At 39.2% G+C, this 936,228-nt stretch overlaps 16 protein-coding genes and 3 long non-coding RNA genes across 34 annotated transcripts; 5 read left to right on the top strand and 14 right to left on the bottom strand.

Moving 5' to 3' along the window:
* Positions 1-135,401: 135,401 nt before the first annotated feature.
* Positions 135,402-363,731, bottom strand: rapgef6 (Rap guanine nucleotide exchange factor (GEF) 6). Of its 5 annotated transcripts, XM_074672524.1 has the most exons (33): positions 363,285-363,731; positions 312,365-312,435; positions 310,775-310,831; positions 302,366-302,449; positions 281,207-281,276; positions 270,440-270,583; positions 269,137-269,154; positions 212,551-212,682; positions 205,387-205,567; positions 203,032-203,168; positions 198,323-198,481; positions 197,483-197,635; positions 196,080-196,244; positions 192,897-193,004; positions 192,419-192,622; positions 188,047-188,155; positions 187,699-187,942; positions 180,743-180,754; positions 177,026-177,183; positions 165,772-166,012; positions 160,832-160,999; positions 160,518-160,733; positions 156,806-157,017; positions 156,174-156,297; positions 152,277-152,300; positions 148,176-148,396; positions 147,627-147,800; positions 145,623-145,769; positions 145,335-145,454; positions 144,152-144,404; positions 140,913-141,472; positions 139,820-140,131; positions 135,402-138,374 (listed from the first exon to the last, which is right to left on the bottom strand). In XM_074672524.1, exons 1-33 carry the CDS (start codon positions 363,357-363,359, stop codon positions 138,352-138,354), a joined length of 5,076 nt encoding a protein of 1,691 aa, XP_074528625.1. In that variant the 5' UTR covers positions 363,360-363,731; the 3' UTR covers positions 135,402-138,351. The 5 variants fall into 5 exon arrangements, with proteins under 5 accessions (XP_074528625.1, XP_074528626.1, XP_074528624.1 ...); XM_074672525.1 differs by lacking the exon at positions 180,743-180,754; XM_074672523.1 differs by lacking the exons at positions 281,207-281,276; positions 302,366-302,449; positions 310,775-310,831; positions 312,365-312,435; positions 363,285-363,731 and adding an exon at positions 172,335-172,349 and having other exon boundaries at positions 270,440-271,164.
* A 2,271-nt stretch (positions 363,732-366,002) lies between these two features.
* fnip1 (folliculin interacting protein 1) lies at positions 366,003-415,790 on the bottom strand. 3 transcript variants are annotated; one of them, XM_074672528.1, is made up of 18 exons: positions 415,579-415,790; positions 394,405-394,534; positions 389,371-389,508; positions 389,143-389,243; positions 388,763-388,837; positions 388,446-388,537; positions 387,522-387,605; positions 384,793-384,864; positions 383,264-383,399; positions 381,759-381,960; positions 381,256-381,341; positions 375,094-375,240; positions 373,925-374,094; positions 370,599-372,312; positions 370,338-370,503; positions 370,041-370,241; positions 369,843-369,958; positions 366,003-367,881 (listed from the first exon to the last, which is right to left on the bottom strand). In XM_074672528.1, exons 1-18 carry the CDS (start codon positions 415,668-415,670, stop codon positions 367,803-367,805), a joined length of 3,801 nt encoding a protein of 1,266 aa, XP_074528629.1. In that variant the 5' UTR covers positions 415,671-415,790; the 3' UTR covers positions 366,003-367,802. The 3 variants fall into 3 exon arrangements, with proteins under 3 accessions (XP_074528629.1, XP_074528630.1, XP_074528631.1); XM_074672529.1 differs by lacking the exon at positions 415,579-415,790 and adding an exon at positions 401,724-401,867; XM_074672530.1 differs by lacking the exon at positions 387,522-387,605.
* A 259-nt stretch (positions 415,791-416,049) lies between these two features.
* LOC141792118 (uncharacterized) lies at positions 416,050-417,209 on the bottom strand. The gene is made up of 2 exons (XR_012598356.1): positions 417,167-417,209; positions 416,050-417,080 (listed from the first exon to the last, which is right to left on the bottom strand). It is a non-coding gene; the product is annotated as an uncharacterized LOC141792118 (long non-coding RNA).
* A 438-nt stretch (positions 417,210-417,647) lies between these two features.
* On the bottom strand, positions 417,648-420,364 carry LOC141791725 (uncharacterized). The gene is made up of 7 exons (XM_074672368.1): positions 420,065-420,364; positions 419,877-419,965; positions 418,539-418,821; positions 418,338-418,463; positions 418,191-418,230; positions 417,991-418,046; positions 417,648-417,667 (listed from the first exon to the last, which is right to left on the bottom strand). The coding sequence occupies exons 1-7, from the start codon at positions 420,159-420,161 to the stop codon at positions 417,648-417,650; spliced, it is 711 nt and encodes a 236-aa protein (XP_074528469.1). The 5' UTR covers positions 420,162-420,364.
* Positions 420,365-421,716: 1,352 nt separating this feature from the next.
* Positions 421,717-487,722, bottom strand: acsl6 (acyl-CoA synthetase long chain family member 6). Of its 2 annotated transcripts, none has more exons than XM_074671895.1 (21): positions 487,330-487,722; positions 463,430-463,650; positions 460,816-460,930; positions 459,693-459,757; positions 455,311-455,412; positions 453,415-453,514; positions 452,735-452,913; positions 449,993-450,025; positions 448,953-449,004; positions 444,294-444,367; positions 444,074-444,151; positions 434,992-435,126; positions 432,599-432,733; positions 430,357-430,452; positions 430,170-430,242; positions 426,698-426,786; positions 426,070-426,186; positions 425,839-425,982; positions 425,644-425,745; positions 425,481-425,552; positions 421,717-423,544 (listed from the first exon to the last, which is right to left on the bottom strand). In XM_074671895.1, exons 1-21 carry the CDS (start codon positions 487,373-487,375, stop codon positions 423,404-423,406), a joined length of 2,169 nt encoding a protein of 722 aa, XP_074527996.1. In that variant the 5' UTR covers positions 487,376-487,722; the 3' UTR covers positions 421,717-423,403. The 2 variants fall into 2 exon arrangements, with proteins under 2 accessions (XP_074527996.1, XP_074527997.1); XM_074671896.1 differs by lacking the exon at positions 487,330-487,722 and adding an exon at positions 482,387-482,512.
* A 12,117-nt stretch (positions 487,723-499,839) lies between these two features.
* Positions 499,840-503,510, top strand: irf1b (interferon regulatory factor 1b). 2 transcript variants are annotated; one of them, XM_074673163.1, is made up of 10 exons: positions 499,840-499,996; positions 500,685-500,777; positions 501,087-501,186; positions 501,275-501,442; positions 501,595-501,635; positions 501,740-501,863; positions 501,955-502,074; positions 502,188-502,207; positions 502,384-502,501; positions 502,788-503,510. In XM_074673163.1, the coding sequence occupies exons 2-10, from the start codon at positions 500,691-500,693 to the stop codon at positions 502,904-502,906; spliced, it is 897 nt and encodes a 298-aa protein (XP_074529264.1). In that variant the 5' UTR covers positions 499,840-499,996; positions 500,685-500,690; the 3' UTR covers positions 502,907-503,510. The 2 variants fall into 2 exon arrangements, with proteins under 2 accessions (XP_074529264.1, XP_074529265.1); XM_074673164.1 differs by lacking the exon at positions 502,384-502,501.
* A 3,603-nt stretch (positions 503,511-507,113) lies between these two features.
* LOC141792101 (uncharacterized) lies at positions 507,114-542,145 on the bottom strand. Its single transcript, XR_012598351.1, has 3 exons — positions 541,722-542,145; positions 507,607-507,708; positions 507,114-507,217 (listed from the first exon to the last, which is right to left on the bottom strand). It is a non-coding gene; the product is annotated as an uncharacterized LOC141792101 (long non-coding RNA).
* Positions 542,146-545,221: 3,076 nt separating this feature from the next.
* Positions 545,222-556,772, bottom strand: LOC141791887 (solute carrier family 22 member 4-like). Its single transcript, XM_074672586.1, has 11 exons — positions 556,476-556,772; positions 555,216-555,642; positions 552,114-552,217; positions 551,887-552,041; positions 551,625-551,796; positions 551,381-551,507; positions 548,009-548,109; positions 547,719-547,933; positions 547,399-547,581; positions 545,539-545,674; positions 545,222-545,452 (listed from the first exon to the last, which is right to left on the bottom strand). The coding sequence occupies exons 2-11, from the start codon at positions 555,621-555,623 to the stop codon at positions 545,365-545,367; spliced, it is 1,689 nt and encodes a 562-aa protein (XP_074528687.1). The 5' UTR covers positions 555,624-555,642; positions 556,476-556,772; the 3' UTR covers positions 545,222-545,364.
* Positions 556,773-559,158: 2,386 nt separating this feature from the next.
* Positions 559,159-569,574, bottom strand: slc22a5 (solute carrier family 22 member 5). Its single transcript, XM_074673105.1, has 10 exons — positions 568,456-569,574; positions 568,266-568,369; positions 564,866-565,020; positions 564,609-564,780; positions 564,395-564,521; positions 562,216-562,304; positions 561,893-562,107; positions 561,364-561,546; positions 560,007-560,142; positions 559,159-559,482 (listed from the first exon to the last, which is right to left on the bottom strand). The coding sequence occupies exons 1-10, from the start codon at positions 568,843-568,845 to the stop codon at positions 559,377-559,379; spliced, it is 1,677 nt and encodes a 558-aa protein (XP_074529206.1). The 5' UTR covers positions 568,846-569,574; the 3' UTR covers positions 559,159-559,376.
* Positions 569,575-578,965: 9,391 nt separating this feature from the next.
* On the top strand, positions 578,966-596,154 carry LOC141791624 (solute carrier family 22 member 4-like). The gene is made up of 10 exons (XM_074672209.1): positions 578,966-579,412; positions 580,085-580,188; positions 585,037-585,191; positions 585,281-585,452; positions 586,971-587,097; positions 589,461-589,558; positions 592,347-592,561; positions 592,656-592,838; positions 593,092-593,227; positions 595,331-596,154. Exons 1-10 carry the CDS (start codon positions 579,014-579,016, stop codon positions 595,410-595,412), a joined length of 1,671 nt encoding a protein of 556 aa, XP_074528310.1. The 5' UTR covers positions 578,966-579,013; the 3' UTR covers positions 595,413-596,154.
* A 1,930-nt stretch (positions 596,155-598,084) lies between these two features.
* On the bottom strand, positions 598,085-609,479 carry LOC141791723 (organic cation/carnitine transporter 2-like). The gene is made up of 10 exons (XM_074672365.1): positions 609,273-609,479; positions 609,000-609,182; positions 605,250-605,353; positions 604,976-605,130; positions 604,693-604,864; positions 602,533-602,665; positions 600,604-600,704; positions 599,272-599,486; positions 598,988-599,170; positions 598,085-598,224 (listed from the first exon to the last, which is right to left on the bottom strand). The coding sequence occupies exons 1-10, from the start codon at positions 609,477-609,479 to the stop codon at positions 598,085-598,087; spliced, it is 1,593 nt and encodes a 530-aa protein (XP_074528466.1).
* Positions 609,480-615,848: 6,369 nt separating this feature from the next.
* Positions 615,849-628,055, bottom strand: LOC141791637 (organic cation/carnitine transporter 2-like). 2 transcript variants are annotated; one of them, XM_074672233.1, is made up of 11 exons: positions 627,816-628,055; positions 627,482-627,664; positions 624,523-624,626; positions 623,313-623,467; positions 623,049-623,220; positions 622,806-622,938; positions 621,568-621,668; positions 620,179-620,393; positions 619,783-619,965; positions 618,034-618,169; positions 615,849-616,101 (listed from the first exon to the last, which is right to left on the bottom strand). In XM_074672233.1, the coding sequence occupies exons 1-11, from the start codon at positions 628,020-628,022 to the stop codon at positions 616,032-616,034; spliced, it is 1,659 nt and encodes a 552-aa protein (XP_074528334.1). In that variant the 5' UTR covers positions 628,023-628,055; the 3' UTR covers positions 615,849-616,031. The 2 variants fall into 2 exon arrangements, with proteins under 2 accessions (XP_074528334.1, XP_074528335.1); XM_074672234.1 differs by lacking the exon at positions 615,849-616,101 and having other exon boundaries at positions 618,033-618,169; positions 620,297-620,393.
* A 4,701-nt stretch (positions 628,056-632,756) lies between these two features.
* On the bottom strand, positions 632,757-646,440 carry LOC141791700 (organic cation/carnitine transporter 2-like). The gene is made up of 11 exons (XM_074672337.1): positions 646,203-646,440; positions 645,481-645,663; positions 642,238-642,341; positions 641,829-641,983; positions 641,532-641,703; positions 639,651-639,777; positions 639,157-639,257; positions 635,898-636,112; positions 633,969-634,151; positions 633,523-633,658; positions 632,757-633,130 (listed from the first exon to the last, which is right to left on the bottom strand). Exons 1-11 carry the CDS (start codon positions 646,407-646,409, stop codon positions 633,061-633,063), a joined length of 1,653 nt encoding a protein of 550 aa, XP_074528438.1. The 5' UTR covers positions 646,410-646,440; the 3' UTR covers positions 632,757-633,060.
* A 17,245-nt stretch (positions 646,441-663,685) lies between these two features.
* Positions 663,686-679,422, top strand: LOC141791721 (sodium-dependent phosphate transport protein 2A-like). The gene is made up of 14 exons (XM_074672363.1): positions 663,686-663,716; positions 664,651-664,673; positions 665,307-665,365; positions 668,787-668,902; positions 670,512-670,655; positions 670,723-670,834; positions 670,937-671,132; positions 671,240-671,335; positions 676,095-676,146; positions 676,272-676,439; positions 676,529-676,645; positions 678,722-678,846; positions 678,933-679,045; positions 679,131-679,422. The coding sequence occupies exons 1-14, from the start codon at positions 663,686-663,688 to the stop codon at positions 679,420-679,422; spliced, it is 1,644 nt and encodes a 547-aa protein (XP_074528464.1).
* A 36,427-nt stretch (positions 679,423-715,849) lies between these two features.
* On the bottom strand, positions 715,850-792,173 carry pdlim4 (PDZ and LIM domain 4). Its single transcript, XM_074673076.1, has 7 exons — positions 791,917-792,173; positions 774,009-774,160; positions 756,039-756,120; positions 737,398-737,681; positions 733,984-734,141; positions 721,497-721,635; positions 715,850-717,581 (listed from the first exon to the last, which is right to left on the bottom strand). The coding sequence occupies exons 1-7, from the start codon at positions 792,016-792,018 to the stop codon at positions 717,377-717,379; spliced, it is 1,122 nt and encodes a 373-aa protein (XP_074529177.1). The 5' UTR covers positions 792,019-792,173; the 3' UTR covers positions 715,850-717,376.
* A 14,763-nt stretch (positions 792,174-806,936) lies between these two features.
* Positions 806,937-808,819, bottom strand: LOC141791327 (uncharacterized). Its single transcript, XR_012598316.1, has 3 exons — positions 808,750-808,819; positions 807,178-807,259; positions 806,937-806,993 (listed from the first exon to the last, which is right to left on the bottom strand). It is a non-coding gene; the product is annotated as an uncharacterized LOC141791327 (long non-coding RNA).
* A 16,777-nt stretch (positions 808,820-825,596) lies between these two features.
* p4ha2 (procollagen-proline, 2-oxoglutarate 4-dioxygenase (proline 4-hydroxylase), alpha polypeptide 2) lies at positions 825,597-861,809 on the top strand. Of its 6 annotated transcripts, none has more exons than XM_074672850.1 (16): positions 825,601-825,726; positions 826,410-826,448; positions 837,655-837,763; positions 842,997-843,093; positions 844,070-844,221; positions 845,118-845,264; positions 846,909-847,148; positions 849,859-850,055; positions 850,173-850,349; positions 850,514-850,584; positions 852,079-852,178; positions 852,353-852,406; positions 856,911-856,976; positions 859,777-859,845; positions 860,998-861,094; positions 861,204-861,809. In XM_074672850.1, exons 3-16 carry the CDS (start codon positions 837,673-837,675, stop codon positions 861,272-861,274), a joined length of 1,629 nt encoding a protein of 542 aa, XP_074528951.1. In that variant the 5' UTR covers positions 825,601-825,726; positions 826,410-826,448; positions 837,655-837,672; the 3' UTR covers positions 861,275-861,809. The 6 variants fall into 6 exon arrangements, with proteins under 6 accessions (XP_074528955.1, XP_074528950.1, XP_074528953.1 ...); XM_074672851.1 differs by lacking the exon at positions 825,601-825,726 and adding an exon at positions 826,031-826,074; XM_074672854.1 differs by lacking the exons at positions 826,410-826,448; positions 856,911-856,976 and adding an exon at positions 856,779-856,838 and having other exon boundaries at positions 825,597-825,726; positions 845,118-845,255.
* Positions 861,810-881,001: 19,192 nt separating this feature from the next.
* On the bottom strand, positions 881,002-892,108 carry LOC141791231 (sodium- and chloride-dependent betaine transporter-like). The gene is made up of 14 exons (XM_074671506.1): positions 891,907-892,108; positions 891,691-891,825; positions 891,455-891,595; positions 891,247-891,334; positions 890,691-890,823; positions 887,934-888,068; positions 887,754-887,857; positions 887,464-887,588; positions 887,265-887,377; positions 887,036-887,173; positions 884,511-884,613; positions 884,245-884,345; positions 883,813-883,983; positions 881,002-881,542 (listed from the first exon to the last, which is right to left on the bottom strand). The coding sequence occupies exons 1-14, from the start codon at positions 892,100-892,102 to the stop codon at positions 881,417-881,419; spliced, it is 1,809 nt and encodes a 602-aa protein (XP_074527607.1). The 5' UTR covers positions 892,103-892,108; the 3' UTR covers positions 881,002-881,416.
* Positions 892,109-894,675: 2,567 nt separating this feature from the next.
* Positions 894,676-935,769, top strand: jakmip2 (janus kinase and microtubule interacting protein 2). 2 transcript variants are annotated; one of them, XM_074671505.1, is made up of 24 exons: positions 894,676-894,846; positions 915,296-915,550; positions 916,021-916,275; positions 916,520-916,762; positions 918,211-918,420; positions 918,962-919,060; positions 919,148-919,294; positions 919,377-919,517; positions 921,761-921,817; positions 923,539-923,661; positions 923,782-923,910; positions 925,621-925,704; positions 926,244-926,306; positions 926,569-926,667; positions 927,700-927,801; positions 928,061-928,114; positions 928,204-928,269; positions 928,514-928,582; positions 929,798-929,875; positions 930,007-930,057; positions 930,255-930,407; positions 931,533-931,598; positions 932,944-933,020; positions 935,630-935,769. In XM_074671505.1, exons 2-23 carry the CDS (start codon positions 915,422-915,424, stop codon positions 932,992-932,994), a joined length of 2,469 nt encoding a protein of 822 aa, XP_074527606.1. In that variant the 5' UTR covers positions 894,676-894,846; positions 915,296-915,421; the 3' UTR covers positions 932,995-933,020; positions 935,630-935,769. The 2 variants fall into 2 exon arrangements, with proteins under 2 accessions (XP_074527606.1, XP_074527605.1); XM_074671504.1 differs by having other exon boundaries at positions 894,678-894,846; positions 930,007-930,066.
* Positions 935,770-936,228: the final 459 nt, after the last annotated feature.

Below are 936,228 nucleotides of genomic sequence, written 5' to 3'. Positions count from 1 at the left end.
TTGTTTAGAGGTTTTGTTTTTGTTGTTACACATTCTGAAGTGATTGACATGTCACAATTAGAGAACTGATCTCACGGCACAAAACTAAACATAGCTGATTTTACTGGTGGAAGAGATTCCAGTTTGTTGATATGCTTTTTTAATGATGTAGCACACTTTAACAACTGTTTTTAAATTATGCTGTGGACCCCTAAGCTATGGTTCACAGACCCCACTTTGAGAAACACTGACCTAGAGGACCCAGTGTGTCTTCTGCATTCAAGAAAGAAAAAGCTATCAAATCCCCTCAAAATTCAGGTACATATAAATATCTGTCAGATCACAGAACACTTGGCTGTCAACGTTTACCGTTCTGAGGTGTGATCTATGATGGAACAGCTGAGAAGAATCAGCCAATCAGAGGCAAGTATCACCAACCAAACACCTCATTAGACGTTTGGAACATTTGCCTCACAGCCTTAATTACTCTGATGAATAAAGAAAAGCTGCTTAATTACAGTTTTCCTCCAACAAGGAAAACTCTAATTAAATCATTTTAATCCTATCAATGCAACACTCCAAGTAAATCATCCCAGGAAAAGCTCTCCAGAGTTAAAAGAAGGGATGATTAAGTGATGGTAAGTGAATAATAACTGATACATGAAGTGTTTATTGTGGATATAAACAAAGACAAAAAAGAACTTGGCTCATTTTAGGGAATCTCCCTCTGACTGACTCACCTCCAGCACCAAACTCACTGGAAGAGACCACACACTCAAACATTACTTAAAATGTGTTTGAACCTCACCCTGGCTGAATACATGCTCTTTTAAAGAGTCACAGACATCTAAAGAATGTAGATATGCAAGTAAATTACACACCGTAAATATGGTAAAAAGATGACACCAAAACATCACGAAGAAACGTGATGAAAAGTATGACTCATTTATCCAGAAGTAATTTTATCAGTGGTTGAATTAAAAAGAGAAACACATCTGTCATCAAAAAAGGAACTCTGAGAGGACTTCTGTGGTGTGGATAATGAGATAATTTAATAATCAGTTTTTAATGTGATTACAGAGAGAACTGAACATGCCACTGTCATTTATCCCGCTCATAAAAAGATTATATTTCAGGGAAGTTTGGGTGAGTAAACAGTTTTGGTATAATCAGGATTTAATCAGCATTCAAAATTTGGGTCGGGTTTTGGCATCTCACATAAAAAGGCTCTGATCTTGATTCAATGAGGAAGCCTCAAAAAGCAGAAATTTGGTGTGGAAAATTATCTGTTACTGCGCATGGAGTCTAATTTCAACTGATCAAAGCTGCTCTATGAAACCAACATGCTTGAAGCAAAAAGAAATACAACCACAGCACAGTGTCCTGTTGCTCTTTTTGCCACTTATTTTCCTTTCTTAGAAGTATTAAGGTTAAGCATCATGCAAAATAAGGTTATTTATTACTAAATATATGGTTTAAAGGTGCTTTGAAAGTGCTTTTAAAAAAGTCTCCCTTCTAGGTATGCCTGATTGTAATCCTTACTTTAACATGAGATTATCAGCACCAATATTACAAGTTATGGGTTTCTGTGATTAATTTTGTAGTGATGGTGGACACTGGAGCCCAACCGTCAGACAGAAAAAGGACAGAAGAGCAAAAGAAAGATAAACAGGAGAGAGATAGAGCACAAGCTAAAGGCTAACACAGGAGCTAAACTGTTTGTGCTAATGTTGATTCCAACCCACAGTCAGCAGTTATTCTGCAGTGGTCTGTTCAAACTTGAGAGTCTATCAATAAAATGAAGAGTGAGGTTACGATAGCTCTGATTGGTAGATGGCTGGCAGGACACAACTAGGATTTACTTACATTACACAATAACAAACTGACAGTGTATACTTGTTGTCACGTTAGCCTACAGATGCGTCGGAGCACAGGGCTGCCGATAACACTACATACACTACTACAGCTACTACAATGTTTGCTTGATGTCATGTTTCAAACTTCATCACTACGTTACTGTACTGATAAACACCTTACCTTGGTGTGTCGTATCCATAGACTGTATATAGAGTGGACAGCGTGGCTCAGCCATTTATCATTGTACGGTTTTGAAGCCAAAATTCTACCGTCACAGGCGCCGCCATTGGCAGCAATTGTACAGCCAGAGTCTGCGCAGTAGAGACTGAGGGATTCTGAGAGAATCTGAGTGGAGCTGGGTGACAAAAATAATAATTATTTTCTTTCTTTCTTAAGTCTAATCACCTCTTGACTCTACCTCCCGACATATTTTAAAATCCCTGTAAAAAATACAAGAGAACAGCAGCTGTCAATCATCGTTAAACGTTACGTAAAGTCTCGTTTTTAAACTCGTATAACTAATGAAAACGAAACTTTTCAGAAAAAAAGAGGACTTGAATACAAGACAACCAAATGATATCTTCAAATCACCACAACAATCGGACGTGAGAAACATTTCTACGAGGTGAATAATTTTTTTAAGTTTGACCACAACCCATCTGGAATGACTGGAAAGCCAGATTTTTTAACCTGTACTGCAGCCAGCCACCAGGGGGAGCAGTTTTTGTGGAGACCTCACTGCGATCCGAGCAAGCAGACGTCCATTTTTTTTAACAGTCTATGGTCATATCCAGTAAAAAGTTGTCTTGAACAAGGAAAGTTTATTTTATGTCATTCCAAAACAAACACACACCTCGCTAAAAGTAATTTACAACAGTGTGCGGAGACTCCGGGCCAGAAGGTGACAAGAGAGTGCAATTAAAACAGATCCTCATCTTTAATATAGTAGGTTTATACAGAAACAAAGCTTTCCAGTAGTAGCAGCTACACAAAGGGAAATCACTATAGTTACTTGCTGTTTTGGAATCAACTCTAAACTGACTCTAAAAGATTTTTAATTAATTTTTGCGTCACTCGTTTTCTTTGTGGTGATGATTTTGACATAATGGGAGAGAAAAGCTATTAAATAGTGCAGCCACCAAGCAGCAGGGTGCTGCCAGGTATCCCAGCATGCGAAGTAAGTCCGCTGTTTGCATTAATAAACAATTGGGACAGAGTGTTCAGGAGTGATGTGTAGCATTAAATGCAGCGTATACTCCCCTTTAGAGTTAACTGATGTAGATGATGAATACAAACAAATATGCTGAAGCTAAATGTTTACTTACTTTCACATTGGTTTGAAGCTCAAATCATTTGGTAATTAGCAATTTTGTTGTCAGTCCATCACATTGATGCCACGAACTTGCGATGCTAACAAATACTGGGTCAAATCCTCTTTGAATTTATTACCTGATCCTAATGAAACATCCTGATTTTACTCTCTGTATTCATGGTAAAAACTGTGAGCTGACAAACCAGGTAAAATTAGACCCCCAGACTGACAGACTGTGATATTTCAGGCTAATCACGGCGGACATGGCAGCAGAGAGCCTGTCATGTATCCTCGATAGCTTCCAAAGTAAAAGCATGTGCTACAGTAACAAGAGGAGACATGGGAGCTTGTTGCTGTGGTTATAGAAAAATTGGAAATCGGTGGTGATGTTCCCATCATTAGCTCAGCTTCTCAGAGTGCAGAGGAACAGTGATGCGGGCGTGTCCTGCCAAGAATCTGTCATCGCCGACTCATTCACTGAAAATAAAACCACCTCCAAATGATTGTGATGAATCAGATAATGTGTCTGCTCATGGGTAACGCAACACTTCAGGGCAAAACTGCAATGATTAGAGCACCGATATGAAGCTGGGATAAAGGGTGTCAGTTTCTTGAATAAATACATAAAGATATATTCCTTCAGGTTCATTCAAAGTGACAGGAATATTCTGCAAGTACATGCAAAGAAGATGAACAAGGAGCTTTAATGCATGTCACTGTCTTGGAAAAACATGGTAGTTATCCTTTTTTCACAGCGATCAATTAACTGACTAGCTTGCAGGCTATCAAAAATAACATATGATTAGATTAGCATTGCACATTTAGATTATTATTCTGCCTAAAGGGGATTTATTGTTTTTGCCAATTGTCAATTTTCTCATGCTTTCAATATAAATCAGCGAAGAACTACCAACAAAACAACTGGAATCCTTAAACAAAGAATGAATAAGTCATCAGCGTGTGTATAATGAGACAGCTAGCATGAGTAATGCTTCAGAATAACCTTTTTCATGTTCCCAAGATCAGTTTCATTTGTTAGCATGCTTAAATTTCTTTCTTTCTTTCTAACAAATCATCATTCATCACTGAACGAAAATCAAATCTTTACCCTCTGTTTATTAAGCAGAAAATCCTTACTTTATTAGTCAAAATAAAAGCTGTTGAGATATTTCACTCAGCTCAAATTTGGTTTTTACAGAGGTACAGGAGGAACACTGGATGAGTTTCTCCTCAGCATTTAGATGAAGTCTTTTCAATGTTTCTGTCCAGACTATAATGCTGACTTTATTTACACAGAAAACAAATCTCACATTGTGTTATTATGTTGTTCGTTAATGCTATTTCTCAGTATTAGTGCCAAGGTTGGACTTTCCAGTACATTTATACGACGTAGACAGAATGTCCCTAAGACAACACTCTACCAGCCAGCAAAATTTACCAATAAGAAGAAACATCTGGCTTTTTTTCTTTTCAAAATAAAAGGGTTTCTTGGATTTATTTTCTTGTACAAAAAAAAAACAAAAAACAGAAGAGCAGAAAAAAGAGGTGTCACTTGATCTTGATTTTCAGTGTAAATACAGACTCAAAAAGTTGTTTTTGAATATATAAATGTATTTGTACATTTGATCTTGTTTTTTTTTATTTTTACTAAATTTGCAAGTATTTCAAAAAGATTTGAAGTTTGCAAAAACTAAAAGAAGAAATAAAAAAAATGCAAAAATTTACAATATATCTAAAAATTTTGTAAGTTTAAAAAAATTCACAAAAAAATGAAATTTCAGGAAAAAAAAATGCAAAACTTGAAAAATTAATATATTTTGAAAATGTCTTAACATTTTAAATAATTCTTGAATTTGATTACATTTTTTCTGATATTGCTCTGCTCAGAATTATTTTGTTGTTTGTTAAAGCCTTGCCACATATCAGTTATGTGTATAACCAGCATTTTAGCAGTTAAATGAATCTGTTCACAGAATTAGAATCTTTATTTTTTTCTAAATTTGTCCTTTTTTTAATTTTTTTTTTTTTTTACCAGGGCTGTAAAAAAAGGTCCCTAAGACAACACTCTACCAGCCGGCAAAATTTAACAGTAAGAAGCAATATTTGGCTTTCTTTCTTTTCAAAATAAAAGGGTTTCTTGCAGTACAAAAAAACAGGAGAGCAAAAGAAAGATGGGAGTGATAGAGCAGGGTCAAATCCCAAATAATCTTGATTTTCAGTGTAAATAGAGACTCAAAAAGTGATTTTTGAATATTTAAATGTATTTGTACATTTGATCTTATTTTTTTCATTTTTAATAAATTTGCAAGTATTTCAAAAAGTTTTGAAGTTTGCAAAAACTAAAAGACGAAAATTTTTAAAAAAAGAAACTTTACAGAATATCTAAGAATTTCATAAGTTTAAAAAATTTCACAAAAAAAAACAAATTTCCAAAATTTGCAAAAATGTGAAAAAATTTGCAAAAATCTCAAAAAGCTGAAATTTCAGAAATAAAATGCAAAAATTGAATAATTAATACATTTTGAAAATTTCTTAACATTTGAAATAATTCTTGAATTTGATTACATATTCTTATGACATTTCTCTGCTAATGATCATTTTGTTGTTTGCTTATGTCTTGCCACATATCAAGCATGTTTATTAAGCCGGCACTTTAGCAGTTAAATGAGTCCGTTCACGCAGAATTAGAATCTTTATTTTCTTCTTGTCTTTTTCTAGAATTAGTTTTCTTACCAGGGCTGTAAAACCTGAGGTTAGCCACAGGTGTATGGAAAGTTGGTGGGCTGTTGAAGTTGTAGGAGGTAAAGCAGAGCGGTGGCAGGCTGATGCATATTTAGTTCAACAAAATATTAACATATAATTTTAATTAGTGTCAATGTGTTAAATCATCAATTCCCACTGTAAGGAAAATAAAAAAATCTTTATTTTAATAAAATGTATCTTAAAGCTACAAGAAGCCACTGCAAAAAGTCAACGAGACACATGAGGCTCCAGAGCCACAGGTTGCAGACCCTTGGTCTAAACCAAGCAAACTCTTAAAAGGCTATCAAAGAGAGACAAAAGAATTGGCATTGTGAAAAAAAAATTCAACACTAGTCTTTAAAAATCATCAGATAACTTGTTTTAAACAGAGACAACTCAAAATAGTCTGACTTTCACACCCTGGGAAGTCCGCCATGAACAGTTCACACTCAGAAACAAAACATTACACATGGCAAAGTGTGTACATTCTAATTATGTAAAGTTGAGACTGATCTGTTCAATCCAGGGATAACAAGAAACCGTTTTTACCTCAGATTCAGCCAAAGTTCACAAGTTTAATTAGATTCCTTCAGGAGTCTGAAGCATGAATATATGTATATTTTACGGAAATGGAAACATAACTTAAAGTAAATCTGAGCAGTAAAGACTCTTTCTGTCGGCGTCTGATGTCAAACATTGCCAGATGATTAAACAAGAGACATGGCGGTGACGCCTTCATCACACAGCCTGCTGCTGATGGAGAAAGTGAAGAGGAGCAGGTACGAATCTACTGACAGGGATTTGTCAAGACGATGTCAGCCATTAGAGCTGAAGCAAACAAATAACAACAACCATAAATACAACATGTCACAGAGAGGTTTACAGTGCAGTCAGTTTGTTTATGGCTGATTTGACACTGCAGGACCAGATGACTATTATTCCAGCAGGACTGCAGGTAATAATGACAGGTATTAGTGCTCAGTGTGATGATAGAAATAATGGGAGGGCTGACAGAAACATGTATGATTGATCACTAACGTGTTCGGGATATAAATCATTCATGTTTCTGTGTTAAAAGTGTGGGCACGCTACCACTCCAGGACTATAAACCCAGCAGATGCCTGTTTGATCAGAAGAGATCTGATATTTAAATTCTAACAGACTATTTTCATAATGTTGTTATTTTGGACATATTTAGAGTGAATATCATTGTAATTTTTTTTTTTTCCTTTTCATTTTTTATCCTTATCTGGCAGTCTACAAAGCTTCTTTTTATTATTCCAAAGGGACTTTCTTTGCAAAGTTTGATCACCAGCTGAGACGTCAGCAGCGCTCACACACTCTGTGTGCTTTCTGCTTAGAGATGCAGAAAGATCCAGCTAACATCAGCTGTTTCTATTTCATAGATCCAGCTGTGATGAAAGCAGATAACCCGAATCAGGATTTCTCAAAATGCACCACCAATATCATGGTATAGCTTAAACCCTGTCCAGCTCTAAATATCTGTTTTATGTTTATTGTTACTGTCTTATTGAAGATTAATTGTGTCAAGGGCTTCAAATTTCAGGAATTTTCCAGGTTACACACTTTTCACAGGAATTCTGGAAATAAAGTGAAAATTTAAAACAAGCAACTTAGATATTGTTTTGGTAAGGATAATGTAGCATATTTTTGTCTTAAACAACCAGATTCACTGCAAGTCTATTTGAATATCTGTTCTATTCGTTGACCACATAGCAGCACTTTACAAATACTCAAAAATCCCAAGATTAACTTCTTGTGGAAATTTACTGGGAATTTCCCACTGATTTGCAACCCTCAATGAGTTGTTTGTCACTGCTCAGCCATGGGGGTGCGCACATGCAGCCTTACTCAGGCACATGCGCAGCGACCTTCTCCAATTGAACTGTAACAGAGCCAAAGAAGGCGTGAGTCCAAGGTAGTGTGTGTGCCATGTCGGGGCTATACTCTAACTTTTTCACTGGTAGCACTTTTGCGACAAACTTTCTCAGTTGGTCGCACCAGCTCATGATTTGGTTGCACCGTTTATTTACTAATTTATTTGTTTTTTTGTTTATTTATTTATTTGTGTGTAGTAACTCTAGCTATGATTTTGCTAAATATTTTACTGTAAATATGAAGTTTGTCTGCAAAAAGCTATGGCTGACAAAACGGGTTATTTCTTTTCTGTAATTTTAAAAGAATTCAACAAAAATGCTTCTTACATAAAAGCAAATTCTAACAACAGACATGCATGTGTGTACATATCAGGGTTATTGTAGTTAACAAAAACATTTTCGTTGAAAAAACAAAATCAAGAATAAAAACGAGGCTTTACATATGACAATGACTAAAATTCTTTAATGAGTTTAAAAAAACTTACTAAAATAACCTAAAATGATACAGAAAATGTCTTTTTTTTTCATCTTTGTCAATCTGTGTCATACATAAACTCGTTACTTTTACCAATTGAGAGTGCTGGCAGGCTGCTAACACTCCTGAATATGGCGGGAGTCTCCCATTTTTTAACCCTTTTTCCCACTGGTCTCCTGGTTTGTGATTTCTCCTGATTGTTCCCCAACTTTAAATATGCTCCTGTGAGCTCTAATATTTTTCTAAGTCAAATCAAGTCCCGTACTTGGGTGCTGTATCAAAAACTCAAAAACCATCCACCCCCTCTCTCTTAGTTGGTTTGATCCAAAGACGCTGTAAGAGACCTCAGAGACGGAGACAAATAACTGTGCGGCACTCGTTGATGAAGCGTTTATCAGAACCTTGGCTGTTTTCTTTCTTTCTTTTTTGGTGTTGACATGTCGTGAGATAAACTAACTTAGCTCTGCGCTAACATAGCATCCTATCCAATAAGGAGAGTTTAGAGCAGCGTGAATCATATAGTGAGAAGGCTGACTCTAAAATAGTGAAGTAGTGAAGTTCTGTCTGTGTTTGGTGTGTGATGCGCATATGCTCTCTCTTCAGAACAGGAAAGAGTTCAGGTGGAGGAGACTGACTGAGCCAGTGAAGAAAAGGCGAATTCAAACCTCAATGTCTTGTTCAGTGCCCGTGATGGATGAAGTATTACAACATATGCACTCACACGAATGCGACCAGATGAATATTTTACTGGCACATGCTGAAAAAAAGGTTGCATATGCGACCATTTTGGTCCCAGTCTCGAGCCCTTCATGTGACTTCATGTGTGTATTTGTAAGCGATGGACTTCATCCCCACCCAGACAAGACAAGTTCACTGGAGGAAGGGGGTAGAGCATCTTTCTGCATTCCAACCAGGAGAGTAGAGCGCTTAATGCCGACACGGAGGAGCCGAAAGAGAGATACAGATTGTTTGGGTCTGGCCAACTGTAAAATTTTCTATCTGCTTCAGAGTTTTACTGGTCATCTCTGTGGTGATCCTAATGACCTAATTTGGTGGCCCATTACAGCAGAGCTGACAACTTCTCCAAGTTGTCAGCTATAAACCGCCATGTTTTGGAGCTCTGACACTGAGCAACCAGGTCTGCTCCTCTCACTGTTCTTTGCAGATGATCTGTTGGAGAGAGTCCTAGCAAGAATTGTAAACATTAAATTACCTTTGTCAGACGCTCTAAGTCAGTCTGAAGTGGAAATCTAGTTTTTGGACTTAACACACTCCGAGTTTATTTAGACAAACAGCCAGTTTAGAGCCCCAAATTCGGTCACACAACCAACCAGACAGAGGAAAATCAGGTCCTAAATCTGATTTGAAATGGCCAATTGTGTCCCCAGCCTAAGACTGTTACTAAGTGTATAGATTCAAATCATTCTCATTCTGGTTCCATGTAGAAACATAGAGCGAAGATTTTGTTTACTTCATTAAGTCTCCACTTCTCGTTTTAAGAGAAACAGATTTTCTTGTTGATCCCTCAGTTGGACAAGAACCAAACAGAAAACTCTCATCCTCCTCCTCCTCCTCCTCCATATTTTCTCTCCTGAGTCTGATCCACCAGAGTTGGAGACAGATAATTGATATGCCGTCTTGTGCCAATGTGTGTCTCCATGCCAGTGCGTACAACACTTCAGTTCAGTTAGGAATCAGTCGGCAGCAGCAGGAGCCAAACTCCTCACGCTGGGCCCTCCAGCTCACTGAGGGGAACATGGAGGAAATTTGCACCTGCAAATCTGTGCAACTAGTGAGACTGCAATCCCTCATGACAACACACCAGCAGTTATAGAGCTGTGCTTTTCAGTGTTATGTTCATCTTTAAGTTTGTCTGCAGCTGCTGAATAAGTAATGTGTGTTGAATCAGGGGAGAGTAGCATGCTTTTGTTTCCTTTAAGCAGCAGAGTTCGAGGGGCTGCTTGTCTAATCCAACAGCACAAACAATTAAAGTGCATCTTTTCATACTTAGAGCTGATGTGAGGTTATGAGAGCACCACATTTACTTTTACATAATGTTCCTGTCAAGACCCATTTGCGATAATTGCAAACTAATCTCGCACCTATTATCTCCCACAGCCTCACACATCAAACCCATATTTCCCATTATGGAAACAAGTATGAGCTTTACGCAAGTGATACGATTAAGAAAAGTGTAAGAACAGCTTTATTGCCTGGGTAATAAAATAAGACTGAGAGTGTGTGAAGTCTTAAAGTGTGGTTAACATACATAGAAGCTACCTTAATACTTTATAATATGTGCATCCTGCATTATGAGCCCTTTAATTATTCATTAAGATGCTATCTTAGAAAAACAGAAAAAACAACTCAATAGCTTTGATCTGATTTTCCTGTTTTAATTCAATAAAAATGAGACTTTATCCTGAACAATAAGCTGCTCTCTGTAAATAAAATGGTTAGAGTAGAGGTGAAAACTGAATCTAACTTATTATTATGAGTTTGTTAAATACATATTTTCATGTATTATCTGTTTTAAACTGAGGGGAACAAGAGTTGAAGTAGATATTGTGATGGTAATACTGAATAAATACAGATATCAAGGTCTAGGAATGGTTTGTGGGTATAATACATTTTTATGAGTGTATTTAAAACTAATGGTTTGATAATGGCACCAAAACTACCATTTTCCCCTTGTTCATTTCTGCAGGAAGTTATTTTTCTCAGAGGGAGAAATAATCTTGTGTTTTCTGCAGCAAAGTAAACACACACCCAGCACCACCACCACCACCAACATATAAATAAATAAGTACTTTTCATTTTATGGTAAAACTCAGAAATAGCTGCAACAGGGAAATGTGCTTTGCTGTGGCGCTGTCCCAAACCTATTTGGAACTACTGAGGCTTCTGGCTTATCCCACTTCAATAGGCAGCCATCCAGACAGAGAGTTTCTCGACACACAGCAGTCGACTGCGGGCTTTGTCGGCAAGAGAGTGAAGGAGAGAGCAGGCACGGTGGAGTTTACTGCACACAGAGCTACTCCAAAAACCAGTAGATCCACAGAAGCATCCTCAAACCCAGAATAGACTCATCTGGTCTGTTAATGGTTGAAAAGAGTACATGGTGGTTTTAATTCAGAGCAGCACTCCAGTCCTGGTAAATACTTCACTCTAGTGTGATCCAGTGCAGTTTGGAGTTCACAGGATTTTGAGTGCAATGTATCAAGAGCTCTGTGATACTCCTGCCATCACTTCCAGCCATCAAAGCTACGTTTGGTTGCGAATTTCGTATGGGCTGTATGTCCACACCAATCTCAAACAATGCACCCCAAAAAACTGACATCTAATCAAGTGATTTTGTCCTATTTTCAGAAAAAGTGTCTTTTTAGACTCAATATGAGCCGCATCCAGACACTATTTTAATCTTGACAAGCAGACACTTTTCTGGACTGGTCAAGTGAAAGGGGCTCATATCAAGTCTAAAAAGACATTTTTACTAAAAACAGGGTTGATAAGATTCCAGTTTTTTGCAGTGTGACTCAAATGTCCCCACCAACATTAAGGTGATACTCCGGGATGGAACAAGTTGGGTCCTATCACAAGGTTTAGGGCAGAAATTACCCCTACAGCAGTGTTTTTGTGCAGCAGAAGCCCAGGGCGCTCGCACCAAACACCCCCTCCCTGCTCGTCAGCCGGTTTTCTCTGCACTCAGACGGGGCCATATTTTACTTGACCAAAAACACAAAGAAACGGACTCCCACCGAAAAAATCTGATATGGGTCTGCATTCACGCTTTATTTAGAGAATTTTCAGTGGGTTACTTTCACACAAAAACGCTGCTGAATATGGCTCTAGTTCTCATCGTGACGTAAAACGGTGCTACCTCCGCTGCAGAGCCACAGCTGGCTACGAGGCACTCGCCGCTTAGTGTTTCAGTCCGCGCGCGCGGCGTGCCAGATATACGCACTGCCTGTCCAGTAGATGGCAGTCAGTCAATGACCAAGCTCATAGAGGGAGACTGAAAAACTTTCACCATCTAAAGTGGGGGGTGTCAAACTCATTTTCACTCAGGACCACTTAAGCAGAATGGTTGCCCTCAAAGGGCCAGATGTAACTGTAAGACAGAATAAAACGTAGCTAAATGTAATGTAAAATAAATGCAACTACTGCTTCAAAAATGCACCCTCTGAAAAATACTTTGCAGCACAGGCAATTTCTTCAGACATAATTAAGCTAGCTTTCACCGGTGCATTGTTTTTGGTTGTGGCTTTCTTAAACACATCCTGCTGTGACTGCAGTTTCTGCAGAGCTCCGTAGATTGTTCTCTTTGACAACTGCCACGGCCTTATAACACAAAAGATGTACCCGTTTCTTTCCTTGTTGCACAAACACATATTCACCTTCCCATCTTTTTTTGACACAGCCTTCCATCTGCCTCATCTTTTTTCTTCCTGGACATTTTGGATCATTGTTTTATCATTGTCTCGATTCCACTAGTTCGGAAAATGACAGTGATGTGAAAACACTGTAATCTAGTGGTGGGATGCATTAACTTTGCAGGTAACATAATTGGTAGGTAGGTAGTCAATACACCCTTTTGACTTATCTATTATGAGACAATCAGACCTTTTAATCTCTTGAGGGCCGCATAAAATGGCATGGTGGGCCACATTTGGCCTGTGGGCCTTGACTTTTAGACATGTGATCTGAAGCATGAAGATGGAAGAGACTGACCAGCATTATGGCATAAAAAAACAAGTTCGTTAGTTGACGACTTTCCTTAAAAGGATGAATCCTATCCACTGACATGTTCAGCTGAAGGTCTCCAGTTTACAGGGTCACTCTTTACACTGTTGCACCGGAGCCGACACAGACACATTAACAGTACCAGGCTCTAAGAAGACCATTATTTAGGAGTTACCGAACCAAGTCAGTCACAGCTGGGGGACATCTTATTGTGGGCGAATAGAGGGGGAAATAAAAACACTATGGCTGCTCTGTCAATCAGAGCCAAGTTTCGACTCTGGTTCCTCCAAAAGAAAAACACAGCTTCCTGTTGTACATATGCTTCAGATCATCCTCATGTGTTTGATATTTTGGGTTTTGACTACTTCAGAGTTCTTAGGCGAGTTAAGCCAAAATTGCCCCCAGGTGGCTGTGCAGGCAGTGTGGGAATGGGATTAGTTAAAAGTGAAATTTATGTATGAATGCAGTGTGAATGGGTGAATGTACCATGTAATATTAAATAGATTTAAGAGGTTAGACAGAGCAAGCGTAACATAAACACAGCCCATTTAACTTTTAGATTGATCACTATGAAATCTGGGAAACACAATCATGACCTCCTCTGAATGAATTAAATCATCTTTGTTATTTCCTCAACTTTTAATCAAGCTTTAAAGTCGAATCCAATTCTAAGAATAAACAGCTTCAAACCTGTCATCTTAACACGCTACATTAGAGAGATACAAGTCCTCGCCTGCTAAGCATCAGCATGTTTGTGATGTCGGTGTGAGCTGATCGCCTTCCAGCATCCTTATTGAGCCGTTAACGTCGCCTTGAAGACGTTTGGTCTCATTTTCATTTCAGAGAATTTCCCTGTCTGTGTTCCTCTCGCTGCTGTGAGTGGTGAACATCAGTGTGACATGATTTTTAGAGCAGAAAATCACTCATGTTAAAATGCTACGCTACGTTACAGTGAGCTGCTTTTTTAATGGCTGCTCAAACACTCTTTAGTTGGAGCAGAAACACTCCTTACATTTTGTCCTATAGCTCTTGGCAAGAACAAAATTATCGAAATGTGTGTCAGTGTTTATCATATTTAAACATACCCCACCTACATAACATGACTACTTTTCTTAAACTGTTTATATTCATACTCTTGACAAGCTCGTCTCAGCCATGAGTCTTTAAACGGTTATTTAGAAAACATTTAACCACAACTCGCATCTCTAAATTCAAATGATAGCTGCATATAGCTGCTATCAATAAGTAATCAATGAAAACAGCATCGTCTTTACTGACTCTGCCTCCATCCCCTTCCTCTGCTGTCTCTGTTTAGTTTTTTCTTATCAACTTAGGGCTTGTTTTCTCCAACATCCCCATAAATGACATGTTAATCCTGCTGGGACAGCTGGGTGGAAATGAGTATCGAAAGGAATTAGTAAATGACATTTTAACTAGGATGTCTGTGGTGATATAATGGGGCCTAATGAAAGTAATGTTTCTGCTGATGTGCTGACAGCGCCGCTTTCTCCCAGCTGTACTCGTGTCTTCGCCTCATGGGATGAGAAGAGGAGAAAACAGATGGGGGTGAGGAACGCAGACAAGGACTTTGGAGGGAATATCAGTCACACACACATAGATAGACTCTGTCCAAGAGAGATGAGCATTCAGGCAATTAGCTCCACCAGAAAACAGTAACTGAACAATCCTGTGAGGACTTTTTAGCTTGTTGTGCAAAAGACTGAAAGTCAAACCAATTAAAAAAAAAAACACCAGATAACCAAATCAATGATCAAGTGTCTTTTTTATGCTTTTCTCCATTTTTATAACAAACAACACAACCCACAACTTATAACAAAATAATTTAAATGACATAGTGCTTACTTATAGAAATGTGAAAAAATATTGATACGGCAATAATCGCAATACTTTGACCTGGGATGAAATATCAGTATGTCAACTCTTAAAAACAATATTTTTGTTAAAATAAAAATTTGTATTTTAGGTGAGTTGGAAGTCTCCCACACTTCCACTGCAGTAGATGGCGCCAATGAGCTACTCTGCTCTTAACTGTATAATTAAGTATAATCTCAAAGTATATTCAAAATATGTTATTCCTAAACTTAATGATGGGGGTTTTTATGCTGTCAACATCATTTTTTTCTCTCTACTCTTGGGTCAGTTAGTTTAAAATCATTTTAAGTTTAATTTTTACAGTGCAGCAAACTGATTAGATAATAATCATAGTCATGTTTGTGCAGTATTAGATTTTTATGAGTAACATTGGTTACACAAAGTGACATTTATCAGTTTCACCAACTGACCACGTCTTTTCACCCAATAATTTTTTTTTGCAACAGTGACAAACTTAATGCACTTTATGTTTTCAAGTTAAGTGTATGTATGAAACACCGTGTCTTACTTTCATTATTTCAAACACAATAAAATAGAAAAGTTGTTTTCAATCAAATAGTTACTGTGTAGAATGTTGCAATATATCACAACAGTGTGATATTTTTGTATCATGATCCAAGTATCGTTGGGTTCTTGCTAATACTCACCCTTACCTTCTTAATACTCAAAATGGCTTGACATAATGTGCGATGTGGATGTTTGGGGGAAGAAAGTTGCAGCGAATAAGGGGCTTTGATGGAAAAAGCTCAGTCCCTTAAGGTGTGGTGCTTAGACTTAGTCCAGCAGCATTTTGAACAGTATTTGTTATATGTGATGAGGTTTAATAATGTGGTGACTTTTAGCAGCTTTAATGAGTTATGGTCTGTTTTCAGTTTGGCAAAATGGACTAGACAGAGGCTGTAACTCTGTTCTTAAAAAAATTACCTGGATCCTGCTAAAAGCTAAAAGCACTCAAGATCCAACAGCTGTATTTCAAACACAGATTGATAAAATCCATAAAGTTATAGATGCAGATCGTTTAGCTGGGTTGCACAAACAAAAATGTAATCTTAATATAAGTATGAATTTATACTTTGCACTGTTGTATCTTAAAAAGGCTCTGGCTCTATGTGGCAGGGGGCCTCGTTCATGACTGAGGGCCCTGATCTGTGTGGTAATGACTGGGTTTTTCACAATTCAATTTTATTCATTTATTTATTTTATTTTATTTTCTCATTTTATTTTTTTATTTTATTTTTTTATTTTTATTTTTTTATTATTTATTTATTTATTTATTTTGGGGGGGGGGTGGTCTTGATCTTTACTCAAACTTTTGATCAGCTGATAAACAGCACATTACTCATTTTTTGGTCCAAGTCCAATTTTTTCTTTTTGTATTTTAAAGCTAAACTTAGATTTTAAAATGTAACTTTGGGAAATGTTCAAATGGTTTCAAAGTTCTGATCAGTTTTTTTTTTTTTTTGTAACTATTCACTGGTTGTGTCCACATCATTAAAATAAACTGATTTTTACGTATCTTAACTTTTCAAATGCTAATGCCTCAGAAAAAAACACACATCATTTTTCAGCACTGCTATTTTTAGCGATACTGGTGTGAGACTGGAGGCGTCAGTCAAATAAGTCAAATTGAGTACTAAACGGCTGTTAAAGGGATTGCCATGAGGTTTTGTGCAGACCTCAGTCATCCCTTCAGGGAGAGTCTTAATCAATTTTGGTAATCCTCTGCCTATTACCGAGCTCCAAGCACCTTTGTGCAGCAGCAAAAAGCCGCTAACATGACTGCAAAGTGTCCTCTGAGAACACAGCCTCTGAAAGGATCAATGGTGTGATGGATCCCAGATATGGATTCAGAATGACCAACTGTCTATAACTCTGAGGATTTCATCAATCCTTTCTGTTGGTCCTTAAACACCGTTGGTCTTTGCAGGACAGAGAGCTCTGTGAAACATCTGCAGTGTTCATTGAAGAGGGATTTGAAGGGTACAGAAATGTCTAAGTATAGACTAGAACAGCAGAAAACACACACACATAGAGGTGTGTTGCACAGTGCAAGAAAATAGAATAAAGGAAAGTAAATATAAACCAATCAGTGTTCCAGGTTTGTGAATAAAGACTTAAAGCCTTTGCTTCCATGACATTGAAAACAAGCCCCAGGCGCCATTGGAGGGTTAAAGAGATTGTAAAAGGCTTTTTTAGATCTAATCTCAGCCGTTCTGACAGAGTAACAGCAAAGCGAGGACAGCTGAGAGGAGGGAGGCAGGGGAGGGCAGTGTCATCTAATGGATTTTGTGAAAAAGAAATGCATTTTAGGCCCTCTGAGGTGTAGCACTTAGATATCCCTAAAGACTTCACTTGAGCTGGGTGATGCAGGTGAGCTTGAAGGGTCTGAGCAGGAAAAATTGAAGACCTTGACCCACTCAGGCTTTGTGTTTGTGCTGCAGGCTCTGGAAGGAGTTAAAAGAAGGAGTTTGATGAAGGTTGTTCAGGCAAACGATTGGAAGCCACTTAAAGAAAGCTGCCTTCATTAATTACATGTTCAATTAGAGAGCAAAATAAAAGATGTGAGAAGTTATAAAAAAGGTACAGAAGCTTATTGCATTCACTTGAAGAAAAAAAACAACTCAGGTTTTTCAGAGTAATTTATTGTTCGGTTTGTTTTTTGTGGTAATTAATTTTGTTTTTCTGATTAATATTTTTTATTGGTTTGTTTTTTGTTATAATTATTTCTGTTTTTATGAGAATTTTTTTGTGGTGATTAATTTTGTTTTTCTGATTAATATTTTTTTTATTGTTTTTTTTTTATTTGTTATAATTATTTATGTTTTTCGGAGTAATTTTTTCCTGAAGTATTGAGATACTTGGAAATCCTGCAAAAACCTCAACCTGATGTTTTTCGTGGTAATGTTTTCCTCCTGTTTTTAGGAGTATTTTTTTTTCCTGAAGTATCGAAATACTTCAAAATCCCGTGAGAAACTCCAACCTGCAGACGACTTCTGTGGATGTGTGGTGGCTTCTGTGTCCCGCACGGATCAGAGATCCTGTTCAGCACATATATGCCTTATCCTTAACTTTCTCCCGGCTCTCCAATGTAGAAGCAATGCATTTTTTTAATGCCACATCTTTGTCTATTCCTTATGTATTACACTGCACAACAGGTTTATATAAAATATAAGGATAAAGTCGAAAAAATAACAAGGGTTTTATACCCTGTGTGGTTAATACCACACATCCACTGGGGTTGTCTGCAGGTTGGAGGTTCTCGCGGGATTTCTAAGTATCTTGATACTTCAGGAAAAAATTACTCATAAAAACAGGAAAAAAGTAATCTGAAAACAGAAAAAAAAATTACTCATAAAAACAGACATAATTGTAACAAAAAACAAACCAATAAAAAAATCAGAAAAACAAAATTTATTACCACAATAAATACTAATAAAAACAGAAATAATTATAATAAAAAACAAACCAATATAATAATTATATTAAAAAAAACAATAAAAATATTTTTTAGAAAAACAAAATTAATTACCACAAAAAACAAACCGAAGAATAAATTACTCTTAAAAACCTGAGTTGTTTTTATTTCTTCAAGTGAATGCAATACACTTCCATAAAAGGTGATAATTCAAACATTTTAAATGGTGCTATCTTCTTCACACAAAGTACTAAGATGCTTGAAGGTATTGCTGTCAGTTACCTTAAATTTCACACAAAATGTCCCCCCCTGAGGTGACAAGAAAGTGTCAGAGTTTTCTGCTCTTCTTTTCATTTTTTCCAGGATGTGAGGAGTTCTTAGAGTTAAACTATAACTGTAGATAATGGATAGTGTTGTCTCTAGACAGGAACTCTTCACAGCAGCTGGCAACCACCGTGTCTAAAAAAGTGAGCATGAAGTGCTACTGAAGTACCCCCGAATATGTCAGAAGCTTTCCAACAAAAGCACTCAAATCTTCCAAAAGGAGAAAAAAAAAACCTTGTTCCATCTGCTCGGCAGAATATGACTCGTTGGTTGATAGCTGTGTAGCAGCCGAGAAAAGCTGTGGCACGGCACCCTGTCAAGATCATCTCTTCCACATGTGTCTGCGCAGACAACTCAGCATAAGCAGGTATAATCTTCAAAGTGAACTTGGATGCAATTACACCCCTGGGTCTTTTTTCACACGGCAGTGAGGAAAAGTACAAAACAGAACTTTCAGCACTTTGAGGCCAAAAGAGTATATATTTTCAGCAATTAAGTAGATTAAGTATCCTCAATTCCATGATTGTATTTGAAAGATTCAACAACATGTGGCTGAAAACGTCTCTGTCATGAGTTCGTCAGGCATGTTCCAATCCAACATGTGTAATCAGCACAGCAGGGTCAAACATAATTGCACGTATGGAAAAGATAACTGCTTTACCATTCAGACTCCTGCTGTCTGAAGAGCTGTGTGCTGATGTTCTGATTTAAATGGACACCACTTCATCTCATTTGGCCACAAACAGATCTGACAGATATTTCAATACTTGAACATTTCCCGGTTGGAGAAGCATCATCACTCTGAGTTACACATCTCACATTTACAGGTGTTATACAAAACATGAAAATCTACAGCTGCTCAACGCTCCGCTGACAACAGGATTTAATTGGCAGGTGCAGAAGCGTGTCCTCCCCGTGCTATGTTGTTGCGTTGTTTATCATTAGTAACAGATGATGGGCAGGTATTACGTGTTTGCTCTGTGATAATGGAGATAAAGTGGTTGTACTATGATTATGACAGTGACAGTCACATTTTCTTGTCATTCAGGGTTAGAAAGCTTCATCTAAAAAGATATTTTTAGTGCCACTGACAATCAATCAGTTTTAAATTAATTTATTTTCTTGACAAGTATCTTAAAGAAGTAACACATGTTGACACATGAACATGCTTTTTCAATGATTACATATCTACGGACATACAGATGTATGAAGTCCTCACTTAAAGGGAACACAGCAAATCATCATCTAATCTAATGTTGAATTTATTGAACTTGGACCTGTGCATGTGTTTGTTTTGGATCTAATTTTCTTTGTTCAAGTCAACTTTTTACCGGATACGAGGTAAGGTATTCATCAGTACAGTTATGTAACGCTGTTGTTAAAGGCATGACAACAAGCAACTGTACCGTACGCCAGTAGCTGGTTATATGTAGTGCTAATAACAGCCCAGTGCTTCGACGTACCTGTAGGCTAACATGTCAACAAGCAAACTGTCGGTTTGTACAGGAGTTTAGTACATCCTGACAGTCATCTACCAATCAGAGCTAACGTAACCTCACTCTTCATTTTATTGATAGACTCTCAAGTTTGAACAGACCACTGCAAAATAACTGCTGACTGTGGGTTGGAGTCAACATTATCGCAAATAGTTTAGCCTTTGTAGCCTTTGTAGCCTTTAGCTCGTGCTCTATCTCTCTCCTGTTTATCTTTCTTCTGCTCTTCTGTCCTTTTTCTGTCTGACAGTTAGGCTCCTGTGCCCCCCATAACACAAATAATCCAAGAAATCGTTTTCAACAGAGAAAAACACAGATCTCTCTTCTCACTTCTCACTTCATGGGCTGGCGTTGTCAAAGAGACTTGGATGTGTTGTCAATTAATCCAGTAAAAGCTATGAAGTAGCATTTTGAAATAACTTATATTGGCACTGATAATCTCATTTTAAAGTGTGGATTATGATCAGGCATAGAAGGGGGACTTTTTCAAGATCACTTTCAAACTCCTACTTTAGTTATAGCCGTGCTTACATGAAGGATGAGCCATGATTTTCAAATATTTGAATAAAAATTTGAAAATGATAAAAATTGAATACTTCATGTGACCATTTTCTCATCTTAAAAATGTATTACAAGCCCCTGGTTGTATTGTGTTATATCAACTAATGCTTGTTTTAGGGCAACTGAAAGCTGTTTGCTTTACTAACAACAAACTAACAACAAAAATATTCCTTAGTAATGGGAAAACATTTAAATAACATACGAGGGCATCAGATGTATGTAGCTGTAGCTCTCTGTAGCTATTAGTACGGGAGCTCAAAGCCCGCCTCTTGAGTCAGCAGTTCCAATGGGGGCACCCACCGTCCATAAGCTTCATTATTCTGCATCAGGAACAGAGGGGTGACATCACAGAAACTAAGTCTATATATCGTACAGTTTATAGATAACATAGATACCAAGATTATCATAGTTTGCTCTTTTTGAAAAATTATTTTTCCTTATAAATAATAATAAAATTACATTTTATTTATAGAGTGCTTTTTAAAAACTGAAAGATGCTACATTTACAAAATGGTTTCGTAAACTCACAATACAGCTGCTGTTGCAGTCATTTTTTTGTAAATCCTCAATTTTGTTTCTTTTTTTTTTTGATTAGCCAAAAAGTTTTTCTTTTCATGTCTCGTTTTCATTTTTTGTTAGCTTTCAGTAGTTTTGTTAACTTAAGAAAGCTTGACGCTTACACCAGCTGAGCAGGGAAGAGAGTCGCAGTGACAAGTGCAAATGGAGAAGAAGATTAAACAAGATTTTTCTCCACAGTGAGAAGTAGTGAGCAACACCATGAACAGTGGCGTGGCGTGGAGATTTTTTTTGAGGAAGCCAAGTGAGACAAAGCCTGTTATCTGTATTTTTTTTTAGGGAGTGGGTTACATAAAAGGCTATGTTGCAGTTTGTATCGCTATTTCATGTAACGGACCTGTTAGAGTGCCCAGAGAGCGCTCGTTTTACTTACTTTGAACACCGACACACGCCCTTTAGCTCTCCCACCCTCACTCACTCATTCACACACGTACATTGTCCTCTTGACTTAGCTTAAACATAGTATTAATTAATTCAACCGCCCACTTAAACACACAACCGGCCGCTTCATGCACACTGCTAATGTGCTAACCTCACTGATTTCATTCAGTGGCTCGAGGATGACGATACTGTGATTTGATTGGTTTGAGGCCAAAGACGGGGTGGCTTCCCTTGACACAGTCTTGGTCAATCACAGATGAGCAGTGTCATGACTACGGCCTCATCTGATTGGTTAATCATTCTTGTTTTTTTTCACCAAGGGACGCTAACTCAGCTTGGCTTCCTTGCGGACAACAGCGTGCAGTATCGTATTTTCACCACGCATTCGCCACAGAACATTTACGAGGGCGCTGTTTTACACATTGTAAAATGCTCAATAAGTAGAGGAGAGGGATAAGGAAGAGATGACAGTGACAAAACACAGAAGAAGTATCGAAACTGTTAAAAAGGAATATTTTCATTAAATCACAGCTACAGTCTAAAAAAAGAGAGGAAGCATGGCTTCCCTTGGCCTCCGGGAGAAAACGCCACTGACCATGAATGAAATTTACTAAAAAATCTTTCTGGTGTATTGTATTTCTCATCTAAATATCAAAAACAAAAACTTATGGCTGAAATACACCAGATGTGTCTGCTGTCCGACTCCTCTCTGGTATACCAATGGAGTAGATATGTTTTCATTCAAGTCAATGTATCAACTTACACTGAGTCTGTTCCGTTACAGTCCATTTGCGGGCAGCCATCCTATTTTTGACAGACACGGAGTTGTAAAGCATAAATTCAACGTAGGAAAGATCAAGTGGCACAGGAAGTTGTGACCGGAAACTACCTAAAAACACCCAGAGACTTTCAAAATAAACAGACCCTGTCAAAATCAGTTCGTATTTATCTTGTTACGATGACAAACAGACATAATGAGTGGAGCCAGACCAGAAGTCAACAGGTTTGAGGTTTCACACCCCAACATGAATGAGAAGAAACTAATCAATGGAGTGGGATGGAGTCTGTCAGTCCTGAACACGCAGCCGGTGTAAGTCGACAAACCCAGTCAAGACGCAAAGCAACAGAGTCGCACTGTACTGTATCTGGTGAATTTGAGACATCACTGTTTTACACAACTTAGGACAATGATTTATAAGCACATCCTTAATTTGTCCAACCCCTAATCAGTGATGACAACAACTGTCAACATAACAAGCAGGGTGCAAAAAGTCCATGTTAAGAGGACAGTGGCATGGAGGGAAGGAAGGGACAGGGCCCATTAGAGATGGGAGAACCGTGAAGAATGTGTGCTGACAAGATAAATAGCAGGAGCAGTGGTGTGCCAGGACAGTGCAGTGCAAGGACAGATTGAATCTGTCACCAGCCGAGGTGACCGGGCAAGAGAAGGGCCGGGAGAGACAGCTGTGGAAGGGAAAGGGACATCCTGAGCTAACATCCTCTCTGTGTATCAACAACAGCAAACATTTGTGTTTTCAAAACTGAGCGCGTCATCTTAATGATGACCTCATGATATCAATCCTTGTTGCTTAGATATCAGTCATCTCTTCAAGTCCCAGAAGGATAAAAGCAGGGAGAAAGGAAATGAAGCACTGCTGTTTGTCTACTGATGTGGACACAGGCCGTCAAAAACTCAAAGAGACAGAAAGAGAAAGAAGCATTGTATCCAAGCAGAGCAGAGGGAATCAGATCTGAATGCACTGAGCCGACTACAAAGGATCGCTGGTCATGTTTTGCACCTTTTCTCCTGTTGACCTCTGTGATTTAATTATAACAAAGACGAGCCGTGTCGTCGAGCTTGCCTTGTAATTACACAGGCTTATGATCCTGGAAGCTGTCCACAGATAGGACGCGTCAGCTTATAGGGGTCTGAATACAGCAGTCGATACCTCATCAGCACACCGTGCACAAACACAAACAGGCAGTCATCTGTGAACAGGAACACAGCTGCACATCCTTTCACACTGACACACTTACCTATTATCTCCAAAAACAAGCACACACTCACACACACACAACACCAGGTACACGCTGCCACATAAACACAACCAAGTACCATTCTCAAATACTCACACAACTACTGTATGTACACAGGAAACACACAATCATACACACAGGAGTGTGATACGAAATCCCCCGATTTCAGCAAATGTTTGACAGCACACACAAGAGGAGCCAAAACAACCGATGGCCAAATGATCCAAGGAAACTGACTGATCCTTGAAGGAGTTTGCAGAGAAAAATCCAAACAGTGCCAAATGTGTGTGTAAACTTTACCTGGAGTTTCTCATTTGCTCTTCGCTTCAACCCTGGAATTCTAAAAAACTGAGAGATCGTCCACACTGAGGAAAATATAAACACACTGCTGCTGAAAAATGACTAAATCTTTGCACTTTTCTAACAAAATTCATTCCCCATAACGCACATCTTCACTTGATGTCCTCTCGTTAAATTAGCCAGGGTATTTCTGAGGAATTAATAACGTGGGGGAGAGCAGGTTGAATGAATTTTGTGAAGACAAACATAACATTTCCTCACTTTGTGCGCTCTTTCTTCACACATTCACACCATCTTTGCCACCTTATCAACATGCCCTTTAACATCATTTTATCAGGAACACATCTCCGACAAAGAATCCTTCCTGTTTCATAGACAGACTTCACACCCTGGGGCTGCATTTGTGTTTCAGTGAGGAAAATGTTATAATTGATTCAATACTTTAAAGTAAGTGTAAAAATATCAACTTTATCGACTGATGTAGCTTTAAAAACTGAAAAATTGTAGTTTATTTCCCAGGTATTTCTACTCTTTCTTTGTAGCACATTAAAAAACAAACTCAGGACAACACATGGAGTTTTAATTCTTCAGTTCTGAAAAAGCAAGAATTTAGACAGAAGTAAAAACCTTAGTTAGTGCGACAAAGTTTTACAAGTTATTCAGCTGCAGGTGCTGCCATTAAATGCAAGATTTTTTTTTAATGTAGAATAATGTGTCCATAACTAACCACAATTAATTGTTGCCACAATACACTTCAACCTTCAATTACATTTAGTAATTAATGCTGAAAATTCACTAAGAGCTGGGTCTGAGACCTTATGATTCATTCTACCCCTGAGGTCAAAGAAAGGGACTCTGTGGGTTGTATACAGTTAGGTAATTCACTCCACCATTTGGGAACAACAGAGGAGAAGAGTCTGGCTAGTGATTTGGAGCCGCGCTGGACTGGGAGTACCAGGCGTCTTTTACAAGCAGAGCGTTTAGATGTTTAAGGTTAATTTTTCAAAAGATGAGGAGCCATAAGCCCTGGATATCAAGAACCAAGCTTGATCACTTTGTCCTAAAAGCACAAGGTAAACATTTGTGCCTTTACCCACCTAATGAGAAGAAAAAAATGCAGCTGATCCAAGGTTATTAGAAAACATCTCCAGGTTGCTCATTTGGCTTTGAGAAAGGATGCCTATTAGCCTTCATGCTTTATAAATAAAACCACTGAAAGTCAAAGTGAAAGTGTCTTGTAGATACCAGAAAACTGGTTCTTTTGGAACGGCTCCCAAAAGCACTGTTACAACCAAGCAGTTCGGTTCAGTTCGTCTCGGCACAGCATGCTCTTTGTGGCATTTCCACTGACTAATCCCAGGACAGATCCCCAAATAACCAAGACGAACCGTCCCACTTTTTGGGGCCCTTCTGCAATGGTGCTGGACTAAATCGATCTGACTCCAGAAGGCTGAGCTACAACACTGCAGTCCGTTGATTGGTCAAAAGAATCGCCACTTTCTGTGCTACAGAGGCTGCTGTATTTCTCCTGGTGGCTCACAGACTTCTCTGAAATAAAACTTATTTGTTCATATCAACAAAGAGCCAGATGCCAATCACAAAGATAAATAAATAAATAAATTGCTGGATGTCTTCTGTCATTGCTCTTTGTTTACTGTGTTGCGTTTTTCTTCTTCGTTGGATTTACTGGCGGGGTACACTGTGTCGCGCTGCCATGGCGTCACCGTATTGCGTAATTGTGTTTTTTGATCTGTTACAAAAGCAGGGGTTCTTTTTTTTTTTATATATATTTTAATCAAATTTTTTTGCACATAAAATGAACAAAACACTGCACACAGACCCATGGAACAGAACCAGAACTGGACTCTGTATTCCAACAGTAATAACATCTTTAAACTGCAGCCAGATGCTGCTTTGCTTTACATGCTTTTTTTTTTTGACGTGACGCTGAGTGACTGAGTGAACTGAGCAACAAAAGAAAAAAAAAGTTGGGAGCCAGCTCATATGATTCACTACAAAGCGTTCGCTCTTACAGCCACATTTTTGCGCATGACACATCACTATCATCCAATCTGATCAGGCTAATATTACACAACAATGATGTTTTAATGGTGAACAATGTCTGACACAATGTAAATGTTTCATTTCTTTAAAGGCCTTTTTCATAACTGTGCACTTCCTTTCCACAAGCTCGGATATAATGGTGAATGCACTTAAACTGAAAGTACGTACAGCAGGCGAGAGTTAACCTTTAAACTAGAGCAGTCAAATGGAACTGAACTAAAGGAGCATCTTTCAACAAGAACTGCTGTGAAGTCAATTAACACAAAGCAAAGAGGAGGCAAAACAAGATGTTATTGTCTATCTACCCACCTCAGGATGTGATATAATGAGTCTGATGTAAATAGAAGACAGGAAGAAAAAAGGAAACAACATCAGCAGCTACAGTGTTTGTCATGATGTGATTTAACACTGAATTTATTCATCTTTGGAGAAACTCAAAAGACACAGAAGTAAGGTGATAATCACCTCTGTTAAAAAAAGAGCAGAGCTTTACTATAAGACAAAGGAGCAGGTAAAGAAACTTAAACCTTGTTAGGGTCTACCCCAGCCTTTGTTACCTTTAATTACAGCAACAAAATGAAATGATTTTTCATTGAATGAAGAAAAAACAACTGTTCAGAATGCAGGATAAAAACATTTTGGGGCTAAAAATCAGGCTTATTTGAAGGTCAAGATAGTCTTAAAAATAAAACCCAGATCATGATCCTAACGTTAAAAAACCCTGACATATTTTCCCCATATCGCCCCCCAATGGAGGACTTTTTCCTTGGTCAGAAGCAGAGTTTGCTGATGTTTACGCAGCATGTAATATTGAAAATACTGACCACTGATCAACTGGGATCAAGAGACGTAGAGGGACAGGTGAGGTTTGATTTCATCATTCTGTAAAGATGGAACAAGGATGTTTGACTAGACTTAGTGACTGACTTTTCCCACGTTACTTTCATAGTTTACTCACTGGCTGCTATTGACATCTATGATTTCAATGTGATCATATTGTTTACTGCATCTTTAGAAGTCAATCATGTTTCTCAGCAGGGGGAGGCTGACGGAGGTAGGGTTTGTCACTACTGTGGGTGAGAGTGGTGCGCTCTTTGGATGAGAGATCAGCATGGATACGAGGAGAAGATGTGAAATGACAGACATGGCAAGATGCTGAAAGTCAGAAAAGTTTGGCAGCTCGCGCTCCAACTGAGAATTGTGGTAGTTCTGATAGAAAGAGCGTCACAGAGATCATGGAGAGGATCAAGGATGGAGCACTCGAAAAGTTGTTTTCTATGTTTTGTTGGATCAAAGACAGGAAGAAATAGGGATGGGTACCTTTCACATTTAAAACAATATGGTACTAATGCCTGGTACCTGTTAACCTGTATCGGTACTCAACGGTACTAATTTTCGGTACTCTTGTGTGTATTTATGCAGCAATAAATATCAAATTGTACAATATTAAAATCCTGAAGTTTTTAAATTTAGCATATTTATTTTTCAAATAGGTCTGGGGGACATGGCCTAAAAATAAAATCCATGATTTTTTTTCCACAAAAAATTTGATTTACAATTTTTGGACAATTTTTAAAGAAAACAATAGGTACAAATGACAGAGAGAACTCTTAACCAGTTTTGATTTAATTTTATCAAAAACTTACAAAAGTTACCTCTATTTCACTCCTGACATCTAAGTTTTATCTGTTCTTCTGTTTCAACAACTTCACTTTGTAAATTTTAAGGGGGAAGACTTGTTTACATTCACATTACAAGATGCGCCATTTCATACACTTTGAATTAAAAACTATGGCTATAAAACCTTGTACAGTAATGTTTTAGTGCACTACAGTGATGTTTAGGTTAAATTCTACTTTTAAACAATTAAAAAAAATGCTTTGTTTTAGTCTGGGGTTTTTTTTTCTGTTAAGGCTGTAGCCTGTTAATCCTGTAATTTTACCACAAACAAATAAACAAAAATCAATGCTGTTAATTCTAGTGTGGGCTCAAAAAAAGTCATGCATCCCTGCATAAGCCAGTGCCCTGGTCGGGGCACCCCAGTCTAAGATGTCTGAACCCGCCCCTGCTTCTTAGAACATACCTCATTACAGGTACTCTGAAAATGGCTGGTGGCCAATGAGTTGACAAGACGGTCACTTCATTTGAGTTACCGTAGTTGAACTATTGCGACTATGCACATTACAGAACATTTGATGTGATGGGAAAACAATGTGTGTTGCAGCTGAAGTTCATAAACCAAGTCTCTATTCCAGCATCAAAACACTCTCTATCAAAATCTTTGCAAAGTAGGACGCTCAGTTTAACGCTACCAAGACTTTGAAAAACAACATCAGTAACCTTTAATCACTGTTTCTCTGCCACACAGAGAGAAGTTTTATCTCTCAGCATGACACCAAATCATTCCCACGGTCAGTCTCAATTTCTCCCTCCTTGATGTCTGTAAACTCATACAGCCAGAAAATCGTCCAGCAGCTGACAAACAAACCGTCTCACATCAAAGAATAAATACAGGTGTCACCTGCCTTGTCTTGGGGTTTGAATGATAAATGCAGTTTTCTGCCTGTTATCTGATTTTCCTCCTCTGATGGCTTCTTTGGGTCTGTAAGAGTTTTTAGTGAGGGATGGGTGTCATGACTGCTGTTGTTCAGACGAGCTAATGCTGCGAGAGATCAGAGAAAGCAATTTAGATATCACAGGGAAGATATGGAGGAGAAACAATTTACTGCATGTCAGAGATGAAGCTGTAAATACTATGAAGACACAGAGATCAGAGATGATTTAAATACAAGTATAAGTCCTTTTTTAAGCACTACTTTTCTGTATTAACAACAATTTGGGAGAAGTGTTGTATTCTTATTTAACGGAAATGTTGGCTATTTAGCGACATTAAAATATAGAGACACTAGGTAACAACAAGCAAGTTAATCTAGTCTTCAATATTCATACATTGAGATGTGTAAGAAAAGTTTTTGAGGATTTCAGGGTAAAAAAACCTCAGTGTTATCTCTGGCGTCCTCACGCTGAGCTGTAATTGGCACAGCACTAAATCAGACACAATTTCCACTTCATAAATATAGATACCGATCCAGAGGCCCAGGTCTCACAGGGTGCAGTTACTTCCACCATGCATTATGAGTCATGAACCTGAGAGCATCATAACGAGCCGCGCTTTCTCGATTGGTTTAATTTCTAAGTAGAGGTGTCATTTCAAATCTGTCAGCAGCAGAGAAACTGAAAGTGTGAAGGGCAATCTACACTTCCCCCCCAAAAAAATCACAATCCTTTAACAGGTTTGTTCCTTCCTCTGTCACCTTTTCTTCTCTGTTTTTTTATGCAGCTCCTTTCTTTGTGTTTTAGCTCATAAGTCTGCCTCTTTAACTGTCCCCCACTCTCTCCTCTGATGTTGTTTTTCGTCTTTCCCTCACAATCCGTCTTAAACTCAAGGTGGCACAGCTGCACGGCCAAGAAAGCAGTGACCTAGAGATGATAATGAAAGAAGGAGGTAGGTAAAACCATAAATAAATAAAAAAGAAGGGGACTGATCCAAACTCACAGACAGACAGCATGGCACACTTCATGCCAGAGCCCTGCTGTTTGGCAGACTGTGTGTGTGTGAGAGACAGAGTGTGTGTGTGTGTCTGCGGGACTCTTGGCAGTCATTTTGAGCCACAGGGCCAAGTCTGTCTCTTTGCAGACCCCTCCTCTGGGGTTACAGACCTGTTTTGGCAGCAACCTCTTGTTGATGTCAGGAAATCATTGTAGTCTAATAATTATGAAAGTAGTCATTCATTTAGCACGCTTCCTTTGTGTCTCACACCAGAGTTTTAATCACAAATTCAAAGATTCGAGAAAGGAAGAAAAAATGTCCATCGTTGCAGTCTTAAAATTCTCTATAGATAGTGTCATCATCTAAGAAGTAAGGGAGGGAGAAAAAATCTATGTATTGTGCTATCAAGTTTTCTTGTTTAACAATTTTAAATTGTGATTTTTGCCCCCCCCAGCACACTTTACAAGTTTCCTGCAGTGCCAAGAGAGGCGCAGTCAAGGCGCAGAGGAGCAGTGGAGCGCAAATGGCGGAGAGGGAGGAGAAAAGCCGTGAGTGGGTTTAACACAGCTGAGCGCTGTTTTCACCAATCAAATGAGCGCCTCTCCTCGCCTTTAAATGCCCTGCAGCTGAGACGCAGCGTCTGATTGGTCTGAGTGATCCCCAGCACCGCGGAAACAGTGCTGGAAAGACCCGGTAGCGGAGACAGTCAGAGCGGCTGTCCCTGCAGCAGGAGAATGGACAGCGGGGCGCATCAGAGGACACGAAGTGCGTCACGGTGTGGGCCAGCTCCCGGGACAGATGTAATCTGTTCCTTTGTCATTAATAGGAGTACAAAATGAAGAGACAGTTACACAGCTGGCTTATCCATTCAGAATACTTTTGATCCACCTGCACTCCTGGTTTGTCATCGCCAAATAGCAGAACCTTTGGTGATATGCTGTATACGCTCCCTGTGTTTCTGCCTCATCCTCCATCTTTTTAGATCAGGTTAAAAATAAAGACTTAAACAGAGAAATATGGGAAATCATGGGTAAATCCTGAGTGACATAAATTTATTTTGTCTCTTTTTTCTTCGTCTTTTCTCTCCCTATTTTCTTTGAATCAAATGAAATGAGAGAACCAGATATATACTCAGTATCAGATGTTAAGGCTGTTTATTGTTTAATTGTAAGATGTGCATTAAACTTCCAGCTGCCGTCAGGTTAACTTTCCATTATGACAAACGGCTTTAATCTGACATCAGATGTGACGGGACAGTTAATATAGATATGAATGTATGTGCTGGTTCAGACAGTTACATCAAATAGTGATTGCTCTGATTGTATATTGCATTAAAATGTGCCTAACACTCTGGAAACCTGCCTCTGAGGCTTTGTTGACATGTGCGCACATGTGCGCCTGTCACCAAATTACAGCTGCGTGGGGTGCGCTCCGCTTTGCGCCGAGAATAGACCAGGTTGGAGCCGGCGAGCTTTCAGCGCACTTTTTTGCCACAAAATTGTCACTGCGCCAACATAAATATGCCGACACCTCCCCCTAGTGCGCCGTCAACTCCCCTTGGCGCGCCACCACACCCATCTCTGTGCAGATGGTCTACCAAGTTGGCAAATTGGCAGCGCACGGCGGTGCGCCGCACGAAATTACCACTGCGCAGGGTGCGCCAGGCTTGGGCCCCCTGCACTGCGCCTTGAAATTAGAGCCCTTAATCTGATGAGGAACAGACTTTTTTACTTTAATTGATGCAATTTTTGCAATAAATTGCTCACTCAGATTTCTTGTGTCTCTTTCCTATTTCTTCTTTTTGCATTCAAACAGTGCAAAATGTAATTTCTTGCAATTTCTTGCAGGTATTTACTTCCATGTTATTTGTGGTATCATTCATTTTCAGGGATTTTGTAGAGCTAAGTTACTTCAGCTATATATCTTCACAGGAAATGAGGAACATATCAATGAAGGGACAAACACACCAGTGATTTTATCCTTGATTGAGGCAGTTTCTCTTTATATCTACACTTTTTTTGTCCACTCTCTTTATTCTTACATTTCCCCTCCTCCACTCAATTCTCTCCAACACTCCAACTTCACACACTCATCCACAAGTACAAACACACTCCAGAGGAGCCAAGGTCAACACACTCATGGATCTGCATCTGTAGAGTGTGAGTGATGTGAAAGCCAAATGGAAATAACAGACAGGTGGATTTGTGGTTAGTGGTATAAAAATCAACAAAGCTGCAGCGGCTAATCTTTGCTTTGATCTTAAAAAGAGCGCCATCGTGCTGTTTTTGTTTTTCAGGGGGTCTGGTTGCTTATTACGGAGGAGATTGCCGTCTCTGAGATTAGAGCTGACTGAATTGAGAAAATTGAATGAAATCTCTGTGGGCCTCATAAGTTTATAGACCTTTCCCACAGAGCGTGAAAACATTTTCAGCACCGTGAAAATCTGTGTTTCACAGAATGGAGCAGGTAATCTCCAAAATGCAACAGCTTCCTGATTACTAAAGAAGCAACAATTCGCAATACTGAACTGTCAGTTTTGGCTTCTGTGGTTCAATACATGCATATGAATTTCATTATTTCTGGTTTTGTGTTTGACTAACTTCCATGCACTTTAGTTTTGTCTGAACTAGTTCTGTTTGTGTGCACTTTATGCTATACAATCCATGTACACCAAAGCTGGAGGAAATCAACGTTACAAAACATGAGTGCACATCAGCAGTGCCATCACCAAGCGATATCATTCCCGGGCTTCCCACAAGGCTGTAAAACCCCAAACTTATTGAGTCCTGGTCTGGCTGTGCTTGTTATGTTGGTTTAGGAGTATGAAGAGTGGAGGAAGAAGGAGCAGGGAAAGAGTGACGAGGATGAACCAGGCTATTGTTCTCGCAATCAGTAGAATGACCTTGCCTCTGCGCAGTAGAAAAATTTACACTCAAGCTTTTGAAAAAAAAGTATGTGAAAGAAAACCTTGTAAAGTGAGCTGTGTGAACTCAGTGACATTACACAAAAACCTATAGAGGGATTATCAGTCTACGTTATCATAAAGATGTGCAAACATCTCGACCGCAGAAGCAGCGTTTATCTCCATTCATTCAGACAAGTTAGGGTTTTTTAAACACAAAATTCAACCTGTTAGAAGCATCAAAATGTAATTTTTTTCTGTGGACAGCTGTCAAAAATAATACTAGACAATAGAGGCAACTTCTGTTAAGTTTCGACAGTTACAGCGCAACTAGTGTTTCAGAGTTAATGGCGACCATGCTAACTGGTGACTTTCAACCGACAGCAGCCGCGATTAGCAGCCGAGAGTCACCCGTTTACAGGGTCACACTTTACACTGATACACCAGCGACGTCTGCATGTGCGTGATTAAATGTGTATTCTTTATCCAACCTCAGTTGACCAGGTTTGAGTGAAAACAAGCAAAAATAACTGCAGTTACTCAAAATACAGGTTTGACTTTATTTAATGAAAAAGTTGGTTTGGGGCTGAGGTTCTGACCAAACATGGACTCAATATGGACAGTAAATAATGAGTGGACCTATAATTTTTTTTTGTGTGTGCAATAAATACCATATAAAATCTAGGGGCAAAACAATTTATAGATTGATGATTAAATTAGACAAGTTTTGAATACAAAGCTGCTCTCATGATCTGATGTTGCTGCTAGTTTTTCATGAGTCGTATAAACATATAGCATAAACACACAGTCCTGCTCCTAAAGCTAGAACACCAGCAGATCTGAGGCAGCTAGGGTTTCAGGTATGCAGGCCCCATTATTCTTTGTACAGCTGAGTCTTTCTGCACACATTCTACAAGCACATGATCTATCCGTGGCATTTTACGAGGAAATGTCAAATCAGCACGTAGGATAAGGTCAACACAGGAGCAGCTGATGGGGCATCATTTCACACAGGGAAAAAAGCTTTAAAACAGGGCACCTGGTGCTTCACTACACTGCACTAAAGTGTCAGTCGTTACTCATTTAGTCTGGTATTGATTTTGAGAATTGTTTTTAGAGTCAGGGAGATGATAGCTGGTAACATTATGAATTGCTCCAAGAGTGCAGAGAAAGTCTCGGGAGGAGTCGGTGAAGAACAGTGGCTCCATGAGGAGAAATGTTAAATGATTCAGAGACAGTGAGTTTCATGGAAAAACAAGATGGCTTAGAAATAATAAGACCTGGTCTTGTTGTTTCATGCCTTTTTTGATCCTCCTTTTTCCAGAACAAAAAACAACAACACAACTCAAGATGTCATCTGTCACCTATGCTTGTTTACATCTGGGCATTAGAGCATTGCATTATGGGGCCATTATCAACCAGAGCTAAGAGTGGAAGAGGTAATAGTGGCTCTTCAGACCTGCAATACAATAAATGTTAGGAGTTTGTATATTTGGACACCAAATTCTGGTGAACTAGCAAGAACAACATTATTCAGTGTTGATTTTGTTGAAGAAGACTATGACGAAAAATAATTGTCAACAAACAAAAACTAAATTAAAAGTCACACATGATGGTGAAGACTGTCAAAAAATATAAGGGGAATTTTCAGCAACAAATAATGACGAAATGGAAATGCTTGGGAGGGACGAAGGCTCAGAGTTTCTCTGGGATAAAATGTTTCACAGAATCTTATAACGCTGTCCCCTGCACCGGCAGCCGTACGTTACCTTGACAACATGCCCAGAGCACGTGCACGCACAGCAGTGCCTGTAAGAGGATCATGAGAATAAGAACAAATCTATTGTTACAGAGTCAATAGTAAAAACAAGAATATAGACAATAAGAAGAGCAAGGGTAGAGCTGAAAAGGTGAGAAATAAAGAATTACTACCATCTACTGGAATGAGCCGGCATTACAACTACAATACAACAACACTAACATTAGACAGTCGGTGAGATAGAAGTGATGTGAAGAAACACCAGTAAATCTTGTCACTCTCAGTTGTTAAAGAAGTGTTTACTTCTACAAATTCATTAGCACATATAAATTACTAATTCACTTTTTAAACCATACGTGGATTATGTAGAAGTGATTTTTCCATCAGCTGTAAAAAGTAAAAATCCCTCTCAGATTTATTTTCAGTAAACGATATAACTTTTAGTGTAAGATTAGAAATCAAGAATGATGATTCTGTTTGATATGATTAACAGAATAACTAAAATGCAGAGATCTGCCGATTGCTTGTTTTGTATATTTATATAAAAGGCAAAAAAACAACATCTGTAGCTCCGCCTTCCGAGACTGGAAACCAGAGTCTTATACTACAAAACAGACCCAACAGAAAAGTCATACTACATACTACAAGCGAAAGCAGTAGGTAGTATGTAGTGCCTACTATATACTACATTCACATGTAGATTGTAGTAGGAGGTTTGGAAAACAGCCTCACTCTCAGCCTTTCCTGTTGCCTTCACTGACTTAACACTGTTGGAACAATGAACATCCACACTAACATATAACAAATAGCTGAGCTGTTGCAGTATGATGTGATGCCACATAACTGAACAGGTAAATGTCTTTGTCTGTAGCCCCTCAGCAGCAGCAGTCACACAGGAGGAGAGCTAATGAGAGTTTGCAGAACTTTGCACAGTTTGCAGGACAATTCTGCTAAAATCTGCTAATATTTTTTTGACTAAAACTAAAGACTTAAGGACTTAAGACTAGACTAAGACTAAAATATGACTAAAACTAAATAGTTTGTTGCAAAAGACTAAGAAAAAATCAGAATTTGCTGCAGAAATTAACATTGCATAATTTCATTTATAAAACAGTTAAATGATCATATCCTCAAAGCCAGTCTCCAGGTTAATCTCTTGTGTCAATTCAAAGGTCATTTTTGGTTCAGAGCCTGTCCATGTGTGGCTCTGTTGAGCTCAGTGTACAGTGACATAGCAAAAAGTAAAAGTAAAATGAACCAGTGAGCAGAAATTTGATTTCAAAATATAAGTTGTCTCAAGGTTAACTTCATAACACACCCCTTTAATATTTTAACATTTTCCTCTCCTGTTTCTTCCCCACTTGTATCTTTCCAGATATCTACACAAAGAATGTAGCTCACCTTTTCTCATTTATTGCACTTCACTGTGAGCATTTAACATTTCTGCTTTAATCATCATGGGAAGACTTGAAAGAGAATGTATGTCACAACGGCCATGCTGAAAGCTCATCCAGTCTTACCAACATACCAGCCTCTGTGTGTCTTTTCCCTCTTTCCTCCCACTGTCACTTCATCTTCTTTGCACCTTCTCCATCTGCCCCTCTCTTCCTTATTTTATGGCCACACGAGTATGTGGCTGCACTTTCGAACACACCCAAATTGCAGAGAAAAAAAAAAGTCTTAGTAACGTCCAAGAGCCTGGAGTTGGGGGGCTTTCTCCTGAATTATGCTTTTTGTTTTACTCGATCCAAAAGGCCTGGCGGGGCTGCTTTCAACATTTCACACATGTCCTGCAAAGGAAAGAAGAGAGGCAGATAAAAAGGAGGAGCTGCTGATGGAGTGAGGGGACGATGGGGAAAAGTGTGTGTGTGTTATTGTTTTTCTATACTTGTCAGGACCAAATGTGCACAGAAGACAGGGATAGAGAGTCAAATCCATCAAAGTTAAAGGGATTTTTTGTGTGTAAGACCTATCTATGAAAGTTGTCAGAGAGTAGTGAGGTAGGACTTGGGGGAGGAATGATTTTGCATTTCTATGACACAGCGAGCCTCACAAAATGCTTCAAGGGAGCAAGTATCCTTTGGCCATGACTCATCCTTGAATCACACTTAATTCTGCATGAATATATTCTAACTTTAGACCTTAACACTAACTGATGAACTTTAATGAAGCCCAACAGACAGTTCTGTATTTCTGCCATACTTTGCCAATTAAAAAAATATTTAAAAAAAAACAAATGAATTAAAATCTGTCGTTAAAGTTTTTCAATTTCTATAGCAGGAAATTATGCTGTTCAGGTGTATTAGTTCAAAGAATAATTCGGGAATGACACAGTTTGCAAAAACTATTCCTCAACTTCATTCATGTCTATAGGCAAAATATTTCTCCAAAACAACTAGCTAAACATCCAGAAAACTCACAGTGTTGGCCAGACTTGCGGCAGCAAAAGGCTGGTGGCTTCTTGTTGGAAAGCCCCCCACCGTTTATCTGTATCCTTATGTATTTGGACATAGCTTATTTAGAGAACTCAATAGGCCTTATACACGATCAAGCATGGCGTTTATTGGACGTATATATAAAAACTGGGTGGCATGTAAATTTCCATTATCCAAAATGGTGCATTATCGTAGTTGCTGTATGGTAATATTAATAGTTATGTTCATGTTTTTAGTTGTGGCCTGATTTTTACGCGCTAAAGGAGATTATGTGTGATTGTACATAGGTATCCTTTCAAGACGGGATTTAGCCATTTCCAAACCACTGCTGTGTGGTGAAGGAGAGATTTAACACTTTGAATGGACTGAAAATGAATCTCTTGTGAGGAAATTATGTTAAGTGTTGGTGTGTTAGGTGATAAAAGTTGATATTCTGCTGGAGAAAGTTTTATTGATGTATGCTAACCGCTAGCATATTAATAGAATTCTCGATATACGTTATCATCAAGCTAGCGCCAAGTGCTCTATATCGTTTTCGGTAGATTAAGAGCTATATAACGTGTTGAATAGATTAAAAATGACTCTCTTGTGCAAGACTTTTACACTTGTTTGTGTCTTTATTGGTGGAAAATGCTTTTTTGCTGGAAAAACTAAGCTTTATCTATGTATACTACTCACTAGCATATATCTTGTAAGAGAGTTATGTGTAAGTGGGCTCACAGGGAGATCTCCCTCATCTCTCTCATAAAAGTACAAACATATGCAGTCAGAGCTCTGTCTTTCACTGTTATTTATGTCATTTGCATCATTTTTGTTAAACTGTTAAACTTTAAATAAGAAGCTGATCACAAAAAACAACTAGCTAAACCTCAACGTTAACCAATACCTCATTAACTTTTTATCAATGCAAGGTATATTTTTTGGCATTTCCACCTTAATTTTTAAGAGGATAGGGTGTGATAGCCTCTGCTCATGCACATAACCCCAAGGCAAAACCTGAAGAATAATGAAATATCATGATTGCTTGTTGTCTTAATCAAAAGGGAGCTACATATTAGTAGGACTTTGAACAATCATTCATCACTTAATGATGATTGGATTGTACAGCTACAGATTTTTGCTGTTATAATCAAGCAGTTGCATCACTTTTGTGCCTGAGTTCATCTCTATGTTGAGTTTTGCTTCTGTTTGCACACCTACAGCCCTTAGTATGAGTTATATTTAGCTTTAAATGTGTTTTGATGCATATGTGTGTTTAGAAGGGGCAGATTGGCCATCTGGAGGACGAGGTGTTTTTCTGGTTGACTGACCTATAGCCTGGCAGCAAGCCAAAAACTGTTCATTAAAGGGCATGAAAGCTAATTACATGAACAAAACAAATACACTATTAACATTAATGATGCTGAATTATTTATTCACTCTCTTCAGCAGGCAACTCCAGTTGGCTCTTAAAGTGCATCCCTGGCTCAGGGACCACTTCTTATTTCAACTGGAACTGTTACTGACTTAAACATAGGCTATTTTTAAATCAAATATGTACTAAATAAATCAACATACAGATGTAAAACTGATCTTGAAAGAAAGAGTTATGACTTGTGTTGAAAGGTTGGTGAGTGGTCAGGTTGTACTCAGTACAGGTGGACAAAGAGTGTTTAATACTGCATTAGACTTTCTTTAATGCCAAATGTAGGCACGATAGTCGAAGTATTTTAATAGTTTGTTCATTATAGCCATACGAACATGGTGGGATTAAACTGCCCGACATGAAGCTGTATTGCTGGGCAGCCCATCTTCAGGCAGTCATGTATGACTTCCTTTCTACCACTGATCAACTCATGGTAAAACACTTACATAGTAGAGGTCAAAAATCTATCTTTTATGGTTTACTTATAGCAGGCTCTAAAGAAAATCCTATCTCCTATCTATCTGCATGGAAAAAATGGTCAACAGTCAGACATCAGTGTAGATGAGTGGTAAGATGTTGGACCCTGCTTCACTGCATGTTGAGCTGTCACAAACTGCAGTGAAGCAGGGTCCTTGACTAAACCTTAAAGTTGAAGGAAAGGACTATTCCATCGAAATTGGATGCTAAGATATGTTTGTTGCACATATACCTGAGGATTTTCCAGCAACTGTGAAGGAATGTAAACTAATTATGTTTTGTTTTTCCCAAGCTAAACACATAATTGGCTCAAAATGGAAGGAGATTCAGAGACCTACCATTAATAACTTAAATGTTCAAACACATAGAACTAGACAAGGACTGTTGCAACCACCAATTAGTTTCACTATTAGTATCATGGATAGAGTACTAGTACTGTGAATTCTTTGAAGTGTATGCTCAATATCTACTGCACATACTGATTTTATTAACAATCTTTTTTTTTTTTTTTTGCCATAGATCGTGTTAAGAGTGGGAGGAGGTAGGGATAAAGGGTCTTTGTTGTTGTTTTTATTTGTGTTGTTGTGTTCAAGAACTTTTTTTTTAAAACTAACATCTCCCCTAGCGCTTGTTCAAAAGTTGAAAACATATGTTATTGCTACACTTTAATATACACATTGTTGTTTCTATACTCTAACTTTAAAGAAAATAATACTAAATAGGGATGCACGATATTTCAGTATCAGCCGATGTTGGTCACTTTTTTGACATCTCAGTATCGGACGATGTTCACTCATTGGCTGCCGGCCAGTTTCAGAGCATCTTGAATGATTTCTCAAGACCTGAATAAAATATTTTTCTATGACTATGTAAACACCAAAACTACCTAAGAAGAGTGGACCCTCTTCTTTTATGTCTCATTTCCTGTTTTTGATCCAAAAAACAAGCAAAACATGCTTTTTTTAATCTTGTTCATCTCGAGCGCTCCATCCTTTGATCCTCTTCGAGGTTGTCTTTTCTCACGATCGCAGCGCTCTTTCTCTCTGAACTACTGGGACACATTATCTGTGTCGAGATTGTTTTTTTGTTTTGTTTTGTTTTTTAAATTCTTTTTAAACCAATATTGATATCGGTAAATATCGGTTATCAGCTATAACAGCAATGTTAATATCCGATATCAGTATCAGACAAAGTTTTAATATCAGTGCACCCCTAATAATAAAGTAAAATATTTTAAAAATTAAGAGAAAAAGCATCCTGTTTTAAATGCAAGGTTTTGCTTTACGTGTGTTTGAAAAGTATTGTAAGCCTGACAGGTGAGGGTGTAACGCTGAGGGTGACAAACAGGAAACGCTCCGTCCCATTTCAGTTTGGTCTTTGTGGTCTACACAAGCCACATTGGCCGGGTCCTCCGAAGGCTGCAGGCCTCGAGGGCTGCAGACCCTGAATTGGGACACAGCTAAACTGTAAACTTTTTCAAGAATAACATTGTCAATAACATGTCAATTTTCTTACAAACTAATGCATTTTCAATCCTAAGACAATCATGATCCCTACTTAGAAGAAGGACGAGATGAGGCAATAAATCATCCTGACTAATAAAATACCATTAACCTATTGATGCCACCAAATATCAATATTCTGGTTTCAAAACAATACAGCGCTCCAAATAGATTTTTCTTCTACTTGGTCCTTCAGCAACACAACTTCAGGAGTAGGCTTGGTTTAATTTTGGAATTTGTTCTGAATTTCTGAGTTTTGAAGTTTGTCATTTCCTCTTATTGGTTCCTGATAGTGGCATGCTACATTTTGCAGAATCAAACCTCACTGAGAATTCTGCAAAGCAAAATGTAGTTAGTTGATATTGTTTAATATGATAATGCATGTTTCCTTACTGGTCTAATTTGGGTTTTTGTTATTTTTTTATTTTTTTTGTTATTTTTTTTTTTTTTTTTTTTTGGGGGGGGGGGGGGGGGGGGGGGGGGATTTGCTTCAGCTAGTATAAGACAAACTAATGTTCAATGAAAACAAGAGAAAACTATTCACTGCTTTTTCTACTTCAAAAAATCACTAAAATGTATTTAAAATTAAAAATCGTATTTATGGCCAAAACCAATCCTGCTACTCTACCTTTTAGGGTTTTTTAGCATTCATCATCATGCACTGTTACTTGATTTTTCGTGCACTTGAAAGCCATGTATCAGGTGTTCCCACCTCCTCAAACAACCATTTATAGACTAGAGGTGAACCGACAGAGCTAACAACTGATGAGACTCATCATTTTACCATTTTGCATCACATTTTGTGTCAGCCTAAAATCGAAAAAGAAAAAAATCAGGAAAAATACAGCCAATAATAGGGTGAGTAAATAAATACAAAAAGCCTTTATTGTATGCATTTGTTTATGCCTACTTATGCTTTTGATTTGCATCCTCAGGGTTTCTGTGTGTCTGTGTGTGTGCGTGTGACATGAGTGTGTCACTAGTCCCCACTCCTCATGCAGCGCTGCCACCCCGACTCACAGCCAGACACATATTTCATGGCTTGATGGTTTCTCTGTGTGATGCTGGAGTCTGATAGCTTATCTGTGGAATCCTCCTCACTTGCCTGGAGTTTAGTTCAATAAAATGTGGGGAAGAACAGCAATTGACAAAGAGACCCCGGCGAGGGAAAAGATCAGATACTGTGGCCTGATACGCTGCTCAAGTGGGGAGACTTAGGTCAAAGTAGGGCAGAAAAGAGGCCAGCGAGAAACGACGAGGCTGCATCAGACTTAACAGCTACTTTCTGTTTGCAAAATCTTTCTAAGCCAGACAAACAGCAAAAGTTCAATTCCACATGTCCAGTTAATCTTCTTTACTTTTAATTTGCTTCTCTTCCAGATGCAGCCACGGCTCTCATACATCATATATTCATTTCTCAGTGGACCCATTCTGCAGCTGAACACAAGCTACAAAACGTGCAGTGTTTAAAGGCAAACAGCAGAGTGGCAGGAAAGTAAACAGCAGTCAGCAGTTTGAGTCGAGTTCTTTACTGAGAGTGTGTGAATAAACACGATCTGTCAAGTCAAATAGCCAACATTGAGCAGATGTCTGTGTTTCAGCGATGTTCAACAGATGGACCTGGGCACCAAACACCGGCTATCAGGTGCATGTTTGAAAGCAAACTGAAAGGAACAGCTGAGCAACTGTTGTTAAATTGATAGTGGAAATGAGAACACCTCATGCAGATCTTTTTTTGGTTTTACCAAATCAGCAATGCATCAAAGTGACACCTCGTATACAATCACTATTTCAGCTCTGTGACTGCACCTAAACCTTTAAAACAACCTTATCAAGTGAGATGCTTCAGGATGTTTATCATCTGGCACAAGTTTTCAAGTCAGCGTGGTGGATTTTCATGGCTCCAGTTAAAGGAATAAAAGATATATTAGCCAATAATAGGGATGGTTACCTTTAACATGTGAAATGATACGGTACTAATGCACTGTACTTAAAAATCGGTATTGGTTCTCAACAGAACCAATTCTCTGTACTTTGTGTGTTATGTGGTAACTTTTTTTTTAAATAATAAAATCTCAAGGTTTTTCAATTTTACATATCTGTTTCTGAATATATAAACTCAAGGGTGCCCAAACTTTGCCATACAAAGGCCTCCTCCAAATAGCGTTTGCTTCTGGCTGGGTAATCCCTTTGGAAACCAACGGACTATGTTTCAAAATATGTAAAGAAATATCAACTTTAGGAATGGATTTTCTTACTTTTATTAACTTTTCAATAATTATGACTCCTTTCTTACATGTTGCCAGTAGTTAGACAGGGAAGAGCCTCAAGGTTCAGTTCAGTTTTATGACAGGTGCAAACTGCCAGGTCAACACAGATCGACAACACAGGCATCGTCATGCCAAAATTGCAGCTGTCACACAAGGTGCGGTTAGGTAAAATCGGAAACATGTGAACCTGACGACTATGGCACATGTTCAGAATAAATTGTTATTTAAAAAAGATAAAAATCTATTTTTTCCCTTCCCTCTAATTTCTGAGGTTCCCCTGGTTAGGGATGGGTACCTTTCACATTTGGAACGATACGGTACTGATTCCCGGTACTTGGCAATTGGCACCTGACAATTGGTACCGGTACTCAACAATACCAATTTTTGGTACTTTTGTGTGTTTATGTGGTTAACAATATCAATTTCTTTGATAATAAAAAATATATTTTTTTCAATATAACATTTTTATGCATCAATATATAACCTTGCAATGCTGTATTCTTGTCTAGCATGGAAAATCTCCTACTCTTCCACTCCCTCACAGTCACAAGGATGTATTTGGGTACCTAAACATGGTACCTTTTGACTTTACATGAATCGGTACCCAGTACTTTTGACAGAATTTGGTTAGTACCTATAAAAGTACCTGATCTGGTACCCATCCCTACCCCTAGTGCCTCCTGGCAGCCCCCCCAAGGGTCCATGGCCCCCACTTTGAAAACCACTGGATAAACTTGAATGCTGTGTTTAAATCCAGTATGGAAAATCACCTACTCTTGCACTTGCTCACAGTCCCAAGGATGCGTTCAGGTACCTAAACATGGCCCCGTCTGATTTTATGTGAATCGGTACTGGGTACTACAGACGGCATTCAGTTGGTACCTATAAAAGTACCTAATTCAGTACCCATGCCAAGCCAATAATGTAACCAAGATATGAAATAAGCTTCATAACAAAAATGTATTTATGTTTTTGTGTTTTAATACCATATATATCTTTGGCTCGTGTCTTGTTCCTCAAAAGTCAAGATATAAACCACTACAGACACAATGAATCAGCCAGCTAGCTGATAAACTGCTGCTTAATTAACAGTTATTGGAAATTACAACTTAGAGGCATAGATTAAATAAGACACATGAGTTTTGGTGCAATCTTTAGTCCTTATTAGCCACATAAATCCTTCAGGATTAAACTTCAGAGACAGCAACAAAAAAAAGCTCAAAAATTTGCTTAAAAGTAGAATAATGTCTTGAACCAAGTGGCATTTCTCTTGTTCCCGATTGTTTTTTTTTCTTGTTACAAGGAATTCAGACCTCATTTTTGTCTTTAAATAACTTCAAAAAATACATTTTTCTGGACTGGTCAGGTGAATGTGGCTTATATCAAGTCTAAAAAGACATTTTCTACTGAAATAAGGCAAAAACACTTGATAAGATTGTAGTTTATTCCGGTGTACGTGATGCACGTGACTATTCCTGAATGCAAGTCCACAAGAAAACTCAAATAACTCTGAGGTCAGAGTACCTCCTTTAACTGCAGCTGGTAACCCAGCTCACACACACACTCACATACACACGAAACTCGCACACACACTTAAAACTCTAGCAAACTTCTCAGGGTGGCATTGTTCAAATACACAGCTGCCCCAGCTCTGATTAATTCATTATAGGGCCAAGCATTGTGTGTGTGTGTTTGTGTGTGTGTGTGTGTGTATGTGTGTAGCCAAGGAAGGCGACAAAGACAGAAACAGTGGGGACAGAGATGGAGAGGGAGGATGAGAGAAAAGATGGCAGGAGGGAGGAGGAGGGAGGAGGGGGGAGCACACAGAGATGAAAAAAGGAGCTACAGGGATACAGAAAAACAGTGAGTGAGGGGGAGACAGAGAGGGGGCATGTCGGGTTGGATTATTAGTGCTCCCTAGTGGTCAGCTGGCGGATTTATTTATGATTTATTACATCGTCCCTGCTGTGGGATTCTGTGTTTTGTCCCCGCTCACACTGCTCTCATATTGTATTTATCATGCGCGACTTTGAAATTGCCGCTGCCGCCGACTCTGAGCCTCTTAAGCAGGCTTGACATATACTTCCACACACCCCTCCATACCCACCGCCACCATCACATCACCCCTACTCCCTGAAGCCGACACACACACACACACACAACCTCAACAATGAATTCTAAGAGGCAGACTAATAAAGGCAATTGTGTTGATGTATGTCGCTCTTAGCCTGGGTTACTGTGCGCCAACGGACACTGTTTTGCAGAGTTTGGTCTCCATTGTTCCATCTAAAGTAGTGTTAGGAAAATACCCCATTTATCGTGCGTCAAACAACGACCTCATGTTCCTATATAAATGTTAATGCTCCCTCCCCGGGCGCACAGTTTAGTCCAGAGGGGGTTTTCTGAATACAAGGAAGAAGGAGCTTTAGCCAGTTGAAGAAAAACCTACAAGGCAGCTTAAGAATAAGAAAGTAATCCAGCTTTTCTCCTAACTCTGTTCAGTCCAAATGTCACAGTGGATAAATAAAGGCCTAACATGGTCATTATGGAGTTTATTTTGTCTAGTAAAGGAAACAAGGGAGTAGGAAAGAGGATTGCCAAAGTGTCTGTGTGCTTTCTTAGCCAACAGAACTAACTAATTATGCTACGATGAAGGGTTTGGAAGTGTTGGACATAAGACTGATAACATTTCAAGCCGCCCCGTTGGGCCCTGTGAGGTTTTATTCTCTCACTTCTGATAGTTTACAGACCCAACAATTTATCAGTTATTCCACATTGAAAAACTGACTCATAAAGGTCTGCCTCAGCCAAACAGTGAATCCAGACTTGTCAAACTCAAATAATGCAAACTAAATAAACTGTATTGAGGCTGCTTTGGACACTGTGATATGATTGAGTCCAGGAAATAAAATAAGTAAGAAAAGGAGAGGAGTTCAGAGAGCTGAGTTAAAAACAAATCTTGCTATAGGAAAGGTAATAAAAGACACTAATTCAAATATCTGTGTACGACACCGAATGAATCATGTCTACAATTATGTGACTATTTCCGTTTTCTGTCTATTGCACAAACAAAAATAAAGGTATATCTTTTGATGTCTCACTAAATTCCATTTTAGACAGTGCATAGGCTACTTGTATAGAGCTAGATATCTAGAAACTAAACAACTCTCGCAGTTGACATGTTTGAAATGAATGTCTTTATAGTGATATTAAAGTGTGAGATTTCAAAAAACACATTAAAGTGATACTCCGGGATGGAACAAGTTGGGTCCTATCACAAGGTTTAGGGCAGACATTACCCCTACAGCAGTGTTTTTGTGCAGCAGAAGCCCAGGGCGCTCACACCAAACACCCCCTCCCTGCTCCTCCGCTGGTTTCCTCTGCACTCAGACGGGGCCATATTTTACTTGACCAAAAACACAAATAAACGTACTCCCACCGAAAAAATCTGATATCGGTCTGCATTCATGCTTTATTTAGAGAATTTTCAGCGCATTACTTTCACACAAAAACACCGCTAAATAAGGCTCTAGTTCTCATCGTGTCTCTTTGTCCTGGCAGACTACCTGTGTTTGTTTATATGAGGCACGCCGCACGCGCAGACTGATACACTAAGTAGCGAGTGCCTCGTAGCCAGCTGTGGCTCTGCAGCGGAGGTAGCGCCGTTTTACGACACTGTGAGAGGAACTCAGAGAGTCTGAGAGAATTTGAGTGGAGCTGTGTGACAAAAATTATTATTTTTTTCTTTCAAGAGTCTAATCTCTTCTTGGCTCTCCCTCACAACATATTATACAATCCCAAAAATACATAACAACGGGAGCTGTCGATCATCATTAAACATGACATAAAGCCTTGTTTTTAACCTCTTATAACTAATGAAAACAAACTTTTTTGAAAAAGCAGGACTTGAATACAAGGCAGCCCAATAATATCTTCAAATCACCACAACAATCAGATGTGAGAAACATTTCTGCAAGATACATTAATTGTTTTATTTTTTGGTTTGGCCACAGCCCATCTAGAATGACTGGGGAGAAAGATTTTTGACCTTTACTGCAGCCAGCCACCAGGGGGAGCAGCTTTTGTGGTGACCTGAGCCTAGCAAGATGACATCCATTTTGTGGCTGTAAGACATAAATTTTGCAGCCCACACCCTTGCACAGTCCTTTTTGGAGACTGACACACTGGTGCTCGTCTCAAGTACAAAACATACCGTCAAATTTATGATTCATTACACATACCACCTTGATAACTGAGTGATGAACAGTTCCTGGCGTCAAGTTGAGGCCAAACCTTGGCAGGGAAGAGGAATTAGAGAAAAAAGTGTTGTAAACAGTGAAAACAACTTCCTCTCCTCTTGTTTATTACTGTGGTAGACGTGCAATTGCAATACGCTGCCCCCTGCGGTTTGGTAATGGACATCACATCTTATCTGATGCTGACTCGATTGGGGATGGGTATCGAATTAGGTACTTTTATAGGTACCGACCGAATTCTGTCAAAAGTACCGGGTATCGATTCATGTAAAACCAGAAGGTACCATGTTTAGGTACCTAAATGCATCCTTGTGACTGTGAGAGAGTGGAGGAGTAGGTGATTTTTTCATGCTGGACATGAACACAGCATTGCAAGGTTATATATTGAAGGATAAGTATGTTAAATTGATTTTTTTTTATATTTCATTATTAACCAAATTGATATTTTTTACCACATAAACATAAAAAAGTACCGAAACTTGGTACTGTTGAGTACCGATACCGATTGCCAGATACCGGGAATTGGTACCGTATCGTTTCAAATGTGAAAGGTACCAATTCCCGGTATCTGGTTAAGCCTCATTTCAGTGCATCACGTTTGTGCAGAAAGCATAACACAGCCTTAACACTGCAGAAAACTGACCACTTATCATCTGGTATCAAGTAGGGTTGGGTACCTTTCACATCTGAAACGATTCGGTACCAATGCCCAGTACCTGGCAATAGGTACCGGTACTCAACGGTACCAATTTTCTGTACTTTTTTAATTAATGTGGTAAAAGATATGAATTTGTTTAATAAAAACAACATATATTTTTTCAATTTCACATATTCATTCTTCAACGATGGTACAACAATGTTTGAGTACGCTTAATGACTGATTTTTCAGGGGTTTTTTTATGTTACTTGCATAGGTAATAAGTTAGTTAGTAAGAGATGCTGGCTCCTTGTCCTTTTTAAAAATTCCAAATGTGGCCGTCTGAAAAAAACGCACACCCCTGTTTTAAGATATTTTAAGGTCATTCACAGTTCAAGAATTGGGCTCGCCGAAGAAACCCAAAACTGTAGCACCTCTGACTCCAGTTGTCATGTATACACAGTCATAATAACAGCAAGCATCTGCCAAATGTACACATTCAGAATTGAAAACTAGCCAACAAGCATGCATAAACACATTTACTGCGTCCAAAAATACAGCTAATGTCAATGTGGCTCTGGTTCAAAGAAGCCTCACCTCTAGCTGATGGGCATAAACACAAATCCAGAAAGTTGTCCCATTTTTCCAGCACTGACCCGCACCAGCCTGTCAAAATGTCAGGAATGACACATTTCCAGATCAGCTTATATTTGTATGAGCCATTCAGTGAATACAGAAAAGGTGCAAACAACCACACAGCAGAAGGTGTTATTTTTAATTCAGTCTCTTGGATAAGAAGTGAAAAGAATCCCTATTTCCTGGCTCCCTGACTTCGTTGCCTCTGCTTACGTGGACAAAAAACACTGCCCAAGAGAAAAAAAAACCTCAGTTATCAAACACATGGCATTATTAGCAAGTGTCACAGGAACACAACACCTCTAAGATTCTTCCACTTTCTCAAAGAAATGTTTTGAAAACACATTTTTGATGCATTTTACGTGGACCTCACAGGGCAAAGTAAGTAAAACTGTCTGGTTCATTTAAATTTCTTCCAATTTATCTTCCCTAAGTGTTTTCAGCTCCAGTGACATTCACAACTTTTGTCCCCTCAAAATATTATAAGCTGAAAAGTCCAATCTAACTTTGCATCATGATCTGCAAACAAACTTGCAGCAACACGACAGCGAGTGCATGCCTCAGCCTTCTAACAAGAACACCAGGGATCAAGACCAAGTCAGAGTGAAACAAGTAGCACAGCCCACAGGGAGAACTCTCCATCCGTTTTTTTTTAGCCCTCAGTTCCCTCACTCCTCTGCTCATCCTGTGATCTATCCCCTTCATCTCCGTCATCCCCTCCATCCAGCCTTCTCCTCTCGTCTCCTCTCAAAGGCGTGCAAGAGAAACTTTTCTCATCATCACCTCGGAGACAGACAGACATGCTAGAATAAACATTTCATAATGAAATTATTGATTTGCTGTGGGTGTTGTTTTTTTTTCTCTCAGGTAGGAGTATTCTCAAGGTGATAGGGATGATTACATGGAGGGTGTGTTTATTTGTGTATTTGTTGTATTAAATCAATGGAAGATGGGAAAAAAAGTGAAAAACAGAGAAAGGATGGAGCAAAATAAAAACATCAACATGGAAGCTGTTTTCTGACTGCACTATGCTCGTAGCACTATCATGCACTATTTTTTTAGTGTGAGCCTGCATGGGAGGAAATTAATTTGGAGGCTTGTACAACTAGTCATGAGTAAACTAGGAAATGATAGAGATTAAAAACAAAGGTCGTCAATACAATGAGTCAATTCACATATTAACAGGCAAGAAGAGTACTCTAACTTGCTTACACTAACTTTGGGACTTTTATTTAGTTTGCGAGCTAACATTAGGAAACAGGGATAGGGCCTGGACTTCAGTTCTGGCCGAGCCAGACAAACTTTGGCTGGGCCCTCAGTTACAAAAGTTTGTAGATCATTAACTTAATAAGTGTAGGTTAATTTTAGACAGAGGCTAATGTTGTTGTTTCTTCAAGCTAGTCTTATCAACACGAGTCAAAAAAATAAATAAAGGAAGGTAAATAACCCCCGAAAAAAACTCTTGTTTGACGTGTGTGCGAGGTCCACACGCCTCCATGTGGACAAGTGACATCATCTTAGCAACTTTGTTACTATATTAAGCAAATTTCAGACCCCTTTAGCTAATGTTAACAAAAAAAGCAGCTAGTGGCATAATCTAGTTACATTTTCTGGAGTTTGTGGACTCTGACATGAAAGCACATATCGGTCCAACTCCAATTAATGTGCAGCATGTGCCGCAGTCCCTCCCAGCTGCAGCCAGAGCAGCCAACTGTATGCCAATTAACTTTGAATGCGGTAGTCTCTTTTTGGTCCCAAGCCCAGATAAAGGAGGAGAGACGATATTTTAACATTAAAAAAAGAAACAAGAATTGACAGAAGAAAGGTTGATTATGGTTCCATACAAATAACGTTTTTTTTTTGTTTTTTGTTTTTTGTTTTTATGAAGGACCACAAATGCCAAAATTAAAAATATAAAAAAGTGAAAATAAAAACAAAAATAAATTTATATATACATAAGTAAATACATAAAAGTGAAAATAAAAACAAAAGTAATTTAATATATACATATAAAAATTAATAAATAAATACAAGTAAAAGTAAATATGGAAATAAATACAAAAATAAATGTGGAAATAGAATTAAATATCAATAAATGAGGAGATAAAAGCCCTCTGCTCTCATATTCATTTATTTTTATATTTATATACATATATATATACATATTTTTTTTTTTAGGAAGACACTGCCAACATTAAATACAGAAGGAAAAGTTATTCAATTACCGGGGTGGTTCTTAGTGTGTTTTGGTTGAACTGTTTGCCTTTTGGTGGATCTACAAATGAATTCAGAAATTGACGAGGTATGTGTGCCAACAGCCACAGTAAGAGGAAATCACCACGACTCTTAATAACTGCATCTCTACTACAACTTATTGCTAAATCAAAGCAATGTTACTGAAGTTTTGATAAAGAACAGCTGTGCCCTGATGGTGTTTCCATCACAACTAGATTAAAATAGGTGAGTAAAATAAAACACAACGCCTGTCAAACAATGCACTGATGATGATGTTGATTCATGAACATTTGTGTTTTTCATCACTGGTCAAACTGTTGGCCATGATCACGCCAACTCAAAATAGGCAGGAAAAAAACACTGAATGAAACTCATCATCTCCAGCTCCAGTTTTAGAGGGAGGGAGAGGAGGTGAAGGGAGTTGAGGGACGGAAGAAGAATTAATCGTAATAAAGCTTGGGAGAGAAACTATTTCTTGCTGTTTTGTTTCATTGTTCTCTTACTTTTGATACTGAAGTATTTTTAATTTGAGCTACTTTAAGACGTTAACTCAAGTATGTCTTTCAACAACTTCAACTTTCCCTACCGAGGATTTGGCAACACTGTCAGACATATTCAAAGAAAACAAATCTTCTGCAACACACTTTGCAAACATCACATTTTCAGTTGTTAAGAATTTCATTTTCATCTTGGAGTTAATAAAAACGTGCTGAAGTCATTTTGGGTTGTTTGTTTATCAAGCTGAGGGAAACATGTCAATATCATGTTACAGTTGTCACTGAGTTACTGAGAATATCTTAATAATCTGACGACGACAGACCCACATCAAGAGGTCCTGCGATCTCAGGGGCTTGAGTGGCTACTTTAAAGCCTGGAGTGGAAGATGGATTCCCTTCATCCTTCTCTCACTTTCACAGACTCTCTCACACTTCTCTCTGAAGTGGCCCCTCTCTCTTCCCAGACATGCTTTCGTTTTCTCCTTCGCTCCCTATCTTATAGACTATCCCTTTTTTCTTTTTTTCTAATCCATCTTCACTTTCTTTCTTGCTCCAGCTTTTCACTTTGATATTCCTCTCTGCCCCACCTCTGTCCCTCTGTTTCTGCGTAATTTCACAGGCTCTCAGGGTGCTTTGTATCCCCCAGACACAATGCCATCCATTCATATTACATCAAGAGACACTGACACCAATTATTTGAAGGGTACACAAGGCTGCACAGCCTCGTGATTCAGAGGATGAAGGGAGAATTGGAACTGATGGACAGAGCCTGGGAGAGAGATTGAAAGGGACATGAGGGAGAAATAAGCTGAGTATTGGGGTGAAAATATTTGTTGAAGGTCTGGTCAACTTTCGAGGGACTAACAAAGTTTACTGTTGCTGAGAAGGCAAACTTAATTTGCTTCATGAAAAATTAATTATATCTTTTCATTGGCACATTCATTCCTCATAATTTGCTCCCTTGCTGCTCCAGTTCTTTTATAATAGCATCAGGTGGTTCTCTTTCATATACGACGGTTCAAGGATTTCTGGGAATTTTAGTGGAATACAAGAAGACAGGACACAGAACCAGGACAGATCCTGGGAACCGTGGATCCGTAACCAATCTTTCTTTATGCTTTGCTCTGCAGTTCTGGGAGTGAGGTCAATCTCCCGCTTCATGACTTCGTTGCACACATTGAAGCTCTGACGTAAAGAAAGGAATGGTCATGATAACAGGAGGACTTGTCAACATGTGCCTTTGAGCTCAGGCCTTTCAACTCAACTACAAGTGTTGGAAAATCCAGGAGTACTGTTTTAAAGTGGGGCACTTGAGTCGGTTATTAAATGATTAAGAGATTAAAGCTCAGTCAGATTAGCTGATAAAAAACAAAGTTTTAAAAACCTGCAAAACATTACTAGACACGAACATTTGTGTTTGTAGATGCATTTTCATTTCATTGAGGAAAAAAAATAACGTGTTGATTTCGATTAAAGATAAAACATGTGAAACTGAATATTTGTAGTTCTCTTAGATGTTCCTATGATTCACTTATTCCATCCTACTAAATATTTTTTGAGGGGATTAATAAATAAAGCATGATAAACAGTATCTTCTCCTTTTTCAACACTTACTGTGGTTGCAACAATCCATTTTGAGATTTTATTCAACTTTTTGAGTTAAATCTATGAGATTTGAAATTCGAATCGATAAAAAAAAAATTAAACTATAAATAGGGATGTTCAATACCACTTTCTTTCAGACCAATACCAGTACAAGTACTCCCTCTTTAGTTCTCACAAATACTGATTACCAATACGACTAGAACTTTTGATACATAAAGTTTCAATTGACATTGACAGATAATTTTGAACACAGACAGAACTATCACTCTGCCATTAAGTCAATAATAATAAAAAAAAAAACACAAACAACCCTCTCTGAGTTTATGATTTGTTTTTAATAAATTAACAAAAGTGAAAAATAAAACTAACAACTGTCAGAGTTTTGTAATTTTTTTTAAACAAAAGAGCAATATATGTATATATATATATATATATATATATATATATATATATATATATATATATATATATATATATATATATATATATATATATATATATATATAATTATTATTATTATTATTTATTTATTTATTTATTTTAAAAAGCATTTCTGGTTGATAAAGGCACTTGATGGCAGCACCTGCAGCCAAATAACTTGAAGCATTAATTAAATAAACACACTTAACAGTTAAATCCTTCATGTATTTGCATATATAAAAAATAAGGTATAGTGTATCGTCACCTGAAAATGCTTTGATATTGTCACTCATGCCAACCCTTATATGGAGTCATGTGTCCTATGTTTTTTTTGTTGTTGTTGTTGTTTTGTTTTTTGTTTTTTATTGTATTTCATTTTATTTTTTTAATTTTATTTTTTTTGTGGGGGGGTTCATGTTCCATTTGAAAAGGAAAAAAAGTGGAAACATGTATTGTAAGCATCTTGTCGTCATGTGCTCATATATTTCCAACTAAAAATTACTCTGGGAAAAAATGTCTTTCTTTGCACTCCTGCTGCGTACATATTGGCAGACAAGCACATATTGAAGAACAGCTGCATGTATGTACAGCATGTGGTCTCACACGCTTAAAAACAGTATTTCATGTGCCCACTCTTGCCACAGCTGCTACAACTATAGGTGACAGGTAGCGTATGGTGAGAGGTGTGACATCTGTCAGACACAGACATATACAGCACCGTCACACAGTGTAATCACACAAACAGACTAGCTTGGAGCTGTTCCATCTCTTTCCTCCAATACATCCAGAAAAAGTCTGCTGGCTTTGGTAAATTGGTCCCTCATGCTACACATCCTGGAGTTGTGTTTGCTAGGCGTTTGCCTTGTTTCTGAAATAACTCCTGGACTTAATAGTACAGTACAGTACAAAGAGTTTTGATGCAGCATCTCCCACTGTTCAGGGTCAAGTTTGATTTAACCCAGCTAGCTCTAAAAACACTCTCCCAGTCAGCAGATGCAATAGACAAAAATGATAGATCAAACATGGTATGCCCCCCTGCAGATACACAACCTAGAAAAGCTAATAACAGCCTATTTAATGGGTCGACCTTACGATGGGGTATATGATCTATCGGGCAATCTTCTGCTCAGACCCTGCAGCGTTTCAGCCTTTTGACTCCCTCACCAGCATTCACAGGCAGTCAGAAACAAAGACAGAGGTTTGAGAGGAGGGCTACAGTGGATGAAAGAAGTAAAATGATCTAACACATCCCCTCAAATGAAAGAAAATCCATATCAGACTCATACTGACGTGTTGTTGCCTCACCGCCTCTCAGTAATGGCTTTCTGTTTAACCTAAATACTGATTTTACAGGCCACTGATTTTGACCCCCTCCTGGGTTGTTTTCATTAAGAATTAAAGGGCCTTTATGTAATTTGTGACCTCAATTGGCCCATGATGAAGTGGTTGGAATTGGAAAAGCGTGGTTGTTCCAGGAACAGACCCCCAGCTGTTCCATCCTTGGGTGGAGTATTAGCTCAGTGTGATTGGTATTGATCAACAAAACGATCAACCCCTGCAGAGGAAGGTCTGACAGGGTTTAGATACTTTGTGTGAGCTATGAGAAAGAAAAACCTTCATCTGTTTGCCTTGGAGTGAAAACAAAAATACTTTCTGCTCATCCTTACAAAGTCAGCTCAGATTTAACTCTGGTGTTTATAGAGATAAACTGATAAACTGATTCTGATAACTAACTCATGATATCTACGGATGGAGAGTACAGATGTGACACTGGTCAGCATTTTACTTTGATTTAAACTTACTGCAATCTTTTAAAGCTGCATGGCAATTTGAGACTACTGATAAAAGTTTACATGAATCTGTATAAGACTGAAATGTGACAAGTTTAAAGGAAAATTTCAAACGATGGCGGTTAGGTTCAGGCACCAAAGAATTATGCATGTAGCGCTTATTTTGTAAATGAAAATTCTTATATTAAATATTTAAATCCTTGATGACAAAAACTTTCACCAATATTTGTTTAAAAAAAAAAGATGAAAATGTTTGTGGTGGGCTTATTTATTTGCATAAAATTCATATTTTCCTTTTGTCAAAATTACCAAAGTACAAGCAATGCATTCCTATACCATGCATTTGTCGATCTTCAAGACATATTTAGTTAAACTGTTGGTCCAACGTGCATCTGTCACTGCAGGTACATTTAAGGGTTGTCATAAAAGTGCACTGCAGTCATTGTTTTGCGTCCACAACACTTTTATTTTAAGCCCTAGATTAAAAACAGAGCCATAGTGTCCTCAAGAAGAACTGTTTTTGTACTTGACTTAGATCAGGCATGGGCAAACTACGGCCCGGGGGCCACATGTGGCCCGATAAACGTTTTAATCCAGTCCGCTGAACTTGAAAAAATTAAATGAATAAACCATGTTAATGTTTTATTTTCCCTGCAATTCTGATGTTTTCCCACTAGATGGCGCACTGTAGATACATTGGCTTTGTTGAGGTGAAGCGTAGGCCTATTACTCCACGTTTGCACTTAACCCTCTGACCCATCAGCCTTTCTGTAAAGATGAACAGACCCAAGAAAAGGAAAGTGGACCAAACAAAACTCATCGAAACACATGGAAGTGCGCATATGCGCGCGGCTAAGATGGAGTGGATCGTCAGTAATCTGTTACTTCTAAAAAAAAAAGAAGAAGCTCAGGAACATGTCTGTATAAACCTTCAATGTGAGTTATTTGTCTAATTCTTATATAGAGACGTTCACATTTAATATCAAAATATCACACAAACAATTTTGACACAATCTTTTATTATTTTTGTTTTTTCATTTTAAAAACCAGGACCGTTTTTGTCCGTTTTTCTGTTTTGGTTTTAAAACAGAAAAACAAAAAAACAAGTCCGTTTTTTCATTTTTATTTTTTTTTTTTTTTAATTTTGTTGGGCAGGTATCTGTCCAAATTATCTATTGAACTCATCTGCCTCCTGATAAAAACGTCCTTGATTCTTTGTTTTCAGGACTGTTTTGACTTGCTATTGCTGCTTTGGGAAAAAATGGAAGATACTTAAAGGGATAGTTCGGGTTTTTTGATATGAACCTGTATGGCATCCTCATCTGTAGTTATGTACATCAGCGCTGTATTACCCCTGTCTGTCAGCGTCCTGTGACCCGAGATCTGGTGCGGTTTTGGTCCAGACGAAAGTAGTCCAGCAACATGGCTGGGGTCACGAAAATAAAGCGTTTTTCCTCTCAAAACAATTTGTGTTCAAAAGAGTGATAAATTTGCATCACAAAACTGCAAACCGGAAAAAAGTCAGACTCTGTTATCGCTTGGCACTACTTTCTGCTGCGTATCACTGCGCCGCGCGGTGCATCCAGCTGCCCGGCGCGTTGTCACCATCATTACAACTTAAAAAAGTTAACGATAACGTCTGACTACAACACTGATGAAGATGACATTACATTTAGCACAGAGCCAAGGGGATATCTTTATGAACCCAAATATACTCATGCTGAAATTTGTCAGATGGAGTTAGAACGGGTAGAGAGAGAGAGAAGATCACAGTCATGTCGCTCCTGGAGCCACAGCTGGAGCCGTAAAAGACAGCTACACATTTGAAATGAGCAGAAACTTGAATGAAGTAAAACTAAAACTTAAGAAACTTTGGTTTAGCTGTATTGGGTCTAATATCTTTCCTGAAATGAACAAATACCAAACTAAAGAATGGAAATAATAACTATGATTTGTTTTCCTAAAATGAAAATGGTCTACTTCAGTATAAGTTTGTAACGGATCAAACTGACCGAGTAGCTGTGTGAGGTCATTTCAATATGCGGCATCAGGACTTTCTCCTCTCTGACAGAGAAGTCACACAAGCTGCCTGAAGCACTTACAACACATTGCCTCATGGTCTCTTTGGAAGTCCTCATGTTTAAAACACAAAATCTCCATCTACAGCAAATCAGTTATTGATCATTTATTCAAATCCTGAGAAGATTTTTCAATAAAACAAGTGCTGGGTTTCACCATTTCTGCCTGGTCCAGTTCAACCCCCTACCAAACCTTTTCTTTTCATGAGACTTTTACACGGACACATCGCAGACAGTCAGGGGGAAAATGATGCAAGGGAAACCGTGTTGAAATCCTTGGTCACTTCCTCTCATATTTTCAGCTGCTTGATCCAAACTTTTCAGGAATATATGGATGTACCACTAACTAAGACTGTCTAACTTTGTGGTTGTCCATGACTTTTCAAAGCCATTATTTCTCACATTGTCGTCAGAACTTAATTGCAGCAGCAGGACAGTTTGCCTCATCACTCCTCATAGATTAACTTTACATGCAGAGAGTAAAGAGTGATGAGATTATGTTTTAATCCCCTGCAGGTGGATACTGCCGAGGCGAAGGGGCTGAAAGGGCAGGGGTGGCCTTGGGAAAGCAGAAGCAGAGAGTAGAAATCTTGCAGCTTTAACAGACCACCGACAGAGAGGATTGGCTGTCAGCTGATTGTGAAAATCAGTGGTACTCAAGTGGCCTGCCAGAGCTTGCAGGCGTCACTTCATTGCTTTCAGTGACCATCCATGAAAACAGACAAAGCAAGAAAATCAAGTCCCTCCCTTGTTGAAAAATTAAACTGAAATGAGTTTGTGCTCTCAAAGGCTGAGTTTCTTGTCCATATGTGGGTGTCAATACATGGAAGTGTAATTTATTGTCTGGTCCTTGGTGTAGTGATGTAAAGGATGCTAACGTCCCCCATGAGCAGAGCAAATCCCCCAGATTTAACAGATCAGTGAGAACAAAAGAACAAATTACACAAAAGGTGCCAAATATGAAGTCAGTCTGTCTTCTTTTTAAGAATACAACTGCTGAATCATCTCCTATGAGCCTCTATACATGTGCGTCAGTGTCTGTGTCAGCCTTGAACCCTCTTCTCAGCCTGTATGTTAATGATTTAATTGTGTCAGGATGTTTGTGGGTGGAGAGTAAGTGTGGTTGCCTCAGCCAATCAAAGCACACCCAGTTCGCAAGTAACTTTGCATGTTGATTAGCGAGTGGAAGAAGATATCCTGAGCGGCTACGATAGTGGATGTGACACAGAGGAAGAAGACAAAGCTTTTTACAAGTGAGTGTGAAGCTTGGCTCAACTTTCACCCTCTTTGAGGTACTTTGAGAGCAGCATGGGACAAAGAGCGGCATGAGCTAGCTTTCTGCTCTACCTGTGACTCTCGGTCCCACCTCCGAAGACATCACAAATGTTTCATCTTCCATCAATTTTTGTTGACACTTTACATCCAAATGCTTCACCAGGTGTTTGATAATAGAAGTTTTCACATTTCATAGCATAATTCATAAAAGATGAATCTGCTGCATCCTTTTTAAATAAACTTGCCCCAAGGTTCTGGTTTTTACATGCAATTTTACTGCTCTGACTTCAGACACACTTTGTGGCGCTGAAGACAATCCATGGCGTTGATTGCAGTGAAACCTTGGGCCAGTAAAGACTTGCACTCAGACTTGCAGTTGAATCTTTTAGTTTAAAGAATAATTGTTCTTAAAAAGTGAAAACTGCTTCATATGTAGCAGAGTTCTGTATTGAATGTAATTATCAGGATCTTGTCACAACTCATCCCTTTGATTTGAGCTGTTCCTTCAAACAGCAAACAGCAATTACCCTTAAAGGGGACATATCATGCTTGTTTCTCCTTTTCACTATGCCAGACAAGGATGCCTGCAAAGCATTTCTGCCCTCAGTACAAGCCATTTAGTTCCTTCATTGCCCCACAATAGCGTTCTCAGTATCCTCATTTTAGGCCATTCTGAAGATCTCGTTGAAACGCTCCGTTTCGAGAATGACCTCCAGTAACCTCCCAACGTCACAGCCCCTTGTGCTCTGATTGGTCAGTTCTATCAGAGGGGCGGAGGGGGTAGAGCCAGGGGGCGGTTTTTGCAGCATGGCAATATTTACAAAATCGCCATATTGAATGGGGCAGACCGAGCGACTTTGCTGTTTGCCAAAACTTCACTGTAGGGCATTGATAGCACTAATAAAATGGCAGTGTAGGATACGTCCTTTTGTATTGGACCCGAGTCAGACCTGAACGGTTCTGCAGCTCAGGAGGAAGAAAATCCACTTGGACACAGATCATCTCAGGACGCTTCAGTGTGGCGAGTCAAACCGGTACTGGAACATGTAGAGTTTATACGTGGAAATATAGGCAGACTTCACCATAAACTATTTCTATAACAGGGCTCCATCCTGCTCCTTCACTTTTCTCTGTCTGTTTTATCCATCATGCTGAAAGTGTAGTCTAGAGATCGCCTCTACCGTCAGTTCGTCACTACGTTATTACCACAGCATTATTGTGGTCCAGGTTCAAAGTGCATGTCAGAACAAGCATGCAAATATCACAGTCTCACAAGTATTACGACATCTGCTCAAACTACAGTGATTTAACTGCTAATTCACCATGTAAAGCCGAGCTGCTCAGCAGAGCAGAGTCCCTGCATCCAGCACTCAGTCAGTCGGCCCTTGGTGGGTGTATCCCTCGGTGGCGGTTGTGTCGTCTCGTGTCGTCACGACGGTCGAAATCTCGCGGCCAACTGGCAATGACCTATTTTCAGAGGCATCAAATCTCATTCTAGGATATCAGAAAAAATACAATATCTCATTTTTTGAAAATTCAGGGGGTGAAAGGTCTTGTTTTCAAATTTATTATATTATATGTAAGTATTAAATCAGGGATTAGCATGATATGTCCCCTTTAAGTATTTAGAGGAACTTATTCAACACCCCAGTAACTGTTTTAATAAATTAGAAAAACTAAGTGCATATGTGGAAAATAATTACAACAGAAATGGAGCACTGAAATCTTTAAAGCATACCGACTTTATATTGAACCACAGAGGACTAACTGTATCAATAACTTTAGACGTTCTTTAGACGTTGTCAATAAAATCTTTTAACCCTTGATGCTATCCTTTTTCCTCTTGGCAACATACCCATTTTTGGCCTTTTATGTTCATCCAATACATCCTAGTTGTTACAAAATACTTTTATAAAAGAAAAAAAGACCTTAAGGAACGGATAAAAGTGTATAAATTTGTCATGTCACCCTGTGGAGGTCATACAGAATCTCTTTTTTGCAGACTTTCTTGCAAGGGCCACTTCAGCCAATTCTCTCCTCAAAACTGTCCAATACTTTTTTACAGGGCCTTTCTCAGTCCAGAAATAAATATGTCCACATCTATAAACAAATAAAGCTTAATCTGTAATAGCTTCATTTAGTTTATTTGCTAATTAATTTAAGGAAACATGTAAAAATGCAAATGTTGTCCTGAGGCAACACTGTACCATTAGAAATTCACCATGACAACATTTTGGTTACTGTCGTTGGTTTTACTTTACATTCCAAAGCAAAGTGGTCACTACACTTTTTTCATACCTCTCCAGTTTTCACCTAAACAATTTTGATGTTAGTTTTAGTAAAGTTCAGACCATCACTGTAGGCTCTGGTCTACTTGAGTGAACTCTTTGATCCTTCTTTACAGAGCACAAAAAATATTTTTTTGAAAATTTATTTAGATTATGTTTATCTGATCTATTTGAAGACAAAAAAAACCACTCAAAACATTTTTTTCCCAACTTGCATAACTATGCAAACAATAGAGGGTTAAAAATCTTACAAGTCCAAAAAAATAATATTTCACAGGAAAATAAAGTACTGTTTCTTGTCTCTTCATGGTAGCTTGTATCATCTCATTTTTCTCTCATATACACAGCACAGACTTTCTGTTGACTCATTCTGAGTCTTTAAGGTTGAAGAAACATGATTTCCAAGTTGCCCTCAGTGCACAACACTATGAACACTCTCTGACACACTGATGGACAAACACAGTGAAACACACACACTAAGTTATTTTCCTTTATGTGTATAAAAGTGTTTTCTTGATATTGATACACCCACTGACTCAGACTCACCCTGAACACACACACCACTTTTCTGTGCTTACTCATACACTGGTCACTTTCTGACGTCAGTGGGCTAAACATTTTCTCACCGTGGGCTGCAGAGGTCTGCTTGGTCAGCAAATAACTGCTCCCTCTTATCAACACACCAGCGCTGTACCTGCAGGTCTGCCTCAGTTAAAAAAAATACATCTGAGTGTGTATTCAGTGGAAAACTGCCTGTGTGTGTGTGTGCATTCAGCACAAAATCTAAGAGACGGACACAGAAGTGTGTGTGGGCTGGTGTGTATCAGAGGATTGCACAGAACAAATTTCTTTTCAGTTTATTATCTGTTACCATTGCAAAAACATCCAGTGACAGCAAATGTTTGGAGTAAGAAGAAGAACAATCTACGGATTAGATTCATTTCAAGAATTTCTGGTTGCATTTTCAAACAGCACATCATGTAAGAAATCCTTTTCCCTTTAAGCAGGATCTAAATACTAAATGTCTTAAGGCTATGAGTAAGAAAAAATACATTATGATGATGCTTATTTTAAAGGGTGCCTGAAAACGTGTTCATTTTCATGTCAAAGGATTATTTTTCTTCAATAACTTCAAAATATTTTTAAGGGAAGAAGAAATTAACGTATGTGTAATTTAACATCAAGCAACTGGTTGGAAAAATTGCCAATAATTAGCGCTTCTGCTTTGCATCATTAAAGCATACTGTGAGTTTGTACTTTAAATGTGGTGTCATTAAGTCGGCCGTGTTCAGATGTTACAAACCCTGCAGTAATGGAGGGAAGCTGTGCCTTCATCCATCCTTTGTGAAGCAGATAATAAGCCCATTAAATTATTTCTATCATTGGCAACAGCGGACTACTTTAGCAGCACTAAGTGCTCTGGTACCATTTTGTAAATCCAGTTTCTGTGTTCACTTCTGGATCTCAAATAGTCCTCTAAATTTTATATTTCCAGTTCAAATCTTCATTTTTTTTTACCGCGTCTTTGATTTCAGGGTACCTCACAAGTTTGGCTTTTCTTCTATTTCTATTACTATACACTGTCCTGTCATCAGACTCAGCCAAACATTTTTCTTTGAGCTTTAGAAACTGTCTGGCAGCAGCAGATGAAACTTCTTCCATTCCGCCTGCTAACTTCACATGCAGGCCAATGTGCAACATCTGTCAAACGTTACTACACATCCAAACAATGCGGACTACAAGCCCTTAGATTGGATGTTGAGTGGCATTGTGTTTCCCATAGCAACAAAATTTCCAGAAACATCAACAAGTATCAGTTACAGTTTAGAACAATGGGTTCAAATTGGATGAGACAAAGCAAGCAGAAATGCAGTACCACCAGAAACTGGCGATCTAACAACCATGCAGACGACAACATCTTCGTGTTTGCTGGAGCATTGCAAAGCATCACGGACACTCCAACTCGGAAGTATGTACAATGTCGACGGCATAGCCACAGTGAAGAGTCAGAGCTGGTTTACAAACCATGCTTAATTCAACGGTTTGTTCTATAAAGGTGCTACAGGGGGTGCAGATGGCCTAATCCAGGTTTGAATCTATCCCACAGCCTATTTACCACATCAATCTCCACTGTTGCTGTTTCCTGCTCTGTCCACTGAACTTTCCTTTTCGATTAAAGGCATAAAAAGCCCCCAGAACAAATCACATCACTCCTGTTCTTCACCAACTGCACTGGCTGCCAATCAAACACTGCATTGGTTACAAGATTCTCCTCCTCACCTTGAAGGCTCTTAATAACCTCACACCTCCATACCTTTCTGATCTCCTTTACAACTATACACCCTCCAGGACTCTCTGATCTGCTTCTTCCATGCTCCCCTCTACACCTCCTGCCCACCTATCTTCAGTTTTTTGACAGTGGTGAAAAGCGGTGGATATATTGTATCATATATTGATAAAATGTGATAAATTAATGGAATAAAAATGAAAATAGCAAGAAGGATTGCTATTATAAATGATATTATAAAGTATTTATAAAGTAAAGAACTACCTTGACGACAAAGTTCTGTATGTATTCTATAAATCACTGAGTGTTTCATATCTGATTTACTGTGTTGAGGTGTGGAGAACTGCATGCAAAACATCTAACCAACCAATCTTCATCATACAGACAAGAGCAATAAGAATTATTAGTAGAGGTCAATATAGAAATCCCTTTTACCCATTATATGACAAAAATTCAATGAGATTATAGATTTCAGTTTATTGCAAAGGAACCGTTACCAATAAATACCCAGAATTGTTTTGAAAAAAGAGAAAGCTTTTATGACTTGAAATATTAAAAAAAACGAGATTCAGAACCAAGTTAAAGGAACAGTATGTTACAGTAAGAGGGATAACGTTGTGGAACAATCTGAAGACACCAAAGAAGCAAAACCAATCTCTACAAATATCATAAAATCAAAACAAGTATGCTAAGAAAATATGGGGATAAGTGTTGATATAAACAATGCTTTTTGTTTTTTGTAAATAAGGAAAGTAAACAGAAATCTTTTATGGATCTTTTTTTTTTTTTTTTTATTACTGGTTGTTCTTGTTTTTTGGGGGGAACAAGAACAAATGAAGCGTAATATTGCATGTTGGCCTGCAGCTCTTTTTAATTTTGCGCCAGGTGATTTGTAAATATTATTTTGTGAGAGAAGGGGCAGACATAATAGGAACCTTTTTTCTTTCTGCTACCTTTTTATTCATATATATAATTTCTGTATTCTTGCAGTCGACGTTTTATTTTCTGACAGAATGAAATCAAATCAAATTAAAATAAATGGGGTCCCAGGCTTTTATTACTTTTACTATTTTTTAAATTATTTTTATCATTTTGAATTATTATTATTATTATTTTAAATTATTATTTTTTTAAATACATTATTATTATTATTATTATTATTGAATAAAAGGATTAACTTTTCTAAAAAAAAGTGCTATGCACATTTTTTTTTCTTTTTTATAGACATAACCAAAAAGGTAATAAATAATTACAACAATCAATAAATTACTATAAATTATGATCAGAGATTATGTGCTCTTCTGATTGTTTACAGAGGGAAAACTTTGTCATCGGGTTATTTTACCAACTGACGTGCTCTTAGCTAAATGCTGACTTTGTCATAGTTTAAAGCAACACACTACAAGGAGCAGTTGAATAGACGGGCGTTACTTCATGCTGGGTCAATCCTTTGTCGGGGTTTTCACTTTTACAGGTTTGGATTACGGGAAGCAAAGAACAGAATACCGGCTGTCTCATCTGCGAGAGCTGCTTGAAATAGACCAGATAAACACGGTTTGTTGATGTTCCTGCAGAAAGCTGCGGAGAGGCTAAAAGTGGGATCACTTTCCTTTCAGTTACATCTCTGTGGGAAAAGGCTTGTCAGAACAAGTTTGCCCTGCTGTACCTGACTGAATATGTAGAGGTCCATGTTGCTGTCATTGTGAACAGCTAACAACGGAGTGATTTCAAGTTTTGGTTCACATGAGGCTTAAAATAACACACAGTGAATGTCACCATGTGGGAGATGTACTCTGCTGCTTTGTTCTGCCTTGTTAGCTGTACTCTTACCTTCACCAATGAAAATTTATCCGTCCTCCCACTGAGTAACTATTTCCTGGCTTTAAAATTCTATGAGATAAATTCGGATGGTTTTATCTGTGTGGCACACCTCTGTTGAATTCATGGCTGTGTGAGCAATTACTCCCATGTGGCTCCTCTGTGATTAGATAGCCTGGTCTGTCTCATAATATTAGGGGAAGCGTTGAGTGGGGTTTTAAAATGCAAATATTATGCATACACTGTCTGAGAGAGATCACTCCACACCGCGAAAACAATTTTTTGAGTAGCTGCCTCACAAAAGGTTTGCAGTTTGATAAAGTTTCAGCAACTGCAATTTAAAGTAAAATGCAGAGTGGATGAGAGGTTCATCTACCTGGGTTCGCTTATAGGTTTTATTATTTGCACACAATTTTTAGCATTACAGTTCCACCTGCAGAGATTTTTGAAAGCTATACAAAAGTTTTTTTCTGATATGTAGATGGGAGGTCATGAGGTGATGGAAAAGAAGAGAGTTATGGGAAATATAGCAGTGTGGGATGGACTACAGAACTTTATTACTCCTTTATCTCCTACAATATGAGGAGAAATGACATCCCCAGACAGTGAGTCTACATTTTATTCCTCGTGGAGGATGAGGAGATGAAGAGGGAGGTAATAAGCAAGCACAGCCATGGCAACAAGTTATTTTGATGCAGGTGTTATTCTTACAGGACAAAGTCATAATCCTTAGGATTGCTGTCGTGGTTGATTTGGCGGCAATGCCGGTTGCTGGTCTTGCAGGATAGATTGGTTACTATCACTCTGACGCCAACAACACTCACTGAGCCGCTCTTGTGGGGATACACAACACAGAGAATCTGTTCTCAGCCAAACAAAGTTTTTATAGTGAGGAAGTTTTCAACACAGGATGGAAAAAAAGCTACTCTCGCTACTAGACGTGCAATAGGAGATTAAAATGACTAAAATTCAAACTGATAAATGTCGTATTCATTGATTGGAGCTGATATTGCTTTTTCTGTCAGTTCTGTGTAGAAAACTAAAAATGAATCTCTTTCCAAACCGGATATATCTTGAGGAAACAAAAATAAAAGTTTGCTACCTAGAGAATAGAAAACCATTTCTTTAGGTTCAATCCTAACCATTTTTAATCAATAGATGACAGAGGGGAGCAAACCAGGAATTAGATTATGTGGAAATGTCAAAGATTATTGCTTTTACAGGCTTGGCTGCCCCAACCTCAAAACATCACAGCTGTCAATGTGAGTTTGTGTGTGTAAATGTGTGTGTGACTTCCTTAAGACACAAGTTGTTGCACAAACCTATTGTGTGCTGACATCAACAAAAACACAGCCTCTGCAGCGTTATGAAACCAGACAACAGTCCCCAGAGAAACGGCACAGTTTCTGACAGAGCTGTGGTCAACAGCAGATGACAGCTACAGCTCTGATGATAGACCGACCGGCACTACGGGAAGGTCAGATAGTTTAAGAGGAAGATATTGAAAATAATTCCTTCCAAAATTGAATTGTTTTTCAATCAATGAAAAAAAAAAATTACTGAAAAGTCAACTGGGACTCATTTGAGGGAAAAGGGACCACTAATGAAATCTTAATTCTAAATACTGTATGTGTTATGTATCTTTGTCATTCTAAAGTATATCTAAAATATAAATAGTCCACCCCAAAGTGACATATCCCTATAGACTCTTTCAGAATAAGATCATAACTGAATGCTTTATTTCGAACGTGTGCAAATAACACAAGACTTTACACTGAAAAAAAAAACAAATGAAACCAAAGAGAGTAGTAAAAACAACAATAACAATGGCCAAAACAATGACAATACAAACCTAGCGTCTGAAAAGTAAAGAAGTGGGATGAAGAAGCATTACCTCATTTAAACCTGCCTCTTCTCCACTACTTAACTAAAAATCCATCTCCCTAAACATACATGTTAAAAAAATATAAAATAAAATAAGATAACAAAAAAAACCATCCCAAGCCCTTTTTCCTCTCTGTACCTCATGAGAACCAGGTGTTTGTACTGCTTTTTAAACTGGGTCATGCTTGGACATAGCTTGAGCTCAGCAACAGCCTCACTCTACAATCAGAAACACAAAATCTTTTCAATGTTGTACATGTCTCCTGATGTTTGAAGTTGAACTCATTCCTCAGATTATAATTGTACTCTCTGTTCAAAAACAGTTTTGGAATATTTCTAGGAAGTAGGTTGTTTGTTGATTTGTACAGGAAATGTGCTGTTTGAAAATGAACCAGGTCAGTGGATTTTAATGATTTAGTTTTGAGAATAGTAAATTTGTGTGATTTCTATAACTCAGGATAGGTACCTTTCACATTTGAAACAATAAAGTACCAACATTCGGTACCTGGCAATCAGTATCAGTACCCAATGGTACCAATTTTTGGTACTTTTGTGTGTTTATGTAATAATAAATGTTAATTTGTTTGACAATTAAATCTCAAAGTTTTTCAATTTATAATATTTATTCTTCAATATATAACCTTGCAATGCTGAGTTCATGTCCAGCATGGAAAATTGCCTTCTTTTCTACTCCCTCAGTCACAAGGATGTGTTTAGGTACCTGAACATGGTACCTTTTGATTTTAAGTGAATTAGTACTTGGTACTACAGAAGGAATTTGGTTGGTACATATAAAAGTAACTAATTTGGTACCCATCCCTATCTAAAAACCAGCATTATGAATCATTACCATGGCTCTTTTCTGCTGTATGGATAGTGATTGTTTTGTTCATTTGTAGAATGAGAAACCTTTATGATTAATTGGAAACATCTTCCCTCCATATTTTTGTTAGTGCAAGGACTGAATGTCAAATACACTTAATACAGTTTGAAATCTAAGATTTTCAATTAAGTGAGAAGCAAATTGTTAAAAACAAACCAAGAGCAAAAAGAAAGAAAGAAAGAAAGAAAGAAAGAAAGAAAGAAAGGCAGAAAGAAAGAAAGAAAGAAAGAAAGAAAGAAAGAAAGAAAGAAAAAAGGCAGAGAGAAAGAAAGAAAGAAAGAAAGAAAGAAAGAAAGAAAGAAAGAAAGAAAGAAAGAAAGAAAGAAAGAAAGAAAGAAAGGCAGAAAGAAAGAAAAAAGGCAGAGAGAAAGAAAGAAAGAAAGAAAGAAAGAAAGAAAGAAAGAAAGAAAGAAAGAAAGAAAGAAAACTGCATACTATTACGCGGGAGCCAAAGCCGAAGGCACTTTTGTGTTTGTGATATTTGTACAAAATACATCAACCATTTCAACACCCGTCTGAGAGTGTCTAACGCATTTAAAAGTTAATCTTCCATTTTTCAAAATAAGGATTCAAAAGACATGAAAACCCATAAACTAAACCACTTACAAGCTTCCTCTCTCCTCTTTTTGGCTTCAAATGTACTTTCTAGTATTATCTGTCATCTCTATAAGCAGCCAGTATATCTGGAAGCTCAAACTATTCAAACTTTCTACAAAATGTTTACATGTTTGGCTTTTTGCTGTCACTCTTATCTTCAGCAACTCGGGCTGAGTGCAGCAGGGGAAATAAATTATCTAGGATCAACAACATAGGAGACATCCAATACGGGTTGGACAGGTATCTTTCAGAGGAAAGTGGAAGTGCAAAAGTAGTTCTGCCTTTTTTGTATGGTAGAGTGTATTTTGAAGAACAGGTGGATACAGGAGGTAGATTTCCATTCTGAAACCTTTTCTTGCACTCCTGACATTGGATTTTTCTGAGGGTATAAAGGGAAATTAACTACACCAAGCAGCAGTTCAGTGACAATCTGTCGACCTTGAGTCCTTGGGTTCATTTGGAAGAAGTTTGATCTGCTTCCTATTACAATAAAGACAAGAGGATATCCTAAAAATGTAGCCAGGCTGGGGGTAAAAGTCTGTATTATGGTCTCAAACACAGTCTGAGCCGTGCACCAGTCATATCCAACTCATGTGTGTAGTGGGGCACAGCTGCAGAGAAAGTTATCTTAATTAATGCTCAGCCATGGCCATCATCATCATTATTGAGAGTGAGGGGAGCTAATTGGCATAATCTGTCTCTGCTTTCTGGATAACACTGCAGCAGACTCAGCCGCGTCATGGGAAGGGGAAATCTGTTGGAGTGAGGAAAGTTGAAATGAGGTGGCCTGGTCCTCTGAAATGACAAATGCTTCCCCTTCATGTTTGTTTTTACATGTTTTTGTTCAGGGGTGTGAATGCATCTTTCTTGTAGCTCCGTGTAGTTGCTGATGGGTTAGGGAGAGGGCTGCAGCTCTTATTAACGATCAGTACTGGTCAAAGTGGAGCAGGCAAAGCAAAGCAGGGCAGCGGTCTTGGAGGACATGAACTCCTGAACCCTGGATCCAGAAACATCTCCACCGATGGGAGGACGAGGAGAAGGAGGAGTGACTGAGTCCTTGGGATGACTTTGGCATGCTGGCTGCACAGTGTGACATTTACACACTCAATGTCTCCTTCTCCATTAGGTGATATTTATCCCTTTCTCCTTTTTTATCTGTTACTAATGGCCCATCTGTCTTTTCCTGCCCCTCCCTCTCTTCATCATCTCGTGCTCTTCCTGTCATTTAAAACTATCCATCAAGTGACTTCGATTGACCTCTATGAACCGCTCACTAACAATTGTATCTTTTGAGGTTCATGCTGTTATGGATTTTTTTGGTATGTGAAATATCCATCAGGGGAAAAAACCATCAACACAAAAACAACACTAAACACAATCTAGATTTACAAAAAGACACAAATCACATGTGATCCTGCACCGATTGATTCAGGCCATGCACACCAGCTCTGACTAATAGAAATGTTTGATTTTAACAGCTCCTATAGGCCCACTTGCATCAACGCACACACTGCTGTACTCTAACAGGCAGATGAACTCAGCTCTTCTCTCAGCAGTCTATCATTTCATTGATCTGAGGAAGTGGAGCAGAAAGAACCAGAAGGTAAAGTGCTGAGGTGAGGCTCTTGTCCTTTCCAACTGGCTCTGCGTCAGGACTCCACATTTGGTGAGGACACGCAAACAACAACATTTAGCTTGTTGATCAAAAAATAACATAAAAATGCATTAATAGTTCAGAAAACTGCACTACATTGTTTTGACATTATTTTGACGTTTTTACGCCAGCCAATGTGGTCGTGTGATATTGTTTGGCCTAACAGGATTCATGTTTACAACAATGGAGGAGGTGATTTTTCGCTTTAAGCCACTTTTAATCATTTACACTCCTAAACACCTGTGGGTGTTTAAATACAAAGTTTAAAAATATTCTTTCCAGGCGCTCCAGAAATGATCAATGAAACAATTTGTTCACTTGACAGTTTGTCAGATGACCCAGACAACCCAACACCTGGGGTCACGGCAGCCACTGTTTCTGTGTTTTACAAAACAGGAGGACTTGGTAAGTAGCCTTGGTGTTGCAAAAATTGGAGTGGAGCAGCAACCCAGGAAGGCCAAGGTGAACTGCTGAACAATAAAACATTTAAATCAAAGCACAAAGACTATGGAGCAGGGTTAAAGGTTGCCTGATTGCCTATGGCAACTTCAAAAAGTTGACGGGGAAGTAAAACTTGTGAGGACATGCCAGATCGGACAAGAACAACTCCCTTAAATTTATCTTACTAATTTTATTGTTTTCCTCTCTGGTTTCTGTCCCAACGGAGCCCCCGAGTAGGGATGGGTACCAAATTAGGTACTTTTATAGGTACCGACCAAATTCTGTCTGTAGTACCGAGTACCAATTCACCTGAAATCAAAAGGCACCATGTTTTGAAATCAAAAGGTACCATGTTTTGGTACCTTAATGCATCCTTGTGACTATGAGGGAGTGGAAGAGTAGCTGATTTTCCATGCTGGACTTGAACACAGCATTACAAAGGTTATGTATTGAAAAACAAATGTGTAAAATTGAAAAACTTTGAGATCTTATTATGACAAAAATCAATATTTATAACCAAATTAACACACAAAAGTACCAAAAACTGGTACCGTTGAGCATGACAATGACTGACAGTTAACGGGCATCAGTACTGTATTGTTTAAAAGGTGAAAGGTACCTAACCCTACCCCCAAGTAGCCAGTAAACTAATGAACAACTAAAATTATTCAACCATATCAAAATGCAAAGAGTTTAATATAAGCAAACAAATATTCCTTCAATATTCTGTTTTTGAACTTGCACTCTGAAGGAGTTTGCTTACGGTCTTTTACCAAAACACTTGTGTAGCCAGGACTAGGGCTGAACGATTTTAAGAAAAGATTGAATTGCGATTTCTCTGGCAGATATTGTGATTTCAATTCGATTCACGATTTTCTTCAAATCAAGCTTTGGGATATTCACGTGTAGGGCTGAACGATTTTAGGAAACGATCTAATTTTTCTGGCAGATATTGCAATTCACGATTTTTTAATCATCAATACTGATGATAAATAATCTGTTTTCATCAACTTCTACTCCTAAACAGAGGCTTTGTGTTGTTGACCTGCTTACCAGCACTTTTAAAATGTAGATTGTCTACAAATTTGTAAAACAGAATGTGTATAATACTTGACACAACAGATCCTGAGTCAGTCAGGAGCGCTGCAAAAAATTGCTGCTTTGGCGATCTCAAAATTGCATTGTCTAAAATTGCGATTTCGATCTGAAAACAATAAATTGTTCAGCCCTAGCCAGGACCCTTTTTTAGTTCGCCTACAGATTATTACCACTGCTAAGAAGGTTATATGTTTTTGCGAGAGTTTGTCTAATTGTTTATCTGTGAACAACATAACTTAAAAATTTACAAACAGATCTTCATGAAATTTTCAGGAAATGTTCAAAATGGGATAAGGAAGAAGTGATTAAATTTTGGAGGTGATCTGGATCACTGTCTGGATCCAGGACTTTTTTAAAGGATTCTTTATCAGTAGCCACGTTTACATGGAGCCAAATATTCCGAATAGAATCGGGTTAGAAGCCCAAACAGAATGAAAATGCTCCGTATAAACACCTCATTCGGAATAAACAGGCTGAATCCGAATGGAATTTCATTCTGATGCACAGGGGTAGAATTTTCCTTTTCCCATTCTGATTAAAAGCAAAATCCTGTCATGTAAACGGTGAATCGGAAAGTTGTCAGGCTGGGTTCTGTCTGCGCATGCTCTGTCCTGACGTAAACAAGCAGTGACGTATGACGTTTACTCACATGGAAACCTGGTGGCTTCCAAACAGAGCACACAGCACTGGTCTGCGTCTGAAAGTTTGCTTTTAATACAAACTCTCAAAGAACTAGACATTGTCGCAGGCTCAGCCGGTAGGAAAACAAGAAATACTGAACTATTTAAAAAAGTCCACCAAATATATGGCACATGTAAACACCAGATCAGAATAGATTGCTTAACATGTAAACAGGTCGCCTGAAAGCTTCAATCGGAATGATTATAATCCGAATCAGAAAAAAGTCTGCATGTAAACGTGGCTATTGTGAGATGGGGCAGTTTTCACAATATGTGTATATAACTCCACGATAAATGTTTGGATTGCTTTGCAAAATAATACAATACAAGTTCACCATAATTTCTTAAAGATGTAAAAGTACGATCCAAATCCTGGTAATATTCTGGATACTAAGATCTGGAATATGAAATATGTACTGGGTCATCATAATTTTCAACACTGTCAGGAAACACACCTGATTTTACCTGAACTACAGCTAGGGCTGGACAATTAATCGGATTTTAATCGTGATTTCAATTTTGCCATCTGACAATCATAAAAACAATATAATCGAAGAAAAACAATTAATATACCACACAGTGTAGATGCATGCAAGTTCCTGTGCTTCATAGCTCTTCTGTGTTCCATGTGCAGCCACAGCGAGTGTGTGTGACTTATGTGTATCAATAATACTGTACGTGCCACTTGCTGGTTCTTTAAAGTTGTGTTTAAATCAGTACTGAATATTTTGAATAAATGAATAATTGTGAATAATCGTGATTTCAATATCACTTAAAATAATCGGGATTCTTATTTTTACCATAATTGCCCAGCCCTAACTACAGCTACTGCTTAAGTGTTACAGCCTAAGTGAGTTATTACAACAACATTTCGAAAGACTCAGATATGTAAATGCATGTCACTACTTTAAAAAGTTCAGGGTTGACAGATACTATATGCTTCCAAACCATATGCTGCCACTACGGCTTTCAAGTGCTATCTCTGCTGTAATAGTAAACACTTCCTGCTTCATTTGTCTCCATCCCTCTGACCTTAAAGCCATTAGTCTCCATCTCCTACCCTTCACAACATCTAAAGCTCTGCTGCACCCGTGGGAGTCGACCGTTCTTTCCTTTAGCAAAGCTCCACTTTTTCATCTTCGAGCGGCTCCACTTTTTCTCCACACATGACAAGGCCACGGAAATATGACATTGACACACATGCTTGAGTGTTTCCAGATATGTAGAATCAGGCGCATGGGTTTTAAACACAAAATTGTTCTGACGGAAAGAGACAGCTGGTCGTCACAACAGCTGCTGAGATGTGAGGTGAGGGTGGCATTTTCTGTCACGCCTCACTGTATGCAAATGACAGCCCACGTCAGTCGAGCGCAGAGAATCTAAGAGATAGCGAGGAGGGGGGAGGTAGGTGATACAGAGTGGGAGAGGGGGAGGACCAACACACTGGTCAGTGCATTTTTATGTCAATTAAAAAGCAGCACCATGACAGGAAACTCACCATAAAGCCAGGGAGCTATGACAGAGTGACTAACAGCAAGGACAGGAAACGCCTCCCCTTCTTTCCTCTCTACTCCTTGTCCTTTTCCCTCCAGCTCTTTTCCCATTTCCTCCTCATGTTACTCTTAATATCTTTCCTCCTGCAACTCCTCTTGACCCCTTTGTTCTCTCCAATTTCTCTTCCCACCCTCAAGGCCTGAACATAGGTATGTATGCAATCTTCATATGAGCCACGTTAATGGCTGTCCCTCCTTTTGACCCCATCATCTCACCTTTCAGGTCCATTGAGTAGTACCAAATGCCAACTCTAATTTGCATGGAGGCCATTAGTTTCCCATCAGTGACTCAAAAAGGGGGAGAAACACTCAGAATCTCCTTATTGCGCACAAAGAGAATGAGTTTGTTTCAAGCACATCAAGAAATTAATGGACTCAACATCTTAGGCAAGAAGGGAAGAAGTTTGAACGCTAGGCCTGTCACGATAATCAATAAATCGATTAACTGAACAATAAATAAAAACGTCCTCGGTAAGTTTGCCAGCCTCGATAAACTGACACGTGCATGCATGTTTGTTTTCCTCCTCTCTTTCGACCAAAGAGGCTGAATGAGAAGATGGCTCACTACATCTATCTTTCCTAACATCATGAGTGAGCATCTGTCAAAAATGCGATCCTTGGGGTAAAGACGGGGCTGCTCGCGCATACACACGGAGAGAGCTGAAGCGAGCGTCCTGAGGGGTAAGGAGGAAACACACGCTAATATGAGTGATGGCACGAAATATACAGTTCTTAAGCCGCCTGCCACAGCCCCAGTGTGGGAATATTTTGTTTTTTATCAGAATGAACAAAGTGTGAGCTCATGAACACCAACGAGCTGATATGTCGCATTTGTTTGAAAATAGTGGCGACGAAGAAGAAGAGGGGGAGGTGCAGTGGAGCCTTGTTCTTTAACAATCCGCTCTTACTGAAGCTTTTGGTCTGCAAAGTAAATAGAAATAAAAGCGCCAAATGGTGGCGCTCAAAGACAGCTACATTGCCAAAGAAATGCAGCCCTTCAATACAGTTGAAAGCCAGAAATGTTAAAAATGTTTGACTGACAGTACGGATTGACTGGGAAAAAGTTACAAACAATTCAGGAACTGTATAAACTCCCTTTTATTTAGGCTATAGTTTTTATTGTTGTTGTTGTTGTTGTTGTTGTTTTTTTTTAGTTTCATTTTTTCTTTAGAGACAGGGTCTATGTTTTACTGTTTTTGGTCAGTATTAATTATTTTCATTGACATGTATTTTTTTCTAAAAGAGAGTCCATTTCATTTTCATTGTATTTTTTTCTCTTTCTTGTTTGTTAAATTCATTATATTTTTTTGTTGAATTATTTTATTTTAAAGATCCTGACCTTTTAATTACAGTTAAATACTCTTAAGAAATTAAAGTTTCTTGCTTTTGATACGGTGCGCTCACTTTATTATCCCATTTATCATAATTACATCAATTAAAAAAATGAAAAAAAATCAAAATAATATTGACAATAATATAGTTTATCAGCAATAATATTTTGGAAAATTATCGTCTAGCAAAATTTGTTATCGTGACAGGCCTAATTAATGCTGATGCTTTCAGGCGCTTGCGCTGGGATAAACTTTGTAGATTGGATAGCTTTCGAATGTTTTCCCTGGGAGTTGGTCTGAAAACAGCTGCAGGCCAACTCTAAATGTATGTAGAAGCATGAAGGACACAGGTATTCAAAGGGCTGTGGAGGCATTATGATGTGTGCCAGAGAAACAAACTGTTTGAAAATGAATTTGTGTGTTTACAACATCACACACCAGGCACAGACTCCGCCTTGACCAGATCAAACTAAAGCATCATCTCATCCACGACTGTCCATTTGTCACAGATGTGTCAGATAATATGAACAACAGAGAATTCAAGGTTCCCGCATTATTTTCCGTTAACGCCAGGAAACCACTTTGGCCACTTCAGAAGGCATGACAGAAAAATAAAGAGACACAATCTTGGAGAGATAATCTGCAAAAAAAAAGCCTGCAGTGTTTCACAACCTCAAACAAACACAGACACACAAGTGGTGATCGCAGAGCTGGGGATGTATCAGACCGCGGCTGAACTCATTTTATGCCTTTATCGCCCTTGGTGAAACGAGAGATATGACAACAGGTCGGCGTGGAAAAAGCTCTGCCAACATGGCCCCCTGCCTTACAGCTAGAGAGCACACAGAATGAAAAGATGATTGGTTTCTCTGAAAGGTCTTAAGATAGTTCTATCTGGTGCTCAGGTGAATATTCGATTACCACTGAGCATTCTCAACGGGCCTGTGGAAAATGTAGACACTTTCAAGGAAAGGAAAAGTTACCACAGTGGAGTGGTCGACTCATCCTCAGAAACACAAGCAGAGGATTTTGATACAGATACGCCAAGTGTTGGTACAGCTTGAAGGCAGACCAATGGACGTGTGAATGTTTGATATCCAGCTTCATGTGATCAAACAAGTCGTATATAAACCCATTGTTATATAACGAATAAATAAAGAATTATGTGTTTTATTATGAAAGCCACAAACTAACAGAAACACATATTATGGTCTGCACTATGAGGAAAAATCCTTACCTGATCCCGCAAGACAATCTCCAACACTGGTACAAAAGTCTTTCAATCTTTTGTGGGGCCTTTAAGTAAAGTCTAAAAATAATCTAAATTGCAACTGTTAGTCAAAAAACAGTGACTGTTTTCTTACGAGAGGGCACAGAAAGTGAAGTCAAAATCTTGTCCTGTGTTTCCAGGGTCCAATAATCCAGACTGACTCCAGTGCTTTAAATATCATATGTACATGAAGCATCTTGTCCCAGGGGACAACCAAAAAACCTCTAAGATACAGCAGGCTTTATTTCCTTCATGCCAAGCAGTTCACTTGTACAAGGTGCTGTAAGAGCGAGGCCCGACTTAATTCCAAAAAGGCCTGTTAGTCAGAAGGCCCATCGTCAAAAGGCCCATTAAGGCATGTTAGTCAGGAAGCGCAATAGTCAGAAGGGTCATTAAGGCCTGTAAGTCAGGAAGCGCAATAGTCAGAAGGCCCATTTAGGGATGGGTACCGAATTAGGTACTTTTATAGGTACCGACCAAATTCTGTCAAAAGTACTGGGTATCGACTCATGTAAAACCAAAAGGTACCATGTTTTGGTACCTAAATGCATCCAAGTTACTGTGAGAGAGTGGAAGAGTAGGAGATTTTCCATGATGGACATTAACACAGCATTGCAAGGTTATATATTGAAGAATAAATATGTTAAATTGAATTTTTTGCATATTTCATTATTAAACAAATCGATGTCTTTTACGACATAAACACGAAAAAGTACCAAAACTTGGTACCGTTGAGTACCGGTACCGATTGCCAGGTACCGGGCATCAGTATCGTATCGTTTCAAATGTGAAAGGTACCCATCCCTAGGCCCATTAGTCAGAAGGCCCATTAGTCAGAAGGCCCAATGGTCAGAAGGCCCATTAAGGTCTGTTAGTCAGAAAGCCCACTAGTCAGAAGGCCCACTAGTCAGAAGGCCCACTAGTCTGAGGGCCCACTCGTTAGAAGGCTCACTAGTCAGAAGGCTCATGAGTCAGGGGGCACATTAGTCAGAATTCCCACTAGTCAGTAAGCCCACTAGTCAGAAGGCTCACTAGGCTCATTAGTTGAAGGCCCACTGGTTGAAAGGCCCATTAGTCAGAAGACCCACTGGCCAGACGTTCTATGAGTCAGGGACAGTCATTAGTTGGAAATCAGTTTGGTTTTAAGAAAATAAGCTAAATCCAAATTAAATTTCAGACTAAAGGGCCACCTGACTGAGGAGCCTTCTGAATCTCTGACTAACAGGTCATTTTGGAATAGGATGAATCCCATGAAGGAGCATCAGTTCAACATTGATTGATCTGGCTGGAATCAGTATTGACTGTTCCCATGACACTAGCACTCACTGTCGTAAGGACATGACTTCTGCCAAAGGGCACGTTTGTTTTGGAAGCAAATGGCACAAACAGCTTAACCCATGTTTTAGCCTGCGCTCTATCACTCTCTCCTGTTTGGCTTTCTTCTGCTTTACCTTTCACCAGTCCAGCTCCTGTGTCCACCATTACTAAGAGAACAAATCCTTCCTTTAAAAAACGGACAGATCTTGCCTCTCACTGCTACACTTTGCAGACTGGCACAGTGATGTCAAAGGCATCTTTGGTCTGCATGTGGTATATGGATTTGTGTTCTCCAAATTCAACTTGACCATGATCACTGAGAAATAACTTTACAGAGAAATATATATAAGTAAGACTACGTATGTCAAGATCACTTGTAAAGTCCTTACAGTCACCAAATGAGTGCCGCCAGTTTTAATGCTGACCAGTTACAGGATTGGATGATGGAGGATAGCATACATCAAGCCATTGTCTTTTTAGGGGGGGGTTGAATGTCATATGCTGACATTTTCTTGAATGATCGGTTACTAACCGTGCAGTAATAGTCCCTTATTCACCAGATGGTTAGTCAGTATGGACAGCTAATAGATGGCCCCGTGGAACAATCAGTCACTTGGCAGCAAACATTACCAGCTTTCAATCACTTCCGTGCATATTGAAAGGCGGTGTGTAAAGAAGGCTGCCAATGGCCAAATAGGAAATGATTTATTTAGGATTGTGCCTCCCACTCTGTTGCAGCGCGCATCAAAACAAAGCTTTATTGTTCCATGTCTGTTTACAGCATAATTACTAGAAGATTTATGCCAACTCTGTCCCTCAGCTTTGCCTTGAGTGCAGACTTTCCACGCAGTTGGGTGTCCTTGCAGAAGTGCCGGCTGCCCACACACCTGGCACAGCAGGGGAAACAGCTGAGGACAGCATATGCAGCAGTAACTGGACAGGCTTTGCAAATCCCTGTCTTGGGATGAGCAGTAAAGAGTGAAGTTTTATATTTACACACTGTTTTACACACTTTTCTCAACTGCATACTGACACACCAAGTTGGCATGTAGTGGGCAAAAAGTTTTCCTTTCTCTCTTTTTAAGTAGGATAAAAGCTTGTCTCTTTGGCCATAGTATCTGAGAAAAGTATCTCTCATCTTTCCAGGTTAATGTTGGTGTTCTTAGTCTTCTTGCAGATAGGGCTGTCATTTTAACGCGTTAATTAGATGAATGAATTACACCGCAAATTAACGCGTTATAAAAATTAACGCAGATTAATCTGGATCCCAAACCCGTGGGGCGTTCAAAGACGCACTTATTTTCAAATGTCTAGCATTTGCAAACCGTTTGTCCTACTTGGAAAAGTGGCGTTCTCGTCAGATTTTCAAATTTCTGACGGGGGGAAAAAACCAGGGGGAAGCAAGAGTGATTTTTGTGAGACTGCCGTCCACATCTCATTTATTCACGTCCTTTTTGAAAATCTGCAGAAAATCAACCGTTTGCTCAAGCTCAATTCTGTAAAAAACAGATAACTCTACACTCTTTACTGAATTAAACAAGCCGCGAATGATCGATATTTGTTCTATATTTAAATCTTAAGAATTCTTTGAAAATTTGCTTCTATCTTCCTGGTGTCATGTTTCAGCTTGGGGCTGCTCTGCACCAATGAGCAACAGTTGGTGTGTTCAAAGCTTGTAAAACTGAAAATACTTTTCTTGTCTTTGATCCAAGACTTGAATAAAGTGTTTTGTACATTGTTCCTCACAGTTTTTAGCCTTTAGCCCTGGTTCCCCTGACCTCATAGAAGTATAGAAGTTCATATTGCAGTGAAAACTGAGTCCACATAGAGTAAAAATGTGACAGAAGCAAAAACTGTCCTAAAAATCAAATCAGCTTATCTTGGGTGCAGGACTGTGTAGATTTTGTAAAGATAGAACCATAATTTTTTTTAATGTGTTCTTTATGCCTCAGGGTACCTAAAAATGTGTTGTATATATTCCCACCTTATTTTTAAATGTTTTTTAATGTCTTTTAATGTAATTTTAATGTCCTGGAATTCAAATTCTTTATTTTGGGACCTTAAGCAGACATGAGATTAGAATGTGATTAATTAGATTAATTAATTACAAATCCTGTAATTAATTAGATTATTTTTTTTAATCGCCTGACAGCACTACTTGCAGACACAAATCAACTACACACTAAACACACAAAAATTATGTGATTTAGGCATGTGCTTGCAATGTTACCTATATATCCCGCTTAACATGGCTTTTCCTCTGCATACAACATTCTCACATGCCTCTATGCTAGGTGTTCCTATCTGGGTAATTTACTTTTATGACAGTGGTAAGGCATGTGAGAAATTCCCTCAAATTGTGAAAGTGTGGTGAAAGTAATGGCAAATTACCATCAGCCATGCCAACCGGGCCATTTAACTGCCACACGCAGCCCACAAATACGTACGATTTGTCCTCATCAAGAGTAAAAGCCTCTCTCATAAGCTGCCTTGTGGGTCTGACCTTTCCCACTATACTGAATGTGCAAATTATTCTTTATTTCTCAGCCTGTGATTTTTTTCTGTCCTTTTCTCCTCCTCCTCCTCCCAGAAAAGAAAATGTGCCGCAACACACCAAAGCCCAGTCAATTCCACCGAGGCTTAGTCGTATATCATATTTTGAGTGTATAGATTTCTAATATCTCGCTACAGCAGCCAAGATGATGTAACAGATATGGCCCCTGAGCACATATCAAATAGATTCCTAGAGGATATTCAATATGGCTACCGAGAGACATTTGGTCACATTATTAAAATAGATAACCTCATATAACTTGAATAATGCTTTGAAATATCAAGAGTACTGCTGGGGGTAATTAGGGGTGGAATGGCGTCCATTAATGACCACTTGAAAAAGAAAGGAATAAGAATAAGGTGTTTCTGCTCTTTAACCGTGTGTTCCCTCTGCTGCCGTTTCGCAACCCCAGTAGAAACGAGCACTGAGCTTTGAGCTGGGTAGAGCTGAGCATCATTAGAGCTCAGATGTAGTGTGTGCAACACACAGTAGAAGAAGCATCTCAGCGCTACATTAAGCTTTGGCTGTAAATCCTTTCTTCTAAGTTGGATTTGCAGCAGGTGACAGCTCAGATCATAGACAGCCCAGGCACACAGCAGCATTAAAAAATGTACCCTGCCACCACAAAATGTGGACTAATATTCTTAATAACAATATTTACAACATATCAAACATATATGACGCATAAATAAGTTTGCAAAACGATGTGTTGTCCTTTGGACATCACGATATAGAATAAGAAGTAGAAACCCACCAATGTGGGTATTCATGGCAGGGGTGCCCAAACTTTTTTCAAAGAGGGTCAAATTTGTTTTGTAAAAATAATCTCTCCATGCAGTAAACTATTTCTTTTAGTAACTTATGGAAAAATTCCATAATAATTTATTAATTCCATCATCACAGACTTGTGAACTCAAACCTCACCTGCCCTCACAATTAATGGTCAGTTTTCTGCAGTGTTACGTGCTGCGTTAACATCAGCAAACTCTGCTTCTGACTAAGGAAATGCTCTCCATTAGAGGGCGATATGGGTAAAATAACTTGGGATTTTTTTTTTAAGCCAGGACCAGGATCTGGATTTTGTTATGATTGTTTTTAGTTGCAATAACATTTTTGGGCCCCCAAATTTTCTGATCCTTCATAACTTTAATCTAGTATTGCGTCCTCTAGTGTGTTTTTTGAACCCTTACATTTTCACATCATGATTCATACATTCATTTAAATCAGAGGTCTTCAAAAGGGGGTCTGTGACATTTTTGGTTAATAAGGAAAATTTGGGGTATTTATAAGTGATTATTCACAAGTATTTCAGTTCTTACTCATGTTGTTGTCTTTAAACACACGTCAGTGGAGATACAGAGGCCAAAGTTGTTAACTTTCACCCAGAAATGAACATAATCAGCAATACAGCAGCTCTTTCAAACTTCACACAGGTTTACTCAGCAGCTATTTCCAGCTCCTCAAGACAGAGGAAGACCCACTCCTATCACTGCACTGCCAGTTACAGTGCCGCATGTTTCATAGTGGCTCTGTCAGGTTCCCCAGAATAGCTTGATACTGACTGCACACTAACACGGTATGTTTATACTTAGTACTCGGCTCAGTTTAATATAGCACACAATTATTTACAAATAAGATGGTCCCTGCTTCTTCTCTCGATTGGTTGAGAGAAGTTTTCCAATGCATTTTCACTTTTGAAAAATAAAAGTGACTGTAGATCACAGGTGTCCAAGTCCTGCCATGGAGGGCCGAGAGACTGCAGATTTTCGTTCCAACCAAAATCTCCACCAGCTGATGTCACTGATTAGTCCCTGCTCTCTGCTTGAAGGTGAGGTAATCAGTGAAATCAGCTGGCTGAGTTTTTGGCTGGAACGAAAACCTGCAGCCTCTCGGCCCTCCATAGCACGACATTGACATCCTTGCTGTAGATGGCCAAGTGGTTTAGGTCTGTGCCCTCACGCAGGTGGACCAGGTTTGAATCTAGCCTGTTGCTTCTTGTCACCCCTGACTCTTGCCCTGTTTCCTGCTTTATCCACCACCCAATTAAAGGCATAAAACCCCCCAAAAAATAACTTAAAAAAGAGAACAATAAAATACCCATTTGACCTCTGAAGTTTCACTGTTGCTGAATTTTTTTTTTTTTTTTGCTAAATCCCTTCTTTACAAGGACAAAGAAACGCCCAATTTTGATTTACACTGAGTAAATCTACGAGGTCCATGGTCTGAAAAACATTGAAGACCCCCAATTTAAAGACATCATGTGTAAAATAGATGAGTTTCTGAGTGTACAGAGCTTTTGCTTTATACAATAAGCCAGTTCACAGTGCCACTGTAGTTCAGAGGGATGTTACTAGATAGACTGTAGTTTGATTTGTGACCTTGGAAAAACAGTTAACATACATACAATTTGCAAAAGGATTAATTTCAGTGCCATAATTGATACACGGAAAGATGAATGCTGGAGGCTGTATGAAAATGGACCTCAGACCACCTGGGCCTTACTTTGGACATGCTAAATCAGATTCTATCTGGCCCTAAACTGCTCAAACTGAGGTGATGGAGGGCACCAAGCTGGAGTTTTTTTTTGGCCAAATTAATTCTTGTCTTGGTTACTCAGAAACATTATGTCCTCATCAAGTTTCTCTTGAAAATGAGACCCCTGTTGTTGGTGACATTAGCAGTCAAAGTCAAACAAAATTTTCACCAGTGAGGCTAAGACTTGACTTTAGTTTCAACAGTGATTTTACTTTATTTCAGCCACCTCAACAAAGTCTGACTGCACCAATAGCAGACCTCAAAACCAGTTTTTCCTAACCCACACTACAGACAATAGGACACACCAGACTGTGTTAATTTATAATCTGCTGAAGGCTGCTGGATTCTTTGCCAAACCATCACACAACAGGATAGTGTATTGATTGTGTGCTCCTGAAGAGCTGCTACCGTTCAATCAGACCGTTGAGTATGAGCAAAGAAAATGGGAAATGAAGCCTTGAAGGTGAGACTGAGAGGAGCTCGAGCAATCTTGGGGGAAATAACGAGCACTAACTTAAATCCTGATTTTTTGTTGTGGTTTGTGGTGCAGCAGGACTCGCGGCGCCATGGGAGGATGTGCTAATGAGGCGAATGAAAAGGAAAAGCTTGGGTTTGCTGAGTCAGTGGCAGGGCACTGGGGCTGGGTTTGCCCCCGTGGAGGTTGGCTGGAGAGCATTTGAAGGAAGGACACCCTGACATGCCCATTTTTAACATGAAGTGAAAAAGAAAAGAAAGAATCAGATATTTAGTTTAAGTTTTGTTAAGGTAAGGTTGGATTTTTCCATCTATAGGGGAGCTTTACGATGATACATCAGCTAAAATTCATGTTGCACTTCAATCTTGCTTCCCTAACTCCATCTTCAGACATTTCTCTTCCATTCTTTTATAGTTTTTCTGACAAGGCAAGTTTCCTTCTTTCAACCTGGTTTTATCCATGCACAGTCTGCCTGACAGCTCGAGTTGGAGCACAGCAGGGAAGGTTTGGGTGCTCACAATGCAGGGCACTTTCCCAACACACAGGCCTTTCAAATCTCATATCAGCTTTTACCTGGAGTCAGCACCGACGAATGGAAAGGTGGAAAGATGGGATGGGAGAAAGAAAGGAGGAAGGGCAGATGGGAGGGAAGGAAAGACACAGCCGCAGCGGGAGGCCTTCAACGATGGCAGAGTCAGGGAGAAGTGAGAGAATGAAGTGGCAAGAGTAGTGAAAAAACAGATTACTGTGAAAAAATCTCACTTTCTGTCTCATTCTATAAAAAGTAGAAGAGGAAAGCGTAAAAAGTTATGTCCTTGGTCTTTGCTAACTTAAAACATTCAGCTCACCTGCCATCTCCTGACTCATTTACTTTGGCTCTAAATAGCCACTTCAGCAGGTAATACATTGCCCTGGGGTGAGTCTGGCTGCTGCAGAGTGCATCATTGTGTTTGTGTTTGCTTTTTAAAAGGCAAGAGCTCATGCTACGTTAAAAATAACAGGCACTCCTCTCAGGAACATAATTGCGGTCGAAGGAGAGAAGGTATAAAAAAAATACGAGAGGAGAAAAATGAAGGACAAAAAGCTGGATACGACTAAGTGATAAAAAATAAACATAAGAATAAGGGAAAGGAGTCCACCAAACTCTCTCTTCAGACTCCCACTGGGGGCCGATGTTAGTGGAAACTCCATTAGCAACGATTAAAAAGCCATCACACTAACAGCTTGGGAACCTGAATAATCACAGGGTCCTGTTTCATTGATGCCTCCCTCCCATTTTCTGATGAGCAAGGAGTGTTGTTGCTTTCACCTTGTGCTCCCTAAAGGACCCAGTAATCGCAATTACGTGTGGGGAAGACTTAGGAGGAGACCCAGTCAGAGTTGAGCCGTGCACTTCTTCTTACTGAGACGCACTGAACCCTGTTAGATAATCAAAGCCCACACACTCTGCACTGTCCTCTTCTCTGCTCCTTTTCAGACGCCTCTTTAACATTATTTGTCCCCATTGAGTGTGTGCTTGTGAAGCTAAAATCAGATGAAAAGTAATGGAAACAGCATCTTTTGGCTACCAACAAATGGGACATTAAGGGCAAACCACAATTGTACCCATAAGCCTTTGGTTTTGCACAATCCCGACTACTGAAGGGGTTAAGGGGAAGAGGCACACACCCTTGAAACAAAGACAAACCGGGACCTCACTTAAAAGTAAGGGGTATGAGAAATATCCAATGATATTTTAATAGCTGGAAATAAAGATATTTGTGTTTTTACAGATATCCAGTTGTTTGCTACTTCAAGCAAAAGTCAGCCATGTTTGGAATTAAATATTGCTTGTTATAGCAATCTAGCAAACAGCTACACCTATGCATGACCAGGGTGACAAATTCATGGCAAACAGACTTGACATCTATTTATCATCAATTTGTAAAAATGTGTTCAGTGGAAATGAATAAATAATTGACTTATGGCTAAGTCCCACCTGTAAATGAGCGATGAGCCAATCATAATGCCTTTCGCCTGAGATTTTGAATTCAAAAACGTCCAAGTTAGCCTAACATTAGCTCCTAGCTGCGTTGTTCATCATGTTTCTTTGTTTTTTAGGAGTTCATTGGCATATACTGTTCTAGTTTTTGTTCTTTGGTGATCATACATCATTGTTGGCAGTTGTCCAAAGGGCTCTATTTTGACTAGCGTTAGCTTCCAGAGCTTAGCTTCATTAGGTGATTTGTAATAGCCAAAATAACAAAGGTTGGCAAACATTCTACTGAATAATACTGTAGCTCCAATTAACAGAGACACTCTTGGTAAAGATGGTAAAAAGGATGTTATATTTTTCTCATGATCAATGCTAATACTCTTTCTTGTTGTCCAGGATGGTGATGGCAACAAGATGCTGTTTATCACGTTTGATAAGGTCGAGATCTGTAAACTTTGGCTTGTAACTGAAGCTTTTTATTGACCCTCTGAACAATAAAATGATTAATGAATCCCTCCGTTGTCTAGTTAAGACCCTTTTGGTGAATTCTCTATGATATGTGATCTTTCTGTCTCCAAAACTCATCAATAGCATCCAGTGAAATGTTTTCCACCGTGTTGTCTGCCATAGCCTGTCACTAAAGCCACGTTTCCACCAAGCAGACCGATTTGGTTCATCTCGGTACAGCACGCATTTTGCGGCTTTCCACTGACTTATCCCGGGATAGATCCCTAAAAAGCGAGACGAGCCGGCCTACTTTTTTGGGACCCTTCCGTATGGGTGCCAGACTGAACCAATCCGCTCTCGAAAGGTGGAGCAACACACTGCAGACCGTTGCTTGGTCAAAAGAGTCATCACTTACCCCGACAGCGGCTGCATTTCTCCTGGCAGCACACAGACTTCTCTGAAACAAAGCTTGATTGTTCTTTGTATCAAAGAGCTACAAGACAATCACAGAGAGGACGAAATGCTGCATTTCTTCCATCTATGCTCTTTGTTTACTGTGTCGTGTTTTTCTTCTTTGTTGGATTTAATAGCGGGGTAACGCTATTGTTTAACAGCCACTGCTTTCGGCATCCGGCTTACACGCTGCCTACCACAAGAGGGCACAGTTTTGCTGTGGAAACGCAAACAGGATCAGGCTTTAACTGTACCAAACCGTCCCAAACCGTACTGAACCGACCCGGACTGCTTGGTTCGAACGCGTCTTAATGTTCATTATTGGTCCAGGTGAGTGGAGGGGGCGTGGCTTAGACATAGGTCCATTTTCCCTATGCCTACGACAAAGCCGGCGAGTGTCTACGGATGATGTCGTATTGGGAATTGAGTGGCGTCTTGTTTCTTAGCTGTGTGTTGTCACTGTGTGTTGAGGGTCAAGGGGAAGGGTTGGACGAAGGGGAAGGAAAAGAGTGACGATTGGGAATGGCCCTGAGACTCTTCACACAGCTCTATATGGTGTCAAAGTGGTTGATCTGGTAGCCTGGCACCTAGAGTATTTAAGCATTCACAACACATTACATAACATGACAAATTTCTAAGGCCTCCTCTAGCCACCATAAGTCAGACCTGAGAATCAAAGCAAAGTTGTATCTCTACCCTGACATTTTTCTGTTGTGATGATTTCTAATAATGTATCCAGCCCTCAACTGAACGTCCAGGCCGTGTGAATTTAATGCAGCGAGAACGTCCCAAAGTTAATGGACAGGCAGGAATTAAGGAGAGCAGAGTTATACACCTTTCATGCTTCTCGAAGCACGTCCCAATTTGAATATATCTGATATGCTATTTATACTCACGGCAGCAGCAGAAGACAAGGCTATAGAGACAGATTGATATACTTGAAAGTGACATACTGCTGTCTTAAAGCAAATTGAGTCTAATTATTATAATTTAAGAAAAACCACAGTCATGCTGTAATCTGAATTTGAATTATTAAACAGGAAATATTACCTGTCTGCCAATAAATTCATGATTAATGCTGCAGCGCTCATTTCTTTTGTCAATTTGCAATTGAATAACTAAACTTAGCTCAATAAGTGAAACAATTTCTGTTTGGGAGATGATTTCTTTGTTGGAAAAAATGTAAGGTAATAAATCAAAACCTGTTGAAAAGCCTGTTTGTTTCCTTTCAAATGGGGCCACATTTGTAGGGAACATACTGAGTATGTGGGATGTGTCCATAAAAAAAAGCCAAATATTCTCTGCCAGTGCAAAACTGCTTATTCTGCTGCTGCCTTTGACTCTTGTTTAAGTTTTTGGTATTTCCCATAAAGCAACCTTTGCACTTTGTTTTCCAGGCGTGTTAGACTGACCAATGAAATACCAATCTGAAGCTTTTAAAAAGTCAATCAGACACGGTTTCTCTAATGTTTTTCCCTCCAGTTGGCACAGGGATAGATAAAACAGCCTTGGGCACTTCGGTTTGTTGAGATTGATTTCTATTTAAGTGTTATAAAATCTCATCCAAGAGAATCTTAAAATATGAAAGGAAATAAAAAAAAAGGAAAACCATCAACTAAACTAAATACATGAGGTTCCCACCTCTGCAGTGTTACCAGAGTGACTGGAAAATGTTCTGTACTTTGTACACTTTATTTTCTGCTATACTTTTCTTTTAAAATCTTAAATGAATTATTTACTTGCTTTGAAAGATGCAAAGTTGAGTTAAACTTCACAAAAAGTTAACTTTTTTTTTTGCACTGCATAAATACAACAAGATAAAATAAGTAATTCTTTAAACACAAAGGAGAAAATCTTGTATAAAGTGAATTCTTTTGATTCTTTAACAACAACACAATCAAAGAGGCATGAATGGATTAATTCATTATAAAGGAGGAACACCCCTCAGCATGTCCTGGTGTGAGGCTTCGACACCTGTTTGTTCATTTTACTCATTCTCTGTGTTCAGGCAGCAAACACATCAGACGATCAGACGCCCCTTTTTATAGCTCAATATTGATCTTGGATAGCTATGCAGAGTCTCACAGTAATTGAGTCTTATCTTGATGCTTGTACATTTAATGAGGTTAGCTGTGGCTGTGGGAAGGGGGGGTGAAACATAGCTTTTGTGACAGAAGCCAACAAAAAGCCTTACAAAATGATTTGACCAATTAAAACCTAAAAATCTGCAAGAATGTACCAACACAGCCACCGTGACACTTGAACAGACACAAGAAAACTCCTGGACTTTCATTGAGAAAAATAGGATGCAGTCACACTGGCAAACCGTACATTGATTAAGCATGCTTCAACCCTAAAGCCCAGTTTGTTTGGCCAGTGTGACCACAACTGTGCTGTGCTTGAGCACGATTCACTTCTTTGATTTGGCACACCTCAGAGAGGCTTTAGCACGGTTCACATCATGCAAAAGAACAAGCACACAACCAGCGCGTATGATCCATGAATTTAAACAAAAGCGGGTGTCTAAGGGCTGTGTTGGGCCAAACAAGTTAACACAAGCCAAAATGTCTCTGAAGTTGTAGCAGTGTTCTCTGTGTCTTATTGTGCTGACTGATGAGATTGTGCTTCATGTGAACAGATGCTTCACGATGAGGTAGGCAGGCCATGTATGCGCTTACATCATCGATGGAGTTAAGGCTGATTCATGCTTGATGCGTCCGTGGGGTCCGCGCGGCTTCCTGCAGAGGATTACGTCATTATCGCACCTACACCCAGAAAACTTCCGCAGTGTGAACACTCAAAATTTTCTAACCTGCTGAGCAGAGACGCGTGGACAAGACGGCCGAAACAGGATCTCCTCATAGTCAAAGTGCAGAAATACAAGCATCTGTATGATTTTTCAAGCAGAGATCACTGTGATAACCAAGTGGTTAACAATTCACGACGTGAAATTGCGGCCACTTTCGTCAGAGAAGAGAAATCGGTTAAAAGAACCGGGATAAATCTCTGAGACAGATGTGTCATGTTGTAAACAAAGGCAAACTTCTTTGACTCTCGTTTAATACTCTTGTAGAGGCCATTTTAAATTGTTTCTTGCAGAGAAAATTAATTACAGTTTTAAGTTCATATGAGTTTTTTGTTTTAAGTTCTAAGGATCAAATGTATTTAAATATATTAGCTGTAGAACAATTCTGTAGGTAGTTTATGTTAAATCACAGATTTATTTAGATTGTTTGAAGTGCTTGATTGTGGATGGAGTTTTGTTTATAGGGGCAGTCAGTGCAGGTGTGGGGGTCAGTCTTTTGTTTCATGCAGAGTGAGAGGAGTTCATGCCAAACGTTTTGTGACCGTGAGATGGAAAAAAAGGTCTTTTTATGTTGGATATTTCTGAGATGAGATTCCTAAGAAGTAAATGACAAAATGGATCTTGCATCTGTAAAGTAAATGGACCTTGGACTAGATTCGTGAGTACTGGACTTATTAAGGAAAAGTAAAAAAGTGGACACGCGTCAGGACAACAGCTGGCTCCTCTCATTCACGTGGCTTTTAAAACACAAGGCAGCATTTGCCACGACAACTCTGATAGATGCACTTTTGTGATACACCTAGGGATGGGTACCTTTCACATTTGAAACAATACGGTACCAATGCCCGGTACCTAGCAATCGGTACCGGTACTTAACGGTACCAATTTTCGGTACTTTTTTGTGTTTATGTGGTAAAAAATATCAATTTGTTTAATGATAGAATATAAAAATACTTGGATTTAACATATTTATTCTTCAATATATAACCTTACAATGCAGTGTTCATGTCCACCATGGAAAATCACCTACTCTTCCACTCCCTCACAGTCACAAGGATGCGTTTAGGTACCTAAACATGGTACCTTTTGGTTTTATCTGAACCAGTACCCAGTACTTTTGACAGAATTTGGTCGGTACCTATAAAAGTACCCAATTCGATACCCATCCCTAGATACATCGCCCCTGCACTTTGGGAAGGGACACCAGCGGACGCTGTGCAAGGTGTTAAAAAGCATAAAAGCCTGGCACATTCTCTTGTGCGGATCTTGTGCATTTGATTTCCACAAGTCAAATGTGCGCGGAAAGCATAACACAGCCTAAGTCTGGTTTATATTGTAGTAGTGTGACTGCTGGCAGTACATTCCAGCAGGGGAACGGCGCTGCAGGGGGGCAACCGTGCTTGGGTACAGCATGGTTTAAATGACCAGTGTGACCCATAAAGACCTTTGATGTATTGTTTTGCAAAAGCAAACAATATGAAAGACGGTGCACTTCATAGATCAGCCAAAACTTCAACACAACCTTGGCTTAGTACATGTTTTTAAAAAAGTGCATTGCGTCATGTTCCAAAATAACTGAATATACCTAATGTACAGAAAATGTATCCACAGAGCAGTGTGAACAATCCTCTTGGGCTTCTTAATATTCATAAAAATTAACTGCTCATGAGAAGAATCCATTTTATAAATCAAGATAACAAACAAAAACCAATATAAATATTCCATAAACGCAGTATTTACCTCCTGCTCATTGAGAGCAATGAAATGATTGTAAGGATAAGATAATCGAACAGAAACAGGAAGCCAATGCTCCTTTAACTGACTCTCCTATAGACAGCCTGTCAACATGTCTCTTGACCTTTGCCTCTCAGTCGCCCACCCTCTGCCCACATTTAGCTAAGCTATGCATGCAATAAGAGGGGGAGGAGCAGCAATGCATGAAAAAGCTGAAATATCTCATTTATCTGATTGTCAGCCGTCTCCCTGTCTGTCCTGTTGACAGTCACCGAGGGGCTCAGTGTCATTTGGAGGTGAGAGCAGCATGAGCCAACCACAGAAAATATTACTTCTTATTCAATAGATGTGAAATGATTGACAGGCTCCAATTGCTTTGCCTGACCTTGGAGGACTGGTGCTTAGACTGAAGTTAGCATTTTGTGTGGGTGTTACACTGTGGCCCTGCAGTCTCATCTTAAACAGTGTAGCTTCTTGTTTTTCTCGGCCTTGTATTTTCAGACAGAAGTTTAAAGCATGAGAAGTTCTGGAGGACTGGCTTTTGTGATGTAACATGACTATTTATGGCATCAGGCAAAAGGAGAAGTATTAAAACTGGGGGGATACAAAATGAGGAGGAAACTTTTGACATTTCTAAATTAATTTGACTTCCTTTTCAAAAAACATCTCAGGTGACTGATTCATGTTTTTCTCCAACATTGTTTAACAACAACAGGAGCTCTGAATCCCACTAACACTACATTTATGTTAATGTCCTAAAGTGTGGTTGAACATTACGCTGATGACTTTGTCCTTTCCAGATGTACATACATTTTCTTTTGAATAACTGCAATTTTTTTCAATGAATTAACAAGTTTTTCATTGATATATCAGAAGATATTGAATATTTTCAATTAATGTAGCATCTGTTACTAAACTATAGTGTGAGACACACTTTTAGCGTGTTTCCTTGACTTATGATCTGAACACTCAATGATCACAAGAGTTTCAAATGAATTTAGTGTCAATTATCTTAGTTTTAACAAGAATAACTTTTAGAAGCCATGAACACAGAGTTAAGTCAATAAGTTTCCTTAAACTATTTTTTTTCTGTTAAACTTTAAAAAGTTGTGTAAGTGATAAAGCGACATGACCAACTCTTCTGTCTCCGAGATTTATTGGCAAACTGAGTCCATTTGAATAAGTGGATTTCCTACAACACAAAACTTTTTAATGCTAGTGTTCTTGATTTAGCAACTATGATACCGGGTCATTAAAGTTATCCCAAGTGTACAGAACATCCAAAGCTGTGCTGTCTGATACTTAGAGGGTATGAATAATCATGCACTAATTTTAGATGCAACAGATGATATGGCATCAAGGTCATGAGTGGTTTGATGGACAGTATGTGGTGTCAGGCAACAAAATGTGCTTTGCAAAGTCAATGAGAATTCACACTTAAAGAGTTAAAACTGTTTCAATTATTCAGGATATTTGACATACAAGTTTGCAAAAACATTATGATTAAAACTAATATGGAAAGATGATGTTTCATAAGCACAGACTGTATAAAACGTGGACATAGCGATGTCACCCATCTGTTCTTAAAACCGTGAAATGAAGCCAATACACGGTGAAATCAGCATTTTAGACCCAAGCCATTTTTGAACCAGGCTGTAAACATGCTTTTTAATGCCATAAAAGTCTGTTTTTTATGGCTGGGTGTGTACGTGACTTCTGGTCTTTCTGCAGCCAGCCTCAAGCAGATTCTCGATGAACAGCAACTTTTAGCACTTCCGCATAGGCTTCATTTTTACTGACCGAATTTTGTCCCTTATTCATTACATTAAGACAGTCTTTACAATGAATACTGGATAAAATGGAGGTTAATTGTGGGATTAAACTTGCTTTTTTTGTAAACAGAAGAAAATGACATGTATCTCTTCTCATTTAAAGATGCATGAGGAGGATCTGTTTCATATGACTGCCACGCCACTTTCTGGCTCGGGGTCTCACACACAATGTCTTAAATTAATTTTAGCGAGGTGTGTGTTCGTTTTAGAATTAAACAGAGAGCCGATTGAAACAAAGACAACATTTTACTGGATACAACGCGCCAAGGCACGGTATTTATCAGTGCATAGTGATACGGTTTGAAACATGACATCAAGCAAATGTTGCAGTAGCCTGGTATATGTAGTGCTATTGGCAGCCCGGTGCTGCGACGTATCTGTAGGCTAACGTGACAAGTAAACACTGTCAGTTTGTAAGTAGTTTAGTAGCTGTCTTTATTTAGCTCGGCTGGCAGCCTGGTGCTCTCAGACGCGTCTGTAATGTTAATGAATGATGTTAATAAATAACGTTAATGAATCCTGGTCATGTCCTGCCAGTCATCTACCAAGCAGAGCTAACGTAACCTCACTCTTCTTCTATTGATAGACTCTCTGTAATATCGGTGCTGATAACCTCATCTTAAAGTCTGGATTACGATCAGGCATGTATCTAGAAAGAAGACTTTTTTCAAGATAACTTTCAAACTCCTCACAGCCCCTTTAAGCTAGGTCAAACTGAGTAGCAGTATAACCTGTAAAGCAGTGGCGACCCTGGGGCTGAAGCCTTATTTTGTTTACTCAAATCAGACTATGATGGAGGTCAGCACATATCAAGGTGTCTTTAATCTCAGCATGAGACGTGAAGTAAAAGAAGTAAAAGACGTGTGCTGAGATGTCCACAAACAGTTTTTCTTGGTTTGTGAAGTTTCCTTAATTTCTCTGAGTCACTGCCTTCTCCCCTCCTAACCCTCAGAGTCCCTTTTCACTCCCTCCCTTCTCCTCCCTCTTATCTCCCCACATACAGACAAATCACGCACACACATTAAGGAACATACTGAGTGCCTGTGGTGCAATGAAAACATCTATCCCAGTGGAGTCGGTCCCAGTGGCCTCGGCCGAGTGTGTGTGGGCTGATGAGGTGAAAGTAATCTAAATGGTGTTCTGAGCAGCCGAGGTGGGCACACGACATACACACTTCTTGTAAATTCTATCATTGCGCCTCCATTGTGGCACACGGGCCTTTCCAGAGGACGCCATCGCTCCAAAGGGGGTGAAAATATCGAAAATGAGTTGAACCCCCTCCGAGATGGGGGGTCACGGCACTCCTGTGCAATTTTCTGTCGCTCCCTCTCTGGGGTCAGTAATTGAGCGTCAGAAATTGGAGAAATTGCCACAAGTCGAAACAAAGTCACAAAACGGCTTTATTTTCTCAGTCCTATATGAAGAGGGAAGACGCCAACTGGGAACAGATGAGAGGGCCAGAAGGTGGTTTTATGTCTGTCCGTGTTTGCTCAAAACACAAAACAAATGTGCGTCCCTGTGTATGTGTGCAGTCTGGCAGTTGTTCAGAGGCAGTAATTTCCCTTGTCGTATATATTTGTGTTAGTAAAGATGCTCTTGCTGGTCCCTGAGCTGGTTTCCAAATGTAGAGCAAAGCATCTCCCTACACGCTACTTCAGCTCGGCGGCTAAGTGCAACTTGTTTTTATCTTCAAGGACAAGGTGACCTCACACTGATGACACCAAAAAAGGGAGAAATTGAGAGCATTTGATCTACTGGGGATATTACAGAAGACAAATACGCATCGTCCCATCAGCAAAGAAACACGACCAGTGTTTGATGCCATGTGAGAGTTTGGAAAGCTTTGCAGTTGTTGGCAGGGACATTAAAGGACATTTTGGTCAAGGCTGTGTGCTTTAACTTATGAAAGAAGATATAGAGGGGTGTACTGATTTGGCTACACTGGGAGTTTCTATAAATGATTCAAATGTGCAGCAATAGAGAGTACATTAGATTACTTATCTCCAAGATCCAAATACAGCTCTTCCCATACTCATGTCAGTTTTAGATGACTATTGTAAGATATCTGGCTATAAACCAAACATCACAAAAACACGGTGGCACAACGGTTAGCGCTGCAGCCTCACAGCAAGAAGGTCGCTGGTTCGATTCCCAGCTTGGCCGGTGGGCCTTTCTGTGTGGAGTTTGCATGTTCTCCCCGTGCATGCGTGGGTTCTCTGGGTACCCCGGCTTCCTCCCACAGTCCAAAAACATGCTCATCAGGTTAATTGGTCACTCTAAATTGTCCGTAGGTGTGAGTGTGTGTGTGAATGGTTGTCTGTCTCTGTGATTGGCTGGCGACCAGTCCTGGGTGTACCCTGCCTCTCGCCCAATGACAGCTGGGATAGGCTCCAGCCACCCGCGACCCTGAACATGATGGGCGCTAATTTCGTGGCGCAGTGCAGGGGGCGCAAGCCTGGTGCACCCTGCGCAGTGTTAATTTCATGCGGCGCACCGCCGTGCGCTGCCAATTTGACAATTTGGTAGACCGTCTGCGCAGAGATGGGTGTGACGGCGCGCCAGGGGGAGTTGACGGCCAAGGTTATGATAGTTAACTAAAACTAAACTAAAAACGAAAACTAAAATTCAAAATACATTGCAGTTAACTCAAACTAATAAAAACTAGAAAAGAAAACAAAAACGATAAGTAAACTAAAACTGAATCTTGTGTTCACAAAACTAACTGAAACTAACTAAAATGATAGAGAAAATGTCCTTAGTTATAGTTTTTGACGACAATATTAATAGCCTTTAGGATTTAAATTAATCTGACACATTCTCCCAACCAATTTTAGACAGTTTTAGGCAGTTGTCAGTGCCGCACAGCACCATCATAGCGACGCATAGGGACGAGCTTGTTTACTGCACCGACTGGCTGTGCGCTGTGCTGCAACCAAACGTGGTGGAGCGATGAATCAGAGCATCTGTAATAGTTTAACTGTTACAGAGTCCAAGTTTTTACTTATTGAAGCTCATATTATATTATGTAATTTATGTCAACAATATTTTATATAATTTATGCTTGTATTTTTTATACTAAGTTTATATTATTTTTTCTTGTGTTTAAGGCAGCAGCCAACATTTCGGTATCAGCATTGACTGAGCAGTGAGCACTATGTTGGACTTGAAAATAAACAGCATTACAAAAAAATGTACTCTGACCTAGAAATAGAAATAGAAATAGAAATAGAAAATACTTTATTTAACCCCGAGGGGAAATTCAGGAGTCACCGCAGCATTTAAGAAAACAAAAGTAAGAAAGAGTATAGAAAGTGCAAAAAGGTCCACAGGAAAATAGATGACGACATCCTGTCCACCACTCTCCAGCCCAGCCAGTCTCCACCTCCACAGGGTCCAGGACTGAGCTTCTTCAGCACTCTGTTCAGTCTCTGTCTCCTGGATCCTGTCTGCTCTCAGCAGGCGAAGCTCCTCCAATGTGGCACCGGCGTCCGATGTCAGCTCCGTCAGCCACGTCCGTGAACAGCACGATGCCGCTGGGTTAGCACAGCTAGCTCGTCCATCCCCCGGAGCTAGATCCCACGTTCCCAACAACGATGGATGGAAGGACAGGTCCACGTCGTCACCTCCCAGCTCACATCCGAGAACCAGCACATCGTCCTCACCTCCTCCTCCTCAGCTTGAGGGAAATCATCAAGCCCTACACTAGTTAGCATTGACATGCTACAGGCTGCTAACAGCTAATTTTGCATGTAAACAATGCAGCCATGGTTACATGTAGGATCTCCAGACAAACACAGGAGAAAAGTAGTAAAAAATATCGCCGAAGCCACAAAAAGTTTGGTGTCCGTGACCGACAATGAACCATACAAAGTGATGATCCACTCCAAATACAAAGATGACGAAAAAGAGACAAAAAAATTACAAGAAACGGACAAAGAAGAGAGAGCTGCTGCAACAGGCAGCTACTTGGGTAGCGCCTAGCAACGGAACGACCTTTTTGACCTTTTTGAATCCTGCACCTGGTTAATAAGGTATGAAAAACACAACTCACTGAATTTCTTTTACAAACTCAGTACTACAGTAACATTAAATAGTCATTACCGTTATAGTGTCCAGGAGCCGTTACAAGGAAGTGGCTACAACCCAACGCACCAACACTGGAGGACTGGCAAGAAAGTATTCATGAAATCTATAATATGGAAAGACTGACTTTTGCTTTCAAACTACAATCTGAAAAAATTTAAGAAGATGTAATTGGATTACGAAAAAGAGACGAAAAAAATGACAAGAAACGGACAAAGACGAGAGAGCTGCTGCAACAGGCAGCTACTTGGGCAGCGCCTAGCAACGAAAAAAAAATAGAATAGAATAGAATAGAATAGAATAGAATAGAAAATACTTGTCTACAGTCTCTTTTTCGTAATCTTTATATTTGAAGAGGATCATTACTTTGTATGGCTCATTTGTTGGTCGTGGACACCAAACTTTTTGTGGCTTCAGTGATATTTTTACTACTTTTTCTCCAGTGTTTGTCTGGAGATCCTACATGTAACCATGGCTGCACTGTATACATGTGAACTCAGCTGTTAGCAGCCTGTAGCATGTCAATGCTAACTGGTGTAAGGCCTGATGTCTTCCCACAAGGTGAGGAGAAGGAGGTGAGGACGACGTGCTGGTTCTCAGGTGTGAGCTAAGAAGTGATAACATTGACCTGTCCTTCACTCCATCGTTACTGGGAATGTAAGATCTTCCTCCAATAAGATGGACCAGCTAGCCATGCTAACCCAGCAACAGAGGGAATACCAGAAGGCAGAGTAGCATCATGCTATTCACAGACATGGCAAACAAATCTAACATCAGGCACCAACGCCATATTGGAAGAGCTTCGCCTGCTGAGAGCAGACAGGATCCAGGAGACAGAGACTGAACAGAGTGCTGAAGAAGCTCAGTCCTGGACCCTGTGGAGGTGGAGACTGGCTGAAGTGGACAATGATGGACAAGCCGTCGTCATCTATTTTCTTATGGACATTTTTGCACCTTCTATTAACTTTCTTACTTTTGTTTTCTTGATTGCTGCTGTGACTTCAATTTCGTTTTTACAATGAAAATAAAGTTCTATTCTATTCTATTCTATTCTAGTTGAGTTGAGTTGATTTGAATGACATTAAACTGAGTTGAGTTGAGTTGAATTACATTAAACTGAGTTGAGAGATTTGAATGTAAACACAGAGTTCCGTCAGAACACGGTCACAGTAAGGAGTTCCAACAGCACTGTGACCTCACAGAACATGTTCTACAGTTTTCAGACTAGACCAGCATTTCAGTTCACATTTCTTTACAGAGACGAACTCTATCGAGCGCTCACCTGCACGAAGTACGAACCATTTACAGTGAAACTTCCAACATTTTCCTTCCACCTAAACTGAGACTGACTGACTGAGTCCAGAAAGCTCAGAGGAAGAGAAACAACCTTCATTCAAAAAATAATTCATTTGACGACGTCTGATCCTAGACAGGTAAGTTAGTGAGCTGTGCCCACACTTTAAGGTCATGTTGTTTAAGTTTTTTTATTGAGTAAATATATTCAAAAGAGGTAAATAGTTTACAAATTGAGTTTACTCTGCTGTTAATAAGTTAGTTAATCTGATTTCCTTGGGGACGAGGTGTAAACTGAAGAGCTTTAACTTCTGGATACCCAGTGTTTTTATTAGCAAATCTGATTGACATCTATATTTGCATTGAATATCAAAATTAATGAAGCCAATCGTTGTTATCATTTTCAGACTCCTGTTAAAAACTTGAAGTCTGTGTTGTTGTTTTTTCGGATCACTTGTGGGCAAAGATTCACATCATATTGCTTTCTTGGTCTTGTCCTGTAGATGCTACAACAGAAAAAAAATACATATATATCAGATCTGATCAAAATGTGTTGCTCACAGCAAACATTTACTGATGAGAACGTGGGTTTGTAGGGGGAGGGAAGGGTCTTTCAAAAGCCTTTAGCTAAAAACAAAAGCAACTAAAATGTTGGTTTACAAAGACAACAGATAATAAATTTGGTTTTTAAGCTGTGAATCATGTAAAGCTTCAGAGGAACAAAATGAAGCCTGAGAGGAACATGATATCTCCCCTTCAAAGAGTTCCTCTCCATCACTTCAGCACAGTCTAACGTTTTCTGATGTTTGTGTTTTTCTGCTTTAGATTCCTGTTTCTCTTGACTCCAACAACAAAGAAACAGAGAAAATGGACAAAGTCAGCGCCACTACTGCATGTCCCACAACCTCTGAGATGGCAGAGACAAACAACACTGTCCAGAAGGAAACCACAGCTGATCTCAATGAGTCCAAGAACCTAGACGCTGTCCTGAATGAGGAAGACATCACCAGCTCTCATGCTGCCTCACCAACTGAACAGGACGGGGACTCCTGGTCAGACAGCGAAGATAGCTGGGATGGTTACACCAATTCAGAGTGTTCCTCTGACTATGAGATCTCTGAAACCATCTCATGTCTCGATCAGAATCTCGATGAGGAGATTTCAAAGGCCTGCCAAACCTTGTTCCCAGAAGACCTGGAGACTGAGGCAGAAGACAAAGACAAAGAGGAAGACCAAACTTTGGAAGCAGAGTCAGCCTCTAGACTTTCCATCAGATCAGAGGCATCATGGGCCTCAGTAAAGTCTGTATTATCTTGGGCTACCTCCAGATGGTCCTCTTCATCCTCCATCCACACATTGCCCGAGGTTTACCAGAAAATGAAGGACAATGAGTCAATCACCAGCAGTGACAACCTTGGCTATCCTTTCCTTGACCTTAAAGAGGACGCTGTCTTTACCCCTGAAGAGGTCACTGTCCTTGATCTTGAAGACGATGCTCCGAAAGGGATCGAAGAAGAAACAGGGGTCACTGAGGAACTAAACTCTGACCCATTCAGCCTTAAGGTCATTGTGGTCTTCAAAGACAAACCAGAGGAAGGAGGGTTTTTACAGAGGAGGAAGAGGAAGAGGAGCTTTTTAAAATGGAGAGCATGGAGAAAGATCAATCCAGCTCCAGAGAATAACGTGGATGGTGAAATTAATTCAGCCAGTCCTGGGTCCACAGCTTGCAGGTCTGTCGATGACAAACAGGACTGTGCTTGTCCACAAGAGCCACCGTCCTGCAGTGGTGCAGTCCACGAGTCCATTCCTTTAGTCCTGGAGGACTTCACAGAGACTAATGACGAGGCACAATCAGAAGCTGAACCTATGGAGCCGTTTTTGACTCAGACCGGCTCAGACCCTCAGGTTACATCATGTGAAGTGCCAGAGGACACATCAGTGGCTGAGGGGACAAGTTCACACATGGACAATTACCAGCCCAGCTATCCTGAGCCTCTAGAGCGCTGTGAAGTGACTGAAGACCCTGAGCCTGCAACCAAACCCAGGAAAAAGACATCCCTCCTGATTCACATCAGAAAAGTCTTCTCAAAGGTAAGGATGAATATACATCCAAGCTAATAATCATTTTGTCGGCTCAAGAAGCACCTTTCGATGTAAAGATTCTTTTGTGCTGCAGCTGCATCATTTTAATATTATTTTTTATTGTGAAACAATAAAGGGATCTGTCCTTTTTTTGTTTTCTGAACTGTGAGCTTTATATATTCATGTATGTTGTGTCTGTTTTCATACTTTCAGAAAAATAAAGAGGAGAAGCCAAAGGGGGCAGAGAAGACGGATTCAGCTGAAAACGTCATCAAACAGGAGAAGAAGAAGGAAGAGAAGAAGACCAAGGGTCCCTCTTTCTGGGCACGGCTGTTTCCCTCCAGGCGTTGCCAAGTTGTGCCTTTGAACCAAAGAGCAGAGCTTAAACTGGAGACCCATGTCTCCTTCTGTACATTCTCCTCCTAAATGTACCCTGAATAAAAAGCAAAAAAAAAAAAAATATATATCATTAAGGGATATAAATCTTTATTCTTTCAGAGTAACACTAACACAATAAGGGTTGTTTGGATCAAATCAGTCTGAAGTTTTACATTAAGTGTGTGTATCTGTTTATCTAACGTGTGTTAAGTGTCTGAATAAATCATGGATTTAGTCTCAGTGAGGTCAACAGGTTTCTGACTAACAACACCCTCTCTTGAAACATGCTAACAAGCTGCTGCTTTATTTGAGTTTGTAGTGAAATCCACAGGTAATGTCTCATCTTTAACCTCTCTTCATGCTTAGATGTAGCTAATGTCACGTCCATCGTCTCACACTCCACCCTGCGGTAAACTCACCTCTTAGAGAAATCCAAGTGTGAAAATCATTTTGCTGTACACAGAGTAATTGATGCTCTGTAATCTGATCTCTCATTATTAGAGCATTGTGTTTTTACAGACAGACATTGTTCATGGTAAAAGCCCTCCAAATGTGGATCTATTCATAGAAATGTGTTGGTTGCAATTATATAAACCATCAACCTTTCTCTGGGGCAGGGTGCAGAACAAAAGAAACACGAGGCAAGTGATGTTAAAATGAACATTTATAATGACTCTTTGTTGCCGTCGCAAAAATAATCTTTAAAAAAACAATTCAATTATTAACACTGACATGCTGACTTCACTGGTAGTCCACGAGTCATAAAACTAAACTAAAACTAAGCCTTGTTGCAAAAATCAAAACTCAATAAAAACTAGAATGCCCTCTCTAAAACTAATTAAAACTAAACTGTAATGGAAAATAAAATGTCAAAACTAACTAAAACTAAACTATAATGAAAAATCCAAAACTATTATAACCTTGTTGACGGCGCAACAGGGGGAGGTGTCAGCAGATTCGTGTTGGGGCAGTGACAATTTTGTGCCAAAAACAGTGCAGAAAGTGCGTTGAAAGCTCGCTAGCTCCAACCTGGTCTATCCTCGGCGCAAAGCGGAGCGCACCCTCCGCAGCTGTAATTTGGTGACAGGCGCACATGTGTGCACATGTCATCAAAGCCTCAGACGCAGGTTTCCAGAGTGTCAGGCACATTTTAATGCAATAAACAATCACAGTAATCACTATTTAATGTAACTGTCTGAACCGGCATATACATTTATATCTATATTAACTGTCCCGTCACATCTGATGTCAGATTAAAGTCGTTTGTCATAATGGAAAGTTAACCTGACTATAAACAATAAACAGCCTTAACATCTGATACTGAGTATATATCTGGCTTCTCTCATTTCATTTAATTCAAAGAAAAGAGTGAGAGAAAAGACGAAGAAAAAAGAGAAAAAATAAATGTATGTCACTCAGGATTTACCCGTGGTTTCCCATATTTCTCTGTTTTAGTCTTTATTTTTAATGTGATTTAAAAAGATGGAGCACATTATTGTAAGGAGGATGAGGTGGAGACACTGGGAGAGTATACAGTATATCACCAAAGGCTCTGCTTGGCGATGACAAACCAGGAGTGCAGGTGGATCAAAAGTATTCTGAATAAATAAGCCAGCTGTGTATCTGTCTCTTCATTTTGTACTCCTATTAATGACAAAGGAACAGATAACATCTGTCCCGGGAGCTGGCCCACAGTGAGGCACTTCGTGTCCTCCGATGCGCCCCGCCGTCCATTCTCCTGCTGCAGGGACAGCAGCTCTGACCGTCTCGGCTACCGGCTCTTTCCTGTACACTATTTCCGCGGGGGATCAGTCAGACCAATCAGACGCTGCGCCTCGGCCGCAGGGTATTTAAAGGCGAGGAGAGGCGCTCATTCGATTGGTGAAAACAGCGCTCGGACGTGTTACACCCACTCACGGCTTTTCTCCTCCCTCTCTGCCTCTCTGCCTCTCTGCCCCTCTGCCTCTCTGCGTGGAGGGAGGCGTGGATGCGCACCTCTGCGCTCCTCTGTGCCTTGACTGCGCCTCTCTTGGCACTGCAGGAAACTTGCAAAGTGCGCCGGTCACGCCCTGTCTGTGCGGCGAATGCCGGCCCAGGGCAGGTGTGACTGCGCTTGCGCCTGGTCCACGAAATTGGAGCCCGTTAAGTGGTTCAGAAAATGAATAAAAGAATTTTTGGACAATGTCCTAGGTAGAGGCGACTTCTGGTCATGGTGGAGTGAAACTGATATGGACATGTATGTTGATATGTAAAGAGATATAATTACTGAGAAGCCCCTATATATTATTTTTGTTGGTTTATGTTTTGTCATGCTTTTTGTTTGATAAAACTACACAAAAGCTAAAAAAAAAGGTTAAAAAAAGGAGCAAAATTTTCCTAAAAATCGTTCTGGGTGTAAGTCATTGAATAAATGAATCATTACAGAAGTCACTTGCCTCATTCTGATCTATCTCAGGATAATTTAATTGGAAGCCTTGATAACAAAAGTGCTGCACAGTACAACACCACAAGACAAAGAAATCCTCTGATCACAGTTTGAGACAATTTATCACACCAGAAATCCAAAGATCAAAGCTGAAAAGCAGATTTATAATTTATTTTGAATCCTGGCAAAAAGATGTATTTTCAGATTCACCATTTTCACTTATCCCTTTTTAGAGGAACAATTTAATTTCACTTTATCCGTCCCTGGGCATGCTGATATATTCATAGAAAACAATAAGCGTTCTTCCACATGCATACAGTCTGAATCTTGGCAATTTCTTTCCTCTGGCTTTGCAGTATCTACAGAAATGTAATCTGTGTGTCTGTATTAAAATTCATGAGGGCAGATAAGAAGAGGCTTTCATTAGTGTGGGATTCTGGTTTTTGGGGGAGAAGTCAAAATACTCCCAGCAGCACTTTTTAGGATCTGTTCTGAGGTCAGCAAAGAGAGGTCATGGAGGCTCATATGACTTACAAAGATCTAGATATGCAATAAAAGAACGCTCTATTTTCAACTTTTCCTCCTCATGAGCTGCAGATTTTAGTTTCTGCAGACTTCAGACAAAAATGTCTGCTCAACTTTGGTCTCTGCATAACCAAACCACTAAAAAAACCAACAAACCAGCTCTAAATTCACATAATAATTTCAATAAAAAAGATGAAACTAAATCAGCACTTAGCTCTCCTAAATTCCTCTTCCATATTTCATGTGTATCTACAGCTGCCCAGTCTAAACAACAAAAATATAAATTTATTTCTCCAACCCAAGTCTGCAACAGCTTATGTAGATAATCCATCATTTACAAAGTCATAAAACAAATATTTATAGCTTCAAACATTCGGATAACAGTTTTACTGACAGATGGTTGTGCATGTTGTTCTAAAACATCAGGGCGCTGAGGTCTCTAAGTTTTGTTAGAGCAGACCAAACAATTCATCACACGACAGGTGGGTGGGTGGAGCTAAAGTCAGCTCAGGGCCGCAGAGCTGGGTTGGGACAGATTTTATTTTGATGGACTGACTTTGTTGAGGAAACAGTGTTAAAAATTCCTCTCACAGCTGGTGGGAAAATATTATGATGGAGGGAACATGTTACTGAAATTTTTATACCAGCAGTTGCCGTACATGTGAAAAATAAAGCTGTTACAGTATGCTGGTAAATCAACTTATTTGAATCCGAGTTATTTTCACAAAAGTATTTACAGAGCACATTTAAAACAACCAAAGTTGACCAAAGTGCTGTAAAGACTTAAAACAGCACAAATAACATGCTGCAATACTAAGATACACAAAAACATAGAAGCATAGGAAATAAAATAAAAAATAAAAGAGAATAAAATTAATCAAAATCAATTAAAAATTATGCTAGATGTCTCTGGCAAAGCTCTGTTACCTTTAGTTTTTTTGTCTGGTTTTGGGGGTGACAAGAAGCAGCTGACCAGTCTATCTCAATGTCCTATCAGGGACAGGGTTCAAATCCATTTGGAGCTGAAAAAACAAACAATAAAATTTTAAAATCTTTTTCAAAAGCAACTGGGAGCCAGTGCAGGGAAGCTATGACAGGGAATGTGGTGCTGTTTGTGTATATAACATAACAACAAGTTCAGCAGTCAAATTCAAAAAATGTTTTTGAAAATTCATTAAATTTCTTTAAAAATTAAAAAAAAAAAAAAAATTATTTCTTTGTAAAACAGTTTGAAATTGTTGCATTTGCATTTTGGAAATTAAAAAAAGAAAATTGCCACAATTTAAATTGTTAAATTTCATTCTAGAAAAGGATTTTTTGTTTGATATTTTTTGAAATTTTTGGCATATTATTTAAATTTCTTACTTTTTTTAATTTTTGCAATTTTATAAATTTCAAAATTGTAAGAAATTTTTTGCATTTTTTTTTGAATTTTTACACTTTCATGAAATATTTGCAAATTCATTAAAATAAACCGCTCCATAAGGACGTTCCGCTCAGTACAGTGCTGTATTTGAACGAGTACAGTAAGTTTACGTTAACCGCTGCACATGGCTCTTTAATATTCACGTCAGTGCTCGTCTATGATTGGCTGAGCAGGGAAGGCGTTTTAATATTCATGAGGAAAGTGGTCTGTGATTCGTGCTTTGCGATCATGTGTATATCATGTGGACATAACGTCTCACGGTGAACCAATCAGAAGATGAATATCAAAGAGCTTCCGTAGCCACAGGACCTTGTGTCTGAATTGTGCATCATGGCTGCTGCTTACGACCAACCGGAGCTTGAAGAGCCTCCCCCCTCGCTGTTTAATGGCAAGTTTTTGGTTTAATAAACATGCTAAACATGCAAATGGTTTCCATTGTTCCATACTGTACCGAAAATGTACCGAACCGGGACCCTAAAACCAAGGTACATACCGAACCGTTATTTCTGTGTACCGTTACACCCCTACGTTTAATGTAATTACTAGAAAAAACTTTTTGTTTAGATAATTATTCACTAGTCTTAAACCATGTATGGAATCTTATACACTATTGTGTAAGTTACAAAAATAAAGTAGATTTTGTGGCTCTAGAATGACTTTAAACTAGGTGAGCTGAAGCAAAATGGCTTCTATGGAAGTAAAGGTTGCAGGGCCCTGCATCATGCTAATCACACATCAAAGCATGAATGTTTATTAGTATTTAAATTATTCAGCTATCTGATTGTGTATTACCAGAAAGCCTGATAGTGCGTTTCATCACTATCTTATTCCTCGATAACAGAAACATTGGGCCGAAAGCTGGCTTATGTTGGGCACTTACTTCATTGAAAAACAAATAAAGGTGCCCACACTCTTTATCAGCAGTCTGGCACTGACAAACCTCCTCCTAATTAAACGTGAGGACAGAAGTGGAGTGCCACGGTCTTCTCTCTCTTAAGCGTATGTCATGCTGTCAACTAAAATTTGTTTTGTGGCGGGGATTAGACTGTGACTGCAGGCTTCTTGACAAGGCTTCAGGCGCTCGGTTTCTAAGCACCAGCTGGTCACTTATTAGCTCTGGCATGCATTGGAAGTGCTATTGATGCACAGCTAATGGAGAAAAACAGTCTCAACTTCAGAGCCTATTTGCTCTGCTCATTGCCAGAGATACAACCGCAGGTTCTGTTATTATCATCAGAAAAAAGCTTGAGACGCTTCAAAGTCAAATAATTTAAGCCAAATCAAACCGTAAAAGAAAATCTCAAAACACCACACCATGTTGGAGGGTTAAATTCACCTTTCCAACAAAAATATTGCAAGTCTTTTAAATCATGGGTGACTACATTTGAACAGAAGATATCCTGCAATAACCAGAAAATAAGAAGCCAAGGCTGCAATCAAATCCATGTAAATAAGTCTCCTATCTAATTTTCTTATTTAAGTCATAATCAAAGTATGACACAATCAACTGCTGGTTGCAGGAACAGGCTGAAATTCACCGGTCAACCATCACTGAACCCCCTCATGTGCGGTCACAAGCTCCTGGCAGTGGCTTAAAGAGTGATTTCACAGACAAGCAGCCAAGATGATATTTCTCGGCGGGGTGGCTGCTCTCACCCGACGTGATAGAGAAGTGTATTGAAAGAGCCCAGCCATTTGAAAGGACCTTGATATGAGGCCGCGGCTCTTTTGTATCGCGAGGAAGGCAGCAGAATTCGGGAAAACATGAAGGATACCCCCTGGAGAAGTCCAATATTAAGGGTAACTGGAACTGGAAGAGCTGAAAAATAACACAGTTTATTTACACTTTACATCTTCTCTTCCACTTCTTTCCTGTGATAATCCTGATGTCAGTACATGAGGATTAGCAACAGTTAGTTCACTGACCTCTTTCACAAAACAACTGGTCGGTTACCACATTATTTGTGTGTGGTTAACGAACAAGCCTCCATATTTGACCTCGACTTGGATATATTTTTCTCTTGCACACGTACAAAAAGATGTGTTGCCTCAATGAGATGTAGTAGGATAAAGAAAACAGAGCAGATGTTTGTCATGGTAAAAGAAAAAGATGAAAGTAAAAGGATTACGCTCCTTTTGTTGTCAGAAAAACAGTCTGTATACAAGTATGTCTTTGGAGACAACAGATTATCACTGTTCTTTACTATCAGCTGCTTTCAAGACGTAAATAAGTCTTGTACATCATTCATTCCTTTCCACATATTTCCCTTCCTTGGTATCTATTCCTCTTTGATCTCTATCACTCTTTTGTCTTATAAGAATCCTTATTATCTCTGTACCACAGCCCTTTCTGTCCTCCCTTTTCACCTCTTTTTATTATAATGTTTTATTCATCTTTTTACCTGTGTCTTCTTTTATTTTGTTCCTTTTAATAACTTTAAGAAAAAAAGGATGATATTGCCTTTGGGTGTCTTGGAGACTTCACAGCACGGGAACAGGACAGAACATAATAATGTCCCGCGAAGATGACCTGAAATCTTTTGGGGAAAACTTCTAATTAAAATGTGCTGAAAATTTGCTGGAAATTGTGTCATAACTTAGTGTATTAAGTCGTGATAAGTAGCGTAAAGTATTTGACCAACAGATTAAGACTCGGTTTAATTTACAGGGACTGTGAGGAGTTTGAAAGTGATCTCGAAAAAGTTTCCCTTCTCGATATATGCCTGATTTCAATCCACACTTTAACAGGAGAGGTTACAGGTTATTTGAAATTGCTACTTCTTAGCTTCCTGATCTGGTCGAGCGGGACCAGATTGATTAACGGCACATCTAGGTTTCTATGACGACACCATGCCAGCTGACAAAGTTTAGTAGTGAGAAGAGAGATCTGTGTTTGTCTCTGCTGAAAACAATTTCTGTGATTAATTTAGTAGTGATGGTGGACACTGGAGCCTAACTGTCAGACAGAAAAAGGAAAGAAGAGCAGAAGAAAGATAAACAGGAGAGAGATAGAGCACAAGCTAAAGGCTAACACAAGGGCTACACTGCTAAACTGTTTGTGCTAATGTCCATTCCAACCCAGAGTCAGCAGTTATTCTGCAGTGGTCTGTTCAAACTTGAGAGTCTATCAATAAAATGAAGAGTGAGGTTACATTAGCTCTGATTGGTAGATGACTGGCAGGACATGACCAGGGGTCACTAACGTTACACATTACAGACATGTCTTAGAGCACCGGGCTGCCAGCTGCGCTAAATATAGACGCTACTAAAGTACTCACAAACTGACAGTGTTTACTTGTTGTCACGTTAGCCTACAGGTAGGTCGGCACACCAGTCTGCCGATAGTGCTACATTTGGCCCACTGCTACAACGTATTGCTTGATGTCACGTTTCAAACTGTAGCGCTATGTAACTGTACTGATAAATACCTTACCTCGTTGTGTTGTATCCAGTAAAAAAATATCTTTAACAAAGGAAATTTGTTTTGATCTCCATTTAATTCCAAAAATATACACACACCTCGCTAAAAGTAATTTACGACAGTGTGCGGAGACTCCGGGCCAGAAGGTGGCGAGGGAGTCCAACCAAAACCTTCCTCATAGCATCTTTAAATATTTGTTTGTACCAAATCTTAAGATAGATCTTTCTAAGGGGAGACAAAATATTGCTTTGGAGCTCTCAAAGTAAGGCACTCTACGGTGTTAAAAGTCCTATAATTTGCTTACCACAAAAGAAACAACTGGCGCAGTATCAGTGGATCTGAAACTTGATTCAGTGAACACAGACACTCACTGTCTCTCTGACTGTCATTAAAACACCTAACTTTGAATCTTTTACTCAAGATTACATCATTTTGCTCTTGACTGAACTGTTCCTTTGACAGAGTTTGAAATAAAAAAAGCTCTCAGTTTCTATCTTTACTTCTCCTAAAGTCAGTTTCCCCATCCCGTTGTGATCTTTGTCTCTGCAGTTCAGCTGAATCTCACTCCTGACTCCGTCACCTCTCTGCGGTTTGATCTGGGCCCGCAGTGACAGGCTCAGTTTAATAATGTACGCTGTACAGGGTTCGTATGGACTGCCTGGGGTCGTGTACACGAGTGGTTTGCTGGAGTGTGTGTGAGTGTGTTCAGGGTTGTGTCACACAGGTAACTCTTAGAGGTTTTGAAGGAAGACTAATGATCTTCTACAACCACCAAGCAAGGGTCAAAAACACTGCCCCTGACACTTTCCACCCATCCTTGATGGTGTAAGCGTTCAACAGCTAATTTCCTGCGTCCTTCACCCCCACCCTTGGCCTCTTGAAGTCTTCATTTCTCATCTTGAAGCTTCTTCTACATCCTTTTCCAAGCCAACTTCTAACTGGCAAGACTAGTAGGCTGCAACCTTAAGACTGACCTGACCACCTTTAACACACTCAGCACTCACAGCATGAAGCCATTAATCAACGCAACGCTGAAAATAACTGACAGAACCAACATGAACCTTGTTTGGCTTGTGTTTTTTTCTTTTCCCAACGGCAGCAATTTCTTCAAGAAAGGGAGCACAAAAGAAAAACTCTTTTACCTCACAGACATTGGATCATCAATTTATAACTTGCTAGTTATAAGTTAAATTATAAAATAATATATAAGTTTTGATGACGCCAAGTCTTGCAAAGTTGCTTCCCCTGTTCTACAAAATGCAATGACAATCAAATTATGCCAGGGGACATTTAATAAACTGGTCAGACTAATATGTCTAGAGAGGAATAATTCACTTGAATTATTTAAAGCATTTTGATTAAATTTCTAACTGTAAACAAGAGAAACAAGACTTCATTGCTGGCCAGAGCATGGAGAAGACTTTTATGCACACAATCAAGGAGGTGGTTGTGGTGTACTAGCTGATCAGTTTTATGTTTTAAAGGGGACATATCATGCTGATCCGTGATTTAATACTTACATATAATATAATACATTTGAAAACAAAACCTTTCACCCCCTGAATTATCAAAAAATGAGATATTGTATTTTTTCTCATACCCTACAACGAGATTTGACGCCTCTGAAAATAGGTCATTGCCAGTTGGCCGCGAGATTTCGACCGTCGTGACGATACGAGGATCCTTTCTTTTTATCGGAGTAGTCTAATAAAGCAGCTCCTCCTCTGTGATGTCAGTTACTTACACAATCGCCACCTAGGGATACACCCACCAAGAGCAGAGTATCCCTCCTCAGATGCTGGATGCAGGGACTCTGCTCTGCTGAGCAGCTCGGCTTTACATGGTGAATGAGCAGTTAATACACTGTACTTTTAGCAGATGTCGTAATACTTGCGAGACTGTGATATTTGCATGCTTGTTCTGACATGCACTGTGAACCTGGGCCACAATAATGCTGCGGTAATAACATAGTGACGAACTGACAGTAGAGGCGATCTTTAGACTACACTTTCAGCATGATGGATAAAGCAGACAGAGAAAAGTGAAGGAGCAGGATGGAGCCCTGTTATAGAAATAGTTTATTGGTGAAGTCTGCCTATATTTCCACGAATAAACTATACATGTTACAGTACCGGTTTGACTCGCCACACTGAAGCGTCCTGAGATGATCTGTGTCGAGGTGGATTTTCTTCCTCCTGAGCTGCAGAACCGTCCGGGTCTGACTCGGGGTCCAATACAAAAGGACGTATCCTACACTCTGCCATTTTATTAGTGCTATCAATGCCTTACGGTGAAGTTTTGGCAAACAGCAAACTCGCTCGGTCTGCTCCATCCAGTATGGCGATTTTGTAAATACTGCCATGCTGCAAAAACCGCCCCCTGGCTCTACTCCCTCCACCCCTCTGATAGAACTGACCAATCAGAGCACAAAGGGCTGTGACGTTGCGAGGTTACTGGAGGTCATTCTCCAAACGGAGCGTTTCAACGAGATCTTCAGAATGGCCTAAAATGAGGATATTGGGACCGCTATTGTGGGGCAATGAAGGAACTAAATGACTTGTACTGAGGGCAGAAATACTTTACAGGCATCCTAGTCTGGCATAGTGAAAAGGAGAAACAAGCATGATATGTCCCCTTTAATGATAGTTTCAATTTTTGTCAATTTAGAAAAATGTACAAAGTCTGCGATATTGTTTTTATTTTCTTGGGAAAATCACCCAGGCCTTAAATGTCATTAGTTTTTTGCTTCTCTGTACAATGGGGGTTGTTGGTGCCAGTTGCCATGCAACTTCAAGCTGCCTTAAATTTTCAGGCCTGATTGCGGCAACTGTATTTCATTTACTTTTTCTGTTTTTCAAAATATTGAAATAAGAGGAAACTTTATCACAACTAAAAGAATAAGCGAGAAATAATGCGCAACAAATAAAAAAAAACGAATTAAATACACAATAAGGATAGCTATAAGATGTATAACCACTGCATCAAATCACGGCCTTACACTTCATTTCCCTTCAACGTCTAAACCCAGTCTGGGATTTTAATAAAGACCCCTGCCTGTGTAGAACAAGGATTGCTTTATCAGATCCTATGTACTGGTAATAACTCAGGGTTTTATTTATAACAAGACCGTCAGGGTCTCCACAAGCAGCAACAACCTTTCCAACTCAAGGTCATGGATTAATTTCCTTTCCCACAGCCCCCTGAGCGAGATCTATTTGCTTCATGACTCCATCTCAAAAGGGAGCAGAAACATATCTGTGTTCAGTTTGTAATTGGCAGGAGTTGTCTGGAGATTTCCCCAGTCTGGATCACCAGTTCAACCTTCTCTGGTCAAAACCATTAAAATCTGCAGCCATGTCGAATTATGAACTGCTTGCAAATGTCACACACAAGCAAAATATTGATTGCTTGGAAATGTCACGTAACCTTACATCAGTAGACAACACAGCCAGTAAAGTGCAGCTTGTCTTACTCACCACAATACAGCAGCATTTTCTGCTTTTGGTAAACTTTCTATACAAAAATCAAACAAAGACATGAAGCTGGACGGATCAATCTTCTGAGAACCTGAATGTACAGACTTAAAGGTAGTATGGTTGTGCTTATTCATCTCATAAGAGTTCTTTTAAAGTCGAAGTTAAGCCCATAAGAGCCCCTGTCTGCACACTCCTGGGGGTCAGGGTCAGTTTCTCAGACGTTGGATAGTGTAGTCGGATTTAAAGCTTTGATCCCGCGGTTCACACAAGACAGAGCAGATCTGTTTGAAAGGGAAAAAACACTTTGATGAAAAATATTACAGTAACATGAGTGAGTGGAGGAGCCTTGGACCAAAGAAAGGCTGACAGAAGCAGCAGGATCACAGAATTCTTTTTCTGAAAGATACCGAGTACAGCAACAAAGGTTAGGTGCCCTTGAGCAAAGTTAATCTTAAGTTGTTCACTGGTCAACACAGAGGTATGGCTGGAGAAAAGTAAAGAATCTGAGGCAGGGTCAGAGGTTGCCCTAAATATTTTAATTGTCCATCATTTTGAGGGAAAGGGTCATAAAAATTCAGTCATAATAAACAATAATCTGCCAATAAAAAAATACCTATGGATTATAAATTTGACCCTGCTGCCTAGAGTTTTGTAAAGCAAAAAACACTCTCACAGCAGACTAAACGCGCTTTCTTTAATAAAACTGAAAATCTCAGAACTGTTCCCACGAGAAGTTTCAAGTCAAATTTTTTGGCAGTTTTGTTTGTATTCTGATTTGCCTGAGTTTAGACAGACAGATAAGAAGATAGATAGATAGATAGATAGATAGATAGATAGATAGATAGATAGATAGATAGATAGATAGATAGATAGATAGATAGATAGATAGATAGTAGGGCTGAGCGATTATGGTAAAAATAAGAATCCTGATTATTTTAAGTGATATTGAAATCACAATTAAAATACACAATTATTCATTTATTCAAAAATTTCAGTACTGATTTAAACACAACTTTAAAGAACCAGCAAGTGGCACATACAGTATTATTGATACACATGAGTCACACACGCTTGCTGTGGCTGCACGTGGAACACAAAAGAGCTATAGATAGATAGATAGATAGATAGATAGATAGATAGATAGATAGATAGATAGATAGATAGATAGATAGATAGATAGATAGATAGATAGATAGATAGATAGATAAGAACTTTATTAACCCCTTCAGAAGGTTTCCTCAGGAAATTCAGATTCCAGCCACAGGTAACACCAAGTGATAGATAGAACTAGAACTAGAACTAGAATAAGATACATAAAAAAGAAAAACACACAAGTACTAAACAAAACAGTATCATCAGCAAAGATCAGCAAAAAGAGTCTCAGAATATGAGGGAAGGCAGATTCAATCTGAGTTAGCAGCAATAGTAAGTGTCAAATAGCAGCAGTTCTGTCCTTATCAGTCCTTTGTCTTTACAAATATAAGTGAACATTGAGAAAAAAAATAAGAGTAGTGCAACAGTACAGTGTGGACTTGTTGTTGTCAGTTCATTCCTGTGACAGGAATCAGAGTTGTAGCTATTTAAACCTTTCTCCTGGGCCAACACGTGGACTCAAAGTGGATGCTTGTTTTGGCGTAATCAAGGCCATCTAGCGAGAGAGCGGCAGAGGAGATCAGCATCAGGTTACGTGCCTCAGATGGCCGACAACTTGCATCTGTTTTGATTTTATGGAGGCTGAAGCCTCGATCTGCTGCTACATTCCAGACTGGAATGACCACTGCTGCTTCAGTCAGCATTCCAAAGTCTGGAAACATGTCACCCTGTGAAGCCATAAACAGTCGGCGCAACTCTTAGAAAGACAGTTTTCCAAATTCTGTCAGAGCCCACTACACTGGGAGAAAATCCTGGAGCATGCGGTCCCGGTGTACAGGAGAGGGGATCTAAAGTCGAAATGGTCACAGATGCACCTCAACGCATTAACTCTATAGATCTTCAGCGCACTGCCAGCAACAACCCATGGCAACCACATGACAATATAATCCCTAATTAATAGGGCTGGGACGATGTTATTCTTAGGGTTCGATTATATTACATTTTTGGGGTGCTGATTCAATTTGAATTGCTATTCTTCAATATTTACGATTTTTGCGATTTTTAGTTTGCTTTTTAACCATGGGAAAAGTTAAATGATGATGCTAATGTCTTTCCCCCTCTGCTGGAGGAAAGTGGTAATTTTTTTCCAATCCAGTTTATAAACCAAGACTGAAATTGAACTGTAAAACAATAAATCCTGATAAATTGATTTTCAACTTTTTTCTCCCACCCCTACTAATTAACTATGCACCCTTGCCACCAACTGGACAGGAGTGATGGACCGTATTGCTCTCTTTTAGTTCATATTTTTTATGGTAATGGATGAAACATTCAATTTTAACTCTATCTTGATTGCAGGCACTGTCATCCATTTATTGTCTTGATAAATCATTTTAAGAATTTAACATTTGTTTCAAAAATACTGAGAAAGAGGAGAGGCATGCCTGTTTTGTACAAAAGAAGAAGTGTATCTCAGAGAGAAGGTAAAAGACATCTGGAAGAGAGCGCTGGATCACAGAGTCCATCAATCAGAAGTGGAGCAGGAGAAGCTCCAGATTGCAGAAAATTGTATGTGCCCTTGAGCAGATCAACAGCCTTTGTCCGCCTGAAGGAAAATGACTGTTGCATTGAAATGACTCCAAATGGCTCAATGCGAGACACGGGTCATTGATGGGCTAGGAGTGTGTGTGTATGTGTGTGTGTTTCAAGGGAGCCAACTTAGCCAGGGGCTTGCAGACTCCATCCGATTAAACAGAGCAGGACAAGGTGATCATTCACCTCCACTTGCCCTTCTGAGGTGTCACACCAAAGCACACCCCGACCTCACACTCACAGAAGAACAGACAGAATACACACCCAGGAATGGAAAGGTGCTGTAACAGTGAGCCTTCACCACTTCACCTTTACCCATAGCATCCTCAGCCCTTGCAACACCTTGACTATCATCAGCTTTCCTGTGGGGAAATCATAAATAAACTGGAACGCACCATACATCTCACTTACAGTATGAAAAACGTGCTCTCTTTGACTGAATTCGACTCGACTTTGAGCGTTTTTTCTTCACTCAGGTGTTATACAGTTACAGTAAAGGAAGCAAAATCTTGACCAAATGTAAAAACAGAAACAAAGTGCTCAATGCATATTCTAAGTTTAACCTTTACCTGGCCAAAGACCATTTTTTCTTTTGTGTCTCGCTGCATTTCAGCCTGAGACTTGTGTATACATTGTGCAAAGACAATAGAGTCTCTGTCAATTCTGGTTTAAAGGTTTGATTACATTTTTTTTACATTTAATAATGTGGCTCATATATCCAAAGTCAGCTTTCACAAAAAATGCAGAAAAGAGTCACTGCTGCAACATGTTTTATCACATTTCTATGTACTTGGTTAGTGATGAGACTCCGGATATAAATTTGTTGGATTAATCAATAAATAATGTGATTTATTTCTTCAAATAATGAATGTTCTTTCTAAGGATGCACGGAAATGAACATTTTGGCTGATACCCATATCCAATATCAATATTGCTGTTATGGCTGATAACCAATACGGATATCAATACTGGTTAAAAAAAAAAAAAAAAAACTCAGATGATGTGTCGAGGAAGTTCAGAGAGAAAGAGCGGCAAGATCGAGAGAAAAGACGACCATAGAGAGGGTCAAAGGATATAGCGCAAGGATGAACGCAATTAAAAATAGTACATTTAGTCTGTTTTTTGGATTAAAAACAGGAAGAGAGACATAAAAGAAGAGACTCCACTCTTCTTCGTCAGTTTTGGTGTTTACATAGAAAACAATATTTTTTGGGTCTTGACAGCTTTTCAAGATGCTCTAAAAATGGCTGGCAGCTAATGAGTAAATACGCCACACTTTGACACATATCAACCGATGCAAATATGTTAAAAAAACTGACCAACATCAGCCAATACCAAAATATCCAGCATCCCTAGTTCTTTCTTAAACTAAAAAATGTTTTTTCTTTGTTTGTTTTTTTTGTTGTTTTTTAATCAGTTTAAGAGAAGAAAATTATAAAATTGTCACTTTACTTTGGTTTGTTATTGTTAGACGTACTGTCTCTTTTTTTTGCGAAAGACTGTAGATTTTTGTCTTTTATTTAGCTGTGGTTAATTTTGCTGCTCTTACAGCATATAATACATGGAGAGTCGAGTTTAAAAAGCAACCAAATCTGCTTTAAAACATACATAGTAACAGTACTATACACACAAATAGTTATTTACTAACTTTTGTATTTTAAGGCCAACCCAAAATTGAAATCCTGGTTCCATCCCTGGATTGGGCATATTTTCAATTTGCTTAATGAAATTAAATGGAGAAAAGTAGCAAATCAGGATATCTTGCTTGAAGTTATGCTCCGGGATGGAACAAGTTGGGTCCTATCACAAGGTTTAGGGCAGAAATAAACGGACTCCCACCAAAAAATCTGATATCGGTCTGCATTCACGCTTTATTTAGAGAATTTTCAACGCGTTACTTTCACACAAAAACACCGCTAAATAAGGCTCTAGTTCTTCTCATCATGTCTCTTCGTCCTGGCAGACTACCTGCGTTTGTTTATATCTGGCACATCCCGTGCGCGGACTGATACACTAAGCGGCGAGCGCCTCGTAGCCAGCTGTGGCTCAGCAGCGGAGGTAGCGCCGTTTTACGACACGATGAGAACTAGAGCCTTATTTAGCTGTGTTTTTGTGAAAGTAACGCGCTGAAAATTCTCTGAATAAAGCGTGAATGCAGACCGATACCAGATTTTTTGGTGGGAGTCTGTTTATTTGTGTTTTTGGTCAGGTAAAATATGGCCCCGTCTGAGTGCAGAGGAAACCGTCTGACGAGCAGGGAGGGGGTGTTTGGTGCAAGCGCTCTGGGCTTCTGCTGCACAAAAACACTGCTGTAGGGGTAATTTCTGCCCTAAACCTTGTGATAGAACCCAACTTGTTCCATCCCGGAGTATCACTTTAAGGCAGACCTTTTAAAGCCCTTTTTGATAAATGTGGCTTTAACAGGTTATTAATTAGCTGAAAAAAGTTGTTCAATGACTGACCTGCCTATCTGTGTGCAGACATACCATCAGTTCTCAGTATTGTTGTTAATGTTCCCTGCTCATCTATATAAATGAGGCAGAGGCAGAAAAGTTCAAGTTTTCAACACCTGAGAAATATCACAAACCCACATATCCACAAGTCTATTCATGCACTGAGACACATCATTTCAAACAGAAAGGATTGGAGCAAGCAGAAGAAAGGAAGAGAGGATGAAGAGGGGGAGAACAAGGAAAGGCTGATGAAGATGATGATGGTGAAAATGAGAGGAATGGTCAATCTATTTTGGTAGACAGCTTTGAGATCCAGAGTGTACACAGCCACATCAATCAGAACAGTAATCTGGGCCCTGGGACAGGCAGCGCATACTAACTATATGCTGATTGGCTGGTACATCTCTTTGAGATGCTACAGGAAGTATGTTACTGGTATGGGTATATATATTAGTCCTAAATGAAATTATATGCACTTTCTTTTAAATTATCACTAAAGTGGTTCAAACGAACACTAAAAATATCAGCGTACTGATTTCCAATAAGATTCGACATGCTGTTCTCTCACAAACTAAAGCACGACATGCTTGGGAGCCTCCATGCACATTACAAATTCTCCAAGCGTACACACACACAAACTAACAGTGCATCTCTAAGACATCTAGTCAAAGCAGAGCGGTGGAGAAAACAGATATTAAAAAGTAAGGTAGAAGTCCACAAGCTCACTTGTGAGTGTAGGTGTCTTCTTTTAAATGATATGAAAGATTGTTTGAAAACTCAGCCCGGCTAGTGATATGAGATAGATGCCTTAGGGCTCTGTTGTCATCCATCAATCCAAAAATCCCATTCACATCATAACATTTATTCAGACTTTAAAGAAGACAGAGAGAAAGGAATATAGACATGAGAGAAAGAGCCTTGATGACAGAATCCCTTTTGCAAACATCTCTTACAATATGCTAATTTCATGAAGAAGACTCACACTTTGGTTTGAAACTTGAACGAGTATGTACTACATCTCCTAATTGGTTTAGTGTAACTTAAATTCCTCTTTGCAGTTAAGCCTTGAAAGCTCTGAGAGGCAGTGGGTGAAGTGGCACATCGCAGATATATCATCATAGCTTCAGTTAAAGCAGCCAAATGCTGAAAGAAAAGGAAGGATACACTTTTTGAAAGTAGGGACAAAAGAGCTGAACAGATAGCGAGGGAGAATAAGACTGGCAGCAATTCCACTACACGTCCCCCACTAATCATTCACAGATTGGTCTTTACGAAGAAAGGTAGTAAGAAATATGGGAAAAATTTAGGCTAGCAAACCCATCCACAACAACATCTCATCATGGCCTTAGAGCTGTCAATCATTGTTAAACGTGACCTAAAGCCTTGTCTTAACCTGTAATAACTAATGAATACAAAACTTTCCAGAAAAATGAGGACTTGAATATAAGACAGTCCAATAATATCTTGAAATCCCCACAATAGGATGTGAGAAATATTTCTACGAGGTGTATTCATCGTTCTAAATTTCAACCACATGCCATCTGGAATAACTGGGGAGATGGATTTTTTTTAACCTATACTGCATCCAGCCACCAGGGGGAGTAGTTTTTGTGGCGACTTCACTCCCAGTCTAGCAAAAAAAAAAATTCCATTCGTTTTACAGTCGATGGTCGTAACTAGCAGAGGACTATTCAACATGTCAACATAGAGTGTGACTGATGCATGAGACATTTGGCTAGTTATTTGTAACAAACAAAAAAATAGTAGTAGTGATTGAATTTACTTTTCATCAAAGCCAGTTGTAGCAGACTAAGTTAATAGTAGCAGTATTGCTCATGTTGTGCGTAAAACCAACACGTAAACGCAGCATCCCTTCTGGTTAAATAGACAGTTTTCTCTTTTCCCTGTTTTGCATGTCAGGGCCACCTTACATATCAGTTAATGACAGGGATATCATTTCACTTCAAAATAATTTAAAAGCATGAATGTATCACAATCCAAAGTGCCAAACAACAGCTTGCTAAAAGGATTATATGCCTTTAAAATACAAATTACCAACAGGTGAGAAGAGAGAAGTGTAAAAACCACACAGCAATAACAGCCAGACATTATTTTTAACATGAAAAACACCAACATGCCACGGTAGAAAGACCTTTTCAAAATAACCAGCGTAAAATAAGCAAGACTTCAACCAGTAAAAAAATTACTTACAGTTCGGTAGCTCTGTGAAGTAAACCACACATCCGGGTTATTCGAGCAAGCTAAATCCTTCGCGAAGCTTCCAGCGGTTTCTCCGGGTGATGCGAGGTGAGAGTTGAAGTCCAACGTTTAGCGAGTAACAACCAGGACTTGTTTTATCAAGAAGTTTGAAGTAATAAAAGCAGCCTGATAGCTTGTTAATGCTAAAACACGCACTTGTTGCTCGGTGTCCGTGGGACGGTTTTAGCTCCGTACGTCAACGTCCGTACGCAGTCTTGACTCACGCGAGTACTTCATCTGGTTGCCAGACAACCGCTGAAATCCCCCAGTTTCCCATCGTTTTGCAAGACAATCAGCCTAATTTTGCGTATCATTTATTTTCAAGAAGTTGTACAATAATTAAACATGTCTGACTAACATAACTTGTGTTTTATGTCAAGTATGAAACTAAAAATGTGAATGTGTTGAAGCAGAGGAAGTTATTGACAGTTATTGCGGTTTCATTTGATTACTTTGTTGGAGCCACAATGGTGTGTTAATTTGTTGGAACCAGTGATTGAGCCAGGATTTCAATTTTGGATTGGTCAAACAAATTTTGGCTGGGCCTTAAAATACTTAAGTTAGTAGATCACTATTTAATTGATAAAAAAAAAAAAAAACAATTGGTATACCACTGTTACTATGTGTTGATTGCCAAACTTGGCTCATTTTATAAAGACAGGATGTCAAACAGTTACAAAAATAACTTGTGGGGACAAAAATGCACAATATTCCTTTTTAACCAATATGTTCTAAAAAAAAAATAAATAAAAGTTAGGGTGGGCCTGTTGAAAAGTGGAGAGCTATGAAAGCCTTGAATAGTTTCAACACATTTATAATCACCTATCAAGAAAGAGACATTTAAGGCACAAGGACCACTCAGTGTAAATTCTGGCAACCTTCCCCCTTCCTGATTTAAGATAAGAGAGAACAAATATTCTTGTCATTAATTGAAGAAAACTGTTTTGAGCAACACAAAAACCAACCAGATTTCCCTGAAGCAAAGCCACAGACTTTGAAACCTGTTGATTTGTCTCCTTTTCCAGCAAATTGGTGTCATGGTTGATTTTAGAAAACAAAGCTGTGGGTGCCTGATGACTGGTGTTACACAAATACAAACACCTGTCTCATCAAATACATGCAGAGTATGCACAGTAATGTTGTACTGTGAAGATGTTGTGTCTTCTTTAGCTTCAATTTAGTGGTTAAAAAGACAAGGGCTGCAGTGCCTTTCATGCATGTTGCTCCCCGCTCTGTCCTGGTTTCCTACAACGTCATATGTCCTGTCTTTTCTAAAAGGGGCCTGAAGCCTGAGAAATTAGGATGAAATTTCTCTTTAGAATTCACTACTTAGAGGACATAATCAGAAAAGGCTTAAGAGGTGCAGCCCTGTCAACAAGGGTCCCAAAAATCTAAGAACACTGGGGTTTTCAGTAATAAAATGACAAAAGAATAAGAGAGGTTGGCCCATTTCACAAAGAATTATTTCTGCCAGCTGTCCACCTAAAATGACTCTTATTGTAGGAGCAGCATCACCTTGATTTGGTGCAGTGGACACACAGACTTAGATCAGGGAACATCAATTCTCCAAACAGAAAACTACTTTTTTTCCCGACTTAAATAAAGCCAGAGAATCTGCTTCTTCATTGAGGACAGGGTCAAATGTTGTGCCAGTTCAGAAGGGTAGAATATGTTTTAAAGGTGAGTATGTTTTGACATACATAGTTTTTTTTTTCTTTCTGTTTTTTTGAGGTTCATTTTGAAGCACAGCAAAAGAATCAATTTGCCAACTTCAAAGAAAGAGCTGGAGTCTATCAAGTCTATTCGGGAAGGCCTTTGAGCACGCTGATGCTGGAGAGAAAAATATTTCTCAACAGTGAGAGAAGCTGAGGAAAACTCAGGCAGTTTTAGTTCAGTATTACCTGTGTCAAACATCACTTACTTTTTATATAAAGTGTGAGATTAAAAGTACAGATAGTGGTTTTTAAGGTTGAATACCACAGTATGTCTGAATCACTTCCAGGCCAGCTGCATGCCTGAAAGCAGAAGGTTGTGGTGTCCACTTGTGTTTCTCTGAAGTCTCTTCTCAGAAATAAACAGCACTTGCGTTAATGTGTTCTTCAGTGGAGTGTTTTCCTATATGTACCTCCACTTCAAGATGAGTATTTTGTTGTCATGCCTGCTGTTGCAACATTATGTTCAACAAGTTCTTGCATATTACTGATGTAAATATAAAAAATACATTTAATATCCTTCATCAAGTTTTAAACCTCTTCACCCCTCGCTGAGTTACTTTACATTCAGAAATTGTACGACATCAATGCCATAAAATTCAGTCAACAAAATAAAAAAAAAAAAAGATTAAAGCTTGTTATTTTCACCAAAGCTGATCCCTCCAAGCTTCATGTGTAGATGGAGGGCCAGAAAGATTTACCCATCGTTTTTTCTGCACTATCCAAAAATGCTTGCAGACAAACATAACAAACATTGAACACAGTTTCTATACTTTATTCTCTGTCACCAAAAAGATTTACATCTCAATATGGCCGCCCTTTTCCTTTGTCATAGCCTGGAGATGACCTGGCACTGCCTCTGCATCAAGTTTTGACCATGACTTCATCAGAGCTGTCTTCAAAGCGGTGACACTGCTGTGAGATACTCTTGAGACCTCCCTCCCCAGGACAGACCAGATCGCAAAGTCCACTGGATTGATGTCCAGCCTTGACGAAGGCCATGTGTTCTTGTCCCAGAAGCCAGGAAAGTGCTGCTTGCACCAGGCTTGTGTGATATTGGATGTGTGAGCTGGTGCTCCATCTTGTGTGAAGACATACTGGTTTCCAAACGCATTGGTACACCAAGGCAACACTTTTTCTCCAAGCATTTGAAAGTACACCTGGCTGTTCACTTTCACAGCCTCCTGAATGAAGACCAAAGGAGACTTTGAGCCATCAGATGCAACTGCAGCCCACACCATGACTCTAGCTGGCTTTTGACCACCAAAACGACTTCTGCAAGAAGAGGCAGCTGAAATCATTTGTCTGTGTTGCATTTTTAGTGCTTTCAGTCCGAGATCCTGTTTGACGATTCTTCTCAGTGAAGTTCTTGAGAGGTTCACTTCCTTTGCTGTTGCCCTCATGCTCCTGCGAGGATTCCTTTGGATCTTCTTCCTCACCATCTCAACAACCCTTGTGGTCCGGACTGAACGTTTTCTTCCAGGGATTGGCTTGCTGGTGGTATTTCCAGTCTCTTTGTATCGTTTCATGACGGTGTAGACAGTCTTACAACAAACATTCACCTTTTTCACGATTTGCATTGTTGTCAGTTCAGCCTCCTTCAAGGCCACAATCTGGTTGCGCTAACCTTTCGATGCCATACTCGACAATCATCAGGAGTAAACAAATTAACTCAGGTACATCAAAAGCTATGCCTTTAAAGAGAAACTAATCAGAATTTTAAGTTTCTAGGACAAAAGCTAAGTAAACAAAATAGGGATATACAATGGGTAAATCCTTCTGGCCCACCCTGTAAGATGTTTTCCTTTACTAGTGATGCACTGATATGAAAATTTGGGCCAATACCGATATCCAATATCCATATTGATGTCGTGATCAAAAAAGTATATTGTTTTTTGGACCAAAAACAGGAAGAGAGACATAAAAAAGTGAGTTTGCTCTTCTTAGGTAGTTTTGGTGTTTACATAGTCAAAGAAAACAATATTTTTGGGGTCTTGAAAGATCGTTCAACATTACACATCCTTCGATACCGATATTGACACTGATATATCATGCATCCTTTTCCTTTACCTTTGTAAATCTGGTTCATGCCCAGTGACATTCTGAATTTTAGATGCCTCAGCTGTAGTAGACACATGCAGAGTACAGGTCAATGTCAGCTCTTCCTGAATCTGTGAATAATAATTTATATGTCATATAAACTCTAGATTGGGCCTTTAATCCTGTGCATCTGCCTGGGAGGGTCTCCTGCAGAGAAGCTAAATGAAGTCCAGGATCAAAGCCCTGGCTGCAGCTCAGAGGCACCAGAGGAGGTTAGACCTTCAGCATCCTCCCCTCTCTCCTCCTCTCCTCCATGACTCTCTACTTTGTTGTGATCTCTCCGTCTTTAATATGAGCTGCTCCGTACTGATGCGTTCTGAGATGCCTCCCTGCCCCCTCCTTCTGTCTCCCTCTTTTCTGTCTCCTGACATCCAGTTCAAAGAAGGGGCCTCCCACCAAGAACCCCCATCACCTCTCCCATCCGTTTCTCTGCAGCTTCTCCTCAGTGGGGGGTGCTTAAGTTTTCCCTCTGACACTTTCAGTTTCTCTTTCTCTCTCTTCACCTCTTCTCTGCTGCTTCTTCTCTGTCACTTTGTTTTTTAATTTTAAAGGAGTTTCACTTTCAGGATTCTCTCAGTCTCATCTCAAAATGACTCTTCTCACTTCCCGTAGAGGTATAGCTCTTTATTCCAGCAATACAAACTTCCAGAAGGGGTCATAACCTGGTGTAGTCTTCCTCACCCTTTCTTCCCTGTCTCTTCACCTCCCATCCTTACAATTTGCTTTCTTCCTCCAAATCTGCTTCAGGCAAAGTCAACATCCTGCTGAGATGATGCTGCCCTACCCCAGTCTCCCCACAATTCCCCCTCACACACACACACACACATACACACACATGCACATGCACATAGCTCCCACCCCCAGGCTCTCTCCACTCCCTTTCACCCTTCACCACTCTTGACTTGCTTTCTCCAAAAGGGCAAAAAAATCAAGAGCGTCCATTCACATGTTGGTTTATGTTGGTGTGTGAGTGTTTGTGTGTGTGTTCATGTGTGTGTGTGTACAGACATAATAGTGTGGAACTGGTCGATTGTCCTATTCAAACTCTTGACCCCTCCCTTCTCCTTCAAACCATCTGACCTTGACTCATTATTGGAAAAGTGGCATCCAGATACTTTACTCCTTCAACCGTAGCTACTCTCCCTGCAACAGTTACTCACACTCAAATATCAGAGCACCCACACACACAAATAAATACACACACACTGCTAACATTATGCACTTCACGTTCACAGATATCCAAGTTTAGAGCCAGTCAGTTAGTATTCATGTTGGTAAAGAAATAGACACATTCACTTATTCTTCTGAAGGCTTGAAACACACACAAACACTTGCTTACGATTTCTATCACACACACACACGCACACACACACACACACACACACACACGCAAACAAGCAGACACATTTCTGGAGTGATCCTTTGCCAGCGTTGCTTGAGAAGGACAAGAGAGGATGTGAACTGCAGCTAACCTCTTGTTCTGCAGCATTACAGTAAAGTTTTGTGTGTGTGTGTGTGTGTGTGTGTGTGTGTGTGTGTGTGTGTGTGTGTGTGTGTGTGTGTGTGTGTGTGTGTGTGTGTGTGTGTGTGTGTGTGCGTGTGTGTGTGTGTGTGTGAGGGATATATATATATATATATATAAATATTCAACATCACCAGGCAAAGTTTTACAGACTCTGAAAAAAATAAAATCTGTGAGGATGATTAAAATCATAGCGATGATGAGGAGGATAATGGTGATGATGATGATGATAAAACAATAAGAGTGCTCATAAGGATGAGAACTGTGATGTTGTCTATAAAAATGAAAAAGATGATGATGACCTTGATAATGATAAACATGATAAATATATGAATAAAAAAGGCAACGTGATGATGATGATGATGATGATGATGATGATGATGATGTGTAAATAAGGAAGATGATGGTGATGATGACAACGAAAATGAGAATCATGATGGTAATGATGAAGATAAAAAAATGAGGATGGTGATAATGGAGATGATGATGATGATGATGATGATGATGATGATGATGATGATGATGATGATGATGATGATGACAAAAATGAAGATGATGATAATAATGATGATTATGATGGTGGCAAAAAGGAAGACGTTGGTTATGATGATAATGATGATGATGATGACAAAGATGAGTTTGATGATGATGGTAAGGTAAATGATGATGCTGATGATGATGATGTTGATGTTGATGATGATGATGTTGATGTTGATGGTGGTGATGATGAAAAAAATTAGGATCATGATGCAGATGATGAAGACAAAAAAATGAGGATGGTGATTCTGGAGATAATAATGATGATGATGATGACAAAAATGAAGAAGATGATGATTATAATGATTATTATGGTGGCAAAAAGGAGGACATTGATGATGATGATGATGATGATGATGATGATGATGATGATGATGATGATGTCAAGAATAAGTTTGATGATGATGGTGAGGTTGATGATGATGATGATGATGATGATGATGATGATGATGATGATGATGAAGATGATGATGTTGATGGAGATGATGATGACATCAAAAATGACGATCATGATGATGATGATGATAAAGATAAAAAAAATGAGGATGGTGATGATGTTGACGGTAATGATGTGATGATGATGATGATGATGATGATGATGTCAAAAATGAAAATGATGATAATAATGATGATTATGATGGTGACAAAAAGGAGGACGTTGATGATATTTATGATTATTATCATGATGATGACAAAAATAAGGATGTGATAAAGTTGACAACAAAAATGAGGATGATTATGATGTTGATGATGATGATGATGATGATGATGATGATGATGACAAAAATGAAGATGATGATAATTATGATTATGACCGTGGCAAAAAGGAGGACATTGATGATGATGATGATGACAATGTCAAGATTGAGTTTGATGATGATGGTGAGATTGATGATGATAACAATTATAATGATGATGACAAAAATGAGGATGATGATAATGAAGGTGATTATGATGAACAAAATGAGGATGATGATGATGATGATGAGAATGATGATGATGATGACGATGATGGTGGCAAAAAGGAGGACGTTGGTGATGATGATTATTGTTATTATTATTATCATGACAAAACTAAGGATGTGATAATGATGACAAAAAATGAGGATGGATGATGAGGATGATGATGATGAGAAAAATGATGATAATGATGGTGACAAAAAAAATTAGGATGATTATGATGACGATGAGAAAAATGATGATGATGACAAAAGTAAGGATGGGATGATGATAATAATGATGATGACGATGATGATGATGATAATAATAATGATGGTGATGATACTGATGACTGTTTGACACAGACGTTTTGCAACTTAAGACCACAACCCTGTTATCAAACTTTACTGTGTCATTTTTAGCAGTAAAAGATTTAATTCCCAGCCAACAAATGTTTCAGGACTGACGTCACATGTTTTCTGCTAACCAAAACAATGAGTTCACTTGCTGATAAAACAACAAAGATTGGTCAGGTGGGCACAGTCCACAGCAGGATACAACTTAAATTGTGTTTGAGAAAATGGAGAGAACCCTGCAAGGTAGTTCAGGCAAACAACTCAAGCTGTGCAGCTTTGCACATAGGCCTATCACAGGTCCAACTCACCATTACTGTCTTCCAATCACGTCCTTTGCCTCTCACTTTGGCTATCTACTTAAACTGCTAATGCCTCTGCTGCCCTGTATTTGTTTGTCTGCATGTCCCTTTGTCCCCTTCGCCACCCTAGCAACTATCTGCAGCCTAACCTTAGTATGTTTTTCTCATCACTTTTTAATGTCTCCATGTAAACTTTTCTGCAAGGAGTGATGAGACTGACTGGCGCCAAATATATGACATGTGTTAGCTGCTACAGTAAACAATTCAAATGTGAGTTAACTGACTGAAATGCATTTGATGTGTATCTCAATCTTTCAGCTCGACCAGTGTTCCATTTGTTAAGGTGAAATATCATGTTTATGACCTATACTGCAGATGGTCAGCAGAGGGAGCTCTAAATCTTTTGGCTCCACACTCATAGTTTCTGTCGATATACTGTGGTCTTCGTCCACTCTCTTACATCACATTTCCAGTTACTCTTAAGCTGCCCTTTACTCCAGTGTGTTTACTCACTAACAGTGTGTTCATAACATGAAGAAGTGAACTTCAAAGACATGACTTTTAATAAAAGTTGTATTTACAGTCTTAATCTCAGTAATACTCTACGTCTATTGACTCGCACACACACACACCATCACACCAATAGATCCACGACCCCCATTATAAACAACAATTAAATCTCAGTACAGAGGAGTGGCAGCCTTGAGGAAACATTCACCATGAAAAAGACGGAAGCAGACACAGGGCAGAGACAATAGAGACAAATCATTAACTCCACAAAACCAGGTTTCTTTTGCTCCAACACGGGCTTTGTGTTTGCAATTTGCAACTTAATAAGTCAGAGGCTCTCTGGGGGGAAATCTGCTCCACAGTAGTCCTCTTTGTATCCTTCATATTGGAGGACTGAAGCAGGTGTGCAGATGCAGAGGCTGAGCTTTTCTGTGGGAAAGTGTTTCTCAAAATGCAGCACTGCCCCCTCATGGATGCTGGTGAAAGAGCACGGGAGTTTTAGGAGCAAGTTCAAATGATTCAAATGTAATTTTTGAGAAATGGTTTGAATTAGATTTTTTTTCAGCTCCTCTCAATACTTAAAGTTTTGAACTAATGAACAAATGCTGCCATTAAAAAAAGAATTTCCAATAAAATGTGAAAAGCTCTCTTGCTATGATGAGTAGTAGCGATGAAACTCAGAGGGTTTGCAGGGTGATGAAGTACTGAGGTATTTATGAATTTCATTTAAAAAATACAAAGAAGCAGGAAAAAAATACTTTTCATATCAGTCTGAATCCCAAACCAGCATTTTATCTGGCAGAATATTAGTGTAAGTATCAAATACTAGGGCTCAGTCACTCATTCAGGGTGAGTTTTTTTTAGGTTAGTTTATTCAAAAATGGAGAAAAAGGAGCTGATTTAATCCAAAACTTCAGTGGAATTCAAGGATGGTAAAGTGACAGCTAAATGTCCTGAAAAGGGGAAAAGAAAAAGACAAAAAAGGAGCTTGAAAGTTCATTACCAGGCCTTTAAACACGGGGTTACATTCAGTGGGATTGTCAGGTCGTTCATCTGCTCTGCCCTGCTGACACCGCTGCAGACACAGAGCTGCAAGGACGCCAACCTCCACCTCTTTACAAGCTGCAGGAAGCCTGGAGGACTGATGACAAATGGGCCGAGTGACCTCGTAAGGTGCGTTCTCCACATGTGCTCCCCCGCCCCTCGAATGGAGCGGAGAGGCAGAGCTGAGAGTCTTTGAGGAGTGATCAAAAGACAAGAAAGATCTGCTTCTTTCTTCATTAATATTCAGGACAATCAAATCTTTGTCTTTGATACGAAGTTCAAAACACTACTGCTGTCCTGTCTCTGCTACTTAGAAAATCTCAGATGACACTTCCAGGTAATACAAACCGGCAAACTTCTGGGAGTACAACAGTATCACACAAACATGACCATACACCAGATTTCATATGCTTATTCAACATCTTTAAAACATTAAAGAAACATTAAAGGGAAGAACATTTCTTATACAATTTTTATGCTACTTAACCTACACTGAATATTCCTTTTACATTACTCTAACTTTGATTTTACTTAAGTTTAATGACTTCACCAACTTTAAGTTGCTATAACTTCGACTGTAAATCCTCTCCAGTGGTGTTTGTATCCTGTGCTTTAAGTCAAAAACAGTAAATGCCACTACTCTCCTTACTCCCTTGTTGATGTGTTTTGTGAGTTTAGTATAAAGAAGTCAAGATGATGCTGATTTTCACAGCATATGTTTAGGAAAATAACTGCTGCAGTTTGTCTCCCAAACAAACAAACAGTCAAAATGTATTTAACACAGTAGAGACTCAGGAAACTGTCGGACATTTAATCATCAACAAAAAAAACAACAACAAAACAAAACAAAGAAAAACATGGAAGTGGGTGTGACAAACCTACTGCAAAAGGACTTGAGTATCATGTAGTGCATTATGGGTAAAAAGAAGCTGTGATATGTTGGACAGGAAAGGGTTTTGGGAGATGTCAGGCAGTGTATCTATTCGTTTTGAGAACAAATCAATGAGTGGATGTGTCTGAATTTTCTCCAACTGAACAAAGGTCAAACTGAGGTCGTTGTTTCTGGAGCCAAATCAGAGACATTAACAGTCAGAGAGCAGCTACGGACGTTAGAGTCAAAAAACACTGACTATGTCAGAAATGAGGGATTGATCATGAACTCAGAAACATTTTAACAAACACATTTAGGACAAAGTCGACCTACTGTCACTTTAAGGATGTGTCCAGGATTAAAAGACTGATGTATCAGCAGGACCTGGAAAAACTGGTCCATGCATTTATCTGCAGTAGACAGTAACAGCGTCTTTACAGGTCTGTCTAAAAAATCAAGTCATAATGCTGCTGCTCGAGTCCTCACTGAGACCAAGAAAGTGGATCACATCAGTCCAGGTCTGAGGTTTTTACACTGGCTTCCTGTCTGTCAGAGGATTGACTTCTGCTGGTTTTACAATCGATGAATAAATTAAGGTCAAAATGTACCAGCGAAATCCAGTATGAACCATCAAAACCACTCAGATCATTTGGATCAGGTCCGCTTTCAGTCCCCAGAGTCAGAATTAGAATATTATTAAAATATTTTCATCAAACCTTTTAATTTCACAACTCTGCTCTGTAACTTTGACATACCCCGGGTTTTAACTGAGTTGGGAAAACTGCATTTTCCTACCATGTTCCATGGGCTTGGAATAATCCACAGAGGATCTTTGATTAGAAACACTTATATCAATTCATACATTTAAGGACAACATAAAAAGTAGTGATGGATACATGTGCTTGTTTTTGTTGAGAAGTCCTCAGTTTGGGTTGTTTTATGTTGTATTTGTTGAATCCTAATATAATGTGATTATTTGCCACCTTGGCCAGGCCTCTCCTGTAAAAAAGATCTTGAATTTTGATGGGACTGGTTAGTAAAGGTCAGAAAAAAAACTTGCATGATGATTTCTCAAAATTTTTAACCTATTTATTTTTTGATTTATTGCTAAAATCATTTTTTCCTTTTAATTGATTTCTATTTATTTTTATTTTTTTGCTCATATCGTTTTTTCCTTTTCATTATTTTCTACTTATTTATTTATTGCTAAAACCATTTTTTCCTTTTAATTAATTTTTATTTATTTACTTGTTGCTAAACCATTTTTCCTTTTAATTAATTTCTATTTATTTATTTTTTTTATCTATTTGCTCAGACCATTTTTTCTTTCAATCAATGTGTTATTTTCTTTCTTTCTTTCTTTCTTTCTTTCTTTCTTTCTTTCTTTCTTTCTTTCTTTCTTTCTTTCTTTTTTGCTTAAACCATGTTTTCCTTTTAACTGATTTCTATTCATTTTTATTCATTTTTTTTTTTTTATTTGCTCAGACCATTTTTTCTTTCAATTTATTTATTTTTGTTTTATTTTATTTATTTGAGTATTGAGTATCACTGATTATTTGTATGTCCTTGTGTTAGGGTGACCAGATGTCCTCTTTTGCCAAGACATGTCACACGCCAGAGCCAAAACACACACCAAACTGCAGTCTTGACTGGTAAAAACAAACATGATGAACGGCAAAAATTCGAAAATTTTCCTCACGCCACTGATTTACTCCATCTTATTTTGCGTCAACAGCAGCTACACAATTTGTAATTCTAGAGGAGCTAAACGCTGTGGTACCAACACAGTGAGAGTATTTGAGAGTATGAAGCAAAAAGGAGGAGTGCTTAAAGCAGTTTCTGAAGACATAATACAGTAACAGCAGTTTAGTAAAACTTCACTGAAAGACACTAAGTGAACTTTCTGGTCTGATCAGTTTGTCATCGTTAAATGCTGAGAACACAAAGATCTGACCGTGGTTTGTTCTGAGGTTAAAGAAAGATAAAGTGATGTGAAAAATGACTCAAATTAACAGACATGACACGTGGCAGAGGAGGTGAAGAACAAGAAGATGAAGTGTTGTAATGACTCTGCTGGACATCCCCTCCTCACACCGCCTCGTTGATCACAGACTGACCTTTGACCTGGACGGAAAGAGAGGCTGAAACTTAAAGTCATGTCGTCCTGAACCAAACATCACTTTACAGAAAGAAAAAAATACAAACTGAACTTTTAAACTTTGCTACACTCATTTAAAGTGAAGTCAGTCAGTGTTAATAATATAACAAAGAATATAGTCTAGACTTTCTGCCCCGTGCAGGCAGTACAATAACAAGAGTTCATAAAAAACATGAAGGAAAGTGAGACACCAGAGGTTAACGATGACATTTTCATTTCATTTATGTGAGAACAAAGTGCGCTCAAGGGCAGCGCAGCCACTGCACAGGTGACAGAATATTTTTCTGAGCTGTTTTGCTTCACAAATTCTCGTTTACACAGAAATATGCTAAAAGCTAAACCCCCACGTGTGCGTTCAGACCCTCAGGTGGTCAAGTTCTCGTTTTCCCACCTCCTGCTCGCGGCCTCTGCTCCTGACAAAGTCACCACTTCAAAGTCAGAAAGAGGAGAGTTGTAACACACACACACACACACACACTCTCTGATATTACACAACCCGAGCATTTGCACATTTCCTCTCCTGCCATCCAGTGGGGCTCTTTCGCCTTTTGTGATGTATAATTGAAGCTGTGTGTAATTTCATCGACTCGTTTCCACCCCTCTCTGAGCTGAACTCTCACTTCTCTCATCATTTCTGGAATATTCTCTCTGAAGTGGAGAGACCGGTTCTTTGAACATGCTGGTTAACATGCCCTCCCTCAATACCTCATGACCACCACTCTCATCCTACCATCCACACCTTCATTAAACACTCCTAACTGTGGTGTCTTCAAGAGTCCTAACAAATAGAAGAAAAGATCGTATGGAGTCAAAGACTGATGTGGAAAAGTTCACTGAGTGTCTTTTAGATAAGTCAAACTGAATTTCATGAAAAATTACAATAAAAACGTGAACGGGGGACCAGAAAAGGCAGGGTGTGTCAGTCGGTTCTGATCACCTTCCAGTATTCTAACCTACTCGTCAAACTCTGATGTTGAGAAGTAAATCACGGTATCTGACTTTATCATGAGAAAATAACGTTTAAAACATCATGGGGCTTTTAATTTGAAGTACCCCTGACAGGAAGTGGCAGCACAGAATTGAATATAACACACAGTAGCAAACTTTTGTCCCATAGCTTCCTCTGTTCTCCAGAAAAGAATAATAATTTAATAAAACATGAGAGTTTGTGCATGTTTTGGAAACTACTGGACAGATTTATTTTTTCAGCAGGAAGTAGTTTGTGTGAGTCAGCAGCACTGAAGAGCACAGAAGAGCAGGGACCTGAGGGAGAAAGAAGACAGCTGGATCTGGATCCTGCTCAGGCTTGTTCAGCTGTTTGTTTCTGTTAACACAGAAGAAACCGTTTTGTAAGAGACTCTGTTGTCTTCCCCAGCTTTGGAGAGTTTTTCTGACTCTATGCTGATTTCAAACATGGTTTTTAAATGCAGGGACTGGATTTGGAGCCAGTACCTGACTTTTTGACCCAACTCAATCGGTTTCATGCTTGCTCAGAGGAAAAGGCAAAGGCTCACTTCAGGAAGATGATGCAGCTTCTGCGTGCCATAACTGTCTTAATCTACCAGGACAAGTCCTAACTACACACACTCAAAATGTTAAGACCAGTTGAAAAATTGCAAGAATTTACATTTTGCAGTGTCGGATCAGGAAATTATTTGGTTTATACTTTGAAACAGACTTTTTTAATAATCCACCATAGATTTTCAATGGGGCTCATGTCCGAGGTTTGAGCTAGCTTTGGAGAATGGTACAGTACTTCAGAGTCAGCTCTCATGGATCCCCAAACCCTGCCTCCAACATGCTGACAGTAGGTCCTGAACAAGCTGGAGATAAAGCTCGGTCTGGTCTTTAGCGTCTCCTTACATTAACAGGAGGAAGCTGGAAACTGGACTTATCTGACCCCAGAATCTTCCTCCAGTTGTTGTGTGTTTGGGCCCAGTGATGTTGGGCTAATCTCTGTGTCTCATTGATCAGGGGCTTCTTGACAGCCTTGTAGGACCTTAAGTCAGGATCTAAAAGTGGGGGGAACATTGGATACCAGTTTGGATTAACCATGTGGTGGTTTTCCCTGCTCATGTGGATGCAGCCATTTCTTGGTAAAGAAACCCTTGGACGCTCAGATCCTAGTTTGTCTTCCAGCTGTTCCCTTCCTGGCTGAGGATCTAAGGTAAGGTCCACACTTAGCCAGGTATCTGAGAAACCGCATTTATTTTTATACACTTGATCCTGTCATTTACACCAAACCACAGTTTTAGGTCACCAAAATAATGTTTTCTGAAAACTCCAGTTTCACAGTTTTTGTGTAGACATCGAATAGAGTTTTTGGTTCTGGCGTCGCAGCTGAATGATGGGGATCCATTCTGATTGGCTGGTACAGGTTTCACGTCTGAAAAACAGACAAACATTGGTTTGGCGTGCTTCGAGCCACATCTACAGGTGGCTTTTCCTGGTGTGTGTGGATGAAAGTATTTTTAAAAACAAAATGAATGAGGGGGGATATTTGTTTTTGAAAATACCTGAATACCCGGTGGCCAAGTCTGTACAAAGCCTTTATCTTCAGGCCTGTTTCCTGTATAAAGTTTGTTGTTTTAGCCATTTTATCTGGAGCACAGCAACAAAATTGCATCTTTTACAAAAAAAAAAAAAAAGTACAACCTCCATTCATGGTTCATTGGAACCAAAATTTCTGATGTATTTTCATGGAACCAATCAATTTAAAGTTATCAATGTTTTATTTTTAGGATTTGTTTAGTATTTGGACTCAGACTGTACTCAAATGAATTACACTTGAAGAACTACGGTGGCTGGTAAGTGTCAGATGAATTGTAAAAGCAACAACACAGATGCAAAAAGCGACAACACAACAGTTCAGCCACAACGTTAAGTTAAGAGGACAATTATCCTAACGGACACAGAAAAGTTTTGAAAGTAATTCAATGGTTGTTTTCTTCTTTTTTTGAGCTTTAGCTATGATAAATAAATAAAGCTGTAATGCTAAATTTATTGATTCATAAAGCTAAGTTTCAGATGATGTATTTTTATAGTAAATAAAGAAACACAAGTGCTATGAAGGATATTAGAGGATGAGACCCCTACGAAGCTTTATGTTACATTTCAATAAGTCTCGTGATGTGAATGTCAGGGGTCACAGAAAGGAAAACTAACAAAAAAAAAAACTGCACCGTACAAAACAAAACAAAAATAAAGCCTTTGGGGTCAAATGTGAAACCTCCAAAAGACAATCTCCTTAGAGATCAACCCTCTAAAAACTCTAATAAATACCCTCTTCCCCTCAGTCACACTCACACACTCAGAAACACTCATCACACAAACCAAAAGAAACCAACTGAGGGTGTTGGCATCTCTGGTGTCACACACTAACTGAGGGAAAGAGCCTCCTTTTATAGACTCCCCAGGCTGATGAGCAGCAGCTGGGTCACTGAGGACAGGTGAGCTGAGTGAGAGCTCGTTAGGAGAGCAGGAGGTCACAGACTGCCTCTATCCATAACACTTTATTTATCATGGGTGAAGTTAAAAAAGATAATAATTGACTTACTTTGCAACTTTTTCTGTATCCGTTGAGATAGCAAGCCTTTTTAACTTCTGGTGCGGCTTTGCTTCTGTGTTGTTGCTTTTTGCATTCGTGGCTTTTGAAAATCATCTGACACCCACAGACCACCGTATAAGAGTGGTTCTAATGCAATATTTTACAAATTCATGGGCTGTCCCAAAACTTTTTTTTTGTCTGTTTTGCAGTATACTACTCTGGTTTCCAGTCTCGGAAGGCTGAGCTACAGATAATGTTTTTTTTTTCCTTTAATATAAATATACAAAAAAAGCTAAGGGCAGATCTCGGCATTTAGTTATTTTGTTAATCATATCACAGCAGAATCATCATTCTTGATTTCTAATCTTACACCAAAAGTTATATCATTGCCTGAAAATAAACCTGGAATTTTATTTTTACAGCTGATGAAAAAAACACTTTTATATCATCCACGTATATGGTTAAAAAAGGGTAATTATTGGTTCATATGGGCTCTAATGAATTTGTAGAAGTAAACACTTCTTCTACAACTAGAAATGACAAGATTGACCCGTGATCTTTCTCATCACTTCTATCTCACGTACCATCTAACGTTAGTGTTGTTGTATTGTAGTTGTTATGCTGACTCATTCCACTAGATGGCGGTAATTCACCAAAACCTGCCACCCGCATTGACAAACAGCCTTAGGGCAGGGCATTGTGGGAAACAGTATGCCAGGTAGACTGGTCCTTTGCATATTGAGAAATTTTCCTGGATCAGTGGGGCAGGGGGATGACGGAGGACGAGGATTTTTGGCACACTGCAAATTTTGAAAGTTTTTGCATACTGATCACTACGTACTAAATTTTGGCCAAAATACCAGGTGCTGCTAGCGTAGTACGCGGTTTGAAAAACAGACACTGTTTATTTCTCAAGACATCTTAATATGGACCAACAGTTGATATCTGAAGACACCATGGCTCTGCCATTTCCCATTGTACAGTTTTGAAGCCAAAATACCCCCATCACCGGCCGACCACTATTGGTACCTGCTGTGCAGCCAGAGTCTGTACAGTAGAGACTGTGAGGGATTCTGGGAGAATCTGAGTGGAGCCAGGTGACAGAAATAATATATATTTTTTTTCTTTCGAGAGTCTGATCACTTCTTGGCTCTACCTCCTGACATATTTTACAATCCCTGCAAAAAATTCACGAGAACAGCAGCTGTCAATCATCCCTAAACGTGACATAAAACTTCATTTTTAACCTCTGATAACTAATGAAAACAAAACTTTTCAGAAAAAGAGGACTTGAGTACAAGGCAGCCAAATGATATCTTCAAATCATCACAACAATTGGATGTGAGAAACATTTCTACGAGGTGTGTTCATTTTTTTGAAGTTTGACCACAGCCCATCTAGAATGACTGGGGAGATGGATTTTTTGACCTATACTACGGCCAGCCACTGGGGGGAGCAGTTTTTGTGGCGAAATCACTTCGAGCCGAGCAAAATGACATCCATTTTTTTTTTTTACAGTCTGTTTTCACATCCATGAAGTCAAAACCATAAAAGGAAGATGCAAAAAAAAAAATGAATTAAGCTAGACACCAAATGATTTCTGCTTTACATTTTATTCATCGTCCAAATTCATATCAGTAGACTTGGAGAAATAAAAGGTCTTTTTTCCTTTTTAAACATTCTCTTCAACAAAAATATAACAACTATTTACAATCACTCGTAAAAAATACATAAAAAGCGTACGAGCAAAATCATGTTGTCTTTCTAAAAGACATAAGTTACAACAGCTATGAGAAGTGTAAAGCAAACTCGAAGCCACAGACCAAGTCAATAATAATACCTCTGTACAGATTGTGCAGCACACTCAACACATTGAAGCTTATTGTTGTGCATTTCTGCTGTAATGCCAAAAGATGTCGACATAAAACACATTCACATCTCTCTTATTGCATTCCAGGAAACAAAAGGAGGAGGAGGAATTTTTTAAAAGACGAGAGGGGAGCTTTGTCCTCTCCAGGGTTAAAACACTGATGAGTTGACGTATAAATCAGCCCTGAATGATCAAAAAGGAGAAAATAAAAGAAAATCTTTGAGGATAAATCTGACGTTTCACTCTTATTCAGGCATTTTTCTGTCATTCCTGCTTCACAGGCCTGTTGCTTTAGATCACCCATGCAGAAAACTAATACTGACGTGTGGTTTAAGAGTCTGAGGAATTCAGTTGTGCAAATAAAAAAAGAGGATTCGTCAATTCCTGATTCAGTCTGTATCAACATTTCTACTGTTTGTTTTTTTTAGAGTCACAGTGGATCGAGTGGAATCCATCAGAGGAGGACAGCGAGGAGTCCCGCTGAGGGAGCAGATACTGGACGTGGCGTCATGGCAGCGCTCGCTGTGATCGATTCAAACAGACTGAGATATAAAAGCATCAAAAAACGCCTGAGTTTGAATAAAATAACCCTCATGCGGTAAAACTGAGAGACCCACAAAGGCTGCAGCCGCGAACTGAGACGGGCTTTTATGGAGAAACAACATCGTGAGCAGAATCAAAACGGGGGTTGAAAAGAAAATGCAGCCTCACAAATCTAAATCTACATCACACACATGAGCACTCATCCCAAAAACACAGCAGCAGTTACAGTTAAAGACGAGCAGAAATGACGCCAACAACAGTGAGTGTGAGGGGAGAAAGAGACAAAAAAGAGAGAAAAGTTCCTTAAAAGACTCCTGCCCGAAGACGGAGGTGGGGCAATCACAACCTTGGATTATTTCTTATAACAAAATATTCAAAAATAGCCTTTATAGAGGACTCTCTTTTCTCATCTATACATGATCAGTTCATATTAATTTATGGCAAAGAAACAACAAAAAAATATATGTATAAATTCATATATATGCCGTGTATATATTAGCATCAATCATTTCAAGTCTTTGTGTGGCAGAAACAACAAAAAGAAGCGTCACAGAGCGGCAGACGGAGGAGAAAGAAGAGGATTCCAGTTACGCCCCCTGCTGCACTGCAGAAAAACATTCCCCAATGTACAAACCTGCTCCTCTTTTCCATACAAATAAACAGTTTTCAAGCAAATCCTTTAAATATTCTACAAAATGTACGATGCACATGGAAAGGAGATGCAAGCCAGGCGTTTCAATACATCACCTGTCCACTTGTTTGGTTGCTCGTTGTTTTAAATAAGAAGCAAAAAAACAAACTGATATGAGAGGTACACCGTGAGCACATCGTTAAATTTTATGCTGCATCTCACATTCCTGCTGCATTATAAACAAATTTACAAGGTCAAATAAACCTGGAGCATTACGCTTCAACATTTCAGCTTGTAAATCAAAAGACAACTGCTCTAATAAACACTGTAAACAAAACCTGTAAGCGTCGGTGTAAACACTGCCATTTGTTTTGTTTGTGGTGTGTGTGTGTGAGTGTGTGTGCATGCACGCTGTGCAGCCACACAGTGCTAATTTATCCTTTTATGACGGCTGCTGCAATAACGACGTTTTGCTCTACAGGAAGCAGTGAGGCATTTGTTCTTCAGCTCATTAAAAAGAAGTTATAATACAGTTTTTTTTTTTATTGAACATCCAGGAGGCAGCATGCCGCTAAAGTACCTCGCGTCAGACTCAACGAGCAATAAGAGACAGACACTGAGCGGCCTCAAAAACGCTGCTTGTTTCTAGATTTTTACTCTAAAGCTAAAATTAAAGCCTAATAAGTGTGATCACAAACAGACAGGAGCTAAATTTCTCTCAAGGAGTGAAAACATGATCAGGGACTCGTCAAACTGATACGTTTTTATGAGTAATTAAGTTGTTTTTTGCTGTTTTATTTGTGTGATTTTACACCATCAGTGCGAGGGTGGCTGAAACAAACCCTTAAAAGATTAAAATCTGCTTTTGTATCTTAATTATCTTCACTCAAGCAGACAGCGATCACCAAAAATCAGCTAAATTAAGCTAAAAATCCACAAGTGACTGCGGCTTCACATCCCTTTGCCTCTACTCTCACAGAAAAACGTCACAGAGAAGCACAGTAAAGAAGGAAACCGAAGTGAAACAGATAAAGAAATCACAAAACAGGCTTGGACATGAGAGCTTAGAGCGCAGAATGGAGGTAAATGGTCTGTTTCCAAAGAGGCCGACGTCTTCTCGTGAGAGGTTTTCATCGTCCCTCTTTCCTTCTTTGATTTGTCCTTTTTTTAAAGTCCGTGGCCCGCCATCCTCTGCTGTGTCAGCGAGTCTTTAAAAAGTGTCAGAGTCGTCTTTACTTCTCTGTTTTTTTTTGTGAAATGGGTTTAAAAAGAGATGATTGTACGAGTCCTGGGAGGAGCTCTGAGGTCACACCGACCTCCTCCTCCTCTGGTCGACACAGGTGCATCATGGTCCGGGGGTTTGGAGGATGTGCTCTGATACGTGGTGAAGACAGGCTGGCTGCTCAGTCCGGAGCCTGATCCACAACACTTGGTCCGTGAGTGTGTGTGTTTGTGTGTGTGTGTGTGTGTGTGTGTGTGTGTGTGTGTGTATGTGTGTGTGAGATGTCAGCGTCTTTACACCGCCGACACTTGTTCATCTGCAGAAGAAGAGAGAGAAAGATGTTTGACAAGAAGTTTACAAGATCTGGATCTATTCCTTTAAAACTCTGATCAGGGTTTCTTCAGGGTTCACTGGGTCCAGTTTCAGACTTTCAGACCTTTTTAAAACCTGCACAGACTTTATTTGAAATGTATCTGTTAGAGAGCGGATACGGAAACTAACGATTCATCATTTATATCATTTTTCAGCCGACACTGACTTTTAATTAACATTTCCTTCCTTCCAACCTCCCTTCTTTCCTTTTTTTCCTTTTCCTTTCCTTTCCCCACTTCTTTTTCCCCTTTCCCATTTTCTTCCTAGTTGTCTTCCCTTGCCTTTCTTCCTTTTCTTTCCTATACTTCCTGCCTTCCTTTTCCCCCTTCTCCTACTCCTTTCCTTTCCTATCAGTCGTCCTTTCTTCCTTCAATTTTTCTTTATCTTTCCTTCCTGTCTTACATTCCTTTTCTACTTTCCTTTTCTTGATTCCTTCCCAATCTTTCTTCTTTCCTTTTTTCGCCCTTTCCTTTCCTTCCTAACCCAACACTAACGGTCTTGCTTCTTTTCCCCTTTTCCCATTTCTTTCCTTTTCTAGTTGTCTTCACTATCCCTTCTTCCTTTCCTTCCTACTCTCCCTTTTTCCCTTTTTCCCTTCTTCTCTTCCTTTCCTTTTTTTCCTCCTTCACCTTTTCACTTCCTTTCACTTCCTTTCCTTTTTTTCCTCCTTCACCTTTTCACTTCCTTTCACTTCCTTTCCTTTCCTTTCCCCCTTTTCACTTCCAGTCTTTCTTTTCCTTTCCTTTCCTTTTTCTTTCCTTTCTTTCTCTACTTTCCTTTCCCTGATATCTTCCCTAGCATCTGTCTTTCCTTTCTCCTCTTACCTTCCTTACTTTCTTGTTTTTACCCCTTCTTTCTTTCCTCCCTTGCTTGTTTCTTAATTCTTATCTTTTATTTACCTTTGCCTTTATACTGTCCTCTTACTTTCCTTGCTTCCTTCCCTTTCTTTACCTCCCCTAGATTCTCTTGTCCCCTATATTTCTCAGCTTCATTCCTTCACTTGCCTCTCTTCACCCCTTTTATCTCTTTTTTCCCTTTCTTTCTTGCTTGTTCACCCCTTTTTTTCTAATCCTTTTTTCATGCATTCCTTACTTACCCCTCTTCTCTCTGTCCTCCTTTGTTCCCTTACTTTCTTTTTATTTCTTATTTTTCTGTCTATCCTTTGTCATTCTCCGTCTGTTGTCAATCATTCCTCTTAATAAGTCCAGCTGGGGTTAACTGTGTTTTATTTTTGAAGTGTTGTTTTAGGAAACCAAAGATTTTCTCTGATCCAAAATGAATAGACTGAAAGTAGCTTCAGTTTCCTTTTTTTTTACTAAAACAGCTGTGGTTCTTAAAGTGTTGGAGCACAGTTTTTTGTTTTGGTTTGAGCTTGTTCTTGAGACGTACCGTCCTCGCTGTCGGCCAGCTCCTGTGTCGGGAGGCAGATGCTGGGTGGTCTAGAGAGGCTCTGGTTGGCGGCCAGCCTCCGAGCCTCGGCCAGACTCCCCGCTGCTCCGGGACTCTGCAGGAGTTTGCTCCTCTGCATGGCCACGCTGTAGTCTGGAGGTCTGAGGTGAGGAGGCCTGGGGAGACCTCCAGGCCCTCCTACTACTCCGTCTGTGAGGCCCAGGTCCCCCAGAGCCAGACCATGGTAGCCTGGAGGGGTGGGAGGGGGAGCTCGGTAACGCTCATCCTTGGCGGGGGAAGTGATACAGTACACTGGATGGAGGTGAAGGTCAAAGAAAAGGAGGATGGAGCGAAGAAGGAGAAGGGGGTGAAGGATGAGGAGGAGAGGGGAGGTGAAGGAGGTCAAAAAAAGGAGGGATGTGGGGAGTTTGGGAGAAATAAAAGATAAAAATGTGAAAATCAAAACAATGTGATTGCTCACTGAGACAATCAGCTGTTCATGCTTAAAAGTGAAAAATCAAAAGGAAAAAATAAAGCTGATGAGATGGATGGCTGCGGCGATACAGGCACAGCTAGAGCTGCAACTGATGAGGCGTCATCATCAAATAATCAGTTATTGATTAGAATAATGGATTAATCGTTTGGTTTTTGTGAGGAATATTAATTAAAACGTATGTTTGGAAAACTGTCCAATAAGTTTAATCAGAGCTGGATCAACTCAAACGATTGATCGATTATCAAAACTTTTGTTCATAAAAACTTTTAAAGTAATATCCTACACACTCCTTTTATGCTTTCTAACTCTGAGCAAGAATAAATAACTCTTGATGTAAAACTAGAACAAGCCTAAAGTTAGAGATATAAATAATAGATTGACTCCGACTCCTTTAGATGATCCATAACTCTGCTTAGACTGAACTCAAGTGAAGTCTTAGATCCTGATCTTGAATTATGAAGAGTTTTTTTTACAAAAAGCAACAGAAAGTTGCAGAATTTCACCAAATCACCAATCAGCTGATCCTGTCTATGTCTAACTTTCTATATCTCCTCAGCTGATCCCACAGGGAATCAAACCCTCAGCCCGAGCCCTCACCTATCAGGCCCTTCTCTGTGCTTGACGTCACCGTCTTGTAGACAGGGTCTGTGCTTTGCCCTCCTTCCTCGTTGGTGGGCGAGGAGGGGTTCTCCGAGGTGTTTCGCCGCTTTATCGTCCCATAGTTCCCCTCGTAGGTGTCTGACAGCGAGCTGGACGACGCCCAGCTCTGCCGCGACTGATTGGACAGATCCGAGCTCGAGTCTCTGGAGTGATGCTTGACGGACGAGTCCTCGTTGCCCCAGGAGTGAGCGGCCGCAGCGGAGGAGTCCACCTCCGCGATGGGACCGGCCAGCTGGGTGTGCTTGAAACCGCCGAGGTGCGTGTGCGGGAGGGCCAGCGGATGCCCGTGGATGCCGTGGTCCCAGGGCCGGCAGGAGGAGGTGGGGAGGCTCTGGAAGGAGTCATGGGAGTTTGAGGAGCAGGAGGTCCAGCTGCCTCGCCCGCTGTCGGCGACAGAGTCCAGAGAGGTGTGATCAGGGGTCAGCTCCTCTGTGGAGGTGGAGGAGGTGAAGGTGGAGGCTCGGGATACGTATCCTCGCGCCAAAGACGAGGAACTACTGCAGAAAAAAACAGAGAGAATAAAATCAAACATCAGATTCTGTGAAATCCAGCTCTTGGATCTTCCTGTCATTATTTTACGCCTCATCTGTGCAGCGAAACCACTAAACAAACACCTGACAGCATTTTTCCTGTGATAGATCGCCGTGTCTGGCTCCTGAAGAAAGTTTCTCTCTTTAGCAGCTTTTCATAAAGCAACACTTTGATTCACTGTCGTGGTTTTTACTTGACAAACAAACCACTCAATGAAACCGAGCCGTATTTCATAAACAGGTCGGTCGGTACCCAGCGAGGCTGGCGAGGTAATATAATATCAGAGAAGCAGACAGATTATTGTGTCTGGGGATACTTTATAGTCTCCACTTTGTGAGACAGAACGGCCTGATCATGGAGGAACAATAAAGAAGCAGCAGACGGTAAAAAAAGGTGTGTTGTTTACTCGGTCAGATTAAAAAGCCGGCTGTGTGAAAACAGAAATGAAGTTAAGGTGGAGGAAGCAGGAGGAGGAGGAGGATAACTGTTGGATGCTAATAAAAACAGACAGTGTCATGTTATAGGACTTCCCGTTTTGTGAGTTTTAATGAGAAAGGATGTAATTTGAATCCAGCTGGGAGAGGAAATAGAGGAGCAGCTTGAAGGAGCTGAGCGTGGACGTGAGGTGTGTTTTCTGGCCACCGGGGAGGTTTGTGATCATGAAGTGTTTGAGTGTGAATGTGTCCAGAAAATACTCTCAGAATAAAACTCAAAATCTTTCAATGAGGCCTGTGTTGGATTTGTTTTTCCTGAAATAAGCAGCGATCTTGAAAAAGTCTCCCTTCTAGATATCTGCCTGATTGTAATCCACACTCTAAAATGAGACAATTAGCGCCAAATTGTCTCTATGACGACACAAAGTTTAGCAGAGAGAAGAGAGATCTGTGTTTCTATCTGTTGAAAACAATTTCTGTGATTAATTTTGTAGTGATGGTGGACACTAGAGCCTAACTGTCAGTCAGAACAAGGACAGAAGAGCAGAAGAAAGATAAACAAGAGAATGATAAAGCACGAGCTAAAGGCTAACACAGGAGCTAAACTGTTTGTGCTAATGTTGATTCCAACCCACAGTCAGCAGTTATTCTGCAGTGGTCTGTTCAAACTTGAGAGTCTATCAATAAAATGAAGAGTGAGGTTACGTTGGCTCTGATTGGTAGATGACTGATGGGACATAGCTAACCAGGATTCACTAACGTTACACATTTCGGACATGTCTTAGAGCACCGGGCTGTCAGCTGTGCTAAATATAAACAGCTACTAAACTACAAACAAACTGACAGTGTTTACTTGTTGTCATGTTTACATTTTACAGTTTCATTTAGCAGGCGCTTTTGTCCAAAGCGACGTACAGCACAAGCAAGAATTTAGACAGAAGGAAAACCTAGTTAGTGCATCAACAGTGCTACAAGTTCTGACTCATTCTACCCCTGAGGACAAAGAGGAGACGGCTCAGATTAAGTGCACAAGTGTTCACTAAACAGATGAGTCTTCAGACATCTCTTAAAGTAGAAAGAGACTCTGCGGATCGTACAGAGTTAGGTAATTCATTCCACTATTTGTGAACAACAGAGGAGAAGAGTCTGGCTAGAGATTTGGAGCCGCACTGGGCTGGGAGCACCAGGCGTCTTTCACAAGCAGAGCATAGAGGGCGTGAAGGAGTGTAGACCTGGATGAGGGACCCCAGGTAGGCAGGAGCCGTTCTTGTTGATGTTTTGTACGCCAGAGGGAGAGCTTTGAATGTGATTGGAGCTGCTACTGGAAGCCAGTGAAGCGAGATTAATGTTAGATTACAGATACACCGGGCTGCCAATAGCACTACATATAGCCAGCTACTACAGTGTTTGCTTGATGTCACGTTTCAAACCATATCATTGCGTAACTGTACTGATAAAAACTATTGATGCACAATATTATCAGTAAATTAAAATATTGGATATCTGCAGACAGTTTTTTTGTGGTTTGGCATTCTGTTTGTAGCTGACTCATTTGGGCACATTTACCATTTACCAGAGTAAACCATTTCATTACATTTGGGTTTAACTACTGTACAGTTGCACTTCTCATATGTTCCCTGTGAACAGAGGTTATATTTACTGACTGTCAATAATGAATTTGGCCAAATTTTCCCTGGGCGTGGGTAAGGATGTGATTTTTTTTAAGAACAGCATCATCCAACTTTCATACAAGATTTATCTTTTTGGTTATTTTTTGTTTGAAAGCAATCGTCATAAATAAATATACACTTTCAAGTTCTGATTTTGCATAAGAAATGGAAATAACGTAAAAAATGAGACAAGATTGTGCACCATAATACGATATGCTGCTTTCAATAAAGAAGACAGTTGATGATCTCTGCAATTATGTGCACAGAAAAAATATCAGTAACGGCTAAATGAGTTGTTAAATATCGGCATACTGAATATCAGCAAAAAATCCAATATTGTGCATCCACAATAAATACCTTACCTCTGCACATTGTACCCATTAAAAAGTTATCTTGAACAAAGAAAATTTGTGCACCTAGCTAAAAGTAATTTACGACAGTGTGCGTGAAACTCCAGACCACAAGGTGGCGATAGAGTGCAAATCAAACAGGTCCTCCTCGCAGCATCTTTCAGATTTTTGAGGATTTTGACGTGTCGTACCTTGTGCTGGGCTGGTTGTATTCAACGTTCAGATGCGTCGCTGCTGTGCTCTCAAGAATGGCAGCGGCCGTCGTGGTCGTAGCCGGAGCGTTGCTCGTAGCTGCGGTGGTACAGCTCCTGCTGCTCGTACACCGCTCCTCAAGTCCTGGAGCCGGCACAGAGTCCACTGAACAGATACTGGAGCGGGACGAGATCTCGCTGTGGCTCGAGTCCGACAGGTTGTCGGCTTTACCGGCAGGGAGGAGGGTGTAACCTGGAGAGGAGAGGGGGAATTTACAGTTAAATATGATATGAGACTTAAATATGGAAATGATGGATTGATGCAAAGAAAGAAAGAGGAAATATTAAAGAAGTGCATTCAGTTAAAATCTACACAGACGTGAGACTCAGCTTAGACAATCTGATGCTTCTGTCGTCTTTTTAATGACAGTTACGTGGAAATAACACTGATGATGCACTAAACAGCCTTCACACTTCTACAACACAACATTTTCTCAGAACAGCGAGTGATTTCAGAACTCATGAGGCTGAAAACTATAAACAGGGACGCTCATTCACAGTGAGGGACACGGTTGAGGTCACAGCATTATCACTAAAACAAAGGAACTCTGATTCAAACTGCCACCTTTCAGTAACTCGTGACAGATGTTAGAAAACGTTTCAACAACAGCCTGTCCTTTGTAACTCGTTAAATCAACAGCCTTGAAAAAGTTTTCTCTGAAAAACGCCTGGCGTCACGTTTTGAGCTGATCAGGGGTCTGTCAGAGCGTCTTTCTCCTCGTGTGTCTGTCCCTGCACAGCCAGAGGAAGGGGTTCGGGCTGACCGACCTCCTGGCTCTCTGCTCTTTCTGTCCTTCTTTCTCCTCCTCCTCACAGTCAGAAAACGACCTCTCCTTTGACAGACTCCGCCCCCTCAGAGCCCTGAAAGGGGACATCAGCCTCGTCCTGATGGGGGACTCTGATGGGGGTTTGGGTCTCATTAACTGGGGCTGTGGAGGGGACCCTGGGAGCCTTTTTCTCTGTGTTATAAGCCCTGAGCTGCTCTGAGCGCCCTGCCTGGATCTCCCTCTCTGCACTGCCTCCTCCTCCTCCTCCTCCTCCTCCTCCTCCTCCTCCTCTGTCTGAGTCTGTCCTTCCTGCTGCCTGGTCATCAGAAGGATCCTCTTGTGGAGGAGAGCCCCACCTATGCCGTAGCTGCGCAGGCTGACCGTGCCGGCCTTTGTGCTGGCGTCGCTGGTCAGTGACGATGAGGATCCCGATAAGTTCATCTGGCTGGCGTTCTGGGATTTGGTCACTCCCCCAACTGAAAACCGAACAGGAAACCAAAGATTAAACTCACAGACTGCACATTTATCCATCCCAGCTACTGTTAGCTAAATAAAAAACAAAAGTATGTGAACTTTCTCCTCAGGGACCACCCGTCACCAAAGATCAAAGCACACAGAGAGAAAAAAGTCTTCCTGTGGCGCACCTTTGCGTGGGGAGCCCTGAGGCGACACCGTGGGGCTGGAGTGAAGAGAGGAGATGGTGGAGACGGTGTCGTCAGACGGTCTCTTGGCGCTCCACTCCTCTGACGAGGTCACTGGAGGTTTCTTTACCACCTGGGGAGAGTTGGAGTCTGGAGAAGTAGAGATAAACATGGAGAAAAAAAAGATGTCAGGTTACTCAAAGGTGACCTGAAACTCTGTTATCTCTGTAATCAAACGAAATGGAAAATATGACAACTCCAAAAACAGAAAACTACCTGGATTCAAAAGTAGTAACTTATTAGAAAGCTTTACTTTAAGTATAGATAAAAAACACAACACAGTGGTACCTTGACTCACAAGTGTCCCAACTAACAAGTATTTCAAACAAAATCTGTCTGACGATTTTTTGCTTTGAGCCAAGCGCTAAAACTACCCGACTGATACCAAACGACACTGCTGGAGCCATAAAATAGTTTTCTGTTTGTTTCATTTTTTGTTCCTTTATTTGTCACATCATCACAGAACTCACTGTTCATGGTCAAAGGGTGATCTTGAACTTATTTGTTTTTATGTAAATATGTAAATAGTAATATTTTTCTAGTTTCTATATTTCTTCAAATTTCTAATTTCATATTCTTCTCCTTCTTATTATTCTTTTTTATTTTTATTGCATTAATTGCACTTTTTTGTGAGCTGCTGTGGCCAAGAAAAAAATGTATCCTATGAGGGATCAATAAAAGAATATTCTATTCTATTCTATTCTATTTTATTCTATTATGGTAAGGAGAAGGAACCGTGTAAGCATGTGTGGCATCGCGATCAATTTTCTTTGTGTTAAAATAAAACATCTGATTTGGATTTATATGGACTTCAAAAAGAGAATTGTGTCAACAGAAATAAAGGGGTCACATGACTCTAATAGACATCATTGGACTGGTTTTTATTGTTACACCAGAGCAGGCGTCAACTGAGCCAGTTCTTCTCATCTACACCATAAATCAAATGTGCAGCTCTTATTGGAAGACTCTACAGACACGTTGGATGCTGTAACATCCGCCCAGCATCCTGTGTCTCACCCGTTTCACCCTAAGAGGTCAGCTCGCGGTGGTAGCATAAGTGTATGGTTCTCATTGTGCTAGCAGTTATTTTGCAAAACTTTCAGACTTTATTCAAAAGAAACACCCAGAAAACGCTGAACACGGTGTGTGATAATGCTTTTTAACAACACTTGTCACTTCAGAAATATCCTGAAAGAGAGGATGAAGCAAGATTCAGTGATTCAGTTCAGCCTTCTTCCTCCACCTCAGTCAGCATCTTCTACTTGTCTCGAAGTGTTTCCTGTATTATGTTTTTATATAATATACCTTATTAGTAGAATATTTTCTAATTTGAAAACATGAAACAATAAATGTGGTGTTTTTGGGGGTCTGGAACTAATTAACAGCATTTCAATTCATTTCAATGGGGAAAAACTGATTTAACATACAAGTAATTTGAGTCATGAGCTCCACCACATAACAAAATAAACTTGTAAGTCAAGCAACCCGGTAATAATAACAACGTTAATAATAATAATAAGGGATGCACTGATATGAAAATTTGCTGATACTGATATCCAACATTATTATTGTTGTTATGGCCTATAACCGATATTTACCAATATCAATATTGATTAAAAAAAAAAAAAACAACAGTCTGAGACGATGTGTCAAAGTAGTTCAGATAGAAAGAGTAGCACGATCGTGCAATATTATTTGGGTCTAGAAAGATTGTTCAAGATGCTCAGAAAATGCTGGCAGCTAATGAGTTAATATCGCCTGATACGGATACTGATACATTGTGCATCCCTAATAATAATGATAATAATAATAATAATAATAATAATAATACCATAATATAAATAATATTTAATAAAATAAATTAATAATCATAAATAAAAAAATAAATAATATTAAAAAATAATAAAAACAATAATTATAATAAAAGTGTAGTAGGTGTGTACTGACTGGATGTGCTGATGTCTTTGGCAGTGCTCTTCTTTCGCAGTGGGTTCAGCGGGACCTGGACCTGGAGGACTTGAGACACCCTGTTCTGTGTTTTCCCCGAGGGCAGAGCTGACCGCAGAGACACCGGAGACATGTCCGACTTTGTGGATCTCCTCTCGCTCAAGTTCTTCGATACTGCAGCCGAAGGAGAGCAGAGAGAGAAAGGTATGAATAAAACAAAAAGTTCCCAAAACATCCACTAACCCAACATCTAAAACTGGTCCTGTTTGGTTCAGATATTCTGTGTGAGGTTTGATAACTGACGGGAAATATCAGACAGAGTTAGTTAAAACTGACTGTTTTCAGTCTTGGCTTTGATGATACAATTCCTGCACAAGTATCTATCAATGACTGGAGTTATCATTCCTTTTTTTCTGCAAGACATTTCCAGATACACTAGGTGGCACTGCAGGCAAACAGAAATGTTCTCCATGCACAGCAGATACAGAACGAGTATGAATGCTCGTGTATTTAGACAATCCTTCATGCAGGTGTTTATGTTTCACTCACAGGTGCTGTAGGACGGCTCACACTGCAGAGACATGATCTGGTGTTTCTCCTCGTCCGTCTCCACCGTCAGGTTGGACAGGTACTGCTTCACCTTCCTGGCCATCTGCGCGTCCTCGTACAGCTTCTTGGCGTTGAGCAGAGAGCTGCGGCGTACTCTCTTCTTATGGGCGCCGCCCTGCACGTCCAGCATGTTGGAGTTGGTGCTGCCCTGACTCAGAGACCTGATGACGCGGAGGAAGAGAAAGGAAAACAGAAGGAGGGAAAGAAGCATGACGGGTGAAGATGAGATGAAAATAAAAGAGGTGAAGATGAATGAAGAGGGGTGATTATAAGATGAGTGCACAGAGAGAAGAGGAAGGAAAATGAAGATCAGCAGAAACAACGAGAGAGTTCAAAGACAGAAAACAAGAAGGCAGATTGAAGGAGGGGAAGAAGGAGGAACAATCAGTACGATAAAAAGGCACGTCTACGCTCAAACCAAACACCTCATTTACTTCAAAATCCGCACAGCTGCTTTGTGTGGGAGCATAGCATTTTAAACAGGACCATGCAAACTGGGGAGACAGCTGCTGCTGGTGTGCCATGCTATCACAGAAACAGAAGAGCAGGACGTTTGGTCAGATGGAGGCAAAAAGGGTTAGAAAACTCAGGATGCACGAGTTTGGATATGGGGGTAATTAACAGGGATGCACTGATGGACAAACACGTGACCAGAGTCAAAGAATGACAGGTTTTATTTCCTGTCAAATCTTGTTCTTTTTGTTAGCTTTGATCAGTCGTTAAAAGCTGGAGGCCCCCGACAAAACCTGGAGTTTAGATTGTATTTCTGCATGCGGTCGTTAGCGCACTTTGTTACCGAGATATTAAAATTGAGATTTTCTTCCAGTCACTTCACACTGAAAAACTGAAATCTTATCAAGTGTTTTTGTCTTGTTTTAAGTATCTTTTTGGCTTAATATGAGCCACGTTCACCTGACCAGTCCAGAAAAAAATGTCTTGTTTCAAGTTATTTAAAGACTAAAATGAGGTCTGAATTGTTTGGAAAAAGTAAAAGAAAAAAAAAACGCCCATGGAACAAGAGAAGAGTTTCTAGTTTCAAGAATCTTGAAAAGCACAATTTTCTTGTTCTATTGGCAGATTTTTTTTACCTGTTACAAGTAATTCAGACCTTATTTTTGTCTTCAAATAACTTAAAGTAAGACATATTATTGTACTATTCAGGTAAATGTGGCTCATATCAAGTATAAAAAGACAAATTTGACTTAAAATAAGACAAAAACACTTGATAAGGTTTCAATTTTTCCGTCTACCAACTTCGTATAACAGCTGATCTTTAGAGATGATATTTTTCTGTCTTGAAACCTTTTTGCTTCAAACTAACTTAAAGTAATTCCCCTTTGAACCTTAGCTCCTAAAAAGAAAAAATACAAAACCTTTAACACCCTAACACTCACAAATATGTGACATGACCAAAAGCTTTTGAAAACCTAATTTTCTTTTTTTGTCTCTTAAAAAGGACATGTTTTATTTTTATGTGTGAAAATGTCATCACATGTTTGTTGATGATGAAATTTTATTTTCTCATGTTCTCTTTTTAAATTGGTCTGACTAAAAACTTCTAAAAAATCTAAAAATGAGCTTAATTTCACCTGAAATCTGTAGTATTTATCCTCAACCTTTTGCCTTCTTACTTTAAAACTAAACACTGAGTATATGGATGTTTTTCCAGTCACTTAACCATCTTTGTATCCATGTCGGCTGAACTTAAGTTTATTAAATCAAGCTCAGAGTCATCCTCAACAACCTTTTGTTTCTTTATAATGCACTTTTGTTTTTTAGTTGACATTTTTCTGTTTTGACACTTTATCTTTCATTACCTCTTCCTCTTTGCTTCAAACTAACAAGTTAAAATTGTGTTAAATCACACACCCACAGGTATTTTTGAAGTCATATGTAACATTTCTAGTCTAGCAAAATTTACAAAAAATGCACCAACTTAAACACCTCAAGACACAGAAATAGCTTTGGAGGAACTTTGTTTTCTGTTTTAGCTCCTATACAGGACATATCTTATTTTCATGTATGAAAGTGTCATCACATGTTTGTTGACTGTTAATTTCTTTTCTCATGTTCTCTTTTCCAACTTGGTCTGGCCAATAACAACTGAAAAATCTAGAAAATGAGCTGAATCTCGCCTGAAATCTGTAGCTTTCATTTTCTACCTTTTGCCTTCTTACTAGAAAACCCAACACTGAGTATGCAGACTTTCTTCCAGTCACTTCACTCACTTCATATCCATGCCAGCTTAATTTAGGTTTATTTAATCACAGCTCTAAGTTATCCTCTTTAACCCTTTGTTTTTACATTATACACAGCTTTTTTCTTTGTCTTTTTATTATTTGACATTTTTTTGTCTTGACTATTCATCTTTCATCAACTCTTTTCTCTTTGCTTCAAACTAACTTGTTAAAAATATATTAAATCACACATCCACAACTATTTTTGAAGTCATACATAAGGTGTGGAAATCTGTGACATTACCAAAAGTGTTTGAAGAGCTAAATTTTCTTTTTTTTCAGCTCTTATACATGACATATTTTATATTTATGTGTAAGAATGTCGTCACATATATGTTGACTGTAAAATTGTATTTTCTCATATTCTTTTCTCCAACTTGGTCTGAGCAAAAACAACTTAAAAATCTATAAAATGAGCTGAACGTTGCCTGAAATTTGTCGTCTTAATCCTCCACCTTCTGCCTCCTCACTCTAAAACCAAAGACTGGGTTTCTAGATTTTCTTTTGGTGAGTTCAACATCCTTTTTGTTTTAGTTTTAGTTTTAATCTTTTCCATTTTTCTGTCTTGACTCTTCATCTTTCATCAGCTCATTCCTCTTTGCTTCAAACTAACTTATCAAAAACATGTTAAATCACACTTCAAAAGCAATTTTTGAAGTCATTAATAACCTTTGTACCTTAGCTTCACAGAAAAATGCAAAAAAAAAAAATTAAACATCTTAAGGTACAGAAACATGTGACATGACCAAAAGCTTTTGAAGAGCTTAATTTTTCTCTTTTTGGCTCTTATACAGGATATATTTTATTTTTATGTGTGAAAGTTTCATCACGTTTGTTGACTGTTATAATTTGTTTTTTTGTGTGTTCTCCTCTCCAACTTGGTCTGAGTAAAAACAACTGAAAAATCTGGAAAATGAGCTGAATGTTGCCTGAAATTTGTCGTCTAAATCATCAACCTTTTGCCTTCTTTCTCAAAAACCAAACACTGAGTATCTAGATTGTCTTTCAGGCACTTCACCAACTTTGTATCCAACTTAGGCTTAACCTAAGTTTATTTAATCAAGCTCTGAGTTATCCTCTATGACACTTTTTCTTTCTTCATCATGCACAGTTTTTTTTTTTTTTTTTTTTTGTATTATTTGATCATTTTCTGTCTTGACTCTTCATCTTTCATCAGCTCTTTTATCTTAGCTTCAAACTAACTTGTTAAAAACACATCAAATCACATTTTCACAACTATTTTGGAAGTCATAAATAACATTTCTACTCTAGTAAAATATGAAAAAATGCAAAAACTAAAACAATCTTAATACACAGAAATATCTGACATGACCAAAAGCTTTTGAAAAGCTAAATTTTCTCTAGTTTGGATTTTATACAGAATATATTTCATTATGTGTGATTGCGTGAAGTTATCATCACATATTTGTTGACTCTAAAATTTTGTTTTCTCATGTTCTCTTTTCCAACTTTGTCTAAGTAAAAACTACTGAAAAATCTAGAAAATGAGCTGAATCTTGCCTGAAATTTGTCGTCTCACTCTTCTACCTTCTGCTTTCTTATTTTGAGTATTCACTAAATGACTCAAACGTACAGTCTGATAGAGAGAGGGCAAACAATGAATGGGTCAATGATGGACTTGGATGCTGCAATGGAAGGGTTAATCACACAAGCACGGGCAGACACATGTGTAGTCGGGTGGAGTCAGGGGGAGGCGGGGGCATGCAGGGCGGATGGCGGTGGTGGTGGTGGTGGGGGTGATGCAGGGTGCATTAAACTCCTGCTGCTTCCAGCACAAACTTACCCTAAACTCTTCCACCTCTTCTTCCTGCAAGCGAGAGGTGTGAAGATTGAAGCGTGACTCAGAGACAAGTTCAGGGGTCAGGGTGGACAAGACTATGTTGATGTCATGCCACGACAAACAAACAGGAAATGACTGAAGATGGGAGGACAACACTAGACGTTGGACATCTCCCCATATCAACCTGAACAGAACAGTGTGTGTGTGTGATGGCTTTGGCATGGAAACGTCTGTGTGCCACCTTCTGGAAACACTTATATCATCAAGACTTTTAAAAAACGTCTCCACAGACATCTGGCAGTATGGAGGGAGTGCCTGCAGGGGGCAGTCATGCACTGCAGCAGTGACAGACTGTGATAAACACACAAACTGAGTGACACGCTCTGCACACTGCAGTAAGCATCAATTCTTCCTCACTCTGAGTCGATCCATGCCTCGTGTCTTTGCGCTGCTGCACTCGGCAGACGAAGGCAATCAACCGACACGAGCCATGAAGCGAGCAGAGAGCGAATGGGAATTGATTGAACTGGACGTTCAGGGGTGTGTGCCTGATCCTGCTGCTGAAGGATCCAGGGTGGCAGGTGGAGGTGTGATGGGGTGGATCCCTTTTTTTTTGCTCACATTTTTGATCTCTTACAGTCAAATATCCTTCCTAAACCCTGTGAACCCTGACAGCGAAGTCAAACTCTGCTGGAGTCTGGCTGAGAGTTTGCAATAAAAGTTCATTTCAGAGTTTTGCAGACACTTATATTGGGTCACAAGAAGCTCCAAAATGTCCATTTCCATCAGAATATACACCAAATTTCTCATGTAAGAAATGTTTTGTGGGGCTTTGTTTCTTTATCTAAGATGACAGCTTGGGATAGACAAGCTGTAGGGAGAAAAAGGGGAATAACACACACTAAATACAGTAATCATGGTACCAAAATCTGATCTATGGGCTGAGATTCGTGCCACTAGAAACTGAATCTGAATTACCATGTTGAATTTGAAAAGCTTGATCTGAAACTTAATTTATTTTCTATGAAATTTCATTCAACCTACCTGAAAATTCAACCGTCTGAACTCAGTTTAACAAATCAATTTCAGCTCCACGTGGCACGACCATAACATCATCATCGTCAGATTCATGGTCCGTTTCTAATTGTTTTCTTCTGACATGGTTGTTTTCACATTATAAGACTTCAGTACAGGACTCAGTGACTGTGACAGTGGACGTCTGTGCTGAGGTCCTCACCTCTGTGTGTCATTTATGTTGAACAGAATAAGCAGATCAACTTTTCTAGACATTAACCTCTTAAGCCCTGGACTCTTTTTTGGGTCTCTACTAAAAAAATGACATACCCATTTTGAAAAGGGTATATCTCTACATCCTGTGATAAAATATCCATATTTCAACTCTTATTATTGATATTTTTGTAGAAATAAAAAGTCAGATTTCAGGTGAGTTTGAAGTACGATACGTCTTCTGTACCTCCACTGCAGTGGATGGCGCCAAAGAGCTACTCCCCTGTATGTTGTCCATAAACTATAACAAATATAATCTCAAAGTTCCCGGCGCTGTAATGGCGACAGGTGGAGAGCGTCTTGTGCGTTTGTTGTATCTTTAAGTGTGTTAAAGTGTGTTCCTGTGCGTAAGTGTCTGTCTGAGTGATACCACGCCATCAATCTACGATTGTTCTTTTGGACGTTACATCCTTAGTGAGAAGCTCATGAAAGCCTGCTCCATGCATGTTTGCAGGAGCTTATGTCTACGAGTTTTCAGTACCTATTTATATACCTTCTGTATTTTAATCAACTGTTTTTTTATTATCTCTATTTATTCACTCATTCATTCATTTTAATTAATTGTCTTTTATCAGTACTTTTAGGTTGACTTTAAATGCATGTTGTATTGTACACGCACTAATGCTCTGCACAATGAAGTTCCTAACCGATAAATAAAGTTCTTTTTGAATTGAATTGAAGTTTGTTCAAAATATTTTCTTCCTAAACTTGATGATGTGGGTTTTGATGCCATCAACATCAATGTTTTCTCTCTATTCTTGGGTCAGTTAGTTTAAAATCATTCATTCATTTTCTGAACTGCTTATCCTGTTCATGGTGTAGCAGACTGATAAAATAATAATCAAATCATGTTTAAGCCTGATCCCGTTTGTGTTTCCACAGCAAACTGTGCCCTCTAGTGGTAGGAGGCGTGTAAGCCGGATGCCAAAAGCCGCAGTTGTTAAACAATAGTGTGACACCGTAGCAACGCGACACTGTTTATCCCGCTAATAAATCCAACAAAGAAGAAAAACGTGACACAGTAAACAAAGAGCAACGAGTTAAGACAGCATTTCGTCCTCTCTGTGATTGTCATGTAGCTCTTTGATACAAAGAACAATCAAGCTTTGTTTCAGAGAAGTCTGTGTGCCACCAGGAGAAATGCAGCCGCTATCGGGGTAGGTGACGATTCTTTCGACCAATCAATGGTCTGCAGTGTTGTAGCTCCACCTTCTGAGAGCGGATCAGTTCAGTCTGGCACCCATACGAAAGGGTCCCAAAAAGTGGGACGGCTCATCTCGGTTATTTGGGGATCTGTCCCGGGATAAGTCAGTGGAAACGGCACAAAATGTGCGCCGTACCAAAACGAACTGAACTGTCCGCTTGGTGGAAACGCGGCTAAAGTGGCGTTTATCAGTTTCACTAACTGGCCAATAACTTTTTTGCATCATTAGTTTAATGTCACAGTAGTTTAAGTGACAACCTTGACAAACTTTATGCTTTCTAGTTACACGAGTATATGAAACACTACATCTGACTTTCTTTATTTCAAACACAGCATAATAGAAAAGCTTTTTAATCAAATAGGTAACTGTTATTATTGTATCCTGACCCAAGTTTCATGATCTGTATTTTATGGTGAGGTTCTTGCCAATACTCAACCCTAGTCAGTATTTGTATTTATGTCACTGGCTATAGATTCTCCACTATAACCTTTTTGTTTTTTTAATATGCTGCTTCTTTTTAGTTTTTATGGAGTATTTTTTATGCCTTTGTTGCACTGCAAAAAATCTGAAATGTTATCAAGTGTTTTTGTCTTATCTGAAGTAAAAACTGTCTTATTACATTTGATATGAGCCACATTCAACTGGTCAGCCCAGAAAAGTGTCTTATTTCAAGTTATTTAAAGACAAAATGAGTTCTGAATTGCTTGTAACAAGTAAAAAAAAAATCTGCAAATGGAACATGAAAAATTTGCTTGGAACTAGAATAATGTCTTAATATAAGTAACTTTTCTCTTGTTTCTTTGGCAGATTATTAAAACTTGCAACAAGCAATTCAGACCTCTTTTCAGTGTTTAAATAACTTGAAATAAGACGTTTCTCTGGACTGGTCAGTTAAATTCAGCTCATATTAAGTCTAAAAAGACATTTTCTACTGAAATAAGACAAAAACACTTGATAAGATTTCAGTTTTCGCAGTGTGCAGAGCGACCTCTAAGTCCCTTGCTTGGTGGACCTTAGGGTTTAAAGGGTTAATGTAGATAAACAGATGAATGGTCAATGGAAATATATTTTTTTCCATATAATTGTGAAATTACGTTGTATTGTATTTTTGATCATGCTTTTCAAACCCAGTTTCTAGGTTCACAAATCTCAGCCCATACTGATCCTTCAACCTTCTTAATGTAGAATCTATGGGACCTGTACATGGGGCACCTGCTCCAACATCTGAGCCAAACCGACGCCCCATGGATGTAAAACTTTTAAGATACAAGGAAATACGCCACTTTAAGCCCCACATAGGAGTTTTGACCAATCAGAGACAGCTTTGGTGACCTGCATCTGTGAAACTGCCCCAATAAGCATCACATTACGGCTTCATCGCGGACATCCTGGCACAAAAATGACCAACCTCTGTCTGAACATGAGCGCAGGGTCCATGTTCGCCGACGTCAGCCGCACCACATGTCTGATCTCTTTGGCGATCATCCTCAGCTTCTCGAAGTTCACCAGACCGTCCACGCTGGAGTCGTTGCCTGAGAGACGACGAAAACATCCAAAACACAGACACAAAATGTAAAGGAGATCAATGATTCATGTTCCAGACACAATTTTTCAAACAGTGTTTCTCAGCTGAGTCTTCAAAGCTCATTTCTGCTTGTTCTAGTCTCAGCTTTGTCAGTCCACGCAGATCAAAGCGTGTCTCTTTCGTTTTCAGTCACACTGCGCCATTAGAGGAGTTTTTTTTGGTAACTTGCACAATTAGGGAACTTCTTCTTCTTCTTCTATTCCTAACATGGCTGAAGGTTTAAACGAAAAGCGTTAAAGAGAAGTCAGGGTAGTTTTGACCTGACTCAGGGTTACATCTTAAAAAGGAAGGACAGGGAAGCCTTTAAGCAGAAGTAACCCTCCTGAGTGACCTTTCACAACAGCACAGAGGAAGTAAACTGTGCACAATGACATGTCGTGTTTCAGAAATGGTCTCAGGAGTTTAAGAGGCTGTCTACCAAAAGACACGTCACTGACTCAGGTCGCTGTACAAACCTTCATGTAAGAAGGTGAGGTCTTTCTTGACCACGGGGAACAGCGGGATGATGGGCGGCTGCATGCTCTGGCTGCTCAGGATGTTGCGGTACTTGGCCATGTTTCTGGAAGGGTCGAAGACGTCCTGCAGGTCCCCAAACAGCTTCTCATACTTGCTGGGAAGCTTCTCCCAAGAGCTCCGCAGCCGAGCCACCGGTGCCAAGTTCAGCCCACTGTGCGGGAAGAGGAGAGGAGGAGGGGCGGCGAGGAGACAGAGATAAATGGGTTACAGTGAGAAGAAACACAGGAGAAAGATAGAGGTAGAGGTGAGGAGGCACAGGAGAGAAGAGGATGATTTTTTTAATATTCCTTCGCTTCTGATAGTGAGGTCTCCACGATCCAGAGCAGAAGACCCCTGGAGGCAAAGTCATCTCTGAGCGGACTCATTTAGACGGATGATAATTATGAATGGCAGAGCATTTATTTCTGCTTTCTCCTTCCATTATCTTTCTTCTTCATGTCTGTTGCTCTTTTGCTCATTAACTCAACATCAATTCTCTGCTGATTCATTTTCTGGGGGTTCTGCTTTTAATTTCCTAAATCTTAAAATCTTTTCTTTATATGGTTGTGATCTCGGCTGAATGGTGTAGACCAGGGGTCTGCAGCCTTTACTTTCATGAGGGCAATTTTGCCTCAGCTCACCTGGATTGAGGTCATTCCAGAGCCACAAAATCTAATTTATTGTCCCATTAAAGACAATAAAGTGGATAAAATTCTATTTATAGTTAAAATCTAGGAAAAAGTCATATAATTGAGAATTTAAAAAAAATGATTTCAATTGCACACAATGTCTTAGTTTTTCAGATTTGACAAATTTGCAATTTTTTTAAATTTAGTAATTCAAAAATATGCAAAAATATCAAAACATTTAAAAAAAATGTTTTAATAATTTTTTTAATTCATTTTTTCTGTACCTTCAAAGTTTTTAAAATGTACAACATTTGAAAAAAAAAGAAAAAAATGGTGTTAAAAAATTGCTAAAATTAAAAAAAAAACTAAATGTAAAAATAACTGCTGAATATTTCAAATAAATTTAAAATAAATAAATAAATAAATAAGTAAATTTTCAAAAATTTCAGAAATTTAAAAATTAATGAATAAATAAATAAATAAATTTTTAAAAATCTACAAAAATTTAAAAATTTGAGGAATACTCGAATTTGATAACATTAAATGATTATTTAGGTTTTTGCTTATGTCTTGACACATATCAAGCATGTATGTTAAGCCAGCACATTTGCAGTTAAATAAATCAGTCCATAAAGAATTAAAATCTGTATTTTCTTCCAGTTTTGTCTTTTTGTAGATGTAGTTATCTTACCAGGGCTGTAAAACTTGAGGTGAGCCATGGGTGCATGGAAAGTTGGTGGGCTGTTGGTGGCTTTATTGACAGATGTGATGCATATTTATTTCAATAAAATGTTAAAGTGTGGTTTCATTTAGTGTTAGTGTCTTAAATCATCAATACCCTCTGTAAGAAAAAATAAAGATTCTTTATTTCAATAATGTTTTTTTTTAAGCTACAGAGGGTTTTAATTGATTGGTATGATTCTCAGGGTAGCTAAAAGTGAAACTAAATCTTTTACTTTCTTCTCTTTTTGTTTAATTTCATTATAAATCCATCATTTTCATCTCAGCCCATTCACAAAACAAACAGCGCCTCCTGCATTTTTAATGAGTGATTTTGCTCCTCATTTCTTGAAAGCAGAGCAGGGCGTGTCCAAATTAAAGGCCAAAGGAAGCCCTGTGTGCTATCTTTACACACACACACACACACACACACACACACATACACACATACACACACACACACACACATACACACACACACACACACACACACACACACACACACACACTCACACACAGCAGCAGCAGCGATGCCCCTGTCACCAGACAGGTGATGCATCAGAGAGCCATATGGGCTGAGAAGTCCTGCTGTGAGGAGGCGTGTAAGGGGACGTGGAGGTCAGACACTCGTGTTTTAAAGTGCCTGTTACGGCAGCGAACAGAGGGTCAGCAGACTGCTCAGATCCTTGAACTGAGAGTTTGCACCTCCATGGGACACAGGTGAGATAAGAGGAGGCTCAGTGTGAGCTCAGTGAAAGGAGGAGAGTTATCCAAGTAGGAGCTACAGTGATGTTTATGCAAACACTGCATCTTTATGCTTTCTAACAAAAATGAAAACCTTTTTGATTACAGCTTCCACTTCAGAGGGGACAGACAGTGTCGTTGTAATTACTCTCAGAGCTGGGACACTGAAACGTCAGTAGATTAAAAACATTCAGTTAGGAGTGATTGAGCAGCGTAATCTCCAGATCTGACTGACACGGTCCATTACTGGAGCTAGAAAAGTATTTCTTAGAATTACAAGTTCATGTGGTCAGGATGTATGACGGAGGCTGAATAGCTAAGGTTATCTTCTTGTGAAACTGTAAAACTAGCGTATCACTCTATGGAGAGAGTTTGGATTTTTTGCCACAGAAACAACAAGTGAAAGGAAAACTGAACACATCTGTTTATGATTTTCAACTGAAAAGCTGGACACTGAGTTCAGCTGCTGTGGGACTTGATTTTTAATAATGTCTGTCTCAGAAATAATGTCTGTTTAGTTTGGAGGACCCAGGGCCATCTTAGTGTTGCCGCTCAAAAATTGTGGAATGAGTCACCCCCACATAAGACAAGCCGCCTTACTGTCCTTTTTTTTAAAAAAATAAAGTCTTAAACCCATTTTTATTTATTGGCTTTTGACCAAGCTTGAGACTCTGCTCTTGTTTAAGTGTTTTATGGTTTGTTTTTATTTCATATTACTAGTTTTATTGTTCTTGAATTGTTTTTCAGGAAAATTAAACAGTTATTTTACCAACACCTTTTTTTATTGATTTGTTTTATTGCTTTTTTAAAATCTATTTATTTAGTTTTAAAATGTATTTATTTAGATTTAAAATTTATTTATTTAATTGAATGTAAAATTTATTTATTTTAAAAATGCATTTATTTACTTTTGAATTTAATAAATAACTTTTGAAACATATTTATTTATTTACTTTTAAATTTATTTATTTACTTTTAAATTTATTTATTTACTTTTAAATATTTTTCTTTCCTTTTAAAATTTGTTTATCTATTTTTAAAATGTATTTATTTAGTTTTAAAAATTATTTATCTATTTTTCAAATTCATTTATTTACTTTTAAATTTATTTATTTACTTTTAAATATTTTTCTTTCCTTTTAAAATTTGTTTATCTATTTTTAAAATGTATTTATTTAGTTTTAAAAATTATTTATCTATTTTTTAAATTTATTTATTTACTTTAAATTTATTTATCTATTTTTAAAATTCATTCAGTTACATAAAAATTATCTGTTATTTCTTTTTATTTATTTATTTATTTTTCATTTATTATTTATTATTCATATAATTTATTATTCATTTATGCCTGTACCATCTTTTTTGTACTACACTTTGTTTGAGCTGTGGTTGCTTTTAAAGTGCTTTATAAATAAAGTTGAGTTGAGTTGAGTTAGTGAGAATGAAGGCAGAAAGAGTGCAGTAAGACGATGTTAGGCAGGCTTTCTTGTAGACATAATAACATCTGTTTTTGACGCTACCAGAGAGGCAAAGATGTAGAAAACGGTGGAAGAACGTGTCTCTGAGGCTTCAAACCCACCTGATTATAGCAAACATGGAGTTGAAGTTCTTGCACTCCCTGCAGTGCAGAGCGATCTTGATAAAGTGTTTGATAGTCTTCATCCTCTTCAGCGTGTTGGGCTCCTTCAGGATCTCTGTAGCCACCCAGAAGGTCTCCTGGTTTATCACCTCCTCAAACTGTTTCAGGTTGCCTCCTGTTGTAGTCTGGTCTAGTTTAAAGAGGTCGTCCACATACCTGGAAGCAGAACAAAGGAGGAGGATTTGAGTACAAGGTTTTCTTTATTTAACACAATCGTCTTCTACGTTCAGAGCAGAAGTGAAACAGAGACATACTCTGTGGACTCGATGTTCCTGAAGAGCTCAAAGTCCCTCATGGAGAGCTGGGCAGCGACCTCCATGGTGCTGAGCTGCAGCAGAGAGATCTGGCTCTCCCTGAGGAGATCCTGGGCGTCCTCATCTGAACATAACGTCTCTGTCTCCATGTTGTTCTTCAGGTAATACCTGCAGGGGACAAGGTGAGAGGTTGGAGCGTTAGCATAAAGATACAGGAAGGGTGTCAGCTGTTGAAGGAATGTAGGGGTAAAAATAATCCTGACAGAAATGACAAAGTGTGCAGGACACGCAGGATGTAAAGGACTAAAAAAGTGATGTCATCTCAGTGGATAATTTGAGTATTTGGCACCACTCCTGCAGTTTCCTCAGATGCTTTAATAAAGGCAGCACAGGCAGGCAGGGGGGTGGACCAGATCCAGTTTTTCATCCAGCTGCTTCATGTTTAAAAAACCTCCAGAAGAATCTTTAAAATCCTCACATTTCATTTTTAAGGAGGAACATTTTCTGTCTCCAACTCAAGATAAGTTTGAGCTGAGGGGAAAAATTTCCTAATGGTGTTGATCGATTGCACCGACACGTCACCCTGGAGGAGAAGAGGACAGGACGGCCTCAGCAAAAAGAGGGGAAAAGGATGACAGGTGCATGAGTGAGAGGAGCAAAAAGGAGCCGTTTCTCTGCAGACCTGATCTCCAAGATTTTCCGGGAGAGCTCCCAGCAGCGTGATGTCTCTCTTACCTCGTTATATGCTGCTGTGTTTATAAATCTGAAAACACTTCCTCTCTAATGGAGCTGTAATGTGGTCATCTGGGCATGCAGCACCTCGGCGCCCTGCAGGCCAACAGCACTCACAGGCAAAGTGTTGGCACGGCCCTGACTCTGAACTGCCCTCTGTTCCTCCGTAGAGACGAGCAGCGAACGAGTGGAGACGTGAGGCGAGAAGCTGGAGTTTGAGCACACTCAGGATAAAACACACGTTGTGTTTCACACTCTGAAAGAAGTGTCAACTGTTCGAAGCACTTAAAAAACAGACTGAGAGACTCTCCATCAACCTGTGGACGCAACACGTCGGTAATATTTGAGGAGAGAAGAGGAGAGGAGAGGAGAGGAGAGAAGAGGATGAGAGATGAAAAATGAAGGATAAGAGAGGAGGGATAGACCAGAGTGATAAAAAGAAAGTGACAGAAACAAAGTCCAGTGGAGAACAGACCAAAAGAGAAGAGACAAAATCAGCTGATAAAATAGAACGAGATAAGAAACTGGTAAAGGAGGGAGGGTTAAAGGAAGGCAAGGAGAGAAGTGAAAAGGAAAGGGGTGGAGAGGAAAGATGGGCAAAGGAAGGATAAATGGAGAGAAGAGGAAGGAGAGAAGGCAAGAAAGTGAGAGGAGAGGAGAGGAGAGGAGAGGAGAGGAGAGGAGAGGAGAAGAAGGAAAATACGGAGAAGGATGGAAAGAAAAGAAGAGCAAAGCAAAAGAAGTGAAAGGGAAGGATAAGAGAAGGAAAAAGAGAGGAACAGTGTAGGGGAAAGAAGAAAAAACGAAACAGACAGTAAAATAATAGAAACAAAGAGAAGAAAAAGAGAGGATGAGAAAGAAAAAGAAAGAAAAGAATGAAAAAAACAAGGAAAGTGATGGAAACATAAAAGAGGAGGAAAGGACAATAAAGGAAAGGAAAGATGGGAAGAGAAAAGGAGGTGGAAGGGGAGTAAAAGAGAGGAGTGGGGAAGAATACTAGGAAAGAAAAAGAGAGGAGAGAAAGGAAAGGAAAGGAAAGGAAAGGAAAGATAAGGAAAGGAAAGGAAAGGAAAGGAAAGAAAAGGAAAGGAAAGGAAAAGAAATGGGAAAGTAAAAGAAATGGGAAAGGAAAAGAAAGGAAAGGAGAGGAGAAGAAAGGAAAGGAAAGAAAAAGTGAGAAAAGGAAAGGTAAGGAAGGAGGAAGGAAAGGAAAGGGGAGGAAAGGAAAAGAAAGGAAAGGAAAAGAAAGGAAAGGAAAAGAAATGGGAAAGTTAAAGAAAGGAAATGGGAAAGGAAAGGAAAGGAAATGGGAAAGGAAAGGAAATGAAAGGAAAGAAAGGAACGAAAGGGGAGGAAAGGAAAAGAAAGGAAATGAAAGGAAAGAGGATAAGAATAGAAAGGAAAGGAAAGTTGAGAAAAGGAGAAGTGAGGAGAAGTGGGGATGGAGAGGAGGAGGGGAAAGGGAGAGGAGAAGTAAAGTGAGGAAAGGAAGAGGTGAGGAGAGGAGAGGTGAGGAGAGGAGAGGAGAGGAGAGGAGAGGAGAGGAGAGGAGAGGAGAGGAGAGGAGAGGAGAGGAGAGGAGAGGAGAGGAGAGGAGAGGAGAGGGGAGGGGGGGCCTTGTTTGATGAACTAAGTGTTGCTAAATAGAGCTGAGCAAAAATAAGAACCTTCAACAAAGCCAATGTAAATGGCCATCAGTGGTTTGTGTGTGTGTGTGTGTGTGTGTGTGTGTGTGTGTGTGTGTGTATGTGTGTTTGTGTGTTAAGTATAGGATCTCTCCCTTAAGTTCTCGGGCTGTGAGTTCAATGCCTGCTCCTGGCTCTGCTTGTCTCCTGTTTCACCTGGTGTCAATCATCAGGTGCAGATGGAGGAAGAGGAGGAGGAAGAGGAGGAGGAGGAGGGACACAGGGAGAGAGATTTAAAGCTGAGACCTATCTGCAGACTTTGCTTATATCCAGTTTACACAACAGAAGGTTGTTAATATTTCAATACTGTCAGCAAACCCAAACTTACAAAGCTAAGTGTGTGTTTGTTTCATATCACGTTTAGTGGAAATGTTTGGACGTACGTAAAAGAAGAGCAATCTGCTCACACCTCTGCTGCTTAACCTCGCCTTCCTCTGAATACTCTCACCAGAGACTGCCAATTGTTTTCCACGCAGCTCAGTCATCCATCAAACACACAGGGAGGGTGTTACCCTGAGCGTCCTCGAGGAGAACAAGTGTGTGTGTGTGTATGTGTGTGTGAGACTCTTTTTTTCAGACTTTCTTCTTAAAGCTACATGTGAACAAAGTCTGTGAATATTATTTATATATGCATATCTACATATGTACAGTGCGTGACTTTGTATAAGTTCTTGACTGTATCTGTATCTCTGTGCGTGCCTGGGTGTGTGTGTGTGTGCATGTGAGTGTGTGTATGAATAATTCCAGACGTGCCATGATGTCTGCCGAGGCCTCCGCCCCTGACAGAGGATGAAATATTCATGTTAACCTAGTTGGGAGGGGACTGATGAGGGACCACAGGAGACCAGGAGAGGGGGCAAAATAATACAACTGTGAAAAAACGACGGCAGCGGCAGACTTTACGGCTGAAATCCAATTTTTCCTCCATGTCCTACTAACTTTCATCTTAAAAGGAGCACGTCTGGCAGCAGGAAGACGAGGACGGTGACACCGGCTGGGAGACATCTAACAAAACATGCTGGCACTGGTGTTATGGAGCAAAAGAGCCAGACACAACAACACAGAAAGCTGAATATTCATCACAGAATCTACTCGAGCGTCACATGTATCCTCAGATCGCTGTTGTTTTTGTTTATTAATGGGCCAAACTGACGCCTGAGCAGCAGAACTCCTGCTCTTTCTGAGGGTAGCACCATCTGATTTGTAATTCCTCTGAATCAGGACGGTGATGTTCAATCTGTCTCCACAGCAACAGGAGTCCTGCTGGTTTTCATTTGATCCATTTAATCAGGATCTAAACCGTACCTTCCATTCTAGGATGAAATAACTCAGACACCCAAAAAGTACAATGTGTGTGCCAGAGAAGAATCAAAGCTGCATCTCAGGAGAATAAAAGAAGGACTGATCATGACCAACTTTTTAAGAGCTGGGAGAAAATGCCATGTGGAATTTCTTCACTCGTAATGATGCAGTGTAGAGTTAAGCTACATACAATAGACAATATAGGGCAGGAGTCTGCAACCTTTACTTTCATTTGAGCCATTTCACCTCAGCTCACCCAGATTAAAGTCACTAGGGAGCCACAAAATCTGTTTTATCTTCACAAAAAAGACAAAAAATGAATAAAAGTATATACATAGTAAAAATCTGGTGAAAAAAGGAATTCTTATTGTTTATAATATACTTCATGTAACATGATATATATGTATTTTTTATTTTAAATAAATTTAAAAAAATATTTAAAAGAATTAAAGGTCATTTCATTAATTTCAGAAATTTGCAGATTTATTAAATTTTAATAAGTTTCAAAAATTGCAAAAAAAAAATTCAAAAATTGAAAACTTTTCAAAATCTTGAAAAAAAAATTGCAATTTTTATTCTAGATTTGAAAAAAATTTCAAAAAATGAAATTCAAAAATTGTGCAAATTTTTTCTTAAAAATTACAAATATCTTAAAAAACTGGAATTTATTAACCACGCAAAAAATTAGAAAATTTTCAAAAATTTGCAAATAAATCTCAAAAAACTGAAATTTAATCATTTTTTTATAATTCCTTAAATTTGGAAAAAATCCTAGAAATTTATAGCATTAATTGATTATCTTGCCCAACTCATGAATTTTGTATTTTGCTTAACAAAATTTTTAATTATGATCATTATTTTGTGTCAGTGTGTTTAATCATCAATACCCTCTGTAAGAAAATTAAAGTTCTTGGCTTCAGTATTTTTTAAAGCTTCAAAGAGCCACTGCAAAGTAGTCAAAGAACCAAATAAGGCTCCAGAGCCACAGGTTGAAGACCCTTGCTTTAGGTCTACAGAAAAACATACAGGAGTTGAAATAATTGCTTGAGTACTCAAGAAAAAAGAGTAAGTCATAAATTGCCACACAAATCACTCTGTCCCCAGCTGCTTCCTGCTCATATACTTCCTTAAATCAAGCTGGATCCTCGAGTTATTGTAGCTTCACGGCTCATTAGAGACACTATGATGTCTTCACGTTTGGGTGCAGTTTAAACTCCTCACCTGCCGTTGAGCTGAATCCGATCAGCCAGTTTGGAGAGCTGGTCAGGCAGGCGGCGCTGTTTGATGACTCCCTCTGGGCTGACCGACACCTCGCACAGAGAGTACGTCTCAGGTGCCGCGATGAGGCCGAACTCGTTGACAGTGTGGGCGACCACATCCTTGGCTGTAGTGTCCTTACTGATGATGATGTAGCAGCTTTGCTGGTCCGCTTTGAACACTCGAATCACCTGGTCTGGGATGTCTGTGAGCGGAGGAGAAAGAAGGAAAGAAAGAGTTGAGCTTTGAGTGACTCGTCGGGGTTAAATGAGGTAATGGTTGCAGCGCGGGATGTCGATACAGTAAGAAATGCCAATAATGCAATAAAGCTAAATGTAGAGAAGTCTATCTGAAAGCACTTTGCAATTTACAGTATTTATCTTCAGCTGTGTATGGATAATGAGATCGTTATGAAACATTATGTTACCAAGGCTGCTCCAGGAGTGACAGGAATACTTTAAGTGAAGGGTTTTTATTGTTCATACACATAACTTGAGACTTTCATGTGAAAAGAATTATGTCTACGACTCTGTGAAGCTCTGCTGAGCCTAAACATCACTGGGTTGAAACCAGGGGAGCCAAACATAACGGTTTGTGGTGTTCCAGTATTTTCCTTTTTTCTCAAAATCAGATATTTACTGTTACATAGCATTAATATAAATAAAAAATCATTGGTGATATAAATACAAATAAATATTGTTATTTTAGATTTTACAGACGAATATAATCAGAAAGAAAAATCACACATCACTCCCTGCTACAACATGTGCCTGACGTAAACCTGCCTCACCCACCTATACATCTATATATAAAATAAATCAATAAAATGGTGAAAATTATAATTAAAAAAAAAGGTAAAAATGGAATAAATAATCTAAGTATGAAAAAAAAAATTTGAAGGCATAACTTAAAATTAAATAATAATAATAAACAAAAGAGAATAAATAATAATTATAAAAATATTAATTCTAAATAAATACCAATAAAAATATAAAGAATAATAAAACAATAATAAAATTGTAAATAATAATTAAAAAATAAAAAATGTAAATAAATAATAATAAAATTGTAAATAATAATAAAAAATAAAAATGTAAATAAATAATAATAAAACATAAATAATAATTAAATGTAAATAATAATACATGTAAATACTAATTTAAAAATAATAAAAATGTAAATAATCTAAAAATAATAAAAAATTAATAATAGTTAAATTATAATTAAAAATATAAATAATAAATAAATAAAATGACATCAAAAAAATGAAAGAAAATCCTAAAAGCTGTTGTTCCAGCATTTTCATATTGTAAACTGGATTCAATGACTCCATCTGCTTTTGGTATTCAGCCTGGTTGTGACAGAAACTTTCAGTTGAAGGACAAAAGAATATACCTAAGCTCTGCTTTAATGTGCTCTGCATCAGGATGGATCCCGTCAATGTATGAGAACATGTGAACACATGACATGTTCAAGGACATCACAGGTGATCCATCATTCATTTCCAACAAACACAGCACACTTCAAGCTGCAAGGACACGTGTATGAGGAGCAGCATGGTAATGGTAAAAGCAACAGGGACCACATGCTGAACATGCAAGATGTGTTTGGGATAGGTGGTTGAATGCTTGGCCTTGTTGTCATGACGATCTGATATTTTGGAAACTATTGTGACAAGTCATGAACATAAACTGGATCCAAAAGGTAAATATAATCCTTATTTTTCATTGTAAAACATCAATAAAGAGCAGCTTATTGTTGGTACAGCCCGTGTTGGAGCAGCTGCACGCCACACACTCTGAGATGTGTGTTAAATAATGGAAGTCTCCCCCCCTGAGTGAGATGCCGCATTAGAGATCCCGTGTTTGAGTAAGAGAAGAGGCTACGGCCCATTAGCCACACGCAGCCGGAGAGTCCCATCATTCTTAAAATGGAGAGAGATCACGAACGATGGAGAAAGGTTTGTTTGGCTGATGACTTTGTTCAAGGCTGATACAAATACACACAAAGGCAGACATTTTTCCTCCTGTGTACCAAGAAAAGAAGGGATAAAGTTATTCCCAGCGCCCAGATTTCTTATCCTACTGCAGCTACCACAGTCCGGTCATATGCATGTGTTGGTGTGTCTTTGTCTTTATATTTTAAGATATTTCCTGTTTTTGAGATTTTGAGTTTGCTTTTTTTTAAAACCCAACCATGTAGAAACACTGACTGATGATGATGATAATGTCAACAGACTCTATCAGGAGCCATATTTCCCAAAAATGTAGCTTACATATGAGTCAGTTTTTAGGATTTATTGAGAGGATCTGACATCTTAACTTTTTTCCAACCCAGCTTATAAACAAAGACTAAAATAAATGAATAAAATTGACAAAAAAAAAAGAAAAAAGAAAGAAAACTTTTTTTTTTGCTTGTTTTTAAACAAACAAAAAAAAAAATCACAATTTAAAATTGTTCAACAAAAAACCTTGATACCATGATACAACAATTTTTTCACCCACCCCTAATAAAAAGCTAGAGGCAAAGCCAATAACTGGATTCCAAAAGTAAATTCCTAGTTTTCTTTCAATTTACATATTTTCTCTTTTATTGTCTTTGATTTTTTTGCACCCAAAAATCTTTGAATGCATTAAAAAAACAACTTTCTTAACTTCATCCTCACGTTGAACGTTAACATCCAGAAGAGTTTTTGCTTTGTATCAAAGATGAATCTTAATATTTTTCTTTCAACAGTGAATGCCAGGATAGGCAAACTGTCAAGAAAAGTTTTTCCCACAAGGAAATTTTTGTCATTCGCTCCAGATTTTGGGAGATCAGTGGATCAAATGCCCTCACGAAATAATTGGATGGTCAAACTGCCTTTCAACAAATCCAGCCCCTGCTTCTACACTGTAAACCCAGACTTTATAATACACTTAGATTATTTAAGTTTGATTTCATTTCTTTAAAATGCTAAGTATATTCTACTTGCAGACAAAGCTGAATGTGTGAATCTAAGTTAAATGCCCTTGAAATACTAAGTTTTTGTCACAACCACGCCTGTTTATCTCCTCTGGAGCACCATTTGAAATTTTAGGTTGCAGGTAAAGAAAACACTGTTGTCTCATCATCATGAGTGTCGGTGGTAACTGTCATAAATATAAAAGTTTAAAATCTAAAAACTTGCAGGGATTTGTAAAGCAGGACATTTTTTATTGTCTTATTATTTTTATTATATATTTTATTTTTTGTATTAATTGTTTTAGTTATTGTTAAAAGTTTAAACTTCTATAACAAAACAGAATAAAACTGTCATTTTTGTATTTGCTTTTTTTTTTTTTTTTGAATTTTCTACTGCAACAATAATCATAAACATTTTGAAAATATTGGGTTGACTTATAATTTAATTATTTAATTTCATTTAAATCAACTTTTAATTTAGAGCCATGGGCTTAAATTTTAAGTTTAATAATTATGCAAAGTAATTGCCTTTAAAAAAGAATCTAAATTAAATGAACTTGGCATTTAGTTTATTCTTATCAAAAACTTCAGTTAAATTCACTCAAGTTTTCCTAATACATTCCTTTTTTTTTTTTTAAGGGTCACCTGTTTCCTCAACATTTTTAAGTAAACTCAACTCATACAGGCTTACAGTGTCCTTTCAATGAGCATGAGAAGAGACTTCCAGATTAGACCTCAGATTAGAGGAACAGGGAGAGAAAGGTTGTCGGTTTTGCTATAGTTCGTTGGAGGGTGGGCAGGCGTGGGTGAAGAGCTGAGTTCATTCAGTCTGAAACTTTTCTAATCTAGCTTTGATTTTCTGAACAACACAAGCTTAACAGTCTCTGCATTGTAACACATTGTTATATAATGTTGGTGGCTGATCTTAGCGACCTCTCTATGGACCGTAAACTTATCGATTTAAATCACATGACAAATGCACTTTAAATGTCACTCGAATGATGAACGAGCTTCACGCCGTAGAAGGTGGGAAACATGCAGGAACATTGATTCTTATACTTTAAATTCACAGCACTTGCATCAGAAGTGTTTGGCTCACTCTGTGTTTCCTGTGTTGCAGCAGCAGCAGCGGAGCTCCTCTCCGTCTCCGTGTGGTGAGGCTGGCCTGAGTGGAAGCTAAACGCTCTGTGTCTCATTAGCTGTGATTTGTGATTAAAGTGTGGGAAGCTCTCTGCCTAATAGCTGGCTATCATACCCCGGGGGGATTAATCATATTTAATCCACTGGACGAGCTGCGACCTTACCTGCTCTGCTCGCAGGAGGACAATCGCCGCCCATCCAGCCAAACACGCAATCAATTATCACCTTTGATAAGGTATCATTCATTTTCATCAGGAGGGTTTACTCATGGACTGGAGCCAAACAGGTTCCCACACAGAGAAAGAAGTGTATGGTTTTTGCAAACACAGCACTAAGTGGTGCTACATACAACCCACAAGCCACTCTCCTCCTCCTCCTCTTCCTCCTGCTCCTTTCTGCTGTTTGCCAAAGCTTTCCTCTTTCACTCCATCATACAGTTGGAGGACATAAATCTCATGTGAAAGCATACAGAGCAGAGAGGGCAGGAGGTGCTGAGAAGCGAGTGGAGTAGAAAAGCTGAGGTTAAACAAAGGACTCTCATAAGTAAACAATGAGAAAAAAGGCTCCTAATGTTCTTGTTGGAGGGATGTTTTATCTCCTCGCTTCTTTTATTATCAACAATCCCTCTGAAAATGATGAAAACCAACAATAAATCAACACTCCTAAATGCCTTATCCTTTCTTGAGCTGAATTATTTCACTCATCTTTGTACTTTTTATTCTTAAAACTCTTCAAATCAATAATAGAGTCATATGTTTCTGTCTGTATCAGTTGCCAGAGGGGCTTACGTGATTGACAGCAGCCTGCAGGCTTAACTCTGGTGCCCACAGCAGGGGAATAGAAACAAAGTAAAAGAATTTGTGCTGTTACATACAAGCCATGGGCAGGAAATATATATTGTGAGCTCTATTGAAGAGTAAAATGGACCAGAGCAATTTTTACCAGGCCTGAGGTGACGTGCAGGTACATGATGCTAAATGAGTCTCAGGCTGACAAACTGATGGCAGCTGCTTTTCTCTCCCAGCACTGTAAACCTGGATAAGTTAAGTTTACTTAAAAAAATATTATAAACCATAAAAGTACTGCGCATGCGCAGTACTCTCTGGATAGCTGACTCCTTTCTTTGAGGGGCAAGCGTAAACAAAGTCTTCGTCAGTTCAGAGGTAATTTACATCTGTGTCTGGAGTGACCTAAATTTTGGATCTAAATATCTCCCGAAGCACTGCTTGGATCAGGAAAACCTTCTGAGTGAGTATTTTGTTCTACCTCATTCTATAAACAATGTAAAAACTGAATAAACCGAACTTATCCTTTAACCCAACATCTTAAGTAGTTATGATTATTTTGGAAAATCGTTCTACTAAATGTCTCTAATCAAGTAAACCGGATGCTTATTTGTTACAACTTAAAACATTAAGTAATGTTAAAAAATGTTGCATATCACTGTAAAACACAAGTTGACCTTACTGAAAACTAAAAGATGTGATATCAATAAATTTGCATTATGAATTAAGTAAATGTGACAATAAGAAATTGAAGCAGATTGGAAAAACTAAATTAATTAACATTTTGGAGTACAGCTGAGTCTCATATTCACAGCGTTCCCTCCTCACTTGTGGTTACAACAAAAATCATGAGTTCATGAGTTAGTGTGGTACCTATTGACTTTTGCAGTGTGCGCTAATGGTTAATGTAATAATACATGAAATTTTTGACTGGACTATCATACTATTTAGGCTAATTTTGAAAAATAAAACATTATATATTTATTTATCTTTGACAAAGTCAGTCCACACCACATAGAGCATGGACGTGCTGTGAAGCACATACAAATAGTCTATGTCATGTGGAGCACAGACAACTTGTGTCACTGCTGTATTTTTATTAATTAATGTTAAAAAATGTTGCAAATCACTGTAAAACACTTGACCTTACTGAAAACTGAAAAAAGTGATATCAATAAATTTGCCTTTTGTATTAAGTATATGTAATAACAAAATTGAAGCAGATCGGAACAACTGTATCCCCTCCTCACTCACGGTTACAAAACACAGTCACACACTGATGATTTTAAGTTGTGCTTCCTTGAACAGTAACAAAAGTTAAATCTACTCAGGAATAATCAGTTTTAACACTGAATTTACTCAAAAGACATTTGAATAAATTTAATTTACTAACAAATTTTAAGTTTTAACAGCTTAATCCAGTTGAGTAATTTGAACTTTGGGGATTACAGTGAAGTGAATGCTTGTTACACTGCTTTTATAACAAGATAAAGTGAAGGGGAAGTTGAAAAGTAAATAGGGATGAACAAATTACTGATGATGCAGATGAAAACATGTTTTTAAAAAAAATCATGAATTAAAGAAAAAATGGAGGTTGAACTCATGAGGTATGTCTACAGAGGCACAATTAAAGAGTGTCTTAAGGGTTTGAATACTTACAGTAAAGTCCCAGAGCTTGGCAGGCAGTGAAGAGAAAGAGAAAAGACAGTGAGTGTAACAGACAGAGAAAAAGCGTGGGAGGAGCACACAGAGTAATAGTGGTTGGAAACATCATGACAGAGAAGAAAAAGGAGGGAAGACCAGCGGAGTTTCTGCTGTAGTCGTAATCTGTTCATGTGAAACCAGAGGGGCTGAGAATGACTCATCATGTCGACAGAGAAACATCTGTTTGAAATCACTGCAAGAGAGTCGCAAGAGAGGAGAAGACGAGTGGATGGGCCGCGGTGGAAAGAGACGACATGGGAACATCGCTTCGTTTGAAGACACAAGGACATTTCAGCGCTAACCCTGTGGACTAAAAATAACACAGCTCTGACCTCGATGCTCCTTAAGTGTTTCAGCTTTGGATGTTGGCAGAGCAGACTTAATATTCAGTGAACACCTGCTATAAGCTGGTATATTTACGCAACAGTTATTCATAAATTCAATATTTAGTGAATGATTCGCCAGTAAAATGTTGGGATCCAAGAGCTTCCAAGAGAAAATCTTTTATAATTCAGTCTAAAAGTCAACATAAATGACTCGAAACTGGCTTCACAGTCTGGACTTGGTACCAGGAAACAGTGGAAGACATTAACTCACAGATAATACATTCATAGTCCCAGACGACGAAGAAGTTTATGTAAAGTGGCGCATTTAGGACGCTGATTTTTGCTTGTTTGTGTTTTACATTTGTTCCAGTTTCTAAAAATTCCCTTTTGTTCCACGAGGAGATATTTTTAACCTGTGTGGAAACGATACGTTGCTATAATAGAGCTTGAGCAGCTCCGTATTTTCCTGGATTTTTTGTTATTTTATGAGGCTTTACATGTATCATTATTTTTAGGTAGATATTTTGATTTTTATAACTTTGTTTTTGACAAGTTTAAAAAAAAATGAAGTGAAATTAACTCAATTTAACCAAGCTAACAAAATCTAACTTTTGTTTACCTGAGACTAAAATCATTTGAAACATTCACTATTTTTATCTGAACTTGTCTTTACAGAGATGATGAAAAGAAGAAAGAGCTCTTGGTGGCGCTGTAGGAGCCATAACTCTGTGTGTTTATGTGCGATGTGTTGGTGAGTGCTGTATTGAAGTGATTGATGTGTGTGCGCTCTGCTGGCACTTGAGTGGTGGGCATGTCACTGTAAGTGTGTCTCACTAGTTACAGGTAATCCCCCTCACCTGTAGCCTGTTGGTTTGCGAACAAGGGAGGGTGAGTGTTGCGCTACACTGCACCACATTAGTTTTGCTGTTCTGTGCTGTATCTTATAATCTGGTTGAAGCATCTGCTGGATTTGTGCGTTGTTAGGAATAAAGGCAGAAACAAGCATCAGAGGTGGATGTGCGTTTGTGTGAGTGTGTGTCACAGGTAAACTCCCATTAGCTTAGCTTTCCGCAGCGTGTCTGGGATTTTTATTTTGGTCAGACCGCCAGTCAGCCGCAACATGCACCATGAAAACAACCTGCCATCTAAAAACTATAAAAAAATAACCAAGAGTGATCCAAAGCAGGGCTGCAACTGGGTGGGAAATTTCCAGTAAATTTCTATTGGAGTTTTTGATTGGGAATATTATAAATTATTATCCTTTAGTTGTCGTCAACTTAAAAAAAAAATTCAAAAAATTCCCAGAAATTTAGGCTTTTTTTTCTTTTTAATTATTTTATTGTATCAACTTTAGTGAGGTTTTCAAAAATGATCTTCAGTGAAAGATTGTGGTTGATTACAATTTTTTTTTTTTTTTTTTTTTTTTAGTTATTTTTAGGGCTTTTATGCCTTTAACTAGATCATTGAGAGGAAAGTGGAGAGAGCAGGAAATAGGGCAAGAGTGCGCTCCAACTGAAGCAAATTCAACTGTGTAACCATCACCATCAATCACTACTGTTCTCGTCTACAGCATTTCCACAGAGACCACAATTCTGGATTTGGACTCTCAAAGTCCTGTAAGAGTTGGTTTTGATGACAGTGCTATTAAGGGTTATATAATTAATGGTACGGTTTAACTTTAAGTAACAGACACATTTAAGTTAAAGTCATCAAATGTGTTTAATTCTAATTTAGAGGCCAGATGTGACAATTTTTTATGCCTATATTCATGAAAGTTAGGGAAAATTCCCCCGAAAAAATCATTTATCATTTAAAAATATTATAGTTTGCATGCATGTCTGCTTGTATTATACTTATTCATGTATAAGACCAGGCCAATGCAGATTAATTAAATTCCCCCAAATTTCCACAAAAAGTTTCCAAGTTAGAAAATTCCAACCCTGATCCAAAGTCTTTAAAGTTTCTCAAAGCGTTGGTAAAACTCTCGTCGATGGTGATGCATCAGCCTCTGATCACCGATGTAATTACAGGTGGGACTTTGGAGGTCTGTGGACCCTGTGGAGCGTCTGGACTGGAGCTCTCTTTGGTTTGAGCGGGCTGTGTAATCCAACGGGAGGCCAGAGGAGTAAAGGAAACTTGATCTAATGGCAGATGATTAATGAGGCCCGCTGGGTGTGTGTGTGTTTCTGATACAACACAACCCATGTGATGTATGGGTCTACAAACGACATGCAGGTGTGTGAGCGTCTGTGTGTGTGTGTAGCTCACTGATGAATGACCAGTGGAATAAATCAAGACCATATTCCCTCCTCTGTCTCTCTTTCACCTTTCCACTTTCTCCCTCCTGTTTCCTCCTCTCTCCATATGTCATTCTCTCCTGCGCACAAACACACAAATCACACACCAGGAGCACACACACTCTGAGTTTAAATAACCGTGGGTGCAGGAACCTGTGTGACAGGAAGGAAATAAATACGTTTTAGAGTCCAGGAGGTTAATTTTTGTCAGATGGGACACAATTCTGCAACAGCTCGATGGCACTTCAAAAAGAAAGACTCCTGGCTGTGTGTGTAAGTGTGGTTTTGTTTGCTTTGAGTGAGCCAACATGTGTTTCTTTGTCAGAGTAAGTGAAGATGAGTGTTGTCGAGGAGTCTGAAGAGAAGATAAAAGACAGAAACTGAGAGTTTGTTTTCCTGACACGACGACGCTTCACTTCTCAAACGTTTGCTTTTCTTCTGTGATTATGTTTCAGTGAAAGGTTTCCTGCGTCTCTGAGCATCTGAGTCCTTCACTTCACTCGTGGCTTTCGCTGCTCAATGAGGATGAGGTCTCAAGTCGAGTGTGACAAACAGCTTCAGGAAAGAAGCAATAGACTGTTTGACACACCTGGAATAAGTCCATGAAGGTCAGGGACGTAATGAAACCTTTTCTTTCCTCACACACGAAGGAACAAAAGGTGTTTGGTAAAAAAATATGAAAAACAAAACCTTTTTCAATGCTTCTCGGAGTTTTTAATGTGAAGTGCTTTGGTTTGTTTCTATTATGGAAAAAAAATAAAACGTGCTAAATGCATCAAATAAGTTTGTCAACTCTAAAATAGGAGCAGTAAACTTCAAATGATGGCCAAAACTACTGTAAGAAAAGTTGATGATGTGAAACAAAATACTGTAAAAACATCGGTTTGGATTATATTCTTGTTAATTTTAAAGTGGCTGTGAGGAGTTTGAAAGTGATCTTGAAAAAGTTTCCTTTCTTGATATTTGCCTGATCATAATCCACCCTTTAAAATGAGATTATCAGTGCCAATACTGCAGGTTACAGGTTATTTTAAATTGCTACTTCTTAGCTTCCCGATCGGGTCGAGCAGGACCGGATTGATTTACGGCATGTCTAGGTTTCTATGACAACACCACACCAGCTGATGAAGTTTAGTAGTGAGAAGAGAGATCTGTGTTTTTCTCTGCTGAAAACGGTTTCTGTGATTAATTTTGTAGTGATGGTGGACACTAGAGCCTAACTGTCAGACAGAAAAAGGACAGACGAGCAGAAGAAAGAGAAACAGGAGAGAGATAGAGCACAAGCTAAAGGCTAAAAGCTGTGTTGTGCTTTACAAGCGAACATAGGGGGAACGTGATGCCGTTGGTGTCTATTCCCAAACTGCAGGGGGCGGTGTATCACAAACGTACATCTCCCATTTTATTTATTTAATCTTTCTTTAACCAGGAAGGTCCCATTGAGATTAAGAACCTCTTATTCAAGGGAGTCCTGGCCAAGAGGCAGCAAAGTTACACTGTAAAGTTATGGCGATTTACAATCAAAATTAATATTACGAAAAACAGGTACAATTTGAGGAGGCTGTCTCAAGTGCGCTCAGTCTGGATTTATATGCATTTATAGAAACAAGATCAGTTAATTTCCAGTCCTTTTGCAACATGTTCCATGCAGAAGGAGCAGAGTATACAAATGCCCTTTTACCCTGTTCTGTGCGGGCAAATGGAACTGAAAGCAAGAAGTGGTCGTTTGAGTGCAAACCATAGGAGTCAACACATCTCTGAGCGATCAGGTTGCAAATGTAGGAAGGCAGTAGTCAAAGGATGGCCTTATAAATGAAAGTGTACCAATTTCCCAGCCTCCTGGTGGACAAAGAAGGCCATCCCACTTGAGAATACAAAGGAGAACTAAACAAGAGTCAAAAAAGTTTGCTATTGTTTACATCATATCTGTCCTGGAGATTTCTCCAGGTTCTTAGTTCTTAAGTTAAAAATGCACAAAGAAAAAAAGAAGCCATAGATCATTGTTCGAGTCGTCATGTGTCGTTACCTGCAGGGTTGGAGAAGTCGAGGACGCTGGTGGCCGGCTGCAGCAGGTCGGGGCTGCTGGACGACAAGTTCCCAGGAATGGGCATGATGGCGACGCTGTGACGACACTGCTTGGTCCCCACGATGCTGTCATCCTGAGACTGACCCATGCCGCCATCGCTGAAGAGGGAAGCAGGGAGACAAAGGACAAAGAGGAAAGGGATGAAGAGGAAGAGACAGAGAGAAAAGAAAAGGTTAGGCTCTGTCTGCAAAATGCCTGGGTATTAACTCTGGGCTGTAGCCGTACACATCCCGATATCAGAATCATCCCGTGTGTTTGTTCCTTTTGTTTTATGAGTTTTAAAGAGAGAAGTTACTTCTTTTCTTCCTCTTGTGTAACTCATAAGACTGTTGGAAAAAACACATCAGGAGATTTAATCAAAACGTCGACTCTCACTGAAGGACAACACGATATTACTGAATTTGTATTTTAATATTCAGCCAGGAGGCGGCTTTATGAACGGAGGGAGGTGATAAAGAGCATTCATGGACACTAACACACAAGTTCACCAAAACACACACACACACACACACAGACTCACGTCACTGGACAAAGAGACACAAAAGGTAGCAGAGACACAAACAAGCATCGCAAACAGAAAGCATGAATGAGAGGAAATAATGAGGTTTGTATCTTTTGTTTCCGATAAAATACTCAGACATCTTTAACTGCAGATTTTTTTTTACAATATGTTAACACTCAGTCTTCTGTTCTTTGTGTGTTTCCTGCAGTTTTCCATATTATGCGGCTGAGATTGACTGGAGAGACAGGCGCCTTTCTACCTGGCTTCCTCAGCAGCGCTCGGGGATATGCAAACATCAACCTTTACATTAACGGCCTCATTAGACTGCCTGGATCTGCATACGTGTGATGGAAATGGCAAATATTTCCACAGATAGACAGGCGGGCGGGCTACTGTGACTTTTAAAAGACCAGCTGACAAAGGTAAATTTGAATTCCTGAAGGTTGGAGAGCACAAAGAATTTGAGTTATCTTTTCAGTTAATAAAACGTGCCTTTATATCTGTCGAAACAATTTACAGCTAATTAAAAACTGAGAAAGCAACATACTGTTTTAGTCGTCCTAGTGAGACTGAAATATGAGGCAAATTCTCCCCTCAGAGAATCTAAACTCACAACTTTTTTTTCTTTGAAAGAAAAATTAACATACATGAATAATGGATTACACTGCTGGGAAATTAGTCAATGAGCCTACAATCCACTCCCAATGTTTCTATAATTATACTGTTCTAAGCATTAAAAAATGTGTATTAAAACAGTGTTTTTTGACCTGAAATAATATATCTTTTGATAAGAAAAAGCAATGTGGTGCAAAATACAGTAGGACAAAAAAAAGTGTTTAGTCAGCCACTGATTTTGCCAGTTCTCTGACTTAGAAAGATGAGAGAAGTCTGTAATTTTCATCAGAGGTTGACTTCAACTCTGAGAGACAAAATGAGAAAAACAATCCAGGAAATCACATTATTGGATTTTTAAAGAAACTATTTGTAAACTATGGTGGAAAATAAGTATTTGGTCAATAACATAACAACCTCCTACACTAGTATGAAGTAGGAAGTATAAGACATTTTGCAAAATCTGCAGTATCCCAAAAATCCCTGATGTCCAACCGATCCAGGAAAATTTATCAGTATGCAACAGACCAGTCTACCTGGCATATTGTTTCCCACAATGCACAGCGCTAACACTGTTTGTCTATGCAGGTGGCGGGTTTAGGTGAATTACCGCCATCTACTGGAATGTGTCGGCATTACAACTACAATACAACAACACTAACATGAGACGGTCCATGAGATAGAAGTAAAGTGATGTGAAGAAACACCAGTAAATCTTGTCACTTCCAGTCGTAAGAGGTGTTTACTTCTACAAATTCATTAAAGCCCGTAAAAACCACTAATTCACTTTTTAAACCATACAAAGGTTATAAAGAAGTGGTTTTTCCATCAGCTCTAAAAACAAAAATCCCTTTCAAATTCATTTTCAGTAAATGATATCACTTTTAACTGAGTACTTTTTTGCCCCACTGTAAAAAGATGAGGCATTTAGGTTTAACTGTGCTTACTCAAAGTCAAGAAAAACTTTGAAAAAACATTTAGGCCCAGTTTCACAGACAAGGCACATATTAAGCCATAAATAGGCCAGACTAGTAAAGCTGGGTCATTTAAGTAGCTTACATGAGCGTAGCTTCCATTTGTTTTAGTTAGTCCCTGACTATGAAGTCCTGGAGCAAGTTAAAGTGACAACACCTGCATCGGATAGTCATTTCATCAAACTGATTCACTGGATTACTCCAACCCACAAGTGTTCGTCTTGCTGGCCTCTGCAGCGGATAATGGTCTTCATTTAAATATTTCAAATACTCCATGCTCCCAAACCATTTGTATGCTCCCTTTCACAAACTAAGGGTTAAACCTGCCTCTTTGCAGGATTAATACAAACTTAAATTAACTCCTGGAGTAGCTCTAATCCCCCTTTTTGCAATTGGCTTTGTTTAATCCAGAACAGACTAAATCTATGACTATTTTAAGATTAATCTGTGCAAGTGACTTAAAGTTAAGCCGGCTCAAACTACATTTTAGTCTTGGACTGAGCTTAAGTCTTGTCTGTGAAACTGAGCCTCTATCCCCTACATCTTAAACTATTTTTCCTCAGAAGTGTTTGATTTTGAGGGAAACATGCAGAATGCTGTCAGTCTGACACGATCAAGATCTTTAACAGTTAGAGTATGTGAGTGTCAGAGTCTAAAAACTGCAGAGGTAGAAAAAAGAGGAAGTAATTTGATGTACGATCAGCGCTCAGATTCTGTGATGATTGACTGATGTTAAACACACACCGCAGGCGTTTGAATATGCTGTCATCGTGAGTTTGAGTCACAGTCTGTAATTGAGTGTCTGAGACAGACAGTTCATCTCTTCCTTTCCTGCATACTAATTGCAGCTTCCCTCTAGGTGTGTGTGTGTGTGTGTGAGAGAGAGAGTGTCTGTACAGTGTGTACTGAGCACAGTGCGGTAATGCAGGGCTTCCACTAACACAGCTGAGTGCTGCTGTAGCAAAGCCTCTGTAATCTTCCAGTCACCAGTCGATAGGAACTGCAGCGACAATGAGGAGAGGAGGTAAAGGAAAGGAGGGATGTGACAATAAAAGGAGTGAAAGAGCAGAAAGGAGAAGGTTAATAACTTAAAGGGTGGTTTAAAATAAACAGAGGAAAGAGGATAATGGTAAAAAGACGACAGATAGCGATAGCTCCGGGAGATTTTTAGCTTGAGACTGATGTACTTTGAGCTGTTTAATTTTAACCTTTGTGTAAATAACACCCAGGGACATCCTTCTTCTAGATTTAGCACAGTAAGAAACTCATGCGCTCTTGATATTATCTGCAACCTCCTATAGAAAACACACAGACTGCCGCTCCACACACAAATCTGAAAACAGCGAGTATGACCTTGACTCTGCGGAAAAGTGAGATTCTTGCGTGAAGAAATTTGCATGAAATCTATAATTGCAGTCCTCTACAAATGTTCCTGAAGGTCAACATGGAGTGTGTGTGTCTCTGTTTGTGTGTGTGTGTGTAGCAGCCTGCTGTGCACAGGTCTGCGGATGGACTCAGGTGGATGGAGGATGTGAGGAAACACAAGAGGCCCCAACAAAAACGACTTACCCAAACAGGCCCCTGAGAAGCAGCGGAGACAAACAGGAAGAGACGTTGAAAAGCGTGAAAAAGAAAACCAAACCTCAAAACGAGGGGAAAGAAAGAAGCAAAGCTCTTTTTGAGGTGGTTAGCAGTGATATAAGTGCAGCAGGGTCAGGAAGTGTGTCTTTTCACACACACTTAAAAACACACAAACACATGAAGGTCGATAAAAGCATAGAGCAGGAGCGGGTTTGCTGAAATAAATAAGCAAAATGTGAGGAAGAGATTCATAAAGAAAACACACACACAGCATAAAAGCAGAGTTTGTGAGGGGGTCCCACTTTTGACCTCATCTGAGGCAAAGTACGGGACGTATAGAAGGACACATTTCAAAAAGGAAATAGAAAACCTATAATGACAGGAGTTAAGTTTCATCAGGTGTTCCTCCTCCAAGAAGAAGGATAAAATGAACCTAAGATACGCACCGGATGTCATGTATGTCATGTAATGATGTTGAATTTGCAGCAAAATGTAAAATATGAGAATGATTGTTGAATAATGTTTCTATCTATTCTATTTCTGTTAATTTAGTCGAGTTAAAGTTGCTCTGGAAATGTTTTATTCCCCTTCTGATAGGGGTGGGAGAAAAAACTGATGCAACGAAATATCAGGATTTTTTTGTTTGACGCTTTTAAATTGTGTTTTTTGTCCAAATTTTTTTTTTTTTCTTGAATTAAAGTCTTTCGTTTTGGTCTTTGTTTATTAAGTTAAGTGTAAGTGGAAAAATCCTAAAAACTGACTGATAAACTCTGTTGACATTATCATCAATATCCAACTTTTACACTTGGTTTAGTGTTAAAAAAGTGATCTAAAAATGACAGCAATTGGAAATATCGAATAATAGCAGTTTCTATCGAATCAAAAAATGTAAAATAATCGGATGGGGAGAAAAGAATATTGTCCCAGCCATACTTTCTGAATACCGTCGAACTTGTAAAAATATTAAATGAAATCAGGCAAGCAGCGTATGAGAAATGTCAGGACTGAGGAACAAGTAACAACTTGTTAATTGGCTAAAAAATGAAACAAAGATCCTCCTGACCTTTCTGACAAACTGCCTGATGAAAGTTAACGATCGAACTGATGCCAATAAATGTATAAAAAAAAAAACAAAAGATGAAGCTTGGAGTTCTCTCATGTTCTCTCGTATGCAGCTGTGCTGTTAAATAGATTTTCAAAAGCTGTTTTCTGCTTTGATTTAACTCCATTAACCACCGACAGCAGATGTGTCTCTTTGATTAATCTAATAATAAAACTGATCCAATGAGGAGTTTTTTAGCTGGTTTCTAGTTTGAAGTTGGTTATAAAACAGTGAAATAATTACTGAAGGCTGTGTCTGTGTTTCAAATGCCCAAAGATAAAGTGGTAACAGCAGCAAAAACAGCCTCTTTAGATTTTCAAGGGCAAAGATTTTGAATCAGTGAAAGAGGAAACTGTTTAATTCTACAGAGCTGAGTGTAGCTACGGTTTGAATATTCATTATTGATCGGCAGCAGATTTGAAACCAGGTAAGATAGATGGATCATTGTTTTTGCAGATGAAATCTGGGAGTTACACTAACATTTGACATGCTTACTATAAACAAGACAGGAAGTCATTCGTGTTCCTCTTTTCTGAAGTTTCAACTCAGTAAAATGATTTTCTTTCATTTTCAAACACATTTTCAATGGATAATTTGGGTTTTGTTCATAGAATATGTACTTTCACAAGTATCTGGCACACCTATAAATTAGATCATATTTTTGGTAATGGTTTGATGTAATGTAATATTGTCTCTTTGCCAAATCTGCACCTCTATTTATTTCATTTTATTAGTATTTTTTTTACAGGTTACAAAATTGACTTAATCTCAGAGAGCAAGTTAAGTACAGACTTCATAAGAATTTCAAAGAATATTGAGCAACTTTTTCCATTTAGAAATTTAAGGGAAACAGCGACACAATTTCTCTATTTATAAAATCATTGTGGAAAAAACCCCCCACACTTTTATTATTAATTTTTTTTAGGTCTATTTCACTTTTGAGAAAATTTATCCTTGTGGTAAACTATACTCAACTCAACTCAACTTTATTTATAAAGCACTTTAAAAAAACAGCTCAAACAGAGTGCTGTACATAGAAGTAGTGCAGGAATAGATAAGTAAATGAATCAAATAAATCAATAAAAAAGGCGCACATCGTAAAATAATTGCTACATTGTTCTAAAAATAATTTTAAATAATGAAACAATTTATAAAAACTAATACAAAACATGAAACACTACAGCAGTCTCAAGCTATACGGCAGATGATGAGGGCCAAAAAAAAAACAAGTAATTTTTTTTTTACTACTATTTTCTGACTTTAATCTCATAATTCTGAGAAAAAAAGACTTCTGTGTTAAATCATAAAATGAGTTTATGAGTTTAATCCCAGAATTATTACTTATTTCTTAGAAAAAATTGTAATTAAAATAATTGGACATATTTTATTTTTGTTTCAGTGGCCCTAGTCCTCTTCCATACATACGTCAAGACATATTTTTTAGAATTTTGGATATAAAGGTTATATTGATGTTAAGTGAATAAAAATACTCAAAATATTGCACCATATTGTGTAAAAATTTAGGAATATGTTAAGGTGGACTCGCACAATGGTTGGGCTTTGAAGGAGCAGGTTTTTTTTATTTTTGCTTTAAGCTTCTGTAAGTTCCTAACAAGAGCTTTAAGTTTTTACATCTGAGATCAGAATCCTTCGAAAAGACAACAGCACACCTACTGAGAGCTCAGATATCTGTCTCTGTCTTTGAATGGAAGTGTTGTGACTGTAAAAAGAAGCTTTTCACCAATTAAAAAGAGATTTCAAAAGTTTTTGTCAGAAGAAGCTCCACAAGTTTCAGGCCAGTAGATATTTTAGAAACGTAAACTTTCATGCCAAAGGTATAAGATACTGAATTCTTCAAAGTCTACAGCGTCTACAAGATACTGGAGTGCCTTTGATTGATAAACAGAAAGTACTTTAGTGAATAAAGACAGAGCAGCAAATTCAAAAACTTTCTTTTTACAAGTTTTAAAGTAACTCTATTAAATGTGCTAAAGTAATAACATCTGTTTTTACAGGCGGGGCAGCAGGGCAGTAAAATGCACAAACGCTCATCTTGACACATTATTAAAGTGATATGACCTGTCGTTTATAACACGAGATAAGAAATATGTCCTTTAAGGGCACGTGCTGGAGCTTCTTTATCGTCGCTTCACTAAATCAGCGGGACGTCTGAGACAAACCGACTAAAGGCTGAAACCTCTGTCTATTGCTTTCCAATCTGAAGCATGTAAATCACCTCAGCTGGTCAATACGGGGATGTGTGTGAAAGTGCACACGCAGGCCAGGACATCTTAATTTGGCAGGGAAACGGTGGGTTTATAGCCAGTGTGTCCTTGTCAAATAAAATCCTCGTCTGAGGAGGAGAACAATGTCAGCCAAGAGAGGAGGCAGCAGAGGCAGGAGCATCAGAAACAAGGTAACTGGGCTTCTTTTAACGTGCTGGGTGTTTTTAAGGAAGTGAGGAAAAGCACTGAGGTGTTATTTTAGAGACAGAGGGACCTCAGCGACAGTGGCTTCTTCACATCACAGTGAGATGAGTATGTGTGTGTGTGTTTTTGTGTGTGTGGGTGTATCAGTCTGCTCCTTTTCCTCTTCTCAAAGACAACTTTACAATGTTGTGTCTCGTCAAAAGTTTAATGCACCGATGAATCTCAGCTGACCCACACCGGCCCTCTCATCTCTGCTGCCTTTAATCATCCTCCGATTCCTCTGAACCAAAGAGGGGTTTGAATGCTGCCGACGAACAAAATAAAAAAGCGATGGAAGCTCCTGTTTGGTCGATAAACAGGACACAAAGGAGAGCCTTTGGACGCGGCGGATCGATGCCCTCGTGATGGCGCGTTGGGTTATGATTCAGAGCAATTTTCGATGCAAACCGCGTTGCTTTGTGAGCGTAATCACTGCAGAGCTGGAAGCTGATGGAGAGGTGAAGTGAGGGGACACAGACACGCGTGGCAGTGTGTGTGTCTGTGTGTGTGGGTTTACAGCATGAGTGCGGTGCTGATGGTTGGTTTGGTAATTAACGCTGCCAGAACAGCGTCTTCCTGCTCGCACACTGACACAGAGCAGAGTTTAATGAGGCCTGGAGAGGCATGAAGTGATGAAATGAAATCAAGCCTGTATCAGCACGTTACGGCTGGGATATTGAATGTGAGCGCCCATCTGCACAATTGCTTCAGATTGCTCCAGATGCTGCGAGTACAACGGATGGTTACGGATGACAACGACAATGGTTATATGATTATGATGATGATGATGCTTTTATAGTTTTGGAGACACTACAGCAGCTGAAGAGGGGAAACGAGTGAAACAAGCACCCAATCCTGGACGGTAATGCTCATGAGACGGTAAGACACAGGATGGTCTGTTACTTCTGTTTACCGCCACTTTCCATTTACCACAGGTAAGTGTTTAGCAAAAGTTCAGTGAGATGGCCTCTCCCTTCTCACTGCCACTCGAGGAGGATGAAATGTGCTTTTCTATCACTTCCCTAAGTGCAATAAATGGTTCAGCGCAGTGAAAAGAGACAGACGCTTAGGTTTCTGCTCACGCCTCCGATATTTGCTGTCTGCAGAGGGTCACAGGTTGCTACAAAACTGATGCAGAGACAGCAAACAGATAAAGTCGGAGAGGATTTCGGGCCGGTGGAATTATTCTCAAAAGGTTTCTTTAGTGAGGCTAAATCCACCTGAATTCACACCGCTGAACCTTTACTGCCGGAAATATATTTTGGCAACTTGGGGAATGCAGAAGGAAGTTATGAACAGCTAAATAATTTATCAAACTTTTCAACTGATGTAGACTTTTTTTCCCATAAAATCTGCAAAGGAAACTGAAGATAGCCTTTCTGAAGAGAAATGTTTCCAAGCATGATGGTTTAGCAGCATTAAGCTGCCAAAATTCAAGAGCACATATAAGATCCATATATGAGATTTTTTCTTTGACTATAAAAGAAACTATCTGAATTATTGGCCTGTACACTGCAAAAAATGAAATCTTATCAAGTGTTTTTGACTTATTTAAAGTAGAAGTTGTCTTATTATACTCTATATGAGCCACATTCAACTAGACAGTTGAGAAAAATTGTGTTTCAAGTTGCTATCAGACAAAAATGAGGTCTTAATTGGTTGTAACAAGTAAAAAAAAAATCTGTAACAAGCAACTTAGACCTCATTTTTGTCTTTAAATAACTTGAATTTAGACATTTTTCTGACTGGTCAGGTGAATGTGGCGATTCTTCGATATGTCCACATTTTTAGTTTGCTTTTTAACACCAGACCAAGTGAAAAAGTCAAGCGATGATGATGATGATGATGAAGTCTAAAGACTATATCAGGAGCCATATTCTGCCAAAAAATGCACATCACATCAGTCAGTTTTCAGGATTTATTCCAGACTGACTTCTCAACTTTACTTAACTCAACTTATGAGCAAAGCAGTGCTGTCAGGTGATTAAAAAATTAATCTAATTAATTACAGGATTTTTAATTAATTAATCAAATAATCACATTTTAATCTCATATCTGCTTAAGGTCCCAAAAATAAAGAATTTGAATTCTAGGACATTACAAAATTGTAGTGCTTGACCAATCAATTAAAAACACGAGAGAAGATTTGTAAAATGTCCGTGTTCGTTACTATTGATGTCTATAGAGGCGGGATCTGGCAAAGCTTGTTATTAAAAATCCTGCTCATACACTACTGTGGGTGAGAGCGGCGCACTCTTTGGATGAGAGCTCCGCATAGATATGAGGAGAGGATGTGAGATGACAGAGGCATAGCGAGATGCTGAAAGTCAGAAAAGTTCAGGTTTTCTCCCCCTTATGATTAAAGTCAATAAAGGTCTGATTTTTCTACATTTTCTACTGAAAATAAGGCAAAAACACATAATAAGATTTCGGTTTTTGCAGTGTAATTCAGGTTGTTTCTTTTTCACTGCAAAGTGTTTTTATTTGATATGAGCCACATTCAACTGGTCAGTCCAGAAAAATTTCTTGTTTCAAGTTATTTAAGACTAAAATGCGGCCTGAATTGCTTGTAACAGGTAAAAAAATCTGCTGATGGAACAAGACAAATTTGCTTAGGGAAGAAATTCAGACATCTTTTGTCTTTAAGTAACTTGAAATAAGACATATTTCTGGACTGACTAGTTGAATGTGGCTCATATTAAGTATAAAAAGACATTTTCTACTGAAAATAAGACGCAACACTTGATAAGATTTCAGTTTTTTGCAGTGTATAGTTTTAAGCAAAATATAAAGGTAGGTTTGCATTAGGCAAGGCTTAAAATCAAATAGCTTACATCAGGCGTTTGAAAAGCCAATGCCATTCTTCTTGAATCTTTGAGGAGAATTTAACGTTTCTCCGCCCTTTCTTGTTTACTTTATATGACCAAAAGACCACAGCCAATCATATGAGACGAGGACCGTAGCCAATCACATCAGGGTATATGATGATGACGGCTAGGCCCACCCCAGACTGCCAAAGAGAAAATCCACAGATGTGTTTGCGATCCCATATTTGCTCTCAAATGTCATTTTTTAATCTCATATGTGCTCTTGAATTTTGGCAGTATAATGCTACCATAGTGAGGTTTTGATTATTTTTCGCTTTGTTTTGGTCGCCACCATCCTTCTAAGATATATCTTGCTCTTTAGTTGCTAAATGCTCCACTCTGTGACGTTTTTTTCTGTGTCTGCTATGTTCTTATTTGGAAATGACCAGTCTGTTTTTGTAGCTTTGAAACTTCTTTTTATGGCTACAAATGATATTATTTTTGTGTAAACTGCACAATAAAGAAATATATATCTGATACATCAAGTTTCAATAACCATCTCCTCACCTGAAGGGTTTGGGTGGCAGTATACTGAAGCGCGTCTTCTCCAGCATCTTCCTGATCTTGTTCCTCCCTCCCGACACGGTGTTGGCCTTCATCTTTCGAGTGCTCTTGTGGTCCGTGGGGAACTCCATGTCTCCAGGAAGGTCTGGGATGGAGAAGCGGTTCCCTTTTTTCTCCTGGATCTTGGGGATGTGAGGGCCGCCGTTCTTCTTCTCGTGGATGATCCGGCTGAGGAGCTCTTTGAAGACTGGATGGGCGAAACCACAGAGAGGAGGAATCGGTTATCATGTTGACTGAAGCAGATTGTGCTCTTTATGATTGATTTCGTTAAAGCATCCTGAATTTACTTACCGAATATGTTGGTTTTGACAGTGAGGGAGAGGTGAGTGTTGTTTTTGAGGATGTCAACAGCTTTGGTGATGGAGATGTTCTCAAAGTTCTGACCGTTGATCTCCATGATCTGAAAAGAGACAGATGCATGAAAAATAAGATCAAATTGTGAAAAGCAGAGTGTTAATTTTATTCTCCTGGCTTCACATGTCTAGCAGCAGTTAATGAATGCAGACTGGAACATGTGGTTCACCCTGCATACATAGAAGGGGAAGTGGGCAGTGGAGGCTGACTGCTGGATGTCTTGATATGAACATTTGCATTAATCAGGGTCAGAATAGATTCATCTTTAGTCTGCAGGAGTTTCCATCAACTGAATTTGAAACAACCCCCCCCCCCCTTATTTAGCTCAGTCTAACTTAGGCCTGAAAGAACGTCTCAGTTCTGTATCATGTTATAGACAGGGCTGGGATTTTTGATTCTTTTACGATTTTTAGGTGCTGACTCGATTGAAATCTTCTTCAATGTTTCCGATTGTTGAGATTTTTAGTTTGCTTTTTTCAACACCAGAGAAAGAAAGGTACTGAGAGAGAGATAAAAGAATAAGAACAAAAAACAACTGAGCAAATGATACAAAAGAACAAAAATACAAATAATGTGTATACTCGTATTAAAAAAAAAGGAATACACTAAAATCTACTAACCCAACCAATATATATAAAAATACTTTAAAAAATAAAATAAAATATGATGATAAAAATAATGTTATTATTATTATTAGTAATAATGAAAAAAATAAATAATAATAATAATAATAATAATAATAATGATAATAATAATAATAATAATAATACGTATAATAACAAACAATGATTATTATAAATAAATAAATAAATACATAAATAAATTAAATAATAATAATAGAAAATACTTTAAGGGTAAGATTACATAAAAGCAAGTCTGTAAAAGTGAGTTTTTATCACATATGACCTATAAAAGATAAAAGGTTCTAAGAGAGGAATTAAAGCATAAAAACATTGAGCAACTAAGCAAATGATTAAAATTACAAAAATAAAAATGTGTGTACTCCTAAAACCACACATTTATACACTAAAATCTACTAACTAATATATATATGTATATATATATATATATATATATATATATATATATATATATATATATATATATATATATATATATATATATATATATATATATATATATATATATATATATATAATAAACTTAAAAAATTGAATAAAATAAATAAATAATAATAATAAAATAACAATAATAATGTTATTATTATTATTATTATTATTATGAATAATAGTAATAATAATAGTAATAATAATAATAATAATAATGATAATAATAATACACAATAATTATTATAAGATAGATAAATAAATACAAAATAAAGTAAATAATAAAAAATACTATAAGGGTAAGATTACATGAAAGCAAGCCTGTAAAAGTGAGTTTTTATTACACATTACTTATTAGCAAAGACTATAATGAAAGATTTAAATTTAAAAAAATGTTTTTTTAACAAAAAAATCCTCGCACCATGATACATCAGTTTTTTTTTGTAGCTACCACAAGGAGTTAGTTCTCAAAACAACTGCAGTGTTTGATGTTTTTGATCTTTAAGTTCCTGCTATGCTGGGAGGTCATGTAAACTTCAGACCTTGACGTCTAACTTTATCAACTTCTTTTCCATCTTGTATAAAACCAATAAGGCTCAAAGTATCTGCTCCTGTAAAGATGATCCCCAACCCCTGAGTTATAGAAGATCTGGTCCTTTGTAAGTTTTGTCTCATCAGACCTGAGAAGTATTTGCAGGGGTCTCTGAGTCCTTGACTCACACTGACGAGTGGTTTCCATTGAGCCACTCCAACATAAAAACATGACTGAAGAGACAGTTGATCTGCACAGAGGTCAGTGAGGGCTTGTTAACCTCTCTTTGACTCTGCTTTTATTTATCTGATATTCATAATGCTGATGCCAACAACTCTGTCTCCAAGGTGAAGGGTTTTGGGACTGTCCATGTGAAACAGGAGGAGGTGTTAAATGTGAAAAACACTGAGATATAAAAGAATAATTGCCTTGAACGAACATCAAACTTCAGTCCCATCAGAATAGATGTGTGCAGATTAACCACACTGTCACAGCATGATAGAAATAAAACTGCTGACTTTTTGACCACACGTCCAAAGCCTCACACAAAGTGGTCAAAATATTTGCTTTGCTGCTGGGAAACATTTAATTATTGAAGTTTCATGCAAAAAAAAACCTCCCCCATTTATCTGAAAAAAGACTTAATGCAGAAGTCTGATGTTGTTTATTCTGAGCGTCTAATAAAAGACCAATTTACAACACAGTATGTTGACAGGATGAATGTACATTTTTGACAAATCCTGGTGCTAACTCGTTAATTTGATCTTTTGTGTGGAATAAAAACAACTGTCATGTCCACAGGCTTTGTTAAGTTTCTAAATTTATTATTCAATCATCTTTGTGTCTCTTGTCTTGTGCTTCCTGTTTATTTTGTTACTTTCCTTCTGTCTCATTTCAGATTGCCTCTTCCTACCTGTCTCCCGCATCGGTGATTACCTCATGAGTTCAACCTGAGCGTGTACCTGTCTCCCTTTCCCTGGAGTATTTAGTCTTCCCCACTTCCTTCCTTCCTTGTCAGTTTGTCTTTGTTTGTTATTTATCGACCCAGGTTCATTCCATGTCCATGAGGTTTACTTATCAATTTTACCAAATGTTTATTTCAAGCAATGACAATTTTACAGTAGGTCATTTGGGTGATATTTCACTTTCATTTAGTACAGAAAGTTAACAGGTTCCATCATTTATTTATATAAAGATCTAATTATCTGTCAGATTTCTCAAATGTCAAGTTTGCTCTTCAAAATTAACTCTAGAATAAATGTTTGTGTTAATTAATTCCGGTTTTACTTGTTTAAAATAAACATTAAAACATGGCAAAGGTGCTTTAAAAACTATTGTAATATGTATAATAATATAATATATAATAATATATATAATAATAATTATAATATATAATATATAATTATATATATATATATATATATATATATATATATATATATATATATATATATATATATATATATATACTGTGTAACTGTGTTACCCTTTGAAAAAAAAAACATAAATCGGCAATAGTTCAAAGTCACATGACCTCTTTTTGGTGGGAATCTTGAAGAAAGTGTGTCATGTTTCAGCTCCTCCTCATCAATATTTCATCAGAATGATCGTCTGTACATGGGGCGCATTAACTGTTCATCAACTGTGTTACCAACATTTTCTGATGTTCTTACTATAGATGTTAAAAAGACCAAACTGTGAAGAAAATGTTCAGGAATATGAGGTGATGGAGGTCAGGTGGTGGCATGTTCAAGGTCTGCAATTAGCACAAGGGACAAAAATGGAGGAAATGTCGACTGTGTTAGCATCACTAAATGTTGAGTTGTAGTGACAGGTTTCCTTTCTTCTTGCCATGTCAGCTGTGTTACTGTGATTTTTGTGCCATTATTCTTTTAAATTTCGTCTAAACTGTGAGATAAATGATGAGGGACATTTCTAGTGAGCATAATCTGACATAGAAATGTTGAATAACTCTAAATTGGTGTTGCAGTTGGTGTCTGGCCTCCATGGGAGACCATCCAAAATTGTCAAGACTGAAGAATGCTGAAACGTAAATATGTGGGTTTGTTTGGTCTGTAAGACAGCAGGAAGGTCAAAATGTTCCAAAACAATGACTGTGAACGAAGTGATGTTTAAGACAAGTGATGGACATTAACGATCAAATATGGACACTAAAAGACAATCAAGAATTATGTCATACATCTGTAAATGGAATCAAAATTCATAATAATCTGATGATATGTGAAAAAGAGGAGACTAAATATTGAGGAAATGGGGACGGGACTAGATAAGCTCTGCTTCTCCCGTCTTCCCTTTCGGACATGTACAATGTGATCTATTGAAAATGTGTGATATTGTATAAGTGTGCTGACATGACCGAAATAAATCAAAGCATCATCATCATCATCAAATTCAGTATAATATGGATTTATATTGAAAAAACAGTCACAACTTTTGTCCATAACACAGTTGAAAATTATGCTAAAAGTTGTTTTTATTACTGAAATGTTTTTGAATTTATTAGACCTTAACCTTACCAACTAATGAATTAAGTACATTCCATTATTTGTAAACCAATAGAATATGAAACAAAAAAAGTACTTTTTTTTCTCACCTTTTTGTTTACTAGAAATGTTCCTCTAATTATAGAATCACTCAAATGTGTAGATAGATGATTAAGTGGTGTCCTTTAAATAAGAATAACTCTCACCTGGTCTCCTCGTTTGAGCCCGGCCTCTGCAGCCTTACTCCCCGGCTCCACCGCCTCAACAAAGACGCCGAACCCTCTCTCGCTGCCGCCCTGCACGCTGAAGTAGAGCGGCGTCTCCCTGGACGGCTTCTGCAGCGTGATCTGTCTCCACTTGGCTTTGGCTGCACAGGCGATGTTCAGCAGCCGTAAGTGGCCCTTCATTTTCTGACGAGGGGGAGAAAATTGGAACATGATTGGGCTGGACTGTGTTGCATTTCAATGAGCTTTTGTGTTTCCTGAGCTGTGTGTAAATACTTGAGGATGATTTGAAAGCAGCTGGTTGCAGATGAGAATCTAAATGATTGAACGCTCTTACAGTTTGATCTGATTTACTCCTCTGATTGTCTTTAGGGACTCTTATTCTTGTCTAAAATGTTTGCTGTGGATTAAAACTGCCAAAATAAAAGACAAAATGTAACAAAATGAAATTGTATCTTACTGTCATTTCTAGATGTCTCTCAAAGTCTTCCAGGAAGTGCGTCATGGCTGGGTCGCCCTCGAAGTCATTGAAATGGTTGTTGACCCACAGCAGGACTATTCTTGTTACCTGTGAAACACATCGACAGCTTTTCTCACTCATTCATTTCCTGTTACGGGTTATTTTCATGCTTCATCTGACAAGAAAACTGTTGCAAACTCTTTCAGACAGTTCAGAGTTCAACTCAAACTACACTGCTAGCTTCAGACGCTGGAAGTTCAATAACTATCGACTTTAATGTCCAGATTTTTGTTAAAGCTGTGGTTTTATTCCACTCCTGTAATTATTTTCTGAAAAGTATGTGAGGAAGTAAAACATGGCGAACAGCAGGGAGGCTAAATAATGACCATATGCATAGCTGTAAAGAAAGCGTTTAATCATCTAAAGTGAGGAGAATAAAAAGAGAAAGCAAAAAGTTTCCTCGGTGGGTTATTTCTGCAAAATAACACCACTTTTAACACCGTCCCAACCTTTCCAGAAGGTCAGCGTAGCATCTGATACATCAACACAACATCAATCAATGTCCACTTCTCACTCTTTCCCTCATCTCCCACACCTCCTCTCTTCATTTCCTCCACCCTGTGACTGTCTCCCTGTTCATCCTGTACAGGATTAGACCCCGTTTAAAAGAGCTGGAGATCATAATCCTGAATGACAACCACATAAAGACTATCGACAGTCCAGGACTAATCTTAGGTTAAAGCAGTTATGGACAACGGGAGTGTCAGGCGTGGACAAATCGCTGCCGGGCTCAAGGACAGCTGAGCAGGCTGAACTCGTATTGATCCTGACGTGATGAGCGCCACAACACAGGAATTTTTATCAGCGTGCGTCGATAGCAAACATAAAGCATACTTAGAGGGACATGAGAGCAGTTATTAGAGTTTGATTTAGTATCAATGCTTTCAACCTTCAACAAGAACACCTTTACAACCCAAGCTTCATTCAATGAAAGAGTTTAACTCTGGGTGTGTTTACTTGTACATTAGAAGACGACGATCTGCTGCGGGGAAAGAAAAGTGATTTAAGTGACTCTGAAAGTGGCATGGTTGTTGGTCTGAGTATTTCAGAAACTGCTGATCTACTGGGATTTTAACCCACAACCATCTCTAGGGTTTACAGAGAATGGTCCCAAACAGAGAAAATATCCAGTGAGCAGCAGTTCTGTGGGACAAAATGCCTTGTTGATGCCAGAGGTCAGAGGAGAATGGACAGACTGGTTGGAGCTGATAAAAAGGCAACAGTAACTCAAATAACCACTGGTTACAACCGAGGTCTGCAGAAGAGCATCTCTGAACACACAACACGTCCAACCTTGAGGCAGATGGGCTACAGCAGCAGAAGACCACACCGGGTGACCCTCCTGTCAGCTAAGAACAGGAAACTGAGGCTACAATTCACACAGCAACACCAAAACTGGACAATAGAAGATTGGAGAAACGTTGCCTGGTCTGATGAGTCTGGATTTCTGCTCCACATTCAGATGGTAGGCTCAGAATTTGGCGTCAACAACATGAAAGCATGGATCCATCCTGCCTTGTATCAACGGTTCAGGCTGCTGCTGCTGGTGTAATGGTGTGGGGGATATTTTCTTGGCTCACTTTGGGCCCCTTAGTACCAACTGAGCATGGTTTAAAGTCCACAGCCTACCTGAGTATTGTTGCTGACCATGTCCATCCCTTTATGAGCACAGTGTACCCATCTTCTGATGGCTACTTCCAGCAGGATAACGCTCCATGTCATAAAGCTGGAATCATCTCAGACAAGGTTATAATAGTTTTGGATTTGTCATTATAGTTTAGTTTTAGTTAGTTTTGACGATTTTTTTTTCCATTACAGTTTAGTTTTAATTAGTTTTAGAGCAGGTATTCTAGTTTTTATTTAGTTTTGATTTTTGCAACAAGGCTTCGTTCTAGTTTAGTTGTAGTTTTTTCATACCTTATTAACAAGGTGCAGGATTCAAAAAGGTCAGAGTAAATATTTTGTAATACAGTTTATTTTCAAGTCCAACATAGTGCTCACTGCTCAGTCAATGCTGATACTGAACTACTGGCTGCTGCCTTAAAAACACAAGAAAATAATATAAACTTTATATAAAAAATAAAAACATAAATTATTTAAAAATAATGTTAACATTAATCAAATGGAAATAATATAAACATAAATTATATAAAACAATATAATATAAACTTAAATAATTGGAAACTTGGACTCTGTAACAATAAAGTCAGACTCACATGAAATTTAAACTATTACAGATGCTTTGATTTATTGCTACACTACGTTTTGTTGCAGCACAGCGCACAGCCAGTCAGTGCAGTAAACAAGCACGTCCCTATACACCGCTATGATGCTGCCGTACGGCACTGACAACTGCTGAAAACTGTTGAAAAATAGGTTGGGAAAATGTGTCGGATTAATTTAAATCCTAAAGGCTATTAATATTGTCAAAAACTATAACTAAGGACATTTTGTCTTTAATTTTAGTTAGTTTCAGTTAGTTTTGTGAACACAAGATACAGTTTTAGTTTACTTATTGTTTTTGTTTTCTTTTCTAGTTTTTATTAGTTTGAGTTAACTGCAATGTATTTTAAATTTTAGTTTTTGTTTTTAGTTTTGTTTTAGTTAACTATTATAACCTTGATCTCAGACTGGTTTCTTCAACATGACAATGAGTTCCCTGTACTCAAATGTCCTCCATAGTCCCCAGATCTCAATCCAATAGAGCACCTTTGGGATGTGGTGGAACGGGAGATCCTCATCATGGATGTTCAGCCGACAAATCTGCAGCAACTGTGTGATGCTATCATGTCAATATGGACCAAACTCTCTGAGGAATGTTTCCAGGACCTTGTTGAATCTATGCCAAGTGGCCGGTGAGTGTATATCTGTATATGAATCCAACTTTGCTTGTACTTTTCTTTCATCCATGAACCTCTTTGATAAATAAGATCCCAAGGTTTGAGGCATTGAAGTGACAATAAGATGCCTTTGTGAAGACTTTGCATTTACGATCGTGTAAATAATAAAACATCATCCTTTCAAACTTGACTTTAATTGTGGAGTTACTTCAACACACACACACACTTAAAAGCACAAACTTCAAAATGTGAAAACCTCCATCTGAAAGCACTTAAATCTCACCGTGTCCCTCCGGCTGTCCTGCTGAAACCACTCCAGCAGCTTTTTGCCGACATCCATTGGATTGGACAGGAAGGTCCTGTAGGTCAGCAGGAAGTCCTCGATGTAGGTGGGGTCGACCACTGACGGCTCCTCCACCAGGTGCATGATCAAACGCTCGGGGGTCCCCTGAGGGTGAAAGTATACACATGCTTACACGTAAAGATAGAGGAAGAACATACGGGGCCAGCTCATAAATTCAGACGAGAGACAGTTTGACACATAATCTGCACCGACACACTCACAACGTGAGCAGAGTATCACTCACACACACACGGTAAGGCTGGCAGGGAAAGGAGCACGTTAATTTACATATTATTATGTCCACATTAATCATAAAAGTGACAAGGACATAAACTTTAAAGACGCAGCTATCGAACTAATCTTCAGTCAGCCTTCAATAAAAACACAGGACACATGAGGACACACAGCTAACACCGAGTGAACCATTTCTTTTACTTTCTCCAGACTTTTTCATTCTTATTTACCAACAGAAGTCAAGCAACGTCCAAGTCACATAAAACTTGTGCAACTATCTTGTGGTTTCACTTAACGTTTGAGCGCAGAGCTTTCTGGAGGGAAACGATTCATCCTATGGGGAACAGAAACTAAAGGCTTCCACTTTAGTCGGACACAAACCAAAGCCGAAAACAGAAGCGGAAACGCAAACACTTGTGAATTGACTCATCTCCACTGGATGTGTTTTGGAGCCAACAGCCTGTTCGCCGGAGCGGTGGCCAAGAGAATCATTCAGGCCCATTATCCGATCAATACCTGGCTGCCTCTGGAGGCTCGGGGAGGGAGATCAAAAGGCCTTGAAGCGCTTTGCACTGTGGCGTGCGAGAAAATGCTCCGGCAAACTCTAATAGTGCAAACTGTGCCTCTAGACAATGAGGTGAAAACACAAGGAGCAGCTACATTGATGTTTTTGTGAGATACTGTGAGCAGAGGCGTGATCGATTCATAATGAGGTGGAATCCAGATCAATCTGTAACAATTTAGTGCTCATTACACCAACAAAATGATAAGAATAAGTTGATTTCGTGATTTGAAAAGTTGGAGTGATTTGAAGATTCATTTTAGCAGGTGTTTTTGTTCCTTCCTCTGAATCCCCTGACTCAGTTTTTGGTCTTTAAAAGGTCAAATCTACTTCTATATCAAGTCGTAACTTCATGTTTGAATTTCCTCTGACACTGGATTTGCAATTTGTAGCAATAAAAATGACGCAGATCTTTATTAATCTTTGCAAGAGGTTGAGTCAGATCCAAAACAAAAAATATTTGATATTTAAGGAATTTTGAAACAGCAAAACATTATTTTTGAGCTACAGTTTCACTCTGAACACCAAAACACTTAAAGCCACCAACCTTGATGACGATGTGCCCTTTCCTGGTCCCGCTGCGATCCAGCTCCCGGTGCTCCTTCACCATCACGATCTCCCCCTCCTCCTCCACCTTGTGCGTGTTCTTCTCCACATGGTTAAGGATCCTCCAGTAGTCCTCCTGGGCGATGCAGACGAACTGGTCGAAGACGACATGAGGACAGCGGATGAATTTGTAGTAGAGCAAAACATTGCTGGGCACCAGTAACGGGCACTCAAACAACCGCACAGAGAAGGCATGAGCGGCGGCAGAGAGAGGCATGGGAGGGATGGACGGATGGAGGAAGGAAGGTCCAACGCGAGCTATTTCTCACACTAACTAAGCACGGTCACATAAAGTGCAAATAAAGTTGTCTAAATCCTTTTCCAGCCATTTAGAAGAAGAAACCTTTTCACCTCTAACACACCGTATCCTCGTGAAAACACAGACATAACTCGTCTATCCTGCAGCGCTGTCGCTCGCCGTGCTTTCTTTAACCAACTCATCAATTCTGCATTTCTCTCACTGAGCTCTACCTCTGCAACTTCCTCTGCTTAAGACAGGAAGCAAAGTTGAGGAACTGGCCTGAGCTGAGGGGCTGTAACCACAAGAACATGCAAGGCCTCTTCTACCTTTGTGCACTCTTGAACTTCACTTCTTAGATCAACTTTCTGTGAAAAATCTTCAGGGCTGTTTGCAAATTCATCTATGAACACATTATCACGAGTACAGTTTGTTGGCTATTTAAAGAAAAAACAAAGATTCAGCACTTGTAGCAGTTTCTGGAGAGAAATGCATACAAAGTTTTGCTAATATAAATGGAGAAAGACTTTTCCTCTTCCTCACCTGGCAGTCGTCCCCCTTGGTGCGAACCTCTCCGTCCATGTACTGTTTGTCCAGTGACGGCGAGATGCCAAAACTGTTGCCCATGCAAAGAGTCTCCGTCCTCCCCTCTGGATGGCTGATCTCCACAGCCCCATTCAGGATAACATACCAGTGGTCCAGCTGCAGACAGACACACGACTTGTTTTAAATTATCAACCACAAAAAAGCATCACACAGTCTTCTCTCCATATACTTTTTTCTAAAGATGATATGATCTTTTATCAAGAGACAAGAACATGGTAAGATGAGGGTGGGGACATGTCTCAAAGGTTTAGGCTGGGAATCTAACCCACAACCAATGCACTGACCACTGAAGTATGAAGCTCAGACACAATCAACATCTTAAATGGGTGAAAATGTTGTTAAAATGCTGGGCACTGCCACAAACATAGAGGTTAAAGTTGTGCTTCATTCAAACACATGTTCTTCTCTACTCTGTTTTATGAGTGCCCTTATCTATCCAACTTCATTTCTCTTAAAATAGGCATAAAAGCAGAATGGCTGCCGTCATGGAAGCCATGTTTCTATAGAAGCATTTTTGTATTTATTGGGTTGTACCAGTTGAAAGATGAAGAAAAAGGAAATTGGTGTACTTCTGCTCAATAGTATTCGTACCCAAAGTTTCTCATGACGAGAACAGGATCATACTCATCATAGATGTACAGCAACTTTCTCAGAAACACAATTGCTTCTGGAAGAAGGGGAGCGTGATCCAGAATTTGACTGCTAGATAATCTTTTAATATTTCCATTCCTCTTTTTTTCAGTTTTTGGCTTTGAATTTTAAGGCATACATATGTATTTATTGATGAAATAAAAAAATAAATTCAAATAAATAAATGATTAAATAAAATAGATTAGTGAAAAGCTAACAAACTAAAGTGGAGAAAAACAGTTTACCATTCTCAATAATAACAATAATAATAATAATAATAATAATGATAAATAGAAGAAGAAGAAGAAGAAGAAGAAGAATAGTCTTAATAATAATATAAAAAATAAAAATAAAATAAATAAAATAATAGTAATGATAATAATAATAATAATTACAATAATAATAATAATAATAATAATAATAATAATAATAATAATAATAATAATAATATTGGCAACTAAGACATGTAAATAAAGCAAAAATATATAGTTAAAAAAATAAAAAATAAAAGTGTATTTCTACACACCAAATCCAGTAAATAAAAATGGACCTCTATAGTAAGATATTATACTGGTTCTGGTTTTCTTGTCTGTTTTTAACTGATTCCTCTTCTAGACATCAACCAGGCAGTAAAGAAAAGAACAGTCAGGGTGAGTAACAACCTGTGCTTTTGAAACAGCTTAAACGTCATGTGATGCAGATCTCTAATGTCAAAAATATAAGTTTGTGGCATTTCTCTACCCCCCCAAAACACTTGGATCACTAATGTAAGCCTGCTGCAGATGCATCTATAGCCTTGTACACATGTAAACTACTGTCATCCACACGCACTATATAGGCAAATTTGCCTGCGAGTGAGGTTTGAAGCTGCCAAACCCATATTTGTCAGTGTTTTTCAGACGTAAACTCATCCCATCCAATCAGGATGAATCCCCATTATTTAGCGGTGACGTTTGAGAACCAAAAACTCAGTTTTCTAGAGTCTCAACAAAACCACAAAGTTTCAAGTTTTCTGAACTCTTGACTCTGGTTGTAAAACTGAAGTTTTGTGTGGACAACAGGCCTAAACACATACAAATAGATGCGTTTTCCAGATACCCAGCTACGTGTGGTAATGGCTTATTTCGTATTTCCTAGCAAGATGTTCTGGCCTCAGTAGCTGAATATGCAAATTAGGTTGCGCTCCCTCTGCCTTTTTCAGGAAGTGGCCCACAGGCCAAACCTGTGAACCCAGTTTTGTCTGACCCCGAGACCTGGAAGCTGAACTTTTGCAGATGTTGTGGGGTAGAGACTGCAGCCAGACTACTGCCTACTTGGTCGGTTGTTTCTAGTAAATCCAAAGAGTGTCAAAGCGTGTGACTCAACATTACCATCAGCTGGTATCCTCTATCAAACCGCTAGTTTCCAAGAGCATACAGCTATTTTGGTTTAGTAGGATCCATGAGGTGTCCAGGATTAAGAAGTAGGAGCACTGGACCTACACAGCTGCCTCAGAACGACGGTTTAAACAGCCTGGTATCCCTCCTTGACATTTAGTTTATTGTGAGCATAATGTGGGTTGTGTGAGGGATGGGTGTTATAGTGAAGAGGTATTGTGTCTCTAGTGGTGGCTCTTTGAAAAGGAGGTGCTGGCAGGCATAATAGACCCAGCCATTCATCCTCGGTGCGAGCGGATGGAGGGAGGGCGGACGGGCCTGGAGCTTCCTCTGAAACTAAAACTGATCCATCCTGCTCATTGGCTTTTCATTCTCTGGCTCTTTCTTAGTCTGCACATTCTCACTTTCTCTGCTCATCAGTTTCTTTTTCTTCCAGTCAGACTCAGAATCTGCATTTCTCAGCGGTGATGAAACGGTAATGAGGGGAGCCGAGGTCGACGGCGGCGTCTATATGAACACAGGAGCCTTGAGAGGCTGTTTCTGTGACGCTTCCTTTAATTTGACAGCGTATATATGAATTTATCTCACAAATATATCTGTGAGTAAAATGTTATTTGTCTGATTCATGTTTTCAGATAAAATGAAGGAGGAAAAGTTTATCCTGTGTAGCTTTAGTGCTACCCTGATGCTCCCTTATCTTTTATTTTCTCCTCTTCCCCTTTTTTTAATTCGCTGGACCGCTTTAGACTCTTTTTATTTTCCTACCCTTTCCCACTCACTTAGCAGAGAGGAGAGAAGTGCTTCTATCTGACCTTCAATGTAAGTCCCCAGAGTCGGGACGTGTCCATCAAGCAGACTCGACACAGACAGTATGGGAGCACAGACGTCCGTACCAGCGTGTATGTCAGGGCCCGTCCTCCTGGAGCGCCTGGCAGTTCATCACCATTTGTCACCCTGTCGGTTCTAATGCCGCCGTTTGTAACCCAACAGCCATGACAGAGCGCCCGTTTCTCAGGCATGTAACTTAATTAATTAGCCGTGTAGCAGCTCAGGTGATTGACAGCGCTTTTACTCTGCAGCGACTTTGCAAACAACACTTTCAGTGCATGGAGAGGCTTTAGGTAGAGCGGAGGTTGACGGCTGTGTTTCCTCTTTAATAATCACTGTGTGTTGAGCCCAGTTTGCAGAGTTATACGCTCTTACTTTTGGTGCTTCTTCCAGTTTCTATTTACATTGTGCTAATCAGACAAGACTCTATGGGCTGAGATATGTACCACTACAAAACTGAATTTAAATAGTTTGATTATAAATAAAAATGTTCAACTTGAATAATTTAGCAGCTGAAGTGTTCAAAATGAAATTGCAAATTGATTTTTAGAAATATATAGAGTTAAATTTCCAAGCAGGTTAAGACACACTTTTAAAGTCAGTAAATTAAATTACAGATCTTTCTTTTCAAATTTAGTTTCTTAATGCAGTTATTCAAACTAAGCATTTCAAACTCACTGTGAAACTCAATTACAGTTTCTTCTGTTCGGAATATGTGACAGGTGACAAGCCGTGACCCCTTGTACTTCATAAAGCTGTACTTTTTATTGGAAAAAGTCCTTGAAAGTAACTTTTGTGCTTTAATACTTTTGTAAAGGTAAAGGAGAGCGGATGGAGCATGAAACTGTGAGAAGAAAGAGCAACGAAGGGCAGCAGGTCAGACGCTTTAAGCCTCTGAACGTGAAGCATGAAAAGCTCAGTTTCCATTGAGCAGTTTTCACAAAATTGTGAACAATTTGGAGGTGTCATATATTTAATTTCTGCAGCTTTTGTCCTCTAAACGTCCTTATAATCGTTGTCTTTGTAGTTTTTATGTAGTTTGTCATAAAGAACCGAGTCCTGGGACACAAACACAATCAAGCAGACTGCCGTGTTGAATGTTTTGGTGTGTGACATGTCAAAAACAAGCGTTTTGATTGAGCGGATGTGTGCTCATTGCAAGTGAAACTTCGAAAAGCATACATCAAGTGTGAAATATTAGCGTGAAAAATATGTGTTTTTGTGTTTCCACTTCCAACCCTTTTGGTAGGCAGCTGGAAGCTGGATGCCGATAGCTACGCCAGTTACGTAGTAGCGTGACGTCATAGCAGCACACAGTGTACCCCGCTAATAAATCCAAGGAAGAAGAAAAACGCAATGATAGAGGACATCCAGAAATTTGTCTTCTTTGTGAATGGCATGTGACTCTTTTTTACAAAGAACAACCAAGCTTTGTTTCAGAGAAGACTGCATGTCAGAAAGAGAAATACAGCAGCCGCTGTTGCACCAATTAACAGTCTGCAGGGTTGCAGCTCCACCCTCTGAGGTCGGATCAGTGTAGTCTGGTATCTCAACGGAAGGGTCCCAAAAAGTGGGACGTTACAGGTCTGTTATCTGGGGATCTATCCTGGGATTAGTCAGTGGAAACACCACAAAATGCGTGCTGTATCAAGACGAACTGAAGTGAACTGCATGGTGGAGATAGGGCTGAATTTAGTCTTTAGGCCAAACAAAAACCCCACTTTCTCTGATTTTATCCTTTTCACACTTATTCTGATACACAGCTGTTTACAGACCTCCATGCTTGTGTGTGAGTTATTCCTTTGCCCATACCTCTTGTTTGTGATGCAGTATGGCCGTCCCCGCCTGCTCCACCACCTCAAACACCATGACGCTGCACAGGTCTCTGCGCACCGACATGGTCATGTTTGCAAAAGCTGGCAGCTGGTGCATGAACTCCAGTAGTTGTTCTGTTTGGAAGAAAGATTAAAAAAAACTTCAAGACAAGGCAGAAAAAAACTCCTGTGAAACTTTTCAGGAGCATGTATAGATTTTACTTTGGCTAAAACACTGATTGATTTTTCCATTGAGGAGCAGCACTATTTCTACAACGAACCTTTTAAAAGGTCCCAACACAAATACATCAGCAGAGAGACAATCAATTCAAATGGGAAGTGTCTTCTCATCGGGCTAATCTGGGTGTGTGCTATCAGTGCTAATTATCAGCATGTCTGAAGAGAAACTTTGACACTGTTTTTTCTTTGCTGATCTTATGCTAGCTGACAGAAAACACACACAGCAAAACTGAAATCTGATCAAGTGTTTTCGTCTCATTTCCAGCAGAAAATTTCAAATTTGATAGGGACAATCGGGACAGAGTTTTTATTGCATGGGCTACTTTCCAACTCTTGACTAAAGTTGGGCCTTTCAGTAACTAGATCATAAAATGTGCATTAACCAGCAATAAAACAGCAATTTATATCAACCTAAAAAACAACAAATTCCCAGTTCAAACAGGAAATGTTTTTTTAAGACTTAATATGAGCCACATTCACCTGACCAGTCCTGAAAAATGTCTTATTTCAGGTTGTTTAAAGACAAAAATGAGGTCTGAATTTCTTTTAACAAGTAAAATAATCTGCCGATGGAACAAGAGAAAAGTTACTTGTACTAAGACATTTTTCCACATCAATTATTCTTATTCTATAGGCAGTTTTTTAACATGTTACAAGCAATTCAGACCTCATTCCTGGCATTAAATATGCTCCGAGGAGGATCTGTTTTGATTGCACTCTCTCGCCACCTAGTGGCCCAGAGTTTTCACACACTGTTGTGAACTACAATTAGCGAGGTGTGTGTTTGTTTTGGAATTAAATGGAGACCAAAACCAAATTTTCTTTGTCCAAAGACAACTTTTCCCTGGGAACAATGTGCAGTTACGTAGCACTACGGTTTGAAACGTGACATTAAGCAAACGTTGTAGCAGCCGGCTATATGTAGTGCTATCGGCAGCTCAGTGCTCTGACATATCTGTAGGCTAACATGACAAGTAAACACTGTCAGTTTGTATGTAGTTTAGTAGCCGTCTAGCAGCCCGATGCTCTGAAACATGTCTATAATGTGTAACGTTACCAGAGCTAACGTAACCTCACTCTTCATTTTATTGATAGACTCTCAAGTTTGATTAGACCACTGCAGAATAACTGCTGACTGTGGGTTGGAATCAACATTAGCACAAACAGTTTAGCCCTTTTAGCCTTTAGCTTGTGCTCTATCTCTCTGCTGTTTATCTTTCTTCTGCTCTTCTGTCCTTTTTCTGTCTGACAGTTAGGCTCCAGTGTGCACCATCGCTACAAAATTAATCACAGAAATCGTTTCCAGCAGAGAAAAACACAGATCTCTCTTCTCTCTACTTTTTCTGGAATGATCAGTTAAAAGTGGCTCATATCAAGTATAATAAGACTATTTTTAGTTCAAATGAGACAAAAACACTTGATAAGATTTCTCCAATCTGCACACTTTGCCGGCAGACCATGAAGCTCTGTTTAGTCTCCCTAAAGTTATCACATCATATTTTATCTTTCTGTCTCACATGTACGCTTTGTGTGATTAGCTTAAGAATTGTGTAAGAGATAATTTGGTCAAGGCTGTAAATTAATGGTATCAGCAGATCCCTGTATTATGTGTTTCAGTGAGGTGTATCAATCCCTGAGCCTCTCTCCGCTGCCTCTTTCCTCTGAATGAGCAGAGTGAAACATGTCAATGGTGAAGGCCACGAGAAGGCCAGGGTCCCAGCAGGAGCACAGCAGGTCGGGTCTTTACAACTCCCCTTAGCTCTCTGATGTTGTCACCTTCTCCTCTAAGACCCCGCCGGGTCCCGCTAATGAGGTCGTTCCTCTGATTGCCTGAATAAAAATACGCGCTGGAAGGGCATCGGTGTTTAGAGACCACTGTGAGGGGCCTCTTTGTGAGAGGGGCATTTGTGTAGCACTGCTGTGCTTAATGAATGATAGATGGCGTTTCTGAGGGTGCAATCTCGTGTTCATGCGGGGTTAAAAATAGCGACTGACAGCTCTCTGGAGACATGGAGACTCGCTATGTGTCTCATTTTGTCACAATCTGCAGCCTTTTCAGGGAAATAAGCGTTTCAGAAAGACAAAAACACATTTAAAGAAGAATCATACTGACCGATGTCATCATCGTTACGGTCTGCGGGGTCTTTCTCCAGACACTCTCGGACCAGATCTCGACCCAAGAGAGTGTCTGAAGCTCTTTCCAGGTCCTCGTCTTCCTCCTCCTCCTCTTCGCTGTCCACTGCAGCCTCTGGAAGTCCGGACAAGTCGACATCTCCCAGCTCGCTCTCTGTGGCCTGTAGGGGAGACAGTGGAGGGGGAAACAGGTTGAATCTTCATCTTTAACTCCTGAGCTCCTTTCCATTCACAAAGCAGATTTTCACCTGTGCATCATTCACTCAAATGCATGAATCACCTCAGCTTAGAGGCTCTACCTGTGACCCTGAGCTAACACTCCCTAACCTCATCCTTAACCAGGAAACAAAGACCCACCAAATATCCACACCAGCACTAATAATTCATATTCCCCCGTTTCCCCGCTGTGCAGGAGCAGACAGATGGCTGAGTGAGGGCTCCTGGGTCAGGTGGGATTTGAACCGTCAACCTGAGAGGTGAAAAGAGGAGCTCTCTAGTGGTGGCTGCAGCCATCTGTCAACTCCTGAAGGAACTGTAGGTCTCAAAACAAAGACAGTAGCTCAGCCAGATTAAGCCTGATTTTTACCTCTGTCTCTGGATGTTTAAGATAAATTTAAATTCCTTAATTCAAAAGTATTAAATAGTAAGAGTCTGATAATTAGGTTAAATCACAATATATGCTGTTTATTATGCAGAGGAGCAGATTTGTTTGTTTGACCTGATGGGAAGAGGGTTAAAAGCCTCAGACGGCTCTTTGACTCCTTTGTAGCTAAAAAAAATATTAAAACAAGGAGTTTTTATTTTTCTTGCAGAGGGTATTGATGATGAAAAAATTGACACTAAATTAAAGCCCACCAACTTTAAAATTTCAAGAAATTTGTTTAATTGTTGGCAAATTTCTAAAATTTATTTATTGGAAAATTTTGGAATTAATAATTAAAAATAAATAAATTAATAAACAAATGTGTTCTTCGCATTGAAATTTCAAAAATTCTAAAAAATGTATTAAGTATCAGTTTTTAGTTTTTGCATTTTTGTTTTACAATTAAAATTTTCTAAAATATCAGAAAATGTATTTTTTTATTTTTCTTTTAGGTGCCTTTTTTTTGCAAATTTTTAGAATTTCCTTTTTTTTTTTTTACGTTTTAGCAATTTTTCTTGGAAATTCTTTTCAAATTTATTTTTTTATTATTATCATTTTATTTTTTTAATAATATTGATGATAAAACTGATTTTTTTATTTTTTATGTCCTTTTTTACATTTGCATATTTATTAAAAAAAAAACCTAAGATATCACATGTAAAATTTTATAGACTTAAAAAATACCTTGTTTAGGTTATTATTCCCTAGATTTTAACTCTCTACAGAATTTTATACACTTAATCGTCTTTACTTTGAAGATAGAATAGATTTTGTGGCTCCAGTATGACTTTTATTGAGGTGAGCTGAGGCAAAATGGCTTCTATGAAAGTAAAGGTTGCAGACCCCTACACTGAGTGATGGTCTTATTGGCTGTGTCCTCAGGCTCTACAGAGGTTTGGTTCATTGCCAAAGATTTTTTTAGGGTATAAAGATTGAGCTCACAGTCCACCAAAATTTCAGACCGAGGTCCACCCCTGTTTTTATAAATGAGGTTGGACACAATACTTAGAGTTGAAAAAAGTTGCTTTGCCATAATAAAATGTAGATCCTGAAAGGATAAAACAAATAAAGTAAGAAAGTCAGACCACAAATCTTTATCCCATCCCCAAGCACATTTGTCTGAAAAGTTTAGTTGGCCAGCAGAGAGAGATGAAGGCCAGACGTGCAGTAACACGTTCACTGTCCTCGAAGAGAGAAAACTTTTTATTTTCAGGTATTAAATTCTTGCACTTGGCCTTCGTTCCTGAACTTTTGAAGTATTACAGCTGCTGGAAAACACTTTGCTTCCTTCTCACTTTCTGTCACTGACATTTCTGTCACTGTTTTGAGAGTCTGGGATATAGGATGTGCCCTTTATTCAAGTCCCCGGTCTTTCAGATGGCTTTGAGCCAGGGGGGTGTACAGAAGAGGGACTTTAGACGGGAGAGGAACAAATATGTGGAGAAATGTAAACAGGTTTTAGTTTTAAGATGACAGAAAAGAGGGGGGAACAGGGGAAAGGATGGACTGATGTGGGAGGAATAATAGGAGAACAGATTGTAAGTGACAGCTTATAAGAAGTTAAACAACAAAGAGCAGCTTACAACAGAGATAACAGGATGAAAACACCAAGACTGAGTGGGAAAAACCCCAAAAAGCAACCGGCTGATGCGCTGACAGCCAAGGAGCCCAGCTGACTGGAGGGTCAGCTCTTTAAGGTAGCTGTAAACAAACAGCAACGCCGGGTCAGAGACAAGCTGATGGGATCAGAAGCGTGTGATTAATATCTAATCTCAGGAAGAAGAGATCAGGTCTCAGGTGTTAAACGTCTGACCTGTGTTGACCTGACTTACATCAATCTGCAAACACCGGTGGACAGGCTGATGAAAGAGGACAGGCTGAGGTGCACGAGGAGGTCAGGATGTCTGAGTGATGTCATTTTAGTCTGTTTTCTATTGAGAGCAGCTGGCTCTGATGGGTCCAGCTGACAACGACTGACACGCTCTATAATTCACAGGATCCTTGTTCTGTTACTTATAAGGGGAGAAATGCAGCAGTGACAGGAATTTACAGGAGAGCAGATACACAACTCTTCATGAAGTGTCAGATCTTTGGAGGTGCTTCGTCCTCTCATAACGCTCATATTCAAGAGAGATAAGAAACATATTGTTTAAGTCAAGTCTGATGCTAACCTAAGTATGAGTAAAAAGGTCTTTTTGACACGTTTAGCCCTTAAGAATCTGAATTACACATTAATATCAGATCAGCACTTGGCATCAACTGAGGGGACATTTACACAACAACTGTTTTAAAGTGAAATGCAAAATTATTGTTGCATTTTTGCCTCTCGTTTACACGGAAACAGCTTTATAGCCAACCTAGAAGGGAAAATTTTAAAAATAGCCCCAGAGTGGAATAAGGTGTAAACGGCAAGTGGAGGTTTTAGCATTTGCCAGTACACCAGATGATTGTCCCAACTCTATTTCAGTGGAGATCTACTAAAAGCCGCCTCTAAACAGGGCAGTTATAGCGCCAACTACAGGCCTGACATGCTTACTACAGTGCTTCCAGATTTTTTTTCCCCAGTGTTTTTTTGCATCTTGCTTGGCTTGAAGTGAGGTTGCCACAATATTTGCTCCCCCTGGTGGCTGGCTGCAGTATATGTCAAAAAATCTGTCTCTCCAGTCATTCCAGATGGGCTGTGGTCAAACTTTGAAAAATTAATACACCTCGTAGAAATGTTTCTCGGATCTGATTGTTGTGATAATTTGAAGATATTCTGTGGCTGCCTTGTATCCAAGTCCTCTTTTTTCTGAAAAGTTTTGTTGTCATTAGTTATAAGAGGTTAAAAATGAGGCTTTACATCGTGTGAAACGATGATCGTCAGCTGTCGTAGAGATTATACTCTTGAAAAAAAAGGAAAATTATTATTTTTGTCACTCAGCTCCACTCAGATTCTGGCAGACTCTGGCCTAGAGACTGATAAAAGTATGACAAAACTTGGTTTGCTGAGGAACTCTTAGTTTGTGTTGTTTTTGGCGCCCCCTATGGATAAAACAGCAGCTCTTATCTCTTTGTTCTAACCAGCATGCATTTAATTCCTTAGACTCCTGCCAGAAGTTTCAGTCATTAAAGTTTAAAATAAAGCAGTCATCAGTCTTAGTGCTGATGGTTTCAATTACTCTTGTTGATTATCACGAGTATTAATTTCTATCTAATTTAGGAAAGAGTCAAAATTCTTTGTTTCTTGAATCAACATAAGTAAAATAAAACATCATAAAATGAGATAAGTTTAAGACCTCTAAAATCTCAGAAAACACAGCTCGAGGTGAATTAGTCTCTGCTGACCCGCTTCAATTTGCATTTAAGAAACAAACAGGCTTCTCAGGCCAATTGATCACAACAGTCCTTTCTCCTTAACCACCTCATTGACTCACAGCTTACAAACCTCCCCAGTCCTATTGATGAATGCTAACAATGCTAACAAGCAACCAGAAGTCTCCTGTGCCTGAGCGATACTACAGAAAGAATACGACTGGAGAAAAGGAAGAGGAGAGTGAAATACTGCAGCCTTCGGGGGAAGAGAAGTGGGGGCTGAGAGGTAATTTAGAAAGGTTGATGGAATTTATTACAACTTTTTGTGTAAAGAGAGGAGATTAGGAGAGCCGGGGGGATTAAAATGATGAGATGACAGCCGTGTCATGTACCCTTTTATGGATTATTGATTTGTAGCCGTTTAAATACCCTTCTCTCAAGAGAGGGATTTAATGCCAAAGCACACTGAGTGACTGAATGCACTGAAATGTCATCGAAAGGTAACGCTGATACAAGAACACAGAGTGAAACATAAAGAAGTCTGGCAGCAGTTTCCTGTACGCTGAGATGACTTCGGTCTTTTTACAGAATCTGAAAATGGATGAGTTTGAAAGCAAAGAACATAATGAAACTTTTAAAAGTTTAAAAGCTTCTAGTCCTTCCATAACAGTTTGAGGTAATGGGATATATTCAAACATAGAAATCTCTCCTATAGATTTTTTTCCTGCTGGATTTAACCGAACGAGATCAAGAGCAGCAGACCGAAACATGCCCTTTGAATGATCTGCATCATCTCTGCAAACTTGAAGATGCTCTACGTTCTGCACCTGTGATAAACATATAGACCACGCTGCAAAGGTTAAGTTCATTTCCTGCATGTGACCTTTTTTTCCACAGCAGGATGCGCAGCGATCACCAGGATGCAGACCTGGTGCACAATAATTAGTGAGAAACTCAGGGTCGAACCATCAGCAAGACATTTACGACAAAGGTGAGATGTTGATGGAGTGTGGAGGCGAAGCAGGTATGAAAGACAGAGTCTAAGAATATTAATGATTTCATTTATTAGAGCAGGGCTGGCCAATTTAGGGCGCGCGGGCTAAAGTTGGCCCACTAGTTATTTTATTTAATATATAATTGTCATTACTATTTTCCCACTGCCAGCAGCCTGAATTTCTCATTCATTATTAATTTATTGTTGCACTTCATCTCCTGACCACTGTGTTAACATTGGGAGTAAAGCGGCGATAGTCCTGTCAGCTTGAATCTGGAAGTCCATGACCAGAGAGTGTGAGAAGATGCAGGGTCATGGCTGGGATGGAGCGTATGAGACAGTGGCACTTTGACCAGTGGAAGTTTAAAAAAAAGTTGGGAAAATAAAAACTTTTTTTATACAGAAATGAATTCCACAGCTGTATACCTTAAAGCGATACTCTGGGATGGAACAAGTTGGGTCCAATCACAAGGTTTAGGGCAGAAATTACCCCTACAGCAGTGTTTTTGTGCAGCAGAAGCCCAGAGCGCTCACAACAAACACCCCGTCCCTGCTCCTCTGCCGGTTTCCTCTGCACTCAGACGGGGCCATATTTTACTTGACCAAAAACATAAATAAACAGACTCCCACCAAAAAATCTGATATCGGTCTGCATTCAAGCTTTATTTAGAGAATTTTCAGCGCGTTACTTTCACACAAAAACACCGCTAAATAAGGCTCTAGTTCTCATCGTGTCGTAAAACAGCGCTACCTCCGCTGCAGAGCCACAGCTGGCTACGAGGCGCTGGCCGCTTAGTGGATCAAACAAATGCAGGTAGTCTGCCAGGACGAAGAGACACGATGAGAACTAGAGCCTTATTTAGCGGTGTTTTTGTGTGAAAGTAACGCGCTGAAAATTCTCTAAATAAAGCGTGAATGCAGACTGATATCAGATTTTTTGGTGGGAGTCTGTTTATTTGTGTTTTTGGTCAAGTAAAATATGGCCCCGTCTGAGTGCAGAGGAAACCGGCAGAGGAGCAGGGAGGGGGTGTTTGGTGTGAGCGCTCTGGGCTTCTGCTGCACAAAAACACTGCTGTAGGGGTAATTTCTGCCCTAAACCTTGTGATAGGACCCAACTTGTTCCATCCCGGAGTATCACTGTAAGGCTGATTTACGCTTGACGTGTCCGCGCGGCTTCATGTGGACAAATGACATCATTTTAAAGAAATTTCCACGCCATGCACACTCAAAAATTTGTAACCTGCCGGACAGAGAACGGGATCTCCTAGTGGGCCAGGTAAAGAAATACAGTCATCTGTATGACTCTTTACAAAGAGATCGCCCTGATAACCAAGTGGTGAATAACTCATGGCATGAAATTGTGGCCACTCTCGGCAGAGAAGAGAAATCAGTTAAAATAACCTGGAAAAATCTCTGGGACATGTCATGTTGTAAACAAAGCCAAACTTCTTCAACTCTTGTTTAGTACTCTGGTAGGCGTACGTTTGTGATACACTGCCCCCCACGGTTTGGGAGTGGACACCAATGGACGCTGAGCGGGTTGTTAAAAAGCATTAAAGCCTCAAGCCTTCTCTTACTCAGATCTTGTGCGTCTCATTTCCATGTGGCACGTTCACACAAAGCATAACACAGCCTTAATGTGTAGGCAGACAGTCGCTGTTTTAAAAGAGTACAAACTTCATAATTTAATGTAAATACATGGGGAAAAAAGTCTAAAGCAGGTGTCCAGTTTTATCACTTTTCCTTATTAAAAAAAAAGGAAAATGCAGTATTTTGGTTCCATAGGAGCATGCTGTGTCCCATGTTGTTTAGGTTATATTGCACTAAATGTCTTTGAAAACACAGGCCTAGTATTTGTATTTAATATCTATATGTGTTTTCATTTTTAATTTTCACAATTATGCTTTAGGCTTATTTGATATCATGCACTGCAACATGGATGTTTAGTTTTGGCCTGTGACCCTCCACCCTGATTCGTTTTTGTCCCTTTACTGAAAAGAATTTGGGCACCCCTCTTTACGAGACTTAATGATATCAATAATAATATGATGGTTACAGAAATGATGAATGAGCAGACTGATAAAGTAAATCCCAGAGCAGACAGTTCCAAGGAGCTGCATGAGTTAGTTAATATGTGCAGCAGCGACAATGTTTCAGTCAACAAAAGGAAAAGTGATGAAATAAATGATTAAAACAAGCAATTCTGAACCCACCTGATAAATATCTGACAGGCTGCTGCTCCCCGAGTCGCTCGCGATGCTGCATCCTGATTGGCTGGGAGGCATGTGCATCACTTGCTGATGGGCGTGGTCTGTTAGGTGCATCTTATTGAGGTCAGCAGGAAGCTGTTGAGACAGACAGGAAGACAGAGACAGACAAGAAGGTATGAGTTAAACTGAAGCAGATACATGGCTTTAAAAACACACACAACCACACAACCACACACACACACACACACACACACACACACACACACACACACACACTCTGTTGTTTCATCAGCGTGAAAGCCAAAGCTGGTTTGGCACTGTCTGACGCTACTCTGAGATAATTAACATGAAGAGGACCGAGCTGAAGAGTCTTCAGACAGCTGTAAATCCTGGAACAAGCATGAGGGTTGATTTGATTTCTGATGGACAGCAGAGGCTTGAATGCTGATTTTTTTTTTTTGTACTTGGGGTGACCTTTACGAGAAAGACACAACATAAAACTCCTGCCCCACAGTAGAATAACTCTGTGGTGAGTTTCATTTTAATATAGACATGTCATGAGCTACTGAGCAAACCTGAATATTCTTATAATCTCCAGAAACTCATTCAGAGTCTGACAAACATGGAATCAAAGAAAAACAAAGAAAACAACCCATGCCACTTTCATTTCCAAATCATCCAGCTGGACATGAACAAAATCAGTTCTCTCCTTTTCCAAAGGTGGTCGGTTTGTTTACTCCAGAGTACGAGGACAATTTGCAAACGGTGAGCGGTGATGAAAACAAACTTCATTTGTTTGGACTTTATCACTTTCCTTGAAGACTGCACTCTCCAAAATCTGAATTGCTAAGATCAGCCTGTCAGTCAACGAGCCAAATCCCTCTGAAAAACCTGCAAAGAGTTTCCCTTTAAATGTCCAATCATTCTTTAGGGTAGTGTTTCACCAGAGCGAGAGTTCAACTGTTCATACAGGAAGAAAACTGAAATCTTATTTAGTGTTTTTGTCTTATTTTCAGTAGAAAATGTCTTTTCAGACTTAATCTGAGCCACAGTCACCTGGCTAGTCCAGAAAGATGTCTTATTTCAAGTTATTTAGAGGCGAAAATGAGGTCTGAATTGCTTGTAACAAGTGAAAAAAATCTACCAATGGAACAAGAGAAAAGTTACTTGTATTAAGATATTATTCTAGTTTAGGAATGCAGGGATATGAAAATTTTGTCTGATATCGATATCCGAAATTAATATTGCTGTTATGGCCGATAACCGATAAGTACCGATATCGTTATTGGTAAAAAAAAAAAAAAAAATCAGACATGTGTCGAGGGAGTTCAGATAGAAAGAGCAGCGTGATCGTGAGAAAAAACGACCATGGAGAGGATCAAAAGATGGACCGCCCGGGATGAACGGGAACAAAAAAAGTATGTTTTGTCTGTTTTCTGGATCGAAAACAGGAACAGAGACATAAAAGAAGAGAGTCACCTCTTCTTAGGTAGTTTTGGTGTTTACATAGTCAGAGAAATTAATATTATTTGGGTCTGAAAAGATCGTTCAAGATGCTCCGAAAATGGCTGGCAGCTAACGAGTTAATATCAGCCGATACCTATATGTTAAAAATAATGACCAACATTGGCCAAAACCGATACAGATACCGATATATCATGCATCCCTATTCTAGTTTAAAGCTAATTTTAAACAATGTTTTCTTGCCACTTTTTTACAAACAATCCAGACCTCATTTTCGTGTTTAAATAACTCGAAACAAGACATTTCTCTGGACTGGTCAGTTGAATGTGGCTAATATTGAGTAAAATAAGACAATTTTTACTGAAAACAAGACAAAAACACTTGATAAGCTTTCAGTTTGTGCAGTGCAACATCCACCAAAAAACCTGACATATTAACCACTGGAAATGCTGAGATGCACTAAATAGTGCTACTGTGACTGTAATGTTTGTTGTTGCAGAGTGAGATCGCCATACGATGACACTTTAAAATGTAATTAGTGTTCCTAACTGAATAAAGACATTTATAAACAGAGAGGCAGCAAACCGTGACGTTTCAGGACCATGGAGAGCAAAAGAGTTTTTTCTGTGTGTATCAATGCTTAAAGATTTTGTTTACTTCAAGGAACTCAAAAAAAGAAGCATCTTGGTGGCATTGTTCTCCAAAACTCAGAGCCCCTGCAAATGTTGAACCACTCTACACACAATCAGAGGAATCCAAGGTAAGATCAAGGTTTTAACTCTTATATTTTTCAAAATAAGATAGAGGTTTGAACCTCAACAACATGTGAGTTATTCTCTACTCAACAGCAGCAACAAAAGCAGGTCTCCTCCATCCATTCATAATAGATACAAACAACAAAAATGGGTCAATCTGGAGGGTTTCTCCTGAAGAGCATTCACAGATTTTCTTTGCTGTGGAGTGAAGCAGGTGGATGTCTTCACCCATTTGGGGCTCAAGAAGAAACCCTCCCCCCTGATTCTTACCAGCTTACATCGAGGTAGTACCAAGGTGAGAGAAGACGTCCTCCTGCGACACCGTGCAAACCTACAGCACACCTCCTCCATCGCCACATCACCCGTCGCTGGCTTTCCAAACACACACATAAACCAAGCAACACACTCGCACCACCAGTTGTCCATGCAAATCAAACCAAAGTGGAGCAGGGAAGCTAGCTGAGGCTGAGATGAGCCTCGGTGCCAACATGTAATATTAAAGACTCTGAGTCTGGGGGTTCTGCCCCCTCAGTACTGTCTTCTAATAGGCCTGCTGTACTGTGTGACCCCAGCAGCACTTAACTACCCTCCGCCCCACTTCCCCAAACCCACAGGGGAACACAGCACTGATGGGTGGAGTTTATGAGTTCAGTGGCTTGATCTTAATGTGCGGCATATTAAAAGGAGAAATGCTGTTTGATCAATTTTATGTGCACTGGGTTTAAACAACATGAAGGTTGTGTCCTGAATCACTCAGTGAGGTTTGTACATGTATGAACGGGCAACTAGAAACTCCTGCATGATAACATGAAGCTAGTTTCTAATGTACATGAGAAAAAAGGTTTACAATAGAGTGTGCATGCAGATTAGACCAATATGTTTTTTTTCATGGCTGATACCGATACCAACTATTATTAGTAGTCAAGGAGGCCGATAATCGATATTTGAAGCCGATATTCATTTACAGTGACAGTGAAAATACTGGCGTCAAAATGTTGAATAATAATGCCTCTGAGCAATATGTTAATTAAACAGCCCAGGCTCAGTGGCATGTTTTATAAAGTTAAATGAACAATAAAAAAAACAACAACAAATAGCTCCCTTAAGTTTCCCCAAAGTAGCTCTGCGTAAAATCACTCAGATAGCAGTGCACTGGTAGATAGTAATTAACAGAAAAGGCAGATGCCGATATGCTTCAAAATGCTGATTATTGGCATCCATAATTGGCTTGGCTGATAATGGGTCTATCCCTAATGCAAATTGACCTGGAGTAGGAAAAACAACTGTATGTCCAAAGTAGAAAACTATCAGGGAAACCACACAGCATAGGATTATAGCCTTTGAGGTGTGCAGCATCACTCGGCAAAACGTGGAAGATGCAGTAACTTTTTTGCTGTCGTGAATAATGCAAGAAGTCAAATATTTATTAACCCTAGTTGGTTATTGGGCCAATATTCTGTATTTGGCAGATTATCTGTGTAAGTGTTTTATTTTAACACTGGTCGATGAAATCAACTGTTCTGCTCCTGGTGTGTCCCTCTCTTTGGGTCCAGTTTCACTCCCAACTTTGTCCCAAATGTCCCACCTCAACACTTTCTGACTGACAAACATGTGACACATCTGTGCTGCCTGACTGGTAACTCTTGTTTTTGATGTTGAAAGTTTCAGTTTCCCAATTCTTGTGTTGGAGTTAACATTTTCATTTCTTCTTTTAATACATATAGGTTTCAAATTTTAGGTATTATTCACTTGAGGTTGCTTCACAAAATGCTTAAGTTAATAGTCTGAGCCTGCAACATAAATACAAATACTGACACCTCTGAACAAATTTCACAAGTGTTCCCTTTATCATGGCACCAGGATGATTCAAATAGACTTTGTAGATGCAGAAATATACTCTTTTCAATTTGGGCACTGCAAAAAACTGAAATCTTGTCAAGTGTTTTTGTCTTATTTTGAGCAGAAAATGTCTTTATAGACTTGATATGAGCCACATTCACCTGACCAGTCTGGAAAAATGTCTTATTTCAAGTTATTCAAAGACAAAAATGAGGTCTGAGGTAATGAGTTTAAAAAAAAATGAGAAAAGTTACGTGTATTAAGACATTATTCTAGTTCCAAGCAATTTTCTTCTTGTTCGATTATTTTCTACTTTTTACAAGCAATTCAGACCTCAGTTTGTCTTTAAACATCTTGAAATAAGATATTTTTCTGGACTGACCAGTTGAATGTGGCTCATATCCAGTATTATAAGACATGTTTTATTTAAAATTAGACAAAAACACTTGATAAGATTTCAGCTTTTTGCAGTGGGTATGCCATATTACTAGCAGAGACCCCAACAAAACACCAGGGCCTAAAGGGTTAATGCCCTTAAATCTATCAGGAAGTTGGACCTTTTACTTTTACCTGCTTGACATTTTATCCAACCTGAGAAATGCCAAGTTTGAGATGAGGCCACCTCTTTTTTGACATACACGTAGAGAATAAATGCATCTTGGAAGTGTTTTGTGGATTACCATTCAGAAAACAAAATCAATTACTGATGCTCTGATTAATAATTCTTGTTATTGATTGATGTGAAAAGGGAACCAGTAGTCCCAAAAAAAGAGGTACTTCCAGTCACAGTAGATTTATTTATTTTAGATTGACTAAAGAGGCTGAATATCTGCACAGTCTTTATCATGACGCCAATGAAAGGTTAAAACAGAAATTTTAACATTAATACATGCTGCTTTATGTATCCCCCAAACTCATCCTTTATTAGTGTTAAATTCTCTGCATTTGGCTCAGTGCTTTAAAAACCAAACCATTATACTTCCTGTTCACGTTCCCTCACACGCTCACTCACAGGTCTCTGTTATTAGTAATAGTGTGAGTGTTATTAACTGAAATCCATTTCCCATTAGATACAGCTGCATAACACATGGTGTGTTTCACTTATTGAACTGCAGGTAAAACTAAATACTCAACTGAAAGTGTTATTGACTAAATCAAACAAACAGACGGGGAAAAACTATCGCTGACCAACACTTTTCACAACTTGTTTGTTGTTTCTGTTTGAAGGAGAAAAGACAGGAGGAAGGTAACGGAGAGGAGGCTGGAGCAGGGAGTGATAGGTGAGGCCATCACAGGTAAATACTTATTGATTTCTGTGTGATGGAGCTGTTGTGAGGCGGTGATGATGAAGCTGCTACAGTACAGGCATTAGATGCATTCACCTGAATACACAAATACTCAGGGAGAAATTAATGTGTCAAAACTGCTGAGGCGATGAGGGCTTGGGGAAAAGTTTGGAAATCTCACACACATACACAAACACAAACCAAGGGAGGATGAAAACAGCCAGTGAATTATGTTTTCTGATCTTGGTGAAGTCTAAGAAGAGCCAAGGAGACAAAAAATTTAAAATCCAGAAGTGACAGCTTACTTAGAAGTCGTTTAGTAAACTGTTCGGTAGGGGTTTGATGATATACTTTTCTCCAAATTCAATTCTTTCACAACTTCTGAGGTGCAGATTGAGTTTCAATTCCGATTCTTTGATATTTCCTATTTTTGTGATTTTTAGTTTGCTTTTTTGACACCAGATCATGTAAAAAGTTGAATGATAATCAAGCGGCAACCTCCTATCTTGAGTGTTCACTTAAGGCTGGCTCCGGAAGTACCGGAAGTCACGTACACACCAAGCCAAAAAAAAGACGTTTTTTAAAGCAGAAATTAACCTATTTACAGTCTGGTTCAAAAAACGTCTCCTGACTGATTCGCTTTTTTTTAACTATCGGCACCCACTGTACAGGGGGTGATTTTTTGTCTAACTCAGCAGCTCAGAGGATATTAAGATCACGAGCTCGCCCAATCAGAGTCACAGCTCAGGGTCACGTGACCAACAGGCGTCCTATAGCTGTATGCGAAGCACTTGCCACTACCAATATGGCCGCTATGGTCGATATAGCTTCATTTTCTGTTTGAGAAACAGACAGGTGATGTCAGTGAGACTACGTCCATGTTTTATACAGTCTATGATGATGGTGATGATGTCTACAGACTTCATCAGGAGTCATATTTCCCCCCAAAATGCACAGCCAGTTATTAAGATTTATTCAGGGGATAAAAAAGACTAAAAAAAAAGGACGTAGATTTAGAAAAGGAGGTTTTTGAACCAAAAACCCTTACTATTTGGTAGATATGCAGTCAAATCAAGCCACCAATAAACATAAACATAAATTTGGTCATTCAGGCTCTGCCATAGGTGAAATCTGTGGAAATGAAGCTTTTGTTTTTTAAAGTTACAGAGGGAAAGTTTCTTTTTTTATCTGGGCAAACCAATTTGACCCTTTCAGGACACATGATATTGACAAATCGTCTCTCTTTATCTACTTTTAAGTAAAGTATTATGAGTCATTTTGATCTGAGTGTCACATTTTCCCTTTCCTCTTAAGATATGAAAGTCCGTTAATGGAGAGGGCACTGTGCTCGTCACTATTTGGCACCAGGCCCACAATAAGAGAAATGCAAAAAAATATAAGTAAATGTATCTCATAAAACAGGATAAAAGCACAATTAATTTAGAGAAAATGCATTTACTAGCATGAACACAAGATTGGTTATGAAGATGTCTGAGTGCAATATCCAACAGTATTCAAGAATTTAATTAATTCGATGTTTCAGGATCAGTCTTTGACGAGGTCTGGTTGTATGTTTGGCTCTTCTTGATTTTTCAAGTGTGAATCAAAAACTGTTGTTTAATGCGTTTGATTTTTCATCTGTTGAGGCTTCAGTCCAATGAAAGACCTTTTTTATGGAGGGATCAGATACTGAAAGAAAAAATATTGGGTTTTCAGACTACCATGATTTGCTGGCTGAATTAGCTTGGAGGAAACAGGGTAAAACACAACTGTAGCGACTTTCAAGAAACAAAAAAATTGCCGAGGCTGAAGTTGGGCCTGGTGAAAAGTCTGACTCTTTAACGAAAGAAATCACTCAAATCCGAACAAAGTTTAACCTTTTATTGCTGAAAATAGTTAAATCATAACAAGCTAATTGGAACGTGAAAAAATGGGATTTTAAAGGTGATTTAAAGGAAACCCTGTTCAACAAAAAATACGGCAACCCAAACCATGAAAGAAATCACCTCATAGCTCCGCCCCCTCTAAAGAATCCAAACCAACAATCTACAAATTTATTGATGGCTCCTGCAAACTGCTCATCAAATCTGTATAGAATAGTTTAAAAAAAAACAGCGTCTGGCTTTTCATATGTTTGCATTGCAGTGTGATTAGAACCTGTTACATGGCAACTAGCAGAGACTGTATAAAGTAACTGCTCCATTAACAGTTTGCTCGTACTCCCCCAAGGCACCACCAGCTGTGACATCCTCCTGCCACAGCCGACTCGCTGGCTATTAAGCAGCACAAACAATGGATTCTGCAGAAAAAATAACGACGACCACTGATTGCACAGATGGTTATCACCTTTTAAATATACAGAATAGAGTTGAGCTCCTGTAAAATTATCAATCCGTGGTTGTTGAGCTTCTTTTGAAGAACAAACCTGGGGTCAAATACTGGAACAGCAAAAACAAAATCCTGTAGGCTGATAGTTCAGCTTTGTCAGTGACAGGAAGTGCTGGATGGTGTAGTCTTTAAGATCAAGTTGTTCAATCATCCAGCTCATGCTTGTTTTGTTGGGTTTATTCCCCAAGAAGCACTTGAAGGAAAAGACTCCAGCTAAGAAGACAAAGTTCCTCACAAAAGTGTGCTGCTGAGCTGCCACAGAACCAGACAACGAAAAGACACACGAGGGAGTGTGTGTGTGTGTGTGTGTGTGTGTTTGTGAGTGAGAGAGGAGAGGTGAGGGAGTGATGGGGGGAGCACGTAATTGCGGTGGTCTCGTGGCTCCTATTCACACCACAGACTTAATCCTCCTCTAATCCCCCCCTTTCCCTCTCCCACTGTGTTGTGCCGAGAGGGGGGTTTATGGGGGTCTCCCATTCTCCTCATGCATTAAGGATGAGAGTTAGGAGATTAAATATAAATGTGCAGAGTTCCTTCAGCTGTACAACTCTATCATGTCAACCAGCGGGCACAATCATGGAAGGATCAAGCTGGCTGAAAATGTAGTGCTTCCATAACACCAGACACTTAGAGTCAGAGAGTCTGATTAATGTCATGGAAATTAATCTCTAATCCGACGTAATAGAGGACAGATTAAAAAAAAAGACGCAGGAGGTGAGTATAGTTAAAATACAAAAACCTCCATCTCACCATGTCTGCACTGTATGAATGAATAATAGGCTAATGGAAAGGTAAAGAGTTACACCTGAAGGGCTGGGCAAGAAGGTGTAAAAAACAATGTGATACGATACAATTAGGGATGGGTATCTTTCATGTTTGAAACGATAGGGAGTCGATGTACCTGACAATCAGTATCAGAACTCAATGGTTCTGACTTTTGGTACATTTGTGTGTTTATGTGGTCATAAATAAAAACTTGGCTAATAATAAAATTTTTATAATAAAATATACAATAAATACAATGAGATACAATGATGAAAAACGTGAATGCAATACTACAATGATCCGATACGCTACGATCTACTGTACAATATGATATGTCACAATGAAATACGATATGGTACGATGTAATGTGCTAGAATAAAATGAGATGTGATACAGTACACTATTACACTAATACAATGCAGTATTATAAGGTATAAGGCAATAAGGTATGATGCAGTATGATGAGATGGGGTACGGTACAGTACAGTACAGTAAAATACGATACGATTAGATGAAATACGATACGACAAGACACGGTAAGGTATGCTTTGCCAGGCTATGATGAAATAAAATAGGATGAGATATGATACGACACAATACAATATAACATTTTGTGGTATGCCATGATACAAAGATTTGTTTCAGTAGAATACAATATGTACCAACATGGTGCGATGACATCTAATACAGTGAGATTTATAAAGAGGTTACGATACACTACTATAATGGATGGGGTACATATGATACGTTACAGTACAATCTGATAGGGTACGGTACAATCTGATCAAGTACAGCACAGTACGAAACGGTGCAATATGACACAATGAGATACAAAATTCTACCCTGATTCTCATCATGGTTCATACCTTTCTGGGTACAGACTGTTAACAAAATATCATCCACCAAAAAGGCTGTGTACTTTGAACTTGACTAAATCTGTTCATGTGTTTTAACTATAAACCACAAACTCTCTGAGACTAGATAACACATTGTATTTTGTTCATGCTAGTGAATAAAGACACTGTTATTTGTCCGTCATAGATAAACACAAAATGACTCAAAAGTATCTTGTTTCCTGTATGTATTTGTCTTTCTGTAGACCTACTTCATAGCCTGAGAGCAAAACATACCAGTTAAGACCTATTAGGGGGACATCCTCCCCTTCCACCTCTTTGTGTACTTCACTCATTGCCTCCCATTTTATCATTGAGATTAACTGTCTGTGGGCCTGAGTGCTCGGTTCCCCCTATATCCACAGTGATAAAACGGACTATAAAGCTCAAACTGGCCATTTGCCTGCATTGACAAGAGACTGGCTCTCCCAGAGGCAATTTACTGTTGGGGTAATCTTTGTTACATGTAAGTCAATATGTAGGGGGATGTTTGAGGCAACCTTGAAGACTTTAATGATGCCAGGTCTGTTTGGCGTAATAAGCTGGAATGAGTTGGTTAAGGTTCCCAGAAGAGGAAACGCTATTAAAGCTCAAGAGAAAGACAGGATGAAAGCAATGGTAGAAGACGAATCTGTTTAATGTCTTCTTCACCTTGAATTATGTTTTACATTAATTATAAGATATCCTAATCAAGTTATGCTTTAGTGTACACTTCACTGAGATACAGAGATGCACTTTAATGACTCACAGGACAGTCAGACCTGGAAATTCAACAAATCACTGCTAATCATAGAGACATCGACTCAAAAAGATGCTCAGACAACAACATAAAACGAGATAAGCTGATAGAGGTCGAGAAGATTGATCAAAAGAGATGAAGCATGACGGAGACGTAAACACCACGATGCAATGAAGAAGAAAAGTGAGAAGAGCACGTTAAGACGAACAATAAAGAAGACAAATGACTTATCTGAGTAATTAGAGAAAATGTGATGAGGCTGATGAATCTTGATGAGGATGATAATCAAAGTGGGTTCAACAAACAATGACACAAACAAAGCTCTATGAATATTTTAAGTTATTGCTCTTGTGTTTGCTGGGAGATAAAGAAATGTGACAGTATCAGAGAGAAGGATTAATTTCTCAGTAGCTTTGTACACATACTGAGTTACAGAGCCTCTCTGAGATCTTTGGGGTTGAACTTTGTTTATTATAAATGAAAAGTCTTGTTTATGTATGCTTTAAGATGTTAAGAGCAATCATTTTTCAACACTTAATTACATCATACATCATTTCTTGCAACCTCCAGTTAGCTATGATCTATAAGAGGTTATAAAAACTGAGACTTAGGTTTCTGTTTCTACGGACTGACAACACATGGGAACAATTAGAAAAAACGTTTTAGTTGAGTTAGATTTTTATGCTGATTAAACTAAAATTGGCATCCAAAACTGCAGTCAGTTTTTTTTTTAGCATGTCACGACTGGACTCATCTACAGCTACATGACAACTTGTCTTGTAACCAAAGGCATACCGTTGTAAGTTCTATTTTGTTTAATGCTGTTTTTTAGTTTTCAACACTTGTAACTATTCCATCTTAGTGTTTTATTTACATAGGTATATATTTCTTTAGCTCCAGATAGGGGTGGGTACCTTTCACATCTGAAACAACATGGCATCAATGTCCGGTACCTGGCAATCTGTATCGGTACTCAACCGTACTGTGGTGGAATTGCTTAATGCCTTTCCTTAGTCAATTCAATATGTGTCACAATAATACCTGTATTTCCCTTTAAGTTATCTGTACACAGAGACAGTGTTTTTCCTAGTCTTGGTTGGATCCGATTCACACTTTCCTGTCTCCTTGAACACTGTTTCTCGCAATGAGTTTCCAAGCTAACCTGAACCCATTGGCTCATAGAAAGACATAGCAATCCCAATCTCAAGAATGACAAATACTGAGCACACAAACTGGTCTGTTAGAACTGACTCTGCATTACACTGGGCACCCATGTGTACTGTCTGTCATTTTCTCCTCGATCTTATTTCAACGTAAGCCATTGGAGTCTCCTGAGTCTTCTTCATCAAGTGTCAAGATTCTTGAAATTTCCTCAACAATTTGGCGTCACGAACAGGATCTTAACACAACAACGACTGGTAAGTGCAAACTATTTTTTTTTTTTTTTTGCAATTGCCATGTCTGAGTTTGATGAGATCAGAGAGAAACTGTAAAATGTTTGATTGGTTGGAGCTTGACAAAAATTGGATTGTTAATGTGTACTGTCTGTCATTTTCTCCTCAATCAAGCTATATAAACTATTTCAACTTAAGCCATCTGAGTCTCCTGAGTCTTCTTCATTGAGTGTCAACATTCCTGAAATTTCCTCAACAGGTACCAATTTTCAGTACTTTTGTGTGTGTTTGTGTGGTACTAAACACAATTTGTTTAATAACAAAATCTCAGTGGTTTTCAATTTAACATTTATTTCTCGATGGATAAACTTGCAATGCTGTGTTCATGTCCAGCACGAAAAAATCTCCTACTCTTCCACTCCCTTACAGTCACAAGGATGTGTTTAGGTACCTAAACATGGTACTGTTTGATTTTGAGGGTTGATTCAAGCATTAATAACACGACCCCCGTCGATGAAAGGCTTCAAACCTCTTTCTCAGGAACGCATGGGTGATGTCACAGAAATTACATTGTGTGTCAATATTTGAATATTTTTATAAAACAAGAACAAAGCTGCTAAATAAAGTATTTTTCATAATTTTAAAGGAAATAGGGATCATGTAGTTCAAAAACTTGACGTGATAGAGAAAAACTGAGATCAGTTAAATTAGTTAGAAACAGCTGTCAGACCTAACTCAACACAAACTGTGTTCCCCAGTATAATGTACACAGGCTCTGAACATTCACAGAAGACAAACAATGATTAAAAGTCCTATAGAGGTTTTACATACACGCCAACCATACCTCCAGCAGCTGAGTAAATATAGTGAGGTCAGCGGTTAAGTATCTGACATGTGCAGGGTCGGCCTGTAGATGTCAGCAGTGACAGTTACCTTGAAATGACTTCAGGCCAACTGACACAACCATTAATCAGCAATGGGCTACAACCAAGTCAATATGGGTGTCATTTTTATACATGAATACTTTAAATTCTTGAAGATGAAGGTGCAGATTTCATTTTAGGTCACACTGTTGTTGTAACAATGAACCACATTCTATTCTCTGGATATAGCTAGTATCACTAAATCAGCTTGTCCTAAGAGTATTTAACTGAATTTAATCTGGTGTGTGATGTCATGTCCTCTTTTTTCAACCAATCTCACATCTTGTATCATCTTGCTTGACTATTGACTCTCTTTTCACCAGCACTTCATTCATTCTCTCCTCACAGCCTCAACTCCACAGTTTTCCCTTCTTTTTTCCAGCCCTGTTCTCTTCTCTTTCCAGCTTTTGATTCTTTCTGTCTCATGTTTTTGAAACCTTGAATCTCTCCTCTGCCTTGATCAAACCTCGGTTTCTGCACCAGCACGCAATTCTGCATCAAAGTGCAGAGGGAGGGCTGAATCGACTGCGAGTAGCCGCCTCAGACTGGCCAGGTGAGGACATTGGCTCTGCTGTCTGGGACAGCACACACACATATACACACACACACACACACACACACACACACACACACACACACACACACACACACACACACACACAGACACTTTGTGTAGGTCCAGATTTAGCCCTGTAGTTCTGCAACGAGCTGTGATCAATTGATACTACTTTTGGCTTCGACCAGAAAGGTGACAATGTCGGGAAACACACTCGCAAACCAAGGAGGACAACAAATGCGAATACACACATTCAACAGAGAAAAAAGATTATCAAAGCAAACAGAAATCCAAAAATCGTCATCCTGTTAAAACAAAGACTTAGGTCATTTTTTGAGGAAAATGAGTTTTTGCCATCTTTGGTAAAATCGCTTAAATCTTAAGCCAAAAGGATCAAGCTCTTTCTGCCCTGGAGGACAACGGCCTACGTCAAGAGGGTGACTAAGGCCATTTTATTTCTAGCCTAAGTCAAAATTTTGGATAATTTAGGATAATATGTGTGACTTGGGCAATTTAACACGCTTTCATGATGGTGGCTGCCTCAAGAAGAAACCAAAACTTAAGTTCAGAAGAAGCTGTAAACATGATTCTTAAATCAGTTTCTACTGGTGAGGGATTAGGTTCACTATCATAAAGGCTTTAACGCTGTGTAGTGATTTACTCCAAATTTTACAAGTTATAGTTTAGCTACACATTCAGCTACTTCTAGCTAGCTACATGTCCCTGGCCAACCCATTTATTTCTGTAACCAAACATAAATGAGCACAAGGCAATAAAACCCCTCAAAGTTTAAAACTTAAAGAAATGTTTTTGCTTTTTGGTAGGCGATGTGTGAGTATGCCTACTCAGCGTATGATTGACCTGACATTTGTTCGGTTTGGGTTGGAGTTGAATTGTTGGAGTGAATATCATTTGCTCTGTATTTGGTTAAGTTTTTTGTGTTTTCCCAAAATTTTTTAAAAAAAATGACTTAGGCTGACGATATGCAACATGAAAATATGACTATGACCTTTGCACAGAGAGACTGCATTTGTTCACATTCATCCACAGGCTTCATTCAGTAAAACACACCCTGAGCTTATTGAATAGGCTCTGCACACGGTCAAACTGCGCTCTATTACTGGAAAGTGCACAGACGGCTGGATTAGGATACAGTGCAGAGAGACAGATGGAGATGAGGAGAAAATAAAGGAAACCTGAATTAAATATGACTGAAAGACAGAGCGAGAGACAGCCGTATGGAAAAAGTGAACAGGGAGACAGTGAGAGAAGCACACTGTGGTATATGACTGAGACTGGAGTGAATGAGTGTGTGTGTATGTGTGTGTATGTGTGTGGTAAGGGTAGTGAGGAAGTGGAAAGAGCATATAATAGAGATAGGACTGGCAGTGAGGGAGTGAAATAAGGATGAAGTGAAAGGGAGAGGACAGATGAAGATAAAAAGACTCAAATATTCTCTTAAGAATTCATTCTACCTCCGTCCAGACTCCATATCTCTGGCACCATGGCAGCAGGCTCCTGTTTCTTTGTCTGTGTGCGTGTGTGTGTGTGTACCAGCTGGGGGAAGGGGGTATGTAATAAATTGAAGTTGAAATTAAAGGCGACAACAGCCAAGGCAGACATACAACAGAGACATGGAGGGGAAAAAAGAGTGTTTACAGTTTGATGGGACCACGGGAAGAGATGGAGTCAGAAATATCGTAAACAGAGGGGGTAATCGAGAATTCAGACAAACTCAACCTCTATCTCATGCCAGCTGAAAGAGTTTCTGCTGATTCCTCTTCCCTCCACCTTCATCTGTCACTCCTGTGAAACTAGCTTGTTGGATTTAGCTGGTGGACAGCTTCTTCATGAAGAATGAGTGCAAGAGCAGAGGTGGCAGATAAAGGTAGAAAGAGGTAGGCCATCCTACATTTATGATTTAATCCCTCCGTCTGGTAGGCTAAGGGCACTACACGTCCACGCATTGGACTCAGTAACCTTCTTCTTCTATGGCGTTTGGGAGCTGGATTCCCGTATCCAGAACTGCAATTTCAAAAAGAGGTAGGAGAAGAAGAAGAGGAACCCAAAAGTGGGAGATGCACACTGAAGATGCTCAGCAAAAACAAACGCACTGCCTTGGCAATTTGTGCCATTCTGTGTGGAGATAAAAAAATAGAGGCTTGTATGGACGAGAAATTGGCTGGGCAGACATGAGCAATACTGACAGTTAAATTACACTTTAGACCAATTCTACCTACATATAACTTTTGACACTCCTGCTTTTTCTTTCTTGGGATCAACAGATTTATGATCAAGGGTAAGTCGTGAGGGGTTAATCTCTCCTTGTTAACCTTAGTATACCACACAAAGCAGGATTCATGATTTAGCCAAAATTTGGCCCGATCCAAAGATAGACACACAAGTGGCCAATCGGCTGAAAACAAGCCAACAATCCCACAGTGTATGCCCGGCTTAACACAAGCATTTTTAGACTTGCCATTTTGTATTTTGCGTTTTGTGACCTCCTATTTTTTGACTGCTTGACATTAGTTTAATATCTCTGCTGCACTAAAAAACACAATCCTAAAATAAGCATAGCTGGTCCTTCTTTTGAATCACTTCACTCCAGATGATCACTGTGTCTCTCCACCTGACACCGTGGTTGTGAGTGCCTAAGTCAGGAGGGAATGTTATAGGGATAAATAATGGTGTTTAATTTCTAAACTAAAAAAGATGACTCAACTGTTTTCAGAAGCATTTCAAAGGAAAGTGGAAAAGTGTCCAATATTCAGGCCATCGCAGTAATTTGGTTGTTTGTTGCCAGGTTGTAAAAAGAGTGTGTCCATATGAATTACCAACCCAACCTTTCAGGGAACAACCTCTTTCTCTAATACATTTTGTACTTGCTAAATGAGTATGTTCAAACTTTTTGGTAGCACTGTCACTTTAACATGTCAATTAGACACAAATTAATGCGTTATAAAAATAAACTCAAGATTAATTATGGCACACATTGGCCAGTTAAAGGACCTGCACATGGCAGTGGCACGTCACTTCACACATGCGCCGCTAATCAAATCAAGCAAGGCTGAAATGACAGCAGGAATGGCGATGAAGATTTCGAGTGAAGCTAGCAAATTTTTGCTAGGGCCTTTGAACGGCATGTTTATTAAAAAAAAAAAATGAAGACAGGGCAGTCAACAAAAACATGGTTATTTGTAGCTTATGTAAAAAAGAATTTTCATATCTGCTCCAGCCTGACGTATCATTCAAACGCCAAACATGTCCGGACAAGTTCCACAGTTAATGCTACTGTTAGCTCGTTTCGCCAACCCATGCTTGCAGAACCTCGGAAACAAATGACCAAAGCCACAACAGAAAAACTGACAAACTCATTTGCAAAGTGGTTTCTTCGCTTCTTCATGTATTCATTTGATTAGTCATGGACTACAATTTTGTTATGTCCTAGAACTCAGATTCTTTAAGCAGATATGAGATTAAAATGTGATTAATCAGATTTATTAATTACAAAACCTGTAATTAATTAGATTTTTTTTTTAATCGCACGCACATAGCACAAAGCACAAATTTTAGCTTAATACTTTGACTGTTCAGTTAAATAATGTCCTCTGTGACCTTAACAAAAGAATACATGAGAGGATACACCAGTGATGTCTTAATAGTGTCATGAAGGTTACCTCAGTCTTGCAACAAAAAAGAGCATGTGTCACAAAGAGAAAACATTGAGTTAAGTACTGATGGGAATTCCCAGCTAAAAGGGGTCATAATAAAGGCATCATGTTGCATTATGGGTAGTGCAGGGTTAAGACTTCCTCTGGTTTGATTCAAACTTATCCAAAATGTCTCAACCTCTGCTGCTTTCATGTTCACAATTATTTCTCAAATCTGTTTCTTCTTGAACTTTGCAGTTGCAGAATTCAGTCCCAGCTGAACCCAGACCAGATTCAGCATCAAGTTCACAGCATGTTCAACTCATCTTAGTGGGAAAAGAAAAAGTGAAGGTTGTGTTCAACAAAACAGCAGCAAGACAGTTATTTTTAGCGAGGTTCCTGTTTCAGTGCAAAAGGCATGACAAGTGGTTGTGTGGTAACAGACATTTAACTAAGCTACACACAATCCTGACAAAAACAAAACACAGCATATGTCTTCTTGTATGAGTCTTCTCTATGCTTTTCTTTTAGGAGCAGATGCTTAGAAATGATTCACAGGAAAACATAGTTGGATCCTGAAAACGTGTCAGCTCGTAAGCAAACTTTTCTAACACAGGGTGAGGATTCAGCATCGCAACACATCTCTAAGAAACCCCCACAATAAAAAAACACCCACTGCACTCTCAGGTTTGATAAAAATGCATCCTGTGATTTGGCAAGCACAGGTTTTTGAGGAACAAGGTTCAACGATTATTGGCTGGCAAGTTTTCAGCCGGGGAAGATAGAGAGAGGCTGGCGAGCCTCTTCGCTGGCAGTATCTCCACTCTGCTGTGCCAGTACTGTGACAGACGGGATGCTGAATGGCACTGTCACCAACACTGCCAAAGGCCTGTGACTTTTGCCCCAGATGTCTGCGAGTGATGAAGGACAGAGACGCAACGAGGGAGCGGAGGATCGAAAGATAAACAGAGGAAGTGAACAGAAATAGAAGAAGGAAGATGTTTTTGTGCTTCCTTAACGAGTAATAGGTGATCTGCATTGAATTGGAAGACGAAACAAAGAATAACTGCCAGAAAATGACAGTATTTTGAATCAGATACCAAGAACAGCGCTGTATCTTAACTCAGAAATGTCTAAGTTAAATCAAAATAACAGGAAAAGGGACGAATCTTTAAGAATGTATTTGTTAGAAAAAGTTTTGCATGTCACGCAACTCTTCAATCTGTGGCTAAAAAAAGTCACATCATATCAAATTTCTTGCTTTAAATCAAAACATCTGAATCTGAACAGGTCATTTAGTTGTTATACTGCAAAAAACTGAAATCTTATCAAGTGTTTATCTCTTGTTTTTTGTTAAAAAAGTGTCTTTTTAGACCGAATATGAGCCACATTCACCTGACCAGTTCAGAAAAAGTTGTTTCAAGTTATTTAAAAACAAAAATGAGGTCTAAATTAGGCAAGAGTCTGGTGCGTTTGTTCCTTAGAAGAATGAACGGAGTTAAACCTCTTGTCGGTCATCCAAAATCTTTGTCTCAGGGGGAGGTGGGGCTGCTAGTTTAAACACACAGAGCGCAAAAAGTGAGCCTCATGAGCTCGTCAGGGGAAGGAGGGAGGAAAAAAGAGGATTGTAAAGTAAAATGTCACAGCACCAGTGAAGAAATATTTCCGCTTCAAACCGAATGAACAAGGTGAGCCCATCAACACCAATGCGCTGGTGTGCAGCAACAAAAAAAGGCAACACAACAAATTCACCAGCCCACCCAAAACACAATCACCCACCCAATTTCAACAGTAAAAAATACTCATAAGAATTTCTTTTTTGCATTTGAAAGGGTGTATTCTATTATTAAGATATTTCATATTAGTGGCTAACTTGTTCTTAAAATGATATAGTCAATAATAGAGCCCCACCGATTAATCGGGCTGGCCGATTAATCAAGTTGATTATAGCCTGTCACCAATTAATCAACATCGGCCAAGATGTAGCCAATTCTAAAAATGTTTGCTCCTCGAAGATTCTGTCGCTCCTGCTCCTGTGTGTTAATTAATATGAGGCTACTACACAGCATCTCACTTCATAATGCCATGCAGGATTAACCTGGGTTTATAACTTCACAAGTTATTGTTTTGGTCGAAATAATTTTTGAAAATGTTTCAATGTATTTTGTTGTAATTGTATTTATTGCATGTTTGAAAGCAGCTACATTGTTACTTAAAATCTAGTTTAGTCCCATGCATTAAATGGAAGATGGAACTTTTTAATAGCTAGTCATAATTTGTGTTCATATATATATATATATAGTATTTTCACTGTGTATATCAATGAATTTATTACATATATCCGCCGATATATCGGATATCGGCTTCTTTTTTGCCCCCAGTATCGGTATCAACATTGGCCCCAAAAATCCCATATTGGTCGGGCTCTAGTCAATAATATCGTTTATAGTCAATAATTGTGGGGCAATATAACACCCAGCAAGAGAACCGTGCTTGTCAAGATTAGAATAATTTCTTAATATAAGCACATTTCTCTTGACATCTTTACTGAAAATAAGACAAAAACACTTTGTAAGATTTCAGTTTTTTGTAGTTTGCTGACAGACCTGCGAATAACTTCAGTAGTAAAACACACAGTATTCATTTCATACCAGAATTCATTAAAACAGAAATTATATTGCTGGTGTAAAAATAACACAAAGCTTTGGTTTTCTCCTCGCTGCATTAGAATTAATCTGAATTTTCTTGGCGAGCCTCGGCTTTAAATTGGCTTCAGTGGAGGCTTATTCATGCCACACAGTCTTAGCCACTCATTGAGCGCTGTGGCGGCTTACACAGTGAAGAAGGTAATTGGTATGGGTCAGCACCCCTACAGAGTCAAGTATTCTTCTCTGGAGGACTGGAGAGGTCTGACTGTATTACAGCTCGGCTTTAGTGCAAATTCCTCCCAGTTGGTTTCTAAAGAGAACATTTGTATGTGTGTGTGTTTGTGGGTGTGTGTGGTAGCAGATGGCGGTTGTTGCCAAACAGTGGAACATGTATCTGAAAGTAATATCCAACCTGTTGCAGAAAGTCTGCCCTTCTCTTCAGCTTGTTTAACACCTGGACGAGGATGTTTTAAACAGCTCTAAACCTGCTGTGACTGGGAAATTTTTGAAGTTTTTAATGTAAGAGGAGAGTTTAAACCAGAAGAACTGGGTATAATTAAAAAGATAGTAAAAGTCTAGATGTGCCAAACATACCCCATCGCTCCCCTATGGTAGATATTTGAAAAAACGAGAGCTAATTTCAGCTCATTTAGCCCAGAGTTTCTTCTTTTTCTCTCCCATTCATCTTTTCCCCTCACACTCACTCTATATTTTGCATCTTCCTGCTCTGGGGGGGCTGCATGAATACATTTTCATGCTACGATTAAGGATCTATAGGGGATTTTGATGGGGCTGATTTGATGATAATTAATTTGATGGCACCAGAGTTGTGGTGCCGGGGGAGCTGAAATGCACGAGCTGCTTTTAGATGCTACTGTATCAGCCTCCAATGTTCACGGGCTTAAATATGCAGCTTGTGGGAATTGTGAATTACATAAGGAGGAAGTAATGTCTTCATCAGACAATGTTTTGGTGGTAAAACAAATATCTGTGAGCGTGGAAGCATTCTAATAAGACAAACTTCATCATATTCTCGTCAACCCTGTGTTTTGTTACCTGTGAGTGAGTGTGTGCATGATTAACAGGAAGCTGCAAGGCGTCTCTGTTTAGGCCCCTGAGGAAGGTGGGCCACGGCCAGGTCTGCCGGATACAGGAGGGAAAACCAAACACTTGGCTGCAACCCCGTCACAACTACTTTTGTATGCACTCAAGCACCGAAATATTCCACGCACACATACACGTCTGTACCTCCTGGCTCCCTTCTGTTAACAGATGCTTCCTGCTCCACGCTACTTCACAGACAGAAACACAAGCATGCAGCGAGTCCCTGGCACCCCTACAGGTTGACCCAGGGGCCAGGTGCAGGGGCAGCCCCACCCTCTGGGTTCTCCTGTGGTGTTTCTTGTTAATGTTGGCTCCTGTTCCACTCTGTTGGAACTGCTCACCTCGGTCCAGACAGCGAGACCGCAATTTCTGAACCGACGGCTGGACAGGAAATTAAGTTTGTGTGCCCAGCGACCTAACACCACACTGAACTCCAATGTCAGTCACTGACTTTAATATTTCACCCATGAAAACTCAGACCTGAGAACACATGGGAGACTGAGCGGCTGTTTGATGTCTCACGGGGAGAGACGCGCAATTTAACAGAATAAATACCTCAATGAATACTTTAAAAATTCATCATTATGGGAAGTAAAATAAGTCTGGTGGCTTAAAAATCATCAAAATCCCCCTTTTCTTCTCTATCCAGATTTTAATGAACTATACTTCTTATAATTCAATAAACTCCCTCTGGAAGGGAAGTTAGAACAGGTACGGCCGCAGACACAACTTGTCTCTTTTCTTTCTACATCTACTGGCTATGCACACTCACAAACGTAGTCGGATAAGAAGTTAAACAAATAGGTTGTAAACTTGAAACAAAAACACACAAAAGATAAAATTACCTTTAAATAAATTTGCCTTGATTTTTAAAATACAAATCATTTTACTTCACAAAAAAACTCACTAACGGACACGTGATCCCACTTCTGACACCAAATCCAACGAAAATAAAACTTAAAGATTAATAGCACATGGCAAAAGCTCTGCCCACCCCATGCAAAACTGGAAGCATTATCAAATGAATGAGCAAAATGGCCCTTAAGACAAAACAAATTGCTTCTCTTGTCTGTGTAGTTTGGCATATTGAAAATTTAATCTTTCATTAGCAAATTAATTGAATTTAGTGTTTTTGCCACAGTGACCGATAGCCCTTCCACTGTATTACATTTGTTTCTTTTCAGGCATACCACACACTGCCTGCTTCCCTCAACACCCCCGCCCCTCCTCTGTTGCACATTCACTAAAAAACAACTCAACGATTTGCCGTCCATACCACTGTGCGTTTATAAATGCCCTTGAAAATTATCCATTGCATGCTTTCTGTGTGAGGCAGTCGGAGGAGGGGGTGTGGATCAATAGCAGTGAGATAATGGTAGCAGGGGAAATTGGGGGGTGGGGGTGGTTGAAATATCAGCACTCAAATGTGGGGGCAGCTGCTTATGACTGACAGAGCTCTGGTGGGAGGAGTCTGCATGAATAAAGAGAGGGGGAGCACATGTTGGAGTCTGTATGTTTATGCTTTCGACGGTGTTAACTGCTCCTCCTGCAGGGTTCAAGGTCACATATGTGGGTGTGTATGAAATCTGGTTTTTACTGAGTCCTGGTGCACAAAGGCTAGAGAGCATCCTCTAATAAGCAGCCTCACTCTCAGTCCGTTTGTGCTGACCAGCCCGGGCACGTTAATGTACACAGGGCCTGAGTGGGCTTTTCACTCTGTAATTTTAGCCTATCGTAGCTAATGGACGGTAATTACACCATTCAGGACACAACATTGGCTCCTTTATGACACTGGACGCAGTGAAAGTATCAAATAGAGCTGCATTTTCTCACAAGTTTGCCGTCAAAAGGAGAAGCTGGTTTAATCACTGAGAGATGGATTTTTATAATCCCTGTGACCTGTGTCTGTGCTGCAAAAATCTGTGCATGAGAGCATTTTTTAAACCAAGAGACAGTGTTGTAGCTGCTTGAAGTTTGTTAAAATTTACACTGATTGTGAGTTTAAAACCCTGAAGAGGCAAAGCTTCAAAACTCTTCATTACTCTGTACTTGAACTCCACTTAAAGTGTCCTTGTGTGAGACTCAGCAGCTTAATGGCAGAATAAACTGTTCAGCATTAGCAGAAAAAATTTTGGCACATTTTTTTTGTGGGCTTGGACACAGACTCAGCTCTGCTGCTCATCCTACTTATTCATATTGTCAAACACATGCACATAAACATATTGTAAAACACAAAGATTTGAGGCATTTTGCAACATTGAAGATTTTTAAAGAAAAATATGTTATATTTCTTTTTTATATTAAAAAACCTAATACGGAAAAACTTTTTCAAGCCAAGGTCTATGACTGAAAACGTCATAATAAAGTTCTTCTTTCTGTAAGTCAACCAGTTTGCAGGAACTTTCTTCTGTTAATTTGGACTTTATTGTCTTTGCACCAGCCAGAGGAGTAGATGTGCTAAGATTTTTGCTGTTCTTTATATTACAAGACCTGCAAAGAGACAAACTATAACTGATACATTTTTCTTTCCTTTTCTTTTTTTTTCTTAAATATTTTTTAAATTCTGTTTTTATTGAAATACTGTATCATTGTATCACTTATTCAATGCATCTTAGATACAGTTTTTCCTGTTTTTTTTTTATCTCTCTGTCTATTGATTTTAACAGACATAACATGGATTAGATACAAAACAAGTAAATAAGTAATAATAATAATAATAATAATAATAATAAAATAAATAAATAAAGTTAAAAAAAAATCCTTATCAATTTAAGCCTGTCATGTGGTTTCTCTAGACCTTCAGCTAAATATCTTTTAAGTAAACATCTATAATAAACTAAAAAGAGGGCCAAAAGAAAAAATAATAGATACAAAAACAAGAATAGTTGAGGAAAAAGAAATAATGAAAAAAGTAGTAAATAATACTAATTATTTTAAAAATATAAATAAATAAATTATAAAAAAAAAACTTAAGAATCGTTAATGAGAAAACTATTATACATTTTTTTTCAACAAAATTAAAAACACTTCCTAAAGTAATGTCTAAATCGTGATTATAACGGCATTAATCACAAAAACACTTAGAATATTAACAATAAAACATAGAATAACAATATGAGTAACAATCACAATTTGAACTCTGTAGCATGAACCAAGGGGCAGCAACTAAACTACATGTGATAAAATGCAACTCAGTTCTGATCCAAGCTAGTACCTCAGTTACAGATACATTTTTAAAATGAGCACACGCAGTGTTTGTTTTGTGAGGAGTGAACAGTAATTTACGACTGATGGGAGGGTAGTTGGGCATGGCCCGGCCTAATGCAACCCATATCGATCTTTATCACCCTTACTTCCTGTGTATATGATATCCTAGACCTCCCTCAGCCTCGCTAAAAGCCCTTTCTCTCCTCTTCTCCTCCTGCCCTTCTCCCGAGCATCTCTGCATCTCTCTGACTTAAAGGCCACCGTACCTCGACACACTGCGTGAGCTGTGTCAGCCCGTCAATCAGCCCCTATGTGGTCTGGAGGTCAGGGTAAATCCGCTCTGGCTGCAGTGGAGGGGGCAGGACCATTACATCACCTGGCAAAGGTCATCCTCTCAGTGCACTGCAACAGCTCTGTCAACATATACAGGTACCAGGGGAGCCACGGTGCAACTATCTAATGCTCCTTTAATGGCTCCTGCAGTCTGATGATGCAGATTGGCCACGATACAAAGTGCAATTTCTGTTTGGCAGCCAACTACAGTGTTTTGACAGCAGCATATTCTAATAAACCTTTCATAACAAGATGCAGAGCACATTGTTTGTGTCTCTTATTTCATTATATCCTTATTTACAGTAAATCCAAACCTCATTAACCATGATTTATGTTTACTTTTCATCTTTAAGTGCAATTAACTCAACCACACATGCCTGGAAGGGTGCTTGTATGTCACCTTTTGCTGATTCAAATGTCTTGTTTTGGTTCATAAGACTCATTAACTAGTGTGTGAGTTAAAAGGTAAACATGTTTGAGGGTTTGTTATTCTGGGTGGTTTATTTTCAATTCTTGAAGGTGGCATCAGATGAGGTACTTTTTTAGAATAAAGAGAGCAATCTGACGTATCTATTTCTCAATCAGGCCCGTAACTCCACACAGGCATGGAGCTATAACAGCAAGAGAGGGTCAATAGATTTTACTGAAGAATAATTAATCTCCTCATTCCACTCAATAGAGCTCCTTAATGTAGCGATCTATCCTGACTGATCTGCAGATAAACGCTGCACCGCTAACTGCAGCTTGAGTCAAATATAGCATTTAGATATACACATAAGTCTGATGAGGCTGAAAGGTAGATCTGTAAATACTGCATCTATTACTTCTCCTTCAATAGGACTCAAAACCAATGTTCATCTTGCATGAGTTAATGCTGCATTTCTTGGGTTTTCTATCCATGTCGCCAAAGATTCTCCAGGTTAAGAGTGGGGTTATGCCAGACGCTTTGTCCGTCCACCTGTCTGTCTGTCTGACTCGCCTTTCCTTGCCTTCCCAGCCTTGGCACTGGATCCATCACCCAGCTTCGCCTTGCCACGACCGATGCCTCCACAGTCTTGCATTACTATTCAACACAGCATGGCTACTCACAAACTGTTTACGCCAACGTTCAGCCGGGCCAATTGATTGCTAAGGGAAGGGGGAATGCAGAAGGCCGGGTCAACCAGAGTCCGGACCTTCTACGCTCTGCCAGGGACTTCTGCAATTACTGACCACTATTACATGCAAATCCCCCAATCAGTAAGGCGTGACATGTGGAGAGGGTCCAACACCATTTTCCTTCCTTGCTCCTAGTCCATCATACTATCAGGGCAAATAGCTAAAAAGTTAATCCATATTAACGTCCAAAACTCTGACAATTTGTGTATTTCAGGAGAACATTTGAAGCCTTTGGGCCTTATTCCCAGTGTGTTCGGGCAAATTTGTGCCTAAATTGTGTGTACGGACATATAACAAATAAATCTGTGATTCATCATCTTACTCTGTGAACAAATTAAGAACCTCCTCAGACCATTCGTGTGCACAAACGATGACAGCCACCTCTCTCAGAAAACTTAAGCACAGCCTCTTTTAACTAAATACCAGACATATTTAAACTACTTTCAGTAAAAGAAAGAAGTCTTTAACAGAATTCAATAATAAAAACTGTGAACTGACAAATAACTACTAAAATCTGGCGCATATCCATCCCTATCATACATATAATATTGAATCTTAAGTTAAATACTTAATTTTACAATTCAAAATGTTACAATGTAGGTTGTAAAATGTCAGTTTTCGTGAAGCTAAGTATCGTAAATGCAGCGTCTCTAATGGAGGTCAGTTATGGCGCACGTTTCTAAATGTAAACTGAGTGAAGACATGAAATAACTGCTTCTCCTCATGAATATACATTTTCTGAGCAAATGATGCACGCACACATAGTTTGCTCATACTTATGTAGCTGATCACCTCGTAAAGAGTGCCAGTGAGGGGACGGGGGAGTGGGTTGTGCGGCTGATGCTAGCGACGCAGATGTCGAAGTATGTGGCGCCTCCTGATGATGACCTGATATGGATGATTTGAGGTGTGGTTGTGTACTGATTGCAGGTTGCAGACATTCATTCATTCATTTTCTGAACCACTTATCCTGTTCAGGGTCGCGGGTGGCTGAAGCTTATCCCAGCAGTCATTGGGCGAGAGGCGGGGTACACCCAGGACTGGTTGCCAGTCAATCACAGGGCTGACACAGAGACAGACAACCATTCACTCACACACTCACACCTACAATCTAGACATTTAACCTGGTGAGCATGTTTTTGGATTGTGGGAGGAAGCCGGAGAACCCGGAGAGAACCCACACATGCACAGGGACAACATGCAAACTCCACACAGAAAGGCCCACTGGCCAAGCTGGGAATCAAACCGGTGACCTTCTTGCTATGAGGCTGCAGCATGCACACCCTGCAGCCATGCAGACGTGCTCCTGTCAATTTAGAATGTTTCTGATTCACTAACATATGCACGGCAAAGAGAGGAAAACTGGTTGGTGCGCACAGGTCATCAATCTTCCAGTGGTTTTGCGTAAACGCGAAACTTGCCTACCATCTTTTGGTTTCTTTGGAAACTAATGGATGATGTCACTGAGACTACATCCATATTTTATAAGGTTTTTGACTTTGACTGCAAGAGGGCCATCCCAACTAACAAGCTTTTCGAGTTATGGTCCTTCTCACAGTAAACGCCACTGCAACATCCGCCCAACATCCACCCAACATCCCATCACACTCATTCTTTTCAAGCAGTTAGCTAGCAGTAGAAGCATCAGAGTTTTGCCCACATTTGTGCTTACAGCTGTTAAGCAAATCTTTCAGCCAATAAGCTCAGTTCAATAACAACATTTTAGGGGTGCATCAATCACAATTTTCTGGCCAATCACCGATCTTTGAAAAGCCTAACCTCCTGATACCGATTTGGGCCGATGCCTGATTTTTATGTTTTAAAACTGACTGCATTTACCTTCAATGCTCCAGTCTTATTTTATTGAAAATCATTGAACATTACCTGTGAAACAATAAAATCTTCATGTTTTAACTTAAACAACCAATAAAGTGTCCTGAGTTTTGGGTCTTAGAGCAAAAAGCAACAATGGCTGGCTGTCAGACCTTCCCAGTGGTATATAAGATCAGTTTCATATGTAAGGATGGGCCGATCATAGATCCCACAAAATTAAGGAAATCAGCACTAATCAATCGATTGGTACATGTCTGGTACATTTTTATCATTTAAAAACACGAAACAAAAATGTGGAGGTTTTCATAATAGATTGATGGCATTTCAATTCATTTCAATGGGAAAAATTGCTTTTAAATATGAATGATTTGAGTTACAAGCTCCATCGCAGTACAAATGAAACTCAAAAGTCAAGGCACCACTGTAAATTAAAACTTAATTCTTTCACTTTTTTCAGGACAGAAAAGAGAAAATGAAAAGAAAATCACTTAAAAATTTCCAACTTTTGCATGCAACTTCAAGTTTGTTGTTGCACCGCTGTGAAGAAGCTACAGAGAAAAGAGCGTAAAGGAAACATTCAGTGTATGCATGTCAAAAACTAAAAAGTTATGGGTGCCATTTGTTTCAGGAGCAAAGAGCAAAGGTTTGACAAGCGAGGATGCAGATGGTTTCAGAAGAAGATGGTTTGATTTATAAGACAGGAAGCAGCACATGAGTGAGGATACAGCTCCGTAGGGCTACAACTGCAGCATCAAGCTGGCAACAACAACAACAAGAGGTCCCATTATTGATGTCTAAATAATAGATGGGGACAGAGAGAGGATGAGGGAGGAAGAGGGGATGAACATGTTGTAGTAAATGATGGAAGTCCTCTTATAAACGAAGAAACAGGAAGGGGAGAGGAAAAAATAGGGAAGTTGTTGCTAAAAACAGAAGGATGTGAGATAAAGAAAGGAGAAAACATGGGAGAGGCTAAAAAAAAACAGGAGCAGGGAGAGCTCAGCAGGTCCCATGTTGGCAGAGAGGAGGGTCAGGGAGTTCAGCAGCAGAACATTTTGACAAGTCCTGCAGCAGCGGGAGGATGTGGACTGAGGCTGTGCTCCACTGGGATGAGCAGGATGTGATTTAAAGGGACAGTCCTCCCATAAACACAGCACAGAAAAGCCATAAAATTCAAGCAAGAAGTTGAAAGGATCGCAAAGAGACTCAGAATCTGCTTTTCTGTTTTAAAGCGGAGTAATCACACACTTCGCTTTAAGGTTGTGTGTTGTTTATTAGTAAATGAATCCAGGCCTTATAAGTGCTCAGGCCCCACAGAGCAGCTCCACTGGCCTACATTCCCCTGTCTGTCATCTGATGCCAAATTTCCAGCCACAGAGTCAATATTTCAATAACTATCCCCTGACGTTAGAAAGTAGAGCAGGAGGCTACGACATGCTGTATGTTCAGAGCTGCAGCTGAGATGAGTGGTAACAAAGAAAAGTGCCTAAATGGCAAAATAAACTGTTTGCTTTCCATAGCAGCTCAACCTGGAGGGTTAGTCTAAGAGCGTGGAGTAAACAAGGCAGCAGAGGAGACTGTTGGCAGTGGCAGAGTCCCTGAAGAGAAGTAAAACCAAGAGATCGGTATAAATCAAACAACAACATGCTGCTTACTACTTTTTTTAAGCCATTGATCCTTCAGATGTTCTGCAGGAGGGTAACCCGTTTATTTTTAAGAGCATGCTTGCAGATAACAGGATGGAGATGTTTTTAATGCAATTACAGAAAGAGCTGCACTGGTGGTGAATGAGCTGGTGAACCATTCAAGATCCCTGCAGTGAGGAATATCACCAACTCCAACCAGCGCAGCCTGGGCAAAGATTTCAAAAGACACAAACTTCTGGAGAGAATAATTGGCTGCCAAGTCGAGAAAAGAGTCAGCGTGAAAACCTCTTGTGGAATAAAACTCACAGCCTCCTTCCCGCTAGTATTTCTCCTCCTCTGTCTTTCCATTTTCTCTCTTTTCACCCTCCAGGATTGCTCTTCATCATCCCTCTTTCCTCATCCCTGAATGAATCCGCAAAACCTTTCCAGGGAATTAAAAGTCCCATCACAGACCACCCTCACGCTCCTGCCTCCCGCTTTCCTCTCCAACCTGACTGCAGTGTTTTATGATTGCTAGTGTATCTCCAGACAGAGCGTGCTTTACCTAATGGGAGGAGAAAGGGAAAGTTAATTAACCTTTGCGAAAGGTGGCCTCATCACAGACGCCGACCAATTAACGACAGGCTTCAAACGGGGCGAGCGGGATGAAAAACCTCCAGACTGATGAATGAGCTGAACTCATGCAGCATAGATGGGCCGGTAATAACATGCAGCTACAAGAGACCAAGTTAAACTGGTTCAAATGATGAAAGGAAAAGAAAGCTCGGCTAATTTGCTCGCTGCTTTTGGTTGTTTTGATGCGGCGCCAAACTGAGCTTAAGCGTTTAACTTGTTTTGTAAACGTTAACGAGTAAAAAAGTAACAAATGAGGTCAGAATTGACTGGAAATCACCTGCAGTAATGCTCAGTGAAGCATCAGCTGCTATCTGATTACTGCCAGTGTACGTGCTTCCTGAAATGGAAGCAGATAAGTAACCAAAACAAAGATAAGAGGGGAGAAACGTGACGTTTCTTAGAACGAAATCTTCCTGTTTGTTTCACAAATAGATATAATGCTGACCTGACGCTCTGAAAAAAACAGCCTAAAACAGGATACCGTATTATCTGTAGTAGAGGTTGCAACAGTATTTACAAGACATGGTCTTTCTGTGGGATGATCTCTAAATCAATGTGCCGTTTCTGTGCAGCTGTGGAGCTCAGGAATCTGCAACCTTTACTTTCAGAGGAGCCATTTTGCCTCAGCTCACCTGGATTAAAGTCATTCAGGAGCCTCAAAATCTACTTTACCTTCACAATAAAGACAAAAAGTTTATAAAAATCTACTAAAAAAATAGCTAAAAAATGTTTTTCGTGTTTTTTAAATTTTTCAAGTAATGTCTTTATTTCTTATATTTAATAAATTTGAACATATTTTAAAGAATTGAAAAAATGTGATGTTGGAAATGTCATAGACTGCCAAAATTTAATAAACTTCAATAAGTTGCAAAATTTGAAAAAAAATTTAGGATATCAAAATTTTGCAAAATTATAAAAAAAAGGAATTGGTAAAAAAATCTGTGATTCATCATCTTACTTTTAAAAAAAAAAAAAAAAAAAAAGTTCTGAAATTTGCAAAATTCCCCAAATTTTGAAATTTCAAAAATATGCCAAAATGTCATAAATTCGCAAAAAAAAAAAAAAAAAATGCAACTTCAAATATTGCTAATTTTTTTTAGAAAATGACATTTAATACTTTGACAAAATTTGCAAAAATTACAAAAAAGGAATTTGCAATAATTAAAAAAAAAATTGCAAAATCTACAGAAAATTTGAATTTTTTTTTCTAACTTTGAAAAATGTCAAAAAATTGCAATTCAGAAAAATGTGAACCAGAATTGTTATAATCTTTAAAAAAAATGAAAGCTTTATGCAAGATATGGTGCATTTTTAGTTAAACAAAATGTTAACGCATGATTTTATTCAGTGTGAGTGTCTTAAATTCTCAACCCACTCTGTAAGAAAAATAAAAATATATTTTGAAATCAATAATACATTTTAAAGATACAAGGAGGTGAAAGATAGTCTTTTTTTTTTTGCAATCATTTGACAAACTTAAGCTGACAATCAGGTGATCAAGTTAAGAAGTGAGATCACCAGCCGTTGCCACTTCTGCCCTGCTTTAAGGATGCACTGATCCAACTTTTCTGGTTTCAATACTGATACTTGAGCTTTAGGTATCGACTGATACCGATACTGGTCTGAAACCAGTGTTAAATAACAACCTGCATGCCCTAGTGTGGGATAAGACTGGTAATGTTTTAGGTAAAAGGCAAAGAATGAGTATTTGGAGTGCCCGAAGTTAGTAGTTATTGAAATTATGAAATATTTTGATGTTTACCATCAGTTTGGTAAAAAAACTGTGCTTCAGAATGTTAAGAAATTAATATTCAATTGTAATCGGTATCGGTGCATCCTTTCCCTGCTCAGGTACAAAACTTAGATTTCTGGTTAATCATCATCAACTACCCAGCGTTTACCTGGAGGCTCCCACTGAGGGATTAAGGTATGACCTCATCATTCATCAGATTACAGCATTAAATAAACCCACAAGGAGGGATGAAGTCAGAGCCATGACTCTAGGATGAGTTGTCTGACAGAAATATCAGCTCCACTCACTCCACTGATGGTCTGGCTTGTGGTGGTGTAGCCTCAGTGATCGTTCAATTTGCCCAAAGAGGAGCAAACTGGATGTGTCAGAACCACAGTTAGAAGCTGCTTCAGTGTCGGCGCGGACATCTGAGCCCCAAAACAAGATGTATACACAACTGGGATGACATCACCAAAGAGGAGCGATGAAGATGAGTAAGGCGCTATTTAAGACGCCTGACACAGATTCAATGTGTTACAGTACGACGAGCATCTTCTCACTTTATCCCTTTTCATCTCGAGGGGGCTAATTATTACTTATCACACACACACACACACACATAATGAAAACACACATCTCTGAGGCTTTCAGCACTCAGACAGATGCTCCCAAAGAGACAAACACATGGGGATCTATCCTTCACTCATTCTGCCAGCACCACCAGTGAGATGAGGGTTTCAGACGTGTTGTCACTCAGACGAATCATTTCATCATCCAAGAGAAAACAACCAAAAAAAAAGACGCAAAGCACTCAAAGTGGCTGCTTTCCTTGCATCATGACGGAGTCAGCCAGAGGGTGGGCTAACTCTGTCCGACTATTCTGAGCCGCCAAAAGTGGGACGTGAAACTGTTAATTATACACACAAGTACAGCATCACCAGTCTCCTGCTGGGCGCTGAGAGGATGAAGAGCACATAGATTAAACAGAGACGACACAGTCCATCAAAATGTTCGTTATTAGGGACTTTCAACAACTTTTATCTGCAGAATCCATCCGCAGATCTGAAAGTGGGAAATCTTCATATTTTCTGCAAGATTTTCATAGATTTCACATTATTGCTATTCATAGAGCCACCAGCTATAAATAGCGTGTCCATTTTTTGTTTTTTCTCCTCTCCTGTCTTCAATCATGTCTTCTCTTTGCTCGCCTCAAAAACACAATTCTGTCATCAAAAGTTTAAAGATTTTTTTTTTTTTTTAGTTATCCACAGGGGACAAAGCACCTGAGCTTCAAAATGTTATTTTTAGAGAGCCTTAAAATAATTTGTTCTTTGAAGAGAAAGCAGCAGTGCAGCTGTGAAGACTACTCAAAAAAAGGTGCAGACACAGAGAGAAGAGGAAATTGTCTTCTCTCAGGTGTCCTTTCACTGCTCAAACATGAGGAAGTGTGACAAAAATGACAAACTCACACACGCAGAAGGTGAACACAACGTCTGCCTGTCCCCTCCTCCCAGTTTTTTTTTTTTGACACCATGCAGGATTTTTGCAGTTTTTCTGAATGCACCCACCCTCACAGTCTTTCTTTCTGAAGCTCTTATCAGCCTCCTTCAGGACACAACCATTAAAATTCAAATTACAAGCAAAAAGCAAATCATTAATGCATTCAAACAGACACAATAAATATTTGTCAAAAGCATAAAAATCAATCTCATTTTCGCTCATCCCCACCCTATCTCTGCCTCTCAGAAACACACACATACACACACACTTGTGCACACACACACACACACACACACAGGCAGCAGCAGCAGCAGCAGCAGCATCCTAAGCCAGAGGCTCTGGCCAGAAAAGGGATTACGACATCGCTTACTTTGGAGGACCACGGCTGCAAGCAGTTGGCATAGCAACGGACCAGGAAAGCCATTTTTGCAGGAGGGAGGGAGCCAGAGAGGGGAAGTTTCTCCTCGTTCACCAAGAGATGAAGAAAAAATAAAAAAGGAATTAAGTGAAAGGAGAAAGGAAGGGCTGGTGATGATGAGCTCTTTGCAGCAAGGAGAGGATGGTCAGGGTGGTGTTTGGTGTCTTTTTAAATCCTCAGGGCTGGTTTGGAAGGAAAAGGTGGGAGATGGATCCCTGACAGTCAGAAAAGGAGACTTCAAGTCCAAGGAGATCCAGGAACTGCAACACAGAAGCTCCTGACAGAGCTGGAGTGACAGAAATCTGCAGGATATTTAAAACAAATCCCACAGCTGAGCAAAGACAACGAACTTCACATCCTAATTCAGTTCAAAGTTCAATGTGGAAACTCGTGCATCTAATTTTTCATCTTCCTCTCCTCAGACGAGCTCGTGCTGGGTGGGAAAGGCTGGTCTGTGCATCTGCAGCCCCCCAGGAAGAAGCCTCCAGTCTGGTTTAAAGTCATCCAAACAGTCCCCTCTCACCTCCTGGAAGCCGGGATTATCTGCCTGCACCTCTCCCCTCCTCCTCAATCACAGTTCATGTCCGTCAAACTCTTTCTCCTCTTCCTCTGCAACTCTTTCCCTCCCCAGGTGTGAGCCCAGCTGTGCAGCTGCACGGCAAACGGCCGGTGATCCCGCTCCGTCACTCCGACTTCAAGCTCTCCTACCCTGGTTAGCGCTCACACCTCACGCCGGCATTCCTCCTCCCCCTCCCCGCCCTTGGAGAGAGAAGCTACCGCGGATAGGATGCTGCGCTGGAGAGAGCCAGCCGCTAATGGGGAAACGGAGGAGGGAGAGCGAGCGCGGCGAAGGAGGAGGAGAGGGGAGGGGAGGAGAATCCAGCTGAAAAAGAATGACATCACCTGTGCAGCGAGAGGGAAAGGGAGAAAGAGTGGCGAGGACGGAGCAGGAGCAAGCGTGGGGGGGAAACTGCATTAGACGGATTGGCTGGTGAGCAGAGGTGGATGAAAGAGACGGAGAGATGGACAGGAAGACAGAACAGGGAAGACAGAGATAGAGAGGAAAGAGGGGGAGCATCTTCATTGATCGCCTGGTAACATAAAGCTGAGTGTATTGAGGCAGTCCCCCTCCTCTTTCTGAGCATAAATTACACCAAAAAAAAGGAGGAGGAGAAGGAGGAGGGAGGGCATAAATCTAAAAGCCCCTATCAGATACAAAGACAGACGCTGGCTGGTTTTTGGGGGATGCAAACACAAAAGCAGGAGATGATAATCAGTCGCCCCCCTTCTTCTAAAAAAAGCCCCATGGAGACCATATTTGGCATGAAAGAAAAGCAAAGCTGGTAAATCTCTCTTATACGTTACGACGCCAAGCAGAAGGTAGTAAAAGCAATAAGCTGAGAAATCTGTAGTTGTAAAACAACGGAGGTTTACGTAGTTCTGACAGCAAACAGTTTGATCCAAGCAGCAGGGAGAGTTCAGCCAACGGAGCTTTCAATCACACATTTAAGAAAACCTGAACGCATCGAAAGCATGGGAAGACAAAGGGTTTAAAAGCATTTAAAGTAAGTTGAAGTAAAGTTTTAGGATGAAGCTTGGAAAAGTTACTCATTTCTTGATGAGGGAAAGTCTCCACCAATTTACTAAATTGATGCCTAATGGTGATCACATCACTTAAATGAGGCAGAAAATAAGCGGGAACTATTTCTATGATAAAGCATTAAATGAAGATTCTAAGTCAGGAAAATACCACCAAAGAAAAAGTTTTAATCCTGAAAATTTTAGCTGTAAAGAAAAAAAGATTCAGTTGAATTTATGATACAGACTCTAGCGTCAAACTTATAAAGAAACTTGCATTTTATCCTGATGAATTGCAAAGAGTTGTGGTGATTTTTCTCTTGTATTTAACTCTGTGAAAGAACAAACCAAGTGTTGGGGGATGACTCAAGGTGGATTTTTTTTGAGCATCTGTCCTGACTGTTTTCATATAAAACTGAATTATTGAAAAGTTAAAACAGTAACTGAATGCTTGGCATCATTTAGTGTTCTTCTTAAGGTTAAAGGGTAAAAGTCACACACAAAAAGTTAAAGTTAAGGCTCTTCAAGACTTCTTAGAAGCTATTTGAAATTACATTGAAGACCAGCCTCACATAAACACAAATGGAAAAAACACCACAGCATTTTTCCAAACCGCCGACTACGCCTACTTTCAAGTTTTGGAAGGTAGAGCTACAGCCAATGATTTTTTAAATTTATTTATTCATTTATTTTTTACTTTATTATTAATGTACAAAAAAACTATGGGTAGATAGTGACATTTTAGTTACTTTGTTAATCATAACACAGAGGAGTCAGCATATTTTATTCTTAATCTTACACCAGAAGTGGTATTGTTTATTTAAAAAAATCTGGAAGGGAATGACTTTTTATTTTTACTGCTGATGGAAAACCACTTCCATGTAATCTGTGTATGGTTAAATAAAAAAGGTTAAAATTGGTTTATGTTAGCTTTATTTAATGTGTAGCAGTAAACACCTCTTTAACAACTAGAAGTGAACAGAGAAGTAACCTGAGGTGTCATTTACACGACGTTTTATCTTATAACGCTAAAATGCAGTGAAAAAAATCTGCATTTACACTGAAACGCTGAGAGACTTAAAACGCTGTAGTAAGCATGCCAGGCCTGTAGGTGGTGCTATAACTGTCTTGTCCAGAGGCAGCTTTTGGGAGATCTCCACTGAAGTAGAGTTGAGCCGATCATCTGGTGCTTTGGTAAAAACTAAGAGCAGAAGTGGAGCAACAGATACTCATTTTGTTAAAGACAGTCAGCAGATTCAGCAGCACATGCACAACACGGTAGTCCACGTTTCAGAAAAATCCCACTCTGGAGGCCGTTTTCAAAAGTTGGTGTTTTAGGTCAGCTGAAAGCTGTTTCCGTGTAAACGCGAGGCTGAAACGCAACAAAACTTTTGTGTTTCACCCTAAAACTGTTGTCCTGTAAACGGCCCCTTAGTGTTGTTGTATTGTAGTTGTAATGTTGACTCATTCCAGCGGATGGTAGTGATTCACCAAAAACTGCCACCAGCATAGACAAACAGCGTTAGCACTGTGCATTGTGGAAACAGAATGCCAGGTAGACTGGTCCGTTGCATACTGAGACTGAATTTCAGCTAAAATAGTCGGCACTGCTCGCGTAGTTTGTGGTTTGGAAAACAGCCCACTTCAGTTAAAAAGGGTTGGGGACAATAAATAGAGTCCCAGCTGCAACCACATCAATGTTATTGGTTCCACTATCATAATGATGTGATGTTACTTGGTAAATTACTAAATTACTAAATAAAAAGATAAATGTTATCATTTATTTTAAGATTTGGGACTATTTGCAATCATACTAACATGTGTTAACATTTTTTTTAATTTTTTTTTAGGACTTTTAAAGATTAAGACATTCTGAGGCCATCTAAGGCCTTGTTTTTAGATTCATGAGTTCAATGCCTTATAAGACTTTTTAAGAATCAGCAGGAGCCCTGCACACGTTTCAAAAAGTTAAAACCCCTTTCTCTTGATGTTAAAAGAAAATGAAGTATTATTTCTGCCGTCCTCTCCTCCCTGTGTCTCCTGCTCCAGTCCGGTAGCGTGTGAGAGACAGAGGGATGAAATGATAGCACAGACGATGCGATCTGTCTGCTTGTTTGAACGCTTGATTCTCCTCCAGCAGAGAAGAGAATCCAGCTCTCATTACCAGACGCTTCGCCCTCCCTCCCACTCCTCCAGTAAACCCCCTTCTCACTTTCCTTTTTTTTTTTGACTCTCCCCAATTATCTCTCCCTGACTTGAAAAATCCCCAATCTTTGTCGTCCCCGCCTTCATCAATTTTGCTTCAAATTAGCTCTTCCCTTTGTCTTCCTGCCTGTGTATCTGTTCTGCTTGAGATCATTGTCTCCATTCAGTCTTGCATCTCATTGACGCTCTCCTCTTTTCCTCTTTTCATATTTTTATCAGCTGCTCATCTCTCCTTCTCGCCTCTCCTCTGCTCTCATTTTCATCCTCTTTCTGCACAAACCAGAATCTCTACCCTCATTTCTCTTGCATCTATGTGTGTGTGTGTGTGTATGTGAAACGATACGCACCTCCTGCCTAAGAATGACATCATCTTTTTACTCTGCAGCCAATCAGATGCAAGCACATGGAGCCCTGCCTTCGGAGGAGTGTTATGTACACAAGAGAGGCAGAGCGAGGGATGGAAATAGACGGGGAGATGGATAGATGGAGAGGTAGATATCCAAAGAATAGATAACACAGGTAGATATATTGACATAGAGAGGATGAGATGGTCAGGGAAACAGATACAAAGAGAAGTGAGCACGTGAGTCTTTCTCTTAGTGTGTGCTATCTGCAGTCTTTTCTCTTTTGCATACGACTGCGCAGCACTACATCATTCTGCTGCCCTGCTGTCAAAGCCCCAGCCCTAATAAACCTGCATGTACACACACACACACACCGTACACACATTCACAAAGCAGCTGCTGCATTTGCTTTTACAGGGAAAAAGTGGAAGAAAGCCAACACTGAGAAAAATATTCTTAAGAGGATCCTAAAGTCGTATGCTGAACTCCAGACGTGCACTATTAGTCCGTCTTAACACCAATTAAGTTTATTGATTGACTATTTAGAGCTCAAACTGTGTAGTAAATGATCATTAATAAAGCCACACATGTTTTAACCTCCTCCATGTTTTCTTTTTCTCCATCAATCATTAATGAAACACATCAATCTTTCAGACGATCCTTTTTTAAGGAACTGTGAACACGTGACCCATGGAAGCTAAATCTCTGCTGCACACTGCTGATACTTTCCGGTGTGTTAGGCGTCTTTTTTCCTGTGAGTGCTTGGTGTTACGTAACTTGAAAGAGTAGTCAGATTTTTTAAAATGTAGCTGTATGAGGTATTCGTCAAAGGGGATGCAGGTCAGCTCAACCTGAAAGCACGATGCATACGTATTACTCAGCCTGCAAAGTGATTTCATTACAGCTGATGAGAGAAGATTGAATAAACTCCTTAAAGGGACTGTGAGGACACTCTGTGTGGCCTTGCTTGCAGTGACACTTACAGCTGGAATCTGTAGTGTTTTCTTTGATAAAGACATGAATCTTACCAAGATTTCTGTTTGCTTTGGAAGCAAATGGATGAAGAATAGATCTTCTTTCTAACACTGCTCTACTTTGTAAACTCAGTTTTTGTAGTGTAGTTTAGTACCAAGTTTTTCAAGATATGAGCCGCGCTCTCTGACACTTTTTTGCTTTGAGTTTAGAGCTTCAGATACTTCATCACTAGTTAAAGCAGCGGAGCCACAGTGAATGCTGCAACTTCCATCCAGGATCCTGTGTCTCACCTGTTCATTGTAAGCAGTTAGCTCAAGGGCTGAACAACTAATCAAATTGAAACCGACATCCTAATATCATAGAACGCAATTTTAAAAGCCCAAAGCCTGAAATTTGAAACAAAAACAAAAACAAATAAAAAAAAAATAAATAAAAAGAAAAAAAAGAAAAAAAGAAAAAAAAAGAAAATCTAAAAAAAAGAAAAAACAGAAAAAATTAAATTAAATTAAAACAATAAAATTTAAAAAATGTATTATGAGAAAAAAATATATAAAAAGAAAAAAGGGAAAAAGAAAAAAGGAAAAAAAAAAGAGAAGAGAGGAAAAAAAAAAGAAAAAAATATTTACACAGACTTGGACAGGACATTGTAACTTTTACTATGTCTTCCTTGTAAAACCAGCAAGAATCAATATGCTCGGATTTCTGGCTAAAATATTACACATCTACAAGGCTTGAAGTTAAGTTAATTACTCAATTTTCTACATTGATTTTAACTGACTCTTGTCAAACTCATTTAGAAACATTTTTAAAAGGAGGATAAAACAAAGCTCTTTGGATGGGTTTTTATGGAAAACATCTGCTTTTGTCAGCATCTTCAAGTTGCCTGATCTCCAAGATAAATGCTGAACATCATACTTGAAAAAAAAAAACAGTTTATTGCAGTACATTCTATTGTATTGTATTTTTATACAATATTCTTTTTCATAAATTATTTTCCTTTTATTAAAAACGAAGTTTTTTGGGGTCCAGAACAGATTACTGGCATTTCAATTCATTTCAATGGGAAAAATTGATTTTATTTATGAGTAATTTGAGTTATGAGCTCTTTCACTGAGAGAATTAAACTCGTAAATAAAAGCGAGACTGTATTTAGCACTACTCACAACCCGGTGCTCTGAGACGTGTCTGTAACGTGTAACTAAGAATAGGTACTGTATTAAGTACTTGTATAGTTACAAAATTTCATTCGTAGTACCGAGTACCTTTTAACAAAAAATCAAATGTTTGGATACCTAAATGCATCTTTGTGACTGTGAGGGCGTGGACGAGTAGGCAATTTTCCGTACTGGACATGAACACAGCATTGCAAGTTTATATATTGAGAAATAAATGTTTAATTGAAGAACTTTGATATTTTTTTTTTCCACATAAACACAAAAAAGTACAGAAAACTGGTACCATTGAGTACTGATACTATTGCTAGGTACCAGGCATTGGTACCATATCATTTCAAATGTGAACGGTACCCATTCCTATGTGTAACGTTTGTGAATGAACATTATCACAGTGTCACTAGTGTTTTAGCCCTTGTTTTCTTCTAGTCTGATGTCCTTTTTCTTTATACCAGTCCAGCTCCAGTGTCCACCATCACTAGAAAATAAATCAAGTAAATCATTTTCTTCAGAAAAAAGTCTAGATCTTACTTTTTACAGCTAAACTTTGCTGGTCAAAAGGACTTTCAGTCTTTGTGGATTTTTGTTCCCCTGAGAAAATCTGACCCAACCATAGAAGAAATGAGAAATAAGATGTAGAAAGAATCAATGCTGGCACTGATAATCTCATTTTAAATCATAGCTCAGGGACAGGCAAATATATAAAAGTGAGACTATTTCAAGATCACTTATAAAGTCCTCACAGAGCCTTAAAATTTAAGGAATAAGAGTATTTAATGACATCTTCCTAAGAGGCTCTGTGGTAGGTCTCAGTGAAAACAGCCCAGAAAAAAAGACACATGACAGAGAACAGGATGGAAACAAAAACAGATGACTTTCAATCTGACACAACTACAGACCATAGCTGCTCGTGTTAACCCTGTGCTGACGTTTAACAGTTTGTAGCCACACATCACAGCCTGTTTTTACTTTGTGTAAGTTTCTGCAACACTTCCAGATTTGCATAATGTTTCTCAGAAGACAGATTACTGTAAGACGGTGCACAGCGCTGTGGGAGCTGTCTACAAAAACACGGAGCAGGATACACATCACACAGGAAGCACTTCCTGGAACAGTCTGCCTGCGATTGAAGGCCGAAAGTTTGTGCTGAGGAAAGTCTGGTGATTACAGACCAGATAGAGGCTAAAAAAGCTTCGAATAAGGGTTTGGGAGAAAGTCAGATAATGAGGGAGCATGAAGCAGAAAGGGAGCTACAAAGGAGGAGAGATAAAGCTTTTTGAAACGTTGGTAATTGTGAGAAAACCACAGCATTTTTGGTTACGTGGTACAAAAGACAGGAAATGTGACAAATGGTTAGCTGTCAGACAGATAGACTACCACTTGCAGTGACTAGACGCAGCATCCTGTCTATGCATGTGAGTGTGTGTGTGTGCTGCACAATGAGGCGTGACATGCCTCTGTGATTTCTGAGGGGCTCCTGTCTCTCTTTTGTCACTGGTGCAGCCGGAACAATCACCCCCCTGGGACCTGCATGCTCACTAATTTGAATACCCTCACATGCTTACACAAAGTGGCCACGGCTGCACTATGTGTGTATGTGTGTGTGTGTGTGTGTGGCTACAGCTCCCAGTTAATCAGTTCTGCCAGGCTAATTTAAAAGAGTCAGCTGACCGGAGCTATGCAAAAACATGCATGCACAAAAACAGGGATGAGAGCTGAGCTGTGTGCAGGGACACACCAGAGTCACAGCGAGCCTGCAGGGAGCAGAGACAGGGGATACAAACCAGGGTTGGTGTGGTGGATTGAGCTTCTTGGTGTCTTATTAAAAAAAAAGGAGACTGGATTTTGGCATCATCCTTAAAGTGACAGTGAAGAGACAGCTGGTTGGGACTTGTAAGCTGTTGGTTAAATCAAGGAGGAAGCTCAGCTGTCGGAAAATGAAGCCAGAGTGGAAGTGCACAAAATCTTCTTCTGTCTATCTCGAGTTCAGCAGGAGTTTAAGACATCATTGCCAAACAGTGTTGCCACAGTTACCTTGAAAAAGTAATCTGATTACTCCTTTAAAAAGTAACATACTTTACTGATGACTTAATTTCAAAAGTAAGTTAAATTATGAGTTATTTTATTAGTGAAAAGTAATAATGATTCACATTAGAGAGTGTTGCGGGAGTGGATTTTCACTCCTGTCCCATCCATAGACTGTATATAGAGTGGACAGCGTGGTTCTGCCATTTACTATTGTACGGTTTTGTCTAATTTCAGTAAAAAAAATGTCTTTTTAGACTTAATTTGAGCCACATTCACCTGACCAGTCAAGAAACATGTCTTGTTTCAAGTTATTTTAAGACAAAAGTGAGGTCTGAATTACTTGGAACAAGTAAAATGGATCTGCCAGTGGGGTAAGAAAAGTGTGCTTGTCAAGATTAGAATAATGTCTTAATACAAGGACTTTTTTCTTACTCATTACAAGCGATTCAGACCTCAATTTTGTTCTTGAATAACTTGAATTAAGACACTTTTCTGGGCTGGTCGGGTGAATGTAGCTGATATTAAGTCTAAAAAGACATTTTCACTGTAGATAAGACCAAAGCACTAGATAAGATTTCTTTTTTTTGCAGTGTGCGTTATGTTGCTCTGGTCATTTTCAATACATTTTTTTGATCAAAGTCTTTTAATTTTTATTTTTTGCGTAGAGAACAACATAAACAACAATGGATAAGACAGTTAGGGACTAAATAAAAAAACACATGCCCCTGTCCCAATCCTCCCTCCCCAAATATAGGGTCATCAATATTCAGCCAGACATTTAAAATATAAAATAAAATAAAATAAAAAATAAAATAAAATCAATAAATAAATAAAATAAAATAAATAAATAAAATTATTAAAATTAATTAATTAATTAAATGATTAAAATGAAATTAGATTAAAAAAGTAATAACATAAGGGGTTACAGAGTCATGTTAGTAGCTGCCATGTTTTCAACATAGGATAGAAACGGCTGCCAGGTTTCAAAAAATTTCTTGGTACAACCCAATAATCATACATCTAATTTTTTCTAGGTGGACAAGACACATGACCTCCCTTATACTTATCCACTGGCCGTATACTTGGGGTATGGGGTCTTTCCTTTTTGATAAAATTAGCCTTCTGGCCAACAGAGTACAAAAAGCGATCATGTTAGCTTGATAGCTACTACAAGAAACGTTCATTCACGATGGATTTGCGCTAAAAAGAGGTTTCACCTCAAGTGTTAATGTCCGCAGCGAACTGATCTCCCTAGAGTAGATTCCTTAATGTTTCAGTCAAAGATCTTAAGCAAATTGGCAGCACAGGGTGTACAACAAACCTTGAAACTGTCATTTTTCGCTGACAAACTCAAAACAGTGACTGTGTTTCCAGTTGAAAAACGAGCATCTCTCTTCTCCCCCCTCTGTTTGTTTACGTTTGTGTTGCTGGCTGCTGGACACAAGAAAAAAACAGGTATTTTTTTAACTAAGAGAAAAAGGAAAAAATGTAACACACAGTGACTTGGATAAGTAACTTTGATCTGATTACTGGTTTGGAAAAAGTATCACGTTGGATTAGTCGTTATAGGAAAAAAAAGGTCAAATTAGAGTCACTGTAGCCCACGAAGAGATGATGATGTGGATTTCATCTGATCATATGAGAGTGTGTGTTTGTTAGTGTGTGTTTGTCTCAAGGACAAGACAGGAATTCCTGCCATTTAAAGCAGCCCTTCCCTTTCCGACGTCTCCCCACAGACAGACAGGCACGGAGACTGATCCCAGCCCAGAGGAGGTAGAGGTTTAAAAACAGAAAAACAGAAAAAACAGGCAGTCATAATCTCTGCCAATCCAAGACTTTCAAACCTGTTTTAATCTTTAACTGAAGCTGAAACACACAGGAGGTAACACAGACGCTGGTTAAGACTACATGACGCCCAAAAGCTTGGCTAGTGGCGTCTGACGTGACGGGTATGATGGATAAACAAGCGGATGAGACGGATATTCATCGTCTTCCTCTTCTACTTCAGGGATTTAGACAAAGTGAAATGAGAGGGTCAATGTAATGAGAGCGAACAGAGAAGGTCAGGACCGGGGGATGATGCACTGAGTCAGAAACAGAGAAAAAAACTGAGACGGGAAGAGTTAGCGGATGAAAAATTTAGACAAACAGGAGGAGAAAGGAGAAGCTGCCAGCAGGATTTTACAAGGTGAAGGAGAGGTAAGGAAGGAAGTGTTGTTTTGTTTAGGATGTAGGGTTTGTTTTTGGCACAACAACACAAACACCCGTGTTAGCCAAGTGGAAAAAAAGCTCCGATGATCTCCTTCAGAAAAAGGAAAATAAGGAAGATTACGTTTAAATCATCATGATTTAAGAAGAAGAAAGCACAAAAAGGCGGGAAACGAAAGCCAAATCCTGAAGCAGCTTGAACATAATAAATGCATAGCATGTGTCTGCACAGCTGCATATTTCATGTGAAAAACAGGCCGAGAGGAGGGAGCGTGGCAGACGAAGGGAGAGGAGGAGGGATGAAGAAGCAGAGTATAGAGTTCAACATCATAGTCATCTTAGCGCTGCTGATGTAATCCCTAAAATTAGCAGCAATAACAGCCGCAGATAGTGCCCCAGTGGTTCACTGAGCTGCCTGAAGTACTGTACTCCATGCACACTTACGCACGTGCTCTCTGAGATGTCTGCAGGCTTTAAAAGCAGCTTCAAAGACGGAGGAAGGAGAGTAGTTTGGAGTCCGACAGAGAGGAAAACACGGCTTTTCAACCAAGATGCTTGCATGTGAAAAATACGAAATACGGGCCTTTGTTTTGGGATTATTTACAGGGAATGTCCGAACATGTGTGTTGTGTGTGGAGCAGCAGGAGTCCTGCAGCAGGACTGAAGCACTGCTGTGCGACTGCGGTCTGCGGTTTACTGGGTGATTGAAGGCCTCGGTCCAAGACAGAGACGAGTATTTTGAGCATGAGTCACAATTTGTGGAAGTAAACAAGTCATCGATTGGCGAATGATTGCTGTAACGGAGCAGGGCAGCTGTTTGAATGTTAAACATTCGGGTTTGGACGGCTGTTTGCGAGCTGCCAGTTGTCTGATGTAAAACTTTCCCTGTTTTGGTTTATTCCAGTCATTAAAAGTCCTCTGATGTTTGACGTACAGACAGCAGAAATGCAGAGGATTAACATCTACCATGGATTTTTCAGGCTCTTTGGAGTGCTACACTGCAAAAAACTGCAATTGTATCAAGTGTTTTTGTCTTATTTTAAGTAAAAATTCTCTTATTATACTCGATATGAGCCACATTCAACTAATCAATCCGGAAAAATGTCTTATTTCAAGTTGTTTAGAAACAAAAATTCTAGTTTTAAACAAATTTTCTTGCAATCATTTCTTGCTCTTTTGGCAGATTTTTTTACCTGTCTTTTAATCACTTAAAACAAGACGATTTTCTGGACTGATCTGTTGAATGTGGTTAATGTTAAGTTTATTAAGACAATTTTTACTTAGCATAAAAGACAAAAAAACTTGATAAGATTTCAGTTTTTGCAGTGCAAAAAAAAAAAAAAAGTCTTAATACAAGTAACTTTTCACTTGTTCCAAAGGGAAAGTTTTTTTTCTACTTAATACAAGTAATTCACCTCATTTTTATTATGAAATAACTTGAAACAAGACATTTTTCTGGCTAGTCAGGTGAGTGTGGCTCATATCAAGTCTAAAAAAACATTTTCTACTGAAAAAAAGACAAAAAAAACCTTAAGATTTCAGTTTTTTTGAGTGTAGCTGCATCATCTGCTGCTTTGTATTTGGCAAACAAAACATTTTAGCTCTAAAAACACAACCCAGAGCGTTTTCTGTCGCCTTAAAGTTCAGAAGTCATCATGTGGTACCTGAAAGTCTAATTAACCCCATTAGATCGGTTCCTCCATCCACCACCTCATCCCTGACCTTCCCCCTCTATTGTCTTAACCCTTCATGACCCGGCCCCTCCTCATCCTCTCTGCCTCTCATTAAATCTCCTCCTAACCTTCCAGTAACCTTCACCTCTCTGCCCCCTCCCTCCATCCCTGATCTGCTGCACACCCACCCATTTTTTTATCACCTGTCAACCTCTATTATCTTCCAGTTCCCATTTCACCTTCCTTTCTCCTCCTCAAAACCATCATCCTCATCCCGGTCGACTCTTGCTCCTTTGAGATCATCACCAGCAGAAATATGGAGCAACCTTCTCTTGGCTGATCCTTGCGTCCTTTTCTCATTTCTATCTTTCTGCGTGTTGATCAGAGACAGTGGAATTTCTATCCCTCTCCGTGACTCTTTCATGATTTTTTTACTTAATATGATGAATTATATAAGTGTCAAATTCAGCTCTTACATCACCCTGTCTTTCTCATAATCTGCTTCTGTCACGCTCTCCTTCAGTCTGTCCTTTCTCCCTCTTTTTGTCTTTAATTTGTTTTCAAACAAGGTTCCCGCTTTAACCAATATCTGAGACTGAAAAAAGAAAACAGAAAATATGTTTCACAAAGAAACTCAAGGTCCTAAAAAAGTGATTTCTCCAGGTTTTATTTTTTTGTTTTGGGTTTCTACATTTTCAGGGTTAGGGTTACCTGTTTCATGATTTCTGGACCACTTTGCTTTTTTAGTCTGACCCCCATAAATTCCCACTGTCACGACTTGGGTGTTCAAACTAGGGATGGGTACCGAATGAGGTACTTTTATAGGTACAAACCGAATTCTGTCCAAAGTACTGAGCACCAATTCACATAAAATCAAAAGGTACCATGTTTAGGTACCTAAACGCATCCTTGTGACTGTGAGGGACTGTAAGAGTAGGCAATTTTCCATACTGGACATGAACACAGCACTACAAGATTATATACTGAAGAATAAATGTATTAGATTTAAAGAATATTGAATTTTATTAATAAACAAATTGATATTTTTCCCCACATTAAAACAAAAAAGTACCTACAATTTGTACTGTTCAGAATCGGTACCGATTGCCAGGTGCCAGGCCAGGGGTGGCCAATCTGTGGCTCGCGAGCCGCATGTGGCTCTTTGCTTCGGTGTGCGGCTCTTCGATCCACTCATAAAAGTGATATATTGTTGTAAATGTTGGGATCAATACTTGGGTGATGAGATTGATACTTAAGTTTCAGTTTCTCTTCTCCACATGTACTTCTCTTATCGCTCATGTGCTCATAGATAGATAGATAGATAGATAGATAGATAGATAGATAGATAGATAGATAGATAGATAGATAGATAGATAGAAAGATAGATAGATAGATAGATAGATAGATAGATAGATGGATGGATAGTTGGATAGATGGATGGATGGATGGATGGATGGATGGATGGATAGATAGATAGATAGATAGATAGATAGATAGATAGATAGATAGATAGATAGATAGATAGATAGATAGATAGATAGATAGAAAGGAAGATTGATAGATAGATAGATAAATTGTACTTTGTCTCTTCTGCAGTGAAATAAGAAATTTGTCTTTCACATGGCTCTAAGTACAAATTTAAACATGATGACAAACACAACAAATCTCGCTTTGAAAATTGCAAATGAATTCATTTTTATTTCAGGTAATTTTGTTCATGCGTGAGAGGAAGTGTGTTTTTCAAGACCACGTTTTTTGTGGCTCTCTGTCTCTGACCGGTTGGCCACCCCTGCACCAGGCATCAGTACCGTATTGTTTCAACTGTGAAAGGTGAAAAAAAATGCATGTAGTCTTGTGGAAGGAAAATGTGATATCTTATGGAGTCAGGGAGTTAAAGTCAGAAAAAGCTGCAGAATAAGATGATTGGTGACATATTTGTAAGTATAGATCGATCTCTGTTTTCTAAAGATGTTTTTTTTTTTATTCGTGTTGAGTGCTTTCAGCTACTCTTAAACGATTAAGTATAAAGATAAAGTATAATCTAGTAGTTTGGACTTGGTTATTTGCTTGATATATTACAAAATTACAGCTGAACAGACATTTTTTTTACAGAAATAACTCCTGAAACTATCACTAACATGGTCTCATTTCCAATAAAACAACAGGGGATGTAGTAACCATTTATATAAAACCAACTTTCTTAATGTTGCAGCACAATTTAATTTAAAATAAATGTATTTGTCATGCATCTTTTTATTCCTTTCCCTTCTCTTTGTCTCAGGCTGTCTAGATCTCTGTCTCCTGAGACCTGACTCGTCTAGCAGTGGCAGAGCCGGCTGCGGGCTCTTGGGGTTTAACCGGCTTCACCTGGATCCTGAGAAGAGAATAAGACCAGATGAACTCAAGCTGCCAAAGCCCAGATTGTTAAAGCTCTGCAGAAGTACTGCACAGACAAACAGCATGACTGGAGTACTACAGACTGCAAGAGTCAGTGTTAAAAACTCGTAATTTAATGGGACTGAAGCATACTGAGAAATGTGACACACCCAACCACTGTGTGCACAGCAAAGCATGAGGTTTTTACAAACTCACACTGATGGCAATGGAAATAAAGTCAGGAACATTACGGGAATTTTAACAGCTTCATCTCTGCGCGCTGCCAAGCAAAACTCCATAAAACTGACCAGCACCAGTGAGTTTGTTCCAACACTATCAGCACAGGAAATCCACTTTTTCAACAGACTTTCAGAATAACCAGAGCACCGTGTTTCCCAGGCTTACTTGCCATGAAAGCAGACTCTATAACGAGGGTTTTCTTCAAGCCAAACTTCCAATGCCAACTCAAAGCGCCCGCCCAGGATTATCAGTGTGAAATCAAAGCAAAGCATCCTCCACCCACTCCTCGTCTGAGTGACCTCCAAGCCTGAGTGAAGGTTAGAGGATGATGCAGAGTGTTTCTGCAAAACTTTCCACACAAGAATGACACAGCCGTGACAAAGCATCCGGATGAGTCACATCAATGACTGTGGGATTAATGCAACCTTAGATTTTAACCCGATTGTGGACAGTGACGTGAGAGTGGGTTGAGTAATATGACAGCAGAGACTCATCAGAAGGAGATAATGTGATACCAGCCACTGCAGAAGCTACACATATCACAAACTAAACAATGCTTCTTAGCAATAAATCTTATCCCATTAGAAAGCATGTTTCTTGCCCTTTTATCAATCAAACTTGCATTTTTGGGATGAGTAACAGATCTGAGTGTGTGGGATGGGCATCTGAAAAATTTGTCATTGTCAAACAATTTATTCTGCTGCTGCTGTTCACTCTTGTGTTGAGCTTCTGGTTATTAAACCCAATTCTTTGCTCTTCTTTGTTTGCAGCTATGTTGTTCTAAGTTCTACTAAAGTTCCTGTTTGTTAAATGAATAAATTATTAAATTGCCAAAATATCTTATTTCTTCTGACGCGAATTATCCAATCTTCAAATTAACGCAGGAGAAAGCCAACGGTAGGGCTTGCTTTTGATTTAAATGCTTTGATGTAGATCCACTGAGAGGAGTGTCTGTCGGTAATCTTAAATGTTTATTTTTATGCCCATGTAGACAGATGTGGTATGCCACCTCACATTTTTGAGCAATGAAACAAATAAACTCTTAAGTCAGACTTCAAAGTTGAAGGAGCTGCTGCTGCTTGCTTTGGTTGCCATTTTGTTGTTTAATTTAGTGCAGCCTTCGTCCATACAAACCGGCACAGCACCCGCCCCCCCACTGGCCAGGAGACAAATCAATTCAGAGGTTTTGCCGAATCGTTGTTTAATTGAATGGGGAAATATCAGAGATGGGGACTCGGGTTTGCGACTGGGCTCTGACTTTGTTTTGGGACTCGTGAACAATCATTATTTTTTTTCTTTTTTGGCGTATTAAGATTGAGAAAACTCTGACAAGTTTAATGTGATTCCTTCCTTTTTTTCATGGTAACCATGGTAACCTCACAGCATCATCAGTATCACTTGTACATCGGATTACAACAATGGCGACCGGCGGCAGACGTGCAGCTGCTGCTGTATCATTCGGCATTACATTTGGTTACTAAAACTTCAAACAGTACGGCTTCAAAAAAGGAGTATTGTCTGCAGAGTCTGCAGGATCTGGATCAAAGATGCTGGATCCAGCACATCAGATTTTATCAGGTATCTGAAAACTCACCCAGTTAGGATCATACAACAAGAAACTAATCAGCACTGATAATGTATGCTAGGGGTGTCAGACTCATTTTCACTGAGGGCCACTTTAGCAGAATAGTTGCCCTCAAAGAGCCAGCTGTAACTGTAAGCCAAAATAAAATGTAGCTAAACGTAAAATAAATGCAAAGTACTGCTTCAAAAATGCACCCTCTGAATAAGACTTTGCAGCACAGGTAATTTCTTTAGCCACAGCAAAGCTAGCTTTCTCTGCTGCATTGTTTTTGGTTGTGGCTTTCTTGAACTCACCCCGCTGCGACTGCAGTTTGCATTTTAAATCTTGCTATTTTGTTGTTTTTCTTGAAAGCTCACTTTGGCATACCCAGTTCCGTGTTTGGTGTCAAAATGCCGACGTAGACTGTACTCTTTGACAACTGCCACGGCCCCATATTACAAAAGACATACCTGTTTTTCTCCTCATGCACCCTTTTTACTTATCTATTATAAGACAGAGCTTTTAAGCTCTCGTGGGCCACATTAAATGTCACGGGCCACATTTTGCCCACGGGCCTTGAGTTTGACAAAAGTGCTGCATGCTAATAGATAGGAGAGATAATAATACAGTAAATGCTTTGAATGCTTTTCGTAGATATAGCTGTGCAGGATTCTTAGTAGACTGGGTACCAGCAGATGACGAAAGGTCATAAGACTTATTTTTTTAGACTTTAGACTTGATTTAGACCCATGACCAAAGACTTTAAACTTGACCAAAGGTAATGTTAACCAAGGAATGATTACGATGTTTCGATTAATCAATATTTTTACCCACCCAGCAGCAATCAACTTTGATCTGAAACTTCCCTTTTAGTGTCTTGGAAATCTGTTGCTTCAGAGCATCCCTGATGGCAACACAGCAGATAGACTCTGCCTCAGCTATACAAGTTGGAGCCAGCCAATGTTGGTGATAGTGGGTAATGAAGAAATCTGAGAAGTTTCATGCCAGATGAAAGACTCTTTCTTCTCTTAACCATGCGTCTAACATCAGGGTTTTAAAATGCAAACTGTTGAAGTTTGTGCATCCTCTTCCCTGTGACAAGGAATAGATGTTAAACATGAAGAGCTTAGAGAGTCATAAAGAGGCATTTGTTCAAGGACTTGCTGCTTTCTTCGTCTGCAATCAGTGATCAAACACGCCAACATGGTGTTATCTTCTTAAAAGATAGCTCACTTGAAATCAGATATGAAAGATTTCACAACCTCCCCTGCTTCCCTGAGCGACTTGCTCTGCCGTTAGCTCATGGTTACAGCTTTACATTATCCGTACAAGCTTGCAAACTGTGCTCCAGTGTCACTGAAGGTCAGGCAGAGAGGTGAGGAGACGTCAGACGCTCTTTCCCCGTAACACAGGATATTAGCTCAACCACAGTCGCTGCAACAGACGTGGTGTTTCCGTTGTGAGGCGCCAATGAATTGCTTCAGCACGGCAGAGAGGATGCTGCTTCACGCTCTGCACGTTTCCTCAAGCCTGCAGAGGAGAAGCCAAGCTGCTGAGACGAGAACGGTGCAGAGTGTGTAAACATGTCTGCCTTTATTTACATGTATTAAAGTCTCCAGATAACTTGAATCTCGTAGACAGCTCAACTTCACTCTTCGCAGGTTTTATTCTTCCTCTATGCTAACTGAACTCTCCTGTACAGATGGTTGAACCTGCTTCATGTTAAATTAATGATCCTGGGGGGGCCGTGGAGTAGCCTGGCTGTAAAAGCTCTCTGAGCAGGTTTCCCCTGCAAGGCAAATGAGGCGTTGGGTTCATCTATCAGCACGTGGCCGGCGAGAGGGGAGACAGTAACCGAGGATGGCATCTGATGTCTTAATGAAGTGACTATGAGTGTGTGATTCAGTGCTGTGTGTGTGTGTGTGTCTGCTTCTGTGTGGTGTGAGCCTGTCATTAGTGGTAAGGAGAGGATGCACTGGATCTTCTGTCTGTTGCTCTGGTGGGAGACGAATACGGTTTCTGGATCGATGGGAATCAGCAGCAAACAGAAGAAGAGGTGGAATCAAACAATCGAATGAGGCTCGATTTAATCCCCTACTCTGAATTTAAAAAAGAGATTTAATGCATTTTCTTTCTTTTACTTTTCAATTCATAGCTGCAGGAACTTCATTCAGTCCAGAGCTGAAGATTAAGAGAGCCACAGACACAGAGAAGGAGAGCCCAGGCTCCACTGCCCACCAGTGATAATGGATTACTGATGTCATTATGGTTTAATAAGGCCCCTGAACAACATCCACTGATCCACTGCCAGAAAACCGGCTCTCTTTGAGCGGCTGTGCATGTGAGTAAACAATATATTTTACAGCCTGTGTAGCATCAACTTATTAGAATTATATTATCATAAATGGGCCCCCATGAGGTGATTCAAAATAGGAGGAAGAAAAAACACTTAGTGTCTTGTTTGAGCACAATGCATTGCTGTTATGACTTTTTAAAAGCATTTTACTGCTCTAACAGGTTGTCCGCTGTTTGTTTACAAATCAGAAAGAGAGTGAATCTTTTTTATTGATTTAACGGCCAAAAAGCAGCAAATGTTGTTTATCTTTTGCATTAACCCTCATGAAAACTGTCTCTTTTTTTCAGTTTTTCTATTTTTTGGTTGGTGGAAGGACAGATGGAGAGAGACAGGAAGCAGGGGAAGTAGAAAGAAGGGTCAAGGCCAGGAGTGAGGACAGCACCCCTACGACAAAGACTACAGCATTGGCACATGGGTCACGTGTAGCTCAACGACAAACTATTTCAGTCACTTCCGCACACACAAAAAAGGAACAATTAAGAAAAAAAGACACATTGTGCATATTGTGATTGTAACGCAACACTTTAGTCCTACTTTAATGTTATACTCCCTTTCAGCAGACTGTCTGCTGCAATTTGGTGTTAGTTGCAGGTTTGTATGTTACATATTTCATATTCAGGATCTTAGTATCCAGAATATTGCCAGGATCTGGATTGTACTTTTACATGTGTCAGAAATTATGGTGACCTTGTCTTGTATTGTTTTGCAAAGCAGTCTGACCGTTTTTTATGTACGCATATGGTGAAAACAGTCCTATCTCACAATGATAAAGGATCCTTTAAAAAAGACCTGGATCCAGACGGTGATCCAGATCACCTCCAAAATTTAATCAGTTCTTCCTTATCCCATTTTGAACATTTCCAGAAAATTTTATCAAGATCTGTTAGTTTCTGAACAAAAACATAAACTTCTTGGCAGAGGTAATACAGTTTTGTTATGTCTTCAGTTAACATTTAAAATTTAGAATTTCAAAGTACTTCACTGAGTGTCCTATAAAGGCTTTAACTGGCAACCAGCACTGCTGAAAGTTTCCCAAAGAAGCTGTGAAGAGTTTGAAAGTGATCTTGAAAAAGTCTCCCTTCTAAATATATGCCTGATCATAATCCACACTTTAAAATGAGATTATCGGCGCTAATATCACGGGTCGTAGAAGAGAAGAGACATCTGTGTTTTTCTCTGCTAAAAACGATTTCTGTGATTAATTTTGTAGTGGTGGTGGACACTGGAGCCTAACTGTCAGACAGAAAAAGAACAGAAGAGCAGAAGAAAGATAAACAGGAGAGTGATAGAGCACGAGCTAAAGGCTAACACAGGGGCTAAACTGTTTGTGCTAATGTTGGTTCCAACCCACAGTCAGCAGTTATTTTGCAGTGGTCTGTTCAAACTTGAGAGTCTATCAATAAAATGAAGAGTGAGGTTACGTTAGCTCTGATTGGTAGATGACTGGCAGGACATAATCAGGATTCACTAACGTTACAGATTACAGACATGTCTTAGAGCACCGGGCTGCCGATAGCACTACATATAGCTGGCTACTACAATGTCTGCTTGATGTCATGTTTCAAACTGTATTACTACGTAGCTGTACTGATAAATACCTTGTCTCAGCACATTGTATCTGGTAAAAAGGTGTCTCAGAAAAAGAAATTTGTTTTAATCCAATCTCCATTCAACTCCAAAACAATCACACACCCGGCTCAAAGTAATTTACGACAGTGTAAGTAAGACTCTGAGCCAGAAGGTGGTGAGGGAGTCCACTTAAAACAGATTCTCCTCATAGCATCTTTAAAAAATAAGAAAAACAAAATTATTCAGGAATTTCTAAAACTCTTAAAACTTTAAAAAGCTCTCTCTCCATTCTTTACATAGTTTGTTGTCATGCTCCTGAGCTTGGAGTCCTTCCACTTGTACAGGCAGGGTGCAGAAGATGAGCCCCCTTAGGAAGGACATGACATCAAAGCACGCTGCAGAAGCCAAAGGGTTGTGTTTCTTGTCTTGGCTTCTATTTACATTTTTTTTCAGATCATGTGTTGCCAAGACAATAAACAACCTTGAATCTCTGAATGTTTACAGCATGACGGTAAATGAAGCATCAGACTCAGACTCTAAGTTTACAGATGTTGCATTAAAGAGCAGATGAGCAAACATCTCACTCTTCTTATCTTGACAATGACTCCCCGCTAACTTCAGTTTTGTACCAACCATGATGTCATCAACCTGCCCACTTGTGGTAAATTTCCAGGTTATTTCCTGTCACATCATCTCACCTCGACTGGTGAAAATTTTGTGAGTAGGTGAGGGAGACAAAGCAAAGGTCAATATAGGCTGAAAATTTCAAGCTGCTGGGGGTAAACACACGCTGGTCACCCTGAAAATATCTGGAATTACTCAGGAGTTCAAGAGATCACACACACTGTTACACCCAAACAAATGCAACACTCGAACTTGACAATGCCTCACAAAGAGAAACCTTAATTCAGAATGAGTTTTAAGTCATTTCCTGTGGTTTTTCACAGACGGCTTATCAAGCTGACAATCACACATATGCTAAAAGGAGACTCGTGACCCTGTGTTGTAAAAATTCCACATTTTACTACGAGGTTATTTCAGAGCTGAGTTGTTGCAGTTCTGAGAAAGCCAAAATTAGACTTGCCATCACCATGGGAAGGTGCAAAGAAAGGTCTGACACGCAGCAGACTGTGAGAGCAGAAACGTGTTACAATATTCATGGATTCTCCTCGTCTTTAACATCAGAGGAGATTTTTCTCAGTTCAGTGCTACTATGTCCATTTCTGTTTCAGGTTTTTAACTTCGATCTTGATCTCTTTGACCATGATGAACACGAAAAGAAAAGAATGATGTGATTCTGATCTTATCACTGACACATTTGGGATTTCTTCAAATGGCTCTGTCCTGTAACATACACAGGGGGAAATGTGCTGTTCACATTATAAGTCAGGTCACCAACAGGAGCAGAAGTGCTCAGTCTCAGTCATCACAAAACCATAAAACTAACCATGTTCTCCCTTTTTGCCTCAAGGAACTGAAGACAAAAATAAAACAATATGAATGTAACTCAGAAAATCTGAAGCCATCTACATCACCTCCCTGCTCTACACTGCAAAAAACTGAAACCTTATCAAGTTTTTTTGTCTTATTTTAAGTAAAAATTGTCTAATCATACTCAATATGAGCTGATCAACTGATTAGTCCAGAAAAATGTCTTGTTTTAAGTTATTTAAAGGTCCCATATTATGCAAAAATCACTTTATTAAGTCTTTTAGTGAAATTTGTGGGTCTTTGGCTTTCCCACAAAACCTGTACTTAGTGCTTGTGAAAGTAAAATCCTGACCTAAAACGAACTGTTTGGAATTTCTGGGATTTACTGAAATCTCTCCAGCAGCAGGGAGGAAAATGCCAAAGTTGAAGAGCCATCACTGCTCTGTTTTTGGCTGTAATCAGCCACATAGTTCCATGCTCAAGCTTCCCATCTCGGAAGAAGACAAGACTAAGTGTCTAGAGTTCATTTATCAGGAAATGTGCCAGCTACACTCAGTAAAACTGTGCATGTGTGTGCTAGTCACTTCAAGGCCGACTGCTTTTCCAACTTTGGACAGTCCAACAGAGGGCTAGCGAATAGACTGGTCCTGAATCTAGGCACATTACCAACCATCCTCCAACAAACCTGGGACCCTGGAAATGTGAGTATTTTAAATGCTGTGTGCTGTGAAGCAGATGGAAGAGCTTTTCCTAAGTGTCCCCCCTGTCTCTGTGTTAGCTTCAGGATGCTAACTTTAGCCAAGGTTAGCCTATTGTTTTAGCCTGTAATGTTACGGTAAACGAGCTTCGCTGTTTTCTTAACATTGTGCACTTGGAGCTCGTGGCGCTGCTCTCAATGACAGGGAGGAGCGGGGCAGTATCAGCGGTGGCTCATCTACATATGAAGGCCACGCCCACTAAATCAGAGCGTTCTGAACAGAGGGGCTATGAGAGCCTGGAAACAATGCTGCTGTGCTTGATTTATTGGCTGTTAGGACCAAAACATGTTACTAACATTTCATGAAGACATCAATGATCCATATTACACTGCAGAAAAGGAGCAGAATATGGGACCTTTAAGACGTGTTTTCAGCTTCGTATGCGATACATTGAGGTACCCTCGGAAACTTGAGAATCTGACGATTATTCCAGTGTTTTCAGTTTTTAGATTGGACAAATGGCTTGTAAATGCCAGTCATTTAAAAATTATTTGTATTTTGATCCCGCTGACGGGTTTGGGATCCAGTGAGTTTGAACTTCAAAACTAGCTGGACTGAGTTCAATAGACTTACTAAGCTTCAACTATTATTTTTTTACTATTCAGTATTGTTAACACACAAAACAAAAAAAACTGTGTTGCCTCATTTCTCACTTCTTCAGTTAAGTTTATCTCCAAACCCAAAAATCGGATCGGGACTCAGTATCTGTGTTTTGATACATGTAACTTTTCTCTTGTTCCATTGGTAGATTTTTTTTTTACTTGATACAAACAATTCACACCTCATTTTTGTCTTAAAATAACTTGAAACAAGACATATTTCTTGACTGGTCAGGTGAATGTGGCTCATATTAAGTCTAAAAAGACATTTTCTACTGAAAATAAGACAAAAACACTTGATAAGATTTCATTTTTTGCAGTGCGTCTTCTTAAACTGCTGAACTCCATTTGTTGAGCAGTCAGTTGTTGTTCCCAGCATGCATCTGTTTATCCCACAGTTAGCCCCCTTCCTGTCTGCCACCCACAGCGTCATGTGCGTGTGTGTGTGTGTGCCAGCCTCAAAATGACCCGCTTTTCAACAACAACAGGTGTGTGCAGCAGCAGGGACCCACGCACACACACACACACACACACACACACACACACACACACACACACACACGTCTCTGATTGACACAGCAGCAGAATGCTCCTGGTAGACGTGGAAAGACTGTTTCATTGCAACAAAGACAGAGAAGCAGAGACGAATCGTAAGCTGTCTTACTTGGTTGTTGACATAATCCTGAAGAAGACGGGGAACGCGAGCAGGGACATGAGGAGAGAAAGAAACAAGAGTCAAAAAAGTGGAGAGGAGAGATACTAGGGTTTCATGTTTTCTCTTTGTCCTCGGTTAATGGATGAAAATTGAGCATGTCACGGGCCTTTTCCAGCCACTTAACACAGCCCAGGGTGTCATAGCGCTGGGAAACCTTTGCCAAATTTGCCTTAAGCACATCCTGCCCAGCCACTCACAACATCAGCCCTGCTCCTCTTCTCCTTTTAGGCATTTAAACTCTACTGCCACCCAATATTTAGCCTTTACAAAAAGACTGTGTTGGGATTTGGTGACGCCAGAAGGTCAAAAATGTAATTTCAAAAAGTGCAACAATCAGCGGAGAGACGGGGGAGTCACACAGGGCCAGCAGAGGACACTTTAAGCTCTCCATTAAGCCCCTTTGTAACACCCCGGGGAGCTTTGCATGAGCTGGTGAATGTGTGTGTGAGCTAAGTGATGAAGTTAAAGTGTGTGTGTGTGTCTGTGTGTGGCTAAGCGTGGCTTCTGGTGATTAGTCAGAGCTGTAACTGACACACTGCTGGCCCCCGTGATCCTATCAGGGCAAAGAGAGGGAAACTGAGAGATCAGACAAAGGACGAAACACTCACTTTAAGACTTTTCGTCTCAAAAAATCCTGCTGCACAATCATGTAGCTCCAAAAAATACTACAGCTGTGGTGTTTGGTCGTCTGTGAGCACTTAGCGACTTAACAACTTCTATATTTACAAAGCAACACATGGGCTAAGAAGTTTCCCTTGATCTATTCTTGTTGTTTTCGTCCAATGGAATAATAATTCAGGGCTTTTTCCAGCAAATGTCTTGTGCAATTTAATCCAAAAGCAGTTCTGAGTCATAAAGTCAGCAGCTTTCAGAGAATTTATGAGGATATTTGCAGTCAGAACTTTAGAAAACAGCCTACACAGCAAAAAACGTAGATCTTACAGAGTGAATTTGTCTCATTTCTACTTAAATGTCTCTTTCGTGAGCTTTATTTTGGTGCTCCAAATAAGATTTTAGACCAGGACTTGTCGAATGGATGTGGTGTACATCAAGTGTAATGAGATATTCTGACACGAAATTAGACAAACACTCTGTAATATTGAATGTACAACTGATTAACACTTAAAAGCTAAGCAGACATATTTGCTCAGTGCATAAAATAAATTTGATACTGTTGGACAAAACTTAAAAACTGTTTACTGCATCAAATAAATGCAGAACTACCATCTTCTGCCTAAAGCACGTCTCCTACCGTGTTGTATCCTGCAGGTTCTTGTCCGTCTGTGATGAGTTCCCGCTCCCCCCGGGGGTTGACCCTCCTGAACCGCCGCCTGGACCTCCGCTGGGATCCCTCCCTCTGCAGAATGCTGTCGTCCCCTTCACTGCCGTTATCCACCTGTAATACACAGTCAAAACCTTCCTCAGAGTAGCAACTTCTTCGCTTTTCACACCCACAGCCTTCACGTGCGTGGTGACACTTTGAAGACTGGTCCTCGCTGTTTGAGACCGGAGGGCTCGGCTCAGAGGAGCTGCGTTTCAAAAGGTCAGATTTTTGGATCTTAGATGAAGAGTTAAGATTTATAAATCCAGAATTCTGGTTGGTATAATCCAAGTTTTGGGACTGAAGCTCTGTTGAGTTAAGATCCTTGTGAGTGCTAGTTTCCTTTTTACATGGCTCTGGAGTTTCTGAGATGTGGCCCTGCTCCTCTGCTGGCTCCTGGTTGAACATCCAGTTCTTCCAGAGCACAGAGAGCCGGTGCCAGCGGAGCACACTCATCCGGACGCGAGGACGGGATCACAACAACACATAAAAGCAGGAAATACCAAGGGCGGGGAGGGAAAAACAGCAGGGAAACACTGCTTTACAAAGTTGAAAACAAAAGTTGAATCCGAATTTCAGAAAACGTCCAAATTCCTGAGGAAGTCCCCGACGTTACATCCTTTAAAACGAGAATCCAGCACAAAAAGAGGTTAGAAGCCACATTTAGAGAAGGAGAAGTTAAATGTGAGGGTAAAAAAGCACAGGATGCCTCTCTTCTTGTCTGAGATTTAGTGAAAGCTGTCGTCTTCTGAAGCCTGCAGAGTAGAAGACAGAGTTCAGCTGCTCAACACGTTGCATACTGACAGTCTTACTCACATGCTCGGCTTTGCTCGCTCTGGCTGACTGACACGCGCACTGAGACAACACTGAACCCTCAGTTTCCTCCAGGAAACCGTAAATACACAAATATCCTCGCCTGGCAGAAAGAAGAAAACAGCACAGTACACAGATTCCGGCCATTCAATTCATTCCCCGTGGGCTCTTGTGGCGAACTGTTGATGCAGGAGGAATTTGTTTTCTTTCTTTATTGCATAATGTTAAGTGAGTCAACAGCTGCGCAATGTCAATTCTGACAATGTGCTGAAAAAAACTCTGAAACAAATAACGCAACCATGAGGGAACGTGATGTATGGGTTATGAAAGACTCTTGGTTTTTCTTTTTGTTTAGCTGTCATTGTTGGGTTGTAGACTTTATGTTTTATGACTTTCAGGCTTTAAACCAAGCTAACTGTGCGTCGTTTTTCAAGAGGATGCATAAACAATCATTAACATCAACAAGCTGTGTGAAAAAGTCAGAATTCAGTGAATTTGGGTGCTTTAAGGAAATACCTTGTGCACATTAAAGCTCCTGTGAGGAACTTTTTGTGGCTCAAATTTGGCGCCCCCTGTGGACAAACCGATACCTCATCTCTCTCTTTAGCTTATCTTTCACAGGAGTGAAAAACTTTCCTCTAAACGTCAGATGCATTACTCATTTTGTGTTTTTGATGTGGAAAAGGGAATTTCCCTCAGAGCGCCATCAGTCATCTGGTCTGACACGTTCCCACTTCAAAGCAGATACAGGTGTTAATGATTACATCACAGGAAATGCCATCATGTCACTGATGGTCTTTTTCAGGTCACAAGGAGTCATCACTATTAATTTCAGCGTATAATAAGCAACTCTTCACAGGAGCTTTTAGCTAAAAAAAAATACTAATTTGTCTCCTGAATGGTTTGAAACCTCCTCACACAGGCTGGCATCCTCACTTCTGGTGATACTTCATTTCACTTCCTCGTGAGTTTATCTCCTGACCAACAGGTGTCGCCACTCTAACCTCATTATCAGGGTTCCTACACCTTAAGGCAAGTTAAATTCAAGGCATTTTAAGACTTTTTAATGTCATTTGAAGTTAAATTTGACACCAACTTCACAATAAACACAAATGGAAAAAACACCAAATTAATTACATAGGGTTAGGGACAATTAAAAGCAGGTAGCAGTTGTGCAGCCAGAGTCTGCGCAGTAGAGGCTATGAGAATCTCAGAGATAATCTGGGTGAAACAGAGTAACAAAAAAAAAAAAATTTTTTTTTTTGATAGTCTAATCACCTCTTGACTCTACCTCCTGACATATTTTACAATCCCCGAAAAAATACACAAGAACGGCAGCTGTCAATCATCATTACACGTGATCTAAAACCTCTTTTTCAACCTTGTGTAACTACTGAAATATGAAACTTTTCAGAAAAAAACAGGACTTGAATACAAGGCAGCCAAATGATATCTTCAAATAACCACAACAATCAGATGTGAGAAACATTTCTATGAGGTGAATTTTTTTAAAGTTTGACCACAGCCCATCTGGAATGACTGGGGAGATGGATTTTTTGACCTATACTGCAGCCAGCCACCAGGGGGAGCAGTTTTGTGTTGACCTCACTTATAGCTGATAGTGGTCCCACTATCGTTACCGTACAATGTTACCACAAAAGTCTCTCGGTAAATTGCTTAAAAAAAAAATCATTTATTTTAAGATTTGGGATTATTTACAAAGTATCTTATTCTAACATTTTAAGACTTTTAAAGATCAATTTAAGACATTCTAAGGCCATCTAAGGCCTTGTTTTTAGATTCATGAATTCAATGCTCCCTTTTCAAGGACACGCTGGAACCCTGATTATGTGTTGTACAGCATATCATCTTTGACCGCATATTTCTAAAATAAAAAAAGGGCCACAAAACGACATATCTACACCAGGTGACAGCTGTGATGATGTCTATTTATAAAACCTGAGAGAGTTATTTTAAAATACTCACTAGAGGCTTCAACCTGACAAGTGTTAAATGCAGATGAAGATTTAGCTGGTGGCTTTCTTGTAGTTTACAGCCCTAACTGTCGCTGCTCATGTATCAAATTTAGTGCACCGTTTTCAGGAACTATCCAAGAGTTTTTTTTTTTTTTACTTCTGCTAAGTTTCACTTCAGCAACATTTCCCACAACCTGTAGGAAGAGTTCTGTGTGTGAAATTAGAGGATTTCCCCAAATTCAAGCCATGTTTCTATCTGTACGTGTCTATGGTGATGTTTTTTTACACATCGCCGTCTTGTAGGAAAAAGGAGGTTTATTCTCTTTCATTACAGAAGAACAGATCATTTGTACATCTTTCTTAATAAGGTCAAACTAAATGATTTGCCTTTTTATATGCTCTTTACTGACTCCTAAGGTTGTCACTGGCTGTGATTTCCTTTGCTGTTCCTCTGACTCGCTGTCTTTGGTCAAAGTGCTTTCAGTGTTTTTGCCCCTCATCTCACTCTGAGCTACAAGGCAATCTAAAACTGAAAAATTTGGGTTATTTTAAAACTATGATTACAGGAATAATCCTGGTGAAATAAAGCTTAAATCAAAAAAATAAAAATGAAACCAATGCCTGTGCTAAAAACTGCAGTTCCTTGAGCGTCCACCAGAGGGTGGCTTCAGAAGTACTGAAAACCACATAGACATCCATTCAAAAAAGCTGTTCTTTATAGCAAAATTAAACTGCCTTCTGGGGCTGGGATGATATACTTTCTCGGGATTTGATTCTTTAAAGATTTTTGGGGTGCCAATTTGATTTAAATTGTAATTCTATGATGTTTACGATTTTGCAATTTTTATTTAGCTGTTTTAAAACTAGACTATATCAGGAGCCTTATTTTCCTATAATATGCACATCACGTGAGTCAGAGAGAAACATTTCACCCTCTGCTGGAGAACAGTGGTAACTTTTTTCCAATCCAGTTTTTAAACAAAGACTGAAATGAAGAATTTGAATTTGAAAAAAAAGATTTTTTGATGAAGAATCCAAATTTTGATATTGGCAAACAAAAAATTCTGACATATCATAAAACCATTTTTATCTCCCACCCCTGATGATTACATCCTTGTTAAAAATACAGTTTCTGGATAGAATAGCTTATTTCTCCAACAGCTCACACTGTATGATTCAGTGTTTAGCATAATTAGAGGTATGGCTGACTTGATTGGCAGGCAAACTGTTACACTTTTGGCGAAGAGGTCAAAGACTCCCTCCACGATAGGCTACAAAACTCTGCTTCAGAAACCAACAGGTGACATCACTGAGGTTACGTCTTATACAGTTTGAAGTTGATGCGGACATCCTGGGGGCTTTTTTTTTTTGCAGATTATCACAGCTGAAATGACATTTACATTTAACAGAGTCATTCTTATGTAGGGGGGAATCTGCTGTTACACGTAGAACAACTGCTGCATTGTGCAAAGCCAGATCTAGACTCTGGATTGAGTACATCAGGGTGAGTTTAGCCATAAAGTGAGAGATAACAGTCGTAAAAAGAACAAGTTCTAGTCCTTAAAATCCATTTTTACTGCTGGAGATAAACTTCAATATCCTTCACAAGACAAAAAGCCCGGAGGTAAGGGAGACAAAAGGCTTCACAGGGTGGGTCAGGGATCCCCCAGACTTTCATGTCCACCCTGTGACCAGATAACCGTCTTCTTGTCAGGCTGAATACAACCATTATCCATCCCGTGACCAGCAGTTATGTCAGCCATTGAGAACTTCGGCTTTTATGTTCTTGATGGACTGTCATGGACATAATGTGACCATGCTTCCTGTTTCCTCTGTTATTTGTGTGTGTGTGAGTGACTTTCTTCACATCTACTCATCTGCCAGTTTACATTCCTCTCTGTATATCTGATTGTTTGGGGCCTTCATGCTTCTCCACTTCTTTCCACTACTTATTCTTTCCACTATATTCCCACTCTACACACACATAAACACACATACACACATAAAAACATTCACAGCCCCACCCTGTCAGTCTGTGAATGTCACTTCTGTCCATCCTGTGACCAGCATCATGACGACAGCCACAATTACACCCGCTCCACTATTCCCATGGCCCTAATTAACTGATTGGCTGCAATGCAGTGTGACCAGACTAGACCACAATCCCCCTGCGCTTGTGTGTGTGTGTGTGTGTGTGTGTGTGTGTGCACAAAGCCATGTTAGTGATTTTTTGTGCTGCTCGCAGCTTTTCATGTCATTTCAGTCCACAGTGGTACACCAGAGTTCTTTCTAATTCATTTCTGAAGACATCGATGATGAGCGCTCGCTGCCGAGGGGCTTCCCAGAAATCACTCAGTCAATCGCGCGGTGGGGAATTAAAAAATGTTGTGCCTCTGTTTTTCTGGCTCTTTTTTATTCCAAACATGCAGCAACAGCCTGAAAAATAACAAGCATCACCAACTGAGCAGTATATGGAGGACAGCGAGGGGGGATTTTTGATACACCTACACCTGTTATAATCTGCTTTCACTAAACCTTCAAAAAGGAACAAGCAGCAGCTGTTAAACCTAAGATCTTTAACCTTGTGTCTTTTCATCCGGGTGAGTATAATGGAGGGAAACCAGCAGCAGTTTCAATTTATGGCAATGAGACTACATACCAACAGAGAGCATGGCATCCTGAGCTGTTATAAGTGTTTCAGCTGTTATTTTTTTTTCTTGGAGCAGAGAATTGATCACAAACACTGCCCTAAAGGTGGTGCTGGTCACTCAATTCCATGATCTTTTAGCCATCCTCAAAGAAATCAAGTTCCAGGTGAAACAGCTACAGCAGTTGAGCTTTGCTGTAGCCACTGTTCAGCTCTTAGCAAGCAAGAATCTATATATGACCTCCCAAAGCAAACAAGAGCACCAGCAGCAGCAGCAGGATTGATTATTTCTGTATTATTATTGATGTATGAAACAGCTACTGCAGGGAAGATGTCAGATGAATTGATACTGAAATATCCGATATTTCATCTTTGGCTGTAAAGATTCTGGATCACAGAGAGATGACTGCAGAAAATAAAGCCCCATTTCCACCAAGTGCTTCAGTTTAGATCAGTATGTATGAGGGAGGTAAACAGGAAACTTTATAGATCAACATCAATTATTAATGGGTATCAACATGATTAAGACTCTTTGCTAACATGAATAGGGTTCACAGAGACAGAGAAAGACATAGGTAACAAAGTGAGAGTCTGTTATTATTTCAGGGAGAATTCAGCCCAAACAGTAAACTTCACAAAATATTGCAACATATATCACAGGAAACTAAAATATTAGGGGTAAGAGAAAAAAATTAATGCATTGTAGTATTGGGAATTTTTGTTTGGTGATTTTAAATCGTGATTCCCTTATTTTAGTCTTTGTTTATAAGCAGGGTTGGAAACAAAGTTAAGACATCAGATCCCCTGAATAAATCTTAAAAACTGATTCACTTATAATGTGTGTTTTTGGGGGAAAATATGGTTCTGGTAAAGTTTATAGAAATCATCATTCAACTTTTTCACTTAGTCTAGTGATAAAAAAGCTAACTAAAGCCGTGTTTCCACCAATCAGTCCAGTTCGGTTCGGTACAGTTCGGCAAGGTTCAGGTACAATTTCCACAGCAAACTGTGCCCTCTCGTGGTAGGCGGTGTGTAAGCCGGATGCTGAAAGCTGCAGCTGTTAAACAATGGCATGACGTCATAGTAGCACGCCAAATTTCCCCCCGCTAATAAATCCAACGAAGAAGAAAAACCCGACACAGTAAACAAAGAGCATGGATGGAAGACATGCAGCATTTCGTCCTCTCTGTGATTGGCATGTAGCTCTTTGATACAAAGTTCAATCAAGCTTTGTTTCAGAGAAGACTGTGTGCCGCCAGGAGAAATGCAGCCGCTGGGGTAAGTCACGATTCTTTTGACCTGCAGTGTTGTTGCTCCACCTTCCGAGAGCAGTTCGGTTCAGTCTGGCACCCATATGAAAGGGTCCCAAAAAGTGGGATGGCTCGACTCGATTATTTGCGGATCTGTCCCTGGATAAGTCAGTGGAAACGGCACAAAATACGCACCGTACCGAGACGAACTGAACTGGTCTGCTTGGTGGAAACGAGGCTTAAAAAAAGTAAAAATCAGAAATATCAAAGAACTGCAATTTTATATATTTTTTCCACTTTTCTACTTCTCTATATTTCTTTGAATTTCTTATCATTTCTTATTTCTCATTTATTCTTATTAGAATATTCTATTTTTTTCTATTCTATTCTATTTCAATCGAATCAGCACCTCAATTTGTACAAGAATTAATTCGGAGAAAGCATATCGACCACAGCCCTATCTAAAATAAAAGACATGGAAGTGGATTGGATGTTGATGTTTTGTCTTGGCTGAATTTCATCCAAAATGTTGTGCTTTGTAAATTATATCTGGTCTCTCTTTGTATTTTCCATCTGTAACTTTGTGTTTTGCTGCTGCCTGTCTTGGCCATGTCTCGCTTAAAAACAGGGTTTTTATTAATCTCAGTGGGACATTAACTCAGGTGTCACACAAGCAACCATACCTGAATGATGAGCAGAACAGCTTTTTCGTGCCTCTGAACAGATACAGAGAAGTACTTCAGGATTAAATGCACTGCGCCTCAGTGAATAAACTCCTTGTCATTTTCAGACACTTCTGCTAAAGTTTTGTTCCACTCAGACCCAGGTGTTTTTCTCATTTTGCACCTGCAGCCTTGAACGTCACTGAGACTAAAGCCTCAAAGCGGCTTCAGCTCAGTGTGGCTTTCATTTACTCATCGTGCCATTTACAGCCTTTAAAGTAAAGTTATATGACTGTCAGAAAAACTAGTCCCGCACTACTCCTGCACGTCTCCTTTTGACATCATGAAAAAAACTTGACGACACCGTCAAAGCTCCTACAACATTATGACCTACAACAGTTTGGTTAACTGATCCAATAGAGAGCTCTTTTTGTCTTCTCTGCTGTAAAGGGAAACATGGCTTCCTCTCCACCGGGGGATTTCTCACAGAAGCGAGCCGCCCCGAGCAGTAAAATAAACACGTAAAAAAAGAAACTGGTTAAATCATTAGTGTCAAAACAAAAAGTGGTGAAACTGATATTAATTTACATGAAAATCTTGCACATTATTGCCTCAGGTTTAAGGAAATGGAGTGTCAGTCTGTCTGAGGATGATAAGGTTTCATCATTGCTCCCCAGCTGCAGAAATGACGGTTTAACAATTCTGTACAGTCAGAACAACAGAAATCTCCGATGAGGGGTTTTCAGAAGATTCAGCGCAAAACTATGGCGAGGGACTTTCTTTAAACAACCAACGTCTTTCACCTCGTGTTGAGAGGTCAAGGTTAATTAACAGGTAACACTCAAAAAGCCAGGAGATCAGATGTGCTCAGGGTTTTATATTCTCTATTCAGCAGCATCAGTCGGGCTCGGGATACCTGCTGCTTTTTCTGTCAAACTTTACTGCTGAGCTCGTCTTATCCAACCCGATCCCTCTGGTCTGTCCTGTCAGATACAGGGGCTCGGGAGAGGAGGAGAGGAGAGGGGAGCACGGAGGACGTTCAGGAAGGAGGGAGAGGCTTTGTGAGCACTGCAGCCTTGTGGAGGCAGGCAGAAATGTGCATTATTTTTATATAAAGTGCAGCATGTTATAAGTTGGTTTTTATTCTGAAGTCTAGTCTTTGTTGGATGATGGTGAAAACCAAGGGGCATGACACTACAGTGACTCATGAAACAGTAAAAGTTGCCTTTAGAAGACAGGAAGTGTCTGGAGCGGTTGTCATAAAACTAACAAACTATCGACTGCAGGTTGAACGTAGGTAGGTTTTCCCTTAAAAAAAAAAAAAGGATGTCAACTTTTGGAGGAAAAATCCTGCTCAATCATCTCCTATTGGCCTCAAAACGTGTGTCAGTGTCTGTGTCTGCCTTGAACCCCTTCCTCAGCCTGTATGCTGATGTTTTGGTTGTTTCTGGGTGGAGAACAAACATGGTTACCTCAACCAATCACAGCACGCCTATTGCGCAAGTGATTTTGTGTATTGATTAGTGAGTGAAAGTAGCTATCCTGAGTGGCTAGGATAGTGGACAGAAAAAGAAAAACACAACCCAAGTTAAATGAGACGCCAAACAGATAAAGCTTTTTATGAAACGAGGGTGAAGCTTGGCTTGACTTTCACTCGCTTTTGGGCGCTTGGAGAGCAGTACAGGACGAAGAGTGACGAGAGTTAGCTTTCACAATTTTCAGCTAATGATGCATTGTATATCACAACAGTCAGCTAACAATATGACTCAATATTTTTCCATATGATCTGATTATAGACTGTAAAAAAAAATGGACGTCCGCTTGCTCGGCTCAAAGTTAGGTCTCCACAAAAACTGCTCCCCCTGGTGGCTGGCTGCAGTAAAGGTTAAAAAATCAGGCTTTCCAGTCATTCCACATGGGCTGTGGTCAAACTTTGAAAAATTAATACACCTTGTAAAATTGTTTCTCACGTCCAATTGTTGTGTTGATTTGAAGATATCATTTGGCTGCCTTGTATTCAAGTCCTCTCTTTTCTGAAAAGTTTGGTTTTCATTAGTTATACGAGGTCAAAAATGAGATTTTACGTAACGTTTAATGATGATTGGCAGCTGCCGTTCTTGTGTATTTTTTGGGGTAATTGTAAAATATATCGGGAGGTAGAGTGAAGAAAAGATTCGACTCTTGAAAGAAAAAAATATATATATTATTTTTGTCACCTAGCTCCACTCAGATTCTCCCAGAATCCCTCATCATCTCTACTGCGCAGACTCTGGTTGCAAACTGCTACAATGGCTGCGCCTGTGACAGGGGTATTTTGGTTTCAAAACCGTACAATGATAAATGGCGGAGCTATGCTGTCCGCTCTATATACAGTCCATGGATCTGATACACTTGCATCATTTTCTGAAAGATTTTCAAAGGACAGTGTGACTTTGGTGACATCCTGTGACTGTTCCATTGACTTGTATTGATTGAAGTGAGCTGAAAACTGACTTCTTCGGTGTAGAAGAAAGTATCTAGATGGGTAACAGTGACACCCGCCACTGGCTGACCTAATCACTCTTCCTGTCAAGCAAACAAGGTGAGAATTACTGGCAGCAAGCAGAATGCTGGGCGAAACAAGAGGGCAAAATGCATCAATACTCGCAGCGATAAGCTTTTGCTAACATGCCAAGTCAGGTGGATGATTCTGGAGACTTTACCAAGTAGAAACAGGTTGCTACAGGTGGTTGTTGGGCTAGTGAGTGTGCTGTAGCCACGGTCGGAGGCTGTGGGTGTGGGCTGCAGCTGGCACTGATCCAAGGAGGAGGAGCCAAGATTGAATGTTGTGTTTACCAACATGTAACAAAAATTCCTGCAGACCCTACCTTTTAAACATCAAATATTTCTGTTTCAAGATAATCTTCTTATTTTGGGGCCAATTCAAGGTTATATACTTTGTGTCATCGTTTTCCTGCTAGGAATACAAGAGTTTATATTTTCTCAGTGTTTCTGGGCTTGAACGTTTCTGTCCTAGGTTTTGTTTTTCAATGTTTAATTGACAATTGTATTGACAACATTTCCTGCCATTGAAGCTCATTTGAATTTCCGACAGAAACACAGACAGCAAACAGAGAAAGGGAGGCGGCAGCAGAGATGGAGATGAACGGACAGGGAGATGAAAGAACAGCAGAAAAAGGCTGAATTAGAAGAGACTAAAGGAGACAAAGGTAACACAGACATCAAATAAAGACCAAAAAACAGACGTGATATCAAAGGACAGGGACGGGAGAGGTGGAGGGGATAAAAAGGGAGCCGCTTATTGTAGAAACAAAGACGAGGATTCAGACAGTGGATGTGTCTATACTCACCACAATCATTTCTGACGGCTCCAAAGTGATGCATTCACAGCCCCGTCTGCCCCCCAGCTGCTTGCCAAAACTGGAAGAAAACACACAGAAAAAGAGTGTTAAACAGAAACAAACTAAAGGTTTAAAAAAAAAATTTCTCTCACTCTATCCGTGGGAACAGATGCAGTGGATCACATACTCCCACCCACATAAAGCTTTACACACTAGTGATTGAAAGTCAAGTCAAAAGAGAGATGAAAGGATCTAAAGTAAAACGACAGCAAAAGTTCACGTAGAAAGTTTCAGATTTTACACAGAAGAGGTCTAATCTGTTTAAAAGAAATGTTAATGATAGAGGCTACCAATTCCATATTTATTTGTATTTCACTATTTAGTGACTGAATATTGTTGCTAGGTCTCTTTTTCATCATTTTTGCCTTTAGAGTGGATCATTACTTTGTATGGCCAATTTCTTGGTCTTGGACACCAAACTGGTTTTGTCTTCAGTGATATTTTTACTATTTTTTCTCCTGTGTTTGTCTTGAGATCCTACATGTAACCATGGCTGCATTGTTTACATGTGAAATCAGCTGTTAGCAGCCTGTAGCATGTCAATGCTAACTGGTGCAAGGCCGGATGTTTCCCCACAAGGTGAGGAGAAGGAGGCGAGAATGACGTGCTGGTTCTCAGGTGTGAGCTAAGAAGTGACGATATGGACCTTTCCTCCCATCTATTGTTATTGGGAACGTAAGATCTATCTTCAATAAGATGGACACGCTAGCTGCGCTAACCCAGCAACAGAGGGAATACCAGAAGGCAGGTTAGCATCATGCTATTCACAGACATGGCTAATAGAGCTAACACCAGACACCAACGCCACATTGGAAGAGCTTCACCTGCTGTGAGCAGACAGGATCCAGGAGACAGAGACTGAACAGACTGCTGGAGAAGCTCAGTCCTGGACCCTGTGGAGGTGGAGGCTGGCTGACTGGACAATGATGGACAAGCTGTCAGCATCTATTTTCTTATGGACCTTTTTACACTTTCTATACACTTTCTTACTTTTGTTTTCTTGATTGCTGCTGTGACTCCTGAATTTCCCCTATTCTATTTTGTAAGAACACATAAAACACAGTTCATGGTTTCTGATGATTAATTTGCAAAAACCACTACAGGTGGACATAGGCCCTTATCTCACCACTAGGTGTCAATCAGAAGTCATCATATGCATTTACTGCTGGATCCCAAAGGCTGTTTTTCACAGATTCAACTGTGAAAAATGGTTGAGGAGCCTTGGAAAGAAACTTTCAGATTGATTCTTTCTGATATTTAATAAAAACTTCAAAAGCAGTTTTAATGGTTCTCCAGTTTTTATAAAAATCCATCCCAAATCTGACAGACACAATATTTATCAACTGAAAGTAAGAGAAGAAAGGATGATGAGTTTTCACCAAACACCTTCAATCAGACGCCACAGCCTGCGACAGAGCGCTGTTATTATTAGCGCTGCACAAGTGAAGCAACAGATTGTGGTGAAGGTCTGACCACGGCCTGAAAAGAGAGTGAAGATCGATACATCTTCATGGTCAACACCTCTACAGACCTGCAGCATAAAAGCAGAGACCAAAAGCACAATCTGAGCTTCAACGACTTTAATCTTCACAAAAATAAAGAAACAGAAAGATATATTGTGGTTGTATACTTTTATAAGATCTCTGAGTTTTCTGTGAGCAGCTAAAATTCATTTTTTAAATCAATAATAACGATGCAGACAGAACTGCCCAGGACTGACCGACCCACTGCTGTCAGTACATCCAGGGTTACTCCACAATGTGACTCTCTGTCTGCAGGCCTCACAGGTTAGGTAACAGTCTGCTGGGCTGTTGGATGTTATGTGATAAGCAGGAGGAAAGCAGCTGATGCTGTGGTGAGGTCTTGTGGGTCAGTCTTCTCCACAGTCGTCACATGGAGATCCTGCATGATGCCTCACAGGTCATTGTGAGAATGTGCCGTGTAAAAAGAAAGACTCTAACGATTTTCTTTCTGCTTTCAGGAGACAACTTCAGAAGACTGAGGGAGGGGAAAAAGCTCTGGGCTGACATGAAAACTGATATCAAACTGGTAGATTTTGGGGTATTGGGAACTGAAATATTAACTTTTTAAATTATCAGTGACTACTTATCATATTAATAAACTGCTTGCTTTGCCCCAATCAGCCTTTCCAATGCTGATTACATTCAGATAACATCAGGTACGACAGAGAAAAGCTGCAGATTTTAACAACTGTATCATGTAATATTTGGTATTTTCACCACAATTGACTAATTATTTTTCTGCTGCTGATCCGCTGCCACGCGACATTAAAAAACGATGACATTTCGTCGAAACAGGAAAGGCAGAACAGTACTTGGTATGTGCTGAGGGATTCTAGGTTTAAGTGACATCTGTTGCCTCTTGAAAATAACTAGCACCATCCTCTACTGATTAAAATTACACCTCTTAAAACAGACAGCAGTTCATCTACATTAACAACTGCTGCTTCTCCGTCTCAAGGCGTCCCTCAGGGTTCGATGCTTGGTCCTCTCCTATTCATTCTGTTTTGGCTCCTCCTTGGGAGCATTATTCGCAAACATGATTTTCATTTTCCTTGTAATGCTGTTTAAGTTCACATTTACATGCAGCTTCAGAAATCGGACTATGAGCTTAGTCAGTGTGAAATCAGACTATTCTGTTGCATGTAAACAGCTTAGTCAGACCGAGAACGGACTAAGCACGGTGCAATCAACACATGTTAATAATGCGATTGCTAATGGACTGCAGATGAATTCAACAGGACTCACAAGGTCTTGATACACCTCATTGCTTAGTGTGAGAAGGAAAGAGGAGTAAGTAGATTGACATGCTAAATAAAATTGTTGTTAGCATGTTGCTTCCTCTTGAAGCGAACTGAAACTACTGCTTATCAAAGAAGGACACAGCGCCAGAGTGAGACGTTCTTGACCAGAAGTCAGATTCTCTTTTTTGCTTGTAAACTCAAACAAGACTAGATCCCTCACTGTGACTTTACCACCGAGCTTTGACCTTAGTCGGGCTGCTGCACACATTGAACTATACTGACAAATGTGAGCTCATAATCCCTGCCCCCACATTTTCAAACAAAGTTTATTGGGGTTGTGATTGAATTGATAGTAAGTTAACATGGAAACAACATCATGATTATATTAAAGGTAAAATCTCAAAATCAGCTGTATTTCTGTCAAAGTCTAGATATTTTTTAAAAAGATAAGGCATTAAAAACAATCCATTATTCACTAACTGTTCCCTACATGTCTTACTGTAGAGGATTGTGGGGATCTACTTATAAAACAACTATAAACTCAATTGTTTTACAAAAAGAGCTTTAGGCATTATCAACAAGACCAATTACTATACTCACACTGATCCTTCATTTCTAAATTCACCCATTATGTAATTTTCTGACTTTTTTTAATTATAAGATGATGGTCATTATGTTTATAGCAAAACTAAGTTTTTTCTCAACTTGGGAGATTCAATATGATTTAAGAGGTGTTTGAAAGATTTCTGTTCAGAAAGCTAAAATAATGTCTAAAAAGGAGACATGTTTCTGTTATTGGGGTTAAACTATGGGTGTGGAATGATGCAAATACGAACTTAAAATCCTGTAATTCACGTTGTATCTAAATAAAACGGTTTGCAAAGTTATTTTAAAAAAATTGTAAGTGTTGATCACACAAAGATATTGTTAATGTTTTTTGTCTAATATCTGATTTTTGGTCAATTCATTTTGTTAAATATGTAGGCTGAGCCTAGATAAGCATCCTGATTCTTCTGATGCCTTTTCAGTCACAACATAACACAAGAACATTTGTTTTTAAAAAAAATCTTTAGTTTGTTTAAAATGTCTGTATTATGACAAACATTATATGATGTATCAAGAGTGAAAAGATCCTATTTCAACTTTGACAAACCCCTTACCAAAGCAACCCAAAAAGTGGCCTTTCCAGACTTTTGAAAGGGACATTATAAATAATATGTATAATTTAAATGTATTATTACTGTAATTGTCCAAAGAGCGTGTCACAAAGAGAACAGCTGGCCAGATGGTCAAACAGTAACATCACTATCAGTGGACGGATTAGCTACTCTCTGTTCTAGTGTGACCGCCAGGAAATAAGGCAGCAACTGACGGCTATTTCGATGGTTAACCAATCATGGATGATTGATTATTTGTTATTGATGAACCCTGCCTCAGGTGACAATATTTACTGTTAGTTAACAGGCTAACAATGTGACGATGGTGACACGCTCAACCTGTGTGAAGAATTTCCAGACTTTTTTAGTTTTCAGGAAATGTCAGGACTCGATTAGTTGTTTCTGTTGGTATCCCTGAAGCCTGAGAGTTAGCAAACAGTTTCAAACACTCACACTGACAAATCTCTGAAAATGTCCTCCCACTGTGAGTTGTTGTTGTGTGTGTGTGTGTGTGTGTGGTAATTACCCGTGTCTCTGTGTTTACTGTGCGCTGTCAAAGAGTGAGAGTGTGTGAATGATATCCTGTCTGAGCGGCTCAATCACTGAGAGTGCTGATCTCAGAGCCTGTGAGCACGTCCCTCTCTCCTCAGCTGGCTGTCAGCGTTTCTTAAGGACTGGAGGGGCGGCTGGTTTTAATTATGGGAGCGTGCTGAGCTGGGAAGGAGCCAGCTTTGGTTACACTCTCACACCATCTCCCAGACTGTCCTCTGCTTTGTCTTCTCGTTTCACATCTCTTCCTGTAGCCTTTCACCTCGACTTCGTGGCCTTTTTCCTCCTCCTTTACATTTTATTCCCCTTTCTCCTCCTGTATTCACTGACTCCTTTCCCTCACCTTTGAAAAAATCTTCCTTCCTCTCCTTCTTCCTCCCTCTTTCCTTTGTCCTGTCCACTTTTCCCTTTTTCCTTTCATTTCGCAGCCTGGCTGATTTCTTCCTCTCAGTCCTCGTCTCATTCAGCATTCCCTTTTATCCTTTCTTTGCCTCTTTTTTACTGTTGGCCCTTCCTCTCTCTGGGCCTAAAACGTGTAAAAAAAAAAAAAGAGGCCAACTTTCATCTCATCACGTCCTTAATTTCACAGTTTCACACCGGCGCAGACACGACTCAAAATTTAAGCCTCTTGATTTAGAGCTCAGATGAAAGCCTGTCTTCGTAATGTGTCCTGATAATGGAAACGGTGATGAAAGTACTTCATATTTCTGTGCATCTCTGCAACGAACGAGCAGCCAAGACATAGATCTACTACAGGACGGTGTTTGGTGCTAAAGTTGATTCTTTAATATTTTTTGTATGTGCTGAATCCTTTTTCTTTTCTTCATTTATTTACAGAGATTGGAGCTGGGGAAGGCTGAATAAAAATCAGCCATATTGTTTCTGGGAACCTTTCTTATAGTGCATCTTCATGATCCCATTCAACAAGGTGAAACAAAAGCCCTGTTTCCACAAAGCAGTCTGGTTTGGATCAGTACAGATGGTACGGATCGGTTAAGCCTGATCCTGTTTGCGTTTCCACGGCCAACCGTGCCCTTCTTGGTAGGAGGCGTGAAAGCCGGACACAGATAGCTGGGTTAGTTAGTAATAGCGTGCGTACTCTGCTAATAAATCCAACGAAGAAGAAAAACACAACACAGTAAATAAAGAGGAAGACATCCAGCATTTTGTCTTCTTTGTGGTTTCCATGTGACTCTTTGTTACAAAGAACTATCAAGCTTTAGTACGACCGGTGACAGCAAAACCCCCCGACAGCGGGACGGCCGTCGTCGGGCAGAACCGTCCATGGACAGATAGAACTGCAGCACCGGCCGTCGTCGGGCTTAACAGGTCGTTCGCTTGTTCATGGACCCACAGCACTCATGCCACACACACACACACCCCACAGCAACGACCAGTTCTGTCCGACGACGGGGGGGGGGGGGGGGGTAACACGCGTCCCGTTGTTATGGGCTGGGCCAGGGCTGTTTTTCAGTCCCAGTCCGCCACTGGGTACCGACCAAATTCTGCCTAAAGTACTGGGTACTGATTCACGTAAAATCAAAAGGTACCATGTTTAGGTACCTAAATGCATCCTTATGACTGTGAGGGAGTGGAACAGTTGGTGATTTTCCATACTGGACATGAACACAGCATTGCAAGGTTATATATTGAAGAATAAATACCTATCAAACCATTTTCTGAACCGCTTATCCTGTTCAGGGTCACGGGTGGCTGGAGCCTATCCCAGCTGTCATTGGGCGAGAGGCGGGGTACACCCAGGACTGGTGGCCAGCCAATCACAGGGCTGACACAGAGACAGACGACCATTCACGCACACACTCACACCTACAGACAATTTAGAGAGTTCAATTAACCTGATGAGCATGTTTTTGGACTGTGGGAGGAAGCCGGAGAACCTGGAGAGAACCCATGGGGGGAACATGCAAACTCCACACAGAAAAGCCCACCGGCCAAGCTAGGAATCCAACCGGAGACCTTCTTGCTGTGAGGCTGCAGCGCTACCTGTTGCACCACTGTGCAGCCCAAGAATAAATATGTTAAATTGAGAAAAAAAAAAATTATTTAGCTAACTGATGTTTTTACCACATAAGCACAAAAAAGGACAGAAAATTGGTACTCTTGAGTACCGATATCGATTGCTAGGTACCTGGCATGGGTACTGAATCGTTTCAAATGTGAAAAGTACCCATCCCTAAATAGCGATGCACAACTATATCTTTAAATTATAGGTATCAGCTTATACTGGCTTAAATATAAAATATGAGCTTTCGGCCAACACCCCAAATTACACTTATATCATACACTGATAAAGTAATGGGCTAAAACTGCATACATTTTTGTACTTTATGTAGTTTTCTTTGCACAGTTCAGATTGCGTAGTCCCATATTTGTTTCCTGTTTTAAGTTAAACTTGAATTTAAGCAGCAGTCTGTCAAATTTACCATCTACCAAAGTAAAACATTTTATTTAATTTGGGTTTAACTCCTGTACAGTTGCACTTGTCATTTATTCCCTGTGAACAGAGGTTATATTTACTGACTGTAGACTTGACCAGTTTTTATCTGGTTGTGGGTAATTTTCTGATTTCCTCCATAAAGTAGGTTTTATTGTTTTATTTTTTTTATTTGAAGGCGATTGTCATAAATAAATATACAGTTTGAAGTAGATTTATCTGATTTTGCACAAGAAATGAATATTATATGACAAATGTGCGTTTTGAGTTTGCACCATAATACGATATGCTACTTCTAATAAGGAAGAGAGTTGAGGATCTTTGCAATTTTGTGCACAGAAGAAATATAGGTATTGATATCGGCTAAATAAGTTGTTAAATATCGGCATATCTGATATCGGCAAAGAATCCAATATTGCGCATCTCTACTTTGAAATGTTGAAAGGATGTTTAGAATTCCTGCAGATCAACTCAACAAGAGGAATCACATTTTTTAACTTTACACACCTAAAATGAAGCCAAATAATATTTTTTTAGGCTACCTGAATGAGTGGGAAAATGTTTCTCACTTCTGCTTTTTGTTGCTGTTGGCCAGCTGAAGACATTCCTACAGAAGTGAGAGGTTTAAGGTCTGAGAGGAACACATAGACATGAACAGTGGGTCAACCAGTCAAAATTCCCTGAATAGTTTCACACCAAAGGTTCAGATGGTCAACAGATAGATCTTCAGCCATCGTTCGGGCTCAGATGTCAGGAAAAGGCTGAAAAACACACCACATAGCTCATAGCAAACAAATACAAAAAGAGCCCTTATGGAACAACCCACAGCAGGACATGAACACCCAGGTGTGGTTTCAAGAGCTCCCAAGGAGGAATGCAGTCAGCTGGGTTCAGAGTTTCTCTCAGAGCCCTTAGCCTGGAGGTCAGCCCGGCTCTGACAGATCTCTCCACACTCCACTGAGGCGAGACGCATGGTCGCTGTCAGCAGCACACACAGCCTGCCAAGCCTGCCTCCTCACTCTGCGTGTGTGTGTGTGTTTGAAAGTGTGTGCATAGAGGAGACAAACAGAGGGAGAATGCAGTTTGGTATTAATAAAGGAGGGAGAAAAGCTCCAGTTTGCAGACTCATAGGCTGACTTTACGTGCCTTTGTGGGTGGATTTAAAAAACTCAAATACAGCTCAGTGCTGCTTCCTGTTTGCTCCTTTCTCCGACCTGCTGCAATCCGACAAAAGGCAGGGAATCCACAAACAACAAGCAAACAGCGCTGCCTTGACTGTACTGAGACCTGATACCTCTCTGTTGTCTGCCGGTGTGAACATTAGTCTGGCTGGAGGAAATAAGACAAACCTCAAAAACCACAGTACAGCTGAAGGTCTCAAATAAAAGAAGGTTTCGTTTCATAAAGTTGTCAAATAAACACAAAGACAAACGCAGCAGCCATGAGTCACGGCCACAGTGTGAGGACTTGGTTTCACTGCTGCACAGAAAGAAAGACTTCAGCTGTTTGTACAATGCTGATTATGCACAGGAAGAAAAGGCAGTTTTTGCTCAATCCATAAAATAAAGAAGCCTCAGAATGTTGAACATGATGAACAGCGCGTAAAATCTTGCTGCGTGTGTTAAGTGACTGTTTCTGGTCCAGCGTTCTGTGCAAGTCGACAACAAGAGGAATTAGCACATTTGGTGTGACCACAAGTTCATTTTCTGTTGCTGTAGTTTCAACACATTGGTGGCCGAAGAAGTCAAAGATCTCTGTTTAATGAATCATCCTTCAAATCAGGGGTTTCAGGTGTTTTACTCTGTTTTAGCATCTTCAGATGAAACGTGGTGTAATCGGGGCCTAAATTTGTTAAAATTAACTTTAATAGCTTGTCGTTCCATGAGTTTTCCTACATTTATGTTCTGTATGTTTTCTGAAGCCTGTAAAGTTGTCTGATAAAGCACTCAAGATTTTTTATTCCTCCAAACGCCGCTGGCATAACACTGATGGCTGTGGCATGAGATATAAAGTTTCGCTGACGTGATTTTTCTGCAGCTATCCTGTTTTTCGGACAACAAACAAACAAACACAGAGATACTGACAGATCAGTGGCAGTGATTTTGACTGAAGAACAGGGGCCTGAAACACGACCAAAAATAAAACCTTTTAAGGTAGCTGCTCAGTCTACAGCTTTATCAATCCAAGGTATGATTCCTGAATCATTTAATGCTGTTTTTAGATATATATCATCCAGTGGCGGCTGCTGGTCAGTCAAGGCGGGGAAGCTCATTTTCTTCAGGCCTACACCCTCCGTGTCAGCTTGTTAGCAGCTGGAGCTGCTACGTGAGACTACGACAGGCTGTAAGTGTGAGTGACAGGGGGAGAAGCTCCACAGCTGGAGCTGTAGCTGCTTATTGGTGAAAAGAGAGAGAATCTTCAAACACAACGCTCGTCGTTTTTAAGAAAGGTAAACCCGCTGGGGATCGATAAAACCTCCGGATCAGTCCACAACAAGTAAACATAGAACTCACAAGATGCTCCGGTGGAGGGTTATACTTCAAGATCGCTGACTGGCTCATTTCACCGTCAATCAAAAAGGGATTCGGCCTCAGACAGATCATCCAATCATCATGCAGAAGCCCAGCGTCCAGGCCAGCCCACTGCCTCATAGACCCCCAGAGACGCTGAGCGTCTGATGGGCGGGACAGAGCCCAGCGTTTATCCAATGACCGTCCAGTTTCCACAGTGGAACGACCCACTCTACGCTTCCCCGCTGAAGTCAGAAGACACTCAGCGTCCGACTGTGTTAAAGCGCTGAGACGCTGTGGGGATGGATGAGAAGGAGGTGGAGCCAGGTACCTGTGATAGGAGCTGATTCTGAGCTAAAGATGAAGAAATTCTAGCTCATATTTTGTCAATGAAATGTACAAACAGCAGCACATATCACCACTTTTTTTAGGGACATTTTAGGGGAAGCTGAGCTTCCCTTGCAGTCTTAGAGGAATCGCCACTGGTATCATCATCACTCAAAAGGAGTAGAAGCTACAACCTGTCCCAGCAGAACATCATGATGTGGCGCTGAACAGCGCTCAGGCTTCATCCTCACAACAAGAGTCTATCACAGGCATTTTGTAGCTACATGTTTACTTGACAAAATAAGTGAAAACAACATTTGTTTCTCCTTTCCCATCAGCAGAAACACCTGCTGACATGACATTAGCCACTCTGTCGGACATAGCGTCCACATATAGGAGCAGGCTGGCTATTTATGCCTAAACTCTATCAAAGCTCGGCAAAACTCATAGTTTTAGTTGGCACGTGTTTTATTGACGACGAAAATAATGGAGGACTTTATTGGTTTTGATGCGACAAGGCTATAAAGCTCGTTAAATCCATAATTTAGCAGCACCATTGTTGGGTTCAAAGCGTATGAAAAATGTAGCAGGTTATAGTCCGCAAACTACGGTATTCAGTTTGCTTCAAATGTTTATTCTGATGGCACTACTGTGTATGTACGGTGTATGCGCGATTATTTTTAGAATGGCTGTGGCAACAAACTGACCTCCCAAACAGTAGGTGTGCACCAATCACAATTTTCTGGCCGTTCAGGGATCTTTAAAAAGCCTGACCTGCCAATACCAATTTTTTTTTTTTTGTTTATCACTGACAGCATATACCTTTAATGTTCCAATCTTATCTTATTGACAATCACTGAACAATACCTGTGACACAAAATCTTAATGTTTTAACTTTAACAACCAATAAAGTGTCCTGAGTTTTAAGTCCCAGAGAAAAAAGCAACAATGGCTGGCTGTCAGACCTTCCTAGAGGAATATAAGATCAATTTTATATGTAAGGAACAGCTGATCACTGATCACCGACACCATTATCCAAAAATCAAGGAAATCGGCACCAATCGATCAGTGCATGTCTACCACACAGCCGATATATCAAGGCTTTACCCGGGTAATTATGATATTGCAAAATTCATTTTGTGGTAACATATTAAACTGGTGACGGTAATGAAACTGGTACTCCGCCCTCCCCTACTTCAAATGCATAAATAATGAAAATTCAAGAAGGTGGAAAAGTCTTGAACAAATACAGCTACGAAAATGTGCTGAAAACAAAAAACATGCTGCAAAAAGCCCAACAAATGCAACACAAACACCCTTCTTTGATATTCCATTGAGGACTGGCTCCAGAAACATCCTAAACCACATACAGATAAAGCAATTAAAGGTGATTTTCTGCAGTGTCAATAACCAAAATTTGCATTTGATAAGCTCAGAAAACCCGCAAGAGGGAAAGTGAAGCACTCATGTGACGACACGCTCATGACTGCTTTATCTGTGGTCATGATCAGAACGTCAAACATCAAGATGTTGTAGCCTCTGAGTTTGTGTGGTGAACAAAGTCAAAGACAAGCAGACAAAAGCCCAGTGTTTGAGACCTGGGTCGTACTCAATGAGCCAGAAAATTGGCCGACAGGGTTATCATCAGTCGTTTGTTTGATGATAAAGTTGTGATGTGAGCATGAATCCAGCTTCTGTTTAACACAATTCGACCTTTCATTTCTTACGTAGCTCTCTGTACTGAGATCTGAAAGTCTTTCATCTGTAACTAACTCATAACCTGGGTATGAAATCAGCTTTTTCAATAACAACAAACAGTGGCTGATAGGTCCACGGTTTCAGGAGCTGATGTACTTTATCTGGAATCAAAACCTGATTGAACCACGTCTGGACACAGACAACATGTTGATCAGCTTGTAACCTGGTTCAGTTGGGTGTACATGATTGTTTTTAACACCCCAGATCACCATAAATCCTCATAATCCACCATTAACAGATTATTTTTAATGAATTCTGTCATGTATAGTCATGAAAAACCTGAAAGAATGAGGCTATTTCCCATTTCATACATCATTAAAGCTGAGTGAAACATAGCTCGTTTTAACATGCCAACTCCTTAGTAAGAAAGTCACTATTGGCTGTCCCAGAAGTCACTAAAAGCCTCTAAAAGGCCGCTAACACGACATCGGTTTTAGGGTGAAACACAAAAAAAAATTTGTTGCTTTAGCCGTGTAAACAGTAAGCCGGCGTTTTCAATCAAAACACTGACGTCACACTCCGCTTTGAGCGAGCGCATGCAGCAGGACAACAGAACCGTTGTTACGATCGTCGCGAACTACCGTGTTGTGCTTGTGCTGCTGAATCTACTGAATCTGCTGACTGTCTTTATGCGAAATGTGCAACTGTTGCTCCACTTTTGCACTTAGTATTCACCAAAACACAAGATGATCGACCCAACTCTACTTCAGTGGAGATCTCCCAAAAGCGGCTTCTAAAAAGGCAGTTATAGCGCCGACTACAGGCCTGGCATGCTTACTACAGCGTTTTCAGTCCCTCAGCGTTTCCGTGTAAACACAGATTTTCTTCACTGCCTTTCAGTGTTTTCAGATGAAAGGTTGAGGGGTAAACGGGGCCTAAATGACGCTGCTGTCTAATTCGCATAATAATCAATTTTTATGTAATTGTCGTGGCCTCTGTAGGAGAGAGAAATAACGTGGGAGAGACGGAAAGCAGGAAAAACACAAGATCATAAATATGTTTAGGTCTACAAACTAACTTTCTTCTTTTTAACTTAACTTTTTTCTTTTTTATGTCTAAATATCAACCCTCTTCCTTTATCTGGGCTGGGAACCAGCAGAAGTGACCATAATGAGACACACACCTGCTTGATTTCATCTGCTAGGAGTGAGGAGGACTGTCAGTCTGTGTTTTGGATAGGGGAGGGACAGATCAAAACTGCTTTAACCTCAGGTTCTTCAAACTCCAGCAAAGTCGCAAGAATTGTCGCCTATAACAAAAACTCACAAGGAGGGTCTGAAAAGTCATTAAATGTTGCAACAAAGGGTCTATGTTGGCTAGACTTAGTCATGGTTTTATCCTCCACTTTCTTACTGCCGTCATCAGAGCTCGCAGTGAATCTACACAACACCACAGGTACACGTCATATGAACAACACACACGCTCCCCCACAAAGTGTCCTGCTGTACTCCTTTGCCTTGAGTTGCACACTCATATGATCGGACCTACATACTCGCTTCAAACTGGGTAAAATGAAGAAAAAAGAAAAACACAAACTGAACAAGCGCCCGAAATGAATGAGGGAAACTGAACGGTTCTGAATATTTTCATAAACCGTTCCATCGCCACTCAATATCTTTTAATTTTTCAGCTGAAAGAGTGACCTTAAATACTATTATCTTTTGTTTCACGTCAAGACATAACTGAAAAGTGCATGCTGACACTTAAATACAAGAAACAAACAAAGAATCATTCCATGACTTCAACAGACGTCACGACTACCTCAACCACAAACACATTTAGCTGGCAGTCGGCACGTAACAGGGTCATCTCTAAGACAAAATACTGGTTGCTTTAAACACGTCATGGTCCTGTCAGAATCTGAAGAACTCTCCACCTTTGGGATATTATTTCTTTAATTAAACCACAGAAAAATCCCACATTTTGATAATAGCAACAGTTGAAAAAAGCGAACTAACTCCCCTGGAGCTACACGAATGGTGAGTGCATTAACATCAAAATTCACAATATAACCCAGCATCAGAAGCCAAGATACAACTTTAAGATCTGTAATCACTTCTGTTTTCATCCTCCCAGTGTATCCAATCCATAGCTGATTTAAAAACCCTGAATCAATACTGTCTCCAAGCCCCGTCTTTCACACAAGATAAGTTTCCTCCTGCTCCAGCAGCAACCTTTTCCTTGGAGGGACTGGGGTGTTTTGTGTCTAAAATAAGTCATCTCTCCTTGAAAAACAAAGCTTGAAGTTCCTCGAGCGCTGAAGCTGTGCCTGTGCTGGATTTCAGCAGGTGATGATTTCTCTCCCCTCCTTTTTCCAGCAGAAACAAGTTGTTGGCAGAAGGGAGAACAGGTTCAGCCCCTGGTCCGGTGACAGCTGCAGCGCCAGGAGCAATAAACCATGACAGGCGGCGCAGATACTCAGGCCACACACAGGCAGATACACACACACACTCGTTGCTTTAGTGACAACAGTGGAAAAGGAAGGATCAAGAGTTTGCTTGGACAGGTAAGGGAGGTGTCCTCAGAAAAGGTAACACTGTCTCAGAGTTTGTGTGGATATCAGTGTTTTTACTCCTGGTGTAGTTTGGAATAGAATTCAGCAAAAATAACTGGTATTACAACGATGTTTACTCATTAGCTGCCAGCATTTTCAGAGCATCTTAAATGATCTTTCAAGACCCAAATAATATTGTTTTCTACAACTATTTAAACACCAAAACTAGCTAAGAAGAGTGGACTCTCTTCCTGTTCTTGATCCAAAAAACAGACAAAATGTACTTTTTCATCCTGTTCATCTCGGGCGCTCCATCCTTTGAGCCTCTCCATGATTGTCTTTTCTCACGATTACGCTGCTTTTTCTTTCTGAACTACCTCGACACATCATCTCAGATTGTTTTATATATTTTTTTTACCAATATTGATACTGTTAAATATCGGTTTATCTGTCATAACAGCGATATAAATGTAGGATATCAGTATCTGCCAAAACTTTCATACTGATGCATCCCTAATTATGAATAAACAAAATCATGACTTTTGTGAGGATAAACTGCAAAAACTCAAAATTAAGTAAGTGTTTATGTCTTATTTTAAGGAAAAAATGACATCTTTGACTTAATTTGACCCACATTTATCTGTCAAGTCCAGAAAATGTCTTCTTTCAAGGTAAAAAAAAATGAAATGTCTCCTAAAGTTCTCATAAAACTCTGCACTGGGGTAAAAAAAATTAGACGTAAATTTTTCAAAGATTAGAAAATTGCCTTCATACAAAAAATAAAATGGTTGAAGCAATTCAGGCATCATTTTTATTATACAAATAAAATAAATAAATAAATAAAAATAATAATAATCAAAAATAAAAATGGAAAAGATATACAATTAGAAAATATTAACAAATAAATAAAAAATGTTAAAAAAGGAAATAAAAACCTTTTTTATATATATCTTAGACGTTTTCTCGACTTTGCTGTTAAATCAGGCTCATATTATGTCGCCTCCCTTACCTGTCTAAAATTAAAAAATAATTATAATTAAAAATAAAATTGAAAAAAGATATAAAATTAGAAAATATAAACAAATAAATAAAAAATGTTAAAAAAAAGGAAATAAAAACCTTTTTTTTATATCTTAATAAAAGACGTTTTCTCGACTTTGCAGTTGAATCAGGCTCATATTATGTCATTAAAATAAGTCATAAACCCTTGTTTTGATTTTAGTTTTGGCAGTGTAGTGATGTGCTAAAACTTTGAGCTGCAAACCCTTAAAAAACACTGAAAAGGAAACCTGACACTGAATTTCTTAGGATCTGTCACCGCTTGAAACATCAGATGACAAGTTCCTCAGCAAAGAACTTTGCAAACAAGTTATCTAAAATCTGCTGTGGGTCAGCTCAAAATGAAACAAGAAGCTGCCTTTAGGAAGAAAATCTGGTGAAACACACAAAAATCAAATCAGGAAGTCATGCTGAGTCATATATCCACATGTTTGAAGGCCTTCTGGACAGAAAAAGTCTTCGCAAACACGAACAGAAACGATGGGAGGGAGTTACTCTGCAAAGGCATCTAAATTTGATTTTACGGATCTTGAGATGCTTCTTGTTGTTGGGCCTTAGGTTTGAATGCAGCCTTGTACTGTGACTGAACTGTCCGCTTGCATAACTCCTCTCAGTTAAAGGTTTGTTGTAGGAAAGAGTCAAAACAACAAGCGATGTGACGCTGCAAAGAATGCAGACGGATATCTTCCACAGTATAATTTGAGTCAAAAGAAAGTCTGAGAGGGTTTTCCGTTTAAGATCTAACTGAAGATCCATGCCCAGTTGGCACAGATATTTCCATGGTAATGATGACCAACAGTAAAGACAGAAAACCACAGACCACAGTCTAACACACACACACACTGGGTCCCAGAATATCGTGCTTTCTACGTTCTTCCTCTCAGTTTTTCTCTTGGCGCACACTGACCACTCTGACTCACACACATGAAAGAAGACTGCAGAGCTGGCCAGCAGTCGATGCAGAAACACACACACACACACACAAAGCAACACACACACTCACCAGAGCCTGCCCGACAGACTCCGGCGGATGACGTAAAGGCTCATTCAGAAACATTACGATTCATTTGCAAAACAACAGAGTGATCAGTTAAGGGCTCATTCAGAGCTCAGCATCTTAAGGAGCGACAGCACCGACAGCTGCCGCCCACCCCCCGCCTCGAACACGCAGGACTCATGTATCCTCACACTCAGGGGAAGATAACAGCACAAACCTGACAAAAAACATGCATCACTTCTTTAAATGTCCTGAGAAACAATGAGGAAGTAGTTAAAAAGTGAGCGGCGATGGCTGTAAATGTTTAACTTGTGGAGCTTTAAGGAAGTAAAGTTAAAACCATTTCACCATGACTGGGATATAAAGTACAGTATCAACACCAAGGTTATAAAAGTTAACTAAAAGGAAACTAAAAAGGAAAACTATAATTTAAAATGCATGGCAGTTAACTCAAACTAACAAAAACCAGAAAAGAAAACAAAAACGATAAGTAAACTAAAACTGTATCTTGTGTTCACAAAACTAACTGAAACTAACTAAAATGATAGAGAAAATGTCCTTAGTTATAGTTTTTGACAATATTAATAGCCTTTAGGATTTAAATTAATCTGACACATTTTCCGAAACCAATTTTACGACAGTTTTCGGCGCCGTACGGCACCATCGCAGCGACGTACTGGGACGTGCGCTGTGCTGCAACAAAACGTGGCGGAGCAATGAATCAGAGCATCTGTAATAGTTTAATTTCATGTGGGTCTGTCTGTATTGTTAAAGAGTCCAAGTTTCTAATTATTGAAGCTCATATTATATTGTTTTATGTAATGCATGTTTTTTATTATTTTTATTTAATTCATGTTTACATTATTTTATATAATTTATGTTTATTTTTTTATCTTAAGTCTATATTATTTTCATGTGTTTAAGGCAGCAGCCAACAGTTCAGTATCAGCATTGACTGAGCAGTGAGCACTATGTTGGACTTGAAAATAAACTGTATTACAAAATATTTACTCTGACCTTTTTCAATCCTGCACCTGGTTAATAAGGAATGAAAAAACTAAAACTAAACTAAAACTAAACTAAAACTTAGCCTTGTTGGAAAAATTAAAACTAAATAAAAACTAGAATGCACGCTCTAAAACTAATTAAAACTAAACTGTAATAGAAAAAAAATGTCAAAACTAACTAAAACTAAACTATAATGACAAATCCAAAACTATAATAACCTTGATCAACACTTTTCATATTCAATTGTATTTACCCTGGGTGTTCAACAGCTCTGTGCAACTTAAGTTAAATAAACTTATCTGTTTACCTGCAAAACACTCAATACTGAAATGCATTTAGAGCCTGCAGCAACAACATTTAGTATAAAATATCTTGTTTAGAAACAAAACAATCAATATTAGTTGTTCTGAATAAGTAAAATAGCAGCATAATTATCAAACTTTTAGGAAGTGAGCCCAAAATATCAATCTGATGCATTGATTTGAGCTTAAGTTTTAAGAGGGTGTTCAGAGACGGAGTGATACATCGTTTCGTGCACAAACAATCTTTGAAAGGAGAGTATTTCTTCCAGTTTTTAGCAAAAGTTTAAATAAATTTTGCCTTTTCACCTCTGATAATAGTTGATGAAAGGAGCTGTGTTGTTGTAAAGTGTGAGGGAAGTCAGTTTCTCTTAAGTGTAGATAAAAAAAGGACGACACAAAGGAGTAAGTGGTGTGTTTCTCAGAGCAGAGGGGCCCTGCGGTGGTAAAATATCCTGCCACAGCGCCAGGGGGAATTCCTGGCTATCCACTTGGTTTAACTGTGGCAGGCAGGAAATGGAGCACGCTGGGATGAAGCAGGAGCAGGAAAAAGAGAGGGAAGTTTAAAAAATCGTATCCCTTGATCGCTATTACACCAACTATGTCTGAAATGAAAGGATGACACACTCACACGAACAAGTCTGGAGGGGGAACTTTAAGATTACTAACCAGGAATGTTAGGAGTCCGTTTCTTTTGTTTCCCTGGAAGCAAAATGTAATCCAGCATATTATCCACAGGTAGGTTTATATTCCAGTAATCCAGGTTAAATCCAAGTGAGATTGTTTTTGACTCCAGAGTTTAAGCGAGGGAAAAGTTTCCTCAGAAAGCAGAAGTTGGTGACTGTCATGCCTTTTAGTTTCTCTTCAACTGAGGGAGGAGTGTGTGCTCCCTCCTGCTCCACTCTTGGTGTCTGTCTGTCTGTTGGCTTCAGGGAGGTGTGTGTGAGTAGTGTGTAGTGTGTGTAGTGTGTGTGTAAAGCCTGCTCATTTCCTGCCTGGATGTGCTCCTGGGCTCCAGGCGGGCAGGCTGCTCAGGAACACATGGCCAGCCACTGTTCTGCCAGGGGTTCCGCATTCCCCACACACACACACACACACACACACACACACACACACACACACACACACACACACACACACACACACACACACACACTACTCCCCCCTCTGTGACCCTTTCCCCCTCCCACCCCCGTGTACCACGACACAGCATTGCAGGGCACTAACCTCCCCACCCCCTCCTGAAACTCTGTTATCAATTGACCCACACAGGAATGAACACACACACTCTCTCTCACACTCACACACACACACACACACTCAGCCCTTGCTGCCCTGAGGTTATTGATAATTGGTCCACTGTTTCTTCTGCTGCAGTGAGTCAGTTGCGTCTTTGTGTTGTTGCTGTTGTTGGATAAACTCCTGTTACATCACAGCAGCATCAGAGTGATTCTCTAATTAAAGGTACATTTCACATCCATCACGTCTTATCAATTTTACTAAATATTAATTTCAAGCAATGACCAGTTTTACAGTGGGTCATTTGGGTGGTATTTCACTTTTATTTAATACAGAGAGTTAACAGGTTATATGATTTATTTAGCTAAAAATACAAATCATGTGTTGGAATTTGTAGTTTTTGTGCTGTTTTTGTGCTGATTTCTTAAATGTCAAGTTTGCTCTTCGCAATTAACACTAGAATACATGTTTGAGATTATTATTTTTAGTATTATTTGTTCAAAATAATCCTCAAACATGACAAATAAAATGGATGAAAAATTCACTTTGTGTGTCTGAGAAATCTGCGTCAACTGTGTTAGCCATTAAAAAAACCCTACAAATCAGCAATGGTTTGCTCCTAAGTCACATGACTTGATTCACTTGAAGTAACATCCTTTTTGGTGGGAACCTTTAATATTTCATCAGAATGATTGTCTGTACATGGGGCGCATTAACTGTTCATCAACTGTGTTACCAACATTTTCTGCTCTTCTTACTATAGATGTTATAAAAACCAAACTGTGAAGAAAATGTGCAAAAATATGAGGTGTTGGAGGTCAGGTGGTGGCATGTTCAAGGTCTGCAGTTAGCACAAGGGCCAAAAAATGAAGAAAATGTCGAGTGTGTTAGCATCACTTGATGTAGTGTTGTAGAGACAGGTTTCTCTCTTCTTGTCCTGTCAGCTGTGTTACTGTGATTTTTGCGCCATAATTCTTTTAGGTCTAGACTGTGATATAAATGATAGGAACATTTCTATGGAGCGTAGTCTGACTTAGAAATGTTGAATAACTCTAAATTCTGTATAATATGGATTTATGCTGAAAAATAGTCACAACTTTTTGTCCATAACACGGTTGACAAAATTAAGCTCCAAATTTTCTCTCCCCGAAATTTTCCCTCCTGAGAATGCCAAAGTTGAAGAGCCATCACTGCTCTGTTTTTGGCTGTAAACAGCCACATAGTTCCATGCTCAAGCTTCCCATCTCGGAAGATGACAAGACTAAGTGGCTAGAGTTCATTTATGAGGGAAATGTTCCAGTTACACCTAGTAAAACTGTGCATGTGTGTGCTAGTCACTTCACGGCCGACTGCTTTTCCAACTTTGGACAGTAGAACAGAGGGCTAGCGAATAGACTGGTCCTGAATCCAGGCGCATTACCAACCATCCACCAACAAACCTGGGACCCTGGAAATATGAGTATTTTAAATGCTGTGTGCTGTGGAGCAGATATAAGAGCTTTTCCTCAGTGGCCCCCTGTCTATGTGTTAGCTTCAGGATGCTAACTTTAGCTGCGGTTAGCCTGTTGTTTTAGCCTGTAATGTTACGGTAAACAAGCTTCGATGTTTTCTAAACATTGTGCACTCAGAGCTTGTGGCGCCGCTCTCAGTGACGCGGAAGAGCGGGGCAGTATCAGCGGTGGCTCATTTACATATGAAGGCCACGCCCACTAAATCAGAGCGTTCTGAACAGAGGGGCTATGAGAGCCTGGAAACAATGCTGCTGTGCTTGATTTATTGGCTTTTTGGACCAAAACATGTTACTACCATTTCATGAAGACATCAATGACTCATATTAAACGGCAGAAAAGGAGCAGGATATGGGACCTTTAACCACAATAAAAGCCCTGAACACAGAGTGGACTTCATGTAGCAGATGAAAGTGCCGACTGCAGCCTACATAGAAAAACAACCAGGTAAAGGCCGGTAACGTTAACTTGTCCTGCCCTGAAAGGCCTTAATTTGAGATACATGAATATCAGACGTTTTAAGACTTTTCAAGGAAGCCCAGACACCCTGTGCAGAGAGGAGGTCTGCACGTTTAACCTCTATTTGACTTTTTCCAGAGCTATCAGAGTCTGATACTTCAACACGAGACTTCTCCAATTTAGAAATCCCTTCCATGCAGCTCCAGAAGACACTTAGTCACACAGCGTGAAACGAAGGTGTGAGTGTTTCCTTGCACGTCGGTAAAGCCACTCCGCTCATACCTTGCTCTCCGCTTAGCAACATGCTGTCTCTCTTTTCATGTGAACACACACCCAAAGATACAGAAAATCACACAATAACAGGATTTAACAAGATGAAGATGTGGAAGCTTCAGGGGTGGTGTCAGAAAAAAACCACCTCCCTCAGCAATAACGACACCTTCTTGTCTCACCCTCAGCAACATGTTCTCTCATTACCTGGAGAGTGTGTGTATGTAAGCGTGTGTGTCTGTGTGTGTTACATACCAGCACCTCGCCAGGTACATGTGCTCCTTGACAAAGACAGACCCGGAGAGCAGGATGTACCAACAGGTCGCGATGCTGTCTGGGCTGAAACACAAAGAAAGAGCGTGTTGGTGTGAAATGTGTTATGTGTTAAGTGTTATAATAACTCAGACTGTAACACATTAAACACACTCAGTCATTTCATAGACAATGAGAATTAGAAACAGGGCATCGTGACCAGTTATGATACTCAAATTAAAACAATATTGGACCACAACCCCAAAAATAGCAGAGAGACTGGCAACCCAGTGCCTTAAGTTTGCACAAACATGCCAACTGATAACAAAGACATTAAAATCGTTGAACTGGAGGTTCACTTCTATGCCTCATGCCTTTTGCTCTGAATGGTTGTTACGTCAAGACTTACTTTGTAGGGCTGGGGCTCCCGATTTGATTCTTTCACGATTTTTGGGTTGCAGTTTAAATTGACCTAAGGCTAAGTCCCGCCCACAAACCTGAGGAGCCAATCACAGTACGTACAGCCTTTCAATACACTCAGACATTATTTGCCTAAAGGTCCATTGTAATACAGTTTTTTTCTGAGATTTTGAGTTTAAAAAAGGTTACACTGTGTTCATGAGGTACATGCAACTTCGTCACAAAGTGTCCTGAGAGACCATCATAAGCCGCATCTCAACAGAGAAAAGTGTCTTCTTTGGATAAAGTTGCGCAGAAGCCCATAACATCAACTCAACGTGAATAAAATAAAGTAGGCTGACAGCGTATTTTAGGCAATGTATCACTTTGCTGGAAAGAAATATAAATTTCTTATAAACACTAAAACTGCCACTGCAGTCTGATGGACGCTTTGGAATTTCTCAAACGTTTGCTAAAGTTAGCCTGGCGCTAGCTGCGTTTTTCATCATATCTCTGTGTTTGTTGGGAGTTCTTTGGCCTGTTTTAGTTCATTAGCTTATCTGTAATAGCCAAAATAACAAAGGTTGGCAAACATTCTGCTGAATGATTCAGTGTAGATACAGTAGCTCCAAACTAACAGACACACTCTTGGTAAAGCTGGTAAAAAGGACCTTACATTTTTCTCATGACCAGTGCTGATCCTCTTTCTTGTTGTCTAAGATGTTGATGGCAACAACAAGTTTTACTGAAGAACTGACTTTGTAAAGAAATGTACATTACTCTCTCTCAGGAGATTCATATTCAGTACATTTGAAATGGTATAAACCTCCTTATTTACCAAAATAACAAAATAGCGCAAGCTTGATGCTAATGTATACGGGAAACTGCATTGATATGCTAGCAGTTAGCATACATCATATTAACTTCAGCTTCAGAATAGAATTTCAACTTTCATCACAGAAACATATCACATCAACTCTTTGTAAAAAATACTGAGAGTTTCAAATGTCAAAAGCTAACAGGCAACTGAAAGGCTCATGGCTGACTTTATAACTACGGAAAGCTTCCAAACAACTTAAACTATTGCTATAACCACTTTGAGACACTAGATGGCCTACTTGAATTGTTAATATATTACAACACAGTACATCAACGTCACATTGTGTGCAATTTTTACCTGTTTCTGTTTAATTATGCCCAGAAATATCCAGACCCCCGGACCAATTACATTTTATTCACTTACAGTATAAACTCATAAAAATGTTGTTGACACAGAAAACCTGTAAAGCTACTTTTTGTACCAAGAAATTTCACAACAGGAATTGATAAGTGAATCGATAAAGAATCAGAACGATAAGCAGAATCAATAAGGGCATCGGTATTGACAAAAGCTTATCAATTTCCATCCCTACTGTGAAATGTTTCCCACCGTGTTGCCTGCTGTAGCACCTGTCACTGAATGTTCATTGTTTGTCCGAGTAAGTGGAGGGGGCGTAGCTTAGCCACAGGTTAATTGCGATTCTTTGATATTTCCAATTTTTGCGATTTTTAGTTTGCTTCCCTAACACCAAACCAATTGAAAAGTTGTGTTTTCAGACTACATCAGGAGTCATATTTTCCCATAAAATGCAGGATTTATCCAGGGGATCTGTCATCTCAACTTTTTTCCAACCAGGCTTATAGATGAAGAATAAAGGGCTTATATTAAAAAAAACACCACTATTATTTTGGTTATCACCTTTTGATTACTCTCCTTAGATAAATTTAACAAGCTATAAATGCTCTAGCTGTAAAGACATTTTAATCCATGCCTGTTTTTTGGTGACATTTAACCAACATTTTCTAAATGCAGCAGCATTATAAAGAGAAGTGGCAGCTCTGATGCATGAGAGAAAAATGTTAAGTGCACATCTGAGCTTTGCATCCAGGATGCTGCATTTTAAATTAGCATAAATGTATTCTTAGGATGCCAAGCTGTGATATAATGTGCCATCAGTGCGATGTGGAGAGAATCCATTAAGGACAGAGTCATGCTAAAAGGGCTGGAATAAGATCACTGACAGCACAGAAATCTGGTTTGTCATTCGCTGCAGACACGACATGAAATTCTTTTATCTGGGAACAAAAGTTCAAACCATGAGCTGCGTGACTCTGCATGCTATTTTATGAACATGTGCTATGTGTTAACCCCACACACCAGCCTCAGTTACTTCATAATGAGCTGGGTGCTTGAGTATGCAGCAAGCAAAGATCCAATCATACATGAAGACGGCAGCCAGAGGAGAGCAGACAGTCTGTCAGTGGTCATGAATATGAATACGCCGCCATGGTGTGTGAGACGAGGAGTGTTTGAAGAGTGAAGATAAGAGAGACAAGTGGGCAGAGGAGCACTTCATGGCAACAACAATTTCCTGTACAACACGTATGACGATAGCTTTTTTGTAATTTTTGCATACTAAACACTTTTAGATGCACTGACAGACATGGGTGGAGCTTATTCTTTTTTTAATTCACAACAAGATGAAGTAAAATCAGAAAGTTGAAAGTAAATTGAAAAACACTCCTTAGTTCTGGTGCCAGCTAACAAAGGAGTCAAAGATTATCTGTTTTGTTGACAGCAGCACGTCTCAACTGTCATTTTGCTACAGATTCATGTTTTAGACAGTTCAGATGTCGTGTTAGCTCTTTTCATTTTGAACTCAATGTCGAAGTGATAAAGTCGTGTGAAATTAGTCTAGCTTTTGATGAATTATACGATAGATTTGCAGCTTTTCTGGTTTGAATCTGGTGTGAAAACAGAAGCAGACAGAGTTTAAAGGAGCTTTACTTCCCTTTCATTTGTCCTTTCAGAGAATATTTCTCAAATATCTGCAAATCTAGCTTGCAAATTGATGGCCACAGGTATCCACATTACACCACATCTCCTTTCCTTTTCTCAATTTATCATTATTATATACCTACAAAGTATCATATGTCTCCTATATATCCTATCATACAAGGTATTCTGATCTCACAGCGAGACTGATTGTTTCTATTACTTGTTCTGAGGCTTCACTTCATGTATTTATGTGTGACTGTGTGATATATATACTGTATCTGAAGTCTATTTGAGGTTTACAGCTTCAAAGAAGTATTGAATATCCAATGTTGGTGAGCCCTGACAAAAACTCTGACGCAACCTAAGAAGGTCATAGTGCTGCATAAAAACGGTTCCTGTTGAGAATCAATAAATGTAAGACCTTATGTCGACTAGCCTGCCGCAACTATCCTAGGCCCCGTTTACACGACAATGTTTCATCTGAAAACGCCAAAAAGCCGTAAAAAAAATCTGCGTTTACACGGAAAGGCTGAGGGACTGAAAACGCTGTAGTAAGCATGCCAGGCCTGTAGTGGGCGCTATAACTGTCTTGTCCAGAAGCAGCTTTTGGGAGATCTCCACTGAGGTAGAGTTGAGCTGGTCATCTGGTGTATCGGTGAATGCTAAGTGCAAAAGTGGAGCAACAGATGCTCATTTTGTTTAAGACAGTCGGCAGATTCAGCAGATTCAGCAGATTGAGCAGCACAAGCACAACACGGTAATTCGAGACAACCGTAACAAAGGTACTGTTGTCCTGTTGTATGTGCTTGCGCGAAGCTGAGTGTGACGTCAGCATTTCACTGAAAACGCTGGCTCACTGTTTACACGGCAACAGTGTTGGCAGCATTTCATAAAAATCCCACTCTGGAGGCCGTTTTCAAAAGTTTGCGTCTTAGGTCGGCTGAAACGCCGTTTCCGTGTAAACGCGAGGCTGAAATGCAACAAAACTTTTGCGTTTCACCTTAAAACTGCTGTCATGTAAACAGCCCCTTAGCTTACCAGTTAGATAACAGTTTGTACATTACTCTCTCACAAGAGATTCCTATTCAATACACTTAATGTGGTAAAATTCTCCTTATTTACCACAAAATTTATTAACAAAATAGCGCTAGCTTGATGAACTTAACTAATGCATATGAAAAATTGCATCAATATGCTAGCGGTTTAGCTCCAGCTTCAGAAAAGAATTTTAACTTTCATCACAGAAACATATCACAGTCAGTCTTTCTAAACAATACTAAAAACTCCAAATGTCAAAATACTCACAGGACAATTAAAGAAAACTTACGTGCAGGATCATGGCTGGCTTCATAACTATGGCAAGGTTCCAAACAACTTAAACTATTGCTATAACCACTTTGAGACACTAGATGGCCTACTTGAGTCAAAAATATATTACAAAACAGTACATTAACGTCACACAACGTGCAATTTTTACTTATTTCTGTATATTTAGGTTGAGAGATATCCAGATCCAGTGACCAATGTCATATTTATTCACTTATAAACTCGATTAAATGTTAACACAGAAAACCTATAAAGCTACAATCTCTATAGAGAAAATTCACAGGAGGAATTGATCTGTACTGCATCAAGAGTTTTAGAGGTGGTGTAAAATATTGACAGAATCACAGCTACCTAAAGTGAAGCCAAAAGTTTTAGAGCTCCCCCTGGTGACTGGCTGCTGTATAATAGATGGAGCACGAGTCAAACTAGAAAATTAAATAACAAGTCCAACTCATTTTCTAAAACACACTTTTATCTCTGTTATTTATGTGCATTTGTTCCATTTTTGGAAAAGCTTGGATTTTATATGTTCTTTGAAATTAAAAAGAGCTTGACTGACAAATCTGTTAACATACATAAATCTTTAAGTGTTTGCTTAAAATCAAGAGCAGAACCTGTCTGTGTTTAATCAGACATTCAACATAAAGTCAGAGTGTTTTTAAGTAATTTTTGTGACAATAAATACAATATGATTGATGAGCTATGCAGCTTTCTGAAGTCAAAAACTTAATCTGAGATTTTAAAATAACAAAAGAACCTCATAAAAATCTGGAAACAACTGAAAAGTAACAGGAAATGAAAATAACCATCCATTGCGGTTGTACCAGTGGTTTCTCTATCACTTCTTCCAGTCGTCTGTTTTGCTCCTGGTGTTTTGTATCAGTGTGTTTCATGCAGTTTAAGCAAACTGACATCAGAGAAGAAATGAAAAATGAGCTTCTTGTTGCACTGCTTGGGGTGTAGTCAAGCCAACGTGATTAACTACTCTTATAGTTTCATTGCAGAGACCTTGATTGCTTTAATTCGATGTCTGTGTGGAGTATGTGTGAGACCGTGAGAGTGTGAAAGTGTGAGAGTGTGTGTGCAACAGCTGACTAATTGGACATGGCAGCCGCTTTGTTGTGGGTTAAGGTACTTAAGATGAGCCCCGGTGGAGAAGCAGGAGGACATATTGGAGATTTTCTGTTTGTGTGTTTATTTGATGGTGAATTAAAGCGAACGGTGTTTAATGTGATTCCAGTCAACATGGTGATACATCAACAGCATGTGCAGCCTCTCTGTCATCCTTTCATCCGTCTCTGTCCTCCCTCTTTCTCTCACACTTCCTCCACACCTCACCCTCACCTCACCCCTTTCTGCTGAGCTTCAATTTCAGATCTTTTTATTACCTTCGCTTGTTTCCTCGTCTGTTCTCTCTCTGTTTAACATATTCACCTCTGATTTCTCCTCCTCTGCAGTCCTCTCATGTCTCCTCCTTTAATATACTCTCTTGTATCTCCCCTTCAACGTTACTTACTCACCTCTAATCTCATCATCTACCACCATCAGCTTTTCTCTCGACTATTTCTCTTGTGAATCTACACTGTGATCACATTTTAATGGCTTTATTTATTTCATTTCTTTTTCTGACTCATACATCTGAGGGTACATTTATTCTCGCAGCCTGACAGACGAGGAGAAAAGAAGGCAGACAGGCTATCAGCACATCTGTCAACATAAGTGTCAGCTCTGGATCTGTCTTCTCAACCTAGACAATAATACATTCTGCAGATCTAACTCATAAACAGCTCCGGACAGACCGAAGAAGGTTTAATTCCACACAAGTCTTTGTGATATAAACTTAGTACAAAAAGAAGGGAAATTTGTGTTTGGTAGATTGTTTCTTTGTTGTAAAATGAATCTTGGTATAAAACCTGTTTATTTCACATTTAAAAAGATCCACATTTGCGGGATTAGCAGCAGAGCTGATTTTGTGGGGTGGGCCCATAAAAAATTTGCTTAATCTCTGCCAATGCCAAACAGCTTATTCTGCTCTTGTCTTGATCTTTTCGTCATTACCAAGAATGAAAATACAATTTTAAAATGATCCGAAAAAGGCCTGAGAAATAGAGCAACATTTCTCTGTTCAGAGGCCTCAAAGGTTAAAGACATCTGGACCAAGGTTATTTTAGTTTTGCATTTTTCTTTGGGTTTATCTATATTTTGTTATGACAAAAAAAACCAAAACATTTCATATGCACCGGAATTAGTTTTTATGTATGAGATAGGCTGACAAACACAAAAACTAAAGACCTGTCCTCTATGGTTTTAATTTATTTCAATTAGTTTTCTGTATGTCACAATACAATTTTAGATAGTTCTGTAGTTTGCAAAGTCTATTTTTTTTATATAAATCATACACCGTATAGAACATGGACATAGTCTCGCCGACGTCACCCGTCTGTTTCTGAAACGGAAAATGAAGCACATTGGCTATAGCGGTCATATTGGTAGTGGCAAGGGCTTCGCCTACAGTCATAGGGTGCCTGTTGGTCACGTGACCCTCAGCTGTGCCTCTTATTGGGGGAGCTTGCGATCTTAATATCCTCTGAACGGCCGCGTTAGAAAAAATTCACCGAAATTCAATTCAGTAAAATTAGTGATTCAGACAGACGTTTTTTGAACCAGGCTGTAAATAGGTTAATTTCTGCTTGAAAACAGTTTTTTTTGGCTTGGTGTGTTTGTGACTTCTGGTACTTCCGGTGCCAGCCTCAAGCAGACTCCAGAAACAGCAGATTTTAGCACTTCAGCATTGTCTCATATTCTCAGACCGGAGGTTGCCGCTTGATATAAATGCATTCAGGTACCTAAACATGGTCACTTTTGATTTTTCGTTAACTGGTACCTCGTACTTTTGACAGAATTGGGTTGGTACCCTTAAAAGAACTTAATTTGGTACCCATCCCTAATGAGCAGCACAATTGCATCAGGAGATATTTTCCTGCATTAAAGTCTCTGTTTAAGTTTTGTTTTCTACAAACAATGCCAGTCTTTTCATTTTAACACTTTAATTTATCCTTATAAATGAGTTGCTTTATTTTTAACATTCTTTCAAATTGATTTTTTGAGTTGGTAAACTACCCCAGGAAAAGTAGAAAGTACTTGTTTGAAATCTTGTTAATAGAACTAACAGCAAACTTAGAGCCATCACCAGCCTTATGTGACGACACGGAGTGTTTTAAAAACACATTAAAAACCTGTTCACTTGTTTGTTACACTGTTCGTGTCAAATTTTACTATGCTTATATAAAACACTGTTTTTTCAGGAGGGAGGGGAGTTCGTCCCAGAGCTTGCAGCTGTACCTGATCCCTCCACAGAAATGCGGGATGCTTTATTCAGCTGTGAGCGTGACTTCAAAAGCAGTGCCCTCCAAAGCGGGCAGGAAGTGAGGAGGGATTGGTGCGCAAAGTCTCATTACATGCTGGTTTAGCTGCTACAAGCTCTGTAATATTAAATTATTCATTTTAGTGTTAAAATAATGCTAATGTGGCAGCTTTTTCCTAACAAACCTGTCAGATTTAAAAGTCTAATCTTGTAATTGCACACATTACCTTAATACATCTATTAAATATGATCAAATCATACTTTTATAGCTTCAAACTCAAGCAGAACAATTCAGCAAGGAACAAAAATTTTATCAGGAACCTTTAATTTCCCAGGTCTATGAAGGTCTAACGTCTGTGAAACTTTAGCTGAGTAAACATTGGTAACAAAGCTTAAATAACGACACAGATCTGGACACAACAAGCCTCCCTCAGCAGATAATAGAGGAAGAGAGCGTGAGAGCTGTAAGAGACACTTCCTGCTTTTGGTGAGAGCTCATACTTACTAGAACAGGATGTGGTTGGCTTCGTGTCTCTCATACCTGGCTGAGGTACACATCGACCTGCACGAGACAGAAAAACAAAGACGGTGACTTTTTTGTTTTTCTCCAAAAACATCTCTCATTCATTTCTGACTTGAACAATCCATCACAGCTTTCCAAAAGTCCCCCCAAAAAGGCCTCACACCAACCCTTTTGTAGGCATCATCATTATCAGCTGTCAGCTCGGAGTGTTAAGGTGACCCAGGACTCCTTTGACGAGCTGCAGCAAAATATACACTCTGTTTTCTTAAGCTTGAATTAAACCTACATTTGAGCTAAATTTAACACAATAACAAGAGAGTTTGAGGTTCTGAGCTCATTTGAACTGAAAGGTTTTTTTTGACAATAAAGCAGAGTTTTTGTCAATTATTGATATAAACAAGTATGAGGAACTTCAGTCAAGTATGTGTTAATATTTGACTCTTGATGTCCTGAGGTAGAAGCTAAAGATAAGGAATGATGTAGTCAACACTTTTTGTGAAAATTTTGATCTTAAAGTGATCTTAGCGTGCCCTACAGGTCAACTTTTGATGTTTTTAGGTGGAGTTTATGAATAAATTTAGACTAAAACAGTGCGTCATCCTTTTTTCTGAGTGTAACTTTTTCTATTATTCATTAACAACAAAAAAAATGTCAACTTTTATTAGAAATATCCAGTTTAATTGTCTCCTATAGGCCTCTATACATGTGTGTCAGTGTCTGTGTCTGTCTCACACCCTCCCCTTAGCCTGGATGTTGATGTTTTGGTTGTATTGGGACCTTTCTGGGCAGAGAGTAAGCGTGATTACCTCAGCCAATCACAGCCCACCCAGTGCAAAAGTGACTTTGCGAGTTGATAATGAGTCGAAGTAGCTATCCCTAGCCGCTACAATAGTAGATGTAGCATGGAGGAAGAAAAACAAAACTAAAGTGAAACAAACACTAAACAGAATTTTTGTTTTGCTAAACGAGGATGAAGCTTGATTTGACTTTTACTCGCTTTCAGAGAGTAGCACAGGACCAAGAGCGATGCGAGTTAGCTTCCTGCTAACCAGGTATGTGTCAAATACCCGCGGTTAGCTTGTGCTAACATGCCAAGTCAGGTGCACAGCTCTAGGGTTTCTCCCATGAAGAAACAGGATGCTACAGGCGGTTGCTGGGCTTGTGAGTGTGCTCACGTAGCTTTGGTCGGAGGCGGAGGGTGTGTGCTGCCCCTGGCACTGATCCAAGGAGGAGGATCTTACATTGTGTTTACAAACTAGTAACAAAAATTCCTGCAGACCTTAACTTAAACATGTAATTTTGTGTTTGATTTCCTTGTCATCACCTGCTTAGCTTTGAAAACAAACAGAAACCCCTCTAACTATACTCGGTATGAACTCAAGGCTGCCAAAAATTTCCACATCTGCCAGGGGCCATTCCCAAAAATATTCACGGCATTCTTAAACCTGTTTAGGGAGGGTGTTTCCACGCGCAAATCATGCATTAAGTATGCCCAGAGGCTGCTTTTGACTCAGTGTAGCTATCTGATGCTTTAATAAAGAATTCAAAACATCAGCATTAAAGATGACTCACCTGAGCTGATGCTCCCGAAGGTGAGCCAGGACGTCCATGTGGTAGAGGTGGCAGTAGATGGTGTGCAGGTCCTGCAGGACGCAAAGAGATGACACTTAAATGAATGTGTCGCTATAAACTGAGACAAATCAAAAGGGAAATCAGATTTTATTAGTTTAACTTGAAATGTGTAATGTTTCTCATTTCTGTCATCTCTCTGAGGGTCAGAGAATACAACATGTATTCTTGCTAACTTCAGCGCATTTTATACATTTTTACTTACGATTAAAAACATCAGTTAAGTAAGACAAAATGTTAAACTGTCAAATCAACTCATACATTAGTTTAACTGCCTTTTCAAACAAAATCATTTGTGTTTATTGTCTTCCACAGTAAGCTTAGCTCATTGTTTGGAGTGTGTGCACTGTATCAACACCACATTAATCACCTCCAGTGCCGCGCTCTGACAGAGGCCACCTCTGCCGTGCCAAACGCTGCCCATCAAATTGACACCCTTCGAAGCAGACAGGCAGGCATGCCACTTATGTACGCACATGACAGCAGTAAGACAGGCACAGATACACCCGCCTGCAGCCTTAAAATAGTTCTCTATCAGGGTCAGCTGTCAAAACATTAAGAGGCTGACAGAGTGTGTGTGAGTGTGTGAGGGGAACAGCTTCGTATAAGCATCTGTGAGATCAAACAAACACAGTTGCTTTTGAGGGCATGGGGCGGCTACTTTAACAGGTGGAGTGCATGGCTGATGGGTTACACACACACACACACACACACACACACACACAAGCCCTCACACAGAGAAGCAGCACATCCCCAACTTAGACGACCGCACTTGTTCTCTTCTTAAATGCTATCTCCTCTGACTCTACCAGGGATGCTACAGCTACAGTTTCATGATTATCCTCATGATTATTTCGCATCCATTCATGTCAACTGTGCTTTAAGACTCCTCAGTCGCAAAATATCAAGCGTCAAATATAACATTGATATTTTGATGTATTCTTCTATTTTCATGTTGTGCCAAAAATAAAGTACACAAGCTTATTTTGACACAGATAATAAAAAACTTGGTGCAGTGAAGCCTTCAGGATTAGGTTAACCATGACATTTTAAAGCTGGTTAATAGTGAAACTGCCCAGTAGAGGCTATGAGGGACTCAGAGAGAATCTAAGTAGAGCCAGGTGACAAAAATAAATATAATTTTTTCTTTTCAAGAGTCTAATCTCTTCTTGACTCTACCTCCTGACATATTTGACAATCCCCTCCAAGAATACACAAGAATAGCAGCTGTCAATTATCGTCAAACATGATGTAAAGCCACGTTTTTAACCTCTTACAACTAATGAAAACAAACTTTACAGAAAAAAAGAGGACTTGAGGCAGATCAATAATATCTTCAAATCAACAAAACATTCAGATGTGAGAAACATTTCTACAACGTGTATTGATTTTTTAAAGTTTGACCTCAGCCCATCTGGAATGACTGGGGAGATGGATTTTTTTGACCTATACTGCAGCCAGCCACCAGGGGGAGCAGTTTTTGTGGCTACCTCACTTCGAGCCAAGCAAGATGACGACCATTTTTTTTACAGTCTATGGTACCGACTGATTCACGTAAAATCACAAGGTGCCATGTTTGGGTACCTAAACGCATCCTTGTGACTGTGAGGGAGTGGAGGAGTAAGCGGTTTTCCATGCTGTACACGAACGCAGCATTGCAACTTTATATATTGAAAAATAAATATGTTAAATCAAAAAACTTTGAGATTTTTTAGTAAAAAATTTACTGAGGATCCACGATATATTAGTATCAATATCGATATCGGCCGATGTTGGTCATTTTTTTTTACATATCGGTATCGGCCAATATTTACTCATTAGCTGCCAGCCATTTTCAGTGCATCTTGAACGATCTTTCAAGACCCAATAAAATTGTTTTCTATGACTATGCAAACACCAAAACTACCAAGAAGAGTGGTCCCTGTTCTTCTTTGTCTCTTCCTGTTTTTGATTCAAAAAACAGACAAAACGTACTTTTTTGATCGTGTTCATCCTTTGATCCTTTCCATAGTCTTCTTTTCTTATGATCACACAACACTTTCTCTCTGAACTACCTGGACATCATCTGTGTAGAGATTTTTTTTTTTTCACCAATATTGATATCGGTAAATATCAGTTATTGGCCATAACAGCAATATCAATATCGGATGTCGATATTGGCCAAAAATTTGATATCAGTGTATCCCAAGAAATTGATTATATTCTACCACATAAACACACACAAAAAAACAGAAAATTTGTACCATTGAGTACAGATACCAAATGCCAGGTACTGGGTATTGTTACTGTCTTGTTTTAAATGTGAAAGGTACCCATCATTCATTATAATAATAATAATAAATAATAATAAATCAGATTCATAAAGCGCTTTTTAAAGATACTCAAAGATACCTTGCAGAAAAGAAAATGTCCATAAATATTATCCTGACGTCAAGTTGTCCATACCAACGGCTACATCAGCAAATAGCAATTTGCAAGCTGCACATTCCTCCTTTACAATCGTCCCTCTTTGGAATAAATCCAAACACAGCCTCCGTTTTGCAAAGCACTCTAAGACTAAGAGCAACAACAAACCTCCTAATCTCAAACCAATAAATCAGAAAATCCCTGCTGGAGAAAATCATATTTGCAGCGTGTTTTCTTTGTTGGAGCACCATTTCCTCACTACTGGTTTTGTTTACTCGGGGCCTGAGCAGATTGAGGATTTATTTTCTGGTCTAAAAATTTGTTTGAAAGCATTTCACACACACATAACTTTTATGTGTATCCTGTGAGTTTGTTCCTTAAAGCTTATAAATAAAGACAAATGTAGAGCTACGATAAAACAGGAAATGATGGATAGTTTCTTAAACTGGCAGAAGTAAATGCTGATATATTCATAACTAATAGGAACCCCTCCAGCCATTTTAATACCAGTTTTATAAGGCTGATATGTAAACTTCTGCCAAGACTCCATAAATCTGAACAATCGTGTCTTTGGCGCTCTGAAGGAAATTACAGGTTGGCAAAAGAATAAAATGAATAACTGAAACAGGAATTACTGCAGGCTGTCACAGGACTATAAAAGTAATAGGACGGAGTGTTTGCAGCAAACACAGTGTGCTGTGTCGTAGTGTGTGTGTGTGTGGACATTGCGTGTGTTATCACGGTAAACTGAGTGGAGCTGTGGGAGCTGTGGGAGCCAGCGGAAGCTCGGCTAAGCACTGGGGACTGTGGAGCCTTTAATGCATTGGACCAACACACCTCTGATGTGTTGTTGACTCTCTGTCTGACACAGGAAGGAAGGACTGGTGGGGGAGAGAAGGAGAGGGGGAGAAAGTTGGGAGGAGAAGGGGGAGGAGACAGAGAAGGAAGGAACGTAGGGAGGAAACAGAGGCCAGGAGCAGTCAGACAAAGGACGATACAAAGAGAGAAAGATTGACAAAAAAAGGGCAAAATTCATGCCAAGCCAAAGACGAGCACACAGGGCGGTCAAGTACTGGACCTGGGTCACGATGAACAAGCCAGAAACTACATCCAGACAGAGAACTACACCGAATATCGTAATGATCCTTTTTTAATTGAAAATGACCAATTAGCACACTTGTTGGTGATCTGGATCATCGTCTGGATCCTGGACTTTTTTAAAGGATTCTTTATCATTGTGAGATAGGGCTGTTTTCACCATATGTGTATATAACTCCATCAGAAATGGTCGGAATGCTTTGCAAAACCATACAAGACAAGGTCACCATAATTTCTGACAGATGTAAAAGTATGATCCAGATCCTGGCAATATTCTGGATACTAAGATCCAGAATATAAAATATGAACTGGGTCATCATAATTTTCAACACTGCCAGGAAACAAATCCTCGTACAAACCTGCAACTAACACCAAATTGTAGCAGACAGTCTGCTGAAAGGGAGTATAACATTAAAGGGGACATATCATGCTTGTTTCTCCTTTTCACTATGCCAGACTAGGATGCCTGTAAAGCATTTCTGCCCTCAGTACAAGTCATTTAGTTCCTTCATTGCCCCACAATAGCGTTCTCAGTATCCTCAGTTTAGGTCATTATGAAGATCTGGTTGAAACGCTCCGTTTGGAGAATGACCTCCAGTAACCTCCCAACGTCACAGCCCTTTGTGCTCTGATTGGTCAGTTCTATCAGAGGGGCGGAGGAGGTAGAGCCAGGGGGCGGTTTTTGCAGCATGGCAGTATTTACAAAATCGCCATATTGGATGGAGCAGACCGAGCGAGTTTGCTGTTTGCCAAAACTTCATCGTAAGGCATTGATAGCACTAATAAAATGGCGGAGTGTAGGATACGTCCTTTTGCATTGGACCCCGAGTCAGACCCGGACGGTTCTGCAGCTCAGGAGGAAGAAAATCCACCTGGACACACAGATCATCTCAGGATGCTTCAGTGTGGCGAGTCAAACCGGTACTGTAACATGTATAGTTTATATGTGGAAATACGTATAAACTATTTCTATAACAGGGCTCCATCCTGCTCCTTCACTTTTCTCTGTCTGTTTTATCCATCATGCTGAAAGTGTAGTCTAAAGATCGCCTCTACCGTCAGTTTGTCACTATGTTATTACCGCAGCATTATTGTGGTCCAGGTTCACAGTGCATGTCAGAACAAGCATGCAAATATCACAGTCTCACAACGTCTGCTAAAACTACAGTGTTTTAACTGCTAATTCACCATGTAAAGCCGAGCTGCTAAGCAGAGCAGGGTCCCTGCATCCAGCATCTGAGGGGGGATACTCTGCTCTTGGTGGGTGTATCCCTCGGTGGCGTTGTGTGACTAACTGACATCACAGAGGAGGAGCTGCTTTATCAGATTACTCCAATAAAAAGAAAGGATCCTCATGTTATCATGAAGGTCGAAATCTCGCGGCCATATGGCAATGACCTATTTTCAGAGGCATCAAATCTCGTTCTAGGATATCAGAAAAAATCTCATTTTTTGAAAATTCAGGGGGTGAAAGGTCTTTTCAAATTTATTATATTATATGCAAGTATTAAATCACAGATCAGCATGAAATGTCCCCTTTAAGAGCTCTGTAGAAAACAGGATCTATTAAATCAGGAAGCCTTTTCTTTCCACCGTGGAGTCGGTATAGTAGTTGAGTGTGTTATACAATTCACCCTTTCAGTATCTGAGAGTGGCACTTTAAAAAGAGCCTTAACTCCCCCAAAGAGGAAAACACATCATCAACGCTGAGACAGAGCCTAACCGGTCGAGCCGCTTCTCGTAGCGAGTTGTGACCTCCATTCACCAATCCCGAGGCAGAAACGGAGAGCAGACACGGGAAAGCCCCGGCCCGTAGTAGTGAGGAAGCGTAACTGTATTGACTTCAAATCACAGCTAACTGGGTTAGTGAGCACAACAAAGTGCTGCAGTAAGCGCTCCTGTCATGCTGCTGAGCACGCATGTGTGTTAGTGCATGGGTATGTACAGTACATGTGTGTGTGTGTGTGTGGATGAATGGGCCTGAGGCGCTTGCTAGCAGGGGGCTCGGATTAGGCGAGACAGTCCCAACATCCAGCACACCCCTCCATGTTTCAAGGTTATGTTAAATAATCTTTACGATGATTAAAGATGAGTAAAAACAAGTCAACAGGGACGGATTCTTGATCAAATTCTTGAATTTAGCCTGAAAAGTCTTAGCTCAAACTGCACAGTGACGCCTCTTATAGCAAAGACTGATGTATTTTACTGCATCACCCTCATACAAACACAAACAGTGCTTCTTCTTCCACTGCAGCTACCGCACATCCACCATGACAGCTGCCCCCGTTTCGTGTATTGATCAGCGCAGAGCAGGTCATCAATAGACCCAGACAGACAGATAGCAGGATGTCCGAGGAGGGGATCTCTGCTCTGTCGCTTCAATCTGTGGTGTCCCTGAGAGAGAGGATGGTAATGCGATCACTCCATCGCCTACACCAATCTCCTTCCTCCTCCCTGGAGCTGGCTGTGCCCTCAATACATATATACACTGCTCCGGCTCGGACTGAAGGAGGGGTGTTTGTGGTCTGGTTTTTGGTGGTGTTCTGAAGAGAAATGATCCCCATATTTTTATGATACAGTGTCACTCCTCAGATCTATTCTGCAAAAGTTACTCCATTCCCAACCAACATGGGAAACCACACCCTGTGTAGCTCAATCTAAATGGCAAATGATGTTGTTTTGGTTTTTAACCACCCAGGATTCAAGTTTCTGAAAAGTTCTTTGCAGTCTGTGTTTTCCTTTTTTTATGTTCCTGTAGCAACGTTTCCAGCAAAGTCAACTGCTTCAGAAACAAACACACTAATGGATGCTAGTGGAGTCTGTGAGAAAAGGTTGAATCCTTTAAAAGGACGCTCTCAGCTTCTCTGCATTACTAAAGATCACATCAGCAACCATCAAAACCATCTCCTTCAGTTCATCTGATTCAAGCCCATGTCCATTGTTGTCTCATCCTGCTCCCTCGGGAGCCTCAGGACAGAAGAGGAAGCCTCTTCAGTGACTTGTGACCTTTGACCTGTTCTCCCTGGAGGCTCATGTAGTGACCTGATGACTCCATCTGTGACGAGGACGTCACACACTCCGCAAAGCTATGAATTAACTCATTACCAGCTGAGGCTGTAATATCTGAATAAAATCTGACTGAATTTGCTTAAATGAAATCTGGATATCACTGTGGCAGCGCTCTCTTCTTTGTCTGTTTCTTGCGATTTTTTTAATCTCTTTTTTGTCATCTCTGAATTTTAAGTGGGTCATTAATTTGTATGGCTCATTTGTTGGTCATGGACACCAAACTGGTTTTGTTTTCAGTGATATTTTGACTATTTTTCTCCTGTGTTTGTCTGGAGATCCTACATGTAACCATGGCTGCATTGTTTACATGTGAAATCAGCTGTTAGCAGCCTGTAGCATGTCGATACTAACCAGTGCAAGGCCTGATGTTTCCCCACAAGGTGAGGAGGAGGAGGTGGGGACGTGCTGGTTCTCAGTGTGAGCTAAGAAGTGAAAACATCGACCTGTCCTTCCATCCATCGTTATTGGGAACATAAGATCTATCTCCAATAAGATGGACGAGCTAGCTGTGCTGACCCAGAAACAGAGGGAATACCAGAAGGCAGAGTAGCATCATGCTATTCACAGATTAAGCTAACATCAGACACCAACGCCACATTGGAAGAGCTTCACCTGCTGTGAGCAGACAGGATCCAGGAGACAGAGACTGAACAGACTGCTGAAGAAGCTCAGTCCTGGACCCTGTGGAGGTGGAGACTGGCTGACTGGACAATGATGGACAAGCTGTCAGTATCTATTTTCTTATGGACCTTTTTGCCCCTTTATACACTTTCTTCTGTTTGTTTTCTTGATTGCTGCTGTGACTCCTCCTGAATTTCCCCTCAGGGATAAGTAGAGTATTTTTTGATTCTATTCTATTTTCTATGCAATTTATCAAAATCTATGAATTTATTCAGCACCAAAGAAAAATTATACCACAGAGCAGCTCATGACATTGTTCCATTTTGCAAGAAACTCAAAGAAAAATGTCACTACACAGGCAAAATCCTCAAGAGGAACCGGATTAATGTTAGCACAGCTATCTGCTGCACCACATATTCATATAATTTGCTTTCATTCCTTCACACAATGTTTCCCACACAAAATTGAAACTTGGGCAACTATGTCAGGATGCCCAAGTTTCATGCCGACCATTTTTAGTTTTTTTTTTTTTTAAATAAACATGATATCGCCATCCATGATCAAATATTCAGAAAACCCTTTTGTCACTTGCTTATATATTGACATGCTTTGTTGCAGGTGACCAAAAAGACAGAGGTTTTCTTTAGCCCCTCCTGTTAATGCATTGATTTATTATAAAGTTATTTTTTGAGGCTTTTCATGCCTTTAATTGAGAGCATAGGACTGAGGGTAGAGACGGGAAAAGGGTTAGAGTGAGGCCGCAAGCCGGACTTGAACCCGGGCCATCCGCTCGAGGGTGAACCTCATGGGGGCGCGATCTAGACCTCGAGGCCATCTGCACCCTAATGCATTGATTTATTAAATCAAAGTTAGTAAATCAAAAGACAGTGTTAAATTTTTTATACAACATAATCCAAAGGATAGGATTAGATAAGATGATACTTCTTCCTACTCCATTTCGTTCATGTAAACTGAGAAACGTACAAAGCGATTGACTTGTTGTGTTTACAGATTTTTTTTTTTTATTCTGACTTATTAATTTATTTTTTTATTTGTTTAAGTTGTCATCTACATAAAACAAATAAAGATTAAATAATTTATTCATTCAAGTCTCGTGTTAAACATTAAACCTTGTATAGCACTTTTGCTGACACCTCAAATATTCTAATAATTTTTTAATAATAAAAGTAATAATAGATCAAATGGTTAATGTCACCATTACTATCTCACATTTTACATTTTTATTTTCATTTTTTTCAAATTTTTCTACTAGCACCTGGTTGTTACAGGATACAGCTGCAAGATGGTCTTTTCCCTTTTTGCCAAAACATGAAAAAATATTATATGCTACGGGGCACTATTGCAAAAAGGGGAGAGCAGACTTTGCTGGGTAAATTTAGAGATCATATCTATTCAGAAATCATATTTAACCAAGTTATGACAAATTTGCACTGACATTAAATGCATCTCCATCTTCTTTACTTCTGGAGGGAGGAGAGATGACTTCATAGGTTAGAGAGCAGGGACTGTCAAATTGTATTTTTTGTCCTGACATATCTGTTTCTATGAATTAAATAACTGAGATACTAGGGTGTCATCTAAAATATCACATGACTTCAGAGCATGCACATGAAAACACAATAAAGGACACGCAGTTTTTCAAGTGCGTGGCTTCGTTTGAGATAGTGAAAGTCTGATCCCTCAAGTTATTAAAGGTCGACACTTTGAAGAAGCACGATTTACAACAAACTGGTGAAAGACCCAAAAATGTAGTCTGACCTCATCCCCAGAAGTGTGGCTGTCAGACTGAAAGTAAGACAAATGGAGCTGATCAGTGATGCTCTGAGCTCGCTGTGCCCATCCTGGCTGTGTGTGTGTGTGTGCTGGTAGAGAGCATGTGTGTTAGTCAGGTAGATACAGTGATGCTGCCACCTCCTGGCGGGAACATCCATCATCACAGATACTGAACGTCTACAAACTGATACATGTTTAGCTCATGTGACACAGATTAATTATATTTTAGCGCTTAGAAATGACAGATTCTTGAAGTTATTGTAGCTTTGTAGAGTCTGTCACGACAAAAAGAAGTGATGTGAAACCGGTTTGCTGTCAGAGACCAGAAACTAACCCTGCTCATCACTGTTTGCTGAAGCTATTTTAATCCAAGTGCAACAGCAGCGTTTGTCATCTCGTGTGTTTATTTCTGGAGCTACAAACCTGACAGTGTACTAACATTTAATCACAAGGCCTGTCAAAATACGCCTGTTACTCACGCATAAACAAGCTGTGGCAGCACAAACTACAATCAGTCATACAAGAAGCAAGTTGTAGCAGCACAGAGGTTGTGTTTCCACCCACCACATTTCTCCCTTTCTCATCAATTCATGGTTTGTTGGGACACTCCTACATGAGGAAAGGAAAAAAGAGCAACTCTGCTGCAAGAACGCTGGAGTTTACAGATTGAGAGAAAAGCAGGCATGTCAGTTTTTTATACATTTTTTAATAAGTGTCACTGTTTTCATTTCCTGGTTGGAGCTTGTTTTGCAAACACTCAGTGAAAATCATTCAAAGTTTGTTGCAGAGTTCAACTTTTGCGACAGTATCTTTGTGTCAGATTCGATTTTCAGGAGGAACAAGATCCGTCTCTATCACCGTCTGAGCCGGCTTTTGTGAAGAGTTCAATCACCCCTCTGCCCACAGCTGCCTCCGCCAGAGAGCACGGCATGCCAGGCGAGTCTGCCACCGCCACAGAGACCATACTGTGGATGGACGATACAACACGTCCATTCAAGCCAGCAGAACAAACAGCTTAGCTAACATCCTGCCTGCATAGCCAGCCTTTAACATTTACATTACATAGACTACTGACTCCCCAAGCCTCTGTGTCAACATTATGCTCAGCTACAGCAGGACGGAGTTAATCCAGGGGCCAGAGAGCGCTGGGATTAGAGTATGATCAGAGTTTATACTAGAGAGGTCCTATGAAAGAAAATTGACACTTACATTTAAATATCAGAACAAAATATCCTTGAAATTATCAGTACTACATCAGGGACAGTTTTTTTTTTTTTTATTAATTGAATAATAATCTATAACCGAGCAGTTTGCATGATTCTTATCCAGGGTTCCTACAGCTTAAGGCAAGACTTTTTAAGACTTTTTGATGCCATTTAAATTAGATTTAAGTCCAACTTCCGAACAAACACAAATGGAAAAAACTCCAAATCAATTACATAGAATTAGGGACAATTGATAGAGTCCCAGCTGCAACCACATCAGTGTTTGTTGGTTCCACTATCGTGATTGCTAGATGTTACCATGAGACTCACTTGGTAAAGCACTTAAAAAAAATAAATGTTGCCATTTATTTTGGGATTTAGGAATATTTACGATCATACTAACATGTGTTGACATTGTTTAAGACTTTTAAGCCGTGTTTCCACCAAGCAGTCCGGTTCAGTTCAGTATGGTTTGGCATGGTTTGGTACAGTTAAGACTGATCCCGTTTGCGTTTCCACAGCAAACTGTGCCCTCTTGTGGTAGGCGGCGTGTGAGCTGGATGCCGGAAGCCGCAGCTGTTTAACAATAGCGTGACGCCGTAGCAGCATGACACAGTTTACCCCGCTAATAAATCCAACAAAGAAGAAAAACACGACACAGTAAACAAAGAGCAATGATGGAAGACATGCAGCATTTCGTCCTCTCTGTGATTGGCATGTAGCTCTTTGATACAAAGAACAATGTTTCAGAGAAGTCTGTGTGCTGCCAGGAGAAATGCAGCCGCTGTTGGGGTAAATGACGATTCTTTCGAACAATCAGCGGTCTGCAGTGTTGTAGCTCCACCTTCCGAGAGCGGATCGGTTCAGTCTGGCACCCATACGAAAGGGTCCCAAAAAGTGGGACGGCTCGTTTTGGTTATTTGGGGATCTATCCCGGGATAAGTCAGTGGAAACGCCACAAAATGCGCACCGTATCGAGACGAACCGAACCGGTCTGCTTGGTGGAAACGCAGCTTTTAAGATTGATGTAAGGCATTTAAAGCTCTCTAAAGGGTTTTTTTTTATCAATGAATTCGGTGCCTTTTGAGACTTTTTAAGGATCCAGGGGAACCCTGTTATCTCTTCTAAAAAATGTATTTTCTTCATGGTTTTTGCTTGACACTTGTTATAATGTGGCTGTGTTTGCAGGGTATCTAAAAGCTGTTGCCACAAAATACAAAAAAAATAAATAAATTCTTTGAGGAACTTTTACAAAAATCTAGATAAAAAGAGGGGAAAGCCAAAGGCTGGTTAAACTCAAACATTTGACACAATCCTATGTCATGGGTCAGGTGCAATAAGTGACAATATTGTCACAGGTAGAATTTTATCTATTGTCAGTTTATTTCTTTGTCCCTGTAGCTCTCGATGTGAGGTCACCACAAAAAACTGCTCCCCCTGGTGGCTGGCTGCAGTATAGGTTAAAAAAAAATCCATCTCCCCAGTCATTCCAGATGGGCTGTGGTCAAATTTAAAAAAATTAATTCACCTCGTAAAAATGTTTCTTACATTTGATTGTTATGGTGATTTGAAGATATCATGTGGCTGCCATGTTTTCTAGTCTTCTTTTTTTAAAGTTTTGTTTTCATTAGTTATAAAAGCTTAGAAACGAGGTTTTACGTCACGTTTAACAATGATTTACAGCTGCTGTTCTTGAGTATTTTTTTCACGGATTGTAAAACATGTCGGGAGGGGGAGCCAAGAAGAGATTAGACTCAGATTTGAAAAGAAAAGTAATCATTATTTTGTCACCCATCTCCACTCAGATTCTCTCTGAGCCTCTACTGCTCAGACTCTCGTGGTATCTATAGTCCTGGCCTCTTCAAATAATGACGTACAGCCCCCCTAAAATATAAAAAAATTAATAATAATAAAATGTTTGTACACGGTGGAAACTTGCTATCTTAATAAGCTTATTTGAGTCCATTTCTCTGACACACGAAGCTTGAACTATCCCATAAATCTGCAAAGACTGAACCTTTCATCACCGCTAACCAGGTCGACCCTGCTAAAGCTCTGTCATGCCAAGTCATCTGTCTGTCTCTGCACAGAATGAAGCTGCTCTATTCTAGTCTCAGTAATGCAAACAGCGACTGCAAACAAGCCTCGACAGAAATGTCAGACCGTCAGGGGTTTGCATGAGAAGGGAATTCAGCGTAAGTGCTCAGGCACATGGCTCAGAGGAATGAGCTCAAGCAGCCACATGTGCCTCAAAAAGAGCTTTAAATACCTGGTTATGTTTACTCTATTACAGCTGCTGGAGTGCCTTTGGTTTGTGAGCTATGTTTGACATATTTATTCTTGATAAAACATCATGTAAGAGTCCAATAAAAGACAGAGAAGTGCAGCACATGTAGCCACAGTCATTACTCACAGCTGGACAATCTCCTTAGCAGACATTTAAAGGCTCAAGTGAAGGCTTAACATCAGGCACGATATAACGTTTATACTCCTAAAGCCTTTATGATTCCAACTGACAAGGTCAGCTGTGATCCTGTGCTATCATAACTCCAGACAGGATCATTATCCACACACACACACACACACTCCACTCCACACTGCAGCTTTATCTCTGTCAGCATCAGTGTGAAGTTTCAGGTAGATCTCAAATCTGCTATTTTTATCCCAGTGCTGCTTTTTTTCCGATTTTAAAGAAGAGTTATTTCAGGAACATGTCCAGGTTGAAAAAAGACAGAAACACAAAAGGCTTCAAGGATCTTTTTGTTCCAGCTTTCACCACATTTTAATCATGCACAATTACGCACATGAATCTGATCATTCGGCAAATCATTTAAAGCCATGGAAGAAACGCTGAAAGCAAATACAGTGCTGCTCCTGGATCCGGAGAGTTTCCGCGCTGTAAAATAAAGAGCCGGGTTCATAAAAAGCGCGGTGACGACAGTCGCGGTGCCGGCGGTGGAGCGGGTTATGGAAAGAGCGGGAAAGAAAAGGAGGGGGGAGGTGTCACTCAGCAGAGCAGAAAAGAGGACTTGACTCGTACTTGACTCTGATTAACATTTGAACTGGATGACTGTGTTTGCAGAAAGTGTGGAGCTGAGGAAAATAACAGCCCCCAAACAGACGACAGAGCGCCAAAATGGTGCTAATGGAGGGTGTGATGATCACTTCCCTCCTGGGAGTGACGCCAGCTGTGCAGCCGGGCACATTTGAAGCACTTAGTGCAAACAGAGAAAAGTTCAGACTGTCACTTTGCATGTGTGATACTATAATTTCTGACTGTGGCTTGTGAAAAGGAAGGTCTTCTTTTCTTCTACTGGAAAAAAAAAAAAGAGTGGAGAGAGTCTGCACTTCACCAGCTGCCTGGACTGTGCCAGCCAAGCCAAACACACACACACATATGCACAAAAACCCTGCCACACACACACACAGATGGAAAATCTGACTATTTGAGCAATCTTAGCTGTGTGTTCCCGAAATGAAAGAAAAACGACATGGGAAGTTTTTGTCTCCTGTGGCTTTTTTGTCCTGTTTTGACATTTTTACATGAGCTCAGAGAAAACATGTTTACATTCTTGCTACAGCGCACAGTATTCAAGTTTTACGTAAGTATAACATCAATGTAGCTTCTTAAAATCTCACTCATACTCAGTCTTAGGCTGTATTCAGACCAGAAAAGTCCTTTGGTCCACTTGTTTGGTCCGGACCAAAAGCGGACTTTATTTTTTTTCATTCGGTGCGGTTCGTATTCAGATTGTACTTTTTGCAAGTGGACTATATTCTGTAAACACATCCACGTGTGTGACGATCAGTGCTCTCATTGGACAGCACTGACAAAGGACGGCACACAGAGTACAGACCCAGAAATGGAGGTAAACATGTGTTTGTGCTCTTATTAGAGCTGCAAAATCATTTTCAGTTTCAAGAGCAGCTCCTTCAAAGCAGGCTTAACAACACCGTTTACAATTTTGGAACAGCGAAGACGAATGCGCGCAGCAAGGAGACGCTATGCTCTGCGTGTCCTGACCCACAACATGCTAGCAACAGCGTGGCTAAACAGACGACGGAGGATCAGGCATGAACCAAAGACGGTTAGGTTACGGTGGCTTTATAGGCCCAAAAGGCGCATGTATCCTGTAGTTAGTTCATATGGACCTTGGTTTGTATTCAGACCTGCACCGGAGAACCACGAACCGAACCAGAGTTCGTTTGGACGTGGACCGAGACCACCTCAAAAAGTGGGTTTGGTTCGGGTCATTTGGTCTGCACCAGGGTTCGTTTGTGTCTATTCACACCTGGATGAAAAGTCCCCACCAGCGTGGGAAACTAACCCTGGTCCGTTTAAAGTGGACCAAACAGTCCAGGTCTGAATACGCCCTAAGCTTCTCTCTTCGCTTTTTCCTCACATGGAAATTAGATTTGTTGATTTTATGAATCCGAATTATGCAAAAAACGTCGTCTAAACTCTCTGCAAGGTTGGTGTTTGATCCGTGCTAATGATACCATCCCTCTGATCCACGCTAACTGTTAGCTTTCACCAATTTCAAAGGCATCCTCCTCACTTTAAATTAATCTCATGAGTGTTTTCCACTCCCTCCTGCTCCCTCTCATTACACTCTCATTTTGCCCTCATCTATCATTTCCCTGGCTTCGCCGCAGCACAGTTACCACCATTGTTTCGCTCACTCGTTATTGCTAACGTACCTCTATAGTTTATCTCCATTATTCCAGCTATAAGTCTTCAAGAGTTCAGCGCTTGGAGCTACTTCGCTTTTCATCACCTGTGGTTTTGTGCTCGTTTGTCTTTCCTCTAACTTTTTCACCCCGCTCCGTCTCTGCTGGCCTCAGCGGTACAGGACGGAGCAGCCGGGGAGGTTTGTGTCTGTTCAAAGCAGCAGATGTAAGAGAGTGAACACAAAGTCCTGAGCTGTTACAGCGGGTCGCTGCCAGACAGAGCTCCGCTGAGTCTGAGAGCCTTTGAACTCTGCGATATGAATGATTCTGCCAGGTCCTACGCCTACACCGCTCCGCTTACTCTGGGCATTTACTGGAGTCTCACTCTTCAAATTTTAATGGTTAAGAAACAAACAAAATTCTGCTTTGTTTATGAAACATGATTTTGATAAATAAACATGCAAAACAAATAAATATGGTCCAATATGATGCAATTTTTTTGATCAGGTTGCAAAGTTAAAATCACTAAAGCCTGTCTCAAATCTATGGGTCATTCTTATTGTTTCTGTTTAAGAGTTTACATAAATTAATGCAAAAAGACTAAAAAAAAGATTAGATTTTCTTAAAATGATCAAGGGCCAGCAGCTCTAAAATATTGATGAACTGTAAAAGTAAAGGAATCTTAGTAAATTTTGTAAAAAAAAAAAAAAAATTCTGTCTCTAAGTGTGGTCAAACATCCTTGTTTCATCATTACAGGCTGATGAAATCAAACCTGTCTGTCACCTGTCTCTTGGGTGGCTTGGTACCAGACGATCAGTATAGGTGTGAAAAAATATCAATACGGCAATATATCCTGCTACTTTGACCAGTGATAAAATATATTTTATATTTTTTGTTAAAATTAAAAATTAGCTTTTGTAGTTGAAAACCATTCTAAGTTTATTTTTTACAGTGTAGTAGACTGATAAAATAATAATCATAGTCATGTTTTGAACAAGTGTTTTCTGTAGTGTTAGTGTTGCGTTAACATCAAGAAACTCTGCTTCTGACCAAGGAAAATGTTCTCCATTAGGGGGCGATATGGGGTTTTGTACTCTCACCTTTTTACACCATGATAAATAAATTGATTTAAAGACGTCAGCTGTAAGAGTTGTTGAGTTTCTGCAGAATGAACGGAGCTTTAGGGGCCATTGACACAACAACAGTTTTAGGATGAAACGCAAAAGTATTGCCAACCTAAAACGCAAACCTTTGTGAATAAACGTCATGAAATTGCGAGAAATTTGCAGGCGTCATATTCAATCTCTGCAGCTATTCTCCACCAAACAATGTCTTTGTAATCATTGTCTTTGCAGTTTTTATGTCTTTTGTCGTGAAGAACCAGGTGCTGGGACACAAACACAATCAATGTTGAATGTTTTGGTATGTGACTTGTCAAAAACGAGTGTTTTGATTGGTCGGATGTGTACTCTTTGCAAGCAAAACCTCAATTTCAGCTTGCATTGAAAAACAGTAGGTTCAAAAAAAAAAAAATAACATGCGAAATATTCGCGCAAAAAGTACACATCTGGTGTACAAAGGGCTTTAGCCTATGCACAGTCCAAATGTGGTTTAGTGAGACGTGAGATGACATATCTGTCTTACATCAAGACTCTGGCTGCCCCTATCTAAAAACATTTCATTAAGTTTAGAAATCTTAATCCAGGTCTTTTTTGTAACTAATAAGGATGTAAAAAGACAAACGTCTTAGCTCTAGCTGCTAAAGTTTGACTTGTCATTCAAATAAGGTCGTGTAAAAACCGTCTCCCTTGGTGTCCTTTATCAGCTAAACTCACAACATGAAGGAGCATGTGAAGCCATGCCGATACAGCTCTGATTCCTTGAAAGATACAATTTAAAGTACTTGATTCACGCACTCATAGATCCGAGACTTTAATCCGTTTGGCCTTCGTTCAGCTGCCATCTACACGGCCCTGCAGCCAGAGGCGGGCTGTCAGATAGCCAAGATATGGAACTGATAGCTGATCTCTTCCCCCCTATCTGTTCAGACAGGCAGCTCTGCTCCACTTCTCACACTCTCACTGCAGCGCCATAAATCAAAAACAGAAGTGAGAGGCATTGTTGGTTTGAAGTTTGAATCAGGGCATGAGACGAGACAACAAAGACGAAAGGCACGATGTATGTATCCTACAGCTGAGCCTGCTAGCGTCCTCCAGCTCATGGTACACGCAGATTTAATGCTGTTTTTGTTTAGTTTGGTTTCATCTCGGCCCCGGATGTTTCTGAAGCCTTCGGGGTCGTGTATGAACCAGGTGAAGCTGGAATGCGCGGTTGCTCTGGTGAGAGTTGAACAAACATCAGCGAAATTCAACCTCGAATAAGACCCATGTGTGATTCGCTATTCGTGGCCGGATGAAATAATAAACAGTCTCATTGTAAGGTTTCTAAAAAATGGAAAGTTAGGAAAGCCACGTTTTTTGTTAAAGAGATGGAAGAGATATCAAACTTCTCTCCTTTATCTTTATTTGCATTTTGATGACACTTCCTTTCCCCATGCAGCTGCTTTTGTCTCTCCAAAACAATGAAATAACCACATGAATCAGCACGTGCATGCAAACAGAGCAAACATCACATCATTTGTATACATTTGCATGGAAAAATACCCTGCAGTGTCACGTTGAGCGACAACGTTCAGCGTTATCACTAAAGTTACACAAGCAATCCTGCAGTGACCTTACACTGACACACAAACATGTGAAACACAGATCCTGACAGTGAATGGCTTCCTATCTGCTTAAACACACACAAAAACGAACTTCCAGCGAACAGGGACAGAAGAGTGTTTGACTGAGCTCACCCTGAGTGCAGATTGGGCCACACAGGTTGGCAGAAAATACATTTCTCTCACTTACTCAACTGTGGGTACTTGAGGCGTTTGCAGCCCTCGGATGAATAAGGTTTCTGCCTTAAAAAGCCGGCGAAAGAAAAACGATAAAGCAGTCCAGACCACCCCGGTGAGGGAGAAAAAACAAGTCTAACCACAGTGAATCGAGTTTTGGAGGAACCAAATGAAGACAAATGGAATAAGGAAAATCCAGGTTCATTCAAGTGAATCTAAGGACAGAATGGCTTGCACAAGAGCCAAACTCTGCAACTTTGTTATATTGGTGTCCCACAGCGTGATTTCTGAGGTGTAAGAAGCATGGTGTGTAAACACACAGCACTGTGTGTGTTTACCCCACCGGATGCTTCAATGAGACGTAGCAGGAGCGTTAAAACCCATCTTCAGTCTGACTCAACAGATTAAAAAATGCTGCTGCTGGTTTTTAAAGCTCTGAATGGTTTCATCTGGGGAAGGTCTGTTTTCTGTCCCCAGAGTCAGAACCAAACATGGAAAAGCAGCTTTTATGCTCCAAATATCTGGAACAAACTCCCAGAGTATCTCCTGGTATGCTGAAACCTTTAGCTCCTCCAAACCCAGACTAAAAACTCACATTTTCACAGCTGCCTTCTATCAGAATACTTCACCATTATGTCTTAATACCTATTTTAATTCACATCTCTACAGTGTAACTTTTATGCTTGCATTGCTTTAAACATAGACTGTATAATAAATGGACGCAGTCTCCATGACATCACCTGTCTGTTTCCGAAATGGCTTTTTGAAGCAGATTGGCTGCCGCCGCCACATTGTAAGTAGACTCTTCAACTCTAAATATTGATATTTTTGTTGAAATAAAGCTTTATATTTTCAGTGGGTTGGAAGTACAAAACGACTTCAGCACCTCCACTGCAGTAGATGGCGCTAAAGAGCTACTCTGCAGTATGTTTCCCATAAACTGTATAATAAATATAATCTCAAAGTATATTCAAAATATTTTATTCCTAAACTTGATGATGTGGTTTTTCTCTCAATGTTTTCTCTCTATTCTTGGGTCGGTTAGTTTGAAATAGTTTTAAGTTTAATTTTAACAGTGTAGTAGACTGATAAAATAATCATTAGAGTTTTTTGTGCAACATTAGATTGTTTATGAGTAACACTGGTTACACCAAGTGGCATTGATCAGTTTCATTCACTGACCACATTTTTAATTTCTTTGCAACATTAGTTTAATGTCACAGTAGTTTAAGTGACAAACTCAATGTTTGTGAGTTAAGTGTATGTGTGCATCTGACTTTCATTATTTCAAACACAATAGAATATAAAAGTTGTTTTCAATCAAATAGTTAACTGTGTAGAACATCGTAATATGTCACAATATTGTAATATTGTGAAGTTCTTGCCAATACTCAAGCCTCATTTAATATATTTCAACCTTCCTTTAATTCCAGGTTGAAGACTCACCTTTTTAAAGCTGCCTTTTATTCAAACTTTTTAACCAATTATTAAAATAACTTTTCTTTTTTTTTAAAAATTGCACAATTTTGCAACTCTGCACTGCAACTCTTATTTTAAAATCTGTTTTAAAATCTGTTTTAACTTTTTTTTTCTTTAATCTTATTTTGTTTTATTGTATCTTATTATTTTTAATCTGTTTTTAATTGGATTTTAATTGTTTTCCTTTAATACGCTCTGTCTGTAAAGCACATTGAAGATCCTTGCTATATGCTAAAGGTTCTATATTAATAAACTTGCCTTGCTATTGCTATTTTATTTTTTCTTTGCTTAAATTTAAGACTTTTCTTTCTTTGTTTTATTAAACTTTCTAATTCTTCTTTGTATTTCTTGTGTGAACAAGAAATGTGCTATACAAACAACATTATCAATATCAGTATAGGCCAATGTTGGTCATTTTCTAAAAATATCAGTATCGGCAGATGTGTAAAAGTGTGGCGATATTTACTTATTAGCTGCCAACCATTTCCAGAGCATCTTGAACGATCTTTCAAGACCCAATATTCTTGTTTTCTCTGACTATGTAAACACCAAAACTACCCAAGAAGAGTGGATCCTCTCCTTTTATGTCTCTCTTCCTGTTTATGATCCAAAAAAAACAGACAAAACATACTTCTTTTGATTGTGTTCATTCTTTGATCCTCTCCTTTGTAATCTTTTCTCACGATCACATTGCTCTTTCTCTCTGAACTACCTCAACACATCATCTCAGATTGTTCTTGCTTTTTTTTTTTTTTACCAATATTGATATCAGTAAATATTGGTATCGGCCACAATTTTCATACTGGTGCATCCCTACTGTAAATAATTTACATTTGGAGACTCTGATTGTCTTGAACAGTTCCAACTCCAAGAGCCTGAGTTATATCCTGTCTGGCGTCTTTTAAGTGGGTAACGATGCTGCATTCTTCCTTTTTGCAGGAGTCTTGAGAGAGCAACAGAACCCAGTAAAATAAAATAAACAAAAGCCTCCTGTCTAAGGTTGTTTATACTCCTTTTTGGTTCAAACATGCAGCTTAACAGCACTTGTTTCCTCACAGTGCTCATTACATCAGTTACTCTTAAAAGAAAAACCTCTTACATGTCCCAGACTTTTAGTATAAGTGGATCTATGCAAACAAAGAGCCAGTGAATCAATCACTCTGCAGTGACATAAAAATACTGTAATTATACCGAAACTACAAGATAAAAGCCCAAAGTGAGTTAAAGATGGAGTGAGTTACTGCTGTATTACAGCTGGCTTTGTAATTTGGAGACTTAAGTGGCACTTCTTGTTGTTTTGGACTTCAAAGATTTTAAGATCTGAAATGCTTTATGGGAAATGCACAAGCTCGTTCAATAATCTTGATGTAAATTGGTGTAATCCTGCAAAGCGCAGAGCATACTGTCTGACAATCACCTGGAGGTAGAGTAATAAAATCTTTCCACTTGAATTAAAGCTCACAGTAGTACGCTGTCATGCAGAGTCATCACAGCTTGTGTAGTGAGTGATCACTGACATCATTCAGGCCTAACCTCACTCTAATGGTCTCTGAGGAAGATCTGTGTGAGTGGAAGTTATTTCCATATGGAGGGAACGATCTGTCTCTGTGTGCTCCTCTGACACGCATACTTTACTGCTCTGTGGGCTTTCAGGAGCTGAGTCAATGGACCTCATGAAACACACGGCGTCAGTCAGGCCATTGAGGAAAGACTGAGAGAGTCTGAGTGTCATGGTAGAAGCAGGGGCTGTTACTAAAATTACAACTTTGTTTTGAGGAAATATTCAACTCACAAGAAAATTAGTGAGCTTTTGTGTTTTTCATGCATACATGTGTTTTAAATGCCTATCACTATAGCAGTCAAGTTTTAGTTTCATCTAGGTATCTTAGCGACAATTCTTGATTTCTAAATTTTCTAGTGCTGTCAGGCGATTAAAAAAATTAATCTAATTAATTACAGGATTTGTAATTAATTAAACTAATTAATATCATTTACTATCATATCTACTTAAGGGGCCCCAAATAAAGAATTTGAATTCTAGGACATGTTTTAGGACATTTCTAGGACATTTTTTCTGGCCAAAATTAAAATGTCCGTGTTCACTGCCATTGACATCTATAGAATCAGGGTCTAGCAGAGCTTGTCAATCAAAATCCTGCTCGTAAACTGCTGTGGGTGAGAGCGGTGCGCTTTTTGGATGAGTGCTCAGTATGGATATGAGGAGAAGACGTGAGATGACAGAGACATAGAGAGACGCTGCGAGTCAGAAAAGTTCAGGCAGCTCAGGTTCCAACTGAGGACGTGTCGCGGTAGTTGGTGGGGAAAAAAGGACAGAGACCATTGAGAGGATCAAAGGATGGAGTGCCTAAGATGAACGCGATCAAAAAAAAAAATGTTTTATCTTTTTTTTTGGATTAAAACAAGAAGAGAAACATAAAAGAGGAGCGTCCACTCTTCTCAGGTAGTTTTGGTGTTTACATAGTCAGAGAAATTAAATTACTTGGGAATTACTTACTTGAAAGATCATTCAAGATGCGCTGAAAACAGCTGGCAGCTAATAAGTTAATCGCGTTATTTTTTCAACGCATTAATTTGTGGTCTAATTAATTAATCTAATTCGCGCATTTAAGTGACAGCCTGAATTTTTTTTTATGTGCATTTTCTTGTTAGTTTGTCCAAGTTAAACTAAGAGGATTGCTTCTGTTTATCAAGGAAGTATCTCGAGTCAGCAGCACTAAAAAAAGATTGCAGATCGGAATAAGCATGCAAGAAGTCAATGCAGCAATTCAGCAATAACACTTTTGCGAGCAGTCAAAAGCCACAGGAGAAATAAAGGTACTTGTAAAATGGTTATGTTGATTTTAAATGAGTTCAACAAAACTGGCTAACCGCTAACTCTGGTACTGGTTAAATGGCTGCACGCTGTCAAAATAAGCTAGCTCATTTCCCAACCTTTCACAGCCCACCTCTGACCCACTCAATACATAAATACCCCATAAAAACATCACCACAACTAAAAACTAACACAAAAATAATTTTGCCCTTATCTTTCTTTATAAAGTTTTGGTCCCACATACAAAAGCCATGTGCAACATAATTTACATTATAAACATCCGAAAAAGAAAAGATCATGATCCAGAAGGCATGGCGGCATTGGCGCGGCAGTGCGCCTCGATCCTACACAACTATATAATGCGGTCTAAAAGCACTTTTTTAATTAAAAAATTGACATGAAGGACTGAAATGAATACAGGAATACATTTTATGGGCTCCACAGTCACTAATACAGCATCTATAACACTTTTATATTTATAAAATTAGATCCCAACCCCCACAAAAATCAAACTATTTTGGAAATGATTTGGCGACCCACTTGCAATACCTTTGCGGCCCACCAGGGGGCCATGGCCCACAGGTTGGGCATCACTGAGCTAGCTAATTCAACAGAAATAGTTGCATTGCACTATGGATCAATTAGCTCATGAAATTTATGAAAGTTAATGGAACAGATTCAAATAAATGAAAAAGTATAAAGCATGTGATGCCTGGTTTTTCCTAGTGCCCTGAGTCCGTCTAATGGTGACGACACCTGTTAAAGGTGTTTCAAAAACATTCACTAAACTCATGTAAAAAATTCTACTTCATTACAACATGTATTCTTTTAATAAAGTACAATATATGCATGGATTTTTCCTTTAGTAAACATAATTATTCTGCTACCAGCGTTTGATTTCATGAGCTTGAACCCGAGCTGGCACAGCCCAAAGCTGCAGCTTCACTGACACTGTTACACCCAGCCTTTTGTTGGATCTGCAACCAAGCAAATATTGACGCACATCTTTGATCTGCTTCCCAAACGCCCATGATGGAGCGTAATCTGAAGGTGCTCTTTCATTGCAGCTGGTACATGATTACAAATGTTGGCAAGAGTGAATGTTAATACTGAGGGGTCCAACTTTTCCTTTCATGTTTATTTTCAGTTTCAGTTCACCTTTTGTTTTCATGACACTGTCACAGTTTCACAGAAGTAAAACCTGAAAGCTCAGAGTTGGTTTTCAATGGTTGAGTGTTTCTTCTGCTTCATTTTATCGAAATGAAAGTTTCTTCTCTTATGAGAAAAAGTCTAACTTTAGTAAAATCATCTACCAATATGAGGTCAACGCTCCAGCTCTTTAATGAATTAAGCAGGTTTTTCATTATGTGCAGTTTTTTCTTAAGGCAACTTTTCAATTTCTGACCACATTCTTTCTAATCTGTGTCTCACATCGAGGGCCCACACACACTCTGTCCATTTCCACAGACTGTTGTTTTTTCAACATGTTGAACAAAACACATTAAAAAGTTAACGTTACAGTTTCTCTTCTTAATCTTTGTGGTTTAATAGGAAGAGAAATGAAACTTGAGGTCAGTTTGAGCACCTTTCTGTTGTCATGAATGGATTCCTAACTTAGCGTTCAATACAAACAAGCTGCAGAGGAAGGCGGGAATCTCTGAGAATCCGGCTGTGACATTCCTGACATTCCAGGAGTGAGCACTCGGCATTCTTCTCAAAGCTGTCAGCAGAGGAGGTGACTGAACAAGCAAACAAGCGTTTCTGAGAATGACTGAGTGCGCAAAAACCTCAGAGTACTTTGTGAAGGGATGACTGATAAGAAGTACATGAGTGTGTACAAAGGAAGGAACTAGTGAAAAGGTAGAGAGGGAAATGTACTGAGGCCCTTTGCAACAAAATAACAAAAGAAATTGAAAAAAAAAATTTAAATAAAAAAAAAGGTTTGGAGGCTGAGACGTCACTGCAAATCAAGCAAATGTGTGCAAGACCGTCATAATTTCAACTTTGTGTCTCAATTTCAACTCAGTATTTCTTGTTTTTGACTTTTTATCTTGTATCTAAGACAAGGTATCTCACATTTTGATTTAGTGTCTCATAACTTCCGACTAAGTGTTATAAAACTATAATAAAGTACTTTTTGACTCGTAGTTTAAACTTTTTTTCAATATTTCAACATTTTAAATCTCATAATTTCAATTAAGTATCTTCTTGTGATTTCAACTTTGTGTCTTGTAATTAAAACTAAGAATTTGTCAACTGCAACTTTCTAACTCATAATTTCAACTTTTTGATTAAAAATTTCAATTTACTATCTCGAAACTTCACCTTATCTCATCATCTTAAATTTTCATCCCTTAATTTTTCTTCGTGGTCTCGTAATTTTCAACTCATTGTGTCATAATCTTGATTTTTTAATTTCCTAATTTTAACATTTTAATCTCAAAATTTTGACTTTTGTGTCTCAGAATTTTTACCTTGTATCTAAAAGTAAATTCACTATCTCAAAACTTCACCTTTTCTCATCATCTTGAATTTTCATCTCATAATTTTGCGTCTTTGTCTCATAATTTTCAATTTATGTCATGATCTTAACTTTTTTATTTCCTTATTTCAAAATTTTAATCTCAAAATTTTGACTTTTGTTTCTCAGAATTTTTACCTTGTATCTAAAAGTCAATTCACTATCTCAAAACTTCACCTTATCTCATCATCTTGAATTTTCTTCTCATAATTTTGCTTCATCGTCTCGTAATTTTTAACTAATTGTGTCATAATCTTAACTTTTTTTATTTCCTAATTTCGAAATTTAAACATCAAAATTTTGACTTTTGTATCTCAGAATCTTAACCTTGTATCTCAAAGTCAATCTACTATCTCAAAACTTCACCTTATCTCATCATCTTGAATTTTCATCTCATAATTTTTAATTTATTGCGTCATAATCTTAACTTTTTTATTTCTTAATTTCAAAATTTAAATATCAAAATTTTGACTTTGTTTCTCAGAATTTTAATCCTGTATCTCAAAGTTACGACAAAGCATTTTATAATTTAGACATAATTGGTAATTTCAATCTCAAATACTCAACCTTTATTAATCTCAACATATTTAATCTCATATTTAAGACTAAAAAATCTCATAACTTCACATGTTTTAGGGCAAGTCTCCCCATTTTTTTTTTCACTTTGTGGAATCAGGCTTTAATTCAAATGAATACAAAAACTGAACGATGCTTTTGTTACACCACAGTATGGTTTAAAATTTGAGTCAGGAGTTGAATAATCAGGATGATTTGTCATGTAAAGGATTTATGAAAGAGTGTGTGAGTCACAGTAAAGCTAAAACAACCCGGGTGTGTTTCCTCTCACTCATGTGTTGCTCACACACAATGTTTTTTGATTGAATACATTATATCATCAGTTAGTACAGTTTGCACAACCTGCAGGACCCATGAGACTTTGTAAACCACATCAGCCTGCGGGGCTATTTCACATAGTCCCGCTCTGGTTAACCATGCGTTGCTCAATCACCCTGCTAGCCTCCAGGTGCATTGCTGAATTAAACACAGGCCACATGCCAGCAACGCATCACTGCAGAAAAGTTCATTTTCCCATGCTTCAAGTTTGTATCACAAGACTATCAAAGAGTGTGTTAGTTTAAAGGAAAGTGTGATCACATCAGGTGTGAACAAAGACAAAGTGGAAGACAGAAACATGCGTCCTTTCCAGCCCGACTTCATTCTTGTGAAGCGTCTGTGAAAGAGGAGGGAACTTTTGTTTATTGACAGGAATGTCGTCAGTACAAGCGCTGAAAGCAAGCGTCCTATTTTCACTTCACAAAACAGTGTGCTGTGATCTTTTTGATGCAGGCGAGCTCAAAAGCAAGCACAGCCTTAAAAAGGATTGGTGTAAGACTCTATGATTAATATTTCTAACTTTGTAAACTAAAATAAACTTTAAATATCTTTATTTTATAAGTTTACAGCAGACCTCAGATCTTTTCGTTTTTTGCTGAATTCTGTGGTGGAGAGGGGTTTAGAGGAGGGGTGTTTAGGGCAGAGATGAATTAAATCAGTGGGTCAACAGAAGTCAGCAACTCTTCTGATGTGGACAGTGACACGGTGCTTCCACAGTGGGATCTGCCAAACAAGAGGCCGACTACAACAACACATCTGTCAGCACTGCAGACTCAAACTCACTCAATAGGAGCAGCTGGCAGCCGCTCAATAATAAATGGATTTGATGAGTCAGTGCGTGCTGACTTTCAAAATCTCTGCTTGTAACAACAGGAAGTTATATACTTTGACTAAACAAGCAATAATAAGTACAAGAACTTCATAAAAGCTCTCGCAGTAATTGCCCACTTCAAGATCTCATGCAATTGGGTCAGAATCAGGTCATGGCTGCTGATGATGTGCACCTAGGTACAAAGAGCTGGACTCCCTCGATGAGACTAAGTTTTTATGGTTCCAAGCTATAACTAAAGGATCTGCAACCTTTACTTTCAGAGTTATTTGGGAGTCACAAATCTATTTTATCTTCACAATAAAGATAAAAAAAAAGTTAATAAAACTATTTACATAGTAAAAATCTAGTGAATCATTATCAACATAAAAAGCTCTTCGTGTTTATATAATTGCATATGTAATGTAGTAGTTTTTTTTTATTTTAAATAAATTTGCAAATATTAAAAAAAATTGAAATGTCATAAATTTGCAAATATATGAAATTTCAATGAGTTGCAAAAATTTGAAAAATTTTGAAATTTAAAAAATTTAAAAAATCTTTAAAAAGTCAGAATTTTCATCCTAGGTTTGAACAAAATGTCAAAAAATTGAAATAAAAATTGTGCAACTTTTTTAAAAATTGTAAAAATAAAAAAAATAAAATCTAAAAAATTGAATTTTCATTGTAGGTTTGAATAAAATGTAAAAAAAAAAAAAAAAAGTAATCAAAAAAATGTGCAAAATTAAAAAAAACTTGCATTTATAAACTTTGCAAAAATATTAAATTATATTGAAATTTCAAATTTTCCAAACATTTGTTAAAAATTGAAATTTGATATATTTTCTACATTTTTTTACATTTTAAAATAATCCTTGAATTTGATAGCATATATTAAGTATATTGCTCAACTTATCATTTTATTTCATTTTTTTAACCTTTTTCTTCCTTTCAGATTTGTCTTTTTGTAGATTTAGTTTTCTTACCAGGGCTGTAAAACTTTAGGTTAGCCACAGGTGCATTGAAAGTTGTTGGGCTGTTGATGTTGTAGGAGGTGAAGTAGAGCAGTGACAGGCTTTGTTGCAAGATGTGATGCATATTTAGTTCAACAAAATGTTAATACATGATGATTATCTAGTGTCAGTGTCTTTAATAATCAGTACCCCCTGTAAGGAAAATAAAAATTCATTACTTAAATTATATTTTTTAAATCTACAAGGAGCCACTGCAAAAGAGTCAAAGAGCCACGGGAGGCTCCAGAGCCGCAGGTTGAAGACCCTTGCTTTAACTGTTTCAAAACATAGACACAGAGTCTAGAGAGTGTCACAGCAGGTGTAGGTCCATGGAGAACCTCCTACCTGTCCACTCAGCCAAGAACAGCAGACAAGTTTCCAAAGAATCCATGAAACACATGGAGGGAGGGACGGCTCCAAAAACCTTTCACAACATGAACTCAAACTGAATCAAAGTGTTTTTTTCTTTTTCTTCAAGCAAGTAAAACCAGGAAGTGAGGTTTCATGTACTATTTATGACCCTGGGTGGAGAAAAAAGTTAGAAAGAGGAGGACTCAGTGTTTCATTAGCTAGCCAGGATTTGAACCAGGAACCCCCTTGCTGTGCAACTCACCACTGCACCACCATGCAGCTAATGAAGAAAACAGTCGCTTTCTTTATTCCCCTGATTTCAAAGGGTGGATTGCATCACTAATGCCTTCAAATCCTTCTCTCATTGTGTTCTCAAACACAACAACTCGGGTGCAGTGGAAATGACGCACAATAGCTGCTGTGCAGACAAACACACACAGGCTTTTATAATCTTTACTCTTCAAAGTCTTGACTCACAGCCCAGACTGTCAATAGCTCAGACCTCAGGGGGGAGTTTGTGCTCTAACCTTGCCCCGTTCTTGACATTTTTTCTGTTCGTGGGCAAAACAAAGCAGTTTAAAATAAGAAAGCACATCAGTTCTTCCTCCAGGTTGTGTCCCCCGGTGTGGCAGAGCTGCCTGGCTACGGCTGCTGTTGACTGCAGCGCGGTCTCTGAGGGCTTTACATGGCAGGATGTTTGAAAGCTACGACACATACATACCGCCTGTGCACTCCTGAACCCTCCTCACACAGAGGGCATGTTTTAGTGCTGCAGCAGCGCACGAAAGTATTCAAGATCCTGAAGGTCAGACACGCAAGACGGAAAAGCCACATGCAGCACACAGAAGCAGGAGAAGAAAATTATTTTTCTTGATGACAAAGATCAGAAAAATGTTACAAATATGTTGAAACAAAGAAGTAAAAACTCAAAGAAGGATGTTACATTCATCTGTTTGAGAGAACAGAAAATCTTTTGTCTAAAAAGCTTCACAACAACATCTTACACTCGACTTTCTTCTGATGAGATAAGCGCTCGTTTTATAGCTCTGGGGTTTATTGGTTAGCTCCGTCTTATGTAACTACAACGTCAACTAAAGGCTAAAAGTCAGAGATATAAATACAAGGAAGCAAGGTGAAGCCATGTCAGGTATGTTAGTGTTTTTATAAACACAAGTTTAAATTCTCATAAAGAGACCAGTTAAGTTTCTCTCCCTGTTATTTAAAGACGACAGAGCCGCACATGAAGACGGTGTAACTCGATCTATATAACCGTCAACATCTGGCTGATAAGTTATATAATGTCAGTGTGTTTTAGGACACCAGGATCTTCTTCCTCAGAGCATATCTGGCCTTTAAAACTCTATCTCCAGTGTTGCAGACAGACTTTTTCAGCACAGCTTTTCCACATTAGCCTGGTCACTGACCTGACATGCACTAGAGTTATGCAGAAGGTATTTAAACCAAACCTTACAGTACTTTCAAATTAAATAAAATGATATTTTTTGGTGCCTTGGAAAATATTTGTCTTGAAAGTGAGCGGTAGGGCTGAATGATTTTTAGAAAAGATTGAATTACAATTTTTCTGGCAGATATTGTGATTTCAACTCGATTCACGATTTTCTTCATATCAAGCTTTGGGATATTCACGTGTAGGGCTGAATGATTTTAGGAAAAGATCTAATTTTTCTGGCAGATATTGCAATTCACGATTCTTTACTCATTAATAGTGATGATAAATAATCTGTTTTCATCAACTTCTACTCCTAAACAGAGGCTTTGTGTTGTTGACCTGCTTACCAGCACTTTTAACATATAGATTGTCTACGAATTTGCAAAACAGAATGTGTATAATACTTGACACAACAGATCCTGAGTCAGTCAGGAGCCCTGCAAAAAATTGCTGCTTTGGCGATCTCAAAATTGCATTGTCTAAAATTGCGATTTCGATCTGAAAACGATAAATTGTTCAGCCCTAGTGAGCGGTGTAGTGGGATTATTTGTTTATCAACAACGCCGGATGCAGAAGCACTGCGGAGTATAATGGTTTGTCAACTGACCAGAAAACTACATCCAGAGTTAATTATTCACCCGCAGACGTCGCTGGTGTTTCAGTGTAAAGTGTGACCCTGTTAACTGGTGACTCTGAGATGTTAATCACTGATACTGTCAGCTGAGAGTCACCAGTTAGCATGGTCACTATTAACTCCAAAACACCGGTTGCTCTGTGACGGTCAAAACTTGATAGACGTTGCCTCTGTTGTATAGTATCATTTCTAAAAACTGACCACAGAACAACTGTACATTTTTATGCTTCTAACAGGTTGAATTTAGAGACAAAAAAAATGCTAATTCATCTGAATGAATGGTCAACAAAGCAAAGACAAACACAACAGGGCAGGAAAAAGCAAGACTTCAACAGCAAACAAATCAAACCTGCTGAATGTTTGTGCAAAGGTGATAAGTTTATGAGTTCTCAAGAGCGCAACCGCTATAAAGATAAAATTTTAATTACTTTTCACAAGCATGTAAAAGCCTTATCTGTTATCCAGTAGAAAGACTTTCTTTATTTTCTTTCAAAACTTTGATGACAAAGTTGTGTCCAGGGCAGTTATGTGGTATGAACATAACTTGCCCAGTTCTTTAGTCAAGTCTGTACCAAAGTTTGTTGGAAACAATGTTTTCATTAATGTTGGCTGCACGAAAGCGGTATCTATTATTAAACAATATCAGGTTAAAATATCAGTAACTTGTGTAAATTGAGGCCCAACACAACATCACACAAGAAATCTGTGTTTACACGGAAACGCTGATGGACAGAAAACGCTGTAGTAAGCATGCCAAGCCTGTAGTTGGTGCTATAACTGTCTTGTCCAGAAGTGTCTTTAGGTAGATCTCCACGGAAGTAGAGTTGGGCCAATCATCTGGTGTTTTGGGGAATACTAAAAGCAGAAGTGGAGCAACAGATTCACATTTTGTTGAAAGACAGTCAGCAAAATCCACAGATTGAGCAGCACAAGTAGAACACGGTAGTCCGCGACAATTTTAACAACGACACTGTTGCGCAAAGTATGATGTCAGTGTTTCCACTGAAAATGCCAGCTTACTGTTTACACGACGTAAGCTACATTTTGGAAATAAAAAAACACTCTGGAGTTTCCATGTAAACGTGAGGCTGAACGCAACAAAAAAAACGTTGTCGTGTAAATGACCCGAGTCCCTGTTTCTAGACAATACGTTTCCTGACAAGACCAACCCCTGACACGTCACTGAAAAGCATCTCTTTTGCAACTTGATGGTGTTTCATTGGATCAAGCAAGAATATTCAACACTTTACTTTGATCTAGTATGAGATTTGATGAGAAACAGACTCCTGTATTGATCTGAAGGGTTTTCAGGAGTGTAATCCAAAATGAAAATAAAAAAGTTGAAGTTACTTTTTAGAAAATGTCCAAGAGAAAAGTAGTGGAGTACAATTTACTGAGGAAGTCTTTTGCACTTTTTTGTGTTTCTTATTTGTCAACAGATAAAGAAATGTATTACAGTAACCCTGATTTGTTTTCGTAGCTTCACCACATTCAAATATTCGAATCCTTCAACCCCTGAAGCGCTGCCACTTTCAAACACACGGCTGGAAGTTTCCTCTGCTTTCTTTTCCTGACACAGATTCCAGACCAGTTTTGTGAGGTCTTTAAACAGCTTTAATGAGAAAACTGTGGCAACAGGTTGTTTTACAGGATGTCTCTTGGCCTACTTTTGTTCAGATGCAAAACAGCCAAGAGCTCAGACTGAAGGATATCACACCCTTTAATGATTTAGCAATTACACTGACCATTAGGTAAAATGTCTCAAGAACTAATCACAGTCTTTGGAAATAACTCTTTAGACATGATTAAATGAGTTTAATGAAAGCCAGTTTGACGTGTGTCCAGAAGAAAAAGCCTTCCTTGACACAACAGTTAATCATGTGAGCAATCAGCTGTTCATACTGTCAGTGCTGGCCTTTACTCAGAGAGGTGAGTCCCCCTGTAGCTTCAGTCCGCATTCCCTGCAAACCTAACAGGTCAGAGCTGACGATATGTGCCTGTTCACGCCTGCTGCCATGTGTGGAATGCAGCTACACTTTGCCACATACATGCAGGCAAACATGCACGCTGGGAGCCCTGGACTAATGTGCTGTGGGGTTGGCGGTACCCACAGGAAAAGCTGACGTGTTTACATTTAAACAATAACCTGCAGGGACAATGCCCGGCTGTTGTTGAGAGCTGCTGTGAATGAGGGTGAAGCCATTACACACTGCTTTGTAAGAGGTTCTGTTTTTACTGATGGACTTATAAATGAATGAGCCAAGTAACAGTTCAGGGTTATGGCATCATTAGGGCAATGAAGACAAGTCTTGACCCTGCAACCTTCTCACTGCAAAATACCATCACTTGCAAAGAATTGCATAACCTCAGTAAAAAGATACAGATGGAGTCATAGTAATGTTTCCTTTTCCTTTTCCACCAGTTTCAGGTGTAACTACATGAATTAAGAGAAGCAGGGATTAACACAGCTCATACCAGCTCAGCTTTTACTCTTTGAGGACATTTTACAGGGATTCTGACAGGGAAGTGTCCAGATAGAGTCTGGTTGAAATTGTAGCTGTTGGTGTTCACACATGCTGCCAAACTGTAACATTTTGGGAGATCAAAGAAGTTTTTGCATTCATATCAGGGCCACATGTAACTAAATGGATTCACAGTATTAGAGAAAAAAAGGGAAACAAACTAGAAAGTGGAAAAAATGTAAAGTAGCTTAATGACGTGCACAGCAATGGCACCGTTCACCATTTGATTGAATTGGAAAAAAGCACTCCAGTCACTCATCGGCACTGAATATCTCTTACCTTCTGAGTTCACACACATATCAGTTCACTCCTTTTTCTTGAGTGAGTTTTTACAAGGATTCCAAGAGGGAAGAGTCAAAAAATAGCCTGGGGGAAAAATTTTAGCTGTTGGTGTTCACACATGCTGCCAAACTGCAATATTTTGGGAGATCAAAGAAGTTTTTGGGTTTATATCAGGGCCACTTGTATCTAAATGGATTTCATAATATGTGAGAAAAAGAGTAAAACAAACTAGAAAAGTGGAAAAAATGTGAAGTAGCTTTATGACGTGCACAGCAATCGCACTTTTTGCCAGTTTATTTATTCAAACGAAAGCACTCTAGTCACTCATCGGCACTGAGGGGCCCTTTACACAACAACAGTTTTAGGGTGAAACGCAAAAGTTTTACACGGAAACAGCGTTTCAGCTAAAACAAAAACTTTTGAAAACGGCCTGCAGAGTGGGATTTTTCAGAAACGCTGCTGACACCGTGCCGACTGTCACGGACTACCGTGTTGTGCATGTACTGCTGAATCTGCTGACTGTCTTTAAACAAAATGTTCATCTGTTGCTCCACTTCTGCTCTTAGTTTTTACCAAACCGGCAGATGATTGGCTCAACTCTACTTCGGAGAAGATCTACCAAAAGCAGCTTCCGGACAAGACAGTTATAGCACCACCTACAGGCCTGGCATGCTTACTACAGCGTTTTCAGTCCCTAAGCATTTCTGTGTTTTTGGATGAAACTTGGTCGTGTAAACAGGGCCTGAATATGTCTTTTACCTTCTGAGTTCACACACATATCAGCTCACTCCTTCTTCTTGGGGGAGTTTGTACAAGGATTCCAAGAGGGAAAAGTCAAAAAATAGCCTGGGGGAAAATTTTAGCTGTTGGTGTTCACACATGCTGTCAAACTATAAAATTTTGGAAAACTCAAGTAGTTTTTGCGTATATCGGAGTCATGTGTTAAAGATAGAATCACAATATCAGGGAAAGCAGGAAAGGATGTGAAGTAGCTTTACGACATGGACAGCAATCACACTCTTTCCCTGTCGATTAATGTGATCTCTCTGCTCCTCTTGCCTCCTCTGAATCTTCGTTTTACCTTTTGCAATCACATACACAACAGCTAGCCTCTTCTTTTTGAAGAAATTATACCAGGAGTCTAATAGGAAAAAGTCTACATTAAAAAATTTGGTGACATTTTTAGGTGTGGCTGTTCTAACTGGTTACGAAACAATAAAATTTGGTGAAATTTTAGGGATTTCATGCATGTGTGAATGGGGCTTACGTTAATCAGGCTGAGCTACGTATTTGAGAATAAAACTCAAGCACCTTTAAGGCAACCCTAGATTTACAAACATTCTATAAAAATCTATAAATCTGTTTAAAAAAACATTTTCAAAATGTTTTTTTTTTACCCAACAACCTGCCTCTCTGGTGCAATTGTCTTCTTTTCAAGCTAACATCTTGGGTCTTGTTCTGGTGCTCACAAAGTGTGTTTTTTAATTTAAATAAAAAAAAAAAAACTTAAGTTCCCACGGTGAAAACAAGTATGTTAAAATCAAGCGATTTGCAAGTCTTCGAAGTGGTGTCAACGATATCTCTTTGCAGGGTTTTAGTCGTTTCTATTTAAAAAGTTTGTGTAGCTATGAAGGTCCCACGAGGTCAATAATTTCCAGTTTAATTAACCATCAAATTTTTAAGAGCTTTTGCTTCAAGCTGCTTTCTCTAAGTGATGTGTTTCTGGGGTTAAGGTGTCAGATCCTTGAAACAAACAGCAGAAACTGCTTCACAAATCTCAAGATACCACAGTTTGTGATCGTCTGTCTGCCCTCCAGTCCTCTGCTCCTCCAGCTCAGTCAGGCACAGCCTTTATTGGCTCCACAAGGAGAGCTTTTAGTGCTGCAGGTCAGGGGAAGGCTGTGTTTATTCACCCGTTTAAACGCAAACACACTCCCTCCCTCACACACACACACATGCACATGCACACACACGCTGTCTTCCCCTGCTTCCCCCTCTCTGACCGTCTCTCACACTGACTCCTCTGTATCCTTTTAATTTCAGACTCTCTCTCAAGCCTGCAGTTTGTTGGCACATACAGGTTTGTTGATGTTGTTACTGGCATGTGAGGGTTGCGAGTGTGGGTTTGTGCACTGTGTGAACTCGTGCTGCGTTTACGTCATGCAGGATTTACTGAATCTTAGCTGAGGGCTTGGATGTGTTGGTAGCTACAGTATCTACTTCTGTTGGGCGAGTACGTCACCAAACAGGCAGTAAACAGGGTCATGGGTACATGTGCGCAAGAAGGCAATCCAAGGTAATAAAAATGTTTGCTTTATGTCATAAAACTCAGAGTGATTGCCGGGTATGAGCACTTAAAGCAACTTAGTAACTCTGACATCATGGAAGTTGAACAATACCTGATTAATCCTGCATTTCTGAGTTCCTGTCTCTGGAAATTTTCGGTTTTCCTTGATCTCATGTTAGTACCGGGTTGGACCCCCTTTTGCCTTTCAGAACTGCCTTAATCCTTGGTGGCATAGATTCATAAACATACGGAAACATTCCTCAGAGAGTTTGGTCCATATTGACATGATAGCATCACACAGTTGCTGCAGATTTGTCGGCTGAACATCCATGATGAGAATCTCCCGTTCACCACATCCCAAAGGTGCTCTATTGGATTGAGATCTGGGGACTGTGGAGGACATTTGAGTACAGGGAACTCATTGTCATGTTGAAGAAAGCAGTCTGAGATGATTCCAGCTTTATGACATGGAGCGTTATCCTGCTGGAAGTAGCCATCAGAAGATGGGTACACTGTGCTCATAAAGGGATGGACATGGTCAGCAACAATACTCAGGTAGGCTGTGGACTTTAAACCATGCTCAGTTGGTACTAAGGGGCCCAAAGTGAGCCAAGAAAATATCCCCCACACCATTACACCAGCAGCAGCAGCCTGAACCGTTGATACAAGGCAGGATGGATCCATGCTTTCATGTTGTTGAGGCCAAATTCTGACCCTACCATCTGAATGTGGAGCAGAAATCCAGACTCATCAGACCAGGCAACGTTTTTCCAATCTTCTATTGTCCAGTTTTGGTGTTGCTGTGTGAATTGTAGCCTCAGTTTCCTGTTCTTAGCTGACAGGAGGGTCACCCGGTGTGGTCTTCTGCTGCTGTAGCCCATCTGCCTCAAGGTTGGACGTGTCGTGTGTTCAGAGATGCTCTTCTGCAGACCTCGGTTGTAACCAGTGGTTATTTGAGTTACTGTTGCCTTTCTATCCGCTCCAACCAGTCAGTCCATTCTCCTCTGACCTCTGGCATCAACAAGGCATTTTGTCCCACAGAACTGCTGCTCACTGGATATTTTCTCTTTTTGGGACCATTCTCTGTAAACCCTAGAGATGGTTGTGGGTTAAAATCCCAGTAGATCAGCAGTTTCTGAAATACTCAGACCAGTCCATGTACAAACATGGCATCCACTCTGATTGAGTTGCGTTAATGAGCAGTTGGGCAGGTTTGACTAATAAAGTGGCCATTGAGTGTATAATTGTGTCAATGAAGATCAGAAAAAGTTTGAATATAATCAGATTGAGCATGAAATGTTGGATAAATTTGTCAGGAGAATCTGTTGAATATGTCAAGACCGAGTGAGGATTTAGTCGAAAGGAATTCTCAAGGTTTGAAGCTCCCAGTTGCTTTGAAGTAATCCAACCCAGCGCACCACAAACAGAACATCAAAAAGCCATGTTCAGACTGACATCTCTGATGCATGAAAAACACTTCATCAGTTTTAGTGAGACCACTGCACTGGCACCGTGCAGAATATCCTGCCGCAGAATATTCCAGCAAAAATACACAGAGTCGTCGTCAGCGAACGAGTTGAGCCTCATTCAACCTCAGCCGCAAAACAATGTAACGTCATCTGGGAATAAATAAACCTAAAACTTCATATAAAAATGTGGATTAAGGCTTTTTGGCTTTGGAAGGAGCTGAACACAATCTGACATCTTGTTCTGCAAAACGCCTCAAGTAATGTCAGCGCAGTCAGCGTCTGAATACTCATGCGAGTACAAGTCTGAAAATGATATTCATGTCAGGGTGTAGGTTTGGAAAAAAAAGACCAAAGGATATTCTTACGCCTTTAGGAGTGCACACACTCTTTCTACAGACTCCTTTTTGTCTTTTTTGGAGGTTAAAGACCTTCTCTGTATCAATCATGCTTGATTCTTTCTCATCATGTCACTCTGTCGAGCATTAGTACAAAGGAAAAAACACCATCTTGGAGCGACTCTTTGATGCTGCTCATGTTTTAGTCATCAAGACATAAGTTGTTTTTGTCATACTGGAAAAGATATTGTTAAAAATAGACACATTGAATAACCTTTTGGCAGCTTCTCTCGAACTCACTCTTAACCTCATAACACCTCCGCCCCCTCACCGCTTCACTTCTGCCCTCTGCCAACTCCACTTTCATTTCAAGTTTTTTCTGAAAAAGTATCTGCAGCTCTCAGCTCAGCCCAGGTTTTGATGATGAGACACTCTCTCCTGGTTCTCTAGGTTTCTCATTTTAAACATCAATATCTCCCCTCTCTCCTCCCTCTTTCTCAAATATCAGTTATTATTACCTAAAGGTACATTTCTCACCCTACTTTCTCGCAGCCTTACAAGTGGCTAACGTTCGTCTGGTAAACAACCAGCTGTGTTATGTGGTTGAAAAGTATGTCTCTGTGACAGGAAGTTTCACTACTGGTTGGTTTCAAATCAACAGTTGCATAACCAACAAGACTGCAACATGAAAAACAAAATGACGGTGGGAATTTTTTACTCTAAAGCAGAAAATCTCATCCAAATCTATGAGCAGTGTGAGCTAAGTCAAACAGCTTTTTAGCACTTCAGGTTAGCCGGTTAAACTTCGAGTTGTTAGTCCTGATATTGGAAAAACATCAAAGTCCAAGTGCGAAGAAACTCTTATACACACACAAATATAGTGAAGTCATCCCTGTTTTAACCAAAACACTTATGTGATGCATCAAAATGTCACAGTGAGTTAACAAGACAGTGATTAATGATTATGATGAATTGATGATTGCCATATTTTTTTAATAGTAAATTAAATAGTAAAAATTTTACAGTCTTTTGTTGTAATTTTATTTAACACTAATACTACTGTATTCTCATTAATATTAATATTAAGCCATCTGAGTATACAGTTAGGCCCCGTTTAGACGACAACATTTAATCTGAAAACGCTAAAATGCAGTGACAGTTTTTAAAGTAGTATTACTCTTTTTCTCATTTACAGTAATACTACATATTTTAGTGATTTATTTGATTAATTTACAGATATCACTGCATTTTCAATTACAGCAGTATAACCTTTTTTTCATTTACTGTATTCTAATAATGGATGGGCAAGTATTGATACCAGGTATCAATATCGGGCCAATACGAGTAGCCGAAACTCAAAAAAATAAAAAATTCTTGCCTTAAGTCCTTCCTGTCAGTAGTTAGTGCTACTTGCTGTGTTTTGTTTTGTTTTGTTTTTAATTTAACTTAGTTGTTTTTCCCTCTTTTTTCACTTTTGTTAATTTATTAAAGAAAGAAATCATAAACTCATAGAGAATTTTTGAGTTTAATTTTAAACTTAGGCCTGAACCACTGGTATATGGATATTTTTTTGATCGGATATCTTTGTCCTCGTTTAAAAAAAAAATCTCTGTCCACACCACAGAAACATCTCTGTCCATACGAAGAGGCCAAACTGAAAACGATCGCCTCTGAAGCCTGCAATGCCACGCCTGGCTGATAAGTGGCAGGTTTGCAAAATGCGAAAACTATAGAAGAAGAACGTTATGAGCATGCGCAGTCAAACACAGGATATTAACCGTTGCTACAATGACTTGTTGCTAGGCGCTTGTCATCATTGCGTCAACACCAGCTCCGTTTAACACTGCTACACGGATCCACTCAACCGGATATTTTTTTATTTCTTCACTTTTTTATACGTTTTTAAAAATCTCCGTTTATGTGGGTGAAATCGGCGTGTTCGTGTGGTTGAGAGGCCCAATTGGACAGAAAAATGTGCGTTTAGGAATATGTCCATATACGTGTGGTTCAGGCCTTATTGGCAGAGAGACTGTGCTGTCTGTGTGAGAAATAATCTGTTACCGTTACATGAATTTTATGTATCAAAAGAACTAGAGTTATCAGTACTCTGAATCAGTGAATACTCAAGAGGGAGTACTTGTACTGGTATCAGTCTGAAAAAAGGGGTATCAAAAATTCCTAGTTTTAATTTGCAGTAGTATTCTTGTAGTTTTATTATTAACAGTATTATTACTGTATTTGCAGCAAATGCCATATGCTGCTAAAAGTATCAACATAAAACTTGCCTCGCACAATTAAGCATCTGCCTCAATATCCTGCAGCTATGCAGCAGTATTAGGGTAGGACAAAAAGTATTGATGTATCGTAGTATCAGTATTTTTTGTTGGACGTTTTTAACTAGTGATTTTTTTGTTAATCCTTCCTTAATCCTTAATTTTAGTCTTCGATTGGTAACAAGTTGAGATGTCAGCTCCCTTAGATAAATCCTAAAAAACTGACTCACATGTGATGTGCAGTTTTTGGGGAAACATGGCTCCTGATATAGTCTGTAGACATCATCATTATCATTCAGCTTTTTCACATGGCCTGATTTTGAAACAGCAAACTAAAAATCCCCAAAATTTGACATATCGAGGAACTGCAATTTAAATTGAATTGGCACCCAAAAGTTGTAAAAGAATTGAATTGGGAGAAAAGCATATCGTCTCAGCCCTAAGCAGTATGGTGAGTATTAATACCTTCAGTCACGTAGACTGTACAAGCACAGTCTCTGAACAAAAGGCATTTTGTTTGCACTCTTCTTCTTTTGTTGTTTAGTTTTGTGATGTGGTTACTTGAATCCACTGATCATTTTAACAGCTCGAGCCACAGCCTGAGGGATGACATCATGATGTTCAGCAGACTGATCTGTTCATTCATTAGAGCGGCTCACAAAGCCAGAACTCTGGGCTTGAACCTTCACCACACTTTACAGATGAGCCCTCAGGCCTGTGTCAAGAAAGCTCTGGTGTCAAACTGGTTTGCACCTCAGCTGTGTGATCATGCATGTTTGCAGTCTGAACAGAGCTTCAACACATCCAACAAACTCAAGCTAAGAAATCTCCCCTGCATTAACTTCCCACCTCTATCCAAAAAGTTGTCAAAGTTATCCAAAGATGGTATCATTTGGATTTAAAACTGGGCCTCAATGTGAGTATTTGTGCAGTTCTTGTTTACCACAAAGCCAGCATCCCCAGCAGCTACAGCCTGTCATGTTTTATGGGTATGTGCGGGAATGTATCAAATGTCACAGGTGAGAATACCTGTTCTATAATCACTAGTGTCAGGCAGTACTCCGTCTTCATTTCCACACACTTCAGAAACAGACAGGCCCTACTGTGAGTGTGTGGATAGCAGTGGGAGGATATTTCAAGTATCTTGTACCAACAACACCACGATGCTTCAGGCAAAACCGGTGACAGCTGAAGTAAAAAAGACAGGAAGCAGGAGACAGACTGATATGAAGACATGTCTGGATGTACACCAGGTTTTTAAATCAAATATTGCATCATCAACATCTTCCTCTACTCCTTAACTAGCCCCAAAAACGGTGATCAAAACCACAATCGTAACAGTTTTTGTCCTTGTCCCTAAGTTTTTCTATATAACAGAATTAAACGTTATTATTTAACAAACTTCAGTTGGAGAATTTTAGTGTTTTTCTCAATCTATAATCACAAGTCTGAAAATATGAAGCCTACAAGGAAGTGGCCAAACCTTCAGTTCTTCAAGTTTCCACTAGAGGCTGGAATAAACAAGACCACAAAGCTTAGAAAAAAGGTTATCTTCAAAGTAAAAATAAACATTTTTAAAGGCACAATCCAAAAAATGCTTTGGTATTAATAGCTCATTTCTCTACCAGCACAAATTGGACGAAGAAAAACAAAATTAACAACTAGATATTTCTTGCTAGCTGTGAAACGTACAAGTTTTGCCCATATATGGGCATGGCTTTCTTGACTGACAGGCAGGCACCCTGTAGCTGTCTGAGGAAAAAAAGTAAAGGCTTGCCCCCAATTCGAATGAAGCTAGGTTGAGTTTAACATTAACAATATGTCCGCTGTCAACAATAAGCTTCAAAACTCTGTATTAGAAACAAATGTGTGATGTCATCAAGACAATGTCTAGCTCATAGGCTGTAAAAAAAATGGACGTCCTCTTGCTTGGCTGGGAGTGAGGTCGTCACAAAAACTGCTCCCCCTGGTGGCTGGTTACAGTATAGGTTAAAAAATCAGAATATCCAGTCATTCCAGATGGGCTGTGGTCAAACTTTAAAAAATTGATACACCTCATAGAAATGATTCTTACGTCCGATTGCTGTGGTGATTTGAAGATACCATTTGGCTGTCTTGAATTCAAGTCCTCTTTTTTCTGAAAAGTTTTGTTTTCATCAGTTATACACTATTTTATTTTTGACGAGGATGATTGACAGCTGCCATTCTCATGTATATTTTTCGGGGATTGTAAAATATGTCAGGAGGTAGAGTCAAGAAGTGATTAGACTCTCGAAAGAAAAAAAATATATATATTTTTGTCACTCTGCTCTGCTCAGATTCTCCCAGAATCCCTCTCAGTCTCAAAGGCTGCATCTGTGATGGGGAATTTTGGCTTTAAAACCGTACAATGGTAAATGGCAGAGCCACGCTGTCCACTCTATATACAGTCTATAGTTTTTACCAAAACCACTTAAATGGATTAACTGACAGTTTAAAAATGGTCTTTAAAGATACATAGAAGAGTTTTTTGGTGGTGATTAAACAGAAATTAATATTAATGTCTTTATATAACCCTGAATAGCAAATAAAACCATCGATAAAAAGAATGCTATCACTATTTTATATTTGATGTTTGTTACAGCCGCTGAGGGGCAAGTGCCTACCTTTTTGTTTTACACATTTCACACGAAAAACAGTGTTATATTGGTTTCCAAGTGTGTGATTACAGCATTGTTCAAGCCTAAGAAGTCATGGCTAATCGAACACAAAAGGTTTTTCTATTCAAGTTAAATACAAACTGACCAATCATCGAGGGACGTTTACAAAATGTGTCCATAAAGCCTTAAACAAGACTGCACTAGGTGAACCCTGCACACACAGAGGAGCAGACAGAGCTTAACTTTTTTTTACTGTTTCCCATAGACTGTGAATCTGCCTGACCTCAATCTACTTCCTTCAGAAGTCAACACCAGAGTTTGACACCTCAAAACAAAAGGTTTCAGTTTCACACTCTCACCTCAGAGTGGGCACCTCACCCTCAGGCAGACACAAACCGAGACCTCATTTAGAGGAAAAGTTCAAAGAAGTTATTTTAAGTTTTTCAAAGTTTTATTAATAAGAGTAAATTCTCCTTTCGGAAATTCAAACAACTTTGAGTCTGATCCTCGCTAAGCTGAGCACGACTTTATGTGTAGTGAAGTCCAAGTAAACAACTTTGGAGCAAAACAATTAAGGGAAAGATGGATAACCATGTTGTGAACGCTGAAGGTTAAACTTTTTCTTTTGTTTTCAGATGTGTGGCAGCTGTTCTTCATACTGTGAGAGGAGAAACCAGAGCCAAAGGCCTCTAAAAAGAAAGGAACAACATCCTCCGTCATCTCTCTGCCGACTGTGAGCAGATGGCACCAGGACGTGGTGGAAACAGACAGAAAACCTGAGCAGTTGGCACAAACTTTAAATAAAATCCAGCAGAATAATCCTCTAATTTGAGGAGCTGCGTCAGCACTGAGAAAACCACCCTCTTTGGTAACTTTTCTAAAACACACACACACACACACACGCACAGCCTCTTTTGAAACGTGTTTCTTTGCACACACTCCAAGAACCACACACTGGTCTGCACCTCCTCCTCCTCCACAAGTTCTGTTCATGGCGGCTCAGAAAGGAGTCGCCGCTGCAGCTTGTTTCTCTTTCACTCCCTCACGCGCTCCTTCCCTCGAGAGCCTGCGGTTTTGTGATGGTTGGAGTTCCCATAAATGTCCAATCTGTACAGAAAGCAGCCAAAACCACCATAAATCACCCGACGTGATTTCTTGTCCGCTGCAGCACCAGGGCGTCTGGATGGTACTGAGGAAGGTAGGTGGGGAGGGAAGAGCGCCGCACGGAAAACCAAAGCAACTGGGAAAAGGTTGACGAGGCGTAAAAGCTGCGGCGAGAGGGAGATTAGACACAGAGCCAAACATCTGGACAGGAGACGGACGTACCTTCAGCACGTCTGCAACGCTCAGGTCCAAGAAATCTAGCTGACGGACCCAAAGAGAAAGACCTTCAACGGAGGGCGACTGGGAAAAGCTCATTTCATCAAAATGGTTACATCGACTGATTATTTTAGATTTCATTCAACTCAATTTTAAGCGTTCAATGGGAAAAATGTCTGTTCTAAATTCTTCGAGTACAATTTGCCCTCTTCATAGCTGAACCTCAGGGTATTCAGGTTAAAGCAGTTTGTTATGAGGAATAGGGATGGATATCAAAAACTGGTTCCTGTCAAGAACTAATACACCAACATTATTACATCGGTTATTTGTAGGGATGTCCCGATCTGCCACACTGATCGGTATCGGTGCCTGATATGGCCATTTTTGGAGGACCAATATGTCCTCTGTCAACGATAGGCTTCAAAATTCTGTATCAGAAACAAACGTGTGATGTCATTAGGACAATGTCCATCTATAATACAGTAGTGTTGCTTTAGTCAACGAAAATTATGACTAAATATCAACGAACCTTTATCACATGCTTTGTCCGGGTTAGTCCTCTGCTGCAGTCTGTGTCACTCCAGACAGCGCTGTGTGGCTGTACTGACCTCTGAGCTCACAAAGACTTTGTTTACTCTTGCCCCCCAAAGAAAGGAGACAGCTCTCCAGAAAGTACTGTGCATGTGCAGTATTTGCCCCTTTGAGGGGCAAGAGTAAACAAAGTCTTTGTGAGTTCAGAGGTCAGTACAGCCACACAGCGCTGTCTGGAGTGACACAGACTGCAGCAGAGGACTAACCCGGAGCGGACCATGATGGAATATTGGTGAAAAACATGAGTTTTTGGACGATTAATGCAGTTTTAGGGGTGGCACTGTCTATGCCCCGATGGATCCCATTATACGGACGTCCGCTGCACGATTTTGGATCTAAATATCTTCCAAAGCACTGCTTGGATCAGGAAAGCCTTCTTGGTGAGTATTTTATTCTACTTCATTCTATAAACAATGTAAAAGCTGTATAAACCGAACTTATCCTTTAAAACAGTTTGCGATGAGGAATAGGGATGGATATCAAAAACCGGTCCCTCTCAAGAACTAATACACCAACATTATTAGATGCTTAACGATTCCCTTATCAGTTATTAATAGGGATGTCCCGATCCACTACACTAATCGGTATCGGTAACCGATATGGCCATTTTTGGAGGACCAATTTGTTCTCTGTCAACAATAGACTTCAAAAGTCTGTATTAGAAACAAACGTGTGATGTCATTAAGACGATGTCCATATATAATACAGTCTATGGTTTTTCATCAAAATCACTCAAATGGATTAACTGACAGTTTAAAAATGGTCTTTAAAGATCTGTTGAGTTTTTCAGTGGTGATGAAACAGAAATGAATATTGTCATTGGTTATTTGTAGGAATGTCTCGATCTGCCACACTGATTAGTATCTGTGCCTGATATGGCTATTTTCAGAGGATCAGATAGTGTTGGATTTCGTTTCATAATGGGGACTGATCCAGTTTTCACATGTTTTCAGCACCATCACGCTTTACGGCTGCTGTAAACATGTCCGCTGTGTGGTACTACTGCTGCGTTCCATTTGTACTTGAAACTGGGAAGTACGGACTGGGGAAGGCGTCATCCCTGAGTTAAAAGCGTCCCAGTTGCCAAGTCGGAAAAACTTGCCTTAACAGCAGTATTTCTGTTTATAAACATTGAATGATTCTATGTCTAGGGCTGCTTAATTGTGACAAACACTAGTTAGAAATTCTAAAATAAAAAGAATATAACAGTAGTTTAACTACTGTTTACCCCTCAACTCAGAGTTTCCTACTTGGAACTTGAAAACTCCAACTTCCAAGTAAAAATGGAATGCAGCATACTTCTCTTCGTAAAGCAATGATAGTAAAAAAGCATCTTCAACATTTGTAAAGTGACTGTTCCTCAAGGATGTACCAACAGGGCTCACTTTGATACAACAAATATGATTCGTCATTTACAACAGAATCATCCAACAGAGTACGGGATTTATCAGAGAAAGCTTAGCAGACTAACAACAGTTTCCCCAGAAAACTGATTCAGGATTTTCTGCTTGAAGTTTCACTTAAGAAGCACTGAACAGATAGAAATGTACATTACTCTTTCACACAAGATTTTTATTCAATACAACCAACATGTTTTACATCTCCAAATGAACCCAAAATCATATAGAAAAATAGTGCTAGCTTGATGCTAATGTATGTGGGAAATTGCACTGATATCCTAGCAGTTAGTCTTTGTAAAGAATACTGAAAACTCCAAATGTTCAAATACAGGAAAAACAGAAGAAAAGTTACGTACAGGCTCATTGATGACTTCAGCATAACTACAGCAAGGTTCCAAACAGCTCAAAGTATTGCTGTAACCACTTCGAGACACTAGACACTAGGCCTTTTTCAGTCAAAACATAACAAAACAGTACATTAACATCACATAAAATGTGATTTTTACTTATTTCTATTAATTTACATCCAGAGATATCTAGATCCATACACGTAATAAAATATTGTTGACACTGGAAATATTTAAAGCTACTTTTTGTCCGGAAAGGAAGTGATAAGGGGATTGCTAAAGAATTGGATCTATGAGCAGAATTGATAAGGGCATCGTTATCAGTGATATCTTATCAATACCCATCCCTAATTAGGAACTTTAGGCGATCTTGATCCAGTCAGTGTTGCCAAACACAGACAATACCTTCGGCGATATATTTTCATCTGCTGATCATTCCAACATTTTTCCATTTAATCTGAATTGGATTGCCATCTTCCATCAACACCTTTAGCTCCGTTATCATTTTCTCCACCTCAGCTCTGATCACCTGGAGCACCTGACATACACTCTGTAGGTGATCAGAGGGGTCCTTCAGTTTGTCCCTCCTGTCAATTCACTGATTGAGGTGTGATGAGATGAACCATCTCATTCTGCTGATTTAAGAGATATGTTCAACTGTTTGCTGATGTTATCTCACAAACTCCTTGTGCCCTTTATTGTGAAACACTACGTCATAAACAAGCCTCCACGTGTGAATCACTTCCAGTCATGAAGTAATATCAAGTAAAACACTGGGAAAGTCAAGTTGAGCAATTTGCGCTTCTTCATGAAACTTGCTGAGGAGTGTTGTCAAAAGTCGGAGTTAAAATATGTTAAAACAAGTTGAAGGAGAAAGGACAATGATCATGCATACATTCAGGTTCTGCCTGAGCTGTTAAAGGAAGTTTTTCTTTGCCACTGTTAAGTTGTTAAAGCTGAAAAAAGCCTCTACTCATTGTGTGTTAAGATAAGGTAAGACTCATTATCTTGTTTTGATGTTGAGACTTTGTTAAAGATAAAACTTTTAGACCTGCTAATGTTTTGGAAAGAGTCTTGAGATAGTGTTTTTTGTGTGATTTGGCGCTAGATCGATTATTTTACATTAATAAAAGATCACAGCTGGGAATACACCAGATGCATCTCTGGTTTCTCATCCTTCAACTAAGTCCAGTTTGTAGCAGGACCGCAAGATAGTTGAACCTTGAACATATGTGATTAGAGGTAGACCGATATATCGGCCGGCCGATATATCGGGCCGATATTTGGACATTTGTCTCTATCGGCCATCGGCCGTATTTTCTTTTAAAAAGCCGATTTTTTAACCGTTGTATAAAATGTCGCAATTTTTGATCAGGCACAAAAAAGATGAGCACCTCAAACTTGTGGAACCACTTGGATACATTACATACTTTTGTTCAAATTATATTAATAAGTTTAAATTTCTTTTTTGACATTTTAAGAAGAGTGTGAATGTTCACTACTGCTTGTTACATTGTGTGTTTACTCAGACAAAATATTTCATTGTTTTGAAAGCTGAATAAATGTTCAGAGGACTGGACACGACTTGTTGTAATAGATTTCTTTTAGTTGCTCAGAAATTGCTGCGTTTCACAAAAATGTGATAAATATATATTTATTTAACAATCTGCCTGAATATCAAATTGGAAAAATCGGCTATGCATATCGGCATCGGCTGCCCAAATTTGGAAAGCATCGGCATCGGCCCCAAAAAACCCATATCGGTCGACCTCTATATGTGATATGAATATCAAATGTCAGTACACAAATCAGAAATACTATTATAAAGCACACTGTAAAAAAATGTCAAATCAAAACAAATCAAGATATTTAACTGCTTATCATTCAAATTCGTTAGGGACACTATCTAAATGTCAGTGGTCTTGGTAAACTCTATGCAACCAGCTGAGCTCTGGCTAAACGTCACAGCTCAGGGTTTTCAGGTGAGTGAAAATAAGTAAAATAAGAATTAAAAAGTCAGTTTTAACTGTTTTTCCCTCACAGATTCTGTAGGAGTGTTGGTATTTGTCGAGGATTTGAAACTCTAGTGAGTCAGTTTTGATTCACTGAGCAGATTAATGATGCTGTGGTTGTCTGAGGGTGTTTTTTTACGAGTGCGGGCAGAGTTCATTGATTCAGTCCGTCTGTATTATTGTCAGCTGCTTAATACTTTGTGGGAGCAACATCATCACCGTTTATGTCTTAATATTTACGGTCTATTCAATAATTACTACGATTGATGTACTACGACCAGTGAATCAAAGAGGCTTTGTTGTACGGCTGAATTTTTAAAAATTTGACATTAAGACAGGTTCGGGGTTTTTTTTACGTCAAGTGTGTTTTCATCTCAGCGGTCTCTATATGCGTATGATTCTTCAAAATGCTGGAGAAGAAAGAGAAAGTGTTCGGATCCTTTGAAAAGAAAAGTGACACTTTCTTCAAAGTTACAGAGAAGGAGTTAAAATTAGCTCCTTCATCAAAGTCCTGCCTATCATGCTGTTTATTTCTAGATCACAGACCCACCTCACTGCGATAACTGTGTCATGTATTTATGGACCAAACTGGGTTGTTATGGTCTGCACAAGTGTGCACAAAAGCGCTCTATGGCAGCGTGAAAGAGGCTTTCTACCAACCGAGCACGCACAAACAAACAGAGGATTAGAGATGGAAAAAGGACCTTTTCAAAAGTGTCATGCAAAAAAACTGAAGGGTGAAGAGAAAGATGTTTGTACTCTGATTTTGCTTGCATTACAAAACTTTCCCCAGCAGCTGAACAGGGAGGAGGAGGAGGAGGAGGAGGAGGAGGAGGAGGAGGAGGAGGAGGGCAGTGCACCCGGCTGGAGCTATTTTGGGGCAAAGCAATGACAAGCCAGCTGTGTTTCCACAGCTTCGTGTTAGGAGGAGACAGAGGAGGAGGAGGAGGAGGAGGAGGTATGGGAAAGCAGAGGTAATTAAATGTAACAGGCCTCATTCAAGCCAAAGATTACACAAGTTATATCCAGGGATTTGAAATAAGCTGGGATTTTACTGTACTTTCAGGTCCAAAATGCAGTGTATCAGAGGTTTCTCCCAAACTCAACTGTGATACACACCCAAATCCTCATACAAGACTTTCCCTCCTGTATTGTGCAAACTCAACAACCCTTCAAGTCTCATTTATTTCATTCAGACCCCCGAGATGCTCACAAGAACTCAATGTAGGCCCCTTGGATCAGCTCAGATAGGGTGGATTCAGAATATTCAGACAGTTTTTTGTTATTCTAGTTCAGGGGTGGCCAACCAGTCAGAGACCAAGAGCTACAAAAATTACTGTGGTCTTACAAACGCACTTCCTCTCATACATAAACGAAATGACATAAAATGAAAAGTAATACATTTCAATCTATCTATCTATCAAGATAGCTATGAGCATATGAGCGATTGAGAGGAGCACATAGAGAAGAGAAACCGAAACTTAAGTATCAATTTCATCACCCGAGTATTGATCAATACTGATCCCAACGTAGGCATCAATATATCAAAATTTTAGATTTATCAGCACACCACTACTCATAACAATTTATAGATCTATATATTTATTTAGGAATGGATCAAAGAGCCACACACAGAAAGGTACAGAGCCACATGCGGCTCGCGAGCCACAGGTTGGCCACCCAGGGTTGGAAATTAAGAGTACTCGCCAACCAGATTTTCAACTTGCCAAATGTTTAACCCAACAAATTGCTTTACTACTGTGCTCAGACATCATTAATCACATTTCAGGCATCGTAGTAAATCGTAATATTAGTCATTCTGTTCTAAGTCAATTGTAATGTGTAAAAACCGTAAGTATTAGCTGTATAAATCGAAATGTAGCAATAAGTAGTAAACACGTGATGTAGACTTAATCTGTTTATTCAATTCATCTTTTCAAAACTATTGCCTGTTCTTGGGTGCATGACATGCTGCCATGTTCTGCACTGTTCTTCAGTTAGCTTCTGAGTCAGAAAGTTCTACTCCACCAGAATCAGAGTCCTCAGAGTTCTCAGAGTCAGACAATTTATGCTTTCTCTTCCCTCCATCCATGAACTCTGGTCTTCTACTACGGCCAAGCACTTGGCTCTTTGATTCGCTCTGTCTCCGTGCGGGATTCATGTAGAATCACGTGAGAGGCACGTCAGTGAACGGCAGAGTCTCGGCTCTCCGGAGCGCTTGAACCATACTTACTGAGCAGCGAACGGCAGAGATATTAATGAAAATATATCCCTATGTTGAAATCACACAAGGGCGTGTGATCTGACCTCAGAGGTGTGATACTTTTTGGGAGGTTTAAAATCCTACTCGTCATGTGGCAAGTCGGCTAAAAATCCTTCTCACCAGACAGAAAAAATGCTCGCTAATGGCGAGTGGTGAGTGCTAATTTTCAACGCTGTGGCCACCTCTGTTCTAGTTTTAGTTAAGCCTTAATGTTTACATTTAATAACTGAATCAGGGATGCACAATATTATTGTCAAATCATTAGTATCGCCCGATACTATTGAATATCGACCTATACTCCAAATTCTGCCTATACACACTTATTCAGAAGTTTAATTTGAATGTAAGCAGCAGTCTGTACAGTGCATGTATGTGACTACTTTGAGCTCATTTACCATTCACCAACGTAAATTATTTTATTCAATTTGGGTTAAATTGCTGTCTCATATGCTCCTTGTGAAAAGAGGTTATATTTACTGACTTACAATTATGAAATTGGCCAAATTTGCCCTGGTTGAGGGTGTTGTTATGATTTTCCTAAGGAAGTTTCAAGTATATATTTTTCTTATTTTGCACAATAAAATGAATATTACATAACAAATGAGATTAGAGTATGCACCATAATACAATATGTTACTTCCAATACAGAAGAGGGTTGATAATCTCTGCAATTATGGGCATGGAATAAAATATCGGTATTGGTTTCAGCTAAATGAGTTGTTAAATATAGGCATATCAGATATTGGCAAAAGAACCCAATATCATGCATCCATATATGTGAATACATTAAAATGGTCAAGTCTGAAGAAAACATGATCAGGGTTAATTAATATGACAGAACTGAGGAGGAAAGACTTCTCATAAGTCATTAAAAATACACTCTTCAAAGTTGATTTTTGTCTACAAATCTGTGACTCTGAGCTGATAAAGATGTGAAGAAACTTTAGTGTTTAGGTTTATTATATTAGCATGTTACAAGCTGCTTAAAGGCTTTTTTTCCTGAAGCTGTCCAGCCTTACCTGAATCCACCCTACCATTAAAGCCTCTTACACACTTCTCCCAGTTTAAATCTGCACTTTTCCCATTTAAATCTGTTCTGAAACCAGTTCAACATGAAGCTAAAGGATTATACTGTGTCAGAAGGACTCAAGTGGACGTTAAAACAGTTAAGTCGTGTATAGAGGCTACTAAAAACGTTAATGAGAGAAAAGAGTTGATAAATAAAATTATTTATCCTCTCATGAACTTAGTGTCCACTTTTAGTGAGAGTGTGCTGACAGGAGTTGCAGTTTTCCTCCAAACACATGTAGCAACAGTTTGATTCTGGCTAACTTTAGCACGTCGATGCTAATTACAGAAGCAGTCGTTTTGTTTACCTCTGCTGACCGCAGGGAGGGCGGTTTCTTCAAAGCCAGTTTGAAAGAAGTTTCCATGGCTCCGGTCATTTTCATAACTTCGGCTCCAGATCCACCTTTACTTCCCCGGGAAAAAAAACACCTCTTTCACTCTCTCCTGCGTTGCTCTTTAGCCGCCCAACAAACTCGCATCCCCGTTGAGCATGGATGGAGTTTACTCCAAAACGGGACCAGGAGCGCCTTCTTTAGCCTCCAGGAGAAACAAACAAAAAACTAAACTTTGAGCCGTTACACGTCCGAAAAGGAAAAAGAGGAAACACTAAAGTGTGACAGAAAGTGGGATAAATGTCCCATGTTGTCCTGAATTCCGTACACCTTAGAGTAAAGTAAATATCCAGCACGGTAGCTCCGTCAGATCCAGGAGTTCAGATTTCGATCCCTCCTCTCCAGATCTGAGAGTTGACGACATCTGTCTGCCCGGAGAGAGTGGGGCGTTCATGTGCCGTCGGGAATACTACAACTGATGATGGCTCTATGGTGTAGACAGAAAACGACTTCTTTTTAATATGTCATCGGTTTGTGGGTATTTTAATGGACAATAAAAAAACAACTGAAACATCTTTAAAATGCATAATGTCCTGATAAAAGTCCCTTTCTGAACAGCCCAAGTAGCCAGTTTTATTCCTGTCTAAAATGAACATTTTAGACTCCTGTTATCATTTTTTTCAAGGCAAGTTTATTTATATAGTACATTTCTGCAGGGCAATTCAAAGTGCTTGATCCTAGTTTTTAGTTTTTAAATTTTTAGTGTTTTATTACAATGTTTTTCTATCTTTTTTATTGTTTTTATTGTTTTATTTATTTGTTTATTTATTTCTATGTATTGTTTACAGCCCTTTGATCGACTGCTGTCTTCTTGAAGGTGCTCTATAAATAAAGTTGACTTGACTTGACTTGACAGAGATACAAATCAACAAAACATGTTTAAAAAATAATAATAATTGGAAAGCACATGAAAAATTGGAAAATACAATAAAACAAAATGAAATCTGAAAAAAAGTTAAATTTGATTTCAAGATATGAGCACAAAAGTCATAGTGCAGAGTTGTGCAGTAAAAAACAATATTAAAATAATTTGTTGAAATACTCTAACTAAATGGCAGCCACAAAGAAAAAATGTTCAAGAAAAATCTCATAATACAATTATTATTATTATTATTATTATTATTATTATTATTATTATTATTATTATTATTATTATTATTATCAACCCTACCAGGTACAGTTTCCCCTTATGAACTAAGTAGATACACATGTTTATCTACATCACTGTACATCCAGGGTTTTTTATTATTATTATTATTACTTAAGTTCCTTTCTGGAATGAACATTTTACACTTATTATGGAGGACTGTATTATGGAGGCATGTGTGCAACCAGATGTTTATTTCAGCAAGTATTTAGTAAATATGTTAAGCTTCTGTTCTTGATATTAGTTTAAAGTGCAACAAATCAATAATAGTTTAAATCAAATACATTTTCCAACTTAGTTCAGAGGGGAAAAAATAACTTGTAGAGTTGATTTCAGCACAAAAACTAGTACTTTTTTTTTTTTTTTTTTTTTTTTTTACATTTTAATTCAGAGAGGATTCATCTGAACCTCTTCTTACCTGGAAAAGAAAGAAAGAAAGAAGTCATAATAAAGTGATAGTAGAACTTGTATGAACCTGAAAAACAGCTCATTCCATTTTCCATTTACTTCAGTCTTGCAAGAATCTCTCCATATCACAATCTCTCTTTGCACTAAGTGCCCCTAAAAGTCGGACCATGAATTCCCCCTGCTCCAAAAACAGATAAATAATTCCCAAAGATATCAATACATTATTATAGTTGTTTTCATTTAAACTTGTTTTTTTTTTCACTTAAACTTGAATTAAATCGTTGCTTTGCTTTAATAACACAAAAAGATGAGAGTACTCATTTCGAAGCTGAGTTAAACGAGTCACGAAAGAGTCCGTGAACGCACCGTAGATCCTCCCTCTGACTTCTGACACTGTTGAAGTCAGATCTGACAATCAAGAAGAAGAAGAATCAAACCACAGAGGTGTGTTTTTAACAGACGCTCACCAAGGATAAACGTGTTTTGTAGTTTTATAGAAAATCTAACGGCACACTCGTTTTTACACTGTGTATTCTCGGTAAAACTCGTGAACTCCGAAACCGCAAACACAGTTCAGCTCCTGACGGTTGAACCACATGTTGTAGTTTTGTGTCTGCGCTTCCTAAAACAGTTGTTGGTGTTTCTCCCAATGACATAAGACATTGTCAGTATTTGCTGGTGGTGTGTTTGCTCTCAGCCGCCTGGGACACTCCTTCCTTTATTGCATAACTGCGGTGTGAGCGCTCGTTTCGTTTTACCTCCCGTGCCTGGAGGAGGGTGGGGGTGACGTCACGGCATTCAGTTAGTTACAGGGTGGTAAATTCAAAGGTGGGTGAAATGTGTGATCCAGATGTGGAGAAACCATGAATCCAAACAAAGTGGGATTTCTGCACAGAGCCTCCATTGATTTCAATTTATTTCCCAGTCTGTTATTAGAACTATGACATGTTTAAAGCAGCGGGTGAATTAAAAACTCATCATCTTTCCTGCAAGTGGAGCCAAAACGCAATAATTCTGAAGTTACTTTTACTCTGTGACAGACAAATATTCCTCGAAACACACAAAATCTTGACATCTGCATCTTTTATTGCACAACATTCCCATAAAATTGGGAAAAAATAATTTGAGGAGACAATTCTTTAAACATTCTGTACAAATACATGGAAATAAACTTGGGTATGTACAGTTTAACATGAACCGTTACACAAACCATGTGCAGCTAAATAATTTATGTATGTACAAAGAGGGCAAAGCAGAAAGAAACTCATACCTTCTCAACATAAAGTCAGGGTTGTACAAAATATAGGCAAGCGTTACTAAAGATTTCAATTTTTACCAGCAAGGTGAGCTCTCCAGAAGCCTGGGAGGCGTTTTCGACACATTTCCGACACATTTCCGTTAAGACTTGGATCATTTACAGGGTGCAGTTGGAGTTAAATGTTTCCTAATGTTTGCGTAGAGTTTGTAAAGTTACTTCCCAGCCACTAAGGGGAGTTTTTCTTCAGCTAAATAATCTTGATAAACTTCACATCCCTTGATTTTGAGGTGGTTTTGTTGGGCTAAGCTGTGACAGGGCAACATTGCAAGAATAATAAAAGTATTTTATCCTACTGTGCCTGTGAGTAAACCAATAAAACTGATTATTTTCTAACGATGACAACACAAAGCAAAGATGAAAACATGAAGCAAGTTTCATTGCCCTGCATCAGAAAAAAAACCAGACTCTGCGAACGTAATCTCCCCTTAGCGAATCGCGTTTTGTGTTTTCTGACTGGGAATAGTGTTAGCTGATACCTACTGTAACCCACTATAAGGCTCCTACTTCACTGCAGCAAACATCGAAACCGTAAACATCGTAAAAAGGTGGGAAGCTATAAAAGTGAGAAAATACTTCAGCATTTTGGTTTTAAAATAGATGATGTTTTCATTCCCCCCTACAGGAAAAAAATGACTCTTCTCTTCCTTCTTTGATCACAACTGAAGCAAAAAGAAAATGTTGTTTTGAGTGAATGATAAGGAAATCAACACCCTTATTTTTTTGTTTCTGGAGACCACAGCGTAGAGTCTGCAAACAGCTGATGCCGACTGATTAAAATAGTTTAAAAAGTGTTACCTCAGGGTTTTCTATGGAGCAGAGTCATCTACAGCCCATATGAAGATCTGAGGTAGAGCTGTACCTGTGATAAGAATGTCAAAAGCACTTTTAGCCAGTTTTGAAACAAAATGTTAGAACCAGAAATCACTGAGTTGATACTCCACGTGATCAGAAAACAGGCTGTGAGTCGGGGTGTGCGCTGCTGACAAACAAAACAAAAAACAAAAGAGTAAAATCTAACCTGTAAACAGACACATAAGATGAAATAACATAATTGGCATGAGATTGATAATGCTTATAATGATATTTACCTCAAAGAAATGCTTCAAAATGTCTGTTTTCTCGCCTGGGTTTTAGATTGTGCGGAAAAAGAAAAACACAGAAACAAAATCCATTCCTACTTTACTGAAGAGATATCTTTAAGTTTCATTCCTGACTAGAAAAAAATGAAAAAAGTCTTTGGCTTTGTGTCCAAAAATATAAGAATCCTGTCGTAAAAGAAACATTCGAACAACAGGAGAAGGTCGTTTCAGAGAAACCTCACAGAGCGGTCCTGGATCTGTGGGTCTGTGGTCTCTAGCCCCCCCCTTGTGGTGCAACAGCAGCATTACACCACGTTTAGCAGCAGGAGAAGTGAGACGGGGGGGGCGCAGGCTGTGGTCCGTGTGCACTGCTCAGACTCAGAGCAAAGATGGCATTTAGCCCAGGTGAGAGGTCACCTGACGCTCACGCTGACAGTTCCCAGGTGGGACTGGATTCCCGGTGGAAGTGGACTGCTCGAGTCTCATAGCAGGATCTGGGCCACGTAGGGGGAGTGAGTGCTGGCCACTGCGGCTAACAGGGGAAGGTCGCTGGACTCGATTCTGCAGAAAAGGAGAGAAGAGAAATCAGGATAAACAAACTCTTCGAATTCAGGGTGCAAACTCATCACAGGTGAAAAAAGGTGGCAACCAAGCAACCAACAGGGTTCCTACAGCTCAAGGTAAGCTAGATTTAAGACTTTTTAAGACTTTTTTAATGACGTTGGGAATTAAATTTAAAAACAAGTCTACAATGAACCTCAATTGAAACAAACAAAACTAACAAACAAAAACACCACATGAATTACCTGGGTTAGAGGCAATTTTAACCTAATGTTTATTTTACATAAAACATCACTTTTTTACCTTTTTTTTGACCCCATTTTTACAACTTTATGCCTATTTTGCCCCCATTCATCTTTTTTGGTCACTGTTGCAACCATTTTTGGAATTTTTTGCATGGTTTTTGAAATTTAATTTCAAATTTAATTTTCAATTTTGCTGCCATAATCAATTTTCCAAAGCCACTTTTGGATTTTTTTTGCCAATTTTTGTTCATTTTTTTCTCTCTCCAGGCACCCTAGGTAGAACCAAGACATGCGTCTGCTTTAAAAGTTCCTGGTGCAACCACATCACCGTTTTGTTAGTTCCACTATTATGATTACTTGATGTTGCCACAAAAGTAAATGAGAAAATTATTTAGAAAAATAGATAAATGTTGCTAATTTTTTTTTAACTTCAAACTAACATAAATCTTACCAATGTGTTCAAATTTTTAAGGCTTTTTAAATTTGGATTTGAGACTTTTTAATGCCAATTCAAGCCTTATTTTTAGAATTATGAATTCAATGCCTTTTAAGACTTTTCAAGGATCCGCGGGAACCCTGAACCAAGCAACCAACCTCCCCATGAAGAATAATAGCATACATTTTTTTCTGCTCTCAATCCCCTTTTCTTTCCTTTTCTTTTTCTTGCTGATTGATGTTTTCAGTTTTTATTTTGGTCCTCATGCTCTCGTTTTATGTCGCATGTTTCTTGAATTGTCTGGGTTCTTCTGACTTATGCAAGGGGCAACATCCAGTTAGTAAAAATGAAGCCTATGCGAAAGTGCAGAAAAGTCGCAGTTCATCGAGAATCTGCTTGAGGCTGGCTGCAGAAAGACCAGAAGTCACGTACACACCCAGCCATAAAAAAAACAGACTTTTACGGCATTAAAATACATATTTACAGCCTGGTTCAAAAAATGACTTGGGTCTAAAATGCTGATTTCACTATCGGCACACACTGCACAGTGAGTTACTTTTTTTCTATCTGTGTGGTTTAGAAGTTATTAAGATTGTTTCATTTTCCAATCAGACACAGCTCAGGTCACGTGACCAGCAGGTGATTTGTAGCTGCTCGAAGAAAAACTCATAGCAAATGTGGCTGCGTCTGCTTGTGTTCCTTGGTTTTATGTCCTGACTGTTGCCAAAGCACTTTGTAAACTTCTGTTTTCAAAAGTACTATAAAAATAAAGTTATTACTTTTATTATCATTATAAATTTCACAGCTTGTAAATATAAGAACTAATCTCAAAACTTTCTGATGTTTGTTGTAATGATGTTTATAATGTTTAAAGTGATAAGATCTGCATTGTGAGGCATGTTAACTGTGTTTATTATGTGTATCTAGTAATATGTTTTGTGTTGTCAGTCTGTGTGGACCCCAGGAAGATTAGCTTGTCTAGCTCGAGATCCTTTCAAACAAGGAATAACAATAAACATGAATTAAAATAATAAGTCCTATTTTGGATCCAAAACTGCAAATTTACCCAAAAAGTGACGAGTTTGCACCCCTGTAATTTTCCTTAAATTTCAGACTCCTCTCTTTCCTTTTCCTCTCTGCTTTCGTTGGTGAATCTGAGCATCATTACTGCCATCTGTTGACCAACAGCTGGAACGTTTGTTGCTTCACTCATGCGTGCAACAAAAACAACCTGTCAGAGCCCGGCTCACAGCAGCTGTGACTTTAACAGAAACACTCACCCTAAGACCATGCCCAGTTCTTTCACATGGACTCGCGTCTGGCCCTTTAAATACGCAGCCAGCATCTTGCTCTTGAAGTAGATTTCCTGCAGGCGGTCCTCAAGGTGCATTATACACTGGAGAAAGAGATTAGTATGGTTAATCACACAGATTTCATTACTTTACACAGGATTAATAACTCTCTGAGGTGTAACGTACAAAGTTGGGCGACAGGTTGAGTTTGTAGAGCTGGTGGGTGGACTGTAACAAGCTGGACACCAGGCTGGACACCAGGACCTCCTTCCCCAGCTTGTTGACGTCTGTGACTCGTCTCTGACTGCTGGCCACCTGAACCGTCCACTTGTCGGTGTCTGCGATAATGCAGACGGCTTCGGCTATGGGCTCATCCAGAACTGGATGCTGGAGAGGAGGAGACGGTTAGAGAGCGCGTCACGGGTCTGAGTCTGGTTAAAGACAGACACCCTGTTATTCCTGAGTAAACTTTGAGTCTTTTACCTGAACAGCATGGGACAGTTCAGCTGTGAGGCTCTGTTTTAGCTTCTCATCACTGGGCATCCCATGCAGCACGAAGTCCGGCACGTAGGTGGGGCAGTAACCTCCGAACAGAGAACGGCCGAAATTTGCGATGGTTGGCTTCGAGTAGTTTTCGACCAGCTTCGCCCTGACAAATCAAACATACAATATACATAAAAACGCACAGAAAAACAGAGAAGCTGACTGTTTGAACACAGGAGCAGTGATGGATCCTTCACTCACCCAGGAAAGGGCACCAGCACCTCCTCCTGCCAGTCCTCCGTCTCCTCACTCTCGCTGTCCCCCAGTGCGCTGTCCGAGCTCTCGTTGCGTGGGATCTCCCAGTCGTTGAGAGGCACAGCTTTCCTCTTTTGGTCCTCTTTGCTGCTGCTGCTGCTTCCATCCTGGGGGACAGGGACGGACAGCAGGAGACCCTTGTCCTGCTCAGCAGAACAGCCCCTGCAGCAGCAGGTGTCGGAGGAGTCCGTAGACCCACACCTGCACCTCCTCTGAACATCCAACAAAGTGTCCCCCCTTCTGCTGGACCCCACCTCTGCACCTAAGCACAGACCCAAACCCCGGACTGGGCCCTGAAAACCCTGAGCCCCTAAGTCACGTGACCGTGGGACCCCCGAGGGGTCCAGCAGGTCTTTGTGCAGACTGTCTGTGGTGCGGGTCTCCTGTCGTTTGACTGTATCGTCTATAGTCCTTGTCTCCACGGGGTTCTCCAGACTGAAATACTCATCGAAATCGTCCATACAGTTGGGGCTCCACCGAGGCATCTTACTGGACACCCGCTGCAGAGGTGGAGCTGCCTTGGTCTGTTTGCTTTGGTCCTCTGATGTGCTGCTGCTGCTGCTGCTGGTCTTGGAGTCCAGTGCTCTCGGCTGATACAGATGTTGTTGCTGCTGATGCAGGAGCAGCTGCTGATGCAGCAGATGTTTGTCCTTGAGGTGTTTCTTGTGCTTTTTGATTTCTTCCTCCACCTTCCTCCCGCGGCTCTCTGTGTCGGACTCTGGGGACATGGAGTCCCCGATGAGGAAAGTGACTTTAGTGGCTGGCTCTTCCTCCTCTGTTAGACTCAACGCCATGGGCCCGGCGATGGGAACTGGCACAGCAGCCGCCGGCTTCTTGTCTGGGGGTTTCTTCTCCAGAGGGATCCCCAGAGGCGGAGGAGCCGGGCGCTGGCTGCCTGCATCCATCACGGTCTCTGCCCCAGAGTTTGTACCCTCTGCCGTACCAGGACTCGTGGATGGACTCGATGGAAGGGTTGTAGATGGGACAGAGGGTTTCAGGTCACTCCTGGTCTCTGTATCCAGCACAGGGACCTGCTCCCGGGGGGACGCTGAGCCCACACGCAGCACAGTCTCCAGTCGAGTCTCAGTGCTGAGAGGGCTGCTGGACTCCCTGCACAGCTCCCCAGGTTCAGATGTTTCTGTAGTCCTGATCTCAGGGTTGGTACCCTGACTGTGTCCTGACTGAAGCACACTGCTCCTGGACCCTTGACTCTCACTGCTGTCCTCATCGTCCTCATCTTCCTCGTCCTCCTCATCCTCATCTTCCTCCTTGGGCGTGTCCCCGGCTCTGTGCTCCACCTCCGTGTCTGTGTACGTGCTGCTCTGCAGGCTGTTGTCTGAGGGGTAGCTGCTGTCCTCCGCCTCAGTCTGCCTGCCGCTGGCTCCTTCAGACAAATAGTCCCCGCTGGGTTTGTGGACGGTGACCAGGACGTAGTCCGACTCCTCCACCTCTCCTTTCCTCAGGGAGGTGGTGATGAGGGAGCCGGGCATGACGATGGCCTCGTCCTCGGCGCTGTCCAGCATGTGGGTCTCCAGCAGCTCCGAGCAGCGGATGAAGTACGTGAGAACGTAGAGGAGTCTCTGGACCAGCTCCTGCCTGCGGCCGACGACCACCGTCCTCGATAACCGCACGGGTGACCCAATGGCTCCGTACAGGTCGCCTGGACAAACAGAGGAGATGTTAGAGTCACTGATCAGGTTTTTAGACGGATCAGTAAAAAGTGATGTTGGAAAAATATGTCCAACACATTTAAGTGGATCAGCATCAGCAACTTTTTTTTATTACAATTTTTTTTCTTCATTTTTTCAGAGGACATGGTTTAATGCTTTGTATTATGTTTCCCTTTTTAAAGGTTTAGACAAACGCTCACAAGACTTTTTTAGATTTTTTTTGGGAGATCAACGTCAGACTTCTGATTTTTTCTCTATGCACAGATCACGTTTGCATTGGAGTAAAGTGGCTTGGGCCTTTCCATTTACCCAAAAAAACACTAGAAAGTGACAGAAGACGGTGTTTTGAAAGAGATTAAATAGATAGGGTGTCTGCTGGAATTGCCTGAAGTTGATATGCAGAGAATTGTCCAGGTATATTGTACAGCACCATGTAGAAAATCGTATAAAGGCTTTAAAATGTCTTTATATCTTTGAAGCTTTCAAGGTAATTTTCAAAGAATTCTGACTTTTTTCTCATAAAAATAGTATTTAACAAAAAAAAGGACTTTTTTCAGTGGCCCCTGTCCTCTTAAGTACATTTTTCTCCTTCCTTATTTCAACTTTTTTTTTCCTTGTTGAAAATAGAGGCCCCAAAAAATTATTTAACATTCAAATACTGCTGAATTTTGAAGATCTTTATCCAGGTAATATTGTTTCCATAAAGATAGGAGTGAAAAAAGTTAAGGCAGGCTCTCCTGGCAGCTGGCAAAAAGCCCATCACTTGAAAATGAACGGTTTGAAATAGACAAATTTGATCTCATCTGGAATAAGTGGATTGGATTTATCTGACTCTACTTTCTGGTATTCTTCTTCAACCTCCTCCCTTTTTTTATTTGTACCTAGGTATTAATTTTTATGAGTGAGGTAACATATGTGGACGTTATATGAAGATTTACATACATTTAAAATGTAAACAGCAACAATAAATATGTTCAACAGTATATTTTTTAAGATGCACCAATTCTACTTAAGTGTAAATATAAAAGACTGGAAAGAAGTTTGTATAAGACTTGCTTAATTATATATCAATTTTCAACAAAAAATAAAGAATTATAATAAAAAAAGAGAACAGAAGCCATAGGGTGCAGTTACCAGTTCAGTCCACCAGGTGTCACCAAGAGCTCACTTTGCATTTGCTTTTTATGTCACTTGAGGTGAAAGTGCAAACCGACTCAACGTGCTCCTTAAGATGTTTGTGTATTTATAGGAAGTCATCACCTGCCTCATGCGTCTGTAAATCAACTGTGATTAACACCGTTTCAAATCAGCAACTTTTGTTGAAATGCATCTGGATTTCCTCTGATCCAATTTCCCCAATGAGGCAAAAATCAACTTCTCAGCCACGAGAGATGAAAGAAATTAAGGGTTAAGAGTGTTTTATTTAAATGATTTGTTGTATTGTTGAATCTGAATTCAAAAACCTGGAAACATCTGTGTGAAATGTCAAGACCAATACAAGTGTTGTATTTTTCTCCAACCCTTCAGGTGCATTGAGATGAAAAAACAAGGCTGTGTCCAAGCTGAGTGTGTGTGTTTGTGTGTGTGTTTTTGTCGCCTCACCTAGCTGTGCCCACAGCGGGTTGTAGGGATTCGTCTTTGCCAGCTTATCGACGCTTTTTGAGGAGTGTTTCTCAAGGAAGATCTTGATTGGAGGCTGCCCATTGGGCATGACGGTGGGCACCCAGGCCAGGTGATTGGTCAGGATGGCTGTCAATAACGCGGGGAGGAATCTACAATAAAATACAAAAGTTGCTCAGCACAAAGAAACAGTATCATCTGTGGAGTTCAAAAGTGAAAAAAGTGAAATAGCTTTTTTCCCTAACTTTCCCTTTGACCTAGTTTGGTTGGATCAGATGTTCCTCGTTGAAAGGAAACTTAAGACGTGCATTTCTGGTCCAGTTCAACAGGACAGCGTTTGTTTCACCCGACACGTACGTTTGCACAAAAAAATGACACAAGCATTCCTGAAGCGTGACTCACTCCTCGGTCTTTGACCACAAGAGTCTACTTCCCTTCCTGTCTCATGACTCGACACGTCATGGGACTCAAGTTCAGTCACGTGCTGGAGCGCAGATGTGGCTGCAGCAGCCCTCGGCGGGGATAATGACGGGATAACGACTGTTTGACACAAAGCATTGTGTCTCCAAGGCAACCACTTTGCGTCTTTTCTGAGTCGACAGAAAAAGTAAATCTGGAGTCTTCAGCGTTTTTACACATCAAAGTTGAAAACATTAGCATCTTTTATTGCTTACTTAAACACTCTTAACTGAATCGGAGTGATGTTCAATAAAACCCTTGCTACCAATTCATAAATGTACAATTAGGATTGACATGGCTTTGTAACAGTGACAATAGAAATTAGAGCCTGGCAGGGATCTTCTCATTCACAGCTCTCTGTGTGGCTGACAAATAAACGCTAAGAGGGAGAAACATTCACTGTGTGTGTCTTAGAAAGAAAAAGACTACAGACTATGAGAATGTGGGAGACTGAATGGGGAGTTTGTGTGAAGCTACATGTGTTTTTCTTTAGATATGCTTGTCTAGGAAGTGCACGCCAACAAAAGATGGGGAAAAAAAACGTACTTCTGGTGCACGTCTTTCCTTCTCTATTTCTTGGGGCTTCCCCGATTTTCTGTTTTCCACAATAACTCGGTTCAGATTCAGCTCCCTTATCCCCTGCCTGGGACTTTTCTGACTGACTGACAGCGGACCAGGTGTGAGCCACTCACTGGTTCTTGGAGGCCTGCTCCATCAGCAGGGAGAGCTCCCTCATGAAGTGACCGCAGAGCTGGTTCTTCTCAGAAGCTCCAGACATCATCGTCAACCAGACGGGCTCGGCCACGCGGGGCATGGTGTAGAGGTCGCAGATGGTCATCCTGGAGAAGAGAGGAGAGGTGCAGCGAGGGAGGCCAGGATGAAAGAGGGACAGCGAATAAAAGGGAAGGAGGGGAAGAGATAGAAAACAGACAGAGAGGGAACAGGAGCGTTATTGTCGGGGTAAACAAAAGAGATCTCAGTTCACAGAGATTCACTGTCTGCCCTGAGGCCATGGGAGACCCTGGTTGTGTGAGTGGGGGTTTGTAACAGTCTGCAAAACTTGTGTGCACTCTCACACAACCCTGCTTCTTGCCCTGTACAGTGTGCGACTGTGTATGTCCATCTGTATGTGGCTCAGCTGAGGCATTTGTCCATTGAGGAGGACTGGAGTTTCCACAGAGCGTGGGGCCTGTTGGTGAGCATGTCTCGGCTCGGGGCCAAGCGTTGACACAGGGGCAGAGGGGAATCTCTGCGGCCTGAGGAATGTGGAGAATCAGGCGTTTATGAAAGATGGGCTGCAGCTGCTGGAGAAATGGTGCAGATATTTACAAAACACGCACTTCCTCAAAGATGAGGTATTTCTGGTTCTGTGTTCCTGAGGCTGTATCACACTTGCTTTCTTCAGAGAAAACAGCGAATGAAAACTTCTCTGCAAGTTTGATGCAATCTACAGATCTCGAGTTCAATCACGAGCTGTAAGCAAGTCTCTTCCTGTGCTACATCAACAAACCATTTGACCGAGAATCAACCCAGGCGGGCTGCATGCTGAGAAAAAGCACAGGTGTCACACGGTGAAAGTCACCCTCTAGTATTCCAGTATAAGGAGCTATTTCGGTTCATGAGTTTTCCAGAGAAAACAGGAAGCTCATGTGTGGTCTGTGTTTGCACACTCATAAGAGGAAGTCATCAACTCAGGGTAAAAGAGGAACAAATGAGCCCAAGTCTGTTGCAATGCATCAACTTACAGGTACCAACATATCAACGCTAAGGAGGTTGTTAGCGGGGTTACGTAGGAGCATAGAAACAAAGGATTAACAGACTATCCTTTGAAAAAACAAACAGCTACGCATCACGCTTAACTGAATCATGAGTCTTGTGTTTACTTTCTTCCGGGTAAACCTGGAACTGTTGATCCCTTTTCTTTTAAGCAACAAATTGTTCAACAAGAACAAGTTTTTACAAGTGCAGCTCTACTTGAGAAACTCACAAAGCCTCCAATAAGACTTTAGGAGGGATGGGCATTAATCAGATTTTATTGATATCAATGCCCTCATCGATCCGATTCTTTATCGATTCCCTTATCAATTGTTTCTGTGAATTATTTCTGTAAAGAAAAGTAAGTAGATATATTATTGCCTCATGTAGGCCATCTAGTGTCTCAAAGTGGTTATAGCAGTCGTTTAAGTTGTTTGGAACCTTGCCATAATTATGAAGCTAGCCATGAGCCTTTACAGTATTTTTTACAAAGAGTAGCCGTGAAATGTTTCCGCGATGAAAGTTGAAATTCTATTCTGAAGCCGAAGTTAAACTGATGTATGCTAACGTTTGCATCAAGCTAGCACAATTTTGTTTAGATTGTTTTTGTAAATAAGGAGAATTTTACCACATTGAGTGTATTATTTTTTTGTGTGCGGTTCTTTATTAAAACTTAAAGCAGAAAATGGTGAATCAGAGTTGTTTTGAGAAACGTGATCTAACTGCTAAGCTAACATAGCTACAAAGGCTAATGATATCAATCGACTGAATTTCTTATCGATTCTCAACAGGAACCGTTTTTTCCCGTCCCTAAACTTAAGGTGATTGAATCATAAAATCCGATCTCATCTGACTAAAATTGTTTGACGAATCACAGACAGACCAGGGACAGTGTGATCCCAGGGTTTCAGACCTGACCCATTATTTCAACCACAGCATCAAATGAGCGGATCAAGCTTTGTTGAAAACAGGGATGATGGATGGATGGATGGATGGATGGATGGATGGATGGATGGATGGATGGATGGATGGATGGATGTAAACAAGAAGGACTTATCATTGTTATTTTTTAACCTCCACTTGACCTGCTATTTCTGGCGTCCGTTTCCCTTCCGAGGCCGAGCCAGTGCTTGATGAGCAGCAGATCTGGTCTCAGCCTCTCCACAGCAGCTGTTCAGGTGAACTCTGAAGAGCACGGCTGTGACGGGAAACTCAATTGATGCTGCAATGGAATAACCCCAGGATGGAGGGCGGCATTTCAAACATTTACCCTGCCACTTTCTGTCATATCTCTTTTTTTAACAAATAAAATCTAACAATTTCTGTGGATTTTGTTGCTTCACAGAAACATACACACACATTTTAGTCTGAGTCCATGTAAAATGGTTTTACCTCTCTGAGAACTCCCTCTTGGACTCAGACTGCCGCCCCCCCACGTAACCCCATTATAGACTGGTGTCACTTTTATGTTCACATGCCTCTGCTAAGTGAGCAGCTTATCTTTGCCAGCATGCGTGGCTGTATGTGCATGCCCGCCCTCCAACTACGTCAAAGCTGAATCAAGCAAAGGCATTTCTTCCAGTTTCCTTGTGTAATGTTCCATGAAGTCAAAACCCCTTAATGGCAAAGGTGGTCTCACTTATATTTAGCCGCTGTCTGAAGGTGAGATTTTACAGATATTTTGTTTGTCAGAGGCAATAGCGTTCCTCCAGCTGGCACTCGCATATTATTTACTATTCTGGTGCCCATGGCCAGTGTCTGAGGTAGATAGGGTTGCCACTCAGGAGGCTTGGGTTGCTGTGGCCAGCCGCCAACAGGCATATGACTGCAGCAGTGAGGACCTCGGATGGAGAACTGCCAGCCTGTGTGTGCGTGGCGAGTGAAAGTTGGGTCTGGCGTTTAATTAGTATCAAAATCAGAACATATTCGAACAAGGTGTGTGCTCATGATATCAGTACGCAGAACAGTAAATCCAGGAGCTGAAAACATTGTCACCAGGGAGTGGGAGAAATCTAGAGTCCTACAAATGAGGCAGAAATGAGACACTCGCCACATACGAGCATGTGTTCATCACTTCTTTAATGTAGTGGTTGTTCTAAAGTTGAGAAGAAACTGCTAAATTCTACAACTTTGAGTTAACTTAGCCTACACAGAACCACAGGCCAAGCACAGGAACTCCCAGCATGCATTGTAGCTAATGCACAACATCTATGGTTTGCTCAAGACAGGTGGGAAACCTTAGGTTTCCTCTTTTTCTTCAACCAAACATATTACAACACCTCTTTCTGGGCTCTGTGAGCAGCTTCAAACTGTCGCCACACGATTACGATTTTTGGGGTGCTGATTCGATTTTAATAACGATTCTTCAATATTTACAATTTTAAGTTTTCTTTTTCAACACTAGACCATGTAGAAAAAAGTTAAACGATGATGATAAGGTCTACAGACCCCATCAGGAGCTGTATTTTCCTATGAAATGCACATCACGAGAGTCAGAGAGCAACATTTCACCCCCTGCTGGAGAAAAGTGGTACTTTTTTCCCAGTACAGTTTATAAAACAAAGAATCCCAATTTTGTTATTGTCAAACAAAAAAATTCTGATATATCCTTTTTTGAATTTTTCCCCCACCCCTTACGGACAACATCTTGCTGCACAGAGAACATGACACAATTCACTTTTCTTTTTTTTTTGCTTCTTCTTCCTGTATCCATAGCAACAGCAACAACAACAACAACATCAGCAGCAGGAGCACCGCGGAAAACGAACAGTCCGGAGCAGTCCTAACTATTTTACAGCTAGGACTTCCAGTACTCAAAAGACCAAGATTCCTTGCGAACAGAGTACGCATGAAACACAACGGCATCGGTGGGACAGTGCCGATCCATGGTGCCAATCCAGGCGACCAGCTCCAGGCCTTTTTTTACCAGCGCTCTCAGCTACTTGATTAAAAATGTTACCTCTGATGCACTTTCTTTGATTTTTGCTGCATCACCAGTCTACAGGGTTTAAAAGTTCACATTTAAATGTAAACTCCTGTTCATGCTGAATTGAGCTGAACGATTGTGGAAAATAATCTAATTGCGATTTTTTAGTTCAATTTTGCGATTGTGGTTTAGCACGCGATTTTGTTTGGGAGGGACTTTTATCTTCTATATTATTCACTTTACGGAAGCACCACGTCATTCCATAGCACATCATACATGACAAAGGATATTGTCAACATATAAACATTTCTTTACTGCAATTTTTGATTGAAAAAGAAAAAGGAACACTGTAAAATTCGGCTGACCACCTGTTGTAGCTAAGAGTAACAAACTATATAGAAAAAAGTGAACAAAGGGTATTAAGGAAGAAGGTTAGGGCCACTGGGAAAAAAATAAATTAAATAAAAATCTTAGAATTCTTACTTTTTTTCATAAAAAAATAGTAATAAAAAAATACCTTTTTTTCAGTGGTCCTAATCCTTTTCTACAGAATTCTGACTTTAAGAATTCTTTATTTTTTCTTCAAAAAATTAGAAAGAAACAAACAACTGAACGTCTTTTTTTTCTTTTTTTTTTCAGTGGCCCTTATCCTCTCCTGTAGGGTATGGCTCTGCCAGCCATAGTCATTCTATTGCAGAACTCTGATACAAGTTACTATGTTTCCTCCGGGTCTGTATACATGAAACTCTTTTTTTTAATTGCAGATAAATATTGACTTCCATTATTTCATCTATTCATTTTTTGCCTTATACCCAAAACATTACCAGTCTTATCCCACAGTAGAGCATGCAGGTTATTATTTAACACTGGTATCGGATCAGTATTGGTCGATACCTAAAGCCCAGATATCGATATCAGTATCTTGGTATAAAGGAGTAACCCTGGGGTGATTTTCTGTGTCTTAAAAAACAGAATATGAGCTGTTTTTTTCAAAAGGTTATGGTGTTAACATGGTCATATGCAACCGGGTTAATGACTGCATGATCACAGCAGCATCTCAGATCAGCGCAGGATTACAGCATCCTTTACCTCAACTTTATCACCTTCAGATCCTGTAAATTCACTTGACGTCACAGAAAAACTGAACTCTCTCCAACCTTTTTGTAGCAGATCCCTAACACCTCCATTTTTCTTGCTCTCTCATCACTTTAAGAACATAATTATTTCATCATCTCAGAGCCTATGAGAGGCTTATTTTGTTCATCTAGTCAAAGCACATGACTCTTCCTGATGACGTATCATCAGCAAAAAGACTCCAAATGATGCTGCTAACTCTGTTAACCTTACCAGCTATGCCACAGTGGAATTAGAGGTATGTGCAAAGTAGTTCTCAGATCGTTAAAGCTGTCCAAATGTTTGTCTCATAACACGAGTAACACAGGGTAAGTATGGGCACTGGGTGACCTACTTTCAGGGGCACAGAGACTGAGCTACAGGTTTATGCAACTTTAAGTCAACACAACAAAACCTTGAATAAAATTCCTTGAAATCAGGCTTCACATGAATAAACTCGGGTCCATCTGATGAATATTTGATGAACCCTGCTTTAAAAATGTTTCCAGAAGATGCAACACCTTCCCAACTTCTCTCAGTGCTGCAGCCACTTGTTTTCTTCACAGAGAAACTTTTAACTTCTCCTTTCTTGTCCTGAATCCCTTCCTACCTAATCCCCTCATTCCAAGGAAAGGGAAATATCTTTTTATAATCTCTTTTAATGCGAATATCAAAAGAGCGTTTCAAGCGCAGCGCTCAATCCTTTGAAAATATTCTAAATGTCATTTTTTTTCTGGCACGGTGTGAAAAACTACATTAACCCATGCAGAAAAGTTAGTTTATATCCACTTTTTTAAAAATCTTGACTTCAATGTTTGAGGGTCAGCCATTAAACATGGAGTAAAAAGGCCTGAATATGTTGTGTGTGGTTGATTTGTTGAGGTAAAAAGCATTAGACATCCTTGATTTTGTTTGTAAACACTTCCTTTAAAGTAAACTTATCAAATGCTTGAACAAAAGCAAACTTATATGAAACCTCTGCAAGTGTGGTCATAAGAGAATTACGAAAAATAATGTGTTGTTGTGGGTCACAGTGGGTTAATGTGAGTTGTTGCCCAACCTGAACTCGTTGAGTCCGTCCACCATGCGGCTGTAAGCCAAAGCCCTCTGGCTGGCATCAGCTGACCGCCGACTCATCTTCATGGCCTTGAAAGTGACACAACGCACATGGCTGTCAGATATTTGGCAACTAAAGCAGACAGACAAAGTTTCATGAAAGGTGGAGAGGGGGTATTTGTGAGTGGGTGGGGATGAAGAGAGGTAGGGTAAACCTGGAAGCCATCCAGAGGTCAGACAGTGCCAACCACAGACACAAGTAAACAGAACTGCAGATATACCAGGAATGACAATTGATCAGTCAATTTGACGGCTACTTATTACAAGAGCGATGGGTGTAATGTTTGCATCGAAGGACTATTTATACCCCGTTTCTAAATAGCTTCACTGACAGGCTTATTTTCACGGTGTCAACCAGAGAGCTAATCAGAAATACCGATGTACAGAAACAGGCATGAAAAGCATGAATGGCAAAGTAAGATTAGTTTCAACAATCAGTAAGCTTACCTGTTCGATGGCGCTCTTGAGTTTGTTCATGTGACTTTCAAAAAGAGGGAAGTGGGAGAAAAAGAAATCCTGGAAGCGGTTGTTCTCCTCGGCATTGGGGGACAGCATGAAGATGACCCCGATGGCGATCTTCTTCTTTCTTGCCACGCCGAGGTTTGGTCCACCGCTTTCATCGGACATGTTGAAGCTTTCCTCTACTGACCTGAAGAGGATGGGATGCAAAGAGGGACAACTTTAGTGCTTCAAGGATCAAAACCAGTAAAAATTCAACATCCTACAAATATTTCAAGTGTCTTAACTAGTGTTGTCAGGCGATTTGAAAAATTAATCTGATTAATTACAGGATTTGTAATTAATTAATCTAATTAATTGCATTTTAATCCTCAAATAAAGAATTCGAATTCTTGGACATTACAAAATTGTAGTGCATGACTAATCAGATGAATACACAAAAAAGAGATTTGTAAATCTACATTTTTTTCTCAACTGGCCGATATTAAAATGTCTGTATTTGCTACCATTGACATCTATATACGCCAATTCGATTGCAAACGTTACTGCGTCTATAGAAGTAAATTATGTTTTTCATCAAAACCCTGCTCATAAACTACTGTGGGTGAGAGCGGTGTGCTCTTTGGATGAGAGCTCAGCATGGATATGAGGAGAAGATGTGAGATGACAGAGACATAGCGAAACACTGCAAGTCAGAAAAGTTCAGGCAGCTCACGCTCCAACTGAGGATGTGTCGCGGTAGTTCAGAGAGAAAGAGCGGAGATCGTAGAGAGGAATCAAAGGATGGATAAACGAGATCAGAAAAAGTATATTTTTTCGTTTTTTTGGATCCAAAACAGGAAGAAGGACATACAAAGAAGAGAGTCCACTCTTCCTAGGTAGTTTTGGTGTTTACATAGTCAGAGAAAACAATATTATTTGGGTCTTGAAAGATCGTTCAAGATGCTTTGAAAATGACTGGCTGAGTTAATCATGTTAATTTCTTTAACTTAGTGGCTCAGCATCATTTTCTGTCAACTCATAGAGTAGAGGATCCTTAAATCTTGGCCGTTTTACTGCTGTGTTTGGTAAACAAGATGCTTTGGCGCTGCTAAACTGTGCTGCCTGAAAGTAAAGAGCACTTAAAGGCCGACAGCTGCATTTTCAGTGACAGGCCAATACGGCATCCTGTCTAGTCACAGCGACGTGTGTTTGTGTAGCTATTAGCGCATAGCTGTGTGTGTCATTTTCCCAGCTGCCTGCTGCTGGAGTCTGAGGAAGTCCTTGCAGGATAGACTTTACAAAAGCCTGACAGAGGCCCTGAACAGGGAAGAGAAATGGAGGGAGCTGAGGGTGTGGAGTTTAGGAGCAAGTTCGACAGCAAAGTCAGAGAGTTGTTATCATGTGTTTTCATCTCTTCAAAGCTGCGCTAACGAAGTTCAAAGTCATTTTTCCCTGCAGGAAGATGTTGATCTATCTTGGATTAGTGTGTGTGATGATTTAAGGCTTCTCACCATCGGGGGAAGACACCATTTTCCAGGCTGGTGGTTTGACTGCGAAGCCACCGACGCTGGTAGCTGGACGCACAGCTGCTGGTCAGGGAGGAGCCAGGAGACGGGAAGGGAGTGATCAACAGGCTGCTCAGAGAAGCTGAAGAGACAGAGGGATGGATGGGGAGACAGGGGGCAGAGGGGAAAAGGGATCAGATGGGAGAAACAGTGGGAGTTAGGAGAAAAGGGCACTAGTGAGTCAGATATCAAGTGTGTGGGGTTTCTCTGTCTGAACGACACATTGTACAAAGTCTGATCACCCCGCTATCCCCTTCTCACTCTCACAACACACAGCCTGTAATTACAGAATAGCTTTCATATGAGATCTAATATCAGCTAGCCGCTAACAGTCACATGCTGCTGTTGTTGGACAAGCTGGCTTTACACCAGACTAGCATGGTCATAACAATCTACCCCCGAGCTCACACGCCCACGCACACATGCACACAGGCTCTGATCACAGGGTTATTTACAGCCCGTGTAGTAGGCTCCGATCAATGATCACATGAGTCGTTTAGATGGTGTGTGAAGAGATAAGGCAGATATTTTCATTAAGCGAGCACGGGGGAATGTGGAGAGGAGCAGTTTTGAAACAGAGGGGTGTTGAGAAGACACACTTTTTGTGTCATAAGTGTTTGTGCGAGTGTCAGAGCTGGATAAAGATCTCTGCAGCTCCACCGCAGAGAGGAGGCGGAGGGAGCAAAGATGAGAGGACGAGTCTTGAATTAGAAGCTCATTTACTAGTAGCGGCTATTGAGAGCTGCTATATTTAATCCTCTGCATGTGATCCGGGTTTGAGCAGAAAGCACAATTCCCCTCATACCAGTCATGCCAGTGGGGCATGGTCGTGTTTGTAGAGAGGGGAGGAGGGACTAGCGGTGGGGAGGCAGATCAGGGGTCGGTTTCCATTGCACAAGGTTTTCCGGCCCCTAGAGGCCATGTAAACACCTCCACACAGTCCTCTCGCGCTGCATCATCTTCAAACTGTTGATTATGATTTGGAAGGAAGGGTGTTGGCTGTCTCATCTCGTTTGCTCGGCTTTCTCTGTCTCTTTCCGTACACACCCCAATTAGCCTCGTTGAAGATGAGTGGTTGAAATGAATGGAAAACTGTGTACATGTGTGTCTGCGTGCCTCGTCAGTGTCGCTTAGGTAGCACCAACCGGCTGTTACGTAACGGTCAACACTCTTGACCCTGAACAGTAAAGTCAAAGAAGAGTCAAACATGGTGTCCTGGCATGTTGAAAGAAAAGCTGATTAGCTTCATCTCTCATGTTTTGGGGATGACAGAGTCAAGGTTCATAACGTTTTAGAGGAAGAAGAAACTCAGAAGTTTAACACTCCTTTTTCTGACTTTGTATTTCATCTTTTCTTTTACTTCATCTTTTAAGTTTAGTAGAAATGCAAACCTGATCCAAAGCTCAGCTATAGAGCTGAAATCCAAAGTGAGTGTAGGTTAATCTCGGCTTTGCTTTCTAGTCTCATTAACCTACCTGACCTGGCGATGCCGCTGTCTCTCTCGTCGTAAAGCCCTCGGCCAGGCATGTCCATTGGGTGGCTGTGGCCTGAAACGCCAACGGAGGAGGAGAGGGAAAGTGGAGGGAAAGGAAAAAGATAGAGAGACAAATTTCAGACATAAACAGAAAGAAGAGGGAAAGTGAAAGATATCGTAGAGAAAGAAAGACAAAAAAGGACAAAATAAAAATATTTAAGACCTGCAAATAGAGGCCGTGTCATTACAAATCCAGTCAATTATCCCCTTTAACAAGTGTGTGACTTAAATCAGGAGGGAAACATTAGTAATATGCCACCAAAAGTGATAAAAATGTCTTAAATAATTGTAAAACATGAGAAAATTTTAAGATAAAATATGTTTTGGCTTCGACTTATTCCTGACGTGAGGCCACAAAAGTGAAAGCTCTGAACACAAACAGGTGTGGGACTCAATGTGACAGTGACACGGCTGTTTCTTATCGTCAGGCTCTCAGGCCACCCTTGTTTTGTCACGCCAAAAACAGGAAGTGTCACAAGCAAACCAGAGAAGCCAAACTCACTCCTGTTGTAACCTGAATGTGTTGTAACTGTACTCCATGGCTATACACAGTTTTTCTTTTACAGACACTATAATATGGATCGTGTCACTGAGTGTGTGTGTGTGTGTGTGTGTGTGATCTCTAATATCCCTTGTCAACACTTGGGGGTAAAATGGGAAAAATGTCAGTGAGGTGCGAAACCACAAAGGCAGCAATTCAGAGCGCAGTTGAGATGATTAATGAGCAAAGTCAACATGAACTTTTAGTGTTTGTGAGAATGCGCGCCACAGGCACACTGTGCTTTATGACCATACCAACATGCATAACAAACAGAGATACGCCCCGTGTCAACGCGAGGGTGTCCGAAACAGGATTGACGAACCCAGCGTTGAGTTTTAAGAGGGGTGGGGGCTGACCTGACCGTTTCTCGACAGCAATGGTCAGAGTCCCCCACCCCCGTAGAGCAAGAGAGTGAAGAAAACCACTGAATACTTCTGTGAGAGGAGCTCTGTGATAAGCAGGGTTTAATAAATGAGAGGGATTTAGTTCCTCACTCTATCTCAGTTAAAGTTGATCTTCAAATTAACAAACTTTGAATAATAAGGGTTTTTTTCTTCATTATTCTATTGATTGCACAAGTTAGCAACAGCTCTAAGTGTAAGAAAACACAAAGCTGATCAAAAAGCTCATCAAGAGAAAATTCAGTTTAGTGCTTTACAGTGACAAATGATTCAGAGGCAATAAAGTTGGTGTTATCTTATGGGGATAAAAACAAATGTTGATCTTCTGGGTTGTTAAGGAGAGGATTATAATGAGGGTGGATTTATCTGTATTTATATCAGTATTTCCCCATGGATACTCAGCACAGTGTTTCACTAAGCAGGGTTGAGACTCGCAGCTTAGGAAGTCTATCGAGAGGATGTTTGTGAACGTGTAAAGCTCAGGAAACATTAACTGCACCACTAAAAAACAGAAACACCAACAACTACAGCTAAAAGCTTCAATTTACTGCCCAAGTATCAAAGTCACTGCAAAGACAGGTCAGTGAAAGTGCAAGAGTGAAGAAGATAACAGGTCAATAAAGTGCAGCAACACTAACAAAGGAAAATAATAGCCACCTACACCAGTGAGAACCCATGCACACCTTCCCTGTGTGCACACCTGCAGGCCTGGGTCAGACAGAGCTGGCAGATGGATTTTATGGCCGTGTTTAAACGTTATTGCTCTGGGTTTGGTTGTTTCAGGTGAAACTACCATTGGTAAAACACAAAAGGGAAGGTGGCTAAAGCTCCACCTTTTTCTTTGTGTTTCACTGGGTGGTAGTTTTCATTACTGAAGTTGAGAAAGGGGTAATTATTGGGAAGCAAAATCTTCAAATAAATAAAAAAATGCATTTTTTAATCCAATTTAAATGCTCCTATCTGCCTAAATAGATAAAAAAAGTTTTTAAAATAATAATAGTAATAAAAAAAGAAATAATAATAACAATAATAGTAAAATTATAAAACATAATAAAAATGCAAATAATCATAAAAATGAAAAATAAGAAAATAAAAAACAATAACAATAAAAATGAAAATGAAAATAACCATAAAAAATAATAATAATAATAAAAATTAAAATAATAAAAATTAAAATAATAATAAAATAAAATAAAAAAATAATAGAAATGAAAATAATCATTACAATTTAAAAAAATAAAAAACACTTAGATTAAAAATGAAGATAAACATAAAAAATAAAATAATGAAAAAATCATAAAAATAAAATAATAAAAATGAAAAAAAATCATAAAATATGGTAATAAAATTTTAATAATAATAAAATTAACAAAAGAAAAATTATATAAATAAAAATTACAAATAATAATAATAATAATAATAATAATAATAATAATAATAATAATAATAATAATAATAAAATCACATAAAAATAAAAATAATTAAAATAAACCAAAACAAATTTCCCTGATTGTTTGCACAGCTTCTTTCTGACCCAAGTTATTTGCAGACGTGTTTTCATATTGCATGCTATGACTAGTGCTACCACTTCCAGTGTGAGAATCACCGCACAGGCATGCAGCCGCAGAGAGTCAGAGCCTGTACCAACGCTAGTGCTGCCCACAACTACAGCCTACACACACGCATGCAACTGGCACACATCAGTCGTGGCCAGTTTAAAGCGCCAACCTGAAAAGAAAGATGCGCTCTTGATGAGGCGCAGAGGGCCCTGTTCAGAGAAGGCCCGTCGAGGGCTGCAGAGCTGAGAAAATCCTGCGCAGCATGAACAAAAAACATGGAAAAGAAGGAAGGGAGGAAGAGGGAAAAAGACAAAAAAACATGAACCATGGTTAGTGAATGAGTACGGAGGAAAGCTGGTTGCCTCCTGTTGTCAGAATATTTTATAGTTAACAATTAAGTGACTGGAGGGTTTTTTAGTCTGAAATGAAATAATAACCAACATCTGTTAGCTCAGTCAGACAGACATATAGACAAAAAGGCTGGTATCACTCACAGAAAACACAATCAATCCAATTTCAAAAGATTTTTCAAATTTATTTCATGAAATAGTTTGCTTTTTCTGTGAGGATGACGCAGAGAAAATTCACATAAGCACGGAAAATGCCCAGTTCTTTGTGTGTCTGTGTGTGAAAATAACCTCCTTCATCGGAAAAAGAACTTATCAGAGATTCATCAAAAGTAATGAGCTCAGTCATCATGAGTTTCTGGGAAGCACTAAATGACTCACAGCAGAGTTAAACTGCTTCAAAAAAAAAGCACTTCAAAGCCTGGGTAAAATTTATCTCCAACTGCTCATGAGGTTATTGAAGAGAGGTGATAAATAAAGGAGAGCTATCCTGTCTGGTTTTCATTCAAACAGGAATGTTAAAATAAAAAAGAAGCTCTCTCCAGAATCTCAGCTCTCTTTACGAAACAAAAAGGTCAAATTAAAGCTGCATTTGGGTTTAGATTAACTCTGAAGTTAAGTCTTTGAATCTCTTGGTAGCTGGGTACAATAAGTACAAACATTTATTTAGAACTATCTCAAATTAAAATCCACAAATGAATAGAAAGTTGAGTGTTATTGTTGTATTACAGGGTTTCTGTGGTTACCTATGTTACCGAGGAGACTGCTGGCCCCTGTGTTTTGATCTGGCCTCAGGGTGTTGCTGTCCTGACCAATGAACTCAAGGCTGTCCTGTAACCTGCAGGGGGATGAAACAAGCCTGGTTATGTAATTAAATAACACCTAAACAAAGAGACATCAGACTTTAAGGGAGACAACATTTGTGTTTAAGCATGTTGAGAAAAATCAGGACAGATTTGGAGCCACGATGAGACGAGAGGGATTTGCATACAGAAGAAACTGCTGAGGGAATCAGAGCATGGAGTGGGTGTGTTTGTAATGATAAGTGTGTGTTTGTGCTTACGTGTTGAGGCTGCCGTATACACTGCCTCCCGTCCTGGCAGTGAACACCTTACTCAGCATCAGCTGAGGTGGTGACCTGATATGACAACAGCGAAAGAACAAAGATCATCAGCTCGGGTGCATGTTGGTGCATCTGTCACGTACGTCCTCATTCGAGTCTCTACTTTCTATTTCATTGAAAACTTATCTTCTTATCTCTCTGACTCATTCTCTATATAATTACTTACCCTTCCTGCCCCACATTGGAGGTTTGACAAATTGTTTTAGCTAGCTGAATCAAACTTGCCTAATTTTCTCTTCACGCTATGGATTTTAAAGATGTTAAGTCATCAAATCTAAAAACATAAACACTCTGGGATCAGCTGTCATCTCCGTTCTCACCTGATCTGGTGGATTTTAAGAGTGGAGCCTTTGTAGCTCATAGCCACAGAGCCAAACATCATCTCTCCCAGCATCTGCACGTCAGACGAACACCTTGGACCCTGAAGGGGGAGCACAAGTTTTCAGCTAACATGAGCAGTTTGTGTGCCAACTTTTGTCTGCTGCATATGCACTTCAGTTGGGGAGTGTGTAGTTTAATTTTGCATGCATGTTTCAGATGTGTGTTACCTGGAAGCGAAGGCCCTGCTCCTTGGTTTCCTTGGTTTCAGAGGCGCAGGAGGAAGAGCTGTCCAGGGAACTGCTGCTGCCTCCTGTAGGCCGGAGCTGACAGCATTTCCCGAACATCTTCACCTGGCCCTCAGTGCTCTACAGGAGGAAACAGACTTGTTTTAATCAGGGATGCACATGCTCATCCAGCTTTCATGTAGGATTTCTCTTTTTGATTTTTTTTGTTTGAAAGCAATCATCATAAATAAATGCTGTGTCTTTTTCTATACTTTATTTTTGTTGTTTTTTCCCAGATAAAGCACAATAGGTCATAAATACATCCTTATGTCACAATAGTAAAAAAAAAATACAGTCAGTTTATACAATAGTGGTTCAATTCTTCGGTGTCATATACACAATCCATTTTTCCCAGTTTTGCAAAAAAGTTTCTGCTCTTAGGTTTAGTGAGAACATTAATCTTTCCAAACCTTCATTTTGAGACACAATATTGATCCAGTCAGTCTTTGTTAAGGGATCAAGTTGCAACCATTTGCATGTTACAGCTTTTTTACTAGCTGCTAAAAAAAATCTTTAATAGGTACTTATCTTTTTTTGATAAATGGGTAGGGATGTAACCAAGATAGATTGTGGAAAATGAGGAGTCAATCCCAGCATCAAAAATGTCTTTTAATGTCCAAGTTACTTAACCTTGCAGAGCAGATGGACCTGCCTGATTCAGTTTCTGAAATCCTGCAGGTCCATCTTGCCAGGCTCCAATGACCAATCAGGGAAGAGAGGCGGGAGCTGTGGGAGCAGACGTGACGTCAGCAGACTTTCGTACTTGTCAGCGTTCCTTTGATTCTTAAGTTAAATTTATAAAAACGGAAGCAGTCGTCTAACGCCTTTTTCACTGCTGTTTCTCGTGATTCAGTAGTTGTTCATCTATTGTTTCTCAGAAGTATCGGCTCACATAAGCTACGTCATACCGTGGCTCGATGTGGATTGGTCCGTGGGGAGTGTGTTAATCAGAACGGTCGTCCAATCACCAGCTGCAGATTTTTTTTAAAGTCCCGCCTCTGAAAACAAATCGGAGGAGCTGCTTCCCAGATGGACTAGTGAAATATTTCCGTGGCGGATATATGAAACTGTTCGTCTGGTGTGTCAGGGTACAAGTTACTTCCCCCAGGTAAAATTTCCTCCACATAGACTCCTACCAACCCCGCTGTTTGGTTATCTTTCTTTTTTGGTGTCATAAGGTACCTGATTACATAAAAATACAGTTTCGTTTGGTGCCGATTGCCTTAATTTTGGGGGATTGGTGATGGGCCCATCCTTACATATGAAACTGATCTTATTTACCTCCACAAAGGTCTGACAGCCATTGTTGCTTTTTGCTCTGAGACCTAAAACTCAGGACACTTTATTGGTTGTTTAAGTTAAAACATAAAGATTTTATTGTTTCAAGGATATTTTTAATGATTTTTAAATAAAGTATGATTAAAACATTGAAGGTATATGCTGTCAGTTGTAAAAAATAAAAATAAAAATCGGTATTAGCCAAAATCGATATCTGCAGGTCAGGCTTTTTAAAGATCGGTGATCGGTGATTGGCCTTATCGGCTTATTTGCACAAGAAATTAATGTTACAAACAAATGTGATATGGGTATGTACCATAATACAATATGCTGCTCCCAATACAGAAGACAGTTGATGATCTCTGCAATCTTATGTGCAGAAAAAACATTGGTATGTGCTAAATGAGTTGTCAAATATTGGCAAATCAGATATTGGCAAAAAATCCAATATAGTTTTAATGTGGTTTAAGTTTAAATGATCTTCCTAATACATTTGTAACCTTTTTAAATAATACATCAGTGTATACATGCTATCATAAATAGTTTATGCCCAAACATCAGAAGTGTAATGCAACAACTAATGCGTGATGGAGCCTTTGATTTTTTTTGTGAACTGCTCCTTTAACAGCTGCAGACATTTTTCTCATAGTTAATAGAAGGTTTGTTTGAATTTGTGTGACAAAAGTGGATTAATATTCTAAAATATAGCAAAAAGGTTTATATTAAAGTTGTGTTTCAATTTCAAAGACCTTTGCTGATATAAATAATGAAAAAAAGCACATTTCTCCGGGACGGCTAAACGCTCTGACAAACGTTTTTTAAAGGTCAGAATTTTCAGGCAGAAAAACACAGGAACTGAACTCAGGAGCACTTGTGTAAACAGCAAACTAAAAGCAATGTGAGCTCAATCAGTCTGTGTCATGTGCCTTCTTAACTTGGCAGACTATTCAAGAGGAATGCATTTGGGAGGGCAGGGAGCAGAGGGGGAGGGTGTGTGTGTGTGTGTGTGTGTTTCTGTGTGTGTGTGTGTTTGTCAGAGAGTTTAGCTCGTTCTCTGGTAATGGTTCACTTGAAACCACTGTCGCTGCCAATATAAAGGAGGGAAACTCAGAGGGAAACAAACACAAAGGAGAAACAGAGGAATGAAAGTGAACACACGTGAACGCTGCGGACATGTGTGTAGCTTGTGCGTCCGTCTGCTGTTGCTTTGCAGGAATATGATTGGTTTTTGTTGCACGTAGCGTATCCAGCCAAGCCAACTCTGAGGGAGTGTGTTTTTCTGTGTGTACAAGGGTGTGTGTGTCCACTGCAGTGCAGTGTGAGGTGTGTACACAGAGGCCAGCAGCATGTGACTGCCAGTCATATGACTCTCTCTGGAACTCGTGAGCAGGCAGCGCTGCAATCATCCCCTCCCTCCTGCTTTTCTCTCTGCCTCCTCTTTCAACTTCATCCCTCTCTGGTTCCTGCAGTTTTCTAACTCACCTTAAACAAACATAAAACCCCAGCTTTCTCCTCCTTCTTGTGCCTTTTTGTCACCTTGTTCCTCTAATCCTGCTGGTGATCACTCTATAATCAACTCCTCTGAGTGGGAGAAAAATAAAACAGCCATCACGTCATGTGATAGAAGTCAAACAGAGGCTGGCAACGCTCTAACGTTGCAGAATGCACCAAAAATATTGACATCGGCCCAGGCAGCATGTGCACACATGCAAACACACACACTCACTGCGCTAAATCCTCTTACTGCATTCATTATTCTGTGGTTTTTAAAGAGCTCGCTTCAAAGCAACACTGAGTATCAATTGCATAACTCATTTAACTGCTCCTCTACATCCTATAATACAAAAGCTGTGCAAATAGACAGTCTAATTTTCAATGTCAGAGCGTCATGTGATAGCAGCGGAGTGTTCACAGAGATGGCGAGGTTATGAACTCGAAGGTGAGATCAGGTAAGGAAGGTTACTCTTGGTCAAGATGCAAAAGAAATACTGAAACGAAAAAAAGTGAAAGAAGGTCTGAAGCAACGTCGTAATTAAGGAGTCAAGAGGGACGGGGCGGTGTAGGGAAAGAGCTCGGAGAAAATATGAGACACTGCAAAGAAAGCAGCCAGAAAAGGGATCGAGGTTACGAAAGATCAAGAGGGAATTTGATTTTGAAGAGAGAATGGGAGGATTAAATAACTTACAGAAAGACAGACAGTGACTTTTTTAAGATTTTTCAGAGATAATCTAGAAAAGATACAGATAATCAGATGAATATTCTGGGACAGTGAATAGAAATAAAACGGAAAGAGAAAAGAAAAAGGTAGGAAATTTAATACGGGTGCATTCAGAGCAAAGACTGAGTAAGACTGGGGGAGAAAAAGAAAGACGCAGGGTGAGTGACAGGGCTGTCATGTGAGGATGAAAGAATGCTGCTTACACATGGGCTGTCAGCTGAGGCTATTATTACTGAGATAAGAACACCAGAACAAACCGGTCTGGGTCAGACACAAACACACAGAGGCGGTATGAAAATATTAGGCATGTCATTAAATAATTAAAACAGGGGAAAAATGTGGTGACAGTGCGTCAGAGTACGTTTAAAAACTCAGCTAGGCAGGAGCAGGAAGGGAGAAGCATGTAAGTGATAGTCAAAACACATAAAACTGTGAAATCAATGGAAACAGCTCGATAAAGACTGCTACGCTCAGTGTAGTAAAGTCCTTTTTATCTTCATGTGTCAGTAACTGAAATAGGTTTGTTGACAATAAACCAACAGTGAGTGTCATGCGCGCAGTGACACACAGTTACCTGTTTGACACGCTGTCAGCATTAAAGGCTCATATCTGCCTTCAGGACACCCTCGCCCTGGAAAACTGGTCATATGATCTTTTTGATTTTTGGCATTCATTGAGAGCTGAGCTTTTTCTTTCAAACCAAACAGATTTATTTTTGCATGAATTAATTCTGCTTTTATTTTTGTTTATTATTACTTTTTGTGTGTGTTTTGTCAGGTGTTGAGTTAACGTTTTGTGAGAGACATGAATTTTCTTCTTTCTGCTCTTTTTCATTCATTTCTGATTTTTTTATGTTAAAACTGCAAGTATTTTTTATATAACACCATATAAACTACTTACTGAATCAACATAGATCTGTTGAATATCACTAATGTGAATAAAATTCAAACCCTACAAGTGCAACACTCTCTCCTTTCAGTCTACAAAAATGTACCTTTTCCTCTCCATTTTTCAAATATGAAATAAAAACACTTGTTTTAAAAAACCTAAACTGTTCAAAAACACATTCTGCCTCTAACTCTTGATGTCTGTGCTTTATGCTTTTCGCAGTTTGGCAGCGAGGCATCCTGTTGGATAAGCAGGATAAGGTGCAGCCTGTGTCCTCTAAACATCATGAAACAATCACATGACACTGTGGCATGTCACACCTCTCTGACTGTCTCTGCCTTTTTCTTTTTTTTTTTTTTTTGGCTCGTGTCGGTCTCTCTGATCTTGCCTTTGCTCAAACCATATTCTAAAAATCAAACGCTTTGTAAAAGCAGCTTTGGACTGAGTTAAACAAAAAATATTAAAGTGAAAAAGAAGGTAATCTGTACATTTTTATTCCTATCTTACTGACAAATTCAACCACTTTCCTTTCACTATCAACCACAAACCAAGAATGGATCTTCCACAAATAATAAAACAAACATTGGACTCACAGTTATGGGGGTTTCCTCCGTGCCCCTCTTCTTGGCGTTGGAGTCAAAGAGGACATTTCTGCCGCGCCTCTCGCAGTCCTGATACACTATCAGCCTGATCTGACTGGGCTCCAGCTGGGGGACTGGCCAGCTACATGGAAGAAAGGAAGGAGAGAGAAGAGGGATTATAGCACATGAGGACAGAAAACAAAAGTGACGAAGAAGACGACGACGAATATGAAGCAGCAGAAATCAGGGAGAAAAGGAAGAGCTGTAAACACATATCAAATATCCTTCAAACTGATTCTTGTTTGTTTTGCTTTTTGTTATCACTCATTAAGAGACACTTGTGTTTTTCAGCCCTGACTTTCACCGACTCTTCTGATATCTCTTCTCAGCGTTATCAGACATCCAGGCACAGAAGGGTTAATACAGATAATCCCCAAACTCCACTCACTTCTCAGCCCTTTTTGTTTCCTTATCCAGAGGATATTTACTTATGACTTACATATATCGCTTGCAGCTCCTGACGACTCTACATTCATAAAGTTACACGTGAGACAGCCATGCAGTACGACCAGTCTTTAGCTTTGCTAACGTCGAGGAGCTCTGTTACGAGTGATGTAGCAGAGAAAAAGGCCTCGTGATATCTATTGTTCCTCAGATGAGTTTTTAAATAAACAGAGAGTGGATTTTTTTCAAAGCGAATAATTAGAAAAAAAAATGCCTATAGGTAAAGAGAGTAGGGATGTGCCAATCCAATACACTCATTGGTATTGGCGCCAGTCATAGCTATTTGTGGAGGATCAGATCGTGTCATCTGTTGTAAATCAAACCACGTTGCAAACACACACGTCGGCTGTGTAAAACTACTTCTCTTTAGAAAGCAATAGGGCTGGGACGATGTGCTATTCTCACATCAATTCTTTAACGATTTTGGGGGTGCCGATTCGATTTTTAATTGCTATTCTTCGATATTTACTATTTTGGGGATTTTTAGTTTGCTATTTTTAAACCAAACATGTGAAAAAGTTACATGATGGGAGCCATATTTTTACAAAAATGCACATCACGTGAGTCAGAGAGCAACATTTCACCCTCTGCTGGAGAAAAGTGGAAACTTTTTTCCAATCCAGTTTATAAACAAAGACTGAAATAAAGAATTTGAATTTGAAAAAAAAGACCTTTTGGCAAATAATCCTGATTTTGATGTTGTTAAATAAAAATTCCTGGTTAGGGATGCACCGATCCAGCTTTTCCTGTCCCGATTGATACCAATACCTGGGCTCTGGGTTAGAGATGGGCCGATACACTTTTTTCTATTTTGATCTGATCCGATCTAATAAAATGTAATTGATCCATACCGATACAGTAGGCAACATAGTAAAGCATAAAACAAACAAAAAAATCTCAATTTCAAGCCATTTATTAAAAAGCGTTGCAACAACCTGAGTGCAATATGTACTTGCATGGTATAGGGATGCACTGATCTAACTTTTCTGGTTCCAATACTGATGCTTTGGGTATCAGTCCATACTGATACTGATTCAATACCAGTGTTAAGTAATAACCTGCATGTTCTACTGTGGGATAAGACTGGTAATGTTTTAGGTAAAAGGCTAAAAATGAGTAAAGGGAAAAACCAAAGTAAATATCTATCTAAGCTATAGAATATTCAAATGTTTAGCACTATTATACCCTGTAGACTGATAATGCAGCAAAAAAATTGTATCAATGGTAATATTTTAAATCAAGTAGCCAAGAGTGCCAGTGAAAAAAAAGGCATGGAGCTGTTTGCCTGGATCGGCACTATGGATCGGCCCCTTTCCCACCAATACCAATCCAGCTTTGAGGGGCACCGATACCCAATACCCGATACCCGATACCCCATACCCCATACCCGATCGGTGCATCCCTGCTCTGGGTATCGACTGATAATGATCCTGATCCGATACCAGTATTAAATAATCACCTGCATGCTCTTCTGTGGGATAATACTAGTAATGTTTTGAGTAAAAGACAAAAATGAGTAAATATGGAATTACTTAAGTCAATATTTTTTTACACTATAAGTGTTTAAATGTTTGGTTTGGTTAAAAAATGCTTCAGAATTGACTGAGATAACTATTTGATTGTAACATTTTATACCTTGCAGACTAAATATTGGATCGGTGCCGATACCCGACACCAGGATTGGAATTGGAGCATCTCTAATCCTGATATATCTTATTCTGATTTTTTTCTTCCACCCCTAGAAAGCGATGATATCAAAACAGCGTCTTGCTACATTTGTTAAGTGAGTGTTCCTCAGAAAGGTACCAAAGGGGCTCACTATAATACAACAATTATGATTCGTTACTAAAAACAGAATCATCCAATGGAGTGAGGGATTTATCAGAGACAGGTATCGATATTGGCAAAACATATGAAAAAATCTGATTGGAAGTGAAAAAATCTGTATCAGGGCATCATTTAAAGACAGTCAGGGGAGTGATCACGGGAGCAAAAGAAACCACAAAGCCAGTTCAGACCCCTATAACAGCAACCTATGGTTTCATTCAGCTTATCTTCTCACAGCTGGCTGTCACAGAGCTATTGTTGCATATTTACACCTGTCCAGGCTAACAGCATGCCTCACCCAGCTCTGGCAATCCCCTTTAGCTCCTGGGGTATGACAGTGCCCTGTGTGATTTATTGGAGGCTGTAAAAATGACAGGGAATTGGATCGACAGATAGTCAGTCGAGGATTTGATGGATAGACAGGTCAGGCAGATGGATACGGAGCCAGAGCTAAACATAGCCTTTTATTGGTGGATGGGGAGCGTCCCTAAACACAAGTGTTTATAATAAATGGGTTTATGAGGAGGGGTGGAAAAGGAACAGTTAAGTCCGATTCACTTGCCAGCGAAATAGCAGACATAAGGCCATATTTTAAAAACAGCACATCAGTTGTTGGTCGGTAAGCCTTGGCAAAGCAGGAAAGTCTGTTCAGGGAAAGTTTACATGGAAGCAGCTTTTTACCAAACACAGGTGGTACTTCTCAGGAAATCTTAAAGCACGGTTTCAGCGAGCTGCCCCACTTTCTCTACACAGAAAAATCTTCAGCGTTCAATCTTGTTGTATCCAACTTGATTTTTACTTGCCAGAAGAACTGCCTTCCAGTATGGACCAAAACCACCATCTGAATATAAATGAGGCTCTGTGGGCATCCAAGTGAAGGAGCTGTGATTTTACTGCACGCTCGCTGCTGCAAAGTTTCCCTCTGGCATGTGTGCGCCTGTGTGGAAACTGTTGAAATACATGCACTGTGGCTTCTGGATAGTGCTCTGCAGGATCCTAAAAGTGTTGTAAGATCAGTCAGTAATGCACGGTCAGCTTTGCAATCACATGTTTATTTTCCCTGCTGTTTCAAGTTGGCTTTGGAGTGAAAGCGCTGGCGCTGCAGAGATTAGATTAGTCACTTTTTCAAGCTTGGTGTCTGATTCTTCAACCTCTCTGAAAGAGAAGATTTGAACATTTTCTTTGGCATCCACGATCGTAGATAAGTCTTTGAGCCTTTGCCAGTAGGTTAGACATTAGACATTAAATTATATTTACAAAAAACACTTAAGAGTTAAATTTGGGAGACTAAAACTTTAAAAGTACAGGTTTTCTACTGGAATAAATGATGGTTAAATGATTAGAACGATACGGTACCAATGCCCGGTACTCAACTGTAGCAATTTTCATTACCCTTTGTGTTTATGTGGTAAAAAAAAAATTTTAAGAATAAACTATATATTTTTTCAATTTAACATATTCATTTTTCAATATATAACCTTGCAATGCTGTGTTCATGTCCAGTATGGAAAATCTCCTACTCTTCCACTCCCTCAGTCACAACGATGCATTTAAGTACCTTAACAAGGTACCTTTTGATTTTACGTGAATTGGCACTAGAGATAAACAAATATGGATTTTTTGGGGGCCGATACCGATACTGATTATTAGTAGGCTAAGAGGCCGATAACCAATATTTGAAGTCGATATTCATTTTCAGTCAAAGTGAAAATATTGGCGTAAAAATTTTTCAACAATACAAACTCCAACGCTTGCCTTCAAGCATATGTTTATTAAACAGCTTCCAGGCTTAGTGGCATGTTTAATAGAGTTAAATGAAAACTTTAAAAAAAAATGGTTTAAGTTTTCTACAGTCTAACTCTTACAGACATGTAATGTAGTAGAATTAATTTTCTGTTTTGTTTTATATGGCTGATTTTAAATGACCATCTTGAGCTTCCATAGTGTAAACAGGGAGAAATTCTGTGCTGAGAAGCATCAGAGCCAAAACAACACAGTTTGAAAGGGTTTCATATTGGCCGTTGGATTTAAAAAAAAGGCAGATGCCCCAAAATGCCAAATATCGTCCCTGATAATCGGCCTGGCCAATAATTGGTCCATCCCTAATCGATACCCAGTACTTTAGACAGAATTTGGTCAGTACCTTTAAAAGTAGGGCTGAACAATTAATCTAAATTAAACCAACATCCCAACTAACAGAGTGCAATTTTCAAATCGCAGAGTCTGCAATTTATTAAAATAGAATTTTGAAAAAGTTTCATGTACACAAACTTTCAGTCTATTTCATTTCATCACAACATGTAGGCCTTGCCTTCATCCTATAGAATGATATAGAATGATTTTATTAATTGTTTTAGTAAATAATGCAAAAGATATCCCCCCTAAATAAATAACTAAATAAATAAATTAGGGGTGTAACGGTACATGTATCCATGCTGAACCGCTCCATAAGGCCGTTCGGTTGGGTACAGTGCTGTATTCGAACGAGTACAGTAGGTTTACGTTAGCCGCTGCACATGGCTCTTTAATATTCACGTGAGTACCCGTCTATGATTGGCTGAGCAGGGAAGGCGTTTTAATATTCATGAGGAAAGTGGTCTGTGATTCATGCTTTGGGATCATGTGCATATCATGTGGACGTGACGTCTCAGGGTGAGCCAATCAGAAGATGAATATCAAAGAGCTTCCGTAGCCACAGGAGCTTGTGTCTGAATTGTGCATCATGGCTGCTGCTCACAACCAACCGGAGCTTGAAGAGCCTCCCCCCCTTGCTGTAAAATGGCAAGTTTTTGGTTTAATAAATATGCTAAACAAGCAAATGGTTTTGCGTTGTTCCATACTGTACCGAAAATGTACGAAACCTTGACCCTAAAACCAAGGTACGTACCGAACCGTGATTTTTGTGTGCCGTCACACCCCTAAAATAAATAAATAAATAAATAAATAGATAAAATTGCATGCTAAACTGCAATCGCAAAATTGATCCCAAAAAATTGCAATTTGATTATTTTCCAAAATCGTTCAGCCCTATTTAAAAGTACCCAATTTAGTAATTATCCCCAACTGTCAATTTCACAAAAAAAGAAAAAAAAACAGGTTGAGCTAGACAGGAAGTTGTGCACAGAAACTATTTAAAACGCCCAATGACTTTCAAAATAAAACATATTGTGTCCAAACCAGATCATATTAGACTTGACTACAGCAACAGAAAGACCCAGACCTGGAGTCAACAGGTTGGAGGATTCGTAGCCAAACAAGAGCAAGGAGACGCTTGGAAGTGCGGGAAAGTCTTCGAAAAAATGAACGAAAATGAGGTGCATTGAAATGCCCATCCCTAATGTTACCCCTCTGTTTTGGTTAGGCTGATGCTAAACCTGCAGAGTGAAAACCACATCCATTCAGCAGCAGACAGACACCGTCTCTTCCAAAAACACATTAACACTATAATTCCACAGGTGTCTTCCTGCAGCTGGTAACACAAGCTCCGTCTGTTCAGGAGGCCCTGACAGGCTCCTGTAGATCTGGCTGCTTAGGCATGTAGCAACCTTTCACACACTCTGCTAAAACATGCTTTTTACTGAGCACTTCAAGGCACTACTCAAAAGGTTACTACGTTTCTGTAACAAAATGTTTTAACCATTTTCTACAAAGACTTCCTCTTCCTTACACTTGTTACTGTTTATAGCCTGGCTGAAATAAGATCACATTGCTCCTTTTACTTTAGATCATTTTATGCATGCCCAGCCTACACAGTGAACTCAAATTGCATTGCATGGGGTTGGGTTAATATTCAGCTGAAAGACTTGTGAGAAAGATTACAAATCAGGTGGTTGTTTTAGTCAATCACATGCCTCTTTCATTTGGACTAATGCCTTTAATAAGAGGGTGATAAACATTCACTTTGAGTTTCACATACTTTGCTATTTCAAATAGAAGTTTAATCGGTTATGTGCAATAATTCAGAAAAAAACAATGAAGTGCTGTTTGCAGAAGAGCTCAGAGGACATCTGCATATTTTGACACCATGTTCAGTGCTCCCTTTGTTTTAAAGACAGAAGAGAGGAAAGGAAAAGGAAGCCATGTAAGACATAAAAACATGGACAGAAAAGATAAATAATCCAAAAATCACAAATAGAAGATGTAGATGTTTTGTCAAGGAGAATGCATAACAAGAACAAGACTAGAGACAATGAGCAAAAGCCATGAGCAGCAACAAAACAAGAATGATGAATAAAGAAAAGCAGCAAAGAAAAATTTTAGAGTCAAGCTAAAATGATGAAGAGGTAAAGCAAAAGTCATGTGAAATGGACAGAAAAGCAGACAGAAGGAGAGCGAAGGAGGAAGTATCCCATCAGAGAGCCTGTGACAGTCAGAGCGCTGACAGCAGAGAGGGGAGTCATTCATAAAAGCAGCACATGACTTCATGACTGTTACATACTTGTACTGCTTTGACCTCAATTGTCTGAAGCACAAACTAGGATAAAGTTCCTACTCACTCGAATACAGGTATTTCTGTCTCTGAAGAACTTGTTGAGACTGACAAAAGTCGCCCTAGCCACAGTTTTGATTGGGTTACATTTGAAGAAAATCAGCAGAGGATGTTGGGAATGATTCACCTCATTCCTTAACTAAAGTTATCAATCACAGATATGTAAAACAGATACTCTTTGACCTGAAACTCCACCCACACACGCTTCTTTCCTTTAAAAAAGAGACACACAAACACATCAAAACAAGAGGAGGCGTGCTGTACCACAAGCCCATTAATCTTCCTTATATAACAGTGACCTAAAATGATAGAATCAATCCTTATCTTCAGCACATCGCCAGGCTTTCAAAACTACAGCCTCGATCTCAGTCTGCCGTCCCGTCCACAGGTTGATAACGCAGCTCAAAGCTTCAAACAAACGACACAAACAATGTTCTCAATCCTCTCCAGACAGACACCACCATGCCCACTCGGATGCACACACGCCTGGTTAAATATTACCGACTCCTACCTGGGCATCGTTGCGAGTCTGCCAGTCTTTCCCCAGCCCTCTCCCTCTCCCTCTCACTCTCTATTCCTCTCCCTTTTCTCCTCTCTCAGCCGAAGCAGGGTCTAAGAATAGCAGTGAACTAAATTCACACAACAACATGAGACTGTCAGGTGATCGCAGGACAGTGCTGGACAGTACAGAGGCAGCGACAGCAGCGAGCCCGGACTGCTGACTGCCAGAAAGCGCTGTGACAGAGGCAGCGACAATGTGGACTTGTTTGTGTGTTGTTTCTTGATCCCGCTCTTTTTTTTTTGTTCCTCTCTCTTGTCTTTCCCTTGTTCCCTCCACTTTACATACAGAGTACGAGAGCCAAGAAACCAGAGCCGGGAAGTGAAAGCCTCACAGAGTCTGATCGCTCTTTAGGTCTTTCTTTGTAAACAATCAGATTTTGGTTGTTTTGTGATGCCAAATTGGAGCCAATCGATCGGTGCTGATTTCCTTAATTTTGGGGGATTGGTGATCGGCCCATCCTTACAGATGAAACTGATCTTATATACTTCCAGGAAGGTCTGACAGCCAGCTATTGTCTCTTTTTGCTCTGAGACCTAAAACTCAGGACACTTCATTGGTTGTTTAAGTGAAAATATAAAGATTTCATTGTTTCACAGGTATTGTTCAAAGATTTTCTATAATACAAGATTGGAGCATTGAAAGTACATGCTGTCACTTATAAAAAATAAAAAATAAAAATCAGTATAGGCCCAAATCAGTATGGGCAGGACAGGATTTTTTAAGAACAGAGATGGGCCAGAAAATTGTGAATGGTACACCCCAAGTCTTAAGTACTGAGCTCAAAATCAACAGCGAAAACTCAAACCTTTACCATCATGGACCTGCCAAAAAAACTCACTGGGCTGTCCCCAATCTTTTTTGCGCCACAGACCGGTTTAATGTCAGACAATATTTTCACTTACTTACTATTCTTCTGTCTCCTCACTGCCTCTTTCACCCTGCCTAAAGAAACTTTCCGAAGATGTTTGTTTTTTGTCCATTTTGCTAGCTTGGGGGGTTTGGTGTCAAGAATGAGTCATAGGTGGGTATGACAGAGAGAATCCAGTCATTTTTCAAAATAAAACATCATTCAGAATCAGATAAAAAATCAAACTAAAATAATGTAAGTTGAGTATCTTTTATGTGCGGCCCTGTGCCAATTGACCCACAGACCGGTACCACTGTTTTATGGGAACCCTGAATTAATTTACTTTACGAGGTTAAAAATGCATTATAAAAACTAGGGCTATCACTTTAACACGTTAATTAATTAATTAGACCGCAAATTAACACGTTATAAAAATTAGAGTTGAAACGATTCCTCGAATGATTCGAGGTACTTGATTACAAAAATTACTCGAGTAAATTTCTCTGCCTCGAGGAATCGTTTAATTTTAAAAAAGATCAGAGAGTGGTATTTCAAATAGAGCTGAGGCCATATTAAGAGAGTTTTCAGACCCCTCAAGCTACCTCTTATACAAAATAGCAACTAGCGACAAATCTAGCTTCTTTTCTTGAGTTTGGAGACTAATGGGTCATTCTACGAAACAGGTGCCTTTTGGGTCTGCAACATCTGATGAGATGAACAAGGCCCAAAAATGTGTCAAAGTGTGTTTACAAATTTTGGAGCTACCAAAGCAAGTGCTCTTATTGACATACTGTATCAGAATATTCTATTTCTTAAAGAGAAAAAATTTCATTTGAAAAATAACTGCTCTTTAACTAAACAAAAATGTGTTTTATCCGATTAATCGATGGGATTTTCAGTAGAATACGCAAATACTAAAATATTCGATAGCTGCAGCCCTAATAAAAATTGACACAAAATTAACTCATTAGCTGCCAGCCATTTTCAGAGCATCTTGAATGATCTTTCAAGACCCAAAATGGCTTGTTTTCTATGACTATGTTAACACCAAAACTACCAAAGAAGAGTGGGCTCTCTTCGTTATTTCTCTCTTTCTGTTTTGGATCCCAAAAACCTACAAAACATACTTTTTCTGACCGCGTTCATCCATCCTTTGATCCTCTCCATGATCTCCATCGTCTTTTCTCACGAGGGCGCCGCTCTTTCTCCCTGAACTACCGTGACACATCCTCAGTTGGAGCGTGAGCTGCCTGAACTTTTCTGACTTGCAGCGTCTCGCTATGTCTCTGTCATCTCACATCTTCTCCTCATATCCATGCTGAGCTCTCATCCAAAGAGCACACCGCTCTCACCCACAGTAGTCTACAAGCAGGATTTTGATTGACAAGCTCTGCCAGACCCCGCTTCGATAGACATCAATGGCAGCACAGTGTTTCCCACAGGATTTTAAGAGACTGTGGTGGCAGGGTCGCTGACCCTCGGCGGTTTTAATGTGTGTGTACGATTTTAAGCACGATGTATCGCCCTTACAGTAAGTGCAGTTTGGGACCATGGACATGAACGTACGCTGATAAATAAGAAATTACAAAGGCATATCAGAAATATTTTAAATTTGATTCAGAAACAAAACCAAAAACTCACTTACTCACAATATTTTGAAAAATTTACTGAACAGCATTTCAACAACAGGTTATTTACACTATTTCCATGATCTGTGATCCATTAACAGGCTACTGAGACTGTAGCCTACCGTTATTCTTCTTCTCTCTGCTCCCTTATCTGGATTTAGGACTGTTGTGTTTTCATTATTTTTTTTCTACAGTGACTGCAGAAAATAGTTTAAATAAATAAAGATGCCTAAATTTGCTAAGGCCCACTTCATCACAAAATGTAGCCTAAATCAATGCAAGATCATTTTCTGACTGATATTTCCTGATATTGCTGTGTATCTGGCTTTGAGAGAAATTCAGCTTCTTCCATGCTCTCTCCGTATGTTGTGTTCACCATCTTACGCTGATGTCGCTATAAAATCCCACAGCGCACATGGCTACTTAATATGCACGTACTGATTTGCATTGACCATATATGGTTATGTTCGGGCGTGCTGAAGGCGGGAAACGAGGTGTGTTCACGTCACCGCATTTACGCTGTTCTCGGCGCGGTGTGGTTTATCACAGGGAATAGCGTGCAGCCGTGTGTACACAGAGTTTGATAGATCTGAAAAGAGTGTATATATTTTGGTCGTATGCACGTTTTGCCTTTTCGTCGTAAGTGAAACTTAAGAGGACTTTTACACGCTGTAAAAAATGAGGCCCCAGGAGAGGAGACCATGAAATAATAAGCCGCGTCAGCTCGTTGGGATGGTAACAGGTGATTGTACTGTGTGCCTGCACTGACTCTGAATGCGCTATGATATTAAAACAGTGTGGTCGCTCTCGTTACTGAAACTCTGGAACCGAGACGTGCGCTGTGCAGCCGGTCCTCTTCCAGTGAAGGGAGGCAGACAGCGCAGTGAGCTACTGTGGCCACGGCTGCAGTTAGCATGAGCGCTAATACCTCAGAGTCAGACGCCCCGCTCCAGTGTCTCTGGAATCTGGTTTGCGTCAAACGTATCAAGTAAAGAGCGACGTGTATGAGCGTGACCAGTGCGCGCGCACTCTTGTTCTTGCTTGTTTACGTGCGGTAGGAAATTACAGCTGTGCAATGATCTGACCGAGTGACGGATCGTATTTTTTTCTCCATATGAGACTGTGGCGGGGCCAAATGAGACTGTGGCGGGCCGCCACAGTCTAATTAATTAATGGGAAACACTGCAGCAAACAGACATTTTAATATTGGCCAGCTGAAAAAAAAATGTGGATTTACAAATCCTCTCTTCTTGATGTACACATTTGATTGGTCATGCACTACAATTTTGTAATGTCCTAGAATTCAAATTCTTTATTTGGGGACCTTAAGCAGATATGAAATTAAAATACGATTAATTAGATTAATTAGTTACATATCCTGTAATTAATTAGATTAATTTTTTTAATCGCCTGACATCAATAATAAAAACAGTAAGCTGTGGTGTATTCATTCCTCCCTGGAAAAGGCCAAAAGCATCCTCAGGTTTATACTAGTAAAGGTCACGACAGAGCCAACAAGTTTCCCGACATCAGCCTCCTTACCGACCTCACAGCGCCTTCCCTCTGTCTCCCCACTGCCACTGGAGCATCTGTATGTGTATGTGTCAGAGACGGTTACATAAATCTCCCCTCAGCCCGAGCTAAGTGACATTCTTCCGGCTGTGTGTGACAGAGGTTTCTGATAAGTTCAGCAGCTTATGAGAGCTGCAGGACTTATCAAACTCTCATTAACAGATAGCAATGTGCTGTTTCTGCTGCGGACAACAGCCGACACTCAGTGTTGTCATGAGCTTGTTTAAACAAGCATCAAGAATTCTGACAAACTCATCGAAAGCAATTAAAGTTTCACCGCTTTCCTGATGGTTTCCACTTCAACTTCATGTGTCGTTTCTGTCATTCTCCCATGACAAAAACGCATCACTTCAAGATGTGACTGAGAAAAACAGAAGTAACATCTTATCTCTCTCAGGACTCATGGTGGACTTGTCCTGCAGGTATGATCTCTAAATCAAATCGACACAGCGATGTTAGATCTGAAGTCTGCCTGCTAATTTGAAAGCTGAAATTACAAAGTGATTAGCAGATCAGTGCAGCTGTAACTATATGACCTAGATAAATAACCCTCACTGAGCAAACACTTTGCGGCTCAGATATCTCGGTCTGAATCTATTGTTCTATTTTCGTCTCTACTTATTTCTTTCCTCTTCCCTGAAGTAATAATCGCTTCTTCTGACTCTAAACGGTGACTACCTTTAGGAATCGGCCCACGCAGCCTGAAAGCACCTGACTACCTGCATAGGGGCCGGTTTCTCTGCTGGATGCGTAGCATTACTTACTTCTGCATTCCAGCAATCACATGATTGTGAGCAAGACGATGAAACGCCCTGAGGTTACCGCACTCACAACACATTTGGAATGTAGTGACAAGTTAAATAGCCTCAACAACAAAAAATACAAGAGACATATGAAGAAATGCATGATGTACCAACCCCTCTGTCCTGGGTCATCATCAAAATTGGCAATATCCCTATCCTGAAACAAGCTATACATTTCTTGTTGCTCTTTAAACTGTGTGTGTGTGTGTGTTTGTGTGTGTGGTCTAATGACTGTGTACAGTACTACTGTGTCTTCTGAATCAACACCACATGACAGCCAGGGAGTGATGAGAGTGATGAGCATATGACCGTCTCGCAGAGACCTACATGAACTTACTCATCAGTGTTACTGACGGCTGTGTGAAAACCAGGGCGTCATTTTTGCTTTCAAAGTGTCAAGCAGATTTAAATCCATCATGTGACCTCTGCAACAAGTTTTCAATATAAAATCTTACGATTCTGTACCCCTTTGGTTACGAAAGGCACAGAAGTGTGGTATAATAGACGTGATTAGAAGCTGAGCTTTAAAGCAAAGTGATTATACTGTCAGTCAGCTCATCCTGCCTCTCTGTGAACCACCTCCCTGTCATTACTCTCCCTCTTTCTTTCTTTCTTTCTCGTCTCGAGGCTGAAAGTAGGCTAATTAGGTGACTTTTTGGTTTGACTTTGAGAATCCCAGCAGACTGAGTAATCACACAGTTGGTTATCTGTAGATTTTCAATGCCACAACAAGAAGTTCAGTGGAGACTTTGGATGCTAAAATTAAATCTAAATGTAATTTTTGATTATGGCGTTCCATAAAATGTCTCAGCGTGCAACCACTGCAAATGCAAGGACAACCCATAGAGCTCAAAATAATGAGATATAGCTTAAACTGATTTATATGTTTCATCTGTATATGTCTTTTTTAAGGTCTGTTGTCATGTGATGGCGTCCTGTAACAAAATCACATGACACTCTCTAGGTCAGGGGTCCCCAAACTTTTTCCCGTCAGGGCCAAACAACTTTTCCCTTCTCTGATGGTGGGCCAGGGTCAGTTAGTAAAAAAAAGTGTGACGATCGCAGAGGTGTCCAAATGTAAATATTTATTGTTTCCCAGAAAGCCACACATAACCAAATATTAATAACCCTTTTTGGGATCTTGACAGAAAAAAAAATCAGAAAATAAATAATAACACTTGTCAATGAAATATATAACACTATTTATGAAATAAATAATAACTTAATAACACTTTTCAGGTTTTTCACAGAAAAAAAGACCATGAAATATGAACTTTCTTGTAGACACTATTGTTTGCAGCTCTCTCTCATTAACTTCACTGTGAAAACCAGAAAGCAAGCAGGCTAAGAAACCAAACTAAGTGATACAACACCTACCAGCACAATACATTTCACTAACAGTATGGTTGTATAACAGGATTTTTTTTAAGGGAGGGGTTTCAGATAGGGCACAAACTGCAGAAGGGTTGAATAGAAATTTACATTCTATGCATGTGTAAGTCTCGATCACATAACCAGACTGAAAAAAAAAACAAAAACATAATTTGCCTCTGGTATTGTTCAGGGGGCCGGGCAAAATGTGGAGGCGGGCCGTATCCGGCCCCCGGGCCATAGTTTGGGGACCACTGCTCTAGGTAATTCAAACGATCCAAATTCTCTCAAAATCATGACTATTGAAGTAATTCCTAGATCTCCAAGGGGCTGGGACAAACCTTAACGTCTCTTACAACGTGAAACATTTTGGATTTATGCTTTGGGGGCCGCCCCCTTTCCAGGCCTAAATGAAAAATACACTTTTCTCCTTTTTTACAAATGATTTTTTCATAATGAATTTCTCATAATGAACTTTGTTTTATGAATTTTTGCTAACTATTGTCCAGTGCAGCTTGTCTATGATTGTGCAACCAGGCATTTTTTTTTCCTTATATATTTTATCTGTATATGTCCTGTGATGTTGTCCCATAACAAAATCACATGACACTCTCTAGGTAATTTAAACACCTGTTTCGTGTTGTTAATCATGTCCTGATGAAGACTCTGAGAATTCGAAACACGTTGACATGTCCCTGACATAATAAAGGATTTTAATTACATCGGAGTGCCTCAGATAATGTTTGTTCTCTAATAGCTTTAAACTGCTTTGGGCTGAACAATAAATCAAATCTAAACTGACTTTTGCAATGTAATACAATGCAATTTTCAAATCCCAAAGGCTGAAATTTCAAAAAAAAAAGTTTTAAAGTGCATTTTATAACATTGTTAATACCAGGTCTGTTGTTCTGCAGTGCTTTGTTCCTTTCTCCGATTTTATTTATGATAATTAATAATTTTATTACATGTATGCAAGGCTTGAAGTTAAATCAATCAGTCAATATTTTACTACGATTGTAACAGTTAAATGAAAATGTGTTTTCTTATTAATTCATGCATCAATTCATCTCATTTGATCAAAACGTGGGCCTGGACAAGAGGAAAGAATTGTTCAATGTTGACAGTATCCTCTGTCATGTTGGTCATAGTATAGAACAGTTTATTGCTTGTGTTTAGTGAATAATGTAGAATGAAATAAGATTATCTTCCAATATCGTTCAGCCCTATTTGTGAACTATAAAAGAAAGCTTTAATATCATCATCAAACCAGTCTATACATCAGCTTAAAAGGGGAAGAAAATCACGACACTAAAAGCTATAATATTTGATTTTTAAGTCTAAAAGTACAGACATACTGCAGACAGCATTTTTCATTTGAGGCCTCTTTATAGAGTAAGACAAGTAAGACATCCTGCATGCCTAAAGTTCATGGTGTGACCAGTTCTGGTGAGCGCTTTCTACTCACATGTTATGTAACAGCATTAACCGTACAACCGGTGACTGACCGCCAACATAACACTCAGTGAAAAGTCTAGTAACTGTAGGAAGCGCAAGTGTTCTCTTGATAAAAACAGAAATAAGTTTTTCTTCTAATGTTTGTCACATGGTACATTTTAAAAGGTGAAACAATCTGCAGCGTCAACCATCTAATTACCTAGGTGGAGAGGAATACTTTCAGTGTGCTTGATGTCCTCAGAAAGAAAGAGGACCTGCAGGACTAACTAGATATTGAGCCAACATACTAGCGCTCATCAGAAAGTCACCATGTGTGTGTGATGGGTGTGCAGCTTTTAAGTAAAACTATATCTTTACTATGACCCTGCAGTTCTAAGAATCCTGAGTGCGGCCACTTAAAATAGCCCTGACAGGAACCTGATGACAGCCGCTGTCTTTACTGAACTCTGGCAAGCCTGCAGCATTCACACTTTGAGAAGAAAGCCGCTTTGTAATGCAACTTCAAAACTTTTTATGGACAAAAATCTGAATCTGAAAAGCTTTGAATATGCAAAAGAAATGAAAATACTTAGAGCAAAGCAAACACACACACACCTCTCTGTGTGTGTCTCACTTGCAGTCTCATATCTGACTGAGAACACAGCCATGTGATCGTCCCACAAACATGACAGCCTGAGATTGATGAAAGCCTCACATGACACACAGAGTTATGAAAGTAAGCAGCAGAGGAAGGACGCCACGCCAGACGGAAACCTGAGACACTACTTCTCCTGTAAACTACCAGGGAACAAGCATGGCTGCACATAAATCTAACGTGGTGTGAAATGATGTTCGGCGATATGCAACGTCATGTGTTTTCACACAGAGAGGCGGATTCTGAGATGTTTGACATTGAAGTTTCATGCCTCCTGATACCTTATACGATTAGAAAGATCTTAGGGCTGAGTATAATTTAAGACATCGAGATGGCAGCACACCTTAGGTGATACGGACACCTTAGGAGTATCCTATTTGATACCTCTTTCTCCTCCTTTACTGGATACCCATCATGTGAATGGGAGCATCCAGTTGCTCAACACTCTCATGCATTCAGTTTTTTTCCAATGGGCCAATTTGCCAGATATGCTTTTCACAGTGTTGTTACAAAAACACACTGCAAAAAATGAAATCTTATCAAGCTGTTTTTTTTTTTTTGTTTGTTTTTTTAATTGACCTATTGTTATACCTATTATATAATAAAAATGAGGTCTAAATTGCTTGTAACAAGGAAAAAAAAATCTGCCAATTAAAAAACATTTGCTTGAAAATTTGCTTGATATTAGAATAATGAATTAAAATAAGTAGCCAGATTTTTTTGTTTTACTCGTTCCAGGTAATTAAGACCTCATTTTGTGTTTAAATAACTTGGAAGTAAACATTTTTCTGGACTGGTCAGGTGAATGTGGCTCAGATTAAGTCTTAAAAGACATTTTCTACTGAAAATTTGGCAGAATCACTTGATAAGATTTCACTTTTTGCAGTGTACTACTCAAATTTACCAGCAGCAAACAAAACCAATTATATTTCTTGAATGGATCAGGGCACCAACAAAACAACAGAGACCTTTACTACCTTAATGTTTACTTTGCACAAACTTAAAATTGCAATTAGAGCCTGACCGATTAATCAGGCGGGCCGATTAATCGATTAATAGCCTGACACCGATTAATCAACATCAGCCAAGATGTAGTCGATTAAAAATTTTTGCTCCGCTGAGATTCCGTCGCTCCTGCTCTTGTGTGTTATTTATTGCATGTTTGAAAGCAGCTACATTGTTACTTAAAATCTAGTTTAGTCCCATGCATTAAATGATAGATGGAACTTTTTAATAGCGAGTCATAATTTGTGTTCATATACAGTATTTATCCTGTGTATATCAATGAATTTATTACATATATCAGTCGATATATTGGATATCGGCTTCTTTTTGCCCCCAGTATCTGTATCGACATCGGCCCCAAAAATCCCATATCGGTCGGGCTCTAAAAAGGTAAATATCTCCAATAACATTTTGTTATCAAGAATTCAAAAAGTAAGATACTCTCCATGACCACACAAGTGAATTAATAAAAACAAAATATAAAATGCCCTTGGGACATAAAACCTTGCAAAACACATTGCTTAAAAAGATAATTTAGCACCTTTTAAACCCCCTCTGATTGAAGTTTAGAGGTCTCTTAGGCTTCATACAACCCCCTCATCCTCCTCACTCCCTCCTTTTAGCGTCTCAGCGGAAACGCAGCTATATTGAGTTGTATGGCCCTGGGTCAAGAGGGAAGTTTCCTCAGCTGGCAGTAGTGCCCGGGGGAGCCAGGATAAGCGAGGCGGTAGTTGGTGGAGAGGACAAATCTACTGGCTGAGGACTGTGTCGCTGATGAGCTGCGGGATGAGCCAGGAGCTCTCTGTGTAATGTACAGTATGCCGTCCCCAGTCAGGTGCTGCAGCCAAGGAAACAGGAGAGGCTTTTTAGGCTTTCCTCCACGGGTCAGCCAACCTGCTGCCCTCTGTGGTATTCTGGAGGGCACAGAGCTGTGCAGTGACAGTGGTTTGGATGGTGTAATATATGGAGCATCGGGGTCGCAAAAGTACAAAAAAAAAAAAGATTTTTGCTTATTAGAAGGATTAAAAAAGCCTGGATCATGGAGAATTTAAGACTTCACTATAAAACACTATATCAGTGCAGTCACACAGCTGCTGTTTGTATTCATGATTTCTTAGTATTTGCTCTCTTACATAAGCAGGCCTGAAAGATATTGTAACGTAAGTACAGTTCTTCAAACAGGATGCTCTCAGCCTCCTGTTTTAAAGTTTATCTGAGGATTTCTCCCCTTTTCAAAAACAGCATTCATTCACACACACAAAAATCTCACAACACCAAAATTCCACCTTCTCCTTGCTTTTGTCTCACCGTTCTGCCCTTATTATCCAGAGCAGGTCATGTCTGATGAATGAAGAGCTCACACCCAAGGTATAGAGAGCACAGTTGATCACTGAATTCACTTTTAGGTTGGACCTAAGCCACAAACACACAACATTTATACCACTGGGCACCTTCATGACCATGGAACGTGCGCTGGCACACACATGAGGCGAGAGGGCAAGTATCACCACGAGGAGGAAAGCTTTCTGGACCACTGGTAAATATATCCACCATGGGTGACAGCAGACCCAGAGTAAGATTTTCCAGTGCAAGAGTGTTTAAAGCTAAAAAGAGTCCTTTCCCCTTGGTGGCAGACCTGACCCTGACCCAGAATGTGTGTGGGAACATACACAGGGAAACTGTGGATCATCTTGGGGAGTATAGAGTATCCTACTTGCCAGGTCAATGATGTATGAATACGCTTTCCCATAGAGTGTTTGAATAGCATGTGCTTACACTAATACTTTACAAGAGTTGACATGGACTCATGGAGCAATTACACGTAGCTTAACTCCAACCACAAAAAAACACAATTTTAGAAATTACATAATCTCCTTTTGTTGCATACACTCCACTCTGAAAACTGACAGCAGCCTCTGATGCAGGTTCTCAACTGTGCTGAATGTAAACAGTCGACTCTCACAGCACATTTCCGATATTAAAGCGCTTTCACTACTATCACATTCACTCTTTTACACACACAATGATACAATGAGTGCACAGGATGTTATGCAAATGCCAGCATGCTCATCAGGATCTGGTCTAATCACTATCACACACACACACACATAAGGGGTTGTGCCCTCAAGAGAAATTTTGAGGTCAAGGGAGCGTGGATATATAACAACCAAGCTTTCAAACCAGGGAGAAAACATCACCACTTAACTACAAGAGAACCCAAAGTTTTAAAGACATTGCTTTACTATCTAACGAGGACTGTCCTGTGAAAACATGTTTCTCATGTCATCAAAAAAAAGCATTTGAAGAGGCATCTTCCATGTGATCATGACATTCATAATATAAGATGGTGCCTCATATGTCAACAAGGTGCATTTTGATCAAACAGGGTAACGCTTTATATGAAGGTCCTGTAATAAGCATTAATAAGACCTTTGTAAGTACTTATAAGATGCTTATTAACATTATTTGTTTATAAGACTATATAACTGCTTGATAAGTATTTAATAAGGTCATTGTAATAGTTACTACAAGACATCTTAATCTATAAGCTATGTAGAACCTAACCCTAACTCTAACCCTCTTTGTTTTTTGTCTTCTGCTTTTGTCTCTCATTAGTCCTACCCCAGCCCTTCCCCTAAACCTAACCATTCAGGGCCCTATGCCTAAACCTAACCTGTGGGGCCTAACCATTACAATGACCTTATTAAACACTAATTAAGCAGTTATATAGTCTTATAAAAAAATAATAATGTCAATAAGCATCTTATAAGTACTTACAAAGGTCTTATTGATGCTTATTACAGGACCTTAATATAAAGCGAAACCTCAAACAGACTATTCTGCAAGTACAAAATAATGTGCCTATGTTTCAGTGAACATTTTTCTGTGATGCTTTATTTCATAACATAATGGAGGCTGGTTTTGAATAAGCTTTGGCCTTAACCTACACCTTTTTGGTTACACTTTACACTGGCTTCCTGTTTGTAAGAGGATAGAGTTTAAAACACTCCTGTTGGTTTACAAAGCTCTGAATGGACTAGGGCCAAAATACATCAATGATCTTTTGATCCCGTATGAACCATCAAGACCACTTAGGTCTTCTGGATCAGGTCTGCTTTCAGTCCCCAGATTCAGAATCAAACATGGAGAGGCAGCATTCAGCTTCTATGCTCCAAATATCTGGAACAAGCTGCCAGAAAACATCAGGTCTGCTGAAACTAGGTTGAAAACCCACCTTTTTACAGCTGCCTTTTATTAGAGCATGTTAACAATTCATTTTAATATCTTGTCTTTAATTCTGCACTGCAAATTTTTATCTTAAAATCTGTTTTAAAATCTTTTTTTTGTTGTTGTTGTTTTTTGTTGTTGTTGTTTTGTTTTATTGTATCTTTTAAATTAATCTCCTTTTTAATTGAATTTTAATTGTTTTCTATAATTTGTTCTGCCTGTAAAGCACTCTGAATTGCCATGCTGAAGTGTGCTATATAAATAAACTTGCCTTGCCTTGCCTTTCGGTTACCTTAAAAATTCATAAATTTCGTTTTAAGCTTATAAAATTGTTTTTTGTTGCAAATAAACTGAAATAAATTTATGTCATTCATTATGTGAAGCATCACAAAACATATAATGGACATCCCATTAGGAACACACTTCTCCATCAGAGGCTTCATACACATACATTCTCATACAGTGTATTCCCCAGACTACTGCCTGTCCATAGAGACTGCAGTTTGGTTTGCAGTGGACCTTTCTGTCATCAATGACCGACTCTAGTGATCACATGTGGTCCCACACAGAGCACACACTGTCCTCCTGCTATCTGACGGCACTGGCCGAAGAGTACAGTAACTGTGCGGTCGCAGTAACTGTACTGAAGGGGACTGAGAGAAGCCAGCTGCACTTTGCTCCAAGTTATCACGGCTATAGCTCAAGATAAGTCACAAAAGAGTGTGACTGTACTGTCGCGTCTGTGTCGTTGTTTTGTTTCTGCCACGCAGGCTTATTTACTGATAATGAAGAAACAGAGAGGGACGCGGAGGAGACAAAGGAAAAGCGGGGCAGCGCTTTTGCAACTTCACATCTTCAAAATTTGTCTCAGTGGACAAAGGAAACACTTTACTAGTGACTTATTATCACGTTAATATCAACAACACGTGGACGGTTATAGTTGTGTTTACGCGCAGAAAGTGCCAACTGATGAGCGCGTGCTGCAGACGAGCTAACGTCTGGCTGTTAGCATTAGCATGGGAGCTAACCCCTACCAACAGACACAACGCGTCTCCCACATCTCACTGCACTTTTACTATTTCCGCTTTAAATTAGCAGAGCTCAACAACAGATATTTCTCAAGAGGCTCTGAATTAAAAACATTCACCTCATAAAACTATGTCCTCGTTACAAGGGTCATAAATAACGTTAGCACATGCACGTACAGGGTTACACACAAACCAGACGCATACACACACACACACATACACATAACAGCTACCTGAAAGCTGGGTCCTCTTTGCTACATCTCGGGGGCGGCGATGAAAACGCGTTTCTCTTGTTGAAAAGTTTCTGGAAGAGAGTCGGAGGCATTTTGTACCAAATAAAATCGGTACAGAAGGTCTCTTTCTTCTTAAATCCAAGAGCAAATCTTGTTCCTTGTAACTGTCTCCATGGGTGTCACAGTCATATGACAGGCATTAGTCACGGGAGCTGCTTGGTAACCCACTACATTTTTCTGATTGGCTGAAAGGACGCTGCTCGCGCTAGAAATTATCTGATTGGTTGATATTTTTGGCAGGGTACCACGTGGTCAGAGGATTCGCTGTGTTGATGTTTTGTCGGGAATCGTGACAGCATGAAATTTATTCACAGAAATCTTACAAGTGCGACTCCTGAGCAGCTTGCAAGACACAACCAAAGATCCGTGAAAGATTCCCATTAGAAAACACAGACATGCAGAGCCCGGAACACAAGACAACATCAAAATTTATTCATTTTCGTAACAATTCATATACATAAATGCATTTGGTCACTTTTTCTGATGCCAAAATACTTATAAAATGTGCAGATATACAAACGCCTCAAAAATATTTAAAACAGCAGAATAAGATATACAAAAACAAACATTTATCTATCACTAAACATTAACCAGACTTTTAAATTGGCACTAAAACACAACCAAATAGAAGACAAATACAAAAAAAAGAAACACAAAAACTTTGCACAACTAACAAGGGAAAAACTGTAATAAGAATGGGGACATAACTCTATAAATAAGTACAGGTCTGCCATCTAGTGGTCATATTGTTGCAGATACTTCTTTGAAAACATAAAAAGTAGAAGTCCTTTTTGTTTTAAGGAGCTTAAAAGTGCATTTTTACAAGTTGATATTTTTAATAGATTAATTCTGTAGCAAGAGACACAAGCACCAAAGTTTGTACATCAACTATATGATAAATGTAAAGTCAAGGTTGCATACTGATTACACAAAGTATCACTTTCCATTTACCAATGAGGACATTTAAATAATTTTAGACTTGTTACACAAAAAGAAAACAAAAAGATGACTCTTATATTATGACAAGTAGTTCAAAAGTAATATTCTTGTACACGTATTTTTCTCTGATGTCACTGGACTAACAAGTTTGTGGGTTTAACAGTTGCAAGAGGAAATAAAGGCCCACTTCCGAGTCTTGCACTCCTTTCTCTCATCATTAGTAAGAACATATCCATGTCACTCTCAGTTTCAAAGTCAAAGAACTTGGCTGTTTCAGAGCTTTTCAGCGACACTCCTGCTTCTTTGAAGCTGCTCTCACCTGCTCTTGGTGTATCCACATCAGGCTTATGCGCCTCAGTCGGGCTTGCTGTGCTAACCCGCTCTGTGGCTGAATGAGGGGTTATATTTTCAGCTGGGATGCTTCTTATATCAAAAGTCTCAGAGATGATTGGACTTTTAAACCACACTTTCTTCCTGTATGAAATGGGTCTTCTGTTGCTGAGCTGGAAGAACAGAATTATACTTTGAATAAAGACAAGAATAAAACAGTTTACAGCATTTTTAATGAGTCATCAGGAGACTTTCTTACCTTTGGTGGGGTTTTTGTCCCAGAGTTTAGTGAAGGTTTTACTATGAGGGACAAGAAAAAAAGAAATAACACTCCCTGTAATACTGTTTTATGTTGTAAATAACTTATTTTAACCCTTTTATTTTGTTTTATTACTACATTTCAGTCATATTTTTATTTTATTTTATTTTATGTATCATTTATTTATTTATTTTATTTTTTACTTGAATTTTATTTTTTGTCAAATGCTTCTCCAATTTTAGCTGATTTTATTACGCAACTGATGTTACACCATTTCATTCTACAATATTATTTATCTAACTTTTATTCTATACTGTTATATTATTTCATTTACTCATTTATTTACTCATTTATTTATCTTACCCTCTAGGATTTTCGAGTATTTTCGAGTATTTTTAAGTATCATATGACTTTTAGCTCCTGTGTTTCCTCATTTTTAATACAAGATGGCGTTTCCTCAGTCCTCTTATTCTGCTCTCTGTCAGAATTTCCTTTTCATGTCTTCATGTGTTTGAGTAAGTGAGTGTATATGTTGAATATGGTTTGGGGGTGGGGGAGATTGTGGCGGTCTTGTGTTTTCATTTTATGTAATTATGCAATTTCTGCTTTTTATTCCACTTATAATTTTATTTTATCTTTTTCTCATGTGAAGCACTTTGTATTACAAAATTCTGTATGAAAAGTGCTATACAAATAAAATTTGATTGATTGATTGATTGAAGTGGCTTTACGAGGGCTGTTAAAATTTAGAAGAGCTAACATCACAGTTTCGTTTCCATCAAGATTATCTTTATTTTTTGGACACACATTTGGATGAGTATTACCTGGTTTCAAAGATGTTGTTTTTAATTCCGTCTCCGCCTCAGGACCTAGTAATGGGCTTCAGAGACATAAATGGGGCATTATACAGAGTATGCAGCTTGAACACACTTTTTACTGTTAGTTGTCAAATGAACGCATAATTTATTATGAGAAATTATGGGCAATCCAATCCACATTTTCCATTAAGCAAATTTACACTCACTTGATCTCACCCTTCTTTTCAGGAAGTATGGAAGAGCCATCTGCAGACAGGTTGTGTTCATATCAATTAAATGTTCTACATCATAAACATCACATGCTTATACAAATCTGAAATTGATCAAGAAAAGCCTGTTTATAAATTAATTACCAATGATGGTAGAGAGGTTTGGAGGGTGGTACATGTGGATGCTCTCAGCATGGCTCACATCCAGTAAGGTTGAGTTTTTCTTATAAGGGTGGTGAGCCAGTTGATCAGTTAAAGTAACCATTGCTACTGTAAAGAGAGGAAGTTACAGATGAAAGTAAAACATAACAATTTGAATATAAGTTCAATCAAAAATGGACATACTATAACTCTCTGTTCTGAAGATTTCCGGCGAGGGAAGGCTGCTGGAAGAAGAGCAGCAGTCTTCCTCATCATTATCAGAGCTGAAAGTCGTATCTGACTCCATGCTGGATGATGTGATGTCTTCAAGCCTCACTGACAATTTTTCTTGATCAGGTGTCATTTTTAGCACTGGGCGGCCTGCAGGTGACACTTGGTGTCCAGGTTTTCCTAAAGCTGGTGAGACAGGTGAGCTGGTGTTTCCTTTGGAGGTAACAGATTCAGAGTGGATTGGCTTGAAGCTCTTCTGTGTGTGAAGAAAAGAAGAGAGTGCAACAGTTAAAGTTTTAGTTATCAACTTTAACCCTATAACGCCAAACATATCATATTTGATACATGACTTTTTCAGCCCTCCACATAAGCAGTGTGGTATTTCTTATCCTGAAAAACCCGATGTGTACAATCAGACACATGCAGTGCACAGATAAACCAACACTGGGTAGTAAGTCACTCATTAGCCGCCCTTCCAGTGACACAGGAATTGGACACAGGTGGTTTTTCAAGAAGAACTTTGACAAGTTTAAAAAGGTTAAGGTAAGAAAAACATTACAATATTTACTGGCACATCAATAGGAACAGTTACTGGGTTCATGCAAAGTAAAAATACAAAAAAATTCACAATATATGTTTGAATAAACCGTGTTGAGAATGGCGTATCAAATTTGATACAGCAGGTATATAAGGTCATGTAACTCTAAAACAGTCAATCGGCATTTACTTGTATTTCATGCATTATATCTACAATCAAGCAACATACAGTCTTTTTGTTTTTAAATTACATAATTTAGTACATTTAGAGTTAAAAACTAGGTATGAAACTTGCTGTACTGCTGTATGAAAGGATGGCCTGGATCGTTTCCCAACATGGGGCTTCCACCCAGCCAGCTCCATTGGTGGCTTTCTCACTACTGCATGATGGTAACACTGTTTATGTTTGGAAGTATACATTTGTTAGATTTGTTTGTGATTCATTATGTTTTTGATTGTTCAGGAAAAAATTATCGTTGAGCATTGTGACATGATGTATCAAATATGATACAAATTGAAACTCAAATATGGAAAGTGATATTTGAATTTTTTTTATTTTTTTTATTTATTTTTTTATTTTTTTATTTTTTATTTTTTTGGGGGGGGGGGGGGGGGGGGGGGGGGGGGGTTGTTCAGAGGGACCAATCAGGGCTCCAAGTTAAAAAAACTTGAATTTTCTGTCAATTATTTAATGTTTTGGGCTTTACAGAGTTAAAATCATTCGTCAGATTCTCAGATAGATATAATAACTGCCATCATGATTAAAATACAAACCAAGGTTGGGTCAGCTGATATGACAGTGAGGACGCTCTGGTCTGGTTCCTCTACTTCATGATGCTTGATGGGAGGAAGTTTCCTGAACTCTGGGAAAGTTTTGAGAGTTGTTTGAACAGACAGCTGATTAAAATATACCCATATGCACAGTGAAAGTTAAATTGAAGCTGTAAGTGTGTTTTTCTTACTGGTTCGTCTGCTCGGTGCCAGTTTCGCGGGAATATCTCGTTCGCCAGTTACACCTCTGTTCCGCCACACGTTTATCTGACACTTGTACCGGCCCATTTCCAAATAAAACTGACGTCTAAAATACACTTAAAAGCTCTACTCGAACGTATAAAAGGAGCTAATGTTACACAGTTTAACTATGTACTATTTATTTTTATCACAACACCTCAAATAAAGAGACGAATCGGATCGTGTAGCTCATCCGAGCTGTCTCCTCTGTGCGATGCTTAGCAACCGAGCACACCTGCAGAGGCAATCAACTGTTGATGACGTAGTTGTTTAAAGCCCATTTCCGCAATGAAATAAACATACATGAAAATTTGGCTTTGTGCACAAAGTATCTCCAATAAAAGGTGAAATAATGAATAAACAAGCACTGTGTAGCACTGTGATTTAAATTTATGTCCCACAGTAAAGGGCTTTTTTAGCCTATTGTAAAGAAAAATAAAATAAAACACTACATTTGACATTATTTAAGTTTTTTTCAGCAAACAACTCCACAGTTGTCTTATACTTAACAAAAACTATGATACCAGGACGTCATGGTTTTTTTTTTTTTTTTTTTTTTTTTTTTTTTACCTTTTTGTTTGAGTCATGGGCGTTGTAAGACCTTTTTAGGGGTGCTAAAGCCCAACCCTCCAAAAAATAAAAATTAAACAGATAATAAAATTAAATCTCCCTGGAAAGGCCTCTAAAAAAATCAAAACGCAGTTAAAAAAACTTTTAAGGAAAGGTTAAAATAAAATAAAATAAATAAAATAAAAAAGGTTTAAACATAGGTTGCAAAATTCCAGAAAAATACCATCTAATAGCAAAAAATGGAACAGTCAGAAATTATAAAACTATAAAACCATTTATTTTTACTGTATCTAATTATTTAATTTAATTTAACAGATTTATGTAACTGTTTTTGCGATTGGAAAAATATCAATATTTTATATATTTTTACTGTAAACAGAAATGTTAAAATGATAATGATTTATTGTGAAAACAAATAAATAAGAATTAGTTTTTATGGAAAAAAAGGTAACATAAAAAATGTCTGAAAACGGTTAATTTTTATAATCTTAATAGAGCAATTTTACCAATGTGGGGTTTTGCATAAAATGTGTTGTGGTTTTCTTTTTTTAATTTCTGATGTTTCTGATTTAGTATTTAAAAGAAAGAACTGCAGCACAACATTTTTAACCAAAAAAAAAAAAAAAATAACAGAAAAAGAGATTTTTAAATTCGATTTTATGGTTATTGAATATAATTGATTTTAGGAATATTAAAACAAAAAACAAAAAACAAAAAACAAAAAAAAACATTTTCATTCTGTTATGTCTCATGTCAAACAGAGCCCCTTATGAGGGTTCACCTTAAATTTTGAGTTTGTTTGGTGGCTGTTGAATGACAGCCATGGTCTTTTGTATGACCCTTTTTAAAATCTTCAAAAGAATGTAAAAACAAAATATGTTAGTGTAGGAATTTATCAAGTTAACCATTGTAAAAACCCACTTTTCCAAAATAAAATTATTTCAAACACCATGAAAAACAAAGTCAGGAAGAAACAAGACGCTGGTTTAAAATCATTCCAGAATATTTTTTATTTCATCGCCCCATGTCCTATCGCCCGCCCTCCCTCTGCCCTATTGCTGCACTCAATCATTACAAGGATATGGTGCTGATTCCATTTTACAGCAGATAGATAAATAAATAAGTACAATTCATCTCACTACACGCAAAAAAAGAGAGAAAAAAATCCATTCAAACGATTGATTTAATAAATATGCTTACATCTAGCTGTCCTCATTTATGTACATCCACATTGTTTACGCTTTTGGACGGTAATCAACATAAAAAGCCTATACATTACCTCTACGTGTAAACCCTCCAAAAACATGTTTGTCCTTTGTTTAAAAGTTGATGGTCTATTTTCTCTCTCAGTGAGTGAAATCCATCAGTTTACCTACATTACAGAGCTTCACACTAGCAGCAGTGGCTGTGGGCAGCTGCATACATCCTGCTTTTAATGGCCACAAAAAAATAAGTCTTCTTTTTCAAGTCAAATGCAATCGGTCCCAGCAATCCAGGGCAAACTGCATGCATTGCCCCGAGCACTGGTGTTGCATTGTTTCTTTTTTCTCTGTTACCTGACATACTATTTGTGCAAAGATGGAAGTAAAGAAAGTTGTGATTGGACTAACTGCAAGGTGTGTTCTCTAATGATTGTTACAGTGTGGCCAGTTCTCCATATAAACAAGGAGCATGCACGCTAAACTGCTGATCACAGCCACGCAGAGCTGACTTAATAAATGAGTAAATGCATGACGTGTGGTGACGTGGCTCAAACATTCAGATGCTCCACATAAAACAATGTGGACAGCAGTGATTTATAAGGCAGGAGCTGCTTCTCTCCCTACCTTTTTAACTCATTTAGACCTCAAACAGGTGTATCGGTCTAAATGTGCGATGTTTGGTTAAACACAAGTTCAACGACAGTTTTTTGTTCATTAGATGAAAATAAACTGTCTGCCGTGGAAGATAAAGTCCGCTTTCCACAAGGTGTCAGCATTATCACAACTCTAGACATCTCCTTGAGCTACACTAAACACAAAGACGTCACGCTTGCTGCCGACAAACTGTGGATTCGTGTTTGGCTGGTGGAAGGATGAGGAGCAAAGCAACAGAAAGACGGGATGGATCATTCAACGCAAAAGTGCTGATGAGTTTCTGGTGCTGGGGGACAGAGCTTTTGTTGGTGGGTTTGAGTGGGTAGCAGAGAGCAGGAATGATTTAAAATGCATAAAGTTAAAACAGTGAAGCAGAAGGTGAAATAAAACTCACATTTTAGAGTAAATTTATGTTGATGTTTGAATTCAGGGTGATTTAAAATGAAAATATAAATTATGAATTGGTGGGAATTTTAAGGTTAGATGCTGCAATAAGCCCCTCCTACTCCAGCTCTAAAGCTCTCATTGGACAGATGATTGTTTTTAATTTTGGGGCTCTTTTTTTAAATAATGATAGCAATTTCATTAGTTATGCTGCCCCCTATTGGCAACACTGAAATATAACAGTTGCTCATGCTCTTCTCCTGTTAAACCTTGACTTTCATGTATAACAGCCAAATTCACACATTACTGTGTTTCATATTTCACCTTCTACATCTTATTTATTTGTTATGCATGTTAAATCTTTCGTACAGGGCCCAGATGAGGCTTTCCCTCCCGAAGCAGGTCTTTGTCCCACTGCAGGTCGATGGTCAAAGCAGATCTTAGTGGAGATGCTCGGAGGGAGTTCAGGTCTGCCCGCCTTCACATGGAGATGCTGCTGTAGAGCTGGTCGATCTTCTCCTTGAAGAACTCCTTCAGCTCCGGTCTCTTGGCCTTGAGCGTCGGAGTCAGGAGCCCGTTTTCAATGGAGAACATCTCGTTGTGGATGTAGATGTTCTTCACCTTGGGAGGAAATGGGGAAAAGATGTGTAATGATACCAACTCGGATGAGACTTCTTTTCTATAAAAATACCTCTACCTGTAAAAATAAATTCTCTTATAAAGGTTTGTTGAGTTTAGACGTGAGCATTTTTTTTTGCTAATGTTGTCCCAATCAATGGTTCCCAGCCTTACTGGTCTTGTGTACTCCCTGATCCTTTTAGTCTTACCATGAGTACCCCCTCACTCATGCGTGTTGATGATTCTTCACAAGTAGACAGTGACACAACTGATTATTGAATGCAAATTAATCATTAGCAGATGCTTTCGGCCAAAGCCATATACAACACAAGCAAAAATTTAGACAGAAGGGAAAAGCTTAGTTGGTGTGACAAAGTGCCACAAGTTATTTGGCTGTAGGTGCTGCAAAAGTGCTAGAAGATTTTTTTTCTTTTTCTTTCTTTTTTTTTTCTTCTATGTAAAATAAGGTATCCATTCAAATAAACTCAAATTTGACATAAAAACAAATATGTTGCCTTAAAAATAAATAAGTAATATAATTGAATAAACAAATAAATTAATAAAAAATAAATAAGTAAATAAGTATATATTTAATGGATAAATAATTAAATAAATGAATAAATAGTTATATAAGTAGTAAATAAAAAAATAAATAAATGAATAAATAATAAAATCATTAAATAAGTGATAAATTAAATAAATGAATAAATAATTAAATAAATAACTAAATAAGTAATAAATAAAAAATCAAATACATAGAAAAGTAATTAAATAAATAAGTCAATAAATAAATAAATATGAAATCAACATAATCAACCTACGTTTGTAATACATAAATCTTGTAATATTATACACAAAAAAATAACATAAAATAAAATAAAATAAATGGAGCTCTGTTGAACAAGTCCCTTTTAAACAGACATTTAATCTTTATAAATCATGAAAAAATATAACAAAATAATATTCTGACTCACTTTAGCAGTTTTACATTTTCTTTAACAATTATCTGAGCTTTACTGCGACACTTGAGATTGTCTTTCATATTTTTCTTGCTGTAGCTAAGCATCTGTTCTGATTTTGGTGCGTCTGTGCTACAGGTTATTGTTTCCCTGGGGAAACTAGCTGTGGCACACATGTACCATTTTGCTGACCTGCTAATCTCAGTACTTTTAATTAGAAATAAATTATTAAATGTTTTCATGTACTCCTTGGTTGGGAATCACTGCTAGACATTTTAAGGTAGATTTTTTCGTAATCATTCTATCATTAAATTGGAAACTTAGCTGTGGAAATGCAAAAAAAAAAAAAAAATTTAAAAAGCTCCTCACATTGGCTTCACGCTTAATCAGTTTTTGAATTTTTTAAAATTATTTTTATCTTTCACTAAAACCAGAGTTTTTTTTGTTCCATTTTAAATTCAATATAAAAAAAATCTTTGTATTCCTAAGATTTTTTTTCTCTTGTCTGCTATAATTTTCTATATCCCTTTTTATCAGATATTTTTTCTTTGCTGTATTAAAAGTATTAAAGGTATTGATCCTTTTTTTTTTCTTTGCTTTAATCTTTGTTTTTTTTCTTTTATTGTATGTTTTGAAAATGGGTAGGGTACAGTTGAAAATTACATTGTGAGGAAAATATTTTTTTAATTATGAGAAACTTGAATAAAGTTGTGAAAAAAAATCTTGGTAATATTAAATGTACTGAGGGATTTTGAACATTTTCTCATTATTGTTTCACTGATCACATGAGCTGTGAAAACTGAAATACTCAAACACATTTTACAGATATATCCTTTAAATTTGAGTTAGTTAATGTGGTTTCTTCTGCTGCATGAACTGCGTAACTGTTTTGAATAAAGAAAAAACATCAAGAAAAACATTAAGTGATGCTAAATATTTCTTGTTTCTGCTCAAAGACCAACGTGTTAAAATCTTCACACCTGCTCAAAGGAATGGAGGCCACTGGCTTTGCCCAGACGCACCAGATCTTCAAGGATAGCTTTCTTCACTTCCTGTTGACAAAAACAGAAATCATCTTCTGAAAAACTCCCTTTTAGTTCCTGCACATGTTGCTGATACAGTTTTGGTTTGAATGCCACTTACTGTGTTTTTACACATGTCCTTGTATGTGCCTAATATGCCCCTTTTCTTGGCCCATTCAGGCAGGACTTCAGGATCAGGCACCACAATCCCCACCAAACAGGACTGAGGGGCGAGGATCAGAGCGTTTAGGGTTGGGATTCAGTGACTCAGAGTCTGAAACACTTTATGAAGCTGGGTTTGCGTAGGTGTTCTCACCTGCAGGCTATCTCCATGAACGTAGAGCTGGGCCACAGGCTCACTCCTGATGTAGATGTTCTCGATCTTCTCTGGGGAGATGTACTCGCCCTGCGCCAGCTTGAAGATGTGCTTCTTCCTGTCGATGATCTTCAGCGTGCCGTTCTACAGGAGAGCAGAAACACTTTGAGCAGTGAATTTTAACACATAAGCTGTTTAACATGTTTTTAACTAACAGTGGAGCGGACTTACCGGTAACCATTTGCCGATGTCTCCGGTGTGAAGCCAGCCGTCTGGATCCAGCGTCTCGGCTGTCCTCTCCGGGTCTTTGAGGTAGCCCTTGAACACGTTTGGACCCTTCACACAAACCTGGGAGGGAGATTTGACAGGTTAAAGAAATGGTTTATTCACAGCGTACGTGATAAGTTGACATCTTGGTTGACATTTTCAAACTCCTAAATTTGAAATCTGTAGCACAATAGGCCAAAAGAAGTCGTACTTTGTAAATAAAATTATCATTTATTATTATTATTATTAGTATTATTTATTAACATTCTTATCCTTTATAATAGTAATAGTTATAATAATAATAATAATAATAATAATAATAATAATAATAATAATAATAATAATAATAATAATAATAATAATAATAATAATAATAATAATAACAATAATAATAATAATAATTTAATAAATAAAAACTAAATAAATAAATAAAAATAAAGAAAATAATAAAAATAATAATAATAAAAAGCTGCCATTATATTTCTTGGCCTTGTAATAAAATTAAGTTAAAATTCCTTTCTAAAACTCTAAAAAAGAAAACCTTGGCTGATTTTTGTTGATGCATTCAGTCAGTTTTCTTCCTGTTTCTTACCTCTCCCTCTCCCTTGGAGGCAAAATAGTTTTTCTCAGGAACATCCACCAGTCTGATGAGGTTACAAGGCAGCGGGGCCCCGACGTGACCTAAACATGGAGACAGACAATAAAACATGACTAACCTCTGTCTCACTTCCCCCACAAACTGATTAGCCAACAATGTCCACTGTTAAATGGGTTTTTATCTAAAACAAGCTCAATAACAAGCTGATAAACATGACAGTGATGTTTAACTGAAAACCTTAAGAACTTAACATTAAGAAGTTTGACTGAAGTGATTAAATCAAACAGTTTCCATATGAGACTGTCATGCAGTACCAGAACAGAACAGCAGGGGGAGTGCTAGACTGCATTTTGATGCCTGTCATTACAGTAAGTGTTATCTAAACATACTATTACTGCCTCTGCTGGAGCATTAAGAAAACTTTTTCAGTAAGAAACTGTTAAAACTCTTAATTTTCTCATATCTGACCACACAGTCACCTAAACACAAGCTGTGAGCTCACTGATGAAACACTAATCAACACAAGTAAAGAAATATTTAAATCCCAGGTTTTATTTTTAATCTGGAACTGACAGACTGGATCTATTAAAGATCACATCCTGTATGTTTTCCGCGGCCCAAACAGGCCCAAAACAAGTCTTTAATATTTAACTGCAAAAGCTGGATTCTTATCAAGTGTTTTTGTCTAGTTTTAAGAAAAAAACTGTCTTATTATACTCAATATGAGCCATATTCAACTTATCAGTCCAGAAAATGTCTTGTTTCAAGTTATTTAAAGACAAAAATGAGGCCTGAATTGTTTGTAAAAAGATTTTTAAAAAATCAGCCAATGGAACAAGAAAAAAATGCTAGAAAATGTACTTTAAACTAAATTAATGTCTTAGTAAAGGGTAGCTCTTCTCTTGTTCCATTGGCAGATTTTTTTTTAAACTTGTTACAAGCAATTCAGACCTCTTTTTTTGTCTTTGAATAACTTGAAATAAGATATTTTTCTGGACTGATCAGGTGAATGTGGCTCATATTTAGTCTAAAAAGACATTTTCTGCTGAAAATAACACAAAAACACTTGATAAGATTTCATTTTTTACAGTGCGGTGATTTTATTTTCAGACCATCATGCTCTCTGTTTTCTTAATATTTTATCTACTCTGAAATCCAGTGACTGCAGAGTAGATGGCTTTTTTGTTTCTATATCATACTCAAAGAAAAATCTAAAATCTATTTGTGAATTATTCCTCTTACTGCTTTATCTTGTATGAGGCTGCATGTGTGTTGGTGTTCTTAGTTAATAAGCGTGCACAGAAAGCTTCAGGTATAAAAAAAGAATAAAAAAACAAAACTGATTATCAAGTGCTGGGAAAATCATGAGAAAAAGAAATGATATAATCTGAGATTGAAAGTAGGATTATTTTACAAATGTTTCCCCAAAAGGAAAACAACGAGAAAATCAAAACAAAGGATCAGTGAGCCTAAGAGCACAATCAGACGCAACAACAGAGATTATTCTGTGGCTCATCTCATGACATTACATCATTACGTTTCTGAGGAATTGAACGAGTCACCCTCCCATCTAGAGGGGGTGACTTAGATCAACATTTACAACAGCGGGAGGCTTATTGGATCTTTACAAACCCTGGCTCCAAAAGGACTTAATGATGAACCGAACCTCACAATTTCTCATGAATCTTCTTTGGACTTTGTGTGTTTTACTGTATCGTATCGTTGTCATGTTTTTATTGATGAGTTGAAGACATACCTTGTCTCCTAAGTTGGAGTATCCTGGTCCCTAGCCCCCCTGGTACACATGAAATTAGCACACTAATAATCAGGTCTGGTTCTTACAGTCTTGTGACCTGTCCTTTGTGCTTCTTCATTTGTATATCACTCAACAAGTGTGTTTGAGGAGACGATTTCATGATCAGTGGGTGTGAGGCACCACCTCCTTTTTAACATGCTCCATCTAACTGTTTGCCTGATGAAGGTCTAGGACCAAACGCTGCAGAATTAAAAAATATTATCATTTGCAAGTCGGAGAGTGTGTGGGTGTTTTCTTTGAAAAAACGAGACAAATGTATGCCCAAAACACATAAAAATAGTGATATAGTTTTTATCATAGCTGTTCAGTCACCAGTTCTGGCAGCAAAACTTATTATTTTCTTATAAATCTCCTGTGTCATAATTTATAAAGAAAAAAACAACATTTCTCTGCCTCTCCAAACTGAGCTCTGTCACCAGCCTTAGGAGAACTGGCGCCTGCAGTAGACTGAGTGCAAACCCCATTTTTACCCAGGTGGAACGGCTTGCAATGGGTGCAGGAAAATTTCCTTTATTTTCAAATCCAGAAATTGACAGATACGGTTTCTATGGAAGCATCTTGTTGCTTATGGGTGTGTCCGCTTTAATTTGTCTTGGAAAATTACCCTGTTCTTCAACTCAAGTACATGTCTCTATTATCCCTCTTTTAATGTGATTACATGTGATCTGTGGATTAGCTGAAGAAACAACAAGCAACATTTTGTTTATAAGGCACAATGTATCCTTTGTAAAAATTAAATTTTCTGATATGATTTACCTCTAGAAGCGGTTTAACTGCTCTGAGTGTGTGCTAATAACAAGATTAGTTATTTTTCATCACAGATTTTCCAAACATCTTAGTTTTATATTAGATGCTTACATTATTTTACTTTGCACTCAGTAGCGAAACGATTTCACTAAAGACAAAAACAACTAGGGTCAGAACAAACAGCCCACTTTAAGATCTGACCGTTTTATAGAGCCAAAGCACAAACCACTGTTGTGCTTTAATCATGTGCTGTGACGCTCAAAGCTTGTAATCAATCAATCAATCAATCAAGTTCAGACTGATGGTTGTTCTCCGCTTTACACACAGGATAAAAACCTTAAAGAAAAAATTAAGAAAAATGTTTATTTTAGAGCAGGATGAGGATATACAAAGTTATCACTGGTGCCAAGAAGAGGAGTAAAAATTATCATCAAGATATTCAAAGAGAGAGAAATTATTTTGTTTCTCTGGGCAAAGTAAAATAACGTAAGCACCCAAAATAAAACTTTTTGGAAAAGCTGTAAAAAAAAAAAAACATTCAAGAAGTTATTTTGGAAATTTGTCATCATGCTGACAGCAGTAAGATAGAGTTGACACAGGCTGTCTGATCTTTGAACTCTTTGTTGATGTTGGTAATCCCGTCAGCAGATGACTGTTTATCTGCCTCTCTTTGTTTATTTTATGACTCCACACTACAATGAAACCACTCTCCACCTTCCTTCCCACTAAAATGATCAATAAAAGGAGCGTGAATCATCATCTGAGGAATAAACGATGACTGTTTTGAACCTCAAGGATCTTAAAAGCCTTATGATTTAACAGACGCATTTAACTCGACTCGAGAAATGGAGCATTGCATTCCTTTAGATTGTTACTCAAGCCATTAGATAACCGTGTTCTCACCTGGGGTCCAGTCTCCAGGTGTGGTAAAGGTGCAGCCAGCCGTGCACTCCGTCTGGCCATACGCCTCATACACCTACACACACGTACACACAGATGAGAGGGGTGTGAGGGATTTCAGTGCACCCACACACTATACTCATGTTTATGAATAAGTGAATGAGTGTTTCCTCAGCAGTGAGCGTCTGACCTGACACCCCAGAGCTGCCCTGAGGAATCCCAGCACACTGGGTGAGGTAGGAGCCGCTCCTGTTATTATCATCCTCAACCGTCCCCCCAGGCTGGCCTGTAGGGAAACAACACATCACCACCATCATTAATACAGAGGATCTGTTTTCATGAAACATGACGACAATTAAATTTTGTAAACTCAGTTTGTAGCGTAGTTTATATTCAGCACTCCTGGCAGCACAGTGCTCTGAGACGTTTCTGTAATGTGTAACATTAGTAAATCCTGGTTATGTCCTGCCAGTCATCTACCAATCAAAGCTAACGTAACCTCACTCTTCATTTTATTGAATGACTCTCAAGTTTGAACAGACCACTGCAGAATAACTGCTGACTGTGGGTTGGTTAGGTGCTGATAATCTCATTTTAAAGTGTAGATTACGATCAAGCATCTATCTAGAAGTGAGACTTTTTCAAGATCACATAGAAAGTCCTCACAGGAACTTGAATAAAATCAAAACTTATTTTTTTCCATCATTCTAAGCCTTTAAAAATTATTACTTTGATTTTGTAATAAACCTGTACATTTTTAAGATATTGATTTATATAATAGACCAGGGGTCTGCAAGCCATTTTGCTTCGGCTCACCTAGATTGAAGTCATTCTGGAGCCGCAAAATCTACTTTATCTTCACATTAAAAACAAAAATCTTATTTACAATTTACTAAAAAATAATATATAAAATTATACATGTGATGTGGTAGTTTTTTTTAATTGTATTTAAAATTGAAAATGTTTAAATTTGGAAAGAATGTTGCAAAATATTTAAAAATTTTGATATTTCAAAAATCCGCAAAAACTTCCAAAAAAAAATAAATTTAAAACGTAACAAGATGTGCAAAAATTCTATTTTTTTTTATTTAAAAAATTGGCCAAAATTTCAAAAACAAAAAAATTAAAAAAGTATTATTTTCAAAAATTTGCACAATTTTCAAAAATTAGTAAAGATTCCAAAAAAATTGCTTAATATTTTTAAAAAAGGAATTTCAACAATTTGCAAAAAATTTCAATAAAATTTTTGTATCTAAATTTGAAAAAAATGTAAAAAAAAAAAAAAAAAAAAAAAAAAAAAAAAAAAATTTTTCAAAAATTTCAATACTTTATTCCAAGAGGTGATAAATATTTAGTTCCACAAAATTTTTTCATTTAATTTTCTTTAGTGTCAGTGTCTTTAATCATCAAATCTCTTTAAGTAAAATGAAAATTCTCTATTTCAATAATATTTTTTAAAGTTACAAAGAGCCACTGCAGAGGAGTCAAAGAGCCGCAGGTTGAAGACTTCAGCTTCAAATCTCCTGTGAGGAACCTTCTATTGGAGCTAATTTGATGAACAAAGTGATACCTCTTCACTTTTTGATGATCTTGTCCCGTACAATTGAAAGTTGTATTTTCCTTTAAAACATCTCCTCTTGCTTGACCCAATGTGTCACTGAGAAATAAGCTTTTAATCATCCTCACCAGCCAGATTTAGACTTCTTCAGGCTCTGCTTCACCAGTGAGTCTATGTCAGAACGGTGCAGCTTCTGTAGCTGCTGTGTTAGAGGAACTTCCTGTTTCTGGGTGGGTCAGGGTCTGGGTTGATCTGCTGCTCACAGGTTTTGTTAGCTACATTTGGTTATAGGTGCTGATCACCTGTTTCGTTTGGTTGGATATGTTATTAATCACACTTTGTTTCAACTTTTGTTTGCTTTAAAAGGAAAAGTGCTTTACTTCAGTTAAGAATCCTTCTATGAGCTGATTTTTGTTACTTATCAGCCTTTTTCTGTTGCCTCACTTTGTTAATTGCACAATTTTTATGTCTTATAACTAACTTTCATTTCACCAAAAACAACTCTTTCAGTGTTGCTTCACCTACTCCTTCTTTCCGGTGTTACTCAGTCTGGATAGTACACACATTGTTGTTGCCCATGAAGTTGGAATAAAACATTTTCTACCTCATCTCATGAAATGATTGTGGTTTGAAAAGGTTGATTAAGACACATTCTTTATCTCTGAATAATTTATCAAAATGTCACGATCATTTAATAAGGATGGGCAACACTTTATCAAGCAGTTACTTGTCTTAAACACTTGAAAGTGTGTTTTCAAATCCAAAGGGATGAGTTGTGAATCATGTGAAGCCTGATCACTCTGTTTGTTGTTTCATAACTGTTGAGATTCTCAGATTCTTCAGCGATGAGTCGTTGAAGTCTCGTGATTTTTACCTGAATCTTACTGAAGAAGATTTTGTCCCAGATGCTGTCACTGCGAATGATCCCACTGCTGACCTCGGCGCCTTTTCTCTTCGCCGCAAAGTTCAGCAGCCAGCGTTTCAGGGGGCTGTTGGCCTGACTGAAGATCTGAGAGGGAGACAAAGACAAAGGGGTGGAAACAGTTATCATTTAAAGCTGTGTTACAAAATTACTTACAGATTTACAACAAATGGGATAGGGACAGTGAGAGGATACAGCGATACAAGAATTAGATTTTTATTATGATAACTCTCTGGACTTTACAGACCTTGTAACCCAGTTTGACTTGCCACACTCCCATTTGTCCAAGCCACCTATCCCCACTTTCCTAACCATACACCAGGCTCCCTGATCGACCCTAGGTTCTCCCTTAAGCCCTTATTACTCCATTGACTCCTCTAACTCTAACCCAAGTTTAAGACTTCACCTGCCATAAAACAACAACTTACATACCTCATGTACAGCTACAGCCTGCCTGTTTCTTCTTCGCACATTCATCTTCCATTGCTCTATTGCAAATTGCACATTTTTCTGACATCTATTCAGTGCACTTTTTAAACTTTAATTGTGTATATATTTTATTGTACTCTGTAAAAAGTTATTTATTTAACATTGTATTATTTTTTCTACTATTTTTTAACACTTAGTGTTTCTCTTAGTGTCTTTCTATTTACAACAATTGTACTGAGCAGGTGCAGTTTAAACCGGAGTCAAATTCCTGGTATTCTTGAAAATACTTGACGAATAAAAGTGATTCTGATTCTGATTCTGATTCTGATTCTGATTCCAATAGCCTTTCTAAAGCAGACTTGGGGGGGGGGGGGGGGGGGGAGAAATTGGAGTGTTGATTTACGAAGATAAGTGGCAACTAATCCAAAAGATCTACCCGAACACTAACAACAGCTGTAATAGTTGTAAACAATTACCTGCTAACCACACACACCCTTGCGGCGGTGCTTGACCTGCCACTGGACCCTGATCCTCTTATAGACTTTTTTGGCGTCCCTTCCACAATATCTAGTTTGCCATTAACAAAAATGCAGTGAAATCGCGTTTTCAACTTACTAGCAAGACGACTTTTTCTATTTAATGGAAACATGCCGCTCCCCCCTTACATAATAGTTGGCTAAGGGAGGTCTTAGACCATATCAAATTAAAACAGATCAGATTTTCCCTTGCAGGATCCAAAAATACTTTCAACAAAAACTGGCAGCCTTTTTTAGCATATCTCAAAAGAACGATCATTCACCCAGAAAGCACCTAGATGCCTCCCCCCTTCCCCTCTTTTCCCCCCTATTTTTGTTTATTATTATAATTATTATAATTATTATATTTATTATTATTATTATTATTATTATTTCATTATTATTATTATTATTATTATTATTATTATTATTATCGTTGTTATTATTATTATTATTATTATTATTATTATAAATTATTTTTTATTCTCCATTTAGGTACATTTGCTTACTTGGTATTTTCTTTTTTTTACTTTTTTCTTTTTTTGTGCTGTTTGTATTAATGCATTTTAGTTGTTTGTTAAGGGAGACGATGATGACAGGTGGACAGGCGGGCGGGTGGGATCCCGTGTTGTTAATGATGTGCAGCTGCCTAAAGTGATGTCTGCCACCATGTTCTGGTTTCTCTTTTCTTTCCTTTTTTTTTTTTTTTTTTTTATGTACCTGGCAACATTTATGCCTCTCTGGGAACAAACCAGCACACCTGACCTGAATTTACCTGGAAATTCCTACTCACAGCTGTATTAGAAAACATAAAAAAAAGATTTGAAACGATGAAAGAATAAAAGTCTAAAAGAGCAAGACTGATGAGAAACACTGTGTTTAAGGGGAATTAAAGTAAGATTGGAGAGGTGAAAAATGCCATCCATCGCCTTTCTGAGTGATTAAAACACACAGCAAGATAAAATCACATTGAATTTTAGCTGTTCATTATTGAATCAGCTTTCCTTAAATTATCAAAGTTGAGAAACCACTTCATTTCTCATCTCACCAGACTATTAGTAATCACTCAGGTTCTTTCTTGTGCAATGGGCATTTCTCAGGAAACTCACTTTGAAAGCATTAGTCACTGTGCTCAAATTATCCCGTCCTCAAACCACAGATACAGCAAAACTATCTTTATATGATTCATAAAGGCTGCAGGGACTAAAAAAAGTGGGATTTTCTGACCACAGATCCCAACGAGAGTACAAGTCAGTTTATACGATACCAAGATGCCGTTTTTAGTACAGCTGGTTTGTTTCTCTGGAGAATTTCACAATAATTGTAATTACAGAAAAAAAAACAGAAATGTAAATAGTGTGACAACCCGTTCTCTGGAAAATGAGGTTTTGAAAATCTCACCTTGTCATACATGCGGTTGAGCAGTCGAGGCACCACGGGGAAGATGGTCGGCCGCAGGGCTTTCATGTCGTCTGGGAGCAGACGGATGTCGCCCTGATAGAAACCGATCCGGCCGCCATGACAGTACACCACAGACTGCGGAGAAAGGTGAGCAACACTGTTAATGCTGAAACCTGGAAAAGCTAAAACCAATTTTTCTTTGGAAATCCCCTGTATCAGTGTGGGAGTACGACATGGAGGGGGAGGCCAACCTTCGAGCCTCAGTGTTCAGTCAAATTGACCCTAACGCAGCAGCGACAGGGCGTTTGCTCACTACAGTTCAGCATAAAGACAATGTAAAGACAATCTTTTGGAAACGTTTGAAAATTTATCAAAAATAAAATAAAGAAATCACATGTACATAGGCATAGACATGGTTTGGAAAGGCACACCTCTCTATAAAAGGTCACACAGGTGACAGAGCATGTCAGAGCACAAACCAAGCAGGAAGTCAAAGAAACTGTCTGTAGACCTTGAAGACAGGATGGTCTCCAGGAACAAATCTGGGGAAGGGTCCAGAAACATTTCTGCTGCCTTGTAGACCCAAAACTGTCAGACAGGTCAGGATTGAGGGGAAGATGAATGAAGTAATGTACAGAGACATTTTAGACCTTATCTTTCAGCAGGGCAACGACCTTAAGACCACAGCCGAGTGGCCCAGCCAGAGCCCAGGCTTGGACGCCATCAAACATTTCTGAAAAAATCTTAAAGTGTCCCATCCCCATCTCCATCCTGATCCAACCTGATGGAGCTTGAGAGATGCTGCAAAGAGGAATGAGTCAAAATGCCCAAGGACAGGTGAGCCAAGCTTGTGGCATCATAATTAAAAAGACTTGAGGCTTTAACTGCTGCCAAAGGTGAGTCAACAAAGTACTGATCAAAGGCTGCGAATACTTATGTACATGTGATGTTTTAGTTTTTTTTATATTTTCAGTAATTTAGCCAAGGGCTGCAGGGTGGCGCAACAGTTAGTACTGCAGCCTCACAGCAAGAAGGTCACCGGTTCAATTTCCAGCATGGCCTTTCTGTGTGGAGTTTGCATGTTCTCCCCGTGTATGCGCGGGTTCTCTCCGGGTCCTCTGGCTCCACAGTCTAAAAACATGCTCATCAGGTTAACTGGTCACTCTACATTGTCCCTAGGTGTGAGTGTGTGTGAGAGGTTGTCTGTCTGTCTCTGTGATTGGCTGGCCACCGGTCCTGGGTGTACCCTGCCCCTCACCCAATGACAGCTGGGATAGGCTCCAATCACCCGTGACCCTGAACAGGATAAGTGGTTCAGAAAATAAATGAATGAATTACGGGGTGCTGTGTGTATATAAAAATAATAATTGTTCCACTTTGGAATAAGGCTGTTACATAATAAGATGTAAAAAAATAGAAGTGCTGTGAAGACTTAAGGACACACTCAGTCACCTCAGGACCCTACAGACTGTGGATGCTTTAGGAAAAACTTAGAGACATTCCTCTTTAAAGAGGCTTTTAACTTACACTACTGCTTTTTTAAAAACTTTTTAACTTTTCTTGTAGTGCTTTGAAAAGTCTGCTAAAAATTAAATTATTATAATTATATTTTTTATTTATAACAATAATAATAATAATAATAATGATAACCATAATAATAATTATTATTATTATAATTGTTATTTTATTATTATTATACAAATAATAATAATAATAATAATAATAATAATAATAATAATAATAATAATTATTATTATTATTATTATTATTATTATTATTTTCGATCAGCCTAGTTTTTTTAAGCAGTGAAACGTATAAAAAAAACCCTTATATCAAGCTCAAGTGCTTCATTTAATTTCCCCAATGAGTCAAATAAAAGTATTGTTATGATCAGAATTTTATAAAATGTTATAATTTAAAGAGCTTGAAGCTTTGACTTGTTTACAATCATTGTTATGGGGCTGGGTAAGTTGAAATTCCTTATATATATATTAACCATTTTCATTTATATGCTTCGATGATGATTCAGTAAAATGTTCAAAATAATTATGATAAATTTTAGAAATAATTTGAGTTTCTGTTGACAATTTTTTAACTCTTATTTTCATCCCCATGTGGACAATTGTGGTATGTCAGCTGATGTTTTTGAGCAAGAAAACAACCCAAGCGTCAGACTTAAAAGTTGAAGGAGCTGGCTCTACGCTGCTGCTGCTTGCTTTGGTTGCCATTTTATTGTTGTTTGGTCTAGTGCCACCTCCATCCATACACAGCGCCCCCAACTGGCCTGAAGGATAACTGATCCAAAGGGTTTGCTGAATTGACATCAATATTTAACTCACCCCTTTAATTTATTAATTTTTTTTATTATATATATATTTATTTATTTATTTATTTATTTATTTATTTTTTATTTTTTTTTTTAGGGGGGGGGGGGGGGGGTGATATTTGCTTATTTTTCACAGAAAATCTAGTTTTAACAATTTCATTATTCTTTATTTTTTTAGTATTAATGTTATCCTACCTTTAACACTGTTTTTTGATTTCTTAATCTGATGTAGTGACACCAGCTGTTAGATGAATAGTGGTGTGAAAATACAAAAGCCCCCTTTGTAATTGAGTAAAAAGGGAACAAAAACTTCCTAAACTGTAAACATTCAAACTCAAAGCTGAGCTGATAAGAGAAATATTAACGCCATGTGGGTGTTTTTTTTTTTTTTGTATGGTATGTTTGAAGAGGCTCGTATGAACTCAGATGAACTTCCTGTTACATTCACGACAAGCACGTCTACATGTTGAGACCTAACTGCAACGTTTCACACTCACACAGGGGGAGGAAGTGCTACAGGCGCTCAGCTCCAATCAGCTGCACAGGAAGAAACGACTCATTACTCAGCAGTTATGTGCAAAACTTCTTCTTTGGAAACCTCAGGATCCTACCGAGGGAGAAGGAAAGGGTGATACTGTCTGAGAGGCAGGCATTGCTGTGACATGAGGGTAGCTTAGGTTTATTTTCTCAGCGTGCACACACCTGAACACCCTGACACCACAACCCAATTTATGCATCATTCAAAGCCAAGGTGTGACAGAGGATTATCTCTGGACACACCTCTTCCGGTTTTGAAGAATTCTCCATATTTGTTCTGTTTCTGGAGCTTCTAAGGACACCGATGAAAGCAACGCCCTCTCCCCCCCTTTGACTGACACACGGCTGGTTTCTCACACAGAGCAGTGCGCGCGTGCATTGTGTGAGAAAGCTGTTTTTTACTGTTTGATCTGCTGAGCTGCTGGGGAGTCTAGGTGGTTTCCTGCATCTGGGTCTCACACCACTGACAACGCCACGGCTGATGCTGCAGGCAAACAAACCAGGCTGGTCTGACCTGATGCAGCCTGTGTGGCATCACAGTCCACACATGGCACAAAACCACCTGCAGGTGCACGAGATTATGCAACAAATACACAAACATCGCCTCAGATTCATTGTGGTAAAACCAGTCACAGGGCTCGAAGCCATTTACCGTAAAACGAAACACAGGCACAGCAAAAATCCTCCTGCACATTGAAGTTACAAGCAATTTTACACATGACTGAACCTTAATTACTGAGAAAGGTCTTTTTGCTTTTTGATTGACATGGTTTGAGTTTTTTTTCTCAGTGGACACGACTGCCAGAGGTTTGTTTATGAGCATTTGGTGAAAAATTGGAGGAAAACAGCTGATGTGAAGCAGAAAAACAAATTAGCTTATGTAATCAGCTGTCTGTGAAACTTTCACCACATAGCAGAAAATTCTGTGAAATCATATTTTCCTGTGGTGTCCAATCTGTACATGCATGATGAGGGTGTAATGACCCCTCCAAACCACTGGATGCTGCTAGTGGTTTGCTGGTTTTGTGTGTGTTTGTCTTTCAGAGCCAGACCATAGACTGTGCATAGAGTGGACAGCGTGGCTCCACCATTTACCATTGTATGGTTTTGAAGCCAGAATTCCCCCGTCACAGGCACCGCCACTGAAGCAGTTGTGCAGCCAGGGAGACTGCGTGTAAGGACTGTGAGGGATTCTGGGAGAATCTGAGTTGAACTGGGTGACAAAAATAATATTTTTTTTCTTTCGAGAGACTAATTACTTCTTGACTCTACCTTATGATATGTTTTACAACAAAAAAATACACGAGAATGGCAGCTGTCAATCATCGTTGAACGTGACGTAAAACCTCGTTTTTATCCTCGTATAACTAATGAAATGAAACATTTAAGATAAAAAGAGGACTTGAATACAAGGCAGCCAAATGATATCTTCAAATCACAACAACAATCAGACGTGAGAAACATTTCTATGAGGTGTATTAATTTTTTAAAGTTTGACCACAGCCCATCTGGGATGGCTGGAGAGCTGGATTTTTTGACCTATACTGCAGCCAGTCACCAGGGGGAGCACTTTTGTGGAGACCTCAATTAGAGCCAAGCAAGATGACGTCCATTTTTTTTTTACAGTCTATGAGCCAGACGCAGGGGTCCAGTGTTCCTCTGCTGTCATACACCGACCATAATCCCGTCACTTTTTTTTAACTCAGTACATTGTCCAAATCGTAGGTTGATGCGTTAGATGTTAAATTTACATGTTTAACATTAAGCTTTGGCCGATATCTTGTCTAGAGCTCTCTAGGAAGAATGCTTTTTTTTACTTGTATGTGTAATCTCCCTGGTTTCTGTGTCTTTGCTCTGTCACTCTCCTTGCTTCTTCAGGCGCCGAAGTTGCTGGATGTGCAGAGTTTGGGCTGGGTTCTGGAGGGGTTTACGGTCAGTACAGTCTTGTTGTTGCCTAGTAAGTGGTAAGTATATTGTACAAAGTGAGTTGCAGTTCGCAATTTAGAAAATGCTTTTTTTTTTTCCCTTTTTTTGCTTTGCTGGGTATGAAAAGTAGTTTAAATTACTGATCCCTGGTGTAAGGGGTTTAGCTAAGAGTTCCTACCTCTTCTAGGTTGTCTGTTATACAGAGGGGAGTGTGATAACCCCTCCGAACCACTGGGTGGTCATGTTCTTTTTCAAGAATACTTAGAAGCAAAGGCGTCCGTCAATGTTGTCTGGCCTTTAACAGTTTTTGTCACTGGTGCAGTTACTTTTAGAAGCGAGCTGTGATGGTTTTGTTTGTGCCTTTGCATTATGCTCGTATTAGCCGCAGTGTACGGCACTATTCTTTTACACTGCTTACATATTGTCTTTGTCTTGTCTGTCACGGTTGCTGATAACTATTTCCACTGGATAACCAAAATGCTGCCACACAAAAGATTTAAAAGTGGTGGGGGCGTCTTCAATGAGGATATTTATAGACTCCGACGTCATTCCTGCTGCACTTGATATGCTACTCCTTCTTCTTCTTCTCAGTTTCTGGCAGACTAACGGTTGAAAGGATGCATTACTGCCCCCCACAGGTCACAAATAGAAAAAATAGAAAAAAGTAGCTCACAGTCTGAAAGGCCCTGGCTGTACCCGCGAAACAGCTTTTACCCATACAAGAAATATCGCCACAGTTTGTCACACCCCTACTTATGAGGTTATCTGGGGACCTGTCCCAGAATTAATCAATGAAAACGCCACAAAATTTGTGCCATATGGAGACGACCCAAACTAAATCGCTTGGTGGAGACAGTGCAAAAGTCAGAACTAAGGTGAGGAAAAGGGCACTAAGTTTGACAGTACATAGAATTAAAAGATGCAATGATGAATTAGTGATGTGGTTTCATTTAAGGATTTGAAGGTGACACATCTGGCTGTAGATTTTCACTTGATTTGTCCATAAATATGGTCAAACATTTGGTCTTTGATTTGTTATTTTACACTTCAAAAAGTAATATATTCCTCTTTTTGTGCCATGCTCTAAGTATGGCCACTCTGTGTTCACCCCAGTCCACCTGAGGATCTAAATCTGGATCCAAGTCTGAGGATACTAAAGGATAAATCTTCACAGACGAATAAAATACTTCATCAAAAACAGGAAAGCGTGGAAGTGGCTGAAGCTGATTAACGGTAAGTTTAGTGTTCAGATTCAGACGATGACTCTGCAGACACTAACAACTGGGGCGCCTCAGATTATCTGATGCAACCATTACAACCGATTTCATTGTTTGATATGGGCATCACTGGACGTGTGTGTGTTTGTGTGTGTGTGTGTGTGTGTGTGTGTGTGTGTGTGTGTGTGTGTGTGTGTGTGTGTGTGTGTGTGTGTGTGTGTGTGTGTGTGTGTTCGTGTGTGTGTGTGTGTTTACTGCTATCTCAGTGGAAAAATGATCTGGAAAGTTGGGGGAAACCCTCCTGACTTAGAGCATTTTGTCATTCTCCACACATTTTGGTTGCAGTTTGGGAGAATATCACTAAATTTTCAGTTTGTGTTTGAAACCATCATGTATTATCTCTTATTCTCAAAACAATGTACCATTTTCTGTTCATTCAACCTCTAACAATCTATAAATGTAATGATGAAAACTTATGAAAGCCTCTGTACATTTCAGGGGAGAAACCTTATTTCCTGGATGCATGAAGAAGTTTCTACATGGGTTTTACAAGAGGGCACATTCACCGTTCAGCCTTCAGAAAGGTAAAAAAATCCCTTGGCAGCATCGCTGCTGGATGAATGGGATTACTCATGAAGCCTCTGCTGTCTGAGTAAAAATGAAACTTAAAAACTCAGGCTTTGTTCCAGGACTGAACAGTTCCCTTTTTGAAAAGGTCAGACGTGTAAAGTCCAGAAATGCTTAGTGTGTCTCTTTCTGAAGCCAGAAACTTACTGACTGTAAGTTTACGTTTTATTACATTCAATAAGATTTTTGCCTCAAATATGCCTACAGTAAGATACTTAAAACCATGGTTCAGGAGCATGAGTTGCCATGTTTTTTGATAAAGTCTTAATCAGAAATCCCGTCCCTTTTTGATCATGATTGGATGGGGATGAAGAAGTGACCAGATCACAGTGGTATCTTAAAAGTTGAAAAGTTAACTTGAGAGTGCTGTGGGTGCGCCAAATACATAAATAAAAACACTCTTAAAGCTGAGGGGGTTTTTGCACATGGAAAAGCAGTTTTTCCCAGAAATCAGGCACTGACAGCACAAGAAAAAATACTGTTAGTGGAACCACGCCGCAAATGCCCCTGATGCCAAGAGTCCCTTACACATAGAAGAGGATTAGGGCTAGGGATGGGTACCGAATTAGGTACTTTTATAGGTACTGACTGAATTCTGTCAAAAGTACTGGGTACTGATTCACATAAAACCAAAAGGTACCATGTTTACCATGTTCACCTAAATGCATCATTGTGACTGTGAGGGACTGGAAGAGTAGGTGATTTTCCATGCTGGACTTGAACACAGCATTGCTTGGTTATATATTGAAGAATAAATATGTTAAATTGTAAACTTTTTATATTCTATCATCATGTAAATAGTTATTTTTTACCACATTGACACAAAAAAGTACAGAAAATTGGTACTGTGGAGTACTGGTTCCAATTGCCAGGTACCGGGCATCTGTACCGTATCGTTTCAAATGTGAAAGGTTCCCATTCCTAATTAGGGACACTGAAAAAAAAGAAAAAAAAATCCAAATTTTTTGGTTACTTTTAATTTAAAAAAAAAATCTGAATTTGGGGATTCCCAGATTTAGGAGATAATAGTCAGAATTCTGCCTTTTTTTAGATTTCCGACTTGAATCTCCAAACTCTGACCTAAATCAGACTGTTTTCGCAGAGTTCTGAAACCAAAGTCTGATTGCTAAGAAAAAAAAGTCAGAATTCTGACTTTAAAGATGCTATGAGGAGGATCTGTTTTGACTGCACTCCTTCGCCACCTTGTGGCCTGGAGTCTCAGCACACTGTCGTAAATTACTTTAAGTGAGACGCGTGTTTGTTTTGGAATTAAATGGAAATCGGATCAAGGCAAATTTTCTTTGTTCAAGGCATCTTTTTACCGGATACAACACGCCGAGGTAAGGGACTTTTCAGTACAGTTACGTAGCTCTACAGTTTGAAACGTAACAACAAGTAGTGCTATTAGCAGCCCAGTGCTCCAACAAATCGGTAGGCTAACATGACAACAAGTAAACACTGTCAGTTTGTATGTAGTTAAGTTACCATCCATATGTAGTGCTATCGGCAGCCAGGTGCTCTAAGACGTGTCTGTAATGTGTAACGTTTGTGAATCCTGGTTATGTCCTGCCAGACATCTACCAATCAGAGCTAACGTAACCTCACTCTTCATTTTATTGATAGACTCTCAAGTTTGAACAGACCACTGCAGAATAACTGCTGAATGTGGGTTGGAGTCAACATTAGCACAAAAAGTTTAGCTCTTTGAGCCTTTAGCTTGTGCTCTATCTCTCTCCTGTTTATCTTTCCTCTGCTCTTCTGTCCTTTTTCTGTCTAACAGTTTGGCTCCAGTGTCCACCATCACTACAAAATAAATCACAGAAATCGTTTCAGCAGAGAAAAACACAGATCTCTGTGTTTTATCTCTTCTCATTACTAAACTCCGTCAGCCGGCGTGGTGTTGTTATACAGACCGAGACGTGCTGTAGATCAATCCAGTGTTGGTCGACCCAAACTGGAAGCTAAGAAGTAGCAATTTAAAATAACCTGTAACCAGCAATATTGACTTTTTCAAGACCGCTTACAAACTCCTCACAACCCCTTTAATCTCAGGAGTCTGAGAGAAAAAAGTCAGAATTCTGACTTTTTGTTTCTTAGAAAAAAAGTTTTAAAAAATGGACATATTTGATTTTTGTTTGTTTTTCTTCCCTTACCCACTTCTGTACTTATGAGACAAGCTCATTTTTTAAATATGTTTCTTATTACTTGTGTGTATGTGTGTGAGAGTGATGCAACATGTGCTGTGATCTGGAAAACGAAACTTAAGGAAAGGGAGAACAGATCCTCCACCCTCCCCTTGTTTCCTTTCTCCCCCCTCCCTCCCACACACTAAGTATCCTGAATTAACGCCCACCTCCAACATCATGCAGATCCTTCCTCTGCTCCCACTCACTAACACATCACATCTTTCACATTCCTGTGGTCACAGAGCTCAGGTCGGATAATTTACCTCAATCAGTCTCTCAAACATGTGAGCCAGTGGCAGGAAGGAGATGAGGCAATCGTCCTGGTTGGGGAAAATGACTTTCTGCAGAAAAAAACAGAGGGTGACAATCAGGTGATCTTACAACAACTTATGGAGACATCATGAGGTTACAGACGGGGCAGTGGTTTTAGGGAAGTTTCACAGAATAACAAGGTGAAAGAAGAGATGAGTTAATGCCACTTACATCTGTGACTTTGAGGAAGCCTGAAAAATCTGCCACTACGTTCCCATGGGTCAGCATGACTCCTTTTGGGTTTCCTGTGCACACATAAAGACAACACACACATATAGATGTACAATAAGTTTCCACAAAGCAACAACCTACGACACCTGTATGAGAATCTTACCTGACCAAGAAAAAAAGGAAAAAACAGACATGGAAAGCCAAGGTGGACTTTTACCTGACTGTTCCTGGGATTTTAGTCTCATTCAGACTGATTTGTGTTGGTCTGGGGGAGTTTTTATTTGGTTTTGTGCTGCTTTAAGTGTGCAAGGAAGTTTGAACAAAACTTTTAGATGTGCAATCATCTGCAGAAGGGATTTTCTTAGACATATCATCTCTTATAATTTAATCCTGACAGAAATCCTCTGTGTGAAAACAGTTTCCAAGTTTCATTCAAGACGTCTATGTTTCTGAAAAGTACCCAGGGTGTTAAATATTTAACGTTTATCAAGCAGAGGAAGAGAAATGCCACCCAAAATCCCTAAACATGCAAGTTAACATGTTTCGTGTGATTCACCAGCCTCTGAAAGTTTCCATCACAATGTTTTTCTAAGTTTCTGTAATGCCTCTTGTGACCTTTTTACACACATACTATTGTGAAGCAATGACTCTTAAGTAAATTGTTCCTCTTTTCAGCCGTGTCATCTGACTCTCTCAGCAGTAAGCGATCTTTCCCTGGGTTCAGACTTGAATCGAGTGTTGCAACAGCGAAGGAGGAAATTCTCAGGAAATACTCAGCTATTTGTGGAGATTAACCCTGTGTTCAGGAAGGCTGCATGTTCCTCTACCCACCAGGAGGTGGCAGCGTTCCTGAGGGGGTTTGCTGGCTGTAAACTGACACCAACATGTCCTGAGTTGCCCTCGCTTTTGTTCCCCGTCCTGTAGGTGACAGGGGGCTGCTGCTGCTGCTGTGAGAGAAGAGTTTCCGATAAGCAGCTGGGCTTCCTCACTCACAGGGATGAGCTGGGCTCTTTGGCATCACAGGATAACCTTTGAATAGACTACTTCATGCTATGATCTCAGCTGATTCATCTCTTTTCTTCTTCATTTTTACTTTTTGTTTGTGCAAGCAAATTTTGAAGCCATAATTCTTGGATTGTTGTAAAACTTTCAGTTTGTTTATAAAACTCAACTTACAGACCAAAACAGGATCAAATCATGTCATTTTCATGCTTTTTTTTCTCTTCAAAACACTGTACTGATAATCAGTGTTAAAGTGATACTCCGGGATGGAACAAGTTGGGTCCTATCACAAGGTTTAGGGCAGAAATTACCCCTACAGCAGTGTTTTTGTGCAGCAGAAGCCCAGGGCGCTCGCACCATACACCCCCTCCCTGCTCCTCTGCTGGTTTCCTCTGCACTCAGACGGGGCCATTTTTTACTTGACCAAAAACACAAATAAATGGACTCCCACAGAAAAAATCTGATATCGGTCTGCATTCACACTTTATTTAGAGAATTTTCAGCGCGTTACTTTCACACCAAAACACGGCTAAATAAGGCTCTAGTTTTCATCGTGGCGTAAAACGGCGCTACCTCCGCTGCAGAGCCACAGCTGGCTACAAGGCGCTCGCCGCTTAGTGTATCAGTTCGCGCGCGGCGTGCCAGATATAAACAAACGCAGGTAGTCTGCCAGGACGAAGAGACACGATGAGAACTAGAGCCTTATTTAGCGGTGTTTTTGTGTGAAAGTAACGCGCTGAAAATTCTCTGAATAAAGCGTGAATGCAGACCCATATCAGATTTTTGCGGTGGGAGTCCGTTTATTTGTGTTTTTGGTCAAGTAAAATATGGCCCCGTCTGAGTGCAGAGGAAACCAGCAGAGGAGCAGGGAGGGGGTGTTTGGTGTGTGCGCTCTGGGCTTCTGCTGCACAAAATCACTGCTGTAGGGGTAATTTCTGCCCTAAACCTTGTGATAGGACCCAACTTGTTCCTTCTCGGAGTATCACTTTAAGGCCTTTGTACAGAGTCTTATTTTTTTGTCTGAAACTGATGCACGAAAAAAAAAAGATGATGTTATGTCAATCAGGTTTGCACACTGGATCTGAAACTTTTGTATGTCATTATTTTTTTCTCAACAGGTTTATGGAGGTAAAAATGTATGCTGAAGTGCCCACTTGGGGGCTAAAACATTGGCTGTCGTACCCTTTGGAGCCAAAACACACTACACTGCCCTCTTTGCTGGAAAAAACATGACAAACTGCCCTCATGGGGAGCAAAAGCATGCAGAACTTGGTGGCCTCTTGCTGAGAACGTGCTGTATGTGCCTTTTTGTCTTTTCACCCATGCCCTTCAAAATGTCTGTGCACGCCCCTGGAGTTAATGATAACAATAATGATAGATGGGACTCATGCAACACTTCTTTAGACACTCAGAGATTCCTGACATGGTGTTTAATGTGTCTTAAAGTTAATAATCACCTTGTATATGTAACATTTCAAACTCCTGGTTTAATATTAAGCAGTGATTTAATGCAATATAATCCTATGAGACTTGGAAAACGGCCCAAACCCCGCCTCAGACAGTGCCCACTGACCAACAAGATCATCATCTAGAAACTAAAAGTGCCAAAAGTCCCGGAGAGTGAAGCCAGCATTCAGTAAATATCTTGGACGTGTCCCACTGTGGGCGTTTCAGATCAGCAGGCTTGTGGGAAATAGGTTCATTTACAGAAAGTGTTTCATAATCCTCACGGCAGCTCTGAGAGAATACCTTCACTGCTTCGGCCTGGAAAGGAATCCTGTGTTATATGTTTATAGAGGATGAGGTGTGTCATCCTGTTAAACTCGTCAAACTAATGATGCAGCTAAATAATTATGAACAGCAGCTCTAAATTCAATGTCCTGACCACGAGTCAGTCCGTCTTTGAAATGCACTCAGAAAACCTTTGTTGACTCTGTTTTATAACCTGTGAATGAGTAAACAACAGGTAGAAAAATATTCTATTGTGAGTCACGTCACTTGTGGACTTGTTTGGTTTCGGGTCGGTGAACTTTGAGCATGAACAGTCCGTGCAGCAGTTTGGACTCATGTCAGGGAGGGAAACCCTGTAAGAGGTGGGGTTATCTGCTCACTATGTCTGGGCACACTGATCTGGAACAAGACCAGCTCTGCACTGAGCAGCCCCGCTTTCACACAGGAAGATTTAAAAATAGCAAAAAGAAGAAATATTTGGATGTAGATGTCACATTTTAACAAATCACACGGAACAGAAGTGAGGTTGTTTTGTCTTTTTCACTTTCTAGCATGATTTCCTTTTTATACTCACATTTTTTCACATCGTTATGATTCCTGCGTAATAACTGTTGGTACCTTTTTGCTATACTGTCATCAATATGTTGTCTTTTGAGTATTGTTGCCAGCTTCTGTTGTCAGTTCCTGTCTGTGCAGCTTATTTTTTGTGCTAGGTCGGAGGCCTGCAACCGTTACTTCTATAGGGGTCATTTTGCCTCAGCTCACCAAGATTAAAGTCATTCAGGATCCACAAACTGTACTTTATCTTCACAATAAAGACAAAAAAAGTGTATAAAATTCTTTACATAGTACAACTCTAGTGAATACTTATCTAAACAAGAAGTTATTCTGTGTATATAAAATTGTGTATGTGATGTCATAGTTTTTTATTTTAAAAAAAATTGCAAAAACAGTTGAAAAATTTGTAATGTCATTAATTTCAGAAATTTGAAAAACTTATAAACCTTCAGTAAGTTGCAAAATAAAAAAAGGGAATTCAAAAAAATTGCCAAAATTTACAAGAATTCCAGAAAAAATTGAAATGTCAAAAGTTTGCAAAAACAAATAATAAGAATTGAAAAAAAAAATGCTAAATATGCAAAAAAAAAATGCTAAATTTTTCAAGAAAAGGAATTTAAATTATTTCCAAAATTTCAAGAAATTGAAAAAGATTGAAATTTGCAATAAGTTCAAAACTTTCCAAAAATTTAAAAAACTTGCAAAAATGTCAGACATTTTAAAATTAAAAATTGCAATTTCAAAAAATAACTTAATATTCAAAAAAAATTCAAGAAAGGGAATTTATATTATTTATAAACTTTGCAGAAATTGAAAAAGATTGAAATTTGCAAAAATGTCAAACTTTGCAAAAATGTCAAACTTTGCAAAAATGCCAAAATTTGCAAAAATTTATAAAAAATTAAAAATTTTTAAAAGAATGAAATTCAAAAAAATTGCAATTTTTTTTTAAATGTTTGAAAAATGCCTGCAATTATGACTACCCTCTGTAAGAAAAAGAAAAATTATTTGTTTCAAAAATGTTTTTAAAAGCTACAAGAAGACACCGCAAAGGAGTTAAAGAGGATGAGGATTCAAAGCTGCAGGTTGCAGACCCTTGTTTTAGGTGAAGCTCTTGAGGCTAATTAGCTGTATTAAAGCTATATAAATAAAGTTTGGTTTAACTGAGAAGCATTAAAAATAATCTCATGTTATTTGCTCTCAATGTAGACTTCAATAACAGATGACAGAGTGTGATAGTGACACTTTTAGGACTTGATAGACAATAACTTCAGCTTGCAAGCTGTATTGCCCTTGTTCTCAGGTTTGCTCATTTCTCAGCATAAATTCTCAATGAAAGACATTTCATGTATAATTCTCAGTTTTTACCTGTGGTTCCGCTGGTGAAACAAACGATAGAGAGGTCGTCTGGTGCTGGCGGCTGCAGAAAAAAACAGTCATTGGTGAATTTATTCACAAATTTTATTCATCATTAATTCCCTCCCACTTCAAAATAACCCAAAGACGCTAATGCAGAGAAAAGCTTCAGACTGTTCATTCAACAGGTTTTTATTTCAAAGTCACCAGCAGTTGTAGTTTCTGCATGGTTCACATCAAAGTTGTCAAAAACTCTCTTGAACTCTGGAGAGCGAATTTCTCTGTGCTGATAAGAGGGATAATATTAGCTAAGCTGGCTGGCTCCCAATAGCTGGGGGAGGGCAGGGTGTTGTCAGTGTTTTGTGTTTTATCAATAAACACCAGAAAAATTAAAACGATGCCAAAAGATCTCATATTACAGATGCATGTTTTATTTGGGGCAGAGGAATGAATTGAAAAGCTTGCAGGAGCACCGTTCATTTGTTTACTTTACAATTTATTGTAAAAGAATAGGCTTTACATGAGTCAAGTCTCTTTGTGAAAACATCCAACACCCGAACCCTGAGGTTTAGTGTTATTTCTCTGGTCTATCTGCCCAATTGTGTCTTCAACATGCTTCAAGTCTTACCAAATTTTGTCCAAAGTTTATCCATGCATGAAATTTTATGTCTGCTGTGTTTTCATGTCAATACATGCTCCACAGCGCCCCCTAGTCACTGAAAAATTAATAGCTAGGGGGCCTACAGGCCTGAAATGTGTTGGTTGATAGCCATCTAAATTGATTAAATCTAAAAAACCACTGACTGTTCAACGGCCACAAACTTCACCCTGCCATGTGCTCTAAGCATCAGGCTAAGGTTAGCATGCTAGCAGCTAATAATGAAAAAGTTTGATATTCTCAATGTGCATCATTTTAGTAATGTACGTCTGCATGAAAACATATTTACATGAGGCTGATTGACTTTTACAGCATCACTTCTAGAACATTTTGCTAAAATTGTGAACCTTGAACATCTTCATTTACATACACTGGAAAAAAAATCCCGACTTACTATGGGTTTTCTGTGGTACTCTCTGCCCAGAGCCTGAAAGAAAAAACACAACAGACAAACATAGTCAGTGAGCTGACACCTGTGTTATATTTGGCTGTTTCCCATGACACACTCAATCTTGACCAGAGATTGTGAGATCTATCATCTAATCCCCAAAGGCTGTGTGAAAACTGATGTTTATTTGTTTATTTCTGCTGAATCTAGATTGTGCATAAGGCCTCTAGTTTCTTTGAAGTCACATGGTAAACCACGTGACCTGCATGTTTATCACACTGTCTCAGGTCAAATACCTCTGGAGGGCTGATCATCATAGAGTAATGACAGCTATGTACACACACAGCAGTCAGCTGTTTTCCTGTAACTGTGCAGACTTTCTGAGACTCACCTGCAGTGTTGGTGTAGCCTAGTGTTTGCTAAGTGTTTTCTATCTTTGAAATCAGTCAAAAGAATCTGTTTTTATCTCTATTATAAGAGACACAGCTGTGATCTTCTGGCCACACTTGTGTTTGTTATGAGTTGTTAATAGTTACAGGAATGAAAGGAGCACTGAAATTATCAGAACTACCCACTGCTTCCACAGAAACATGACAACACATGACACTCAAACTCGTCATGTTGTTCTTGGTGTTGCCTGTGTGGGATTTTGTGTTTGTGAAATGTCCCGGTTTCAAATGGTGTGCAGCCACCGAAAAGGGAAGATTGATATCTCACCTAACATGCCAAATAACCCACCTCTGTTTGATCATGTGCAGCTGATAAAATCTTGTTTTGACTGCCTGCTTGTTGAGTTTGAGCCTGTGTGTGAGTTCGGTTTTGTGACTGTAAGCTGGTTTGGCGCCGGTGCAGCTCCTACTGACAGTTAGAAACCATGGCTAACCATGAATACGTCTGGGAATGACCTTTGATGCCCACTTAGTAAAAAACAGACATCTTCAACATGTATATAAAAGTCTAGACAGTGAATAAGCCTTTTTAAGTCTGTGAATCTTAAGAAACAGATTTTCTGCAGTTCATTTTCAGCCTTGAAGAATGAAGCAGAAAAACTTTCTTTATTCCTCCTCCTTGTCAACTTATCTTGGATCATGTTGACATTCATTTTCAAGCTTTAGCAAACAGTCACCAGGGCTGAAGAAAAGTCCCCACATAATGAACAATGTGTGTGTAGTTGAGAAATATTTGAGTAAAAAGAATGGCAGGGAGCTGTTTTATTGGATCAGTCGAGCTATTTCAGGTCTTAACCCCTTTATTACCAAATTTTCCATTCATAATAAGAGCACACATTTCTTCATTTCTTACACCAACCTTGAGAGTATGTTTTCTGATTTTACATCTATTATTATTATTATTATTATTATTATTATTATTATTATTATTATTATTATGATTATAATTATTATAAATAAATATGATAATAAAATCTTAAAAATATTCACAAGGTTGGTCTAATTTATTATTATTATTACTATTATTACTATCATTATTATTATTATTATTATTATTATTATTATTATTATTATTATCATAAATATGATGATAAATATGAGGTTGGTCTAAATCATTATCATTATTGCTATGATTATTTGTATTATTATTATTGTAAATAATAATATTATTATAATAATTATTAATTATTATATATATATATATATAAATATATATATATAAAATAATTATTATTATAAATAAGATGATAAAATCTTAAAAATATTCACAAGATTGGTCTAATTTTTTATTATTATAATTACTATTATAATTATTATCATTGATAACAATAATAATAATTCTTTTTATAATTATAATTATGATAATCATATTTATAACAATATGATAAAATCATAAAGATATTCACAAGGTTGGTCAGAATTTTTGTAATAGAAAAAATAATAACAAATATTTTTGTATTATTATCATTATAATAATGATAAAAATGATAATAATAATAATAATAATAATAATAATAATAATAATAATAATAATAATAATCACCAGGTTGGTCAGATTTTTTATTTTTATTTTTATTATTACTTTTATAATTTTTTTTTCAAAAATAATAAAAAGATGATTAAAACACATTAAAATCATTATAGTAATTCGTTATGAATTTTTTCAAAAAAAAATATTTATTTAAAAAAAAATTACATATTTCATGTCAAAACTTAAACTAGCTGTGCAAACTCAGACCAACACTTTAAGAGATCCCATAGAGAATATTTGTGAACCATATCCTGAAAAAAGTTTTAACAATCTGAACTTAAATAATAAAAAAAAAAATCCCACCTTTTTCAATTTTCCATAAATCATAAAACTATTTTTTTTTTCCTTGATTTCAAAATATAATCAAATTATGTGTATACTTTTTCTTAATACAGTGTAAATTATAGGAGATGCTGCCGATGGCACTTGTCTCTTGGTAATTTTTCCTCCAGCATTTTTATCAAATGCAACATCTTTTTGAACAATGATTAGATGGAAAAGTTCCAATCAGTGCCAAAAAATGCGTCTAGAATATCCAAACAATAAACGTTTTGAGAAATTTTGTTTGACTGACACAAAAAACCCCATTTTTTTCAGAGTGATGGAGCTGACAGGGAGAGAAATGATCACCAGTATAAGCCAGACAAATACCACAACACTCAGTCTGACAACCACCACCAACTTTTTGATATTTGTTAAGCTGTAACCTAAGATTCACCATTTTATATTTATTAATTTACTTCAAATCAGCTCATTTTTGTGTCATACCTCGACTTCTTGCATGGCCTGAACATGGACGCCGCAGCTCTTGCTGAGCTCCACCAGGGCGGAGTCAAAGGCATCCATGAGGATGATTCTCCTCAGGCCGGGAGTCTCTTTCCGCTCCACGTTACCCAGAAGCACCTGAGCTTTCTCTACCTTGTCACAGATGACCGTGGAGATGTCCGCTGGAATGACACAAGCACACAAGAGCACACGCACCCTTGTGTGAGTATTAAGAGAATAAGAAAGAAAAAGTACAGAACAAAACAGAAAGAACCAGATATGGAGCAGGGAAATGTGATCAAATTGAGACACATGAGGATTTCAAACCAATGCAGTGTGTATCATGTTGAGTTTGTTCCGTGCTCCTTGCAGCCAGTGAGGGGAGCTCTTCTTCCTCTCAGTCAAATGCACCTGAGTATGCAATGCCTGGTTGGTGTTAATTCATTGTACATAACTTTCAGTGCATTGTGGGATACTTGAAGCCCACAATATGATGTGAAATAATTAAAACAGAAGATTCTTTTTAAAAATTTGGACACACAGAGGAAAATCTCCTACAAGCTTCAAAAGTTGATGACTTAAAATGAAAGATATGGACAGCCAAATACTGTTGTGTCTGTTAGCATAGCTGCCTGATAGCATTTGTAGTTTTTTGAGTGTATTATGTGAGCTTTTGTTCTTACCAGTGTTGATGATGAACCGTATTGCGTCTGGGCCCAGTGTGTCGTAGAGAGGAACCACCACCATGGAGTAGGTGTAGCAAGCTAGCTCTGAGATGATCCACTGAAATTACACAGATATCAGGGGTCAAAGGTCAGGGAGGGGGGGATTCATTGATCAATGAGAGGTCATACAGGAACTGAAACAGGGGTTACTTCATAAATCATTCATTTATCAATTTTGGTTTATGGTTGTCACTAATGAGCTATATATTTAAAACTGAGTTTTAGAGGGACTATTTGGAATCAGTAGAGATTTTCCAGGATAAAGACTCAGTTTCCCATGAACACTTTGAGACTCTGTAGTGAAGATGGGACTTTTGTCAAGGCATGTGTTCGTTTTTGGAGCAAATGGAGAGAAGATTTTCCTTTTAACACTACTTTTCTGGTTATGTCCTGCCAGTCAGCTACTAATCAGAGCTAATGTAACTTTCTTTCTTTGCTTTCTTCTGCCCAATTACTACAAAATAAATCCAAGAGAACATTTTCTTCAAGAAAACGGAAAAATTTGTCTTGTTTCTCATTGAAAAATTGTCCAAACGTTGTAATGTCTTCACAGGGACATCCAGGTTAGATGCTGTAAATGGTTTCCTGTTCACCCTGACCACAGATACTGAGAAACAGTGTTTGAAAATAACCCTTCTTTTATTAATATAATCTTGAATTATGAGGAGACAAATATATACATTTTAGGCAAGATCACTAATAAAGTCCCACATTGCGTTTAATGTGTGTATAAACTAAGAATGTTTGATACCACTTTTTTTCAGACCGATACCAGTACGAGTAATCCCTCGAGTACTCACTGATGCCAAGTACCGATACCACTTGTACTTTTGATACATAAAATGACAGTGACAAATAACAAACATCAGTTTTAGTTTTTTTTTTTCTAAATAAACTGAAGTACAAAATAAAAAGTTTAAATGTTAACTCTCCCTGGTTTATCCATATTGTCTGAACAAGACCTAGGGCACATTAGCTGTGGTGTCAAACCGCAGCAATGTAGCGCCAACTATTGGCGTGAAGGACTTACGGTAAGATTTTTTTGCTTCGAGTATCCACTTCTGGTATCAGCAGCCTTTACTAGTACCGATACCTTGAAATAAGGCTGGTATCGGCCCGATACCGATACCTGGTATCGGTACTCGCCCGTCCCTATAAACTAACAAACTCGGACTAAAATGGACTGTATAGTGACTAACGGGTAAACTCGATCTTTATTTCTTAATTTTTCACTTTATCCTTTGAACTGTAAGACAGCGTATAAGGGCCACTTAAAGAAACTTAGAAATTATACTCAAAAATTTTACTAGTTTATAAAGTCACAGATTTATGACTTTATAGACAGGTAAATTTTGATTTCTCGTGGATTTACATGTGGCTTCGAATTTGTGGGTTGTTATGAAGCTACACAGCATGATGGACCAAACTGACAGCCTTATCAGATTGTACTTTCAAGTTGGACTCAGCAATAGGAAGATATAGTCATCGCATTATGATAAGTATTCGAACTGGGAAAGACACTGTTGTACCATGGGGCTGCTCAGAAGAAAGCAGCATGAACTCCCAAACTTACTAGTTTATAAAGTTGTAAATTTGCAACACTAAAAACTTTAAGATTTATAGGTTTCAAGTTTTTTCTCAAAAATTTATTTATCTATTCAATTTCTTTAGTGGCCCTAATAGGCAGCTGTAGAACTTAAACTAAGTCAAAAGGCTAAAAAAACAAAAGGTGGGCTCAGTTTTGGGGTGTTTGTAGGTGTTAAAATCAGAGGCCTAGCAAACAATATTCTGGTTCAAGAAAGAAAATGTAAATAGTGAAGAGATGGAGACGTGGGCAAAGAGATCTGCAGTCACCTCTGGTCTGTTCTGGGCGAACACGCCTATGAATTGGTTGGGGTTTGGTTGGCAGCCCTGGTGCAGGAGACCTGAACCTAGATGCTCCGCTCGTGCTGTCACCTGTGAGAAGTGAAAAGACAAAGAAACCCAGCTGGTTAGCTATTATTGTTCATACGGAGGCCTCACAATCAAAAAATTTCCGCTCAGTTTGGAAACACCAACAGTTTTTATTTCTGGAGAAATGATTCCCCTTCTTTTCTTTAACTACTGAACTGCCAGAATCTCAAAAGACGTCACAACGGTACGCTGTAAAGTTCCACTCTAACTCATTGTCTTTCCTGGGAATCACAGAGTGAAGAATGATGAAAGAAGAGAAATCCTCTCCACCCACCTGACATGACATCACGTGTTATTATTAATACATGTGAAAGGCTGCGTACTTCACCTCCGTCTACGTTATTAGGTTTGACTTTGTTTGACATTTCTACATCAGTTGTCTAGAAAAAATTCCCTCCAACTGCCAGCACAAGCACTGTCATAACCTTTCAAGAACACCCGGTTAGCTCCTGGGTCCGGGGATCTGTTGGAACCTGAAACTGCTGCGAGGCAGGCTGGAGGTTTTCCAGTGGCAGAGATACCAGAGCTGCCAGAGATTAGATCAGTGCAATCTGAAATGTGCTCGTGTCTGGTTTCATATCATCAGACAGCAGCAGGGCCATCAGGAGAAGACACTTTATTTGTACTTCATTAAGACTGATGAGGAGAAATTGAAAGAGAAGTAACGATAATGACAGTTTGATGTGTGCCAGCTATTACGCTAAGTAATGGACGCCTAATGCAACAACTGAAGTAAACAAAATGACAAAGGCTGCCCAAGCTATTCTCTAAAAAATAAACTGCTGAAAGAGAAATAATCATAGTTTATGCAAAAATAACAAAGATTAGCTTGTTAAGGCTAGTATTTGCCAGCTTGTTGTGTTTAACTTATATACATTAAGATGTTTTGGGATTGTGGTTTTTGGAAAAGAGAATCAAAACAACTTTACATCATCAAAATACCAACAATAGAGATATTTTACTGTGTTTTAGCATGTTTTGGACTTAAAGGTCCCATATTATGCAAAAATCACTTTATTAAGTCTTTTAGTGAAATGTGTGGGTCTTTGGCTTTCCTCCCAGCCCACAAAATGTGATATTTAATGACAAAACCTGTACTTTGTAGTGCTTTTCAATGTAAAATCCTGACCTAAAACGAGCTGTTTGGATTTTGGAGATTTGCCGACATCAACGATTCCCTTTTTTGACCAATCAGGAGCAAGTCTGGTCTGAGCAGTCCACCAGAGCAGATAACCCCAAACCTCCTCCCTGCCCACTCCCCTTGGGGAGGAGAATGCCAAAGTTGAAGAGCCATCACTGCTCTGTTTTTGGCTGTAATCAGCCACATAGTTCCATGCACAAGCTTCCCATCTCAGAAGAAGACAAGATTAAGTTGTTGGAGTTCATTTATAAAGGAAATGTTCCAGCTACTCTCAGTAAAACTGTTCATGTGTGTGCTAGTCACTTCACGGCCGACTGCTTTTCCAACTTTGGACAGTCCAACAGAGGGCTAGCGAATAGACTGGTCCTGAATCCAGGCGCATTTCCTACCATCCACCAACAAACCTGGGACCCTGGAAATGTGAGTATTTTAAATGCTGTGTGCTGTGGAGCATATGTAAGAGCTTTTCCTCAGCGTCCCCCCTGTCTCTGTGTTAGCTTTAGCTAACTTTAGCTGCTGTTAGCGTGTTGTTTTAGCCTGTAATGTTACGGTAAACAAGCTTTGCTGTTTTCTAAACATTGTGCACTCGGAGCTCGTGGCGCTGCTCTCAGTGACGTGGAAGAGCGGGGCGGTATCAGCGGTGGCTCATTTACATATGAAGGTCACGCCCACTAAATCAGAGCGTTCTGAACAGAGGGGCTATGAGAGCCTGGAAACAGTGCTGCTGTGCTTGATTTATTGGCTTTTTGGACCAAAACATGTTACTACCATTTCAGAAAGACATCAATGATCCATATTAAACTGCAGAAAAGGAGCAGAATATGGGACTTTTAAAATGCCGATGCTCATTCATATCATTGTCTGATTCAGTGCTTAAATATGTTGCGCTTTGATCAGCAAAGTGTTAAATAAAGTATTCTGCTTAGCAACAGGCAGCATCAATGATGACAAAGCCAAATCATGCAGCTCTGTGCTGCAGCCTGAAGCTCCATCAATACTCATTGTTCTCTTTGCATCCAGTACAAACCAGTCTTACAAGACAATTATCTGATGATATGTTACGTCACAAGACAGTTTACAAACTTAATAATTAGTTACAGACTTGCTGACTAAGATTTTAATTACAGAGTAGCATTTATTAAAGGTTGTTTTGTTTTCTGAATTTAGGCACAACAGTGTCACATTAGGTTACACAACGCCTCCGCAAACTACACCTGAGGGTTGAATCACTGAATGACTAATATGAACAGAATGATTAAAACTCATCAGATGTCACTACAAGGCTGGAAAGACACATCATAATGTGTCCAACAATATTTATAAGTCTTTAAAGATATCACACATGTATATTTTCTTTAGGTTAAAGCATGTAAATCACTTGTTGCTCTATTTGTTTCCATTAAGCGCCATTATTACAAATTATGGCACCTCGTTTCACTTTTATGCAGATGACTCACTAGTACGCCTGAAACAAAATGTCCCAGACTCTTGTGACTCACTGTTGAAGTGTCTGAATGACACCAAAGCTTGGATGGCTTTGAACTTTTAAACTTTTAATGACAGTAAAACTAAAGTCATTATTTTTTGACCCAGTGGAGCCTCTCATGCCCTCTACCGCCTCGGGTCCCTTAATCCTCATGGCAAACCCACAGTCACCAATCTGGGACTAAAAGTAGACAGGGATTTTAAAACAGTCTTTTTTCTTTTCTTTTTTTTTTTTACTTTTTTTTTTTTTTTTTTTTACCTTTCTTTGTCTTTTGATCTTTTTGCTTTTTCTTTTCTTTTTTCTTTTTTTTCCTTTTTGCCTTTTTCTTTAAATTTCTTTTTCTTTTTCTTTTTTTTTCTTTATGCTTTTTTTATGCTTTTTTCTTTTGCATTTTTCTTTTCTTTTTTCTGTTTCTTTTTTTTTCTTTTTATTGTGCACAAATGTAAAGTGCATTATAAAAAAATCGATTATTATTATTATTTTTATAATTATTATAATTATTACTATTATTCAATGATATAACGGATAAACTCTTTAGTAAAAATATATTTTTCTAGTTTTTTTCTTTTTTTAAATTAGAATTGTTTTTGTTTTTTTTTACCTTGTTTAGAACTTATTTCTTTTTTTTATTGCTTATTCAATTACACATTTTACTGTATTACCTTGTTCTATCTTAATATCCTGTTTCATTTATTTCCAACTGCTGTGTTTGTGTGATGAGCAAAGGTGACACCAAATTTTCCCCTGGTTTTAAAAATCTATTTCTGATTCGGATTCTGATTACTCCTGTCTTGTCTGCAGCAGTCCAAAATGTTGCTGTTCCCCTCCTCACAGGGATATACGGTGGGTGATAGGTGTCAGCTCATTTGCAAAAGCCATAACACAACTGAAGTTAATAGGACAGTTTTCTTAACGGACACAGAAAAGTTGTAAAAGAAAATTAATGATTGTTTCTTTTTTACCTTCAGCTATGATAAGTTTAGCTTCAATGCTAACGTTACTGATTCTTAAAGCTAAATATAAGATGACTTATTTTTCCGGTAAATAAAGAAATGACTACTATGAAGGATATCACACAGTAGTCAGACCCCTTCAAAGTTATATCTACCATAACTGAAGTTAAAACAGATAATCATTGACTTACTTTCACCACTTTTCTGTGTCCGTTTGGTTGACTCACCTCTTTTATAATCTCTTTTATAATTTCTGTTTTGTTGTGTTGTTTGCATTTGTTGCATTTGCAGCGAGAGCACATCACTCTCATCTTGGCCTCCCTTCATGAGCTTTCAGTCAGGTTAAGATTTTAGATTTTATTGTTTGTTTACAAAGCGTTGAATGGGCGTGCTCCATCCTACCTTTTACCTGTACACACGGCCCTGTATGAGAGTTTGTTTTTTTCTGTTATTTTATTGTTTTGTTTGGCTGGTGTTTTTTTTTATCTTGTTGCTGCTGTAAAGGACTTTGGTCATCTCTGTTGTTTTTAAATGTGCTCTATAAATAAACTTGGATTGGAGACGATGGATTCATATCAGGTAATTTCAGTTAAACTGAGCTTTTTTTTTTTACCAAACTGGAAACTAAAACCTTTCGTCGTCATTCTAAGAGATGTGCATGTTGCTGGTATGAAGGGTTAAATGAGCACTTATTAGCACTGACCTCTTTGTAGGACATCCATTTGTAAGGCTGGTTGGGGAGCCGGGAGCCTAAGCAGGGTCCATCACCTGTGGAGCACACACACAGAAAGGTCAGGGAGGTGTGAGAGCACAACATTACAAAACCTTTATTTTAGTGAGCATAAACACAACGCTACACAGATCTCTCTTGCAAGAGCATTCAAAGAAATTCTGAATCTTCTTATGGCCTGCTAGAGGAGTTCATCTTGCATTTAAAAAGATCATTTGGAAGCTTCAAAACAAACTCAAACAACCAGTGACCTTTAAAACACACTTCAACAAATCCACCACATGGTGTTAAAGTTATAAAGTCTGCTGATGTGGTTTGACTGATTCAAAATGGGAACACCTCTGCTCCATTGTAGATCAGTCATTTCATCAACTCAGCTTTAAGAACGCCCTGACGCTGTTACTGTGAGCAACCATGGCCATCACCTTAGCAACCGGTAGGAATATAATTGGAGGTTTGATGGTCAGACCACAGTTTTGTCAGACTGAGCTATCTTTGCTCACACGTGTTTAGAAATGTCTGTAAGATAGTCCAGCAGCGTGTGGGTGGGGTCTGTATTTTCAGGCTGTCTCACAGTGTTAAGACTTTAAATTGGGATCAGATCCACTAAACAATCTTGCATTTTTCTGAAAAGTTGAAACACGATCCTGGAGTTATGCCTTTAAGCTAAATACTATGAGTATCAAACTGCAGCAGTTCCCCCATGAGAGACTTAGTCACCCCGATAAAATTCAACGCCTCATTTCTGGCAAAGGCTCATGGGGGTTGAAGTTTCATTAGCAGCAATAAAAATAAAATCCATTCAACATTTCTTCTTTTATTTGTTCTGTGAAGATTTTTTTTATCACTTTAACTTGGATAATAAAGTTTCATTGTGTCTTGCATCAAAATTAAAATAAGGAAAAAGGCAGTTTTTTAGCTCTTGTCAGGGTTTCAGCATCAAGATTATACAAAGATTGCAAAATGTTTTTTGCTTTAATACACCATGAGGTAAATGTTAACAGTGTTTAACTGTGATTAATAGCGTCATGTCACCTCTGAGGGGAATTTCTCCACACTTCATCCATAAAGAAAAATAACATAAAGTCATACTAACCAGATATGTGGAGACCTCGCTGAAAGACCTCATACATGGTCCTGGCATCATCGTGGTAATGTGTCAACAGCTTGGAGCTGTCGCCCATCATGGACCTGCGACCGCCACCTTCATGCTGGGACAAAGAAACAGACATTAGCATAAAATACTGATTTTTTATTCAAATTCCTCCAGCTGTTAGCATGAAAATGGAAAAGAACAAAAGAAGAGAAGAAGATTTTCATCTTTTCAGTCTCAAAGACTCTGTTAGAAGTAAGCTCAGAATGAAATCATCATTTTTTTTTTCCTCCAAAATGTATTTAAATTACTAAGCTCTGTTTTCTTCACTGGTGAGCACGACAGTGATTCATTGATTTCGGGTGTTCATTGTCAAATAAGAAGAATCCTAAAAGCCACACACCACTTTCAAAAAAAGTTTCACAATGACTTTTTAAAGTGCCAGGCTCACCTGTCAGAGAGAGGAAATGAGCCGTGGTGAGTTTGGTTTGGGATGGTGGTTTGGGTAAACCAGCAAAAGGGTGAACGCAGGGGCATCAGTCACCCACAGCGGATAAGCATTCATGGAAGTTTAGTGTAACAGCAAATATTTAATAATACTAAACTGGTTAAATATGTACCAAAAATGCATAAATATCACCTGTATAGTTCATGTAAAATTTTAGAAGTTCGTATAAACGGTTACTTTCCTTCAAGAGCCGTTATTTAGGAAAACAGGAGTTCGTCTGTGTAATGGGCCGTGCAGCCTAACATATTACCGGTTTAACGTCAATCAATTCGTTTCTGTAATCTCATTGGTGTTTTACAACCTCAGTAGCCAATCGGAATCATTCCTTCAAAAAAGGGGTGGGACAAGTGACGCAGATCAGGGTAGCGTTCGGATGTACGCAAGAGGACGTTCCGTTGATACTGGGAAGGATACGAATAGCTTGTTTCTGAGTATTTTAAGTTTTACCTGCAAGCTGGACTACTGGTGTTCCTGATAATAACTTCTTTGTTACTCGAAAAAGGTAAATAAGTGTTAACCTTCTGTTGTGTGTTGTAATTCACCATTAAGACGTGATAAGTAATGTCAGTTAGCGACGTGCTAGTTAAGGTAGCATACGATATGAACGCGCCTTGATATCGTGCTGTTATGATAGCATTGTATTGCTTCGTTGTTAAAACGGACTGAACGTTAATTCACCATGAAATAAATTTTGGTTTTGTGGTTCATCTGTCGTTAATATGTTTAAAGGAGAGAGACATGAGAGTGGTTTCCCCCGGTGTTCCCAGTCAGACGGACTCTGCTGTTTCAACCTCCTGTGATCCTGTGTGCTGCTCAACGGTGACTGCCATTGCCTCCTGTGATTATCACCCCCTAACTTACAACTAATTTGGGATCCGTGAGTACTAACTGAACTAACAGAGCCTGTGTTGCGTCGGTTTGTTCATCTGTATGTTTCAGAACAGTGTTTTTGTGAATACCAATCATATAAAAAAGTTTAATTTTTAGTTTAAGAGGCATGCTTATGTCATATTTGGTGTACCTTAAAAACATTAAGGGGTATTTTTCCCCCTGATTACAGAAGTAAATAGATTTTGAAACTCTAGGAAGGTTTAACAACTCTAGAAACCTGGTACTTCGCTTGGTTTTATAACTTTGAGTATTATTTTTTTATACTATTTCTTAAAGAAAGAGCTGCCGCATTTTATTTTATCTATTCAATTGAATAAATAAATACCTGTGACAGGATTTTGCACTTAAAGTACAGTTGTGTAGTGTCTTTATTAAATTTTTTGGAGGCCATTTAAATCAAAGTATTGATAAAACTCAAAAAAGGTAAAGTGTAATACATTACACACTCACACCCTGTTTACTGTCCTGCAATGTTATGTGTTTCCAAACTCAAACACTACTCTGATTTAAAAAATATCAACAATTTCACATCCTGAACAGACATGTACATTTTGGTGCTCTGTTGTAGCCTTTCTTTTATGGACTTATAAATCAAAGCACAGGAAGACATATTCTCTTTTATTTTTAGTTAAACTGTTTATCTTGTAGAAGTCATAGTCTGTAAATGATTTGGGAAGAGTTTTTGTAGTCTACCAGGTGACACCCAGGGCAGATAAAAAGAAGACAAAACAACTCTCTTCTTCTTGCTCCCTAAGTTAATGCTGTGAGTGCATGATAACAATTTAAAGTGACTGAAGTGAGTGTCTCAGCATTTATTATTTATACCCACAGCTGGTCTGACCTCAAAGGTAACACAGTTCATGTTTGCACAGAGTAAAAAAAAAAAGGAAAAACTTTCAGGACATGAACAGATCTGATGAGTCTCTTTGAGGGCTTTCACCTCAGTTCTGGTTCCTAAACCTAGTTTTGGACCAGCTGGTGTGTTCAGACATGAGAAGAAAAAGGGTCACGAACCCCAAAAAACGTGACAGCATTGATGTTCTTGTTATTCTGCTTTGATAAAATGAGCAAGAAGTTGAGGTAATTCCCACTTTAATTCCACTTAAACTGGTATGAACGGGGTTGAATTGCAAGACAGAACAATCCAGAATGGAACTGGTCCCAGACCCTTGCTGGTGTGAAACCCTTCTATGTGTTTGTGAGCGCGCTCTGTCTTACCGGCACCTCCTCAGACTGGTGCAGCAGGCTGCAGGGAGGTTTGATGGGCCGTGGTCTGGTGGCTAACCAGTACGCCAGCACGGCGGTCAGTGCACCGATGCCCACTAGCGTGGAGGTCGGCAGGGAGCGGAAGAACTGACCGAGCTCGTCCATCTCAGGTATCCTCAGGCCGCTCATCATCTCCTGGGCCTGCATCTTCTCCATCAGGGTGGAACTGAGCTCTGCAGGGCGGAAGACACAAAGGACAGGCCTTAACTTGTGATTTTGAAGGAAGTACAGTAAAGTTTTTTCAGTGACAGAGCTGATTAATGTGACACAATTCAGAAAGAGCATATCTCAAGAAGTAGTGTTTTTTAACTCTTCAAACACATGTAGGGGATTATTGGATTTTAAAACAAGTTTTGGGCAAATCTTGGTCATATTTATCATTAATTTGATCAGGAGTGATTTAAAAACTAATTCAAAAAATAAAAGGAAATATCAGATCACAGCATTTTCATTCTGGTACCATAGTTTTAAAGTTTATACATATAAATTATGTTTTAATGGTTTGTTTTTGAGCCACATCAAGTAATCCTTTCCAATCAGAGTTCAGAAACATTAAGTTAGAGACTGGAAAAAAGCAGATCCCACTTCATCTGCGTGTAGAAAAAAAGGCCCCACAATCAGCAAACATCTTCCCCTAATACACATTATTCAAGCTTTGTACAGTATAATGAGAGAAATGGTACAAATAGCGAGTTAAACATGTTTTCACCATTAAAAAGTAAGTCAACACATATTAGATTAAAAAAAAACAGTGATTAAAATCAAAAGCTTCCTTTTAGAGTTTCACAGATGAAAAAAAGAGTAGAGACGTGTGCATGTGAGCAAACAAACGTATGAAACCAGACCCTCCTACAAATTTCTCAAGGCTGTGGTTCAACCACTGAAACGGGTCTGTTGGAGATAAAATGTTTCATGCATACATTTCACCTTCCTGCCCCCTTTTCACATCCTGAGACTTGAAACACATTAGTCACACTTCAGAAAGGTGAACCATGGGTCCGTCCCCGCTTTCCTCCTCTGACTGTAGCAGCAGCTCTAAATAAGTCATCCACGCCACGGCACTGTAGCAGAGAGGGGACTTGAAAATAGATAAAACACACAAACACACACACACGTCACGTACTGCACTCATTATAGCACAGCCACTGTAAAACACACACACACACACACACAAATAAATGATCTGGCTGCAGCACTAGAGGGTTTCCTTCCCTCCCCCTGGATATGAGTCAGAGACAGCACCACCTGACTGAGCGAATGGCGTGGAGACACTGCTGCAGCCCACAGCCAATCACATTCATTTCCTGTCTTTGAGCCACAGACAGTGAAGCTGTTAAGGTATAAATATCTGAGGCCGTGGGAACAGTAACTTCCTTATTCACCTGTTATTTTGAGTTCAAGCTCTATTTTTCTCACCATGACTTTGTTTTAGAAAGCTGAACTATGAGATGAGAGCACATCTCAGGTTGGATGCTTATGTAAAAAAAACCCAAACATATAGGTCTGATTTTCTTTTAACCTCCTTTAAACCATTCTCTATCTTTTTCTCCCCTCCCCTCTTTTAACTTACATTACCAGGTGTGTTTCTAGGGGGGTGGTCAGGGGTGGTTTGGCCCCCATTAAAATTTAATTGGCCCGCCAGGTGTCGTCCTAAATTATGATAGACCATTTCCTTTGCTAGATGTGAGACATGTTAAAGCTTTGACTGTGTTCACCCTGCTGTTATCTTCCTCTGTGTTTGAATGCTGTAAAAACACTTTTAAATCTACTTTAAAAAAGCACTATAACTGATTTCTAAACAGTATTTCACTAGACATGTACTGATGGATCGTTCAGTGCTGATTTCCTTTATTTTTGGGGATCGGTGATCGGCCCATTATTACGTCTGAAACTGATCTTACATTCCTCTGGGAAGGTCTGACAGCCATTGTTACTTTTTGCTCCGAGACCTAAAACTCAGGACATTTGATTGTTGTTTAAGTAAAAGCATAAATAGTTCATTGTTTGACATTTATTGTTCAATGATTTTCAATAAAATAAGATTGGAAAATTGAAGGTATATGCCGTCAAATATATAACTAAAAAATAAAAATCAGTATCAGCAGGTCAGGCTTTTTAAAGCTTGGTGATCAGCCATAAATTGTGATTGTTGCACCCGTAATGGTGACCCACTAACTTACTAGGGATTGTCTTTTTTGGTAAATTACTACAGCAAAAAAATGTAGGAAACATATTGTATAATGCTGTAAATAAAGAGACAGTAAAGACAACATGAAGGCGCCATAATTTACTCTAAGATTTGCAGTAACCTTTTTTGAATGAGAAGTCAACCAAGAAACAAAACGTTGGCAATTAGACTGGTACATGTTGAGCAGGAGTTTGCTTTGTTTTGTTATATTCATTAAATTGTGTCGTCGAGCATTAATCTTTTTTTTTAAACTTTGCAAAACTTAAAACAAAACTTAAATGTAGCACTCGTTATGTTACTTAATGGTTTACACAGAGATGTAACTGCGCAATACTTAAATAATAAAGTTTATGTTTTAGTTAAACATAGCTATGTTTAATGAGCCCATGATGGGCCACCTGGATCAGCAAAGTCTGGGAGTGCCCCATTTTACTTTTGACTGACTGAAACTCAGTGATTCATCTGATGGAGAAGTGTCCAACGGTGAATGAGAAAATAAGTCTGTGCTGGAGGAAGGAGAGTCTTTCTGTCTCTTATAACTAATAGAATAAAAGCTTTTTTTGCTGACTTTAAAGAGAAAAATGTGTATTTAGCCTGAGGAATTACAGAGAAAAAAGACAGAGTAATGACATTTTAAACAGGAATGGGCGAGGGTATTGGGTATCGGACCGATACCAGCCTGTTTTCAAGGTATCAGTTCTCATGAAGGCTGCAGATACTGCAGCAGATAAGTCCTCCTCGCCACTAGTTGCTGCCAATTGCTGCGGTTTAAAACCACGGCAAATGTGCACCAGGTCCTGTTCAGACAACATGAACGAACCAGGAAGAGTTATTTGTGTTTCATTTGGACTTAATGTCAGAGTGACTGTGCTGCTCTTGATCAAAATGATCTGTCACTGTTCATTGAAATTTTATCTATCAAAAGTACTAGTGGTATTGGTACTTGGTTTCGACGAGTACTCTAGAGGGAGTACTTGTACTGGTATCGGTCTGCATAAAAAGTGGTATCGAACATCCCTCATTTTGAACTTATAAGACAAGAAAAAAGATTAATTTTGTCTCTTAAAATCGATTAAAGATGCAAAAGTGCGAGAGAGAGAGGGATTTAGTATACCAGAGTTTGAAGAAAAAGTCTTGTTTTTTTTTACTATAGCTTAAAAATCGAGACTGACCAAAAAAACAAAACATTTTGTCACCTGACTTTACCATCACACATATATTTTTACATTTTTGCATTACCTTAATACTCTCATATCCCAGCATGTGTCTACGGGACGTATGTATATATGATGTAATAGCAGCTGGTGTTGGATACTAAAGTCAAGAGTCTCCTTTTTGACCCGACACCAAAATCAGGTCTAGTTTTTTTATTTTGGTGAAAAAATATTAGCTTTTTATTCCTTTTTTGAAACAGCAAGGCTTTTTCAAGTCAGATCTTTGTTTCTGTACTAGTACCGCTCATCCACAGCTGTGAGCAGACAGTGAGCAGACTGTGAGCAGGCAGCACATCAGTGATCATCTCCAGTTACAGCTCCAACATGACAGCACTCTGACATACTGTAATGCAGCTATTACTCATCACCTGCACTCTTTGTATTCCAGGCAGACACACGGCACCTTCCTGTACTCGCAGAGAGTTCCCTCACGCTGCTCACCTCAGACTCCACCTCGAATCCTCTTAATTCAGCTTAGCTTAAGTTTCACTTCAACCAAAACCACAACATGACCAGGCCCTCTGATTATTTCTGAAACTGTTACTCTAACATCACCACGACTATCTGCTTCCCCTTTTCACCCCTCTGTGAGATATTTCCTCTTTTCTCTGTTCCAGTAAGATCATCGAGGGGATTAGAGATGCTCATGTGCTGGGAAATGTTGATCATGATGGTAAATAACAAAAAACACATCTCTGTCCTCACAGGTTGGGCTCTTTAAGCAGTGTCAGAGTTAATCATGATGTAAAACATCCGGCGCTGTTGTGTCCACAGAACGACCCGCTGTGCTCCGCTGGGGTCCATCTGACAGTTAAACTAATGACTGTAAATTAAAATTAAAAACATATTCTGGCACAGCTTCAGGTATTTGGATTAGACTGAGGACTCTGGGGGATTTTCCTGAGTGCTGAACTGGCAGTAGAGTGGTGTTAAATGTAAAAGCAGGGAAAGAAGTTGGAAAGATGCTCAGAACAAAACCAGAAACAGGAACAGAGATAGAATTGATGTAAACTGAGACACTAATTGTCAGAAATGAAGCAAGTAAAATGGTTAAATACGCTAAAAATTAATTTGTCGACTCAACCTCAACATCAGATAATCACGCTGGAGCCTTTTTCCTCTGCTGCTCGCTGCACCCTGTGTGTTCAGAGTTATATCAGACAGCCGTGTTCAGCTAACCACATCATCTTGTTTCCACTTAAGCAAAATGAGATTGTAAATCAACTGCTGGACTTGAAATGCTCACATGATTTCATCTAATCTCCCATCAACTGCTGTTTTCACACATTTCTAGATCATCTGTACTCACTCCCCACTGGGTCAAACAGAGACATCTTCTCTCGAATATTCATTTTGCTTTAAGGAAAAAGTTTATATTCTCACCTTTCCTGACAGATTCTTCAATCATCTTACTCCAGAGTATTTGGCTGAAATAACACACCTGCAGCTTGCTTTCAGTTTAAACAAACTTGTATCAGACACATGTGCCTCAAACACTAAGTGATGGAGCTTGATATCCTTCACTTCATCTGCTGCTTCCTTAAGAAATCTGTGTAAAAAGTAGAGACAGGTGTTCAGGCTAATGATCTTTGCACTGTCACCACACTGTGTGCTTTTATTGTTTGTCGTTGCTGCTTTGTTTGCTTTTAATTTTGCAGACTGTTATTCCAGTGATTGAGGAGGAAAGGCCAGAAGACAGTCATGATTGGAGGTACTGGTTTTGGAGAAGGTTAGGAGAAAGTCTAGGGCCCCTTTACACAAAAATGTTTCATCTGAAAACACTAAAACGCAGTGTAAAAAATCTGCCTGTAGTTTGCGCTTTAACTGTCTTGTCCAGAAGCGGCTTTTGTAGGATCTCCACCGAAGTAGAGTTGAGTTGATCATCTGGTGTGTTGGTGAATGCTAAGAGCAGAAGTGGAGCAACAGACGCTCATTTTGTTGAAAGACAGTCAGCAGATTCAGCAGCACAAGCGTGATCAGCAGCGATGATAATGACAGTAGCGTTTCAGAAAAATTCCACTCTGGGGGCCGTTTTCAAAAGTTTGCATTTAAGGTCGGCTGAAACGCTGTTTCCGTGTTAACTCGAGGCCGAAACGCAGCAAAACTTTTGCATTTCACCCTAAAACCGTTGTTGTGTAAATGGCCCCAGGACCATAGACTGAGGCAGGTAAACGTTTAAGTTGTGGGATCATTTGAACGACCGATATCATTCATATATGATGATTTGTATACAGCTATTAGAGCTGATTTTAGAGTATGAAACTCCTCAAGAGACAAAACATTTCACCGCCCCAATTTAAACAGAAAATTCAAAGCAGATGTCAAACATGGAAACTGCACAGAGAAGAGCTCAGTGGCTTTTGGTTCGAGTGTTACAGGTTATAATAGACTATATAGACTCATAATGAGTAGATTGTTCCAACACCTGGAGATGTTGACAAGGAGAGAAAACACTCCTACCTGATTTTGTTAAGGATGCAGTGTTCCAACTTTTTAAGTGTCGATACGATAACTGGGTTTGGTAACAGCCAGTAACAATACTGATCCAATCTGACACCAGCACAAATCTAAAAATCTCTATTTGTTAACATAACAATATGATGGTGATTGATTTTTTGTCATCTTCAGGTTTCTCTAACTCAAGTTTATCCAATGGACCCAGAGAATTGGTCCTTTTATTTTAATCTTCTTTTTTGACTTGAATGCGTGTTAACTTGTCTTACCTTTGCCGCGGTAATCTCTTCTAGCTTTTAAGACCTGTTTTGGGCTAAGGCTGTTTTCATCTAGGAATGGGTACCTCTCACATTTGAAACGATAGGGAGCTGATGCCCGGTACCTGGCAACTAGTATAATACTCAATGGTACCAATTTTTGGTACTTTAGTGTGTGTTAATTTGTTTGATAGTAAAAGCTCAAAGTTTTTCAATTAAACATATTTATTTCTCAATGCATAAACCTGCGATGTTGTGTTGATGTCCAGTTTGGAAAATCGCCTACTCTTCTACTTCCTCACAGCTACAAGGATGCATTTAGGGACCTAAACATGGTACCGTTTGAAGTTTTGTGAATCAATACTTGGTGCTACAGACAAAATTTGGTTGGTACCTAAAGCCCCGTTTCCAACAAGCAGTCCGGTTTCGACCAGTACGGTTTGGTTGGCTCGGTTAAGCTTGGTCCTGTTTGCGTTTCCACAGCCAGCCGTGCCTCCTCTTGGTAGGGGGATGCTGACAGGCGCACCAGTAACATAGTAGTGTGAAGCCATAGCAGCGCGACACAGTGTACCCTACTTATGAATCCAACGAAAAAGGAAAAATGTGATACAGTAAACAAAGAGCAACGGTTGAAGACATCCAGCATTTCGTCTTCTTTCTGATTGGCATGTAGCTCTTTGGTAAAAAGCACAATCAAGCTTTGTTTCAGAGAAGACTGTGTGCCGCCGGGGGAAATGCAGCCGCTGTTGCACGGTAAATGACGATTCTTTCAACCAATCAACGGTCTGCAGTGTTGTAGCTCCACCTTCTAAGATTGGATCGATTTAGTCTGGCACCCATACGAAAGGGTCCCAAAGAGTGGGACTTGTCTCGTCTTGGTTATTCGGGGTCTGTCCCGAGATAGTGGCAACGCTGTACAATGCGTGCTGTGCTGAGAACCGAATTGGACCGCTTGGTGGCAATGGGGCTTATGAAAGTACTTAATTTGGTACCTATTTTCATACATTTTTAAAAGTGAGTAAGAGTTCAGAAAAAAATGATGGTCTATGCTGATGTATTCCTCTGAATATTTTGAAAATCCTTTCTTGGATCATTTTTTGAGTGTCATGTGTTTAATTAGGTAAGCTCTGATCTTCCTCTTTGGATGTTGTATTCTTCTCATAGGAGGAATTAGGTCTTGATGGATTAACTTGAGTTGCTTATCAACATAAAAGGAAATAAAGGCTTCAGAAAAATGCAAAGCAGCTCTTACTTTGACACATCTCTGTGAAAATGAGCCAAGTCGGGCGATGATACCCAGATAAATATGTGGCTTGGTCACAACACAGCATTGTGATTAGATCAGTGTTTTAGCAGTTAGCGTTTCAGTATGCAAAGGTTTATGAGTGTTTCGCTGAAAGCCAGCTTCACTCTTTCCCAATTAGGAGTTTGTAACAGTCAGAATTACAGCTAATACGACTGCCTTACATGGATTATGTGAATCTTTCTCTTTCATTCAAGCTAACTTGGTGTAAAACCCTTCATCTCCTTTGATGCTCTTCTGTAACACAATACAGCTGCATCTGAAGTGCTCTGATGGAGGAATCAATGAGAGCAGCAGCCAGGCAGGCAGGCAGCCTTCACAGCACTCACTCATGAGTTATTTTTCCATGTGGGTGTCGTGCCAACATGACACGCACATCTGAGCCATGTCAGACTAAAACAAACACACCTCACTGCTATCAAAAAACCAAACAGATCAACAACAGACACCATGCTCTCCTGCTCTGACACACTCACGTGACCTGTTACACAACTCATTTAATCTGATTCAGCTGACTGTAAACAACTGATGTGATACCTGGAGGTGAAGCTTTTCAATCTCTGTCCCTATGATCACCACCTGGTATGATTCAGGAGGATGTATAGAAATTATTACGTTGTTAAAGCCTGCATGAATCTCAGGCGTTAGTGAAACTCGTCAGGCAAATAGACAAAGATATTTCCAACAGTTACGGTGACTGTTAAACAATGTAGGCAACAATTCCCATAGTTCCATGCGACTCTTTTTGTATCAAATGCAAGAGGAAATCTCTGACTGAAAAAAAGAAAGAAATGTCAATATCAGATTGCAGTAAAAAATGCAGTTTCTGGAGTGTCCACTTGGCGCGAGCGTCAAAAGCCCAGGGTTTCCCCATAAACACCTTTGTTAAAAAATCTACTTCAACATTAAAATTTGACGTGTTTACAGTAGAGGTGTGAAAAAATATTGATACAGCAATATATTGTGATACTTTGACCTGTGATAAAATATGTAATGTAAGATGAGTATTTTTTATGTGCGGCCCAGTACCAATTGACCCACGGACCAGTACCGGTCCACCAGTAGCGGCTGCTGGTCAGTCAAGGAGGGGAAGCTAATTTTTTTCTTGCCTACATCATAAATTTGTTTATTTATTTGAACGTAAATTCTACCCTCTGTGTCAGCTTGTTAGCAGCTGGAGCTGCTAAATGGGACCACGACAGGCTGTAAGTGTGAGTGACAGGGGGAGAAGCTCCACAGCTGTAGCTGTAGCTGCTTATTGGTGAAAAGAGAGAGAATCTTTAAACACAACGCTCGTCGTTTTTAAGAAAGGTAAACTCTCCGGATCAGTCCACAACAGCTGAATGTACAACTCAGATGATCGCTGACTGGCTCATTTCACTGTCAATCAAAAAGGGATTCAGCCTCAGACAGATCAACCAATCATCATGCAGAAGCCCAGCGTCCAGGCCAGCACACTGCCTCATAGACCCCCAGAGACGCTGAGCGTCCGATGGGCGGGACAAAGCCCAGCGTTTATCCAATGACCGTCCTGTTTCCACAGTGGAACAACCCACTCTACACTTCCCCTCTGAAGTCAGAAGACGCTCAGTGTCCGACTGTGTTAAAGCGCTGAGACGCTGCGGGAATGAATGAGAAGGAGGAGGAGCCAGTTACCTGTGATAGGAGCTGATTCTGAACAAATGAGGGTGGGAAGGAAGGATGGATGAAGGGATTCTAGCTCATATTTTGTCAATGAAATGTACACACAGCAGAACATATCACCACTTTTTGGGGACATTTTAGGGGAAGCTGAGCTTCCCTTACAGTCTTAGAGCCATCACCACTGCGGTCCATGGCCCGGGGGGTGGGGACCACTGGTTTAAGTGACAGACCTGATGGACTCTGTGTTTTTCAAGTTAGGTGTATTTATGAAACATTGCTTCTGACTTTCATTATTTCAAACACAAGAAAATAGAAAAGTTGTTTTCAATGAAATAGTTAACTGTAGAATATCACAATATTGTGACATCGTGATATTATCATATCGTGACCCAAGTATTGTGATGGTATTGTGAGGTTCCTGCCAATACTCACCCCTAGTGTACAGCTTGTTACAAAAGCTAGTTTGGTTTAAATAGTTAATTTCTTGACTTACATTGTACAAAGGGTGAATTTCCTGAAGACTAACTTATTTGAAGATATCAAATCTAAGAGTTGAAATCGGAGCTGACTTACAAGAGGAAGTGATGTAGCTGTGTGCTGACAGCTGAGGCTCACCTCAGCTTCACCTCTTTGTTTGAGGTTCACTGAAAGTTAAGTAGAGTCAGCATTTCTGGTTTTATGACCTGCATAATCAAGCTTCAAAACATCTCACCTTCTGAGTGTTGAACTTGTACTTTCACATACATATACATATGTTTATGCATAGACATGCATTCGTTGTTTTCGCAGAAGGGCTCTGAGTGATTCACAAGTAGCCCACAGCTAGAGGACATTGTTTTAGCGCTTAGCATTTGAACCTAGACAGATATCTATTCTCTTACGGCCAAGATACACCGGATGTGTCGGTCTGGCTCCACTCTGTCACAGCATTGGATCAGATAGGTTTCTATTTAATTCAATGTGCTGCCTCACACTGGAGCCACTCCATTGCAGTCCAGCTGAGTCCCTGCTCCGGCAGGTTGCAGCGGATACACAACGGTCCTATTTTTGCCAGATGCCATGTGACACGTCAATTCACCACAGGATAGACTGAGCGAAACAGGAAGTTCTGCTCGATCTGAAGACGTGAGAGTACCCAGTTAACGTGCAACAGAGCAGGGTGGCATCTGCTGGCTTTAGGAGATGGCTCAGAGTCACGTGACAGCTATTTTTTTGTCTTGACATTCATAAAAACTTTATGACATGGTCAAATGTGGTGGAAAACAAAATATTTTTTCTGCTCCAAATGCCTCTTAAAGAAAATCAAGGCTTGATTTAAAGACTCTGAAGATCAAATGCAAGTTTAAACTAAATACTTGATATAATGTGAAAAAACCTCAAAGCTTTCTACTGTTCGTTTTATTTCTGACTGAAAGTAACTTTAATTCACATTCTTCCTCCGCTTGTTGGCCTGCATGCTCAACAGACCTTGTAATCAAAGCGCAGTTACTCACGCTGCTCTCATAAACTCACGGATGCATCACTGAGGGAATACTGTGAACAGGAGCTCAGATTACATAAATATGACGTAGCTGGCAGCATGTGCTTTGTGTTGTGTTCAATGGCTAATGTGGTCAGGCTGTGGGGATGACAGAGCTGCTGTGGATTAGTTGGTGTCTGAAAACGGAGGCAGGGGAGGGGAAACGGCACTCAAACAGATCTAAATATAGACAGACTCCATAACCTACTGACACCGCTGTGTAGAGCTGGAATACAGAGGGCTGGATTTAACCTTTAGGGGGAAAGTGTCTCTTTTTTCCTGGCATGTCTGTAGTTCTTTGGAAACCCAAAAGAAGAAGCAAACTTCAGATTTGGTTTTCAAAATGATGCTTCTTCTTTTGAAGCTAACTTTGAAACATTTAAAGTGTATTTAGTTGATCTTAAAATACATCAAATGAAACTGTTGTGCCATGTTTCATGAGTGGTGTCAGCAATCACAGGACAAGACACTTTAAAAATCTTTCAAAATTCTGGGATACAACATCCAAACATCTGCAAACACTCCTCTCCTGATGGAAACCTGCTCTCATAACTGAGCACCCACTCTTGGCACCTGTTCCTGCAGAGACAAGCTCTCATTTGGAGGCTGCAGGTTTGCACAGACATGCTAGTTGCTGACATCTTACTGCCATGAAATATTCTGACAGCAGCAGGAGGCACACATCCTGCCAGACATGTAATTGGCCTCCAAGAGAGACGCAAACATTTAACAGCTTGACTTTTTTCTTGCTCTTTTTGTTCTGCTGCTTGGCTTTTTCCTAGTTTAATGTCAGAATTAAGACAGAGAAGGAAAGATAGCCTCATCTTCAACCTCTTACACCCAACCTCAGTTAGAAATGTTAAAAATAAGGTGATGTCAGATGAGGTCTCCCAAACCAATTACCCCTCTGCCTTTCATGTCAGCTTCGTCCAATTTGAAGGTCACAATCCTCGCTAATGTTTATTTCTCTACCTCTCACACCATGGCAGCACCAGTGACCCGTCAGATTCCAGAGGCTCTAATGGAAAATGTGACAACTTTTGTGGGCAAAACCAGTTTCTTTCAGGAGTCTTTGACTAGTTATGAAAAAGAAATGAACCCTGAAGCCTTTTTTATGGCAAACAGAACCATCAGCAACAAGACTGAAAATTTAAAGACACAGCCATAGTTTACTTTTCCGTCACTAAGTTTGACAGTGAGTGATATTGTTCCACTTGTAAAGCTGCTGTAAGAGATACTTTGGTTTGTGTTGCTTTTAGCGCCATCTGTGGTCAAAGATGTAAGGCCATGTTCTCTGACAGAACACCTCAAAGTGCTGTGTTTTAACAGCCAAATTTGTCAACCAATACGTGTACATGCAGGTTCAGGAACTGGAATATAAGCTTAGTTGGCGCGAGATTGGACTATTAAAATGCATCTAAACAGCTTAGTCGGACTGGGATCAGACTAAGCATTCCTCAATTGGCAAACCAAGAGAATGTGGTTGCTATTAGACTATATTTGGATTCAGTAGGTCTTGGTTTGCCTAGGCATTCAGCCAGAAGAGGAAGTAGATGACCTTGGTGAATGGGGTCGCTGCACTCATCCAGAATATGGCTCCAACACAACAAACACCATGATATGTACTCAAATAAAAACATAAAGAGCTACAGCTGCATCTATCTTGGCTGTATTAACCAAAATGCTACTTCCTCTTTGGGTGAATTTTAACTAAGTCAATGCCCATACAGCTTCACGTATCAAAGAAGGACACAGCGCCACCTAAGCATAGTGAGACGTTAGTCGGATTCTCTTTTCCACATCTTTCCGCAGACAAGACTAGATCCCTGCTGCAACTTTATGATCGAGCTATGACCTTAGTCAGACTGCTGTGTGCATGTTAATGTTCTGACTGTTTCTGAATATTTCCTGTCGGAATTATCTGTTACAAAGCTTCAGGCCATAAAAACAACAATGCAGAGATTGTGAGAATGCTTTTTGATTATCTTATTTCCTTTTATATGACATAAAGAGATATCAGTATTAAGTTTGATATCTCAGTGAGCAGGTTAGTTTGTTTTCTTTGATCAGAAGACACCACTTACAGTGAATCAGGACAAAATTAGCGAAAATGTAGGATATTTTTGTCCACAAGGGGTGCCAAATCAACTCAAACACAGTTTTGTCGCAGGAGCTTTCAGTTCGCCATCTTTTTCATTGATTTCATGTTTTGTGCACTGCAAAAAAATGAAATCTTACCAAGTGTTTTTGACTTATTTCAGTAGAAAATAGATTTTTAGACTTAATTTGAGCCACATTCACCTGACCAGTCCAGGAAAGTGTCTTATTTCAAGTTATTTAAAGACATAAATGAGGTCTGAATTGCTTGTATCAAGTATAAAAAATGTGATTGTCAAGATTAGAATAATATTTTAATATAAGTACATTTTTTTTACTCTACTTGCAGATTGTTTAATTTATTACAAGCAATTCAGACCTCATTTGTGTCTTTAAATATTTTGAAATAAGACACTTCTCTGGACTGGTCAAGTGAATGTGGCTCATATGTCTAAAAATACATTTTTTACTGAAAATAAGACAAAAACACTTGGTAACATTTCATTTTTTTGCAGTGTGGGACTAGAAATGACCATATGGCTTTGTTTCAACAACCAACCACAACCCTTTGCTCACGTCTCTCCTTACCCTCTTTTCCCCACATTTCCCATGTCTCTCTAGTTGTCCTATCGAATCAAGACCAAAAGTGCCCAAAGATCAAACTTTCATTCAACCAGATTTTTATCAACCATATGAGTCGCCCTCTTCTGGCGTACAATGCCACACTCTAAGTCCAAGGCCCGGCCAAGAGGCTAAGAAGAAGAGACCAGCCTGCCCAACTTGCTCTGCAAAGAAATAACTCCGATCTAAGGGTTTCATTTGTTGCTTTGTTTCCTTTTCCATACGAATCCAAACACTGTGGCGGTGTCATCTCAAAAATTAAACGGCACAGAAAGTTGTGCAGCGAAAAGACTCGATTCAGTTCAATAGATCTGTGTAAATCCACTTTGTACCGACTTCCTTCCTTTCCTAACTCCTTCGTCCTGTACAGCCAACAACATACACCATCGCGTCCCTTTCTATGTTTCGCCAAAGAGGAAAAATAAATCAATAAATTTCCAGCTGGGAAGCTATAAAAGCTCAAAGGCAGCTTCAATCATCAAGCAGAGGCTAAAATTGGACCCAAGATAATGTGTTTTCTCTCCGGTAAATCAGATTTCCACTGCTGTCGTTCCACATTTGATCCTTTCTGTCCTCTGAGAGCAGAAATCTTGCATCATTAGTCCAGATAAAACTACATCTTTAAATTTGCATGACTCTTTAAATAAACAGGATCATTTACTCAGCTGTTTTCAACCCGCTCTACTCTACACCAGACTCTACGGCCCCGTTTGGTGTCTGAGTCTCCGTCCTGTAGTAACCTCAATAACACACCCCAGGGACACATATACAAACACATACACACACTCACATTCAGGTCTTAAAGTCAGTCTCTGTTCCTGCTACAAAGATTGTTGCTTCAGCTGGTCGATGGAAAAACAGCAGGTTGGTGAAGACCTTTATCAGCATGTGAACTCAGAAACCTCTCCGTCTTATTTGAGAGCTCATCACGCCATAAGGAGTTTATCTTCCCTCCTCTTACACCAGGAACAGGATGATTTGTTGCTCTGGGATAAAGGAATGTTGATATGATATGATAGATCATTACAGATTTACTAAAAAACCAAGGATACTCAGATGAGGCCAATCAGCAAAAAAAGGAATGGAACCAGGAAACTATAGTTTCCCCTGTAAACACTTTTTTCTAACAATTTGCAAATTTCATTTTTTTAATTCCTACATCTCAGCGTTGTCATTGGATAATGTGGTTGGCTCATTTGTTATTGTCAGCTCAGCTGTCAAGATAAATCCTCAGGTTACCTGATAACTGAGAACGCTCCATCTGCTGATTAAAACCATGAATTTGGTTGAAAGCTTTCAACAGAAGAAAATAAATCCACCTGATACTCGGCGTGTTGATTGTACTGCCAGCCCTTCTTGAACAAAAGCAAAAGAAAAGATGTTAGTAGTGTGAATGTGTGCGTTTGATTAATAGTTAGATTAATTTAAAGGTCCCATATTATGCAAAAATCTCTTTATTAAGTCTTTTAGTGAAATTTGTGGGTCTTTGGCTTTCCTACCAGCCCACAGAATGTAATATTTAATGACAAAACCTGTACTTAGTAGAGCTTGTGAATGTAAAATCCTGACCTAAAATGAGCTGTTTGGATTTTGGGGATTTGCCGACGTTAGTGATTACCTTTTTTGACCAATCAGGAGCAAGTCTGACCTGATTGGTCCACCGGAGCAGATACCCTCGAACCCCTTCCTCGCTTCTGTAGAGATTCCTCTCCAGCAGCAGGAGGAGAATGCCAAAGTTGAAGAGCCATCACTGCTCTGTTTTTGGCAGTAAACAGCCACATAGTTCCATGCACAAGCTTCCCATCTCGGAAGAAGACGGACTAAGTGTCTAGAGTTCATTTATGAGGGAAATGTTCCAGCTACACTCAGTAAAACTGTGCATGTGTGTGCTAGTCACTTCATGACCGACTGCTTTTCCAACTTTGGACAGTCCAACAGAGGGCTAGCCAATAGACTGGTCCTGAATCCAGGCGCATTACCAACCATCCTCCAACAAACCTGGGACCCTGGAAATGTGAGTATTTTAAATGCTGTGTGCTGTGGAGCAGATGGAAGAGCTTTTCCTCAGTGTCCCCCCTGTCTGTGTGTTAGCTTCAGGTTGCTAACTTTAGCTGCGGTTAGCCTCTTGTTTTAGCCTTTAATGTTACGGTAAACGAGCTTTGCTGTTTTCTAAACATGGTGCACTCGGAGCTCGTGGCGCCGCTCTCAGTGACGTTGAAGAGCGGGGCGGTATCAGCGGTGGCTCATTTACATATGAAGGCCACGCCCACTAAATCAGAGCGTTCTGAACAGAGGGGCTATGAGAGCCTGGAAACAATGCTGCTGTGCTAGATTTATTGGCTTTTTGGACCAAAACATGTTACTACCATTTCATGAAGACATCAATGATCCATATTAAACTGCAGAAAAGGAGCAGAATATGGGACCTTTAAAAAATTCTCAAAAACATTGATCTAATGTGACTCAGACAGAAATCATCTCCATGTAAAAGATGCTGAGTACAATGTGCTGTCAGGTTTAGTCATGTCATGCTCACCCTGTTTGAGTTCTAATTTGCATAGCCGCCTCGCATCGTCAGTTGTAGAGAGACTTACAAAGTGATCAGGTTGAGAATTAGCTGCTGTTGTGAACAGCTTGATACTAAACATGTTAGCTTTGATTCCAGTATCAGACTGTATGATTCATGGACATTGTCACTGTGACGTCAACCATTTGATTTCAGATACAGAGTGTTGAGTGGTGAAGCACATCATCAATGGGGTCATATTGGACATGCTGATTTTAACCTTGCTCGTTCACATTAGGTACCTTGCTGTACCTTTATGTGGAAAAAACTCAAGAGTTTAATAACTTCACCCCCTTACATTACATGCTGATTGATAAAAGAGCGAGCTAACCTTTTTTTGGTTCGCTGTGTTTACGGTTTCTGGCGTTTCTAAGGCTGATTAATCAGCCTTAGAGCTGGACACTCTTGTACACATGTAGCCGGGTATTTCCAAATACAAATATCCCCCCTTGTACGTTTTTGAAAATACTTTTGTCCTCACACACCATGCAAATCTACAGGTGAGTGTGGCTTGACGCATGCCAAACCTGTATTTCCACTGTAAAACCCGTGCCATCCATTCAGAATGAAAGAAAAAAAGGAAATAGGTAAAGGGGAGGATGTAGGAGGGGGAGAGACAGAGGGGTAAGAGAGTAAAGGGAAGGGAAGGAAGGAAGAAGAAAAGAGAGAGAGGAGAAAGAAGGGGAATAAAAAAAAAACAAGAAAAAGGGAAGAGGAGAAGGAAGGAAGTGAGAAAAGAAAAAAGGGGATCATTGGAAAGTCCTCGGGAATTCTTGTGTATTTGCTTCTTTTGTATTTGCTGCTGTTCTTTTTTTGGATTATTAATCATTCATTGGTTGTTGAGATTGTGTTGCTTGACTTTTTGTTTTGCTCTGGTATAAATGTTATACAGTAAGAAGGTTTGGCACATATAAGCTAAGTAGCTTCAGCCTAAACCTTTTCGGTCAACATGGTTTTCAGTGGTGTCGCTTTGGTTTGTATACTTTTAAATATGATCGAAATAAACCAAACTAAACTAAATTAAACTAAACTAATGAGACCTGGTCATCCATCTGTGACGTTTGAAAACCAAAGACTTTGTTTCCTGGTGTCTACATGAAACCACAAAACCAGTAGAGCTATAAAAATATATGTGGTTTCCCAAATACCCCGCTATGTGTGGACAAGGCCTGAGAACTGCAGTTTTTGCCACTTCCTCCTGGGCTTTATTTCTCACATCTGGAGGTTGAAGCTTGGTTCTTTGAGGAATAACTACACCCCAACAGTTTGCCATCATCCTTCCTCACACTCTGTTGTACTCCTGTTTTCTGTTTCTGAAACACACGGTCACAGAAGTTTGGTCTCTTTATGCAGGTGTTGCACCCACGAAAGACCAGGACTTTCTTCCATTTGGCAACTTTATTCTTCCTGGTGCTGTACTTTTTTATGATTATCAAGGTCAGGAGTTCGATATTTTGTGGGTACCGACAGAATTCTGTCAAAAGTACGGGTGCCGATTCACGTAAAATCAAAAGGTACCATGTTTAGGTACCTAAACCCATCCTTGTGACTGTGAGGGACTGGAAGAGTAGGTTATAGTTTTCCATGCTGGACATAAACCTAGCAAGTTTAGTATATAGTGAAGAAAAAAATTGTTAAAGAAATTTGAGATTTCATTATTATTAAATTTGATTAAATTGATATTTTTTTACCACATGATTTGGCCTGCTGGTTTCACCTTAACTGTCGCCACAGCGCCAAACTTCAGACTGCGTCTGTTTCTCTCTCTCTCCCTTTCTGTGTGTGTGTGTGTGTGTGTGTGTGTGTGTGTGTGTGTCTGTGTGTGTGTCTGTGTGCGTGTGTGTGTATCCCTATCCCCCCCCCCCCCCCCCCCCCCCCCCCCCCTCTCTCTCTCCCACTCTCTCTCCTCTATCTGTCTCTCTCTAACCCCAACACAGTCGAGACAGATGTCTGTCTAACATGAGTCTGGTTCTGTCCGAGGTTTCTGCCCGTTAAAGGGAAGTTTTTCCTTGCCATTGTAACTTGCTAAATGCTGCAAAGTCCTGTACTCATGGTGGATTAAGATGAGATAAGACTCCTTATCTTGTCTTGATGTTGGGTTTCTGCTAATAAAATTTTATTAACATTTACGGGTCTAGACCTGTAAATGTTTTTGTAAAGTGTCTTGAAATAACATTTGTTATGATTTGGCGCTATATAAATAAAGATTGATTGATTGATTGATTGAAAAAAGTACCGGAAAATGGTAACGTTAAGTACCGATACCAATTGCAAGGTACCCATCCCTAGTCACAACACAGGCAAGCAACATTTTAAAGATCAAATTCTTCATTTATTTTTCTTCCATATTTCAGTTAATTAGCCCAGGACCATGGATGGAAATGATCCTGCAGCTACAATCTGACACATTTATATCTATGTGCATTCTCGTACTCTGAATACATTTAGTTTTAAATAGTGTTAGTTGTTTTACACCAGGATTTTGGTGATAAATGAAGCATCTGCTCTCAGTCTAAGGTGTTTTGAAACCTGGTGAGAGACAGGACTGTAGATCAGTGTCAATTAAGCATGAAAATTACAAAAGCAGTGGGATAATTTATCTGATAAAACCAACTTGAGACTAATCAAAAAAGTAGGAAATCATAAAAAGTTTTGCTGCGTTAATAAATGTGTGTATGAGAATGAAGCCTCTCAGCTGTACACTGTGCTGATGAAACATAATACCAACTGTCTGATATCTGAGAGCACATTCAAAGCACACACACTGTGCAGGACCATCTGGTTCAACAAAACAAACAGTTAAACTTTTCTTCCATACCAGAGGATGTTTGACTGGACCCTCAGCAGCAGGTTAAATATTTTAGTGTCTTTTGTAAATAATGGCTAATAAGACTAATCTGGTTGTAACTGGCTTTAGATGAATGAGTCAGTGAGTTGAGTCACAGTCTGAAGATTTTAAAGTTGTAAAACTCCCTCAAAAGGCCCACACTGATGGGAGAAATATGAACAAAGAGAAAAAAGAGCATTTCCAGCTGTTTCCACTCACAGAAACAGCTGAATGTGATCCAGACGTGGCGGCATTTAAGGAAGGGGCTTTGGTCGACTTCAGACCGCGTGTTAGTTTCTCACAATCTCATCTGAAGAGCTTCTGAGCAGCCGCTCCCCTGAGCACCTGCGAAAGGTCCCCGTGCAGCAGTCCATTAAAACAAACACAGTTAACACAAAGTGAGAGCGTGTCGCACTGATTGTTAAACACTGAAGCACTTAAAACTGCTTCACTGATGAACTTTCTCATCCTCGCTCAGAGACGCCACTTATCGCAGGTTTGTGTGCAGACTGAGAGATGAGGGCCGCTGAATGGGCCAGCTTGACTTCCTGTGACCTCTGAGGCTTAAAGTGGAGGAGAGGCAACCCTTCCTCCTTAAGTCCCGCCCAATCAGGCCATCCGAGGGCCGTCACCAATGATTAGAGTCCAACGTGGGGAGATTACAGCCTATTAGCATGGAGACAGATGACCAGTAGTAACCTCACGACTGCACTTGATAGACGTCCTGCTCTGCTTTCTTTCCTTTCATGCCATCTTTCTTTCTTTTTCTCCTTTTTACTCAACTTCTATTTTTCTGCTCTCTGACATAAACACAGAGTCAAATCACTTTTCCCTTTACATCCACTGAAAGAAACAGTTTTTGATCCTAAGAAACAACCATTTACCTTCTAGCAGTGAGACTCTGCACAACAGGTAATTGCAGGCATCATTCATAAAAAATAAATCAGACACATGCTGGAGAAAGATGTAATTAAAGGGGGTCATGCAAACACTGAATCAGGAACAAAACATAAAGCTGAAAATGAAAATGATAGAAAAGCTCTACTCTGTAAATTTAATGCATGAGGGTTAAAGCAGCTGCAGTCAATGAAGCGGCACTTACAAAGGCGTCTGAGGCAGCCAGGCAGCCGGTGAGGTGTGATGTGGGTCTGTGTACATGTGTGTGTGTGTGTGTGTTGTGCCAAGGGGCCTCAGGCGGATATCACATCACCCTGTGCACACTAGTGATTACCTTCCCACTGCCACCGGCCAGATTAAGCTGAGGAGAAAAGCGAGATTGCGTTTCAGTCTAGTTTGGGCCTCGCTGGCCACCGTATCACACCACCCTGGGCTCGACAGACGCTGCACTGCCTCACCACACCCACATGCCCCTCCCTTCAACACTCTCTCCTTCTCCGACACACACCCTCCCCCCTGCCTAAATGTGGCACACTCATCTTCTCCTTGACTCAATGATACACACACACACATTCACACATTCACACTCTGGCACAGTGGCACACAATGTACACACACGACTAGACACACACATATGCAAATAAGTGTTTGTAGTCAAACAAAATACTATTAAGAATACAAAAGGAGGGAGCAGACAATTTGATTTGACTACCAAAGCGAGGATGAAGGTGTGTGTGGATCCCAGTCTGCAGATTTTTAATGTTCATGGTGATTTTTTTAAAAAGAAAAGGCACATTAAAACATTTTAAGGTGGATAAATTTGACTTGTAAACATTTCTTTCTTGGGTCAAAAGTGGAGGAAAAAATTGCACAAATTTATCCAGCACCAGGCCTCTGTGGACACAGTTTTGTTTGAAGGAGTTTGGGGACAAAAAGCCTGACAAGCACTGCTCCCTCAGGGGTTAATTTAGGTGAAATAAAAAAAAAATTGGGTGTTAATTGTTGGTTTTTATTTGGAGTTGCTTTTTATTTATGTACTTTTTAATTTTTTTTTTAATTATTTAAAAAATATATTTAAATTTTTTTTTTTTTTTTTATTTTCTTGTCTTTTCCTCCTTTTTCGTCATTTTCTACTCTGAATGATTGATCAATATTATCTATTTATTTATTTGTAATTTTTTTATAATGTTTATCACACATATTCTCACTTTAAAATGATACAAGTTGGGGGTTGTTGGGGATGTTTTTCATTTATTTATTTTTTTAAATTATTCTTAAATTACTATTATTATTATTTTGTCCTCTCTTTTCCTATTTTTACATCTTTTCTATTCTGAGGGATCGATCAGTTTTATCTATTTATTTATTGTATTTTTTTTATCATGATTACCACACATTCTCACTGAACTTTAAAATGATACAAGTTGAGGGTTGTTTGGGTTGTTATTTATTATTTATTTCCTTTTAAAATTTTATTTTATATTTTATTATTTTTTATTTTATCTTTTTAATTGTTTAAATTTTTTGTATATTTTTTATTTTTTTGTCTTCCTAATTTTTCTCTTTTCTACTCTGAAAGATTGATCTTTTATCTATTTATGATTTTCACACATATTCTCTCTGAACTTTAAAATTATACAAGTAAGGGGTTGTTTGGGATGTTTTTAATTTAGTTAATTTATTTATTTTTTTATTTTAATTTATATTTTATTATTTATTTATTTATTTTTTTATTTTATTATTTTTAAACTATTTTTTTTAAGTATTTACTTGTCTTTTCCTCTTTTTTCTCTTTTCTTCTCTGAATGATTGATCTCTTGCATCTATTTATTTATTACTATTTTATTATGATGATTTTTACCCATATTCTCACTGAACTTTAAAATGATAGCGACTGTCTTCATTATTGTACCCATTGACAGGAAAAAAAAAAAAAAAAAGAAAAAGTTTGAACAGTTTTATCACAACTGCTAAGATTTAAGGACAGTAACGCTTTGGCTTAACAATAACAAAAAGATAAACTCACCCAAGGAAACCAAACAGAGGACACACATTACTGTGTTGCCTGATTTATTGGAAAACTACCCGAGCCTGTTACGGCCAGAGGAGCCTGCTTCAGCACTTTACATTGAGCCATTACAGCTTCAAACAACATGAGGAAGAGGAGCCACTGGATGCTGAAGCAGCAAAAAGCCACTCAGGGAGAGGGGGGAGCTGCCATGTGGATCTGAGAGGAAGCAGACCGGCTGATGTTATTGATTACCGCTGGAATTGGGCTTAAGAGTAAAAAGGGCTCAACATCGCAGCCTCTTTGTAGGATTAGGAGGCATTCTGCAAGTTTTAGGCTGCTCAAAAAAACGACATTTTCTTTCTTTCACTGGACTCACTGGGTGACAGACATTTCTTACACAGCAGGCGAGACTTTACACTCAGAGCTCATCCTGTCTCATTGTGCAGTCATGCAGTGCATCTTTAATTTGCAGGTTTTACAAGATCTGACTCCCACTGCAGATTTTCAACCCTGCTTAAAGTTTGGAGAAAGCATGGCGAGGACAGATGACTCTTTAACACTGCATTATTATTGGCTGTTTTGTGCCAAAGGGCGGGGCGTGGCCACTACGATGGTCTGGATTAAATATTGAGGAGAGGAAAAAGAATAGGTTTACCCTGCTGTGTGCTGCTGCACTAGATGGTGATTAAAATGAATTATTGATGAGGAGCAGCAGGGCGTTGGGATGTAATGACAGGTAAGAGGTGTCACTGATCTCCCCTGGGGACCCCCTTTAGGTCCTACAACAGGAAACTCAACAATTCAGTGCTTTTTAAACTATTTTTGGCCTCTCCTCTGATTGGCTGAGACACTTATTAACAATGCAGCACCTGCAATTCTGCACATTTTAATATTAATGCAGCAGAGAAAGCAGCATGCTCTCCAGCTGCTAGCAAAGCTATTGTCTTAAAAAGGAGAATAGAGTAAAATCAAGGTGTCTGTACCTTTAAATGTCAACCTCACATGAATGTAAAACCACTGCTGAAAAAAATACTCCTCTAAACCCAGCATCCAGACTATTTCTTCAATGACAAATGGCACAAGCCCAAGCTATTGTTCCACAATCCTTCTAATCTGGGATGTAACACTGCTGTAGAACATAGATTGAGCGGGATTATTCATTTTACAGCACGTTTTCGCGATTATTCAGGACGACAAGGTCAGAGACTGTCTCCCTCTTAACATATTCACCGGCTCCAGGGTCTTTGGGTGGTGTCGCTAACCCGGAGCACGCTGTGCTCTCTGCACAGTTTGCCGGTAGGCCGCAGGATTTTCAGCACCCATATCTCCTGGACAGCTCCCTCCAATCAGCTGCGCTCATCCGAAGCGCGTCATACCTCCCTCATCCCTCCTCATCCTCCCCCCTCCCTCCATCACCGAGGCATGGCGGAGGACATCACTGTTAAAATGCTCACTTTTCAACCGGCTTCCTGATAAACCGGCGTGTTCTGTGTGAAATAAAGCCAAAAAACAAAATGTTTGGCTCAGCATTGTTCTGGTTGAAGCGCAGGGTGCGCTGAATGCTGGTGGGAGACGGAGCGTTCCCTAATAGGGTTTTTATAATGACGTGTGTCCGGTTTTCACGCACAATGTCACACGACCTTAGCAGCTGTCCGCTTCATATGCACACGCTTTTACCCATCTTTAGGTTGAGAGCTCGAAATATGAGTTTTGACGCAAAACGCACAGTTGGACACGGTGGAATAAAAACACACCAATCCGCAGTGATCACTGATCTTTTTGTGACTGACCCACATGCATTCAGCTGCTTGTGCAACCGCCTTTTGGCTACCTGGTTGAGGTAACCTCTCTAAAAAAAAAATTAGCCTCACAATCCTTGAGATTACATCAAAGAAATGTGGTAGAAGTTGGAGTCAGCTGTGATGAGATACCCGTTTGCATCCACAGGCTGCGTTCATGCACGTGTAGTCTGAAAAATTAAAAATGTCCCCGGCGTCACGGAGCAGGCAGAGCGCCAACTGCAGCAAAACAGCGAAGATTAAACCCTACATGGGAGAGATTATGTACAAAAATAAGAAGGAGGAGAAGGAGGGAATAGCACAGCCTTAGCTAATGAATGAAAAAGCCGGCAGTGGATGGCACACATTGCGCCTCAGCCCCTATGAGACAGGTGCATTGCCTACAAATCCCAGCCCAGCGATGCTAAACAGGAAAAAAATGAATGAAAATAAAAAGCATCAGATATCAAACTCACCTAATATAATCCAGAGCGACCCAGAGACCAAAACGAATGCGAGCATGTCTTTCTCATTGAGTCAGCTGTCCCGGTGCAGGAGCGGCTCAAAACTGCAGCATCGACTGCAGCAAGTCGCCGATCTGGGAGATTAAGGAGGGGGGGCGACACTATATCTGAGACGGACCACAGTGGGGGAGCAGGGCAAAGGATGGCGATGTCCAGCAGGTTTCTACAGGAACGTGCTGACTGGAGAAACAGACGCCGACCCCCGGCCTATTAAAGCATCCTTCCGCCTGCTGGAGCGTCCTCCTTCACCTAGTTGGCTGCTGCGCAATGGCAGACACCCCTGCTGAAATGAGAGGGCTCACAGGTCGGGTGGAAGATGCGATCGACGCCAAGGTTACTGAGGATGTAGAGTCGTCTGTTGGGAAACATTTACCTCCATTATACTCTTGTTTTAACTCTCAGCTCACTGAAATAAATACATTAAACCGTCCTGTTCATCTGACTGTTATTATGGAAACACTGCGTCTTTAAATTAGACATAACATAAACCAAACACTGCATCTTAAAACAGCTTAAATCTGTGTATATTTGTGTATTTTGTGAACATCTCACATCATTTTTTAATCAGAAAGGGGCTGAAGTGTTATTTTGGTCCATACCACATCACACCATGCAGCCTTTTCACGTCCCTGCAGCTGCGCAAAGCTTTGACACAGAGTAACTTTGCATTCACCGCATCACGTGGTACAATAAGACACTCCCTATGAACTGAAGTAACCTTGAGAAGGGCTGACGGAGAGGAAGAGGCAGTGAGTGATGACGAGACAGAGGATGAGGGGGGAAAAAATCCTCAGAATTACAACAAATATGAAATTTTGTTGTGTTTTGAGCGTGCGTGGAGTGGGGATTCCTTTTTAGCTCACTGGCATTTCACTGACGACATCTGGCTTCTGTAACACAAGATACTATTAATACCTTTCTTGATCTATATATACTTTTTGGAAAAAACAAATATGTTGAGTATTTCTTGTTTCTCACTGCTATTCCATAAAACAGACTCAGTGTTGTTGCCCAATCTGATTTGATTAGTGGGTCTTCTTAAAGGGGACATATGCTGATCCCTGATTTAATACTTGCATATAATATAATAAATTTGAAAACAAGACCTTTCACCCCCTGAATTTTCAAAAAATGAGATATTGTATTTTTCCTGATATCCTAGAACGAGATTTGATGCCTCTGAAAATAGGTCATTGCCATTTGGCCGCAAGATTTCGACCTTTGTGACGACATGAGGATTCTTTCTTTTTATTGGAGTAATCTGATAAAGCAGCTCCTCCTCTGTGATGTCAGTTAGTCACACAACCGCCACCGAGGGATACACCCACCAAGAGCCGAGTATCCCCCCTCAGATGCTGGATGCAGGGACTCTGCTCTGCTGAGCAGCTCGGCTTTACATGGTGAATTAGCAGTTAAAACACTGTAGTTTTAGCAGACGTAGTAATACTAGTGAGACTGTGATATTTGCATGCTTGTTCTGACATGCACTGTGAACCTGGACCACAATAATGCTGCGGTAATAACATAGTAAACAGCAAACTCGCTCAGTCTGCTCCATCCAATATGGCGATTTTGTAAATACTGCCATGCTGCAAAAACCGCCCCCTGGCTCTACCCCCTCTGCCCCTCTGATAGAACTGACCAATCAGAGCACAAAGGGCTGTGACGTTGCGAGGTTACTGGAGGTCATTCTCCAAACGGAGCGTTTCAACGAGATCTTCAGAATGGCCTAAAACTGAGGATCATGGTCTCTTTTTAGGCTGCATGGTTCTTGTATTGTCTGGGTTTCTATTAAGTACTATAAATTATGGAAAGGACCTTTTCACCCCATGTCCTTTTACACTGTCTCTCACTATTAGTCTTATTTTAAACTGTGCTTTTTGTTTTTATTTTATTGTGCTCATTGTTTGTTTGTTTGTGTTTTATTTGTGCTGAATGCTTGTAAAGCACTTTGTTAACCTTGTTTTAAAAAGTGCTATACAAATAATAAAATTATTATTATTAAATTATTATATTGAGAACGCTATTGTGGGGCAATGAAGGAACTAAATGACTTGTACTGAGGGCAGAAATGCTTTGCAGGCATCCTAGTCTGGCATAGTGAAAAGGAGAAACAAGCATGATAAATTAACATCTATTACGTGGCCAAATGGTCATGAATGCCTTGTAAAATACTCAATTTGAGTGAAATTAATTATCATGGTGTAGTTTCAGAGCATGCGTGAATCTCTGACCACTCTGGCTTCCTCCCACTGACACGCTTGTCAAGGTGACCGGTGACTCTGCCCTTACCGTAGCTATGAGTGTACACATGAAAGGTTGTCTGCATGTGTGGGTGCACCCCAGTTCTCACCCAGTGATATCTGTAGTATAGTTGTCAGCTCCTATTTGACTCAGAGTGTGATAATTAACATGTGGTTAATTATGCAGGGCTTGTTGTGAGATCTCAGAATTGTGGCAGTTTCCGACCTCAGATTTCATTCTGAGACTACGTAATTGAGCAGATTTGTGTAAAGATGTAAGATTTGCATTAATTTAGCAAGTGTTTTTGTCTTATTTTAAGTAAAAATTGTCTTGTTATACTAGATATGAGCCACATAAAACTGATCAGTCTAGAAAAATGTCTTGTTTGTAGTTGATTTAAGACAAAAAATGAGGTCTGAATTGCTTATAACAAGTACAAAAATCTGCCAATGGAACAAGAAAACATTGCTTGAAAATTAGCTTAAAACTATAAATAATGTCTTAATACAACTAACTTTAGTCTTGTATCATTGGCAGATTTTTTAACTTGTTACAAACAATTCAGACCTCATTTTTTACTTCAAATAACTTAAACAAGACATTTTTCTGGACTGATCAGAGGCTCATATTAAGTCTAAAAAGACAAAAAAACTTGATAAGATTTCAGTATTTCCCAGTGTCATCCAAAACTTAACTTAATTAATGCAAAGGAAGACATAAATTAAGCAAAAAATCTGATTTTCATTATTTAAATTTTTTGCATTACCTGTAATCATCAGGACACCAGGCGAGTGGATGCAGTTTGACACTGATCGCGTGATTTATTTCTCTTGCAAAGTGACCAAAGTCCACACAAACAAAGAAAAACTGCCAAGAAAAGCAGCACACTCAAAGTTATGTAAGACATAAACATGTTACGTTTGCTCTAAAAGTTGAAATACAGCATCCTTAAGTTCCTCAGCTTTCACATATGGGGAACGTTAAAGCAAAGGTCAGAGGTCAAAAGGGGTATGTATCAAACAGGAATTTCCCGTGTCTCCCCTTCTCTGATGGTTATAAATCAGAAATTCTTCAAGTTTCTGGATTAATTTACACCTTTTTTTAAACCAGACATGATTTACAAACCTATATCTGCAACTTTTAACTTTACCTCATTGAATTTAAATGTATCAGAGCTAACAGGCTACAGCTGCCTGAAGCACTTAGTGGCTGTGCTCAGGTTCAGAGTCACGTACAGCTGAGGTTTGATGCTAATGTACATACTCTAACAATGCATCATGATAATGGTAGAAGTCGAGTTGTTTACAATAACAACTTCATCTAAGTGGAGTGAGTCTGTAAGCATGCTAACATACAGAGGTTGCTCTTAAATAACAGTGGAGGTGGAAAAAATGACATACTTAGAAAAAATAACTATTTTTCTCATCACATTTATTTCCAAAGATACAATTCAAAAGAAATTTCTACCAGACATTGGTATTAACTCAAATAATCCACACATGAAAAGAAATCACAACATTCAGGTCCATAAATAATGATTATGTGGAATTAAGTATGATAACACAGGAAAAAAGTATTGAACACCATGGAAAGGCTGTATACTTTGGCGAGGAAATGCACCATACCACCTGGAATCTGTCAGTAATTATTACTTGAACTTCCAATTAGTGCAAACCAACATCAGCTGGGCTAGAGCAAATTGATGGTCCTATAAAAAAAGGACGTTTTTTCACCAAGCAGTTAAATACCACACACCTCATGATGGGTAAAGGCAAAGAGCTCTCTGAAGACATTCACAACCTGATTGTTGCTCAGCATCAGAATGGAACTGGTTACAGACTTATATCAAAGCACCTGAATATTCCAGTCAGCACCGTTGGGGCCATTATTCACAAGTGGAAGAAGCACCACCTTACCATCAACAGGCCACGCACAGGAGCTCCTTGAAGATTTCTGACCAGGGAGTCAGAAAGATAGTCAGAAGAGTACTCAATGAGCCAAGGACCACCCTGAAAGTGCTCCAGAAAGACTTGGAGGCAGCAGGTACAATTGTTACAGAGAAAACAATAGGCAATGCAGTCCACCGCCATCTCCTCTAGGGACGCTCAGCCCGCAAGACTCCATTCCTCAAGAAAAGGCATGTTGAAGCTGGTTCAAAGTTTGCTAAACAGCATCTTGACAAGCCTGTAGTATACTGGGAGAATGTTGTCTGGTCAGATGAGACCAAAATTGAGCTTTTAGGCTGTCATACTACAGACCATGTTTGGAGGAGAAATGGTACTGCACATCACTCAAAAACACTACACCAACAGTGAAGCTTGGAGGTGGAAGCATCATGGCATGGGGTTGTTTCTCATCTCATGGTGTTGGCAAACTTCATATAACTGACGGAGCAATGAATGGAGCCATGTATGGGGAAATTCTTGATCTGAATCTGCTGCCATCCACCAGGATGATGAAGATGAGACGTGGCTGGACCTTCCAGCAGGACAACCATCCAAAGCACACGGCAAAGTTGACTCTCAAATGTTTTCAAAAAAAGAAAATCAATCTGTTAGAATGGCCTAGTCAATCACCTGACTTCAATCCAACTGAACATTTGTGGAAAGAAGTAAAGAAAAGGGTTCACCAGAGGGCACCAAAGAATATTCCAGATTTAAAGACAATCTGTGCAGAGGAATGGGCCAAAATCACACCTGAGCAGTGTGGGCCATTAGTTCAAACATACAAGAAGCGTCTGGAAGCTGTCATTGCAAACAAAGGCTTCTCCACTAAGTGTTATTTATATATACACACATAAAAAAGATTCATGTTGAATTTGACAGTTTTTCTTTAAAAAAAAAAAAGATAATAATAATAATAATAATTATAATAATAATAATAATAATAATAATAATAATGACAGCCAACCAAGCAGAATAAGGGATTTTTTATTAAAGGAAGTCAAAGTAGTGGACAGATAAACTGCCGTTATCAAAAATAACTGGGGTCAAAGTGAGCAAACAGTTATGTCACAGAGGCAATAAAATCCAAGCAAACCCATAAAACTGTGCAGGGTGTTTTTTTTTTTTTTTTTTATTTTAGATATGCATGTAGAAATAAAATCTGTTTGGTGCATTGAAAACAGTTCAGAGTAAGACCTTTTTAATGAAATACAAAAAAATTTGACTTAAAGATAAAACACAAAAAGGACAGCACGTCAGTTCTTTATCTTACTACAGATAAGAAACCGCAGATGTGAGCAAGACATCACTGTGACCCACTGACCCTCTGAACCTGATTTACTGTCTTCCGCTTGTTCCAGGTTCACCACGGTTTAATCAGTAACATGTTTTCCAGAGGCCATAAATTATTATACAGGTAACAAAGTTAAAAAAAATGAGATGTAAAAGCAGATTTCATTTAACAATACCCTGTTAAATGATGTTTAATGATACTAAACCTCAAATCCCATGAGGACTCTGAAATAGTTTTGACTTTTCTTAACATGCAGGTGAAGCTTTGATAGTGATGAACATGAGGTAACAAGCTGCCTGCAGAGCAGCACACAGCGCTCTCTTTGTTAATCAGGCGTTTTTGTTTAACTTCTTTAAAACCAGGAGCTTTGACCTGTTTTACATTCCTGGCGGTGAAGACAGGCAGTCTGCACATGCTCATAAAAAGTCTTTTAAACGCTGTTCATATTTACAGTCACTGTTATGCACCAGCGACAGGCTCTGAGCTGCTTCTCCACTGTTCTTTAGAAGATAAGTGAGTGGACAGGAACTCTCTGCCTTTTGTTAACTTTTTCCTACTTATTTAAATTAGTTTATCTCATCTGAATTTTTATATGATAAAGAAACACAGACATGATTGAAAACAGCACATGGGTTTAGGCCAACCCAGACCTCCCACCTGTAGGAAGTGTCGATGCTGGGCTTGTAGATTTTTTTGTCTCTTAGTTCCTACTTAATAAATCATCCAGACCGTCGTGAGAAACCCTTGACTGAGTGGTGTTCAGTGTCGAGGCCAATTTTCTTCGCAGTTGCTGTCGTATTTCTCCATCAGGCCACACAAGGATGTTTCAGATTTATGTTATGACCACACTGACAATGCCTCATCTGAGAGTTAGGCTCTCAACAATCATTCTTTGACTTTCTGTAGCTCAACTTTTAAAATGTGAAGTGAATGAGTGAAGTTTTGCTTGAAAATTCATGCAAGGTTTGAACAAAACAAAATTAAAAACAAAAAAAGGCATTGGTGCTTGTTCAGAGTAAATTGCCTGTTTGCTGCCTTTTTAAATGTATCTTATTATTATCATCAGGGGCGTAGCTACAATTAGGCAAACACAGGCAGTTGCCTGGGGCCCCCAAAGCATCTCTTAAAAAGTAATTTATTAAGTTCTCTTCAATTGAAAGCATTTCTTTTTTTCTAAATCTTACTTCACATGCTTCAAAATGCATCACAAGGCTTAATCTTTAATGATCGTTTTAGGTACTCCCCCTCCTGTCTTATTCAATGTGCTTTTCCAAGTCAGAAATAAAAACAATGTTGTTCTGAGATCTGAGATAAACAGACTTTAAGGATTTTAAGGACTTTATCTAGCCCAGGAAACAGGATAATTTTCTCAAAATCAAACTTTTTGAGTTGGTGATAAACATTATTGAACAAAATCTCTTTTTTGGATACAAAACTCACTGGACAGGGGGTGAAATACAAAATACATTAACTTTAAAATAATACTACCAAAAAGTATGGTAACTGTAAATATCACCTCTTTCAGTAGATTTTTTTTCCCCAGTTTTATGTTGTGCTTGATATTTACATATTTTTTCTTTACTAAATAATTTTTTTCAATATTTACCTATTGTAATGTTTTTCACTTCATACTTTCTTGTTTGTTACTGTTACTCTGTAAATTCCCCACTGTGGGACAAATAAGCTGTCAATTGACCATAAAAGATTTCAAATCCAGGACAAAGTGGACTAAATTATGTATTCACTTTTTTCAAAATCAAACTAAAGTAAAGAACTTGAGGAAATGCATTTAGTTGCGTTAAGTTACCATGTACAAGATTAGCACTGTCTCATGCCTTGATATTCGGAAAGAGACAGTGGACCCAGGGAAGGCCAGTCTCGCTCTGAGGAAGATGAGTTAGAAGGACATGGAGGGCCCCATTGACTGGGTTTGCCTTGGGCCCCCAAACCACTAAATACTCCTCAGCACTTTGAATTGCCTTGCTGAAATGTGCAACATAAATAAACTTGCCATTAAAAAGTCTGATCTTGGTCAAAAGTAGTGATCTTTTCTCTTGCAAAACACACACAGGGTGATGAAATCTTTGACTCTAATGTGGACAGTCATATGTTACCGGTGTTGGCCTGAAGGGGGAGCTAAACCACACAGTCAGCCAGTGTGGGTGAAACCTTCAGTGATGATGAAACTAAAGTGTGACGGGGCCTGAGGAAAGAATGTGTCATCCATGGAAACTTGGCTGTTGAAGCCCGTTTTTTTGTTTTTACACATGTTGTAAATCCTGATGCAATTAAGATTATTAATAACCTTCTTTTCCCTAGCTTTGTTTACCTGAGCCTGTTTCATCCACACCCAATTCAAAAGCATTTTTCCACCTTTCATTGTCCCATTACTTTGTAACTTTAGCAGGAACCTGAGGAGAAAATAAGTCACAGGGTCAGGAAGTTAACCCTTTAATGCTGAGCTTTTATCCTGAAGTTAACTGTGGTAAGTAAAGCTGGGTGCTATGCTACAAGACTAAGCAGACTAAATTCCTTAAACTTCATGCCAAGTTGTGTAAAATGTGGATACTGTGCCCCGCATGTAACCCCCGACTCTGACCCTCCCTCCTTCCCATCCTGCCTGAGGTCGCAGGGCAAACGCAGGCTAACTAACCACAGCTTTGAGCTGATCCAGTGTCAGTGAGCTGTCAAAACAGATGGTCCAGGGGGAGATTGGATGCTCAAGCTGCTTGTCTCATCGCAAAGCCTCAAATTACTGTCTTAACCTTGCAGGTGGCCTAAATAATCAGAGCGGCTATCACAGGTAGCACAGAGCATGATAACTGTGGAGGAATTTATCACTTAAGTACTTTATAGCAAGGATGGTTTTCCCAAATAAACAACAATTATGTTCAAAGTACACAAGAATAGGCTTCAGATCAAGTAAATGAAGGAACAGAAAATCGTCAAATCCCTGACAAGCTGTAAGAGTCCCTAAGACTTGTGAGATACCCTTCTCTTTGCTGCTGGTTTAGCCAACATGGATAGTAGAGAAAATATGGCAACAGTTTCACTCAAAACAGACTTTCATTTAATTGATTTCTAAGCACAACAATAGCCACTCCGCTGTTTGTTCACATACCTAAGTCACTGGATGCTCAATATCAGTAGACACTTTCTTGCACTTACTGTGAAATATCAGGACGTAAACATGTGTCAATAAATGAGAAACCCTCCCAAACCAAATAAAAGCAAACATGCCACTAATACTAGGGTCAATATAAAGCCAGACAACTTCATCCAGATGGAAAACTGCACCAAAAATATCAGAATAACGCTGATTTTTTAATTTTAAGATAACTAATAAGACTTGTTAATAGTCTGGTAATCAGGGGCGTATTTAGTGGTTTGGGGGCCCAAGGCAAACCCAGTCAATGGGGCCCTCCATGTCCTTGTAACTCCTCTTCCTCAGAGCTAGACTGGCCTTCCCTGGGTCCACTGTCTCTTTCTGAGAATCAAGGCATGAGACAGTGCTAATCTTGTACACGGTAACTTAACGCAACTAAATGCATTTCCTCAAGTATAAGTTTAAGTTTAAGTTTGATTTTGAAAAAAAGTGAATACATAATTTAGTCCACTTTGTCCTGGATTTGAAATCTTTTATGGTCAATTGACAGCTTATTTGTCCCATAGTGGGGAATTTACAGAGTAACAGTAACAAACAAGAAAGTATGAAGCGAAAAACATTACAATAGGTAAATATTGAAAAAAATAATGTAGTAAAGAGAAAATATGTAAATATCAAGCACAACATAAAAGTGGAAAAAAAATCTACTGAAAGAGGTGATATTTACAGTTACCATACTTTTTGGTACTATTATTTTAAAGTTAATGTATTTTTATTTGACCCCCTGTCCAGTGAGTTATGTATCTAAAAAAGAGATTTTGTACAATAATGTTTATCACCAACTCAAAAAGTTTGATTTTGAGACAATTATCCTGTTTCCTGGGCTAGATAAAGTCCTTAAAATCCTAAAAGTCTTATATGTTTATCTCACATCTCAGAGCAACATTGTTTTTATTTCTGACTTGGTTGAAAATAAGAAAAAAAATGTGAAAAAAGTTTTTTTTACCACTTTCTTCCTGAATCAAATTTTCAGATGTGTTGTAACATGGAATGGCCCATTGAATAAGAAGGGAGGGGGAGTACCCAAAACCATCATTAAAGATGAAGCCTTTTGATGGATTTTGAAGCATGTGAAGTAAGATTTAGAAAAAAGAAATGCTTCTAATTGAAGAGAACTTCATAAATCAGTTTTTAAGAGATGCTTTGGGGGCCCCTGGGAATCTCGGGGCCCCAGGCAACTGCCTGTGTTTACCTAATTGTAGCTACGCCCCTGCTGGTAATGAACCATAGTTTTACATATAAATTAAAATATATTTCTTTGAATCATAGTTTATAGGCTCACCTATTATTAACGACAGTGCGACATAATAACAGCCGCAGTTGTCACTGGTGTAAAGTGTGACCCTGTTAACTGGTGGTTGTTGCCTGTGACACGTTTGGCTCAGAGTTACCAGTTAGCATGGTCGCTCGTAACTCCAAAACACCAGATGCTCTATAGCTGTCAAAATTCAATAGAAGTTGACCCCATGGCATAGCATCGTTTGGACAACTGGCCACAAAAAAAATGATCAGTTTTATGCTACTTCCAGTTTAAATTTAATGTTTAAAGAATGCAAACTCATCTGAAGCTAAATGCTAAAACACAAGTTCTGCATATTTTTGATTATGGCAACTCAGAGTGGGTTGATTCATCAGATAATGAACTAACCCAAAGAATACCATAGTGCTCCTTTTTGACTCAAGAGTTTTCTAATGATCAATTAACCTCAAAACATGAAGAAATAAAACAAATTTAACTAGTTAGAATGAGATAAAATATAGGATTAGCAACCATACCAGGAGATTGATGCAGGGGACTGACAGTTGCTTAATAGGCCTTATCATCTTTTTAGTCATAATTGTTTGTGAAATGGGTAAAACTGTTTGAGAATTGCATGAAAATGTGTTTTTCTTTGGAAAAAAAAATATTTTGAGTGGTATATGAGTGGCTTTTGAAATCTAGTCCAAGTTAAAATCCATAGATGGAGCATTCAGAGTAATAACCTCCCACTCTCCACTGTCAGCTGACACATATGTTGCCTAAACCAGTCTACCGACTTCCTGTAACTCACATAATTTCTCTGCAGACTTCTGAAACACACCAGCAGGTAGTCTGTTTACACCTGTAATTGTTTAAAAACAAACATTAATTGTGGGAAAATTGGGATGGCTTTCCCCCTTATCCAAAATCCTGCTTGCATTGGGAAAACCCGCAGCCCCACAGCCGGTGAAAACTCCGCAGAAAAACTCCCTGACATACCCTCCCAGGCGCGCGTGCCACAGCTACATTACAGCACGACCGCGCAGTGCGCATGCTCACCAACCGGGAAGCCCCTGGATTGACAGCACCGGTGACTCTCCAGGCTCGTGTGGGGTTTCCCACGTTAACATAAATATTGAGAGGCATGCTTCCCTGCTTAATAGAAAACCTCTGGAGCTTATTCTGACGTGATTTTACTAAAAAGTAAGAAATAAACCACAACATTGAGGAAGAATTTGAGATAAAATAGCGTCAAATACTCTCTAATTTCCTCGTTTTTCCACTTCGCGGTTGTACTCATGCATTCCCCACAATTTGGATTAATCCATATCCTCTCGTTGAATTAACTTAATATTAATTGATAAATATGTGTGAAGGCGCTCTACAGCCCCCCACACGGCTGCTGCTTCTGCTCCTTTTCCCGCTGTGTCATCATCCCCTCACTACCATGGCCCAGCCACGAGTATCTCTGTACAACACTGCCCCTGCTGGACACTTGTAACACCATTTCTTGTAAATCGGCCACTTCTCTGCTAGGCTGCTGTTTATACTAAAGGGCTGGTCTCATGCACATGTTGATCATGCCTTGCACTTGGCGTGGATACGGTATGCGTGGGTGTATGTAGGTGTGTGCGTGTGTGTGCACGGGTGTAAGAGTATAACTATTCTATCTATGTTAATTATCATAGTTTATGCATGATTTCTAATTTGATGAAGTATGTCCAGAAGTTTTATATTTATATGGCTGATTATAACATTTGTACAATTGTGGACAAAGTGGGTCAGAATAAGAAATAAAAATAAATAAAAATAAAATACTTAAATGTTTTATTGCAGAATCCATTATTAACATTATTATTACGATTACAGCGTAATAAAATCATCATGAATGTATATTTTCACATTGACAATAAAACAGTCTGCAAAGTCTGCACACTCCCATTCAAGAAAGACAAAAGGAAAAAAAGGTGACAGAAAAATCGGCTAATATTTAATGTTTGGTCTTTCTACGTGCCTCAAACCACCTGAATCAAGCCCTTGTTTTTGTCAACTTCCTCCTTGCGTTTAACGGCGTGATTTCTCGGAAACAGGTCTACTGCTTCAACGGGGAGGCTGAGGCGCATGCGCCATTGTACACTGTAAAAAGTTACGCAGTCAACCTGACTTTATTTCCCATAAACCGCACTCAGGGATTAAAAAGAAGAAAATATGGAACAGTTTAATGCAAATAAGCAGAAAAAGAGTTCAAGTGTTTACAGACATGCGCATTTGCGAATAATGATCATGTTGTGGACATAAGTCTTAAGTTTTGAGTGTTTATTGCATCAACCTGCTTTTAAGCCTTTTTTCTAATTTTGCTCATTTCTTTGAAAAGAAAAAATGCAGTGCATGAACATGTGGCGGTATTATTCCCAAAATGTTTAATCCTAAGGGATAAATAATGAGTTATGTCATTGAATTGAAGAACTGAGTCAACTTGAGGTCAGTTTTTTTTTTTTTTTTTTTTTTTTTTTTGTGGAGGTTGGACACTTTTTACAGCGTGCTGCAGACCGGGGAAAACCCACGACACTCTGCATAAAAAGCAGCTCCGCCGAGCAGTTGTCACACTTCTGATCTAGAAGGACTACTCTTTGGATAACAAACAGACGAGGAGACACTTTTGAGCTGCAAACGTAAACCAAACGGACTATTCTTGTGAATTTTCCTCTCGGATTCTCAAGCAAGTAAAGTCTGTAAGTAAACTATCGCTTATTTATTTATCACTTATTTCAGATTCCTCTTATTTACATCTGCTATTGCAGATCTTTATTAAAGCTAAAATTGACAAATGCGCAGTTTTCAAAGTAAATGCTTGATATTTCCTCTTTGATGCATGCGATTTTTTACAATGTTATTATAAATGAGTACAGGTGGCTGAGGCAGTAATAACATTTATAAGCTGTGCGCCTTTTTTTAATTTTTAATTTTTTTAAATTTTTACTTTTTAATAGCACGTGCATGCATGCAGAAGAAACACACGCGCTCGGGAGATTAAGCTGCAAAATAATAAATAAATAAATAAATAAATAAAATCAACATGTAAGACATAGAAACAGTTGGAAAAAATGCCTTTATAATTTGGAACTGTGTAAAAAAATAAGTTCAAGTGTATCTGCAAACTTACAAGTCTGAAAGTCCAGTCAGGAAGTTTTTTGGGTTATCTTGACCTTAATAAGCAATGCCGACTCTGACACATACACGCCCCCTTGTGCACCAGCATGCCCCGGCCGTGAACTCCTCTCATCGTCCAACAGCCAGCAGCAGTAGTAAATCTAAGCTGAGGGAGGTGTGGGAGTCCTCTCACTCCTGTTCCTCTCTCAACGAAAGCATTTATCTTTTTCTTTCTAAAGACCTTGTCCTCCCTTCTTGTTGGATTTTTAGGCAAACATGCCCGTGTCAAGGATGAGAATGAGGCCATGGCTGGAGAGCATGATCGAGTCCGAATCGATCCCTGGTCTGAAATGGGTGGACAAGGTAAGAGTCTTAATCGATTGTTTCTCCAACACTTAAAAGTAAAAAGTGAAAAGTAGTGAGATAAAGTCATAAAATGTTGAAAAATAATTGAAAAAAAACATATAAGTAGTTTTTAGTGGCGTGAGTCCAAGACTGGAGGGGAATGATCACTGCAAGCAGCTGTATGAGGCTGTAGTGGGTATAGCTTTCTCTTAAATAGCATCAAATGGACTAAAACTTAGCTAAAGTGTCTTCTTCTTGCTCCATTTATTGTGTATTAAGCGTCTCTCCAGCCTCATTGCAACTCAACTATTTCTGATTTTTCCTCAGGAGAAAAAAATGTTCTCCATTCCCTGGAAGCACGCAGCACGCCACGGCTGGGAGATGGACAAGGACGCGTGCCTCTTCAAAAAATGGGCCATCCACACAGGTGAGTAAGCATGAAGACAGATGATGAAGTGTTTACTGATTATGTTTTGGATGCAGACTAAACAGCATGCTTTTGTTTTTTACAACAGGAAAATATACTGAAGGTCAGGACTCCGACCCCAAGACGTGGAAAGCCAACTTCCGCTGTGCGATGAACTCTCTGCCTGACATCATGGAGGTGAAAGACAAGAGCATTAACAAAGGCCACCAAGCCGTGCGCGTCTTCGTGATGCTGCCCCCTGCGAACAAATCAAGAGGTGAGACATCTGACAGGAAGTTGTAATACAAGTTCACAAGAGGCCTGCAGCATCAACCACTGAGCTATTTTTTCTCACTTTAAAAATATTTGTTCTGCAAACACGCCTGTTAATGATGCCTAACAAGGATCTTTCTTCTTTTGTCTGCACAGATAAACGTTGCAAATCCAAGGAAACAAGGGCAAGGAAGAAGGTAAATACTGAAGATTTTCCTCTTTATTTATTTTTAAAAACTGGATGTTTTTTAAGAGAGTTTCCTGAATTTAACTCATCGTGACTTTTTTTATGTCTCTGCAGATAAAGACGGAGGAAGACACAGATTACAGCGACACCCAGTCCCCCATAAACGAGTCAGCGAGTGAGGACACCTGGTCCACCCAGGAGAACACAGTCGACAGCACGGTGCACACAGAGCAGCAAGGTGAGAGGGAAAAATATGGATACCCAAAGACTTGTTTTTGCAAATTGTTCCTAGAGTTGTACTAACTTTTATTGTTTGTCGTTTTTCCTAGATGCAGCCTGTATATCTCCATCCCAAGTCCCAGACTGGTCTCTCTCAGTTGAAATCGGATCTGACAACTTTTCACACGGCTTCACGCACAAATTCGAAGTTTCACCAGAGCATGACACTGGTAAGATAATAGATATTAAAAGCTAATTAAAAATAAAAGGTTTAACACAAGTTTGAATATCACAAACTAAATGTACTCCTCTTCTCTTCCTTCTCTTTGCTGTGATCTTCCAGATTACGCCGAAATTATCGAGGTAAGCATCATTTTAGGAGCATGCATTTTTCATTGACAGGAAAACCCATGTTTGTCTTATCCTGCCCATCCTCGTGCAGTTAACACCACTAATTCTCAAAAATTGTTTGATGTGGGACAAACTCACAGTTTGTACAAAGCACTGTAGCCGTACTTAGTCCAGTGTTGCTCTTTCAGATTTGCCAGCAACTGGAGCAAGACGCACAGTGGATGTCGAGCAGTATAAGCAGCAAGGGGTTCCTGAGCAATGAAGCATGCACCAGTCCAGGAAGCCAGTGGAGTGAGTCCTCCTCAGGTAAATGTTGCTGTTGATGAGTCAGGATTGTCCTTAGATGAATCTAATGGTTGAATCTGATTGGAAGGATTTGAATTAATTCAGTATTCCTTCAAAGTTTCCTGATGTGAAGTTAAGTAACTTTAAAATTATTGTAAAAGTAAATGAAAGTTTCACATCTGGACTAAAGTAAAGGTCAGAAATGTTGCCACTAGTCCTACATTTCCCATCATGCCTCTTGATTCAACATTTTGTTATCCAGATTTTTAAAATCAATGTCCTTATTTGTGATTTCTTTGTCTTACAGTCGAGGATCTAGAAGAGATGCCACATTACACGACTTTGGGCTCAGATTTCACCACTTCCCTAGACGACCCCTGGAGCAGCTTCGCCGCTTTAGATTTGAACCCCATGTTCACCGTCTGACCTAGACCAGGACGGGACAGGACAGGACAGGACGGTGCTTTGTCTCTTTGGACTTTTACAAAGCTTGTCCTGCTTTCTGTCCCACCAAACAGACTCTTTCTTCCACATGACACAACCATCCTCTTCATCATCATCATCATCCATGCAATCCGTGAAGGGTGGTGTCCTCATGTTAAGCTAAAACAACCCCCCTCTGCTTCCTTCCTCTGTGCCACTTCCTTTGTGTTTGACACTCAGCGCCGAGCTCTGAGAGCTTTCATCATCTCCCTCAACCCGTCTGTGAAGTCCTACAGAAGCTACTCAGTGCACTCATGTTTGTATTCATTGTTTTTGGCTGGTTCAAGGCTTTGAAATGCTTCCATTTTTTATGACAGTAAGTTGTGCTAAACTCTGGAAGTGCATATACATGGTTTAACTTCACCACCAACACATACCTGGTGGCTAGGAGTTACCTTAGCATGCATATAGGATCATATATCAGCAAGATTTGACTGGCAGTGTGGCACCAAGTTATCAAGGATCTGTTTTCCGTTAGGTGCAAAAGTTAAGTTAAAGCTCTACATCAAAATCATGTGGCTTGTTTTGTTTTGCTCAAAGCAAATGTAAAGTGTAAATAGTTGTTTGTGTTTGTGTTTTTTTAAGAAAATAAAAAAGTTTATTGTTTAAAAATATGTCTCTTTTTATTTGATTCAAAAATTAACTACTCATATGTACGGAGCTGAGTCATCCTGATACAAAATCTAAAGAGCGTGTTGGCGTTGCTATTTACAGTCAAATTATCACGCCTAACCTCTTTATCCAGTGTGTACGGAGCTGAATGGACACACAGTTTGCCAGCTCCGATACGGTTGCTGCGCCCTGCTTCCTTCAACAAACTTCCTCTTCCAAACCCATTTTTAAACAAACGTATCAAACAGGATTAAATGAGAGAAAAACAAACTATTACGATTGTTTTGCAAAGTGTACACAAGCAGTTTTTGTTGTTTTTGTAAAAGTGGGTTATGACCTCACAAGATATTTTCATCATTATGCAACTACTGACCTAGATCTTCAAATTGTGTTTCCCAGACACAGCTTTGTTAAAATAAATGAATAAATAAACACTTTTCTCAGTATTTCCTTTGTAGATTATAGTGTTAAGTTTGCAAAGTTTACTTATTAACAGATGTGTATTTGTAAAAATGTCACTCTTTAAAGTCAAAGAAGAGATCAACAGTGATCTAAGCAGCTGGATGGTTTCCAGATCTGTTCATCAATCAAACTAAGACTTTAAAAAAGTTTTCTTTGGAAGCTGACATTTCTCTTCACAGTAAAACATGAAGTGAGCTGGCAGGACGAACAGCTGAGAGACCGGATTCTTTTCATTCATTACATGACTGTGTGATCCAGGTACGCAGCTGACCGTAAATGTCGTGGACCTGTTGATCCACCTGAAAAGTTTAAATGGAATCACTAACAGATGATGATAGCTTAAATTTGACAGCATGGATTTGGTGTAATGATGCATAAAATGGTTTTACATTGTATCAAAAGACATAATTAGGGCAAGTGCAGCATTTCTTCTTCTTCTTATTATTATTTTCATTTTCATTATCGTCAGTTTGATGGATTGGAGCTCAAAATTTTACCAATGGAAGGAACACAAAGTTTGACATCTGTGGTTGTTTTTAAGAAATGTTCAAGGCTGATACATGAGGTTTTTAAAAAAACAACATACATATATAATAACATGCAGAGTCCCACTGGCAGTAATAATAATAATAATAATAATAATAATAATAATAATAATAATAATAATAACAATAATAATAATAATGATACTAATAATTTTGCCTCTGGAAACACTTGATTTGACTTCTGGTAGCTAATTTAAGTTTTAAAATTGAAGAATATGATTAAAAAGAAAAAAATATATAACAAAATAATCATAATAAAATAATATTAAGCAAAGGGTAAATAGTAATTGGTAGTTCTAAGAATAAAACAATTATAAAAAAAATAAACAGATTAAAAAAATAAAATAATATTAATAATATTTTTTTTTACTTATGGAATCTCTTAATTTGACTATTGGTAGCTAATTTAAGTTTTAAAATTGAAGAATATGATTAAAAAGAAAAAAATATATAACAAAATAATCATAATAAAATAATATTAAGCAAAAGGTAAATAGTAATTGGTGGTTCTAAGAATAAAACAATTATAAAAAATAAACAGATTAAAAAAATAAAATAATATTAATAATATTTTTTTTTACTTCTGGAATCTCTTAATTTGACTATTGGTAGCTAATTTAAGTTTTAAAATTAAAGAATGTAATTACAAAAAGAAAAAATAATTACAAAATAATCATAATAAAATAATAGTGAGTAAGTAGTAAATGGTAATGGGCAGTAATAGCAGTTAAACAATTATATAAATAAACTACTACTACTACTTCTACAACTAAGAATAATGATAAAAATTAAATAACAACTGTTTTAATATTATCAATTTACATGTATAATGGTAAAGTAAAAAAAAAGGAAAAAATATCACAAATGTTATAATTTAGTGAGGTTTAAGGAATGAAATGTTTGCCCTTAATTTGCAGGAAATATTTGGGATTAAACCGTCAAGTACATAGTTGTTCACTCCCAAAAGACATAGATTACTTTTCTGTTTTTTTTCCTCAGAACTTCAATGTTTTTAAATAGGTGCATTTAATGTTATCAGTACTTGGCTCGACTCTACTGTTTGTTGAGTTTCAGAGGGAACAGTAACCTTTAAGGAAAAGAAGCTCCTTGGTTATCTTATAAGTATCATCCTTCATTCTTCAAGTTTTACCATTGGGGGAAAAACAATCTACCAGGATTCCAAATTATTTTGTGCACATTCTCCCTCCTCCATCTTTATTTTGTAATGCACGTATTTCACACAGTCACCCCTTTTTCCTTTGGTGCAGGCTGGCTGACCTGCTCCTTCCGAAGAATAAACAGGCTCATCCTTTGTTTTCCATGTTCAGGTGATTATCCACTTATTCAAACACACTCCGAAATATTATATTCCATTCATACCCATGTCCTTTTTAATCACGCTTAACAACACCCACTGCACCTTTAATTGAGATAGAAAAATCTAAAACATTTTCTCTTGTATTACAGCTGACTGTTTGCTTTCTTTGTGTCAGGTTTACCCTACGGAATGCTAAGATAGCAGAATCCACCTAGTTGTCTTTCTTTACACAAACCATATCTTACTGAAAGTGTCAAAACTCAGAAAATCATATCATTTAAATTCATCTAGAAAATGAATAACAGTTTATTATAGAAATAAATACAATTACTAAAATTGCCAATGCTTTTAGTTCAAATAATAAATAATAAAAGACAAATTTGTAAACAAGTTTCTGTTAGACAGCGGGGAAGTGTGAAAAGTAACATTTTGAATTCCTATTGGCAGAATCTCGTCATTAGTCTTAATTATATTTTGTTAAAGACTTTCACACACAATTTGAAAGAACATGTTAAAATATCTTTTTATCCACTGGAATAAATTGTTGTTTCCCCTTCAAATGTTAACTGTATGTAGTTATGAATAGCTTAAATTTTGAATATCATAATTGGCTTTTAATGTATTAAACCACTCACTGAGAGCCGATACTGAGTCTAAAAACCTGATTTCTTTTGTCAAACAAAAAGAAACCCGGAGGAATTTGGAGTCATTTCTGAAGTTTAAAAAAAGAAATCTGAATTTTTTTTTTACACATATTTTTTTTTAAATTAGAAAGTTGGATACCCAGCTCATTTTGGATGGTTGTAGCGTGACAACTGTAAGATTTTAACATCTAACCTGGAAAAAAACATGGTCGTATATAATAGCATCTTCTGCAAAAGCAGATTAATAAAGAGCTGAAAACTCAATTGTTAATTTTAGGTGACATGTATTTTATATATATAAATATATTTTATTTTTTATCATGTGAGTATTCACTCCTGGTTGGTTTTGTCTATGTGTTTTGGCCTAACTCCTGAAGAAGTCACCTGCAGCACCTGCAGCATTTTACTCCACGCCGAATGAAGAGTAAACTGTCCAACCTGTTTGTTCAAGCTGCTGCTCAGACACAAACCTGCATGAAAATATTATAATGTCAACTTATCATCTGTAAGTTTCACCAATTATTGAACATAACAGGTATAAAAAAAATCCACCAATACACCGATGGCAGTGAAACAAAGCTTTATTGAAATGTTTAAAAAAAAGTCAGCCCATAATCATTCAACACTTTCTCTCGGCAACACAGCGTTTAACTCCTCATCCTGTTCTTTGCACCTGCATGATGAATATATCACAACTTTATCAAACTGTCTCCGGGAATCAAGCTGCACAGGCTTCATAACGAGTGGATCATTAACCAATCAAACTGAGGTCAGGGGAGGTGTCACGCTGTCGTGCATTAAACATCTGATACAACAACTGTGCATGAGTGGCTCCTTTTGTTCTGTTTATGATGCCTCGCTGATCATAAAGGTCTGCTTTATGTTTTTTTTTCCGATCAGGAATCATCTCATGTGGAAAAATCAGACCAACAAAGATCAGGAGAACTCTTTTGTGAATGTGAATTTAAAGGATAAATTTGGGAAATCAGACTTTAAAACTGTGAAATGAGGATGAGAAAGAAAAGCTCAAAATGCAGATGTGAAACTATAAAAACTTCAGACCTGATTGTTCATACTTTGTCTAAGTTGCAGTTCCCACAGTCCGTCTTCTTTGTTTCAGACACAGTTCCTTTGAGGACAGACGGTTAATCCGCAATCTTCCTCCTTCAAAAGAAAAAAAACAGACAGTGGATGGCTGAGTATCTCCTGATTCATCATATAAATCTACACATTTCTCTTCATGTTTCAGAATGCATTCACAATCTTTTTTGGCTACAACGCCCCACATTTTTTTAGATGTGTTTTTTTTTATTCAAACTTTGCAGCAAATCACCATCTTTAAAACAGAGGAGGAAACAATAAGAGGATGATGATGTTTAGGGAAGTTGAAAAAAAAAAGCAGAAATTCAACCTTTGACCTTCTAAAACAACCAAATAAAGCTAAAAGCTAAAAGAAAATTCAGCAACTGTTGCATGCAGAGTAACTCTTGACATGTTGTCACCACACACAGAAAACAATGGCACACACCAACAGACGTATGATCTTTAAAACAGTTAAAGCTGCATATCGTCTCTGACCAATAAAACCTTTAATTCACAAAAATGACAAAAAGTAAAACCTGTGATCAGAGACAGTTTTACAATAATACTTTTATATAATACTTTTCGTTTTTTTCAGTAAAACAGGGAAAAAAATGAAAGCAGACAGTAAAAACCACACAAATAAGACAAGCAGCCAAGCAATAAAATAAATCAATAGAAGTAAAACCAATAACATTCAGATAAAATCAGAAAAATAAAAGCTTTTCTGTAAAATGGTCTTCAGTAGTGAAATAAAACAGGAACTGATTGTGACAGTCTGATCTCATCTGGCAGGCTGCTCCAGAGTCTCACTGAGAAAGCTCTGTCACCCTTGGTCTTGAACCTAGACCTGGGACAAGCAAGTTGATCACTGCCAGAGGATCTCAGGCTGCGTGGGGGTACACATGGGGTTATAGCCCAGAAATACAGTGAGGTGCAAGTCCACACTGGGCTTTAACAATGATAACAAGTTCTCAGAAAGTAATTATGTTTCTCTAATTAACAGTATTTGCGACTAGAGGCTGTCGCAAGAATTCCTCTTAACAAAAGCATAAGTAGGCGTTTTTTTGTCAGTTTTAAATGATCCATGATAAGAAAACCTGTTCTTGTTGGCTAGACACTGCTTTAATGTATTATTACTTTTTGTACAAAAATAATCGAAAAAAAAACCAAAATGTTTTATCAAACCTAATATGATAATAATGTATATATATATATACACACAAACACACACACACATATATATATATATATATATATATATATATATATATATATACATATAGATATATATATATAAATATATATATATATATATATATATATATATATATATATATACATATATATAAACATATATATATATATATATATATATATATATATATATATATATAAATGTAGTGTGTGTGTCTTTGTGTCTGTGTGTATGTGTGTGTGTATAGGGCTGAAAGATTTTGGAAAAGACCAATATTGCGATTTAGCATACCTTTTTTAAAAATAAATTAAAAAAAAAAAGAAATCAGTAATTATTTTATATATATCAATATATATCTATATCTATATCTATATATATATATATCTATATATATATATATATATATATATATATATATATATATATATATATATATATATATATATATATCTATCTATCTATCTATATATATATACATATATATATATATATATATATATATATATATATATATATATTTTTTTTTTTTTTGGGGGGGGGGGGGGGGGGGGTCTTCTGCATTATCCCGTTCACTTCACACAAGTTTTAAGTCATTTTATAGAATGACTGACACAACAAAAATTAGCATTTGGCATTTAAACAAGTCTTTTTTGCATTTCTTAATTGAAAAAGAAAAAAGAACACTGTGAAATTTTACTATCAAACCCCTTTTTGATCAAACTGAAAGCACTAAAATTCATGGACTTGGTCAACCTCAAAACACTTCTCAAAATGCACAAAGCAAACCAGAATTAACTACCACTGGGCATTCAAAAGTTGTTTCAAAAATGAGAAAATAAACACAATCTCAGAGGATCATGCTTTTTCAAAAAACAGCCAGTTCGTACGACCACCGAAACATACTGTGTATCAGTTAAAGGAGTCAATTTATGGAACAAATGCAGTGAAAAATGAAAACATGCACATCACTTAAACAGTTCAAAAAGATTCATATAAATCTTTGCATAAGTAGATACAAGAGTGAGCTGGAAGCAAACCTAAACTAATAAAAAGTGCGTTGTTTGTGTTCTTTTTGTTTGTTTTAATGTGATGCACTTTGTTGTCTTCGAATTTTGGTCTAAGTTATTAGAGTTGTTTCTTTGATCATTTTTGTTTATTGTTTTTCAGAACAAATTCCTTGTGCAACCTCTAATAATAGAGCTAATCTTCCTTAGGTGGACAAGACGCATGACCTCCCTTATCCATTCCATTAAGTTAGAATCCAAGGGAAAATCAATACTTCAGCGTGAAATGAGTGTGACCATAAATAAATGATTAGATAGATAAATAAAGGGTAACTGCGCATATAAAAAGGTCCCAGACTCATCTTTAAAACATTTATATGACTTTTAAAACCTACATAACACCATAAGTGCTCTGAAGTGTTGAGAAATCGGCTTGTCACTTGTTTTCTCCTCGGGGTATTTCCAGCTGCTGCCTCTTCATTAATTCTGACGCTGTATCAGTTCATATTTATTACTGGTTGATTAACTTGATGAAACTACAGTAAATTACTGACCACTGTATCAAACTCTGTGTCTGATCAAATGATTGATGTGAACTGCTGATTAGATTTACAGCATCCTCTCACTTTCCTCATGGCGCAGCGTGTGGTTTTATCAGCGGTATGAAAGCAGGCGTATCTTTTGATTTGGTGGAGGTGTGTAGATGGAAGTTATGATACAGATGTAATATGATGATTTGTTCAGGTCTGGATCAAAGTCTGGGATCGCACCGAGAAAAACAAGTGAAGTCATCTCTTCTTACGGCAGGAGAAGTCTTCAATAAATCAATTAATTAATCAGATGTGACTGGGAATGTTCCAAAATACGTGCAGGCATCAGCAACTCAACTCTAATTATTCACCGCGTAATTTCCCCACGTTTAAAAAACACAGCAAAATATGTCCAGCAGGAGTAATCAATGCAAATACAATATCATTTTAATATCATAACTAATGCTACTAATAATAATCATAATACTAGTAGTAAATGAAGAGGACAAAGGAAGCTCACAATATATATTAAAAAAAAAAAAAACTAATGTACTGCACTTTTCAAAGTGTAAACATCTGAATCTATTTCTTTAAAATGTGGGGTATTTTATTATTTTGCACCTTTTTATTTTATTTTATTTTATTTGCATTTTTTCACAGCTTTTTGAATTTAATTTTAATACATAAAACAAATGATCAGCAAGTTCTACATTAAAATAAGAGTTGTTTTAGTTAAAAAAAAAAAAAAAAAAAAAAAAAAAACACACAATAAGGGAGAGAACTACAAGATACCAGCAAAGCTAGGCCGTACAAGAAACAAAAAGATGTAACTCAAGTTTATATTTAAGATAGAGGGATCATCAGTCTACGTCATCATAAAGTTGCGCACGCATCTTGCCCGTTGAAGCAGCGTTTAGCGCCATTCATTCAAACGAGTTAACGTTTTTTATACACTGAATTCAACCTGTTTTCAGCATAAAAATGTACGTTTGTTTTGTGGTCAGTTTGTAGAAACGATACTATACAACAGAGGCAACGTCTATCAAGTTTTAACCGTCACGGAGCAACTGGTGTTTTGGAGTTAATAGCGACCATGCTAACTGGTGACTCCTGAGCCGACAGTATCAGTGATTAACGGCTGAGAGTCACCAGCTAACAGGGTCACACTTAACACTGAAACACCAGCGACGTCTGCGGGTGAATAATTAACTCAGGACGTAGTTTTCTGGTTCTTTTATTATAAACCGGGTCTCAGACTCAGCAGTCTGTGTGCTTTTTCGGTTTGGGACTGTTTCTGATTTATTGACACAAGTTTACGTCCTGGTCTGTCACATTTTGGTAAGTGTTCACGGATGATGCAGTCATGAGCATCGAGTGACAGTTGTGTGTTTAAATTGCTCTCGGTACACGCTAGGCGTCTCTGCTTAAAACGTCTGTCCACCTAATATCTGTCCACTTGCTGATCTCTTCTGTCCACTCACTAATTCTCTAATATTTCACAAACCTGGGAGCCGTTTACCATCCGTATGAGTGCTGATTTTTAGTTTAAAAATGCGTTTTTTGGTGGTTAGCTCCTCCACGTCAATTTAGAGTCATTATACTCCACAGTGCTTCTGCACCAAAGCTGCCCCTCTATAGAAACATAAACATAAGAAAATAATGTACACATATCATTATCTTAGCATTCAGCAAAAGAGAAAAAAAATTAACTAGAAAAGCACTCAGACAGCACAGACCTCCACCAAGCATATAATGTTATACTCCCTCTCAGCAGACTGTCTGCTACAATTTGGTGTTAGCTGCAGGTTTTTACAATAATTTGTTTCCTGACAGTGTTGAAAATTATGATGACCCAGTACATACTTCATATTCCAGATCTTAGTATCCAGAATATTACCAGGATCTGGATCGTACTTTTACATCTGTCAGAAATTATGGTGACTTTGTCTTGTATCGTTTTGCAAAGCAATTCGACCATTTATGGTGAAGTTATATACACATATGGTGAAAACAGCCCTATCTCACAATGATAAAGAATCCTTTAAAAAAGTCCTGGATCCAGATGGTGATTCGGATCACCTCCAAAATTTAGTCACTTCTTCCTTATTACATTTTGAACATTTCCTGAACATTTCATCAAGATCTGTTGGTTATTTTTTGAGTTATGTTGTTCACAGCCATCTCACATATTTGTAAAAAGAGCTCCATGTTTATTGAAATCTTTGATTGAACTGTTTGTCACACATCTTACCTTTCGATTTTAATAAGATATAAAACATCTTTGAGACGTGCAAAGTGACAGGAAGGTAGGTGATTTCCAAAGTTGTAAAATCTGTCATCTTGCTTAAAGTGTCACAAAGACCACGAGATCTGTCTCATATTGTAGGAGCTGTAGGTAAACAGAGGGAATACTAAAACAAGCTGTGAAAACAGAAGGGATGACAAGGAGCTCTAGACGCCTAGAATCTAGATGGAAGATTAAGCAACATTTGATTAACTGAAAACACTGATTATTTTTTCAGCCAGTGTTCAAACTTTAATAAAAACAAAAGTTTTCACATAATTTTATGCAAAATAAAACATTTAATGTCTCAATTTCTGATTTCTCTGCTAACACTGTGCTGCCCCTTGTATGGCTTTCCAATCAATCATTGTCTCTCTCATTGACCAATTGTTCCCTGTGGCTTGAGATCAGGCGAGCTGATAAGGCAGTCTATGTGCTGATTTGTTTTTAGCCCTGAGATGTTGATCAGTTTTGGGAATAATGCGAGGCATGTAACGGTAATTCATCTGGCATGAACAATAGCATCTTCTTCACGTGTCATTTGTTTTGAGGAAAGGTCAGTACACCCTCAGAGTTCGCTTTTTCACATGGATTATGATAAGGGATAGTAGAAGGCTTTATTGATTCAAACAACATTTAAAAAAATGTTTTTGAATAACCTCATCAATGTCACACTTCTTTTTAACTGTGTCAAAAGATATTTGACTGTGTGAGTGTGTGGGTGTGAAAAGGGTTTCCTTCTTCTATAAAGCGCGGGTCTGGTCACGTGAACAACAAGAGGAAGAAGTCTCTGTGGAAGTCCCTAAACTACCAAAACGCTCTTCTTATAGTTGGAAAAAAAAGTTTAATCTGGGTTAGTATGCCACAAAAAAAATGAAATGGATTAGAATTAGCACAATAACACACAAACAGAAAAAAGAGATGCTCCCAACAGCACCTGTATCAAACAGTCTGCCTCCAACAACAGCAGCAGGATAAGAGTCACAAAACTTTCAGCCACAGATTTCTTTGAAATCTTAAAGATGGATTGGAAAAAACAGGGATTACATGACTGGTTCTTTGTAAAACATTAACTTTCCCTCCAAATCCACAGCCATCGCATGCCAAAAGAGTCCCACTGCCTCTGTGACCAGTTTTGACCCGTAACGACAAAACTCACTTCTGTGGGTTTAGTCAGCATTGCTAGGAATCTAGGTGTTTCCCCCTAAGAGCACCAAGGAAAAATAAACAACTATACTTTTTTTCCTTGAGATGAACTGCAGCTTGAATGAAGTCTCAGTGTCTTTAAGTTTGAACTCCAACTGTGTAGAAAATCCAGATTTCCAAAACGTCCAATGTCTCAAAACCCATTGGTGGAATAAAAAGAAGAAAGAAGAAAATCTTATTGTTTCTCCCTCGTCTCTCACAAAACATTAACTACACACTTGTCAAAACACACACAAAAGAAGTTACACTATTTGACCAGTTTGCCATATTAACCTTCTATCAGATCCTTCTTAGAGCAAAATGAAAAGCAAAATGATTCACGAACATAAAACTCAGTTTCATATTTCATTATGATATTTCTTCCCTTTGGTGAAAAACTCTCAGTTTTAAAAATATTTCTTATTCTTATTATATAAATTGTAACTACTTTTCCTTTTGATGAAATGACCCTGAATGTTGGGCAGTAGGAGATTTTTCTGAGCTTTGTACATAATTTGCAGCATAATAATCTATTAAGTCCCTAAGTTTCAACAACTGTCATTTTTCAAAAAGTGGATTTATGATGTAATCCAGCGGTTTTCCCTGCCCATGTCGACCAGGCCGTGTCATTTCTTGGATTCCCAGATCTTGGTCTGTCTCCCAAGCTGTTGGTTGGTCTGTATTTCTGCAGAGTGTTTTAATCTGCTGAAAGCCTGCAGCTGCACTTCCTGGATATCTGGCAGCAGCTGAACCTTCCTGGCTGAGGATCTGTATCTTCAGCCTGTTTCCTGCGTTAGCTTCCTTGTCTTAGCTTTTTTTTTTTTTTTTTTTTTTGTCGCTGAAGAACTTTTACATGTGCTGGCTTCGTATAGACATGAAGCAGCAACAGATGCTGTGTCTTGACGACCTTCATCAGTGGATCACTAGTATCAAAACGAGCCAGTACTCACAGTTTCTGATGCAATTTAATGGAACCAATCATTTTACATTTTTTACTGGCTTTTTTAAAAGTTTTTTTGGCTGTGACTTTACTAAAAGAAATTACACTTGAAGACCTAATTGATTCTTAACGCAATATTTCAAATGCATGGCCTGTCCCAAAACTGTTATTCCACCACATACGTATGCTAGGTCTGCTTTGGTACGTTTGGTATTTTCTCTAAGCAAACATTTAAAAGTTTTTTGGAAAACAGCAGAGATGCAAATAAAAACACATTAGGCCTTAAGTGAAGTGAGTTTAAAGCAAGGCCGAACAGTAGTGTGTGACGCAATTAACCCTTTAACACTGGATCCGTCGTCGCCAACACATTGCACTTTGAAGGATTGTTATTCCTTAACAATTTACACAATCAGAAAACTTCCAACGGTTTGTGAAAGCTGAGTCTGTGCTGTTTCAGTCGACGTGTTTTTTACGGTAATGTTACTCAGGCATTTAAGGAAGACCAAGACTGTAAAAAAAATGGACGTCCACTTGCTCGGCTCTAAGTGAGGTTTCCACAAAAAACTGGGAGGTTAGAGTCAGGAAGTGATAAGACTCACGAAATAAAAAAATAATTATTATTTTTGTCACCCAGCTCCACTCAGATTCTCCCAGAATCCCTCCGTCACAGGCACAGGAATTTTGTCTTCAAAACCGTACGATGATAAATGGGGGAGCCACGCTGTCCTCTCTATATACAGTCTATGTGCGGAACAGATGCATGGCAGGAGCGCGCAGAGATAACAGAGCTAAAGTCTCCTAAAAACGCCAAAAAAAAAAATCCTCCCAGGTTAAAAAACCTCCACTGAGGTTTCTGCATCATTCTGGGACTGAAGGAGCATCTGAAGGAGCAACTTCATGTGAAAAAGGTGACGTCAGATGGGATGAACTTAAGGATGAATGAAGCTCTCTCTGTCTAGTTTTTAACTTCATGAGGCTTATATTGTGTGGTGACTTTTTTAAGTGTGTGAGTTGCGCATCGCTTAAAATAGCTCATGTATTTATTGTGTGATGTTAGAACATTGAACCAAGGCTTCTTTTTACTGTTTGGGCATGATTTGAGGCTCTTACTGTATTATATCCGTTGTAAATCAATGCACAAAGCCTTATTTGTACTGTACAGTGAGCATAACCAGCTAAATCCCTTCTCCCGTACTTTGACTTTCAGTTTTGTCCTGTGATGAGGAGCAACAATCCTCAGGTGGTGTGTGTGTGTGAGGAAAGAGAGATCTGTGTGGATGCTGGAGATTCTGGTCAAGCTTTTAGCGACCTTTTTTTTTTTACAAAATAAGACACAATGCACAGAAATGTTAATGTACATATGTTTATTAATGTTTAAACTCTAAGTTCATCCTGCAAAATTTGCTCCTGGTGTTTTTTCCTTCACTAAACCTCCAAGATCCTATTCTGTCTTTGTGTTTTTCTTCATTTTAAACTGTTTTGCTGTCATATAACATGCAGTAAATTGGAAAAAACTCCAGATATTGAAACTTCAAAGTATATCCAGAGAAATCGGCCAAAGCATTTACTCGCAGGATGGTTTTTTGGACCATTTTAAAGTCAACATTAAGCCTCGTTATTTGATATTTGGTATTTGACCAAACTGTAATATTTTATTTGTCTTCGGCTTCCACAAATTTTCATTTCGGTGCACCACTGGAAATCAGCAAGACTTTTTTTTTTAATGAAAATTACAACAAAAATAAATAAATAAATAACAAATATTAAGCACATTTAATAAAATCCTGCAGAAATTCTTGGCTTTTTGGTCAAGTTTAGAATAAAGTTTGAAATAAAAAGTTTCAACAGATTCAGGCTATATCTATTTATTTTTATTCTCTACTTTAAAAACAAAAAACTCCAAAAATTTGGGTAAAACAGAAACTATAGAGGTGTTAAATCTACCTTGGATGAAAGCAAAAACCAGAGTTTATCTCGACAGAAACGCACAAAGCGTCTGATAATCAGTTAACCCTGAGGAAAAGGTGTGGTAGATACTCTACCCACAATGCACTGCTGTTGGTCTCTGCCCTGTACAGAGATGAGACGGCAGCGAAAACCACAAGATAGAAGTCTGAGGGAGATGGGTGGTAAAGAGAGAGAGAGTGTGTGTGTGTGTGTGTGTGTGTGTGTGTGTGTGTGTGTGTGTGTGTGTGTGTGTGTGTGTGTGTGTGTAAGTGTAAGTGTGAGTGTGTGTGAGATGCAGGAAGGGAACCAACAAAAAGAGATATCTCCGGTGCTTTCTGCCCACTCAGTGTAAACATCTCACTCATTATTCTGTGTTTTTTTTTCTTCTTCTCAAAATTGTGTAACCAAAAAAGACACACAATACACACACACACACACACACACACACACACACACACACACAAACACCACAGATGTTATCAGAGAAAGAGCGTAAACCCTGCTGGTATTTCCCTGAGTTTTCATCTCATGACCCTGACTTACATCACCCAACAACAGTAATGACGAGTTCATGCTTCAATCGTACTTTCACACACGTGTGATCGCAAATCTTTTATCTAAACAAAGAATTTTACATTCTCATATGTCTAGTCTGACCACAAATTTTTATATAATTAAAGAAATATGCTATCTGAGGCCTGGCTTGTGATTGGCTAACGAGCCATTTGGAGAAGAGGGATCAATTTGTCCACACTGACGATGTAAACTCAAACCTGTAAAAAGTTACATGTGGTGTGCCACAGGGTTCGAAACTTGGACCATTGTTGTTCATATTGAATACTAATGATTTATGTTTTGTTTTCAGATCACTCAGGTGTATTTCACCTGCTGACGATATAAATACCAATCAGTACAGTTCTTTATTGTGCAGTTATTGCTAATGAATGCTAACAACAACAATGTAGACATTACATCTCTGCCTCTAAGACCCATGATACTTCATTTTTATTAGCCACATTTAGGTACATTGCTCATATCGTATTTGGGTAAAATCACAAAAGTACGCCCATTTTAGTAAAATAAAAAAATTTAAGTACAATAACTTCCTGTACAAAGATCAAGTTTAGTTTTTAACTTATTAGGTCTTACTTATCCCAGAAAGCAAAGTGAATTAAAAAATGTACACTAGACAAAAGCTTGGGTCTTCAGAGGTTACTGAAGCTTTAGCTTTAACCTCCACCCTTTGGTTACCTTGCCAATTTAGAAATTTCACATTCTTGTAAAACAGTTTCATTTGTTGCCATTAAATAAGCCCCTTTTATTCATTGATTTGGCTGGTAAAAACAAAACTGACGTCTTAAAGCAAGTTAAAGCCCAGGTGTGCGATCAGTTTAAGAATGAAGACTTTAGACGCTTGTTTGTCACTGTAGCCGGCTCTTCAGGCCAACAATGTCGCATGAAAAACAGAATATCAAGAGATAGTTGCCAGGCGCTGCCCTGTTGGCTGTGGCTGCAGCAGCTCTCTCTTCTTTATCCTTTTCTTGTAATTTTTTCGTCTCTTTTTCGTCATCTTTGTATTTGGACTGGATCATTACTTTGTACGGCTCATTGTAGGTCATGGACACCAAACTTTTTGTGGCCTCAGCGATATTTTTTCTATTTTTGCTCCTGTGTTTGTCTGGAGATCCTACATGTAACCATGGCTGCATTGTTTACATGTGAACTCAGCCGTTAGCAGCCTGTAGCATGTCAATGCTAACTGGTGTAAGGCCTGATGTTTCCCCACAAGGTGAGGAGAAGGAGGTGAGGACGACGTGCTGGTTCTCAGGTGTGAGCTAAGAAGTGACGACATGGACCTGTCCTTCCATTCATCGTTATTGGGAACATAAGATCTATCTCCAAAGAAATGCTAGCCATGCTAACCCAGCAACAGAGGGAATACCAGAAGGTAGAGTAGCATTTTGTTATTCACAGACATGGCTAACAGAGCTAACACCAGACACCAACGCCACATTGGAAGAGCTTCACCTGCTGTGAACAGACAGGATCCAGGAGACAGAGACTGAACAGACTGCTGAAGAAGCTCAGTCCTGGACCCTGTGGAGGTGGAGACTGGCTGACTGGACAATGATGGACAAGCTGTCAGCATCTATTTTCTTATGGACCTTTTTGCAATTTCTATACACTTTCTTACTTTCGTTTCTTGATTGCTGCTGTGACTTCAATTTTGTTGTACTTGTTACAATGACAATAAAGTTTTATTCTATTCTATTCTATTTTAACACAGAAATCTTAAAGGTGTAAAGTGAAAAGATAAAATAGTGACGACATGAGGAAAAAATTGAGTATGTTGCAGAAAAAAAGCAAACATAAATGAGTAGCAGTAGAAAGTCTCTCAAAGTGGAGCTCTGTAAAACTTAAAGAGCAAAGAGAAGTGAGCATGAAGAGTCCGTTTTTAGCAGCTGTGTGAAGGTGTGTGTGTGTGTGTGTGTGTGTGTGTGTGTGTGTGTGTGTGTGTGTGAGAGAGAGATTTTAAGGTCATCTGGGGCTAAAGATCTGAAGAAGAAAAAGACGCTGCTCTGCTTTTAGTCTGAGCTTCTTTGACAAAGAGGCCGCAGACAGATGATGGTCTGGGTGGGCGGGAAGGGTTTTCACTCGTGCTGCTTCCTTGTGCAGCCACACTCACACTTACAGACAGGTGTGCACGAACACACTCAGTGTAAGCAACAAAAAAGCAGCAAAAAAAAAAACTTGTCGACAAGTTTTGATAAAAAAAAAAAAAAGCTGATGCGTTCAATTCAAAAGTTTAGGTTTTAAAATTTGAAAGCTGAATTTGCACACTATAAAACACAATTAAAAGCAATATATAAATAAATAAATCAAAGAGCTGGATTATGTGAGAGGTAAAGCATGTTGAGTGCGTTTTGTATCAATTAAATTCAGGAATCTGGATTTGAACTCTGAACATCTGGATCACTTGAGCTCAGCGTCTTTTCCGGAGAGTTTTGGCAACAGCTCGTCTGATGTTTAATTTCTTTAAATGAGCCTTTAACAGCATATAATACAATAAGTTGTATTGATGTTTGCAGAAACACCAGTCAAAAGGAAAAAACTCTTCTGTCAGGTTGTTTTAAAGTATTTGTACTTGCCTTGTATAATCATGCTGTGTTTAATCTCTCCACCACATTGCTCACATACAATGAGAGCCAACCAAACACCAACAAAAGTGTGAGATTATAAAAACAACAACACAAACAATCATGGGTGTACCATCGCTGATTCTACACCACAAAGAAACCTGTTCATTAAGTCCAATTATGGTCTGATGAAAAGTCAGACGATGGACCGAGGATCAGATAATAATAACCACAAAAACACCAGACAGTGGACCGGATTTTCAGGTCTGCACACGTCCTTTTCTTTTATTCAGTCGCCTAATGTTGGCTGCTGGACAGACAGAGTACGTAACAGCACGCACAGGTGGAAAATTAGGCCGTAAACCAGTTACAAGGTCACACACAAAGGGTTACGTGGTTTCAGAAGCAGTTATGTCTGACCTTTAAGTGTAGGGTTTATTTAAAAGCCTTTGATTTATAGTTAATTTAATTAGGGTTATTTCTCTTTATGGTCTTTGAACTTTAATCCATGTTTTCTACTTGTAAATTAATGCTCTCTGGATGCCAGGTGGTGTCATTAAAAGAGGAACAAAAGGACACACTCTTTGGGTGTGTGTGAGCAAATTTGCATTTTCACAGCTGCTGTTGTTTCACAGTTTCACCTGTAGAAATAAAAGCTATGTTGTCCTCTCAAAAAACGCACAAGTTAATCATTTAAACCCTCTGGTGCACAGGAGTCGCAGCTATTAAAAGTCACTTTCTCCTCTGGAGGAGCTACTCACCAGCCTGTGTCAAGATGTTTCCTTGAGTGCTTTTCATTCTTTTTTTTTTTTTTTTTTCAATCAGAGTCAAAGCTCAACATTTATTGAATTTAACGTTCTAAAAAAATAAATTAATATTAATAAATAAATAAATAAATAAATAATATAAAAAAATAAAAAAATAATATTAATAATGATACTACTACTTATAATAATAATAATAATAATAATAATAATAATAATAATAATAAAATGATGATAATAATAATAGAAACAACAACCAAAACAGAAAAAAAAAAAAGTTACAGACATGAGAAAAAATGAACCAACTATAAAATATAAAAGTTGAATTTCTGTTAAAATATGTTGAAATATTTTTCAAAGAATAAAAAAGATTAAAAAAAATAGTAGCAATAATAATAGTAATAGTTTTAATAATAATAATCATAAAATTTAATAATAATAAAGAAACAACAACCTAAACAGAAAAAAAATTAAAAAGTTACAGACATGACAAAAGTGTACCAACTGTATAATATGAAAGTTAAATTTCTTTTAAAATATGTTTAAATGTATTACAAAGCATAAAAAAAATCATTAATGGAAACAACCACCATTTAATTCATTTTTACATGAAGTTCATACTGTTTTTTTGTTGAATGCTCAGGTGTGTGTAGTCCATGAAAAAAAAAATTAAAAAAAAGGAATTGAAAGTATATTTGTCATGCACTCAGAAGGAGAAAAAAACACGTGAGGACAATATATTGCCTCAAGTGTTCATGTTTCATGCATCAGAAGTTCAAAGAGAAAAATAATCTCACCTGTTTGACAGAAAAAAAAATCTGTCAGAAAAATCTGTCAGATATTTTCAGAACAGATTTATGACTCAGATTTAAACCTGAGGTTGACAAATCTGACAGTTTGCAGCAGATCTGCATTAGTTTGATTATGACTCAAGTCAATGAGTCACACTAAACGGCGACAGAAATCCTTTACTGAGCAGTCGTAGTCACACACACATATGGGGAACTCTCAGCTGGAGTTTCAAGTTTGATTTGGAGGTTAGAGGATGATGGATTTTAGACTAACGAGATTTAACAGTGGATGTTTTGATACAATTAAAAATGAGGAACTGAGCTCCCCTTAATTCTTTTAAAAATGTCTAAACTTTACACAAAGGCAGCACAAATAACAAACTCCTCAGACTTTAAGTGCCTAAGAAAAAGCAGCAACCCCTGAAATACACCAGATACGTCTGCAGTCTGACTTTGTCATCTCAAACCTGCTGCGTGTTCAGTCAGGCAAACCGTATGACTGACAGACAGCTGGGGTCACAGACCGAGAAGATCCTGTGCTTTCCACTCCATTGATAAGTCTCTTCATTCATGTTGGAGTGTAAAACCTCAAACCTGTTGACTCCTGGTCTGGCTCCACTCATTATATCCATTTGTCGTCGTAGTCAAGCCAAATAGGATCTCATTTTGACAGGATTCGCTTTATTTTGAAAGTTGGGAGTTTTAAGGTAGCTACCTTGAACTTCTTCCTGTCCAGCTCAATCTTCCCTACGCTGAATTAACGCGCCACAGCTCTGGCAAAAACAGGATGCCTGTGTATTACCTGCGACATGACGGACGAGCCAGAGACGGACTGCAGATGCACCTGGTGTATTCAGCAGGGGGGATAATGAACGGATGACCCCATCAATGCAAAAAAACTGAAATCTTATCAAGTGATTTTTTCTTTTTTTCCGTAAAAAATGTCTTTTTAGACTTAATATCAGAATCAAGTTTTATTGCCAAGTACATTTGCACATACAAGGAATTTTATTTGTTGTGTTGGTGCTAACAATTAACAAGAAAATAATACAGAATTACTTGCTAGAGTATAGAGAAAGTTAAGATATAGAATATACAAAGACACAAAAAATATAAAGAAAAATAAAATTAAATAGAAATAAAGAATATTTTTGGAAAAATGAAATAAAAAGAGAAACAGAGGATACAAGGTGAAATGTGGAGCTGTGCAATGTAAAAAAGAATTAATTAAAAAAAAACAAACAAACATATGAGCCACATTCAACTGATCAGTCCAGAAAAATGTCTTGTTTCAAGTTATTTAAAGACAAAATTGAGATCTGAGTTGCTTGTAACGAGAAGAAAAAAATCTGCCAAAGGAACAAGAGAAATTTGCTCAAAAATTTGCTTAAAACTAGAATAATGTCTAAATACAAGTAACTTTTCTCTTGTTCCACCGGCAGATTTTTTTTCACAGTGGCAGTGAATGAGTTAAGTCTAAAAACACATTTTCTACTGAAAATAAGTCAAAATCACTTGATAAGGTTTCAGTTTTTGCAGTGTCGACAATGAGCTGAAGCTAAATGTGGCAGAATCTGGTTTTTGGTGGAGCGATGTTGTTCATGTTAAGCAAAGTTTTCTGATATAAACTCTTTGAACCGCTCACCTCATTTACCACAACTGCTTTCAACTTCCTCCTAAAACATGTGGCACTAACACGCCAAACTCTCCAAACAGAGTACTTCAGATGATGAAAACACATCTGATACACTGTGGTAAGGTTGCTGTAACTTTTACTGTTGATAGAAATATACCGTACCAGTATAATACTGGTCAGGATGTGATTGTCTGAGGCTTGTAAAGAATTCAAAGGAGGCTGTGATCAGGCCTTGGCTGTGCATATATTCCTGTAGAAGAAGAAGAAGAAGAAGAAGAAGAAGTAAACGTCTCACCACAGTCACCCACTGGCTCTTATTCTGGGACTGTTCAAAAGAATGACCGGAAACGGGGAGCAGCAGTCTGCCAAAATTCCATGTTATTATTTCAACATCCGTTGCCAAAAAATAGGTCACGCAACCCCTCACAGGAGAATACTGTAACGATGATAAGATAATCCATCCAGAGTGAAAGATTTAGTATCAGGCTGCATGTTGAGGCTTGAAGTTTGAGATGGAAGGAATCTAAAAAATATGATTGATTTCAGCACGTGCCTGTTGTGTCAGTGGATGTGGGTGCGTGTCTCACGGCCCAAATACACCAGATGCACCTCTGGACCGGCTCTGGAAGTCACAGTGACCTCATGCAACTAACCAAACACTGATCCAACTTTCATCATCACCACACTGCTATCGAGATCACAGTTATATCAAAGTATGCAAACAAATCCACATGCCCTACATCCAGTGGGGTACGGCCCTAGTCAGGCATTTCCTTCATGGCAGTCCAAGTGTTAGCCATGCAAACGCTAACATTGGTGACTCAGTCCAGCCTTACCAGACGAGTGTAGAGTAACTCGCAAAGACTGATGTTATCACCCTGTTCACATGGTTTCCTCTCTAACTGCTGTGGCCAAAATACACAAGATGCATCTCTGGTCCACTCTAGACAGTTATACTGGCCTCAACTTTTCTATTAGTACACTGCAAAAACTGAAATCTCATCAAGTGTTTTTGTCTTATTTTCAGTAGAAATGTCTTTTTTAGACTTAATATGAGCCACATTCACCTGACCAGTCCAGATAAATGTCTTATTTCAAGTTATTTAAAGACAAAAATGAGGTCTGAATCAGGGATGCAAACAACTAATCTATTATTGATAAATTGTCGATAAGAAATTACTCGATTAAAATAAATTAATTGCAATTAATTGCGTTTTTAACCTGCAATTCCCCACCAGTCTGCATGAGGGTGCGCTTTGCGCCAGACGTCCTTGACGTACACGTGGGAACACAAGAAAAGCAGGCCTCTGACAACAACAACAAGACAAATGACAAGAAGTGGACAAATTTCTTAAAGATCCACCCCCACTCCTTGACTCAAGTCCTGCGGCATGGTTAAAGGTAAATGAAGGCAGGTTTCCAAGAGTGGCAAACCTTGCACAGAAATACCTGGCCACACCTGGCACCACTGTCCCTCCTGAGCGAGTGTTTTCAGCAGCTGGGCTAACTGTGAACAGGCTGCGCACAAGGCTGACTCCTGACCAGTGTTTCCCCTACCTGGAACAGCAGAAGTATTTCAGAGTTACCTTTCTCATAAATCACCTTGTTTATTTTCTTAATTTGACAGACTAAATAGCTGTATCCATATAATTTATATGACACGATGTCATTTGTACATCGTCGAGTTCACATTTCTCCTTGCGCTGTTTTGTGCACGGCCAAACATATTCACAGATACACAAACACATGCGCGCATTTACAGGCACAGAGTAGTAAAGATGCAACACTTGCTTTCCTAAGTTTGCAAGTTTGTTTTGCTTCTAACAGAGAGTACACTTATTTATTTTCATGTTTCAAGTAGCCTTAAAGAAGCCTTGTCATTGCATCGTTTCATGTGGGAATGTGTTGTTCCCTGCTTAAGAATAATTTTTTTATTAAGGAGCATGATTTGCATTTTTGAAGACATATCTGGGGTATTTCAGTCATCACATATAAACTGTCACTGATTCTTGCTCTGTTCTGCACCACTGGGGGTCTTTGCTGCTGCTCTCCCTGCCTTGGCTTCTCGTGTATGCACACGGGGGAGAGGGAAGGTGTGCTCTCCCCACATCAGGGCAGGGAGCACTCAGAACAGAGTCATACCAGAAAATATACTTTATACGTGCAAACGATTAATTTTGCAGAGCTACCAACGTCCCAACTGAGAGATGACACACTGAAGAGCCACAGCTGCCCCACTGGTGAACAAGTTTAGTTGGACACACACACACACACACACACACACACACACACACACACACACACACACACACACACACACACACACACACAGCTGGACGTATCTGTTTCATTCAAACTGTCATGTTTGATTATAAACACACCCTGTTTTCCTCTGACACGCCTGGAAAAACAAAAGGAGCTGCCTGTTTGCCAAAACTCCAACCATGTCAGCAATGTGTGTGTGTGCATGTGTGTTTGTACGTGGGGGAGGGAGAGCCGTACGTGTGGGTGTGAGGCAGCAGAGAGGAGAGCAGAGAGGAGAGCTGAGAGGGAAGGAGGGGGGAGTGAGAGTAAGTCAGATGACTTTCAGGAAAGACCAAAGCCAGACTTCTGGCTGTCTTGTGACATGAGGTTGCACACTGGTTGGATAGGTGTTTTTTTTTTTTTTTTTGGTGTGTGTGTTTATGTGTCTGCAGAAGGAGGGGTCAGGTTGTGGCGCGAGGTGTGTGTGCTGGCACGAGATGGCCTGATGAAACCCTCGCACAAGAAAAGGGGAAAAGAAAGAGAAGACAGTTTGCTGAAGTCAGCTGATTTAATGGAAAGCCTCGAGGCCTCTCAGTCAAACACACCCACGGACACACACCCCTACTCCCACACAGAGTGGGCGGATGATACAGAAAGGCGGGATGGCACACTGCCCACACCACGGCCCAAAAAAAACACAGGCTGATACAAGCCAGCAACTTTATTTTTAACCAGGGGTGAAACACATCAGAGTCATAAGGAACAAAAACTTTGCTGAACGTGCAAACAATTAGAATAGTCAAAGGATTAGTCATTTGATCCCACTGGAGGGTGCTTTCATCATCTTATTTCATGTAATCTGTTTACTCACCAACAACTACAAGAATCAGAATACTTCTCCCTCTTCATCATCACTCAACTGTGACCAATACTCAAGTCTGATTAGTCAAAACACCCACGGCAAACGTTTCATCAGAAGATAACCTGATCTCATCATCATGCCAAACTAACCCAGAGGCAGGAGCCTCCACACGTTAACCTTTGGCAACAAAGGTCAGTTTCTGTCTCAGGCTGGCTGAGGGTTAAGAAATACTGGAGACGCCTGAGCCCAGATGTGACTCTGTGACCCTGAGGAGCCTTACACAACCTGTCCTGCAATCCAGACACCAAACAGCAGAGCTGGACTGTGACTATTTCACTTTAATACCTGCAGTACAGCATCTAGGGGTAACCATTCGCTTCAGAGTCACTTAAAGCCTAGTGATTGTGATAATAGCTTTTAAAAATAAAAAAAAGAGGAGTTGTGAAATTTGCTTCATGTATGTTTTTAAGTGTGACAACTGCAAATCTACAGGCAGCAGAAGAACCGAAAGAGGACAGGAATGTTGATTAGAGGTAGACCGATATATCGGCCGGCCGATATATCGGGCCGATATTTGGACATTTGTCTCTATCGGCTATCGGCCGTATTTTCTTTTAAAAAGCCAATTTTTGATAAGTTGTATAAAATGACGCAATTTTTGATCAGGCACAAAAAAGATGAGCACCTCAAACTTGTGGAACCACTTGGATACATTACATACTTTAGTTAAAATTATATTAATAAGTTTAAATTTCTTTTTTGACATTTTAAAAAGAGTGTGAATGTTTACTTCTGCTTGTTACATTGTGTGTTTACTCAGACAAAATATTTCATTGTTTTTAAAGCTGAATAAATGTTCAGAGGACTGGACACGACTTGTTGTAACAGATTTCTTTTAGTTGCTCAGAAATTGCTGCGTGTCACAAAAATGTGATGAATATATATTTATTTAACAATTGCCCTGAATATCAAATTGGAAAAATCAGCTATGCATATCGGCATCGGCTGCCCAAATTTGGAAAGCATCAGCATCGGCATCGGCCCCCAAAAAACCCATATCGGTCGACCTCTAATGTTGATAATATTTCAGGGAAGTCTTGATGACCTTGTCAAACTTTCCTTTAGTGGAAATGTTCAGCCGTTAGAATTCATGATAGTTTGTGCTGAAAGAAGTCTTCAAAGAAGCTGATGCAATGAAAGTGGTTAGGTGGGATCAGAGTAGACCTGCACCGATCGACTGGCTGGTGCCAATTTCCTTAATTTTGGGAGACAGGTGATCGGCCCATCCTAACAAATGAAACTGCTCTTATATACCTCTGGGAAGGACTGACAGCCAGCTATTGTCTCTTTTTGCTCTGAGACCTAAAACTCAGGACATTTTACTGGCTGTTCAAGTTAAAACACAAAGATTTCATTGTTTCACAGGTATTGTTCAATGATTTTTAACAAAATAAGATTGGAACATTGAAGGTATATGCTGTCAGTTATAAAAAATAAAAATCAGTATCGGCCCAAATTGGTACCAGCAGGTCAGGCCTTCTAAAGATCAGTGATCAGTAATTGGCCAGAAAATTGTGATCGGAGGAACTATTTTTTTAACTATATAATCATTAGGGGCCGTTTACACAGGCTGAAACGCAAAAGTTTTGTTGCGTTTCAGCCTTGCGTTTACACAGAAACTGCATTTCAGCCGACCTAAAACGTAATCTTTTGAAAACGGCCTCTAGAGTGAGATTTTTCAGAAACACTGCTGACACCATTTCTGTGTAAACAGTAAGCCGGTGTTTTTAGTGGAAACCCTGACGTCACACTCCGCTTTGCGCGAGTGTATACAACAGGACAACAGTACCGTTATGATCGTTGCGAACTACCGTGTTGTGCTTGTGCTGCTCAATCTGCTGAATCTGCTGACTGTCTTTCAACAAAATGTGTTTCTGTTGCTACACTTAGTATTCACCGATACGTCAGATGATCGGCCCAACTCTACTTCAGTGGAGATCTCCCAAAAGCGGCTTTTGGACAAGACAGTTATAGCGCCAACGACAGGCCTGGCATGCTTGCTACAGTGTTTTCAGTCCCTCAGCGTTTCCGTGTAAATGCTGTTTTTTTTTCACTGCATTTTTGCGTTTTCAGATGAAACGTCATGTAAATGAGGCCTTAGACTGGTGGAGCTGGTGTAGCCTAGCAATCTAGGTTGTGCATCTCCTCAAACAGTCCTCAAACGGGCGACTCATCCAACCTGTGGCACTTTTCCTGTACGTCACTCTCCACTTTCACCCTGTTTCCTGCTCTGTCCACTGTCCTGTCCTCTTCAATAAAGGCGTAAAAACACACAAAATGTTTTTCAAAATATCACAAGACCAATAAAATCATCTGCAGATCAGTATTTTATGTAAACTACCTTAGGTCTCGAGTCATCACTGAGGTTACAGGCAGGTTAGAGTGTGTTTAGTGGTTGACTCTGAAACCCTTCATCCTGTTGATAGTCTAATTTGCATAACCACCAGCTCACTAAACATTCTTTACTTAATGCAAGCTTTTCTTTTCGGTGTTATCTGAATCAAAGAGGTCAAGAATTCTGCAAAGTAGAACCAATATAAGGTCAAATTATGATATAATCAGGAGGTAACTTGTTAGATCAGTTGAAAAATAATTAATCTAACTTTAACCCCTTAAAGTCTGTCATCGCAGATTTGCGACATACCCAGTAATGTGTCAATGCAGCCAAGATGACCTTTGTATCTCATTAATGCCAATTGCTTCATATTCTACACTTACTGAGGATCATATCAAATGCACTTTGCCCCAATACACTGTTCAGAGGGTGAACTTTTATACGAGTTGATCTCCTGGATCAAATCATACCTCACAGATAGATACCAGTTCATCCATATCAACAATTCTACCTCCTCCACAGCTCCCTTGACCTGTGGTGTTCCCCAGGGCATGGTGCTTGGTCCCCTCCTCTTTATTCTCGACATCCTCCCCATTGGTGAAATAATCTGTCGTCATGGTCTCCGCTTCCACTGCTACGCTGATGACATCCAACTATTCCATCACTGCTCCAACCTTTTCCACCCTGACCAACTGATTGACAGAAATTAAACCCTCCATGTAAGCTAACTACCTCCAACTCAATTGTGATAAATCCGACCTCTTGATTAGATTAATCGGGCCGATTATGCCTGTCACAGATTAATCAACATCGGCCAAAATGTAGCCGATTATAAAAATTTTGCTCTGCAGAGATTCTGTCGCTCCTGTTCCTGTGTGTCTGTGTGTTGGGCTGCACGCTGCCCGAGTGCCCGCCCCTTCTGTCCACCATTATCTAATGTAAGACCATAGAATGACGTTTAAACATTGTGTAAGTTGCTTTTTTGTGAGATAAACAGAGATAAATGCTACTGTTAATTCACACGTCCACCATTATCTAATGTAAGACTATAATTTGGTGTTTTAACGTCGTTTAAGTTGCTCATTGTGTGTTTACATTTTTTTTTTTTTTTTTATACTTACTGTTTAAAGTTTGACTTATTTTTTTAAGGTGTTTTCAGTTTGACTTCTTTATTAATTATTGTGTTTACAGCTTGTTCTTATTTATCACTGGTTTACACTACAGTTCTTATGTTGACAGTTTTATAATTAAAGTTCCTTGTTTTAATTTAATAGTGTTCTGTCTCTGTCTTAAATCATATGGGTATTGTAATGATTTGTGATTATATACAGAATATATCCTGTGTATATCAATGCATTTATTATATATATCAGCCGATATATCGGATGTCAGTCGATATATCGGATATTGGCTTTTTTTTTTGCCCCCAGTATCGGTATCGGCATCGGCCCCAAAAATCCCATATCAGTCGGGCTCTACTCTTGATCACTGGCCCCAAATCCCTCACCAAACCCATCAACAATTTCAACCTCTCAATTGGCAATGCTTCCCTCACCCCACCCTCTCATGTCCATAACCTCGGCATCATTTTTGACCCTCATCTCACTCTGGAACATCACATCAATCAACTCACAAAAACTGCCGTCTTACTTCTGAAAAATATCGCCCGTCTCTGTCCATCCCTCTCCTTCTCCACTGCTGAAACTCTTGTATTTCAATTCTTACATTTGTAAATTACTTCAGGCAGAAAGTGGTTAATTGATCCAGACCCACAAAAAACAGACCAGTAGTCAGATAAAGTTTATCATGAGGCTTAAAACACACATGGGTGTGGTTTGGTGATTTGCAGATTACAGCAACAAAAAATAGTTCATCACTTCTGCTCTGTATGTATTGCAGAGGGTCTGTGACATTTTTGGCTGATCAGGCATTTTTTTCCTATATTTTCAAGTAATTATTCCAGAATATTTCAGTTTTTCCTCATGTTATTGTCTTTGGACACCCATTAATGGAGACGTGGAGGCCAAAGTTGTAATCTTTCAGTCAGAGATGAACACATTCAGTAACACAGCAGCTCTTAAACTTCACACAGGTTCACTCAGCGTTCACTTTTAACTCCTCAAGACAGAGGCAGACTCGCTTCTACCGCTGCTCTGCCAATCACCTGACCACATGTTTCATAGTGGCTCTGTCAGGTTCCCCAGAATAGCTTCATAGCGTGATACTGAATGCACACAAACACGGTATGTTTATACTTAGTGCTCGGCCCGGTTTATTATAACACACAATGCAGGGGTCCCTGCACAGCCTCTCCATCAAGTTCATAAACTGAATGTTAAATCCAAGAGACACTAACAGTACAGCGCTGTGTTTTATGTCTTTTGTTCCAACCAAAACTGCTTTGTGCTTGTCAGGGGGTACTTGGAAGAAAAAACAATTCACAGTGGGTGCATCACTGAAAAAAGTTTGAGAACCACCAAGTTAGAAGTGCTTGGTCTGAAAAACGGTGAACACCCCTGAACTAAAGAAACAGGTACAAACTGTACCCCAACTCTCCACCCCATCTGATTTGATGTAATATTGCAAAAATGTGACTCTTTGACCTAGCCTGGTTTAGCTTCTTGTTTTTCTTTAATTGCGCATTCTCATGCTGTTTTTGTTTCACATGTGTAAATATATCCTTTTTCCCCTTTTTGTGCTGTATACTGCCTAAAAATCAAATAAAAACAGAGTTTAGGGGAAAAAAAAGACAAGAGAAAATGGGGAAACAAAGCATCTTTGTGCTGAAGTCCAGCTCAACCTCCCATCTACTCATGTTTTGCCACATTTTATTGTTTTAACATCTTCTATATCAGGTGTGGCCAACCAGTCAGAGACCAAGAGCCACAAAAACTACCACATGCACTTCATCTCACTCATAAATGAAATGGCATAAAATGAAAACCAATACATTTCCAGTTTTTAAAGCACAATTCAATGTGTTAGCTGTGTTTAAATTTGTACTTGAAGCCATATCAAAGACAAATTTCTGTTTCTACTAAGGAAGAGACAAAGTTCTATCTATCTATCTATCTATCTATCTATCTATCTATCTATCTATCTATCTATCTATCTATCTATGCAGAGAAGAGAAAATGAAACTTAAGTATCAATCTCATCACCCAAGTCTTGACCAATACTGAGCCCAACGTAGGCATCACTATATCAATATTTTAGATTGATTGGCACACCTTGCTAGTACCTGGTTGGACCCCTTTTGTCTTCAGAACTGCCTTAATCCTTGGTGGCATGGATTCAAAAAGATACGGAAACATTCCTCAGAGAGTTTGGTCCATATTGACATGATAGCATCACACAGTTGCTGCAGATTTGTCGTCTGAACATCCATGATGAGAATCTCCCGTTCCAACACATCCCAAAGGTGCTCTATTGGATTGAGATCTGGGGACTGTGGAGGACATTTGAGTACAGGGAACTCATTGTCATGTTGAAGAAAGCAGTCTGAGATGATTCCAGCTTTATGACATGGAGCGTTATCCTGCTGGAAGTAGCCATCAGAAGATGGGTACACTGTGCTCATAAAGGGATGGACATGGTCAGCAACAATACTCAGGTAGGCTGTGGACTTTAAACCAGGCTCAGTTGGTACTAAGGGGCCCAAAGTGAGCCAAGAAAATATCCCCCACACCGTTACACCAGCAGCAGCAGCAGCCTGAACCGTTGATACAAGGCAGGATGGATCCATGCTTTCATGTTGTTGAGGCCAAATTCTGACCCTACCATCTGAATGTGGAGCAGAATCCAGACTCATCAGACCAGGCAACATTTTTCCAATCTTCTATTGTCCAGTTTTGGTGTTGCTGTGTGAATTGTAGCCTCAGTTTCCTGTTCTTAGCTGACAGGAGGGTCACCCGGTGTGGTCTTCTGCTGCTGTAGCCCATCTGCCTCAAGGTTGGACGTGTTGTGTGTTCAGAGATGCTCTTCTGCAGACCTCGGTTGTAACCAGTGGTTATTTGAGTTACTGTTGCCTTTCTATCAGCTCCAACCAGTCTGTCCATTCTCCTCTGACCTCTGGCATCAACAAGGCATTTTGGCCCACAGAACTGCTGCTCATTGGATATTTTCTCTTTTTGGGACCATTCTCTGAAAACCCTAGAGATGGTTGTGGGTTAAAATCCCAGTAGATCATGAGTTTCTGAAATACTCAGACCAACAACCATGCCACGTTCAAAGTCCTAAATCACCTTTCTTCCCCATTCTGATTGAGTTGCTGCCATGTGATTGGCTGATCAGAAATTTGCGTAGCAGTTGAACAGGTAAACCAAATCAAGTGGCCGGTGAGTGTATAGATCACTTTTACTACAAAACTTGTTTTTTATCTGAAACTTTCTCTTCCTCTGCTGAAAAACTACCATGTGTAAAAAAGATGAAGACATCACTGAGGAATCTTGGGAATGCATCTTGATAACAGATCCACCCAGCACTTCTGGAGAATGTGGATTTATTGTCCGGCTTTTCTTTAAGTTGCATGTTACATAAACTGCTCCAGGATCTGCTGTCGACTACTCGAGGCTGGAAAAACCAGTAAGAGGATTTCAGTGATTGATGAATACTGTGGGGAAACTCTGGGAGGATGTTAACCGTCTCAGAATTCCTCGGCCCCGGATTATACAACAACCCTGACCCCCATAAATACACACAATAAATGTGTGCGTAGGAAGTGTGTAACGATGTGTGTAAGCACGAAAGCTATCTGAGAGAGCAGATCCAGCCCAGCTGACAGAGCTGTAAATTAATACTGGAGGATTGAGTTACAGCTTTTACCACAGTGTGCTGTGAGTTTGTGTGTGTGTGTGTGTGTGTGTGTTATTTAATGCAGTCAACTGCCTTTGTGTCTCATGTGACAGGAACCACTTATAAACGGTCCCACTGAAGGCCTCAATCCCTGTGTCGCTGCTGGTTTTTAAGGTGTGTAACATCCTCTCCGGTATCCGTGTTCATGATCCCGACTTCAATTTAATTCATTAGGAAAACAATGACCCTGTTTGAATATTTCACAATATGTGGCCTTAAATTATTCAAGATCAAACCCTGCACAGCCCCGGGGCTGTGTACAAGACTTAAGTCCCCATTTTCCTGTAATCTGATTTCTATGAAAATGTGCCATCTGCCAAAGGTGTGGCCACAGGTGAGCTGGGTTGTTGCTGTGAGCTGCAAGGACAACAAGAGCAACAACATGCAAAAGGAAGAAAACAAAGCGCAGTGAAGCTGAACGCGTTCACGAGTAGGATCTGATCGAAAACATACCAGAGATTTTTATGTCGTCGTCTTACGTTTCGCGTTCCTGCTTTGAATGGTTTTATGGCATCTCCAAAACAGCAGACTGTCATGTTTGATATTTCCTTGAGATATATTTTCGTCGTTTCCTTAAACTTTCCCATGCAACAAAAAGTTTATAAAAAGGTGGAAGGAGCCAAAAAGCAATCTTACAGGGCTTCCTGGTCCGACAAATCACACCACAGCGCTCAGTGGCTTCTCACTTGATCAAAATTCTAAGACCAATCAAAAAAATTATACAAATTTACTTTCTGGGCTGTTGGAGTTTAGAACTGGTTTAAGCAGAGTTTCAAAATGCAAAAAGAAGAAAAGGGAATGAGACAAAAAATGATTATTGAAAACAACGATTAAAGTGAAACAGGCTGTTCTTCAGCTGATCAAACGTTTAGGACCACAGCTTTCTCCTGTAGGAAAATCATCCAACATAACCCACCCCTCCAGTATCAGTCTGATCTATGAGCATACGCATCCACGAGGCCGGTGACGTCCTGCAAAGATGATAATTCTCTGCTTGGAAGTTATTTTTAGTGCACAGGATTATTATCTGTACCCATAAGACATCACTGTGTGTGCAAAAGTTTGTGCATTTCTTCATACACACCAGGAAATGATCCTATGCTCTAGGGGTGTGCCATATCATACCGTCTACAATAATACCGGTGTAATTTTTTTGATGATATAAATTTGTCATTTCCCAATATTTACAGTGCAGAGGTGCACTGACTTAGGACGCTCCCTGCTGTGTACAAACAACATTGGTCGAGAGCAAAAGTATCATCAACTTCGTCCTCACATGAGCATTTAGAGGCTAAAAGAGGAGCTACCTCAGTGATGTGCGGGTGGTTTGGCTGAACAAAGATCAGACACGCAGCAAAACACATTAAATGAGAAATGTGCCACAAACATGTTCCACCACCTAAAGCTGAAACACATGAATACAACCAGGCTATGAAGACACATGAGGAGAACGTAAAGCTACGTTATTATCCCTGGACTTTTTGCCTCTACGACGGACGTGTGGTTGAGCTGAACGTCCAAACCTAATATCAGCATCACCCCTGATTCACACATAAAGCGTGAGCGCCGCACAGCGCAGCGCAATTCCCCTGATTTTGTTCATAGTAGATGCGTCTCTGGAGCAAAGCACTGTGAAGCACAGCGCAGTAGGGATGGGTACCGAATTAGGAACTTTTATAGGTACCGACCAAATTCTGTCAAAAGTACCGGGTACCGATTCATGTAAAATCAAAAGGTCCCGCGTTTAGGTACCTAAATGCATTCTTGTTACTGAGGGAGTGGAAGAGTACGTGATTTTCCATGCTGGACATGAACACAGCATTGCAAGATTACATATTGATGAATATATATGTTAAGTTGAATTTTTTTTTTTAAATTTATTATTAAATGATTTTATATTTTTTACCACATAAACACAAAAAAGTACCAAAAACTGGTACCGTTGAGTACCGGTACCGATTGCCAGGTACCAGGCATCAGTACGGTGTCGTTTCATATGTGAAAGGTACCCATCCTTACAGCGCAGGGCAGTGCTTACAGCAGCCGAGATTACAAGATCATAGGAGAACCACATGTTCCTGCAGGTATCCCACCCATGATAACAAACTTTTATGGTAATTAATTAGTATGTTAAGCTCATCTGGTCCTCTCCAAACTTCAGCTCCTTCAGTCCATGCCACAGCTTTGCCAGACGTACGATCATTATCGTATTTGTACGATAATTTAGCCCTCTGTATGATGTATGATCAATAATTCCAAAAAAGGCTAAATGTACGATAATTTGACAATTTCATGTGGTTGTTACACATCTACCCCAGTCTGACGGAGTTATTTGTAAACCATAAATGCATCTTATATCATGTGACGTTTCCAGCCAATCAAAGTTTGAGTGTCATTCGCCTCAGAACGATTGACAGCCAATCATGCTCATAGGAGCTCAGATAGTCAGGAAGTCTCGTCAGCTGAGAGAAGAATGAGCACCGAAAGAGAGGACGAGGGTGAGCGGGAGCCAAAGTGGAGGAGTGATCAATTGTGACTTTTGCCCAACAATAAGACAGCTATTTTGATCATTATTAATTTTTTGGGTTATTTTGTCGGGTGTTAGTTAATTTCCCCCAAAATACGCTAATTTTGAGACTCTGGTTGGATAATTTTATATTTCCCATCTGGCAACGCTGCCATGCCTTCTCCTTTCTGTTGGTGTCCTTATAGAAAGAAGGTGTCGTGTCGTATAGGATGATGAAGTTTTTCACCTCCAAGATTAACTTTTCCTCCTCCAAAACCTCAGATTTCCTACATACTACTCACTATGTTTACATTTCAAGCTTGTGCAATAGTAGTAAATGACTGGCAAAGTGGCTTCGATACTGTGTGTGCAATAAAAATGCTGTTGTTCATCATAAATATTGTTATTGCAAATTTCCTTAAAATACTGTGATATAATTTTGAGGATAAATCGCCCATCCCTAGTGTGCACAACAACTCAACATCAACTTTGCACACAAGATAGCTATCTTTTGCATATTATTAATTTTTTAATTTAATTAAAAATTACTTTCTGTGCGCACACAACAACTTGTTTCTACACAATAACAGTTTTCTTGTGCACAGAGCTGAATTTAAGGCATAACAAAATGACATTGTTAGCAAAAGTCGTTGCTTTTGTGGCACCACATATGAAAACTGTTATAAACATGTGCAAGCAGGATTAAAACAATCAGCTCATGGGGCTTTAAAGAGATCCAGAAACATCTTTTTTCCTGCTTCTGCATTTTTTTAAATAAGAGAAAATCTAGAAATGCCTGACCACTTTGAAGGAAAAAGCTGTTTCCTGAGTGATAGAAATGGTTTCAGAGCAAACAAGTTGAGAAAAACTGAACAGAATCTGAAAGGATCAAACTTGGTGAGCTACTTTCTGAAATTGTTTTTATGAGAAGTCAGGGTGGTTAGATCTGAAGTTGACAGTAGAAAAGGTCAAATTCAACACCTGACTGGTAAAAAAAAAAATAGCCCCCACTATGATGACACATTTATTAAACGCTGGAAACCACCCACATGACACCAGAGTTCACAGAGCTCATGCAGTCGGTCCCAAAGCTCAGTTTGGCTCAGATACTCCACATCCTGCTCACAGATCAAACTTTAAGTCTGCAATCTTCAGATAAGAAACATAAAACTGCTCACAGAAATGATGCAATAAAAAAAAAAAAACAGGCCACTGCTGAGTCAAGAGTGTTACTGCTCCACTACGGCTTCTTCTAAATCACATGACTTAGAGGAAAGCCCTGGTGAAAATAAGGGAGCAGTTCAGCGGTTTCACCAGAAGGTGGAGCACCTCACAAGAGACACGGAGGCATTTCTTATAAATCAGTCCTCAGCGAGGAAATCCAGAGCTCAGTTTATGACCTCAGCGAGCACTCCCTGTCGCAACCTCAACTTTGCTGAGCTGCACGGGAGCATTTTGGCAGCGTGAGGAGCCACTGTAAATGGGGCATTTATAATAAACCATGTGACGGTGTTGTTGTGCTTGTTCTTTTGGTTTCAGCAGGTTTTTAATCACTGCATCTGTCATTATTTGAATGAAACAAACGCTGCTGATTTGTTTTCTTTATTCTCGAGTTATGTTTGAACCAGATTTGCACGATTTGGAAGCATGAAAAGTAAATTAAACTTTTTAATCTCGAAGTGGGACATGTTTTGCTTCAGCAACTTTCATGGCACTTTACTTTTAGGGCATAACACACTTTGATCAGGCTGCAGAGATTCACGTCAACACGCCTCTGCTTTCTGAATGTGAGAGGAATATTTGCCTGTTCATTTACCAGAAACACCAACAAACACCTCAACGTTTATGAGAGTTAAACCACACACAAAACAAGTGAGTGCTCTCCTCTGTGACCCATAAACGTCTTTATAAACTAGAAACAAACAAGCAACAGACATCCGGGGCTTCAGAGCAGCTCAAGGTCAGAGTCAAATAAAAATAAAGGTTGATTTGAACCTGAAATACGCCATCAAAGTGTGAAAACGCCAACAAGGAATCCTGCAAAACTCTTATGAATAAAATACTGATTGATTTGTTTCCTTAAACTCAAGCTACACAGGAAGTACCTGCTGGTGATGACTCTACGAGCTGCAGGGACTTTTGAAACAGTTGGCGTGAGCATCCTCTCCAGCTGTGAGTGCCAGACTCTTATCTGTTATCTGCAGGTTTTTGGATCTGGTTCTGTAACTGATTACTGATAATAAGGACAGTAAACCTAAAAACAGTCCCCATAGAGACACAACAAAGGTATTTGCAAAGTCACACTAAGACCCACTTTAAAGAGACTCAATCACTTTCACGTATGCAAATGTTGTGATCAGGTCACCAGACAGGTTCGGTTTAAAGGAGGGTAAACACCAAACAGGAAAGTGAGTCAAAAACAGAGAAACCACACACACACACACACACACACTTCTCTTTCCACACACCATAAATGGACACATGCAACTGTCAAGTTTACACAAGTTATGTTTGAGGCTTTATTGCCATCTAGTGGTCATCTATGAGACGATCTTCAGTTTAATTTTTAACCAACAGTGACATCTTGTGTTCATTAAGGGTATTGTATTTCCAGCTTTCAAACTGGAACTCAGGTAAGTCTGTCAGTGGACTCAATGCTACAAAAAAACCCTTCATCCTCTACCTTTAAAAAATGTAAAAGTAGCAAAAAAAAAAAAACGATATCAGCGCTAACTTGATAAACTTAGCAGGATTTGTGAATCAAAAAGATACAATTTCTAATAAATCCAACACTTTTATCAGGGAAACTTTGCTGATAATATTGACACATATTTATGTAGCTGTTTTTTTTCTTCTGCTTCATAAAGCAAATTTTCTGAGACGAATTTTACCAAAGGATCTGACATATTCAGACTTTCTTTTTCTGTCTTTCTTTTTTTCTGGCATGTTCAAAGTATCTAACAAACACAAACAAACTGAAAAACAGCTTCTTCCCCCAGGCTGTTAAGACAGTGCTCACCTCACACTTGGAGAAGCTTTTTGAATGAATGATGAATGAGTGAGTGCTGTATTTCGAGCACAAAATAGCAACAATAAAAAAAGCAACTAAAACAACATTAACATGTTTGAAAATGGAGTAGAGAGAAGCATCAGTTTATTTAACCCTACCCCTTCCCCTCTCCGTAAGTAATTTGTTATTAGATTTCATTACTCTGTATCCTAATCTCAAACTCCCAAATGGGAATAACTAAACCTAAACCTTTATGCTCTGAATATCTAAAACAAGCTGCCAGAAATGATCAGGTCTGCTGGAACTCTGAGCTCATTTAAATCCAGGTTGAAGACCCACTTTTTACAGCTGCTTTTAATTTGAGCATTTTCACAATTGATATTAATATCTTCTCTTTAACTCTGCACTACCACTCTTATCTTAAAATCTGTTTTAAAGATCTTTTTTAAAATCTATTTTACCTTTTTATAAATCGTATTGTTCTAATGAATCTTTTTAATTTTATTCTGGTTTGTAATTGAATTTTTATTGTTTTCTTTTAATCTGTTCGGTCTGTAAAGCACTTTGAATTGCCATGCTGAAATGTGCTATATAAATAAACTTCCTTTGCCTTGCCTAAACCTATCTGCCTTAGCTGACAACATAAGATAAATAAGAGAAATAGAGAATAAATAAATTGAACATGAAAGAAAATTATATATATATAAATCTTTTTTTTTTTTTTTTACAACAATACAACCGATATATCCTATACCAATATTTAATGGCTGGGCTAACATATACAAATAAACGTATTAAAACGCCTTTTAATTTGTGTTCCATTTGACACATTGCCAACATGATTGTAAAATCTCATACTCTTTTCCCCCTGAACATCAGTAAAGTATTTTTTTAATTAAATTAATTAAATAATTTTATCTATTTATTTATTTTATCTTTTAAATTTTCTTTTTAAAATTTTAGAAAATTTATGTATTTATTTTCTCTTTTAATTTTCTTATCAAAAATTTTCTGTTTTAAATTTTCTTTTAAGAAAATACATTTATTTATTTATTTATTTTAAATTTTCTTTTTTACATTTTCTTTTTAGTAAATACAAGGCAATGAGATACAAATCCTAAATCAGAGTTTTAAAAAAAGACAGACAAGGAAACAAAATACAAAAACAAACAAATAAATAAACAAAAAACAAACAAGGAATCAAAACAAAACAAAACAAAACAAAACATCAGCATCTCAAAGTGCAAAATAAAATCTATGAGCGTGATATTCTTCTTACTCTTCGCTACTATTCTCTTGCCCATTTTACTCTATATGGTATTATTTTATTCTACTTGATTATTACTTTCCTTCGTTTTAGCTGCTTCTATTTTTGAATATATGCCATCGCGAAAAAGCCTCATCAGGGCCAGCAGCTTTGTTTTTTCTGTCCAGTCTGGAGTAATAACCGTTTGTGCTAGCACAATGTGTTTACGTTAAAGTAGAGTTATAGATACGTTGTGCTAAAATAGTTTCTTAGCAACAATAAGTAAACAAGGAAAAAAAGTTTAAAGTAATGTGAAGAAGATAGAAGAATAACAAAGAAAGTCACTCAAAAAGTACTAAAAGCAGAAATACAGGACGGAAAGCAGAACTCAGAATTTTTCCATTAAAGATAAAAATATTTTGCATAAATTGATCAGCATGACAAGCTTTTGCTACACCAGTGAAGCCACATAGAGATAATGCCAAAATTTCATTATTGGATTATATTGCTAATACTAAGCAGTGGTTTGTTTTTAAAGCTCTTAATGGTTTGGACCTTTCCTATTTATCAGAGCTTTTAACTGTCAGTGTACATGGAAGAGCACTGAGAGCATCAAACCAACTTTAAATGGAAGTGTTCAGGTCAAAATGCAAAAACTGGGGTCACCATTTTAATCATAACTATAATATTTATTTAGCATGGCTTTTAATATGTAGCGTGGTGACACTTTTATTTCATTTATTTTATTTTATTTCATTTTATTTTATCTTATTCTATTATTGTTATAGTTTTTGTCTTTTATCATTGGTTTTTATACATTATCTTTTGTAAAGGGCTGTATAAATAAAGCACATTTACATTTACTGCAACACAAGCTGGCGACATCTAGTGGCTGAACGCGGTACTGCTTCAACCGTTCAGCAAAACCGAAAGAAAAGAAATCTGACCTGAGAGCTGCCTTTTTAAAAACGTGACGACATTTCAGCAAAGCACCATACCAACACTTTTGTTTTAGGGTTAATATGAAGTTATTAAATCAGTGAGGTGGCTCAATACTGTTTTAGCTCGAACAGGCGTGTTTATTTCTTTTTTTTTTAGATAATGAAAGAAAATATGTGACTTTCGCCATTATTTGCATCTCTTTCGTGCAAATATTACTCAGCAACTGCGGTTTTATAAAACTCAAGACTTGATTCAAAATGTAACAACCAACCAATAACCATCCATAATAATAAACAAACAAACCATATATGAAAAAAAAAGGTTTAAAGAGCATTAAACATAAAAGGAAAGAGCTGATGTCTGAAGTGCTGTCGTTGTTTCCGCAAACTCCCACTTTTTCATCTCACAAAATAAAGAAAAACTGATGGAAAAAACGTTTGGGCACGACTGTAGAATTTGATAGTCTAAATGTTGTATTATCACTGAAGAAAGGGGTAAAGGCCTTCATAAAGGATCCGTTATGAACCGCCACATCGATCCCAATGATGGGCGTAGGATGTGTTTGTTCAATAAACGACTGAAGGCAAAATCTACGACAGAGTGTAATTATAAGAAACCTCACCTTAAATATGAAGAGGATGAAATCCTGTCCAAGAAGATAAATCCAAAGTTGTGGAAACGTTGAGGACAGTGAACAAAGGAGCAAACGGCTGATGGTGAGCCCTGGCAGTCTGCATGCTTTCACTTTTACTTTAGTCGAGGCTTCGGGTGAAATCAGGAATATGATCTGCAGCAGAAACTCCCCCAGACAGCAGCTGAGAGCCAGCAGGTCTGAGATCACAGCGAGGGGACACACCACCTGTAGAGTCTGCTAAAAGTCACTGATTCTGCGCCTTTTTACGGGGGCATTTGTGTATAATGTGGTTCTCCCGCATGTGAGCTTTATCTTTGAACAAGAAGAAATAACAGTGTTCTTAGTCCATGGTGTTTGCTAGAGCGCTGCTGAAAGTGAAGTGAGCCAAACCAGGACAATCCCACGTGTCTGAAACCAGACACGTGGGATTGTCCTGATTTGGCTAAATGTTGTTTGCTTAACGCTCATCTTTGAGCTTGCATCACACATGAACCTTTCAAAAGCTGCCGGTGGAGGCCAGTATTCAGAGGTTTAAGGCCACTGGAAAAAAGTCAATATCTTCCCTTTCATTATTATTATTTTTATTTTTCAATCCATTAATTTAATCATTTATTTAAGATTTTTTAAATATATACATGGATATTTAAAAATAAGCCAAATTCTGAGATAAAAGGCAAAATTCGGAGGAAAAAAAAATCAGAAGTCTGACTTCAATCTCAGAAATCAGACTTTTTTTTCTCCCTTTTTAAAAAATAAAAAAAATATTTTAATTGAAAAAAAAAATTCTGAGAAAAAAGGCAAATTTCTGAGATTAAAGTCAGATTTAAAAAAAAAAGTCTAGCTTCAATCAGAAAAATCTAAGTTTTTTTCAAGAATTTTTTTTAATCTGCTAGTTTAAAAAAAATCACTTTTTTTTCGGAGAAAAAAAGTGAAAATCCTGAGATTAAAGGCAGAATTTTGAGGGAAAATAATCAGAACTCAGACTTTTTTTTCTCTTTTAAAAGAAAATCTATTCATAATTCTAATCTATTAATTTTAATTTTTAACACTTTTTTTGTTTGAGAAAAAAAGTCAAAATTCTGAAATTACAGACAGAATTTTGAGGGGGACAAAAAATCAGTGGTCTGACTTCAATCTTAGAAATCAAACTTTCTTTATAAATGTATTTATTCATTTAAAGTTTTATTCTTACAATTTTTGTCTGAGAAAAAAGTCAAAATCCTGAGATTAAAGGCAGAATTTTGAGGGAAAATAATCAGAACTCAGACTTTTTTTTCTCTTTTAAAAGAAAATCTATTCATTTATTTAAATTTTAATTTTTAACACTTTTTTTGTTTGAGAAAAAAAGTCAAAATTCTGAAATTACAGACAGAATTTTGAGGGGGACAAAAAATCAGTGGTCTGACTTCAATCTTAGAAATCAAACTTTCTTTATAAATGTATTTATTCATTTAAAGTTTTATTCTTACAATTTTTGTCTGAGAAAAAAGTCAAAATTCTGAGATTAAAGGCAGAATTTTGAGGGGGAAAAAAAAAATCAGCGGTCTATCTTTAATCTCAGAAATCAGACTTTTTTTCTCTCTTTTTTTCCCCACATATTTTTATTTATTTTAACTTTTTATCTTTACAACTTTTTTTCTGAGAAAAAAAGGCAAAATTCTGAGATTAAAGGCAGAATTTTAAAGGAAAAAAAATCAGCAGTCTGACTTCGATCTGAGAAATCAGCCTTTTTTATATCTATTAAATTATTAATTAATTTATTTTTATATTTTTATTTTCTTATTTTTTATTTTTTTATTATTATTTTTTACAATTTTTAAATGGAATAAAAAAGTCAGAATTCTGAGATTTAAGGCAGAATTTTGAGGGGGAAAACAAATCAGTACTCAGACTTTTTTCTCTCTTTTTTAAAAAAAAAATCTATTCATTTATTTAAATTTTAATTTTTTTCACATTTTTTTGTATGAGAAAAAAGTCAAAATTCTGAGATTAAAGAATTTTGAGGTACAAAAAAAAATCAGTGGTCTGACTTCAATCATAGAAATCAGACTTTCTTTAAAAATGTATTTATAGGTTTAAAGTTTTATTCTTACAATTTTTGTCTGAGAAAAAAAGTCAAAATTCTGAGATTAAAGGCAGAATTTTGAGGGGGGAAAAAATCAGCAGTCTGACTTCAATCTCAGAAATCAGCTTTTTTTTAAAAATCTATCTAATTTATTTTTTTTGTTTTGCATTTTTTATTATTTTATTACAATTTTTTATTTATTAATTTTATTTATTTATTTATTTATTTTACAATTTTTAGATGAAAAAAAGGCAAAATTCTGAGATTTATGGCAGAATTTTGAAAAAAAAAAAAAAAAATCAGAAGTCTGACTCAATCTCAAAAATCCAACTTTTTTTTAAGAAAAAAAACTGATGGAACAGATTTGTTTTTTTTTAAGGGGGCCCTGCTCCTCTCCCGTAATTCTTTAATGAAACACGAGCAAGTCCATTTTTAACAAAGTTTGTGCTGCTCACAAAGATCAAAACGTCAGCTTCCCCATTTACTTTGCTATTCAAATAAGGTTTAGTCCAAAATATCAGCTCTCTAGTCAGCTCTGACACATAAAGTATATGATGGGACTTCAAACAACAATATTGTTTCTTTCCTTTAGAAAGCCGAAGTGATTTATTTGACCTTGTATTCTTCTGCTTTTTTTGAAAGAGTTCATTAAATAAACACACAGATATCAACAACTGTTTGCCATTAAAGATAAAGACTTAACTCTATCTGAAAAAGCTATTTTAGTTTAAAGACTGTTGCTGTGACCCAAACTGCACATTTCTGCACAAACACTTTCTGTTTTGAGTGCATAAGTGAGTTCACTATGACTGTATGGGAAAACGCAGTGAGTGCACTTTGATTTCTCAGCTGGTGCATTTTTAACAGTCAACACACTCAGTGGTAGCCACACTGGCTACATAGAGGAAGGAGCGGGAAAAGATCAAAAGATGGTTGATGGACGTAATCAGTAAAAAGCAGCGAAACAGCTGTGAACGGTTGTGAAATGTGATTGTAGTTTCTGGTGAGTGCAAAGCCACAGTGTTTGTTTTTTTACAGACAAAAGTACATGATTTGGGACAATGACTGGCGAGGAAATGTATTTATTGGCAGTTACGTAAGTGCTACTGAAACGTGACAAAAGGCAAACGTTACAAACTCAGTTTGTACCGTAGTTTAGTAGCTGGATATATTTATCTGTGTCTGTCTCTTGATGAATAACACATGGATTCATTTCCTTAATTGAAACTATTGTTTTCTGAAAATGCACCAGCTTTGACGAATAAATTACATCCATCAGTAAAAAATATATACACAACCTATACATAAAAGCAAGCTTATGCAAATTTCCATTATGTGTTCTTTAAAATACAAACAGTCACAACAGTTTTGACATCTTTAACAATAAAATAAAAATGTAAGTTAAAGTTACACTTTACACCCTTTAAAATCCAGTTCTTCAAAATAACTTTACACAAAACAAACCATCCTAATATGCAAGGCAATCATAAAAAGCAGCAAGAAGAAAATCTAAGATTGTGTTACATGTCGATTTGCTTCAACCTCATCCATGACAGAAGCCATGAACTACATCCTGGTTTCTTTACTCTGATAATCAGCTTTGCTTCCTCCACTGTCTTCCTCCTTTTCCTTCTTTTCATTCTCTTCCCTCCTCCTGTTTGAACATTGAGAGAAACAGTGTTTTTAAACGTGAGAGGTCAGAAAGGTAGATATAAAGCAGAAATACTTTGTGTAGCTCACCCGCATATCAGCTGCATTTGTGAAACACTCTCTGGTAAAGGTTTCTTAAACGTTTCAGGCAGCAGGAGGCACAAGATGGCACCCATAACAGCAACTCCTCCCATTATTATGTACGGGAGGTACTTATAGTATCGACCTGATGACGGATTAAATTGGAGTAACAATTTTGGAACAAACAAACAATTTATACAGTGGGGAAAATAAGTATTGAACATGTCAACTTTTTTCTCATCACATTTATTTCCAAAGATGCAATTCAAACAAAATTTCTACCAGACATTGGTATTAACTCAGACAATCCACACATGAAAAGAAATCATGACATTCAGGTCCATTAATAATGATTATGGTGAATTAAGTACGATAACACAGGAAAAAAGTTTTGAACACGCCGAGACTCATCTAATTCTTAGTGGAGAAGCCTTTGTTTGCAATGACAGCTTCCAGAAGCTTCTTGTATGTTTTAACTAATGGCCCACACTGCTCAGGTGTGATTTTGGCCCATTCCTCTGCACAGATTGTCTTTACATCTGGAATATTCTTTGGTGCCCTCTGGTGAACACTTTTCTTTACTTCTTTCCACAAATGCTCAGTTGGATTTAAGTCAGGTGATTGACTAGGCCATTCTAACAGATTGATTTTCTTTTTTTGAAACCATTTGAGAGTCAACTCTGCCGTGTGCTTTGGATGGTTGTCCTGCTGGAAGGTCCAGCCACGTCTCATCTTCATAATCCTGGTGGATGACAGCAGATTCAGATCAAGAATTTCCCCATACATGGCTCCATTCATTGCTCCGTCAGTTATATGAAGTTTGCCAACACCATGAGATGAGAAACAACCCCATGCCATGATGCTTCCACCTCCAAACTTCACTGTTGGTGTAGTGTTTTTTGGCTGATGTGCAGAGCCATTTCTCCTCCAAACATGGTCTGTAGAATGACAGCCAAAAAGTTCAGTTTTGGTCTCATCTGACCAGACAACATTCTCCCAGTATTCTACAGGCTTGTCAAGATGCTGTTGAGCAAACTTTAAACCAGCTTCAACATGCCTTTTCTTGAGGAATGGAGTCTTGCAGGCTGAGCGTCCATAGAGGCCATGGCGGTGGAGTGCATTGCCTATTGTTTTCTCTGTAACAATTGTACCTGCTGCCTCCAAGTCTTTCTGGAGCACTTTCAGGGTGGTCCTTGGCTCATTGAGTACTCTTCTGACTATCTCTCTGACTCCCTGGTCAGAAATCTTCAAGGAGCTCCTGTGCGTGGCCTGTTGATGGTAAGGTGGTGCTTCTTCCACTTGTGAATAATGGCCCCAACGGTGCTGACTGGAATATTCAGGTGCTTTGATATAAGTCTGTAACCAGTTCCATTCTGATGCTGAGCAACAATCAGGTTGTGAATGTCTTCAGAGAGCTCTTTGCCTTTACCCATCATGAGGTGTGTGGTATTTAACTGCTTGGTGAAAAAAACAACCTTTTTTATAGGACCATCAATTTGCTCTAGCCCAGCTGATGTTGGTTTGAACTGATTGGAAGTTCAAGTAATAATTACTGACAGATTTCAGGTGGTATGGTGGATTTCCTTGCCAAAGTATACAGCCTTTCCATGTTGTGTTCAATACTTAATTCCACATAATCATTATTTATGGACCTGAACGTTGTGATTTCTTTTCATGTGTGGATTATTTGATTTAATACCAATGTCTGGTAGACGTTTTGTTTGAATTGCATCTTTGGAAATAAATGTGATGAGAAAAAAGTTGACGCGTCCAATACTTATTTTCCCCACTGTATATATATTTGCAGATCAATTACTTTTCAGAGAAATCACTACGAGGTCAGAGAAACTGCCCTGACTCTATACTCACCGAGATAAATGACGAAGGGGGAGATGATGGTCCCGATACGAGCCGCCATTGAACAACAGCCCATCGCTGTGTTTCTGATAAAAGTGGGGAAGTGCTCTGATGTGACGGCGTACACGATACAAAAAGCTGAGGTCATCCCAAACTTCCCAAGCATCTCCAGAGACACTGACACTGCTGGCAGACCTGTAGGATGAGAAAAAAACAACTTCATTTACTGAAAAGGAAATGATTTTAACTCCACCTTCATGTAAATCTTTAAAAGTTAGCTTCAGGTGCTTAGATCAAAAATGTGTAGTACTTCCAGAGCATGCTTCACTCACCTATTGGGATGATGTTAACACAGAGGATCATGATGCCTCCGAGCATTAGTGTAGAGGACTGACAGAAGCGCCTGGGACAAAACTTAAGCAGCACAAGAGCGATCAAATACGCCGGCACTTCTGCTGAAGCAGACAGGAAGCAGTTCAAGTAAGGGTCACCGTGCAGGTTTGACGTGTTGAGAGTTAAAGCAAAGTAGCTTATGGTGATGACAATCCTGCAGAGACAGTTGAAACATGTTTCACACATGGCATTGAAGGTACTGAAACATTTTCGCAAACTGTTGACTTACCACAGGACTGAGCACAGTATCGTTATAGAGAATATGTTGCAGTTGCTTAGGAGGACTGTAATGTTGTAGTTCTTTTCTTTCAAGGCCATTACATCATCAATCTGCAAGAAAAAGGGTAGTTAGAACAACATGAGTTTAAGAATTGCTCATTTTGATGCCTAATGAGTGTTACTCCAGCCAGTCTTTGTGTGCCCAGCTTTCCTCCTGTTGTTGGGTGCTTTTGGTAACATACTAGGATTTTATGTTTGCCTACAGTCTATTTCTTTGGCTAGATTTATAAGAAAAAAGCAATGAAGAATGACTATTGACTATAAAAAATTGACGTCATCTTGCTTGGCTCAAAGTGAGGTCGCCACAATAACTGCTCCCCCTGGTGGCTGGCTACATTATTGGTCAAAAAATCTGTCTCTCCAGTCATTCCAGATGGGCTGTGGTCAATCTTTAAAAAACCTGGGAGAAATGATGAGAGGTAGAGTCAAGAAGTGATTAGACTCTTGAAAGAAAAAAAGATCTCTACTGCGCAGACTCTGGCCTCACAACTGCTACAACGGCTGCGCCTGTGGCGGGGGTATTTTGGCTTCAAAACTGTACAATGACAAATGAGGGAGCCACGTTGTCCACTCTATATACAGTCTATGGAAATGACATGCACATTTTTGATAAGAAGCCTTTGTTCCCCCCCACAACAACAAAAACAACATTTTTTCAACATTATTGGAGTGTTTCTGAAGAGCATTTACTGCTTCGTCTATACCTACACATAAACATAGCATAATTAACACAGGCTCTCTGTGTTTATACTGCTTATCAAGAAAACTTCTCATGACTTACTGCTATCTTGGCAAGGACACTCCTATAAAAGAGATTTTTAATATCAATGAGGCTTTCCTGGTTAAAGGTGCCATGAAGAGGATCTGTTTTAATTGGACTGCCTCGCCACCTTCTGGCCGGGAGTCTTACACACACTGCTGTAAATGACTTTTAGTGAGGTGTGTGTTTGTTTAGGAATTAAATTAATTTTCCTGGGCATTACCATCACTCCGGACTTAAAGTGGGAACTGAACACCATTGCCCTCCTGAAAAAGGCCCAGAAGCGGCTGTACTTTCTTAGGCAGCTGAGGAAATACAAACTGTCCAGGACCATGATGGCCCAGTTTTACACAGCCATCATAGAGTCCATCATCACCTGGTTCCCCGCTGCGGCAGCAAAAGATCTCGCTAAGCTGCAGCGGGTGATACGCACGGCTGAGAAGGTGATAGGCTGCCCCCTGCCCTCTCTGAAGTCCCTCCACAACTCCAGAGCACTGAGGAGAGCTAGAAAGATTATGGCCGACCCTTCACATCCTGGCCATGGTCTTTTCACTCTGCTGCCCTCTGGTAGAAGGCTGCGCCTGCTGAAGGCTCTGAAAGCACGCCATAGACTCAGTTTCTTCCCCTCAGCTGCCAGGCTGGTCAATGACTCTGCCCCCCCCTCTCCGCCCCAAGTGTCACCGGCACTTCTGTAACCGGTTTCATATTTATATTTAAAAACATACACTGGTCCTCTGCACTGCACTTTATATTTACTTTATATTTATTTATGCCATTCCTTTTGCACTTGTGGTGCTTGTTCTTTGTTGTTTATTTGTGAAAAAAATTACTTGTTTGTAAATACACACATGTTGTTACCAACACAAATTCCCATATGTTTACACAAATGGCAATTAAAGGAATCTGAATCTGAATCTGAATCAGCAGCCTGGCAGTCTGACGTATCTGTGGGCTAACGTGACAACAAGTAAACACTGTCAGTTTGTTTGTAGTTTAGTAGCTGTCTGTATTTAGCACAGCTGACAGCCCGGTGCTCTAAGACATGTCTGTAATGTGTAACGTTAGTAAATCCTGGTTATGTCCTGCCAGTCATCTACCAATCAGAGCTAACGTAACCTCACTCTTCATTTTATTGATAGACTCTCAAGTTTGAACAGACCACTGCAGAATAACTGCTGACTGTGGGTTGGAGTCAACATTAGCACAAAGTGATTAGCCCTTTTGAGGCTGTTTTATGCCTGACGCTATCTCAGGGCCTGTGTGGCTTTGCAGAGACAAATGGCATCATTTTCACACCTACGCCCCCTCATACAGTCCTTTTCGTACCGGAAATTTCAGACAAGATGGCGGAAAAACAAGAACGAAGTACAGAAACATAGGTTTGACTCTCACACAGAAATCACCATGACAACAGAGTGGTAAATAGCTCATGGCGTGAAGTTTCTGCCACTCTCGGCAGGGAAGACGAATCAGTTATAAGAACCAAGAGACAGATATGTCATGTTGTAAACAAAGGCAAACTACTGCTAGCATAACACAGCCTTTAGCCTTTAGCTCGTGCTCTATCTCTCTCCTGTTTATCTTTCCTCTGCTCTTCTGTCCTTTTTCTGTCTGACAGTTAGGCTCCAGTGTCCACAATCACTACAAAATTAATCACAGAAATCTCTTTCTCTTCTCACTACTTAACTACCTCAGTTGTAAATCAATCCTGTTCAACTGGACCCAATCGGGAAGCTAAGAAGTAGCATTTTGAAATAACCTGTAACCTGTTATATTGGCGCTGATAATCTCAATTTAAAGTGGGGATTATAATCAGGCATATATCTAGAAGGGAGACTTTTCAAGATCAGTGAGAAACTCCTCACAGGCCCTTTAAATAAATGCTAAATGAAAAAAAAATAAACTCAGCAGAATACTAACTACTCACTACCACAGTCCACAAGTCCAGTTACCTAAACAATAAAGTTTACCATTTCAAAAAGCTCCACTTATATAACTATCACCCAACCAACACAGAACTTTTCATTTGACATTAACTCCATCCCAGCACGCACTCTATCACCTCTACTACCTGTTGTGACCCTGGGTCTTATCTATTTCCTGTTCAGATGTGACAGTTCTGTGAATCTGATCCCATAAATTGTGCTATCATGCGTATCCCCCACCACTGAAGTGTGTGTCTGTGTGTGCGAGGGCAACAGGATGTGTGCTGATACAGGCGGTGCCTCTAATGGGTCCGTTCAAACTGCAAAGTTCGCATTAAGTTCTGAGTAATGTTATTCGAAGATGTAAAGCATGTGGAGGCCTGATTACTCTGACTGCTGGATCAAATGTGTGGCTTTGTGATGAAAATCAAACCTATTTAACTTGTTTATTTGGATCTTCTCAAGCCTTTTAGGGGATATTAATGGAAAGTTCCCCCTGATTTAAATATAAAAGACCTGATTTGACCAAGCCGCATCATTTGAGCAATCCCGTCACCTATGCACGTGCATTCTTAGCTGATTAGTATATGGTTAATCTTTATGGCATGTTCATCATAAACAATGCTGATAATCTTACCTCAGCGGCTGTAAAAATGTCCTCTGGAGCCTCAGTTTTGTTTTTCTTGGCAGCATCTCTCAGTATAGCTTCGGCCTCTTTCACTCTTCCCTGATAGAAGAGCCAGCGAGGAGACTCGGGCACAATCCTAGATGAGGAAAAAACAAGCAGACAAAACATTAACAGAAGACACTCAGACAGTCTGCTGATGTTTGGTGGATACTGTAAAAGATAAATCATGAACTCAGTGTTTGTTTGTTCTTACCACCACAGAGGGAGGTAGACCAGACTTGAGGCAGCATTGGGAATTAACAGCAACCACCAGTCCCTGAGGAAGTAAGCTGCAAGTGGGCCCAACATGTAGCCCACAGCAGAGCCCATAAAAACCCCAAGGGAACAAAACACCACTCGGGAATTTGAAGCTAAAATTTCTGTACCTGTTGGTGAAATAAATTCAGAGAAGCAGTTATCAAACTATACATGATTCTGGTTGTGCTGCATGAAATCCTTACAGGACAACCACATACCAAGCACATACGCAACGGTGTAGTTGGAGTATCCTCCTGCGCCCACAAAAAAGAATATGAAGGTGAAGATCTCCCAGTTTGGTGAGAAAATCTGAGCTGTAACCGCTACAGTCTGAAGAGCCATCATGAGAAAGAGCGTAGGCCTCCTTCCATACCTGAGAAACAGCGAAGAGGTCTTTACCCCACACTGGTATAAATATCAGACAATGCTGTGTTGCAGTACTGACCTGTCAGACATCTGACCAGAGATGAATGCTCCAATAAGAACTCCCACGTAATGGATAGAGGTGGCCAGTGGCACTTTGTATGCATTTTCACACACCAGGTCCCACTGAAAACCAAGAGATTATGTCTCTACTTTGCTGATCAACAGAATATGTAACAGTGGCAATGTGGTCAGTGTTTCAAATCATTATTATTAGCATCATTAGTCAGACAAGTGTTGTGTTCAAAATAGCTAATCTTACAACAATGGCTTTAAGAAAATGTGTTTTAGCCAAACTGTATACATTTCCAGTTAGCTCCTTCTGAAATCAAGAACCATATGTATGTTTTATTTATTGGTTTATCTATTTATTCATCTTTTAAGAAGTGACAATGTACATCAACTGACATTTACTCGAATGTAAATATATTCAAGTGAGCTAAAGGCAAATTTTGATGAGCCAGATATTATTTGGTAGCATTCAATAGGACAATATGTTCAAATAGTGTTGAAATACAGATAACAAGCAAATAAAATCTTAAAATAACAAAAGATTATAGCTATATAATGCTAGTTAAGGTTGTGCTGGAAAAGTTTGAGCCATAACTAGACTAGCTAGCATACACCTGTAGATGGGAAACAACATTAGCATTAAATGTTGTGATAAAACTGCCAAAATTAGCATGCTGAAGAAGCCTAATAGTTTTTTTTTGTTTGTTTGTTTTTACAATAAAACAGGTCTATTTAGCATTTGGCAACATTTTTTATGGTGTTTATGGGCAGGGGATATTTGATTCTTTACGATTTTTGGGGTACCTTTTCGATTTAGATCGCGATTCTTTGATATTTCCATTTTTGTGATTTTTAAAGGCTGTTTACACAACAATGGTTTTAGGGTGAAAGGCCAAAGTATTGTTGCGTTTTGGCCTTGTGTTTACACAGAAACTGTTTTAGACAACCTTCAACACAAACTTTTAAAAAAGGCCTCCAAATTGGAATTTTTGCCACTGCTTCCGTGTAAACAGTAAGCCGGCGATTTCAGTCGAAACACTGATGTCACGCTCCGCCTTGCGCATACTACAGTACAACAGTGCCGTTGTTATGTTCATCACGGACTACTATGTTGTGCTTGTGCTGCTCAATCTGCTGACTGTCTTTAAACAACTGCTCTTATAGCATTGTTTAAAGCACATGCAGAGCAGGGGTCCTCCAGGACCAGGGTTGGGTAACACTAGTATATAGTGTTGTTGCATTAACGTGCCCTGCATGTTTTAGATGTTACCCGACTCCAACACACCTGATTCAAATAATCAGCTCGTCATCAAGCTCTGCTGGAGCCTGATAACGAGCCATTCATTTGAATCAGGTGTGCTGGAGTGGGGTAACATCTAAAACATGCAGGGCAGGGGTCCTCCAGGACCAGGGTTGGGTAACACTGCTTTATACAAAAGTCTGCATTTACATGGAAACGCTGTACTATGCCAGCCTGTAGTTGGTGCTATAACTGTCTTGCCCAGAAGCTGTTTTTGGTGAATCTCCACTGAAGCAGAGTTGGACCGCTTATCTGGTGTATTGGTGAATGCTATAAGAGCAGATGCACATTTTGTTTTAAGACAGTCAGCAGATTGAGCAGCACAAGCACAACATGGTAGTCCGTGATGAACATAACAACGGCACTGTTGTACTGTTGTATGCGCAAGGCGGAGCGTGACATCAGTGTTTCGACTGAAAACGCCGGCTTACTGTTTACACGGAAGCAGTGGCAAAAATTCCAATTTGGAGGCCATTTTTAAAAGTTTGTGTTGTAGGTTGTCTAAAACACTGTTTCTGTGTAAACACCAGGCCAAAAAGCAACAATACTTATGCCTTCCACCCTAAAACCATTGTTGTGTAGACAGCTCGTAAAAATAACAAAAAATGAAACTATCAAAGAATAGCAATCTAAATTGAATAGGCACCCCAAAAATCATAAAAGAATTAAATTAGGAGTAAAGCATATTGCCCCAGCCCAAAAACACCATTAAAAATATTGCCAAATGTTAAATACTTATTTTAATGTAAAAAGAAATTACTATTAGGCTTCTTCAGCAAAGTGTTGTTGCTTTAACAGGGCATTCGGCTTCTTTACCAACAGACCAAGTGAAAGAGAGAAAGATGATATTTTCAGACTGAATAAGGAGCCATATTTTCCCCGAAAATGCTCATCACTTGTGTCTGTTTTTAAGATTCATTTAGGGGATCTGACATCTCAAATTTTTTTCCAATCCGAAGACTCAAAAAAGGACTTAAATTTGAAAAACATGTTATAAAAATAAATTATATATTTATATATTTTTTAAACTATATATATATATATATATATATATATATATATATATATATATATATATATATATATATATAAATATATATTTTTTTACAAAAAAATGATGATTAAAAATTGTTATATAAAAACAAAACAAAACAAAAAAAACATAAAACAGGATACTACAATACATAAATTTTTCTCTCACTCCTAGTATTGTTAGGTGGACAAACAGAAAAATTTGTGAGTTAAACACCAACCTAGCAAACATTAGCTTGCAGCAGTTAGCTTAACAATTCAAAGTTAGAAATTTATCACTGTCACTGTCTAAAAACATCTTCTTATCTCTCAGCCCCAAATGTGAAACCATTTATAATACTTTTTTCAAGCTTGCATTTAGTCTTTAACAACTTCCTTTAGAAGGACAACATGTTAGCATTAGCATTAGCTTGTGAGTTGTGCCATTGACTGGAATAACAGCTAGACTGAGTAGCACTATGTTGATGAATAATTTATAGTTTAATTATGTTTTAAGTGTCACTTATTCCAAGCTGTATAGATGGGAGGAGTCTAAATACTTATGTGATCACACCTCATGGAGACACTAAGATTTTAATTTACCAGTGTCTTCTGTTTCATTTAGATTAAACACACATTGTTATCCTTTTTTTACTCCTTTTCATTCTGTCTTTTGCACGTCCCAAACCAGAAAACACACATACCAATCTGTTAAATTTCATCTCAGAGGTATTAATGTTCATTTTGATCCTGTTTAGTGCATTTTCATGCTCCAAGAAAAGTACCTGGATTAATACTCACATCTGTGACGATAGTTGACTGGTAGATTTCCTTGCTGTAAATCCATCCATTCAGGCAGCTCTCCCTAGGGATCTCACTCACATTCACATCCACATTTGGGACCAGACCTTTTTGCGAGTAGTCACTGACAATATCCAAGTTAAGCCTAAAGCAAGAGTTGGGCCGCTCCACACCATTGACAGTCTCCAAAGGGATTGTCACATTCCTCCACATCTCATTGATGTCGACACTCTCAGGGATATAGCACTCATGATGTGGGACAGCAGCAACAAATATGATGTAGATTCCAATTAATCCGTTAGGAATGATGCTAATAGCCAGTGCTAAAAAAATCCTCAGCTGAAAGTTTCCCCAAGATCCAAGGAATGAAGTAATGCTGTCATAGTCTCTAACTTCTGAGCTGCCCATTGTCTCAGAAAAAGAAATCCTGCAGTTAAAAAAAAAAAAAAAGATGGAAAAGTCAAGCAAACACTTTGCTAATTTGTAAGCGTGGACGTGGTCTACTGCTCTGAGACTGGCATTTGAACCATGTGAGAGATAAAGTTGCTTTATATGCCAGCTTCACACGATCAGGGAGGTTACACAGTTACATATGACAAAGGGTACACCTCTGTAGTTTATTCAAAACTTTTTTTTAAATTATATTAAAAATGACTGTGTTGCATAATTTAGATTTAGATGACTGGAATAAACTCAACAATATAATAATTATATAATTCAGTCTGTTCTTTAACAACACATTAGTCTAAGATTTCTCAGACAAAGAGTTAATGATTTTCCAGTAGAAGTAAACCATTAATTTTTGTAGACAGATGCTTTCTAGATAAAGAAGTTATGATGCAGTTATCAATCATTCTCCATAAACTCTCAGCTGTTGTTGGGCAGCGGCTCATGTAACATTTCATTCAGTGGAAGAGTAACTTTTAGATACTGTAAAAATCCTTTCTGTGTTACATAGGGTATACTTTTGTCACTCTTAAATTACTACCTTCTTATTTTTTGATTACTGTTTTAAAGCACAATATTAAAGTCAGCATTATAAGTTCTAGTTTTGTGTCTCATCTAATGTAAAACACTGAATAAAAAGAATAAAGTTCTGTTTTAAACAAGGTGTATTGCAGCTTTTCAAAGCAGACTCTTGTGTGTTACTCTGCAGGCCACTTCAGACCTAAAGATCTGATCTTATAAATATTACTGGCTAGGCACCCATACATAAATAACCTGACACCTTTTTTTTTTTTTTTTTTTTTTTTTTTTTACTTTACATACGTCAAATGTTCTGATCCGTGTGAACTCCGTCTTCTGTCTGTTGTCTCCTGAGGTTGGGTTAGGGTAGCAGCTCATCAGAAAGCCAGTCAAGATGTCTTTAATGTGGGGGGTATAATAAAGTGTGCCCTCGGACAAAACCCGAGGGCACTTATGAGACATAAGATCCTCGTGCACAGCTTTGAAGGAGCTGCGCGCGCGCAAGTTGAACATTCTTGCCAGCAAATTACTTTTCAGAGCGCTTTCAGAGTGCTCGCGCGCAGATTATCTCTGCTCCACGCACTCAATGTTGTCGCCTGAGGAATAAATATTATGCTTAGAGCACACTCTGACACTCAGAGAGTTCACAACTATTTTCATTGCCCTCCTAATCGTGAAACTACCACCTGCTCGCTCACGAGTAGAATTTCTTCTTACGGAGCAGATTTTCTTTTTGGTATAAAGTGGGCGGACCCAGTCACCACAGCCCTCTCCAGCTCTCGCCTTCTGTGATTGGCTGTTGTCCGTGTCAGCCAGAATAAGCAGGAAAGGGCAGTGAGGGTGAAACGCTGAATGGAAGGAAAAGATCAAACGAGGTTCACCATCAGGCTTTTCATGTGTATTTGCTTCCTTAGGTCCTGATGACCAACATGATATGTGTGAAGTAAAATCACAAGCTACAATTTAAATTACTGGGCTCTATCCTTACAACCTGAAACAGTAGGGTGATAAACACACTGGAGCTTCAATCAACAAATATTTAACACGTTAGACTCTGTTGTTGGTAAATATAACTTTTGTTGTTAAAACATATTGTGTCTGTCTCTTTAAAATTTTCACTTTAATGTTGAAAAGCATTAGCCATGACTAAAATGGCTAACCTTTAAGAAATGAATAAACAAAACTAGCACTCTCTTTTCTTACTCCTCCAATTTTTATTTATTTTTTTCCCTTTCCTTTTATCTATTTATTTGTTTATTTTTTATTTATTTCTAAATTCAATTTGTTTTAAATTTATTTATTTTACTTATTTAATTTTAGGTAGAAGTGTGGCTCCTACATGGTTCATGGGGGTGGGGGTGGGGGGTGTTTGACCTGGGGAAAAATTAATAAATAAGAAAAAACAGTGAGGACTGGGAATACCAATATTTCTTTTTTTATTTAATATCTTCTTCACTATGTTGGAATATTGATGTGTATTGCAATATAAAGAAGATTGAAATGTATCTTTTTTTTTTTTTTATAAATTTGCACAATTCAATAAAGAAATTAAAACAAAAATAAAAGGAATGAATAAACACTACAGTTATTCATGTTATGACTTGAAAAATGACAAAAGAGGATTAGGACAACTAAAACAATCAGACAAACAAAAAAGTAATTTGTATCACTATATTTTCTGGATAAAATAGTCAGAATTCTTAAAAAAATAAAAAAATAATAAAAGATAAAAAACAGAAAAGACTTAGAATTCTGACTTTATTCTCAGAATTAGGAAAAATAAAAAACTAAATTCTGACTTAAATCTCAGAATTTTGAGAAAAAAAAGTCAGAATTCTGACTTTAATCCCTGGATTCTGACTTTTTTTTCCTCAAATAAATAAATAAATAAATAAATAAATAAATAAATAAATGTTATTTTTGAGAGTAATAATAATACTAATAACAATACAATGGACTTTTATTTTCATGTATTTTTTCCAGTGACCCTTATCCTCTGCAAAAACAAAAAACAAAAAAAGAAAAAAAAATATAATTAATATTCAGTGCATATAATTTCCTTGCCTTCAGGCTTAGACTACTCTGTCTTTTCTCTGACACAGACAACAGCCAATCACGGAGGACGAAGACATCAACCAATAAAATTTGGGTATACGGTGACGACTGGGTCCGCCTATTTACTACCAAAAAGAAAACCTACTCGCGAACGAGCAGGTGGAAATTGTCCAAGCAGGGGGCAATGATATAAGTTGTGTGCTCTCTCAGCTCTGAGTGGTGCAGAGATTCTGCGCGCGAGCGCTGTGAGAGCTCTGAGAAGTAATTTCCTCGCGCGGATGTTTGATTTTAGCGCGTGGCCCTTCCCTCTGCAGCCGTAAACGCGGATCTCCTTTGTTTCCCTCGGGTTTTGTCAGTCTATTGTCGCCTACTTACCTGATAATATTCTCCTGGAGGATCCGGAGGTTTTTTTTCAGTCCGTGTGGGATATTTAACCCTTCCAGTGAGCTCTGAGACTAAACTGAGATTTCCTCCCACTTTGATGAGGCCTCCTAATCTGATGTCTCGACCACCTCAACTTCTCTTGAGCTTCTCATGTTATGTCCAAGGCTCCCTCTTGATGAGAAACTCTTTCTAGCTGCTTGTATCCATGTCCAGCAAAGCTCATCGTGAGGGTGTGAACGTAGATTATTAGAAATGGCCTCAAAGGTCAGCTCCTGCCTCACTTAGGTTAAGTTCAATGCCCTCATTTTTGCTGACACTGTATAAATCCATCTTTCTATCTCATCTATTTAGCCATTACTGCTAAACAACACCCTGACATTCACTGTTGCCCTACAGTCAGGAAGGACTCTGTACTGTTGGTACTTCACCTGACACATATCAGAGACAAATAAGAAAAGCATCTTTATCCCAAAGGTAGAGGGAAAAGAGCAAAATGCAAGTTTCATTCATGTTTTTCGACCTTTATTTAAGATGTAACATTTTCTCTTTACAACATTTCTAAGGACATATCTGGAATTAGCAACTACCCACTGAGTATAAAAATAGAGTTTTTCAAAAACGGTAAAAAACAAAAACATACATTTTTCTGCAGCAGGATTTTGATCCCACTGTGCATGTTTTGGATTTTCTTTTCAGATCTCTGATTTTTTACGTTTCAAGTTTCTTCTTCTTCTTCTTTTTTTCTTTTTTTCTGGACTATGCAGTAAGAGACTGCACGTCAGATTTAGTCTCATGATGTAGGGTTGGATTTTCCCTTTCTCCAGTTTCTACATATTTCTTCTTTTTGAGTCCACTGCACAACCTGGGGAAAAAAAAGATACGTTTGACTTCATCTTTTATCAAGCCCTGATCCCTTTCAATCAGCCAGCATGTGCATTAGATATTACATTTTTAATAGTTTTATTGGGTCATTTTTGCCTTTAATTTTAGGACTGCTGAAAATAGGCGGGAAACATGAGCAGTGGTGTGCACAGGGGGGACAGGGGGGGCTGTTGCCCTGGCTTAAATGTTGAAAAGCAGTAAAGTTTCTGCTTGGGAGCCAAAATGTGTGCTACAGTGACCTTGGAAAAAAAAAAGCATAACTTAGTGCCCCCTTCTGTGGCTATAATGTGCTGTATTCACCCCTGGCCTTTGAAATATCTGTGCATACCACTGAACATGAGGAGGGAAGCAGAATAGAAAAATAGTAGATTACAAGAACCACCCACATTAGCTTTTAAGTGGCTGCCTTATCCTTTATCTTATCTAACCAAGTTTGTTATAAAAACTGTACTTAGCTCTTTTAAAGTATGAACCACAGTAGCTACTGAGATATACTATACCCACCCCTGACATTCTTGCATCTGGTCCACTGTTTCTGGAAGATCTCTATTGAGGGTCTCCGGAAGGAAGAAATTCACCACAGAGGAGGCGATTGTCAGACTTCCCATGAGGATGTATGGCAGAATCTTATTATAAGTACCTGCAAACAATAAAAACAACAAAATAATGCTGATGATAAATCTTAATGTGGTCTGATTTTTACATTTTTACATTTCGCATTGCTGGAGCTCAAAAAGGTAACACAAAAAAAAGCAATATAGTGAAAACTAATTAAACTCAAATTGCTTTTTGATAAGTAGAACAATAGTTTGAGTCCACAACTCACCCCCCATCAATCAAAAACTGGTTCCTGTTGACAATTAAAAAGAAATTCTACAATCCATCAACATCATTAGCCTTTATGCTTGACAATTCCTTTGTATACTCTATATACCAGTGGTTCTCAAAAGGGGGTACGCGAGGGCACTACAGGGGGTACACAAGATTCAAAAATGTATATTCAAAAAAAATATCAATCAAGAAAAAACCCTGTTAACATAATGTATTCAATCAATGTTTGAATCCAAATAAGTTAAAGTACTTAAACTGAATACTTAATCCAACAGACACCAATAGTACAGCGCTGTTTTACTTTTTTTTTTCCAACCAAAACTAATTTGTGCTTGCTAGGGGGTACTTGGCGGAAAAAATACATGTCATGGGGGTACGTCACTGAAAGGTTGAGAACCACTGCCCTAACTATATCGGGGCTGCCTGACCTTTGGTCGACTAGTCTGCCGCAGCACTTTTAGCTTAGCAGCTAGATAACATTTTCCAAGAAAACTCAGATTCAGGATTTTCAGCTTGAAGTTTTTAAGAAAAACTGAACTCATAAAGAAATGTATATTACCCTCCCACAGGATAATTATATTCAATACATTCAACATATTATAAAAGTCCTTATTTACCAAAAACATTATAAACAAAATAGGGCTAGCTTGATGCTAATATATGTAAATCACAGTTACTCTTTGTAAACAATACTGAAAACTCCAACTGTCAAAATACTTGCAGACGCACAGGCTCATGGCTGGCTTCATAACTACGGGAAGGTTCCAAACAGCTTAAAATAATGCTATAACCACTTCGAGACACTAGATGGCCTACTTGAGTCAGTATACTTATTTCTGTATATTTATGCACAGAGATATCCAGATCCAGTGACCATTACATATTTTATCACCTATACACTCAATTTAATGATGTTGACCCAGAAGGAATTGATAAGGGAATTGATAAAGAATCTATAAGGGCACAGATATAGAAATATTATCAAACAAACTTGAAACAAATTTTTGCTACAGTGTAAATATCTACGTACCTAAATAGATCACATAAGGAGCAGTGATACTGCCGATGCGAGCAGCCGAGGAGCACATTCCCATGCCGACGTTCCTGAGCACAGTGGGATAAATCTCAGCTGTGTAGATGTAGACGATGCTGAAGGCCATGGTGAAACCAAACTTCCCCGTCATGACCAGCGCCAGAGCAAGATTCTGAAGGGCTGTGGGAAAAAAGGAGTATTAAGACTGTTTTAATGATTTTCTAAATATTTCTTTAAAGATGTTTTGAATTTGAAAAGGTGGGTTAAATGATGTACAATCTCTGTTTTTACTCTCAGTCTGAAAGAAGTTACTCAATGTTAACTCCACAACCAGCTGCAGAAGCATACAGAAGTGATGAAAATGCAGTACTGCAACTTTGTACAACTTAACTTTTACTACATCTCGTTAAGTATTCCTAGAGAACATTAACAGAATTCTTAGAACTCAGACACAACAAGAAAGGAAAGATAAGCCTTATCTCTTATGATGCTTTTATAATGTCCATATATCAGAAAGAAGTCTTACAGTTAGGGATGAACTGGATGAGAAGCAGAAGTCCTCCTCCGATGAAGAGGAACGACGACAGCAGCGCTCGTCTTGGACATTTCCTTAGCAGGCATGTAGAAACCACGTAAGCTGGAACCTCAGCAGCAGCTGACAGGAAACAGTTCATGAAGGGGTCGCCGCTCAGGTTGGAGGTGTTCAGGGATAAACCAAAGTACCCGATGTTGATTGCCATCCTGAAAAGACCAGAAAAAGAAGGAATCTTTTCAAACTTTACATAATTCATAAACACCTAATACATCACCTCAGATAAGACGGTTGAGATGGAGAAAATAACCACTCACCACAAAATCAGACACATCAGCGTGATGCACCGGATGTTCTGTGACTTCAGGACATCAAGCATAGAGTATGTCTTAGTTGGAGGCATCGCCTGGAGCAAAAAAGAAATGAGATATCACCCAGATATACAGAACAGACTCTGAACTTTGGTAAAGAAAGAAAGATGCAAACTCTGAATGAGTCAGGCTAACCACCTTTACCTGTTTTTATCAGCACAAATGAGCAGTTTTTTTGGCCATGATAAAGCTTTTTTGGCCTCTAAGATTCTGTGCAACCAAACTTTGGCAGCCCACTTTGGGAGTCTCAGTACTTGGGGTGCCCAAAGCTAAACTGCTGAACGCAATAAACCAACTTTTTATTTTATAATAATCCATTTCATTTGTACAGTGTTGAGCCATGGTACTTAAAAGCCCCGTTTCCACCAAGCAGTGCAGTTTAGATCTGTAGGGTTTGGTACTGGTTGTCTCAGTTGAGACTAATCCAATTTGCGTCTCCACAGCCAACTGTACCCCCTAGTGGTAGGTGGCGTTTAAGCTGGGTGCCGATAGCAGCATCAGTTGGGCAGTAGCGTGAAGTCTAAGCAGCGCAACACAGAGTACCTCACTAATAAACCCAACGAAGAAGAAAAACGCAACACCATAAACAAAGAGCAACAATGGGAGTCATCCAGCAATTCGTTTTCTTTCCGATTGTCAAACCCCACTGGAAGCAGCGCGCTGTGTCACGCCACCCCGCTCAATCCGGAGGGGGGGGGGCTGGTCCACGGAGAGTCACAGGCTCTCTGTTACGACCGAGGTCGTAATGTGTTTAGTTTTTTTGTTTGTTCCTTTGTTTGTCATCCAGCGCGGCTGTAGAGTGTGTGTGTGTGTGTGTGTGTGTTGATAGTGTGCCTGCTGTGAGTGTCTGCAGGTAGGCCTGCCTTTGTTCTGAATGGCTGACCATCGGGATCAGATTGGCTGGGCGGTGATAAAAGGCAACAGATGACGTCAGCAAGCAGGCAGGGGAATCCCATCTCCCTCCTCTCCCAACCACCACGCCACGCCGTGCCCCGCCAAATGTTCCTTTGTTTAAAGTCTTAGTTTGATTACTCTTATTTTCTGGTAATTTTATCTAAGTTAGTTTATAATTTAGTTGTCCTAATTTCTATAATTATCCTTTGCCATTCTTTGAGTTGTTTCTGAGTTAATTTCGTTGTTCGAAATATTTTGGGTTGATTTTTTTTTGTAAATAAATAATTAAAATTGTTTCAACTTAAATTCGTTGTGATTTTCGTGGCTGCTTGGGACTTGGGGGAAATGGGTCATCATGTTGTGTTCTGGCCTCCCCTAGATGGGGCATAACACTCTCATGTGAATAGTGATATCACACCATCACCATCCACTCCGATAACTTTTGATATGTCAGTCCACACCTTGTCCTTTCTGCCTGTATCCTTATAAAAAGGATGTTTGGGATCATACAGAATGTTGAACTTATCCACTTCCAAGATCAGCTTCTCTTCATCCATGGCATCGTGTTGCGTCTGGGACCCTCTGACCGACTGTTAACCTGATGCACATGCCTCCAGATGTGACGTATTTATAACATATGGGAGAAATATACGTTCGAGAGTTCGTGCATTGTGTTTTATTTGGAATCTTCCGGGTACTACTTCCTGTTTAGTGCTTTCTTATCGTCAGTGAATTTACGAGGTTTGGAAGCAGCCGCGCAGAAAATAGACTATAAGCGTATTTCTCGTGTGCGGTGGAATTTAGGGGTAAGGCTGCATGTGCATGACACTTTTGGTAGTCTTTGAGTTTTTTGTCTGTTGTTATCATGTGTTTAAATGCTGAGGTAGTTTTTTTTCTTGATCTCAAACTATGCCCCCTGCTGGGGAATAGTCTGAAATTTACGTTTTTTTCCCCCCTCTCTTTTCCCAATGTTGTTATTTCTTATTTAGTCAAAGGAGTGCTGGGTAGCTGGCTCCTAGCTTTATCCCATTGTGGTCTTACCTTGTCTAAGTTTATTTTCTTATATGTCTTGGAAGTGATGTAAATGCAATTTTGTTGTACTTGTTTCAATGACAAATAAAGTTCTATCTTTCTATCTATTACACAAGTCTGAAAGGAGACATTGTGAGTTTTGTTTTGTATGAAAGGTAAATATTTCCCCAAAGGTTTGAAAAGACTTCATGTGTCTCACCTCAGACTCTTTAAAAATCACAGCTGGAGCTTCAACTTTATTCTTCCTTGCAGCATCTCTCACGATGGCCTCAGCTTCCTCCACTCGTCCCTGAGTGATGAGCCACCGAGGAGACTCTGGGATGAACCTTTAAAACCAGTTTACACTTAGTCCTCTTGAAAACTGTACAATCAAAAACAAAATAACAGTGAGTGGTGTAGTTGGTTGGACGTACCACCACAGTGGGATGTAGACCACAGATGTTGCTGCGAGAACCGCCAAGAGAGTCCTCCACTCTCTGATGCTGTAAGCAATCCAGGGTAGAGTCATGTATCCGATGCAGTAGAAAAGAAAGGCCCCGAGGGTGGTGAAGATTACCCGCATAGTTTTACTCAACACCTCCGTTCCTGTCAAAGAAAAGGAAAAGGAAGACGCCGTCAAAAAAATAGTCATGAGTCCATGTCTGATGGCGTATGAGGATATATTTCTTACCAAGCACAAAGGCAGAGATGTAAATGGAGATCTGAGAGGCTCCAACAAAGAGGAACATGATGCAAAACATCCTCCATGAGTGGGAAAAGGACTGTAGCGTGACAGAGACGCACTGCGCTGCAAGAGAGAAGAAGACGACCTTCTTCCTGCCGAACCTGAACGCAAAAGAAAAAATGACATTGTAAGATAACGTAGACACAAAACACTCAGAAATACATACATACAACTTTGTGTCAAACCCAATGAGCCAGCAATCAGAAACAACCACACAAGAGCTTTTTCTTTAATCGATAAACCTTGGTTTGATATTAACTGGCATTAAATATAAAAGTCTGAAGTTACAGCTCTCCTGATGCAGACATGTTGGATCTATAAAGGTTCAAACTCAAGCTGAAAGTCAGCACTTTACCTGAGCACTCATTGCTTCAATATGTAACCCAGTGTTGGACCAGAGACATGGAAACTTGGCTGAATGACAGAGATGACCCAACCACTCACAACTTGCTACATTAACTTCTTTCGCAACAGGTTATATACTACATCCTCCTAACATGCTGATATGATAAAATGTGACCTGTTTTCTTTGAGCTCACACGTGCTGTTGGATTGTATAATGCCTGAATGAGACACTTTGTCCTTAACTCGCTCCGCCTCACAGCTCCACAACTCCACAACAGACAGATTAGTTTGTTGCTTTGCTTCAGAAATAAATATCAGGAGAGTTTGATTACTGAGCTTGAGGGCTGTTGTTAATTCAGATAAACAGATTGTCCTCTCTTGAACCGGTGGAAACATACAGCACAGGTTGAGCTCTAACTGCTCAGCATTGACTGAAACTGTGACTTATTCACTAAAAGGCCCTAAAACTGTGAGGCCCCTCGCTCCCGCTTTCTCACACAGTTTTCACAGCTGCAGAAGAGCCGGACAAATCAACAGTGAAACTTTCCACTCTGCTGTGTCCTGAGCCCCCTGCTTTGTCACAGACTGAGGTATGTGACACTTTAATCTGTAAAAGACAAACACCGGATCTGCTTGCATCTACTGAAAGGAGGCACAACAACTCAAACACAACGCTGAAATTAAACAGTTTTATGAGTAGTTTTCTTAAAAGAGTCCAAATTCTAAATATCTAATGGGAGTTCCCATGTCAGTGAGGAAATGAAATCACATTTTTATGATAATTTTCTCCTTCACTTGGACAATTAAGGCCGACCAACTTTGCCCCGATTGACCCTGTGTTTGTTTTTTCTCCTGGCGGTATTGGTGTGCACAGGGGGAGCTCTCGTGGCACAATCCTCCTCATCCTCCAATCCCTACTGGGATCTAAAAACCAGGTTAGACACTTGACTGTCCTCTTGGGTGGTAAAAACACAGTTAGAGTCTCATCTTAGGAGCAAAAAAACACAAAAGTCCCATCTTAGAAGCCAAAATGTTTGACCAAGGGCCCTCTTTGGAGCCAAAACACAGGACTAGGTACCTCTTGGTTAGCAAAACCAACAGTAAAGTCCCATTCTAGGAAGAGAAACAGAAATTAAAATCCCATCTTGGGGGCAAAAACACACAAAAGTCCCATCTTAGAAGCCAAAATGTGTGACAAAGTGCCCTCTTGAGAATCAAAACTTTAAAAACGCATCTTCTTAGAGGCCAGAATTTGAATTAGTGTTGTCTTAGAAGCCAGAGCATGCACCAAAGTGCCCTCTTGGGAGCCAAAGCACAAGTCTAGGTACCTCCTGGTTAGCAAAACAAAAGGTAAAGTCCCGTTCCAGCAGGAAAAACACAAACTTTAATCCCACCTTGGGAGCAAAAACACACAAAAGTGCCCTCTTGAGAATCAAAACTTTGAAAAAGCATTGTCTTAGAAGCCAGAATTTGAACTAATGTTGTTTTAGAAGCCACAGTATGCATCAAAGTGCCCTCTTTGGAACTGAAACACAGGTCTAAGTACCTACTGGTTTGCAAAACACATGCTAAAGTCCCACCTTGGGAGCAAAAAAAATGCCAAAGTGCCCTCTTGACAACCAAAACTTTCAGAAAATGTTCTTTTAGAAGCCAGATAATGTGCCAAAGTGCCCTCTTGGGAGCAAAAACATGAGTCTAAGTACCTCCTGGTTGGTAAAACACATGGTAAAGTCCCATCTTGGGAGCAAAAGCACGTTATAGTGCCCTCTTCGAAGCCAACATGTGTGCCATGGCCCTCTTTGGAGCCAAAACACAGGTCTAAGTACCTCCTCGTTAGCAAAACAAATGGTGAAGTCCCGTTCCAGCAGGAAAAACACAAACTTCAATCCAATCTTGGGAGCAAAAACACACAAAAGTGCCCTCTTGAGAATCAAAACTTTGATAAAACATTGTCTTAGAAGCCAGAATTTGAACTAGTGTTGTTTTAGAAGCCAGAGCATGCGACAAAGTGCCCTCTTGGGAGCCAAAACACAGGTCTAAGTACCCACTGGTTTGCAAAACACACGCTAAAGTCCCACCTTGGGAGCAAAAACATGCAAAGGTGCCCTCTTCGAAGCCAAAATGTGTGCCAAAGTGCCCTCTGGAGAACCACAACTCTGAGAAACCATTGTCTTAGAAACCAGAATATGAATTGGTGTTCCCTAAAAGCCAGAGGCTGTGCCGAAGTGCCCTCTTGGAAGCCAAAAAACAGGTCTAAGTACCTCCTGGTTGGCAAAACACACAGTAAAGTCCCGTTCCAGGAGCAATAACACACACTAAAATACAATCTTGGGAGCTAAAACATGCAATAGTACCCTCTTGGAAGCCAACATGTGTGACAAAGTGCGTTTTGAGAACCAAAACTTTGATTAGTGTTGTCTTAGAAGCAAGTATTTGAATTTATGTTGTCATAGAAGCCAGAGCATGCACCAAAGTGCCCTCTTTGGAGCCAAAACACCGGTCTAAGTACCTCCTGGTTGGCATAACACACAGTAAAGTCCCACCATGGGAGCAAATATGTGCCAAAGTACCCTCTTGACAACCAAAACACATGCTAAACTGCCTTCTTTGTTTTTCTTTTCACCCCTACCTTTCAAAAAGTCTGTGTACCCCACTGCCTGCCTGTATGGCTGGATGTTTAATTCTGAAAAGCAAACTGACAGAAAAGGTTTTGGCCTTTTTGGTAGGTTGTACTCTTTTGTAGTACACAAAGTTGAACACTAGATGGAGCTGTTGTTTCTGATAATGTGATCTCATAAGGCCCAAGCCTTTAGTAAATCAATTAATCCCCACTCTGTTGTCAACCTGTCAGATTCAGGACCAAACAAGCAGCATCATCTCATGACAGATAAAATTTACCCCTACAGGAAGCAGGAAGGGGCAAAATACTGTACTAATATGTAGGGTTCATAAATGTGAAACTTGAAAGAAAGTTTGCGGATTAGAAAAAAGGATGAAGTACCTGTCAGAGAGCTGGCCTGAGACCAGGGACCCGAGGAGATACCCCACAAAGAGAGTCGAGGATGCAAAAGGAACTTTCCACTGGTTGTCACAAACAAGGTCCCACTGTGGAAAGACGAAACACTGATTCAAAAAGAGGCAAATTTTCCTCAACGTCCTCATGAAGCACACACTCTGACACTGATACTGACCTCTGTGACTATGTTGGACTGGTAGATCTCTTTGCTGTAGCTCCATCCATCCAGACATCCCTCCTGCCCCAGCTCTGTGAGGTTGACATCCCTCCCAGGGACGTATCCTTCAGCTGAGAGATTCCTCACCACATCCAGCCTGTATCTGCTGCACTGGCTCTGAACCTCCTCTCCATCCACTAACGTTACGGGAATGATGGCTTCCCTCCAAGCTTCTGTCAAGTTAACGTCCGGGATCAGACAGCTGTGTTTCGGAGTGGCCCCCACAAACACAATGTAAAGTCCGTTGAATCCGGTTGAGACAAAAACTGTATTTAGGAGGAAGAACGCCGTCCAGAAGTAAGGACCGGTCTGTCCGAGGAATGCAGTGTCTTCATCATAGTCTCCCATTCTTTATATGAAAAAAAACCTCCCTGCTCCTCAGGGAGAAAATAAATCCTGTGAAATTCTTCAGAGTATGAGACGTGGTATCCCTCTTAAAGTCTTAAAGTACCAGAGGGGTAGGGTTGAGCTCTCTGTGGGGCAGAGCGAGCTAGTCCCTCTGTGGGATGCAGGAACACTTGGAAAACTTCACTTTCAGTCCTGAGAGGGTATTAAACCTCTTTTTAGGGGGTAACTCCTCCCAGGAGACTGACAGTAAGACCATCACATTCTCTTTCTTTGTGTTAATTCATCTGAGATGAGTAATGGGAGACCTTTCATTCTTTGATTTGATCAGATTTACTCAGACTTGATTAAAGGAGTGGCCAGTCGAACTACCCAGCCCCCGCACGGCTGTGGTCAGCGTGGTATTTTCTCTAAACAACATTCCTCACTTTTAAATACTCCAAAGAAGTGCACGCGCCTGGACTCCAACAGCTCCTAAGAGGTATTAAGATCCCTGTTGGATTGTTTAAAGCCACACAGCAGAGGCAGGCTGGCATTCATCTGAAACAACAGTGAAAATAAGTGCACACTGGTTGAGATTTGAAAAGACTGTAGAAATGAGGAAGCCGATGAGAGATCAGAGGCCCTCAGAGGGTCGTCTAAGGCCTTCACTCTTTATCCACTCAGGGCTCGGTTGACACATTTCAGCGACTGAGGCCTTCATCAGAGCAGGCACAAAGTGGATACCCAGCTGCTTTCTATGAGGGCTATTAAGCAGTCATGTGATCAGTCTGGTCACATGACATGATGAGGAAACGCTCCAAGATAAAAACTTAAAGCTGAGAGTCTGATCAATCAACATCCACCAAATGGCAAGATGAATCAAAACAACATGAACACTAAAAAGGATTTTAAACTTGATTTTAAATGTAGAAGTTTTGAGCCGGTTGAGAATACAGTTAATTGAAGATATTGACTCTAAATGAGCAACAAGAAGGAGGAGGAGGAGGGACTATCTTAACCTAACTTAATTCATTATTATTATGCAGCTGAAGAAAAATCCATTCAACTTGGATGAGCAAAGTTGGGTTTCCTAAATGGAAGTTAGTAGAGTCCAAACTGGATAATTCTAGTTTTTTCAAGTTATAACACAGTACAATTTAAGCAATACAATGACTCTTTGAGAGATACTTTTAGATTTTGGAGAAGCTTATGTAAAGTAAAGAAGATTAAATACCAACAGACTATATGTTAAAGAGAAGTCTGGGACCCAGACTTCACCCCGAACACTTACGAGTTTTTAAAACATGGGAGAAGAAAGGACTCACAAGATTCTACCAGATTTATAATAAGGAAGTAATTGACTCTTTTGAAAATATCGCTCGACAATATGGACTGAGTAACAACCAGTTTTATTGATACTTGCAAGTGAGGAGTTACTTTAAAGAAAAAGTTCCAATCAGCACATTAGAAGATCTCCACTTCCTTTTGAGATACATGATAAAGATAAACCAAAGTAATGAGTTTAAAAATGTTGTGAGATATACAAACCACATATTGCAGGAAAATAAATCTGACAATTTAGGAAATGTTAAAGTGAAATGGGAAAAGGAGCAAGGCATAATACTGAATGACAATAATTGGAATCAAAGGTTCAAAGACATCCACTGATAAGTCGCCATATTGGCAGGAATATGCTTGGAAGATAAATGTAAGGTATTTCAGGACTCCAACTGGTATGTCCAAGTATACACAGAATAACACTAGCTGCTGGAGAGAATGTGGGGAAGATAATGAAGACTATCTACATAGCTTCCTTACATGCGAAAAAAAAAAAAAAAAAAAAAAAAAAAAAAAAATATATATATATATATATATATATATATATATATATATATATATATATATATATATATATATATATATATATTGGTCAGATGTCCTAAATGAAATTGAACAAATACTAGGTAAAGTTGTGTGCACAGAAAGACACACTCTTCAGAAAAGGAATACTTTCATTTACTTTTATGCTACTTTTATTTTTAATAATGTCTTTATATATATATATATATATATATATATATATATATATATATATATATATATATATATATATATATATATATATATATATATATATATATATATATATATAAAACGAATTTATATTTTATATTTAATTTATATCTATATAATTTATTTTGAGCAGGTCTTTCTGTACTTTTGAGTCATTTATTGTTACAAATGTTGTGATATCTTTCTGAAATTTTTTGATATAAAATCACCCACATACAGCAGCTGCTAGTCAAAGGAGGGCGCCAGAATGCTGCCCCACTGCTGTACACAAGAACAATGTCAGCCAATAACCGAACAAGAGTCTTTCTAAAATTTGTTTAGATGTATAAAAAAGCGTTTAAAATTCAAGGTAGATGTTTTAAAACCAGAGATTAAGATTAATTAGCAGCAATAAGGCAGATTAAAATTACTTTCAGAGTCTGAATTTACTCATTAATCTTGCACTAGGCTGTATTTTCAGTCTCGCCCACACCTCATCTGAGTCTCTATACATGTTGCATACGCACATTGACCCTCTTCAGAAGAAGACGAAAGCTGATGGAGAAGCCAATGAACGTGTTCAGACCAGCAGGGGGCTTCGTCCCAAAGTGGAGACTTGCAGTGTCATGTTAAGTCCTGGTCCATGGGGGACCAGGGGCTGTTGAACCTGAAGTCTGGAGTCACAGAAAGAGCTCTCAGTAAAATGAGTTTGGGAAACTCTGTAAAGTAATTGAAATGTTTCTTCCAGGAGATGGTGAAATAGTGAGATGGGGTGCACAGACTTTTTGAATGTTTTGTTGTGTTTTTAAAGCCACTTCATCTTATTTTAACCACCACTTTAGCAAATGTTGCGATTGGCGGTTGATTTGAAACCATATGAGATAGATCCATCTTTTTTTTTTGCATAGAAAAGGAGTACTTTTTTTTGAAAATCATGCATTTTATTGCCAACATATTATCATCTTACCACAAAGTGTATAAAAAGAGGGAAAACTTCCTCCCATTAAAGTTTTATCATATCCATGGCCCTAGTACCCAATGGTCTCATTGCATAATTGCCCAAATCGTATTTTAAGGCCTTCAAAAACAAACAAACAAACAAACAAACAAACAAACAAACAAACAAACAAACAAAAAAAACAAAACAGAATTTATTATGTTTATATTATATTATATTATATTATATTATATTATATTATATTATATTATATTATATTATATTATATTATATTATATTATATTATATTATTAAAAAAACATTACTTGTTTTATTTGCAATATAATAGGACATATACGTCATGGATTTATTTTAATTACATTACCTTGACTTGGGTGATTACACTATGAGGCTAACATAAGAGACCACTAATTTTGGAAAACGTTGCCAAACTATCACAAAGGACTTTTAGTTTAAAGAAACAAATCTTTGATCTTAAACATTAGTGTTTAAAGGCCAATCTGTGAACTGATATTATCAATTGTGGTTCACTGTGCTGTTTCACCATGTCATAGAGTCACACTAAGACTGTTTAAAAAAATATGGACGTCATCTTGCTAAGCCAAAAGTGAGGTCACCACAAAAACTGCTCCCCCTGGTGGCTGGCTGCAGCATAGGAAAAAAATCCGTCTCCTTAGTCATTCCAGATGAGCTGTGGTCAAACTTTAGAAAATTAATACACCTCGTAGAAATGTTTCTCACATCTGATTGTTTGCGGTGATTTGAAGATATTATTTGGCTGCTTTGTATTCAAGTCATTTTTTTCTGAAAAGTTTTATTTTCATTAGTCTGGAGAGGTTAAAAACGAAGCTTTACGTCACATTTAACGATGATTAACAGCTGTGTATTTTTTCCAGGGATTGTAAAATTTGTTGGGAGGGAGAGCCAAGACTCATGCTGTCACACTGTCTACAGTCTATGGTGCCACTATTATGAAAAAACAATGATAATGACAATAATAAAATATGCATTAACATGAATTTACTTTCAGAAGGATAATTATTAATTTGTCCTCTCAGCAGTGGGGTACTAATGTTTCATCTGTTTAATGTTTCTCAACACACAGACACAAAGCTGATTCAGGACATTATTCATTACATGATCACACAGCAGTGATCAGTGACCTTCATCAGTGAGGACAACGACTAACCACTGTCAGACACAACCAATCAGACGGATGAAATTATCTCCTGACAGGAAACCATGAAAATGTCTGGATGAAGTTTTGGTTTCATGAGTTTCAGACTCACATGCTGCTCCAGATTGGATACAGCTCCTCTAAAGTGGATAACACACTCAAGTCATTTATTCTAACCAAGTTTTGATTTCCATGTGACATCTAAGAGCATTTTATCCAAAAAACAAGCAAAGGGTGGACTTCTCTGCACACACAGTTTATTCTTTTTCCAATTTTAATGCATTTACAACAAAAACAACTCCATTCCTTTGAGTAGACATATGACTAAATCTAAGGAGATGTTGAAACTAAACCACAAAGCAGACAGGACAAGTGAAAGTGTCCATAACTGATAAGTCCACATGTTTCTGTTTTACAAGAATAAAAAGAGTCAGAATGGAAAATTATGAACAAGCCAACTTTAAATAAATTGCTGATTTGATAGGTCCCTTCCAGTTTTAAAGATATAGGGCAATTTTTAGGGTCTGAGCCCGACTGTAGGTGCAGCAGAGGCCCTCTTAACACTTAAACGATTATTAATAAACCCAAAATTGTGCGCTTTTAGCTTGAGATAATGGGAATGCACCGAGCCACAAAATTCAGTCGTGCCTAAATTTTACGATTGCAGGGTTTTTGTGTCTTTACCTGCTCCACAGCATCAACTAGACTCTGACAATGAAAAAACTCTGTTTCGCCATGAACCAGGAAGTCATTGTAGCTCCTTCTTATAAAATCCAATCTGCTTCAAATTTCACGTTATCAAAGTCCACCTCTCAACACATCTATACACTCAATTCTCTATTTCTGCAATAGCGCCAATGTCATATATTGTCCAATCTGTCCCAAATTTATCACTCATGATCACAGATGCACATGTGTGATACGAATAGCGCCACCTATTGGACACATGCAGTATTTATTTCCATAAACACTTTCAAACATGCTTCAAATCAATCACATTCTTTAATGACGCATCACCCACATTACTGAAGATGATAAATATATCACTCACAGCTGTACCTAGTGGTCAAAAAGAGTACTGCAACAAAACAAATCATATTAAATTATTATATTCAATCTCTTCGACTGTTAGTTGATATCTCTGGAGTTTTAATCCATCCCTCGGCTTTTAATCAGCATTTAAACTTTAACCCTTGCTGTCACAGCTTTTAATAAAATGCTATTAACTTTTAGTTTTGATGAGTCTGACATTAAAATGACATTGTCGACAGGATTTTTTGGACTTAATCATGAAGGGCAGGCATCCAGCACATGATTTGTGAGGCCATACATTTAGAGCAGAGATCTTTGGGAAAAGTGTGAGTGCAGTATTGTTTACTTTCACTTTAACAGAGATTAAATACCTTAAAACAATTCACAATTCTTTTTCAGATATCAAGAGGACAGCTATTACTTTCACAGTTAACCTTTTCACACTATTCCATATCACACTTTTAGTTTCAAGACTGTCATAAATCTATTTTATGTTTATTTTGTTAAAAAGTGTTGTTATAACTGACGCTCAACATCCAGGTTTTTGAGCTGCTCTACATTAATGACCAAACCTTTTCACAATTCAAACTAATTTAATAAAACATACAATTTTAATCCGCCTTTTTAAAATTTGGTTTGTGTCAAGTGGCTGTTGGTGTCTTTGGACTGCTGCAGCCAAGAAAAAGCCCATGCACAACTTACATGTCATGAAAGAGGTGATTTAACCCTGTAGGATGGTACCTGGGTTATGTTACTGTTTGACAGAGTCAGAGAAAACTGTGTCAATTCATTTTCACTGTTATTGCTCAGCTAGCATTCAAATATTGGTTGTAGCTTTTGTCAGATTGAGTGGCCAAAACCACCAAGAGTGAATTCACCTTCTAACCATCTAAACTGTTGTAATGCTCCTTTAAGATTTAGTTTTCTGTGCTGCGTGTGTGTGAAATACAGAAAATTCAGGTTTATGGTGCACCCAAACTAGGTGTCTGATAAGGGAGTCTGGGAAAGGAGATTGGGAACCTTTATGAGGCTGAAACAAAAGGAAAGAGCCGTGTTTCTATTTCGTCCCTGAACTTAAGATAATGCTGTGATAAATGGGTTCAGAGTGCACAAGGTTAGATAGGAGAGTAACAGAGCAGGTTCAGCTGAAGATTACAAGATTGTAGTGAAAATGTGAGACCACTCCAGTCCTGCTTTCTCCCTCTGATGGACTTTTCAAACAGTTAAACGTAGTCCAGAAAAACTGATCAGGGTGAAACATAGAGGAATGCACAGTTAGGGAGGACTCTGCTGCTTATGCTAGCTTAACAAACGGAAATAAACAAAAAAACAACAATAAATGAAAGTCTCTCTTCCTTCACTTGCTGGATTTCTTTTGTGGTAGAACATAAAATAAAATAACATACAGTAAAAGTTTTAGACAGCTCTACAACTCTACATGTCTGGAAACACTGGTTAACAGAGGCAGAATGGGGCCAAAAATGTTGTCTTTCCTCGATAAATTAAAAATTTCTTTCCCTTGGCCCTGAAAAGACCTACTATTACTCCAACTTTTTGAGGAAGTCCCTGATCCAGTGGTTCCTAGTTGTTGTTGTCTGACCAGTTTTCTGGGGTTGAAGGAGTTAAAAGCAGAATTTAAGTCAACAAAAGGCAGCCTGATAAAGGAGCAACGGGCCACTACTCGTTCAAGCCCCAGGCTCTCTGCTCGGGGGTTGACAGTTGCTGTTTGGAGACAGGTGGGGGACTGTAGTCTGTTGGGCTTCATGGGGCCCTCTTTACCTAATGAGGCAGGAGGATGAGTGTCCCACCGTTCTCTGAGGGTGTGATCAAGGTTGTAATAGTTCACTAAAACGAAACTAAAAACAAAAACTAAAATTTAAAATACATTGCAGTTAACTCAAACTAATAAAAACTAGAAAAGAAAACAAAATGATAAGTAAAATAAAACTGTATCTTGTGTTCACAAAACTAACTGAAATTAACCAAAATTAAAGACAAAATGTCCTTACTTATAGTTTTTGACAATATTAATAGCCTTTAGGATTTAAATTAATCTGACACATTTTACCAAATATATTTACAACAGTTTTCGGCAGTTATCAACGCCGTACGGCACCATCATAGCAACGTACTGGGACGTGCTTGTTTACTGCACTGACTGGCCGTGCATAGTGGAGCAATGAATCAGAGCATCTGTAATAGTTAAATTTCATGTGAGTCTGACTTTACTGTTACAGAGTCCAAGTTTCTAATTATTTAAGTATATATTTTATTGTTTCATAAAATTCATGTTTATTATTTTTTATTATTATTATGTAATTTATGTTAACATTATTTTTGTATGATTTATGTTTACATTTTTTATACTAAGTTTATATTATTTTCTTGTGTTTAAGGCAGCAGCCAGCAGTTCAGTATCAGCATTGACTGAGCAGTGAGCACTATGTTAGACTTGAAAATAAACAGTATGACAAAATATTTACTCTGACCTTTCTGAATCCTGCACCTGGTTAATAAGGTATGAAAAAACTAAAACTAAACTGAAACTAAACTAAAACTAAACTAAAACTAAACTAAAACTAAGCCTTGTTGCAAAAATCAAAACTAAATAAAAACTAGAATGACTGCTCTAAAACTAATTAAAACTCAACTGTAATGAGAGAAACAATGACAAAACTTACTAAAACTAAACTATAATGACAAATCCAAAACTATTATAACCTTGGGTGTGATGCTTGAATCTGGTGCATTGCTGGAGGTGCTAACAACTCTCTTGGGAACTGAACAGGCCTGGGTGTTGAGGTCTTGTTTGACACCAGTAATGTCCAAGACGCCTTGTCCTACCAACCAGGAGTTGCTGTCCCTAAAGTTTTCTGTTTGTGTTATTTTTTAGCAGCTCTAATTCTCTGAAGCTTCTCTGTCTCCTGATTTAAGTGTTGCATTCTGACTTATAGTGGCACTCATGCACTGTTATTAAACATCTTTAATTCAGATGTCTGCAGCACAAATGAGACTCTTTGTCACATGACGTCCTCCAACCAGATCTGTGGTCTTAGTTTTAGTAAATGCAACATCATGATGCTATCCGATATGTTTGACTGGTAATTTTATCTCACGTGTGAACCAGAAACTTTCCAAACTACAGCAACACTACAGCAGGGTCATTCACCATGCTTTTGTGGACTCATGCTCAAACTTTTCTTTTTCTTTTAAGGCCAGCTAAAAAGAAGTGAGGACACACCTGACCGGACATGCCTATTTTTGCTCCCTTTTTTAATTTTTATCAGCTAAGAAGGAATGAAGACACCAACTGGACAAGAATTTCTTGTTGTGGCACATTATTCTTATTGTTTGTATTTTGCTGTCAGTTAATTGCCTTGCATTGTAATTGGTTTAATTATTTTTTGTTTCGTTATGTGTAGTTCATTATATTGTAATGAAATGTCCTGCTAGACATTCATTAATGACTACTTGTTCATATACAGTCAGGTAGAAGAAATACATTCATAATTAAAAAGTACATGTATAAATACAATTATGTGGTGTTTAAGGTGGTGGGGGAATTTCAATAAAAGCTAACATTCCCTAAAGGTTAGAAGAAGGTTGAGAGATGTCTATATAACCTTTCGAACAAGGTATAAAGATCAGAGTTATTAGAGTTGTTTCTGTAATTGTTTTTGTTTCATGTTTTTTTTAAAATTATTATTATTTCTGCTTAAACACATTGTGCATCTTATATATCTCTGTTCTGATTTTTTTTAAATATATATATATATCTTAAACCTGTTTGAACAAACAAACAAATGAAATTAATTTACGTCAGGGGAACACTGGGAGATCCAAACATCTAACCAACACAGTACGTTTAGAGAACGTAACACAAACTTTCCACGGGAATCAAGGGGCAACATAAAATCAAACCCTAACACACCCTTCTGGGTACATCGGAGCTTTTTGTTTCCAGAATATTCTGGGAATGAAAAATTGTTAGTCGGGAATAACCTCAAATTGAGTTTTGAATTGGAGGGTTGAAATATTCTCCAGAGATTTTTCTGCATCAAATTATTCTCTAGATTGAAAATAGCAACAACAACAACAACATCAACAACAAAGTTATTTTTAGTTGGAATGTCCTTTAAAAATGATAACAGGACTTCTTTGTTCTGCAAAATCTTCTTGTATCTCTAATCTTTTCCCAAATTTTATGGAGGAACAAGGTGTTTTTTGTGATAAAACAAAACATAAATCATTTACTATTTAAAAGTTAGCTTGTAACAGTTGTGGCTTCTCTGACCTCCTTATTTCAGATGTACAAACCTCATCAAACCTGGCAAAAAACATTGAAAACTCAACGCTATGTATGTCTATTTGTGTTTATTTTTCATTCTTAAAATAACATAATGACTTTTTTTCCCCAATAGAAACTAAAGATTGCTTTATTTTAGACACATTAAACCTATATTGCAGTTTGTTGTGATACATTTTTTAAGTAGATTTAAAGTGGTATAATAAATGTCTTATGCACTTGGCTACAAGTGAATATTTCAAGAACATCTGTGTTTTACATTGTGTGAAGAAGACCAGTGTCTTGGTGAAGAAATCAAACTGAAATCAAAGTGATATTTTTGAGTTAATAAGATAAAAACGTGTTTTCAGTGCAGAAACAAACAAACAAAAATAAGGCCTGTGTTGCAGTGATAATACATCAAGTAAAAGTTTTATAGCAGTGTTTTTATTATTCTGGGACACTGAAGTAAAATAACTTTTTGGTTTTCTCTTCAGTCTGCTTTTGTTTTGTGTGTCTGCTTATGTTGATGAGATTGCAGCCAAACAATGAAACAGACCCAGCGGGTGGTCGGTGAGGGGGTGGGATGAGTTCTCGCAGCTGACACAAAACCACTGCTTTGAAATGCGTCCCCTGAAGCCCCCCATTCGTCTCCACCTGCTCCAGGTGCGTCCTCACGCTCAACATGACCGACTATGAAGCCGCAACCGCCTTCCTCGGTGAGTGGGGACGTTTCCAGAAAGAGGTGTTCTTCTTCCTCTGCCTCAGCATCGTCCCTAACGGCTTCAGCGCGCTGGCCATCGTCTTCCTCGCGGACACGCCGCGCCACAGCTGCCTCATCCCGGCGCACGTGAATCTCACCGCCGCGTGGAGGAACAGCAGTATCCCGCTCGAGGTGGACAGCCAGAGCGGCGCGCTCGTGCTCAGCAAGTGCGCGAGATACAAACTCAGAGATGTGCTGGATTTCTCGGACAGGGGCTTGCTGCCCGGCGTTGATGTGAATCTGTCTCATGTGTCGACAGAGAGCTGCGTGGACGGGTGGGAGTACGACACGAGCGTGTATATTTCCACCATCACGTCTGAGGTTTGTTTACCTGCTCTGTCAATACATTTAGAGGAGGCTACAGGTGCTTTAGGAGGCGGGAAAGCTAACTCACAGTTGTCATGAAGCTAAAAAGAGTTTTTTTGTGTGCGACTTTATTCCATTAACTAAATTTTCTTTTATGTGTGTTTCTGATGTAGTTCATTAATTAGCTGGTTATTTGCAGGTATCACTCTGTGGGCAGCTTTGCAAGTGTTGCATCACATATTTGTTTCCTTAATTAAAATATTAAAGCTATCAGTTGATGCATTGAAACAATCTAAAATTAGGTTTAAGAACTTGACCTTCAGGATATTTGTTCCTATTCTTCACAGTTTTACCAAATCCTGAGTGCCTGCATGTGTTTTTACATTTTCCTGCAAGTTGCTGTTTCTTCGCCCCATCCAAATTCCTTCAAAAACCCCAAACCACTCATGCAACCGATAATAAAACATGTACTCTTGTGCTTGATGGCTGCTCCTTTTATCAGGTTTTAAAACCTGCTCGCTGCTGCCAGCAGTCCACGGCCAAGAAACGGTTCCTATTTCCTCACAGTGTGTGCAAATAGCAACCTGGCTTAGTCAATCATCAGTCTAATGAGCAGACTTTTTGTGTCCAGCAAAACAACAGCAAAAGTGTGTGTGTGTGTGTGTGTGTGTGTGTGTGTTTTTGCAGTGGGACCTGGTGTGTGATGAAAGGTGGAAGAACCCACTGACTTCTTCCATCTTCTTCTCTGGAGTGCTGGCTGGCTCCCTCATTTCAGGACAGCTCTCTGACAGGTTATTACGACACACGGTGATGCTGTTTTTTAAACTCTTACACACTGTTAAACCTCAAATCTAATTGGTATATTTTAATAACTTATGTAATATCAAATTAAGGTATAAATGAACCTTAAAAAAAACAACAGTTTCAGAGGGCAGAGAAGAGCAGGAAGAGTGATTTTTCTAGGTGTTACAACACTCCTTTGAGTCAGGGGGATTATCTACTTTTAAAATGTCATGTCACATTAAATACAAGACATTAACACATAAAAGCCATAATGACTTAAATATGACTGACTGTGAAAACTGACTGTGATTTGTGACCCTATAGATAAAACTGGGAATCAATTTGAAAAAAAAAAAAAAAGCTGTTGAGTTAGATCTTTATGCTGATTAAAACTGGCATGCTGATTCAAAAATTTCAGTCGTTATTTTTTCTAGCACATTAAAGTGATACTCCGGGATGGAACAAGTTGGGTCCTATCACAAGGTTTAGGGCAGAAATTACCCCTACAGCAGTGATTTTGTGCAGCAGAAGCCCAGGGCGCTCGCACCAAACACCCCCTCCCTGCTCGTCAGCCGGTTTCCTCTGCACTCAGACGGGGCCATATTTTAATTGACCAAAAACACAAACAAACGGACTCCCACCGTAAAAATCTGTAGTAAAACGGCGCTACCTCCGCTGCAGAGCCACAGCTGGCTACGAGGCGCTCGCCGCTTAGTGTATCAGTCTGCACGTGCAGCGTGCCAGATATAAACAAACGCAGGTAGTCTGCCAGGACGAAGAGACACGATGAGAACTAGAGCCTTATTTAGCCGTGTTTTAGTGTGAAAGTAATGCGCTGAAAATTCTCTAAATAAAGCGTGAATGCAGACCTATATCAGATTTTTGCGGTGGGAGTCCGTTTATTTGTGTTTTTGGTCAAGTAAAATATGGCCCCGTCTGAGTGCAGAGGAAACCGGCAGAGGAGCAGGGAGGGGGTGTTTGGTGTGAGCGCTCTGGGCTTCTGCTGCACAAAAACACTGCTGTAGGGGTAATTTCTGCCCTAAACCTTGTGATGGGACCCAACTTGTTCCATCCTGGAGTATCACTTTAAGGTTTTTGTCCACAGCTCACCCTCCAGATAAGCAAAATTCCACTGATAAGCTGTAGTAAGACTAGGGATGGGTACCAAATTGGGTACTTAAATAGATACCGACCGAATTCTGTCTGTAGTAACCATTGACTGTATATAGAGTGGACAGTGTAGCTTCGCTGTTTACTATTGTACGGTTTTGAAGCCAAAATTCTTTTGTGACAGGCGCCACCATTGTAGCAGTTGTGCAGCCAGAGTCTGCGCAGTAAAGACTGTGAGGGATTCTGGGAGAATCTGAGTGGAGCCAGGTGACAAAAATAATAATAAAAAAAATTATTTCAAGAGTCTAATCGCTTCCTGACTCTACCACCTGACATATTTTACAATCCCCCCAAAAATATACATGAGAACGGCAGCTGTCAATCATCGTTAAACGTGACTTAAGCCTCGTTTTTAACCTCTTATAACTAATGAAAATTAAACTTTTCAGAAAAAAGAGGACTTGAATGCAAGACAGCCAAATAATGTCTTCAAATCCCCACAGCAATCGGACGTGAGAAACATTTCTGCGAGGTGTGTTAATTTTTTAAAGTTTGACCACAGCTCATCTGGAATGACTGGAGAGACAGATTTTTTGACCTATATTGCAGCCAGCCAATAGGGGGAGCAGTTTTTGTGGAGACCTCACTTCGAGCTAAGCAAGATGACGTCCATTTTTTTCACAGTCTCTGGTAGTAACGAGTAAAGATTCAAGTTAAATCAAACAGTACCATGTTAAGATACCTAACACATCCTTGTGACTGGGAGGAAGTGGAAGAGTAGGCGATTTTCCATGCTGGACATGAATGCAGCATTGGAAGGTTCTATATCAAAGAATAAATATGCTAAATTGATAAACTTTGAAATTGTATTAGTGAACAAATTAATATTTATTACCACATATACACACACAAAAGTACCAAAAATTGGTACCATTGGTACTGTATTGTTTCAAATCTGAAAGGTACCCATCCCTAAGTAAGACTGGCCAAGTTTCTGCAAACAGAAAGCCAGCGTAGTAGGAATTTAGAGGATTTTTGCTGGCTATTTGCTTAACTTTGTAACTATGGGCATACCGTTGTAAGTTCTTTTTCGTTTTATCCTATTTTTTTTGTTTCGTTTTTAAAGCTTGTAACTATTCCATTCTAGTGTTTTATTTACCTAGGTTTATATTTCCTTTGTTCCAGATCACGTCTGCTCCTGTAGCTCCTCCAGTAGACATATCCTTTGTAAAAACATAACAGTGTTAAACGTTGCAGTCATACCTGTTTCTTTCATATTTCATCGATATCAATATCAGATATGTCAAAAAACAAGCACATATCTGTGGAAGGTAATATTTTTAACATTTTTAAGAAAACAGGTATACTATAGTTCATAAACTTGACGTGATAGAGAAAAACTGAGATCAGTTTTGGATTCCGTACCCAAAATTAGTTAGAAACAGCTGTCAGACATAACTCCAAAATTGTGTTCCCCAGTGTTATTTACCACATTCCACATTTCACATGCTTGTGTTTGCAGGAGCAGGTGCTGATCATATTTTGTTGTTCTGACTCACAGGTTATCATACAAATACAGAGAAAGGATGAATTCAAGTTATATTTCTGCCCCATGTCTTATCATAAATGACAGTAACTAATTTAACTGTCAGAAAGTAGGCTAGCTGTAACCTGCCCAGCTAACATGTCTGTCCCTTTGTATCTCACAGTTAAAATTCCTGGCTAATGGTCACAGAGACGAGTAAAAATTTGAGTTCCAGTGGTCATCTCAGTTTCCTTATCTCGAGCTAATACCTGTGCTGCGTTGCACAATATTTTAGAGCCATTATGTCACCTCTTTTATGCCAACACAGTTACAAACCCCAAAGAAGCAGCCTAACACAATGAAAGCATTTCAACGTCCCAAACCCAGCATGACAAACAATGCTCTGCAAACTTGATAAACTGCCTTTCACGAAGGGTAAACAGACTTAAGAAGAGTAAATGTGAGTTATGTAAGTCCAACTGCCAATCAAAAGTCACGTTTCCACCAAGCAGTTCAGTTGGTTTGTCTCGGTATGGCACGCATTTTGTGGTGTTTCAACTGACTAATCCCCAAATAAGACAAACCAGCCCATTTATTGGGATCCATCCATTGGGGGGCCAGACTAGACCAAAGACTGTGTATAGAGTGGACAGCTAGGCTTTACCTTTTACCATTGTATGGTTTTGAAGCCAAAATACCACCGTCACAGGAGGCTATGAGGGACTCAGAGAGAATCTGAGTGGAGCTGGGTGACAAAATGATATATATTTTTATTTTTTTGAGGGTGAAATCACTTCTTGGCTCTCCCTTCTGACATATTTTACAATCGCGGAAAAAATATGGAAGAGTGGCAGCTGTCAATCATCGTTAAACATGATATAAAGCCTCGTTTTAAACCTCAAATAACTAATGATAAAAAACTTTTTAGGAAAAAGAAGACTTGAATACAAAGCAGGGAAAAATTTCTGCGGGGTGTATTCATTTTTTCAAGTTTGACCACAGCCCATCTGGAATGACTGGGGAAATGGATTTTTTTGACCTATTCTGCAGTCATCCACCAGGGGGAGCTGTTTTTGTCGCGACCTCACGTCGAGCCGAGCTAAATGACATCCATTTATTTTTTTTAACAGTCTATGGTAGGGGTCTGCAACCTTTACTTTACAAAGAGCCGTTTTGCCTCAGCTCACCTGGATAAAAGTCATTCGGGAGCCGCAAAATCTACTTTATCTTTACAGTAAGACAAAAAAGTGTATAATCAGGTGAATATTTATCTAAACTAGATTTTTTTGTGTTTATAAATTTTCACATGTAATTTTTTAGTTTTTTATTTGTAATAAATTTGCCAATTTAAGAAAAAAAAGGAATTTGTAGTGTCATAGATTTTATAAATTTGCAAAATGTATGAAATTTCAATAAGTTGGAAAAAAAAAATTGCAAAATAAAAATATGTAATTTAAAAACATGCAAAATTCACAAAAAATGCTGAAATGTCATCATTTTGCAAAAAAAAAAAACCCTAAATAATGCAATTTCAAAATTTTGTTTAATTTTCAAAAATTTTAAGAACTTTTTAAAATTGCAAAAAATAGGGATTTTTATAAAAAACTGAAAAATTTGCTAAATCTTAAAAAAATGTGGAACTCTTTTCTTAATTTGCAAAAATGTCTTAAAATTGAAATACAAAAAAAATCCAAAAAATTAAAAAAAAACTGCAAAAAAATCACATGCATTTTAGTAAAAATTTTTATATTATGTTTTTACTTAGTGTCTGTGTTGTTTTCATTAATACCCCTATAAGAAAAAAATATTACAAGACCTTTATTTTAATTACATTTTTAAAGCTACAACGAGCCACTGCAAAAGAGTCAAAGAGCCGCATAAGGCTCCAGAGCCACAGGTTGAAGACCCCTGGTCTGTGGAATAAACCAATCCGCTCCCAGAAGATGGAGCTAAATCACTGCAATTGGTCAAAAGAACTGTGTCATATTTTTCTTCTTCGTTGGATTTATTAGTGGGGTACACTGTGTCACACTGCTATGGCATCATGCTGTTAAATAACTGACGTGGCTATCGGCATCCGGCTTACTCGCCACCTACCAGGAGGGGGCACTGTTGGCTGTGGAAACACAGGATCAGGCTTTACCAACCCATACTAATCTAAACCAGACTGCTTTGGCGCCATGCTGTCTTTACATTTACCTGTGCTATGTGTCTTTTTCAGGTATGGGAGAAAGATCGTCTTATTTGCTACCATCGCTGTCCAGGCAGTGGCCACAATCATCCAGGTCTTCTCACAGTCCTGGGTTATGTTCTGCGCCATCTACTTCATCGTTGGATTTGGATCGATTTCCAAATATGTTTCTGCGTTTGTGCTAGGTACTTTGATTGCTCTCTGTCAGCTGTATGTCTGTAGTGTCTGGCTTGTTTGGGATAATTTGTCTACACACACCTTTTCCTGTCTTCAGGCACAGAGATATTAGGCCCTCGTATTCGGACTATCTACTCCACAGCAGGTGTGAGTCTCTTCTTTGGTGCGGGGTACATGCTGCTGCCGCTGTTTGCCTTCTTCCTCAGAGACTGGAGGATGCTTCTTCTCGGGCTCTCCCTGCCAGGCTTCCTCTGTATTCCTTTCTGGTGGTAGGTGGGTGTGTGTTTGTCCGTGGGGGTTTTAAAAGGTCTCATATCTGGAATCATTCTCCATCCTCAAACATTAAAAGATGCTTCAGAGCTTTAAAAGAATTAATTGTTAACAATAAAGTTTTCTTTTAACTAGTTCATAGCCAGGACTCGAGTGTGGTCACCCTCTGTGACCACACTCAGGTCCTGGTCATGTCATGAGGTCAGGTTTGGTCATTAACGGTGTTTTCACCTCAAAGCTCAACTTGCTTTGTTCTGATTCAGTTTTTTCCCACAGCGTAGGCAAATGAATGCAAGCTCACCATTCACACAAGCTGCGATACGTTTAGTTTCTAATTAAGGACATATCTGCTGAAGATATTTTCACATCATGACAAAAAAAATACAGCTTTAAAAAAAATCATTACAGGCTAATGAAATCAAACCTCACCTGTCCCTCAGGTGTCTCTTGATCCCAGATGATCAGTGGTCAAATAGGTCAGGATCATAGCGTGGCTCCACCATTTACCATTGTACGGTTTTGAAGCCAAAATACCCCCGTCACAGGTGCCGTGAGTCTAATCACTTCTTGACTCTACATATTTTACAATCCGCGAAAAAAAATACACAAGAACTGCAGCTGTCAATCATCGTCAAACGTGGCGTAAGCCTCATTTTTAGCCTCTAATAACTAATCAAAACAAAACTTAAGAATAAAGAGGGCTTAAATACAAGGCAGCCAAATAACATCTTCAAATCACCACAACAATTAGACGTGAGAAACATTTCTACCAGGTGTATTAATTTCTTAAAGTTTGACCACAGCCCATCTGGAATGACTGGGGAGATGGATTTTTTGACCTATACTGCAGCCAGCCACCAGGGGAGCAGTTTTTGAGGTGATCTCACTTCGAGCCGAGGAAGATGACGTCCGTTTTTTCTTTTACAGCCTAGAGTCATGCTCAGGACATGGGTATCATCAGGATTATGCTTTTTATTGAGACTTTTTTGAACGGGAAAGAACATTTCTAGCCTATAAATATTTCTTATCTTACATCTTTACAATTTTAATGCACCATTTTTTCTTTCAAATAATTGTTGAAGGAGTGATCGATTGTATGCCATGGATCATACCTCATGTACATGGCGTACGATCGATCACTGTGCTCGTGCACCTCTTTGAAACATACCAAAGCAGAAAACTGAATCTTGCTGAAGCACAGCCACACTGTGGGAAAAGGACATTGATGTGAAGATGTAAGGACTGTTTCACAATGGTGTGAGCTTCAACCCTCTTTGCAGCTCTGCAGCGCTGAAAGACCCAAGAGAAAAGTACAACAATGGATCGTTCTCTTCCCCTGAATCAGAGCAAAGCTAATGAGCAACAGATTTGAAAACAAACTTAGATTTATCTCAGTGCTCTCCAGACTCCAACCAGGTATAATTAATGAAATGTGTAAGGTAAATTTCTTTGTGTTACCTGTTTTCTCTCAGTGTTCTCTGAATGACTGTGTCACTTCCTGTTGTGCATCGAGGCAGGTACATCCCGGAGTCTCCTCGTTGGCTGCTCTCCCAGGGAAGAGTCGAAGAAGCCGAGGCCATCATAAGAAATGCTGCGAAGAAGAACAAAATCCAGCCTCCACCGTGCATCTTCAGTTCCCTGCAGGTGAAAAGATTTAGTATTCTTTACACGGTTTCAAAGGGGACTCCTTCTTCTCCACCGGTTAATGTCATAACTGTGATTAAAGAAAGGAAATCTCAGGAAGTCATGACTAGTGTCTGCATAGGTCAGACTTGAAATGTCTTATATAGTCATGGAAACATTCACAATTTAATCTTTTAATGCCAGTATGTAAAAAAATAAAAGATAAGTTTCAGGAAATAAAGGGAGAGAAGATGAGACGTGTCCTAAATCCCTGTAAGTGGGACTTTCAGTTTTTGTGAGAAAAAAAATAATAAGACAACACTTTAATCAGGAGAGACTTACAGTACAGAAAACTGAAATCTTATCAAGTGTTTTTGTCTTATTTTAGGTAAAAATTGTCTAATTATACTCGATATTTACATATATATATTTACATTTAACTGTTCGGTCCAGAAACATGTTTTTTTCCCCAAGTTATTTAAAGACAAAAATTAGGTCTGAGTCAGGGATGGGTACCTTTCACATTTAAAACGATTTGTTACCAATTTGAAAATATCAATTTGTATGATAATAAAATATAACACTTTTTAAATTTATTATTCAATTTATAACCTGGCAACGCTATGTTCATGTCCAGCTTGGAAAATCACCTACTCTTCCACTCCCTAACTGTCACAAGGATGCATTTAGGTACCTAAACGTGGTACTTTTTGGTTTTACGTGAATCTGTACCCAGTCTTTTGACAGAATTCGGTTGGTACCCATAAAAGTACTTAATTCGGTACCCATCCCCAGACTGAATTGTAACAAGTAAAAAAATTTGCCAATGCAAAAAGAAAATTTGCTTGAAACTAGAATATTGTCTTAATACAAGTAACTTTTTTCTTGTTCCATTAGCAGATTTTTAAAACTTTTTTCAAGCAATTCAGACCTCATTTTGTCTTGAAACAGGACATTCGTATGGACTGTTTAAGTGAATGTGGCTTATATTAAGACTAAAAATTTATTTTCTACGTAACTCATTGGCTGCCTGCCATTTTCAGAGCATCGAACGATCTGTCAGTACCCAAATTTTCTGACTATGTAAACACCAAAACGACCTAAGAAGAGTGAACTCTCTTCTTTTATGTCTCTCTTCCTGTTTTTGACCCAAAAAACAGAGAAAAGATATAGATTTAGATTGCTCTCGTCACGGGCGCTCCATCCTTTAACCTTCTCCATGATCTCTGTCGTCTTTTCTCACGGCACCGCTCTTTCTCTCTGAACTACCGCGACACATCCTCAGTTGGAGCGTGAGCTGCCTGAACTTTTCTGACTTGCAGCGTCTCGCTATGTCTCTGTCATCTCACATCTTCTCCTCATATCCATGCTGAGCTCTCATCCAAAGAGCACACCGCTCTCACCCACAGTAGTTTACGAGCAGGATTTTGATTGACAAGCTCTGCAATTTAAACTTGGACAGCTATGTGATGATTGGCTTATGGTTGAAGCTGTGACGATGTGATTGGATAAAGAGAAAAGATGACACGCCCCCCGGTCAGCTGATAGCGAGAAGCGGGAAAATGTGAGCACACAGACGGTCTTCCTGGCTGAACTTGTGCTAAGCTTTATTACTTTGACCCTGTGACCCCCGTACACTAACCATTAACCCGTCTGACCCCTGTGCATGTGACTGATGCAGGTTTTCCTATTAAGTGTTTTCTTTGCACATTTATTAAACAGATAAGAAGCGAAAATGCAGACATGTTTTAGGGTTCACGGATCAGTGAGATGTAATCATTAACTGTGCAGCACATGAGAGAAAGTCAGCATTAAGAAACATGTCAGAGGAATATTTTTACGTTGAAGAAATTTAATTGAAAAAAAATCATCTCCAACATCTTCTCAAGAAAATTTAATCATTAAAAAAGTATTTGTGAGTTTTGCTGACATTTTTTTTCAAAGATAAGTTTTGAAATTTTACTTTGGAAGTTTGAAACTCTGTTTTTCTGCAATCCAGTTGTCCTCATTGACACATGACCTTTGACCTGCAAATTTGTCTTCAAACAAAAAAAAAAAAAAGGAGAAACCTTTGCCCCATGAAGAGGAACTATGACTTGACAATAAAGACTTTCTGTTTCTATTCTTGTACATGATAAATCATCAGTTTCATAGTTGAGCTGATTTCTCTGTCTAGCTGCCATAGTTTTATTTCCTGAGTTCACCAGGCGTTGAACTTTTGCCTCCTTTAATCCTGATCCAGGCTTTCTCATACACCTGTGAATGGCTGTGTTCGCCCTGTAAGAGGTCACACAGCCATGATACTCTCTGTAATTAAAGCATTTCAGACTGACGGCCCTGCTCGTTAACTGTTTGTTGTTTCACGTGCTCTCACCGCTCCACAGACAGAACTTCAGCCCGAGCAGAGGAAGACCCACAACATCTGTGACCTGCTCCGCTCTCCCAACATCCGCTGGCTCTCTCTCACGCTGTGGCTGGTCTGGTGAGTCCCTGCTGGTCCAGCTGACCTCCACATTCAGTACAGTGACCCTGCATGCACAAAAACTCAGCTCACACATGCAGACGTATGCTGGACACACAGATTTAAACACACGTATACGTGCACTCACAGCCTGGTTCACTAACAGCTAATGAGGAAGTGTCAGGTGCTGTGAAGCATGCCACAAAGATCAAACTCAGTTTTTATGTAACTGCACAGTACGTCTGTTTTTCTTAGACCTGCTTCCATGCAGAGTCAGTCCTGCAGCTGGAGGGAGAAATCACTGGTCATCAAGTTCCCTGGAGGACACTTGTGTAACTCTGTTTTCTACCTGTGTGCACATTTTAATCACCCTGGGCAGGCAGAGGTTCAATCAGGGACAAAAAATACAAGTCAGCACAACCTACTTTGTACCTGTTCAGCATTTCCATGAAAAAAAAAATCATTCCCAAAAAAACTGAATAATTTTAAAGAATATTTAAAATGTCCACAATAATACATTAAGGGTGATATTATTCTAAAGCAAGGGTTTGCAACCTGCAGCTCTGGAGCCACAAGCAGCTCTTTAGCATCAAGAAAATAAAAAAAATAAGAATTAAAATAAAAAAAATAATAAACAAAAGTTGTTTCTTAATAAAAGTCTTATTTAGATTTTTTTATTTTGTTGCACATTAATACAAATACATTTTAGTAATTTGTCAGTTAAAATATGCATTTAGTATTTGCCGAGAAATTAGTAAACAACAACAAAAAAACATGATGTTTTCAGAACAAGCACTTAGCATTTGCTTACAAGTACCAAACTAAAGAGGAACAGAAGAGATGGATTTTAGAGCTGCTAAAACTGGAAAATTGAGATCAAAATTACATCCCTGACATAAAGAAGAACACACAGCACAGTTTTAGTTACAAGAATTTCTGTTTTGATGTTAAATATATATATTAAAGTGGGCTAGTTGTTATTTCATTAATTTTACACTGATATGGAAATGGATTTGAATAGGCCGGCGTAGTTCATAGTTCACAGTTAAATTAATTTAAATGTAGGCCGACACATGCTCACTACACTTCTGTTTGAAGTTTTCCTTTGTTATAACAGGTGAAAATAAAGAAAGAACAAAACTTATAATTAAAATGTTTTGTTTTCTGGCTCTAGACTATTTTTTTCCAATGGAAGACAGAGGAAATTGACGCTTTTGATAGTAAAGGTTGCAGACCCATGAAAAGGGATCTAGACCATAAAGATGGCAGAAAAACAAAATTTGATTTCATTTTCTTGCTTTTTTGGATTCTGATCTATGTTAAACTTCATTATCCCTTTAAAATAGAAATGAAAATCAGAATTTAATGTCCTAAAGACATCAGCTGTGCAAAGAAGTCAGGTTAAAAGATGTCTTACAAAAATGACTGTCTGTTGATAGTCCAACACGTAAAAAGTTTGTCTCCTGACAACTTCATGGTTCCAATGTCTAGTTTTTTGTCTTTGTCAATAGAGCATTATTTTAGTTTTGAAAATTTTGACCTCATTCCAAAAAAGAAAAAAAAAGTAAAAAAAAAAAAAAAAGCAAAAACGTTCCAGTATTTTTGAAAAAAAAAATCTACTGACCAACTAAATATGACATAAGACAACCCAGCTCTTTGTTTGTGGGGTGCAAATGTCTAAAGGCTTATTCCACCTTTTTAATGGCAGAGTCCTGTACTGCAGAATTTCCAGCTAAGATCAGCGCCATATATCTGTCCAAAACTGCAAAACTCTGAGCCTCAAACACTAATTCACAACTAACCTATAAAACTGCAGTGGCAACCTCAACATTTGTTCGTGGATTTAGCTCAAAAATCTTTTTCTCTAGAATCATTAAATCGTAGCTCTCGTCTGCCAGCTAAGTCATGCCCCAGTCAAGAGGGTGGTCCTGGTTTTCATCCAGCCTGAGGCCCCTTTCCCAAGTGTTTTTACCCCCTCTTCCTGTTTCTGTTACCATCCACTCTCCTCTTCCCTCCTCTCCTCTCAACAAAGGTGTAAAAGAGCCCAAATAAAACTTATACAAACTTGAGTCCTTACGTTTACGATTAAAATGGATAATGTCTGGGAAATTCTCCAAATCTTCACTCAAAAGATTTTCTTTCGGTTATGGATTTGCTTGTTTATGTGACTGATACAGGTTTTATAGCAGCTAATTATATATGCAGCCACAAACTGTTTACAGGGCAGGGGGTAAAAAGAAAATAAAGTAAAATTTAAAAGAAACTGGACTTCACTATGAAAGTTGAGAGAAACACCATGGGGGAATTTGCAAAACACGCACTCAGAAAATTAAAGTTGCATATGCCTCACCGGTGTATGCTATTTGTCAGTTTTTTTGGTCTGAAAAATCTGTAATTTGTTCTAAAAAGTTTGGTTGTGGTCCTCGTCGGACTGGTCAAAATATTGATTCCCACTTACAACATGATTTTACACACATCATTCTCTGACTATTCAATAGGAAGAGGATCAGGGCCATTGAAAAAAACCCTCTATTTTTTTATTACTATTTTTCTGAGAAAAAAAGTGAGAATTCAGCACAAAAAGTCAGAATTCTGACATTTTTGACTTTTATCTCAGGATTCTGACTTTCTTCTCAGAAAATAATAATGAAAAATTAGACTCCTGTCAAATAAAGGAAAAATTCCCCCTGAAATCTTTAAAGCTCCTCTCAGAAAGTATCAGATGTTTATAACACAGACTGGACTAGACAACATATAAAAGTATTTGGTTTAAGTTTACAGATTTATACCAAACTATATTCCTCTGCAGGAACACGGTGACCATCGGCTATTTCGCTCTTTCCCTGAACACGGCCAACCTTCACGGTAATGCATACTTTAACTGCTTCCTGTCCGCCCTGGTGGAGATGCCGGCCTACACGCTGTCGTGGATTATGTTTCGCTGGTGTTCAAGGCGACTGAGCCTCTCCTGGACACTCTTTTTGGGGGGAGTGTTCCTGCTCCTCATTCAGCTGGTGCCAGCGGGTAAAGAAACTGAACGCTCACGTTCAAATGTCTGTTTTATTGTCTCATTTATGATTTGAAAAAAAAAAGTATTTTCTGATTTTCTTCTTCCCAGATCAGATTTTTGTGTCAATAACTCTGGAGATGATGGGGAAGTTCGCAGTGACGACAGCTTTTGCCATCGTGTACGCATACACGGCAGAGCTCTACCCGACTGTCCTGAGGAACACAGCTGTGGGAACCTGCTCCATGGCCTCCAGGATAGGCAGCATCATCGCGCCATACTTCATTTATCTAAGTAAGGGTGCTCTTACCCCTTTAGAGAAACTAATTAGCACTCAGGTAGGATAGACCAGCCTTTTTAAAGTCCACAACCAGCCCCGAAGAATTGATGTGCTTCTTTAGGGATCAAGTGGAGTGGATTTAAACGTACGATGCAGCCACATCTGCTGTCCTCTCTTTTCTTTGTCTCCTTTGGTTTATAACCGCTCTACGGTTCGCTGTGGCCAGGCTGGGTTTTCACTGCCGTCCCCTTTCATGTGTTGCCACAGGAAGCTATTCTGTTTCACTGCCTTACATCCTCATGGGAAGTCTTACGTCTCTGGTGGGGTTGCTGAGTCTCCTGCTGCCTGAGACCCATGGAATGCCGCTGCCTGACACCATCACTCACATGCAACGCTTCCCCGGGTAAGACTTCACCTCCAGAGCGGGAGGCTGTGACCAGCTGGGTTCAAATCTGATCAGTTTTCATGCAGCTAACTCTATTTCATAGCTTCCTTCTTTTATGAATGAATAATTTTTTTTTTTGGTTACAATCTACATTAAAGAATTTAAATTTTGTGTAATCAATTTGCAAAAAAAAAGTTAAAAGCTCATAGAAAACATTTTCTCTTAAAAATATTCAACAAACTGTCTCATTAATACAAAGATGAAAAAAAATGTAAGATTTACTCTAAGTTATTCCTCTTTTCTTAAATTCAGGTGGGAAGACTTTTATTCTTTGCTCAAAATAGTATTTCTAATGTTTTTAAAGGTATAGTCTGCAGGATTTTCCCCCCAAAAATAGAATGTCAGCTTTTACAGGTACAATCCTGCTCAGTCGGCTCCTACAGGCCTCTATACATGTGTGTCAGTGTCTCTGTCTGCCTCAACCCCCTCCTCTGCCTGGATGTTAGTGTTTTGATCGAATCAGACGTTTCTGGGTGGATAGTAAGCGCGGTTACACCAGCCAATCGCAGCGCACCCAGTGTGCAAGGGACTTTGCGTGTTAATTAGCAACTGGAAGAAGCTATTTAAAGTGGCAACGATAGTAGATGTATGCCGGAGATAGCAAAACACAACCAAAGTGAAACAAAACACCAAACAGACAAAGATTTTTCCTAAGGGGTGAACTTGGAGAGCAGCAAGAACGACGCAAGTTAGCTTAATACTAACTGGGTACATGTCAAATACACATGATTAATTACCCATTAAATGCTCAAATTACCCATTAAAGTACTCATTAAATTACTTAAATTATTTTATTATTAAATTCTTAAAATTATGTAATTATCATAAAATTATCTAAATTATTTAAAAATTATTTTATTATTATTATTCTTTTTCTTCTTATTATTAGTGTTGTTATTATTATTATTTTAAAATAATAACAAATTGCCCATTATTACCCATCATCATTAAATTACCCACAGTCGATTCCTGAATTTCCCCTCAGGGATAAATAAAGAATTTTCTATTCTATTCTATTCTATTCTATTCTATTCTATTCTATTCTATTTTATCAATTAGGTGCACAGCTTTTAAGTCCCTCCCACTTAGAACCACAATGCTACAGGTGGTTGCTGGGCTTGAGAATGCATTTATGTAGTCACGGTTGGAGGCAGTGGGTGGGCTGCCGCTAGCACTGAGCCCAGGAGGAGGAGCCCAGTTTGAATTTATGTTTACATACAGTTTACAAAAATTCCTGTAGATGCTACTTTTAAGTTTACAGTCGCTAAGGTTTTCAAGGTGCAAGACTCTATAAATAATTCTTTGGGGGTTTTCCAATATGAAGCCTTATTTATTAATCTGTTAACTATTTTCTGAAGTTTAATTATAGGGTCTATATGTAATGAATGTTTTTACCCAAACCTCAACACAATATGACTTATATGGTTTTATAAGTGAGAAAAATAATATAAGCTGACATTTCTTATTCAACAAATTGCTTGTTTTGAAAATAACACAGATAAATTAAGATAAATTAAGATGAATTAATAGGCTTTCAACTAAATTTATGATCTCAAATTATTCCCAAGAATTTCGTTTTACTTTTCTACTGTTGTCAACAATTCTTTAATGTCTGAGCCTGAACGGGATAAAGTTTGTGATAAATTTGAACTTATTGAATACTGTGCAAATATCATTTAGTTAAGTATAAATAGCTTAGGTGCAAAAACCAAACATGTTATTAATTTTCACTTTAACCTTTCGTTTAAGTAACTTTTTATTATTTAATTTATTATCATTATTTAATGAAACATTTTTTATCCCATAATTCTCCCATTTCAGCAGTAGTTAAGAATGATTCAATGCTTTACATAAATTAACAGACTCATTTTGCTATTACAACACATTATAAAAGATGTAGTATTTAATCAGATCTATTATTTTTCTTCTGGCTCCAGCAGATGGCGCCTCTGCCCTCCTACTTTACCTGAAGCAACTTTAGTACTCAGCCTCATGGGAAATGTTGTTCTTTCATATGTTATGTGGAAAACTGAGTGTGTTTTTCTCTCTTTTTAAAACTAGGTGTTGCCAGAAGAAACCGTACACACACACACCAGCTGAGGAAAAAGGAAACCCAGCAGAACAGAAGTCTCTGGTTCAATGAGGATCTGATCCCGTCTGAGACTAAAGAGCTTCACATTTACACCAATGATCCGATGGCACCTTTAAATATCTCCTCAAAATGGATTAATTAGCACTTTAAAGGGACAAGTGTATCTCTTTTCTCTGTCTCAAACATGTCTTATCCCCTCAATAATGATGATTATATAAAAAAAGGCAAATGTGTAATTTTTTCACATTTATTGTACAAAGGTATCACAAAGTGTGTCATTAATATTTTAAATACATTTGTGACAACAAGCAGAAAGTTGAAGCACAATTCCCTCAAGTCAAAGACATATTAAAGTACATATATTGTATAACTATGCCAAGCTTTAATTCTTTGAATAAATTCAGTTTTTATTGTACTCATTGTTTTAAGATGACTAAAGTCTTGTTCATGGTTGTAAAAACTGTTTTAGTCATTCACAGTTTAGTTTCGAAGAGCACCAAGGATTTTACTCGTTGCTTACGAGAGTTGCAAGGCCACTTTATCCTGTTGGGACAAAAAGAAATACGAAAGTTTGTTTTAGTTTTGAACAAAGAAACCTGAAGATCAAGCATTGTTGACAGTTTTATGTTATTATGAGGAAGTGTAAAGTAAAGATTTTAATGAATTTTGCACTTTTATGGCTTTATTATAGATGAGATGTTAAAATACCTGGATTGGGGACAAGCGCAAAACTAAAAAATTCTTGCACATTTGAATTTTCAGCACACAGAAAAAGTATTACAATATCATCACTGAGACACATTTATATTTTTTTTAACTTCTTCAACCTCACCCTTACAATGTTCCTTTATGTAAAGAACATTTCTTTCTTGAAAATCTAGAGAAATCACAACGTTCGGGTCCATAAATAATGATAACGTGGAATTAAGTGCGATAACACAGGAAAAAAGTATTGAACACGCTATGACAATCAAAGCTTCCAGAAGCTTCTTGTATGTTTGAACTAATGGCCCACACTGCTCAGGTGTGATTTTGGCCCATTCCTCTGCACAGATTGTCTTTAAATCTGGAATATTCTTTGGTGCCCTCTGGTGAACCCTTTTCTTTACTTCTTTCCACAAATGTTCAGTTGGATTGAAGTCAGGTGATTGACTAGGCCATTCTAACAGATTGATTTTCTTTTTTTGAAACCATTTGAGAGTCAACTTTGCCGTGTGCTTTGGATCGTTGTCCTGCTGGAAGGTCCAGCCACGTCTTCTCTTCATCATCCTGGTGGATGGCAGCAGATTCATATCAAGAATTTCCCCATACATGGCTCCATTCATTGCTCCATCAGTTATATGAAGTTTGCCAACACCATGAGATGAGAAACAAACCCATACCATTATGCTTCCACCTCCAAACTTCACTGTTGGTGTAGTGTTTTTTGGCTGATGTGCAGAGCCATTTCTCCTCCAAACATGGTCTGTAGTATGACAGCCCAAAAGTTCAGTTTTGGTCTCATCTGACCAGACAACATTCTCCCAGTATTCTACAGGCTTGTCAAGATGCTGTTTAGCAAACTTTAAACCAGCTTCAACATGCCTTTTCTTGAGGAATGGAGTCTTGCGGGCTGAGCGTCCATAGAGGCCATGGCGGTGGAGTGCATTGCCTATTGTTTTCTCTGTAACAATTGTACCTGCTGCCTCCAAGTCTTTCTGGAGCCCTTTCAGGGTGGTTCTTGGCTCATTGAGTACTCTTCTGACTATCTTTCTGACTCCCTGGTCAGAAATCTTCAAGGAGCTCCTGTGCGTGGCCTGTTGATGGTAAAGTGGTGCTTTTTCCACTTGTGAATAATGGCCTCAACGGTGCTGACTGGAATATTCAGGTGCTTTGATATAATTATAAGATTTCAGGTGGTATGGGGCATTTTCTCGCCAAAGTATACAGCCTTTCCATGGTGTGTTCAATACTTTTTCCTGTGTTATCGTACTTAATTCCACATAATCATTATTTATGGACCTGAACGTTGTGATTTCTTTTCATGTGTGGATTATTTGAGTTAATTCCATTGTCTGGTAGAAATTTTGTTTGAATTGTTGCTTTGGAAATAAATGTGATGAGAAAAAAGTTGACACATTCAATACTTATTTTCCCCACTGTATATACAAAACAATACAAGATAACGTCACCATAATTTCTGACAGATCTAAAAGTACGATCCAGATCCTGCCAATATTCTGGACACTAAGATCCAGAATATGAAGTATTTACTGGGTCATTATAATTTTCAAAACTGTCAGGAAACAAAATATCGTACAAACCTGCAACTAACACCAACTTGTAGCAGACAGTCTGCTGAAGGGGAGTATAACATTAAAGTAGGACTAAAGTGTTGCGTGATATATAGAATATGCTTGGAGGAGGTCTGCGCTCTCTGAGTGCTTTTCTAGTTTTCAGCTGTGGTGACCCAAGTCTCCCAGACTACAAATGACAAATCCTTAATGTTGCTAAAATGGAGGCAAAAACCCTTGACAAGTTCTTCCTCTGCATGAGGACCAGAACACAGGTTGATGAACCTGTTCAGTTTTTTGGTCCCATTAACTCTGGGGGCAGACTGGAAACCTGTACAGCACTCTCTGGGTCTCACCCAATAAAAACTGGGATTGGTTGATGCACCATGCAAGCTTGAACAGGTTGGGTCATTAAAATAAAGGGTGGATGGTTCCTGGATGGAAGGAATCCTACCTTTCTCTCTCAGGCATCTCTTGAATGGTTTGAGGAAGAGGTCGTCCAAAACTCTCTGGCAGGAAGAAAGCAGCTCCCGCACAAACAACAGCCAGAGTTCCCAGTATGATATATGGAAGGTACTTAAAGAAGACACCTGTCCAAGAAGGAGAGGAGAGTCGGATTAGAGAGGGGGTCTGTGTGGTACAACATATACGGTGGGGAAAATAAGTATTGAATGCATCAACTTTTTTTCTCATTACATTTATTTCCAAAGATACAATTCAAACAAAATTTCTACCAGACATTGGTATAAACTCAAATAATCCACACATGAAAAGAAATCACCACCTTCAGGTTCATAAATAATGATTATGTGGAATTAAGTACAATAACACAGGAAAAAAGTATTGAACACGCTAACTGAGACTCCTCTAATACTTAGTGGAGAAGCCTTTGTTTGCAATGACAGCTTCCAGAAGCTTCTTGTATGTTTGAACTAATGGCCCAGACTAATGGCAGCAGATTCATATCAAAAATTTCCCATACATGGCTCCATTCATTGCTCCGTCAATTATATGAAGTTTGGCCATGGCGGTGGAGTGCATTGCCTATTGTTTTCTCTGTAACAATTGTACCTGCTGCCTCAAAGTCTTTCTGGAGCACTTTCAGGGTGGTCGTTGGCTCGCTGAGTACTCCACATAATCATTATTTATGAACCTGAACGTTGTGATTTCTTTTCATGTGTGGATTATTTGAGTTAATACCATTGTCTGGTAGAAATTTTGTTTGAATTGCAGCTTTGGAAATAAATGTGATGAGAAAAAGTTGACACGTCCAATACTTATTTTCCCCACTGTATATTTACTCATGGGAAGAGAGCATTAAAACAACATTTGGATAAAATGAGTAGGACTCACTCAGCTGTACTACAAAAGGTGCGAGGCAGCTGCCCACTCTGGATACAGTCGTACATATTCCAGTCGCCGTGTTCCTGACAACTGTCGGATAAAGCTCAGCTGTGTAGGCATAAGCCAGGGATGTGCCGCTGGTAATCCCAAATTTACCCAGCATCTCCAGAGCAACGGACAGGCTCGGCAAACCTGGAAGGTAAGAAACAGTTTGAGTTGGAAGATCAGGAGTGCCTCACCTTTGTCCTCTCTTGAAAAAAGTCGGTGTGAGGATGCATCACAGTCATACATACTATCAGGCACCAGCTGAATGAGGTAGAGCGACACTCCTCCCAGGAGTAAGACACCGATGGTTGACACTCTGCGTGGTACAAATAGCATTGCAAGCCAGCAAGTAATGTACGCCGGTACCTCTACGACAGCTGAGAGGAAGCAGCTGAGATAAGGGTCAGCGTGAAGCCGAGATGTGTTCAGGGAAAGGCCATAGTATCCAAAGCTCAGAGAAAACCTGGTGTGGGTATAAATAAGAAAAAACAGGAAACTTTTAACAATCTGAAATTCTCTGACTTTAAAGAGCATATTGCAGGTTAAAGACAACTATTAAGAAATTGATCGAAAAATTAACTTAAAAATAGTATCCTGAAGAAGATTCCTAAATTAATAAACCACAGGTTCTCCTGGAGACATTTTAGTACGGGTTTTTGTACTTCTGGGTTTAAACCCAGCATTTGAATGTGACATCAAGAGAGTCCCGCTACTTCTGCTGAAAAGAATCTCAATTACTATACACATGATGGTCCTCAGGGTTATAGTTATGAGCCTGTTTAGAAAGATGGAGACCGGGAACAGGGCAGGATTATGAGGGCAGTGGAGTCGTGGTGTGAGGAGAACCAGAGGAGAACTAAGCAGGTGTCCCAGTGAGTAAGCGCTGTTAGCTAGTGATAAGCAGCTCAATGCTGTGTTCACATCAATATATTTAAAGCTTGAAATCAGATACACTGACCTGAAAATAAGTAGTAAGTGTAGCAACAGGCATTGAGCCGTCATGATAAAGCCCATAGAGAGAAAGACAGAGGTCTATCCACTGATCTAGAGTCAGAAAACCAAGACTTAGCTACAGTGCTCTGCTCCCTTGGGTTGAATCTCTGACAAATCCTTGTTTATGTCTGCTACCGGGAGCTGGGCTAGAGGCTGTTGCCAATGAAGCTGCAGTTGTCTGACAGGACAGCAGCCGGGTCAGTCTCACCAGGACCTGGCTCCGGTATCCCATCATAAACTCCATCCATAGATTTTATAAAATAGCCTCCATCATATCAATCTTCCTGTCCTGAAATGGGCACCACGGACGACTGCGTTATTTTGTGACCGATGCAGAAATAAAGTCCCGTCTTGTCAGCTGCACGAAACAAATCCAAGCACAAAAGCTAACTCACCGAGTCCGAAAAAGTGGACTCGATGTTCTGTTAGGCTAATATTTCTACATCAGTTACAACAGATAAAATCAATGATCAACTTATTCAACTTATTTATCAGACAATGTTAAGTGTTAATCTAGAAAAAAAATAAGAACCTGCAATATGCCCTTTAAAGATTTGGGGATTTAAGTGCCCTCACAGGTTACACACCACACGAGACACAGAATTATGGTTGTGTTTCGGATGTTTTTGGTCTTCAGCAGGCTGAGGACGCTGGAATGCTCCTTTGGATCGGTCTTTTTCTCATCAACCTGAAAGATAAGAAAGGCAGCCTCAGTCTCACCTTATTTTAGTGATAAACAGTAGTGGTACAAGCGTGATTCTATAATGAGGGGAACATTTCAGGTATACAAAAACTGGACTGGACTGGACAAGCTCTGTAACCTTGCAAGGGTGCTAGAGGGCACATGGGAGTTTGCCCAACCAGTCCGACTTAGAGAAGGCTTTCGGAGTGAGAGCTTGGTCCGTATTGCCAACAGTAAGTCAAACTTGTCCCCGGTCAGGGTTGGACTCCGCCAGGGCTGCCCTTTGTCACCGATTCTGTTCGTTACTTTTATGGACAGGATTTCTAGGCCCTGTCAAGTGGCGAAGGGAGTCAGGTTCAGGGGTCTCAGGATCCCATCTCTGCTTTTTGCGGACGATGTGGTCCTGTTGGCCTCATCGAACACTGACCTCCAGCTCGCACTGGGGTGGTTTGCAGCCGAGTGTGAAGCAGGCGGGATGAAGATCAGCACCTCTAAGTCTGAGGCCATGGTTCTCAGTTGGAAAAGGATGGACTGCCCACTCCAGGTTGGGAGATAGTCTTTGTCCCAAGTAGAGGAGTTCAAATATCTTGGGGTCTTGTTCATGAGTGAGGGGAAAATGGAGCAAGAGATTGACAGACGGATCGGGGCGGCATCAGCAGCGATGCAGACGCTATACTGGCCTGTTGAAGTGAAGAGAGAGCTGAGCCAGAAGGCAAGGCTCTCAATTTACCAATCAATCTATGTTCCAACCTTCACCTATGACCACGAGCTGTGGGTAATGACCGAAAGAACAAGATTGCGGATAGAAGCAGCTGAAATGAGTTTCCTCTACAGGGTGTCTGGGCTCAGCCTTAGAGATAGGGTTCAGAGCTCAGACATCCGGGAGAGGCTTGGAGTAGAGCCGCTGCTCCTCCGTGGTTGGGCATCTGGTGAGGATGCCTCCTGGACCCCTCCCTAGGGAGGTGTTTCGGGCATGTCCAACTGGGATGAGACCCCAGGGTAGACCCAGGACACCGTGGAGAGATTACATCTCTCAACTGACCTGGGAACACCTTGGTATCCCCCCAGAGGAGATGGTGGAAGTGGCTGGGGACAGGAGCCACTGGTCTTTGCTGATGGCACTGATGCCCCGGCGACCCAGACTCGGATAAGCGGTGTAAAATGAGAAGAAAAATGAAAGTAAAAAAAAAAAAAAACAGAAAATGTTGGTAATACAGTTGACAAACAGTTAATGCACCCCATGTACAGACAATGATTCTGATGAAATATTGATGAGGAGGAGCTGAAACATGCCACACCTTCTTCAAGGTTCCCACCAAAAAGGATGTGACCTCAGCTGGTTTGTGTCATGTGACTTTGGAGCAACCCATTGCTGTTTTATAGGTTTTTTTTTTAAAGGGAAACACAGTTGACGCTGATTTCTGGGACACGCACAAAGTGAATTATTTTATCCATTTAATTATTTAAATAGTTTTTAAAAAGCCTTTGCCATGTTTTGAAAACTTTTATACACAAATGATCCTTAAAATAATTTTTAAGAACGTTTATTCTTGTGTTAAATTTGAAGAGCAAACATTTGAGAAATCAGACGGCATAAAAACTGCAAATTCCAACACAATATTTGCATTTTTTGCTCAATAAATTATGGAACCGGTTAAATTTCTGGATTAAATGAAAGTGAAGTATTGCCCAAGTGACCCACTGTAAAACGGGTCATTGCTTGAAATTAATATTTAATAAAATATATAAGTATACCACATGGATTTGAAATGTACCCCTAATTATAGAATCACTCAATGACATTTCCAAATAATTGAAATCAAAGCAGACTTACGTATTTGTGGTAATCCTTAAAAATGACCTGTGGAGCCTGAACTTTGTTCCACTTTGCAGCTTTTTTCACTATAGCCTCCGCTTCCTCGACTCTCCCCTGTGTGAGCAGCCATCTGGGAGACTCTGGGATGACCCTGCAACCGTGAGCGTAACATGGATCTCTTGATAAGAGTCAAATCATGAGATTCATGATAAGATAATAAGTTTACCTTGCATCAGAAAAACATCAATTCTTTCCTCATACTGGTCCTCATTTATCAATCTTGCGTGGGATTTGGTGCAGATCTGGGTGTAAAAATGAGCTTACGGCAACGTGTGATTTATGAAACATGCATACCAGGACCAATCACAGGGTACGCCTGATCAGGTGTTGATAAATGTGGCAGCTGAAAACAACCGTTATTTATACGTTACACGCCCCCAAATATTCAAGGTTCAGCTGGCCGAACCCACAGAATGTACGATATGGAGGGACGCATTACGGGAACTTCTCCATGCTGGTAATGGACAACGCCATAGTAACAGAGATAGAGACGAAATGACGCCGCCTTGTTTGGCAGCCGGAAAAGTAGAGCGAATCAGAAAAACTCACCTGCAAGGAAATCACTGCAGTAATTCAGCAGCATGGATGTGACAAAGTAAAACACAGCTGAGTTTTAAAGGTCCCATATTCTGCTCCTTTTCTGCAGTTTAATCTGGATCATTGATGTCTTCATTGAATGGTAGTAACATGTTTTGGTCCAAAAAGCCAATAAATCAAGCACAGCAGCATTGTTTCCAGGCTCTCATAGCCCCTCTGTTCAGAACGCTCTGATTTAGTGGGTGTGGCCTTCATATGTAAATGAGCCACCGCTGATACCGCCCCACTGATACCGCCCCGCTCTTCAGCATCACTGAGAGCGGCGCCACGCGCTCCGAGTGCACAATGTTTGGAAAACAGAGAAGCTCGTTTACCGTAACATTACAGGCTAAAACAACAGGCCAACCGCAGCTAAAGTTAGCATCCTGAAGCTAACACAGAGACAGGGGGGACACTGAAGAAAAGCTCCTACATCTGCTCCACAGCACAGAGCATTTAAAATACTCACATTTCCAGGGTCCCAGGTTTGTTGGAGGATGGTTGGTAATGCGCCTGGATTCAGGACCAGTCTATTGGCTAGCCCTCTGTTGGACTGTCCACAGTTGGAAAAGCAGTCGGCCGTGAAGTGACTAGCACACACATGCACAGTTTTACTGAGTGTAGCTGGAACATTTCCTTGATAAATGAACTCTAGCCACTTTGTCTTCTTCCGAGATGGGAAGCTTGTGCATGGAACTATGTGGCTGTTTACAGCCAAAAACAGAGCAGTGATGGCTCTTGAACTTTAGCATTCTCCTCCGTGGAGGGGAGTGGGCGAGGAGGAGGTTTGGGGGTACCTTCTCCGGTGGACCAATCAAGTCAGACTTGCTCCTGATTGGTCAAAAAAGGGAATCGCTGACGTCAGCAAAACCCCAAAATCCAAACAGCTCGTTTTAGGTCAGGATTTTATATTCACAAGCACTACTAAGTACAGTTTTTGTCATTAAATATCACATTTTGTGGGTTGGGAGGAAAGCGAAAGACCCACAAATTTCACTAAAAGACTTAGTAAAGTGATGTTTGCATAATATGGGACCTTTAAAAAAAATCCAGGCTAAAAGTTTGATCTAACGTCCTCTGAATGTTCTCTGCAGAGACTTGATCATGGACATGGGGGTGTATTAAAAACTGATAACAGCATCTCTTTTTTTTTTTAAAGTAAACCGATAGAGGTAAACACATTTTTTATGGGGAGAAATCAGCTGACAGTTTACGCTGCTCTTTCATAGTGATGTTTTTTATAAATTGATGGAAGAAGAGTGAAATGTTAGAGACGTTTTTGGTGTCATATCTAATTTAAGGATCTAAATACTAATCTAAGAAAATCAGTTTTTCTGTCTGAAAATGTTTTGCCCTCCACAGACGGATTTCCCTCGCTGCACCCTGCTCTCCACTGACATGAAACTTGCGTGCACGAACTCAAACTTGGAGCGGGATTTGAGCGTACCCGACGCCCACGTTCAGATTGATTAACGCCGATCTGTGCATGGAAAGGAGCGTACACACATTTGATAAATCAGGGCCAATGACCGAATAACTTACCACCAGAAAGGACAGTATATCAAGCCAGGCAGAGACGTAGCCAACAGGAGAGATTTCCAGTCGTTTAAATAGTAAGCAAAGAGAGGCAGCATCATGTATCCCAGAGTAAAGCCCAGACACACACCCATTGATGAAAACAACACTCGCACCTTTCCCGTCAAAATCTCAGTTCCTGCAAATAAAGGAAAAAAATGTTCAAGACATCATGAATTCTTCACAAAATAACCAAATAATGTACAGGTGTCATTTACCGGGAAAAAAATTACAAAATGTTCACATTCACCAAGAACAAAACCAGCCACATAGTTGGAGATCTGTCCCATTCCAGATACAAAACCAAGGATGGCGAACACCGTCCAAGAAGGTGAGAAGATCTGAGCGAAGATGAAAATGGTTTGAACAGCCATGGTTACAAAGAGGACGGGCTTCCTCCCAAATCTGGACTCAAACAATAAAAGGAGAACATTGAACAAGATTTAAAACAAGATAATGGTTCAAGTAACAAACTGAAATAAAGGATTGTGTGTGTTTCAAATGTAATTTCATTGTTTAAGTACCGGTCTGAGACCTGTCCTGAGATAAATGATCCAACAAGAACCCCAAGGAAGAAGATTGTGGACGTGAGCGGCTGCTTCCAATGCTCACTGCACACCAGGTCAAACTGGAAAAGAGTAAAAATATGTCCTTCATTTTATTTTAGGCCTGAAATGATTTTGCTTTTTTTTATCTTATCTGTTTTTTTTAACAGTGTAAATACACTGCCGGGCCAAAAAAGAAATATGTAGGGACCATAAGCTGCGTTTCAACCAAGCAGTCCGGGTCGGTTCAGTACGGTTTGGGACGGTTTGGGACAGTTAAGTCTGATCCCGTTTGCGTTTCCACAGCAAACTGTGCCCTCTCGTGGTGGGCGGCGTGTGAGCCGGATGCAGGAAGCCGCAGCTAGTAAACAACAGCGCGACGCCGTAGCAGCTTACCCCGCTATTAAATCCAACAAAGAAGAAAACCCGACACAGTAAACAAAGAGCACGGATGGAAGACATGCAGCATCTCTGTGATTTTCATGTAACTCTCTGTTACAAAGTGCAATCAAGCTTCGTTTCAGAGAAGTCTGTGTGCCGCCAGGAGAAATGCAGCCGCTGTCGGGGTAAGTGACGATTCTTTTGACCAATCAATGGTCTGCAGTGTGTTGCTCCACCTTTCGAGAACGGATCGGTTCAGTCTGGCACCCATACGAAAGGGTCCCAAAAAAGTGGGACGGCTCGTCTCGGTTTTTAGGGATCCGTCCGGGGATGAGTCTGTGGAAACGCCGCTAAAAGCGCACCGTACCGAGACGAACCGACCCAGACTGCTTGGTGGAAACGCGGCTATAGACTGTATATAGAGTGGACAGCATGGCTCTGCCATTAATCATAGTCAGTTTTGAAGCCAAAATTCCCCCGTCACAGGCGCCGCCATTGAAGCAGTTGTGCAGCCAGAGTCTGCGCAGCAGAGACTGTGAGGGATTCTGAGAGAATCTGAGTAGAGCTGGATGAGAATAATAATATATATTTTTATCATTTGAGAGTCTAATCACTTCTTGACTCTACTGCCTGACATATTTTACAATCCCCCCAAAAAATACATGAGAACAGCAGCTGTCAATCGTCGTTAAATGTGACGTAAAGCCTCATTTTTAACCTCGTATAACTAAAGAAAACAAAACTTTTAAGGAAAAAAAGAGGACTTGAATACAAGGAAGCCAAATGATATCTTCAAATCACCACAACAATCAGACGTGAGAAACATTTCTACCAGGTGTATTAATTTTTTAAAGTTTGACCACAGCCCATCTGGAATGACTCGAGAGCTGGATTTTTTCTTTCTTATACTGCAGCCAGCCACCAGGGGGAGCAATTTTCGTGGCGACCTCACTTCGAGCCAAGCAAGATGACGTCCTTTTTATTTACAGTCCATGGTCGGGACCAGCAGGAGGTCATGACTGTGGAAACTCTAGAAAATTGTAAAATTTTGTCACTGTACTCAAGTTTTGTTATAATTAGATGCCTTTCTGTATTAAATGAGCTGAGCGTGGCAATTTTTGGCCTGTTGGAAAAAAAAAACAGACACAGTTGAGAAACATTCAGCCTTATTTTATACCAGAACGATCTTGGAAAACTGCTGTGTGCTGTAATGGAATTCCCAATGTACGTTAGCATCAAGCTAGCGCCAAGAGCTCTACATGGTTTGGGTGGATTAAGAGCTATATAACATGTTGAATGGATAAAAAATGACTCTCTTGTGCAAAAATATTACACCTGTTTGGGTGTTTATTGGTGAAAAATGCTCTTTTGCTGGAGAAACAAAGCTTTATCAATGTATGCTACCTGCTAGCAAATATCTTGTCAGAGAGTTATTTATCAGTGAGGGAGATCTCTTGTATCCCTGTTTTTACCTTATGTTTTTATTAGTGCTGGGCAAGTTAACGCGTTAATTTCACGTTAACCCGTCAATCTATCAACGCCGTTAAATATTTTATCGCACGTTAGTGCATGTTGCTCACATGCTTTTATTTTGTAAATGTCTGTCGCTGACCGGAAGTGAAATTGGCGGAAAAACACAATGAGTAACCCAAACAAGCATGGAGAAGAGGGGCATTTCGGCTATATTTTTTCATCCATTGCCAATGTTATCATAAAGTCAGCTTGTCTACCGTCTTCAGACTACGACTTTGAGTTTGGCGGTTGTCCTTACCGGTTTGAGCCTGAGTACACGGACGAGGAGCTCCATGAAAGAAGGATGCAGAGGGAGAGAGATGAAGAGCTGGCTCGAGAACAACAAACAGGAGCACGTCCACGACTCATTGCAAACTGGTGGTGCGCTTGTGGACAGTGTTCGCCTATGGCAACAGAAGAGGAGTGTGTTTATGATAACACTGGGCGATGGATGAAAAAATATCGCCGAAATTAGCGATTTTGCAGAGATTATGTCCCGGGCTGAAGCTCCCTTGCTGTGGCCCCCGCTAAGTGCGGCTAAAATCAGCTGGATCTAAATAACTTCTGAAGGACTCCAAGCTGCACGATGTTTGTCTGAGTGAGTATATGAGCATGCACACATCTATAAATAAGGTCCAGGTGTCAAAAAACAGGAGTTGCCCTTTAAAGGCGCTCGCCGCTTTGTGTATCAGTCCGCGCGCACAGCGTGCCAGATATAAACAAACACAGGTAGTCTGCCAGGATGAAGAGACACGATGAGAACTAGAGCCTTATTTAGCGGTGTTTTTGTGTGAAAGTAACGCGCTGAAAATTCTCTAAATAAAGCGTGAATGCAGACCGATATCAGATTTTTTTGGTGGGAGTCCGTTTATTTGTGTTTTTGGTCAAGTAAAATATGGCCCCGTCTGAGTGCAGAGGAAACCAGCAGAGGAGCAGGGAGGGGGTGTTTGGTGCGTGCGCCCTGGGCTTCTGCTGCACAAAATCACTGCTGTAGGGGTAATTTCTGCCCTAAACCTTGTGATAGGACCCAACTTGTTCCATCCCGGAGTATCACTTTAGAGCCCTGACAGTGGCAATAAGCTTTAATTTTGTATTTACATTTTGTAAATTTAATTTGCACTAAATATGTGATTTAACTATTACTGTATAACAAGTACTGATTTGGTGTTTGCATGACAGATGTTATGGCATTTTCACAATACGATTAATTATGATTAATCAAGGAAATCATGCGATTAATTAAGATTAAAAGTTTTAATCGTTGCCCAGCCCTAGTTTTTATAAAAGTCTAAACATATGAGGTCAGAGGTATATACACATGATTACACTTACTTAAAGTATTTTCGACCTGCAGCTCTTAACTTTACACACGAAAGTAAAACTTCTAGTTCAGGCTAGCTACTGTTAGCAAATCACCTGCAAAGCTCCAAACAAATGAAACACTTCAAAGCCTTTATACGTCGTGCTACATGGTGTTGTTCTGGATGATTCTCTGTATTTCATTAACAGAAACACCAGCAAACACTGTATTTATGTAATCTCTGCCATTATAACACCATCTACTGTCACTTTCTACTGCTTCTTTCAGTAACCGGAAATATTCAAGGCCCACCCCAAATTGGTTTGGCCCCCCCAAAACGGACATCCTTGCTCCATCCCTGACAGGAGGTTTGGAAAACAGCCCATGTTTGGCTTCATCACTCATAAGGGGAGAGTACACACCTGGTGAAAAATCAACGACCCGAGGGAAAAAAGGAAGTTTTGCATGACAGTTACGTTTGTCTCTTCTCTCGTAAAAAGGTTTAGTGTCAGAAATGCAATAAAACTGTCTCTCACCTCAGAGACAATGGTTGACTCATAGATGTCTTTGCTGTAGCTCCATCCATCCACACAGCTCTCCTGCTCCAGCTCAGTGAGGTTCACGTCCCTGCCAGGAATAAATCCCTGAGCAGAGAGGTTTCTGACCACATCCAGGCGGTATCTGCTGCAGCTACTCTGCTTCTCCTCTCCATAGATCACCTCAGAGCCACAAGGAGACAAAATGTTGGATACTACACGTCTTTCAATGCATGGTTCACAAAATTGCTGTGCTCATTTAGACTTGCTTACCTCTACTGGGATGATAACGTTAAGCCAGTCCTCAGTGAGATTAACATCTGGAATCAGGCAGTGATGGGTGGGAATATCAGCAAAGAAGACGACAGAAAAGGCTCCAAATCCGTTGGGTATGATGCTGGCTACAAGCACGAAGAAGACCACCTGCTGGAAACGACCCCACTGACCCAGGAAGGCGACGGTTTCATCATAATCCTGCATCGTGTGAGCCTGTCTGCGTCCTTCACTGTTCCAGTGTTGTTGTTGTAACTTTTTTCTCATGCAGACAAGTTTGCCCTCTCGTCACATACACATGGTCACACCTTGCTTAAACATGCACGAAAGGGGAGGGACAGAGGTAGAGCATAAAGCACAGTAATTTATATCTTGTCATTTGTGTTTACAGCCTGGAAGAGACATAAACAAACAAACTTACATTCAGTATTTTTCCAGAGCCTGGGGCTGCGAGCACCTCAGCCTCATTCAGCTGGTACAAGTAGCTTCAGCATCTTCCTCCAGTGATTAAAAAAGGTGTAAATTATCAAAGCAGATAAAACTCTTTCAAACGACTTATTCTTGGAGTTTGAACAGATCCCAGAACAAGAAACAGACACTTGAGAAACAGATTCCAAGTTTATCTTTTTTATCACGTGCTGAAGGAAGAGTAATGGTTACCCAGGGTAATAAAATGTATGAATCAAATTGCTGATTCAACAAAACCATCTGTGCCAACAAGAAGAACAACCCAGCAACTTTCTCAGGACATTCATTAACAACTGTCAGGTGGGTGTTTTTAATGTTTATGCAAGCTAAGTAAAAGCATGACCGACCTGTTTGCTTGCAGGAAATGTAAAAGGTGTAAACAATGACAAGAAAACAAAAAGTTCTGCCATGAATTTACAATGAAAAGATCTACACTGTAAAAAATTGATAATCCAGTTTAAGGCATTCAAGTCATCTTGTTGCTTGACTGAGTTAATTCAACATGAAGTGTCAGAAAGTTTGACCTCGAGAAAAGGTCGAGAACTACAAAAATAATGGATGAACTTAATTCACCAAGTTTTTACAGCAAAGTTTTTGATGTGATGCCATTTTGTATCCGTGAGTGAGTAGGGAACACAGTGGATATAAGACCCTGCTGTACACTGAGATGTTACAGAGAAGGCACAGGCTGTCTGTGCTCTAAATGGCACAGACAAGCTGTTAATGCTCTATGATAATGACCTGCTGTCTTGTCTGTTCTTAACACATCAACACATCTTGTGTATTAGCATAAACACTATATGCACTGTAAAAAATAACTAAGCGTACAGGCCCTACAGACAGCCAGTCTATGGAGCAGAGAACAGGTAGACAGTGCACAGACAGCCAGTCCGTGTAGCGAAGCACTGACAGACAGTGCACAGACAGACAGTCCATGCAGCGGAGCACAGACAAACAGTGCACAGACAGCTGATCCGTGCAGTAGAGCATAGACAGCCTCTCTGTGCAGCGGAGCACAGACAATTGGTCTGTACAACAGAGCACAGACAGCCGGTCTGTGCAGTGGAGCACAGACAGCTGTTGTCCGCTGCAGTGTATCATATCAGTGTACAGCAGGGTCTTACATCCACTGTGTTTTCCCTCTCCTCACTCATGGTTACAAAACGCCATCACAACCAAAAAGATGCTTTGATGTCAAACAATGGCAGAAGGTTTGCCAGTATTTTACTGTTATTTTACGGTGTCATTTTTTTTAAAGTGCTGTATTAAGACATAACAGAAACGTTCACCATCAAGTTGACGTGCATTTCTGATTATGTGGACATAGATTTTATTTTGAAATATATTTTGTATTTGAGATGATGTTAACTTATAATTATGTGTCATCACAATTCAGTCAGTCAGTTATATTTTATCATACTGACCAGTGGCGTTTTCTCCCGGAGGCCAAGGGAAGCCATGCTTCCTCTCTTTTTTTAGACTGTAGCTGTGATTTAATGAAAATATATTTTTTTAACAGTTTCAATACTTCTTCTGTGTTTTGTCACCGTCATCTCTTCCTTATTCCTCTCCTCTATTTATTGAGCATTTTACAATGTGTAAAACAGCGCCCTCCTACATGTTCTGTGGCAAATGCGTGGTGAAAATAGGATACTGCACGCTGTTGTCCGCAAGGAAGCCAAGCAGAGTTGGAGTCCCTTGGTGAAAAAAAAAACAAATGAATAACCAATCAGATGAGGCCGTGGTCATGACACTGCTCTTCTGTGATTGGCCAAGACTGTGTCAAGGGAAGCCACCCCGTCTTTGGCCTCAAACCAATCAAATCACAGTATCGTCATCATCGAGCCACTGAATGAAATCAGGGAGGTTAGCACATTAGCAGTGTGCATGAAGCGGCCGCTTGTGTGTTTAAGTGGGCGGTTGAATTAATTAATACGATGTTTAAGCTAAGTCAAGAGGACAATGTACATGTGTGAATGAGTGAGTGAGGGTGGGAGAGCTAAAGGGCGTGTGTTTGTTGTTCAAAGTAAGTAAAACGAGCGCTCTCTGGGCGCTCTAACAGGTCGTTCCGTTACATGAAATAGCGATACAAACTGCAACATAGCCTTTTATGTACCACACTCCCTAAAACAAATACAGATAACAGGCTTTGTCTAACTTGGCTTCCTCAAAAAAAATATCCACGCCACTGATACTGACTAAAAAAGTGTTTTAGAACAACAAATGTGCAAAACCACTTTTTACAGTGTAGGGCAACATAGATTTTGTGATTTTGTGTTTGCAGGTTATTGCAAAATCAGTCATGTGATAAGGTTTGCAGAAAAGGTGTTGTGCTCATTCACACCATCGTGTCTGCACCTTTGTTCTCTGCCCATCCTTCTTTCAGTTTTATCTCCATGGATGTGTCTGCTGTGATGACAGTGATAAAATTATCTGGTCCAGACCTGTTTATGTGTGTGGCAACTTTCCCAAGATAACAGTCTTATGATTCGGCGCTGTACGAGTAAAGATTAACTGATTGATTACCAACACTGTCAGCAAGCTTTTAAAGGAGAGAGGCAGTTTTGGAAAGAGAAAAAAGAAAATGGTTAAGTCCCATCTTGATTACAAAGAACTGAAACTACCTACATTTCTAGATGTCGAAAGGTTAAATTTATTTTGGCAGTTCATTTCACAAAATCAAAGAAAGGTTTGGTTGTTGTGTAATATCTGATAAAGGTCACACCGACCGAAAAGTTACAAATAAATCTTTGACTGGGAGTGATACAGCGTGCGGGAACTGAGCCTTCAGGTTTGCTGAGATTCTGCATTCATCCCAGAAAGTGACATTCATTTCAGAAAGTGATACCTGCATGTTACACGGAGTGAAATACTTCAGGCATTTTTTTTTATTTCACACTGATGATTGTGACCTACAGTTAGTGAAATCCCAAAAGTCAGTATTAAAAATTAGAATTTTACATAAGATCATCAAAAAGGTTTTAAAAACAGGAATGTCATCCCTCTGAAAAGTATGTTCCTTTATATTACACTTTTCCTCCATTGGTTTGACTCATTTATTGCAACAAAAATTATATTCTCAAAACTCTTATGCAGTGGCCACACTGGACCGAATTTGCGAATTTAAATGCGCGTCACGCCTGTAGAGAGTATGTGAAAGCTTAGGAGATCACAATCAAGGCCTGCTGCCTCTCCCTGGTAATCCACCTCCACTGGCCCTGCCTGGCTGTTCCCTGCGACCTTATCCTCGACCCCCCGACCCAAATTCCCTGAGGTCTCTCTGAGGATAATGAAGGGGTCGAGGAAAGAGGGGACCGCAGAGAACTTCCATCTTTTCCCTGGCTCTGCTCCTGCCCCGCTCCTTCCTCCTCTCTATCAGGCTCAAAACTCCACTGAGGAAAACACAGTCGGACTCAGTGATGACCCGTGCAAGCAAATCCAGCTGGAAACGAATATTTACAGAACTTACCTTCAAAACCTGTCTCCTCAGCAACTTTCACCCAAGTCTGCTCCTTTTTTTTCAGTCTCTGCAGAGTACACACATCGTATTGTATAACTCTGGATAATGAAACATCGCACAGATTTTTTTCTTCAACTTTTGGTGGGGTTGGAGTCAGAGCAGGTGCAGGGAATGTCATCGCTGATTGGCTGGAGCGTAGAGGCGTTTGACGCCCCAAACGCGCTGGATGCTCAACACATCCAATGCGCTGCCCAGGGCGAATCTGCGTCCAAACACGTCTTTGCATTGACTTTGTATGTAATCTCAACGCCTGTCTTTGCAAATTTGCATCCGGTGTGGCTGTGGCATAAGAGTAGCCTCCAAGGTCTGACATCACACATTGCGTTCATACTACTAAGGAAATTGTAACCTTAAAGGGATAGTTCAGTTTTTTTGAAGTGGGGTTGTATGAGCTCTATGTGACCATTAAGGACATTAGATACAGTAGAAAGTTGTCTCCTCTCCCTCAGTAAGACACAAACTGTAATCGATGGTGACGAGGAAATAGACGCTAACAGGGAGAGACCGTACCAGATTCAAAGGCTATTTTCTCTGCCTATCCTTTCGGTTCCAAAATGAATGGAACTTCATCGTCGCTGTCATAGTCACTCATTTTGAATTTCCTACGCTGCCTCACAGTCCATAGAGTACAAACAAAAGAATTACGATACTTGATAAAACTTACACGAGGCTACAACCAGCGCTCGAAGCATAGCTTGTTTACATTCCCTACAGCTGAAAGGAGGAGGGGGGACGGAGCGCACTAGCGCTGCGCGGAAGGACACATGATCAGTTAGTTAGGTCTGGATAAATGTTTATATTTCCGAAGACTTAATGCACTTAAAAAATATTTTATGTAGCGTACTCTTAAAGTGTGGTATTACTTTTTGATTTTAGTTCTTGTAGGCTGAGAAAATAGCCGTTGAATCTGGTAACGTCTGTCCCTGTTAGCGTCTATTTCCTCGTCACCATCAATTACAGTTTGTGTCTTACTGAGGGAGAGGAGACAACTTTCAACTGTATCTAATGTCCTTAGTGGTCACATAGAGCTCATACAACCCCACTTCAAAAAAACTGAACTATCCCTTTAATTATTCAATCACATAAAGTAACTTCTATACATCAGAACAAAAAGAAAATGTATGAAGCCCAAAATACTGTGATATAAACACATTAACACCCTCGCCCTCCCTCTCCTGACCAATCACACGCTGCCGTCTGTCTGTTCACCGGTTCTTATTCACATCACAACGTGTTTTCACAATTATAGACAGAATCAGCCATCTGGACATCTGAGATGTGTAAAACTTATCCTTTGAGTTCTAATTTCACCTGACTTTGCTCCATTGTTCCTGCAGAATTTGGCCTCTTTTTATGCAACCCTGGCTAGTTTGAAAGATGGAGTGTAGAAGCCCATAACGTACTAATGACCCATAATGTAATAAATTTGGCCTTCTTAAAATGTAATAGGCCCATAACAACATAACTGACCAATAAGGTAATCAAAATCCTGAACCTATAACGTAATAACTTACGTTGGATTTTGTCAATTATTGGATTCATAATTACTAAAAAATACATAGTTATAACTCTCTCTCTTTTACTGTAAACAGTGGTCTTTAAGAGCTGTTTGCCAAAGACAAGTTGATGTATTTTTCAGTGTAAAAAGTAATTTAAATTAGATTTTTTTTATTTTTAAATGTAAGAAAAGGGAACAGTAATCCTCATTATTTTTGTGCTCAGGTTAAATATGTTCAATTCCATCGTTCTATTGTTCAGTTCAGGATCTAAAGTTGTTGAGACCACAACTCAATTTTGTTATTTAATGTTTAATTTTATCTTGAAGAACACAAGCCATAACAAATACAGTAAAATTTTAGGAACAACTGTTACAGAGTTTTAATAAATATTGCATTTTTCATGACAAAAATGAGCACTTTTTTGAGGCACTAACTGATATGCTATACACTTATATGGTCAGTTATTATGTGCATTGCCTATAACATTGTCAAAAAGGGCAAACGTATTGTACTATTAGCTGGTTATTATGGTATTTGCTCAGTTATTACATTTTCTAAGTTTTTTTTTTTTTTGCATCAGGCCCATAACGTAAAAACCGGCCAATAACATAATAAGTTATTGCGTTATTGGTCAAAAGTTATTACATTACAGGTTCGGGACTTTTATTACATTATTGGTCAGTTATTACGTTATGGGCCTATTACATTCTAAAAAGGCCAAATTCATTACATTATGGGTTATTATTACGTTATGGGCTTCTACATAGAGCAGCACACGTTTACCTTCAGCAGCTGAACATGACCTTCATTTTTGTTTCATTGAGGGAACAGTAACAGCAACATCACTGTAGGAGGTTAACTGTGCGGAGAAAATTAGAAAGTGTGCCGACATATCGTAGGTATGCAGCCACAAAGGGACCAGGACCTCCTCAGGGATTCAGGGGAAAACAGGAAAAACAGGTTATAACAGTTTTTACCCTGAAGCAATGGATGCAAAACGGTGCTTAACATGAAATTCGTTCGTGTTTATTTGCACAATTCCCATTATACAATGTCAAGAGATACTCTTTTCAGCTCTATATCCTCTTCCAAGTGTCTTACAAACAGCGATCTACACTGACGTACAAGTTGTTGAAGTGACCTTCAAAGACAGTTTCCTTAAGAAAACATTTTATAACCTATTTTTAAATGTATTTATTTTATAATTTACATTACTTATACCTTGTTTTTTTTTTTTTTTTTTTTTACAATTCTACAAAATGTTTCACTCATCTACAGTTTACTTTCAAAAAGCACCCCAGGTTTTGGATGTTGTTTTCGAGCAGTGCAGGGCCACTTTATCCTGTTGAAACAAAAGAAAATATAAACATTAATTATCTGAAAAGAGAAAAACACTAAAAGAGCTGAATTTTTACATGACTTCACACTTCTCAGTACAGGTCAAATTACTCTCTAACTTTTACTAGATATGACAAACATTTAGATATTCATACTTTTTTTTATCAAATATCTACATCTGGTGTAGTCTGGTAGTCTATGTTGCACTGTGACACGATGAAATCTAATCAAGTGGTTTTGTCTTATTTTCAATTACAAAAAGTGTTTTTAGACTTAATCTGAGTCACATTCACCTGACCAGTCAAAAAAAGTCTTGTTTTAAGTTATTTAAAGATAAAATGAGCTCTGAATTGCTTTAAACAAGTAAAAAAAATCTGCCAGTTCAGTAAGAAAAAAAGTTTCTTGCATTAAGACGTCATTTCTAATTTTCAGAAACTTGAAAAACACATTTTTCTTACCCCACTGGCAGATTTTCTAACTTGCTTCAAACAATCCAGACTTTTTTGTCTCTTAAAATAAAACATTCTTATGGACCTGTTAGTTGAATGTGGCTCAAATAAAGTATAAAAAGACAACTTTTACTAAAAATAAGACAAAACAATTGCTTTGATTTCAGTTTTTGCAGTGTTTGCTCCCTGTGATGCAAACCCTGGAGCAGGCTGCCTGGGCTTGGAGCCAACCTGTGGCACCTTTCCTGTATGTCACCCCCCACCCTTGTCCTGTTTCCTGCTCTCTCCAATTAAAGGCATTAAAAGCCCTCTCCAAAAAATGATAATAATTAATCCAAGTGTTTAGAACTGGGTCATAATAACAATACAAGGATATCAAATTGAGAATGACAGCTTCTTCATAGCTAACATAATGTGCTGCAAAAAAAAGTGATTTAATCACGTGTTTTTGTCTTGTAATCATTTAGAAATGTGTTATTATACCTAATATGGTCCACATTCAACTTATCAGTCCAGACAAATGTCTTGTTTAAAGTTATTTAAAGACAAAAATGAGGTCTGAATTGGTTGTAACAAGTAAAAAAAAAATAAATGCCAATAGAACAAGAAAAAATTGCTTGAAAATTTGCTTGAAATTAGAATTATGTTTTAATACAAGTGACTTTTCTTTTGTTCCATTGGCAGATTTGTTTTTATTTGTAACAACCAACTGCTGTTTCTCGAGTGTCAGCTTGAGGCTGGTTTCGGAAGTACCACGAGCCACATACACACCGAGCCAAAAAAAGCTGTTTTTCAAAGCAGAAATTAACCTTTTTACAGCCTGTTTCCAAAAACGTCTTCTGTCTGAGTCGCTTATTTTACTATCAGCACCCATTGTACATGGGGTGAATTTTTTTCTAACTGACCGTTCAGAGGATATTAAGATAGCAAGCTCACCTAATAAGAGGCACAGATCAGGATCGCGTGACCTACAGGTGCCCTATAGCTGTACGCAATTACCACTACCAATATGGCCGCTATAGCCGATGTGCTTCATTTACTGTTTCAGAAACAGACGAGTGACGTTGGGGGAGACTACATCCATGTTTTATACAGTCTATGATTGTAACAAATAAAAACAAATCTGCCAATGGAACAAGAGAAAAGTCACTTGTACTGGGACGTTATTCTAGTTTCAAGCATTTTTTTCTTGATCCATTGGCAGGTTTTTTAACCGTTACAAACAATTCAGACCTTATTTTTGTCTTTAAATAACTTTAAACATGACATTTTCCTTGACTGATGAAATGTGGCTCATATTAAGTCTAAAAAGACATTTTCCACTGAAAATAAGACAAAAACACTTGATAAGATTTCAGTTTTTTCTACTGTGCTATCCACATTCAGAAAAACATTGAGCTCTGAGGCTGTGAACTGATGATATTTTGAAAAGAAAAATGCTATTGAGTTAAAAGTAAAGTTGTGTATATATTCTTTAAGACACCCACCTTTTTCTTTTATGCATCTCTTGAATGGTTTGAGGTAGAGGTCGCCCAAAACTCTCTGGCAGGAAGAGAGCAGCTCCAGCACAAGCAATAGCCAGAGTCCCCATCATGATATATGGAAGGTGCTTAAAGAAGACACCTGTCCAAGACGGAGAGGAGAGTCGGATTAAAGCGGGGGTCTGTGCTGGGAAACACAACTGATGTGTAGACAGAGCACTCAGAGCTTTTTGCTTCTGTCACATTTTTACTCTCTGTGGTCTCAATATGAAGTTCTCCACTTCTATTAGGTCAGGAGAACCAGGGCTAAAGACAGGTGTAACTCAACAATGTCTCAGCAACATAACTGAACCAGACAAGAGCACCCATCTGCAGGGACTGAGCGTCGCCATATCGTCAACACATAGCGGAAAAGGCAAACCGGAAGTTGGTCTTCTTTGTCTATTTTTTCACTTTTTCAGCTGTACGACACCATGCAGGAACTCGGACGCACCTTAGAGCCAATAATACCAGATCTCAATGAAACACAAATGAAATTTCGACGTAACCAGATTTTGTAGACGTTATACTGTTGACATGTATTATGCACGTTTCAAATGAAACGGTAATTCATGTAAGAAACAAAACAGAAAACAAAAATTTAAACCAGAAATACAACAAAAAATGGTTAAGAAACACAACCAGGGGTATAGCGCCAGTCTGAATTCTGTTAACCATAAACAGGAAAATAAAAACATATTTTGTTATGGAGTTTGAATAAATTCTTGAATATGTCCAACTTTCAGTTTAATGAGAGCACCGTAGCGCCAAAAAAGTCAAAAAGAACACGAATAATATTTTAACTTTTCTTTTTCTTGTGTTGTTATATGTATATTTTTGTGCATCTTTGTTGGATGATTGCTGTATGTTAGCCCCTGGCTGCAACTATGTGTATATTGTTAATTGTACTTTGGTAATACTGAAAAAAGAAAAAAAAAAAAGGACTCCAAAAACAAAAGAATCTTCAGTACTGTAATAACTTTAATTGCACATTCTCACATTAAAAAAAAAAAAAAGATTTAAAAAAAACACGAAGAAGACCAACTTCCGGTTTGCCTATGTGTTGACAATATGGCGAAGCTCAGTCCCTGCAGATGGGTGCCTCTCGAACCAGAATGCAAGAAACTATTAAAAAAGAAAGGCTGAAATTGAATATTTAGTCTAAAGCAATGAAAACTGTGAATAACTATGTACAAAACACTTTATTTAAGTCTTGGATCAAAGAAGAGTGAAGTTTTTTCATTTTTACAAGCTCTGAACTCACAAACTGTTGCTTGTTGGTGCAGAGCAGCCCTAAGCTAAACATGACACCAGGAAGATGGAAGGCAATTTTCAAATAATTTTTTAGATTTAAATACAAGACAAAAGTCAATCATTCGAGACTTCTTTAAAGCAGCAGAGAGTGTAAAATTATTTGTTTTTTACAGAATTGAGCTAAAGCAAACGGTTGATTTTCCGCAGATTTTCAAAGAGGACATGTGAATAAACGAGATGTGGACAGCAGTCCCACAGAAATCATCGTTCTTTCCCGCCGGTTGCTGACGTCACGTGTGATACATTTAGGGACCGTTGGAAACTTGAGAATCTGACGATAATGCCACTTTCTACAGCTTTTCAATAGGACAAACGGTTTTTAAATGCCATTCATTTGAAAAGTAGTGCGTTTGGATTCCCTCACTGAAACCTGGTGGATTTGTTTAAGACCGTTTTACTCACTCAGCTGTAATACAAAAGGTGCGATGCAGCTGCCCACTCTGGATACAGTCGAACATGTTCCAGTCGCCGTGTTCCTGACAACTGTCGGATAAAGCTCTGCTGTGTAGGCATAAGCCAGGGATGTGCCGCTGGTAATCCCAAATTTACCCAGCATCTCCAGAGCAACGGCCAGGCTCGGCAGACCTGGAAGGTAAGAAACAGTTTGTGTTGGGAGATCAGGAGTGTCTCATTTCCTTCTTTCAAACTCTGCATTTGGATTACATGATGCTGATAATTCAAAGGTAGATGAAGGGACACCATCTTTAGCTCAACCTGTCCAAAACTGATCTTTTTAGTCCCTCCTTTTAACTACAGCGTCTCCAAGAGGAAACGTAAACACTGACACGTTTAACTTACTTTTTGGTACCAACTGAATGAGGTAGAGCGACACTCCTCCCAGGAGTAAGACACAGATGGTCGACACTCTGCGAGGTACAAATCGCATTGCAAGCCAGCAAGTAATGTACGCCGGTACCTCTATGGCAGCTGAGAGGAAGCAGCTGAGATAAGGGTCAGCGTGAAGTCGGGATGTGTTCAGGGACAGGCCGCTGTATCCTGTACTCAGAGTAAACCTGGGAAGATACAAACAGAGTCGGTTATAAAAGTTCTTGAAAACACATTGCTGATTTCTTTAAAATTTAACTTTGAGATTTTGTGACTTAGTTTATGGAGTCAGATCAGTCTCAAAATTTACAAATGCAAAATTTTTAGGTGTGTAGATGCATCTACAAATGCGTAAACTGATCCACAAATGTGTAAAATATTTGCAAATGCGTGCGCAAATCCACACGGAAGGATTCGCAAAATCTACATGACTGGGATTGGCTGAAAAGGAGGGAGACATCTGATTGGCTACAGACTTTCACTGATGAAAAAAAAAGGCATTCGTGTATGGAACCCCAGATTCATAATTAAATAAATTAAAACAACATTTTGAAATAAATACCCTTTGATAAATAACTGACAAACATGTAATATGGCCATTAAATTGTGAATTATGTTTTACTATTCTTTAATATTGTATTATTATAATTAAATAATTCATAATGATAATTTTAGCAATTTCATACTTTTTAAAAAATATGACTTTTTAATCATTTTCCAAGCTTTTATCAAATAAAAAACTTTTTTTTAAAAGTCAGTAGGTTTTGCAGCGGTAGCGTTTAGTTTGTGCACAGTTTATTCTTGCAAGATGACTGAAGTTAAAGTGAGCAATAAGCATCTTCTGTCTCAGCAACTGCTGAACGTTCATTCTCCAAACTGAAGCGAAAACAAAACTTTGCTCTGAGAAGAGGTTGTCTGAGCTTCTTTTACTGGCGATTGAGAAGGAAATTCTAGTCAACAACTCCTATGCTCTTTTTAGTTTCTACACTCAGATGAATACAGCCCACTTTCAACAAAATCAGCAGCAGCACCCTCCTCACCAACCCCTCAACAGAAGCTGCTTAGTGTCCTCAGCCATCAGGTGAATCATACTCTACTTTTGCTTCTTTTTCTTTCCACTGGCATCTAAGAAATCTTTGAGGTGTTGGACAATCATTTGTTACATTCTTTATGAACATGGGTTGCTACAATTCAGCCGGTTATATTATAAGGTATGTACTTTCTGTATGGCATTTTAACTTTATGCTCCATGTGCCCCCTTTTTAAGAGACTCAGTTTACACAAAATTTGGGCATTTGTAAATTTTGAGACTGATCTGACTCCACGTTCATACAGAAAAGACAAGTTATGGGGGTTACCTACCACACCAGGCACAGAATCACGGTTGTGTTTCTGATGTCTTGATTCTTCAGCAGGCTGAAAATACTGTGATTCTCTTTCAGCTGTGTCTCTTTCTCATCAACCTGCATGACAAACAGCCTCAGTATCACCTTATTTTAGCTTCTGCAAGAATTTTTGGAAAATTCAGTTCAACCATTTGTAGTGAATTGTACCAACAACTTTTCTCTTTTAAGGTCCCATATTATGCAAAAAACACTTTGTTAAGTCTTTTAGTGAAATGTGTGGGTCTTTGGCTTTCCTCCCAGCCCACAAAATGTGATATTTAATGACAAAACCTGTATTTAGTAGTGCTTTTCAATGTAAAATCCTGACCTAAACAAGCTGTTTGGATTTTGGGGATTTACCGACGTCAGCGTTTCCCTTTTTTAATCAATCAGGAGCAAGTCTGACCTGATTGGTCTACCGCAGCAGATAGCCTCAAACCCCCTCCCCGCTGCTGGAGGGGGGGGGGGGGGGGATGCTGAAGTTGAAGAGCCATCACTGCTCTGTTTTTGGCTGTAAACAGCCACATAGTTCCATGCACAAGCTTCCCATCTTCGAAGAAGACAGACTAAGTGGCTAGAGTTCATTTATGAGGGAAATGTTCCAGCTTCACTCAGTAAAACTGTGCATGTGTGTGCTAGTCACTTCACGGCCGACTGCTTTTCCAACTTTGGACAGTCCAACAGAGGGCTAGTGAATAGACTGGTCCTGAATCCAGGCGCATTACCAACTATCCTCCAACAAACCTGGGACCCTGGAAATGTGAGTATTTTAAATGCTGTGTGCTGTGGAGCAGATGGAAGAGCTTTTCCTCAGTGTCCCTCCTGTCTCTGTGTTAACTTCAGGATGCTAACTTTAGCTGCGGTTAGCCTGTTGTTTTAGCCTGTAATGTTACGGTAAACTAGCTTCGCTGTTTTCTAAACATTGTGCACTCGGAGCTCGTGGCGCCGCTCTCAGTGACGCTGAAGAGCGGGGCGGTATCAGCGGTGTCTCATTTACATATAAAGGCCACGCCCACTAAATCAGAGCGTTCTGAACAGAGGGGCTATGAGAGCCTGGAAACAATGCTGCTGTGCTTGATTTATTGGCTTTTTGGACCAAAACATGTTACTACCATTTCATGGAGACATCAATGATCCATATTAAACTGCAGGAAAGGAGCAGGATATGGGACCTTTAAGCACATGTTGGAATAATTAGATTCAAAGCAGACTTACATACTCCTTGTAATCCTTAAAGATGACCTGTGGAGCCTGAACTTTGTTCCACCTTGCAGCTTTTCTCAGAATCGCCTCAGCCTCCTCGACTCTCCCCTGAGTGAGCAGCCATCTGGGAGACTCTGGGATGACCCTGGCACAGAGGGGAAGGAAATCAGCACCAAAACATGGCTTTTAGCATGCAAGGCAAGGCTGCCTTAGCATTGACATGTTTTCTGATTTTATAATAACTGAACAACTTACCACCAGAGAGGCAAATACGCCAAGCCAGGTACGGACAAGCCAATCAGGAGAGATTTCCAGTCCCTTAAATAGTAAGCAAAGAGAGGCAGCATCATGTAGCCGACAGCAAAGCCCAGACACACACCCATAGATGAAAACAGCACGCGCACCTTCCCCGTCAAAATCTCAGTCCCTGCAAAAGAAAGAGAAAAGTCTGAAGACTACATAACACTGTTCCAAGTGTCTTAAAAAAGTAATGAAAGGAAATGAAATGTTTATATTTACCCAGCACAAAACCAGTCACATAGTTTGAGATCTGTCCCATTCCACCGAAGAACAGGAGGATGCAGAACACCGTCCAAGACGGGGAGAAGATTTGAGCAAAGGTGAAAAGAGTTTGAACTGCCATGGTTGCAAAGAGGACGGGCTTCCTCCCAAACCTGGAGTAAAATCACACCAATAAAAATCAAACAAGATGTGAAACAGGTAACAAAACAAAGGGTCGTAGTTTTTGATTTGGGGGGTTAAAGAGAACAATGATATAAATCAGTGGCAGCTGCTGGTCAGTCAAGGAGGGGAAGCTCATTTTTTTCTGGCCTACATCATAAATGTGTTTTTTCATTTAAACGTAAATTCTGCCCCTTTGTTCCTTTTCAAGAAAATGATCTGTGACCCTGTCGTAACAACCAGGTGTTTTTTCCAGGGATTTTACCAGTGTTCTGTCAATGGGCAGCAGAGCTAGACTGCTTAAACGGCCTTGGCCCATTGAGTTGCGGGTGTAAGACTTGAGCCGCTTTAAACAGGAGAAGCTCCTCTCTCCACCTGCAGGTTGTAAGTGTGAGTGACAGGGGGAGAAGCTCCACAGCTGTAGCTGTAGCTGCTTATTGGTGAAAAGAGAGAGAATCTTTAAACACAACGCTCGTCGTTTTTAAGAAAGGTAAACTCGCTGGGGATCGATAAAACCTCTGGATCAGTCCAGAACATCTGACTGTAAAACTCAGAAGATGCTCTGGTGGAGGGTTATACTTCAAGATTGCTGACTGGCTCATTTCACTGTCAATCAAAAAGGGATTCAGCCTCAGACAGATCATCCAATAATCATGCAGAAGCCCAGCGTCCAGGCCAGCCCACTGCCTCATAGACCCCCAGAGACGCTGAGCGTCCGATGGGCGGGACAAAGCCCAGCGTTTATCCAATGACCGTCCAGTTTCCACAGTGGAACAACCCACCCTACACTTCCCCACTGAAGACAGAAGACGCTCAGCGTCCGACTGTGTTAAAGCGCTGAGACTCTGCAGGGATGAATGAGAAGGAGGTGGAGCCAGTTACCTGTGATTGGAGCTGATTCTGAGCAAAAGATGAAGGAATTCTAGCTCAAATTTTGTCAATGAAATGTACACACAGCAGAACATATCACCACTTTTTTGGGGACATTTTAGGGGAAGCTGAGCTCCCCTTGCAGTCTTAGAGCAATCGCCACTGATATAAAGGTTACCTGTCTGAGAACTGTCCCGAGAAAAAGGATCCAAAGAGAACCCCCAGAAAGGCGACTGTAGAGGTAAACGGTTGCTTCCACTGCTCACTGCACACCAGGTCAAACTGGGAAATCAAGGCATGAACAACAAAAAGGATCAGGAAGGAATCTACAGTGATACTTGTTTGATATTGTAAACAGCTCCTCATGGTTTCATTCACAGCTAACGTTGAACACATTTCTTTGAGGTATGGTGACTGATAAGCATTCACAGCCTGAGTGTCTTCCTCTCTGATCTGTCCGTCTACATTCCTGCATGTCTTTATGTCTTTATGTCTCTTTGCAAGAACTATTAAACCACAGCATACAGCTTCAAACCAAATGAACTCTTCAGATGTAATGTTTCAAAGTCCAGTCTCCACATCCACACGGTAAAGACAAGTCTAGAGATTATTCAAGTCACAATTTTCTTGTTATTTTCCCGTGCTATTAGGTGTGAAGCTGTAGGTGTGAACTGCCTCAGGGAGCCAAGCAGACTGACAGCCTTTCCCTCTTTGATGTCTCCATTAACATGACTAAATCTTCCTGGAGGTTTCTGAGCTGCTCCTCCTCCTGGGTTTCAGTCCAACAGTAATTATGACCTCAGCAGTGATGATGAGCAGATAAAGAGCTTGACAAAGGCTAGGCTAGAGTTAGCCTTATGATAGCTCCATTGTCCGATTTTCACAATTAAAATTTCAAACCATTCAGCTTGTTGTTGACATGCGTATTATGTCTTTTCTTAGCTCTAACCCTTAAAAAGTCTGATTTATTAAGCTTTTTGTAACAAAAAAATCTCCTTTAAAATGAATAGGAAACTTAAGCTTCTCTTCCTAAAACTCCCTGAACTTTGAGATGCTTAAACTTTAATATACTTTCACCTACAGACTTAATTTTTGTTTTAAAATGTTCACAGATCTTTCTGCTATTAATGTATGATGTAAATTTTAAATATCTTATACTGATTTTGTGATTTCTCTGTTTAAACGACACAGACTTTTCAGCTTTTTCCACTAAAAACGCTGCTCTCAGAGTGCTTGACCATTAAAACTCTCCTGAACAAACTGTCATAAGTTCCACAAACTTCACTCCACACAGATAAATATGACATCAAAACATTCCCCGGCTTCTCTTGCTTTAAACAAAGAGAGTTTCTAAACAAAAGATTATACCATTTGGCAAAAAAATGGTGAGACAAAACCTTGTTTTTCTGTATACTTCTTTAATGTTATCTCTGATCTGGATTCTTAGCTGAGTACCATTTGTAACCACTTTTTCACTTAACACCCTGGTCCAATTTTTGTCATCACAGACATAAAAAACACATCATATTTCTCGATCAGAATCTTAGGAGGCTCACTGTTCAAACTGTTTTCTGATAACTTTTACAGTTTTGACACAGGAACAGGAAATTCAAACCCTTGTTTTCACCAAAAACCTAATTGTTCATCATCTGTCTCAGACAGAAGTTTAACCGCTGCAGCACTCAAGCAGATTAACGAGCAGGTTACCATGGGAACCTTTCGTCTCACACAGCTGTTTATACTAACTAATCAAAACATTCAAGAACAGAGACACCCATGTTTGTTTATCTGCCTCAACACACACATGAAGAGTTAAAAGGAAAACTAAAGGCCCTTATAGTTTTCTCATGTCACATTGATACATCACTATTATATGGAAGCATACTCTTCATTAGGCACACCTGTCCAACTGCTCATTAGCGCAACTTTCCAATCAGCCAATCACATGACAACCATCTCTAGGGTTTACAGAGAATGGTCCCAAAAAGAGAAAATATCCAGTGAGCAGCAGTTTTGTGGGACAAAATACCTTGTTGATGCCAGAGGTCAGAGGAGAATGGACAGACTGGTTGGAGCTGATAGAAAGGCAACAGTAACTCAAATAACCACTGGTTACAACCGAGGTCTGCAGAAGAGCATCTCTGAACACACAACACGTCCAACCTTGAGGCAGATGGGCTACAGCAGCAGAAGACCACACCGGGTGACCCTCCTGTCAGCTAAGAACAGGAAACTGAGGCTACAATTCACACAGCAACACCAAAACTGGACAATAGAAGATTGGAGAAACGTTGCCTGGTCTGATGAGTCTGGATTTCTGCTCCACATTCAGATGGTAGGGTCAGAATTTGGCATCAACAACATGAAAGCATGGATCCATCCTGCCTTGTATCAGCGGTTCAGGCTGCTGCTGCTGGTGTAATGGTGTGGGGGAGATTTTCTTGGCTCACTTTGGGCCCCTTAGTACCAACTGAGCATGGTTTAAAGTCCACAGCCTACCTGAGTATTGTTGCTGACCATGTCCATCCTTTTATGAGCACAGTGTACCCATCTTCTGATGGCTACTTCCAGCAGGATAACGCTCCACATCATAAAGCTGGAATCATCTCAGACTGCTTTCTTCAACATGACAATGAGTTCCCTGTTCTCAAATGTCCTCCACAGTCCCCAGATCTCAATCCAATAGAGCACCTTTGGGATGTGGTGGAACGGGAGATTCTCATCATGGATGTTCAGACGACAAATCTGCAGCAACTGTGTGATGCTATCATGTCAATATGGACCAAACTCTCTGGGGAATGTTTCCAGTACCTTGTTGAGTCTATGCAACAAAGGATTAAGGCAGCTCTGAAGTCAAAAGCGTGTCCAACTGGGTTCTAGCAAGGTGTACCTAATAAAGTGGCCACACTAATCTGTGCATGGAAAACTAAAAAACATGGAGTGACTGGATTGGAGGCTAGACACACACAAAAAAGAAACAACCACATGTGCTGTGGGGGGTTTGTTCATTAAAACCCAAACAAAGTGAATCTCAAGGACAGAAATAAAAGGGAGCGACTAAAAAAGAGCTCAAAGAGAAAAGAGTTAGAAACATGAGGGACCAAAGCTACAGCCACTCTGTAAATCATCCTTCTCACCTCAGAGACAACAGTTGACTGATAGATGTCTTTGCTGTAGCTCCATCCATCCACACAGCCCTCCTGCTCCAGCTCAGTAAGGTTCACGTCCCTGCCAGGAATAAATCCCTGAGCAGAGAGGTTTCTGACCACATCCAGGCGGTATCTGCTGCAGCTACTCTGCTTCTCCTCTCCATGGATCACCTCAGGGACACACGAAGACAAAATTTATGCATAAAGCCAGTGTTTTTAATAATCTGTTCCTTTTTGCTCAACCTTTTTAGATTCTGAATGAGTAACGTATAAATAGAAAACTCAGCTCACAACATTGCTGTGCTCATCAAAATGTGCCTACCTCCACTGGAATAATGACGTTAAGCCAGTCCTCGGTGAGATTCACATCAGGAATCAGGCAGTGGTGTCTGGGAATGTCAGCAAAGAAGACGACAGAAAACGCTCCAAACCCGTTAGGTAAGATGCTGGCTACAAGCATGAAGAAGACCACCTGCTGGAAACGTCCCCACTGACCCAGAAAGGCGACGGCTTCATCATAATCCTGCATCGTGGAAGCCGGTCTGTGCCTTCTGGTGTCAGCTTTGTTGATGTTAGGAACTTTTTGCTCAAGCAGACAAGTTTTCCTTCTTGTCACCAGACACCTTGCTGGCCACACCTTGTTGTATGAGGTATCTCACAGAGTGGGCGGGGAATTAAAGTACTCTTTATGAACAGCAGCAGTCACTCACACCCCTAATTAGTTCACTGAACTGAGATGCCTGCTGGGTTTTTCTTTTTACTGCTTCTTACTATAAACTTCTTCTATAAATGTTTAATCAGAGCAACATTGCACAAGAGGGAAGTCATGTTCAGAGGGCTGAGATCAGGTACTGAACTCCTACTATCACATGGCAACCACTGAGGTCTACATCTAAAAAAAAAAAAGGTATAAATTACAAGTTTAAATCTTAAACTCTGATTCTGCTTAAGGTTTCATGAATTTAAAAAGAAGTCTCCAACTTTTTGCTCATGACGGATTAGGATGAGATAAGACTGTACCTTGTTTGGTCTTGATGTTGGCTCTTTTAAAATCATATAATAAAGAACATTACACAGATCTGCCTCATGTAAAGTGTCTTGAAATAACATTTGCTATGAGTTGGCACAACATAAATAAAGACTGATTGTTAAAATAATAACTTCAGCCCCTGAGGACTGGATGTAATGTTTGTTTGCTTATGACACACCAGCCTCTTGTGGCTTAAACAGGAACACTGGCTTCAATAATTTTCCTCAATAAAAAAAAAAAAGATAAAAAAGTCACAAAAATGTGTCATGGGAAACTTTGAACCACTTGATCCTGAAGTTTAAACAACATAGGAAAAACTTTGGATCATGCTTTGAAGACCGATCCGCAGATTTTCTTCTTATCTGGCTCAGAGAAAGTCTAAAGATTACACAGGGTAATAAAATGTACAAATCTAAGTTGCTGATTGATTAAAAAAGTGCCTACAAACTGAAAACCTTGCAGCTTTTTCAAAACATTTATTAACTTGCATCAGGTGAGATTTTAGACTGTTGTTGCGGTGGTTGTGGGAAGAAACCGGGAGAGGGAAGGTAACGGTTAAGTTTCAGAGAGTACTTCCTTAAGGGTACATACTCAACATACTTTCTCAAATGTCTCCAACAATAACTGTGATTATGTAATTGCTCTTTAGTACGTATCCTTCCTGTCGACAGGTTTGTTCCTGCTCAACCAGCAAATCTGAGAGTGGGTGGATGGACCAGTACTATGACCTGAAGCCCTTGCCACTACTAATATGGCCACTATTGCCGATGTGCTTCATTTACCGTTTCAGAAACAGACGGGTGACATCAGGGAGACTACGTTCATGTTTAATACAGTCAATGAGGGGTGCCAGACTAAGGGCTACAACAATGCAGACCGTTGATTGGTCGAAAGAATCGTCACTTCCTGTGCGACAGCGGCTGCATTTCTCCACGCAGCACACAGACTTCTCTGAAACAAAGCTTGATTGTTCTTTGTATCAAAGAGCTACATGCCAGTCACAAGTGCTGGATGTCTTCCATCATTTCTCTTTGTTTACTGTGTCGCGTTTTTCTTCTTCGATTCACTGCAAACCAATATGAACAGCTGTGAGATTAACAGTGCAAATTTTTCTTTAGTTTAACAATTAACACACTGCTAGCTAGCTTAACCAGCGTGCTGTGAATATTTAAATGAATAAATGTTAAATGCCGGCAGACTTTGGACAGAGAGGTTAAAATTTTGCTTTTCATGTTCTGTGTTTGGCGAACTGGTGGAATGATAAATAACTTATTCAGTGTTAGGTGTTTAAATACACTTAGTTTATTGTGATCCTCAGCTGTGTGTGTGTTTGGCAGCAACCAGACTGGGAGAAACAGATTGGACCAAACCACTGCAAAGATCCCAGGGGTGGTTGTCTTTTATTACTGTACCCTCAATGGGCCCACAACCCCCTGGTTCCCCCCTGGGATTTACGCCCCTGTCGTCCTCCAGAAGATCTCTTTTTCAGAGCACATCAGCTCGTCCAAGACAAAACAGAAAGACTTTGAAATGAATGCCCAACTAAGAGTAGCACTGTGCTAACGCTGTTGCAATACAATTCAAGACTTTCTGCCCCAATATTTGAACCTTGTGTTTGCTTCCTGTTGATAAAGCTCTCATCTAACTGCATGTTTAGACTGCTCTGAGGAACAGGAGGCTCTCACACTCAGCAGCTGCAGAGTTTGGAGCTGCATCATCTGACCTTGTTGTTTGTTTGTATTCATGTTTCAGTCTCAAAGCCTACGAACTGCTCCTTTAAGCAGGAATAGCTTCAGTGTCTGAGTCTTACTGTATGAGACACTGACTCTGTTTGCTTCTTCTTGCTGGAATAAATTTCCTGACTTTGAGTCAGTTGTTGAGTAAATTTTCTCAATGCAGAGACAGAAAATCACATTTTGAGGGCCAAGCATAAACAGAACAATGATCTTGGTTTAGGTCTCAATTTTTAACAGGCCCTCAAACAATTAAAAATATGAAATAAATTGTCAACCTTACACTGTGATTGCCACCAACTGATACCAATGCTAATAGAAACACTGTCCGTCAATTGCGTCACAACCAAGTGTACAAGCTAATCAAAGTGACGTTTTATTTTAAACATAAATGTGGAGACAAAAGTGAAGAATCATTAATGCCTTTGCTATGCATAAACAACATTATCCTGCATGCAACACCAAGCTTACAGAATAATAAACAATTTTCTTTCTTTATTTATTTTTAAAATTATTATTCATCAATTAATTTTGATTTATTTTTTATTATTTATAAATTTACTATATATTAATTTTATTTCTTATTTTCTTATTACTTATTTGTTTATCTATTTATTCATTCATTTATTTAAAAAGGTATCTCCTATTAAAAATAATATTGCAAATTGCTCTATGTGCTGTTTTTTTAAATTCAGACAGGAATACACTCCCAGCCAATCACAGGAAACCTGGCAGAAAAATCTGGCTGCGTGATTGGCTCAGCTGCAATAGGGGCGTGTCCTCCTCTGTCTTCAAACTAAATGAGAAAGCTGAGTGAACCCCAATTTGAGAAAGCATCTGTGTTTCTGAATGTGTGTATTTCTCAATTAAAGATAACACTTTCAGCCTCCATGTATCCATTGATGTGTATTTTAAGACTTTAACATGAAAACAAATAGAAAAATATATTAGAAAAATATATTAGAAAAATATATTAGAAAAATATATTAGAAAAATATATTAGAAAAATATTTGAAAATATGAAAATTTGCCTAATTGTAGTACCTCCATGTACCCCCTAGGGGCAGCAGACCCCCTGTTGCAGACCTCTGCAATAAAGCATTAACCAGCCAGATGATAGTTTCAGCACCTGTCTGAGGAGGTTAACAGCTGCATTCACTGCTCATAGCAAACCAGGTCAAACTGGAAAAACAGTCAGAGTTAAACTGGAGAACCAGTTTATGAACTACCATACAATCACACTGCGGTATCATATCATGTTAAACAACTCCTTTGTATGATTTTTTTTACATGGTGTGATTTGATCTGTGAGGTAGTAAAAACAACTACAGCAAGTAAAGGAAAAAGGACGTCCAACCACAAAATCTCAATTAGCATCATTGTAACCACTTGTTGGAATAACTGTATTTATTTTAAATGCAAAACAGCATCCCTGCTTCTTTTGAAACAGAGATGCACAGGTTAGTCACACCCTAAAAACTTTGACCCAGTGTCATAAAACTGGTTCCACTTCCAAGCAGCATCTGTCTTTTTGTACCTTTATACAGGTGACATTATTGGGAGGTATTGTGTTTTATTCTTGTTATATCAGGATTAATTATTTCTGTTTTTTTATTTGTTCATTTCTTTTCTTTTTTTAACTTTTCTATTTTTATTTACTGCATTCTGACTTGCCAGGTGAAATTTAGCTTTATGGCTAACCCCTGTATATTTGCAAGGATGCTATGCTGAAGTATTCATTAATATGCACTGTCCCTTTCGATAAATAAATAAATAAATTAAAAAATAAATTAATAAATTAAGAAAATAAAAATAAACTGTGTTTTACTTTGATACATCAGGATTTATTATATCTATGTTACTATTATTATTATTATTATTATTATTATTATTATTATTATTCAAAAACTTTTCATTTTTTTATGAACTGCTCTCTGACTTGCCAAGTAAAATTTTGCTTTATGGCTAACCCTGGTATATTAACAAGTATGCTGTGCTGAAGTAATTATTAAATTGTACTATTCCTTTTAGATAAATTAATAAATAAATAAAAGATTAAAAAAAAAAAACTGTGTTGTACTTTGATACATCAGGATTTATTATATCTATGTTATTCTTCTTCTTCTTCTTCTTCTTCTTCTTCTTCTTCTTCTTATTATTATTATTATTATTATTATTATTATTATTATTATTTTTAAAAGAAAACCATTTCTAATCTTAGAAGTCATGAAGTTTTCATTAATATGCACCATTTATTTTAGATAAGATAAAATAAAATGAATAAATAAATAAATGAATAGATAAATAATTCAAAATAAATAATTCAAAATAAATTAGTTTTAAATAAAAAAATAAATAAATGAATTTAATCACCCCAGTCTTTTCAGACAGCAAACACACATAACAGAATTGTCGTCATATAGGAAATATAACTAAGACTACGTATTTTAGTCCACAACTGTTTATAAAATAAGCCAGAAACACCTTTTTTATTTGGGCTTTTTTTGATAGAAAACACATTGACATCAAAAATGGACAGTGGGTGGTCAGAAGACGACAGCAAGCGCTGAATAAAACAAAGTGCTTTTACCGGTTCATGAATGGATGGCTTGGTAAGCGCCATCAGTACCATCACCATCAAAATCTGGGTTGAGTGTCTTGCTTAAAGACACTTCAGCATTGGAACAGCAGATGGAACCACCAACCTTCTGATTTAGAGATGACCAGCTCCACAACAGTCACAGCCGCCGCATGAACAGATATACTAATCCCATGAATGTCCCTCAAAATGCTTTCGCCGGTAATCAAAGCGGACTGTCCAAGAGCACCACAGTTTTGGGAGTTTCTTTTTCAGAAAAGCATGGACACTTCATCCTGTTAGGAGAAGACAATATTTCACTGAGACAGAATAACAAAGGACAGTCTTCATTTTTGACCTGTAAGAAAAATGTTAATCATTTCTTCTGTTGATTTTATTTTTTAAATCATACAACTATTATTTAACTTTGTTTGGGAAATGTTAACAAGTCTTTCCTCTTGTTCTGCTGGCTGTACAAATCTTAAAAATAATAAAACACATGAAGTCTGATCAGTATGAAAATGGGACAGTTTTCATGACTCATTTTAAACAAATTACCGAAGCTTTAAAACAGCAGATTCAGGCTTATCAGGAAAAGAAATACGTCTACAAATATCAGTTATTGAACTACATCAAATATGTAAAGAAAGGTATCTGATCGGTATTGGCAAACATCATCATATCTCACCTTTTTCTCCTGTGCATTTGTTGAATAGTTTCAGGAAGAGGCTTTCCAAAACTCTCTGGCAGAAAGAGAGCAGCAAAGGCAGACACAACAGCCAGAGTCCCCAGTATGATGTATGGAAGGTGTTTCGAGTATAAACCTGCAAACAGAAGAAAGGTAGAACAATGAAAGATTTGGTGGTAGAAAAGGTGAGACGACAAACAATGGCCCCAAATTTTTATCAGGCCCTGGTTTTTGCATTGTTAGTTTACGTCTTCTCCTTCTTATGGAGATTGCAAATCAGTCCCATTGTTGAGCGTGGTGGTGAAACTGTTTCCTGTATGGGTGCATTTTACAGTCTGTGTTGGCAGATTTGGCAGATTTGGCAGAAACTCTAAATAGTTGGTGGGTAACAAACAGCCAAACTAACTGGTTGGTGCTGCAGAGTTTCACCACAGCTGCTGACTCACCCAGCTGGATCAACAGTGGTGCCATGCAGCTGCCCAGCCTGGAAACTGTGGAGCAAGTCCCGGTCGCTGTATTCCTGAGAACTGTTGGGTAAAGCTCTGCGATATACGCAAACATCAAGGAGGAGCCAGTGGTGAGTGCGTATTTGGCGAACATTTCTAGTGAAAGAGCCAGATTGGACAGACCTGGAAGATAAATAAGAATGTTTGTTGATTTCAGGAGTTGGGGTTTGGGGAATCTTACACATTGATACATTCCAATTATGGAAGCATACCCTTTATTAGGCACACGCGTCCAACTTTCTAGCCAGCCAATCACATGGCAGCAACTCAGTTCATTTAGGCATGTAGACATTGTCAAGACAATCTACTGCAGTTCAAACCGAGCATCAGAATGGGGAAGAAAGGTGATTTAAGGGACTCTGCACGAGGAATCATTGTTGGTCTGAGTATTTCAAAAACTGCTGATCTACTGGGATTTAAACCCACAACCATCTCTAGGGTTTACAGAGAATGGTCCCAAAAAGAGAAAATATCCAGTGAGCAGCAGTTCCATGGGCCAAAATGCCTTGTTGATGCCAGAGGTCAGAGGAGAATGGACAGACTGGTTGGAGCTGATAGAAAGGCAACAGTAACTCAAATAACCACTGGTTACAACCGAGGTCTACAGAAGAGCATCTCTGAACACTCAACACGTCCAACCTTGAGGCAGATGGGCTACAGCAGCAGAAGACCACACCGGGTGACCCTCCTGTCAGCTAAGAACAGGAAACTGAGGCTACAACTCACACAGCAACACCAAAACTGGACAATAGAAGATTGGAAAAACGTTGCCTGGTCTGATGAGTCTGGATTTCTGCTCCACATTCAGATGGTAGGGTCAGAATTTCATCATCATGTCAATATGGACCAAACTCCCTGAGGAATGTTTCCAGGACCTTGTTGAATCTATGTCACCAAGGATTAAGGCAGTTCTGAAGGCAAAAGGGGGTCCAACGTGGTACTAGCAAGATCTACCTGATATAGGGGCCAGTGAGTGTATATATGACACAATGCGAATGAAATTCAAACATGAAAATGAAAACACAGGAAGGAAATGCATCTTCATTTCAAGAATATAGGAGTACTATTTGAGTCCTAATGAAAATTAAATGTCAATTACCCAATAATCATTTTTTAAGACAACATTTCCATGTCATTTTCATGTTGGTCTGGGGGCAGGTTCAGAAATGAAAATGCAAATTTTTTCCCTCCATTTTGATTTTGACATACATAGTGCTTCTTGAAGTTGATAAAAAAAAATCTATTTACCTTATTGCATTTATATTTGAATCATGTCCAGTATTTATTAGACCACTTCGTGAAAATTGAACCACAAACACTAATTTCATTTTAATTTGAATTATGTTGCATAATGTACAGCCTTTAGAGGAAAGTTATAATTGGATAATTGACATTTATTTTTCATTTTGACTCAAATAATGCATCTATACTCTTGAATGAACATGTATTTTTTATTTGCGTTTTCATTTGAATTATGTCCCAAATACGCTTCCATATTACCAATGCCACAAGAGGAAAATTTGGTGTCCAGTGTCCTGCTCATGAACACTTGGGCAAATCAACTATAGGAGAAGGGGTCAGATCGCAAAAGATCGCCCTGGAGACAGACACTTTTTCCTTAACACCTAATCTTAAGGTTCACTCATGAAGACTTGATGTCTGACAAATAACAGGATGTATCTTATATTTTGTGCATAAACTGCAAACAAGGTCATTATACTTTACACTTTAAAAAGATCATTTTAGAATTTCAGAATAAGACCACATTTTGCAGTGAGAATACGTGATAAAGTCCTTAGTGCTCAACACTAAAAAGTAGAATCTGTTTTGCTCTAAATCAAATGATAAGTCTCATATTTTATGTCTTACTTTGAGGTATGAGCTGAACGAAGAAAAGTGGTAAAGCTCCGAGCAGTAGGGTACCGATGACAGACAACCGTCTGGGGAGGTAAACCAAAGCCAACCAGCTGGAAATGTAAGCAGGAATCTCCACCGCCGCCGAGATGAAACAGCTGATGTACGGGTTGGCGTGGAGCTGGGATGTGTTGAAGGAGAGCCCGTAGTATCCAGTGATCATTGTAAACCTTAAAGAGAAATAAAACAGACTGTTATATATAAACAATGTCAGAATCCTTGTTTTTATTCAGATTTAGCTGTAGACATTCTTGTTTTGACCTCTAGATGTCACTGTTGTTGTATGTGTTTTGTTTCCTTCTGTCCTTGTGTTCAGCTCCATCTACATTCCAGTCCCACCCGTTACACTTTCACGTGTTGAAATGTGACACCAAAGTACATAAAGAGTGGCAGGCAGCTTTGTAGATGATAAGACAGTCACTGTATGTATTTACAACATCTCCTGACAGATAAGGTCTGACGAGTCCAAGGAACAGACTTTATTCCCCCTGGGTTGTAAACGACATAAACCTTGATAACTTCATGTTAAATAAACAGCCATTAAGATTATAGATAATACCCAAAAGGGAGACCTGATAATAGCCCTGATTGTAATTTAATTAAAAAAAAAAAAAAAAAAAAGAGGAAGCTATTTCTTGCTAACGTTTGAAGTGAAAAAGTCTGTTCATCAGCTGATCAAATGTTGAAGACCATCGCTTAAAAAAAACCTGCGGACCTCCTGAAATAGAAATAAAAGTTTGAAAAGGACTCAGTAATGAGGAGCTCCACTGTTCTTGTCGATCTCTTCATGCTTTATGCGAGTGTTTCCAGGAGACTGTGGGAACGTTGGCTTCATGGAGGATCGTCCACCGTCTGGAACTGATGCCCATTTCTGTATGCCTTCCTCTTCATACATCCCCAAATGTTCTCAGTGTGAGTTAGATCAGGGGAACAGGCAGGATGGTCCCAAAGAGTGAAAAAGTGAGCTTATTCCTCTGGAAGAAGTCCAGAAACCCAGTCATTAGCACACAGACCAGGGCCCTCAGTCATGAAGGAAGCCCCCCTGCAACATCTCCACAGAGCCAGTCGCCGTTTGACGACCCTGACCAACCAGAAGCTCCATTGTTCTATTGAAGGAAAAGCCTCAGATCATAATGGCGCCTCCTCCACTGTGCTGCCGTAAGAACATCTCCAGTGGGATCTCTTTAGCTGGGTTTCCATTACACCTAGAATTGCGCAAAAACTAAATATCGCAATAAAGAAACGGTAATGGAAACACCACTTTTTAGAAAAATCTCTCAAATTTCGATAAAAAGTTTTTACGCTCTTATGAGGTGTTTTTTTTTTTGACATTTCGATACTGAACTTTGTCCCAAAAGTGCAATGGAAACACCCTGTCTGCACGTTGTCATAACAGCGCTCCTCCCTCACCTCCTCGTTTCTTCACCTTTCAATGTCCCATGTTTGCTGCTCTCTGGAAAATTGTGAACAGGCGAGTTTGAGAAGCATAGGAGGCCTTTGAAGACCAGTAACGGCCTCAATTCTGGTCTTGACGGACAGCCAATCAGTAACATTTTTCTAGGTCTACCTCTTGGCTCATATTTTTCATAAATCTCATAAATCTTTGAAGAAACTCAAAATGCCTGTTTTACTGCGTCCAACCTCAGCAGGGATGGCATGTTGAAAGAGGCCTCGCTTATGCAGCTCAAGAATCAACCAGAGAATCAATCAGAGAAGGCTTTTTAGTCTTTGCGATCAGGCGGTCATGACAAAGTGAATACCTGACAGAAAATCACACCGAATCCACATTTTTGAGCAGGTTTTGTCTCTTAAAGGCTGAGCTCTTAAACTTTTTTAACTGGTCACAGATATCATGAGCTATTAGTTTAGTTAGCTGAGTTTGTTTGTACAATGGAAGATAAGAAAACTTTCATGCTGACAAAATCTTAATTTTATTGCCATCTGTTTGTTCTACAACCAGTTAACTGGCCAACACTGTCAACTCGTGCACAGACGAATGTTAATGTTGTGATTTTATGAGTGACCCAGCCAACTAGTAACTGATAACCACAACAGTAAAAGTTGGCAGTAAGAAGGGCAATTCCTTAAGTAACACCAGAGGTCATTCATCATTAAAGTGATACTCTGGGATGGAACAAGTTGGGTCCTATCACAAGGTCGAAAAAATCTGATATCAGTCTGCATTCACGCTTTCTTTAGAGAATTTTCAGCGCGTTACTTTCACACAAAAACACCGCTAAATAAGGCTCTAGTTCTCATCGTGTCTCTTAGTCCTGGCAGACTACCTGAGTTTGTTAATATCTGGCACGCCGCGCGCGGACTGATACACTAAGCGGAGAGCGCCTCATAGCCAGCTGTGGCTCTGCAGCGGAGGTAGCGCCGTTTTACGCCACAATGAGAACTAGAGCCTTATTTAGCGGTGTTTTTGTGTGAAAGTAACGCGCTGAAAATTCTCTAAATAAAGTGTGAATGCAGACCCATATCAGATTTTTTCGGTGGGAGTCCGTTTATTTGTGTTTTTGGTCAAGTAAAATATGGCCCCGTCTGAGTGCAGAGGAAACCGGCAGAGGAGCAGGGAGGGGGTGTTTGGTGCGAGCGCTCTGGGCTTCTGCTGCACAAAAACACTGCTGTAGGGGTAATTTCTGCCCTAAACCTTGTGATAGGACCCAACTTGTTCCATCCCGGAGTATCACTTTAAGGCCATGTCCACTTGTAGCCAGGTATCTGGAAAACCGCAAATGTTTTTATACCTTTATGCTGTCATCCACAATGAACTGCAGTTTTATGTCACTTAAAACTTTCTCTGAAAACTTTAGCCAAAAGGAGGATTTTGGAAAACTTCAGTTTCATGGTTTTGTTTTAACACGAGGAAACAGAGCTCATTCTGATTGGCTGGCATGGGTTTTACATCTGAAAAATGCTGCCAAATATGGGTTTGGCATGCTTTGAGAAACACTCATGGGCAGATTTTCCTGGTGTGTGTGGATGAAAGTATTTCAAAAAACAAATGAGGGGGGATATTTGTTTTTGAAAACACCTGGCTACGTCTGAACAAGGCTTAAACCTGATGCGACAAAGACAGCAATACAAACTTGAGATTTTAGTTTGTCAATAAGGAAATCTGTGCGTGAACAAGACCTACTTTAGTGAAGTGCTTGACTGTTAGAAAATGTTTACACATGTTTGAAGTTGAATGCTGAGTCTTTTTACTTACGACACAAAACAGAGGATGAGAGTCATGAGTCTGATCTGTCTTTTCCTCAGCAGGTCCAGCACGCTGTGCTGTTCTTTGGGATGTGTTTTTGTCTCATTCACCTGCAAGATACACAAATTCCCATGTTCTGTTTGGTTTCTGCAAAAGCATTTCTTAAACAGTGAAAGAAAACAAATCTACATTAAGATATCTATACTTGTTGTACTAGTTATACTAAGAGCTTGGCTCCAAGAGAAGATCAAAGCTGGGACTTCAATCAAAAATATATGTATGCCCTGGCTGTTTTATGAACAAATAAAAAAAGAATAATAATTATGACAAGATATTGTTTTGCTGCTTTGGACATTGAAATGAGACCAATCATTTGGAGCTTAACTATTTTTTTTTTTTTTTAATCCCAAATACTTCTCCGACCATCATCTTCATGAGCATCTTTGTGTGATGTTTACATGTTTGTGTTTAGACCCACAAGATTCAAGTCAAAGTCGACTTACATTATGACCCTGAAAGATGACCCTCGGGGCCTGGACTTTGTTCCACTTCGCTGCCCTCCTCACGATGGCCTCTGCCTCCTCCACTCTTCCCTGAGAGAGCAGCCACCGAGGAGACTCTGGGATGAACCTGCCTCATTGTACAGGAGCACACAAAAGGAATGAACTGTGAGAGGGTGAGTTGGTACAATGTCAATGCTTTTGATCTGAATCACGTGAGTAGTTAAAGGTAAACCCTGCAGGATTTTCATAAAAAAGTCAACTTTCACTGGAATAATCCTGCTCAATCGTTTCCTATGGGTCTCCTTGCATGTGTGTCAGTGTCTGTGTCTGCCTTGAACCCCCTCCTCAGCTTGTGTTGATGTTTGGGCTGTGTCAGGATGTTTCTGGGTACAGAGTAAGCGTGATTACATCAGTGCAATCACACCGTACCTAGTGTGCAAGTGGCTTGCATGTTGTTTAGCAATGGAAAAAGCTAACTCGGGTGGCTACGGTACTGGACGTAGCACGGTGCAAGAAACACACAACAAAAGTGAAACAAAACATCGAACAGATAAAGCATTTTACTAAATGAGGGTGAGTCTTAGAGAGCAGCACGGGATGAAGAGCGACATGAGTTAGCTTTCTGCTAACCAGGTATGTGTCATATACTTGTGATTAGCTTGTGCTAACATGCCAAGTCAGGTGCATGGCTCTCATGTCTCTCCCATGAAGAAGTGTAATGCTACAAGCTCGAGTGTCTGCTAGAGGCTGACTCCAGAAGTTCTGGAAGTCACAAACACACCAAAAAAAAAATCTGTTTTCAAAGCAGAAATTAACCTATTTACAGCCTGGTTCAAAAACCGTTACCTGTCTGAGTCGCTTATTTTAATATCGGCACACACTGTAATGGGGCTGATTTTTTTCAAACTCAGCTGTTCAGAGGATATTAAGATCACAAGCTTGGCCAATCAGGCACAGCTCAGGGTCAAGTGACCGACAGGCGCCCTCTAGTTGTACACAAAGCCCTTGCCACCACCAATATGGTCGCAGTAGTGATGTGCTTCATTTTCCGTTTCAGAAACAGACGGGTGACGTCAGGAAGACTACATCCATGTTTTATACAGTCTATGGTTTACGTAGTCTATGGTTGGAGGCTGTGGGTGTGCGCTGCTGCTGGCACTGAGCCAAAGAGGAGGAGCCCAGTTTGAATGTTGTGTTTACGAACAAGTGATGAAATCTCTTGCAGACCCTACTTATATGGAAATAATCATTTCAGGTGATTCAGTCCCTGATATTTTTATAAATGTTCCCACAAGCACCTCATAGAAAGTCTTTGCTTTAGTATGCTCAAGACTCAAAGTAGTGTCCCCACTCCTCCATTTATTACTTTGTCTCAATGGACATCATATTTTCATATTAAAGGAGCACAACCTTCCACACAACAGTTTCAAAACTAAATACCTGATGATGACCTGCGGTGTCAAAGATTTATGTAGTCTTGATTTGAGTGTGTACAGGGGTCATTCACATTTAAAAAGGTTGTAAATCTAGTTTAAGTAAACTTTAGCATGCCATTGTCAGCTTTAATCACATTAAACATAATTATCCAACAACAAAATTGTGGCTAGTAAAAATGCTGAGTGGCTAATAACTCTGTGAAACCACTTGCCACAGTGGCTGGTGAGCAAAAAAGTTTATGTCAAGCCCTGATTGTCACTATGAGTCCTGAAGATGGTTGTCTTCTGTATGTACACGTCAGCTCTTTCCAACCAAATGCAAACATTATACTGAGTGATTGGGAAAATCTGTTGGTTTCAGTTTTAAAATGTTTCAAAATGACACTCAACTCTCTTGAGTGTATATAAAATCAGAGAACGATGTCATATAAAAAATATATCTTACCACCAGAAGGGGATGTAGGCCAGGCAAGGTATGGACATAGCCAATAAGAGAGATTTCCAATCCCTCAGGAAGTAAGCGAAGAGAGGCAGCACCATGTAGCCGAGGGCAAAGCCTAAACATGTTCCCAGAGACGAGTAAAGGACTCGCACATTGCCAGTGAAGATCTCAGCACCTGTGTACAAAAACAGGTCGTGTGGTAAGTTCAATACAGGTTTGGATTTTTCCAGTGAGTTTAAAATCTGTTATATTAGTGAAACTATTGAGGCAGAATTTAAAGGATGAGATGTTCATATATACCCAGCACTAAAGCACCTACAAAGTTGGACATCTGTCCCAACCCGTTGAAGAAGAGGAGGACGGTGAACATGGTCCATGAGACAGAGAAGAACTGAATGAAAGTAAAAACTGTCTGAACGGCCATGGTCGCAAAAAGAATGGGTTTTCTTCCACATCTATAGAGAGAAAATGACAAAAATGGGTCAGAAAATGAAATGAGTTGAGCAAAACAAAAATATCTTTTCACAGACAGAAACATACTTATCACATTTAAATCAATAAATGATCAGTTACAGGATTTGGATGACTGGTGTCAAAATAAATTTCCACTGTACAAGTATGGAAAAGAAATAAGTTAGCATAAAGCATGTTTGCTCTGCACTGTTGTAACATAAGATTCAGATGTTGTGTCTGAGAGTTGTTTTAGTACCTGTCAGAGAGCTGTCCTGAGAAGAAGGATCCAAAAAGAACTCCAACAAAGAAAACTGTGGAGGTGAACGGCTGCTTCCACTGCTCACTGCACACCAGGTCAAACTGAAACATCCAAACATTTTGTCTTTAAAAACTTGAAATAAGACATTTTTCTGGACTGATCCGTTAAATGTGGCTCATATCAAGTGTAACAAGACAAAAACACTTGATGAGATTTCTGTTTTTTTGCAGTGTGTTCTGTACTTTTTCCTGTGTCGTTTCCATTTTATGACAGATAACATCTGGACATCCATATTGCCTTTGTTGGTCCAGGGAAATACAAGTCACAACACTTTTTCACTGTTCAAAAGATGAATCAGTAACAAGCAGGTCTCACTAGTTTGACCAGAAAACAATCTCATGCCTGAAAAATTCAAGATGAAGCCAAATGACAAGAGACATGTCAAACCCTGACGCTGACTCTGAGCTTTGCTGTGGTATAAGAGGGAAGCCCAACCCTGAGTGAACAAAAGGCAAAAGAAACACAGGCTGTAAGCAAACAGCCAAATGATGTTACAGGTGTATGTCGTATGACTGCTCTGTTGAGTCGTTTTGTTGTATGCCACGCTGGTTTTTAGTTTCATAAAGTGTACAGCTGATGGAGGTGAATGAGAGATAAAGATTGTTTGGGTCAGGTAGACTCTGCAATTCTCCGTCTACCTTAAGTTCAAATGACCTAATTTTGGTGGCCCATTATAGCCGAGCCAAGCTGACAACAGAACTATGATGTGAGCACAAAACGTGCTCAGATTTTGGATGAATGTGAATTTCTGATTGTTTCACATCAACCAAAAGGAAGCTGAGTAAATTCTGAATTGAAAAGGGTAGGCAAAATAAGCAAAGGCTTCAGCCTACACCTTTTTTTGGTCTTGTTTTGTAAGTTTGCTTTATTTTGTTGATTGTATGGGGTTAATGCGGGTAAGCACAAACATAACACTTGTTTGCTGTGTCACTTCTCACTTTGGTGTTTGTGGTGAGATTTCATGTCTGATGTGACTGAAATAAACTCAACTAAAAAACTAAAACTAAAACAACCTCTCCAAGTTGTTCACCTCACAAAGTTGTCCAGGATTCACATCCTGCCTGAAATTAAGTTTGCATATCTCTTAAGTCTGATTATTGACAGCCCTGCACAATCCCTCAATGATGGGCAGCTTGACTACCAAAAGTGCCGCCTACTTCTTTGGAAGTTTGGGATAAATCAGGAAACCGCCAACTCTAACCAGCAGAAAGCCTGTTATTATAAATCCAAATAGGTAGACATCTTCTGCATCTTTGACGGAAAGGATCAACAGGCAGACGGCCCACCACAAATTCCAGTAGTTCATCGAATACCACGCTGCAAACATTGTGCTGGGGCAGGCGGGCTCCCCTTTGCCCAGTTTCCTCATTGAGAAAATTTGATCAATTGCGTTGATGGGTACCTTTCACTTTTGAAACGATATGGTACCTATACCCAGCACCTGGCAATCTGTTCGGTACTCAAAGGTACCAATTTCTGGTACTTTTTGTGTTCATGGGGTTCAAAAGCATCAATTTAATAAAGTCTAATACTAATAAAATCTCAAGTATCTCAAACATCAAATATTTTTGCTTTATTATGTCAAGAAACGGGATGGTATTAATAAGATTTTCTTCTTCCTGCCCCTTTTCGATCATGAAATGGAAATTGTGATAGAACTTCTAAATGTACAGTGTGTGACCTGTAATTTCATGACACGGAATAAATTAATAATAAAAAAAATCTTTAATTTAACATATTTATTCTTCAATATACAACCTTGCAATACTGTGTCCATGTCCAGTATGGAAAATTGCCCACTCTTCCAGTACCTCACCGTCACAAGGATGGGTTTAAGTACCTAAACATGGTACCTTTTGATTTTACATGAATCGGCACCTGTGACAGAAGGTACCTATAAAAGCACCTGATTCAGTACCCATCCGTAGTTGAGAAACCAGCAGATCAAATCCGTGATTTTAGGTTTTGGATGGGATACAGAGATAGGCTCTGGTAGTTCAGACAGAGACAGACCAATAGCAGAATGTATCTACATAATATGCTTTTCAGTGGACACTACTTCTTCTTCCGCCTGGGTAAATGCATAATGCGTAAGCGCACCTGCACGTTGTTCAGTCCGTCACTCATTCTCGGCCTATAGTCTGCAGTTTGTAAAGAAAAGAATGGCAAAGTGCAAAAGAAGTCAACGGAAGTTATTTTAGCTCCACAATCAGCCGAGACGCTGTTTGTGAAATATGCAGAGCACTGTTGCTCTTGTTGCTGTTGCTATAGCTTTACACGAAGCCCTTACCACTACCAATATGGCCGCCATAGCCGATGTGCTTTATTTTCCGTTTCAAAAACAGATGAGTGACATCAGGGAGACTACGTCCATGTTTTATACAGTCTATGATATAAAGGCTTTATTTTCTTCTTTTTTTTTTTTAGATTTACCAGACACATTACATGTATTTACGCAAAGTATCAGTGTCCAATCTTATTGGCGATACAAGCCTGATTTTTACCAAGTATCAGATGGGTAGGAAACTGATGGTATCAAAAATTACTAGTTGCCACCATAGACTGTAAAAAAAATGGATGCCATCTTGCTTGGCTCGAAGTGGGGTCACCACAAAATTGCTCCCCCTGGTGGCTGGCTGCAGTATAGGTCGAAAAACCCATCTCCCCAGTCATTCCAGATGGGCTGTGGTCAAACTTTAAACAATTAATGCACCTGGTAGAAATGTTTCTCCCATCCGATTGTTGCAGTTATTTGAAGATATAATTTGGCTGCCTTGTCTTCAAGTCCTCTTTTTTTCTGAAAAGCTTTGTTTTCATTGATTATAAGATGTTAAAAATGAGGCTTTAGGTTATGTTTAACCATGAATGACAGCTGTCGTTCTTGTGTATTTTTTGGGGGGGTTGTAAAATAACACTTGAAAGAAAGAAATAATAATAATTGTTATTTTTTTCACCCGGCTCCACTCAGATTCTCCCAGGATCCCTCCCAGTCTCTACTGCACAGACTCTAGCTGTGCCTGTGATGGGGTCATTTGGCTTCAAAACTTGGTGAATCGTTATAATGAGTTGTAATGCTAACTAATTCCAGTAGATGGAATATTCCAGTAGGTGGAAAACAGCTACAGGCTGGAAGGGGGGGTGATGATTAGGAAGACATCCAGATGACTGTTGAACACTCACCTCAGAGACAATAGTTGACTGGTAGATATCTTTGCTGTAGCTCCACCCGTCGACACAGCCCTCCTGCTCCAGCTCAGTGACGTTGACGTCTCTTCCAGGAACGAATCCCTGAGCGGAGAGGTTTCTGACCACATCCAGGCGGTATCTGCTGCAGCTGCTGCTCTCCTCTTTTCCATTCACCATCTCACAGCACAAAAAAAGGCTTCATGAGCTGTCATGTAAAACTTCACAAAAACATGTGATACAAACCTGAAGGTTTCATGGAAGGCTTGTGGTTCAAAGACGCTAACAAAAAAGGGCATCTTAGCTTTCACCAGACAAACCGGTGGTTAAAACATGCCCGTACAGCTCAACCAGTGTGGCTTTGTTAAATTCCAGTAGGCCTAAATAAATCCTTTAATTGCTCATGGTTGCTCTTTCCTATCATGCAACTTTAACCTTGTGACTCAAGTTGATTTTACACAAGGCTGAAACCTTCCTCAGACAAGTAGAGGCAATGACTGCCATTTCTGCATCCAGCAAGCCCTGCTCTGTTTGAGTCATGGTGATATTTATTACTCTGTCGATGAGTGAAGGCAAGCTGTGAATTTCATTGATATCCTTTTGTTTGGTTTGAGAAGCACATGCAAATATTACTGCTTAGCAAATGTGCTGCATAGGGCGTATAACTAGTAAACTGAAAGGCAAACAATGACACTAATATAAGACGTAGGAAGTCTCACCTTAAATGGTATGATGCTTTTAAGCCAGTCTTCTGTCAGGTTATCTCCAGGGATAAAGCAATGGTGACTTGGTATGTCGTTCAGGAACACGAGCGTAAAGGCGCCGAATCCATTGGGCATGATGCTGGCACAGAGCAGGAAGAAGACAACCTGCTGGAACAGTCCCCACTGACCCAGAAAAGCGATGCTTTCAGCATAATTCTTCATGGTCAAGCCTCGTGAGGATGTTTCTTTACTAAATTCCTGCTTCTGCGAGCTTCATCGTCATCGAGGAAATGCTTGTTCTCTTTTCTCTACAAAGAGATCTTTGTGGAAAAACCTGTAGGGCTTTGTGGACATGCCTCCTGCACCGCCCAGTCCCAGACAAAAAAAAAAAAAAAACCCACCTCAATGTGAGTTACTTTGTTTACATGGAGCCATAAAAACAACTGGTAGACCTCCGAAAGCCACAAGTGCTTCCTTTCTTTTTGGTTTATCAGCTCTACATTTGTTTTACATCATCAAAATGATATCATGATGTGTTTGTGAAATATTTATCACGACATGTTACTTGTACAGTGCAAAGTTGTACTTTACAACATTGCAGAGGCTGCACTGCAGAGCTGAAACACAGGCTCCAACATTTCCCCCCACAGTGTCTGTGTCAATGTTAATGTTGGATATTTGAACAAAAGCTTGATCCTGAACTGCAAAGTCAGCAAACAGCTGCAGGGCCTCTGCGTCACCCTGCAGATACATGTGAAACCAATGTTTAAAGAGCTTTTGTCTTTTTATTTCTTTGTTGTTTTGGCATATTGTGACTGTCACCAACACTTTAGTCCTACTTTAATGTTATACTCCCTTTCAGCAGACTGTCTGCTACAATTTGGTGTTAGTTGCAGGTTTGTACGATAATTTGTTTCCTGAGAGTGTTGAAAATTATGATGACCCAGTACATATTTCATATTCCAGATCTTAGTATCCAGAATGTTACCAGGATCTGGATCATACTTTTACATCTGTCAGAAATTATGGTGACCTTGTCTTGTATTGTTTTGCAAAGTAATCCCACCATTTATCCAGGCGTAATATACACATATGGTGAAAACAGCCCAATCTCACAATGATGAAGAGTCCTTTAAAAAAGTCCTGGAACCAGACAGTGATCCAGATCACATCCAAAATTTAATCACGTCTTCCTTATCCCATTTTGAACATTTCCTGAAAATTTCTTCAAGGTCCGTTTGGTACATTTTGAGCAGTGGCGATTGCTCTAAGACTGCAAGGGAAGCTCAGCTTCCCCTAAAATGTCCCCCAAAAAAGTGGTGATATGTACTGCTGTGTGTACATTTCATTGGCAAAATATTTGCTAGAATTCCTTCATCTTCTGTTCAGAATCAGCTTCTATCACAGGTAACTGGCTCCACCTCCTTCTCATTCATCCCCGCAGCGTCTCAGCGCTTTAACACAGTTGGACGCTGAGCGTCTTCTGACTTCAGTGGGGAAGCGTAGAGTGGGTTGTTCCACTGTGGAAACTGGACGGTCATTGGATAAACGCTGGGCTTTGTCCCACTCATCGGACGCTCAGCGTCTCTGGGGGTCTATGAGGCAGTGGGCTGGCCTGGACGCTGGGCTTCTGCATGATGATTGGATGATCTGTCTGAGGCTGAATCCCTTTTTGATTGACAGTGAAATGAGCCAGTCAGCGATCTTGAAGTATAACCCTCCACCGGAGCATCTTCTGAGTTTTACAGTCAGTTGTTCTGGACTGATCCGGAGGCTTTATTGATCCCCAGAAAGTTTACCTTTTTTAAAAAACGACGAGCGTTGTGTTTAAAGATTCTCTCTCTTTTCACCAATAAGCAGCTACAGCTACAGCTGTGGAGCTTCTCCCCCTGTCACTCACACTTACAGCCTGCAGGTGCAGAGAGGAGCTTCTCCTGTTTAAAGCGGTTCAAGTCTTAAACCCACAACACAGTGGGCCAAGGCTGTTTAAGCAGTCGAGCTCTGCTGCCCATTGAGAGAACACTGGTAAAATCCCTGGAAAAAAACACCTGGTTGGTACGACAGGGTCACAGATCATTTCTTGAAAAGGAACGGAGGGTAGAATTTACATTTAATCAAATAAACAAATTTATGATGTAAGCTGGAAAAAAATGAGCCTCCCCTCCTCAACTGACCAGCAGCCACCACTGATTTTGAGTTATGTTGTTCACAGACAAACAAACAGACAAACTCTCCCAAAAACATAACCTCTATGTCGAGGTGACGAGAAATAAAATCTGAACTGATGAGTTTTAATGGACTGTAAGGACAATCTGGAAAAGCTAGTGTTTTTCCAAGAGAAAGACTCAGTTTCCCATGAGCACTTTTCACCCACTTTAATGGGTTAGAATGAACATTATCACAAACAACCTAACCAACCTGTTTTGGCTCGGGCTGTCTTTCTCCTGTTTATCTTTCTTCTGCTCTTCTGTCCTTTTTCTGTCTGACAGTTAGGCTCCAGTGTCCACCATCACTACTAAATTAATCACAGAAATCTTTTTCGGCAGAAAAAACACAGATCTTTCTTCTCACGACTACACTTCGTCAGCTGGCATGGTGTTGTCATATCACTTTGGTCCTGTCTGGTGCTGATGATCTCATAGCCGTGGATTACAATCAGGTATATATCTAGAGGTAAGACTTTTTCAAGATCATTAAAAAAGTCCTCACAGGGACTTTCCACCAAGCAGTCCGGTTTAGATCAGCACGTTTTGGTATGGGTTGGCCTGATTAAGCCTGGTCCTGTTGCTGTTAGCAGCTTGTAGCATGTCAATGCTAACAGGTGCAAGGCCAGATGTTTCCCCACAAGGTGAGGAGAAGGAGATGAGGGCAACGTACTGGTTCTCAGGTTTGAGCTAAGAAATGACGACATCGACCTGTACTTCCATCCATCGCTATTGGGAATGTAAGATATATCTCCAATAAGAGGAACAAGCTAGCCATGCTAACCCACATGGTTAACGGAGCTAACACCAGACACCAACGCCACACTGGAAGAGCTTCACATGCTGTGAGCAGACAGGATCCAGGAGACAGAGACTGAACAGACTGCTGAAGAAGCTCAGTCCTGGACCCTGTGGAGGTGGAGACTGGCTGACTGGACAATGATGGACAAGCTGTCAGCATCTATTAGCATCTATTTTCTGACCTTTTTGCACTTTCTATACACTTTCTTACTTTAGTTTTCTTGATTGCTGCTGTGACTCTTGAATTTCCCCTCGGGGATAGATGAAGCATTTTCTATTCCTTTAACCTTCTGTGAGACCTTAGCTGTTGTATGCTAGCGAAGGAGCGGCACCTTTTGTAAAGTTCAGAAGCCTGTCACTGTGACAAGAGTATGTTGTAGTTTGAGTGGTATCTTATTTTAAAGGCCCCTGAGGGATAAGAGCAGCACGCCTGGTGTTACGTCTTCAGCGGCTTTCTTTGAAAACACAAGGGAAGGAAATCATTAAAAACATTTTCAACATTGTTTTTCTTTCCCTTGTTCTGGCTTGTACAGTATATCAATCTTTACTCTTTCCAACACTGAAATCTCCACCTGTGTTCGTCTCTTATCTCACCAAGACCTAACACACACTGCAGCTTGGCCTGCCCTACGGCCTCTTCCAGCTCCTGCAGTCACACACTGAAACAGTGAACCCCAAGTTACAGCTATTGCTGAGCCGCATGTGAATGTGCGTGAATGAGATTAGCACTTTGAGTAGTGACAAAGACTGGAAACGCCCTATATAAGAACAAGTCTATCCATCATTCATCTTTGGTTTATCTTATAGTGTCCCAGACAACATAAGCTGTATGTTATCATTCCACCAACCACACCTTGTTGTCACGAATTCATGTCAGCTGAAACAATTCAGAAACAATAACATTAGTTATACTCAGCCTGTATTTACACATTTACAATACTGTATTGTATTACCGCCCTTTTATTTCTCGTCTATAACTCCTGTACACTGAATTCTGCAAGGGTCTTACTCAAGCTGTTGTGCCAAGTAAGAGCAAAAAGGTAATTCCTCTTCAAACATAAACAAATACATTCAAATATATTCATAAAAATAGTATTTATATGAAAATAATCCAGTACATAAGCACAGCACAGCGGTGGAGTTTGATGACTTAAATAAGCTGACTCAGCCAACAGCCTGAAGCACTCAGCTGTCACTCAGAATAACAGCACTATATAAATATATAGCTTAAAGCCTCTATAGGATCTCAACGTCTGAATTAAAACTCACTCCACCCATTTTGTGCCAGTGGCTAAAGAATAGAGAAAAATCTTCCCAGGAACATTTTGTAACATGCAGATTGCTGTTGTGTAAAGTACACGAGTGCCAGACAAATCGATTTGCCAGCTCTGCAGCTGCTGGGTGAGAAACGAGTTGAGTTGAGTGCAGGGACAGGTCACAACAAGTCAAAAGAAAAGTGATGCTTTCCAAGAATGACAGAGCATTTTAGAGAAGAAAAAAGTGACAACTGTTGAAATCAGATTTTTATAACACTGGGAATAATCAACAAATCAATGGATCTGAGACTAAAGCTTCTTTTTTTTAGCGATTTATCCGACTGTTAGATCTTATCAACAGAGCAGTCATAATGTGTGATTTCTGAGAGCAGCCTGAAGAGTTAGTTTAAGTTTTGAAGAAGTTCCTGGGTCCTAACAAAGATTGAAAACTTAATGTGATGTCTACATTTCACCCACAGAGGAGATTATAGAGCCGGCCAAGCAGCAACACAGAGTCAGCAAAAAAAACCCAGACACATCCCATGGTAAATATTATATGTCCTGTGTATATGTATATATATATATATATATATATATAAACACACATATGTATATATAAATTATTTTGTCTGTAATTGATTTCAAAGTGGGAGTGGTGCTTTAGTCTCCTTACATGAACAGTCTCAGGTAAACCAGCAGATGTTGCTGTTTATCTTGAAGAGCAGTGACTCTTTTTGTAAACAACGCAGGTTGAAGTGAAAAAATAATAATTATGATACATGATGGAAAATTAATATATTCAAGATCAAGAATAAATAAATATCATAAATTTGAATGAAGAGTAGTTCAGCAAAACATAAAAAATGGAAGTCTAGGCCTCATAGAGATATGTGAGGCAGAAAAGACAGCATGATAGTTAAGCTCAGCCTAAGGACATTTTGAGAGTTTGCTTTTGTGGTTCTGAGCTAATACGCAATCACCAAACCCTGGTGTGGTTTGTTTGTTTGTTTGAGGTGTGAAAGCAGTGGAGACTGAATGCAGGAAGTGGTTTGACGCACAGCGTATTCTGAAAAGAGGCAAGGCAGACTAACTGTCTGAGAATGTATATACAGACCTGATCAAAAGCTAAGACCAGTTGGAAAATTGCTTGAATATGCATTTTGCACATTTGGACCTTAAAGTGATACTCAGGGATGGATTAAGTTGGGTCCCATCACAAGGTTTAGGGCAGAAATTACCCCTACAGCAGTGTTTTTGTGCAGCAGAAGCCCAGAGCGCTCGCACCAAACACCCCCTCCCTGCTCCTCTGCCGGTTTCCTCTGCACTCAGACGGGGCCATATTTTACTTGACCAAAAACACAAATAAACAGACTCCCACCAGAAAAATCTGATATCTGTCTGGATTCACGCTTTATTCAAAGTGAATGACAGGTCGTCCTCGCTCTCATAATCACCCATCTCTACTTTGTTATTGCTTAATTCGTCCTGGCAGACTACCTGTGTTTGTTTATATCTGGCACACCGCGTGTGGACTGATACACTAAGCGACAAGCGCCTCGTAGCCAGCTGTGGCTCTGCAGCGAAGATAGCGCCGTTTTACAACAGCATGAAAACTAGAGCCTTATTTAGCGGTGTTTTTGTGTGAAAGCAACGCGCTGAAAATTCACTAAATAAAGCGTGAATGCAGACCGATATTAGATTTTTGCGGTGGGAGTCCGTTTATTTGTGTTTTTGGTCAAGTAAAAAATGGCCCCGTCTGAGTGCAGAGGAAACCAGCAGAGGAGCAGGGAGGGGGTGTTTGGTGCGTGCGCTCTGGGCTTCTGCTGCACAAAAACACTGCTGTAGGGGTAATTTCTGCCCTAAAACTTGTGATAGGACCCAACTTGTTCCATCCCGGAGTATCACTTTAATTAGGTTTTAAGTAGAGCTACGATATGCAAAAGCAAGGAGGAGGACTGTGACAATAAACTTTTGGAACTTGTAATTAAAAAAAACAAAAAAGGAACAAAAAAATGAAATAGGCTGTTTATCAGCTGATCAAAAGTTAAAGACCACAGGTTATCACAGCCAAAACCTGCTCCAAATGTTCATTTCCTGTCAGGTATTTCCACGGTCACTCCCTCCTGATGGCTAAAGCTAAGAAGCTGTCTCTTGAACGTGGTCGGATCGTCGAGCTGCATAAGCCAGGCCTCTCGCAGCGTGCCATTGCTGCTGAGGTTGGACGCAGTAAAACAGTCATTCTACATTTTCTGAAAGATCCTGAGCATTATGGGACAAAAAAGTCAAGTGGTAGACCCAAAAAATTACACCTGCGCTGAGCTGGAGGATCCGATTGGCTGTCCATCAAGACACAGGGCGGTCCTCCACCCAAATTAAGACCCTTACTGGAGCAGACTGCAGCGCTATAACCATCAGACGGCATTGTGGGAAAAGGGTTTCAAAGACAAAAAACGAATTCAAAGACCTCATCTCCTTCAACGCCACAAAACTGACGGTTTAGACTTTGCCAGGCAGGATCAAACATGGGACATTGAAAAGTGGAAAAAAGTTTTATTCTCTGATGAGAAAACTGAACCTTGACGGTTCAGATGGCTTCAACGTTACTGGCATGCCAAGGAAATCCCACCTGAGATATTTTCTACCCGGCACAGTGGAGGGGGTCCATCATGATCTGGGGCTTTTTCATTCAGTGGAACTGGAGCTTCAGGTGGTGCAGGGTGGTCAAACGGCGGCTGGTTACGTGCAGATGTTGCAGCGGGCTTCCTTCATGACTGAGGGCCCTGGTCTGTGTCGGAACAGCTGGATTTTTTTCGGATTTAAATCCAGTAGAGATCATTTGGGGATGGATGGCGAGGGAAGTTTATAAAAATGGCCGTCAGTTCCAGACAGTTGATGCCCTTCGTGAAGCCATCTTCACCACTTGGAGCAAAGTTCCCAAAAGCTTCCTGGAAACACTCGCATCAAGTCTGCCTCAACAAATTTTGAAGTGATTAACAACAACGGTGGAGCTACTCATTCCTGAGTCCCACTGAGAAAAACTTTTGTTCTGGTTTGGAGAGTTTTTTGTAATTTTTAGAGTGATGGTCTTAAACTTTTGATCAGCTGATAAACAGTCTTTTTAAGTTTACTTGTTGTTTTCAATAAATCCCTTTTTCGAAGTGCTTTTTGTCACACTCCCCCTTCTTGCTTTTGCATATTGTAGCTCTACTAAAAATTCATTAAGATACAAATGTGCAAAAGGTAAATTCTAGCAATTTTTCAACTTGTCTAAAGATTTTGATCAGGACTGTATTTCCAGCCATCTTTTTCTGTCCTTTCATTTGTAGTAAAGCGACTAATAAGAACTGGAAGAGCAGTGCAGCTAAAAAGGTGACAGTAAACTGCTGGCTGTGGCTTTCAGCAATCGTTCCCCCACATGATTTGCCTCTGAGACTTTTTTTGAAGTGCAGCGGTTTCTCAGATATAAGAAGCACATGGTTCAAGAATAAAACATTTTCCACAATGTCTGAGAAACAGGAAGTTGTTGTGTCTACATATGACCGTTGCAGTATATTTCTTTGTAACACAGGTGAAGAGTTAAACTGCACAGATATCAAATAAAAGCAGGTCGGCAAGCATAAATATATTGATCCACTATTTTTTTTCTTCGTGAAACAAAGATCTATGAGGTGAAAGAGCAACAATGAAAACTGTCAAACTTGTACAAGAAAACCGGTTAGAGAGTCCAAGCTGCAAGCCACTTAGAAAACCACATCTTAAGGTGAAAGAATATAAACTTAACCTAAAAAGTAAAGAAATTTGTTTTTGGTAGATTTTTTTCTTTGTTGCAACAATGCATCTTTGCAGTAAATCTATAATACTGTTGGAAAAGCGTTTTTTTCCCCTTTCAAATGGTATAATGTTTGTACAGAACACCAATGGTAAAAATGTAAAAAGTAGAAACTCTTGAGTCTTGACCTGAATTTAATCAGCTGGATAAAATTTTTTAGGAAGCAATGAAACCCTAAGTTGTTAACGGAGTTAACTGACAAGCTGTGGTTAACAACTCAAAAACTGCTTCCTTGAGTTAACAAGTCAAGAGCGGAAGCACAAGAAGAGTTTTCACAAACCACCTGTGAGTGGAAAAATACTGGTCAGTCTAAAATAACTCTGAAGACATCACAGGACTGTAAACACACCTGAGGCTGTTGAAAATTTATAATTTAGAGCTGAAAATAAAGAATTAAAGAAGGTAAATATGAAATTTATTTGAATTTTCCATGTTTTTATACTTTGTGATGACAAATGTTTAAATTAAGTTTGTTCAAGCATTAAAAATTTTTAACTTTGATCAAAAAAATAATTTTGGTTGCAGCATGATTGAGTGTATAAAGTGACAATTCATTATTCTCAATTGATTCATTAAAACAGAGGAGAATGAAGTCTGTCTACCTGATCATCATGGCTCTGGCAGTGACTGCTTTGGCTCAAGGTATGCTTCTGTGTGGTTGCAAATAATTCTGCGAAAACATATTCACTCAATATTTAAGAGATGCATGTTGAAACCTTCTTTCTTTGTGGCCTTATTTTTAGATGCTGCTGGATGCAGTTTCTCCTCACCCTCTGAAGCTCAGTGGTGCTCTGTAGCCGTGGGACAAGTCCTAAGTTTTCATCTGCCAAATACAGCAGATAGTGAGATAAGGCTAAAAAAAGACAACCAATACATTATCTTAAAAATAAAGAAAAATAAGATAGAATATCAGCATGAAGAACATGGAAACCATGCTGAACTCTTCCCCAATGGAACATTGACACTGGGAAAAGCAATGAAGAAACACTCTGGAGATTACCAGTTGGAGGAATATAATTTCAGTGGGACTTTAATGAGAAATGTGTCGGTGCACATAAAAATTCAAGGTAGGGCTGAAAAAACTGTTTTTGAGTATTTTCACAATAACACTCTTATATTCAAGCCTGTTTTTTTGGGTTTGTTAACAAGGGTAATGATTTTTGAAAAACATTTTATTGTATATTTTAATATACTTATACTATTTGGTCAATACAACAGAATACATCGTTTTTTTAATCACTTTGTTTTTCCTTTCCAGCTCCAGTGTCAAAGCCAAATGTGTCTCAGGTGTGTTTGTCACCAGACCAGATGAACATCAGCTGCTCTTCAGAGGGAGAGGAAGCAGAGATCATTTTGACTTTGTCCGATGTCTTACTCGTGCTAACAACCGACCAAAGCCGGCTACTAAACAGTGGAAAGGTGGACAGGCCGCCGCTGTCTTGGACTAAAACTGAAGAAGACAAATGTAGTGTCACCAAAGTTAACGTCAGCTTACCCGGTGAGCTGTCTGGAAAGTTGAAGTGCTGTGTCTGGAACAATGTCAGCAAGGAGGAAACAGTTATTCACCTGAACAGCTGCAAAGGTAAAGTGATTGATACCATGACTACTATTGCATTCTAAGAGGTGCTACATCTCATTGAAAATAATAATAATAGATCATATATATATATATATATATATATATATTTATATATATATATCTTTTGCTCTCATTTTTCATGACATGGACTCAAAGATCTAAAATTCATTCCAGGTACACAATATTTTCATTTCTTTCAAATGTTGTTCAGAAAACTGTCTAAATGTGTGATAGTGAGCACTTCTGCTATGCTGAGATAATATTCCACCTCACAGGTGTGCCACATCAAGATGCTGATCTATATATTATATTATGTTGAATATATATATATATATATACATACACACATTTATATATGTGTGTGTTTGTGTGTCTGTATATATAATTTGTCATATTGTTATTTTTATAATTATTCAAATCATTATTATTATTTTCATTATTATAAGGAAAAATAAAAAATGTTAAAAATTAAAAATTAAACATGCATATTATGTATTAGGGAGACCTTAGGAATGAAATACATCCATTTTTCTTGCAGGGAAAAAACTGTGATCAAACTTTTTTTTTACTCGCCTTTTTTGTGAAACCAATTTTCTACTTTTTTATTCCTTTAATGACACATTTTGTCGTAATAGTATGTACGAACTATTTATATACAATGTATGACAACGTTTTTTTTTAACCATGATACACTAATTTAAACAGTGTATTTTTTTTTTATTTGAATACCAGAAAAGGTAAAAAAACATTTGTCCACAGTGAGCTCTGTTATTGTTGTCAACATTTTTGCTGTGTTTATATATTTTTTTATGTTTCAGTATCCTTTCCTGTTGTTGCTGTATCAGTAAGTTGTTTGGCTGTTCTCCTCCTCGTTGCTTTGGGCTGTGGTTTTATCATCCTCCGAAGGAAACGGGCATCCACAGTTGTTACTGAGGGTAAGTCAAAGATTTTAACAGTCAGGTTTTTGGTTTACATTGATTTTAAGGGATTAACTGAGGCCACATCAGGAAAAATATAAAAGAAGAAATATTTTAATTTATTTATTTGGTACGGAGTCTATTTCTAATTCTTTATGTTTTGTTTTTCTCAGATAAGAATCAAGATGAAATCATCTATTCAAAAGTGAGAGTGGCACAAAGAAGGAACAACTGAACCCGTCTCACATCAGATCTCAGCCTCAGAAAGTGTCACGCACCAGGCAGTTATGTATCAAGTGATGATGGACTTATACTCACACTGCAAAAAAATGAAATCTTATCAAGTGTTTTTGTCTTATTTTAAGTAAAAAAATTTTTTATTACACTTGATATGAGCCATATTCAACTGGTCACTCCATAAAAGTAACTTGTTTCAGGTTATTTAAAGACAACAATAAGGTCTGAATTGTTTGTAAAAAGTGAAAAAAAAAATCTGCCAATGAAACAAGAAAAAATTGTTTGAAACTAGAATAATGTCTTATTTCAAGTTACTTTTCAAGTAACTTGAAATAAGGCATTTTTCTAGACTGGTCAGTTAAACGTGGCTCATATTAAGTCCAACGCTGAATAAGATTTCAGTTTTTTGCAGTGTAAAACTGATCATAAAAGGCTTTTGGGTCATAAAACCCTTGCTCTATGCTTCATTTTTAAGAAAAACACTGTTATTTGTTCTCATTCTATCTACTTGGGTTTGAATTAAAACTGTAAATGTGCTTCTTAATTCTAACACTGTTGTAAATGCCAAAAATTTGAAGTCATTAAAAATTTTAAGTTCAAAGAATTTCTGAAACGTGTCTGTTTTCTAGTTTGTTGCCTTCCTTCATGTGAGTGAAAAATGTAAAAAACATGGTAAGCTATATCACATGGTAAGCTAATATTTCATCATCTGTTTTTAAAATTAAAGACAAAATAAGGCTCCTTTATGTAAGGGGGGTCATTAGGGTTTCTTCTGGGATACCTGCTACTTTTATCAACTACATACAGTCTGTAGCTGGCCTTCCTTTTACTTTTACGGTGTTTTAACTTTGGCGGTCTGAAGATATTTTGAAGCGACTGGATGAGAAGCCTTTGATTGTCTCTTGTTGCCACTTACTTTGAACAATGTTCCTGGAACATTACACTATTTGTAGATAGTTGTGGTGGAAAGAGAAGTGGTTTCAGCCTGCTGTTAATGTGCGCTAGCACCTATGCACACTGAGATGAATGAAGGTCCTCACACAGTTCTGTAGTCTGAGACAGGCCACAAAAACCAGAATGAGAGACACCGAGACTAGATACAGGCAGAAAGACTGAGGTGAGGGTGAGTGTGTGTGTGTGTGTGTGTGTGTGTGTGTTTGTGTGTGTGTGTGTGTGTGTGTGTGTGTGTGTGTGTGTGTGTGTGTGTCGGTGGGCGGGGGTGGGCAGGGGGACAGATTGATGCAACAGATCAGGTTAAAAAAAGACAGCTGAATGATTTGTTGAAATAATAGTATTTTTTTTTCCATAAAAAAAATAAAAAAGGGAAAATATCATTTCATGAAGTAAAGATGTGTCGTGTATATTTAACAGTTCAACAGAAGTTAGCAGTTAACATTTAAATTTGACTTTTCCTTCTCATGATAAATCAAGCCACTGAGATATGACCCCTTGTGGTATCACACACGCTAATTCTACCACTCAGTTTTTCATGACATCCTATGACTGTTTCATATTTGGTATAAAATAGAATAAAATAGAATAGAATAAAATATAGTAGAATAAAATAGAATTTTATTGTCATTGTAACAAGTACAACTAAACTGAAGTCACAGCAGCAATCAAGAAAACAAAAGTGAGAAAGTGTATAGAAAGTGCAAAAAGCTCCATAAGAAAATAGATGCTGACAGCTTGTCCATCATTGTCCAGTCAGCCAGCCTCCACCTCCACAGGGTCCAGGACTGAGCTTCTTCAGCAGTCTGTTCAGTCTCTGTCTCCTGGATCCTGTCTGCTCACAGCAGGTGAAGCTCTTCCAATGTGGTGTTGGTGTCTGGTGTCAGCTCTATTAGCCATGTCTGTGAATAGCATGATGCTACTCTGCCCTCTGGTATTCCCTCTGTTGCTGGGTTAGCTCAGCTAGCTTGTCCATCTTATAGGAGATAGATCTTACGTTCCCAATAACGATGGATGGAAGGACAGGTCCATGTCGTCACTTCTTAGCTCAAACCTGAGAACCAGCACGTTGTCCTCACCTCCTTCTCCTCACCTTGTGAGGAAACATCAGGCCTTGCACCAGCTAGCATTGACATGCTACAGGCTGCTAACAGCTGATTTCACATGTAAACAATGCAGCCATGGTTACATGTAGGATCTCCAGACAAACACAGGAGCAAAAATAGTAAAAATAGTAAAAATATCACTGAAGACAAAACAAGTTTGGTGTCCATGGCCAACAAATAAGCCATGCAAAGTAATGATCCACTCCAAATACAAAGATGACGAAAAAGAGACAAAAAATATTACAAGAAAGAGTGGCGCCTAGCAACAATCAATTTCTGTTGCAGCCAAATTCAAATTTTGTCATTCAGTGTGCAGTTAAAGCATACAGTATTTAACTATCACTAACCACAACGATGAGAGGTTCTAAGACAATACTGATGTAACTTGTTTATATCAAATTCATAATAATGAACCTCACTGCTTTAGATTGTGTCATCATTTAATGATTAAAGCTTATTTTAAGTGTAGTTTGAATGTGTAAAATAATTATATATTAACCAACATGGAATAAAGTTGTTTTCCTGCTGATTTGCAGATTATTTCTTGTAAAATATTGTCCTTTAGAATTAATTAACTCAATCTGTCGAGTTAAAACTGCTAAAACAAGCTTAAGCTTTGCACTAAGCATTCTGTTTTACAGAAGAAGTTTGGGGGATTTTTTCTTCATTTAGATCAGAGGAAAGTGACAAACTATGTGCCAAAATAAAAGTGTTGGAAAGAACATTAAAAGCACCTGTTCATTAAGACAAACTTTTAATTTCAGATATGTCAAGGAAAAAGTAAAATAGTGAAAAAAGCTGATAAGAAAATATCTTCAAATTGATGTATTTTTTGTTTGATCCTGCATGCTATTTTTTCAGCCTCTTGCACTCAGCCCTAATAGAGGAAACCACCGAGGAGACTTCTGAAAGGGATGTGATGAGTACAACTCACCACCAGAGAGCGATATAGGGCAAGCCAGGCAGTGCAGCTGCCAGCGAGAAATGACTTTTCTTATGAGGTGAGCATAAAGTGGCAGCAGCAGGTAGACAGTAGGGGAAAAAAGTCACATGAGAGCAGTTACTGACAGAGGAGCAGTGCAGTTTCAGTCATGATGTTCACTCCTTCCTGAAATAAACGGAGAGAGGATGGTGGACATTATCGATGGAAGAAGAACTGAGCAGATTAAGTCTCGACCCTTGTAAACCTGATGTGTAAAATCATCCTTACAATAATAACATACCGACATGCATAAAGGAGAAAGAAAACTTCATAAAATACATATGACCTACAAATTATATCAGAAATGCAGCATGCAGAGGTGGTGGACAGCTCAGGTAACCACCAGATGTTGCTGTTTATCTTTGTCAGTCAGTTCAACATGCACAGCAGGTTTTTCTACAAACAATTTCTACCAAACTTCAGCTCTGTAACAGCCTCTGATGAATGGTGAGGGGAAATCAAACTGAAACCCACAAAATCCTTTGACATAAACAAATAGTTTACAAATAATATGGAGCACTAAAAAGGAAAGAATAAGGAAGGACTTAGCTTCCATTATACCAGCAGTCATTTATGTTCAACAGAGTTAATCTTCACAGAAGCACCTGAGTATTCCAGTCAGCACCGTTGGGGCCATTATTCACAAGTGGAAGAAGCACCACCTTACCATCAACAGGCCACGCACAGGAGTAGAAAGACTTGGAGGCAGCAGGTACAATTGTTACAGAGAAAACAATAGGCAATGCACTCCACCGCCATGGCCTCTATGGATGCTCAGCCTTCAAGACTCCATTCCTCAAGAAAAGGCATGTTGAAGCTGGTTTAAAGTTTGCTAAACAGCATCTTGACAAGCCTGTAGAATACTGGGAGAATGTTGTCTGGTCAGATGAGACCAAAACTGAACTTTTGGGCTGTCATACTACAGACCATGTCTGGAGGAGAAATGGCACTGCACATCAGCCAAAAAACACTACACCAACAGTGAAGTTTGGAGGTGGAAGCATCATGGCATGGGGTTGTTTCTCATCTCATGGTGTTGGCAAACTTCATATAACTGACGGAGCAATGAATGGAGCCATGTATGGGGAAATTCTTGATGTGAATCTGCTGCCATCCACCAGGATGATGAAGATGAGACGTGGCTGGACCTTCCAGCAGGACAACCATCCAAAGCACACGGCAAAGTTGACTCTCAAATGGTTTAAAACAAAAAGAAAATCAATCTGTTAGAACGGCCTAGTCAATCACCTGACTTCAATCCAACTGAACATTTGTGGAAAGAACTAAAGAAAATGGTTCACCAGAGGGCACCAAAGAATATTCCAGATTTATAGACCATCCGTGCAGAGGAATGGGCCAAAATCACACCTGAGCAGTGTGGGCCATTAGTTCAAACATACAAGAAGCTTCTGGAAGCTGTCATTGCAAACAAAGGCTTCTCCACTAAGTATTAGATGAGTCTCAGTTAGCGTGTTCAATACTTTTTCCTGTGTTATCGTACTTAATTCCACATAATAATCATTAATGGACCTGAATGTCATGATTTCTTTTCATGTGTGGATTATTTGAGTTAATACCAATGTCTGGTAGAAATTTTGTTTGAATTGCAGCTTTGGAAATAAATGAGAAAAAAGTTTTATGAAAAAAATTATAGATATATAAATATTGGTGGGAATGGTGCATTAGTCTACTTACATAAACAGTCTGAAGTAAACCAGTAGATGTTGCTGTTTATCTTGTGGAAGAGCAGTGACTCATTTTGTTAACAATGCAGGCTGAAGTGAAAAAATAAATAAATGATGGAAAATTAATATTTTTAAGATCAAGAATGAAAAAAAATCATAAACTTGAATGTTGCTCAGTTAAACATAAAAAATGGAAGTATAGGCCTTATAGAGATACATGAAGAAGAAAAGACAGCATGATAGTTGAGCTCCGCCTAAGGACATTTTGTAAGTTTGCTTTTGTGGCTCTGAGCTGATATGCAATCACCAAACCCTGGTGTGGTTTGTTTGTTTGTTTGAGGTGTGAAAGCAGTGGAGACTGAATGCAGGAAGTGGTTTGAAGCACAGTGTATCAATAGTTTTAAAAGCTGATGTGCAACGTGGTCAATTCTACCTCATGAAGCACAGCTGTGTTACCAAGGCAACACCCTATAGTCCTTTCATCTCATCTCTCAGTGCCCTCTTTTTTGGTACCAACTCATATACAACATGCTGAACATCTCGCCTTGCTTGCCACTTTCATTGGGCGCCTTCTCCTGAAACACTTGTGATATATGAACACCAAAGGAACAGCAGAAAGCCTAAGATTGTATGAACTTGGTGCTGCTCCGTTGTTAACGTGGCGAACATACGCTTTTTTATTCTGGCCAGTTGGGGAGTTGTTTTCTAGTTCTTTGGGGAAACACTGTAACTCAACCAGCTCATTTTGAAAATGTCTAAGTGGCACATTTTTTTTGAGGCCACCTCATTGCCACCTTACAGTATTTCCAGCCCTCTTTTTCTGTCCTTTAATTTGATCTAAATTCACTGTAGTAAAGCAACTGTAAGAAGAACTGGAAGAGCAGTGCAGCTAAAAAGGTGACAGTAAACTGCTGGCTGTGGCTTTCAGCAATCGTTCCCCCACATGATTTTCCTCTGAGACTTTTTTTGAAGTGCAGCGGTTTCTCAGAAATAAGAAGCACATGGTTCAAGAATAAAACATTTTCCATACTGTCTGAGAAACAGGAAGTTGTTGTGTCTACATACTACACAGATATTAAATAAAAGCAGGTTGCCAAGCATAACTATATTGATCCACTATTTTTTTTTTCTTTGTGAAACAAAGGTCTATGAAGTGAAAGAGCAACAATGGAGGATGATACACTGCCACATTATACATAACTTTTAGCAGAAAACCAGTTAGATAGTTCGAGCTGCAGCCCAATTAGAAAATCACATCTTAAGGTGAAAGAATATAAACTTAACCTGAAAAGTAAGGAAATTTGTTTTTGTGTTTTCTTTGTTGCAATGATACATCTTGGCAGTTAATCTAATACTGTTGGAAAGACGGGTTGTTTCCATCTTAAATGTTGCAACGTTTGAAAGAACGCCAATGGTAAAAATGTAAAGAGTAGAAACTCTGATTCTGATTTAAATAAAATGATTTTAAGTATTGATCGAAAGTTCATCAGTCAGGATAAAATATTCTTGCAGCGATGAAACTCTATGTTGTTCACAGACAAGCTGTGGTTAACAACCCCAAAACTGCTTCCTTGAGTTAACAAGTTGAGAGCAGAAGCACCTGTGAGTGGAAAAATACTGGTCAGTCTGAAATAACTCTGAAGACATCACAGGACTGTGATGACACCTGAGGCTGTGGAAAATTTATAATTTAGAGCTGAAACCAGTGAATCAAAGAGTAATCAAAGGTAAATATGAAATTTATTTGAATTGTCCATCTTTTTAAACTGTGTGATGGTAAAGTCCATGTTTAGATGTTTAAATTAAGTATGTTCAAGCATTAGATAAATTTAACTTGAATCAAAAAATAATTTTGGTTTCAGAGATATTGAGCAAATTAAGTGTAAATTCATTATTCTCAATTGATTCATGTGTTAAACAGAGGAGAATGAAGTCTGTCTACCTGATCATCATGGCTCTGGCAGTGACTGCTTTAGCTCAAGGTACGCTTCTGTGTGGTTGCAAATATGTGTTGTGTGGAAAATAATTCAATTGTTTAAGAAATGCAGGTTAAAAACTTCTTTCTTTCTTTCTTTGTGGCCTTATTTCTAGATTCTGCTGGATGCAGTTTCTCCTCATCCTCTGAAGCTCAGTGGTGCTCTGTAGCCGTGGGACAAGTGTTGAGTTTTCATCTGACAAATACAACAAATAGAAAGATAAGGCTAAAAAAAGACAACCAAAGTATTATCTTAAGAATAGAGAAAAACGAGATAAAAACTCTGGATGAAGAATTTGCAAACCATGCTGAACTCTTCCCCAATGGAACTTTAACACTGGGAAAAGCAATGAAGAAACACTCTGGAGATTACCTGTTGGAGGAATATTTCTTAAATGGGACTTCACTGAGAAAAGAGATTGTACACCTGAAAATTCAAGGTTGGTTGAGAAAACTGATTTTGTGTAATTTTAAAAGGGGACTATCATTTTCAAGCCTGTCATTTAAAAGTAAAAATAAAAAAATACTGGTAACACTTAATAATAACTACACACTTTTTGTAAGCATTAACGACACATTAGTGGAGTATAAGTTAAAACTTGACTAATCATCTTTCAGGCATTGTTCAGCCATTAGTACTCATTAGCATATAATGTACAAACACAGCTATAAATGTTTTATTACTGGTTAACATGAAACGCTAAAATGTGTTAACCAACTGTTGGTTCATACTTAATACATGATGGGTTCATCAATTACAAATGAACGATTATGGTCATTTTGAAAAAGTTATTTTTAAATTTACTGGTTGTGATTGTGATGCAGTAAGGGTTAATGACCATCCATTCACATAGCAAGTCATGATAAATTAAGGGAGTCATTTGGTGAATACTACAGCACGCAGTTAATATATCACTTTTTTTTTTCTTTTCCCGCTCCAGTCTCAAAGCCAGATGTGTCTCAGGTGTGTTTGTCATCAGACCAGATGAACATCAGCTGCTCTTCAGAGGGAGAGGAAGCAGAGATCATTTTGACTTTGTACGATGTCTTACTTGTGCTAACAACCGACCAAAGCCGGCTACTAAACAATCGGAAGGTGGACAGGCCGCCGTCTTGGACTAAATCTAACAAACGGTGCTTACACGGTGAGCTGGCTGGAAAGTTGAAGTGTCGTGTCTGGAACAATGTCAGAAAGGAGGAAACAGTTATTCACCTGAACAGCTGGAAAGGTAAAATGATTGACTCTAACCGAATGGCATTGTAGTCATCTAAACTCTTACATCACAGTTACTGATGGGGTGGTACCTTTAAACCTACAGTACCCCAACTAAATATGAGTTTTATTTATCCTTAAATTCTATTTTTATTTTTATTTTTTAAATATCAAACGTAAGCCTCAAGATGACTGCTGCTGTTCATCAAATGTAGCTAAAAACAAAAGGCTTTATTTCTTTTCTAAACATGGAACTGTATTTTATTGAAGCTTTTTATGAAACAAAATCATTTTGTAGTAATTGTAAATATTAACCAATCAAATACATAAGTTTGTGTAAAGTCAGAAAACATACATTTAAACTGTGGATGTTTGTTTCATTAGAACTCCAGAAAAAGAAAGAAAGAAAGAAAGAAAGAAAGAAAGAAAGAAAGAAAGTTGTAATGTTTTCTTTTTTTTCAGAATCCTTTCCCGTTGTTGCTGTATCAGTAGGTTCTTCCACTGTTCTCCTTCTCGTTGCTTTGGGCTGTGGTTTATTCATCGTCCGACAGAAACAGACACCCACGGCTGTTACTGAGGGTAGTAAAAGATTGATTTACACTCTGGGACTACTTCAAGAAAAATCTAAATAAAGAAATACTCTTTTTTTATTCATTTAATAAAGTGTCTGAATTCTAATTCTTTAAATTTTTTTTTTTTTTTTTCATCAGATGTGGATCGAGTCGAAATCCTCTATTCCAGAGTGGAGAGGAACAAAGGAGGAACAACTGAACCCGTCTCTCATCAGATCTCAGCCTCAGAAAGTATCACGCACCAGGCAGTTATGTAACAAGTGATGATAGACTTATACCTTCACTGCAAAAAATGAAATCTTATTGAGTGTTTTTGCCTTATTTTAAGTAAAAAATGTTTTGTTACACTTGATATGAGCCACATTCAACTGGTCAGTCCAGAAAAGTAACTTGTTTCAAGGTCATTTAAAGACAAAAATGAGGTCTGAAAATTTGTAACAAGTTAAAAAAAATCTGCCAATGGAACAAGAGAAATTTGCTTGAAATTAGAATAATGTCTTAATACAAGTTACTTTTCTCTTGTTACGTTGGCTGTACTGGTCAGTTAAATGTGGCTCATTTTAAGTCCAAAAAAGACATTTTCTACTAAAAATAAGACAAAAACACTTGCTAAGATTTCATTTTTTTGCAGTGTAAAACTGATCATAAAAGGCTTTTGGGTCTTAAAGCCCTTGCTCTATGCTTCTTTTTTAAGACAAAAACTTTTATTTGTCTTCATCCTACCTATGTTGGTTTGAATTTCAAATGTAAATGTGCTTCTTAATTCCAACACTGTTGTAAATATCAAAAAATATGAAGTCATTTAAGATTTAAAGTTCAAAGAATTTCTGAAATGTGTCTGTTTTCTAGTTTGTTGCCTTCCTTCATGTGACTGAAAAATGTAAAAAGCATGGTAAGCTATATCACATGGTAAGCTAATATTTCATCATCTATTTTTAAAATTAAAGACAAAATAAGGCTCATTTATGTGAGGGGGGTCATTAGGGTTTCTTCTGGGATACCTGCTACTTTTATCAACTACATACAGTCTGTAGCTGGCTTTCCTTTTATCAGTGTTTTAACTGTGGCGGTCTGAAGTTATTTTGAAGCGACTGGATGATAAGCCTTTGATTGTCTCTTGTTGCCTCTTACTTTGAACAACCTGGAGCATTTCACTATTTGTAGATAGTTGTGGTGGAAAGAGAAGTGGTTACAGCCTGCTGTTAATGTGCACTGACACCTATGCAGATGCCGAGATAAATAAAGGTCCTCGCTGAGTTGTGTAGTCTGAGACAGGCCACAAAAACCAGAATTAGAGACACCTAGACCAGACACAGGCAGAAAGACTCGGGGGCGTCAAATGCAAGGTTCAGGTTATAATCATGTGGCTGTTGAATGATTTGTTCAACTATTTCTTTTACTTTAAAATAATCCAAAAAGTATTTGATTGAACACAAAACTGAGAAAGCAAAAAAGAATCCAAAACTATGTCTTATATATTTTACATTTTATCATCACCTATCAGGATAAACTGAACATTCAGAAATGACTTTTCCTTATGAATAAACCTCCAGTTACTGAAGTACAACCCTTTGTCGTATCGCAAACATGCTAATTCTACTACTCACTTTTTCATGACATCCTACAATGGTTTCATGTTTCTGTCTGGAAATTAATCAAATTTTCACACCTCATTCAAATCTGTTATTTTGTGTGCAATTAAAAGTGTAATAAACTATCGCTCACCACAACAATAAAATGTTCTGACATGGTTCTTATTTAACTTCTTCTCATTAGATAACTAATAACGCAATTCACATTTTAGGCAGTGTTATCCTTTAATGACTAAAGCTTATTTTAAGTATAAAGCGAAGGAGTTATAGAAATAGGTTTAAACTATCCTAAAGGGGCTACAGACACAGATCATTTCCACACATGCACCAAACTGTTTCCCTGCTGAGCGGCAGAAAAGATAGAAAATCAATAAAACTGTTGCTTGAGAATTAATTAACTTAACCCATCAAGCTCAAAGTACTGAAACAAGTTCAGGCTTTATAGTGTAAATTTTGTCTTTTGTCTTGTCAGAGGTGAGTGATAAAGGGTTGAAATCTTTTTATTTTCAGCAAAATCATTTCTTTTGTATGATCCTGCAAGTTACTTTTTTATTTTAGAAACCACTGAGGACACTTCGAAAAGAAAGAAAGAAAGAAAGAAAGAAAGAAAGAAAGAAAGAAAGAAAGAAAGAAAGAAAGAAAGAAAGAAAGAAAGAAAGAAAGAAAGAAAAAGACACATGGTGTGACATGATGAGTCCAACTCACCACCAGAGGGCAATATAGGACAGAAAGAGTAATATACAAAGAGAGAATGGTGGACATTGTCACCGGGAAAAGAACTGAGCAGATTAAGTGTTGACCCTTGTAATACCTGATGTACAAAATCATCTTTAAAATTATTACATACTGACATGAATTAAGAAGAAAGAAAACCTCATAAACATATATGTGACCTACAAATGAAATCAGAAATGCAGCAGGGAAAGGTGGTGGACAGCTCAGGTAACCACCAGATGTTACTGTTTATCTTTGTCAGTTCAACATGCACAGTGGGTCTTTCTACAAACAATTTCAACTTCATAATTCAATGATTCAACTTCAGCTCTACAGCAGCTTCACTGATGAATGGTGAGGGGATCTCAAACTTAAACCCACAAAAAACTTTTGACATAAATAGTTTACAAATAATATGGAGCTCTGAAAAGGAAAGAATAGGGAAAGACTTAGCTTTTCATTATACCAGCAGTCATTTATGTTCAACAGAGTTAATCTTCACAGAAGCACCTCCCTTTTCCTTTCCCTTTCTCTGCCTCATGTCCTTCTCAGCTCCACTTCTTTTTACCTCTGTTTAATCTCATGTCTTTAGAGTCATTTAACATTCCTGTGTTTTTGTATCTACTTTTCTAAATACTATAAGCTGCTCTTCTGCTTAGCATTTCCCACCTGAAGCATCCGTTCATCAACACACAAGGTATGATTAAGCTAGTCTGACTGCAAGTATTTTCCTACAGCGGATAAATATCAATGTTTAATGTTTCTGCAGTGCTTTAAAATGTGTTTTCTTATTACTGAATTTGCCACCCTGCAATCACTGAATTCTAATCTTAAATCACAGCTCTGTATCCTCACTGATAATAGCTGTAGGGGTCGTGAAAGTTATTTGAGAATAATGTCTCATACAGTACCACCCCAGTAGTTACAGAGTTGATTCAATGAGTTTTACCCGTTTTTAATGCTCTGTAGGGTTTTATGATGGAAACTCAGCGGCTAAAAACAGTGGTATCTGCTCTCTGCAAAATCCCACTCCTCTTTCTGCTCCTGTACGTCTTTGTGTGCTCACTTGACATCCTGAGCTCTGCCTTTCAGCTGGCTGGAGGTAAGAAATCACACCGTCCTGTTCCTAGAGCAGAGTTATCCTCATCAAACACACTGTAATTAGCCACTCTAACAGTGTTTACCTTAGATACATGACAGAGCAGAAACATATAAAGTGGACTAAGCAACATAAGTCAGAAGGCCTGTTAGTCAAAAAATCCAAAGGCCCATTAAACATTAAGCCGGTAAGACAGAAGGCCCATTAGTCAGGAAACAGAAGGCCTGTTGGCCAGAACACCATTTTAGTTAGAAAGTCCATCAGTAAGAAGGTCTATAAGTCAAAAAATCCAAAGGCCTGTAAGTCAGAAGGCCTGTTAGCCAAAAACAGTTCGCTCATTCGTCAGAAGGCCTATTAGTCAAAAAATCGTAAGGCCTGTAAAACAGTCAGGAAACTACAAGGCCTGTTAATCAAAAGGCCCTTTAAATCAGAAGGTCTGTTAGTAAGGAGGCCTTTAAGTCAAAAAATCCAAAGGCTCATTAGTCATAAGGGCATAAACAGAGAGCTCATTAGGATATCAGAAGGCCTGTTAGTCCAAAGACCCATAAGACAGAAGGCCTATTACTCAGAAAATCAGAAGGCCTGTTAGGCAGAGTCCTGTTAGCCAAAAACAGCTGGCCCATTAGTCAGAAGGCCTGTTAGTCAAAAAACCCTAAGGCCTGTAAAACAGTGGTGCCATTAGCCAGGAAATCAGAACTCCTGTTTATCAGGAAATCAGAAGGTCAGTTAGTCAAAAGGCCCTTCAAGTCACATGGCCCGTAGGTAAGAAGGCCTATAAGTCAAAATATCCAAAGGCCTGTTAGTCAGAAGGCCATTAGCCAAAAACAGCAGACCTATTAGTCAGAAGGCCTGTTAATAAAAAATCCATGGGCCTGTAAAACAGAGGGCCCATTAGTCATAAAACTAGAAGGCCTGTTAATCAGAAGGTCATTTAAGTCAGAAGGTCTGTTAGTAAGGAGGCCTTTAAGTAAAAAAATCCAAAGGCCTGTTAGTCAGGAGGCCCGTATGACAGGAGGCCTGCTAGTCCGGAAATCAGAAGGACAGTGAGTCAAAAGGCTTGTTAGTCAGGAAATCAAAGGGCCTATTAGTCAGAAAATTAGTTCAAATTTAATTGATATTCTTTATTCTCATTTGGACCAGTATATCAGAGAATATTCACCCTACTAAATTTCTACAGGTCAGAGCTGTCTCAACGCATGGGCATGATCGACCTTCATGCCCCCACGAGTTTAGAGGGCCTTACAGATAGCTGTAAAATATTCTTATCATTTTTCTTTTAATTAATTAATCTATTCATTAATTATTTAGCTGCTGACAAAAGTGATGTTATTAAGGCTCTGGTACAGAAAGCATGACTAATCAAAGATAAAGGGCATCTTATTATTGCAGAAAAAGCCTTAGAATAACAGAAAGTAAAGTGTTAGCTTCAACTTTATTAGAAACTTGAATTTTAAATCAAAAATACAATGAGAATGAAGAATATCATCTAAACTAATTTCCTGACTAACTGGCCTTTCTGATTTTATGACTAACAGGCTGTCTGAGAATAGGGTGATTTTTTCCTCTAAAGAACGATGAAGCCTGTCAGTATCCTTGGCTCTTTCGTTTCCAGGCAGAGTAGCAGGTGATATCTTCCAGAGAAATGCCATCCTGTCTAACCCTGTGGCCGGGCTGGTGGTGGGAATACTGGTGACTGTGTTAGTCCAAAGCTCCTCCACTTCTACCTCCATCATCGTCAGCCTCGTCTCTTCAGGCTGTGAGTTTCAGTTTAATCCCATCCTGATCAAATGATGCTGGTTTTTAAACATTTTATTTCTGTACAGTGCTGGATGTTCAGTCAGCCATTCCTATCATAATGGGCTCCAACATCGGGACATCCGTCACCAACACCATCGTAGCTTTGATGCAGGCCGGAGAGAGGGATGAGTTTGAAAGGTACAGCTACGACCTTTGTTTGATCTATGAAAATGTTTGCATGTAAAATATTTGATCAAAAAAACAAATGCTGGGGAAAATTGGTCATTGTTTTTACTCCAGGGCCTTTGCTGGAGCCACAGTCCACGACTGTTTTAACTGGCTGTCTGTTTTGGTGCTCCTCCCTCTGGAAGCTGCGAGTGGGCTGTTGAGACGACTGTCACAAGCGATCGTCAAAATGCTTCAACTCAGCTCTGGAGAGGAAGCTCCTGAACTTCTTAAAGTCCTCACTGAGCCTCTTACAAAAATGATAATCCAGGTTTCATGAAAACAATCTCTTATTTTAAAAATAGATTCATTGGAGGATATTCTCTTTATTACAAAGTGTAACACCAGCACCATGGTGATCTGATTCTTTCTGTGAAGCTGGACCGGTCAGTCATCACAGCCATCGCTACAGGAGACCAGAGTGTGAGGAACCTCAGTCTGGTGAAGCAGTGGTGTCCAACTACAACCACCAAGGCGCCGGTACCAAACACTGAGTCCTGATTTAATATTTTACTAAGCAAAACCAACATACAGTAGGGGAAAAAAGTATTGAACGCTTCAACTTTTGTCTCATTACATTTGTTTCCAAAGCTGCAATTCAAAAGAAATTTCTACCAGACATTGGTATTAATTCAAATGATCCACACATGAAAAGAAATCACAACGTTCAGGTCCATAAATAATGATTATGTGGAATTAAGTACAATAACACAGGAAGACACTCGCTGAAGACATTCACAACCTGATTGTTGCTCAGCATCAGAATGGAACTGGTTACAGACTTATATCAAAGCACCTGAATATTCCAGTCAGCACCGTTGGGGCCATTATTCACAAGTGGAAGAAGCACCACCTTACCATCAACAGGCCACGCACAGGAGCTCCTTGAAGATTTCAGACCAGGGAGTCAGAAAGATAGTCAGAAGAGTACTCAACGAGCCAAGGACCACCCTGAAAGTGCTCCAGAAAGACTTGGAGGCAGCAGGTACAATTGTTACAGAGAAAACAATAGGCAATTCACTCCACCGCCATGTCCTCTATGGACGCTCATCCCGCAACACTCCATTCCTCAAGAAAAGGCATGTTGAAGCTGGTTTAAAGTTTGCTAAACTGCATCTTGACAAGCCTGTAGAATACTGGGAGAATGTTGTCTGGTCAGATGAGAACAAAATTGAACTTTTGGGCTGTGATACTACAGACCATGTTTGGAGGAGAAATGGCACTGCACATCAGCCAAAAAACACTACACCAACAGTGAAGTTTGGAGGTGGAAGCATCACGGCATGGGGTTGTTTCTCATCTCATGGTGTTGGCAAACTTCACATAACTGACGGAGCAATGAATGGAGCCATGTATGGGGAAATTCTTGATATGAATTTGCTGCCATCCACCAGGATGATGAAGATGAGACGTGGCTGGACCTTCCAGCAGGACAACCATCCAAAGCACACGGCAAAGTTGACTCTCAAATGGTTTCAAAAAAAGAAAATCAATCTGTTGGAATGGCCTAATCAATCACCTGACTTAAATCCAAATGAACATTTGTGGAAAGGGGCCAGACAAAGTGTAGCTCACACAGACCCCTAATGATGAGCAACAAAAATGGTTCAACGTTTCCCTTGCCCGGACGTGGGTCACCGGGGCCCCCTCCTGGAGCCAGGCCTGGTGGCCGGGCCTGTTCCCATGGGGCCCGGCCGGGCACAGCCCGAAGAGGCAACGTGGGACCCCCTTCCCGTGGACCCACCACCCACAGGAGGGGCCATAGGGGTCGGGTGCAGTGTGAGTTGGGCGGCAGCCGAAGGCAGGGACCTTGGCGGTCTGATCCTCGGCTGCAGAAGCTAGCTCTAGGGACGTGGAACGTCACCTCTCTGGCGGGGAAGGAGCCTGAGCTGGTGCGCGAGGTTGAGAAGTTCCGGCTAGACATAGTCGGCCTCACCTCAACGCACAGCAAGGGCTCTGGAACCAGCCTTCTCGAGAGGGGTTGGACTCTCTTCCACTCTGGAGTTGCCGATGGTGAGAGGCGGCGGGCAGGGGTGGCGATACTCGTTGCCCCCTGGCTCGGTGCCTGTACGTTGGAGTTCACCCCGGTGGACGAGAGGGTAGCCTCCCTCCGCCTTCGGGTGGGGGGACGGATCCTGACTGTTGTTTGTGGCTATGGTCCAAATAGCAGTTCAGAGTATCCACCCTTTTTGGAGTCCCTGGAGGGAGTGCTTGGGAGTGCTCCGTCTGGGGATTCCATCGTGCTGCTGGGGGACTTCAACGCTCATGTCGGCAATGACAGTGAGACCTGGAGGGGCATGATTGGAAGGAACGGCCCCCCCGATCTGAACCCGAGTGGTGTTTTGTTGTTGGATTTCTGTGCTCGTCACAGGTTGTCCATAACAAACACCATGTTCAAGCATAAGGGTGTCCATATGTGCACCTGGCACCAGGACACCCTAGGTCGCAGTTCGATGATCGACTTTGTAGTCGTGTCATCGGACTTGCGGCCGCATGTCTTGGACACTCGGGTAAAGAGAGGGGCGGAGCTGTCAACCGATCACCACCTGGTGGTGAGTTGGCTCCGATGGTGGGGGAAGAAGCCGGTCAGACCTGGTAGACCTAAACGTATTGTGAGGGTCTGCTGGGAACGTCTGGCAGAATCTCCCGTCAGAGAGAGCTTTAACTCCCACCTCCGGGAGAGCTTCAACTGTGTTCCGGGGGAGGTAGGGGACATTGAGTCTGAATGGACTTTGTTCCGTGCCTCCATTGTTGAGGCGGCTGATCGGAGCTGTGGCCGTAAGGTGGTTGGTGCCTGTCGGGGCGGCAACACCCGGACCCGCTGGTGGACACCAGTGGTGAGGGATGCCGTCCGGCTGAAGAAGGAGTCCTATCGCGCCTTTTTGGCGTGTGGGACTCCCGAGGCAGCAGACAGGTATCGACAGGCCAAGCGGAATGCAGCTTCGGCGGTCGCCGAGGCAAAAACCCGGACATGGGAGGAGTTTGGTGAGGCCATGGAGAACGACTTCCGGACAGCTTCGAAGAGGTTCTGGACCACCATCCGGCATCTCAGGAGGGGGAAGCAGTGCACTGTAAACACTGTGCTCAGTGGGGACGGTGCGCTGCTGACCTCGACTCGGGATGTTGTGGATCGGTGGAAGGAATACTTCGAAGACCTCCTCAATCCCACCGGCACGTCTTCCTTGGAGGAAGCAGGGTCTGGGAATGATGGGGTGGGCTCTTCCATCTCTGGGGTCGAAGTCGCCGAGGTGGTTAAAAAGCTCCTCGGTGGCAGGGCCCCGGGGGTGGATGAGATCCGCCCAGAGTTCCTTAAGGCCCTGGATGTTGTGGGTCTGTCGTGGCTGACACGACTTTGCAACATCGCGTGGACATCGGGGGCAGTACCTCTGGATTGGCAGACCGGGGTGGTGGTCCCCCTTTTTAAGAAGGGGGACCGGAGGGTGTGTTCCAACTACAGGGGGATCACACTCCTCAGCCTCCCTGGTAAGGTCTATTCGGGGGTACTGGAGAGGAGGGTCCGTAAGATCGTCGAACCTCGGATTCAGGAGGAGCAATGTGGTTTTCGTCCTGGCCGTGGAACTGTGGACCAGCTCTATACCCTCAGCAGGGTTCTTGAGGGTGCATGGGAGTTTGCCCAACCTGTCCACATGTGTTTTGTGGACTTGGAGAAGGCATTCGACCGTGTCCCTCGGGGAGTCCTGTGGGGCGTTCTCCGGGAGTATGGGGTGTCGGGCTGCTTGTTACGAGCCGTCCGTTCCCTGTACGACCGGTGCCAGAGCTTGGTCCGCATTGCTGGCAGTAAGTCGGACTCGTTTCCAGTGAGGGTTGGACTCCGCCAGGGCTGCCCTTTGTCACCGATTCTGTTCATAACTTTTATGGACAGAATTTCTAGGCGCAGCCAGGGTGTCGAGGGGGTCCGGTTTGGTGGCCTCAGGATTGGATCACTGCTTTTTGCAGATGATGTGGTCCTGTTGGCTTCATCAAGCCGTGACCTTCAACTCTCTCTGGAGCGGTTCGCAGCCCAGTGTGAAGCGGCTGGGATGAGAATCAGCACCTCCAAATCCGAGTCCATGGTCCTCAGCCGGAAAAGGGTGGAGTGCCCTCTCCGGGTCGGGGATGAGATCCTACCCCAAGTGGAGGAGTTTAAGTATCTCGGGGTCTTGTTCACGAGTGAGGGAAGGATGGAGCGAGAGATCGGCAGGCGGATCGGTGCGGCGTCCGCAGTAATGCGGACTCTGCACAGGTCTGTCGTGGTGAAGAGGGAGCTGAGCCGGAAGGCGAAGCTCTCTGTTTACCGGTCGATCTTCGTTCCCACCCTCACCTATGGTCATGAGCTTTGGGTAGTGACCGAAAGAACAAGATCGCGGGTACAAGCGGCCGAAATGAGCTTCCTCTGTAGGGTGGCCGGGCTCTCCCTTAGAGATAGGGTGAGAAGCTCAGCTATCCGGGAGGAGCTTGGAGTAGAGCCGCTACTCCTCCGCGTTGAGAGGAGCCAGATGAGGTGGCTCGGGCATCTGATGAGGATGCCTCCCGGACGCCTCCCTGGAGAGGTGTTCAGGGCACGTCCCACCGGGAGGAGACCCCGGGGCAGACCCAGGACACGCTGGAGAGACTACATCTCTCGGCTGGCCTGGGAACGTCTTGGGATCCCCCCGGAAGAGCTGGACGAAGTGGCTAGGGAGAGGGAAGTCTGGGCTTCCCTGCTTAGGCTGCTGCCCCCGCGACCCGACCCCGGATAAGCGGAAGAAGATGGATGGATGGATGGCATTTGTGGAAAGAACTAAAGAAAAGGGTTCACCAGAGGGCACCAAAGAATATTCCAGATTTAAAGACAATCTGTGCAGAGGAATGGGCCAAAATCACACCTGAGCAGTGTGGGCCATTAGTTCAAACATACAAGAAGCTTCTGGAAGCTGTCATTGTAAACAAAGGCTTCTCCACTAAGTATTAGATGAGTCTCAGTTAGCGTGTTCAATACTTTTTTCCTGTGTTATCGTACTTAATTCCACATAATCATTATTTATTGACCTGAACGTTGCGATTTCTTTTCATGTGTGGATTATTTGAGTTAATATAATACAAATATCTGGTAGAAATTTTGTTTGGAAATTAATGTGATGAGAAAAAAGTTGACACGTTCAATACTTATTTTCCCCACTGTTTAAGTGAAGAAGTTTAAGAAGTGGATTACCCTGTGTGTCAGTCTGCAATCTCTCTGCTTCTTTGTTGACAGGACAACGATACAACCTGGGGAACACACAACCTCTCGGATCATACGCAGAAATGTATGCTAAGTATTTCTGTGATTACATTGTGTTCCTTGCAAATTCACATGCATATTACAGCTCTCCTTTCCTCATTGTTCTTCTCATGCCTGCTTCAAAGACATTACGTCCCTGTCTCTGCCCAGGCAGGCATCTCTTTGTGGGTTGCTCACTGTCAGACCTTGCCATCGGTCTGATCCTCCTGTCCTGCTCTCTGCTGGTGCTGTGCAGCTGTTTGATACTGCTGGTGAAACTGCTCAACTCCCTGCTGAAGGGACAGGTGGCCACTGCTATCAACAGAGTTGTTAATACAGGTATTATAATAAGAAGTGACTTTATTTTTACTTCAGCATTGATATTTTAGAGGAGGAAGTGGTTTTATAGCTGCTCTTGTGCTTTGCAGATTTCCCCTTCCCCTTCGCTTGGCTCACAGGTTATCTTGCTCTGTTAGTGGGAGCAGGAATGACCTTTCTGGTTCAGAGCAGTTCTGTCTTCACTTCTGCCATCACTCCTCTCATAGGTATTACACTAACACACCCACACACACAAAGAGCAAGTATCTACTCATTTTGATCAATATCTGTACTATCTGATTTAAAGATCTCTGTCTAAATTCTCCTCTGAAACAATAAATGACCTCAGGATTGTTTTGATAGACTCTCCAGTTAGCTCAGTGCAGCATTAACAGGATTGTTGCAGTTATACATTAAACATGCTGGTTTAAAATCCTCCAAGTGTGAAAGATTGGTAAATCCAAGATTTACATTTTTTTTTTAAAGTCAGAAAAAATTCAAAAGAAGAAATGGGAGCGAGACAAAAAATGAGTATGCAAATTTATTGCAAACAACACTTAGTGAAAAGTGAAATAGTCGGTTGATCAGCAGATCATTAGATTATCAAGTTTACATTACATTGGTCCACTGAAGGAAAAAGCCCCAGATCATGATGGCGCCCCCTCCACTGTGCTGTCGTGAAAACATCTCCAGTGGGATCTCCTCGTCATGTTGGTAAGGTTAAAGCCATCAGGACCATCAAGGTTCAGTTTGTTCTCCTCATTTCCTATGTTTGGTCCTCTCTGAAAAAGTCCTTAAAGCTCTTTTCTCACAGATGTTGTCAGATGGTTATTGGGCTGCAGTCAGCTGCAGTAATGGTATTAATAGATTAGAATAGAATAGAACTTTATTGTCATTGTAACAAGTGCAACAAAATTAAAGTCACAGCAGCAATCAAGAAAACAAAAGTAAGAAAGTGTACAGAAAGTGCAAAAAGGTCCATGAGAAAATAGATGCTGACAGCTTGTCCATCATTGTCCAGTCAGCCAGCCTCCACCTCCACAGGGTCCAGGACTGAGCTTCTTCAGCAGTCTGTTCAGTCTCTGTCTCCTGGATCCTGTCTGCTCACAGCAGGTGAAGCTCTTCCAATGTGGCGTTGGTGTCTGGTGTTAGCTCTGTTAGCCATGTCTGTGAATAGCATGATGCTACTCTGCCCTCTGTTGCAAGGTTAGCATGGCTAGCTCGTCCATCTCATTGGAGATAGATCTTAATAACGATGGATAGAAGGACAGGTCCATGTCGTCACTTCTTAGCTCACACCTGAGAAGCAGCACGTCGTCCTCACCTCCTTCTCCTCACCTTGTGGGGAAATATCCGGCCTTGCACCAGTTAGCATGGACATGCTACAAGCTGCTAACAGCTGATTTCACATGTAAACAATCCAGCCATGGTTACATGTAGGATCTCCAGACAAACACAGGAGCAAAAATAGTAAAAATATCACTGAAGCCACAAAAAAGTTTGGTGTCCATGACCAACAAATGAGCCATACAAAGTAATGATCCACTCTAAATACAAAGATTACGAAAACTATGAAAAAATTACAAGAAATGTACAAAGAAGAGAGAGCTGCTGCAAAAGGCAGCCATAGCCAACAGGGCGGTGCCTAGAAACTGGTCTAACCACTAACTGGACCACTTATGTGGTCTGATGAGCAGCTTATTTCACTTTGATTTTTCACAATAAATTACATAGTCATTTCCCTCTTTTTTGTCTCCCATTTCTTCTTTTTGCATTTTGAAACTCTACTTAAAACTTTCTTAAGATCCAACAATAGGCGAAGCGAGGCAAGTTTATTTGGCAAATTTCAGCAAGGCAATTCAAAGTGAAAACATATCAAAAGAAAACAATTAAAAGCAGATAAAAATAATAAGATAAAAAATAGAATAGCCAAAAAAAGAAGAAGAAGGCTAAAACAGATTAAGATATAAGGATAAAAGTCGCAGTGCACAGCCGCAGAGTTGTGTTGTTTTAAGACATTAAAATGATTTTCTAAAATGCTCTAATAACATGCGGCTGTAAAAAGGTGAGTCTTCAACCTGGATTTAAAGGAGCAGACCTGATAATTTCTGGCAGTTTGTTCCAGATATTTGGAGTATAGAAGCTGAATGCTGATTCTCCATATTTGGTTTAGACTCTGGGGACTGAAAGCAGACCTGATCCAGACGACCTGAGTGGTCTTGATGCTTCATACTGGATTAGAAGATCACTGATATATTGCAAAATTCATATTGTGTAATTTTGAACCATTCTATGAACCTCAGGGATCGGTGTGATCAGCATTGAGAGGGCGTACCCTCTTACTCTGGGGTCAAACCTTGGAACCACGACCACAGCGACACTAGCAGCTCTGGCTAGCCCAGGAGATAAGCTAGCAGCCGCCACACAGGTACACCCCACACACCTCAGTACAAATACAAAACTAATGAACATGGAGCTCCTGTTGCTTTCTCTCTTGTTTCCTTTTTGCTACAGGTTGCTTTATGTCACTTTTTCTTTAACCTCCTTGGTATCCTGCTGTGGTACCCCATACCAGCCACCCGTCTCCCCATAAGAATGGCACGTGCTCTTGGTAAACAAACCGCCAGGTGTGTAAATAATTATTCAGTTTACATGTTAAAAGATGTCAGGTGATCTAAAAACACATGAAAAATATTACTCACATCCTTGCAGGTATCGCTGGTTTGCTGTTTTGTACCTCCTCCTCTGCTTCCTGCTGCTCCCGTCCTTCGTGTTCGCGCTCTCCTTGGCTGGATGGGAGGTGATGATCGGGGTCGGTGCGCCGATCGTCGCTGTGATTTCATTCTGTGCGACAGTGAATGTCCTGCAGGATCGCAGACCTGATTGGTTGCCGCATGGACTGCAGAGCTGGGGGTTTCTTCCTGTTTGGATGAGGTCACTACAGCCTCTCGATGACCTCATCACCAGGATGACCCTGTGGTGCAGGCAGGGGAGGAGTAAGTGAGACATCTTATCAATTATTAGTGTTTTGTCATGAAAATTCAGCTTTCTTACTGTTGTTTTATTGAACAAATGATTTCTGACTCTGTGATAAAAGAAACTCACCCCTTTCTGGTTGTTTTGTTCACAGGTTGGGGTTGCAGGGGAGATGACAGAGCTGTAACATCACTGGAAGACATGAGCGTCGATCCTGAGAGAGAGTTCAGAGAGGAAAAGACGCAAAAAGGAGAGGATCAGCGTGTTAATGAAAACTGGAAGAAAAAAGAGGGATCAGATAAACCTGGAAGCTGTGATCTACATTACACTGAAGAAAAAAACAAAGACAAAGCAGCACAAAGCGCTCACTCAGAAAACAGCAAACAAACTGAACTGAACAGCACTCGACTGTAAAGCTGCCTTGTAGTCTAAGTTGCAAACATGTATCTGGGTGAACAAGTTAAATAAAACTGCTTACGTGTAAAACGGTTAGTGTGCTTCAAATTGTTCTGTACACAAAAAAATTGTTTTTCAGTTGCCTTGAGGATATTCTGCATTATAAAAACAGTCAAAGAGTTTTCTTTTAACTGCGCTTAACGAATAAAGAAACTCTTAAAACACTTTTTCAGCCTCTGAAAGTTTCAAATAAAAACCGTGGCTAAAACAGCGACAGAGACAGAAAAGAGCTGTGGTTCTGTCAGTTACATGCTGAGTATATTTTTACATGCGTGACCCCTAAGTGATCGTTTCAGCCCTATGACAAGATGAGACCAGTGCTGCTTTTCTCTTATGGTAATCATGACAAGATGAGGTGAAGATCGTGATCTGCATGGAGTAAAACGCCTCTTGACCAGGACTTTGTTTACTTTGTGCCAGAAAGACGCCAAAACAAGGTAACTTTTACAATTCTCAGTGTTTTCACTAGAACAAGGGAAGTTAGCTGCAGTCCCGCTTTGTTGAGTGTGAATTGGAAAAAGACACTTCTCATTTTTTAAAAAACTGGTGATTTGTCAGCAGCTTACGTCTGGCTACCAGCCTTGTCTGTTAGAATAGAATAGAATAGAATAGAATAGAATAGAATAGAATAGAATAGAATATTCTTTATTGATCCCCCTTGGGAGACTTTTTTTTTTTTGTCACAGCAGCTCACCAAAAAGTGCAGTAATGCACTTTGCATTTTAATGCAATAAAAATACAATAATGATAGTAGAATATAAAATTAGAAATTTGAAGAAATGTAGAGAAATATAAAGAAATATAAAAAAAGGAGAAAGATATTACTATTTACATATTTAAATAGGAGCTGTTCAGCTCATCTCTTTAAGGTGTGGATGAAAATAGTAAAATTCAAAATCAGATTTATTGTATGCAAGAGGATAAGGATAAGGATGTACTTATAAACAAATTAATTATCTAATTAATTACTATTTTTTTCTGAGAAAAGTAGCAACAACATTTTGCCAAGGATAAATAAAGGATTAAGAAGTCAACAATCAAGCACATATTAAGAAAAAAAAGTAAGAACATCAATCAAAAATAAATCATGTAATAGTAGAATAAAGACAAAAAATAAACTATTATGATCTTTTTTTTTTTACATACATACGACATATATGTTGTTTGTTTTCTAGTATCACCTTAGTAATTATCTCTAACAGAAGCCTGTTTAAGCTGTCACATGTTGAGCCGACAGCTGAACAGTCGCACCCTCTTCACCCAGAATCTCATAGATCTGTTCCTCTTTGGGGAGAATGAGACACTTATTAAATTTGACAATTTGGGGCAAAATATGTCTCTAATAAAATAAATTCTCCCTAGAGTTTAATTATTCAAGAAAACAGGATTTAATCTGAGATTGTGAAAGAGATCAGGCTAACTGCCCTGCTTTGCTTTTTTCCCCCCAAACTTTCAAAAATGTTTTAAAAAGGATTTTATCTTTGCAACTAAATCTGTGTACTTTTACTAAAGCTTATCGATCCAATGTGATACTACATTTAGTATTATCACCTCTAACTTAAACTCTAGAATCCAATAATTTTGTTCAAAAAACAAATAATAAATGTGATTCAGCATTTAATTTTATCTTTTGTTTGTCCATGTTCTAAAACAGATTAAAAATGATGTACGTCCTAATAGCCATTGCAGCTCTGACAAAAGCAGCTCTGGCACAGGGTACACCTCAGTACACAGGTATGTTTCAGTGTTTAATCTCTGCTTCTGCACGTGTCCAAGCAAAGTCTACAGTAACAATCACATAATTTAAAAATGCAGTTCAGATGAGTTCATCTTTGAGAAACCTTCAGTTTCTCTCTTTTTTTTAAGTTTAATTTTATTGGGAGGGAGCATAAAAAGTCCTCCCAGCACAATTACAATTAACCCCTTACTGCCTGAATTAATTATCATTTCTTAAAAAAAATGGTTTTTATGTGTTTTTGCATTCTTACAGATGCTTAATTGAGTGGAGATTGTAAATTTGAGTATAATACAAACAATAGTTGAAACTAAGTTATTTGATCCTTTGTTGTGTTTAACATGAAGCCTCTAAAGTGGTTTTCCTCTGTTTGTTTTCAGGCTCTACTGAATGTTTCTTTACTGAAGCCGCTGAAACTCAGCCGTGCTCTAGGGCCGTGGGGCAGCTGCTGATTTTTCATCTGTCTAACACAGCAAACATACGGATAAAAAAAGACAACAGATATGCCATTTTAAAAACAAACGACAAACGGGAAATGACCCTACATTCAGGATATACCAGTAATGCTGAACTCTTTGAAAATGGAACATTCATACTGGGAAACACGATGAAGAATCACTCTGGGAATTATGAGTTGGATGAATATGGATCAAATGGGAAATTGTTGAAAAGAATGAATTTAAACCTAGAAGTTCAAGGTACGTTTAATGTTTATTGTTTTTTTTCCCCTGAGTTTCAAATGTAGGTACATAATTTCTTATGTTTTCCTTCCAGCTCCAGTTTCAAAGCCAGCTCTGTCTCAGGCATGTTTCTCACCACAGCAGATGGACATCAGCTGCTCCTCCAGAGGAGAGGACCCAGACTTTAATGTCACTTTGGATGGAGAGCTACTCATGCAAAGAGAGCAAAAACATATCCTGTACGGCACAGCAGCAGATATAAAGTCTTTAAAGTGGAATGAAATCCAGGAAAACCAACACAACCTCACCACAGTGACCATCAGCTTACATGGTCAGCTGGAAGGAAACTTGATGTGCTGTGTTTGGAACAAGGTCAGCAGAGAGGAAAGAGTTATTCACCTGAGCAGCTGCAAAGGTAAGGGAATTCACCACTTAATTAGGGTACTTGCCCAAAGGAAGAGGCAAGGCTTTGGGCAAGTGCACTATTGTTCCATCCGGTCTCTGAGCTCTAATTTGACCCCTAAACATGCTCAAAAACTCAACAAAATTGGCACACACCTCGCCATCAGCAAAAAATTTGATAGGATACCAAGCTTAACCTCCGACATCCCATATGCGGCACCTTTGCACACTTTAACGGCCCTAGCAGCCAGTAATAATGTCGTAGAGAGATCAAATCAACGTCAAAATCTTTGCCTCATTGAGACACACAAAAAAGGTAATGGGCATCACGGCCCTATCTTGCACAGGAAGCCGGCAATCTGCCTTTCCAAATAAGATTTTGCCACATTTTTACCCTTTCTGCAAAAATCACCTCCTCCGAAACCAAAAGTGGTATTGGCTCCAAAACTGCTCACATGACTGACTAGACCCTCCTTTACAAAAGCTCTTTTGGAAGTTGTTATTTCGGACCCGGTTTTCGAATGGTGAGCCCTCAAAGTCGATGAACCCCACAGAAGCCCTCTCAGCTCCCTCCATTAGAATCAATAGGTTTGGAGCCCTCACCTCGTGCAGGCTTCCGCATTTAGGCCTCTAGACAAAAAAGTAAGAGTCTTACAGCTTTGAAAATGACATGAATAGATTCCTTACAAAATTTGCTACAAAAATATATTTTTACACAGATTAGGTCGACATTCTGGCTTATATGGCGAGTTGTTTGTAAACTTTGGTGAATTTGAATCCTCCCTCTGCTGCAGCAGTTGTGTGATGATGTCACACACTGATGAGGAGTTCCGTGCAGCTGGTCATGTGACTCAGATGAGGAAATAAAACATGGTATCAATTGTTGTAGCACAAAGAGGGCCAGACAGGGGAAGAAACCGTAACGGTGGAGGTAAATCCTTGACAGTGGAGGGGAAACAAGTATGACAGACCGGCAGAAGGGACCGGGCGAGAGTGCGAGGACCCGCCCAACACTGCTTGTTTAGTTTGAGCGTTTAATGAAGGCTTGATTTCTATTCTTTGCAGTATACAAAGCTAACTATGATATTTTTAGTTTCAGGTAGTGACTCTCCCTCCTCAGTCCCTGATGTCATGGCTGTGAGAAACGGCATGGGAACTGTTCTTCTGCTGGCTATGTGTCTTGCAATCTGCATTGTGCACTGGAAAACAAGGAAAACAGGTATTCAAGAAGGTAAAACAAAATCATTCAGTAATGTTGCTGTTTTCTTTCTTTTGGTTTTGTGTACGTAGATTTTATTACAAGCCTTGTGTGAGTGGTGCAAAGTCTTTTGTATACGCTGACACCCTGTCGGAGCTAAGGCTACATGCACCACCCCTATACTTGATACACTGGATGTTTGACAGGTGACCATATAAGAACGTCACACAAACAGAAAGGGAATGGGTATCTACCTCTTGATTATGGTATTAGTTTTTATTAGTTCTGAACTGTTGGAAGCTAATTCAGTTGGTCTGAATAACAAATGTGTCCTAACATCATTTGCTAAGGATGTTTTTTTCTTTCTTTTATTTGCTTTTACAGATACTCCACAGAACACGTTCTGCACTGAGCTGTTCAGAGATTAAAGCCTCTCTTCTTGCTGCTAATCCTTCATCGTGGTTTTCAGACCTCCTTGCTGGCCACACAAACTAACCAAAGGCTCATGGTCTCCCCAAAGATCAACAAGTCATAACCACATTCTTCTCCTCTGCTGTCCCCTAGTGGTGGAATCAGTAATAGCATTCCTGCACCTCAATGCTGCACATGATTTTGTTTCTCTAACATCTGCATACCTGTATATTAATAGAAACTTAGAGCTAGGGATAGCAGAGCTATGAGCTATTCCTAAAGGTCAGGTCTTTATCCTCTAGTAGTTAATCCAAAAGAAAGCTTTTTGTGTATGGAAATTACTCTCGAAGTTTTTTGTTTATGTTTTTCTTCAACAGGTATTTGTCCTATTAAACCAATCAATGATGTTCAAGTTTGAGAAAATATGTTAAATGTTGTTCTCAGAAATGTTTGAAAACAGTGTTGTTGTGCTGTGGTGTACAAAGATGAGTCAGACTAAATAAAACCTTGTTTTTCACCTCATCTTGTTTTTGAATGCTACCACAATTAACAGCAGAGATGCGGTGAGCCTCTTCTGGGGTCTGCGAAATGATGAGGTTGACAACGTGACAGATAAAGTCTCAGGCTGTGGTTTGAAACTGTCATTCTCAGACTTGGTTTATTTTTTGCGCTACCCGAGTTTGTTTCTCTGAGACGGTTATTTGAGGTGCAGCACGTTCTCTGTCATGTGACGCACATTTTAATGCAGCATTCTCCATTCTATGTATGCGAAAAGATGTTACCAGCACCAGGCAGGTCTAGGGGAATCTAGGCCCTCACATTTTACACTAGGAAAATTTTCACACAAGTTTAATAAGATAAAAATGAAGTCTATGACACAGATTTAACCAAGCCACAAAGACACTCACGTAACAGACACCACGACAACTACATAAAGTAAGTCAGAGGTCTACTTTCACATGACTGTAGCTTCTGGGACGTTGCTTTCACTCTCAGTAAGGGTGAGACTACAATCACATGTCCATAAGTTGCAGTTAAAACACAAGAAAGACGATAAATAAGGAGTCTTGGTTCATTCCTCACCACCTTGTTGAGCATAATGGAAAACAATGTCTTATATTTAAATGCTTAATTTCATATCAAGGACACTCCCTTTCCAACCTACTGTTGCCAGATCCAACGCTAGGAGCATCACTCCTTGGATGCTGTGGCAATGAGTGGAAACATTTAAGCAGTGTTTTATCAGGTAGGCCTCCTACCTGAGGACCAAGTCCTCATGAGATTAGTATGGAGGATCCTCGGGAGAGTTGAGCAGCCAGACGTGTATCAGTGGCAAGTCCTGCCATTAGGGACCACTAGCAGTCCCTGTTGTGCAACATTTGTATTGCAAAAACATGTGCGGGACCATCTGAACGGAAATTAGGACATAATGCAAGCCCTGGAAGAGCCATTCTACATTGGCAACTGCCTTCGTAGCTTCCCAACCACGGCAGAAGCAAAGTCCTTCATAGATAAGTTACATGAATGTCTATCAGCTGGAGGTTTCAACACCAGGCAGTGGGCAAGTAATTAGTCTCCCATCTTCCACCTGACTAGACCAGACCAGATCTGACAGCACAGAACAATGGCTACAGGAGAAGAACAGTGAACCCCAAGAGCATGCTTTGGGTCTCAGCTGGTACTGCATCTCAGACAGACTCAGCTATGGAAGTCTCCTCTCCCACACTGCACCACATGTACTGTGCACTTGCCTCCCAGCATGAATCCCTGGGAGTAATCATATCTTTTACTACCCGAGCAAAAGTCTTCATTCAGCAGCTATGGTCAAAAGAGAGAGACTGGGACGACCCAAACCTCCCTTTTGACATACTGGGTCCTTAGATCAACCGGGAAAAGGAACTGCCAACCCTAGGTAACATTGCGCTACCAGGTATGTATGCATTGCCAGAGGTAAACCTTGAAACCACTATATGCAGGATTGCTCCAAGGACACAACTGTCAATCTCGCGATTAGAGCTGTGTGGAGCTTCAACTGCAGCTCAATTCTCAACCCTCCTACACAAAGAGCTGACACTGCTCATTCACCGTACCTGCCTCTGGACTAATTCAACAATTGTTCTGTCCTGGTGTCTGAATCCTGTCGGTTCAAGGTAACCCAAGCCGCTGAAATACAGGAGCTTACCCAGCCAAAGCTGCCTAGTCCACAAGAATCACAAGATCCTGATGGGATGAGGAAGGGCGCCTTCTGTGGGCATACTCAGACTCTAACTCTACCATCAGTCTCCATTGCCCAATATGCTACCTGGACAGATCTTGTAGAGGACACTCACCAGGATGGCTATAGCTGGTACTAGCTCAACACAGCTGGATCTCCATAATGCCAAACTTCACCTTTTACAGATGTGCCAAACCAACAGGTTTCCTGATGAAGTCGAGGCTTTCAAGGCTGGCAAAGTAGTGTCACCCAGCAGTATACTAAGGTGTCGTGTCCCGAGTTGGAGACTACCACTGGCCCTATCTGTGTTGGGGTACATTTACAACCCCTGGTTAAAATCAACATTGACGTTCATCCCATCGTCCTCGACTGTGGTCACAGTCATCAAAACAGTTGATGCCCAACTGATACATCCTGGGCCCGATAGGGTGTTTGCAGTGCTTAGGCGCCAGTGTTGGATCTTATGTGGTCGGCAAGCCATCAAGCAACACCAGAGGACCTGCGTGGGATGCCAAAGATGGAGAGGTTCAGCCCAAAGAGCCAGTTATGGCGGATCTTCCACCTGCACGCCTGGGACTTTTCCAACCACCATCCTGCTCCACAATAGTTGATTGTTTCCCATTAGAAACATTAGGGACTGATCTTTAAGTGCCTGACTACTATGTCCATTTACTTAGACTTGATCCCAGCCTCGACACCAATGCCTTCCTGCTTGCCCTCAGACGTTTTGTCTCCCGACAAGGCACTCCTTCAAAACTGCTGTCAGATCAAGGAACAAACTTCCGTGAAGATAAGAGGGAGTTAAAGTTGGCCTTTGTGGCCATGGAACCAGAACTCTGTGAAAGCCTCGTAAAGTATCAAATCAAGTTCCAATTCAACCCTCCAGCGGCTCCTCACTTGAGAGGCATGTGGGGGCTGGAAATACGTCCTGTCAAATGCTCTCAGAGTGGTAATTGGACAGGAAGCACTACCAAAAGAAGTTCTACTGACCCTCCTGATTGAGGTAGAGGGTATCCTCAATGCCTAGCCACTCGGATGTGTCACATCGGACATGGCAGATCCAGATCCTGTTACACCAAGCTGATGGGGTGGCATGATGCTTCCCTACCAAGGGGCAACATCCAGTGAATGTGGCATTACGGGGCGGCTGTCCTGAATTCCTCATTTATGCCAGTAGGTGGCATGTGTCCAGAAGGAATAGATGGGCTATTTTTAATCAGGCAGTAAGCTAGACGACTAAGCAAGTCTATGGGGTACTTAGCACATGCTCACCATAGTTGCTTTGCATCTGTATGGACCTCTATCCCCTGAGCAGCGTGTGAGTGCATGATCCCAGTGACAACCCTTTGACTGTTCAGACTGGATCATTCTGTTAAATATTAAAGAACAAAGATATCTGAATTTCCTCTGTAAATGAAGAATCCACTCTGGTTTCCTTGAGTGGACGCATCCATTCTATACCGTCCTCAGTACCATAATGCCGAACCAACCACAACCAATAACCGCCATGTAGATGCACGATCTGAACTGAAAGTACCTTAGGACATCGCTGATAAAACATATTTTAAGCATGAAATGGACAACAGGTCTTTCACAGTTTATTTAGGCATGTTTGAAATTTCATAATAGTCTTATGGTTGTTATTTTTTAAGTTGGAGAGACTGATAAGTGAGGGAGTAGTGACTGAAAGATAAATTATTTCTGGTGCCAAAATATACCTACAGTTTATCTTCATCCTGTAGTTACTGCATTCACTGAAATGTTTTGAGGAAATGTTGAAGTTAACACTGGATTTTCACTGAAAAGACACGATAAGTGAGAAATATCAACGATGAACAATGAACAAGAGTTGAAAATGAACCCTGGAATTAGTTTGAGTTTTTGACCAGACACTCTTCAACAATCCAAAATCAACCTTTCCGGTTACTGATCTCAGTCTTAGTTATCTCAGATATAGACCGTTTACGAGTTTGTAGATGTGAAAACTGTTGAAGCTTCCGGAAAGATCGGTGTCACAGCACTTAAACCACTTCCTTGGGTTTTGTCATACACACAAGAACACACGTTCGAGTATGAGTTCTCGTCAGTGGACAAACACCTCCTAAAGACTTCACACCACTGCGAAGGAGGTAAGTGACCAGGTAGAAGTGTTGAATTTCAACATTTTAGCTGAGATTAAAATTGGGTTTCATGTGTTTGTTTCAACAGAAAAAATGAGGACTATACACATGATCATCACAGCTCTGGCAACAGCCTGCGCGGCAAAAGGTAAACTCTGACTTTACAGCAGAACATCTCACTATGACAGTTACCAACTTTACAAATGCTGTTTATTTTTTTGTTGTTGTTGCAAATAGTCAAGTGATGTAATTTTACAGAAATCTCTGATTAGACTCTGATTACAACATAGACAAAAGTTGTTGTTAAAAGGGAAAACTGGTTAAGATCATAGATGAATGGATGTTGATATGACAAAATGTGTCAAACATACTTCCTGAGAATCCTCTCTCAAACATGGAGACAGTTTTTGTAGTTAATAAAGTTTAATATTTGGATTGTTTTCTTGTTTCAGAGTCTATTGAATGCAGTTTCTCCGAAGCCATAGAAGTTCAGACATGTTCTGGGGCCGTGGGGCAGCTGCTGATTTTTCATCTGCCTAATACAGCAGACATACGGTTAAAAAAAGACAAGAAATCTATGGTTTTAAAAACAGAGCCAAAAGGGAAAGCGACCTTTTACTCAGGATATACCAGTCATGCTGAACTCTTTGAAAACGGAACATTCATACTGGGAAAGGCGATGAAGAATCACTCTGGGAATTACGAGTTGGAGGAATATGGATCAAATGGGAAATTTTTGAAAAGAATGAATTTGAACCTAGAAGTTCAGGGTAGGTTCAACTAAAGTGGCTACATCTATTCTTAAGAAGAGACCGATGCATTCAAGTTTTTAAAATTTGAATCTTGGTTTCATTTTTCCCTGAGTTTTAACTACAGGTACATGATTTCTTATGTTTGCCCTCTAGCTCCAGTTTCAAAGCCAGCTCTGTCTCAGGCGTGTATATCACCGCAGCAGATGAACATCAGCTGCTCCTCCAGAGAAGAGGACCCAGACTTTAATGTCACTTTGGATGGTGAGCTACTTGTGCAAAGAGAGCAACAACATATCCTGTCTGGCACAGCAGCAGATATAATGTCTTTAAAGTGGACTAAAAACCAAGAAAACCAACACAACGTCACCAGAGTGACCATCAGCTTACACGGTCAGCTGGAAGGAAACTTAACGTGTTCTGTTTGGAACAAGGTCAGCAAAGAGGAAACAGTTATTCACCTGAACAGCTGCAAAGGTAAAGGAATTCACACACACAGCAGAACACTGGTGAAATTACAAGTTACTCTGATTCTTACTTTGTGTCCAAATAGTGACTAAATATTAGCATTAGCTCTTCACTAATGAATTTAGAAGTTTGAGTGTTGTATGGAGGCTTGATTTCTATTCTGTGCAGAATCCAAAAATAACTGATGCATTCTTTTAGTTTCAGGCACTGACTCTCCCTCCTCAGTCCCTGATGTCATGGCTGTGAGACACGGCGTGGGAACTGTTCTTCTGCTGTCTATGTTTCTTGCAATTTGCATTGTGCACTGGAAAACAAGGAAAAAAAATAATCTAGAGGGTAAGACAAAGTCATTCAGTATTGTTGCTGTTTTCTTTCTTTTGGTTTCATGTATATGGAATTTATTACAAGACGTGTGTGAGTGGTGCTGAGTTTTTTGTATACACTGACATCCTGTACGAGCTGAGGCCACGTGCACCACCTCTATACTTGGTACACAGGATGTTAAGCAGGTGACCATAAAAGAACGTCACACAAACAGAAAGTGAATGGGTATCTACCTCTTGTTTATGATATTAGTTTTCTTTAGTTGCTGAACTGTTGGAAGCTAATTCAGTTGGTCTATACAACAAATGTGTCCTGTGATAACATCATCTGCTAAGGATGTTTTTGCTTTCTTCTGTTTGCTTTTACAGATACTCCACAGAACACGTTCTGCACTGAGCTGTTCAGAGATTAAAGCCTCTCTTCTTGCTGCTAATCCTTCATCGTGGTTTACAGACTTTCTTGCTGGTCACACAAACTAACCAAAGGCTCACGGTCTCCCCAAAGAGCAACAAGTCATAACCACATTCTTCTCCTCTGCTGTCGTCTAGTGGTGGAATCAGTAATAGCACTCCTGCACCTCCTCGCTGCACATGACTTGGTTCCTCCAACTTCTCCATTCCTGTATATTAATAAAAACTTAGAGCCAGAAGTAGCAGAGCTATGAGCTATTCCTAAAGGTCGGGCCTTTATCCTTTAGTAGTTCATGAAAAAGAAAGCTTTTTGTGTATGAAATTATCATTTTTTTTCTTTAACGGGTATTTCTTCCTCATATCAACTGATCAATGATGTTCAAGTTTAAGAAAATATATCAGATTTTGTTGTCAGAAAACAATGTTGTTGTGCTGTGTTGAACAATAATGAGTCAGACTAAATAAAACCACTGTTTATTAAACTGTGTTTTTGAATGCTACCACAGCTAACAGCAGAGACGCGGTGAGCCTCTTGTGGGGTCTGTGAAACAATGAGGCTGACAACGTGACAGATAAAGTCTCAGGCTGTGGTTTGGAACCGTCATTCGCAGACTGGGTTTAATTTTTGCGTTACCCAAGTTTGTTTTTCTGAGACGGTTATTTGAGGTGCAGCGCCTTCTCGGTCATGTGACGTGCATGTGTTTTTAATGTCACAGTTTCCATCCCGTGTGTGAGAGAAAGACAATGTGTCTCCACATCGAGCTCATCTTCATGTGTAGATTTTTTGTTAAGTTTCTTTGAAGCATTACTTTTCTGTTACAACCGTATCAAAATAAATAAATAAAAAATAAAATTAAATGTTTGCATCTGTGACTTCACGTCTGGCTGTTGATCATTATTAAACACTTATCCTGGCACTATATTGATGGAGCAATATAATAAAAAATGAGGTTAGTAATTTTAAAGTGCTCCTCCTTATACGTTCTTGTAGTTTCCTGTTACAAACTCTTCACCTACTGCCACAACTTTTGTACTGAACAGTTCAGCTCTAGGTTTCAGACTGCATCATGTTTTATATCAGGAAAATCTTCACAAAGGTGTGAAAAGATAAAAATAAAGACTATGACACAGTTTTAACAAAGCCACAGAGACATTCATGTTTCAGACACCACAACACAAAGTAAACCAAAGGTCAATTTCACATGACAGCAGCTTCTGTGGCATTGTATTCACTGTCAGTAAGGATGTTACTATAAACATGTGCCCATAAGTTACAGTTAACACACAAGAAGGACGATAAATGAGGAAATAATGCAGAACCACAACAAATAACCACCATGAGGATGTATGATCTGAAGTGAAAGCTCCTTAAGACATCACTGATAAAACATATTTGAGGTATGAAATCAATAATGTGTACTTCATTCACAGTTTATTGTGGCGTAACAATCTTATGGGTGTGAACTTTTAAATTTGAGCGACTGATAAGTGAGGAATAAGCGTACTGAGCTTATATCCTGTAGTTACTGCATTGACTAAGATGTTTTGAGGAATTGTTGAAGTTAACACTGGATCGTCTCCTTAAAGACACGTAAAGTGAGAAATATCAACGATTAGTAAGAGTGGTAAACAAATCCTGGTTCAAGTTTGAGTTTTTGACCATAAACTCTTCAACAATCCAAAATCAACCATTCTTGTTATTGATCTCAGTCTTAGTTATCTCAGATAAAGACTGTTTAACAAGTTTGTAGATGTGAAAACTGTTTAGCTTCTGGAAAGATGGGTGTCACAACACTTAAACCACTTCCCTTAGGTCTTATCATGCAACATGACAAGAAGATGAGAAGAGAACACACGACTTCTCGTCAGTGGAAAAACACCTCCTGAAGACTTCACACCGCTGCGAGGCAGGTAAGTGAGGAGGTAACATTCAACATTTTAGCTTTTAGATTATACAAAGAAAGCACAGTCATTTTTTCTTTACATTTTTCACAATTTAAAGTTTGCCAATAAATAATTGTTGGCATTTTTTCTTTGAAATTCAAATCATGTTATAGTTCAATTATTCCAATAAACAATTGTCATCAAAATCAGAAATGTTGCTTTAAAACAACAAATGTAACATTTAAACTTTGGTTTCATGTGTTCGTTTCTACAGAAAAAATGACGAGCATACACATGATCATCACGGCTCTGGCAACAGCCTGTGCGGCAAAAGGTAAACTGATTTTTTAATTGCTAATAGTCAAGGGATATATTTTTAATTAGGGAAGGGTACAGAATTAGGTACTTTTGTAGGTAGCGACCGAATTCAGTCAAAAGTACAGAGTACAGATTCATGTAAAATCAAAAGGTACCATGTTTAGGTACCTAATTGCATCCTTGTGACTGCGAGGGAGTAGAAGAGTTGGTGATTTTCCATGCTGGACATGAACACAGCATTACAGGGTTATATATTAAAGAATAAATATGTTAAATTGAAAAACTTTAAAATGTTAGTCTGAAAAAATGTATATCTTTTACCGCATAAAAACAAAAAAGTATTGTAAGTTGGAACTGTTGAGTACCGGTGTCGATTGCCAAGTACTGGGCATAGGCACCGAATCGTTTATTTATAGGTATTTTTAATATATTCAAATTGGACTGATTACATCATGGGTGTAAACTGTTGTTGAAAGGGTAAAGTGGTTGAGATATTACAAAGATAACTGGGACAAAATGTGTCCAACATTCTTCCTGACTAACCTTTCTCAAACAGAAACACTTTTCATAAAGTCTAACATTTGGATTTTTCACTTGTTTCAGAGTCTATTGAATGCAGTTTCTCTGAAGCCATAGAAGTTCAGACATGTTCTGGGGCCGTGGGGCAGCTGCTGATTTTTCATCTGCCTAATACAGCAGACATACGGTTAAAAAAAGACAAGAAATCTATGGTTTTAAAAACAGAGCCAAAAGGGAAAGTGACCTTTTATTCAGGATATACCAGTCATGCTGAACTCTTTGAAAACGGAACATTCATACTGGGAAACGCGATGAAGAATCACTCTGGGAATTACGAGTTGGAGGAATATGGATCAAATGGGAAATTTTTGAAAAGAATGAATTTGAACCTAGAGGTTCAAGGTAGGTTTACCCAAACTGGCACCATCTATTCTAAAGAAGAGACCGATGCATTCAAGTTTTAAAAATTTGAATCTTGGTTTCATTTTTCCCTGAGTTTTAACTACAGGTACATGATTTCTTATGTTTGCCTTCCAGCTCCAGTTTCAAAGCCAGCTCTGTCTCAGGCGTGTTTATCACCGCAGCAGATGGACATCAGCTGCTCCTCCAGAGGAGAGGACCCAGACTTTAATGTTACTTTGGATGGTGAGCTACTCGTGCAAAGAGAGCAACAACATATCCTGTACGGCACAGCAGCAGATATAAAGTCTTTAAAGTGGACTAAAAACCAGGAAAACCAACACAACGTCACCACAGTGACCATCAGCTTACACGGTCAGCTGGAAGGAAACTTAACGTGCTGTGTTTGGAACAAGATCAGCAGAGAGGAATCAGTTATTCACCTGAACAGCTGCAAAGGTAAAGTGGTCAACAATGTCATGTAGATCAGGTTTTACAAAGAGTCTAAATACCAGATTTTGTATTTTTATTTTTCAGTAGAAAAATCTGAGGAAGAAACACCTGCTACCGTTAACTTTGGTAAAACTGAGTTTACATTTTTAAAAATTGCACATGCAGCAGGGGATGCTAAGTATGCTTCGAGAAATTGTTCACTTGTTCTTATCTGGTTTGATGTTTGTCTAAAACTCTTAGTGACTCCAATTCCCTTTCCTGTGGTGGCCGTGGCTGTGATAGCCAGTTTTCTGGCTCTTCTCCTCATGGTCCTCAGCTGTGGTTTTACTATTCTCAAGACACCATCACCTCCCGCTGTTGATGAGGGTAAGCCTGAGAATTCCTCTTTTAGTAAGTGTTTAACTGACATAAGTAAGGTCAAACAAGTGATTCTAAAACATGTCCTTTGTGACAGGTTCCCTTCCATCCTTAGCTATTCCAGATGACCCAGAAGAAGAAATCATCTACACAGATGTGAAAGTGGTACAAATTAAAAGACCAACAGAACCTGATGCAGATCAGATTTCTACAGAACTTCCTACTCAGACAGAATCGAGCCAAACGGTGTAATATGACTTAATGAAACCGTCGCTAAAGTGTTTTCAATTCATCACAATAAAAAATGTGATGGTGCTGGGGACTGGGTCTGATCTATTTCATTTTAACTATGTTTGATTTCCTTATGTAACAGTATTTTCTAAATAGCTATCGCTCTTGGTGTTTTGATGAAACATGATTCTCTTTTGTTGCTTTTTCAAATAAACATCCTGTTCTTTCATCACTTTGATGGTGTTAAAGATGTTAAGATGAGATCGTCCTGCTTTGTGGTGACAGTGAAAGTGAATAATAATTTCCTGGCCTTCACAACCACAACACCAGAAGACCAGAATGAAAACCAATCCAGGGTCAGAAGAAAGTGAAAGAGTCCAGTAATGTGACACAACAAAGACCTGCAGCTGAGATACTGAGTTTTATGAGGGGGACACACACACAGACACACCTGTGACAGAAGCTAGAAAAAGACCCCCAGTTGTGTCACAGCCGTGGTTCACAGCTAAAATCAACAGCCTTATAAATAAATAATATTACAAGAATGCTTTGAAATAACTCTGTGGGTTTTTTGTGGCTGCTCATAACTAACATCTGAATCTGGCCCACGATCAAAGAGTTGGGGGTTTTCAAAAACAAGTCAACAACGTGGTGCTTCACAGTCCCTGCAAATTAGAAATGCTTCAGTGCTTGAAGGAAAGATGACATTCAATATTTAGACCACAGGGTGGCAACACCATACAACAAAGCACTGCAGTAATAAAGACTTTGGAAATCCAATTTTCTTATGTGATGTTTAACTTTTAACAAAACTAATGTCAACCATGTATCAGGATTAATCCTGCAAACCACTGTCTTCATAAATAATTTAAAGCCCAATAAATAAACCCTGCTGACCCAACAATAACAGACCACTGATATTTTTCAGCTGAATTTTTTTCTTTTATGTGCTGAAATATTGCTTTCCCCCCATGTATTTTTAACTATTTATACTTGCCCCAACTCAAGTTACATCTCTTTCTCTCTATATATATATATTGGTAACTTTGTATATTTCTATGTCTGACTTTATAGCTCTTTAAATACTTGATTATACATCGATATATCACTCTATGTTTTTATTTGTCTCTATCTTTGTGTATATGCAGAGACCATACCAAGACAAACCTGCTTATTTAGTTAAACGCAAATTCTACTCTCCATTTCTTTTCAAGAAAATGATCTGTGACTAGTGCTACACGATTTGGGGAAAAGGTGCGATTTGCGATTAGGTGGACAATATTGCGATTGCGATTGTGCTTGCGATTTAATAAAAAAAAGTTGTGTCATGTTGAGTCTACAGACTTGCTTGCTTATCATGGAGAAAAATCTGAATTGCATGTGCTGACATTGCGATTGCAATTGCGATATCCTCCTTTGCGATTACGTAATTGCATGTGCTGACATTGCGATTGCGATAATCGTGCAGCCCTATCTGTGACCCTGTCGTACCAACCAGGTGTTTTTGTCAGGGATTTTACCAGTGTTCTCTCAACGTTTATCGTTTTTTAGAAAGGTAAACTCGCTGGGGATCATTGAAACCTCATGATCAGCCCAGAACAACTCAGAAGATGCTCCAGTGGAGGGTTATACTTAAAGATCGCTGACTGGCTCATTTCACTGTCAATCAAAAGGGGATTCAGCCTCAGACAGATCATCTAATCATCATGCAGAAGCACAGCGTCCAGGCCAGCCCACTGCCTCATAGACCCCCAGATAGGCGGGATAAACTGCAGCGTTAATCCAATGACCGTCCAGTTTCCACAGTGGAACAACCCACTCTACGCTTCCCCACTGAAGTCAGAAGACGCTCAGCGTCCGACTGTGTTAAAGCGCTGAGAGGCTGCAGGGATGAATGAGAAGGAGGTGGTTACCTGTGATAGGAGCTGATTCTGAACAGAAGATGAAGGAATTGTAGCTCAGATTTTGTCAATGAAATGTACACACAGCAGAACATATCACCACTTTTTTAGGGACATTTTAGGGGAAGCTGAACTTCACTTGCAGTCTTAGACCAATCATCACTATCTGGAGGCGATTTTCAAACTTTAAGGTTTTTGTCGGCTAGAACGCCACTTCCATGTAAACATGAGGCCAAAACGCAACAATCCTAAAATCGTTGTGTAAACAGCCTTTTAACGGTAGAGTTGTTGTCTCTTGCATGGAAGGTTAATAGTTTGATTCCAACCCTTACAGTCACATGTTGGCATTTTCCAAAGCAAGACACTGAGCCCTCAAACCTTCCCATTGTCAGTGAGGGGTGAGTGAATGCACTGCAAAAACTGAAATCTTATCAAGTGTTTTTGTCTTTTTTTCAGTAGAAAGTTCCTTTTTAGACTCAATATGAGCCAAATTCACATGACCAATCCAGAAAAATGTCTTGTTTAAAGTTATTTAAGGACAAAAATGAGGTCTGAGTTGCTCGTAACCAGTAAAAAAAATCTGCCAATGGAACAAGAGAAAAGTTACTTGTATTAAGACATTGTTCTAGTCTCAAGGAAATTTTCAAGCAATTTTTTCTTGTTCCATTGGCTGATTTTTTTACTGGTTACAAGCGATTCAAACCTCATTTTTGTACTCTGATAACCTGAAACAAGACATTTTTCTGGATTGATAAGTTGAAAGTGGCTCATATTGAGTATAATAAGACAATTTTTACTTAAAAAAAGACAAAAAAACACTTGATAAGATTTCAGTTTTTTGCAGTGTGGATATGGATGTGTCAGCTTTGAGTCTGGACCTATTCTCTGATTTGCCTCCCTGGAATTCCTTTTGTTGCATTGTCAGCTCTTTTTTTAACTTCTTTACCTTTCTTTTATTCTTTGCAGACTGCTCCACTTTCTCCCACTTCTCCTGAAACACTCTGTGCTCTGTTGGTGGTCGTAATGTATGATATTTTATTTATTACTCCCCTTGAGGTTAAATCACTGAGGCTTATGCAACAACAGCCTAATAAAAGGCCACAGTTCAAGCAAAGGAGTCAGATGATCCCTCTTTGACGACCAAAAAAAAAGTCACTTATGAGTTCATTCCTGTTGTTGTGTTTACATAGCAACCTTTCAACATTTCCTGCCTTTTGATTGGACCCTCCCCACATTAATAAAATAAAAGGTCCAAGTGCAGTGGCTGATCTCCAGATACCATCGCACAACTACTTTTCCAGCAATGTGCATCACAGGCCAGGGGTGTGGGAGAGAAAAGCTTCCTCAAGCGATGTATCTTAATTATCTGCAACTTCCCCACAAATCAAAAACCAGGCAGTCGCCCTCTTGAAACACAGTAGCTACGAGTATCAACTGGAAGTACGTCAAATAAGGGTAAAGGTCCTTGGACGCTGTCATTAATGTGGCTTCATTTGTTCTTGAGATGAACAGTAGCAGGTTTCATATCAGTGAAAATCCCAGGGTCACTGAAACAATGTCGGCTGTTATCTGGAGACAAAGGCTCCTTGATCGGTGAAGTAGGTGAACACCCTGATACGCCTATTTAAGAGGCATTTAGGAGGGAAATGCCTCTGAGTACGGAGGATAATAAAAGTTAACGAGGAGGAAAGACAGGCAAGGAAATAAAAGACTAATCTTTTTAATCTGGCTTTTTATTTGGAGTCACTTTATGGCCAAGGCCTCATTTTATCGCTGAGTCGTGATTAAAGGTTTATCCATATATACTTTGTCTTTTTGAGTTCACTTAGTCAAAAACACTGCTTCAAAATGTGTTTTTATCTTTTGATACTTCAGATGACCTCAAAAATTTGCCTCATTTTTAAACAGTATTGGGTTCATTCCCCTCCAGCATCAGAGAGGAATAAAACGGACACGTAAGCATTAATGGTGCATTAGAGCACAATTGGCCCAGTGTAGTCTCTGTCAATAAAAGGGACCACTTTGATCCAGAACCAGGAAGTACTGTGTCATTGTGGTTTCAGATTAACAAGCCAGTGAATGAATGTCCTGAGTGTTCTCATGGTGCGTGAGCTGTAAGAGACGTGAAGCCCAGGAGGTCAAACAGGAAGTCCACATGTGCACATACAGGTACACAGATGATATCATGCAAAGAAATGCACACAAGTGCATGGAGGAAGCACATGCAGTTTCATGCTAACGCAGCCACACATGCTCATGAATGGTAACCATGGGAACAGCAAGCAAACAAGTGCTGTCATTAGCAGGCAGGCGGCCCGCTGGCCTTGGTGTATGAGAACCACTGTGCTAAGCTGCTGTGTCAGATGCATGATGGGACACCACACTAGCCTGACTCAACTATTAAACAGAGTTAGGGTAGTGAGGTCACAGACATTGATATATTTGACCTATATATGCGTATTTAAAACATATAATCCACAGAGATTAAAGACAGAATTCAACAAACCACAAACATGTGCCTGATGGGGTTGATTTTGTTTTAGTGAGGAAAGCTTTGTGGAGACGCAGATGAAGGAGCTGTGTGATTGAATTGGTACCTCTTAATTTGATATTAGCTGATGACTGAGATGGGTCCTGCAACACAAGATGGGTAGGATAACTCTATCGATTGATTTTTTCTCTCATTGGTCAATAATAGTTTCCTCATCTTCAATCATTCATGGCGTTATCTGCTTTCAACAGGGAAGAACAGCCACGGAGCATCAACAACATGTGTTTATGATAAAATGCAAACTACAACTGTCAAAGATCGGTTTGTAACAACAGCTCAATGTCGCGATAAGGTCTTGGGACTTTTTGAAAGGTTTTTAAGAAAGTCTTAAAAAGAAATTGAATTTAACCTCAAGATTTCATCATATACCCTGGTATAGTGGACAGAGAGCTGGAAAAACACCACAACAAACATCTCCCAGCGCCTTCTCTGTGAAGATGCAAAACTCTTGCACTAGCACCCCATCCCTCCACCCCCCTGGTGCTGACACTCGCCACGGTTACATGAGGAGTTTTTCGTCTTTCCGAATGGAATCTTTCCGAATGACTTTTCCGAAAACAATGGTAAACATGGAAAGGAATATTCCAGTCTCTGGTCTACATGCGCCGCTGTAATCAAACAGAATAGTCAATGGGGCATGTACAGAAAAACGTGAACATCACGAGATTAATCAAAGCTGGAGGACGACAGTTTTTTTATAATGGTGTTTCAATACTCTGTATTGCGAGTTTGTCGTCCGTCCAGTCTTGAAATTATGTTCATTTCTTTCAAAATTTGGATCAAAAACAAACTTTATGCAGTAGTCCAGCGCTGACGGCTTGCCACCATTTTTAAAATTGAGGAACGTTTCTAGTTGCGTCTTATGTCATATCTGAGCATGCGCTGAAAGAACGCACCCTGACAACTTTCCATTTGAGTGGCTACATGATACCTCAATCGGTTTGGGGAAAGGAATATTCCACCCCTGTGAAACCGATTAAATGTCCATTCGGATTGGCACTTTTCTTTCGGTATGAGGTGTTTACAAAGGTTAAATTCTTTTCGTTTGAGCAAATAAACCGAATGCAAGCGGAATATTTGGGTCCATGTATACGTGGCTAGTGAAGATGCAACACACACACACCCCCAAGGCTGTAAACCCGGGAAAAAAACTGTTGAACATCTTTATGACTCAGTTTATCTTCTCACGTAGTAAATAATCTTCCCGCTTTTTTTTTTTTAGATTCATTTTAATCTCTGCGACGCATATATTTCGAGTCCTCCAAAAATCATATTGGCAACAGATGCAGGAACCGTGTGCTGAGTAAGCAGAATTTAAACCCCAGAGCCATCAATAATGTGACTGTGGAGATGTTAACACCTGCAGCATCAGGTGAACAGGAGGTCTCCAAACCAGTCTTGGACCACTTTGTGTCCATGCATTACAAAACATGCAAGGAGGACTTTAATTGTAAAACTGAAACAGGGTCAAAGAGGAACAAAACATTCTACAGTGAAATTACTCAACATCTAAATGTCTTCAGCTTTTCACTTGCCCACCAAACAGATTGCACTTCAGAGACCTCATGCATATCTTGTTGCAGCGAACTGTATTTTTAAGATAAATCACCGTTTGAAGTGAAAATGACTGGAGGGAGAAAGACAAGAACCCACTGAGCCTTTCTGCTCTTCTTCTGCGGTGCATCAATCAGCAACAGCAGAGCGAGTCTGTGCATCTGGACCACAGATCGCACTCATCGACATCTGCTGCCAAACGTACGACAGGCTGGATGAGTTCACACCAGCAGGACGGAGAAACGATCATTTCGACTGTGAAAGTGCATCCAGTTAAAACCATAAAAACATATTATATCCTTCTAAAAGCTTTTTTGTTAATGAAAACTCATCTTCGTGTTTTTCTCCAGCCTAACCTGTCAAACCACTGTCTATCTGATCCTTCTTCTTGGCACAGATCAAACCCACAGATTGATATCTGAGGTTATTTGTCATCATTAAAATCCTTTTAAGTTTCATTTCAACGACAGGCCCTTGAGCACTTTTTTTCTTAACTCCTGAAACTGGAGACAACATTAAAATCAGGTCTCAGGAGTTGTGCTTCTTTCAAGATGTTGATCTTGGACTCGGCTTTGCTACTTAAAAACACATTTACATGAGGTAACATTAACATCTGCACTGAAACTAATGGATACCAAAATGAAATTGTGCTGGCTGGGTGTGAAATGTTTGCAAAACTGGTGTCTAACTGTCGCTGCTGCTGTGTATGAACAGAAAAACACACTTGGTGAAAATGTGTGTGTTTGATTTTCACCCAATCAGAGCACGTTTGAAGATAAATGAGCCTCTCTCATGTTTAACTTCCAGTAAGAGCAGTTTTTTACCCGCTCTTTACCCCTAATTTGAGTTTCCCAGCGTTAAATGGTGTTGTAATGCGCTGAACTGGAAGATGAGCATAATGTTTTCACTCTTGACTGCACATGAATGAGTTTTTAAGCCTCGGGATTGACTCATAAGTCTCGATGTGGAGATGAGCTCATGTTTGCTTTAGTGATATCTGGTGGAGCTGTGTGGCTTCATCTGGAAAACCCCCGCACATCTGCGCTCGGATCCAACATTGTGTCACATTAACACAACTATAATTACACAATCCCTGTCATTTAGCCTGGGTGTGTTTGTGTAAACTCAGAGTGTGTGAATGGGTCCGTTTGGTGTTCTCAGCAAACTTCTCTGACAAACTGTTCAGATTCAGGTTTATGGACTAATGTAGAAAGGAACCTTTTGTGTTAATGACCTTAATTAGGTTTAACAGGTAGGTGCTGGTTTGGTCTGTCAGGTGCTGAGCAGGTGGTGTGATCTGGGTTTGTTAAGCTCCCTTTTTGATTAAGGTTAAACATGACGCCATGAGAGTGATGCTTTGAAAACTTACCGACCCCTTGAGGTGATTAAATTAAATTATGACAAATATTCAACCCTGATGTTGGTCTGATTTGCTTCTGCAGGTCATTTTAAAGCCATCAGCCCCTTGTGGGAGACTTTAAAGCCAAATGTGCAAAATATTTAATATATGCATTCAGAAATTTAAAAAAATGTAGACATAAGATTTACACTTGATCCTTTCAAAGAATATAACCTCTGTGAATGTGGTACCAAAAACAGAGACAGAGTGTAACACATTTAATGTGATTCATAGAACAAGTTGTCATGTTAAAGTTGAGGACTTAAACTGGAATTTAAGTTGGAGCAGCAGGAGCTGAGGGCAGGCAAACTGACTGAAAATCCTATTTCAAGATATGGAAATAGCTTCCTGTCTTCTTTATTTGGGACGTATTATCATTTGTGATCCGATGTCTATAATCTGCACGTTTTTTTTAAGTGTAGCCTTCTTCTTTATGTAAAACTCATAATGGCTGTCTTGGCCTTTTTTGGGGGGGAATCATAGGCTTAAAACTTTGGGAACCCATGCACTGGAATCAGGGATGGAGCCAGGATTTCAATTTTGAATGGGCCAAAGCAGTTTTGGGTGGGCCTTAAATTACAAAAATTGGTAAATAACAATATAAATATAGATATAGATGTAGTATAAATAGACATATTATACTTAATATGTTTTAAAGAAGATTGGTTGCTTTTTTGGTTATTAAATATTTGATAAAACTTTAGTGCATCAGACGTCAATGGCTCTAGTAGTGTAGTGCTCAAACACATCAATGAGCTGCGCCGCCTCAACTTTCCATGTATTATAGGCTTTAAGAGCAGCAACATTAACAACAGTTAAATAAAAGACAAAAATCTACTACATCATTCCTAGTCCTACCCATATAACATAAGGCTAAATGAGTCATAACTATTTTACCAACAGGCTAAAAATGGCTCATTTCATAAAGACAGGGCATCTAACAATAACAAACTAAGCATTAAGTGACAAAATATTATAATATACAACTTTGAAACCAATTTTTAAGAAAAAAAAAAGGGGGTAAAGAAAGGAAAGATAAAATATTTTTTTCAAAGAAAAGTTTGAGGTGGATGTGGACCTGCCAGAAGTGGGTGGGCCTGGGACCGTTGGGCCCATCCATGACACTGCCCCTGACTGGAATATATACTTCAGCTTCTTCCCTGGTAAAGGAAGTTTGATGTACCAAGTTTCAGAATAAAAGAGGAATAAAAATAGCATTGATCCGTTTAGTTTTATTAGTTTATTTTTTTATTTTTTTATTTTTTTTTACAAATCTAGATTACATATTAAGTTGTCTGAGCTATCTTCATTATTGTGTCTCATTCAATAGCATTCTTCTTTCTCATGTAAATTGTTATGTTGACCCAGAGTACTTTTTTATCATGTTTTTATGGTGGCTGGTAGGTGTCGGATGTTTCTCAAATTAAAAACACTTTGCAAGAGGGGGAAAAAAAATGCAACAACAAATAAACACAAAAGCAAATGTCACAAAACAAAAGGTCAACTTTAGCGGTTTTCTTACTGATAGTTATGCCATCAGACAGAGAAGTTGTGGAAGTAAATAAAACATTGTTTTCCTTTTTTAACTTCAGCTTTGATGAATATAGTGTCATAGGGGTGTCACCTTGTGATCTTGTTTTTTGTGCTTGTATTTCTATATAACCTACCTGTAATGTAGCTAGCTAGCTTTATAGCTAGCTATATTTGTCATAGCTGAAGTTAAAAAAGAAAGCATTGTTTTACTTACTTCGCAACTTTTCTGTGTTCGTTGAGATAACTGACCATCAGAAAACAAATGAAGTTGACTTCTTTTAGCTTCTGTTTTGTGGCATTTGCCTTTATATTTTGCGTTGGTGTGGTTGTGTCGTTTCCTTTCACAGAGTCTTTTTAACACCGAATCATCTGCCACCTACTGGCTGCTGTATGTTTTAATGTTTCAGTAGTTTGTGAGGTTTTGTGTGAATGTAGTGTCCCACCAGTGGGAACAAATGAGATAACCTGAAGCTGAAATGAGGCAGACGGTGCTGAAAACTTCAAAATAAAGTCCATGTTGATTATTTGCATGTCGTTATTTGAATGTATGTTTCTGGTGCCACCTGGTGGATTTCTTTTTCTGCTTTTATAACAAGCAAAGATTTACTTTATTTACACCAAAGATATATAACGTATTTGACTGTTGAAGGAGAGCAGGAGAAGAAGTTTGAATACCAAAAAACAGGCAAGTGATGATGGGAACCATTTGTCCACCGGGGGCGCCAGAATCAACACAGACCTACAATCTGTCACAGGAGCTTTCATAACTGACTGCTGTGATTTATTACTGTTAATATATCTCTGCAGTGTTTTGTTTGTGTTTGAGGGACGTGTGTGTTAAGGACATGATTTCATAAGTGGGTGGTCTCAGGCTTCTGGCTGCCCTTTTGTTCTGACCTCTGCTTCTGGACGAGCATGAACGGGACAAAAAGCAGCTCTAAATATAAAAGAGTTAAAACATGTTTCAACATTTTAGCTAAAGTTCAACTCTTTATTTGGTCTCAGCCATTCAGGAGCTGAAAAACTCTCTTTATGCATCTCGGTGGTCATGTGATCCACATTATTCAGCTAAATCTAAAGATCCAAAAACTCCAGCAGACAGGCCGGACCCTCCTCCTTTCTGTCTCTGATTGAATTATAACTCTCCTCGCTCTGCTCTTTCACCCTCAGATGATTATATCTACAGTCCGGCAGCCTCATGAGGTCCAGACTGGGTTATTTAAGGAAATAAAAGCCTTTTTGTCACTCAGTTTAAGAGGTCTGGGGTGGATGAAAGACACAAAGAGAGGAGAGGGACAGAGAAATAAAGAGAGCTGCCACTTGAGAGAAACTTTTTGTACAGTCACTATGGTATCCACTGAAACACGTCTGTACGGCTTTTCACAGGATTAAATGAGGGTATGTAAAGAAAAGTGTGTGGGAATGACAAAAAAGGAGGGAGAAGAAGTGAAGCAGAAATAAAGGAGAGTTGAAAGAAAAGGAGAAAAAGGAGTCAGAGACATCTGTTTACAGTCTGTGAGGTTGCCTTGTTGTGATTAGTTGTGCTTACTGTAAGTGGGTTTTCCTGTTTCTGGTCTTATCTCTTTAACTGCCTCAACCTTCAAAATAAAAGCCTTACAAGGAGAGGGTTCCTTGAAAGTGTATCGGGCTCGTACGGGGCACAGAGGTCAAACTGGGGTCCATCATTTATAATCTTTAACATCTTAATCCAAAATTTACCCTGACAAAAACAGTCAGAAACTTACTGAGTGATTTATTTAAACTCTTTGAAGTTTAACCTCTGTTTATAACTTTAAAGGGGACATATCATGCTTGTTTTTCCTTTTCACCATGCCAGACTAGGATGCCTGTAAAGCATTTCTGCCCTCAGTACAAGTCATTTAGTTCCTTCATTGCCCCACAATAGCGTTCTCAATATCCTCATTTTAGTCCATTCTGAAGATCTCGTTGAAACGCTCCGTTTGGAGAATGACCTCCAGTAACCTCGCAACGTCACAGCCCTTTGTGCTCTGATTGGTCAGTTCTATCAGAGGGGTGGAGGGAGTAGAGCCAGGGGGCGGTTTTTGCAGCATGGCAGTATTTACAAAATCACCATACTGAATGGAGCAGACTGAGCGAGTTTGCTGTTTGCCAAAACTTCAGCGTAAGGCATTGATAGCACTAATAAAATGGCAGAGTGTAGGATACGTCCTTTTGTATTGGACCCCGAGTCAGACCCGGACGGTTCTGCAGCTCAGGAGGAAGAAAATCCACCTGGACACAGATCATCTCAGGATGCTTCAGTGTGGTGAGTCAAACAAGTACTGGAACATGTAGAGTTTATACGTGGAAATATAGGCAGACTTCACCAATAAACTATTTCTATAACAGGGCTCCATCCTGCTCCTTCACTTTTCTCTGTCTGTTTTATCCATCATGCTGAAAGTGTAGTCTAAAGATCACCTCTACCATCAGTTCCTCACTATGTTATTACCGCAGTGTTATTATGGTCCAGGTTCACAGTACATGTCAGAACAAGCATGCAAATATCACAGTCTCGCAAGTATTACGTCTGCTAAAAATACAGTGTATTAACTGCTAATTCACCATGTAAAGCCGAGCTGCTCAGCAGAGCAGAGTCCCTGCATCCAGCACTCAGTCAGTCGGCTCTTGGTGGGTGTATCCCTTGGTGGCGGTTGTGTGACTAACTGACATCACAGAGGAGGAGCTGCTTTATCAGATTACTCCAATAACAAGAATTTTCAGAGGCATCAAATCTCATTCTAGGATATCAGAAAAAATACAATATCTCATTTTTTGAAAATTCAGGGGGTGAAAGGTCTTGTTTTCAAATTTATTATATTATATGTAAGTATTAAATCAGGCATCAGCATGATATGTCCCCTTTAAGGAAAACCAGGACACAAGCCTGTGAATGTGTCCTCTTTTGTCTTCATGTATTCACTGATGTTAAATTCAGTTATCCTGTTTTTCATATCAATGCTGCTTTTGCCAAGACGTCCACTGTTCTGTATTTCATCCCTAAATCAATCCCTTATTTTGAGCTGTCATCACATTCTCTTCATTTTACTGCATTTAAAGCAGGTTTCAAAGAAAGCAGACACAATCCATCAGTGAGATTTATGTTTCCACTTTCATTCAAACAGACCTAAACACATGATGCATGTGTCTGAAAAGCAGGAGATACTGCACTTAGGGACCGGAGGAAAGGCCATTTAGAGTCTTTAGAGTAAACACACCGGCTCAGAGGGGATTCCCTCTCTGCTTTTTAAATAACACCCCCTGTGTTCAGGCCATTTTTGGTTCAGTGAGGGAAAACATGAAAAAAATACACATTTCTTTTCTTAGGAACTTAAAGAACTTTTAAATATCCTATGTCTGGCTGTGAGCCTAGTCTAATGCCTTTTTTGGTGAAGTTACTAAAGAATTATACATTCATGTAATCCATACATACATGAAAATTAAAATATGTCCAGGATAATTTCTACAGAGCATCATAAAAGGACAGATTTTCTTTTTACTGAGTCAATTTCAGACGACTTTTGGCCTCACAAGGGGAAATATTTGTCGTAACTGCAGCTCACTCTCAATGTTTAAAGTGTTTTTTTTACTTAATTTTTTTAAATTTATTTATTAGGGCTGTGGTCCTAAACTTTGATCATCATGTTTTAGTTAAAATGTAGTTTTCAGTACAATATCATCTTTCTGTTTTTGTCTCTTACTCCTGTTCCTTCATTTTACACTGTAAAGCTCTTCTTACAACCTGTTCACAGTCTATTTGCGATGTTCTTTAGGAGTAAATACTAAAAATATATACACATCAAATTTGAATAAATTAAGTTAAATCTATACGTCTTCTTCCTACTTCTTTTTGTTCATGTGAACTGGAAATATTGAAAAGTTAATGTTTGTATTGTTCTCATTTTTTCTGTGGCATCACTTATTTTTCACTGTTAAAGTTGTCAACTTCAAGATATTAAATAAAGATTCAATCTTAAAAAAAAATCATGCAAGTGACCCACATTTTTTAAAAAGTTAAAGTACGCAATGTTTTACTCTGCTTCACAAAACTGCGTTGCCCAGCTGAGAGCTGAGGTCATCCTGTGAGTCCTTACATGGGTGACTGTCTCATCTCAAATCCTCTTTTAATGAGAAAATCAAAGCAGAGTTCAGTGAAAGCTTCATCTCATCACAAGGGCAACAAAAACATGAAGAGGCTTCCACTGACAAACACACTCAGAGGCCTGAAAATGAAACACAAACCAAGCACACTGTCTACCATGAGAGTGGATGTTATTCCCTGTGGAGACTAAAATATAAACTAAGAAAAATGCATTTCTTTGCAGCAAATATGTCAAAATGCTGACACTGAAAGGAGAAAATTAAGAAAGATAAACAATGGCCCTTTAGTCAGGAAAGAAGGACTGTTAGCCAGACCCAAAACATAACAATAACCCAAAAATGTAACAACCAACCCATGATCTAATTACTTTTTTTCTCAAGATGTAACAACTTCTTACACTTCAGGTTTCATTGCATTTTTCATTGCATTTCAGACTGAACACTCTTGTTACATTATTAACCAGTTACTACATTTTAGGCTTTATTACATTTTTTGTAACTACATTTAAAGTCATACAGTTATGATGAAAAAGAGATTTTTAAAAAAATGTCAAAAACCAGTAAAGGCAAGGAAGAGACAGCTGCCGCAACAAGCAGCCACTTGGGCGGCGCCTAACAACAATAAATTTATATTCAAAGGCCTGTGAGTTAGAATAGCAGAAGGTGTGCTAGTTGTAGAATCAGAAGGTCCATGAGTCAAAAAATCAGAAGTCTTATTAGTCAGAAATCAGAAGGCCCATTAGTAAAAAAAAAAATCAGAAGTCCCATTAGTCAGAAATCAGAAGGCCCATTATTCTGAAGGCACATCAGAGAGAAAATCAGAAGGCTTTTTAGTCACAAGGCCTGTTAGTTATAGGCATGTTAGTTGGAAAACCACAAGGCCTGCTAGTCAGAAAACCAGAAGGCCCATCAGAGAGAAAATCAGACGGCTTTTGAGTCATGAGGCCTGCGACCCAGAAAGCCTGTGAGTCAGAAGGGTTGTTAGTTGGAAAACCACAAGGCCTGTTAGTCAGAAAACCAGAAGGCCTATCATTGACAGCCCATCAAAGACAAAATCAGAAGGCCTTTAAGTCCTAAGGCCTACAAGTCAGAAGGCTTGTAAGTCAGAAAACCTGTGAGTCAGAAGGCCTGCTAGTCAGAAAACCAGAAGGCCCATTAGTCAGACAGCCCATCAGATAGAAAATTAGAAGGCTTTTTAGTCACAAGGCCTGTTAGTTAGAAGGCCTAGGAGTCACAAGGCCTGTTAGTTAGAAGGCCTATGAGTCAGAAAACCAGAAGGCTCATCATTCAGACGTCCCATCAGAGGCAAAATCAGAAGGCTTTTTTGTCATAAGGCCTGTGAGTCAGAAAGCCTGTGAGTCAGAAGGCCTGTGAGTCAGAAAGCCTGTGAGTCAGAAGGCCTGTGAGTCAGAAGGCCTGTTAGTTGGAAAACCACAAGGCCTGTTTATGAAAAATTTATTTGGATTTAACAATATTGACTAAATTATCACCAATTTTTTTTGACTGACTGGCCTTCTGAGGATAGGGCAAATCCCCTCCCAAGGCTGTTACAATGGAGCAACAATCCAGTACCAGAGCTTTAGTTAACCTTCTGGCCTCACCAGCTCCCCCTGACAGAATCAGGCAGAAATAAAGAGCTGGAACACAGTGACATGAAGGAGCACACATGTACCCATTATTCCATATCGCCGACTGCTCATGCTCAGAGACTTTGCAGAAGTCGTAAAAAAAACAACAACCTGTCACTCCATAACCATTATACAGACTACAAAGCTGCCCCCCTTTAATATGCACTGAACTTTAAGTGTTGCTGTGACTCTTAACATCAGATTATCTCCCAACTCTTTCATCAGCCACGAGCACTCCTCTAACTGAGCCTCGTTTTAAAGCCTCTCAAAGACCTGTAACTGCTATAAATCCAAGGCTTCGTGTCTTCTTCTACTTTATGGGTCCTCTGACTTATGCTTCATGCCTTCAATTTCTACCCGTGGAGGAATGGTCAGAATGCCGCTCTGCTGTACGTACCATGAAGTCTGAGAGGTACAGTCTGCTCGCAGCCAGTCAGACTCCACAAATCACAGCTGTCACAGACAGCAGGTTGGTAAAAGTCCACGGATCAGGAATGAAGAGTATGCAGGGCGAGGAATGGAGGTGCACCAGACGGTTAGGTCGATCTTTGGGAAACATTTCTACAAGATGTCTTAATTTTTTTAAGTTTGACCACAGCCAATCTGGAATGACTGGAGAGACACATTTTTTGACCTATACTGCAGCCAGCCATCAGGGGGAGCATTTCTGTGGCGACCTTGCTTCGACCAGAGCAAGATGATGTCCATTATTTTACAGTCTATGGCATTGCGTGTTGCTTTCTTTCATTTTTGCCCAAACAGGCCGAAGTGAGCTCTGTTTCTACAATCTGAAGTGTTTATCTCCAAAGTGAGCTACATGTTTATAGATGAGGAAGAAGAGAGACTCCTTCCTCTCTTCAATAACTGTATTTCTCTCTTTGTATCTCTCTGTGTGGGCCTGTTAAGTCAAATTCCTTGACCTCAAATTTAAGGTAAAGTCACATTTAATTCTTGAGGTGGATGATTATGTCAAATATCACTTCTGTCTCTGCGGTGGGTAAGAGAAAATGACTTTATTTTGAGGAAAATCTGCAGAAAACTAAACATAAACTGACAGAAATAAATGCTAATTTCAGCCTTTAAACCAAATACTCACGATTGATTCCTGCGTGACATCTGCAGAGTGACAGTAAAATATGTTGTGTTGTTGAGATTGTGACTGATAACAATACAAGTGCCCTGCTTACAGTAAACAACAGCCAGAGTGAGTGATGCTGATTATAGGAGGGCCAAACGGCCGGGCCTGGACACCGGCGCTTTGTTTACCTCTCCCTCCTGCCGTCTTTGTCTCCAGCTCTGTTTTTCCTCAGCGCTCACAGTAAATCTGCTCACTTGCTCTGGCTGTGGTTTGTGAATGAGCTATTTCTGAAGGTGCAAAGTCATTAAACGAGCTGCGAGGTGGTCTCCCTCGCCTCCTGGTTCTGATTACGAGACCTCCCTTTAAATCCGAGCCCCATGCTGCAACTGTAGGTTTTATACAGAGCTGACAGTTTGCACCGAGCAACACGAGAAGCCACATGCGTGATGAAAGTCAGCACATTCACAGAGCCATAAAGCAGCGCTGCATCACAATGTGAATACTTCAGCTCCACTGGCTCCTTTCCCAGAAAGGCATCAGGCTGAGTTTTTTTATTTTTTTATTTTAAGAGCCCTGTTAGAGCAGATAAAGTCTAATTGGACTTTTCTGATATGGCTTGTTATAGAATCACATTAAACAAAGACTAATTAATGGACAAATTAACCAATTTACTTAAAAACAAGGAGACTCATAGAGAAGACCTACATAAGGGTTTGATTAAACCACCAAACATGCAGGTTGAATTTCACACCAATGCAGTTTGTCATCAGAGGTTTGGGTAACAATGGAAAAAACTGAAATCTTATCAAGGTTTTTTTGTCTTATTTTTAGTAGAACATATATTTTTAGACTCAATATAAGCCACATTCACCTAAAAAGTACAGAAAAGTGTCTTGTTTCAAGTTATTTGAAGACAAAAATTAGGTCTCTTGCTTGTAACAGTGGTAAAAAAAAAAAAAAGCCAATGGAACAAGAGGAAAGTTACGTGTATTAAGACATTATTATAGTTTTAAGCATATTTTCTTGAAAAAATGATTTTTGTGATTAATTTTGTAGTGATGATGGACACTGGAGCCTAACTGTCGCAGAAGAACAGAAGAAAGCTAAACGGGTGATACAGCCCGAGCTAAAGGCTAATTAGCCATTAGCTCGTACTGTATCACTCTATAACACAGGGGCAAATAAGTTGTTTGTGCTAACGTTCATTCCAACCCACAGTCAGCAGTTATTCTGCGGTGGTCTGTTCAAACTTGAGAGTCTATCAATAAAATGAAGAGTGAGGTTATGTTAGCTCTGCTTGGTAGATGACTAGCAGAGCTGTCAGCTGCGCTAAATATAGACGGTTACTAACGGCTACTAACGGCTAAACGTCTTACAAACTGACAGCGTCGGTGCACCGGGCTGACGACGTCGGCTACTACAGCGTTTGTATTATGTCACGTTTCAAACAGTGTTACTGTATGGATAAGTACCTTGCCTCGATGCGTTGTATCCAGTAAAACGTTTTCTTGAACGAAGAAATTTGTTTCGATCCGATCTCCATTTAATTCCAAAACAAACATGCTCCCGCTGTAAGTCATTACAAGGTGTGTGTGAGACTCCAGGCCAGAAGGGGGCGAGCGAGTGCAATTACAAGAGAACCTCCTCGCAGCATCTCTTCTCTGATCTCGGCTGTTACCTACTACACAAGCAATGCCTGCTTTTTTTTAGTTAAAATTTAGTGTGTAGTAGGTAGTATGCTAAAACTCGCTGAATAATTTGCAGTTTGCCAAAAATCCCCAGATGTCCCACTGATTCAGGAAAATTGCCCAGTATGCAACGGACCAGTCGTCTGGGCGTACTGTTTCAATTACAAGTCAGTCCCTTCCAGATTTTTTTTTCAGATAAATGGTTTACCTTTTGGTGTAAGATTAAAAATAAAATATGTTGTTTCTGTTACGAGGCGATTGACAGAACAACTAAAATATCATGATTTCCCCATAATTTATTTTTTACATGTACATGTACTATGATAAAGGTATAAAAAGGAAAATAATAATAATAATAATAATAATAATAATAATAATTATTATTATTATTATTATTATTATTATTATTATTATTATTATTATTATTATAATCACCTGTAGCTACACCTTCTGAAACTGAAAACCAGAGTAGTATACAACAAGACAGACCCAACACAAGTCATACTTCATACTCCATTCACATGTTGTATGGAGTACGCGATTTGGAAAACAGCTCAGGTCTTCCTCTCCTCTTGACAACTTTTCCCAGGATGCAAAGCGGCTAGATCAGGGATGTCAAACTCATGCCATGGAGGGCCAAGAGGCTGCAGGTTTTTGTTCCAACCCAAAACTCCACCAGCTGAATTCACTGATTACCTCACCTTCAAGCAGAGAGCAGGGACTAATCAGTGAATTCAGCTGGTGGAGTTTTGGGTTGGAGCGAAAACCTGCAGCCTCTTGGCCCTCCATGGCACGAGTTTGACACCTGTGGGCTAGATAATATATTTATTTGTAGTTATGTAGCGCTACTGTTTGACAGTTAAGTGTTAAGAAGGTGAGCAAATTGATTAATGTTACTGGTGTTACTAGTACTTTGGTTTTATCGTACCAGTGAGTTCAGCTTATGTCCTCTTTTGCCTGAACATTTCCTCCTTTTTGGTTGTAATGTTATTTTTTGAGGGACTTTATAAAATTTCCTAAAATGTCCATTTTTTTCAGCTTGTTCAATAGACCTTGAATATCTATAATCAGGCGCTGCTCTAGGTCGCTGGCATTATTCTGATGTACCTACCTGTCAAGATGTTGAGCATTCATGCCACATGAGTCATGACGTGAAAGAACCAGGCCGCTCCTTCTCACTTTCTTGTCACTTGGTGGGAAAAAAATCCCCTCAGAGATCTTCTCTTAAAAACTCTGGATGTAAAACCCTCAGTCCACAAACCAAAAGAAACCAACTGAAGGTGTCAACTCTTTGGTGTTACAGACCTAACTGAGGGAAAAAGCCTCCTTTTATAGACTCCTCAGGCTGATGAGCAGCAGCTGGGAGCAATGAGCACAGGTGAGCTGAGTGAGAGCTCGTTAGGAGAGCTGGAGGTCACAAACTTCCTCCATCTGTAGCACATGTGGTGTGAATGGATTCAAATTGTGTATTATGAACAGTCAAATATATAAAAATGATACTATTTCAAGATGCTTTATAAAGTCACAACAGTGATGTTAAGCTGATAAGATTTTAAAAAGCTGCAAAATCTGAAAGAAAACAAAATTAGAAGTCTAACTTCAGGCTTCCTCTGGTTTTAATTCTTGTACTCTGTCTAGAAATAAAACCTGCTGCTTGTTTTGTCCTAAAACTACTCAGGCTTTGTTTGTGTTACCTCACGGCCTGGATTTTAAGGCCCTGATCTCCTGTTCCAAAAATGCATCTCATTGTGTGCAATAAAGCTGACAGCGACGCTATGAAAACACTAAACCCGGTCTTGTGTCCTGACAATTTTACACCCAAATTTAAGACCCTCCATTAAGCGTCTGGAAACCTGGTGGTCTCCCAGAATAACAGCCATGAAGCAGTGAGAGTAAGTCAATCCCTGGTGTACGCTTAGTGGGGGAACCCTGCGGTGAAGAATGCCACCATAAACACAGATAATGCACTTCTCATTTTATTGAGTTATTAGAAAAAAAAGCAAATAAAAAGCTCCAGAACAAAAACAAAACAGAACAATAAGTTAAACACAGGAAGAAGGTTTGTGCCACAGAAATCATTTCAAGACACTAAGTATGGAAAGGCACGAGTTATATCATGATGAAACAAATATTTACAGTACAAAAGAAACAACGTGGGAGCAAAATTTCACATAATTTACAGGATACCTAGAATAGAAAGCTGACAGCGACATTCAGCTGTTGATATCTTAAAGTGATGGCCATCAGCACTGCAAAGTTCATCTCAAATTAAAAGAAAGAAAATGAAAAGGATTAGGAGAAAGATCACCGCTCCACCTGATTTATCTATCCACAAAACTTCAAAACAAACCGCCCCAAACTGCGGCCACATGAACACATTTCTCCTCACTTCTCCGTGTCACCACTCGTGTTCTGGTCCTCTCTTTTATTCCCTCTTTCTCTGAGGAAACGTCAAAGCGTGTTTCATTTTTCTCCATGAACTGAAGCCATGACCAGAAATCTGAGCTCACAGCGCAGGAACGAGGAATGCAACTCTGCATACATGTGATTTCTCTCCACAGACGAGAAGCTGTAATGTATCTGTGTCGAGGCTCTGACAAACCAAACACGCTGAATATTGCTCACACATGTTTTTGGCTGAAGAGCCCTAGTTTTCCGTGTCGTGCTTCCTGTCTCGCACGCACACGACCATTTTTAACAGTCAACCCTCAGAGCAGAAGACGTAGCGTAGTGAAAATGAAGTGTTTTAATATTAACACCTGGTGAAGATGAAGGGGAGGTGAAAACATTTGTAACAGTCATCCGTAGCCGACTTTCTTACTTATTACCCAGCTGTGTTTAATGCTTGATTCTGATTGGTCAAAAAATTCATAACAACAGTAATTAAGCCTCAACATCAACAGTAACATCAGGGACACTCAGATCACATGTCATATCAAATTTAGGATGCTTAGAGCAAACTAAATAATCCAGGAAAGTCATTTGTGTCAGTCTCAGAAAATAATGAAAGAGGGGGGTTAATGTCTTATCCTGCAATCCGGGCAACACCAGAGATGATTTGGATTACTGCAAAATCATTTGAATTAATACAGGGTGTTGAATGTGAATTTTTAGTTACTGTTTAATAGGCAACATTTTTCTCACATTGAGCTTGTTTTTTACTTTTGAGACCAAAATTCATGCAAAACAGTATGTATTATATGCTTGGAAAAAATGTGTACACATGAAAAATAAATCTAAATCTGATTCTAAATGTTAAATACTAAATCTAAACATGTGTGGACTGCACCGGTCCACACACCAACTTTCCCTCGCATCACTCACTGAGTTGCAGCCGGTGGTGTGGGCGGGGCTACGTGATCTGAAGCAACCGCAGGGGGTGTGGAGGACAGGTGCTGACTGGCCTACTTTTGCTTTATTCAGAGAATTTTTAGCGCGTTACTTTCACACAAAAAAACCGCTAAATAAGGCTCTAGTTCTCATTGTGTCGTAAAACGGCGCTACCTCCGCTGCAGAGCCACAGCTGGCTACGAGGCGCTCGCCGCTTAGTGTATCAGTCTGCGCGTGCGGGGCGTGCCAGATATAAACAAACGCAGGTAGTCTGCCAGGACGAAGAGACACGATGAGAACTAGAGCCTTATTTAGCTGTGTTTTGTGCGAAAGTAACGCACTGAAAATTCTCTAAATAAAGCGTGAATGCAGACCGATATCAGATTTTTTTGGTGGGAGTCCGTTTATTTGTGTTTTTGGTCAAGTAAAATATGGCTCCGTCTGAGTGCAGAGGAAACCAGCAGAGGAGCAGGGAGGGGGTGTTTGGTGTGAGCGCTCTGGGCTTCTGCTGCACAAAAACACTGCTGTAGGGGTAATTTCTGCCCTAAACCTTGTGATAGGACCCAACTTGTTCCATCCAGGAGTATCACTTAAGTTGACAAACTGACTTAAATAGAAACCAATTCGATCCAGTGCTGAGATGCATTTGGTGTATTTGGGCCATCAAACAAATGACATTAAAATCCGAAATTTGATTGAAACTTGATCAAAGATTTAGTACGCAGCTGGGTAATAAGTGGGATGATGTACAGTGAATGGGTGGATGTGCAAATTGGAATCCAGTCCTGCTCACCCTGTCAGGAATGTGACTGCACAACCGCACAGGTAACGTCTCCTTTCTTTTGATTCATTTGTTTTTTGGGATCTTATCTGGTAGAAAGTCACTGAACTATTTCCCAACACCCTCTGCAGCTCCTTACAGAGCTCGGGGAACGTCTCCCACTGGGTTGTGTTTACATTTCAGAGGCTGGTGCTGCATACAGGAGGATTTATCACAGGTAAGAGCTCTGTGAACTGGGTCACCAAATCAAACTGACACACGCTCCAGACACAGATCTGCTTAAAGTGAGTTATTGTTTTATATACACTGAAAAGTGAGCAGAAACAAGCAGAGTCATCCCCAAGTGCTGTGTAGAAAGTCTGAAGAGTTAACTGTAAATAAAACACAAAAGTTGGCCTGTGGTTGGAGTAAAATGTGTAACTGTACGATATTTAAAGAGCAAGTGAAACCTTCAAACCCCTGCACCAAAAATTGAACTTAATAAAACATCGTAAATGATTCAAAACAGACATTTGTAGCTTGCTCCGCCAACGTAAACCCTCTGATAACCCAAATCAAACACACACCAGAGTTGTAAAGCAGAGTGATAGTTATTGTGGGATATGAAGTATTTGTGATAAACGTGTGCGCAGAAGCAGACCTCATTCATTGTTCTGATGTTTTACATGTGTTAATTTGATGTTTCGTGGCTGTCAAATGAAATATTTGGGTCATATTTTTCAGAGTGATGTGAGCTGGTTGAATATTTCCAACGTAAACACTGATTGAGCGATGGAGCCGTCAGGTCAGCGCACAGCAAAAAACGTCAGTTGTTAAATGGGTTTGAGTTTTGGGATCGTTATCATGTCCAGAGCGTATTCTGTCATCATTATATTTTAATATTCTCAATATACACACAATTTATCAGCCTGTCAGCGCATAAACGCTTATCTTGGATCACAAATTTCATATTAGACTCTCCCAAAGGCAAAACTGATCCAAGATCTGCATTCCAGCCCGACAGAGACTGATAAGCTAGGATACTCAGTAGCCCAGATCTCCCAGATTTAGACTTCCCTCTTATATTACAGTAAAGCTCCAGCTCCTTCTCAGACCAGCTCCACCTTAGAGTTGGGGTAAACTGCGACAACATCGTAGCCCTCAGGGGGCTGGACGCGGGCCTTGGCGTGTGTCTCACAGTACAGATTGTCCTCGATGAAGAAGTAGCCTCTCTGCTTGAGGTTGGTGCCGCAGTCGTCGCACATGAAGCACTCCGGGTGGTAGAGCTTGTCCCGGGCTTTGACGATGGTGCCGCTAGGAGGGAGGAAAGGAGACAAGGAGAGAGTGTGAGAGGCAGACTCAGGAAAGCAAGAAAACAAAGTGTGAGTTCAGATTAGATCCTCATTTGTAAAATTTTCCCTGTAATGGCACAAGAATATTTCAACAATGATGCCTCTAACAGAGTTTAAAGCTACTGTGAGAATTTTCTTACTTGACATAAATCTGAATGATATTAAAAATATTTCATTTTATGATCTAAAAATGCAAAACAGTTAACCTGGGACATGATACATTTTGATTGAAAACATATAAAAAGTAATTTTCAAAGACTATCATCTCTGTCGCAGGGTAGGTGTCAGACAACGGTTTTCACACAGCACTGCTAAAATAAGCTTTTCAAGTGGTAAAAAGTTGAAGATTGTGAGTTGCAGATTATAAATTTGAAAGAAAAATGGATTTTCTGGTTTTGTCCAGAGGGGGCGCCAACATAATCTCAACCTAAAACAACCTCGCAGGAGCTTTAACCTGTTCAATCCCATCAATCCCATATTTTACTTACAAAATAAGCGCGAGCATTTCATTCCTTAACATACAAAATATGTATGTAATGCATTCATATATATATATATATATATATATATATATATATATATATATAATTTTGTAAAAAGAATAATAAAAATATGTATATTTAAGAAAAAATTAAAATTACATAATGTGGAAAATAAATTAATTAAAAATTAAATGTATTTATATTACTATTCATCATAATAATATAATATAACAATATTATTCATCATCATATATATATTATTCATCATTATCTTTTTATTCTTCTCTGTGCAAAGCTTTTTGATATATATATTAAAAAGCTTTGCACAGAGAATAAAAAGATAATGATATATATATAAATATATATATATATATATATATATATATATATATATATATATATATATATATATAATATTGTGTGTATATATATATATATATATATATATATATATATATATATATATATATATATAATATTGTGTATATATATATATATATATATATATATATATATATATATATATATATATATACACACAATATTTTTATTCATTTTTTAATAAAAACTTTGAAATGTACATTTTTTATTTTTTATTTGTACCAAGCTTTTTTATATTATATCTTTTTTCCTTTTTTTGTCATATTTAGTGTGTGTTTATACTAATTGTACATAGAGAGTGTGGCTAACCAGAGTTAAATTCCTTGTCCTTTTGGGATACATAGCGAATTAATGCGATTTTATTTCTGTTCAGTTATTTATTTATTTAAATTAGTATTTTACCTTTTATTTATTTTCTTCTTTTAAGACTTAAATTAGCTACCTTAAGTCAAACTATCACTTCAAGAAATTTTAAAGGTAAGTAAAACAAAAAGTGTCATTTATTGCCAGTTGGATTAAACAGGTTAATTATTTGAATGAGCTGCAGATAGAAGTTATGAAGTCAGCAGTTTAGCTGAGCTACATTTTTTTTTTTATAGTTTTGCTCTAAATAAATTTATCTGAACCCACGTCAGTATTTTGAAATTTTCCTGTACTGACAGTTTTTTTTCTGCCTTGTTTCCTTTCTTTGAGTGCAGCCAAATGCTGGATGTGAGAAGTGAACCAGACTGTGTTTGGTACTGACAGATCTCCATTTCTCTTTATTTTCTCATGATTCTTATTTGGCACAATTCCTCCTGGACTCTGAGGCTGAGTCTGAGTTTTATTCTCAGTGACAGAGTTCAGGATGAATACACACTTTTATTGAGCAAAACTAAGATGGTGCAATCTAGATTTCTCCTACATGGAATAAATCAGGTTGATGCTGTGGGAAGACATACGCTTTAACATGGGAAAGTAAAAAGAATGAAGCATGAAGCTAACTGCTGTGGGATGAGAGACCTGTAAGGCTCAGGTTTAGGGATGATGTCATCATCACGGGACAAACATGAAGCAGAACACCTTAGAAGGTGAGTGATGATGATATACTCATGACTCAGTCTCATTGAACTATGCAAATCACTGTTTATCATTCCAAACAGTAACTTATCCCATTCATTGGATGTTTTCTTAGAATACAACCTGCGAGGAGTTTTGGGTGGAGGAAAGTTTATCGACTGACACTCTGGAGCTGAACAGTCCATGCTTATTTTGCTGCCTGGCTGCTGATCAACACTTCTGTGTTTAGTTTGCTCCTGCAGCCGGCCACACAGCGACGGCGGCACTCATTTAGGGCGTTGTTCATTCACTGCTCCCAATTAGATTTTCCTCTCTGGGGCTGGGGACTGAGCCAGAGACCATTCAGCCATAAGCCAGCTCCTTTTAATGTGACCGCTTCCCTCATTTCACCACGCAGCTCTCTGGATCAGCTCCTGACACACTGCTCTATATTTGCTTCAAAAGCTGTAAAATGCTCCCAGGTCACAAGAGCCTTATTGTGCCCGCAGAGCTCCCACAATGCACCCCTGTTACTGGGTAATGTAAGCCGATGACATCAGTGCTTACCTGCAGCTGCTGTTATTGAGAGGGGATTACCGGTGCATGTGGTTACTCTGGAAGAAAGGTGTGTGTGAATGTGTGCTCACACTTGTTAATGCAGGAGGGTGTGTGTGGGGGAGAGGGTGTGTGTGCCTGCGATTAATCATTAGGATGATAAATGGATTGTTTTTTTGGGGGGTTGTGGAGGCCTGTTGGTGCAGGTTGATCTCCTCTCTGTGCCAGAGTCTGTGAGGAGCTTTGAGTCACCTCCTGGAGTTTAATGTTTAAACTTTATGATCACAGACAGAGCGATGAAACAGACAAAGACTGATCACTTTCAGATGGCGATTAAAATAGATTTAACAGCTCCTCTGAGAACAAGATTCATTGTTTGGGGATTTAATTTGAATCCTGTAATTTTTTATTTATTTTTTTGCTTTGTTCTTTTAAGTACAGTGGCATATTGCATTCACCGAAAAATAAATAAACAAAAAATCCTATTAATTTTTTTATATTAATATTTATCTAATAATAATTTCATTTTTAATGATTGGAATTTTAATGTTATTTTTTATTTTCATTTATTAATTTCAATTCCTTTTTTCTTTTAATTCTTTTTTTTTTAGATTTTAAACTTATTTTTTATTTTTCTGTTTTTACAAGATACTATCTCATAAAAACAGGAATTATTATTTTTTTATTTCCCTGTTTTTATGAGGTACTAATTCATAAAAACAGTAAATATTTATTTCTGATTTCCTGCTTTTATGAGACACTATCTCAAATAAACAGGATTTAAATTAAATTAAATTAAATTATCCTGTTTTTATGAGATAGTTTCTCATAAAAAGAGGAAATATTTATTTTTGATTTTCCTGTTTTTCTGAGATACTGTCTTATAAATGCAGGAATCTGAAAAGTAAAGAAAATTCCTCAAAATCATTAATCATCATCTTGATGAAGAAACACTTAACTATTAACTAAAACACATTATAAAGCCTACATTACCTGTGTTGACCCCACACCTCTGATTAGTGACAAAAACATGCAGCTAGAGTCATGCAGCGGAGCATCTTGGGAAATTCTGTTTTTACATGATAGTATCACATAAAAGCAGGAAAATTTAAAATTAAATATTTTGTTTTTATGAGATGGTTTCTCATACAAACATGAAACTTAAAAATAATTAATTAATTTTATTTTATTTTAAATTATTTATTTATTTTTATTTATTTCGGGTGAATGCAATATGCCACCATCTTGAAGCACTTTAAAGACTCTGTTTTTTATTATTTGGTCTTGTTTATATGAAATTGATAGTATTTTTATTTCTATTGTTATTATTATTAATTAAAGTGGCAACAGTAAACATAAACTTTCGCATAAACATCTGTTTTTGCTTAAAAAAATGAAACCAAGATCCTTTTACTACTTACACAATGCCGTTATAGCAGCGTGTGCACTGGGGAAGCTTCTGGAGACCAGGCATGGGGCTCGGGATGGGGCTGCCCAGTTTGGGGATCGGAGACCTGATCGGGGACTTTAAGTTCCTCATCCTGTCTGTTGGAGACACACCTAGAAAAAGAAACACAAAGACTAAAGTAACTTAAACCATAAATAACCATAAATGATTTTAGACACCAAGCCTCAAGACTCCAGTCTGAAACTGCGACACAGCTTCATGACGATGTGTTTTTCTGCGGAGAATCCTCTCTGATCACAGTAGCTGTCAGGTCAGTATTTGGCTGGTAAATGAGACAAAGATGGATTTCACACTTAACTCTCAGAGAAGGTTTCAGAGGTCAGTCTTCCTCTGAGTTATTTCTCACTGTTTCAGACACTCCTCACAGAGATGTGTTACCAGCTGGCCTCCTGCAGGTATCCCTGTGAGGTTTGAGCACAAACTGATCTCACACCGAGCAGCACAACCTGTTATTATCATGCCCATAATTGATAGTCTTATGCCAGTTTTGGCAGAGAATGCATGTCGTAAAAAAATTACAATGTGCAGCTAGAAGGACGCCGGTGTTGCTAATTTGTAGTCATCAGTCATACTGTCTTCACACAGCATGTGATGAGTGTTTCGCATTACACTGACATGTTTCAATTGTTCTGTGAATCTCGTAAAAAGCAGTAAGAATGAGGTGGTTACAGAAACGCCTCCATGTTTCTGCGCTGCAACCAAAAACAGGTTTGGAGGAATGCTTTTCCAAGCTCAACCACACTTGCAACATGAAAACAACGTGACACTGGTGAGATTTTTTTCCACGGAGCCCAACTCGAGCCACAAACAATGTCCCGTCTCCCTCTTTGGAGAAAACATCAACAACATCCAAGGAGGCTTTGCTCCGTCAGTAAACACAGAACTAATATTAGCCACCTCGATTGTTTTCACTCTGCCGACATGACTTTATCACACTCCAGAGAAATGTAGCACTCCTGCCAAAGACAACAGCACAAGTGTTTATATAAAGGTAAGGTGACATTTCTCAGAGTTCTCGCTGCCTGTTTCCACAAACAGGATGTGGCTACTTGTCCTCTTCCTCAGCCTCCTCATTACAACTGTCTCACACGAATATTTAAAGAGATTTATGCAAAGAGAAATCAGCTATTAAATTAAATTTTGTCACAGTTTATTGATATGAAAGTCTGCGGCACTACTGAATATAAGAAAAAAAAACAACTGATAACCAAAGTGTACTTGTTTTGAAAGAAACTTTTTTTTTTTAATTAACGTTCTGAGAAATCATTGAGATAAAAGTTAGAGAATTCATTTTTGGCTTTATACACAATCACAAAGATCTGTTTTTCAAATGCATTTCCATTGACAGCTCTGGTTTTCAGTAACATACTCTCACACCACCCATGTTTATCTGTTTGAAATGGCCGCTTTGAGGACCAAGATAAGTTTTTCTTTCACAGTTCACATTTTTCAGACGGTCTTTTCAAACATTAAACTCTGTTACTCCTGGTTTTGTCTGCCCAACAGTTGTTCAACGCCTCTGTTGCATTGTCCATCATTATCTTCAAATTACCATCATAGCTCTGCCTCAGTTGTTAACCCGCGTTTTGGTCTACTTTGCTGTGGACAATCAATGCACCTCTGCTTTTCTGATCTCCTGTCACTGCGTCTCTGCTGTGATTGACCGGTCACCGCAACCACCGTGAGGTCACTGGCTTTACAAAAAGCTAGTGCCCTCTGCTGTTGCCGTAGTGTCGTGACCCTAGACAGCTATCAGCATGTGTCAATAGTTAGACGCCGATTCTAAGATGACCCAACTTCTTCACAGTATTTTGGATGAAAAAAAAAAACTTGTTTTGCAGTCAGGTCAGTATATATTGCTTGTAGTCAAGCTACAACCTCCAGTCTAAACATATGAGACAATGAGGAAGTGTTAAAATCTGCTGTTTCTTGAGTGTCTGTTTGAGGCCGGCCCCGGAAGTACCTGAAGTCACACACACACCAAGCCAGAAAAAGCAGTTTTCAAAGCAGGAATTAACCTATTTACAGCCTGGTTCAAAAAACATCTCCTGTCTGAGTTGCTCATTTTTACTATCAGCACACACTGTATGAGGGTGAATTTGTTCTAACTTGGCCGTTCAGAGGATATTAAGATCGCAAGTTTGCCCAATCAGTCACGCGATCAACAGACACTCTATAGCTGTACACAAAGCCTTTGTCGCTATCAATTTGGCTGCCATAGCCGATGTGCTTCATTTTCCGTTTCAGAAACAGACAGGTGACGTCAGGGAGACTACGTCCATGTTTTATACAGTCTATGGTTGTACTTTAAACTGGGTACAAATCCTGTGTTATGATCATCTGTTTTTATGTTGTAATTGGTACATGCATTTCCAGATAATCACACAATACTGTATCTTACTGTACAAAAACGTTACATCGTAACTTATTGTAACATATTAAAATGCATCGTATCATAACATATTTTATACCATGGTCTGGGTGGATACTCGATTCTGATTGGCTGCAAGGTGTCTGTTAAGTAAGGGATAATGCCTGACAAGGTGTCCATTATCAGAATTTAATGGACGACGCGGAGGCGTGAACCGTCCGACGCCTTGCTTCGCTTTGGACGGTTCACGCCTCTGCGTTGTCCATTAATTTCTGATAATGGACACCTAGTGGGGCAGTATCCCTTACATATTGTGCTGTACTGTACCTTACAGTACCGTACTGCACTGTAATGTACCGTATCATAATCTGTTGTATTGTAGTGCAATATAACCATTCTTACCATATATGGTATTGCAATGTAACATTTATCCCTGTATCACACACTTATGTATTTAACTGTATCTCAATATATTTTCTATATCATACCATATTGTATGATAACGTATGACAATGGAACATATCTTACTGTATGACACCAAATCACATCACACTGTATCTGAACTCTAAGTATCTCACTTTTTCGCTGAGTGATATCTTTCTGTATCGTAACACCTTGTACTTTTGCACTGATTTGTATTTTACTATATGGCAACGTATATATTGTATCTTCTTGAATTGGATTGTATCGCATTTCATAGTATCCCGTTGTACCGTACTGTATTGTATTGTTTCTTAATGTCTGTATCTTATCTCGCACTATGTTATATCACATCACATGCTACTGTACTGTACTTTATCATATCGTAATATGTTGCACTGTATGGTGTTGTTACACTGTGTGTTCATATCTTTCATCTGGTTTTCTGTCCTCTTGAATGAAAGTTTTCAATTTTAGTTTCATGCATTTGTTTATTTCAGGGCTCTTTTTTAACTTCTCGGGTCTCCTGCACTTTCTTGCGTGCTCCAAAGAAGACTTTGTGGTGGCACTTCCAAGTCATAAATCATCTGTCATGTTGGCCAGACCTTTGGCAGGGTACAATCCAAGGTAACAGAGTTCAGTTTAAAGTGTATCACCACTGCGCTATAATCATAGGATACATGTGAACGACATATGGTGAGCTATGGGGACATCCATCTTTGTGTCAAGAAGCAATGTATCATCTTTGTTTTAAGTATAGATCTCAGGTTGAGTAGATACACTGCCTACTACTTCTCCTTTCAAAGATATTTTTAAAAACTTACACATAAATGATTGATGGTGGTAGCTCCAGTGGTGGAGAGGAGGACCTGCCTTCCCATGGATGATAAACTTCATTACTGTGATCAACTCTCAATAATTAAGCAACGCCTGACTGGACTACATAAAAGATATTTTGGATATTTGACGCGACTGCACTGGTTCCCAGCTTAGATCAGCGGGGCACAGCCGTGAACTGCGGTACCTTTGACTCCCCTTCACTGATGGTGTGCCAGCAGAAGTTATCCAGGCCACCTATCAGAGCCACTAAGCACCGTCTAATTAGCTTTCATCAAGCACCTGACTCACAGCGTCTCCAGGCCTCAGAAACAGTTAGCCTCTGACTGCTCTGTGGTGTGTTTAAGACCTGACGTTCACTGCGTGTGTTATTTCTGGGATTAATGTCTCTATTACTTAATTACACCCTCTAATGGAAACTCTTTAATCCACAGCACTCTGTGACTTTCTCACAGAGGGGAAGGTAGACTTATAAAAGCTTTTAAGAGCCTCAGTCAGGGATAGACACAATAAGCAGGATGAATAAAAGCTTTAGTCTTACTCCTCTGTTTAAAAATAGACAGATGACTTAGAATCAACATGTTTGATGCCAAAAACAGACAGGAAACATATTTTATTCAACAAATACTGACAAGTTGGCCTTGCACAACGCATATCTCACCCCAAGCAGCATTAAATGGCACCAAATGTGTTTCACACTGTGACTAACATCAACCAGACAGTGTGTGTCAAACCGTCACACGTACATGTGAGCCAACACTATAACTCAATCCTGAGTGAAGAGAGCGAAGCCTCTGGGATTTGAGGTGAAGGGAATCACAACATTAAGAACAAATAAACGGCTGGAGTAATCTTATTTCAGACAGCTGTTGTAGTGTTGGGTATCGAGTTTTGACGCAACTTCTTGAAGCAGTTTTTCTTTTCCTTTCTTTTTTTTGGGACCATGCTTTGCAAACTTCAGGATTGAAAAGCTCTTTGTAATGAGAAAGATCATTCATTATTACAATCAACTAAAATATGATGACATGATTATAAAAATATATCAAGTACAATCTTAAAAATACAACAAAATTGAGCCAGTGAGATTCTGTTGTTGTGTTTGTTGATAGTCTTAATAGGGTTTTTTTGTGGTCATTGGTGGTTTTTAGGGCACATATGGGTTGCTTATTGTAGCAATTTCAATGGGTTTTTTATTTTACAATATACAGCAGAGGAAGCTAAATTTATAACTTCTGGACGCTGCACTCATGATGGTCAAACTGTCACTGAAAATCATCATCTCCGGGCACACAGGCCTCTGCCCCTTCTGCTGCACGCTGACTCTGACCCGCTTACAGTCATCCTGATGCCTTCACAAACGTCGCTCAAAAACACAAACATCTGCATTGAGCATATAACTTACAGCAGCGCTGTTGCAGTATGATCATGTTGTAATGCAACAAAATGTGAAGTAACCCATGATAATTTGTTGTATTTTTCTGAATCATAGCAGGTCCTTTCCTGACATGACGATCCATGATGTATGAGTTTAGGTCGTATTGTATCAAAATTAGTGCTGTCAGGCGATTAAAAAAAATAATCTAATTAATTACAGGATTTGTAATTAATTAATCTAATTAATCTCATTTTAATCTCATGTCTGCTTAAGGTCCCAAAACAAAGAATTTGAATTCCAGGAAATTAAAATTACATTAAAAGACATTAAAAGACTTACAAAAAATAAGGTAGGAATATATACAACACATTTTTAGGTACCCTGAGGCATAAGGAACACATGAAGCTACCTTAACAAAATCTACCTTAACATAATCTACACAGTCCTGCACCTAAAATAAGCTGATTTGATTTTTAGGACAGTTTTTGCTTCTGTCACATTTTACTCACTGTGGACTCAATTGTCACTGCAATATGAACTTCTATACTTCTATGAGGTCAGGAGATCCCAGGCTAAAGGCTAAAAACTGTGAGGAACTATGTACAAAACACTTAATTCAAGTCTTGGATCAAAGAAAAGTGAAGTATTTTAAGTTTAACATGCTCTGAACACACAAACTGTTGCTCATTGGTGCAGAGCAGCCCCAAGCTGGAACATGACACCAGGAAGATGGAAGCAAATTTTCAAAGAATTCTTTAGATTTAAATACAGGACATATATCGATCATTCAGGGCTTGTTTAATGCAATAAAGAGTGTAGAATTATCTGTTTTTTACAGAATTGAGCTAGAGCAAAGGGTTGATTTTCTGCAGATTTTCAAAAAGGACGTGTGAATAAACGAGACGTGGACTGTATCACTCTCGCTTCCCCCCTTAAAGCATGTTGCTGATGTCAGGTGTGATACATTCAGGGACCGTCGGAAATTTGAAAATCTGACGAGAACACCAATTTTTCCTAAGTAGGACTAACGGTTTGTAAATACCAGACATTTGAAAATAAGTGCGTCTTTGAACGCCTCGCGGGTTTGGGCTTCAGATTAATCTGCGTTATTATTCATAACGCGTTAATTTGCGGTGTAATTAATTAATCTAATTAACGCGTTAAAATGACAGCCCTAATCAAAATGTATCATAATGTATCCTAATATATTGCGTTGAACCATATTTTTTTGTAATGTATTGAATCCTATCGTAGCGTGGTATTGTATCTTAACTTATTGCAGCATAATGCGTTGTTAATTTGATAAAATTATGATTTTGTAATGTTACACTATTTAAAGTATTGTTACATACCGCCAGGTATTCTTGAGAATGGTATTGTGTTGTAGTTCAATGCATCTTATTGTATCATATTATATTATTAGGGTCTGAGGCCTGAGCCTGGTTTCGGGTTGTATTGTATCTTAACACATCGCAGCATATAATACTATAACATATTATAATGGACCCAAGTCTATCTCATTACATCAAATCATATTCTAATGTAACATCATGATTTAATCCATTGTATTGTATTTTTATGTTCTTTATTGTGTCATAGCAACTGAAAAAGATGCTACAACCTTTATCACAACAGCTTGGACAAGACTTCCACCTTCAGCTAACTTCAACTTCCAACTTACACCATATTATGATTGGGGTAAAAACTCCTCTAATGTCAGTAGCACTGATGACAGTTATGGGCTGAAACCTTTGCTTCTGTTTTAGTCCCCTTTGCACAGTGGGCACCTGTTGTTTTGACCACTTGTCCTAATTATGGGGATTATTCTGACATTTATCTCAGCCTGTAGACTTTCAGGGCTCTCATGAATCTACCATTCTTTAAAAGTAAAACCACCCACAAGAACCACAATTACTGTCATCTCTGGTCTCTGACCTATCGAACTGTAAAAAGACCAATTCTCCTGATCCAAAGAAAAGTCAAAGGGTTAACCCCCAACACTGGAATCACATGTTTACCCCCAAAGGACCTGAAATCTTGCAAAGGCTCTAAATCTTGCACCATGTCAGCCCCCTCCGTCTAAATCCCTGTGGAAAAACAATCTCTCAGGAATGCTCCCTGCGCCTTTTCCTCGAAACTCTTTGAGAATTGAATTACTTTACACAAAGTTGGAAGGGGGGGGCATGACTGATGTGATTTTAAACCACTTCCCTTTACCTGCCTCAGTGGTGGTCAGAGCTGCTGCAGCTGATTACAGTCAGACTGCTCCACCGGTTCATCTGGGTACGCTGAATAACTTTCTGTTTGACTTTTAAAGCGATAAATACAGCTGAATATGTGCATTCCAAGTTTACATTCTTGTGTTTTTTAATCCAGGAGGCAGTGAGTAATCTGAAATGTGTTTTTCTTTGAAGCACAACATTTCCATTTCTGTACAGCTGTGCGGCTGATGGATGTGTTTGTCCAACGAGGATGGAGATATTCTGAGAAAGGTCACAGCTTGTTTCCCTTCTGAGCACTCTCCGTGTACTGAAGCTTTTACTGCGCGATGAACCAAGGGTATAATCTTCTTCCTCCGATAACAACCACTCAGGGTTGAAGAAAAGTTTCTGAATTTCTCTGAACACTTTAATGACGTCACTGGAACTTGGTTTATTTCTTTTTCCAGATGCTTAAGAAGTCAAACCCAGATCACACTGTCTCCTGTTTTTTTTTTCCTAAATTTTAAAGCAGTGAGTGGTTTCTATTAATTGCCTTATTGTAAGAATAAATGCTTCAAAAGCTCTGGTTTAAAATCAGTTCATACAGTTACTTTGCCCCTCTTCTATCCACATTGGTCTCCAGAGTCTGAGGAATTCTGGGTAAACTGACACTCTTGTTTGCTTTCACTTTAAAAGCCCCTGAAAGTCAACATACTCTCTACAGGGGCGTCTGCCTTCAAAAGCAGACCAACTACTGTGATTTAAAGGCCTGACAGCAAGGTATGCATTCAAAAACACAATGATTTGACTTTAACCCCACTTTAAAATGTGTCTCATTGTAAATTTAGACTTTTTCTTGTGATTAAGCTGTTAAAAAAACAACTGGCGGGTAAAAACTTAAGCAGCATCTGTGTCAGGATTTCCCTCCCACAGAGAGATTAACTGACAGCTCCACACATCAGCCGAGCGACAGGTAGCTTTTAAAGTGATCCCAAAGTAAACCTGGAGTGTCTCCTTGTTTCACTGAGGGCTTAGTCCGTCAATCAGCCTGTCAGTCCTTTAAGCTGAGAGCCCGGTGACAGCCCACTCTTCAAATCTCTGTAATCTATCAGCAGAGCCTCTTTCCCTCCAACTCCAACATCTGTTGGGAGACTTACCCATATCATTCATGATTGGTACTATTACCTTGTTTTAAGAGAATATATTACTGGCATCATGGAGATAATGGGCTGATACATGGATGTTATATTTGTGATATCCATTTCTGTTTGTTTCTGACACTGTACGATTGTGGGGGTTTTTTTGTCTTTTGTTTTTTTTTCTTAAAGATGCTTTGAGGAGGATCTGTTTTAATTGGACTGCAGCACCACCTTCTCGCCTGGAGTCTCACACACACATGTACACACTGTCGTAAAAATGTGACTTTTAACAACATGTGTTTGTTTTGGAACAAATTTCCTTTGTTCAAGACAACTTTTTACTGACTACAATGTGACAAGGTAAGGTATTTATCAGTACAGATACGTAGCACTGTTGTTTGAAACATAACATCAAGCAAAGATATGTTCGTGCCGTACATCAGCAGCCGTTTGTAGCGCTAATAGCAGCCCTGTGCTACGACATACGACAGTTAAGACAAAAATAATCACAGAAATTGTTTTCAGCAGAGAAAAAACGCAGATCTCTCTTCTCACTTTTGAACTTTATCAGCCAACATGGTGTTGTCATAGAGACTCAGACGTGCCGTAAATCAATAAGGTCCTGCTTGGAAGCTGTCTGGAAGCTAGTATCATTTAGGAATAACCTATATTGGCGTGGATAATCTCGTTTTGAAGTGTGGATTATGATCAGGCATATATCTAGAAGAGAGACTTTTTCAAGACAACTGAGAAACTCCTCACAGCTCCTTCAAGTTATTTCTTGGGCTTTTATGGGTTAATGTGATAGGAAAGGACTGTGGATAGAGCAGGAAACAGGGCGAGAGTGCGGAGTGAGTTTCATAAGAAGGCCACGGGCTGGGTATGAACCCGGGCCACCTGCATGAGTGCAAACCACATGGAGCCTGACCTTGACCACTATACCATCTGTGTCACAAGTACAGAGTTTTGAAGCTGACTGTAGGTCGACACAAAGAGTCAGGCCTTTACCGTCAATTCAGACAGCTACAGGATGCCAACCTGTCAGTCCTGCCCTGAACACTAACACCACAAATAGTAACACCATCTTTAACATTAGGTATATTTTACACAGTGTTAATGATGGTGTTTTCTTCTCAAAATATATGGAAGTACTTAATATATGACAAAATGAAGCACTATTCTTGATTTTTTATTTTTATTATCATTATCAATATTATTATTCTTTTATTTATTTATTTATTTATTATTACTATTATTATTATTATTATTATTATTATTATTATTATTATTATTATTATTATTATTATTATATTTTTCCCATATACAATTTCCTATGAAATGAAATATATATATATAATGGGCACAAAAATTCATGAAAAATCAGGGAATCATTAACAACCCCCCCCCCCCCCCCCCCCCCCCCCCCAAAAAAAAAAAAAAATAAATAAAAATAAAATAAAATAAAAAATAAAAAAAATAAATTAAATAAATAAAATTATAATCAAGCTGGAAAAATGCTCTTTGGTCCACCCATTCCTTAGATTCTTGAGCCTTGTCTGGCAAAGGCTATGAAAATGTCTGTAACAATGATAATAAACAATATAAAAGGAAATCAAAAGGAAAACAATATACAACAGCAAACAACAGCCAATCACTAATGTTGGGCAAAAAAATTATTTGAACACAGAACAAAATGAAAATCACCCAAAGTTAGTGGAATGGGGTTAAATTGGCAAAACTCGAACATTTGAAGCCTAGAAAAAAAAATTATGAAGTGTGTGTGTGCCAACAGGACAAAAAGGGTCACCTAGCCCAAAAAATTTATTCTGTAGGCTCTAAACATTTTTATTTTACTGTCAAAATCAAGTTTTTTGATTTGGTTTGAATGTGGTTTCTACAGACTGCCTCAAGTGGACACTTTGGGAACTGCAGTTTTTAGCTCATACAAATAGGCTTCATATCCTTCGACTGTAAGTTTCTCCTGTATTTAAATCTATGTTAATTTTCTGTGGTATGTTTCCTAAGTTTTAATTTAGGATGACTTCTAACAATTAATCTCTGGACCACATGTAATCTAATCCGTCAAATTACCCAATCGTGTCTTGGGTTCTATCTTCACTATAAGGAGTGTTTAAGGGCTTTAGGTTAAGTGAGATGTGAGAATAATTCACTGATGTTTGGGAATTTACTTGTGAATGTGCCATTTCCTATTGCAGTGCAAAGAGAAACATGAAACGATTGTGTAATCTGCATCAGAGCTGAAATCTGTCAGAGGAAGAAGCCAAGCTTATCACTTCAAGAGCTTCACAGGAGAGAATATGAGCTTATGACAAAAGATCTGCCTCATGAATGTAGGATTTATATTCTGCAGAAGTTTCATCTGTCACAGCTTAATGGAGAAAAGATGCTGTTGAGATCAATTATAACGTTAAATCTGGCCAAATGAGACGTTTCTTCATATTTTCTCTGCAGTCGAAAGTGAAAATCAGAATGACACATCAACTACAAACAGACGTTTTGCGGCAATCAGGCATTAAAAATCGAAGAAAAGAATACCTCATCACTCAGTTTGGCTCTTCAACAAACACATCTCAACTGGCGTTTGGATCTTTGGACGGCAGCTGTGTAATCTAATCATGCGTAGATGGCTTTATAGCATAAACCTTTCATTTTTTCCACAGTGGAAAGGGTTACTGAGGACACATGCTGACTGAGTCAAACATTCACAGGTGGTACATTCCTCCAATCGTAATATGAGTGGAGGGATTTTCTCAAGGACGAATCTGTGGTTGAGAAAAGCATTAATCACCAACGATCCCAGCTCACAGGCCAAGCTGTTTCCGCCTTAACATACCAACACTTGGTTTATAATTACAACTTTCACAGCTTTCCCGGCTTTAGTGGTAAACATGGAACCTGGAAGGAATGTCTTACTTCAGAGGATTAACCCTCCTCTGCTGCTGTCAGCATCACATGACTCCTCCTCCAAAGCTGGAGACAGGAAACCCAGATTCCTCACTTTATCAACCAGCTTCAAGTTGTTGCAGTGAATTGCTGAACCAAGCTTTCCCTCCTCTGTTCATCCTTGCTAGCTATTTAAAGCACTCATCCCCGGCTGTGCTGTGTCTTTCTATAAAAGGAAAAGTATCCCACAGAGACAGAGGAGCTCAGAGGAGTGAGACGTGAGCCACCTGAGTGACTCAGGATGTTCCTTCAGCTGGAGCCCGAGCCTCGTCTGAAGAGGAGGAAATATTTACTCAGATTTCTCCAACTTAAACATCAGATATGAGACAGCAGGGCGACCCAGCTGCTTTCATCTCTGTTTTCTTTTTCTTTCAGATATCTCTCTTTAAAGTGATACTCCGGGATGGAACAAGTTGGGTCCTATCACAAGGTTTAGGGCAGAAATTACCCCTACAGCAGTGTTTTTGTGCAGCAGAAGCCCAGGGCGCTCGCACCAAACACCCCCTCCCTGCTCGTCAGCAGGTTTCCTCTGCACTCAGACGGGGCCATATTTTACTTGACCAAAAACACAAATAAACGGACTCCTACTGAAAAAATCTGATATTGGTCTGCATTCACGCTTTATTTAGAGAATTTTCAGCGCGTTACTTTCAAAAAACACCGCTAAATAAGGCTCTAGTTCTCATCGTGGCGTAAAACGGTGCTACCTCCGCTGCAGAGCCACAGCTGGCTACGAGGCGCTTGTCGCTTAGTGTATCAGTCCGTGCGCAGTGTGCCAGATATAAACAAACACAGGTAGTCTGCCAGGATGAAGAGACACGATGAGAACTAGAGCCTTATTTAGTTGTGTTTTTGTGTGAAACGGATAAATAAAGTATTTTCTATTCTATTCTAAAACAGTCTGATGGTTGGACAAAAGCTCGCACCATTCTGTGCCTTTGGGAGTCTTTGCTGTTGCTCTCCCTGCAGATGAAAAGAGAGGGGAGATGTGCTCTCCCCACCTCGGGCTTTGCCATTCCTCTGCCCTTTTCTGTAATTTTTCCAGGAATGACCTGTAACACATTCCTTCGTCTCCTCAATCTCCTCACACCTTCAGGATTCACACACATCCACACCCACACAGGAATCCCTACCTCCATCTTCGGCCTCCAGGATTCCCTGGAGGTATTTGAAGGAGCCGGACTGTTTGGGTTCAGAGACGGGCTCCACGTGGTCCTGCAGCATCTTGTAGACGTCTGACTGTATGTCAAAGCCGTTTCGGTTCACGGGGGAGTGTGTGGGCGGCTCTGGGCTGGAGGGGACAAGAGGAAAGGAAATCTGTAAACATACAAACATCTTTATGATTTCTTTTTCACTTTTTCTTGAGTTTATGTTTGAACAAGAGGCGAGCAAGGATGCTGAACAGAGGTAAACATGAAACAGAGCAGCTGAAAGAGCTCGACTTCAACCTTTTTCTGTTTAAACAAACGATGTCAAGGAGGGGAAAACTTTACTGTAGACTCTACACTCGCCATACGATTCCACAGGCATGAAGTCTTAATCACAGCAGCTCAGCGTGTTCACCCATCCATCAACTTCCTCCCAAACCCAACAGGATGGATCACATTCATCTGATACATCCACACAGCCGGAGCCTCTGGGAGACGAGCAGGACCGCTGACAGATGTGTTCAGATCCTGACACACTCGGCAGCGTGTTTGTCTCCAGACTCTGCTCCAGGAGTCTGAAGGAAGCGCTTCATTGCAACCAGCCTGTGTGTGTGTGTGTGTGTGTGTGTGTGTGTGTGTGTGTGTGTGTGTGGGCCTGGTCAGGATTAACAGTCCAGTCCAGGGGAAACCTGGGAGTGCTGGGCTGGGGAGGATGTTCACCAGGAGACCAAACACACACGTTTATTGCCCGCTCGAGGGGATACACAACAACAAATGGCTTCTCCAGTCCACACGGTCGTCTGTGCAGGTGTGTGCAAAGACTTCCAAGTGTGTGTGTGTGTGTGTGTTTGTGTGTGTGTGTGCATCTGCTAGTGTCTTCAGTAAAATAAATATACAGCTGGTGTGAAGAGAATCCGTGATGTCGTTTACGTTTTTTCTCATATTTATGATCAGAGCGGTGTGGATTCCTTCCAGACTGCCAACAAAAAACAGGTTCAGCTTCTGGACGTAAAGATCCCCCTGCCCTGATAGTTTTTATGTTACAGCTACAAATTTAAATGTATTTCTTTTGGGTTGGATTTAAAGGGAAAGTGCAACAAAAAAAAAAAAAATTACAAAGAAATGTTGTCATATGAGTGCCATACAAAGAAAACAAGACATCCAATTTGCACATTTTGAGAAAGTTTGATGATTAAATTCACTTTTTGGTCGCTTTGCAGAAGTAACTCTACTTGGACAAATTGCCCATGATGTGTTACCAGAGAAGCTTCAGGGATTTTTAGTCATTCTGTCTTTAGATGGGTTTATTCAAATTAGTCGTGATGACGGATTTATCTGTTAGGTGTTAATTTTTACAGCAATATTAATTCAGTGAGGTGAGATGTCTTCATATCCAGGGCTTATTTAGGGTAAATTTAGAAGAAAATCCAGGGAGATGCAAACTTTAGCAAGACTCCAAAACTTCAAGAAACCTTCAGAAGCTCTGCCTCCCAATTCTCCCAAAGTTGCTCGTTCACACAAGCTCCGCAACTCCTTAAGTTTTCCATATCATACGAGGGGAGAGACAGGACGCGACTTCACAGACTGCTGCAAAAGCCACTTTTCACAGCATGATGGTAAAAGGTAAGGGTGTGCCATGTCATACCGTCTACAATAATAGCAGTATAATTTTTTTTTGACGATGTAAATTTGTCAATTCGCAATAGTTACAGCGCAGAGACGCAGTGATGTCTGAGGATTTAGAGCCTAAAAGAGGAGCTACCTCAGTGATGTGGAGGTGGTTGGGCTGAACAAAGATCAGACATGCAGCAAAACACAGTAAATGCAAAATTTGCTGGAGAACTATTACCACGAAGGATGGTAACACCCCAAACATGTTCCTCCACCTAAAGCTGAAACACACGCCTGAATACAACCAGGCTATGAAGACATGAGAGGAGGATGTGAAAGCTATGTTATTATCGGTGGAGTTTTTGTCCCTATGACGGACGTGTGGTCGAGCCGATACAAGCATTACCCCTAATTCACACACAAAGCGTGAGTGCCATGCAGCACAATTCCGTAGATTTTGGGTGCGTGCCAATTCATACTGGATGTGTCTCTAGGGCGCAGCACTGCACAGCGTCCATAGCAACTGGATATCCAAGATCACAAGATCACAGGAGAACCACATGTTCCTGCAGGAATCCACCCATGACAACGTACTTTCGTGGTAATTAATTAATTAATATATTAAGCTCATCTGGTCCTCCCCAAACTTCAGCACCTTCAGTCCATGCCTTCTCCTTTCTGTCGGTGTCCTTCTAGAAAGAATGTGTTGTGTCGTACAGAATTATGAAGTTTTTTACCTGCAAGATTAACTTTTCCTCCTCCAAAACGTCACATTTCTTACTCTGTTTACATTTCAAGCTTGTGTAGTTGTAGTAAACGATCGGCAAAGTGGCTTCCATACTGTGTGAGCAATAAAAATGAAAAAATTCAGAAGCAGCAACTACTAATAATAAGTTGTTTGTTTTCCCCGTATCGTCATAAATATTGTTATCGCAAATTTCCTTAAAATATTGTGATATAATTTTGAGGCTGTATTGCCCAACCCTAAAATTCAAGTACTTTCACTAGTGTTTTCCTGACCACTTAGAGAGCTTTACACTGCTAGCTAAGGGACCATCAGTAGATCTCTTTATCCTGATAATGATTCTCCTTCCTTAACTTTGGACGTTTCATTCATGTTAAAAAATATCTTCTGGTTTCATGATAGTACCTTGATTTAAAAGTTCTTTCTTGGTTCTGCTGGCACAATTTTTGTTACTGAAGAAAGAGTCAATTCATAGATTAGCTTTTCTTTCTATGCTCATATTTCTTACAGACCGATTAATTAGGAGAAATGGGCGCTATCATTCATGTCACATTTGGTAGTTTCAAACATGACAAATATAAACTGAAACAAAGGGAAGAAGTAAGAGTTTGTGGGATGAGGTAAGTTCATAATTTCAAGTAAAAAGAAAGTTTAACGCTGGCAGGAAAAAATCCTTAACAGGTCAGAGCAAAAACTTTTGTCTGTGTTCCTTCACACATAAAGCTCATCCTTGAGATTTTGAGAAATTTTAAGGATTTTTTTTGCATGTGTGAATGCAGCCACTCCTACACTTTATGTATATTGATTTTATTGCTTATTTTATTACCCTATTTTGTTTTATTCCTGTTTTTATTTCTTCCTGCTGGACACCAAACTTTCCCCCCAGGGATCAAGTAGATATTTCTGATTCTGAGCCTGATATTCAAAGCACAATTCTACAAATCGAACTTTAAAGCAAAGATACTGAATAAAGAAATAGCTCCAAGAGATGATACACCATCCCTCAGAAGCTTTAATCTGTGTCCTCCTTTGCACCTCCTCACCTGTGTGTGGCGCTGAGGCTGAGGCCTCCCATCTTGCTCGGCAGCGATCTCTCTCCGTTGCTCCCGTTGTGGGAATAAAGTCCGGCTGGGTTGTTGTACTGAGCGTGCCCGGTCCCGTTCCCATATCCGTAGCTGTGCCCGTTGTTGGGTCTGGAGTGTCCATTGTTGAGGTGAGTGGGCTGGGGGGTCTGCGGGGACTGGACTGGCAGTGGGGATTGAGGTTCAGGGGTGTATGAAGACTTTCTGCCATATCCGCTGTACCCGCTGGTGATGGGACGGAAATTCTGTAAAACATCACAAGATATTCACTTTTTACAACCTGGGAGAAAGTCAGCCCAACTTTAATCCAGGGTTTTTATCAAAGAAACTATAAAAATGTCTTTTTAGCGAAGCCAACAACACTTTGCCCTTTTGACGATAAGCTTAAACTTTATAAACTGGATGTTTCTCGTACATCAAAGACTCAAAAAGAAAGGCTAATGGGCCCGTTACAGAACGCTCCATTATGCTTGAGCTCAGGAAATGAAACAAAAAAGAGGAGGAGGATTAGAAAAAAAGCCCTGTGGTGCTTTCAGAAGTGAAACCACAATTCTTCCGAGGCGAAAATCAGCGGTTGTTTTCAATGAGGCTTTTCAAGCAGCGAGGAAGCCGAGGAAAGTTTTTCCACTGCGTTTTCCTCTTTAATAGTCGGGCTTATTAGGAAGGAGCTTGCATTAGATTTCCTGCAGATGTTTCTGTCAAAACAATTTAACTTCTGCGGTGTAAATAGTTTTTTTTTCTGCCTCTGTCGATGGATTGAAAGGTTTACAGAAGCTCAAAGATTAAATCATCTTTTTGACGTGCTGAAGCAGAGCGTTGCATTCTTGACACATATTTGCGCCGCTGGACGTGTTTGGATGGATCTAATGCGGGACAGATGCCCTGACACCTTCACTGTGAGCTGAGCGGACGGCGTGTTTACACCGAGGTCAACGCCCTCAAAAAGCACGGTGACATCACCGAGCGGCTGAGTGTTTACAGCAGCTATCAGCACGGCCCAGAGATAACGCTGCCAGCCTGGACGGTTCGTCTCAGGGGCGACTGATAAAGTTTTATGGCGTGATGATGTCACTGCGTCTGATGGTGCTGTAGCGCTCTGAGTTTCAGAGATAGCCTGCACTTTGTCAAGAGTTCAGACTGTAAACAGCTCAGCTGAGACAAAGTGACTTGTTTACAAGTTGAGAAATGCTGTGGGATGAGGGACGGTCTGTTTCATTACGAGCCGCTGGAATGAGATGGTGTGTGTGTGCCTGTGTGTGTGTGTGCACATGTGTGTGTTTTGGGTTAAGAGTGCCTGAGCCACAGGGGGTTGAGGTTCACAGCTTCTCCAGACAGCACCCCTGTCATTTCAACAGATGGGTCTGCTGGACGTCATCCTGTCCTCGGCCCCTCGCCTGGACCACACACCCCCACACACACACACACACACACACACACACACACTTCTGCCATCAGCACTTTTCAACAGGCCCACATCTTGATCTTCTCGTCCTTCTCCTGCAGCTGAGACGGATGACTCTCAGGAAACTTAAAACCATCTCTTCACCCCAGAAACCTCGGACGGTGAAGACGGATGAATCCAGAAACCCTCTGAACGAAACGCCAACAGCTAGCTGCTAATGGTTAAAGTTTGGGGAAGCGTGTGTTTAATACCGCTCGTCTTACACAGCCAAACCAAACCCGGCTCGGGCAGGATGTCAGAAACACCCAGCTCTCTGTGGCTCGCCTTCCAAGTAAACCAGACGCTGTGAAGCCTGGTGCTCGCCACAGGGACCAACGACGAACCACATCTTACTCTTTATCTTTAGCTCTATTTGCACAGATGGTCGACCTCGTGAGTCTCATCAAAAGCTCCTTTAACCTCGACATCTTTCAGCACAACTCCTCTTCCAGGTGAGGCGTTTTCAAAACATCTTCAAAGTGAACTCCTGAACTTTTATTTCATTCATCAAACGTCTTTTATTCTCACAGAACAAACAAAACTGGAAAGGTGAGCCTCCTCAGGTCAAATCCAGGCCTCGGCATGTCTCTTCAGATTTAATAAGAAGCCATTATTCATTTCTGGACAAAGGATAAATCTGCAGATATCAATCAGTACAATAACTGTATGACTGAGCTCATTCAAAAACAGCGAGTGGAGAAAATCCCTCAGAGTGTATCGAGTTGCACGCTCCTGCAGCGACACGACAGGTAAAGACATTTATGAGTCTTAATCTGTATAAACAGGGCTTCTGCAGGACAGGTAATCACATGCTAATGCATTTAGCGATGTATTCAAAGAGGTTTTGTCGGCTGGATGGGAAATTAAGCTGAAGAAGAACTTAAGACCCAGAGTTTAATGCTGACACGCTGGATATAGATCAGCAGAAAAGATCTTGTAACAGGTATAAGTTGGAGGAGGCTGTTTCAGGGGTTGTTTACATGACAACAGTTTAAGCCGACCTAAAACTCTGCTCAATCTGCCGAATCTGCTGACTGTCTTTCAAGAAAATGAGCATCTGTTGCTCCACTTCTGCTCTAAGCATTCACCAATACACCAGATGATCGGCTCAACTCTTCTTCAATCAATCAAAGTTTATTTACAGTGGGGAAAATAAGTATTGAACGCTTCAACTTTTGAAGGTGATTGACTAGGCCATTGTAACAGATTGATTTTCTTTTTTTTGAAACCATTTGAGAGTCAACTTTGCCGTGAGCTCATATCAAGAATTTCCCCATACATGGCTCCATTCATTGCTCCGTCAGTTATATGAAGTTTGCCAACACCATGAGATGAGAAACAACCCCATGCCATGATGCTTCCACCTCCAAACTTCACTGTTGGTGTAGTGTTTTTTTGGGTGATGTGCAGTGCCATTTCTCCTCCAAACATGGTCTGTAGTATGACAGCCCAAAAGTTCAGTTTTGGTCTCATCTGACCAGACAACATTCTCCCAGTATTCTACAGGCTTGTCAAGATGCTGTTTAGCAAACTTTAAACCAGCTTCAACATGCCTTTTCTTGAGGAATGGAGTCTTGTGGGATGAGCGTCCATAGAGGCCATGGTGGTGGAGTGCATTGCCTATTGTTTTCTCTGTAACAATTGTACCTGCTGCCTCCAAGTCTTTCTGGAGCACTTTCAGGGTGGTCCTTGGCTGGTTGAGTCCTCTTCTGACTATCTTTCTGACTCCCTGGTCAGAAATCTTCAAGGAGCTCCTGTGCGTGGCCTGTTGATGGTAAGGTGGTGCTTCTTCCACTTGTGAATAATGGCCCCAACGGTGCTGACTGGAATATTTAGGTTCTTTGATATAAGACTGTAACCAGTTCTATTCTGATGCTGAGCAACAATCAGGTTGTGAATGTCTTCAGAGAGCTCTTTGCCTTTACCCATCATGAGGTGTGTGGTATTTAACTGCTTGGTGAAAAAACTACCTTTTTTATAGGACCATCAATTTGCTCTAGCCCAGCTGATGTTGGTTTGCACTAATTGGAAGTTCAAGAAATAATTACTGACAGATTTCAGGTGGTATGGTGCATTTCCTTGCCAAAGTATACAGCCTTTCTATGGCGTGTTCAATACTTTTTTCCTGTGTTATCGCACTTAATTCCACATAATCAGTATTTATGGACCTGAATGTTGTGATTTCTTTTCATGTGTGATTATTTGTCTGGTTGGAATTTCATTTAATTTGCAGCTTTGAAAATCAACGTAATAAGTAAAAAGTTGAAGCATTCAATACTTATTTATCATTTGACCAATTCTAAATTTTTATTACATTTTCTTCCTGAAATCCACCTTGAAATCCAATCCCCAGTTGGGATCAGGATAATCCTGATTTGTTGGGTCAAAGTGATCCAAATCTTCCTAAAAGTTCTTAACAACACAAACTAAAGGTTTGATCCAGATTAAAACTAGGATTCAATTATGTGATCTAATCTGATTTTAAAATCCTTCTTTCCCCATTAAACAACCCAGTTTCCGAATTTAATCCAATCCGATGACCAAAATCCAATTGGATTACCTTAAAACAACCGGCCCATAGAGATAAACAAACACACTCCCCTCTATGGGAGGTTTATAGTCAGATTGTGGCTTACACCTGTTCATAATGTCATCAGATTAATGTTTGCACCGATGCCTCAGCTCACGTCGGCATTCCACAAAAGGAAATGACGCCTCATGAAATCCCTCCACTTTATAGATTCCCCACTTCCACCCTCACACCTTTGCAAGGTGTGATCCCCCTCCCAAACCTCTCCACCTGTCTTTCTTATTCATAACACGTTTTCTTCTTCTCTGCTCTGGAGATATTCCCTATGACCAGCTGGCAGATTTATAAGGCTGCACATCTGCTGTTCCCCTTATAAAAATGCCCGTTTGGTAACATCCAGATCCTGTAAGAGCTCTGCTTTTTAAAGATATAGATGTTTGGATTCTCATCGTAAAATCAGCTGTCTTATTAAAAAGATTTATCCCAACTCTTCCTGCCTGTACTGCTCTGAGCTTTAATGGAGATTTTGGCCAGGCGAGTTTATCTAGTGAATGCTTTATCAACCCAATTCCCCCAGTAACCTTATCTTGTTTTTCCAGTGTAGTCAAAACAGTTTAAAGTTAACACGAGCAGCTTCGGTCAATCTGCGACAGAAACTCAACACAACACGGCTGCTGAAAAAGACCATCTGTGAGATCATCTATTTCCTAATTTCTCCCTCTTGAGATTTGCTACTTTGCTGTTTTTTTCACAAGTTGTGGCTGCATTCCTGCCGGCCGAGGAGAGGAGAAACTTTCAACAGAAGGAAGAGAAACAAAAAAAGTATTTAAGAAAGTCAGCATTATCTGCAGATTTCAGCGACTTGTTTTAAGACAATAACAGCTGATATACCGATGAGTGTTTCTGCGTTTTCTTCCAAAGAAAGTGATGCAAAAAAAGATGGAAAGTTTGGATTTATGTGTCTGTTATGTTAAAGTTCAGTGTTGTGTTAAACTTTGCAGCATTCAGCCAAAGGGCACCACGTTCCTCCATTTATCAACCTGACGAAAAGTCCCTCTGATTAACTGGAGCTCGAATGGGAGAAGACCACAGCCAACGATTGGTCAAACAGGGTTAGACGGACAGATGAAGAGGAGGAGGAAGGTGGAGGAGGGCTCTAATTGAACTCATATGTCTGTTTTTAACAAGAGCTCCACCCGCCTCCTTCACCATAAACAAATTCAACTCTTTCTTCTCTGCCTGGTTGGTTTAATCCCAGGAGACCTTTTGAAATTAACCTTTTCACATGGCGCTGTGCACTGCTAACCAAACACAAACCAGCCCTTTACGCTCCCCGGGCCAGCGCTTCGGTGACTTATTGGGGGGAAAGACAGACAGGCCAGAGGAGAGCTGATTTTTGGGGGTGGGGGAGCAGAAAGCAGCTGAGTGCTGCTGCCTTAAAATCCACTGAATATGTCAGATATTTCATTTATTCCCTCTATTTAATAAAGCTATGAGGAAACGTTCATGGTGACCGAGCCAAATCATCACAGGATTGAATAAAAGTCTTTGTGAAGCAGCCAGTTAAAGCTGGATGTCTCAGGTGAAAGCAATTAAATTCAAGGCGCGGATAATAAAAGAGAGCAGCAGTTGTTTCAATTTGGACGGCAGCATGGAAGAGAAAAAAGAAAAACATCTGGGTGAAAGTTAGTTAACACCCTCTCACTGCAACCAGAGCATGATGAGCTAGTTTGTCGTTGGTTGACTTTTACAGAGCCAGTGAAGTGAAAGACAAATTCATAAAATGATTGGAGCAAAGACTTAATTCTGTGCTGTTTATGTTTTTGTCTGAAGATTTTTTATTAGCTTGAGATGGCTTTCTGTTAGCCACATCGCTAAATCTAATAATCCCTAATATGAGTTAATTCAGGTGAATCAAAGGTTTTATTTTCCAGATGCTGATACAGATTAGCTGTAAAATGCATTATCTGTCACTTAGAGATCAACTAAGGATAACAGTTATTGCTCTTTGCTTTTGTCAAACAGTTTCAATAAGATCCTAAAGATGTATTTTAACCATTGACTATGGTCACTTTCTACGATCTCCTCGTCCACATTCACAAGTGTTGCTGTAAAACTTGTGCTAGATGCACATTAGTGCCTTTATTCAACAATAAAGTAGGTTACGTTTTAACACAGATGCAGCCATTAGCAGCCAAAGTCTGCTCAGTAGAGGCTACAAAGAGCTCGTAGAGAATCAAAGTGGAGTCAAGTGACAAAAACAATAGTATTTTTTTCTTTTGAGAGTCTAATCACCTCTTGACTCTACCTCCTGACATATTTTACAATCCCCCCAAAATATGCACAAGAACGGCATCAACAAACATAATGTAGAGCCTCGTTTTTAACCTCTTATAAATAATGAAAATGAAACTTTTCAGAAAAAAGAGGACTTGGATACAACGCAGCCAAATGATATCAAATCGCCACAAAAATCAGATGTGAGAAACATTTCTACGAGGTGTATTATTTTTTTTAAGTTTGACCACAGCCCATCTGGAATGACAGGGGAGATTGATTTTTTGACCTATACTGCAGCCAGCCACCAGGGGGAGCAGTTTTTGTGGTGACAGTCACAAAATTCTATGAGTGTGACCAATAAACCTGTTTAGAACCTAAATTTCTTACTTATTTTCCAGTTGTGCAAGATGCTTGAGTTTGATTGATCAAAACCCACAACAACCATTATTAACTTTTATTAACGTGAGAGACGCCACAGGCTGACTCAAAGTTTACACAATGTAAGGTCAGTTAAAGTTTTCATATTGTTTACATGTGAAATCAGCTGTTAGCAGCCTGCATCATGTCAATGCTAACTGGTGCAAGGCCTGATGATTCCCCACAAGGTGAGAAGGAGGTGAGGACAGTGTGAGCTAAGAAGAGACAACATCGACCTGTCCTTCCATCCATCGTTATTGGGAACGTAAGATCTATCTCCAATTAGATGGACAAGCTAGCCATGCTAACACAGCAATAGAGAGAATACCAGCAGGCAGAGTAGCATCATGTTGTTCACAGACATGGTTAACAGAGCTAACAGCAGACACCAACGCCACATTGGAAGAGCTTCACCTGCTGTGAGCAGACAGGATCCAGGAGACAGAGACTGAACAGACTGCTGAAGAAGCTCAGTCCTGGACCCTGTGGAGGTGGAGGCTGGCTGACTGGACAATGATGGACAAGCTGTCATCATCTATTTTCTTATGGAACTTTTTGCACTTTCTACACACTTTTGTTTTCTTGATTGCTGCTGTGACTCCTCCTGAATTTCCCCTCTGGAATAAATAAAGTATTTTCCATTCTATTCTATTCTAAAGTCACGCCAAATCAATCTGGGGAAAAGGGTTCAAAGAGTTTAGCTTCTGCACTATGACACCATGAACTGTAACATGAGCTACAAGAAGAAGCTTAGCTTCTGTTGGTACCATATTGGTAAACAGTGCAACTAAAGCGTTAGCTTCAGTTAGCATCCACAGACAGATAAGATTCCACCTCTGTGAGACGTCAGCTGCCATAAGTGTTTTTATACTTCATTTCAAGTCAATTAAATAATCTTTTTGTTGATGTTTTCTGCTGACATGCTCTTATTTTTAGCTAGCACCCTGGTACTAAGTGGGATAATGAATGTTAAGCAGGTTTCTTCTGATGTGTCTTCATGTGTGTCTCATTCCTTCCACTGTTTTGCACTCTATGCACTTCTATCATTATTTTTGTGATACCATAATAACCCCATTTATCAACAAATTTATTGATCATCTTGAGTGGTTAAAGAAAGGGCTACTAAAGTTTTAAAAAACGGACCAGCAGCAGACTTTCCAGACTTCATTACCCCGGCGCAGAGTGCTCTCAGCGACCCCGTCTCTCATGAACACGCTGACAGCCAACAGAGCGAGGGACAGGGGGCTCCATTAGGAAAACCCAGAGAGCGATTTGGACATTTCTGAGGATTACTGGCTGATTAGTGAACACAAACAACCAAATAAGTGGGGTCACAGGTCTGTTATCTAAAAGGGCCCGCTGTGTGAATGAATGTGCGGTTGTTAAAAAGACTTCCCAGCAATCCTAAACTGCTCTCAGATTCCTTGGCAGGGGATTAAATAGCAGGAGACTCTGCAGACATATTTTGGCAACTTAAGACAATACTTTAAAGCCTTTATTGGCCCCTGACTGTTTCAGTGCTTTCAGGATCTTTATGTTGTGAATGTTGATGGCTCTTTTGCACAAATCTATTATAAGCAGCTACTTCTTTTTGAGTTTAAATATAGATTTTTGACAACTTCTGAACTCTATCTCTACATCTTCAGCTTGTTGATATCTTCTGCATCTGAAGGGCAAATGATTCTCAGTGACAGGTATTGGAAACTTTCCTTTTTCCATTCATAAAACAAAGCGGCATCATGCACAGATTTTTATTTTTTTTTCATCTGAGCAGAAATTTGGTTCCAAGCAGTGAAAGAATTACAGTCTGCAAGTCATGCAAGGACTCTGTCTGTCAACTCCTATTAATGTTCGCCTGGAGAATTCGCCTTCAGCTGCCAGACCCCGGACCGAGACTGGAGACCCTGGTGACGTGTGATCCAGATCGCTCAGCTTCCGCATTGTGAAGCCTCATTCTTTCCACAAGGCCGGCTTGCACAGCCACAATAGCTATCGCTGTAATAATAGGGTATAAGGCCATTCTGATGCGGCCTGCCTGCCAAAAAAACGACTGTTTGGCTTTAAAAATGACCGTCAGGCCGTTCCCACCTACTTGAAGCTGCCACTGTGTAACTCAAGGGAAGGAATTTTAAAAACCTGAGATGTCAGTAACTGCTGGTATTATTTTACTTCTGCATGAAACTCTTCCAAGTTTGGGGCCAGCAGATGTACAATGAGAGCTTTTACAGGGGCTGAGAGATGTTTGTGCTCTTCAGCTGTCTTTCTCATTGGAAAAAGGTTCAGATTTAAGATACTGATGATATGATGAGATTTAAAAGCTGGTAGGGACATTAAAGCTGGAGCCACTAGACGTCATTTGGTCCAAGAGCATCTCACAAAATCCGATCCATCTTGGAGTGATAATCTGCGAAGGAAAGCTGATGATTGAGGACGTGACAAACCTCTACAAACTGAAGTAGCAAGGATAAATCAGGGTTTTGTCTCTTAAAGCAATATGCTTTCCTCTCGATTGGATTCTCAAACAATTTTTGGGGTGCCAGTTTAATATCAATTGGGATTCTTCCATATTTTTGATTTTTGCGATTTTAAGTTTGCTAAACCAAACTAGGTGGAAAAAGTTGAATGATGACGATGTCTACAGACTAGGGATGCTCAATATTAGAGTTTTTACAGATATCTAATATGCCGATATTTAACAACTCATGTAGCCGATACTGGTACCGACATTTTTTCTGCGCACATAATTGTAGAGATCATCAACTCTCTTCTGTAATGGAAGTAGCATATTTCTAATATGCTGCACAGGTGTTGTCAAATTGATGAAGATGTTTTCTTAATTTGCATGTGCTTTCTTGCAAACACCACAACACAAATGCTAAATGCTCTAAATACACTACAACACAACAGAAGTGTTTCCAAAGGACACTTAAAGTGATGCACATCTGTCGACACGTTTATTGTTGACGGGGATTTTCAGTCACAGCTAAAAGTTTGTCGTTAAACCATCCAAAACGGAGCATTTTCATTGCTGTGTGGTTATTTTTAATAGTAATGTTGATTTTTTTTAGTATGGCTTGTTTTTTACGTGCTAAAAGAGGTCACGTGTGATCATATGTAAGTGTCCTTATAAAGATGGGATGACTGTACAGCTCTATCAGCCTCCTCCACACCACAGTTGTGTGGTGTAGGAGAGATATAGCATGCTGAATGAATTAACAATGAATCTCTTGTGATAAAGTTATGTACATTTATTTGTTCAGTGATAAAAGTTGTTATTTTGCTGGGAAAATGCTGTTGTACTGATGTATGCTAACCGCTAGCAATTTCCAGTTTACGTTAGCATCAAGCAAGCGCCAAGTGCTCTAAAGCGTTTTGGTTTGGTTTGGATTAAGAGCTATATAAAATGCTGAATGTATGAAATAAGAATCTCTTGTAAGGGAGTTTTGTATTAAGCCATTATTGGGCTTTAAGGGAGATCTATAGTTGCCCCATTTTGACCCTTTACTGTTATAAAAGTACAAACACATTAAGTGAGAGTTATGTACACATGATTTTACTTTAAAGTATGATTGACCTGAAATCAAGTCTTCTAGCTCAGGCTAGGTAGTGTTAGCAAATTACCTTTTAAGCAAGAAATAAAAACACATTCATTTTATAGCCTAAGACTTGCTAAATTATGTTGTACTTGATAGTTTTACAGTTCTCTGTATACCACTGTCAGACACTTTAGGTAACTCCAGCAAACACCTTATTTATTTAAACTCTGCCATCATAACACCGTCTGTCACTTTCCTTCTTTCGGTAACTGGGAATGCTGAAGCCACCTCTCAGTAATATGGAGCAATTTGTGCATATACTGTAATACAATGTTTTGAATAAATCAAAAACACGTACTTTTCACTTCATTTTCCAATACAACTGACAGAAAGCATGTCGACAGATGTGCATCACTTTAAGTGTCTTTTGGAAAAACTTTTGCTGTGTTGTGGTATTTGCTGAACATGTATTGTCAAATTGATAAAGATGTTTTCTAAATTTGCTTGTATTTTGTGTTTTGCATGTGCTTTCTTAAGTTGCAGCGCTGTGAGCTTTCAGGGCCACCATACATATACCAACACCGATAACTTTCCAATAATATCTCACATCCCTACTACAGACTATATCAGGAGCCATGTTTTCCCAACAAATGCACATCAAATGTGAGTCAGTTTTTGGGACTTGTTCAGAGGATCTGACTCCGCAACTTTTACAACCCAGCCTATAAACAAAGACTAAAATTAAGGATTTAAATTTGAAAAAAACAAAACATTTTTGAACAAAATAATCCAGATTTAAAATTGTGAAACACAAAATACAGATGCACTTCTCCCATCCTTAATGCGTACCCTTCCTAAATCCACCATCACTGCATTTCCTTATTCCCATTTATGAGAGTGTACCGTGTTCCTGAGGTGAAAGGAAACACTTCATAGCTTCCATGTGTCACGTCCTGCTCAGCAGCTAATTCCCACAAGTGTGCCTGGAATTTCCAACAAAGCCGTTCAGTCAACAACAAAGGATCCGCGAATTAAAGGGGAAATGTTAAAGACACAATGTCCTAAGAAGTGCCGTCACTGGGTTGTTAACTGGAGCTGTTAAATGGGCCCGAGTGGCACCAAGGAAAGGAAACTTGTAAAGTAAAATACAGATGAGCTACTAAGTAAGCAATGGAAATTATCCAAATGACTTGTTTCGTCAGGTTGGATCGTGCCTCCATGGTTTTAACCCTCCTGTCCCAGATCAGATCCAATAGCAGTAGGTGGGTTCATATGATGGACATGCAGCTTCAAATCTTTGCCAGCACAAACAGAAACCCAATCCAGCGATCCGATTCAGTTCACTTTTGCTCATTCTATCCAAACGGGCTCATCATGGAGCAGCTGTGCACCGACAGTATCGCACAGTTCAGTCCCACGTTGCTCCCTTGGCGCTTCTATTGTTTCCAATGTGTCCGCAGAACAATCCATCAGTCACTCACGCTTTATCTGAATTCAGCAGGACACTAAAAGAGAGTCAGCCTTGGTCTTTTATGTGGCCCCGGGGAGCGGATGTTTCCTCTTTTCAATCCAAGAGGAATCCACCTGAGCGTGAACGTGAAGCCTCCATGACTTGGCAGTTTCCACCCGTCCAGGTTCACTTCATTAAATCGGACGTTAGGGAACATTCTGGACCAAATTGAGGGAGGGAACCACGCCTGGGTAGGATATGAGAGAGAAAGACGGAGAGCCGGAGGGGAGATGGTGGAAGACTGAGAGACAGCTCTGCTAAGCCCTGCTGTCATGCGTGTCCGTGTTTGTATGAAGAGTTTAAACTGAAGGTTCCTCTCACCCAGGTTTGGTATTTCCTTCACATAATCAAAGCAAGACCTGAGGCGGTGCTGAGGTTTCAGGATGAAGGCTGTTGCAGAAAGGCTGGCTGGACTTAAAAGGCTTGTTTGCTTACACGCTCTTAAAACTGCACTGACAGAAAAAAATACCTCACGACACACTTTGTTTTTCTCATCTCCACTTCCATCTGCAGTTTGGTTTTTGGTCAAACATCTGATTTTTGGGCTGAGGAGATGGCATATTTAATAGAACTCAAACCGAGGATAATGTGCCAATGATATCCCATCCCTTCAATCCTGAATGAAAACATGTGCAAACAGTAAAAGTGCATCAAGATTTGTTTTGGTTCGCAGCTCAAACTGAGAGACATTTGATCCTTGCAGGTGCTTTAAAAACAGAAAGCGTCGCTTGTTCAGAGTCAAAGCCAACAAAAGCATAGTCCACTGTAAATTTGCAACTCTAGACTCTTAAGGAAAACTCATGGATCCCAAAGGTTAAACTCGTGTGTCCAACAAGTCTGTGAGGAGCATGTTTTAGCTTTCAATCTATCAAATATTTGATAGGTTACATTTGAATTTAGTGATGATGATGACGGAAAAATTAGGCCGTCACTGTGGTCATTGTGACTAAACCCAAAAGACTGTACAAAACATGGATTTAGTCTGTTTAACGGACAGGGTCAGAAAAATCCCGTCATAATGAGCACTTATCTGTCAATTAAAAAAATTGATGATGAGGCCTATAAGACATGAATTATATATTTTAGCATGCCATCACACAAAAGTGACTCAAATGCAACTTGTAACATTCGTTATGCAGGGCAATTAAGTTGGTTATTGGGCAGAAAGAGAAAATAATAGATAAATATTAGAAAATATGAATAATAAGCTGTCTAGAGCTAGAGCCAAGTTTCAAGTCAAGTTTTTTTGCTACCTTATTTTTGAATTCCATTTTGCCGGAGCTTAAACCTGTCTACTGAGCCACGTAGACTCAAAGTGGATGTTGTTTTGGCGTAAAAGAAGTCATCAAGTGAGAACACAGCAGATCAGCATCAAGTTTTTTGTCTTTGCCTCAGACGGCCGACTTCTTAAGTCTGTTTTCATTCTGCTGCTTCAGTCAGCGTTTTAAAGTCTGAAAACATTTCACCCGGTGAAGTCATGAAAAGTCGGCGTGACTCTTAAGCCCCGTTTCCGCCAAGCAGTCCAGTTCAGATCAGTACGGTTTGGTACGGGTTGGCTCAGATAAGCCTGGTCCTGTTTGTGTTACCACAGCCAACTGTGCCCCCTTGTGGTAGGCGGCATGTAAGCTGGAGGCTGATAGCTGCATCAGTCACACAATAGTGTGACGCCATAGTAGCGCGTCAGTAAACAGAGAGCAACGACAGAAGACATCCAGCATTTCATCTTCTTTGTGATTTCCATGTAGCTCTTTGATACGAAGTACAATCAAGCTTTGTTTCAGAGAAGTCTGTGTGCCACCAGGAGAAATACAGCAGCTGTCACACGGTAAGTGATAATGCTTTTGATCAATCAACAGTCTGCAGTGTTGTAGCTCCATCTTCCGAGAGCGGATCGGTTCAGTCTGGCACCCATAGGGAAGGGTCCCAAAAAGTGGAACAGTTTGTCGGTTATTTGGGGATCTGTCCCGGGATTACTCAGTGGAAATGCCGAGAAATTTGTTGCTTGCTGAGATGAACCGTTACAGCCCGCTACACAAAGAGGAAATCCTGGAACATGCGGTCCATGCCGCCTTAGAGTGGTAGTGATAACAGATGTGCATTATTCCATAGATCTTAAGCAAGCTGTCAGCAACAACCTATGGCAACAACATGACAGACTATGCATGCTCGCCACCAACTGGACAGGGGGTTAACTGCAGATGCCGAATGTGATTAATGAATGGTTGTGTGACAATAAAAGTGATGGACTGAATTGCTCTCAAGTTTTCTAATCCGTCAAAATGAGCTTCAGATTTTTCCACCATTTCTCAAAAAATTCTGTTAAAGACGCAGAATAATCTGTTAACGCCACCTCTGGTTAAGAAGCAGATTTTTGGAGCCAACCATATAGGAAATAATGGCTCGACCTTACTTTTGGTTGGTCTAGCAAGAGGCAAAAAGGCGGGTTTAAGAGCAGCTACAACACTCTCACTTAAGTCAGTCATGCCTCTAAGTATGCAAAACTTGTAACCTTAGTATCTTCAAAAATAATCTGTTAAAAAAGGTTCATGCTTGATAATAAGAAATAAGTTTTTCACATGGAAATCGTTTTTTAACCAGATTGTTAAAATGTTATTTGTGGCTCTTAAGATGTTTTCTTTTTTTTTAATGGGTGTGTATGTGGCTTCTTGGGCTTTTACAGCCAGCCTCTAGTGGACACTCAAGGAACTGCAGTGTTTTTTTTTTTGTTTTTTTTATTAATTCTGCACTGGCTTCATTTTAAAGACCGAAACGTTCTGTCTCATAAACACCTTTCTAAGACCGTATATCAGAACGAGATATCACATTTTCAGCTGTTCAAAAATAAAAAGCTCCAGCTAAACCTTGGGAAAGCTCAGAAAAAGTTGAACTGTTAACAAATTTGAGTTTGAAACTGTTTTATTGGTCCTCTGAGAGCCTTTTATGTCTATGTGTTTACTTTGGCCATGGTAAGAAATAAGTATCAGCTGAATTTGAGGTTTGGCTCAGACAAAAAGTTGGTTATTTCAAAATAAAATTCCCCTTGGAAGTTCAATCTACAAGAATAATCTGACAAAAGAAGAGAGTTCAACTGAAAACAAAACTCTTCTGTAGGTAGGTGTTAAATTTTCACTGATGTCGGCACAGATGAGATTTCACTCCTTCGTTTGTCCGTTGTCAGTTTCAACCTTTGGGACAAAGAGGCCAACAGACCAGTCCTGACTCCATAACTACCACAACACACTACTTGACAAACGGACACTCAGATTTCTGAGCCACAATGCGCTCATTGTCTGTCTTTTTTTGAGTCACACAATCTCCATACTCTCAGCATATGTGCACTGGAACACACACTCACACACACACACACACACACACACACACCACCTCTTCTTCTCTGTGTGCTCGGAAACCTGAGGGTCTGCCAGCGCTGGAAAACTTGGAAAAAGATCATCTGCTCGAGTTCATCGCGCTTCAAATGTCCGCTTGGCAGCTGGTACGACTGGAGAACAATCAAGATACTATTTCATAACCAGTGCAGTGCACAGTGGGACACATTATCTCATTCTTAATCATGTGAATGGTGCTGTTCATGTAATTTATGGATCAAGTGTTGGGTCTGTTTCTATGGATTCTGTTTGTGACACAAACAGGCTGAGAAAACCGGGGAGTCACAGGCACTGAACTCTACCACAGGGAAACGACCCCTAGATGTGAATTATCACCTCTGGCAGCTGATGGTGAAGGAAGCTGAGGATCTGAAGCCAAAGCAGTAGATGTGCAGCTAAGTCACCCACATAGTTAAGGTAGTGGAGCTCTGGAAATGCAGAAATAGGTCAAAGAACTTCCTTTACCGCAGCCGTTAAACTGCAATATGGCTGTGATTGCACTGATTCTAAAATCCTGATACCAAAACTGATACCTGGGCTTTGTTATCTGCCCGATCTGATACATGAATTTAATACTCTCTATTCCTGAATATGAGGATGAGACTGAGAATTATGTTGTGGAAACTTCAGGCTTTTCTAACTTTGTAAACAAAAATTAAATGAAAACATATTTAAACTGACTGTATTGTTATTTTGTGGGATTATAAAAGTGTAAATGTGTGGTCTGTCCTATCTGTCCAATGGATCAGGCCTTTGTCACCGATATCTGATCTTACAATACCAGGATTTGATTGGTGCATCACCAATAAAAACTGTGATCTGTAAAAGCTGTGATTGGTTAAAAAAGAAACAATAACACCTTCTTACTGCTGATCCAGGCAGGATATGTAAGGAAACCTTGAATTGAGACCCTTGATCTAATGTAAGAAACGACAGGGGTCTACATATCCTGCTATAGGTCTGCCACAGTAAGTAGCTTTTGTTGTTTGTTTGTTTTTAACCAATCACAGCCCAGTTTTGAATGGGGATGCACCAATCAGAGCCTGGTATTGGGTGTTGCACACTCACACCTACAGGTAATCTAAATTTATTAATTTACCTGATGAGAAACTGGAAAATAGAATAGAATAGAATAGAATAGAATAGAATAGAATAGAATAAAATAGACTTTATATTGTCTCCTAGGGGGAAATTTGTTGTGGGCTCAGTGCTGACATCGTACTGCCTTCACATACAGTTAAACATACTTCAGGTTGCCCATATTGCAAAACTTCGAGACATAAAAGAACAAAAACATCAACAAACTATGAATACATGTGGAGAAGATACAAACTCCACACAGAAAGGCCGACCTCGCCTGGACCAGGACTTGAACTGGTGACCTTCTTACTGTGAGACTACAGTGCTATACACTGCATCACCATCTTAAAGCCAACCTGAGGATTTCAACTACCAGAGCATGTGGCCCTGCTGTCTGAGAAGAAGCTCTTTCAGGTGTCCAGCAGCAAGAATTCAGCAAGAAAAGACAAATAATTCATGGTGAGAAGCACAGCTGTTCCAACAGTTGAATTTTTTTGTTATTTTGTGGACCACCTGAAGTGGACCCCATGTGACAAGACAGGCTGCTCAGCAGCCCTTAGGTAGTTTGAGTTTTAGACTGCTGGCTTAGGCCTGGACCACACGTATATGGATATTTTTTTGAACGTATATCTTTGTCCTCGTTTAAAAAAAATCTCCTCTGAAGCCTGCAATGACATGCCTGGCCATTAAGTGGCAGGTTAGCAAAATGTGAAAACCATAGAAGAAGAGCGTTATGAGCATGGGCAGTCAAAAACAGGAAGAAGAAGTAGTTAACAGAGTCAGGAGATGGTGAATCAAACAAATACAATATCATCACATTTGTTTTTAGAGCTGTAATGAGGGCAAAAAGTGCAAAGAACTCAGAAATAGCTGTAAATGTTGGCCATAGTTCTTGTTGTTGGCAACTGTTGCTGCAGTGACTTGTTGCTAGGTGCTTGACATCATTGCGTCAACACCAGCTTCGCTTAAAATGGCTACACTTTTTAAATGTCCCCAATGTGGGTGAAATCGCTGTGTTTGTGTGGTTGAGAGGCAGAAAAATGTACGTTTAGGAAGATATCCATATCAGTGTGGTCCAGGCCTTTGTAGGGCTAGGACGTTAAGCTATTCTCGCAATTCAATTCTATTACAACTTTTGGGGTACCCATTCAATTTAAATTGCAATTCTTCGATATTTACGATTTTCAGTTTGATTTTTTAATACCAGATCATGAGAAAAAGGTAAATGATGATGGTGATAATGTCTACAGACTATATCAGGAGTCATGTTTTCCTATAAAATGCACATCATGTGAGTCAGAGAGAAAATTTCTCCCTCTGCTGGAGAGAAGTGGTAGTTTTTGGTAACTAAAGTAGTCAAACAAAAGATCCCAATTTATCTTTTTTTTATTTTTTTTCTCCCACCCCTATGGCTTAGATACCAACGTCTGAACCTTGCCTATCTCCCACTGTATGTAGTACCACATTGGGACACCACTGTTATTGCATTAATTGAAAGTTCAAAGGCGGGATGACAACCTGCTTTGCGGCACTTTTGTGAACTAGCTGTATGAAAGAGGCCAAGCGTGTGCCCTGCATGGATTGACATAAGTTTTTACTTCTCTTGCATTCATAAAAAAATCTCTGGCCTCAATTCGAACCTTTCCCATTGGCTCTGATCTCACTGAGGCTTTGTGGATGATACATAGTAGTCTTATGATTGTTGTGTCCCTTGGAAACCATGACTCTGTAGGTGAATTTATAATGAGCTTAGGGTTGTGCTACATGTAGAACTTGCAGCTGGAGTGGACGTCCAAACTTTTGAGCAAAGCTTGTGGACACTAACGTTAGGATTTCTGGAGCATCTCAGTGTTCATGGTGTCTTTGGTTTGTGTTGTCCAGCAAATGCAACCACAAGTTTTCTCTCTGCCTTTTCCCTCTGACAGAACCAGCTGGACTTTGCTTGATACACTTGCAAAACAAATCTGAAAAATAAAGATCTAAGTGTGTGATAGAGTGACTTTTTCCTCGAAACTAACATCAATGATACAATTTGAGCCAAATCAGAGTTGAAAGCGGCGACCCCTCCCATTTTACAACTCTGTTTGATGAACACACACTCACATAAATCCAGCCTTGTTGTTTTTTTTTGTTTTTATGTATCAGGCGCGCTCGTCTCACCACTTGGCCCGAGCTAGACCATCATGTGAAATGGATTTCCAAGAGCACCACCAGAGACTTCACTGATTAGTCCTTTCTCTCATTTGTGGCCTGGTGAGTAATTTTAAGACTATTTTCCAACCGAGGCCTGAAAAAAGTCGGAGCTCTGAAGCTCCGTATGAGAAAACCCGGCTCTGGCAGCATCCCCCGTGGGTGTGAAGTCGAGTCTAAAAGAAACCACTTGGGACCTGAGCGGAGGAAATCCAGCAGAAGCAGTGGTTACCTGTGAGTCGGGCTCCATGTAAGGGCTTGTCTTGCCGTCTTCACTCACGGCTGGCGACCACACTCGGTCTCCTGATCCGGACCTGAAAGACAACACCCATGGGGAGAAGGAGAATCAGGAAAAGCATCGAGGCATGGGCTCATTTCTGCTGAGAGGTATAGAAATGTGTTTCTCTGACAGCTTTCCCACAGGAGACTGAGCGTTTAACGTTTCAACATTTCACTCTTCAAAATGAAACCGAAAGAAGGGTTAACTGACAGACGCTGTTCACAGTAATCCTTTAAGAGTAACTCTGAGCTGGGAAAGACGACGACTTCCAAGTGATATCAACATGAACGGGACAAAGCATCTGTTCTGGCCTCCTTCCACTTGTTTAAAGATAAAGTCATCAACACATCATAGCAACGTTGTATGAATTATTCAGATTTTGGATAAACTTCAGGATATTTTGGCCAGGGGTGTTTCAAACCTCCTGATAACTGAATTACTGGTATCTGAGGTTTCCCCCTGCCTGTTTAGATTATGAGTAATTGCCTCCAGTTGCTTTGACTTACAGAAGAGGATGACTTAGAGACTGCCAACAAATGTAAAATACAGTATTTATAGCACTGCTGAATGAGCCTACTGTGTGTATACACAAACTGAGCTCTACATGATTTATTTCCTCTTAAAGAGATGGAGAATCACACGCTATTGGTGAAACTTGGGGTGTGGAAATTCTGCCTCATGGGGAAGAGAAGGGGTTCAACACAACTTAGCACAAAAGGTATGGAAACTTGTGTTTGGTGGGTTATTTTTTGTTCCTATGCTGTTAGAAAGTGTATTTACTTCTCTTTTAAATGGAGCCACATTTGTAGGGAAGGACGGGATGAGCGGCAGATAACAGTGGGTTTGGTCCAAATCTCCTCTGCCAATGCCAAACAGCTTATTTTGCTGCTGCTGTTGACTCTAATTTTAAGCTTCTAGTACACACAGGTGAGCATATTTTCTGCTTAAGTGGTTGGTAGGTGGCTGCTCCAAGAATCAGCCATATTTGACTGATCTGGCTAGGGCCCCTATGATAGGGCAACTTCAAGATTTGGCAAATTTTTCATGGGTGTAACCCACATATTCAGCTCTGCTTCCCCCAACAAATGCATGTTCCTTACAAATGTGGCTCAATTTACAAGTGAAATATAAACAGGCTTTAATTCAATTCCATTCAAACAACTTTATTGGTCTCCAGGGGGCAATTCAAAGGCACACAGAGCAGTAAATTAACAACAGTGCAAAAAAAATAAAAATAAATAAAGTGTCAATTTATGTACCACTTAAAGCTTAAACTCAACTTAAAACACAAAGTATAAAAGTATATAACAAGTAATATAGGTGGATATTGGTTAGGCTACAACAATAACAGCACAAAATTTAACACCAAGAAGCATTGTTGCATCAAAGAAATAATCTACTAAACACAAATGTCTTTACTTTTGTGGCAAATTTTAATTTGATCTCAACTAGTCATCAAATATCAAAATATGCAACACAACTCCTGAAAAACAAAAAAGTGTTGACATTATTTTCAAGGCAGATCTATGTCCCAGCTTTAAACATGACTAGTACTAATCTAAAATAAGTGATTTTGTCATAATGTGCACCATAGTTACTTCAGTGTTATTGTACAAGCTTGCAGCCGTTTGGTGAAAGGAAATGAGGAAGACAAAGAGATGAGAAGGAGAGAGAAAATTGACAAAAAAGGTTGTGGAGAAATTACTGTGACTTTGGACTTGCGCTTAGCGATGGGAATCAAAACTGGTTCCTGTTGAGAACGGATAAGAAATGTTTCAATCCATCGATATTGTTAGCCTTAACAATTCCCTTAGTGATTCTTTACACTACACCAGAGCTACGGGACCTTATGTCAACTGGTCTGCTGCAGCTGTTTTAGCTTAGAAGTTAGATAACGTTACTCAAGAAAACTCTGATTCAGGATTTTATTTACTGTATCTCCTTATTTACCAAAAACGATACAAACAAAATAGCGCTAGCTTGATGCTAACATATACGGGGAAATTGCATTGATGTGCTAGCAGTCAGCATACATCAACTTTCATCACAAAAACATATCACGGTTACTCTTTGTAAAAAATATTGAGAACTTATGCCTGGCTTCATAACTACAGAAAGGTTCCAAACAACTCAAACTATTGCTATAACCACTCAGACACTAGATGGCCTACTTCAGTCTATAACATACAACAACAGTACATTAATGTCACATAACGTATTATTTTAACATATTTCTTTATATTTACGTCCAGAGATATCTAGATCCAGTAACCAATTTCATTCTGATTTGTTTATAACTTAATTTCATGTTGTTGACAAATAAAACCTGTAAAGCTATTTTTTTACAAAGAAAATTCACAGGAAGAATTTATTAGGGACTTGTTGAACTGTTGAATTCAGGTAAAAGTCTGATGTGCCTTCTTTTCAAACACTTATAAATTATTACTGTGCAATGATGGGTACAGTTTAAAAACCCTTAAGCATCTTAAGAGACTCTAAGCCGTAATAAGTGGTGCCATTTTTCCGTGTGTTCTTTCCAACCCTGTTGCTGACATATCAAGGATATTATGGATCAACCCTAAGCAGCTCAGCTCCAGTAAACATCTGCTCACAGCATGAAAAACTCACACGAAGACACAACTGACTAATTACTGAAAATGAGACGCATCTGAAAATAATTTTACCAATTAATACTGAAGCATCATTTGCATTCCTCTTTGATTTTAGAGTTAGGAACTAAACAAGCCTGCACGTCATAAATAACAATTCAAAGAAGATCAGCTTGTTGTTTAGGTTGGGAGGCTTATGTTGCCGGGGTGTGGGCTGTAATCAGGGGAAGCATCCAACTTATGAAAGGGGGTGACGCCAGGACACCCTAAAGAGGATCTGAAGAGCAGCGTGTGTGGCTTTGAGTGTTTGTCCTTTATTCACCCACAATCCTTTTTTCCAACACATCCAGTTATCCGTATACATTCATTTATGTGTTTTGTTTTGTTTTTAATCTGGCTGCTTGGGTTGATCGTGCAGTTTTGCGCTGTAGGCTCATGTTTTAATCCACGTTTTGATCGACTTGTTTTGTTGGAGAGGTGCGACACTGATAAAGTGTTTTGATATTATTATTATTAGCTGCTACTGTCCGCTCCATGGTGGGAAGGGCTGACGTCTGAAGTGCTGAGGTCATGCTGCAGCTGGCAGAGCGTTGGCTGAGCTGAGGGAATGCTTCAGATATGAACTACAGAGGTGTTGCTATCAAGGACGCTCTTGTGAGGCGGCGAGTGTCTGGTGGATGAGCAACAGAAACCGCGTAGGATTGAGATTGTTTGGTTTCGATGGTTACGGCACAAACAGCCTATTGAAAGCAGAGAGAGATCTTGAGAGGCCTTTTTGAGTTGACATTTTGGAAGCACAGGACAAAAACATGGAATTTACCATCCATAATCATGAGGACGTGAAGGATGACAGCCAGTGGAAACTCTGAGAGGAGAAGCAGCTCGGGGTTAAAGTGTCTCACTGTTCTCTTGGTAAACTGTAGATCAGACTGAGGAGGGACGTCTGTGAGGCTCTTCATATCCAAAACATGCTCCACTTAAAAAAACTGTACAAAACACACACTTAATCTATTGAGTAATAGATATAAATTAGTTCTTTCTTCAAGTGTGAGCACTTGGAGTGTCTCAGATATGAAGTCATATAAAGACTTGTAGCAAACAGAAACATTCTGTCAAACAGGATGTAGATCAGGGCAATGATTCGTCTCATTAGAGTGTAAATAATGCATACAGCCCAGTCACAATGGTTAGGAATTTAAGGAGAGAAGGCCCAAGATCAGACGTATAAGACGCTTTAACAAAAGATTACAAAGGCAAAAAGCAACAGGTGCAAACACAGGTGAAACTAATGAGGTGCAAAGAAAGTGGAGGTGAACCAAAGCATAAAACACAAGATGTGTGACCAACAAAATAAAACAGGAAACACTTCACACACAAGGAATTTATGAACAAAGACAAAGAAAGACAACACCAGACAAGACAAGACATTCTCCATTCCTTAACATGAAGGAGAGACTGAGCAATATATTTTGGCAACATCAGGCTTTTGTGACTTTTAAAACCAAAATGAAATAAAAATATACTTAAACTGACCCATCATTACTTTATGGAGTTTTAATGTGTAAATGTTTGGCGAGTGAATCTCCAACATCAACAGAAATTAAAAACAATTCATGTGTAAACTTCAGCTGTGGATAGGTGAGGAAAGAAAGTTGCATGTATTGCAAGTTGCTGTCAGAGTTGTTGTCTAAAGCATAAAGTACCTAAAACTGCGGAGCTGCTTAATCTGCCTTCATGATATTTTAGAGCTGTTTGGCAAAATTTCCCAGATCCATCTTCAAATATTTATCTATTCATTTATTTTTAATTCATTTATTTTTTTTATTCATTTTTTTATTCATTTAAAATGTTATTATTTTTTAATTTTATTATTTTTCAATTTCATTATTTTTGATTCATTTATTTTTTTCAGGTTTTATTTATTTCATTATTTTTTAAATGTTATTATTTGTTTATTTATTCGTGTATTTTTAATTTATTTGTTTATTATCCATTTTTTAAAATTCATTTCTTATTTTTTTTGTATTATTTTTTAATTTTTAATTTTCTATTTATTCCCTTGTTTGTTTATTTCATCATGTATTTATTTATCCATATATTAATTAATCCATTTATTCATGTATTTATGTATTTATGTATTTATTTAATGTCTGTCTTTTTGCAGTTTTTAATTTTCTGATATGAAATTTGTATTGAGCTAGTACACTACTTGGGGCAGCTTGAGTTGTTGCTTTATAAATAAATTTGACCTTTGACCTTTTGACAATAAGGTAACACTGCATAGAGCTAGATAGGATGGATCTCCATCTCTTGGCCCTTTTCCACTGATGTCTGACTTTTTCAGTGTGTCTAAAAGAATAACAACACGGGCGAAACTACTACAGAAAAGGGAGATAAACCAGAGAAAAACACAATATACACAAAATACTCTGATTTAAGTAGAAAGAAACAAAACTCAAACTGCTGCTTCACATTTATCACCTGTTGATTGTCTCTGACTTTGAATCCAGCCTCAACGTAAAAACTTCTTGATTTATAAACCAGATCCTCACAGATTCTTCAGAAGTACCTCCTGTGTCTGCTGCTGTGCCAAAGAGACATAATCTGTGCTGTGTCTCTTCATTTAGCTTTGTTATGATAAATCAGACAGAGAAGAAGTGCTCTTTCACTTTCTACAACAACATTTACCACGAATAGAGAGTAAAGTAAAAGATATAAATCTAACAATAACACCAGAAAAAGATCATTTTAGACTGAACTGAATCTTCTTTTTTTTCCAGCATGTTAAGTTGCTTTAAAACTGATTCCTTAGAAGCAATGAAGTGGTAATACTCCTTCATAAAGACGGTAAAACTACAAGAGAAGTTGGGAAAAAACAAACACTTTCAACAGCAAAGGTGTTGCAAGAAAATGTGGACCACAGGAATTTGATTTAAAAAGAAAGTAAAAGCAAAAGTAACAGATGTAAAAGTGAGAAAAGATAAAGTCAGAAGCAGATGAGAAAGAGGAAAGTCTCAGGTCATCACAATCACTCTGCTCTCTTTTCTTACGGTCATACTTTCCCCTGCCTGACCTTACCCTGTCAGATTTCATTTCCTGATTGGAGAGATCTGCTTTTCAGAGCAGTGGATGAGTTTACTTTGGCTTCACAGGATCCCTGTGTTCACGTCGGGGGGAGCGTAAGACAGACATCCGAAAAACCAAGTGCCCTCAAATTAAGATGCGGCTGATCGGGGGAACATTTCAGGGTTCACTTAGAGTTTCGCCTGGTTGCCTCACGCAGCCAAACCCGTCTAAAAACAGACCAAACATACACCAGACAACAGAGGAGCAGTTCTTTTTATGTTTTGTAAAGTGAGAGAAGTTAAAATACTTTCTCCTCCGGGAGTAAGAACAGACGATGTCTTTAAAAGAGGAGTTATTGAGGTCTCATCTTTACGCCAGACCAGAGGGTCACTTCAGAAAAGCCAGGGTCTGGGTGATGACAGGATCAATGCAGGAGGGGGAAATGAAGGAAGGTTTGTGGTTTCCCCTTCCTCTCTTTCTGCTACACAGACTCCCAAAGTCATTGATGTCGCGTTTAAAACCGCCACAAAAAAGAGGCCTTGGGAGAGCGTTAGAGGGATGATGCAAGGGAGGGATGAAGGAGGAGGAGAAAGGGTGTGAGCCGGGTGCTTTTGGAAGTTTCTCTCTTTCTTTGTCCCAGCTGGAGTCCTGCGTTCCTCTGGTCCCATGCAGCCTCGTGCATAATTCCTCAGCAGTGAGTCACAGGTCCTGGAGTCAAAGCGAGACAGCGGGGGCAAGTCCTCCGCCAGACTCTGACTCTGTGTCTTTTCCCAGCCTGCGTCTCTGATTCCTCCTGAATCCTCAACCCTGTGTTTCTTTATGATTCTTTTGATAATGATCAGATTTGGATTTCTTTTCTTTGCAGGGCTCGAATGTGCATTCATGGATTTCTCATCACATACGTTTTTAAAGATGTTAGCCTTACTCTTTGGTCCAGAGTGACTAACCCTGACCCTGAGGCAAACCTGAAATCAAAGCTGTTTGTTTGTTGGCGTACGCTGTCATTTCTACCACCCTTTCTTGGCTTCCCCCTCCTCTGTGCCACCACTGTCCTCACTCAGACACTCACTAACTACCTTCAAAGGCTTTATTTCAGTCTGTGGTTAAAGACAGATGAAGGTTATTTTGTGGCTTGAACCTTGTTTGAACTTTTTGTGGGCTTACGGCCTAATACAGCTATCTCTTATCACAGGACAAACTGCCTTTATCTTGTGACCCTCGTGAAGATCATGAGAAGCAATAAAAAAAAGCCAAAGCTGTGATTCTGATTTTATTAGATTTAGTTAACTTGTTAAACTTGGGGAAGTAATTTGAGTAAACTGTTTAGTTCTGTGATCACTTGCCAGTCCGACCTTATCTCACCACCCAGGTGTTAAGAAAGCAAAATAGAAGTCCAGAGATACAAAATAAAAAACAAACACTTGTTGCTTCCCTTTGGACTCTGTTTGGCGTTACTCAAAGATCCAGTTCACAAAAACCTCACGAGTATAAGCTGATGGTTAAGAAGTTAAAGACATTAAATCTGACATCAACTGCTACATTGGACAGTGGGAGGGAGCCCACATTAATGTCAGAAGGCCCATTAGTCAGAAAAGTCTGTTAGTCAGAAAATCAGATAGCCCCCAACTCAAACGGCCCTTTAGTTGGAAAATCAGGAGGCCTGTTAGTCAAAAAAATCAGAGAGCACCTTAGTGAGGAAATCAGAACACAAATTCGACAGAAGGCTCTTAATTCAGAAAAACAGAAGGCTTTATTCGTCAGAAAATCAAAAGGCTCCTCAGTCAGAATACAGAAGGCCAGTTAGTCAGAAGGTTGGTTAGTCAAAGGGCCACTAGTCAGACAAGCAGAGGGCCTGTTAGTCAGAAGGCCTGTTAGTAAGAGGCCTCATTAGTCAGAAAAACAGAGGGCCTTTAAGTAAGGAGGCCCTTAAGTCCTTAAAACACAAGACCTGTTAGACATAAGGCCCGTTAGTCAGAAAATTTAAAAAGCCCATTAGTCAGATGGGCCATTAGTCAAACAATCAGAAGACCCCTAAGGCAGAAGGCCTGTTAGTCAAAAAAAATCAGAGAGCTCTTTAACGAGATAATCAGAAGACCAGCTTGACAGAATGCTCTTCATTTCATTAAAATAGAAGGCCTGTTATTCAGAAAATTAAAAGGCTCCCCAGCAAGAAAATCAGTTAGTCAGAATATCAGTTAGTCAGAAAATGAGAAGGACTGTTAACCTGAAGGGCCACTAGTCAGATAGACAGAAGGACAATTAGATAGAGGGTCTGTTAGTCAGAAAATCGGGAGGGCCCATTAGTCAGAAGGCTGGTTAGTCAAAGGGCCACTAGTCAGAAAAGCAGAGGGCCTGTTAGTCAGAGGCTTCGTTAGTCAGAAAAACAGAGGGCCTCTAAGTCCCTAAGAAGGTCCTTTAATCATAAAAACACAAGATACGTTAAACAGAAGGCCTATTAGCCAGAAAATTTAGAAAGCCCATAAGTCAGATGGATCATTAGTCAAACAATCAGAAGACCCCTAAGGCAGAAGGCCTGTTAGTCAAAAAAAATCAGACAGCTCCTTAATGAGATATTCAGAAGACCATCTTAGCAGAAGGCTCTTTATTTAGAAAAACAGAAGGCTTGTTGGCCAGAAAGCCTGATAGTCAGAAAGACGAAAGGCCAGTTAAACAGATGGTCTGTTAGTCAGAAAGTCAGAAAGCCTGTTGGTCAGAAGGCTCATTAGTCAGAGGGCTTGTGAGTCAGAAAAACAGAGGGCGCCTAAGTAAGAAGGCCCTTAAATCATAAAAACACAAGACCTGTTAGACAGAAGGCCTGTTATTCAGAAAATTTAGTAAGATGGGCCATTTGTCAAAAAATCAGAAGATCCCTAAGGCAGAATGCCTGTTAGTCGAAAAGTCAGAAAGTCCTGTAGCCAGAAAAGCAGAAGACCAATTAGACAGAAGGCTCTTTATTATGACAATTAGAGGGCCTATTGGTCAGAAAATAAGAAGGCCTGTTAGTCAGAGGGCTTGTTAATCATAGTGCTCACTCGTCTGAAAATCTGAAAGCCTGTTAGTCATAAAATTCAAGTATCAACTACTACAAACTTTTTTTCTAACAACAGTTCTTTTGCCAATGTGCACTTCAGACCACTTTTGCGTCCAGGTGTATTACGTGCTAAACTTAGGCCTTTATTTTTACCATAAGATAGCCAGGTAGTGAAGTGTTGCTTTGTAGCTTCCCTTGTCCTTTGCTTCAGTGTAACACTAACTTCTCTGGCAATCTAACTCATTTCTCAGCACATTTAAATCCTCTCTCCCAGCAGGACTCCTGAACAGCCCAACCAGCGCTGGAAACACACATCATAACCACCATCATCTGTGTCTCAGGCCTCCGTAACCACATGGCTTTCTCCAGTAAGCTCGGGCAGAAGGAGGGGAAAGGAGGGTGGAAGAAATGAAAGAGGGACACATGAAGAGGAGGTATTAAAAGATGAAAAAGTGATGGAGGAGCTTTGGGTTTGGGGAGGTGGAGAGGCACATGGAGGTCAGAGAGGAGGGAGGGAATAAAGTGAGAAGATGTGAAGAAGAAAAAGGTGAATAAGAAGAGAAGGAAAGAGGAGAAGGTGCTCCACAGCTGGTTTGTGTATCCCAAGACTCTGTTTAGGTCTGAGGATATACAGTCCGAGCAGAGCAAACACGACACACTCCAGTACGGATCCTGTCTGTCTGTAAAACTCCTCTGACATTTCAGTGAACTTGGACAGCGTGCATAGCAAGGTTGGCCGCCATTTTTCCTCTCCAGCGAGCCGACACAGCTCCATTTCATCATCGGTGAAACTAGCGAGGGTGTTTGACCTCGCGGTGGAGCGCTGACAGGCGTGCATCAGCAGACAGGCCTGATGGAAAATGGAAAGCTGTGGTATCGTGGTGACCTAATTGTGATTTTCTTTCTGTTTATTTGTCCTGGACTTTCCTTTTTTCTTTCTTTCCTTCAACTATTTTTCTCTTCATTCCTTTTACTTTGGACCCACTCATACTACCTTATCTAGATCCATGGCAGAGGTGTGGAAGAAAAGGTCCACCATGTTTGCATTAATCCGCAAGTGCATAAAAAACAAGCTGTAAAATTACTGTTCAGTCCCAAAAACTGCAGTTCCTCAAATGGCCACATGAGGCTTGCCCCAAATGAGAGCTAACTCTCATCAACTCTGGTGATAATAACTAATTTTTCCATCTTAAGACTTATCTACGTCCTTGTAAAGCAAAAATTCAATATAACTTGAATTTGACTTTTAATTTTAATTTAGCAGCTCCATTGTCCCATTGTCATTCATCTCCACTCTATTCACTATCCACTGTCCTATTCTTATAAATAAAGGTGTAAAACAAAATATTAATGAAAAAAGACACAACAAAGAAGATTACGTGCTAGAAATAAATCCTGACACTCAAAAGTCTGTTAATCTAAAAGCATTTGAGCATCAGTTATTAAAGAATTAAGTCACAACCAAGCGGTAACCTCCAGCTGTAAGTAATGAAGTCAATATGGAAGTGCTGATAACTGCAGTACCTCAAGTGTCCACTTGAGGCTGGCTCTGGAGTTATCCGAAACCACATACACACCAAGCTAACAAAGCTGTTTTTACAGCTATGCAAAAACACGTTGAGATGATATCAAGACTACAAGTTTGTCCAATCAGAGGCAGCCCAGTATCTTGACACAGTTAGCGAGGAGACTCAGAGGGTGCCTCTTTACCATAGACTGTATAAAACATTGGCGTAGTCGCCATGACGTCACCCGTCTGTTTCTGATACCATGAAATACGCTGTGGTATTAGTTGTGACACCAGCTTTGAGCTTTCTTTCTGACAGCTAGAGGGTGCCTGTCAGTCACGTGAGCTGAGCTGTGTCCCTGATTGGACAATCAAACGATCCTAACTTTTTCAAAACCACCAAGTTAGAAAAACATTCACCCACTGCATAGTGTGTGCCGATAGCGAAATCAATCATTTTCTCTAGATTGGATATTGCCCCTTGCTCTTTACCTCACACTCCCTCAACAGAAGCTAGTGTTAGCGTAGCATTTCCTTTACAGAAATAAATGGGTGACATCAAGGAGACCTCGTCCACATATTTTACCATCTATGGTTACAACTAGTGCTGTCGGGCCATTAAAATAATTAATCCAATTAATCACAGAATTTGTAATCTAATTAATCACATTTTAATCTCATATCTGCCTAAGGTCCCCAAACAAAGAATTTGAATTCAAGGACACTACAAAATTGTAGAGCATGACTAATCAAATGAAAACACGAAGAAGGGAAGATTTATAAATCCACTTTTTTTTTTTATTGGCCAATATTTAAATGACCATGTTTACTTTGATTGCAACCATTTACTGCGTCTATAGAAGTAAATCGTGTTTTTCAGCAGGGGGAGGCGGGGTCTGGCAGAGCTTGTCAATCAAAATCCTGCTCGTGATCTACTGTGGGTGAGAGCAGTGTGCTCTTTGGATGAGAGCTCAGCATGGATATGAGGAGAAGATGTGAGATGACAGAGACATAGCGAGACGCTGCAAGTCAGAAAAGTTCAGGCAGCTCACGCTCCAACTGAGGATGTGTCGCAGTAGGTTAGTGAGGAAGAGCGGCGCCATCGTGAGAAAAGACGACGGAGATCATCGAGAGGATCCAAGAATCGAGCGCACAAGATGAGCATGATCAAAAAAAGTATGTTTTTTCTGTTTGTTGGATCAAAAACAAGAGAGAAAAAAAAGAGTCCACTCTTCTTAGGTAGTTTTAGTGTTTAATGGTGTTTTATTCATCTTTTGTTTGCTTTAAACCGTGCCTAAAAGCCATCTAAAGACGCTCCACACTAAAAACATGAAAACTGAGGTTTGTGAACGTAATAAATACAGAGACATTTGAAAAAGTATTTTCTTGTGTTACATAAGACCTCAGGCTCAGCTGCACCTCGTACGCTGTGCTGTAATTATGGTTCACAGCAGACGTGTAGACTCATACATTTGTCCATCGACAGTAACACAAAATTACAGGTCTCTGGTTTCTCTCGGTATGACTTTGTGACTGTGGAATATTTTATGGGGTACTTCTTTAATGAGGGCTGGGAACTATTGTCCTCTAAAATATTATTTTCAAGTAGGGTTTTCACCAAGCCACTCTCCGATGTTTAGACTCAAGAATCAATGGTTTCAATTATATAATCCTTTCACCCACAACTGTTTTTCCAATAAACCCTCCGACCAATATTTCATTTTTGCTTCAGTGATTATTACAAGAAACTGTTTTTTAAAGTTCAACATGACGACCTTTGTGTCTGGATAATTAATAACTACATTTTTCTCAGCCCACAGCAAAGACTATTCATGTATCTTAATGTTTATTTCTGTATTAGTGGTGAGCAGAAACATTGTGACCCCTTTCCTTGCGTTGTTTAATTTTGTTTGTCTGCTCGCTCATAGTGACCGTTGCTGTTTATTAACAAGACTTCCTGAGCCGGGGAAAAAGCTACCTCACTGAAGGTGTTTTAAACAGTTAATGTAATCTTTTAATCACCTGGCTGGAGCCTGAAAGGAATCACTCTGGAAAAAAACATGTGCGAAAGACATTACTCCGTCAAAATGTTGATTTAGATTTGAGTTGTGTGAAAAAAGTCACGTATCCACGTCTTTTGGTTTGATTATGCTCAGCAGGAAATTTCAAACATTATTTTAGTAAGTGGTGCAGTCACATGTGCTTCGTCTCAGGGAGAGGGGCTCGGCTCTGAGCTTCATGGTGCTATCTTAGTAATTGACTTTCCAGAAATGCACCCAGCAGAAAACGCTGGCTGTAAAACCGAGCTGGAGGCAGAGAGAGCCCATGTGGATTTCTCACTTGGGCTCTCTGGTATCTTCTACCCCAGAGTCGTTCCCCTTCTCCTTAACTTTGTTTACACTTTTCATTTTCATCCTTAAAGCTGAAAAGTCCTGACTCTGATGCCTTACCCTCCTCCCACCCAGCAGCAGGCAGGTTAACCAGTAATTATTCAGCTGATATACTTTGTAAAGGTCACATACCAGCAGCTGACCTTGGTTTGCCTCTCCTCTGATGCTGTTTTGTCAGCTAAAATTAAAAACTAAAGAAGATTGATGAAAAAACTGCTGTCCAGTGGTTATGCTTGAATTAATACAGAGATTCCTTTTTTAACAAGATGACCTCGTCATGACAGAGCACTAGTCAAAAACAAATTTCAGTCATGTCCTCTTAAATTACAATTGATTTTATCTCTTTTTCGTCTCTATTTCATCATTTTTGCATTTGGAGTTGGTCATTACTTTGTATGGCTCATTTGTTGGTCGTGGACACCAAACTGATTTCCTGTGTTTGTCTGGAGATCCTACGTGTAATCATGGCTGCATTGTTTACATGTAAATTCAGCTGTTAGCAGCCTGTAGCATGTCAATGCTAACTGGTGCAAGGCCTGATGTTTCCCACAAGGTGAGGAGAAGGAGGTGAGGACAAAGTGCTGGTTCTCAAGTGTGAGCTAAGAAGTGACATCATCGACCTGTCCTTCCATCCATCGTTATTGGGAATGTAAGATCTATCTCCAATAAGATGGATGAGCTAGCCGTGCTAACCTAGCAACAGAGGGAATACCAGAGGGCAGAGTAGCATCATGCTATTCACAGACATGGCCAACAGAGCTCAGTCCTGGACCCTGTGGAGGTGGAGGCTGGCTGAACTGGACAATGATGGACAAGCTGTCAGCATCCATTTTCTTATGGACCTTTTTGCACTTTTTATACACTTTCTTACTTTTGTTTCTTAATTGCTGCTGTGACTCCTGAATTTTCCTTCAGGGATAAATAAAGTATTTTCTATTCAATTCTACTCTATGCTTTTCTACTCTATTCTATGCGCAAAACACCTATGCTGTAGCCACATCAGCTAACATAAATACCATTTCATATGATTGGATTGTCCTGACTACCAGAGATGCTGGAGTTTTGACCCTCCTTGGTTTTTGAACATTGAGAATGAGACACTTTAATTAACCACAGCTCTTTTGCCAACCAGATCAAGCTCTTTCACCATCAAAGCCTCCTCCATTACCCAGTGTTGAACGTGAACAAGTAAAACTGAGCTCATTTATTAAACGCACTCAATGAACTGAACCGCTCAGTTTCTAACCCATGAACGGGAACGTAGGCGAAGTTCACTCCTGGAGGAGTGAGAGGCTGCTCACAACCCAAGAGGCAACTTAAGGTGCCGAGAGAAGAGGGAAGCACTGCGATCTACAGCAACAGAATTTAGTTCTACTCTCTGTACAATCAGCATGGCTCATCCTGCTGACAATTCACACAATACGGTTACATTTTTTCTGTCTGCGGTGCTATAACAGCAGACAAGGATTCACATAAACAGTCTCCTCAGATTTCCGTTGAACATGAGTCTGGTTCTGTCCAAGGTTTCTGCCTGGTAAAGGGAAGTTTTTTTCCTTTCCAGTGCAACTTGCTAGATGCTACAAAGTCCTGTACTTATGGTGGGTTAAGATGAAATAAGACTCCTTATCTTGTCTTGATGTTGGGTTTCTGTTAATAAAACTTTATTAACATAAACAGGTCAAGACCTGTGAATGTTTCTGGAAAGTGTCCTGAGATAACATTTGTTATGATTTGGTGCTATTGATATATTCAGGGAATAAACTCAAGGGAAATGGATTAAAGCACAGATGGCTCTACTGAAAAAGAGCACTTACAGCAAGAAAATGAACGTGAACTAGTTTATTTTTTTGACCATGAACTAAGATCATAATTTTCAAAAATAAACGTGTAATTCATTGAAATTGGTGTGAATTGAACTTCGAGCTGGCCCACTTTTTGTATGAGCTGGCACCACACTGCCATTACCCTTGGTATGAGTCCAAAAATTACATTCGATAATATCTTGGAAACTTGGAAAGCATGTTCTGTAAATAATAATGTATTGCTGCATCTATCAAATGGAAAAAAAACTTTCACTATACTTCTAATGGACTTTCTAGATATCATATGGCAGTTTTGAAGAAAAGGATAAATTAACTGAAATTGTTCAAAAAAGTGAAATCATTTAAAGAGTTTGGGTTTGAAAGTGTGAAGTCTTCAAGTGTCTCTGTACATTTACATTTATACTTCTCTTCCTTTGTGTTTGCACAGCTTCTACTTATTAAATCTGAGTTTGGGCACAGTAAGGGCTGACGTAGATGAAACATGGGGAGTGCCTTTTTCTGCTCCTGCAGCTGCAAAGGGAGCTCCCTGGATCTCTGCGCTGAATACTACTTTATGTATCCTTAAATAAATTTACTATCCCTTCGTGGACAAACCACTTAACGCTCAGCTGCACGGCTTGATATATGGTGGACGGGTTGTAGTACATGCAGAGGGAGAAAAAGCTCTGCTACATGCTAGAGTGCGAACATAAACTACAAACAGTGCAGAGAGGAAGAAAAAGTAGAGCTACATGTGTCAAACTTTGCTCCCCTGACAGGTTCGGTTACTCAGAGACGGATTCTTCTTTTCATTGCATCTGCAAGTCAGCGCCACGCTCTGAGACGTTACAGGAGGGAGACTGTAAGCCCTAAAAGGAGAGAGCTGGAGCACCAGTTGGCAATCGTCAACTTGTAACTGAGGCTGAAACCACACAGTGTTCCTCATCTGAGAGAGTTTAGAGGACGCCAGATCCTCTACGCACTTTCCACGTCTCAGGCAACCCAAAGCAACCACCTAATAGAAATGTGGGAAGCAGATGACATTTCAGTTTTTCCTTGGTAATCTCCCATCACCCTCACTTTCTATACCCCTCCGTCTCTGTGCATCATTAACTGTTTGGACGGATGATTCCCGCCGTGTTGACAGAGTCCAGTTTCTCTTGTCCTCTGCTGAAAGTCAAATATTCCATCCTCACAGGTCAACAAAGACAGGAAGGTAGTTTTCCATCTCGTGATCCCATAAATTCCCAGACATCGACCTGCAAAGCCCATTTATAAAGGTCACTACGTGAGTCACTGTGTGCATATGCCCCATTGGCTTTGAGGGCGCTCTATAGGAGCAGTGAGTCGATCATTTAAAGCGCCGTAAACCTGTCGTCCATCTCAATGACTCCGCTGTGCCAAGCTGAACACGCTCACCAGAAATAGAAACAGCATGTTTTCCAGGACGAGGAGCAGTAACTGACATTAGTCATAAAAGAAACAGCCAGGTTTTTAACATGTTTCTATTAATGAGCAGCAGCCTCCGCTGAGGGTCAGAGCAGGGACGACTGAGTGACGAATGAGCATCATTTCCTATTATTCCATTATCCTGGACCTCATTATTCCAACCAGTCAGCCGTTACTGAGAGCGTGAGCTTCATATGTCACATAATATAAAGAAACAAGCATTTATAGATCACAAGTCTGTGAGCAATTACAGTGAACATACAGTAAACTCTGCTCTAATAGTGCAGTTAAATAAATCATAGACTAGCCGCAGAGTTTGAGTCCAAATATTAATGGAGAACCATTATATTTTAGTTTTTTAATGTATGTCAGGAAAAAAAAAAAATTGGGTATATGAGTTTTTTTGCCTGTTTCCCAGATTTAGCTGTGTTATTCTAGGAGCAGCTAAACCAGACTTTATTTGCTAAACAGAGGAATTGTGGGGGTTAATGCCTTTCTAACTTTGGACTTCCAAATGTTTGGGTTTTTTGTTTAACTAATCAAGCCGTAGTCATCAACTTTAACTTATCCTGACTCAAATGACATCAGCTGAGGCTTATGATGAGATTTTAAACCTAGCAGTAAGGCTTCTCTATATTTTAAAGCCTAAAGTCAAGGAGTAAAGTGAGAGGACTCCAGATGATAAATATTTTTCTTTTATTATATATATATATATATATATATATATATATATATAGTATTTTTGTATATTTATATATTTTATTTATTATTATTATTATTTTATATTATATTATATCATTATTTTATATTTATACTTTTTGCACTTTCTATAAACTTTCTTACTTTTGTTTTCTTAATTGCTGCTGTGGCTTCAATTTAGTTGTACTTGCTATAATGACAATAAAGTTCTATTCTATTCTACTCTATTCTATTCTATTTTCACTAAAATACAGAGTTATTAAATTAAAAGTAACATGTGAGACAGCAGGCTCTGAACGGCGTTCAAACAGTCATGCGAGATTTCCCTTAGATCAACACAAGAGTTGCTCAACTCATGACATCATAAGTTGTTGAATCTCCCATAAAGGGCGTTTTTTCCTTTTTTGAGTTGTTTTTGGGGCTTTTCATCCCTTTAATCGGGGAGGATAGGACAGTGGATGGAGACGGAAACAGAGTGATAGTGGGGAATGACGTGCGGGAAACAGGCTGGAGACCGGACTCCAACCCGGGCCACCTGCTCTTGGGCTAACCTCATGGGGCACGACCTAGACCGCTAGGCCATCTGAGCCCCTTCAAGGGTTTTTTTGTCATTTTTAAAAAATGAAAGTCAATTTTGTTGCATGGCGAGATTCTGGGATGCTCGGGGGGTCTTGAAGGAGCAGAGCCTCAGGTTTAAGAATATGAGACAATGCAGAAGTGCTAAAATCTGCAGTTTCTCGAGTGTCCACTTGAGGCTGGCTCCGGAAGTACAGGAAGTCACAAACACACCAAGCCAAAAAAAGCTGTTTCCAAAGCAGAAATTAACCTATTTACAGCCTGCTTTGAAAAAACGTCTCCTATCTGAGTCGCTAAATTTACTATCAGCACACACTGTAGGGGGGGTGAATTTTTTTTCTAACTCGGCCATTCAGAGGATATTAAGATCGCTAGCTCAGCCAATCAGAGGCACAACTCAGGGTCACGTGATCAAAAGGCACCCTATAGCTGTACGCAAAGCCCTTGCTACTACCAATTTGGCCGCGATAGCCAATATGCTTCATTTTCTGTTTCAGAAACAGACGGATGATGTCAGGGAGACCACGTCCATGTTTTATACAGTCTATGAGGAGCAGCAGCTGAAACAAAGTGTTTGAAGCAGAGGATGAAGAGTTTCAGAGACAGAGATGAGTAAAGAATCTGCTCAACTCTAAACGACGACTTTGTTTGACCTAGTGTTTCATTCAAAACTTCTTCATAGGTTGGTTTCACAACCAATCACAGACCATGAGAGATTTCACAGAATCTCCTCCATTATCCTCATGACTCGTGCTGTTGTTGCTCCGGTAAAAACAGTGTCGTGTTTAAATACCTGCTGATGTTGAGTGTGAGCTGCTGGGTGCAGTTTTTGATCCTGTTCTGAGCCTCCATGTGCGTCATCTGCTCCGTGCTGTCACCGTTGATAGCCAGGATGGTGTCGCCAGGACACAGGTCACCTTGGGCTGCTTTGCTGCCTGGTGTTACCTAAAGATAACATTCACACACACATATACACACACACAGGACAGAAAAAGCTGTTATATGTGGTGTCAAACTGTCAGTGAGGAAAGAAGAGAAACGAGCGGTGTCAACACAGAGTCCAAACCCAACAAAAGCAGCTCTCTCTTGATTTAGGGTCTGTTGCCTTGGGCAGCGCTTTACATTTTTAAAGCCAGAAGCTTTGCCACTGGGAAGACACGAGTTACAGCATTTTAAAGCTGGTGAGATGTTTGAACGTTTTTAGAAGGCTTCTGAGATGCTCAAAAAACAACTTAACGATCGCTCAGCAACCGATGAAAGATCTCAAGACTAACTTTGAACAGAGTTTGAACTCATCGTCTCTAACGTTGCCTTTGTGAGCAAACATCTGCTCAATAACTTGACGTGACTTGTTCTGATTCAACCGTTTTGATCTTGTAAAACACGCTCCCACGTCGCTTTCATTTTCCAGATTATCTCTGAGCCGCTGGACAGTGAGCAGGTTTCTCTGTAATCCCTCTCACTGAAAACACACACTGATGGAGCCTCTCAGGAGGTGAGTGGAGTGGAAAGTGGGGGGATGGTGGGCGTCCCAGTGGGTATGTTTCACCTTCACTCACACACAGAGTAACATATGATAACAATTTGCTATTATTGCACACACAGAAATGTCCCTGCTGTTTCCAGGCATGTCTGGGTCTGCTCGATGACTTTGGCGGGCTTAAATATGATGAAAATAGCAGTCGAATCCTCCATTATGGGACATTCACAGTAAAACAGTCACTGTCATGTGGCAGCCATCTGCAGAGGAAAACACTCCCTACTAGAAATGAAACAAAAAATGTAATGAAATGAGAACAGTTGTCGACTTGTCTCTGCTCTTCTTGTGCCGTCATGCTGTAACACATCTGTGTAACAGTTTGACCGAATTTTTCCAGTCGTCAAATACGAGGAGAGCAGACGCTGGATGCATTATGTTTTAGTTGGAAGCAGTCAAAGTAATATCTGAGCTGTATTTATAACACCTGGAGCAGGGTTAGGTTTACTACTTCTGCTGCAGATTGGAAAAGCAACCTTATTAAAGATGCTTTGAGGAGGATCTGTTTTGATTGCACTCCCTCGCCACCTTCTGGCCCGGAGTCTCAGCACACTGTCGTAAATTACTTTTAGTGACAGGTTCAAGACAACTTTGTCGAGGTAAGGTATTTTAGTTGTGTAGCGATACAGTTTAAAACGTGACATCAAGCAAACGTTGTAGTAGCCGGCTATATGTAGTGCTATCGGCAGCCCGGTGCTCTGACGCATCTGTAGGCTAACGTTTCTTTGCTCTTCTGTCCTTTTTCTGTCTGACAGTTAGGCTCCAGTGTCCACCATCACTACAAAATTAATCACAGAAATAATTTTTAGCAGGCCTGGTCGGCCCAACTTGGAAGCTAAGAGCCAGCAATTTAAAAAAGCCTGTACCTGGCAATATTTGCACTCATAATCTCGTATTAAAGTGTGGATTACAATCTGAAATATATCTAGAAGGGATACTTTTTCAAGATCACTTTCAAACTCCTCACAGCCTCTTTAAAGTTGTTACGAAAACCAGTAATTTGAACAAAAAAACTGATTCTGACCGACGTTAAAAGTCCTTGTTATGCAACTTTATCACCATACTCTAGATCAGAATACAGCCAAACTTCATCATGCAAGGAGATACCATCTCTTAGAAGCTCTTGTTAGCATAATAGCAGTCTCTGCTAACAAGAGCTTCAGCCCCAACAAGCTGCAGGTAGCTGCTTGATGGCTAACACAAAAAAATAGGACCAGCATAAGATTCTTATGTGCTGTAGAATTTTCTGTTTGCTTTTTCTTGGTTTTACCAGGGATTTGGTTGTAGCCATAGTGGTTAGACATGCAAAGTTAAAGATGCTCCGAGGAGGATCTGTTTTAATTAGACTGCAGCGCCACCTTCTGGCCAGGAGCCCCACGCACACTGTTGTAAACTTTTACTAATGCTGTGAGATGTGTCTGTAATGTGTAACGTTAGTGAATCCTGGTTATGTCCTGCCAGTCATCTACCAATCAGAGCTAACGTAACCTCACTCTTCATTTTATTGATAGACTCTCAAGTTTGAACAGACCACTGCAGAATAACTGCTGACTGTGGGTTGGAATCAACATTAGCACAAACAGTTTAGCCCTTTTAGCCTTTAGCTCGTGCTCTATCTCTCTCCTGTTTATCTTTCTTCTACTCTTCTGTCCTTTTTCTGTCTGACAGTTAGGCTCCAGTGTCCACCATCACTACAAAATTAGTCACAGAAATTGTTTTCAGCAGAGACAAACACAGACCTCTCTTCTCACTACTAAACTTCCTCAGCTGGCGTGGTGTTGTCTTAGAGACTTGGACTTGCAGTAAATCAATCCAGTCCTGCTCAACCGGATCAGGAAGCGCTGTTAAGCTAATTTTAAAGTATGGATTACGATCAGGCATATATCTAGAAGGGAGACTTTCTCAAGATCAATTTGAAACTCCTCCCTTTCAGTCACATTTATTCATGATGATGAACCTTTTAACCTTTTTTTTTTTTAAATAGATCAAACTATTGAATCTGAAATTTCTTCATCACAACCTTGTAAACAGAGATTTCATCATGACTTTGTTGCTAATGTGTTTACCAATTTAGAAGCTTTCTCAGTTTCATCATTAAAAAAGTCAACCTATACTTATCAACATGCTTTATGACTAAATAATACTTCAAAAATGTCAACTTTTAATCTTTTTAAATAAATTGTATAAAAAACGAAGCTGTCATAGTAACAGACAGTATCCTCCCGATTGCGCAATATCGAGTTTGTACAATCAAAAAGAAGCATCAAACTAACATCTCAGATCAGTCACACTTATGGATGGTACCGAATTAGATACTTTTATAAGTACCAACCAAATTCTGTCAAAAGTTCCAGGTACCGACTCACATAAAACCAAAAGGGACCATGTTTAGGTACCCAAACGCACCTTTGTGACTGTGAGGGAATAAAAGAGTAGGTATTTTTCCATTCTGGACATGAACACAGCATTGCAAGGTTATATGAAGAATATGAAGAATAAAAATGTTAAATTGAAAAAATATATTTATTTTATTATTAAACAAATTGATATTTTTTACCATATAAACACAAAAAAGAACCAAAAATTGTCACTGTTGAGTACCGGTACCAATTGCCAGGTACCAGGTATCGGTACGGTATTGTTTCAAATGTGAAAGGTACCCATCCCTAGTCACACTATCAGACCGTTGGTGTTTTCACTCTATTATCAGGATTACTCATCCATGTTTTCTTCAACATCTTATTATTAGCAATAAATTTTCTTCTCCTGCAAATACCTTTCCATAAGACATCACCCAAAAAAAACAAGAGTTCAGATTCTTGTGACACGTCTTCAAGCTGAAAGGCTTCAATAACTACTTGTAGCCACAGATAAAACCACAGGGGCGGGAAGATTCAGGATGATTTAGACGTTAATGAACACCTTGTACATCAAGTGACTTAAAGCTGATAACTCACTTTGAGCACATTCTTCTAATGTACATCACCTGGAAAGCTTACGGCTTGTTATCTTTGGATCAGCGTAACCTCGTGTTGAAATCACACCTTCTTCTCTTACAGATATTAGCAACCTATCCAAGATAAATGAGGTACGATCGGCCTAATGGTCAGGACCCAGAGACAGATGTGAGGAGAGGGGGGTCTGCTTGTGTCAGAGAAGCAGCCTGTTTAACTCAGAGGAACTTTTTAAGAGCAAAGGCACACGAGTTCACGCTCCATGAAGCACTAATAGCTGAGTCGTGTGGTTCGAATGAGGAATTCATAATTTATGGCTTCTGACCGCCCCAATGTTCCTGACTCAGTTCCGGTAAACTGAGAGTGTGTGTGTGTGTTAAAACTTGTGTGTGTGTCTCTAGGGAAAGTACCACTACTTTGCAAACTCATGTTTTAGCAGAATTCTGACGTAAACAAAAAAAAAAACAAGCATGCGTAATCTTAGACATGTTAACAACAAAAGAGGTGTCTTAAATAAATATTTGTCAGTGTGGGAGAAGAAACTGATTCTTATTTGTCAGGAATTTGTTGACAATTACAAAACTTGAGGTTTTAGTTCACCCACAGAATTCAAAACAACCTCCTCGCCCATCTGAGGAGGTTGGTGCACTTTTTATGTTTGTGAGTGTGTGTTTGTGTTTCTTGGCTTTGCGCTCGAGCTGTGTCACAGTGCGCCAAAGTTCATGCACCCCAGTGGACGCAAAGGGTGAGTGAGTTATATCACCTCAGGGTAAGGCCATGAGTAGCAGCGCATGAATCATCACACACACACACACACTGGTATGCTATGTGCCACAATGTCATGACTGAGGTCTTCACCGGAGGACAGACGTGCCTGTCTGCAGTAAAACGTAAAGATGATGTATGAAGCTGTGAGGCTGAGATATAATCACAATCTGCTATAAATTCTGCAGATATAACGTGACGTAATGACCCTTTAAAAATATCACCGATAAAAGATCAAATCTGCTCAGGTATTCACTCTGTCATGACCTCCTGATGGCAAAGGCTTGTGTTTTGATTCTATTTCCATTTTTGGGGGGTGGACAATTCAATTTGAATTGCGATTCTTCAATATTTATGATTTTTTACAATTATTAGTTTGTTTTTTTTAACACCAGACCATATGAAAAAGTTAAATGACGATGACAATGTCTTCAGACTATATCATGAGACATTTTCCAATAAAATGCACATCACATGATTGGGAGGGAAATATTTCGCCCTCTGCTGGAGAGAAATGGTAACTTTTTTCCAATTCAGTTTAAAAACAATGAGTGAAATAAATTTGAGTTTGGAAAAAAAAATTGACAAAGAATAACATATTTGACATCGTAAAAACAAAAAAAAAAAAATTCTTCTTCTGCCCCTAGTGGTCAGATTGTTGAGCTGCATCAGCAAGGCCTCTCACAACACACCATCACTGCTGAGGTTGGACACAGTTAGACATTTTGAATTTTTTAAAAGATACTGAGCGTTAGAGAACAAAAAAAGTCATGTGGTAGACCCCCCCAAAATTTACCAGGATCTGATTGGCTGGCCATCAAAACACGGGACGATCTTCGACTCAAATTTAGGCCGTTGCCATCAGACGACATCTGACAGGGAAGCGCTTTAAGAACAGAACTCGTCTTCAAAGGTCTTGTCTCTTTCAACGCCGCAAAACGCCCCATGTTTGGACTTTTTCAGAAGTTGAACTAATTTTTTTTTCCATATAGTGCCAGATCACAGCAGAAGTAAATTAGAGGTACCTTTCTCATAAATTAGATCTTTCATTTAACAGGCAAAACAGCCTTACATGGCTTTTATGCTGAGGTCTTTTTTTCTTAATCTCAAACTATGCCCCCTGCTGGGGAATAGTCTGGAATTGACTTTTTTTTTTTTTTCCTCTCTTCTCCCAATGTTGTTATTTTATACCTATTGCAAAGGGGTGCTGGGTAGCTGGCGAGCTCCTAGGTTAATCCCAAATCCTGTCTGGTTTCCCATGTCTGAGTTTGTCGTCTTAGGGACTGTCTTGAAAGGGATGTAACTGAAATGAAATTTCCCCTCAAGATCAATAAAGTATTCTTATTCTGATTCTGATTTCTCCTCGCTCTGGTTCGTGCACGGCGAAGTTCCACCCCAACGTGTCCCCACTGCCAAAAACGTCACCGCCCACCCAAGGCTGTACACCCAGTGAAAACACTGTAACTCACATGACAAGGAGATCCCACTGGAGATGGTTTCTAGACAGCACAGTGGAGGGGGTGCCACATTACAAAAAACTGAAATCTTATCAAGTGTTTTTGTCTTATTTTTAGATTGTCTTATTATACCTGATATGAGCCACATTCAACTTACCAGGTCAGAAAAATGTCTTGTTTCAAGTTATTCAAAGACAAAAATGAGGTTTGAATTGCTCGTAAGACGTCAAAAAATCAGCTGATGGAACAAGAAAAATTTGCTTGAAACTAGAATAAAGTCTTAATACAAGTAACTTTTTTCTTGTTCCGATGGCAGATTTTTTTAACCTGTCACAAGCAACTCAGACCTCACAAGACATTTTTCTGGACTGGTCAGGTGAATGTGGCTCATATTAAATCTAAAAAGACATTTTAGACTGAAAATAAGACAAAAACACTTGATAAGATTTCAGTTTTTTTAAGGCGCATCATGATCTGGGGGCTTTTTCCTTCAATGGACCAACGGAGATTCAGGTTGGTCAGGGGCGTCAAACTGCGGCTGCCTGAATGGAGATGCTGCAGAGGGCCTCCTTCATGACTGAGGGCCCTGGTCTGTGTAGTAAAGACCAATGACTAATGATCTTAATCACTCTGAGAACATTTGGGGACGGATGGAAAGGGACGTTTATTCTTGCAATTTTCAAACTGGTCTTAAAATTGTGATCATCTGTGCAGTATCTTTGTAAAGAACCCACATCTATTTATTTTTAGCCCTCTGTCTTTATTTTTGTCCTCCCACCCACGGAAATCCTCAGGTAGTAGTAACTGAAGCTCAGTGATCCACTTCTAATTGCCAAATCACAAACAGGATTATCTAATCCCCAAAAAACAAATACGCCAGTCGCCTGAAAACAAACAGGGCGTGTGCCTGCATCTAATAAGTATCATCTTCAGCTGACTCAGAGACTGGAAACAGAGTTGTTGTGAACAATGAAAAGTAGTTTCTTAACCACCGCTGAAGGGAAGAAGCAATAAATTTCACCAGATGATCTAACTTTTGAGGAAATAGCCACTTGGGATTGTATGGTACGAGTTTAATCCTATTTTCATCACAGCTATCACTTCCAGCAGATAGTCGTTAGGGGAAAACGGAGCTCAGACGAAATAAGAGTTTGGATGATGCCTCTTCACGATACTTCCACCAGCTGAACATTTCCATTGATTATTCCAGATTAGCTGCTCCAGCAGTCAGCTGACGTCTACTTCAAACAGTCACTTTGACATCCATCCCTCTTTGATGCTAAGTAACATGTTTCATGCATTAAAATCTGTAAACTGTGACCGCTGTTTGGTGGTGATGATGCAGAGAGAAACTTCACCACTTGCTGAGGAATCCAAACAGTCACATCGTTTCCATACGGGGACGCTCCACAAACACTGACAGAGCTAATTGCTAACAGATAGCGCGGTTAACAAATGACAGCCTCATGTCACACAGAGTCATGGTGTGGCACGCTGAGGCCTGCTGAATGTGTGCTGCAGTGTGGTTTCACAGTGGGCACTTGTGTGTGTGTTGTTGTGTGTGTGTTTGAGTGAAGCACGGGACAGCAAACACACACACACAGGGACGAATCTGTGTGGATGTTTGTGCAGTGCGTGTGATTAAGCTGCATCGACACTTTCACTTGAGGATGACATCAGCCTCAGGGCAAAGTTTCCTGTCATGTCATCAGTGTTGTTGTCAGTGTAATCTGTTTTTATCTATGGAGACCTGAGCGTTAACGTGAAGAGAGCTCATCTTTAGCTCTGGGAGCATGTTTCAGCCTGAGTGTTTCATACTTACACTTCTAACATTTTAATGGGATAACTGCTGCAATACAATCCAACACCAAAAAAATAAGTGAAACCATATTTGATGACAAACATTAAGATGTTGTTATGGTGCTAAGCTACATCTCATAATCTGTAACGTTTAGAAAAAAAACTGTCAAATATAATTATATGGTGCAATAATAGACAGTATGCTACAATACGGTGCAATATGAAAAGATACACCTCCATATGACGAAGAAAAGGTATAAAAACGCCTGAAAACAAAATGATATGATGGTATTTTGATCCAATTCTATTACGACTTTTTTGGGTGCCGATTTGATTTAAATTATGATTCTTTGATATTTACAATTTTTGCAATTTTTAGTTTGCTTTTTTCAACACCAGACCATATAAAACAGTTAAATGATGATGATAATGTCCACAGACTGTATCAGGACTCACATTTTCCCATAAAATGCACATTACATGAGTCAGCAAAAAAACATTTTGCCCTCTGCTGGAGAAAAGTGATAACTTTTATCCAATCCAGTTTATAAACAAGGACTTAAATGAAGAATTTAAATTTTGATATTGTCAAATAAACCCCCTACCCCCCACCCCTAATAATGATGCAATGGCACTAGGCCAGTGGTTCTCAAATGGGGGTACGTGTACCCCTGAGGGTACGCAAGATTTTAAGATGTATATTTTTAAAAAATAGCAACCAAGCAAAAATCCCTTTATTACCATTTATTTAATCATTGTTTGAATCCAATTTATGTCGAAGTTCATAAATCTGATACTATATCCAATAGACACAGAGTACAGTGCTATGTTCTATTTTTTCCATCTAAAACTGCTTTGTGCTTGTTAGGGGGTGCTTGGCAGAAAAAAAAAAACACATTATAAACATATACTGTAAAAGGTCAAACAACCACTGCACTAGGCTATATGACAAAATAACACCCCACAACTCAATCACACAACCCTAACCCTAACGCTATAGGACAGAAAACAAAAAAACAAGACACTATGTGATACAACAAAACACGAAAAATCAAGATACAATATGACACGGCACAATATTACAATTAGGCATAACATGTTTAGGTGCACAGCTGTACCAGTTTTTGAAACTTTTGTGCTTTATGTCGCAATAAATATGAATTTGTTTAACAATTAATTGTCAAACTTTCTCAATTTAACATTAATTTCTCGTTGTATAAACTTGCAATGCTGTGTTCATGTCCCATATGGAAAATCTCCTACTCTTCCTCTACCTTTACAGCCACAAAGATGTGTTTAGGTACCTAAACATGGTACCATTTGATCTTATGTCAACTGGGTCTCTGTACTACAGACAGAATTTGGTCAGTACTAAATCGATCAGAGTCAATTTCCTTAATCTTGGGTGATCGCGGATCGGCCCATCCTTACATACTAAACTGATCTTATATACCTCTGGGAAGGTCTGACAGCCAGTTATTGTTACTTTTTGCTCTGGGACCTAAAACTCAGGGCACTGTATTGGCTATTTATAAAGATCTTATTGTTTCACAGGTATTGTTCAATGATTTTCAATTAAATAAGATTGGAAGATTGAAGGTATATTCTGTCAGTTATAAAAAATAAAAAATGAAAATCAGTTTCGGCAGGTCAGGCTTTTTAAAGATCTGTGATTGGTGATTGGTCGATTTGGTACCCATCTCTAACAATATGACACCATTCAAAACGACAGGGTTTGGTATCACAATTGCAGTTTGTCAAGTGTCCACAGGCTGGCTGCAGAAAGACCGGACACCACATACACACCAAGTATAAAGAAATAGACCTTTAGAGCATTAGAAAAACACATTTACAGCCTTCTCCAAAAACAGCTTGGGCCTGAATAGCTCATTTTTCAACCTGCACACGCTGTACTGAGGTGATTTTTTTTTCTTATCAGTGGTTTAGAAGTTAAAAAGATCCCAAATTTGTCTAGTCAGCATTTCCAATATGGCCCTCACCAACAACACAAAGAAATACAGTACGACACTGTACTGCACAACCAATCAATAAATTACAACATGATGTGAAAAAGCAAAGTCTCAGCCAAACACATTACATCATAAAACTACACAACCCTTCAAAACAAGATGATACAATTCGCTACAGTACCATACCATACCATACCATACCATACCATTACATTCTGATATGATATGTGTGTAATAAAACAATTATTAGAGATACTGCGCTGCCTGAGAGACATAGTTTACGTCTCACACACATTGAAATTGATGCATTGACTTGATGCACAACAATCCTTTTTCCTCTCAGCTCAGCTGATGTACAGACATTTTTATAGACGGTATAAATACAGTCTGACCCTTAAATATAAGCATTAACAATATATTAGACACAGTCTGTTCAAGGGGAATTCCTGAGGCTTGAAACTGCATTCCTGCATGGAGACTCACTGTTCAGCAATGTGCAGTTTACGTGCAGATGTGCCGCTCTTTCTACTACCATCTGTTTTTGCCACCCATCAGCTACCTGTGCAGGACACTCGCTGAGCACAGCCTGAGGTAGCACTGAAATTGACGATGTAGAGGTGGACCCAATCCACCAAGACTCACACCAACCCACTCTGCTGTTGCTTTAAACTAAAGAGGCTTGTCACTCAAATCAGCACTTATTTATTAGCTTTTCTGGACTTCTATCTTTGTTTTAAGTTCAGGGATTGTATCATAAAGAGGAGCTAGGATCTTAAACTTAAGTATAGCCATTAGAAGCAGCCGTAACATCAGAGACAGAGACCTGCTGTCGTGGACGTTCACTGGTTTATGAGCTTTGCGTAAGAGGACTATCACTCTCACATTCTTTCAAAGCCTGGATTCCAAAGTGGCGCTTTCTCCAGACCAGGAGGAGGAGCAGGGACTGAGTCGCACGTCTTATTATCAACACAGACAATAATTCCTGGCAACGTGTCAGACGCCTTTGTTTGCTTGCTGGACCCGAGATAAGAACCATGGTTATGACCTTTGTGACGGAAATCCATTTCACAGCCAAGGGGGTGTTAGGTTAGGCACTGACGAGTGTGTGATTACAACACTGAAACAAAGACATTGAACCTGCCAAGACCGGAGCGGATGATTAAATATGCAGAGTTTAAAGAGGGCGCGAGGAAAAGGGAAAGTCACGTGGAAGTAATTAGTGAGTGTAATACAGTTGTGTACGTTTTGTATGACTAAAGCTATTACTCATCAGAGTTAGTCATCAAAAAGTGCACATGGTAATCCCTTTAAATCTGGGTTGTAATCAGATTAGTAATGACTGGTTCAGCTTTCTCTGAACGGCTCACTGTGAGTCGTAAACACAAAGTTATGCTTTAATGTGTTTCAGGAGATCATAAGAGCATCACAAGAATCATGTTTGAGATACTTCAGAGCAAATATGCTCACAAAAAAATACAACTTTTCCTCTGCCACTCTCCAAACTTTCCTCTTATAATAAATCAGAGAGTCACTTTAAAGTATAAGACTGACACACGAGCAGGAAAACGTTCACTGACAGCTTCCATGACTTTCATTGTTCCTCTGGCCCTTAAGTTTCAGGAACTCCACAGCCTCGGCTGACAACAGGAAATTCTTGGAGAGCACCATCTGTTATCTTCTGCTCAGCTTGTTGTTGTGATGCAGCTCAGACGGCATCCATAATTCTAGCCTGGAGTAAACAGCGGCCTGTAAAACTGAAAATAATGACCAGCAGAGGAAGAGGAGCAGCCCGTGTCACATGTCCTGTCTCTGGTGTGCAGCAGAGGCGTATAAACCGGGAGATTAAAGGGTACAAAGGACATTTGGGTCACTTGATGTGTAACTGCTGCTGATGCACTTCCAGTTTTATTTGCTCTTATTTCATGCTGTGATTCAAGGAGCCTCATAAAATGAGCTTTTTTTTCATGAGCTCTTGGAGCAGCTGAAAATTCAGTTGGCGGTTTAACTTACTATCACACAGACAAAAATGCCAGGACATATTTCTCTCAAAACTGTTGGAAGGCCTCCTTATTTCTCTTCTGAATTAAGCCACATTTGTGAGGAGCATTCAATACAATTTTCCATTACAAAAAGCATATAGCAGGAGCTGATTACATGCTATATGATCATCAATGTGTTTCCTCCATTATAAATCAGCCAACGTCTGCAGGGTTAATTGACTTGACATGCAAGAAAAGAGGAGCTGAAACAAGTTGTGAACTTTTACTGGAATGTAATTGAACTGTCATTTTTGGCAAAGACGCTCAAAGTTGCCATTTGGAAGACTTTATAATGGTAACAAGTTTTTTCTTTTCTGTTCTATCAGTTCATAAAATGTATTTTGTTAAAGACTCAAAGTTCGAGGGACGTTCTTCTTATTAATAGATAAAAAACTGGATGCTTTCGAATAGGTTCCAGATGTAAACACATCTGATATAATCTCATATCTTACTAGTTTCCTTGTGAACAGTGAAAAGTAGTATCTAGCTTGTCCAAACATAGACAACAAATTAAAAAAAAACAAATCAACCAACTATTCTGAATACATCGTCGCAGAGATTGTAAGCTCACCAATAGGGATGGGTATCTTTCACATTTGAAATTTTCAGTACTTTGGTGCGTTTATGTGGTAATAAATATCAATTTGTGCAGTAATGAAATCTCTAAGTTTTTTAATTTAATATATCCATCGTCAGCATCACCTACTCTTCCACTCTCTCACAGTCACAAGGATGCATTTAGGTACCTAAACATTGTGCCTTTTGATTTTACATGAATCAGTACTCGGTACTACCAGGTGTTTTTTCCAGGGATTTTACCAGTGTTCTCTCAACGCTCGTCATTTTTAAGAAAGGTAAACTCGCTGAGAATCGATAAAGCCTCCGGATCAGTCCAGAACAACTCAGAAGACTGCTCAGGTGGAGGGTTATACTTCGAGATAGCTGACTGGCTCATTTCACTGTCATTAAAAAAGGGATTTGGCCTCAGACAGATCATCCAATCATCATGCAGAAGCTTAGCATCCAGGCCAGCCCACTGCCCTATAGACCCCCAGAGACGCTGAGCGTCCGATGGGCGGGACAAAGCTCAGCGTTTATCCAATGACCGTCCAGTTTCCACAGTGGAACAACCCACTCTACGCTTCTCCGCTGAAGTCAGAAGACGCTCAGCGTTCGACTGTGTTAAAGCGCTGAGACGCTGCGGGGATGAATGAGAAGGAGGTGGAGCCAGTTACCTGTGATAGGAGCTGATTCTGAGCAAAAGATTAAGGAATTTTAGCGCAGATTTTGTCAATGAAATGTACACACAGCAGAACATATCACCACTTTTTGGGGACATTTTAGGGGAAGCTGAGCTTCCCTTACAGTCTCAGAGCAGTCGCCACTGGCCAGTACCTATAAAGTACCTAATTCGGTACCCATCCCTAAATACCATGTCCAATTGGTTTAGTGTGAGTGAGTGTTGCTAAGGTTAGCAGAGCTAGCACCCCCAGCCTTCTGTCCTTCTTGGACATTATCGTCCATATTTTTGTGCTAGTTATTTATCACTCTGATTACGTGGTTAAGAGGCCAGTTGAACAAGACAGTGAACAGTTAAAAGATTACGATACCAAACCCTTATGCCTCTAAACTCCATCGGGATAGAAACCTGTTAGTAGGGATGAGTACCGAATTATGTACTTTTATAGGTACCAATAGAATTCTGTCCGTAGTACCGATTTATGTAAAATCAAACAGTACCTAAATGCATCCTTGTGACTGTGAGGGAGTGGAAGAGTAGGAGATTTTTCATGCTGGGCATGAACACAGCATCGCAAGTTTATTGAAGATTTATCTTTACTAATTATTAATGAATTTATATTTATTGCCACATAAACACACAAAAGTACCCAAAATTGGTACCACTGAGTACCGATACTGATTGCCAGGTACCGGGCATTGTTACCTGGGGATTGGAACCGTATCATTTCAAATGTGAAAAGTACCCATCCCTACCTGCTAGTTATCCTGGTGGACTACCAAGGGTGACAAAGTCTAACTGTTTCGTCAAACCAACCACAAACATCTCTATTTCAGATTTGCAACCTGAACTTAAGTTGTATTAACGACAATAAAGGCATCAAGTCTAAATCTTTCAAATGAGACTAATTAATGACTTTATGCATTGATTATTCAATAGACTGTAGAGCTTTCAAGACATTCAAATACAGGTAGCTGATGCTTTCCTCAGATTAACATCCCATAAAGTTTGAAAGTTTTAGAAAATCAATCGACAGTTGGAAAAACAAGAGTTTAGCTCACGCAAAATCAAACTTCCAAATACTACAACCTTAATGTGAAAGTTTCTCACACCATTTCCCATCATGCATCAGCGGAGCAGACATGCCGCAGTAGAAAGGTATGGGTAGACAGTGAGCTGTGAATTCCTGTACAGAGGACGAGTGTTTGCCAATTGGCAGCACTGACACGAATCCTGCGTCACCTTCTGCCTGGACAGCGATTCACACAGTGGCTTCAACCACAGCCGCTGTATTCAACACATCCTGTCTAAATGCTTCTGCAGTCACATCAGGCTTTTTATGATGTTTCTGGTTCTTGGCCAAGTGCACCTTTCTTATTAACACAGAGCTATTTAACAGCTGACCAAAGCATGCATGCACACACACACACACACACACACACACCAGAGTCAAGTAGAGACGCCATGAACTGGCTGCAGTCTGAGTCGCCTGGCAGGAGACTAATGGGCTTAACCTGGGACATTATCACCTTAAACTAAGAACCAGCTGGTGCCATCAGAACTTGTTTTCTGGTATTTACGGCTTTCATTGTCTCCAAGTGCAGGTGTGTCATGGCATCTACTTTAATATGCTGGAGATGTGTCAATCATGCCAAGCAGAAGGAATGCAGCACTAAATGCCCCCTGCAGAGGCATTTTGGATGCTGTGAGACATAAACAATCCTTCCCTGACACACTCTTTCCCTTCCTCCATGTATCTCCCTCTGTGTCGTTATTCAACACGTTAAAATTATCCTCAAGGGCTCGCACTGTATGGCAAGAATGTAGCAAGCATGTGATGGATGGCAAGTTAAGGAGATTTTAAAGTCTGTCAGCAGCCATGAATCACGTCGTGTTACAAACTCAAAACGTAACCCGTTCCCATGAGGTGATGTGAGAAGATTCCTTTCCCGCAATTTCAACGTCTTCCATTAAAAAGTGATTTATTCGCTCTGGCAAACCAGCGTATTAGACGCACCAGTCCTGTAAATAAAGCACATTTTGCGGATGTTTCAGAGAGAGTGACATCACTTGGACATCCGAGTGCTCTATTATGAGTGGTAAAAACTAGGGCTGCAGCCATCGAATATTTTAGTATTCGAGTATTCTACTGAAAATCCCATCAATTAATCGAGTAATCGGATAAAATACATTTTTGTTTCGTTTAAGGGCAGTTATTTTTCAAATGAAAATTTTTCTCTGTAAGAAATTGAATTTTCTGATACAACATGTCAATAAGAGCACTTGCTTTGGTAGCTCCAAAATTTGTGAACACACTTTGACACATTTTTTGTGCCTTGTACATCTCGTCACACGTTGCGGACCCAAATGGCACCCGTTTCGTAGAATGACCCATTAGTCTCCAAACTCCTGAAAAGAAGCTAGATTTGTTGCTAGTTGCTATTTTGTATAAGAGGTAGCTTGAGGGGTCTGAAAACTCTCTTAATATGGACTCAGCTCTATTTGAAATACCACTCTTTGATCTTTTAAAAAAATTAAACGATTCCTCGAGGCAGAAAAAATTACTCGAGTAATTTTTGTAACCGAGTATCTCGAATCAACCGAGGAATCGCTTCAGCTCTAGTAAAAACACCAAAAAAAAGTCCTCAAGAGGAAGTATAATGATGGCTCTTGCTGCCAAATGACTGTTTTATGCCTCTGTTACATATTTTGCTAAACATCCTTGCATCTCACCAGCTGCTTCCTTCTCTAATTTGCACGCCAGGATCAAGGAATTAGCTGAAACTCTCATTCTTCCTCGTGCAAACAACCAGAATCTGCTTTTATAGCCATCTTGTTTTGTTCTTTACAGTAACTGTTTATTAAGTGCAACCTGTAATTAATCCATGCCATCATTATTGTGTTACGCAATGTGCAGAATGCAAAACGGCTTCCCTGTGCAAGCTGTGGGCTCTTTACTGGCAGTCACTCAAGCATGCAGGGATCACATTGAGCTGGAAATATTCAGAAATTGTTGAATAACTCAGGGTGAAACCACAGCGGGCATGCTTTACAAATTATTGGAGAGTAAGAAAAGATGTGACCCAGAAAAAGAAGATGCCCTGAAGCAGTACTCAGCAATATTTTGACTTCAAATTCAGCTCGAAACCCAAGAGACTCCCAGCAGGTTCAATTTTGTGGTATTTGGCTTTTGTAACCTGCACTCATAAATAAAGATGAAGCTAAAAGATGAGATTCAAATGCAGAGCAATTTGATTTCTGGGACATTCTTTTACTACGATATGGAGACACAAAGTTTCCAAGAGTGAAAGTGACTTTTTTGTTGTACAGCAAAAAAAACCTGAGAGAATAAAACTGTCAGACTTTTGAGTTAGCACACGCTGTCAGGCAAAGCATGCCCTACAACTCTATCAGCCCTCTTTTTAAGGCTGAAGCAGTGGGATTAGACAACAGAGAGCACTTCAGGTAACCTCCAGGGGTTTGGTTTTGCCTCTCTCAGAGTCGTTAACCACCCGCCGTAAATCTAAAAATTGCACCTCTAGTTTGGAGTACTAGGGCCCTGTAGTTAAAGGGCTGGTTTGGGGCTGGTGATACAGCTGAGCACAACACCTGGAATCCCTCAGCAGCACCAATGAGCTCTGATGAAAAACAAATGTCAGCACCCCCCTCCTTCTCGCTGCGAGCCCTGCAGCATGCAGGACCAGGCTGTGTTTACTCAGGCCGGGATGAAGTATTGGCTACTGCCAGATCCTCTGCCAGCATTCTGACTCCTGACCCATATTGTGGGGGTCAGGAAAGTTCATGCAGAGCTGTGAATAGCAATACAGCTTCTTTGATCAGTAGCTGCTACTTATACCAGCAATATAAGCATTTTTATCACATTGTAGATCACTATAATCTAATCTGAGAAAGCTTTGGCAACGGTGGCAGAAGAAACACTTAATTCAAACAGGCAAACTGTTTCTATTGCTTTCTTACTTAAGTTACCTTGTGTTGCTTCTGTGACTCCTGAATTTCCCCTCAGGGCATAAATAAAGTATATTATTTTTTATTCTTTTCTATGTTATTCTATTAGCTGAACAATTATCTGCCACAATGAATGAGATCACAACATCATTTTAGCCTTCGGATCTACATTACTGTTTCACTCCCACTTAAGGTCATTAACTCAAATAAAGCAGGATTTGAAAAAATAATTAATCAATAAAAAAGTTAAATAAATATGAATAAATCAATCAATAAATCAGAATCAGAGTAAATGTTTAGTTGCAGAAATAATAAATAAAAAGTAAAAAAAAAAAAAAAAATTAATAAATTAGAATTAAGATTAAATAATTAATTGCAGAAAGAAAAAATAAACAAAAATACAAATTAAAAAATAAATAAAATTAGATTTAGACGAAATAATTAGTCGCATTAATAATAAATAAAAAGTAAAATAAATAAATAAATTAGAATTAGTAATTTAATGCAAAAAAATATACAAATATAACATTAAATTATTAATAAATAAAAAATAACATACAAAAATAAAATCAATCAACCTATTACACAAAAAATTGACGAAAAAATCTTTGGGTTTGTTATAAAATTGTTTAATTTAGACAATATTAGCGATATTGTGTTTCTTTTTTGTTTTGTTTTGTTTTTTTTAACTCTGCTTGTAACTGCTTCTCTGTACTTGGAGGCAAATTTAGCCTCCAAAACTTTGATGGTTTTAAAAATAAAACTGTTTATTATGCACGTATCGGTGTGTTTTCGTCTCTGATAAAACTCGAAAGTCTCGGAGACAATAAACTGAAAGTTTTAACACAGCCCCTTCACTTTCCTTCGTCTGCCTGGAAATGAGTCAGTCGCCGCCCCGAAGCTGACTTTCCTCCTCCAGAATGAATGAACCCACAGCGGACAGTAAAGGCACCACCGAGAGGACTGTACTCACCCTGGAGATGGTTAACGGAGTGCTGAAATCCCGTCCTCCCACCAGGCGAAACCCCCAAGGAGAGGGTCCCTTTAGTGTGACGGTCTGGGGCATGTTGGGCATATTCAAAGCAAGCAGGAGAAACGGACAGATGACAAGTTTGAGACAGAGCCGGGAGGTGTCCGCGGTTCCTCGGTGTGAGGTTTTAGGGAAAACAAGGCACTGTGAAGTAGCAAAGAGTCCTCAGCCTAGCTGCTAGGCAACGCTGTCCCGTCTGTGAAAACTTCCCTCCGCTCGTGATTCAAGTTTAAATAAAGAAGCCACCTGTGACGTCAGATGACGGGTTGTCCCGCCCGCCTTCTCACGGTCTGTGCGGAGTGGGAGGGGGAGGGGCTGGGCCAGGGGGGACCTAGCTCACTGTGTGCTCTGACAAAGGTAATACAAACTAAAAGCTACGAAAAGCTTATAAAATCTGATATTTATGAAGGCTTCTTGTGTAAAACTTATCTCCCCTTACTTAGTAAATGATTTTTTTCTTTTTTTACCTTCAGCTATGATAAATATGGCTTTAATGCTAACATTGTTTTTTTCTGGTAAACAGATATAAGTGCCATGAAGGGTATTACAAGTTGAAACCCCTATGATGCTTTATTTATCATAGATGAAATCAGAAAAGGAATTAGGTGTCACAGTAGGAGACATTTCACAAGATGCAGTTGATGATTTTTAGAGTTAGAAAGCTCAAATATCATCTAAAAGTCACCAAAGGGGTTTAAACTCCTCATTGGAGGGATATATGAATAATTGTATTGTTGAAAAGGTCGATAAAAAGCTTCAGTTACAAACTACCAGTGCAAACCTTATAAACCACATCTGTTAGTTTGGTGCTACTGTATTAACATTGAATTAATTAGCATGTTTGCCAACCCTTTGTTATCTCAGCTTTTGAAGATAAGATTATGAAGCTAAGCTCCAGAAGCTAACGTTAGTTTAACTACAGCCCTTTGGACAACAGCTAACAATGAAGTACGATCACTAAATGACAAAAACTAACACAAAACAGGCCAATGAACTCAATAAATAAAGTGACATGATTAACAACCCAGCTAGGAGCTAGCGTCAGGCTGACTTTGGCTAACGTTAGACAAAATCTCAAATTATTCACGATGAGTTGATGTTGTGGTCTACCGCACAACTTTATCCAAAGATGACACTTTTCTCAGTTGAGATGCGGCTTAGGAAAGGGTTAAAAACAAACCCAGCCTCTCTGGATACCTTGTGTTAGAGTTACATGTACTCCATAAACACTGTTTGACCATTTTTTATGACCCAAAAACTCAGAAAAAACCTCATAAAACTGAATGAAAACTGACTTTCTGCAATGTATTTCAATCCAGACAGGGAACGTTCAAGTGTATGGGAATGGCTATGTACACTGTGATTGGTTGATTGTGTTTGAGGGTGGGACTTAGCCAAAGATCATGTGATGTTACTATCAACACTTCTGACTGGCTCATAGAAATTTTCTTTTCATTTTATTTTTTCTTTCATAAGCAGATAAAAAGACAGGTGCATTGAGAGGTCTCAGTAAATCAGAAATAACAGTTGAAGGTCCTCATTGTCTTAGATGTCACTTGTTCATTTATCTGCAGTTTTGTGTGACGTTAGATTATTTCACGAAAATCTAAAACTAAATAAAACTCACGCTCTCAATGTCTTTCAAAAATACTAAACTGTTGTTTTTAATAGCACTCAACCTAATACTTTGTTTTAAGTGGATATCAACACCATGTCACCACTAAACAATTCAGTGTCCAGTTCGGCCACCCCGGTCTGAGAGGTCTGGATACGCCCCTGGTTACACAGTCAGTAACAGTAAACAGACAGATCACCTTTGGTAATTCGCTTGTTAGCTAAAGCTAATTGATCTGCAATCCTTTTCATTTCTGTACAGTAAATCAAAACTAATTCACATGTTTAAATTAAACTATCATGACACAAGCAGAGACACACTTATCATGTGGCACTAATAGTTACAAGCAGCATTTTTTTTTTTTTTTGACTTGTTTGAGTTTTTTGTTTTGTTTTGTTCTATTTGTTTTTTTGTTATTTATTTTTTTCTGAATTTATTCAAGTACCAAAATGTTTAAAATGTTGTAAATTGAAATCACCGTTTTGTTTTTTGGTTTAATTTATTTTATTTTATTGTGTTTGTCAGAATTTGGTTTTTGTTTGTTACTTTGCTGGATTATGCTGGGTATCAATACTTAATCTAATTACTATTTTTTATATATTTATATAAACCTGGCTCCTATTGCATGTTTGTTTTTATGGGTATTAAGTGGTTTCAATTTTTTTTTCATATTCATTTTATTGTTAAAACAAAATAGACATGCTAACGTCAATGGAAACTAAAGACTACAGGCTGTTTGTTCAAAGGGTCAAGCATGCTTGTATTTGATATTTACCAATACCTCAAAAGTACAGCTTCTTATATCACAACTTCACATATTTTGGTCTTAAAAAACGACGGACAGCCAAACCGTTGACCTTCTCATACCAGGAAATGGAAACTCGGCTCACTGAACTTGTTGCAGTCCATCTTGTGGAGAGTATTTAGTCACTGCACCAGATTTCATGGCAGTCTCTCTCCAACAGTTGTCGAGACATTTTTAGTAGTGTGACTAAAAGAAATTAAAGCATAAGAAGGCTCTTCCTGAATGCTCTGGTCTTTGGGGGTGGGAGGATAATCTGGACATGTACTTGAAAACAACACCACTGAAATACTCACTGGTCAGATTCTTCTTCACAATGAAGGCCCTCTGTCGTTTCACTGGCTGAAAAAACCTCTCCCATCTGTCAGTGGATATCCCAGTATCCTCTCTGCCCCACTTCTTGATTTTCTCATTTCCCCAGCCAATTACAAAGTGAATCACCGAGCTCCACTACGATCCTTCTACTACACGGGGAATGATCTCATAGACATTCCTGTGAATCTGTCTTTTAGACATCTGGAGACATGTGCAGCTTTTGTCTGAAGGTCTGAGTCAGTTTCAGTCAGACAGTGACCTGTCTCAGTCATTGTGTAGAAACAGTGGCACTGAGGTCGTCGAGTGTTGTCATTAGTGCATCATGATTGGCAGTGATTGAGAAGACGTTCGCACAATGTACAACGGCTGTAAATCACTGCTGGCTGAGTTCACACCTCAGTAATAATAAGAGCAGTGGATTTGGGATGACTGCCAGAGCCGTGAACAACCACCAATCTACATAAATCTCAGAGTCAGTGAGGATGGTGTATCGTCTGTTGTGGTAAACAAGTCATGAACATCATTTTCTACTCAAAGTTACACATTAGAAAGGGATTACTGCTTTTTATAACCCTTATTTAGAGCGCTTATATCTAGAAATGCTGTAAAATGATGATCAAGTCACTGAATACAAACTTATCAGGGCTTAAGACGGTCATTGCTGTGAATTAATTGACAAATAATCCATCATTCAGTTAGCTTTATTAGAGTAGAGAGTAGAACTTTATTGCCGTTGTAAAAAGTCCAACGAAATTGAAGTCACAGCAGCAATTGAGAAAACAAAAGTAAGAAAGTGTACAGAAAGTGCAAAATGGTCCATAAGAAAACAGATGATGACAGCTTGTCCATCATTCTCCAGAGGGTCCAGGACTAAGCTGCTGAGAATAGCATGATGCTACTCTGCTCTCTAGTATTCCCTCTGTTGCTGGGTTAGCATGGCTAGCTCGTCCATCTTATCGGAGATAGATCTTACGTTCCCAATAACGATGGATGGAAGGACAGGTCGGTGTCGTCACTTCTTAGCTCACACCTGAGAACCAGCACGTCGTCCTCACCTCCTTCTCCTCACCTTGTGGGAAACATCAGGCCTTGCACTGGTTAGCAGTGACACGCTACAGGCTGTTAACAGCTGAGTTCACATGTAAAAAATGCAGCCATGGTTACATGTGGGATCTCCAGACAAACACAGGAGCAAAAATAGTAAAAATATCACTGAAGACAAAACCAGTTTGGTGTCCATGACCAACAAATGAGCCATACAAAGTAATGATCCACTCCACATACAAAGATTACGAAAAAGAGACAAAAAAATTACAAGAAATGGACAAAGAAGAGAGAGCTGCTGCAAAAGGCAGCCATAGCCAACAGGGCGGCGCCTAGCAAAGTAGTAAGTAAGTAGTATAAGTCTGAAGCATTAATTCACCATATGAAAGAAATTAGAATTGGCAACAGTGGGAACAAAAAGCTTTTAAACAGGAAGAACTCTTGAGCTGAACCAGACTCTGTGGTTGACGGCTAAACCGTGACCAGACGTGACAGAGAAGTCAACTCGTAGGATGTAAACGGTCACAAATGTATAAGAAGACAGACATGGACACAGGTAGATGTTCACATTGCAACAAACAATACATGGAGAAATGTTGTGTGTTAATTTGAGGTGTAAACAAAGCCAGTAATCACGTTTCAGAATGTGTGAGTAAACAGTATTTACGGACTGCTCCTTTACTTGTTGGCCAGGGCACTTCAAAGGATGACTAACCAAAGTACAAGAAAAGGATGAGAGGCCTGCCGTCTGCACGGGAGATTTATCAGGCAGATGAGCGGGCTGACATTTCGGATATGCATCTTCAAAGTCTGCTTTCTATAAATCCAACTCAGACTACACAGCGCTCCCTTCTCTCTGTTCTTTTCCCTTGGATAGTCATCAATAGACATTACCCCTGCTTAGAAGTCCCAACAAATGTATTTACTCTAATTCTTGCTGCTGTGTTTGTGCGCCAAGAAGAACCTGAGGGGAAACAGGTAGGACGAGCGGTGTCGTAATCATGAGCTGTCCGCCTCCGTCTGGATCGTCTCTGCTGTCTGGGAGAGTGATGTCATCTAAACTGTTGCACAAATGTTGACTTCTCAGCCCTCTCACTGACAGTTAATAGAGACGAATAATTATTAATGTCGTCACGTATTACCCTATGTAATCGCTCATAAATTTAGGTAATAGAGAGATCAAAACCTTTGCTAATAGAAACACTTTTCAAGACAGAGCCAACGGAGCCTGTAAAACCCTGTACCACCAGATGCTTTCACTAACTGTGGTGCTCTCATCAACACATTAAATACTCAGTATGGGCACCATTAAATGCAACAATAACACTGATTGTATTTTTAGTAAAAACACGAAGTTGGCATAAACTGTGTTTTTTTTAAGGTATTAGCTTGCAAAGATGCAAAATGTCTGCATTTGAAAATAAGGTTTTTAGAAACTTTCAAGCTGTCCACGTCAATATCTTTTGGTAACAATGGATTAAATAAGATAAGATAAGAGCTGTTTTGTGTGTTACTAAAACCTGTGCTTGTGCTGTAAAAAGTTTTCTACCATCCATGATTTAATGTCTAAAATACGTTTAAAAAGAGTTGCAGTTAATCCTGGGTCATCAGGAGACACAGCAATGTATAGCTCTGCATCATCAGCATAGTGATGGAAAGTAATGCTGTATTCTAATGATGTTTCCAAAAGGAAGCATTTATTTAAAAAAAAAAAAAAAGTGTTGGACCTGTCAGAATCTAGAGGAACAGGAAACAAAAGTTGGACCCAGTTGCAGATGTATAAAAAAATGTTGATTTAAACTTAACTCAAAAGCCAAAAAGCACAAAGTTCATATCAAAAACTCTTACAGAAGACAAATCCAAAAAAACTCACACTGGAAACCAAGAAGCAAGAGGAGGCACACGGACACAAGGGGCAGAAACAGAACTCAAGAAACACAGAGACCATATGGAAAGGGGAGCAAACAAACAAACAAGGGTGTGAAACAAGACATAAGTGAAACACATGAGGAGCAATGAAGCAGGAGGGAAACACAAGGAAACTCAAAACAGAGACAAGATATATCCAAAACCCAAGTGAAACAGACAAATAAACATTACAAAAACCCTACACATGACAAGAACCAACCAATCTCACAAGAAACAAGAACTATAGACTAAAAGAGAAACACAAGACAAGAATCATAAAGAATAACATAAAAAAAACTCAAGATACATGAGGAAAAACAAAAGTCTGAGAAGACAAACTAAAAACCATATCCTAACAGGACCTAAAACCGAACCTTGTGGGACACCACAATGTACTTTGTATCTTTTTAACAGGCATTCACCCAAACTAACATAAAACTCTCTGTTGGTGAGACATTGCCAATAAGTCTAGTATGATTTTGAAGTTAACTGTGCTAAAGGCTGCAGTCTGGACAAGCAGCACTGAGACCCTTATTGTCCCTGTTGGACCTTAGATCATTTAAAACTGACTGACTTGCCACCTTCTGGCCTGGAGTCTCACACACACTGTCGTGAAGATGTGACTTTAACCAGGTGTGTGTTTGTTTTGGAACAAATTTCTTTGTTTAAGTCAACTTTTTACCAGATACAATGCAACGAGGTAAAGTATTTATCAGTACAATTACATAGCACTGTTTTTTGAAATGTGACAAGAAGCAAACGTTTGTACAATAGTTCAGTAGCCATCCATACGTAGCTTTGACAGACCGGTGCTGCCAGTCATCTACCAATCAGAGCTAACGTAACCTCACTCTTCATTTTATTGATAGACTCTCAAGTTTGAACAGACCACTGCAGAATAACTGCTGACTGTGGGTTGGAATCGACATTAGCACAAACAGATTAGCTCTTTTAGCCTTTAGCTCGTGCTCTATCTCTCTCCTGTTTATCTTTCTTCTGCTCTTCTGTCCTTTTTCTGTTTAACAGTTAGGCTCCAGTGTCCACCATCACTACAAAATTAATCACAGAAATCGTTTTCAGCAGAGAGAAACACAGACCTCTCTTCTCACTACTAAACTTCGTCAGCTGGCGTGGTGTTGCCATAGAGACCGAGATGTGCTGGAAAACCATGGCAGATTGGAAACTGGCCTGTAATTAACAAATGGATGAATCCAAGTTGTTCCTCTTGATAAGAAGTTTGACTATTGTGGTTTTGACCCTTTACTGCCTGAATTAGTTTACAGTTGGATAAGATACAGGTGGCAAGGCTGGTTTTAGAGAGAACCTAACTTAGCATTTCATCATCAACCAGGACAAACTTCTCTGGTGTTTCCCTATTAAAAATTAAAGTTTCAGGGCTGTTAAAACCCATTTTCTGTCTATGTGATAGAGTTTGCCAGATGAACTCTAATTAGCTACTGAAGAATGACTATTTCTGACCATTTTAGCCTCTTTCAGCTCTTTGTTTTGGTTTAATGACTGACTAATAGGATGAATAAACTGCATGCTACCAGAATAGAATGCTCGAGGAAAAAGAGAGTAAAAGGAGGGACAGAAACTGGACATGTCTCTCAGGAGCTGGTCGAGACCAGAACAGATCATAAATCAAAGCAAACATTGGATTTAGCTTCATCACTTGGCCTGAAGAATCACTCAGAGCAGATTCTGATGTTATGACTCTGACCATTTTAGGCATAAAAACAGTAATATGTCAGTTTTCTTCAGGCTTTCTGTTTTCTTTTTCTTTTATTACATTTATTTGAAACAGGGACCCTGGACCAAACAGGATAACCTTAAAAAGATGCTTTATAGCAGATTTGCTTCTATCTAACTTCCATCTGTTGTCCCCAGGCAGGTGGACACTGCTCCTCCAAAGTAACAATAACTCAACAAAGCTGGTTTAACTTGATATTTTTTATGAAAACCCCACATCTATCATTTTAATACCAGAACCTCCTTAGATGTAGTGTTTCAAATTGCTACCACAGTTTTGAGCCAGCTCCAGAAGCCTGCTGCAGGAAAATCAAACAGCAGATGTAGCTCCTGATTGGTTCCATCTTTGCAGCATTAACAAAAAGACACAGGCTCTTTTACTAATTTTTCCAGCACACACGACATTTGGTAGCTCCACGTCTCCTGCACTGACAGGGGTCGGCTCTTTGTAATAATGACACAGGCTGGAAACAATGGTGCCACTTAGAGCGCTTTGCCTGGAGCGCCCCATGGGGAAGCAAATAGTTTGAGGGAATCCATGAAGCTCAATTTATGTGGTTTCAATATCGCTGAGTCAGAAATGAAAAACAGATGAATTCATAGCACAAGGCCACCACAGGCCCCGAGCTATCTCATAACAGCGCTGCGGACTTACACACTTAGCATCAGCGAGCTGGTGTAATTATACGACATAAAGAAGAACAGTTGATTCTTACTTATATTTATCTGAAGACTTTTTCCACAATTATCCAACAACAGGGCACTAAAATATTTATGTAAAACTGCTGGAAAATAACGTTAAATTCCTTCATACAGTCTCCTCACAGTCATTCATCAACACGTTTGTGCTTGAATGGCAACGTTTCCTCACCACACAGACACATGCACACTGACCAGTCGCTAATAAATATTTATGGTGGTGCTGAAGCATTGCTGTTACTGGAACAACAAACAGATGTGAACGGACCTTTAAGAGCAGTCCATTAATATAAGATATGATCTACAAAGAATAATACATTCACTCACTGTTGAGGCAGCACGCTGACGTTGATCAAGTCAATTAAACTTTATGTATATAGCACATTTAAAGGTCCCATATTATGCAAAAATCACTTTATTAAGTCTTTTAGTGAATTTTGTGGGTCTATGGCTTTCCTCCCAGCCCACAAAATGTGATATTTAATGACAAAACCTGTACTTGGTAGAGCTTGTGAATGTAAAATCCTGACCTGAAACGAGCTGTTTGGATTTTGGGATTCTCTTTTTTGACCAATCAGGAGCAAGTCTGACCTGATTGGTCCACCGGAGCAGATACCCCAGAACCCCCTCCTTGCCCACTCCCCTCCTCGCTGCTGCTCTAGCAGCCATCACTGCTCTGTTTTTGGCTGTAAACAGCCACATAGTTCCATGCACAAGCTTCCCATCTCAGAAGAAGACAGACTAAGTGTCTAGAGTTCATTTATGAGGGAAATGTTCCAGCTACACTCAGTAAAACTGAGCATGTGTGTGCTAGTCACTTCACGGCCGACTGCTTTTCCAACTTTGGACAGTCCAACAGAGGGCTAGCCAATAGACTGGTCCTGAATCCAGGCGCATTACCAACCATCCACCAACAAACCTGGGACCCTGGAAATGTGAGTATTTTAAATGCTGTGTGCTGTGGAGCAGATGGAAGAGCTTGTCCTCAGTGTCCCCCCTGTCTCTGTGTTAGCTTCAGGATGCTAACTTTAGCTGCTGTTGTTTTAGCCTGTAATGTTACGGGAAACGAGCTTCGCTGTTTTCTAAACATTGTGCACTCGGAGCTCGTGGCGCCACTCTCAGTGACGCTGAAGAGCGGGGCGGTATCAGCGGTGGCTCATTTACATATGAAGGCCACGCCCACTAAATCAGAGCGTTCTGAACAGAGGGGCTATGAGAGCCTGGAAACAATGCTGCTGAGCTTGATTTATTGGCTTTTTGGACCAAAACATGTTACTACCATTTCATGAAGACATCAATGATCCATGTTAAACTGCAGGAAAGGAGTAGAATATGGGACCTTTAAATAAGCAAGCTTTCTACTCCGCCTGCACAGTGACGCGTGTCAGCCCCTCAGCTTGTCAAAATAGTCCAGAGTCCAGTCACAGGCGTGACACAGGTTTAAATTCGCCAATTTACATCCAGTGTGGCCGCAGCATTACATCATTTGATGCCCGATTGTAAAATGACTGATTCCTTTTTAGTGGTTTGAACAGTTTTTCCACTCAGAGTTTCAGTGTCAGTCAGAAGTTTTCTCAGTTTGACCTTACTGTATGAGCACAGCTGGAACTTTAACCAGAAAATGAACCTGGAATTGAAACTGCAGAGCATTGATCTCTCTCAGTTTTTGGTGGAACAGGAACTGGATCTGCTGATTAGCTCTGGATAACAGATTTTTTCCTGTAATACTGCTCTGAAATAACATTTTCCAGGCACACGCTCGTCATGAAGAAGCATGAGCGGCCTCAGCAGAGTACAGTAGGTGGTGGACACATGTTTTATGATGTTTGCATGTGTAGAAGTAAAAGTATGTGATTGTGTAGTTTCTGCTCTGTGTTACATCTTACCACGGGCCCTGTGTGTCTGATTGGACATGTGATGGAGCTGTTAACATTATGCAGAGGTTTTATTTAACATTTCGGGTGCCACCAGAGAATTTGAACACCACTACTTCTCTTCAAGGCCCTTGGTAGCCATGGACTCCAAGCTCCGTCCTTGTTTACATCTCAAGAAAGTGGATTAGCATTTGTAAAATCAAGCTACAACTTCACACAGCTGTTTCGACTTCTTTTTCCAGTGTTATTTGGATTTAGTCGATACAATCTCTCCTAAAAAGAGAGTAATCTTTGTGGCATTGCTTTACGGTACAAAGCCCAGAAGGAAAAACTTCTGCTACCAGTTTTATCTTGGTTTTCTTGGCACAGATATTATGTTGAATATCTAAAAGTATGCTAACCAAGGATGCTAATGAAAGCAGGGAAAGGGACAAACAAGGACAAGAGAAAATTAAGAAAACAATGAAGCTTTCAACTACAACGACAACAAATATGAGATGATGGACTTTAAAATCTTCCTTCTGCTTCTCAGTTGTGATTTTTATCTTGAAGCACTAACTCCTTGTTCCTGCTCTTTTTTCCTCCAGTGCACCACTTTCTCTTTCTGATTCCTTCACTCACACAGTGTCTAATTAAGTTACCACCATGAATCATCATAACCATTTCCAACAAACCATCTGCTGAAACATAAACAAGCTATAGATAACCTCTCTCCAGAAAAACCCTAATTGACACCAAGCCCAGTTATTACATCACAGAGAGGCAGTCTGATCCTGAATCTGATCCTGAATCTGATCTTGGGTCTGATGTTTAAAGCAGAACTGTGGCTGCCAGATCTGCATTCATTTGTAAACAACCAGTGACATAAACGCTGTCATCGAAGAGGCCCACAGCAACAGGAAGTGGCTGAAGACAAAAATATGACTTTTTTCTAAGTTTCGTTTTGATAATGTGACTTTTGGGCTTCATAAGTTTTCATCATCACATCTGTGAGACAGCACTAATGAGTGTACAGCACCATGACCGGCTGTCATAAATCAACTTAACTAAGTTAACCAAAGTAAGGAAATGAGTGTTTGGTAGAATATTTCTTCATTGTAACAATGCATCTTGACAATAAATCTTATACTGTTGGAAAGTCTGTTATTTCCCTTTCAAATTGTGCCACATTTGTGAGAACATATCTTTGAGGGTTGAGCCCATGAAAAATGTGTCCAATCCTCTCCATTTGCTGCTACATGCTGCACTGTTGCAGCTGCTCTCTCTTCTTTGTCTGTTTCTTGTAACTTTTTCATCTCTTTTTTGTCATTTGTTGGTCCTGGACACCAAACTTTTTGTGTCTTCAGTGATATTTCTACTATTTTTGCTCCTGTTTGTCTGGAGATCCTACATATAACCATGGCTGCATTGTTTACATGTGAAATCAGCTGTTAGCAGCCTGCAGCATGTCAATGCTAACTAGTGCAAGGCCTGATGTTTCCCATAAGGTGAGGAGAAGGAGGTGAGGACGACGTGCTGGTTTTCAGGTGTGAGCTAAGAAGTGACGACATCCACCTGTCCTTTAATCCATCGTTATTGGGAATGTAAGATCTATCTCAAGTAAGATGGAAAAGCTACCTGTGCTAACCTAGCAACAGAGGGAACACCAGAAGGCAGAGTAGCATCATGCTATTCACAGACATAGCTAACAGAGCTAACACCAGACACCAACACCACATTGGAAGAGCTTCACCTGCTGTGAGCAGACAGGATCCAGGAGACAGAGACTGAACAGACTGCTGAAGAAGCTCAGTCCTGGACCCTGTGGGGGTGGAGGCTGGCTGAACTGGACAATGATGGACAAGCTGTCAGCATCTATTTTCTTATGGAGCTATTTGCACTTTCTATACACTTTCTTACTTTTGTTTTCTTGATTGCTGCTGTGACTTCAATTTGTTGTACTTGTTACAATGACAATAAAGCTCTATTCTATTCTATTCTATTCTATTCTATTCTATTCTATTCTATTCTATTCTATTCTATTCTATTCCTCCCTGGATCTTGACTTTGAGTGTATTAAACTGTTACAGAACACCTCTCACACACATAGACAGTTCATCAGATCAACACTGTAACAAAGCGCTCTTTGTCCTGATGTTCTGGATGTTTCTGACCTGGGAAAGACTCACAAATGTTTCCCACGTGTAAACACGCAGGCTGCTGACATCTGCACATTGACGGCTTTGTTTGTGTTTACAGTTGAGGTGCAGTACAGGAGAGGTGAGGACCAACATGCAGGCTCCTGTTTTCACTGCCAGCCTGTCTGTCTGTGAATGTACTTTTGATTTTAAGCCACTGAACCATCAAATGTTTATATTTATCAATCCCAAAAAAGTGTGTTTGATTTCCTAGAAGCTTCAGTTTTGACCAAATTCTCCTGAATCTAGGAATCCAGACTGAAGCATTGTCTGTCTCTGACATTTCCTCCCACCCAGACACCAGTAAGAAAACACGGCCCTTATTTGTTTTGGTGAGCTGAAACCTTTAATGCAGGACTTTAACTCGGGTTTGTTTTGCTACTTTCACTTCCTCCACCACGCCTTACCGTGGTAATGTTGCTGCGTGACATGTTTTACGGTAGCAGTTTGTCTGAAATCCTCAGTAGTAAATGGGTCTTAAAGGATTTAACAAGTTCAAAGCTGTGTGATCCCTCTGTTTGTTAATTGTGGGAAGTAACTGGAAACTTCTTTGGTGGTTTTTGGAATGTAGCAGAGCTCACTGTACCCTTGGGATCTTCATCTGCCTGTAAAACCAGGCTTTGACAGAAATAGACAGGCCTGGATGAGAGCAAAGTGTGTCCTCAAAACACAAGAAATCAATTCAAGGACTTTTGTTTGTTTGGTAAATTCTTTCCTGTCTTCAAAGAACGAGTCCAAGTCGTTAAAAACTGCGAGGCCTCACACGAGGAACAGGTGTTGTGAAGCAGAGCTAAAAGATTGCACACTTCATAAACTTCAGAGGAATTCCCTGATAGGCGAGTCTGTCATAGTCCGTTACGACCATACAAGGCCATTGTGATGTGCCGCTGAAGAGAGGAGAGATAGAAGAGGGATCTTAAGCAGGAGAATCAAAATATCAGCAGAGTAAACCCAACTCAGACTTGGATTGTTCCATGGTTAGATTCACAAACGCATCTTTACCTCCACATTTCAACCCTGACTCTTCAAACAGCTTCTCATCTAAATTTTCACCAGAAATTCAGCACAAACATCAAGACACAACAATCCAGGAATGAAAACTGCATTCTTGACACTGGCCAGCAGGGGGCAAATCCTTTAGTTGACTAAATAAAGGAATATTTAAAATTGATCCCACTTTTTATCATATCTCTAAACTGAGGTCTAGTGTGTGTGTGGTGTTTCTCTCTGTCTTTGTTTCATTTGATGTGGTAGTTCTTTGAATATGATGATGTATTAGAGCCACTATGAAATATATTTTAAAAAAATTAAAAAAAATTACAGTTTTTAAGAAAAAAAAATTGAGCTAATAAATATGTAAATCTGTGAGAAATTGTACTTTTTAATTTTGAGTTTTATAGTGGTTAATTAAAATAATAAAAATAAATATTAAAATAAAATTAATTAAATAAAATAATGACAATGAATAATTATTTATATTATTTAAAAAAAAATAAAATAAAATTTCCCAGGATTATATAGTTGTAAATTTTCAAGAAAAAAAAAATTAACATCTTTGAGTTAATCTTCGAGAACTCAATCCCGAAAGTTTTGAGTTTAGAGTCATACATTTACAAGAAAACTTTGAATTTGTAGACTGTCAACAAGTTGTCCTTTGCCCCTTTCACTGCCTCATGGACCCACCTGACAGCCTTTCTAGATTGTGCTTCCTACTTGGACTCAGCAATAAGGAAATACTGCTGACTTTAGCCCAGGATCATGTCATCATCTAGAGGAGGTGCGTTTATCCAACACAAAATTCATGGCAGTGGGCCGAGGCAAGGATGGGTGGTTATCATAGTCTGAATAAAACATAGACGTAGTCTCCCTGACGTCACCCGTCTGTTTCTGAAACGGTGAATGAATTAATTTATCAGCAGCAGGCAGAACAAAAAAAATCTTGCTAAAAAAGAGCTATGCTACTTGAATAACTAGCTGGTTAGCTTTCTCTAGCTAACTTAGCCTTTACCACCTGCAGATAAATTTATAAAGAAATTTTTTGCGCTATTTCAAAACTTTGGAAGAAAAATCAGCAAAGGCAAAAATACTGAATTTGTGTTTTCAGAGTTGAAGCTGTGTGAAGTCACAGCAGCTGTGTTTACTTTTTGGACAGTTTTCATGTGATTGCTAGCTTAACTAAACCGGGAGTTAGATCCCTGTCAGGCAAGGATGGGCTCATTTTTTTAATGTATTTCTTTTAATGTCTAAGATGTTGATTTAAATTTGATATTTCCTTTTGTTGCCCTTGAGATGGATTGAGTTTCTTGATATCAACTTAACATTTTGGAACTTATAGTGTCGAAGCACTGCCAAAGAAGAATATGGCGGCTCCTTCGTCTGGTGACAAAAGATGAGAGTTTTCTTCTTTGTTTCTCCAGTATGCCTTTCCACTGTCCAGATGGCTCATGTTTCCTCATTCCTCACTGAAAACTATCGTGCATTGAGTCCAAAGTAATAAAAAAAAGTTGGTCACAAATATGACAAATTCATTGTAAAATTGTCTGTATTCAAACACAGAGTGGTTAACCACAATAATCAGGAAGGGACATTAAATCATGATCTGGTCATCTGGAGTTACACGCCCCCTCAGCAGATGTTGAGTTTATTCTTTTATAATTTCATACATAAAAAAAAAGAATTTGGCAGTTTTATGTCGCTATGGTGTTTTGTGTGGAGACTTTGATGATATCGACACAGATTTGTGTTTACCTGAACATGTCAGCAGAAACATACCTTCTCCTCCTGTTGACCCCCTTTCTCCTCCCTTCATCCTCTTTAAATGCTTTGGTCCAGCCCTTCACAGGAATGTCAAACATCACAAGACATAAAAGGGACCTCCATATGGCACACACACACACACACACACACACATACACACACACACCTACTCACACAGACCTGTACAGCCACCCACCTCCACAGTCAGGAAATTAGCCGGTGTCTGGCTTTTGTTTCATTCATTTCTTGAAGCTTGTTTACCTGTTGTCCTCCTCTGTTTGTCCTCCTCAAACACAGAATATAAATGAAACCAGGCTGAAGTTTGTGCGGTTAACTCTTCCACCTACGATGTGACAAAGTGTGTAATCATGACGTGGAAAATCTCAACTGTCCGAAGCATCCTGAATGGTGATGTTTCTTTTTTTCATTCTTCTAATTTTTCTACATTTGTTTTCAGTTAGTTTTATAAATGAAGCAAACTTGTCCCCAAAAATCCCAAAGCTTAGCTATTGTCTTTCACTTTTGTAAAAAAAAATCTAATTTTGAAAAATTTACTGCATGCAGCTTTTCTTTTACTGTGCCAAAGAAGTGTGTTTGAAAGCCGTAATTATGGTGCGATGGATCCAATTAAAGCTATTGAGGTCTTTAGCGTGAAGCATCCAAATACAATAAAAGCGCCTGACTTCATTCTCTTATCTTTTCACTCGTACCAGCTGAGCGCTGACACGTCACAGGCTTCGCTCTGTGTCTATGTGGGAGCTGACGGTTTGAGACATCTCCCAGGAATGCTTTCAGAACCTGTTTACAGCCTCTCGGGGCTTCGGGGACCTCGTGGCTTTAGGGGGACAGAAAGAGTCTGAGCTAAGACCTTATTTGCGTGATGACTTCCAGACTATCGCGTGCTGCTTCTCCTCCATGCTGCGCTCTCCTGTCATGGTCCATTATGGAGTTTTTTCTTCTTTGAAACAAACTTTTTATGGCAGGGATTTAGGCTTTGACTGATTTATGTATCAGAGGAAACTACCGGCCTGAACTCTGACTCTCAAACAGCTTTTATTGGGGATGTGGGCCTTCATGGTCGGTCAACAGGACAGCTGTGAAGCTGGTTTTAAAAGAGATATAGGGAAACAAAACCAGATCAGGGAATGATTGAATCAAAGCTGATGTGAAATAATAAACTGCATAAAAACATGGACAGGACAACAGCTCCTCTAAAGTGAAGCCAAAACGTTTAGAGCTTCTGCTGGTTACTGGCTGCTGTCTGGGTCATAAAAATCCTGCCTCATCTATTGAAACAGATTGGACATGGACCAAGCCTAAAAAATAAAATTTACTTGATAGAGAATAAATGGTTTTCTCAAGGCTATTTATGTGCAACAGTAAGGTTTTTTTTTTGTTTGATTGTTTTTTTTTTTGTTTTTTTAAGTTTTAAAGGTTTTTGCCTCGATTTGGGGTAAAGGCCAGAAGTCAAACCAACAACCTTTCCAGGGGACTACATCCTTTGGATCCTTTCTGTGAGTTTTGTCTTCTAGGCCAAGAGTGCCACTTCACTGTTTGTGCTATTTTTTGTTTGTTTTGTTTTTGTTTTGTTTGTTTGTTGCCTTTCATTACAAACAGGGAACCAGAAGGGACAGAGCCTCTTGGCCTCTGACTGTTTTCATTACTTCAATTTTCATTCTCTTGTTTTTTAAATAACTGTCTCATCTTACAGTTATTTATATCATTATTTTTGCTATTTTAACTTGTGGCTCTCACTGCTTTCATCATAAAGTTTATCTCCTTTTATTGATTTATCACCTTTTCTACTTATGGGTGTTTTTAAATAATTCTTACTGTTTCCATCGCCTTCTTCTTATTTCTGGTCTTCATGGTCTCAGTTTGTGTAGTTGGGTTCTTGTGCTTGCCTGGGTTCTCCTCTCCTGCTGTTGTGTTTTTGTGTATTTGTTGTTCATTTTGAGGATGTACCCCTGATTAGGCTCTATCATTTCACTTTTTCTTTGCTGTCCTTTATTTTCGTTTTCTTGTTTTGTTTCGATTTGTCTTTTTTGGGACTTCAGCTGTGAGAGCACTTATTATATAAACAATAAATAATATGATTAATTCATCCATTTTTTTAACCGCTTATTCTGTTCAGGGTCGCGGGTGGCTGGAGCCTATCCCAGCTGTCATTGGGCGAGAGGCGGGGTACACCCTGGACTGGTCGTCAGCCAATCGCAGGGCTGACACAGAGAAAGACAACAATTCACGCACACACTCACACCTACCAACAATTTGGAGTGACCAATTAACCTGATGTGCATGTTTTTGGACTGTGGGAGGAAGCCGGGGTACCCGAGGAGATGCATGCACGGAGAGCCCACCGGTAGAGGTGGGGATCGATGACCTTGTTGCTGTGAGGCTGCAGCACTAACCGTTGTGCCACCGTGCAGCCCACATAATATGATGATATTTATTTTTAGAAAACTCTGTGTTTTGGGGTGGATTAGAGGAAAAGTGAAATAAAACATAGCCTGAACTAATGCAAGTTCAACAATGACAAGACCTGTCAAACAAATCAACACAAGAGTCTGTTCTGCTTTGACCTGTATCAAGTTTGTTACTCTAGCTCCTGAGTCCATCAGCTGGTTTACTTCTCCCCGTACCTTAGCTCCAATTTTCATATCCAGCTGTGGATTAATGATCTTTTCTCTTCAAACTTGCAGCAATAAAATTCCAGGACTTTTAACCTTTTTCTCTCCTCAACTTGTCACAGTTGATCTTGGTGATTCATTTTAGCAACTAAACTACATTACCCACGATGCACTGTCCTCACTGCCCAGGAAGTTTATGTTGCTCACTGTTTTGGCCAGCAAACAAAAAGAGGCACATCAAATCTTAAGTCTCTGTATTGTGGAATAGAGTAAAACTAAAATGAAAACGCAGATGACTCTAACGTAAGTGTGGCTTCACTTTTTAGGACAGGAGGAGATGGAGGCACACCGCCCATGTTTACCTGATATGCAGTACATGCACATCAAAGAAAAAGCAAAAACTAGATGAAGTGATTGAGTGCAGGATTTTTTAAGGATGCAGAATGAAACCATTTTTGCTTTCTCACTCCTTAAGTTTCCAGGAACTCTAAGATTTTTCTTTGTTTATGGTCAGCAGCGTGTTCGTCATCTGTCAGTTAGAAACTTTAATGTGATTGCACACCTGCTGCTTGTTTCATTACACCAGCATTTACCAGAGACACAGGATTCCTTGTACTTAACTTGACTCTCGTTAAGTCAAATGTGTCTCTGAAGTACTTAACAGCAATTCAATTACAGTAAATTGAAAAAGTGAGGCAGAACAAGGATAGGGGAGGAAAAAAAATCAGCCCACACAGAGTGGAAACATCCAGGAAGCCTCTCAGTGGCTGACTTTAAACAATCAGACCACTGTGTGTCCGTCACCACCACCAACCAGGCCGTGATGTCATCACGTAATCGAATCTCTGCTCCTTTCTTTCCTTAAAGACTTAACACGATTACAGGTGCTCCAACGCTCCTCTTTTGGGGTTATTTTTGTGCTACTGCAGGTTCAGTTTCTGCTGACGGCAGTGACATCATGTCTGGTCTGGATATGATTTAAATCTCAGCCTGGGAAAATAGAAAATATCCCCGATGGAGCGGTTATTTTCAGTTTTGTTTTGAGGGGAGGGTGTTTATATCTTAAGAATAAGATAGCGGAAAGTACCACAAATAAAACAGAAAGTACCTAAAATAAAACTCACTGAATCTCTGTTTCATATCTGATTGGCTTCATCCCAAACTGACTCCTTTCTCTTTCTGAATCAGCCTCACTCCCTCAAACAGGCTCAAACACACTACAAATAACAACAACACTTCTCCACATTTAGCTTTAAAACATCACTTTTATGCAGATTAAGATACATTTTTTTGAAATATATTTGTAAAATATTGTATTTAAATGTTATTTTCAAATGTGATGAATGAATGTACAGATTCTAAATATTCAGCTACGTTTCTTAACATTTAGTTTTCATTATAAATAATCATCTAAGATTCCTAAATCTTAAGCAAAGATTTCTCAATATTTAGTCAGGATCTTTTCATGAGGTGCCACCCCGTTGTGGCTGCCTGTTGCAGCAGCTCTCTCTTCTTTGTCTGTTTCTTGTGATTCTTTCATCTCTTTTTCATCATCTTTGTATTTGGAGTGGGTCATTACTTTGTATGGTTCATTTGTTGGTCATGGACACCAAACTGGTTTTGTCTTCAGCGATATTTTTACTACTTTTTCTCCTGTGTTTGTCTGGAGATCCTACATGTAACCATGGCTACATTGTTTACATGTGAAATCAGCTGTTAGCAGCCTGTAGCATGTCAATGCTAACTGGTGCAAGGCCTGATGTTTCCCCACAAGGTGAGGAGAAGGAGGTGAGGACGACGTGCTGGTTCTCAGGTGTGAGCTAAGAAGTGACGACATAGACCTGTCCTTCCATCCATCGTTATTGGGAACGTAAGATCTATCTCCAATAAGATGGACGAGCTAGCTGTGTTAACCCAGCAACAGAGGGAATACCAGAGGGCAGAGTAGCATCATGCTATTCACAGACATGGCTAACAGAGCTAACACCAGACACCAACGCTACATTGGAAGAGCTTCACCTGCTGTGAGCAGACAGGATCCAGGAGACAGAGACTGAACAGACTGCTGAAGAAGCTCAGTCCTGGACCCTGTGGAGGTGGAGGCTGGCTGACTGGACAATGATGGACAAGCTGTCAGCATCTATTTTCTTATGGACCTTTTTGCACTTTCTATACACTTTCTTACTTTTGTTTTCTAGATTGCTGCTGTGACTTCAATTTCGTTGTACTTGTTACAATGACAGGCTTTGTAGAAGTATAGCTTAACTTTTTCAAAATCCCTATTGGCTGTGTCGCTTCCTCAAACTTTTATTTTGGTGCTTCCGGTGGGCGGGAGTATGTATTTGCATATTAGCTAAATATTTCTAAATTCTATCTCAAGATTTAGAAATCTTAGTTGAATATTTAAAAAAAAAAAAAAGCTAAATATTTAGAAATCTTAGATGAAAATCTTAGAGTGACGACCACATGTTTAGAAATCTATCTGAATATTTTGAATAAGGATGTTTATTTATAACATTTAGATACATTTTACTTTTATATATTATATTTGACAAATATATTTCACAAATATTTCTCTAAATCTGCATAAAAAGTGATGTTTTAGAGCTAGATATAGAGAAATGTTGTTATTTATAGTGTGTGCAACTCTATAATCAGTGCCCTTAGATTGGTTTTATTTACATGTAGCTTTGGGTCTCATTAATGATTCCGAGTAAAACAGGAGACTCTGAGGTCTTCTCCTCCTCTCTGGCTTTAAAATCTGCCATCCTCCCTCTTTTCCGTGATGGCTTGAGCACATGTCAGGGGGAGTGTGTTTTCTTATGCCTCCCGGTGCTGTTACCACTCATCCACCCGTCCCACATCAGAACAAAGTGCTCTGGATCTCGGTGTAATTTGACAACCAGCAGCAGCAGCAGCAGGACAAACCCCAGGTCAAGGGAAACCGTGTTTCTGTGGGTTTGGCTGGCTCGTAATTTACACAGCGAGGATGATTTGACCTCCTTTACCGACTGCCAAGCTGTGAGTCAGGTTTGGTCTCGTTGCCTGAAATCACAGACATGGCCTCATAAGACACCGTGGATCTCACATGACGAGCTATTTGAGGAATGATGAGGAGTGAGAGTAAAAATAAATCGCTGAATAAACAAAGATGAGTAAAACTGTGAGGGTGAAGAGCCAAGTGGATCAGGGTGCAGGATCTGCTCCCGACCAGAACAGGAGGGAAAGTAAAGGATTCAGCCAGTCTGCCTTTCTCATTGGCCTCTTTTATTGCTGTGGGAACTTCTGAAACAGCAGACAGAGGGGAGGTTTCCAGTCCATGTGCGGTATGAAGTCCACAACAAACCACGGCCCTCTCTGGACCAAGACACAGCCTCCAGGGTTGTAAAGGTTCGTCAGGGCTCCGAGTTTCCCTCAGAGCCAACGGCTGTCTTTCCGTTGTACGGTGACATGGGGCAGTTCTTGGTGAAGACTTAAAAGGGGTTTTGGTTTCTTAAGAGCCCAGTAATGGTAAAGTGACCAAAAACTTAGACCAAGGGTCTGCAACCTTTACTTTCATAAAAATTATTTTGCCTCAGCTCAACTCAATTTTAGTCATTCAGGAGGGAAAATCGTTTTTTTTTTTTTTTTTTCACAATAAAAACAAAAAAAAGTGTATAAAATTCTAAACGTAGAAAAAAAAATCTAGTGAACAATTATCTAACAAGGAGCTTTTTGCGTTAATCAAATTGAACATGAAATGTCTTACTTTTTTATTTATGGTCCATTTGCAATTTTCAAAAATGAAAAAAAAAGTAATTTTGAAATTTTAAAATTTGGTTAATTTGTCAAAAAAATAAATGTAATAAATATCCAAAAACAATGGCATGAATTTCACACATTTTAAACAAATTTCAAAAATTTGTCAAAACTTCATAAATTTGCAAAAAAAAAAAGCATTTTCAAAAAAAATGCTAAATTTTTAAAAAGATGAAAGAAATTTCAAAAATTTGCAATTATTCTTCAAAAATGGGATTTAATTTTTTCAAAAAATTGCAGAAATTCAAAAAAATAAAAAAATTTCAGAAGAAGATTTTTAAAAAATTGTAAAATCTTCGAAAATCTTTTTGAATTTTAAATTATATGTGGAAATAAGGAAATTCAAAAAATATTCCCAAATTAAAAAAAAAACAAAAACAAAAACAAAAAAAAACAGCAAATTGAAAGCTTTATTGCAAGTTGTGATGCAAGTTTAGTTCAACAAAATGGTATTATTTAGTGCCAATGTCTTCAATTATCAATACCCTCTTTGAGACAATCAATTTGTTTTCTTTTTAATGATAATTTTTGAAGCTACAAGGAGCCACTGCAAAGGAGTCTACAATTTCATAGATTTGCGGGATAAAAAATGTAATTTATAAAAATCTGCTACATTTTCAAAAAGACATAAGAAGTTCAAAAAATTTGCAATTTGTTTTCCAAAAATAGAACATAAAATCTTTTGAAAAATTTGCACAAGTTAAAAAAAAAAAGATAAATAAATTTGCAGGAAAAAATGGGAAATATTTGTAAAATCTTTGAAAATCTGGGGATTTTTTACTAAATGTGAAATTATTGAAATAGAAAAAAAAAAAAAAAAAAAAAAAAAGCAAAATCACAAAAAAATTTAAAGCTTTATTGCAAGTTGTGATGCATATTTAGTTCAAAAAAGCATGAAAGCGTGAGTTGCACGAGGCTCCAGAGCTGCAGGTTGCAGACCCTTGGCCCTGACTAAACCCTTGTATCCCTGTGCTTTCCTGATCCTGACAGAGGAGGCAGCACTGAGTGGTCTCACCAAACTGGTTATCAATCAGTCAATCAATCAAACAAACTTACTTGTTTACTCCAGTGTTTCAGTTGGATTTTTGGATGGACTTGGTCAACATGCAATGAACTACTTCCAATTCAATGCAAAAAGTTTTCATAATGTTCAGACAAGATACAAAATGTTACCTTAAAAAGAGTCTTCTAGATCAACTCCACTCTTATCTGCGTGCCTATCAAAGTGATTTTATCCTCCTGAACAAACACAGCTTGCTTCAGTGAACACATAATAAATCTATTAAACTACAGACACAGTGAACGCACAGTTTGTTCCCATCTCCTGAGTGTCTTTAAGACTAATGATTTGCTTGTGCCTGGCAGGTCAGGGACAGGCTTTTCCTCACGCGTCCTTCCTTCTGTATTTCACAGCCGTAAAAGGCTGTGACCTGTTGGTGCATCTGCTGGAGCCGCCTCCTCTTTCACCAGAAAGAGCTGTGTCAATATTAGTCGAGCTGTAACTCACTGATATGCTGAATGGTTAGAGAAGGCTTCAGTGACAGCAGCCTTTAGTCGATTGAGGTGTGTGCAAACAGATAGACTTCCGCGCAATCACTCAAAAACACACATGCTAAAACACGCTTCATGGCACAATACAGAAGGTAGAGGCTGAGAAAGAAACAGCGAGGGCAAACGGGAGATTTAAAGCTCCTGTAAGGAGTCTTTCACAGGCTCTCTAACTGAAATTAAAACTGATCTTTTCTATAACCTAAGTGTTAATGCCAACAACCAATTCCTGGGGTTGGGCGCCAGGTGAGGTGATGGGCAGAACTCTGCAGAAGAAAAAGGTTCAAGAATATCAATACGTAAAATATTTATCACCTAAAAGACTGAAAATATTTATTGAAAATACTGCTGGGACAGGAGGGATAAGAGTTACTGCTTTGTCCCCAGGGGGCACCAAAATCAACACAAAAATTCCTCACAGGAGCTTTAAACTACAACAGTATTCTGCAGTTTATTGAAAAAGAAGAAGAAGAATAACTAAAGGTTATGATTAACTATGAATGTTTAAGACAAATTTATATCTTTTTGCTAGGGCTGTCATTTTAACTCGTTAATTAGATTAATTAATTACGCCGCAAATTAACGCGTTATAAAAATTAACGCAGATTAATCTGGATCCAAAACCCGTGGGGCGTTCAAAGACGCACTTATTTTTAAATGTCTGGCATTTACAAACCGTGTGTCCTACTTGGAAAAAGAGGTGTTCTCGTCAGATTTTCAAATTTCCGACGGTCCCTGAATGTATCACACGTGACGTCAGCTTTAAACCAGAGGAGGGAAGCAAGAGTGTTTGTGACTGCCGTCCACATCTCGTTTATTCACACGTCCTTTTTGAAAATCTGCAGAAAATCAACCATTTGCTCTAGCTCAATTCTGTAAAAAACAGGTAATTTCACACTCTTTACTGCATTAAATAAGCCCTGAATGATCGATACATATCCTGTATTTAAATCTAAATAATTCTTTGAAAATTTGCTTCCATCTTCCTTGTGTCTTGTCTCAGCTTGGGGCTGCTCTGCACCAATCAGCAACAGTTTGTGTGTTCAGAGCATGTAAAACTGAAAATACTTCACTTTTCTTTGATCCAAGACTTGAATTAAGTGTTTTGTACATAGTTCCTCACAGTTTTTAGCCTTTAGCCCTGGTTCTCCTGACCTCATAGAAGTATAGAAGTTCATATTGCAGTGAAAATCGAGTCAACATCGAGTAAAAATGTAAACAGAAGCAAAAACCGTCCTCATGTGTTCCTTTTGCCTCAGGGTACCTAAAAATGTGTTGTATACATTTCCAACTTATTTTTAAATGTTTTTTAATGTCTTTTAATGTAATTTAACGTCCTGGAAGTTAAATTCTTTATTTTGGGACCTTAAGCAGATATGAGATTAAAATGCGCTTAATTAGATTAATTAATCACAAATCCTGTAATTAATTAGATTAACTTTTTTAATCGCCTGACAGCACTACTTTTTACAGTTTTACCACTCTTTAGTCTGATGTGTTCCCAGACTTTTGGAGCTGGGTTTCAGGTTACTCCAGGCCTTTATTTTTGTTTCTTTGCATTATTTTAGTTTAGGTATTAAAAATTTAAGGGTTAAGTCAACCACAGTGACTTCTCCCTGAAGTTAAGAAATAATTAGAAAAGAGATGCATCAACTTTTTCTCTCAACTTGTGGGTTGGACAAGCCAAAATACACCAGATGCATCTGCAGTCCGTCTCCACTTTGTCACAGCAACGGATCAAATAAGTTCCCATTCAAGTCAATGTGTCAACCAGTGGCGGACTGGGACTTTGACTCCGCCAGCCCACAACAACAACGTGCCCACAACTAAATTTAGTGTAGGGAAGATCAAGCAGGACAGGAAGCCGTGACCGGAAACTATCTAAAAACACCCAGTGACTTTCAAAATAAAACAAACCGTGTCAAAATCAGTTCGTATTTAGCTTAACTATGACAACAAATGGACATAATGAGCGGAGCCAGAACAGGAGTCAACAGGTTTGAGGTTTTACAGCCCAACATGAATGAAAACAGACTTATAAATGAAGAAGGAAGCGCAGGAACTTCTCAGTCTTCTCGGCTTGTTGGCCTGAACACACAGTCAAAAAACAATGGTTAACACACAACTGAACAGAGTTGGACTGCAGACGTATCGGGTGTATTTGAGGTGTTAGGCACTGACTGACACAACAAGAAGGTTTGAGTCACTGATCAGGCTGGAGCACCTCTGTTTGGAGTTCGCATGTTTTCACTGGGTATGTGTGGAGTTTTACTCCCACAATCCAAAAAAACATACTCACAAGTTGATTGGTCACCCCAAATTGCCTGCAGGTGTGGAACGGTTGTCTGTCTCTACATGTTAGTCCTGTGATTGGCTGACGACCTGTCCAGTGTTTACCCTGCCTTGTGCCTAAAGGCCCCAAATGGGAGGAAGCGGTAGTTATGATGGATAGATCTGTACTGCTTTAAATGGACTTGGATAATTTATCAATGTACAGGCTTTGCAGATATTGTTTCGTCAGATTCTGCCTGAGATTAGCTCCCATTTATAGGATATTGTTGGCTGTGGGAACCAATGAGGTTTAGGCTGGGGTTGAGGTCCAGCCAGGGCAGAGAGGACTCATCTCAAAACAGACTGACATGTACTCACACCTGTAGCTTAAGGTGCAATGTGTAGAAATGGGAATAATTAGCAATATTTAGAGTCTGGGTTAAAACACTTTGAAACTTTCGTCATCTGTCGAAGCAGTGGTTTTGTTCCCCTCCCTTTGGCAGGTTTCCACCATCAAATCTCCTGTGAATACAAAATCTGACCAGCTACATGTTGCTAACACACACTTCCTTTAATATCAGTTTAATTTAACATCAGATATCTATGTTTAGGAGGTCTTTTTGTCTCTTCATCTGCGCTGAATTGTTTGAGCGTTTGAGTGACTTCAAACTTTCCATGAATCTGAGAGCAGACAGACAACCTGTCTCTGTGTGTGTGTGTCAGCTCTTTGATTGTCTGTCCAGGGTGTAACTCTCACCCAGATGAGCCTCCCATGACCCTGAACATGATAAGTGTTAAGAAATGGACCGATTCACTCCCTGTCTGTTAAGCTGTCAAGACCACACCAACTTCAAAACAGATTCCTGTGATTTCTAAAGGTATCTGGTGTCAGACTCCGCCCCCTTTTGGAGTCTGACCCCCGTAAAACAAACGTGAAGGATTACCTCTAAACAGCACTTGACATCAGTGCAGTGTGAGCAGCACTTTGTCTCTTGTGTCCCTGAGGGGGCTCATTTGGTGAGTGCTGACAGACAGCTGGTGTAACCTAATCCTCAGGTAGAGCAGCCAGCTCTGAGTCATTAGTCTGCACTGGAGTTACACACACAGACACACATGACATGGAAAACAAGCCTCACACATATGTAAATGCTTTTATAGATACACAAACAGTTTATGCATCTGATGTTGGATTACAGAGGCTCCACGTGAGAGCTGCTAATGTCCTTTTTACCTGTTAGAGTCACTGAACCCAACATACATATGAAATCTTTTCATGATTTTATTGTTATTGTTATCATTGATTGTAGATGTCTGGATTTTCCACCACTTTTCAGTGCAGTTTTTCACAGACCGGTGAATCTCTGCCCATCTTTATCTGAATCTCAGCGTCTCTTAGATGTTTTTTTTATAAACCCAGTCTTTTTGCTGATCTGATGCAGGTTGACCCAAATAGTCGCATCATTCTCCTTCAAACCACTTTTCAGCTTTTTTTTTTTGCCCCTGACCAAACTTTTTTGAGAGGTGTTGCTGCCATGAAAGTCAAAATAGGCTCATATTTTACTCTGAAGTCCCTGTGAGGGGTTTCTACATGATCTTAAAAAAGGTCTAACTTCTAGATATAAACCCGATCGCAATCCACAACTTAAAATGACTTTATCAGCACCAATATATTTTCCTGAAAGCTTTTTCTCAGCTTCCTGATTGGGTCAGGCAGGATTGATTTACAGCATGTTGAAGTCCTCATGACAACACCAGAGAAGAGAAGAGAGATCTGTGTTTCTCTTTGCTGAAAACAATTTCTGTGATTAATTTAGTAGTGATGGTGGACACTGGAGCCTAACTGTCAGACAGAAAAAGGACAGAAGAGCAGAAGAAAGATAAACAGGAGAGAGATAGAGCACGACCCAAAAGAGCCAGGTTATGCTAGCTCTGCTTGGTGAGGTTGGAGTAGGTAGATGAGCTCTGATGGGACAAGGGATGGATAATGAACTGGGTAATTTTCAAATTAATATTGGTACTAATCTCCCTTAAAGGCCCACTTTTGCTCTCTGGCATTTCATCAATGAGCTCATACAAATCACAGGCACCTTAGTCTTTAGTTTTCATACTTTTACTTTTTTTTATTACAATGTTTATCTATTTTTATTCTTTTTATTTATCTTTTTCTATGTATTTGTGTGCAGCACTTGGATCGACTGCTGTCTTCTTGAAGGTGCTCTATAAACAAACTTGACTTGACTGTTGTTACTAGAAAGGTGGTAGGCGCATCCTTGTGACTGTGAGAGAGTGGAAGAGTTGGCAATTTTTCGTACTGGAAATGAACACAGCATTACAAATTTAATTGTTTATTCAAACAGGTTAAAATAAAGAAAAATATGAAATGTGTTTAAGAAGACAAAAATAAATAAATAAATAAATAAATAAAGATACAACTCTATAACAACATAGTTGTAGTCACACCTCGAAAGGGTGTAGGATGGAGTTAATAAAACTTTTCTAGTCCTGCTCCTTTATTGTTAGGCTTTTATGATTTAATCAGTGTAGGATGTGTAGGAATCAATATGTTAAAAAGAAAACTTTAGATTTTGTTATTATGTTAATAAAATTAATATTTATTTCCATATAAACACAAAGACGTACCGAAAATTGGTACCATTGAGTATTGGTACCAGGTATTGGTACCGTATTGTTTCAAATGTGAAAGGTATCCATCCCTAGGTAGGACATAACCAGGATTCACTAACGTTACACATTGTGGACACGTCTCAAATATACCTGGCTACTAAAGTTTGGTTCAAACTGAGTTAACAAAGTTTTTTTTTCTTGTCAGGTTTCAAACAACAGCTCCATCTGACTGCAAATAAATTCATTACCTTGTTGTTTTGAACAAAGAAAAGTGTTAAAAATATCTGCTCTACATTCATTTGCTTCAAAACAAACATGCTTTGGCAAGAGTCATGTCTTCATGACGTTTCCTATTGACAAGTGCTCATGGGAAACTGTGTCTTTATCCTGAGAAAAGCCTTAACCAGATAAATGGTAAGTGGACCAGTTCTTAGATAGCGCTTTTCTAGTCTCTCTGACCACTCAGAGCCCTTTACACTGCTGGTCTCATTCACCCATTCACACACTGCCGATCAAGGGACATTTTGTGAACCTTCAGTTTTTACCATTCATACCATTCACACAGCACTGACCAACAGGGGGAGCAATTTGGGGTTCGGTGACTGCTCAAAGGCACTTCGCATGTGACTGCAGCAGCTGGAATCAAACCCCAACTCTCAGATTGAGAGGCAGCTACAACCACTCTACCACTGAGCCACAGCCCCTTTAAGTAGTATAATGTCCCACTTTAAACATCTAAATTTTTGACTGTTCTTCTGTGAATAAAATACAGGTTTTATGAGATTTGCAAATCATTGTGTTCTGTTTTTATTCACATTTTACAACTTATCCTGACATTATTTTCTGTTCTATTAGGAATTTAACTATTACACATGCCATTTGGGAAAAAGAGCAGTTTCCTGTGATGTGTCAACACAACATGTTTCTGTGATACAAGCAGTGAAAAACAACATTCAGGAGAAATCACGAAACTTTGGTGAATAGACAAAATTGTAGGGCAGAATTTCCACATAGACTCACTGTACCTCACTATGGCTCTTACTGAGAAGAACAATCTGAAAAAAGTGAATGTTTACAAGAACATGAGCAGCCCATTCAGGAAAATTTGGAGAAACTTTTCAAATCCAAATTGCTGCAATCCCTACCAAGTCCCTGAACTCAGCTGATGAAGTTTGTTAAAATCCCTGAAACCTTCTCTCTGTGTGCTCATTCCTAATCTCTCAGCTCTGTACAGATAGTCAGGAAGCATACCAGCTCTCATCCTCATGTACTGCACTATCTGGTAAGCGTGTCCACTCTAAATCATCCCAGCAAAACAAGTCTGCATATTTGACCTTGTGAACTCTCCGATGCTCTATTTACCAGCACGAGCCAGGCACAGGACGAGGCTCTACGTAAGGAAGCGCTTCAGACATCTGGAAAACTTTAACCTCAGCCAAATGAATGGGAGCAAGTCAGTCCTGTGCTCATTTTGTCATCAGGCCACACTCTGAAAACGTGACGCCTCTGAACTCAGACAGAAACATATTTTGTTCACTGATGACACCTTCATCTGAAAATGTCTCCAACCTATAAAAATAACTTCAACAACACATCAAAGACGGTGAAGACATTCCTCTGCCGTTCTTTACCATTTGTTTTCCTCTCTTATTGGTTTCAGTGAGACATGCCGTGTCATTACGAAATAACAGTTTCACAGCCTTTTTTTTTCAGCACAAAGCTTCTACTCAGGTGTGGAAATAACCTGATGGTTGGTGTATTTTTCTTGGACCTTGACGGTGTGACACTCAAAATACTTAAGTGTTTAGCTAATGGCTGAGACGCCCTGTTGGGACAGGAGGGACAGATTGTTGTGGTATGTCTGGGGGAGGCTGCTCGCTACAAGGAAAAAAGGTGTGTTTTATATAAAAGTTTGAAGAATAAATACAACTGTGATCATTTCAGTGTACTGTAAGCCATCACAATGTCAATCAGGCAAAGGCTGACACCTACTGTCTGAAGTTTGTTGGTAACTTAGTTACATTTTCAAAGCAGTAAGAGATGCTTTGTAAGGAAGCTGGCTTGTGGGAGGCCTAAAGGTTTTCAACCATATGAATTCTAAATTCCTTGTTTGTTTGTTTTTTTTAAGAAAGTTATATTAGCTGCTAAAAAAAAGTTAAACTTTTTGACATCTTCACTATTTGACTAACAGGTTTGACTGAAAATCCATCCAAATGGAAAAGCTGCTTCATCTGCTAAAAGCTGCTGACACCTAGTGGACAATACTGAGCAGTGCAGTCATTATGATATGAAGTTAAACTCAGTATACGCCTTAAATTATGTTTTTGGTTGTCTCCCCTATTAAACCACCATGATTATATTCATTTTAGTTCCTCTTTGTTCATTAAAATCACATACAAAAAGAATGTGAAGTAGTCCACAGTTCCTCAGTTCATCTGCAGGGATTTTAATTAAATTGTGTTTACCTTGTGCACTGGGGGTGTGGGTTGGTGGGTTGGAGGTGGAGCGTAGACATTGATGTGTGTGTTTGCTTTAAAATTAGCATAAGTTCTGTGACATTGTCATAGACATTTTATTAAATGTCCCTTGAGGTGCAATTCAGTTTACAGCAGACATGCACTCAGTCATGTTTTTGAACTACACAAAGAGATACATTTCAACTCAACTCAACTCAACTTTATTTATAAAGCACTTTAAAAACAACCACAGCTGAAACAGAGTACTGTACATAAACGTAGTGCAGGAAAAAATAAGTAAATAAAACAAATAAATCAATAAAACAAAGGTGCACGCAGTAATTTTTTAATCTTGCAATTTTTTCGTCTCTCTTTCGTAATCTTTGTATGTGGAGTGGATCATTACTTTGTATGGCTCATTTGTTGGTCGTGTACACCAAACTTTTTGAAGCTCCATTGATATTTTTACTACTTTTTCTCCTCTGTTTGTTTGGAGATCCTATATGTAACCATGGCTGCATTGTTTACATGTGAAATCAGCTGTTAGCAGCCTGTAGCATGTCAGTGCTAACTGGTAAGGCCTGATGTTTCCCACAAGTTGAGGAGAAGGAGGTGAGGACGACATGCTGGATCTCAGGTGACAGCTAAGAAGTGATGACATTGACTTGTCCTTCCATTTATCATTATTAGGAACGTAAGATCTATCCCCAAACCATAAAACACTAAAGCATGAGCAGAGTCTCAAGCTGGGTTAAAAGCCAAAGAATAAAAATGGTTTTTTTTTTGACTCCCAGGTAAAGAGCGTTAAAGAATTCCAGCCGAGATGTAGGATATAAAGAAAGAATAAAAAGCGTAGATTACTTTTTACATGAAACATACATGATAAAAACATACAAGTTGAAATAAAGTGAATTCAGAAATAAAGTGCACGAGGGGTAATGATGAAAAGTCCAAGTGTGTCTGTAAACTGAACAATTCATGGTGCAAGTATAAAAAGCAATAGTAAATAACTATAAATAGCTGGAGATAAAAACTAAAACAACAGCAATGGAGGCAAAGAAGTCACCTCCTCTCTGCGGCATGCAAGGAGAGAGGTATAAAGAAGTACTTAAATCTGTTTTTGCACAAAGTCAGAGATTTGTAGGATTATTTTCAAGTGTATCAATCAATCAATCAATCAATCAATCAATCAATCAATCAATCAAAATGTATTTATATAGCACTTTTCATACAAATAAAATGTAGCACAGAGTGCTTTATTAACAGACACATGAATTAAATAAAAGATTTATACCCAAAACCCACTCCACCCAGCCCTGGAACCCACCCACACAGCAACCCATACACAGTGTGTAAAAGCAACATAAAAAGCAACATAGATAAAAGACAATAATAAAGCACACTGCTGTACCCAGTATGTACCGAGGAAACGCCGTCTTATAGGTTTAAAAATGAAAAAAAATTTATATATATATATATATATATATATATATATATATATATATATATATATATATATATATATATATAAAATGATAAATAAATAAAGAAAAAACAGGGAAAAAAGAGAATAAAATACGGAAAATATAAAAGATTTTAAAAAGAAAAGATAAAAAAATAAAAAAAAATAGAAAAAATAAAATAAAATAAAATAGAATAAAATAAAATAAATAAATACATAAACAAAAATAAATAAATAAATAAATAAATAAATAAATAAATAAATAAATAAATAAATAAGACAAGATAAAATAATAAAAAATGGTCTGTACTTAAAATAAATAAAACACTAAAAGGTAATTCAGGTAAAAGCTTGACTAAAAAGGTAGGTTTTGAGTTCGTTTTTAAAGACATTAACATTAGATGCAGCCCTCAGGTCTATGATCAATCAAATGGTTTAATCTATATTAATTTCACATGTAGGTTAGAACACTGTCATTTACTGACAGCTGACAGGAGGCTCAAAACTGAGGGAGGAACAGCCAAACACAAAAAACAGGCAACATTGGCAGACGCAGTAGTTGACAAAGGAAACTTAGTGCAGCAGATAAAGGCCATAACAAACTTATTTCCCTGTGTGAAGACGTACTATTAAATGCTATTCATCCCTTTGGCTTATGAGTCATGGTGAGTCACCAAGGGAAAAAATGAAAGCAGGAGTCTAAAAAAGGCAAATGGATTGAAAGGCCAGGGCTAAATTTTTTACATGTATGCAAAGACTGTTGACGTGTATACAGAAAAAGACATAAATACAGAAGGTGCCCCACAGTGACTCCTGCTGGAAAAACTCCATTACATGTGTTACCCATAGGTGTCACCATGCAAGATAAGAAATAAGCCCATAAACCCATGATAATCTCAATTATCAGATAAACTTGTGAAGTATATAAACTTAATTTAAAGGATGATGGGAAAAAAAAGCCAAACTGTAACATGCCAAGTCATACATTATCAGGAAAAAAAAATCCTATTTAAAAATGAATAAAAAATATATATTTATAGTACAGAGAATAGTTTAAATTCAAAATGTAATGATCATATAAGCAACTTAAATGTTATTTTATTCATTGCAGACTATAAGCAAATATGTGCTGCTTGCTGCAATAAAAGAGAATGTTTCATCAGATGGTTCTCATCCTGCCACATGTTCACAAGACTGTTTCTCTATCAGATAAATTACACCTTTTTAAATTTAAATGTACATGTAATATGTCTCATTCATGTTTTTGTGCATGTGTTGTAAAATGTATTATTTCCTACATGGCTTTCTCTTAGTCAGAACAGGGGAAATGAGACTGGAACAGCACTGAATCAGAAAAACAGAAAGTTCATGAGCATGTAATCGTAAAAACATGTTCAGATGTTCCTTTCCAGCCCAGGCCATCCAAAGAACATGCCTTATAAACCCAGATCCAGGCTGTAAACGTGACGGAGTGCATGGACTCTCGTTACCGTAAGTATCATAGAAGATTGAACTGTAGAGGAGGGAGATGCTTTAAATATCCTCCATCAATAAAAACTGCTTTTTTTTGTTAGCTTTTTTTTTTGTAAAATCGATTGAAACAAATGAGAATTATTTGTAGGGGCAGTATCTTTTTTTTTTTTTGAGAGGAAAATGATAATTTAATTACATCCATGCAAAACCAAATGAAAGCTTTTCTGTTATAATTCTAAATATTATGATGGGTTATTTAAACTTTTTTTTTAAAAGAAATACATTGGGTTTCTGTGGATATTTCAAAGTCTTTAACACAAAGCGAGGAAGTTTGACTGAGGGACAAACACTCCAGAGCCACAAAATAAGCTCTAGAAGGAATGTCTCTGCACGTTTACGTGGAGTATTACGGTCAAACCCTCCAGGAGGTTCTGTACGTGGCAGCGGCTGAACCCCACTCTGTCCTGCTCATAACCCCGGGTTGCCAAGAGAAATTGCATCCTCACTCTTAAATGTAACATCACTTTTCACAGTCAAGGGGAAACCGGTAAGTTGTCGTCTTTTACTGCATTTATTCACCCGGTAATCCCTCCTTTCATCTTTGTAAGGTCGCTGAAGCGTTGAGCTCTCGTGTGTACCGAACATGCTGGGATGGTTGTCAATAACTGGGTCCAACAGGTTTCCCCCAGGAAGGGGAATGTGTTACAGGACACTCGAAACTTGTGTTAGCTCCAAGCTAAAGAAACAACGACTCACTTGGCGTGGCTTCTTTAATTCCGACATGTTGGTTTTCTTGTAGTAGACGAGGCGGGGGGTTCACTTTCTCACAGCAAAGCAGAGGGAGAAAGTTTTTAAACTTTGCGCGAACTTTAGTGACAGAGCATCTGGCACAGAGGTACAAAGGTGTTGTAATTTAGCGATAAACTTGTTTTAAGGATGAAACTATTCGGGTTTTAACACGTAAACACGGATAAATCTGAAAATACATGCAGTTTATACACTCACAGGACTCACGCTGCTGAAGTGTTGGTAATTTCTAGAAACAACTGTCCTGCGGTGACGTCACTAGGACGGTTGCTATCCAGCTGGAGATGATGATGAGCAGACTCAGGAGGATCAGGAAAGCTAGGAGCAGGATTTTTAAGTCTTTTTGTGCTGTTTGAAAGCTGTTCACATTAATTTTTGCTTCTTTTTTTAAAGAAAATTCTTTTTTTTTTACTACTTTTTTAGTACAAAGAACAATTCCCAGAAAAGTGTGTCAAGAGCGAGGTAAGCGGATTTTTGGCTAATGTGTAACCGTTGGTAATGAGACGTTACGAGAAACTGTGTCGCCTAAATTTTGCTAGCTGCAGTAAAAGAGATTCAAGGACTCTTTCCATACAACCAGTGCAAATAATAAACAGTGATATAGCTAATATTATAATTTGTAAATGAAATATATATATTTTTTTCCTATAATTACGCTGTAGTGCTGTGTATGGAAGCCCAGAGTGGACAGTGTTGTGTTCTAAAAAAAATTCTCCCGCTCTAAGTTGGCTACAGCTTTTACAGCATTACTCAACATATTTACTGCCTGAATACCTAATTTCTCTAATGGCACAGACTATATAGTGGGGTTAATTTATTTATAATTTGGCAGTCTGGAAGAGTTTACCCTTTACTGTTGGTGAGGAGCCTCAGAGCCTTTATTTATATGTCAGTATTTTCAATATGGCACCTGAAACAGTTCTGTAACTTGGTGTCCAAGGAAGATAGGATGGTTTTATGCTAAACTCAATAGGGATGGGTACCTTTCACATTTGAAATGAAACAGTACCAATGTCTGGTACCTGGCAATCGATACCGGTACTCAACGGTACCAATTTTCGGTACTTTTTGTGTTTATAAGGTAAAAAATATCAGTTGTTTAATAATAAAATATTCCTTTTTTTCCAATTTAACGTATGTATTCTTTAATATATACCCTTGCAATGCTTTGTTCAAGTCCAGCATGGAAAACCACCTACTCTTCCACTCCCTCACAGTCACAAGGATGCATTTAGGTACCTAAACATGGTACCTTTTGGTTTTAAATGAATTAATACACAGTATTTTTGGCAGAATTCAGTCGGTACCTATAAAAGTACCAATTTTGGTACCCATCCCTAAAACTCAACCCCTAGTTTTTGTCTATGTTTTTACTTTCATGAGTTAAATGTGGAATTTAAACTTTACTGGTAGTAACATGAAACTTTAGATGGACATCTTTGCACAGAAATGTAAAACAATCAATTGTTTCTGGAGTTTGTAGTCAGCAAATTTGTCTGAAACCTACTCTTTAGATGTCATGAATAGCTCTATGAAAATAGACAGTCTTATCACTGATGGTCTGCTTTGCTTTGTGGGTCATATAGGGGCATAAATACCATCTTCAGTCTGTTTTGTGAATGGCCAAAACGCCTCACAGTAGCTTTAACATGGTAAAATAAAGTAAAACAAATGTACGTTTGCATGTCTGCTTTGAGCTGCTGGGTTTTAAATCTGCCCATAATTCATTTCTACTCCGGCATTAACTGTAATTCACCTAAAACAACAAAAAATTTAGCCTACTGTGATTTATTCTGATAAGAAAAAAAACAGATCTCAGATTTTAAACCACAAGAGATGAATGAACAATCCGCTCCACCCTTAGCAAGCAGCACACAATGTCACTGTACACACAGTCCCAGTCCGAAGAAACCAAGGTTAGTGATGCCCTGCAGTGGTTTACATGAGACATGATGGCAGTAATTGGCTCTGACAGTCATTGAAATGTGAACAAATGGATGGCAACAAATGGAGGGATGCCATAAATCTGTCAGACTTAATTAAGCTCCATGGCAGGTGATGTGCTTACTCAAGAGGACGACGTCTCGTAACATAGAGCCAAAACACAGATCTGCATTATGAAGTAATCTTATAAGCACTTTGCAGAGCTTCTCCTCTCAGTGTATATCCAATGTACCTTAGTCTGAGTCTTTTTTTATTTTGAATTATTATCTTTTTAATGAAATTGCTTTTTTATGGGCCTACAGTGTTTACATACCATAAAAAAGCTTTAGCGAGTTGATGGTGAGCTTATCTACTCTTGCACAGAGTAAACATGTCTGTGTGTAGCGTTGACCCTGGCTGTGTCTCCATTCATTCTCCTGTAGTATAAACAAGCCACGTTGTGTAAATATTTCCTGTTAGCACCTCTACCAAGGATGAACTTGCATACGACACAGCAATCTGGTAATGAATTACTGGTGCAAGAACTGCCACATTACAATGCTGAGTCACGTCCCTGAGCAGTGGAGAAAAAGGGGAATGGTTGTGTCTCAGAGCTTATTTTTAGTTGTAATTGGGCTGCAGATGCTTTGCATCAGCTCTCATTGCATCTGTAACAAATTTGCCGTAGCATTAGCCACACGTAGTCAACAAAAAGATTTGACTTTTAGAAGTCTTTACCCTTTCTGAACTTATACTATTTGATTCATAAGAGAGTCTCTCACAATGTTCTGACATTTCCCTGAGAAACTATGAATTGAAGGAAAGCTCAGTTCTGTTTTCTTTGAATAGGGAGGAACTGAAATACCAATATGTGTAAAAATTTGTTGCGAAACTGCTCCGTCTCTAGAAATGTTGTTCTTTTTTTGACCTCATGAAGATTAGTGGAAGTGAGAGTAGAACTTTGGTGCTCTTTGACCTAAACCAGGGGTCTGCAACCTATGGCTCTGGAGCCTCATGTGGCTCTCTGACTCCTTAACTGTGGCTCCCTGTAGCTTAAAAAAATAAATTATAAAAAAAATATGTATATGAAAAAATATTATTGAAAAACTCATATTTCTTACGGATAGTATTTCTGATTAAAGACAAAAACGTTGATATCCATACTTGATATGTGGCAAGATATTGGCAAAAAACAAATAATGAGTCAAGAAATGTTATAAAATCAAATTCAGGTACTCTATAAAAAACTTTTAATTTTTGCAATTTTTTCAAATTTTATTGAATTTTTTTAAAGTTCAACTTTGAAAAAAAAAATATTTCAAAATCTTTCAATTTCAACTTTTTAAAAATTTCTATTGTTTTACATGTTGCAAATTTTATTTTAATTATATTTTATTTTTTGAAAGCTTTGAAAATTTCTAAGCTTTTCAAAATTTTAGCAAAGTTATTAAAAAATGAAAAAACGAAGACATGACATATACAATTTCATAATTTAGGAAAAAAAACAACTCTTGTTTAGATTATTATGTACTAGATTTTAACTATTTTAGAATTGTATTAACTCTACAGACTTTATTGTGAAGATTAAGTTAATTTTGTGGCTCTGGAATGACTTAAATCCAAGTGAGCTTAGGCTAAATGGCTCCTTAGAAAGTAAATGTTGCAGACCCCGGGCCTAAACTGAGTGAAATAAAGGAACTACATTAAAAAAAACAGCCTTAAGTCAGAGAAACTTGAATTAAAAATATCTATACTGAGGTGGTGTTAAAGCCTAATAAAGTAGAAAGTTTTGTTTTACAAGCTGTGCAAATGTAAAAGCACAGAGCTGCAAGTTTGAATCTGAAATTGTTTTCTCTGCAAGTGTTGAGTTAAATCTCCCACGGCGACATGCAGGCTCTGTCTGAGCTTGTTCACAGCCTGTGGATACTCTGTGCACATGCTCATACTGTATGTTAAGAATTATGCAACATGCATGTATCGCCCTGCACTCATATGTGAGTCTGTTTGCCAAAGCCTCTGCTTGAATCTGTACGTTTCAGTCCTGTTCTGATTCAGAACAGTAAGAAAATACCTGCTCAGCATCAGGAGCTGGGTGTTTATCTTCATACTGGACTGCAGACTGGAAAGGTTGGAGAGTATGTTTGCCTCGCGTAAGGAGATTACATAGTAGTTCTGGCCTGCTTTCATTTAATCAACAAGAAAAAGCTGATTTCATGCTCTGCAGCAGTTTGTTCGAGGAAAGGGAAGCTGAGACGTCTGGCTTTGTCTGCTCTGTGGGTGAAGTAGTTTCATATTCTGCTTTTGGAATAACTTTGTTGCACAACACATAAACTTGTCAGATGATTGATTTTGCACAGCTGTTTGTTGCGTCTTTACAGCTTGTCTGCAGCTCAATCTTTTCACATTTCAAAACCAAGTAGAAGTCCTCAAAAGTATTCAATCAAATCATTGTCAGCTGTAGCAAGTTTGTTGATCTCTTGCAACAGTACATCTCTGCTGTTCTCGTTGTCAGCACTTTTTTTGCTGGTTGAGTTCACTCTTGTTTGTATTTTTCAGAACTGGAAGGAAAGAAACTACTTTTTCCTTGATCAGAAACTCTGGCATATTTTGGATCTGTTTCGCCCCAAACATGAACAGAATCAATGTAACTGAATGACTTCCCCAACTGGCACCAGTGTGACTGACCTAAAACAGCTGCAGTTTGGACCAGCCAGGTTTTTCTCTCTCTGGATTTGTTTCTGAGTGAAGTCCAGCAGAAACGGAGAACATGAGCAAACTAAACATGTTTCTCTGAGATTTCTTTGGAAAGCTTGTTCCTCAGAAACCCCTGCCCCGCTGTAGACCTTAGATCCTGGGAGGATCCAGTGTTGCTGAAGTGTCTTATCTCTCACAGAGCCACACCTTCATGTGAAAACGCAAAAGTTATGTGTAACTTGAGGCCAGATGGAGATGAGTTCTTGTGGTTTGTCGTCATCTTTGAATTCAGGAAGAGTTGTGCAGCTGGAGCTCACCTAGGAAGGACAAAGTTAAACAGCTTTGTTTGAGACACCTGTAAGAGATCAGTACTTTGGCTGTTTACACCTTTACCTCAGGGGTGGCCCATAAAGTAATTATACTTGATGTATCACAGGTTGTTACATGGGAGATATATAAAATGACCATTGAGTACAAGCAGTCACGTCAATGTTTTCAGACGTGGGGATGGATATCTCTTTGGTGATTCGCTTGCGTTCACGCCTAACCAGTTGCAGGTTGTGGGTTCGTGGGGCTTGTTTTCTGAGGTGTAGTTGCTCATTTGGACTGGCTTCGCTGTCTGTTTAAGCCCTGCCTGGTTCTGTCTCGGCTGTTTACCACGACAACAAACGATTGCAGCATGTTCTTGAGTTTCACTTTCATTTCTCTGCGCACTCTGCCCCTCCCCCATGTTTGCCGTTCAGTCACGGCACCCAGCTGTGCACTAGGGATGAGCATTTTAAGCAAAAGAGCAATTTGATAGTCGCTTGTAACTAGGGATGTCCCAATCCTGATCCTTAATATCGGCAGTTTTTTAAGTATCGGGAATTCTAGCCGATCCTCTCAACCGATCATTCATGCTAGCCGTCATTAGGCCAAAATTGCTGCTGAACGCCAAAGCGTCAGTAAAACCGAGCTCTATAAGTGCAGCCAACCTCATAAAGTTGATGAAAGAATGTTAAAATAAGGTACGGTAACACAGCAACACTTAGCTTTATTACAACCAGATACGTTACAGCAATAACGTCGGCTTTACAGCACCCTACGGTAACTCTACAAGGACAAACGGCTCAAAGGGCAAGAAAATAAACAAACCTTAGTGTCATGTGCTGATGTCATGTGAGGATGTGATGAAGGTGAGATCAGTTTGATGATCGGTGTTTCTGCAGAGTCTGGCAGCACACGAGGTTGATCCCTTACCATGGATGGTTCAGGTCAGTTAAAGTTATAATCAAGTTTGTAGCAAAATGAATATCTCCAAGAAAAGAGAAAAACATGAGATTGTCCCGTTGGTGTCTAATATGTACGTTTGACGTTTCTCACCATCTTTGGAGAGTTGTGTTCAGGGCAGTGTCTGATTTTAGCGTGCTACATGCAAACAAGTTGTCCACCGTTCAGGGTTTGCTGAAAGCCGTAAGAAGCGTAATTATTTTTTCAACTAAATTTATCGAGCAAACCGGTCATTTTCTTCAAATGTTCTGAGACGACATGAAATCTAAAGCTATGTTGATGAAATTCTCCCGTCTCCCCCATCATGTTGAGACATGTTTCCAGCTTTATATGTGATACATTCAGGTACCCTCGGAAATTTGAGAATCCGACGATTAACCTGTGTTTTCAGTTTTTGGATTGGACAAATGGTTTGAAAATGCCGGTCATTTAGAATTGATTGGTATTTTGATCCTGTTGACGGGTTTGGGATCCAGAGAGCTTTAACTTCAAAATTAGCTAGACTAAATTCAATAGACTTGATAAGTTTTGCCAATTATTTTTTTACTTTTTCGTATTGTTAGCACACAAAACCAAAAACTGTACTGCTTCACTTTCCACTTCTTCTTCTAAGCGGGCTAGAGATCGGGGGCAAAAAATGCTGATTGGGACAAAACTACTCTTAACTATTCGAAAGATTATTCGAAGATCCCCAGTTAAATAAATCTGAATGAATTATTTTACTGGAACTGAAAATATTAAACTACATAAAGTTTGGTGTGAAAAAAAAAGTTAGCTAACCCTAATTTTTCTGTTATTTTCCCCTTTTTGCATGCAAATTTTAAAAATACAACTGAAAGGTCTGCTTGAGTATAAAGTGATTTAGAGGAGAAATTAGAATATTTAGACATGTATCGTGAAAAATATTGAGATATTAGTTGTTAGCTATCTTGTGTAGCCCTTCTTCACCTGTTTTGATTTGTTTCAGTTACTAAATGGAAAACAGGAAGTACTCAGTGTACCAGTCTGTGTTCACAATACAGCCACTGCCTGTCCTCTCTTGACCTCTTCATATCATATTCTTTCCTGTCATGCCGTCTCCTCGGTGCTATTTCCTCCATATTCCAGAAATGCCGGGAGGGGGTCGAGAGGATTGAGGAGCGTGGGGGAATAAATTCAACAGGCCCCTTTCCAGGAATGTGTCATGGTGCTACAACCTGCAACAACAGGCCACACTGTGTCCAGGGTGGGCTCAGGCTGTGATTTATAAGCAGAGGGATTCAGTCCTTTTATTTGTGGAGTAATTTAGGGCTGTGGTTGTTGTCATCTGGGCTGGCACTCCTTAAATAAAGCATCAGATCTCTGACTGGGTTGCACAAATGCTGCAGGACTTCTGGTGGTGTATTTCACTGAGACTTCTCCAGAGCAAGGTTTAAATAGTTTTGGATCTGTCATCACAGTTTAGTTTTAGTTAGTTCTGACATTTTTTTTCCATTATAGTTTAGTTGTAGTTAGTTTTGACGTTTTTTTTTCCATTATAGTTTAGTTTTAATCAGTTTTAGAGCGGGCATTCTAGTTTTTATTTAGTTTCAATTTTTGCAACAAGGCTAAGTTTTAGTTTAGTTTTAGTTTAGTTGTAGTTTTTTTCACACCTTATTAACCAGGTGCAGGATTCAAAAAGGTCAGAGTAAATATTTTGTAATACAGTTTATTTTCCAGTTCAACATAGTGCTCACTGCTCAGTCAATGCTGATACTGAACTGTTGGCTGCTGCCTTAAACACAAGAAAATAATATAAATTTAATAAAGAAATATAAACATCAATTATATAAAATAATGTTAACATGAATTGGATAAAAATAATGTTAACATAAATTATATAAAACAATATAATATGAGCTTTAATAATTAGAAATTTGGACTCTGTAACAATAAATTCAGACTCACATGAAATTAAACTATTACAGAAGCTCTGATTCATCGCTCCACTATGTTTGGTCGCTATACAGAGCACAGCCAGTCAGTGCAGTAAACAAGCACGTCCCAGTACGTCGCTGTGATGGTGCCGTATGCTGCTGACAACCGCCGGAAAACTGTCGTTAAATTGGTTGGGAAAATGTGTCGGATTAATTTAAATCCTAAAGGCTGTTAATATTGTCAGAAACGATAAGTAAGGACATTTTGTCTTTAATTTTGGTTAGTTTCAGTTAGTTTTGTGAACACAAGATACAGTTTTAGTTTACTTATCGTTTTTGTTTTCTCTTCTAGTTTTTATTAGTTTGAGTTAACTGCAATGTATTTTAAATTTAAGTTTTCATTTTTTGTTTCGTTTTAGTTAACTATTATAACCTTGCTCCAGAGCGCGCTGAGGGAGCTTTCAGCAAGCTGGGATGCAAATGATGCTGGTTTATAGCTCTGAATGTCCTTGTGTCTGCAGCACAGAAGCAGTAAATCAGGCAGAGCTTTGGCACAAGCACTGATCTGCTCCCATGGTCCCACAGAGGCCACCCGAGCCAGCTGACCCAATGATCATGCATGCATAAGCGATATATAACCAGTCAGTTCAACAATCAAAGGACACCTCGTAGGACTTAATGTGGAGTGAAATGATAAGACGCTGCTCCTCCTGAGCCAAGCACTAACACCAAATATGCATCTCTCTTTGAGTCTCAGTCCGTTTTATGAAAAAGTGTATACCCACACCCAAAGTGGTACATTCCAGCTAAATGACTATAATTATAAACACTCAAACTGGGTCAGAGAAAACAGCCTGGAAGCTTCCAGTCCCTTTTGTTTAGCTGAAGTGTTTTTGTTTGTTATACATTTAGAAGTGAGTTTATCCACCTGTTTTATATCTTTTCATATTTCAGCCTGTAAGGATTGTTGGGCAGCACCGTTGTTGGTTTGAAGCTGAAACACATGGGAAACCAGAGTTCTCAGTGACTTACTGAGGGTTTTCAAAGCCACTTCACAGCTTGTCTCTAATGACATCTACTGTTTGTTAATGCCTCAAAGCTCAACTCGTCTCAGACTCTGACTCTGCTTTTTTCTGTTGCCCAAGGACTTCCCTGAGTCACAGACATGTGTAGGTTCAACTGTTTCTCCTGGCGTTTCGTCCTGGAAATATGTTACAGGTGTTGATGGCTCACTTCCTCTTGGATGTGGCGTAGCGTCTCCTTGGCTAGAAGCCCAAACTGTGTTTCAGTTTAAGTCATTCACCTTTAACAGGGCTTATTTTGGCAACAACAGAAAGTCGACCTCCAGGTGACGAGAAAGTGAAATGATTTTCTGCACCTGGAGCAGATTCCTGTGCGGGTTATTATTTCACAAACACTTAAGGTGGTAATTAGTGGTTAAGCTCGTCTGTCTCCTCAAGCCTTTGATGAAAAGGTGGTGTGTTCAGAGGAAGGTGTAAGCTTGTGTGAAGTACAATAGTAACATTAAACGGTCATTACCGTGACGTTGTGGTGAAAACAATGTTTAACAAAGTCCCAGAAGTGAAAGTGGAGCAGAGTTTGCTCTTTGCTGTGCAGTGGATTAAAGCGTAACAGGTCATGTAACGTGAACACAAGAAGTATTACTGTCGTTAGAAAAATGTCAGCCAATAAAATGTGGCAACTTCTAGCACAAGGGTCTTCAACCTGTGGCTCTTTGACTCCTTTATAGTGGCTCCTTGTAGATTTAAAAAATATTATTGAACAATAGTTTTTTTTCTTACAGAGGGTATTTATGATTAAAGACATTGTCACTAAATAAAATCATGCATTAACATTTTGTTGAGCTAAATCTTCATCCCATCTGTCAATAAAGCCTGCCACTGCTCTACTTCACCTCCTACAACATCAACAGCCCACCAACTTTCCATGCACCTGTGGCTAACCTCAAGTTTTACAGCCCTGGGAAGAAAACTAAATCTACAAAAAGTTAAACCTTGAATGAACAAAAAAATCAGATTTTAATTATGTGTGGATGGATTCATTTAACTGCCAACGTGCTGGCTTATTTTATATTGTTAATATGTGGCAAGACATTAGCAAAAAACAAAAAACTGTAGAGTTAAGTGAAATAACCAATATATGTTATCAGATTCAAGTATTCTTTTAAAATTATTTGAAAGTTTTGCATATTTAATAATTCCATTTTATTTTGGGGATTTTTTGAAATTTCAATTATTTTGAAATTGTCGCAGGTTTTTGAAATTTCAACATTTTTTAAAAATTTCTTGCAAATTTTTCTGAAATTAAAAAATAAATAAATTTGAACATTTTTTTATATTATTTTTTTTTTATTTGTTTGCAAATATTTGAAGTTAATTTTTTTTAGCAAAATTACTGAATTTAATTTTTTCAAAATTTTTGCAAATTTAGAAAGTTCAAAGATTTGTGATTTTTTTTTTTTTAAACACTTGACATACGTTGCCTGAACTTTCCAATTTTTTTTTTTTTTTATTTTGCAAATTTATTAAAAAAAAAAATTAGACATCACATGTACAATTTTATAAATGTGAACTTCTTTTCTTTTTGACAATTAATTCCTAGATTTTACCATGGAATTTTATGAACTTCATTGTCTTTGTTGTGAAGATAAAGTAGATTTTGTGGCTCCTGAATGACTTTAATCCAGCTGAGCTGAGGAGAAATGGCCCCTTTAAAAGTGAAGGTTGCAGACCCGTGCTCTGACCTAATACCTTCTCTCTTTGTCGTTTATCTCAGCAGAAAATGTAAGGACATTTGTGTTGGGTTGATTATTTCTTTGTTGTAACAATGATTCTGGTAATAAGTCTCATATTCCTGTAAAGCCTGTTAATCTTTTTTTAAAGGAGCCGCATTTTTATAGAACATGCATTCATGAGATCAGCATCAGATTGCCAATGCCAAACAGCTTATTCAGCTGCTATTCATTTATTTAAGTTGTTTTTGGTCTTTCAGAGGCCAGTTAAAAGTTTGTTTCGAGCGTTGTTTCACAGTGACATCCACAGCTCTCACGTTAAGTCTTTTTGGTACTTTTAAGCGTCTCCTCAGCTTGTGAAGTGTTTCATTTCTCTTCTTTAAGTTTTCATTTTGAAAGTGATTGTGTTTGAGTTCCTGCAGTGAAAGCTCTGCTCTGTAACTGAGTTACATCAGCATCTGGTGTGCATGTTGGACTCCACAGGAGAACAAAGAAAAAGAGCTCACCCTGACTGTATCTGCAGAACATGTGTGCACTCTTTACCTTTTTAATGTCGTACTATACATTTTGTTCTCGTGGCTTGAAACTTAAAACATGAAGACGACTGAAACAATCTTTCTGCTTCTTGTTCTCTGTCTGTTTTCTGCCTTGTTGAGAACTGGGCTCTAGGCTACAATGACTGCATGGCTCCCAACAGGAATCAGTGACTCATTTATTTGGAACATGCTGGAAACTTTGAATATTGTTGGACGGATGTGTAACTCAGAGCAGAAACACAGGGCATTGCATAAACTGTTGATTCAGGGTTTTATAAAGCTTGTGTTTATTTCTATGTGTGATCGAATAATAAAAGACTCCTGGTAAGTCTTCTTGATGTTTTATAAAGTTATGTTTTGGGCATTTTGCCTTTTTTTTGACAGGGCAGCTTTAAAAGAAAGAGCCCCAGCTATCGGACGTAGCGCAACAATGGCTGGCCTCTGTACATGGGGCACCTGCTGACTGAAAGACGGCATAGTTAGTTTGATGCCAATATGGATTTTAAAAGCTCCACATTTCCTAATGTTTATTCTGGATAATAACAGCTGATTTTTTTTTCACCCTGTTCTAAAAGATGTGTTTTTGGTTGTTTTTGCAGGTAACTGGAAGAAACACGATGAGGAAGTTTTTGTCTTCTGTCCTCTGGGCTCTGCTCGTCTTCTGCTGCTGCTGCCGGACAGCACAGGCTGAGGTTTTCACTTCAATAAGTAAGTTTGAAAAGCCACACCTGATCTTTTTTCTTGTCTAATGTGATAAACTTTAAAAAAAGAATGCCAAAAAAGCTAAATTGAATTAAAATTCGCTACTTCCAGCTTTGGTTGGTAGAAGTTCCTTTCTTTGCTTTGCCTCTTTCATACACCTTTCTTTAAGAGTCAAAGAGAGTTTATGAGGACAGTATTATTATCATATTTTCTTAACCCCAGAAGACTGTAAAGATAAAGTTTGTGTGCTTAACAACATGAAAACACATGTATGGTAACTTGAGAGAAACTTATCAGTATGACTTATTAAAAATGAGAAAATGCAGGAGACAGTCTGCGACATAAACCAAAGAGGTGAAAAAACGTCCAGACACTCTGAAGTGTTTAACTGTTATATCAAAGTTATCATGTTTGATATGTTTTTAAAGAAAATAACTGAGCCTTTGGTGGAAATTTTAATGCTCTTACATCACTGTTATTTATTTGTACATGAGTCTCAATGCACAGAGCAGAGTTCAATGCTATTTTTGGACAAAACAATATCAATTACTTTGGCGGAAGCCACGCCCACCAAACCACAATCTATTACTCATGATCTAAATTTAACATCTTTTACACAACTGTATAGATTTAACTCTTTATTTTCCTTTTTGTGGCACACAGAAGTTATGTTAGCGTTACTCAGCAAAACTTACTTTGAGTATCCCAAATGTCAAATAAATTTCTTGGAGGCATTTCTTCTCCTCTAAACACCTTAAAAATCGTTTTTTACTGGATACTATATAACAAATGTTCACAGCAATGTGTGCTGATGTGCATTTTTCTTCTTCTTTCCTGACTTTAAAAGCACATTGCTGTGTTACCTGTTGTGTTTCTCTCCTGTTTAGATCAATGAGAAAGTTCAAACCCAAACACTGAGCTCTCACTGAATTCAGATTAATTTGTCTTTATGAGGATTTTAGATGGCATATTCATTTTCTTTATATAAATTTCAGCAGATAACCTTTCAACGTCAAAAAACATTATTATATCAATAGAAACAGCAGAATTAGCTGTTTGGTGTTGGCAGAGGAGATTTTGCACATTTTTCATGGGTGTAACCCACAAACTAAGCTCAGCTGCTCATCCCACAAATGCATGTTCTTTACAAATGTGGCTCCGTTTAAAGGAGCTGTGAGGAGTTTGAAAGTGATCTTGAGAAAATCTCCCTTCTAGATATATACCTAATCATAGTCTGCACTTTAAAATGACATTATAAACACCAATAAAGATTATTCCTAAATGCTACTTCTTAGCTTCCCCGATTGGGTCGAGCTGGACCGGATTGATTTATGGCACATTTAAGTCTCCATGACAACACCAGTAGTCAGTAGTGAGAAGATACATCTGTGTTTATGAATCAATTTTGTAGTGATGGTGGACACTGGAGCCTAACTGTCAGACAGAAAAGGACAGAATAGAATATAATAGAATAGAATAGAATAGAATAGAATAGAATAGAATAGAATAGAACTTTATTGTCATTGTAACAAGTACAAAGAAATTGAAGTCACAGCAGCAATCAAGAAAACAAAAGAAAGAAAGTTTATAGAAAGTGCAAAAAGGTCCATAAGAAAATAGATGATGACAGCTTGTCCATCAGTGTCCAGTTCAGCCAGCCTCCACCTCCACAGGGTCCAGGACTGAGCTTCTTCAGCAGTCTGTTCAGTCTCTGTCTCCTGGATCCTGTCTGCTCACAGCAGATGAAGTTCGTCCAATGTGGCGTTGGTGTCTGGTGTTAGCTCTGTTAGCCATGTCTGTGAATAGCATGATGCTACTCTGCCCTTCTGTTGCTGGGTTAGCATGGCTAGCTTGTCCATCTTTTTAGAGATATATCTTACATTCCCAATAACGATGGATGGAAGGACAGGTCCATGTGGTCACTTCTTAGCTCACACCTGAGAACCAGCACGTCGTCCTAACCTCCTTCTCCTCACCTTGTGGGAAGACATCAGGCCTTGCACCAGTTAGCATTGACATGCTACAGGCTGCTAACAGCTGATTTCACATGTAAACAATGTAGCCATGGTTACATGTAGGATCTCCAGACAAACACAGGAGAAAAAGCAGTAAAAATATCACTGAAGACACAAAAGTTTTGGTGTCCATGACCAACAAATGAGCCATACATAGTAATGATCCACTTTAAATGCAAAGATTACGAAAAAGAGACGAAAAAATTACAAGAAACGGACAAAGACAAGAAAGCTGCTGCAAAAGGCAGCCATGGCCAACAGGGCGGCGCCTAGCAACAGAAGAGCAGAAGAAAGATAAACATGATAGTGATAGAGCACGAGCTAAAGGCTAAAAGGGCTAAGCTGTTTGTGCTAATGTTGATTCCAACCCACAGTCAGCAGTTATTCTGCAGTGGTCTGTTCAAACTTGAGAGTCTATCAATAAAATGAAGAGTGAGGTTACGTTAGCTCTGCTTCATATGAAACTACTGTACAAAGTGACCGTTAGCTTGTTGTCACGTTAGATACAGATAACACCGGGCTGCCGATAGCACTACATATAGCTGGCTACTGACGTAAAATACAAACTCAAAACATTTACTTGTTGTCATGTTTTTAACTGTAGCGCTGTGTAACTTAACTGATAAATACCTTGTATCTGGTAAAAAGAAAATTTGTCCCAAAACAAACACACATGTTGTTAAAAGTCTCATTTTTATGACAGTGTCTGTGAGACTCCGGGCCAGAAAGTGGTGAGGCAATCACATTAAGACAGATCCTCCTAGTTGCATATTTAAAAGACAAATAAACAGGCTTTACAACAATCCAATATTTATTACCAAGAAGCATTGTTACAACAAAGAAATGAGATAGTGATAAATGGACTCGCAGCTCTCACACACCTCATGAGAAAGTTTCCTGAAGTCTTTGGCTCTGAGAAACAGTGTTGCTTCACTCATATAAATCTAACCTAATATTAAGATGACTCTTAACAGAGCTCCTCGGGGTCATAAACCGCTCAGAGTGAGCTTAGTTAGATTTTATTAACATGAACCTGAGGTGTGATTCGCTCAGCTCAGGCTCCTGTTTTGTGTAACTCGGAGCGCCACATGTGGAAAAGAGGAAGGTTTGTGCCCAGGAATGTTTGTATTTCCTTTGGTATAAAAAAAAATTGTGGCCTGAGGAAGTGACAGAGGCCAGTGAAGTTTATTATGTTTACTCATGAAGTTTATTTTGAGACAACACGAACACACTTTAGAGACACAAATGTGGTCCACTGAAAACTCAACGCTGGTCTGTAAAACAAATTTGGCTGCTCACTCAAACAGTCTGCATGTTTTCTGCTGAAGGTATTAAGATTTTTCGACTCCAGGACGACTGATTTACAAGGTCTGCCTCTGTTTTACGGCGTGTATCACATCACAGAGCAGGAAACAAGAGGATCACTTCAATCACATTGAGCTAATGCATTTGGTTCATCAGTTATGCTGGTGGAATCTTATTACCTGATTTTTTTGAGCAACTCCTCTGAATTTATTATGAAGAAGTCTTTCCATTAAATTATAGGTTCATGCTGCTCAGCTGTAAAACTCTCAAAGCATTATGGATCATAAAAACGCTGATATTTATTGAGCTGTTCTGTCCAAACAGCACCGTAGATCAAGGTTGAGGTTTGGTTTTTGTTTGTTTTAGTTTGAGTGGGTAGCATACGGAAGAGGATTAGGGACACTAAAAAAAAAGTACTTCAGTTTTTTGTTACTATTTTTTCTGAGAAAAAAAAAGTCAGAATTTTGACTTTTATTTCAGAATAATAAAAAAAAAGTCAGAATTCAGGCTTTTTTCTCAGAACTATTCTCAACTATCTCAACTATTTTTTTCAGTGGCTCTAATCCTCTTCTAAAGAGGCAAACAAGGTCAGGTTAGCAAGTTGGGCTGCACACACAATTGTTAAAAGATCGTATTCTAACAAGGACCAATCTTAAGCGTTTTATTTTATAGGCTGCATTGTAAACAAACACACCCTAAATCCAGCTGCCGCCTTCTTCAACCAATGACAAAGCGTTGTTACAACACCTGGGCCTGCTGCTGCTGCGGCTGGTTGCTCACTTCACTTGAATGACTTGAGAGCAGCTAGACCTTAAGTCGTCTTTTCTACCGCAGCTAGCTTAGCTTAGCAGTTTCCCAAGAAAACTGCGATTCAAGATTTCTGCATTATTTTTTACCCAAGAAGCTCTGTAATATTCAACATGTTTTTATATCTCTGAACGGACCAAAAACAATAGAGGAAACTTAGCGCTAGCTTGATGCTAACGTTTATGGGAGATTGCATTGATATACTAGCGCAAGGGTAGCCAACCAGTCAGAGACCAAGAGCCACAAAAATTACCGTGGTACAATGAAAATCAATACATTTCCAATTTTCAAAGCGAGATTTACTTTGTTTGTGTGTTTAAATTACTAGAGTGTTACTAGAGTGTGTTTACAGTACTAGAGAAGAGAAACTGAAACTTAAGTATCATTCTGTACACCCAAACATTGATCAGCACTAATGTTTTCCAAACAGGAAGATAGAAGAAAAGTTACAGCAGGCTCATGGCCGACTTTATAACTACAACTCAAAGTATACACTATATGACCTACATAGTTTGGTAACATAAAACAATACACTGATGTTGTGACATGTTTTATTTTTTACTTATTTTGATTTTTGTAAATCCAGAGATCTAGGATCCCTGTGCAAGATTTTTAGAAACTTATTTTTATTAATTTATTTATGTACAGAGGGATCTAGAATTATCAGCCAATTTCCTATCTATTTATTGATAAACTCAATAAAATGTTGACACAAAAAATCTGTAAAGCTTCTTTTTGTACACAGAATATTCAAAGGAGGAATTGATGAGGGCATTACTGTCAATAAATCTTATCATTACCCATCCGTTTTGGATTCTTTTGGTTTTCTTAAAGTTCATCACTGCAACAAACATTTTGTGAAAAAAAAATGTGCCAGAGAATCATGATCTCAATTTTAGAAAAAAAAAAAAAAAAAAGGATAAACATTTTTGCCAGAATCCTGCAGCTCTAGTTTGAAATAAGAAAAAAAATCAGAGTCTTTAAGTTAACAAACACTTCACTTGAGCATGTACTTTGTTCCTAATCTGGACAAAAAATGAAGCTTAAAGAAAAAAAAACTTGTGTTGAAGTGGTTCATTTGTTGTATTTGTCTCCTGTGTCTCCCTCTGCAGGTCAGATGACGGATCTTCTGTACACAGAGAAGGAGCTGGTCCAGTCTCTGAGGGACTACATTAAAGCAGAGGAGTCCAAACTTGCTGCTGTCAAAAGGTTCAGCTTTTATCATACTTTCACTCAACTGTTGTAAATAACTAATTTATCGTTGTTCTATGATTATTACCATCCATGCTGTATCTTTTTCATTTTATGCTAAAGGGGAAATCCTTTCATAGATCACTACCATTCTCTTGACTCATACTTGTTAATCTTTTAGAGTATTTTTACAAAATAGGTCTAAAGCCTGAATTTTTCCTTTAATATATATATATTAGGGCTGGCAATTTAATGAGTTAATTAGAGCCAGCCATTTCAGAGCATCTTGAACAAACTTTAAAGACCCAAATATTGTTTTCTCTGACTATGTACACACAGAAACTACACTCTTCCTATTTTTGATCAAAAAACAGACAAACGTATATATTTTTTGATTGCGCTCATCTCGGGTGCTCCATCCTTTGATCCTCTCCATGATCTCTGTCGTCTTTTCTCACAATGGCGCCGCTCTTTCTCTCTGAACTACCCCGACACATCCTCAGTTGGAGCGTGAGCTGCCTGAACTTTTCTGACTTGCAGCGTCTCTCTATGCCTCTATCATCTCACATCTTCTCCTCATATCCATGCTGAGCTCTCATCCAAAGAGCACACAGCTCTCACCTACAGTAGTTTAGGAGCAGGATTTTGATTGACAAGCTCCAACAGACCCGGCCTCCCCCTACTGAAAAACAAAAAAATGTGGATTAACAAATCTTCTCTTCTTTGAGTATTCATTTGTTGCAGATATGAGATTAAAATGCGATTAATTCGATTAGTTAATTAAAAATTCTGTAATTAATTAGATTAATTTTTTTAATCGCCTGACAGCACTAATTTATATATATCCAAGGCGCCTTATCAAGTGTTTCCTTGATTTTTGCTTGGTTTGACACAGTGACTCTCGTGAATAAAGACCACATTGTTTGTAGCATCTTTATTTTCTCTGTAATCAGAGTTTGTGCTGTGGTAACAAACCTGTATATCTCTCTGTCAGTTGGGCCAACAAACTCGATGCTCTCACCAAGGTGTCCACGTCTGACCCAGAGGCCTACCTGGCCCACCCTGTGAACGCCTACAAGCTGATGAAGAGACTCAACACAGAGTGGTCTGAACTGGAGACTTTGGTGCTTCAGAATCCCTCGGACGGTAAGGACAGGAAGGAGTCCAGCTTGAAGGAGGGTTTGGCGTTTCTTTGTGGGACACGATATGATAAGACTTCTTCTTCCTCAGATACAAAGCTTAGTCTTAGACATGTTGTAAAGAACTTGATTCCTTCCAGATTTTTCTCACATGTGAATGCAGACATTCACTGCTGTAACAGATGTACCCAATCTCTTTGCATTATTTCAAAGCTGCCTCTGACAAATCCATACGCTCTCCTTTGATTTCTCCTGACACTTGTTGAGTTTGCACTACAGCTAAATATATCTCACATCATGTTGTTCATCTGAATGGCACCATTCACCCCTTCCTCCCTCTCAGAGCAAGTGGCAATTACAGAATCCAGAGCGGATGTGAGCCGAGCGATTACAGCGCCGTCTGCAAAGCTGCTCTGCTCTGGTACTCTGTCACTCGTCATGTTTCAGAAACAGCTGTTCCTTATCACCACATAGTTTGGCTGTGTTCTTGATCTTCTGGTTTAAGCTGCGTCTGTGCAAGTTTAGACAGAGGGGGGAATATCTGTGTGAGCCAGATCAAATAAGCACGAACGACACGTCATACAAATGAATCTGTACACGTGGAGGAAGGAAGGAGGACAAGAGAGAAAGAGCTGGATTTTAATCCTTACATATTCACATTTCCTTTTGGCCTTGTTTGGTCCAAGTCTTTGTCTTTTCCTGTTCTTGCTTCAGCCAAACTGGCGTCCTCATGTCACATTAATATGACCAGTGAGAGGAAGTACGAACACTAAAAATATCTGAGTTTTGTTGCTAAGATGTTGTGAAGTTCAAACTGGTGTAGTATCATTTGATGACACAAATTATTCTCTGTCTTCAGCATCTGCTCTGACGCAATCCAACTTTTTCTTAATTTATCTCCAGGCTTCATTTCCAACATGTCCACACACAGACAGTACTTCCCTGATCAGGAGGATGAGACAGGCGCAGCCAAGGCGTTGATGCGTCTTCAGGACACGTACCAACTGGATTCTGAAGCTTTCTCCAGAGGAAAGCTGCCAGGTAAACAAGGTGAAGGAGCTCGAATATGTAAAGAGGTGTAGAGCTGTATGTGTGTGTGTGTGTTCATTCAAGAAGGAGAGGAAGGCAAACTGAGCACACCCATTATGTGTGTGTTTTTACCAATCTGCTCTGAAAAGGAGCTTTGGCTTTGGACCTTTTTCATAGTCTACATTTTTGTGAGATGAGGTCATGCTGACAAGTCGTCACTTCCTCAACAGTTAGTGCCACAGTTTAACCAAGTCAGAAAACCTGGAATCGTACACACATTTTTATTTGAATCTCAATCAAGATATACTTAAAAAATCATGGATCAAGTTATTTCAACTAAAACTTAAAGGTTAGTAAGATAAGAAATGCTTTTCTGATCCAGAGCAAAGAAAAATGAATAGTAAAAGCAGAAAGACAGAGCACAAAAACAAGCGCATACCAAAGATAAGAAACAAGATTTATAAACTCTCAATGGAAGCTTTAAACCAAGGGTCTATCAACTGCGGCTCTTTGACTCCTTTACAGTGGCTCCTTGTAGCTTTAAGAAAATTTAATTTAATTTTTTTTTTTCTTACAGAGGGTATTGATTAATAAAGACATTGACACTAAATAAAATCATTCATCAACATTTTTTAAACTAAATAGTAATTTGTCAATATTATCAAAATGTGAACAAACTACTTTTTTAATTGTCTTTTTTTTTTCTTCCAAATTTTTGAAAAATTAATAATTTTTGAAACTTCAAAAATGTGTAAAATTTTTGCAAAGTTCTTTTTTTTTGCATGTTTTTGACATTTCAAACATTTTGGTAAGTTTCACTTTTTTTCTAGATTTCAAAACTTTCAAGATATAAGCAGTTTTATTCAATGTAATATTTTGGGAAGTTTTTACACATTTTTTGCAAATTTTCTGAACGTGAAGATTTTTGAATTCTTTGCCAATATTGTTAAATTTCAACTTTTTATTTATTTTTATTTTTTTTGTTTTTTATATTTTAAAAATTTTATACATTAAATGTGAAATTTTTAAAATCTTTGCAATTTTTTTTTGAAAATTAGAATTTTAGATAATTTGCAATTTTTTTTATTTTAATTTTTTTGAATATTGAAATAAACAAACTGCCAATTCATTTTAAAACAAAGGCTAAGACACGGCATGTACAGTTTTGTAAATTAAAGAATAATGTTTATTTAGATTTCTTTTTTTGGTACGTTTCAGTTTTTTTTACACTTAATTGTTTTTGTGAGGTTTAAATATTGTGAAAATTAAGTAGCTCTGAAATTACATAAATTCAGGTGATCTGAGGCAAAATGTCTCCTGTGAAAGTAAAGGTGGCAGACCCCTGCTTCAAACAAACAAGAATATTGCGAAAATGGTGACAAAATAAAAGAAAGCAAAAGACCAGGATATTGAAGTATACTTTTTGAATGATATTGCACTTGAAAGACAATAATTAAGCAATATCCCTCATTTTCTGCGTCAAAAGTCAGCACAAAGGATAAATGATGTAAATAAATGGAAATTACTGTGTTTGTATGCAGTACCAAAATGCACCAATGCTGAATGCTGCTAGAGTGTGATGATATGTAATAAATTTTAAAAAATACATGATTGCTGAAGAATTGATAACTTCATTTAGTTTTTAACTTCACCGTCCTTCCCCAGGTTTGCAATCCCAAGCCCTGCTGACGGTGGACGACTGCTTCGACATGGGGAAAACTGCCTACAATGAAGCAGACTATTACCACGCCGTGCTGTGGTTGCAGCAGGCCTTGAAGCAGCTGGACGCCGGGGAGGAAGCCGTGGTTTCCAAGTCGGACATTTTGGATTACCTCAGCTATTCGGTTTACCAAATGGGAGACTTACCTCGGGCCATCGAGCTGACACGCAGGCTTGTGGCTATCGGTGAGTCGCAGAGTATATAAGCATGCAGCAGATCCTACCAGCTAACTCATCCTCACTGCATTTATTCCCAGCAACATAAAATAAGGCCATGGTCTCAATTAAAAAAAAAACAAAAATAAGAAAAGACTCTGATTGGACCCCACCAGCCCTCTCCTCTGGGTTAATTGGTAGTTTGTCTCTGAAGTACGACAGCACACAGTAATGCTTTAAGCTTCAATGTAGGGTGTAGTCATCCTCTGTAACAGCCTGTGGTTTTGTTATTTTAGTCTCTGCATTAAGGGCTGTGTTGACAGCTGCAGGCCATCTTTTCAGGGCTGTGGTGTGATGGTTTGAAATGACAGAGGTGGAGCAGATGTGAAAGACATGGACCCACTCACGGTGCTATTAAGAAAGAATACAGCACAAGGAAAAGGTCATATATGAAAGTATTCTCATTGTGGGGAGAAGCTTTGTACATATTAAACACATAAAACCAAACTGGAAATACAGGAAAGGAAAGAGCAGGGTTTTTTTTCCTGACTTTGAAATGTTCGAATGAAAACCACCATTAGCCTTAAAGTAGATAATGCAAAAACAATGATGTGAAAGGTTTTTTAATCACTTACTTGTTGCGGAAATATTGTCTAAAAAAAAACATTCATCTCACATTATTTAATTTATTTGTTTTAAAACTTATTTAACATGGAGCCCATCAATTTGAATTTTTAGGGTTTTCTATCAAATTTATATCAATATCAAATAGTTTTCACTCTGGCAGGATTGAATTTCTTATTTACATTAATTTGATTTGTCTATTCATGTAAACGTCTTTAAGATATTAAATCAAATGATGTCTTATTCTAAAAAAAAAAAAAAAAGCTCTGGAAATAAGTTGGCATTTGGAGAAAAGCACACATCCTTATTTGTGTTGTTGATTGCGTCCAGGTTTTTGTGGTTAGGTCGACTCCCAGGTTGATAATTTAGTTTAATTTGCCTCCAGCTGCAGCAACAAAAAAACGTAATCATTACTTGAAGAAAGTTTTGTGTACTGGGGATTTTGTTTTATTTTTACATGCAGCAGCTATTTGCTCCTACATGACAATTATTTTTGCTTTAGTGGTTTTAGTGTAGTTCCATGGAATTCCACAAGGGGGAGTATTTTCTCCACTTGTAAACGCTGTGTTTTCTTTTAGCACCTTTAACACTTGCTGGAAAAGTGTTTTTTAACTTTGAAAGTCATATAAATGTAGATTGTATGAAAGGACTGCTTAGGATTGAAAAAGAAAAAAATCATCAAAACATCACGAGTAAAAAAAAATACTCACACAACAGACCCACTTTAAGAGTATTTCTGTTGTGTATCTGGACTTTTTTCACTGTTTGATTAATCATAGCTTCCTCTGGTTGAGCTGTTGTTGGGTAGATTTATTTACCTAAATACATCACATTTTATATTCACTGATCAAATTCAGATTTCCTTAATTTTGGGAGATCGGTGATCGGCCCATCCTTACATATAAAACTGATCTTACATACCTCCAGGAAGGTCTGACAGCCATTTATTGTTGCTATTTGCCCTGAGACCTAAAACTCAGGACACTTAATTGGTTGTTTAAGTTAAAATATAAAGACTTAATTGCAGGGGTGGCCAACCAGTCAGAGACCCAGAGCCACAAAAATTACCGTGGTACTGCAAAGAGCCAAATCACACACGTGGTCTTAGAAACAAACTTTCTCTCAGATAAACAAAATGACATGAAATGAAAATCAATTCATTTCTATCTATCTATCTATCTATCTATCTATCTATCTATCTATCTATCTATCTATCTATCTATCTATCTATCTATCTATCTATCTATCTAGACAGACAGACAGACAGACAGACAGACAGACAAATAGATAGCTATGAGCACATGAGCGATTGAGAGGAGTACATATAGAGAAGAGAAACTGAAACTTAAGTATCAATCTCATCACCCAAGTATTGATCAATACTGATCCAAACGTAGGCATCACTATAGCAATATTTTAGATTGATCAGCACACCACTACTTATAACAATATATAGATTTATACATATATATTTTTATGAATGGATCAAAGAGCCGCACACCAAAAGGCAAAGAGCCACAAGCGGCTCACAAGCCACAGGTTGGCCACCCCTGCTTTATTGTTTTACATGTATTGTTCAATGATTTTCAATAAAATAATATTGGAATATTGAAGGTTTATGCTGCCATTTATAAAATTCAAAAAATAAAAAATTGGTATCGGCAGGTCAGGCTTTTTAAAGATCCGTGATCAGCCAGAAAATTGTGATCGGTGCACCCCTAATCAAACCTTAGTTTTAATCTACAAAATATAAACAAAAGATATGATGAGTTCAATAATGAAATATTTTATACTATGCATCAAAAAAGCTGGAATATATAAGATACAGATACTTGAGATGCAAATTTTCTGTCTTTTTCAGTTTTTTCATTGAGGAAAAAGCCTGAAAAACATTTTTTAAAGTATAAAAATTTAAACTTTAGTAAATAAACCTATTGGCTTTTATAACAATGACAGTTGAACATATTGGAGTGTGTGTTTAAAAGAGTAAGAAACACAGCTAATTGATAGGGAGATATTTAAAGGTATTTTTTTATTTTTTGAAGAAAACTTTGTTTGACTGACTCGTCATCCCAGCTCTCCTCATCCTCTAATACAGTTTTTCTTGTACTTACAGACTCCAGCCACGAGAGGGCAGGAGGGAATCTCCGTTATTTTGAACGTCTGCTCACCAAACAGCTCAACGAGATGCAGCAGGAGTACCAGCCAGCCTCTGAGGAGCCCATCCAGCTGGGGACCTACAGCAGACCCAGAGACCATCTCCCAGAGAGGGAGACCTACGAGGCTCTCTGCAGAGGAGAGGGGCTGCAGATGGTGAGGAAAAAACAGCATGTTTACATAAAAAGCACCCCAGAGGTTAATTAAAAAAACCCATTTTGATTCAACCACCATTTAGCAGAATGCACACAAGCAACTTCTCTATACCCTCAGAACGAAGCAAAGCGCAGCCGTTTGTTCTGCCGCTACCAGGATGGAAACAGGAACCCTCACCTCCTGCTGAAGCCCGTGAAAGAGGAGGACGAGTGGGACAGCCCTCACATCGTCCGCTACCTGGAGATGCTGTCAGACGAGGAGATCGAGAAGATCAAGGAGCTGGCTAGACCCAGGGTGAGACTGGAGGATGAGGAACTCCTTCATCCATGAGTTTATCTTATCACAGCAACAACAGGAGCAAGTGGATTGTGCTGCAGTAAAAGCCTTCCCTGTGAAACACACTCCATTTACTACCAAATGTTTGTATTCCTTTTTTCTGTGGTTTGTTTGTGTTTTAGCTCGCCAGAGCGACAGTGCGTGACCCAAAAACGGGCGTCCTGACCACAGCCAACTACAGAGTCTCAAAAAGGTAAAAACTGATTTAGGACAAATGTCACTCTGCTGTCTCTGTCGATTACTTTCTCCATTTATTTATAGATTAGATTTTCATAATCTGAGGATATTTTGTGTTCTTGGTGTTTAAAATTTTACAGAAATTAACTGTTTTTCATGTTGTTGGGATTTTTTGTTTGTTTTTTCACTAACATTTTTTTTTACAATTTTCTTAGTGTACACAATAAGCTTTCTGGTGACTGTAGGACTTCAATCAATAACTGAATAGCCAGGGCTGGGACGATATGCTTTTCTCCCGATTCGATTCTTTTACAGTTTTTGAGACGCTGATTCGATTTACATTGCAATTCTTGGATATTTCCAATTTTTGCAATTTTTACTTTGCTTTTTTAACACCAGACCAAGTGAATAAGATGAATTATGATGATGTTTACAGACTTTATCTGGAGCTATATTCTCCCAAAAATGGAGTTCACATGTGTCAGTTTTTAGGATTTATTGAGGGGATCTGACATCTCACCTTTTTCTAACCCAGCTTCTAAATTTAGACAAAAATTAAGGACTTTAATTAAAAAAATAAAATAAAATCCTGACACTATAATGCATCAATTTTTTCTCCCGTCTCTATTAAGAGTCTTAGTTTGCTCCTATTTGTTGGCTCATTCTGACTTTTTATAAGGAAGGGATCTAAAGAGATGGGCTTTAAGTTGGATGCTGATTTTTTTTTTTTTTTTTGAACAAAACTTTTGTGAAACAGTAGAGATAGGAAAACAAATATTTTTGATTTAAACAAATAAGACAAGATTTACTTCTAAACAAGTCTCAGTGATGAGACTTTTGCAAAATCAGCAAGCCAGAAAACATCACCTTACTGGTTCATGACGATCAGAGGAGTGGGCCTCAAACACCAAGGTCTGCTCATAGCTCTGCCCCCAACAGGCCTCCAGAGGACTGGCCTATCAGAAGAAAGGGGGTTTGTGAAGCAGGGAGCCTTAAAGAGACAGCAGCTAAGACAAATAGTTGAACAATAGTTCAACTCTTAATATCAATATTTCTGTAAAAATAAAAATTAATATTTTATGTGAGTTGGAAGTACGATATGTCACCCACACCTCCACTACAGTAGAGGGCGCCAAAGAGATTAGAGATTAAAGGCAAAGTGTGCTCTTGCTGCTCCTCTTGATTTTTATTGTGTAACAGTGACAGCCTTACAGCCTTCAGCTCTATATACTATTAGTAGGAAATAGGCCAATTAATGAAATAGCTTGTGAAAGTTTTTTCTCCTCCCTGACAGTAAACGGATCCTGCATTTAATTGGTACCTGTTTTTATTTGACACTAGATGCTATGTGAAATGAGTCACTCTTGAAGGCATCACTCTGCTGCTAGAAAAGTCAAACGGTCAAAAAAATGTACACAAAGTACATCACCGTCTTTGAGAAGTGTGTGCGTGTGTGTTAAAGTTTGTTCATGCCTTATGGTTAATCATGTACATATGTTTGTTTTTACAGCGCGTGGTTGGAAGGTGAGGAAGACCCAATCATTGAGAGAGTCAACCAGAGAATACAAGCAATCACAGGCCTCACGGTGGACACAGCAGAGCTGCTGCAGGTGACGTCAAACTGAGTTTACCATAGAGATCAATTACTGCGTCTTTAAAGCTTTTATCATGATATTTCTTCTGAAGTGTAAATACACCATGCAGTTATTATAGCTGTCCTGAAAGTCATACATTGTTGTCTGGTTGTTTTTATGTTAATCATCACCTTGTCTTTGGCTCTCCAGGTTGCTAATTATGGAGTTGGAGGACAGTACGAGCCACATTACGACTTCTCAAGGGTAAGTTCAACCTGTGTGTAACAATGACTGCAGCAGCAGCTGAGTCACAGTTTAACAGATATAGGATGTGGCAAGCATTTAGTTAGGTCAATTTATATGCTACAATAACATAAAACACATTTCTATTATAACAATAATAATTAGGGATGTAACAATACACTAACGATGTGATTTTCTCACAGTTTTTTAACAGACAAAATCTGAATGAAAAAAATCTTTAACTAAATATACAACTGCAAAACACAAACCATACAATCACACATATAATTTAAATTTATAATACCTATGAAATATATTTACTCTTATTTTTTATTTTAATCTTTTTCCTTTTTTTTTTCTTTTTATTCATTTTTACCCTTTTTTCCCCCTTTCCATTTACTCTTATTTTTAACAAATTAAAGGGAAATTCTTTTTTAATTCTCTGAGGAAGGGTAAACTGCAAAATATTTTTTTAACTCCTTGACAATAGATTTTATCTTGAATAACAAATATATATATATATATATATATATATATGTATATATATATATATATATATATATATATATATATATATATATATATATATATATATATATATATATATATATATATATATATATTAAGGACTTCTGTAAAAAATATTGATTTGATTTTTATTTATCTCAAACATTTGCAAATTGTAAGTCGAAAAATAGATTACACCATTTGTTGCCCAGGAGCAGCGATGCTACATTAATCTAAAGAATTATGAACAACAACAGCAACAATCAAAAAAAGAAAAAATAAATAAATAAATAAATAGATACATGAATATGTAAACATACCTACAATGTACAAGAAGAGACAGGAAGCTAAAGCTTATATGAACCTGCCCACATCAAAATAAATAAAAAAACAATCTCAGGTCTTTTAACTGATGCAATGTTACATCCCTAAGAATGATTCTTCAGAAAGATGAGGAAATAAACCATTTAAGATGAAAAAAGTTTTAATTTGAATCCCCCAAAAGTTAATGTTCCAGATCCAAACATCTGGAACAAGAGAAAGATTTATGAGATCAGCTGATATTGTCCCACAGAGGAGTCTGGGAGAAAAAGGCCCCTTAGCTCTAAGCGCTCTGAATGTGTAAGTCATGAACATACAGACTTACTGGAAGAATAATAATTAACAGTCACATAGTTTGAAGAAGTTATAGAATAAAGACTCACATGAAAGCTGAAAGGAAAGAAAAGCAGAACTTTGATCTCGCTGTCGTAAGACGTAGCATGAACAGGTGTATTTTAGCCTGAGGGAAAAGATCCAGCGACCTATAAACATATACAGCTTTACCAAAAAAAAAAACCTTGGCTCGCACATTTTCTTGAGCTTCTTCTTGTCTGCAATGGTCACATGGTTTTACGCTGTCTCATAATTTGCAAAGCGTTGTGTCTTCATTCCTCTTTCTTCCTTTCCCTCTTGTTTTTTCTGACTTTTAAAGATGATTTTCTGATTTCCCTTCTGTTTCTGCCTCTCATCCACCAATCCGTGCTGGATCACACCCTTCAGTTCGGCCTGGCTGAAGCGAACTGTCATATAAATGTTTGTGTTTTTTTCCTTTTTGTGACAAATTTCAGAAAAGAAATCAACTAATCAATTTCCTTTGCTTCCAACATGTGCTTGGACCAAAGGAGCGTCACGCCCTGAGCTCTGTATGATTGTTTTGTCTGCTTTTTGTTGGTCCATGGTCCCGTCTCTCTTTCCCATTGCAATGCTAACGATGCTAACAACATTGTTAGTATCTCTCTGCTGTAAACTGAAAACCATCTCTTATCTCTTCCCACCCTAAAGGTAAATCTCTGAAAATAACTCCTCTGGAGCATCCAGCAATGATGGAAATACAGAAATCTCTTTTCGCTTTGTAGTTGCTAATACGACTCATTGCCCTCTTGTCCTTTCCCAGCATGACTGAAATGTTTTGGCTCTGGCTGTAAACCTAACTGGCGTCCTGGCACCTGCTCAATATGTTAGTGGATTATCTTAACTGTTAAAGACAAAGCTTTGTACTTTCTCTCATCAACAGTTGACATAAGTTTTTGCTGAAGATCCAGGTACCTATCAACCCATAATCAAGTTTTCTAAGCTCACTTTATCCTCTACAAATGAGGCTCATGTCTCGTCATTCCTCACCTCAAACCAAAACCTTTATGGGAAACTCACATGAGTATAAAGCCTGTTTTTCTATTTTTACACCAGGTCCTGGATGCCTTTAACTTTAATCCCCGCCCTTTAACGTCCATGACCTTAATGCAGTTTTTTGTTAATTCTTTAGAAATCCTTGAATCTGTCTTCAAAGATCTTGGTATGAGATTTTTGCAAGATCAGCAAGCCATAAAACATCACCTAACGAGTTTGTGACAGTTAGAGGAGCAGGCCTCAAACAGCAAGGTCTGCCCATAGATCTGCCCCAACAGGCCTCCAGAAGCCTGGCCAATCAACAGGAAGGGGGTTTGTGGAGCAGGGAGCCAAGCTAAGCTTTGACCTGTGATAAAATATCAATATTTCAACTCTTAATATCAATATTTTTATAAAAATAAAAATTCATATATTAGGTGAGTTGGAAGTAAAATATGTCTTCTGCACCTCCACTGCAGTAGATGGCACCAAAGAGCTCTTCGCTATATGTTGTCCATAAACTATATAATAAATATAATCTCAAAATTTCATCAAACTGTTTTATTCCTTAACTTGATAATTTGGGTTTTGATGCTGAAAACAATGTTTTTTTCTCTGTTCTTGGGTCAGTTAGTTTAAAATCATTTTAAGTTTAATTTTTACAGTGTAGTAGACTGATGAAATAGTAATCATAGTCATGTTTTGCGCAATTTTAGGTTTTTTTTTTTATGACAAATACTGGTTACACCAAGTGACATTTATCAGTTTCGCAAACTGACCAATCATTTTTTTGTAACATTAGTTTAATGTCACAGTAGTTTAAGTGACAAACTTGACGCACTTTATGTTTTCAAGTGTTTGTATAAAACACTGCATCTGACTTCCAGTATTTTGAACACAGTAAAATAAAAAATCTGTTTTCAATCAAATAGTTTACTGTGCAGAATATCTAAATATATCTCAATATTGTGATATATTGACCCAAGTATCGTGATGCATATCGTATTGTGAAGTTCTTGCTAAGGCTCACCCTATAGTGTGAGGAATACAGGGATTTTTTTGTGGCTGTAAATCTCGAGGGAGTACCAGGATAACATCATAAAGCCTGAAAAAAGCACAATACCTTTCAGTCCGAGCTTTTTCTCTCCACTTTCTGTATTTTTCTCCGTGGCAAGTCTCCTCTTAATGAAATTTGTGGCATGATGTTCAACTAACCTGTTCACTAAAATCTCAATAAGTCCTTGGCCGTAATATCCTGTCCCTTCCTGGACTCGCTCTATCCTCCTCAGATTTTTAATCTTCCACAAGTTCTAATTTGATAGTTTGGACTTTTTAAAAGAAACTGCTTTTAATCTCATTTTTTTTCTCTTTATGACATGGGAGCATGTAAAAAAAGGTTTAACATCCAGATAAATCTAGTCAGACAAGCGAGATGCTTTTTCTGTTACACATACAGGTTTTTTTTTGGGCCAACACCTCCAAACTCGACAGTGTAATCCATGCTTTCCTAACACAATGAGCAGTTACATCTCTGTCTTCTTTAATCCCAAACTCCTCACTAACTGCTTTCTTGCAAATGCGGTTCATGTCCACAGCTTAATGTCTGCTTTAACAAACTTACATCTCAGAGCATTTTGGCATCTCAACAGCTTCAATCTCGACTTCTAAAGGCTGATTTATGCTTTACGTGTCTGTAGGGTCTGCATGGCTTCGTGTGGACAAATAACATCATTTTCACACCTACGCCCCCTCGTGTGGTCCCTTTAACGTGTAAATTTTTAACCTGCCGGACAGAGACACGCGGAAAAGATGGCAAAGTCTTTAAGTTGACACTTTACAGCATATTCATCCTCCCTAATCTGTCTTAAACTCTCCTCAACTTGACTGTAGTTTTGCTTTCAGATTTATTTTATATCTATGTCGCATGACGCATGTTCATCTTCTTCTTACATTAATATTTCATCACATCATTTATTACTGTATGTACCTTGAAGTGTAAGTGATATGTGAACAATAATGAGAATTATGGGTGATTTTTTCATTCTGATGCTGCCTCTTCTTGTGTTCAGATAATTTAGTGCTTCATTGGTATAATTAGTTAAAATTAAGACATTATTTAAAAATACAAAACATGTAAGTCATGTTTTTTTGGTGATGTAAGCGTAGTTAGTGCCCTCAGTGGCGGCTCCTAGTGCGAGTCTTTTTTATGACGAGTCAAATGTTCAAACATCTGTTGCAGCGCCCTTTTGACAGCAACCTCAAGGTCGACGGAAATAGACTTGCTACCTTCCTCAACTACGTAAGTACACGTGTGTGAAAGTGAGCGGTGATTTCATCTTGTTTTTTTTATTTGTGGATTTTATCTCTGTAGAAAGATGAGCCTGATGCTTTCAAAAGATTAGGCACTGGAAATCGTGTGGCAACTTTTTTGAACTACGTAAGTACGTGCATCCAGTCGCCGTTGGTTGAAGGCTGGTCGTGGCAGTCGCAGAAACCGTCAGAGCCTCACAGAAATACGTGCAGTGACCACGACCTCTGAATCCTGATGTTTGTGGTGATGACCAGGAAATGATGCCAGTGGAAAATGAGGAAAGCTTTCTAAATCGATGAATTGATCATGATTTGTTTTGATTCTTGTGTCTTCACCACAATAACAAACTTGTATCGGCTTCTTAAAGTATTTTTAACGTGATATGAAGAGGTTGTCGTCACTCCACTTATCTCTGTGAGTCCAGGTCGACACTAAACTCTCTATAACTTAGCTTTATGGGCACATGCATAAGCTCTGGTTCAATCTTGCACTTGGATTGATTGACGTTTATGAAAGCTAATTTAACTGTAGCAAAAAGCTACAACCATAAATTAAAATCTATTATTTATAGATGAAGGTTGTAATATCTACAGATTTCAGGGACTTTCTGGGTGTACAACAAACTAAAACGTCTCTAGGAAATCTGTGAGACTTTGGTCAACGGATGTTTTAGGTTTTCAAAGGTTTGTTTGTCAATCAGTTCTCGTTCATATTGTGGAGAGTTTTGTTGGCTGCTCCCCTTTAACACGCTGATGTAGGAGCCACTCTTAATGTTATCCTTGCTAACACTGATGGTATGAAAGTGTAATCCCCAACACGAGGGAAAAAAACTTTTTAAATCGTTTGTTCCGAGTTGTTCTTCCCTCCAGCTCGTAAGGTGATGGATTATAGTTTTTCTAAATCTTATCTGTATCCCAAAGTTATTCTCACAATAAAAACAGATTTTTTTTATTCAAAACATGACATGAGAAAAGAAAACCCTTAACTCATACTGAGATAATCTCACAGGAGAATATTATGCTTAAGTAATGCACTCATGAATGTAAACAAGTTAAAGCTCCCATATTCTGCTCCTTTTCTGCAGTTTAATATGGATCATTGATGTCTTCATGAAATGGTAGTTACATGTTTTGGTCCAAAAAGCCAATAAATCAAGCACAGCAGCATTGTTTCCAGGCTCTCATAGCCCCTCTGTTCAAAACGCTCTGATTTAGTGGGCGTGACCTTCATATGTAAATGAGCCACCGCTGATACCGCCCTGCTCTTCCACGTCACTGAGAGCGGCGCCACGAGCTCCGAGTGCACAATGTTTAGAAAACAGCGAAGCTCGTTTACCGTAACATTACAGGCTAAAACAACAGGCTAACCGCAGCTAAAGTTAGCATCCTGAAGCTAACACAGAGACAGGGGGGACACTGAGGAAAAGCTCTTCCATCTGCTCCACAGCACACAGCATTTAAAATACTCACATTTCCAGGGTCCCAGGTTTGTTGGAGGATGGTTGGTAATGCGCCTGGATTCAGGACCAGTCTATTGGCTAGCCCTCTGTTGGACTGTCCAAAGTTGGAAAAGCAGTCGGCCGTGAAATGACTAGCACACACATGCACAGTTTTACTGAGTGTAGCTGGAACATTTCCCTCATAAATGAACTCTAGACACTTAGTCTGTCTTCTTCCGAGATGCGAAGCTTGAGCATGGAACTATGTGGCTGTTTACAGCCAAAAACAGAGCAGTGATGGCTCTTCAACTTTGGCGTTCCCCTCCCCACTGCTGGAGAGATTTCTCTCCAGCAGTGGGGAGGGGAGTAGGCAGGGAGGGGGTGCGGGAGTATCTGCTCCGGTGGTCCAATCAGGTCAGACCTGCTCCTGATTGGTCAAAAAAGGGAATCATTGACGTCGGCAAATCCCCAAAATCCAAACAGCTCTTAAGGTCAGGATTTTACATTCACAAGCTCTACTAAGTACAGGTTTTGTCATTAAATATCACATTTTGCATAATATGGGACCTTTAAAAATTGAAACCTGTTAAAGCTGAATGCTGCACTTATTGATGCGTTCTATCACAGTTAAACCAACACCTTATAATGTGTCCTTAAAGTTTTTTATCTTCAGTTGAAGACAGACCCTTCAGATTATGTCAAATTCAAAATAAAGGACTTAAGGCCTTTGCACACCAATGCAAAAATTTAGAGGCGTCATATTCAGTGTCTTTGTAATCGTTGTTTTTGTAGTTTTTCTGTCATTTGTCATTAAGAACCAGGAGCTGGGACACAAACACGATCAATGTTGAATGTTTTGACATGTGACTCGTAAACAACGAGCGTTTTGATTGGTTTGATGAAACTTTGGAAAAAAACACCTCGGTCTGAAAAACTATAAGTCACAATTTCAATCGGCTAGTTTGAAAGTTTGCATTGAAAAACTATTGGTTAGAAAAAAATAAAAAATGCGTGAGACATATGCGTCTGGTGTGCAAAAGACTTAACTCTCATCTCACAGACTATTTTGCATCCGGTCAAGAACTGATTGATCCGCTTTGAGACCTGGAATGAGATTTTTTTGTGTTTTTGTGTTTCTTCATTGTTTCCTTCCGTGTTGTGGTTAAGATGCAAAAATTTTCAAGTCATGTATCTTGTTTCTTCACATACTGCTTGTATTGTTCAGCAAGTAATAATTGACAAAAGCTTATTATGATGATGTAAATTTATTGAAATATTTGGTTTGCCAGGTAATAATGTACACATATATGGAATTTAATTGTGTCATTTAAAGAAAACTATTAGTTTTATTTTGCTTTGGAATGTGAAGCAAATATACATTTTGCAAAACAGATTAAAAAAAGATCCCTAACTTAGGAAATGTAAAACCAGAGTGTGTGTGTTAAAGGAAATATACAGCCTCTAAATACAGTTCTTGGTTTTCCTCAGATGAGCGACGTTGAAGCCGGGGGTGCCACAGTTTTTCCTGACTTTGGAGCAGCAATCCATCCAAAAAAGGTAAGAAGAGGATTCTGTGAACGCATATATGTATCTTCATGTTAAATTAGACTTTGTGTAGTTTTTGCCGCCAGGATTATTGCCTAACTGGAAGAATAAAGCATTTCTTGAAGAATCAGGAGTGAAAACTTTATTATGTACATCAAAATGCAAGCCAGAATTAAAAACAACACCTGTAGGTTTTGTGGTTTTCGTTACGTTAGGGATGCACGGATATGAAAATTCTAGCCGATACTGATATCCGATAGTAATATTGCCGTTATGGCCAATAACTGATATTTACCAATATCTATATTGGTCAAAAAAAAAAGAAAAAACAATCTTAGAAGATGTGTCGAGGTAGTTGAGACAAAGAGTGGCGCAATTGTGAGAAAAGACGACCATGGAGAGGATCAAAGGATAGAGCGCCGAGATAAACGCGATCAAAAATGTTTGTTTTGTCTGTTTTTTGGATCAAAAACAGGAAGAGACAGAAGAGAGTCCACACTTCTTAGGTAGTTTTGGTGTTTACATAGTCATAGAAAACAAGATTATTTGGGTCTTGAAAGATGGCTCAAGATGCTCTGAAAATGTATGGCAGCCAATGAAGAAATATCTGCCGATAATGATATCGATATATTGTGCATCCCTACTTTATGTTTTGACAGAAAGCTGTTAGATCGTGGACGATTTCACAAGGACAGTTTGATTTCTCTGTCACGAACTTTGTCCCAGCTCTAAGACTTTAAATTTAGACTGCCTTTGGTGTTGTTGGTGTTGTAAAAGATACACCAAATTTTCTGTTGTCAGAGTGGCAGTTACAAATGATGGCCTAGATAAGCGGTAACCAGTGGGAAACAGTAGAGGACCTAGAATAGACCCTTGAGGGACACCATCAATTCAATGTCAGTCAAGTTATAACAGACCAAATGGTGGAAGCAGGGCTAGATTATCTTTCTTTCTCAATTTTTAACCACTTAAAGTTGCCAATACATCACATTTTAGGCTCCAGATACACAATCCAAACACTGAGTAACAAACATATATATATCATTTCACTCGTTTTGGTTGTAATGTGAATGATATGTGTTTGTCCTCGAGCGCTCCAAGCTCAGAGCCACATGCTCTTCATATCCTCGGTGTTTGATGTTGATGTTACTCTCCTCTCCACAGGGGACAGCAGTGTTCTGGTATAATCTCTTCAAAAGTGGAGAGGGGGACTACCGAACAAGGCATGCAGCCTGTCCTGTCTTAGTAGGAAGCAAATGGGGTGAGTTATTGCTTGTGCTGGCAAGATGACAAAATATTCCCTGAAAAACTTTTCCGAGAATAGTCAGTGGGTTTCTTTTTTTAATTTTCAACTTCTTCTGTTTCTCCAGTTTCAAACAAGTGGATCCATGAGCGAGGACAAGAGTTCAGGAGACCCTGTGGCCTAACAGAAGTGGACTGAACTTCAGCCAAAGCTTAAAAAACATGCTTCAACACTTTTACATACTATACACACAAACACACACTCTTTTAGACGTGCCTTAGCTCTGGTAGTGATGCAACTCTTCGTCTTATCCTGTTTTATTTTTACAACTGTAACTTCCATCAATGGTCTTTGTAACTAAAACACTTTTATGAGGTAATTATGACTGGACTGGAGATTTGGGCCAAAAATATCAAATCTGTTTCAGCAAATTTCCCCAGGAAATGAAATCGATGAATTTGGAAAAGAGATTTATAGAGACAAATACTCTTAATTGAACAGTGCATATTTGTTGTACCAGTTTTTAGAAATGAAGTGAAAAAGTTACTGACCATGATTCGACTCTTTTTTTTTTTCCTAAAACACATTCTTCATCATTTGCTCTTTGTCTTATTCTGTTACAAACCTGACAGAGGAATCAGTTTTCTTCCAAATCCTGTCCATGATGTTTTTATTATTTATATAGTGTTTAAATTATTACACTGTGACGCTGTGTGCCCTTTATACAAGAAAGCAAACAAGCAAGTGAATAAACAGTGTCTTTATCAGAATGGTGTGTACCCTCCTTTACCAAAAGACAACTATCAAACTTTCTTTCTCTGTGTGTATTTCCCACTTCTGGTCCTCTGAACTTCACAGCCATTATTTAAACTGACTTATATTTTTCCATCCCAAAAATTGCTGAAAAAAAATATTTGGTGGTGCATAAAACTGCAGTGTCATCAAAATGTGCACCTACATTAAGAGCTTCATCAGTGAAAGAAATTGTATATCTTGTGTTTCTGTGGTAGATCATCAAAATTGATGTCCCAATGGGGGGCTGCAGTACTCAGACTACTGACAGGGGAGCTTGGGCCAAATATGGCATCAGTTGTTGAGATGTCAAAATATACTACTCAGATATTTCTCTATTATAGTATAAACCATGGATACTCTTCAGTGGAGTAATAAGCTGTAAAGGAAGGAAGATGTGAGGTTGTAATGCATGTGAAGTGATAGATATCAACCATCTCTCTTTGAATGGACTTCAGTGAGTTGTTTGTATTTATCCACAGGCTCTTGTGCACTTTGCAATGTTTTTTGCAGTTTACCATTGATCAGTTTTGATCCATCCCTTTTTTCTGCATTTTGGAATCTTACCAAGTGTTTTTGTCGTATTATTAGTAGCAAATGCCCTTTTAGCCTTAATATGAACCACATTCACCTGACCAGTCCAGAAAAATATCTTGTTTAAAGTTATTTAAAGACAAAAATAAGGTCTGAATTGCTTGTAACAAGTAACAGGGAACAAGAGAAAAGTTACTTGTACTAAGTCATCATTCTAGTCACAAACAATTTTTTCTTGTTCAATTGGCAGATTTTTTTTTTATCTTGTAACAAGCAATTCAGACCTTGTTTTTTTCTTTGGATAACTTGGAACAAAACATTTTGCTGGACTCATCAGTTGGATGTGGCTCATATTGGGTAGAAAGGGCATTTTCGTCTTAAAATAAGACAAAAACACTTGATAAGATTTCAGTTTTTGCTGTGTAGAAGAAACGACCTGAGTTACTCTGCAAAAACTAAACTCTTACGAAGTGTTTTTGTCTTATTTTCAGTAGTAAATGTCTGTTTAGACTAAATATGAGCCACATTCACCTGATCAGTCCAGAAAAAATGTCTTTTCTCAAGATATTTAAAGACAAAAATGAAGTCTGAATTGCTGTAACAAGTAAAAGAAAATCTGCCAATAGGATAAGAGAAAAGTTACTTGTATTTAGTCATAATTCAAGTTTCTTTAGTTGTCTTTAAGTAACTTGAAAGAAGACATTTTTTTCTGGACTGATCAATTAAAAATGGCTCATATCAAGTATAACAATATAAAAACCCTTGATAAGATTTTGTTTTTTGTGGAATGTGAACTCTGAGCAAATACTAAATAGGGATGTTAACACTCAACTCACAATTCGATACGATTTCCGATACTAGGTTTACTATAACATTTTCTCATATTTTTTTTAACAGAATGAGTTTGCAGAAAAATATGGCTGAAAAAAAAAAATATGGCTGAAAAAAAAAAAAAAAATAATTATATATACATATATATATATATATATATATATATATATATATATATATATATATATATATATATATATATATATATATATATATATATATATATATATATTGTTGTTATTATTATTATTATAATTATTTATGTATTTATTTATTCTTTTTTACAAATTAAAGAGAATTCTCTTTTTAATTCCCTGAGGTAAGGTAAACTTTGTGAAACAAAGTATGTTCTTTTCCTAAAAGTAGAAGTGAAAATGGAAAAGATAAAATAGTTGTAAAAAATGTACCTTTTGAACAAATATCACATCAAAATTACCAAATGAAAAATACAAATTAACAAAATCTCTTCTAATAAACAGTCTCAGGTTGGCATTTGTTCCTAGGTTAGGATGTGTAAGGCCTTTTTTTTTTTTTTTTTTTCTTAAGGCAAAACAGCCCTCTGCTGTTTGAATATTTTTATTACTTCATGTGTAGGGCTCAATTGTGAGTCATAATATTAGATATGTAGAGTCATGCTGTAGAGGTGTAGCTCAGCCTCAGCCAGAGGCCTCATTTGAAGGGGGCAGCTGAGGACAGTTCCCAGTGCCCGCCCTGACAGGGTGTGTAAACGTTAGTGGCAGAAACATGGTGGAGCCCATTGTGCCTGAAATCCCCCTCTCCTTCTACTGTAAAAATACTTTAATGCCCAATTACTCAGATATATAAGCTAACAGCCATGTGACGGATGGGATCTCGCAGCATGGCGTGGTTCGGTGGTATTTTGATCTGGAAATGAGAGATAAAGTTGTCGTGGCTGTGTCTGGTTAAACTGGCACAGAATAACTCTACAGGAGCAAGTGTTCTGCTTTTCTGTGCGATGCCCATCAGGCCCTGATTGAAGGGGCACTGGCTCTTTAAACAACAGTTGGATGGCACAAGCGGTCCACTAGACATCACATCAGCAGATTCCTATCGCTGAATTTCACCGCTCAGCTTGCCCCGTCCATACACAGTCAGTCAGGATGAGTGAAAACACAACATGGACGCTGCCAAAATTCCAAACTGTAGGCTTCAAAACGGTAATCCACTGACAAACGGGTTATATCATGGTCGCTTTGTCCGCTGCGTTAATACGGTCTGACGTTTTTGAAGCGCCCTATCACCAGTGAGTTTCTGATTTACACTGTGGAAGACTTCAAAACGTGTAATGATATCTGTGGTCAGAGTCAAAACAAGGGGAAAAACTCACTTCCAGTATATGTTTTTCCTATTCCTCAAGTGCACACTTACATTTCTTGGCATTTGAAACGCATTTTCTGACTCATCTTCTACGTGACATCATATTAGAGAACATCACGTTTTGCGCATAATAAGATTTTACAACGACTACAAACACTTGTGTGTGTGTGTGTCTGTGAGTGTGTGTCTAGACTTTTCATGTTTGTGGGCCACAAGTGCAACACTTTTATAACTCTGTAAAAAAAAGCAAAAATCAATCACTTCCATGTGTTTGGCTGAGTCCACTTTGGTTACGTGCTGCTTGTGGCAAGAATCCTGAAGAGCAACGCCACTGAAACACTACATAACAAGAAGAAGGTGTGGCAACAGAACCCCAGCTTCAAAGTTACACAATAAACTTATCTCAAAAAGTGAGACAATTTGTGTCGGTTGATGAGATTGATCAGTACTTGGTTGTATCGGTGCTTCTGGGAAGTAAATCTTCAACCATTTGTAAGGACATTTGTTTGTGGGATGAGCTACAGAGTAAAGTTTGTGGGTTGCACCTATGAAAAGTTTGCCGAAACGTCTCTGCTAATGCCAAACACCTTATCCTGTTTTTACTGAAACTTGTGTTGAGCTTCTGGCAGCACTCATGAGCTTGGGCCTTTCTACAGTGGTCAATTGGTGTCACGGGGGCAGCAGAGCCATCGGCAAAGACCAAGACCAATGACCTCTGTCCTGGGCCACTTCCACCAGCTCCTCTGGGGGGACACCAAGGCGTTACCAGGTCAGTCGAGAGACATAATCTCTCCAATGTGTCCTGGGTCTATCCCAAGGTCTCCTCCCAGATTGACATGCCTGAAACACCTCCTGAGGGAGGCGTCTAGGAGGCATCCTCACCGGATGCCTGAACCACCTCATCTGGCTCCTCTTGAAAGTCCGAGCTCTGAACTCTGTCCCTAAGGCTGAGCCGAGACACCCTGCGGAGGAAACTCATTTCGGCCACTTGTATCCGCAATCTTGTTCTTTCGGTCATTACCCATAGCTCGTGGTCATAGTTGAAGGTTGGAACATAGATTGACCGGTAAATTGAGAGCCTTGCCTTCTGGCTCAGCTCTCTCTTCACTACAACAGGCCAGTATAGGGTCCACATCACTGCCGACACCACCCTGATCCGTCTGTCAATCTCTTGCTCCATTTTCCCCTCACTTGTGAATAAGACTCCAAAATACTTGAACTCCTCTACTTGGGGCAAAGACTCTCTCCCGACCTGGACTGGGCAGTCCACCCTTTTCCGACTGAGAACTATGGCCTTTGACTTAGAGGTGCTGATCTTCATCCCAGCTGCTTCACACTCGGCTGCAAACCGCCCCAGTGCGAGCTGGAGGTCAGTGTTCGATGAGGCCAACAGGACCACATCGTCCGCAAAAAGCAGAGATGGGATCCTGAGACCCCGAACCTGACTCCCTTCGCCACTTGACTGGGCCTAGAAATCCTGTCCATAAAAGTAACGAACAGAATCGGTGACAAAGGGCAGCCCTGGTGTTGTCCAACCCTGACTAGGAACGAGTTTGACTTACTGTTGGCGCGACGTGCTTCACATTATTTGGCTGCTGGTGCTGCCATCTAGTGCAAGAAGAAGTGCTATTTTTAAAAAATATGTATTTTATTTTCCATGTAAATAAAGTAACAACAGCTAACCACCAGTAAAATTCACTGCAACGACATCCTTCAACCTTCAACGAGGTTCATTAATCAGTGCTAAAATTCACTAAGAGATGGGTCTTAGTCTTCTGGTGATAAAAGCTACCTGCCTGGACAATTCCCAACAGTCTGCAGGCAGTCACCCTCTGGACCTCAATCATCCAATCCACTAAACAAGAGTTAGTGGTAGAATAAGCTGTTTGGCATTGGCAAAAGAGATCTGGCCAATTCTTGTGGGTGTATCCAACAAACTCAGCTCTGCTGCTCTTCCCACAAATTCATGTTTCCTGCAAATGTGGTGCTATTCAACTCTTAAGCTACTGAGGCTAAAATTGTCTGAAAATGCTCAATGTCTGACTGCTCTTCCCCCTTTTTTCCAGTAGTACATAAACTTCAATTCCTCACATCTGGTAAATAATTTGCTTAAAGGGGCTGTGAGGAGTTTCTAAGTGATCTTACAAATGTCTCCTTTCTAGATAACAGTGCCAATATTATTGGTTACAGGTTATTTCAAAATGCTGCTTATTAGCTTCCTGATCCCAGGGAACAGGACCGGATTAGTATATGGCACATCTAAGTCTCTATGACAACATCACACCGGCTGTAGTAGTGAGAAGAGAGATCTGTGTTTTTTCTCTGCTGAAAACGATTTCTGTGATTAATTTTGTAGTGATGGTGGACACTGGAGCCTAACTGTTAAACAGAAAAAGGACAGAAGAGCAGAAGAAAGATACACAGGAGAGAAACAGAGCACAAGCTAAAGGCTAAAAGGGCTAATCTGTTTGTGCTAATGTTGACTCCAACCCACAGTCAGCAGTTATTCTGCAGTGGTCTGTTCAAACTTGAGAGTCTATCAATAAAATGAAGAGTGAGGTTATGTTAGCTCTGATTGGTAGATGACTGGCAGGACATAACCAGGATTCACAAACGTTACACATTACAGACAAGTCGTGGAGCAAAAACGGCTACATACAAACTGACAGTGTTTACATGTTGTCATGTTAGCCTACAGATAAGTTGGAGCACCGGGCTGCCGATAGCACTACATATAGCCGGCTTGATGTGATGTTTGAAACCATAGCTGTAACTATACTAATACCTAACCTCAGAGGGTTGTATTCTGTAAAAAGTTATCTTGAACAAAGAAAATTAGTTTTGCTCCAATCTCCATTTATTTCCAAAATAAACACACACCTCGCTAAAAGTCATTTACAACAGTGTGTGTCAGACTCAGGGCCAGAAGGTGGCAAGGGAGTCCATTAAAAACAGATCCTCTTCATACCATCTTTCAAGACGCAAAACACAAAAACAAAATTGATTTTTTAGAGGAGTTAAGTTTTGGATTGGACCAAATCTTGAGGAGTTAAGACCGTTAAGCATTTTTGCCAAATTTGCATTGTTTTGCTTTGCATCACATGCTTGTGATTAATGAACCACATATCACTACAAAGCGCAAACTCTTAGCTTTCAATTGCTGAGTTGAAGTTTTCTGATTAGATAATTGGTGACAGAGTTTGGAAATAGTGCTCCAACAGAGAGAAATATCTCACCAACTGTTTCGCAATAGGTGAAACCATTACCAAACCATTAGCAAACCATTACATTACCAAACACAAACTGCCTTTCTGTTCGTGCTTGGTTTTCTTCTGTCTTGGAAAGAAGTAATGTCCTGCAAGTTATTTTTTTTGTATTAAAGTCTCAACTTTAAACCAGAAATTTTCTCACCCCTCTGAAAACTAATCTGCAAATCTTGTTAAGGTGGAATGTTCCTTGTGACTGCTCTCGTCAAGTCCAGGTGGAGTGGTGTGTTTGGTAATAGATCCCAGAGCAGGAGTTTGCACAGTGACATGGGGAAAGGTTTGGTGCTATTGGCTCATCTTTCCCAAGAGGTTGTCTTTGTTTTTTTTCTTTTTGGAAATGCAAACTGAGCATCATGTTCCGATTTTTGCTTATCTAGTTTTTGGCTTTTGTGTGGAATGAGCACATGCTCCAGCAGCGAAAGTCACTTCTTAGTGTTTTGCTGGTGTAGTCAGCCTCAAAGGACAGGAAAACCACCGCTGAGCAAAAGGTGTGACATTCTTTCGAGAGGAACAGACTTTCCCCGAATGCAGAGAGTATATCTTTTTTTCATAGAGCTGTTGTTTTTCCGTCTTTGCCTTGTTTGAACTCTGGATAATGAGTGCAAACTTCCTGAAAAGTTTGTGTTATGACGAGAAGAGGAGAGGATCAGCTGTGGTATCAGTAATATCCACAACGATAAACCAGAGTCACGTTTTCCTGCCTGCCTTCTTCCCATGGATGAAAGGAGATGCCAAACCAAATAAGTGTCCGTTGACAAAGTCCCAACAAACGGGAGGCAAGAGAGCTCCAGTCTCTTCCCAAACCACAGGGAAGCGGGAGTGTATGTTTTTGACCTCATCTGTTACTCAAGACACTTTCATAGCCAACTTTTTTCATACAGTTTGGCTCTTATACAGAGTAACTCACTCAGACTAAAAGTTTTTTTAAAGAAAGTCATTTCTTTGCTTGTGTAAGAAGCCTCAAAGGATGAGAAGTTCACAGCTGAACACAAGGGCCGACACATGTGAGGTGCATAGTGAGGGGAAATTGTCTGGTAACAAAACTCAGATGGCATCATTTCCCAGACAGATAAAAATAAAAATAAAAATACAGGAGATGATTAAATTCCAGGATGGGCTGAGATGTGGCATCCATAACAGCTGGACAGGAGTGACCCTGACCTCTGTCCACCAAAATGCTCTCAGTTCATCCATGACTGGAAGAAGAGCCAAATTCAAAGATAACCTCCCTTTTTTCCAAGAAATCATGTTTTAAGAGATTGAAAATTGAAATAGACAAAGAAAAGACCCTTGTTTATTTTTCATCCATCTGATATTTTTGTTGAATGAAATAACATCATAATTTAAGCTCTGAGTCTCTTGGTATCGTCAGAAATATGTCATAAGAGTTCAACATGGCCTCGGAGTGCCAAATTGTTTGAGTCCAGGCGGACTCGTTTGCCAAATTTGAAGAAAGACCCCTGGAGCGTTCTTCAGATATTACATCCACCAGACAGGGTGGATCAACTGCAAGAACTCTTAAAGAGGGGGTATCCTGCGTTCCCATATTTCCAACATGAAGAGTGAGTAACAGTAATAGATCTTCATACTGAGCCTGTGTAGATTTCCAAACATGTACATGTTCACATTTTGAAGAAATCCCTGATTCTGTCTATAAACTGATCAAAATACTCACTTCTAAAAATGACAGATCTTTACCAGATCTTACTGAAATGACGAGGTCATCTCATGACTGTATGTAGAATGGCTTCGCCATTTACCATTGTACAGTTTTGAAGCCAGAGTACAGCAGCAGGAGTCTGCGCAGTACAGCGCAGTACAGACTATGAAGGACTCTCAGAGAATCTAAAGCCGCGTTTCCACCAAACAGTCCGGTTCAGTTCAGTACGGTTTGGCACGGTTTGGATCAGTTAAGCCTGATCCCGTTTGCGTTTCCACAGAAAAACTATGCCTTCTAGTGGTAGGCGGCGTGTAAGCCTGATGCTGAAAGCTGCAGCTGTTAAATAATAGCGTGATGCCGTAGCAGCGCGACACAGTTTACCCCACTAATAAATCCAACGAAGAAGAAAAACGTGACAGTAAACAAAGAGCACAGATGGACGACATGCAGCATTTGGTCCTCTCTGTGATTGGCATGTAGCTCTTTGATACAAAGCTCGATTGTACTTTGTATCATAGAAGACTGTGTGCCTCCAGGAGAAATGCAGCTGCTGTCGCAGGGTAAGTGACAATTCTTTTGACCAATCAACAGTCCGCAGTGTTGTAGCTCCACCTTCCAAGAGTGGATCGGTTCAGTCTGGCACACATAGGAAAGGGTCCCAAAAAGTGGGACGACTCATCTCAGTTATTTGGGGATCTGTCCCGGGATAAGTCAGTGGAAACGCCACAAAATGCGCACCGTACCGAGACGAACCAAACTGGTCTGCTTGGTGGAAACACGGCTTAAGTGGAGCCTAGTGACAAAATATATATATATATATATATATATATATATATATATATATATATATATATATATATATATATATATATATATATATATATATATATTTTTTTTTTTTTTTTTTCTTCCAAGAGTCTAATCTCTTCTTGGCTCTCCCCCCTTACATATTATCTATTTTTTTTATTTATTTAACCTTTATCTAACCAGGTTGGTCCCATTGAAATTAGGCAAGGCATGTTTATTTATATAGCACATTTCAGCAAGACAATTAAAAGTGCTGCAAGACAGAACATATTAAAAGAAAAAAATTAAAATTCAATTAAAAAGCAAATGAAAAAGAATAAGATACAATAAACAAAATTAGATTAAAAGAAAAAAAAAGTTAGACCAGATTTCAAGAGTCGCAAGAGTTGCAAAATTGTTTTTTAAAGTAATTAAAATGAATTGTTAAAAGTGTCTTTTTCAAGGGAGACCTGGCCAAGACAGGCACCAGCAAAAACACAAAGTTATGGTATAGTTTATGGTTGATCTTTATTTCATTCATGTTGTTCTATAAAATATGTATAAACATACAATTTAAATATTTAAAAAAATGAAATGAATGAAAAGGAGCAGAAGGAAGAAAAATCTAGTTGTATCTGTCCTTTTTCTCACAAAACAACAAAAAGTGATACTATTTGGCCACCATGCCATTTACAGACAGGAAGCACAAACGAGACAAAGCACAGTCAATAAAACACAAGATAGACAATTAAAATCACGTTGTACAATCCCCGAAAAAAATAGTTCATTATCATTAAATGTGACATTGTTTTTCCCCTAATAACAAATAAAAATGAAACTTTTCAGAAAAAAGAGGACTTGAATACAAGGCAGCCAAATAATATCTTCAAATCACCACAACAGTTGAATGTGAGAAACGTTTATATGAGGAGTATTAATTTTTTTTAAGTTTGACCACAGCCCATCTGGAATGACTGGGGAGTTGGATTTTTTTTTTGCCTATACTGCAGCCAGCCACCAGGGGGAGCAGTTTCTGTGACGACCTCACTTTGAGCTGAGCATGAGGACATCCATTTTTTTTTTACAGTCTATGGTGAGGATCCCCAAAATGTTTGTGATACCATGAGGGGACCTCATACCAAGGTCTGCCCCCAATAGGCCTCCACAGGCCTGGATAGTTAGAGGGAAGGGGGGTTTTGGAGCAGGGAGCCTTAAAGAGACGGCAGCTCCAACAAAGTGTTTCAGACAGCAGCTGAAAGACAAGTTCTAGTAAACACCCATCAGAGGAATTTCTTTGAAAGTTGGTGTTTAAAGAGCAGCTGCACCGCATCACATCAGCAGCAACCTTTTTCCCAAATGACCTCTCCTTATGTGTTCCTCATCTGAATAATGAAAACGTTTTGTTGTGCAAGTCCTCACGTGTCTCACTGCCTTTTATAAGTCATACAACATATGACTGGTAGCGTGAGCTAGTGTATAATCCTGCTGTTGTTTCATGACATTAATGTGTCCCTGCAGAAAAGTGACATCATCGCAGTTATTCAACCTCTCAGCTCTCGGGACATGTGAAAGATAGAGAACGTGAGATGATGTTGTTGGTGAGTTATGAAACCACCAACTTTTCTCAAAATGCTGCATTTTTCACAGTTTGGTAAGCCTGGAGATTTTCAGTCCTTCACCGAGATTTCAGCAGAGGGTAAAACCCCTCTCGTGAGCTTATCTTTGAAGGTTAGGATTTGGAGTGTTCAATATTAAGACTGGATTCACCAAATGCAGATGGAAATGGTTAAACCGAAACAAGAAGACACTAAACAGACTCCAACTACTTTCAGAAAATTTGACCTTTGTCTACTTAAAAAAATTAAGGCAACAAAGTGACACTTGATATAAGTGAATGCATTTAAATTACTTCAACTGTGATTAAAAACTATTGATTTAATGAAATAAATTGATATAGATTTACCAATAAATTAGGTGGAAAATTGGTTGTGGCTGCCGGTTGCAGCAGCTCTCTCTTACTTGGCTGTTTCTTTTAGTTTTTCATCTCTTTTACGTCATTTTGGTATTTAGAGTGGATCATTACTTTGTATGGCTCATTTGTTGGTCATGGACCCCAAACTTGTTTTGTCTTCAGTGATATTTTTACTACTTTTGCTCCTGTGTTTGTCTGGAGATCCTACATGTAACCATGGCCGCATTGTTTACATGTGAAATCAGCTGTTAGCAGCCTGAAGCATGTCAATGCTAACTGGTGCAAGGCCGGATGTTTCCCACAAGGTGAAGAGAAAGAGGTGAGGACAACGTGCTGGTTCTCAGGTGTGAGTTAAGAAGTGACGACGTGGACCTGTTCTTCCATCCATCGTTATTGGGAACGTAAGATTTATCTCCAATAAGATGGACGAGCTAGCCGTGCTAACCCAGCAACAGAGGGAATACCAGAAGGCAGAGTAGCATCATGCTATTCACAGACATGGCTAACAGAGCTAACACCAGACACCAACGCCACATTGGAAGAGCTTCACCTGCTGTGAGCAGACAGGATCCAGGAGACAGAGACTGAACAGACTGCTGAAGAAGCTCAGTCCTGGACCCTGTGGAGGTGGAGACTGGCTGAACTGGACAATGATGGACAAGCTGTCAGCATCTATTTTCTTATGGACCTTTTTGCACTTTCTTTACACTTTCTTACCTTTGTTTTCTTGATTGCTGCTGTCCCTTCAATTTCATTGTACTTGTTACAATGACAATAAAGTTCTATTCTATTCTAAATATCTTGATGATATTGATTTATATTTACTAGTTTTAAGGGTAAAATTGAGGCTATTTTTATAAATATCTGATAAGAAAAAATTGGATTCAATAAATAAAATAAGTTACATCAACGTAGAATTGGCACTACATGCTTAGAATCTATGGGATGTTATTAACTGTCACTTTGTTGCCATAATATTTCTATGGTGAATATACTGAATGCACAGAAGAGGATTATGGCCACTGGAAAAAAAAAATCCAAATTTTTTTTATTACTATTCTTTTTCTCAGAAAAAAAGTGATTAAAATATTGTATTTTAATAATAGTAATTTGTTTACACATATTTTTCTGCATTATTTAAAAATACTTTCTTTGTGTTTTTACAAGTTACATAGCAATTCTTCACCTCAGACAAACCCTGCTTTCATTTTGTATGCAGGAGGGGTGTTGAAATACAGCAGGGTCTCATCCATTGTGTTCCCTCCTCATTCAGGGAGAAAACTGATACCCTACAATTCACAAAGGTATTCTGGGTAAAACTTAAAAGCTATAGCTTTATTAAACAGCTGGGGGGGCTGAGGTGTGTGGAAACTTAGAAAACAAAGTGCAGAACATCTAACTTTTACTCACCCCTCTGTACTGCCAGTGTCTGCCAGTAAAGTTATTAGTTAACTCTCAGTAATGTTCAACAATGTTCAACTTATGTAACAACATGAATCTAAGTATTGTTATGGAAATGTCAATGGGAAAGATTACTAGAGTTTAATTTAGCCTTGTCACTAGTTGCATGTTTACAGTGGGATACAAGTGATTTCCTCTCTTAAACATATGGATTCCCAGTAAGGCTGTTATTTGTTTATTATTATCATCATTGATGTTATTGATAGCTGATTTTTCATAGTTAAGTTGCTTTAAATTGGATATTAATTGTACATTTTTTGTTATTATTGAAATGTCACTTTTACTTGACTGTTTTTAACAGTCGTGGACAAATCAAAAGGAACATTTGTCTAAGAAATACTCATTTGTGGGAGGAGCAGAAGAGCTGAATATGTGTTTGCCAAATCTTCTCATTGGCAATGCTAAATATATTTTTTCTGCTACTAACTATAACTGGTAATTAACAATCCACAAAATATTAATCGTGCAAAGTTTACATGTTTTATGTATGTGTTTTATGTAAGCACAGTGGAACCTTGACTTACGAGTGTCCCCAGTAACAAGTTGTTCAAGGTACGTGCTGTCTGTCAGCATTGTGTCTGTTGTTTCACTATAAGCAGTTTGCTCATAGTGGAAGCATCAGAGTCGTGCTCACATCTGTGCTTGTGGTTATTTTGCAAAACTTTCAGACTTTATTCAAAAGAAACACCCAGAAAAAGTTGCAACTGGAAGTGTGACGTCGCTATTTGATGACACTTGGCTAAACTCATTTCAGAAACATTCTGAAAGGGAGGATGAAACAGAGCTCAATGGACAGGATTTTATGGAAAACACCTGCTGATAAAAGTGAGGAAAGAGTGGTGAAAAGAGCAAAAATCAGACATTAAGATTTAGTTATTCAGTTCAGCCTTCCTCCTCTGCCCCAGTCATCTGATCTGTAAAATACAGTACATTTATTTATTTTATACAATATAGTTTCTTTCTATTAAATTTTAATGATTAAAAAACATGTAACAAAAACTGTGGTGTATTTGGGTGTCCAGAATGGATTAACAGCGACCCAATTCATTTCAATGGGGACAATTTATTTGAAATAAAAGTAATTTAAGTTAAGCGCTCCATCACAGCGCTCCAAACTATTCTTGTAAATCAAGGCACCACTGTGTTGTGATTATTAAAGCAGTTCAAAACAAAGACAAACAGTTTAGAAAAGCGGCTAAGAACACATCACAGCAAAACTCAACCCAGTCAACGATTGACGGGCATATTGGCCAACCTAAATTATACTAACACATTGGAGTCTATCTTTTCACTCTTAAAGATTAACGAAACATCTCCTGTAAGGATATTTACCTGAATCCTTCACATGTAGCATAGCTAACATTAGAAAAAAGTAACAATGTCAGTCTCACATGGGGATAAACAAAGCCAAGCTAAATAGTTTGAAACAGAGAAGATGGGACAACTGAGCCAGGCTAGCAGGTGGTATTTCAGGTATACTCTATTTGAAAACTGCTTCTAGAACTACTAGCGTCATTATCAACAGGTTAGCATCAGAGAGTAACAGAAAACAGTATGATGATTTCCACACGAGGATCTATTTGACAAAACTTCACGTAAGACATACCATCCCAGGTCCCCACAGCACTGTGTTCACTCTCGAGCATAGTCTGCACAAACAAGCCATTGATCAGAGCCCTCTTTAGGTCACAGTGAATGGTCAGGGCATAAAATACACACAGTCTCTTAAATAAACAAAATAGAGGCTCCATCTAGTGGTGGTACTTGGTACTGCACTAAAATCACAGCTAGACTTTGACTGTTTCAGCAAGCCACAAACACTGCATATGCTCTGTCAAATAATCAATGATACTAAGCAGAATATAAATAAAGGTGGAAATTATTTATTTATTTTGTTTATTTATTTATTTTATTTTGTAATTTTTCATTTATTTTATTTATTTTTCTATTTTATTTATTTTTGTTTATTTTTTATTTTATTTTATTGTTTTGTTTTTATCTATTTATTTTTATTTTCTATTAATTTTTTGTTTATTTAATTTAAAGGAAAAATTCATATTCATTAACATTAATTACTCTTAATGGGTTCACTTTCACTGCTCCAATTTTAAGTTTTTTGGATACAAGCTTCTAAAGTTTTTCAGTTAGTCATAGCCATACTTGTCAAATTCAAGAAACAAACTTAACATTAGTTATTACGATTACTAAACATTTTAGTTTTCATGTTATGAGATTTGAATATAATAATCCATAAATTTCCCAAATAACTAATGGGAAATTCTCGACTTTTTCAATGAAATCTAGACAAAAAGCAAAGTGTCCATATTTTAACTTTGAAGCTACCTCATTAACAGATAATTGAGCTCATCTCTTGTATTTCAATTGTACTTTTTTAAAAATGTTAGACTATCAAAAGAAATTTGTCTTTCTGCATGGAGCCTCCTCATTCATATTCTGGATTTATCCAATATGCAGAAATATCAAGAAAACTTGTCTCCCGATGCCTTTTGGTAAATAAGACAGCACCATGACTTTAAGAGCCATCACGCAAGTCTTCTGTTCAAATTCAGAGTTCGTAAAACCTATCAAACTTTAAACATCTGTTCATTGCAATCGTCATGCTCACAGTCTTATTGTGAATTTGGGCTTAGAAATCAGTGCATCTTTGAAAAAACAGCACAAAGTGGTCAAAATTTTTAATTTGTGAAGGATATTAACATTTCATGGTAATGACCATGCCAAATACTTGAATCTCATTTGTCAAAACCCCCAAATGAATTGTACTTGTTTCATATCAGCAGAAGCTGAGCAGCCTGATTGCACGTTATATCAAATCAATTCGTCAAAAGAAGTCCAGCACAGTTGATGCTATGGCTAACATTGGGAGAGCTCGTACCAGCAGTCGCCAGTCGTCCTCGTCGGTTAACATCGCATACTAGTTGCCATTGCCCCAGTTAAGTGCGTGTATGCAAGTTTAACAGCCTGTGCAAATTTACTTCTTATTTTTTCATTGTTGCTAAGTGCCGCTCAAGTGGCTGCTCTCTCCCTCGTCTATTTTTTCAGTTTGTCTTCTCGCTGTACTTATTTTTACATTTGTTGGACATTGGCACCAAACTGGCTACGTTAGCAGTGGTGTTTTAAATTTTTTTTAGGTACCATGTTTGTCCAGGATTGTTGCATTGTTTGGACACGAGATTAGCTGTAAGCAGCCCGTAGCATGTCAGTGCTACCTGGTGCTAGGCCCAATGTTCCCGGCAAATTGGAAAAACTGGCACTGCAGTTTGAAGAATTCCAGATGAAAAGAGACGCATCATGCTATTCACGGAGACATGGCTAATGGAGCTAACGCAAACACACAGAGGAAGGATTTCACCTCTCAAGGAGAGACTGACAGACTGGTGAGGAAGGCCATGCTGCCTTCTGGCATCATCTGGAATGATGGCCAAGCTGTCGTCTCTGACGGACATCATGTCCCACCCCCCCTTTCATGACACTTTTTTCCTTTGTTTTATGCTAAAAATAAACAAAGGTGTTTTTTAAGTTACTCTTACTATATTTTTCTGTTTGATGCATTCTCATTGTAATGTTTTTCTCTATACACTTTTGTGAGTAGACTGTGAATTACTTTAGAAAAAGTGAAGTCTCTGCTATGAGGAGCTGACTTTCAGGCAGACTTTTTTAAAAAAAAGTTGCAAATTACCCTTTATGTTGTATGTTTAATGAGATTCCTTAATTTGTTTACCAAGTATTTCATTTCTTGAGCTAAAATGTAACACAATCGTATTGCTCCTTTTGTTATTTAGATGTCTTCTTATGTTTATGCCAGAATGATTTTTTATGTCTCAATAAACTGATCCTCTCAGAAAGTTTTCTGTCTATCTCTTGATCAGGATACTAGAATTCATTTTTAGACATTACTTCACATTTCCACTCTTGTGTATAACTCATTGTCTGTCACTGGGTTTTGTTTGATTGTTTTTAAGCCCCTTCACACAAAATGTCACTTGAAGGGTTTAACCAAGTGGTTTGAATTGATTTTGCATAGATGTTGTTGGAACACGTGTAGGGATGGATATCTTTAAGATTTGAAACGAAACTGATGCCTGGTACCTTCAATTGGTATTGGTACCAGTCTTTTGTAATTTTGCGTGTGTTAATGTGAAAATAAATTATAATTTGTTTATCAATAAAATCTTTAAGTTTGTCAATTTAACATATTTATTTCTCCATATATAATCTTGCAATGCTGTGTTCATGTCCAGCATGGACCTAATTTGGTACCCATCCTTACACATGTGTATTACAATAATGGGCTCATGCTGATCCCGCCATCTGCAAGTCATTTTTATAATTTGCATTGAAGGGGTTGTCAAATTATGGTGTTTTTACACATTCATTCACTACGAACCACTGATTTGAACCCTGTATGGAGTTTGCGTGTCTCCATCGTGCATTTATGGATTTGCTCCAGTTCGTCTGACATCCTCCAGCAATCCAAAAAATACTCACCAGGTTTATTTGACTTTCTTAATTGCCCTTAGGTGTGAGTGTGCATGTTTCTACGTCTTAGCCCTGGGATGGACTGGCAACCTGACAAAGGCTGACTGCTGAGATAGCCTCTAGCCACCCAATTAGGCTTAATTTACACTTGAAAACACGTCAAATATCCTGGTTCTTGTACAAATATCAACAACAAATATTTATTGTGGAACAAAAGTCCATAAGAAAAGACATAAAATGTAAAGTTTAACTTTTTTATAAGTGTCTAAGTGTACAAACCCATAGTTACAATGCTGTTTATTACAGTGAAACGTTAAGAGGTATAAAGCACTAAACAGTTTGCGTACATTCAGGATCCCACAGGCCACCAAAGCAAATGCCAGCTCATTCTCATACATTACTATTGCATAATAATGGAAACGTACAGAAAATTAAACATTATACAAAGTAGCTGTTGTGTAATATGTCCACAGTAACAAAGAAACAATAATGCAGAAAACGTATTTCAACAGTCTGCTTCCAGTAATGGACTACTAGTGTTGGTTGAGCAAAGAAAACCATCAAATAAACCAAAGATAGTCTGTTAACCTAATGTATGCTAGTTGCATTAACACAATATCACACCCAATGTGGGCCGGTACACACAGTGTCAGCATGACTGTGAACGTCTTCCAGTCCAGTATCTGTACAACAGCATCCATGTTCACAGTGGTGTTAGTGTTTCATTTTCTTTCAGGTGAAGTTTCTTCTAAAGTAGTGTGCACCTCAGAGTTAGTATTTCTCAAGCAGCGCTCTAAACAGGAGGGAATGATGTAAGTAGTTAGTGCCACAGCAGCTTCAAGTCTGCTCAGACGCAGGTGATACAGCTTTACTGCACATTAAGCTTATATATTCCTCATCCCATCAGTATTTTTCATACACAGGATGATAAATGAAAAACACGCAAAAAAAAAAGAAACATAAAGATCTGTAAAGATCCAAACCTACACTGGTGATTATGAAATGGTGCACAATTTCTTTTAATGGCTACAAAAACGTACAAGTGCTGAAAGTTATCAACCAAAACCCTGATTTAGTGGATACTGTAACTAACTGTAATTAAAGATAGAGCCTGTGTTTTGGTTTCAAGTCTAGAGATAGTTCTCACTGCTGTGGTAGTGTTTCAGATCAGCCCCAGTCCCCAAACTCGTCTAAGATCAACCTTTGTTGTCATATTTAGAGACTTGGACTTGGACTGAATCAGGCTCATTCATCAATAGGTCAACGCTAGGGGACTGTCAGTGCAGGGTTTTGGTCTTGACTTAATCTTGCTTGCACGTTTTTGTCTGAACTCAAAATAAAACAGTCAGATCCCAGTCTCTATACAAGATCCCCCTGACAAAACTCAGGGAGGTCACTTCGGCCCCATAACCTTTGGTTTGTGACATGCTAAGAGTGGCTAGCTTCAACTAGCTAGCTGGCTTTGGCTCAGTGGTGAGTTTGGTTATTTGTAAAAAAGTTAAAAGCAGAGTTATTGTTTGGCTAGCTTGGTCCAAATGAAATGATAAGACGGACCTTTAACCACCATCGATAAAGCGATGTTAAGATAAAAAGAGAGTTTCCTAAAAATGTAAAAAATTGCTGTTTAAAAAAGTGGCCCTCCTTAGTTTAAAAGGCAGAGTAAAAGCTATTTGTCACATTTCTTAAAAAAACTTTTCTAAAAGAGAATCTGTGGCTTAGCAGAGGTAACTAAAGTTGATCCAAAGCAGCCTACTTGAGTCTCAGCTGTCTCCAGAACCAGAACCAGAGTGGGAATGTACTATGTGATGTTAGTTTTTAAAAAGCTGTGGCACAAAGATCTATCCACAATATCAAGCAGCAACCTCTGGTTTTGAAATATCATTTAAATGCAGAAATGTTAAGAACTGCAGTTCCTCAAATGTCCACTTGAGGCTGGCCCCAAAAGCCCCAGAAGCCACATACACACCCATTCAAAACAAACCCATTTTAACAGCAAAAACAAACTATTTAGATCTGAATAGCTTATTACTACAGGGATTTAGTTTTCCTATAACTCCCCAATTTTAAAGATTTTTACAAGTTTTGCATAATTAACCCTTTACCTACTGCGGTAGTGCTGGTGCTGTATTTACCTTGGCAGGAGTGTTTGTTCATCGTTTGTTCAAGCTAAAAAAATTGAATGGCTTTGGAGTGACGTATTCTTCCTTACGACAATCACACAAAGCAAAACAATGGAAACATTGCAAAAATGCTAAATGGCTGTAACTCCTCGAGCTTTTGCCCAAGTCAAAAAATTCCCTCACTCAACTCTTTAAAAAACCCATTTCGTTTTTGTGTTTTTCTTCTTTTACACTGCTAATACTTCCATACCATGTGCAATAATCACTCCCCAGGTGTTAAAAAATCAAGGTAATGTACAACTGGAAAAAAAAGGGCCAAAGCACTCAGACGTAGAGCATTTTTAGACCATTTTACTGCCATAATAACAAAATATGTCCAGACCATTTTAGCATCAGTAGGTAAAGGGCATGGCAGGCACATTGTAGTGAGCTAAAAGCCATACCTCAACTCCACCTCGCTGATTCAATCTAGGTCGACTGAACCTTTCCAATATGGCAACCGCCTACGATCGGCTTCTAAACTTCACTCCAGAAACAAACAGGTGATGTCACAGAGACTACATCCAGGTGTTACACAGTCTATAGTGCTAATATATAAGGTAAGACACATTTCCAGAAGCAGAAACACCTCCCTGCTTCAATTTGGATTTTCTCACTTCATGTAAAAAAGTTCAAACAGATATTAAAATGTTGGGGTTTGTTGTTTTAAAGGGTTGATTTTAACTTCTCGCCATAGGTGAGAGGATTTGCTGTATCTCCTTCTCTTTTCTGCCCCCTCAGGCTCCACCCAGGTGTGTCGCTAAAAGCTCCTGTTTAGGTTGTTGTGCTGTGGTTAGGTTAAGGTTTGTCAGCTGGTTAGTTGTTAATTTTAAAAGCATCAAACTCCACCTCCTTGGGGCTGGGGGAGTGTTAGGTGTCACAATGTTTTTTCGAGCCAGTGTGGGCCTTACACTTTATAAATCAGTTTTACTCTTCACTTTTGGCAAAGCACCCTCGTCACTGCAGGTGGCCCCTCTTCAAAGTCACGAAGATCAAACTCCAAATTCAAAAACATCTCCCAGCAACACAAGCGGTGCGTCTTCATGGAGTGATTTCCGTAGAGTGGGACAAAGGTTTGAGCTCGGTGAGGGCGGTGGTGCCCAGAGGAGGAAGCTCTTTTTGCTCCACAGGGAGGTCATCCATAGGCTGGCAGAGCACCCATAATCTCTGAGGATGAAGAGACACGAGAGTGAAATATCTAGTTGTTGTCTTATTCTGTGCATTTCTATTAAATAATTGGTTTCTGGGCAGAAAAAGAGCCTCGAGAATAATAAATCAATCACACATATTCAACCCTTGGCTGGAAGAGGACTTTGGATTTCCAGCTGAGAATTCTTGAAGCAATGCCAGAAATCAACTCTAGACATATAAAACCCCCACACTTCAGACAGCTGTAACAACATCTAGAATGTGTAGCTCTGTGTGAATGTACAAACAATAAGTAGACCAACCCTGAGCAGACACAAACTAACTCCACAAGTTTGTTATGCAACTTAATTCTCTGATGTATTTATTGATCATCAGCACCAAAAGTTAGTGTTTAATATGTAAGGGCCTGTTTCCACCAGCTGCATTTTTCTGCAGGCAGTGTCTGTTTCTTTTCTTTCTTATCAAAATTAGCGTTTCAAAATGCTTGGCATTTTCAGTGAAAATACTGACGTTACGCTCCACTTCGTACAAGCGCATACAACAGTACAAGAGTACGATTGTGAGAATCTTCATGGGCTACTATGTTGTGCTTGGGTTGCTCAATTTGCTGAAGTTGTTCTAAGCATTCACCAATACACCAAATGATTGGCCCAACTCTACTTCAGTGGAGATCTACCAAAAGCTGCTTCTGGACAAGGCGGTTACAGCGCCACCTGCAGGCCTGGCATGCTCACTACAGCGTTTTCAGTCCCTCGGTGTTTCCGTGTAAACACAGAGCTGGGATGATATGCTTTCCCCTCGATTCAGTTCTTTTATGATTTTTGGGGTGCTGATTTAGTTTATTTGCAATTCTTTGATAACTGTGATTTTTCAATTTCATGATTCAAAATGCTTTATTTAACCAGGAAAAAACTCATTGAGATTTAAAACCCCCTTTTCAAGAGTGACGGCAGCACAAAAAAAGAAAATAAAACAAATTGCAATCACAGATACATACACAACATAAAAACAACAATGGGAAAGTATAATTAGACAGTGCAGTCGCAAACGCCCATTGAGCTAATTTCTCTGTTTTATAATTGTTTTAAATTCCCCTAGAGTAACAAGATGTGTCAATATCAAGTCCTTCTGCACATAATTCCAGGCAATTTTTATTTCGCACTTTGAAAACCAGACCAAGTAAAATTAGGGATATGATGATGACCATGTCTACAGTGTATCAGGAGCCACTCTGCAAAAACGGAAGTCTTATCAAGTGTTTTTGTCTTGTGTTTAGTAGAAATGTCTTTTTATTTCAAGTTATGTAGAGACAAAAATTAGGTCTGAATTGCTTGTAAAAAGTAAAAAAAAAAAATCTGCCAATGGAACAAGAAAAAATGTACTTGTTTCAAGCAATTGTCTAGCAACTTCTTCTTGTTCCATTGGCTTATTTTTTTTTACTTGTTTCAAGCAATTCCAACCTCATTTTGTCTTTAAATAACTTGAAATAAGATATTTTTTCTGGACTGATCCGCTGAATGTGGTTCATATTAGGTGTAATAAGACATTTTTTACTTAAAATAAGACAAAAACACTTGATAAGATTTCAGTGTTTTGCAAGTGAGTCAGTTTTTAATATTTATATTAAGGATCTGAAGGAGAAACTTATTTCCAACCCAAATTGTAAACAAAGACTAAAGTGAAGGATTTAAATTTAAGAAAAAAAACTATTTGTTTTGTTTTCAAATCACAGTTAAAAAGGTTTAACTAAAAATCCTGATATTATGACAAATAAACTTTTTCCCCACCCCTAACACTAATGTGCCCTCTAGAGCAGTGGTTCTCAAACTTTTTTCAGTGACGCCCTATGACATGTATTTTTTTAAGTACCCCTAACAAGCGCAAAAAAAAATATGGAAAACTGCACTGTACTATTAGTTTCTATTGGATAAAGTACGCAGTTTAAGAACTTTAACTTATCAGGATTCAAACATCAATTGAATAAACTGAATAAAGGGATTTTTCTTGGTTGATTTTTTTTTTTAATATACATTTCGGAATATTGCGTACCCCCTGGAGTGCCCTCACGTACCCCCGTTTGAGAACCACTGCTCTAGAGAGCCAAAACGTGTGCTAAAGCACTCATAGAAAATATTATAAAACAATCTCAACGATCTCAACGATGGGAAGCCGAAGTCTTGTTTTACAACTTTCCGACCTTGCCTTTGAGAAATGCCCTTAAACCAAAGTCCACAAATGCTGCTAGTGGACACAGGCCCTTAAAAGAAAAACCTGAGGACTGTGCTCACCTGTCGGAGCGAGCCTTTTCCCTTCATCAGCTGATGCAACACAAACAGCGGGATGAGGGACAGGGAGGCCGAGGCGAAGAACCAGCCCAGGATGTTTGCCCACAGGGGATAAACGTACGTGTTACTGAACTTCAGAGGGGAGTATTTGATGATGGAGAAGACAAACGTGCCCTGTGATTGGAGGAGACAAAGGGGAATGACGTCACACTGATACTAAAGCTGAACATGAAATCTCTGAGGGAGGAGATAAATGTGTTCACAGCTGTTTGCTTTAAGTATGTCTGCTCTGAATGCTCGTCCCACTGGGGGAGTCTGTCCTCCTCTGGCCTCACAACATTTCCTCTCACCTCTTTAATACAACTCAAATCCTCTGGGCTCATGCATGAGACAGACAGCAACACATGGAAGGAGTGATCATGAGTGCAAACATACAAAACAGAAGAAGGGGGTGATGTAGCTCCAACAGTACTTCATAAACGGGGATGGACGATAGCCAATCATGTGTGTGATGTTGTCATAAAAACGATCAGCACCTTTAAGGAGAGACATGTTTAAGATGGTTCAATCGAGTTTTTCTGAAGCATTTATCACAGATCAAACATCAGGATTGTTTTTCTGACCCAACTTTCTCTCTGGAAACTGCTCTTGAGTCTTTTCTGTGCAGGAAATAATGGTCAGTGCTGTGGTTGGTGACTCACCGTACACCCAGGCGATGCTAATAGACTGGCTGAGGGAGAGGAGCAGCAGGGTGGTGCCGCTGCAGACGTGATGGTCCAGCAGCTGGAGAAGGTACATACCTCCCTGAAAACAGAAAAAAAGACATTTTCATCAAAGCCTGATCCCATTGTGCAGCCAGAAGATCAGCCACAGTCCTGCAGAGTCACAAAAACTGAACTTAATTTTGAGTTATCCTTACGTCCCCCTTGTGTTGATCAGAGATCAGTTTCTTATGTCGTATCTCCTGTGTGTATTTTCATTCCTGTTTATGCTGCTTCCTGTTTTTATTTTGTAGTTCTTGTAGTTCAGTTTTACTTCCTGCCCCTCTGTTTCCATCAGTGCCACCTGTGTCTGATTGTTACACCTGTGTCTGATTACCATGTGTATACATTCTCTGTGTTTCCCGCTCTCTGTTTGGTTCATAAAGTTGTCTCTAGTGTTTTCAGTCAGACCTTTTTGGATTGTGCTCCCTTGGACTTTGGAAGTAAGTTTTAGTTTTGACCTTTTTCTTTGCTACTGAAGATAAAAACCTGAGCACATGAACAGCTGGTTCAAATCTGGAAACTCACCTTTATCTTTGGTGACTGGTTATAAAGGGGCTGAGTGTAATGAATGACTGGTTAAAACTTTAAACTTGCAGATTTTGATTTTTAGCATTAATTAACATCGTTTTCAAACATTTTTTAGTTAACATCTCTAGTTGACTACCTCTACATTAAAGCTGGAATTTTAAAGAACTTGCTGGCAGCTGGTTTGGTTTGTAAAACAGACTGCAGACCCTGTCCCATAATCTTTTACTGCCAGACCACAGACTGTAAAATATATAGACATAGTCTCCATGGCGTCACCTGTTTGGGTCTATAACAGAGTTTTGTAGCATAGTGGCTGGTGCGGCTATACTGAAAAGGAGCTGGCTTTGAGTCTTCACTAACAGCTAAAGGGCTCCCACCAGTCGATAAATCAACCTTTTTTTATATAACGCCAAATCATAACAAACGCTATCTCATGACACTTCCTAAAAAAATTAACAGGTCTAGACATTTTTTAGGCTTTTTTTTTTGGCTTGGTGTGTATGTGACTTCCTGAACTTCTGGAGCCAGCCTCTAGTGGACACTTGGGAAACTGCAGATTTTAGCACTTTAGCATTGTATCATGTTTTTCGACTGGAGGCTGCCGCTTGATAAATATTTGCTTCTTTCATGAATTTCACTTCTCTGTTGGGCCCTTTGAACAAATCTTATTTTGACTCTTATCTTCGGTTTTCTTTCTCTTTTAGTCTGACTTTTTTTATTTATTAATTTATTTTCTTTTAGTAGGGTTTTTTTTGCACTTCTTTTATGTTTATTCTTTTTTTCCCTGTCTTTTTATATCTCTCTTTTTCTTTTCTTTTCCTTGATTTTTTTTTTTTTTTTTTTTTTTGTGGTCTCTCATAGTGTGATCTGTAAATATTAATGCCACCTGAAAAAAAATTAATGTTTTGTTTCATGGCTTGCACTTGTGTTTTCTTCATACTCTTAAAAATAAAAATATTAAATAAATAAATGAAAACAGCTCCTTTCCATCACAGTAAGAACATGTTACCACATTTCTTAGTTTTTGTATAGTGGTTGAAGAAAGAAAATATAATGAACTGCAGCTTAAAAAGACTGATTAAAGCTCCTGTGAGGACTTTTCATTTGACAAGTTTGTCAGGTGCGAAAACATTTCCATACAGCAATATATCGCAATACTTTGACCTGTGATGTAACATCAGTATTTCAACTCCTAATACTGATATTTTTGTTACAATAAAATGTCATATTTTAGGTGAGTTGGAAGAACAATACGTCTCCCACACCTCCACTGAGGTAGGTGGCGGTAGAGAGCTACTGCGCTGTGCGTTGCCCGCACACTGTATAAAAAATATAACCTCAAAGTATATTCAAAATATTTTATTCCTAAGCTTGATGATGTGGGTTTGGATGCTGCAAACATCAACGTTTTCTCTCTATCTTTGGGTCAGTTAGTTTAAAATCAGTTTAAGCTTAATTTTTACAGTGTGGTAGACTGATCAGATTTTTAATGAGTAACATTGGTTATACCAAGTGACATTTATCAGTTTCACTAACTGTCCAATAATTTTTCTGCAACATTAGTTTAAGTGCAGTAGTTTAAGTGATAAACTTTTCAAACTTTATGTTTTCAAGTTAAGTGCATGAAACACTGCATCTGACTTTCATCATTTCAAACAACAAAACAGAAAAGTTGTTTTCAATCAAACAGTTAACTGTAGAATATGGAGATTTATCACAATGTCGCGATACTTTAGAGATTTAAAATAAAGTTTATCAAAACAGTCACCCGTCACACTGATGGTCTCCATAAAGAGATGCCGTTATTCATTTCTGCCAGCTTAGCGGTTAGCTGCACGGCCCTCACAGGAGCTTTCAAAGTTGATACATGATGACTTTTCTGTTTTGCTTGAGGAATTCCCAAAGTAAAACATTAACATTTTGTTATCACAAACCTCAGTGACCAGTGAGAAACCCAGCAAACAGCAAACAACGCAGATAGCCAGCAGCACCAGCTCACGCCTGCAGCCCTGACGCAGGTGAGTCGGGAACAGATCGACCAGAGAGGTCATCAAACACTCCAGACCGACAAACTGGAAAGAAAAACACAGAACAAGAAGAAAGTAAAGATGTTTTCCTCTATTGTCACTCATCTGTTTGTTTATTTAGAGGTTTGGCTGGTACCTGGCTGTCCAATCCAAGCAGAATGATCATGATGAAGAAACACACAGACCACACCTGAGGCATGGGCATCATGGCTACAGCACGTGGGTAAGCTATAAACGCTAATCCTGGGCCTACACACACAGAAACACACACACATTCAACAACAAGGACAGTTATTGCAGAGTTACATCAGTGATGACAAAACATCAGCTCTTACCTGATTGGGCCACTTCAGAAATATCCACTCCTTGTTCATAAGTCATGAAACCCAAAACGGAGAATATGGCGAAGCCTGCCACGACGCTGGTGGCGCTGTTCAGCAAACACAAGTAGAAACAGTCCCTAGATGGAAAAAAAGAAAACAGAAATGACGCTACTTTAACCTTCTCGGCCTCACAGCATAAACTTTATCAGGAATGATTTCAAATAAGTTACAGTCTGTTTTTTAAAAGGCAAGAGACGTTGAAATATCGTGACATTTCAGTCCGGGCTGAACTCTGTGCTTACTTATAACAGTCGTTGTTGTATGTGTTGTAGCTCCCAAGAGAGGTTAGGAACCCCAGGCCGACCGCATAAGAGAAGAAAATCTGAGTCCCAGCATCCATCCACACCTGAAAAGGTCACAGAAATACCTGAGTAGATGAAATAACGCGCTGCTCTTTTCCAGAGAGTGTATTTGTGTTTTACCTGGGGATCTGAGAGGCGTGAGATATCAGGGTAAAGGTAGTAAATGATCCCTTTGGTGGCCCCCGGTAAAGTCACGCCACGTACGAGCAGGACCAGCAGCATCACGTAGGGGAAGGTGGCCGTGAAGTAAGCTGCCTGAGAAGAGAGAGGACACAGAGGGAGGAAAGAGATGGTTGTGTTTCACACACTGGAAAAAATTGAAATCTTATCAAAGGTTTTTGTCTTTGATTCAGCAGAAAATGTCTTTTTAGACTTAATATGAGCCACATTCACCTGACCAGTCCAGAAAAATGTCTTCTTTCAGGTTATTTAAAGACAAAATGAGGTCTGAACAAAGGGCAACATCCGGTCAGTAAAAATGGAAAGACCAGAAGTCGCGTACACACGCAGCCATAAGAACAGACTTTTCCGGCAGTACAAAAATATTTCATCAGCACACACTGTACAGTGAGCAAATTTTTTTCTATCTCTGGTTTGCAAGTAATTAGGATCGTTTGATCGTCCAATCAGAGGCACAGCTCAGGTCACGTGACTGACGAGCACCCTGTAGCTGTTTGAAATTAAACTCACAGCCGGCGTCATAAAGAATGTGGCTGCTTCCGCAGATTGGCTTCATTTCGAGCATCAGGAACCAACAGGTTACATCACTGAGGCTACATCCATGTTTTATACAGTCTGTGGGTCTAAATTACTTGTAACAAGTAAAAAAGCAAATTCAAGCAGATTCTTCTTGCTCCATTGGCAGATTTATTTTAATTGTTACAAACAAGTCAGACCTCATTTTTGTCTTTTAATGACTTAAATTAACGTTTTTTTGTCTGGTCAGTTGAATGTGGCTCACATCAAGTGAAATGAGACAATTTTAACCTAAAAAAAAACAAAAACACTATTTGGACAATGATGATTAAATTCATCCTCATGTGGTAGAAATTTCCAGCACATTTTCCCAGAACTCAGAGTAATGTTGTTAAAAGTCAAACAGACAGAGCTGTTTGGTTTAAACTGAAAGGCAAAAAATGAAGCAAATCATTTCACTGAAATGCCAAAACATCATGAGAAAGTTGCCGTGAGGTTCGGCGTCGATTGCAGTGACACCTTTGGCTAGAATTGGTATTGTTTTTCCAGGATTGAAAAATGATACCAATTCTAGCCAACTTCACCCACTGTTGTAAAGACACGACTCTCGCAAAGACTTGCTTTTGTTTAAGAAGCAAATATATGAAGAGAAGATTCTTTCAAAACAACTTTTGCTCAATGCAAAGCGATAACAATGGGCGACAATGCATATGGAAACCAACGACAATGCACTAGATTCATTAAAATGTTGCTGGTGCCTTCTATCTGCACATCTAGGTGCCACCCAAGTGGCTGCCTGTTTTTTGTCTCCTTTTCGTAATCTTTGTATTTGAAGTGGATCAGTTCTTTGTATGGTTCATTTGTTGGTCATGGACACCAAACTTTTTGCGGCTTCAGTGATATTTTTACTCTTTTTGCTCCTGTGTTTGTCTGGAGATCCTACATGTAACCATGTCTGCATTGTTTACATGTGAAATCAGCTGTTAGCAGCCTGTAGCATGTCAATGCTAACTGGTGCAAGGCCGGATGTTTCCCCAAAAGGTGAGGAAAAGGAGGTGAGGACGACTTACTGATTCAAGAAGTGACGATATCGACCTGTCTTTTCATCCGAGATCTATCTCCAATAAGATGGACGAGCTAGCCGTGCTAACCCAGCAACAGAGGGAATACCAGAGGGCAGAGTAGCATCATGCTATTCACAGACATGGCTAACAGAGCTAACATTGGAAGAGCTTCACCTGCTGTGGGCAGACAGGATCCAGGAGACAGAGACTGAACAGACTGCTGAAGAAGCTCAGTCCTGGACCCTGTGGAGGTGGAGGCTGGCTGACTGGACAATGATGGACAAGCTGTCAACATCTATTGTCTTATGGACCTTATACACTTTCTTATGTTTGTTTTCTTGATTGGGATAAATAAAGTATTTTCGATTCTGTTTTCTTCTATTTGAAACTAAAATCCTTCCTAAAAACTTCCATCATGACTCGAATGGTTAAAATCTGGACAGCTGCCTCTTCAGTATCTGTTTTATGCCACATTAGGCCTCATTGAAATGTCCTCTGTGCGTGTGGTAAACACCGGTTCACAGGGTTTCATTCATGAAGCGGCTCATACACTGACTCAATGGAACAACGCTGCAAACAGATGCATCAACAACCAACGCGCTGCAAATACATCAACAATGCAGAATCAGAATTCGCAGCGCGTTTTCTCTCAATGAAGAAGCGTTTTGCAACTGCAGCACATTCGCTCTTGTTGGCCACCGTACTCTGACAATGCAGCGCTGATCACAGTAATTATGGCGAGTCAGCAGCTGTGACGCTGTCAACAGACTGCATATGTGTTTGTTTTATAATGAACCTGTTCACAGGCCAGTGTGGGGGACACACTGGCTAATGACGTGAAATTTAACATCCATGATCATTGTGGAAGCAATGGGCTCAGGTCATCTGGTTCACTGTGTGCACAAACCAGGAGTGAATGAATGAAACTGATGAAAGGAAGATCAGCTGATGCTTGCACAGGGGTCATGAAAGCTTATTAGATAATCAATCCAATTTATTCAGAGTTGAAGAGGAGACACTGAGCTCTCCTGTGTCGAGTGGTTTCGTAGTTTTGAAAGTATCAAGCACTAGTTTAAAGTTTGTCCACATGTATGGATACTGTGTTTTAGCGGTCTACCTTTCCTGTCGACTTGATTCCTTTCCAAACACAGAAGTAGCAGATGATCCAGCTCAGGATGAGACACAAGGCCAGCTCCCATCTCAAGCTGCCCACCTCCTCGATACCTCCAGAGATGTTCAGAACTCGTCGCCTGGATGGATGAGACGAGGGATGGATGTCAGGTGAGATGTTTAAAAACAATGTTTGATGTACAGAACAGATCCCAACACTTTACTTCTTTTTACCCAAGTTTATAAAAATGTTATTCAAAAAGTGGAATCAGCTGTTTGTTTCTGTTTGTTTTGTCCCCTTCAACCCAACAAAAGCCATTCAAAACATCCCCACCAGAAGTTGGCAGCACCAGTGTGCTCTCAATGATGTGAAAAGAAAACAGAGTGTCAAGATGAGTGTGTAAAAATCTGAGGGGAGGAGAGAAAAACAGAGGCAGGCTTAATACAGAGGGGGTGAAAGAGGGGAGGGAGAGAAGATCTGGAAAGATAGTGAAGGAAAAGGAGGGGCAGATAGTTGCAAAACTGCATCCAGAGAAAGCTGCACGAATGGCGTGGATGCTTACTGCCAGAACTCCACGACAGGAAGAGTGGTGTTTGGTCCGGCGGTCATGTTTACGGTTGAATTTCGACGGGAAATGTCCAAACAGAACTCTGGAAATAAAGTGAAGTTTTGAAAACACTCATTAATGTCATTTTATATCTTTTTAATTAGATTTTTACTGCATCTGAAAATCACTGTGCAGGTTTTAAGCACTCTGTAGGAGAGCTTACCTGTGTTCCAGTAGTTTCCACATGTGGCCCAGGGCAGCTCTGCGCTGAAGGATGAGAATAAGTAAAAAAAGGCCCATGCAAGGATGATAATGTAGGAGGTGGCACTGAATGCGATGATACAGTGGCTGGCATAGCCCATTCCTGAGGAGAGAGAAGAGCTAGTTTAAAGCTGCTGCGCGCAAAAGTTGTTTATGTGCGTAATGGAGATGGCAAAGGAGAAATAATCTGTTATCTACCTTGGAAAAGTGGACAAATCTGCCTCCAGCATGTGATCCCCCCCTGACTGGTGTACTGCCCCAGAGCAGTCTCAAGGAAAAACAAGGGGACTCCACATGTGAAGATGAAGAGAACGTAAGGTATGAAGAACACACCTGGAACAGAGAACAGAGACTCGTAAAGCGCGGTTTGGCTCTGACGCGCAACAGGTAGACTTCACTTTCTCCATCACTCACCTCCGCCGTTCCTGTAGCACAGGTACGGAAACCTCCACACGTTTCCAGGTCCGATGATCGCCCCCATCACCGTCAGGATGAACTCTGCTTTGTTCCCCCAGTGTCCGCGCTCCTCCACTTTCTTAGGGTTATGTCCCAGGGAGTATCCTTTGGACCCAGAAACCGCGAAGTTTCCATTCTGTTTGTTTATTCCCATCGCTGCGCCGCTTTTCTCCGTCAAAAAACTTTTTTTTTTTCAGCTGAAGATTGTGCGGAACTCAGAGAGAAGGCTGCATGTGAGATTGTGCAAAGTGAGATGGTGCTGCTGGAAGCGGAATAATGTCACATTGGCTCTGATGGTGCTGTCACTGAGCATGTTGATGGCTGTCACTGACTTTTTAAGGTGCACATGCACGTGTTTGTTTGGGGTGGGTGGGGGTGAGGGTGGAGGGGGACGGCTGTGGCAGGCTGCCAGTTAGTGAGTAAGGAAAGTTTGGAGGCAGAGTGGACAGGACATCTTCACTGTTTCCCCTCACATGAGAACAAAGTGACACACTCAAAAAACATAAAGACAAATGTAAAGATATACTTTAACTCACATTAATAAAGTCTATGAGATGTTAAATGTGTCACAGATTAAACAAAAGTTCACTGATGGCTTTACGGAGCTGAAATCTGAGACCGTGTCTTTCAATTCGCGGACTGACCGACAGAGGGCGCTGCCTCCACTCACCCACCACTCAGTATCCTGCTTGAAGTGGCTGATTTTACACTTTATGAATGAGGCTCAGGCCTCAGCCTTTGTTCGAGGAACTATGCATTTCCAGGGATCACTTTAAATTATTATGTAAGCGACATTTCTCAGAAGAAGAATCTATGAAAGTTACAGACTCAATCCTCTACCATTGTAACCTGTTTCCACACTAACTTAAGGCACATGCTTCTTTATTGGGAATGGTTTAGTTTACTTTTTTTTGGCAATGAGGAATACACACATCTCTGTACTTTGGGTGACATTAAATTTCTTTTTTTCTTTGGCACAGTGACAAAAATTGCCTGGAAATATTGCCAAAATCATAGTAGTGTCTAAACCTGACTCAGAAAGATTAATCCATTCGTTTGTCTCCAGCAGGTTAGACTACTGTAACAGCCAGCTCACTGTCCATATCCAGTGCTCAGGTTTCTGCTCTGGCTTATACATCTCCTCATCATCTCATCTCTTTTAATTGATTCATTTTTCTAATTTAATTTAACTTTATTTATAAATTTAATTATTTGGGGAGGGGGTCTGTTTTTTTATTTTTTTATTTTTTTTTTGTTTTGTTTTTGTGTTTTTCTTCTTTGGACTTTTTCTTTTTTGTTTGTTTTCTTATTTGTTTATCTTATAATTTACTCCTGGTCATGGTGGACCACTAAGGGATGCTGGCAATCAACAGGGTCTTGTAAAAGCATGCTGTGCATTTTTGTTTTATTATTATTATTATTATTATTATTATTATTATTATTATTATTATTATTATTATTATTTTATTCATTTTTCTAATTTAATTAAACTTTGTTTATTCATGTATTTATTTATTTTTGTTCTGTGTGTTTTATTTTTTGTGATTATTATTATTTTTTTTTTAGACTTTGTCTTTATTGTTTGTTTTGTTTTTGTTTATCTTATAATTCATTCATGGTCAGGTGGACCACTAGGGGATGCTGGGAGACTACAGGGTTTGGTGAGATAATGCTGTACATTTTTTATGAATTATTAAAAAAAGAAATATATTTATATATATATATATATATATATATATATATATATATATATATATATATATATATATATATATATATATATATATATATATATATATATATATATATATATATATATATATATATATATATATATATATATATATATATATATATATAATTTATTTTTTAATCATTAAATTTCATGTATTTATTGTCTGTTTGTTTTTTAATTTTTTGTTTTTGTATTTTTTATTATTTGTTTTGTTTTTTCGTTTATCTCATAATTTACTCATAGTCATAGTGGACCACTAGGTAATGCTGGGAGACTACAGGGTCTGGTGAGATCATGCTGTACATTTTTATTTAATTTTTTTCTTTTTTATTATTAATACTTAATTTTATTCATTAATTTATTTATTTATTTATTTATGGGGGGGGGGGTCTGTTTGTCTTTATTTTTAATTTTGTTTTGTTTTTGTATTTTTTTCCTTTTTTTTGCTTTTTCTTTTCTGTTTCTTTCCTTTTTTCTTTTTACTTATTTATTCATTTATTTTATCTTTTATTTTTGTTCTTTGTTCTTTGGCCCCCTGCCCTTCAAAAATCTGTGCACGCCACTGCTGCCTTATATGATTTCGTGTTTTTCTCGGGAAAAAAAAACATACCTGAATACTAAGATTTAGCATATAAAAATTAATTCAAGATCACGTATAAAGTCCTTTCATTGCCTTTATCTTTTTATGACCTCAGGGGCAAACCATCTCGATAAAACAATGATCTAAAATATAATAAATACAAACAAAAACAATATATCACCAATTATTTCCCATTAGTCTTATAACTAATTGAATATTACCCATATATTTAATAGATAAAGACAGTTTATTTTCTTTTAATGGGTCGTTTAGGAGGTTTTGGAGATCTAAACTGTCGTTTCCTGTTGTGTGTCAGAGTCTCCGTGCGGTGTATCCTGGTGGACTGCGGCGGCACTCGGAGCCGGCGGCTGCGCTGGAAACCAGTGAGCTCATTCTGGCTGCACGGGGAGGAGGGCGGGGCTCCCAGCATCATCACCACCGGCCATCACTGCTTCATTGTACGAGCTGCTGCTGATGCTGAGATCGAAGCGGAGGGGGAGAAGTCTTACCTGCAAAAGGAGCATGACATGGACGCAGATTCTCGCGGAATAAGACTCCACACACGACGAGGATCGATTCTGAGGTAAGGGGGGAGGAAATGTGAATGAAAGCCGTCCTAACTGGGTTTATCACCGTCTGAACTGGGAGTTACTGGGACTAGCGGGCCTGCTGGTCCGAGTCAGGTTGATCATCTCAGCAAAGATGCAAGACGCGAACTAGACTCGTTTTATTTCGCTTCCGCGTTAAAACCAAAACGTAACATTGCAGGGAGAGATGAAGCAGCCGAGTATGTGAGTGAAAACCGTCTGAAATCCTCTCATTTGAGCTCGTAGCTTTATTAGCTCGTATGTCGGAAGTGGCAGAGCTCGGCCTACGCGAACAACCTCCTCGAAGATGACGAGGATGGAGCTTTTCACCGCCATGCAGGGCCATTTTACGCACACTGAGCGTCATGCATGTGTGTATCCCTGCAGCTTTTACTCATGTGGTGCAGTGAAGCTCTCAGCTGTTGATGCCCGAGCTCCAGCTTCCTCCAGATGGCCGTCCTCTTCAGTATGTATGCTCTGCAGTGTGTGCAGTTTTCTGCCTGACAGGTCATCACATATAAGTGGTCATGTTTTGAAGGATGCTGCAGTGATGTGGCAGGAGGATGCTCAGTCCACAGTGTTCCACAGGCAGGGCCCGGATCCAGGCTGAGGCATCAGGTCTGGAGCCTGCTGCTGCCTCGGGGTGTTACACTGGCCTGATTTATACACACATGAAGGTATTTGTCACACTTTGGTTTTAAGGTCAGGAGAGATGTAGGCTAGTGACTGGCCTCTGGTTAATAGGTTATGGATTATTGTGCGAAAGGGGAGCTGTTCAATAGGAGACATCGATGGTGCAAAGTAAAGCAAATACACTGAAGATACACAGTGACTGAAGACGATTAAATTCTCAAGAACATTTTATTTTATCCATTTTCTGACATCAACATGTACTTTTGATTTCAGTTAAGACTGACTGTATATATCCACCTGTCATCAAGTCTTATCTGCATAACTGCAAACTGTCACCAGAGATGTTCTGATAATGTTCTTTCATCCTCTGGTATTGATCCAAAACTTAGACTTCAGCAGCTCATTCTTCTACATCTGTTTCCTTTCTGATGTCAGGTGATTTGGAATTATTACATTTCTGTTATTTTAAGTATTATCAGTATTTTACATTTCCCTTATTTCCTTTATTTCATTGGATCTCCATTAATTGCTACCGATGCAGCAACTAGCAAGTAGCTACTACTACATACAGAATAGGATATACAAGGTGCATTTATAAGAAAACAGAAAACACATCAAGATAAACATAATTTAAGATAAAAAAGTATCAGCATCTAAGGACAGAGAAGAGGAGGGACGAGGGAGATGGTAATCCCGCCTGCTTCCTGTGTGAGGATGGTGTGGAAGTGGATGATACTCCTCCAAAAATAATTAGCAAAATGTTACGATAATTAGAAAAAATACACAAACAGAAACAATTTCTTGTACGACTCACCTCCTCTGGATCATAGAGAGGGATGATTATGTTTTGGATCAACTTTGGGTGACGTGAAATTTCTCTTTTCTTTGGCACAGTAACATAACTGATGGCACTTTGTCTGAATATATTGCAAATCTAGTGTACAAAAAGCAAAAAAAGGTATGAAAAGGAGATATGTCTCCATCATTGGAGTTAAATTCTGTAATGATGCCAGTATAAATGTAAAAACATGTCAGTCTTTTTTGGTTTTTAAGAAAATGGTTTGTAAAGCTATATTTGAAGCTTTTAAGTTTGATTTATAATCAGTATTGTTGTTTCTTTGCTCGTCTGGAGGTTGGTTGCCTACAAAGTTCATTACAAAGGACAGCCCTTTATAAGCAGTCTGCTTCTGCCTATGCCTTTCAGTTATTTTGTGTGAAATGTCAATATTGTGTACAATATTTGGTGTTGACATGACTGAATAAAATGAAATGAAATGAAATATTGATAATAATAATAATGATAATAATAATAATACTTTATTTGTATAGCATTTTTCAATACAAGTAACAAAGTGCTTCACAATGTACAGTAATTACAGGTAAAAATGAACAGCAACAGTAAAAAAAACAAATAAGACAAGCAGACAAGGAATAAAATGGATTAATAGAAGCAAAACCAATAAATTCCAGATACAATAATATAAAAAAAACAAGATATTAGTTCGGCGGAGTGTAAAAATAAATAGTGATAATAAATATTAGTGCATTTTATTATAAAGCCCATTTCACCAAAAGATCTCAAAGTGCTACAGTTTTGTTAAAAAATAAAAAACAAAAAACAAAAAAAGCAGGAAGTAAGTAAATCGAAAAGATAAAAGGGGCCAATAAAAAAATTATTAAAAAAAAAACAAACAATTAATCAATAAAGACAACTGAAAACCGTTTCATGTTACAGACAATCCTAAAAGCATCAGGGTTGGCAAAAAGAAATGTCTTTATCCTCTTTTTAAAACAGTCAGGCAGGGCAGAGAGTGTGACAAAATATGGATACAGCAAACTAATGTGATATTTAACCTTTAAATGGATTACTTTCACCGCTTATTGTTTTTTCATTTTTATTCTCACTATGAAAATATAGTCGCTCTAAACTTCTTTCATTGTTCCTCCTTTGGAAAGCAAACATCTTTCGGATCCCCCCAACCACAGTTTGATTCGACTTAAGAAATACTTGTTCAGGATGAGATAAAGATACATAAGCTGTAAAATTCTTTGTTATTAAATGCTTATTCAAATATTCATCTGACGCATCCTTAATCTATATTGGTGTCAGATCAGTTCATTGATTATACTCCTCTATTTTAAGGTGCATTAGACGCTGATGGGACTAAATGTCACAGATATAAATATCACTCCACTACGTGTAACTGCTCCTGTCGTCAGTCCGTCTCATTCCTGTAATCTGTTGTTTCCTGAGCTTTAACCTGGATTTCTGCTGGTCTGCACAATAAGGTAATGCTTCAAAAAGGATCTCTAATATCATTAGATCTTATGCTGTATAAAAGTAAATGGGATTGAGAGTGGACGGTTGTATTACATAAACGCAGTCTGAACCAGTGAGTCTGTTAGATCATACTGAGACAAACAGTGATTTACTAAAACAGCGTAAACTGTTGATAACGCTGCGCTCTCCTGCTTTGATTCCTTGTAGATCTGTTTGTTGGTAATTTGCCCTCTGACAGAGAGATTAGAAGCCTTTTTGGACTGAAATAAGAAACATAATCCCAAAACAAGCAGAGAGGAGGAGAGTGCACAGCTGATGGGATGGCACTTTGAACCATCTTACATCACGACCAGATCCCAGACTGATTAAACTGAAGTTGCTCATTGACGTTAGAGCAGTTCTGGCATCACTTTGACGATCTTATGCTCACTGGATTACGTAACAGGGATTAGCATAAAGGGAAAGTGGTCCTGACATTAAAGGTACTTTGTGCAGGAAATTACAAAAAGATGAAGATGTCTGTGTGTTGGGCATTTGAGATCACATCTGACTGTGTTGGTGAAGTATTAGAGTAGAACTTTGATTTCATGCGCCGTAAAGAGAAGAGGAAATCAACGATGGAGTTCAGTGTGTGTATTTTTTCTTTTTAACTCTCTATAACATTTCTTAACCATTTGTTTGCTTTGGCTGTGGGCAATGTTTAGCGTTTTGAAGATTATCTGTATCAGCATTTCATCTCCCAGATCAGTGAAATATTATTTTTTCTCACCCAATATTGCGTCAAAGACTACAGCTAACTCTACTTCTGTGAAAAATCTGAGCATTTGTAGCAGAGATGGGTATAAAAACCAGTTCCTGAATCTACAAGAAATGTTTCAATCCATCGACATCGTTAGCCTTTATGCTAAACAATTCCCTATATTGATTCTTTACTCTGGGCCGGAGCTCCGGGCCTTACGTTGACTAGTCTGCTGCAGCCATCTTAGCTTAGCAGTTAGCTAACGTTCCCCAAGAAAACTCTGATTCAGGATTTTGATCTTAAATAGTTAAATCTCCTTATTTACCAAAAATGATATAGACTAAGTGGCATTAGCTTGATGCTAACGTATATGGAAAGTTGCATTGATATGCTAGCAGTTAGCATACAAGACGTAAAACTTAGGCTTCAGAATAGAATTTCAACTTTCATCCCATATCTCAGTTACTCTTTGTTAAAAAAAATACTGGGAACTCCAAATGTCAAAACACTCACAGGTAAATGAAAGAAAAGTTACGAGCAGGCTCATTGCTAGCTTTAACCTGACACGCCAGACGAACAGTTTCAAATATCTGCCACGGAAATATTTTACTAGTCCATCTGGGTAGCAGCTCTTTGTATTTAGGGGACGTAGCTTATGTGCGCTGCTGCTCAGAAACAATAGATGAACAACCACAGGAACACGAGAAACAGCTGTGATAATGGCGTTAAACGACTGCTGACAAGTATGAAAGTCTGCTGATGTCACATCTGCTGGTCACTTCCGCAGCTCCCGCCTCTCTTCTCGGGTTGGGCTGATTGGGCCGGTCAGAATTTAGCCGAGTGAATTTGTTGGTCAATGGAGCCTGGCGAGATGGATCTGCAGGATTTCAGAAGCTGAATCAGGCAGGTCCATCTGCTCTGCATGGTTAGGCTGGCTTCATAACTACGGCAAGGTTCCAAACAACTCAGTGTAATGCTATAAGCACTTCTAGACACTAGATGGCGTACTTGAGTCAACAACAAAACAGTATATCAATAGAATAGAATAGAACTTTGTCATTGCAACAAGTACAACGAATTGAAGTCACAGCAATTATCAAGAAAACTAAAGTAAGAAAGTGTATAGAAAGTGCAAAAAGGTCCATAAGAAAATAGATGCTGACAGCTTGTCCATCATTGTCCAGTCAGCCAGCCTCCACCTCCACAGGGTCCAGGACTGAGCTTCTTCAGCACTCTGTTCAGTCTCTGTCTCCTGGATCCTGTCTGCTCACAGCAGGTGAAGCTCTTCCAATGTGGCGTTGGTGTCTGATGTTAGCTCTGTTAGCCATGTCTGTGAATAGCATGATGCTACTCTGCCCTCTGGTATTCCCTCTGTTGCTGGGTTTGCATGGGTAGCTCGTCCATCTTATTGGAGATAGATCTTATGTGCCCAATAACGATGGATGGAAGGACAGGTCCATGTCGTGTCCAATGTGTAGAACCAGCACGTCGTCCTCACCTCCTTCTCCTCATCTTGTGGGTAGACATCAGGCCTTGCACCAGTTAGCATTGACATGCTACAGGCTGCTAACAGCGGATTTCACATGTAAACAATGCAGCCATGGTTACATGTAGGATCTCCAGACAAACACAGGAGAAAAAGTAGTAAAAATATCACTGAAGACACAAAAAGTTTGGTGTCCATAACCATCAAATGAGCCATACAAAGTAATGATCCACTCCAAATACAAAGATGATGAAAAAGAGACAAAAAAAATTACAAGAAACAGACAAAGAAGAGAGAGCTGCTTTACTAATTCCTAGATATTTACATCCAGAGATATCCATTTACTTATTTACAGGAGGAATTGATACGGGGATTGATAACGAATTGGATCGATAAGCAGAATCGATAAGGGCATTGATATTTATAAAATCTTATCTGTTCTGACATTATTTGGAGCTGATATCTGACTGACTTTTTTTGAAGTTCCCCTACTCCTACTTTAACTACAGTAGGTTTGCAGACTGGTACTTTTATTTCTACTTTACTTCTTTGAGCCTGTGTGTGTGTATGAACAAAAAATACAGAGATGAAAAATCAACTTACCCTTGGGGGATCAATATCAAGCCATTAAAAATGATTGGGACTTCATACATTAATGTCATGAAGTGAAAGCTGTTGGTTCAGCTGAGAACACTCCTTTGTCTTTCACATCTTAGCGGTAGGTAAGTTGTGTCACCTCGCTAACCTGAAAACTTTTCCAAGAGGCTTTTTAAAACTCATATCACGATCCCCAAAAGAAAGCTTATTTTTCCCTCCATCCTGACTCTGACCTGAGGCAGTTGCTTGTGTGTTTGTGACTGTGTTGTGTGTTGACAGATGGTAAGGCCGTGATATAGAAAGTGTTGGCTCGAGATTGAAAAATATATTTCGGGGAAGAAAAACTACATAACCCTTCGGCCTCTTGCTGACGGAAAAAGCAGCTCACTTGTGTCCAATCTCAACTCTTACACACTCTACATTAATGAGTGATGCATTTTAACAGCTCCTTACACAGCTTAAACTGCTGAATGGTGATTCAAATCAGGCACATTTAGCAAGAAATGATGTAAAATGCTGCAACATGCAGCTTTCCCTGGCAGTGCAGATTATCATCAAAGAGACTGTAACATATCTTCATGTCTGCAGACCTCAGGATAACATCAAACTCAAGCCTGCAGGCTGCACCACGCTCTGCGAGACTGTCTGGAAAACCCAGCACTTGCTCCCAAATTTTGATGTCTGAGGAGTCAGAAGTGGGTCACAGTGCCAGGGTGCTGTAAGAGACAGGGGCCGCTGCTGTCAGCAGTCTTACGCTTTTCAGCAACTTTGAGCTCTGTATTGTTTTAGCAGACTGCTCTGTGGCTGAATCTTTTCATAAGCAGCTGTTTTAGGAGGAAATATCTGTGACGCTGCAATGTTTTATGTTTTGTCTGGAAGTTGGAGATTTTTCTTTCATGATAGCCCCAACATAACAGAGGATAGTGTGTCAGATCCCTGTCTTCCCATCAGCTTCATTAATCATCTGAGAAGTCCACCACTGGATCCCACCAATCTCACTAATGCCTCAAGTCCCGCGGGCTCTCCCTGAAAGCATTTAGCCTCTGTGCTCTGAATGTGGGGTTATCTGCAACAGACTCTCAGGGAAGACACTCTCATTTCTCTTGGACAGATGAAGGTGAAACCAAACCACTCCACATCAGTGTGAGATGTTTTTACTGAGTGCTTTTATCATAGACTGTATGAAACATGAACATAGCCTCTGTTGCATTACTCCTTGCTTTCTGAGGAGAGGTTTTAAAGCCAAATGATGGCTGTTGCCATAGTTTAGATCATCATATCAACTAGAGATGAAGTGAAGCTGTGTTTTAGGGGCTTTTTATGCATTTAATCAGAGTGGAGAGGACAGTGAATAGAGCAGGATGCACAAGCTGGATTCAAACCCAGGCCGCCCGCACGAGAGCAGACCTCATGGAGCGCGACCTAGCCTGCTAGGCCATCTGTGCTTCCTTGGTGGGTATTTTTAAGCAGGGTGCCTAGTGTTTAAAGTATTAAAAGGTGGAAAATCAAAGGTGCCAAATTCAAGGCCATTAAATGTTTTTTTATGGAATTATTTTTTCAGACTGTGAAGTGTCCTATTCTGATTGGGATTCTTTCTGACAAAGTTTGCGTTAGTTTGTTTAAATGTGAGAGTATCTTGGCTCATAACCATAAGTTCTTCTCTCACTCCTGAAGTCTTAACATTGTAGGCTCTTTGGTGACACCACAATCAGTGGTCATTGGCATCTCAAAAATGATCATAATGAGAAAATGCAAGTTTTCTGTCAGCTGGGTGCACCCATAGACTGTATAAAACATTAACGTAGCCTCGCGACGTCACCCGTCTGTTCCTGAAACCGTGAAATGAAGCCAATCCGTGGACGCAGCCACATTTGCTATGATGCCAGCTGATCGTTTTTCTTCGAGCAGCTACAAGGCGACCGTAGGGATAGAAATAATTCACTCACCGCACAGTGTGTGCCGATAGTGAAATCAGCGTTTAAGACCCAAGCCGTTTTTTGTACCCGGCTGTAAATGTGCTTTTTAATGCTGTAAAAGTCTGTTTTTATGGCTGGGTGTGTACATGACTTCTAGTCTTTCTGCAGCCAGCCTCAAGCAGATTCTCAATGAACAGCGACTTTTAGCACTTCCGCACAGGCTTCATTTTTACTGACCGGATGTTGCCCTGAGGGTGCACCCAGTGCTGTGGAAAACCCAGTATTTAATAGCTTGCACAGGCAAGTTCATATTAGGCTTATAGCACATGTTTATGTTAGACTCAAATAATAGCAGTTTACCAGGTTAGGTAGTGGATGTCAGTTTGTGAAGTGATATCAGCAACACCAGTGAGTCTCTAAATCCATTCGGTTGTGTGTAGTGATATATTTCAAAATCTGGGTAAACATTAGAAAGTTCGCTAATTAACACTTGCAACTCAGTGTCCTGATTAAAAAAATCTGTAGGTAGTAAAAAAGGTATTAAAAGATATTAAATTTAACTTAAAGGTTGTTGTATATTCTGTTAAGGGATAATGTATGGGTAGCATTCCTAAAAATGCTCTTACCTGCTCTCAGCCATAGCTAGGCGTGCTGTACAAGATCCAGTGTAAAAATATCTATGTTTTTTAGCTTGCCAAATTAGCACGCTAACCAAGGCTAATATTTTAGCCCCATTGTTTACCAGTAGGATCTGAACATAAACAAAGTTTACACGCTAACGTGTCAGCATTTTGCACAGACAGAAGATCAGTGAGAAAGACTTAGAATGAACAAGGGTTAATGGGGATTCCTTTGCCTTGGTAGCCAGCCTCAAGTGGTCATTGAAGGAACTGCAGTTCTTTTTACCTTCAGCACTGGTACCATTTTGAGACACCTGGTGGCTACAGTTAGGCTTTTACCTTTATATCTCAATGTCATTATAAATGAGGGGAACCTTAGTGATTTTCAAGGCTTGAATAAAGGCTTTATCTGATTTAATGTGACTCTGTAACGCCAACCTTCAACTGTTGGAAGTGCTTAAAACTGCACTTCTTTGAGATTCCACAAATACACCTGACAAAATAAAGCTGATTTTTAAAATTATTAAACTAATTACAGCCTGGAAATTAATGTTTTTTGCCCATATAAGGTCATGACTGACTTGACTGGCAGGTGGCTATCCTGTAGCTATCTGTGAAAAGGCTAAAGACCCGCCTCTTTAACCTCATCCTAATGCAAATGATGTTAGCTTGAGTCCAGCATTTCCAATATGGCACCAATTGATAAGAGGCTTCAAAACTCAACATCAGAAAAAAATGGGTGACGTCATTAAGACTACATCTTTTTATACAGTCTGTGCTTTAACTAGCATCAAATGACAGAGAAGCAGATTTAGCGATTAGCTAACGGTTGTTGTGGCACATGCAGCAGGTAGAGCTAAATACCTCCACTACCAGGACTGAGTCAACACTAAATCTACTAAATGTCTTTACTTTATTGATTTGTCTGTTTTCTGCCTAACCTTTGATAAGTAATGCTAGGTGAGTAACCAGTAACCATCCCTGATGTTAGACTGCTTGTTTCAGCAAAACTGCAAATCAACGATCATGTTTTTCAAATGTTTCTTTCTCATTAGTGAAGAAAAGGCAGATAACATCCTCTATGGCAGACATCTCTAGTGACCTGAGAAAGCTTTATTGATCGGTGATGCCCAGAACTGAAGACATTGTTACATAAAGAGTATGGGAAAGAGGAAAAACAAGAGTTGACTCAGACTTCGCTCCATCAGCAGTGTTTATTCCTCTTCAAGCATCCACAGCCTGCTCCTTTCATTCATCACACACATTTTTAAGCTTCCTGAGATAAATACAGTTTGGCTCTACATTTTGATGATACTGAATCAGATCGCCAGCTTGCCGTGCTCATTAAGACCTTAAAGTAATACTGTAACAGCTTTTTTTAAGATCCTCTTCTTTAAACCCTTCCTGGCATAACAGTAGAAACGTCTTGTGTAAGCTCGTATAAGTCAGTCCTCAGTTTTATCAACCGGTTATTTCTTCTCAGAGGAGCCACTCGTAGAAGGTTAAGGTAACGGCTAAGTACTTCTTATTTTAATGGTTTCTTTGTGTTTATATTGAAGTATCATGTTGCTTTTAGAGGGACATTGGATTTTTATGCTGATATTTAACAACTCATGTAGTCGATACTGATATTTTTTCTGCGCACATAATTGCAGAGATCGTCAACTGTCTTCTGTATTGGAAGTAGCGTACTGTATTATGGTGCATACTCTTATCACATTTGTTAGTAACTCAAAAAGTAACGGACAGATCTTGATGAAATTTTCAGGAAATGTTCAAAATGTGATAAGGAAGATGTGATTAAATTTTGGAGGTGATCCGGATCACTGTCTGGTACGAGGACTTTTTTAAAGGATTCTTTATCATTGTGAGACAGGGCTGTTTTCACCATATGTGTATATAACTCCACCATAAATAGTTGGATTGCTTTGAAAAACAATACAAGACAAGGTCACCATAATTTCTGACAGATGTAAAAGTATGATCCAGGTCTTTGCAATATTCTGGATACTAAGATCTGGGTTATGAAATATTTACTGGGTCGTCATAATTTTCAACACTGTCAGGAAACAAATTATCGCACAAACCTGCAACTAACACCAAATTGTAGCAGACAGTCTGCTGAAAGGGAGTATAACATTAAAGTGGGACTAAAGTGTTGGTGACAATCACAAAATGCTTGGCGGAGGTCTGCGCTCTCTGAGTGCTTTTCTGGTTTAATATTCATTTCTTGTGCAAAATAAGAAAAATATATACTTGAACACATTGCACCTAGCTGTTAATCTAGCTTCCAGTAGTAGCTAGAGTCAAATTCAGAGCTCTTCTTCTGGCTTACAAAACATTGACAAGAACGGCTCCTGCCTACCTGGGGTCCTTCATCCAGGTCTACACTCCCTCTTGCCCACTACGCTCTGCTTGTTAAAGAAGCCTGGTGCTCCTAGCCGAATGCGGCTCCAAATCTCTAGCCAGACTCTTCTCCCCTTTTGTGCCAAAATGGTGGAATGAATTACCTAACTCTATACGATCCGCAGAGTCCCTTTCTACTTTTAAGAGATGTCTGAAAACTCATCTGTTTAGGGAACACTTAGGCCCTTAATCTGAGCCTTCTCCTCTTTGTCCTCAGGGGTAGAATGAGTCAGTAGGTCTAATGCCGCGGCCACACCAAACGCAAATACGCAAATTTACTCGCGCGAATGGCCTGTCACGCGTCGCGTGAACGCCTGAGCTGAGGGGCGAACGCGCGTTAGCGCGGTACTGCGCATGCGGAGTAGAGAGCTCGTTCATTTAAAGACCGAAAGCCCAAAAGAGCAGCTGAAAAACAATGAGCTGTGGTTTCCAAAGCATGACAGGAGAGTGTGTGAAAGCTTTGGAGATCACAATCAATGCCTGCTGCCTCTCCCTGGTAATCCACCAGCCCTGCCTGGCTGTTCCTTGCGATCTCATCCTCGATCCCCCGAACCTCCGACCCCCCGACCTATGTTCCCGGAGGTTTCCCTGGGGATAATGAAGGGGTGGAGGAAAGAGAGGACTGCAGAGAACTTCCATCTTTTCCCTGGCTCTGCCCCTGCCCAGCTCTTTCCTCCTCTCTATCAGGCTCAAAACTCCACTGAGGAAAACACAGTCGGACTCAGTGATGAACCCTGCAGGCAGATCCAGCTGGGAACGAATGTTTTAAGAACTTACCTTCAAAACCTGTCTCCTCAGAGACTTTCAACCAAGCCTGCTCCTTTTTTCACAGTCTCTGTAGAGTACACACGTCGTATTGTATAACTCTGGATGATAACACACCGCACAGATTGTTTTCTCCTCCATCCTCCAGCGGAGCTGGAGCTGGAGCAGGCGGCAGTTGCCCCCCAACGTCGTCAAAACAATGACGTCGTGGGGGAATAATTTGAACTTGAGCTAATTTGCGTCTACCGCCCAAACGCGTGAACGCTCCAAACGTGCCGCGCCAAACACACACCGCGCGCCGCCCGAGGCGAATCGGCGGCTAAACGCGTCTTTGCATTGACTTTCTATGTAATCGCGCCGCAAATTCGCGTTTTGTGTGGCCGCACCATAAGACTCAGCTCTTATGATTTTTCCGCACTACTACTGAATTTTGTCGACGATTGAGGTATACTGTTGCAGCAAAAAAAATTGCATTTAATGGCAGCACCTGCAGCTGAATAACTTGTAGCACTGTTGTCCCACTAACTAAGGTTTTCCTTCTGTCTAAATTCTTGCTTGTGTTGTATGTCGCTTTGGACAAAAGCGTCTGCTAAATGAAAATGTAAACTGTAACTGTAAACTCTTGAAACTGTACATTTATTTATGAAAATTTTCTTATCAAACAAAAAATTCCAAAAGATAAACCATACTTGAAAGCTAGATGATGCTCTTCTTAAAAAAAATGTGTGGTAAAGTGGTAAATGTACCTGGAGTAGATACATGTTTTTTACAGACTGCTGTTTAAATCCAAGTTGTACTTAAAACAGGAGCCAAATATGGGACTACGCAATCTGAACTGTGCAAACAAAATCACAATAAGTGCAAAAAATATCTCCAGCTTCAGCCCATTGTTTTATTGGTTTATCATACTGGAGTTTTGGCCGATACTGATAACTAACCCATATTATCGTCCATCCCTAATTTACATTCAAAATACTTGTTCTTGTATTTGCATTGAATTTGTGATACTTAGGTATTCCAATAACCTGTGCTACAACTGCAGCTTCTATTAGGATGTTAAGTTGAAAAGTTGCAGAAGTGCTTCTGAGATTGGTCACCCTCTTTTTAAAACTTCCCAGATATGATCCACTTAAATCCTTTCTTAAGCCACAGATATCTTCTTCTCTGTCTTCCTGTTATCAAACCTTTGACGTATTCAAATCCAAATCCTGATCTGTGAAAGAAGATAGACGGCGGTGCAGTGAAACTAACCCTGAAATCAGCAGAGCCATTAACAGCAGGAGTAATACTAAAAGAATAGAAATGAAAAGTCAAAAAGGTTAGACAGCAGAGGTAACATCCGGTGCATGGTCCCGTATTACCCATGATGCTTTGTCTGTGTGTGTGTGGGTGTGTGTGTGGGTGTTCCGTTCACCCGAGCAGCCAGTCTGGGATTATTTCCCAGAGCAGTCTGAAAATGGAAAATGACAGTAATCAGATTGACGCTGGCTCACAGTGAATTCATATCTGGTCTCACCCTGCAGGAGTGTATCTGGCTGCTGGGGATGCTTTATAGGTCAACACAGTATTAGTTGTCATGGTGAACTGTGATTGGCTCAGTGTGCTGGTCTGAATAAGGTGTATTTGGATGAATTATTAGTGAAAAACTGGTGCTCGAAGGAGAACGAATGATAATTAATATGTTTTAAAAACTATTCAAATTTATTTCCTCACAAGTAGTTACAAAAGCCAGGATTCCATACTGACAAAAAGACTGATTTTCAACAGAAATGGTCGTAACATAAATTCTGTCATCTTGATAGCATTTTCCCAATTAGTCAACCATAGAGGGACATAACAGGAAACAGGGAATTATACTAACTAGCTGTCTAGAAAAGGGAAGTGTAGTCCATGAAAACTGGAGAAAAGCAGAAAAACACCCTCCACTCTCTGCTGAAGAAGATGTATTGTGAGAAAACAGTTAACTCTTCATCACAGATTAATTTTCTTATGCATGAGTAATAAAAAAAGGTGGCACTCTAAGACATCTGTTGTAGTCTTTTAATGGTAATTCTGTCCATGTTAGTTATTAAAGAGGGGTGAAACCTCTGATTTCTGCTACTGTCTCTTTAAGGCCCACTCTGGCATTCCGGAATCCAGCATTCCGGAATCCCCCTTTACTGTTACCATGCAACAAAGATGTGCTTTTATTTCCAAAATGACACAGATGTTCTTGTAAGGCGCTTCACCAACTAGTGATGTCACAAGTTGACATGCTGATCTCACCAAGTTCTCATTTCACTTTTTTAACCCATTGTGTTGTCTCATCATGAGATTACTCTAACACAAGTTTACCTCACGGTTTGAGTCTTTGCCCGCATGTTAGGGCTTGGACAATATGCTATTCTCGTGATTCTATTCTATTATCTGAATTTCTCCTCGGGGATAAATAAAGTATTTTCTATTCTCTATTACTATTTCTAGGGTGCCAATTTCTTTTAAATTGTGATTCTTTGATATTTATTTATAAAATAAATAAATTTCATAATAAATTAATAAAAAAAATTAAATTTATTTATAAAATAAATAAATTAAAATTTATTTATGAAAAAAATAAATTTGTAAAAAAATAATTAAGTAAAAATAATTAATTGTAAATAATAATAATCAATAATAATAATAATAATAAAATTAAATAAATAATAATAATTGTTAATTTGAAATAATTAAATAATAAATATATTTTTGCTATTCTATTCTATTCCATTCATGATTTTTGCGATTTTTAGTTTGCTTTTTTACACCAGACCATGTGAATAAGTTAAATGATGATGACAATGTCTACAGACTATAACGGGAGCCATATTTTCCCTCAATATGCACATTATGTGAGTCATAGAGAAATATTTTGCCCTCTGCTGGAGAAAAGCGGTAACTTTTCCCAATGTAGTTTATAAACAAAGACTGAAATGAAGAATTTAAATTACAAAATAATAGTATTTTGACAAAGACTCCCGATTTTGATACTGTCAAACAAAAAATCCTGATATCGTACAATGATTTTTTTCACACCCCTACCACATATTATGTCAACATCACACATTTTAATTTGATACTTGTTTTTAAAATATAAAAAAAGGACACCACCACCAAAAAAACTGTAGCTGCATTCAAAGCATCTGTTAATGGCCATCATTAAAGGATTTGCAAAATATTTAATAGCATTATCCCCCAGCAGGGAGGATTAACACCAGCCAATCTCAAGAGTTGTTCCTTTTTATAAATCATGGATCAGTTTTATAGCTGCTATATATAAAGTTAAAAGGTCTTCAATAACAGATTTGATGCCTTTGAGTCTTTTAAGATCACATTAACACAATAACAAACAGGAACATGTTTTTATTGCTGATCTTGACTTTCTCTGGCTGGGACGTGCTTGTGTTTAATGTTTATGTACAGTTGCGTTGGCACCAACCTCTGCTAAGATTTAATGAGTAGCTAGCAGTCAGCATATGAACCTTTTCCCTATACGAGAGGACTCTTTTTCTGTAGCCGTGTGTTAAAATATTAAACTGAGTCAACACGTAAAGGCTGCCAAAAGAACACTGAGCAGGACTGATACAAAGGAAGGGACAGACTCTGCTCACAGCCCAACAGACTGGCTGGTCCGTGTCCAGAGCCCCTGCCACCACAGAGTGCTACACATTATGTAACCGCATGAGTACGACATGCTTTCTCTGTTTTTGTTTGGTTCTGCATTTAATTCAAAGTAGTCACCAGTATGCTAACAAATGTATGTTTCTTTGATTTTAAAACAGGATAGTTTTGTACATATTATTCAAACAGATTGGTTATTTTCATGACCAGTATAGTCATCATCGCGGTCATAAAAAGTGTCAAAACATCAATCCTAATGACATTTTAGTGAAGTTGTCTGACTTATCCTATTCATGATGATAGATAGAGAAAAGTTTGGGAGTAATGTGGTCTAAATGAAACATGCTGAGTCACTGATAATAAACCCAGCATCACTCCATTTCTGTTTTAATCTACAGTCCAGACTTTAAATTAAGAGTCACCCTCAGTTCAGGGATAATCCCAAAGCAGGATGGATTATTTAAAGAACCCAGGGACTGTTAATTTTACATCAAAGCATGACTCATATTTGATAAAAACTAGTGTTTGATTGAGTTTGAAATATTTAAAACCTTCAGGAAGCCAGTCATTGAAATGATGGTAGTAAAACCATAGCTGATTGGCCCACATAGGTTAACAGGATGGGTTAAACAGGACGACAGATTTGGGTCAGAGAATCCTTTCCTCTTAAAAACAATGAGCTGCTTTAGAATAGAATAGAACTTAATTGTCATTGTAACAAGTACAACGAAATTGGAAGTCACAGCAGCAATCAAGAAAACAAGTCTGTTCAGTCTCTGTCTCCTGGATCCTGTCTGCTCACAGCAGGTGAAGCTCTTCCAATGTGGCGTTGGTGTCTGAGGTTAGCTCTGTTAGCCATGTCTGTGAATAGCACAGTGCTACTCTGCCCTCTGGTATTCCCTCTGTTGCTGGGTTAGCATGGCTAGCTTGTCCTTCTTATTGGAGATAGATCTTACGTTCCCAATAACGATGGATGGAAGGACAGGTCCATGTCCATGTGCGCTGCAGGACCGAGAGGTACCGAAGATCATTCCTCCCTGCAGCCATCAGAGTGTACAATTCTTTGCTTGGAAGAGTGCCCAAACAACTTGAATTTCCCTCCGGGGATTAATAAAGTATGTCTTATCTTATCTTATCTTATCTTATGTCGTCGCTTCTTAGCTCACACCTGAGAACCAGCACGTCGTCCTCACCTCCTTCTCCTCACCTTATGGGGAAACATCAGGCCTTGCACCAGTTAGCATTGACATGCTACAGGCTGCTAACAGCTGATTTCACATGTGAACAATGTGGACATGGTTACATGTAGGATTTCCAGACAAACACAGGAGCAAAAGTAGTCCACCACCAAAGAATGAGCCATACAAAGTAAAGATCCTCTCCAAATGCAGAAATGACAAAAAAAGAGTTTTTATTCATTTTTCGTCCGTGAAATAGGTTTGTTGACGAAATTAACACTGATTGTTTGTTGTATCATTCACAATGATTCAGCCGTTTTTCATTCCTTTACATTACAACTTGTATTTTTCTACCTTTAAAAGCATCTTATCTAAAAAGCAGCTCACAGTGTTTATCATTTCATTACACCTTTTACTGTCCGTAAATTTTAAGTATTGTTAGACTTTCTCAACAAAACTCCTGTGCGTTTTTTCAACTGTTTCTTTGCGCGCTGGTTTGTCATAACGCTCTAAACAATGCTGTGTCATGGTTTAACTGTTAAATGAGTCATTTTTCAAAAAGCTGTGAATGAATCATGCAGAAAGTCTATACCTGCCTCTTTGTTTTGCTGAAACTTCTACAGAATCTGAGCTCCACGGTTCATACACAGTTCATAAAACTTCCAGAAAGTTATTGATTAAGGCGCTCAGTTTGTCACTGCTCATCGTGAACTTTTCCAGCTAAGTTTTTCCAGCACGTGCAGACATATGTTACTGTGTCCAGTGACTGATTGAATGATTTTCTTGGCCTGGCTCCATTTTTGATGATTAAAGCACTGTAGTAGGATGGAGCCACGCAGACTGGACGTGATGCTGATGTTTGCTTCATCTCTAAATCTGTGTCTAAACTCCTCTTAGCGATGTTATGTCACTTCTCAGATTATGACCGACACTGTCCAACTTCTCCTGAGTCATCACGACTGGGCTCGAGAAGTAAACAAACACTGTAGTTTTTAAATGATGTGTTTTCACTGGAGCTTGACTATTACAGCAGTTTCAACTTGAAAGTTTAATAAATCAGAATCAGGAACAAACAGGCACCATCTTTTTTTCATCTTTTTGCAGCTTTTTGTTTTGTTTTGTTGTAGCCACATTACATAGTGGAGCTGCACATCTTTCGCCTTTGAGAGTCTTGTGAAGTTACCTCATCCTAAGTACTTTGTCCGTCACGCTAGCAGAGCTGTCTGCCAGTGTTGGCTGCTCTGTTGATCTGACACAGTTGGACTGTCTCCAGTCCAGAGGATGAATCTCTCACAGTTTGGTCGATCAGGGAGTTGTTTTTCTGTCTGTTTTCAAGTGATTTTTTTCTGTCTGTTTTCAAGTGATTTTTTTCTGTCTGTTTTCAAGTGATTTTTTTTGGTAGGTTTTTGTACAGACATCCACAGTTTGGAACAGAATACTGCAGAATGAGTTACGCTACGCTCATAGCAGCTAATGTAGCCTTGAGCTGCTAGCCTGGAGTAGTGATTGGGCGCAGTTAAAACCTTCGACTTCTAAAGAAACGGTCACAGAAATCTTCTTCATTTTTGCATTGAATAAATATAAAGTTGAATTTTCAAGTGGTCATATAAAATTTAAGAGCAAATTAATTCAGTTTCAAAACATTAAATCCAATTTCAGATCATGCTACTCATATTCAATATTATAAGTCAAATTCACTTATAGCGGCGCAAATCTCAGCCTGTACATTTAAAGTCAGGAATAAATAAATAAATAACATCTAATACAAAGAACAGAACATCGGTTTATAAGTGTTGTTAAAATATTTATGTTAGCATTTGTTTCCATTTTTAGGAGACTCTTTGTTGAAGTACAACTTTTGATGTGGGGCTGGGCAATTCATTGAAAAATAACTGGAAAATTATCACAATCGACTGTCAATTACTTTGATTATTCCCTCCTTGTTTTTCTCTCTTAATTTGACATTTTTTCCAAAAAGCATTTCCATTTTAGCTGATGTGTGTTTTCAAATCCATTGCTTCATTTCATAAACCTTAATATTTTATTTGTGCATGTTCATTTCAGTTACTTATTTCACAATTGCAGGATAAACTGAGTCAAAAGTGGGATAATCATGAATTAACTGTAACTGAGGTAGAATTAATTGCTCAATTAACTATGAATTTGTTTTCCGCCGTAATCACAGGGCCCATTTCTAACATAAAAGAAGCAGCTTCTTTAGGTCTGTGTACAATTCTTGGAATTGTCAAAGTTGGAAACTTTCCGTAGGGATTTTCAGGAATTAATTGGAGTTAACAAAGAATTTTTGGGAATTCATATTGACTGCATTTACTGGGAATGGGTGGGGGTATCGGTATCAGGCCGATACCAGCCTTCTTTCAAGGTATCAGTACTCGTGAAGGCAGCAGATACTCGAGGCAAGAAAATCTCACGTGGAGTTAGTCCTCCTTGCCAGTAGTTGGTGCTACTTTGTGCGGTTTATCCCCCACGGCAAATGTGTGCCAGGTCCTGTTCAGACAACATGAATGAACCAGGGAGAGTTATCCGTTAAACTTTTTAATTTTGCACTTTAGTTTACTGTAAAAAATACTTAAACTGTGACAGCTGTTAGTTTTATTGTGCACTTTTAATATTATTTTTTTAATATTTATCAAAAAAAATATCTAAAGTCAAAGTTGTTTGTGTTTTATTTGGACTTAATGTCAGAGTGACTGTGCTGTCTTTGATCAAAATGATCTGTCACTGTTCATTCAAATTTTATGTATCAAAAGTACTAGCAGTATCGGTACTCAAGTACCAGTACTCAAGAGAGAGTACTCATACTGGAATCGGTCTGCATAAAAAGCGGTTTCGAATACCCCTACATTTACCTTACCATACACATTTATAAATGTTTAACATAACACTTATAAGCAGACATGCATAGAAACATGTGTAATGCAATAATTTTACATGACATTATGGATTAATTTTCAGGGAATTTGGGGGAATTTTGGCAAACTGAGTCTAACTGTCATGAATATAAACATAAATATTTGTAATAAGCAAACATACATGCAAATATGCCTAATACAACATTTATAAATGATGCTAATCAGTTTTTTTTAGAATTGTTGAACTTTAATGGATTCTTTCACAGAACAACAAAAACTATGAATGGTGAAAAACAAAAGAAGATTCAGGTATTTAGACATATTCCTTTTGTCACCTCAAAAATGTCCCATTCAGAAATGTCTAAATACAGGTGGTCCTCAAGATACGGAAAAGTTCCCTTCCTAAGATGCATCGCAACCTGAAATTCCACGTAAGCCGGAGTTTTACCCCAAATACCCTCTAAATTTCTAAATAAGTATCCAAAAATATGTATTTTACTTTAATTTCATGGAAAAACAGTACAGACTAGGGATGTCCCAATATTACATTTTCACTTCCGATACGATACTGATACTGCAGCATTGAGTATTGGCCGATACCGATATTTATCCGACACGATATCAGCATTTAACATGCATACTTTTATGACTTATTTTGTAGTATGTCTGTCATGTTAGAAAAGGCTTGATTAAGTGATATTATTCAAACAAAGAACAGTAGTCAGCAACAGTAGGTATGAGGAAAAACTGACCCATTTATTATTAACCAATGGGTAACAGAAATTTTAACATTAAACATAAGAATAAACTAGTTATTGAATAAAATAAAGAATAAATTAGAAAACCCAGAAAATAACCTAAATAAATTAAATAAAAACAGCAGGAGCGGGGTCTGGAATGGACTGCTTATATCGGAGATTTTAGATGCATTCCGATACGATACCGATATTTGTTTTTTTGCTGATATCGGACCGATATCCGATGTCAATATCGGACTGAGACACCTCTAGTACAGACAAAGTGGACAATGCTGATGGAAGCATAGTAATGCGTAGCTGTGTATTCATACGCACTCCATGTCAAAAAGTAGTGTGCGTCGTAGGAGCTTTAAAACAGAATGGCATAACACATATTTATTGGCGTTGTAAAGTCGAAACAACGTAAGTCGAGTTTAGCTTCTCTTCTGGCCTCGCTGTCTACACATGTAAGATTCCCGTTGACATTTACCAGAATTTTTCCAGCCTCTTTAACTCCACAGAGTCTCACTGGGTCTAAACTGTGCCTGAATGTGTCCCTCTGTGTCTCCCTCCTCCAGCCCCGAGCCCTTTTCTCTGACAGGAGAATGAGGAAGAGGAGAAACTGGAAACCTCTGGAGCGCTTTGGAAAGTTTCTGTGAAGTCTCGATGAAAGCATCTGAAGAGCCTCTCTAGTACTTGACTCAATGGCCAAGAAGGGGCGCACTAAGGGCGAGAAGCCCGAGGCGCTCATCTCTGCCCTGCAGGCAGCCAACGAAGATCTCAGGTCCAAGCTGACGGACATTCAGATCGAGCTGCACCAAGAAAAATGCAAGGTACGCTACCACATGGAAACACACAAATTTCAGCACGTAGCAGGTAAAACAGATGCTCACGTGTGTGTTAAACTATGGTTTTCACACAGTTAACCTCAACATTTTTCCATATTGGTTAATGCACACCCACGCTGTGTATGTTCTTGTGTTATACAACATTTCACGACACCTTCTGCTGCGTGAATCTGGCTGCTGAGGTTAAATATTGTAGAGCATGTTGTACGGAGCGTGTGCTACGTTAGCCTCAGCTGCTGTGGGTTAAAATGTCTGAGAGGAAATAGATGATTTGCTTTATTACACAGTGAAACATCTATTTACATTTAGATCACTTTGTTCATATGCTAAGGAGTAAAAAAGTAACTTCCCTGAGTTTGATGACTCAGGTGACGAAACAAAATCTGATTTAAAGATAATTTTTTCTTACTGTGTTTGTGTTAAAGTCTCCTGGTATTTCTCTTTCCTCTTCCCAGGTGAGCAAACTGGAGCGCGACAAGGTGCAGGAGGTGAAGCGGACACGGGAGCAGGAGCAGCACCGTCACACTGCCATGCTAACGGAGCAGCGCGCCAAGTGGCACGAGGAGAAGCAGAAGGAGCTCCAGGCTCTCAGGGAAAGCCTGACGCGGCAGCACGAGCAGGAGCTGGCCCGCCACGCCAAAATCAAAGACCAGGAGAACCAGAGGCTGAAGGCCGCTCTGAGCGCCATGCGGGACGGCAGCGGGGAGAAGGTGAGGTTCAGAAAGTGCTGAGTTGGGACATGTGTGTGGAAATTAACAGATAAATTCAGTTTGAGGAGAAATCCTGAAGCAGCAGCTGTGGAATTAGAGCGTGACATGACGGTCAGCGCCACTGAAGATAACGCTCCTCATACCACTGAAAGAAATGCTCAACAGGAAAATAAACTCTTATCAGTGTTGTGTTGAAATCCCGCTGAGCAGCATCCTCTTTCCTCTCCTTCTCCGTCTCCTTCAGGTTCGCACAGCCCTGACGCTGGAGGCCAAGGAGGAGGCACGCCGCTTCTTCGACCAGGAGAGGGTGAAACTCCTGCAGGAGATAGCGGAGCTGAAATCTACGAAGAAGCAGACGGACGAGGCCCTCAGCAACATGATCCAGGCCGACAAGATGAAGGCCGGAGACCTGCGGGTGGAGCACCAGCAGCACCAGGAGCAGATCTCCAAGATCAAGTGGGACTGCGAGAGGGACATCCGCAGACTGGTGGGTTCCACTTAGAGACAGTTTAACACTGCTAATCAACACAATGTAAAAATTAATGCGATTAACTCACCAAAACTACCTAAGAGTGGAATCTCTTCTTTTATGTCTCTCTTTCTGTTTTGGATCCAAAAAAAGACAGATCATACATTTTTTGATCGCGTTCATCTCGGGCGCTCCATCTTTTGATCCTCTCCATGATCTCCGTCATTTTTTCTCACGATGGCGCTGCTCTTTCTCTCTGAACTACCGCGACACATCCTCAGTTGGAGCGTGAGCTGCCTGAACTTTTCTGACTTGCAGCGTCTCGCTATGTCTCTGTCATCTCACATCTTCTCCTCATATCCATGCTGAGCTCTCATCCAAAGAGCTCACCGCTCTCAACCACAGTAGTTTACGAGCAGTGTTTTTGATTGACAAGCTCCTCCAGACCCCGCCTCCCCCTGCTGAAAAACAAAATTTACTTCTATAGATGCAGCAAACGGTTGTGATGCCACGGACATTTTAATATTGGCCAGATGAAAAAAATGTGGATTTACAAATCTTATCTTCTTCATGTCTTCATTTGATTAGTCGTGTGCTACAATTTTGTAACGTCCTAGAATTCAAGTTCTTTGTTCAGGGACCTTACACGACAAAAAAACTGAAGTTTTATCAAGTGTTTTTGTCTTATTTTAAGTAAAAATTGTCCTACTATACTCAATATGAGCCACATTCAACTGATAAGGTCAGAAAAATATCTTGTTCCTCAGTTTTGGGGGTCAGCAATCAGCCCATCCTTACATGAAAGACTGATGAAACTGATCTTATGTTCCTCCAGGAAGGTCTGACAGTCAGCCATTGTTGTTTTTTGCTCTGAGACCTTAAACTCAGGACACTTTATTGGTTTTTTAAGTTAAAACAGAAAGATTTTATTGTTTCATATGTAAGGATGGTCTGATTGCTGACCCCCAAAACTGAGGTACAAGACATTTTTCTGACCTGATAAGTTAAATGTGGCTCATATTAAGTATAATAAGACAATTTCAATAAAATAAGATTGGAAAAATTGAAGGTATATGCTGTCAGTTATAAAAAATAAAAATCGGTATTGGCCCAAATCGGTATCGGCAGGTCAGGCTTTTTAAAGATCAGTGATCGGCCAGAAAGTTGTGATCGCTGCACCCCTGGTTTCAAGCTATTTAAAGACAAAAATGAGGTCTAAATTGTTTATAACAAGTCTTGGAAAATATTACCAAAATACTTAATGAGATTTCAGTTTTTTGCAGTGTAAGCAGATATTAAATTAAAATGTGATTAATTAATCAATTAATTAAAAATCCTGTGATTAATTAGATTATTTTTTCAATCGCCTGACAGCACTACATCAAACTAACAAAGTCCACTACTAGTGAAGACTTTCTCCTGCTAAATCACTTTTTATGTCCCTGCTACTGTCTTCTTCCCTGTAGGTGGATGAAATCAAATCTAAAGACCGAACCATCTTCGCTCTAGAGAAGGAGCTGGAGTCAACTGCAGGTTTCTTGCAGAAGCTGCAGCTTCAGAAAGACGCTCTGGACGAGCAGCTGTTCCTTGTAAAGGAGGCTGAGTGTGGCCTGGGGAGTCCGAAAAGGGAGATTCCAGGAAGAGCTGGAGACGGAGCAGAGCACTGCGGGAGTCCGGTGAGCGGAGAGGAATAAAAACACACAGAGAAAACATTACCGACTTATCAGCTGCAGATATCTGTGTGTTTTTGTCTTTGCTTTTCTTCCTATTGATGTGAAGCTTTCCAAACTTTAAAGGTCTCTTTGTACTTCAGCACATTGGCCTTTATTTATCAAACGTGCGTACGCCCAAAAAATGGGTCCACGCACAGGTCAGCATTTATCAGTCTGAACGTGGGCGTCGGGTTCGTTTAAATCCAGCTTGGTAGCTGCAGATTCACAAGTTGCCTGATTCAAAATGTCTCAGATGAAAAAAGTACCTTGGAGTATGACTGATTGTCACTGACGCAGATTTGTAGAAGCAGAATTAGATTTGAGCTTGAGGGACAACAGATTTAAGAACAAAGAAGATGAAACGAGCATCAAGAAGAATCAAGTTACTTCATGTAATGCTTGCACTGATTGGTAGTTTGACTTCATTAAAAGGAGTTTTTAGTTTATACGCCAGCAGTAACTCATCCTCTCCTCCTTTCATCTTATCTTTCAATGTTTGTTTCAGGACATGAGGAGAAACCAGAGGCGCATCGCTGAGCTCAACTCTGAAAAACGCAAATTAGAAGACCGTAACTCTCTGCTGGTGGATGAGAGGAATGAACTGGTATGATCTCGCACTTTGTCTTCTTTCTGTCACTGTTCATGCTTTGTCTAACATCCCCCTCATCCTCGTCTCTCTTCTCTTCATCAGCTGAAGCGCGTACGAGAGTCGGAGAAGCAGTGTAAACCTCTGCTGGACAAAAACAAGCTGCTGAGTAAGAGGAACGACGATTTGACTCAGACCATTCAGAAGCTGGAGGACAAACTCAAGAGCTTGGCGAAGGAAAACCTTGAGATGGTGAGCATAAAGTCACAGCAGTTTGACAGTTTTACTCCACATTGTGATATTTAAAGTAAAAAAATGGAATCTTTGTTTGCAGAAGGAGAAAATCAGCTCCCATCCTCCACTGAAGAAGCTGAAGTCTCTGAATGACCTCGACCAGGCGCACGACGACCAGGAAATCGCTTTTCTCAAGCTTCAAGTCCTCGAGCAGCAAAGCATGATCGACGAACTCACAAGGGTACGTTATTAGCAAAGCTTCGTTTCTTTCTTCTTCTTACTCCTAGCTCTAATATGACCCCCCCGTAGACATGCTCAAAAACTCACCAAACTTGGCACACACCTCCCAATCAGCAAAAAATTTTATATGATGCCAAACTTGACCCCCAACATCCCGAAATTTTCTCTCTAGCGCCACCTAGGCTCTTAAAAAAACACTAAAACTGCTTCCACGGGCAGTAGGAATGTCGTAGAGAGATCAAACCTACGCCAAAATGTTCATCTCATTGAGACGCATAAATTACTTGGGTCCAAAAGCGCTATCCCACACAGGAAGCTGTCAATTTGCCTTTCAAAATAAGACTTTTCCTCATTTTTGCCTTCTCTACAAAATTTATCTCCTCCAAACCCACAACTGCTATTGGCTTAAAATTCGCTGACATGAGAAACTGCTTTGCCTAACAAAAGTTTGTAAAGCAGCTGTGTAGGATTTTGCTATTTTGGCTACTGTTTTTGAATGACAAGCCCTTAAAGTCGCTGAACCCCAAAGAAGCCCTCTCAGCTCCCTCCATTAGAATGAATGGGGGTGGAGTCTCCAGCTCCACGCAAGCTGCTGCATTTGCGCTTCTACACAAAAAAGTAAAAGTTGTACACCTTAAAAAATTACATAGATGGATTCCTGACAAAACTTTCCTACAATAATATCTTCATTTTAGAGACAATTGCTGAAAATTGTGGCATGTATGAAGAGTTATTTCCAAAAATGTGTACATTTCACTGCTCTCTCTGCAGCACTTTGATGATGATGTCACACACTGATTAGGAGTTTCGTGCAGCTGGTCATGTGACTCAGCAGAGGGAAAACAATACATAATATTAACTGTGAGACCTCTTAAAGGGTCAGAAACGTTGACAGTGGAGGTGAAACCGCCATGAGAGACCAGGGAGAGCGCCAGAACCTGTCCAACGCTGCTTTAAGTTTCTCTCTAGCGCCACAAGGGCAGTCAAAAACACACCTAAATGCATCCTTGTTACTGGTAGGGAGTGGAAGAGTAATTTTCCATGCTGAACATGAACACAGCATTAAAGGTTAAATATTGAAGAATGAATATGTGCAACTGAAAAAAATACATGTTATTATTCAACAAATTGATATTTTTTTATAACATAAACACAAAAAAGTACAAAAAATTGGTACCATTGAGTACCGATACTGATCGGCAGGTACTGGGCATCGGTACCATATTGTTTCAAATGTGAAAGGAACCCATATCTAGGCACCATGGACCTATCGCGAACAGGAAGCCAGTAGTTTGCCTTTCAAAATTGGATTTTCAAACATTTTTATCCTTTCTAGAAAAGTTATCTCCTCCGAAGCCATCAGTAGTATCAGCCTAAAATTCCTTAAGATGACAGATAGGACCCCGGATTACAAAAGTTCTTATGGTAGTTGTAATTTCAGAAACGGCTTTCAAGTGATGAGCCCTCAAAGTCGGCGAACCATAAAGAAGCACTCTCAGCTCCCCCAATTAAAATGAATGGGAGAACACAATCCAGCTCCACACAAGCCGCTGCATTTGTGCCTCTACACAAACAAGTAAAAGGGGTACAGTTTTAAAAACGGATGGATTCCTGACAAAATTCACTACAAAAATATCTTATCTCTAGAGACATTTGCTGAAAATTGTGGCAAATATGAGGAGTTGTTTGAAAAACTTTTGTTGATTTCACTCCTCACGGTGCAGCAGTTGGTGATGATGTCACACACTGATTAGGAGTTCCGTGCAGCTGGTCATGTGACTCACTGAAGGAGGGAAAATGCTCTTTTTTCAGACACATACACATTCAGGATGCAGTTTGATTTCTTTTAGGGTAATTTACAGAGCAAGGATGATACAAAAACAGCAAAAAAAAACCTAAAATATAGTGTGTCATTTTTATAAAATAAATATTCAAAAAATATATTTTTCATATAAATGTTTTTTTTTCTTAAATGTCCTTTCTTATATCCTGCTTGTTATTTTTGTTACTTTTAATAAAACTGATGGATAAACAATTTCCTCGGTGCTGCAGAGACAACTTTATGACTTGATGTAATTATTCTGATATCTTATTTTCATTTTCAAAGTACAGTAGAAAGAAACATCTATGTTATTATGTTAAAAACTTTACAACCTCTTGTAATTCCCATCGTCCCCAGGAACTTTGTGTGTGAGGGTTTGTTATGGTGGTGTTCTGACGATGCTGGTTTCCTTTTTCTTTCAGGACCGAGAAAAACTGCTGCGAAAGAAAAGACATAAAAGAAGTTCAAGGCCCATAAAGGTAGATACTCTGTGAAATATAACCAGGAGTTACTCTGATGTGAATCTGTTTCATTACTTACACCTTACTGTTCACAATTTAACCTGATTTCAAATTGTGAAGTTTTAACAGGCAACAGGATTTCACAGTCCAGTACTGATAACACAACACTTTACACTGACTGTGCTGCATTATGGGATGTATAAGGTTTTTAACAGTCCATTTGGATTTTTTTAATGAGACACATTACTTTATTGAAGTGCAACATTACTGCGTAAAACTTTAGTTTCACTGTAATTATCTGGAGGAGGATATACAGCGGTGCCTTGACTTCTGAGTTTAATTCGTTCCATGATGGGGTTTGTATCTCAGTTACTCTTATGTCGATGTTAGTTTACCCCATTGAAATGAATTGAAATGCCTTTTTTGGATCCCCCAAAAAACCCTGCAAATTCTGTTTTTCATGTTTTTGAATTAGAAAAATGTACTTATAAATAATTAATATTGTAAAACACAATACAACAGAACAAACTACAATAAACTAGTTTTCTTGGACATCAGATGACTTGAATAGAAAGGCTGAACTGAATAACTGGATCTTATTATCGAATTTTTGCCCCTTTCTACACGCTTTCTTCACTTTTATCTGCAGCTGTTTTCCATAAAAACCTGTCCATTGAGTCTCTTTATCCTCCTTTTAACAATGTTTTTGAAATGAGTTAGCAATGTGTCATTAAATAGCGCAATCACAAGCCCAGTTGCAACTTTTTCTGGGTGTTTTATTTGAATAAAGTCTATAAGTTTTGCAAAATGACTGTGAGCACTGTGGGGTATCTGAAGTAGAGAAAGACCAATGTGTAATTTTTAGGGCCGATACCAATAACGATTATTAGTAATTGAGGAGGCTAATAACCGATATTTGAAGCCGATATTAATGTGCAGTCAAAGTGAAAATATTTGCGTAAAAATTTTGAACAATACAAACTGCAACACTTAACTTCATTCAAATGCCATGAAGCTTATGTTTATTAAACAGCTCCCAGGCTCAGCAGCATATTTTATAAAGTTAAATGAAAACTTGAAATAATAAATGGCTAAAGTTTTCTACAGTAAATAAAGTTTTCCAAAATTTTAATGCAACTGCCATAAAACTGGACAGAATTGAGTTTGTGCTGCCTTTTACAGGCATGCAATGCAGATAAAACTGATTTAAAATGTTTTGACCATATATGGCTTCCATAGTATAGACAGGGAGAAACTGTGTAAAAAAGCATCAACAAGCAGCTCCCGGATGTCTGCAGTTTAAAACATTTCTTTTCATTTTTAAGAGGCAGAAAAATGTATTCCTGTGGGTATTGATAAGAGGAATGATTTTTGTGTCTGTGAAAGTTAAAACAAGCTCATAAACTGTTTTCTTATCGACTGTCGGATTTAAAAAAAGGCCGATGCTGATATGCCCCAAAATGCCAAATATCGGCCCTTGAGAATCGGCCCGGCCGATAATCTGTCAATCCCTAATCTAAAGCTTGCTCCTAACCTAAATTGTGGTTCTTGACTCTGAGCAAAAATCTGCAAAGTGATAGTAACTATCTTTTGTTTCTTTGAAAAACTCATTAGTCAGACCTCTTGTAGGTCAAGGTATCACTATGCAAAAGTATCTGAATAACTACAAATCTTGATGTCTGATGAACTCAATAGCTTTCTTATTATTGCGCATTTATTCTGTCTCATCAAACCTGCAGAGGCACATCGTAGTGGACACTTTTTTTGGTTATGATGAAGAATCGATGGACTCGGAGACGTCCTCTGTGGCGTCGTTCAGGATGGACAGAACTCCGGCTACTCCTGACGAAGACCTGGAGGAGGTGAGGACTTATCATCCCTCCAGTGGAAGTTTAAAAGATATTCACAGCGACTGCTAATTTACTGTATATTATAAAAAAAAGAGGATGAGTTTTTAACCTCTCTGTGTGTCAAAATTTCAGGGTCTATCTACAGAAGAGTCTGAGCTGCGTTTCCGACAGCTGACACGGGAGTATCAGGCGTTACAGCGAGCGTACGCCCTGCTGCAGGAGCAGAAAGGAGGCATTCTGGACGCTGAGATGGAAGCAAAGGTAGAAAATCAAACTTTCTGTTTTTCTGTGCAAACTATCATCGTGTTGTGTGATGAATAAAGATGTCACTGTGTGTAGACGCCATATAAACAGGCCCTGGATTCTTCTGTGCTCCACATTCTCTCTTGTTAAGGTTAACATCATGGTACATTCATGTCATCCTGAGTCCCTGAAGCTGTGGGAATTGAGTTAGACAGAATTGGATTAGCTCTAAAGGAAACGTTTATCTTCACACATGAAACACATCCTATCAGTCTTAAAGAACATGTTTGTTCTTATTATGAAGTTTGTGTACACTCACTCGGTTGGTCTCCTCTTTAAATGCATGTGTCTGTTCAGGTCAGTGTGTCCCGTATGACTGTCTGGTACACTTTATTGGATACTTGAGTCTCCTGTGGTGATTTGACATAGAAAGAACATAAACAAAAACACATTGAAGTCAAAGCGGTCATGTTTCTGTAGTTCACTGTGAGAACATGGGAGTGATTGGGGGGACTCTTTCCACATAGAGTGGGTTAATGTCGAGCTGTTGGGTATGAAAATAAAAACTAAATACCATCAGAGCTTGATGCCACATTTTTCAAATCAGTCATTAGAATCATAATGGTAAGATAATCGCTCACAACTGAAATCTAAGCAAGTGTTTATGTCTCATTTTTATCAAGAAATGTCTTAAGAGACTTAATGTGAGCCACATTGACAAGATAACTCCAGAAAAAATGTCTCATTTTAAAGGTAGGGTCTGCACGAATTCCGTTACTTGTTAATAAAAACAACATTCAAACTGGGTTCTTCCTCCTTGGCTCAGTGCCAGCGGCAGCCCACACCCACTACACTCACTAGCCCAGCAACCACTTGTAGCATCGTTTGTCTACATGGGAGAAACTCGAGAGCCGTGCACTTGACTTAGCGTGTTATCATAAGCTAATCACTGGGTTATATGACACATACATGGTTAGCAGAAAGCTAACTTGCGTCGCTCTTCATCGTAACGTGCTGCTCACCAAATTCCGGAAAGTGAATGAAACTTGAGTCAAGCTTCACCCTCATTTAGAAAGGTTGTTCTGTTTGCCGTTTTGTTTCACTTTTGTTGTGTTTTTCATGTTTCACGCTACGTCCACTAGCTTCTCCCACTCGCTAATCAACACGCAAAGTCAATTGCACACTGGGCGCGCTGTGATTGGCTGATATAACCACACTTACTTCCAATACAGCCAAAACATCAACATCCAGGTAGAGGAGGGGATTTGAGGCAGACACAGACACTGACACACATGTGTAAAGGCCCATAGGAGACGATTGAGCAGGACTTTTTTTTTTAGTTAAATTCTGCAGACTCTTACTTTGAGATCTTTAATTGCTTGTTTAGAGAAAAAATCAGCAGACAATTTTTCCTACCCCATTGGCAATTTTTGTACTCTCAATAAGCAATTCGAGCATAATTTCTGTCTGTAATGTCTCGAAATAAGACATTTTCTTGATTTGTCAGGTGAATTTCACAAAATTAAGTCTATCAGACAAATTTTGTTGAAAAAGAAAAAAGATTAACACTTGCTAAGAACGCGTCTTTTGCATTTTAAGTATATTTTGTTTTCATTAATCAATTCAGGTATCTTCTGCATCCCTACTACAGATGTATATCAAAAGCCCCATAGTGTTCAGATTTATCACTGTTGCATTGTTTAAAGTCTTTTTCCCGTCATATTTCAGGCTCAAGAGCAACTCCAAGCAGACGTTCTCAGGTACAAAGCCAAAATCGAGGACCTGGAGAAGGAGCTGACCTTAAAGGGACAGGTGAGACACACTAAAGTTCACATGACTGAAAGCAAATGAATGTACAGTTAGTGCTGCGGACAAATCAACAGGAACATCTAATGAGATTATTCCATCCTGTGTATCTGTCGTACCAAAAAGATTGGCAGCACAACCTCTGACATTACAGCGCCACAGAGTTTGATTCACTGCGGTTCAGTTTGTACATGTGTGCATGTTTGATTCTTCAAATGTTTTTAATAAAGCAGATTGAAGGAAGCATCAGGTCATGTGACCCAGCTGACCTGTGTTTATCGCTGTTTGGTCAAAATGGGCGGCTTTTAAATCTCAGGGGGATTTCTCCTGACTAAAAAAGTTTCAAGTTTTAAGTTTTTTCACTGGAGATAAGTTCAAGTATTGTACATTAAATAACAAATTGGCAAAATGTGACCTGAGTCAATCATTAAGTTGCTTTTTAAGGAGACAAATGACGATGTCTGAATTTGTTTTTGCAGCCTTTAAATTGTGGATAAGAAATATGTTGAACATTACCTCTTCACGCTGTCTCTGTCCTCCTTCAGGACTCCAAGTGGGTGGAGGAGAAGCAGCTTTTCTTACGGAGGAATCAGGAGCTGTTAGAGAAGGTGGGACTCGTCTCAGAGTTTGTTTTTGGGGAAAGTAATCAAACACGTCAAACATTTTCTGACCCAAGTTTGGTCTCTTGTTAAAAAAAGTGATTATTCCCTGAGAGAAAACTCAGTGTTATCACGCTGGACACACAGGAAATGCACAGTGATATATAGATACAAATTTCTATACCTGACAAATGTTTAATAGAGCCTCAATCTTGCTTATTGGAAAGTTGTTTTCTTGTCTTTGATGACTCTGTGTCTGTGGGGCGTCCAGGTAGAGAAGCTGGAGTCAGACTGCAGCCGTCTGCAGCAGGAGTTACAGGACTCCAAAGACCAGAACGAGCTGCTGGAGTTCAGGATACTGGAGCTGGAGGTGAGTCATGAAGTGATGAATAAATGAAATAATTTTCAGTCATTCCTTAAAGCAGCTCAGCCTTAGCCTTATAAGATTAAAGCAGAGGGAAAAAAAGGGGCATAAAATTTCAGATTTTTTATCTTTGATTGACTTGTTGGTCATTTTGAATGTTTTTTTTTTGTTTTAACACATTTAAGAACTTTGCAGTCAGTCATGTTCTTCATGTGCTGTAGACACACAGCCCACCGGTCTGTCCGTCTCTTTAACAACCGGCTGACAGAGATCTTTGTGTTCCCTGTGTGCTGCAGTGCAGATACTGACAACTGTGTGAGCACCAAACTGCCCCCTAGTGGTCAGAAAGGAGATCAGCTGTAAAACGATAAAAGATACAGGGGAAGTCTGAACAAAGAGCGCCCCTTTCTGAAATCTACTGTTAAAAGTCACATAATTGGACGTTAATGAGAGATGTGTTCATTATAATTGATAGTTTAAGTTGTTTTAAACAGTCTGTGTTATTATTAGTTCATGTTTAACAAGCTTTAAAAAAGAGGATCAAAAGGGTTTGTTTGAAAATTTTGGTAGATTTTCCTTTTGTGTACATTAAAATTTTAATTTTAGTTTTATTTCTATTTATTTATTTATTTTTAATTGATTAATTACTATTTAAGTTTTAGCTCTTGTGTGTCGTCGTATTAATTCAAGCTGGCGTTTCCTCAGTCCTGTTATTCTATTTTCTATCAGAATTTCCTGTTTATGTCTTTGTGTGTGTGTTTAATGAATGTGGTTTGGGGAAGGGGGGATTGCATGGCCTTATGTTTTCTTTTATTCAATTATACAATTTTCAGCTTTTTATTCCATTTCTTGTTATTTCATTTTAATTTTATTTATTTATCTATTTTATTTATTTTTTGAATTAATTTTATTTATTTATTTATTTAATTTTATTTATTTTTATTTATTTATTTGTAAAGCACTTTGTATTACAAAGTCCTGTATGAAAAATGCTACACAAATAAAGTTTGATTGATTGATTGATTTCTTTTGTCGCAGGAGCGTGAAAGGAGATCCCCTCCGTTCAACCACCTGAGAATGCATCCCTTCTCTGAGGGCGTCAGTGCTCTGCAGATCTACTGTATGAAGGAGGGGGTCAAGGTCAGCAATGTTTAAGCTTTTATTCATCACAGCATAAAGTATTTTTCTCAGTAAAAAAGTTTCAAATTCCTGTACGTGCTTTTAGTGATACAAATCATTTGTTTTGGGACCCCCTGGAAAGCACAATGCTACATCTCAAAAAGCTATTCTGAATAAATGAAGGCTGTATACTTTTACATTGCAGGAATTATTAAATAAAAGTAAAAAATAATGCTTTTAATACATGTTTCTGATCCCTTTTCTCTGTTTTTATTTGCAGGATGTTTGTATACCAGATCTCATCAAGCTTCTAGATATCCTGGGAGATAACGGGGTAATTCATCAGGAGTTCAACAAAAGAGTTTGACTAGTGCGACAGTTGACCTTGTGTTGATTCAAGCTCTGTTTCTCTTTTTTCTACAGAATTTAAGAAACGAGGAACAAGTGGCCATAATCCAAGCTAGCACGGTTTTGTCATTAGCAGAAAAGGTCAGTTGTGCTCACTGAGTTTGAGTGATTGATTTATTTTTTAGCGATGTTTTTACTCTTTTTGCTCTTGATGGTTTTTTTTTTATTATTATTTTATTTTATCTTTTTTTAACTTCATGCTAATAAAGTTTTTTTTTTTTTTAATTTGAATTTGTTTGAACATGATGACATTATACTGTAAATGTTGGTAGAGAAAATGCTTTAAGCTGCACAGACTTATGTTTCAATGTTTGTCGCCCTCTAGTGGATTCAGCAGATTGAGGGGACGGAGGCAGCGCTGCACCAGAAGATGATGGACCTGGAGATAGAGATGGTGAGTCTCAGCAGATTTTTAATCCAAATAAACAATCCTGAGGTGTTAAATTACTAAAGCAACCTGGGTAGTTTTTAATGTGGGCCTAATATTAATTTTAAAAACAGCTGCTGATGAACGTCTAACATAACATACTCAATGTTTCCTTAAATGTCACTTCATCATATTCATGAATGATTCATTTCCAGTTTAAAAAGCCTCCTCTCTTCAACTTTTCCAGTTCAGCTGAACAAAAAGCTTTTACTTTGAAAGGATCAGCTTTAACTTTTTAGCTCTTTATGCAAATCCAATCCAATCCAGGTCATCTCATACATTATTTCTCCAGTCTTTACACAGGCTCTCAGAAACTCTCTGATCTTTCTAAGGCCGAGAGCACTATTGTACCCCCTAAACATGCTCAAAAACTCACCAAAATTGGTACAGACCCTACAATTGCAAAAAAATTTTGATATGATACCAAACATAATCCCCAACATCCCACAGTATGCTCTGTAGCACCGGAAAGGCACTCAAAAACACACTAAAATGTCTCTAACAGGGGCTAGAAATTTTCGTAGAGAGATGAAACCAACGTCAAAATGTTTGTCTCATTGAGACACACAAAAAAGGTAGAAAGTATTTAGCGTATCTCCAACAGGAAGCTGGCAATTTGCCTTTCAAAATAAGATTTCGCCACATTTTTCCCCTTATACTAAAATGATCTACTCTAAAACCATAAGTGGTATCAGCTTCAAAATCACTCACATTATAGACCAAACCCTGCTCTACAAAGCTTTTTATGGAAGTTATTTCTCCGGACCCGGTTTTCGAATGGTGAGCCCTCAAAGTCAGTGAACGCTCTCAGCTCCCTCCATGTAAACAGATGGGAAAACCCTTTTCAGCCACGCAGGCTGTCACATTTGGGCCTCTAGACAAAAAAGTGAAAGTTGTACAGCTCTTAAAATGTCAAAGATGGATTCCTGACAAAATTTCCTACAAAAATATCGTATTTTTACACAGATAAAGTCAAGACTCTGGCCTGTATGACGAGTTGTTTGTAAACATTTGTGAATTCGAACACTCCCTCTGCTGTGATGATGTCACACTGATGAGGAGTTCCATGCAGCTGGTCATGTGACTCAGCAGAGGAAATGATACATGATATTAACTCTTATGAAGGTAAGCTCAATATTTTTACCCTCTAACCATCCTCTCTGATCTGCTTGATTTCTGCAGGAGATGTTCTGCAAACAGAAAGGATATCTAGAAGAAGAGCTGGACTACAGAAAACAGGCCCTGGACCAGGCCTACATGGTACTTTTTATCTTTTTTTTTGAGGTCAAGACTTGGTTATGAATAGATAACAACATTATAGAACTCACAGAGAGGGTTGTAAATATGGTTTTGATAAAGCGTAACATCAGCTCCTTTTTCTTCTCCAACAGCAAATCCAGGAGCTGGAAGCGACGTTATACAACGCCCTGCAGCAGGACAAGGTGCCTCAGGTCACTGCAGATTATCATCTTACTGCTATTAAAAATAAATCCACTTTGAAAAGTGTCTCTGCTGACATTAAAGTCTCCTGAAACACCGAATGGATGAGTTGGAGGAGGCTTAGCTGAGTGTCCTTTGGAGAACGGTGAGATCAGGGTTTAACAACAACTTCTGGTGTCTTCTCGTTGGCTTCGCGCAGGTGATAAAGTACGGCGAGCCTCTGAACGAGCTCCAGAAGGACGAGCTGCGGACAGCGGTGGAGAAGCTGAGGAGGCAGATGCTGAGGAAGAGTCGAGAGTACGACTGCCAGATCCTCCAGGAGAGGATGGAGCTGCTGCACCAGGCTCACCAGGTCAGTGGAGACGAGGGGTCAGAGCACCACAGTGAAATCAACCAATCAGCTGTTGATTTGAGGGTTTTTATGGTTGACATTTTCACTGTAGAGTCAGAATTAACCAGATTTGGACAAGAGGATTGAGTTTGAGAGGAGCGGAGGGTTAACAAAAGTAAATGCAATCAAATATAAATCAGAGTGGCTGTTTTCCAAGCCCACTACACTAGCAGCACTGACTCCTTTGGCCAAAATCTAGTCTGTAGTTTGTGAAAACTTGCAAAATCCGCTGTACGCCAAAAATCCCCTGATGTCCTACTGATCCAGGAAAATTTGCAACGGGCCAGTCAACCTAGCATACTGTTCCCCACAATGCACGGCACTGAGGATGTTTGTCAATGCAGGTGGCAGGTTTTGGTGAATTACCACCATCTAATGGAATGAGTTGGCATTACAACTACAATACAACAACACCAATGTTACAGTCTATGAGGGTGAAATGAAATGATGCGAAAGAAACACCGGTAAATCTTGTCGCTTCTAGTTTGAAAGTGGTGTTTACTTCTACAAATTCATTAAAGCCCATGTAAACAACTTTTTCTTTTTTTTAAACATATGTGGGTCCAGTGGAAGATAATTTTCCATCAGCTTTAAAATTTAAAAATTGAATCCCTTACAGATTTATTTTTGACCAAAAATATGTCTTTAGGTGTAGGATGAAAAATAAATAAATAAAAGTGATGATTCCTCTGTGGTGTGATTAACAAATTAACTAAAATGTCAAAATCTACCCATAATTTGTTTTGTATATTAAAGGCACATAAAGGCAAAAATAATAATAATAATAGTAATAATAATTAAAAAAATCCATCACCTGTAGCTCTGCATTCTTAAAGTAAAAATCAGAGTAGTTACTATAAAACAGACCCAACAGAACAGTCAGACTACAGACTATATGCAAAAGCAGTAGGCAGTGCCTACTGCATACTACATTCAGATGCAGTATGTAGTAAGTGGTTTGAAAACAGCCTGTAACTTTGAAATAATTGGAGATGCTAAAGTTAGCTGGCCAAAAACGTCTTAAAACGGAATAAAATGTATAAACCACAAACTCTTCTTCATGGTTTGTTGTTTGATTCGTTGCAGAGAATTCGTGATCTTGAAGACAAGACAGAAATCCAGAGGAGGCAGATTAAAGACCTGGAGGAGAAGGTGAGACGTGTTGTACTGTACAAGAGAAGAAGTGTACTGCAGAGTAAAAGCTACTATGAACCTAATCAGAGAGAGCAATCAAAACTAATTTCAATTTTAGTTTCATTCAAAAGAAGGGATGCTCACAGTCTACTTTCAGAAAAAAACCTTTTTTCTTTTTTAAGTGTTTCTATATTATATATTCCTGTAACTAAAAAAGCTATTATCAATTTTTTTTTTTTATTGACTGACTATTTTTATCTTTTACCTTCAAAAGCCTTTAAGAAATGGGTGAATGCAAATCAGTATCTCTACAGACACATTGATTCTTGCATTGGATGGCTTTTTCTAGTTTGTTTATGTCAACTCTAATTGTTCCTTATAAATAAGTTACAAAAAAACATAAACAAACTATTAAGCTAACAGTAAAAAATGCAGTTATTGGTTATAACATTGAATAAAAGAAGTGGACGACTGAGCAACTGCATAAAAGTGAAGCCAAAATATTTGGAGCTACCTCTTCTGGCTGATTGCTGTAAAAAGTGTCTTTTTAGACTTTATGTGAGCCACATTCACCTGATCAGTCCAGAGAAATGTTTATTTCAAGTTATTTAAAGAAAATGAGGTCTGAATTGCTTGGAACTAGTAAAAAATTCTGCCAATAGGACAAGACAAAAGTTACTTGTGTTAAGACATTATACTAGTTTTAAGCAAAATTTTTCTTGTTCCATTGGCAGATTATTTTTTACTTCTTCCAAGCAATTCAGACCTCATGTTTGTCTTTAAATAACCTAAAACAACACATTTTCTGGACTGATAGATAAATATGGCTCATATATAGTAGAATAGACATTGTTTACATAAGATAAAACAAAAACACTTGATAAGATTTCAGGTTTTTGCAGTGTAGATAAGGATGAAATATTAAAAAAACATGTTTTCTTGCAAAGTTATTTGCTCTCATTCTGCTGATATTTTTCCAGGGTTTCATTTTTCTGACTGTAGTTTTCAAAATTTTGTGATTTTTGGGGTTGTTCTTACCCAGGATCATTAAATTTTACATGACAATGAGTGTTTGCTTGAAAGAGACACAAGAAACATCAGTACATTTTCTGCAGATACTCTTTTTATGCATGTTATATAAGGGCCTAACCCAGCGTAGTTTGGCTTCATTTTTGTTCAACAGATATGGATTAAGTCAAGTCATCCATCTTTATAAGTAGTCAGTGTGTAATTTATAAGAAGCATGGTTTCACGCACAGTGTCAGCCTCCCTGAACAGTGAACCTCTGTCTCTGTCTCTGCTGTCACTAACATATCTGGAGTGATCCTCTAACCCTCTTCCTCCGTGTCTCTTCTTCCTCCAGTTTTTGTTTCTGTTCTTGTTCTTTTCTCTTGCCTTTATCCTTTGGCCTTGAAGTCTTTGGCGTGTCCCGTAGCAGAGGTGAGTCCTGAGGGCTTTAAGTAGACCGTTCATAACACTTCCGTCCCCCCTGCTGGACCCAGGTCAAATACTTGTCTCTTAAAGCTGAAGCCTGCACAGCCAGTGTTTTGGCTTCGTTTGGATACATTCAGGAAATCCCTGAAGTCGATAAATCCTCGGCATACATTTCTGTAGATGTTCTGTTCTGAGATGCTTCATGTGGTGAATGATAGATCAGCCTGAGGTGGCAGAGCATGAATAAAAGAACAAACGCTGCATTACGCAACACACAGCTCAGAGTTTTACAGAAGCATAAAGGTTTGACCTCGGTCTAGCCGGACTCCCGTACACTTCACTTCACCTTCGCTGAAATATTCATCTTTCATTTCTTCCTCCTCTTTGTACTAAATCATTTCCACTCGGACAGACCGTCTCTCTTGCTAAACTTAACTTGTGCATCTCATTTTTTCTGACTGAGTCATTTCCAGGTAACAGAAACATCCACATCTTCTTCCTTTAAACATATTTTTACATATGTTGTCATAAAGTAATGTCAGGTTTTTCATTTTTAAGCATCCAGACAGTTTTTAACTGCTGTTGATGGTGTTTTTACTCTGTCTGTCTTTTTCACAGTTTAGACTTTAACTGCAGGAGTTACTTAGATATGGTATCAATGTGTCTTTGGCGTCTCTGAATTGGCAGTGAAAGGAAATTAAAGGTGTTTTAACTTGAAGTATTGTGGTTTAGCTGGGAATGGGTACCAAATTAGGTACTTTTATAGGGACAGACCAAATTCTGTCAAAAGTACCGGGTACCGATTCATATAAAACCAAAAGGTACCATGTTTGGGTACCTAAATGCATCCTTGTGACTGTGAGGGAGTGGAAGAGAAGGCGATTTCCGTACTGGACATTAACATAGAATTGCAAGGTTATAACATTGAAGAATAATATATTAAATTGATTTTTTTTATTTTTCATTATTAAACAAATTGATATTTTTTTACCACATAAGCAAATATAAACTAAAAAAAGTCTTTAAAATTGGTACTGTTGAGTACCGGTACCAATTGCCAGGTACCAGACATCAGGTAGCGCCACCTAGGCACACTAAAACGGCCTTAGCGGCCAGTAAGAATGTTGAAGGGAGAGATCAAACGAACGCCAAAATGTTCGTCTCATTGAGACGCAAAAATCATATACTGATACCCCTGACCTATCTTCAACAGGAAGCTGGCAATTTGCCTTTCAAAATAAGATTTCACCACATTTTTCTCCTTATGCTAAAAAGAATCTTCTCTGAAATCATAAGTGGTATCGGCTTCAAAATCGCTCACATGACAGACTACGCCCTGCCCTGCAAAACATATGCGGGACTTAAATGTTATGGACTGGGTTTTAACTTTTAAGCTCTTTATGCAAATCCAATCCAATCCAGGTCATCTCATACATTGTTTCTCCAGTCTTTATACAAACTCTCAGAAACTCTCTGGTAATTAGCGTCCTCGGCCTCAGGAAGAGGCCAACAAAAGTGGCAAGCCATGACAATATTTGTAGCTGCTTGAGCATACGGTCTACTCCCACGTTTGCATAGACTTTCCAAGCACTGTCCACAGTGCAACACATATTATGTGGGACAATGTAACTCCAATTACACAAAAATTTGTGAAAGGAATCTATCTATCTATCTATCTATCTATCTATCTATCTATCTATCTATCTATCTATCTATCTATCTATCTATCTATCTATCTATCTATCTATTTATCTATCTATCTATCTATCTATCTATCTATCTATCTATCTATCTATCTATCTATCTATCTATCTATCTAAATAGCTATTTATCTAAATAGTTATCTATCTATCTATCTGTCTATCTATCTATCTATCTATCTATCTATCTATCTATCTATCTATCTATCTATCTATCTATCTATCTATCTAAATAATCTATCTATCTATCTAAATAGCTATTTATCTAAATATCTATCTATCTATCTAAATATCTATCTATCTATCTATCTAAATATCTATCTATCTATCTATCTAAATATCTATCTATCTATCTATCTATCTATCTATCTATCTATCTATCTATCTAAATAGTTATGAGCACATGAGCGATTGAGAGGAGCACATGTAGAGAAGAGAAACTGAAACTTAAGTATTAATCTCATCACCCAAGTATTGATCAATGCTGATACCAACAGTGGCATCAGTATTGCAATATTTTAGATTGATTGATCAGCACACCAATAATATATATATATATATATATATATATATATATATATATATATATATATATATATATATATTTTTTTTTTCTTCTATGAATGGATCTAAGAGCCGCACAGCAAAAGGCAAAGAGCCACATGCGGCTCGTGAACCACAGGTTGCCCACCCCTGTTTTAGAATTATTAAAATTTTTTACACTTTTATGGATTGAAAGACAAAAAGTAGATGAAAACAGCATGGATTACTCATCCTGCTCATTTTTCCATGGGTTACTTTTAAGTGTCTTTATTGAGTTGAAGTTTACAAGTTTTACTTTTACAGTTCAGACCTTAAAGAAAACCAGCAGTGACAGATTTCTGACTCCCCTCATTCTGTGTCTCTTTCCTTTAGGTGGTGTGTCAGCTTGGAGATCTTGTTTGTGACTGCGGTGTTATTTCTTTTCTGGTCCAGTGTGGAGCGACGTGCGTGGCAGTGGCTGCTCGTGTCGGTGTAGGTGGGTGTGTCGTGTTGGCCGTGGACGTTCACACTTCAAGTTTCTTCTTTTAGTTTTTATCGAGGGGGGTCGGGGTTCTCAGGATACTGCCCAGGATGTTTTTTGTTTTGTTTTTTTGTTTTTGACGCGGTGTTGGACATCTCTCCAAACAGCTGGGAAACTGTAACAGGCTGCAAGAACGACACTTTGAGTAGATACACACACAGGCCTACATACACACAGTGGACTCACACACATGCATGCAGATGCAGACACACGAGTTTACACACACACACACTCACACACACGCTTTGACAAATCGAAACCAAAGCCTGGGAAATGTTGTCTCTGCCATGCAGGGTAATAATACGCAATTCACTACCATTTAGCCACAGCGGGAAAATAAACAAGGAGGAAAAGTCGTAAACAACGAGGAAAACAAACCGCCCGGACCACAACTTCTCTACTTTCTCCTTTTTCTTTGTCACTTTTCCAAACCTGAAAGGACGCTCTCTGC

Source organism: Halichoeres trimaculatus, unplaced genomic scaffold (genome assembly GCF_033239565.1).
Source record: "Halichoeres trimaculatus isolate MK-OKI-2021-1 unplaced genomic scaffold, fHalTri1.1 fHalTri1_scaffold_6, whole genome shotgun sequence".
NCBI classification, from domain to species: Eukaryota; Metazoa; Chordata; class Actinopteri; order Labriformes; family Labridae; genus Halichoeres; species Halichoeres trimaculatus.
Note: the sequence above shows the minus strand (reverse complement) of the source record. Positions and strands in the feature narration are given on the sequence as shown.

Bases quoted from the DNA above. Each gene is read 5' to 3' on its own strand.
- rapgef6 (XM_074672523.1), bottom strand. From the start codon at position 270,964: ATGAGTGTGCTCCGCTGGCACCGGCTCTCTGTGCTCTGGAAGAACTGG. The intron at 198,482-203,031 runs GTATGGGCAAAG...GTCTGTCTGCAG, and splicing joins TACTGCATCACAAACAAGAG to CTGGACCACTGGTATGTTAT. The intron at 145,455-145,622 runs GTGCGCCACAGG...TTCGGTTTTCAG, and splicing joins TCAGGGCTCCCCACGCAAAG to TTGGGGGAGTGACCAAATCC.
- fnip1 (XM_074672528.1), bottom strand. From the start codon at position 415,670: ATGCCTCCGACTCTCTTCCAGAAACTTTTCAACAAGAGAAACGCGTTT. The intron at 387,606-388,445 runs GTAACCACAGAA...CATGCTGCGCAG, and splicing joins CAGTCTCCTCGGTAACATAG to GATTTTCTCAGCTCTGCAGC. The intron at 370,242-370,337 runs GTAAAAGACTCA...CCTCCTCTCCAG, and splicing joins AACTGTCCCATGCTGTTCAG to CATCCAGTTCTGGATGAGCC.
- LOC141791725 (XM_074672368.1), bottom strand. From the start codon at position 420,161: ATGGGCCGGTACAAGTGTCAGATAAACGTGTGGCGGAACAGAGGTGTA. The intron at 419,966-420,064 runs GTAAGAAAAACA...AAACTTTCCCAG, and splicing joins GGCACCGAGCAGACGAACCA to AGTTCAGGAAACTTCCTCCC. The intron at 418,464-418,538 runs GTATGTCCATTT...CTCTCTTTACAG, and splicing joins CTTCAGAACAGAGAGTTATA to TAGCAATGGTTACTTTAACT.
- acsl6 (XM_074671895.1), bottom strand. From the start codon at position 487,375: ATGCTCGCATTCGTTTTGGTCTCTGGGTCGCTCTGGATTATATTAG. The intron at 453,515-455,310 runs GTGACTGCAGAT...GTGTAATTTCAG, and splicing joins TCGCCCAGAACAGACCAGAG to TGGATCATCTCAGAGCTAGC. The intron at 450,026-452,734 runs GTATGACACAAA...TTTTTCTTTCAG, and splicing joins AGGCCATGCAAGAAGTCGAG to GCTCTGGGCAGAGAGTACCA.
- irf1b (XM_074673163.1), top strand. From the start codon at position 500,691: ATGCCCGTGTCAAGGATGAGAATGAGGCCATGGCTGGAGAGCATGATC. The intron at 500,778-501,086 runs GTAAGAGTCTTA...ATTTTTCCTCAG, and splicing joins GTCTGAAATGGGTGGACAAG to GAGAAAAAAATGTTCTCCAT. The intron at 502,075-502,187 runs GTAAGATAATAG...GTGATCTTCCAG, and splicing joins TTCACCAGAGCATGACACTG to ATTACGCCGAAATTATCGAG.
- LOC141791887 (XM_074672586.1), bottom strand. From the start codon at position 555,623: ATGGGCAGCTCAGAAGTTAGAGACTATGACAGCATTACTTCATTCCTT. The intron at 547,582-547,718 runs GTGAGTGAAGCA...CTCATCCTACAG, and splicing joins TGTTAACATCATCCCAATAG to GTCTGCCAGCAGTGTCAGTG. The intron at 545,453-545,538 runs GTGAGCTACACA...ATGTTCAAACAG, and splicing joins CAAATGCAGCTGATATGCGG to GAGGAGGGAAGAGAATGAAA.
- slc22a5 (XM_074673105.1), bottom strand. From the start codon at position 568,845: ATGGGAGACTATGATGAAGACACTGCATTCCTCGGACAGACCGGTCCT. The intron at 568,370-568,455 runs GTCAGTATCAGT...GTCTTTCCACAG, and splicing joins AGTCCAACATAGTCACAGAG to TGGGACCTTGTTTGTGACAA. The intron at 564,781-564,865 runs GTAAGAAATATA...TTTCTTTGACAG, and splicing joins CATCTCTGCCTTTGTGCTTG to GAACGGAGGTGTTGAGTAAA.
- LOC141791624 (XM_074672209.1), top strand. From the start codon at position 579,014: ATGACCGACTATGAAGCCGCAACCGCCTTCCTCGGTGAGTGGGGACGT. The intron at 587,098-589,460 runs GTGAAAAGATTT...ACCGCTCCACAG, and splicing joins GCATCTTCAGTTCCCTGCAG to ACAGAACTTCAGCCCGAGCA. The intron at 592,562-592,655 runs GTAAAGAAACTG...TCTTCTTCCCAG, and splicing joins CATTCAGCTGGTGCCAGCGG to ATCAGATTTTTGTGTCAATA.
- LOC141791723 (XM_074672365.1), bottom strand. From the start codon at position 609,479: ATGCAGGATTATGATGAAACCGTCGCCTTCCTGGGTCAGTGGGGTCGT. The intron at 605,354-608,999 runs GTGAGAGACAGT...ACTCTTTTCCAG, and splicing joins AGTCAACCATTGTCTCTGAG to TTTGACCTGGTGTGCAGTGA. The intron at 599,171-599,271 runs GTATGTATGACT...CTTACCTTCCAG, and splicing joins CATTCAGCTGGTGCCTGATA to GTTTGCCGAGCCTGTCCGTT.
- LOC141791637 (XM_074672233.1), bottom strand. From the start codon at position 628,022: ATGCAGGATTATGATGAAGCCGTCGCCTTTCTGGGTCAGTGGGGACGT. The intron at 621,669-622,805 runs GTAAGTCTGCTT...TTTGTCATGCAG, and splicing joins TTAAGGATTACAAGGAGTAT to GTTGATGAGAAAGAGACACA. The intron at 620,394-621,567 runs GTAGGTAACCCC...GTATCTTCCCAG, and splicing joins GTGATTCTGTGCCTGGTGTG to GTTTACTCTGAGTACAGGAT.
- LOC141791700 (XM_074672337.1), bottom strand. From the start codon at position 646,409: ATGAAGAATTATGCTGAAAGCATCGCTTTTCTGGGTCAGTGGGGACTG. The intron at 642,342-645,480 runs GTGAGTGTTCAA...TGGATGTTTCAG, and splicing joins AGTCAACTATTGTCTCTGAG to TTTGACCTGGTGTGCAGTGA. The intron at 639,778-641,531 runs GTAAGATATATT...ACAATGAGGCAG, and splicing joins GCCTACATCCCCTTCTGGTG to GTTCATCCCAGAGTCTCCTC.
- LOC141791721 (XM_074672363.1), top strand. From the start codon at position 663,686: ATGGCTCTGGCAGTGACTGCTTTAGCTCAAG. The intron at 676,646-678,721 runs GTATTACACTAA...TATGAACCTCAG, and splicing joins TGCCATCACTCCTCTCATAG to GGATCGGTGTGATCAGCATT. The intron at 678,847-678,932 runs GTACACCCCACA...TTTTTGCTACAG, and splicing joins AGCTAGCAGCCGCCACACAG to GTTGCTTTATGTCACTTTTT.
- pdlim4 (XM_074673076.1), bottom strand. From the start codon at position 792,018: ATGCCCAACATGCCCCAGACCGTCACACTAAAGGGACCCTCTCCTTGG. The intron at 734,142-737,397 runs GTGAGGAGGTGC...TGTCCCCTCCAG, and splicing joins AGCCTCAGCGCCACACACAG to CCCAGAGCCGCCCACACACT. The intron at 721,636-733,983 runs GTAGGGATTCCT...TTCTTTTTCTAG, and splicing joins CCTGGAGGCCGAAGATGGAG to GTGTGTCTCCAACAGACAGG.
- p4ha2 (XM_074672849.1), top strand. From the start codon at position 837,673: ATGAGGAAGTTTTTGTCTTCTGTCCTCTGGGCTCTGCTCGTCTTCTGC. The intron at 859,846-860,997 runs GTAAGAAGAGGA...TCCTCTCCACAG, and splicing joins CAGCAATCCATCCAAAAAAG to GGGACAGCAGTGTTCTGGTA. The intron at 861,095-861,203 runs GTGAGTTATTGC...CTGTTTCTCCAG, and splicing joins CTTAGTAGGAAGCAAATGGG to TTTCAAACAAGTGGATCCAT.
- LOC141791231 (XM_074671506.1), bottom strand. From the start codon at position 892,102: ATGGGAATAAACAAACAGAATGGAAACTTCGCGGTTTCTGGGTCCAAA. The intron at 887,174-887,264 runs GTACCAGCCAAA...TTTTCTTTCCAG, and splicing joins TGCTTGGATTGGACAGCCAG to TTTGTCGGTCTGGAGTGTTT. The intron at 883,984-884,244 runs GTATGTTTGCAC...CTCCAATCACAG, and splicing joins TCACCCCCTTCTTCTGTTTT to GGCACGTTTGTCTTCTCCAT.
- jakmip2 (XM_074671504.1), top strand. From the start codon at position 915,422: ATGGCCAAGAAGGGGCGCACTAAGGGCGAGAAGCCCGAGGCGCTCATC. The intron at 916,763-918,210 runs GTGGGTTCCACT...TCTTCCCTGTAG, and splicing joins AGAGGGACATCCGCAGACTG to GTGGATGAAATCAAATCTAA. The intron at 926,668-927,699 runs GTGAGTCATGAA...CTTTTGTCGCAG, and splicing joins TCAGGATACTGGAGCTGGAG to GAGCGTGAAAGGAGATCCCC.